Source organism: Electrona antarctica, assembly GCF_951216825.1.
Source record: "Electrona antarctica genome assembly, chromosome: 10".
NCBI classification, from domain to species: Eukaryota; Metazoa; Chordata; class Actinopteri; order Myctophiformes; family Myctophidae; genus Electrona; species Electrona antarctica.
The window spans coordinates 12448961-13256460 of record NC_136791.1 but is presented as its reverse complement, the minus strand read 5'-3'; the positions used below and the strand labels follow the sequence as shown (position 1 = coordinate 13256460).

Genomic DNA, 807500 nt, shown 5'->3' with positions numbered 1-807500 from the left:
CCTGACCTACATTTAACCAGCTTTGTATAAATGTACAGCATTATACTTTTTTTTTTTTTGTTAATGGAATTCCTTTGATTACTTAGCATTTAATAGTAATAGTTACTTCGAAAAAGGTTTGAATTAGTTTTTATTTCAGATTTTGTATTTTTCTTTTGTTAATCTTTTGAAATATATATATACGGTATTATTTTTTTTGTAATGGTTGGAAACGAAGAAAACCTAAAGAGGGTATTTACTTGCGACCCATACAAACATGTCCACGATCCGCAAATGTGTCGGCGACCCTGTGTTTGGGAAACACTGATTTATCATCCACTTGATAGTGGACTCCAACTCCACTCTCCCTCCCCCCGCTGGACAATCCGGCTGTTGCGCATCAGAACTCTTACTATTGTTAGGTATTTTGCTGCTGAGCTGTCGAGAGGTCTCAAAATAGGATTCAGTCTGCATGGTTCCTCGTGCTGTTGCAATGCTGTGACAGCTTGGTGAAAATCCCAACATTATTTTACCAGTGGCCACATGCTTCCACTTCTGAGGATTATTTGATTACTGTCAAACATGCTACATCACTCAGAGCACAATTTAACCACATGAGTCCCTTCTCTTTCAGCAAACGCTCAGGGAAAATAGTAGATCTAACAGGTTCACAGCACGCCACAACTCAATGCATTGCGAGCTTGTAGATCGGCTTATTTGGCACTAGAGGGAAAAGAGGAGGATGCCTAGTATAGACCCCTGGGGGTTAAATAATTGGTGGTCTACCCCCTGTTGGATTATACAGTGTGTGCACTATATGTAGACCTACACATGCTGTTCTCATGTGGTTTGAACTGTACAGTATATTGTGCTAGTATTTGTGACATTGTGCCACACACACATACAGTAGGCCTATATGAAATTCAATATTGTTGCTGTCGGGCAGAAACGTTTTATGTTTCTTGTTTCTTTTATGTAAATGAATACTTCATCATACATCCGCGATGCGACGTGTTATGAACTTGTAGATTGGCTATTTTCACTATTTGTTTTTAAATGTTTTTAAAATAATAATTAAGGAACAGTTTTGGACATGCAATGTTTCCATCCATTACTTGTGGATGTGCAGTTATGATCCACTGAAACATTTCTGTGCCTATTTTTCTACAGTTCCACAATAACATGCAGAGACTTCCTTAATGGTCCGGGTGCTTATGGATAATTCCATTTCTAGCTTCTAGCTGAAAAACAAAAAAGCCTTATTTGTTTTTCATTCCGGTCAATCATAAAAGCTTTAAAGCAAATAGTTTGGATTGATTGTATACTCTTCACCAAAACTATACCTGCCAGTGGGTTAATTTACATGGATGGACACTAAAACTCTAACCACAGTCTAATTTAAACAATATTGTTACTGTAGAGGTTTACGTGAAAGGCTTGCTTTGATCGTCAATGTGAAGAACAAACAAAAACAGAAAATCCAACCCATTGCTGGATGTCGTTATCAAATACATCCCTATACATCTCTTGTTATGTGATGGAAAAGTTCCTCTGAATGATGCAAATGATTTGTTTTCTTATCGAAACAAGTTCAAACCATTTTCACAGCAACTGGAGTGTTGCATGCATATAAATGTGCTCATTATCTTAATGCAATTTTCTCAGGTGCCCGAACGTAGGCGTAAGTGGCTGTATATAGCTCATGCTGATCAGTATCAGGGTGCTTCAGTATTGATTGTTGAAATTGGCCATTTTGTTCTTTAAAACACAAACGGAAAACGATTATAATGCCAAGTCAGCCGATCGCAGGATGACAAAAAATGCATGCCAACCTTTGGCCGTAGCATGGTAAACATCATGTGACATGTAACAAGTTGGAAATCAGAGATGATACTTCCTTTCATCTCTCTCTCCCTCTCTCCCTCTCTCTCTATCTCTCTCTCTCTCTCTCTCTTTTAACACTTTGCCAAGAATGGAAGACTCCCCTTAACACAGCACTGTATGATTAAAGCTTATTATAATCATTTCCAACAAGAGGCACATTCCAAATCAAAAGGTTCATCTGTTCCATACATAAATGGGGAGAGCAGGTGCTGCAGTTACGTAAACCAATTATATATTCACAGCTAGAGCACGTTTGAGATTGTTCAAATTGTTTGTGAGATCATTATTTACTCAGCCTAAAGCCCTATTAAGATTATGAGCATATTTATTTTCAACATTGCTGGATGATGTTTGTTTTTCCCTCTGCTGTTTACCGACACTGACTGATTACCGATTACCATCTTATGACCTGAAAGGCATGAAATGGATTTTCAGTACTTGATACCGTCAACCTGTGCAGGGTCCAGCAGTGTGAATAGAGATTGGGTGAATGGGAATTCCTTCAATTTATCCAAGAGATCCATTCATCTATCTTCAGTCGCTTATATTATCCGGAGCTGGGTCGCGGGGACAACAGTTCTAGCAGAGAGCTCCAGACTCCAGGCAACATTAGCCACTTCATCCTGGGGGAACCCGAGGCATTCCAAGGCCAGTGTGGAGATATTATCCCTCCTATTTGGTCCTTGGTCTGCCAGAGGGCGTCTCCTCTCAGTGGGATCTGCTAAAATCTAAAATATCTAAAATCACATATTACACACATAAAGACGCCCGGAAAGAGTTCTAAATCCTCTAAACGTCATTAACATATATTTGTTTTGCAAAAAGGGTGAAGTGTCCCTTTAAATAAACAATGCCTGCACTTCACCAATGATTTGTGTGCTAATGTTTAGAAAGTGGACTTGTTGTTCTTGTTCAGTGTATGCATGTATAGAGTGTCGCAGTCCCGCCCCATTTCATGACGACGACTGGCCCAGGAAATAATTCCCATGCATTTTTCCCATAGACATTTCAAAAAGTATTTATTTAAAGATCTGTAAGCCTCAAACAAAGCCAACCCGGATCGGTTCGGCCCAATTTTTTGGGCTGAACAAATAATTAGAAAGAAGAAAAAAAAGGGCAGGGTATACATTTTTTTGGTTTTTCTTCTTATGTTCTTAATAATTTGTTCAGCCCAGAATATTGTGTTTGTTGTCATGATTTGTCACGATCCGAGTTGGCTTTGTCCACGGCTTTAAAAGTCTTTAAATAAATACTTTTTGAAATGTCAATGGGAAAAATGCATGGGGAATTATTTCCTGGGCCAGTCGTCGTCATGAAAGGGGGCGGGACTGTGAATGCTGTATAGCGTAAGCTCAGTAAGCTCAGTGGTGGCAAGTAACTAAGTACTGTACTTAAGTACAATTTTGAAGTATTTGAACTTTGAATATGTCAAATGTTCTGTACTTTTACTTATACTGAGCTATATTTCAGGGCCAAATATTGTACTTTTACTCCACTACAATTCTTTGACAACTTTAGTGACTTTGTAGATTTAGCCTATTACAAAATCATACATTAACCACTTCAGCCACATTTCAGCCATTTGAAAATAACCGATCTACACACTCACAATGTGTTGCGATGCGACGCATTGTGAGCTTGTAGATCTACTATTTTCAAATGAATTTGAAAACATGAAATGGGGCATTCTGCATAACAAGTACTTTCTACTTTTGGTACTTTAAGTACATTTTGATGCCAATACTTAAATGTGAGTACATTTTCCACCACTGCATAAGCTGAACCTGGTGATGCAGTGTGAGTTGACCTGTATACTATGGACACAGCCGCGGGAACTAGGGGTGCCCCCTCATTTTGCCCAAACCACAGAAGGTTGACAATGAATGAATGAATGAATGAATGAATGAATATTGATGCAAAATAAATCTGTTAGGCATATACATAATAATGGGACTGGGTGTAAGAGAACAGAAGAAAACAGGCCTGTTTAAAAAATGTGTTTTATAGTCTGACGGGCTGCTGTGCGCCAATAGCCACTTAATACTAAATTGATTTCTGTCAAACATTCTCTGTAATCTGCTATGACTGATTGTTCATTTCTTCATGCCAAATATGTTTATCAGTCAATAAGGGGTGACTTGCTTTTCGCTGCATACACCAGAGTGAGAGAGGGTGGGTGTGGGGGGGGGTTGATAAATGTTTAATAGAAGAGCCAAAACAATATATATATGTGTGTGTGTGTGTGTGTGTGTGTGTGTGTGTGTGTGTGTGTGTGTGTGTGTGTGTGTGTGTGTGTGTGTGTGTGTGTGTGTGTGCGTGTGTGCGTGTGTATGAACATTGCTGTATAGTAAGAGCTGAGCTATGATTGGTCTACCTTTGTGTGGGACAGAGATAGAGACAGACAAACTGTGCTAGACAGCTAGGTCATGCACTTCCGCACCGTACGCTGTAAAAAATATGAGACATTTAAAAGATATTGACCAGGTACTGTAAAGGCTCATGAATCTTATTTTGCCCCATGGGTCCAATAAAATTCAGCTTATCACTCTTCAGTTATTGTGACCTTTGCATAGTGGTATACTGCTGTATTCTCTTCATAGGAAATAATTGTAGTGTCCAAACAGAAAGGCCTAAGGTGTTGTAGTTACATAAGAGCTGAATGCTGTAGAAGCTTCAGAATGTGGATACACATTAAGTACTTGAACTGTATACAATACAATCACAGCTGCACTTAGTGTTTGTGGCACGACTTTGTTTTACACAAAGTTGTTTATGATATAGGCTACTAGATCGCTAGGAGGCTGAAACCTTATAGCTGGCTCATTTTACCTGATGGCCTACTTTACCTGAGACCACCCTAGATACAATATTATCTCTCCGCACTATGTAACAAGTCTCCCACCAAAGGCTATTGATTATGAGAAACAACAGAAAAAAGAGCATTGTGCCAAGGCTGATATTGACTACCTGTCATTCATTTACGGATGCTGGTTGCTTGTCAGGGGATAGCAAGAGATGGACAGTGACTTGTGAATTCTTTATTTTCTCTACCTAAAAGGCTGTATTACTGATGTTCTGCCTCCAAATATCCATTGTAATGGTGCTACACAACCTTATTGTGTACTGTGTTCAATTAGTATAGTAGTAGTGGACATTCCATATGATGTATGGCTCTAGAACAGGGGTATTTTTGAGCGGTCCAATGACTGGCGGCGTGTGTCCCTATGTATGTTTGGGGACATAATGGAGTCTGAACAGCTGCAATACCGCTGGGTGACCTAAAATGGCACTGTTGAGCCATTGTCATAGATTTTGTAGATAGCTTGTGTTGTGTAAATTAATGTTATTAATTTGTTTACATATTGCTATTAATATGTTGTATTTGTGTTAATGTGTATTTTCAGACATTTAACCACTTAAACCTTTAGTGGTACTTAGTAAACTTGACTGTTGGCCTGGTATTTAGTCTGCTCTTTTTTCTGCTCTTCGTCGAAAATAGCCGATCTACAAGGCAAGCTCATGCTGCCAAGCGTGAGCTTGTAGTGTAGATCGGCTATTTTCGGCGAATCTCCCCCTGAATAGAGATGCTGAGGTTAATGTAAAAAATAATAATAAAAGGTTCCCATCACACAAACTTTTAGCGTCCGCCCACGGCCCCCCTGTAGTAACTCTGAGTACCCCATAGGGGTCCCGGACCCCCAGTTGAAGACCACTGCTCTAGAATTAATAGGAAGTATTTCTATCGTATTTGTTTACTCAGCCTCTATGTGATTAGACCATCTGCACCACAGTTCAGTGTAAATGAGAATTATTTGGCTTCCCTTCAACATTCTTTGCCATTTAATTCCGCTTTATTATTCACAATGGCATCAGTAGTGTCCACACTCAGTTCATAACCTCACACTAATCCCTTCATTTTGGGATTCCATGCTTGCAACCAAAAATATTTAGAACTATTTGTCAACATGGAAAAGCAGCAAAAGCCTTTTCAATTCAGCCATCATGGCGTATTTGCAGTGGCGTGAAGTAGGCTAGTAAACAAAGTACATATACTCAATACTGTACACATTTTAGGATTTTTTACTTTACTGGAGTATTCCCAATTTTCAGTACTTTTACTTTTACTCCACTACATCTTAAAGACAAAATTAATGTTGTACTTTTTACCCCACTACAATTATTTTGATTATCATTATATCTATATATACAAGTGAGAAGTTGTACCCAACCCAGGAAAAGGGACCCAAAGTCACACACTGCATACGCCACTGACACGTCACTGACACACTGCAACACACTACACTCACACGGCAGTGACGTCACACACTTACCCTCCGCGTCGTTCGGCCGCTATCTCCTCATATCGCGCCCAACGCCGACCCTCAAAACCACCCGCGGAACATTACTCATTGCACTGACACCAATGTTGCCTCACTTCCACACTCACCAACTCGCCTCCCTTCCACACTCACGCCACAATCGTCCCAACCACCCACACCCCCTGAACACTGTTGCCAGGTCTATGAAAACCAAGCCCACAAAAAATGCCACTCAACACGCTACTTACACACACTACAACTCGCTTACAACTCGCGCACCTGGCAACACTGCATCCTGCATCCATTGGCTACCATTTTGCCACTGCTAATTTATTGCCACATCTAAGAAAACCAAGCCCGCAAACCCTGACTTCCTACAGGCTACTTACACACACTACCACTCGCTTACAATACACGGACCTGGCAACACTAACATGCCCTCTTCCATTGGCTCTATCCCCAACACCAGCTTCCATGTTACATTGCGCACTTCCGAAAAGACAACCGGAACTTACACACTACACACACATTACACGAACAAGACGAACACAACACTACACGCACACACACACACACACGGGTTGCCAGGTCTATGAAAACGAAGCCCACAAAAACTGCCACTCAACACCCTACTTACACACACTACAACTCGCGAACCTGGCAACATTGTAAGCACAGCACAACACACACACACACACACACTCATTGTAACTTGGATGGACAGCGCCGCGATTACATACACAGTTTACCATACGTCCTCTTTTGGGGGCCTGTCCGGCCACTCCGGGTGGTTTTATAAATTCCTTCAAATGTCCGGGGTTTTACACGTATCGCCTGTAGTGTATCGCTACGCTCACAGACCATTCAGACCAATGTGTATTACAATGCACGTTCAATGGTTCGTAGTGGAAAAACATTGTGAGAGGTGGACTTTCAGCCCGAACCCCGGAATGTGTATTCTTCATAACTCTGCAGGCTCGCTGGCTGCTCCGCTGTCTGCAGATAGACAGACAGCGGAGAACTATCTCATCATTGACATGCAGAAAAAGTAGGCTGCTGTTTTCTTAGCTTTGTGACTGACCAATGACAAGCACATTGTATTGTCTGCAAAGGAACTATGTGTCTGTCACAAATAAAAGTTCTGTCCTGCAAGCCCATGTCATGTCAACACAGACAAGCCAGCTGCGCGCGCGGTGAGTCCTGCAAATTATATTGACCCAATATTATTTTGTACAACCTAGCAAACCATAAGATATGATGGTTGGGAGAATAGGCTGGTCTCTCTTTTTACAAGACATAAGCCATTGCATACAGGTTCTCAAACTTTTTAATTTCAAGGACCCCCATAACTCTGAGAGTAAAACCAAATGGACCCATAAGAGTCCCATTTGATTCCATTTGTACAGTATCAGAGTTAAATGTTAGAAAACAGTCCATTTGGTTCCATTTGTACACTCTCAGAGTTACAGACCTGTAAGGGTCCATGTGTTACACTCTCAGAGTTACAGACCTATAATGGGTCCATTTGGAACCCCCTCAAGGAACCATGAGGGTCCCTGGATCACACCTTTGAGAGCCACTGCTTTAAATAAATACATAACTAATATAGAGCATATTTGATCCATTTATTGTTAGGCTATAGATTATTTTGACATCTGAATTTAACAGAACCGCCCACGCACGCCACATGCACATGCACGACGTGCACGCGCATGTGCACATCCACATCCACATGCACGCGCGCATGTGTCCTCTTTTTGGTAATTCAAAATATGGTATGCCTACACAGTTACAATAATGCAAACACGACAATTGCGCAAACGACTGCGTCGACACCTGGCGTGGAACAAACGGGACGAACCGAGGCGCATATATGGATAAGAACAACAACACTACACGCGCGCGCGCGCACGCGCTGCAACACAAAACAGCTGCATAAAACGCGTGTCACTGTGGACTTCTGTATCTGTGGACTTCTGTATCGCAACGCGGGGCAACGCAACTCTGGGATGAGCGGGCCGAAGGGCCGCGAAATTCTAGTAACATACATTTGACATTTGACTAAACGTCGGCTATTTTAAAATAGCCAATCTACACAGCGTGTCGCATCAACGCATTGTGAGCTTGTAGATCAGCTATTTTCAAAAGATGTTTATACCTTTTATACATACTGAAACGTTTTACTTTTGGTAAGTACATTTTGAGGACTTTTATTCAAGTAAATACTAAGTAAAGTAAGTACTTTTTCCACCACTGCATATTTGTCCCAACAATGGAAAGTTGGTACTTAGATGTACACAGACGGAGAGTCCAGCTAGGTCAGCTAGTCCAGAAGGAGAAGAAATGAATGGCTGAGGTCAGAACGGATCCTCGTTTTACGAGGCTGCCATGATGATATTTGATGTTACGGTGCCAAGTCTTTTGACTGACAGATCAAGGACAGCATATTGTCAACTAGATTACTAGAAGACATGAAAGTATGCAACAAACCCAGTTATCTAAAGGATTTATGACCACTGAAGACATTAACAGTGCCAGTCTTTATTCCCATTACTTTCCAGATATTACTCATGGTTAACAGCTTCCCTTCAATCAATTTGTTTAGAGCTCAACACTTTCTTTACAGCTGCATATACAGTAACAACTTTCCTCTTCTACCCCGGATTTGAACCCAGTTCCCTGCTAAAGTTTTTTAACTTTTTTATAGCTAATAGAGCCTGCCTGCTTGCTCAGGGGATAAATGTAATCTTGTCAAAATTTGTGTCAGATCCTGTGTCTAGGTTTAGATTATTAAAAAAACTAATATATGATGACTAAAACTAAGAGTAAATATATTGACAATTTCGTCAACAAATAAAAACTAAATTAAAAGGTTAGGGAGGGACTAGTGGAGTAGAGATCTAAAAGACAAGTCATTGTATGTTTTGTTTGTATAGCTTGGCTATTTTCAGCATGTAACCAAGTGTAAAATCAACCATTATGACGCCATCAAGGCCCGCCAAAATACAATTTTAGTCGACAAAATCAACTGTAGATTTAGTCGACTAAATATCATAAGATTTTAGACTAAAACTACTATACAACACAAACATTTCAGATGACTAAAATTTTATTCAAAAGACTATGACTAAAACTAAATCAAAATTAGCTGTCAAAATCAACACTACATCCTGAATCTGGTCTTGCGTGACCTCTGACCTCCACTGAAGGACACACATCTTCACAGCGGGATCAGATCACACAGGGGTGGAAGGCGTTATCATATCTTTTACTCCCTCTGGGCCAGGCTGGAACCGCGCTGTGAAACGTTGTGTTCTTTGACTTCTCCATCACTTCAAAGGTTATTTAGGAGGTTTTTGTGGCACTTAGGCCGATGCATGTGGATTTCATATTAATGTACATAGAGGATTTATGTCCACGGAAAGCATGCTGTTGAGCTGCCAGTGCCCATGCAGCGAGATGGTGACTGGAGGGACTATGGGGGGCTGGATATACATTTTAGAGCGGGGGCTAATGAATTTGGTTTACATAGAAGTCAGTCAGTTGGGTTTCTGGGGCGGGGGGCTAAGGGGGGGGGGGGGGGGGGGGGAGGTATGGGGGCTAAGCCTCCACCAGAGGGGGCACAGTAAGGGGCACATTCCGTGGCCCCATTCTGTGTAGTGTCTGAGGTTCTCAGATGACTCACCTCTGGGATGAGGAGGAATACGCGAGTCTGGAGGAGAGATTTGTCGGGTGAAGTCAAACCACCTGCAAGTCAAAAAGGAGCAGGCCGTTGACCTCCAACACAACTAGTCCACTCTGTTTAGCATCCAGGAAGATAATAATCTCCTATACATGAGCTAGGGCGCAGCACAGCCCGTTGGGGGATCTGACCGGATAAACAACAAAACTCAAACTGGGACACACTTAAAAAGCACTGTTTCCCCAACAGGGGCCAATTTTTATGGGTCACGACTGGAGTGAAAATCTCATTTTCTTTTGTACATTTCTAAAAAAATATATCATTTATTTCAAAAGATAAATATTTTTCAAGAATATAGAAAAGAAAAGAAAATAAATATTAAGGAGTAGTGAAAATATCTGATCTGCAAGCTCGCAATATGTGGCGAAAAGCGACGAGTTGCGTGCTTGTAGATCTGCTATTTTTACTAGTTTGGCTCCCGGGCATACGTTTAATCTCTCTTTTGGGTCTCGACCTGAAAAGTTTGAGAACCATGCTCTAACAGTCCGTAGAGACCAGGCCACTGCTCTGTGCCGGTGTGTCCTCCAGAGATAACATTGGGCAGGGGACGCCAGAAGGAACACGTTTGTCTCTGGGGCTGAGGTGCTGAGCGAGCGCAGACGTGTAAAATGTGTTGTTGACAGAGGATGGGCTTCACACTGAGCTCTGTGTTGTGTCAGTAAATCCTGTGGGATTATCAAAGACCCCCGCCAACCACCCCAACCATGGGCTGTTTCAGCTGCTACTGTCTGCTAGCATACGGTACGGTACGGCAGCCTCAAGGCTCGGAGCAGCATGGCTCCACTGGACAGCTTTCTCCGCCAAGCAACCAGGTGTATCAACAATTGCACGCACGCACATGTGTGTGTGTTTGTGTGTGTGTGTTTACGTGTTTCTAAAAGAAAACATGTATTCTTAAAAGGTTAAGCAGTACAATCTGAGAGTGTTTGTTCAGTGACAGGTCTCCCTGTCTCTTATTAAACAGAACACAATACATTTTCAGGTGGGTTACACTTTTCATCCAATCAGGATTAAGAACCTGACAAAACCAATTATTTGTTTCGTCACTTAAATCCTGTATGCTGTATGAGTTCTCTTTCCCGCGATCGGATGATGGATCTTGCGCAAAGATTTCACCCGATTGAATTTTGACATAAGAATACAAAGAGAAGTGATCTAAAAAGGTTACAAAGGCATTTTTAGTTTGTGTGTTTCGTTTCTCAACATGTTTCTTCTGAGTAACCAAGGTGCATTAGCACCACTATGTCCCAATGTCCGCATGCTTATCTGTGTTTAGACCATAGGAGGCACATTGCCAACACCACATTTAACACCGAACCATGCCTCTTCATAATGCACAAATAGCCCACCACGGAGCTTCAGAGTGGTTCCCGGCGTAACGTTCATTAGCAGAGCGCTCTCCTTCTGTACGGCCTGCAGAGAGGGCTTCGTCGCTGCAGCCACAGCGGCCATCTGCTCTGCAGCTTCCCTGCCAGCGGTAGGACATTCCTGTCAGAGCAGCTCCTGTGAAGTATAGACAGCCACAGGCCTGCTGTATGCCTTCTTCATTTACATTAGAGGAGGAGGAGGAGGGGCAAGGACAGGGCTGTGCGTTTGTAATGCCGGGTTCATCGTGTGCCAGTACCAGCTTTAAACCCAAACCATATGTTCAGTGTTGGAAAAGTTACTCAAAAACTGTAACTATTACAGTTACTTAAACATATTTTATTACTTTACATATTACTCCATTCCAAAAGTAACTAGTTACGTTATTTTTGATCGCCCCCACTTTTGTCCCCAAAAGTGTCACACACTGCCCAGTTTGTTCCAGACGGTTTAGGTCCACTCTTCTGCAGATCAAGATCAAGTCTAGCGATGCCTGTTTGTGTTTTCCTCAACTCACCGATCTAACAACGGCATGTACCGAACAAACTAGCAGACACGCAGCAGTGTTAGGAGAGTAGTTGGGCAAAAATGTACACTCCTTCTGCAACAGCCAGTGAATCTGAGACCACAGCACTCTTAAAAGCTCAGTACTCAGTGTGTACTCAGTACTCAGTCCTCAGTCTGTGTCTCATAGGAGGGCTGTGGGCAGTTCAGAAACCCGTCCACATCATCGTTAGGCAGATTTTTTTCAAAAAATATTAAGATTTGTATTATCGTGAGATCGATGGCATTGCAACTTTTCAAGGAATAGAAAGCCTGCAGTTGGCTTGGATTCCCCATCGATGATGTGGACAGGTTTCTGAACTGCCCACAGCCCTCCTATGAGACACAGACCAAGTAGAACAAAATTGTGGCATTTTATCATGAACATTAGTGAGGAGGGTAGCTCATTACATCAGTTGGAGCCTTGGAGGCTATACTGAAAAGGCTCGGTGACCTCTGGTTTTTAAAACGGTCTTTGGGACAAGTTTTAGCTGATCAGTGGACCGCAATGCCCTTGAAGGAAACCATTCAATGATTTTAAAACATGCAATAAAATCTTAAAAATCAATTCTACACAGGTTGTGTATAGAGTATAAGGTTATCTTTGAAAAACAAAGAAGGGTCCCGCACACTGTCAGAAAACTTGCCAAAAATGTTGCTCTGTAAGAGCGACTTAGAGTTAAGCATCTCAAGATTTTTGTGTTAATTACTTACTGAAAATAACCTGAATACCGTATTATGTGATCTGCAACAGCACAGCACAGTTGAGGACTTACGATCTTCTCCGCCACACTTCGCTAAAAGATTAATATCATCATTTCAACCAGGTTATGTTGCCATGGGCATCTGAACATCTGTTTAGCAGCTGATCAAAGAACATTTTGGAGGTCATGTACAGTAATTGAACAGTGTGTGGTACTATACAACCCTTTTATTTTATTAGCATGTATAAAATATACTGTATAATATACTTTTTACTGTATGAATAGCTATACGCTGAGTGGGAAAGGGTTGTCAAAGCCCTGAAGCAAGTATGTGATAGTTTATCTGGATAATATAGCTGATGGTTAATTCATACTTTATATTTACTGAAAATAGCAGATCTTCAAGCTCACAATGAGTCCCAATACGACGCAGTGTGAGCTTGTAGAAAATAACAGATCTCTAAGGTTTTAGAAAATAGACGATCCACAGCTTGCGTTATGAGCTTACTGTAGTAGTGAGGCTACTGATTCGGCTATGGGACACAGTTACTTTCCCATTGAGAAGGAACTGGTTATTTTTCACTTCCTCTTGGTGCATTGGTGCATTCCCAGGAACATGATTTTATGTCTGTAAATACTGTATAGTTCTCTAATCTCTATACCACATGGATGACCGGAGCACCAGTGCACAGGGTATTGTTCAACACAGACAGAGGACCATAAACTATACTGTGCCATGAATAAGAAACCTATTCTCCTCTCCTGTAATGTGCTGTATTGGGAACAATTATTTTTGATTTATTATGCGTTTTTCCCTCCCTCACTCGAGATACTGCGAACGGAATGCAAGACTATAATATTGTTGATCCAACAATCAATCCTTTTCATTAAACTCTTGTTCAAATATACTTTATTTTCCTTTCTGCGGTTGTGATTACAGAAAGTAAGACAAAGGGGAATTGCTCTTCATATTCCCTTCATTAAGTAGGCTAATGCATATTACAAAAGGCATTTATGCATATTATGCAAGGTATTAACAATACAATATAGATAGTCCGGTAGCTTAGCGAAATTATGTGGATGCGGCGGACAAAAGCGCCAAATTTTTTCCACATGCTCTCCATAACCATACGTTTCATTTTGAAAGGGGGGCCACGTCATCAAGATGTCAGAAGGCGGCCATCTTGGCGTTCAAAGATGGACGCCATGTAATATCTATAAGTGCCGCTATCTCGGCTTCTAAGCCACTTAGAAGGTCAATCTTGTTGTCAAAATATACATTATCTGGGTCAAGGAATGCATTAAGGTCATTGAGAATATCACTAGATGTTTATTTGTGCCAATATCAAATAAATACGGTCATTCTAGCAACATATTTACATAATCTTCAACTTCAAATTATCTGTCACAGTTACAACTGCAAAGAGCTGTGCAATTCCAGTGTGCCTTCTGACATGAGCATCTTGCACCACAACCCTTTTTACAACTGCACTTTACCAGTTCATTGCAGGCTTTTGACGCCATAGGTAGAGTGCTCCACACAGGAAGCCAGACCTGGTTGTCGACATCCAATGTCCATCCCCATCCTTCTGGACTGGGTGTTGGCTGCTGGGCCAGTTCAGACGTGGCCCAGATCCCAGACTGGTATAAAACTTGCTTCACGTGCTGCAGCAGTGAATCTTGTGTTGGTGGAATGTGTTCCATCGTTTTGTTCTTCTGGCAGAACCATTCTCGCCGTGCTTCATTGACAGATTCCAAATCACTTGTTTCGTCATACATGATGACTGTAAAGCGCTCAAGAAGCTGAAAGTGTTGGGCATCTATGGTCACATTAGTGTATGGATTTTCTGTCATGTAGGTGAAGGCCTGGGTGACCTCAGGGTAGGAATTCCAAGCCGCCCATGCTGACTTCTTCCCTTTCCCATCGAATGCTGATGTTGTGTCACAGCCTGTGTAACAGTGGAAGACCGGAAGTGCTGTGGACTTGTCTTTGCCCAGAGCATGGCAGATGGTGTTTATATGAACATTGGTGTAGTTTTTGCCAGTGCCAAAAGCGACCCAGATGTCTGCAGCTGGATACTTGGTGAACAGGGCATGGAACTTACCGATGAGGATAACAACAACATCCGTATCCACAGTGCGTATCAAGCAGGTAGAACAGCCATGTACCAGGGCATCAAGCAGGTGAATCACTATCCTGGTGTCTGCCTCTTCATGGTTACATGGCAGCATGTAGTGGCTAATGTCTGTGCCAACCACTGTGATGCCAGATGTAATGAAGACCAAAAACTACACCAATGTTCATATAAACACCATCTGCCATGCTCTGGGCAAAGACAAGTCCACAGCACTTCCGGTCTTCCACTGTTACACAGGCTGTGACACAACAGCATTCGGTGGGAAAGGGAAGAAGTCAGCATGGGTGGCTTGGAATTCCTACCCTGAGGTCACCCAGGCCTTCACCTACATGACAGAAAATCCATACACTAATGTGACCATAGATGCCCAACACTTTCAGCTTCTTGAGCGCTTTACAGTCATCATGTATGACAAAACAAGTGATTTGGAATCTGTCAATGAAGCACGGCGAGAATGGTTCTGCCAGAAGAACAAAACGATGGAACACATTCCACCAACACAAGATTCACTGCTGCAGCACGTGAAGCGAGTTGTATACCAGTCTGGGATCTGGGCCACGTCTGAACTGGCCCAGCAGCCAACACCCAGTCCAGAAGGATGGGGATGGACATTGGATGTCGACAACCAGGTCTGGCTTCCTGTGTGGAGCACTCGTCAAAAGCCTGCAATGAACTGGTAAAGTGCGGTTGTAAAAAGGGTTGTGGTGCAAGATGCTCATGTCAGAAGGCACACTGGAATTGCACAGCTCTTTGCAGTTGTAATTTTGACAGATAATTTAAAGTTGAAGATTATGTAAATATGTTGCTAGAATGACCGTATTTATTTGATATTGGCACAAATAAACATCTAGTGATATTCTCAATGACCTTATTGCATTCCTTGACCCAGATAATGTATATTTTGACACCAAGATTGACCTTCTAAGTGGCTTAGAAGCCGAGATAGCGGCACTTATAGATATTACATGCCGGCCATCTTTGAACGCCAAGATGGCCGCCTTCTGACATCTTGATGACGTGGCCCCCCTTCCAAAATGAAACGTATGGTTATGGAGAGCATGTGGAAAAGTTTTGGCGTTTTTGTCCGCCGCGTCCACATTTTGCTAAAATATGGCCTTAAGCTGCCGGGCTAAGACCAGAGATGGACTTTTCAAAGGCTTTCTTTTCCTATAGGCTGCTAATTAGAATAATAGAATAATACAAACATATAATAAGTAAAGAACAAAAGAAGACAGCTTCTCAGTTATCAAAAGGTGACAACACAATACCACAGAATTTAACATGCAGACTTGATCCTGCAGAAAGGAATCACATGGAATCCAATTTCACATCTGTTAGAATGTAGACCTTGTGGGTGGATTTGCGTTGCTAGGATACAGCTTATTGTGTCCAAGTTTATTTCCTGTATAGCTCGCTGATATCCACAAACACTGCAACAGGTAATAAACGTGGTCCCATTTATAATCTTTATGTAGTCAGGTGTGAAAAGGTCTATTGCAGCCAGACAAAACTCTTCTGTGGCCATGACTCTCACCCTTAAAGTCAGGCTTGGTTCATTGCAATTCTCAAACAGGCATGGCATGTACTGTAAATAATGTGGAAACGTTTCAAATCTTCTTTACAGTTTTCTGTTATTGTGGGGAAATCTTTGGATGAAAATAGTCAGGTCAAATAGCGAAAAACCTTCCCCACAATAGTGATGCTGCATGGGGTTATGTGGTTAAGACCTGAGGCCGATTCTAAAGAATAAAGAAAAACGTTTTCATGTGAAGGACACAAATAGCAGATCTTTATTGAATTGAAAAAACTTAATGAGAACCAAGGTTAAAATAGTTTGGGATTTTTCATTTTTATTTTATTTTATTATATTTTTTAAATCAGATCCGGAGCAGATTTGCTAGTTTCTATTTTTGAATTTTTTTTATAGTTTTAGTTAGTTTTAGCGTTAGTTTTAGTTTTTTTTATACTTTTGGTTATTTGTCAGCCGTAGGATTGAAAGGTGCCATACGGTGGTGCTGACAGCTGGTGTAAAACTGGTACAGCGAAATAAATAGATTAAGTCATATCATTGCAAGAATCGTATAAATTGCCAAAAAAAGAATGAAAAATAAGGGCATTTTGTCTACCACAGTTAATTTTAGTTAGTTCTGTAAACACACAATATATGAGTTCAGTTAGTTGTTTTTAATGTCAAGTTGTTTGTGGTTTGTCCAAAAATGTATGTGCAGGTTCCCTTCCTTCGCTCTCGCTACACAGTTATATTGTTACAGATCAGACAAATGCATTTCCCATTCTCCATGAGGAAATATTGTTATGACCAAGCGGGGTTGCTGACTCCCAGGATAAATCCATGACATGTCATGTGCCTTCAACAGGGAACTCTTTTATTTCTGGCCTAGTAAACACACAAATTGGCTCCAAAAACAAGCTAAGAAGAAGGGCATCACCTCCCCTAACCTCATCATCACCCTAGCCTCGGTTCCAGCCTTACTCATCTGCAAAGAGAAAAGCCCGGTCACAATATAAGGCAGAGATTGCATAGACGGAAGTGTCGGTCTGGAATATCCGTCAGATGGATTTCCACCGGATAAGATATTTTTCGACCAATCACAACACTCCCGATACTTCTGCCAAATTCCATGCACTCTACAGCATAGGTCTTGACCAGCGTGTCATCACCCATGGTTTCTACTATTACCACATACCATAAATTATATAATAATAAGCATTCCCATGCCAAATACCAACTCAATAACACACTCTAAGGGCTCCAATTTCCGCTGCCCGAAAATTACAAATATAGGAGCTTTCTCTGTCCCTTAATGGTATTTTCGTCCCGCGTCACCCGCTATCTTTTTTGACGACACCGGTATTTGCACCTAGAGGTGCGGTCAAGGGCGTGTTGCCATGCTTTCCCCTAAATTGCTATTTTGGTCACATACATTTGGGAAGTCGATAGTGGAGTTTAAAAGCACCCGTAAGCCGTGCCAAATTTGGTAGAGCGGCGCACGGCACGCCGCGCGCGCCTCAATGGAGAGAGTAGGCTGCCTCATCTCTCCTTATTCTCCTATCTCTTTGTAATTTTCCTATAATCAGCAGAAGTCGAGTGCCTGCTACTTCCTTGTGTCCATTGTGTTTATATATAATTGTATAGTCAAAGAAGTTATTTGTGCGTGATTCCATTTCGCTCTTTCAGTTCATGATCACCCCATAGCAGCAAATAGGGTTTATTGACCGAACATTCCTTTTCGCTTCATACCGTTCCGTAGAGACGGCCTACACACACAATCTATATAACCTAAAGCCCTAATTTCGTAGTTTACATAGAACTTGAATTTTTAAAAATGAGCAAGATTTGAGCGAGTTGTGACTCAATGAAGAGCGAGTGTTCTTGGCTCTGTGCGTGTGGAGAAAAAAAGCAGTAGCAGCTGTGAGACTTCAGAGCAGCGGCTATGAAGCAATATAACACTAACGGGCAACGGATAAGGGATCTCTTAAAGGGATCTCTTAAAGCCAAGACTGGTGATTGGTTAAATTTGGTTTAATTATTGTAACGCCCAAACCACACCTATGCATAATATAACGGGTAACGGAGGTGTTTAAGGGATTTAGACAGGTAACCAAAATACCAAACTTTAGTGGGGGAACACCCTTTCCCACTCCTAAATCCCCAAATAGTGGCTTTAGAAAGATGAGACAAAAATGGAGCCCTAAATGACAATGAGCCAATAAACGCGTGTGCACCCCGAGGCGTGGCATGCTACTGGGAAGTCCTTCTCCTGTCCAGTGATACTGTTATAGATTAAATAATCTTCCAAAGATGAAGGATTGACAAAGTTCTTCAGGGTGAAGTACAGTATATTGAGAATGTATTTAGAAGATTCAGCAGAGTAACAACATACTGTACAAAGAGTGAGGAACAGGCCTCCTTGCCGGTTCCAGCAGCCCCTTCGGGCGCAAGCCCCCTCAACCCCATTCTCAGACAGTTCTTATAGTCTTGTTTTAACAGAGATGTTATACTAAATGGTCATATAAGGGTCTGTGCTAAAGATAAGGGCGACACACAAATAGGTATACATTCGCTGACAGTGTGGGGGAGTCAGGTCAGCTGTTAGATTGACAGCTGCAGTTTGAGCACATTGATGAGAATGCTTCAATTTGACTGAATGGAAGGCAGAGAAATACACAATAATGCATATATATTTTACCAATCTATTTGGCATTCTAAAATAGCCACTACAATACCAGTCCTCAGGAGGACGCTACAATTATTATTTATTCATGTCGAACTGAAATTGCTTTTGTGTAATTATGTGCATCCCGTTGAAATGCATTTTGAGCTTTTAGATCTGCATTGTATTGGTGAAGAGAGGGACTACCACAGGATCTATAGTAGAAAGCCCTGGGGGTATAGGGTATCTATGTGGTTTAACCCTTTTGATCTGAGATCAGATTCTAAAAATGTCTTCTACATCCTGACAGTTTTCTGAAAAAGCTGTTTCTATGTCAGTCGTTCTTCGATTTTTCAAAAATAGCAGACCTACAAGCTCGTAGCACGCCACTCGGTGGCGCGGTATATGAGCTTGTAGATCTGCTATTTTTCAATAGCTAAAGCATAACATAATCCTAACACCAAAAGGGTTTCCCGCCCAAAATGGGTTAATACATGCATTTCCTTTTGGGAAATGTAGACGTTTGATATTTATGTTTGATAATAGCCTATCACAATTTAACAATTAAAAATAATAATAATCACATTAACCATTGTGCAAATGGATGCTATACGCACACCAATCCTTGTAGTGGAGTCGGTCCACGGCAGAATATTCTAAAAGGTAATCTTGAGGGGTAAGAAGTGGCCGCATACACTGATATAGCCAGAGTGCCAAGCATTGATTAAAGGACAACACAGAGAATAAATAAACCAACGTTTCGGCAGACAACTGCCTTCTTCAGGCTTTCATCACATTATCATCACATCATGCCTTTGGCAAGGTTTGTGTGTGTGTGTGTGCGTGTGCGTGTGCGTGCGTGCGTGCATGCGTGCGTGCGTGCGTGCGTGCGTGCGTGCGTGCGTGCGTGCGTGCGTGCGTGTCCAGGTATTGTAGTTTTTCCATGTGGTTGAAAAGTAGAATTGTAGCCTAGTACTAAACAGATAACACACCTGGACAAATGGGTTTCCATTAAGCCCTTTGGGGATTTACAGGTCAAGACAGGGATGCCCATGCACCAGTGGTGGAAAGTAACTAAGTACATATAACAATGTTGAGGTATTTGTACTTAATACTTGAGTATTTCCAATTCCAATACTTTTACTTCTACTCCACTACATCTCAGAGACAAATGTTGTACTTTTACTCCACTACATTAATTTGAAAACTTTAGTTACTAGTTACTTTATTATTACAAAACATATATAGGGTTACATTTTGACCATTTGAAAATAGCAGATCTACAAGCTGGGAAGCGTTGTGAGTTGTGTACAAGCTCACAACGCGTCGCAAGATTGGCTATTTTTAGCCAAGAGATTTGGTGTAGACGGAAAAAAGCGGTCCAAGTACAGATATGTAGATTTGCTATTTTCAAAAGACTTTCCCCACAATAACAGAAAATACAACAGTAATACACAAGTATATAGAGCGCTGGGTGTGAGGCTCCACTAAAGTAAACCATATGGGGTTTAAGTGTATAATATGGGGGGACATGAGCGAGTGACCATTGGCATGGACAGAGCTCTCCACTGTGGAAGGAAGGGGCATGGTGGAGGCGGCTGAACGCACTGCAGGGAGCCATCATCTCCCTGTGGTGTCTGCAGGACATTTACCAGAGCAGGTGTTTGAGCGAGCGGGCCAAAAAGTATTCTGAAGGACAGACGTCATCCTATAGCAACGAACTGTTTGTGATGATGTGAAATGAGAAACTGAAATGCCTTACAGCAGTGGTTTTCAACCAGTGTGTACAAGCTCACAACGCGTCGCAAGATTGGCTATTTTTAGCCAAGAGATTTGGTGTAGATGGAAAAAAAGCAGTCCAAGTACAGAGGCAACATGGGTATAAACTAGATCTAGATCAGTGGTTCCCGATTTTGTGAAAGTAGCAGATCTACAAGCGCTTGTGAGCTTGTAGATCAGCTATTTTCACTAGCCTACTTAATTATTATTATTTTTAATTCATGGAATTTCTTAGATTTGTTTGTTTGTTTGTTTTAAAATGTATTTTAAGGGGAAGAAGCCCAACAAACCCACGTGAGGCCTTTAGTAGGTTCATTCAAGCCGCAAGCGGAGCCTGCGGCACCACCATTGCAGCTCGTGAATCCACCATTCCTGAATGAAGTGCCTGGTGCTGGGAACAGGGGCTGGACCTGGTGAGAGCAGGAGCTGACCTGGTGAGACGTAGGAGGGGCCCAGACAGGAGTCAACCCACAGAGCCTAGTCCTTCCACGCGCCGGAATAGTGCCTCCCAGTCCCGGCAGAGCAGTTCAGGAGGAACGGATTGTGTGGCCCTGGTTTTTCCCTAATGGGACTGATCGAGGGTAGCTACTGGGACGTAAGTCGGGGCTTGATCACCCCGGCTGGGTCACCTGAGTATGATGTTGGGAGACCCGAAACCCAGAGGACCTTAATTGGGATACATTACTGAGGATACGTCCCAGGTGCATCCATGCAATGTATTTTAGTTTTCAGGAAATTAAGAAAACCTTATATTTTGAAAACAAAGCAATACTGACTCATCAGAGTTGGTGTTGTGACTTTATATATTGTCAATTACTTGCATGAGAGGGGGAGAGGTGGTGGAGTTATTTGCTTTAGCAGACAGTTTGAGGGTCCAATGGAGTCATAAGGTTTTATCCAAAGTGTATTTTACTATACTTTCCAGTGGTTCAATATTTTCAAAACAACGTAAAGGGTGTTTAATAGCACTGATTTATGGAGGAAAAAAACTCAAAAATGGAGTTAGGAGGTTTCCTCCCGACAGCAAACGGTGATCTTCTAAAGAGGGTTTAAGTGGTTAATTCCATTTCAACCATCCTTTTCTATTCCCTCTGTTTCAGTTCAATTTCGTGGGGAAGCTGCTGGGACCACGGGGAAATTCCATGAAAAGATTACAAGAAGAAACAGGAGCAAAGATGTCCATCCTTGGTAAAGGTTCAATGAGGGATAAAGGCAAGGTAATTCAAGATTTGAGCTTTTTATTGCTTCACGTACCGGTAATTCACTTATACTGTACAGTAGACCTATAGTTACGCAAAATCTTATCTGCAAGCTCACAACGTGTCGTGATGCAACATGTTGCGTTTTTTTGCCATGCCCAAAATAGGTATAGGCCAGATTGAAAGATTAATAGTATATGATGAAGTGATCAAGTGAAGAGAAATAGTTTGGGGGGAAATAAACGGAATATGTGAGAGAAATACCCATAGCAGTGCTCACTGTTCATACAAATAAAGTATCCCAACTGTACAATGTGAAACGTACGGTATCGAGAACGTCAACTAACGTAGATACAGAGTGTATGGAATTAATAGTATTTGATCTGACAGTTAAATCAAACATCAGAGAAAAAGACAACTACAGAACAGCATGCAATTGTGACTAAGCTCGTGACTAATAATAACTACATTAAATCTGTTGGAAGTTCATATTCCAATTTCCTGAAAAAGTGACCGTTTTACATAGAAGGTTTCCACCCGACACATCGTTGTTATCCTGCTGACAGACTTGTTGGACCCCTCGAAGCGAGAGCCTTATCCATGTGTATACACAGGGTAAGTGCTGGATCTGAGAGCTTAGCCAAGGCCATGACAGGCCTGCCGCCTCAGTGCTCTCCGATCATAGTTACACTACTGAAGGTACCAGGATATGACAATAGACTTGCTGTAACAAACAAAACCAATGGTGGTGGTGCATGCATCTTTAAAGCTGCTCTCCGGGACTTAGTTTAATGAAAATAAAAACTGTATTCCAAACTGTATGGCAGAGTATGTTAATGCAACATAAGTAACACATCTGCAATGGTTGGAGGGTGGTCTCCCTAAACTCTTCCATTGAGATATTCTGATCCTAGTGCCAGGTAGGACACTAGGTTGGTTGGCTGGTTGACAAGTACTGTAGCTCTGCCTGATGCTCATAGGCCCAATATCTGCACTAGACAAGTGGGGGTTTCTTTGTAGATGAGCGGTATGCCTGTAGACCCCGGTTCAAATCCCAGGTTACATTTGTAATTGCAGCACCTCATGTACTGTAATTATGACTGTAATAATGTCACCAGTACCTGGGAGAGAACACAAAACTTATGGATTCCAGTTTCAACTAGCTTTATTGATTGATTGACTTTTCCAATTGCAGCAATGTCACATGGGGTCCCTACCCTGAAAACATATCACCCTACAGGGTCATATAAGGTAAAGGAGGATTAACAAGTGCCTCTGCAGCACATGGGACTACTCAAATGTTAATCCTTTCTCCCTTGCAGGCAGTGGAGATTGATCACTCAATCATTGTAATGTAAAACAGAGATCTGGCATATAGGGAGGGAGTCATATGATTTTAATTATGAGCATATTCATAGTTGTGTGTGGGGGGGCCTTTATTGACTGCCAATGGAGACAACAACTGAAGCATCGTAATGCATGTTAATGCACAAGCATTATTGTCATCACATATTCCGCCCCACAGGGCAAAGTTAATTTAGAAAGTCGAATCCCCTTCTTTGAGCTGATGTGCCCTTTGTTGTGTCTTGCCTACATGTTTTGACATTGGACTAAACAACATAACAACCCACATAAAGATCTTTCTCCAATTTACACAAATTAATGTTGCCGGCATGTTAAAACGGCATAGGCTTCTTTGTGCTTATTTTGTTTTTGAGGAAAATTGTTGTAAATCATTTGTAAATATTTCTAAACTGCATGTTTTCAATCAGCAATTGTATTCACTGACCTTAAAGAGACAAATTCCACTTGAGAGTAGACAAATCACTTGAGAGTAGTTGAAATACATACTGTAATTGTCGACAAAATCGACTGTAGATGTAGTCGACAAAGACCTAAAACATTTCAGATGACTAAAATATGACTAAAACTCAATTACTGTATTTTACTCAAAAGACTTGGACTAAGACTAGATCAATGTTTTTGCTGCCAAAATCAACACTGGTCGCCTGGGAACGTACAGTATACCACTCAGGTTCTTATGGTTATGTTTTTTTTTCTTTCTTTTTTTTAATGTTTTTTTTTTCGGCTTTCGCCTTTATTTTATTATTTTTATAGAGGGACAGACAGTAGGCTGACAGGAAATGGGGAGAGAGATGGGAGGGTGACATGCAGTAAGGGCCGTCGGGATCGGGAGTCAAACCCGCGGCACACTGCCAAACTGGATTACCAGCCAAGGTGCCTGGACCGCTGAGCCACGGCCCAGGCCAGCCTAGGAAATCTTTCACATCAAAGCCTGCAATGTCTGAAACGTCTGCTAAGCCAAAAGATGTTTGTAGCAATAAGATGACAATGAATTGCAATGCTGGCAAAACTCATTATTGAAATGCTTTAGTTTTTTAGCATCCCTCTGCAATTGTAAGACTTTGACACATGACTGGTGCCTTATATTGGGCTGTCCTGGCATTTTGGAAGAGCTAGTCAAGCTCTGGCGAAGCCTCAATAATAAATGATCATATACAACAAAAAATGTCAACAATGCTTTTTCTTTGGTAGCACACAAACCATGACTGATGTGTTCTAATTCCACATGCATGCCCCAATTCCAGAATTGAGGCTAATTATAGAAAAAGTACTAATCATCAAAATCACTATTTATATTAATAATCATTTCTTCCAGCATCAGCAGAACATTTTAAGAACTTTGGAAGTTTCCTTTGAAGTGGTATAGGATAGAGACGTAGTCAGGCATGTACGTGTACAGTACAGGAAAATGTTTTATATTGCTATAATAAAATTAACTTGAATGTATTACTAAGGTACACAAAAAATGTGTACCAAAATGAAACCTATACGATATAATACAGTATAAAATATTTTGATATGTCATTTGAGTTATCTTTATGTGTAGTCCTACAACAATACTTGATCTGCACTTTATTTATATTATTCTGTATGCTGAATTCTTCAATAATAAACATAGTAAACAGTAAAAAAAAAAAAAAAAAAAAAAAAAAAAAAAAAACCTTCTAGTAAAAAAACCTTCTGATTAATCTCATTGTTTTGTTTGTTTGTTTGTTTGTTTGTTTGTTTGTCTGTCTGTCTTAAATACTTGATCTGTTTTCTTTCATCCACAGGAAGAAGAGCTGAGGGGAAGTGGGGAGGCTAAATATGCCCATTTGAGTAACGATCTTCATGTTTTAATTGAAGTCTTTGCGCCGCCCGGGGAGGCTTACTCACGCATGAGTCAGGCCTTGGAGGAGATCAAAAAATTCCTAGTTCCAGTAAGTTGGTTTAAATCTTTACATTAACTTCTTATTCTGTCCAGGTAATGGGAATGATTATTTCGAAGCGGCACATATTCACCTTGACAGCTGCTCTGTCAAGTGTGTATTTTCTTCTTTTTTTTTCCCGCTGGGGGATTGAGCCGACTTGGCCGACAAGAATTGTCCTTCACTGAGAGAGAAAAAAAGTGTACGCCATTGGAATTTAAAATAAATGTGTTTTTAAAGTGTTTTTCACTGAACATTCATTTAAATGAAATTTTTAATGGCCCGTTGAAGTAAAGTGATAATTTCTACAAATGCACAACCCGATTAATTTGTACAGTTGCAGTCACAAGTGAAGATAATTACTTAATCAACTTACCAAGCAATGCTCACAACAGTTAAGTAAACTATAAGGCGCAGAGAGTCACTGCCACGACACATTGTGCAAGCGCAATTCTAAATCGCATGCTCTTGCTAACAAGAAAATGTAATGTATTCCACAATTAACAAGTGTAGTGTATATGGAAACCCTCTCCTAGGCTCCTCTAACGTATGGCCCGGAGCACTTAGCAGTAATTAATATGCATAGTGTGTACCCTCCCCGAGTCTAGGCAGTAAATATTAATAGTGCTTTAAGTGTGCGATGCCTACTGGAAGAGGTGCTGTGAGTGTTAGTTTACTGTTTATTCCACCATCGATTGTATATCCAAAACTAGCAGATATACAAGCTCATAGCGTCACGAACCGCACTATGAGCTTGTAGATCTGACAATTTGGGCAAATTGAACATGTTTAACTCAAATCTTTGCTCCTGGCTGGGGAAAAATATTTTGTGTTTTGATATGGGGGTCGACGGCCAAAATGCTAGGGGTGCACGATTATGACATTTTGACCGATATCCGATCTCCGATTGTTTGCAGGGTCATATCTGCCGATACCGATTCTGACATTATACAGAGGACCACAATGGAAACAAGCCTAGGCCCAAAGCCTATTAATAAAGTATTCAATCAATCAATAAATAGCCTATACTCTTTTCCAAGTGTCTGTTTTCACAACTGAATGACTACGGAATGAGATGAGTGCTTTTTGCTGGTGAAAACCGAATCAATAATATTATTATTATTTTGAGACCAATCCGATACCGATATGGCCCATTCCGATTATGCTACCGATTATATCGTGCATCCCTACAAAATACATACATTTTTGGGGTCCTTGACATTATGAAAAAGCACCACTAGGAACATTTCAGAAAACCATTTTAGAAGACATTTTCTGAATGTCGGCCTCAGGTCGTATTGGGTTAACAAGTCTTACCTCCCTTACTGCTACTGTGCAGACCGAGGCATGTCCTCCATGACTCTAAATCGGTAAATCTCCTCGCCATCTGTGAGACAAGGGAAGACCAGAGGTGTATTCACTTATTTCTCAAAGAGTGCTCCTGGTCTTCTCTTTTTCTGGACACATACCTTGCAGTAAAACTCTGTGGTTTAGCTTATTGGGTAGAATGGGTACAGCATTGAGTTCAAAGCCAGGCCGCTGTCAAAACAGCAGCACTTGATTCTGCAGGAACTTGAGTTTGGTCAGTGTCGCTGTCTGCTTTTTTGTGTGTTTGTTTATCGTCAGCCCATTAGCTTCCAAGTTTGTGCCTTCTATCCTTCAACCGTGTTCATCAACAAGCAGAGTTTTCTCACAGGACTGCCACTGACTGATGTCTATTGTTGGATGCACCACTGCTGTGCGAGATAAAAAATACAAAATCCCAGAGAATTGTAGCCTCTGATCAATTGGAGCTGTGGCACCCGCCTGGCCCAGCTCATTATTGTATAGACCCCATCTCAGATGGCCAAGTCACATGTTTTGCCAAGCCAATATCATAACTCACTGTCTGTAGGAATGATCCATACTCATGAACAGGATGGTATGCTTAATTACTTAAACCCTATATACTTTGTTGTACGTCAAATGGCGGAAATAGCCTCCTGTGGTAAGTGCTGAGAGCTGATGTTAAAGGCAAACTTCACCCTTTTTGCCAACAAATAAATACATAATGTTAATGACGTTTAGAAGATTTAGAAGATAGAACACTTTCCTGGGGGTCTTTATGTGTGTAATATGTGGTTTTAGATATTTTAGATTTTAGCAGTGAGCCCAGTGTCTCTGATGTCATGGATGGACACTGGGCTCACTTACTTCCTGGACTACATGTTGTCTCAGTAAGACAGCCCTCCCCCTATCCACAAGAAGGAGCAGTGCACCAAAGCATTATGGGAATCTAGCCACATTCTGAATTTGAAGTAGAGCTTATGGGGCAGTGAAAATATGAACTTATGGTGCTTGCAGACTGATTTCCCACAATTTTTCCTGCTGTTTTTTCCCCCCAAAAACGCATCAGTCTGCATGGACCTTTAGACTTAAGAAATGTATTGGGATATTTTTAACTATAGAATTAAAGGGGTGAGAGTGGATACTGATGAAAAATATCTACAGGTATATGGAGAAACGCAGAACAATGTGTACACATCTCACACACGCAGTGCAGATGCGGTGGAAACTTTCACGTTCCTCCCAAAATGTTTGAATTTAACGTTCAATGATCTGCTATTTCATTTGTCAATCTTATTTTTTTATTATTATTATTTTTTAGATAAATAATCTTTGGCTTTTTCTGCCTTTATTGATAGGTTGAAAGTAGACTGACAGGAAATGGGGAGAGAGATGGCGGGGGAAGACACACGGCAAAGGCCGTCAGGATCGGGAGTCGGACGCACGGCACACCGTCAGGCTGGCTCAGCAGCCTAGGTGCCTGGACGGTTGAGCTAATCACATTATTTTAGTTCGGATTTTGTGCTGAAAATGATCTAGCTCTACAATTAAGCATGGCGGATGTGATGCGTTGTGAGCTTGTGGCTCTGCTATTTATTTTCAGCGTGTGACACCATAGTAGAACAGAGCATAAATTAAGCATTAGAACGTTGCGGAGGGGGAAAAAACGGTCTGAATTTCCCCTTAAGCTCTACTTCAAATGCAGAGCGTGGCTATATGAAGGCGCGGTCCCACTCAGCGACTGAGTAATTAGCTGCTACCTTCGTAAATCAGACATTAATTCCGCCGTGTACCTTACCAGCGCAAACCACTTAAGGCGCAGGCAGGGCAATTTGCACTGACTGCACCTTTGATTAATGTAAATGTGGCCCTGAGTCTAGTGGAAGTCAATCGAGGTTTCCGAAACAACAAACAAAACAGCAAAACGTCGGCGTGAATACTTTATATATAGATGCATCTTATCAACAGAGCCAATATGCCTTGCTTAGATGACCACTTTTCACTAATGGGGACTCTGCACTCTACCTCAGCATGTCCCACTTAATGGTCAGCATTTTGTATTCCATACTCTTTCTCAGTTTCATTTCATTACCGGAATTATACCCACACTGGTTCACTATTCAAGTCCATACTGGATGGAACAAGTCCAAAAATACGTGTTCATTACTGTCTAGCGCTTGGCCCTGTTGCATATTGCCTTGGTAAAGCAGGAGGCAATAAAATATGTCAGACTTGCTACCGATCGCTTCCTATTCTATAGCCTAATTGGCGAGCCTCACATGTTTTACTTACGTAAAAGTGTCAATACCCTGTTGTACAAATGGTCTGTACAAGTACAAATTCTGTATTCAAAATGTACTTGAGTAAAGTACAAAAATATTGGCATAAAAATAATTAAAACTACTTAAAAATGTAGTATTTTGCAGAGTTTGCAGAAGGTCACATTTTTTTAATGTATCAAAATCATATGAAATCTGCTTGAATCTACAAGCTACATGTGACATGTTGTGAGCTTGTAGATCAGCTATTTTCAAATTGCCAAAGTATCTTATATACACATAATTACTATCCCTATCTCTAACCCTAACCTAAACATAACCGCAAGCATGGGAGCAGTGCATGTTCGCCAACCTTAATGCATGTTCGGACTAACGGGACTTCGGATCTATGGGCAGTTCCCGTTTTAGCAGCAGTACAGAGTAGCCTACATACCCTATGTGGTCAATGGTCATACAATAATCCATCTTCTGTACACAGCTGGCATATACACACTTCTGCCTCCCTGCTGAGCGGTGTAGCCAGAGGCTGTGCTATTTGTCAGTAGAACAGAAAACCGGGCAAGAAGGAAAAGCTCTGCTCTAATGGGAGCATCTACCATTTGAACCATTTGCTCATCAATCAGTCAACGAGCTCCAGCTGAGGGACTGTGTGGGTCACAGAGTGCCAGTACTTGATCTTTCTCATGGTAAGCAGCGAGCTCGCTCCAGGTGCATGTTGGAGGTGACTGCGTACCGCTCCCTGTGGACACAGGACGGAGGCGACAAGCACAACCTCTGCCCCTTGAACCCAGTGGCTCTTATCAATATTTAAGCAGGGGACACCCTGGAACCCCCTCAAGGACCCCTGGGTCCTCACTTTGAGAACCACTGCCTTAAACACGTCCCATCAGAACAGGAACACAAGTGACTTGACATGAGATCTATTAATTTGATGCAATGGGAGTTGATGGCGGGAGTGGCTCTGTTGTAGAGTGGCCAGTAGAACAGCCGGATGGGAACCATGACGTTCCCAGTTCGATCCCGGGCTCCCCCAGAGTTTGTGACGAAGTGTCCTTGAGCAAGCTCGGAACCCCTAATTGCTCCCGATGTGCAGGTTGGTGAGGGCGAGAAGCGACCTTGCGTGCACGCATCCGCCTCGTTGACGGCAGACTGCTGGGTGAGCGCTGGTGCTTTGGCATGGGGGGTCAGATCAACATGGAATGAATTCTGTACTGGCCATATATGGAGCATGTCTTGGGTCTACAGGGTTTGATGAGGTCAGATCAACATATGAAATGTCAGAACAGGTGAGCTCCATACAGTATATGGAGATCTAAGGGTGGTAGCGGGGACATTCTCTTGAGTGTACAGGGTTTGATGAGGGCCCAAGTAGGGCCTTAATTTTCGGGCCTGTTGAGAACTTGTTGTTTCCGCCGGCTGCCGGGCGTGGCTGCACTAATAACTTTGAGAAGCGACCTCGCCCATGGCGTCTATTATTATCTCGGACTGGCTGAAGGCCAGGGAGGGAGATTATCTGTCTGTCCATCTGTACTGTAGCTCATCACGCAAACCACTGGACTGATCCACGGCACATTTCTTGTGCATGCTGCCAATAAGATGAGGAAGACTCTTTCAGATTAACACATTCCTCTCCCGTTACACTAGGTGGGATCGTGAGGCCAGTGACAGTCAAATGCACGAAATACCAAAGTAGAAGAAGAGATCCTGGGCAACCAAGGACTATAAAAAGAGGACAGGAAGCGAATACTGTACGGTGGACTCCATGTTGCTCCCAAGGAAGCTTTGAGAAGGAAAATTTGGTTTGGCACAATGCACTGTCTGGAGTCAATGAGAGCTCAGTGACCAGCTCATGAACATTATTTATGAATGACTGAGACCTTTTGTAAAGTAATCACTTTTGGAAAATAACAGAAGACATATAACACATTATTGTCTGCTGTGTTGCTTTTTGATGTGTACACTGTGTAATCTTTATAGAGGTATGGTATCTAAAGAGCACAAAGTACCTTTCTGAACGTACCAAGTATCACGAGACTTCCCACCGTTTCCTGTCTGTCAGCCAAATATCGCGATACTTCGGAGCCAGAAACGATACCTGCTGCTGTTTAGATCCTCAGATAAAATTATATACTGTGCACTCTGTGCACATCGAAAAGTAAGTGATTAGAAAACAACCTGTGATATGTCTTCTTTTATATTCCTGAACCGATTATATGACAAAGGTCTCAATTGTTCATAAATAATGTTTGTTATGAGCTGGTCCAGCCGGCTCCATTCACTGCCATGTATTCATTGCACTGCCGGTGTGAGTTTGGCTCCCATGAAAGTGTCCATGAAAGTGTCATGGCGCAGCCTGCAGTCACGTGACTACTTATCTTCCTTCTCAAAGCTTCCTTGGTTGCTCCCTGGAAGGAAAGAAACATGCGCAATTGAGACCAAGGACTGTCTAAAGAGGACGAGACGCGAAGACCGTACGGGCGACGCCATGTTGCTCCATGGTGCTCCATGGAAGGAAAGAAACATGCACAGTTGAGACCAGGAAGTTGTACATGCACAAATTTGGGCATGTACAACTTCCTGGTCTCAACTGCGCATGTTTCTTTCCTTCCAGGGAGCAACATGGGGTCCACCGTACGGTCTTCGCTCCCTAACCTCTTTTAATTAACCTTGTGGGCAACCAGGAAGTGCAGCTCCCCCTCCCCCCACCACACTGGCTTCAATGTAGGCAGCGGAGGACCGCAAAGGAGTTGTTTTGGTCCGCACGATGTCAGAACAGGGAATAATAACCTTTTTTGTCTCATTTTGAGCAGAAAAGGGAGTAATAAGCGCGCACATGCACGATTGTACGTCGGATTCGCATTTAGACTGTTCTACCATGTGAGTAAAAAATAAATAAAATAAAGTATTTTTGTGTTTTTTTTATAATAGATTAAGGCCAGTTAATCAAATCTCGTAATCTCGTTTTGGCACAGTGGTGTACAATAGCTATTCACAAGATTTTCTCGTTTCAGCAGATTGTGTTAACCTCATGGTGGTGCACTTTCAGCTTTGGCCCATACTTGAAGTTTGTCTGGTTTTGTTCCTGTTGTCCGAATTAAGTGTGATTTTGTTCAAATCGCTACACCTACCGGTATGTCTCTGGACAGAGTCTGATAAACATGTATCATGCCGAATGATTCATAGTGATTGGCTATAATTTTCTTCCAAAGTTTGTAGGAACAGAAATAACAAAAATCATGAACGCATAATCTGACCCCAAATTTGAATCACATAATGAGGGACATCTACACCACGCAGGGCTAAAAGAACATTTCACCTAGACCAATAGGAGGCACCACTTTCTTTTCTAATCTTCACCAAATTAGGCACAGCTTTTTGATATTCAATACCGTAAATTGGCTTGTAATAGACTTCCAAAATTAGTGGAAGGGGTATTTCTTTTTCTTTTTTTTAACATCAATTGGCTTCCCAGATTGTACTGTAAATTGAGTGTTGTCTGTAGAGCTCACGTCCAAAACCACTTTGACTTCTGACCAGAGTTGGGTCACAACTGTGAAAAGTTGAACCGTGTGTGGTGGTGGAAATGCACTTTCCTTCTGCAGCTTCCTCGGGTCCTCCTGCCGGCTGCAACCCGCATCTTGCAGGGCCCCATGCGTAGACCACCCAGCCTGGTGGAGATAAATAATGCTCTCCTCAGAGCTGCCCTTTCTGGTGTTATTTGTGTGTTTATTCATTTTGTGGAATTCAAGGCCTTAGAGGAATACGCATGAGACAGCTTGATTATCCACAGAATGCAGGATAACAAACAACAACAAAGACTCAACAACATAATGGATCTCATTTACCGGCTCCCCAGGTCATATCAAATCTGTCTTTCATTCTGTATATTAAATTCATTCATTAATACCCAGTGGTGTAAAATTTCAAATAATGTACTTAAGTACAACATTGAGGTATTTTTTACTTTACTGGAGTATTTCCTATTTTCAGTACTTTTACTTCTACTCCACTACTGTATATCCCAGAGAAATATTGTACGCCACTACAATTATTTCAAAACATTAGTTACTATACTCGTTACTTTCTAGATGAAATAATACATTAACCACTTCAGACCTATATACATTTCGGCCATCTGAAAATAGTCGATCTACATGCTCACAATGCGTTGCGATGTGACGCATTGAGAGCTTGTAGATCTGTGAAATGAGGACATTCCGCATAAAGAGTAATTTCTACTTGTTACTTTTAGTACATTTTGACACCAATACTTTTGTAGTTTTACATAAAATATGTTTTGATTACCATATTTTCATATTGATTTCCATATTGCAGTATTGATACTTTTACTTAAGTAAAAAAACATGTGAGTACTTTTACCACCACTGTTCATCCCGCTGTGTTTACAGCTAGACTTTTACAACCGGGGAAAAGATCTAATTGGCGACTGTTACTTTGGAGACTATCCAATGATTAAATGTTATTAGGGCTAATTCATGCTTCATTTCACAACCATTTAGTGCCACAAAATGACAATTATTTCCAACTGAAATTTTGTTTAGCGACCTTTTAGCTTTTTTTGTTCTAAGAAAAACAATGCAAAGTCAAATTCTCATTAATGTATCCATTGTAATATGATCAAATGGACCCTTGCAATTACACTATCAGAGTTAAATTAACACAATGTACTACATGTGTATGTATGCAGCATAGTGAAAAAGAAACACCCCGCCAGTAAACTCGGGTGAGGTGATGGAGCGAAAGGGAACCACTCACACCTTTTAGCTCGAGACCCAAAGAGAAATGTGATGTCACCCCGGGACCCAAACTAGTGAAAATAGCCGATCTAAAAGCTCACAACACACTCGTGATGATCCCGACATGTTGTCAGCTTGTAGATCTGCTATTTTCACTACTTCTTAAAACTATTTTCCCCCCTCCAATTAATGGATTTTATTTTTTTCCCCCCATGGAATTCTTTTGAATGTTTTGGGTAAGTTTGAATTTTTGGGGAATATTTAGAAAACTAAAAAAATAAAGAGTATTTATTTGCGACCCATAACATTTGGTCCACGACCCACATATGGGTCTCGACCCACTGTTTGGGAAACGGTGCTCTTACACGGTGCAAAACTCTTTATTTTCTTTTATTCGGTTATTTCGGCTTTAAAATCTGTGTGCAGAGGCTGCCTTTTTTTCAGTGTAATGTTATAACATTTTGACCTCTGCAAAGCCAGTCAAGGTTAAACTGCTATGCACGGCTGATATTCTCCATTTCTCAAATATTATGCCTATATCAATATTACAGGCTTTACAAATAACCCCTGCAGGAAATAACCCCAATTTATATTATTCATTGTCAGACAATGAATAATGTGTTATCCATGCCTGTTATCTGCTATGCGATTCTCATCCATATCATATTAGATGGCTCGTACAGACAGAATGCTTTAGAAACATGAGAAGACTGCAATTATCTTTTACATAACATTGTTGAAAATATCAGCCCGCCGAGTGCATAAAGAAAAAGAGAAAATTGCTTTTCCTGTAGTAATTTATATGAAAGGGCACCCTTATTTAATATTATGGTTTTGACTTCTAGTGAATATAGAAATTGATTATAGCCTATAAACTTGAAATATTGTCTTACTACGTCCTGTGCTATAAGTAGACCATGGTAGAAAATGATAACCTCCGGTTTTGAAACCATCCTCCAATCCGAACTGTAATTTGTTGAATTTCATAAAAAGCAGCACATTTTAGTTCAACAAGGTGTGTCTCAATACAGAATATGTTATATGTTAAACGTGTCGCAAAAGATGCCACGTTTGAGACATTCAGGAAAATATTTTTCAACCATAATAGTGCAAAGTTGTCCTTAAAAAGGTAACAATAACGTAGACAAAATATTTTCCCTCTTCAGCCTAGTTGCTGTATGCCTCCACCAGCAATAGCTGTGGCCAGAGGCAATAATTATGTTATCCGGTTGTCCGTACAAACGTAAGTCCATACGTAGGCTACACATACAGCACAATACGTAGCCTATACGTCCTATTATCATGAAAAATGCAATATCTCAGGAATGCCTGAAGGGAATTTCATTTAAATTTCACTGACACAAACGTCCACTTGAATTCGAGGATGAACTTGTTTATAATTTGGTGGTCAAAGGTCAATGTGTGTGACTTCACAAATCACATTCATGAAATTGCTTTAATGTATTCATTACAGTATGTGAGACAGACATGGCGCGCCTCAAGAGAAATTCAGGCGACTTGAACAGGCAGTTTTCAAGTCGCTTGATTCAGTATTTAGATATTTAATATTTATTAGATATATTTGATCTTTTTTATATACAAACCTATTATTAACTTAAAACTCACCAGAACCAAGGACGAGTGTTTTCAATTAATCTAACATGGTTAAAATGGAGATTGAAGTTACAATAGGTTTGTAAAGGAAGGGGTGAAATGAATACCAATATCTAAATACTGAATCAAGCAACTTAAAAACTGAGGTGAGGTGTTCACAAAAGCCTGAGTAGATGATAAAATGACACAAAACATGTTTGAAAGTGAAATATCGCTTTAAAAGATATATCATTTTGTAACTCTGCAAAGTGTACAAATGTACAGTAACCAAATGGACCGTTGTGAGTCCATTTGGTTTCATTTGTACACTTTCACCAACTACACACTGTATAAGTTAGGAACTGGGTTTTACACTTGTTGGATCCTATAGATACTCATTTTGTTCCTTCATTAACGATCCCTCATCTAGTTAATTATTCTAAAACTTGCCAACAGGCTGGACACTCAAACCGAGGCTGACCATGTCATTCTTCAATGAAATAATCAGTGCTCAGCAAAACTACATATTTTCGGTGTGTGTCGAGAGTTTTAATTTGATGACATTTTGCTGCTGTTGCAAGCAGAAAAGGGGCTTTATGCGTGTGTCCTTAGCTCGGAATTCATTGCGAATGGATTTAAACCTTGGGGAACGAGCATCACTGGATGCCTTTAAAAAAGCGATGCTCGAGGAATGGGAGGCAAGGCAAATCAGGCTGTCAATGTTTCTCAAACTAATCTAATTTAGCTTTTTGATCTTGCACGCTATGCTGACTTTTGTTTTTGTCTCATTTTACTGGTTCTGCTGATCTAAATATTATGCACTTGAGTGCATAATAAAAAGTATAACTTTTAATGTCTGTATTTTGTTATACATTGTTGTTTGGCTGCGCTGCGACCACGTTTAATTTAAAGACATTTACTGTCCCTACCTGGTTGACAAGATCATGTATTAGCAGCATGAAACTCAAAGCGCAATATATCCTCCACCAAACAGGGCTTTCTGTCGTAGCGCAATACTACTAAGTTCTGTGCACGTGTGGCATATTGGCCTATATACCCGGGCTTAAACCCCAGGTGGGACATGAAAGTTATAGATCGCAGCTTAATGTGCTGCCTGCCTGCCTTTTGGCCGAGACACTCTTGTAAAAGAGATTTTTAACCTCGATAGGCCTTTTTTCCTGTTGTGTTTTGAAGACAAATGACCTTGTTTTCCTCATGTGACGCCACGCGTGTTTTGTTCCCTGTGGTAGAAGTAGATCGTAGCAATACCACAATATAGAAATACCTGTTACAAGTAAAAGTAGGCTACTGTGTTCAATATTAGAGTTAAACTAATGGCATCAAATTATAGCCTACTTAAAGTTATTTATTTTTTACTTTTGTCAAATATTTTGGAAAATATGGTTTGTTGTCTAATAATTTGTATGTTTTGTAATAATTTAACTAATAACAATATTTGCCCCTGAGATGTAATGGAGTAGAAGTAAAAGTAAAGTAAGGTAACTAGTTAACTAAGGTTGCCAAATACTATGTAGTGGACACAAAAAAAAGTACTAATTTGCCTCTGAGATGTAATGGAATAGAAAAGTATATGTACTGTAGTATCGAAAAATGGACATACTCAAGTACAGTACTTAGTTACTAACTACCCTTTTTCAATGACAAAATTAAATAAAAACTAAGCTATGATGACTAAAACTAAGACTTGACAATTTTGTCAACAAATAAAAACTATACTAAAATGTTAGGGAGGGACTAGTGAAGAGATCCAGTAGAAGAGATCCAGTAGAACTAATAGACAAGTCATTCTACAAGCTAGATCGATAAATCAACAGGTGAAAAGTGTAAGTACTAAGTACTATTTCCATTTTTCGATACAGTAAGATAAGTGTAAGTACTTTGAGTATTTCCATTTTTCGATACAGTAATACAATTTTTCGATAAAGTAATACTTCTCTATTCCATCTCAGAGGCAAATTAGTACTTTTTAGTCCACTACAAGTATTTGGTAGATAGAATAGTCGGTCTACAGTACAAGCTTGTAGATATAGGCTATTTTCAGCATGCAACCAAGTGCAAGTGTAAAATCAACCATTATACGACGCCATCGAGGCACCGCCAAAATACATTTTAGCCGACAAAATCAACTGTAGATTTAGGCTGAGCTCACACCTTTCATGCAATTCTCTGTGCTCGTTGGGTGTTGTGTCATGGCCGCCCAGCGGCCCAATGCATTTCCAATGGAGGTCACATGGTTTGACCCAACATTGTGTTGTGTGAGGGGGAGGGGCGCAGTCGTCCGCCCCTCCCCCTCACACAACACAATGTTGGGTCAAACCATGTGACCTCCATTGGAAATGCATTGGGCCGCTGGGCGGCCATGACACAACACCCAACGAGCACAGAGAATTGCATGAAAGGTGTGAGCTCAGCCTTAGTCAACTAAAATACTTCCGATATGTATAGTCGACTGAAACTAAAACATTTCAGATGACTAAAATATGACTAAAACTAAATGGAATTTCAGTTTCAGAGTAATGGTGTCAAAATTTGCCGTCAAAGTCAACACTACTTTCCACCACTGTTTTGTTCTCCCACAGGACTACAACGATGAGATCAGGCAGCAGCAGCTGAGAGAACTGTCCTACTTGAACGGCTCAGACGAGTCCAGTCGAATAAGGACCAGTGGTGGTCCTCCTGTACGGAGTTTATTACGACCAACGTCCACCCTATCCACAACAAGGTAACACAACCAGTGGTGGAATTAAGTACTTTACTTTAGTATTGATACTGAAATATAGAAATACTCTGTTACAAGTAAAAGTCCGGAATTCAAAATGTACTTCAGGTCAAGTACAAAAGTATTGGCATCAAAATGTACTTGAAGTGCCAAATGTAAAAGTACTCATTGTGCAGAATTCTTTGAAAATAGCAGATCTACAAGCTCGCAATGCATTGCATCGTGAGATTCGTGACGCATTGTGAGGTTGTAGATCGGCTATTTTCAAATGGCCGAAATATACTGTATAGGGCTGAAATGGGTAATGTATGTTTGTAATAATCTAAATGTACGAAGTAACTAGTAGTAACTAAGGTTTTCACATAAATGTAGTGGAGTAAAAGTACAATATTTGCCTCCGAGATGTAGTGGAGTAGAAGTAAAAGTATTGGAAATTGGAAATACTCCAGTAAAGTACAAATACCTCAAAATTGTAGTTAAGTACAGTACTTAAGTAAATGTACTTAGTTACTTTCCACCACTGTGTGTACTCCAGCGCTACGGAAAAACTACTGACATTTATTACAGCAGTACTGGTCCTCAAACTTTTTTCAAGTCAAGGATCCCTAAATGAATGTGTCTTTTGAAAGTATTAGATCGACAAGCTCACAATGCGTAGCAAATGATGAATTTAAATGTCTTAAAGAAAGGGCATTCTGAAAATAGATATATAGTATACAACATCTATTCATGCACATTTATGTACAATAAGAAAATAAATGTATTCTTTCACAAAAGAATATATTCATTCAACAGGTTTGAATCTTGAAAAAGGTCTAGCACAGTTAACCTACTGTTTGTAGAACAGGCTGGTGTATGCCAGTTAAGTTACAAGTCATTTTTGTCTCCACCAGGCCGAAGGCATGGGGAGAGAGTATGTTTTGCACTCAGTCCGTCCGTCCGCGTGTCCGTCCGTCCGTCCGTCTGTAACCAGCTAATCTCAAATTGGCCTGTTATAGCACCACTAGGGAGCCACTTTGTGCAAAAAAAAATTTTTGACGGTACACCTACAGTTTTTGTCCAAACATCACGCAAATTGGTACACAGTCTCTCTAGAGCCATTCAACGAAACAGGTCTTTCAGATTTCTCAGACTCCATCCTGATTGGCTAAGATTGGCTTCCAAAGCTCGCAGGAGTGCTCCGTTTCAAACAAAATGCTGCAAATCATTAACACTGTGTGATTTCCGTGAACTTTGCATGCACATTCCCACTCGGCCGAGGAAGAAATGCCACTTGAACATTTTCAACACAGCCTCATGGTGGCGCTATAACTGGCCGATTAGTGTTTTTACCTATAACTGCACCGATCTGTGTAAAACCTTTTATGCAGGAAAAACCTTTGCCTGGAATTTTCTGTAAAACACATTTTCTAATATTACTCCTTCAGATTTTATCGAAATTTCACACAAATCTATACCATAGTCATGTAATCAAGACGGGTTTGTTTGATTTCTCTCATAATCCATCCCGATTGGCTACGATTGGCTTCTAAAGTGCCACAACTCCTCAACGCAGCGTCCGATTGCAGTGAAACTGTGCATGCATATTCCTACTAGGCTGAGGAAGAAATGCCACTTGACGGCTTTAAAATCAGCCTAATGGTGGCACTACAACAGGCCAAGCCGCGACACACACACACACACACACACACACACACACACACACACACACACACACACACACACACACACACACACACACACACACACACACACACACACACACACACACACACACACACACACACACACACACTCCTAAATATTTTGGCAAACATCACACCCTTCTGGGCACAGAAGGGTGTGATGCACCGGTGCACCGGTAGTTCCTCTGAGTGTTTATATTCGGTTCACAGTTGGACTGCGAAGTATATCTGCTAGGAGTAGATAGTGTTCGCCTCCCTGCATTCGTTAAAATGTAACTTCCTCAAAATAATACACGTCATTGTGACCCTATAAATCCAGCCGGCAATCCTGGAGATGTTTGGTCGACAGATAAAACATAAAGCATAAAATACAAAACCGTATCCATTCCCACAACGCTCATTTGGGGCTCAGGCACCAGGGCTCATAAGGACCATTTGCCGTTGATGTGTGTCTGCCGAGGCACATTTTGTGCACATAATAACTCCTGGAAATGATGGCCGCCCTCAGTGCCGATAAGTGCAGACACGGCAGAAAATGTGAGAAAGATGGGGTTCATGATTCCGTGCAGGAGGAGCGTTGTTTCGTCGCAGGGTAATCAAAGCAACTGCTTTACGCCGTGTCCAAAAGTCATGTTTACAAAGCAACGAAACAGACATCATGCTAAATAAATACTTAAATAATAAATCAATCTTATTAGCATTTACTCATCGCTTCCGTTATCGATTAGCAATGTGACACATTGTGAGCAATGGCCGAAAAATATACTGTATAGCGCTGAAGTGGCTAATATTTGTAACTAACTAAAGTTTTCAAATAGTGTAAAAGTACAATATTTGCCCCTGAGATGTCTCTCGGAGTAGAAGTAAATAAAACAATTGAAAATTGGAAATACTGAAGAAAGTAAAAACAAAAATACCTCAAAATTGTACACTTGAGAAAATGTACGTGAAGTGTGTGTGTGTGTGTGTGTGTGTGTGTGTGTGTGTGTGTGTGTGTGTGTGTGTGTGTGTGTGTGTGTGTGTGTGTGTGTGTGTGTGTGTGTGTGTGTGTGTGTGTTTCCCCAGGAGTCATGTTGGGGGTATAGGACGGGGTGCAGCAGTGGTCCGTGCTGCAGCAGGAAAACACAGTACCCTTCCCAGTTTAACCAGGGAGGTGAAAGTTCCCCGAGCCAGGGCCATATCCGCCAATCCACTAGGATACAGGATCCCGCTGTTATCAATCACACACGAGACGTACGACGACTACGTAAGTCTTTAAGACCACAATGGGAATAGGTGGGATAGGTTGCAATGTTCTTTGAATTGTACTAATTGTATCGTATAGGGGGTGGCAGTGACTCAGGAGGTAGAGCGGCCAGTTGGGAGACGGAAGGCTCCCAGTTCGATCCCGCGCTCCTCCAGAGTTAGTGTCGAAGTGTCCTTGAGCAAGACACTGAACCCCTAATTGCTTCAGATGAGCAGGTTGGTGCCTTGCACATGGTTTCCTCCGCCATCTGTGTTTGAATGAATCTACAGTATATAAAGCGCCTTGGATAAAGGCACAATATAAATGCACCATTTACCTCCTACAATCATGCATTTGAGTATGATTCACCACCGCGGCGTTAAATCCACCGTGGTGCATCAGGCTTTGTCGAGTGACTCGATAGATACGAACACAATTGGTGTTCCAGGGGAGGGCTGGGCAGGGTCACGGGGAGGGTGATATTTGTCATTTCACAAACTCCTATGGGCTGGGGGCAACTGTCTGCAGGGAGTTCTGGGCAGGAGAGGTAGGATGGAGCATAATCAGTTCAGACTTAAACAAGCTTGAGTTGTGACATTTTCTTCCCTTTGGGCACGTTACACCATGTTATTACGCAGCGTGGTTGAGTGCTTGATTCTGATTGGTCAATCGCTGAATTCAGCTGTGTGTTATTTTATTTCTTGATAATGACCGCTTGGCTCTATAATAGACCGCTATCTAATTAATGGCTCAGAGCACCTGTTCATATCAATTTGCCCTGCTTGTTTTTATGCCATATCCAACATGACAGCCATGTAAACAAACACACAAACATGTTACAACTAAACATTGCTGTCCATAATGTTTGTTTTTAAGCCAGAAATAGACAATGCAGTAAGCGACAATTGATTCCATTTGATCAACACATCCTTGTTTTCCGAGGCGACTGTGTCTGACTGTCCGCTCAGCACTTAGGCCTGTAGATACATTCATTACCGTAAGCAAGGAAACACTCCAATTTATAAATGTATTTATTAAAGAACCCATTTTCAACTCATCGTCATATAATTGGTCCTCAGTCCTCACTAATGCTCATGATATGGTCTGTGTCTCATATACTGTAGGAGGGCGCTGTGGACATTATAATGAGCATTAGGGAGGACCAATTATATGAAGATACATTGAAAATGGGTGAAGTCGTCCTTTAAGATATTAAAGACAAAAAACAGAAACAGAAAAGGCTATTGGAGAACCTGACAGGATAGGGACACATGATCTGATGCAGGACAATATCACTATGACAGAAAGAGACAAGATGGGTCTGTTCCAAACCAAATAATGCCACACTCATTCATTTGCCCCATAAATCCCAGTGGAAGTGGGGGTATATGTTGTGAAATAAAAAGTCAGATTCTGGAATTAGGAGAAAAGCCTAATATATGCTCACTCAGGCGACCCAGCCGGGGTGATCAAGTCCCGACTTACTACTGGGACGTAAGTCGGGACTTGATCACCCCGGCTGGGTCACCTGAGTGAGGGGTATGATGTTCGAGAGACCCGAAACCCTGATGACCTTGGGATACATCACTGAGGATACGTCCCAGGTGCATCCATGCGATGTTTTTTGTTATATGCGTCAGTATACACTTGTTTAGAAATTTCCCCCTTCAGATAGATAGCTTTATTGTCATTCAGCAGATACATAAAATGCATAAGAGAACGAAATGTCGTTTCACTGGCTTTTAGTATGCTAGTTAAAAGAGAGCTAAAATACTATTAAAATCTAAAATCCACTTTAAAAACAAATACATTAAAAAGCACCATTAGTTCATTGAGAGACAGAAGAACAGGCGTTTCTGGGCTCTCTTCACAAGAGAGGACGTGTTTGAGGACCATGACAGACTGTCTGTGATCTGTACCCCCAGGAACTTAGTGCTGCTCACTACCTCCACTGCAGTGTCCTCTATGAGGAGTGGTGAGTGGCTGCGCTGGTTCTTTCTGAAGTCAACAATGACCTCTTTTGTCTTGCGTGTTCAGGATGATCAAACAACTTGGCCTGTCGGGCGTTATTTCTCAACAACTATACCGACGTGGCATATATTATCCTTTGTTTAGAACACTTATTATGGATTCATACTACAGCGCGCGAGTTGCTGTGTCGAACGTTGCGAAGTCGCTTGCGCCGACTCAGCCCCGTTCGAGTTGCAACCCGATAGGCACAGAATAGTAAATCCTAGTCCCCCAGAGTCCCGCAAGGGGGACATCACCATTTACTGGTACTGACACCATTTCCATGCTCGCTAATGTGACACGTGACTAGAGGCAAAGCAGTTCCGTGCACGTCACAGAAGGAGGACGTTCAGTAGGCCAATAGAGGCAGACGGGGGCGGATCTTTACGGAACCGTATCGGTGTCTTGAATCACGTGGGATCACCATAATCACAAAGAGTTCACCCTGCGATCTGCCTATTGGATTATGAGTTATCTTGTGTGCAGAAGTGGCATTTCGACCTAACATTGCTGGTGCTATAGAGGAAAGGCCATGGCATCACCGACATATCGGTTGGGAAAATCATCTGGGGAGCATGAATGTGATCAGCAATTTTAATTGCTAATCCTAATGCACCCATTAGGATTTGAAGATACTGTATCTTGTGTGAAAGAGGACATTATGCCCTAATGGTGGTGCTAGAGGAAGGGTCACCCAAATCAGTAGGTTCATAATCTGTCATGAAGTTGCATAGCAATTTCCATAGTAATCCAGCCAGTACTTGTCAAGATACAGCACAGCTTGTTTGGGAGTCAAGTGTTGGACATACAGTACCGACAGACAAAATGTTCTAAACCATTTTGGCCATTAAAATGCTATGGTTTTGGAATCCTTATTCGGCATGAAAATATTCAAGTTATTAGCATGCGTGTTCTCAGAATGTGTGGATTTGCAAGGTTGTGTTGAGATCCCCACAAGGTGAGCTACCAAGTTTCATCCAAAAGAAAAAAGGCAACACTTTCCCCAGTCAATTTCCTCAGAGCTTTCCGGCAGAAGCAAAGCCCTGCCTATGTGTGCTGGCAATTGCAGATTGGTCTGCCTGTGTGTGCCCAGTGTTAATTTAACCCCGAGAGTGTACGAATGGACTCCAAAGTGTCCATTGGTACACGCTCAAGAGTCAAATTAACACTTCAGGATTTTACAGCATGGGGAAATGCACAAGCACAGCCTCATTATCAAACCAAATTGCATGAGTTCGGGTGGAGAGCCTGTGTGTTTCCGACGAGTAAGAGGAAAAAAAATAAGCTAGACATATTTTTTTTCTCTGTGTAATTGGAGGTTGGAAGGACTGGGGTGAGACGAGGGGATTGTAGAATGGCGAGTTTGTCCAGAACACTTTCTCCCTCAAATCGCACCATGGTGCATTTATCTGCGTACAGTACATCAGTGCTCGATTTTCTTTGAAAGAGTTCCAAAAGTGACTTTTCTGCACACAATTTCTTCCCCCCCGCACGCCGCTAGTCACTTGAAGTATACCTGATATTGCAACGCTGGTTGTTTTTCTCTCATCTTGTGGAGCACAGAAACAGATCAGCAAAACGCAGGGCGTCTACACCGCTAACTCTCTCCAATTTGCCTCGTCGAGGACATGCAATGTGTATGTTTATCGTGTAACAGGGATTTCTCCGGAGACCGTTTTGATTGATGGAATTTGTCTAGTTGTCAGTGTCTCTCCTAAAACTGATACTGTGACATTGTGACAATATCCAATAATTGTATCTATTATAATTAGAGGGTGATATTGATTCTAAATTCGACAGCATTTTGGACATTCCCATATGAAAAGAGAGAAGATGAGAGTGGCTGTATGTCAATGTGTTCTTTATAATTTATGATTGTAATGTTTTCTCGCTATTCTGATCCCAGCCCTAGGCCTACGTGACACACACACACACACACACACACACACACACACACACACACACACACACACACACACACACACACACACACACACACACACACACACACACACACACACACACACACACACACACACACACACACACACACACACACACACACACACCTTGCTATATCCTCTGAGTCTACGCCTGTTCTCAATTATCTTTGAAAGTGTTTCTCCCAGAGTATACAGTATAGTAGTGAGACTTGCGTACTGTGGGGTCAGGGTATTATTATTTTTTCCCCAGGATAGCTCACCTCTTGTTGTTCATACACTAAAATTCTGGAGAACACACATGGATCATAAAACCAGGCACGCTTCTCTGAGTTCTGCTGTTACTTCCCCTGTGTCTTTGTGAGAACCAGTGGTGGAAAAAGTACTTTACTTGAGTAAAAGTACAAACTTATTGGCTTCAAGAAAAGTACTCACTGTGCAGAATGTCCCGTTTTTCTGAAAATAGCAGATCTACAAGCTCACAGTGAGCTTGTAGATCGGCTATTTTCAAATGGCCGAAATGTATAGGACTGGTTACTGTATATGGTACGGCATCTAACAACTTTAAACCTATTTTGGTCATGTCATATATTTTCAGTCAGTCGGTTCAAACCACTTTGACCTAGTTGAGTGTATCTATAGTTGGGTCTTCTTGTGTACGATATTTTTCTACAGCATAAATTTGTATAACGATATATAAAAAAATGATACTGTTAATGTGGAAATATCCAGGATATTGGGATGTGTTAATGTTTAATAAATATGTTGTGGAAGTGACAGTGACATGCACCTAAGCTCAAAGCTGCCTAGGACCCCTGTCAGACCCCTGGCAGCTGCTGGAGGAACAAGATAAAGGTGTGAATTCCGACACCCTGCGGGGGTAGTAATGTTGCCCACTGCCGGTGAAGAGCAACAACATGTCCCAATGACTGTGTTTAACTATAAAACATTATGCCTGCATTATCTAAGGTGGAGATGTCCAGTGCCTAAAAGGAATGTAAATGATTAATGTGTTAAACCCTAAACTCTCATAAACCAGTTGAGAGTAGAGTGGGGAAATAGACCATTCCCCAGCCCATGTAATTACCATACCATGGCTACAGTAAACCTCACAGCAGGGTGCTCCGGCCATGTGCTAGCACATGGCAGGTAATACTTCCTGGTTTTAAACCAATAGTAAGGTTAAGGACTGTTGCCACAGTGCCCAGCAGCCAATTGAATGTTAGCTGATGTGAACCTGCCCACAGGGCAGGTCTAAGGAAACAGAGGGTTTAAATGGCCTTGCGCCAGTTTCAATAAGTCAGATTCAAACCAACTACGAAGGATCCACACCTCATGTAACCACATGGACATGATGAACAACAACTCACATTAGACCAATGGTAATTATTGATACATAATGCAAACTATTAATAATCAATGAATAATGTGTTATCCATGTGTTGTAACCTGCCTGTAATTGACGAATGCTATGTCTATCTCTGTTTTCATCTGTAACAGGTTTTTTACCTAAACGTAACTAAACGAAACTAAACGAAACTAAACGAACCACTACTAACTACCAACTAAATAAGCTAGTTCATGTGTTTAAATGTATGTTTGTTAAACGACAATAAAAACTATAAAAGACACAGAGTTATATTATTTAGACCGTTTGAGTAAAGACATACTCTGGTGTGCAGTTGTAACCCTTTCAGAAGGGGTAGTTTATGAAACGATGCTATCATCTTAGCAAATAAATCGTAGATAGCTACAAATCTGAACTTAGCAAATAAATCGTAGATAGCTACAAATCTGAACAGTTAATTAGCCTTCACTCAGACGCCAAGACAGTTTAAGTGCAAGAGAGCTAAACGTGGCAGCCATTAAACAAATTGCATTACTGATTACCGAGCAAGCGTGCCCCTTAGATTTTCAGGGGTTGAGCAAGTGGAGTGCAGAATGGTCAAGACATTATTTTCGCTCAACTCACTCCCACACTTGGCCTATTTTAAAACAACTTATTCTGACTGAGTAAATGATGCTGGCTTGTTCATTTTTAATGAATAGTGCAACTGTAGGCTCTTTTACTTTATGCCAAATAGTTTATTAACTTCGGATAGAAAGTTTACAGAATGGTTTACAGAAAGTTTACAGAATGGCTACCAAAAAGAAAAGTCATGTGCTGTGTCTTGAATACTGGCTTGAATGCTGGTGAGTGCTACTTTTTCTCGACCGTTTCGGACGCGGGAAGTCTCGCCGGAACAGGGCCGGCCCCCTGGGCCTGTTCCTCGGGGTCTGGATGTTCCGGGGACCCCCTGGGTACCCCCACACAGTAACTCAGTCATTTCTCAAAGATTTTTTCCAAAAATAAGTACAGTACAGAGCACAGTACACTACAATACAGTACAGAGCACAGTGCAGTACAGTAACTATAAAAAATAAATGTATAGTTGCACCGCTCAGTTCACACAGGTGTGATTTTTTTAGCATATGGCGTTAGTGTTCACTATTCTAAAACTCTGATAATTAGGGTACATTGATAAGGATGTCTGAATACAAACTGTGTCTGTGGATGTTGCAGGTTTTACCAAAACACCCCAAGTTGATCGTTATGCATTCACTCCCATGGTACGGCCTCACTCAGACCTTTAAAACATTGATGCATGCTTGTTGTATGAATGTTGTGTCATGGCCGCCCCGATGCATTTCCAATGGAAATGGAATCTGTTGCGACCGTGTGAGTCAGGCCTACTTCCACCCTTTACCCATTCTAAACTCATTCTAAACCGATTCTAAGTAGTAGTAGTTCAGTAGTTCTCAAACTTTGTTTGGGGCCAAGGACCCCCAAAATGATATGTATTCTGAAAATGTTTTGTGCCAAAAACACTTTCAAGATTTTTCAAAAATATTCCAAAACAGCAGATGTACAAGCTCGCAGTGCGGCACGAAGTGCTTGTAGATACGCCACTTTTGAGAACCACGGTTCTAAATAATACGTTTTCTGAATAACGTAAGTTTCTTTTATATCGCTATAAATCTAAAATGACACAGATGCTTTCCCGGTTTTAATAGGTAAATAACCTTCACATTCCAGGAGTGCACTAGTCAGCCAGGCCCGGCCTCTTTGGTAGGTGCAGGTAATGTTGCCACAACCCCTGGTGAATTTAGACCAGTGTTTAATGCTGTGGATTTCTCCAGAGACACTCGTGATTATTGGACACTGTCTTGTTGTCTTTGTCTCTCTTAAAACTGATGCAGTGGCATTGACCATTGTTGTTCCTGTTAAAGGATAGTATTGATTAAAAAGTATTTTACCACAAGGTGGCGGGGGGGGGGGGGGGGGGGGGGGGGTGAAGAGAAGTGAAGCAACTCCAGATGTTCCAGGAGTAACCAGTGTGCACATGTATGCATGGGTGGTGTGTGTGTTTTGTTTTTCCTTCACTGTGGGGTTAATCTAACAGTTTATCCATTCCTCCCACATGGTTGATAGTCATGGGTGGATAGTTATTAGCTAATTAATGCATTCTTCAAACAGCTGCTTCTCGTGAGTAAATCCTTTTCAGTTTTCCGTAACTTTAATTGTGATCATATACAAATACTTTTTTGAGGCACATTCAGCTGTCAATAAACAGCTGATAAGGATCTGCCTTTGTTCAATATTTGTACATTATTGTTAAAGGAGCATTCAGTGATTTGGGTGATTTGGAAAACCACCCAGTCCGCCCCGGTAACAAAATGTGCACATGCACACGCTCTACAGTGGGGTGAAGTGCAACAGGCCAACAGCATGTGCACCAAAGCCCGCCCCCAGTCGATCATGATTGGAGGAAGGCCCCTCTCATCCTGATTGGATGAAGGCTTTGCCACCCGCCACCAAAACTGAAACTAGGGTTTTTTGACCCCAGGGGCTCACTGGGGACAGGGAGGAACTCCTTATATGGTCAGCACACTCTATAGTAGGGAGGATTATCCAGAAAAAAATAAAAAATAAGTGATATTTGAATTAAGTAAAATCACTGAATATACCTTTAATGAATTGTGTCTAATTAAGGAAACAAACAATGGATCATTCACGTGCATCAGGTTGCAGAATGAATGTGAGAAAGTGTGAAATCATAGGCCCAAGAGTAGTGTTGATTTTGACAGCATTTTGATTTAGTTCTAGTCATAGTTTTTTGAATAAAATTCCATTTAGTTATAGTCATATTTTATTCATCTGAAATGTTTTGGTTTTAATCTAATTTTAGTTGACTAAATATCATAAGATCTTATTCTAAAAATGTATGACTAAAATGTATTTTGGCAGGCCTTGGTGGCGTCGTAATGGAGAGGCTGATTTTTCACTTGCTAGCATGCTGAACATTCAAAAATAACATCAATCGTACATTCATAGATTACTTCTATTGTTAATTTAACAATCTAGGCCAACGAGAGAGAGAGAGAGCGAGAGAGAGAGAGAAATGACAAAGAATGATGAAGAATCTGTGGCAAACGTTTAGCAAAAATGTCCTATTTTATTTGTTGACGAAATTGTCAATATATTTAGTCGTAGTTTTTTTAGTTGACAGACATTTTCCGTCATAGTTTTAGTCGTCGAGCATGAGGGAATAAACACATGAAACCCAGTGTCACTATTATGGCTGAGCAGTCGGCATAAATAGCTGGTGTAATGCACCATGTTGTGAGCATGTAGATTAACTATTTTTGGCAAAGATATTGGTGTAGTGGGACAAGGGGACAGGCGGGAGGAGTTAGAATAAACCCCTAGGGGACTCCGGTCATTACGGTTAAAAGATCACACCTGTGTGAAGTGAGTGGTGCAACTGTACTGTGTGTGGGGGTCCCCGCAACATCCAGACCCCCATGAACGCACCCAGGGGGACAGGGGGACTTCCCGCGTCCGAAATGTTCGAGAAATGACAGTTACCGTGTTGCAGCTTGGACATACAGACACAGGGACAGACACGGCGACATACACACATTGCTACATAATGGAGTGGTTAAGGCACCGCTCAAAAATGGAGGTAGGACACTAGTAGTATCAATTCTATCCTCATAAGTCAGAGAACGCTGGCTGCCAGGTATTGTAATATTTTAGGACAGGACCTCTTCTAGTGAAATTATATTATATTTATTGCATTCCTGGGCTTTATTGCATTCCTGATTGCGCACGCACGCACGCACGCACGCACGCACGCACTCTCTCAGTGGAGGTAGGCCTATAGTCTATATCAAAAAGATGTTGTCTATATGTACCTTCTATGTTCCAACATGCAGCAAAGCTAATCTGCAGAAAGAAATCATTCTCAAACATGAAGTTATAGCCAACAACACAGTCTCAATCAGCTTTAAAACACACAGACTATGGGCTCCATCTTGCGCCGGTAGACAAAACAGGAAAGGGTGCACACCAGTGTTGGTGAGGTGCTGGCCTAAGGCAGTAAATAAGTACAAATGAGGAAAAAGGCTGCACACTCGTAGCCACGATGCTGTATTTGCTGTATTTATTGACAAGAATCCAACGTTTCGACCTAGTAGGTCTTCTTCAGGGACCATCTTGACATTCTATCTTGCGCCACCCTTATCCCTTATCCCTAAACATATTTGCCATGTTTTACTATTTTGAAAAACATTTTAAAATAGTTCAACTAGCGGATCTACATCGAGACATTGTGAGCTTGTAGATTGGCTATTTGAACTATTTTAAAAGGTTTTTTTAAATAGTAAATAATGGCAAATTAGTTTAAGGATAAGGGTTAAGGGGTGGCGCAAGATATAGCCATGTATGTGTAAACTTGGCAGAGCTTTGGTCTTATGTGTAGAAATTAAACTCCTCAATGTTGTTGGTGTTGGTGTGTATAAAATACATCCACAGTCACCTGCAGATGGTAGTTGTTTGATTTTATATATATCCATCCACAGTATGCCAGTATCCCATAATCCACTCTGCACTATCTAGTGATTAATGGTCATTAATCATGATTAATTAATATGAAATCATTTGACAGCCCTAATAAAATGTATACAAATATTTTTTTAATACATTAGAAAAATCGAAAATAGAATAGAGGCCATCAAATGGCCGAAAATGTATATGGCTGAAGTTATATTAAAATGCTGAAATCTCCTGCAGCATGCTTTTGGTTACAATAAAATGTGCTGCGGCCTGTCAAACCTTAGATACTCTGTCTCTGCCTGTTGTATCAGCCACAATACACATGCATGATATAGCCTACTAGTTCTTTACAAAGGAAAGATGACCGTTTAGTTGTTAGTGGTAGTGGTTGCCGGGTGGATGGCATCCAGTCTTACTCTTAACCCGTTAAAACCACGAAAGCATCCGTGTCATCTTCAATTTCTTAGGCTATTCAAAAAAATAGCAGATATACAAGTTCTCATCATGTCACTTGTGCCACGCTATGAGCTTGTAGATCTGCAATTATTTTAGAAAAATCATGAAAGTGTGCAAATCTTTGAATATTATATTTTATAGCGATTTGTTTTTACTTAAATGGTTAGTTCAGATTTTCTGGACTTAAAGCTGTAGGAAATGCTTGACATGAATAAAGGAAATATACTTGCAATTAATATAGTGTTTGCAAAGGTATTAATTGATGAGTCCTGTGGTGGGAGTTCTGGTCTGGTTTTATTTATATTAAGTAGTTCCGGTCATTTGGTTGGGGCACTGGGGGCCACTCATTTAAAATAAATGAATCCACAAAACTAGTGTAATTTGTATTGTTGATCTACCATATAGCACAACTTTCGTTTAACTCACATGGAGCTATGATGTTTGTGCTGCTGCTGGCTGCAGTGATACTGGACACAAAATATAAGTTTGGCTTCAGGCCAATTTTAAAATGCTGTAAACAATTTGAGTTTTATTTCCCCTTTATGAATAATAAATATGTATTATATGAATTTTGTGCAGGACTGAATGCTTCTCTTTTCTGCACAACACATCGTCACCTGAGCTGACCAAGTAGTGGGGTGTATGTATTTGCCATTAGATGATAAGAATGAATGGAATGCCTTTCTCTCCTCACTGTAAATGGGACAGCCATTTTCACCTTCACACCACATAAGTTATATGTCCTGGTTATGTACAGGGTTTCAGAATTTCCACGTATATAGTTGCCGTGGTCTAGACTAGAGGAGGTCTGTGAGCAACTCGCTTGTCGTGGAAACAGGCCTGTTAAAACATGTAAACAAGTATTGTCAAATTCAAACTGTATTTGTTTGTTGCAATGTGTAGGCTACAGTATATGAGCTTTCATGTGTACTGTATAGCTCCCATTAACCGCAACGACTGAACTCACAACACAAGGCCACACAAGGTCTCTGTGTGTGTGTGTGTGTGTGTGTGTGTGTGTGTGTGTGTGTGTGTGTGTGTGTGTGTGTGTGTGTGTGTGTGTCCTTTTGTAAAGCAATGAGACCCCCATTTCTTTCCTGGGGCATGCCATCCCTTGGTTACGCCATATTATGTGAGGATGAAAGCTACTGAATGCCCTCCATTGTGCCTACGCCCTATAGTGTCTGACTGTTACCACAGCAATAACATCATTATTTCTAACTGTACTCTTGCGCCCATTAGTGTTGATTTTGTTGACTAAAACTATGACGAAAAATGTCTGTCGACTACCTTTTTTTCACTGACGGAAATTAAATGAAAACTAAGCTATGATGACTAAAACTATGACTAAATATATATATTTTTTTTTAAAGATAATTTTTTTGCGGCTTACGCCTTTTATTGGTTTTTGAAGGGACAGACAGTAGGCTGACAGGAAACGGGAGAGAGATGGGGGAAGACATGCAGTAAAGGCCGTGTCGGGCTCGGGAGTCGAACCCGCGGCACACTGCGACTGGATTACCAGTCGGGTGCCCAGACGGTTACGCCACCGCCTGGGCCATGACTAAATATATTGACAATTTTATCAGACTAAAATGTTAGGGAGGGACTAGTGGAGAAGAGATGAACTAAAAAACATCGCATGGATGCACCTGGGACGTATCCTCAGTAATGTATCCCAAGGTCCTCTGGGTTTCGGGTCTGACAACATCATACCCCTCACTCAGGTGACCCAGCCGGCGTGATCAAGTCCAAACTTACGTCCCAGTAGCTACCCTCAATCAGTCCCATTAGGGAAAAACCAGGGACACACAATCCGCTGCTCCAGAACTACTCTGCCGGTATTGGGCGGGCCATCCGGTATTGGGGGGTTAGGGGTACTGGGGGGGTAGGGGGCCGGGCACCTCCTAGGCCTCACCAGGTCCACTCCTGCTCTCACCAGGTGCAGCCAGGACCTGTGCGTTGCACCAGATTCCCAGCACCAGACACTTCATTTGGGAGTGGTGGATTCTGCAGGCTCCACCGGCAGGGAAACGGTGGTGCCGCAGGCTCTACTTGCGGCTTGAATGGCCCTCCTAAAGGCCTCACGTGGGTTTTTTGGGCTTCCTCCTCACGGCAGACATAATTGTATTCAAAATATGAAAACTAAATAAAAATGTGCTGTCAACACTGGTGACCATAACAAAGCCCTGAAAGGTATTTCCCCAAACTTTAATAACATACAGTATTTGAGTAAAACTGTTTTGTTTTGTTCGTTGACAAACTTGGATTCCTTTTCAGGATGCCTACAAAAAGCATGTCTGACACGCAAAAGCTTTGGATGGCTATAGCTTTGTGGGTCTGAGGTGTGTTTCCCAGAATCATTATTGCTTCTTATTACATGGCTTGCTTGAATGCTTGATTCTGATTGGTCAATCGCTGAATTGTCTGTTATTTCTTGATAACAGACTGCTCCGCTCTATAACAGACCGCTGCCTAAAGTAATCAAGCGCTCTGAGCACCAGCTGCGCGGCTGCGCCCCACTTGATTTACTGCTGTCTCCAACATGACAGCCATGTAAACACACACAAACACAAACACACACACACTGTGACACACAATGTAATTTACAGCTAAACATTGCTCTCAAAAATGTTTTTGGAAACATTTGAGCGATAAATAGACAAAGCAGTACCCGGAAATGGATTCTATATTTGATCAACTCACTTCCTTGTTTTCCGACAGTGCTCCAGCCCTGCAGCTGGGCAGACGCAGCCAGTGCGAGACTTGGAATACTTTTTGTCTCCACCAGGCCGAAGGCATGGGGAGAGAGTATGTTTTGCACTCCGTCCGTGTGTGTGTGTGTGTGTCCGTCCGTCCTTCCTTCCGTCCGTCTGTTACCAGCTAATCTCCGGCACCGTTAACCCGGTCGATGCCAAACTTTGCACACACACTCCCTGGATGCCAACGATGAACCTCTGCCCCGCATTTTCCAGAACGGCCTGTTATAGCGCCACCATGTGGCAGCTTTTCACATTTTCACCTAAAACTGCACCGATCTGCGTGAAACGTTGCATGCACACTCCCTAGAGACCAAGGACAAACCTTTGACCTGCATTTTCTGCATCTGCCTTTTATAGCGCCACCAGGAGGCCGACTTTTGTAAAACACATTTTTTGATATTACTCCTCCAGATTCTGTCCAAAAATCTCACAAATCGTTACACAGTATCTCTATGGTCATGTGCTCAAGTCGGATCGGTCCGATATTTCATATTCCATCCTAATTGGCTATAATTGGCTTTCACAGTTTGCAAGATTGCCCCATTTTGAACAAAAGCCTCAAATCATGAACGCAGCATGCAATTTACGTGAAATCTTTCACACATTTTCTTACTAGACTGAGGAATATATCCCACCCTTTTCACATTGGCCTGTTATAGCGCCACCAACAGCTTGATTTTTGCAAAACACATTTTTGGAACAAAATGCCTCAAATCATCCAATTGCCATCAAAGGCAAACATGTTTATATTACTCCTAAACATTTTGCCAAACATCTCACACAGTCCTATCCTCCTGGTGGAGACCTGTGCCCAGAAGGGCACTTTTTCTAGTTTTGTTGTGTTTTGGGTCAATTTATTAATTTATGTTAGGTAGCCATGTAATAAGCAGGATAATATCTGGCTAGGTGGTCATTGTTCACCGACAGGGAGTTTAACCACTGAGGCGAAGCCTCCACCTAGCCAGATCTATATTATCCCTTACTTATAACATATGGCTTTAAAATCTGACTGCATCAGTGGTCAGTCTATTCAGTGTTTCTTGATAGCAGGCCGTTCCAGCAGATTTGCAATTACAGACCACATGTTCTCAGTTCTGCACTGCCTCCATTTCCGTTGCTTATGAGGTGTAAAATTGCAATGTGTAAAAGAAAATATTCATGCCAGACCAACAAGCCGGAACAGCCTATTATAGCGGAGGTGGGTATATTATACTGTCTGATTCTGAATGACTGACTCCCCCATTCTTGAAACGCTTGTGTGCAAGATGGGGGAGTGTCTCTGCGTTTGTTTTAGTCTGTGGACTCGGAGTGTGTCAGGGTGTCATTGCACCATGGGGAACGGGGCTGCGCGGACAAGCAGCCAGGCCATCAAATGTTATCTTTAACTCTCGTGGAATCAAGCAGATGTCGAGTCCTAGTTCTTCTTCTTTTAGAAGAGGAAATTATTCCTAGCAAAAAAGCTGTGGTTGGTTTGGAATTCACTGAGTTACATGCGCAGCTGTGGCTGCAGGAATAATGCTACTGGCCAAAGACACTTTTGGAGTGAATTCAAGTCACAAAAGATAAGAATTTTATTTAAAATGTCTGGATGGGTGCAAAGATTGTGACGGACGGTACGTGTTATACAATATATTGACCACAATAGGGTCACTGTGTGTATTGTGGAACAGCCTGGATATGGTGCCTTACATCTCAGTGCCTTTCAATAGTGAGGAAGTATTTCCTGGAAGTCATGTGGGAGAAAGAAAGTCCAGCACCATAACCATTTATGATAGAAAGTCCCTCAATGATGCCTCTGTACAATATATGCCCTGTGTAGGAATCCAATGTGGCACGTTAGACAGGATTTACAAAACCACATTTTTTTTCTTCTTCACCCCACTGGAACCGTTAATGCAAAATCTGTGCCACATTATTGCCTTTTAATGTATTGTCAAGACCTAATTATAGTTTACATTTAAAATGTATAATTGTTTGAACTCTCATACAATGGTAATCCAGGCCATACGATTCTATAATAGTCCACATGCAGGTCTTTCTGTTGCTGCCTGGGAAACTAGTTTGATAATCATATTCTATTTCCAACAGTCAATTTATTATATAAAGATCTGCTATTTAACATTCAGTGGCATGCCTTTTTAATGATGTAACAGAATCATCAAAATCAGTAGCATTCCTCATCTGGGGAAGATAAAGGCTCACAGCAAAGCATTCTTGTTTGGGACTGAAGTGGTTCACGGATGGAAAGATGGACTGACAGACATTCTCAGAGCCCTACCACTATAGCGGGACTTAGGCCTCACTCACACCTTTCGATCTAGCATACAACATTGATGCATGCTTGTTGTATGAATGTTGTGAGTGTCATGGCCGCCCCAATGCATTTCCAATGGAAGTCACATGGTTTGTAGTCCACATTTTGGACTACAAGCTGTTGTATGGCTTTCGGCTGTGTTTCGACTGCGCCCCTCCCCCTCATACAACACAAATGTTGTGTCAAACCATGTGACTCCCATTGGAAATGCATTGGGGCAAGCTGTGTCACACCCTTTGTATACAACAAGCATACAGCAATCTGTTGTAAAGGTCTGAGTGAGGCCTTATTCAAATTCATGTTGGTGAATTTAAAAGTTCAGGTGGAAAGTTCAGTTGTCCGTGCTTTGTTAGACACATCTTTAAAGATCTCCACCCAGTGTGTTAGATTCGAAGATCCCGTATTAGAGTAATCCAACTCAACAATTCACAGGAGATTTCAGGCTCTGGTCAATATGTTATTTAATCAAATCAGCGTTAAGTAATGGGGTTGCAGCACCGTGCTGTACAATGGTGAAACACAATTGCTATTAAAGAGTGACATCTTTGACTGAATCCATTCTTCGTGTAGGCTACTCTTTACTGTTGATAAAGGTGTGGAGGGTAAGATTGCAGTACAGCAAACCATAAATTCCACAAATCACTTGCATCAGAACAAGATGAATTGCTCGGTCTCAAGCGTGAGTGTGGCAACCGCACGGAGGCTATGCAGTCAGTGTCGTAATGTGATTAAACACAGGGCTTTGGGAGGCTTTGAGGAGAAGAAAAAAAAAGTTTAATCCATTGACTGTCGAAATAGCACAAGGTCATACTTTGAAAATGGAGGAAATTCTTCCTGTATTATCTGTTTCATTGACATAAAAGATAGGTAAAAGTTTGCGTGAACCCCAGTGTGAGTGCTCTAGATGTGTATAGCATTTACTGTACTTACAGACGGTATGAAAATACCTAGAGAATAAAAGAACATGAGGGTGCTCGGGGTACTTTTAAGGATGCATTGCATATCTGCTGGATACACTGCCGAGCCCACATCTGTGAGATTAGCCCATTATGGGGATGAGAATTCTTCATGCAGAACTACCTTCAACATACTACCTCCAGTAGATGTTATTAAATCACTTAAATACGCATACTTTGTTGAATGGAGTCCCCAGGGTTCTATACTGTACTAGGCCCCCTCCTTCTCCCCCCGCAATAAATCTTAGCCGAAAATAGCCACTCTAAAAGCTCACAACGAGACTGTAGATCTGCTAATGTCGCAGAATGTTCACGCCAGAATAGGGATGCTATAGAGCTTCATGTGGTTAACAGAAGCATGAGTTGGATCCCAAACACAATGCTGAAATCCCGCCGGGGACTGATGTGGCAGTTTTTGCACTGAACTAACGCGTGAGAAATACAAAGATGAGCGAAAGACTGTCTTAATAGATGATGTTTATTAACGTGACCACAGATGCTGGTTCCCCCAACCCCACAGGCACGTATCCAAAAGCTTAATGTCAGAATACAGGAGGCACAGTTCATATAGCGTTAGTCCCGCCCACAAGGTGGACCCCGAGAGATGGGTCTCAGACAGGCCCCCGGAGACGGGAACACAGACAGAATAACAAGCTCACAGAGATGGAAGAACCATTTGCTTACAAGGAAGGGGGGTGGGGGGGGAACAGGTGAGAAGGGGGTTCCAAGTCACCAGAGCCAAAGTGTCAGACACACTGTGTTCTCACAGCAGGGATGAAAGCTTCAAAGTCAGGGTGTATAGACTAACTATCAATGTATGTAAATGACCTTTTGGTCAGATGGGAAATTCCTCGTCAAATCCCTCCTTTTGTTAATTAAACAACAACTTAATTTAACAATAATTGTGAATTTTCCATCAATATCAAAATAATACATCATAATATCACATTTGAAGAAAATACATAGTAAGTGAAATGGTTTAAGCAAAAGAATGACACAAAGCCCTAAGCATACAGCAATACCCATCATGATCTACACATCAAAGGGATCGTAGGCTGGATTTCCGGGTTCAATAATTTGGATCAGTTGGTACTGTACCAACTGGCCATGGATTAAATGACTTACACACTTTCTCATTAAAGGGACAATGCAACAGATAAAACAGAAAACAAAATCATATAACCAAATAAACCAAAAACCCTAAAAATGATACTAATACAGTACCCTGTTGAATTCATTTGACATGTATTAGCACAGCAAAATATAACATAACAGATAAACAGAAAACAAATCATATATTTCAAACAATATTTTCTTTCCAGATGAGAAACGATTTTCCCATGACGCAAACTGTCCAACACGCGTTAAGAGTCCACCGTCAAGTGATTCTCCCCACTTTTTTTTTCTTTTTTTTTTTTTTTTCTTTTTTTAATTGGGCCGTCTGATAGGGGGAGGTGTATGTGTGTGTGTGTGTGTGTGTGTGTGTGTGTGTGTGTGTGTGTGTGTGTGTGTGTGTGTGTGTGTGTGTAGGACAGTCCTCCAGGGGGGGTGTGTGTGTGTGTGTGTGTGTGTGTGTGTGTGTGCAATGGGTGCATAACCTGGACTGGCGATTGTATTCTTGTCTGGAAGCGCTGTCCCTCATCGGCCCCAGTTATCCTGTCCACCAGTCCCTGCCAGCCGGTGCCCATAATCCTCTTCGTCCCTTCGGTCTCTGCTGGCTCCCTCTGATGAATGGTAGGCTTGATCGTCATAATAGCCTGGCTCTGATGAATGGTAGGCTTGATCGTCATAATAGCCTGGCTCTGATGAATGGTAGGCTTGATCGTCATAATAGCCTCTACTGTCGTCATATGGTGTCTCCTGCTGTCGTTCTTCTTTGTCTGTTGACAGCGTAGTGACAGCACTAATCATGGCAAGTTGGAGGGCTTCGGTCTTTTCTTGATCCTGTTTCTTCTCTTTTTCGTTCATGTCGTTTTGGACTTCCTCTGCATGAGTTGCGTGCCTGAGGATGTCGGCCGGATCAGCTGTTCTGTAGCCAATGAGAGATTGTTTCACACGCTTAGAGAGTTTGTCATGCATGTTGCTTATTAGCTGACTGACCAGGAAGGCTTTGGCAAATGGGTCGTTCGGATCTTTTCCCCCTCCGTGGGTGAGTATGGCTTCCTCCAGGCGGTGGTGGAACTGACTGACCGTTTCATCTCTGCCCTGCTTACAGTTGTGCACTTCAGTCAGATTTAATATCGTTGGGAAGAGTGTCATAATCTTCTCACAAACTGTATCCACAGCAGTGATGTATCTGTAATTGTTCTCAAATTGTACATGGACGGGCCTCTCATCTTGATATGTTTGGGCAACATCTAGGACTGCTTGCATTTCGGAAGGTTCCATGTTCTTGGCACAGATGTCAAGTACCTCTTTCATGGTAGGTCTGTATGTACGACAAAAAGCCTGTAGTTCTTGAGTCCAGCGGCGTCCTCCCACTTCATTGGGCTTCTTTAGTGTAGCGGCATATTGGGATATGTCGTCTGGGGACCATAAGCGTTGTACCATCATTACGTCGCCGTACGGGTTGGCTACTTCTACCATTGGACATTGCATGTCAGCTGCCTGTATTATGTTGTCTTCCTCTTCATCCATCCATGGGTCAGAATAAAGTTCATTTGAGGTGGGCGTGTTGCCTGGCAGATGATAAAACCGTGGCGCCCCCTGTGCACGTGTTACTGCCCCAGGCCTTCTTCTTCCCTGCCCATATGACAGTGTGTTGTCCTGGGTGATGGCGATATTCTTGTGACGAGCCGCTGTCTCCCCGTTGTGAATAGGGGTGGACCGATATACTGGTGGGGGCAAGGTCTTCTGTCTTGTCGATGCGGGAACTGGAGTTGTTGGCTGTGCTGTGTTTGTATTGTTACCGTTGCCCAGCTCTGGGTTAGAAATGTCAGTGTAGGATGGACGTTGGTTATTATTGGTGTCATTGGCTTGAGTGGAGTTCATGTTGCCTTCTTTGCGTTGAACTTCTTCCAATAGGGTGAGCATAGCAGACACCAGGGATGGCGTCGGAGCGGAGGGGGGCTGTGGGTTTCCCAGAGAGGAGGGTTGAATGTTCTGGGGGGGGGTGGGGTGCGAGCTTGCAGTGAGATCAGAAGGTGTGAGGAGAGCAGTCTGTAGACAGGGGGGTTGACTGCTCTGTGGGGGTTGCGGGCTTGTGGTGAGATCAGAAGGTGTGAGGAGAGCAGTGACGTTTCGGCTGGTAGACGTCGGGGGTTGACTGGCTGGCATAGGAGGGCAGTCGAGGCCGATTTGGGATGGCGCCTGCAGAGAAGGATAAAAAATAGAATTCTGCGAATATTTGGGCCCTGAAGCGATATATGGAGGAGGAGCCTGTGGTTGGCTCTCCTCCTCCATTAAAGAATCTATGTCTGGCAGTTCTTTCATATGACTCTCCCGTTGTCTGTACTGTGCTTCCTCCATCCACATTGAAAATACTTTTTTGTTCAGGTCACATTTGTCAAGTTTGGATGTTTTTACTGTCTTTTTCTGTCTCATTTTCTTCTCAGCTTTTTTTAGTAGTTTATCTAATTCAAGCAATTTTCCCACACTTAAAGAGCCTTGCTCCGGAAACCCCATTTGTTTCCACTCATCAAGACAGTCTAACGCTCCTAGGCCATATTTCGCAACCATATCGCGCATTAGAGAAGACCACCTTTCTCTGTCCTCTGGGAGTGCGACTGCACTTTTTTTATTTCCCATATTTAATTACTGCTATGTACTTTTTCAATAGTTTATCACAATCACTGAGACAGTAAAATGCTCCTAGACTATTTACTAGTATTTTCCCACCATGTTAATCTGTCACCTGTCCCTGTTCTCTGGGACCGGCACACTTTTCTCTCAGTACACAGCAATGTGGACTGTCTAGTCTTAAGTAACACGGTGTCTTTTTGTTACAATTTTGACTGCAATGTAACACGGTATCGTTATGCTACTATGTGAGGACAAAATGTCTTTATGTTGTTTTATACAACAAGGTATCTTATGTTTTCCCACAGAGTAACAAGGTGTCGTTGTGTTACAAACTTGACTTCATGCAACTATCTTTATGCTATTTTGTGAGGACAACAAATGTCTTTATGTTGTTTTATACAACAAGGTATCTTTGTTGTTTCCACAGATTAACAAGGTGTCGTTGTTTTTCAAAACATGCAACTGTCTTTGTGCTATTCTGTGAGGACAGCAAAATGTCTTTATGCTGCTTGTGCAACAAGATATCTTTTGCTGTTTCCACAGTGTAACAAGGTGTCGTTGTGTTATTTAATGCAAGGTCGTTTTCTGTCCACTAGGCTAGATTTACACAATAGATAGGCTGGCAAAATATGGTCTTAGAATTTAGCATACTTAATTAAACCCTTTAAAAATGTAGCACTTCTATTGTCAGGAATATGTTTGGAAATTGGAAATGTCTCACCGTTTCAGTGTAGCCAACTAGCCACGGGTTTTTTTAAATCCAGGCGCTGAACTCCGTAGATCGCAGCCGCGGATTTCCTGTTGATCTCTGTCCTTTTTGAGCGTTGATGTGATGGACAATCGTGGCTTGATCTCCCGGAGCTCAGACATCGCTGGATCCCACTTCTAGACACCAAATTGATGTGGCAGTTTTTGCACTGAACTAACGCGTGAGAAATACAAAGATGAGCGAAAGACTGTCTTAATAGATGATGTTTATTAACGTGACCACAGATGCTGGTTCCCCCAACCCCACAGGCACGTATCCAAAAGCTTAATGTCAGAATACAGGAGGCACAGTTCATATAGCGTTAGTCCCGCCCACAAGGTGGACCCCGAGAGATGGGTCTCAGACAGGCCCCCGGAGACGGGAACACAGACAGAATAACAAGCTCACAGAGATGGAAGAACCATTTGCTTACAAGGAAGGGGGGTGGGGGGGGAACAGGTGAGAAGGGGGTTCCAAGTCACCAGAGCCAAAGTGTCAGACACACTGTGTTCTCACAGCAGGGATGAAAGCTTCAAAGTCAGGGTGTATAGACTAACTATCAATGTATGTAAATGACCTTTTGGTCAGATGGGAAATTCCTCGTCAGGACATAGATCATTTTCGGTTGTAGCGTGCGCCCACACTGTGGAACGATATTCCACCTCATGTTAGAGCTTCCCAAACCTTGCCTGTGTTTAAATTACGTTTGAAAACTCACTTGTACTCTTGTACTGGCGTTTGAACATGCTGAATGGAGACACAGCTTGCCCTTTGTTCTTTATGAGACTCACTAAGAGAATTAGGGGGCGTTTATTGTAGTTCAGAATACCTTATTGTGTGGTCAATTCGTGACATTATAGGCCTGAAAATCTTATCCAACGAACAAAATATTTATTTTCTGGTGTGCGCATATGTTTGAAGTGAAATTGTGTTTTTTAAGTTTGAGATTATTTCTTTTCTGGTGTGCTCATATGTTTGAAGTGAAATTGTGTTTTTTAAGTTTGAGATTATTTATTTTCTGGTGTGCTCATATGTTTGAAGTGAAATTGTGTTTTTTAAGTTTGAGATTGAATCAAATAAACACCACCAATAGTTGTCAGACGGATCCAAATGATTAACTTTGCATGTTTAGTAATTGAGTAAAAATGTCAAAATGGGCACCTCACCAAAAATAGCCTATTTACAGTACAAGCTCACAGTCATGTTTCCGATGCAGTGAGCTTGTAGATCAGTTATCTTCACTGAATGTTCACCTGCTATTACATGCCCAGAATAGCAGTAGTGGAAAAAGTACTCAAGTACTCAATACTACAATGTAGAAATACTGGAATTCTAAATGTACTTGAGTAGAGGTAAAAACAAAAAGTATTGCTATCAAAATGTACTTAAAAGTACCAAAAGTAGAATGTACTTATTGTGCAGAATGTCCTATTTCACGAGTTATCAAATGTTTTGAAAATAGCAGATCTACAAGCTCACAATGCATCGCATCGTGACACAATGTGAGCTTGTAGATCGGCTATTTTTAAATGGACGCAATGTATTTGGGTGAAGTGGTTATTGTACGTTTTGTAATAATAATCACAATCGACAAAGTAACTAGTAACTAAAGTTTTCAAATAATTGTAGTGAGGTAAAAGTACAATATTTGCCTCTGAGATATAATGGAGTAGAAGTATTGATTGCATACAGTATATAGGGCCCGAATAGAAACAAGACCCCTTTAACCCCTTTTAGACCAAGTGTTCTACTGTACTCTCTCTCTGTTGCTGATTTACATTTCTGTCTAATAAACTGTTCAAAGTAAAAATTCCTCAAAATTGTACTTGAGTGCGTGCATGCACGCACGTGCGTGCGCGCACGTGCGTGCGCGCACGTGCGTGCGTGCGTTGCACACTGGGTGTTACAGTACAGCTTGCTGAAGTGGTGTGAAACGGAGACAAAGAAATGCACCATCCATTGTCTTGTGATGATAGTGTACTGTATGTATTCACAGCCAGGCCTCTATGAAGATCAGTCACATACTGTACAGTAACAGCAGTGGTTCTCAGCCAGTGGCCCAGGGACCACCAGTGGTCCTCGAGGGGGTTCCAGGTGGTCCCCAGCTAAATGATGGAGAGTTGGTAACGGTAACCAAACGAACCTTATAGATGTTTAACTCTTAATAAATTAAACCAAATGGACCCGTAACGGTCCATTTGGTTTATTCTATGCTCTCTCTCTCTCAGTAGTGAAATAATTTTTAAACATATGCATTAATTTACAAGAAGTCTACGCACAATTAGAGAATGTAAAAGAATAGTTATTTTGATCAACGTGTGCCTGCCCTGTACCCTCTGCTATGGTACCTCATCAATAAGGCATTAGAAAATATTCTAAGTTTTGGGTCTGTGAGGCTAAATCTCATCAAACGGTGGTGCGTGGCTCAAACGCTGAATAAATAATGGACCTCGATATGAAAAGGGTTGAAAACCACTGACACGCAGGGTTTCAACAGATAATGGAACACTGTTCATGAGGACCTTTACGATGCTGGTGTCCTAATTAAACTGAGCCAAGACTCCCTACCACTGGTGTAGAGACGTGATTTATTTCCCCTGCTTTTGTTCAATAGGACGAGTCTTAATTGTCTTTCCAATTAGGTGTCAGACTGTAAGAACCAAGCTTCATTATCTGGGCTGCACTTATACGCAAGCAGTACGTCGCTTTTCAAAGATCCATTCAGAGTAAAGTGCAGCATGAAGCCCGAGAAGACAAATCAATGGTATTTGTAATAAGACATGCTGCAAGACATAATATTATATTTAACAACCACTTACAGTATAAATGTATTCAGGTTGTTTTCTATAATCAGAACGATGTATTCTCTACTACACAGATATGATATCAGTGCTCTAGCAAGCTTGCAGTACTGGTAGCCTAATACTATATCCACACAGTTGTGCATTATTCAATTTACAACCCATCAACATTTCACCCAAAACAAAACTGATTGGCACCACACACACACACACACACACACACACACACACACACACACACACACACACACACACACACACACACACACACACACACACACACACACACACACACACACACACACACACACACACACACACACACACACACACACACACACACACACACACACACACACACACACACACACACACACACACAAAGGGTGAAGTGTCCCTTTAACCACCACACGCACGCACGCACACACTATCGTCGCTATTCTGCAGTGGTATAAAGTAACTAAGTACATTTACTCAAGTACAATTTTGAGGAATTTTTACTTTGATTGATTGAATAGTTTATTAGACAGAAATGTAAAGGTGGGTGTGGCCCTCACACCTACGTTGCACCCATATAATGACAGCTCTGTATCTGTCTACTTGTGTCCCTTTTATGCCCTTATATGGAAATCCCTGATTTGCCCATACCCTGTATATTGGCATGCCCATATTTGGAGATATTGGTTGGCTCGGCGGTTCTGTACAACTGGATATATCCATACATACCCATAAATGGACATATAGGTTAGATCGGCGGTTCTGTACAACCACCGCATATCCAAACAAGTCGGCTACGGTCAGTTCCATATTATGCACATGACCATACTGTATATGTGTATAGAGGTTGGATCTGTGGCTCTGGACAACCGAATCTCCATATATGATATATTGTTTATGGTTATGTCTGAGTCATAGTGACTGATTGATTGATTTAAATATTTATTAACAGTTTGTAGAATTACAATTTCAAGCACAACTCAATACAAAAACTGTTAACTGTGAGTTAACAGTTGGGAGGACGACCCAATAAAGCATTACACTTTTACAAGAGGGTCCACCTTGTTCAATTCATCAAAACATTTAGAGACGTACAAATATACACTTCTGTGTAGCCAAAGAACAGAACAGAAATTCATCATAAAGGAGGTAAAAAGGGAAAAGAAACATATACAGTATACCCACTCAGATTTTATGGGGGCCAGTTTCGAATTGCAGCTGTCCGTATAGGTGCCCTTTGAGAGCAGTTTTGAAGGAGTCAAGGGATTTGCATGTCTTAATGACTGTTGGTAGGGCGTTCCACATTTTGGTGGCATAGGAGCGAAACGAATTTAGTCCCTTGTTTGTGCCGAATCTGGGTTGCACATGGTTTGTTGCACTTCCTCTGGTGTTGTGGGTGTGGACTTCATTGACATTAAGGAAGTATTTAGACAGGTACATGGGTATCTTGGTGGTGTATCGAATCTAGTGGACCAGACCCATTGCAAGATGCTGTACTCTGTCATCAACCCTAAGCCATTCCAGCTTGTCAAAGTATCGGGTTTGTTTATGGTTATGTCCAATACAGAATTAATTTCATATGTTGATCTGACCTCATCAAACCCTGTACACTCAAGACATGCTCCACATGCGACTTCGCCCTCATAGCGTCTTACTGGTTTTAATGTAGCTGTGTTCAACGTAGGTTCAGGAGTAGAGACCACCCTCTGCTTATCATGGCCACACCCCGTTCTCAATCGCTTCCTATCTACCACATTTGCCCTCACTCATTAGTCACTCCCCATTCACAATCGCCTGTATCCATGCACTACACCTGATTCCACTCACCACAGCCAATCCTTGCTGCAATCACCACAGTATCAAATATACCTGTGATCTCTCGGCCGGCTTGTTTGTTCTGCTTCACAACAGACCAAACCGGCTATTTCTGCCATTCATTGCTTTCAAATTTGTCCTTGGGTTCCCCACCCCGTTCCACATTCATCTCATTTCGTTTCAATAAACTGTCAAATTTAAGAAGAGGTGTGGTCATCCAACAAAGTATATTGGTCTGGTTAATGTGGAGCATTTTCTCACATGGGAACACTAACAAAATGGTCAATTAGTGAGAAGACTGCTCATCCCATCAGTATATGAAATGCCTTCAGCACAGAATGGAAATAATGTTAGCTCCTTTGAACAACTTAATCCCTGACATAATCCCCAACTTTTAATTGAGTCCAATCCATGTTCATATAAAGGCACACTGGAACGTTGGAAAGCTGAGTGGGTAACTTGCTTTTGTAAAACATTCTGACAACTGACAGAATTTATGACATTTTGGATTTTTGCCATTTTTGTCTTTAATGACATACCCAAAATGGGAACACCAGGTTGGAAATGCATGGTTAAATGAACACCCTAATAGTGATGGTTGACTAATGTGATATAGCTTTAGTTGATTGCCATTGCTTGACATTCTGTATATTGTCTGTGTACTTTTCACGTATTATTGGTTAACGTGCCGTTAGTCGGGTCAAACTGACCCATTGATTTGAAAGCAATGCACATCGTGTGCTAGATCACATTTAATAGTGAAAGGGTCATTATTTTTTTGTGATAAAAGTTGTGATTTATAAGAAAAATCCAATATAATGAAGACAGGGAGGGAATACATCCCATTTATCTTGGAACAAGACTAAGGCATCTAGTCTGAGGGCGTGAATGCAAACACAATTGATGCGTTCAGAAGTTTGACACTCGCGCAGCAGCAGTGGTGGTGCAGCTGGTGTTAAAGTGCAGTGCACACCAGTGCACATTGAGCTCAGTCACTGGTGGAAGAAGTACTCACATGTCTTACTTCGATCTACAACCCTAAACGTGTAGATGTATATAAGATAAGGTGGTTGATGTCGATAGACTTCAAAACATACGTAAATTCTCCTTCAGCACTGCCACCCAAGAGTGGAATGCCCTGACCCCTTCCCTAAAGAAATGCAGATCACTGGCTTCCTTTAAAACAGGCTTGAAAAGCCACCTTTCAGTAGACCAAAGGGAGAGGAAATTATCACTTCACTTGACTGTACTCTGTGTTGTTTACATTTCTGTCTAACACCTCAAGCGTCAGCCTGACTCAGCCATTGTGTTGCGACGTAGCCTGAACCAATCAAAGAACCAATAAATAGTAGTGCGTACTGTAGATCTCAACATTATTTGAGCGAAACCTCGCTCGAATAGAGACCTCGAGCGAATATAAGAGGGGTGGGCGATGTCGCTGCACGGAGCGTTGCTGCTCGCGGTACGTCAGGACAGTCTCATTGGAAGACATGTATTCTAATCAGATTTTATCGTTCGCATCGCTGGCAGTGCTGATTGTGTGTAACAAAATATTCAATCAATCAATCACTTGGCATGCATATCCCAGAGAACCTGAGGGAGCCGAGTGGGAAGTCTGTCAGATCAGCATACGTCTATCAATAAATTCGAATTCAAACTTGCCGCGCGTATCGCCAATGTCCCCTAGTAGAATTCGGGGAGAATTCGGTCGGAATCTGTGTGTAGCATGTTTACTCCATAAATATGCGCATACTGTATGTACTTATACAATATGTCTAAGTACTGTACATGTATGTGGAGTGAAAACAATTTGTATTGTTTCTTTTAGTAAAAACCCAACTGAACAGAACACTGATTTGAGCCAAAAATAAATGTGACTGACAGTGGATCAGACAGCTTGAGGCTAAACTGATTTTTTTGTATACTACAAAAAAATCTAGCTAGGTGGTCATTGTCGGGAGATAATTCACCGACAGGGATTTTAACCACCCTGAAGGTGAATTATATCCCGACAATGACCATCTAGCCAGATATTATCCCGCTTATTACATGGCTACTTAAGTAAGGGATAATATAGATAATTCACCTTCAGGGAGTGTAACCACCTCGGCTTCGCCTCGGTGGTTAAACTCCCTGTCGGTGAATTATCTCCCGATAATGACCACCTAGCCAGATATTATCCCGCTTATTACATGGCTAACTAACATAAATTAATACATTGACCCAAAACACAACAAAAAAGTATTCCATAAGTTCGCGCTGGCTGCGTCTGTAGCTGCAGGGCTGCAGCACTGTCGGAAAACAAGGAAGTGAGTTGATCAAATAGAATCCATTTTCGGGTCCTGCTTCGTCTATTTCTCGCACAAATGTTTTCAAAAACATTTTTAAGAGCAATGTTTAGCTGTAAATGGCATTGTGTGTCACTAGTGTGTGTGTGTTTACATGGCTGTCATGTTGGAAACAGCAGTAAATCAAGCGGGGCGCAGCAGCGCAGCTGGTGCTCAGAGGGTTTGATTAGGCAGCGGTCATTATCGACACATAATTCACCGCTGAATTAAGTGATTGACCAATCAGAATCAAGCATTCAACCAAGCCATGTAATAACATGAATTAACATTTAACATAAATTGACCCAAAACACAACAAAAAAAAGTATTAATTAAGTGTCATGCTGGCTGCGTCTGCCCAGCTGCAGGGCTGGAGCACTGTCGGAAAACAAGGCAGTGAGTTGATCAAATAGAATCCATGTTCGGGTACTGCTTCCGTGCTTCGTCTATTTCTCGCTCAAATGTTTTCAAAAACATTGTTGAGAGCAATATTTAGCTGCAAATGACATTGTGTGTGTGTTTACATGCCTGTCATGTTGGAAACAGCAGTAAATCAGGTTTGATTAGGCATCGGTCTGTTATAGAGCGGAGCGGTCATTATCCAGAAATAACATACCGCTGAATTCAGCGATTGACCAATCAGAATCAAGCATTCAACCAAGCCATGTAATAAAATATAATAACAATTCATTGTACAATAAATAGGTTGAACTGGTGCCATCACATTTCATCATTTAAATACTTAATGTTAAAGGTACGCTTGCTCGCCTTGCTGCATTGTGGTAACCATTCAGCCCATTTGTATTGATATTTTAACATTTTACCAGCAGTTGCACACATTTCTCTAGCAGCAACATATCAATGGTTTAGATCGATGAGTGAGTTGGCTAGGATCATGTCAATTAGGTCTGCACTATTACGATCCATTCGCCTGCAAACCTTAATCAATGCTCCCTGTTTGACACGACTTTACGTCCCTTCCTTTCCTGGTGTGGGTGAACTTTCTTGTGGAAGTAAATCATTCATCATCCTTTTCATATGAAACAAAATGAGGAGAGAAGCCAACCGTGCTGTTCACTTTGTCCACAGGCATACGATGACGGATACGATGGAGAATATGACGACGAGAGCTACGAGGAAAACAACGTCAATCAGTCAAAGAGGTGAATCAATGAGTCAATGAGTTTGATTAATGATATTTGGCTTAAAAAAGGAAGTTCTTCCAATGATCACCATGTGAAAACAAATGATGCTTCTGTCAATCTGACATCCCATCTAGCTACGTTGTGATTTACGAGACAAGCAACGGATGAATTGTATTCTTTAAGGGCTACCAACAGTGAATGTTGTCTGACTTTTTGTGTCAGTGTAAGTGGTATAAAGTAATACGTACATTTAAGTATGATTGAGGTATTTATATGCACTACAATTATTTGAAAAGTTGAGTTACTTTGTAGATTTTGATTATTACAAAACATACATTAAACACTTCAGCCCTATATAGATTTCGTACATTTTAAAATAGCCAATCTACATAGCTCGCAATATGCCGGCCACATCGCGACGCATTGTGAGCTACGTGAGCTACTATTTTCAAAAGATTTGTATACATTTGGGAACTTGTAAAATGGGTCATTCTGCATAATTATTCTTTTGGTAGCCTACTTTTTAAGTACATTTTGATACCAAAACTTTTGTACTTGATATTTTGAATCCCTGACTTTCACCTGAAAGTGTTTCTACATTGCAATATTGATACTTTTACTTAAGTAAAAAAAATCAATATGTTTTCCAACACTGAGTGGTGGAATATTTTTTCCACCACCGTTTTCTACAGGAGGACTTAAAATGTATTAAACTGTTATTACATTTTCTGTACTAATCCTGCACATGTGTTTCCCATCTATAATACCAACACTGAGCAATAAATGTAATCCAATTTATATTCAACTAATTTACCATTAATGACATGCATAACAGCATTGTGCGCCTCACTCAATTACTGTACTGTAGCTATATAGTTTTTTGGCCCAGAATTTAATTAATTCAGCATATTCTAAAATCATTTATAATTATAATATAACATTAGGCCCGTTTTGACATTGACGTTTCCAACTTTTATATTTTAGTATTTCAGAATATTACGAATATGGACACGGAGCCAATGATGAGACCTACGACAACTATGGTAAGGGAAGTTAATTTGGTGAGAGGACACTTTACATCAACTTAGAGGCTCAAATTCTGACCCATTTGTTGTCAAGTCCATCCCTCAAATGCCCTGCTTCTCTCCAACCACTATTTAAATGCTGTTAAATTACAAATAACTAACTGACTGGTTTAGTGAGAGAGCTGTTTGAATGGGATGCAACGATGCACAGCATTATCTGTAGTGTGAACTTACTTGGCCAAAAGTCAACCATATATCCTGAAATCTTTAATATGATATTTTCATTTTCATGGGTGGAAAGTAACGAAGGTGCGTACATGTACTAGAGTACAATTTTAAGGTATTTTTACTATACTTAAATACTGGAGTATTTTTTATATTTATATATATTTATTTGAAAAAAATATATATATACATTTATTTGAAAACTGTAGTCTACTCACTGGATTAAAGTTATTATTAGAACACATACATTAACCACTTCAGCCTTATACAGTACTTCGGCTATTTGAAAATAGCCGATCTACAGTACATGATCACAACGTGTCGCGCATTGTGAGCTTGTAGATCGGCTATTTTCAAAGGATTTTCATACATAAAAAGAAACATGTGAAATGGGACATTCTGCATAATGAACACTTTTACTTTTGGCACTTTAAGTATATTTTGATTTCAATACACTTTTACTCAAGTACTTTTTGAATGCTGGTAATTTACTGTACTTGTAACAGAGTACTTCTACATGATGGTATCGATACTTTTCCACCACTGCTGATGGCCACTTTAAAAAGGTGACAGTCAGTCAGTGAGTTTCCTTTTGCACATCGAGATTGTTTACCAGAGAAGCACTCTTAACAATTATTGTCTTGCTCTCCACATAAACTGGTTTTCACAGCCTGCAAGACCATTCATTCATTCGTTTGTTCGTTCGTTCGGTCATTCATTCATTCATTAATTCATTCATTCATTCATTCATATCCAGTGAATTGTGAACCAGGGTTTTGGAGAACCGAGGAAGAATCCAAAATGAAGGCACTGACAGTGGTGGGAAAAGTACTCAAATGTTTTATTTAATAAGTAAAAGTATCAATACTGCAATGCAGAAATACTCTGTTACAAGTAAACGTCCGGAATTCAAAGTATTGGCATCAAAATGTACTTAAAAGTACCAAAAGTACTCATTATGCAGAATGTCCCATTTCAAGTTTTCAAATGTATAAAAATCATTTGAAAATAGCCGATCTACAAGCTCACAATGCGCCGCGACACATGTGAGCTTGTAGATCGGCTATTTTCAAATAGCTGAAATGTGGGCTGAAGTGGTTAGGCCTACTGTATGTTTTGTAATAATAATCAAAATCTACAATAACTAAACGTTTCAAAATAAATGTAGTGGAGTAGATGGTACATGAAATATTTGCTTCCGAGATATAGTGGAGAAGTAAGTACAATACTTACTGTGACTTGGACCTAAAGCTGTGTGCTATGTACCAGAGCTGGACAGCTTTATGCACTCAGCCAGTGGTGGGCAGTAATGTGCATATTTCGAGTATCTATTTTACTTGAGTATTTTTTATATATACTTATGACCAATGGTGGTGTAAAGTAACCAAGTACATTTACTCAAGTAATGTAGTTAAATTTGTAGGTGTTTTATTTATTTTTTACTTGACTGAGATGTAGCGGATTAGAAGTAAAAGTACTGAAAATTGGAAATACTCCAGAGGCAAATTTTGTAGGCCTACTTTTATTCCACTACATTTATTTGAAAACTTTAGTTACTAGTTACTTTGCCCTATACCGTATACATTTCATACACTTTAATTTGAAAATAGATCTACATTTTCTACTATGAGAAAGTCGTGAGCTTGTAGATCGGCTATTTTCTCAATATGTATCTGGAACAGAGGCAAACTAAATTGAATGACTCAACTCTTACAATTCCAAGTGCTTATCAGGGTGGGGGGATCGAGGTTTCCCCAGTTCAAATACGATTATTTTTGAAAAGATTGAGAACCACTGCTGTACAGGAATTGGGGCTTCCGGACCTAGTAAATTAATTTTCTTTGGAGCGAGCAGCAGTAACCCCTGCTGTGCCTCAAATGAAAAAGAGAATCTCTTAAATGTCCTTGGTCTGATGGGATAGAGCAATGGTTTACAACCCTTTTCATATCAAGGTCCAGTATTTATTCGGCATTTGAGCCACGGACCACCGTTTGATGAGATTTAGCCTCTCAGACCCAAGACTTACTTTGTTATCGTTAGATAAGATTTTGATTAAAAATGTTATTAACAGTTTGTAGAACTGTGAACTGTGGGTACAGTTCACGTACAGGTCAATACAAAAAGAGCCATAGGAGAAACAACAGTGTCTCTCCTACAGTGTGAAAATGTTGATCAAAATAACAATTCTTCTACTTCTATAATTGTTAGACTTCTTTAAATTAAATAATGCTGACATTTAATTCTTGACAGCATAACATTAAACGAAATGGACCCGTACGGATTCATTTTAAAGAGTTAAAGATCTATAATGGTCCACTTGGTTATCAACTTTCCATCATTTACCTAGAACCCACCGCAAGGACGATTGCGGTGGTCCCCGGATCACTGGTTGGAAAGTGGAAACCACTGGGATAGAAATCAAATTATAGGAAGGTACACTAGACTTACTTGATGGATTGAAAACTGCCCACTCCTAAATCTACTGAAGGTGCATTATGTCACTATTAGGTCACTATGGTCCTACTCTCTGGAACTCACTGCCATGATGATCTGAGAGCTGTCACTACCGTGTCATCCTTTAAACTCTTCTCCCTGCCGTCCCCATTTTGGACATGTCATTCTAGACGAAAAAGTGAAAAAAAGGATAAATCGACAAACAGTTGAACAGTAAAACAAGGGGGCGAGCGTTTTTTGAACATGTGCGTGTGTGTAAAGCATCCGTGTTATTTTAGATTTTTGCATTGGCTATTCAAAAGTAGCAGTTATTAACAAGCTCACAATGTGTCACTCCGTGCCACGCTGCGAGCTTGTACAACTGCTGTTTTGGATCATTTTTGAAAAATCTTGAAAGTTTGAGAACTACTGATTTAGAAGGGCATTTGTAGACTCGGCCTCAGATCTTAATGGGGTAAATAAATAGAGACTACATTTATCTGAAATTCATGTTTTTGCAGAGGAGGAATGGGCGACCACCCGTTCAATTCTCAAAGCTCCAGCAACACGGCCAACAAGGGCGGTCTACAGAGAGCATCCCTATGGAAGATACTGAAGGACAGGTGCTCCAAATCTTTGGCCTCCAACGTCAAAAGATTCCTCATAAAATGTTGTAATAGACCTTCCTTTTGCGTCCACCATCACCTCCTTCAGGACATTTTGTCAAAGGAACGCACATTTAGCACAATATTCCCTTGTGGTTCAACATCAGTATTTCGATTTGTACTAACTTCGCACAAAGGAAATATCTTAAACCCCATCCCACCCCAAACCCCATTAACCACTAACCATATATACACTTAGTTGAGCGGAGTCCCCCAGGGGTCTATACTAGGCCCCCTCCTTTTGTCCCTCTATACCAAATATCTTTCTCGGAAATATCCGATCTATAAGCTCACAACGTGTTGTCAGCTTGTAGATCTGCTATTTTTTATGCAAAGTGTTCGCCACCAGAACAGGGATGCTCGCTAATAGGGTTCATAATGTTTAAAGTTTGTTTGTTCCATTTTTGTTTTTTAAATTAAACTTTTGAGTTACCCGAGGTGACAGGAACTCGCACAGAAATGTTCTTCTATTGGGATGTTTATTAGTCAGCCCCATCATGCAGTGGCTCTCCAAATGTTACAGCCATCCCCCCCCTGTTGCTACTGAAATGCTGGTGCTCTCCACTCCCAGTCACCCTGCAGTGTCTTGATGAGCCTGCCACATAGCTCAGCTGTAATAATAATAACAATAATAATAATAATGTGAAACACTGCTTTAATGGATTCCTTTGGTGTTGTAAGTGATTCGTACGGGTCATTCATACGGTTCACCGTAATGTTCGTTATGAAGATACTTTGATGTTAACAAACATTATCAAGTCTCGACACCATTTGGCATGCCTGCATTCTACAGAGGCATTTATTTTTACTTCCCTTATATATGTACCGTTATATAATTTATTCATATCTAAATATCATAAACATACATAATGTAAACATATATTATTTACCCATTACAAATATATTACAATGAGTAATGCAAAAACTGTTCTTGTACCGGAAAACAGTTATGTTTTCAGACTATTTTGTACAGTGCATGACTTTTGTATCATTTGATAATTACACTTACGAACTGGATGAAATCTTTCAAAACTAATGCTTATTATTCCTTATACACAGAACACTCATATAGAGAAGACATACTTTTTACATTGTGGCTAGCCCTGACGAAATCCATTAAATAAAACCATACCGTTGTTGAAACTGGCACAAACGTTTTTGATACAACAGCAAACATTGTCTCCTCACGTCTCCATTACTACAAGAACATAAACAGGTTTAATGTGCAAGAATCTAAACTAAAGCTTTTAAATCATGAAACTGTTCCAGAGCTCCATGATTTCTTGATGGTTGGTTGTGTACATTAGTGTATAAACGGCAACGCATATAATCCACGGTTATAACGTCATTTTAAACATTCCAAGATGTTAGACTATGATCTTGGCATTATATTTCAGTTTATTTTGTGGGGCGGGGTTGAAAGCAATTTGTTGTATACAATGACAATGTGTAATTTATACTAAGCATTGTTCTGTGTTTAACCTGTGTATTTGTACATAAAGCATTTAATAAAAACAACATACTGCGGACCATGTGGAAGCCTCTCTAAATAGGTGGCCATTAACTGGTAAAGGAAGTATAAAGGTGATGGCTAAAATATTCCATAACAAAAGCAACACCTTTACTTGATGAATAACTTATTACAAGAACTTATACTATTCCAATTTGCCCACCGAGTCTTGCTTCACTTTATAAAGGATAGTGGAGAGCAAATGTTCGAAGACTAATAAACTGATTTTCTTAATCCATTCTCTTAAGTTTTACATTATTAAACAGATATTCTGATTGACTGGTTTGCACTATGGTAGCTTGACTCTGAGACTCATATGGCGGTTAATGAGGTAAGACGTCCCCATGTACTCTTTTAGCAGTGTGTTCAATGCGGTGACACTTTGGAGCTGGTTCCTACACGCAGCATAATGTAAACGTATGTGAGTATTTGGTGATATTTACACTCATACTGTATGTTGTCAATGAGTGTAAACGGATATACTTAGTTGCCAGTCTTCTTTACCTGCAACCCACTGGTGTCTGCTAATCTTTATTTGTTATTCAACATGAGGAAACTGTATATCAACTGTCAACTGTTCATGGTTTAAATATAACGACTGAAGGCCGTTTTAGCTATTTTAATTCTCTTCTGTGACTAGTATACCGCCGACTGCTGACATTCATTAAGCGCATAGATCACAGGACTCAAAGGAAGGCTAAAAAGATAAGCAGGTAACCCTAATAATAATTCTAATTTTACGATGATAGCCTCTTACGCTTAAAAAAGTAAACCTTTACCTTCTAACCCCCCAATAAGTACCCATTTAACGGCCCCTATAACTAGATAATCCAAAAAACAATTAACCTAAATTGTGCAAAATGACATAATACACGTCTATATAAAAGACAATAAAGTCCCACCCCTACAGTACAAACTAAACATCACATGAGCGATATAACTAGAAATCAAAACGGTCACAATACCGAAATTTAACCTGGTTTACTTTTTTACAGTAATGAATTGTAAGCATCCTTTGTTACACGTTGCATGCAGTTTATGTATTGCAACAAGTCAGTCTTTCATCTTAATTCATATCACCATCATTTGCCCTATTTCAATAATGTTATATATTTTTTTTTCTTTCAGATACAACATGTTCTGTGATCTGCATCTGGTCAATTCAGATAAAGGTAAGTCAGTACATTCAGTCAGTATATTCCCCATGTCTGTTACGATGCTTACACATTGCTATTAATATGTTGGTTTCATGTCCATGTGTAGCCTAAATTCAGACATTTAACCACTTTTAAACCCTCAATACTTAATAAACTTGACCGCTCGTTCTGTACTGTGTGTGCCATTTAGCCCCATTTTATCCGCCATTTAGTACACCACACCTCTTTGCCGAAAATAGCGGATCTACAACGGCTCGTGCAATTTTCAGCTAATGTTCCATAGGATTCTATATAGGTTTCAAGTGCTTAATGTTAAAGATAGTAGAGTAGTAGAGTTGGAGGTAATTAGAGTTAGAGGTAATTAGTGTCTTGTGTGCCTTCCGAGTGTATACATAATCTCTTACCATCTGTATCTGGTGGCTCAGCCAGTTGGTGCGTACTGGACCATGGGAGCATGAGTTTGACTCCAGTCTTGTCTCTCCTCCATCTGCCTGTAAAATAAAGCATAAAATGCCAAAAATATTTCTTGCCATCATTTGCGCTGTGAGCTTATCTGCTATTTTAATAGGCAAACAATGTGCTATACTATAGCCCCATATCCTATAGCAGCTATAGGATATGGGGCGGTTGTGGCTCAGGAGGTAGAACAGGTCGTCCAATGATCCATGGTTTGATTGATTGATTGAAGAATTTATTAACAGTTTGCAGAATTACAGTACATTTCAAGCACAAACTCAATACAAAGGCTGTTAACTGTGAGTGGACGACCCAATTAAGCATTACACTTGTTTCCAACAGGGTCCACCATGTTCAAATCATCAAAACATTTAGAGACGTACAAATAGACACTTCTATAGACAGAACAGGAATTCATCAAAAAGGAGGTAAAAAGGGAAAAGAAACATATACAGTGAGGGGAAAAAAAGGGGTGGGCGGTGGGGGGGATTCACGTTCAGCTCCGTTAATTTGTTTGTTTTCCTTGGAGGAGCTGCGTTGGGTCCCCAAGTCGGCTCCGTGGCCGTACCTTGAGTTGGCTGTGTGGCCGTGACCGTCTCTTGTGTTGTCCTTGCGTTGGGTCCCCAAGTTGGCTCAGTGGCCATACCTTGAGTTGGCTGTGTGGCCGCGACCGTTGTCCTTGCGTTCGTGTTTGAGGGATTCCGATTTTACAGGGGCCAGTTTCGAATTGCAGCCATCCGTAGGTGCCCTTTGAGAGCGGTTTTGAAGGAGTCAAGGGATTCGCATGTCTTAATGACAGTTGGTAGGGCGTTCCACATTTTGGTGGCATAGGAGCGAAAAGAATTTAGTCCCTTGTTTGTGCCGAATCTGGGTTGTACATGGTTCGTTGCACTCCCTCTGGTGTTGTGGGTGTGGACTTCGTTAACATTAAGGAAGTATCTAGACAGGTACATGGGTATCTTGGTGGTGTATCGAATCTTGTGGACCAGACCCATTGCAAGTTGCTGTACTCTGTCGTCGACCCTAAGCCATTCCAGCCTGTCGAAGTGGGCAGGGGTGAGGTGGGTTCGGGGGGCTAGATCAAGTAGGAGCCTGACCAGTTTGTTTTGGGAAGTCTGGAGCCTGGTTTTAAGGGCCTTTGAGGTGCTGTGGTACCAGGAGGTGCATGCATAGTCAAAGAAACCCTGTACAAGGGCTCCTGTTAAGGTCTTCAAGGTGTTTTTGTTGACCAGTGAGGAGATCCTGTAGAGGAATCTTGTTCTATGGTTGACTTTTTTGATTACGTTGGTGGCCATTTTATCACCGGAAAGATTAGCCTCCAGGATGGAACCTAGGTAGGTAATTTCATCTTTACGTGTGATAACATTGTCACCCACTCTAACCAAGAAGCCATTTGCCTTGCTGAGATTACTAATAGAGCCAAAGAGAATGGATTCAGTTTTTCCCAGGTGTAAAGATAGTTTGTTATCAGCGAGCCAGGTGCAGATTCTACCGAGTTCAGAGCTGAGGGCATTTTCAACCTGCAGTTTGTCCCTGTCCGAGACCAGCAGTGCTGAGTCATCTGCGAACAGGAACAAGTTGCAGTCACAGGCTGAAGTCATGTCGTTTACATATATTAGGAACAGTAGAGGTCCTAGTATGCTTCCTTGTGGAACGCCAAAGCTCACTGGGAGGGGGGGGGACAGTGTTCCGTTCACTTCCACCATCTGTTCTCTCCCCTCCAGGTAGGATTGCATCCAGCTCACTGATGTGCTATCGAAACCAATTGCTTTTAGCTTGTTAACCAGTATGGAGTGGTTCACGGTGTCAAAAGCCTTTTGGAGGTCCAGCATGACCATGCCGCAGTATTTGCCAGCGTCCACCTCTTGTTTGATGTGGTCGCTTAAATAGAGAAGGCATGTGTCAGTGGAGTGGGATGTTCTGAAGCCAGATTGGAACTCGTACAATAATTTGTTAGTGGCAAGATACTTTTCAACCTGTTCATAGACTATTTTTTCCATCACTTTCGAGATGGAACTAAGAATAGAAATAGGGCGGTAGTTGCCGGGGTCTAATTTACTCCCTTTCTTGTGCAAGGGGGTTACTTTGGCCAGTTTGAAATCTTGGGGGACCTGTCCCTGTTTGATGGAGAGGTTTACTATGTGGGTGATGATTGGAGCTATAGAGATGGCTGAGTCTCTGAGAAATTTGGAGGGAATGTTGTCATGGCCTGTGGCCTTGTGGGGTTTGAGGGCACTCAGTTTCTTAATTACCTCATCAGTTGTTACCATAACTAGTTTAAAATCGTCTTTACAAACACCTAGGTTTTTGTAGAAGGTTGTAATGTGCTCTACACCAAAGAGCCCAGAGTGGGAGGGCAGTTTGTTAACCAGAGTTGTTGCTATGTTTGTAAAGAAGATATTCAAGTAGTTGGCCACATCAAGGTTGTCAGTGATGAGAGTGTTGTCAGATTTGATGTTTATGTTCGAAAATCTGGTTTTTAGTTTCTGACCATAGCTTAGTTGATTGTTTAGTAGCTTCCAGAGCTCATGAGGATTGTTTTTGTTTTCCTGAGCTTTATCATTAATGAAGTTACTTTTAGCTGATTTGGTCATGGCAGTTACACTGTTTCGTAGTTTGATTCGTTGTGTATTTAGGTTGTTCAAACGAGCTTGGCGAACACTGTCGAAGCGCTTGGCTAGCTTTGACTTGCATTTTAGAACTTCAGAGCATTTTTTGTCTCTGGCTTTCATTGCAGCCAGTATGTCCGAATTCATCCATGGTTCCGAGCGGGTTTTGCCCCTGGTGGTTCTCAAAGGAGCCATGTAGTTCAGTACTGATGTAAATTTGGTTTTGAAGCCAAGCCAAGCTTCTTCGACAAGTGTGCTATTAAGCTCATCGGACCAATCCAGACTCTCCAATACTTGGTTAAAGACCTCACTAGAGTAGGTTTTGAGGTCCCTTGATATGACTGTTTTGTGGCAGCCGGTCTTAAGTTTTTGTATTTTGCGGGTACAGAATATCATAAAATGATCACTAAGCCCACATACAATAACCCCTTTCTTGGAGATTCTGGAGATTCTCTGGAGATTCTGGTTCGGCGGTTCGAAGTGTCGAAGTGTCCTTGGGCAAGACACTGAACCCTACATTTCCTCCAATGAGTCGGTCGGTGTGAGCTTGCCACCATTGGTGTGTGAATGTGGGAAGTGAGGACGCTGGCGTTGACTGTTCGCTGCTTCACCTCCCATTCTCCCAATGTATGAATGAATGAAAAATTGTAAAGCGCTTTGAGCATTTGGAAAAGCACTATAAAAATGCCATTCATTATTATTATTATTATAATAGCTAAAATCAAAAAAGTGCTACCAGTATGAATACACCAAAAGATGTGTGGAATAATTTGACCATATCCCTCTCACACCCTGTACATTTTGTTAAGGTTTATTCTATGGCGAAGTAAGCCTGTTTATGCACCAATACTATATTAAGACTCTTGCATTCTTTGCTTTATGCCTGTGTAGTGGTGGAAAGCAGTATCCTGCTTGCTTTTAGGCATAGAGCCCTCTATATTTACATTAATGCAGATTATTCCCTAGTCTGGAAACTGGAAATTCATGAATACCCATTACTGGACTTTGCATGGCATACAGTACATTTCTATAAAGAAAATAAGAAATGTAACGGATGAGAGATGGAAGGATTTCTAACCATGCTGCATTGAAGGAAATGTTTATGCAGAGAAACGTTAAAGGTTACTTTAGTAACCACGGTTGTATATATAAATTGAACGAAATACCTTTCGTTTATGGGTAGGTTTCCTTCAAAACCTAGCTGCAGAACATTATTTTATGTACTCCCAGGACAGAAAATTCTAGAATTTTCGCTGTCCTGGGCTCTAAGGGTGACGTAGGAAGCCACGCCTATCCCGTATAGATACCTGCGTGGCTACGTCAGCCCTCATTCGGAACTTTTCTTCTGCTTTAGAGAACAGAAGGGCGTTCCACGAAAGGTATTTCGTTCAATTTATATATACAACCGTGGTTACTAAAGTAACCTTTAACGTTGTATTATATAGAAATTTCACGAAATACCTTTCGTTTATGGGACTTTATGAACTCCCGTGACCTGAACTTCCAGTGGGTCCCAGGTAAACCTTTTGGGAGGGGCTCGGACCCTTTTGGGTCCAGAACCTAGTCCTTGTGGAGAGCAGGAGGCAGCGCTATGCTGCCCTGATGCCTTACTGAGCAGCGGCCCCCAAGACCGCGTGCGCTAGCGAAGGCGCTGCCACATCTAGGTTATAGTATGTGGCGAAAGTCGAGGGTGTAGACCAGCTTGCTGCTGTGCAGACTTCCTGAATGGAGACACCCTTGTAGAGTGCCCGGGAAGCTGCCACACCTCTTGTGGAGTGGGCCCTCAGGGCTTGAGGGGAATCCACGCCTTGGCTAGTGTAGGCCAGACGGATGGCTTCCACTATCCAGTTAGAGATAGTGACCTTCGTGACGGGCTTTCCTTTGGTCCTGGCACCCCAGGACACAAAGAGTTGGCTTCCTTGTCTGAAGGGAGCCAGTCTATCCGCGTATATGCGTAAAGCTCTGACTGGGCAGAGGCAATTAAGCCTGCTGTCTTCGTCAGAGGAGAACGGCGGGGGATGGAAAGCCTGTAGGTTCACTGGCACACACACTGAGAGAGCATTTTTGGGAATGAAGGCGGGGTTTGCCTTTAGGGTGACCTTGGTCGACCCCTCATCGAACCTCATGCAGTCTGGAGAGATCGAGAGCGCATGTAGGTCGCTGACCCTTTTTGCTGTCGTGAGTGCGATCAGGAGAGCCACCTTCAGGGTTAGGAGCTTGAGGCTCACGGTTTGTAGTGGTTCAAAGGGTGCTGTAGCCAGCGCCTTTAGAACCAGGGACAAATCCCACGAGGGAACGAGGGATCTGCATGTCCTATGTTCCCTGCGTACACCCTTCATGAATTGTTTTACCAGCGGGTGCTTCCACACCGTCTGGTTATCAAAGCCTGGGTGGCAGGCAGAGATTGCCGCCAAATGGACCTTGACTGAGGAGAGGCCTAGACCGTTGTCTAGGAGCTCCTGCAGGAATGACAGGACGTCGATCACTGAGGCCTGGTAGGGGACTGTTTGGTCTGGTCTTCGTGAGCACCAATGCTCGAAGACGCGCCAGGCTGTGTCGTAACGGTCCCTTGTTGACTGGGCTCTGCCTTTCTGAATCGTTTCGATTACGTTCGGAGGTAGACCCACGGCAGTCAACATCACCCTTTGACGGGCCAGACCCATAGGTCTAGGTCCTGGGGGTGAGGGTGGAAGATCTCCCCCCTCGCTTGAGAGAGGAGATCCGCTCGAAGGGGAATTCTCCACGGCTGGTCGTAGAGGAGAGGGGTTATTTCCGACCTCCAGACCCCCCACGACGGGGCTATTAGGAGCACCTTCAGACCCTGAGTCCTCACTCTGTCCAGAGTGGGGCTGATGAGGGATAGCGGGGGAAAGGCGTAGAGAAGGGTTTTGGGCCATTGGTGTGACAGAGCGTCTAGCCCCAACGTTGATGGTCCCCTGATTGCGAAGAAGAGGGGACACTTCGTGTTCTCCTCTGTGGCAAAGAGATCCACCTTGGATTTCCCAAACCTGCTCCAGACCTGGGCCACTGCATGAGGGTGTAGTGACCAGTCTGAGTAGCGGAGAGGTCCTCTGGACAGCAGGTCTGCCCCTGTGTTCAGAAGACCTGGGACGTGACACGCTACTATTGAGAGGACGCGTGTGTTGCACCACAGGATCAGTTGCTGAGCCAGTTGATGAAGACGAGGGGACCTGAGTCCACCTTGTCTGTTGATGTAGCACATGGCCGTGGTGTTGTCTGTCCTGACTAGGACATGGCAACCCAGGATGCGCTGCTCGAAGTGTTTCAGGGCGAGGAAGACTGCCATGAGCTCTAAGTAATTTATGTGAAGGGCACGTAGTGGCCCCAACCATAAACCTCTGGCTGTGAGTCCTTCCATCGTGGCTCCCCAGCCTGTCATGCTGGCGTCTGTAGTGATGACTTTCCTGATCAGAGGCTTTCCCATGGGGACGCCCTCTGAGAGGGTTTTCCTGTCTGACCACCATTGAAGGGCTAGTATGCATTGTGATGTTACTGTTACCTTCTGGTGCCGACGGTGCATTGGTACATGTAGAGAGCCTATCCATCGTTGGAAAGGTCTCATATGTAGCCTTGCTAGGCGGATTAAATAGACCGCAGAGGCCATTAACCCCGCCATCCGGAGGCATGCATGAAAAGGAATCGAGCGTCCCCTTTTGAATGACGCCACGCACTGCAGTGTTGCGTCTATTCTCTCTTGGCTCAGGCGGGCCGTGTAAGAGATTGAGTTCAGTGTTATGCCTATAAAGTCTATTGACTGTGTTGGCATAAGCATGCTCTTCTCGTGGTTTATTATAAACCCAAGCGAGTCGAGGTGGCTGAGCACACGATGTGTGTGCGACAGTGCTTCTCGTGGAGAGTCTGCAAGTAGGATCCAGTCGTCTACGTATGTAGCGAGACGGATCCCTTGCTGTCGGAGCGGAGCGATAGCTGCCGCGGTGCACTTTATGAAGACTCTGGGACTCAGTGACATTCCGAAGGGAAGGACTGTGTACTCGTACACTTTTCCTCTGAACCCGAAGCGCAGAAATTTTCTGTGCGGCGGGTAAATCGGAATGTGGAAATATGCGTCTTGCAGGTCTATTGACGTAAACCAGTCCCCTTCGCGAATTAGGCGTAGGAGGACTGGTGGAGTAAGCATTTTGAATCGCAGCTTTTTTAAGTGACGATTCAATGCCCTCAGGTCTAGAATGGGACGGAGTCCGCCCCCCTTTTTCTTTACCAAGAAATAGCGGGAGTAAAAACCGTTCATTGATTGGTCGAGGGCCACCTCTGTGATGGCGCCTTTCTGCATTAATGAATTGATTTCCTCTTGCAGAATAGCGGCCTTTTGCCCGCTCGCTTCTGAGAAAATAATTTCCCTGGAAGTGGGCGGTTTCGAGGCGAACTGTAGCCTGTATCCTGTCTGAATTGTACGGATTATCCACGGGGAAGCCCCGGATATCCGCCATTGTGACAGATGACGTGACAAAGGGTTCCCTGTGCTTGTCAGCGTGGTGCATGGCCTGCCTAGGGGAAGACTTACTTTGTGTGAAATGTCTCCCTCTAGTGAATTTTTTCGGTATTGAGTTTGGAAAAAATTGGCGTGGAGTTTTTGGCCTGTGACAGCTAAAGCTGTCACAGTGTGGGTTATCTTTCCCACTGGGCCTATGCCCTTCAGAGTTGGTTTTATTGTTTTTTGTGTTTTTTGTTTTTTTGTTTTCTTTATTGAACAACGTGGAAAAACATACACATGTGAATTGCACATAACAATTTTCGGGGTCTGTACAACGGTGCTCACAGCACTGTGTACAGGCCCCCTTAAGCGCTTCAGCGCAGGCTCTGAGGTGAGATCTGTGATCCCCACCTCTGGCCTTGAACTCTGAGTGTGGTGGGGAAGATGACCCGGCCCGGGCAGGTCATTTGCGCTTCCCCTGGCCTCGGCCTCTGGGAGCGCTCCTGGCCTTGTAGGGCGGCGGAGAGGTGCGGCGGTCTGCTCTGCCTCGGCCTGCAGGCTGTCGCTGTCTATCTCCGCTCCGGTCCTGGGACCTGGGTTTGTCATCGGTCTTGGCCTTCCAGGGTGCCTTCTTAGCCTTGGGGCGGCCTACCGGGGCGGCCTGGTTGGCCAGCGGTTCGAGCGCCTTCATCGTCTTGGTGGAGGACTCGAGCTGTTGGATGGTCTCTGACATCTTGGCCAGAGCGTCCTTAAACATACTGTCTGGGTGGATATTTCCAGCCACAAACTCTTTCTTTGTCTCCAGGGAGATGGCGCTGGTCTGATCGACCCAACGCCATCTCTCCTGGAGGATGGAACATGCCATTGCCTTGGCGTTGTGGAGAGTGGAGTCCCTCTGGAGGGTGGCCATCTCGTGATTCAGGCGGCGTAACTCGGCCAGGTCTTCTGGCAGTTCCGCTAGCTGGACTTTAATGGACTTCTGTCCCATCTCAATGAGGAGGCTCTTCATGGAACCCTGGAGAAGTGCTCCTGCATTGAGGGCCTTCGCCACGAATGACATGTGTGCATACTGCCACTTGTTCAGTCTTGAGGCTTCCCTCACGCTGCTGGACAGGAGCTGCGGTTCCTTTACGTGGTGATCCACTCTAGGAGCTGCAGGGTTGGCCAGGTAGGCCGCTATAGCCTTGTCCATAGCTGGCATGAAGTCTATGGCGAGGGTTTGTTTATCTGGTATGTCGTTGGGCCCCTTGGCGCTGGCCTTGGGAAAATCCACCTTCAGGAGGGGTTCGTCCCAGGCGTGCATCATGGCCTCCTCGAAGCCCTGTGCCATAGGGAGCTTCTGTCTTCTAGGTGCAGGGGGGGGGGCGGACTCATCAGTCCTGCCTTCCCATGGTAGTACCTTGACAGTTGACTTAGGCCATGTGTGGTTACAACGTGCACTAGCCTTCCTGTATATCTCGTAAATATTGGAGTCATCCATGGGGGGTACAGGAGGCGGGGGGACAGGAGCCCTGGCTTGCTGGTGCTCCTGTATGTCCATGGCATCCAGGTCGTCGAAGGGGCGACGAGTGGTGCTGACGTAGTCCCCGGGGGAGAGGTCATCATGGCCATCTCGCTCGTCCGCGTAGGCCTCGTCCAGGACGTGGTAGTCCTGGAGTTGCTCCTGGAAGGAAGGGAGCTCGTCATCACGAAGCTCCCCTTCCTCCCTGGTAGTCCAATGCTCCCCACCGGGAGACATTGCGCGGTCTGGGGAAGGGTCCAGGCGGTCCACCATATAGCTGGGTGCAACGGCAGGCTGTCTGCGTCTAGCTGTATGTCTGGGCGGGCACTCAATGGTGGCCTGCACGACGTGTTGTCGAGCACGTGGAGCTGGGGAAGAGCGGCGCGGTGCGAAGGTATCCCTTGGCCTCGCGCCATGAGCCTCGTAATCAGTGGCCTCGTGAGCCCTGGTTGCAGAGGCTGAAGTAGCGTACCTGTCTCGGCTAGCGCCGGCAGGTGCTGCTCTTGAAGAAGAGGCTCCGGTTGGGGCTCTGTTGCCCGAGTAGTCGAGCCTCTGTCTCGGGGTAGCTCGTTGTCCCTCTCCGGTGGTGACGCGGGGCCAAAGCCCCTTTGGCGGGACTTGTATGCGAGCTCGTCGCGGGGGAGGAGTGGGGCTCCTCTCTCGGAGTCCGTGGGCGGCAAAGTTGTCATAATACCTTTGGACACGTCCGAGCCTGTTGTTTAGGACGTCGTCGTCCATTTTCTCACAATGGAGGCGAACGGGACCGATTTCCTCCATGGACTCACGGGTGTGGGTGAGGCCGAGACAATACATGCACTCGTCATGCCCGTCTTTGCCCGACATCGTGTTCCCGCATCCCCAGGTGGAGCACGTCTTTTGTTTGGGGCCTTCTTGACAGTCGGCGGGCACCGGCTGTCCTCGATGGCGTCTTTCCCCGGGCTGGGTCTCCCTCGTCAGCGACATGGTTGCTTGTAGAGAGAGGAGTCCGAGTGCTTAACAGCCACAGGTTTATCTTCCTCGTGGCGTGTAATAGTAGACCACAGGCGTATCTGCCTAGTAGCGCTAAGCTAACTATGGATAGCTTTAAGCTAACAAACGCTAGCTTTAGCGAGAGAGAAAAAGAGGCGCGAGCTGTTTTTTCGACAAGCTAGCGTAGCAACAAGTTGCCTAGAACTCACTTGTGTCGAAGTTCGGCTTTTTTTCTCGAGAAGTATCCTTCTGTTTGCTTCGAGAGTGTACCAGAGATCTCACGGTCCTAAAGAATTAATCTCTCGGCCGAGTTTGCGAGATATATTACCCTGCACACACTGGAATGTTAAAGTTCGTTCTCGCAGCTTAGCAGAAGAAAAGTTGAATGAGGGCTGACGTAGCCACGCAGGTATCTATACGGGATAGGCGTGGCTTCCTACGTCACCCTTAGAGCCCAGGACAGCGAAAATTCTAGAATTTTCTGTCCTGGGAGTACATAAAATAATGTTCTGCAGCTAGGTTTTGAAGGAAACCTACCCATAAACGAAAGGTATTTCGTGAAATTTCTATATAATACAACAGCTTGTTGTTTATCAGTGTAGGTGGGGTGATGATATTTAGCACCAAACTAACATTTTGATATGAAGACAGTTGCCTTCTTTGCTTTATTTTGGCAGATACCTTATGGTTGGGTAGAGGTGGTTCCAAAATCTCCCATCAGTTTCTCAACTGTGATCGGAGATCAGATGGAGTGAACACTGGCATATGGTTAATTCAATTCCATGCTCATCAAACTGTGGCTGGAGACGTCCTAGAAGAGCCCGTTCCCTTCCAGATGTATTGGCATGTACCTCACCTATAAGAGGCTGCACATGTAAAGCAAGGTAAAGACAGAAAAAATAGCATAAAAATCTATTTAACCACCAATTTAAACCTAGATACATCAGCTATTTTCAAGGAAATCGTACGTTTGTGACACATTTGTAATATCTCTGAAAGATTTCAATATCACAAATCTAATCACAAATATTATAATATTTTCATGACGTGAAAAGGTTTGAGAATTGTTCTAGTTTGTACTATGCCTTTCATAAAAACGGACATTTTGCTTTAATGTAAAATTCTACAATTCTACATTTTAGTAACAGTTGCTGTGTTGTCCTTGGTACCCATCTGTATCTAATTTCTCCCTCACCCGGATGCCAAACTGGTAATTGCTAATTTTGAAAGGATCAATATAGATTAAAGTAATTAAATTCTCAAATTAGATCAAATGCTCACAAGCTACCCAAATGTGCTGTAGTTAGGAACGAGCTGCCCATTGCTTCCAAATAGTGGCGTTGTGATTAAATCTACTTTACAGACACTGTAAGCACATTAATCAGTTGTGGTTGTAATCAGTTACTTTGTAATTCTGTCAAATTATGCAGAATGTACTGTACCACCCTAGACTGCAAGCAGACTTTGCAGTTTTCATTTACAATGACCACAGCATAATTAAAACACATTCTGTGCCAAAACGTATTGATACGTTTTTAGCAGCACACCCCTCCTGTGCCAGAACGTAACATTACCTTTTTATTTTAAAAAAAAAAAGTAAACTTTTTTATTATTATTTTTTTAGATTTTTTTTTAATCCGACGTGCATGCGACGTGCACACGGACGCACGCGCCCACGCTTATTTATTATTTTATTTGTCCTTTTTTTCTGGCACTTTCTGTCCAACAGGTGGCACTGTTAAGGAATGCAGATCTAAAAATAATAATAATATATACGATTTATATAGCGCTTTTCAAGGTACCCAAAGTCGCTTTACAGAACATAAATAAAAATAAAAAATTGAAAACTAGTTAAAAGATTTAAAAGGTTAAAAACTAGAAATCAAAATCAAAAGTGGACAAACAAGAAGGGTGTGTGTGAAAGTCTGAAAGTCTGAAAATGTGGGTTTTGAGTGTGCTTTTGAACATTTCGAAGGTGGGGGCAGCTCTGATGTGTTGGGAGTGAGTTCCACAGAGAAGGGGCGGCCACTGCGAAGGCCCTGTCTCCCCAAGTTCGTTTGTTGGACTTGTACTGGGGTTCCAGTTGGTTGGCAGTGCTTGACCTGAGGGAGCGAGAGGGGACATGACGGTGGATGAGTTGAGAGAGGTAGAGGGGGGCCTGGTTGTTGAGGGCTTTGTAGGTGATGGTGAGTATTTTGAAATCAATTCTGAATTTGACTGGGAGCCAGTGGAGGTCACGAAGGACAGGTGTGATGTGGTCCCTGGATCGGGTTCTGGTGAGCAGGTGGGCGGCGGAGTTTTGGACGTACTGTAGTTTTTTGAGGACCTTGGTGGTGACACCAGAGGAGGCTATTGCAGTAGTCGAGTCTGGATGTGATGAAGGCATGAATGAGTGTCTCAACGGCAGTGTGGGATAGCATGGGACGAAGGCGGGCGATGTTGCGGAGGTGGAAGATCTAATTAAATATCAAGGTATCATTTGCTTTGCTTGAAAAAAACAAAACATTATACAATAAGATGATATTTTCTGTCAGATCGTGTGTGGATGATAGTCTGTGCAATCAATTTCACCATCGTTTAATTTGTTTACATTATTGTTTGAATAAACATTGGTAAATGGTTAATACATAACTATATATAATATAATTATATAGGCCTAGCATCTTCATCCAAAGAGATGTTATAGTTTGTCTAGTTTTAGTCGAGTAAATATCATAAAGTGGGCCTTGATGGCATCATAATGCCTGATCTTACAACTTGGTTGCATGCTGAAAATAGCCATGGAATAGTCCCTCCCTAACATTTTAGTCAAGTTTTTATTTGTTGACGAAATTGTCAATATAATATTTTACATTTAGTCTTAGTCTTTAGTCTTAGTCATCAAAGAGGCCTTATGTGCCACAAGGCACAAAGTGGATAGGTAACATCATAGCTTATTTTTGTTTGTTTGTCAGTGAAAAACATTTAGTCGAGCATTTTTCGTCATAGTTTTAGTCACCAAACCAACACTGATGCACTCTCGTCTCTCATATTCTGCCACGCTCACATGGCGCTTATTGTATAGTACACTGAAATAGTTGTTGCTTATGTGTTTATTTCCATTGCTGAATGTAGGCTATAGTACACTGAATGTATAGTACACTGAATGTATAGTACACAAAGTGTAGTACACTGTAATAGTTGTTGCTTATGTGTTTATTTCCATTGCTGAATGTATAGTGCACTGAATGTATAGTACACAAAGTGTAGTACACTGTAATAGTTGTTGCTTATGTGTTTATTTCCATTGCTGAATGTAGGCTATAGTACACTGAATGTATAGTACACAAAGTGTAGTACACTGTAATAGTTGTTGCTTATGTGTTTATTTCCATTGCTGAATGTATAGTACACTGAATGTATAGTACAAAGTGTAGTACACTGTAATAGTTGTTGCGTACTGTATGTGTTTGTTTCCAGTGCTGAATGTGCATGAAGCCGTTCTGCGGGGACAGAGGGTTGTGTTGACCGATCAGGATAGTGGACGCACATCATCAATCAGCCGTTTGTGCAAATGAGCTCGGTAGGTATCTCAAGTTGTGCTGTATAGAACATTTGTTGTGGAGGGAGGGGAGGGGGGGGGGGGGGTATTCCTGTACTTCATATCTACATTACAAACAAATAGTCTGGAAAATATTGAGGCTCGTGTTACATAGGCATATCGTTTTTGCCACTTTGACAGCAAGGAACTGGTTCTCCTTTAGCTGGTTGACAGGTCTGATAATTGAAAACCGCCTGTACCAATACTTAATATATTACAAATTCTGTTACTATTATACTTAAAAGTTGTTTTCCAAGTGACCTTTACTAACAATTCTGTCCATGTCATTCATCAAGTGTATAATAATTTAGATAATGGACTATTCCATTAATTCATTTGAAGGATACATGCATGCAGAGATTATATCATTTGGTGTCAGTCAATTTCCGTGGATTGTTTGCCCTTTATAGAGAGTTTGTGGTTAAGAAGTTAGTCATGTAAAGAATATTATATAATTTTGTCTTTAGTGGACAATTACATACTGATATCAATACAGTACAGGGGGTAAATTCTATTCATTGCTCTTCACATTGAAAAAGTAATTCCCTGACTAAATCTGATCTGAAAGGCTCAGGAAGTTTGTTCATAAGTGAATTTCATGGAACCTGTGTGTTTGTAACTGTGACTGAAGTGATTTGTGTGGCTGTCTAAGAGTTTTGTGTGCCAGTCTTGCATTCGGCCAAAGGCATCAAATCCATTTCCTTAACAAACCTACCGACAGCTTCAGCAATAGATGAAATTCCAAAGCCTGTTCAACTTATGTGGCCTCCTCTACTGAAATCTCTCACACGATAGCAAAAAGCTAAACAAAATAACATTTATAAGATAATAAAACATTAGTGATCCCTGGAAGGAAATTCAGCTGTCATAGCAGCGACAGCAGTAAGAGTGAAACACAAGAGAGGTAAGAGCAGTGGTGTCATGGTGTTTTTTTACTGGTACCACAGCGTTTTAATGACGCCGCGCGCACGCATGTGCACTCCTGTCTGTCCCATCTTTAATGCTAAATAAATAGCGTCAATGCTAGCGAGCTAAAATGAAGCCATCCTTGCTCTAGAAAGTTTCCATCTAAACCACCGGATAATCAGCAAAGACCACCGAACGATCGCGCATTTTATCAAAACCATGGAGAACTCTGTAGATTTCGAGTTATTCAGCTTTTTAGTCAGTCTGTATAAAGGGAGGTGGACGGCAGCACGGTTGCGAAATCCGGTCTAGGATCGCTAAAGAACGAAAGGCCAAGCCAAAATAATAATAATAAAAAATAAATCAGCGATCCGGTTTGATATCAATAATAAAGCTTATCAGACGGAACATTACGCCAGAAGCAGTTGCTGGTTGGATTCCTTATGACGGAACATTCCGCCAGGAGCAGTAAAACCGTTAAGTAAATGTACTTAGTTACTTTACACCACTGATTGTCTGACTAAGCCGCTTCTCCTGACAGCATCTCACCCCCGTCACGCAACCTGCATACCGCGATGTCAGACCCATGTTGACAGATAATAACTGGAGGTGAAAGTGACAGTCGGTGAGCCCAGGGCAATTACAGCACCATGCTGGCTATCCACCCACCCATGAGGCCAAACTGTGGCCTTAAGGTGTACTAGTTGTACAGAAGACACTAAGGGCATACGTTTCATTCGTCATACATGTCCACAGAATCATTTTAAAATGATATACAGTACAACAGTATAGTATTTTACAGTATAAATATGATACAGTATAACATCATTATATCAAACGATGAGTGGTCTGATATATGTCAGTTCCAATGGAAATGTACTAATTCACATGTATGGAGGGAATTTGGGTGGAAATGTCTTCCGTTTCTTCATTACGCCGAAACAGAAGGCACATTTCTCGAATGGGGAGGCAACATGCTGGAGACAGTGTGGGTCTCGGGAGGCTAACCATTGGCATATTTTCTGGGGGTGCCCAGTGATTAGAACCTTCTGGACAGAATTTCAGAGATCAATAAATACAATATTTGGTGCAAATTTGCCCTTAGAGTTTACTACATTATTATTGGGACATGCAAATTGTCAGACGGGAAGATCTGATGAATACCTATTCGGTATTCTGATATCGGCATGTAGAAAAGTATTTACACGACACTGGTTGCTTCCTGAGGCCCCACCATAAAATAATGGATAGATATAGTAAATTATATTTATAATATGGAACAGATCACTTTCTCTCTCAGACTCTCTCTCTCAGACTGCAGGAGAATTTCTTGGTCTAACTGCCAACTGGGTGGAATATATTATACCTTTGAGACCAGATTTTGTAGCGGCAAGGATTGAATGATTCTGTCTTACTCATGTCTCTCTTATGTCTCCCTAATATTTTTATTTATTTTTTGTTCCTGTCTAAAATTGAAAAAACAACAACAACAACCTGTGGACAAATAAACACTATTTGAAAAATGGTTGTATAATATGATTGTGGATGTCCCTAAATAAAGAATAATAAAACATTTAAAAAAAGATCAGTATACGAAGAAACTTTAAATATAGAGTACTTATCATAACCACGGTACACTACTACACAGTGCTTTAAACAAACAAGAAAAATCTAATCATGCGTTTGTTTTTTCACAGGAAAAACACATTCAAAAGTGTGAAGTCAAATAAAAAATAACCAGAATCAACTACATTTCCAAATGTAAATTATGGGAAGTCCCTTCAATAAATGCAAGTAATAACAAAGGATTCATAAGGGAAACCAAATCGGGCTTAAAACTGTTTTGCCTCATCGCAAATCTTTGGTCTGAACCACGCTTTAAAGATACGTTAGGCCTATAGACTGTCACTGGGCTGAGTTTGACTATACAGTATGTTAGGTGGTGCAACCAGCCCCTGGAAGCTGAGCTGTAATTATCAAATAGAATTACCCCCCCCCTGTGTGTGTCCTAAAATTGCTAATAAATGGGACACCCAGTGCTGCCAACGTGAACATGTTAGTTCATTAGGCAAGTGTGGCCTGCTGATGGCATGCAGGCCAGATGTCACAGCTATTTGGCTTGCCAGGCCTGTCTCTGCCACCTGAACACACGTCACTATTCTAGACACTGGTCATACCTCACGCTGCTTTCTGAGAGTGGTGCTAGTTGTAATAAATGGCACTGTCAGGAGCCCTGCATAATATGCTATGCAGTGATTAATATGAGATGAACACAAGCAACATCACAACAGTTCAGTGAATGTGCACGTTCTACAGGGCAGTTCCAAGCTTATGCAAGGCATGTATATGGAGGACAGCGCAATGTGTTTCATACAACCATTTTATTTTTCAATTTGTTTTCCTGTCACAACACCACAAAACAACTGTGGGAAGCCAACGTAATAGCACAACCTTTCCTATTAAAAAAAATAATATTGTTCGTGCTTGCCTAAGATTTCAAGATTCAAGATTACCCATTTCCGCTTCAGGGGTGGACTGTCTGCCTAGCCTCTATCACAACATTTATCTATAATGTAGGCCTTATTTGCTTAATTAATTTGTCCAAAGACACACATATCCACTGGGCCTCTCTGCTAGGATAGTGCACCATTTATCTTCCTTTATATATTTGGAAACACAAAGGGCTACTGTAGATAGCCAGAAAAGTCCAATGATGCAAAGCAGTGCACAGTTAGAGTTCAAATACACAGCAATTCCCCACAGCCAAGCACAGGTAACTGAGTGCACTCGGCTGTTTAAACAGCTGCTAGATAAGCCAAGATGGAAATGAGGGCACTTATACAGGCGAGGAAAAGTTATTCGCCAATATAGTATGTGAGTGTGACTGTGTGCAGTGTCAAGAGTCCTTGACATCTGTTGGTGATTCCCTTTTCTTTTTGCCTTGTATTGACAGCTGGCTGGGACCCAAGCATCGCAACAGAATGCGGGGATGTTCAGGGTGAGCCGAGACCTCAAGGAAGTTGTGTGCTGCTGCATTCTGTGTCAAACTGTGGCTTTCTCACTCGGAAGCAGCCAGCCGCTTCAGCTCATTGGGAGGCTTTTCTGGGACAGTTGATTATCGCTAAAGGTGTGTGCTCTGCACGGCTAACCATTCTTTCTACTAAACAAGTCGTGCGGATCAGATACAGTTAATTGAGGTGCTATGCTGGTTTGTTAGCCTGTAGTTGCAGAACAATTCACTGGCTGAATGTAATGCATTTCAAGATTCTCTCATAGTGGAATTCAAAAATCTCCCACACAATGTTTTCAAATTGAAAAAGGGAATTTCCGGGTGTCGTGGTTGAGGCGCATGCCACATATCTATATAGGCTCTGGCCTGACAGCGCGACACGTGTTCGAGTCCCGTTCATGACAACCTTTGCTATATTTATCTCCCTCTTTCCTGTCAATCTTCACTTGAAACTATCAAAAATAATTACAAATTACACTCTTAACCCATTAAAACCAGGAATTAAAGCATCTGTGTAATTTTAGATGTTAGCGTTGTCTATTCAAAAATAGCAGATGTACGATAAGCTCACAGCGCGGGGATTGCAGGGGTTGCTCAGGCAGGGACACCTGTGGACACATTGCCAGGCACAGTTTTCAAATGTGGTTTGCCTGTGGTTTGACAATATTTGACATTCATGGGGTGGAAGATCGTTCCAGTTTGGGCACTAGCGGAAAATGACCTGTGCATGTATTTTTAATCTGAGTATCAAATGGTGCATACTGTAAATAATATAATAACTATTTTTGCAATAACACCTCTGGTATCATTTCAAGTTTGAGTCAGCAGAATAAAGACATTTTTGTACCTACATATGGTATGCGAGCTCTATCCTTTGTGAAGCCTCTTTAGCCCAGCACCCCCACCAGTTGATTAGCATTACTTCAAGTTTTGGTTCATTTCCAAGTAAGTAGCCTTGCCGAGCCATGAGGCCCATAGGGCAGGAGCCTATCTCCTGTTTCTGTAGCATGAGGCAGCTTGATGTACAAGTACACCCCCTGGACATGACGCTAGTATGTCACAGGGACTTACCCCCAATCCAACCCTTGATGCTGAGTGCATCAAGGGTGCACTGCCAAGCAGGGAGGCACTGGGTCCCATTTTGTAGAGTCTTTGGTATGACCCGACTGGGGATTGAACCCCAGCCTCCCAGTCCCAGGGCGGACACTCAACCACAAGGCCACTGATCTGGTTAACATCCAGGTATACAAAGTCACAATTGCCTATTGACAAACATGTAATTGAAACTAACCTGTTAGTGTTAGCAGTCGGCAGCCGCCAGCCCCTCTAATACAGTTGACTGCAGGCGATATGTCTTCTTCAGGAGTAACTCAACAGACAGTGAGTGTGAGCATCATCAAATCACTAATATGGAATATAAAGAACAACAAAACATTATTTTATAATGGCTAAATATGGCAAATATTCAAGCATTGCATCGAAAAATAGACCTACTTGGAAAATATGACAATATGACATGGAAAACAGGTTCATTGCTGTCCCCTTTACGCTTCACCCCCTGCAACTTCCCAAAGGTCTGACTCTGACCCTGTTTAGCAAGAGCTGTCTGTGTGTATCTTCTAGAGTTTGTGTGAATCTCTCCAAGGTGCAACCAATCAAGTCATTATATCAGCTTTCAATACATTGAATGAATTGTCATCACCATATAATTAGACATCCCCAATGACTTCACACCAGCAGCCAACACACGCGACACAACATCTAAGATATCACATACTGTACTAATCTAAATGGGACTTTGTGATTCCAGAGGTGGGAATTGCCACCCCTAGTAGTGCCGTTCGCATTTACAATTAAAGAATTTTATTTGTATTTCCTCCTCCTTTTTTTTGGCTGATTTATTTATTTGTGATTGATACGTACGTACAGTATAGACACTTTCTTACTTTCTGCAACCATACATTCATTAATCAATTGGCTGTATTTTGGACATGCCATTATTATAGGCGTCTTCAAAAATATTGGATCTACAAGGTCACAGTGCATCACATCGCGATGTGTTGTGAGCTTGTACATTAGATTGGTTATTTCTGCCAATCTAATGTACAAAATCGCCTTATAGTGGTCACTTTTTTGCCAACACTTCTGTTACATAGCCTCCATATTCTGGGTGTGTCACAAAAGGCGGAGGGAAATATCAGGGGTAAATAGCAGATCTATAATATTATGATGCGATGCGTTGTTGGCCATTTTTGGTGAAGAGATTTGGTGTAGAGTTAATGAGTGTTTTCACTCTTTCCTGGCATGCATTTACAGTATAATAAACCTGATTGGGGAACCAGCTGCTTGGCAGTCTGCTGCTAGTGGCTCTGTGTGGCTGTAACTCCTGCCACCTGGTAGCATCTGAAACAGTCCGTGGTTGTCATCGTTCATAAGCCTGTAAGCTTTTCAGACACACTATCCGTCGTATAGCAGCCCACATGGGTATGCAAGTATATACACTGACACCACAGCGCGTAAACAGCGCCTCAAACTGTGACTCCGCCCACAACCGGGGGAAGTTGTGATTTGCGCTCGTGCAATGCAATTTGCGGCATTTTCAAAACAATATTGAGCAGAGTAGCGATTATCAAACATATTTGCAATGCCATACGTTGAAAGATCTGTTGCCCGTGGACAAGGCACGCTACCTCCACAAGTTAGATAGCATCGGCATAGATGTTTGTCCGTATGTGATTAAGGATTGGAACAAGTTGCATTGGCAGCCATAGAAAATTCTTACCCCAGGCTAAAACCGGATGTGACGTTTTTGGGCGTTCCTGTCTAGCGTGGTGTCAGTGTATAGATGAAAACCTTCCAAATATGTTTTATAAGCTAAACCCTGCCGATATGTGGTTCTGTGTAGGCCTACAGTGTGGACCTCGTGTTTATTTATTGTCTTGATGATGTTATTCTGTGCTACAGTATGTGTTGTTTTGTTGTGGGTGTTTTGAACAAAACTGTCACTCAACTCTCTGTTTGGGTTTTGGGACAGTATACAATATTTAATCATTTTGACTAATAATATGTTTTGTCAGTAAAATCCAAAACAGTAAAATAACACTCTTTTTTTTCTTAAGAGTTGATTGCTGAAATAAGGTTTATCAAGATCCTGACACTGATAATTGTTTTTGTTTTCAACATAACACATAATTATTCATGGAAATCGGGGCTTCATTAATTCTCTCTGAATGTTACTGAGATAAACAGGTCGTTTCCAGATGAAGGACTTACTGTATAATATATTGAATCCTAAAGTACACACTACACATTCAAAAAGTCCACTGCATGCAGCAGGCTTCATCCTGAAGATCGAGTCTTGTTGACAAGAGTCTGTATACAGGGGTCATCGGCTTGTGTAAAGGCCATTTTTGTCAAAATTCCATTTCTGCCACAGACATACAAAAGAAACACATAAAGAGCTAGGCCTTACAGGTACATTTGGTTCCATTTGTAGCTCTCAGTCCTTGCAAAAAACTTTTGAGAACCACTACTACTAGTTGGACTTTTCTCATCATAGTGTAGTAATTGCGACATGCATACCATATATGGCCGCTCAAACCATTAGATCTCCATATGGAGCTGACCTGTTCTGACATTCCATATGTTGATCCTTCCCCTCCCGTCCTTCCTCTTCAATGTCTCCCTTTTGACTCTAGACGGGCCGGCCCCAAAGTTATTAGTGCCCCCGCGCCCAGCAGCCGGCGAAAACTAGAGTTCTCAACAGGCCTAAAAATTAAGGCCTGGCCCTACCTGGGCCCTCATCAAACCCTGTACACTCAAGACACTGCCCCCGCTGCCACCCTTAGATCTTCATATATGGAGCTGACCTGTTCTGACATTCCATATGTTGATCTGACCTCATCAAACCCTGTACACTCAGGCCATATATGGAGGACACGCTCCATATATATGGCCAGTACAGAATTCATTCCATATATTGATCTGAAACAACTTTTTTTATATTGCTTGACTTGACTGACTTATGGATGCACCATGTTGTGTCTTAAAGGGAAAGCCAGCATGACTAAATCCCTCATCAACTCTTCCCCTCATATTCTGTGTGTACCGTTGATCTTATGTGCTGCTGTTGATTGCAGGGTTTGGACCAAATACCAATCCTCATGCCCCACTATTATCACAATACATACTTAATTTTCATTCTCAATTGAATCATTCTATAGGACTAATGAAAAGCCAAAAGGCCAATCTACTTTATCTAAAATTGATGTCGCCTAGAAAGAGCTGCGCTGCACCAATAATGGGCATGCTCTCTTCTGCCGCATAGGATGTATTGCTTTCAGTGTCACGTGCGCGTCCTGTCAGATAAATGCTGCTCTGACAGGTGACGCCATCGTGGTGGTGGTGTAGCCGACGAGACTCAGAGACATCTATAAAGAGGCCGCTTACTTTAGCTTCTAATGTATTTCCTTTCACAGCTGGTGAAGTGCACGGTGGTTGTATTTGATCTGTATGACAAGACTGCGTAGAGGAGCTGTTGCTCAGGCCACGCAGAGATCCATCCCACCCCATACAAGAAGTGTCAGCTATTGATTCAGCCCGCCGATAGCCAAGGTCATGTTTATAGCTCGGCGTGTGTAATTAAATGAAAAGCATCCGGCGTCATCCCACAATAATAACGTTCAGAGAGAGTGCCAACAAGTGCAACGAGTCTAAGAAGAGTGTCACATTTGCTCATAGTACCTATACAGTCAGTGTTTGTGACTGAATAAAACATGCAATGTGTTTTATATACATCACCACACTTTATGGTAAAAAATATATATTAATAACTAATGGGACGACTCTACGAGAAGTCTCCCTGCATGCAGATATCAACATCATATCTGGGTCATGATTCAGCAACTATACAACATATAAATTCCAAAAGAGTGTCTCCTCGAGATCCACTCAGAAAGAAACACCTTTCATTTAAAACTCTGCAAGACTGCAATACATAATCACTTTTAACGACTACACTATAGACCCCTTGGGGGACCCCCGGTCCCCCAGGGGTCTGGCATGCCAGGCTCATTGTCATCTTGTAGATCTGCTATTGTTAATGGAAAGTATTCCTCTAATTTATGACATACCAATAGGGACGCTAGGATTGATTTGGTTACTTAAATTACATTTTGTCTCTCATTCAACTGATAGATTGATAGTGTTCTATTATTCTACGCTAGGGTGTACGGCTGTAATCTGTAATAGTCGCATTAATGAAAACTGCAGCGCCGCATTATCCCCCCTTTATCTTTTCTTGTATAAAATAGCCTACGCGGCCGAAACAATGGACATGAAATTATTCCACAAGCCTTGGATATGAAATGGAACATTTCCAGCAGCAATTCTACACACAGGCCCATATTATTCCACCACATAACGCTTTGTTTCTATGCTAAAATACCTAGGGGGGAGGGGGGAGGGCGGGCAATAAGCTGTTGAAGTCGATTACGAGCTTACGTTGACCTCACCTTATCAATGTAGGCAACCCCTGGGGCTGTAGGAGGGGGGCAGGGGGGTTTAGTCCAAATCATTTTCAGGACGGAACAAAAGGCAACCGTGGAAAAAGTGGAAACAGGCCCTTTGACATTTTCCAATTAACATTCTCTGAGACCTGCATGGATTTCAGTTATGATTCCCCTGTCATGATGCCTCAACGGTAGCAAAACGCTAAATGGCTTTGAAAGAATGGAATTATTGTGTGTGTGTGTGTGTGTGTGGTAAATGGTGCATTTATATAGCGCCTTTATCCAAGGCGCTTTACATAGATTGTGCATTACATTCACCCATTCTCACACACATTCATACACCGATTGCGGCGGAAGCCATGCAAGGTACCAACCAGCACATCGGGAGCAATTTGGGGTTCAGTGTCTTGCCCAAGGACACTTCGACATGTAGACAGGAGGAGCCGGGATTCGAACCGCCGACCCATGGATCATTGGACGACCTGCTCTACCTCTTGAGCCTGAGCCTGAGCTTGATTCCCATGCATGAGTAATGTTAAAGTGTGCTGAACAACATGAACCCTGCATGGCATCCCAATTCTGGGCATGTCATAATAGACGAAAACAGGCAAATTATATTCATTGTGAGAGAGAAATAGATAGGAGACCAAAGATAGATCCCTGGAGGACAGTGGGTGATAAAGTTGACAGGACATTTTGAACCAACACTACTGTACTTAAGTTATCATCGTACAAAAATATAAACTTTGTGGTGATGGTTTATTCAATTATTTTCATTAGGCCTACTCTTTATTATTATTATCATCATCATCATCATCCTCATTATTATTATTATTATTATTGTCTCCACCAGGCCGAAGGCATGGGGAGAGAGTATGTTTTGCACTCCGTCCGTCCGTCCGTGTGTCCGTCCGTCCGTGTGTCCGTCCGTGTGTCCGTCTGTGAACAGCTAATCTCTGGCACCGTTGGCTTGATCGCAGCCATACTCTGCACACACACTCCCTGAATGCCAGAGCTGAATCTCTGCCCCAAAGTTTTCACATTGGCCTGTTATAGCGCCACCAGGAGGCCGCTTTGTGCAAAACAAATGTTTTGACTGTACACCTACAGATTTTGTCCAAACATTACGCAAATTGGTACACAGTCTCTCTAGAGCCATTCAACGAAACCGGTCTTTCAGATTTTTCAGACTCCATCCTGATTGGCTAAGATTGGCTTCCAAAGTTCGCAGGAGTGCTCAGTTTCAAACAAAATGCTGCAAATCATGAACACATGGTGTGATTTCCGTGAAATTTTGCACGCACATTCCCACTAGGTCGAGGAAGAAATGCCACTTGAATATTTTCAACTCAGCCTCATGGTGGCGCTATAACTGACCGATTTGTGTTTTTACCTATAACTGCACCGATCTGTGTAAATGTATGCACACTCCCTAGAGGCCAAGGAAAAACCTTTGCCTGGAATTTTTCACATCTGCTCTTTATAGCGTCACCAGGAGGCCGACATATATAAAACACATTTTCTAATATTATTACTCCTTCAGATTTTATCCAAATTTCACGCAAATCGGTACACATGCTCTCCATAGTCATGTGATTTGTTTGATTTCTCATAATTATCCATCCTGATTGGCTACGATTGGCTTCTAAAGTTTTCAGGAGTAGCCCGTTTTGTACCCGTTTTGTACAAATTGCCACAACTCCGCAACGCAGCGTCTGATTGCAGTGAAACTGTGCATGCCTATTCCCACTACTAGGCTGAGGAAGAAATGCCACTTGACAGCCTAACATCACACACAATCCTATCCTCCTGGTGGAGACCTGTGCCCAGAAGGGCACTTTTTCTAGTTATTATTATTATTATTATTATTATTATTATTATTAGTGCTCGAGTGATGTTTGGAGCTCATGCTCCTCATCAGACTGTAGAGTACAGCATGCACACCACGATGCACATCGAATCACAGAAAACACGTTGCTGCACCTGTTGGCGTTTGATATGAATGAAAAACATTACCATTCAGGTGCAAGTAATCTATTACAACAAATACGTTTGACGTGAAATACGAACGATTCTCTTGAAGCAGCTGATAGACATCAATGATACACTCTATCTTGATTACATCATAAAGATGTGTTTCACCATGTTAATGATTTTTTTCAGACCTCCAGTTCTAGGAAACACAGAATGGGGGGACTTTTTTTTTTTTTTTAGCTCTAAGGTATATTAACAGCTCTAAGGTCATCAGGGTTTCGGGTCTCGCGAACATCATACCCCTCACTCGGGTGACCCAGCCGGGGTGATCAAGTCCCGACTTACGTCCCAGTAGCTACCCTCGATCAGACCCACTAGGGAAAGACAGGGCCGCACCATCCATTGGAACCACTCCGGAACTACTATGCCGGGACTGAGAGGTACAATTCTGGCATGTGGATGGACTAGGCTCTGTGGGTTGCCTCCTGTCCGGGCCCCTCCTACGTCTCACCAGGTCCACTCCTGCTCTCACCAGGAGTACCGCGAGGACATGTGCGTTGCACCAGACTCCCAGCACCAGACACTTCATTCAGGAGTGGTGAATTCTTGAGCCGCAATGGTTCTGCAGGCTCCACCGCTGAGCAACGGTAGTACCGCAGGTTCCACTTGCGGCTCGAATGGTCCTCCTAAAGGCCTCATCGAAGGTTTTTGGGCTTCCTCCTCACGAAAGATGCAGGCTGGGGTGCTAACCCATACTGCTCCCGGGGTGCCGTAACATAATAAAATGTTGAAAATAAGTGGAATTCCCCTTTAACAGCACCCTCCAGGATGGAACACACCACTGGAAATATGTGGATGATATGACCATGGGCCCATAGACATATATACATAGACGCCCCTTCCGGCTCTGAGGCGTGTGTCACCATTGAAGGCACTATTTTCCCGACATCCCTTGCGAAGAATAGCGGAAGCAAAGCGGAAGCTTGTCAAGCTTCCGCGTGCGTAACATAAGTCCCGGAAAAGACGCGCTGTGATTGGCCAGTAGTCACTTGAGTGACAGCGAGAGACATGGAGGAGTCACATGGGCAGCGACGCAGTCGCCTTCAGCAAATGCCTTCAGCACTTCTAAATAAGAAAGCTGCGGAGAACTGTTGCTTTGTGTTCACTCTTTAATGTTTTCTGTTAGTAATCTAATCCCCCCTGGCTCTGATGTTGTATTGTTAATAACTTTGTTGTTTGTGTTTGTTTGTCTTGTTTTGTATTGTAATGTATATTGTCATGACTGTTATAAAGATTTGTTAAAAAAAAAAAAAAAAGCCTTCAGCACTGCACTTCCGCCTTCATTGCGATACACGTCGCTCCAATGAACTGCAGCGGCAAATGAGGCATCTATTTCTTCATATCTATGCATGGGCCAGTCATGGAAGCCCAAGGTACCCTGCACCCTCCAACAGACCCTGAATGGTCTGGACATCTGGGTAAACAAGCACTAAAAAACTAAATCCAAGAAAATGCAAAGTTGTACATGTCACTAGCATGACACAGAAACCGCCCCTGCCAATGCTCTCCATTGGCCAAAACCTACTAGAAGTGTGTGACACAGTAAAGGTCCTGGGGGTCATCATTCAAGCTGAATTGAAATGGGACAGCCAGGTGGACTAGTATATGTTGACAATAGAAAGCTCTTTGTTCCATTCGCCTGAAAACATTTGGGGTCCAAGATCCTGAATTGGTTTCGATCTACACAGGCTTGTGCGCCCGGTGCTGGAGTATGCAGTCCCCGTCTGGCACAGTTCCTTCACTGTAGGCCACACTAAAAGTCTGGAAAGAGTTCAGAAACGGGCTTGCAGAATCATACCCGGCCCAAAGGTACTCAGGATACACATGAGCTCTCCGTACCCTCACATTGTGCACCCTAGCAGAGAGACGTACCCAACTATGCCTTGACTTCGCCAGGAAGCTGTTCCAAGTCCAACTTCAGAAACTGGCTACTCCCCTCTGGAAGGAGATCTCTGGATGCCAAACTAGGAATGGAGACAACCTGGACACTCCAACATGCCGAACTGAGAGATACAAGAAATCACCGATCCCATACATGTGCAGACTCTTAGATGATAGTGGATTTTAGATTTTTATTTTAGATTATTAGATTTTTAGATACGCAATTTCATTTTAGATTTGAGATTCTGTATTGTAATCAGCAAAATAATTCTGTGTTTTAATGGCACCACTGTCACACGCACACACACACGCACGCACGCACGCACGCACGCACGCACGCACGCACGCACGCACGCACGCACGCACGCACGCACACACGCACACACACACACACACACACACAGCTAAATGCAGCTAAATATGTAAATCTGTAGGTTATTGTATCTAATTCAGTTCAACCTATTTTGTACAGCTATTCAGCTTTTGTGGGAAAATAATTTAATTTTGGACATAATTAAACAGCACAAATCTTCTCTTAGCCCATTGAAGCAACAGAGTCATTTTAGTATAAAAAAATAGCAGATCTACAACCTCGAACATTTCCTAAATCTTTAAAGTGAGAGAACATCTGATTTAGAAGGCATTTGTAGAATTGGCCTACGGTCTTAATGGGTTACTGATGGGGGTCTGCAGTCGAAATACATTGACACGAAATCGTTTGAGGACCACTGCTGCCATATACAGACAAGTGAGAGATAGTGATTTCTGGTTGCATGCAGCCACACATGTGAAACACACTTAGAGAAAGACGTGGTCATCATCAGTCAGTGTGCAGTGAAAGATCTGTCAGATGTGTCCAGTGGTGTGCTTGTGTGTGTCTGTGTGCGCGCACGTGTGTGTGTGTGTGTGTGCACGGGACTGTGCGTGCATGCGTGTTTGTGTGTGTGTGTGAGGGCTACAGGCAATCTTTTACACGGCATCTGTTCTACTCTTGGAAGCTCCTCATTGCAATTCTCGAGAGCGCTGCTGTGTAGACCCTGTGTGAAGATGGAAGGAAATGCATGTCAGCAGTGACAAACCCCAATTCCCCGATGTGGCTGTGGGATCTCTGATATTCTACCCCTGAACCTGAAATCCTGCTGTATAGCTAAAAGAAAATATGTATTGTTTACTAAAATAAACAAACAATTAACCATTTTTATATGACAGTTAACTCAAATATCCAAAAGGAACTTTTGTTTATAAACATAAAATCCAGCATTGCTCACTGCACAGGAGGCTTCAAGAAATAAATGGCTACATTATTGTGACACTTTATGTGACTATGTCCCTGAGCTTTAATTAATCACCTCTAAAAGCATGTGCAAGTCATTCCTGTTTCATCTGTTTTCATCTGGGTTTTTTTCACATCTCGCCTTGGATTCCGTCTCAATGGTACATTATTTCACGACCGAATATAAAGTGCTGCAGACAGTTCATATTTTCACATAGATGTGCTGACATGAACCTGGAAAAAATAAATTAATGAGCTGATGAGGAAGTAGAACATTAACCTTGTTGTTAATGTATTTGCCTCTTAAATGATTGGCATGCTTTCACTAAAAGTCCCTTTTGCATTTCGATGTATAAGCATCAAACAGGGAGAGTACGATATTTGAAATTTTTTGCTCGAACCAAGAATATCTGTCTTGTGTGTCTAACAAGCACAGTTGCAAGGTGAACGAACGTTCCCTCCCTATACGACGATTGATTTTTCAAAGGTTTTTCCTCTTCGCTGGAACTTATCACGATGCTCCCGTTTAGAGGCTTAACATGAAAAACAAAACAACCTTTCTTGTTTTTATCTGTCAATGTCAAAGGGGCCAATCTGCCGGCTTTCTCCGCGGGAGCTGGCTCATCAATCTATCAATCTGTCAAAGGGGAAATCCTGGTGATTGCTCCTCGGTCTGGTGTCTCACAATCACATCGCCCCTCCGGTTCTTATCTCTGATCCGTTCGGAGTGCTATCTGAATGGCAGGTTGTGTGGAGCGCCAGAAAGATACAGAGGCCCCATACACCCTGTGAAAGAAGTAGGTACTCACATCTTTTACTTGAGTAAAAGTATCAGTACTGCAATGTAGATATATAGTCTGTTACAAGTACTGTAGATGTCCCGTATTCAAAATGTAGGCTACTTGAGTAAAAGTAGAAAAGTATCAGCATGAGAATATACTTAAAGTAGTCATTGTGCAGACTGTCAGTTATGTAGAAAAGAATATTTTGAAAATAGCAGATCTACAAGCTCACAATGCTTCGCATGGCAACACATTGTGAAATGCGTAAAGTGGCTGAAATGCACTATAGGGCTGAAGTGGTTTGTAATAATAATCCAAATCTACGAAGTAAGTAGTAACAAAAGTTTTAAAATAATTGTAGCGGACTACTGCTTATTACGCGTTACCCGCATTTTAATCAAATATTCTACGCTGCCGAGATTGTTTTATTACCTTTAGAGCATACGCTGAAGTATTTGGGCTTTTGATCCGCGGAAATCCGACGAAAAAAGGTTTGTCAGTTTGTTATGATCGGCCGCACCAGCGGCCATGATGGTAAGGCACACGATCCGCCTCCAAGAGGCGTTGTAGTCCAGACAAACCCTGTTCACTTGCATTGGCCTCAATTTCCCAGAAGCCCTAGCAGCCCAGCGCATGGGTTGATTTCCGGTTTCGTCATCATAACATGAAGGTCTCTTCACCAGCTCCGCAGCAAAGATGGAGTTTCTTTTTAATTATTAAAATACGGCGATTTAAACACATAAAAGAAATGTCGGGTATATCGTATTAAGCAGGGTCTATCGTTTGATTAAAAAATGTAAAGCCCTCAAAGTGTTTAAAAGCACAATAATTGCCTCCGAGATGTAGTAGTAGAAGTAAATTTATAGAAAATTATAAATACAGAAGAAAGTAACAATATCTCAAAATGTAAGTACAGTACTTGAGTGTATGTACTATAGTTACTGACTGTACACCACTGTCTGCACCCCCACCCTCACCCCCTGCAGGGAAAAAAATGATTCTGTGCAGTCGGTGTATTGCCAGTGCCATTATGTCCCATGCACGAACATCCTCCACTTCCACAATTCCCTCCATTAACAGGGGGTTGGTTTCCATTTCCCCTTTGATGTGTCACACATTGCGGCAGATTTGTTTTTAATATGTGTGACAGGATCCACTTAACAGACGAAGTGAGGAGACTTTTTCTGTGGAGCTGGATAGGTTGCCCAATGGCAACGCTATAGCCTATGCTTTCAAATTCCACTTGATTTTAGAGTGTGTCTCAGCTAAAGGCACTGATCAGCTTAAAGATGAGTCATGTCAGGGAGGGGATAGTAAATCTTTGTATGTCACACTAGCAAACAGCAAGACCAGTAACTGTAACTGTCTCCTGTATATAGGCTATTGGTCATTTTATGTTCCACGACATCCCACTGTCAGTCTTGAAATTGTGGAAAAGGTGTGGATGTTAGTCATCAATAATGGCACCGTTATTCCCTTGCTTTGCATTTTCAAAAACAACGCAAGTTTGACAATGTGAACAATGGCCTTTGGTGGCGTCTAGTCTGGTGCATTCATAGACAAGGTTCACGTTTCAGGGCTAGTGCATTCAATGCTACTGCTCCCTGCTAGAATGTATCCCAGCATGAACTGGGGTGAAACCATCTTGCGTGTGTGTGTGCCGTTGTGATTAAACCATGGTAACCAAACAGAGCTGAGGCGGTGACCAATATGAAAGATGATATGATGTGACTGAAAACATGGCTACAGGTGAGGCTTGCAGAGAGACAAGTCTGGGAGTGAGGCTAATCACACGAATAGTGGCTCATGCATCTGTCACGTTAATGAGACAAATGCCCAAACAAATAATGAGCCGTCTAAATACAGCCACAGCGTGCAGGGTTTCTTTTTTTTCTTCTTTTTTTCCCTAAATTTTACAATGGGCAGGGATGTCAACAGTGGTTTACTCAAATACATTACCAGTTTTTAATAGTTTGTGATCTTGTGATGGAGATGAACTACACCCATAATGGTTTATGTTTGTCCTGGTGGGGATGATTTATGCATTGGTCAGATTCGGGATGTAAATAATACGTTCCTGTTAGAAGACTTGTTATTTTGGGCCTAATCACAAGCAGAGCAAATATCAAATTCATGTAATTTATCTCATTGGTACATAATTTTGGAATGCATTTCTTTCTTATAAAAGGCATCAGGGATATACTTTTTTATTTTTTAAATCAATCAATAATCACTTCCTAATGCACATTAAGACACATATTTGCTTTTGAGGTATCTTACATGGTCTACTAGGGCTTTAAGCAACTAGTCGACTATTCAACTAGTCGACTAGTAAATCTTCTAGTCAACCTTGTTGGTACTAGTTGACTAGTTTTTTTACATAATAGGTAGGCCTAGTTAAACAACTAGTCGACTAGTAAACTAGTCAACTAGTAAAAATCACTAGAAGTGAAAAATGTATCAACAGACCAAGAGTAGCGATATGGAATGGAAAAGTAATTAAATCCCCCTTTCTCTTTCTTCTTCTGAAAATTGCTAAATACAATGCACAAGAATCAATCTAATCAATTATTTGCTTTGCAAAACCATTCGATACAAAGTCAAACGATACGATATTTAGCCGTTTGTATATCAATATAGTTGAATCGTTTTAAATTAAAATCGATGCACCGATGCAGTTACTGTATCGTTAGATAGATCGATATGATGACCTGAGATCTATAACAGTGTCATCTTTTAAATTGAAGGCTTAAGACCTTCCTATTCTCTCCAGCTTATGGTTAGTCAGTGTGTTTGTGTGTGTGTGGGTGTGTCAGTGTATACCCAACCACCTGAGTCTTGATAGCCAGAGGAAACAAAGACCGACTTGCTAGAGTGGCCTTGTACTCGGGTTGAATTCTAATCTGCAAAGGGATGACTTTAGGACTGATGCACAGAGGACTTGGTTCAGCCTCTGCCCAGAATGTTGTCAGCAATGCATGTATTTTCTTTCCCTTTTTTTCCTCACATTTCTACAGCCAGCAGAGATGCCAGAAAGCTGCCTTCTGATGAATGGGGCGACGAGGAAAGACTCATTTGTTTCCCTCATTTTGTCCTCCTCTAAGCTTCCACAACAGGGCACCTCTGGGAATATGCAGCTCTACCTCCCACACCGTAAAGGTGCTCAGCGTTAATTTAACTCCGACGGTGTACAAATGCAACCAAATGGACCCGTATCAGCCCATTTGGTTACATTTGTACACCGTCAGAGTTACAAATGGATTTTTACCGTGCTGCCCTCCAGTTATGCCCTTGAAATCTGAGACAAGAACTTTTTTTTTTTTTTTGATTCCTCAAGAAGGAATAGGGCTTAATGCTCGTCCACTGCGATGTTTGTGCATATTTGCATACTGACAACAGACGCTAGATGCTATGATATAGACCAGTGGTTCTCAAACTGTTCTATCTCAGCTAGGTCACTCCTGTAAATAACTTTTTCATCCTGAATTACATTGTTACTTTATAGCACCTTTCTTTTGTCATATTAATGGTACGTAAATATGTAAATCTTTCCCCCAAAGATAAACAGTATGTTATGAGGAAAACTGGAGAGAATATTTGTTTCCATTAGGAGAGACTTTAGGGATAACTTTAGGGATTGCTGTTTAACCACTTAAACCGGATTCTGGGGGGGGGGGGGGGGGGGAGCCAAATAGCCGATCTACAAGTTCACAACACATCACGTGACACAACATTGTGTTGGGAGCTTGTAGATTTTCTATTTTTGGTGAAGGGACATAGTCTACTGTAGGTTGAAAAATAACTCACCAAGTACAGCTGTGCTGTTTGTAAATAAGATAAGAGAGACACGAGTCCCAACGAGTGTTCTGTTGTTGAATAAGCTAAGAGAGACCCAACGAGTGTGCGGTTTGTGAAACAAACTTCAAATATCTGAAAACCTTTACTTGTACATTTTTGTGGAAAAAGCACTAAAAACTTTCTTCTTTCCTGCCTTGATCTCCTTAGTACTCCCCCCCCCCCTTCTTTCCTTTCTTTATTTTCATGGAAAATATAACACGATGGGAAGTACACATTTCACCCACTTTTTACTTGTAAAACTGTGATGTGACAATAAAGCTGATTCTGATTAACTCAGGTCCGTTTTTACTAAATATAAAGGGTCTAAGTATTTAAACTGAAGTGACATTGATAAATTCCAAATATTATCTAAGTATTTAGAGGCACATGGCACACCTGGGCACCTTGTAAATTAAGTAATGCAGATGTTTAACAATAATTTAACTCTTGAAAGTGTAAAATGAAACCTAATAAACCCGGAAGGATCCATTTGTTTTCATTTTACGCTCTCAAGAGTTCAAGATCTATAAGGGTCCATTTGGTTAATCTCTATCATTTAGCTGGGGAACCGACGGCTGGACCACTGGTGGTCCCCAGACAACTGGTTGAAAACCACTGCCCAAAAGGAACTACAATTAGTTTATCTGGATTCCATTTAATTATAACCAGTGATGGAAGTACTCAAATGTTTTACTTAAAGGACCACTTCTCAACTTATCTTCATATAAGTGGTCCTCACTAATGTTCATGATAAAATACCACAATTTCTTTCTACTCAGTCTGTGTCTCATAGGAGGGCTGTGGGCAGTTCAGAAACCCATCCACCAGTGACATCGTTAGTCTGATTTTTTTTTAAACAAGATTTTCCCCCCAAAAATAATTAGATTTTTATAATCATGAGAACGATGGCTTCCATTATCGCATTGCAACTTTTCAGGAATAGAAAGCCTGCCGTTTCTATTAGCTTGGATTCCCCATCGATGATGTCACAGGTGGACGTGTTTCTGAACTGCCCACAGCCCTCCTATGAGACACAGACGAGTAGAAAAAAAATGGTGGCATTTTATCATGAACATTAGTGAGGACCATTTATATGAACGTAAGTTGAAAAGTGGTGAAGTGGTAATAGTATCAATACTGCAATGTAGAAAAAGTGACAGTCCGTAGTTACTGAGTACAAAAGTATTGGCATCAAAATATGACCCGATACACTTTTTTCGTTCACGATCCGATCCCGATACCACAATTTCTGTGTTGGCCGATACCGAACCAGTGTTGTGATCTCGTGTTGTGTTTATAGCTATCTAGCTATATATCTCGTGTTGTGTTTATAGCAGACTCCTCACTCATTATGTGCACTTGCAGTTTGGGCAACTCGAAAGAAAACTCACATGCTCCAACATTTTATTTACCTGCCATAGTGTCGACCTGCAGTTATGCCCTTGAAATCTGAGACAAGAACTTTTTCTTCGATCCCTGTGTCGACTGGCATATTTGCCGATACCGATATGACAAATAAGGGCAGATACTGATACTTTTCCGATACAGACACAGTATCGGGACATCTCTACAAAATATGCTACCAAATAGTACCAATAGTAAAAGTAAGTCAATATGCAGAAAGTTTCACAAGTTTTCAAATGTATACAATCCTTTGAAAATAGCCGATCTACAAGCTCACGACAACGCGTCTCGTGCATCGCGTTGTGAGTGTGTAGATATGACATTTTCAAATAGCAAGCATATAGGGTACAGTATAGGACTGAAGTGGTTATATCTTTAGTAATAATAATTAAAATCAGCAGAGTAGTAACTAAAGTTTTCAAATAATTGTAATTGACTAAATAGTACAATATTTGCCTCTGAGATATGTACTGGAGTAGAAGTACAAACAGGCCCATTGAAAAATGGAAATACCCCAATAACTCAAAATTGTACTTAAGTACAGTACTTGAGAAAATGTAAATAGTTACCACTGATAACATTATTGGTACATCAGAACTAGCAAACTAGTGTTACTACTATCGTAAGCCAACATACAGTACTGTAGTATATTGTGCATAGCCAAGTCATTAATTAACGTCTGAAATCTACATCTGAAGTGAGTATGTACTTGAAAATAGAAACTGGCAGGAAAAGGTTTCATTAATTACATTCAGACTGATGTGCTTGACCTTGAGTAAAAAAAAGATATTTCCGACTCAGCATGTACAAGAAGACCCATTTACAGTAGCTTAAGGGGAGGTAAATCATCTTCAGCTTGGGAAATTAATTGAATTAAATCAGGGCAGAAGAGAGAACATCAAAGATAATTTGATCAGTTAAAATCCCAACCTGAATATTTATTTTCTGTTGTTTACTAAAGAGCTAGAGAGAAAAACATATTTCTTTTTTGCAAGGCGTCTCTAAACCTGCCCATGTGACACTGCATTTAACAGCCATCATGGCCCTTTCGGATCACTGGAGAACTTTATATCAGCAATAAGGCTAGTATGATACAGGGGTTTATTTTGGCTCTATCACAGTCTTGTATTACTGTGACAAATGACAAGGACAACCAGCATAATGGTAGGAGCTGTTTTCAAAAAGCTTCACTGTGCAGGCTTGTGTATTGAAACGTTATCCAAAAGTGTCATCTCCACTGGGCAAGAAGAGACAAGGGAACCTGCCCATGAAATACCTAAGAAGAGACCGTGGCAGTTTTGCATCTATTCGTGCCTGCCACTGCAGCGTGTTTTGCGAGCACTTCATCCATCAGGGAGACCATGTAATCTGCTGCTGCTGTGAAGTAGTTCCTCACATCACTGAGGAATGAGGAACTTTACATCTACTGAAACTCAATTACCTTGAAACAAACACATTTCCCTGCTAGGCTGCCAGCTCTGTTCAAACGCAATGAAGATGAATGTGTGGAGGAACACTTAATTTGAGTGGAATGCCCAAAGGAACTAAATCATCTTTTCTTGCTTCCATTATAGCATTACAACTTGGTACAGTATTTAATTGCCCTCAAGTTGCTTGTTACCGTCTTGTGTAAAGACTCACTGATTTCAGAACACAGCATAACTTGGGTATGGTATTCATCACCCCCTCTAGAAAATGAGTAAAATGAAGACATGCCAGGGTACTTGTATGCCGTCTGAAACAAGGTGGGGGAAACATAATAATGATTAAGTGGTACTCCCCCCTTCAGCTCACAAGACCCACCAGCAACAAAGACATTTCAGGCTCAGCCCTTTAATGTTTTTCCTTTCTTTTTTTCCCTTTTTACTAAAATCCTGTATCTTCAGGATGTCCATCAGCTAAAACAATGAACTGGAACAATCTTAACTTCTAATCAAATCAGAAGGAACTAAAAGACAAGTGCCACCGGGCTTTCCATGAAAGGCTAACCTCACGTCACCAGGCTTATCTATAACTAATCCTAAAAGTGGAGAGAAGAAAGGGTCAGCATGCTGCTACTAACCCAGGCTTTAAATACAATACATTTGTATCAAAACACAGGGCTTGAAGCCAAAAACAATCCCAAGACTGAAAATGTTTTCTGATCTCATTAAATGACTCCTATGAGATCCTCAGGACTGAAATCAGTCCCCAGGACTGAGAACTTTAAGCCCTGATCAAAACATCACACAGACTGAGAGTATATATCTGACCTATCAAAACAATTATTAACCACATGAACCCTAGCATCCCCATGGGCATGCCATAATAGGCAAATATTAAGTTAAAATAGGTGAACATTCAGTGTAAATAGCTGATCAGCATGTAGATAGCTATTTTTGGCAAAGACATTTGGTTTAGAGGAAAAAAAAGGAGGGGAGCAACTAAACCCTTGGGCTAGGCTATAGGATTGAAACCAACTCTGATAACGCACTGAATTCTATCTTCCAAAGACCGTAGACAGATGAAAATACGGTGCGTTTTGCGTCCCAAAACGCAGATTATTGATAATGGACGCATTAAACCAACGACCACAGGACGCAACTTTATCCTGCACTGAAGACTATAGCACTCTCGGTCTCGCACTGCTGTACTGAGAAGTATAGAGCACTCTCTTGGTCACACACTGGCGTACTCAGAAGTATAGCATTCTATCGGCTAGAACCATGTAGGCCTATACTGCGCTGAAACTTTAATTCATACAGTACACGAAGCAATGAAATATGTAATGGCTAGGTATTGTAAATTCATTGGTGGACCTGGTCCTAGTAAGCTAAGGAAGACTGCCTACGAATAAGGAGCTAACTATTGCCCAAATGCAGCCAAGCTGCACCAGATATTGAACATAAAGGTCTCTTGTTGACAGTAACCTGGCTATGCAGCCTCATTATATTGCACATATCATCTCTGTCAAGCGCTACGCTTCATGGCTCCATGCAATTCATTACCAATTATTAGCTGAACTCTAGTCTAAAATCCATATACTAACAGAAAAATAATTATGGGAGCACACAGTACTAGCTCATTTACTGTTTAGACAGACATAAATACATTTGCAATAGTTCAAAATGTGTTTGAACTCAGAAAATCCAGCACTTTGTCCCTTTACTTTTCCAAGGGGTGACCTTCAATGAATGCATAATACTCGTGTATATCCTCCTATCCAAGTATACGTCAAAATAAACTGCACAAAGAACCTGGAAGGAAAAATAACTCTATAATGTTGTGATCTTTATCCAGCCATCTACCAGCAAACAATAACGTTAGTAAAAATGGAAGCCTGTACAATTCAGTGAGACTGGATATGAAGCATCTGTACTGTATAAAGCAGGATGCGCAGAAGAAAACAACCGAGTGCATTCATACTTTTGTTTGTTTGTTAACCCATTAAAGGGATAGTTCAGATTTTTTGAACTTAAGTTGTATGAAATACTTGCCATTAATATAGTGGTTGCAACTGTATTAATTGATTGCCCGAGTCCCGTGGTGGGAGTTCTGCTCTGGTTTTGGTCAATATTAAGTAGTTCCGGTCATTTTGTGGGGGGCACTGGGGGCCACACAGTAAAAGTAAATTAATCCACAAAACTAACGTAATTTGTATTGTTGACCTATTTCTAAAATATTAGTGCAACTTCCGTTCTTTTTTTAACCCTCTATCACACAGAACTACGTTTTTTTTGTCCATATCACTACGCCCAAAAAATTGTTCCATATGATAGAGGGGTCAAAGTTGAACGAAAGTCGCGCTAATATTTTAGAAATAGGTCAACAATACAAATTACGTTTGTTTTGTGGATTCATTTACTTTTACTGCGTGGCCCCAGTGCCCCCCACAAAATGACCGGAACTACTTAATATTGACCAAAACCAGAGCAGAACTCCCACCACGGGACTCGGGCAATCAATTAATACAGTTGCAACCACTATATTAATGGCAAGTATTTCATACAACTTAAGTTCAAAAAATCTGAACTATCCCTTTAAGACCAGAGTCCAATTCTACAAAAGCCTTCTAAATTACGTTTGCCCACTTTCTAGATTTTAAAAAAAGAGAAGAAAACAAAAATACAAATAGCAGATGTACAACTTCGCAGAGCTGGTATATCTCCTATTTCAAATAGCCAATGCAAAAATGACAGACGCTTTCTTGGTTTAAATGGGTTAAAATGCCGAATGAGAGGCAGCAAATAACATCTCTACAAGGTTTATAATTGGGTAGAAAAGAGGTTTATGCGACTTTATTACTTATACATGTTTACAATCACTTTTCTAAACATTTTGGACATGAACATTCACATTCACCACCATACAATATGACTCAGTTTAAGTGAATAAAATAAAAAATAGAAAACCATCAGGCATCTTGGAAGAAAGAATCCAGGTCCTCAGTCATCTCTGCCACGTCCTGGACGGGTTGTTGTGCTGGCGTCTCACCGGTCACAGCAGCTCCTCTGGGGGAAGAGTTCTCCTGGCCTTTCTGTGGGGGGTCCTGCCCTCTCTGTGGGGGGTCCGCCTCACGCTTTATCTCCTTCCCTCCACCCAGAAGCTTTTGGCTCTCTATGAAGTACTGGTTCGGGTGGCTCAGCGAAAACCCGGCGTCTTCGACCTGTTGGGGGAAATGTTCACTAGTTTTGGTCCTGGGGAGACATCAAATTTCTCTTTTGGGTCTCAGGATGGGAACTGTGGAGTTTGGCGGCAACAGGGACTGTTTGTAGTGCACTGTCTAAGGAGCATTGGCAAAATAACCGAGTTAATCTAAAAAGATCATGGCAGGGTGAGAGAGAGGATGGTTGGCTAGTGTCTCTTAGCATCTAGACATAGCCAACATTTCATATACAGTAACTTAATAAAACGTCTAGTAGTGCAACATTCCCATGAGGAGTGCCGCTGATGCTCACATCTTAAGCATTACTGCCCAGTACAGATGACAGCAGGTAGCACACTGACTGCCTCATTTGTCTGGGTTAGCATGTGTGTCAAGACTGAGGCATTAGACTGCAGTTCAACACTGCAACAATCACCAGCTTCCAGACACGGGGGTTACAACTCAGACACATTGCACAAAGTGCAGTCGAGAATGGCCATGTTTGTTTGAACACAGAACGTGGTGTGACAGCGAAAATGGCCTCGTCTACGCACCTGTTCATTGTTATCAGACCAAGGCGTAAAAATAATATCAACTCGGGTTTCCGAGGCAGTGATTCCACAAGCGATGGCGAAACGCCTGAAGGGTGTACCCAAACAGATCTACTTCAAAGACAGCTTCCGTTTGAGGTTTCAAATTGAACTGTCACTTATCAGATAGTACACATCTAGGTGCCATTATATCCACCTTCTATCCGCACTTCTGTCGCTTCCAATCATTTCAGGGCATGAGCTAAAAAGGCAATCATCGCCAACATGCATTTAACATGCAAGCGCACGCACACACATTTCCCTTTTCTTCTCTCTAAATCGGACTGATTACTGGCAATCTTGAGTGTCAAAGTGTCGCAGACTGACACTCGTCGGGTCTAAAGTAAAAAGCTTTACATCAAATAAACGTCCATGCACCCACTGCACACAAAATTAAGTGGAAACCGAGCTACACTTCCTAACCATCTGTCCATTGTACCAAGACATAAGAGACACATACTTCCCACAGATTACAACCACACACAGAGATTTTGAAAACATGACTAATGACAAAAAAAAAACATATCTGCTGGGCGAAGTACGACAATGTGCAAACACAGCAGCAATATTCGTGAGTTGCTGTGATAGAACGATATCAAATGGAACACAACCACCCTAAAGACTAATCATTGTGTATATTCCTGCACTATACCTGCATCGAGTGATCTTGGTACATAGAAATTGATCTATTGAAGATTCTGACTCTCAAATGTACATCATTTTTGTTTTGATTGTATTGTTGTATTGTGCTTTCTGCTTTGGCAATGTAAACTGTTTTCTCATGCCAATAAAGCCCTTTTGAATTGAATTGACAGCCAGTTGATAACGTGATTAAAGTTTTGGGTTCCTCTACATACAGTGGCTCTCAAAGTGGGGTCCGGGAACCCCCAGGTGTCCCCAGCAAAATCTTATTTTGACTATTCGAAAATAGCCGATCTACAAGGTTGGTGTTGCAACGCGACACGTTGTGAGCTTTTATATATGCCATTTTCTAAAAACTGTCAATGCGTCTTTTCTTATGGGGGTCCGGGGCTAGAGACACGTCAATTCGGAGGTCCTTGACATGAAAATGTTTGCCTTGAGCCTTCATGCTCAAGTTGCAAGGCCATTCGCAGACTGACACAAGCATCTCCAATTACGTCTACAGCCAAATGAAAGATGTCCTTACATTGTGCGTCAACTCAAAGTACTTCTGACACGCCAGCTGAAAGTGCATCCCCTTCACCAGCTCCAGGATCTGTAGAGGAATCAAAGACAAAGAGTACAGGTTATTGGAACTGAAATATGAACTTTTGGATAGAAATAACTTCACATTGACCAAAACCACTGGCTAACAGCCAAGCAACGAGTTTGTCCTTTGATGGATGAAGCATTTAATGGCATGCAATGCATTAGAGGATAACAGAAAAACTGGGTATTGCATGGAATGCATGCCATGTCTTGCCCCTTAAAGCAAGACCTGAGGCCGATTAAAAAAATCCCTTCTAAATCCTAACCGTTTTCTGAAAACTTCTTTTGCTATATTAGTGCAGCTCAAACCTTTTCATGTCCAGGACCTGCTTAAAATCATATGAATTTGGCTGTGTGCGCACATCTCAAAATATTTTGTTCTGTGGACCCCCAAAAGCAAAGATTTTAGTTTGCTTCAGTTCATTCACAACACCTGTGACTACTGTACATGCATATCATGGAATGTTGTCTATAAGTGGAAGCAATGGAATGCTTTCTAAATCAATACAATGACTTTTTGTTGTATTTTGTGGGATGGGGAATTAATTAAACTAATTAAATTAATTGGACTCAGCGGCAGGGTGGCACAGCCGGTAGCAATGTCGCCTCACAGCTACAATAGAAGGTCCTGAGTTCGATTCCCACCGGGGACGCTGTGGGCGTTGGGGCCGTGTTCTCTCCTCCGCACCATCAGCGCCCACACCCTAAGCGGGGTTGGCGAAAGAGCCTTTCTGTGTGGAGTTTGCATGTTCTCCCCGTGTCCCCTAGGGTAGGTACCCTGACAAAAAAACATGCAGTAATCCTGGCCTCTATACCGGCGACCCCTGGTCAGCCGAGGTGCCTGATGGAATACCATGTTCCTTCCACGTACGTGAACAATGGGTTACAAAATCGTGGGATAACATTTTTAATTTAAAAAATAAATAGACTCAGAGCAAGGTGTGTAGGCCTACTGTACATACATACCTGACATCAAATCAATGCACTCACACATTCAGATAGACTGTCTCTGTCATGACACTTCCATCTTGCTTTTATGTACGATTTCCTGTGGCCATATCTACCACATCATTACAACAAACGCACGGTAAGCGGCGCGTGCATGGCCCGCATGAAAATAAAGATAACCTTTGACTTGAAACGGCGGATGTCATCCGTCCCATCACATTCCGCGTGTCAAATTATCGAGTGATTTATTAAGTAAGCCGTGTAGGATAATGAACAGCGAGGCAGACATTAATGAGAAATATAAAGCCCTTCAGGGAGATTCAAGGTCTTGAATCACCCTGAAGCGGTTTATTTCTCGATGACACTTACATATATAAGATGCATGCTTTACGGAAAAATCGAATGTACTATGTAAAACACACTGAAAGATGTATTTTCTAAAATGCCAATTAACACTGGTCTCTCTCTTGTATAATTCTAAGCCATTAAAACCGGGAAATCATCAGTGTCATTTTAGATCGTTGCGTTGGCTATTTGAAAATAGTAGAGATATACAAGCTCACTTTGTGCCACGCTGCAAGCCTGTGCATCTGCTATTTTCGAACATTTTGAAAAATCTTGAAAAGTGTGAGGACTACTGATCCAGAAGGCCTCAGCAATCGGACTTAATGGGATGAATGAAAAGGACCTTTCACATATCCAATTAACCACACGGCCTTCTGAATGGGATGAATGAAAAGGACCTTTCACACATCCAATTAACCACACGGCCTTCTGAAACCCACATTGCCATGGGCTGTAGAAATTGCACTGGACAACTATGAAAATACGATTAAATGGATGCGCTGGTGGTCTAGCCAGTTAGTGCACCTGCCACATGGATGTGATGCTGGGGGTTCAGAATCCAGCCCTAGAGCCGTGTTACCAGACTTCCTGTCTCTTTGGACTCGACCTTCAAATAAAGCAGAATAAATATTGCCTTCAAATGGAGGGTTAAAGGTCGAGGCTTCTGCAAAACACATCATTTGGCTGAGTGCACACGCACAGTACTACAAACATAGGCTGAGTTGTCGAGACACAGGTCGCATTATCCACACCTCACAATAGATTAGAATAATAAGATTTACGTTGCACGCACAACACAAATGTTATGCAGTGATAACTTTGATTTGGAATGAGGCACATCTTACAACTCAAATAAAGGCATCAAAACGGGACGAATGAGGCACCAACCAAAACAATATTTTGATGCAAAATACACCAATTTTCGGATTGTTTATTTCATCGTGCCCCCAGTCACCTTAACGTCAAACCGATGAATGCATTTATATGAATCAACGTGTAAATGTGCGTCAAGTCTGATGTGAAACTAGTGGAAAAGCCATGCTGTTGCAGGCTCATCTTTAATAAAGAGCAGTTGTAATGGCTATTTTAGAATGCCAAATAGACTGCCAAATATTCTGCATTATTGTAGGACCACTTCACCACTTTTCAACCCATCTTCATATAATAGGTCCTCAATAATAATCATGATAAAATAAAATAAAAAAATCCTACTCAGTCTGTGTCTCATAGGAGGGCTGTGGGCAGTTCAGAAACCCGTCCACCAGTGACATCATCGTTAGGCAGATTCATTTAAAACAAGATTTTTACAAAATGTTTAGATTTTTATTATCATGAGCACGATGGCTTCCTTTTTCGCAATGCAACTTTTCATGACTAGAAAGTCTGCAGTTTCTATTAGCTTGGATTCCCCATTGATGATGTCACTGGTGGACGGGTTTGTGAACTGCCCACAGCTCTCCTATGAGACACAGACTGAGTAGAAAAGAATTGTGCCATTTTATCATGATTATTAGTGAGGACCTATTATTCTTGCCTTTTCTCTGCCTTCTATTCAGTCTCATTGAAGCATTCTCAGTCTAACTCAACTGCAGCTGTCAATCTAACAGCTGACTTGTCTGAAGATTATAAGAACTGTCTGAGAATAGGGTTGAGGAGGCTTGCGCCCGGAGGGGCTGCTGGAATAGGCAAGGAGGCCTGTTCCTCACTCTCTGTATGTTGTTACTCTGCTGAATCTTCTTAATAAATTCTCAATACTTAAGAACTGTCAATCCTTCATCTTTGGAAGATTATTTCACCTACAACACAGTGTATGAACTCTGGCCTGCAGTGCTACCGTTACCCCTGGTCAGGGGATGAGAGAGAAATTCTGCATGAGATTTGTTTCCTGCCGAGTTGTTTCACACTCAACTCGCTCTTTGATTTTTAATTATGGTGCATTTCTGACTGTCTGCGGGCTAAACACTTGACATGGTGCAAGGCTTAGTCATGCCTGCATAGTGTTTGTACAACACACACACACACACACACGCACGCACGCACGCACGCACGCACGCACGCACGCACGCACGCACGCACGCACGCACGCACGCACGCACGCACACACACACACACACACTAAAGGTTCTACTGTATGTCAATGGCAGAGCTGGTGCTGAAGGGGACAGAAGCTGGATGATTAATTAAATGTGATGAAAGACAAGTCCCCCCGAGGGTTAGACGTTCACCTAAATTAGCTTATACGTGCCATTTTGTTCTCCCGGTCGTCAATGGCTTACTTGTATTTCAGGACAAATCAATATTTAACGACTTTGGCGTCACTATACTTTCAGCATGTCATTATAGCCGTGCATTTTGAAAGATTTGAGGGGCGCTAGCCCCTCCTATACACAGGATTAATGTTTGTCTTTAGTTCAAAGATTGTTTAGTAAACACATTGACAATGAAGGGGAAATTGTGTGTTAAATGCTGTTGTGTTGTGGGAGGCGGGACATGGGAAGTGAGGAAGAGAGAATTTCGGAGAAGCCAAAACTTTAAAAAAAAAAGATTAGAAATACTTAACGGCATCGGCGGTTAATGCGATTTCTCCCACGTTTCCATTGTCTCCTATAGCCGCTTTATGCATCTTTGAAACATCTCACCAACACTCAAGCGGCGCGCCGCTCGGCGTGAACAGAGAGAATGTACAGCTGCATCCCAACGAGAGTGGAATAACCGATTAGGGACCCTACGGTTAAGCGATGTCCAAACTTCAGAAAAGCTTAACCGAGGGTGCTAAAAGGGGCTACTAATTAACATGAGTTAGACTTTAATATATTAGCGCCCCTCACTTCACACGGGTGTGATTTCTTACATATATATCTGTATGTAATACTTCGATGTGATGATAGTCAAAAAATGAATCGGTACTTTGTGAAACTAGATTATAATCTAAATCATACCCTCTCTCATACTAGGCTCAATATCAGACTTTATTGCTCCATTAAAAATGGACCATGAATTACTTTAATGTTCATTTGAAGGTTTATAACTCCTGGAGAATATACTGCAAGAACATTTTTTTTTTTTTTTTATAAAAATAAAAAAAAAGTAATAATTTTCATTGTCTGAACCACTGAACTCAGTTCAACATGTTGATAGAAATAATTGAAAGAGCTTACAAAGGGACCAAGTAATTATAGATCCCAGAGGAACCCCAGTCAGCAAAGTATATAGTGGTTAACCACTAAACAGACCCACTTGAAGGTTTAGCAGCAAAAGCATGTATTGAATCGCCAGTAGGTGCAATTTTCTATGGTACTGTATGTACAACATCCAGAATGTAATGAATAAAATCACACGTGTGAAGTGAGGGGCACTCTTATCATCGTACATCATCATGCATCATCTCATACTGGCCAATCAGAATGCCCGTTGCCTGCGATTGGTTAGCTGATTTGCTCGTTTACATACGACGTACATTTTCCCTTCAATGTCAATGGCGTTTAATGTTTTGATGTTTCATTTACGTCATATTTAGCGGACATTTGACCTAATTTCTCAGTTCATTGTCAATGGCAAATCTTGAGACATGTGGGGACAATATTTAGCGGGCATTTGACCTGAATTTCACTATCATTGTCAATAGCAAATCTTGAGACTTGTGGGGACAAAAGCTGTTTATAGAAGGGGCTAGCGCCCCTCAAAAATAAATGTATATTCTAGCTTTAACCCATTCAATCCGGAAAAGCATCAGTGCTATTTTATGCTATTCTTAAAAAAAAAGAAAAATAGCAGATATACTCACACAGAAAATCTTTGAATACATATTTTTAAAGCGAACATTTCTAACTAAAATCTTTGCTTCTGGGGGTCCCTGGAACAAATTATTTTGATATGAGGCATCAGCGGCCAAATGCACCTGGGGGGGGTCCTTGACATGAAAAAGGTTTGAGCAGCACCGATAGCAACATACGTTTTTCTTTTAATTTAGATGTTTTTTTAATCAGCCTCTCCAGGAAACAAGGAGAGAGCCAGGTAAGCACGAGCCAGAAAAGCACGAGAGAGAGAGAGAGAGAGAGAGAGAGAGAGAGAGGGGACATTAGAGTGACATGCAGCAAATGATCTACTTGGCCGGGGAGTTGAACCAGGGACTCGCTGTCAGGCATCAGAGCCTACGCGCATATGGTACACTCCCAAACCACCGGGCTATCAGGCACCTCCGTAACAGCATGTCTTTTCTTTCATGTTCACTGTAGAGAGACTAGGCCACTGTTATCATGGCCTGCCCCATCCATCCCCAGTGGCCAGACAGGGCTGGCAGTCCATCTGAAGATGTCTAGACACCGAGGGCTAATACTGACCTGACTAATCCCAGTGGGAGAGACTTTATACGCCTGAAGCTTCTGTTTCAACAGCTCCGGGTCACTGTGGCGGAATGGGCATCCTAGGAAAAAATTAAACACGTTAGCTGTGTCCGCCTAGAGACAGAGAAATAAATATGCATCACAACAAGCAGTGGTGGAAATAGCCAGATTTGACTGGGGGGGACCCGAATAAACCCAGGGCAGGCATTAGAGAACATTAAAAGCCAATATGGTAATTATAAAGAAATATAGCCATGTAATATTATTTCCTACTGGTAAACATTTCCACATTACCAAATTGGGATGTTTTAACTAGTCAAAACGGTCCAACTGTCCAAACGGAGCTAAATGGTTACTTTGAACCAGTGGACAATGCCATCCTTAGATCCTCTCACAGGTGGGGTAATATGACCATTAGCGCCAGAATTGGGAGGGGGTAATTTCATATTTCACAACAAGTAGCAAAACATTACAGACAAAGAGTTTTGGTGTAGAATAGAGGGTAAAAACTACTTCTAAAAGTAGGTGTGGCACAACACCCCTGGCTATTCTCTTCTCGGAAGGATTCCGGCTGATTGTTTAAAGTTAAAGCATGGGGGAAAAGCCGTCGTAGAGTAATCATTTCTAAAACGTCCGCATGAGCTCACAGCTGTGCTCTGAAATCCATTATTTCCCATGGCATGAGCGGCGCCACCGGCGAGGCGGGAGAGAGGAATTAAGATACAACCCCTCAGGCAACGTTTTGCAAGCGACACATCGCTTTGATTTAGCTGATTGAGTTGATTTAATATGAACGTATGAAGATGAATCATTTTACAAGCCATTTGACTGTATTAACCCATTTTGAGCGGGAAACCCCTTTTGGTGTTAGCATTATGTTGTGCTTTAGCTATTGAAAAAAAGCAGATCTACAAGCTCATAGCGCGCCACCGAGTGGCGCGCTACGAGCTTGTAGGTCTGCTATTTTTTTTAAATCGAAGAACGACTGACATAGAAACATAGCTTTTTCAGAAAACTGTCAGGATGTAGAAGACATTTTTAGAATCTGATCTCAGGTCAAAATGGGTTAACTTTAACCTTGCATTTTGTGTGGTATATCATTCAGTACATCAGGGGAGAGAGAGGATTACTACAGGACGATGCCATGGCATACAGGTGACGTGAAGTGAACTTCATTAACCCGTTAAAACAGCCGTGTCATTGTTTTACACACACACACACACACACACACACACACACACACACACACACACACACACACACACACACACACACACACACACACACACACACACACACACACACACACACACACACACACACACACACACACACACACACACACACACACACACACACACACACACACACACACACACACACACACACACACACACACACACACACACACACACACACACACACACACACACACGAGGGGTTCCTCAGCCAAATACATATCATATTGGGGCTCCTTGGCACGAAAGAAATTGAGAACCACTGATTTACAGTAGAAGGCATTTGTCGGCCTTAGCTCAGGTCTTAATGGGTTAAACATGGGGGATTTTAATTGGGGTATCAAGCCCATTTTTATGTTTTCTTTTCCTGGCTTTCACCTTTATTTTATATTTTTTTATGGAGGGACAGACAGTAGGCTGACAGGAAATGGGGAGAGAGATGGGGGGATGACACGCAGTAAAGGCCGTCGGGATCGGGAGTCGAACCCGCGGCACACTGCCAGACTGGTTTACCAGCCAAGGTGCCTGGACCACTGAGCCACGGCCCAGGCCGGTATCAAAGCCCTTTGAGTATATTCTAACACTGTTAATATACCCAGTACCTTGGAAGTTATCAATGTCTTTCACTGGGTTTCCAGCACTGAATGCAAGAAAGACAAAACATGCACATACAATACACATAGGGCTATAAACACAACTAGGGGTGCAACTAATCGATTATACAAAACAATTAGATCAATTATGATGACATAATTTGATTTGTTTTCAAAGTAGTGACAATAGAAGACCTGCAAGCTCACAACAGTGCCAGGAATAAAACAGGGCTTAAGTAGTTAGTTAATCCTACTAATCGATTTAAAAATGTCCGATTATTCAATTAATGGGCAAAGTAAATCTATAGAACAATCGCTAAGAAAATAATCAATAGTTGCAGCCCTACTACACACGCACACACACACACACACAAATAGATTGTCATTTTCTTTGATGATAGAAACCACAGTCATTTGCGCGTCACTCCTGCCAAGGCCAATAATGGAGAGCAGAATGGCTCATCACATGCGTAAACAGCCCCCTGACTCACCGTGATGGTCGCCTTGGCTGGGTGGGTTCGACAAAATCACCTTCATGCAACTGTAGGGGGTATAATCTGTCCGCTTGCCTTCCTTCCCAAACATGTGGCGGACGCTGTAGGCATACGCTTTATCAAACTAGAAGGAGAGGCAGAGAGGGAGACGGAGAGGCAGAGAGGTGGTTGTTAGCGAGGATCGGAGTGGAAGAGAGAGACCAGGCAAGGTTGGGGTGAAAACAGACATCGTCGTACATCATGTCATTTGCGACAGGGTGTTTTCATCAATGAAATATAAAGCTATTAGAGGGAACCTGCTGTGGAGCTGCAGACACGCTGCAGACAGATGAGGCCGAGCTAGAAGGATAACATGGCCCTCTTCCCTTTCACACTCATATGTGTTGCCTTGTAATTTTTTGCCACACAATACTGTAAGATTTCATACCTTCACAGAAATTAATGTATTATTCTATTTACTATATTATTTTTAGGTCCGAGTTTGTTTCGTTTTTGTTTTTTTACTAAACACCAAACAAAATGACTTGTCTTTTAGTTCTACTGGATCTCTTCTCCACTAGTACCTCCCGAACATTTTAGTCTAGCCTTTATTTGGTGACGGAATTGTCAATAAATGTAGTCATAGTTTCAGTCATCATAGCTTAGTTTATTTACTTTTTAGTCAGTGAAAAATACGAAAATGTTTTGTTAGTTTCCGTCGACGACATCAACACTGTTGACTGTTCAACATAAAAATAACGGAAACAATTATTTACACCCTTTGCTGAATGTTAATCAGTCAAGCCACATCTGTATGACATAGCCAAATATGTCATTGAGAAAATATTTCACTTTCCAGTCCTTATAGAGCAGGGGTGCCCAAAAGGTAGATCACAATCTACCAGTAGATCACAAAGGCTGTGCAGGTAGATCACATGACATGCTCCTAAAGAATATTTCAATTAAATTGACACAATTCTTGGCATCTGCCACTTGAATTAAAGGTGACTTGATTGATTGACATCAAAAAGCGACTGCCAGCGCAAGTCCACAATGCAACATTTTGTTTTCAGTGTAGCATTATAAATTAAATGCAAAAAACCCTACCTATTCCATTTCTCCCCCTCTATTTCCCATTCCAAGTGCATTTGTCTTATATGTAATGCCAGAGCCGCTATTCTAAAGCACCCTCAGGTACATATTTAAACTATTTAATATATACTATTTTCAAGTAGCTCTCAAGTCAAAAAAGGGTGGGCACCCCTGTTATAGAGAGTAATACCAACAAAGTGGATCTTATCATTACAGTTATCAGATCTTTACACTCAATTCCTCATCTATAAAAAGAAAGAAAATTAAAGTTTTTTAAAGTACTACTATTGGTTTATAAAGCACTGAATTTATAGGTTTATAGAGCCCAAATATATGTGTGGCGTTGTGCTACATCAGAAGCATCCAGACCTCTTGGGTCATCTGGGACAGGCTGAACCCAGAGTCAGAACAAAATGTGGAGAAGCAGTGTTCCATGTCTAAGACCCTCCCAGAATACTGTACTGCAGCAGGTCAGCTACAACTGACAACTCACTGCTTTTAACCGATTAAGACCGGTAGTCGATTCTACAAATGTTTTCTAAATCAGTGGTTCTCAAACCTTTTCGTAATTCAAACTGCATCCATTTGAATTCACATGAGAACTGATTTAGAAGCCATTAGAAGGCAGGTGGAATCGGCCTCAGGTCTTAACTCATTTTTTTTCCAAAAAGGCGTCCAAAGGCGCCATTGGCACTCTCCGCCACCAGGGTGAGGCGTCCAAAGGCGTCCTGTGGCACTCAGTTTTAATGGCCTCAGTGTTTTGTGTAAAGGCACTTTTAATTGCCTTGTTGAAAATTAAATGTACTAAAGTTAACTTTCCACCTGTTGAGAAAAATCGGTTGAGATGACACTACAACAGGACTTGAGTTCAGGGAAACTATAAAAGGTTGAATGAATGTCATTTGGTGAAAAACAGAACTGTATCTACAGCACCAAAAAAGCAAAACATCAGAGCACAGTATACATGTGAATATAATGGAGAAAATCTGTGGTTTGCGTTTAATCCTGTAGCATTTGATTTTGGTCACAGTACTCAACATTCACGCTGAGAACATTTAATATGTTCCAACTAAAAGTGTGAATTACAGCTTTCCTGCATTAATAACCCTACTGACACATGAGGCCATCAAAAGTCCAATAAAACAACTGAACTTGACAATGTGACTACTTGTACCGCGGCTATAATACCGTCTAGGCGGCGTAGGCGCCTATAAAAACTAACCAATCAAATAAATTATCGGTTGGGTCTAGGCATTTAAGATGCTAAATCCAGATTTAAGATCACCTCACACTGTACTGAAATCATTTTAAGAGCTTCACCACTGACAATTTACTGCACATTTCCATAATAATTAAAATTGGGAAAAGGGTGCGGTATAGGCAAGACATTAACTTTATTCCTGCCTTTGTTCAGGCAGCCAAAAACAAGAACTTCTTGCTAAACTAGGGATAATGGAAACTCACAAACGGTCTTACATTTGCAAGCTTAAGCTCTATATTTAGGTAACAATATTTACATTTATTTATTTTTTTGGTTTGTTTTATTCAAATACAATTCCAAAGACAGGGTAATCTGCAATTTAAAGCACTAGGTCACTAGCAACATGAGGAACGGTTTCAAGAAACTTAAGAAAGTTTGACAAAGCTACTCTTATAGGGGGGGTCCCTGGCACAAAATCTGTAAATGGAGGTCTGCCACCTAATACACATCAATGTGGAGGTCCTCGACATGGACATGTTTGATAGCCACTGATTTAAAGGAGCATTCAGTGATTTGGAAAACCCCCCGGTCCACCCCGGGAACAAGATGTGCACTGCATGCACGCACTACAGCGGGGGGGACACGCAACAGGCCAACAGCATGCACACTAAGGCCGGCCCCTGCTCGATCATGATTGGCAGAAGGCCCCTCTCTATCCTGATTGGATGAAGGCTGGGCCACCTAGCCAAAAACGAAACCTAAGACTTTTTGACCCCAGGGGTTAACTAGGGACAGGGAGGAACTCCTTATATGGTCAGCACACTCTATAGTAGGGAGGATTATCACAACAAAACAAAAAAAATAAGTGATATTTGAATTAAGTGCACACAAATCGACGGGAAAAAGCAGCTAAGAATCCGAAAAACACTGCAGTGTGCAGGGACCTTTAAAGGATCTTATACAAGTAACATATCCCTGATATCACTTGATATTCTGTAGACGAGATGAAGAGGAATGCTGAGCACTGGCATTAACACAGAGGAGGATGCAAATAGAAAAAATACAGCTGTGCTAATATTTGCTTAATGGGGGTCCGTCACTGCAGCATCTCCCTCGCCAAGACATATTTGTTCAAACCTAAGGCAATGATGAGAGAATTAGGACACAATTCAAAGGGATTATGGATGCCAGAACACACACACACACACACACACACACACACACACACACACACACACACACACACACACACACACACACACACACACACACACACACACACACACACACACACACACACACACACACACACACACACACACACACACACACACACACACACACACACACACACACAGAGCAAGGTCTGAGACTAGACAGACACCAGTGTTGCTCTTGCACCACGCCATTGTGTGTAAAAAAACACTTTCCATTTTCACAAGCGTTACAGGCATTTTTAAACCTTGTAGGAATGCAAGGTTAAGTGCTATAAAATACAGCCCAAATAAAGTCAACTTGTTTTGGTGTTGCACAATAAGGACAACGGAGACATTAAAACACGTTTTCCATGGCATATAAAATGTGGTTTGATCCTAAATATTCACAGTAATGGGATATTACTTATTCATAACAACTGGATGTTTATATCCAGGCTCACAAAAGCATGCCATTATGGGAACTGTTATAAACCACATAGGATTACAGACTGCATGTGGTGGGTTGCTGTTCACAAAAGCAGGGTGCCCTACTTTTTCTTTTTTATTAAAAACAGTATTGAGCTTTTAGGCTAAATAGGCATGTCAAAATATAGCCATATTTACATAGAACTACTGATAAATTCAGGCTGTTTTTACATACAGTATATATTACTAGTAATTCATCATCTGTAATAATGGCATAACAGTCAGAAGCATTTCAATGAATGCTATACATTACTCCTACTGTACATTCAGCATTCTCAGGTTATCATTTTGCTAAGCACAGGAACCAGTTTACCACCAATATACGTAAATATGTTTTATCATTTTCAGTATAGGGCTCCTCCTTTGAGAATGACTGGCCTCTTTCTAATGGATCACAGGAAGAGTAGCCTGTCTCCTCCTTTAGCCATGAGAAATATATCAACAGCAGATTGCAAACAAGCACCCCAAAACTAATGTTTCAACAGAGGCATTAAAGACACAACAAGATGGAAATGGAGATTAGAGCTGCTAAGTGACTAGAATAATTTAGTGAGAGTGTTCAATCGAGGAAGAGTTCAGTCTGGAAATGTAGCTTGCAGACAGACAGTCACATTTGATTTGATTCAAGCCGGTAGAGACCTAGTCTAGTTTCTCAGGCCGATTCCTTAATCATACGCATACACGTCGTTTAATGCTGGTTGAAATAGAGGGAGAAAATAGCCATGGTATCAGTAGAGACTAGAGAGCATGTCCATCCCACTGCAGTTTGGCCCCTTATCCACCAAAAGAAGCTCTAGAAGTTGTTCCGTTCTTTATTTTTTATGATGTTTATACATCACATCTGCATCTTCCAACCTCAATAGTGACACGCCCACTTTGGTTCCCACTTCAGGGCAAGAAGACATATTTTTTGGTTTCAGTTCCGAACCAACTTTTAGGGATCTGAACCAATTAATTCAAAGACGAGGGAAAAAAAGAACAGAACCAGTTCAATCCTGGTGGAAGAGAGTCCTTTGTGTATTACATGCCATGGATTGTGGTGCTTAAAAAAATAAGGTAAACTGAGACCTGCTTATAGTATTAACACCGCCTGTCTTTTTCTGTATTTCAGAAAGGCTGCTACCTTTGGTGGGTAAAATGTAAAATGATCTGGTCTTATTACAAAAGCTGAATATAGTAGATAGCTCTATAATTTTGTGGATACCAGCAGTTTTTCCCCACATTTCTGCTCTGTCTGTGCTACATTTGCCATCCTAATAGATTCCTTATACCTCACATGTGACATTTAGATAACAAGGATGGATAATTGTGTGCTGCAATGGTCTATCTGCATAGTTCACACAAAACATCCCATTTTGTACCAGTGCACACTCTAGCAAAACAAACACATCGTTGGCTCGGAAATTGATGATACAATGTCAGTCCAAGTGATTATTTGTAAGCAGTTCTGCAGGAAAGTCAAATGCATTTCACTTTTGTATTGTGCACAATTCAAATAATAAGTGCTGTCAAAGCATAAGTGATGTCAAAGCATTAAAACAGGGGGTCTCAACGTTTTTACCCCGGGAAATGCTTTGGCCATATCTCGCGTGATATCACTGATCACATGACGTGATCAGTGATACTGGAAGTTCTAGACTTCCAGTTGTAGGCTAAATAGAAGGGGGGGATTATCTTTATTATTTCCACACAACAACTCAAAGTTATATCAGAGTTCAATGTTGAAAATGAGTGGTATTCCCCTACCCAGCTGGGGTTGATATTACTCCAATAGATATGGCATCATCAACCCACACACATGCGGCAGAAAACACATTTCATATTTCAATAACCCTGGGAAAACAAATAGGTTGCTATATTTCATTGACACCAAATTAGCAACAGAATTGCAACTACAGGTGCATCAAACGCCACAAGGTTTTAGTACACTAGTGTATGTAGTTTTCCACCACGGAGGTCCCCAACTCAGTTGGGGACAGTTCTGCAAATGTTTTCAACAAGTCTTTGATATCTATAAAATAAGACAGCTCTGGTACGTAACACATACCGCACTGGGGTACTATGCTGTTTCCTTAGATTCACTGCTTAGTTTACTATTGAAGATAAACATGAAATGATTCAATGATTAACGTATTCCTCAAATACAAATTCAGAAAACCTTTTTTTCACTGACGAAAACTAAAGAAAATAAGCTATTATGATAAAACTATGACTAAAATGTTAGGGAGGGACTAGTGGAGAAGAGATCCTTAGAAGTAAGACAAGTCCTTTTACAGTATGCTTGGTTGTGAATGGGTGTCGCGCTTCGAAAATAGCCTATGTACAAGCTCACACGTGAGCTTGTAGATACGCTATTTTTGGCACACGGCCAAGTATAAATCAATCATTACAACCCCATCGAGGACTGCCAAAATTATTCTTTTGTCGACTGTCAAAATCAACACTGTTGGCCTGGGCACATTGGCTGGTAATCCAGTCTGGCAGTGAGCCACGGGTTCGACTCCCGATCTCAACGGCCTTTACTGCACGTCACCCCTCCATCTCTCTCCCCATTTCCTCAGCTTACGGTCTATCCCTCTAGAAAAAATATTAAATAAAGGCGAAAGCATGGGGCGTCAGATCAACATGGAATTAATTCTGTACTGGCCATATATGGAGCATGTCTTGAGTGTACAAGGTTTGATGAGGTCAGATCAACATATGGAATGTCAGAACAGGTCAGCTCCATATATGGAGATCTAAGGGTGGCAGCAGGGGCAGTGTCTTGTGTACAGGGTTTGATGAGGGCGCAGGTAGGCCTTCATTTTCGGGCATGTTGAGAACTCTAGTTCTCGCCGGCTGCCGGGCGTGGCTGCACTAATAACTTTGGGGCAGGCCCCTCTAAAGTTAGAATGGACAGGTATCGGTCAAAAGGGAGACATCAAAGAGGAAGGATGGATGGGGAAGGATCAACATATGGAATGTCAGGTCAGCTCCATATATGGAGATCTAAGGGGTTGAGGTGAGATGTAGAGTTGCTGGCAAATATTGATGACATCAGGGATCTCTGTATATGGGCTTAATATTAATGACATCACGTGATGTCACGAGGCATGACCAGATATGGGGGCATTCCCATATATGGGCTTAATATTAATGACATCAGGGATAGTGACTGACTGACGGGAAATGCACAATTTCATAGTTAACTGTGACCTGTGGTCACAACAACGCTGCTGTGATGGAAGTGAGCATTTCTCAGATGAGAACTGTGCTTTGCACGTTCACTTTAAAATAGCTAGACAGGTAAGCAGTCTGTTCCCCAACTTAGTCCTTATGTTTAGGGGCACTTTGTGGGCAACCACAGCACACATCAGCAGAAACTGCTCCTGTGTTTACCCTGCCTACAGTCTCACTGAATCTGTACTTTTTGATCTGCAGTGCAGATCCAAATTCTCTGAGGTTCTGAAGTTAAATTAAATAAAGTTAACTGAAATGAATGTGTATTCCTTAAGCATCTTACTGACAATGTGCTTCCTTATTGATAGGGTCATCAAATAATTATGGTCATAAGCTCAATTAATCAATTAACCATTTCAATTAATCAAATCAAGAGGTGCATTTTTTTTGTATATATATTTCGGTTGATACAACAAATCGACTTGAAACTCTGATGAATCACTTAGTTCCCATTGTCTACTCTACTTCATCAGACATGATGTAGGTGTCACACGAAAAAAAGCAATGTGAGCTTTAGATATGTATTTTGCTACCGTATATAGAAAAGGAATTATTTTACTATATTTTATTAATGGGTAAAATCGATTAGTTTGACTACCAGTTAATAACTTTTTTTATTTATATAAACAAGAAATAACATTTAATATAAAGTAAACATTTAAGCAAATCAAAATAACAACATCAGTAAAAGGCAGGGGGAAACAAAAAAAAAGTTATTTATAGGAATGCTTTTTGAAACATGGGTTTTTTAAAACGTGTAAGGGAGTCAGTGAGGCAATTTTTTTCTGGAAGCGCATTCCAGAGCTTAGGTGCTCGGATGGCGAAGGCCCGATCACCCTTCGTGACATAATTCGCAGTGTGAGTTTTTAGGAGCCCCTTGCCTGCGGACCTCAGTTGCGCCCCTAGTGCTGAATTTTAACAGATTAGTGTCAGTTGCAGTATAATTAATCTCACCTCATCAGGAAAACAAAAGAAGACCTACCCAAAGGCAATGCTAAACTCACAAGTCGTGGAAGTAGACACTCGTCCAAAATGAATAGTCAAGCCTCCACAGAAAGACAAATGTATAGATCAAGTTGATTCCATCTCTCTCTCTCGTCTAATATTACATCTAACCCCCCAGTTCCCCCCCCCCAGGCCTCCCTTTCAGCATCGCTGCCTCCCATTTTTTTCCGTACTGCTTGCCGCATACTAATGAGCACGCTTTGTTCAGCCTGCCACAAAGTGCAGCCGCTGACACAACACATACATCAACGTTGAGAGCTCTGCTCTGGTCAGCAGCACACAGCACAGGAGTCCGCGATGGGAACGTGTGCTGGACTTCTGCGCGCTACCCACATTCCAGTTACACATGGGAGGGTAGACGGAGGGAGCCCAGTCACCCTGGAAATGGGACACTTTGAAGAGTGTCGTTGCGTGACTGCCAGAGTATTTGCCGTGAGGCTTTTATCCAGTAAGAGTAATGGGATAGTAGTATGACGAGGAAAAAAAAAACTAAGTTCGGGTAGATGGACAGACACTGGCTCATGCTGCTGCTGAGTCGGTGGAATGTACTTAAAAGTAGACACAATAAAAACACAAATGCAGCACTTTGACTCTGTGTTCCAACCAGCCCAAACACAACATGACACAATCAACTTAATAGTACAAGATGTAAACGTTAGGAATGGTTGGGTGTGTGTGTGTGTGTGTGTGTGTGTGTGTGTGTGTGTCTGCAGGTCACAGAGTACACATTTACTTTACACATGTACTCACTGTGTATGTCTGTGTATGGACATATTGATGACCCTGATCACCACCGACTTCAAATTCTACACACGCGTTCCACACCACCACAGGGAGTGCAGTGCCTGGTCTTGAGTTGGTCAGATACACGGTTGTCCCACACAACCATCCTTCTCCGTTCTCTACACTGGCTCCCCGTAGCGGCTCGCATCCAGTTCAAAACCCTGGTGTTAGCCTATAGGGCAGTGAAAGGAACAGCTCCTTCCTACCTCCGGGCTATGGTCGATGCCTACACCCCTGCCCGACCACTTCGGTCTGCCACCTCGGGGCGACTGATTGCCTCGTCACTCAAGGGTCCTTCTGGCCGATCCACACGGTCACGACTCTTTTCTGTTCTGGCCCCACAGTGGTGGAATGAACTCCCCACTGATGTTAGGACAGCAGAGTCACTGCCCATATTTCGCCGCAGGTTGAAAACCCACCTCTTCAGGAAACACTACCCTTCCTCTCTGCCTGACCTACTTGTTGTTAACTAGTTGTACGAACGCTTGTTTTCTATTGTTGTATTGTTTATTGGATCTTGTTTAGTCGATACACTTAATTGTTTTAGCTCATGCTCATTTGATTTAGCTATTTTGTCTCATCTGTTTAAGGAAATAGGTAGCTGATATATTGCACTTTTACCTTAGCACTAGGTATACTCTTGGTTGCTTGTTTTTGCAGAAAATGCACTAAAGACTTCTGGTGATTAGTAGTTTTTGTTCCCTACCTATGTTGAATACACTTATTGTAAGTCGCTTTGGATAAAAGCGTCTGCTAAATGACTGTAATGTAATGTAATGTAATGTCCAGAACAGACAGAAAAGTCTCTGGCTCTGCCAGTGGACTTAATGAGCCCAAGTCCCCATACCCATGTGCAATTTGTGCCAATTGATTGCCATAGCAACCCCAGCCATATTCAGTGCAGTCAGTTTGCACTCTTCAGACATTCTCCACACATTCTCCACAGACGTTTACCACTGCACAAGGACGTACACACTACACAGACAGACAGGTCTAGTTACAGAATCAATGCTACCTAACGAGCATTGGTTGGTTACCTTGTCTGCATCCACTTTGCCCTTGACGAACTCTGACCTCCAGAACTGCAGAGCTTGGTCCAGTGTGAGGCCGATGCCTTTCAGGTAGAGGCCGTACTGCATGCGGCCGCCGTGCCGCAGATGGTGGTTCTCTCTCAGCGCCTGGTGGAGCTGCCTCATGCACAGCGGGTAGGACTTGGCCGCCAGCTGAAAGAAGACAAACAGCCACATGATCGATGTGAGGACTCTGGAGCACAAGCAGCAGGAATGGTAAACAGAGTGCATTCTATACATCACTTTTGTAGTCTTCAGACAGAAGACAGGTTCCGAGGTGGGATTGGCGAAAGGGCCTTTCTGTCTGGAGTTTGCATGTTCTCCCCGTGTCTCCTAGGGTAGGTACCCTCACAAAAACATGCAGTAATCCTGGTCTCTAAACTACCTCCCCCTGGCCAGCCGGGGCGTCTGATGGAGGGGAAAGGAACTGGTCAAACTGAATAACTGAGTAACTTCCACGCGCTACGTCCGGCCGGGGTTAACTCTCCTGTCAGGTGAAAAGAAGCAGCTTGGACTCCTCATGCATAGAAGGAAGCATGAGGTCAGTCCGCTGCCCCCCCCCCCCCCCCCCCCCAGGTTGGCAGAGGAAGTGTAGCGCCCAGGATTACATTAGATAAAATGGGTTACAAAATTGTGGGATAAAACATTAAAGAGGGAGTGCCACAATTTTTGTATTTTTCCAGTTTTCCATGTGTCTATGAGGTAACAGTACTTCATTAGACACCCTGGAGTCGTTTTTATGTGCAATGGTATATTAACTTTGTATTTAGGGTTTCTTCCTGGAGGCTGAACCCTTGACAGTCAAACGGGCCAATGAAATAAACAGTAATATAGTGACATCACACTATCAGCCCCTCCCCTAGCCCCTCCCCCTTTATCATACAACTACAGCTGTGGGTGCGGCTTCAGTTCAGGTGGATCACCACCCACCAGGCAAACTTAAAGAACTGGTGGGCATGCCCACATAAAAACAACATTTTAACAAATACTGTATACTTTTTTGAAAAAAATTATACCTCCTTATATAACAATAAGACCTGATGATCATGTTTTAGGGTGGAAAAAAATCACGGCACTCCATAAAAAAAAAGAGAAAAGAAGACGGGTTCAGACAGGTGATGTCTTAGATGACAAAGGACCGACCCTTAAGACCTTTTTAATGCATCATAAAAAGTAATGAAATGAAAAAAGACCATTACTCCGTCAGAAGTAATCTATAAACTATACTATAAAAACGGGTCAAACTTCGGCACTGGTCAGACATGATGCACTCAGCATCAAGGGTTGGATTCTCCCATACTAGCAGGTGGTGCACTTGTACATCAAGGCAAGCTAGCTGCCTCAGGCTAAAGAAACAGGGAACAGACTCCTGAACTACAGTATGGACCACATGACTCTGGGAGCGTTGGTCCCCATGGCTACTTATATGATTAATACTGTGATTCAACAGGGTGTGCCCAGTGCTGAGTATTTGCCTTAGGCTACCAGCTGGCCCTTCCACACCTTAACGCATTTTGACCTGAGATCAGATTCTAAAAATGACTTCTACATCCTGACAGTTTTCTGAAAAAGCTATGTTACCATGTCAGTCGTTTTTTTCAAAAATAGCAGACCTACAAGCTATGAGCTTGTAGATCTGCTATTTTTCAATAGCTGAAGCATAACATAATGCTAACACCAAAAGGGGTTCCCGCCCAAAATGGGTTAAGACAAATACAAGTCTGTAGTAATATCTTTGTTTCAATAATGATCAAGATTGGGGGCAACGCGCGCACACACACACACACACACACACACACACACACACACACACACAATATATAAAGGCTGTATTGGAGAGTACTTCAGTAACTTCAGCTCCTAAGGTCACATCAATCTTCAGGATGGTGAGTACTGTACTTCATACCTGGCATTGTGAGTCTGGTGATGACAGTTCTATTTACACAGATTTGTCTTCCCATTTTTATTTTTGGTTGGATGGTTATTAATTGATTGAGTGAGTGATTGATTGATTGAATGCATATATTATCTGTCAAAAGGATCACACAAATGGCTTATTTCTACTTATTTCCATTGTTGTCATTTGAGCTGATTTAAATTGATGTATACAATGTCAAGCTTGTATTATTAATAATTATTATAGAGCAAAGAGGAGATCCGGGCACACTTAATGTTAAAAGGAGGAAAACTGTATTGAACCGACATGTTTCGAGGTCGAAACATGTCGGTTCAATAAAGTTTTACTCCTTTTAACATTAAGTGTGCCCGGATCTCTTTGCTCTATATCGATGTGTTATCCCGATTGATCCCAGGAGCACTTTTTACTATTTTTAAATGTTTTATACCTGCACACCTCCTGAGCACCTGGTTGCCTCCTTGCCTCTAATAATTATTATTATTAATATATGTTTATGATGTACTATTTCAGAATTCCCTCCCAGTGATTGTTTATTTCCTGGGTCTGGTTGTGCTGTGTCAGTGTCAGTGCTTCTTCCAGAGGCTAGAGATAACCGACATAAACCACCCTCCAACAGGTGAGTTCAGCCCCATGCATGCATATGTCAACAGTGGAATAGAACAGGGGTTCTCAACCCGTGGGTCGCGACCCCTCGGGGGGTCGCCAAATTATTTTAGGGGGTCCCCAAATTATTTTCCAAAATGTTCACGATTTTTCAAAAATAGCAGACCTACAAGCTCGTAGCGCGCCACTCTGTGGTTTAAGGTTATTGTAGCAGTCAATTTATATTGGGGGTCGGGAGGGGGCGGGGGTCCCCGGCCAAAAACGTTGAGAACCCCTGGAATAGAAGACGTCTAATTTATACTTTATCATACAGCAGTCTGAGCAGTGTTGCTCGCTGAATATAGCCGATTTATTGTTATTTACTGATTTTCCAAATCATTATTTCTACTGTGAAACACTGTCGTAACAAGTAAATGGAAAAACAGGGCCCCCTCACAAATTAGAAGGACAGCATCAGTTACCAGAACCAAGGACAGGTGTTTTCAATTAATCTATCATGGTAAAAATGGAGTTTGAAGTTTGTATAGGAAGGGGCCGGGGCAGCTAAAATGAATATCAAATATCTAAATACTGAATTAAGCAACTACAAAACTGTCCGGAGCGTCCACAAAAGCCTGAGTAGACGATGAAATGACCCAACATTTTGTGAAAGTGAAATATCCCTTAAGTTTACACATTGACCGTCTGACTCAAAATGTACCAAACTGGTTCTCAAAGTGGGGTCTGGGGACCCCCATGGGACATTGGGGGAGGGGGGGGGTTCCAGGCGGTTTATAACAGTTTAAACACTTTGAGAACCACTGCAGTACACACATAATTATGCAGAGCGACACTTCGTCAGACCTGGATATGTAGCCTAGGTGTATTATATTATGTGTTTTTCTTTGTGTTCAGGTTGTGTGGATAAGGACAGCAAGGAGCACGCCTTTGGCTCTCGCTGGACAACTAAAGACTGCTTGGCATGCTCCTGTTACAGTTCAATGCAAGGCATGAGCTGTTGCAACAAGTAAGATTTTGTCTCTCCTTCCAACTCAATCAAATCCCTTACGCCTCACTAACATATAACGCATTATCAAACTTCTTCACTGTGTGGATTGTGTGCTTATATATTTTGATGGTGGCATCTTGGTATCAGGTTACTTATATCTTAACTCTGTTTCATTCATAGGATGCCATCAAGCACCACGATGGAGATTCCTGCAAATTGTGAGCTGATTGAGAATAAAGCGGCCTGTTCTTTTAAGATAGTGATGAAGTCCGATCATTCCAAGGCGTGTACTCCTTTCTAGATTGGCTGCATTGCCCTCATCTTCACCAGGAACCAACTAGACCCACAATGGAATTAAATGCTCTCAATCATTCCCTGGATTCTGATACAGAATGCAACTATGCATGTGAATGATTTATATTACTGTAAAGATTTATGCTACAGTGCCAATAAAGTTAAAGGTCAAATCTACAACTTATTTGAACGTAGTGTGTTGTGTACGGTATTTCTATAATTATCAAGAGGTATAGTTTGTTAGTTTGATCACAGTACTGCCAGTAGATAATGGAGTTCTAGCCCTGCAAGGGATTTATTAACCTAATGACATCTTCTTACAAACACTGGCTTGTGCAGCATCAGGTTTTCGAGTCGATGCTTCCATCTGTTTCAAAAGAGGTGACACCTTGAAGTCAGGTACAATTGTACCAATGTTTTTAATTTGATCAACATCAGGAAAAAGAAAAGATCTGGGAATGGTCGTGCGAGAGTCTGATTGCCAGGGAAGGGCAGAAAAGAATACACATGTGCATTTTCAAATACATATTTTTTAAAGAGTGTGTGTGAGTGTGTGTGTGTGCCGTATGTGTATCTGTGACGTGTGTGTATCTGTGTGTCGTGGAACTGTACCTTATCCACTGAAGTTGACCATTTGTATGAACATAAATCAATATCGAAAGTAAATTATATTATGATGGGTGTGCCTCTGTGTGTATTTCACCACCTATTAATTAAACATTACTTAACACATGTACACCTTAGTCAATAATCATCAGGCTGTCAGGAAGCAGAACTCTCTACCAGCTTTCCCCCTACTCTGTTCCCATTGACTCTGGACTAATACAACCACTACCTCAACATACACAACACATACGCACGCATTATAATTACATACATAAAAAAAGAAAAACTAAGATCAACTGTGAAGTATGTACTCAACTGCTGCTATCTCTCTGCACATGTACAATTCTTTTAAATGTTTAGGTTTTTATTTATAGGTATTTTTACCAACGTAAAGTACCACCCGTGCTGGAGAATGAGACGCAGTTCCTTGGATTCAAGACTAAGGCGAATGGTAAATTGGACATTAAAGCCGCTGGATTCGGTGTGCGGTCCGACTGGATGGATCTTAATGATCTATGCCAGCGAATCAGGATTACAGTTGAAGTGGGTGGCGCCTGATACAACAACTGCTGCGCTCAACAACAGCATCATCACAGATCCGCGTGTCCGTGCATGTGCGATCTACGAGCAGGACGGTACGCACCATGAACTGTCAATCAAATCCGCGACCGCAAGAGCCACCATTCTAGGAATGAAGCGATCAGAAAGTGCAACACTGGACCAGTCTGAGGCTGAAATTAGAAAAACTGTCACTATCTTTGATTTGTATATGGACACTTGTTTTACATCAAAACTTGCGTGTGTGCGTGCGTGTGTGTTCTTTATGCTTTTCTATGGTACTGTGTATTTTATTGTTTGGTTCAGGGGTTGATATAATTATGTGTCAGTCCCTTGTACGGTTGTTGGAGGTATTATAATTGAAACCTTTTTGTCAGACTGAGACTCTGATTGGCACCCTGGCACTTACCCCAGCAAATTGCTACAATCTCAATGCAAGTTTGCATTATGCATTAATGACAAGCGGGTACACAAATGCAGCCTAAATCATTTTACAGCATTATATTTTGGATTGTAACTATATTAACATAAACAGGTAATCATCTTACGCAAATACAATAATAAGCTACATTACCATTAACATAATCAAATGCGTTTTGAACTGAACACACTTTCTAATCAATGGGCACTGCACAAAAATGGGCATAGGAGAAGCAGTCTAAGTTCTTATAGTAGAAAGTATAATGTTAACCGGTACTGTCCGTACCACAAGTTGGAGTGAGATGCTTGAACAATGTAATTAATCTATTCACACTAAATGGGTACTACATACCACCGTACAACATCCTTATAGCACCAATTAAAGTGAACAGGCCTTTTAGAATGTCACTAACGCCTTAGTGGCAAAGTCAAGAGAATTAAAGTATTTGTTCCAGGATTCAGCAGTCAATGTAAACTCACCCCATCAATTTGTTCCAAGGAGATTTTCCCAACACTCTTCTGGATGCTGTAATCCTGGCCCACATAGGCATGGCTAGAGGGGAAAATGTAATAACATAATCAACTACAATTCTGAAAAATTGATACATACAATCATCTAAATCAAATTCTATAGATATTATTAGATGAATTCATCTCCGATATTCAAAATGCTTGCAATTTCGGAATATCGGACTACATTAGACATTACATTAGACGTTAGACCATGTCTAACGGTTGAAAAGCCACCACAGCCAACACCGCAGAAGAACACCAAAGTCCTCTGTTGACAGTCAGGATTTAATTGCAAAGCTATTAAGGGAAATGGCTGAAACAAGAGGCAAATCCCTGTGACAGAGGCTGCCATTTAAGTTGGTGACAAGACTGACAACCGTTAAAAATACTTTTTCTTAAAGTCACCCATGAAGCAGAGAAAGAGTAGACAACCACATGTCTCCTCTAATACACAATGGTACACTCTTTTCACCTGACAGTAATGAGCTTCACCACAAGAGTGTAACACTCATATCTTCCCCAGACAGGGGCCTCATGTATAAACGAATGCACAACTTTCATACTGAAAGTTGCCATACTCAAATGTTTTAAAGTACCGTAAACACAGAAAACTCTGCATGTTTGGCAATGTGCCATGTCAAGTCCGGGGCCCCTTAACAATACCGTAAATAATGTGATATTGAGCACACGTGCACAACCTTAATATCACCACACCGGCAACTGCTGTGTTCCCTATGTAATGTTATGTAAACGTATTCCACTGTTTGCCTGTCTGTTTTCCGTTTTGTGTTTCTTTGTGAGGACTGCGGATGAAAATTAGCAACTGTGCTATATCCGGTGTATTTACGTCCATGTGACGTCCATTAATATGCATTGTCCTGTCCAAATAAACAAATAAAGTAAGTAAAGTAAAGTAACAGGTTAAAGAAATGTAAGCATTGGTGGTGGAGTGGTGTTCTACAACCAAAACCAGCACGGTTAAGATGACGAGAGCCATGAGAGCAATGATAAAGCAGAGTTGAATGGCTAAAGAGCCAGCTAAATTGGAACACTTGTTCCTCGAATAAGTGCTAACGTATCAAGAAGCCAGGCATCACAGACAGGACTTAGTAGACTTAGTAGACCATTTACTAAATGGTGCATTTCTATACTGAATAGCAGTGCATTCAGTATACAGTACCCGACAAAGGCCACATATGCCAAAACGTTGTTTTTGACCGCTTGTTGGTAATACATTATTTTGGAAGCATTCAAAACAGTGTGCTCCCACTTCTCTTCAGTGCATCTAATTTGTTCGAGCACCCATTGAATTGTTTGGATGTGCGTGCACTAACTAGTCGACTATTCAACTAGTCGACTAGTAAATCCACTAGTCAACCTTGTTGGTACTAGTTGATACGTTTTTTTTTCTTCCCTTTTTTGTAGGCCTCAAGATCAGCTAGATTATAGTTATAGTCACCTATTAGTTATAGTAAATGTAACTATTATTAAAGAAATAAAAAAATTACATAATAGGTAGGCCTAGTTAAACAACTAGTCGACTAGTAAACTAGGCAACTAGTAAGAATCACTAGAAGTGAAAGCCCTAGCGTGCACATCCTGACCATACACTGCTGAATCTCTATTTAGAGTGCAAAACAACAAATAAAATAAAGACTTTCCAGCGACTGAACATAAATCAAAATGTGTTTTGAGCAAAGTATGACTGGTAGAGTGAGCCAGTGAGGGTCACATTTTCTTATTGGGTGCACAATCCCGGTCGTCTGGGAGCAACTGAATTAAATACCCTGAATTGAATGACATTTTTCTTTAGTTTCTAAAAAAAATCAATTCAAAAAGCATGACAAGGCCTAAGAAAATAAATGTGTTGCTCTTCATTACAGACTACACAGAGTAAAGCCCACAACAAACTCTGGCAATGGGCCATGTTTTTGGCTGGACCCAAGGAAGTGCCATGCCCGGTGTGTAGTCAGTCGGATCAGGGGATCTCCAAAAATATATATAAATCAACAAATCCCCAAATATGGAGATAAATGCACAAATAGCAGTATGATATCCGTCTGTCCGTGCCCCTTTTATGCCCATGTATGGAGATCCCATCAATATGGTCATAGTAGCTGTGTTGATTTGTCGACTAAAACGAAAAATATATATATTTGACAATTTTGTCAACAAATATAAGCTAGACCAAAATATTAGGAAGAGACTAGTGGAGAAGAGATCCAGGAGAACTAAAAGACAAGTATTTTTATGTTTGGCTCTGAAAATAGCCGATCTACAAGCTCACAAAAGGTTTTTTTCAGCATGCAACAAAGTGTAAAATTTGCCATTACATCAAGGCCCACTATTTTTGAGTGGTGCAACCACTCCAAGGAACAGCAATGTCCATGTTAACCTATGTGACTATGTATGTGACTATGTTACTATGAGTACCAGTAGGGGCAAAAGTGGCGCTGTTGTGCCAGAAACAGAGAGAGAGAGAGAGATAGTGCTGCACTGTTGCCTGCTAATGAGAGAGAGAGAGAGAGGTAGGGGGGAGTTGCACCACTCAGTTCACATGGGTGTGATTTTTTTCCTAATATTGGAAATTACCTGAGGTGGTTAAGCAGAGGCTGCAGTCGTTCGTCAGACTGCACAGCTGGTAGAGAGCGGGCTGTCAACTGAAAGGAAGGGAAAACAAGACGAGCATTACGTACATGAGTAGTAAAATGGTGCCACAAGACCAAGAAGTAAACATTTCACTGTAGAACGATTCAGTACTACAGAAAATGCAATACAACAGATAACTTGAGTAAAAGCCGGTCACGGCCGAACACCTTCAGTCAGTGGGGTTGTGATGTGTGCACATACAAAATATTGCTATCCTATTCAGCTTGACTAACAGTAATATAAGCTTGACTAACAGGAATATAAGCTTGAACTGTGACAAGGTGTTCAAACGAGTACAATGGAGTTATTATTTTTACCCCCTTTGTCCTGTGTGCGCGTGCGTGCGTGCGTGTGCATTTGATTTTCTTTCTTGTCACTTGTTCATTTATTTACAAATTACTTTAGGCATTTAGCAGACGCTCTTAATCCAGAGCGATTTACAGAAAGCAAGAACACATGGAAATACATCAAATACATAGGATGTTAGGTTCTTCTTAGCCGCCTGCTTATAATTCTTGATCCTTTCTAACATATTTATGTATTTTTCGTTGTGGAAGAGGGGGAGGGAGAAGGGGATTAGTTTGTTGTTGTTTGCGTATACTGTGCTTGTCCGTTTGTTTTGTGTAACAATCGCTCAATAATGTCCAAATGAAAAAAGCATGACACAAACTGCTCAGTGCTGTTAAGCACAGTAACAAGGTCGTCGTAAAAAAGATTGATCGGGATAGCCATTGCGGCATTAAACAACCTGCCCCGCCAATAGGATGGTTCTGTATAGTGTTTCTATTGTCTTGGTGTAATGTTTTCTGTACTATTTACTGTTTTTTTGTGGGTGACCTGTGAAGACCTGTGAAGATGAATACCCTTCGGGACAATAAAGAGAGGCTGGTATGGTCAAGGACGTGAACCACATAACAAGAGAATAGCTGGGTTTCCAGCCATAGTATTTCATAGGAATCATGATGAATTGCATTAGAAAGATGTAATCTAAAAAAAAGGTAAATTTCTCTAACATTTGTGGTGGATGTTTGTTGATAAAGTCATAAGGTCATGAACAGCAAAGGGAATGAATGGATCAAATAAAGCAGGTGTAAGTATTACAAGGTAATCCCCCAGGTGAAACAGTGACTGAGCCATGCTTCCTTCAATGCATGAGGAGTGAGCAGGCTGCTTCTTATCACCAGACAGAGGGGAGTTTCCCCCGGTATGATCTGCCAGTTTCTTATCTGCCAATCTGCCAATACGACTGCTGCTCAACTTCAGAACACGAATGTGATGGGTATCTGAAGCCAGGGTTAATTTTGTGGACTAAAAGTATGACTGGCGATTCACTGGCAAAAACTAAAATGAGAGGGAGGGACTAGTGGAGAAGAGATCCAGTAGAACTAAAAGACAAGTCAATAGAGCACCGAAGTCCTGACGTCACTGTCAGTAGAGGGCACCAGTCCACAGGTTTGTGTACTTTTTATTTGCATTGAAATCCCCATATGGGGATTTTAGATCTCTTCATATAAGAACTGTGTTTGAAAAATAAACCGATCTTCCCGGCCTTTTCACTCATATGGATATGAAGCATCGACTGGATGCTGATGAATCGACTGAATGTCTACCGGAATAGGCGGGGTTTCTGCAGCTGCCCGTCGCACAACAGAAACTGACATGTTAATCTCAGGAACGCAATGTGTTGACAGCAGGGCGTGACGTATATTAGCAGCGACATTGCTTTCATACCCTTGTAGTTTAAAGGCTTTTGCGGCCACATTAATTCCATTTTCTCCAGAAACTGGCTGTATCAAATATGAATTAACGTTATCATTATCATTATCATTAACGACGCACAACCACCCTCCTGACAGAAAGGCTGGGATGATCGGTTTATTTTTCAAACACAGTTCTTATATGATGCTCCTATGGGGATTTCAATGCAAAAAAAAATACATGAAACTGTGGACTGGCGCCCTCTACTGAAAGTGACAGACTTCGGTGCTCTATAAGTCATTGTATGGTGCTTGGTTGCATGCTGAAAATAGCCGATCTACAAGCTTGGATAGATTGGCTATTTTCAGCATGCAACCAAGTGTACAGTCAGCCATTACGACACCATCATGGCCGGGCAAAATACATTTTAGTCGACTAACTCAACTCTAGATTTAGTTTACTAAAAGCTTATATTTATTCGGCTAAAACTAGACTAAAACTAAAACATTTGAATCACTAAAATAAAGAAAATAAACTAAATGGAATTGTATTCAAAAGACTATGACTATGAGTTCGCTGTCAACATCAACAATAGTGCTGCTCAACACCAGAACATAAACGTGATGGGCGTCTGAATAGAAGCTAAAGATATTTCTCTCTTCACAGCAAAGTGACCAGGAAGAGAAATCCAGTCATACGGAGAAGCTGCTTTCAATTTCACAGCCATTTAATGGCTCATTTCCTGAGATGTCCCCCTTTGTGCTGTCCATAAGAACTGAATAGGCATTATAACAGCACAACTGTTACAATGGCATGGCACACTTACAAGACGACAGTTTTTGGAACGTTAGACCATTCCAGCAGTTAGTGATGCGAGTAATTGCCAGAAAATGGGAGAGGACGAGCTCCACAAGGTTTCCTTTTCCCTTTTTCAGTTTGTAGAGGACGACAGACCATTCCACAGTGTTAATTTTATCGACTAAAACTGACGAAAAATGTCTGTCGACTACGTTTTTTCACTGACAAAAACATGGAGGTTACTTTAGTAACCATGGTTCTTTAAGTAAGTGAGCGAAATATTTCGCTCTATGGGAGGTTTTCCTTGCAAAACCGAGGTGCAGAACTTCATTTTAATGAACTCATCGCAGGACAGAACCTCTGCCCTGCGGGTTTAAGAGATGCGTGACGTCAGACGCCAAGACCCTGGGGGCTTAAAAGGGGGGTCTACGTCACCAGCTCTCATTCGAACACTTTCCTTCTGCCAAGAGCAAGACAGAAGGGTGTTCAGCGAAATATTTCGCTCACTTACTTAAAGAACCATGGTTACTAAAGTAACCTCCATGTACTTTTAAGTTGTGTTCGCGAAATATTTCGCTCTATGGGACCTTATGAACTCCCGTATCTTGAACTAGCCAAGTGAGTCCTAGGACTTAGGAAGTAAGGGCTAGGGAACCTTAGGTTCGTAGCCCGGTCCCACAGGGTGGAAAGGTGCCAGTCTTAGACTGTCACATGTCTTTCCAGAGCTGCTGAATAGGGCAGGGTGGAGTCTGCCCTGGGCAGCTTGGGTTTTATAGAGGGAGCTGACAGGGGGGGTTACTGCCTTATTTCCTCTAGAGCTCTTATGAAATGGACTTACCTGAAGTACATTTAGGGTGCGGCAGCCGCAGCTCCTAAGACCGCGTGCGCCAGTGAGGGCGCTGCCACATCTAGGTTATAGTATGTGGCGAAGGTCGAGGAGGAGGACCAGCTTGCCGCTGTACAGACATCCTGGATTGAGACACCCTTGTGGAGTGCCCAGGATGCTGCCATACCTCTTGTGGAATGAGCCCTCAGTGTTAGTGGGGGCTCCACTCCCTGGGTAGTGTAGGCCAGGCGAATGGCCTGCACTATCCAGTTTGAGATAGTGACCTTTGTGACAGGCTTTCCCAGGGTTCTGGCGCCCCAGGATACGAACAGCTGTTGACCTATCCTGGAGGGGCCTGTTCTGTCCATGTAAGTGCGAAGGGCTCTCACTGGACAGAGGCAGTTCAGCCTCCTATCTTCTTCGGTAGCGAAGGGAGGGGGGTGGAAAGCCTGCAGATCTACCGGTACACAAACTGAAAAGGCGTTCTTTGGTAAGAAGGCTGGGTTTGCTTTAATGGTGACCTTGGTTGACCTTTCGTCGAATCTCATGCACTCTGGAGAGGTCGAGAGTGCGTGTAGATCGCTAACCCTTTTAGCGGTTGTTAGTGCAACTAGGAGGGCTGTCTTTAGCGTAAGACATTTTAGGTCTGCAGTCTGCAGTGGCTCGAAGGGTTCGGTGGTTAGAGCCCTGAGGACCAGAGACAGATCCCATGAAGGGACCAGGGACCTGTTGACCTTGTGATCCCTGCGTACGCCCTTCACAAACTGCTTTACCAGAGGATGTTTCCATACAGTCTGGTTATTAATACCCACATGGCAGGCTGAGATAGCTGCCAGGTGGGTTTTAACTGAGGAGAGGCCTAGTCCTCTGTCTAGGAACTCCTGCAGGAATGTTAGGACGTCGACTACTGAAGCTTGGAATGAGATAACCTGGTTAGGTCGTTCTGAGCACCACTGCTCGAAGATGCGCCAAGCTGTTTCGTAGCGAGTCATTGTTGACTGGGCTCTGGCTCTCTGAATTGTTGCAACAACATTCGGAGGGAGGCCGGCCTCAGTTAGCATTAGCCTCTCACGGGCCAGACCCACAGGTCTAGGTCCTTGGGGCAAGGGTGGAAGATTTCTCGACCCGCTTGCGTGAGAAGATCTGCCCGTAGAGGGAGCTGCCATGGCTGGTTGTAGAGGAGGGGGGCTATCTCCGACCTCCAGACGCCCCAGGCTGGTGCTACTAGTAGTACCATCAGACCCTGAGTTCTCACTCTGTCCAGAGTGGGAAGAATGAGACTCAGTGGGGGAAAAGCGTAGAGGAGGGACCTGGGCCATTGGTGTGCTAGGGCGTCTAGCCCCAGCGTCGATGGTCCCCCCATCGAGAAGAAGAGAGGACACTTCGTGTTCTGCTCTGAGGCGAACAGGTCCGCCTCGGGTGTCCCGTACCTGTCCCAGATCTGGTTTGCTACCTGGGGATGTAGCGACCAGTCTGAGTAGCGGAGGGGTCCTCTGGACAGCAGGTCCGCCCCTGTGTTTAGGATACCCGGGACGTGACATGCTGTGATGGATAGAAGATGTGCGTCGCACCACATTGTGAGTCTCTGAGCCAATTGGTGCAAGCGAGGGGATCTGAGTCCCCCCTGCTTGTTGATGTAACACATAGCTGTTGTGTTGTCCGTCCTGACCAGAACGTGACAACCTTGTATGCGCGGTTCGAAATCCCTCAGAGCGAGGAAAACCGCCATCAGCTCCAGATAGTTGATGTGGCAGGAGCGCAATTGTTCTGTCCACATCCCCCTGGTTGTAGTGCCTTCCAACGTGGCTCCCCAGCCAGTCATGCTGGCGTCTGTGGTGACAACTTTTCTGGTCAGAGGTCTGCCCATAGGGACGCCCTCTGAGAGAGACTGTCTGTCTGCCCACCATTGTAGGGCCAGCACGCATTGTGACGTCACTATCACCCTCTGGTGGCGACGGTGCATAGGTATGCGTAACGCATTCATCCACCGTTGGAAAGGTCTCATATGCAGCCTGGCTAGGCGAATTATGTGAACCACTGAGGCCATAAGCCCCGCCATCCGGAGGCATGCATGGAAAGGAATCGAACGTTCCTTTTTGAATGATGCTGCGGAGTGTATTATCGCCTCTATTCTCTCTTGGCTCGGGCGAGCTGTGAATGAGATCGAGTCTAGTGTTATACCGATGAAGTCTATAGACTGTGTCGGAGTTAACATGCTCTTCTCCTGGTTGATTTGAAAACCCAGTGAGTGGAGGTGGTTGAGTACTAGATGTGTGTGTAGCAGTACCTCTCGTGGAGAGTCTGCTGACAGAATCCAGTCGTCTATATACGTGGCTAGACGAATGCCCTGTTGTCGTAGTGGAGTTATAGCTGCTGCTGTGCATTTCACAAAGACTCTCGGGCTTAGGGACATTCCGAAAGGGAGGACATTGTACTCGTACACTCTCCCTTTGAACCCGAAGCGCAGAAATTTTCTGTGCGGTGGGTAAATTGGAATATGAAAATATGCGTCCTGTAGGTCTATTGACGTAAACCAGTCCCCTCTGCGGAGTGATCGCAGTAGGACTGGAGGCGTCAGCATTTTGAAGCGGAATCTCTTCAAAAAACGATTCAGGGCTCTTAGATCTAGAATGGGGCGGAGTCCGCCGCCTTTCTTTTTTACCAGAAAGTAACGGGAGTAAAATCCGTTGAGAGACTGGTTGGCAGAGACCTCTGAAATGGCGCCTTTCTTTAGGAGGGAAAAAATTTCCTCCTGCAGAATGTGCACCGCCCCTCCACTCGCTCGAGAGAAAATAACTCTCTCGAACGTGGGTGGTTTCGAGGCAAACTGGAGCCTGTACCCTGTCGCTATAGTGCGCATGATCCACGGGGATGCCCCGCAGCTCCGCCACTGTGATAGGTGACAGGACAGAGGGCTCCCTGTTCTCGAGGGAGGCTCTGTCTGTGAGGCTCTGGTGCCCTCTAGTGGCCTGGGCGCGTAGAGGGATGACCTTCCATTTAATTTTCTCTTTGTGAGAGAGTGAAACAAAATTTTGGCGTGACGGCTCTGGCCTGTGACAGCTTTTAAAGCTGGCACAGAGCGGGTTATGCCTCCCACATTTGGGCCTATGCCCTTCAGAGTTCGTTTCATTGTCGTTTGTGTTTTTTTGTTTTCTCTTTATTGACAATAAAACAGACACATGTGAATTGCACATTACAACATTTTTGGGGATTAGTAGAGAGGCAGCATCTGCATGTACGTCCCTCTTGAAACATTTGAGCCTCGGCTCGAGAGTGAGGTCCGAGACCACTACTCTCGGCGTTGACCTCTGAACTGTAGGAGGAAGGGGGGGGTGCGGCCTTGACCCCCCCTCTGAACCCGGCCGGGCAGGTCATTTACGCTTCCCATAACCACGTCCTCTGGGAGCGTCCTTCTTGTAGGCCGGGGGAGAGCGGCGGCTGTCGGCCTTGGGACGTCCTGGGCCTCTCTGCTGCTGCTGTCTGTCCCCGCCACGGTCCTGGTTCCTAGGCGGGCCCTTGTTGTCCGCCCTGGGCTTCCATGGCGCCTTCTTGGCCTTGTTAGGGCGGCTGGAAGCGGTCTGGGTGGCCAGAGGTTCGAGAGCCTTCATGGTTTTATTGGAGGTCTCGGCCTGTTGGATGGAGATGGACATTTTTTCAAGGGCCCCGTGGAAAAGGCTGTCAGGGGCGATGGGGCCTGCCACCATGTCCCTCTTGACAGAGTCGGAGAGGGGGGCCAGGTTGACCCACCTCATCCGCTCTTGTAGGATGGTGGACACAAGGGCCTTCCCTGTGTGGTCCGCTATTTCGCACTGCAGAGACGCCATCTCGTGATTGAGACCGCGGAGCTCAGCCAGTTGCTCTGGTTTGGACGTGTTCCCCATCTCCAGGAGGAGCTTCTCTGCAGATCCCTGCAGGAGAGCTCCAGCATTGACTGCTTTGGCCACGAAGCACAGGTGGCCATGCAGCCATTTGTTGATTTTGGAGGCCTCTTTGTCTGCTGTGGTGGAGAAAGTAGGCTCTCTGTCCATGGGGACCACCCGTGGGACTGAAGGGTTGGCCAGGTAAGAAGCCACGGCCTTGTCCATGGGAGGCATAGAATTCAGGCACATGTCTTCCATGCCCACCACATCCATAACGCCCCTGGTGCTGCGGGAGGAGCACTCTGCCTCCACCAGGGGTTTTTCCCAGGCGCTGGTGATGGTTTCAAAGAAGCCCAGACCACGGGGGAGTCTCTGCTTCTTTGGTGGGGGGGGGGGGGGGGGGGAGATGTTTCTCATTCCTACCTTCCCACTTCAGCCTTTGGGTGGTGGACTCATGCCACTCATGGTTGCAGCATGATGTTGGAATCATCCATGAGCATGTCAGTGGGGTCCTGTGCCTCTGGCTGCTGCTGCTGTTCGACCTGCATGGTGCCGTCGTCCTCCTCGGGGAGACGGGGCATGTCGTCGTCATGGCCATCATCATTATTGTCGTCGTAGTACTCGTAATCTTGGTAACTAGCCTCGTCGACGATAACGAAATCCTCGTCATAGGGCGCCTGGAAAGAAGGGACATATTCACCTTCTTCTTCCTCCTCCTCGTCGGCCCAGCGTGGTGGGGAAGGATCCTGGCGTGCTGCGCGTTTAGGCGGGGGTTCCATAGTGGCTCTGACGAGCAGCTGGCGAGGTATGGCCACTGGAGCGGGAGGAAGAACCTCCGCGGGCTTTGGCTGCCCTGTTGGAGGAAGGTTATTCCCGCTGTCTGGCTGGCGAGGCCTGGTTGTCACTTTAGGCCTCGCTCCCAGAGCCTCGTATTCGGGGGCGTTGGCAGCCCTGACTGCCGAGGCCTGGGAGGAGGTGGCGGTGGCTGGAGCGCGGGTCCGTGGGGCCGCGACGGGCTGCTCCTGGGTAGCGTTGCTAGCACGTGGCGCCGGGGTGCTGCGTGCTAGCGGCGGGAAGTCCATTCTATGGTCCAATCTCACCCTCGGGGCTGTGCGTGGCTGTCCTCCGGTTGTCAGGACTTCAGACGGCCACGGGTCATTGGGTTTCTCGTACTCGAACTTGGCAAAGTATTCTTTGACTCGGAAGAGACGAGACCTCTTGGTAGCGTCGTTGGTGTGGTCGCAAGGGGAGCAGACCGCTCCGTCCCCGTTGACCGCATTACGGGCATGAGCGAGGCCCAGACAGTAGAGACAGACCTGGTGCTCGTCCTGTCCGGACATCGTGTTGCCGCATGCTCCTACGGCGCATCTCTTCTGGGGTCTTCCCTCGTGTCCACGACGGAGACGGCGTTCCTCAGAAGTGTTCTTGGTCTTCGACGTGTGTTTAGACATTCTGTCGAGGACGAAAAGCTAGCGTTTAGGCGCTAAGGCGTTGGCGGCCCGGCGAGAAAAGCTAAGCTGAGAGAGCAGGCGTTGGCGGCCGGAGCTCTAGGCTAACAAAGTTAGTCGTAAAAGTTAAAAAGCTGAAAAGTGAAGCTTAGGCGGTGGCGGCCCGAGCTAAACTTCCCGCTCGAGCGGCAAGTTTACCTGTAAGAAAACTAGTAGTTTCCGAAGCTTGTCAAACTAATAACTTGCTAGGGAAAAAAGCGTGTAAATTCTTTTTCTTTCTGCAGTTCAGTATCCAGGGATGTCGGAGAGTCTCACGGAGCTCGAGGCCTTCTCTTGCCCGATTTTCGAGACGTTAATCACTCCAAACTAACTTGGCTAGAAATTCTTGCGGTACCTCTTGGCAGAAGGAAAGCGAATGAGAGCTGGTGACGTAGACCCCCCTTTTAAGCCCCCAGGGTCTTGGCGTCTGACGTCACGCATCTCTTAAACCCGCAGGGCAGAGGTTCTGTCCTGCGATGAGTTCATTAAAATGAAGTTCTGCACCTCGGTTTTGCAAGGAAAACCTCCCATAGAGCGAAATATTTCGCGAACACAACTTAAAAGAACTAAATAAAAACTAAGCTACGATGACTAAAACTGTCTGACTAAATATATATATTCTTTAATGTATTTATTTTTTGTGGCTTTCGCCTTTTTATTTTATATTTTTTATGGAGGGACAGACAGTAGGCTGACAGGAAATGGGGAGAGAGATTGGGGGGTGACATGCAGTAAAGGCCGTCGGGATCGGGAGTCGAACCCGCGGCACACTGCCAGACTGGGTTACCAGCCAAGGTGCCTGGACCGCTGAGCCATGGCCCAGGCCAAATATATTGATACTTTTGTCAACAAATAACAAACAAATAAGCTCTTTACAATAAACTACACCACGGCACAGATATACCTTTTCACCAGTGGTTCTCAACCAGTGGTCCGGGGACAACCAGACTGGTCCTTGAAGGGGTTCCAGGTGGTCGTCCCCATAAAATGACTTGTCTTTTAGTTCTACTGGATCTTTTCCCCACTAGTACCTCCCTAACATTTTACTCTTTTTATTTGTTAATCATCACAGCTTAGTTATTTATTTTTATTCTAAAGTCTACAAACTATTTGCATCATAATTTTACTCGACGGAATCAACACCGTTGCCAAACCACAGGTGCCAGACAGAGTCCTTTTCAGATGCAGATTGATCTGGAAATAATTACCAAACTGGCATCAAAGCCGGTCTGACTGTGCAGATGCCACTGGAGTCCAAATTGTTAAGGATTATATAATATATATATATATATATATATATATATATATATATATATATATATATATATACACACACACACACACACTGTAGATTACAAAATGCACTCTTGTGCACTCACAACTATGCTAAATATGCCAATTCATATGCTATGAATTATTTATGTTTAATTTACATCATAAAAGAGAAGAGGGGTGGAATGTAGTTAATTACAGTGAACCTTGAATTAAATTCTGTTTTGCAGTGCATCAAAAGAGGGAAATGTTTTAGAATAATACATCAAATGCGGAGAACAAATTTCACTGCCGTAACGTGTGTGACAAATCGTAGGACTTTCATAAATACTTTTAAGCAAATTCCACGCCCATTCCTCTGGCGGAAGCTCACATTTTTGTCGAGAGAGATGACGACATCAACTTTATTTCTCTTCAAAAGCATTAATATTGTAAGCATAAATTCAGAAATGAGCCCAGAACGTCCGCATTCTGTTCAACCACCGCGGATGCAGTCTAGATTCAGAGAAAAAAGGTTTTAAAGGCGGCGCTGAAACAGGAACTGGACGACGAGCAAATCTGAAAGGATTGGCTATGCCCGGTCACGTGACAGGCGTGTCCAACTGTCCATGCACAATGTATGTTGGGTTTCAGGTGCATGATGGGAAGCCGGGTTCTTACTGTAACACCAACAGATGTCATGTTGTTGTTTTCTTTGTATTTTTATTATTTCTTTCCTTTGACTTCTAGAGTTCTAGTATAAACAGCTTTCTGAAAATACATTTACAGGCTTGAGCTTATAGGTCTGAAACACAAACACAAACAATACAAATCTTATATAGAGGGTCCCTGGCACAAAAATGTTTTCAGATGAGAGTCTGGGGCAAAATAAAATACATAATACATGGACAATAAATACATTTGAATACCTAGCTACGGTGTGTATAGCCGCAATTTGCAACTCTAGATTTTTTTTATAATGGGATGAATCTAGAGTTGCAATACCCTCCATTGACTCCCCTTATAAAAAATCTAGTTGCAAATTGCGGCTACGGTGTGTAGTACCCTCATTTTCAACTAAGGGTGGTTGGTCCCTGGTCGTGGAACGACCTGCAGAGTAGACTAAAATTGGCCTTGAAAGTTCTCTTGAGGCGTTTCAAAAGGATCACCTCTTACATACAGTACACTCAAACATTTGCACATGTTCAGAGAGGTCTCTAGGTTCATATTTATTCACTTATGTATATTGTACATTTCTAAAATAATGTAGCACTTTATCCTTTTTGCGTCTCTTAGCGTTGTACCTCTTTGTAGATTCTTATTGTATTTTTTAGGTATTCTGGAGGCTAAACATAGATGTACTGTATTACTATGTCTGTATTCTGTAATGCCATGTATTGTGGTAGCAGTAGCACTGATGTGAAATTTTATTTCTGCCTCTTGGCCAGTTCCCACTCGTAAAAGAGATTTCTGTCCCAATGTGTTTTTAGTTTACTGGTTAAAAGGTTAAATAAAAAAATCTGGGCGTCTGTCGTCTGTGTGAGACATTGTGCACGAGGAATGGATGCTACGCACATCAAAGTAAAATAAAGTCCTTATAGTGGTGGCGGCCCAAGGCAGAATCATCTAAAAAGACAACTGCAAACAGTTGTCTGCCGAAACGTTGGTTTCCTTTGCTCTGCGACCCAAGATAAATGATTGGCACTTTGGCTACCAGTGTGTGCGGTCACATGTATACTCGTCTCTCGAAGACTACCTTTTGGGTCTGTGTGCGAGAACCACTGGTAATATCAGACAGTGAAGATTATATCCCGCAGGGGGACATTTCAACACTTTTCATAATGGCTTGTCTGCCGTTTCCACATGTTGGCAGATGATGAGAGTCTAATGGACTGTGGAGATTCAAGGTTAGAAGAGTCACAAGCATTTATCGGTGTAAAAAAAGGATTGTGGTCGGCATGGATATTCATTTCCTGCATGTATCGCTGACTCCTCAGGTTTCTAGTAAGTTCCAATCAGTTTGCCGGCATGTTATAGTGTGTGTGCAAGTCTTTTACTGTTAGCTGTCATCTTGACAAAGCCTGCCGACTGAAACACTATAATATAGACAGTGGTTTTCAACCCCTTTCATATCAAGGTCCATTATTTTTTCGGCATTTGAACCCCACCTACCATAGCACATTATTGTTAAAATAACAATTCTTCTACATTCTCTATAGAGTCTAGACTTAATTTAACTCTGGAGGATATGTAATTGCATTTTGACCACCATGCAATACATCTTGTCAACCAGTAGTTGTTCTACCCGACCACATCATCTAAGGCCCCATATACACTGTATTCACATCCAGTCAAATCCGATTCAAATCTGATCTTTTGGCCTGACCATTCACACTGCATTTGCAAGTGACCAGATCGGATCTGTCACAGATCTGTGTTCAGAGTTCAGACTGGCAGCTAAATCCAGTCTGTATCAGATCTGTGCCACATTCAGATTGGAATCCGATTTATTTAAGCAAGTCTAAACACAAACGAGTCACATGGAATCCGATTTAGATCAGGTTACTGCGTTAACCCATTCTGGGCCCATTATGTTATGCTTTAGCTATTGAAAAATAGCAGATCTACAAGCTCATAGCGACTGACATAGAAACATAGCTTTTTCAGAAAACTGTCAGGATGTAGAAGACATTTTTAGAATCTGATCTCAGGTCAAAATGGGTTAAGACTGAGGTGGATCTCCTGAAATCAGATTTGAAAACCACCTCTGAATGTGGCTCAAGTCGCATTTGTAAAAAATAGATTCCACGTTTCTCTTTAGACCTATTCAAAAAATAAATGGAATAATCTGGATATGGCACAGATCAGATTCAGGCTGGATTTGGCTGCCAGTGTAAACAGGGCCTAAATGTCTCAATATTAGGAGCCGAGCGACCAAACTACAACCACCACAGTTGTGTTAGTTCTATTACATTCCCTGAAGAAGGCAACTTGTTGCCGAAACGTTGGAAAAATAAAGATTTTGATGGCATCGTGACTACGAGCTGTGCGGCCTCTCTCCTTTTTCAGTCATAGTTATCTCCTGCGGTCAGCACCTCCCCACTACTGGTGTGCGCTCCTACCTTCCTGTTTGTTTGAGTTCTATTATATTAACATGCTCTAGTCTGTACCACAGTGGTTCCCAAACAGGGTGGTGAGGCACACTGGTGTGCCGTGAGGCATCTGCAAGTGTGCTTTGGATCTTTTTGACAACCACACATTATTGCAATATATTCTTCTACGGTATGCAAAATAGTCTTGGGCGCACTGATTTCCCAATACAGAGGCAAATTATATAATCTTGAAGAATATATTATTTTCCCCCATTTGGCACGTGTACAGTTCGCCTATTATGACATGCCCAGGATAGGGATGTTAGAATTCATGTTGTTAATATGTCAACACTGCAAAGACAAATAATTAGAATACACAATCTACAGTGTATTGTGACTGAATACATCCATAACAAAGTCAGTGTCTTGAGGGAAAAGCACAGGCTGCTCACAAGGAGCGACCTCATCAATGCCACCGACGAAGTGGGAATATTTTCCTCAATGTGACGACCACTCTCTCACTGCAACCAATGAATATTTAACCATCAGAACAGTTATTTTTCTCATTCTTGGCATGCATACTTGAACAGTGTATGGGAAAAAGGTATTTGTTCTGCATTTCAATGAACAAATCAACAAATAATTCATCCCAGTAGTGCAAGTGCAACTACAGTATGTCAAATGAATTCACGTCTTAAACCTTCCTTATCCCAGAAATCTTTTAGATTATTCTAAAATAGCGTTGTGGTACGCAGAATATGGGGCATTGATCACATAATAGACCATATTTATTTTCCTGGCAAGTCAGGTTTTGATCAAATAAAATGCATCCCATTCAATGTCATTACGGTACTGGCGTGACTAACTTGCAATGTATTTCAGAAGTAATGTCCCAGAACGTTATATCCCAGAACACAGCCTTGTTAGGGGTACAATGACACTGACTTCGTAAGTGGTGATTTGCAAGACGCATTCACAATGTTGACTAGGGTCCAAAAAGATCAAATAGGCCCATTTCTTTTACGTTTTAAATTTTGCTCAAGTCTATCATTGATTTCCATAAGAGCTAAATTACAAGCCAACCTAAAGTCTCATTTGAAATAGTCACGTTCTAGTTGTCATAATAACATACTGCAAATTTGTAATTTTAACATAGGCAACTCCTAACAATTTCTGGCGTATCTACACAGTGGCTTATGTACTACATTATACCACTAGTGACTTTTGTATCTCATCCAATCACAGAATTCCATCGTGTTTTCTTGGGTAGTGGAGCATATATTATGTAACAGAGTCTGTGACAAGAAAATTAACAGTAAGCTTGCATTGCCAACAGGGACAAGGAGCATGATGATTCATGCAGCTTTCTTTTGCCATAATTTAAATTAAATTAGCTGTCTGCATAGTACAAGGAATTCAAGGCCAAGATATAGGATAAAAGTGGGATGCAATATACATGCTCAAAGAAGCAGACAGTGTGACTCACTCAAGCGTTCCTTTTGTTTTGAATCTGGGCCGGAATCCCTTTTTTCCCCCTAGACAATAAGAGCGCAAACTTTTCTCTCATCTTTGTTAAACACAGACACACACACACACACACAACACCCTCAGCTTCAACTTTATCCTAATCGTTTATTAAAATTGGCTAATGAGCCATTATCTGCCATTTTTGCTACTTTTACGCGACACTGGCATACAACAACGTATATAATAGGGCATGAATTTATGGGTGAAACAATGGAGCTGCAAGGGTTCCGTCTGTGGTGTTGCTGAGTAAAGTGAAAGGGCCAGTCAAGCTGGATCAGTAAGCATATCAGAGCATATGAGGGATATGTCCACAAAAGTAGCGTTGATTTTGACAGCAAATCTTGATTTAGTTTTAGTCATAGCCTTTCGAATAAAATGTAATTTAGTCATTCGTTTTAGTTTTAGTTGACTAAACCTACAGTTGATTTAGTCGACTAATATGTATTTTTGGGGCTTTGCATGTTGCATAGCAGATCTACACGCGACTTCTCTTATAGTTCTACTGGATCTCTTTCTCCACTAGTCCCTCCCTAACATTCGTCTAGTATTTTATTTGTTGACGAAATTGTCAGTATATATATTTAGTCTTAGATTTAGCCATCATGCATTAGTTTTTATTTAGTCAGGGAAAAAGGGCAGTCATAGCTAATTTTTCGTCGTGGTTTTGGTCGACGAAATCAACACTACACCAAAGTAGCATTTCAGTTCCTACTAGGGTATTATTCCAAAACTTATTTGTCCATCCCACCCTGTGAAACTCAATGAAATACATGATGATATACCATATACGCATTCCCACAAATAGGACAGCAGGCGCTGTCTGCCAAGCTAGCAGCTGTCATGTTCACATGATTCTATTTTAAAAAGGGTATTCACCACTCCTCGGGAGTGTGTTGGCATAATGTGTTGATTTCACTCTCACCGGTGGAGACACTGCTCAACTCAACGTCAATCAAACGCTGTGTTCGCTCGGTGACCTCACCGTTTCTCCAACAAAGTGGGAAATTTTAGAGTAGCCAATTATCGTCCCTTTCTTCTCCCAATGCAGTCGTTATGCCAATTAACACGACTCCCCCAGTCCCCAAGACATCTCTGTGTTGCACTGCTATTCTTGCCTACAGGCTCACCTGCCACTGATGGGGCTGCTGAACATTGGAATATATAAATACATTTTTAATTTGTGTTTTGCCTTTTAGGCTTCTTGAACAAACAGGGAAGATATTAAATATATACAAAGAAATGACTCCCAATGACCAGTAGCTGCAATCAAAATAAATAATGTACTATAGCAAAATAGGCCATATTTTATCATTTTACAATTTTAAATCCTTTAAAAAAGAAAATAGTGGAAATGGCCAAAAGGCACAAGCTTGTGAAGTCGGTCGGTCCCATATATGTTCAAGATCATAATGGGTAAAGCAGTCGGATCCGTGGCTCTGGACAACCATCAGCGTTTGTTTATGGTGATGTCGAGTCATAGTGACATGGCTGTGGTCCGCCCGCCCTCCCATTAGACAATTGTAAAACAGGATTATGACAGCCTGACAGGCCTGAAGGCAATTGGGTTCGTAATACAAGCGCTCTGTCAAGGTGTATGGGCCGTAGTAGCCAGGAATCCAGACGGAATGTGCCATTCGGTGATATTTGTCTGGCCATGCCAAGCTAGCACTGCAATGGATTCGAACCCCGGGACTGCGGTAGTGGAGTGGACAGGTACTTTACCCTAGGTCTAGGATGTGCTGCCACCCGAGCACCTTAGTATTTCAGACATGTCCACGATATATAGTTGTATTTAATTTACTGGGGTTTTATTCATAACCGATTTGTCCTCCCCACAGAGTTGGGTTATTCAGTGCAATACTAGTATAGTGCATGATAGACAGTTTCCACTGCCAAGTATTCCCACAAATAGAACGCTTCTGCCAAGCTACCAGCTGTCATATTCACATGGTTAAAAAAAAAAAAAAAAGGTATTCACCTCTCCTTGAGAGTGTGCTGGCATAATGTTTAGAATTTTACCTTCACTGGTGGTGGATATATTTCTCAACTCTTAACCATCAAATGGAAATAATAATACCATGTGGTAGAAAGCATTATCCAATAAGTAATCCATTTCAACATTAAAATACAGAAACTAGTAAGTCTTGGTAAGTATTTAATTCAGGAGTCTTCAACTAAGGCAGCGGTTCCCAAACTTTTTTGGCCGTGCAACCCCTGCTAACCTCCTGACCTAAGTAATGAAATGAAATGATTACTATATTTACCCAGGGTATCTGGGCTAAGCTCAATAACTTGTTTCCAGCCAGGCCCTGCTCATAGAACATTTCATCGTAGTGGTTCAATGCCTTGTTCAAGGGCACTTCAGCGGTGGTAATTTTAACGTGTCGGACCGCTGATTCGAACTGGCGACCTTCCGGTATCAAGACCGCTCCGCAATCCGTTCGGCCACCGCTGCGACTGATCTGAAGAACCCATGTTTCCATGTGAGTGGTTCTCAAACATTTTCATGTCAAGGACCCCCAAAAATATATGTAATTGGCCGACGACCCCCTCTGAAAATATGTTTTTCCAGGGACCCCCCCAGAAGCAAAGATTTGACTTAAAAACGTTATGAGATTGTAGATCTGCTATTTTTCAATAGCTAAAGTATAATATAATGCTTAAAACACCAAAAAGGGGTTCTCGCCATGAATGGGTTAAAAGATATAGCAACATATCTTGGTTGGTACAGTTCACTACCCATCCTGACATGACATTTTTATATACATCTTCCGACCTTCTAAAACCTAATGCAGCTTTATGAAAGACACCCTAAAACCTAAGGTCTTACAGAGAAATTTCACAGAATTGAATACGGACTACAGAAAAGTTCAGAAAAAGACTACAAAAGGACGTTCAGGGATAAAGTAGGCTATAAAGGGGCTACGACACGGCCCGAAAATATCATATACTGTATGTATGATACTGTACATCACGTGGTCTCAGTGAAAACAGTCTGAAAACTCCGCTCTACCTCTCCGCCGCTCCGCCTCGTCTCGCACTCGCTACTTGTTAGCAATGTTAGACTAGCAGTCTTTTTGCATCAGGCATTTGCCGTCGTAGTGGCTATATAATATGGCATTAAAAATATATATATGAAATTCTCCCCGTGTCCCCTCCCCTAGGGTAGGTACCCCCACAAAAACATGTTCTCCCCGTGTACCCTCCCCTAGGGTAGGTACCCGCACAAAAAACATGTTCTCCCCGTGTACCCTCCCCTAGGGTAGGTACCCGCACAAAAAACATGTTCTCCCCATGTACCCTCCCCTAGGGTAGGTACCCGCACAAAAAACATGTTCTCCCCGTGTACCCTCCCCTAGGGTAGGTACCCCCACAAAAAACATGTTCTCCCCATGTCCCCTCCCCTAAGGTGGGTACCCTCACAAAAACCATGCAGTAATCTTGGTCTCTAAAAGATCACTGTAAATATTAAATGAAAACCTCCTAAATGAAACGACGCGTCATCCAAACCTGTATGATGTGACGTCTATAATAACAGTGAACTCAAGGAAAACAAGGACGCTAGACTGAATTTGTCACTTCAGACTCACTGAGTGATCCAACAATGTCCTCTCCATCTGCCTGCCAACTGAAATGCTTTGTTAACCTTTCTCATGCAGCTAAAGCCCTTTCCTCTAGTGTGCCTTTTGTAAGAACCAAAAGGTTGTTGAATAGCCACAGATTAGTGGAAAACAAATCAGATTGGATACTACAGTGTCTAACTGCACAACAAAAGTCCTTCAGCTTGTTTCATTGGGGGAAAAAATGTTCTGTGCACAGTGACATGATGCCTACTATCTTGTTTTAACCCATTAAAGGGATAGTTCACCCCAAAATGACCTTTATTACTCACCCCGTTTTTTTAGATGACCGGCAGAGTCAATGGACTCCGAGTCTCCTACGGGTAAATCTGATGGTCATTTCAAGTGTGTGTGTGTATGTATTTGATAGAAAATAAGTACTTTCTTGGACGTGCACGCACACTCACACGGCCTAATAATGAGGTATGGGACGTAAGCAATACTAAGCATGGTATAGCACTCGCTGTACAGTAGGTTTGCCTTGTTCTGTCTGGCACAGAGTACAGACCACCCCCAGTCAATGCTTGAGCAGTCAGCACTTGGGCAAGCAGGATATGCAGGATATTTTCTTAGTGAGCTCTTACCTTCTGATAGACGATATAGGATACCCCAATGTAACCTCGACCATTTTAAAAAACGAATTTGTGCCGACCGCAATTACAGTTTTAATAATGTTGCTTGAGGCTGCAGGGGTTATGCAATAGCTTTGTGGTGTTCTTATCCCCGCTTGTGTAATGTGCAATATGTGTAATTTATGGTTGTGATTTCTGCTACAGTACCGGTACAGTTGCTGCTTTGTTAATATGTTGAGGTTTCTTATTATTACTCACTATGGAGGCAGCTATACAAAGCTCGAGCTTTTGCGTTTTATTAGCGGATAGCCGCAAATGCATCTTTTTGTGTCAAGAGATGCCAATCAAACAGTGTTGTTTAGAGTAAGAAGCCAAGAGCCCAAGGGCTCAGTCAACCTATAGCCCTATTCCTAAATTGGCTCATTCATTCATTCATTCATTCGTCCAATGCATTGATTACCTATTCCTGGATGTAATAGTCTCATTTTTAGCTGCACTTTTACACCGGATTTGAACCCGTTTTCTTGATCAAGTGCTGACATGTTTCGTTCCTTGCATTCACATCTCCATTTGTAGGTAACATTTTCTGCTTTCGCTGTTAAAGCTGTATATCGTGTCTTTTATGTAAATGAACACTTATGTAAATGAATACTATCTAACATAGTGTATGAACACTCTTCACATAAAACTATTTTAAGAAGATATTCCAAAGGGCTGTAACTCGATCTCTCAATATCATGGTCTATAATATTACGCACAGGTTCCCAGACAGTGAGTCGGGACCCATTTGTAGGTTGAACATATTTTTGTTCACAATGCGGCGCGAAGCGAGTAGTTGTGAGCTTGTAGATCTGCTATTTTCACTAGTTTGGGTCCCGGGCAAACCCCCCCCCCCCCCCCCCCGCCCCGGGCAAACCTACTCTCCTTCAAAACTGCACTAAAAGAGCACTTACAGGTAGCTGCAATTCGGAACTGGTCCCTGTAAAAAAAAAACAAGCTTTTCACCATAAAATGTATGTCCCCAAACGGTTTACTGTACATATTTTTCTTTTTGATTAGTACTCGTTTATATGATGTTTTTACATAGTATTGTATAATTGTCTGTCACTAAATGTTTCCATGAATTGAATACTCAGGAACCCAATGGAAAACGAGTCATAATGCTTTCGTGGTTCAATCCTTTTAGCATTGTATTTGTATTGGACTGATTGATTGATTGATTGAACATTTTATTAACAGTTTGCAGAATTACAGTACATTTCAAGCACAAACTGGGTTGAACATGGTTCGTTGCACTCCCTCTGGTGTTGTGGGTGTGGACTTCGTTAACATTAAGGAAGTATCTACACAGGTACATGGGTATCTTGGTGGAGTATCGAATCTTGTGGACCAGACCCATCGCAAGATGCTGTACTCTGTCGCCGACCCTAAGCCATGCCAGTCTGTCAAAGTGGGCAGGGGTGAGGTGGGTTCGGGGGGTGAGGCCAAGTAGGAGCCTGACCAGTTTGTTTTGGGAGGTCTGGAGCCTAGTTTTAAGGGCCTTTGAGGTGCTGTGGTACCAGGAGGTGCATGCATAGTCAAAGAAGCCTTGTACAAGGGCTCCTGTTAAGGTCTTCAAGGTGTTTTTGTCGACCAGTGAGGAGATCCTGTAAAGGAATCTTGTTCTTTGGTTGACTTTTTTGATTACGTTGGTGGCCATTTTATCACCGGAAAGATTAGCCTCCAGGATGGAACCTAGGTAGGTAATTTCATCTTTACGTGTGATAACATTGTCACCCACTCTAACCAAGAAGCCATTTGCCTTGCTGAGATTACTATTAGATCCAAAGAGAATGGATTCAGTTTTTCCCAGGTGTAAAGATAGTTTGTTATCAGCGAGCCAGGTGCAGATTCTACCGAGTTCAGAGCTGAGGGCATTTTCAACCTGCAGTTTGTCCCTGTCCGAGACAAGCAGTGCCGAGTCATCTGCGAACAGGAACAAGTTGCAGTCACAAGCTGAAGTCATGTCGTTTACATATATTAGGAACAGTAGAGGCCCTAGTATGCTTCCTTGTGGAACGCCACAGCTCACTGGGAGGGGGGGGGACAGTGTTCCGTTCACTTCCACCATCTGTTCTCTCCCCTCCAGGTAGGATTGCATCCAGCTCGCTGATGACTGTACTCTTGTGTTAAGTATTCAATCAATTCTAGAGCACATCCATTTCATGCCACCGGTGTTGGGTGGCCTAAAAGGTTGTGTGGCTGTAAATGAAAAAACGTGAGTTGATTTCTTTTTAATCATCCGTTTTATGAATGCAGCCCACTTTCTTTTATTGCTCATGTTAAGTATATTAGGACAACGCACCAGACGGTCAGGGCGCAAATAAAAACCCACTTAAACCCCCCCCCCCCCCCCCCCCCCCCCCCCCAAAAAACAACAACAATTTAATTAGAGGGTCACTTACTGCAAGAGCTTTAGACAGCCTTGTGCGGAAGTCATTGAGAACAATGCTGACAATTTCCTGGTGAGGAATGTACGCATAGCCTGCTTTCAGGTACACCTTCCTGGTCCTTACCAGGTCCAAAGCGTCTTGAAAAGGAACCTAGATTTTTGGAACAAGATGAGGAGTGTAAATGAAGACAATTCAGCATAAGCGCACTGATCTAATGTTATAGAGATACGCATACACACACGCAAAATGGCCGCCGTGTGAATATGGTGAATAACATGAATGTATACATGACTTTCAAATGTCCTACACCTGCCATGTTGCGGACCAACAGGTGTTGTAAACAAAATTAATTCGTTATATGCCAATCAGACTGTTCAGACAAACTGAAACACCCGTGTTGGTCCCCAAGATGGCATGTGTAGGACAGGATTACAGTTGAAACTCATGAATAGGGCAGGCTTTCCAGGTCTACATGGTTTGACGTGTTAATGCAGGAGAGAGAGATCAGAAACTCACTCTGTAGAAGTCTTGGTCCTCCACAGTGATTCCACTGACGGCGTAGCTGGAGTTGACAAGTTTATCCACCAGACTTTTCTTTTCATCTGCACCAATCTGGGGAGAGACATCATTTTGACGAAATCCCATAACACAGTGGTTTTCAACCAGTGGTCCGGTGACCACCAGTGGTCCTTTAGGGGGTTCCAGGTGGGCCCCAGCTAAATGGAGAGTTGGTAACCTTATAGATATTTAACCCTTGAAAGCGTAAAAAAATTACACATTTGAATAATCAAGGTCAAGGTCAAGTGTATTCATATGTCCCAAACTGGGCACTTCGTTTTACAGCAGATAATAAAAGCTCTCAAAGACATTACAAACAGTACAACATACATAACAACAGACATACGTATACATTATCACAAGATACAGATGTTACATTAAATATAAAGTGCAACCAGGGCTAAAGTGCACCGAGTGTAACGACATCTACCTCCTCCTGCTTCCCTTGTTAATGGCTCGGCTGGAGGTATGCATGAATGAAAATTTGTACCCGTTTGTTTTTGTAACAGGGGTCTTCATATTCATATTCCCGGTATAGGGGGTGAGAGCTGTCTGCTCTAATACATGATGCTTTTTAGCACCTGCTCATCATATAAATAACTCCGGCAGCTGCATTTTGCCCCCACAATTTTGCTAGCCCCCTTAACAACCCCATTAAGGGCATTTTTCTGTATACTAGTAAGCTTCTTTTAACCAATTTCAACCCATATAAATAAAGACATATAATAAGACAGTTGGGTAACACACTGTCAGACTTGCATTTTATAAATTCAGGATTTTAATAGTTTGGTACATGACATTCTAGGCGAAAGACCCCCCCCCCCCCCCCCCCCCCCCCCCAATTAAAATGTTTCCTACATGAAATTAGCTAAAATAGCCGATCTATAAGCTCACAATATCTGACATTGACCAATGTTTTGTTCTCCATTTTTAAGTAATCACTATTCCTCTTCCGTTTCCTGAAAACTAAATAAGATAAAAGCTTGTAAGAAAAATAATTTCACCCATTTTTCTTTTTACATTTGAAAAAATATATAGGAGAAACTGAAACCTACAAAGGCTGAAAATATATGGACTTGGAGGCCATGTACATTCACAACAGTGTCCTCCATTTGTAACCTGAAAGACGTCTCATACATACAAGTACGCCACTACAGACACACAATTAATCAAATTCTGCTATCTGTCCCCATCCCATCTCAATCTAGTGTCTCAATTAAGAAGAGAGGGGGGGGGGGGGGACCCTACTAATCTCTTTCTCTTTCCTTGTGCCGTCACTTCCCCGCTATCTGATCTTCTGGGATTGTGGGATCTTTCCAGAGAGCTCTGGGTTTAACCTTGTGCTGCGCGAGTCGACACGGGTTTTGTGTGATGTGGAGGTGGAGCATTGGTTCTCAAAGTGGGGTCTGGGGACCCCAGGGGTCCTTGGGATGGGTCATTTCAGGGGGTCATGACTAGCAAGCAATATTAGCTAATATAGCATCAAAATCAGTCTCACCACATGATACTTATTCAAAAATATCTACAAGTTGTGATGTGAGCTTGCAGATCAGCCATTTGTGAAAACCTTGGGCAAATCTTTTTTTTTAATGTTTTTGTGGCTTTTGCCTTTATTTTATATTATTTTATGGAGGGATAGAAAGTAGGCTAACAGGAGATGGGGAGAGATGGGGGGGGGGGGTGACATGCAGTGAAGGTCGTCGGGATCGGGAGTCGAACCTGCGGCACACTGCCAGACTGGATTACCAGCCAAGGTGCCTGGACTGCTGAGCCACGGCCCAGGCCACCTTGGCAAATCTTGCAAATACTTTGTAAAAATGTTGACCATTTTTAACACAACTCTAGCCCAAAAACTATTGCCTACAACTAGTCAGTCTGGAGGTCCTCGACATGAAAATGTTTGAGAATCACTGATGTAGAAGATCAACAAATTGAGTCAACAGATGGTAGACGTAGCGTTGTTCACATCCAGCCCATTCAGTCTGTCTGACTGAAAAGAAAAAGAAATGTCTGGAAGTCTGCTGACCCCAAAACAAGATTTCTTTCTGAGTGGAGGACATTATTTTTGTTCCCCCTCAGTCTGAATCACCAAATTGAAGCATATTGTTGGTGCTCGTTTTGTTGTTCAGGACAGCTGAATCAACGAACCACAAAGTGTTCATCTATCAACTACCACCATAGAAGATCCGTATTTCCATGGGTTTATTCCTCAGTGTAAAATGTATGTGAATGCAAAGAAATTATAATTGTCAGGCCTAATTGCATCCGACATGGTTCCAATTAAAGTATCTTAGATAAAAATGGATAATAATTACTCACAAATATTTAAATTGTTGTTTCCAAAAGAATACATATACTGTGATCAGACAGCTCCATCTGGTGGCAAATATATGAAATACTGAAAGTAATCTCAGCAACACTATCAATAAGAATGAATCCCAAATAATTAAAGTCAGTAGATTAAATCAGACATCAGGATAACATCCATCACCATATTGTTTAGGGTTCATTATGGCTTTAGGCTATACAACATCTTTCTATATTTTACTTAATTTATACTATACAAAGTACAGTATGAATCAAAGAGCTGCGAGGAATGATGAGAAAGTCAAACCAGGATTCCAACATTTGAACCCAGTTTCCTGCGCAGGTTTTTACCATTGAGCTAATAACCTGCCTGCTTGCTATGGGGAATTTTTAATCTTGATCTTCAGGTCAAAATTTGTGTCAAAGCAGAAACAATATCGTGTCAAAGGTCACGTCTCACCTAGACACAGGATTCTGAGGCCTGGGCTAGACGTATATGGATCTTTTGCAAAACGCACATTTTGTGTGTACGTTTGAGCCTTTGTCAAACGCAAACGGCGCTTTCGGACACTCAAACGGAGGTTTTTGGAAACGGATAAATAAGTGAAGATTTTCGAAAATATCCGGATCAGTGGAGCTGTGTAGTCATGTGAAACAGAGCTTTTGAGAAACGATGACGTCACCGCTCATTAGCGCATATCATTTTTACTATAATTAGGTGAGAAATGCAGCTTATGCCTGCATGGAAACTACACAGATATCTATCCGATTGTTCATGTTTATATATCACTGTTAACAACTTTAAAACGTAACGTATATGTTGCATCAACTGCAGCGAGCAAAGGCTCTGCTCTGCTGCATCCAATAATAAATATATCAGCCTACTAGTCTGGTGCAGAGTGTGAAGCTTAAACAATAGAGAAACTGTGGATATTAACCTACCAATAAGGACCCAGGCCAAATGCCATTGCGCAGTAGGCCTGGCCTACACCAACAACAAGTCCATGTGTGGTGTGTGCATAGTCATGTGAAACTATATTCTCGTACTGTATTTTGCCCTCTATTCCATGGTCATGGAGAGAGAGAGAGATGGTGCGGAGAGAGAGAGAGATGTGAATGCAATCACATCAAATAGCGTGGTTGGTGAGAAGAAAGTATACAGTGGGTCGCCGTGCGCATATATGGCACATCTCTCTCCTGTTTAGATAATAAAGGGCACACACTTGACTGCATTCCGACAATGTGTGAGCGTGAACTTTTATTAGCCTACATTATAACGTGACGTTTATTATACACCTCGAAAATATAGCCACTCTACAAGCTCACAACTGGTTGTGGACGCGACACTTCTATTGTCTGTGCAGGACTTGCCAAGTCGTCAGAGCAAGTGTCTATCATTTTTAAATTATATGGAGAGAAAAGTCGAGTGTCTGGATTTGGAGATTTACACACATAGTGTGACATGCTGACAGACAATGAAAGAAACATGTTCCACTTCCACTCACAATTTAGGTGGCTTTTAAAATGCGGTACTTTAACACCATGGAGGAGTTCTCGGTCAAGTTCAAGGTCATGGTCAAGTGCCCAAGCCGGAGATTGATAAATAGGACGGAGATTAATGATAACAAAACCGTTCGCATCGCTCTAGAGCCTAGGAGCGCTTGTTGCCCGATCCGATGACGTGTCAAAAAGTGACACGTCATCGAAAATGTTCCCTGCCTGTTTAGCAGACGAAAACGAAAATCTTAAAACGATCATAACTCCCGATCTAAATCATCCCGTCTAATTCTGAAAAAAGATCCTGTGTTTGACGGCCTTCCGCGGTCCAGTCGCTAGTCGCGATAGATTTATGGCTGTAATAGCTGCTACACAGACATGCACACCAACTTCCGGTGCGCCAGTAAAAGTGGTCCGGGCGCTATAAATGATGGGCACATGGTTGAAATGGATGAAATAGTTCCGGGCTACTAAGGTGTTAATATTCCTTCATTAAAAGTGTAAATATAAAATCAAATATAGCCTACAATTGAAACCTGCTACTGCAGTGATTAGATCCTGTGTTCAATGTGTGTGTGTGTGGACACATATCTCTGTCGTATGGGCAGGGATTATTTCTAAAATGGAGGACGAAAATATCCGTTTTGCAAAAGATCCATATACGTGGAGCCCAGGCCTAAATGTCTCAATAGAAGAGCAAAGAGACAAAACACAACCATCCCAATTGTACAAGTTATATTGTATTAACATACAATATCAATAAAGATTGGATATGGATTCTATATTTCACGAGGCTCAGGCTCACCGTATCATACTGCAGGTTATTCCGGTGCAGAAATTCACTTTTGTATTTGGCTGGCAGGTCACTGAAGCGGTAGCGGAAGAGGTCAACTTCTTGCTGTATGAACCATCGTCTGAGATCCTCCCTTTAACGGCATATTGGAAACCCAAACAAACACTTTGTCAACGGTTGAAAACGTTAAAAGCAACTGGCCCCTCCGGCTCTGCCCCCTCCTATGCCCAGCTTTGAGTGTTTGTGTAAACACAAACGTTGAAGACAAAAGTGTGTAAACAAACATTGAAGACAAAAGTGTGTAAACACAAACCGAAGTCCTGAAGTAATTTCTCTATGAATAACATTGTGTCATCTTAAAATCGTCTCATAACTATTCTGTTCCAAAAATAAACAAACTGTCTCTGCGAAATTGTCGGGGAGGAGTCTCTGTATCGTTTACGACCGTTAGTCAGTCATATTTCATGTACCGGTAGTCTGTTTCTAGCGAAAATGTAACTAATTCAGCAGCAGTAACAATAGCGTGTTCTCTCAGTCAGTTGATTCTTCATATCCATATGAGTGAAACGGCCTGGATGATTTGTTTATTTATTTTTTTAAAGTACATGAACCAGTGGACTTAGCACCCTCTACCGATATTGATGTCAGACTTCGGTACTCTATTGAAGACAAAAGTGAGGACACAAATTGTGATTGGCCAGAATGAGATGATGTATGATTGATAAGAGCGTCCCTTACTTTACAAAAGTGTGATTTTTCAATAATTTTTTACCCCTTTTCCTCCCCAATTTAGTCGTTAATTCCTCCACAGATACATTTCTGCCATTTATTCACATTTCAGTCACTGCTGTTGTACATGAAACAAAATATTTTGAGATGGGGGTTGGCAGCCAAATACATTTAATATTGGGGTCCTTGACATCAAAATATTTGAGAATCACTGATCAGCAATATAGAAAACTGAGACATTTGTAGAATCGGCCTCAGATCTTAATCGGTGTTTGTTTTATGAAATATCCGAATATCCCTTAGCCTATTACTGTAGGTCTTGACTTTACCAAACACATGAGGTTAGGGTTGTGCTTGTGTCTGATTTATACTTTCCACGTTCAGTCGCGCACCAAAAATAGCTAATCTACAAGCTCATGTGTGTGTTGTGAGCTTGTAGATCAGCTATTTTCGGTGCCTGAAACCAACAAACCAAATGCTGGCCTCTACTGAATCCAAATGCCTGAAATCAGTCACGGCAATTGAGAACTGTAATTCATAGTATACTTTGTCTTCATGTTGTCAGCTTGTAAATAGTCTAGTTTTCGGTGCACACAATTAAACCACTGGAAAAAGCTTTTAGTCATACTCCAATTTTGAGAAAATAAAAGTCCACTTACGTTTGGCAGTAGGCGAGTCGGAGTATGAAATGAGAGATATGGTCTTTTCTTCGTTTTTCATATTCACTTGGTCCACTTTGAGATTTCCCATCATCCTGATGGATTATAAGAGTTATTGTCCATAATTGATAAAAGATGGTATGCAATCATTGACTCGACATTGCATTTCCAGGCTCCGTCCATGATTTATGTGATGTATTGTGGACATAATTACTGTCATTACTATACTCACAGCCTCTGTTCTGTAGGGAAAGTTGAGGTTTTTAATCTCAACCTCCAGCTTCTTTGTGTACTGCTCAGAGATTTTCACATAGCTCACTCCCAAATTTTCTACAGTCTTCAACACTGCAATTACATCAAAAGTCTGATTAGGCATTGAAAAGCTCATTTCATGGCAAAAGCATGTCACTTGCCGACAAGAACTGATCGACAAGAACAATCTTCAAACTAACATCTATGGAATACAAATTAGGCTTAAGGAACATTTAAACCTTTTTTTTTTTTAAAACAGTGTGGCTCTTTAGGGGGCTAGCCATGTATTGTGCGTGCGTGCGTGCAATTCAAATGGGACTCAGTTCGGACTGAAATCTTGCCCAAATTCAAAGTCATACATCATAAACATTATAGACAACTGTCCCAAGCAGTGGGTCGAGACCCATCTTTGGGTCGCGGACCAATTTGTATGGTTCGCGGGTAAATGTCTCCTTTTTCCGTTTTCTACATTAATATACAGTATATATAAATATTAGTGCTGCACAATTCTTGCAGAAATGTGAATTTCGATTTCCTCCACAAGAATTGAGATCACGATTCTCACATGATTCTCATTTTTTCCATGAAAATATTTAGTGTTTTTATTCTGAATATTACATTCAAATTAACTGAACAGCCAACTAGTGCTGCACGATTCTTCACAAAATGAGATTGCATAGGTGTCTGAATCTATATCGTGATCTTTTTTCGATTTATAGTGCAGCACTAACAGATAGTGTTTTTACCTACAGATACCTTTTTTCCCAAAATATTTAAAACAAAAATTTAAAATAATCAATTCCAACATTTTTCTAAAGGATTTCATAAGCAAAATTAAAGAATTAAGAAAAAATTAAGAAAGAGTTTAAGTAGTGAAAATAGCTGATCTACAATGAGCTCATAACATGGCGTGTAGCAATGCATTATGAGCTTAGCTTATAGATATGCTTTTGTCACTAGTTGGCTGGGTCCCGGGCAAACTTATCTTTTGGGCCTTGAGCTAGAATTTGGGAACCACTGTTAAAGACAACTGATGTCATAGATAGATGATAGACATCACAGGTTGGCCACATGAAGTCCGAGAACCACAATTGCCTATTAATAACCATAATGGTCTTAGTATCATTCTGAGAACACATTTCAAACGTTAAGTCAGGCATGTCAAGTGTCTCTTCTTACATTTCAGTCTTTCGACTGCAAATGTCTCAAACTCGCTGAGTGAAATGTTTTCCAAAGGCGGCTGCCCATAGAATTGTAGACAATGTCCATAGAGCTCCGCCTGGTGATTTGCAATCAACTTCTTTCTTCTGCTGATGAACTGCATTGTGTCTAATGGTGGAGCAACACAACGATGATTAGAGCACATATCTACAAGCCAATGGCCATTATGTCAAAATGTCAGCGTGGGAAAACCTCAAATCCAATTTCACCTCATAACCTCTCAAACTTCTGCGGAACCCCCCCCCCCCCCCCAAAAAAAAATTATTTGAATTGGGGACCCCCTACCCTGACAACTTAGCACTTGTAATTGTGGGAGTTAGGACTCTGACATCCACAGATAAAGAAACATTTTTCCTCTTCCTTAGGTCATTTTGATTAAAGTGTACCGAAGTCCTGACGTCACTCGTTCATCCCCTGGGTCACAGAACAGGTGGTCCGTGGACCACTGGTGGTCCGTGGAGGTATTGCATGTGGTCCCTGACCATGCATTTAGTAATGTAGGATTTGTTGATTTGTTTTAAATGTTCTTTCCACTAGTTGAGAAACCGTGAACTGAATGACCTGGTGGCCTGTGATGAGTCCACCCATGTAGTCATTTACTGACAAGTTGGAGTTCAAGAAATTCAACAGAAAAAGGGAGTTAGAATCTCAAGAAGGGGGAAGTGCACCGGATTGTCTGGTTGAGTCATTATTATTTAATAGGACATTTTACCAGTAGTAGTCAACGGTTGAGAAACAGTGGGATGTATACACATAGGATGCATAGCAAGTGTTAACTTACAAAAGCACTAATCTTAGCCCATCCCCCCCCCCCCCCCCCCCCAATACAACAGTGGTCCCCAGGTTGATTCTAAGTCAGGGTGGTGGTCCCTGGTTCACAATCAGTTGAAAACCCCTGCTCTACAGTAATGAGAATAACATTGGGTCATCTTTGAATCGTCTAGAATTGTGGCCCAAAAATAAACAAATTGTCCTGGGGATATTGTCAAGCAGGTGGCTCTGTATTGTTTACGATAGTCAGTTAATCTTACAGAGATAAAGAATTACTGTACTATACTAGAAGTCTGTACTTATGTACAATGTTGATGTATGTGTACTTTACTGGATTTGCAAATTGCAATACTTAATAATATTTAAGTCATATTTTACTCCACTACAATTATTTGAAAACTTCAGTTACTTTGTTGATTTTGATTATATTACAAAACACACATTAACAGTGGTTAATGATTAACCACTTCAGCCCTATATACTTCGACTATTTGAAAATAGCCAATCTACAAGCTCACAATGCGCCGCCGTGTTGCGTTTGTAGATCTGCTAATTTAAAAAAAAAAGGTGTATACATTTTATTTTTACATTTTATTTATTCTGCACAATGAGTACTTATATTGGTACTTTAAGTACATTTTAATGCCAATATATTGTACTTTCAATACTTTTACTTGAGTAAACAGCAACAGTCTTTTCTCAAGTAGTCTCAAGACAGATTCAGAGCTCAGGAAAAAACAGAGGGTGCCGTTTTTCCTTTTTTTTCCTGATGAGTTCCCAGATTGTGTCTCACTCAAGATCATACCAAGGTAGGCTACTGGTAAATACAGCTGTAGGCAGCAGCAGCTAATCATTAATGGTGAGTATGTTTCATTTGGTACAACACCGTCAATGGTAAACCATATCACTTGTCAGTAGCCTACACACTAACAGGTGCACGACCTAGTCAGACTCGGAAGAACCCCTTCCACTTATTATTATCAGCTAATATTAGCCGTTTATACCACGTCTGTGAAAGTGTTTTATTGACTGAACAGAGTCTGAACATGAAATGAAATGAAATGAAATTAAATTAAATGAAAACTATATTTACCCAGGGTATCTGGGCTAAGCTCAAGAACTTGTTTCCAGCCAGGCCCTGCTCATAGAACACATTTCATCGTAGTGGTTCAATGCCTTGTTCAAGGGCACTTCAGCGGTGGTTTAACGTGTCGGACAGCTGATTCGAACTGGCGACCTTCCGGTATCAAGACCGCTCCGCTATCCGTTCGGCCACCGCTGCCACATGACATTGGTTCTCCCAAGAGGCGTCAATGACATTTCCCAACAGTCCTGAGACTTTTAGCAAGGTAATTACACCTGCAGATAATCTAATTATAGTAATGGGTATGTTTGACAATACATGCTAATCAAATGTCCCTCCTGTAAGGGTTAAGAAGTACAGGCATAAAAAGGTCCCATGCATAAGTTTCCAGTGGGGAAAAAATAACCAACATAAAATAATTGCTTGCAGATGTCATAATTATGTCTTTAACTATTAATAACATTACTTTTTAAACAATTGTGTAATTGGTTGGTGGGGTGACATGGGACTGGTTGCCAGAGTAGACACAATTTTGGTTACACGACACCGATATTTATTATGAAATACAGTGCACTTTGGTTGCACTACTGAGTACTATCCAGTTCGCAAGCAAACAATACGCATATGCTGTTTGTTAGTCCACCAACATGACAGGGATACCGGAGAACTCCATGAGGGAACATGTATTCCATGGTACTGTATTTTATACACATTTCTAGCTTTCGTAAACGTTAGCCAACAGCCATAATGCATACATCAACCCATACGTTGCTCTATGTTACGTTACTTTACCGATTAGAAGAATTAGCAGCTTCTTCTTCCTACAGGAGTCCCGCCAAACTGGTGTTGTTTTCTTCAACAAATCGCGGGTAAATGACGTCACTGACGTCAACGTCACTGGGTCACGTACTCAGTAGTCTCGCGTATATATCTATGGTCTCGCGTAGCAAGACAATCTCCGAATGCATTCGAGAGGTAACAGTCTGACAACGCGAGACTACATACTCAATATTACTCAGCCTTTCTTTTATATGCACATACTTCTATGCATGCAGCATGCACATACTATGGAAGGCCGTTTATATACTCTAAGGTTTATACCCCCTCACAGAATGCGTGGTATGCACCGTCTGGTAAAGTAACCGCGGGGTCTGTCTTTTTAATTTATTTAATTTTTTGTTCAGCCTGAACTCCAATTTACCTAACAAGTTCCCTCCTCAGGAACTCACTGCTGCCACCAGCTGGCGGAGTCAGGTTACAATTTACCAATTTGTAAATGTAAAAACAGCCTCGTCTCGTCTCGTCTTGACCATTGATTGATTGAAATATGTATTAACAGTTTGCAGAATTACAGTACATTTCAAGCACAACCATATTATGCCAGTTATAAAAGGATAGAGTCAGGGCCAAATTAGCCATTGGGCCAGTGGGGCCGTGGCCCTTGTCTCTCAGGGGACCTTCAAGGAAACTGGATTGCGCAGAACTGGGTTTGAGGCCCTGAAATTGGCCATTGATTTAGTTAAATTTAGGTCAAAAAGATGATAAAAACACAAAAACACACAAAATGTCCACGCGCTTGCGCGCTATGGGGGCCCCATAAACATTACCGGCCCAGGGGCCCTCATGGGGGTTAATCCGTCCCTGGATAGAGTGAGGAGCGACAGCACCGCTATTCATTTCAATGGAAGTTGCTGTTTTGAAGCACCCGTAACGCTGAGGGGTTATTGCGCCGAGTCTATCCTGATGTGAAATATTTTTTCAGACAAATAAAGGTTAATGTCTAAATCTATTGGAAATAAAGAAAATGGTGGTGTCATATTAATGTTGAAATGGCACACTATCAAGAAAATAAAAACATGGCATGTCAAAAATGTTACCGAACCCTGATGTAGACTATTGCTAAACCAATGAAGACGTTGAATTTTTGTTCTATAATGTAATCTTTTTTTTTTTTTTTACTGCCAAGCTTTCCTGTGCTATATTATACAAATAAGGATAACAGCCTGTCAATGCCACACAACACTCAGGACCAAAACTCTCCATTTATGAATCAAGGCCATGGAGAAATATCCCACATATTAATGCACTGTATCTTTTAACTTTATTCGTAAAGATGTATTACAAACATACTACTATTAGTCACTGTGCTGTCAAGTTAGAACAAAATCTTTCCATTGTTGAAGTGCTGTAAATGTATAAACCAACATGGTTTTATACTTGAACATACACCGTAGTGATATTTTACTAAATCATACAACCTTATTTGATGTAAAGAACACACATAGAATACACTTTATTTCTTTAAAGCAGAACAAGAAAGACAAAAGAGACAGAAAATTATTTCAGCTCAATTGAGATAAAGACAAAGTCTAGCAGAGGATCTTAGTTGTAGGTCATGTATCTGGGGGTGGCGCTAAACTTGGCGTAGGACTTGATGACCTTGTTGACTGCCTCCAGGAAGTCCTTCTCTGTGGCGATCTTCCTGCGAGCACGGATGGCAAACATGCCAGCCTCTGTGCACACGCTACGGATCTCAGCACCTAAAAACATGTATTGAACACATTGTTCAGCCAATTACAACGGGGGGGAGGGGACCAAATCTTTGTGTGATAGATCTTTTTCACTTTTACATTAGCAATTGAACCCTAGCCTCCATATTCTGTGGAACATAAAAATAGCAAAGCTAGAAATAGCAGGGGTCCCTACTTCATTTCTCTCTCTCAGCTAAGGGGTCCTTGGCAAGAGAAATGTTAAAGACCACTGATGGAACATACTGCCTGATGTTTGAAAAGAATACACAGACACAAAAATGTACGTGGCAAATCAATGTCGTGATAATACATATGTGTAATAAGTGTATGCATACCATGTGTGAACTTAGGCATGTACATGTGCATTATAGTGAAAACTTTAAACCCACTCCCAGTGCAATGTATGCATAATGTGCAACTTAATCAATATGGTGCTGCACCCTAGTGGCCAAAGTCAAGTCATGCATACATCAATATTCCTAAGTGGTTCTCAAACATTTTGGGCTCAGGTCAGGTCACTCCTGTAAATAACGTTTTCATCCAAGGCACCCCTCATTTTCATACTTTATAGAATGTTATATTACGGCACATAAATATGTAAATCTTTCCCCCTAAGATACAGTATGGCCCCTCTTCCACCAAGGTTGAACAGGTAGTTATTTTTTTCCCATCCAATATTGAACCAGTTCAGAGTTTTTCCACTGAAAATGAATTGGTTCAGAACCCTAAATGTTGGTTCGGAACTGGAACCAAAAAATGGCCACCGGTTCCATGAAAGCATAGAGGTTCCCCAGCATCCCTATTCTGGGGGGAACATTCACCAAAAATAGCCGATCTAGGAGGTTTGGTGGTGCGTCTTACTAAGTATAGAGGGTTAAATGCCGAATAGCAAAGTATTCTGCCGCACCCCTGGACTTCTGTAACAGCACCTACTTTGAGAACCATTGATCCTTACCTGTGCTGTTAGGGCAGAGACGAGCCAGCAGCTCAAAGCGGATATCTCTCTCCACACTCATAGAGCGAGCGTGGATCTTGAAAATGTGTGTGCGCCCCTGAAACACAAAACCAGTGTTAAAATAAAAAAACACCCACTTTGGAAATAATGCCCCATTTTTGTACAACTGGTGGTAGGAGGGGTTCTGAAATGTATGCAGAGACTCTGCCATTACAATTAACACATTATGCTAAAAAGAAAACAATCATTCCATTGTACATTTCAAGTATATTTAACAAATCCAATGTAATGCAATGCCATTTACTGGATTTATGGTGGAGTTCAGTAGGAAGACAATGTAATACGATTACTGTATGTCCCTGTCCCCAGTCTATAATACATCTTCTATAGGCCACCATGTCCTACTCTTAACAGCACCAACCTCCAGGTCCGGCAGGCTGAACTCAATCTTCCTGTCCAAACGGCCAGGCCTCATGAGTGCCGGGTCCAGGGTGTCAGGTCTGTTGGTGGCCATCAGCACCTTGATGTTGCCACGTGGGTCAAAGCCGTCCAGCTGGTTGATTAGCTCCAGCATGGTCCTCTGGACCTCGTTATCCCCGCCAGCACCATCATCAAAACGGGCACCTGTCATGTTCATAGATGATGGAAGACCATCAGCAACACAGGATGCATGTCGAGAAGAGATGATGCGTTTCTATACACACATATACGGTACTTTTGACCGCTGTGACAGCCTCATGCAAATGAGCTTTGTCTCCATAACTAGACACTTTACGTTTACAATTTCTGAAAATGAAACTGTCTGGGTTGTCATGCGATAATTCTGTCTGCTTCTCATGACTATTTGTTTTCACAACAACAGTGTGCTGTTTAATAAAAGATGTAAATGAAGGACTAAAGTACAATTCAGTGTATTAATGCTCCAATGAAGCTGCTTAGAAGACAGTGGTTATATGATTACATATATTAGATAGAAATATAACTGAAGAAAATGCTACCTCCAATAGCATCAATTTCATCAAAGAAGATAAGGCAAGCCTTCTTGGTCCTGGCCATTTCAAAGAGCTCACGCACCATTCTGGCTCCCTGCAAAGAAAATGTTTAGTTAGTCAACATCAAACAACGTTTATTCAAAAAGCCACTGTTACACATTTGTCAACTATACTTTATGTATGCGTGTGTGCAAAAGCCTCACCTCTCCCACGTACTTCTGCACCAGTTCAGAGCCGATGACTCTGATGAAGCAGGCATCAGTGCGGTTGGCCACGGCTCGTGCACACAGGGTCTTCCCTGTCCCAGGGGGCCCGAAGAGTAGCACACCTTTAGGAGGCTCAATGCCCAGGTTCACAAATCTCTCCGGCTACAAGGGTGAAATTAGAGAGACATTTTTCATGGTGCACTGCATACTACAGTTTGCAATATTTTCCACATAGAAGATATGTGAACTTCTGTATGAAAAGGAAGTCTTTTCTTCGCTGCTGTTAAGGTCAATGGGGTCTAGACAAGATTCTCATCTCAATCTACTCTCAATAACCAAAGGGTTTTGCAATTAACAATTTAGTAATGTAATAAGACACTCAGCCAACAACAGTGGTCAAGTAAATAAGAGTGCCAAAAAAAATGAAGCGCAAAGTAAACTAACAAACCTAGAACCAGACAGCGACATTATGTTAAGAACTGCTATGCAGAAGGATGGTGGACACTGAACAATGTATCGAGATATGGTAACTGGCTGTAAGGTCCTGTGGGGGTGAAGAGTAAGACTATTGTTCAATACTTACATGGAGCAAAGGGGTCTCCACCACCTCTCTGAGCTTTTCAATCTGCTCTTTACATCCACCCACATCACTATAAGTCACATCAGGCTTTTCCTCCACCTGGAACATAGGGAGACTCATTATTTGGCGAGTGTTAATACAAAAATAATAACACAAATGCTAATATCCAAAATTCCAAAAACTATTTTAAGCCCAATATAGTGAAAATAATCTAATATCTCATCATCATTTATTTAACTCATGACCACATGGTATGGAGCACAGATTCATAAAAGTATACAATAAAAAGTATACATTGCAATACACAATATACATAGACATATCGAAAGTCTTTCACTATTTGAACAGTGGAAGAACATTTTTCAGAAAAGCTCCCAATTGATAGATTATTGTTTTTCAGATTTTAGTAATGCAATTAATTTAAACATAGATGGGTGGGTAATAAAATAAGTTGGCAGGTATTTTTGCCTGAAATTCATAATGCTAGTAGTCTTACATTCAAACAAAACATGGTACTCATCTCCAATTCTGGCTTTATTACATAGGTTACAAATCCTCTTTACACTTCTTTACAACTATATCTACAAGCTCACAAGTGAACGAACTTGTAGATTGGCCCGGCCGTATCCTCCATTAAAACATTACAGCCTATGAAGACTGTATTAAGATCGGAATAAGCAGAGTAAGCATCACTCCAGTCAATGAACAAAGGAAAATACCGGTAGTCACATGAGTAGAGTGCAGAGAGAAGATGTAGTGCCTCAAAGAAACTAGGATAGTAAGGATACCAAGTGAACAATGAACCTAGCATCTGTCTAAACAACATGCTGCACAGTGAAGCAACAGTGAATTCCTCAAGAGGGAATGGAGTATGCTGGTTTGTTCTCACCTGCATCATTGTTACAGTTGGATCAATCTTAGGAGGCAGGGGAATGTGTATCTGGTACTTATTTCTGTCAACACTGGATGAGAAATACATTTGGTCATTATTTGAACAACTTTCATTATTGATACCTTGATGCCTTGTGAGCCATTACTTCAACTGCCAATAGGCTCATATTAAAGACCAAATGCTAATATCAAATAATGTAATAATTTAACCTATTGACCGGGTTCTCCCATGGGTCTATATTTGGTGCCCTTTGTGTTTAACCTCTACACCACATCACTGAAAATAGCCACCCTAGCCCACAACATTTTGAGCTTCTAGATCGGTTATTTTCACATAATGTTCACTAATTAAGAAATGCTCAGAAGACAGATGCAAGCGTTCATGTGGTTAAAGCATGAAGCCATTTCTCACTCCACTTCTGCCTTACCCAACTCTCATGCCTTCCTCGATGTCAGTAGGGGCCACCTGGTCACTCAGGTCTACCACAAACTTGGCAAACTGTTTCACATTGATGATGTACTTTGGGTCCTCAGAGTCTGCATTGATGATCTTTGTGCATCTGTTCACAAGCAAAACAGCTTCAGATACACACTTAACTACATCACTCAAGTTCATGGAATTAAAAAATGTAAAATTTAAAAAAAAGACACATTTTCAGTGCAATCTGTAACAGTGTAAAACTGTAAACTCTCATTTTGACATCATGTTCCAAAGGAGGAACGTTTTTATCGAAGATGTTTTAATCCCACCTTTTCAGACTCCATCATGGCCCATAGGACTTACCCTACCCCCCTTAGACAGCACTTCTTAGACTTATATAGCATTTGAAACAGACTTATAGCATGTCATGTAGACAGCACAATAAGTGCATTGTATGTAGTCATAGCACTTCATAGTATATATGTACAGCATAGTATAGCATATATGTGTAGTTTATATGTATAGTGTCATTATATAGATATGTTCTAGTTATAGTTTATATGTATAGTGTCATTATATAGATATGTTCTAGTCACGTTCTTAGCTTACGCATGTTTCGCGATAAATGCATTTTTACATATGTGATGTATTCCCATGCTTTTTGTTCTTGCCTATTGTAAGTCGCTCTGGATTAAGAGCGTCTGCTAAATGCCTAAATTGTAAATTGTAAATTGTAATCAAACGTGAGTTTTAATTGAGCCTTAATGGAGGCTGAAGATTATCTTAATTCATATGCCCTCATACTACAAAATTGATTGCCGAAAGTACAATTATTTAACCTTTATTGAGAAATGGATATCCCCTTGAGATGTATCATCTCGTTTCCGAGGGGGTCCAACAAAGATTTTGATGCCCAAGTTGTGAGCTTGTAGATCGTCAAGTATAAATCATGCTTTCTTTATACCTTGCCACTTGTAGTGGCTGCTCACTCTGAAGCGTCTGTTTGTCAGCTGCCAGATCCCATAGTGCAGGAGGAGCCAGGCCTGTGTCTGATTCCTTGATGCCTAAAAAAAACAAACACAAAACATAACAGTGAATTATTAACACAGCACATTACTTGTCATTAGGGCTGCTGCCAAGTGCCAACTATAGATTATTGTTTTAGCGATTATTCTATCACCTATAATGACATGCCCAAAATAATGATCAATTGATAATTATTTGATTAACTGTTGCATCCGAAATTGTCTATAACCACATACCTGTCAGTTCATTGATCTTTTTAAGCAAATTCTGAATGTCATCCTCCACTTGTTTAATCTGTCTGGAGTATGTGCTTTGGCCCTGAAGACAAAAAACAAACATGAACTTCAAAACACATTCCCTCCCGTTACCATAGGCTGTCATCTACGACCAGTGCCAACAGAATGCACGAAAAGTCAGAGAAGAATACCAGAACCAGAAATAGTAATCGTCATTTCAGAATTAGACTCAGGGCACTAGTCTGCCGTTATTATTAGCTCCTAACATCGTCCTTTACCTCAATCTGAGCCCTAAAGCCGCTAAAGATTGCGGGCACAGAGTTTTGGGATTTTCGATGACGTCACACCATGGGAGCCATCATTGCATATAGATATATATATATATATATATATATATATATATATATATATTAAAGTCTAACTCATGTTGATTAGGTAATGTAACGAATGGTGCAAACAAATGCCATTAACAATAAAGAGACAATATGACGTAATGAGGGACAATACGTAAATTTTCCCTTCATTGTCAATGGCGTTTTTAAAACAAACATTGAACTAAAAACAAACATTAAACCTGTATATAGGAGGGGCTTGCGCCCCCCAAAAAACAGCTAAAATGCTATTAATTCTGGATTATTAGACATTAAAGAAATCCCGGGTTTGGCAAAGATTGTGTTAAAGCAACTGTCTTGGGAATTTACAACTTTGTGATAATAGCTGTGCAACGAACCATGTACAACCCAGATTCGGCACAAACAAGGGACTAAATTATTTTCGCTCCTATGCCACCAAAATGTGGAACGCCCTACCAACTGTCATTAAGACATGCGAATCCCTTGACTCTTTCAAAACCGCTCTCAAAGGGCACCTACGGACGGCTGCAATTCAAAACTGGCCCCTGTAAAATCGGAATCCCTCAAACACGAACGCAAGGACAACACAAGAGACGGTCGCGGCCACACAGCCAACTCAAGGTATGGCCACTGAGCCAACTTGGGGACCCAACGCAGCTCCTCCAAGGAAAAAAAACAAATTAACGGAGCTGAACGTGAATCCCCCCCACCGCCCACCCCTTTTTTTCCCCCTCACTGTATATGTTTCTTTTCCCTTTTTACCTCCTTTATGATGAATTCCTGTTCTGTCTATAGAAGTGTCTATTTGTACGTCTCTAAATGTTTTGATGATTTGAACATGGTGGACCCTATTGGAAACAAGTGTAATGCTTAATTGGGTCGTCCACTCACAGTTAACAGCCTTTGTATTGAGTTTGTGCTTGAAATGTACTGTAATTCTGCAAACTGTTAATAAATTCTTCAATCAATCAATCAATCAAAAGCTTCATTAACATCTTCAGCACACTTACATAGGTCTTCAACAAGGCAATGTCTCCCTCATCCAGAGCTGTTTTGAAGATGGAAAGAAAACACAACAATTATGTTTCAAAAAGAGTCAACAGCTGGTCGATCTAGTTAATTTATCTGTAATTTTTATGTTCAGACAATTCCGGATTGGACCTTTATTTTTATATAAAGGTTGTAGGATTGCATTGTATGTAGTCATAGCACTTTATAGTACACATGTATAATATATTATATAGTATAGCATGTATAGTTTACATAGATACTCCACTGTTACGTTCTTAGTTTACGCATGATTCATGATATTAAACTACTTTTTTATATATGTGATGTATGCCATGCTTTTGTTATTGCTTAATGTAAATCGCTCTGGATTAAGAGCGTCTGCTAAATGCCTAAATTGTAAATTGTAGGGAAGGGAAAAAAGCTTGTAGATCAGCCAATTGCCATTTTCACATTTGTTAAGTGTAACAATAAATGTCGGTAATTTCTTTGTGTATTTATTTTATATGTTATTTGTTATCTCTGACCTGTGCCATTTCTAATTACGTTGACGTCACTGTAGAGTAAAAAGTTAAATACCCCATCGTGAATCAAAATATAGGCCGGTTTCACACCAATTATTGTACACATACACAATACCAACCTAACGTAATAACCTAACGTTATAATGCCCAAACACAACATAAAGTTAGTGTATGTGTTGTCTTTTAAGTCCTCCTCGAATCAATCACCTAACGCTAGTCGGTCAGCTAGCTGGCTAGTAGCTAACAATGTTGACGTTCACTTTAGTAAAGAAATAACATTCCTTTAAGACATACCTCGGATAGGTCCATCATCTTTCTCCTCCTTCTCTTTTACCTTCCTCTGATCGCCGCCTAAATAATCAGGCATATTTGATGTATTAATGCTATATTTGCTGACGATAAAAATGCCAGGGCTTCTTTTTGCCTCACGATTACACAGCAGGTTTGAGCTTCCGCTATCCGCTGGATCACTGTCCGTCTTCAATGAACTCCCCCACTGACTGGTTCCTTTTGGTAGCAGGCAGAGTCGCAGGCAGCCACTGTGGGGAAGTTGATTGAGGACGGACCGATAATGAGATAATTTAAATTTAGCATAAACAATGCATACATTTGAAATCAAATTTGAAAAAAATGTCTAGCACCATAACGGGGAATTTAATATTAGTCAAAGCCAAATCAATCAAGTTCACAACTGGCACTGCAACATTAAAATGTTGCTGACTTTGCTCCCGTTATATACCCTATGGTACCCTATGGTAGTACATCTGCGTTATCACAAGATGGGGCACTTTCACAACATTTCGTGTGGTCTCATAAAATGAAATGTTAAATTAAATTAAATGCATGCATGCAGCAATACAAGTTAATAAAATATGACTTTCTATTGGAGGGCAGCATGCAGAAACAAAAGATAAAATATAGGCCTAACAATCGGGGCGGCAGTAGATCAGGAGTAGAGTGGCACTTTATACAACATTTCATTCTCACCTTGCATTGATTGTACTATATGTTGGGCGCGTTCGGAAATAGCGCACTGTGCAATGCAAACTAATAGGCGAGTGCGCTCCCGGTGCGCATTTCCGAACGCACCCACAATAACTCTAATAGATATGAATATTTACTGCGTGAATATTTAATAGAGGCTTTTGCGGCCAAATTAATTCAATTTCCCTAACAGAAAGGCCGGGATGATCGGTGTATTATTCAAATCGGTTTATTATTCATTCTTATATGAAGCGACCTAAAATCACCCTATGGGGATTTCAATGCAAATAAAAATAAATAAAAAATTGGGCGTTACCAAAAGGTATAATACTCTTATTTTCACTAATATAATACTCTTATTTTCACTAATATAATACTCTTATTTTCACTAATATAATACTCTTATTTTCACTAATATAATACTCTTATTTTCACTAAATAACATAGATAGATAGATAGATAGATAGATAGATAGATAGATAGATAGATAGATAGATAGATAGATAGATAGATAGATAGATAGATAGATAGATAGATAGATAATCTATCTAGAATTATCTATCTATCTAGATAGATAGATTATCTATCTATCTATCTATCTATCTATCTAGATTCTAGATAGATAGATAGATAGATAGATAGATAGATAGATATGTAAACGACATGACTTCAGCCTGTGACTGCAACTTGTTCCTGTTCGCAGATGACTCAGCACTGCTGGTCTCGGACAGGGACAAACTGCAGGTTGAAAATGCCCTCAGCTCTGAACTCGGTAGAATCTGCACCTGGCTCGCTGATAACAAACTATCTTTACACCTGGGAAAAACTGAATCCATTCTCTTTGGCTCTATTAGTAATCTCAGCAAGGCAAATGGCTTCTTGGTTAGAGTGGGTGACAATGTTATCACACGTAAAGATGAAATTACCTACCTAGGTTCCATCCTGGAGGCTAATCTTTCCGGTGATAAAATGGCCACCAACGTAATCAAAAAAGTCAACCATAGAACAAGATTCCTCTACAGGATCTCCTCACTGGTCAACAAAAACACCTTGAAGACCTTAACAGGAGCCCTTGTACAGGGTTTCTTTGACTATGCATGCACCTCCTGGTACCACAGCACCTCAAAGGCCCTTAAAACCAGACTCCAGACTTCCCAAAACAAACTGGTCAGGCTCCTACTTGATCTAGCCCCCCGAACCCACCTCACCCCTGCCCACTTCGACAGGCTGGAATGGCTTAGGGTCGACGACAGAGTACAGCATCTTGCAATGGGTCTGGTCCACAAGATTCGATACACCACCAAGATACCCATGTACCTGTCTAGATACTTCCTTAATGTTAACGAAGTCCACACCCACAACACCAGAGGGAGTGCAACGAACCATGTACAACCCAGATTCGGCACAAACAAGGGACTAAATTCTTTTCGCTCCTATGCCACCAAAATGTGGAACGCCCTACCAACTGTCATTAAGACATGCGAATCCCTTGACTCCTTCAAAACCGCTCTCAAAGGGCACCTACGGATGGCTGCAATTCGAAACTGGCCCCCGTAAAATCTGAATCCCCCCCCCCCGCCCCCCCCTTTTTTCCCCTCACTGTATATATTTCTTTTCCCTTTTTACCTCCTTTTTGATGAATTCTTTTGTGATGAATTCCTGTTCTGTCTATAGAAGTGTCTATTTGTACGTCTCTAAATGTTTTGATGATTTGAACATGGTGGACCCTGTTGGAAACAAGTGTAATGCTTAATTGGGTCGTCCACTCACAGTTAACAGCCTTTGTATTGAGTTTGTGCTTGAAATGTACTGTAATTCTGCAAACTGTTAATAAATTCTTCAATCAATCAATCAATCAATCAATAGATAGATAGATAGATAGATAGATAGATAGATAGATAGATAGATAATCTATCTAGAATTATCTATCTATCTAGATAGATAGATTATCTATCTATCTATCTATCTATCTATCTATCTATCTATCTATCTATCTATCTATCTATCTATCTAGATTCTAGATATATAGATAGATAGATAGATAGATAGATAGATAGATAGATAGATAGATCTATCTATCTATCTATCTATCTATCTATCTATCTATCTATCTATCTATCTATCTATCTATCTATCTAGATTCTAGATAGATTGTTAGATTATTTAACAATCTATCTAGATTATCTATCTAGATTATCTATCAATCTATCTAGATTATCTATCTAGATTATCTATCTAGATTATCTATCTAGATTATCTATCAATCTATCTAGATTATCTATCAATCTATCTAGATTATCTATCAATCTATCTAGATTATCTATCAATCTATCTAGATTATCTATCTAGATTATCTATCAATCTATCTAGATTATCTATCTATCTATCTATCAATCTATCTAGATTATCTATCAATCTATCTAGATTATCTATCTAGATTATCTATCAACCTATTGTGTTTCATTAGTGTTTCATTAGTGTTTCATTAGTGTTTCATTAGTGTTTCATTAGTGTTTAGTGTTTCATTAGTGTTTAGTGTTTCATTAGTCTTTAGTGTTTCATTAGTGTTTCATTAGTGTTTCATTAGTGTTTCATTAGTGTTTAGTGTTTCATTAGTGTTTCATTAGTGTTTAGTGTTTCATTAGTGTTTCATTAGTGTTTAGTGTTTCATTAGTGTTTAGTGTTTCATTAGTGTTTAGTGTTTCATTAGTGTTTCATTAGTGTTTAGTGTTTCATTAGTGTTTAGTGTTTCATTAGTGTTTCATTAGTGTTTAGTGTTTCATTAGTGTTTCATTAGTGTTTAGTGTTTTATTAGTGTTTAGTGTTTCATTAGTGTGTAGTGTTTCATTAGTGTTTCATTAGTGTTTAGTGTTTCATTAGTTTTTAGTGTTTCATTAGTGTTTAGTGTTTCATTAGTGTTTCATTAGTGTTTGGTGTTTCATTAGTGTTTCATTAGTGTTTAGTGTTTCATTAGTGTTTCATTAGTGTTTAGTGTTTCATTAGTGTTTAGTGTTTCATTAGTGTTTAGTGTTTCATTAGTGTTTCATTAGTGTTTAGTGTTTCATTAGTGTTTCATTAGTGTTTAGTGTTTCATTAGTGTTTAGTATATAGACAAAGAACAGAACAGGAATTCATCATAATGGAGGTAAAAAGGGAAAAGAAACATATACAGTGAGGGGAAAAAGGGGGGGGGGGGGCGGTGGGGGGGGATTCAGATTTTACGGGGGCCAGTTTCGAATTGCAGCCATCCGTAGGTGCCCTTTGAGAGCGGTTTTGAAGGAGTCAAGGGATTCAGTCTTAATGACTGTTGGTAGGGCGTTCCACATTTTGGTGGCATAGGAGCGAAAATAATTTAGTCCCTTGTTTGTGCCGAATCTGGGTTGTACATGGTTCGTTGCACTCCCTCTGGTGTTGTGGGTGTGGACTTCGTTAACATTAAGGAAGTATCTAGACAGGTACATGGGTATCTTGGTGGAGTATCGAATCTTGTGGACCAGACCAATTGCAAGATGCTGTACTCTGTCGTCGACCCTAAGCCATACCAGTCTGTCAAAGTGGGCAGGGGTGAGGTGGGTTCGGGGGGTGAGGCCAAGTAGGAGCCTGACCAGTTTGTTTTGGGAAGTCTGGAGCCTAGTTTTAAGGGCCTTTGAGGTGCTGTGGTACCAGGAGGTGCATGCATCAGGGGCGGCAGGTTCCTATAACGGCAGTGGGTGCCCCCCGCCCCGCCTCCCTGCCCCCCCCCCAGTACAGTTTGCTAATAAATACAGTGGTGCGCGCTTTCAGTTCACAACAATTAACGAACACATTCAATTGTTTCAGCATCTTGTTTCAACATTTCAGCATGATCAACAATAAATAATTCAATTGTTTCAGCCATAAGCGGCGGGTGGATTTTACCTTTAGCTAGGTGGGACGACGACGACGCAGATTTATTTATTTATTTCCCCCAGATGGTCTAACAATGTCACGATTTGACCAATTTATTACCAATCTCGTACACCATTGCTCACGAAAGCAAGATCCTTGACCCAATTACAGCCACTGCATCTTACCTTTTAATTAAAGTAAAAGTAGTCTGAGGAAAAGGAACAGTTCTGTTCCCCGGACATTGTTTTGGGATATTTTGGCTGAGATGGCTCTGCTTGTCAAGTCTCAAGTCATGGCTCTTTACAGACGGGCCGACGGTACACAGACAGCAGCCTCTCCGCTGACTGTTAGTGTTGTGTTGCTGCAGGAGACGGAGTGTGAATGAACCGTGCGGTCACTGGAACAATTAAGCCACCGTATTAGCATTTGAATACCTGTTCTGTGAACACCGTAAAGGTGTGTGCCTACGTGACAAAATGACCAGGGGGAGGGGATCTTCAGCCTTAATCTCAGTGGGTGCTATTTGGCTTATTATTTTTTCAGTGGATGCCCAAGCCCTCAGGCACTCCCAAAGTTGACGCCGCTGGCATGCATAGTCAAAGAAGCCTTGTGAGGGCTCCTGTTAAGGTCTTCAAGGTGTTTTTGTCGACCAGTGAGGAGATCCTGTAAAGGAATCTTGTTCTTTGGTTGACTTTTTTGATTACGTTGGTGGCCATTTTATCACCGGAAAGATTAGCCTCCAGGATGGAACCTAGGTAGGTAATTTCATCTTTACGTGTGATAACATTGTCACCCACTCTAACCAAGAAGCCATTTGCCTTGCTGAGATTACTATTAGATCCAAAGAGAATGGATTCAGTTTTTCCCAGGTGTAAAGATAGTTTGTTATCAGCGAGCCAGGTGCAGATTCTACCGAGTTCAGAGCTGAGGGCATTTTCAACCTGCAGTTTGTCCCTGTCCGAGACCAGCTACAGTTGAATTTCAATGGATTTCTATGGGCTGGCCTGCAGTATCCGTGCCAACGGACCAGAAGTGGGGACGCTGTCTCATTTGGGGGCGTGAAATTTGTAGTCCCCGTGTGTCTCTATTGGACTGGGCCCATGAAGTGAACGCAGTTTGCGTAACTCTGTCTACATCTAAGGCTCTGATTCTACCTACCGCACACAGTCGCTTCTCTTGACGTGGATCCTCTTTGGCTCGCCTCCCTGGCAACTGAACCAGAGCCTGAACTAGCTACAGCACTAGCTAAAACGCTCAGCTCGCCGCTAGCTATGCGCATGAGACACGTAGCGAGCGATCCAGTTAATTTACAATTCACAACACACCCAACAGTTTCGACATTAATCAAAATGATTCGTTCTTGAAGCGGAATATGGATGAGTACTGAGTAGATCCCGTGTCAGTTGTACTTGTAAGATACCAAAGACGATTCTGTGCTGGAAGTGAAGAGCGGCTAACGACAAGCTAACGTCCACTACATTACATCCTTTAACTAGTAGGAACGGCAGATGTGATTAAGAGTAAGACACTGGATGTAACGTTGGATACAGCTAGATGACTACTATTCTGACAGGTAAGAGTCAGACTAGTCTGAGTTCGTTTGCAACCTTTGTTGCTTGCATTTCCGTGAGTCAGGAACCAGCATTTTGCCCCCAAAACATGGTTGTTGTTTTTTTTTTAATTGGTGAAATAGAAATAGACAGGAATGTCTAGCCAGACTTTAAATGTGCCCACCCATGGCTCCCAACCAAGATTCTAGCCACTTGCACCCAGGCGTCACTATTTTGTGCATGGGGCAAATACCACATTTGAAATGTCACAAGCTTTTTTGTGTTTTATCCTTTTGGTCAATACAATTGGTAGCATATTATTTTCAGTGAGCACAATGAACAAAAAAATCTCGATTAGGCCTAACTGTTGCTGTGATATTATTACATAGTCATAGTACATTCCAGGGCTACAGCTTCACTGTCCGTTTATGCTACTCTGCATTTAAAAACGTGCGTGTGTGTGTGTGTGTGTGTGTGTGCGCGCGCGCGGGAGGGAGCTATCACAAGCACTCAAGCATAGAAATAATTACTAACAATCAAGGACACTGTCCCTCCACTCCTGCCTGACAACAGTGACAAGTAACTGAATGGTTTATTTTCATTTTTATAATTGTTAACCGATTAGTTAGATTAACTGTTCCAGCCCCAGTAAGGCCTATACTGTAAATGCTTCTTTTAATACTGTTGGAACCTTTGGTGCCTGATTTCTAAACACAGCTGAGAATGTGGGGGTTGTGTCCACAGGGCTGGATCTACCAGCCCTGTGGCACCAGGGGCCCCTAAAAAAAGACATTTCCCTGCTAATCTGAATGAAATAAATGGTGTCTAAAAAGATTAGTATTTTTAATTTTATTGTTGGTGAGAAGGCAGCTGAAAAGTGCAATTGTGTGTAAAGCAGTAACAATGCGCTAGATTGGCTGTTCAAGGTGGGTCCACTGGGATGTGTGAGGTCAGGTGGAGAGATGATTCTGGTGTAATAAATAAAAGACGTACGTCCGCATCTAGCCCGTCTCCGGACCCCCCGGGTTGAGCTCCTTTGGACCCCTAACCCGTAGGGTCCGGTATCACCGGCTTCAAGCGACATGGGATGCAATCTGATTTACCCTGATTTACCCCTGTGCTGCGCTGTGGGTGTCACGCTGACATATTCCAGAGGCAGACAGAGGCAGGAACGCGCAGATAGCCAGTTCCGGCGCTCTGTCGCAGGTAGCCAGCCACTGTGATGGAGGCGGTACAATAGGATGTCAATAAGGAAGTCAAGGAAGGAAGGAAGAGAGCTGCCAAAACGGTCGTACAAACATTAAAAATACTTAACGGCTTCTGAGCCGTTCGCGGGGGGGTTCAGAGGGTTCGTTGTCTCCTATAGCGTTCATATGCTTCTTTTGGAATATGTCAGCGTCATAGCCACACCGCAGCACAGGGGTAAGTCAGGGTAAATCAGATTGCATCCCATGTCGCTTGAAGTCGATGATAAGGAACCCTACGTAAAGTCATCAAAATGTCAGAAACTTTAACGTAGGGTTCCGAAAGGAGCTAGTCCGCATCCAGCATTGCTTTATTTTCATTCTGCATGCATAGCACGTCAGGTGGCTCGACAAAAAAGGTAAAAACACTGAAATGCACTGGCGAATTATCTTACCCATTAACCATTTGGGTCAAATAAAAATAATGTGTTTGTTACTGCCTGGCTGTCACTCTGGGCGGGGTAGGCGACCGGGAATAGGCCAATATAACGGCATAAAACCTCCCCAAAACGACCAAAACTTTGCACAAAGATTTACGTGTGCATGTGAAGGGGGCCCTTCGAGCTTCAGTGCCCAGGGGCCCTCAGAGGTGTTAATCCGGCCCTGTGTGTCCATGGAACCCAAATATACTCTGCCAATGCCAAACAACTTGCCTTTGCTAATGCTATTGTATTTTTTAATACAATTGATTTGTTTAATGAAATCAACAAGTCAGGAGCCTCAGTGGTGTGTGCCACAGGATCTTATTTTAATGTCTGGAATCTAGAGTTGCAATACCAACCCTAGCCACAATTTGCAACACTCCATTTTTATAATAGGTTGAATTTGGAGTTGCAATACCCTCCATTGACAGCACACTCATCCAAAATCCAAATAGAAAAGTCTGATCAGCTTGTATTAAACAACGTTAAACTCACCAACATTGTAGCTGTAAGGCAAGCTTGAATTATCCTCTTTCAATCTGTTTCATATAAATCCACCGTAGACATGTTATGAGCTACTTTCTGTCAAGACATTCTGTGCAGGTGCATTGATGTAAATAGGTTTTCAATGTAATGTGTTCCAGGGCCCAGGGGTGGTCTTTTAGATGGGTCCACATTTTATGAGTCCCAATGACATTAGAGTACAGTACTGAGTACAGTATTGCATCCCAGGACCCCCGGAGGGTGACATGATTGCGTCCTTTCTCAATGTAGTGAGTCTAAGGATGCAGGATGCAGGCTATTTGCATTTGCATCACTGCATGTGATAAGTGTTGGGGTTTTGAAGCACTTCATTCAGAAGTCAGAAGTCACAGAACAGCCCTGCGTACCACACACTGCCCAGACCACTAGGCCAGTGGTCCGGGCCACCTGCACAGAATTTATTGACAGAAAGGCGGATGGTGGATTTTTATGCAACAAAAACATTGCAGATATAAAGAGGATAATCAAAGTTTTCCGTACATCTGCAATGTTGGTGAGTTTAACGACTAATACAATACAATCAGATAGGACATTTCTGTTTGGATGTATGATATTGCAACTCTAGATTATAGATATTAAAAATACTAGGATCTAAGCACTGTCTCCTCAGCGTATATCTATTCTACGTCCGAGCATAGACATGCCCGCCTGCCTCTGATTGGCCTACCAACACTATCTTGCCCCAATGGTCTCACCAGACTGTCCTCCGAGAAGTGAGGTTACTCCGTGGTGGGAAATACAAGAGAATGACAGCTTGGCACGCGCAACAGTAACTTGTACCTTTTATTTTTGTAGAAGAGGCAAACTAATATTGTTTATGTCGTTTGCTTTGATTGAATGATTGATTGAACACGTATTTGTATGATTTGATTTGGGTGTGTTCTAAATTAAAGTGTTAGTGTTGATTATCGTGTAAATCTAATTATAGTAAACTAATACTGTTATACTAAAAAAGTTACCATGTCTAAAGATTTACGCGTCTCCTCATGCTGATCACCATTCACCACCAGCCTCATCACACACTGCTGTAGGAGTGGGATGGCATTCCATTCCACTCATCAACCAGGATTTTTGTTTGCAAGTCAGCCAACGTGGTTGTGTGTTGGTCATTCTAGCATGAACAGTTTGCCCAAGCTGATCCCAGAAGTGTCTAATTGGGTTCATGGGTTGAGGTGAGGACTGTTGTTGGTAGGCCATTCCATTCTCTATACTCCCAAATTCTGGAGGTAGTCTCTGATAAACCCGACTCTGTTTTCTTCCTTGTTACTGATATATCTTATTAATCATCCATTCACCAACACAAATCATTCATTAGCAACAGCAGAATATGCAGTTTGGGTTCAGAGAAGATTTGGCACATTTTCCATGAATAAAATACAAATTTGAGTTGGTGTTGGGTCATCATGGCAACCATGTCCAGTGCCCAGTATTTGTGAAAACGTTTGTACGGTAGTATACCCCTGCCTTTGCAGAGAGGTCACATTGCATAGGTTATAGGTACCAGAGACTACATGGCTTAGGTCGCATTCACACCTCTACTTCTGTAGACAAGATGACAGGACTTAGGAGGACGTAAGGTGAGGGTTATGTGGATGCAGTGTGTCGTCGGGGACTGGCAGCGTTGCTGCGTAATAATGCCTTCTCCTTCCTTCTCGTGTGCCAAAAAACAACTTCTTCATCTCACAAGTGGCACATTAATCCCCTACATTTAATGCGATTGCATTCACACCTGCGGTGATCCGCACTCTGCTGCGCTTTGAAGCGACGTGAAACCCCAGTTTTTTTGCTTCTTTGATGTGCATTAGGATTCGAATGAGCCTTCAGTTCACACCTGCCAAACGAAGCACACTTTCTGACAATACGCAGCAGGATTCGTTTTAATTGCAGTATACCATGCTGGTGTGAGTTGCTATGTAGATAATCAGTTGAACTTTGTATTAATGACAGGACAAACCGTTGCACAGTCTCCCCAAGGATCCCATCTGATTTTGGGAGTAGTTTGTTCATAATTTGGTTGCTAATGCTTGTTAAAACATTGATCATTTAAAAGCTACAACTCCATAATTGTGCCAATTGTGCATAATTGTGCTCACACTTTTTTCCCTGTGCTAATTGCTACTCATTATTAAGTTAAAATATGCTAATGAACACGACTCTAATGCTCGTGATACATTAGGAACAGTGGGATTTTTTTCATTTATTTTCATAGTGATCATATTTTGTTACCATGCTGTCGACTACCATCATATTATTGAGAGAATTAGAATTTGTTCATTGGCCAATTTGACATTGTGCATTGCTGTTAGACAAATTATATGGACTATAATAGCAAGTTAAAAGAAAAAGTATGAAATATATCAAATATCAAATATGAAATAAATATAAATCAAGTAAAACTAGGAACTGGAAGTGTATATGCTGTAATGGGATAAGGCATGAATAATATTGCACAGGCCAATCACCAGTTAGACATATAAGATTATACTACACAGGTATTGTATATAGCGCATTAGATAATGCACATATTCTGGTAGTTTCCCTGCAATTCCACTCATGGTATGGGATCTAGTTACATTTTGGAGTGATCAGTTCGGGATATATGCCTTAAATTACATAATAAACTAGAAAAAGTGCCCTTCTGGGCACAGGTCTCCACCAGGAGGATATGAGTGTGTGTGTGTGATGCTTGGCCTGTTGTAGCGCCACCATGAGGCTGATTTGAAAACTGTCAAGTGGCATTTCTTCCAAAGCCTAGTGGGAATATGCATGCACAGTTTCACCACAATCGGACGCTGCGTTGAGTAGTTGTGGCGATTTGTACAAAGCGGGCTACTCCTGAAAAGTTTAGAAGCCAATCGTAGCCAATGAGGGTGGATTATGAGAAATCAAACAAACCAGTCTTGATCACATGACTATGGAGAGCATGTGTACCGATTTGCGTGAAATTTGGATAAAATCTGAAGAAGTAATATTAGAAAATGTGTTTTACATATGTCGGCTGTCCAAAAACTTGTTTTGCACAAATCGGCCTCCTGGTGGCGCTATAACAGGCCGTTCTGGAAATGTTGGGGCAGAGGTTCATCGTTGGCATCCAGGGAGTGTGTGCAAAATTCGGCATCGACCGGGTTAACGGTGCCGGAGATTAGCTGTTCACGGACGGACGGACGGACGGACGGACGGAGTGCAAAACATACTCTCTCCCCATGCCTTCGGCCTGGTAGAGACAACAAAGGAACCTAGAGGTGGTGTGTAGAGGTTGAGAATCATGGCTTGCGTTTCATCCCAGGTTGTTTTGGTATTTTCAGCCCCCTCTGGTGGACTAATTTATCATGTTATTGTTACAGACAGCCAAATTACGTGTATGTATGGGCTTGATATTACAATTTATAACTCCAATTTACTTTTTATGTGTACGTTACACCATTAACATTAACATTAACATTATAGTTAATTGCTACATGTATGTACCATATACAATATTGTCTTTTTCTTTCCCCATGTTACTCTCTCAGGTGATCTCTGAAACTTCCTGAAAAGTGAGAACTCTTACCAAGCCACCATGTTGGAGGAGGACATGGAAGTTGCCATCAAGGTGGTGGTCGTTGGCAACGGAGCAGTTGGCAAATCTAGTATGATACAGCGCTACTGCAAGGGTGTCTTCACTAAAGACTACAAAAAGACCATTGGAGTGGACTTTCTGGAAAGGCAGATCATGTAAGTGTGGCTTGCTTGCTTGGCCAACAGCATTGAAAGCTTTTTAAAATGTGTGCCTGTAATGATGACATTGTCCAGATCTATCCAAGATATGGACACCAGGGTTAACGTGGTTAATTTGTTATTCTGGTGTGGGATGACCTTGGTGTGGCTATTGTCGGAACTGTCTGGCAATCTATTGAAACAGAGCTCTGACTCAGTGCTCTGTTTCAATAGATCACCAGAGCTACTCTGGAGTATAAATGAAACTTTAAGAGTTGGACATAATCACCGGCGGCTCATTTATGTATTTCAGAGTAAACGATGAAGAGGTCAGATTGATGTTGTGGGACACTGCCGGACAGGAGGAGTTTGACGCCATCACCAAGGCCTACTACCGTGGTAAGACACTCCACGCGCGTGCACACGCACACACACGCAGTCACACACACACACACACTAAGAACTATTGAGCTCCTTTTTTTCCCTTATTTTTTCATTCTTAGTTTGGATGTTGTTTTCAATGTAGAAATGTCATATATTGTTATGAATTGTAGTATTACATCCATATAGAGTATGTATTGTTTGATTATTTGACATCACAATCACAATGTGCAATTATTTTGTTGTGTTCAGGGAAGAAAGTAAACATGAGCACAAGCATGAATAGAACCATAGAATCAATGAATTGGCATATTTATTGTTGGTGTGTTCTCTCTGTATTCCAGGTGCTCAAGCCTGTGTACTAGTGTTCTCCACCACAGACAGAGAGTCCTTTCAGGCTATAAGCAGCTGGAGGGAGAAGGTAGAAATGGAGGTTGGAGATATTCCCACTGTTCTGGTGCAGAACAAAATTGACCTCCTGGACGAGACCGTTATTAAAAAGTAAGCATTTGCTTGACCGTAATAACACTACCAGATATGTGAAAACTCTTTTAGGCACTGTAATCGTATTTTTGGTACAGTCAATTTAAAGCAGCAGTATGAGTAGTAGTGGAGAACATTGAAATAAAATAAATGTATAGTCCGTTCATAACAATGGTATGGACAAAGAAGTAATCTTTGCACCAGACTCCTCTGTGGTGCGCTTGTTCCATATCGTCACTGTGGGGTGGAAACTAGTGGATCCATGAAGTTATATAATATATAATACGTTTTGTTGGTTAAATATGTATACTTTTTAATCTTTTTTTGTTTGTTATTTTGTTTTTCAAAATAGCAAATCAACAAACTCACAATGCCATGCAACATTTTGTGAGCTTGTAGATCGGCTGTTGATTTTGTAACTTTTGAGCAACATTTATGGTTAGGTGAGTTCTAGGTGTGAGGTCGGGATCCGGACGCAATTCTGACGGATCATTAGTCCGACATACGGGAACAACGGTCAGACTACTGCTCGAACATGCGCTGCTCCCGTGCTTGCGGTTATGGTTAGGTTAGGGATAGAGGTAGGTTGTCGGTCTAATGTCCGTCGGACCAAAACACGTGTCGGAACTTACTGCACGGAAAGTACTGCACCCGTGAGGTCTAGTAGTAGTCTGATTCATTTGTTTTGAGAGGTCTGTAGTTTTTACCCTTGTGCCATTGAAGTGCTAGAGTACCATGAGTCAAAATTACATTGGATGAGTGCTCCAGCTAGTGTCTGTGCATTTCCTACTATTCTTTAGTTGACCTTTTTGATTATGTTTGTTGCCAGATTCTTTCCTCCAGAAAGATTTTCATCTGATTTTCATCACAACCCAGATAGGTTATCTCTTCTAGAGGTGCTCCGATCAGGTTATTTGAGACCGATCACAATCACTGATTGTTTTTCTCACGATCGGCCGATACCGATCTAAATACCGATATTGATCTTGTGCGTAAGGAGACATTTTTAATATTTCCCAAATGATTATATGTCAAAACTGTTCCTGTGTGTGTGGTAGAAGGGGAGAATGTTTAGGTCTGTCACAAAGATGCAAACGATATTATATATCTGATTGTCTTTTATACCACTTACATGGTATAAAAGATCGGTTTATCCAGATCGGGTAAATTGCTAAAAAGTCATTTGGAGTGAATATCGGCCGATCACCGATCGGTGGCCGATCGATCGGAGCACCTCTAATCTCTTCTTTCCTTGTGATAACACTAGATGTTTCCACCCGACAGCAACCATAATTATGTATATCGCTTATGGTACAGTATCCATAACAATAAGCATAATCTGTTCCCTCAGCAAAGTAGGTGGCTGTGAATATGGAATGGAAGTGACGTGACCTATTATAGCCTCTGGGACCGCAGGCTTTTAGTTTTCAGAAAAAGAAAAAAGAAAAAAACCTGGGTGAACGAGCCAGGAAATCTGGTCTTGGAGTGGTAGTGAACCTTGTATTTCGCTAACCAGTAACAGTGCAGAGGGGCATCGATCCAAATGTCAGTGTTCCACTGTGTTCTACCGGGAAGGAGTGGGCAGGCGCACAGAGTGGTGAACTAGTAGGATCCACCGGCTGTTTTTACCTGAAGATTTGAATCCGCCCCTCTAGACCAGAAATCACACTGGCTGGGGCAGGCTAATTATTTTATATCTATTAGCACAGTATGTCCAATATGGGTTGTAATACATGTTCAGCAACATGCTTTGAAATAGAGCACTTCTCAATGTTCTTGCCCTGCAGTGAGGAGGCAGAAGCTTTGGCTAAAAGGTTGAAGTTGAGATTTTATCGTGCTTCAGTAAAAGAGGATCTTAATGTCAATGAGGGTAAGTAAAGCCTGATTTAAACTGTCATACGATACAATTTTGCCGCTCAATGAAAATAGCCGATCTACAAGCTCACAACATTTTGAGACATGCCTTAAGGTTGTATATCGGCTATTTTCGACTAAAGTCACATTATGTCATGAATTAAATGTGTCAACCTTTACCTTCCACTGAATCTGTTTAGTTTTCAAATACTTGGCTGAAAAATATCTTCTACGTCTTAAGAAGCAAACGGCAGAGGAGCCAGAGGTGATCCATACAACAAGCAATAAAATAGGTATGCCTTTTTATATCTAGAATGTAACTAAAAATGTATAAATATTAGTTTATTTCGTCAGTGGGGTGTCTGCTTGGCATAGAGCAGTGGTTTCCAACCAGTGGTCCTTGAGGGGGTTCCAGGTGGTCCCCAGCTAAATGATGGAGAGTTGGTAACCAAATGCCCTTGTAGATCTTTTACTCAAGAAACAGTCTACACAATTGGATAAATGTAGAAGAATTGTTATTTTGACCAACATTTGACTGTTGTCTCTCCTACTGGTACCACATCAATACAACATGAAATTGTGGACAAAATCGTATCCAAAGGCAACAAAATATTCCAAGTTTTGGATCTCAGGCTAATATCATGGTGGTCCGTGGCTCAAATGCTGAATAAATAATGGACCCTTGATATGAAAAGGGTTGAAAACCACTGGCATAAAGCATGATTCTCATTGTTTTGAATTTCAAGGAACCCCAGTTTATGATGCATTAGGGTTAGGCCATGATTGCCTATTTGATACCATCTTTAGCTCTGCGACTCCAATCTCCAATCAAAGTCCTATGTGTTCATTTAGTGTTGAGAGGCTACAAATGGACCAGTAAGGGTCCATTTGTACGCTCTCTGATGTACAGACCCATACTTCCTCAGGGACCCCTGGGGGTCCTCAGGGCCCACGCTGAGAACCAGTGTCATAGAGGTTAACCACTCGCCCACAAGCACAGTTGCCCGGGTTTACCTTTCCGGTAGCGGTGGCTCTGGCTTGGCGCTCCACTGAACACAGTGTTCATTGTCAGTGTTCGTGGGAGGGAGACTAGCAGGGTATTGTGTCCTTGTCTGCAATTTCCTACTGGCCGGGGGGTGGCTGAAGGGAACTGGGGAAGATAATGTGAACCTGAGCGTTAAGCTCTCGTGGTGAAACTCCTGCCGATCTCAGGTAAAAACTTGGGTGAAAAAATGTGACTGGTGACTCCATGTGTATCGGAGGAGGCATATGGCCGTCTACACTCTCTGGACAGCAGTGGGTGGTTGGCAGTAGTGATGGAGACCACACAGGAGTATTGTCGTAACTAAATTGGAGAGAGAATGAAAACGGCACAAAGAACATTACTGACACATTTTACATTTTCACAGGTGTTTTTAATACCACCAGTAGTAATGTCTGCAGCCAGAACTCCAGCAATGGCAGAGAAGTCATCAGCTTGCGACCTAACAAACAAAGGACCAAGAAGGGTAAAAATCCTTTTGGAAGCTGTAGCTTAGTTTAGACTGAATCATTGAAATAGTGCCTGGTTTAGAGAATGTTACTGAAAGTTGTTGTTGTTATGGAGCCACATTCACTGACACCAAAGCCTGCACAGAGGTGGGAATACTATTGATTTGATCACCTGGCATGATATTTTATCATTATCAATATCTTTGTTTTAGGTAGACAGTTAAACTCAGTACATGCTGTATTTTTATTTGCACGTTCTGACACAATTCTTCAGCTCGTTGTCCTCCTTGTGGCTGGCATGAGTAATACAACTTAGCACATTATGGCCCAAATAATGAAAGAAATCTCAATATGTTATTTGTGTGTTATTCCTGCATTCCTAAAATGCTAGAAACTTTATCCAAGGATCCACCAGTTTTTATTGAGGACATTCGATGTTCCTCATAATGACATTACTAATGACTGAGTTAAACTGAGTTTTGACTCTTAATTCTTTGGGAGAATCACAAATTGATACCATTTAACTGGCCATTGACCAATATCCTTGGAATAACTTTCTTTTCAAGGGCCTTGTAATGAAATTAATAGTATGAATTGGAATACATTCCTCTCCAATGTGTAAGGGAAAATGTTATACACTTTTTCAATACGTGTTTGTGTATTTGTTTTTTACAGATACTAATTTCTGCATCTGATTATTCACCTGTGCAATATGTTTGTATTGTAGGAGGTATACAGATTATTTTGTACCATATTTTTCTAACTGTCAATAGAATATGGTTCAATATATGCTGTTATAGACAAAACTATGGAAATAGTTGTTGATTCTTTGTGCAAAAGTATTTTTATAAGAGTTGAGTGTTTGACGATATGTTCGCTGAAGTGTGCTTAACCTTAAAGTTGAGTTAGTGCCAAATTGCATCTGCTGGTTCTGTAGTTAAAGGAGAATTCCATGCTAGAAGGCTTTCTTACCTTTATTTGTAGTTGTTACATCCCCAACAAAGAGGTCCAGGTGTTATTTTGTGCTAAAGTGCATTATTGGCTATTTCCCCTAATATAAGCCCTCAATGGGGGTTGGGTTTTTGTGCTAATTTGCTTATTTCCATCGAAATAAGTAGTAAAGTGTGCCGCTTGGGATACTATTTACATTATGAAGAGAGGATACATTTTTTTTAAATTTTTGAGCGATGGAAATAAGCGAATTAGCACAACACCCCATAGCCCCATTCAATTCAATGCAATTCATTGAGGGCTTATGGTAGGGGAAATAGCCAATAATGCACTTTTTCACAAAATAACACCTGAACCTCTTTGGTGGGGACGTAACAACTACAAATAAAGGTAAGAAAGCCTTCTAGCATGGAATTCTCCTTTAAGATGTAATGAAATGGATAGAATGTGCTCTCATGCATGACCAAATATGAATAAGCATATGAAATACCCACAGTCTGTGTCTGTTTATCTACAGATTTCTGACTCACATAATCAGGCTTTGTTATATAAATCATGAAGTTAAACTAAAGGTATTTTCTTTTAATGTTCTATGAACTGTACCTCAAATCATACTCACCTACATTTGTTATTACAATTGTTTACATTATACCACTACACTTCCTCCAACATTTCTTGGAATATAACTTTGAAACACTAATTGGTAGGTCCTGTATAATTGATTTGATTGGAAATGTTCTTAACATATTTGACCTATAAAGTACTATGTGCAGTAGTTTAACCTTTTTAATATAATTGATTTCTATATATTTTCTGATATTTGAATGTCATTCTGCTTTGTTGTGCTGAACAGTGGGAGTACGAGAATCTGGTTGATGAAAATATGTCATGTTACTGAAAGATTCTAGGCTTGCACTGCATGAGCTGAAATGCTGTGCTTTTTATATAATACATGTCTCACAGGGTAAATTATGCTATTACTGACTAGAGCCCAACCAATGTCAGACTTTTTGGTCTGAAGCCTATCCCGATTTTGCAGAGTCCTAGCCCACCAATAATTGTTTAGACTGATACTCACAACTGGGGTTCCCCAAGGCTCGGTTCTGGGTCCTCTTCTTTTCTCTCTCTACACTACATCTCTGGGTGCTGTCATCCACTCCCATGGCTTTTCCTACCACTGCTATGCCGATGACACCCAGCTGATCCTCTCATTCCCCCCCTCTGATACCCAAGTGGAGGCACGCATTGCTGCTTGTCTGGCTGACATCTCGGCGTGGATGTCGACAAACCACCTGAAGCTCAACCTGGACAAGACCGAGCTGATGTTCCTCCCGGGGAAGGGCTGTCCGCACCGAGACATGGCCATCACCATTGATAATGCTGTGGTGACCTCAACTCGGACTGCGAAAAATCTGGGTGTGACCCTGGACGATCAACTGACGTTCTCGGCAAACATCGCATCAGTGACAAGGTCCTGCAGATTCCTCCTCTACAACATCAGGAGGATTCGCCCCTTCCTCACGGAGAAGGCAGCCCAGGTGCTCATCCAGGCTCTCGTCATCTCCCGCCTGGACTACTGCAACTCCCTCCTTGCTGGTGCTCCGGCATCTGCCATCAGACCTCTGGAGCTTGTTCAGAAAGCTGCGGCTCGTCTGGTGTTCAACCGCCCCAAGTTCTCCCACACAACCATCCTTCTCCGTTCTCTACACTGGCTCCCCGTAGCGGCCCGCATCCAGTTCAAAACCCTGGTGTTAGCCTATAGGGCAGTGAAAGGAACAGCTCCTTCCTATCTCCGGGCTATGGTCGATGCCTACACCCCTGCCCGACCACTTCGGTCTGCCACCTCGGGGCGACTGATTGCCTCGTCACTCAAGGGTCCTTCTGGCCGATCCACACGGTCACGACTCTTTTCTGTTCTGGCCCCACAGTGGTGGAATGAACTCCCCACTGATGTTAGGACAGCAGAGTCACTGCCCATATTTCGCCGCAGGTTGAAAACCCACCTCTTCAGGAAACACTACCCTTCCTCTCTGCCTGACCTACTTGTTGTTAACTAGTTGTACGAACGTTTGTTTTCTATTGTTGTATTGTTTATTGGATCTTGTTTAGTCGATACACTTAATTGTTTTAGCTCATGCTCATTTGATTTAGCTATTTTGTCTCATCCGGTTAAGGAAATAGGTAGCTGATATATTGCACTTTTACCTTAGCGCTAGGTATACTCTTGGTTGCTTGTTTTTGCAGAAAATGCACTAAAGACTTCTGGTGATTAGTAGTTTTTGTTCCCTACCTATGTTGAATACACTTATTGTAAGTCGCTTTGGATAAAAGCGTCTGCTAAATGACTGTAATGTAATGTAATGTAAATACTTTGTCAAGAAATGCATGATCTAATCCGTTGTGGGGGGGGTGGATTTTTACATCATAAGCTAAGAAGTAAATTTAAAAAACAAACACACAAAGTGAACTTTATTTTCTTCTTATTTTACTTTTGAAGATGTTCACATATAATGAAATGCACAAAATAGGGACACCAGGTTGAAAGTGGTTAAAAATTGTCGGCTGCATAATTGCCAATGATAATGTCATAAAAAAGTCCAATATTTTGGCCAAACCCATATTTCGTTCTGGCTCTATTACTGTCTCCACTCCATGAGCAATGGTGGTGCTCCTGGGGGAAAAAGACCACTAAAAGGTACTTGTTCCTCATTAGAGTTGGGGTATTTTAGTATAGCATATCTCTGTCATCAGCCCTAGATAGTGTTCAGTTCTACTATTGGTATTGTTCTGCGGTAGAATCTGATTTTGCTGAACCTATCTCAGCACAGTGACACGTGTTGTAGAAATACGGCCTTACTAAACATGTTGTGTGCAATCATTAGAATTGCTTTGTTAACATATGCTTATAAGCATTCTGACTGCAGATTATAATGCAGTGTGTGCACCGTGAAATACATGCACATGCATGTTTCATAGTTTGAAAAGGTTTTGCACTAATATGTCAATCATTCAAATGGATCACTCTTTGAAATAATGAACTGCATTCCCAAAGAGGTTCAGAAAAACAAGGATTCTACTGTACTAAGATTAAGAGTTGTTGCTGTGTACAGCCTGTTGTGTCTAGGAAATCCCAACAGGCGCTTCAAATGTGTTCTAATGTTATATACTATAGTGGCATTTTGTTAACTCATTTCAAGCTTGCTTCATCTGCTGTATTTAACCAATGTTGTATTGCTCTGTTTTGGAAATATGTTTGATATATTGTATGCATGCCTTATGTCAGGGGTCTTCAACAGGGGGTCCAGGACCCCTAGGGAGTCCTCAGAGTTGCTACAGGGGGCCACCAAATATTTGTGCGATAGTGTCCTTTTCTTGTTTTACATTAACCACTTGAACCCTAGCATCTCTATTATGAGGAGAACTTTAACCAAACATAGAATATCTACAAGCTCGGCTATAGGGGAAAAGAGTAGACCAAGTACAGACATACTGAAAGGTCAAGTGTTGATTGTTAAGTGGTTAAATGTCTGAAAATATGAATCCAACATACACTGAAGGGAGTGCTGTCAAGTCTGTGAAGCTATATAAAATCTATGAAACGGTTTATTCTGCAACACAATTTTATACTATATCTGGTGTGTCCTTGCATCATCTCTCTCAGCTAAGGGGTCCTTGGCCTAAAATAACGTTGAAGACCCTTGTCTTATGTTTTTCTCCATGTCCATGAATGTTGAACCATGGCACACCACCACAATGCCTTGTCGTTGTTTACAGTCTCATCCATTGAGCAACTTAAGAGTTTTAATCCGTATTGCTCCTTGTGTGTGGAATTGCCTGTATCATAAATACTGTAAATTCATCTTTATTTCTAATTAATTTGTAACAGTGTTTACTTTGCATTTTTCCTTTTTTGGGGGGTTTTGATGGATTTAGTGCACTTTATTAATAACATTTACATAGTCTTGTGAAAATACCATATATTTAACACTTAGGCTAAAATTGTCACTCAGGTGTTGTAAAAATCTTTGTACGCTTCAATGTTGTACTGGTTCACAGATGCCTTCACTCAATTCCACCCATTTGTGTACAAAGCCCAGATACATACTGTATTTTCAATCTTACAATTGGATCCTTGACAGAAAAGATACTGCAGTGTTATGTCTGTTAAATCTTTTATTTCAATTTCATTATTAGTTAACAGTGTATATCACTAAAGGTGTACATGATTGTACATTTGATGTTTCAGTTGAAAATGTGTTGGATGGTAATCTGATATAATAAAAACAATGAACATTACTTCTTCAGCATGCAGTGTCAATTCTTCCACACTTTAAACATTTAAAAACATGAACGGAATTAATCTTAAGACTCATATCAATAGTCCACACTTTAGCAGTGGTTTTCTCACACAAGGACCCCAAAAGATGTGTTAAACTAAAATAGGGTTAAATAAAACTGGATCCTGATCCCCTGGTTGGGGCTTGAGCACTTTGAGAACCACTGCTTTACTGTAGTCATTGTGAGTAATATTGTGATTGCCAAGGAGGCACTCTATATGGCATTCTAGCTGATGTTGGATAGGGCATCTTACATTGGGGATAGCGACTTGTCAAACATTGCGCAGTTGTATGGGCACCTAGGCTGGTAATCCAGTGTGTCACAGGCTCGAGTCCCCCGATGACCTTTGCTCTCTCCCCTTCACTATGCAACTCAGATTTAGAACACTGACCATATACTTCTTCAGCATGCAGTGTCAATTCTTCCACACTTTAAACATTTAAAAACATGAACGGAAGTCTTCATTTGAGTGTATTTCAAAAAATAGGTTGGTGGTTTCGCCCATCAAAGAAAACAAACATGGTGGAATAAAAACTGTGATCTTGGGATACATCAATAATTTCGAATTTTTAGACTTATTTTTCTGTTGATACACATTTTAGAATAAAGATTTCCTTATTCGTGCTAATAAATCCACAGGTGCAGCTATAAGCAGCTAGTCGTGTGAATACAAGCCTATATGTAAATACGGTAGGTTTCAAAAGTAGGCCCAAAAGTAGCAACATAATGTGAGCTTGTAGATAAGCTATTTTCAAATAGGCCTAGCTGATGTTATACTAGTAGTGTAGGCCTATACAGTACAGTTGCAACCAAAAAAATCTATTTATCGAATTAATTCTTCTGGGGACTCCCTCAAGTACCACTGGAGGTCCCCGGACCCGACTTTGAGAACCACTGCTTTAAAACCATCATTGCATAGTTGAAACATCATAGACAGTCATACATGTATATTCAAATCAAATACCAACTGCAATACCAACAGAATAGACACTGGAGTCTGGACTACTTCCTCTGGCGGAGGGAACTACCTGAGGACCAGAGAAGTCCCCTGATCAGATCAGATTTGCACCACTTTATATGGAAAGTGACGCGAATCTGATGTGAAGAACTTTAGACCGCAGGTGATTTTCAGCATCAAAAGCCTATTGTGATTTTATTTTTAGCCTATATTAGCCTAACATTTGATGTAGGCAGATTATAGGCATGATAGGCTAGTCTAGGGTCTATTTGTTTTTTGTTTGATTCAATTTAAGTTTTTTCTCAATGCCACCCCACCCCACTGAACAGTGAACAGGTCAGATGAGTCACGCTTTGATTAGGCTAATTAGAGTACATTAATGTAAAGTATTTTATTAATAGTAAATGGTAAATGGTGCATTTATATAGCGCCTTTATCCAAGGCGCTTTACATAGATTGTGCATTACATTCACACACACATTCATACACCGATTGCGGAGGCGGAAGCCAACCAGCACATCGGGAGCAATTTGGGGTTCAGTGTCTTGCCCAAGGACACTTCGACATGTAGACAGGAGGAGCCGGGATTCGAACCACCGACCCATGGATCATTGGACGACCTGCTCTACCTCTTGAGCCACAGTCGCCCCCAATAGGCTACTAAGTAAGTAATTTATGATAACGATAATGCTTAAAAATAGGTGTCTGCACTCTGCTCTGTCTGCCCTGTGTGTGTGTGTGTGTGTGTGTGTGTGTGTGTGTGTGTGTGTGTGTGTGTGTGTGTGTGTGTGTGTGTGTGTGTGTGTGTGTGTGTGTGTGTGTGTGTGTGTGTGTGTGTGTGTGTGTGTGTGTGTGTGTGTGTGTGTGTGTGTGTGTGTGTGTGTGTGTGTGTGTGTGTGTGTGTGTGTGTGTGTGTGAGAGAGAGAGAGAATGTCAACAATGCATCTCATTGTGTCATTTTGTGTGATTTTGGTTTCAAAGTGTATACGCCCCAAAAACCCAGACCACTGTGAGTAGGCTAGGTTAGTCACAGGCATTACACCAGAGGGAGCCCTACTGATTTCAAACCCTGCCATTTTCACAGCAATATGGGAAAAACATCATACCTATAGCCTACTCTGCAGCAGTTCAGTGGAATGGCTTGCTGGAACTTTAAATCCACATTAAAAAGATGGTTGGCTGATAACATGTCCTAATTTTTAATTTTAAGTATACTGACTTTTTTAGTGTAGAATAGATAGCACAAATGAAAAAAAAGGGTAAAAGAAAAGAAATCCAGTTTTATTTGTTCTGTTTTGTGTTTTTGTTTTATGTTTGTTTTTTTGTCTCCTGGCAAAATACAAAGGTATTTTTGTTTTTGTTATTGTTGCTCCCTTTCCCCTTTCCCCAAGAGGACCACAACGGAAACAAGCCTAACGGCTTTCTTGTGACTCGATCCTTTTGAAATGTATTTTTCAATAAAGTAATCAATCAAAGTAGGCTATTACAATATTATTATTGACTGCCATTAGCTTCTGCTTTGTCTAGTTTGAGGTTATCCATGAGCTTGATGGTGTTTTCGCCATTCTCGACATTCCTCAGGAGGGTCTCGAGTCTGCGCTTGATCCTCTTCTGGTCTTCCATGGCACAGCTGATCACCACGACCTGGAACTTCTGATCGATGGGAACAGGAGGTGCGTCTGTTACGCACGCAGCGTGCAGGGCCATGAGACTCTGTTTGCCGGCGTCCATGTCGTCCAACAACTTGCTCACGATGTCGTTGATTATCGACGTGGCCTTGAGCAGGGCGTCCTCTTGTTGGGAATTTCTGATTGTTCCTACTGACACTTCCACGGTCATTGTTCTGCCCATCAGGCGGTTTGCAGTTATAGTTAACTCTTCTCTCTCTCCTGTAGGATCGAAGAGAATTAAACATATATGGACGGACAGTTGTGTTGATTACCCGTCCATTTATATATTAAACACACAGGTTGGTTAAAACACTGAAAGCAAAATAGAGAAGCCAAATATTGACTGTAGCCTACCAGGACAGATGTTGCGCATTTCTTGACTGTTCTGTGCAGATTGGATCATTTCCATGATGGACTCCCTTTCCTGCTCAAGAGCCGCAGCGGTTTCACGTAACATCTCCACCCTATGAAACATAGCAGTTTACTCAACTCAACCATGGAAATGAATAGCAGCATACCCTATCGGTACGCGTGTTCACTTGAGTTCAACTATTATTGCCTAATAGCATAGTACAATTGTATGTTTTTAGTTTTACCATAGCATGATGCCCAATTGCCCATTAGATGCCAATGTCAAAAAATTACATAGCATTTTCTACTGATTGGCAGATTTGTAGCCTATTTGAGTGTTGTGTTGGCTGTTTAAATGACCGGCGCAGATTGCTAAAAACAGAAACATGTGGTGGAGTCAGATTATGACACAGACATGGTCGATGGCCGTAAAGTAACCGGCCTACTACTTTTACATACCTCATTTCCAACTGATCCAAAGTTTCGAGAAGTTGTCCGGAACGATCCGCCATGGACATTGTTCTGCTGAATTTGCCATGATGTGAGGCTTCGTTTATCTTTGCCTGAATTTTTGCCTGCGCCATGATTAAGGTTTATAACGATATATAACGGTACAGGTCGGAGAGTAGCGGTCCAAACGCGAACAGGTTCCTGTAGTGTGTAGACTACAAACTGTCCCACAGGCTGCTGCAGTAAGTAGTAACTGTCTGTACACAACGACAGCGCCCCAGAGAAAACACTTCCAAACATGGGCTGGGACTTCCCTCATAAAACCTTCAGGAGCACCTACAGTATTCCTTACATGGCTGATTTGGGGACAGTATTTTTATTGTGGCTTTCGCCTTTATTTTATTTTTAATTTTTGTATGGAGGGACAGACAGTAGGCTGACAGGAAATGGGGAGAGAGAGAGGGGAGGATTTTAATGTGTATTAAAATGTCATTTTGACTGAGCTTATCAACATTAAATAATAAATGAAACCAGCAGTTTAAAAAAACAAAGAAGCACTAAAGAAAAGGGGGAAGGGGAAACACATTTGGAAAACCAAGTAACTAAACTCAAATATGAAGTGTGTCTCTAGGCTGAAGCTACAAATCTGTCTGGAAATTGGACGATTAATTATTGTAAGATTATAAGTAGGTATGGGAAGATGGTAAGTATATGGATGATGGGCAGGGTCAAAGGGCTCTAGTTAGATGGGAGATGTTACATTCCATGATCTCACCATGGGACCCATGGGGAGACTATGCCACACCTCGTGAAGTCATCATGAGTCACTGTATACAATTCAGTTTGGGATTCCAGATGTGAACAAGACGACTCTGATTATAAGACTCATTTATTTGTGAACAAAAATAACATTGAATGTCAAATAGTCTAGTCCCGATTATAATACGACCCTGTTTTTTAGGATATTTCCATTGAAGAAATGGGGGCAAGCTGCCACATGTGTAAATCAGACTTCTACACCAAACCATCATGAAAAACGTTAAATCACAAATTAAAGTTATTGTACTTTCAACATGAGTTCTACATAATGGCACAAAATATTTAATAAAACAGGCGAGTTGTGGGTCATTTCATGAGCAACTGTATTTCTGATTTGAGTAAATAGGTGTAATAATAGCTCAGATTTATATAGCGCTTTTCTAAGTACCCAAAGACAAAAGGAACAGAACCAACTACTGAGTTACTACTAATAAGGACTCAAAATATATTATTTAGGGGGGAAAAAAACTTTATTTAATACATTATTTGAACACGAATTACTGAATGTGTGATTCGTTTTAAAAACAAAGATCAATTCTCTAATGTACTTCTTTCTTAGAACTCCAAAACACTTCTTTTGAGAGCTTCCTCCAACCCTGAGAAGATAAAAAAGGTTATGATTGAGGTTAGTGTTGCATAACAAAATTGATCAAAGTCAAGCCATCAAGCATCCAAATAGCTGTTCGTTTAGACCAGTGGTTCCCAAACTGTGGTGCGTGCACCCCTTGTGGTGCGCGACATGAAAAGGCTAATGGTGGTGCTATAGTTTTATTTTAAATATATTAACATATGCCCATATAGGGCAAGTATATACAGAATATAGCCTATGCTGCATATATTATGCCATATTCAGGTTCATATATGTGCATATATGTGGATAAATAGGAAATATATGTCTCTTTATAGCTTATTCAATTTATATTTCCATGTGGGGGGGTGCGTCAGCTAGGTCGGGCACTAACAGGGGGTGCATGGCCAAAAAGGTTTGGGAACCGCTGGTTTAGACCATATGGATTAAACAAATAAAAAATAAATTGTGCAATGATTAACATTTAGCTGGATTTACAGGACCTCCAAAAATAAGACATACAATGTACATGAAGTTCATTATCAGCTCCCAAGTAGTATGAACATCTCTCTGCCCTTGGTGTCCTGCCTCTCTACACTGACCCATTGAAATGAAGCATTAACAAATCTACACATTAAAATAGGTGTGGAATGTAACAATTTATATACCACCATCAACTGAGGATAGGTTGTAAATGCTAGAGAACTTAAATCTTAATCTTTTTCCAAGATTATAATGTCCCAAACAATGAAAAGCAACTAGTTTGGAAACAGTTTTGATAATAGGAATATGGGAATATATGCCAAGACTAAAACCTCACCCCAAATGAACACTTCAAGGAGTATCTGAAAAAGTATTACAGCAGAGAGAAACTTGTTTTTCTTGCTTAGGGGAGGAACCATTTAAAGAGACTTATTGCTTCAGTTTCTTTTTAATGGCATCCATTCTTAATGGTAATGGAATTGATGTTAGGATAACTTGATATTAAACTGGTGAGACCAAATTCCTCTGCTTTGCAACTCTGGAAGCAGTCATACAAAATAAGTGTAGCACTTTGTTCATTCCTCCTCTCATTCTGTTGCTCACAGACCTGCAGATTCTTTTTCTTCTTTTTGACTTAGAGCCAAAGCTTGCTTCATCTCGTCATCAGATTCATCTGCAAGAAAGTATCATCTTTAAAAAATACATGATACACTTGACTACACTGAGAAAGTGAAAGTGAAAGAATCAAATCATCTCTGCAAAGCAGATAGGGACATGCACTGTATGATCATTTTACTGTTAAAGGACCACTTCATCCCTTTTTCAACCTATCTTTGTATCTTTCCTCACTAATAATCATGATAAAATGGCACAATTTTTTTCCTACTCAGTCTGTGTCTCATAGGGCAGTGGGCAGTTCAGAAACCCGTCCACCAGTGACATCATCGTTAGGCAAGATTGTTTTTACAAAAATGTTTAGATTTATTATCGTGAGAATTTTCAGGACTAGAAAGCCTGCAGTTTCTATTAGCTTGGATTCCCCATCGATGATGTCACTGGTGGACGGGTTTCTGAACTGCCCACAGCCCTCCTATGAGACAGACTGAGTAGGACAAAAATTGTGCCATTTTATCATGATTATTACTGAGGACCTATTAAATGAAGATAGGTTGAAAAGTGGTGAAGTGGTCCTTTAACTGTTAACATTAATTTGTTTTCTTTAATTGACTCTTAGTTTAGCCCATCCTGTTACTTTGGAGTCACATGCTGCCTGGGTATTGACTACTATAACATACCTTCATCGGCATCGCCATCTTTTCTGGGATTATCCACATTGAAAGACTTTGCCAATTGATCAGCAATCCCTGCAACAATGATGAAATAATGGCATAAAGTTATTCTGCATGCAAAGAAGATGGAGAATTAAGTAACAAAATTCAAAATACACTTTCCATCATTGCCTGGTTTAATCTCATCAGCATTCAGTATTTTGACGGCAGTGGATTTTGCCTTCTTCTTGCTCCCAGATGTATCACAGCATGGTGCCAGCAGACAATGCTTGGAGTGGTGGTGTTCATGGAAGCTTGGAATATCCTTAAAACTCTCCCGGCAAGATGTACACTCCACATCAAAGGTCTTCTCCAGCTTCAGGGCAGTGTGTTTAGTGTGAACATGAGTTTTAATCTGTGCAAAAGAGGACACAGAAACACCACATGGAGAACAAACATATTGACATTTTCCCTCAGTGGCCATGTTCCTCATGCATTGTGTATAGGGAGCCTTCCTTTCTTCTTTGTTCTTTTCTGTTCCCATGCATGGGCACACGTTTCCAGACTGCCTGTCGTTTTCAGCAGCTGCAGGCCTGCTAACTTCAACATCTTCCATGTGGTAATAGTCCTTACTATGAAGGTTCACATAGTGCTCCAAGAACTCTCCTTCGGATTGAAATTGCATGCTGTCACAGAGGCCGCAGAAGTAGAATATCTCCATCTGCCCACCATGCTCGTTCTTGCAGTGCCTGCTTATAGTAGACTCCTTGAAGAACTTCTGTGTGCAGTGGCCACAGACAAACCTCTGGAAATTGTGACTGCTCATGTCGCTGCAATGTTTATGGACGTCTGCTTCGGAATCAAAGATGTCCTCACACATCCTGCACATCCATTTCTCATCTGCGTTTGAGGTAGGGATCCCAGCTGTAGAAGGCGCCTCTGTGAGTTCGGATTGAGTACCCGGAACGAGTCCCGCTCCAGTAGATGGCTTGGCATTAATGACAGGCTGCCTCTGTGCTTCTCTTTCGGTTATGTAGGTGTGACCTCTGTGAACTGTTGACACATGCAGCAGGATGTCTTCGTACCGTGGCATGTCCACTTTGCACCCACGGCAATGGTAGAAGAAGTTGGAGAGATGAGCCCCTCCATGGAAACGACTCAAATGGAGATGGGTAATTGCACTTTCACACATGAGTTTGTCACAAACGCCACATTGATGGAAAATCTGGTTGATTGCCAGGAGATGCTTAGAGGCTATGTCCTCTTCAGGGAACTGCTGACCACACTCACAGAACCAGGCTAGTGTCAGGTTGCTGCCTCTACTGGAGCTGCCATTCATAGTGGTGCAGTGCCTCTGCCGCTTGGCCGGACTTCCTTCAGAATCATTCCTGCTGCCTTTTCTCTGATGTACTGTGTCAAGGCCTGTAGACAATCCAACCTCCCTTCTCTCTTTTGCTTTCTTGGCGAGTTGAATTTCACTCAACCTGCTGTAATTAAGAATTGCTCTGTCCATACTTTGGTTGACCTCTGTCTTGTGCTGGGTCGATGCATTGTGTCTCTCGATTTCACCCTCGGTGAAAAATATCTTGCAGCAGAGAAAGCACTGTCCTCGCACTTGAAGCCGTTTCATTATCTGCACCACGGTTTTATCAGCTACAGCAATGGCACAGCCCTGATTGCAAGACACACTAAAAAAAAAGAGAAATCACCATTATTATAAGAGACAATCGAAAATATCCAGTTTTAAGTGGTTGATATCAGACATGGTCACTGCATGTGTATAATAGTATATCACAAAAAGGTCTTACTTAAAGTGTGCTTGAGCTGCCTGATGTGAGGTTAGTATTTTTCGGCAAATCGTACATCGTACACTGAAAGGTACATCCTTGCACAAGGCAATCATTCGATTTTTAGCATAGCGTGGAATGGGAACAGGCTGCACTCTTTCTTTGGATGCTTAAAAAAAGGGGGGAGAAAAGAAGTTAGTAACAGTAGTCTTACCAATGGCAGTTCAAAGTCATTTTACAGAATAATAGTTTTTGAGAAGCCAGTATATTTGCTATGCCCATTTGGTCAATTGGGAAATCTGAGGTTGACACAAGGAGGAACACAGTTTTACATGCATCCGTCATACAGTATGTACATCGAGGGCAGTATTATGCGTGTCTTAAGTACCAGGTCTTATTACTTAAATTAAGACCTGGAGGTGTGATCAATGCCATTTGGCTATTCTGAGTGGCCAAACAGCATTGACCACACCTCCAGGTCTTAAGTTAAGTAATAAGACCTGGTACTTAAGACATGCATAATACTGCCCCTAGAATCTAGATGTTCTCACCCTTCATAGTTATTGAATCAGTGAAGTGACCTTTGGCCGACATGTGCTGAAGGCACTCATCCCTGAGGTTGAAGAGGAGGTAGCAAGTAGGACATGCAAAGCACACAACCGTCTGATAGGCCTGAGCGGACGTGTGGCCCTCAGCATTGGACGAGGAGATCTAGTATTGGATGTGAAAATAAAAGTCAAATTGAATGTTAATTTCCCCTCATATTACAAATGAGTTAGTTTTGCTGTAGGAAATGTTGAAATGGACATTGATTGATTGAAGCCATTTAATGCCTTTTTGTTAGAAATTGGGAGCCAACCTTGGATTGAACATGGACTCTCCATGCTTCCTTAGTTGTGAAATGTAGGCCACAAGTAACACAGGCAAAGAGCTCTGAGGGACTTCCTTTAAGATGGATAGTTGGATCACAAGGAGAGTGATCGAATCTACAAAATGTAAAAGTTAAATTGATGTTAACAAGTAACATTTAACCACCTCAGCATCATTATGGTGGGGAAGGCTTTAACCGTTTACCAGAAAATAAAACTTCAAGCTCGTTGATTCGATTTTACGTCATACAGGAAAAACACTTTACATCATGTTCATCGGAGAAACATCAAGGATACAAGTACAAACTCCAAACATGGCAACAAATGTATACAGGCAGACAAGAGCTACACTACCAACAGCATAAATACATAGAATTGCACTGATGCCTTTTGAGCTTGTTGATCTGCCATTTTCAGCAAAAGCCTTCCCCAAAATAACTGAACACAAAAATACACTAGTATAAAAGGGAATCCTGAGAGACTCAACCATATGGGGTTTAAGTGGTTAATTACAAAACATTACAGTAGTACATCAGAAAAGTAGTACCTTTTTAAGTGACCTTCGAGGAGAGGCCCATTGTCATAAACTCGACAACAGTTGACCACTGGACAGGTTTGTTTGGTTAATAAACTATTTCGTTGGGGAAAAGCACGGCTGAATCCTCTACCTCTACCAGCATTGATCACGCCAGGTCTAACACCTGAGTAAAGAGAATGGTAAGGATCATGTTAAGCCATTTCACTGTTAACACGTTGTTGTACTTTTGCTATGCAGTCAAAAACCTACCTGGCATGCTTAACCACATGTCCACACAGCGCTTTGCCTCAGTATTGCCTCGAATAGCAGACAATACCCCCTGTCCATGAGCCCTTTGGGAGATCAGTTTTTCCTAAAAATAAATAAAAGAAAAAAATGTAAAGACCAATATTAGCTGTAATCTAGACTAATTCTATCCCTAGTCTTCATTAAAAACCTAGTCTTCATAAAAAATTGTTTAAAAACAAATGTTTCTAAAATATTTTTTGTAATGGACTGATAATACTGGTTCTGACCAGCAGGTGGCAATTGTCCTGCTAGTGTTCTCAAGTTAAAATAACATTCACAAAAGAACAGGACTGAACTGCATATATATTTTTTGTATTAGCACTTGTGGCAGACTGGTGTGGTGTCAGAAACAGATTCTATGAAGTTGTGTTCAGCAGCCTTGTCAACATATTGATGCCATCACACTGATATTACAACAACAGCCAACTAAATTACAGCAGATTTGCCTAGCAAAAAACTGGTCAGTGACACTTTGTTTTTGTCAAGCAACATATTGCAGTATTTTTGTTGAAGCATACATTAATTATTCTTTTGGGTCAACTTACCTTGAACGCTCGACATTTATTTGCTCTCGCCTGTTTTTCTTGTGCAACTTGCCGTGCAAGTCTGTCCAAAGTAGATACAACGTGCGCTTTTTGGCGATCAATCTCATCCTCCATCTACATGAAAAGAGAGAACATTTAGGAAACTCTTGAATCCTCTAGTAGTTAGAAACTAGCAGACATCAAGTTTAGGCTATTTCTTTATTGCATTTTCTTTCAGTCATGCACCGTTTCTGCCATGGTTGAACTCTCCTCCTCCTCACTATCGCTCATTACTTCAATGCAATCCAGTACTGGTCTGACAGGGCCCTCCTGAAATTACATGTCACTAACATTATTACTTATATACACCATGCCTCGTAATTTTGCCTTTATCAATTTACTTAGAACCAACTGCATTTTCACAGCAAACATTTTGACTGATAAATAGGCTACAGGTGAAAATTACATTATTTGTGCATGACAGTTAGAAGTATTATTCGCCTCTGGGCAACGTACTCTTTATTTGAAACTATTGTTTACAAATGTGCTAATTTTGATTACAGGTGCCCATCAATTGATCCATTGATATTTTTCTTCCTGAGAATGGATAGTGTGTTGGGAACTGAAAATTCCAGCACGGCTGAGCATTGAGCACACATTACTTGATAACAGTCAGAAACACTAATAACCCTTGCTGTCTAAAATAAGCAATTGCTTTTGATGTGACTCATCACGTCTATTGATTAGTTCAACCTTTGAGCTTATTTACTGTGAAGACTGCCGAGTGCTGACCTACACAACACTTACTGATACAAACTCCACATCTCCTTCCACCTCATCTTCATCCACTTCAACAGGAGAGGACATTGTCTTATCTGAGGAAAAAACAAACAAATGAAATCACACAATTCAAGCAGTGTTTGACTCAAACCAACAACATTTTAGCCAGGCAAGCAGATTCGTTGAGATTGATCTTTATGCTATATGGGTAATAACTTGGTGTGTAAATCAATCATTTATCAACCAATATGGAGAGTTTTGATTGATTGAAATATGTATTAACAGTTTGCAGAATTACAGTACATTTCAAGCACAAACTCAATACAAAGACTGTTAACTGTGAGTAGACGACCCAATTAAGCATTACAGTCGTTTACAAGAGGGTCCACCTTGTTCAATTCATCAAAACATTTAGAGACGTACAAATAGACACTTCTATATAGTCAAAGAACAGAACAGGAATTCATCATAAAGGAGGTAAAAAAGGGAAAAGAAACATATACAGTAAGGGGGAAAAGGGGTGGGCGGTTTTACGGGGGCCAGTTTCGATTTGCAGCCGTCCGTACTCCGTAGGTGCCCTTTGAGAGCGGTTTTGAAGGAGTCAAGGGATTCGCATGTCTTAATGACTGTTGGTAGGGCGTTCCACATTTTGGTGGCATAGGATCGAAAATAATTTAGTCCCTTGTTTGTGCCGAATCTGGGTTGTACATGGTTCGTTGCACTCCCTCTGGTGTTGTGGGTGTGGACTTTGTTAACATTAAGGAAGTATCTAGACAGGTACTAGCCCTGGTCCAGTGCTTACAGCGAGTCTCTCTCTGACTGTAAGCACTGGACCAGGGCTAGACAGGTACATGGGTATCTTGGTGGTGTATCGAATCTTGTGGACCAGACCCATTGCAAGATGCTGTACTCTGTCGTCGACCCTAAGGCATTCCAGCCTATCAAAGTGGGCAGGGGTGAGGTGGGTTCGGCCAAGTAGGAGCCTGACCAGTTTGTTTTGGAAAGTCTGGAGTCTAGTTTTAAGGGCCTTTGAGGTGCTGTGGTACCAGGAGGTGCATGCATAGTCTCCAGCATGGAAGGTAGGTAATTTCATTTTTACGTGTGATAACATTGTCACCCACTCTAACCAAGAAGCCATTTGCCTTGCTGAGATTACAAATTACAGAGGATAGATTATATATTCACCAGTCCTGGCACTGGTAGTCCAACCAGTAACGTTAAATTAAATTCAACATTATCGACAAACTGTTCAATTTACAGTTTGTCCATGCTGCAGTAGACTATCGCTAACAGATTGTACCTAGCTAACGTAAACACACGGGTACAACAACTACAAACTACAGTCCCTACGCTCATTCTGTAGCTCATTAGCGTAGGGACTGAGGGAACGTATTGGGGCTAGGGTTAGCTCCTTTCGGAACCCTACGTTAAAGTTTCTGACATTTTGATGACTTTACGTGGGGTCCAAAGGAGCTCAACCCGGGGGGTCCGGAGACGGGCTAGGGCTAGGGTACAAACTAGCATGTTTGCTAACGTGAAAGAGTGCCTTGTAGTGAATGCATTGCTTAATGAGTGTTTCATGCTAGTAATGAAACCTGCAAACTAACAGCATCAAGTCTCGATTACATACCTCCCTTGTTTTGTTTTGTTGAATTGATTTGTTTGGGAATAGGAATTCTCTTCCTTTTAGCTACAACACGAAGAAGCGCGCGCTGTGCTGAACTGCTGCTTGATTTACTGTATTCCACTAACTCCGCCCATGCACACTGCACACCCGCTTGATTTGTGTTCCATCGTACGACTGTGTCGCGCGCCGAAAAAAGCCGATCTACACGTCTTGCACATCGGTGATTTTCGGCGAACAACGCGGTCGTACCGTACGGCGAAGTATATATACGCGGCTTTCTTTGTCGCGCTGTGACTGAGCCGCGACAATGAGCCTGCTGTGAGTGATACCTGATCCCGGGGGAATAAGTATAGGCCTACATATAGATATTTTTCCAAAATTCAACACTATTTTAAAATGTAATAGTGATGCAATCTGTGCTTTAGTTTAGACTATGAAAGTTAATAGGCATACATTCAAAATTCATCTAAGGATGCTAAAAGCTTGATAACCCAAGAAAGCCATATGGCCTATATAGGCTACATTGGGGTCCTGCGATTCAATTAATCGAGAAAGGCCAATCAAACTTGCCAACTCAAAAGCTGTAATAGATTAGAATTTAATTCATAATTATTTCATCATTTTAACCATACAGGATTTATAATAAGAGGATAAAGGTCATCACAGGTCATCTGTGTTTTTATTTTTAATATTGTAATCTTGTAATGTCAATAAGTAGCCTAGACTATATCGTAGTCTATTATGTCATGTGATTTTGAGTGTTTGATTGTTCTGGCCAAATTATAGACCCCCACCCCTGGCACCCTCCCATGGACTGCATTAGAAAATGGCAATGCATCAGAATCAGATTTACATAGCCTATGTATAAAAAAAGAAAAAGAAAGAAAGAAAGAATAGACTAAATTCTGTGTTTCTTTATGATCGGGCAGCTTCATTGAAACTGTTTCAGCAGTTCTACATGCAGGGGTTTGCCCTGGGTTTTTTATGTCATTGACTCATAATTCGTCTAGGCCTATAGAAAAATATATTTTGCCTTAAATTAAATTGTCAAAGTACGCTATAGGTCTATAGCCTACAGTGACCTTGGATGGCTCCTCGTTAAGGCTGCATGGGGAGTATTTTGATATTGATTATAGTTGGGAGTGGGGACCCCTTGCAGACCCCCTCAAGGAACCCTGGCTGGGGGTCCCGGACCTCATTTTGAAACCCAGTGAGATAAATGCAGCCCATGCAGGCTGTATAGGCTATACTCTGCAGCGTGGTACTGCGATGCTATTTTGCTGACTCCCTCTGTATCCCCTGAAGGAAATAAATAATTAAATACAACTTGCTCCTTTGCTGAGTCATGGATTGTATCCTATAGTGGCATTGGACCGGCTATATAGTTTGAACCTTATTGCTACATGATTTAGTCTGCAATGCCATGATCCGAGTGTGTCAGTTCGTGTCCAAAGCAACAACAAAAAAAGCTTATTGTAATCATTAAGCGTTTGGCGATATGAGGGCAGGAGCGGAGACAGCTGCCATAGCTACAGGATCTGCCCTACATGATGATTGCTGCGGCGTTTTTGGTCTTGCTGAGACCGTACAGCATTCAATGTGTTCTGTTATTGTTGCTCCTTTTGCTCGGGACTATTGCAACAATTCTATTTTTCTGTTGTTGGCATCGCAAGCTTCGCAATGGGAAGCATCCAATGAAGTCGGTGCTCTCCGGACGCGCTAGGAGCCGCGGTGAGTAGCCTAGCCGCATCTTCCATCAACGTGGACGCAACATTACAGCTTTTGAATGGGCTGTGACCCAATTTCCAAATGATGATGTGTAGCATCTAGAAAATATGTATTTTTATTTTTCATTTTAGTGAGGTTATATAGCCTAAATCATCACACCGAATTGTCTGTTTATTGGCTGATGTCATGATGCATATAGGCTATAATGTCGACTATTATATAATTATCAATATAAGGTTAGGCCATAATCCCCAAATGTGAAATGTGGCATTTGGCTCTTTATATAACAGACTTGATGAATGACACATACCATTTTAACATATTTTGTCTGTCCTGACAGTTGGCCTACGAGCGCATCATTTCCGATCAGAGGTAGGGTAACTTTTTTCTTGCATGTTTGTCGGCTATAGCCAGAGCTCACATAAATCAGGGCTAATAGCCTAATACAAATGTCATGAGTTGCAATGCATAAATTATAAGCGTTTTTGTTTAACAAGGCTTCAGGCTTTTTCTTTTGACTTTAATCAATGAAGGGAGTTATAGGGATATTACGGTGCGCATTGCGCATGTGTTATCAATAATGGGTGATTGTGCAGTTTTTGTGTTCACAAATTATATTTAAACCCTGTCTGTCGTTATGAAATAGTAATACAGAATCAAAACACATCTTATAATGTGCTGCCCTCATTACAATTGTATATCCTTCTGTAATGAATTATGTTTGTTATAGACAGCGCCATAGCGGACAGCCCATGAGCAACTTGCTTAACTGCGTCAAACATAAGGTTTCAGTAAGGTAGTTTCATTTCCGGTTTTCCATTTCCATTTCCTTCACAATAAAAATACTCAATTTGCCACTTTTAGAACATAAATAGGCACAAATGTAACTAAACACGGGCCATAACAAAATTTAGGATTCAGGGGGAAATATATGGTGCATGGGTTGAAGATTTGGCAAGGCATAAGGAAACAGGATTTATTGTATAGTGCTTGGCTTAAAGTTCATGCTCTCACTATGGGTTGCCCACTGCAGCCATCCATAACACAAGTTTTTAAACAGTTTTACAAATAATAAGACCCAAGTAACCCATGCACCTAGTAACAAGAAGTCAATGGTGTTCCTGGCCCGGTGGTTCTCTTTGGTGCTGGGGAGGGCCAGAAATGACCGAAGATGTGCCCAAAGTTAATCATGGTCCCTAGAGTCCTCTCTGCTTGGCTAGAAACGTTCCCAGCTTTGAGGATTTCCTCTGATGAGCCATGGGCCGATGTCAGTACGGCTGCTGGATATAGTTTTCTGTGACTACTTCGGCTGGTTTGGCTCTCTGGATGGTTCACTCACTTCACTGGCTCTCTGTCTGAGGGGTTGACTGGGCTGATGTAGGTATAGCACTGCATTCTCTGGCTGCTAGTGCTATAGCATGGATGGGAGCGCAGACTGTCTGATGCTTAATTCTATCCCTGTTAGCTTTCCCCCATTGCAACACTAAAGGGCTATTGTTTCTAAAACCAGATAGGTGATCACTGCGGGGTACAGGCTCACCACCAGTGATTGAGGTCCAAACCAATGCAACCATGCAGCTTGAATGTCAGCTAGCCACATGGTGCAGGTTCTTATTGTCCACAGCTATCTAGCTTTTTTCACTTGAGACAGCTGGCCAAAGTAAAACCCTTTTTAACCACACAGCACTTTGAGACAGTAATCCATGCATTTATTACTTCTCGGCTGGATTACTGTAACGCCCTCTATCTTGGAGCCAGTCAATCTTCCCTTGCACGCCTCCAGTTAATACAGAATGCTGCTGCCCGTCTTCTAACTGGCACGCGCAAGAGAGAGCATATAACTCCCATTCTCGCCTCTCTCCACTGGCTGCCCGTGCACTTTAGAATCCAGTTCAAGGTTCTGCTTTTTACCTTTAAATCATTAAGTGGTCTCGCCCCTCCATACCTCTCTGAGCTCCTCCACCCCTACTCTCCTGCCCGCTCCCTCAGGTCAGCTGACCAGATGCTGCTGGAGGTTCCGAGGGCGAAGCGGAAGCTTAGAGGGGACAGAGCTTTTTCGGTCGCGGCCCCCAAGCTCTGGAACGACCTTCCCCTGCAGATTAGGAAAGCCCCTTCTTTGGCCATTTTTAAAACCTCTCTTAAAACACACTTTTATTCTTTGGCTTTTAACATAGCATGAGACCACTGACCCTGTGCTGACCCCCCCCCCAGTTTTTCTTGTTCTGTGTGTTGTCATTGTATACTGTGTTTCTAGCTACTGTTTTTATTACCTATGCACTGTACAGCACTTTGTGGCAGCTGTGGTTGTTTGAAATGTGCTCTATAAATAAAGTTGAGTTGAGTTGAGTTGAGTAGAGGAAACATTTCATCTCCCCAGTCACAGTTCTAATTTGTTTCCTTGTCAGTCACCAAACCAGGGGCAGGGAGTTATGGGTATCATTTAGGTTCCCTGGTTGGACCAAGGAGAGAGAAGCTCCCATATGAACAAGGGCTTGGCACAATGGTGCCATTTAGGTTGAAGTTTAAGTATATCCCTTGAGATTTGCCAATACACCAAGACTGTGTTCAGTGGGAGGGGAAGGTGGCCTCACTGTGCCACCCTTCTGTTAACGGTGACAATGGCTGGGGAGAGGCATCATGGACACACCACAGGTCCTGGTGGGCGGCGGTGGCCCCTTAGCTACCATATTGCTTTCCCATGTGATCGGTGGAGGAATAGTGGAAATGCCTACTGCAATTCCTCCTCGCCGGTCATGTCATCCTTCACCCACTCAGCTTGTCTTATAGGTGTGGGCGTCGGAGCCCGGCTGGGGGCATACATAGTTGGTCCCACACTGTTCTGCTTCTCGTAGGGTTTCATGGGGCATTGGTGAGCCATGCAGACTATTGTATATTAATTATTTTTGACCATACAAAAAGAAACTTAGGTGTACAAAAAAACAGGCAACCAGCACTTTGTATCATACACAAGTGTTGCTTGCCTGTTTTGTACACCTACGTTTATTTCTTACTATAAGGACATATGACACCCCAGTGCTAAATCACTGTTGAAGATGAACTGGTTTACGCTGGTTTAAGTCACTTTTCAAATAGATATAATTATCCGGAGTTAATTGTAGGTATAGCACTCTACAATGTTGCTTTCTTTTTCTCAAAACTAACCTAAACTATATTTTTGACACATCCTTGCTGGATGTCTAAACCAGTGGTTCCCAAAGTGGGGTCTTGAGGGAGTCCAGCTAAATGATAGTTTGGAACCAAATTGACCCTTATGGGTCTGTAACTCAGAGAGTGTACAAATGGAACCAAATGAACCCTAACGGGTCCATTTAGTTCCATTTGTACACTCTCAGAGTTAAATTAACATTGATTTTACAATATAAATTGAGATAGAAATGTCATTAAATGGGGGTCCGTAGACAAATGCATGTCAAACCTGGGGGTTAAACAGGTTGAGAATCACTGCTAGAGCCATACAAGTCTTCTCTTATGGGGGTCCCTGGCATACCTTTTCAAATGGGGGTCTGCGGGCTAATTAGTGTCAATTTGGGGGTCCTTGACATGAAAAGGTTTGGGAACCACTGGTCTAAACAAATGTGGTGTTTGTTTAACCATGACCATGTTTTCCAGGGCTTCAGGCATAGTCCGCGCCACACCAGAAGGAGCGCTGCACGCTCTCGAATTGCAGAGGAAAAGCCAAATCTGGTTGAAGTTCCTGAAAGTGACCCAGAATCGTCATCGTCAGTTCGGAAACGCAAAGTAAAGAAGAGAGTGCTTCCAGAATTTTATCAGTCTGTACAAGTCACCCCCACACGCAAGCCTGTAGGTATTCCCTCATGTGTCAGTGTCACAGCTGGCCAATAATAGACTAGACATATATGCATGTCACCTTATAGATTTGACTTAGAATTGTAATTGTTTAATGTGTGAAGCAGCTCAAATGCAGACTTGCTTAGAAGCACCCATTTTTTTAGGTTGTCAAGAATAACTCACTTCACTGAAACAGTATAGCAGCAGGTGGGTAAAAGAGCAATGTGCAATGCCACAACACCTGCCGTTTGGAATGTTTGCAATAGTTTCATGTGATGCACTATTCCTTTTGGCATAACATTGGGTGTCATAGGATGGCGCCCCTATAGGTTCAGCCCGAATGTAAAATGCTACATATTAATTATGATTTTAATCTGTTTTAGAAACCACACATTTTGTTGTGTTTAAAAAACAAAAACAAAAAAAAACAGCAATATAATAGGCTATTGCTAACTATCATTAGTTAGTTAATTAGTTAGTTAGTTAGAACGTGAGTTTTTACATGAGTATTCAAGTGTTGTTTTGAGAGACTAGGACCTTTTCCCACATATTATGTAGACATTTAGGTCAGGACATGCACCTCATGGTTTGAATATTTAGAAATGTGTTTCTGTATGGTCGGGTTGTATTAATTTACTTTACAAATCTTGAAGTGTGCAAAGAGCAAGTCAGTTTTATTTTAAGCATTTCATCATATTATCATATTATAATTCATTGTCATCTCTCCAAAATGTGTAGATTACATCCATTATTCTTTCATTATTGTGGGTAAGAATTATGGGTTAAAGATGTGCTTCCACTCCTGTAAAAACCCACCTTGTGTATATACTGTCAAAGAATCCATAAGGTTAATCTTCTCTCCACACAGAAGTCTAGCAACCCTATAGACTTATCTAGACTTTATGATGTCAAGAAATCCATTGTTTTGTTCCCTATAAAAGGACATGTTCGTATTCATAAACGAGGAATTAACTTTCCAGGACCATGGGAAACTACTGCTTTGTAACTATAAGCAAATTAAACCAAATGCTATTGGCATTATACAGGTACACACCACCCCTTCCCACTCCCTCAGGTTGTGTCAACACATTGCAGTGGCGTGTTATGTTGAGTTGCTCAATCTCAAATGTATCAAGGTGCAGCAGACGATGATGACAGAGCTGACTCATTTCCTCAAGGATAAGACTATTGTTTGCAACATTTTAAATAAGACTCTCAACCTGACAAAACATCACAGAGCAACAATAATACAACAAACATCCATCAGCCCTGTATAGGATTAAAAGTGATATTTTATTTGAATCTAAGTTAGTTAGTTAGTTAGTTAGTTAGTTAGGTCTAGCCAACACCAACTCGGGATTCCTGGATCGCTGCCCTCCACAAATTCCTATCCAACATCAGGTTCTTGAGCTCTGCAGTGTTGTCAGCCAAGCTGTCGCGCCGCCACCTATGCACGTCTACATAGGTGGTACGCTTCTTCCCCCTCCTGGCTTTGCCCTGGGTTGGCTCCCATAGGGTCAATTTACTTGCCTCAAGTTCTGGGTGCCTGACGCAGTGCCCTGCCAGCCTCATCCTTCTCTCTCTGACTTTGTCCGTGACGCGTGGTAGGTCCCCATAGAGGTCCACATTTCTGATGCGGTCCGTCCATGTGACACCTAGTGCCATTCGTAGCATTCTTGTGTAGACTCCATCCAGGGCTTTTTCCTGTTGTACTGTGAGGGTCCATGTCTCGGCCCCATACAGCAATACTGTAATTTAAGTTAAAGCTCTCCAGCTCTCTCCAGTATAGAAACTACATTTCCAGGTGGGTAACAAATGTCATCCAATCAGAACAGAGAACCCCACAAAGATATTTTATCAGCTTGTTTTCCATTTCCAGTTTTGTATGCTTGTTCAATTGTTTCATCACTTTCAATTTGTTTATCCCATATTCTGTATGAATTCTCTCTTGCTCGATGGAATTGGTATCAGACCCAAAAATATGTATTTTCTGTTTTGCCAAGAGCTGGGGAGACAGGGATACATATACATACCCCTGTTATACCAATGATCATTATGGGAATACAGAGCTATTTAATACTATAAAAAAAAAAATCACAGCACCATAATAGGCTAATAGGCTAGGAATGTAGATTATTTATTTTGTATATTCATTTGAAACTGAGAGGTGTATATGTGGAAAAAAAGAAATTGAACTGATGATTTTACTGGCTTGTAAGACAAAAGGCACAATCCAGGCAGACATTTTCCTGCCTTTGAGGTAGGTTTAACAAGCACAAAACATCATCTCAGGGAGGGATGGCGCTGTAGTTGCTGAAGCAACTGCTGTTGTTGACTCTCTTCCTGGGCTGGAATATGACGACGCGCGCACACTCACATCCAGACTGCTCCCATCACTTGGTAACAGCAGGCTGCTATGCGCTCGGCTCAGCTCTCTGTTCTGCTGTCTGAACTGACTCAGACTGACTGACTGACATCATTCTGGTTCAGGGATGAACTCATGGTCATCGATCGCATCCCTTTCAAGGGCGTGGCGCTGATTTTAAGTGACATGCAGATGTTTGTTTGTGGGAAGCTAATGACAAGCTAATAAAGGACATTTCCCCATCCGACAGGTCTCAATGTACACAACGGTAAGTCTTGTTTTTCACCTGGCGGGGGAGCTAGATAGGCTGCGATTGATTTCACATTGCATCTCGCTCGCTCAATTGCTTTATTGTTATCATGGATCGCTGCGAGCTGGTGGTTTATGTCACGAAGCTCCCTTACAGCACCTGAACGGGCATATTCTGCTCATTAATTTGTAGCTGCGATGGTGAGAAATTATTTCCTCTGACTACGTTGTATAATTTATCACAATTCATTTGTTTGCGAAACCAAAGACAAGCGTTGTTTTGTTTTGTCCCCCCCCCCCCTTCCATTGTCTGCCAGAGCTCCAGCTCAGGGAACCCTTCCCTTCACTGTTCCATGTCTTCATCGGCGGATTTCTCAGACGATGATGATTGTAGCGTTAAATCTGGAACTCTGTCGCCGGCACCCGGGGACACGTTGCCGTGGAACCTTCCGAGACACGAGCGCTCAAAGCGAAAGATCCAGGGAGGATCTGTGTTGGATCCGGCTGAGAGAGCCGTGCTCAGGATCGCAGGTGAGCGTTGAACCTCCCAGGGAGGTGAAATAGCACAGGCATGTAGGCTGGCTATACGTGTTGTGTAACTGTTCTGTATGAGCTAATCTGATTCTGAGCCTAAACATCATCTACCAAAAGACATTCATATTCTGCTGGGTAATAATTGAGGTTTTCCCAGTTAGGATTTATCAGTAATATATCAGTTGAATTAAGACTCCGTGGACTCTTAATTGTTGATTGTCTTAACTGATCAGACGCTCATGTTAAGCTAAATGTAAATATTTAACAATATTTTTTTTCCTTTTTTTTAAATGGAATTATTGTAAAGTTTTGATACTTTCTGTTAGGCCGAAAATGACACAACCCATTAGATACACGTTGACACTGATGTGGCTGTGGCTGATTTGGCTAGCTGTCAATGTCAAACAAACGAATACATTCACTAAACGCGGCGATCTTTCTGGCACGTGTCACACGTGTGTGTCTACTTTGTGGTGTAAACATGGCATGCAACAGTGTGTCAGCTCAGCGGTTGTTGCATTTTAGCACCAGACAGACAAACACAGTCAGTCAGTGGACGTGTGGACTCAGCCGCACTGGTGGACTGGAGTCAGTGTGGGTTCACGGGCGTAGCCTGGCAAGTGGCAAGCCTGCATATGTCTGAGCACCAGGTCACGTGACGTCTTGAAATATCATTTTTGTGCACTGTCACACAATAAGAATGGTTGAAATAGAATAGCACAGGGATGTGTTCATTCATGCTGTGGAGTGAGTGAGTGACACAAAGAAAGACACATGGTCCGGAATATCATGTCTTATTTATGTCCAATCCAGTCCAGTTAGGCTATACAGTTGCGTCACTCCCCGCCGGGCGTGGGAGCCAGAGAGAGAGGATGGGAATGCCCGGCTCTAGCTCGTCGTACGACGGCGTCGCTCCCTCAGATATACAAGCTCACAACACGTGGCGGACGCGACGCGCCGAGAGCTTGTAGATCTGCTGGTATTTTCGGCGAGCGGCGCCGCCGTGCGACGATACGAAGTATAAAATCAAGGCTGAGAGAAGTCTGTCTTTATTGGACGAGACTCGGTTAGGGAGGGTTTATAGGGGCGTCTCCTTTCAGAGGAACAACAGCGCCGAGCGACCATGCACTATCTTGGTGTCACTCCCCACTCCCCGGCCAAGCCAAGCGCACACTGACTGACCGGGGCCACTGTGGAGTGTGGACTGGACTGGTGCGTGTCCAGTTATATGGAGCCCCAGTAATGGCTCACAGCAGCGGTCACTCCACGCCACTGGCTTATATGATCGCAGACGAAAAGGAATATCTCCAAGCGTATGAGGATGTTCTGGAAAAATATAAAGGTAGGAGTAGGATAAAACACGTGTGTGTATTAAAGCATCTATTGTTGCTGTCATTCGTGATTAGACGATGAAGTTAGTATAATTTCCTGATTTCAAGCCGGGGGCACAATAACGGTCTGTATTATTAAGCCCCTCTCTCTGCCTGGTCATATAGCTCTCTATCTGTCCTTATCTAGGAAAGTCTAAATGTCTTTAGCATGACATCATATTTACTCTATTTGGTAGGATATAATGACAGTCAAACGCTTCTTTAACAGTTGAATATGTTACATGTTTATATTTGATTTCTCACATTTCGAAAACCTGAGCTTGAAATATATTTTGGAAACAGTTCAATCAATAGATCAACACGTGTGATAAGACTGTATCATAATTGCCTAAAGTGGTATGGTTCAAATCAAGAAGATTCTGTCTGAATCTAGAATCTATATTTTAACAGTCAATGGTCTGAGCATCCCATTGTATTCAAACATATTATTCTATTAGTAGGCTATATCTTTAACTATACCAAGTGATTATTAGTTCAGAAGAGTTGATGTCTCAATGTTTTACTTGTTGTTGAACCAGTCTGTGTGGTGGGTGACAGTAGAGACTAATCTAAAGACACACAGGAGGATTTTCATTGGTCCAATGATTGGCAGTCAGCGCTGTAGAGTGTAGATGATATGAGGTCACATACTGTTAGATTCTGTTCTTTCCATTCATCTCAATAGTGACAGGAAATCTCAGCTTGGAAGTTCAGAATGTGTGTTACAGGAAGGCATTCTCTCAGCTGCTGTCTGACATAATCGTACACACAGACATGCATCCCAGGACGCCTACCGTATATATATGAACATTGTTGAACCCGATCGAAGCATGACAGCCATGATTTTTTAGCGTTCAGATTTCTTCCTTTTCCCCTGTGTTTAAGAGAATAACGAAACAAAAAGATGTATATGACCTGAATGACATGTTATATTTAGTGAGTGTGGAGGTCCTTCAGCTGTTCTGTATTACAGCCAACACAGGCAGTCAGCTGTGGCTGGGCTTAAGTGCTTCGAATGAATCATATGATGTAGCATGATTTGGAATCTGTGACTGTTGTCTTCAGGCCTTTGGCCTATGTAGACAATGAGCTGGCTTATCTTTGGTGCTTTCCACTGCTTCAAAAAAAAAGAAAGCTTAAATAATAACAATACACATTTTGACACAACATTTACTTAAATACTTAACTTGTGCTGTGTTTGTGCTGTGTTGCAATTTTTCAGGTGTTGTATGTATGTTTTGTGGATTTGTGTGGATTTCACTGGATTACATCCTTTCCTATAAAGTGCATTTAATTCAACACAAGTTGTTGCAGCATGCTCGGCAATCAACCAGCTTGCCTGAGTTTCAACTCTGTCTTTAACTTGATTTTATTTTTAAGTGGTGCAAACCACTTCCTTAAGTGATTATGTGTGTGGGTGGGTAGCTGGGTAGCTGGCTGGCTGGCTGGGTATGAGCACGAAAACAGCATGGTTGTTTTTCACCACCTGTGCGCAACCTAACACACACACAAACACACACGCACATATTAACTGTATATATGGTGATTTCAGGTGTGCCAGTACAGTACAGTACAGTACAGTAGAGGGTACATTAGAGGGACCCCCACACGGTTACTCTGTCATTTCTCAACCGTTTCGGACGCGGGGCGGCTCGCCAGAATCGGGCCGGCACCCGGGGTACGTTCCTGTGGGTCTGGACCCCCCCCCCCCCGGGACCCCCGCACGGAGTTGCACCACTTACTTCACATGGGTGTGATTTTTACTTTTGGTTTGTATTGCTGTAGTCACAGTGCAGTACTTGCATCTTGTTTTATATTAGTTCAGTAAACATCTTATCTTGGCATTTTATTATCCACATTATTTAGGATACAATTATGTCCTTTTCCTATATCAAACTCTCATAAATGCGCTATTGAGCTGACAATAGTCAATAGCTGACAATAATTCATAATTTAGTCCCCACTCCTTTGGAGTATTTACGATACGATACAACTTTATTCAGCTTGCACTGAAATTTGTTTTGCGTCCATGACGTCACCATTCACAAGACATAGACACAATATATTGCAAGACCAAACGATAGACATTACAGGACAAAAATCACAGAAACAGAAAAGAACTAGAACATAACATATCCTCTGGTTTAACGATTTTGGTTTAAAAGCAGGACAGACTGATGAAGAAAAGAGTTCTTTAGTCTGTTTTTCTCAAATTCTCTCTACTCTAAACCGCCTCATGGAGGGCAACAGTTATTTGTCAGTGTATATTTGCAAATACAGAATGAGTCCTCTCCATTTTAACCCATCCTAAGTAACAGGAGCAAAAGGCGTCTCGGGGGAAGCACCTGGGGAGTTGTTAGTGGTTGCTGTTAACCCATTCTGGGCGGGAACCCCTTTTGGTGTTTTAACTAAGCCTTATGTTATACTTTAGCTATTGAAAAATAGCAGATCTACAAGCTCATAGCGTGCCACCGAGTGGCGCGCTACGAGCTTGTAGGTCTGCTATTTTTAAAATCGTAAAAATGCGGCATAAATCTTTGAATATGTCTTGCTCAGGGACACACAGACTGGGGCCCTCTGTTTACCAGCCAGCCTCAAGTCTCTAGCCATCTATTTTTATATATTTTTTTTATTGACCTTTTATTTAATCACGGAAGAACATTGAGAGCATGCTCTCTTTTGCAAGGACACCCTGAGTACAACATGATCACAACATACAACAACAACACAATTTTACATAAGAAGAAATAGAGTGAGCAATATATTACGAAAAACATCATAATGCTGATACACAGGGGCTACACAAAACGGGTACAATGTTGCATCCTCAAGTAGTGCCTTAAAGAGTAGAGACCAGTTTTCCCAGTTTCAGAGAGTCCTGGATTTTTTGGGGGGTCTATGGCCTCCCAATGGCCAAAACAGTCCACGTGTGATTTTGTTAGTTGTCGTCACAGCCAAACTTGGACAAGCATTGTTCAAATACAGTACTATGCATGTTTATTTTCGTTTGTGTGATCAATCAGTCTCTTAATATAAGCTTTTATCCATGTGATACCAGTGAGAGACATGCATAAAGTCAAAGTGAGTGGCAAAGTTACATAGTTTATAGAGACCTGGAACCTATACACTGACACCACGCTAGACAGGAACGCCCAAAAACGTCACATCCGGTTTTAGTCTGTTTGGTCCAATCCTTAATCACATACGGACAAACATCTATGCCGATGCTATCTAACTTGCGGAGGTAGCGTGCCTTGTCCACGGGCAACAGATCTTTCAACGTATGGCATTGCAAATACGTTTGATAATCGCTACTCTGCTCAATATTGTTTTGAAAATGCCGCAAATTGCATTGCAGTGAACGAGCGCAAATCACAACTTCCCTCGGTTGTGGGCGGAGTCACAGTTTGAGGCGCTGTTTACGCGCCGTGGTGTCAGTGTATAGGCAAAGCGAGAGCTGCACTGGCTGGTGTGCTTGTTTTAGTTCAGTTCTGGCCTTGATTTATGCCTTCATTTTGAGACCACTGTAGAATTTGTGTTGTGTCAGTTTGTGTGACTGCGTTTTCCCCATGAATTACTTAAGCCCTATTTTATTTATACATTAAGCTCACGTGTCACATTGCAACATGCTTTGAAACATTCTTAAATCTTAAATGTTAAAATTTAAAATGTTTCGCCTATAATTACATGCCCAGGGTGAAAGTGGTTAACAACAACCATGTATTCTTTAATTTTGTACAAACCGGTGTCAATGGCTTGGTTTTGTCCCACTGGAACAACAAGTGCTGTATATGAAAAAGACAAATGTGTTTGTTGGTTATTAGGCTACTGGTATACCTGCTACTAGCTGTATTGTCCTTACACTATTTACAGGAGTATCGCTAAGAACGCAGGGATAATTGGGCATTGGAGTTAATAATACACTTTACAAGGGTTTGCCTTGGGTTGGTGCTGAAATGAAATCCAGGCTGTACAAAAGAGATTTGAAGACTGGGTTGCAACCATGGTTTCTTTGAAACATACAATAAGTGGGTGGTACTGGACAGTACTGGGCTGGTTATGGGATCCTGTGTTCCAGCTAATGTTTTTATTTCGGCAAACTAAGGTAGAATTACAAAATCCATTTACAGTGATCCAAACAATAGATCACCCACTTTCATTAAGAAAGCTCAAGATTTATTATTATTGGGGTTACATTACATTACATTACATTAGACGTTTCACTGCAGTTACGTCCTCTACCATTTCAAATTTAACCCTTTATGTTTGAAGATGTCACATTAAAATGTACGTACACGTACAATACTGAAAATATTTATGGAATATAAGTATATTGTGAATGGACGAATGTAGGTAACAGGGCTTAAAGAGAAACAACTGAGAATCTTTATACTAGAGTATTGTAATATCACTTGCAGTGATTGGAGGTCGTCTCCCTTCTCAGTTCTCTTCCATTGATACATTTAAATCCCGATGTCAGGTGATGATACTGATGAACAAGTACTGTATTACTGCGTCAAGCTCATAAGTAAAATATCTCCCTCGGAATGCCTCTTGACTGAGCAGTAGATGGCTGGTCTCACGCGGGAGATCCGGATTCTTATCCCTCGTAGCGGGCCCATAGGACATAAAAGTTGCGGAGCTGTAAGAAAATTGTAGCCTGCAATTCTCCCAGTAAACAGAACGCACACCACAAATATCTTTATATTCTGAAAATTAATTAAGTAATAAAGCTCAGTTCCCGGGTGGAATACAAGAGAACATTATAGAATATTACATAGCTCTTTGACCTCTGTCAAAGGAGGTGTTTAATATCTAATCTTCTGGATGCCAGAATGGTCTCATCATTTGTATATTTTTTCTTTCCCTCTATGAAGGGTGTGGTCGGTTCTGTGTTGAGTTTCTCCCTGCTATCAACTCATGACGGTCTGTGTGTATGATAAAACGTCCGTCACTGCAAGTAACGTTGTATCTGGGAATACCGGAAGAAAGGCATAATTATTGCCAAAACTGACCTTTACATACTTGATTATCAAAAGCAATGAGGAGCTGCTAGCAGACAGCATTGTGTTTTGTGCACAGTCACCGTCTTTGTCCATGCTCCTGGGCCGTGCCCAGCCCAACCCCTCTGGCTGTATGTCGACACGACAGCCCACTCATCACATTCAAATGGCCCATTGGGCCCCCCCCCCCCCCCACACACACACACACACCGCACACTCTCTATGGAGCTTGTCTGTTACTGTACAAAAGACACTTTGTGTCAACGCCATAAAATCCTCAGCGTTCGTTTAGTTTAACTCTGTACAAATGTTCACGATCTGAGTTACAAATGAAATGGACAAATGTACAGGATTTTACAATGTCCGTGAGCTGCATCCAAGTCCCAGGCCATATATTGTTTGTGTGCTATCATCAAAGTTGGATGGTGGTTACATAATGTTTTTTATTTTGTTTAGTCTTTTCTCTGAGATACACTGTAAGTGTAATTGTATTTTTAAGGCTGGCTCACTTTACCATCCTACTGCAATGTATTTCCTGTCTGTTAGTGAAGCTGTGCATCCCCGATCAGCCATGAGAGAACCTAAGCTCTATTTGATTTTAAAATTATATCCTAAAGGTAAAGTCAATATCCATGAAGCATTCAATAGCACTTTTTAAGGAGATTGGGTCAAGGTTAAAAGTCTAGATAAAATAAATGTTTACAGGAGTATGATGAAAGTTACACCATAATCACTGCAGAACGATGTGGCTTTGACAAGATGTGGCTCTGACAAGACTGACATACTGATGATGACCCCAGTCTTGCCCAAATGGTTACTATTTATACTTCTTTCACTTATTTGCTGTTGTTTACAATTATGTCACTATTTCAGTGAATATACATTGCAAGCATATTATACTACACCCCGTGACCCCTGGCCCCCGCCCCTCAATTCTGGCTCTTTAAATGTTTTTTGTGCCACTTTTTGACCCACCAGCTAGAACTCTGTGCTCTCTTAACCATACTTAGTTGACCAGATTTCACTCATTCTGTTGAATTATATTCAGGTGTGTAATTTGTTTTGTTTGATTTATTTGTAAAAAAATATTTTTGATAACATTGAGAACCCCTGCTGTACAGTACACTAAATATCTTCTCCTAAAACAACCGATCTACAGGTTCAAAATGCAAGCTTGGAGATGGCTATTTTCACCAAATGTTATCCCCAGAATAGGGATGTTTGGGTTAGATGGTAATTGAGGATATTCAGACCGCGACCATCAATGTGTGCTAACTATGTGCATCCCATTGACAGCCCATTCATCCAAACAGAAAAGTCCTATCTAATTATATTAAACGACGTCAAACATTACAGCTGTACGGAAAGCTTGAATTATCCTCTTTCAATCTGTAAAGTCTTTGTTTCAAAACAATCAACTGTAGACATGTTATGAGCTATTTCCTGTCAATAAATTATTGGAGTTTGGAAGCACTCGTTTTTAGTGAAGCAACCTCCTGCTGCCTCCTGCATTATGTGCAAATTCAAAACGGTTTGTACGCAGGGCAGTTGAGTGATATTCAACGAGCACTCTCAAACTCTACACTTAACCTGCAGGCTGCACAGAATTTATTGACAGGAAGTAGCTCATAACATGTCTACGGTGGATTATTATGAAACAAAAACTTTACAGATTGAGGATAATTCAAGCTTTCCGTACAGCTGCAATGTTGGTGAGTTTTACGTTGTTTAATACAATCAGATAGGACGTTTCTGTTTGGTTGAATGGGCTGTCAATGGGAAGGTGCACCTATAGTTAGAACCTTGCTGGCAAGATGGCCGCGGTCTGCATATCGTCAATACCAGTCATTTCAAACCACCAAGGGAATCATAGAGCCTGACCCAGCCTTAAACCACTAGATCACGCCAGGTTCCCATCAGGCACACGGTCAAACTGTAGTGTGTTTTTGAGTGGTGCAACCACTCCAAGGAACAGCAATGTCCGTGTTAACCTATGTGACTATGTGACTATGTGTTAACCTATGTGTGTGACTATGAGTAGCAGTAGGGGCAAAAGTGGCGCTGTTGTGCCAGAAAAAGAGAGAGAGAGAGATAGTGCTGCACTGTTGCCTGCTAATTTAGAATTCGTCAATTCGGTAGTGTAAGCTTTTGGCTGTAAACTGTTTCTCAAGAACCAATTGAAAGCTGCTGCAGTGAAAATCACTAAACTCTAATGGCTATTTCAGTGCATTAGTAGGCTATCCGGTTGGAGCCGTTCCCAACTAATGTGTCTGCTTGGTGTTCTATGATACTGTAAAATGCAGACACTTGGAACCTACATCCATAGCCAACAGATCCAATGTATCTGTTTTGCTTTATAACCTAGAGTATGTGTACGATTGAAATCGGCTCACAGTGGTTTGCAATGACTTATTTGTGCTCCAATATCAGACATTTAAAGTGAACCTAGAACCTAAATCCAGTCCATCACTATCAAATCTCTGGCTTAATATTCTATAATGACATTATCCACTATTCTATTTGCAAAACACATTTATCAATAATCTTATTTTTGAGTGGTGCAACCACTCCAAGGAACAGCAATGTCCTAACCTATGTGTGTGACTATGAGTAGCAGTAGGGGCAAAAGTGGCGCTGTTGTGCCAGAAACAGAGAGAGAGAGATAGTGCTGCACTGTTGCCTGCTAATGAGAGACAGAGAGAGAGAGGGGGGCGGGGGGGAGTTGCACCACTCAGTTCACACTGGTGTAATTTTTTTATATCATGCTTTGGTCTTCCATTTATTTCATCATGCTGTCACAGTACAGTGGCTGTTCCCACCAGTGCGAGGTGCCTGATCACTGCATGGCCAAACGTTGTATTTACGTGTTGTCATGGCGATGGGCAGGCTAGCATGTCTGGAACTCCGCTTACAGGGTTATGTCCCTGCTTGCATGAGATCATATTATGTGTCATCCCCCCCTCCCCGTGGGCAAATGCTCTCTATGCTTAGCCTCTCCTCTAGCCTGCCCTGCACCACCCCTTCTGTACAGAAGGATGCTGGGAAATACTCATCGCAGTGGTAGGAAATGGATTTAATCTCTCCTCAGCATCTCAGGAGGCTAGCAAATGAGAACTGAAGCAAATCACACAATCAAACACATACCCTTTGCTGTGCCTGCATCACATCACATGGAAGCAGTCATTTTAAAACAATGTTTACATTAGTACATTTCCCAGTGTGTGGTATAGTGCATGTCTGAAACGGAAAGTGATGTTTTCAGCAAGTGAGTCATCATCCACATAGAAAAGGCCTAACTAACATTTATGGGGGTTAAGAGTTGACTGCCCTATCTAGTTGCCATATTGTAAGTCTTATAACAACTTAATGTTCCAAGTGACACATTTATAGAGTAGTCCACCACAATGCAGGTCAACATACTATAGGAAATGACATAATTATTAGTGACTCATGCTTGGTATTGGTAACTTCATTGATCTTGAATGGCATATGTTGCAATCATCTAACCGATTTGTTAGGCTATGATACACACGGCACATAGATATTTAGCATTTCCTAATAAGGATTGTTTAGGTGAATAAATAGAGAGAATTGTTGGTGACTTTATTGTGACATCACAGGTTTACAGGTTATTATTGGTTTGATTCATGTTCCACAATAATAAATCGCTCGGTCGCTGTCTGTCAGTCAGAGTACTTCCTTAGCATAGAGCAAGACAGCTGCTCGCTTTCTGCGCCATCTCACAACGCCACGATGCACGGACCGCCTCACGGAACCTAGCGCCGCACAGCCCTGTCCTCCAACCTCAATCGGCCCTGCATTACACACGCCAAACATTCTAACATTCATCTTAATTAAATTAATTTGCGACAAAAAAAAAACATCTCCCCGCAAATCACGTGTCACCAGTGTCACCAGTGAAATGCATGTTGGGACGGACACAGATTAATACTGGGACACACTTTTCCGCGCAACAGACCCACACGCCCACACTGAACATCATTTGCTGTTCATATATTCAGAACGGGTAAGGACTAGTTGCTATAATACAATAGACAACAGAGTCCATCCATCTTCAGCCGCCTATCCGGAGTGGGGTCGCAGGGGAAACAGTTCCAGCAGAGACTTCCAGCCTTCCCTAACCAGAACAACATTAGCAACAACCTTGGCGTTCACAGGCCAGTGTGGAGATGTAATCCCCCAATCTGGTCCTTGGTCTGCCCCGGGGTCTCCTCACAGTGGGACGTGCAGCTAGGACCTCTCTCTAGGGAGACGCTCTGAAGCATCCATACTAGATGCCCGAACCACTTAAGCTGGCTCCTTTCCAAGCGAAGAAGAACTTCTCACCCTATCTCTAAGGGAGATGCCAGACACCCGTCTGAGAAAACTAATTTCGGCTGCTTGTTATTCTTTCGGTCATGACCCACACTTCATAGAACACATGAATGAGTACATGAGTACATACATTAATATTACATAACCTTGACAAAGCTGTTTTACATATTAATTATCGCATGATGATGCATCAGCAGTGAGTGAGTGAGTCACGTGATTGTGATGGGATTTCAAATTTTCAACTGCCTCAAGCTCGCCTACACATTCGCTCTCTTGAATGTGTCATGCACGCGTCCATGACAGCTGTTGACTGCAATGCACCCTTTGAGGTGCGTGTGCGTGTGCGTGCGTGCGTGCATGCTACTGTAACTCATACTTCAAGGCCAGTCTCAATTCCATCTTTTATTTGTTTATCATCAAGGACCTTGAAACTGATCTCAGTATTGTTACATATTATAATTAGGCTTTGGCCGATTTACAATTATGTCGAGTATCACAATACTTCCGCAATATCGTGATATTTCCATGATATTGTGTTTGTGCCCCCTCCACATGCCCCACCCCCCACCCCCATGTGGGACCATGTGTGTTGTCTTGATTTATGTTTGCAGAAGGATGAAATAGGCAGTCAGTAATGGGCTGCTGTATTTCTCCTGCCCTGATGAAAAAACACATTAATAATGTATAAGATTGTGTTTGCTCACAATGTTCAGAAAATAATAATAATACACATGTATAAGTCACCATGACATTTGAATATTTGTAATTTGGTTGAGACAATTATAATGTCGATCACAAAATGTTATAAAACATCCAATTAAAAAGGTAAAACAAAACATTACGCAGCAATGCAGTAGGACTCTGAGGATCTCAAATTGCGCTTTGGTAGATAGATATGGCTTGAGTTGGTCGGAAATATAAGATGGGGCCAGTCCATTTATGGCCTTAAAAGTGGCCTTAAATACAATTCTAAAATGTGATTGGAGGCCAATGCAAGGATGCCAGAATTGGTGACCATATTATGTTTTAGAGGCCGGTCAGGACCCGGGCGGGCTGCAGCATTCTGAACTAGTTGTAACCAAAGTAGTTTAGAATTATATTCACGGCTATAATTTATACTGTATTCGACATGAGGTATTTGCTCCTTAGGTTCACTGTGCAGTGTCTTCTTAACCCATTTAGACCTGAGGCCCATTCTACAAAATGACGTCTAAACAGTAGTTTGCACATTTTCAAGATTTTTTTAAATGTTCAAAAATAGCTGAAAATACAGGTTTGCAGCACGCCACAAAGTGACACTCTGTGAGCTTGTATATCTGCTATTTTTGAATAGCCAATGCAAAAATCTAAAATGACAATTTCCAGGTTTTAATGGGTTTTTGTATTACCTTTTTTACTAATCCCCATTTGGATTAGAGTAGGTCTACATGCAATGTGTAGAAATGTTGGTGTGATGGGCTGTCACGTAACGATGACAGTTTGTCAGCGATTCAGTGCCTTGCTCAAGGGCACCGAAGTGTAGTGGCCAGAAGGTGAACTGCCACCTTTAGAGCTACCAGTCCACACTTCATAATGTGGTCCGTGCTGGACTTGAACTGGTCACCCTCCGCCGGTTCCCTACCAGGGTGATCTACCACCGCAAGCAGGATTCCTCCACTCAGTTGGACCAAATGCAGTTGCATAATTCTTTCATTTGACTGCATATACCCTTGGTTAAACCATGACCTATTCTGACAGTTCAGTTTAGCTGGAGCTTCAGGCTGTTGACAGTAGAAGAATGCTGACAATTGTACACAGTTCCACAGCACACACCCACACTACTTATTAAACAGTAGCGTTTAGTGGAAAAGAAACTATAGACGGGATCTGTGTACCGATTTAGAGACACTGTGGGCTTCTTTGTTATTTAACAGTACCGTGCTTTGGGATGTTCTAATGCATAGTGTGACTTGTAATTTACTGCATGGTTTGTCTCATGACCGTGTTGCACCGCAACACGTTTCTTTCCTTTTCTCTGTTGAAAATCTGTTCTTTACGAAACGTATGAATTAGGCTTAGGGCTCTTTGAAGGCTTGACAAGAATGGTAACCTGTTTGAACGACTGGGCTGCTCCCCAAGTAACACACATCTCAGACTGCCCTGCCCCAAGGAGAAGACGGTGACAGTTATTGTCACTGGTAAGGAATGACAGAAATGCACTGTCCCACTCGCTGGATCCCTTGTTTACCTCTCACAGTGGGGCTATTAAACACATGCTATATGTTTTGGCCTGAATCATTCCTTACTGCTGTAGGATGCTGTCTAGTCTATGTTGGTGTACCTTAAGAACTTCAGAACCTTGAAGCTAGTAGCTACCTGGTCATGATCTGAGTCCACATTTTTATCATCTTTCTGTTGCTTCACATGCTCCATTGGAATTGAGAAGATTCCTTCCATTCATTGTCATGGTTTGGCGAAGTAGGACTCAAAATAAAATGCTAGCTGAACAAAGCAGATTTGGGGGCAGTATTAAACATGTCTTTGTAATTATATGAATGTTATATTTTATATGACCCTTGATCCTTTTCTTGCACAACAAATATTTATAGGTCACCAATAAAGGCCATTAGATGGAATAGGCAAATAGAATGTTCCAGGACACTTTTTATATATTAGCGGAATCTGCTTTATTCAGTTTTACATTATGTAAAACTTGAAGTTGAAAATTCAATAACAAGTATTATCATAGGCAAGGCAGGGCATTGTTAGTGGCAGTTAATTGTATTGCATGTTAAGAACGGGAACCCCTTTTGGTGTTTTAACTAAGCATTATGTTATACTTTAGCTATTGAAAAATAGCAGATCTACAAGCTCATAATCATGAAAATGCGGCACAAATCTTTGAATATATATTCTTTCAGGAGACTTTTTTTATTTCGACATCAGGCCTAAATGGGTTAAAGAAATAAAGGCAATTCAAAGTGCCTTACGTAAGATATTAAAAGGCATTTAAAAGCATAATACAATATATAAGAAAATTAAAGACAAATGTTAGTCAGTATTATCGTATTGTACCTGAGTGCTGTTTTGTCTACAACACAGTACTCTATTAGAGTATTGTTGGTTCACACACAGTTAAAGATGTATGATTTAGATTTTCTTTTACTCTTCAATGAGAGCGAATGGAATCTCTTCTACCTATATTCCTCATTCACAGAGCAGAGGATAACGATGATTGACAATGTTTGTACTTTTATTATGACCAGGTACAGTAGCTACACAACCCAAGGATCTACCAAAGTTCATTGTCACTTTAAGTGTGGTACTCTAAAGCATTGTGGTTATGTTTGCAGGTATTAAGGGCATATTGGTACAGGGATAATGCCAGACAAGTATCGCATTGCTGAGCAATGGTGAATGACATGTGACCCACATATTCAAACATTGCCCAATACGTGGGCTTGTAATTGTGACAAAACCATGTTAATACACAGACTGGACCTACTGAGCTGGTTTTGACTCATCCGTTTAGAAGTGTGAGTTGAGCTATTTGCAGTAACAAGCTTGTGTCACCAGTCCATGTGATTGACCTGAATGACTCAGTATTTGTGTTTGTTTTGATTCCTCTCTGATGTGAGGCCAAGAGGATTCTGGATTTGACTGCAAGGACTTAGTCTTTATTTACAGTATTTATGTTGTATGACTTAATTTATTATTCATGTCTCTCCAATTCTGTTTGTTAGGATATTTTATAGACGCTCCGGAAAAATGCGTTTATGCGATAGCATAATTAATAATAATCAACCAAATGATGCATATTTCGTATCTTTCACAACTCTACGCATATTTCTCAACTTTTCCGCACATTTCACATTTCTCATCTTTCCGCAATTTCACTGCATAAAATCACATAACCAAATCAAGGAGTTTAGCCCGCATAATCAAGGAGTTTAAGGATCTTTGCCACGCTTTTCTGGAGGGTCTAATTTTAGGCATTCTGATACAGCTGAATGCCAAAGGGTGTCACTAACTTACTCTAGGATACAGTGGCATATGAGAAAGCACCATGTGACATTTAACCATTCACCCACTTAACCCATCTGGTGAGAGGGTGGTTGGATGAGAGAGACCACACTTTAGTGGCTTAGTTATATATTGTTCCTCACCTGCTTCTTCATCTGACTTCAAATGCTGCTTGTGTGTGATTAGCCTGATTTATACTTTATACTGTTGTCCCGCGCTGAAAATAACCGATATACAAGCTCACCACCTGTCTGCAACTCTGCATGCAGCCTGTTGTGAGCTTGTAGATTGCCTTGTATCAGCACGTGACACCTTACTGCAATGTCTAAATCAGTCTTATGAGCAGTGACGTTTCTTTTTAGCAGAACCAGTGTAACCTCTGCCTGGTGTTTGACTGCATTTAAATAATTACCTCCATGGGGCTGGGCCTGCAGCAAGCTTTCCCTGGCTGGCACCATGAAGTCAGATTCAGAAAATAAAGAGGGGAAGGCCATGAAAAGGACTCCTAAGTCATTGCGAACTAAAATACATTCAACTGCGCCACAGTCCTTTCATTTACATTAATGTTGGTCAGCAGAATTGCTGCAAAATGGTACTGAAGTGGCACAGATATTATGTGGAGGGCAGTTCCAGGGAGAGTGTGGTTTAGGGTTGTAGCTATTAATAGCCAGCCATATTACCCTTGTGTTACACTGAGGTCTTCAAATTAGTGTCTCGACTAGACTGTAGCCGTCTGCCGTAACACTGTGCTGGACACTTGACCAGCTCTGGCTATGAAGGGAAGACGAGCACCACTTCCAAGTCCCCAAACATGTAAACAACCTTAATAAATCTAAAGTGACACAGCAGGAGTACTGACATACAGTTTCTTAGCTTTTCTGCTGTAGGGGAACTAACTAAGAATGCACTCTCACAGGTCTCTACAGAATGTTTTATAGCCATGCAGTATAATACTGCATGGCCAATAAGCCCTTAATAACTGACCATTCAACTGCTTAGCAAAGTGTAAAGTTACACCGTAAGCAGGTGAATTGAAGTCTTTCTTTGTCTAATGTGTTTGGTTGTGGTGTAGGTTTTAAACGTGAGGAACACCAAGGGAAACCTGAGAAGAAGTTAATGAGTTTACGTGATCCTGTAAACGTCTACTCATTCATGTCAGAGGTCAAGAGCTGCACTGCAAAACCATTGGTGACAATTTAACTCAGAGAGTGTACAAATGGACCCAAAAGGGTCTGGTTCTATACTCTCAGATTTAAATGACTCAAGATTTTATTGCTTGTTTGGTTACACTTTTATAAGCCATTCAAGTAAAGTAACCCATGGGTGGACCTTTGCTACGTCTAAGAAAACACCATCTAATAGCTTAAACTATCAACCAAAATTCGACAAAGAATCACTAAAACAGAGCTCTGAGCATTCCATTTTTTGTGACTTACTGCAGTTCAACCAGTATTTTTGAATTGCTCAAACCCAAAACAAGAAACGGGAAAAGTAAGGCCCTACATTCAACCATTTTAATTTATATTGGTGACATTTATTAATTTTGGTACTATGAGGAACCAGAACCATTCATGTCGCCCTGCATATAAACACTGGTCTTAGTTACACTATCGGAGACAAATAATGTATTAGTTAGTGATTCAGGAAGTTATTTTGTCTCGTGTCTAGATGTGGAACGTTTTTATTTATTTATTATGTACACATCTACTGCATATAATATGATTTCTCTCCTTTATCATCAGTAATATGTCAGACTGGTCTGGTTCCAACCCCCCTTTTCCAGTAATTATGTTCAGTGAGGTTGCTCCACGCCTCCACCAATATGTATTTGATCAGACTTGCTCTCTCTCTCGTGTACTGCTGTGTGGCCCGGGTTATTATTTGTCATGGAGTTTGGCATGGAGGCCGACAGGCCGTGGTGTGGATGCTTTTACAATACGGGATCAAATGTCTTTCCATGTAATTGTATCCACAAGATGGCAAAAGGTCATAACTTAAATCGCATTGACACATTTTTTAGGTATAAGGTAACGATTGTTTTGTTGGCATTGCCTACAGTTAATTGAGCTAACAATGTGTGTTGTGTTGTAATGCCTGTGAGTTTTCCACTGGCTACTAGGATAATATAGGAAGTTGAAAGAAGTTAGTTATTGTGTGTTATTTCACTCCCTGTACCTCTTACCTTCATATCTGTATTTAGGCTACGTAGTGTAGGAACTAGGAAACAAATTTTTTTTTTAATATAATTTTTATCCCACGATTTTGCAACCCAGTTTTTTCACCCAGTGCCAATTATCTAATGTAATCCTGGGCGCTACACTTCCTCTGCCAACCTGGGGGGGCAGCGGACTGACCTCATGCCTCCTTCAATGCATGAGGAGTCCAAGCTGCTTCTTTTCACCTGACGGGGGGGGAATTTCCCTGGCCGGACGTAGCGCGTGGAAGGAACACGTTATTCCGACCAGTTCCTTTCCCCTCCATCAGGCGCCCCGGCTGGCCAGGGGGAGGTAGTTTTAGAGACCAGGATTACTGCATGTATTTGTGAGGGTACCTACCCTAGGGGACACAATTTACACAAGTTATTCTTCACTTTCATGATTTTATGTTTGCGGTGGAGCTGATAATCTGACAAACTATATGAAAATATATACGTGTATACAGTATAATGTAGAAGTTCAAGAATCCAAGCTTGGCTGAGTATGGGTAACATTGGTAACTTGCCCCATGACGGTAAAGACGAATTAACTTTCAGTTAGAAACTAGAATGTATATATTTTGTGCATACAATACAGTCATACACTTCCCTCATGACACATAAAACACTAGGCCTCTTGTATTATCAGCCTATACATGTATTGTAAAAGTCGGCTAATTGTGTGTGTGTGTGTGTGTGCGTGCGTGCGTGCGTGTGTGTGTGTGTGTGCGTGTGCGTGTGCGCGCGCATTTCTTGCAAAATGAGTAGCGATTATGATCAATTGTGGTACACTCAATTATTATAGCCATACCTCATGATGCCTTTTGACTGTTTATATACGACACAATGAGGCAATTGGCTTATACTGTTGCAAGGCAATATGATGCATTATGCATGTGTACAGTGTTAATAAAGTATAATAGATTAGACAATAAGCATTATAGATTATTGGCTTCATAGAGCGTTACCCAAAGTTATTAACACCAGAACTATCTGGATTTTCTACATGATAGACTATTACAATGGTATTAAAGGTATTAAAGATGAATGCATTGTTGATTTTGGAATAATCTCTTTGAGAGCACAGAATCAATCAAGTTGGACTGCTGTAATCTAGAATAATAGATTTGCCTTTATTAAGACTTTATTTGCCATTTGCACAATTCATATGAAATCTTGGAGCACAGCTCCCAGGGTCAGCATTAAAAAAGGGAGAGACAGTGAGAAAAGAAACATAGAACATACAATCCTAGAATAAACAAGTGCTTCATAATCTACCTAAAAACTATGCATATTCAGTTCATCTATCATGATAGAGTAATGTGTGTCATGCTGTGTATGTGTGACATATATACAGTATGTGTCAGAACAAGGTTAAATTCTTGCAAGATGATCTGACAAGAAGTCATGTGACCAAAGGGCATGAAAGTCCAAGTGTTATCATGTATTGGTAATGTGATGAGCAAAAGCAATTACAATAAGGTGTTGAGCACTATCATATCAGCTGATAGTCATGTTTGATATGACATAATTTTATTGTTATATGGCTGTTAAGTGTTCTGTAAAGTGTCAGGAAAGGATATTGACAAACCTACTACCGATTTTAGTGCAATAACTCTCAGAAATAGTGTTTAATTAAGGTTTTTGCAGTTCATATATTTTAGTATCATGCAAATATGCCATGTGTAATGTAAACATCTGGTTATTGCCAACTTCTTGCAACCTCCTCAAGGGGGCACCATACTCTTAAGATCACCTTAATTAGTGGGGATTCTGGGGAAGTGTAGTCAAGGACGGTATCTCACAATTTGATGAAGTTACAGCTTGTGTTATTTCTCTTCATTTAACTGCACTGCACTATCAATCAATCCTGAGTCTTGATTTAACCCATTAAAACTGGGAAAGCATCTGTGTCTCTGAACCATTTAAACCACTAACCACCAGTGTGCTATCTCTATCTCACATTATTATCAGCAGTGTGCTATCTCTATCTCATTCAGCATCAGTGAGTTACTGCTGATCAGTGGTCGATGATAGAGGCTGTTTGAATTGACCTGGCCTGGGGTGTTTCCAGGAATACTCCTTCAGCCAATATATATTCTAACAAGTTCCTCAGGGCAGACGTATGTATTATGCAGTAAAGAAGCCTGGATATGGGCATTACAAGCTGAAATGACGTGTGTCGTGCTGTGATTCAGAGGAGATGATAGTGGTGTCTCAGCAGGGATGATGCATTGACAGAGTGAGACAGCATTACTGCGGCTGAGTCTACTATTACATCATACTCACTAAGCACTTTCACCCTGGTATCCCTAAAAAAAAAACTAAAAAAAAACATTAAGAAATAATTGAAAAATAGCCAATGCCAATCTATAAGCTCTCAACACGTTGCTGTGCAACACGTCACAAACTTGTGATCGGCTAGTTTAGAAATGGTTTGAATTAGAGCTTTAAACTGCAATAGCTTTTTGTGTGGATCTCATCCTGGTTTGAATCCTGGCCCGGGTACACAAATGAGTGCTAAATCGCACTAAAAGTTGTAAATTGTAATCATAGGGGTTAGGGGAATTAACTTATTTTCTTAAATATGCTTTTAAAAAGATGCTAACACCTTTGTCAAATGGTGCTATATTGAATAATTCGAGGCGTCTAAACTGTACTGAAGAACCTATAAAGAGCTCTTTGTATGACAGCAGGGCTCTATATAGTCCCCACAGGAAACCGCAGAGAAAAAGTCTTGATTCCACGGAGAACATTCCTAATTCAGTGGAGAACAATCCTTGATTCCGCGGCTTAGTTAATATTCCATGGACATTCACTTATTTAACCTAAAATGACCAGTTATCAAGCTATTTTTTTTAATAATAAGTAAAATCTTTCATGAAATAGATACAATTAATTGTAATTATGGATGAGTCATAATATTCAAATATTCCAATAATCGTTTTTGGGGATTGATTATTATTTTTATTCATGTTTTAATTATTTGTTTTGGTTGCAAAGGTTCAGGTTGTCATTCAAACCCTGCCCACAGTAACTACAGTTTAGACTAGAGGATACTTAATGTGGGTCGTGGGTGTAATATATATAGCACCTCAACCCTACCCTAGACCAGCTGAAGAACTGCTGAAGAACCACATCATTTGTTTGTGTGTATGACATTAAAGTTATGGATTGTAGCGCTGCTTTAAGCGGTTAATAGATCCAGTTCAGGATAAGAATCAGTTTATTGCTATACTGTACTTACAATAATACACTTGACTTAGTGCATTGCTCTCAAAAAGTAAAAGTTGTCTAATTGCTAATCACTAGTATATGATATAATTGTCTGTCCAACCTAGTTTTCAATCCTCAGCAGGTTTTAGCACATGCACTATTTTTAGATTCAAATGGAAGAATCTCTAGAGTATATAATAAGAGGACATTTGAGGTGCCCTGATTATGCTGGAATTGTCTGTGTGTTCACTGTGTTGTATGTTTTATGATCATTCAAGACACACATATGTTCAGGTAGAATGTCTGTCAGTGTGAGTGGTGCTTTTAGGATGTTTTCAGTGCAGTGTCCTGAGTTTGGAGGTCGGGTCTCATATTGCACTTTACAGCGCCACCAACATCTCAAATGCACATTTGTTCATCCGCTGATAACACTGTCTGCAAACAGACATTGTTGCATCTAAGTTGAACCTTAATCACTGAATCTTTTTCAAAGTAATGTTAGACATTTCCCACACTCTTCAACTGTATTAGGCTTAATTCTGTTGGAATTAGATTAGATATTATATATTTTAAGATTTAAAATGTATTAGAAATACTGTAGTAAATGTTAACCACTATCAACCTGCCATTCCTATTTTGGGCACGTAATTATGGGCAAAATGTTTCAAAAGGTGAGAAAATAGCTGATCTACAACTTAAGCTCACAATGTCTTGTGATGTGATCAGATGTGTCATGTTGTGAACTTGTAGATCAGCCTATTAGCTCAATTAGTCATGCAACAAATGACATGTTTTGCTTAAGTGATTCAATTAATATACAATACTGTTACCTCTAAAACAAACTAAGAGAACGAGAGCCTCCCCGGAGAAAAGACATTACTAAACCTGGTTGGCATTTTGCATGTTGCATCATGAAGCATGTTATTGTTTTGGTGGTGTTGATTGTACATTGTGATCAGGATTGGCAGCTACACAATAGAAGAGATGATGAACTCGTGCAGAATGTGTCTTTGGCCGAACATGTTCTGTTGATCAAGATGTAATTGATATTTCCGTTATCACATTTTTGATTTTGAAGAAATACCTGACCAGTTGCTGGTCTTCAGGTACCAGATCGACAAACATATCCTCTGCCAGAGAGACAAATGCAAATACAAAATATTATGATGGATTCAGAACATCCCTCGCTTCTATTCAGAGGAGGCGTTATATCGTTCTCTGGCCTTGGGGATAGGGGAAGCATTGCAGTGCCCTGAGGTAAACTTTGAACAGTGAGGAAAATGAAAATACTCAGTAACCACGGAAAACTTGACAAGACTCGTTCTGTGTGGTTCGGGAGAAAGGGAGTCACGGTTGTCGTAGTGGGCGGCAGGCAGGCATTGAAGCAGGCTGGCTGGCTGTCAGTTTCTGCCTCCTCAGTCAGTGCGGTACAGTGGCTTATCCACATGTCATCTCTCTGCCTGGACTACGACTTACCCGCTCTACCTCTCAGGAGCCCTCAGGAGCGAGTAACGGACATGTGGCAACTGATTAAGAACGAGATTGAGCACAGGGATCACCTGGTAACTCTGATGTGCTGCATGGGTCAGTATTTATCTTTCTGCAGAAGAGAGAAGTCATGGTCGTGCAGCTTGTGCTTTCTTACTTACTAGTATGCATGTCTGACAGAACCAAAAAGGAGTTGTTATGTGTTAAAGGGAATGGGGTTATCAGTTGTAGTATTTGTCTCCCGGTTCCAAAGTCTAAGTAAACGCTCATTCCGTTCCATGCTACCATAGTTGTTGTGTGATTACTGATTAGCAACGTTGCTAAACATGATCTTGAGAGCATGTTGTTATGGATGGGATTGACTTGTGCTTGAGGATATTCTCCTCGCGAAGCAGTGACTTCATTCAGATGTGCCATTCTCTGTCCCACCTGGGAACAGGGGAAAGAAGATCGACAGCTTTGAGATAACGAGTGCTAATACTTTGCTTATATCAAAAGCGTCTTATGTGAGAGATGCATGTAATATCAAGGTATAATTGTTTGTAACCATTCATATCCCAGGCTCATACGCGTCACCGGTTGCTCGGAAGCAGGCGGTCTGGTTGTCATGGATAGGAGAAACAAAAAAATACTGTGGTCAGCAGTATGCAGTAAAGAGCCCTTCCAACTTGACTTCATGGAAATAACGATCCATCTTTTCAATCACTGGCACTCAGTACAATTATAGATGCTTTTACTTTTAAATGACACACACTGAAACTATAACTCCTAGGAAACATAAAATGTTTTTATGGATGTCTGAGTGGATGATGGTTTCTCCAAACAGGAGCTGCAGTGTATGCTATGTGTCATCTGTTCTTTATATGAAGTACACATGAAGAGCTTCTTTGCTGAACATGTAAAAGACGGTTGAAAGGTTATGAAGCTGAAATGCAATTCATTCATTCAGGTGTTGGTCTGATGTCAACCTTATATTGTTGCTGTCGGGTGGCAACCTTGTAGCCTGGTTAATCACTCTCCCATGAAATCACTTTTTTTTTTAATATTTTAATTTTTATTCCACATCTTTGCAGTGACACATTGCATAATACATACATAGGTACATGGTACATACATATAATTACCAGTAGGTGCGTTTCATGGTAGTCATTGCATGTCTGTGGATTTTCTTCTCTTTTAAAAAAAAAAGAAAACCCCACCAGTATTCCCCCTACTCCCAAGTACCCCCCCCCCCCTCCCACCCATAGAAAGAAGATAGAGGGAAAAAGAGAAGAAGAATGACATGAAATCACCTTTAACCAGGATAGAACATCGTTTTTTAAAAACATTTTGTGGTGAAAATAGCCAATGTACAAGCTCACAACTCATCGCATTGCGACTCGTTGTGAGCTTGTAGATCTGCTATTTTCACTTCTCTTGTGCAACAAGTAGCACATTCATTTAAAATAAATAAACACAAGTTGCAATATGGGGTTACTGCCTGACATCAACGATATAATTTAACCCAACCACGTCTTTCATTAACAGTCCTGGTGCTTCTCTTCTTATTTTCTCAGATGAAAGAGACAGAGTTCAGAAAAAGACATTTACAAAATGGATAAACCAGCATCTAATGAAGGTAAGAACCTATTTATGACACTTCTCTAAATGAGGTTTGGATTTACTATAGGAAATATTAATGCTCTGTTTGTCATATAATATTTGTTGATATGGTAACTATGTTTTGACAGTACACACAGTGAAAGTTTAATGCATGATTTCAAGGTTGGCAATAAATAAATGAAGATCTAGTGACTAGTGAACAATTTTCATCTTAAATAAATAATCAATTTTAGAGCTGTTGCCAATGATGACAAAGCAGTTTGCTGGTTTAGACCCAGCATGTAAACAATCACAGATATCACTACAGGCTGTCAGAAGAGACAGAACACATTTAACACGATTTGCACTAATTCTCTCATACACTCTGCCAAGAACAGGTTGCTTTTAGTTGACGTAGGAATTTAAATCACTTACTGTAGCGATTCATCTGCCCAGGGAATTAGAGCAACACCATCACAGATACAAGTTCCTACCTGCACGTATCACTTCATTTGTCTGTGCATGAATCACACTTTACTTTCAAATGAGCTGTGTAATGAAGGTTACAGGCATGAGTGATAAATTATGAATCCGGATTATGTTATACATCTGCTCATTTCAGTCATGCAGCATGTAAATCTGTAATACTGTGATAGAATCCCACATTGCAATTCTTTCCCCTCTAAAGAACATCTACTTACTAATTTTAGTTAATCTCACTGCATTTTTCAACCTTTCGTTAAATAGTCATGTTAGTTATATTGAATAACATGTAAAAAATCACACCCGTGTGAACTGAGTGGTGTAAGGTCTTATATAGACTGATCAGCTGTGGTCTGACGTAATGTCTGACGTAATGAAATTACACCCGTGTGAACTGGGTGACCATAGCAACCGTGCTCATTTTTTGCGCACAGACTAACAAAGCCAGTTGTAGGAGTGGTTTACACCACTCAAAAATAGAATGTCATAAGCTGTTTAAAAAAAATCACACCCGTGTGAACTGAGTGGTGTAAGGTCTTATATAGACTGATCAGCTGTGGTCTGACGTAATGAAATCACACCCGTGTGAACTGGGTGACCATAGCAACCATGCTCATTTTTTGAGTGGTGTAAACCACTCCTACAACTGGCTTTTTTGTGCAGAAAAAATGAGCATGGTTGCTATGTTCACCCTGTTGTAATGACGTAATGAAATCACACCCGGGTGAACAGGGTGAACATAGCAACCATGCTCATTTTTTCTGCACAAACAAAGCCAGGTAATGAAATCACACCCGGGTGTGATTTCATTACGTCAAACATGATTTCATTACGTCAGACAGACCTTACACCACTCAGGGCCTGTACTCACGAGGACGTCGCGGGCTGTTCCCCGCCTAAGTTTTGTGAACGATATAAAGCTTTACTGCGTCTACATTGCGGTTATGTTAATTATGTACGGGTCTAGACGAGACCGGTAAACTGCTTCGTTTTCAAGATACAGCTGTAGTACATATATTGCCGGCCTGTAGATGGCCACCCAAAAATAAAGAAAAAGCTTATTCTAAGGCAATATGAAAGCATTTTATAAATTATACTATTGGTATTTCACACAGGTGTTGCCAAATAACTAATTATCTCAGATGCGCATATGACATAGGCTATCTAGGTCATATCAATTTAATCAGCAGAGGTTGCAGAGCAGTGATGCTTCTCACTCTGCACACACTGATTTACCAGCTAAAGTTGATGCCTACTTTAAAATCATAATATGACAAACCTTGGATTAATTCTTCTGAAAACGAGCAGCACGCACAAAGTAAGTGATTCACACATTCAGAGAGAGAGAGAGAGAGAGAGAGAGAGAGAGCGCGGGTGCGCTCTCTCTCTCTCTCGCTCTCTCTCTCTCTCTCTCTCTCTCTCTCTCTCTCTCAGATGATCATACAGCTCACAACGAGGAGCGGCATGGTACATTGTGAATTTATGAGTTTGACTTTGGAGATTGAATATATATTCGCTGGTGCGCAACACCTCTGAATGTCAGATAATTGCTCGTTTATAGATTGATTACACCTGCTGGCAGTGGCAGCACAGCTAATCATTGCACATAGGCTATAGCCTACAAAAGTATAAAAAAGAGCAATTGGAAACAGTGAAAACAGGCCGTTTATAGAGGAATATGGACAGTAAACAATGTGTTTATCCTACCTGTGGTCTCTCAATGCAAAGCCGTTTTGAAGTTACACAAAGAATGTTTAATTTCCACCCAAGAAGAGAAGCACTTTGATGAGGTCCATGCATGCTTTGCACTGTGCACTGCGCAGTCAGACCTGCCTGAGAGGAACGTGCGGTGGCTGTGCTGCCTATCTTGTATAGCCTATATACTAATCTATTCTACACTACACCATTTAATAGTAACAATAATGTAGAAGATCCGTTTTTTTTCTTGTCTTTCCGGATTGGTAATCACCATAATTTATATCTGTTCTCCAAAAATAGCTCCTCTACAAGCTCGTGCATGCGGGCTGCAGATCGGCTATTTTTGGAGAAGAGATTTATAGACATTATGTGCAAATATAAAATAGCTGTGATACTTATATGTAAGTGGTTATGGTGAAATAAACCATTAACACTAGTTAGTTTGGAGGGGGCGAGGGGACTATGACATCACCGTTTCAGCAAATTAGGCGGCATTCGCTGTACACACGGAGACGTGAAAGTCGCGTCTCCAAACTTTCCCACTCTGGAAGGTAGTTTCAAAATTTGCCGTTAAAGTCCCCCAAAACGCCGTCTCCGTGTGACAAAAAGGGCAGATCGGCTAATTACTTGCCCGAGAAACACCGAAATCGTCCTCGTGAGTACAGGCCCTCAGTTCACACGGGTGTGATTTTTTTGGTACGGACAGACACGTAAACTAACAAAGCCAGTTGTAGGACAGACACGTAAATGGACAGACACGTAAACTAACAAAGCCAGTTGTAGGAGTGGTTTACACCACTCAATAATAACTTTAGTTATTTTAATTTGAATTCAAGGAAAATAAAATAAATTCTATGTATTAATACAAGGTTGTTCTTGCAGTGAAAGCTGAGTTTGCATGCGTTTCAGCTTTAGCAGAAGGTTGCCCATCAAAAAACGATAACAGAGATAATGTCAATTGTTCACTTAACATTCATGTTAAGTGTTATTATTATTATTATTTACGTCTAATATGTGGGTCACCCAATTTCAGAATGTCAAATCAATCAGTACCACAGCAGAGTGAAAGCCACTTTCAGCCCATCTTATCATAGTGTCTGGGTCAACAGAGCATGTCCTAACGGACACAGAGGTGCTGAGTAATAGTGGTGAGAAATATTTGGCTGACCCAATACGTTGCGATGGCTGCGGGTCTATTTTGGTTCCACAGCTGTGCCTGTTAGCTAGGATTATAGCACTGAGAGCCCTGTGGAAAAGCAGGTCAGTAGGCAGCAGAGGTGCACAGTAACTAAGTATGCTTACAGTACTTGAGTACTGTACCTAAGTACATTTTTGGATCATTTGGTTGTGGTTGTTGTTTGCAATTGCAAGCACATGACTTTCACTTATATTGCATATTGCAATAGAAATATGTATATGTTTTGACTCCACTACATTTCTAGGAAGGTGCTCTGGGGACATACACAAAATATATTATGAATTAACCATTTAAGCAGAAAATAGAAAAATAGCCAGCCGCGTTGTGAGCTTATAGATCTGCTATGTTCACTATTTTAGAACATTTCGGAACATTTCTGATTATGACAATATGACTATGTTCTAAATTTCACTACAGCAATGCAAAATGTACTTCGTATTTTGAACTTTTGAATACTTGAGTATTTACTTGAGTATATACTTTGTCAGCCACTGGTCGGCGGCAGGGCGTGTTTAGAGGCAGGACAGGAAGGAGAAAGGCCTTCTGGGAGGATGGAGCCTAAAGGTCTATTCATACTCCAGTTTTCAGTGAAGAGGTGGCCACCTCTAGGTGGTTAGTAAAAACAGAGAGGTGTGTTTGGGTGAGCGGTAAAGCGCTTACCACCACGCCGTGACATCATGTTGTTGTTTCCGGTGGACACCTTATCAGCTAAAACTGGAGTACCGGTATGAATAGGCCTTCAGACTAGAGGTGTTAAGAGCCTGTCTGAAGTGCTTAGAGATAAGGTGTCACTAACCATATGCTCACAATATTTTTCAACGTGAATTATGCTTATGAATATATAAGAACACTCGCCCCAAAACACGCTCGCCGCAGGTCAAATCCGGCAACCTCTGAACAGTCGCCACCAGGTATTCCCAAACGTAATCTAACAGTAAAACTATGCCTAAAACTAAACTTTTTCCTAAACGAAACATCAGTAAAACTTTGCCTAACCCTAATATATTCCTAATATATAACCTTAAAATAAATACAAGAACCACTGGGGGCGAGCGGTCCGTGAAAACAAATTGGGACGAGTGTGTTTTGGGCAAGCCTTCCAGTTACCTACTTTATGCATTGTCGTTTAAGCCTTACAATTTAAGGAAGTGGGGAGTTGTTGGAAAAGGCATTAATGTATGTGGAGCTAGAGCAGCGACAGACATCACCACCCCAACCAGCTTCCCACACAAACTCTGTTTTTATTATAGCCCCTAGCCAAGTTGGTACTGGGCCGGAACTTTACCCCAGATGTTTTAACTCTTATTTTTGCCGTCATGGTTGTACGACCAACCATGGTCGACCAGACTGTTAAAGACTGTTCAATTTAATACTTTAATTTTGGGTGAAATTTGTAATCTGCATACTCTTACAATTCAAACCAGTAAAGTCCTCAGTGTTACGGGTCCATTTGGTTCTGTACGCTTTCAGAGTTAAATTAACACAGGATTCTACTGCATTGTATCTGTTGCCCATTTTTCACCAGCACCATTATAAATAAATAGATAGGCCTTTATTGATCCTGCAAGTTATCGGTTGTCATAGCATGAGTAGCTAGATAGAATAGAATGTGTTCCCTCTGTCTTTACATGCATGTTATAACAGATGACGGGTCCCAGCCTTTCAGGTTTTCTGAAACAGGTTGGGCATAGCCTGAAACTTCAACACAAGCTGACTGAATGGGGTTATCTGTGTGTGTGTGCCTGTCTGTCCATCCTGACCATGACAGAGGGAAGCAACTTGAAATGCTAAAGGTTGAGTTATGAATCTGCTAGGAGAGGGGTTGGGGCAAAATAGTTTATTACGACTTGAAACTGAATCAGCTGTACAACCTTTTAGCGTTTAATACACCTTGTTACGCCCTTAGGCCCAAACCGCACCAACGATTCACTATGCAATTCCTTGTAACCAAATGTTTGCGAGTAGTTGCATGAAACCATTAACCCTATCCCCAATGGCAGTAAGGCAAGGAGTTGTATTGGTGTGACATGTCCTTAAAACTGTTTTGTTGCAAGGAGTTGCATTGGTCTAGGGGTAAAAGAGTGCAACATGACAATGGTTTGATGATCACAAAGTTAGATTTATTGCTATGCCTGTAACATTTATTGCTATGACACAGGGATGGGGCTGTAGCTTTAGTTCCCCCCATATTTAGTTATGTGGGAGTGAACTGCCATGCCAACTTGACCTCATGGAAAATAGACAATCTACTGTACAAGTGAGCGTATAGATCTTTTTTCATACATCTTTTTGCTTTTTAATATGTGCTATTAATCAGGTGTAACTCTGCCCTTGGTTTCCTGTCTCTGCAGCCTGCACTATATCCTACCTGAGCTGAAGCATAAAAATGACAAACAAATCATAAAAAAATATACAATTTATAAGACTAGGTGTGTAAACAACCTTAGTACCTTGAAAACTCAGCAGTACTTCTGAGTGAGGTCTTGGTTGGTGGCTGTGTTTTCATTTTATGAATTTCACAGACCCACACTGACCGTCACAGTAGTCTGGTTCAGTTCGCCCCGAGCAAGACACTCAACCACTTACACCCTAGTGCCCCTATTCTGGGGCTAACATTCTGCAGAAATTGCAGATCTACAAGCTCACAACGTGACACAGCTTGTCGTGTTGTGAGCTTGTAGATCATTTTGGCTAAGAGATTTGGTGTAGAGGCAAATACTAGCAGAGCTAGAGCCTACACAGAGGTATGTAGGGTTTTGGGCTTTTAGCCCACTGCTCCCCCATGTTCTCACTCTGAGCAAGCCACCCCTGCCTGGTTCCCCACTGGGCAGGGGTCAGGGGTCATCGCCATGCTGGCTTGTTGGTGGACATTGGTGGACATTTTTGTCAAAATATTTATTTTGCCACGGACATACAAAATTAGTGGACAATAATATTACCAGAAACACACAGAGTGAATGACCTGAATGACCCTGAATGACCATAACATGTCTGTACCAAATGAACCTGTAAGGGTCCATTTGGTTTCATTTGAACACTCGTAGAGTTAAGGGGGTCTTTGCACATACAACATTTGAGAACCACTTCTAATATGAGATATAGTGTCGTAATAAGTGTCATACATATTCTGAAGAAAACCTGGAGACTTGACATTCTGTAAAATCTGTCTTATGATCAAAATAAGAACATTATAATGGTGTGTAAAAAAGAAAATCTAACATTTTCCACGGACAAGACCAAGTCAAATCCTTCCATGTAATATAGCATAACGGTGATGACATCATCAGAATACAAAGTAATAAAATAAGTAAGCAGCACATGTGCAACATTATTTTACTATTTTGATGACATTGGTACTAGACATTAGGCAGAATTTCCAGGTCTATAAGGCTCACAATTAGAGCCATGTCGCATTGCTAGGCAGTGGTTAAATAAGATTTTGTTTAGTTCATGTGTGTATTTTATATGTACTTGTTTGCATGTTCATTATATTGCAAGTTTTGTTCATAATATAGTGATTTTTATGTAATTACAATGTACAATCTATCAAAAAGTTATTTGCATTAATTTGTATTTTATATTTTGTTTGCTTATTTGTGAAGATTTGTAATTTTTTCAAGTAACCTTTGACAAAACATGATCGCGGTCTAGGACTCTCCAAAATGGGGATCAGCAGCAGATTGGATGGGCTCTCATCATGTGTTCTGTACTCTGTTTCATCCTTAGGTGCGAAAGCATATAAATGACCTGTATGAAGATTTACGAGATGGACATAACTTGATCTCATTGCTGGAGGTCTTGTCTGGGGACTCACTGGTGAGTTGAGATGCTAATTTAGATTCTATGTAATTTCCCATTGCCTGATTTAACCAACTAAGCCCTATTTTATACTTGGGCTATTCGCACATCTATTCGCGATCTACAAGCTGTGTCGCAACGATGCAACACAGTGTGAACTTGTATATCTCCTTTTTTACATGAAGTTTGACCACTCATGCTGATAAAAAAATACTGACACCAGGGTTAATGTCGACATTTAGATTTCTCTTAAAAGGTAAAAATAAACATAATAGCAATTTGTACTTAGATCATAGCTCTACAGAGCAACAGCATGCATCTATTCAATTAGTGACTCACGCCACCTTTTAAGACACCATAGAGGGTTCTGGGAAGGATGTTCAGATGGATCCAATCTGTCATACAGTATGCATAATTAATATTCTCCCTATACTGCCGCTCCATTTAAAGGGGAGAAGGGAGACATGGATTTAAACATCTTGAATGTGACTCAGACGTGATTGGCTGGCATTTTACACCTCTGCTGGGAAGAGAATATTGCACTTTTAAATCGCCTTTGTGATTTGAGACGTTAACATTTATTTTTGTTTAGCCGTTTTTTTTAACCACCATTTTTTCTAATGCTTTTTATTGTGATACTAAGTAACATTACAAAAGAAGGTTTATTATTATGGTCACTTTGTCTTGGCATTTATCCAGCCAGGATGGCATCAAGTTTTATCGGTATCGGTCATTATAATTGATTGATTGATTGAATAGTCAGAAATGTAAACAGCAGAGAAGGTACAGTCAGAAAGGCTAAAAAGATAACGCAAAAAAAGTCGTGGGAACTGGGTAGGACTCTAGCCTCGGTCCCAGGCTTACTTATCTGCGAAAAGAAAAGCCTGGTCACAACGTAAGGCAGAGAAGCTATCGGTATCCTCCGGAACATCTGTCAGATGTATTTCCCCCGGATACGATATGTTCCCGACCAATCACAACACTTGTTTCATTCGTGGAGAATGTAAACTGATTTGTAAAGCATCAACGTCATTTCCTTGGGCGATACTTCCGCTAAAATCCTGCAACTTCCGCCCAAACAAATAGATATAGATAGATAGATAGATAGTAAATAGATAGTCTTTACAGCCTAGGTCTTGCCCAGGGTGGTAGGACTCTCACTTTCGCTGAGTGCTGGTGATCATTTCTACAAAAATTAACACCTACAATTAAATTCCCAACCAAATTTAACTGGCTAACCACCAGTTTATTTATCTCTAACTATTCAGGAAAACTTTTGAAACAAGGAAAAGGATTCCCAAATGCTCTATTCATGCTAGAAGACTGCATGACAATTGACAATGCTGTTAATATACTCTCATCACTGAGATTAGATTGGCAGTTTACATTCATGTAGATAGACATTCAGCTAGATTAGTGTACAATTCTATTATTGTCATCATTATTATAATATCGTGTCGCTAGCTGGGTGACCTATTTGTCTCCAAGAAGTTGATTTGTGCCATTAATTGAGCAGTAGTTGATTGACAGAACCGTTCATGACAGATCTCTGCTATTTAGCTCATCATGAGACATGTCTATCTAATGTTCTTTTAAATTAATACAGTTACATTATAGTATGTTCTATGAACATAATGATGACCCAAATCTAACTTTTATTTTGCTGGTTATACTGTATAATTGTTTCTGGGACAAACAAATATGTTAATTAATAAGTATAAATTACATGACGTATGTGTGACATAAATACTTTGGTCTAAAGTAGGGGTGTCAAACTAGCTTCAGACGATTAGTGTATTAAAGAAGAAAATGATTCACGGCCATTTATTTCTAACTCTACAACCACTGATCTCAGCTTGTTCTCTCACAGCTGTCTCTTTAGCCTTTAACTGTAACTAATGATTAAAGTAATGCCTGTTAAGCAGTAATGTTGTCGTTATAACAGAGATTGTCTCAGAATAAAAGGTTGAAAAAGAATGAAGGCAATTACGCGCATGAAATCGACTGTAGCCCAATCAATCACGTGACCCAAAATGAGTCTAAAGGAAGACAGTGTCAATGGTGTTATATCGGTAGTGTATACACAGTGCTATTTCTGACCTTTGTTAGTTAGAGTAGTTTAATAGTCTCCATAGAGACATTTGTCCTGGACCATCAAGAGTTGCTGTCAGTATACCATTCAGTCTTGCTACATTAAACAACACGCAGGGTACTGCAGACACAAATCTTATTTACACCATGCAAACACATAACTAATCTATTACAAATGCAATTACAATTACAATCATTTAGCAGACGCTCTTATCCAGAGCGACTTACATGTTTTTATTGAACTACAGTGAAACAACAATACTACAATAAATGATTACCTACAGTTTATACCAAACAAAGTAAGAAGCATTTCACAAGTTGTCTGAAATGGCCACATTGATACAAAACATCCTGTTATTCAGTAACCTGATCAACAATGGGACCAAGGAAAAATGTATCTGTTAAGTTTACAGGTTGTCGTGACAGTCTGTAGCTTCATACCGATTGCTTCAGCTCCTAGACTTTATGAAAATGTGGTTAATGTCAGCCACACTATTTTGAGTCTGTATAACCCAGTTGTCCTGCAGACGCAGGTGGTGGAGTATGAATAGATACCCATTAGTTTACCTCCTCTGTTGATAAGATTCTGAATAAGAGACCACATAAGGATACCTTGGCAGGCACTCCAGAGTATGGATTTGATCGTTGCCCTATAGGACATCAACATAATGGTCTTGTTGATGTTCTAGGTCAATAATCAAATCCATACTAAGGTATCCGTATGTGATTTGGCGATCTGCCGGTAAAATTAAAATCTCAAATTCAGAATTGGAGATTTGAATTGTCATGTTTTCATTTTGAGTCGGAAGGTATTGATGCATTGTCATATTGTGTTGACGTCGTGTTTTATCCGACACTGTACGTATATTTTAGCGCCACAACTTTTGCATGACAATACTGTGTAGACCCAACACCAGTGAAGCAAAGTTCCATCCACAAAGCCGCTCTCTTTTGGTTTTCACCTGGTTCCTTCTTGTTTCCTCCTGTTTTGTTTCCTCTGTCGTTAATTATTTATTTCTGTTTTCCTGCTCATGTTCTTCTGTATCTTCCTTTGCTTTGCGTTTACCCTGTGTCCATTTCTTTCTTTCTTCTCTGTGTATTCACCTTTTCTTCGGTAAGCCAAGGGAGCGTGATTTTCTGAAGACATTGCGGTTGGTGAGTGCGTCATCAGCATGTGCAGTAGAGCGGCATGGAGACCAATGGGATGGTGATGATGATGATGATGATAAGGGGGTAGGTGTGGCCTCTGCCATCCACCCCCTTGTAACAAAACTAACGCAGTGCGTTCTGTGGTCATTAACAGGAGTGGAGCAACAATCTCAAAAGTGTTATTATGATCATTTGCTATTATATGGCTATAAGATGTCATTTTCTGTGCAATGCTGTGATGTGTTACTGGACAGGAAATACGGTTAAAATGCATTGCTTAGAGTTGCCAGATGATATTGATGATGCTATAGAAATGTGCATATTATCTAAAGACCCAGGCAGGTTCATGTGATCTTATTTGAGTATTAGTATATCATACAAAAAGGTAATGGATACATGTATTAGAGGTATCGTGTCAGACATTGTTGGCCATTGAATGCTGTTCAACATGTGCAATGTTTGTGATTCCAAGGAATGTAGCTACACAAGTACACAGCTTGGGTCTTTACGTCCATTTCAATAGCTTTGCAGATCATTGAGCCATACAAGCACATTATTATTTGCAACCCTATGAATATCAGGACATTTTTCATCTTTTGCTTATGGGACATCTGCTGAACAGCCAAAGCATAGCTTTCATGAAAGAGTATGAGAGGAGAGTAGATTTCACTGAATGTTGTTGCTCTGCTGTGGAGTGGAATGGGATTCCTTAGCAGCCTGTACGTCTTGTCCAGCTGAGAGGGCTTACTGAAGGCAGGGCGTTCTGCTGCCTCTGGGGCGCTGGCTTGTAATGCGTTTTCCATCTCATTACCTCACGCTGTGGTCCATCATTGCCCACGTGCACCAGTCACTAGCGGTTGGCTACTCGCTCAGATAATGCTACTCTGCCATTGTGCTAAAGATTGAACTACCAGTTTTTCATGGATTACTGAAAGATATTATTGGAGTTGGTTTTATCAAGCAGGGTCACTCTGTATGTTTTCATATTTGCACATGAAACTTCTCTGACCTAAGAAGAATGGTGAAAAATGTTCTGAGCAGCGTATACACAATAGACATAGATTTTTAAATCGCTTGTGTTTAGGGCTGCAACTATTGATTATTTTCTTAGTGATTATTCTATTGATTCAACAAGCAATTCTTTTCAATTTGTAATATATGTTATATATCAACGAATGGACGCAGATAAATTCCAATTGACTAAATTGAATTAATTTATGCTACAGTATTTACTGTAATTACATGTACAAACTACATAGAATGCATTTCTGCAGTCTGTGTATTGTGTTGCAGCCCTATTTGTAGAAAATAGCTGCTCTTGTTTTGGATAGAATTTGTCCTGTGCTTCTTCCCTCTGTTGTCTTTACCCTAGCAGATCAGTGGGGTAAGAACGTGGCAGCATGTCCCCTGTACTCATAATACTAATGACATTGTTGGCATTCGTCCTGTGATGGTGAGAGCCTGCAATTACATGACCCTCTCTATCCTCTTCTACGTTCACAGCCTCGGGAAAAGGGAAGGATGCGGTTCCACAGACTCCAGAATGTACAAATTGCACTGGACTATTTAAAGAGGCGGCAGGTAAAAAACATTATACTCTTAATACCTACTACTCATCATTATTGGTTACTGTTATGATGAGTCATCACAGTATGCAGTACTGGAGTTAGCGAATAAGAATACAGTATATGAATCAACCGCACTTTTGGGGACTAGTTTTAGATTAGTAGATTAAGGATTAAGATTGTGTGGTGTCTGACAGTATACCCACTATGAACTTACATAAATAATCTTTTAACCTTTGGCGCACAATGTTAGCCCAGCAGTTTGGTGTTTGAATGAAAAATTAAAATGCATGTAAAACATATTGACCAAAAAGCGACCCTGGCAATTTTCTGTGTTCTGTGCTGTGGAGGCACAGTACAATTATTTCACATGCTATGTAATACTCCACACCATGACACAACTGACTGCTGTGTTTAGTTGTCCAGCATGGCCAAACATGCTCACTTGCTTGTAAGTTATATGGGAATTATGCTGACTGGATTTCACTGTTGCCAGATAAACAGGGTCTGTATACACACACATTGAACGTGTAGCTGCACACTCATAATTCTGACACACAAAGAAGTACTTCAATGGATAGGCTTCATTGGGTCTAAAAGTAGATGTGCCATGCCTGTTGGAGAAACAAGAGATGACATAACTAAACAAATAGAATCAATATATTACAGAAGGAAAATGCTTTCATCAGAGTTAAAGGACCACTTCACCACTTTTCAACTTTTCACCACTTTTCTTCCTATAATTGGTCCTAACTAATGTTCATGATAAAATACCACAATTTTTTTCTACTCAGTCTGTGTCTCATAGGAATGAATGAATGAATGAATTTTATTTGTATACCACCGTATAGCACAAAGTGCTTTACAGACAGGTTATAAAACAGGAATCATAAAAACATAAAAACAACAAAACATCAGAAACAATGAAATATGAAGAAAATAACAGGTCAATAAAACAATTAAAAACAATATTAGGAAAAACACTTAGATGTGTTTTTAAAAGCGTTTTAAAAGAAGACACTGATTCTGCTAACCTAGGCTGTGGGCAGTTCAGAAACCCGTCCACCAGTGACATCATCGATGGTGAATCCAAGCTAATAGAAACGGCAGGATTTCTTTTCCTGAAAAGTTGCAATGCAAAAGTTGAAGCCATCGTTCTCACGATAATACAAATCTAAATATATTTTAAAACAAATCGTTTAAAAAAAAATCTGCCTAATGATGATGTCACTGGTGGACGGGTGTCCGAACTGCCCAAAGCCTTCCAATGAGACACAGACTGAGTAGGAAAAAATGGTGGTGTTTTATCATGAACATTAGTGAGGACCAATTATATGAAGAGATGTTGAAAAGTGGTGAAGTGGTCCTTTAAGTTAAAACATTTCCACTTTTCCAGGAAGTGGCTGCTTGTGCTCCAACAAAGCATTCACTCAGACATACATTGTTTTAACTTTTAGCAGTTGAGAGAACCTGGACTGCAAGATCCACATTAGCCTGAGTTTACTGCGTTTTTATCCACATGAGGAAAAAGTGGTGACAATTGCTAATTCTGATCAGTTTGTCATTTAGTATTTAGTACAATGCTTAGCTTGTGGAAAACAGCTTACTTAAGGCCTATTCATAGTCTGGATTTTCGGTGGTGAGGTGACCACCGCTCCGGTGGTGAGCTGACCACCGGAGCTGAAATAATGTTGAGCGGTGGTGAGTAAAAACAGAGAAGGGCTGGAGCGGTGGCGGTGGTTTGCTCTTCACAGCGGCTCGTGACGTCATGTTGTAGTTCGGTGGTCACCTAACCACCGAAAAGACTATGTATGAGCCTTTAGTCTCCATTACATGTAGGCTACCTTAAGTTATTATAATGCTCGTCTACAACATAATTATTATAGTAGGCTAGTATTCACTATTTGAGAAATATAAACTTACATGAATGCTCTGTATGCTTTTATTGAAAACTCATTGAAAACTCAAAATGGGACATTCTGCATTATGTACTCTACTTTCGCTTGAATAAAACATTTGAGTACTTTTTCCTCCAATGAAAACATGTGTGCACTGCACACCAACCCTCTTTTTTTAAGGAGCAGAGACAAAATTAGGTAACCAACATAAATCAGAAGATATGTCTGGCAAACTTTATTAAATGCTCCAACCTCTGTTCAAGACTCTTAGGTTCCGATGAAGACCTGAACAGTTGTAACATTGTTCTAGAAGAAAAATGGGTTTACATTATTTAATAGAGTAATGTATTGGACAGGCTTCACTTGAATTTGGGCGTGGAGATAAGAGAACTGTGTATGCAAGTAAAAACCTGTCTGCTCATCACTTACGATAATAATGATATTCCTCTAAGTGTCAAGCTTTAAGTGAAGCCCAGCACATATGGGCTGACACTTTTCCTTTTCAACTTCCATAAACCCTGATCAAGATCTGCTATTCATGAAAAATCGTGAAAGTGAATCTTTGAATAGATATTTTAAAGCAGGCATTTTTAACTCAAATCTTTGCTTCTGGGGTTCCCGGGGAACAAAATATTTTGAGATGCGGGTCGGCAGCCAAATACATATAATTGTGGGGATCCTTGACATGAAATAGTTTGAGAACCGCTGATATATCGGCCTCAGTCAGGTCTTAATGGGTTAATAGCAAGGCGTAGGATACCAGGTCCCAATGGAGCACACAGTGACGTCAGGGCTGCAACACTGCTTCATCTGAACTCATGTTTCACTTAACAGTTGATTCATTCAGTGACTTCACTACTGATGATGATTACATGTCCACCCAAAAGTAGTGGTGGAAAAAGGTACTCACGTTTTTCACTTAAGTTAAAGTATCAATACTACGATATAGAAATACTCTGTTACAAGTAAAAGTCCGCAATTCAAAAATATACTTGAGTAAAAGTACAAAAGTAATGGCATCACAATGTACTTAAAGTAACAAAGGTAAAAGTACTCATTATTCAGAATGTCCCGTTTCAAGTTTTCAATTGTATAAAAATCTTTTGAAAATAGCAAATCTACAAGCTCGTAAATCGTCTATTTTTAATTGGCCGAAATGTATATAGGGCTGAAGTAGTTATAATGTATGTTTTGTAATAATAATCCAAATCTACCAAGTAACTAGTAACTAAAGTTTTCAAATAAATGTAGTGGAGTAAGTACAATATTTGGATCAGAGATGTAGTGGAGTAAAAGTATTGTAATACTCAAGTAAAGTTCATAACCTCAACATTGTACTTAAGTACAGTAAATGTACTAGGTTACTTTCCACCACTGCCCAAAACTTGCACTGACACACTTCTCTTTCTCTGAAAAATGACTTAGCCATTGCCTCATGAATGGTAATAAATAATTAACTACTTCATAATAATAAATCAATACGCCTCCCTGCCTGGTCCTCAATCCCAATGATGGCATTACAAAAAAGCAATGCACTACAGTCCATTCTCCACCCCAGTTAGGGGTGCACTCACACGGTTAATGCAATTCTCTGTGCTCGTTGGATGCATGTTGTGTAGTGTCATGGCCGCCCAATGTATTTCCAATGGAGGTCACATGGTTTGACACAACATTGTGTTGTGTGAGGGGGAGGGGCGCAGTCGAAACGCCCCTCCCCCTCACACAACACAATGTTGTGTCAAACCATGTGACCTCCATTGGAAATACATTGGGCGGCCATGACACTACACAACATGCATCCAACGAGCACCAGAATTGCATTAAAGGTGTGAGCTCAGCCCTAGGGGTGCACTCACACGGTTAATGCAATTCTCGTGCTCGTTGGATCAATGCTGTGTAGTATCATGGCCGCCCAATGCATTTCCAATGGAGGTCACATGGTTTGACACAACATTGTGTTGTGTGAGGGGGAGGGGCGCATTCGACTGCGCCCCTCCCCCTCATACAACACAGATCTACAAGCTCACAATGTGTCACATTGCGTAGAAGTAAAAGTATTGGAAATTGGAAATAGTAGAAATACCTCAAAATTGTACTTAAGTTCAGTACTTGAGTACATGCACTTAGTTATTTTACGCCACTGTAAGGCCTGACTCACACCTTTACAAAAGATTGATGTATGCTTGTTGTATGAGACTGATGCAAACTCACAATGCATTTCCAATGGGAGTCACATGGTTTGACACAACATTTGTGTTGTATGAGGGGGTGGGGGGGCAGTCGAAACACAGCCGAAAGCCGTACAACACAAATGTTGTGTCAAACCATGTGACTTCCAGGCAAGATGTAAACAAACCCTTTCATACATCTAGCATGCATCAATGTTGTATGCTAGATGTAAAGGTGTGAGTCGGGCCTTAGGATGTGATGAAGAACATGGCATGGCTGAACTGTTGCCAGTTATGATGCAAGAAGCTCAAGGCTTGAGACAAAGGCCTCACAGTTTCAGGCTTCAATCAACTACCGTTATTCTATTGTTTTAACTGCATAGAAGATATACTGTATTCACACATCATCCATACAAGTACAAAATAAAACCTTACCTGTTTTAGTTTCGTTATATCCCCCAAAGTGATACAAAATATGAATTCATAATTAATAAATGAATTACTCTCAGGCTGACATGGGAAAGACAAATACATTTATCCCAATTTACAGCTATCTTTGAAAAATATGTGGGCTATAAGCTATTTTGATTTTCTCCTCTGTTTAATTATGTGAAGGTAATGGTATTAAACAAATCTCTCAGGATATAACCCGGTACTAATAGATGATATAGTATGATTGTAAAACAGCTTTGGTGTGCATAATTCATAAGTACTAAGAAAGATCAAGACAATATTCCATTTCCAGACAACTGAATGCAGTCTGTTATTAGCTGAACAGGGTCCTTGGCATGCTCATTATAATGCCTATAGTGCCACCTTGTGGTAGTTGTTAGTTCATATCAAATACATCAGACCCAGTCAGAAACAATTACACCAGTTGTTTAAGTGTTGAGAGTTAACTTGTTACATAATAGAGGTGCATGTTTGAAATTATTAAAGATTGGTTGATTTTTTCTTGGTCTTCAGGTCAAACTTGTAAATATCAGGAATGATGACATCACAGACGGTAACCCCAAGTTGACCCTGGGATTGATCTGGACCATAATTCTGCACTTTCAGGTCAGAACTGCTGTCAGGACCATTATCACAAGGTCCATTCACATGTGTATACTATGCCTTTGGTCATTCAAGTAATGCATTGTTAATTGTGAAGGAATTACCTGAATCAATTAATCCGTCATTATTAACCATGTAAGCCTACTATACGCTCACGACAAATAGCGAATATAGCTGATCGACAAGCTCACAATGTGTAGCACTGCAACGCATTGTGAGCTCGTAGATCTGCCATTTTCACTATTTTTGAAAATGTTACATTTCTGAAAGATTATATGTAGCTTGCGGAATTAGTTCAGTCAGATATACTCGAGTGGCTTCATGCTATGCTCAAGGGTGCATATATATTCTTGAGGGGTTAATATGCTGCTTTACTATGTGGGTGTATACAGTCAGTGTTTGCAAGACCCACATGTCATACGCTGATGTGGCAGTCAGCTGACCAATTGGGCGATGGGGTATTTAAGCTCGCCTAGACTGCATTCTTCCTGCCTTCCTTCTGCATATGGTTCCTGGTTGTTGTTATGTGATGTTTGCTCCCACGGTCCACCGCCACCCCAGCACCACCGGTGGGCTCTGTTATTTCTGTTCCCCAAGGGGGGTTGTTATTGTATCTCCCTACTCTTAATGTTTAAAGATGGTGTTTAATTGTGCAGAGCAGGGAGAAAAATGTAGCAGAGCCGAACGCCAAGAGACAATATTATAAGCACCCTTGTATTCTCATTCTATAATAAATAATGGTTAAATCTATTTGTGAGTTATCTGACTGAAATGCCCAAATGTGGGACACCATGGTTGATATGGGCAACAAAGAAAATGAGTAGGAATTATTTAATTAATCATTTATGATGTTATTGTGTCTATTGTTTTTGACACATACTGTGACGTTTTCACATTTTTCAACATAATGAGTTTGACTTTTGATAGCAGGTATATTTATAGACTCATGTTCACGTTTCCTGGCAAATGACAGTGTTTTGGGAATAACTTGCATGTTGCTGTGTGCAGAAATGGAATCAATGAAGTTTTGTTAACTTCCATATAAAGAGGCATGTCCCCTTTTGACCACAAGGTGTCAAAGCAGCCTAGCATTGCATCAAGCTAAATAGAAGTATTATTCTACTCAATGGAGATATAGGTATAATAAGTGCATGGAGGGAACTCCTCCCTGATGATCTTGTGGTTGTTCAAAGTAGGTTAAATAGAATTCTAATTTCAAGAGGTCAAATGTTTGGTGTCAGTTAAATAACCTTTGGCTTTTGTAACCTGAGAAAGCAGAAAAGAAAGTGGGAAATAGTAACACGCATGTGCTCAACCATACATGAGAGTTAGTGGTTCACCATGCAGTAGTACCGGTAGTCTACAAACCCAAGCCTTTTATCTGCAGAACAGGTTTGTCCATGCTTTTGCTTTCTGTTTGTTATGATAAACACAACAGGTACAGTGTGTAGACTATATTGGTCTGGTTATTTGCAGTAGAACAAGAAAAATGCATTTCAACAACTTATGCACTATTCTATTTGTTGTATTGTGAAGAATGTTGAAACCTTTGCCTTTAATGACACGTCCAAAATAGAGACTTATGTGGATGCATGGTCAGAGTGACACATATTTAATGTTGTGTGAACCTGCATGAATCAGAATGTAGCTTTCATGTGAGGTATGTTAATGTTTACAGTTAGCTGTTGGCTAGGCTTATGTCTTGTCTACCATCTCTGTAGGATTGAGGACTGAGCTGTGGCAATTTGTGTTTTTTTTGCCAAAGAGTGTGAGGGGCAGGCCTGTCACAGTTATAAAGCAATTATTTGATATAACCGCAATTATTTTGCATAATATTCGCCAGAATCGTTTCCATTCATCAGTATGAATTCATCTGTTGAAATATATTCATGCGCTTTCCAAACATTTCCAAAAAATGTTTAAAACAGATTTAGTGTAAATGATTAATTATGGCCTGTTTTGGAAATTATTAAAAATTATTTATTTTGATTGGATTTTGATTATTATTATTATTATTATTATTATTTATTTTTTTACAAAGCCTAAAAGGAAAAAACGAATATTCTTTTGTATTCATATGTTCCAATTTTCAATGTAGAAACACAATTACAGTCCTAGTGAGGGGCAGCTGTACAGAGACAGAATCCTATCTGTCTGTCTATCCATGTCCAGATTCTATTAACTGTCCATGCAGCAGCATGTAATAAATATACACTGGCCTGGGCCGTGGCTCAGCGGTCCAGGCACCTTGGCTGGTAATCCAGTCTGGCAGTGTGCCGCGGGTTCGACTCCCAATCCCGACGGTCTTTACTGCATGTCACCTCCCCAACTCTCTCCCCCATTTTCCTGTCAGCCTACTGTCTGTCCCTCCTATAAAAAAATAAAAATAAAATAAAGGCGAAAGCCACAAAAACATACAAAAAAAAGAAGTATTTATACACTATTAAGTATTATCCAATCATTGTCTAATATATATATATATAATATCCAGTAATCTTGGATCCAGCAGTGTGGGCTTTGAAGTCCCCCCCCCCTCTCTTTCTCTCTCTGTCACACGCACACACACACACACACACACACGCACACTTACTCACTTTCTCACAGTCTCTTTCAGTGGATTATTAATATCTTTGGCAGACTGCAGCGCTTCAGACTGGTAGCAGTATCTGACAGGAATGTTTGCAGCAGCTAGCTTGGGCCTTTCAGAATGGCAGCTTTAGCACAGGATATTATGCATCCCGATGCACTTTGTTTTACAGAAAGGTGTCCAGAAATACCACCAGTCTGACCATTCTGATTGGTTTTCCTTGATTTCTTTATATCTATATTCCTTTCCTCTTTCTTGGAAACTGCAAATGATGGTGGGAGCTTGTTGTATACAACTAAGAATTCCACCCACATTCTCTGTACCTGCAAACCTTTAATATGACATTAATGTTGAAGCTGAGTTGAGTTGAGACTGAGAGGTCTAGATCAGGGGTTTCAGGACCCCTTAGCTGAGAGAGAGATGAAGCAGGGACCCCCACTACATATTGGATTCATGTTGAATTTTCAGACATTTAACGACTTCAACCCTCAATAGTTTGTAAACTTGACTTTTGGCTCGGTACTTGTTTTGCTCTTTTTTATCTGTACACCAAACCTCTTCGCCGACAATAGCTGATCGGCCGGGCGCTTGCGACCAGCAGCAATAAGTTTGGTTTGATTGATGTATGTTATATGTGTTTCAAGCCTTATGACCTGCTGTAAAACCAATTGCCCTTCAGGGACACTAATAAATAACCTTGAACCTTCTACAAGCTCAGATCGGCTATTTTATGCTAATGGTCCCCCCAGAATAGAGGTGAAATAGATATGAAATGTGAGATTACCATAATAACAGTAATCCTTAATCATATTCCATCATATTTAAGAACTTTTGGAGAGAAATTAAACAGACTCCGGTCACTTTAGAGTAGACTAGAGCGCTGTGTGTGTGTGTGTGTGTGTGTGTGTGTGTGTGTGTGTGTGTGTGTGTGTGTGTGTGTGTGTGTGTGTGTGTGTGTGTGTGTGTGTGTGTGTGTGTGTGTGTGTGTGTGTGTGTGTGTGTGTGTGTGTGTGTGTGTGTGTGTGTGTGTGTGTGTGTGTGTGTGTGTGTGTGTGGTGTGTCCGTCCAGCTGGTGCTCGTTGACGCTAGTTACCACCAAATTAATTTTGAACCAACCAACCAGAAACATTGCCAAAATGAAGACGTTATTAACACCACAAGACCTGGAAAAACCTATCCACGCTTTTATTTCGTCCCGCTTGGACTATTGGAATTCCTTGTTTACAACATTGAGTCGCTCCTCTATACACCGCCTCCAACTTGTGCAGAATGCGGCTGCTAGACTGTTAACCAATACACAACGAAGGTCACACATTACTCCCGTGCTTGCGGCCTTGCACTGGCTACCAATCGACTCCAGAATTCAATTTAACATTTTATTACTCTCCATGGGCTGGGCCCAATTTATTTAAGTGAACTGGTGCACCCCAAGGTAAATATGAGACACCTTAGATCTTCAGACAAAGGTCTTCTCATTATCCCCACCACTAAGCTGGGAACCAAAGGAGATCGAGCTTACGCATTTGTTGCACCTACGCTGTGGAATGACTTACCACTCTACTTGAGAAATGCTGTGTCTGTTGAGAACTTTAAGAAGCTACTAAAAACTAATTTGTACCGCAAACATTTTGGTTTGCTTCAGTGATTATTTCAATCTTTTGTTGATTTCTATGTACTGTTCTGTTTTTATCTATTTATAGGTACTGTCTTTGCTGCTCTGTTTCTTATTTCATTGTTGGTTTATCTTTGATTGCATGATGTTCTTGTTTTATTCCTATTATTTTATTGTACAGCACCTTGTAACAACTGTTTTGAAAGGCGCTTTATAAATAAAATGACCTTACCTTACCTTACCTTATATATATATATACATAAATCTTTGTGTTTGAGCACAAAATGCATTTTGAGAACCCAGAAATGTTCTGCATTCACAACATAACCCAGTGTTGTTAGTAGGAAAACACAAAAGCACACAGGAGGAAGTGGAATTCTACAGTTGTGGCCCCCTGCCTATAGTCCCTGCCATATATCATTAGTGAGGTAAAATTGGAATATTATGTAATCAATGGAAAACGGCGTTGAGGAATGAATAACTGTAAAGGTTAAAGAAAAGTAGCTCATATCATTCCATCTGACAGGTAGCTTGGGTGATAATGGCGCACACCCCCCACACCTGCTCCTGACGGTCTCACGCAAGCCCTTGAGCATTTCATCCAGGGGATGATGGGCCTGTTTCTTCTTGATTTTGTGAGAATAGCATAGCAGGCAGGGCAGTGAAGGCAGAAGTTGTTGATATTATCCTTACATTCCTCTGCTGGATCAGTATAAGCCCTCCTGGCAGAAGGTTGACATGTGTGAACCCAGCACTGTTTTCAAGGTGCTTTAGATGTCTCTGCTGAAAAATAGTAAAGGAGTGGCAATTTGGCTTCAACAAAATAATGTGTCATCATTTTAATACTAATGTAACATTCAACCATCAACTAGGTTTTTTGTGTGTGTGTGTGCGTGTGCGTGCGCGTGCGTGCGTGCGTGCGTGCGTGCGTGCGTGCGTGCGTGCGTGCGTGCGTGCGCGTGCGTGCGCGCGCGTGCGTGCGTGCGTGCGTGCGTTTTCACTTATATGTATGACCTGAGCTCTGCGCCTGTGGCCAAGTAGGTACACATGCACCAGAAATACAATCAAATGCATCAACAGAGAGAAAGACAAACAGTGCCTTTAACAATAAGGAGTAACCGTGCCAAGTTAAATTTAGCAAGAACATAATTACAACAGCGAGATACTAAAGGAACACCTTCCGGTAAAAGTATGTTATAAAGTTTGAATTAAAAGAGGACACTGAGCTCGCTTGCCTGCTTTCCCCAGGGAAGTTGTTCCAGAGCCTCAGAACCCTGACAATGAAAGCCTTGGTCTTACGTCAGGACAAGAGGGCTGAGAATATCTGGCTGTAAATTGGGGTTAAATGAGAATTCCATGCTAGAAGGCTTTCTTACCTTTCTTACCTTTCTGTGTAGTCGTTACGTCCCCACCAAAGAGGTCCAGGTGTTTTTTTGTGCAAAAATTCCTTATTGGCTATTTCCCCTACCATAAGCCCTCAATGAATTGCATTGAATTGAATGGGAATTGAATGGGGCTATGGGGTGTAATTTGCTTATTTCCATCGAAATAAGTAGTAAAGTGTGCCGCTTGGGATATTATTTACATTATGAAGAGAGGATATATACAAAAGAATAATCATTTTGAGCGATGGAAATAAGTGAATTAGCACAACACCCCATAGTCCCATTCAATTCCCATTCAATTCAATGCATTTAGGGCTTATGGTAGGGGAAATAGCCAATAAGGAGCTTTTGCACAAAATAACACCTGGACCTCTTTGGTGGGGACGTAACAACTACAAAGAAAGGTAATAAAGCCTTTTAGTATGGAATTCTCCTTTAAGCGGTCTGAGATGTACCCTTCAAAGTAATCATTCGTAAAGTCTTAATATTAAAATATAATAATAATTCCAGGCAGCCCATGGTAGTCGCACGGTAGCTGTATGCACACAACAATACACATTGGTATATTTTCATTAAAAAAAACATTCTTGGTGATTTGCCCCCTTACATTTCCTCCAAATTTAATTTGGTAACAAATTGGTCTAAACCTCAGATCAAATGTCTGGCTACAGTGTGTAGTACCAGCCTTTAAATCTGAGGGGGGGTAAAAAGTGTCTCGCTTTCTTTGGCCCCTGGTCGTGGAATGACCTGCAAAATTGGCCATGAAAGTTCCCTTGAGAAGTTTCAAAAGGATCATCTTAAAAGTACAATCCAACACCTGCACATGTGTACTATAGCCTTCGCATATGCCCATATATTTATTGTTTTTTGGTCCCCGTCCATAAATGTTCTTTGTGTATTTGTGTGCAAAATGTATTGTACCCGGTTATTGTTAGTGTACCATTTTGGAGTATTGTTGTATATATTGTATAGGTTTCTTAGGGTATTGTCATGGATTTATTATTGTTTGTATAACTTGACATGTATGATGTAGCTTTGAAGTGTAATTATGTATTCTGCCGCTTGGCCAGTTCCCACTTGAAAAAGAGACGCAGTCTCAATGTGTTTTTACAGGTTAAATAAAGGTTAAATAAAAAATAGAATAAAAACTACACATCTTCAACCTTGGTTTGGAATGTATGTAATGGTTGTGTTATGCAAGTCAGTACGTAGCAGTAAAGCCTGAGCACACAACCTTGACATTGAACTACAGACAGGTCAAATGTTTCTCCAGTGGGTTCTATAATTGGTTTGGCTTCTAACTGACAGCCATTGTGTCCGTGAGTCGTATCCCAGAGTAATCCTGACAGATACTGAGCAGCATCAATACCCCAGGCTTCAGAACGAATACTATCAAACTGCGTTTTTCAGAGATATTTCTCAGATTACTCTGTCTACTAGAGGATACAGTTCATGGTGCTGCAGTCTGTGCAGGCTGCAGTTGCAGTCAGGAGACATTGACCTTCAGGTTAATGTCATTGGTGTCCAAATATTGTAACAGCATACAGTAGTGGTGGCACAGTTATTTTTAGCTGTGTAACCTACTGGAATTTTATTGACTATCGCACAAAAGTTGGTTTGTTATTTGCGACTGAACTCATTCTTAACATTCCGCCTTGTGCCACGCTATGCGTGACAAATTCATAGTGATGTAATGTAATAATAAGTCGCCTTGGTTTTACATGTTGAGTCACTTCCTGGCCAAAGCGTTTGTCCTCTTTTGAACCGCCATGGTGGCGATCCAGTCGGGATAATGGTGTTTGTTTAGACCATTGGACTTAAAGCTCCGCCTCTGGCCCTGCTATTGTAGACAGCCTGATTAATAGGCAAAGTGAAAGCACGTTGTTAGCCGGTGAGGATTTGCTCATGTTGACCCGCGTCACCCTGCCTTTCAAATCTGTTATGATAGTCTGGGGGTTCTGTCTGCTTCATGTAGCCTATAGGAACATCTCAAACTTGCTGAGTCAATTTGTTCTCGTGGCCGGCTGACACGGTCAGCTTCAGATCTTGTCACGTCATCCACCCTTTGCAGTGCATCCCCCCCACATAACTATATACCAGCAGATATATTTACTGAAACCTAACCCCAGGACGGGAGCATGTGGCACTCATGTTTACACTGCAGATGAGGGAGACAAGCCAGGCCAAACAGGTCTGCCTGTCTCACGTTCTCATTCTGTCTCAGCTGTGAGCTGGAGGCGTGCGGGGCTGTCCGTGAGCATTTATGGTGTTTGTGTTGGATTAGCGAAGAAAATGTTTCAAAGGTCAGAGAATGGATTCCCGTGACGGAGCAGAGGCGAGAGAGAAATACGGACAGAGAGACCAATACAGACAGAGGGAGACGGAGAGAGAGAGATCGAAGCTTGTGAAATGCTATCACAAATATCTGTTTTTCTGAAAGACAACAGGAAGAGACACATCCCCCTCTCCCCCCTCTGTGGCCAGTGAGCTATCAGCTGTGATGTGGGACTGTCCACTGCCGGTTCTTTGCCAGCTGTGAGGGGCGGAAATGGCTTGGTGGGACACGAGAGCTCCAGATCAAGTTTGGCTCACTGGTCACTTGGCCTGAAAACTGCAGGGAGGCTCGCTGTCCATGGGAGAATAGGAGTACGTGGCTGACAGCCATGGGCAACATGTGTGGCTGTGTGCGGGGGCCTAAAGAGGAATACTATGTCGACCCCAGAAAAGCTCCTCTCAGCCCTGAAACGAAAGAACTGAGAGGTCGGCGCTATTTCCAGAGGAAGAAGAGGAAATCGGGGGAGTTTCACGCTGCGGCATCACTCAGGAGAAAAGAAAATGTGACTGTTGAAAGCGAGGACCCCCAAAGACTAGCAGAGCTTCACCATGGCCCAGGTACGAGCACGGCCGAGACCATTCCAGGGACGGAGGGAACATCAGAGGGAGAGATGGTCACCAGATCCAGGCTGAGCAGCATAAGCACCGGAATCTACGTCGGAATGGTGCCGGTTCTTGTTTCCAGGGAGCACGGCACCGTGCCTCTCTGCAAGAGGCTAGCGTCCAGACCTGGAAGGTTGCCTGTGTACCACCAGGCCAGCGGCGACAGAAGCTGGTCCACCGCAGAAGGAAAGCTCCGCGGTCTGGTCGCGACCTCCCGGAGTTTTGCGGCAAAGGACGGGCTGCTCGGTAAGAAACTGCTGCGGCGCCAGTTGAGGAGAGCTGTGAGCTTCGGGGCGGTGGAGCACACACTACGAACGCTGAAAGGACATGAGAGCCCCGGAAGTGAAGAAGCACTCGGCAAAATCATATGGAACTCTCAAATCCACAGGAGGGGCAGAAGGAGGTCCCACACGTCCTCTGATTACAGTGAACCTCCCCAGGTCGCTGCCAAATGTCTATCCGCCCCCCACGAGGTAAACCAATGCGTGTTATTTATAGCCATTATGAGGAGGCTGAACAAGTTGAGGAAGGGTTTCTTTAAGACACTGTTTCCCAAACAGTGGGTCAGGACCCATTTGTGGGTCACGGACCAATTGCTATAGTCCTCGAAAACGATAAATAATTAAGAAATAGTGAAAATAGCAGATCTACAAGCATGCATGGGTTGTGAGGTTGTAGTTCTCTCTCCTTTGGGTCTCGACCTGAAAAGTTTGGGAACTGCTGCTGCTTTAAGTGGTGTATCATGAATTTCATGTTGAAAATGTGAGCTTTAGCGTTTTTTTGTTTTGCCGTGTTTGGCGTGCTTCCGTTAGTCAAGTAACACAAACACTAGAGATTGTCAGATTTCAGCTGTTAAAGCTGCTTTACGCTATATGGGCAAAACCAAAAACTAATTCACAGCAAAAATCTAATGGAATTATTTTGGGCACATTCAATTATATTCTGCCTAACGTATTTCTGCAATCCATGTTGTGGAAAAATAGATCTGGTATCATTATTATTATTATATTTACAAATGTTCAGCAACCATAATGGGCCATTTGAGAAATGAATTACCCAAAACGTGATTACTAGCAATCCATATTATTTCTCCTGAATGATTGTCAGTAGGTGCGTTTCCATAAAGCCTTTTTTTTGCGCATTAAGGTTCTTTCGCAAAATCTCCTGGATGGAAACACCTCAAAATGCGCATAAGTCTGCATTTTTCGCAAAAACACTTTTTCGCTAGAAGGTGGCGGATTTGGGGCTATATCGAAAAAGTGAAATGCGCAAATGGGTTATGGAAACACTTGCGGAAAATATTTCTAATTAGAAAGCATTGAACTCGCATTATATCGCTTTTAACAGTTGGAAAAGAAAAAAACACACGCGATGGTGGTGAGTAGCCTATAGTGGACTTGTGGAGTGATCGAACGGGAGGGTGGGTGGGATGTGGATACATAAATTATTAAATTTACACACTCAAGTCTCGAAGCCTCTGTCTGCAGGCTGAGGCTCTTTTGCTCTCCCCGGTGAGGGCGTTCGCCGTTGATCATGAAGTTAGATCGGTGATATTTCTCCTAAACAGCTCGGAACGAAACGGACGAGAGGAGACTAGTCAAAATGGAAATGTACTGTCAAGTCGCAGGGCAGGGGTCCCGATCGTCCCTGTACTTTGAAAACGAAACTATACCAGCTCCTGTCTAGACAAAAACACACGCCTATTTATTTAACAGTCTCACTTGACTGGCAAATAGCGCCATCTAGGCCTACTGCTTATTTAATATCTCCAAAGAAGCGCATTTTGTCAGTGGATGGAAACAAGAAAAATACGCTTTTCTTTTTTCGAATTACTTACTTATTCGCTTCCTATTTTCGAAATGTTTTGATGGAAACCCACCTACTGTCACCAAACCGTGCATTCATTGAACATTGTTGGTGTTGCTGCTACATGCAGAATTTCACTGTGGGGATGGATAACTGTTTATCTTATATTATCTTCTTTGTGGTGTCTTAAGCCCTAAGACACCACATTCGGTGGTCGCCTCTTCACCAAAAACTGGACTATGAATAGGCCTTTTACATGGTCTCTAATAGAGAGTGTTTGACTTCCCAAATGAAAGTTGGAAGTATAGGCGATGAAAGGTTTCTGTTAGTGCTTGTGGGCAGCTGGGCTATGGTTCTATGGTATGCTATGTTATCAGGATGCTGAAAGGGTTGTTATGTAAAGCGACAGTCTGTGTTGATTTTACTGTAGTTGAATAATGGATTCCTGCATGAGAATGGAGATCTTGGAGTTGTTGGAAACCTTGCCTCTGCCAGAGCTGTCTCAGCTTCTGCCAGACCTCCTCCCTGTCAGTGTTGCCTTGTTGGCTTATTTCCCAAAATTTTGGCTTTTTTTTCTTTTCTTTTTCCAGAGTTGTGGGTTGCGTTTTTTTGGGCTTGTTTTATAAAACGCTGTGGCTTCTTTGTCAAATCTAACAAACCAACATTTCTTTGATGTATATACTATAATTCCCTATAGGTTTGGGGGAGTGTAAATCTCATTGAGTGAATTATTATAGACCTACATAGTAATTATAATGATATGTGCACCTAATATTTTATTTATTTGGCCATATTATTGGCTTGTTTTGGCTTTTTCTTATAGGGGAGATTTGGCTTATTTCTTGCAAGATTTGGCTTGTTTTTGGCTTGTGTTTTTTTTTAGGTGTATTGGCTTATTTCAGAGAGAGTTGGTGACACTGCTCCATGTTCAACTCTTATGGAGATGTTTGGTGCAGTCAGTGTCTAGTCCGTGTTGAACCCTTAAGCCTAATTTATACTTGGCTGCATGCCGGTGTCGCTCATCAAAAATAGTAGAACTACAATCTCACAATGTGGCTTATCGTGAGCTTGTAGATCGGCTATTTTCAGGTACGAGACGCGGCAACTTCCGGCAAGTATACATTGGGCGTTGCCGCGTAAATGAAGATGTTTGTTTCAGTGTTGGAGAGTTTGTTGCAGTGTCTAAAACTGTGTTCATGGTGTTTCAGTGTGTCTCCAACAACAAAACATCTCTCATGCAACTGGTGGAGTCTCATCCCTTTGTAGAATTCCCTCATCTCAACCTTTCAAATAGTGGTTCTATTGTTTGGATGGCTCATCATAGATATTAATGTGAATATTCTGTAAAAACAGCTTGTTGCTGGAAGCTTTTGTTCAAACATAAACTGCGTTTGGTAATTTATTAGCCATCTCTGCCTGTTGTCTAGCATTTTCTGCATTTGTCGTGGAACTGGCAATAAAAAAACAAGATAATAGTTGGTTTTAGCCATCAATGTAGCCTTCTATTCTATTTAGTAACTTTAAAAAATCTGCAGGGATTTGGACTAGGCTGCCGCAGCTAGAATGCACATTATTAAATGTTTTTAATGCCAGACTGCTTCCTCACCAAATAAAATGGCAGGCCGTCTAAGGACAGGCCTTTCTGTATTGACATACAGTAGGATGTTACATGTTGATGGCCTTCATTCATAAGGCCATCCTAGGGAAGCGTCTCTCCTATCCCTCTAATAATAGCATGTTAATTTATACATTTGTAACTCAGAGTAAACCCTTATGGGTTCATTCAGGAAGTGTTGCTGTTTTCTGTGTGCCCACTGTTAACTTTATTGTGATGTTATATTGTTTTCCCCTTAATCATGCCTGTGGTCATCGTGTACTGTTTGACCGCAGTTTGACCGCAGTGTTTGTTTAGTGAAAAGAGTAGTATTGTATCCTCCCCGGGAGAGGAAATGTACTTTTATGCAGATGGCTTGCTCAGGTGGCTTTTTGATAAGCGCTTCGTGGGGAGCTGTTGGAGTGTTTTGCTCAATGTTGAACCGGTGATCTTCTGATTACCAGAACGCCTCTATATTACAGCTATAGTCACCCCGACATGTGTGATGATTTATTGTTGCTTTGTAGAAAATAAATAATATCAGTTTACAGCAGTGGTTTTCAACCCCTTTCATATATCAAGGTCCATTATTTATCGACCACCTTTTTGATTTGAATATTTTGTTATCATTGGATGAGATTTTGTCCACAACTCCATGATGTGATGTGGTACCATAATGAAAGATAACAGGCAAACGTCAAAATAACAATTATTCTACATTCTCTAATTGTGTAGACTTCTTGTAACTTTTGAGAGCGCAAAATGAAACCAAATGGACCCGTAAGCAGGGTTTCATTTTAAGGTAGTCTCAAGAGTTAAAGATCCATAAGGGTCCATTTGGTTACCAACTCTCCATCATTTAGCTGGGGACCACCTGGAACCCCCTCAAGGACCACTGGTTGAAAACCACTGGTTTACTGGTTTAGACCAGGGGTTCTCAACGTTTTTGGCCGGGGACCCACGGAAATGCTTTGGCAATGTCTCGGGACCCCCGCCCCGCCCCCTCCCGACCCCCAATATAAATTGACTGCTACAATAACCTTAAACCATTTTGGGCGGGAACCCCTTTTGGTGTTTTAAGCATTGTTATAATTTAGCTATTGAAAAATAGCAGATCTACAAGCTCATAGCGCGCCACCGAGTGGCGCGCTACGAGCTTGTAGGTCTGCTATTTTTGAAAAATCGTGAAAAATAAAATCTTTTTTTATTTTATTTTTGAAAATAATTTCGGGACCCCCTAAAATAATTTGGCGCCCCCCTCCCCCCCCCCCCCCCCGAGGGGTCGCGACCCACGGGTTGAGAACCCCTGGTTTAGACTGAACACCTTTTCGTATCATTGCTTCCAACAGATCTCAGAGATCCATGTGACTGGAGAGTCGGAGGACATGACGGCGAAAGAGAGACTGATGCTCTGGACCAGGCAGATGTCTGAGGGCTACGGCGGCGTGCGCTGCGACAACTTCACTACGTCCTGGAGGGACGGGAGGCTATTCAATGCCATCATTCACAAATATAGGTAAATATAGTATGGGATACTACTGTCCTTCAATTTCAAACGATGTGAGGGGCTTGAAGGAGTAGTTCACCCCAAAAATTACTTAGTACATGCCCCATGAAGCCTTGAATTCATAGATATTTGTTTTGTTTTTGTCGCATTCCTGAGCCAATAATTTGATGACCAGTGGAGTCGACTCCATGCAGTTATATACAGTATAAACTAGAGAGCGGACCCGGAGCACCCCAGCTATTCACTTCAATGGAAGTTGCTCAGTGGTGTTTGAAGCACCCGGAAGACTGCCGGAAGTACCATTATAACTCTATGCCTCGAGCAAGTTGAGAGCGGTCTCAAGTTTGAAGTCAGGGTTGACACACTTTGCGCACATGACGTCACTGAACTTCCGACCACCTCCATGAACGTCCCGGAACTTCCTGCAGTTCCAGCTTTGGCCAGTAGGGTATTGGCAGCTTCAATGTTGGCCAGCCGTTCTGGGGCCTTAGTCAACTCAAAGAGTGTTCATTGAGTCTCCAGAGACTCCGCTGCTTATCACATTATATGGGGTGTGTAATTGAAAATAAGTCATTGGTGAACTACTCCCTTAAAGTGTTCCCATATTACACTTTAATTAACCCATTTTGGACTGAGGTCGATTAAAAAAAAAGGCTTCTAAATCCTAACATTTTTCTGAAAAACTTATGTCAGTGGTGCTCAACCTGTTTCATGTCAAGGACCCCCATAATTATCTCTATTGGGCCATGGACCTCCATCTCAAAATATGTAGTTCCAGGGACCCCACAGAAGCAAATATTTTAACGATTTTTCAAAAATAGAATACAAGCTCGTAGCGCTGAAGTAGAACAGAATTATTAAAACGCCAAAAGGGGTTCCCGCCCAAAATGGGTTAATAAAAACTTTTCAAATAAATATTTTAGCCAATGATCAATTCCTCTCTCTCTCTCTCTCTCTCTCTCTCTCTCCATTGTAGGCCAGACCTGGTTGATATGAGCTATGTATCAACCCAGAGCAACAGATCAAATTTAGAACGAGCCTTTGGCACGGCTGAACAGCTGGGAGTGGCCAGACTACTGGACCCTGAAGGTGAGTCTAGACTCAGTCATCCATACTCTGTATTGTACTTAACTCATTCCCCGCCTAGGGCGGGATTGGACGAGATTAATTAAAGGTATATTCAGTGATTTCACTTAATTCAAATATCACTTATTTTTTCTTATTTTTTGGATAATCCTCCCTACTATAAAGTGTGCTGACCATATAAGGAGTTCCTCCCTGTCCCCAGTGAGCCCCTGGGGTCAAAAAACCCTAGTTTCGGTTTGGGCTTTGGGTGGCAAAGCCTTCATCCAATCAGGATGAGAGGGGCCTTCCTCCAATCATGATCGAGTGGGGCGGGCATTGGTGCACATGCTGTTGGTCTGTTGTACTTCCCCCACTGTAGAGCGTGTGCATGTGCACATCTTGTTACCGGGTGGACCGGGTATTTTTCCAAATCACTGAATGCTCCTTTAATGATCACAGATCGCCAAGGGCGATATTGGACGAGATAAGGGTTTATAATGTTTAACTGTAATGTCCCTTTCTATAATATGGAAAGGTCCATCAAATAAAAGCGTGTGGTAAACAACCCAAAACATAGAAAACCTTGACTAGGTACAGACTCGGTGAACACAGCCTTGCAATAGAGAAAGGCGCCACTATACCAAGACATCAGAGACAAATACATACAAAAGATTACACACTCCCAAAGTGAGTTTGAAAACATGACCAACGACAAAAAGACTCCCATGCCTACAATGTGCGAAGTTAGTATTATGCTAGGCAAAAGATTAGTGCTAATTGTTATTGTTATTGGTATAAAAGCTTTATACCCTGTATATATAACATGTAAATAACACTCAACTCTGTTTACACATACCCCCTCCAACTGTATATACTTTCCCCATTTTTATTATATATAGACACTTGCTTTGGCAATGTAAACGTATGTTTTCGCATGCAAATAAAGCTAATTTGAATAGAATTGAATTGACTAGCAATCAGCTATACTGAGCTATGCTAGTTAACTAGCATTATCCATTACCCATTAACTGCTTACTAGCAGCAAGTTGTTTTCTTATTGACAGATATTATCTAGCCTAGCATAATACTGAAATCATATACTGTATGTACCGAAACAGAGAATTCAGACCAGGGTACTGCTTGGATTGACCAAGCAGCATGTTTGTGAACCCTTGCCTGTCATAATATTATAATGTAAAATACTGCTGATTATTTATTTTACATTCATCAACCCAGTGACACCTTCCTGCATATCCTGAAATCTTAACTGTCTTATTTCTCTCATCAGATGTAGATGTCCAAACTCCTGATGAAAAATCTGTCATCACATACGTCTCAACACTGTATGATGTCTTTCCCAAAGCACCTGAAGGTGTTGATGGAATCAATGCTAATGTAAGTACAGTAGCCTACATGCCTGAAGCCCAATTTATACTTGTGTCGCACTACAAAAATAGCCGACCCTTGTGTTGCACTCCAAAAATAGCCAACCTACAAGCTCACAATGCATTGCCGATGCGTTTAGGTGAAGATAGTTTATGGTGTGCGACAGTGGGCAGGGAATACATTGGGTACAAGAAACATACTTGAATTAACCATGCTGCGGCGTGAGTATGTTATGCTTATTCCATTCCAAAGTGCTGAAAATGATAAATGTCTGACATTCCATTTGTTCTTGTCATGCAGGATGTCGATATCAAATGGGTTGAGTACCAGAACATGATCAAATACCTCAGCCAGTGGATCAAACACAACGTGACTGTAATGTCAGACAGAGCATTCCCCAACAGCCCTGTGGAACTCAAGGTACAGCAACAAGCAAAGTCCATTGAAAACCACTGGAAGGTTTCGCTCTGGCTTTTTTGTTGAAGGATTCTTTTCTTGAAGGCTCGGGTTACCATTTCATCTTAGAAAATGCTGACTGCTGATTATCAGTGTACTGTACAGTGCTCGGCTGAGGATATAATGTAAGCCTTCTGCAAATATCCCATTGGTAGCTTTTAATGTAACTGAATCTTATTCACAAACATGAGAGGGCAGTTTCCACTTGCTGCAAGTAGTCGCTACTAATGGAAAAGGCACTTCCATTTAGGCAATATATGGATTTATTTTGATGATCTTCTGAGTTAAATACACTACTGTATGACTGACATTGACTGTCAACCATTCATTTTTCATGTATTGTTCTTTTTGTACACAGGCACTTTATACACAGTATTTGCAGTTTAAAGAACATGAAATCCCAGTGAAAGAGAATGAGAAGACCAAAATCAAGCATCTATACGAAATGCTCGAGGTATATAGCTACTAATGCATAGTTTTTTCTGTGATTATAATAATTGATTTAATCCTTGCAAGCGTTCTGGTTGTGCATATATGGCAGTAATAGCGTTACTAATAGCGTGTGTGTGTGTGTGTGTGTGTGTGTGTGTGTGTGTGTGTGTGTGTGTGTGTGTGTGTGTGTGTGTGTGTGTGTGTGTGTGTGTGTGTGTGTGTGTGTGTGTGTGTGTGTGTGTGTGTGTGTGTGTGTGTGTGTGTGTGTGTGTGTGTGTGTGTGTCAGATGTGGATTGAGTTTGGACGTATCCAGCTGCCCCCAGGTTTCCACCCTAATGACTTGGAGAAAGAATGGGGTAAACTAATAGTGGCCATGTTGGAGCGCGAGAAGAGCCTGAGGCCAGAGGTGGACAGGTATGAACTAAGTACTGCTAGTACTGTCTCAATGTACACTATGATTTATTAACGTCTTTAAAACATCAATATTGAAACGTATAGGGTTAAAGGAGAGTTTCATACTAGAAGGCTTTACGTCCCCACCAAAGAGGTCCAGGTGTTATTTTGTGCAAAAGCGCATTATTGGCTATTTCCCCTACCATAAGCCCTCAATGAATTTAATTGAATGGGGCATTGGGTTGTTGTGCTAATTCGCTTATTTTTATTTCCATCGCTCAAAAATCATCTTCATAATGTAAATAGTATCCGAAGCAGCACACTTTACTACTTATTTCGATTTTGCACAAAAACCCAACCCCCATTGAGGGCTTATATTAGGGGAAATAGCCAATAATGCACTTTTGCACAAAATAACACCTGGACGTCTTTGGTGGGGACGTAACGACTACAAATAAAATATTTTGTAACACAAGATATTTAGTAACGTGCATGACATACAGAACCCTATTTTGCACGTATTAATGGCCAGGAATGGCTCTTTGAGAGAAAGAGAAACTGCAAAAGCAGACTAACCCTAAGCTAGCATCTGTCTAACAGTAGAATATCTGTACAGTAAAGCTATGAGTATACACTATAGAGTCCTATGTCTACTTAAAATCCAATCTATTCAGTTTGCCTATTGACTTTGGACATATGCACTGTGCATATGAGGGGCACCCTGAATGTGGAATTTATAAGATTCATCAGCATCCGTCTAATAGTAGAATATCTGTACAGTAAAGCTATGAGTATACACTATAGAGTCCTATGTCTACTTAACCCATTTTGACCTGAGATCAGATTCTAAAAATGCTCGTTCTTCGAATTTTCAAAAATAGCAGACCTACAAGCTCGTAGCGCGCCACTCGGTGGCGCGCTATGAGCTTGTAGATCTGCTATTTTTCAATAGCTAAAGCATAACATAATGCTAACACCTAAAGGGGTTCCCGCCCAAAATGGGTTAAAATCCTATCTATTCAGTTTGCCTATTGACTTTGGCACCCTGAATGTGGAATTTATAAGATTGACATGGAGTCCTAGTATATGTCATTGTTCAATGACATGTTTAGATCCTGCTCCCAGGCAGATTTAAAGCTTGTCAGGATGTCTCATACGGCACATACCTGTCAGACCATCGTACACCTCAGATGCCAACCCCTCGCATATCGTATCTGAACAAAGACGTAGATCGGCAGTGTATCTGGTGCCCCAGGGAAATGATAGCGGAGATGAGAGAACATGTCTGACCTGCAAGTACCCGATACCTTGGTATTTGCTAGGTTAAACTTTCCAGAGTGGTTTCATTGATGCTAACCTGTCTTCAATAAAAATATATTTAAAGTGCATATTATTCTGTGCCAATCTTGAAATGCAAGTATTGGAGGTTGAACAATAATAGGCATTGAAAGAGATTAAATAGTATTTTCCTGAAACTGAGCCCACACTTTAACCGTTTGCAAAGTATGTTTGTTTTTCCTGTTTTTTCAATAGTATTTTTTTACACAGTTATTATGCAATTTGATTGTAAACTGATTGGCCACCAGTGATATTTTCATGATGCAGTCATTGCAGTGCCTGCCGTGCCAATCTCTATCAGTTCCATTTTGCACGGTTCAAGGTTTTGTTTCCATTAACCTTTTGTTTGAAGAGTACATGACATTTCTGGCTTTTACACTTGTCAAATGTTAGTGTTGGTCTGCAGATGGGGGGCGTGTTTGGAAAGCACCAAATTAGATTAGTGATGAGCGATGACATGAAAGCGTATCCATTCTTGTAGGGTTCATAATTATGTATTGGCGTGGATGAAGTACCGAGTAAAAATTGGCAAATAACAGAAGCAATGTAGTTTCATAGTACATTATTACATAACTTGTAGAGACTGTGTGCTGTCTCAACACGTACCAAAAAAGGTCAGCTCTAATATATCAAAGAACGCCACAAACTTTTCATGCCCTCAGGCAACATTTTCTTCGAGGGTGGGTTCCATTTCACTGGCTGCGTGGACACGTATGACACTATATAAATGTGAGCGTCCTCTCTCTGTGAGATTGTCACGGTTAGAATGGGGCTGAGGTCTGTAGGTTTAGCGGTGCCGAAGCGGTTATTTTAGCGGCAGGACGGACGTAGGAACATCGGTCCATCATGGACAGATATCGTGGTAGAAGTAGTGTGTCGTCCATCAGTAACAGCACTTTCACCAGCTTAATGAGCTCTGCTGACAACCTCAACACTGGACCTGGCACAGACACGTTATATACCAGCAGCCCTGTCTATTTCAATAACAACTCAATCTATGGACCTAGGTGAGGTTACACAGTCAGCCTTATCTCAGTGTGGTGATACACTAATAATGCAAAACAATTGTTCACGTAATTTTAACCACTTAGTCGTATGACCGTGTCATGTAAAAATAGCAGATCCATATGCTCACGGCATGTTGCGTTGCAAAGCTTTGTGAGCTTGCAGATCTTTTTTTTCCTTTTGTATAGAGAAGTGGCTAACTTTATTTTCTTTTCTTTTTTGCATTTGTTTTTTTTTAGACTTGAGATGTTGCAGCAGATTGCAAACAGGGTTCAACGGGACTGTGTTAATGGAGAGGACAAACTAGCATTAGCTAGAACTGCCCTGCAGTCTGTAAGTATCCTATGAGAACTGTACAATTATTATTATTATTATTATATATTTTGTAATTATATTATTTACCTTTTTTTTTGCATATTGTTGATTAGTCAAGCTTTGCCTTTCTTATCTTTGCAAAGGATGCAAAGCGTCTCGAGTCGGGTATCCAGTTCCAGAATGAGGCGGAGATCGCTGGCTACCTGTTGGAATGTGAGAACGTTCTCAGGCAGCAGGTGGTAGACATCCAGATTCTCCTGGATGGGAAATTCCACTTTGTAGATCAACTGGTGCAGAGGTACACAATTGTATAACAAGATATGATGCTTCAAATCTTAAAACAATGAACCGGGGGGTGTGCGTATATATATATATATATATATATATAAAACATTTGTCATGCTTCTCGTTTACTTACAGGGTATCAAAACTGCGGGATGACCTTCTGGCCCTTAGAAGCGAGTGTTCTTCTATATACAGTCAAGGTCGCTCCTTGACCACGGAGCAGACTAAGATGATGATCTCTGGCATCACTCAGAGCCTGAACTCGGGCTTCTCCCAGAGCCTATCGCCGGCCCTCACTCCAGGCGGGCTGGGCACTCCCGGATCCCCTTTCACCTCCAGCCTGACGACGTCCCCCGCCTTGACCCCCGGCTCGCAGACCGCTTCGGTCCAGGCCTTTCTGGGTGGGGGAGGTGGTGGTGGGGGCGTGGACCCCACCTCTCTCATGCACATGAAGCACATGCAGATCCGTAAGCCCCTGGGGAAGTCCTCGATGGTGGACCCCAACATGACGGAGGAGGAGGCCAACATGAACTTTGTTCAGGACCTTCTGAACTGGGTTGAGGAGATGAAGGTGAGTGTTCAGCATCAAGGCCACATTTATTTTTTTAAATAAACCATTAAAATAGGCAAAGTATCACATCATGAAAAAAAAAGTTCACATCATGTCATGTCACTCATGTGAGTGTGTGCGTTGGACATGCAAATATATCCTTTCTTTTCTGTGTTGAAGGTGAAGTTGGCGCGTGCCGAGTGGGGTTCTGACTTGCCCAGTGTTGAAACACATTTAGAGAACTACAACCGTGTACACAGAGCCATAGACGATTTCCAAATGACTCTTAAAGAGGCCAAACTAAATGAGGTATGTGCTGTGTGCAGTTTAATTTTGTCTTGTTTTATTACATTATTAAGCATTAACCTCAGTTTTGATAATTGTTTAATCTATTCCTAATCCTGTTGCATTCTCTGTTGGTAGTCTGTACTGTACATACATGTAGGCCTATATGCATTCATATGGTGATATATCCATGCATATACTTAACTTGTGATAGACATTTATAACTTAATTTTTAGACTGTACATTTATGACTTAATTTGTATACATATGTTAAATTATTCAGATCTTTAGTGTGTGTCTAGAATATAAGTGTATTTATGTTGATGTTATCTTTATTCTTATTTATCTTCTTATCTCTTACTCTTACCTGTACCTCCTGTGTTTCACTCTTTCTGCCATTGCTGCTATGACACCTGCATTTGTTTCCAGGAATCGATAAAGGTTTATCTTATCTTATCTAAAATTCAAACGTGCTTTTCTTTTTCAGATTCAGATGAATCCACCTCTAAAAACGGCTTATTCTGAAAAACTGAACAAATTAGAAAGTCACTATGAGAAGTTATTGGTAAGTAATCTGTTGAACATTCTTTGACATCCTATAACGCAATGCAATGGTGTAACAGTGTTGTTTTGTGAAAACAAACTTGGGATTTATTAGGGATTTATGTTTGTTTATTTATGTCAGAACCGTTCTAAAGAGCGTCAGAACAACCTGGAGAGTCTGCGTGATTTCGTCTCGCGGGCGACCCAGGAACTAATCTGGCTCAATGAGAAAGAGGAAGAGGAGGTCGCTTTTGACTGGAGCGATCGTAACAGCAACATCTCTAAGAAAAGACACTACCATGCAGTAAGTCATTTCTTTCAGGATGGCACCCTCTAGCTTAGTGGTTCCCAGACATTTTAGCTCAAGGCCCAAAAGAGAAATTAGACGTTTGTCCGGGACCCAAACTAGTGAAAATAGCAGATCTACAAGCTCACAAATCGCTGCTTGCGCCGCGTTGTGAGTTTGTAGATTGTCTATTTTCACTAATTTATGGAATTTCTTACATTTTTATTTACTGATATAATCATTGCATTTTGTCTTTTATTCATGAACAATTTAGCTTCTTTGGGAATGTTTTTTGAAAATATTTTTGAAATAATAATTAAAAACAAAATGGACCCATAAAAATGTGTCCGCGACCCACAAATGGGTCCCAACCCACTGTTTGGGAACCAGTGCTCTAGCTCCCCCTGTAAATAATCTATACATTCACAGGTCCATGTGGGTCAATGTTAAATGTACCCAGAGAACTTTATAGTATCTTAGTGTTGTCTGTGCTAAAGCATGGATGCACAGGCACTACAGGAGCCTTTTCATGTACTTCATTAATCCTACAGGCCTGAGGCCCTCCCATGGACCAAGATATACCTGTGTAGCCCTGTACTCCTTTATCAAATAATTATGTCAGTGATTCTTTTCCCCCTGCTGCAGCACAGGCAGCTCTATTAGACAGGATGGTGGGGGAGGAGGGAGTTACTAGTTCTTCTAATCACGATGGAGCACCTTAAGGGGAAGAAAACACTGAAGGAATCAGAGGGCAAGGGTTAGATGCTGTAGGGGCCCTGGAACATGCTAATATGGTCGTTTAACAACTGCTAGGTCATGGGTAACGATTGAGTTGTATAATGTTAGGATACGTTTATTTTACTGGAAGGGGTAAAATCCTCTCCACTATACATTTAAGCTATAATTCAATCCTGCATTTTAAAAACTGTGGGGGGAAATCTGTGCCATATTATTGCAAATTCTCATACTCTGTATTGGTTCAGTTATGAGATAGTGGTATCGGTGCAACCCTAATTTGTTATTAGGATTTATATCTGTAACCCTGCTTCTACTGTAAATACACATACGTGTCTTCATTCCAGGAGCTAATGAGGGAGCTGGATGACAAGGAAGAGGTGATCAAGGGTGTGCAGGACAGGGCTGAACGTCTCCTGCTTGAGAACCACCCTGCCAGGCTAACCATTGAAGTAAGTCCTGCTCTGATCTCTTTAGCCTGAACTGAGGTCTGTGATAGTGACTATAGTATACTTTATTAGGGATCTATGCTGTGTTGATTTTGACAGCAAATTTTGATTTAGTTTTAGTCATTTAGTCTTTTGAATAAAATTCCATTTAGTCTTAGTAGTAGTAGTACAAATGTTTTAGTGTCGACTATAACTCTTTTGGTGGGCCTTGATGGCGTCGTAATGGCAGATTTTACACTTGGTTGCATGCTGAATATAGCCGATCTGCTATTTTCAGAGCGCAACATCCGAGCGCAAACAAACAAAAATTAAAGGCTTGTCTTTTAATTCTACTGGATCTCTTCTCCACACCCACTAGTCCCACCCTAACATTTTATTCTATTTTTTTTTGTTGACGAAAAATCATAACTTTAAGTTTTTATTTAGTTTTCATCAGTGAAAAAAGGTAGTCGATGTTGTTTTCGTTTTTTTTAATCTGAGACATTTATTGTGAATGATTATATTGTTGTTATATTTTCATAGGAATCATTCTGCAGGTTAGATATCAGCCTAAAGACCTGTATGTATGTCTGTATGTATGTATAATGGGTTTCCATGTTGTTTTGATCTATAGGCATACAAAGCAGCCATGCACACCCAGTGGAGTTGGATCCTTCAGCTCTGCTACTGTGTAGAGCAGCATCTCAAACAGAACTCTGTCTATTTTGAGGTGAGGTTATGCTTAATTCATACATACTGTAGTTGCATGGCAGTGTCACAGATCTACCAGCTCACAATGCTCAACATAGCAGATCTACAAGCTCACAATGTGTTACCCATTGCAAGCTTGTAGACCTTCTATTTTCAGCATGCAGCTGTACTAAGTTTAAAGCGGGCTTTACTGCTGTTGCTTGATTTTATAGCATGAAGTCTCCTCAGTTGAATGCAGCATCTTATCTGGCGATGCTTTTGCTCCATGTAGTTTTTCAACGATGCCAAAGAGTCCACGGATTACCTGAAGAGCCTCCAGGACGCCATTCAGAGAAAGTACAGCTGTGACCGAACGAGCAGCTTACACAAGCTGGAAGATCACATTCAGGAATCCATGGTAAGAACACATTTTAAGCTTAATAGTAGATCTGCTATTTTCAAAAAGAAGAAGATTTGAAAACGTGTGAAATATGCACAATGAGTACTTTCTACTTTTGGTACATTAACTACATTTTGATGCCAATACTTTAGTACTTTTACTTAAGTAAATGTTGAATTCCGGACTTTTACTTGTAACAGAGTATTTCTACATTGCAGTATTGACACTTTAACTTAAGAAAAACAAAACAAAAAGTATTTTTTCCACCACTAGTTGACAGGAATGAAATGTGTGTGACAACTCACAACTTTTATGTCCCCTAGGATGAGAAAGAGCAGCTTCTTCAGTACCGCAGCACGGTAGCTGGGCTGGTGGGCCGAGCCAAAAGCATTGTGCAGCTCAGGCCCAGGAATCCAGACAACGCAGTGAGGTCATCCATTCCTGTCAAAGCCATCTGCGATTACCGCCAGATAGAGGTATTATGTTAGCCATTGTTTATGTTGTTTAATGTTTAATGTGAGTATGAATGGTGTGGACTGTGGACACAGAAATTATGCAATATTACTATTTAACAGTAGTGGTTAGTTTCTCCAAAATAAAATATTCAGGGGGAGAAAAAATAGAAACCCCCTGCTCTATAGCAATGGTTGCTATTGAATTACAGATCTATTTAATGCAAATTGTTGGTGGTCCGCGGCTCAAATGCCGGATAAATCATGGACCTTGATAGGAATAGGGTTGAAAGCCACTGGGTTAACTCAATTTGTTGGTGGTCCGCGGCTCAAATGCCGGATAAATCATGGACCTTGATAGGAATAGGGTTGAAAGCCACTGGGTTAAATGAACACTGGGTTTATAATATATGGTGCCACTCTGCCAGATAACCATCTACAAGGACGACGAGTGCGTGCTGGCCAGTAACTCTCACCGCGCCAAGTGGAAGGTGATCAGCCCAGGAGGAAACGAAGCCATGGTGCCATCAGTCTGTTTCACCGTGCCACCCCCCAACAAGGAGGCTGTGGATTTGGCCAGCAGGTAAGCTTTATTTTTTTATAAATTGACAAATTATTTGAAAATGTTAAAAGGATTTTTGAAAATAACAGATTTATAAGCTTGTAGATCTACTATATAAAAAAGAAGCTGTTCAACTATGACATGCCCAAAATCCGGACACCTGGGTTAATGTGGTTAATAAATACATTTGTATTTTAACCGATCTGTATGGTAGAGTAGTATATTACTATATATATTACTAGCACATCTACAGTGTAGTGGTTGGAGGTAGTTGGAGGTGCTCTCCCTGCTCTTCCATTGAGAAATGTTGTAGACCCTTGTTCTCGGTACGACACCTACTGGTTGACAAGTAGTACTGCCACGAGCTCATAACTGCAATATCTCTCCAGGCATTGAGTGCTGGAACCTGGGCTCCAATGTACAGTATGTTGTATTGGCTTGACATTAGTTGGATGAATGGGTGATAGGCACAATTATTACATACCGATAATCATCTAATTGTCTCCACCAGGCCGAAGGCATGGGGAGAGAGTATGTTTTGCACTCCGTCCGTGTGTCCGTCCGTCCGTCCGTCCGTCCGTCCGTCCGTCCGTCCGTCCGTCCGTCCTTCCGTCCGTCCGTTACCAGCTAATCTCCGGCACCGTTAACCCGGTCGATGCCAAACTTTGCACACACACTCCCTGGATGCCAACGATGAACCTCTGCCCCGCATTTTCCAGAACGGCCTGTTATAGCGCCACCATGAGGCAGCTTTTCACATTGTTTACCTAAAACTGCACCGATCTGCGTGAAACGTTGCATGCACACTCCCTAGAGGCCAAGGACAAACCTTTGACCTGCATTTTCCACATCTGCCTTTTATAGCGCCACCAGGAGGCCGAATTTTGTAAAACACATTTTTGGATATTACTCCTCCAGATTCTGTCCAAAAATCGTTACACAGTATCTCTATGGTCATGTGCTCAAGTCGGATCTGTCCGATATTTAATATTCCATCCTAATTGGCTATAATTGGCTTTCACAGTTTGCAAGATTGCCCCGTTTTGAACAAAAGCCTCAAATCATGAACGCAGCATGCAATTTACGTCAAATCTTTCACACATTTTCTTACTAGGCTGAGGAATATATCCCACCCTTTTCACATTGGCCTTTTATAGCGCCACCAACAGGTTGATTTTTGCAAAACACATTTTTGGAACAAAATGCCTCAAATCATCCAATTGCCATCAAAGGCAAACATATTACTTATTTATATTACTCCTAAACATTTTGCCAAACATCTCACACAGTCCTATCCTCCTGGTGGAGACCTGTGCCCAGAAGGGCACTTTTTCTAGTTGCAATTATTTTGTCCTAATAGTCGTGTCCATGTTGAAAAATGTTCATACATAAGAAAAGCTGAAATAGCAGATCAACACGCGTTGTAAGCTTGTAAATCAGCTATTTTTGAAAAGAATTTAAAGTATAAAAAAACAAAATGCTGGTAATTTCTTGGTATATTTCAGTTATTTGTACTAGCATCAGCCCTGTGCACTTATGTATTACGAAGCCTAAAGGGCAAATGGAATTGTAATTTCTTTTCATAATGTTCCAATTTCCGACGCCAAAAACAATGAAATCACACAACTTTTTTGCTTTTTCCTGCAGAATTGAGCAGCTGTACCAGAACGTGTTGGCGCTGTGGCATCACTCCCACATCAACATGAAGAGCGTGGTCTCCTGGCACAGCCTCACGGCCGACATCCGAGCCATCCGCAACTGGAACGTGTCCTCGGTACGTCTGAACATTTCTGTTACTGTCTCTGTCGTCATCGTCGGGAGTTTTAATACTATACGACGTTCATTAATAAGCATTATCAGTTAAAATGTATTAATGATTATATTGAGACGTAATTCAATTATATTTTATGGGTGTCCCCACCAGATAAAAATATATAATTTCACTATAATTCAAATGGAAAAAACAAAACAAAACACTTGAAATTATTATAACGCTAAATTAAGGGTAACGTATTGCCATTTAAGTGTCCCCATTTGAAATGTGGGTCCGTGGCCTAATGACATTCAGTGTGGGTAAGGTTTGAACACACAGCTGATTCATATTGCATGTCGGATGCAAAGTGACACGTTTCTCTGATCCATGCAGATCAAGACGATGTTACCCGGCGAGCATCAGCAGGTCCTGAGCAACCTGCAGTTGCACTTCGAAGATTTCCTGGAAGACAGCGAGGAGTCTGAGGTGTTCACCGTGGCCGACCGTGCACAGCTGGAGAGAGAAGTCATCGCCTGCAAAGAGTATTACGAGGAGCTACTGAGGTCGGCTGAAAGAGGCAAGGCTTGCGTGACTGTACTAACAGGGGGTGTTGGTGTACGTCGTAGAACACCACACCTCGAGGGAAACACGTGGCTCTATAAGCCTATTATGTGTAAAGTTAATGCTTTTTCTTTAACTGTGCTTTTTGAACTGGATTAAGAACAGTCTCAAGAGCTGTTGTTTAGTGCAATGATTCTCAAAGCTTTTAATGACCCCACACGGTTTGGTATGCATTAGACCATGGAACGGGCCCATTTGGTTCCTACCTATAATCCCTACTTTGAGATTGAGAACCATTGGTTTAGTGTGCCGCTTGGGCAAGAAAAAAAGTCAAAAAAAGTCAAGTCAAAATGTCATAGTGTTACAATGTACTTGCTCTGTATATTGTGGGGATGCCGCCATCTAGAGGGGCATCTTTGCACTGACGTGAACTGTTGGTTACATTAGCAGTGTTTTAACATCCATTACTACTCCAGAACAGTTGCTATTTTCCAAACTTGGCTTGTGTTCCATAATGAATAACTCTGAGGTGTAAAAGTCTTTGGCAGACTTGGTAAATGTTCCATATTAAAACTATTTAGCAGACGTGGTAGGTCAGCACCAAGGGTTTCTCCAGATCACTGTTTCCCCAAACACTGGGTCGGAACCCATTTGTATGGGTCCCTTTATTTTTTGTTTCTACATTTTGTTTTTAATTATTATTATTACAAAACGTTTTCCCCCAGAAAAGCAACAATTAAAACAAATTAAATCATTTTTTTCAGTAGTTTCATGAAGAAATAAAAGAAGAAATATCAGAAAATCCAATGTTTACGTAGTAGTGAAAATCCATCTACAATCGAGAGACATCAAATTTCTCTTTTGGGCCAAAAACTAAAACGTTTGGGAACCACTGCTCCAAATGACGCATTAAAACTAAACATAAAAATGTACAGCAGTGTATCATAATAGCTTTCCCTATTTGTGTTGTTTTTTTTTGTTGCTTTAAACAGAGGAGCATGAGGAATCTGTGTACAATCGCTACATCTCGGAAATACGCAACTTCCGAATGCATCTGGAGGCCCATGAGGAACATATGATCCGAGAGATCAGAACTCCACTGGACAGAGATGACCTGGAGCAGAGCCTGCAGCGCATCACAGAGCACCAGGTACAGCATGCATCTAACATACAGCATCACAGAGCACCAGGTACAGCATGCGTCAACACATACAGCATCACAGAGCACCAGGTACAGCATGCGTCAACACATACAGCATCACAGAGCACCAGGTACAGCATGCATCTAACATACAGCATCACAGAGCACCAGGTACAGCATGCATCTAACATACAGCATCACAGAGCACCAGGTACAGCATGCGTCTTAACATACAGCATCACAGAGCACCAGGTACAGCATGCATCAACACATACAGCATCACAGAGCACCAGGTACAGCATGCATCTAACATACAGCATCACAGAGCACCAGGTACAGCATGCATCTAACATACAGCATCACAGAGCACCAGGTACAGCATGCGTCTTAACACACAGCATTGCTACACATTGTGAGCTTGGAAATCGGCTATTTTCAAATGGCCGAAATATATAGAGAGCTGAGTGTGTTTTGTAATTAAAATCTACAAAGTAACTAGTAACTAAAGTTTTCAAATAAATGTAGTGAAGTAAAAGGAGTAGAAGTAAATACTAATAAGTAAAGTACAAATGCCTCAAAATTTTACTTAAGTACAGTACTTGAGTAAATGTACGTTCCACCACTACGTTCCACCACTGATCATGATTGTTATTATTAATCCTCATGCTTGCAGAAGAAGACAGCAGAGCTAAACCAGCTGAAAGAAGACCTTGAGGCCATGAAGGAAAAGTGTGAGCTGTTCCTCAGACAGGCGTCAGCGTCTCCGTCAGTCCCAACCCTGTCATCTGAGCTCAATGTCCTCACCCAGAGCATGAGCCAAGTCCACTCCATGTCAACCATCTACATGGACAAGTAAGACGGGCCTTCTCTATCGTCTAGAACTGAATGCTACAGTAGCGTAACACAGAAACGATTACTTGGAAATGAGAAGTGTATCCGAATGAAGTTTTGTCTTTGGTCCAGGTTGAAGGTTGTGAGTTTAGTGGTAAAGCACAGCCAGAGGGCAGAAGGTCTACTTAAAATCTACGAATCCAAACTCTATGAGGAAGACGACACGAACTCGGACCTGAAGTCCATCGACACAATCATTTGCACGCTCAAGGTAGTGAAACTCAGTTTCGAACACCATAATGCTTCAGTGATTTAGTTTTTCAAGACCTTACTCAAAATAATATTTTGTGGTGAATATGTTTTTTGTTTTTTTTTCATAGCAATGGCGGAAAGAGATTGATGAAAACCGAGAAGTGTTCCATGACATGGAGGATGAGTTGCAGAAAGCGAGCACCATCAGCGATCGCATGTTTAAGGCCCACAACGAGCGTGACTTTGACCTTGACTGGCACAAGGAGAAGGCTGATCAACTGAGTGAGAGGTGGCACAACGTTCACTCCCAGATTGACAGCAGGTTTGTTGCTTTTGATTACACCAGGCTCTCCTGCAAATCGTGGGTGAGCCTTTAAAGGGATAGTTCAGATTTTTTGAACTTAAGTTGTATGAAATACTTGCCATTAATATAGTGGTTGCAACTGTATTAATTGATTGCCCGAGTCCCATGGTGGGAGTTCTGCTCTGGTTTTGGTCAATATTAAGTAGTTCCGGTCATTTTGTGGGGGGCACTGGGGCCACGCAGTAAAAGTAAATTAATCCACAAAACGAACGTAATTTGTATTGTTGACCTATTTCTAAAATATTAGCGCGACTTTCGTTCAACTTTGACCCCTCTATCACATGGAACTATTTTTTGGGCGTAGTGATATGGACACAAAAAACATAGTTCTGTGTGATAGAGGGGTAAAAAAAGAACGGAAGTTGCACTAATATTTTAGAAATAGGTCAACAATACAAATGACGTTAGTTTTGTGGATTCATTTACTTTTACTGCGTGGCCCCCAGTGCCCCCCACAAAATGACCGGAACTACTTGATATTTCACCAAAACCAGAGCAACACTCCCACCACAGGACTCTGGCAATCAATTAATACAGTTGCAACCACTATATTAATGGCAAGTATTTCATACAACTTAAGTTCAAAAAATCTGAACTAACCCTTTAACCACTTAAACCCCATATGGTTGAGCATGGTTGAGTGCCTCAGGGTTCTATGCTAGTGTATTTTCTGTTTTCTGTTATTATCGGTAAAGCTTTTGCGGAAAATCATGTCGCATTGTGAATTTATCTGCTATTTTCTGCGAAAGCTTTGCCCACAATACGGATGCTGGGGTTTAAGTGGTTTTAATGACACTCAAACATAACTGCAATTAACGTTGTTAATTTGATTTCAGGCTTCGTGATTTGGAAGGCATCAGCAAAAATCTGAAATACTACAAGGATTCTTACTGTAGTCTGGACGAATGGGTTCGAGAAATGGAATCAGCTCAACTAAAGGCCCAAGAGAACAAACCCGAGGACAGCAAGGCGCTCGCTGAGCTCCTGAACCAACAGAAGGTAGGACCAGCGGACACTTGTTGTATAGTCGTTAGATATGTGTTCCTAGATGTTGTATGAAAAGTGTGAGGAGACAGATATCATGTCACATCAACTTTCTTTGATATGGCTTAGTAACGACAGAACACTTGGTACAGCAAACAAATGAAAATATACGCAACTTTGTCTTTCTGCACATCCATTTTGTTGGCAGGTGATGTTGAATTGTCTGGCATTGCAAAACTATAACTGACCGTGAATTATTTAAAATGTGTTTTTCAGGTTCTTGTGGCTGAAATTGAACAAAAACAGAGCAGAATTGAAGAATGCCAAAAGTACTCTGAGCAGTACTCATCTGCTGTCAAAGTAAGCTGATTTCTACATGAAATGTACAGTATTTTATGGTAAATGAACCGTTCTCAGACGGGAATCTGCAGTATTCCCGTATAAGCATTTGTATAGGCTTCAGATAATGATTATATCCCGTTTCACAATTTAGGATTACGAGCTTCAGCTGATGACCTACAGAGCGATGGTTGACTCCCAACACAAATCTCCACTCAAGAAGCGGAGGATGCAGAGTACTTCTGATGCCATCCAACAAGAGGTGAACCATGAAATGTTATATGGAGCTTTAAAGCAGTAGTCCAGGTGTTCTCGGTGCTAAACAAAGTATTTTTTGTTTCATTTTACCACAGTTTATGGATCTTCGAACCCGCTACACTGCTCTGGTAACCCTGATGACACAGTATGTGAAGTTTGCCAGTGAAACGTTGAGAAGAACCGAAGATGAGGAGGTAAGGCTTTCATATTTTAAATTGCTTAAATGGATTTATATAATCTGAAGGAAAAATATTCCTTAATGACCATTCTGGTGTCAATTTTATACATAATGTCTACTCTCAACTTTGGCCCGGATATTTAACATAAACATAAATCATTTTTCACCTTATTATGTTTTGGTCCCCCATTCAATCTGACATTCATGTTGTAATGGTGTGGGGAAAAACAAAGACTTTTGAAAACCACATGGCCTGTTTTTGATCGCTAAAATGACTATCACTGTTGAGCAGGATTTTAATATGCCTGGGATAGAAATGATTCCTTTCAACATTTTACAGTTTATCTTGAAGATACATTTAAAAGCACTGTAATGTTTAGCCAACATTGACTCAGTAATTCAAGTAAGTTCAGTAATGTTCTAATAATTATGGAGAAATACACAATATACATTAAATCCGAAAATTATGCCATTTACGGACAAATGGCCCATTTATGTTGAATATATGGCCATAATTGTGATAGACAGTGTCATGTGATGTTATGACTGTAGTATAATGTTGACTATTTGAGTTATTTGTTGGATTTTTGTATGGGTTCTTGATCTGTGGTGTCCATGTTGTTTAAATCCCTTTTCAAAATCTTTTGTTATTTTCTTTATGTAACATATTCTGCCTTCTTTGTAAGGAACATGCATGTAATTTACATGTACATGCACTGTTATATAAATCTTTAATTCTTGTTGTTATTATTTCTTTTGTGGTCGGGATTGGTTGAGGGAGAGTAAACCCAATACAACTTCACTTTAACTTTATACTCATATAAAGTTAAAGTATTTCAGTATTTCTTAAGGAATGCCTGGCGCTAAATCGTTCATACTAGTTACTTTTTTACAGATTAGATAGAGATCAACACCATTATGTCCAGTTTAAAAATGCATGTAAAGGTTGCAAACATAGTGGCTCAATTTGTCTATAGGGGAAAACAGCAGATATCGTATAACAAGATTGAGTTTAGTTTTATGTTTCATCATTTTGTGTCAATATTGACGGTAAGGCACAACCAACTCCTGTAATATTGCTTAATTAAACATCAACAGGAGGATAACTTTGCTGAGAGTCATTTGGTTTATTCTGAAGAATCAATTTGGGCAATGAACTGCCGCATTGATTAATCTACAGATTAGCACGTTTGCCCAGATCTTGTAAGAAAAGTAAAAGGGAGATACTTTACTGGTTTAAAAGCCTTTAAATGAATGAATACAATGCAAACAAATTAGTTTTTCATAGAAATGCATGAAAAGTCCTTGTTTCCTTGATGCATACTTGAAGTCTCTTTGTGACCCTCAGTGCTACTTGGGTTATAATTTCCCTTTCTATTCAGCATGAATGATGATATTTGCTTCTTTGCTTGGATGAAGCAAAGTCATGACATTCTGTATGGCGTGTGCATACAGAGTTGTTGGTTATGGTGATTTTTCCAGGGAAGATCAAGGTCTTGATCATGGCTGATACACTGATGACACTACATGCCATTTATGTGGGAAATTGTTTATAGTCTCTCCAGGATTGTGTTTTTGATGTGATTATAGCAACCCCACACTACTATTTATATAATTAGTAATAATAATTACAGCCTTTTTAATATAGTATAAAATATCACCTTTACATGTAATTGGTATTATTGAGTTAAATAGACACACAATAGACTGTAGACACACACAACACATTGTGTGTGTGTGTGTGTGTGTGTGTGTGTGTGTGTGTGTGTGTGTGTGTGTGTGTGTGTGTGTGTGTGTGTGTGTGTGTGTGTGTGTGTGTGTGTGTGTGTGTGTGTGTGTGTGTGTGTGTGTGTGTGTGTGTGTGTGTGTGTGTACACTTATTCACACATAAATTCCTGGAGAGACTCACTAACAGTCCTGCAACATAATATATATATATATATTTTTTCTCACATTTTCTTTCTTTTAAACATGAAAGTGGTGTTAACTCGTTGTTTTGCATTATAGAACAGAAAGGCTTTTGAAAAAGCTGAACATGTGACTTGGACAGAGACCATGCAGCTGCAAAAGGTTACCGGAGAAAATGAGCATAGCCAGCTTCAGTGCCACGTACAAGAGCTAGAGGCTGACCTGGCTGAAAGGCGAGCACAGGTGGACAAGCTGGAAGGAGAAGTACAAGCACAAAAGTTGACCAATGATGATTTAACCATTCAAAAGTCTAACCTTGAAGACGAGGCTCAGCAATATCTCACTGAACTAGAGTTAGCAGTGGAAGACAAAGCTGCTGTCGAGCAGGAATTAAGTAGTGCACGACAGTTAATTCAGCAGTTGGAGGACAACTTGAAGATGATAGGTGATTATGTGGACGAGACTGAGAAGAACAATCAAACACGTAAGAACAAGCTCAAGGGGAAGGAAGGTTCTGAGGCACAGCAGGCCCAGTCGTCTGACCTAAAGGTAGTCCACAGTGAATCACGGTCCGCTGCAGTTCAAGAAAACATCAGCGTACAGCCGAGTCGAGTCGACACTGAGAGAGATGAACTGAAGCACAAAATAGAAGAAATAACCATTCTGAAAGAAAGAGCTGAAATGGAGATCAAGACACTAAAGTCAGAGCTGAACTCTGTGCTTGTTTATAAAAATGTGGCTGAGAAGAAAGTGCAGAATTTAAAGGAACTGTTGGATGACAGCAATAATAGACTGAAGCAACTTCAGAAGGACGTGGAGACAGAAAAGAAAAATGTGAGAGAAACATCAGAAAATCTCCGACAAAGTCATTCAGACCTGAAGAACTCCATCGACCTGTTTCAAGAGCAGATAAAATCTCTCCAGAGGGACAAGACTTCATTGGAGCAGAAAACTGCTTTCCAAAACACAGAGGTTGAAGGTCTTAAGGAGCAACTCAAGATCAGCCAAGAAACGCTACAGAAGAAGAGTTCCATAGAACAGGTGAACAGTCGCAGGATTAGCAGCTTAGAGGAAGAGTTGTCCTCCAAACTGTCAGAAATAGATCAGCTGAAGTTCACATGTAATGAACTGACTAACAAGAATGTGTTCTTGGACAACAGTATCAAGGCATTTCGGCTAACTGCTGAGTCACTGAAGATGGACAAATCATTCTCTGAACAAAAGGTCAAATCTTTAAATGATGAAATGGAGAGCTGGAAACAACAGCTTAAAAATGTGAAAGAGGAGATCACTGTAAAGACTAAATCTGACCAAGACACTAAACACAAATGTAAAAATCTTGATGCAGAGCTTCAACAAAAGGGATTATTAGTCTGTCAGTTGCAGACCCAGATAGAGGAGTTGAAAAAGATGAACATTGACATGGAGAAGACGATGAACAATATGAGATTTCAACTCGATAAGGCAACCTTAGTAATGGGAACCCAGGATCAGCAGATACAAATTTCCAAGTCTCAGGCGGAAAGCACCAAATCGCAGGTTCGAATTATTGAAGAGGAACTGATGAAGAAATCCCAGACCTCTCATGAGCTTCAAATTAAACTACGGGACTACAATGCCGAGGTAAAGAAAACATCTGAGCTGCAGCAGAAGAACAAAACGCTTCAGGTAAACCTCACAAATTATGAGAAAGAAATGAAGACCCTGAGAGCAGAGCTTACCTCTGTGCGTGTTGAGAGGAATACAAACAACCAGAAAGTCTTGGAGCACAAAACTGAAATTAATGATTTGAACATAATTCTGAAGAAAACAAATGCAGAACTACAGAGAGAATCTGCTGAAAATCAAAACTATCTCAATAAGTTAAAGGCATTAGAAGTCGAGGTTCAGAATTATAAGCAGAGTATTAAAGGAGTGACTGGAAGCTCGGAGAAAATAGTATCTAATCTGAAGCAGGAGTTAAATACACTTCAGAGGGACAAGAGAATAGCTGAAGAAAAACAAGCTTACTTGAAATTGGAAGTTGAAAAATTGATCTCCACTCAGAGAAGATTACAAGATGAGTTGGCTAAAGAGACCCTGGAAAGAAGAAACAAAGAGTCCAGAATAACAGCGCTGGAGTCTGAGTCTTTCAAGATAAAAATGAAAGAGAGTTTTTCTAGTTCTGACAGATCTTTATCAAATATGAAAGAAGAAATTACAATCGTACAGAGAGAGAGGACTAAAGCTCAAGAGAAATGTGTCTTATTGGGATCGGAAATCACAGTGTTGAAAGAAAAGCTCAACCAAGCCCAAGAGGAGGGCAAGCAGAAACAAAAAGAGAATTCAGTATTTCAGCTGAGATCCCAACAGCTTGAAGAACAACTGGAGAACTGCAAGGGCATGCTTGAGGACTTGAAAAGTAAACTGGACCTTCAGAAGAAAGCCTATGAGAAACAGCTGCTGTTGGTGCAGACGGACATGGAGCAAAAGATCACACTGCAATCAAAAGAGCACTCGGCATCACCAGAGATCACGGTGCATCAGCTGCATATTCAAATGGACAAACTACAACAAGAGAGAACGGCTCTCAGCCGTGACCTATTAAAAGCCAAATCTCAAATTGTTCAACTGGAAGATGACAAAGTCAAACATAAATCAAACGTCCGTAATCTAGAAAACCGTGAAAAGGAAAAGTTAAAGGAGGCATTAAGACTGAAAGAAATGTTGACGGAGACTGAGCAGAAATGGAGAATCAAGGAAAAGGAAGTAAAAGCCCTCAATGAAAAAATGTTGATCTACATCGAAGAGGTGAAATGCCATCAAGAGAAAGTATTGAAACTAGAGGTCACGATGAAGACCAGAGAGAAGGAGAAGGAATGTTCAAAGTGCAAGCTAATGGAGATGCCAAAAACGAAAGAAACATCAGAGGTAGGAATTACCTAAATTCAATATCATGAAGCAAAATACAATATATATATATATATACAATAAATAGTAAATACATAGGCACATATTCTATAATTACATTACAAATAATGTTGCTATTGCTTAACATTGTTTATGCATAACAATAATTATGTTATCTCATGGTTCTTCCATTGTTCTTTTTACAGATAGCAACAATGGACAAAGACAGAACAATAGAACTGAGAAGAGCAAAACAAGAAACAACAGAAGAAGATGTTCAGAGTCAAAGCCTTCAAAAGGAAAAAACAGCCATACAACTGAATAGCTCTGCTCCTCAACGTACATCTCTTCATCAAAGACACATACAGATTGTGACCTATACCGACCAGAATGATATTGAAGATTCCAGAAGTGAGAGGGAGGTGAAGCAGAGTTCCACTTCGGCCAAACGAAAACTCCTACGCATCAGAACCATTATTACGAAGTTAATCAAAACTAAGCGGTTGGACCAAGACATTTTGCACCGCTTAGAAGAGGGTCTCATCACAGTGGAAGAGGTGCAAGCATCTATTGCTCAGTTTGTCATCAGACCGACTGCTATTGCTGGAGTCTACGTGGAGTCAAGCAAGACAAAGATGTCCTTCTTAGAAGCTGCAGAGAAAGGCCTCTTAGCAAAGACCTATGCAATTGAGTACCTGATGGCTCAGGCTGCAACGGGCGGTATTATCGACCCAGCCACTGGAGAAACGTACTCGGTCCTAGATGCCCTGGATGTGGGCCTTGTGGACGCAGATCTGAAAGACAGACTAATGGAGTCAGAGAAAGCAGTCACTGGCTATGTCCACGGCAACAAAACACTGTCCGTTTTCCAGGCAATGGAGGAAAGGATTCTTGATAGACACTTGGCGAGGCAGATCTTAGAGGCCCAAATAGCCACCGGAGGATTCATTGACCCCGAGGTTGGCGTTAGAGTACCACTCAGCACCGCCGTGGAGCACAACCTTTTCAATGACATCACTCTACAGAGTCTCTACGATCCAGTCGGCAACCCCAAAGGCTTTCACAATCCTGACACCAAACAGAAGGCATATTACAGCGAGTTGTTGAAGACATGTCTTTATGACACCGATGGCGGTGTCTACCTTTTCCCTTTCGGTGACAAGCATCTGTCCAGCATCTCTCCGAGAAGTTCTCATAGACTATCTGTCATCAGCAGCGTGTCTGGCGTGGAAATGTCAGCGTATGAAGCATATAAAGGGAAACACATTGACGAGAGCACCTATCTATTTCTATCTCGACAGGACAGTGAATGGCAGGAGGAGTCCATTGATGATGTTAAAGGGAGCTCACGTAGTGTGATTGTTGACCACAAAACCGGAAGGAAGCTTTGTATAGAGGCTGCTTTAAGTCAAAGGTTTCTTGAGACAACTGAACTTCTGAGTTACCGTAATGGGTTCCTCAGTATCTATGAGCTTGCAGACCTCATACTTTCGAGAATGGTTGTAGTCGAGGATGCCAACAGCCCTGTCGCAGGTCTTTGGGATGTCACCCAGAAGAAGCGCCTGTCCGTTCTTCAAGCTTTTCAGCAGAACTTTATCGATAGAAATACTGCCTTAAGGCTTCTGGAGGCCCAGGCATGCACCGGAGGCATCTGTGAGCCCGCTTCTGGGCAGAAAGTGATGATCTCAGAGGCTCTAAAAAGAGGTCTGGTGGATGAGTCATTTGCTGAACAGCTCCAACAGTTCGAGAAGGCGTATTTTGGCATTGTTCATCCACAGACTGCCAAGACTGTGTCTGTCACTCAGGCCATGCAGGAAAATCTCTTCCCTAAAGATTTTGCTCTCCGATGCCTTGAATTCCAACGGCTGACTGGAGGATTGATAAACCCTGAGACTCGAGACAAAATCTCACCCGAGGAAGTTATTCAGGGCAGTTTTGTTGATAAAGTTACTGCCTCGTTATTACTAAAAGATGAAACGTCCTACACCAAAAGCCTGACTTGTCCAAAGACCAAGCGAAGAATCTCATTCAAAGAAGCACTTGAAAGAAGCGTTTATGATTGCCACACTGGATTTAGGTTACTGGAAGCCACAAAGTCTCATGGTGTTGGATACCAGTATATTTGGACGTATCACCACCTATAAATATCTCCAATGCATTGAATAAGTGAAGAGCGTATTCATCGACAAAACATGTTTTAATCGTTTCTGATTACATTATTTTTATGCAGTGAGCCATTGAGATTCATATAGGCTACAGTAATACAAAACACTGCAATATGTGTTGTGGTACATCTGACAACAAAGGCATTATGTAAAGCAAAGTTTTGATGAAAAAAGTTATTTTTATTTACTTTTTATTCACCTAATTATTTACTCTGTTTTGTTTGTTTTGTCTTCAATATTTCTTTAAATGTTTTTCTTGTCTGTCATCAAACCCAGAGTTCCTGCTTGAATTTGGTTAATTCCTCAAAGGGGTTCAAATGCAACTGAGAATAATTTTACTTTAACTGTATTTCAGTGCCCCGTGTTAAATATGCATAGAATAAGATAACATTCCTTTTGAAAATCCTTCTGTTCAAATTCTAGAGATCTGTTGATGAGGAGAAGAAAGAACATGGTGATAAAGTTAGCAAGCTGTTGCATTGGATGTCCAATGTGAAACAGAATCAGAACAATGATGGCAAAGGTCTCAAAGATGGTAACGCCAACACAGAAGCTTCTAATTATCATCAGGTAAACACTGTGTGGCTGTGGCCTTTTGTTTGTTTCATGCGGTTTGACCAGAACAGAAGCCTGTACAATAATTTAATATGCCTAATATTCCCGTAGAATATATTTTATAACAATATAACATTGCAACCTTTGACCTGTGTGTGTGTATATGATTTATATTAAAACAAAACAAAGGAGTCATTATTGTGGAATCCCTTGGCTATGAATATTGGATTTATTTGGCCAGCTTGTTATACATTAATTAATTAATGTTTTAATGATGTACTATGAATTCTAGCCACCCTACTCCAGTCCAATGTCCCAGTTGCACAAGCACACATCCATTGCAAAGTATGCTTATTACTCAAGTTGCATCAAGCACACCGTTGATTTGGTTTCAAATCTTTACAAGAAAACATTCAATAGGCTATGTGTAGGCCTACTATACGCCGTTTTTGATAAAAAGCCACCACTACATACTGTACTGTGGTTTTCAACCATTTTCATATCAAGGCCCATTATTTATTGGACATTTGAACAACGGACCACCATTTGATGACATTTAGTCTCTCAGACCCAAAACAAAAGAATATTTTGTTATAATTTAAACACAATTCCATGCAGTTGGCAAATGTTGATCAAAATAACAGTTCTTCTACATTCTCTAATTGTGTACACAAATTAAGTAATGCAGATATTAAACAATAATGTAACTCTTGAGAGCGTAAAATGAAACCAAATGGTCCCGTACGGGGCCTTTTACGCTCTCAAGAGTTAAAGATCTATAAGGGTCCAACTCTATCATTTAGCTGGGGACCACCTGGAACCCCCTCAAGGACCACTGGTGGTCCCTGGACAACTGGTTTAAAACCACCGCTGTAGTAGATCATGAACTCTCTTTTCCACCTTATTTGCTCTCAAAACATTTATAGGGGTACCACATACAGTAGCAAATAAGTAAAGTCTGTGAATACTGTACATGCATAATTCATTTTAAGTGTTTGTAACACAAGCACACCTTATTATTGTCAGATCTACGTAAATAATACTAGTCAGAAATGGTTATATTATCCTTTGTTACCAGTAGACAACTTGTGTGACCCCTGACAGTCATAGACATTGGTTTTATTAGGACATTTTTGCATTTTGTAAGATACTTTACGTGTACGGTATAATCTCTATAGAATCATAGGTGCAAAAACGGGTATTGATTGCTGAGATTGAGCTAATATGGTGATACTACACCTTCTAAATGTTCTTTATTTTATCAAATTAGGCAATTAAGTTCTAGAAAGGGTTTTCATGCTTTCTCAGTAGAAAATATATTTTTTAGAAAATGAATTGATGCTTTACATCAACATGGATAACTTTCTTCAGCTATTGATACATATCATCACCTTGCTAAAAATGGCCCATGTAATATTTTGAGGAAAATGATATATTTATTTTGCCTAAATCAGAAGGGATCATGCTGTTCCCTTCCCACCCCAGTAGTATAATGGCCTACAGTATCTCAAGATGAATTAATAATTTGGCCTAAATCAGGTTTACAATTGCCTGATTCGAAACACAAATAATCATTTGATCCTCTTATGTTCTATAACTGACAAACAGCATTATTTGTATAGCATTAGCAATAGTCATATATTGCTATAAACCTTTTGGGGGAAATTATTAAGAAATATAATATAGTTTGTTTTGGTTCCATTTGTTCCGTTTTCAGAAAAATTACATTATTTTTAGCAAGGTGACGATATGTTAGATGTGCTGCAGCAAAATAACATTTTGCTTCATTAAATGTGCTATAAGTGATATTTCTTTGTTAAATGGATAGTTCACAATTTTTGAACTTAAGTTGTATGAAATACTTGTAAATACAGTAGTGGTTGCAACTATATTACAGTAATTGATTGCCCGAGTCCCGTGGTGGGAGTTCTGCTCTGGTTTTGGTGAATATTAAGTAGTTCCGGTCATTTTGTGGGGGGCCCTGGGGCCACGCATTAAAAGTAAATGAATCCACAAAACTATCATAGGCTAATTTGTATTGTTGACCTATTTGTAAAATATTAACGCAACTTTTGTTCAACTTTGACCCGTCTATCACATCAGACTATTTTTTGGGCGTAGTGATATGGACACAAAAAACATAGTTCCGTGTGATAGAGGGGTAAAAAATGAACGAAAGTTGCACTATATGGTAGAAATAGGTCAACAATACAAATGACGCTAGTTTTGTGCATTCATTTACTTTTAATGCGTGGCCCCAGTGCCCCCCACAAAATGACCGGAACTACTTAATATTCACCAAAACCAGAGCAGAACTCCCTCCACGGGACTCAGGCAATCAATTAATACATTTGCGACCACTATATTAATGGCAAGTATTTCATACAGCGTAAGTTAAAAAAATCGGAACTATCCCTTTAAAATACAGTATGTCTTAAATAGCCCATACTCTGATAGTAATACTGTAATAAGACATACTGTAGCAGTGGCGGCCATTTTGTGGTGCCGCCACGAATTTTTTAGATTCCATGTCAAAACAATATTTGACAACTGCCAAAAATAGGGTTAGTTAAATTAAATATAAAAAAAAATTACACACACAATCTCATGTTATGGGGTCATGATTCACCATGAGCCTGATTGGCTTGGTTCCAGGTTTAAAATATTTCAGTCAGATAACTCACGAATAGATTGAACAAATATTTATTACGTTTACATTTTGTCCCTGCTTGGTGCAATTATACAGCCATCATTAAACAATTTCTATAAATATTTCCTCACATCTCTATGGTAAAAATTAATAAGCATTGTTACGTTCGTAACCTATAGTTTCTGGCGCCACAAAATGGACACCACTGCTATGCTACCTACCCTATATAGTGCTTGTCCAGTAACATGGGGCTCCCCGCATCTCCAAATCTTTAGTAAACACTAAACAGAAAATACGTTTTCAGGACGGGGTACCAATTTTATCCAATCTGATCTGGTAGTGCTCAAATGTATGTGTCCTAGACAGCTATGATATGCAATGCATGACAACACTAGTGTCGCTGCACATTCTGATGCACCATCACAAAACGCGGTGTGAGCTTATACAGTAGATCAGCTATTTCTGCCAAAGTGATTTGGTGTAAAGAGTATAATTATATAGTGCTTTGTAGTAGTTCATGAAAATCATTTCACAATTGTCTTTATACCATTTTATCGCATTTAGAAAATATAACTATGGTGTTCATGTGGAAGAGGTTTTGAGAGTGACCACCAGTTAACCAGGAACCAGCGGAGACATGAGCTTAACAAATGTTCACATGGCACAATAATTTAACATCCCAGAGAAGATTAATGAGTACTTTCTTTTACTAATCCCTGAAATGGTCCCGATTACCTTATTTTTGTTTACAAATCCCTGAATTGAGCCTTATTAGCTTACGTTTGGTCAGAAATCCTTGAAATTATCCTGATTAGCTTGCGTTTGGTCACAAACAATTACAGTAAATCTGATGAATGAATTGTAATAATTGTAGTTCATTATCGGCTTGCTTTTTAAAATGTCGTTCAGGTTATTAATCATATACAGACATGGTAGAGAGTTTGATATTACAAAGGTACTGACGATATAAGATGTCTGTCTATATTGCAACATTAACTTTACTTATTGATATTCTAGGTTTCAATGGAGGAGGTGGTCACTAAGAAGGAACAAATTGCAGAAGCACTGAGGACCACACAGATGATGCTGACTAAACACAGTGACAAGTGAGTCAAGTCATCATCTTTAAAGGAGCACTGTTGCTGGGCATTTCAGTTCATTTGTTGATGGTTATTATAGTCTGATTTGTGTAGATCAGGGGTCTGCAATGTTTTCCAGGCAAGGACCCCTTAGCTGAGAAATCAATGAAGCAGGGACCCCCATTACATATTGTATAAAACAGTAAACTTGATCTTTCACTCTGTACTGCTCTTTTTACCCTCCACAACAAACGTCTAAGCCGAAAAAAGCAGATTTACAAGCACACAACACTTGCGAGCCGTTGTGTGCTTGTAGATCTGCTATTTTGGACTGTAGCGTTCATATGGTTAATGTAAAAAAAAAAGTTGCTATCACCTGTAGTAACTGTCAGGATCGCCTAGGGGTTCCGATCCCCTGTTTAAGACCCCTGGTGTAGATTATTTAGTTGAACACAAGGTGTGAAGGCTGTAAGCCTTTGTTTGCTACGGAGCTTATTGTTTTGAATCAAAAAAGAAACCAAATTCCATTGGTAATGAGCAGGCACCCCTGTAACACTACACTATATTACCCTAATCTATGACTGTTTCTTGAGGACTATTTTGGATTGGCACTCAGTCTCCACATACTGTATACAGTCTCCATGCAAAGAAAACAAACAGTGGAGAGTATTGTATAACACTACCAAATGCACTAAATTATTCTACAAACACTAAAGGTCTCCAAACACCGGGCGCGAATCGGATGCGAATTCGGATTTTCAGCGGCGTTTCTCCATCGGTTTTCCGAAAAACGCGGCCGGTGTGCAACCACCTTCATGCCTAATTTATGCTCCGTCGCATGATGCCTAACTTTAATGTGACAAAGTATGAATCTGTCTCGGGACCCTGACGAAGGCTTTTACAGCCGAAACGCGTAGGTTGTTATTTTTAATGCTCTTTGCCATGCCGCTTAAATAAAGGCTTTTTTTTTACTTGATTTGACTGTAGCAGAGTGCCTTGGACCTCTTTTTGTTTTCTTATGAATCTGTCTTAATTCCTATCTAAGATCTCTATTACCATTGGAATAGTCATACTCCTTCTATCATACATTACTCTGTAAAAGCACAGATTGTGAAGCCAGCGGCTGTTTTGAATGATAATTAATAGTTTTGATAAATGATACGGTGTGCGTGTGTCAGTTGTTTTGAATGTATTCAATGAGACGCCACTACAGACACTGCCAGAGGCGTGCAGACAGCTGCTGTACCATCATTCTTTCCCCCCAGTAGACAGTTATCAGCTTCGGTCAATAAAACAATATTTACGATACAATACATATTTCCATCTATTTCCACTATTCTCTGTTCAACCATCGGCCTTGCATGGCCATTAGTTCTACTTCATAGTCAAAATCGCTATTTTGCCATAAACAAACAAACGGAGGACATTGTCACGATCACAGAGAGTAGCCGCTATATAAACAAAAAGTAACGGTTCTAGTTTTCACATTTATTCATGTTAATGCGACCATACATACATACATCATATTAGAAATCAATAAGTTAATCTAAGTAAGAAACAACTGTGTACTTGAATCCCCAGTTCCAGTTTTACCCCACTGAGGTAAACATTTTAACACAGCTTCAGCAGTGTTTTAGACTGCTCAATTGCATGGCTACTAATAGAATATTAGTCCTACAACAAATTCAAGATAATGTTGAGAGCAAACTTGTGAGACACTGAACACATTGGGAAGTGTCTGTCATGTCTGTCACGTCCTCGCAATAGAACAATTGGATATATATAGGAAAATGTATCGAAGTTGTTGCTGCTTAGAAGTCTAAAATTGTCTGCTCTATCTCATTTATTGCAGGATGACAGAAGAAGAACGGCAGAAAGCCCAGGAGCAACTGAACGCACTGAATCAGGCCTACAGTGATCTCTCCCAGCATTGTGCAGATCAGATGCCGTCCGCAGAACAGGTTGGACACTGGGCTGGGCTCACACAGAGTGGATTGTGTTTGTCACTTATAGTAGGAATGATGAAAGTGGCATATCAGTTGCATGACTAACCTTGGTACCTCTCTACCTCCACAGTGTGAACAGTTGTCTTGTGTGTCACTCTCATTTTATAACACTGAAACACAGGATTTTTGAACTACAGAAAAACAATGACCTTTTGACCAATACAGTTTAAAAGAGCCTGTGTATGCTGTAAACATGCTTGTCTATGTCATTGTCACCACCAAAACAAACTTCCTTGCTGTTCACTCAGCCGGTATACCTACCTATATACAGTAGGTTGTACTGTATGAACATTCTTTATGTGATGTGTCTAACTTCGTCTTCGTCTTTTTTGCAAGAAGCTGTACATTTTGTTCACAGAAGCATGTCGGCTTTTAATGTACTGTACCTCGCTGTTAAAACCTTGACACGGCCATGCTCTTGCACACATGAACTGTTAACATACACATGCTTGTCTGATGGTGAGTACAAGTTTTGCCTTGCTTTTGAATACTGTTGAATTTGAATTTCACATTTTGTATTCACAGTTAAAACAATTTTAATGATGCATCAAATTATGATTTTCCATAGGGTTTTGAAAGCAGTGGTGACATTCATGAGCTTGGAGATGGAGCCTTGTCTTCTGTCCAATGCAGCCTGATTGATCAGATGCCTGGAGACGTTCTACCTGAGACCCAGACTATAACCTCCGAGCAGCTGCTCCCTCTGGGCTCGGATGATGCTCTCAACCAAGATATTATCGATTATTCAACATTGATCCAGCTAAATGATGCAAGCAAGTGCATTCCAAGTACACATTTCTCTTCTGTGCCTTTCTCACTTCTGGCAGCAGCTAGGGAAGCGGCCACCTCTGAACATTTGATCGTTAAGGTGATAGACATGGAACAGGTCAGTGATGAATTGAAAATGTCCTATACGGGAGATGAACTGACTTTGGAGAGAGCATTTCAGCTTGGCCTGATCCCCTGTTCTGTCTACATGAAGGCTCTTGAAAGTCAGGAGACCAAGATGGACTTGATTAACTCCAGTAGTCAGGGGAGTACATTTTGCAGCCTTGTGAACCTTCAGGGTGGAGAAAAGCTAATGGTGGATGAAGCTGTCCAGTGTGATTTGCTGAGCTGTAGCAGCACACTAATAGTGCTTGGAAAACAGAGGGAGTTCATTGGCCTGTTGTTGCCTCTCTCTGGGGAAATCCTCAATGAATCAACCTCAGTGCATCATGAAGTCATCACAGAGAAATTTGCCAGCAAACTGTTCAGTAATCGACAGAAGATAGCAGCATTTTACCTACCTGACAACTCGGAGGTAGTTGATTTCACGTCTGCTATTCAGAAGGGTCTGATTGACAGTCATACCGTAGAGATATTGAAAACGATAGAATTCCCTGATGTGTTTCCTGATGTGGATCAGCTTCATTCAAAGTTTTCCTCTTGGCTCACGGTTAGAGAACTTAAAATGTCTGGGTGTAATCATACCACAGATAGTCCAGGGGATATGAACAGCCCGTCACCCACTGAAGAGAGACAGTTATTCATCTCCTACCTCATGATCAATAGTTACATAGATCCAAAGACAGGACAAAGACTGTTGATACTTGATAACCATGCGTCTAAAATGATACAACTTTTCATTGAAGATACAGAGACTTTAGACAACGGAGAGCAAAATGCTGCTTTAGTCATTTCAGACGGTAGTATTTTAAAACAGCTTGAGTTTGAAGTTCACTTTAAAAGTGATGAAGACAATCTTGTTACGTTGCACATAAAAGAAGAAACGGATGAATTATTAAAAAATAAGCAATCACTCCCATCTCATGATTTGGTTCCCTTGGAGAATTCTTCTGATGAAAAACTCTGTACCAATATCAGAGTGTTGAATCTCGATTACACTGAGTCTTTAGTTGATGTCAACTCATTTTGGAGCATCATACAGCCTGATTCTACAGCCAACTGTTTGGTTCAAAACAGCACAAGTAGCACAATCTCTGGTCGTTTTGAAAATGACAATTCTGCTGAGGAATCTTCTATGTTTAAGAGGATAGATTCCATTGAGACATCGTCAATGGTTGTTGGCTCTTTTTTGAACACCGTGCAGCCTGATTCTACAGACTATAATATCACATGCAGCACAAACACTGCTGATCTTGAGCAGAATGTGATTACTGGAGACAACTTTGATGTTGAAGATACCCATCAGGAATCGTCAATATCGAAAATGATTGATTCTGTTGAGGAATATCTTTTTGTTGGTGTTGATTCTGTGAGTAACAACACACACAATGATAATACAGAGAATGGAGTGTCCTCTGATGAAAAACCTGATGCCAAGATCAGGGTGTTGAACCTTGATTATACCGAAGAGTCTTTGGTATATGTTGACTCAGCTTGCAATATCATACGTCCTGATTCTACCATCAACTCTTTGTTTCCAAATAGCACAAACTCTACTGATGAACAATATGCAATTGCTGGAAATGGCTTTGATATTGAAGAGGCCATTGTGGAATCTGCAATGACCATTGACTCTTTTACAAGCATCATACAACCTGATTCAACAATGAAAACATTGTCTCAAAATAACACAAGTAGCACAAACTTTACTGATCTCGAACAATGTCTAGTTGCTGGAAATGGCTTCGATGTTAATGATTGCATTGACAAATCCTCTATGGATGTTGACTCTGTAATGAAGCCCAATTTTACAGTGAAACAGTTTTGTCAAGATGGCACAAGCAGCGCAAACACTACAGACTTTAAAAAATGTGAAATAATTATGCTGGATATCGATGCTGGAGTGACTGCCAGTGAAGGTCTAAATACTGTTCTACCAAAGTGTTTCACTGTAAATATAGCCAGTGACACAAACATTGATTTACTCCCCAATGCACATGACTCCGAAAGTCTGACACTGGCGATGAAGTGTTGCCAACAATCACCAACACACGTAAATCTTGACTCATCGTCCACTGACTCAAGGGAGACCGACAACAGGACCACGATGCCTCTCATGTCTGAGGAGGTGTGGGAGGTCGACGACGAGCGAGGCTACGCCATTCATCTTCTCAAAGAGCAGATGGAGGAAGGAGGCATTTTGGACGTCACTTCTGGGAAACGCTACGACCTGGAGGCGGCTCTCGAAAAGGGCCTCGTCGATGGAAAAACTGTGCTGGAGCTGCTTGCATTGCAGCTGAACAGAAACAGAGATGTTACAGGGGAAGAGGGCACGATGTCTATCCTCAGACAAACTGTATCGAGTGGATCTATATCCCCTTATGTTGCGCTGCATGTTATGGAGCAGCAGAACCTGCTAAGCGCTAGTGTATATGACTCCACGTCTGGTTGTAACGTTAGCGTCAGTGAGGCTTTGCAGTCTGGATTAATTAGTGATGAATTGGCCGATAGGATAATTCACTCGGAGCGTATTTGCGGAGACGTCATTTACCCCGAGGGCAGGGACACTCCATGCATCTCTGATGACCATAGCCTGGGATTCATTAAGGGAAACGAGGCGGAGAGTGTACTAGAGTGGCAGTGTGACAGGGTTGCTGTAGTAGTGCTTGATCTCGCTGATGTACACAGCGATGACAGACTAATGGAGCATGAGAGTGGAATTGAAGTTCTAGGTTTTAGGCCAGGAGGAAATGCAGAAGACATGAGTAATTATCTCCATACATTGCTTCCCTCGTGCATTAGTCATAGCCTTCCCCAAGCTCAAATGACCTCACCTATCTCACTGAATAAGGTCTCACAAGAATTTACTACCTGTCAAAATGACAGAACACATTTGCTAAGGGAAGATAGTGACACACAGGTGTTAACCAATAGTCTGTCTAGTCTGTCTAGAAATGTCGTCCAAAATGATTTTCATCCAACCTTATCAGATGTGACTGAAGGAGCCAATCGGATAGAGAGCCATACTGAAAGCGACTTGCCACTAGAAGAGGTTTTATTCAGAGCTGGATATCACAACATGAATCAGACAGTTAGCCCTGTTCAGAGTGACTCGGGCGTATCCTCGTCCTATAGTGATGTTATGTCTGAAGAAAATAGAGTAGAGAATGTGCTAAATGCTGCCGTGTCCTCTTTAGTCAATGAGCCAGTGCAGAGAATAGATTACTCATCACCAAGGGATTTGTTTGAAAATGGCATCATCTCCGCGTCTGAATCTACTAGTGACGTTGTGGAAAGGATCACAGAATCTAGCAGTGCAATGACATTACCTCATCGAACAACATTTCAACCAGAAGGGGATTTCAGTTTAGAAACTGAACCCACATCCCCTCAAAATCTTCAGCAGTTGAATCAGTGCTCTCAAATGCCTACTATTTCCAGTGAAGCCAATATTCAAACAGGCACAATCAACCATGGCAGCTATGATATCAACGATGCAGAAAATGTAAATCCTGATTCCTTTGGTGTTACTGAGCTAGTAGGGATTAATAACTGTCTGTCAGATTCAAACGATGATGCTGCACATGAGGTGGATTCACGCCATGTGGTTGGCAGTAAGCTTTCCCCAGAGGGGCAACGGGTGGACATTTTCTCAGTTGGCAGTGGTCACGACCAGACTCCTGTCTTCACAGACATACAAACAATAGAGGCAAGTAATAGCAAACATGATGCAGTTGTTGTTGGTAGAGACTCACCCTTAACAACAGACATGGATGCAGGGTATCCAGCAAACATAGCGAAAACAGACCATGGATTAGATATGTGTGCTTTAGTTGAGGAACCCCAGGAAGTGACTCATGTTCAATCAGATTTTCCCATTACATCTGACAATTCATCTCCATCAATGACGTATAATGCTGCAAGGTCTGGCCTAGAACAACCGCCGAATATTTGCAAAAACGAGGCTAATGTTGATGAAATGCAATCCATGGAAACGCAACATGTCAAAGCTGTTGTAACTATGGTTCCCAACATTCCACTGTCCTCGGAGAGAGACGGTTTTGACAAGAGCGACACAGCCCATGGACCCTTGGATATCAGTAGCCCAGTTCCTCTCAACACCCTTATTTCAGACCAAAAAGAAACGGAAAACCAAAATCGTATGAACCAGGAAGTGAATATCCACGAAGACCCACAGCAGTGTGACATTGGAAGCATTCAGTCCCAGCTGCTGCAAGTTCTCCGGAGCGTTTCATCAAGCCAAGACCCGTCGGTGCTCCAGGGTGTGATGGAGACCCTGAGCAGCGTTCTTGGGCAGGGTGGTCTTGGAGACAGACACCGTGCCCTGGAGAGCATCATGGAAGAGAGCTCTGAGGAGGAGACAATGGAGGGGTCAACAGAAGAGGAAGCTGACGTCAAAATCAGCCATGAGCTGTGTGCTCGGACCACTTCAATCAGTCAGGAGCTGTGTGCTCAGACCACTTCAGATGGCTGCCATGCTGGAGACGATTTGGACGACATGGTATTTTTATTTTTATTTTCATTTTCCTCATATCCTAAATAACATCCATCCCACTTTTGTAATAGTTTTCTGTTTCCTACAGCCATACTCCATCCAGGAGTATTTAGAGTGCGTTGGGAGACTACAGGATCACGTGGACGTTTTAGATGATGTCAGAAGTGACCTTTTAGCCCAGGGTCCCTTGAGCAACAACATGGACGTGTTGCAGAAACAGATGGAGGAATCCCAGGTCAGAGGAATAAATTATGGAACTCAATTTACAATTACAATTCATCCATTTAGCAGACACTCTTAATCCAGAGTAAGCAAGAACATATATCAGATGCATAGAAATAGTCATCAAGGATCATAAGTAAGCTAAAAACATCACATCCGTCAAACAGTAAAATAACTGTACAATGAAACAATAAGTATACAGACTCTACAGAAATGTACTGTATATTACCACCGTAGCATTAACATTTTTTATATTTTTTTACTGTATGCACTGGTACTTTTAACAGTTGTGTTCTGCACTCTCTTTCCCAGGCACTGGAGTCTCACCTGTCTAGACTCGTTGGGGTTTTAACAATAGATCTGGAGAAAGCTGAACAGCTCTTAAACTCCGTTAATGAGCTTGTTCCCGCACAAATACACCATGATTTGGCCTCAGCATTTCTAGAATTGAAGCCGGCGTTTATTCACATTTGCCAAATGTCTAGAGAAAGGACACAGGCTTTGATGCAAGCGTTCGAAAATGGACAGGTCAGTGTTTATTGTCCATTGACATAATTAAGTTGTGGCCTCTTGTGATGCGTCTGCGCAGAATGTTCAACTGTTTTCCGTGGGATTCTAGTTCCAGCTGGTGTCTGCGTACCAAACATTTGTGGCTGACCTTGATAAACTGGCGTCTTACATCCATCACAACTCTGAGACACATGAGCTGGAACTGATGAACACGTACAATGTGGACACATTGAAGCATGTCCTTCAGCAGAACAAGGTATTTGTATTGTCTTACAAATCGTCACTGTCGGGTGGAAACCTTGTTTGTCCAAAACCGTTACTTTCAGTTAATGGTTCAATGGAAAAAAGAACCTGTGTTCGAATGGATCCAATGTAGTAATACTTTTGACATTTGTTTGTCATTTTATATCATTTATTTTAAGGTTTTTCCAAGATATCAGAGAACAACAGACTCAGACTTACATAAAAGACGATTGATGACATAATCATACACATAAGACACTTTTAAAAAGATATAAAGAAGAAACAATAAAACAAAGAAGGAAAAAAAATAAAGTAAAGTGGTGGAAGCTCGAGAAATAGGGAACAGTGCGACACAGGCTAAAATCAGTCTGAATGCACAGATCAGATATGGTCACTTGCAAACGGTAATGTGAATGGTCGCGCCAAAAGATCGGATTTGAGAAAAAAATATCTGATTTGAATCGGATTTGACTTGATGTGACTGCAGTCTAAATCGGGCCTAAGAGTCTGCAGTGCCCTCTGTGTATGTGTGCGCAAGTGAGGGTGGGATGTCCCCACATGACACTCATTGTGTAAGGATCGATGCCCAACTGAATACACACACAACTGTAATTTTTACGTTCGGTACCACTTGTTAATACTTTCATTGGTTAAATATTTATAATAGACAGAACTAACCACTTTCTAACCACTTTCACTTTATATATTTATAAAGTGAAAATCTCCAAACGTCAAATCTCTTTGTGACATGTAAGCTTGTAGATCTGCTATTTTACTATTTTCACGAATACATTTGCCCCTACGAAGTAGAGCATTCATTTTCAAACATTTTCAAACAAACAAAAAAGTTTATATATGGAGATTCAAGGTTTCTGCCTGACAGCAACACAATCCAAACCCACTGAACCCACAAAACATTTGACCACTTTCCGCAACTGAATTGATATCTGCTTGATGGGCTGGCTGACCCTGTTGTTCCAGGACATGGAGAGGAGTCTACTGAAGGCAGCACGGCCCCAGTTAGAGGACATGGCGTTTGAAATCCAGAACTTTATATCTGAGCACACCCAGTTCTTGAGTCCAGTTCAGAGCAGACACCTCCTCAAGTCTCTGAGCACCATCCAGCTGGCATTCAGACAGCAGACAGAGAGGCTGGCTGCCGAGCGAGACAACCTGGAACGACTGCTGGAGAGCAGGGAGAGAGAGAGCCAGCAGCAGGTCTGCAATGTGGATGATGGTCTGAAAAGACCTTGAGGTTCTGTGATTAAAGAAAGAAACTGCACGGAAATCGGTTTTGATTTTGAAGATTTGGAGTGATGAATATGTGTTCATAATGCGTGGTAGATTGTAGAAGCCATTATGTTGCATGCCATGCATGGCAGATGTAAAAGAATGATTTTGTTAAATGTTTCGATTATGTGACCACTAATATACAGAATGTCTTTGACTTGCATTATTTGAATCAATTTGTATGCTATTAATTTATCACAACCTCAGATTTTAGAAAGATTCTTTTAATTGGTTTTACTTGTTGCCAAGTGGGTAAACAGAAATTGGATTGTATAGGAAACTTTGCATGTGTTTTACCCCAGTATTTGCTGTCATTTGAACATTGATCTGGTTTGAGTTACTTCTCTTCTGAGCAATCATACTTTAGACGTTAAATTGGTATCTGTAAATGTTTATGAGAATTGTCAGAATTGCTGCTTACTGTATGTCCTTTATGTCCTTGATCACAGCTAGAGACTAACTTACAGTACTGGTTGTGTTCTACAGGCCTCAAGACATCAATCAGCTAAATTAACAACGGACAAAATGCACCTGCTGTGTTGGAATGCTTTCGCCCACAACATGGACACTAACACATGTCAAATGAACCTTTGTTAAGACCCTACCATGAACCCTGTGTGGTGAATGGCTGGCATGTTTACAGCATACTAAATCTACTGTGTTAGGTGTTTAAAGGCAAATCCATCCATTTGAGGACAGAATTCACGTTACGCCAATGAACATGAGAAAATACCACCTCCATTTTTGTTATGTGTTCATGTCCATTCGTGCTAGATATACAGTACTCATTTGCACAATTACGATTAATTAATCCTTCTGATTTAGTTGTACAATCATGTGAATAACACTGTACAGTATGTGAAACTGAATTCTGTTCTAGGATGGGAGTTTTGTTTCATCTGTATGCTTGTGAATGTTATTGTTAATGTCTCGTTTAAGCGTTTTTGCACAAGATGAATTGCAATTTTTTCCTTGCACAGTGTGTGCTGGAGAAACACAAGGAGTTTTCCGACAAGCTGGGAGAGCTCTGTGAGAATCTTACCCTGACAGAGAACCGTCTCATTGGTCATCGGCAGCAGGGAGACAATACAGAAACCGTTAGCGACCTGCAGCAATATCAGCAAGAGCACCAGGTAGCTTGTACACTAAGATTTGCTTTGATACTCGATGTACAGTACAATGCACTTTTTCAGTGAATACACATCTACGTAAATCCAGTGTATAGGTTTCCAAGTGATTTGTTCCATGACTGTAAGTGAAGAAAAGGCTGCACACTCATGGCCACGATGCAGGATAACTTTATTAAATGAATACCAACGACCTGGAAAGGTCTTCTTCATTCAGGATTATCCTGCATCATTCATGGCTATGAGTGTGCAGCCTTTTCTTCACTTTTAGACTTATTTACCAAGGTTTTCTTTTTTTTTTTTTTTTAATCCTTTATTTACCCAGGGTAGTAGCTGAGCACAAGTGCTCATTTTCAGCAACGCCCTGCACATAGAAACACACAGACACACACATTAAAACCTGGGAGCTGACCAGTACAACCACAGTCTTATACTGTTGGCCACTAAGCAGCTCCAGGGGGAGCAGTTGGGGGTCAGTGCCTGCCTTGCTCAAGGGCACTTCAGCGGTGTTGGGTGAGTGATGACAATCACTTCCCCACCCAGATTTTTCCCATTCGATTCCCCGTCTGGGGAATCAAACCGGCAACCTTTCGGCAACAAGGGCACTCCTCTAACCCTTAGGCCACCGCTGCCCCAAAAGGTCAGCAGCAGTACCTCATCAATACTGGTGTGCGGCTGTGCGCCCTTCTCCTTTTTGTTTGCCTTATTATTCCATGACTGTAACATTAACCCCTTGAACCTTAGCGTCCCTATTCTGGGGAAAACAGTGGTGAAAATAGCCAATCTACAAGCCCACAGCGCGTTGTGTTGCGACACAAAGCTTGTAGATCGGCTATTTTTGCCAAAGATAGATTACTACAGTAAGTGCTTAATCACACTTCATGTCTGTCTGTTCTCAAGGCCCTACAGAAAGACGTGCTGACAAATGCCAGCGCTTTGAAGGAGGTCATCACCGGCACGGCAAAGTTCCTGGAGGAGAACCGGGGAAAACTGATGCCAGAACAGAGCGCTGTCATAGAGAGCAAGCTGGAGGAGGCCAAGACCAAAGCCAAGCTCATCAACCAACGAGCCGAGGAGTCCAGAAAAGACCTGGAGAAGGTTGTTACCACAGCTATCAAGCAGGAAAGTGAGAAGGTTAGTGGGCTGCATTACTCCATGACCATGAGTTCATCATTTTGGTTTCTTTAGTTACAACAGTAACATAAATCAACAAACAACTGAAATGTTATTAGAGGGTATGCGCGTGACATCATCATCATACCTAAAAGTTATGCAGGAACGCCTACTAACTGAGTAGCAAAAAACTACTTTCTGGCCTTGACAGCCCATGCATCCAAACAGATATCTGATTGCATTAAATGACGTTAAACTCACTTTGCCTCTTTATGCACAGGCAAATATCAATGTAAATCGCACATAATGGTGTACAATTAGCATATATTTAGCTATTAAATACACTAGCATCTGTACAAGACATTAATCTTTGGTTTGGAACTATACTATGGTTTCTTTCTATTAGGCTGCAGCTGTTGAACAGCTTGAAGAAAGTAAGAACAAAATTGAAGGTCTCCTGGGCTGGATATCCAACATTGGAAATCAACAAGAAGAAGACCTTGAGAAAAGCAAAAACAATGGGAACGTTCCTCTGGAGACGTCAGCCAAGGGGCTGATAAGAGAGGACGACAACACCAATGGAAACACACTCCAGACCGTTGAGAATGACTCCGCGAGGCAGACGAGTGGGAACAACACCTCATCTCTGGATCTTGACAAGCAGCATGACATGGTCAAGGTACAGTTTACACAATACAGTATACAGTAAACGTTTCTCACAGGGCTGTCTCAGAATAGTCATGAATGTTTATCCAATTGTCCAATAGCAGGGGCCCTATTTTCCCCCTTGTCCCTAAACCTTTTTTTCTTTTACTATTTTGAAAAACATTATTAATATTCCAAATAGCCATTTCAAAATGGTAAAAAAAAAAGTCAAAGAACTTTAGGGCCCTAGATGTCTATTGCTGTTCTTCCGTGCTGCATCCATCCATCCATACATCTTCAACCGCTTATCCGTAGTCGGGTCGCGGGGGCAACAGCTCCAGACTTCCCCCTCCAGAGCAACATTAGTAACTTCCTCCTGGGGGATCCCGAGGCGTTCCCAAGGCCAGTGAGTCGATGTAATCCTTCCATCTCATCCTTGGTCTGCCCCGGGGTCTCCTCCCAGTGGGACGTGCATCGACGCTCGAGAGGCATCCTAACCAGATGCCCGAACCACCTATGCTGGCTCCTTTCCAGGCGAAGAAGCAGCGACTTTACTCTACTCTACTTCCGTGCTGCATACTACAAACAAAACAACTAGTTTCCTGTATCAAAACCAAATATGGAACAAAGAAAGCCACCGGATTTAGCAATTAATGCATTTCTCTTGCTTATGATTTCTCAATTAACTTTGCATTATGGGCCTGGGCCATGGTTCAGTGGTCCTGGCACCTTGGCTGGTAATCCAGTCTGGCAGTGTGCCGCGGGTTCGACTCCCGATCCCGACGGCCTTTACTGCATGTCTTCCCCCCCATCTCTCACCCCATCTCTCTCCCCATTTCCTGTCAGCCTACTGTCTGTCCCTCCATAAAATATATAAAATAAAGGCGAAAGCCACAAAAAAATACATTAAAAACTTTGCATTATGAGCCCTACTTTAGCCCATTTAGACCCGAGGCCGATTCTAAAAATTCCTTCTAAAACCTAACCCAAGTTTTCTGAAAACCTTCATATTCTTATTAACAAAAGTAAATAATAATAATGATGTTGCTACATGTATAGTAACATCTAATAAGACACAGAGGTAGTATTGAAAGGTAACAACGTACAGGTTACAACAGGTCTAAACGGGTTAAAACTTTGTACAGTACATTTTATTGAACATTCCAATGCTTTTAGTTTTCCTGTGACCAGAAACTTGACTCTCTTTGGCGAGCATAGGTCATTTTATGAAGCTCTTCCAGCTGGTGTGACCCGAAAGCCTCGTTGTCGTTAATTCTTCCTGCAGGCTCGTCATCGGGAGATCCTGTCTCAGCAGCAGGATCTCATCATGGCCACCCAGTCGGCTCAGGCTCTGCTGGACAAGCAGGCCCAGGTGCTGTCCCCGGAGGAGAAGGACAAGCTGCAGAGGGACGTCCAGGAGCTCCGCGGGCGCTACGACACCTCTCTGACACACGCCGAGCAGCAGATGAAGCAGGTGCACTACACCAGTGGTTCTCAAACCTTTTCATGTCAATGACACTTATTAGCCCTGCGTATACCCATTTGAAAAGATGTGCCAGGGACCCCATAAGAGAAACTTTTTTCTGGCTCTAGCAGTGATTCTGAACCATTTTAATTTCAAGGACCCCCAGTTTGACATGCATTAGGCCCCAAACCCCCATTTAATGGCATTTTTTATGGCAATTTATATTGTAAAATCACTGTTAATTTAACTCTGAGAGTGTACAAATTAGCGGGTCCATTTGGTTCCATTTGTACACACTCAGAGTTACAAACCCATAAGGGTCCATTTGGTTCCTAACTAATTTAGCTCAAGTACCCGGACCCCACTTTGAGAACCAATGCACTACACAGTGTCGATTTCGTCGATGAAAACTATGGCGAAAAATGTCTGTCGACTGCCTTTTTTCGCTGATGGAAACTAAATCAATTTAACTTAAGCTATGATGACTAAAACTATTCAATTTATCAACAATTTCGTCAAAAAATAAAAACTAGACTGAAATGTTAGCCAGTGAGAAGAGATCCAGTAGAACAAAATATGTTTGGTTGCGCTCTAGAAATAGCAGATCTACATGCATGTGGCATGTAGCCAACTAAAATATCATGATATTTAGTCGGCTAAAACTAGACACTAACACTAAAACATTTCAGATGACTAAAATATGACAAAAACTAACTGACATTTTATTCAAAAGACTACGACTAGAACTAAATCACAACTTGCTGTCAAAATCACCACCGCAGATGCAGAGTGTCCAGGAGGAGATGAAGAAGTTCCAGGGCGACTGTGAGGAGTTTGAGGTGTGGCTGGGCCAGGCCGAGGCGGAGATGAAGGAGATGGGGGCGCCGGCGGCCTGCCTCAACATCCTCAGCGACAAACTGGATCGGCAGAGGAGTTTCTCAGAGGACGTGATCGCTCACAAAGGGGACCTCCGCTTCATCACCATATCGGGGCAGAAGGTTCTGGACGTAGCTAAAGTCTGCAGCGAAGCAGGTGCTGCTGACCGTGGTCAGCTGCAGATAGACACTTCTGGAGCATGTGCCTCTGTCAAAGATCAACTGGACTCTGCGGCTGGACGCTACAAATCTCTGCATTCCCAGGTATGGATTCTAGAATAATTTAGACTGAGTCAAGTACATTACTTTTGCCACATGAGGGCAGTATTTATCCTTAAATTGCGATGAACTGCAATGTGTAAAATGACAATTTCAGAGACCTCGACAGTCTTAACAAATAAAATGTATTTGTTTATTTAATATCTATATTTATGCTTTAGACAGTTGGACCTGTTTTTGAATGAGTTTGGGTTTTAATATGTGCCTTTCTGAGCCATGTGTCATTAACATGAATGTGTGTGCAGTGCAACCAGCTTGGAAGCAACCTCAAAGATGTGGTCGACAAGTACAAGAAATACGACGAGTCATCCGCCGGTCTTCTGAAGTGGCTCAACGGCTCCGAGGAGGAGGCCAGGAGGCAGCAGTCAGAGGCCATCGCTGCTGACCCACAAACACTGCAGAAACAGTTGGAGGAAACCAAGGCATGTAACAAACACCACACAACCACAGTTGTAGTATTCAGCTAAACCTTTTGGTCAGCTATGCATCATCAGCTCAGTGGCCTTGTGGTTAGAGTGTCCGCCCTGAGACTGGGAGGTCGGGGTTCGATCCCCGGCCGGGTCATACCAAAGACTCTAAAAATGGGACCCAGTGCCTCCCTGCTTGACACTCAGCATCAAGGGTTGGATATGGGGTAAGTCCCTGCGACATACTAGCGTCATGTCCAGGGGGTGTACTTGTACATCAAGCTGGCTCACGCTACAGAAACAGGAGATAGGCTCCTGCCCTATGGGCCTCATGGCTCGGCAAGGCTACTACTTATACATCATCATATCATTCACAAGAGATGACTTTGCATAGGGGACCCGTTACACAGGATCAAATGTTGAACTGTCTAGTAAAAATATGCATTGTGCTGATGATAAGGTTGCTAAATTGAGTTTTATTTTAGTGTTACAGCCAGGGTGTGAGAGTTATTCAAACTCATTTAAGTTTTAAAGTCATTGCAAAACAGACCTGCCTTACCATATACAGTGTTTCCACTCGCTCTAAAAACTATTTATAGCACTTTGTTCAAACTCCAAGCAACAGCTTAGCTCTGGTTACTTGTCACTTATGTTCAGTATACAGGCAAAAACACACTTCCTATGCCGTTAAAAAGCCCTGTTTGCCAGAAAGAAATTGTCTGCCTGGCATATGTGATTGCAAGTTTGGAGTGAAAGAGTTTAAACACTAATTCATGCTTAGTTGCATGATGGTGTCACTCCCCCCAAATAACTGGCTAGCAACGCAATGCTGTTCCCCAACATTTCTTGTGGAGAAGCAGAGACTTACAACATGGATATGTGGAGATAAGAGACGCCAGAGAGGAAGACTGGTTACAAATCATCCCAGAGAGATGCCAGACTTTCTATGGAAGCTAAAATATTCAAGAAGGCGTTAGTTGAGAGGAGTATCTGCTGAATGAATATTCAATACTGAGCCTATATGTACCTTTTGTAATAATTATGTGCCTGTTGCCTTACTGTAATTTTCACTTTGTTCAATGTTCCTCCCAGATTACATTATATTTATAACGCATCGTATACAGTATGACTACATCTATTTGCATAGACATAACCCAAATATGGTTGTCAGTAGGTAGGTTTTATAAATATTTAACCAATGGAAAGTAATAACTACATTGAATCCTTTGGAACATAGGTTCCTTTTTTCCATTTCCCAAACAGTAATGTGTTTTGGACTTCCAGTTCCCCCCACCAGTCAATATCATGACGTCTCCCAAGTGAGGAACGTAATTAATTCTCTGATATGTCTTTACTTAACCGATCCCCAGGCCCTGCAAGGTCAGACTACTGGGCATCAGTCTGCTGTGGACACGCTACGCAAGACGGCCACATCTTTGATTGGATCTGAAGGAGACCTGCTGAGCAATCCGGATGAGATCCAGGAAACAGTAGGTGAGTAAGAGAGGTCGGTAGAGTACAGTACAGTAGCTGCCCTGATGCAGTGAAGTGTTATTGACAGTGCACTGCTAAAGTTAATGGCAGTTACGGATACTATACAATAATACTTCAGGGATATGATAAATCAGACTTTGATATTTTAAGCATTGAAAGTGTTGTTGAATGCTTTGAAATGAATTGGGAAGGATTAATAGGATTAGAATCCTAATTTGAAAAGTCTGTATCATCATCCTAGAACTCTGTTGTGCACCTTTCAGAACTTTCAATGTCTGGTGTCTAATTGGTAAACTAGGACACAATTAAAGCTTTCCTCTCCTACCCTGGAGTTGATCCGGTTTCCTCAGCAAATGCTGACATTTTACCACTGAGCTAGTAGCCTGCCTGCTTGCTCAGAGGATAAATTGAATCTTGACCATCAGGTCAAAAGTCATGTCAGATCCAGTGTCTAGGTGAGACATGAGTCACATGACCTTTGACACGATCTAAATATCGCAATAGAAGAATAGGGAGACGATATACAATCACCCCAATTGTATAACTTATATTGTATTAACATACTCTACTGCTATACAGATTTACATATTTACAGTTTATTTGTTATAAAGGTTTTATCGTGTCGCTTTAAGCCTGATTCATATTTGGGTGCGCCCCGGTGTCGCATGCCGGAAATAGCTATTATATATTTTCCAAGTATGCATTACAGTTATGCAGCTTGAAAGTTGCCAGGTTGTTACTGTAAGCTAGGTAAAAATGGCAGCTTTCCTGAATCGGAACAAATTGCATCTGTAAAGAGAAACTTTAAAGAGAATTGCTTTGACAAAGGGTTACAGCTGTCCACAGGACACTATAGTCTTATTGGACCACTTTTGGAATGTTTATGTAATGTAGCCTACTATGATTTCTTAATCATGGACTTCTTGGCCGGCACTCAAAAAAGCTTTCTGTGTACCAAAAACGTGATGTTAATCCTTTTCAAATCCATAGTCTTAGCAAAACAGCCATTACACAGTAATTCATTCCCCTTGTTTGAAACATTAATCTTTGCGTTTTGCCCAAATAATAGTGTTTCAGCTATAATTCACGGTTGGTCTTTGAACATAACCCGATTGTTTTCCATGCACCGTAGACGACATAGCGGAGCGGTACGACAACCTGTCCAAGTCTGTGAGCGATCGGAACGAGAAGCTGCAGATCACCCTGACGCGATCTCTGAGTGTTCAGGATGGCCTGGATGAAATGATGGGATGGATGGAGGGAGTGGAGAAGAGTGTGAAAGAGACAGGGCAAATCCCCCTGGACTCGGCAGCCATAGGGGACATCCTCAGCAAAGAAGCAGTATGTATCTTGCTCCAGTTCAAGAACTGTCTAATAATATACCATCAGATTACAATGTACAGTACCTGTACATTCTGGGACTTAATAAACTAAGTAGCTGTTTTTAGCTTTTAGGCACATTTTCATATAATCAAGCTAAACTTATTCGTGGAACACATGTACAGTATAGTTAAACAAAACATCTCCTACAGTTGGGCTACTCAATAATTGATCGTACTTTTTCTTCTTTCTTGAAGGCATTGGATCAGGACATTGCAAGTCGTCAGAGCAGCATATCGGCAATGAAAGCCAAGGTAAAGAAGTTTGTGGAGACCGCGGATCCGTCTGCGGCTGCCCTGCTGCATTCCAACATGGAAGCGTTGTCCCAGCGGTTCTCTGACGCCTGTACCAAACACAAAGACAAGGTGAACCAGCTGGAGCAGCTGAAAGGAAAGGTGGAGCACTTTGAGAAGACCACAGAGAAGGTCCAGCAGTTTGTCCTGAAGCGCTCACAGGAATTGGATGAGACAGACGGACCTGGGAAAACATTCAACGAAGTCTCTCAGCGCATGCAGGTATGTCAGCTGATTGTACCGTGGCTGTCTTCACGATCACAAATTTACGTTATTGTCCTTGGCTGGATCTTCATCACTGTTTTGATAACGTCATCATAGGATACTAAAGCTGAGATGGCTGAACATGCCAACGATGTGGAGATGCTGCAGAGGTTGTCCAAGGAGCTGTCCAACATGAGCCCTGATGGAAACAATACCCACATTCAGGCCAAGATGGATGACCTCTCCAAAACGTTCAATGCCTTCAAGGACACCGTGAGAGACAAGTAAGCTTCTGTTGCATTACCAATTTTAGCTTTAGATTAATATCTAGTTACACTTTTAACGATGACTTTATCTTTTCAATACATTTAAGTACCGATCTGAGTACTTTGATCTTTGCATACATTTATGATACTTTTTCTCCCCCTTCTACCAAAGGGAAGAGGAGGTGTCCTCCTGTCAAGACCAGCTGGGAGAGTTCAGGTCTGCGGCCGGAGTCCTCACCAAATGGCTGGAGGCAACCACAGAGAAAGTACCTGCGGTTGAGCCAAGCAGCAGTGAGCACAGTCTGTCCAAGGACCTGCAGAAAGTCACGGTGAGTCACGACATTGAGGAAGTCAAAACATTGTTCTGGAGACGTTCCAGAACAATGTGTTTAGACTAATTGTCCTGTAAGTCAGCGCAGCGCCGGGGCACGAACCACCGGTGATATACTTAAAACACAACAGTTTGAAATGGTGGTTGTGTTTTGTAAAGGGTGGAGTGTGAGTGTGCTGGATAGATCACTGCCCTGTCCTCCCTCATAGCCCTGCTGCTTTCTCTGCCAAGCTAACGAGAGACAAATCTAAAAGGGTTTCTGCCTTTCTGGAAGTGGAACACTAAATTAATATATGATGACTTCCAGGAAGAGACACCACTTTGATTAGATAAAACTGAGACGTCACATAAAAGATAAAAAGGAATCCAGATAATTTACCATAAGTGAATAGGTCAACATCAAAGCCCAATATAATGTACATAAAAGGAGAACTTAGTTTAAAATGTTACAGTATGCCTGTGTTTAAATTTACCAACACAGTTACCATAGTTCACATTCATAAGTGATAGAAATACCAGTACGGTCGTCTTTCTAATCTATTATACTGTATGTATTTTCTATTATTGATGACTCTTTGCACAGGGCTTGTTAGAGGAATGGACGTCCAAAGGACCTGCTGTCCAGGACCTCAGGTCTAAAGGGTCAGCTCTCTGCAGCCTCATGCGTGTTCTCACCTCCCCTGCCAAGACAAAGACGTCACACAAGTCAGGTACATTTAAAAACACACTTACTGTACTTCTATTCTTGAATCTTTCAAAGGAATGGGGAAGGAGTGGTGCCACCGTGTGTAGAGTGCAGTATATGGGTATAGTGCATGACATTTGGGGGGATTTGTTATTACTGTATATTAGTATAAACCACTAACCAACACAGGTCGTACGGAGATCTTACATCAGGCAGTCTGCTTGTGCTTCTCTTAAGCCTCATCTTATTTCTTTGTATCAGCTATTACTAATGGTGACGGTCCTGGGAGCCATGCCTACCTAACCAATAAAGGTAATCACTGTACAGTATTATTGTAACACATTAATAACACATTCTCTCTGGTCTTACAGTAACCACTTTCAACCTGGCATCGCTATTCTTATATATTATTTTCGTTATAAATATTATGAAATGAAAATAGCGAATCAATCTACACACTCACAACACGTCGCATTGTAGCGCATTGGAACACATTGTGATCTTGTGGATCACCTATTCGGTGTATAGGGTTTAAGTGGTTCAAGTCTGTGCCAGGCATTATTCTTCAATAACAGCAGCTTTCCTGAAATATTCGATGAAGCTGCAGTATTACTACTGGTTCTACTGTACTGCTAGCACAATCTTATTAACCCGATGCTGCAGTTATATTGTACGAGGCAGAATGGCCTCCTAGGGAGTTAAGTTGATGGCAACCTCTCTGGCGTCCGCAGAGCTGATGGTAATTCAGCAGAACATGTCGTTCGTCAACGAGGGCTACAAGACCCTCGGAGATTTGCTGCAAAGTCAGACCGCAGAGCTGAGTGGTCTTCTGGAGGAGGTGAGAGACACCCGAAGGGAGACAGAGTCCATGATGACGTGGCTGACGGACTCGAAAAAGACCACAGCGTCCAGGAAATGCTCCGCCACGGAGAAAGATTCGATGAAAATGCAGCTTGAGCAACAGCAGGTGCAGTACAGAACACTTGATTTAACTCATTATGACCTGAGGCCGATTCTACAAATGTCTTCTAAATCGTTAGTTTTCTGAGAAACGTATGTTGCTACATCAGAACATTTTGTACACCCCCCCCCCCCCCCCCCCAGAAGCAAAGATTTGAGTTAAAAATCACATGTTAAAAATCACACTCTTATCATCATACATCATCATACATGATCACATTCCGGCCAATCACTTTTGGCGTCCACACTTTTCTACTCTCATTTTTTATCCTCACATTCCGTAAAAATATCAATATCCGTGTGCGATTCTCTCAGGCCTTTGAAGATGAGATGAAGCAAAAGCGAGAAGATTTCCAGAAGCTGAGAGAGAAGCTCCTCCACTTGATCGAGAAGTACCCGAACGCCCCTGAGGCAGAGCAATGGAAGCAGATGCTGGCGCAGATGGGTAAGCACCAAGGGTTTGTCCCGAGGTGGTCAAGAGATACTGACATACTGTGAGTTTGATTCACATCTGTAATTGTTTTCAGAAATTGTAAAAAAAAAAAATAATAATAATTATTAATATTATAATACAATTGCTAAACAGAAACTTTGTATATGGACTGATATAGAGCTGGCTGCATTTTACTCAGAAAAACAAGAAAGTCTCATGAATGTGTCGGGATATCTCAAAACCTAACCCCTCCTGTACAAATAATAAACTCGCCACATCCACAGCCATGTTCCCCGGTCCCAATTAGTGGGAGGTTATTAAGAAAAAGATGGCGCTGTGGATCTAGGGGTGCTGTTGTGCTGACTAATCCATGCCGGTCGGTGTGATTGTCCTGCCCTTCTGGTCAGATGCTGCTTGGGCTGACGTCAGCAGCTCAGTGGAGGAGAGGAAGCTTCACCTGGAGCGCTCCAACAGGAACCTGGACCTGTTCCAAACCACAGAGCCACAGCTTCGCCAGTGGCTCTCAGAGAAAGAGTTGATGATGAGTGTCCTTGGACCACTGTCTATGGACCCCAACATGCTGAAGATGCAGAAACAGCAGGTCCAGGTAACGACAACACATTGAGATGGCTGTATTGCATACACGTTTAGTCCCTGATTCAAATAAACAAATACATTTAATTATAATGAAGAGCTGACATTTGAAACATCAAAATGAGGACATACAAGTGTAGTGGTAAATTAATAAACACACCAACGGACCGACATGCGGAAACAACGGTCGGACACTTTCACGCTTTCACACTACAGTATCAAAGCTCACATTGACCCATTCCTTCCCTTTCAGATCCTCCAGAATGAATTCACGAGCCGTAAGCCTCAATATGAACAGTTTGAAGAAGCCGCCTCTACGATCTTAAGCTCCTCGCAGGAGGAGCAGGACCTGTCCGGCAGGGAGTCGGTGAGGGCACGGCTGACCGCTGTCACCCAGAAGTGGCAAGGCCTGACGGGACAGCTGGACCAACGCGCTAGCCTCATCGACCGGGCCGGGGAGAAGACTGCAGCGTTCCTGGAGCTCCTGAGAACTCTCGCTCAGAGCTCTGCTCAGCTGGAGATGCAGCTCAACGGCCAGCCGGACACCGTGAAGAAGCAGCTTGAGCACGTTCAGAACGTCTCGGCTCAGCTGAGAGAGGAGAGGAAGACGCTGAAGCAGGCCGAAGCCCTCTGTGTGGAGCTCACAGCGATGGTGACAGAGGACTACCTCAAAGCAGACCTGGCCAGGCAGCTGGAGACTGTTAGCAAGCCTCTCAAACAACTGGAGGACAAAACAGGTTTAGTCTTATATTTTTATTTTGGCTTATGTCACCATAGGCTGCATTGTCCACAAATAAGAAATCATTCAATTTTAAGGAAATAAAGTACTTATTCACCAGAGGCTGCATTGTACCCGAAGCTCAGTCTGGCAGTGTGCCGCGGGTTCGACTCCCGATCCCGACGGCCTTCACTGCATGTCACCCCCCCAGCCTACTGTCTATTCCTCTATAAAAAATATTAAATAAAGGCGAAAGCCACAAAGAAATACATAAATATAAATATAATACATTATATTATATTATATTATATTATATTATATTATATTATATTATATTATATTATATTATATTATATTATATTATATTATATTATATTATATTTCCCACTTTACATTTGCCTCCCCAGGACTTTAAAACACCCTAAGCACAAACCCAGCTGTTGGAATTTGACTGCAAAACTATTTCTTGATAAATTAACCCAGTGCCTCTGTTTTATTTGGACGTTAATTGAATTATATTGTCTGTGGAAAGTGATCTGATCTCATGGAACGTATTATTATAGGCTAATTATAACATAAAGATTAAATAAGATGGTTACTAATTACTATTACAGATCATTTCTACCGCATTATTACAGTATTACCAATGTTAACTGTTGCATTTCTTTTCTGTAGCAAAGCGAATCCAGCAGCTGAACTCGACCTTCGCCAGTTCCCAGCAATTCCACCAAACCTCCAAAGACTTCCAGGCCTGGCTTGACGAGACGATCCAGGAGCAGTCTAAACCCCATCTCATCTCCACCAAAGTGGACAACCTGCGCCACAGCCTGAAGGATCACAACGCTCTCCAGTCGACCCTAGGTGAACACGAAGAACCTTACAATGCCGTCGTCGGCGAGGGGGAGATGCTCCTGCAGAACACAGATGGCGCTGAGAAGCTGGCGCTGCAGGGGCAGCTCTCTACCCTCGGCTCCAACTGGGAGGAGGTCAAGAAGAACTCTGCAGACAGGGCTGACAAGCTCCAGGTGGCTCTGCAGAGAGGTCTGAAGTACCAGGAGCATGCTGAGAAGCTCAACTCTTGGATCCAGGAGTGTGAGGCTGGCGAGGGTTGTGTGAAGCTCAGCGTTGATCCTGTGGCTGTGGAGACCTCCATCTCTCAGGTGAAAGCCCTCCAGAATGATGTGGACAAGCACAGAGGGGCGATGGAACAACTCAACACAGTTGCAGATAGTGTTCTCGAGGTGGCCAATGCAGACACTGATTTGATAAAAGAAGAAAAGGTTGGCATTGGCAGAAGGGTGGACGGTGTATCGGAGAGGCTGCTGACTAAGCGGGAGTCACTAGAGAAAATCTCACATAGACTTAAGGAATTTAATGACACTCATAAGGAAGCAAAGTGTCAACTTCAGGGAGCTAGGAAGCAAGTGGATGCCTATGAATCCTTAGGAGTTCAGGCCTACAGCAATAGGAACTTAACCAACATGAAAGCCCAACAGAAAAGTTTGGAGGGAGTGCAGACCCAGGTTGAACACCTGAAGAACCTGGCAAAGGACCTAGTGGTGGATGTCCCAGACGCTGATGGAGTAACAGACCTCCTACTGCAAACGGACAGCCTTGAGCAAGACTACAGCGCCGTCAACCAGAAGGTAGAGAACACTTGCTCAACCTTGGAAGGTAAGCTGCAGGGCATTGGCCAGTTCCAGAACAACATCCGTGAGATGTTCACCCAGTTCACCGACTTAGACGATGAGCTGGACAACATGGCGCCGGTGGGCCGCAACTTAGACACCCTGAGGAGACAGCAGGACAGCATTCAGAGCTTTGTAGTGAAACTGCGAGATCTGGTGTGCAACGCGGTCAACGCCGGGGACAGTTGTAAGAAGATGCTGGAGACGGAGGCCTCCCCAGACCTGCTGGGTCTGAAGAGAGACATCGACTCTCTCAGTAAGCAATGTGGCAAGCTGTCGGACAGAGCCAAGAGCAGAGAGGAACAGGTGAATAGCACTCTCGCTCATCTAGACGAGTTATACTCAAAACTCCAGCAGTGCACAGACAGACTGAAGAGAGCTGTTGACAAGGAGGAGTCCCAAGGGCTGGTCGGCATGGAGACGGAGGTCATCAATCAACAGCTGGAAGCCTTCAAGGTATTTCAACACTTCATCATACCCCCCCCAATCCCCCATATCTATACTGTATATTACAAAGGCATATATCTACCAATAGGTAATATACAGTGCATAGTAATGAAATTAATTTACTGTAACATACAATGTTTGTGGATTGACTGCACGGTTCATATTATACTGGTACAAGTTTTGCCATTGTCCTCTCCGCGGATCGGTTTCTCTTGCCACACCAGTGAACCTGATGACATAACTGTGCCAGAGGGATTATAATACTCACATACTGTGTCCTGTTACCGTCAAGTAACTACTGGCATGAGTAATAGGCAGCTGGCAGTCGTGGGTGGTGTTGGCCCTCGTAGCCCTAAAATTATGCCCATGTTAATGTAAACTGTTTTAAAATGACAGTACATTTTTGGATATAAAAATAAACCTATCTAGACGATACACCAGTCTTATTTCATGATGATCTAGCATTGTGCTGAAACCACTCCCTGTTAGTCTGTTTTGCATAAGCCCTTGTGGTGGCAGAAATTGAGAGCAGGTCATTAACTCGGCGGCTACACTGGGCTACGTATGAACCAATCCTCGGGGGGAGGATTGCTGGTTTAGGGCATCTGGTACTAACAAAGAAAACTGTGACTCGTGTGCGGGTCGGGGTGGGTGAGGGGAGGGGCCATGGGAGACCAGGTGGTAAACAGCAGGATGTCACTTGTGTCAGTGGTCCCCACTGGTCCGAGGTAATGAACCTGGCTCTGAATCCTGCTTTCCTCCCAAGACCCAGTGCTTTAACACTGAACATGGCCTAGCTTTACACTTAACCCTGAGGTTAGCTGCATGGCCCACTACTAATCTGGTTCCGTCTGACACCGCACCAGTTCACCCAATGCGAACCCAGACCAGTTGCAGATCACATGACATGAATATATTACCTTTCCCAGGTCTAAGTGACTGGGTTTTAATACTAGAACGGCAAAAGCCCGTGGCTAATATGATTAGTGTGGTTGCATTATATACACAGACCGACAGTGTAGCAATGTTTTATATCAGTATTTAGTCTAGCTGTTAATTCAACGGTGTCCCTGGATCCATCTCTCATACAGCAGAGCAGTCGAGAGGGTCTGTTTAGACGTTTTCCCACTTAAATGACCATTACTGTGCTTGGTTTTACTGTTGTTATTGTTATACTATAGTGTTCTTGATGCTGGTTGGAGGATGAGACTTAATGCTAAGATGACACTTTATTAAACATCCACAGTATTCTTGTAGCAGATGCACTGGAAACACAGGGTTTCATAGGAGTCAAAATGGGAATAATAGCTGGCCTTTGATTTCAAAGGAGCTTTTGATCTATTGTATTGTATGGATGACTTTGACCTCATGCAAATTCTAATGTTGACAAACCTCACATTCACATACTATCCTATAGAGAGAAGGTCCATTCTTCTATTGCATTTCATTGTGCAATAAATAATCACAGAATAATATTTCTGCAAACTGTGACAGCTTTAGTTGGTATACGAGGGGGATAAAGAAAAGATAGCCATTACTATGACTTACTGTACATGGATGTAGAATATTCTAAAAGCGTGTCAATTCCTTCAGAGGATTAACCTATATTTAGACGTACAGTATACTGAATTACTGAAATGATTCATTCATAGGCTTGCAAAATGACACACATCCATTGCAAAGATAAATGGATTTATTTATTTATTTTTAAGTGTCAGTCCGGGGGGGGGGGGGGGGGGGGGGGGGGTGGTACATTTATTATTGTAGACTAGAGTACATCTCAACACCTAATTTATCCGCAGGCTCTAAAATATCGTTTAGAGCCTAAAATAAGCGTTTTATATTCAATTTTATGCTGCGTGGAGTTTGTGTCTAATTAAAAGTATTTTGAGCCGTGGCCATCAAAGAACTGATTGATTCAAGTTGTTGCTGAGCAACGTGTGTCATGGTGGCTGTTACCCTTTCTTTGTCCCAGTATCATCAGTCTGGGTGGTTACTGGTTAGGGCAGCGCATGCACAGCATCAGCTGCTAGCGGAAAATCACCCATTGTTCTTATTCATGCTAACTCTGTGCTACGGATCCGGAGAACGACTATCTCCAGAAGCAAAGGCACATTATTGGAACGTTTTATCTGTTGTACTGGAGCAGTAAAGGTTTCAGTCTGTTTTATTTTTAGGTCGAAAACTTCAAATGGTGTTTGAAAGACCTTGCTGTGTGTGTGTGTGTGTGTGTGTGTGTGTGTGTGTGTGTGTGTGTGTGTGTGTGTGTGTGTGTGTGTGTGTGTGTGTGTGTGTGTGTGTGTGTGTGTGTGTGTGTGTGTGTGTGTGTGTGTGTGTGTGTGTGTGTGTGTGTGTGTGTGTGTGTGTGTGTGTGTGTGTGTGTGTGTGTGTGTGTGTGTGTGTGTGTGTGTGTGTGTGTGTGTGTGTGTGTGTGTGTGTGTGTGTGTGTGTGTGTGTGTGTGTGTGTGTGTGTGTGTCTGTCTGTCTGTCTGTCTGTCTGTCTGTCTGTCTGTCTGTCTGTCTGTCTGTCTGTCTGTCTGTCTGTCTGTCTGTCTGTCTGTCTGTCTGTCTGTCTGTCTGTCTGTCTGTCTGTCTGTCTGTCTGTCTGTCTGTCTGTCTGTCTGTCTGTCTGTCTGTCTGTCTGTCTGTCTGTCTGTCTGTCTGTCTGTCTGTCTGTCTGTCTGTCTGTCTGTCTGTCTGTCTGTCTGTCTGTCTGTCTGTCTGTCTGTCTGTCTGTCTGTCTGTCTGTCTGTCTGTCTGTCTGTCTGTCTGTCTGTCTGTCTGTCTGTCTGTCTGTCTGTCTGTCTGTCTGTCTGTCTGTCTGTCTGTCTGTCTGTCTGTCTGTCTGTCTGTCTGTCTGTCTGTCTGTCTGTCTGTCTGTCTGTCTGTCTGTCTGTCTGTCTGTCTGTCTGTCTGTCTGTCTGTCTGTCTGTCTGTCTGTCTGTCTGTCTGTCTGTCTGTCTGTCTGTCTGTCTGTCTGTCTGTCTGTCTGTCTGTCTGTCTGTCTGTCTGTCTGTCTGTCTGTCTGTCTGTCTGTCTGTCTGTCTGTCTGTCTGTCTGTCTGTCTGTCTGTCTGTCTGTCTGTCTGTCTGTCTGTCTGTCTGTCTGTCTGTCTGTCTGTCTGTCTGTCTGTCTGTCTGTCTGTCTGTCTGTCTGTCTGTCTGTCTGTCTGTCTGTCTGTCTGTCTGTCTGTCTGTCTGTCTGTCTGTCTGTCTGTCTGTCTGTCTGTCTGTCTGTCTGTCTGTCTGTCTGTCTGTCTGTCTGTCTGTCTGTCTGTCTGTCTGTCTGTCTGTCTGTCTGTCTGTCTGTCTGTCTGTCTGTCTGTCTGTCTGTCTGTCTGTCTGTCTGTCTGTCTGTCTGTCTGTCTGTCTGTCTGTCTGTCTGTCTGTCTGTCTGTCTGTCTGTCTGTCTGTCTGTCTGTCTGTCTGTCTGTCTGTCTGTCTGTCTGTCTGTCTGTCTGTCTGTCTGTCTGTCTGTCTGTCTGTCTGTCTGTCTGTCTGTCTGTCTGTCTGTCTGTCTGTCTGTCTGTCTGTCTGTCTGTCTGTCTGTCTGTCTGTCTGTCTGTCTGTCTGTCTGTCTGTCTGTCTGTCTGTCTGTCTGTCTGTCTGTCTGTCTGTCTGTCTGTCTGTCTGTCTGTCTGTCTGTCTGTCTGTCTGTCTGTCTGTCTGTCTGTCTGTCTGTCTGTCTGTCTGTCTGTCTGTCTGTCTGTCTGTCTGTCTGTCTGTCTGTCTGTCTGTCTGTCTGTCTGTCTGTCTGTCTGTCTGTCTGTCTGTCTGTCTGTCTGTCTGTCTGTCTGTCTGTCTGTCTGTCTGTCTGTCTGTCTGTCTGTCTGTCTGTCTGTCTGTCTGTCTGTCTGTCTGTCTGTCTGTCTGTCTGTCTGTCTGTCTGTCTGTCTGTCTGTCTGTCTGTCTGTCTGTCTGTCTGTCTGTCTGTCTGTCTGTCTGTCTGTCTGTCTGTCTGTCTGTCTGTGAACCAGGCAGGCTCTTGGTACTTTGCGTTACTTGGCTCCTGTGGCAGTTGTAAAAGAAATAAACAGAGAAAGGCAGCACAGGGATCTGTCCACGCTCGCGTGCCGTTACCATTTTAGGTCAAGATTTGAAAGAGACGCCCCTCACTTCATGATTCTTTTTTTTTACCCCCGTTGTTTTTCAACTGAGAGTTATGGAACGTTCACCAGAGAAGATCTGGTGTTTGTACCTTCATGTCTACGTTGAAGTGGAGCCCATAGTGAACAACAACATCATCCACTATAGGGGACAAGGGGGGGGGGGGGGGGGGGGTATTCGGTGGGAGGTGGGCAGAGAGGAGCATGTCTATTCTTTTCCTCCTCAGACATTACATCATTGTCTCTCTCTGTCATTCTACAAGGAATTTCTCGCCTGGTGAATCATAGCTGGTTCCCCTCAGTGAAACTGACCAAGGGGGGGAAAAAGTGCTATTGAGGGGACCACATGGGGTAGCTGACTCACTGCTACCGAGCGGTGACATGGTGTCATCAGTGTGAAACCCGAAGGCCCTATTTGCCAGAGTATCAGTATGGGAAGACATTGGTGTCTGTCTTATGATTTATAGCAGTGGCTCTCCGCCTTTTTGAGTGGTGCAACCACTCCAAGGAACAGCAATGTCCGTCCTAACCTATGTGACGACTATGTGACTATGTTACTATGTTACTATGTTTAGAGTACCAGTAGGGGCAAAAGTGGCGCTGTTGTGCCAGAAACAGAGAGAGAGAGATAGTGCTGCACTGTTGCCTGCTAATGAGAGAGAGAGAGAGAGAGAGAGAGAGAGAGACAGAGAGAGAGGGGCAGGGGGAGAGGGGAGTTGCACCACTCAGTTCACACGGGTGTGATTTTTGTATTTCTGTTTGACACCATGGACCAGCATTTGATACAATATGGACCCTTATGAGTCCATTTGACTCCATTTGTACACTCTCAGAGTTTATAAACTTATTAAAGGAATAGTTCACCCAAAAAAAGTACTTATTTTCTATCAATTACGCACTCCATGAAGCCTTGAATTCATTTGTTTTTTGACGCATTCCCGAGCTAATAATTAGATTTTTCAGGTTAGAAACCTAAAAAAAGCTTCATGGATAGTGTAATTGATAGAATATAAGTAATTTTTTGGGGTGAACTACTCCTTTAAGTTCCATTTGGACCCCCGGACCTGACGTTGAGAACCAGTGAATTAGAGTGCACAACATGCACTACATAATGGTCATCCAAGCAATTACTCCATTGACAACGTTTCCTAATTGCAAACCATCCTCTGTCTGTGGTAGTAATGACCTAATGTCATTCACAGCCATTCTCTGGAGAGACTGATGACCAGTGTGGTCGAAATACCTTTTCCGCCCCTAAGTAATTTCATATGTCCTTTCCACAACCTTTGGCCTGAATTTCCCCTACTAAGAAACAATATTCACATTCAAAATAAATTCTAAAGTAATAGTCGTTCAGGATGAGAGGCCCTGCAGTGCCAGGAAAGTGGAGGACTATAGATGAATAATTTGTCTTTCTTAATTCAATGTCCGGATTATGTAAAAACTATGTGGGAATCGGTCACTGAACATCCTCTCTAAAATCCCACTACATCTCTTTAACTGCTTATTCTCTCTGCCATCTCCTCTCGATCACGGACACCGTTATTGTCCAACTCCTTCACCTACCTACCTACTGTGGTGGTGCAGAGAATCCAGGAAACTAATAAATTCCTTTCATTATCGTTCCCTCTCTCTCTCCCTCTCTCTCTCCTTTTTTCTTTTCTTCTCTTACCCCGGTCGCTGGACATAAAAAGCCCCTTCATGCACTTGGCAGAGCTGTTGGTGTTAAATTACCTGGGACCTCTGCCTCCCTCAGCATTCCACAGTAATTAAGAATATCTGCAGGGTCCACAGCAACCATCCACCAGGAGAGAAAAAAAAAAAAACAAAGCAAGGGAAACCAAAAGGAGAGAGGAAAAAAAACGTGTGTATCTATTTCAGCCTGGTGTGATGTCATCAGAGTGGGAGCTGCTGCTGCCTGCTGGTCTATCATGGTTGTTAGATTTTTTCTTTTTTGGTGGGGTGGGTCCTGCCCTCCCTCCCTCCCTCCCTCAGTCCCCCAGCCAAACTGATAGAAATAGAATGAAAGTGAGTGATTGTGCTTTGGATGGAGAGGAGCCGGGCTTTAGAAGTAAAGTCATATGGGCCATGCAGACATAAGGGGGTGGGGGGTATTAGGGGGGGAGGTGGGTCACGCTTCCACCAATCTACTTGTGCCTGAGCAGCCCTCAGCACAAAATAGAGTTGTGGCAGATGTTGCTTGAATAATGACCGGGGGGCGGGGCCTGTAGCCCTCTGCCAGGAGGCTGTCTGTCATTGCAAGAGGAGCGATGAGAGAGGAAGGACAAGCTTTTTTGTTTATCCAGGAGTACCCGGCTTTTCCTCAGAAGTGGCCCCTAGTTGTGTTCTTTTTTTTGTACAGCCTTACTGGATTTATCTCTGGATATACCACTTTGCACTTTTCCTCCGCTTGGGCTATTCTGTGGATGATCTGGCAATATAAAACACAATAAGCACTTTGGACGACCGGGGAAACAATGATAAAGTTTTGTCAATGCAAAACGAAGAGCCAGGAAGAACATTCTTTGAGGATAGGTGTCTTTGTTGAATGGCTGGACTTCCATTCTTCATGTTGACTTCGAGCTGCTATTTAACACCTCCGTTTGGGCTATTTCTTTTTAATAATGTACAGTGCATCTATTTTCTGATGCCAATTAATTTTGCTATTCACAGTAGATCAGCATTTTAAGTATTTGTATATATAGTAAAATACAAAAGAAAACGGAAACTCTTTAGGAGCAATTATATATTTTGAATGTTAAACATTTGGTATTTATTACTTTGCTTCTCATTTCAGAGATAGCAAGTCAGTTGATATGTTTTATACAACTGTTTTTAAGCACAATTGTTTTTGGACACTTTTTTGTTGCAAATGGTGCATTTGCACTGAAACAGCAACATATTCACGCCTCAAAGAATATTGCTACGTTTTAAGTAGTGTTTATCTTCGCGTCTCATCACCGATATAGCAGCGTGTTTAGAATGGGCAAACCTTTGAGCAGACCAGACTGTCTCCGTCAGAACACGTCCTGCGTGGGTAAAGGCGAGGAGGAGGACATGAACATTGACGACTGCTATGTGCCTCAGAGGTCTATCTATGACACCGTGCGTCTCAACGAGCAGATCGACTCGGGCTCTAAAGGCAGCCTGTCGTCGCGTCACTTCTCAGGTACTCTGCCCTACACACACCGCACGCTGGACTTCAGCAGCCTGTGTGGAAACGGAGTTCTGTCTTCCACCAGCGCGTTTGAGCTGCGGGGCCGCAAACCTGCCGCGCTTGACGAGCGCGCTGTCTTCGACGGACTGAAACTCAACGGCGATGTCATCAGGGGCGCCGAAACGGCCGTGTCCAAGCCACGTCTCCCGCCGGGAGGGGAGAGGAAGGACCAGCCTCATCAGCGCAGGTCCTGGCGGGCTTTTGCCCCGACGAACCTTGCAGAGTACGCCAGTCGCAGCGGTACCTTGTGCACGGATGGCGTCGAGAGGCAGAGGCTAACCAACGGCAGGAGAGGAAGGAGTATGACCAGTTCACTGACATCCGAGGAGGACTCAGGCCTTTACAGTCCCACCGTGGAGAGGGAACGCCACGCCCATCGATCCCACAGGCGGACGGGGCCCGGCACCAGGAGCCTCTCCTCCTCCGAGGCCATGCACGTGTCAGGGGACCTGAAGACGGGACGGTCCCTCAGCTCCGGTCAGGACGAGTTCCCTTTCTCTCCGGCGAGGGAGCACCTGTACAGGTCCCTGCGTCACAGCAGCAGCCTGGTCCAGGAGCCCCAGCAGGGGGGTGGCGGCTCCTCCTGCATGATAGACTTCAGGGAAACGACGCAGGCCGTCTCCAACGGCGAACACAGATACGCCGTACTAGGCAGGGCATCTTTAGGCTCGGCACTTAGAACTCACAACGGAGGCTCTGGGAGGCGTTCCAGGACACTAATGGGCTACGATGAGTTGTCCACCGCTGAGTTGCTGGAGGACGTGTCACCTCAGGAGGATTGCGAGCTTCTGAGTGTGGTGGTGACGCAGCCAGAGGCGTACGGAAACAACGCACCCCCTGCCGAGCGCCCCCCGTGGCGCTCTGACGCGTGCGACATGCGACACGGAGCGACCAAGTTCAACATGGAGGACCTGGAGGAATTCCTCCAGTCGGTCGAGGCGTGTTTGCCGAATGGCAGTGTCCAAGCGTTCCAGCACTTAGGAGAACATGACATAGAAAACTTATTGACTGCCATAGCTGCATGTCCTGAAATGGATCTAGCAGGCTTCTTCTCCCCACCACAGGTGCCCAAAAATAGCATCTTCCTGTATGTTTGGGTGTTTGTTGATTAAGTGATCAAGCATGTGTTCTGCGCTGGATAGATATGACACTGTAGATTAGTGTTTCCAGGCTGTGGCTCAGCATGTACCTCACATATCAGATTACACAATGACTGAATTAGGTTTAGCTCACTAGTTCAGCTTGGGAGTACTGTATGTCTGCGTGATCCTGCACAGCTGTGCTTTAACTGATAGTCATGCTCTCTGCGTACAGTGGGCTGCTGGTCGGCCAGCTATGAGTGAGCTGTTTATGTTGGCCTGGAGATTAAATGAATGCAGTCATTTTTCAGAAATTGGCACCGCTAATTCTTGACTGAGATTTCTTTCTATAATTCACAGATAGTGTTAATTTTAATTCTAAGTAATTCATTTTGTGCCATTTTGAGTAATATCCATCAATGCATGTAAAGCATTGTTGAAAGCACCGCTCTTATTGGAATAACGCTTCTATACAATTCATTCTCATTTTACCCGAACAATATTGGATAGGATAGAAACATAACCTCTATCTGTCATCGCTAAACAAAGTTCTTTGTTTAATTCATGTGAGTACTTAGTTTGTTTTCTTGTGTTGCATTTGGCCACAGGTATTCCAAAAAGAGGAGATTGATCCATTGCATTCACAAATTCAAGACATCAACTCCCTGGGCCAGGGGCTGATCCAGAATGCTGCCAAAAGCACATGTACCAAGGGCCTGGAGGCTGATCTAGAGGATGTCAACTCAACATGGAATACCCTCAACAAAAAGGTTTGCTGGTCCTATTCTGATCTCTCTCAAACTGGACTTACATGCAAAGGAATTAATTAATTTATTTATTTAATCCATTACCATTAAGACCTGAGGCCGATTCTACAAAATGTCTTGATGATATGCATTTGGTCATGGACTCCCCCAGAAGAGAAGATTTGTGTTCAAATACATTTTCAAAAATGTTCCAAAATAACAGATGTACTGTACAAGTTTGCAGTGTGGAACGAAGTGAGCTTGTAAATCTGATATGTATATAATCTCATATGTTGTGCATATAGCTCAAATCTGAAATGACACGTGCTACAGTATTGTATTTGTCTTATTATTAGTTTTTGAAATATTCTCTTGCAATGTGTTTGTGTACTAGTGAAGTAGTTTTACTTGACCTCAATAGGCGACATCTATATGTAACAGGATGCTCTTTACATGTGCTGTAGATTGCCGAGCGCTCAGTCCAGCTGCATGAAGCCCTGTTGCATTGCGGGAGGTTCCAAGATGCTCTCGAGTCACTGCTCAGCTGGCTGACCGACACTGATGAGCTGGTGGCCAATCAGAAAGCTCCCTCTGCAGAGTTCAAAGTGGTGAAGGCACAAATTCAGGAGCAGAAAGTAAGCTGATGTCATGTGGAGTAAACATATAAACACTTGACCACGTACTCATACACACACACACACTGCCCTGGCTTCCGTTTTAACTCTAGAGAATTCACACGGCACAATTGCTAGTGGACATCCATCTTGTTTTAGTGGCATCCATTGTTAAATATGGACATAGTGCAAGCCATTAGGCTTGTAGTTGAATCTAATGGACACATAATTTGTTTGCACTCGAACATGGCTTTGTTACCATGTGAAGCAATGCTTGTAGTAAAAACTTGATGAAGAGGCTCTACAATTCTCCTCCTCTGTTTGTCTCCGACAGCTCTTGCAGAGACTTCTGGATGAGCGCAGGCCAACTGTGGAGCTCATTAAGAAAGAGGGAGACAAGGTTGCAGAGCTGGCAGAGTCTGTGGATAAGGACAAGGTTGTAAGGCAGATTGAATGCCTAGGGCAGAGGTGGGACTCTCTGCTGAAGAAGGTAGAAAACAGGTCTGTGTTAACACTTGTAATGTTATACCTTTTAAAAATGTGCTCCTTCCATCACAGTGACTATTAGTCTAGCTATCCAGTTACTGGAGAGATGCCCAAAGTAAATGTGAAATCTGAATTTTGATATATCATCTTCATGGTCATTTAAGACTTTCAAATTGCATCTTCTTCTGCTTTGCTTGAGAAAATTGCTTTAGGTGGAAAAAGAAAATATTACAATGGGCCAGGTGTGTGACAATGACTGTTCATTCTTCTCAGCCAGTTCCACAGGGCATTGAATAAACTGTAAATTGTAGCACAAGTGTATTTATTTATTTTTTACATCTCATATTCTCATGATGTCATCTGTTCCTTTCCCTTTGGGGGTGTATTGGCACTGTATATTTACAGATGATATGTGTCGATTATTCTCTCTTTTCTCTGTTGTCCCTTGGTTATCATTTCGCCAGGCAAAAACAGCTGGAGAGCATCTTAGTGGTCACCCAACAGTTCCACGAGACCCTGGAACCGCTGTCCGATTGGCTCACCGCCACAGAGAAACACCTGGCTAACTCTGAACCCATCGGCACACAGACGTCGAAACTGGAGGAACAGATCGCCCAGCATAAGGTATCATGCGTCACCGTGTCTTCCCTTCCCAGCATCCTCTCTGATGCTTCATGATGTTGTTTTTAGTTGTTTCTCGTTCATTCATTTTGTTAATTTGAGTTTTTTGTGCATCTTACATTTCCCATTCCATATTATTTTCCATTGGTTATCTTTTAGTTATTTTTCTGTTGTGTTTCATATTTTTGTTTTGTGTTTGTTGTTTTCCCCCTCGTCATGTATGCGTGTGCGTGTCTGTGCCGTCAGGCCTTAGAGGAGGAGATAATGAATCACAGTAAAGACCTGTATCAGGCTGTCAGTTTTGGTCAAGCCCTCCGAGCCGTGGGCTCGGTGGACGACAAGGCTTTGGTCCAGTGTAAACTGGACGCCGTGCAGGCGGGGTACATAGAGCTGCAGGAGCGCTACAGGAGGAAGGCAGAGATGTTGCAGCAGGCCCTGGCCAACGCGCGCCTCTTTGGAGAGGACGAGGTGGCCTTCATGAACTGGCTCAACGAGGTGCACAGTAGGCTGAGCGAGGTGTCGGTGGAAGACTACAAAACAGATGTTCTTGAAAAGCAGCTTACCGAACAACGGGTATACACACACACCACTCCTCCTCCTCAGGCCTAACATTAAGTTATCCTTTTGTTTACATTGCCTCAATCACATTTCAGTTGGTTATGTTCATTTATGTGTCATTCTTTGTTTATGATTTCTGAAAGGGAAAGTCTCCTAACCACTTAAGCCCTATTTTATCCTTTGGCTATCCAAATTTCCCCGATCTACAAGAGGGCTCACAAAAACACATCAATTGTGATCTGTTTTGAGCTTGTAGATCTTCTATTTTACCCAAATTGTGATAAATAGGGTTAATGTGGTTATCTTGCCAGCCATAGTGGATTTCTAAGGATCATCTCTCCTTCATTCCAGGCTCTACAACAAGACATTGAGTTGAGGAAGCAGAATGTTGACCAAGCCATTTACAATGGACTGGAGTTATTGAAGCAAACAACAGGTATGGAAGGCTGTGATGTTGTCAGATATTGTATTAGCAGGCTGATGATTTCAGGATGCTTGGTAAGGGTAATACAGTCAAGTTTTTCCCCTTCTGCCCTAGATTTCATGTCTTTCCACACTCTCCTATCTAAAATAAAGCAATTGAAAAATAATCCAATTAAAAAAGCATCTTAAAAAGAAAAAGGCAAGCTTTCTGGCTCCTTTAATCTGATCCTTTGTGCTTAACTGTGAGGGCCAAGGTTTATGTTGCTGTTGTCCATGTGCAACTGAATTAGTATAACTAACATATTTATACTTACCATATGCAGCTTTTAACTGAAGTACCTTCCCATTTCCTACACCACCAAAACCAAAATACATTCCACACATGAATCAATTATAATCACTTTTGTTTTGGCAGGTGACGAGATTGTTGTTGTCCAAGGCAAACTGGATGGAATCAAAACAAAATACGTTGAGATTAAGAATATGAGTGACGACGTGTCCAGAACCTTGGAGCGGGTTCTCACTCTGTCCACCAAGCTGCACAATACACACGAGGAGCTGGGCTCCTGGCTGGGGAACGTCGAGGCTGAAGTCAGTGCCTTCGCTACCCAACAGCCCACGGGAGAGCAGCTTACTCGCACACAAGATAGACAGAAGGTAAGGCTTTCATTTTTGAGTGGTGTAAACCACTCCAACAACTGGCTTTGTTAGTTTACGTGTCCACGTGTTTGTTCGTACCAAAAAAATCACACCCGTGTGAACTGAGTGGTGTAAGGTCTTATATAGCCTGTCTGACGTAATGAAATCATGTCTGACGTAATTAAATCACACCCGGGTGAACAGGGTGAACATAGCAACCATGCTCATTTTTTCTGCACAGACTAACAAAGCCAGTTGTAGGAGTGGTTTACACCACTCAAAAATGAGCATGGTTGCTATGGTCACTCAGTTCACACAGGTGTGATTTCATTACGTCAGACATTACGTCAGACCACAGCTGATCAGGCTATATAATACCTTACACCACTCAGTTCACACAGGTGTGATTTTTTTGTTTGTTTTTTCTCCCCACTTAAAGGAGTAATTCACCCAAAAAATATGTATTTTCTATCAATTACACGCCCCATGAAGCCTTGAATTCAAGGAGATTCTTTTTTGTTTTTGTCGCATTCCTAAGCCAATAATTTGATGACCAGTGGAGTCTATCCGGAAGGAGACTCAAAGAGTCTCCGGCTTTTCTATGGGCTCAAAGTGTCTCCTACTGACCGATGCTCATTCTGTGCTATGTCCAGGTCTTATTGAAGGAGGCCAAACAGAAGAAGGTTCTGATGGATCAGTTGAACGACCTGAATGGCTCTCTACTGGATCTCCTCCCGTGGAACGCACGCGAGGGGCTGGAGAAGCTGGTGACCGAGGATAATGAGCGCTACAAATGTGTCGGCGACACCATCACTCAGCATGTTGACCAGATCAACGCTGACATGCTTAAATCCCAGAAGGTAAATCCAAACTGTAAACACATCGGTGGCTTTGTATCTTCATCAAAGTGTTTAAGTGTTCAGTTTAACCTCACTTGTTCCCTGTGAGATTTGCTGTATGATTATGATCATCATAGACAGATGCTTGGTTCCTTGTTTACCCAGTATCCTAGATTCCTTGAGACGCTACATTGTTCTCTCTACACACTCTACTTATGTGACTACTACTGTTTGTTGACTAGGGTTCATGCTTCTGATTTTGCACTTTTGAGTCACTCTGGATAATGCCTAAATTGTAATGATGTTGTCACGATGTTGTTATTGTTATTTCAAGCAGTAGGAGTAAGTGTGGTTGTGGTAGTACTGTGCCAAAGTATTGGAGGATTTACTACACAGTAACATCTGGACTGTTAATTTAATCGCACTTTCAGAATTAAATTAACACCCCAGATTTGACTGTGTGCCACTATAACAGCCAACCTTTTAATTCATTTGAAAACAAACTATATCAAAGTAGTTGCCACTTTTTCAAAACCACAAGTTCAGATGCAGACCTTCAAATGTAGAAGAGAAGAACAAAGTTGTTCAGCGCACACTGATGCAATCTGGGCCTTTTATTTGTAAACCGATTTTGGTTTCTTTGTTTGTTTCCAGTTTGAACAAGCAGTGGATACTGAACTTGCCTGGCTGACTGAAGCAGAGAAGAAGCTCTCATCAATGGGAGAGATCAGACTGGAGCAAGACCAGACCACAGCGCTGCTACAAGCACAGAAGGTCAGTCAGTGTGTCGCACTGGGTCTACCCATTTAAAGCAGTGCTTTTTTTCAAGGTGCATTATTTATTCGGCATTTGGGCCACGGATCACCATTTGATGAGATTTAGTCTCTCAGACACAAGGCTTAGAATATTTTGTTGGATAAGATTTTGTCCACAATTCCATGCTGTATTGATGTGATACCATAGTAGAGATAACAGGCAAAAACGTAAAAATAACAATTCTTCTACATTCTCAAATTGTGTGTTCGTATTAATTAATGCAGATCATTAACAATAATAATGAAACTTATTTGGTTCAATTTCAAGCTCTCAAGAGTTAAAGATCTATAAGGGTCCATTTGGTTACCGACTCTCCATCATTTAGCTGGGGACCACCTGGAACTCCCTCAAGGACCACTGGTGGTCCCTACACAGCTGGTTGAGATCCACTGATTTAAACATTATGTTATAATTTAACTATTGAAAAATAGCAGATCTACAAGCTCATAGCGCGCCACCGAGTGGCGCGCTACGAGCTTGTAGGTCTGCTATTTTTGAAAAATCGTGAAAATATTTATTTCAGAAAACTGGAGGATTTAGAAGATTTTTTTTAAATGTCGAGGTCAGGCCTAAATGGGTTAAACCCTATACTATTCCCCGCAGTCTTCACTGAAAAACACGGATCCACAAACTCATAACGTGGCAAGTTGTGATGGGTTGTGGGTTTCTAGATCTGCTATTTCTTTCCCTATTATGACATGCCCAAAATAAAATAGGAGCGTTGGTTTTAAGTGGTTAAGTTTAACACTAGTGTCCCTTTTTTGGGCATGTCATAATAAGTGAAATTGTTCCACATTTTCAAATTGTTTCAAAAAAGCAAAAATAGATGAAAATTCTACACAGTGCAAGTGCATGATACCATCTTACAACCATTGTAAACACAGGATTGTGTGTTATATGCTTAGAGTATATATGAATAGAGACGGCACCCGAGTTCTCCTTCCATCCACTTGCATTAAGTTGCTCAGAAGCGCATGAGGCGATTTCACTCCTCTTTCCGGTTAGGAACAGAGTGCATTCTGGGATTGATTGGGCCAAAGACAGTTGCACTGAAACCGCGTTCACGTGTCATCATGAACGTGCGCAATGATAGTCAACGGACCAGCGCGTTCATGTTCTTGGCCCAGCGCTGCAATACCAAATTCGGCCACTATGTCCATTGCGCCTCAGGGTTTCCTCCAGGTGCCGTCTCTATTCATATATACTCTAAGGTTATATGTCTCTTTTATTTACAACTAGAGCCAACATCTGATGAGGATATGTGTGAACTGAACTGAACTGAACTGAACTGAACTGAACTGAACTGAACTCTGAACTGAACTCTGAACTGAACTGAACTGAACATACTGTAACATCAAACCTCTCCTGTCTCTCCAGGGCTTTTCTATGGACATCATGAGACATAAAGATACTGTGGATGAGATTGCGAAAACAGGCAAGGCTATCATGAACAGCAAAAACCAGGCTGAGAAGGAGGCAGTGAAGGTAATACTGCAATACCACTTTGATTAGACAAGCATTCAGTGAAAATCATTCACATGCACAGTGTTCACCACCGATGGAACAGTTTTACAATTCTCTGTTTTTCTTTACATTGTTCAGGTCAAAGTTGACACTCTGTTGGAGAAGTACGGTGCTGTAAGTCAGCTGAACTCAGAGCGCTGCCTGCAGGTGGAGCGAGCCCATTCTCTGGCGGGCCAGTTCTGGGAGACCTATGAGGAGATGTGGCCATGGCTTCAGGAGACCCTGACCACCTTCAGCCAGCTGCCCGTCCCGGCCATCGAGTACGAGGCTCTCAGGCAGCAGCAAGAGGAGCTCAGGGTGAGAGCTCAACCGCCACAGTCACAGTTTTTGGGTTCAATGCAGATCCAGATTTTGGACAGTCCTATACCACAGATTACCAAATGTTTTGAGATATTTTTTGTCAAAAAAGTGCAAATGTTTCTAATCAATTTGAAAAACTTATATTTGAGAACTTTGAAATTAAAAAAGAATAATAACTTTTTGATTTATAAAGAAATTCACATAAACTGAACCTTGTTTTATTTAACCACTTAAAGCTTATTTTGTTGTGAGCTTATAGATATGGTATTTATGATTTTATATGATTGCGACACATCAGCTTCATAATTGCCAATATAAATGTCATACAAAAGTGAAATAATGGCCAATATATAAGTCAAACTGATATATTGGCTGCGCTAGTAGTGACAAAAATGTCAGAAGTCAATTTTGTTTCAGGAAAAATCACTTAAAATGGCATATCTCTACTACAGCAAATGCGAGAGCTGATTGCGGAGCACAAGCCCCACATTGACAAGATGAATAAGACGGGTCCTCAGCTGCTGGAACTGAGCCCAGTGGAGGGCGCTGCCATCAGAGACAAATACACCGCAAGCGACCAGCTCTATACGCAACTCAAAGCAGATGTCAAGCAGAGAGCCGCCACTCTGGACGAGGCCCTCTCCAAATCCACGCAGGTAGTTTACCTTTTACATGTTGAGCACATACTTTATTTATCAGCTTGTTTTTACTAGAGCTAGCCAGGGTGTGACATACAAGGGGGTCTCCAGGTGTAAATTATAGCAACATACAATAGTGAGAATTCAGATACAAATGGAATCAGCCTCCAACTGTTGTACTGTACATGCCTTGCAAAAAGAAGCAAGGCACATCGCTCGGAGGGTGGATAAAGCAGTGTGCACCATTCTATAGAAAACTAGAAAAAGTGCCCTTCTGGGCACAGGTCTCCACCAGGAGGATAGGACTGTGTGAGATGTTTGGCAAAATGTTTAGGAGTAATATAAACATGTTTTTTTGTTTGTTAGTTTTTTGCAACAATTTTCTTCATTTTGTTGAGGAAATGCAGAGTGCCTGGTGGCACTATAATAGGCCAATGTGAAAAGGGTGCCATTTCTTCATACGCCTTTAATGGCAATTGGATGATTTGAGCGATTTTGTTCCAAAAATGTGTTTTGCAAAAATCAACCTGTTGGTGGCGCTATAACAGGCCAATGTGAAAAGGGTTCCTCAGCCTAGTAAGAAAATGTGTGAAAGATTTCACGTAAATTGCATGCTGCGTTCATGATTTGAGGCTTTTGTTCAAAACGGGGCAATCTTGCAAACTGTGAAAGCCAATTAGGATGGAATATGAAATATCGGACAGATCCGACTTGAGCACATGACCATAGAGATACTGTGTAACGATTTGTGAGATTTTTGGACAGAATCTGGAGGAGTAATATAAAAAAATGTGTTTTACAAAAGTCGGCCTCCTGGTGGCGCTATAAAAGGCAGATGCGGAAAATGCAGGTCAAAGATTTGTCATTGGCCTCTAGGGAGTGTGCATGCAACGTTGCACGCAGATCGGTGCAGTTTTAGGTAAAACATGTGAAAAGCTGCCTCATGGTGGCGCTATAACAGGCCGTTCTGGAAAATGTGGGGCAGAGGTTCATCGTTGGCATCCAGGGAGTGTGTGTGCAAAGTTTGGCATCGACCGGGTTAACGGTGCCGGAGATTAGCTGGTAACAGACGGACGGACACACACACACAAGGACGGACACACGGACGGAGTGCAAAACATACTCTCTCCCCATGCCTTCGGCCTGGTGGAGACAACAATAATTTAAAGTTGCACAAGTTGTTCAGGGCCCTTTCGGTGTGTTTGTGGGCAGTTATGGGTTAAACCCCTTACCACACACACACACACACACACACACACACATACATACATACATACATACATACATACATACTGTACATAAAAACCTTTCAGGATTCAAATTCAAAAGTAGTTGATCTTTTCAAGCTTGTTGTGGATCTGCTACTTTTGTATACGATATATAAGCAACATTTTCAACGTTTGGGACATTTTGGACTACTTTTTGCAATATAATGACATGCCCAAAATACAGACGCCAGGTTGAAAGTAGTTGACTGAGCTCACCTCTTGACCATCTCCTCTCCGTGTTCTCCTACAGTTCCATGATAAGATTGACCCCATGCTGGAGTCCCTGGAGCGCATCTCTGAACGCCTGCGTCAGCCTCCCTCCATCTCAGTGGAGGTGGACAAGATCAAGGAGCAGATAGCCGAGAATAAGAACGTCTCTGTGGACTTGGAGAAGCTGCAGCCTTCCTACGATACGCTGAAGCAGCGAGGCGAGGAGATGATAGCAAGATCTGAAGGGGCCGACAAAGACATATCTGCCAAAGGTATTGTGTTTCCTCTTGATTTATTCATGATGTGATTTTACGGTTCAGCCTTTATTTGACAACTAACTAACCTCCCCTAGAGGCAGTGCTTCATTTGTAAATTATTAGGTGCAGGAGCTCATGAATCCCCCACACCACCTCACTTTTGTCAGACACAAAGTCACAGAACACAGACAGATACGCACTGCCCAGCTCGGTTAACAACACAGAGAGATGTACATCCGTGTAACGTTACTGTTAATTTACTACAGTCAAAAAGGACAGAGAGGACACACGTTTACCTGATACAACTACTTTGACATGAGAGGGAGGCGGGGTGTTATTTGCGGAGTCCTCTCCTCTGCAAGTAACGTAGTGAGCATAGGAGTCAGGAGGCTCACAGGCGCAACCATTTTTCTAACGGCGAATAATAAAGTTGACCGTAACTTGAACTTCAACTTGAACATAACTCGGTTTAATTTCATCCGAGTTACATCATCAGTTACATCAGTTTCATCCGGGACATTGAGGGGAAAATGTGAAAGATTAATTTATAACAAATAGTCTAAAATAAAAAACGTATTGTAGGCTATTGCATGTGCATTTGAGGTGACACGGCTCCTTCTAGATTTCCCAGGGTGCAGCAGGCAGATACCAGAGCTCGGCTCCGGACAGCTCCGGCACAAATTAAGCCCTGAATTAATTTTTAACTTAATTTGAGGGGAAAAGGCCATGTGGTCATGCAAATGGTTAGGGTTCAACCCTTTTTTGTCCATGGCAATCTGCCCCATAGCTTTTTAGATATATTGTATGACATGTTTCCTCCAGGCTTAGAGAGCTCTGCCGCTAGCTGGGAACCAACCAACCAACCAAACAAACTTGTATGAATTACTATTTATTTATTTATTTGTTCATCCAAGCTGTCCAAGACCAGCTGGATCAGATGGTGTTCCTCTGGAATGACATCCAGGCCCTTTTGGAGGAGAGGGAAGCTAAACTGCTGGATGTGATGGACCTGGCAGACAAGTTCTGGTGTGACCACTGCGCCCTCATCTGCACCATCAAAGACAGCCAGGATCTGCTGAGAGATCTGGAGGAGCCTGGAGTGGACCCCTCAGTGGTTAAACAGCAGCAAGAGTTTGTGGAGGTTAGGAGTTTAGTTGTTTTTTGTCTTATTCTGAACATGGAGTCCTACTACAACACCCATAATTCAATGTGATGTGTTTTTTCTAGAGCCGTTCTCATGGATCTAGAGTAGGGGTTTCAAAACCTATTTGCTCGAGACCCAAAAGAGAAATGTGATGTCTCCCTGGGACCCAGACCAGGAAAATAGCCAATCTACAAGCTCACAACGCAACAAATTATTATTATATAATTATAAACAATAATGTAGGAAACAGGAAATAAAGCGATATTTACTAATAAAAAAGGGTCCATGACCCAGATTTCGGAACCACTGTTCTAGAGCAGTAGCCATTACCATTCGTCGTGGCCCCTAGTAGCATATGTGACTACTGTACTGTACTGTATGCACTGTGCAGCACAGTGCAGACCATCCATGGTACTACTTAGATTGGCTGCCTTAGCGATACAGAGAGCGTTTATGGTCTTTTCACCATCATTAATTCTACTGATAGAGACATGGAGATAAGATTGAAAGACAGTGGAGCATTCCATTAATTGAATTAGTCGTGCACATTTCACGTTGTAATTTGCAGCCAAGTTTATGACCCAGTAAAAGCTGTGACAGATTGATTCTCAGGTTTAAACATCAGTTCTCTTTCTTCATCCTCTCAGGGGTTTAAGGAGGAGATTGAAGGGCTTCAAGAAGAGCTTGATGTGGTTCGAAACCTTGGGGCAGAACTTCTGGCCGCCTGCGGGGAACCTGATAAACCTGTGATGAAGAAAAGTATTGATGAGGTAATAATGATCCTCAGTAAACGTAAATGTTTTAGGTAAAAGTTTTACGATGTGGAATACATTCTGCAAGATTCTCACGTCTTCATACTGTTTGGATCAAGCTCTGACAAGTATTGCTGTGTTGTTGTTTTTTCCAGGTGAACACGGCGTGGGAAAGCCTGAATAAGACATGGAAGGAGAGGGTGGACACACTGGACGAGGCCATGCTGGCTGCTATGCACTTTCAGGACGGGCTACAGGTACTCGCATTCATTGTCTGCTGTAGTATAGAACCTTGACACCATTCTCTAGTCTGTTTACCCTGACACATGTTTGTGTTTAGAACAAGGGGGAGAGATGTTTTAGGGGTTGGGGTTTTGGTGACTTTGAAATGGTTCAACGCCTTCTAAATTAAACCCAATACTGGCTTTCTTATTTTTAAAAAAGAACTTGGTTTCATTTGTAAATAATTTCTCCTTATATGTCTGTGGTTAGATGATGAGAAGAATAATAAACAAGTTAATTGAAATGTTGATGAGATTTGCAACATAATCTAATGTGGTCTGACATCTATATTTATATATCTATATAACATTGTTTTATGAGAGGACTATTCATTTTACTATGTGGTGGATTGCTATGTTTGGATGAAAATTATGCTTGTGTTTATAAACTGTTGCCAGCTTGTTTCAGCGTGTAATTACGAACCGCCAATATGCATAATTGTGTTGATTTTTGTTAATTTTATGGATCAATATTTAAAGCAGCCTCTTAGTTAATAACATTCAAGTTAAGAGCTTTAAGTACATTGTGTATGTTTTCCTATGTTGCGTCCTATGTCATTTGTATTCCTAAAAGAAGAATTAGCAGTATAGGCACAACAATGGATGTGAAATATGACCCCCCCCTCTAACAATGGTCTCTCCTCCCCAACAACAGGGTATGTTTGACTGGGTGGACATACTGGACAGCAAACTGGATTCTATGTCACCTGTAGGCACTGACCTGGAAACTGTCAAGCATCAAATTGTAGAACTCAAGGTAAAGTGTTGGATTCCTGTTGCGCTACACCTCGGGACAGAGACTAGTTGGAATATTTTCTCATGCTGAAAACAATTGAGGTTGTCTTTTTATCTGACCTTTATGGTATTGACATACATTGTACATTGTCAAATACCAGCTGTGTTTGTCCTGAATGCATTGAGTTTTGTATGAAATACTCTATGTGTGTATAGGACGGTAGACCTGTGTCTTTGATGTTGCTGAAAAGGATTGTGTGCGTCTGTGTATTTATCGCGTTGGCCAGGAGTTCAAAGCGGAGGCGTACCAGCTGCAGATCGAGATGGAACGCCTGAATCACCAGGCGGGTCTGCTGCTGAAGAAGGTGGTGGAGGAGGTGGATCGATGCGCCGTCCAGGAACCCATGGCTGAGCTGAAGATGCTGTGGGACAACCTGGACGAGAAGATCATCAACAGACAGGTGAGGCACTAGACTATAGGGAGCACAGTGCTGGTCAATGCTGCTTCATACAGTGACGTTACACTGTAGTGCAGTGGTTCCCAAACTTTATAGCCCGTGACCCAAAAGAGAAATGAGACATTTGCCCGGCACCCAAACTAGTGAAAATAGCAGATCTACAAGCTCACAACATGTTGCTTCGCACCGCGTTGTGAGCTTGTAGATCGGCTATCTTCACATGTCACAAAAATAGCAGATCTTCCTAGATCTAAGTAGAGCTTAAGTGTTTTAATCTGTGTAGCTGAGAATTCACACAAGGCTGTTTTCAAGGGCTGTAGTGTAGAGTTACAGTAGACACCATGCGTTTTCAGGACATGATGGCCTATATATGTGATGCTGTACTGTGTGTATGGACCATTTTCACACGATCTCGCCATTAAGTTAATGGCAGGGTGCCAACTTGCCACCCTTTTTTTTCAATGCAAAATGCCCTACATGCCGTGTGAATATGGTCTACCTATTGTTTCATCTAGCACAAACTGGAGGCTGGACTCCTGGCCCTGGGCCAGTTCCAGCACGCCCTGGACGAGCTGCTGGCGTGGATGAGCCACACGGAGGAGCTTCTCAACGAGCAGAAGAAGGCATCGGGAGACCCCAAATCCATCGAGATAGAGCTGGCCAAACACCATGTACGTGCACGTGTAGGACACGCCTCCTCTCAATCCGCTCACTCTCTCTCTCTCTGATACTGTAGGACCACTATAGTGGTGACTGTTTTGTATTACGATTTATTCCATGTTGTTGAGCTTTTATTTATAAGTAACAAAGTTCTTTAGGACAGACACTCACTGTGTTTACATGGATAATATTTATTCAGATTGAAATCATCAATCGGACATGCTCAGAAAGAATAAATGTATTCCAGAGAACAGTGTTTATACAGGTATACTGGACACTAATATTCACGATTGAACTACAGTATTAAAAGAGGTTACACCACCCCTTTCCACCCGATTATCAGACCGGATAGATCGTGGCTCTGCCAATAGAGGTGTTCACGTGTGGCATTTTTATTCTGATTGGGCTATCATTCTGATTATTAGCTGACTATTAGGGTCCACGTCAACGTACCTCAACGTACTTGTCTTTATCCTTTCTGCTGTGTTTCTGATCTGTTTTGTGTGGCGTTTGTCGTTTTTTTGGGGGCGGGGGTTCTAGGTTCTCCAGAATGATGTTCTGGCTCACAAGACCACAGTGGAGACGGTGAACAAGGCCGGCAATGACCTGGTCCAGTGCAGCGCCGGAGAGGAGGCGTCCAGCCTGCAGAGCAAGCTGGAGAACCTCAACCAGCGATGGAACTCCATCCTGGAGAAGACGGCCCAGAGGAGGCACCAGCTGGACGGCGCTCTGCTGCAGGTGGATATGATATCAATAAAAATCACTTTTTATGTGCCGTTACCCGAGCTCAAGGCTCTATCGGCGTGTTTTATGTCTTATAAATTAGGCTGTGATTGATTCTCTCTTCCCCCACAAGATGTCTCATGTCATGAAGTTTGTTTTAGGTGATTGAAACGAGAGCTCGCCTTCACCCACGCTATCTCACATTCCAACCCCTGCAGCTTCTATTCATAACGCTGACATTTAGGGAGGTCCTTTCATGTATGAGGAATGACCTGTGGATATTTTTATTTTAGGAATCCTACAAAGCTTTTCTGCTTTTTATCAAGCACCATCTGTCAAACTCAGGAGATATATTGGTGAAAAGCAGGAACGTTTTAGTCATTTCTTAGAAGTTATCTCGTAAGAAGACGTAACTCTCTTATTTGCCAAAAAGTAAATCCTTGCACAGATTTTCTTTTTTCTGTACTTTGTTCTCACCACACTCAATTTATATATATATATATATATATATATATATATATATATATATATATATATATATACTATGCAAAATGATTTGGCCTTTTGTTTACCTATATGAATCCAGGGAATTAATAACATGACATTCTCTTCTCTATTGCTTAGGCTCCTAACAATGCTCATTATGACACCTATTGTCCTGACTCAGGTTGCATTGTTTTGTAGGCTCAAGGTTTCCATGGCGAAATCGAAGACATGCAGCAGTGGCTGAAAGACACCGAACGTCAGCTGTTGGCATCAAAGGCCGTGGGAGGCTTACCAGACACAGCTCGAGAGCAGCTTAACGCCCATCTGGTATGTATTTAACTATATGAAAGGCTTCATGCAGATGGCAGCCTTGTAAGGACCTAGCCATGCCCTCTCTCCGTGTTTCATCTGAAGTGTGAAAATTATTAATGACACTGCAAAAAACAAAACACACAACTGCATCCCCCTGGAAAGGAAAAAAAACACACTACATGTATCAAAACTCTGAAAGTGTTTCAAATTGATTTAGACATAATGAATGAAGGAATGTATTTCTCTTTTGTTTTGCTTTCCCCTAATAGCGTGACCCCTGGCACCCTCACAGCTAGCTTTCCACCGTTAGTGCCAGGGATCTGGAAACAAAAACATCTCTTTATCAACTTTAACCTCAGACATTAAGGCTTTAATGCGGGTGGGAATATGCTTTGAAATGTTCTCAGTGCGCCACAATACATCCATTCTGTTACCATTTTTGGTCTTGGATAATGGATGCCTCTTGGATGAGGATATTATTGTATTGTAACATCACAAACACAGAGACAGTCCAATCATTACAACATATCTACGTATTTGATTTGCTGCACAAATCTGTAATACGTTACTGATTCAAGTCTGAATTGGTCATCTTATAAAAATAAATGTACTGGCCCTCTCAGTTTTGTCATATTCGACAAGGACACAGCATCATTGTCTCATGAGTGGACGTCACATTGTTTCTTTGCAGGAGTTGTGTTCAGCCTTGCAGGCGAAGGAGGAGCTATATCAGAGGCTGATGGACAAGGGTCAACAGCTGCTAACCATGACCCCCGAGGGCCCGGACAGCACCACGGAGCAGGACCTCGCAAACCTCAAGGAGAAGTGGGTTTCTGTGCAGGCAAAGGCCGCAGAGAGAAAGGTACAGACTTTACTGAGAGAGCAGACAAAGAAGGAATTGTTTTTTTTTTTGCCTTTTCTCAGGTTTAAAGGATCCTTGCTAATACGCCTTAAGCCATTATAATTGCCCTCTATAACATACAGTACGTGAAAAATGAAAAATACCTCAAATATTTATTTTTTAAATAGTTAATCTCGAACTCAAGGGAGACAACGCCCGTCGCAAGTTGAAGATGTAATTTGTCCGTGTGTGGTCCAGCCCCGTGGAATGTATGGAATACATGTGCTAATACATTCCATAGGGCTGGACCACACATTATTCCGGGGCGCACATTTGGCAGAAATAGCAGAACTACAAGCTTGTAGATCAGCGATTTCTGGCGAAGAGATTTTGGTGGAGAAGGAAACGACAGCAGGTCCAAGTACAGTTGCAAACTCGGGTCCGCTTCCCTGAGAGTAAGAGGGCTTATAAGTGGTTAATGATTCACAACTCCTGGCGTGGATCCCAGTGAGCGATGGATGGCTGACGTGCACATTGGTCATGCCTACTGGATGCAGGGGCCTCTAATCCCAGCGGTGGTAATGAATGGTGTTAAACAGAGGATGTGGTCACACAGTACATCATAGTATGCGAATCACTGAGTCAGCACTCGGCACAGAACAAAGGTATTCCTGTCCTCTCTGCTATGTTGCTGTAGAGAGCAGATGAAAATGGAAGGAAGGAAATGAGTTTAAGCATTAAATGAGTTCAATATTTTGTCGGAAAACGAAAGCACCCACTTCCCTTGGATACTCACTTTTTGATGTTTACTAACTCATTTCTCATTTCATCAATGGACATTGGGAAAAGTAAAAAATGTCCTACAGTAGTTAGAATTATATCACATTTTCATGCGTTTTACAAAGCACTTTTCCTGCCAGTAAGCCAGAAGGTCATAATAAAATGACTTTTAATGCAGGCCAAGATTGATATCGCAACAGCCCTACCATACCATTCCACATTATATTACACAGTACTGTACTCTGCAGGGAAATCTAGGCAATTAGTCTTGTAATGTTGTAATTATTCCCTTGTGTGTTTGTCGCAAAACAGATATTATTTAATGGCAGGGCCATATTTAATTATCTAATTCAATTAAAAAGTCATCATTCTACTTTTGGTGCTCCATCACCCTCTCTAGAGATGACAACTTCCTCTGTTGGAAATAGAGTTCATTTGTGAATCAAACTGCAGTCGTTATTGTTATTGACGTGTGTTGTAGCAACCACACAGATTAGCAATAATATTGCTAATCTGTGCGGTTGCTACAACACACGTCAATAACAATAACGACTGCAGCTCATTCACAATCATGACTGTAGATGTTAATAGTTGACTGTTACTGCGTGTCTGTCAGAAGCTGGCCATGAAGTCTAGAGCCTGACCGATAATATGAGCCATTATTTGACCGTTTTGTCTTCACCAATTACACAGCTGATTTTTATTACAAAAAACGAAAACGAAAATCGCAGAACTCCAAGCTCACAATCCGCCATGATGCAACAGGCTGTGAGTAGTTGCAAGTGGTTAAATAAAATATAGTTTGTGTGTATTTTGAATGTACTATTGTATAATTGTTGAATTATATATACTTTGATATTTTTAACAATGACAAAGTTATTTGTGTTTATCTTTATGTATTCATTTGCGTATACGTTATGTTCTCAAATAGAACATTTTAATCAAGATTTTGCACTTACAGAAAATTATTGGTCAAAACATCAGTAAATGGTGGTGTAGCACTCTCCAAAATTGGGATCGTCAATGGGCCCAAAAAAAACCTGGCACCGGTCGGTCTCTAATGAAGTCATTCCACCATGTGTCTGTACAGGTGAAACTGGAAGAGGCATGGTCTATGGCCACAGACTTCCATAACTCCCTGCAAGACTTCATCAACTGGCTGACCCAAGCTGAGCAGACACTGAACATGGCCTCTCCTGCTTCCCTCATCCTGGAGAACATCCTGTTTCAGATTGATGAACACAAGGTAATGTGTGTACAGTGAAAGCACTGCAAAGCAGTGATGAGGTCATGAGCCAGGCTTTTGAACAGTGCTTTACGCATCATTCGGTTAGGGCTGCAACTATCGATTATCAGTTTTCACTATTTATTTATTTATTTATTTATTTATTTATTTATTTATTTATTTATTTATTTATTTATTTATTTATTTATTTATTTATTTATTTATTTATTTATTTATTTATTTATTTATTTATTTATTTATTTTCTTTTTAAAAACATTACATACTGTATTTTACCATGCCCAAAATATTGATTCATTATTAATAGATTTTTTTTAAATAATCTTTTAATATAGAATGGATTAAAACTATTAGTTTGATTTACTGTACCCGTACAATGGTTTAGGTGCTAACATCTGTATGATGGTTCTACAATCATTGCTTATACTGATAATGTTTGTGTGTACATTAGTTTCTGATCCCATGGGGTCCTTGAAGGTGCTCCAGGGGTCCCCAGCTAAATTATTGATAGTTAGGTATCAAATGTAACTCTGAAAGTGTACAGATTTTATCAGAATGTATTGAGAGGATAGCCCCTTGAGATTTTGCCTATGTAAATGCAACCAAAATAAATCCGTAAGGGTCCATTTGGCACATTTGACCCCAGAAAACATGCATTACATTTGTATGTAGTGAGGCGCTCTGCGTCTGTGATATATGAATAATTGACATCTTTACTAGGGATGCCCCGATCACGTTTATTTCCTCCCGATCCGATTCCGATCATTTGATTTTGAGCATCTGCCGATACCGATTTTCCCCAATCCGATATTTATATTTTACAGAACACATTTATGCCATATCCCATATCACAATAGTACAATAGGCAGTCTAATATCATGATATGGATATAATATTGATACTAGTAGGGATGTCCCAATCACGTTTTTTGGCTCCCGATCCGGTTCTGTTCATTTGAAAATGACGTGATCGGCCCCGATTTCCGATCGGAACAACCCTAATCTTTACACTTTGTTCCATGGACAGATGTTCATCACGGAGGTGAACTCTCACAGGGAACACATCATGGAGCTGGACAAGACCGGTACACACCTAAAGTACTTCAGCCAGAAGCAGGATGTGGTTCTGATCAAGAACCTGCTGCTCAGTGTCCAAGGCCGCTGGGAGAAGCTGGTGCAGCGCTCTGTGGAGAGAGGTCGTCTCCTGGATGACGCCAGGAAGAGAGCCAAACAGGTACTTCATGCTGAATGGTTTCTATGTGTCCGGTACCTGCAGCATTAGTTTTGGAGCAGTACTTCTGTGGAGGTGTTGCCAAAAAGACTTTAGACTTAACTTTATTTATTTATTTTATTTATTTTTTTGTAATAGTTGTAACTTGTGATCTATTTTTGAATATCCATATCCAAAGTATAAAACAGTGCTCGAGTGTTTAAACAGTGTCAGGCACGAAAACAAGTGGAATCGTTCCTTGTGCGACGACGGTGTTCCACATGGTGCTAATCTCCTCGTCTCCTTCAGTTCCATGAAACCTGGAACAAGCTGATGGAATGGATGGACGAATCCGAGAAGGCCTTAGACTCCGAGGTGGAGATCGCCAACGAACCCGATAGGATCAAGACGCAGCTAGCCCAGCACAAGGTGACCCAGGGCAGGCTGATCACTGGCTACTGGTCGGGTGGGCGGGTGGGGGGGTGGGTGACTGTACAACAGCTGTCTGCATTCCTCTGGCAGTGTCTAATTCAATACATGAAAACAACGGATGCATGCATGCGGTACCATTTATCACAACTATTAATTATTACAGCTGCTGCTTGGCTTCCCCTACTGCCTTTATAGTTTAATGTACGATGAAGTAAGCATGACTATTCCAACTGTGATAGCTATTTATAGGAATTAAGAGTGTATGTGGAATAATGTAGTGCATTTGGAAGTGTTCTACACCTCTCTCCATTTTGTGTGTGTGTGTGTGTGTGTGTGTGTGTGTGTGTGTGTGTGTGTGTGTGTGTGTGTGTGTGTGTGTGTGTGTGTGTGTGTGTGTGTGTGCGTGTGCGTGTGCGGAGACTAATCTTATCATAATCCCTGGATGAACGGAATGGATTAGGGGCGTGCCTGCTGCTGGATACTTTTAATCCACAAAGAGAAATGCTCTTTGAGTTATGACCCCCACTGCCTCCCCATTACAGCATACAGTCTTCTTAATGGCAGGCAGTGCACCCAGAAATCACTAACGGGGTGACATGTTTTTGTAGGCCAACCAGGAGGTTACCTCTGACATGGTGGTTTCTAGTGCACATTTTTTGGGGGGGCGGGGAGGGGGGGTTGGATTAAGGTCTGCAGGTCACAGACGAGGTCAGGGAGAGAAGAGACATTGTGGGAGTCAACCCAAGGTTAGGAGGGGGAAGAGGCACACGACCTACTGTACAGCACAGTATGTTGACACACTGTAGTTTGACAGCAGAGCTACAGTAGCAGCAATGCAGAGCTCCATACACTGATGCAGGATTGGATGGAGTGGATGGCAGAAATCCGGGAGTCCCAACTTGGTGTCGGCTAGACTGTACTCTCGCATCGCATTGTATGAATCCTATTTATTAAAAAGGCCTAATGGGAGACCGGTGGACCACATAAGATTAGTCACACTCATGTTACTATGACTCTATGATAAAGAGATCTCCATATGAGGGCATATCGGTTAGATCGGTGGTTCAACGTAGGTGTGAGGGCCGCATTGAATTGAACTTTAGAATGTAAGCTCTGTAGCAGAAAAAAATCCCTGTGGGGAAATCTTCTGAAGGATCTCCTTTCAAACTCAGAACTCAAACTTTAGAACAACAGACCGTAGCTGTCTGTTGGACATGGCCAGCCTCTACAGCTCCTACTGTAAGATAATGTCACTTGCCTATTACACTACGTAGGTGAACTAATATCAAATGTCTGACAGCTGTGTAGTCTGTCAGCTATAGTATGTTTCACAGGTGGATTGTGACAGTAGCACTGGTGCAATGACAATGTTTCTCACACACACAGGAATTCCAGAGAGCGCTGGGGAGCAAACACTCGGTCTACGACACCACCGCTCGAACAGGACGCTCCCTGAAGGACAAGACGTCCCTACTGGATGACAATCAGAAACTGGACGACATGCTGAGTGAACTGAGGGACAAATGGGACACCGTCTGTGGCAAGTCGGTGGAGAGGTGTGCACAGGCCTTACTTCCATCTTATGATTTGGTTGATGTTATTTGTCCTACTGTGTTGACATTATACCTCTATAGCTTTGTTATGATCTCTTTTGGTCCCTTTTGTGGGCACGTCATAATAGGCAAACATTCTGCAAAAATAGCTGATCTACGAGCTCGCTGTGAGCGTGTAGATCAGTTTGGCAGTTTTTGCCAAAGATACTTGTACTTTAGATGTAAAAGGGGAGGGGACAAAGTACAGACCCCATGTCAAGTACTCGGGGCTCCATGCAATTGCGTGGTCTGTCATGCAATAAACCGCCCCTGAGCTAACTATTACTGTGTTGTGCTTTTGTCCAGACAAAACAAGCTTGAGGAGGCCCTGCTGTTCTCGGGACAGTTTACAGACGCGCTCCAGGCTCTCATCGACTGGCTCTATAAAGTGGAACCGCAGCTGGCTGAGGACCAGCCAGTACATGGAGACATAGATCTGGTTCTCAACCTCATCGACAGCCACAAGGTAGAATGCTACAACGTGACGAACATCTCCACCATTGTTCCTCCTCTGTACTAGTCGATGTCCTATAGATGTAACTATAATATGCGCTGTGCTTGTGTTCGGTAGGGCTTCCAGAAAGAGTTGGGGAAGAGGACGGTGAGTGTTCAGGCCCTTAAACGTTCAGCCCGGGAGCTGATTGAGAGCAGCCATGATGACTCCTCCTGGGTCAAAGTGCAGATGCAGGAACTGAGCGTGCGCTGGGAGACGGTGTGCACTCTGTCGGTGTCCAAGCAAAGCCGCCTGGAGCAGGCCCTCTGTCAGGTAAAACACGTACCACATGTATAATCACTTTCAGAATAGATACAGCATGAAGTCTGTTACCTCACCTGACTACTGATACAGTACAGTACTGCATGTCCAATATGTGCATTATTATGTGAACCGCATACCTATTGTAATGTACCATTGGACTCTTAACGCTGAATTCACGCTGACTAAGCGGCGAGGTTCAATGTCTACTATGGCGAGGAGCGACTGCTGCTTTCACCGCTGTGGCCCAAGACAAAAAAAGCAGAGTGGCACAGTTGAGAAAAGATGCTGCAGTACAGCGAGACAGAGCAGCAGAACCGGTCCAGAAGCACGCTGTGCTCTGAATAGGTTATGGACTAGACCTATCGGTACTAGAATTTAAGTAATCCATTTAGTGACTAACAATTTACAATTTACAATTTAGGCATTTAGCAGACGCTCTTAATCCAGAGCGATTTACATTAAGCAAGAACAAAAAAGCATGGGAATACATCACATATGTAAAATGCATTTATCAAGAAACATGCGTAAGCTAAGAACGTAACTAGAACATATCTATATAATGACACTATACATATAAACTATATGTATAGTAAATCCAGACTAAATGGATTACGGTCCACTGAATATTGATAACAATGCAGTCGTAGATGTAAGCTAGCAGTTGTAGATGTGAAATTCATCAAGTTTAGCAACTGCATGACAGATGTCTTGCTTAAAATATATATGGTTTATATCGCTTACAAACAACTTGCCAGAGACGTGCTGGACCACAACTCGCTTATTTACGAGGGTGTCACTCATTCTTTGGACATGCCCATTTAGCAGAATTCCTCAATACAGAAATTCACTCGCCGCTGCTGGTGTGAATATATCGTAAAGAGTCTTAAGTGCTGGTGTCCAAGGCTGTACACATGTTTTGATTGATTGATTGATTGATCGAATACTTACTTTAAGTTTGCAGAAAAAAATGCACAGGAAAGTACAGTTAAATTCAAGGTCTGCTGAGAGAATTTAAAATCAAGAAAGCCTATGGCTTGTTTCCATTGGGGTCCTTCATACTCAATTAATTGGAGTTCTTGCTATTTACAAATTACAATCATACACCTACCAAGTGCAATGTCTATATGCAGTATTATGTACGATGTATTTCCACAACGTTTGCCTCTTTCTTACGTAATTTTTGGCCAATCCGGTATTAAAAAGGTCTTAAATGTCCTTATTGTCACTTTAGAAATATGCAGATACCCTGTATATACACTTATACTGTACGTTTGTTTGTTTACTGTTGAAGCTAATAATCTTGGGAGTAGGGACCCCCCAAAATAATTTGGGGGGGTGAGTCCCACTTCTGTAACCACTGGTGTATGTGAACTAGGCGGGTCAATGAACAGACTGTGATTGTGATCTCAGGCGGAGGAGTTTCATTCCACCGTTCACATCCTGCTGGAATGGCTCGCGGAGGCGGAGCAGAGCCTGCGTTTCCACGGCAACCTGCCTGATGAGGAAGACGCCCTCCGAACACTGATAGAGCAACACAAGGCAAGAAAGACCCTTGGACCCTTTTCCATTTGTACACTGAGGATTTATCATCAATTAACAAAACAAACAGATATGTCCTCATGCATAATTTGGGGAGCGTGAAGTGGCTGTATTCTCGAAAGTTGTCTAGCACAAACAAAATGTAGAGGTCACCAATATCGGTGTAACACGAGTGATGATGATGCTGCCAGCAAGCAAAGTAGGGGGGGAGGACTTGTTTTTTTGTGTATTGGCAGAATCTGCTTTGTTTGAGGTTGTTTATGAATTAATGACAGATTGCTATGCAACCAAAGTTTCTACCACTTTAAGCAGTGTAAATAACAAAGATTTGTATGGGTATTATTTTCTTTTTTTAACGATGTGGTGAAATATGCTTCCATTCTTTTCTCATGAGGTATTTCGAGAAAGGTGTTCACCCTGAATCTGTCAGTGTGAACACTGACAGATTCTACAAATTCACATATTAGCCAGTAGAGTAATGGCTTACATTATGCTCCATGCTGATGACTCCATGACAGACCTTTTTCTTAGCCGTGATCTCATCCAGTTCAAAATAGCCTTTCTTCCTAATGTTAAAACAGAAACAAATATTTTGCCTCATGGTTACGCTGTCTCAAATGTAACGTTTCTGTTTTTCTGCTTATAATAATTCTGAAGGAATTCATGAAGAAACTGGAAGAGAAGCGAGTGGGCCTGAACAAAGCAACCATTCTGGGGGAAGCTATCTTGACCATCTGCCATGCAGACTCCATCACCACCGTCAAACACTGGAACACCATCATCAAGGCCCGCTTTGAGGAGGTCCGTTGACACCTGTCTGCTTTGTACCCTGCTCATCCTGTTGAACATGGGCACGCAATATGGGTTTTCAAAAGTTTTCAAACGTGTGTGTGTGTGTGTGTGTGTGTGCGTGTGCGCGTGTGCGTGCGTGCGTGCGTGCACTACTATTTGGTAATATACGGTATGTATATATATATATCGGTAGTAAATCAGTCGTTTTCGAACCCAGGGACCCCAGAACAAAAGATTTGTCTAAAAAAAACACTTTGAGCGGTGCACACCGCTCCAATGACTGGCTGCGTGTGCCCCTATGTATGTCTGTCTGGTATGAATAGCTGCAATACCGCTTGGTGACCTAAAGTGGCACTGTTGAGCAGTCAACAATGACGATGAATCTATCTTCTAGTGCGCGCCTGATCACAGCGGATGGACTTCCCAGCTTTGATCTGTGTGTGCATGTGTGTTCTCCTTTTTTCTGTGTACCAGGTTCAGGCTTGGGCCAGGCAACATCAGCAGCGTCTGGCTACGGCCCTCACTGAGCTGCTTGCCACGCAGGAGCTTCTGGAGGGGCTGCTGAGCTGGCTGCAGTGGGCTGAGACCAACCTCAATGACAAGGACAAGGAGCTCCTGCCACCGGAGATGGACGAGGTCAAAGCCCTCATAGCAGAACATCAGGTACAGTACAGAAGACATCACTGGGGGGGTCGTTTTTACAGTAATGCTCACAGAGTTAGGTTTGGTCTCAGAAAATGGAGGGAGGTTGATAAACAGCCCAAAACGCACATCCATAACCTAATATGCTGGGTGCCGGATCAATATAAGTTATAGTTCGAGACAAAAGAGTCCACACCATTTTCTGCTCCCAGAAATATTGGTGTGCAGACTCTTTTTTTCTTGAACTTGGTCTCAGAAAATACCTTTAAAATTTGCCACAGTAAATGCTGATGAAAGATTAATTTATCTCTACTACACCTTTGTCCAATGTCTCAATCAAGTTTGGTAATGATTTTCCACCTCTGTGCTTTTTCAAATTTGTATTTCCATGGACATTTTCTGTAGTAGACACAGCAGTCAGCAGATAGTCATATATTGATAGACAGACCTTTATTGATCATGCAGGGGAAGTGTGGTTGTCATTGCAGTGCAGCAACTTGTGTAACACTGGACAGATACAGCTAGAGATACAGATACTGTAACAAATAATGCAAATAATACAAATAAAAAGTATAAGCAGTTTAAGTCTTCATTATGAAATACAAACTTAGAAACGTATTGTTGCACAACCCTGCAGATGTTCATGGAGGAAATGACCAGGAAGCAACCTGATGTGGACATAATCACCAAAACACACAAGAGGAAAGCGTTGGAGCCCCAGATACAGTCGCACATCCCTGTGCTGGAGAAAGGAAGGAATGGAAGTAGGTGCCACGCGAATACCTCATAAAGACCATGACCTGAGCCATCTGCCAGACTAGAGCGCTGAGTCACAAACATCCTCATCCTGTCTTGTTTCTCCATTATGGCCACTGTGTGGGGTGATGTAGTTTCTAATCTATCCCTGTGTTCTCTTCTTCTTGTTCTACATCATAATGGTTTGTGTTTTCCACTTAAAGGAAAACGTTCGTCCAGCACACAAGCCATGTATCCATCGTCTACACAAGCTCACATCGAGACCAAGAACCCCAGAGTCAACTTACTGGTCAGCAAATGGCAGCAGGTGTGGCTGCTGGCGTTGGACAGGAGGCGTAAGCTCAACGACGCCTTGGACAGACAGGAGGAGGTAATGGCGCAAACCCCATGACCCATCAACATTGACTTAGTTACCGTTTGTATGTAAAGAATACCTCCTCAGGCTTGTTGTATGACAAATAACAGAAATAGCAGATCTACAAGCTCATAACAATGTAATGCTTAGAGAGCTTGTAGAATTGCTTGCAATTTTTGCTCGTTTTTAAATTAAGATTTTTAAATTTAGTTATTATCAAATATGAAAAATGAAATAAAAGAAAGGATCAGTCTACATTTCCCAAAAGGAAAAAGCAAAGCAAAGCAAAGTTACTATATTTACCCAGGGTAACTGGACTAAGCATCAGATACTTGTTTACAGCCAGGCCCTGCTCATAGAACATTTCATGGTAGTGGTTCAATGCGTGTATTTAATTCAGTCTGACCAGTAGCAGGGATAAAACATGCCGATAAATACAAATGACCAGAGGGTGGAGATGGAAAGCAGAGGCATGGCCCCCTCCCCCGTCCCAAGCCCCCTCATCAAATTAAAACCTGTTTATCGACCCATCGTCACTGACTTGGTTATTATTGGTATTATTTCATCGAAATGCTTTGCATTTCGATGAAACTGCTTTGCATCGAAATGCTTTGCATTTCGATGAAACTGCAACAGATGCAGTTTCCTTAGTACATGAAAGCACATTTTCATAAACACATAGTGAGAGGTCTGTAGTTGTCTCGTTGACTCATGACACATTGTCCTTTTTGACCTTCCAGTTGAAGGAATTTGCCAACTTTGACTTTGACGTGTGGAGGAAGCGATACATGCGCTGGATGAACCATAAGAAGTCCCGTGTCATGGACTTCTTCCGTCGAATTGACAAGGATCAGGATGGCAAAGTCACCAGACAGGAGTTCATAGAGGGCATTCTCTCCTCTAGTAAGTAAAGTTAATTGCGCTACTGATTCCCAATTTATTTTGTACGAATATGAATACAGGTGTGCCTTGAGATTTTGAATTTCCCTGTGCCTTGGCCCTTGGGGACATGTGAACTATACACTTCACTGTACTGCACCGTACTACACTACACTACACTACATATAACCCAAATCTAGAACAATGTGCCTCTGTCAGGGGCACGGTGGCACAGTCGGTATTGCTGTTGCCTCACAGCTAGAAGGTCCTGGGTTCGATTCCCGCTGGTGATGCTGTGGGCGTGTTCCCTCCTCCGTGTCATCAGTGCCCATACCCGAGGCGGGGTTGGTGAAAGGGCCTTTCTGTGTGGAGTTTGCATGTTCTCCCCGTGTCCCCTAGGGTAGGTACCCTCACAAAAAAACATGCAGTAATCCTGGTCTCTAAATAACCTCCTCCTGGCCAGCCAGGGCGCCTGATGGAGGGGAAAGGAACTACTCGGAATAACGTGTTCCTTCCTCACGCTACGTCCGGCTGGGGAAACTCCCCCCTATCACGTGAAAAGAAGCAGCTTGGACTCCTCATGCATAGAAGGAAGCATGAGGTCAGTCCGCTGCCCCCCCAGGTTGGCAGAGGAATTACACCCAGGATTACATTAGATAATTGACACTGGGTGAAAAGAATGGGTTGCAAAATTGTGGGATAAAAAAAAACAACTAAAAACAATGTGCCTGACTGCTTCTCATTACTTTAATTCCTGCCACTTCCCAGAATTCCCCACCAGTCGCCTGGAGATGAGTGCTGTTGCAGACATATTTGACCGGGATGGTGATGGATACATCGACTACTATGAGTTTGTGGCAGCTCTACACCCCAACAAAGAGGCCTACAAGCCACTGACAGATGCAGACAAAATCGAGGACGAGGTAACATAAACTCGTAAAGTGTCTTTGACCTGAAATGGAAATAATTGCTCCTAGATAATGGATCTGATAATTGCAGCAAGGCGACATGATTCCGGCTAAATGAAGTTCTCTTGTTGTTGTTTTTTAGGTTACACGTCAGGTGGCAAAATGCAAATGCCCCAAACGGTTCCAAGTAGAACAAATTGGTGCCAACAAATACAGGGTAAGGTCATTCTATCCTCCCGCTATTATTACCTGATAAAATCACTGAAACCTTAGAGACATGTTCAGACAAATGCAAAGTAATATGATGCATATCAAATGTTTTACACCATGATACACCTCGATAGTATAAAGTTACATTATTCAAAACATCGTCAGGGTAACAAGGCAAGTGTTTTTTGAACAACAATAATGCTTCATGGAGAAAACAACCTAATAAATGTTTGTATTATTCCTCACATCACCAGTTCTACCTTGGAAACCAGGTACATGCCCACTTGTTTGGTGTCTTTTTAACGTGGTTGTGTGTCTAATCAAGCCTTATTGGTATTTTCATTTTACCATGTTTGTTTTCCTATTAACGCTCACTGACGTTTGCAGAATGGAACTCAGAAGTAGATCAAGCACAACAAAATTATCACGTTCACTGCTCTCAATATCTTTCACAAAGACTGGCCACTTACTGTAGCTATATTATGGATGAAATGTAATCATAATATGAATGGCTGTATAACACAGTACAAATGTCAAATCACCTTTGTTGAGATGACTGTTAAATTATCACTTTTTCTAGCGTTAAACAAAAGCATCACAGTAGTGTTTTCTAATTACTGCATCTGCTTTTGAGTTTCAGGACATAATAATCTTAAAGTAGGAACATGACATGTATTTTTAGCCCAGTAGTTTGGAATACAATGCTTTATGTGTGCTTGGCTTCGCTGCTTTGACATCATGGGAATGATTTTATCTCTACAATGGCTGACATATGTTTGTGTAACTGACACTATTAATTTATGTGATTTTCTTTTTTTTTTAAATAGTTGGGCAACCTTGTGTTTTTCTTTTTTTTCCTTTTCTTTTCTTTTTTTCTTATGAATACGTTGTTTATGTTGCTTATTGAGTTGACAATATTGCATGTTGCAATGTAGGATTCATTACTGGTTTGGGGATCTGGGCCACATGCTTTCTGAAGCTTGCTGGTTTAAGAGTAGTAGTAACGTTACTGGGAGATGTTGGTGAGCTAGGCTGGGCTAGTGGTGAAACAACTGCAGTAGTGTGTCACTCAGTATATGCACTAGTTTTTATAATGCTGTATTTCCCAACAATGAAATGAAATCATTCTTTTAACAGTTCGGTCTGGTTCACTGCTTACATGACTCCTTTATCGGCGATGAGACAATAGCAAACAGGGAATTTCAAAATCTAAACCCTCACCAACACGTTGACGTTTTGGAAAGCTGTATTCTGGTAAATAGTTATTCTTCAGCTGTTTGTTTATTTTGTGCCTATTTTATTTGAGATCATTATTCAAACTCCATACTGTTCTTGATCACGCAAATCACCAGTGGCATTAAATCATTTTGTAAAACAATCATACAGAATTCAAAGACTGACCAGTTCAGGGGAGATAACAGGCACCTGTGGAAGGGTCATCCGTGTTTGGTCATGTCTACGTTGGTGTTGGTGATGAGAGCCATCCCTCATATTATGTTGTGCTTGGTGTGCATTGGTCATGCATCAACGACAATGCATCCTTTGAATATCCAGTATGATTCCTCCTAAGTGCAACTAATTGCGGAGTTGCAAGAGATTGCTGCCTGATATGTTTGTTTTGATTTTGATGTGCTGTTGTCATGATGTGAACATTTCTGACAGGAAGCATGCGGCCGTGATTGTTGTGTGCTGTAATGATGTTGTAATTGATGTCGTCTTAATGCACAGTCAAATCCAACTGGCTGACTTCTCTCATCTTTTATCTCATGAACTTGGCAATTCACCTCCAATATCTATATATCTTACAAAGTGTCTCTGATGTTTGCCTCAAACATTACTAATTGATACAGAATTCCAAAAGCCTCTTTTTGGATAGTGAAGGCTAAAGAACATAACAATAGTGCCCCCTGGTGGTATGATGAATTGCCTTCAGTCTAATGTTCTTTCTTAACAGGCTCACCCTACTCTACTGTAGGAGTGTAGGACCTGTGTGTAAACTGGAGCCAAATACTGGTTTCGGGGCAATGCCACCTGGATCGAGAATATACTCTAAACTCTTTTAAATATTTTGTCCAATTAACACAAATGTTATGATGTTGAAATTACAGTTCCGCCATAATCCCTTAAGACTACGCCAAAGGTGTATGTTATACTTTTATTAGGTTCTGGATCATTGTATCATAATAATTATATACCACTTGACTAATACTGAATAGATTTTCACATCACATAATTTCCAGTTATACACTATATTCACACAAACACATTGAGAAGAAAAAAACAACAGTTGGATTGACCCTCATGTAATTTGTGTCTTTGAGAATGAAAACTTGATGGTGTTGTGTCAAAATCCTCTTTGTCTACATACTATCTGCAATAGAAACAGAAAATCCTAAATTTCCTAAATGTCTTTGAAAGTTGTTCATTCCTGCATGCAAATTACATAATTCCTCTGAAACATTATAATGTATTTATCACAAAATCATAGATACTGTAAAATCTAAGCTAAATCATAGTAATGAAAAATCAACTGCTCCAAATCAGCCTAGTTTCAAGTGTCTTGCATACTAGCTTCCCAATCCAGACACAGTGAGGTGTTCAAACCAAGTGTGTGGGGGTGACATTTCACACTTTGCCCTCTGCCTTGCTCCCCCTTCCCTCCCTGCTGTAGTTCGGAGACTCCCAACAGCTCCGTCTGGTGCGTATTTTGCGCAGCACCGTCATGGTGCGTGTGGGAGGAGGTTGGATGGCTCTGGATGAGTTCCTGGTGAAGAATGATCCTTGCCGAGGTAAGGTCACGCCTGCGTGACTTCACACACACGTGACTTCACACACACGTGACTTCACATTGCAACACACAGTGGTGTAAAAAAAAAAGTATCCAAGTACATTTACTGGAGTACTGTACTGTTTCCAGGTGTTTTTACATATACTGGAGTAATTCCAATTCTCTGTACTCTTACTTCTACTCCGTTACATCTCAGAGGCAAATTATACGTTTACTCCACTACAGTTATTTGACATTTTTGCTTACTAGTAGTTATTTTGTAGATTTTGATAATTATTATAAAACATATATTAACCACTTTAGCGCTATATACAGTTTGTCCATTTGAAAATAGCCGATCAGGATTTTTGTACATTTCAAAACTTGTGAAATGGGACATTCTGCGCAATGAGTAGTTTTACTATTGGTACTTTAATATAGACATAATTTATGCCGATACTTTTACTCAAGTACATTTTGAATACAAGACGTTTACTTGTAACAAGGTATTTCTACATTGTGGTATTGATACATGTGAGTACTTTTCCCATCACTGATGACTTCACACACAGAGGTGCTTCAGTGCAAATTGCAATACATGCCTGGTTAACAACTTGTTGATTGCAGTATTTATGACACCATGTCCATTAAATACAGATTTTTATTTTATTTGTTTATGTGTACTGTTGAAGAGTTGAAATGGTCTGTTCATTATTAACTGATCTTGTTTACATTTTAGGAGGGTAAATACTGTATAACCATAAGCTTGTTCTGATCCTTAAAAGAACACAATTCCTAGAAATGTGTTCATTATTATCTACCTGTATTTCATATATGTCTAGGTGACTGTATTGCTGTACTATAGTCCTTTGATGTTTTTTTTGTGTACTGCGTTGACTGGAGTCCCCCAACTCGGATATTGTCTACTTTCACTGATTGCTCACCCAAGAATAGGGGCACTAGGGTTGCTATGGTTAACCAAATAAAATAAAATGGTATAGGCACTGTAGATGCCATTTTCAGGATAACACACTACATTACATACAGTATATGTGATTAATGGTAATAAGTGCATAAAGTAAGGCTCTGTTATGTAAGTTTATTACTGCATCTCTGTTTCTACTTTAATAATGAATAGTGATGATTTTGTGTCTTCTTGCTAAAAAGTCGAAAGTCATTTCTATGTTATATCATTTCTTCCAGTTCACCACCACGGGAGCAAAATGTTGCGCTCGGAATCAAATTCTTCAATCACTCAGTCTCCTATAGGTTGGCAAATCACACACTTTCTGTCCTTGCTCCATGACCCCACTGACGGTGGTATGTGTGTCGGCACATCCGGATGTGTGCTTGTGTTTTGTGATCTCACAGAGAATGGTGTTCCCATAAAACCAGTCCATTCACAGTGGAAATGATGGCATGCATGCTGTTCAGTCTCATCATGTTGTTGAGTTGCTCAATACATCTGTGGATCCAAACCTCACTCACTCACTCACTCTCTCTCTCTCTCTCTCTCTCTCTCTCTCTCTCTCTCTCTCTCTCTCCTCTCACTCAGCATGTCACAGCAGTTCTGTGCACAACTTCTTTTTGCAGTGTTGTTTTCACATTTTTGCTTGACAATCACACTGTTTTATTAAGATAATTTACGGTATAAATGACTCAACGAACTTACAGGTCTGGCTAAGGTTGTAATATACACTTTTTGGTGATTTTTGGTGATTGCTTCGGCAAGGAGTTCCAAAAAAACAACAAATTGAAATGTCACTCTTTGCTATGATTATTAATTGGATTGATGATTCGAGGTAATGTAATGAACGATGATTATTTTGTGTTGTCATATCCGACTGTTTCCTCCTGCAAATAGCATTTTCCATTCTGTTCTCATTCGATATCGTGTAGATTTGGACGCCGATTTTTTGGGATTTCTAAGCTCTTACAAAACCAAACAAAGCAGCATTGCTTGTTTTGGTTGATGTTGTTTAATGTGCTACACAGCTGCAGCCATGTGTTGATGGCATTCTGTTTGACAGAATGAAACTGCATGTGTTTTACCATTCACTGTGTTTCATTATTTGCATAATCCCACATTATCAGTAAAACCTGGGTTATCCTTAGTTGCGCACCAATAGCCAATCTACAAGCTTGCAACGCTTGCGCAAGTATAACCCAGGCTTTACCCACATTTGTTTTTATTCATTCTAAATACCCAGCTTTATATGAAGCAGAACTTGGCTGTCCATCCACATCCATTCAAACTATAGTGTACTCTGTTACCAACTGTTAGCTATTACAAAATAGTACTAATTCTGAATATCATCTCTTAGCTAAAGGCAGAACCAACATGGAGCTGCGGGAAAAGTTCATCGTCCCAGAAGGAACCACACAGGTGATGGCGAGCTTCCGCTACCGTGGTCGAAGGTCACGGCCGTCGTCCAGAGGATGCTCGCCAACCAGGTCCAACTCCAGCCACAGCTGCACTGCCACTGCCCCCCCGGCGAACCCAGTGGCACCCAGTACCCCCAAAGTAAGTCATTATTCCACTCTGAAGCAAGTTACTGTATGTTGTGGTTTCAAGACTGCAGGCGACAAGTCATAAGTCATCAGTCATACACACCAATATTCCCAACCATGTTTTCCTTTAATTGTTTCTGTTTGTCCTCCTCGCTTCATTTTGTTGTGGTTTTCTGTGTTGTAGTTCATGTTCCTTCACTTCCTGTAGTTTTTATTTTATTTTGTATTCTTTAAGGGGGATGAAACCCTATGGCTGATTTTGTAGTTTGTTTTCCGCGTCAGGTTAAAAACTATGGTAGAGAACAAACCGACAGGCTGCAGCTAACTAAATTTAGGTGTGGCATTATTGTCTATTGCCTTTGCTTGCTGGGGCAAACATTCTTGGGTAAACGTTCTGTGAAAATAGCTGATCTAGGGCCAAAATAGGAGGACTCCGGTCAACTAGTATATTAGGGTTTAAGTGGCTTTTTTTTTAGCTGCGGTTGCATTGCGAACTAGGCTGCTGTGTTTTTAATCTACTATAGTTTTTTTTAACCGAAAACCAGAGAATAAACTACAGACTCAGCCTACTGTTGGGTTTCATGTCCCTTTCAATTTCTCCATGTGAATCCTTGTCACACTTGTGTGTTTTGATTTGCCGTTGTTCCTCAGACTTCCCAACCAATATGCCGCAATTATGATAAGCCATGGCTTACAAACAGCAAACCCTCCAGTCCTCTTAAATCGTCAGACTCCTTTGAGAGCCAGGGTTCATCCTCTGAGGTATAGTGAACAAAGAATAAAACGTCATGTGGGAAACTGCCAATGTCTTACCTAACAACTGCCTCCTTCCAGCCAGCTGAAATCCAACGCACCTCTGTAAACAACTGATATGTCATCGTCGTGCTTCATTTCATTTTCCACATTTGCTCTGCGATGACAGATATTAACCACACTAAGCCCTACTGTATGTACTTCGTTGTACGATGAACAGGAATAATAGCCGATCTATCATGCTCACAATGCGACGCGTCGAGAGGTTTTAGATCGGCTGTTTTAGCTATTTAGCTATTTGAAAGATTAAAAAAAATAATTGTATATTTTCTTTTTGAAAAGTACACAAATTTACATTTAAATAATATAAATAGAATGACATACACAAAATAGGGTGAAAGTTCCGGGTTTCGACATTACAAAGTTGTTTCAGGGGTTGCGTGGTACTGCATTACATAGAGATTTCAGTTGGATCGGTAAGCACTAACATTATCAAGTACTAACCGAGTGTCTACCATAAGTCTTTGCCTGAGAAACTAACTTTCCCGTAACACAGCATATGAACTGAGATTTTTTTAATGCATCTAATATTGCTTATCAATTTGCTGAGGATATTAACCACTTGAACCCCAGCACTCATGTTCTGGGGAGAACATTAGCTAAAATGAATAGCTGATCGGAGCGCTGTGAGCTTGTAGAGATTTGGTGTACAGTTGGGTGCCACCGATATTGTCCCTTATCATTTGACCCATTTAGGCCTGACCTCAAAATTTAAAAAAATCCTTCTAAATCCTCCAGTTTTCTGAAATAAATATTTTCACGATTTTTCAAAAATAGCAGACCTACAAGCTCGTAGCGCGCCACTCGGTGGCGCGCTATGAGCTTGTAGATCTGCTATTTTTCAATAGCTAAATTATAACATAATGTTTAAAACACCAAAAGGGGTTCCCGCCCAAAATGGGTTAACTGTCCTTTTGCGCAGATCACGCAAACCTCAGCAAAAAGAAAAGTACAATATCGATGGCCTCCAACTGTAGATGGAGCCAACTCAGATCTTGGCTGGTTAAGTGGTTAACTACTGTGCATGAGAAGAAATTATAAAGCCTGTGGAAGAGGGTTAAAGGGATATTTCACTTTCAAACATATTTGGGTTCATTTTACTCTTTTGTGAACACACAATATGTTTTTATATATTTTGTATTTCCCTACGAGGGACAGGTGCGTTGGATAAATGGAAAAACTGGAAGAGTAGGAAAAAACTAGAATCCTGCACACTGTCTTCACTTACAGAATTTTATTTAAACAGCAATGTTTCGGTCGGTCAGACCTTCATCTGGCATTTTTGGGCCATTTCAGGGCCTCCTCACATTATTAAGAGGAGAATATCAGTCACCAGAACCAAGGGACGGATGTTTTCGATGAATCTAACATGGTTAAAATGGAGTTTGAAGTTACAATGGGTGTGTGTATAGGAAGTTCAAATCTAATCTAAATAAACTTAAAAACTGTCTTTGGTGTGTTCTCAGAAGCCCAAGTAGACTTTAAAATTACCCCAAACATGTTTGAAAGTGAAATATCCCTTAAAAATAAAAAGTAACAGTTGCAATCAAGGTGTTTATAATGTTCCAGTTGGGTTCCAGACAGTACATACTTTTGCCATGAAGGAATGATTCTTCTTTCATGTCGAACCAAGCGACTGCCATTGGTATCATATGAAAGTCGTAATGGAAGCTCTTTGTCTTGCAGAGTACACCGGTTCAGGGCAGCAAACTACGCCTTCCTGGATACTTGTCAGGAAAAGGCTTCCAGTCTAGTGAAGAGGGAACCTTGATCAGCGCTGCTGTGATGAAGGCCCGAGCACAGACTATAGGAGGTAAGTAACCCTCACCATCAATCATATATTGGGCATGTGTCCATTGATAAATAATACAATAGATTGTAAAGTGTTATTAGAACTGTAGTAATGGTTACCGCACTGGGTACTATAGGTGGGTGGGTACAGTGGCTATTGCATTTCCAGGTAGGGAAATGTTCAGAGGTCTATTGGGTGGTGTAAAATGAGAAGACATTCCACGCCATCTATGGACCTCACTGAATCTCTGAAGAAGTGGGGCCTATCGGTATGCGAATGTGCCGAGCCTGAACAGACTGCCGAGCACATAATCAGAGGCTGCCCCCTATACAGCACACCCTCAGATGCTAGCATTTTCGACTTAGGACCGGAGACGAGGGCGTGGCTGCATGACGCTCAGTTGGCCATCTGGCATCTGATGATATACGAAAGAAACAAATATCTAAATGATTTCTTGTAATCTGTTTCCATAGAAGGAAGGAAGAACAACAGTCGACCAGGAAGTAAAGCCGGCAGCAGAGGAAGCAGCCGCAGGGGAAGTGACGCCTCCGACTTCGACATCTCAGACATCCAGTCGGTGTGCTCGGACGCTGGGTCCGAGACCGTCGGAGACTGTAGCCGAGCGACGCCGCGCTCCACGCCATCCCGCCAGAAGGGAGGCACACCCTCCAAGATCCCAACGCCCCAGAGAAGAACCACGCCCACTAGCAAGCTAGCCAAAGGACCCAAACGATAGTCGGTGATCTTGGAATAAACAACAACCACAAGACAAAAAGTAGACTGGAGATACTGATGAACTTAAAAGACTGCAAACATGTTGAGTGTTATTTAAATTGTCCATGAAGATGTAAAATATTCTGTTGAGAGAAAATATGGTTTAATATTATGTGAGAATGGGATGTCATTGGCCTTGTGTATTTGTCTTAATGTATTTTATTTGTGAATAATGTCAAGTTTGGTATTATTATTTTATTTTATTGAAGCGAAACCTGAAGAGGTTTGAAAAATACGAAGGAAAGAGCAGAACTTTGGAGAAAAACACTGTACGGTAAAACATTTGAACACTAATGAATGACGTGCATACTAGGGTTGCACTCTAAAAAGAAGCCTGATTTCTGCGTCGTCATAATGACGGAGCATGAACCGGGCATCACTGAATGTACTGTAATCATGTCTGTAATGCTAATGTGTGGGCAAGGTGGTGCACCGTGGTTCCCTGAGAAGCACTGCATTTAACTGTATTTAAAATTCTATGATATACACCCGACGTGCATTTAAAGGGCAATACAACATACTAGTAAAGTCTAGTAAACGCTGCAAAAATAACAAACACTACTGAAGGCAATTTCACGCAGAAATCCCTTTATTGTTTAGCTTTGCAGTCCTCGGCAAATGCAGCCCCCCCTTCTTTTTTTGATCGGTTCACGGCATCATGTGCATATTGACCTTGAAGATGTGACACTCCAGCCCTAAGTAGACATTCTTTAGTGCATCCATGTCAGTGTATGATTAATTTTGGTAGAGCTGAAATGATTACTGTAACATATTTGTAATAAACCTGCTTGCGGAAAGCTACCAAGTCATACTGATAAAATGTAGTCTACTGATTTGTCTGTTCATTTGCACTCTCTCCCTCTCCCTCTGTCTCTCTCTCACTCTGTCTCTTTCTCTCTTGTCCACTGATTTGTCTGTTCATGTGTACTCTCTTTCTCTCCCTCTCCCACTCTCTTGTCTCTCTCACACACACATGCGTGCGCGCTCGCACACACACACACACACACACGTTTTCATGTCAAGGACCACCAAATTAATGTGTATGGCCTGCAGGGAAGAGGTTCCCTGAAAATATTGTCTGCAAGGGACTCCCACTCCCATACAAGACAAGTGTTGTTTATATAATGTTTCAAATATATTATATTATATATTTAAAAAAATATGTAAATGGCAGATCTACAAACTATACTGATCTTGATTCTATAATAACTCTCACTTGCTCATTCGTGCTCTCTGTATCTGTCTTTCTCTCTAGGGTGTGAGTGCGTGTCTGTGTGTCTGTTCCTGTTATTCCCCATACTGCATGTGTGTGTGCATGCATGGCGTAGGAGGAGGGAATCCAGGCAGGATTGAGTAATCTATGGATTATGGCTGGTGAATAGAGTGAGACTGAAAGCAGCAGTCATCATCATCGGGTAATGTGAGGTCACTGGGCTATAATCCCCTGTGAAAGTCCTGCGGTGTAATCTAGGGCAGTAGGCCTATTCTGATGTTTGAATTTAAACAATGACGTGAATGTGCGTACTCAAAGGGGGAAAAGACCGGCACATCATCGGCATATCAATTATACATTTATTAGAAATTAGAAATATATTGGACTAATTCACTTCAATTGAATTTACCTTATAGTCCTTATTCTCCAATCCAGTCAGTTCTTCATTCAAAGGCTGCTCAGCTCTGAGTGGAATGTTTGCAGGTCATGTGGGGCCTAGCTGTGACATACCACATCTTTCTCTTAAAACAGTGCATAACTTCCCTGGGAAACCCATCACTGAAGCACTACTGTATGTCTGCTCTTTGGAGGAATCACAATGTTGTTTCAGTAGCATGTGCAAAGGAAACTTTGTAACGTGCTACTATAATTATAATAATTGTTACAATAGGTACAATATGAGAAAATATGTATAGATTGCAAATCTGTAAACAAGCATGGCCTTCTTGTTTTGTAGGGTGTGTAAAAGATGTTTTTTAAAACTACAACTTATGCCTTATTTTATACTTTGTTGTACAATGGTATCGCACAAACAAATAATTGCCGATCTGCAGGCTTACAATGTGTGAGCTTGTAGACTGGCTATTTTGAACCTTTTTATTTTGTATTTTTGAAAATGTTCACCTTTAAATGACACCCAAAGTAGCCACGCCTGGTTGAAAGTAGATAAACTACCTTGCATAAGCATCCAGGCCTTTGCTTCTATTTTCCCCCTTCTCACAATAAAAGACATGTGCATGTCAAAATGAATGGCCTGCTATTCTCCGCCGCCCTGTTACTTTCTACACATGAAATATCTTGTTGCTGGACTTTGCTACCTTATAGTGAGACGGTTTGACTGGATATGAACTAACCTGTGGGAGAGGCCAGATCCCCTGGGGGCCAAAGGTGGAGTGGAGATCCAGGGTCAGGTTCCCCCAGGGACCCAAGACGTCTGGCTTGAATGGACCTCCTGTTCAGCTCAAAGACTGGCCCCGGGATGACACTTTAGAATTGGATATACTGTATCACCACTGCAGCGACTGTAAAACATCCATCTGCAGTCTCCTTTAGGAGTAATAATATGTGAGTATTTCTCAGGTTCTTTGAACAGCGTACGAATGAAGACTTTTGTGATGACAGCAGAAAAAGGATGATGAGATATTTGGCTTTGTTCTGATGTCGAGTGTGTAATCAAATGTCCAATGACTATTTGATTTGTGTTGATTGTGTTTAATATATATATATATATAGTATGATCCCTTTAATTTATTGAAGCATATTGTCGATTGCATACTTTTTGATTTATGTACAGGTATATGGTACATTTTAGTGATTACATTTTTTGAAAAGCTATTGGGTGGAAGAAAAGCTAAATATGTATCATAACGGTCGCCTTAGTTGTCAAAGTTTCCTGGTGAATGTATGACGGGGTGTCATTTCTTCCAGGAATGTACTTTGAATTGAATAAGGGATTTGTTTTATAAGATGTTTCTCATCACGACAGGGTTTTTAGATTCCCTTCCCATTTCTTTTCCCAAAATGTTATTATAAATTTTAATTCAACTAATGTGTACATCATGAATGGTCTTTTTCCTGGTTCTTCAGTCTCAAAACAGAAATTTCAGTTTTATAGTTTTGTAGTAAACGATGGATGGATGGATTTAAAATGTGATTTATTCAAATTATTGTTGCAGGCCCTTATAACTCCTGACTATCAGAATTTGAAAATGCCGGCCATTAAACAAATGCTGGTGTTCTGTGTACTTCTTTCCATCTGGGAAGTGACCCAGTGCCAAAAGTTACCAAGTAAGTCTTCTTCACACCTTTTAACTTTAATTAAAAACACTGTTATTTTCCTTATTGCATGAAAGACAGACCTTTAAACATGGCTACAGTATACCTTGTGGCTAACCAGATGTAGTAGGTATATACAAATGAAATTACCTGCATTTACCAGGCTGATGCCACATATGGTGAATCAATGTTGTACCATAGTATGCCCAGCAGATGTCAGCATTGACTCATGATACATGTTCAGCTGTTAGTGTCATCATTTGACCACCCCCTTCAGGACCTCAAAGAGAAGACCTTGATGTCATCACCTGATCTCATGCAAATCTAATGTGTTCTCAAACTATTAACGGTATAATCACACAGTTAATTCATGGGACCTCATAAATATTTTAAATGTCACTGACTCCTTTGCTGCTGATGATTTATGATTTAGAAATCATTCGTCCCCCTTTATACTAATCTAATTTATAACATTTTCACACGTCAAAGAAATGTGAAACTAAGCTCAGTGTTTTTTGCTGTGAGGTTTTGATCTCCTGGAGCAGTTCCGTGTATCTGAGTCGAGAGGTGTCAAGAGAGTGAACGGATCAGAACCCGAGGCCGTGGCTTACCGCGTCAACCCTTCTATCCACCTACGTAAGACCATGAGGTACTGTGACTGCATGAGCCCACTCACATGGACATTACAATCATCTTCATTCTCATTTATTGACAAATCAATGTAGTGCAGTGGTCTTCAACAAGGGCCCCCTAGAGGGTCCTCAGAGATGCTGCAGGGGGGCTGCCAAATCTTTGTGCGATAGGTGTGTTTGTGTTTAAGTCGTTAAATGGTAAATGATGCATTTATATTGCGCTTTTATCCAAAGCGCTCTACATGGATTGTGCATTCACCCATTCACCCATGTAAATGTCTGAAAACACACATTTAACATGAATCCAATATAGCCTAGGACGGTAGTGGAGGTCCCTGTTTTGTCCTTAGCCTGAAACATGTTAAAGAGCCCTGATGTGTCATGTTTCATCATGTCAACTATGCAAAGGTTTAAAACAAGATATTGTGCAACTAATCACTTTCAACCTGCTATCCATAATGTGGGTGTCCTAACGTACAGCAGCACCGTCCATGGCTGTGGTAACTGCACTCTGTAACTGTACTATACCCAAACAAATTCCTAACATGTTTACATGTATTGCAAATAAAGGCTTCTGAGTAGCTGAGTGGACCAGTGGTGGAAAGTACATTTACTTAAGTACTGTACCATTTTGAGGTATTTCTACTTTACTAGAGTATTTCCAATTCTACTTCTACTCCATTACATCTGAGGCAAATATTGTACATTTACTCCACTACAATTATTTGAAAACTTTATGTTAGTAGTTACTTTGTAGATTTGTATTATTATTACATACATTAACCACTTCAGCCCTATAATACAGTTCACAATGCGTCTTTTCAAAAGATCTTTATATGCACTTGAAAACTTAAAATGAGACATTCTGCATAATGACTTTTACTTTTGGTACTTTATGTACATTTTGTAAAGTCAATTTTGCATTCCGGACTAAATTTTGCATTCCGAATTTTTTATTTGAATACTTCATCAGAAGGTCAGCGGTTCGCCTCCATGCTAGCCCAAGTGTACGTGTTGAAGTGTCCTTGAGCAAGGCACTTAACCCCCCCCCCCCCACACACACACACACACCACACACACACACACACACACACACACACACACAAAGCCTCGCCTCCATGTAATTATAGGCATTACTTTTTTAATGAATACATTTTTGTAATTGAAGATCTACAAGCTTGAAAGTACAGCACATACAATGTTGTGGGCTTGTAGATATATATGCTACTCGGTTGTACAAGGACGTTTAGAGGGATTAAGTGGCTAACCTAAGCTAATCTTTCCCCTTTACTTTGCCAATGATGAGGTTTTGGCCAATATCTTCATTGCCTCCCATCCATCCGCAATGTTTATTTCCAAGTAGGGTTTTTGACGTGGGCCGTTTACACTGAATCTGAGCCTTCTTCAGTCGACTTTCAGACCATAGAGAGGACCACAGGTTTGTTTCAGTCGCCATAATTAATGGAGTGCACACTCCATCCTTGTATTACCTATTTACAACAGTTTGGCAAAATGTACAAGTAATTAAATGTTGTATACACGTTTTTTTATTTTTTACTTAATTTAACACAGTGGGTAAGAAGATGGCACTTTCCATTTGCCCTGCATCATGTGCATTGATTCTTCATTGGCATAAGACGATTCATTATGTTTACATCTTCATGGCATGCTGATGTCTCTCTTGCTGCCCGGGAGGCACGGAGCGTCATTAATCAGTCTTTTGTTTTGTCTTTTCCATTTGTGTGGATGTCCTCAGTGAACCTTGTCTGCATGACAAACGAGTGATGCTTGTGTATGTAGTGGGAAATAATGCATTACTGTAAATCAAGTGCAAGTCAAATAAACACAAAATGGTGTTGAATGTCGTTGCTCCCAGGCAATAAAAGAAAGCAAATTAAGAGAAGCCTTATTACAAAGAAAGATGTGGTACCAGCCTCGCTGTCTTGTGGGACATTTAAAGCCTTACTACTGAGAAACTATGCCTGTGTTCATTCCCTAATAAGCAACTCAACCCTATTTCATGACAAAACCCTAGCCTGGTAGACCATCCCAGTCACAGAATTCACATTTAATGTGAATTCCGCGACCGGGATGGTCTACCAGGCTAACAGAACTCTTCGGTTCATTGTCTTGTTGATGCAAGAGCCATATATTTACTGTTGTTCACTGCTCGCCTTTGAAGTAAGTGTTATCTCAAAAGCACAGACCATCATTTTGGACCCTCAACATCTTTTACATGTTGAGTTCCAGATGCTGCCATCAGAGCGGAGGTTTGGTTTTCCCAAAGGTGTCACTAAGAGATAGTGATTGTCATTTGTTCCATCTGCTATTGTTTTTTTAAAACAAACCATAACCCCAGATGTCATTGCATGTTCTTTTCTTCTTTATTATATTTGTTCCTTTGCCCATGAGTTATTGCATAGTAGTAGATGATATGGATCCTGCATTGTATTGTATTATTTATCAATTTACAATGTAGGCATTTAGCAGATGCTCTTAATCCAGAGCGATTTACAATAAGAAAGTTTGCATGCAAAATGCAAACTAGGATCATCTAGGATCATAATTAAATTAAGAACCTCTATCATCCGTCTAAAAAATATTTATCCGTAAACACTATAAACACTAGAATGCTATGCTATTATGATTAGGCTACTTTACTGTGTTGGACTATAAAACAAATTGCCCTCTGGGAACATTTACTTAATCTAACTTAAATCCTTTATGAATGTCTCTCCACAGTGACGTGTACCCAGACGGCCTGCCCTCCGACTACTCCATAATCGCCACGTTCAAAGTGACCAAGGACACGGCGAAGAGGTCGTGGAACCTGTGGCAGGTGAGCGACCCCGAGGGCCGCGATCAGGTGGGCCTGCGTTTCCAGGGCGACACGCGGTCGCTGGACTTCTTCTACACGGGCCCCAGCGGCACCCAGATGCTGAGGACCTTCCACGGCGTGGAGACGCTGTTCGACGGCCAGTGGCACAAGCTGGCGCTGAGCGTGCGCGGCGGCCAGGTGAGGCTGCTGGTGGACTGCACCGAGGTCAGCGTGGAGACCATCGATGACCCCCGACCGGTCATCCGCCAGGGGTACACCTCTATCGTTAAGAGGGCCGTGGGCCGTGGCTCAGTGACTGTAAGTCCATGCAGTATGACATCCATGATTTCTTCTCCAAATGTGTATTAATTCCTTTATGTTTATAACCTAAGCGTTTCATTTTACGAGTAAAAGTATCAATACTGCAATATAGAAATATTCTGTTACAAGTGAAAGTCCGGAATTCAAAATGTACTTGAGTAAAAGTGCAAAGGTATTGGCATCAAAATGTACTTAATGTATCAAAAGTAGAAAGTACTCATTATGCAGAATGTCCCATTTCAAGTTTTCAAATGTATAAAAATCATTTGAAAATAGCAAGAGCTTATACAAGCTTACAATGCATTGCATTATGAGCTTGTATATCTGCTATTTTCAATAGTTTGACTAATGCATGTCAAACTGGGGATCCTTGAAATTAAACGGGTTGAGGATCACTGCTAGAGCTGTAAAAAAATAATCTCTTCAAATGGGGGTCCGCGGGCTAATTACTGTCAATTTGGGGGTCCTTGACATGAAAAAGTTTGGGAACCACTGCTTTACACCACTATGTTGTCATGTACGGTATTGAAACCTGTGTTCTCAGCTTGACCTGCAGCAGATGGACGTGTCCTGTGACCCTGAGCAGGCGTACTCAGAGGGCTGTTGTGAACTCTCCAGTGTGGTGAGTCATCAAACCACTGCAAAATATGCATTTATCTGACTTTAGCTATCATTCACCGGGACTAACAAGCCCCAATAGCCAGGGCATAGCAGTGGCAGCCATTTTGTTGTGCCACAGTTTGAAAACCTATTAATTTTTCCCATAGAGATTTCCCAAAAGTATTTATATACCGTAAATTATTTTAAGCCTAGAAACCTCTTGGTGAACCATAAAACATTTTGATTCTCTGAATTTGAAAACCACAACAAAACTGAGTTTATTAAATATAGGCTATATAATATAATAACATATTCAAATCCTGTTTTTTCTCCACGTAATCAAATGATTCACCAGGACCCTGGATGGCTTAAGGTTCCAGGCTTACATTCATTTATATAAATATTTTCAGAAATCAGGAAAAATAAATGCTATCTGTGGCACCATAAAATGGCCACCACTGCTATGCCCTGGCCTATATACTTAATCATACGATGAATAGTGAAAATAGTCGATCAATGTATGGCGATTGATTGTTTGATGGCTTGATTGCAGTGTGGAGGCTATGCAGAGATCGGCCTGACCGCAGGAGGACCGAACTGCAAGTGTATGCATGGACAGCCTGGGATCCAGGGACCTTCGGGGTCAAAGGTGAATACGGCCCCTCGTTGCGATAAAGGCTGGCTAATCATCCTCATGGGTCTAGCCGTGGTCCTCCAGTCACTGTAACGTGTTTTTGTCTCCGTGGTTTAGGGTCACAGAGGGCTTCCAGGAAACACAGGAGAACCAGGAAGACATGGAAACTGGGTACGAACGCATAAACACTCTGTCAGATCACATTTTACAGCTGAATTGTATTTAATGAGGGAAAACGCTGAGCTGCTATAGGACACAGTACTGTATGTGTGCTTTTTTTTTTGGGGGGGGGGGGGGGGTCGCTTTACCGCAGCGGGTAAAGAGGCGGCATGGTAATCAGAAGGTCACCGATTCGACCCTCGGCCGACTGAGTGCCGAAGTGTCTCCGAGCAAGACACTTAACCCTAACAGCTCCCCGCCGAGCGCTCGTCAAAAAGCCATCTGAGCGAGCCATTTGCTGCGGGTGAATGCAGAAAAGTAATTTCCCCTCCCCTGAGCCGACACAATACACCCCTCTTTGCCAGCTTGTGTGTTGAGCGGCTTTAAAGTAGGCTACATGGAGAGCTGTGTAGCCCCCGTGCTGCTAGTTGACTTGAGCGAGGAAGGGTTAAACTGAGTTGCGAGTCAATGAAATTGTAAAAGTCTCGCTCGTGAGACAGCGGGGAAGTTGTGGAAAATGGCAGAGGGAACATAACCCAGAGACGGCGGGATGGAAACGGATCTGGACGGCACTACTCCGCTCAGCGATAGTAAACACAGAGGCTCTGCTCATATTTTGAAAACTGATGTAACATATGCAACAGATTTGGGGGAGAGCCAAGAGAAACATGGACCAAAATGAGTGCAATAATAAATTAGTTTTTTTGACTTCTGAAAGGCTCATTTACATCTTTGAGCGCAGGACCTAGTTTAGAACATCAGATTTAGATCAAAAATGGCACAGGATCACAGGATTTCTTATGGTTTCAATTTTCCATTTGAATACACAGAGCCAATTGTAATGAATCCCACACACATACTCGCACACACACACACACACACACACACACACACACACACACACACACACACACACACACACACACACACACACACACACACACACACACACACACACACACACACACACAGCAAACTGTTTAATAGAACTCAAAATGTCCAGTGTTGTACTGTACTCGACATAATGTGAAATTTGTTTGTTATTAAACTAATTCATATTGTTATATTTTTGCATTAAGGTAGTCAATGCTCGTTAATGCAGTGTGAAGAGGATCGTGGCTGTTATAATGACCAATTCAATTATAAAACGTGATAGTAATTGTATATAGATATCTGTCTGCAAACATAACCACATTTCCATGCCTTAGCCAAAAGGCACAGTTTTTTCCAGTGGAGAGCTTTAACTAACTTATTTATTCGATGTTCAGTTCTCAAACCTACAGTATGTCAGCGCATAACTTAATATCTTTTAAAAGTAATCCAGAGAGCATGTTCTCTGCAGAGCATTTAAGAGGATGGTCTTTTAAGTGATGGCTTGGCATTTAACATTGCCCTTGCGTTTAACAGGGAAATCCCCTAAGTTGCCCATGCGTGCAAACACGCACGCACGCACGCGCACACACACACACACACACACACACACACACACACACACACACACACACACACACACACACACACACACACACACACACACACACACACACACACACACACACGCGCAGAGTATTATTCCAGATCCGTGCATGCCACATAGCCTGCACATGTGTTGAATTGTAGCCCATGCTCATGTGGGAGTAAACATCTGTCTTCTGTAACTCAGTAGATTTCTGACCGTCTGCCAGCATGTGAATCACGGCGTCTGAACATGTTTATCTCCACCCTGCTGGCATCTCGAAGGAGGGCATTTCCTGGCTCTGATATATGAACTGGCCCGTCCTGGTTCGCGGGTGGCCCTTTTTCCCTCCTCGCCTGACCCCCGTTGCTGCCTTAAAGAAACGTCGTAAAGTTCATGGCCATGCTTCTCGCCATGTTTGCTGGCCATCTCTGCGGTTAACCGCTTACACGTTGACTTTTTTCAAAGGAATCTTAGGTTAGATGGTTGAATGAACTCACAGTGTAGAGACGTTCTTGTTTAAAATCCCTGCCTATTTTGGGCATGTCGTTGTCATGCGGAAATTGTCGTAAATTATCAATCATTGACGAACATAGCTGATACAGCGAATCTACAAGCCCCCAACACATTCCGCAATGCAATGTGTTACGAGCTTGTAGAACCGCTATTTGTGCTGTGCAACACCATCAATTAAGTATAATAATACTGTTCACTGACCAACATGCAAACGCATCCCCTTGTATTAATGAGGAGGTTAGTGTCCATACTGTCCAGGCTCAGGGGTAGAGTGGCTGGATGGCAGTTCGAACCCTATGTAAAGCGCCTTGGATAAAGGCGCTATATAAATAATAATAATAATAATGAATTGCATTTTTATAGCGCTTTTCCAAGTGCTCAAAGCGCTTTACAATGGTTCATTCATTCATACATTGGGAGGTGAAGCGGCGAACAGTTGACGCCAGCGTCCTCACTTCCCACATTCACACACCAATGGTGGCAAGCTTACACCGACCGACTCATTGGAGGCAATGTAGGGTTCAGTGTCTTGCCCAAGGACACTTCGACATGTGGACAGGAGGAGCCGGGATTCGAACCGCCGACCCAGGGATCATTGGACGACCTGCTCTACCTCCTGAGCCACAGCCGCCCTAAATGCACCATTTACCATTTTACCATTTACCATGCAAAAGGGACGGCTGTTCTGTTTGGACTAGTTTATCCAAAAGGTAGTGGATGTTTAGTCGCAATGGTAAATGCTGCATTTATATAGCGCTTTTATCCAAAGCGCTTTACATAGATTGTGTATTACCAGCTCAGTGGCCTTGTGGTTAGAGTGTCAGGGTTCGATCCCCGGCCGGGTCACACACCAAAGTTAGTTCAACTACAAATGATTCCTGAGCACGGCACACCTGAAGCTCACCCCTCCAAGAGATGGGTCAAATGCGGAGAACAAATCTCGCATACAGCAATATATGTGACAAATCATAGGACCTTTAATTACATTCACACACAAATTCATACACTGATGGCGGAGGAAACCATGCAAGGCACCAACCTGCACATCAGGAGCAATTAGGGGTTCAACATCTTGCTCAAGGAGCACTTCAACACTAACTCTGTGGGAGCCCGGGATCGAACTGGGAACCTCAGTCAGCCATCTGGCTGCTTTTCCATCCACTCTACCCCTGAGCCACTGCCGCCCTGTATTCATATGGATAGGCATAGCTTCCAGCTGGTTCAGCTCATAGTAAGGTTATGCTTTACGCATGGGTTTGGTGTGGTTTCATGAATGCCTTTTTGTTAAGTTGAGCAGCTAAATACGGTTTCTGCATGTTCCTCGACATGCGTTATGTCCTCCCGGGGATATTCCTAACTGTCAGGGGGAAATAAGCGGCTGGCGACATCATGTGTATGTCGAAGGTGGCATGTGATTGTGCGCACACACTCCGCATGTCCAGCCAGCAGGGGTCAGCAGTGGCAGGGACCACAGAATTGTCACAATGGGCTCTATGCACACAGAATAACTCTTCCTACTTCCAGGCCCCTTCCCTACTTCCTTCACAGGTGTTACCGATGATAATAATTACGCTCTGTTCCATTTAGTGTTCCGTCAGTGGTTCTCAAACTTTCATTTCAAGGACCCCCATAACTCTGAGAGTGTTCCATTTGTACACTCTCAGACTTGGGGGATTCACACTATGGTCCCAGATGCACACTCGGGACCACTTGGCAGATGTTGTGGTAGTGTGAATGCTGCGTACCATTCCTTGGAGCAGATCACCCAACCGTTCCCGGGACCGCATCGGGACCAATTGGATACAGACGATGCAATGAAGTGTACTCGGGTGCGGAGGAATCAAGGCCAATGTGAATCATGGCCGGCAGGGACCAGGCAACCGTATTCGGGAAAAGTTTGAATCAAATGGACTCAGTGTGAATCCCCTAAGAGGTCCAGACCTGTACAGGGCCATTTGGATCACACTCAAGGACACTTTGAGACCCACTGGTGTAGCAAGTGTTTCCAGTGAACCAACATGCACAATAGCAGCACCCTGACCAGAATGGAACAGAGCCTTCATTAGTATCATCTGTAACACCTGTGAAGGAAGTAGGGAAATATCCCAAGTTCTTTCCAAAATGGCTTGTATACATATAGCCCATTGGCATAATCAATCATACATTTGGGATAGAAATTTGAAATTATTTAAAAATAAATAAATACTCAACTTTCCTCATTAACACTGTTATAACCAAACCTGTACCTGTACCTAAACCTAAGTTTCTGTTATCTGTTCTAATTAAGTTTTCTTTTGAAACTTAACTTACACACAGTATGTAACTGTCTTGCAGGGCATCATGGGAAAGACGGGGGACTATGGCCACATTGGCGAGACGGGCCCTCAGGTAACAACAGCTGCTCGACCTGCTCTTTCTTTGTTCCAGTTCAGTGTGTCTGGGTTTGCTCTTTCAACATGTATTCATTCAATATCACATGACCTCCTCAGGGGGAAGAGGGAATCAAAGGTGAAGGGGGGATGAGAGGACTCTATGGCCAAGAGGTAATGCTTCAAAACACAGACGATCACTATTTTACCTTTTTTTGTGGTATAACTTTGGCAAAACTGCATTGTTAATGAACTGCTGTTTCAACAGGGCGACAGAGGACCCAAAGGGCTGAAGGGGTTAATAGGAGCTGGAGGCTTCAAGGTAAACATTGACCTTGTGTTAAGGTTACATGTATTTTCAAATCAAAGGCTTTCGTTTGCCCCGTCTATTGTAATTAGTTCAAGGTTTCCTAATTGTATACCGGTACGTCTCGTGTGCAGGTATACATAAGAGCAACATTATGTTGTTCTGGTTCCTCAGCATTAATAGGCATGTAAAGCAGGCAATTAGTGAGCCTTCTTGCTTTTAATTGGATTTCCGTGCCGCTCGTTGGATAGCTTGCATGACTTTGAAGTTGACTAAGAGGATTTAATATGGACATTATGACTGTAATTAAAGGGAGTCCGCGGGCCCCCCGGAGAGCTGGGAGTGACCGGAGAACAAGGAATAGTTGTGAGTTAATCTTTCACATACTCTGGTTAACTCATTAATAAATGCAATAATAATGCAATAATACAAGTCTGGTGTCACTAACTTCGACTGTCTGTCCTCCTTGAAGGGTGATACAGGCGAAAGAGGATACGAGGGGATTCCTGGGTACCAGGGAGTTAAGGTATTTACTTAATTAGTCATGGAAATTGCACTTTTGCTCTCATGAAATTATTAACGTACATTAATTTAATAATAACAATGGCTTCGTTTACAGGGTGAAATCGGGCGCACTAGCCCAGAAGGGTCTGCTGGCCGACAAGGAAAGCAGGTTGGTTTGGGGTCACAAATGTAACCACTAATTCCATATTTTCTGTCGTAGAGATACTTAAACCTGTGATTAGACACTCCTAAAGCACCATCCACTACCTTCAATAGCTCCTCATATAATCACACAGAACAAATAAATAACATGTAATGTGGTGAAGGAACACTGTGGAATAGAGCTATGTTTTTGGCATACGCGCTGTCTCCATAAACAACGTTAATACGTGTGGTTGGATTTTGGCGATGGGTTTTAAGGGCCTGAAGTGTATCAACGCAAAAGATGCTGATTCTATGAGAAAGAGCCATGCTAACAAACTATAGCATGATACGGTATAAGGAAGCATACAATAATACACTGCTGATCCCAGAGACACACTGGAGGAGTAACAATACCTATTATAACAATATAATAACATCATATCATGTGCCATGTGATGACAGGGTATCTTTGGAGATGCTGGGGATACGGGATCTGCTGGGGAAAAAGGGAAGCCTGTAAGTACAAGTTTAACCACAGTGATTCGGGAATGATTCACATTTTATTTGTGGTTTCTGGTTTTCAAATTGATATATACACATTCTTTACTAATAGCCATAATAAACATTTGACAGTACATTGCATAGCGCTGTGATAACTCTGTTTATTTCCCAAACGTTATGAAAACTAGGGAATCTCAGGAGTAACGGGTAAACTTGGCACCGGTGGGCCAAAGGTGAGTTGCTTTGTTGTACGGTGTCACACTTGAATGTTCAGTTGATGATGTATGTATTGTACACTTTTACATTGCATTACACTAAACAGTACTTTACATTTCCTTATAGGGCATCGTTGGAGATCCTGGGCTGCCAGGCAGAGAAGGGGACCCAGGGATAGAGGTATTGTAATATACTGCCGATCCTATCCTGTACGTTTCTTCTTTTTTTCTGGGTAACATCTACTCTACCGTAAGTGTACTAATCCTTTTAATTTCTGAACAGGCATATCAAGGACCGCAAGGTCAAGGTGGCAGAGGTGGTAAAATTGGAACAAAGGTAAAATATCAGTCTTAGATTAAATGTTTCCTTCTTAAATGTATAAAGACATACAATGTTGCCGTTCCTTCCCGATTCATTTGTTGACGTGTGTGACTTTATCTTCAAGGGAGAGACAGGTGCCCAGGGGCCACCAGGAGAAATGGGTCCTCAAGGCAAAACAGTAAGTCACTTTTAAGGCATTCATTGCACTGCAATCATTGAGGATGAGCATAAAGTACATCCTCAAGCGTAGTGTACGTACTGTAAAGTAGTTTGCCATCTTCAAGGGAAACTACGGTGGACAGAAAATAAACTAGGCCCTTAGGTAAATGTAATGAATGTTGCACTCTCTAGGGCCTGAGAGGTTACAAGGGTTCTGCGGCGAAGCCAGGAAGACCTGGATTTATTGGCCCCCCAGGGCCTACCGTGAGTGTTCCAGATAAATTCTCTAAACTCTTTGAAATACAAGTTCATTCTCTTCAAACCACTAAACCATGTCATCTCACTCACCACAGGGACATATTGGCCTGCCTGGCAGAACAGGGCCTAAGGTAACGTCAATCCATTCTTTTTCACTATCGGTTTCAAAAATAAATTATACTCTGGTGGTGCCACAATCTTGCATTGTAGGATAGCATGAATCAAACACCATTACATGAATTTACATTAAGTACATTGATCTAAGAAGAGAAATGCTTTGTGCCGTTTGTAGGAGATTTAGTGAATAGTCCCAGAGCAGCTAGATGTCAAAATAAATTAATACAAATGTACATGAAAAAAAACCATAGTATAGAGTATGAACCTGCACTGATTTACCCGCCTGCTGCTCAGGTATTGAGCAGCAGACTTGACAGCGGTGTGAGGTTGGGTTACCAACGCCAGGTTGCATCCTAGATTCACATGTCAGCAACGCTCTCCTATATCTCACAACCAGTCAGACTCATCTGTCAGCAGAGCGATGTCAGCCAGCCCCCATGAAGAGGCACGGCTAACAATTGGATAATTCACTTTGGGTCTCCAGAGTGTTTTTTTAGATTCTCCATTGCAGCGGAGACTTTTAGCTCGAGGCCCAAAAGATACATTAAGGTGTCTTCCAGGGACCCTAGCCTCAGAAACCCAGACGTTTTTACTGGGACCCAAACGCACACATGTACATTATGAATGAACCAGTTCGGCTCTATTTAAAGAAAATAGTGAAAATAGCCGATCTACCTGCAGACTGGCTATTTTCACTATTTGTTACGTTTGGATGTTATGGATTTGTTTTGTTTTTTTATTGAATGAATACTTTATTAGTCAAAATGTAAACCCCACTAGGTACAGTCAGACATTCAGGCTAAATGGATAACACAAAAACGTGTTTCCATTGTGGTCCTGTGTATTCAATTAATCATCATAGCATAGAAATAACACAATACATCAACAAATACAAAACATTAATATAAGATAGAAAGGGGGAAAACGGCAGTGAATTACACCTCCTTAAAGACCGGGTCTACAATGCATTATAATCCTATTTATAATGATTTATAATATTTATTATTATAATGATTATCCTGTCGGGTGTTATTTTCTCGACCGCACACCAGCAATTATGCCTTGCTTATAACACTCGTTATAAATGTTTATAATCAACAACTTGCATTATCACATTATAATATAATTATAATGTCATTATAATATGAAGCATTAGAAGTGCCTTATAATGCATTATTTATAATCGTCATTTTGAAAATCTTTAAAAAATATATTTTTGTAAGAAAGGGTTAGAAGACATTTACTCACGACCCATGAAAATGGGTCTGCAACCCAGAAACGGGTACTGACCCAGTGTTTGGGCCTCTAATGGTTGCTCCCAGGGTAAATCTTTTCCTCTCTGTCTGGGGGAGGTCAGACCCAGTGCCAAACTCCCCCCCAGGGCTTGTTCTTGGTGTTTACAGCCAGGGCACTTCATGCCAATTACACAGACAAATCGTCTCTATAGAACCTTTATTTGAGTTGGCTATTTTGTTTTGGCACACTGTACAAATGAACCACGTCAGCCCTACATATTTCATCGTTTGGTCAATAGGAAAAATAGCTGATAGCTGACACGCACACATAGCTGACACGCACACATCACATGGTGACACATTGTGTCACCAAAAAAACAAAACATACAATATACTGTATTTCAATATTAGGTAATTTGGATGAAGAGTTTAGCATACACACAATCTGTACAAACACACACACTGTACAAATGAACCACGTCAGCCCTACATATTTCATCGTTTGGTCAATAGCAAAAATAGCTGACACGCACACATAGCTGACACGCACACATCACATGGTGACACATTGTGTCACCAAAAAAACCAAAACATACAATATACTGTATTTCAATATTAGGTCATTTGGATAAAGAGTTTAGCATACACACAATCTAATTTCTATAAAGATATACAGGAAAAGGGAGAGAGTGAGACAGGGAATGGCACGCAGCAAAGGTCATCAGGATTCGAACACGCAACACGCTGTCATTAGATATGTGGATATGCATTAGATATGTGGTTTGCGCCATCGGCCCAGCGGGTTCTTTGGAACAGAGACACTGGCGTTACATAATAGGCCTAGACCTAAGCAAACGCACTTGGAATATGGACATAGTGGGGGAAAAAAGTCTTCCTCCCATTCTATATGGAAGTAGTAGATTTATTTATTTTACGTAATGCTACTGACATTTTAAGTGCAACATAAAGGGAGCTTACAGGCCAGGTGTCATGCAAATCAATCAAGTCACCTTAATTCAAGTAGCAGATGCCAAAAGGAGGTGAAGTTTTGTGTTTTTGTTATTTATTTTAGGGGCATGTCATGTGGTCTACATTTTGGGCACCCCTGATGTAGCCTAAATGGTGGATCATCCTGGGTTTATGGGGAGTTTATGGGTTTTCTGCAGAGTGACTTGCAGACTAATTTATTAGGCAGTTGACATTTGGGTCAAACGACCATCCACACAGACCAACAGACACAGATGACATCCTGCCATCATGTCATGGTTATGTATCATGTGTCACACATGAAACAAGCCTAGTGCTGCCTTCGTGATCCTTTTAGGCCTAAAGCACTTTCTCCTGCACCTGCTTTTTACAGGTGTGCAGAATAAATTATGTTCTGCTTTTTTTGTTTTTGGGCACAGGCTGTTTATTTTACAATGAATGTCCTATTTGAACAAGAGGAAATGTATGGAAGATACATTCATAATTAATCATTATTATTTTTGGTTTCCACATTCCTTGCACAGGGAAGCACAGGAATTCAAGGAATCCAGGGTGTCAAAGGTGGAAAGGTAGGGTTTAAAATGTTCATCCACTCTTCTGTTCAATATAATGTGTTTGTTTACTATAAATATAAATGTATAAACCTTTTATATATTTTTTTAATATATATATTTATAATATCAATGTATTTCTTTTCAAGGGAGACAAAGCAAAGAAGGGACCTGAAGGAGAGGTGAGGTTTGATGTCATTGTTTTCATTAAATTGCAGAGCTTTCTGTGTGAAATGACAGTTGATAGTTGATACACTGGTGGATTTAATGGTAACAATTAACACAAATGATATACTGTATGTATAAACTGTAGTTGTAATTTAACATTTGCTCCAGAAAGAGCTTCACACATCTTTCCATAATGTGTGCTTTTCACCTTTTCTCTGGAATTAAAGTTTATGGTGGTTTACTTCAGTTCAAGGGAGTGACTGTTAGCTAACTACCTGGCTGCTAACTGTTACTGAATGATCACTATAGGCTAACTCATATATCTAGAGAACGGATTGAGGAGCGACAGCCCCGCCCCCCACTATTCACTTCAATGGAAGTGAAGTGATGCTCCCGGAAGAACGACAAAGTCTTCCGGGTAGTACCCCTCGAGCGTTGATATGATTGGTTGGCTCCTATCATAGTACCCCTTGCCCTCACGCTGTTCTTGTGGTACCTCTGCGTCACATTCTACGTCACGATTCATTCATAAATTTAACCTGGGCCCAGCCCACCTGCAGTTTCAGGTTTTGACCAGTAGGGAGACGACTTCAACATTACCCAGCTATTCTGGGGGCTTGGGCTAACTGGGCTCAGAGAAATACCAATCATAACCATCACCACCATACCAAACTGGCATCTTTAGTCATTGCAAAACTATCAGGTATCGTTCACACATTTGTTGATAATTACCACTTTCAACCTGGCATCTCTATTTTTGGCATGTGATTGTCTCCGGCCCCCTTCTAAAATAGCGAAAAGGACAGATCTACAAGCTCACAACTTGTCACGATGCAATGTGTTGTGAGCTTGTAGATCAGCAATTCTTGCTCAACACCACCATACCATAGTATAAAAGACAAGAATCAAGATGCTTTTATTTGTCACTGACCAGACAGTGTTAGAGTGTCCGCCCTGAAACTGGGAGGTCGGGGTTCGATCATACCAAAGACTGTAAAAATGGTACCCAATGCCTCCCAGCTTGGCACTCAGCATCAATGGGTTGGATTGGGGGGTCAAAACAACTAATCAAATGATTCCCGAGCGCGGCACAGCTGCATCTCACCGCTCCGTGGCCATCCAAGAGATGGGTCAAATGCGGAGAACAAATTTCACTGTGGTAACGTGTGTGACTTTGACTTTGATACAGGTACAGCACATGAAGCAGAGGCATTTTAGTGTGTCATGCTCCGCAACAATACAGTATAGATAATACTATAATAGAGATTATATGGGTGGAACGAAATGAATTGACTTGCAAAAGTGCACATTGTTAGAGAATAGTGCTGATATGGACATAAAGCCTAATTTATATACTGCTTAAGACAACCTCTGAAAGCCAGACTTTTTTTTGGCTCATGGACATCATTTGGAACGTCTCACAGGCTGACTGTGAGCCACTTGGCGTCTACCTCTTGAAATTTCTAGTGGCTCACATGGCGTCGTCTCGTGGCTTTGATTGGTTGAGTATATACTGTAAATGCCCAGAGCCATGAGACATGAGCCATGATCCATAGCTTGTCTTATGCCAAGCTTGTACAGCTTTATGCATTTTCTTGACGCTCAGTTTGACTTTGATGTTTGATGAGTTTCTGTTACGAGCTTCAGTTGATGTGAGATTTACTAATAGTTAAACCTGGGGAAAGCTACTCTACTCTGAAAATGTAGCTACCAACTACAAAAGTGTGCTCCGGACGACGGAATGCATGTCTTCGCCAGGCCAGATGGCCTATACCCAGGGCTGTGTAAGTTGTGGGTTGTAGGCAGCTGTCAAGACCCCCAGGAAGCTGTGGGGGGAAATAGCATTTCTATGACATACGCTGCAACTTTTTGCATTTGTGCTTTTGGAGGTCCCTCTACATGTGATTCCAATGAGATTGGATGTTGCGTTCATGAATCATTATGTATGGCTTTCTTTGTTAATAATAATAATAATAATAATGTTGATAGGCAATTACAGGCAAACAGATTGGAATATCAAAAAACAGTTTGACACTTGTTTGACATTGTAACATGACTCCTGAGATCACCTAATTTGGTAACGATTTGAATTATGTTTGCTGCAAAGAATTTCTGGCCCCCTCTAATTAAATGGTTCTAAATGAAAATACTTCTGCATTGCACTGCTAGTCTCGCAAAACCAGCACAACAAGTTCGGAAACTTAACTTTTGCCGGTTATTTCTCCCCTTTAAGAATACCAATTGGTATTGTATTTTATATTGTTTTTATCGTTGATTAGTCACCTTTACAACGAGGTATAGCTTGTAAGGATCGGGCGTTCCTGGAATGAGCAACACAGCTAAATGTGTGGGTAGCGCCTCCAAAAAATTTGCCAAAATGGCAAATGGCTGGTATTCACCCTTGTTTTGAGTTGCTTAGCGGATTGGATGATTGCACTCTCCCACAGTTAAAGGAAAAAACAACAAATATTGGCCATTTTTACAGTTTATAAATGTTACACTCAGTGTTGGGGAACTCAGTAGCGTGTGGAAGATCCATACACAGCCACAACAGCTTGGCACCTCCTCCTAATGCTGGTCACCAACCAAGCCACATTTTGCTGTGGGAAAATCCTCAACCAGGATTTAATTGTTGCAAGTCAGCCAACGTGGTTCTGTTGGTCACTCTAGCACGTACAGCACGCGCAAGCTGATCCCACAAGTGTTCAATTGGGTTGAGGTCTGGACTCACGGCAGGCCATTCCATCCTCTCCACTCTGGAGGTACTCTGTGATGATGATCCATGGCTCTGTGGGGGCGAGCGTTGTCCTCCTGGAGGATGGCATTTTGTCCCAGATTCTGAAGATATGGGATCGCCGCTGGCTCCAAAATCTCGACTGCGCGCGTGTTTTTGAAAAACTAGAAAGATGCAATCCTGCGGAATTGCGAGTATGTTTGCCTATCTCTATAGGAATATATATGTCATCGTATAGGCCTACTGTCCAAGATGAGGGCAAAGTGCACAAATGCCTTTGGAAGAGTTCCGAATCGCTGGCCAATCGGATGGGAGAATAGAATATGTTATTGCACTGGTGTGCAATAACATATAACAATAGTCTGCTTACCTATAGGCAACCACACTAACTAAGTGTATAGGTATATAAATCACACTTGTGTGACGTGAGGGGCGCCTCACTTCTTTAAACAAACATACCGGTAGTAATCTAAACTAACATTAAAGTACATAGACTTAATTGGCTGCCCCATGGCGTCATGTTTAGTGCTCTAAACCAGTAGTTCCCAAAGTGGGGTCCGGGGACCCCTAGGGGTACTTGAGGGAGGTTCAGGGGGTCCCTAGCTAAATTAGAGATAGTTATGAACCAAATGGACCCTTATGGGTCTGTAACTCAGAGAGCATACGAATGTAACCAAATGGACCCATTTGGTTCCATTTGTACGCTCTGAGTTATTAAATTAACAGTGATTTTACAATATAAATTGGGGGTCCCAGAGATCGAAATGCCATTAAATGGGGGTCGGTAGCCTAATGTATGTCAAACTGGGGGTCCTTGAAATGAAAATGGTTGAAAATCACTGCTATAGAGCCACACAAATGCTGTCTTATCGGGGTCCCTGGCGTATCTTTTTACATGGGGGTCCGCGGACTAATAAATGTCGATTTGGGGGTACTCGACATGAGAAAGTTTGGGAACCACTGCTCTACACAAACATTAGAAAATCCATAGACTTAGCTGCTACTCTACTCTACGTATGTTTGTTTAAAGTGCTCGAAACAAACATCAAAAATGACATTTACTCGTGACCCATAAAAATGGGCCCGTGACCCAAAAATGAATCCCTACCCGTTGTTTGGGAAACACTATTCTATCTAGACAGCTTGGCCGTCAGCAACACCAAATAAACACATGAACTATTTAAAACCTGCTCGGTTTTGAAAATAGTTCAGAAAGTGATTCACCTACTTATAACTCTGCTACTCCCTAGTTCAGTCGGAACTTTGAAACCGTCTCAAGAGATTACTCCCTAAACTAACAGAGGCTCTATCAAAAGATGCAGAAGGAGGAGATGACACTGGACATTTAAGCCTTTTATTTATTTGGTGCTAGTATAAAAGATAATAAATATAGCCTACTAGCACGTAATAAATAAAAGGCTTAAATGTCCATGCTGCTCCAGTGTCCTCTCCTTCTGCATCTGTCCTTGTTCCTGATGCACCGGACCAGCCGTTTTAGGCTTGAGGCGCGCTGGTAGACTCCCTTTGTTCTGAAGCTCTGTCAGAAGAGTTGGACAGGGTTGTTTTCACCCAATTCATCTGTCTGTTTGGATTCATATTCAACTTTTGTGGAAAGTTTGATCATGGGGCAAGGCAAGGAAGAACTGAGTAAGAGTCCCATTTTTGCCGGTAACTATCAATCAATGTACGTTATGTTTTTGCATGCTGCTTTTGCATTGCGGGGCGCTTACGTTTTTGGAGAAGTGCCCCTGGATGCCCCCCAAAAATGTGAACTCAAAACTAAAAGTAGTAAAGCATCACATGTCATTGCCTTGTGTAGTGGAGACAACTAAGTTACAGTTGCTTGCAACATCAATTTAAAATTGTGCTACCAGCTGCTTTACTTTGTAGACTGCACAAATAAGACGCGTTTCAGTGCAGTGCAGTGCAGTGCAGTGCAGACTGCAGAGCAGCACACTAACTGTCCAAAGGGGTGTGTGGCTTCACGTAAAAAAGGCCTGTAACTTCAAAATTGATGCATGCAATCTGATAAAAACGTGTTTCACATTGATTACCCTAACGGGGCGTGGCTTCTCACAGAAATGTATGAAACCAGCAAACATAAGCCTGCATAACTTGCCGTCTACCTAATCAATCTTTCCAGTAACTATTTATCTACCGATATAGCTCAGCAAAGTTGAATTGTCGACAGTTACATTTCCTGCAACATTCTTCTGTTATTCAAAGTTAATGTTGAAGATTGGACAGCTGAACCACCGGACACATCTTGTTGTTATTACAATTACAAGTTTAGTCATTTTGGCAAACCCTCGTGTCCAGAGTGACACATGCACAAAAGGGGAGGAGGTGCTACAGTAAATTCAGGTGAGTTTGTAACTCTGTGGTCGATATTGAATAGCATCGTTCATTATGCATTAACCTTTTCTGTAGCCTGGAGACAGGGCTGAATCGGGTCCCCAGGGGAAACAGGGAAAACGTGGTCCAGCCGGCGAGGCTGGGCGCTCTGGTGGGACGGTTGGAGTCAAAGGTGTTCGCGGTGATGGAGGTCCAGAGGGTTTTCGGGGCCCACCTGGTCCACCGGTAAGTTACAATGTATTATTGTAAGATTCAGCTTCCTTCTACTGTATAGAGGTGTTGATTTTGAGAGCAAATTTTGATAAAATTCCACTTAGTTTTAGTCATATTTTAGTCATCTGAAATGTTTTAGTGTTAGATCAGGGGCTCTCAACGTTTTTGGCTGGGGAACCCCCGAAAATGCTTTGGCCATGTCTCGCGACCCCCGCCCCGCCCCCCTCCCCACCACCAATACAAATTGACCGCTACAATAACCTTAATAATAATAGAGAAAATACATCATAAATAAATACTGAAATCAGATATAACCATTAAGGAAAGTTTATGCATGCACTATGTGTACTATGTAAACTCTAAATTTCCATTTCCAACCATTCAGTTGCAAAATATATATATATATATTTTTTTTCCTTTTCTTTTTGAAAATAATTTGGGGACCCCCCCGAGTGGTCGCGACCCCCAGGTTGAGAACCCCTGTGTTAGATGACTAAATATCAAAAGATTTTTTACACTCGATTGCATGCTGAAAATAGCCGATCTACAAGCTCACAACGCATTCACGCTGCGATGTGTTGTGTGCTTGTAGATCTGCTATTTTCAGAGCGCAACACCCGAGCGCAACCAAAAATGACATGTCTTTTAGTTCTAGGCCTACTCTCCACTAGACCCTCCCTAACATTTTAGTCTAGTTTTTATCTGTTGACAAAATTGTCAATATATTTAGTTTTAGTATTAGTCACTGTAACTTAGTTTTCATTTAGTTTTCGTCAGTGAAAATCGGCAAACATTTTTCATCTTAGTTTTAGTCGACAAAATCAATACTGTACTGTAGATAGAGACATTGCCTATTTAATGTCTGGAGAAGGATTTGATTAGTCATTTTTACCTGTTTGCTGACTAAAGCACCCCAGAGCGAGGACCACCAGAAAAACCACAGTAATGAGAATATTTGACCGCTTTTAAAACGTATTGCACAATCATTTCAAGTCTTGGCTGTCAGGGTAGTGGTGTAATAAAAGCATTTTAATTGCTTCACTCTGAAACACTATTAAAGGTGTAAAAATATGCAGATAAAATATATCACACACATGCACATGCACCAAAGCAATTACTAGCATTATTATTTATAGCAACTGGCACGCACGCACGCACGCACGCACACATACATTCACACAGAGTTTGGTAACAATTGGGGTGTCAAGAATACCTTTAAATGATTTCTCATTAGTCTGTAGTTACTAGTTACTCACAGCACGGGTTTCATTTTGTGTGGCTATAAATCCATAATGACCCTGAGGAAATTTGGCAGAGTTTCCACCACCCCCCCAACTTCCTCCACCAACCTCCCCCCCCTCGTTGCATGTGCTTTTCAGCCATTTGGTTTAGCATGCCCCGTTCACCTGTAATGTTTGTATGTTACAAGTCCCTGTGCTGGCTGCGTTCCAGTGGTGATGGATGGGATAATGTCTGATTTGTTGCACATGCAGGGCCCGACCCTCTCTGCTCAACATGTGATCGAGGTCTGCAAACAAGTGGTGTTGGAACAGATGTCCACCTTTGCCAACTCAGTGAAGAGGACGTGTGCAGCCGTGTGTCCCCTCTACGGCGATGTACCCATGGGTGCCCCAGGCAAACCGGGACAGAAAGGACCGCCCGGATCCACTGTGAGTTTCAAAACAATTGTATCCATTGGTTAAAACCGAGTAGTTTTCCGTGACAGACAATATTCCTGGAGTATACCTTTAGCAGACACACGTCCCGAAAACGTTTTTAAACCTAATTTCACATAGGCCTTACTGTACGCCCTGCACTGTACTGTATGCCCTATACATGATTTGATTCTGCCTCCCTGGCTAAAGAAAATGCTAACACGTTGCATGAGTGTGGACTGGCCTGAGAGAGCTCAACTATTTGGCAGTATAGTTTGGAATGAAAGCATTCCGATTTTCCACGTCTCCATGAGGACAAATAAGAAGTCACAGACAAGGCACTTGGTCTGTGTTGAATGGTTTTTGGAGAGAATCTAGACTGTCCTTGGCCTGGAACCCTTTTCCACATTTATTACACGGGGCAGAACCTATACAGGTCCCACACATGCTTTATAATCACAAAGACTCTCAGGCTGATAATTGTCCGTGAAGGTTCAGATGTTTAAAAATACACTTTATTAGATTAGTCCTTGTATAGGAAACCTGTCAGTTGAGAACTAAACCGTGCACCGCTGATTGTCGCGAATGCCAAAGAAAAGAATATTACCAGAGTTGCAGTGTTACATTGCAAGTTCTGTGCTGCACGCACGCACGCACGCACGCACGCACGCACGCACGCACGCACGCACGCATGCACGCACGCACGCACGCACACACGCACACACACCAATAAACCCATCTAATTAGTTGCCCGGGGCCCCCCAGGGCTCTATATATACTTGGTCCACTCCAATTCACTTCGCCGAAAATACCCAAGCTTGTAGATCTGCTATTTTCCCTGGCATATGTCTACATATCATGTCATCTATATTACGTTATATTATGTTATGGTAAGTGCTATGGGCTAAGGTGGAGTCTGATGTTGAAACCAGAATAGTGACGCTAGGGTTCAGCTGGTTAAGACTACAATTTGTGTTGTCAGGGTGACTCTGGTCTTGATGGCGTTGACGGAGAAGTGGGCCAGCCAGGCTTCTATGGAGAGGCTGGTGATCTAGGCAAAACAGGACAAACAGGTGTGAAACATAAATTGCAAGACCACTTCATATTTCTTCCTTCCTTTTTTTTCATTCTCCAGTGCTTATTTTGTGCCTGCCTCGTATCATTACTCAAATTAGATTGTGATAAACTAGCAGTGCTAAAATCAAACATTGTCCAGCAACATTGAATCCTGTACAGTATATTTGTGTGTGTTCCCGCATTATAAATAAAAATTTGTCGTTAAAGAGCTTTGCATGATGTCACACATATGATACATTTCCCGGCCAGGCCTGTGAAACTGAAGAATATTTACAAGGTGTTTTTAAAGATTTATTTAGCAATGATCTCAGTAACACACATGGTCATTAATGAACTTGAACAGCATGTTATTGTGTACTAGCTGAGTCCCAGGGGGCATCGCATTTTAGTTTGGTATTGGTATTCTGTTGTCATTCTTCTTGAGAGAACCATGTGTGTGGCTTACAGGTGACAGGGGAGACCAAGGTGACAAAGGTTCAAAGGGATATGGTCTGCCTGGCTATACTGGAGACCAAGGACCAAATGGTAAATTTCATATCCAAAATGTACTTTAGTTCAATAATTTCAACTGAGTGAAAAACTAAACCAAAGTTTCTGAACTGCTGCTTTTCATGAGATATTGAAGAGCAATGTTGCGTTCACTTCACATGGGTAGACGCAAAGATACAGTCGAGTCTACCATTCATTGTCAATGGAAGCCAGCGACATGATGATGCAAAGATGCAATGATGCAAGTAGCTGCTCCACACTTGTAATCTTTGCGTCTTTGCATCTTTGCGTGCAAGGGCTTGTTTTTGACATACAATACAGGAGTTTCACATTACACTACTGTAGTCAGTGTGAAACAGAAGGTTAGCCAAGGGACTACTAACCATTGTGGTTCCTGCACTGTACTGAGTGGACTTCTGACATAGACCTACTGCACATATGAACGGAGCTGCTACCTTTAAACACTGAGGCTTTTTTGTATACTATTTAATTAGTTTGGGGGAAAATGCTGCTAATTATCCCAATAGTGACTGCAAAAGATTGCTGGTATTTGTCTCAAAAACCACTTTACACCATGTGACATAAAGTGTTGTACCCCCTCCAACTGTACTGTACATACTTTCCAAAGTATGTACAGTATGTCTACAATTTTTATTGTTTTTATTATGTTTCGACACTTGCTTTGGCAATGCAAACGTATGTTTTCTCATGCCAATAAAGCTCCATTAAACTGAATTGATGAGAAGGACGCTTGCCAAAAGAAAATACACAAACATTTCTCGATAATGTGTTTGTCATTAAATAAAAAAATACAAAAAATAAAGTAAAATGGAAAACGTCCTCTGCTAATTCAGGAATCCGGGAGGCACTGAATAAAATGTTATCTCCAATTTTCAGGTCAGCGCGGGCGTCTTGGCAGAGCCTTTAATGGCCAGCCAGGGAAGCCAGGTGAGAGGGGACACGTGGGTCGGCCGGGACTCAGGGGTCACTCGGGTCTCAGAGGAGTACCGGGTGTCTGCTTGACCTCTGGGTGCTCTCTGCTCAACGCCATCACCAGCACACCACCACCACCACAAGCAGTAGCACCCCAGAGGCCGAGAGGCGCCGAGAGACCGAGAGGAGCCCAAAGGTCGAGAGGCCGCCCTTAGAGACATAAAGAATACTTGTAATGAAGTCACCACATGGCTGGAGAATGGGAGGTACATGGAGATTGTGGAAGTGAGGGGATTGGTGGATTGTTTTTGTTAATAAATGTATATTTACATGTGAGGGTCAAATAAATTGCTTTGATGTAAAAACCTGCATCTCAACTGAAATCTTGCGAGACGACACAAATCTGGGGAACTCCTTGGCAAAAGACTAATCTTCTCCACAGCAGTGGAAGTTCACTTGGAAGAAACCTTGTAAAAAGAGAGAGAGAAAAAAAAGCATCTTCATTTGATAACTTCTAGTTGTGCCGCGAAGCGATTGCAGAACTATTGTACTAAGGCTGTATGTTTGTGTGTGTATAGTATGTACATGTATGTATGTCACTTTGTCCACAATGACTCGATACACTTTATCCTTGCCGAATCACAACACAACAGGGACATGCTGTGCAATTCTGTGGTCAAAGGTCAAGGTCGGTGATGAGCCAATTAAGCTGCTCAGCTACTGTATGCAGACACTCTGGGTTGCCCTTGTTTAAAGATGGAGTGCCGTGATTTTTGTATTTTTCATGTGTTTATGAGGTGACAGTACGAGTACTTCATTAGACCCCTTGGTGTGGCAATGATGTCTTCCCTTTGTATTTAGGGTTTCTTCCTGGAGGGTGAAACCTTGACAGTCAAATGTGCCAATGAAAAAAACAGTGATATAGTGAAATCGTCCCTTCCCCTAACCCCTCCCCCATTTTCATACAACAGCTGTGGGTGCGGCTTCAGTTCAGGTGGATCACCACCCATCACCACCCACCAGGCAAACCAGGCATCAGGTTTTTGTGTCCACATAAAAACGGCATTTTAACATTTTAACTGTACACTTTTTAAAAAAAAATCTTCATCCTTATATAATAAAAATACCTGATGATCATGTTTTAGGGTGGAAAAAATTATGGCACTCCATCTTTAAAATGATTTCACATGAGTCAGAGTTGTCCTTGAATAACTGTTCTTTATAATAAAAGTACAAAAAGGATAATCTTGTTTTATTCCACCAGTGCTGTTTGCCTTTTGCTTAGCTTTCATAGAGATAAGTGTTTCTGCCTCGCTCAATTTCATTAGTGCATTCATGATCACAGCAATATATTTGTTGGAAGGATATACCAAAATTAATACGCAATATGGGTACTGTGCTGGTGCTTTTATTTTTTATTAAGCGCTTGTTTTTTTCATAATGGCAGCTTTGGAGTAATGGAAAAAGCTAGCAACATCTTTAATACTTAGTCAACAGCAGTAAATGCTGCAAGAGCTGTTTTTATTTGTATTTCACATATAGCTTGCATTGTGTATTTCACACCCAGATTTTATGATGCTGCCTGAAATTATTTAATGACAGCTTAACATCCATCACAGTCTGCTTTCACGGCATAGATATTATGATGCCTTTTCACAAACGCAGCATAATACCTTTGTAGAATTTATTGCTGCAATACGGTATTTAACAGGCTCGTGTTCAACAGGGTCCAAATTCAGATTTTCCAAGGAAAAGATGGACCCAGCACCTCACGTTTCAGAAGATCTTCAGTTGCAGAGTTGAGTGCTGACAGACGTAGGCTATAGCCTATTTGTGTTTGTTTAGCAGAAGGGTTGAAAATGTAGAAAGGTAACAATCTCTGCACCGGGTTTTCCATATTCAGTACGAATCTGTTATTGACAGCCTCGAGCCTGTGTGAATGCTGACTCTTATTTTTAGATGTTGTTGTGGAGATGAGAATAAACACCGGCCATGTTTTCCACAGCCACAGATCTAATGAGGAAAGACTTTTTCTTGGAGGAGCTCTCTCTCTCTCTCTCTCTCTCTCTCTCTCTCTCTCTCTCTCTCTCTCTCGGCCACTGCGTGTGGCTCTCGCACTGTTTCCTGGCGCGTGTCAGTTTCCTGCGAGGGACCCACCTATTGTAAGTGGACATCCTCTGACAGCTTCTCTGTGCCTGTGGCTGTGGCTGAGGCTGCAGCGTCATGCCTGTGGCTGCACTACTGCTCTGTGCTGTTCCGTGTGGTGTTCCCTCTGAGGACCAGTGGTAGAAGAAGTACTCAGATTATTATTATTATTTTGTAGAAGTACTCTCTTGCAAGTAAAAGTCCTGTATTGAAAATGACCCATATTATTCAAGTCCATTTCACAAAATCTTTCAAAAATAGCAGATCTACAAGCTCGGAATGCTTTATGAGCTTGTGGACTATTTTTGATTAGACAAAGTATACAATAGGGCTTTATTGATTTGTGTATGTCTTGTAACAACTAATCAAAATTGACAAAGTAACTAAAGCTGTCAAATATGGAGTAAAAAATACAATATATTTCTCTTACAGTAAATGTATTGGAGTAGCTAGGATGTTAATACTCAACTTAAGTGAAGTAAAAGTACCTTAAAATTGTACAGTTATAGTACTTGAGTAAATGTACTTACAGTAGTTACTTTCCACTACTGCTTCTGAGGACACTACAACCAACTCTCTCCATGGAAACTCTTAGTCTTCCAGCCGTTCTCATCTGGAGGCCCTCTCAGGGGTCCAATCATTTGCATCAGACATGCATCACATTAATCCCTGTGGCAAACCATGCAAGTGATCATGATAATTGCAGTCTAATGCATGTGATTTGAAACCATTATTGCTCAACCAAAATCCCCAGCAGACAGAAAGCAGGGAGGACTGTGTGGTTTTGATTCAAAGTGATGGCAGGGAAGTCATTTTAACGAGAGAGATGTTTTACGTTGCACTCGGTCAACTGTAATAAAGCTTTCGGAGCACGATCCAGAAACAAACATGATCATTTAAAAATGTGACTGTCTACACCTTTGTAATTTTGCGCTACAAATCACCCCAATGCCTTGAAAGAAAATAAATTATAGTTGTTTTTGCTCCTAAAACAGCAGCCAGGAACCAAATTTGTGACAGTGACTGCTAAAGTGCATTAAAGTGCATTAAAGGAGCATTCAGTGATTTGGGTGATTTGGAGGAAAAAAAAGGTCCACCCGGTAACAAGATGTGCACATGCACACGCTCTACAGTGGGGGAAGTACAACAGACCAACAGCATGCGCACCAATGCCCGCCCCACTCGATCATGATTGGAGAAAGGCCCCTCTCATCCTGATTGGATGAAGGCTTTGCCACCCAAAGCCCAAACCGAAACTAGGGTTTTTTGACCCCAGGGGCTCACTGGGGACAGGGAGGTACTCCTTATATGGTCATCACACTTTATAGTAGGGAGGATTATCCAAAAAATAAGAAAAAATAAGTGATATTTGAATTAAGTGAAATCACTGAATATACCTTTAACTAGTGGAGCCACTAGGGCCAATTGTCTTTCTTTCTTTCTTTCTTTCTTTCTTTCTTTCTTTTCTTAACCATGGTTAAGGTTTTACACGTTTATAGTTCTCTATTATGTAACCAGGAAATCCCCAATTCCTTCATTCCCCGGAGCTGTCTCGTCCAACTGCACAATTAATGTAAGTATTGTGATAGAACTACAGCGCATTGTCAAGTTTTCCAGAAGTTTCAAGCTTACCGGTATCTATCACAGCTGTGATCAACGCCAAATATTCAGCAGTTACCGGCATTGACCACCAGGAGGTGCTATGCCTCAACAACTCCCCAGACCTCAAAAGCCACTGCTGCTCCAATGCAGGACAAGTCAAGATCATCATGTGACCTCTGGATGATGATGACCCCTGTAAAGTAACTCACGGAACAACAGCACCCCTGGCACTACCTGTCTCGTGAGTATTACTCTTTGATGGATACAGATTGCTTGATCATTTTAACAGTAGAGGTTAATTTCCTGTTGCTCCCCTAGGATGCGTTTGATGATGTGGACATATGATTTAAAGAAGCTAGTCATATGGAGAACAGATACACATTTAAGCAATCAGTCTTATTTCTCCTGCTCATTGAAGGATGATGCTAATATAGGTGGTGTTTCGTTCAGGCCTTACAACAACATGGTAGGCCTACATGACATTCCTCTAACCTTCCACAGTCAGTCAGCATGACCACTCGCCTTGTACAGTGCCCCTCTTTCTTCCCCATGGATTTCAGTTACTGTTGCACATGAAGTGCAGTACAGTACAGTACAGTACAGTACAGTACAGTACAGTACAGTACAGTACAGTACAGTAGTAGTAGTACAGTACAGTGTACGGTACAGTACAGTACAGTACAGTACAGTACAGTAGACCTACAATACGCGCAGTGGCGCTATCAGGATGTACAAAGTTCAGGGACATTCATATATGCTTTGTGTATTAGCCCGTCTGACACCTTGATCGAGTTTACACTAAGAGCAACTGCATACTGCAGACAATACACAATGACTATTGCGCAGCAAGATGGAAACGTGCTAGACCATGGCATGCACCAGCGCCAGTCGGGAAAAATAAATAAATAAATGATACCAGGCATCCCCCAAAAGTGTGGGGACATTTAGACCAAGTCTGACCAAGTACGTACAATACAGTACAGTATATACTTCTTGGTAGCACTGGTAGCTACCGTCTTGTTGGCTGACTGTGACTAGCCTGGCTAATAAGCCAGACTCAAATCACACTGTTGTTTTGCCAACGGCTGATTCGGTCTGGCTTATTATCCAGGCTAGACTGTGACCAGTGTTGCCAGATTTTGCAAACAGAAACAATCGGCCAGGTCTATGAAAACAAGCCCAAAACAAGCAAATAGGCTGTGTTTTACCACTTTACATCAGCTATTTGAAAATAGCAGATCTACAAGCTCACAGCGACACGTTGGGAGGTTTTACAATTTACAATTTCGGCATTTAGCAGAAGCACTTAATCCATTGTGATTGTGAGTGATTTACAGTAAGCAAGAACAACATATAGTCAATGTAATACATCAAATACATAGAAATAGCAAGGATCATAAGCAAGCTAAGGACCTAACATCCGACTAACAGTAGAATATCTGTACAATAAAACTATATGAGTATACAGTACACTATAGAGTGCTATGTCTACATAAAATACTATCTAATTAAGTTACATGAGTTTAGCCTTTGCCTACACCTGTAAGGTTGTTGAGGCTAGTGCAAGTGCTACGGGTCTGAAGAGGTGAGTTTTCAGATTATGGCAGAAGATTGGAAGTGAGTCTACTCTGCAGTTCTGATTGCAATGGGAAGTTCATTCCATAGTTTAGGAGCCAAAATGGAGAACAGTCTGGGACGTGTGACACGTTGTCCCAGGTGTTTTTGTGAAGGTTCTGCCAGCTGCCCTGTGTTGGCTGATCTGAGCGAGCGGGGGGGGCGGGGTTGTAGGGTTGGATACTTTGAATATATGGGGGTGAGGGGGTGTATCAGTGTATCAGTGTTTTGTACTCTGTGCGGGCAGCAACCGGGAGCCAATGGAGGGAGCGGATCGAGAAGGGGGGGATACATGAGAATTTTGGCTGGTTGAAGACCAAGGCATTCTGGATCAATTGGGGAGGCTTAAGTGCACATGCCGGTATAGGCAAAGATTGTTTTAGATCTGTTATTTTCAAAACATAAATTGAAATATTTCGAATATTTCTGGCACAAAATATCAGAGGGTATCACTGATGCAGGCTGTTGTGGAGTTATTATGAAACTCTGCATTCCTTTCAGATATTCGATATTAAGGCTGTGGATGTACTTGTGTGACGACTTTCAGTTGTAGATGCAGGAGCAGGATCTCAGAGATCCTTGAGATGCGTTGATCTGCAGCCCACTTTGGTCAGGTTAATGATATGAACTCATAATAGTGCTACAGAGGAACGACTTTGGAGCAGAATTAGTCACAGCAGAAGATTTAACTTGTACTGTGTGTGTGTGTGTGCGTGTGTGCGTGCGTGCGTGCGCGTGCGTGTGAATGCAATGCAATCTAGTGCTTGTCCTGCATTGAGGAACACCCCATGTTCTCTGTTTACACCCTCAGCAGACAGCAACCAATACACAGTCCAACTCCTCAACTCTTGGAAGCGTGCTGTCTACTATTACTCTAATTTTCCCTTTGCACTGACTGAGATGGGCTGGCCGTTTCAGCCTTTCGGGCTCTCCTTATCTGCTCCTCTTTCCACCCATGGTAATTGAGAGTGGCTGCAGGCCAGTGAAAGTCAAGAAAGGGTGGGTGGAGGAGGGGTGTGGGGGGGGGGTTATTTGGAAGGAGGAGGTAGAGGAACAGAGAGACAGACAGAACTGCTGGACTGGGCAGGCTTTCATTCACCAGTGAAACATGTGCATTGCTCCCCAAACTCCAGGACTCTGCAGTGCATTGACCACAGGCTATCAATGAAAGGATTAGGGGGGGTTTGGATCCTAACCTCTGGTAATTTGTTTTACTTTGTTTATGTCCTTTCTCTGAATTTTGCAAATGCTGTGTCACCACAGTTACAACAGTTATGATTTAAGTGTGTAACATCTTTAATGCATCAGAGCATCAGCATGACAGACTAGTTGATGTGTTGTGTTTCAGTACAGATTTCATTGTGGATTGTTTTGCAAATCTTCAGATTCATTGGTTAGTATTAGTCTAGCTAGCTGCATGTTGCAGTAGGCTATAGCCACATATTGAAGACATTAAGGTTATCAGTCCCTTGTTTGTGCCGCTGTCATGCAAAGAATGAATGGAATTATTTCATTGATGTTTTCTGGCTGCTTCACAACTCATAAAAGGATGTTCCATGCTCATTTCTTCTATAAAGACAATAACACTTTTATTATGCATGAGATGTTGTGAATTATTTACAGTATATGTATCAATATGAATGGTTGGAACGTGGAACATGTTGGACAAGTAGACCCCATAAGTTTAGGAGGTGCAAGCATAGTGAATATATCAGTTTACAGTTTGGAATATTATAAATTATTTTGAGAAAGTACTGTTCTGGCTTTCCTTGCCTACAAAAACAAAAACCTGGAAGCAATCTATTTTCCAGTATCTTGGCAAAGTTGTCTTATTGATTTTGGAGTAGCATAGGATCATATTAACACGTTTACAGCAGTTGTGTACAACATTTCATGGGAAATGTAGGACTGCAGGTGCTGATCTGAAGAATTCCCAAATGTGTATGCTCTAAACAAACAGGTCTAAATAGGATTATTATGTGGCTATAGGTCAGTGTGAGATGTGAAGCTAAATGGAACCTTAAAATATGTGGTCTAAATGTGTGGCATGTTATGAGTAGCCAAAATACTCAAGCAAGATTAATCCAAACACAACTTCCCCTAAGGCTTTTGTTGTCATGTTTAGTTGTATGTACTGGCAAGCTCGTCTTCCTGAAAGTGTTGATGTTGGTTTTCAAAGGGGATTATTCCGTGCCCTGAATACCAGCCTGACATGACGTCATCGCAACCCAGGCCAAAACCTATAAAGTGTCTGCACTACCCCTATAACACCAGAGGTCATGGACTAGGCTGTAGTGCAGACAGAATGCCATATGGAGAATGATACTGGTCTGCTAGACAAGTGTGCTGGTAGATCTGGAAGGCTTTACTACATCCTGCATGCTTTTGTAGGATTAATACGTCATCAAGTACAAATGTAGCCTTCATAGGAAAGTAATGTTGCATCTTGACAACTTTGTTGTCAAATGAATATATTTTTTTTTATTTTATTCTTGGACAAAGGTAGCTTCTCCTTCATCATAGTACATGTGTTTGGTCGCCGTCCAAGGCTAGAACTTTCACTGTCTGACGGGGCAAATTAATTCCATGTGGCTCCAGCGGAGGTGTAGAAATACTCAGTTTGGGGGGAAGTCAGTGGAGAGGAAAGTCATGCCGACTGGCCCATGTCAGTGGTGATGCGTTCCAACAGCCTCCCCCAGCACCGTGTCAAGGCAGAGCACATGGAGAAAATGGCCCTGCACAACCGTGGCAGCTTAGCGGCATGTTGAGCTGTGTTCCTTCAACTTGCAGCTTACATGATGGAAAAACACAATCATGTTATGGATCTGACAACAGTTTGGCCACACAGCCACAATGACATAGCCAAGAGTTTAATCTTGTGCGCCATTAAGCCTAGTTCAGACCAAAGATTCGCGATGAGACGAAGCAGTTTTAAACACATTTATATTTCGTCATACTATGGTGTTGTGGACCGAAAGGTGTGAGCTTTGTCAGTCTGAATTACTCTTCAAGTTGACCTTTACATGTCAATTAAATTACTGGCTAAAGTATGGTCATGTAAATGGTCAATCCTACCACAGATTACTCCTCCTTTGTAGCATATCTGTTCCTAATTTATGGCTTCTTCCTTTTATAATGTCAGCTGTTTCTTTCTATTGCTGGAAACTACTATAAAATGTAGTTTCCTAAAGCAGCCACAGAGAAACTAAATATGATTAAATGTCTGATGTCTACTCACATGCCCAGCACAATGATTCCTGACTCCTGGCAATGCCAAAAGCTGACAACCTTAACCAGTCTCTCCAATGAATATGACAAGCATTTTATTAGTTTCTATGGCTTTTTAGTTTTTAGAACTCCATTCCATCTCTAATTCCATTAACATGGACATAACCCCCATTGTACTTGTAGGCTGTGATTACCTCTTGTTTCCAGCACATGCTATAGTTCCACTTTCAGATAAACTGTGCAGACTGCATGTATTTTATGTAACATGTTTTGTAATTGGCATTATCTGATATTAATGTTCCCTACTGTGTATCATTCTTGTCTTAAAAGTTAACACCTTAAAACAAAGGCACTTCCAATGGCCTGCCTCATGACCATTGTTCAGCATCTTGTCCCTGTGTGAAATTTGGTAACAAATAAATAGAAATAAGTCACATACTTTGCCTTGGGCTTTTAGTGCTACAGGACCACTGCAGTCACTACAGGACCACTCAGTGTGAGCTTAGTTAGAACATTCATTCACAACACATTATTACGTTTATCCGTAATAAGGCCGATTTTACAAATGTCTTCTAACTCCTAACAGATTTGATGTCAGGGATGCTCAAATGTTTTCATGTCATGGCCCAAAATTATATATATTTGGCCGCCGACCCCCAGTCACTACAGGACCACTCAGTGGCACAATGTGCTACCAAATCACTTATGGAGAATGATCCTTAACAATAGTCTGAGGTGTTAACTCTTGCCAAGGTAAGAATGCCATGATGCACATGTCATGAAAGCTGATATTGTTCATTCTGTCATCAGTAGTACAATGCATGTGTTTCCCTCTTCCTGTAGGTGCACAATTGGAGCTTGGTACTTCTGCATAATGGGTTACAAAACCAGATCCATGCATTGTGTCTTGCAGTGTGTATGCTTCATGCTGCTCCATTTGCTTATTACAGCACAAGATGAAGGCATAAGAAGTAAGAACACTTCTGTCTTCATTTCCTGACACTTTTCGATCCATGTTGTCCATTCTTTAAAGATAGAACATTGTGTAGGCTACTGTACTTTCAAACACATCTGAAACATGTACTGCGTTTGCATTTCTTTAATGTATTGCTTTAATGTTGAATGCAAAAATATGTCCTTCAAAAGTGAGAGTATATATTGCTCTTTTATCAGCTCTGAAAGAGCCACTGATTCAGTTGTGTCTTTGTCTCCTGTTTAGGTTGTAGGACTGCACCATCTGATTTGGTCTTTATTGTAGATGGCTCGTGGAGTGTAGAGGATGTTAATTTTGAAATAGTTAAGGGATGGCTAGTCAACATAACGCAAAGCTTCAACATTGGAGCAAAGTTCACCCAAGTTGGAGTGGTCCAGTACAGTGACGATCCCGTGTTAGAAATACCTCTGGGCACACACGTCTCCAACACAGACCTCATCAAAGCAATGCAGAACATTGATTACATGGGCGGAAACACGCGCACGGGGACAGCCATCAAGTTTGCTACAGACAGACTGTTTGGCCTCTCTGAACGCGGCCCAAAAGGCATCGCCAGAATTGCCGTTGTCCTCACAGACGGCAAGTCTCAAGACGAGGTGATGACGGCTGCAGAGGCAGCAAGGAAAAAAGGAGTAATCCTCTTTGCAATTGGTGTTGGGCCTGCACAAGAGGCTGAGCTGAAAGATATCGCAAACAAGCCGGCCTCATCATACGTGTTCTACGTAGAGGACTTCAAGGGGATTGTCAAGATCCGCCAGGTCATACGTCAAAAATTGTGTGAAGGTATACGCACTTTTATACCAGTGAATGGGGCTGCATGTTGATTAAGGCATGTAGGCTAACAGGCGTGTGTACTTCTGGCATTTCAGGCAACGCCACATCTTGTGTCACTAACTGAGTTAATTATCTAGACGATTAACTGCTTATGATACTGTAAGTGCATATGGTGGCAATTATGTGAGCTTCTAGCTCATTCTGTTTAATGTGTGCAGCATTGAGAATCCAAATAATAGGTCTTGTTTACAGCCTTGTTGAATACAACATAAACCACTTTTCCCAAATCACTTCTCTGCTGTTTATTTAGTCAAATACATGCAGACTTGTATTTACAAGTCAAACAAAAAGATTATTATGTTATCATGTTATCATGTTTTCTGATATGACACTATGATGGCTCGGAATTTATTTGTTCTTTTTGCACCTCTGTTTTTCTCTCGCATTCCATTTGTCTCTGTATTCCATGGTCCATTGCAGAGCTTGTTTGCCCAGCAAGAATACCCGTAGAGTCTCAAGATGAGGACATCAAGGGATTTGATCTTCTGAGGCATTTGAATTTTGCCAAAAAAGCAAAGAAGACACAGGGGACACACAGTGGCACTAAAGCCTATGAAGTAACATCTCGTATGGACCTCAGTGAAGATACACGGTAAACAAAACCATACTTATAACCACTTGGGAGAGGCTTATTTTCATCTTTTTGTTTTATTGTTATTTACACTATCACCCATGTATTCAAACATGTCTTTCTACACCTGACCCATAAGGGCATTATTCCCAGATGGCCTCCCTCCATCCTATGTTTTTGTGGCCACCTTGAAGTATAAGGGGGGTGTGGCCACTGAAGACTGGGATCTGTGGAGAGTCCAGACTAAAGATGACAAGCCACAGATGGCAGTTACTCTGCGTGGAGTAGAACACAAGATCCTGTTCACCACCACAAGTGAAGGACTCGGTGGTATTCAAACGGTTGTTTTCTCTTCTGAGACAGCAAAGGTAAATTAAACACCTTAAATACAATTTAAATGGAGCTCACAGCGTGAGCTTAGTTAGAACATTCATTCACAACACATTATTACGTTTATCCGATTAAGACCTGAGGCCGATTTTACAAATGTCTTTTAACTCCTAACAGTTTTTCTATGTCAGGGATGCTCAAATGTTTTCATGTCATGGCCCAAAATTATATATATTTGGCCGCCGACCCCCATGTCAAAATATTTTGGTCCAGGGACGAGGCATTTCAGTTAAGATGTTCACTTAAAACATATAATGTATACAATATTTGTGATGATCTACAAGCTCATAGTGCATCACTTTGTGCCACGCTATGAGCTTGTATACAGAATATCTGCTATTTTCAAATAGCCAAAATATAAAATAATGCTTTTTAGCTCAAATCTAAAATGACACCTAATGCTTTCCCGGTCTTAATGGGATAACTAAGTAGTAACAATGCATCAAGAATGAGTGCTTACATGTATACATGTGTACAAACATGACATGTTGCAGAAGATGGTGTGTAATGTGAACCCTCATTCTTGATCCTGTCACGGATACTGCCACCATTTTGGTAGTGCCTGCCTTAAAGTTAATATTCTATTCTGGGCAGCCTACTTATCATTCCCAACAATTTGAATGAAAATCTGCTCTTCTGTACAGAACTTTGACCTTGAAAGTGACCTTGACTTTTGACCCGGAAGTTAACCATCTCTGCGGCGCAGGCGCAGCCTACTAATCATTAAAGTCAAGTTTTGAAAAACACTTAAAACACTTATTATACTGTACATTGGTGACCGCGTGATACAAACGAGGGTCTATTTGGTCCCCCTTTTTCCCCCACGCTACACTACACCAACTCTCTTGGCCGAAAATAGCCGATCTACAAGCTTATAATATAACGCATTGCAACGTGTCGCTTGCAGATTTGCTGTTCTCACCAAATGCCTATTTTTGCTGAATGAATAGGAGATATTATGACATGCCCTGGATAGGGAAGCTAGGGTTCATGTGGATAACAAGACACAGAGCATTGTACTACATTGTCTGAAATCAACCATATTTCGGACTGGCTGCTCTTAATTGTTTCCTTATATGGGTTGGATATCTCACAATACTAGTCACCATTATGATAATAGAAAAAATAATAATGAACGCTGTTAGGCTATGCCAAACCAAAGCCTTTGCCCAAGCTCTGGACATTTTCCCCCTTTGACATTTCAGCACATTCTCAATCTTGCTTTCACACGTTCACACTTTATACGGTTCAAATAATTTCATACTCTCTAAATCAGTGATCCCTGCTACTTTACTAAGCAATAATTCCTCTCTGCACGATTCCCGGGCAGTTAGGATTTTTGTTCTATTTCCTTGCAGCGTCGCTCTGTACACCTCATTATAACAAGGATAACTACAGTATTTCTCTATGTCAGCTTGTGATTTCTAAACACCATTGTGTGCTATTGGGTTCATGACAAATGTCCTATTCTTTTGTCATTAAAAAGATACTGTTTGATGAGAAGTGGCACCAACTACGGCTGCTGGTAAGTGAAGATGACGTCACTCTCTATGTGGATGACCTGGAAGTTGAAACGTTGTCACTGCTACCCTCTGTTGGCATCTTCGTTAATGGAAAAACACAAGTCGGAAAATATGTCAACAAAGAATCAACAGTACCGGTAAGGTTATCAACAATAATTGTGATTTCCAGACATGAATTTCTTTCTCTCTTTTATTTTTTCTTAATAGTGATTCAACTCGTGCGTGTGCCAACTCACTGTGGAAGCATGTTTCTAGGAAGCCGTTTACAGCTGTTTAGTCTGAAACATGCTTGGCTCAGAGAATAAGAAATCCTTGGCAATACAGGAGCATATTTGACCACTAGGTCTTAAGCTTTGCTTTATTTGGCTCTGGAAGCCTTCTTCCGGTGCAAAGAACTCTGGTCTGGATGCTCAATAACTCATATAGTCATATTTATATAATGTTCATAGGTTTGCTGTATACTTGGTCCTGAAGTGTTCCTAGGCCAAAGTGGCGATATAATCGTATAATAATGCAGCTGTTAATAATGATAATAAATAGTATATAAATAGTAATTAAATAATATAATTACTATTTTTTTACTAAACATTTTACTTCTACTAGACTAAAGATGTTGTGTGCCAAAATAGCCGATCTATAAGTTCACAACATGTTACAGCTTGTTTATGTTATTTTGGAGGCAGCACAAGGCTCTTACATTTGATAGTGTTTTAATACATTGATGTATTTTTCTACAGGGAGGATAGTTTTAGTATCTACCCATGTGTCTTGATATGTCAAATATTGAATAAGAATATGTACACTTTAAACAAAAATTGCTTTTGGTAACTGGACTTGTAAAAGCTAGATTTTTACATAAATAGTAATGGGTTGGTATGAACCAACCCATTACTTCTCTTGTTTAAACATTAATACAAGAAGCTGCCAAAATAAAGAAAGAGAGAAACAGAATTGAAAGCTGCAGCCTGCAGGGATACATTTTCTTGGCTTGTTTTAGATCCATCTAAAGCATATTTGGGTTTCTTTTTTCTATTTAACCATTAAGCCAATTCCCCAAGTGTTTGGCTGTCACTGCTGAGTGTGTAGACAACCACTACAGGCCCGTCGCTCGCTGTGGACGACTCTTCTCCATCCAACACAGTTTTGGGCTGTCTTTTCTGCTTCTCTCCAACTGGTTCCCTGTCTCTTCAGCTCCGTCTCAGTGTCTCGCCTTCAGGTGTTCTTAGGCCGCCCACTCTTCCGCTTCCTCTGAGGGTTCCAAGTCAAGTCATGGCGTGTTACTAGCTGTCGGTTTCCTCAGGGTGTGACCGATCCATCCCCACTTTCTCTTTCTCTTCCTCATTGTCTCCACCAGGTCGAAGGCATGGGGAGAGAGTATGTTTTGCACTCCGGCACCGTTAACCCGGTCGATGCCAAACTTTGCACACACTCTGGATGCAAACGATGAACCTCTGCCCCACTTTTTCCAGAACGACCTGTTATAGCGCCACCATGAGGCAGCTTTTCACATTATTTACCTATAACTGCGCCACCAAACTTTTTGATATTACTCCTCCAGATTCTGTCCAAAAATCTCGCAAATCGTTACACAGTATCTCTATAGTCATGTGCTCAAGACGGATCTGTCTAATCTAATTGGCTATAATTGGCTTTCAAAGTTTGCAGGATTGGGCCGTTATGAACAAAAAAAATCATGAACGCAGCGTGCAATTACTTGGCTGAGGAATATATCCCACCCTTTTCACATTGGCCTATTATAGCACCACCAGGAGGCCACAACCTGATCTGGCTTGGTGGAGACCTGTGCCCCGAGAGGCACTTTTTCTAGTGTCTCTCTCTTGTTTGGGCACCTGATCCTGAAAGGGTTGCGCTTCAGACAGCTGTTAATGAAAGTCTGGATCTTTTGCAATGTCCTTTTTGCAATCCTCCGCGTCTAGTCTCTGAACCGTAGAGAAGGATGGATTTGACGTTGGTATTGAAGATCCGCACTTTGGTTGACATGGCTATGGCTATAGGTCCTAGCCATCTTCAGAATGATGAAGACTAGAGCTAGACAGAGTCGGGCATTATTTCTCAGCAACTACCGGCGTGGCGTATATTATCCCTTGCATAATATACTTCAAAGCTGGTGACGTCCTTGTGCCCACCGCCGTAGAGGTCAGATTTTACCTCCCAGCAGGGATGCCCCAGCTTGGCCAGGCTTTTCATGGCAGCCATATTGACATAAATAGTTGTGTAATCTTACTTCCTTCACAGGTAGGGATGTTGACTACCCTATTCACAGGTGTTACCAATTGTTTATGTTCCATTCAGGAGTCAGGATGCTGCTATTGTGGAATTTGTGGTACTGTAATTGTGGATGCTGGCTCACTGGAAAGGCTCAAAAGCTACACTAATGGAAGACAGCCTCCATAGTCTCATTTGTAACACCTGTGAAGGAAGTAACATCCAGTTTTTCTTTATGTTGTAGGACAGGACAAGGGTTGCCGTATTCCTCTCCGTTTTGGAATGCTGCAGCCTCCAACCCTAAAGCCTCTGGACTTTGTTTATTACTCAGCTATCAGATTTATTACGGGAGATAAATATGACACTCATCACTGAGCACTTATAGAATGGTATGGTTGGTTGGCCCTCTCTATGTAGAGAGACGCAACACACATTGGTTGTTATTTATTTTTAATTTGAAAAATAATTGACTGAGCAAGGCTTAGTTAAACTGCCGGTGACATTTATTTTGTGCTTAAGACCGATCCTGACCAGATCAGATACCGCATAGCGCCCTTCATTACATGCAGGGCGTAAAATCACCCATGCGTAAAATTTGCTGGCGAGTCTTAAGCCTTAGTGTAAGTGTTTGTGTGTGCCACATTGAACCATGATTTAACCATGATTTTTCAATTTGTGATTTGAATTAGTTTGAAATCCAGAAACTCCGTATCTACTGTGACCCAGAGCAGAATGAACGCGAGTCTGCATGTGAAATTCCTGGAGTGGTGAGTACAATTACCAGTTGAATTTGTTGTAACTGACTGGGAGTGTGCGTTGGTGTCACGTGCCAGAAATATAAGCTCACCATACGTAGCGATGCAATGCTACGTATGGTTATGAGCTTGTAGATCTGTCATTTAATGGCATGCAACACCGGCGTGAAACTAACTAAATTCTACAGTTTTCTGAATGCACTAACCCTAACACAATAGAGCGTCGCAGTCCCGCCCCCTACCATGGACCAGGAAATGATTCTCCGTTCATTTTCCTCATAGACATTTCAGAAAGTATTTATTTAAAGACGTTTACGCCGCGGACAAAGCCAACTCGAATCGTGACAAATCATGACAACAAACACAATTTTTTGGGCCGAACAAATAATTAGAAAGAAGAAACAAACGGCAGGTTACAACACTTTTTTTGTTGTTTTTCTTCTTTGTAATTATTTGTTTGGTCCAAAATATTGTTTGTGTTGTCATGAGTTGTCACGACTCGAGTTGGCTTTGTCCACGGTGTAACCGTCTTTAAATAAATACTTTTTGAAATGTCTATGGGAAAAATGCATTGGGATTCATTTCCTGGTCCATGGTAGGGGGCGGGACTGCGACGCTCTATAACCAAGCACTATCCATGACCAAACACCACCACAGGCACATATTGCTGATTTGACTTTCATTGTATCATTCTTCATTCTATTGCAGAATCTTTGCGACTGTAGGTCGCATTTACTATGAAAACCTGAATCATGTTAGTTACTTAGTCACACATGCCTCCATATATGGTCACGCCTCGTGACATCACGCCTCCATGGTCATACCTCGTGGCATCTCGTGACATCATGGAGACCCTTAGATCTCCATTTCTGCATATATGGAGCTGGCCAGCAACTCTACATCTGACCTCAAACCCATAGATCTCCATATATGGAGCTGACCTGTTCTGACATTCCATATGTTGATCCTACCCCACCCGTCCTTCCTGTTCTGACAGCATAGCAAAGCGCTATAAAAAATTTCAATCCATTATTATTATTATTATCCATGATTCCATATGTTATAATGTTGATCTGACCTAATCAAACCCTGTACATTCAAGACACGCTCCATATATGGCCAGTACAGAATTCATTCCATATGTTGATCTGACCCCCCCATGCCAAAGCGCCAGCACTCGCCCAGCAGTCTTCCGTCTGCCGCCCGTCACCCAGGCGGATGCTGGTTTATATACAGTAGGGGTGTAAACAAATCGATTCGAATTAGAATCGCGATTCCCGTTATGAACGATTCAAAATCGATTCATAATTTCCAAAAATCGATTTCTTTCTTTTTTTTTCCTGCTTACAGTTACAGTTTTCACTACATGGTGTTTGTGATATGAAATGTATAAGCTTACTCTAATCACAGTATACATGTCTTCAGTCATTTTCAAGTTACTGTAGTCAGTACTAGTCACTTCAGATCAGCACAACTGTATTGTATTGTAGTATTGAATCGAGAATCATTTTGAATAGACAATCGTTTTGAATCTGGGAAAAAAAATGCTTTAGAATTTTAAAAAAAAAACGTTTTTGGATTGAGAATAGAGTTGAATCGAATCGTGACCCCAAGAATTGGAATCGAATCGTGGGACACCCAAAGATTCACAGCCCTAATATACAGTACTGTACATCACCATTATCGACCAATAGCATATTGTAATCTATGTTACTATATTTTGTCGTCTTCCTGCAAAGCAGTGGCCTATTGTGTTTGGCTAATGCCTTCATCACTAGAGCAGTCCCTTGAAGGGCCATTAATATCACTCTGATTTGAACATAAATTTATATGTACCACTACCAAACATCTTTATTTATATTTCACAGCTTTCATCCCTTGACTGTCACGCCTCAAAAAAAGTGGAAAATAGAATTATGGCAGCAGCATGACTGCAGTTTATGGCACGATAGAAGTGATTTATATTGCTATTGTGAAAGAACCACTTTAATGTACGTTTCTTTTTTGGCTCAAGCTACACTCATTGCACACCATATGCACAGTGGGTCTACTGTTGGCTATAATAATATATATTATTTGGTTCATTGCAGTGCTCCAATAGTCCAGACTACACGGAACCAACACCAGAACCCTGCGCTTGTCCTCCTGGGCCTCCTGGACTTCCAGGCTTGAAGGTCAGCTTTGAAAGATTGTATTTCTTAAGATCTGGAACAATCGGTTTCTTAAGATTTTCAGCTGTGATTCTCAACCTTTATAATTATTTTCAAGGGAAGCCACGTAGTCGGCCTAATAGGATGTCGGCATTACGAGAGGACACTTTTCGAGGACCCCCAGTTTGATATGCATTAGGTCACGTACTGTACGGACCCTCATTTGATATGATTATTATTATTATCTATGGGAACTGAATCTATACTGTAAAAATATCAATTTTAATTTAACTATGAGGGTGTACAAATGGTTCCATTTGTAATTTAACTCAGAGTGTACAAATTGGTAAACTTTTTGCACTCTCAGTCACAGTTACACACCTATAAAGGTTCATTTCGTTCCTTATTATCAATCATTTAGCCATGGGCCCCCCCTGGCTGGAATTCCCTCAAGGACCCCTGTTCCAAGTCGCCATGTTGAGAATGCCCTTTTTTGGTAGCCTTTTATCCTCAGCTGTTTTCATCAGAGGAACACCAACGGTTGCTCTGTCCGTGTCCATTACACACATTATGTACAAAAACAAATATATATTGGAGGCTTTTCTGGGCTCTATATGGACACACACACCATTTTGGAAAGAACTTGGTCTCCTTCCCTACTTCCTTCACAGGTGTTACCAATGATACTAATGAAGGGCCTCTGTTCTATTCTGGTAAAACAGAGTCAGGGTGCTGCTATTGTGCATGTTGGCTCACTAGAAACACTCTGCTACACCAGTGGGTGTCAAAGTGTCCTTGAGTGAGTTCCAAATGGCCCGTACAGTTGTGTAACTGAGAGTGTACAAATGAAACCAAATAGACCTGTAAGGGTCCATTTGGTTCCATTTGGAGTTATGGGGGTCCTTGAAATTAAAATGTTTAAATTTGAGCCTTAATTTGTATATTGGTAACACCTGTGAAGGAAGTAGGGAAGAGGCCAGGAAGTAGGAAGTTATTCTGTGTGCACAGAGTCCATTTAAGTCCTTACTGTAGCAACAACATGAAGTAGGGAAGAGGCCAGGAAGTAGGAAGTTATTCTGTGTGCACAGAGTCCATTTAAGTCCTTACTGTAGCAACAACATAGCCTGGCTCCAGCCCCTGAATCGCTAGCCACGCCCATTAAAAAAATATATTCAGGCGATTCAGATAATGGAGTGAAACGAAATGAAAATTCAGGCTGAGTGTCAGGCTAGCAACAACATGCTGCTTAGGCGCAGATGCCGTTAACTTTGTTTGACCGTTTTGGCTTATCTCTTCCTCACTTCCTTGACTTCCTTATTGACTTCCCATTGTACCGCCTCCCGCACCGAGAGTGGCTAGCTGAGACAGAGCAGATCAGAGGCAGGAACGTAGGGACGCGCAGCTAGCCACTCCCGGTGCGGGAGGCGGTACAATGGGAAGTCAATAAGGAAGTCAAGAAAGTGAGGAAGAGAGAAGCCAAAACGGTCAAACAAAGATTGATTAAACGGCATCTGCGCCGCATCTTTTGAAACATCTCACCGCCACCACCAGGCCGCAGCACATCCTGGACGGAGGGTATGTACATTTGCCTACCATAACGCGTGGAAGAAATGCACAGGGACCCTACGTAAAGTGAAGTCTGAATTTCAGAAAGGCTTTACGGAGGGTTCCGAGAGGGGCTAGCTGCTTACCTCCTAGTGGATTCAGTGGATTAATACCACACCTGGTCAAGTTTTGGCCGTGTCTTTGTGAGTAAACATTCGTCCTGTTAGGTCCTGTACTTTAGTAGCCTACTGTTCTGTTTGCCAAAACATGAGAAGACCACTGCCTTAGATCAGTAGCATTTTCAATGGAAATTCTCTCAAACAAGGAAAATGTTGGACAGTACGTCCTTCTTTAACGTTCATAGATACACACACAACATGCTTAGTCATAAAAGTCTTTACCGAAGTACCTCTGAGGGACATTACCTTGGCAATAAAACTCTTTATAAGATAAAACCTTATATGGTTGCAAGCAAGTTGGTGTTTATAAGGTCAAAGCTATGCTTTTACAACATTTAGTAATAGATTCAAAATGCTGTAAGTCTTGACTGCTCTGCAGATGTTCCAGCGACAGCATTTTAGAGCATTTATTATTATTTTTTCCCCCAGCTTTGCATTCAACATATGGATGTTGACGTTTAATCATGTTTAACTTAATTGGCTATTTGCTGAAAGTTGCTGTTTTAGTTTGGTCACACAATCACATCAGTAAGCTGATAATTCTACTCCCCTCTAGGGAGAACAAGGACATATTGCCGCTGGTAACCCTGGTCCTCCTGGTGCTGATGGTAAGCCTGTGAGTACTACATAGTTACATATACAAACATCACAAACACAACTTCATGTATCTGTTTTACCTCATAAGTGTGTGGTGCTGGGGGGTGTACGCTATGACAAATATGTCATATTTACTGTTCAATTTCATGAATGATAAAATAAACCCCTACTCTTCTCACTGCTACTTTCTATGGACAATATTCTACATTCAGTGGGTTCGGTTTTCACAAGAACTGTATATTCAAGCAGCCATGCATATCTTGTTCAACTATGTGAGTAAAATATTGTGAGTAACATATTCAGGAGTATATCTCCAGATTTATCTCCAGAGCAATGTTTTCATTTTGAGCCCCCTTTTTTATGTGAGGGTGGGTCTGTCTTTCACTCCAACACTTTGATCTCAAACAAGATGGATTGCCATGTAGTTTGATGTGCCCACTGAGGGATGAACCATACTGGTTTTGGTGACCCATGGTCTTTTCTCTAGCGTCTCCATTGGGCCATATGTTCCATTTGCACAGCAAGACGTCTCCAAATAGTGGGCTCCCTACTTTAAAATCTTACCTAAAAAATGATGACTGGCTGCATTGACATGTATTTTGCTGCTGTGCACCTTCATACTCCCTGGCAGATGAAGCCAAACTGCTTTGCTAGTGAGGCAACCGTATGCTTAAAATGACAGACTTTAGGAACTTTAGGAACTGGGCCCCAAAACCTCGATATTGTGTGCAGGGACACCAACACAATATGCAAAAAACAAAAAAGAAAGAGGAAGAAAAGTGAGTTTTGAATGTTATCCAAGTGCCTGCGTGTCTGTTCATCTCTACTTTCTATTGGAATTTAAGGGAATCCCCGGCAGAGGCAATCCAGGACTATCAGGACAACCAGGGACAGAGGTACTACCGTATAAGGATCATTTAATCATCCATCCTTCTATCAAGTGAATCGTACAGTATGTAATGCAGCCAAATAAAACTCCTCGCTGTTCCCTCTGTCAGGGCCCACGTGGATCAAGTGGGTACAAGGGTGAACAAGGGAGCCCTGGTATTCCGGTAAGTAACACATTTCTGGCATGATATATTCAAAATATAAAAAATATTTATCTTTGAAAATATATATATATTTTTTTGCTGCACTATTGTTTCAGGGTGATCGGGGCTTTCCTGGGTTACTTGGACCGCCTGGCCAAGCAGGTGAAAAGGTGCGATATTACAGTACTTTTTTATTAGGAAGGTATTAATGGTCTTTACGGGTATCATTATTCATTGGTCATATTTTTGTTTGTCTTCTAAATTGAAGGTCATGGCACAGGAGAAACAAATCCTGTGGATTGGCGTGGCAGTATGTGTGGCCATGCTGTCTTCTATTATGCATCTAATTTGGAGTCATACATCATAGATTCTATGATGTATGACTCCAAATTAGACAAGGTTTCAGAGCGTCCGTTGACTTCCATCACAAAAGAAATTACAGAACGTATGAAAAAAATATGTTTCATCGGTCTGCAAGATTAGAACTCGGATCTCTTTCATCTATGTTTTGGGATACAGGCTGGGCTAATGTGCTATAGGCCTATTTACCCCTATTTGACCTCCCTCCTACTGGGAAACACGATCTCGGACGAGCTCCAGTCCCAACGTGACCTTTTGATTCGGTCTCCCACATGGAAAGCCAAGCATTCACCACTCAGACAGTGGCCAAGGGTTATATTGGGTTTCTGGGTTTCAGGCACAGCTACTCTGCTACAATTTGCACCATATTGAAAGAAAGATATTTCCACAGATTTTCCAACTATTATTCGGTATTTAACTACCATAGATTATATGGCAGTTAAGTGCATGCCGCCCACATGAAATGCTAGAAGCGGAAATCTTTTGAGACAAAAAGCTGAATTAGCTCCCAGGAAATTCCATGCAGCACACCACAGTGTTTGAACTTCAAACATGTGTATAGTGTGTGGCCCTTACCGTTATCACTCCCAAACATGTTATAACGCTTCCCTAAAATAGGGAAACGATGTTCAATAAGAGCTTTTTGTAGAACATGGCCACTAACTCCTCATGCAGATCTGTATGCACTTCTTGTTCATTGACGTGTCAATGAGTAAGTGCAGCTACATTTTAATTCATTAAGCCATTTTAAGGATCTCAAGAGGATGTACGTGTGTGATTGATGTAAGTCATGTGCCGGAGAGCAGCTGGACATTGGAAGGTCAATCTAGTGTCTAGTCACTGTTAGATCTCACCATGGTGCAGTACTGGCCTAATCAGTATGCCCGTAAGGGACACGTCTGTTCTTTAGTCCTTGTTGTTTTCCATCGTTCTGGTTAGGATAAACATTTCATCACTTCTTCTTTCAATGTTGAGCTTCACAAAATCAGAATCAGGGCTCCATGCAGCTGTGAAATCTACTCCAATGGGCCCAATATAAGGAGCTTGTAAAGGATTTAACCATTTCCTGTTAACACAAAAGGACTTGACCCTACTATACCTTTTAGTAGAGAAGTGTAGTAAGAGTAACATTCACTGACTTTAGATGGAGCTAAATTAGCTAATGGACAGGGGCTTATACGATGCCGAGATGAAAGCATCAATTCATCACCTCCGGTTGTCATTGAATAGACAAGCCTGTTCTATTCATGTCCAATCCTGTGGCTACAGCACACCTAACCCACTGTCTTAACTCTTATGTGAGAGAGCAATGTCTGGGGGAACTGATCTTTACCTGGCCTTCTAGAACGCTGGTACAACTGGTGTCAGTTCCCTCCGGATGTGTGGGCCGAATCTGCTGCCCTGGTGGAAATGTGAACGGAAGTAGGCGTTTGGGTCATGGGTGGTCTGAGCCAGCCGTTCCCACTGGTGCATCCTTGTCACGCAGCGAAGTGACTAGAGACCCGTGTTATTTTAAAACAAACAGATATACGTCTACCTTTCCAAAATCTCTTCCCCTACGGAGAGACTGGCCAAGGGTGTAGTCTCCATTTTCCTGGCAGCGCGTCTCCTGCAGAACAGAGAACCGCCCACGCACTCATCACTCCCACAACAGCAATATTTCTGAGTGATGGACATTTGCTTCTCTGAGTCAGCAGAACATGTGTCGAGGTGAAGAAAGGCGGAACATGACTGAGCTACTATGCACACTTGTCTGTGCACATGTGGACATGTCTTGTCATCAAGCCCATAAGCTGAATGTGGTCAGGAACTAGTTGGGCTTTGAGGAGTTCTAGATAATTGAGTGGAGGCTTTATTTCAGCAACAACATAATGCCGCTCTGGCTTGGCAAACAGTTTCACCAGCCTCTGCAGTCCCCACTTTTCTGAACATGTCTCTGCCTAGGGGTGCAACCTGGGAGAGGAAAGCCGGAATCAGTCCTGCAGTTCGCCAAGGTTTCTGCACGGGAAAGGATGACTATTAGGGAACTGTTCAAGTGCCTTGAGTTGTTTACGCAAATGGATTTTTAACCTCTCTGAACTTTTCACATGTGCAAAAATCATAGTGGTACTATGGCTATTAGGGAGTCATTGAGTGCCCTACAGGAGCATAAACGGGAAAATGCACAGTGCTATGCAGTTTATACAGAGGTTTAAATGGGTTCGAGTCTTTCACCCAGTTGGCTATGGAGTCCACACTGTGTGTGTGTGTGTGTGTGTGTGTGTGTGTGTGTGTGTGTGTGTGTGTGTGTGTGTGTGTGTGTGTGTGTGTGTGTGTGCGTGTGCGTGTGCGTGTGCGTGTGTGTGTGTGTGTGTGTGTGTGTGAGTGTGTGTGTGTGTGTATGTGTGTGTGTGGGGTATTACAAATAAACACAGGAAGTGTACGGCAGATTGTGTAATTTCATGGATGCAACGTGCGTGCATTCATTCACTGAGAACATTTGCAAGGTGTAACTGCTGTTGAAGTTAATTATGCTAATTAATACCTGCCCTGCAGCAAGAATTGGTTTTATGTTTGTTAGGCCTTTTATTGGAGTATTTTCAAATAATAGTTGAATATAATGTTGCATTATACTTCATTTCAATCCTACAATGGTGGACACTGGACAGTTCTTTAACCTGACAATCTGCACAGTAACACATTGGTATTTACTATTTTCACATTCATAATGATATGAGTTTGAAGTAAAAATAATGTGCTTTTTTCTGAGCAAATTAAATGAGTTTAACTGAGCATTATTATGCTCACTTCATGATTATTAACCAAACTTTAACTGCATCTAGGGCTTGATTGGACCCGAAGGAAGGCCTGGGTTACCAGGAAAAGATGGAAAAGTGGTAAGTATGTCAGGAAGTTCTAGTATATACTGTATGTAATGAAGGGGGGAAGGGAAGTACATGTATAAACCCCTGGGAGACTCTGGTCAACAATGTATGGATTTAAGTTGTTAATGTCAATAAATAACATCAATGCTGCCATTTTAATTCCAGGGTGAAAAGGGGAGCCGAGGAGACTTTGGCCCACCAGGATATTCAGGCGAGCCAGTGCGTATTAACATTTTGAAATTATATCCAGACTTCATGTTCAGTATTACTACAAAAAAAACAAATAACACTTTTGTTCAATTGCAGGGCTCACCCGGAAGAGATGGAAAAGATGGATTATCAGGGAGACCTGGTCAAAAGGTCTGAATGATTTGTCTTGCAAAAGTCACTCAGGCAGAGATTAAAGGATGAATGAAAGCATGACTTTGGCTTGGCGTGTACGTTAAGCACGTACAGTACACTCTCAGAACAATGTCCAAAAGGATTTGATGTTTGGCAGCTTTGGAAATGTTTTACAGTTGCTAGTTGTTGGTTCACATAGCAATAGAGATCAAGAAGCAGATGAGCCTTATTATTGTTTCCTCTTGTATTTTCTTATTTCTAATTTATGTTCCCAGGCGATCTCTGACATTTGTTTTTCATCATGTCAGAGTAACACAAAACATCAATGGTGTTCATCACCATCTAGGTGCATGTCATCATAATAAATACAGCATTGTGTCTTAAATCAAAGACAACTAACTGTAATTGTCTCCACCAGGCCGAAGGCATGGGGAGAGAGTATGTTTTGCACTCCGTCCGTGTGTGTGTCCGTCCGTCCGTCCGTGTGTGTGTCCGTCCGTCCGTGTGTCCTTCCGTCCGTCCGTTACCAGCTAATCTCCGGCACCGTTAACCCGGTCGATGCCAAACTTTGCACACACACTCCCTGGATGCCAACGATGAACCTCTGCCCCGCATTTTCCAGAACGGCCTGTTATAGCGCCACCATGAGGCAGCTTTTCACATTGTTTACCTAAAACTGCACCGATCTGCGTGAAACGTTGCATGCACACTACCTAGAGGCCAAGGACAAACCTTTGACCTGCATTTTCCACATCTGCCTTTTATAGCGCCACCAGGAGGCCGAATTTTGTAAAACACATTTTTGGATATTACTCCTCCAGATTCTGTCCAAAAATCTCAAAAATCGTTACACAGTATCTCTATGGTCATGTGCTCAAGTCGGATCTGTCCGATATTTCATATTCCATCCTAATTGGCTATAATTGGCTTTCACAGTTTGCAAGATTGCCCCGTTTTGAACAAAAGCCTCAAATCATGAACGCAGCATGCAATTTACGTCAAATCTTTCACACATTTTCTTACTAGGCTGAGGAATATATCCCACCCTTTTCACATTGGCCTGTTATAGCGCCACCAACAGGTTGATTTTTGCAAAACACATTTTTGGAACAAAATGCCTCAAATCATCCAATTGCCATCAAAGGCAAACATATTACTTATTTATATTACTCCTAAACATTTTGCCAAACATCTCACACAGTCCTATCCTCCTGGTGGAGACCTGTGCCCAGAAGGGCACTTTTTCTAGTTGTTTATGTTTTGTCCTGATTGAATATAAGTGACAAGCTCCATTTTGTGATGGTTATTTAATAACGCAGCTTGCTTTTGCAATAGCTAATGCAAACATATGCATGCGAATTTGATTAGTGTTCTGATATGTTAATTTAAAACAGTTGTTTGTCTTGTCTTGAAGGGAGAAGCCGGAGCTAATGGTATGCCTGGTGGTGATGGGAGAGAGGGTCATCCGGTGAGTTATGAGTCTACACATTTTCTTCCCTATTCTAGGCAGGATGCGAGCTGTAGACTGGCTATTTTAAGTAAGAATATTTGGTGTAAATGAAATACACACTGTAGTGCTGAAGTGGATAAAGCTGGATGTTTAAACAATGGATATGTAATGGTAATAAAGAAAGAACAAAAATGCAAATACGAGAGCATAAAAAACAGCCCTAAGACACTGATAAATGCATTGAGAATAAACTGAACAAAAAAAACACACACACATTGTGAAAGATTTGCACTAAATCTGTGGTTGTTGTTTCAAACGACGAAGAGTTAAAGGCATGACAGATGGCATGAGAGCAATTCTGAAGAATATTAGAAGTGGTTTCCTCTCCAGTTCATTTTAGGATAACCATTATTATGTAACTGGCAAGCTCACACTCGTATCCAAGGCAGGGAAACCAACCTAGTGAATGAATGCTGTGGTCCAATGGTGACAGAGAATTTGTTTTAGGAAGAAAGTGTTTCAACCACGCAACCGCCCCATTGATCATGAACATGAGCATTGTCCCTGAACTTTTGGGGAGGGGGGAACAAAATGATGATTCAGTTCTTCCACCGGGGCTGTACGAACTTCGTTCCACTACTAGAACAATAGACTCGGCATTGTATTCAGGACACCGCATTGATACTTTGTGGAGTTTAGACAAGATTTTGCTATTTATGTGCCCTTGCATGGGCTGACTGATTTATTGATGCGTTGAAGAATTATGGGGGAGAATTTAATATAATCAATCGTTCCGTCTGTCAGTCTGTTTGTCTGATCGATCGAGTGTCTGTCTAGCTGGTTGACAGTCTGTATCTCTCCATCCTGCATGTTTCCATGTTACGCAAAACACAGTCCGAGTCAACATCTAAACATCTGCTCCTGTTTATCTTTTGGGGGAAAAGCTCAACAGGCTTTCCAAGGTAGTTTTTTCTGGACGTGCAGAACCTCGTAAATGGTTCATGTACTAAACTGTTTATTTTGAAATGGCTATTTGCTTCCATGCCTGTCATTAGTGCATTTTAAACTTGAGCTACTTTTCTTTTTAATTCCTTAATTTCAGCAAATAAAAAAGTATGTAAGCTGCCATTTTTTATTTTATTATGGTTATGGAGTACTATATCATTCATGCTGTTGTTTTAGAGTTAGGGAATTGAGCAAAGTCTCATTGCCGAGTATATGTCTTTGATTGGATAGAAAGAGAAAGTAGTAGGTGAAAAGTACAGTAGGTGGTGTATATAACAAAATAAATCAATTTTAGGCCAGTGTAATATGCAGGCAGAGAGCTAGAGACATGCAAGATGGGACTCGGATTTGAACTCGGGTTTATAAATTATATCTGTTTGTACTTTTTTGTATTTTTGCATTTCAGTAAAGCTGATGTGTCCAGAAATGATTATTTCTTTAGCAGTTGTTTGAGCATGTACACTATGTCATTAGGCCTATCCTATGTTAAAATTGTCTAATGGGAGGGCAGTAGGCCTATAGGGCAGGCCGGCCAGCGGGAGGACCACCGTCCCTCTGACTTACACATAACCATATACAAACCTGATATGCCCATATATAGGCATATCACTATGACTCAGATATAACCATAAACAAACCAGCTCACATATACAGTAGGCATGTCACTATGACATAGACATAACTATGCCCATATACAAGGGGTGTCCAAAGTGCGGCCCGCGGGCCAAATGCGGCCCTGGGCCGAATTTGATATGCCGCGCAGCTTCATACCTGCATTGTATTATGAACGGCACGCCCAACAGTATGGGACATTTTAACATTAACGTTTTTTAACCTAGGCATTTCCCTTAGTATAATTTGTCAGTGTTCCTTGTATTTCTTCTTTCTTTTTTACCTTGCTCGTCTGGTTACATTTGGTAATGTGACATACAGTACATAAGGCTGAAAAAAGTTCATTTATATTAAATATTGAAGATGATGATAGTTAAATAGAATCGTTTAAATCCGAAGGTAGATTACGTAGTTGGCCCTTGGGTGTTTTAATATTTTCTAATATGACCCCCTTTGAAAAAAGTTTGGACACCCCTGCCATAGACTGTGCATACTATATATGAGACCGACCAACTTCAAACTCTGCACCCACATCGGCAAGGGAGTGTAGTGCATTGCCGCCAAGTCGTTTGCATATGCGTTTGTCCAGAACCGCCGATTCGACCAATATACCCATAGATGGGCATGCCAATAAACAGGGTATGGGCATATTGTAATGACATCACTGCATCAGGGATCTCATTAAAAGGGTCAAGGACTGACGGATACAGAGATCTCATATGGGCATTCTGGAGGGGACTGAAAAGCCGACATCAGACATCGGTCGGATTGGCGGTGCAACGTAGGTGTGAGGGCCTCATAGCGGCCCGATCCCGAAGATGTTGACAATTATCACCTACTAAAGTTTAGTAGGTGAAAATTGACAAATCTATTTAACAGGCGCACGGGTGACGCAGTGGTAAATATTCTAGAGTCTATGGATTCGAATCCAATGCGGTGCGTGCAGTTTTGTCAAGTGTCTATACAAACACAAGCTGTGCGGGGAGGGTGATATTTGTCACGACACGTACCCCTACGGGCTGGGGCGGCACCTGTCAGCAGGGATCTACTCTCAAATCTATCTTTAATCAAATATAATTTATTTCGTACATTATTGACACTATCGGTCAAAATATTGGTAATCGGTGGGCTAGGACTGTGAAATCGGGATCAGTCGGACTCCAGACCAGAGGCTGCAGTAAGCGGGAGGCCGGGCAGCATACTGTAGCAGCTGCCTGGCTACCAATAAAACCATGCAGGTCCTGGAATGCTGAGGAAACCACATTGACCCGACTAACATTAAATTAAAGGAGTAAGGCACCTCAAAAATTGAACTGTTCTAATAAATAATACACATGGGAAAAACAACAGTTATGCACACTGCTCAGCAACAGTGAGCAACGGTATCTATCACAAAGAGAACTAAGAGAACTGCTTCAGTTCCACATAGTCATATTTTCAAATTACAGCAAAACACATAATCCAAAATACATTTCTGTACCTTTGGGACTTAATACAACCATCATACCTCCAAATGACATAAAACACAATCAAAATAGATTTGCATACATATACCTTTGGGATTTAATATAACCTCACACTAAAGACCTCTCTCTAGTCAGTTTGGCTGTTTGCCCCAGTGCCCATAGGCACTAGAACACAATATTAAAAACATTAGAAAATAAAACTAACTAGTCACAACACAATGTTGCACACAAGATTGTGAAAACCATGTGTAGCTCAGACAGAGAGAGAGGAGGGGGCCCACTTGGTTGCAAAGGAATCACAAGCAGAATTCTTACTCGACGAGACGGCGACACAGGGCAAACATGAACAAATGATAATTTGGAGGCTGGGAGACTATAAAGTTGGTGGTTATGAACGAATTATTGAGTTTGTATCTAAGTGATATGGTTATACCTTTCAGATAGACCCCTACTTTAAAAGGTCACCGTCCTGGTGACCTGCTTAAGGGAGGTTTTCTGTTGCCAGGGCCTAATGAGTGCTGGTAGGGAATTCATTACTGGACTAAGGGGATAGGAATCTTCTGGGCAGCATTAGGAGAAAAAAGTAAATGCATGCCATACACATGCTGCATTCATCTTGCTCATGGATCATCATCTAAAACATTTGACTGTTCCTAGGAATTTCTCTCCCTGCAGGTTTAGGTTTGATTCCTTGTTGTTGATTCCTTGTTGTACACTTGGTTGCATTACCATTACTTTAGTACCATATATAGCCACCACAAAAAGTGGTTGCAGCGTGCGTCTGTCTGTCTGTCTGTCTGTCTGTCTGTCTGTCTGTCTGTCTGTCTGTCTGTCTGTCTGTCTGTCTGTCTGTCTGTCTGTCTGTCTGTCTGTCCGCTTTGTACAGCCTTATTTTTCTCTAGATACATCACAGCAAAATTGTTTAGAATGACATATCCCATAAGGTCTTCAATAGTTGCATTTATATTATCCCATAAAGGCTTTTAATTGGGGTAGCTCCAGAAACCATGGGCATGGTTGGCCTGGCACAGCCTCAAACATGCTTTCTGGGATTTAGATGTCTGCTTTTATCTTTTATCTGAAGAATACTAATTAGAACTTAATTGAATTCTTCCACCAAAATCTTCTCCATACTTGTGAGTTAGTGGTTACTCAATGTGCTGAGCACATAGGTTATGCATTTCTGCTTGATCTCTAGAAGACCCCTTTACTCAGCATGTTGGTTTTGAAGAATATGTGAAAACATAATCAAACTACTCTAACTCTATTAATTGATTTTGGTGGAAAATGTAGGCTATCATTCTTTCCTTTGGTTAGGGTTAGGGTCATTGTTGTTGTTCATTGTTGTTGCTCACAATGCATTGTGTATTGCTTTGCTATTTTCACTATATTTGCGTGACACCATTGTGCAAGTCGTGTGACAGAATGGTGCATTAGTGGTTAAGTCCTGCCTGGCAGGCAGTGGTTGAGGAGGTAGAGCGGACGTCTTGGAACTGGAATGTTCCCAATTCGATCCTCCTCCTGGCTGCATTTCAAAGTGTACTTGAGCAACACAGTTAACCTCTAACTGTTCCAGATGAGCAGGTTGGTGCTGTGAGTGGTTTCCTCTGCCATTGGTGTGTGAATGGGTGAATGTGAAATACATTGTAAAGTGCTTTGGATAAGAGTCTATAGTAAATAGTGAAATTGTTGTTCATTCCTTGTTGTACACTTGGTTGCATTACCATTACTTTAGTACCATATATAGCCACCACAAAATGTGGTTGCAGCGTCTGTCTGTCTGTCTGTCTGTCTGTCTGTCTGTCTGTCTGTCTGTCTGTCTGTCTGTCTGTCTGTCTGTCTGTCTGTCTGTCTGTCTGTCTGTCTGTCTGTCTGTCTGTCTGTCTGTCTGTCCGTCCGTCCGTCCGTCCGTCCGTCCGTCCGTCCGTCCGTCCGTCCGTCCGTCCGTCCGTCCGTCCGTCCGTCCGTCCGTCCGTCCGTCCGTCCGTCCGTCTGTCTGTCGAGGCGAGGCGAGGCGAGGAAGCATCACCGAGAACAGTGGCCTGTGATGCTGGTGTCGCTAGGGGACGGTGGTGTGGGGTTGCGCGTTTTCCCATGTGAGTTGATGGGGAAATTTGAATGCACTAAAGTCATTTTTAATTTTGAATGTGTTAAATGGGAAAAAGGGCTTCGTTAAGACCTCCATAATATTATGGTCAATTACTTACTTACTTACAGCTGTCCCCATGTATGGCCAGATCTCTTCACATCCGCATCTAGGTCACGCCGCCAGGTGTTTCTTGGTCTGCCCCTTTTCCTTCTCCCTTGTGGGTTCAAGAACAGGGCGTATCTTGTGATTCTAGATGCAGGCTTGCGAAGGGTGTGGCCAATCCATCGCCAGCGTCTTTGGGGAATTTCTTCTTCCACAAGGTGTTGGCCTGTTCGCTGCCACAGTTCCAGGTTGCTGATTGTGTTAGGCCAGCGGATTCAGAGGATTCTTCTCAGGCAGGTGTTTATGAAAGTCTGGATTTTCTTCATGGTGTTGACGGTTGTTCTCCAAGTTTCTGCTCCATACAGGCAGAACAGGCTTTACCATGGAGGTAAAGATCCTGATATTTGTTTTTATGGGAAGATCTGAGGATCCCCAGACATTCTTCAGCTAATGGAAAGCTGCTCTTGCCTTTCCCATCCTAACTTTCATGTCAGCGTCTGTCCCGCCAAGTTTGTCCACGATACTGCCTAGATAGGTAAAGCTCTCCACCAGAGGAGGTGGAGAGCTTTACCTATCTAGGCAGTGCTTCACCCTCTAATGTGATGGGAGTAACGTTGTCAGTGTTTATTTTGAGGATTTTGATTATGGTCAATGCCCGTGTGAAAAGTGAGAGCGATTGGTGCAGGCAGTGAGGAGCAGCGGCAGTGTTTCAGACATTCATTCAGACAGACAGACATTGAGTGAATTATAGTTTGATGATGATTATAGTTTGATGATGATGATATGGACAAACCCACGCCTTGACATGAACACAGAATACACACATTTATCGATAGACCAATTGTAGCTATATGGAATGGAAAAATAATTAAACCCATCTTTTTCTTTTTTCTTAAAATTGCTAAATACAATGCACACGTACTTAGTATTGACTAAATGTATTATTTCCATTGCAAAACGATTCGATACAGATTATTTCCATTACAAAACGATACGATACAACGGCAAGTCCATAGACTTTGCCGCCATATGACGTAATTTCAAAAGCAAGGCAAGTTGCTTCTCAATGGTTCGGTTAATTGAAAAAGAGATCGATAGAATAATCACTACGAAAATAACTGATACGTTAGTTGCAGCCTTATTGAACAGTATTATCTCAGTAGTATAGTAGTAGCCTGTCTGTAGTTACAGTATATGTACTGGTGCTTGCTGTAATGTCTCTATGTAGGAGTCACTCATTTGTAGACTGATCAGAGCAATAACACATCAGGGTTCTGTGAAGGCAAACAATATTACACAATTTATCTGACGAAGGCTCCTGCCAGAAGGCAACTGTCCCAGTCATGATCTAATAAAGGCTTCTTCTTTGCAGCAGTGCCGTAGACTTCTCTTCTCTTTGCATATGTCTATAACCCTTTACTCCAAAGTGCACCTGTGTTTTTTGAGTGTTTTTTATTCTACCAGTTTTCAACTTAAACCTAAGGCCCCATTTACACTGGCAGCCAAACCTAGCCTGAATCTAGCCTGAATCAGATCTGTGCCACGCCCAGATTGGAGTCTGGGTCACGGGTGATCCGTCCTCTGAATGCAACAACCTGATTTAAATTCCATGGGATTCCATGGGACTTGTATGTGACTTGTTTGTGTTTAGACGTATTTAAACTAATCAGATTCCAATCTGGATGTGGCACAGATCTGATTCAGGCTAGATCTGGCTGCCAGTCTGAATACACAGATCTACGGAGCCCCCAAATGGCCATTCTTAATGATATATATTTTTTTGATTCGTTATCTTGTGATCTCGAATTAGTATTTCGTGGCCACAAAATACTAATTCGTGGCCACAAAATACTAATTCGAGATCACAAGATAACAAATCAAACAAATATCATTAAGAATGGCCATTTGGGGGGTCCGTACAGATCAGATATGGTCACTTGCAAATGGTAGTGTGAAAGGTCGGGCCAAAAGATCAGATTTGAGAAGAAAATCTGATTTGAATCAGATTTGACTTGATGTGACTGCAGTCTAAATGGGGCCTTTAAAAGCTAACCATAGTCAATCGGAAAAATCTGACAGATACTTGATCACATGACTACCTGTCAGGTGGAAATGGGCATGTCTTATTTGGGCAGTTGCGTCATGATCCAAGGAATCCAAGGGGAATTATTCTTTTGATTGTATGACCTACGTTATAGGCCAAAATTTAAACATCTAAAATCACTGTGAACCATGGCCTTGCACGGCTTATTTGCTTATTTGCTTTTATAAAATAATAAATAATAATTCTTCTGCCAGGCAATGTACTGTAGCAACATGTAAGCAACATTTAACATAATTGTTGCCAAGCAACACATACTGTACACAGCAACACAGACGAGGTGGAAGCATGCTTAAAATGGCAACTGACAGAGAGCCTGGTTTTGCTCAGTTGTATGATTGTTTTCAAATCAATAGCCAGCTCTGTCTCAGCCCACTGAAAACGGTGAACGGACCTCATAGTCTGTTTAATGACCCCGGCCTCGTTGCTTGACTTTTCCAGCTCTTCAATTTTTCTCTCATTAAGTTCAGCATGCGTCTCCTTTCCGTTTGATCTTCCTCCTCTATCCTGTCTGTCTCTTTCCACCACTCCCCCACGCTAAGCCCGCCTTGTAAATCAAAATTCGCAGAGAAACCTGACATTTTGAAACAATTTATTTGGCGCAGCAATGCTGATGTAATGTATCCACAGGTGTGTGTTTACTTTATAGGAAACTTTACAACAGCTTCAAGCACGGCTACACCAATAACAATCAAGGACTGGAACTGTCTGTTATATAAATCGGTTTCATAGAGATTTAGTGACTTGTAATAAACAATACATTCTTATGAAAAATGTTTAATAGAGATTAGTGACTTGTAACAAACAGGATTGTACCTTAGGGCATTTCCCAACATGTGTGTGATGGTACCTACCCCCCATCAGGTCTTGGTAAACTAATCTGGGAGAGAGGAACACCTCTCTGTTAAATACCTGTTGTAGTATGTGGGAATCCACAAAATTAAACTTTAGATAGCAGGTTATTATTTTAGACAGATGCTAGGTTCACTGTCTAGTCTACCTTATTAGTTCACTTGTGATGTTAGTTTACTGAGGCACTACAGTGTCTCTGCATGTGTGTTTACCTTGCTTATTGTAAGTCGCTCTGGTTGAGAGCGTCTGCTAAACGCCTACATTGTAAATAATATAGCACATGAGAAATGTATTTCAGTGCTTAAGCCAGCAGTATTTCAATCTTTTAACAGACAGGAAGGAGACAGTGTAAAGATCTGAGAACTGGAGTGATACTGCATGATCCACTTTCTTTGTCTTGATAAAGGACTCGAGCAGCAGAGTTCTGAATCAACTGCAGCTATGTCTGATATATTTTAAGGGGAATCTTTAAAGATCTTTTTAAAGATTGCTGTTTCAATTTTGTAATGTATTGTGCACACTTGCAGTAGGCCAACTTAGTACCTCCACCACACATTCTTTTTCACATAATGTTTGGGCAATCGCTGGCAATTTTCTCCAACCGACTTCACACTCGACACACTCCCTTTGGTTCTCAGCAATTACAACAAAATGCCAAGTTGTAGTTGAAGTCGACTGGTTGAACACTTCTCGAGATTAGTACAGACATACAGGCAGATGTTGCCAGATGTATGCTGAATTAATACATTAATAGATAATAGAAGATGGATACTGGAAGTCAAAGGAGGTTGGATTGGGCTGAAACTTGCCCAAATATGGACATGAGTGACATCATTATGTATAAATCTATACTATGAGTATGATGTCAGTCATGTCCATATTTGGCCAGGGTTTGCCCCATAGGTGTCCAGCAGTGACTCTGTGGGGGCGGCGGGGCTCCAGCCCCCATGGCAGTGACGTAGACTCTGTGGGGGTGGCGGGGCTCCAGCCCCCATGAGGAATTAGTCCTGAATATATATATTCGCCTCGGTTCGTCCCGTTTGTACCGCGCCAGGTCGCGCCGCGTCCGTTCACGCAATTCTCATCTTTGCATTGACTTTGTATGTAATTGCGCCGCTCTAACCATCCAAGTCTGAACGCACCTTAACACCTCTTTTGTCCTCACTGTCCGGCGTGTCCGCATTGCCTGTCCTCTTGTACACATGCAGATCAGGCATTCAAATGCTAATCTGGTGGCTTTCGTTTTCACCTGCCATGTAGGGTATGCATACCCTACTGCTTAGGCTACTTGTTCACAATGAAACCACCACCAGCAGGGCCCCCATGACGATTATAAAAACATTTCATCTCTGGTGTCCAGCATATGATATCAGTCATCTCTATAGGCCTACTACAGATGTCATGACTGACACCATTATGCCGGCCACCTTACCTGATTTATGTGTCATTTTGCGGTTTTATCTAATGGCAAAAGATGAATATGTCAATACAAGTGCAACATGCGTGTGAGTTGAATGTGATAAATAACATTACTCAAACTTTACTTGATAGTATGGCCTGACACTTTAGTTCACACCAGTGTCCCTAAATCAGTGATATTCCCCACATTAGGGCATTCACTTTTCATTTTTACTAGTTGACTAGTTGCCTAGTTGTTTAACTACCTATTATGTAAAAAAGAAAAGAAAAGAAAAACTTACTAGTTGCTTAATGCCCTACCCCACATGTGTATACTACACACACACACACACACACACACACACACACACACACACACACACACACACACACACACACACACACACACACACACACACACACACACACACACACACACACACACACACACACACACACACGCATGAACACATGCACACACACATACACACACCATGCTGTTTGGTGACCGGGATAGGTCTCTGCCTTCTAGGCACTATAGCAGCAGTAGCATTTCGATCCTGTGTTCTGAGAAAGCGGTGAGGTGCAATGCATCGTCTATGGGGGAGCGACTGCTGCTTTGCACACAAATTGAGTGTTTTAGGTGTGGTCTTTCTTCCTAAACATTAGTTATCATGACTTTAATTATCGCATTTCTTCGCTATTATAATTTAGGTCTGTGTACGGGGCGGCTGTGGCTCAGGAGGTAGAGCAGGTCGTCCAATGATCCATGGGTCAGTGGTTCGAATCCCGGCTCCTCCTGGCTACATGTCGAAGTGTCCTTGGGCAAGACACTGAACCCAAAATTGCTCCCGATGTGTTGGTTGGTACCTTGCATGGCTTCCGCCGCAATCGGTGTATGAATGGGTGAATGTAATGCACAATCTATGTAAAGCGCCTTGGATAAAGGCGCTATATAAATGCACCATTTACCATTTGTACAGTATCCTATCCAGCTGTGTCAAATTACTACAGTAGGTGTGCAGTTTGTGTATGAATCGTTGGCTTCAGTGCTGTCTGTGTGAGTTTAGCAGCATTCCCATTATTATATAAGCCAACTCTCTATTATACTAAATTACACCACCGTTAAGTTTTGGTTTCATGACATCATGCATGTAGCGGCGTGAGCTGTGATTTGTCTACTTTAGTGGGGACATTCAGACATACTGTACATACTGTACACATAGTAGCATGTGATTGGCTGTGGGGGCATACATACTTTGTTGTAAAAACACATGACATGCGTGCCCCACAATGGATCCAAAAATAACTGGAGACTTTACATTCTACCATTGAAATAAATTACTTTCAGGTCCAGCGTGGCAGTGGCTATCTTCCGGTACAAAGTTGTCCGCTCTACCTCCTGGGTAGAGCGGACAACTTTGTACCGGAAGATTCCCGGTTCAATCCCCGGGAATCCTGGGTGCGTGTGTCAGAGTGTCCATGAGCAATACACCCCTAACCGCTCCCGATGAGCAGGCTGCTGTACCTTGCACGGTTGCCTCCACAGTCGGTGGGTGAATGTGTGTGTAAATTGGATGAATGCAATGCACATTGTAAAGCGCTTTGGAGAAAGGCGTTTTCTAAATGCACCATTTATTTTATTTACCAGTCAATGGAAACTCCTCTACAGTGCAGCTTTTATCAGCTTGTTTCCAAACCGGTAAGAACAAGCAGATGCTCTGTTCCTTTTGTTCAGAGTGACATTTGGGGTGAATGGACATTGTCACTCTACACCTAGAGTGACATTTGTCGAAAGAGGCGTGCAAAGAATAAATTAACCCTCAACCCACATTAACAATGATAATCTACTGTGTGTGTGTGTGTGTGTGTGTGTGTGTGTGTGTGTGTGTGTGTGTGTGTGTGTGTGTGTGTGTGTGTGTGTGTGTGTGTGTGTGTGTGTGTGTGTGTGAGAGAGAGAAAGTGTGTGAGAAAGTGTGTGAAAGTGTGTGAGAAAGTGTGTGAAAGTGTGTGAGAAAGTGTGAGTGAGTGAGCACTTAAGCCAGAAAGCCCCAGAACGCTTGGTCTTCAACCAGCCAAAATTCTCACATGTCTCCCCCGTTCTCCGCTCCCTCCACAAAGCAACCATAGGTATGGCACACCCATATCTTTAAAGTCTGATCCAACAGGGGAGCAGGCAGAACCTTCACAGCCGGTACAATGCTCCAAATGTACCAGACTCTTCTCCCTCCGGCTCCAAAACTATGGAATGAACTATTCCCATTGTTAGGTTCTTAGCTTGGTTATGATCCTTGCTGACCATTTCTATGTATTTGATGTATTCTTGCTTTTTACTGTAAATCAAGCTGGATTAAGACTCTTAATACAGAGACATCACTCAAATACACTCAAACACACCCACAATTCTCACATGTCTCCCCCCTTCTCTGCTCCCTCCATTGGCTCCCAGTTGCTGAGTACAAAACACTTATGCTGGCCTACAAAGCAACCATAGGTATGGCACACCCATATCTTTAAAGTCTGATCCAACAGGGAAGCAGGCAGAACCTTCACAGCCGGTACAATGCTCCAAATGTCCCAGACTCTTCTCCCTCTGGCTCCAAAACTATGGAATGAACTATTCCCATTGTAATCAGAACTGAAGACTCACTCCCAATCTTCCACCGTAGTCTGAAACCCCACTTCTTGAGACTCCATATTAGCCCGTAGCACTTGCACTAGCCTTAGATAGCATGTTATATAGACATAGCACTCTATACTTGTATACTCATAGTTTCATTGTATGTACAGTACAGATATTACTGTTCGACGGATGTTAGGTTCTTAGCTTGCTTATGATCCTTGCTGACTATTTCTATGTATTTGATGTATTCTTGCTTTTTACTGTAAATCACTCTGGATTAAGACTCTTAATACAGAGACATCACTCAAACACACTCAAACACAGTCACAATTTACAATTTAGGCATATAGCAGACACTCTTAATTTAAGATGTGATGTGTCTACAGAGTGATGTCTCTGTAGACTAGAGTAGATTTGTTGGAATATACTGAATAGTATTAACATGTACTGTACTGTGACATACTAGTACTGCAGTGCACACAGTTTTGTCTAGATAAATGTACAGTATGTATGCACTACACAGGGGTAGTACTAGTAACGAATTACTAAAAAGGGGCACTCCACAGAGCGCATATCTCCCAAGGAAGGGACAGACAGACGGGTACAACTGTTTGCGAAAGAGTAGCTGCGTGCACAGTGCACACACTAGAGGCAACTAGGCAAGCACACAATGTCTCTAGCCTTCGACCTGGCGGAAAGAATTATCAGACTCCTGATGGTCTTTACACACTCTGGTCTGGAAAAAAAATACAAACTTACTTTGAATAAGAGTTTATAAATTCTTGCCTAACAGAGTCTCACATTTCTCATTATATTAAACATGATCATTAAGTACCTTGGGGCTATATTAAACTAGGACCATAGTACAGTATATATGTGCAGCTATGTTTTAACACTTTTTAAGCATAGTAGTTGAGAATGAATGGTGTCCCCTATACATTTACAATTCCACACAGGAAGTATTATAATAAACGGTTAGTAGACATTATATTGCAGATATATATCGTGAAGGCAGTGTGATGCAAGTTCCCTTCTGCGGCATTCCGTTTCATAACAGCTACATTATCGACATAGTATTTGGTAAGAAATAAAGCATAGACTGATTGTTCATAGATAGTGTGTGATTGATTATATATGATACTCAGTGATTTCTTTGTTTCTCTGTTCCCAAGGGTATGCCTGGCTTACCAGGAAACGCAGGCCTGAATGGACTTAAGGTGAGTGTACAGACACGTACAATACATATAGTAATAATAGTATAGTAGAGTTGATATACATAATATTGTATATCTACTCTACTACCTATCTACTATCTGTATGTAAAACTAACTTCATTTAGAATAAGATCATTTACTGCCAAGCATGAGACTATTACAAGTCATTTACTTAGATATTTGGTGCTGTGATTTCCCAACAAAAGGTTTACAGTACCTTACAACATAAGCGTACATATTAGCAAGTTGGTAATTTAATTAGCATGTTATTGTTAACCATACGATAATTGAAATTTGTATCTGCAAATCAGTGTGCATCAACAACCAAATCTGTTATAATCTCAGGGGGAAGCTGGTATGCCTGGACCAAAGGGCTTAAAAGGATCAGTTGGACCACCTGTAAGTTGATTTACTGTTCAGCCTTCTGTGAGTTTAATGCCTGATTCATACTAAATGTAGTTACTGCATGCATTGTGCTGCACACCAAAAATAACTCTTATTCTGCGAAACCCCAGTGCATAATCGGTATACAGTAGTTGCGCTGTGGTGTCGCAGAATACAATTTCATACTTTATACTTTAAATCATACCTGCTGCTGTAACATCAACAGTGTTGATGGAATGGAATATCCCTATATGGGACAATAAAGACTCATTATGATTTTGAGTGTTAAAGTAAGACTTGAGTCTAATTTACTGTATACTTTGTCACACAGTGTTGCTCGAGAAAAACAACCAATTTACAGAGCCACAAGCTTGTACATAGGCTATTTCTGTGAGCAACACCATCATACGATGGAGTATAAATTAGGCGTTACAGTACAACAGCATTCTCATACTCCTGCAGGGTGAGATGGGTTTACCTGGTGCTGACGGCTTAACAGGACAAGATGGACAAAAGGTAATGGTGACCAATCATTCTTCTTATAAAAGTCATACTTTGGTATTCTGATCTATTATTCATGTTCATTTTGGGACTCATACTTATAGGACCACATAGGTGAACCTTAACCCTAACAGTGTACTGTATCATGTAACATAGTGTAAACAGATGAAACTACAGTAACCATAGGCTACAAGGCTGCAGCGTACTAAAACGACGCCAAACCATAGGCAACAAGGCTGCAGCGTACTGAAACGACGCCAAACATCGTCAGGCCTTGCCAAGTCGGAAGCACCATAGAAGACAGGGAGGCACCATAGGAGGCACCATAGAAGACAGGGAGGCACCATAGGAAGCACCATAGAAGACAGGGAGGCACCATAGGAGGCACCATAGAAGACAAGGAGGCACCATAGGAGGCACCATAGAAGACAAGGAGGCACCATAGAAGACAGGGAGGCACCATAGGAAGCACCATAGAAGACAGGGAGGCACCATAGAAGACAGGGAGGCACCATAGGAAGCACCATAGAAGACAGGGAGGCACCATAGAAGACAGGGAGGCACCATAGGAAGCACCATAGAAGACAGGGAGGCACCATAGAAAGCACCATAGGAAGCACCATAGAAGACAGGGAGGCAACATAGGAAGCACCATAGGAAGCACCATAGAAGACAGGGAGGCAACATAGGAAGCACCATAGAAGACAGGGAGGCACCATAGGAGGCACCATAGAAGACAGGGAGGCACCATAGAAGACAGGGAGGCACCATAGAAGACAGGGAGGCAACATAGGAAGCACCATAGAAGACAGGGAGGCACCATAGAAAGCACCATAGGAAGCACCATAGAAGACAGGGAGGCACCATAGGAAGCACCATAGAAGACAGGGAGGCACCATAGGAAGCACCATAGGAAGCACCATAGAAGACAGGGAGGCACCATAGGAAGCACCATAGGAAGCACCATAGAAGACAGGGAGGCACCATAGGAAGCACCATAGGAAGCACCATAGGAAGCACCATAGAAGACAGGGAGGCACCATAGGAAGCACCATAGGAAGCACCATAGAAGACAGGGAGGCACCATAGGAAGCACCATAGGAAGCACCATAGAAGACAGGGAGGCACCATAGGAAGCACCATAGATGACAGGGAAGCACCATAGAAAACAAGAAAGCACCATAGGAAGCACCATAGATGACAGGGAAGCACCATAGGAAGCACCATATAAGACAGGGAAGTACCATAGGAAGCACCATAGATGACAGGGAAGCACCATAGAAGACAGGGAGGCACCATAGGAAGCACCATAGAAGACAGGGAGGCACCATAGAAGACAGGGAGGCACCATAGGAAGCACCATAGAAGACAGGGAGGCACCATAGAAAGCACCATAGGAAGCACCATAGAAGACAGGGAGGCAACATAGGAAGCACCATAGGAAGCACCATAGAAGACAGGGAGGCACCATAGAAAGCACCATAGGAAGCACCATAGAAGACAGGGAGGCAACATAGGAAGCACCATAGAAGACAGGGAGGCACCATAGGAGGCACCATAGAAGACAGGGAGGCACCATAGAAGACAGGGAGGCAACATAGGAAGCACCATAGAAGACAGGGAGGCACCATAGAAAGCACCATAGGAAGCACCATAGAAGACAGGGAGGCACCATAGGAAGCACCATAGAAGACAGGGAGGCACCATAGGAAGCACCATAGGAAGCACCATAGAAGACAGGGAGGCACCATAGGAAGCACCATAGGAAGCACCATAGAAGACAGGGAGGCACCATAGGAAGCACCATAGGAAGCACCATAGGAAGCACCATAGAAGACAGGGAGGCACCATAGGAAGCACCATAGGAAGCACCATAGAAGACAGGGAGGCACCATAGGAAGCACCATAGGAAGCACCATAGAAGACAGGGAGGCACCATAGGAAGCACCATAGATGACAGGGAAGCACCATAGAAAACAAGAAAGCACCATAGGAAGCACCATAGATGACAGGGAAGCACCATAGGAAGCACCATATAAGACAGGGAAGTACCATAGGAAGCACCATAGATGACAGGGAAGCACCATAGGAAGCGCCACAGTTGACAGGGGGAAGCACCATATATTGTATGTTATATTGACCAACAGTGTGCTAAAACCAACACTATTAAACAGATCGTTCATGTCCTTGCTTATGATTGGCTAAGCCATGTTCGAAGCCGTTGTAAAATACTTTACATGCTCTAAATGCACACCTGTGACTGCATTACTTCAGTACTGAGGTGAAATTTAAGAGCTGGAAAGGTAAAAATCATAATTCTAGTTGCGGAAGCATTGTTGTCGTGCACAGAAAGAAGCCGATCTACAAGATACAACATACGTAGTCTGTTTGTTTGCTGTTTTCAGACTGGGTGTGCTGAGAAATATCTGGCTATGGATATGAAAACAATCATAAAAATGGAGCTAAAACAGGCTCTACATCAGTTCTATGCCAGTGTTGAAAAATGATGCTGTGTCTGTGTGTTGCTTGGCAACCATATTCCGCTGAACATCTCTGAAGAACTGCATTGCTTGGCAGAAGAATGACTATTTGTTATCAGTAAATTATTGTGTTGCGTTGTGGCCCTTAACTGTTTTACAATAACTGTAAACCAGGCCTCTTGCGGCTTGTTGCTCTATTACATTTTAACATTTATATATTTGATATTTATGTCTGTACTCAAACTGTAAACCTTTTATAGTTTTTGTTCTAACCAGAGTGTATACCGAGATGTTCAAACTTATACTTGTGTCAGCATTGTCTGTTTCTTTTGGGCTGCATTTCCTGTGCCGTTAAAATAAAACAGGCTCCAGCCGGAGTTATAACCTCTTGGCCACACCAAAGATGCCCAACTAAGTGGTGTTCCAATCCTACTGCCTTCGTCAGTGGAATTTTGGTGTAAATGTAAGCAGTGTGGCCTGCGCTGGTCTGGACACGCTGTCTCCCAATCACTTCTAATTAGCGTATGTCCACATTAACGAGCCAATGCATATTGGTAAATGGCAAAGGAATTAAACTGTAGTTTATGGACACAGCGCTTGGACGAGCCTCAATCTGAAATTATTGGAGCGTGTCCATTTGGAAAAGAAACCAAATGACCTGCCTCAGCCAGACCTCCATCCACATTTCCTTTCTATATTGAGTCTCTCACTCTATATATCAGTACCTCAACCGCATAATTAGCAAAGTATATTTACAAGACTGCACTCAATCAATCCATGTGTATTATGGTAAGACAGTGGAACACTACTGTAACTACGGGAACAGATCGCCACTTCGAAACACCCCCACTTCGAACACCCGCCACTCCGAAAACGTTTAGTCGAAATGGCGGGGTCTATCGAAAAGGGGTTTAAACCCCGCCATTCCGATGAATAGTGTAGCTGAATAGTGTAACTACAGTCAAATGAATGTCATGGTGTATTTTTTTAATATGAACTCATAGACTACAATCTCAATTTAACATAATTGCCCATTGTTTTCTGAATAAAGGGAAACAAGGGTGAAAGTGGAGTACCAGGCATTCATGGGAATCCAGGACTGGAGGTATATTTATGTTTTATGGACATTTTTTATAAATGGCATCTATTTCAAAGGACCATACTGGCATGTTTAGACCCTTGATGACTTAACAGTCTCGCTGACTTGGACAAAATAGCAACATTTGAATTACTTTGGAGAACGTAGTTTTAAAATAAAGCCATTAAACAGAATGTTTATGTACGATGTATGGCTCAATGCTGTGAATAGAAGATAATATGTACCGTATTGTGTCGAATATAACGACTTTGATTATAAGACGACCCCCATTTTTCAAGACTCATTTGTGGAAAAAGAACATTGAATGTCAAATAGTCTAGTCCCCGATTATAATACGACCCCGTTTTTTTTCTTATATTCAGGCCAATGGTATTTACTCAGTGTGATCCAGAAAATGACTTTACACAGTGCTGTAATTGAATACACCAGTAACATTGTTTTGATAGTATATCTTAAAAAGCCTAATTCTTACTTTGGTGAAAAGGTGTCATGTCGTGCGACAATATCAGTAGACCAACATGACTTATTTTAATATTTTCATCTGAAACATGTATTGACGCAAATTATGTATTTTTTTGAAGAGCGACATGACTATTTTGCCTTAGCATAAATTAAGCTTAAAGGACAACTTTAGTTTTTTTCAACCAAGGTTCATGTTTTAGGTTGTTATTAGAGAAAGTAAAAGATGAGTGTTAATTTTTTTTCATTTGCTGCTTTCTTTCGTTTTAGGGATTTTAGCTGTTTTTGACAGGGGGCGGGGCATTCGAGCATGGGGCTAAATATGTATTTTTTGACAAAATATTATGGCGATTTTATTTTATTTTATTTACTATAGCCATAATAGACCTCGGGAAATTACATCTGGCCACAGAAGATCACAGGATCTTCAGGATGGGGGGAAGCCACACTGTGTGTCATAGGCTCAATATGTCAGTTTGATACATTCAGTAGATCTCGTGATCATTTGTCGCGAGATGTACATTCTTGGGGTCTAGTAGGACTATAGTAAATAATAATAAAAAAAAAAAATATTTTGTAAAAAAAGACATATTTAGCCCCATGCTCGAATGCCCCCGCCCCCCTGTCAAAAACAGCTAAAATCCCTAGAACGAAAGAAAGCAGCAAATTAAAAAATCTTCACTTTCTCTAATAACAACCTAACACAACCTTTTACTTTCTCTAATAACAACCTAACCCAACCTTTGACTTTCTCTAATGACAACCTAAAACATGAACCTTGGTTGAAAAAAACTAAAGTTGTCCTTTAAAGGAGAATTCCGGAGTAGCCGTTTTCTTATCGTAATCTGATGATAATATATAACCATTAACCACTGGTAGAGACAAAAAATAAAAAAAAGTATTCTTTAGCGCGCTGTAGCTCTGAGCAGGGAGGAGGGATCTATCAGCCGCTCGCCTTAAACATTTGCCCATTTGGGACAAAACTCTGTAAACAAAAAAAAGAAGTTGAGCGATCAAAATACGCGATTTAAAGATAGACCCGCCGCAGCTGACGAGCTCTTGGCATGGATTTTTATTATTAAATGTTTCTGCTTCTACCACTGGTTAATTGATATAATAACATCAGAATTCGGTAAGAACACGGCTACTCCGGAATTAACTAAATTATGTTTAAGGGAAAACCAGGGGATCCAGGAAGAGCTGGACAGCCAGGACATCCAGGAATGCCAGGCACTAAGGGCCTCAAGGTACTGTAATGTTTATACTATAATGTTTGTAATGTAAGGTCAATCATTCATTGTGTACCAAATAATGGGTAGATGAGTGCAGTTTCAGAGCATGTTTATTCTAATGATCAATCGATTGTGTTCTGGTTTGGATCAGTGGAACACTGGAACTAACGCAGTATATAACCACAGAGGTGGGGAAAACAGCCTTTTGTTTTAGTGCCCCAACCACGTGGAATGACCTACAGCTTAAATTAAAGATCTGTTCTCCCATAACATACGGTCAATTTAAATCTTTGATTGCAGACTTACCCCCAAGTGTCTGCAACTCTTTTTAAACATAGCCTACGTGCTACGTCACGCGATGAGGAAATGTTACTGTTAGGCAGTTATAGCGGACCCCCACAGATAATAATAATGCAGCTGGTAATTAATTGATTTAATCAATTCTTGTTTGTTTTAATGTTATGTTATCAATAACGTGTTAGAGTTTTGCCTGTTATTTGTGGGCCCACTTGCAATAATCCTCCCGGCTCACCCAGGCCCACAGGTTGTGAATCGTTTAGGGTTTGATTTTGGGGTGAAAAATGGAAACTGAGACATTTTCTTAACCACTCTTTACCCGCATTTCCTTAAACATCTGCGTTAAGCACAAGCCCTGATTAATATGACAAATAGTGAAAATAGGAGCTCACAGAGCGTCACATTGCGATGCATTCATTATTATTTAATTCAACTTTAAACATACTATATCAAACATAATTTATAAGACATGCATTTCTCAAAAGGAAATGCCTGTATTTAATTCAGTCTGACCAGAAGCAAGGATAACCTATCACCACAGGCCATAAAAATGAATGACCAGAGGCATGGAGTAGCGGGCAGGAGGGGGTGTACAGACTAGTATAGCATATTGTCACTACGGAAACCTATCTCCATATTCAAACTTTTGGTGTTTTTTCGTAATCACCCTATTAGATCATACTGCAGAGTCAGACAAAAACATGAAAAGTAGCAGTTCCACAAGCTCGAAACGTGGTGTGAATTGATGCATTTTGTGCAGTAACAATTTTGGACAGAGACGATATATGCGTATATATCCTCTGTCTGTCTGTCTGTCTGTCTGTCTGTCTGTCTGTCTGTCTGTCTGTCTGTCTGGGAGGCATACCATTTCGGGTTTATGATCGGATGATAACTTATCATGTTGTGGTCTGGTTTGTAGTCATCAGGCTGGAACCCCCAAACCGGAAACCCCAAATAATTCCCAGCATCATAATTGTAGGGCCTACCCAATAAAAGCCTTGATGTGGTGTATGAATCCGACACATTTCTTCAACTACATTTTGGAATAGTATGTTTGGTATGTTTATTCCAACTCGTAGCGACTGGCTAGACTAAAAACAAACAGAACTCTATGAGAGGGGATCAAAACAACGATGCCGATTTTATTTGTATATATTTTATTTTTTATTTTTTATCATCCGGTCTAAACCACGCCTAGACCGGATCACACGAGCGATTTAGGAACACAGACCAGGCTTTCCTCCGAGGTGGAAGGTCTGGTGACGCGAGGTTATACATATACAACACTTATCCACTAATCCATATGTTGTTTTTGTTTCATCAGGGTCAACGAGGTAGCCCAGGTGAAACAGGAGAGGAGGTAACTAAGACACAACTTACACATGAGGACAGATGCTATCAGCCTGTTGACCACTCTATGATGGGAATCTCCAAAAATCTAAAAAACTACCAAATGTGACATTTCCATTTGAGCTCTAACAAATTGTACTAATTGGGGGGTGTGGCCTAATGCATATCTAACTGGGGCTCCTTGAAATTAAAAAGGTTGAGAACCACTGCATTAATAATGTAAAACTCCTCACAAAAGGTTTGGAAACTTAACTTTGGTCGATTATTTCTCCCCTTTATTAATACCAATTGATTGGTATTGTTGCGACCGTAGGTCACATTTACTATGAAAACCTGCATCTCCCTTCCGTCAGTTAGTTAGTCACCCCACGTCTCCATATGGCCACGCCTCGTGACATCACACCTCCATATATGGTCATGCCTCGTGACATCACGCCTCCATATATTGTCACACCTCCATATATGGTCACACCTCGTGACACGTCACGCCACCATATATGGCCATCTCCATATATGAAGATCATGACACTGACCTCATCTAACCCTGGATAACCATACATGGAGAAGACTGGATCATCACCTAGATCTGCATATATGGAGCTGGCCAGTAACTCTACATCAGACCTCAAACCCTTAGATCTCCATATATGGAGCTGACCTGTTCTTACATTCCATATGTTGATCCGTCCCCACCCGTCCTTCCTGTTCTGACATTCCATATGTTGATCTGACCTCATCAAACACTGTACACTCAAGACACGCTCCATATATGGCCAGTACAAAATTAATTCCTTATGTTAATCTGACCCCCCCATGCCAAAGCACCAGCACTCGCACAGCAGTCTGCCGTCACCCAGGCGTGCACGTGAGGTCGCTTCTCACCCTCAGTGCGTCTTACTGGTATTTTATATCATTTTTATCGTTGATTAGTCACCTTTACAATGAGGTATTGCTTGTTAGGACCAGGCATTTGTGGAATGAGCAACACAGCTAAACGTGTGGGTAGCGCCCACCAAGGCAATTGCCAGAATCCCCTGCAATATTGTTCTGTTGGTATTCACCCATGTTTTGAGTTAGTGGATTGGATGATTGCACTCTCTCACAGTAATAAGGAAAAAACAACACATATTCTTACACTTTATTAATTTTACACTCAAGTATAGCGTGTCTAAGATCCATACACAGCCACAACAGCAAGGCACCTCCTCCTCATGCTGGTCACCAACTTTTGCTGTGGGATATCGGGATGAGATTCTGGAGTCAGTGGCGATCCCATATCTTCAGAATCTGGGACCTAACGCCATCCTTCAGGATGACAATGTTCACCCCAGTCCCCCACAGAATCAGAATCATCACAGAGTACCTCCAGAGTGGAGAGGATGGAATGGCCTGTCATGAGTCCAGACCTCAACCCAATTGAAAACTTGTGGGATCAGCTTGGGTGTGCTGTACGTGCTAGAGTGACCAACATAACTACGTTGGCTGACTTGCAACAAATCTTGGTTGAGGAATGGGATGCCATCCCACAACAAAATGTGGCTCGGTTGGTGACCAGCATGAGGAGGAGGAGGTGCCAAGCTGTTGTGGCTGTGCATGGATCTTCGCTACTGAGTTCCCTATACCGAGTGTAACATTAATACAGTGTAAAAATGTGTGTTGTTTTCCCTTATTACGTGGGAAAGTGAATCATCCAATCTACTAAGAAACTCAAAACAAGGGTGAATACCAACAGAACAATATTGCAGGGGACTTTGGCATGAACAACACATTTAGCTTTGTTGCTCATTCCACGAATGCCTGGTCCTTACAAGCTGTACCTCGTTGTAAAGGTGACTAATCAACAATGAAAATTATATAAAATACAATGCCAATTAGTATTATTAAAGGGGATAAATTATCGACCAAAGTTAAGTTTCTGAACTTTTTGTGAACTTTTTTGTTTTTACTATCAAATCAGAGATAGAGTATTGTCTCTTTTAATGCGGAATTGAAAGAAGACTGGGTTTTATTTATTACAAGCTAGACTTATTGCCTTCTTCAAATATCATTGTTCAACATTAAGCCAACAGAACAACAGAACAATTCATTTGATGCCTGCCATGGGGAAAAAAGAATCTTTCAAATAGCAGATTTTAACAGTCTTTGAACATTTATCATATACAGGCCTATTGTCACTGTTAGCCAGAAACCTATCTCCATATTTCAAAATGTTCTTGTTTCTTTTCCAAGAACCAATGCCCTATTTTATAGCCTACTTAATCGTATGACAATGTTGTACAAAAGTAGCACAAATAGCTAAGAGATTGTAGATCAGCTATTTTTTCTACTTTTGAACATGTTTGCAACTGACGTATATTCAATGCCACCTCTGTGTAATTGATGGCAGAATCTGTCTCTAACTAAAAAATTGCATTTTCCATGATAGGGAAAGAAAGGTGAGGTGGGACAGCATGGCCACCCAGGAGCTCAGGTGAGTTTGTTTAGAAAACAATAGCTTTGTTTTTAATATCTCCAACTATTTAGTCTTCATTAGCAATAATACTGTACGTCCTCAAGGTTTAATGCTTAGGCTTCTTTTATTTACATACTCCTTTTAAATTATACATACATTAAAAAAGAATCTTGCCAGGTTTATAGGGATGACACATACATACCAAATACATACTGTAGCTCTTTCACTGAAGGACCATGGTGCCATAGATTGGCTGCCTCAATACTTTGAACAAATCAATTATTCATTTGGATGCAGAGTTTCACAAAACGTTTCAGCTAGAGACCCAAAAGATAGATTTGGTATCTCCCCGGCACTCAAATTTACAAAAATGCATTATGAATTAACCACTAAAGCCCATTTTCAAAAAAAATGACAATAGCCAATCTTGAAGCTGTTGTGAGCTTGTAGATCTGCTATTTTCACTATTTATTACACGTTTTAATTTTTTCAAAATTTCTGAAATTCTTTTGGAAAATTATTTGAACAGTTTTGAACATTTCTGAAAAATGGTAATTTCTTTAAAAATGTTGACAATCTTTGGTACACCGACTGGCCTAGCGGTCCAGGAGCATACAGTACCACATAGCCTGACTAATGCAGCCTGACATGTAACGCCAGGGCTCCACCGGACGCACTGCGTCTCCGTCGCGTGCGTCAAAAAACGCACCGGTTCAATTTTTATGCACGCGTCGCGTCTCCGTCAACGCAACGCAACGCGGGCAGTGGAGCCACCCTTCATTGATTAAAAAGGGAACATTCCCTGGCAGTGACGGAGACGCGACGCTGACGCCCCCGGTGGAGCCCTGGTGTCAGACTACTGTCTGTAATGGTCTTCTCTCAGGTCTCCAATTATTTGTGTATTTGTTATTTGAGCGGCTGGATCTGAATTCAAGTGTATAAACATTCTAATTGGAGAGAATGAAAATCCTTTGGTTTGAGTGTTTAGCAGAGTCAGTAAGAATTTGATCTGTCTGTTTCTAATTTCTTCATTTCGTTTTAACAGGGTTCTCACGGTGCAATGGGCCCAAAAGGAGAGGTAAGTAAACGTCAATGAATGTCCAACTGCCTTTCTTTAATCATATTGCTCTGTTTGTAAGCACTAACAGGATGCTTGTAATTGTGCCAGAAAGGGCTAACAGGAGAGCAAGGGCAGAGAGGTCCAGGAGGTCACGATGGGAGACCTGGACAGCCAGGGATGACCGGTCCACCTGGTCCCAGAGGAGAACATGGAGACCTTGGCTCTCCTGGTCCACCAGGCCCTGAAGGAAGATCTGTATGTGCAGCATCCATTGTGACACATTTCTCTCATCCTGAGTATGCACTATGCACATGTATCACTTTTCCACCAGGACATGCACCCCCCCCCCCCCCCCCCCCCCCGCCCCATCATGAGTGGCAAAACAATGAGCAGCGTGGAGTGTTGTAGTTTAGAAGCACTAGTTGGAAATCACTCAACGGTCCCGCATACCACCTATTTCTAAATTGCAGATACTGCAGGAGGCTGCAGGACGTTGTTATTGAAAACGAGCGCTTCCGAACTCTGACACTCAGAAAAATCAGAATCAGAAAAAGTAGCTCATAACAAGTCTATGGTGGATTTTTACGAAACAAAAACTGCAGATAAGATAGAAAGAGGATAATTCAAGCTTTCCGTACAGCTGTAATGTTGATGAGTTTATGATGATGATGTCAGGCGCATTGCCTCTATATGCTACAATCTATTTAAATTGAACCATTGACAATTTAAAAAGAATCCATAATTGGTTAAAAAAAACTATGTTGCATTTTATTTTTTAAAGGAAAGGCATATGTCTGAGACGTACATCCGTGAGATTTGCAGAGACGTGCTTCGAGGTGAGTGTTGTGGTCAGATCATGAGATCTGTGTCAGTGAACATGTTTTATGGTTGTTGCCAGCCTAAAACTTTTATCTTCACATTTAATGTTTTGTGCAAAAATAGTGAAAATAGTACATCGGGATGAACTGTAGATAAATTATTTTTCCAATATTCGCCTATAATGGCATGCCCAAAGTAAGGAGGACAGGTTGAAAGTGGTTAAGCCTGTCTGTGGGTTTTTATAAATAGTTAACCAAAGTATTAAAGGAGCACTTCACACATTTTCAACTGATCTTCATATAATTGGTCCTCACCAATGCTCATAAATTATAATATGGTACCATTTTTGTATATTCACTCTGTGTCTCATAGGAGGGCTGTGGATAGTTCAGAAACCCATCTACCAGTGACATCATTGTTAGGCAGATCTCCATTTAACTCCACCAGGCCGAAGGCATGGGGAGAGAGTATGTTTTGCACTCCGTTTGTGTGTGTGTGCGTGTGTGCGTGCGTGCGTCTGTCTGTTACCAGCCTGTTATAGCGCCACCAGGAGGCCGACCTTAGGAAAACACATTTTTTGATATTACTCCTCTAGATTTTGTACAAAAAATCCCGCAAATCGTTACACAGGATCTGTCCGATATTTCATATTCCATGCTAATTGGCTGACATATGCGTTAAAATTTTGCAGGATTTGCTTTGAACAAAAAGCCTCAAATCATGACCGCAACGTGCAATTTACGTGAAATCTCTCACAGACTTTCCAACTAGCTGAGGAATATATCCCACCCTTTTCACATTGGCCTGTTATAGCGCCACCAACAGATGGATTTTTTCAAAACACATTTTTGGAACAAAATGCCTCAAATCATCCAATTGCCATCAAAGGCGTAAGCGCAAATGGCACCCTTTTCACATTTCACAGGTGGATTTTTGCAAAACACACATTTTTGGAACAAAATGCCTCAAATCATCCAATTGCCATCAAAGGCGTAAGAACAAATGGTACCCTTTTCACATTGGCCTATTATTTATTTTTGCTTCTATAGTATGCCAACATTCCAGGAATTGAAAGCCTGCCATTTGTATTTGCTTGGATTCCCCATTGATGTCACTGGTAAGCGGGTTTCTGAACTGTCCACAGACCGAGTATAGACAAAAAACAGTACCATAATATAATGGGCATTAGCAAGAACCAATTAGCCCTTCGCTAAGTCCCTCCCCAACCCGTCCTTGTCCAATAGGCATGTTAGCAGCGAGGAGACAGGGCAAGCTGTCCTTCTCACCCATTGAGATGCATGTTAAATGACAGGATTTCGCCATATAAATAATCGATCATTTCATTGACCTGCATAGCAACGGTTGCTAAACTATTTGGATTGGCTTTGGACAATCGCTTTTTGGGGTGGGGTTTAGCGAAGGGCTAATTATATGGGCAGAGGTAGATGGGTTGAACATGAAGTGGTCCTACAAGAGCTTATGACTAAATAATAACTATATTAGTAGTTCTATTGCAGGGGTTCTCAACCTGGGGGTCGCACAATTATTTTGGAGTGTACCCTAATTATTATTATTTTATTTTTTTATTTTTTTATTTTTTTGCAACTAAATGGCTGGAAAATGGACATTTTGAGTTTACATAGTACATATAGTGCATGCATAAACGTTCCTCAATGATTATCTGGTTTCAGTATTTATTTATGATGTATTTTCTCTATTATTAAGGTTATTGTAGCGGTCAATTTGTATTGGTGGTGGGGAGGGGTGTGGGGCGGGGGTCGCGAGACATGGCCAAAGCATTTCCGCAATATGGCATCACAACGCAGTATTTTTTTTTTAAAAGAAGAAAATACAATAATTGTACATACAAGGTTTCCACCTGCAGTGACGATATCACGAATGTCGTGTTTTGTGTCATCCCAGCTGAGATGCCCTCGCTGCAGCTTGGCAACCAGCAGGGTGCTTGTGACACATGTCACACCAGGCCAGGCACTCCCGGCTCACCGGGGCCGACGGGGGGCCAGGGGTCCAGGGGGTTCCCTGGCCTACCGGGCTCCACTGGACAGCCAGGCCACCCGGGTCGACCAGGGCGACCTGGCGTTCATGGAATGAAAGGTAAAATCAAGGTCCTGTCACTGTGGATCAATTTGATTTGCTCTGTGTGTGTGTGTGTGTGTGTGTGTGTGTGTGTGTGTGTGTGTGTGTGTGTGTGTGTGTGTGTGTGTGTGTGTGTGTGTGTGTGTTAGTGTCAGGGTTGACGTCACGACTACCTAGTCGTTACGTCACTCCCTCCTTTTATAAGGCCTCGTGCCAGAAAATATTCTCTGACGGATTTAAGATTTCTGTAGAGTTACTTCAAGAAGATAAATCTAACTTTAAACCTAAGTTAAAGCTTCCATCTCTAAACCCGGAATCCCATCTATTCGGCAGCCTCTAGACAAGACGTTACATCTAGTCAGCACTTCCGCACTTGTGACCGCGGAATATCCTCAAACCCTACAGTTAAATCCGTCCAAGATTTTGGTCGCAGCGGTTGAGCATGTCTTCATGCTCCGTTTCACCCAATGAATCTCCCCCTACCGGCGACAACCCGCCTCCGGCTGGGGGCAACGTTGAATTCCCCTGCCCAGGTTGCACGGTCAAAGTTGAACCCCAAGATGGAGACTAAAATATCCTAAAATATCCCCAAGATGGAGATTATACCATAGAGTATATAAAAGGATAGAGACTGAACTGGCGCGAAGCTCCGCCCCCCCCAGCTATTCATGTCAGTGGAAGTTGCTCAGTGGCGTTTTGAAGCACCCGGAAGACTGCCGGAAGTACCGTCTCAGAACGTCTACTTCCGCATTTGACCACCAAATTTTGGTGGTCAAATGCGGAAGTGCAACCGAGCGCTCAACGTTAAAGCCCAGCTGCACGGGGTTTCCCGGTCATGAATCCACGGGTCCGCCTGTAGTCCCTCCTCCTACCACTAGGGAGGAGAGCTTCAACGTTGAATAGCCTCACTGGCCCCTTGGATTATACCCCCAAGGAGATTATACCCCCAAGGAGATTATACCCCCATCCCCGGCTACTTCAGCCATTCCCCCCTCCCAATCCCAGGCTACCTCAGCCATCCCAGGCTACCTCAGCCATCCCAGGCTACCTCAGCCATCCCAGGCTACCTCAGCCATCCCAGGCTACCTCAGCCATCCTCAGCCATCCCCCCAAACCCGCGTGGACGCGTTCCTCGAGGGGGGGTACTGTCAGGGTTGACGTCACGACTACCTAGTCGTTACGTCACTCCCTCCTTTTATAAGGCCTCGTGCCAGAAAATATTCTCTGACGGATTTAAGATTTCTGTAGAGTTACTTCAAGAAGATAAATCTAACTTTAAACCTAAGTTAAAGCTTCCATCTCTAAACCCGGAATCCCATCTATTCGGCAGCCTCTAGACAAGACGTTACATCTAGTCAGCACTTCCGCACTTGTGACCGCGGAATATCCTCAAACCCTACAGTTAGGGGTTGGGGTTAGTTGTGCATGATTTATATGGTACTTACTGTATATGGTACTTAGTTGTGCCACACACCCAATATAGCAGATCTACAAACTCAAAACACATCACATTGTGTACTGTAGATTGTCTGTTTTTGGTGTGTGTGTGTGTGTGTGTGTGTGTGTGTGTGTGTGTGTGTGTGTGTGTGTGTGTGTGTGTGTGTGTGTGTGTGTGTGTGTGTGTGTGTGTGTGTGTGTGTGTGTGTGTGTGTGTGTGAGAGAGAGAGAGCGCACGTGGGAGACCATATGCATGTGTGTTATAAACATTTTCTTGCATGGACACGCACCCTTCCTTGTGTCTGTAGGTGATGCAGGTTTCATGGGTGAGAAAGGTAACCCTGGAAGGACACAGGTTGGAGATCCAGGACTCCCGGGACCCGCAGGTAATTAATATGACGACAAATAGGTTGAATCACTTCACACTCAGAAAATGAAAAGTGATTTGCTAAGCCAGTGGTTCTCACACTTTTTCATGTCAAATACCCCCAAATATATATGTACAGTATGTCAAAATATATATTCTTTTGAAAATAATTTGCCTATATGCCAGGACGAAAATAGTTAAAATGCAGATATTAGGTAGTAGCAAACCAAGTATGCAGAACAATTGTTTTTTTACATGATTGTGACATTGTATTGCTTATCTTCCCAGGGCCAATGGGTCCCCAGGGGTACAGTAAGCCAGGGCCTCCAGGTAAATCCGGGGCCCCTGGTATAAATGGATCTGAGGGTAAAAGAGGTATTCCTGGGGCACCTGGTCAGCCAGGTGTGTGTCATCCATCCATGTGCTATGGTAGCACAATGAGGCGGGATCCCTTCAGCAAAGGGCCAAATTATTGAATCGATGCAGTGTCAATACCAGCCGGCGAACCAGTCTAAAGTTCGGCTTGGAACGAGAAGCAACATTTTCCAATCTCAGGATGATTTTATCTTTGCAGTGTTTCCCTCTGCCATGGAAACAGAAAAAAGTACCTCTTTTTCACATGTGTCACATTAACTCATTGATTAGAAGTAGATCCTTTTTCCACATTGCCTCAGTTGTAAATTTGTATTGTAATAATGTAGATGTCCTTTAAATGATCTGAGGTTTGGGTCATTTTGCAGAGCATTGATTGGGTTGGTTTTCAAACCTGCAGTAGGTAGGCCTATTCTGTGGCTTGGCAGTAGCTCAATGCTGCTTGTACATTTTCTGACATTGCCCCCTGCTGTTGTTTCTTCGCATGTTGCCTTTTAACTAGTCACTCAACACTGTTAAAACACCCTCACCAGTTTATTAATTCCATGATCAATAAAGGATTTCCCCCGTGTGTAATGTCAGAAATTTGCATGTTTCAGGGCAAAACTGTGAGTTTGATTTCCTGTGATATGGATCTACCCGTGTTTCTAAAACATGGCATTTAATACCGAACCAAATGAAAAACAAAAACAAAAAAAAATCTTAAAAGAGCTAACTAATGGCATATAATATCATCACCCAATAAATATGAATAGTGAAAATAGGGGCTATACTGTATGTACTAACCTATTCATAATACCTATTCATTTTCAAATTGTGTAATATTACAGTATAATTAGGAAGTGAAAACATGCATATGCCATATTTAAGAATAAATATGGCATTTTAGTTCACAAACAATATGAGATATAGGCCTATGTGCTGAAGACTTATTTCTTGATTACTGTATTAGATATTGTGTTATTTATAAAATTGAACAACTGTATTTGAGTTATGACAACCTTTGTAAGCAGTTGGTCTGATTTTATTACTTTGTGCTAGGGTGACTTTTGTATGGAAATTGTTACTCTTAATTAAAACCCTTTTTTAATTATTTCTGGCATTTCCATAGTTTCTTTTATCTCTTGTGCTTTCAAATCTAACCGTTTTATGTCTTGACATCACATCAAGATGACCATCAGCTTTCATGGTGATGGGGGGGTCAATACAAATTAACAATTCATCTACATATGTACACATAAAATAATGTAAAAATATTGAAGAAAGGGCGAGAGTACAAAAAAGAGAATTTTCCTTTGTTAGTTGGACTGTTTTTGTGATTTCAGACAGTTGAAAGTGAATTAAAGTGAGCTGACATGAACGTGTGGCCATCTGCTAATTGTGCAGAGAGAATATTAACATCTTTGTGCAATGTTTAATGTATACTCGGCTCATGCACTTTACTAGAAATATATATATATAGTAAAAGTACTGCAGAATGTTGGACTTGAACACAGAATATCTGGATTGTGAGCCTGCTCGTGAGACCAGTAGACCATCTCTCAGTCACTACTACTTTATTGAAGCATTATTTTGTACTTTAGCAGTTCATTAGGTAAAGTTGAAAAGCAATTAACTGTAAATTGACTGGGATTTGAACATGAAATATCTTTGCTGAGAGTCTGATCATTAGACTACACCATTATTCAGTCGATCCTCTGCAAATGTCTATTAGTACTGTTGAATTAAGCGTTCTTTGGTATATTAATCCACTTAAAAGCAGAAAATGACAGAAAATGGAACACAATGTGCTGAAATGAGCAAAAAGAGTCAGTTGTAATAATAATAATAACTTTTGCCTAAGACTTTCGTCTTTTTTTTCAAATCCTCAAAAATGATGAAAATCGGCGTGCTATAGTATTCCGTCTGAGATGGGCTATAGCCAACGGTCAAAAATGATGAAAAACGAGGATTTGAAAAAAAGACGAAAATCACTCCGAGACCATGGGCTATAGTCCATTGTCTCGAGTGATTTTCGTCTTTTTTTCAAATCCTCAAAAATGATGAAAAACGGCGTGCTATAGTATGCGGTCTGAGACGGGCTAAGCCCATGGTCAAAAATTATGAAAAACGGCCTGGGCCATGGCTCAGTGGTCCAAGCACTTTGGCTGGTAATCCAGTCTGGCAGTGTGCCGCGGGCTCGACTCCCGATCCCGATGGCCTTTACTGCATGTCTTCCCCCCATCTCTCTCCCCATTTCCTGTCAGCCTACTGTCTGTCCCTCCATAAAAAATATAAAATAAAGGCGAAAGCCACAAAAAAACATTTTTGAAAAAATTATGAAAAACAAGGATTTGAAAAAAAGTCGATCACTCCGAGACCATGGGCTATAGTCCATGGTCTCGGAGTGATTTTCGTCTATTTTTCAAATCCTCAAAAATGTAGATAAACGGCGTGCTATAGTATGCCGTCCGATATGGGCTATAGCCCACGGTCAAAAATGATGAAAAGCGAGGATTTGAAAAAAGGACGAAAATCACTCTGAGACAATGGGCTATAGTCCATTGTCTTGAGTGACTTTCGTCTTTTTTTCAAATCCTCAAAAATGATGAAAAACGGCATGCTATAGTATGCGACTGTGGCTCAAGAGGTAGAGCAGGTCGTCCAATGATCCATGGGTCGGCGGTTCAAATCCCGGCTCCTCCTGTCTACATGTCGAAGTGTCCTTGGGCAAGACACTGAACCCCAAATTGCTTCCGACGTGCTGGTTGGTACCTTGCAAGGATTCCGCAGCAATCGGTGTATGAATGTGTGTGTGAATGGGTGAATGTAATGCACAATCTATGTAAAGCGCCTTGGATAAAGGCGCTATATAAATGCACCATTTACCATTTATGCCGTCTGAGATGGGCTATAGCCCATGGTCAAAAATGATGAAAAACGAGGATTTGAAAAAAAGACGAAAATCACTCCGAGACGATGGGCTATAGCCCATGGTCTCGGAGTGATTTTCGTCTTTTTTTCAAATCCTCAAAAATTACGGAAAACGGCATGCTATAGTATGCTGTCCGATATGGGCTATACCCCATGGTCATAAATGATGAAAAACGAGGATTTGAAAAAAAGACGAAAATGACTCCGAGACGATGGGCTATAGCCCATGGTCTCGGAGTGATTTTCGTCTTTTTTTCAAAACCTCAAAAATGATGCAAAACGGCATGCTATAGTATGCCGTTCGAGACCATGGGCTATAGCCCATCGTCTCGGAGTGATTTTCGTCTTTTTTTCAAATCCTCAAAAATGATGCAAAACGGCATGCTATAGTATGCCGTTCGAGACCATGGGCTATAGCCCATCGTCTATAGAGCGTCGCAGTCCCGCCTCCTACCCTGGACCAGGAAATGAAACCCAATGCATTATTCTCATAGACATTTATTAAAGTATTTATTTAAAGACGGTTACGCCGCGGACAAAGCCAACTCGAGTCGTGACAACTCATGACAACACAAACAATATTTTGGACCAAACAAATAATTAGAAAGAAGAAAAAAACGGCAGGTTACAACACTTTTTTTGTTGTTGTTCTTCTTTGTAATTATTTGTTTGGTCCAAAATATTGTTTGTGTTGTCATGAGTTGTCACGACTCGAGTTGGCTTTGTCCGCGGCGTAACCGTCTTTAAATAAATACTTTAATAAATGTCTATGAGAATAATGCATTGGGTTTCATTTCCTGGTCCAGGGTAGGAGGCGGGACTGCGACGCTCTATTGAAGAACAACTTACAACCTAAAAATCACTGAGAGCTCAGTGGCACCCTTGTTAAGATGACGTCCATGTGAGCCAGAGGTTGAGCGTTCAAATCCAGGTGAGTTCCTCCTACTTTCACTCTGCAGCATGTTTTGGAGAATAACATCCAGAAGAGAACTGGAAATAGATGGAAAGCTGAGGAGATTCTCAGAGAGCATTGTGGCACTCTGTGATAAGCTGCTGTCTATGTGAGCCACAGGTCGTGGGTTCAAGTTCAGCCCATGGCCTCAGACGGCATACTATAGCATGCCATTTTTCATCATTTTTGAGGATTTGAAAAAAAGACGAAAATCACTCCGAGACCATGGGCTATAGCCCATCGTCTCAGGGTCATTTTCGTGCTAATGCTAATGCTAACATGCTAATGCTAACATGTGAATGCTAGCATGCTAGCATGCTAACATGCTCATGCTAGCATGCTAACATGCTCATGCTAACATTCTAATGCTAACATGCTAACATGCTAATGCTAGCATGCTAACATGCTAATGCTAGCATGCTAACATGCTAATGCTAACATGCTAACATGCTAACATGCTAATGCTAGCATGCTAACATGCTAATGCTAGCATGCTAACATGCTAACATGCTAATGCTAGCATGCTAACATGCTAATGCTAACATGCTAACATGCTAATGCTAGCATGCTAACATGCTAATGCTAACATGCTAACATGCTAACATGCTAATGCTAACATGCTAACATGCTAATGCTAACATGCTAACATGCTAACATGCTAATGCTAGCATGCTAACATGCTAATGTTAACATGCTAATGCTAGCATGCTAACATGCTAATGCTAACATGCTAATGTTAACATGCTAATGCTAACATGCGAATATGCTAATGCTAACATGATAATGCTAACATGCTAACATGCTAATGCTAACATGCTAATGCTAACATGCTAACATGCTAATGCTAACATGCTAACATGCTAATGCTAACATGCTAACATGCTAATGCTAACATGCTAACATGCTAATGCTAACATGCTAATGCTAACATGCTAATGCTAACATGCTAACATGCTAATGCTAACATGCTAACATGCTAATGCTAACATGCTAACATGCTAATGCTAACATGCTAACATGCTAATGCTAACATGCTAACATGCTAATGCTAACATGCTAATGCTAACATGCTAAGGGGTCCATTTGGTTTCGCTCAGGGGGGCGGCCCGGTTCTGGCGAGCCGCCCCGCGTCCGAAACGGTTGAGAAATGACAGAGTTACGTGTTTCCCCGAATTTCTCTATTGACTTTCAATGTGTGTGTGTGCGTGCACATGTGTGCACGTGCGTGTGTGCGCGCGTGTGTGAGAGTTGGTCAGGTGACCTTGAATCATTAACAAAGTATCATTTTCACCTGGGCTAGTCTATGCAAACGCAAACAGTATTGAAAGTTAAAAGCCCACTGACTGTCAATGACAGAGCGTATGTCCGAACAAATTGCTCTATCGTAAGTAAAAGTCGAATGCGATTTTTGTTTTCGCCGTGAGTGACCCGAGACATTGAGGTACGCCGTGTGCGATCGTGGTATTGGTACGATAAAAAACGTGGTTATGAGAGGGAGTTAAGAATTGTGTTTGTGATGAAAAAATTGCTGAGTCATTCAGGCAGTTAACATGGAGTTTTTGACACATTATGATGGTACACCTGTCGCTTTCAGGGCTGTAGTTCACGTACTGTATGTATCTGGGCTATGGTTGTGACATTGGGTGAAAGAGGACGAGTGTGGCTACAAAATTACCGAAACCCATGCGTGTAAAGTGAATATTTTGGCCGTGAGGACGATTTGTTCGGAGAATTTCGGTATAGTCTTCACATTGGCTTCTCACTCTGATCCGCTCTCTCTCTGGGCGTGCGACACTCTGAGTCGAGATTATTGCTCAGACCACACACACTTTGAACTGCGATAGCGGGCAAACCGTGCAACGTATTCGAATTCCGTCTGAACCACCACAAAGTCGATGGCCTCGTGTGCTGTTTGACGTTTAAATCGTGTTTCTACGTACCAGTATGCCAGAGCAATGTGGCTCCAAAGTAACGTGTCGTTTTCTGTTTTTCCACGCGTTTCTCCATCGACTTTGAATGGGGCATTCTTCGCGTCGTTTATTGCGAATTACGTGGGCACGGTAACGCGAATCGGAAAGAAAAGCAAAAGCACACCATTCCCGGACGAGCCGCACGTTTTGATGTATATATTGTGGGGCTTTGGCAAACCGTGCGGCCGGCCATAGACGTCGAAGTTTCGCGTATTGATAATTATTATTACTGGAAACAAATTTCAGGAAATTTGACTGGGTGCCTGCAGCTCGCCAAGTCTGTGCAGCATTTGAGCCACGGACCACCATTTGATGACATTTAGCCTCTCAGACCCTGTAAGGGTCCATTTGGTTGACTTTCAATGGGGTATTTTGTCTAAGTTTATTGCACATTACGTTGCCACCAACATTCTAATGCTAACATGCTAACATGCTCTTGCTAACATGCTCTTGCTAACATGCTAATGCTAACATGCTAACATGCTAACATGCTAACATGCTAATGCTAACATGCTAATGCTAATATGCTAATGCTAACATGCTAATATGCTAATGCTAACATGCTAATGCTAACATGCTAACATGCTAATGCTAACATGCTAATGCTAACATGCTAATGCTAACATGCTAATGTTAACATGCTAACATGCTAATGCTAACATGCTAATGCTAACATGCTAATGCTAACATGCTAACATGCTAGGGTCCTTCTGGCTAACATGCTAATGCTAACATGCTAATGCTAACATGCTAATGCTAACATGCTAATGTTAACATGCTAACATGCTAATGCTAACATGCTAATGCTAACATGCTAACATGCAAGGGTCCTTCTGGCCGATCCACACGGTCACGACTCTTTTCTGTTCTGGCCCCACAGTGGTGGAATGAACTTCCCACTGATGTTAGGACAGCAGAGTCACTGCCCATATTTCGCCGCAGGTTGAAAACCCACCTCTTCAGGAAACACTACCCTTCCTCTCTGCCTGACCTACTTGTTGTTAACTAGTTGTACGAACGCTTGTTTTCTATTGTTGTATTGTTTATTGGATCTTGTTTAGTCGATAGACTTAATTGTTTTAGCTCATGCTCATTTGATTTAGCTATTTTGTCTCATCTGTTTAAGGAAATAGGTAGCTGATATATTGCACTTTTACCTTAGCGCTAGGTATACTCTTGGTTGCTTGTTTTTGCAGAAAATGCACTAAAGACTTCTGGTGATTAGTAGTTTTTGTTCCCTACCTATGTTGAATACACTTATTGTAAGTCGCTTTGGATAAAAGCGTCTGCTAAATGACTGTAATGTAATGCTAACATGCTAATGCTGACATGCTAATATGCTAATGCTAACATGCTAATGCTAACATGCTAACATGCTAATGCTAACATGCTAATGCTAACATGCTAACATGCTAATGTTAACATGCTAACATGCTAATGCTAACATGCTAATGCTAACATGCTAATATGCTAATGCTAACATGCTAATGCTAACATGCTAACATGCTAACATGCTAATGCTAACATGCTAATGCTAACATGCTAACATGCTAATGCTAACATGCTAACATGCTAATGCTAACATGCTAACATGCTAATGCTAACATGCTAATGCTAACATGCTAAGGGGTCCATTTGGTTTCGCTCAGGGGGGCGGCCCGGTTCTGGCGAGCCGCCCCGCGTCCGAAACGGTTGAGAAATGACAGAGTTACGTGTTTCCCCGAATTTCTCTATTGACTTTCAATGTGTGTGTGTGCGTGCACATGTGTGCATGTGCGTGCATGTGCGTGTGTGCGCGCGTGTGTGAGAGTTGGTCAGGTGACCTTGAATCATTAACAAAGTATCATTTTCACCTGGGCTAGTCTATGCAAACGCAAACAGTATTGAAAGTTAAAAGCCCACTGACTGTCAATGACAGAACGTATGTCCGAACAAATTGCTCTATCGCAAAAAGTAAAAGTCGAATGCGATTTTTGTTTTCGCCGTGAGTGACCCGAGGCATTGAGGTACGCCGTGTGCGATCGTGGTATTGGTACGATAAAAAACGTGGTTATAAGAGCGAGTTAAGAATTGTGCTTGTGATGAAAAAATTGCTGACTCATTCAGGTATTTAACATGGAGTTTATGACACATTATGATGGTACACCTGTCGCTTTCAGGGCTGTAGTTCACGTACTGTATGTATCTGGGCTATGGTTGTGACATTGGGTGAAAGAGGACGAGTGTGGCTACAAAATTATCGAAACCCATGCGTGTAAAGTGAATATTTTGGCCGTGAGGACGATTTGTTCGGAGAATTTCGGTATAGTCTTCACATTGGCTTCTCACTCTGATCCGCTCTCTCTCTGGGCGTGCGACACTCTGAGTCGAGATTATTGCTCAGACCACACACACTTTGAACTGCGATAGCGGGCAAACCGTGCAACGTATTCGAATTCCGTCTGAACCACCACAAAGTCGATGGCCTCGTGTGCTGTTTGACGTTTAAATCGTGTTTCTACGTAACAGTATGCCAGAGCAATGTGGCTCCAAAGTAACGTGGCGTTTTCTGTTTTTCCACGCGTTTCCCCATCGACTTTGAATGGGGCATTTTTTGCGTCGTTTATTGCGAATTACGTCGGCACGGTAACACGAATCGGAAAGAAAAGCACAAGCACACCATTCCCGGCCGAGCCGCACGTTTTGATGTATATATTGCGGGGCTTTGGCAAACCGTGCGGCCGGCCATAGACGTCAAAGTTTCGCGTATTGATTATTATTATTATTATTATTACGATTAAGTATGCGTTTTAGATTTCAACCGGTGTTTCTGCCATTGCATGGCAGGCACCCAGAATTAAGTATGCGTTTTAGATTTCAACCTGTGTTGAAAGCCCATGGTCTCGGAGTGATTTTCGTCTTTTTTTCAAATCCTCAAAAATTATGGAAAACGGCATGCTATAGTATGCCGCTCGAGACCATGGGCTATAGCCCCATGGTCATAAATGATGAAAAACGAGGATTTGAAAAAAAGACGAAAATGACTCCAAGGCGATGGGCTATAGCCCATGGTCTCGGAGTGATTTTCGTCTTTTTTCCAAAACCTCAAAAATGATGCAAAACGGCATGCTATAGTATGCCGTTCGAGACCATGGGCTATAGAGCTCCGAAGTCTGACGTCACTTTCAGTAGAGGGTGTCAATCTCCAGGTTCATGTATTTGTTTTTTGCATTGAGATCCCCAAACGGCGATTTTAGGTCGCTTCATATAAGAACTGTGTTTGAAAAATAAACCGACCACCTCGGCGTTTCTGTCAGGGGAGTGGCTGTGCGTCGTTAATGATGTCCATTCATATTTGATACAGCCAGTTTCTAGAGAAAATGGAATTAATGTGACCGCAAAAGCCTTGAAACTACATATGAATGCAATGTCGCTGAGCATATACGTCACGCCCAGCTGTCAACATATTGCGTTCCTGAGATTCCTCGTTGACGTAAGCTCAGCTGGTGGTGACTCGACTCGTACTAACCACGATACATTATATATCAATAAAATAAAAATAAAAATAAACGTAATTAACATTCAGTTTCTGTTGTGCGACGGGCTGCGGGCAGAAGCAGCCTACCCGGAAATGTAGTCTCTGGGTTGTTTGGCTCGTTTCTAACGCTTATTTTGTTACTCTTTGGGTATATTTGTACATTTCCACCTTCAGTCGATGCTTCATATCCATATGAGTGAAAAGGCCCGGGTGATCGGTTTATTTTTCAAACACAGTTCTTATATGAGGCGATCTAAAATCCCCCTATGGAGAGTACAATGCTTATAAAAACATACATGAACCATGGCGCTCGGCAGTGACGTCAGGACTTCGGTGCTCTATAGCCCATCGTCTCGGAGTAATTTTCGTCTTTTTTTCAAATCCTCAAAAATGATGCAAAACGGCATGCTATAGTATGCTGTCCGATATGGGCTATAGCCCATCGTCTATAGAAGAACAACTTACAACCTAAAAATCACTGAGAGCTCAGTGGCACCCTTGTTAAGATGACGTCCATGTGAGCCAGAGGTTGAGCGTTCAAATCCAGGTGAGTTCCTCCTACTTTCACTCTGCAGCATGTTTTGGAGAATAACATCCAGAAGAGAACTGGAAATAGATGGAAAGCTGAGGAGATTCTCAGAGAGCATGGTGGCACTCTGTGATAAGCTGCTGTCTATGTGAGCCACAGGTCGTGGGTTCAAGTTCAGCCCATGGCCTCAGACGGCATACTATAGCATGCCATTTTTCATCATTTTTGAGGATTTGAAAAAAAGACGAAAATCACTCCGAGACCATGGGCTATAGCCCATCGTCTCAGGGTCATTTTCGTGCTAATGCTAATGCTAACATGCTAATGCTAACATGTGAATGCTAGCATGCTAGCATGCTAACATGCTCATGCTAGCATGCTAGCATGCTAACATGCTCATGCTAACATGCTAATGCTAACATGCTAACATGCTAATGCTAGCATGCTAACATGCTAATGCTAACATGCTAATGCTAGCATGCTAACATGTTAATGTTAGCATGCTAACATGCTAATGCTAACATGCTAACATGCTAATGCTAGCATGCTAACATGCTGATGCTAACATGTTAACATGCTAATGCTAACATGCTAACATGCTAATGCTAACATGCTAACATGCTAACATGCTAATGCTAGCATGCTAACATGCTAATGCTAGCATGCTAACATGCTAATGCTAGCATGCTAACATGCTAATGCTAACATGCTAATGTTAACATGCTAATGCTAACATGCGAATGCTAGCATGCTAACATGCTAATGCTAACATGCTAACATGCTAATGCTAACATGCTAATGCTAACATGCTAACATGCTAATGCTAACATGCTAATGCTAACATGCTAAGGGGTCCATTTGGTTTCGCTCAGGGGGGCGGCCCGGTTCTGGCGAGCCGCCCCGCGTCCGAAACGGTTGAGAAATGACAGAGTTACGTGTTTCCCCGAATTTCTCTATTGACTTTCAATGTGTGTGTGTGCGTGCACATGTGTGCATGACTGCATGTGCGTGCATGTGCGTGTGTGCGCGCGTGTGTGAGAGTTGGTCAGGTGACCTTGAATCATTAACAAAGTATCATTTTCACCTGGGCTAGTCTATGCAAACGCAAACAGTATTGAAAGTTAAAAGCCCACTGACTGTCAATGACAGAACGTATGTCCGAACAAATTGCTCTATCGCAAAAAGTAAAAGTCGAATGCGATTTTTGTTTTCGCCGTGAGTGACCCGAGGCATTGAGGTACGCCGTGTGCGATCGTGGTATTGGTACGATAAAAAACGTGGTTATAAGAGCGAGTTAAGAATTGTGCTTGTGATGAAAAAATTGCTGACTCATTCAGGTATTTAACATGGAGTTTATGACACATTATGATGGTACACCTGTCGCTTTCAGGGCTGTAGTTCACGTACTGTATGTATCTGGGCTATGGTTGTGACATTGGGTGAAAGAGGACGAGTGTGGCTACAAAATTATCGAAACCCATGCGTGTAAAGTGAATATTTTGGCCGTGAGGACGATTTGTTCGGAGAATTTCGGTATAGTCTTCACATTGGCTTCTCACTCTGATCCGCTCTCTCTCTGGGCGTGCGACACTCTGAGTCGAGAATATTGCTCAGACCACACACACTTTGAACTGCGATAGCGGGCAAACCGTGCAACGTATTCGAATTCCGTCTGAACCACCACGTGGTCGATGGCCTCGTGTGCTGTTTGACGTTTAAATCGTGTTTCTACGTAACAGTATGCCAGAGCAATGTGGCTCCAAAGTAACGTGTCGTTTTCTGTTTTTCCACGCGTTTCCCCATCGACTTTGAATGGGGCATTTTTTGCGTCGTTTATTTGCGAATTACGTCGGCACGGTAACACGAATCGGAAAGAAAAGCACAAGCACACCATTCCCGGCCGAGCTGCACGTTTTGATGTATATATTGCGGGGCTTTGGCAAACCGTACGGCCGGCCATAGACGTCAAAGTTTCGCGTATTGATTATTCTGGGTGCCTGCCATGCAATGGCAGAAACACAGGTTGAAATCTAAAACGCATACTTAATCGTAATTATAATTATCAATACGCGAAACTTCGACGTCTACGGCCGGCCGCACGGTTTGCCAAAGCCCCGCAATATATACATCAAAACGTGCGGCTCGGCCGGGAATGGTGTGCTTGTGCTTTTCTTTCCGATTCGTGTTACCGTGCCCACGTAATTCGCAATAAACGACGCGAAAAATGCCCCATTCAAAGTCGATGGGGAGACGCGGGTGAAAACAGAAAACGACACGTTACTTTGGAGCCACATTGCTCTGGCATACTGGTACGTAGAAACACGATTTAAACGTCAAACAGCACACGAGGCCATCGACTTTGTGGTGGTTCAGACGGAATTCGAATACGTTGCACGGTTTGCCCGCTATCGCAGTTCAAAGTGTGTGTGGTCTGAGCAATATTCTCGACTCAGAGTGTCGCACGCCCAGAGAGAGAGCGGATCAGAGTGAGAAGCCAATGTGAAGACTATACCGGAATTCTCCGAACAAATCGTCCTCACGGCCAAAATATTCACTTTACACGCATGGGTTTCGGCAATTTTGTAGCCACACTCGTCCTCTTTCACCCAATGTCACAACCATAGCCCAGATACATACAGTACGTGAACTACAGCCCTGAAAGCGACAGGTGTACCATCATAATGTGTCATAAACTCCATGTTAAATACCTGAATGAGTCAGCAATTTTTTCATCACAAGCACAGTTCTTAACTCGCTCTTATAACCACGTTTTTTATCGTACCAATACCACGATCGCACACGGCGTACCTCAATGCCTCGGGTCACTCACGGGGAAAACAAAAATCGCATTCGACTTTTACTTTTTGCGATAGAGCAATTTGTTCGGACATACGATCTCTCATAGAGAGTCAGTGTGCTTTACCTTTCAATACTGTTTGCATTGCATAGACTAGCCCAGGTGAAAATGATACTTTGTTAATGATTCAAGGTCACCTGACCAACTCTCACACACGCGCGCACACATGCACATGCACGCACATGCACACATGTGCACGCACACACACATTGAAAGTCAATAGAGAAATTCGGGGAAACACGTAACTCTGTCATTTCTCAACCGTTTCGGATGCGGGGCGGCTCGCCAGAACCGGGCCGCCCCCCTGAGCGAAACCAAATGGACCCCTTAGCATGTTAGCATTAGCATGTTAGCATTAGCATGTTAGCATGTTAGCATTAGCATGTTAGCATGTTAGCATTAGCATGTTAGCATGTTAGCATGTTAGCATTAGCATGTTAGCATGTTTGCATTAGCATGTTAGCATTAGCATATTAGCATGTTAGCATTAGCATGTTAGCATTAGCATGTTAGCATTAGCATGTTAGCATGTTAGCATTAGCATGTTAGCATTATCATGTTAGCATGTTAGCATTAGCATGTTTGCATTAGCATGTTAGCATTAGCATGTTAGCATGTTAGCATTAGCATGTTAGCATTAGCATATTAGCATGTTAGCATTAGCATGTTAGCATTAGCATGTTAGCATTAGCATGTTAGCATGTTAGCATTAGCATGTTAGCATTATCATGTTAGCATGTTAGCATTAGCATGTTAGCATTAGCATGTTAGCATTAGCATGTTAGCATGTTAGCATTAGCATGTTAGCATTAGCATATTAGCATTAGCATGTTAGCATTAGCATTTTAGCATGTTAGCATGTTAGCATTAGCATGTTAGCATTAGCATGTTAGTATTAGCATGTTAGCATGTTAGCATTAGAATGTTGGTGGCAACGTAATGTGCAATAAACTTAGACAAAATACCCCATTGAAAGTCAACCAAATGGACCCTTACAGGGTCTGAGAGGCTAAATGTCATCAAATGGTGGTCCGTGGCTCAAATGCTGCACAGACTTGGCGAGCTGTAGGCACCCAGTCAAATTTCCTGAAATTTGTTTCTAGTTATTATTATTATTATTACGATTAAGTATGCGTTTTAGATTTCAACCGGTGTTTCTGCCATTACATGGCAGGCACCCAGAATTAAGTATGCGTTTTAGATTTCAACCTGTGTTGAAAGCCCATGGTCTCGGAGTGATTTTCGTCTTTTTTTCAAATCCTCAAAAATGATGGAAAGCGGCATGCTATAGTATGCCGTTCGAGACCATGGGCTATAGCCCCATGGTCATAAATGATGAAAAACGAGGATTTGAAAAAAAGACGAAAATGACTCCAAGGCGATGGGCTATAGCCCATGGTCTCGGAGTGATTTTCGTCTTTTTTTCAAAACCTCAAAAATGATGCAAAACGGCATGCTATAGTATGCCGTTCGAGATCATGGGCTATAGCCCATCGTCTCGGAGTAATTTTCGTCTTTTTTTCAAATCCTCAAAAATGATGCAAAACGGCATGCTATAGTATGACGTTCGAGACCATGGGCTATAGCCCATCGTCTCGGAGTGATTTTCGTCTTTTTTTCAAATCCTCAAAAATGATGCAAAACGGCATGCTATAGTATGCCGTTCAAGACCATGGGCTATAGCCTATCGTCTCGGAGTGATTTTGAGGATTTGAAAAAAATATGAAAATGACTCCGAGACGATGGGCTATAGCCCATGGTCTCGGAGTGATTTTCGTCTTTTTTTCAAATCCTCAAAAATGATGGAAAACGGCATGCTATAGTATGCTGTCCGATATGGGCTATACCCCATGGTCATAAATGATGAAAAACGAGGATTTGAAAAAAAGACGAAAATGACTCCGAGACAATGGGCTATAGCCCATGGTCTCGGAGTGATTTTCGTCTTTTTTTCAAATCCTCAAAAATGATGGAAAACGGAATGCTATAGTATGCCGTTCGAGACCATGGGCTATAGCCCATCGTCTCGGAGTGATTTTCGTCTTTTTTTCAAATCCTCAAAAATGATGCAAAACGGCATGCTATAGTATGCCGTTCGAGACCATGGGCTATAGCCCATCGTCTCGGATTGATTTTGAGGATTTGAAAAAAAGACGAAAATGACTCCGAGACCATGGGCTATAGCCCATGGTCTCGGAGTGATTTTCGTCTTTTTTTCAAATCCTCAAAAATGATGGAAAACGGAATGCTATAGTATGCCGTTCGAGACCATGGGCTATAGCCCATGGTCTCGGAGTGATTTTCGTCTTTTTTTCAAATCCTCAAAAAATATGCAAAACGGCATGCTATAGTATGCCGTTAGAGACCATGGGCTATAGCCCATGGTCTCGGAGTGATTTTGAGGATTTGAAAAAAATACGAAAATGACTCCGAGACGATGGGCTATAGCCCATCGTCTATAGAAGAACAACTTACAACCTAAAAATCACTGAGAGCTCAGTGGCACCGTTGTTAAGATGACGTCCATGTGAGCCAGAGGTTGAGCGTTCAAATCCAGCTGAGTTCCTCCTACTTTCACTCTGCAGCATGTTTTGGAGAATAACAACCAGAAGAGAACTGGAAAGAGATGGAAAGCTGAGGAGATTCTCAGAGAGCATGGTGGCACTCTGTGATAAGCTGCTGTCTATGTGAGCCACAGGTCGTGGGTTCAAGTTCAGCCCATGGCCTCAGACGGCATACTATAGCATGCCATTTTTCATCATTTTTGAGGATTTGAAAAAAAGACAGAAATCACTCCGAGACCATGGGCTATAGCCCATCGTCTCGGGGTCATTTTCGTCTTTTTTTCAAATCCTCAAAAATGATGCAAAACGGCATGCTATAGTATGCCGTTCGAGACCATGGGCTATAGCCCATCGTCTCGGAGTGATTTTGAGGATTTGAAAAAAAGACGAAAATGACTCCGAGACGATGGGCTATAGCCCATGGTCTCGGAGTGATTTTCGTCTTTTTTTCAAATCCTCAAAAATGATGCAAAACGGCATGCTATAGTATGCCGTTCGAGACCATGAGCTATAGCCCATCGTCTCGGAGTGATTTTGAGGATTTGAAAAAAATACGAAAATGACTCCGAGACGATGGGCTATAGCCCATGGTCTCGGAGTGATTTTCGTCTTTTTTTCAAATCATGAAAAACGGCATGCTATAGTATGCTGTCCGATATGGGCTATACCCCATGGTCATAAATGATGAAAAACGAGGATTTGAAAAAAAGACAGAAATCACTCCGAGACCATGGGCTATAGCCCATCGTCTCGGGGTCATTTTCGTCTTTTTTTCAAATCCTCAAAAATGATGCAAAACGGCATGCTATAGTATGCCGTTCGAGACCATGGGCTATAGCCCATCGTCTCGGAGTGATTTTGAGGATTTGAAAAAAAGACGAAAATGACTCCGAGACGATGGGCTATAGCCCATGGTCTCGGAGTGATTTTCGTCTTTTTTTCAAATCCTCAAAAATCATGCAAAACGGCATGCTATAGTATGCCGTTCGAGACCATGAGCTATAGCCCATCGTCTCGGAGTGATTTTGAGGATTTGAAAAAAATACGAAAATGACTCCGAGACGATGGGCTATAGCCCATGGTCTCGGAGTGATTTTCGTCTTTTTTTCAAATCATGAAAAACGGCATGCTATAGTATGCTGTCCGATATGGGCTATACCCCATGGTCATAAATGATGAAAAACGAGGATTTGAAAAAAAGACGAAAATGACTCCGAGACGATGGGCTATAGCCCATGGTCTCGGAGTGATTTTCGTCTTTTTTTCAAATCCTCAAAAAATATGCAAAACGGCATGCTATAGTATGCCGTTCAAGACCATGGGCTATAGCCCATCGTCTCGGAGTGATTTTGAGGATTTGAAAAAAAGACGAAAATGACTCCGAGACGATGGGCTATATAGCCCATCGTCTCGGAGTGATTTTGAGGATTTGAAAAAAATACGAAAATGACTCCGAGACGATGGGCTATAGCCCATCGTCTATAGAAGAACAACTTACAACCTAAAAATCACTGAGAGCTCAGTGGCACCGTTGTTAAGATGACGTCCATGTGAGCCAGAGGTTGAGCGTTCAAATCCAGCTGAGTTCCTCCTACTTTCACTCTGCAGCATGTTTTGGAGAATAACAACCAGAAGAGAACTGGAAAGAGATGGAAAGCTGAGGAGATTCTCAGAGAGCATGGTGGTACTCTGTGATAAGCTGCTGTCTATGTGAGCCACAGGTCGTGGGTTCAAGTTCAGCCCATGGCCTCAGACGGCATACTATAGCATGCCATTTTTCATCATTTTTGAGGATTTGAAAAAAAGACAAAAATCACTCCGAGACCATGGGCTATAGCCCATCGTCTCGCGGTCATTTTCGTCTTTTTTTCAAATCCTCAAAAATGATGCAAAACGGCATGCTATAGTATGCCGTTCGAGACCATGAGCTATAGCCCATCGTCTCGGAGTGATTTTGAGGATTTGAAAAAAAGACGAAAATGACTCCGAGACGATGGGCTATAGCCCATCGTCTCGGAGTGATTTTCGTCTTTTTTTCAAATCCTCAAAAATTATGAAAAACGGCATGCTATAGTATGCTGTCCGATATGGGCTATACCCCATGGTCATAAATGATGAAAAACGAGGATTTGAAAAAAAGACGAAAATGACTCCGAGACGATGGGCTATAGCCCATGGTCTCGGAGTGATTTTCGTCTTTTTTTCAAATCCTCAAAAAATATGCAAAACGGCATGCTATAGTATGCCGTTCGAGACCATGGGCTATAGCCCATGGTCTCGGAGTGATTTTGAGGATTTGAAAAAAATACGAAAATGACTCCGAGACGATGGGCTATAGCCCATCGTCTATAGAAGAACAACTTACAACCTAAAAATCACTGAGAGCTCAGTGGCACTGTTGTTAAGATGACGTCCATGTGAGCCAGAGGTTGAGCGTTCAAATCCAGCTGAGTTCCTCCTACTTTCACTCTGCAGCATGTTTTGGAGAATAACAACCAGAAGAGAACTGGAAAGAGATGGAAAGCTGAGGAGATTCTCAGAGAGCATGGTGGCACTCTGTGATAAGCTGCTGTCTATGTGAGCCACAGGTCGTGGGTTCAAGTTCAGCCCATGGCCTCAGACGGCATACTATAGCATGCCATTTTTCATCATTTTTGAGGATTTGAAAAAAAGACAAAAATCACTCCGAGACCATGGGCTATAGCCCATCGTCTCGGGGTCATTTTCGTCTTTTTTTCAAATCCTCAAAAATGATGCAAAACGGCATGCTATAGTATGCCGTTCGAGACCATGGGCTATAGCCCATCGTCTCGGAGTGATTTTGAGGATTTGAAAAAAAGACGAAAATGACTCCGAGACGATGGGCTATAGCCCATGGTCTCGGAGTGATTTTCGTCTTTTTTTCAAATCCTCAAAAATGATGCAAAACGGCATGCTATAGTATGCCGTTCGAGACCATGAGCTATAGCCCATCGTCTCGGAGTGATTTTGAGGATTTGAAAAAAATACGAAAATGACTCCGAGACGATGGGCTATAGCCCATGGTCTCGGAGTGATTTTCGTCTTTTTTTCAAATCCTCAAAAATGATGGAAAACGGCATGCTATAGTATGCCGTTAGAGACCATGGGCTATAGCCCATCGTCTCGGAGTGATTTTCGTCTTTTTTTCAAATCCTCAAAAATTATGAAAAACGGCATGCTTTAGTATGCTGTCCGATATGGGCTATACCCCATGGTCATAAATGATGAAAAACGAGGATTTGAAAAAAAGACGAAAATGACTCCGAGACGATGGGCTATAGCCCATGGTCTCGGAGTGATTTTCGTCTTTTTTTCAAATCCTCAAAAAATATGCAAAACGGCATGCTATAGTATGCCGTTCAAGACCATGGGCTGTAGCCCATCGTCTCGGAGTGATTTTGAGGATTTGAAAAAAATACGAAAATGACTCCGAGACGATGGGCTATAGCCCATGGTCTCGGAGTGATTTTCGTCTTTTTTTCAAATCCTCAAAAATGATGGAAAACGGCATGCTATAGTATGCCGTTCGAGACCATGGGCTATAGCCCATCGTCTATAGAAGAACAACTTACAACCTAAAAATCACTGAGAGCTCAGTGGCACCGTTGTTAAGATGACGTCCATGTGAGCCAGAGGTTGAGCGTTCAAATCCAGCTGAGTTCCTCCTACTTTCACTCTGCAGCATGTTTTGGAGAATAACAACCAGAAGAGAACTGGAAAGAGATGGAAAGCTGAGGAGATTCTCAGAGAGCATGGTGGCACTCTGTGATAAGCTGCTGTCTATGTGAGCCACAGGTCGTGGGTTCAAGTTCAGCCCATGGCCTCAGACGGCATACTATAGCATGCCATTTTTCATCATTTTTGAGGATTTGAAAAAAAGACAGAAATCACTCCGAGACCATGGGCTATAGCCCATCGTCTCGGGGTCATTTTCGTCTTTTTTTCAAATCCTCAAAAATGATGCAAAACGGCATGCTATAGTATGCCGTTCGAGACCATGGGCTATAGCCCATCGTCTCGGAGTGATTTTGAGGATTTGAAAAAAAGACGAAAATGACTCCGAGACGATGGGCTATAGCCCATGGTCTCGGAGTGATTTTCGTCTTTTTTTCAAATCCTCAAAAATGATGCAAAACGGCATGCTATAGTATGCCGTTCGAGACCATGAGCTATAGCCCATCGTCTCGGAGTGATTTTGAGGATTTGAAAAAAATACGAAAATGACTCCGAGACGATGGGCTATAGCCCATGGTCTCGGAGTGATTTTCGTCTTTTTTTCAAATCATGAAAAACGGCATGCTATAGTATGCTGTCCGATATGGGCTATACCCCATGGTCATAAATGATGAAAAACGAGGATTTGAAAAAAAGACAGAAATCACTCCGAGACCATGGGCTATAGCCCATCGTCTCGGGGTCATTTTCGTCTTTTTTTCAAATCCTCAAAAATGATGCAAAACGGCATGCTATAGTATGCCGTTCGAGACCATGGGCTATAGCCCATCGTCTCGGAGTGATTTTGAGGATTTGAAAAAAAGACGAAAATGACTCCGAGACGATGGGCTATAGCCCATGGTCTCGGAGTGATTTTCGTCTTTTTTTCAAATCCTCAAAAATCATGCAAAACGGCATGCTATAGTATGCCGTTCGAGACCATGAGCTATAGCCCATCGTCTCGGAGTGATTTTGAGGATTTGAAAAAAATACGAAAATGACTCCGAGACGATGGGCTATAGCCCATGGTCTCGGAGTGATTTTCGTCTTTTTTTCAAATCATGAAAAACGGCATGCTATAGTATGCTGTCCGATATGGGCTATACCCCATGGTCATAAATGATGAAAAACGAGGATTTGAAAAAAAGACGAAAATGACTCCGAGACGATGGGCTATAGCCCATGGTCTCGGAGTGATTTTCGTCTTTTTTTCAAATCCTCAAAAAATATGCAAAACGGCATGCTATAGTATGCCGTTCAAGACCATGGGCTATAGCCCATCGTCTCGGAGTGATTTTGAGGATTTGAAAAAAAGACGAAAATGACTCCGAGACGATGGGCTATATAGCCCATCGTCTCGGAGTGATTTTGAGGATTTGAAAAAAATACGAAAATGACTCCGAGACGATGGGCTATAGCCCATCGTCTATAGAAGAACAACTTACAACCTAAAAATCACTGAGAGCTCAGTGGCACCGTTGTTAAGATGACGTCCATGTGAGCCAGAGGTTGAGCGTTCAAATCCAGCTGAGTTCCTCCTACTTTCACTCTGCAGCATGTTTTGGAGAATAACAACCAGAAGAGAACTGGAAAGAGATGGAAAGCTGAGGAGATTCTCAGAGAGCATGGTGGCACTCTGTGATAAGCTGCTGTCTATGTGAGCCACAGGTCGTGGGTTCAAGTTCAGCCCATGGCCTCAGACGGCATACTATAGCATGCCATTTTTCATCATTTTTGAGGATTTGAAAAAAAGACAAAAATCACTCCGAGACCATGGGCTATAGCCCATCGTCTCGCGGTCATTTTCGTCTTTTTTTCAAATCCTCAAAAATGATGCAAAACGGCATGCTATAGTATGCCGTTCGAGACCATGAGCTATAGCCCATCGTCTCGGAGTGATTTTGAGGATTTGAAAAAAAGACGAAAATGACTCCGAGACGATGGGCTATAGCCCATCGTCTCGGAGTGATTTTCGTCTTTTTTTCAAATCCTCAAAAATTATGAAAAACGGCATGCTATAGTATGCTGTCCGATATGGGCTATACCCCATGGTCATAAATGATGAAAAACGAGGATTTGAAAAAAAGACGAAAATGACTCCGAGACGATGGGCTATAGCCCATGGTCTCGGAGTGATTTTCGTCTTTTTTTCAAATCCTCAAAAAATATGCAAAACGGCATGCTATAGTATGCCGTTCGAGACCATGGGCTATAGCCCATGGTCTCGGAGTGATTTTGAGGATTTGAAAAAAATACGAAAATGACTCCGAGACGATGGGCTATAGCCCATCGTCTATAGAAGAACAACTTACAACCTAAAAATCACTGAGAGCTCAGTGGCACTGTTGTTAAGATGACGTCCATGTGAGCCAGAGGTTGAGCGTTCAAATCCAGCTGAGTTCCTCCTACTTTCACTCTGCAGCATGTTTTGGAGAATAACAACCAGAAGAGAACTGGAAAGAGATGGAAAGCTGAGGAGATTCTCAGAGAGCATGGTGGCACTCTGTGATAAGCTGCTGTCTATGTGAGCCACAGGTCGTGGGTTCAAGTTCAGCCCATGGCCTCAGACGGCATACTATAGCATGCCATTTTTCATCATTTTTGAGGATTTGAAAAAAAGACAAAAATCACTCCGAGACCATGGGCTATAGCCCATCGTCTCGGGGTCATTTTCGTCTTTTTTTCAAATCCTCAAAAATGATGCAAAACGGCATGCTATAGTATGCCGTTCGAGACCATGGGCTATAGCCCATCGTCTCGGAGTGATTTTGAGGATTTGAAAAAAAGACGAAAATGACTCCGAGACGATGGGCTATAGCCCATGGTCTCGGAGTGATTTTCGTCTTTTTTTCAAATCCTCAAAAATGATGCAAAACGGCATGCTATAGTATGCCGTTCGAGACCATGAGCTATAGCCCATCGTCTCGGAGTGATTTTGAGGATTTGAAAAAAATACGAAAATGACTCCGAGACGATGGGCTATAGCCCATGGTCTCGGAGTGATTTTCGTCTTTTTTTCAAATCCTCAAAAATGATGGAAAACGGCATGCTATAGTATGCCGTTAGAGACCATGGGCTATAGCCCATCGTCTCGGAGTGATTTTCGTCTTTTTTTCAAATCCTCAAAAATTATGAAAAACGGCATGCTTTAGTATGCTGTCCGATATGGGCTATACCCCATGGTCATAAATGATGAAAAACGAGGATTTGAAAAAAAGACGAAAATGACTCCGAGACGATGGGCTATAGCCCATGGTCTCGGAGTGATTTTCGTCTTTTTTTCAAATCCTCAAAAAATATGCAAAACGGCATGCTATAGTATGCCGTTCAAGACCATGGGCTGTAGCCCATCGTCTCGGAGTGATTTTGAGGATTTGAAAAAAATACGAAAATGACTCCGAGACGATGGGCTATAGCCCATGGTCTCGGAGTGATTTTCGTCTTTTTTTCAAATCCTCAAAAATGATGGAAAACGGCATGCTATAGTATGCCGTTAGAGACCATGGGCTATAGCCCATCGTCTCGGAGTGATTTTCGTCTTTTTTTCAAATCCTCAAAAATTATGAAAAACGGCATGCTATAGTATGCTGTCCGATATGGGCTATACCCCATGGTCATAAATGATGAAAAACGAGGATTTGAAAAAAAGACGAAAATGACTCCGAGACGATGGGCTATAGCCCATGGTCTCGGAGTGATTTTCGTCTTTTTTTCAAATCCTCAAAAAATATGCAAAACGGCATGCTATAGTATGCCGTTCGAGACCATGGGCTATAGCCCATGGTCTCAGAGTGATTTTGAGGATTTGAAAAAAATACGAAAATGACTCCGAGACGATGGGCTATAGCCCATCGTCTATAGAAGAACAACTTACAACCTAAAAATCACTGAGAGCTCAGTGGCACCGTTGTTAAGATGACGTCCATGTGAGCCAGAGGTTGAGCGTTCAAATCCAGCTGAGTTCCTCCTACTTTCACTCTGCAGCATGTTTTGGAGAATAACAACCAGAAGAGAACTGGAAAGAGATGGAAAGCTGAGAAGATTCTCAGAGAGCATGGTGGCACTCTGTGATAAGCTGCTGTCTATGTGAGCCACAGGTCGTGGGTTCAAGTTCAGCCCATGGCCTCAGACGGCATACTATAGCATGCCATTTTTCATCATTTTTGAGGATTTGAAAAAAAGACAAAAATCACTCCGAGACCATGGGCTATAGCCCATCGTCTCAGGGTCATTTTCGTCTTTTTTTCAAATCCTCAAAAATGATGCAAAACGGCATGCTATAGTATGCCGTTCGAGACCATGGGCTATAGCCCATCGTCTCGGAGTGATTTTGAGGATTTGAAAAAAAGACGAAAATGACTCCGAGACGATGGGCTATAGCCCATGGTCTCGGAGTGATTTTCGTCTTTTTTTCAAATCCTCAAAAATGATGCAAAACGGCATGCTATAGTATGCCGTTCGAGACCATGGGCTATAGCCCATCGTCTCGGAGTGATTTTGAGGATTTGAAAAAAAGACGAAAATGACTCCGAGACGATGGGCTATAGCCCATGGTCTCGGAGTGATTTTCGTCTTTTTTTCAAATCCTCAAAAATGATGGAAAACGGCATGCTATAGTATGCCGTTCGAGACCATGGGCTATAGCCCATCGTCTCGGAGTGATTTTCGTCTTTTTTTCAAATCCTCAAAAAATATGCAAAACGGCATGCTATAGTATGCCGTTCGAGACCATGGGCTATAGCCCATCGTCTCGGAGTGATTTTGAGGATTTGAAAAAAAGACGAAAATGACTCCGAGACGATGGGCTATAGCCCATGGTCTCGGAGTGATTTTCGTCTTTTTTTCAAATCCTCAAAAATGATGCAAAACGGCATGCTATAGTATGCCGTTCGAGACCATGAGCTATAGCCCATCGTCTCGGAGTGATTTTCGTCTTTTTTTCAAATCCTCAAAAATTATGAAAAACGGCATGCTTTAGTATGCTGTCCGATATGGGCTATACCCCATGGTCATAAATGATGAAAAACGAGGATTTGAAAAAAAGACGAAAATGACTCCGAGACGATGGGCTATAGCCCATGGTCTCGGAGTGATTTTCGTCTTTTTTTCAAATCCTCAAAAAATATGCAAAACGGCATGCTATAGTATGCCGTTCAAGACCATGGGCTGTAGCCCATCGTCTCGGAGTGATTTTGAGGATTTGAAAAAAAGACGAAAATGACTCCGAGACGATGGGCTATAGCCCATGGTCTCGGAGTGATTTTCGTCTTTTTTTCAAATCCTCAAAAAATATGCAAAACGGCATGCTATAGTATGCCGTTCAAGACCATGGGCTATAGCCCATCGTCTCGGAGTGATTTTGAGGATTTGAAAAAAAGACGAAAATGACTCCGAGACGATGGGCTATATAGCCCATCGTCTCGGAGTGATTTTGAGGATTTGAAAAAAATACGAAAATGACTCCGAGACGATGGGCTATAGCCCATCGTCTATAGAAGAACAACTTACAACCTAAAAATCACTGAGAGCTCAGTGGCACCGTTGTTAAGATGACGTCCATGTGAGCCAGAGGTTGAGCGTTCAAATCCAGCTGAGTTCCTCCTACTTTCACTCTGCAGCATGTTTTGGAGAATAACAACCAGAAGAGAACTGGAAAGAGATGGAAAGCTGAGGAGATTCTCAGAGAGCATGGTGGTACTCTGTGATAAGCTGCTGTCTATGTGAGCCACAGGTCGTGGGTTCAAGTTCAGCCCATGGCCTCAGACGGCATACTATAGCATGCCATTTTTCATCATTTTTGAGGATTTGAAAAAAAGACAAAAATCACTCCGAGACCATGGGCTATAGCCCATCGTCTCGCGGTCATTTTCGTCTTTTTTTCAAATCCTCAAAAATGATGCAAAACGGCATGCTATAGTATGCCGTTCGAGACCATGAGCTATAGCCCATCGTCTCGGAGTGATTTTGAGGATTTGAAAAAAAGACGAAAATGACTCCGAGACGATGGGCTATAGCCCATCGTCTCGGAGTGATTTTCGTCTTTTTTTCAAATCCTCAAAAATTATGAAAAACGGCATGCTATAGTATGCTGTCCGATATGGGCTATACCCCATGGTCATAAATGATGAAAAACGAGGATTTGAAAAAAAGACGAAAATGACTCCGAGACGATGGGCTATAGCCCATGGTCTCGGAGTGATTTTCGTCTTTTTTTCAAATCCTCAAAAAATATGCAAAACGGCATGCTATAGTATGCCGTTCGAGACCATGGGCTATAGCCCATGGTCTCGGAGTGATTTTGAGGATTTGAAAAAAATACGAAAATGACTCCGAGACGATGGGCTATAGCCCATCGTCTATAGAAGAACAACTTACAACCTAAAAATCACTGAGAGCTCAGTGGCACTGTTGTTAAGATGACGTCCATGTGAGCCAGAGGTTGAGCGTTCAAATCCAGCTGAGTTCCTCCTACTTTCACTCTGCAGCATGTTTTGGAGAATAACAACCAGAAGAGAACTGGAAAGAGATGGAAAGCTGAGGAGATTCTCAGAGAGCATGGTGGCACTCTGTGATAAGCTGCTGTCTATGTGAGCCACAGGTCGTGGGTTCAAGTTCAGCCCATGGCCTCAGACGGCATACTATAGCATGCCATTTTTCATCATTTTTGAGGATTTGAAAAAAAGACAAAAATCACTCCGAGACCATGGGCTATAGCCCATCGTCTCGGGGTCATTTTCGTCTTTTTTTCAAATCCTCAAAAATGATGCAAAACGGCATGCTATAGTATGCCGTTCGAGACCATGGGCTATAGCCCATCGTCTCGGAGTGATTTTGAGGATTTGAAAAAAAGACGAAAATGACTCCGAGACGATGGGCTATAGCCCATGGTCTCGGAGTGATTTTCGTCTTTTTTTCAAATCCTCAAAAATGATGCAAAACGGCATGCTATAGTATGCCGTTCGAGACCATGAGCTATAGCCCATCGTCTCGGAGTGATTTTGAGGATTTGAAAAAAATACGAAAATGACTCCGAGACGATGGGCTATAGCCCATGGTCTCGGAGTGATTTTCGTCTTTTTTTCAAATCCTCAAAAATGATGGAAAACGGCATGCTATAGTATGCCGTTAGAGACCATGGGCTATAGCCCATCGTCTCGGAGTGATTTTCGTCTTTTTTTCAAATCCTCAAAAATTATGAAAAACGGCATGCTTTAGTATGCTGTCCGATATGGGCTATACCCCATGGTCATAAATGATGAAAAACGAGGATTTGAAAAAAAGACGAAAATGACTCCGAGACGATGGGCTATAGCCCATGGTCTCGGAGTGATTTTCGTCTTTTTTTCAAATCCTCAAAAAATATGCAAAACGGCATGCTATAGTATGCCGTTCAAGACCATGGGCTGTAGCCCATCGTCTCGGAGTGATTTTGAGGATTTGAAAAAAATACGAAAATGACTCCGAGACGATGGGCTATAGCCCATGGTCTCGGAGTGATTTTCGTCTTTTTTTCAAATCCTCAAAAATGATGGAAAACGGCATGCTATAGTATGCCGTTCGAGACCATGGGCTATAGCCCATCGTCTATAGAAGAACAACTTACAACCTAAAAATCACTGAGAGCTCAGTGGCACCGTTGTTAAGATGACGTCCATGTGAGCCAGAGGTTGAGCGTTCAAATCCAGCTGAGTTCCTCCTACTTTCACTCTGCAGCATGTTTTGGAGAATAACAACCAGAAGAGAACTGGAAAGAGATGGAAAGCTGAGGAGATTCTCAGAGAGCATGGTGGCACTCTGTGATAAGCTGCTGTCTATGTGAGCCACAGGTCGTGGGTTCAAGTTCAGCCCATGGCCTCAGACGGCATACTATAGCATGCCATTTTTCATCATTTTTGAGGATTTGAAAAAAAGACAGAAATCACTCCGAGACCATGGGCTATAGCCCATCGTCTCGGGGTCATTTTCGTCTTTTTTTCAAATCCTCAAAAATGATGCAAAACGGCATGCTATAGTATGCCGTTCGAGACCATGGGCTATAGCCCATCGTCTCGGAGTGATTTTGAGGATTTGAAAAAAAGACGAAAATGACTCCGAGACGATGGGCTATAGCCCATGGTCTCGGAGTGATTTTCGTCTTTTTTTCAAATCCTCAAAAATGATGCAAAACGGCATGCTATAGTATGCCGTTCGAGACCATGAGCTATAGCCCATCGTCTCGGAGTGATTTTGAGGATTTGAAAAAAATACGAAAATGACTCCGAGACGATGGGCTATAGCCCATGGTCTCGGAGTGATTTTCGTCTTTTTTTCAAATCATGAAAAACGGCATGCTATAGTATGCTGTCCGATATGGGCTATACCCCATGGTCATAAATGATGAAAAACGAGGATTTGAAAAAAAGACAGAAATCACTCCGAGACCATGGGCTATAGCCCATCGTCTCGGGGTCATTTTCGTCTTTTTTTCAAATCCTCAAAAATGATGCAAAACGGCATGCTATAGTATGCCGTTCGAGACCATGGGCTATAGCCCATCGTCTCGGAGTGATTTTGAGGATTTGAAAAAAAGACGAAAATGACTCCGAGACGATGGGCTATAGCCCATGGTCTCGGAGTGATTTTCGTCTTTTTTTCAAATCCTCAAAAATCATGCAAAACGGCATGCTATAGTATGCCGTTCGAGACCATGAGCTATAGCCCATCGTCTCGGAGTGATTTTGAGGATTTGAAAAAAATACGAAAATGACTCCGAGACGATGGGCTATAGCCCATGGTCTCGGAGTGATTTTCGTCTTTTTTTCAAATCATGAAAAACGGCATGCTATAGTATGCTGTCCGATATGGGCTATACCCCATGGTCATAAATGATGAAAAACGAGGATTTGAAAAAAAGACGAAAATGACTCCGAGACGATGGGCTATAGCCCATGGTCTCGGAGTGATTTTCGTCTTTTTTTCAAATCCTCAAAAAATATGCAAAACGGCATGCTATAGTATGCCGTTCAAGACCATGGGCTATAGCCCATCGTCTCGGAGTGATTTTGAGGATTTGAAAAAAAGACGAAAATGACTCCGAGACGATGGGCTATATAGCCCATCGTCTCGGAGTGATTTTGAGGATTTGAAAAAAATACGAAAATGACTCCGAGACGATGGGCTATAGCCCATCGTCTATAGAAGAACAACTTACAACCTAAAAATCACTGAGAGCTCAGTGGCACCGTTGTTAAGATGACGTCCATGTGAGCCAGAGGTTGAGCGTTCAAATCCAGCTGAGTTCCTCCTACTTTCACTCTGCAGCATGTTTTGGAGAATAACAACCAGAAGAGAACTGGAAAGAGATGGAAAGCTGAGGAGATTCTCAGAGAGCATGGTGGCACTCTGTGATAAGCTGCTGTCTATGTGAGCCACAGGTCGTGGGTTCAAGTTCAGCCCATGGCCTCAGACGGCATACTATAGCATGCCATTTTTCATCATTTTTGAGGATTTGAAAAAAAGACAAAAATCACTCCGAGACCATGGGCTATAGCCCATCGTCTCGCGGTCATTTTCGTCTTTTTTTCAAATCCTCAAAAATGATGCAAAACGGCATGCTATAGTATGCCGTTCGAGACCATGAGCTATAGCCCATCGTCTCGGAGTGATTTTGAGGATTTGAAAAAAAGACGAAAATGACTCCGAGACGATGGGCTATAGCCCATCGTCTCGGAGTGATTTTCGTCTTTTTTTCAAATCCTCAAAAATTATGAAAAACGGCATGCTATAGTATGCTGTCCGATATGGGCTATACCCCATGGTCATAAATGATGAAAAACGAGGATTTGAAAAAAAGACGAAAATGACTCCGAGACGATGGGCTATAGCCCATGGTCTCGGAGTGATTTTCGTCTTTTTTTCAAATCCTCAAAAAATATGCAAAACGGCATGCTATAGTATGCCGTTCGAGACCATGGGCTATAGCCCATGGTCTCGGAGTGATTTTGAGGATTTGAAAAAAATACGAAAATGACTCCGAGACGATGGGCTATAGCCCATCGTCTATAGAAGAACAACTTACAACCTAAAAATCACTGAGAGCTCAGTGGCACTGTTGTTAAGATGACGTCCATGTGAGCCAGAGGTTGAGCGTTCAAATCCAGCTGAGTTCCTCCTACTTTCACTCTGCAGCATGTTTTGGAGAATAACAACCAGAAGAGAACTGGAAAGAGATGGAAAGCTGAGGAGATTCTCAGAGAGCATGGTGGCACTCTGTGATAAGCTGCTGTCTATGTGAGCCACAGGTCGTGGGTTCAAGTTCAGCCCATGGCCTCAGACGGCATACTATAGCATGCCATTTTTCATCATTTTTGAGGATTTGAAAAAAAGACAAAAATCACTCCGAGACCATGGGCTATAGCCCATCGTCTCGGGGTCATTTTCGTCTTTTTTTCAAATCCTCAAAAATGATGCAAAACGGCATGCTATAGTATGCCGTTCGAGACCATGGGCTATAGCCCATCGTCTCGGAGTGATTTTGAGGATTTGAAAAAAAGACGAAAATGACTCCGAGACGATGGGCTATAGCCCATGGTCTCGGAGTGATTTTCGTCTTTTTTTCAAATCCTCAAAAATGATGCAAAACGGCATGCTATAGTATGCCGTTCGAGACCATGAGCTATAGCCCATCGTCTCGGAGTGATTTTGAGGATTTGAAAAAAATACGAAAATGACTCCGAGACGATGGGCTATAGCCCATGGTCTCGGAGTGATTTTCGTCTTTTTTTCAAATCCTCAAAAATGATGGAAAACGGCATGCTATAGTATGCCGTTAGAGACCATGGGCTATAGCCCATCGTCTCGGAGTGATTTTCGTCTTTTTTTCAAATCCTCAAAAATTATGAAAAACGGCATGCTTTAGTATGCTGTCCGATATGGGCTATACCCCATGGTCATAAATGATGAAAAACGAGGATTTGAAAAAAAGACGAAAATGACTCCGAGACGATGGGCTATAGCCCATGGTCTCGGAGTGATTTTCGTCTTTTTTTCAAATCCTCAAAAAATATGCAAAACGGCATGCTATAGTATGCCGTTCAAGACCATGGGCTGTAGCCCATCGTCTCGGAGTGATTTTGAGGATTTGAAAAAAATACGAAAATGACTCCGAGACGATGGGCTATAGCCCATGGTCTCGGAGTGATTTTCGTCTTTTTTTCAAATCCTCAAAAATGATGGAAAACGGCATGCTATAGTATGCCGTTAGAGACCATGGGCTATAGCCCATCGTCTATAGAAGAACAACTTACAACCTAAAAATCACTGAGAGCTCAGTGGCACCGTTGTTAAGATGACGTCCATGTGAGCCAGAGGTTGAGCGTTCAAATCCAGCTGAGTTCCTCCTACTTTCACTCTGCAGCATGTTTTGGAGAATAACAACCAGAAGAGAACTGGAAAGAGATGGAAAGCTGAGAAGATTCTCAGAGAGCATGGTGGCACTCTGTGATAAGCTGCTGTCTATGTGAGCCACAGGTCGTGGGTTCAAGTTCAGCCCATGGCCTCAGACGGCATACTATAGCATGCCATTTTTCATCATTTTTGAGGATTTGAAAAAAAGACAAAAATCACTCCGAGACCATGGGCTATAGCCCATCGTCTCGGGGTCATTTTCGTCTTTTTTTCAAATCCTCAAAAATGATGCAAAACGGCATGCTATAGTATGCCGTTCGAGACCATGGGCTATAGCCCATCGTCTCGGAGTGATTTTGAGGATTTGAAAAAAAGACGAAAATGACTCCGAGACGATGGGCTATAGCCCATGGTCTCGGAGTGATTTTCGTCTTTTTTTCAAATCCTCAAAAATGATGCAAAACGGCATGCTATAGTATGCCGTTCGAGACCATGGGCTATAGCCCATCGTCTCGGAGTGATTTTGAGCATTTGAAAAAAAGACGAAAATGACTCCGAGACGATGGGCTATAGCCCATGGTCTCGGAGTGATTTTCGTCTTTTTTTCAAATCCTCAAAAATGATGGAAAACGGCATGCTATAGTATGCCGTTCGAGACCATGGGCTATAGCCCATCGTCTCGGAGTGATTTTCGTCTTTTTTTCAAATCCTCAAAAAATATGCAAAACGGCATGCTATAGTATGCCGTTCGAGACCATGGGCTATAGCCCATCGTCTCGGAGTGATTTTGAGGATTTGAAAAAAAGACGAAAATGACTCCGAGACGATGGGCTATAGCCCATGGTCTCGGAGTGATTTTCGTCTTTTTTTCAAATCCTCAAAAATGATGCAAAACGGCATGCTATAGTATGCCGTTCGAGACCATGAGCTATAGCCCATCGTCTCGGAGTGATTTTGAGGATTTGAAAAAAATACGAAAATGACTCCGAGACGATGGGCTATAGCCCATGGTCTCGGAGTGATTTTCGTCTTTTTTTCAAATCCTCAAAAATGATGGAAAACGGCATGCTATAGTATGCCGTTAGAGACCATGGGCTATAGCCCATCGTCTCGGAGTGATTTTCGTCTTTTTTTCAAATCCTCAAAAATTATGAAAAACGGCATGCTTTAGTATGCTGTCCGATATGGGCTATACCCCATGGTCATAAATGATGAAAAACGAGGATTTGAAAAAAAGACGAAAATGACTCCGAGACGATGGGCTATAGCCCATGGTCTCGGAGTGATTTTCGTCTTTTTTTCAAATCCTCAAAAAATATGCAAAACGGCATGCTATAGTATGCCGTTCAAGACCATGGGCTGTAGCCCATCGTCTCGGAGTGATTTTGAGGATTTGAAAAAAAGACGAAAATGACTCCGAGACGATGGGCTATAGCCCATGGTCTCGGAGTGATTTTCGTCTTTTTTTCAAATCCTCAAAAATGATGGAAAACGGCATGCTATAGTATGCCGTTAGAGACCATGGGCTATAGCCCATCGTCTCGGAGTGATTTTCGTCTTTTTTTCAAATCCTCAAAAATTATGAAAAACGGCATGCTATAGTATGCTGTCCGATATGGGCTATACCCCATGGTCATAAATGATGAAAAACGAGGATTTGAAAAAAAGACGAAAATGACTCCGAGACGATGGGCTATAGCCCATGGTCTCGGAGTGATTTTCGTCTTTTTTTCAAATCCTCAAAAAATATGCAAAACGGCATGCTATAGTATGCCGTTCGAGACCATGGGCTATAGCCCATGGTCTCGGAGTGATTTTGAGGATTTGAAAAAAATACGAAAATGACTCCGAGACGATGGGCTATAGCCCATCGTCTATAGAAGAACAACTTACAACCTAAAAATCACTGAGAGCTCAGTGGCACCGTTGTTAAGATGACGTCCATGTGAGCCAGAGGTTGAGCGTTCAAATCCAGCTGAGTTCCTCCTACTTTCACTCTGCAGCATGTTTTGGAGAATAACAACCAGAAGAGAACTGGAAAGAGATGGAAAGCTGAGAAGATTCTCAGAGAGCATGGTGGCACTCTGTGATAAGCTGCTGTCTATGTGAGCCACAGGTCGTGGGTTCAAGTTCAGCCCATGGCCTCAGACGGCATACTATAGCATGCCATTTTTCATCATTTTTGAGGATTTGAAAAAAAGACAAAAATCACTCCGAGACCATGGGCTATAGCCCATCGTCTCGGGGTCATTTTCGTCTTTTTTTCAAATCCTCAAAAATGATGCAAAACGGCATGCTATAGTATGCCGTTCGAGACCATGGGCTATAGCCCATCGTCTCGGAGTGATTTTGAGGATTTGAAAAAAAGACGAAAATGACTCCGAGACGATGGGCTATAGCCCATGGTCTCGGAGTGATTTTCGTCTTTTTTTCAAATCCTCAAAAATGATGCAAAACGGCATGCTATAGTATGCCGTTCGAGACCATGGGCTATAGCCCATCGTCTCGGAGTGATTTTGAGGATTTGAAAAAAAGACGAAAATGACTCCGAGACGATGGGCTATAGCCCATGGTCTCGGAGTGATTTTCGTCTTTTTTTCAAATCCTCAAAAATGATGGAAAACGGCATGCTATAGTATGCCGTTCGAGACCATGGGCTATAGCCCATCGTCTCGGAGTGATTTTCGTCTTTTTTTCAAATCCTCAAAAAATGTGCAAAACGGCATGCTATAGTATGCCGTTCGAGACCATGGGCTATAGCCCATCGTCTCGGAGTGATTTTGAGGATTTGAAAAAAAGACGAAAATGACTCCGAGACGATGGGCTATAGCCCATCGTCTCGGAGTGATTTTGAGGATTTGAAAAAAATACGAAAATGACTCCCAGACGATGGGCTATAGCCCATCGTCTATAGAAGAACAACTTACAACCTAAAAATCACTGAGAGCTCAGTGGCACCGTTGTTAAGATGACGTCCATGTGAGCCAGAGGTTGAGCGTTCAAATCCAGCTGAGTTCCTCCTACTTTCACTCTGCAGCATGTTTTGGAGAATAACAACCAGAAGAGAACTGGAAAGAGATGGAAAGCTGAGGAGATTCTCAGAGAGCATGGTGGCACTCTGTGATAAGCTGCTGTCTATGTGAGCCACAGGTCGTGGGTTCAAGTTCAGCCCATGGCCTCAGACGGCATACTATAGCATGCCATTTTTCATCATTTTTGAGGATTTGAAAAAAAGACAAAAATCACTCCGAGACCATGGGCTATAGCCCATCGTCTCGGGGTCATTTTCGTCTTTTTTTCAAATCCTCAAAAATGATGCAAAACGGCATGCTATAGTATGCCGTTCGAGACCATGGGCTATAGCCCATCGTCTCGGAGTGATTTTGAGGATTTGAAAAAAAGACGAAAATGACTCCGAGACGATGGGCTATAGCCCATGGTCTCGGAGTGATTTTCGTCTTTTTTTCAAATCCTCAAAAATGATGGAAAACGGCATGCTATAGTATGCCGTTCGAGACCATGGGCTATAGCCCATCGTCTCGGAGTGATTTTCGTCTTTTTTTCAAATCCTCAAAAATTATGAAAAACGGCATGCTATAGTATGCTGTCCGATATGGGCTTATACCCCATGGTCATAAATGATGAAAAACGAGGATTTGAAAAAAAGACGAAAATGACTCCGAGACCATGGGCTATAGCCCATCGTCTCGGGGTCATTTTCGTCTTTTTTTCAAATCCTCAAAAATGATGCAAAACGGCATGCTATAGTATGCCGTTCGAGACCATGGGCTATAGCCCATCGTCTCGGAGTGATTTTGAGGATTTGAAAAAAAGACGAAAATGACTCCGAGACGATGGGCTATAGCCCATGGTCTCGGAGTGATTTTCGTCTTTTTTTCAAATCCTCAAAAATGATGGAAAACGGCATGCTATAGTATGCCGTTCGAGACCATGGGCTATAGCCCATCGTCTCGGAGTGATTTTCGTCTTTTTTTCAAATCCTCAAAAAATATGCAAAACGGCATGCTATAGTATGCCGTTCGAGACCATGGGCTATAGCCCATCGTCTCGGAGTGATTTTGAGGATTTGAAAAAAAGACGAAAATGACTCCGAGACGATGGGCTATAGCCCATCGTCTCGGGGTCATTTTCGTCTTTTTTTCAAATCCTCAAAAATGATGCAAAACGGCATGCTATAGTATGCCGTTCGAGACCATGAGCTATAGCCCATCGTCTCGGAGTGATTTTCGTCTTTTTTTCAAATCCTCAAAAATTATGAAAAACGGCATGCTATAGTATGCTGTCCGATATGGGCTTATACCCCATGGTCATAAATGATGAAAAACGAGGATTTAAAAAAAAGACGAAAATGACTCCGAGACGATGGGCTATAGCCCATGGTCTCGGAGTGATTTTCGTCTTTTTTTCAAATCCTCAAAAAATATGCAAAACGGCATGCTATAGTATGCCGTTCGAGACCATGGGCTATAGCCCATGGTCTCGGAGTGATTTTGAGGATTTGAAAAAAATACGAAAATGACTCCGAGACGATGGGCTATAGCCCATCGTCTATAGAAGAACAACTTACAACCTAAAAATCACTGAGAGCTCAGTGGCACCGTTGTTAAGATGACGTCCATGTGAGCCAGAGGTTGAGCGTTCAAATCCAGCTGAGTTCCTCCTACTTTCACTCTGCAGCATGTTTTGGAGAATAACAACCAGAAGAGAACTGGAAAGAGATGGAAAGCTGAGAAGATTCTCAGAGAGCATGGTGGCACTCTGTGATAAGCTGCTGTCTATGTGAGCCACAGGTCGTGGGTTCAAGTTCAGCCCATGGCCTCAGACGGCATACTATAGCATGCCATTTTTCATCATTTTTGAGGATTTGAAAAAAAGACAAAAATCACTCCGAGACCATGGGCTATAGCCCATCGTCTCGGGGTCATTTTCGTCTTTTTTTCAAATCCTCAAAAATGATGCAAAACGGCATGCTATAGTATGCCGTTCGAGACCATGGGCTATAGCCCATCGTCTCGGAGTGATTTTGAGGATTTGAAAAAAAGACGAAAATGACTCCGAGACGATGGGCTATAGCCCATGGTCTCGGAGTGATTTTCGTCTTTTTTTCAAATCCTCAAAAATGATGGAAAACGGCATGCTATAGTATGCCGTTCGAGACCATGGGCTATAGCCCATCGTCTCGGAGTGATTTTCGTCTTTTTTTCAAATCCTCAAAAAATATGCAAAACGGCATGCTATAGTATGCCGTTCGAGACCATGGGCTATAGCCCATCGTCTCGGAGTGATTTTGAGGATTTGAAAAAAAGACGAAAATGACTCCGAGACGATGGGCTATAGCCCATCGTCTATAGAAGAACAACTTACAACCTAAAAATCACTGAGAGCTCAGTGGCACCGTTGTTAAGATGACGTCCATGTGAGCCAGAGGTTGAGCGTTCAAATCCAGCTGAGTTCCTCCTACTTTCACTCTGCAGCATGTTTTGGAGAATAACAACCAGAAGAGAACTGGAAAGAGATGGAAAGCTGAGGAGATTCTCAGAGAGCATGGTGGCACTCTGTGATAAGCTGCTGTCTATGTGAGCCACAGGTCGTGGGTTCAAGTTCAGCCCATGGCCTCAGACGGCATACTATAGCATGCCATTTTTCATCATTTTTGAGGATTTGAAAAAAAGACAAAAATCACTCCGAGACCATGGGCTATAGCCCATCGTCTCGGGGTCATTTTCGTCTTTTTTTCAAATCCTCAAAAATGATGCAAAACGGCATGCTATAGTATGCCGTTCGAGACCATGGGCTATAGCCCATCATCTCGGAGTGATTTTGAGGATTTGAAAAAAAGACGAAAATGACTCCGAGACGATGGGCTATAGCCCATGGTCTCGGAGTGATTTTCGTCTTTTTTTCAAATCCTCAAAAATGATGCAAAACGGCATGCTATAGTATGCCGTTCGAGACCATGAGCTATAGCCCATCGTCTCGGAGTGATTTTGAGGATTTGAAAAAAATACGAAAATGACTCCGAGACGATGGGCTATAGCCCATGGTCTCGGAGTGATTTTCGTCTTTTTTTCAAATCCTCAAAAATGATGGAAAACGGCATGCTATAGTATGCCGTTAGAGACCATGGGCTATAGCCCATCGTCTCGGAGTGATTTTCGTCTTTTTTTCAAATCCTCAAAAATTATGAAAAACGGCATGCTTTAGTATGCTGTCCGATATGGGCTATACCCCATGGTCATAAATGATGAAAAACGAGGATTTGAAAAAAAGACGAAAATGACTCCGAGACGATGGGCTATAGCCCATGGTCTCGGAGTGATTTTCGTCTTTTTTTCAAATCCTCAAAAAATATGCAAAACGGCATGCTATAGTATGCCGTTCAAGACCATGGGCTGTAGCCCATCGTCTCGGAGTGATTTTGAGGATTTGAAAAAAAGACGAAAATGACTCCGAGCCGATGGGCTATAGCCCATCGTCTCGGAGTGATTTTGAGGATTTGAAAAAAATACGAAAATGACTCCCAGACGATGGGCTATAGCCCATCGTCTATAGAAGAACAACTTACAACCTAAAAATCACTGAGAGCTCAGTGGCACCGTTGTTAAGATGACGTCCATGTGAGCCAGAGGTTGAGCGTTCAAATCCAGCTGAGTTCCTCCTACTTTCACTCTGCAGCATGTTTTGGAGAATAACAACCAGAAGAGAACTGGAAAGAGATGGAAAGCTGAGGAGATTCTCAGAGAGCATGGTGGCACTCTGTGATAAGCTGCTGTCTATGTGAGCCACAGGTCGTGGGTTCAAGTTTAGCCCATGGCCTCAGACGGCATACTATAGCATGCCATTTTTCATCATTTTTGAGGATTTGAAAAAAAGACAAAAATCACTCCGAGACCATGGGCTATAGCCCATCGTCTCGGGGTCATTTTCGTCTTTTTTTCAAATCCTCAAAAATGATGCAAAACGGCATGCTATAGTATGCCGTTCGAGACCATGAGCTATAGCCCATCGTCTCGGAGTGATTTTGAGGATTTGAAAAAAATACGAAAATGACTCCGAGACGATGGGCTATAGCCCATGGTCTCGGAGTGATTTTCGTCTTTTTTTCAAATCCTCAAAAATGATGGAAAACGGCATGCTATAGTATGCCGTTAGAGACCATGGGCTATAGCCCATCGTCTCGGAGTGATTTTCGTCTTTTTTTCAAATCCTCAAAAATTATGAAAAACGGCATGCTATAGTATGCTGTCCGATATGGGCTATACCCCATGGTCATAAATGATGAAAAACGAGGATTTGAAAAAAAGACGAAAATGACTCCGAGACGATGGGCTATAGCCCATGGTCTCGGAGTGATTTTCGTCTTTTTTTCAAATCCTCAAAAAATATGCAAAACGGCATGCTATAGTATGCCGTTCGAGACCATGAGCTATAGCCCATCGTCTCGGAGTGATTTTGAGGATTTGAAAAAAAGACGAAAATGACTCCGAGACGATGGGCTATAGCCCATCGTCTCGGAGTGATTTTCGTCTTTTTTTCAAATCCTCAAAAATTATGAAAAACGGCATGCTATAGTATGCTGTCCGATATGGGCTATACCCCATGGTCATAAATGATGAAAAACGAGGATTTGAAAAAAAGACGAAAATGACTCCGAGACGATGGGCTATAGCCCATGGTCTCGGAGTGATTTTCGTCTTTTTTTCAAATCCTCAAAAAATATGCAAAACGGCATGCTATAGTATGCCGTTCGAGACCATGGGCTATAGCCCATGGTCTCGGAGTGATTTTGAGGATTTGAAAAAAATACGAAAATGACTCCGAGACGATGGGCTATAGCCCATCGTCTATAGAAGAACAACTTACAACCTAAAAATCACTGAGAGCTCAGTGGCACTGTTGTTAAGATGACGTCCATGTGAGCCAGAGGTTGAGCGTTCAAATCCAGCTGAGTTCCTCCTACTTTCACTCTGCAGCATGTTTTGGAGAATAACAACCAGAAGAGAACTGGAAAGAGATGGAAAGCTGAGGAGATTCTCAGAGAGCATGGTGGCACTCTGTGATAAGCTGCTGTCTATGTGAGCCACAGGTCGTGGGTTCAAGTTCAGCCCATGGCCTCAGACGGCATACTATAGCATGCCATTTTTCATCATTTTTGAGGATTTGAAAAAAAGACAAAAATCACTCCGAGACCATGGGCTATAGCCCATCGTCTCGGGGTCATTTTCGTCTTTTTTTCAAATCCTCAAAAATGATGCAAAACGGCATGCTATAGTATGCCGTTCGAGACCATGGGCTATAGCCCATCGTCTCGGAGTGATTTTGAGGATTTGAAAAAAAGACGAAAATGACTCCGAGACGATGGGCTATAGCCCATGGTCTCGGAGTGATTTTCGTCTTTTTTTCAAATCCTCAAAAATGATGCAAAACGGCATGCTATAGTATGCCGTTCGAGACCATGAGCTATAGCCCATCGTCTCGGAGTGATTTTGAGGATTTGAAAAAAATACGAAAATGACTCCGAGACGATGGGCTATAGCCCATGGTCTCGGAGTGATTTTCGTCTTTTTTTCAAATCCTCAAAAATGATGGAAAACGGCATGCTATAGTATGCCGTTAGAGACCATGGGCTATAGCCCATCGTCTCGGAGTGATTTTCGTCTTTTTTTCAAATCCTCAAAAATTATGAAAAACGGCATGCTTTAGTATGCTGTCCGATATGGGCTATACCCCATGGTCATAAATGATGAAAAACGAGGATTTGAAAAAAAGACGAAAATGACTCCGAGACGATGGGCTATAGCCCATGGTCTCGGAGTGATTTTCGTCTTTTTTTCAAATCCTCAAAAAATATGCAAAACGGCATGCTATAGTATGCCGTTCAAGACCATGGGCTGTAGCCCATCGTCTCGGAGTGATTTTGAGGATTTGAAAAAAATACGAAAATGACTCCGAGACGATGGGCTATAGCCCATGGTCTCGGAGTGATTTTCGTCTTTTTTTCAAATCCTCAAAAATGATGGAAAACGGCATGCTATAGTATGCCGTTAGAGACCATGGGCTATAGCCCATCGTCTCGGAGTGATTTTCGTCTTTTTTTCAAATCCTCAAAAATTATGAAAAACGGCATGCTATAGTATGCTGTCCGATATGGGCTATACCCCATGGTCATAAATGATGAAAAACGAGGATTTGAAAAAAAGACGAAAATGACTCCGAGACGATGGGCTATAGCCCATGGTCTCGGAGTGATTTTCGTCTTTTTTTCAAATCCTCAAAAAATATGCAAAACGGCATGCTATAGTATGCCGTTCGAGACCATGGGCTATAGCCCATGGTCTCGGAGTGATTTTGAGGATTTGAAAAAAATACGAAAATGACTCCGAGACGATGGGCTATAGCCCATCGTCTATAGAAGAACAACTTACAACCTAAAAATCACTGAGAGCTCAGTGGCACCGTTGTTAAGATGACGTCCATGTGAGCCAGAGGTTGAGCGTTCAAATCCAGCTGAGTTCCTCCTACTTTCACTCTGCAGCATGTTTTGGAGAATAACAACCAGAAGAGAACTGGAAAGAGATGGAAAGCTGAGAAGATTCTCAGAGAGCATGGTGGCACTCTGTGATAAGCTGCTGTCTATGTGAGCCACAGGTCGTGGGTTCAAGTTCAGCCCATGGCCTCAGACGGCATACTATAGCATGCCATTTTTCATCATTTTTGAGGATTTGAAAAAAAGACAAAAATCACTCCGAGACCATGGGCTATAGCCCATCGTCTCGGGGTCATTTTCGTCTTTTTTTCAAATCCTCAAAAATGATGCAAAACGGCATGCTATAGTATGCCGTTCGAGACCATGGGCTATAGCCCATCGTCTCGGAGTGATTTTGAGGATTTGAAAAAAAGACGAAAATGACTCCGAGACGATGGGCTATAGCCCATGGTCTCGGAGTGATTTTCGTCTTTTTTTCAAATCCTCAAAAATGATGCAAAACGGCATGCTATAGTATGCCGTTCGAGACCATGGGCTATAGCCCATCGTCTCGGAGTGATTTTGAGGATTTGAAAAAAAGACGAAAATGACTCCGAGACGATGGGCTATAGCCCATGGTCTCGGAGTGATTTTCGTCTTTTTTTCAAATCCTCAAAAATGATGGAAAACGGCATGCTATAGTATGCCGTTCGAGACCATGGGCTATAGCCCATCGTCTCGGAGTGATTTTCGTCTTTTTTTCAAATCCTCAAAAAATATGCAAAACGGCATGCTATAGTATGCCGTTCGAGACCATGGGCTATAGCCCATCGTCTCGGAGTGATTTTGAGGATTTGAAAAAAAGACGAAAATGACTCCGAGACGATGGGCTATAGCCCATGGTCTCGGAGTGATTTTCGTCTTTTTTTCAAATCCTCAAAAATGATGCAAAACGGCATGCTATAGTATGCCGTTCGAGACCATGAGCTATAGCCCATCGTCTCGGAGTGATTTTGAGGATTTGAAAAAAATACGAAAATGACTCCGAGACGATGGGCTATAGCCCATGGTCTCGGAGTGATTTTCGTCTTTTTTTCAAATCCTCAAAAATGATGGAAAACGGCATGCTATAGTATGCCGTTAGAGACCATGGGCTATAGCCCATCGTCTCGGAGTGATTTTCGTCTTTTTTTCAAATCCTCAAAAATTATGAAAAACGGCATGCTTTAGTATGCTGTCCGATATGGGCTATACCCCATGGTCATAAATGATGAAAAACGAGGATTTGAAAAAAAGACGAAAATGACTCCGAGACGATGGGCTATAGCCCATGGTCTCGGAGTGATTTTCGTCTTTTTTTCAAATCCTCAAAAAATATGCAAAACGGCATGCTATAGTATGCCGTTCAAGACCATGGGCTGTAGCCCATCGTCTCGGAGTGATTTTGAGGATTTGAAAAAAAGACGAAAATGACTCCGAGACGATGGGCTATAGCCCATGGTCTCGGAGTGATTTTCGTCTTTTTTTCAAATCCTCAAAAATGATGGAAAACGGCATGCTATAGTATGCCGTTAGAGACCATGGGCTATAGCCCATCGTCTCGGAGTGATTTTCGTCTTTTTTTCAAATCCTCAAAAATTATGAAAAACGGCATGCTATAGTATGCTGTCCGATATGGGCTATACCCCATGGTCATAAATGATGCAAAACGAGGATTTGAAAAAAAGACGAAAATGACTCCGAGACGATGGGCTATAGCCCATGGTCTCGGAGTGATTTTCGTCTTTTTTTCAAATCCTCAAAAAATATGCAAAACGGCATGCTATAGTATGCCGTTCGAGACCATGGGCTATAGCCCATGGTCTCGGAGTGATTTTGAGGATTTGAAAAAAATACGAAAATGACTCCGAGACGATGGGCTATAGCCCATCGTCTATAGAAGAACAACTTACAACCTAAAAATCACTGAGAGCTCAGTGGCACCGTTGTTAAGATGACGTCCATGTGAGCCAGAGGTTGAGCGTTCAAATCCAGCTGAGTTCCTCCTACTTTCACTCTGCAGCATGTTTTGGAGAATAACAACCAGAAGAGAACTGGAAAGAGATGGAAAGCTGAGAAGATTCTCAGAGAGCATGGTGGCACTCTGTGATAAGCTGCTGTCTATGTGAGCCACAGGTCGTGGGTTCAAGTTCAGCCCATGGCCTCAGACGGCATACTATAGCATGCCATTTTTCATCATTTTTGAGGATTTGAAAAAAAGACAAAAATCACTCCGAGACCATGGGCTATAGCCCATCGTCTCGGGGTCATTTTCGTCTTTTTTTCAAATCCTCAAAAATGATGCAAAACGGCATGCTATAGTATGCCGTTCGAGACCATGGGCTATAGCCCATCGTCTCGGAGTGATTTTGAGGATTTGAAAAAAAGACGAAAATGACTCCGAGACGATGGGCTATAGCCCATGGTCTCGGAGTGATTTTCGTCTTTTTTTCAAATCCTCAAAAATGATGCAAAACGGCATGCTATAGTATGCCGTTCGAGACCATGGGCTATAGCCCATCGTCTCGGAGTGATTTTGAGGATTTGAAAAAAAGACGAAAATGACTCCGAGACGATGGGCTATAGCCCATGGTCTCGGAGTGATTTTCGTCTTTTTTTCAAATCCTCAAAAATGATGGAAAACGGCATGCTATAGTATGCCGTTCGAGACCATGGGCTATAGCCCATCGTCTCGGAGTGATTTTCGTCTTTTTTTCAAATCCTCAAAAAATGTGCAAAACGGCATGCTATAGTATGCCGTTCGAGACCATGGGCTATAGCCCATCGTCTCGGAGTGATTTTGAGGATTTGAAAAAAAGACGAAAATGACTCCGAGACGATGGGCTATAGCCCATCGTCTCGGAGTGATTTTGAGGATTTGAAAAAAATACGAAAATGACTCCCAGACGATGGGCTATAGCCCATCGTCTATAGAAGAACAACTTACAACCTAAAAATCACTGAGAGCTCAGTGGCACCGTTGTTAAGATGACGTCCATGTGAGCCAGAGGTTGAGCGTTCAAATCCAGCTGAGTTCCTCCTACTTTCACTCTGCAGCATGTTTTGGAGAATAACAACCAGAAGAGAACTGGAAAGAGATGGAAAGCTGAGGAGATTCTCAGAGAGCATGGTGGCACTCTGTGATAAGCTGCTGTCTATGTGAGCCACAGGTCGTGGGTTCAAGTTCAGCCCATGGCCTCAGACGGCATACTATAGCATGCCATTTTTCATCATTTTTGAGGATTTGAAAAAAAGACAAAAATCACTCCGAGACCATGGGCTATAGCCCATCGTCTCGGGGTCATTTTCGTCTTTTTTTCAAATCCTCAAAAATGATGCAAAACGGCATGCTATAGTATGCCGTTCGAGACCATGGGCTATAGCCCATCGTCTCGGAGTGATTTTGAGGATTTGAAAAAAAGACGAAAATGACTCCGAGACGATGGGCTATAGCCCATGGTCTCGGAGTGATTTTCGTCTTTTTTTCAAATCCTCAAAAATGATGGAAAACGGCATGCTATAGTATGCCGTTCGAGACCATGGGCTATAGCCCATCGTCTCGGAGTGATTTTCGTCTTTTTTTCAAATCCTCAAAAATTATGAAAAACGGCATGCTATAGTATGCTGTCCGATATGGGCTTATACCCCATGGTCATAAATGATGAAAAACGAGGATTTGAAAAAAAGACGAAAATGACTCCGAGACCATGGGCTATAGCCCATCGTCTCGGGGTCATTTTCGTCTTTTTTTCAAATCCTCAAAAATGATGCAAAACGGCATGCTATAGTATGCCGTTCGAGACCATGGGCTATAGCCCATCGTCTCGGAGTGATTTTGAGGATTTGAAAAAAAGACGAAAATGACTCCGAGACGATGGGCTATAGCCCATGGTCTCGGAGTGATTTTCGTCTTTTTTTCAAATCCTCAAAAATGATGGAAAACGGCATGCTATAGTATGCCGTTCGAGACCATGGGCTATAGCCCATCGTCTCGGAGTGATTTTCGTCTTTTTTTCAAATCCTCAAAAAATATGCAAAACGGCATGCTATAGTATGCCGTTCGAGACCATGGGCTATAGCCCATCGTCTCGGAGTGATTTTGAGGATTTGAAAAAAAGACGAAAATGACTCCGAGACGATGGGCTATAGCCCATCGTCTCGGGGTCATTTTCGTCTTTTTTTCAAATCCTCAAAAATGATGCAAAACGGCATGCTATAGTATGCCGTTCGAGACCATGAGCTATAGCCCATCGTCTCGGAGTGATTTTCGTCTTTTTTTCAAATCCTCAAAAATTATGAAAAACGGCATGCTATAGTATGCTGTCCGATATGGGCTTATACCCCATGGTCATAAATGATGAAAAACGAGGATTTAAAAAAAAGACGAAAATGACTCCGAGACGATGGGCTATAGCCCATGGTCTCGGAGTGATTTTCGTCTTTTTTTCAAATCCTCAAAAAATATGCAAAACGGCATGCTATAGTATGCCGTTCGAGACCATGGGCTATAGCCCATGGTCTCGGAGTGATTTTGAGGATTTGAAAAAAATACGAAAATGACTCCGAGACGATGGGCTATAGCCCATCGTCTATAGAAGAACAACTTACAACCTAAAAATCACTGAGAGCTCAGTGGCACCGTTGTTAAGATGACGTCCATGTGAGCCAGAGGTTGAGCGTTCAAATCCAGCTGAGTTCCTCCTACTTTCACTCTGCAGCATGTTTTGGAGAATAACAACCAGAAGAGAACTGGAAAGAGATGGAAAGCTGAGAAGATTCTCAGAGAGCATGGTGGCACTCTGTGATAAGCTGCTGTCTATGTGAGCCACAGGTCGTGGGTTCAAGTTCAGCCCATGGCCTCAGACGGCATACTATAGCATGCCATTTTTCATCATTTTTGAGGATTTGAAAAAAAGACAAAAATCACTCCGAGACCATGGGCTATAGCCCATCGTCTCGGGGTCATTTTCGTCTTTTTTTCAAATCCTCAAAAATGATGCAAAACGGCATGCTATAGTATGCCGTTCGAGACCATGGGCTATAGCCCATCGTCTCGGAGTGATTTTGAGGATTTGAAAAAAAGACGAAAATGACTCCGAGACGATGGGCTATAGCCCATGGTCTCGGAGTGATTTTCGTCTTTTTTTCAAATCCTCAAAAATGATGGAAAACGGCATGCTATAGTATGCCGTTCGAGACCATGGGCTATAGCCCATCGTCTCGGAGTGATTTTCGTCTTTTTTTCAAATCCTCAAAAAATATGCAAAACGGCATGCTATAGTATGCCGTTCGAGACCATGGGCTATAGCCCATCGTCTCGGAGTGATTTTGAGGATTTGAAAAAAAGACGAAAATGACTCCGAGACGATGGGCTATAGCCCATCGTCTATAGAAGAACAACTTACAACCTAAAAATCACTGAGAGCTCAGTGGCACCGTTGTTAAGATGACGTCCATGTGAGCCAGAGGTTGAGCGTTCAAATCCAGCTGAGTTCCTCCTACTTTCACTCTGCAGCATGTTTTGGAGAATAACAACCAGAAGAGAACTGGAAAGAGATGGAAAGCTGAGGAGATTCTCAGAGAGCATGGTGGCACTCTGTGATAAGCTGCTGTCTATGTGAGCCACAGGTCGTGGGTTCAAGTTCAGCCCATGGCCTCAGACGGCATACTATAGCATGCCATTTTTCATCATTTTTGAGGATTTGAAAAAAAGACAAAAATCACTCCGAGACCATGGGCTATAGCCCATCGTCTCGGGGTCATTTTCGTCTTTTTTTCAAATCCTCAAAAATGATGCAAAACGGCATGCTATAGTATGCCGTTCGAGACCATGGGCTATAGCCCATCATCTCGGAGTGATTTTGAGGATTTGAAAAAAAGACGAAAATGACTCCGAGACGATGGGCTATAGCCCATGGTCTCGGAGTGATTTTCGTCTTTTTTTCAAATCCTCAAAAATGATGCAAAACGGCATGCTATAGTATGCCGTTCGAGACCATGAGCTATAGCCCATCGTCTCGGAGTGATTTTGAGGATTTGAAAAAAATACGAAAATGACTCCGAGACGATGGGCTATAGCCCATGGTCTCGGAGTGATTTTCGTCTTTTTTTCAAATCCTCAAAAATGATGGAAAACGGCATGCTATAGTATGCCGTTAGAGACCATGGGCTATAGCCCATCGTCTCGGAGTGATTTTCGTCTTTTTTTCAAATCCTCAAAAATGATGGAAAACGGCATGCTATAGTATGCCGTTAGAGACCATGGGCTATAGCCCATCGTCTCGGAGTGATTTTCGTCTTTTTTTCAAATCCTCAAAAATTATGAAAAACGGCATGCTTTAGTATGCTGTCCGATATGGGCTATACCCCATGGTCATAAATGATGAAAAACGAGGATTTGAAAAAAAGACGAAAATGACTCCGAGACGATGGGCTATAGCCCATGGTCTCGGAGTGATTTTCGTCTTTTTTTCAAATCCTCAAAAAATATGCAAAACGGCATGCTATAGTATGCCGTTCAAGACCATGGGCTGTAGCCCATCGTCTCGGAGTGATTTTGAGGATTTGAAAAAAAGACGAAAATGACTCCGAGCCAATGGGCTATAGCCCATCGTCTCGGAGTGATTTTGAGGATTTGAAAAAAATACGAAAATGACTCCCAGACGATGGGCTATAGCCCATCGTCTATAGAAGAACAACTTACAACCTAAAAATCACTGAGAGCTCAGTGGCACCGTTGTTAAGATGACGTCCATGTGAGCCAGAGGTTGAGCGTTCAAATCCAGCTGAGTTCCTCCTACTTTCACTCTGCAGCATGTTTTGGAGAATAACAACCAGAAGAGAACTGGAAAGAGATGGAAAGCTGAGGAGATTCTCAGAGAGCATGGTGGCACTCTGTGATAAGCTGCTGTCTATGTGAGCCACAGGTCGTGGGTTCAAGTTTAGCCCATGGCCTCAGACGGCATACTATAGCATGCCATTTTTCATCATTTTTGAGGATTTGAAAAAAAGACAAAAATCACTCCGAGACCATGGGCTATAGCCCATCGTCTCGGGGTCATTTTCGTCTTTTTTTCAAATCCTCAAAAATGATGCAAAACGGCATGCTATAGTATGCCGTTCGAGACCATGAGCTATAGCCCATCGTCTCGGAGTGATTTTGAGGATTTGAAAAAAATACGAAAATGACTCCGAGACGATGGGCTATAGCCCATGGTCTCGGAGTGATTTTCGTCTTTTTTTCAAATCCTCAAAAATGATGGAAAACGGCATGCTATAGTATGCCGTTAGAGACCATGGGCTATAGCCCATCGTCTCGGAGTGATTTTCGTCTTTTTTTCAAATCCTCAAAAATTATGAAAAACGGCATGCTATAGTATGCTGTCCGATATGGGCTATACCCCATGGTCATAAATGATGAAAAACGAGGATTTGAAAAAAAGACGAAAATGACTCCGAGACGATGGGCTATAGCCCATGGTCTCGGAGTGATTTTCGTCTTTTTTTCAAATCCTCAAAAAATATGCAAAACGGCATGCTATAGTATGCCGTTCGAGACCATGGGCTATAGCCCATGGTCTCGGAGTGATTTTGAGGATTTGAAAAAAATACGAAAATGACTCCGAGACGATGGGCTATAGCCCATCGTCTATAGAAGAACAACTTACAACCTAAAAATCACTGAGAGCTCAGTGGCACCGTTGTTAAGATGACGTCCATGTGAGCCAGAGGTTGAGCGTTCAAATCCAGCTGAGTTCCTCCTACTTTCACTCTGCAGCATGTTTTGGAGAATAACAACCAGAAGAGAACTGGAAAGAGATGGAAAGCTGAGAAGATTCTCAGAGAGCATGGTGGCACTCTGTGATAAGCTGCTGTCTATGTGAGCCACAGGTCGTGGGTTCAAGTTCAGCCCATGGCCTCAGACGGCATACTATAGCATGCCATTTTTCATCATTTTTGAGGATTTGAAAAAAAGACAAAAATCACTCCGAGACCATGGGCTATAGCCCATCGTCTCGGGGTCATTTTCGTCTTTTTTTCAAATCCTCAAAAATGATGCAAAACGGCATGCTATAGTATGCCGTTCGAGACCATGGGCTATAGCCCATCGTCTCGGAGTGATTTTGAGGATTTGAAAAAAAGACGAAAATGACTCCGAGACGATGGGCTATAGCCCATGGTCTCGGAGTGATTTTCGTCTTTTTTTCAAATCCTCAAAAATGATGCAAAACGGCATGCTATAGTATGCCGTTCGAGACCATGGGCTATAGCCCATCGTCTCGGAGTGATTTTGAGGATTTGAAAAAAAGACGAAAATGACTCCGAGACGATGGGCTATAGCCCATGGTCTCGGAGTGATTTTCGTCTTTTTTTCAAATCCTCAAAAATGATGGAAAACGGCATGCTATAGTATGCCGTTCGAGACCATGGGCTATAGCCCATCGTCTCGGAGTGATTTTCGTCTTTTTTTCAAATCCTCAAAAAATATGCAAAACGGCATGCTATAGTATGCCGTTCGAGACCATGGGCTATAGCCCATCGTCTCGGAGTGATTTTGAGGATTTGAAAAAAAGACGAAAATGACTCCGAGACGATGGGCTATAGCCCATCGTCTCGGAGTGATTTTGAGGATTTGAAAAAAATACGAAAATGACTCCCAGACGATGGGCTATAGCCCATCGTCTATAGAAGAACAACTTACAACCTAAAAATCACTGAGAGCTCAGTGGCACCGTTGTTAAGATGACGTCCATGTGAGCCAGAGGTTGAGCGTTCAAATCCAGCTGAGTTCCTCCTACTTTCACTCTGCAGCATGTTTTGGAGAATAACAACCAGAAGAGAACTGGAAAGAGATGGAAAGCTGAGGAGATTCTCAGAGAGCATGGTGGCACTCTGTGATAAGCTGCTGTCTATGTGAGCCACAGGTCGTGGGTTCAAGTTCAGCCCATGGCCTCAGACGGCATACTATAGCATGCCATTTTTCATCATTTTTGAGGATTTGAAAAAAAGACAAAAATCACTCCGAGACCATGGGCTATAGCCCATCGTCTCGGGGTCATTTTCGTCTTTTTTTCAAATCCTCAAAAATGATGCAAAACGGCATGCTATAGTATGCCGTTCGAGACCATGGGCTATAGCCCATCGTCTCGGAGTGATTTTGAGGATTTGAAAAAAAGACGAAAATGACTCCGAGACGATGGGCTATAGCCCATGGTCTCGGAGTGATTTTCGTCTTTTTTTCAAATCCTCAAAAATGATGGAAAACGGCATGCTATAGTATGCCGTTCGAGACCATGGGCTATAGCCCATCGTCTCGGAGTGATTTTCGTCTTTTTTTCAAATCCTCAAAAATTATGAAAAACGGCATGCTATAGTATGCTGTCCGATATGGGCTTATACCCCATGGTCATAAATGATGAAAAACGAGGATTTGAAAAAAAGACGAAAATGACTCCGAGACCATGGGCTATAGCCCATCGTCTCGGGGTCATTTTCGTCTTTTTTTCAAATCCTCAAAAATGATGCAAAACGGCATGCTATAGTATGCCGTTCGAGACCATGGGCTATAGCCCATCGTCTCGGAGTGATTTTGAGGATTTGAAAAAAAGACGAAAATGACTCCGAGACGATGGGCTATAGCCCATGGTCTCGGAGTGATTTTCGTCTTTTTTTCAAATCCTCAAAAATGATGCAAAACGGCATGCTATAGTATGCCGTTCGAGACCATGGGCTATAGCCCATCGTCTCGGAGTGATTTTGAGGATTTGAAAAAAAGACGAATATGACTCCGAGACGATGGGCTATAGCCCATGGTCTCGGAGTGATTTTCGTCTTTTTTTCAAATCCTCAAAAATGATGGAAAACGGCATGCTATAGTATGCCGTTCGAGACCATGGGCTATAGCCCATCGTCTCGGAGTGATTTTCGTCTTTTTTTCAAATCCTCAAAAAATATGCAAAACGGCATGCTATAGTATGCCGTTCGAGACCATGGGCTATAGCCCATCGTCTCGGAGTGATTTTGAGGATTTGAAAAAAAGACGAAAATGACTCCGAGACGATGGGCTATAGCCCATCGTCTCGGAGTGATTTTGAGGATTTGAAAAAAATACGAAAATGACTCCCAGACGATGGGCTATAGCCCATCGTCTATAGAAGAACAACTTACAACCTAAAAATCACTGAGAGCTCAGTGGCACCGTTGTTAAGATGACGTCCATGTGAGCCAGAGGTTGAGCGTTCAAATCCAGCTGAGTTCCTCCTACTTTCACTCTGCAGCATGTTTTGGAGAATAACAACCAGAAGAGAACTGGAAAGAGATGGAAAGCTGAGGAGATTCTCAGAGAGCATGGTGGCACTCTGTGATAAGCTGCTGTCTATGTGAGCCACAGGTCGTGGGTTCAAGTTCAGCCCATGGCCTCAGACGGCATACTATAGCATGCCATTTTTCATCATTTTTGAGGATTTGAAAAAAAGACAAAAATCACTCCGAGACCATGGGCTATAGCCCATCGTCTCGGGGTCATTTTCGTCTTTTTTTCAAATCCTCAAAAATGATGCAAAACGGCATGCTATAGTATGCCGTTCGAGACCATGGGCTATAGCCCATCGTCTCGGAGTGATTTTGAGGATTTGAAAAAAAGACGAAAATGACTCCGAGACGATGGGCTATAGCCCATGGTCTCGGAGTGATTTTCGTCTTTTTTTCAAATCCTCAAAAATGATGGAAAACGGCATGCTATAGTATGCCGTTCGAGACCATGGGCTATAGCCCATCGTCTCGGAGTGATTTTCGTCTTTTTTTCAAATCCTCAAAAATTATGAAAAACGGCATGCTATAGTATGCTGTCCGATATGGGCTTATACCCCATGGTCATAAATGATGAAAAACGAGGATTTGAAAAAAAGACGAAAATGACTCCGAGACGATGGGCTATAGCCCATGGTCTCGGAGTGATTTTCGTCTTTTTTTCAAATCCTCAAAAAATATGCAAAACGGCATGCTATAGTATGCCGTTCGAGACCATGGGCTATAGCCCATGGTCTCGGAGTGATTTTGAGGATTTGAAAAAAATACGAAAATGACTCCGAGACGATGGGCTATAGCCCATCGTCTATAGAAGAACAACTTACAACCTAAAAATCACTGAGAGCTCAGTGGCACCGTTGTTAAGATGACGTCCATGTGATCCAGAGGTTGAGCGTTCAAATCCAGCTGAGTTCCTCCTACTTTCACTCTGCAGCATGTTTTGGAGAATAACAACCAGAAGAGAACTGGAAAGAGATGGAAAGCTGAGAAGATTCTCAGAGAGCATGGTGGCACTCTGTGATAAGCTGCTGTCTATGTGAGCCACAGGTCGTGGGTTCAAGTTCAGCCCATGGCCTCAGACGGCATACTATAGCATGCCATTTTTCATCATTTTTGAGGATTTGAAAAAAAGACAAAAATCACTCCGAGACCATGGGCTATAGCCCATCGTCTCGCGGTCATTTTCGTCTTTTTTTCAAATCCTCAAAAATGATGCAAAACGGCATGCTATAGTATGCCGTTCGAGACCATGAGCTATAGCCCATCGTCTCGGAGTGATTTTGAGGATTTGAAAAAAAGACGAAAATGACTCCGAGACGATGGGCTATAGCCCATCGTCTCGGAGTGATTTTCGTCTTTTTTTCAAATCCTCAAAAATTATGAAAAACGGCATGCTATAGTATGCTGTCCGATATGGGCTATACCCCATGGTCATAAATGATGAAAAACGAGGATTTGAAAAAAAGACGAAAATGACTCCGAGACGATGGGCTATAGCCCATGGTCTCGGAGTGATTTTCGTCTTTTTTTCAAATCCTCAAAAAATATGCAAAACGGCATGCTATAGTATGCCGTTCGAGACCATGGGCTATAGCCCATGGTCTCGGAGTGATTTTGAGGATTTGAAAAAAATACGAAAATGACTCCGAGACGATGGGCTATAGCCCATCGTCTATAGAAGAACAACTTACAACCTAAAAATCACTGAGAGCTCAGTGGCACCGTTGTTAAGATGACGTCCATGTGAGCCAGAGGTTGAGCGTTCAAATCCAGCTGAGTTCCTCCTACTTTCACTCTGCAGCATGTTTTGGAGAATAACAACCAGAAGAGAACTGGAAAGAGATGGAAAGCTGAGAAGATTCTCAGAGAGCATGGTGGCACTCTGTGATAAGCTGCTGTCTATGTGAGCCACAGGTCGTGGGTTCAAGTTCAGCCCATGGCCTCAGACGGCATACTATAGCATGCCATTTTTCATCATTTTTGAGGATTTGAAAAAAAGACAAAAATCACTCCGAGACCATGGGCTATAGCCCATCGTCTCGGGGTCATTTTCGTCTTTTTTTCAAATCCTCAAAAATGATGCAAAACGGCATGCTATAGTATGCCGTTCGAGACCATGGGCTATAGCCCATCGTCCCGGAGTGATTTTGAGGATTTGAAAAAAAGACGAAAATGACTCCGAGACGATGGGCTATAGCCCATGGTCTCGGAGTGATTTTCGTCTTTTTTTCAAATCCTCAAAAATGATGCAAAACGGCATGCTATAGTATGCCGTTCGAGACCATGGGCTATAGCCCATCGTCTCGGAGTGATTTTGAGGATTTGAAAAAAAGACGAAAATGACTCCGAGACGATGGGCTATAGCCCATGGTCTCGGAGTGATTTTCGTCTTTTTTTCAAATCCTCAAAAATGATGGAAAACGGCATGCTATAGTATGCCGTTCGAGACCATGGGCTATAGCCCATCGTCTCGGAGTGATTTTCGTCTTTTTTTCAAATCCTCAAAAAATATGCAAAACGGCATGCTATAGTATGCCGTTCGAGACCATGGGCTATAGCCCATCGTCTCGGAGTGATTTTGAGGATTTGAAAAAAAGACGAAAATGACTCCGAGACGATGGGCTATAGCCCATCGTCTCGGAGTGATTTTGAGGATTTGAAAAAAATACGAAAATGACTCCCAGACGATGGGCTATAGCCCATCGTCTATAGAAGAACAACTTACAACCTAAAAATCACTGAGAGCTCAGTGGCACCGTTGTTAAGATGACGTCCATGTGAGCCAGAGGTTGAGCGTTCAAATCCAGCTGAGTTCCTCCTACTTTCACTCTGCAGCATGTTTTGGAGAATAACAACCAGAAGAGAACTGGAAAGAGATGGAAAGCTGAGGAGATTCTCAGAGAGCATGGTGGCACTCTGTGATAAGCTGCTGTCTATGTGAGCCACAGGTCGTGGGTTCAAGTTCAGCCCATGGCCTCAGACGGCATACTATAGCATGCCATTTTTCATCATTTTTGAGGATTTGAAAAAAAGACAAAAATCACTCCGAGACCATGGGCTATAGCCCATCGTCTCGGGGTCATTTTCGTCTTTTTTTCAAATCCTCAAAAATGATGCAAAACGGCATGCTATAGTATGCCGTTCGAGACCATGGGCTATAGCCCATCGTCTCGGAGTGATTTTGAGGATTTGAAAAAAAGACGAAAATGACTCCGAGACCATGGGCTATAGCCCATGGTCTCGGAGTGATTTTCGTCTTTTTTTCAAATCCTCAAAAATGATGGAAAACGGCATGCTATAGTATGCCGTTCGAGACCATGGGCTATAGCCCATCGTCTCGGAGTGATTTTCGTCTTTTTTTCAAATCCTCAAAAATTATGAAAAACGGCATGCTATAGTATGCTGTCCGATATGGGCTTATACCCCATGGTCATAAATGATGAAAAACGAGGATTTGAAAAAAAGACGAAAATGACTCCGAGACGATGGGCTATAGCCCATGGTCTCGGAGTGATTTTCGTCTTTTTTTCAAATCCTCAAAAAATATGCAAAACGGCATGCTATAGTATGCCGTTCGAGACCATGGGCTATAGCCCATGGTCTCGGAGTGATTTTGAGGATTTGAAAAAAATACGAAAATGACTCCGAGACGATGGGCTATAGCCCATCGTCTATAGAAGAACAACTTACAACCTAAAAATCACTGAGAGCTCAGTGGCACCGTTGTTAAGATGACGTCCATGTGAGCCAGAGGTTGAGCGTTCAAATCCAGCTGAGTTCCTCCTACTTTCACTCTGCAGCATGTTTTGGAGAATAACAACCAGAAGAGAACTGGAAAGAGATGGAAAGCTGAGAAGATTCTCAGAGAGCATGGTGGCACTCTGTGATAAGCTGCTGTCTATGTGAGCCACAGGTCGTGGGTTCAAGTTCAGCCCATGGCCTCAGACGGCATACTATAGCATGCCATTTTTCATCATTTTTGAGGATTTGAAAAAAAGACAAAAATCACTCCGAGACCATGGGCTATAGCCCATCGTCTCGCGGTCATTTTCGTCTTTTTTTCAAATCCTCAAAAATGATGCAAAACGGCATGCTATAGTATGCCGTTCGAGACCATGAGCTATAGCCCATCGTCTCGGAGTGATTTTGAGGATTTGAAAAAAAGACGAAAATGACTCCGAGACGATGGGCTATAGCCCATCGTCTCGGAGTGATTTTCGTCTTTTTTTCAAATCCTCAAAAATTATGAAAAACGGCATGCTATAGTATGCTGTCCGATATGGGCTATACCCCATGGTCATAAATGATGAAAAACGAGGATTTGAAAAAAAGACGAAAATGACTCCGAGACGATGGGCTATAGCCCATGGTCTCGGAGTGATTTTCGTCTTTTTTTCAAATCCTCAAAAAATATGCAAAACGGCATGCTATAGTATGCCGTTCGAGACCATGGGCTATAGCCCATGGTCTCGGAGTGATTTTGAGGATTTGAAAAAAATACGAAAATGACTCCGAGACGATGGGCTATAGCCCATCGTCTATAGAAGAACAACTTACAACCTAAAAATCACTGAGAGCTCAGTGGCACCGTTGTTAAGATGACGTCCATGTGAGCCAGAGGTTGAGCGTTCAAATCCAGCTGAGTTCCTCCTACTTTCACTCTGCAGCATGTTTTGGAGAATAACAACCAGAAGAGAACTGGAAAGAGATGGAAAGCTGAGAAGATTCTCAGAGAGCATGGTGGCACTCTGTGATAAGCTGCTGTCTATGTGAGCCACAGGTCGTGGGTTCAAGTTCAGCCCATGGCCTCAGACGGCATACTATAGCATGCCATTTTTCATCATTTTTGAGGATTTGAAAAAAAGACAAAAATCACTCCGAGACCATGGGCTATAGCCCATCGTCTCGGGGTCATTTTCGTCTTTTTTTCAAATCCTCAAAAATGATGCAAAACGGCATGCTATAGTATGCCGTTCGAGACCATGGGCTATAGCCCATCGTCTCGGAGTGATTTTGAGGATTTGAAAAAAAGACGAAAATGACTCCGAGACGATGGGCTATAGCCCATGGTCTCGGAGTGATTTTCGTCTTTTTTTCAAATCCTCAAAAATGATGCAAAACGGCATGCTATAGTATGCCGTTCGAGACCATGGGCTATAGCCCATCGTCTCGGAGTGATTTTGAGGATTTGAAAAAAAGACGAAAATGACTCCGTGACGATGGGCTATAGCCCATGGTCTCGGAGTGATTTTCGTCTTTTTTTCAAATCCTCAAAAATGATGGAAAACGGCATGCTATAGTATGCCGTTCGAGACCATGGGCTATAGCCCATCGTCTCGGAGTGATTTTCGTCTTTTTTTCAAATCCTCAAAAAATATGCAAAACGGCATGCTATAGTATGCCGTTCGAGACCATGGGCTATAGCCCATCGTCTCGGAGTGATTTTGAGGATTTGAAAAAAAGACGAAAATGACTCCGAGACGATGGGCTATAGCCCATCGTCTCGGAGTGATTTTGAGGATTTGAAAAAAATACGAAAATGACTCCCAGACGATGGGCTATAGCCCATCGTCTATAGAAGAACAACTTACAACCTAAAAATCACTGAGAGCTCAGTGGCACCGTTGTTAAGATGACGTCCATGTGAGCCAGAGGTTGAGGGTTCAAATCCAGCTGAGTTCCTCCTACTTTCACTCTGCAGCATGTTTTGGAGAATAACAACCAGAAGAGAACTGGAAAGAGATGGAAAGCTGAGGAGATTCTCAGAGAGCATGGTGGCACTCTGTGATAAGCTGCTGTCTATGTGAGCCACAGGTCGTGGGTTCAAGTTCAGCCCATGGCCTCAGACGGCATACTATAGCATGCCATTTTTCATCATTTTTGAGGATTTGAAAAAAAGACAAAAATCACTCCGAGACCATGGGCTATAGCCCATCGTCTCGGGGTCATTTTCGTCTTTTTTTCAAATCCTCAAAAATGATGCAAAACGGCATGCTATAGTATGCCGTTCGAGACCATGGGCTATAGCCCATCGTCTCGGAGTGATTTTGAGGATTTGAAAAAAAGACGAAAATGACTCCGAGACGATGGGCTATAGCCCATGGTCTCGGAGTGATTTTCGTCTTTTTTTCAAATCCTCAAAAATGATGGAAAACGGCATGCTATAGTATGCCGTTCGAGACCATGGGCTATAGCCCATCGTCTCGGAGTGATTTTCGTCTTTTTTTCAAATCCTCAAAAATTATGAAAAACGGCATGCTATAGTATGCTGTCCGATATGGGCTTATACCCCATGGTCATAAATGATGAAAAACGAGGATTTGAAAAAAAGACGAAAATGACTCCGAGACCATGGGCTATAGCCCATCGTCTCGGGGTCATTTTCGTCTTTTTTTCAAATCCTCAAAAATGATGCAAAACGGCATGCTATAGTATGCCGTTCGAGACCATGGGCTATAGCCCATCGTCTCGGAGTGATTTTGAGTGATTTTCGTCTTTTTTTCAAATCCTCAAAAATGATGCAAAACGGCATGCTATAGTATGCCGTTCGAGACCATGGGCTATAGCCCATCGTCTCGGAGTGATTTTGAGGATTTGAAAAAAAGACGAAAATGACTCCGAGACGATGGGCTATAGCCCATGGTCTCGGAGTGATTTTCGTCTTTTTTTCAAATCCTCAAAAATGATGGAAAACGGCATGCTATAGTATGCCGTTCGAGACCATGGGCTATAGCCCATCGTCTCGGAGTGATTTTCGTCTTTTTTTCAAATCCTCAAAAAATATGCAAAACGGCATGCTATAGTATGCCGTTCGAGACCATGGGCTATAGCCCATCGTCTCGGAGTGATTTTGAGGATTTGAAAAAAAGACGAAAATGACTCCGAGACGATGGGCTATAGCCCATCGTCTCGGAGTGATTTTGAGGATTTGAAAAAAATACGAAAATGACTCCCAGACGATGGGCTATAGCCCATCGTCTATAGAAGAACAACTTACAACCTAAAAATCACTGAGAGCTCAGTGGCACCGTTGTTAAGATGACGTCCATGTGAGCCAGAGGTTGAGCGTTCAAATCCAGCTGAGTTCCTCCTACTTTCACTCTGCAGCATGTTTTGGAGAATAACAACCAGAAGAGAACTGGAAAGAGATGGAAAGCTGAGGAGATTCTCAGAGAGCATGGTGGCACTCTGTGATAAGCTGCTGTCTATGTGAGCCACAGGTCGTGGGTTCAAGTTCAGCCCATGGCCTCAGACGGCATACTATAGCATGCCATTTTTCATCATTTTTGAGGATTTGAAAAAAAGACAAAAATCACTCCGAGACCATGGGCTATAGCCCATCGTCTCGGGGTCATTTTCGTCTTTTTTTCAAATCCTCAAAAATGATGCAAAACGGCATGCTATAGTATGCCGTTCGAGACCATGGGCTATAGCCCATCGTCTCGGAGTGATTTTGAGGATTTGAAAAAAAGACGAAAATGACTCCGAGACGATGGGCTATAGCCCATGGTCTCGGAGTGATTTTCGTCTTTTTTTCAAATCCTCAAAAATGATGGAAAACGGCATGCTATAGTATGCCGTTCGAGACCATGGGCTATAGCCCATCGTCTCGGAGTGATTTTCGTCTTTTTTTCAAATCCTCAAAAATTATGAAAAACGGCATGCTATAGTATGCTGTCCGATATGGGCTTATACCCCATGGTCATAAATGATGAAAAACGAGGATTTGAAAAAAAGACGAAAATGACTCCGAGACGATGGGCTATAGCCCATGGTCTCGGAGTGATTTTCGTCTTTTTTTCAAATCCTCAAAAAATATGCAAAACGGCATGCTATAGTATGCCGTTCGAGACCATGGGCTATAGCCCATGGTCTCGGAGTGATTTTGAGGATTTGAAAAAAATACGAAAATGACTCCGAGACGATGGGCTATAGCCCATCGTCTATAGAAGAACAACTTACAACCTAAAAATCACTGAGAGCTCAGTGGCACCGTTGTTAAGATGACGTCCATGTGAGCCAGAGGTTGAGCGTTCAAATCCAGCTGAGTTCCTCCTACTTTCACTCTGCAGCATGTTTTGGAGAATAACAACCAGAAGAGAACTGGAAAGAGATGGAAAGCTGAGAAGATTCTCAGAGAGCATGGTGGCACTCTGTGATAAGCTGCTGTCTATGTGAGCCACAGGTCGTGGGTTCAAGTTCAGCCCATGGCCTCAGACGGCATACTATAGCATGCCATTTTTCATCATTTTTGAGGATTTGAAAAAAAGACAAAAATCACTCCGAGACCATGGGCTATAGCCCATCGTCTCGCGGTCATTTTCGTCTTTTTTTCAAATCCTCAAAAATGATGCAAAACGGCATGCTATAGTATGCCGTTCGAGACCATGAGCTATAGCCCATCGTCTCGGAGTGATTTTGAGGATTTGAAAAAAAGACGAAAATGACTCCGAGACGATGGGCTATAGCCCATCGTCTCGGAGTGATTTTCGTCTTTTTTTCAAATCCTCAAAAATTATGAAAAACGGCATGCTATAGTATGCTGTCCGATATGGGCTATACCCCATGGTCATAAATGATGAAAAACGAGGATTTGAAAAAAAGACGAAAATGACTCCGAGACGATGGGCTATAGCCCATGGTCTCGGAGTGATTTTCGTCTTTTTTTCAAATCCTCAAAAAATATGCAAAACGGCATGCTATAGTATGCCGTTCGAGACCATGGGCTATAGCCCATGGTCTCGGAGTGATTTTGAGGATTTGAAAAAAATACGAAAATGACTCCGAGACGATGGGCTATAGCCCATCGTCTATAGAAGAACAACTTACAACCTAAAAATCACTGAGAGCTCAGTGGCACCGTTGTTAAGATGACGTCCATGTGAGCCAGAGGTTGAGCGTTCAAATCCAGCTGAGTTCCTCCTACTTTCACTCTGCAGCATGTTTTGGAGAATAACAACCAGAAGAGAACTGGAAAGAGATGGAAAGCTGAGGAGATTCTCAGAGAGCATGGTGGCACTCTGTGATAAGCTGCTGTCTATGTGAGCCACAGGTCGTGGGTTCAAGTTCAGCCCATGGCCTCAGACGGCATACTATAGCATGCCATTTTTCATCATTTTTGAGGATTTGAAAAAAAGACAAAAATCACTCCGAGACCATGGGCTATAGCCCATCGTCTCGGGGTCATTTTCGTCTTTTTTTCAAATCCTCAAAAATGATGCAAAACGGCATGCTATAGTATGCCGTTCGAGACCATGGGCTATAGCCCATCGTCTCGGAGTGATTTTGAGGATTTGAAAAAAAGACGAAAATGACTCCGAGACGATGGGCTATAGCCCATGGTCTCGGAGTGATTTTCGTCTTTTTTTCAAATCCTCAAAAATGATGCAAAACGGCATGCTATAGTATGCCGTTCGAGACCATGAGCTATAGCCCATCGTCTCGGAGTGATTTTGAGGATTTGAAAAAAATACGAAAATGACTCCGAGACGATGGGCTATAGCCCATGGTCTCGGAGTGATTTTCGTCTTTTTTTCAAATCATGAAAAACGGCATGCTATAGTATGCTGTCCGATATGGGCTATACCCCATGGTCATAAATGATGAAAAACGAGGATTTGAAAAAAAGACGAAAATGACTCCGAGACGATGGGCTATAGCCCATGGTCTCGGAGTGATTTTCGTCTTTTTTTCAAATCCTCAAAAAATATGCAAAACGGCATGCTATAGTATGCCGTTCAAGACCATGGGCTATAGCCCATCGTCTCGGAGTGATTTTGAGGATTTGAAAAAAAGACGAAAATGACTCCGAGACGATGGGCTATAGCCCATCGTCTCGGAGTGATTTTGAGGATTTGAAAAAAATACGAAAATGACTCCGAGACGATGGGCTATAGCCCATCGTCTATAGAAGAACAACTTACAACCTAAAAATCACTGAGAGCTCAGTGGCACCGTTGTTAAGATGACGTCCATGTGAGCCAGAGGTTGAGCGTTCAAATCCAGCTGAGTTCCTCCTACTTTCACTCTGCAGCATGTTTTGGAGAATAACAACCAGAAGAGAACTGGAAAGAGATGGAAAGCTGAGGAGATTCTCAGAGAGCATGGTGGCACTCTGTGATAAGCTGCTGTCTATGTGAGCCACAGGTCGTGGGTTCAAGTTCAGCCCATGGCCTCAGACGGCATACTATAGCATGCCATTTTTCATCATTTTTGAGGATTTGAAAAAAAGACAAAAATCACTCCGAGACCATGGGCTATAGCCCATCGTCTCGGGGTCATTTTCGTCTTTTTTTCAAATCCTCAAAATTGATGCAAAACGGCATGCTATAGTATGCCGTTCGAGACCATGGGCTATAGCCCATCGTCTCGGAGTGATTTTGAGGATTTGAAAAAAAGACGAAAATGACTCCGAGACGATGGGCTATAGCCCATCGTCTCGGGGTCATTTTCGTCTTTTTTTCAAATCCTCAAAAATGATGCAAAACGGCATGCTATAGTATGCCGTTCGAGACCATGAGCTATAGCCCATCGTCTCGGAGTGATTTTCGTCTTTTTTTCAAATCCTCAAAAATTATGAAAAACGGCATGCTATAGTATGCTGTCCGATATGGGCTTATACCCCATGGTCATAAATGATGAAAAACGAGGATTTGAAAAAAAGACGAAAATGACTCCGAGACGATGGGCTATAGCCCATGGTCTCGGAGTGATTTTCGTCTTTTTTTCAAATCCTCAAAAAATATGCAAAACGGCATGCTATAGTATGCCGTTCGAGACCATGGGCTATAGCCCATGGTCTCGGAGTGATTTTGAGGATTTGAAAAAAATACGAAAATGACTCCGAGACGATGGGCTATAGCCCATCGTCTATAGAAGAACAACTTACAACCTAAAAATCACTGAGAGCTCAGTGGCACCGTTGTTAAGATGACGTCCATGTGAGCCAGAGGTTGAGCGTTCAAATCCAGCTGAGTTCCTCCTACTTTCACTCTGCAGCATGTTTTGGAGAATAACAACCAGAAGAGAACTGGAAAGAGATGGAAAGCTGAGAAGATTCTCAGAGAGCATGGTGGCACTCTGTGATAAGCTGCTGTCTATGTGAGCCACAGGTCGTGGGTTCAAGTTCAGCCCATGGCCTCAGACGGCATACTATAGCATGCCATTTTTCATCATTTTTGAGGATTTGAAAAAAAGACAAAAATCACTCCGAGACCATGGGCTATAGCCCATCGTCTCGGGGTCATTTTCGTCTTTTTTTCAAATCCTCAAAAATGATGCAAAACGGCATGCTATAGTATGCCGTTCGAGACCATGGGCTATAGCCCATCGTCTCGGAGTGATTTTGAGGATTTGAAAAAAAGACGAAAATGACTCCGAGACGATGGGCTATAGCCCATGGTCTCGGAGTGATTTTCGTCTTTTTTTCAAATCCTCAAAAATGATGCAAAACGGCATGCTATAGTATGCCGTTCGAGACCATGGGCTATAGCCCATCGTCTCGGAGTGATTTTGAGGATTTGAAAAAAAGACGAAAATGACTCCGAGACGATGGGCTATAGCCCATGGTCTCGGAGTGATTTTCGTCTTTTTTTCAAATCCTCAAAAATGATGGAAAACGGCATGCTATAGTATGCCGTTCGAGACCATGGGCTATAGCCCATCGTCTCGGAGTGATTTTCGTCTTTTTTTCAAATCCTCAAAAAATATGCAAAACGGCATGCTATAGTATGCCGTTCGAGACCATGGGCTATAGCCCATCGTCTCGGAGTGATTTTGAGGATTTGAAAAAAAGACGAAAATGACTCCGAGACCATGGGCTATAGCCCATCGTCTCGGGGTCATTTTCGTCTTTTTTTCAAATCCTCAAAAATGATGCAAAACGGCATGCTATAGTATGCCGTTCGAGACCATGGGCTATAGCCCATCGTCTCGGAGTGATTTTGAGGATTTGAAAAAAAGACGAAAATGACTCCGAGACGATGGGCTATAGCCCATGGTCTCGGAGTGATTTTCGTCTTTTTTTCAAATCCTCAAAAATGATGCAAAACGGCATGCTATAGTATGCCGTTCGAGACCATGGGCTATAGCCCATCGTCTCGGAGTGATTTTGAGGATTTGAAAAAAAGACGAAAATGACTCCGAGACGATGGGCTATAGCCCATGGTCTCGGAGTGATTTTCGTCTTTTTTTCAAATCCTCAAAAATGATGGAAAACGGCATGCTATAGTATGCCGTTCGAGACCATGGGCTATAGCCCATCGTCTCGGAGTGATTTTCGTCTTTTTTTCAAATCCTCAAAAAATATGCAAAACGGCATGCTATAGTATGCCGTTCGAGACCATGGGCTATAGCCCATCGTCTCGGAGTGATTTTGAGGATTTGAAAAAAAGACGAAAATGACTCCGAGACGATGGGCTATAGCCCATCGTCTCGGAGTGATTTTGAGGATTTGAAAAAAATACGAAAATGACTCCCAGACGATGGGCTATAGCCCATCGTCTATAGAAGAACAACTTACAACCTAAAAATCACTGAGAGCTCAGTGGCACCGTTGTTAAGATGACGTCCATGTGAGCCAGAGGTTGAGCGTTCAAATCCAGCTGAGTTCCTCCTACTTTCACTCTGCAGCATGTTTTGGAGAATAACAACCAGAAGAGAACTGGAAAGAGATGGAAAGCTGAGGAGATTCTCAGAGAGCATGGTGGCACTCTGTGATAAGCTGCTGTCTATGTGAGCCACAGGTCGTGGGTTCAAGTTCAGCCCATGGCCTCAGACGGCATACTATAGCATGCCATTTTTCATCATTTTTGAGGATTTGAAAAAAAGACAAAAATCACTCCGAGACCATGGGCTATAGCCCATCGTCTCGGGGTCATTTTCGTCTTTTTTTCAAATCCTCAAAAATGATGCAAAACGGCATGCTATAGTATGCCGTTCGAGACCATGGGCTATAGCCCATCGTCTCGGAGTGATTTTGAGGATTTGAAAAAAAGACGAAAATGACTCCGAGACGATGGGCTATAGCCCATGGTCTCGGAGTGATTTTCGTCTTTTTTTCAAATCCTCAAAAATGATGGAAAACGGCATGCTATAGTATGCCGTTCGAGACCATGGGCTATAGCCCATCGTCTCGGAGTGATTTTCGTCTTTTTTTCAAATCCTCAAAAATTATGAAAAACGGCATGCTATAGTATGCTGTCCGATATGGGCTTATACCCCATGGTCATAAATGATGAAAAACGAGGATTTGAAAAAAAGACGAAAATGACTCCGAGACGATGGGCTATAGCCCATGGTCTCGGAGTGATTTTCGTCTTTTTTTCAAATCCTCAAAAAATATGCAAAACGGCATGCTATAGTATGCCGTTCGAGACCATGGGCTATAGCCCATGGTCTCGGAGTGATTTTGAGGATTTGAAAAAAATACGAAAATGACTCCGAGACGATGGGCTATAGCCCATCGTCTATAGAAGAACAACTTACAACCTAAAAATCACTGAGAGCTCAGTGGCACCGTTGTTAAGATGACGTCCATGTGAGCCAGAGGTTGAGCGTTCAAATCCAGCTGAGTTCCTCCTACTTTCACTCTGCAGCATGTTTTGGAGAATAACAACCAGAAGAGAACTGGAAAGAGATGGAAAGCTGAGAAGATTCTCAGAGAGCATGGTGGCACTCTGTGATAAGCTGCTGTCTATGTGAGCCACAGGTCGTGGGTTCAAGTTCAGCCCATGGCCTCAGACGGCATACTATAGCATGCCATTTTTCATCATTTTTGAGGATTTGAAAAAAAGACAAAAATCACTCCGAGACCATGGGCTATAGCCCATCGTCTCGCGGTCATTTTCGTCTTTTTTTCAAATCCTCAAAAATGATGCAAAACGGCATGCTATAGTATGCCGTTCGAGACCATGAGCTATAGCCCATCGTCTCGGAGTGATTTTGAGGATTTGAAAAAAAGACGAAAATGACTCCGAGACGATGGGCTATAGCCCATCGTCTCGGAGTGATTTTCGTCTTTTTTTCAAATCCTCAAAAATTATGAAAAACGGCATGCTATAGTATGCTGTCCGATATGGGCTATACCCCATGGTCATAAATGATGAAAAACGAGGATTTGAAAAAAAGACGAAAATGACTCCGAGACGATGGGCTATAGCCCATGGTCTCGGAGTGATTTTCGTCTTTTTTTCAAATCCTCAAAAAATATGCAAAACGGCATGCTATAGTATGCCGTTCGAGACCATGGGCTATAGCCCATGGTCTCGGAGTGATTTTGAGGATTTGAAAAAAATACGAAAATTACTCCGAGACGATGGGCTATAGCCCATCGTCTATAGAAGAACAACTTACAACCTAAAAATCACTGAGAGCTCAGTGGCACCGTTGTTAAGATGACGTCCATGTGAGCCAGAGGTTGAGCGTTCAAATCCAGCTGAGTTCCTCCTACTTTCACTCTGCAGCATGTTTTGGAGAATAACAACCAGAAGAGAACTGGAAAGAGATGGAAAGCTGAGGAGATTCTCAGAGAGCATGGTGGCACTCTGTGATAAGCTGCTGTCTATGTGAGCCACAGGTCGTGGGTTCAAGTTCAGCCCATGGCCTCAGACGGCATACTATAGCATGCCATTTTTCATCATTTTTGAGGATTTGAAAAAAAGACAAAAATCACTCCGAGACCATGGGCTATAGCCCATCGTCTCGGAGTGATTTTGAGGATTTGAAAAAAAGACGAAAATGACTCCGAGACGATGGGCTATAGCCCATGGTCTCGGAGTGATTTTCGTCTTTTTTTCAAATCCTCAAAAATGATGCAAAACGGCATGCTATAGTATGCCGTTCGAGACCATGAGCTATAGCCCATCGTCTCGGAGTGATTTTGAGGATTTGAAAAAAATACGAAAATGACTCCGAGACGATGGGCTATAGCCCATGGTCTCGGAGTGATTTTCGTCTTTTTTTCAAATCCTCAAAAATGATGGAAAACGGCATGCTATAGTATGCCGTTAGAGACCATGGGCTATAGCCCATCGTCTCGGAGTGATTTTCGTCTTTTTTTCAAATCCTCAAAAATTATGAAAAACGGCATGCTTTAGTATGCTGTCCGATATGGGCTATACCCCATGGTCATAAATGATGAAAAACGAGGATTTGAAAAAAAGACGAAAATGACTCCGAGACGATGGGCTATAGCCCATGGTCTCGGAGTGATTTTCGTCTTTTTTTCAAATCCTCAAAAAATATGCAAAACGGCATGCTATAGTATGCCGTTCAAGACCATGGGCTGTAGCCCATCGTCTCGGAGTGATTTTGAGGATTTGAAAAAAAGACGAAAATGACTCCGAGACGATGGGCTATAGCCCATGGTCTCGGAGTGATTTTCGTCTTTTTTTCAAATCCTCAAAAATGATGGAAAACGGCATGCTATAGTATGCCGTTAGAGACCATGGGCTATAGCCCATCGTCTCGGAGTGATTTTCGTCTTTTTTTCAAATCCTCAAAAATTATGAAAAACGGCATGCTATAGTATGCTGTCCGATATGGGCTATACCCCATGGTCATAAATGATGAAAAACGAGGATTTGAAAAAAAGACGAAAATGACTCCGAGACGATGGGCTATAGCCCATGGTCTCGGAGTGATTTTCGTCTTTTTTTCAAATCCTCAAAAAATATGCAAAACGGCATGCTATAGTATGCCGTTCGAGACCATGGGCTATAGCCCATGGTCTCGGAGTGATTTTGAGGATTTGAAAAAAATACGAAAATGACTCCGAGACGATGGGCTATAGCCCATCGTCTATAGAAGAACAACTTACAACCTAAAAATCACTGAGAGCTCAGTGGCACCGTTGTTAAGATGACGTCCATGTGAGCCAGAGGTTGAGCGTTCAAATCCAGCTGAGTTCCTCCTACTTTCACTCTGCAGCATGTTTTGGAGAATAACAACCAGAAGAGAACTGGAAAGAGATGGAAAGCTGAGAAGATTCTCAGAGAGCATGGTGGCACTCTGTGATAAGCTGCTGTCTATGTGAGCCACAGGTCATGGGTTCAAGTTCAGCCCATGGCCTCAGACGGCATACTATAGCATGCCATTTTTCATAATTTTTGAGGATTTGAAAAAAAGACAAAAATCACTCCGAGACCATGGGCTATAGCCCATCGTCTCGGGGTCATTTTCGTCTTTTTTTCAAATCCTCAAAAATGATGCAAAACGGCATGCTATAGTATGCCGTTCGAGACCATGAGCTATAGCCCATCGTCTCGGAGTGATTTTGAGGATTTGAAAAAAAGACGAAAATGACTCCGAGACGATGGGCTATAGCCCATCGTCTCGGAGTGATTTTCGTCTTTTTTTCAAATCCTCAAAAATTATGAAAAACGGCATGCTATAGTATGCTATCCGATATGGGCTATACCCCATGGTCATAAATGATGAAAAACGAGGATTTGAAAAAAAGACGAAAATGACTCCGAGACGATGGGCTATAGCCCATGGTCTCGGAGTGATTTTCGTCTTTTTTTCAAATCCTCAAAAAATATGCAAAACGGCATGCTATAGTATGCCGTTCGAGACCATGGGCTATAGCCCATGGTCTCGGAGTGATTTTGAGGATTTTGAGGCTATAGCCCATCGTCTATAGAAGAACAACTTACAACCTAAAAATCACTGAGAGCTCAGTGGCACCGTTGTTAAGATGACGTCCATGTGAGCCAGAGGTTGAGCGTTCAAATCCAGCTGAGTTCCTCCTACTTTCACTCTGCAGCATGTTTTGGAGAATAACAACCAGAAGAGAACTGGAAAGAGATGGAAAGCTGAGAAGATTCTCAGAGAGCATGGTGGCACTCTGTGATAAGCTGCTGTCTATGTGAGCCACAGGTCGTGGGTTCAAGTTCAGCCCATGGCCTCAGACGGCATACTATAGCATGCCATTTTTCATCATTTTTGAGGATTTGAAAAAAAGACAAAAATCACTCCGAGACCATGGGCTATAGCCCATCGTCTCGGGGTCATTTTCGTCTTTTTTTCAAATCCTCAAAAATGATGCAAAACGGCATGCTATAGTATGCCGTTCGAGACCATGGGCTATAGCCCATCGTCTCGGAGTGATTTTGAGGATTTGAAAAAAAGACGAAAATGACTCCGAGACGATGGGCTATAGCCCATGGTCTCGGAGTGATTTTCGTCTTTTTTTCAAATCCTCAAAAATGATGCAAAACGGCATGCTATAGTATGCCGTTCGAGACCATGGGCTATAGCCCATCGTCTCGGAGTGATTTTGAGGATTTGAAAAAAAGACGAAAATGACTCCGAGACGATGGGCTATAGCCCATGGTCTCGGAGTGATTTTCGTCTTTTTTTCAAATCCTCAAAAATGATGGAAAACGGCATGCTATAGTATGCCGTTCGAGACCATGGGCTATAGCCCATCGTCTCGGAGTGATTTTCGTCTTTTTTTCAAATCCTCAGAAATTATGAAAAACGGCATGCTATAGTATGCTGTCCGATATGGGCTATACCCCATGGTCATAAATGATGAAAAACGAGGATTTGAAAAAAAGACGAAAATGACTCCGAGACGATGGGCTATAGCCCATGGTCTCGGAGTGATTTTCGTCTTTTTTTCAAATCCTCAAAAAATATGCAAAACGGCATGCTATAGTATGCCGTTCGAGACCATGGGCTATAGCGCATCGTCTCGGAGTGATTTTGAGGATTTGAAAAAAGACGAAAATGACTCCGAGACGATGGGCTATAGCCCATCGTCTCGGAGTGATTTTGAGGATTTGAAAAAAATACGAAAATGACTCCCAGACGATGGGCTATAGCCCATCGTCTATAGAAGAACAACTTACAACCTAAAAATCACTGAGAGCTCAGTGGCACCGTTGTTAAGATGACGTCCATGTGAGCCAGAGGTTGAGCGTTCAAATCCAGCTGAGTTCCTCCTACTTTCACTCTGCAGCATGTTTTGGAGAATAACAACCAGAAGAGAACTGGAAAGAGATGGAAAGCTGAGGAGATTCTCAGAGAGCATGGTGGCACTCTGTGATAAGCTGCTGTCTATGTGAGCCACAGGTCGTGGGTTCAAGTTCAGCCCATGGCCTCAGACGGCATACTATAGCATGCCATTTTTCATCATTTTTGAGGATTTGAAAAAAAGACAAAAATCACTCCGAGACCATGGGCTATAGCCCATCGTCTCGGGGTCATTTTCGTCTTTTTTTCAAATCCTCAAAAATGATGCAAAACGGCATGCTATAGTATGCCGTTCGAGACCATGGGCTATAGCCCATCGTCTCGGAGTGATTTTGAGGATTTGAAAAAAAGACGAAAATGACTCCGAGACGATGGGCTATAGCCCATGGTCTCGGAGTGATTTTCGTCTTTTTTTCAAATCCTCAAAAATGATGCAAAACGGCATGCTATAGTATGCCGTTCGAGACCATGAGCTATAGCCCATCGTCTCGGAGTGATTTTGAGGATTTGAAAAAAATACGAAAATGACTCCGAGACGATGGGCTATAGCCCATGGTCTCGGAGTGATTTTCGTCTTTTTTTCAAATCCTCAAAAATGATGGAAAACGGCATGCTATAGTATGCCGTTAGAGACCATGGGCTATAGCCCATCGTCTCGGAGTGATTTTCGTCTTTTTTTCAAATCCTCAAAAATTATGAAAAACGGCATGCTTTAGTATGCTGTCCGATATGGGCTATACCCCATGGTCATAAATGATGAAAAACGAGGATTTGAAAAAAAGACGAAAATGACTCCGAGACGATGGGCTATAGCCCATGGTCTCGGAGTGATTTTCGTCTTTTTTTCAAATCCTCAAAAAATATGCAAAACGGCATGCTATAGTATGCCGTTCAAGACCATGGGCTGTAGCCCATCGTCTCGGAGTGATTTTGAGGATTTGAAAAAAAGACGAAAATGACTCCGAGACGATGGGCTATAGCCCATCGTCTCGGAGTGATTTTGAGGATTTGAAAAAAATACGAAAATGACTCCCAGACGATGGGCTATAGCCCATCGTCTATAGAAGAACAACTTACAACCTAAAAATCACTGAGAGCTCAGTGGCACCGTTGTTAAGATGACGTCCATGTGAGCCAGAGGTTGAGCGTTCAAATCCAGCTGAGTTCCTCCTACTTTCACTCTGCAGCATGTTTTGGAGAATAACAACCAGAAGAGAACTGGAAAGAGATGGAAAGCTGAGGAGATTCTCAGAGAGCATGGTGGCACTCTGTGATAAGCTGCTGTCTATATGTGAGCCACAGGTCGTGGGTTCAAGTTTAGCCCATGGCCTCAGACGGCATACTATAGCATGCCATTTTTCATCATTTTTGAGGATTTGAAAAAAAGACAAAAATCACTCCGAGACCATGGGCTATAGCCCATCGTCTCGGGGTCATTTTCGTCTTTTTTTCAAATCCTCAAAAATGATGCAAAACGGCATGCTATAGTATGCCGTTCGAGACCATGAGCTATAGCCCATCGTCTCGGAGTGATTTTGAGGATTTGAAAAAAATACGAAAATGACTCCGAGACGATGGGCTATAGCCCATGGTCTCGGAGTGATTTTCGTCTTTTTTTCAAATCCTCAAAAATGATGGAAAACGGCATGCTATAGTATGCCGTTAGAGACCATGGGCTATAGCCCATCGTCTCGGAGTGATTTTCGTCTTTTTTTCAAATCCTCAAAAATTATGAAAAACGGCATGCTATAGTATGCTGTCCGATATGGGCTATACCCCATGGTCATAAATGATGAAAAACGAGGATTTGAAAAAAAGACGAAAATGACTCCGAGACGATGGGCTATAGCCCATGGTCTCGGAGTGATTTTCGTCTTTTTTTCAAATCCTCAAAAAATATGCAAAACGGCATGCTATAGTATGCCGTTCGAGACCATGGGCTATAGCCCATGGTCTCGGAGTGATTTTGAGGATTTGAAAAAAATACGAAAAGGACTCCGAGACGATGGGCTATAGCCCATCGTCTATAGAAGAACAACTTACAACCTAAAAATCACTGAGAGCTCAGTGGCACCGTTGTTAAGATGACGTCCATGTGAGCCAGAGGTTGAGCGTTCAAATCCAGCTGAGTTCCTCCTACTTTCACTCTGCAGCATGTTTTGGAGAATAACAACCAGAAGAGAACTGGAAAGAGATGGAAAGCTGAGGAGATTCTCAGAGAGCATGGTGGCACTCTGTGATAAGCTGCTGTCTATGTGAGCCACAGGTCGTGGGTTCAAGTTCAGCCCATGGCCTCAGACGGCATACTATAGCATGCCATTTTTCATCATTTTTGAGGATTTGAAAAAAAGACAAAAATCACTCCGAGACCATGGACTATAGCCCATCGTCTCGGGGTCATTTTCGTCTTTTTTTCAAATCCTCAAAAATGATGCAAAACGGCATGCTATAGTATGCCGTTCGAGACCATGGGCTATAGCCCATCGTCTCGGAGTGATTTTGAGGATTTGAAAAAAAGACGAAAATGACTCCGAGACGATGGGCTATAGCCCATGGTCTCGGAGTGATTTTCGTCTTTTTTTCAAATCCTCAAAAATGATGCAAAACGGCATGCTATAGTATGCCGTTCGAGACCATGAGCTATAGCCCATCGTCTCGGAGTGATTTTGAGGATTTGAAAAAAATACGAAAATGACTCCGAGACGATGGGCTATAGCCCATGGTCTCGGAGTGATTTTCGTCTTTTTTTCAAATCCTCAAAAATGATGGAAAACGGCATGCTATAGTATGCCGTTAGAGACCATGGGCTATAGCCCATCGTCTCGGAGTGATTTTCGTCTTTTTTTCAAATCCTCAAAAATTATGAAAAACGGCATGCTATAGTATGCTGTCCGATATGGGCTATACCCCATGGTCATAAATGATGAAAAACGAGGATTTGAAAAAAAGACGAAAATGACTCCGAGACGATGGGCTATAGCCCATGGTCTCGGAGTGATTTTCGTCTTTTTTTCAAATCCTCAAAAAATATGCAAAACGGCATGCTATAGTATGCCGTTCAAGACCATGGGCTATAGCCCATCGTCTCGGAGTGATTTTGAGGATTTGAAAAAAAGACGAAAATGACTCCGAGACGATGGGCTATAGCCCATCGTCTCGGAGTGATTTTGAGGATTTGAAAAAAATACGAAAATGACTCCCAGACGATGGGCTATAGCCCATCGTCTATAGAAGAACAACTTACAACCTAAAAATCACTGAGAGCTCAGTGGCACCGTTGTTAAGATGACGTCCATGTGAGCCAGAGGTTGAGCGTTCAAATCCAGCTGAGTTCCTCCTACTTTCACTCTGCAGCATGTTTTGGAGAATAACAACCAGAAGAGAACTGGAAAGAGATGGAAAGCTGAGGAGATTCTCAGAGAGCATGGTGGCACTCTGTGATAAGCTGCTGTCTATGTGAGCCACAGGTCGTGGGTTCAAGTTTAGCCCATGGCCTCAGACGGCATACTATAGCATGCCATTTTTCATCATTTTTGAGGATTTGAAAAAAAGACAAAAATCACTCCGAGACCATGGGCTATAGCCCATCGTCTCGGGGTCATTTTCGTCTTTTTTTCAAATCCTCAAAAATGATGCAAAACGGCATGCTATAGTATGCCGTTCGAGACCATGGGCTATAGCCCATCGTCTCGGAGTGATTTTGAGGATTTGAAAAAAAGACGAAAATGACTCCGAGACGATGGGCTATAGCCCATGGTCTCGGAGTGATTTTCGTATTTTTTTCAAATCCTCAAAAATGATGCAAAACGGCATGCTATAGTATGCCGTTCGAGACCATGGGCTATAGCCCATCGTCTCGGAGTGATTTTGAGGATTTGAAAAAAAGACGAAAATGACTCCGAGACGATGGGCTATAGCCCATGGTCTCGGAGTGATTTTCGTCTTTTTTTCAAATCCTCAAAAATGATGGAAAACGGCATGCTATAGTATGCCGTTCGAGACCATGGGCTATAGCCCATCGTCTCGGAGTGATTTTCGTCTTTTTTTCAAATCCTCAGAAATTATGAAAAACGGCATGCTATAGTATGCTGTCCGATATGGGCTATACCCCATGGTCATAAATGATGAAAAACGAGGATTTGAAAAAAAGACGAAAATGACTCCGAGACGATGGGCTATAGCCCATGGTCTCGGAGTGATTTTCGTCTTTTTTTCAAATCCTCAAAAAATATGCAAAACGGCATGCTATAGTATGCCGTTCGAGACCATGGGCTATAGCGCATCGTCTCGGAGTGATTTTGAGGATTTGAAAAAAGACGAAAATGACTCCGAGACGATGGGCTATAGCCCATCGTCTCGGAGTGATTTTGAGGATTTGAAAAAAATACGAAAATGACTCCGAGACGATGGGCTATAGCCCATCGTCTATAGAAGAACAACTTACAACCTAAAAATCACTGAGAGCTCAGTGGCACCGTTGTTAAGATGACGTCCATGTGAGCCAGAGGTTGAGCGTTCAAATCCAGCTGAGTTCCTCCTACTTTCACTCTGCAGCATGTTTTGGAGAATAACAACCAGAAGAGAACTGGAAAGAGATGGAAAGCTGAGGAGATTCTCAGAGAGCATGGTGGCACTCTGTGATAAGCTGCTGTCTATGTGAGCCACAGGTCGTGGGTTCAAGTTCAGCCCATGGCCTCAGACGGCATACTATAGCATGCCATTTTTCATCATTTTTGAGGATTTGAAAAAAAGACAAAAATCACTCCGAGACCATGGGCTATAGCCCATCGTCTCGGGGTCATTTTCGTCTTTTTTTCAAATCCTCAAAAATGATGCAAAACGGCATGCTATAGTATGCCGTTCGAGACCATGGGCTATAGCCCATCGTCTCGGAGTGATTTTGAGGATTTGAAAAAAAGACGAAAATGACTCCGAGACGATGGGCTATAGCCCATGGTCTCGGAGTGATTTTCGTCTTTTTTTCAAATCCTCAAAAATGATGCAAAACGGCATGCTATAGTATGCCGTTCGAGACCATGAGCTATAGCCCATCGTCTCGGAGTGATTTTGAGGATTTGAAAAAAATACGAAAATGACTCCGAGACGATGGGCTATAGCCCATGGTCTCGGAGTGATTTTCGTCTTTTTTTCAAATCCTCAAAAATGATGGAAAACGGCATGCTATAGTATGCCGTTAGAGACCATGGGCTATAGCCCATCGTCTCGGAGTGATTTTCGTCTTTTTTTCAAATCCTCAAAAATTATGAAAAACGGCATGCTTTAGTATGCTGTCCGATATGGGCTATACCCCATGGTCATAAATGATGAAAAACGAGGATTTGAAAAAAAGACGAAAATGACTCCGAGACGATGGGCTATAGCCCATGGTCTCGGAGTGATTTTCGTCTTTTTTTCAAATCCTCAAAAAATATGCAAAACGGCATGCTATAGTATGCCGTTCAAGACCATGGGCTGTAGCCCATCGTCTCGGAGTGATTTTGAGGATTTGAAAAAAAGACGAAAATGACTCCGAGACGATGGGCTATAGCCCATCGTCTCGGAGTGATTTTGAGGATTTGAAAAAAATACGAAAATGACTCCCAGACGATGGGCTATAGCCCATCGTCTATAGAAGAACAACTTACAACCTAAAAATCACTGAGAGCTCAGTGGCACCGTTGTTAAGATGACGTCCATGTGAGCCAGAGGTTGAGCGTTCAAATCCAGCTGAGTTCCTCCTACTTTCACTCTGCAGCATGTTTTGGAGAATAACAACCAGAAGAGAACTGGAAAGAGATGGAAAGCTGAGGAGATTCTCAGAGAGCATGGTGGCACTCTGTGATAAGCTGCTGTCTATATGTGAGCCACAGGTCGTGGGTTCAAGTTTAGCCCATGGCCTCAGACGGCATACTATAGCATGCCATTTTTCATCATTTTTGAGGATTTGAAAAAAAGACAAAAATCACTCCGAGACCATGGGCTATAGCCCATCGTCTCGGGGTCATTTTCGTCTTTTTTTCAAATCCTCAAAAATGATGCAAAACGGCATGCTATAGTATGCCGTTCGAGACCATGAGCTATAGCCCATCGTCTCGGAGTGATTTTGAGGATTTGAAAAAAATACGAAAATGACTCCGAGACGATGGGCTATAGCCCATGGTCTCGGAGTGATTTTCGTCTTTTTTTCAAATCCTCAAAAATGATGGAAAACGGCATGCTATAGTATGCCGTTAGAGACCATGGGCTATAGCCCATCGTCTCGGAGTGATTTTCGTCTTTTTTTCAAATCCTCAAAAATTATGAAAAACGGCATGCTATAGTATGCTGTCCGATATGGGCTATACCCCATGGTCATAAATGATGAAAAACGAGGATTTGAAAAAAAGACGAAAATGACTCCGAGACGATGGGCTATAGCCCATGGTCTCGGAGTGATTTTCGTCTTTTTTTCAAATCCTCAAAAAATATGCAAAACGGCATGCTATAGTATGCCGTTCGAGACCATGGGCTATAGCCCATGGTCTCGGAGTGATTTTGAGGATTTGAAAAAAATACGAAAATGACTCCGAGACGATGGGCTATAGCCCATCGTCTATAGAAGAACAACTTACAACCTAAAAATCACTGAGAGCTCAGTGGCACCGTTGTTAAGATGACGTCCATGTGAGCCAGAGGTTGAGCGTTCAAATCCAGCTGAGTTCCTCCTACTTTCACTCTGCAGCATGTTTTGGAGAATAACAACCAGAAGAGAACTGGAAAGAGATGGAAAGCTGAGGAGATTCTCAGAGAGCATGGTGGCACTCTGTGATAAGCTGCTGTCTATGTGAGCCACAGGTCGTGGGTTCAAGTTCAGCCCATGGCCTCAGACGGCATACTATAGCATGCCATTTTTCATCATTTTTGAGGATTTGAAAAAAAGACAAAAATCACTCCGAGACCATGGACTATAGCCCATCGTCTCGGGGTCATTTTCGTCTTTTTTTCAAATCCTCAAAAATGATGCAAAACGGCATGCTATAGTATGCCGTTCGAGACCATGGGCTATAGCCCATCGTCTCGGAGTGATTTTGAGGATTTGAAAAAAAGACGAAAATGACTCCGAGACGATGGGCTATAGCCCATGGTCTCGGAGTGATTTTCGTCTTTTTTTCAAATCCTCAAAAATGATGCAAAACGGCATGCTATAGTATGCCGTTCGAGACCATGAGCTATAGCCCATCGTCTCGGAGTGATTTTGAGGATTTGAAAAAAATACGAAAATGACTCCGAGACGATGGGCTATAGCCCATGGTCTCGGAGTGATTTTCGTCTTTTTTTCAAATCCTCAAAAATGATGGAAAACGGCATGCTATAGTATGCCGTTAGAGACCATGGGCTATAGCCCATCGTCTCGGAGTGATTTTCGTCTTTTTTTCAAATCCTCAAAAATTATGAAAAACGGCATGCTATAGTATGCTGTCCGATATGGGCTATACCCCATGGTCATAAATGATGAAAAACGAGGATTTGAAAAAAAGACGAAAATGACTCCGAGACGATGGGCTATAGCCCATGGTCTCGGAGTGATTTTCGTCTTTTTTTCAAATCCTCAAAAAATATGCAAAACGGCATGCTATAGTATGCCGTTCAAGACCGTGGGCTATAGCCCATGGTCTCGGAGTGATTTTGAGGATTTGAAAAAAAGACGAAAATGACTCCGAGACGATGGGCTATAGCCCATCGTCTATAGAAGAACAACTTACAACCTAAAAATCACTGAGAGCTCAGTGGCACCGTTGTTAAGATGACGTCCATGTGAGCCAGAGGTTGAGCGTTCAAATCCAGCTGAGTTCCTCCTACTTTCACTCTGCAGCATGTTTTGGAGAATAACAACCAGAAGAGAACTGGAAAGAGATGGAAAGCTGAGGAGATTCTCAGAGAGCATGGTGGCACTCTGTGATAAGCTGCTGTCTATGTGAGCCACAGGTCGTGGGTTCAAGTTCAGCCCATGGCCTCAGACGGCATACTATAGCATGCCATTTTTCATCATTTTTGAGGATTTGAAAAAAAGACAAAAATCACTCCGAGACCATGGGCTATAGCCCATCGTCTCGGGGTCATTTTCGTCTTTTTTTCAAATCCTCAAAAATGATGCAAAACGGCATGCTATAGTATGCCGTTCGAGACCATGGGCTATAGCCCATCGTCTCGGAGTGATTTTGAGGATTTGAAAAAAAGACGAAAATGACTCCGAGACGATGGGCTATAGCCCATGGTCTCGGAGTGATTTTCGTCTTTTTTTCAAATCCTCAAAAATGATGGAAAACGGCATCCTTAGTATGCCGTTCGAGACCATGGGCTATAGCCCATCGTCTCGGAGTGATTTTCGTCTTTTTTTCAAATCCTCAAAAATTAAGAAAAACGGCATGCTATAGTATGCTGTCCGATATGGGCTATACCCCATGGTCATAAATGATGAAAAACGAGGATTTGAAAAAAAGACGAAAATGACTCCGAGACGATGGGCTATAGCCCATGGTCTCGGAGTGATTTTCGTCTTTTTTTCAAATCCTCAAAAAATATGCAAAACGGCATGCTATAGTATGCCGTTCGAGACCATGGGCTATAGCCCATGGTCTCGGAGTGATTTTGAGGATTTGAAAAAAATACGAAAATGACTCCGAGACGATGGGCTATAGCCCATCGTCTATAGAAGAACAACTTACAACCTAAAAATCACTGAGAGCTCAGTGGCACCGTTGTTAAGATGACGTCCATGTGAGCCAGAGGTTGAGCGTTCAAATCCAACTGAGTTCCTCCTACTTTCACTCTGCAGCATGTTTTGGAGAATAACAACCAGAAGAGAACTGGAAAGAGATGGAAAGCTGAGGAGATTCTCAGAGAGCATGGTGGCACTCTGTGATAAGCTGCTGTCTATGTGAGCCACAGGTCGTGGGTTCAAGTTCAGCCCATGGCCTCAGACATGAAAAAAAGACAAAAATCACTCCGAGACCATGGGCTATAGCCCATCGTCTCGGGGTCATTTTCGTCTTTTTTTCAAATCCTCAAAATTGATGCAAAACGGCATGCTATAGTATGCCGTTCGAGACCATGGGCTATAGCCCATCGTCTCGGAGTGATTTTGAGGATTTGAAAAAAAGACGAAAATGACTCCGAGACGATGGGCTATAGCCCATGGTCTCGGAGTGATTTTCGTCATTTTTTCAAATCCTCAAAAATGATGGAAAACGGCATGCTATAGTATGCCGTTCGAGACCATGGGCTATAGCCCATCGTCTCGGAGTGATTTTCGTCTTTTTTTCAAATCCTCAAAAATGATGAAAAACGGCATGCTATAGTATGCTGTCCGATATGGGCTATACCCCATGGTCATAAATGATGAAAAACGAGGATTTGAAAAAAAGACGAAAATGACTCCGAGACGATGGGCTATAGCCCATGGTCTCGGAGTGATTTTCGTCTTTTTTTCAAATCCTCAAAAAATATGCAAAACGGGATGCTATAGTATGCCGTTCGAGACCATGGGCTATAGCCCATGGTCTCGGAGTGATTTTGAGGATTTGAAAAAAATACGAAAATTACTCCGAGACGATGGGCTATAGCCCATCGTCTATAGAAGAACAACTTACAACCTAAAAATCACTGAGAGCTCAGTGGCACCGTTGTTAAGATGACGTCCATGTGAGCCAGAGGTTGAGCGTTCAAATCCAGCTGAGTTCCTCCTACTTTCACTCTGCAGCATGTTTTGGAGAATAACAACCAGAAGAGAACTGGAAAGAGATGGAAAGCTGAGGAGATTCTCAGAGAGCATGGTGGCACTCTGTGATAAGCTGCTGTCTATGTGAGCCACAGGTCGTGGGTTCAAGTTCAGCCCATGGCCTCAGACATGAAAAAAAGACAAAAATCACTCCGAGACCATGGGCTATAGCCCATCGTCTCGGGGTCATTTTCGTCTTTTTTTCAAATCCTCAAAATTGATGCAAAACGGCATGCTATAGTATGCCGTTCGAGACCATTGGCTATAGCCCATCGTCTCGGAGTGATTTTGAGGATTTGAAAAAAAGACGAAAATGACTCCGAGACGATGGGCTATAGCCCATGGTCTCGGAGTGATTTTCGTATTTTTTTCAAATCCTCAAAAATGATGCAAAACGGCATGCTATAGTATGCCGTTCGAGACCATGGGCTATAGCCCATCGTCTCGGAGTGATTTTCATCTTTTTTTTAAATCCTCAAAAATGATGGAAAACGGAATGCTATAGTATGCTGTCCGATATGGGCTATACCCCATGGTCATAAAATGAAAAACCAGGATTTGAAAACGAACGGCATACTATAGCATGCCGTTTTGCATATTTTTTGAGGATTTGAAAAAAAGACGAAAATCACTCCGAGACCATGGGCTATAGCCCATCGTCTCGGAGTCATTTTCGTCTTTTTTTCAAATCCTCAAAAAATATGCAAAACGGCATGCTATAGTATGCCGTTCGAGACCATGGGCTATAGCCCATCGTCTCGGAGTGATTTTGAGGATTTGAAAAAAATACGAAAATGACTCCGAGACGATGGGCTATAGCCCATGGTCTCGGAGTGATTTTCGTCATTTTTTCAAATCCTCAAAAATGATGGAAAACGGCATGCTATAGTATGCCGTTCGAGACCATGGGCTATAGCCCATCGTCTCGGAGTGGTTTTCGTCTTTTTTTCAAATCCTCAAAAATGATGAAAAACGGCATGCTATAGTATGCTGTCCGATATGGGCTATACCCCATGGTCATAAATGATGAAAAACGAGGATTTGAAAAAAATACGAAAATGACTCCGAGACGATGGGCTATAGCCCATGGTCTCGGAGTGATTTTCGTCTTTTTTTTCAAATCCTCAAAAATGATGGAAAACGGCATGCTATAGTATGCCGTTCGAGACCATGGGCTATAGCCCATCGTCTCGGAGTGATTTTGAGGATTTGAAAAAAATACGAAAATTACTCCGAGACGATGGGCTATAGCCCATCGTCTATAGAAGAACAACTTACAACCTAAAAATCACTGAGAGCTCAGTGGCACCGTTGTTAAGATGACGTCCATGTGAGCCAGAGGTTGAGCGTTCAAATCCAGCTGAGTTCCTCCTACTTTCACTCTGCAGCATGTTTTGGAGAATAACAACCAGAAGAGAACTGGAAAGAGATGGAAAGCTGAGGAGATTCTCAGAGAGCATGGTGGCACTCTGTGATAAGCTGCTGTCTATGTGAGCCACAGGTCGTGGGTTCAAGTTCAGCCCATGGCCTCAGACATGAAAAAAAGACAAAAATCACTCCGAGACCATGGGCTATAGCCCATCGTCTCGGGGTCATTTTCGTCTTTTTTTCAAATCCTCAAAATTGATGCAAAACGGCATGCTATAGTATGCCGTTCGAGACCACCATCGTCTCGGAGTGATTTTGAGGATTTGAAAAAAAGACGAAAAGGTCGTTGGTTCAAGTTCAGCCCATGGCCTCAGACGGCATACTATAGCATGCCATTTTTCATCATTCGAGACCATGGGCTATAGCCCATCGTCTCAGAGTGATTTTGAGGATTTGAAAAAAAGACGAAAATGACTCCGAGACGATGGGCTATATATAGCCCATGGTCTCGGAGTGATTTTCGTCTTTTTTCAAATCCTCAAAAATGATGAAAAACGGAATGCTATAGTATGCTGTCCGATATGGGCTATACCCCATGGTCATAAATGATGAAAAACGAGGATTTGAAAAAAAGACGAAAATGACTCCGAGACGATGGGCTATAGCCCATGGTCTCGGAGTGATTTTCGTCTTTTTTTCAAATCCTCAAAAATGATGGAAAACGGCATCCTTAGTATGCCGTTCGAGACCATGGGCTATAGCCCATCGTCTCGGAGTGATTTTCGTCTTTTTTTCAAATCCTCAAAAATTAAGAAAAACGGCATGCTATAGTATGCTGTCCGATATGGGCTATACCCCATGGTCATAAATGATGAAAAACGAGGATTTGAAAAAAAGACGAAAATGACTCCGAGACGATGGGCTATAGCCCATGGTCTCGGAGTGATTTTCGTCTTTTTTTCAAATCCTCAAAAAATATGCAAAACGGCATGCTATAGTATGCCGTTCGAGACCATGGGCTATAGCCCATGGTCTCGGAGTGATTTTGAGGATTTGAAAAAAATACGAAAATGACTCCGAGACGATGGGCTATAGCCCATCGTCTATAGAAGAACAACTTACAACCTAAAAATCACTGAGAGCTCAGTGGCACCGTTGTTAAGATGACGTCCATGTGAGCCAGAGGTTGAGCGTTCAAATCCAGCTGAGTTCCTCCTACTTTCACTCTGCAGCATGTTTTGGAGAATAACAACCAGAAGAGAACTGGAAAGAGATGGAAAGCTGAGGAGATTCTCAGAGAGCATGGTGGCACTCTGTGATAAGCTGCTGTCTATGTGAGCCACAGGTCGTGGGTTCAAGTTCAGCCCATGGCCTCAGACATGAAAAAAAGACAAAAATCACTCCGAGACCATGGGCTATAGCCCATCGTCTCGGGGTCATTTTCGTCTTTTTTTCAAATCCTCAAAATTGATGCAAAACGGCATGCTATAGTATGCCGTTCGAGACCATGGGCTATAGCCCATCGTCTCGGAGTGATTTTGAGGATTTGAAAAAAAGACGAAAATGACTCCGAGACGATGGGCTATAGCCCATGGTCTCGGAGTGATTTTCGTATTTTTTTCAAATCCTCAAAAATGATGCAAAACGGCATGCTATAGTATGCCGTTCGAGACCATGGGCTATAGCCCATCGTCTCGGAGTGATTTTCATCTTTTTTTTAAATCCTCAAAAATGATGGAAAACGGAATGCTATAGTATGCTGTCCGATATGGGCTATACCCCATGGTCATAAAATGAAAAACCAGGATTTGAAAACGAACGGCATACTATAGCATGCCGTTTTGCATATTTTTTGAGGATTTGAAAAAAAGACGAAAATCACTCCGAGACCATGGGCTATAGCCCATCGTCTCGGAGTCATTTTCGTCTTTTTTTCAAATCCTCAAAAAATATGCAAAACGGCATGCTATAGTATTCCGTTCGAGACCATGGGCTATAGCCCATCGTCTCGGAGTGATTTTGAGGATTTGAAAAAAATACGAAAATGACTCCGAGACGATGGGCTATAGCCCATGGTCTCGGAGTGATTTTCGTCATTTTTTCAAATCCTCAAAAATGATGGAAAACGGCATGCTATAGTATGCCGTTCGAGACCATGGGCTATAGCCCATCGTCTCGGAGTGGTTTTCGTCTTTTTTTCAAATCCTCAAAAATGATGAAAAACGGCATGCTATAGTATGCTGTCCGATATGGGCTATACCCCATGGTCATAAATGATGAAAAACGAGGATTTGAAAAAAAGACGAAAATGACTCCGAGACGATGGGCTATAGCCCATGGTCTCGGAGTGATTTTCGTCTTTTTTTTCAAATCCTCAAAAATGATGGAAAACGGCATGCTATAGTATGCCGTTCGAGACCATGGGCTATAGCCCATCGTCTCGGAGTGATTTTGAGGATTTTTTAAAAATACGAAAATGACTCCGAGACGATGGGCTATAGCCCATCGTCTATAGAAGAACAACTTACAACCTAAAAATCACTGAGAGCTCAGTGGCACCCTTGTTAAGATGACGTCCATGTGAGCCAGAGGTTGAGTGTCCAAATCCAGCTGAGTTCCTCCTACTTTCACTCTGCAGCATGTTTTGGAGAATAACAACCAGAAGAGAACTGGAAAGAGATGGAAAGCTGAGGAGATTCTCAGAGAGCATGGTGGCACTCTGTGATCAGCTGCTGTCTATGTGAGCCACAGGTCGTTGGTTCAAGTTCAGCCCATGGCCTCAGACGGCATACTATAGCATGCCATTTTTCATCATTTTTGAGGATTTGAAAAAAAGACAAAAATCACTCCGAGACCATGGGCTATAGCCCATCGTCTCGGGGTCATTTTCGTCTTTTTTTTCAAATCCTCAAAAATGATGCAAAACGGCATGCTATAGTATGCCGTTCGAGACCATGGGCTATAGCCCATCGTCTCAGAGTGATTTTGAGGATTTGAAAAAAAGACGAAAATGACTCCGAGACGATGGGCTATATATAGCCCATGGTCTCGGAGTGATTTTCGTCTTTTTTCAAATCCTCAAAAATGATGAAAAACGGAATGCTATAGTATGCTGTCCGATATGGGCTATACCCCATGGTCATAAATGATGAAAAACGAGGATTTGAAAAAAAGACGAAAATGACTCCGAGACGATGGGCTATAGCCCATGGTCTCGGAGTGATTTTCGTCTTTTTTTCAAATCCTCAAAAAATATGCAAAACGGCATGCTATAGTATGCCGTTCGAGACCATGGGCTATAGCCCATCGTCTCGGAGTGATTTTGAGGATTTTAAAAAAATACGAAAATGACTCCGAGACGATGGGCTATAGCCCATCGTCTATAGAAGAACAACTTACAACCTAAAAATCACTGAGAGCTCAATGGCACCCTTGTTAAGATGACGTCCATGTGAGCCAGAGGTTGAGTGTCCAAATCCAGCTGAGTTCCTCCTACTTTCACTCTGCAGCATGTTTTTGAGAATAACAACCAGAAGAGAACTGGAAAGAGATGGAAAGCTGAGGAGATTCTCAGAGAGCATGGTGGCACTCTGTGATAAGCTGCTGTCTATGTGAGCCACAGGTCGTTGGTTCAAGTTCAGCCCATGGCCTCAGACAGCATACTATAGCATGCCATTTTTCATCATTTTTGAGGATTTGAAAAAAAGACAAAAATCACTCCGAGACCATGGGCTATAGCCCATCGTCTCGGGGTCATTTTCGTCTTTTTTTTCAAATCCTCAAAAATGATGCAAAACGGCATGCTATAGTATGCCGTTCGAGACCATGGGCTATAGCCCATCGTCTCGGAGTGATTTTGAGGATTTGAAAAAAAGACGAAAATGACTCCGAGACGATGGGCTATAGCCCATGGTCTCGGAGTGATTTTCGTCATTTTTTCAAATCCTCAAAAATGATGGAAAACGGCATGCTATAGTATGCCGTTCGAGACCATGGGCTATAGCCCATCGTCTCGGAGTGATTTTCGTCTTTTTTTCAAATCCTCAAAAATGATGAAAAACGGCATGCTATAGTATGCTGTCCGATATGGGCTATACCCCATGGTCATAAATGATGAAAAACGAGGATTTGAAAAAAAGACGAAAATGACTCCGAGACGATGGGCTATAGCCCATGGTCTCGGAGTGATTTTCGTATTTTTTTCAAATCCTCAAAAATGATGCAAAACGGCATGCTATAGTATGCCTTTCGAGACCATGGGCTATAGCCCATCGTCTCGGAGTGATTTTCATCTTTTTTTCAAATCCTCAAAAATGATGGAAAACGGAATGCTATAGTATGCTGTCCGATATGGGCTATACCCCATGGTCATAAAATGAAAAACCAGGATTTGAAAACGAACGGCATACTATAGCATGCCGTTTAACATATATTTTGAGGATTTGAAAAAAAGACGAAAATCACTCCGAGACCATGGGCTATAGCCCATCGTCTCGGAGTCATTTTCGTCTTTTTTTCAAATCCTCAAAAAATATGCAAAACGGCATGCTATAGTATGCCGTTCGAGACCATGGGCTATAGCCCATCGTCTCGGAGTGATTTTGAGGATTTGAAAAAAATACGAAAATGACTCCGAGACGATGGGCTATAGCCCATGGTCTCGGAGTGATTTTCGTCATTTTTTCAAATCCTCAAAAATGATGGAAAACGGCATGCTATAGTATGCCGTTCGAGACCATGGGCTATAGCCCATCGTCTCGGAGTGATTTTCGTCTTTTTTTCAAATCCTCAAAAATGATGAAAAACGGCATGCTATAGTATGCTGTCCGATATGGGCTATACCCCATGGTCATAAATGATGAAAAACGAGGATTTGAAAAAAAGACGAAAATGACTCCGAGACGATGGGCTATAGCCCATGGTCTCGGAGTGATTTTCGTCTTTTTTTCAAATCCTCAAAAATGATGGAAAACGGCATGCTATAGTATGCCGTTCGAGACCATGGGCTATAGCCCATCGTCTCGGAGTGATTTTGAGGATTTTTAAAAAATACGAAAATGACTCCGAGACGATGGGCTATAGCCCATCGTCTATAGAAGAACAACTTACAACCTAAAAATCACTGAGAGCTCAGTGGCACCCTTGTTAAGATGACGTCCATGTGAGCCAGAGGTTGAGTGTCCAAATCCAGCTGAGTTCCTCCTACTTTCACTCTGCAGCATGTTTTGGAGAATAACAACCAGAAGAGAACTGGAAAGAGATGGAAAGCTGAGGAGATTCTCAGAGAGCATGGTGGCACTCTGTGATAAGCTGCTGTCTATGTGAGCCACAGGTCGTTGGTTCAAGTTCAGCCCATGGCCTCAGACGGCATACTATAGCATGCCATTTTTCATCATTTTTGAGGATTTGAAAAAAAGACAAAAATCACTCCGAGACCATGGGCTATAGCCCATCGTCTCGGGGTCATTTTCGTCTTTTTTTCAAAAAAAGACAAAAATCACTCCGAGACCATGGGCTATAGCCCATCGTCTCGGGGTCATTTTCGTCTTTTTTTCAAATCCTCAAAAATGATGCAAAACGGCATGCTATAGTATGCTGTCCGATATGGGCTATACCCCATGGTCATAAAATGAAAAACCAGGATTTGAAAACGAACGGCATACTATAGCATGCCGTTTAACATATTTTTTGAGGATTTGAAAAAAAGACGAAAATCACTCCGAGACCATGGGCTATAGCCCATCGTCTCGGAGTCATTTTCGTCTTTTTTTCAAATCCTCAAAAAATATGCAAAACGGCATGCTATAGTATGCCGTTCGAGACCATGGGCTATAGCCCATCGTCTCGGAGTGATTTTGAGGATTTGAAAAAAATACGAAAATGACTCCGAGACGATGGGCTATAGCCCATGGTCTCGGAGTGATTTTCGTCATTTTTTCAAATCCTCAAAAATGATGGAAAACGGCATGCTATAGTATGCCGTTCGAGACCATGGGCTATAGCCCATCGTCTCGGAGTGATTTTCGTCTTTTTTTCAAATCCTCAAAAATGATGAAAAACGGCATGCTATAGTATGCTGTCCGATATGGGCTATACCCCATGGTCATAAATGATGAAAAACGAGGATTTGAAAAAAAGACGAAAATGACTCCGAGACGATGGGCTATAGCCCATGGTCTCGGAGTGATTTTCGTCTTTTTTTCAAATCCTCAAAAATGATGGAAAACGGCATGCTATAGTATGCCGTTCGAGACCATGGGCTATAGCCCATCGTCTCGGAGTGATTTTGAGGATTTTTAAAAAATACGAAAATGACTCCGAGACGATGGGCTATAGCCCATCGTCTATAGAAGAACAACTTACAACCTAAAAATCACTGAGAGCTCAGTGGCACCCTTGTTAAGATGACGTCCATGTGAGCCAGAGGTTGAGTGTCCAAATCCAGCTGAGTTCCTCCTACTTTCACTCTGCAGCATGTTTTGGAGAATAACAACCAGAAGAGAACTGGAAAGAGATGGAAAGCTGAGGAGATTCTCAGAGAGCATGGTGGCACTCTGTGATAAGCTGCTGTCTATGTGAGCCACAGGTCGTTGGTTCAAGTTCAGCCCATGGCCTCAGACGGCATACTATAGCATGCCATTTTTCATCATTTTTGAGGATTTGAAAAAAAGACAAAAATCACTCCGAGACCATGGGCCCATCGTCTCGGGGTCATTTTCGTCTTTTTTTCAAAAAAAGACAAAAATCACTCCGAGACCATGGGCTATAGCCCATCGTCTCGGGGTCATTTTCGTCTTTTTTTCAAATCCTCAAAAATGATGCAAAACGGCATGCTATAGTATGCCGTTCGAGACCATCGTCTCGGAGTGATTTTGAGGATTTGAAAAAAAGACGAAAATGACTCCGAGACGATGGGTTATAGCCCATGGTCTCGGAGTGATTTTCGTCTTTTTTTCAAATCCTCAAAAATGATGGAAAACGGCATGCTATAGTATGCTGTCCGATATGGGCTATACCCCATGGTCATAAATGATGAAAAACGAGGATTTGAAAAAAAAAAGACGAAAATGACTCCGAGACGATGGGCTATAGCCCATGGTCTCGGAGTGATTTTCGTCTTTTTTTCAAATCCTCAAAAATGATGGAAAACGGCATGCTATAGTATGCCGTTCGAGACCATGGGCTATAGCCCATCGTCTCGGAGTGATTTTCGTCTTTTTTTCAAATCCTCAGAAATTATGAAAAACGGCATGCTATAGTATGCTCTCCGATATGGGCTATACCCCATGGTCATAAATGATGAAAAACGAGGATTTGAAAAAAAGACGAAAATGACTCCGAGACGATGGGCTATAGCCCATGGTCTCGGAGTGATTTTCGTCTTTTTTTCAAATCCTCAAAAAATATGCAAAACGGCATGCTATAGTATGCCGTTCGAGACCATGGGCTATAGCCCATCGTCTCGGAGTGATTTTGAGGATTTGAAAAAAAGACGAAAATGACTCCGAGACGATGGGCTATAGCCCATCGTCTCGGAGTGATTTTGAGGATTTGAAAAAAAAAAGAAAATGACTCCCAGACGATGGGCTATAGCCCATCGTCTATAGAAGAACAACTTACAACCTATAAATCACTGAGAGCTCAGTGGCACCGTTGTTAAGATGACGTCCATGTGAGCCAGAGGTTGAGCGTTCAAATCCAGCTGAGTTCCTCCTACTTTCACTCTGCAGCATGTTTTGGAGAATAACAACCAGAAGAGAACTGGAAAGAGATGGAAAGCTGAGGAGATTCTCAGAGAGCATGGTGGCACTCTGTGATAAGCTGCTGTCTATGTGAGCCACAGGTCGTGGGTTCAAGTTTAGCCCATGGCCTCAGACGGCATACTATAGCATGCCATTTTTCATCATTTTTGAGGATTTGAAAAAAAGACAAAAATCACTCCGAGACCATGGGCTATAGCCCATCGTCTCGGGGTCATTTTCGTCTTTTTTTCAAATCCTCAAAATTGATGCAAAACGGCATGCTATAGTATGCCGTTCGAGACCATGGGCTATAGCCCATCGTCTCGGAGTGATTTTGAGGATTTGAAAAAAAGACGAAAATGACTCCGAGACCATGGGCTATAGCCCATGGTCTCGGAGTGATTTTCGTCTTTTTTTCAAATCCTCAAAAATGATGAAAAACGGCATGCTATAGTATGCTGTCCGATATGGGCTATACCCCATGGTCATAAATGATGAAAAACGAGGATTTGAAAAAAAGACGAAAATGACTCCGAGACGATGGGCTATAGCCCATGGTCTCGGAGTGATTTTCGTATTTTTTTCAAATCCTCAAAAATGATGCAAAACGGCATGCTATAGTATGCCGTTCGAGACCATGGGCTATAGCCCATCGTCTCGGAGTGATTTTCATCTTTTTTTCAAATCCTCAAAAATGATGGAAAACGGAATGCTATAGTATGCTGTCCGATATGGGCTATACCCCATGGTCATAAAATGAAAAACCAGGATTTGAAAACGAACGGCATACTATAGCATGCCGTTTTGCATATTTTTTGAGGATTTGAAAAAAATACGAAAATGACTCCGAGACGATGGGCTATAGCCCATGGTCTCGGAGTGATTTTCGTCATTTTTTCAAATCCTCAAAAATGATGGAAAACGGCATGCTATAGTATGCCGTTCGAGACCATGGGCTATAGCCCATCGTCTCGGAGTGATTTTCGTCTTTTTTTCAAATCCTCAAAAATGATGAAAAACGGCATGCTATAGTATGCTGTCCGATATGGGCTATACCCCATGGTCATAAATGATGAAAAACGAGGATTTGAAAAAAAGACGAAAATGACTCCGAGACGATGGGCTATAGCCCATGGTCTCGGAGTGATTTTCGTCTTTTTTTCAAATCCTCAAAAATGATGGAAAACGGCATGCTATAGTATGCCGTTCGAGACCATGGGCTATAGCCCATCGTCTCGGAGTGATTTTGAGGATTTTTAAAAAATACGAAAATGACTCCGAGACGATGGGCTATAGCCCATCGTCTATAGAAGAACAACTTACAACCTAAAAATCACTGAGAGCTCAGTGGCACCCTTGTTAAGATGACGTCCATGTGAGCCAGAGGTTGAGTGTCCAAATCCAGCTGAGTTCCTCCTACTTTCACTCTGCAGCATGTTTTGGAGAATAACAACCAGAAGAGAACTGGAAAGAGATGGAAAGCTGAGGAGATTCTCAGAGAGCATGGTGGCACTCTGTGATAAGCTGCTGTCTATGTGAGCCACAGGTCGTTGGTTCAAGTTCAGCCCATGGCCTCAGACGGCATACTATAGCATGCCATTTTTCATCATTTTTGAGGATTTGAAAAAAAGACAAAAATCACTCCGAGACCATGGGCTATAGCCCATCGTCTCGGGGTCATTTTCGTCTTTTTTTCAAATCCTCAAAAATGATGCAAAACGGCATGCTATAGTATGCCGTTCGAGACCATGGGCTATAGCCCATCGTCTCGGAGTGATTTTGAGGATTTGAAAAAAAGACGAAAATGACTCCGAGACGATGGGCTATATATAGCCCATGGTCTCGGAGTGATTTTCGTCTTTTTTCAAATCCTCAAAAATGATGAAAAACGGCATGCTATAGTATGCTGTCCGATATGGGCTATACCCCATGGTCATAAATGATGAAAAACGAGGATTTGAAAAAAAGACGAAAATGACTCCGAGACGATGGGCTATAGCCCATGGTCTCGGAGTGATTTTCGTCTTTTTTTCAAATCCTCAAAAAATATGCAAAACGGCATGCTATAGTATGCCGTTCGAGACCATGGGCTATAGCCCATCGTCTCGGAGTGATTTTGAGGATTTTAAAAAAATACGAAAATGACTCCGAGACGATGGGCTATAGCCCATCGTCTATAGAAGAACAACTTACAACCTAAAAATCACTGAGAGCTCAGTGGCACCCTTGTTAAGATGACGTCCATGTGAGCCAGAGGTTGAGTGTCCAAATCCAGCTGAGTTCCTCCTACTTTCACTCTGCAGCATGTTTTTGAGAATAACAACCAGAAGAGAACTGGAAAGAGATGGAAAGCTGAGGAGATTCTCAGAGAGCATGGTGGCACTCTGTGATAAGCTGCTGTCTATGTGAGCCACAGGTCGTTGGTTCAAGTTCAGCCCATGGCCTCAGACGGCATACTATAGCATGCCATTTTTCATCATTTTTGAGGATTTGAAAAAAAGACAAAAATCACTCCGAGACCATGGGCTATAGCCCATCGTCTCGGGGTCATTTTCGTCTTTTTTTCAAATCCTCAAAAATGATGCAAAACGGCATGCTATAGTATGCCGTTCGAGACCATGGGCTATAGCCCATCGTCTCGGAGTGATTTTGAGGATTTGAAAAAAAGACGAAAATGACTCCGAGACGATGGGTTATAGCCCATGGTCTCGGAGTGATTTTCGTCTTTTTTTCAAATCCTCAAAAATGATGGAAAACGGCATGCTATAGTCTGCTGTCCGATATGGGCTATACCCCATGGTCATAAATGATGAAAAACGAGGATTTGAAAAAAAAAGACGAAAATGACTCAGAGACGATGGGCTATAGCCCATGGTCTCGGAGTGATTTTCGTCTTTTTTTCAAATCCTCAAAAATGATGCAAAACGGCATGCTATAGTATGCCGTTCGAGACCATGGGCTATAGCCCATCGTCTCGGAGTGATTTTCGTCTTTTTTTCAAATCCTCAAAAATGATGAATAACGGCATGCTATAGTATGCCGCCTGAGATGGGCTATAGCCCATGGTCAAAAATGATGAAAAACGAGGATTTGAAAAAAAGATGAAAATCACTCCGAGACCATGGGCTATAGTCCATTGTCTCGAATGATTTTCGTCTTTTTTCAAATCCTCAAAAATGATGCAAAACGGCATGCTATAGTATGCCGTTCGAGACCATGGGCTATAGCCCATCGTCTCTGAGTGATTTTGAGGATTTGAAAAAAAGACGAAAATGACTCCAAGACGATGGGCTATAGCCCATGGTCTCGGAGTGATTTTCGTCTTTTTTTCAAATCCTCAAAAATGATGGAAAACGGCATGCTGTAGTATGCTGTCCAATATGGGCTATACCCCACGGTCATAAATGATGAAAAACGAGGATTTGAAAAAAAGAAGAAAATGACTCCGAGACCATGGGCTATAGCCCATCGTCTATAGAAGAACAACTTACAACCTAAAAATCACACCCGTGTGAACTGAGTGGTGTAAGGTTTTATATAGCATGATCAGCTGTGGTCTGACGTAATGTCTGACGTAATGAAATCACACAAAATATGTTAAGTAAAAAAAGCTATCATTTTTGATAAATGTATGTATCACACCTGGATGTGATTTCACAACTGGCTTTTTTTGCGCAGAGAAAATGACCACGGTTGCTACGGTCATCCAGTTCACCCGGGTGTGATTTAATTACGTCAGAAATTATTTTGAACATAGCAACCACGGTCATTTTTTTATGCACACAAAAGCCAGTTGTAGGAGTGGTTTACACCACTCAACCAGTTGTAGGAGTGGTTTACACCACTCAAAAATCACTGAGAGCTCAGTGGCACCCTTGTTAAGATGACGTCCATGTGAGCCAGAGGTTGAGCGTTCAAATCCAGGTGAGTTCCTCCTACTTTCACTCTGCAGCATGTTTTGGAGAATAACAACCAGAAGAGAACTGGAAAGAGATGGAAAGCTGAGGAGATTCTCAGAGAGCATGGTGGCACGCTGTGATAAGCTGCTGTCTATGTGAGCCACAGGTCGTGGGTTCAAGTTCAGCCCATGGCCTCAGACGGCATACTATAGCATGCCATTTTTCATCATTTTTGAGGATTTGAAAAAAAGACAAAAATCACTCCGAGACCATGGGCTATAGCCCATCGTCTCGGGGTCATTTTCGTCTTTTTTTCAAATCCTCAAAAATGATGCAAAACGGCATGCTATAGTATGCCGTTCGAGACCATGGGCTATAGCCCATCGTCTATAGAAGAACAACTTACAACCTAAAAATCACTGAGAGCTCAGTGGCACCCTTGTTAAGATGACGTCCATGTGAGCCAGAGGTTGAGCGTTCAAATCCAGGTGAGTTCCTCCTACTTTCACTCTGCAGCATGTTTTGGAGAATAACAACCAGAAGAGAACTGGAAAGAGATGGAAAGCTGAGGAGATTCTCAGAGAGCATGGTGGCATGCTGTGATAAGCTGCTGTCTATGTGAGCCACAGGTCGTGGGTTCAAGTTCAGCCCATGGCCTCAGACGGCATACTATAGCATGCCATTTTTCATCATTTTTGAGGATTTGAAAAAAAGACAAAAATCACTCCGAGACCATGGGCTATAGCCCATCGTCTCGGGTCATTTTCGTCTTTTTTTCAAATCCTCAAAAATGATGCAAAACGGCATGCTATAGTATGCCGTTCGAGACCATGGGCTATAGCCCATCGTCTCGGAGTGATTTTGAGGATTTGAAAAAAAGACGAAAATGACTCCGAGACGATGGGCTATAGCCAATGGTCTCGGAGTGATTTTCGTCTTTTTTCAAATCCTAAAAAATGATGCAGAACGGCATGCTATAGTATGCCGTTCGAGACCATGGGCTATAGCCCATCGTCTCGGAGTGATTTTGAGGATTTGAAAAAAATATGAAAATGACTCCGAGACGATGGGCTATAGCCCATCGTCTATAGAAGAACAACTTACAACCTAAAAATCACTGAGAGCTCAGTGGCACCCTTGTTAAGATGACGTCCATGTGAGCCAGAGGTTGAGCGTTCAAATCGAGCTGAGTTCCTCCTACCTTCACTCTGCAGCATGTTTTGGAGAATAACAACCAGAAGAGAACTGGAAAGAGATGGAAAGCTGAGGAGATTCTCAGAGAGCATGGTGGCACTCTGTGATAAGCTGCTGTCTATGTGAGCCACAGGTCGTGGGTTCAAGTTCAGCCCATGGCCTCAGACGGCATACTATAGCATGCCATTTTTCATCATTTTTGAGGATTTGAAAAAAAGACAAAAATCACTCCGAGACCATGGGCTATAGCCCATCGTCTCGGGGTCATTTTCGTCTTTTTTTCAAATCCTCAAAAATGATGCAAAACGGCATGCTATAGTATGCCGTTCGAGACCATGGGCTATAGCCCATCGTCTCGGAGTGATTTTGAGGATTTGAAAAAAAGACGAAAATGACTCCGAGACGATGGGTTATAGCCCATGGTCTCGGAGTGATTTTCGTCTTTTTTTCAAATCCTCAAAAATGATGGAAAACGGCATGCTATAGTCTGCTGTCCGATATGGGCTATACCCCATGGTCATAAATGATGAAAAACGAGGATTTGAAAAAAAAAGACGAAAATGACTCAGAGACGATGGGCTATAGCCCATGGTCTCGGAGTGATTTTCGTCTTTTTTTCAAATCCTCAAAAATGATGCAAAACGGCATGCTATAGTATGCCGTTCGAGACCATGGGCTATAGCCCATCGTCTCGGAGTGATTTTCGTCTTTTTTTCAAATCCTCAAAAATGATGAATAACGGCATGCTATAGTATGCCGCCTGAGATGGGCTATAGCCCATGGTCAAAAATGATGAAAAACGAGGATTTGAAAAAAAGATGAAAATCACTCCGAGACCATGGGCTATAGTCCATTGTCTCGAATGATTTTCGTCTTTTTTCAAATCCTCAAAAATGATGCAAAACGGCATGCTATAGTATGCCGTTCGAGACCATGGGCTATAGCCCATCGTCTCTGAGTGATTTTGAGGATTTGAAAAAAAGACGAAAATGACTCCAAGACGATGGGCTATAGCCCATGGTCTCGGAGTGATTTTCGTCTTTTTTTCAAATCCTCAAAAATGATGGAAAACGGCATGCTGTAGTATGCTGTCCAATATGGGCTATACCCCACGGTCATAAATGATGAAAAACGAGGATTTGAAAAAAAGAAGAAAATGACTCCGAGACGATGGGCTATAGCCCATGGTCTCGGAGTGATTTTCGTCTTTTTTTCAAAACCTCAAAAATGATGCAAAACGGCATGCTATAGTATGCCGTTCGAGACCATGGGCTATAGCCCATCGTCTCGGAGTGATTTTCGTCTTTTTTTCAAATCCTCAAAAATGATGCAAAACGGCATGCTATAGTATGCCGTTCGAGACCATGGGCTATAGCCCATCGTCTATAGAAGAACAACTTACAACCTAAAAATCACACCCGTGTGAACTGAGTGGTGTAAGGTTTTATATAGCATGATCAGCTGTGGTCTGACGTAATGTCTGACGTAATGAAATCACACAAAATATGTTAAGTAAAAAAAGCTATCATTTTTGATAAATGTATGTATCACACCTGGATGTGATTTCACAACTGGCTTTTTTTGCGCAGAGAAAATGACCACGGTTGCTACGGTCATCCAGTTCACCCGGGTGTGATTTTTAGGTTGTAAGTTGTTTAAAATTGATATTAAAAAAAAAGCGACTCTGCTCCAAATTAAAACTACAGACAGAAGTGACGAAGAAAAACGTCAAATTCAGCGATTACGAAATTCAATAAGAAGAGTAGAAAAAGAAAGACCAAAGAAGAAAAAAATGACACAGAAAGAGGTTAGAAAGAAAAACAGAGAAAGGACGACACTCGGAAGAACTAAAAGGAAAATACTTGGAAGACCTAAAAGAACACCTCAACACAAAGAACTTGAAAACAAAAAAAACTTACAACCTAAAAATCACTGAGAGCTCAGTGGCACCCTTGTTAAGATGACGTCCATGTGAGCCAGAGGTTGAGCGTTCAAATCGAGCTGAGTTCCTCCTACCTTCACTCTGCAGCATGTTTTGGAGAATAACAACCAGAAGAGAACTGGAAAGAGATGGAAAGCTGAGGAGATTCTCAGAGAGCATGGTGGCACTCTGTGATAAGCTGCTGTCTATGTGAGCCACAGGTCGTGGGTTCAAGTTCAGCCCATGGCCTCAGACGGCATACTATAGCATGCCATTTTTCATCATTTTTGAGGATTTGAAAAAAAGACAAAAATCACTCCGAGACCATGGGCTATAGCCCATCGTCTCGGGGTCATTTTCGTCTTTTTTTCAAATCCTCAAAAATGATGCAAAACGGCATGCTATAGTATGCCGTTCGAGACCATGGGCTATAGCCCATCGTCTCGGAGTGATTTTGAGGATTTGAAAAAAAAACGAAAATGACTCCGAGACGATGGGTTATAGCCCATGGTCTCGGAGTGATTTTCGTCTTTTTTTCAAATCCTCAAAAATGATGGAAAACGGCATGCTATAGTCTGCTGTCCGATATGGGCTATACCCCATGGTCATAAATGATGAAAAACGAGGATTTGAAAAAAAAAGACGAAAATGACTCAGAGACGATGGGCTATAGCCCATGGTCTCGGAGTGATTTTCGTCTTTTTTTCAAATCCTCAAAAATGATGCAAAACGGCATGCTATAGTATGCCGTTCGAGACCATGGGCTATAGCCCATCGTCTCGGAGTGATTTTCGTCTTTTTTTCAAATCCTCAAAAATGATGAATAACGGCATGCTATAGTATGCCGCCTGAGATGGGCTATAGCCCATGGTCAAAAATGATGAAAAACGAGGATTTGAAAAAAAGATGAAAATCACTCCGAGACCATGGGCTATAGTCCATTGTCTCGAATGATTTTCGTCTTTTTTCAAATCCTCAAAAATGATGCAAAACGGCATGCTATAGTATGCCGTTCGAGACCATGGGCTATAGCCCATCGTCTCTGAGTGATTTTGAGGATTTGAAAAAAAGACGAAAATGACTCCGAGACGATGGGCTATAGCCCATGGTCTCGGAGTGATTTTCGTCTTTTTTTCAAAACCTCAAAAATGATGCAAAACGGCATGCTATAGTATGCCGTTCGAGACCATGGGCTATAGCCCATCGTCTCGGAGTGATTTTCGTCTTTTTTTCAAATCCTCAAAAATGATGCAAAACGGCATGCTATAGTATGCCGTTCGAGACCATGGGCTATAGCCCATCGTCTATAGAAGAACAACTTACAACCTAAAAATCACACCCGTGTGAACTGAGTGGTGTAAGGTTTTATATAGCATGATCAGCTGTGGTCTGACGTAATGTCTGACGTAATGAAATCACACAAAATATGTTAAGTAAAAAAAGCTATCATTTTTGATAAATGTATGTATCACACCTGGATGTGATTTCACAACTGGCTTTTTTTGCGCAGAGAAAATGACCACGGTTGCTACGGTCATCCAGTTCACCCGGGTGTGATTTAATTACGTCAGAAATTATTTTGAACATAGCAACCACGGTCATTTTTTTATGCACACAAAAGCCAGTTGTAGGAGTGGTTTACACCACTCAAAAAATCACTGAGAGCTCAGTGGCACCCTTGTTAAGATGACGTCCATGTGAGCCAGAGGTTGAGCGTTCAAATCCAGGTGAGTTCCTCCTACTTTCACTCTGCAGCATGTTTTGGAGAATAACAACCAGAAGAGAACTGGAAAGAGATGGAAAGCTGAGGAGATTCTCAGAGAGCATGGTGGCACGCTGTGATAAGCTGCTGTCTATGTGAGCCACAGGTCGTGGGTTCAAGTTCAGCCCATGGCCTCAGACGGCATACTATAGCATGCCATTTTTCATCATTTTTGAGGATTTGAAAAAAAGACAAAAATCACTCCGAGACCATGGGCTATAGCCCATCGTCTCGGGGTCATTTTCGTCTTTTTTTCAAATCCTCAAAAATGATGCAAAACGGCATGCTATAGTATGCCGTTCGAGACCATGGGCTATAGCCCATCGTCTATAGAAGAACAACTTACAACCTAAAAATCACTGAGAGCTCAGTGGCACCCTTGTTAAGATGACGTCCATGTGAGCCAGAGGTTGAGCGTTCAAATCCAGGTGAGTTCCTCCTACTTTCACTCTGCAGCATGTTTTGGAGAATAACAACCAGAAGAGAACTGGAAAGAGATGGAAAGCTGAGGAGATTCTCAGAGAGCATGGTGGCATGCTGTGATAAGCTGCTGTCTATGTGAGCCACAGGTCGTGGGTTCAAGTTCAGCCCATGGCCTCAGACGGCATACTATAGCATGCCATTTTTCATCATTTTTGAGGATTTGAAAAAAAGACAAAAATCACTCCGAGACCATGGGCTATAGCCCATCGTCTCGGGGTCATTTTCGTCTTTTTTTCAAATCCTCAAAAATGATGCAAAACGGCATGCTATAGTATGCCGTTCGAGACCATGGGCTATAGCCCATCGTCTCGGAGTGATTTTGAGGATTTGAAAAAAAGACGAAAATGACTCCGAGACGATGGGCTATAGCCCATGGTCTCGGAGTGATTTTCGTATTTTTTTCAAATCCTCAAAAACCATCTCGGAGTGATTTTGAGGATTTGAAAAAAAGACGAAAATGACTCCGAGACGATGGGCTATAGCCAATGGTCTCGGAGTGATTTTCGTCTTTTTTCAAATCCTAAAAAATGATGCAGAACGGCATGCTATAGTATGCCGTTCGAGACCATGGGCTATAGCCCATCGTCTCGGAGTGATTTTGAGGATTTGAAAAAAATATGAAAATGACTCCGAGACGATGGGCTATAGCCCATCGTCTATAGAAGAACAACTTACAACCTAAAAATCACTGAGAGCTCAGTGGCACCCTTGTTAAGATGACGTCCATGTGAGCCAGAGGTTGAGCGTTCAAATCGAGCTGAGTTCCTCCTACCTTCACTCTGCAGCATGTTTTGGAGAATAACAACCAGAAGAGAACTGGAAAGAGATGGAAAGCTGAGGAGATTCTCAGAGAGCATGGTGGCACTCTGTGATAAGCTGCTGTCTATGTGAGCCACAGGTCGTGGGTTCAAGTTCAGCCCATGGCCTCAGACGGCATACTATAGCATGCCATTTTTCATCATTTTTGAGGATTTGAAAAAAAGACAAAAATCACTCCGAGACCATGGGCTATAGCCCATCGTCTCGGGGTCATTTTCGTCTTTTTTTCAAATCCTCAAAAATGATGGAAAACGGCATGCTATAGTATGCTGTCCGATATGGGCTATACCCCATGGTCATAAATGATGAAAAACGAGGATTTGAAAAAAAGACGAAAATGACTCCGAGACGATGGGCTATAGCCCATGGTCTCGGAGTCATTTTCGTCTTTTTTTCAAATCCTCAAAAATGATGCAAAACGGCATGCTATAGTATGCCGTTCGAGACCATGGGCTATAGCCCATCGTCTCGGAGTGATTTTGAGGATTTGAAAAAAAGACGAAAATACTCCGAGACGATGGGCTATAGCCCATGGTCTCGGAGTGATTTTCGTCTTTTTTTCAAATCCTCAAAAATGATTCAAAACGGCATGCTATAGTATGCCGTTCGAGACCATGGGCTATAGCCCATCGTCTCGGAACCTACACATCTGCATTCATTCATCCTTCCTTCATCCCTCCACTTCTTCACTGTCAATAAATCCCTTAAACCTCCCATATGGTGTGTTTATTCCTACTAGTGAATGATGAAAAACGTTATGCTATAGTATGCAGTCTGAGATGGGCTATAGCCCATGGTCAAAAATGATGAAAAACGAAGATTTGAAAAAAAGATGAAAATCACTCCGAGACCATGGGCTATAGTCCATTGTCTCAAGTGATTTTCGTCTTTTTTTCAAATCCTCAAAAATGATGAATAACGGCATGCTATAGTATGCCGCCTGAGATGGGCTATAGCCCATGGTCAAAAATGATGAAAAACGAGGATTTGAAAAAAAGATGAAAATCACTCCGAGACCATGGGCTATAGTCCATTGTCTCGAATGATTTTCGTCTTTTTTCAAATCCTCAAAAATGATGCAAAACGGCATGCTATAGTATGCCGTTCGAGACCATGGGCTATAGCCCATCGTCTCTGAGTGATTTTGAGGATTTGAAAAAAAGACGAAAATGACTCCGAGACGATGGGCTATAGCCCATGGTCTCGGAGTGATTTTCGTCTTTTTTTCAAATCCTCAAAAATTATGGAAAACGGCATGCTATAGTATGCTGTCCGATATGGGCTATACCCCATGGTCATAAATGATGAAAAACGAGGATTTGAAAAAGAAGAAAATGACTCCGAGACCATGGTCTCGGAGTGATTTTCGTCTTTTTTTCAAAACCTCAAAAATGATGCAAAACGGCATGCTATAGTATGCCGTTCGAGACCATGGGCTATAGCCCATGGTCTCGGAGTGATTTTCGTCTTTTTTTCAAATCCTCAAAAATGATGCAAAACGGCATGCTATAGTATGCCGTTCGAGACCATGGGCTATAGCCCATCGTCTCGGAGTGATTTTGAGGATTTGAAAAAAATACGAAAATGACTCCGAGACGATGGGCTATAGCCCATCGTCTATAGAAGAACAACTTACAACCTAAAAATCACTGAGAGCTCAGTGGCACCCTTGTTAAGATGACGTCCATGTGAGCCAGAGGTTGAGCGTTCAAATCCAGCTGAGTTCCTCCTACTTTCACTCTGCAGCATGTTTTGGAGAATAACCAGAAGAGAACTGGAAAGAGATGGAAAGCTGAGGAGATTCTCAGAGAGCATGGTGGCACTCTGTGATAAGCTGCTGTCTATGTGAGCCACAGGTCGTGGGTTCAAGTTCAGCCCATGGCCTCAGACGGCATACTATAGCATGCCATTTTTCATCATTTTTGAGGATTTGAAAAAAAGAAAAAAATAACTCCGAGACCATGGGCTATAGCCCATCGTCTCGGGGTCATTTTCGTCTTTTATTCAAATCCTCAAAAATGATGGAAAACGGCATGCTATAGTATGCTGTCCGATATGGGCTATACCCCATGGTCATAAATGATGAAAAACGAGGATTTGAAAAAAAGACGAAAATGACTCCGAGACGATGGGCTATAGCCCATGGTCTCGGAGTCATTTTCGTCTTTTTTTCAAATCCTCAAAAATGATGCAAAACGGCATGCTATAGTATGCCGTTCGAGACCATGGGCTATAGCCCATCGTCTATAGAAGAACAACTTACAACCTAAAAACTTCTGAGAGCTCAGTGGCACCCTTGTTAAGATGTCGCCATGTGAGCCATAGGTTGTGAGTTCAAATCCAGCTGAGTTCCTCCTACTTTCACTCTGCAGCTTGTTTTGGAGAATAACATCCAGAAGAGAACTGGAAAGAGATGGAAAGCTGAGGAGATTCTCAGAGAGCATGGTGGCACTCTGTGATAAGCTGCTGTCTATGTGAGCCACAGGTCGTGGGTTCAAGTTCAGCCCATGGCCTCAGACGGCATACTATAGCATGCCAATTTTCATCATTTTTGAGGATTTGAAAAAAAGACAAAAATCACTCCGAGACCATGGGCTCGTCTCGGGGTCATTTTCGAAAATGACTCCGAGACCATGGGCTATAGCCCATGGTCTCGGAGTGATTTTCGTCTTTTTTTCAAATGGAAAGAGATGGAAAGGTGAGGAGATTCTCAGAGAGCATGGTGGCACTCTGTGATAAGCTGCTGTCTATGTGAGCCACAGGTCGTGGGTTCAAGTTCAGCCCATGGCCTCAGACGGCATACTATAGCATGACATTTTTCATCATTTTTGAGGATTTGAAAAAAAGACAAAAATCACTCCGAGACCATGGGCTTTAGCCCATCGTCTCGGGGTCATTTTCGTCTTTTTTTCAAATCCTCAAAAATGATGCAAAACGGCATGCTATAGTATGCCGTTGGAGACCATGGGCTATAGCCCATCGTCTCGGAACCTACACATCTGCATTCATTCATCCTTCCTTCATCCCTCCACTTCTTCACTGTCAATAAATCCCTTAAACCTCCCAGATGGTGTGTTTATTCCTACTAGTGAATGATGAAAAACGTTATGCTATAGTATGCAGTCTGAGATGGGCTATAGCCCATGGTCAAAAATGATGAAAAACGAAGATTTGAAAAAAAGATGAAAATCACTCCGAGACCATGGGCTATAGTCCATTGTCTCGAATGATTTTCGTCTTTTTTCAAATCCTCAAAAATGATGCAAAACGGCATGCTATAGTATGCCGTTCGAGACCATGGGCTATAGCCCATCGTCTCTGAGTGATTTTGAGGATTTGAAAAAAGACGAAAATCATTCGAGACAATGGACTATAGCCCATGGTCTCAAGTGATTTTCGTCTTTTTTTCAAATCCTCAAAAATGATGAATAACGGCATGCTATAGTATGCCGCCTGAGATGGGCTATAGCCCATGGTCAAAAATGATGAAAAACGAGGATTTGAAAAAAAGATGAAAATCACTCCGAGACCATGGGCTATAGTCCATTGTCTCGAATGATTTTCGTCTTTTTTCAAATCCTCAAAAATGATGCAAAACGGCATGCTATAGTATGCCGTTCGAGACCATGGGCTATAGCCCATCGTCTCTGAGTGATTTTGAGGATTTGAAAAAAAGACGAAAATGACTCCGAGACGATGGGCTATAGCCCATGGTCTCGGAGTGATTTTCGTCTTTTTTTCAAATCCTCAAAAATGATGGAAAACGGCATGCTATAGTATGCTGTCCGATATGGGCTATACCCCATGGTCATAAATGATGAAAAACGAGGATTTGAAAAAAAGAAGAAAATGACTCCGAGACGATGGGCTATAGCCCATGGTCTCGGAGTGATTTTCGTCTTTTTTTCAAAACCTCAAAAATGATGCAAAACGGCATGCTATAGTATGCCGTTCGAGACCATGGGCTATAGCCCATCGTCTATAGAAGAACAACTTACAACCTAAAAATCACTGAGAGCTCAGTGGCACCCTTGTTAAGATGACGTCCATGTGAGCCAGAGGTTGAGTGTCCAAATCCAGCTGAGTTCCTCCTACTTTCACTCTGCAGCATGTTTTTGAGAATAACAACCAGAAGAGAACTGGAAAGAGATGGAAAGCTGAGGAGATTCTCAGAGAGCATGGTGGCACTCTGTGATAAGCTGCTGTCTATGTGAGCCACAGGTCGTTGGTTCAAGTTCAGCCCATGGCCTCAGACGGCATACTATAGCATGCCATTTTTCATCATTTTTGAGGATTTGAAAAAAAGACAAAAATCACTCCGAGACCATGGGCTATAGCCCATCGTCTCGGGGTCATTTTCGTCTTTTTTTCAAATCCTCAAAAATGATGCAAAACGGCATGCTATAGTATGCCGTTCGAGACCATGGGCTATAGCCCATCGTCTCGGAGTGATTTTGAGGATTTGAAAAAAAGACGAAAATGACTCCGAGACGATGGGTTATAGCCCATGGTCTCGGAGTGATTTTCGTCTTTTTTTCAAATCCTCAAAAATGATGGAAAACGGCATGCTATAGTCTGCTGTCCGATATGGGCTATACCCCATGGTCATAAATGATGAAAAACGAGGATTTGAAAAAAAAAGACGAAAATGACTCAGAGACGATGGGCTATAGCCCATGGTCTCGGAGTGATTTTCGTCTTTTTTTCAAATCCTCAAAAATGATGCAAAACGGCATGCTATAGTATGCCGTTCGAGACCATGGGCTATAGCCCATCGTCTCGGAGTGATTTTCGTCTTTTTTTCAAATCCTCAAAAATGATGAATAACGGCATGCTATAGTATGCCGCCTGAGATGGGCTATAGCCCATGGTCAAAAATGATGAAAAACGAGGATTTGAAAAAAAGATGAAAATCACTCCGAGACCATGGGCTATAGTCCATTGTCTCGAATGATTTTCGTCTTTTTTCAAATCCTCAAAAATGATGCAAAACGGCATGCTATAGTATGCCGTTCGAGACCATGGGCTATAGCCCATCGTCTCTGAGTGATTTTGAGGATTTGAAAAAAAGACGAAAATGACTCCAAGACGATGGGCTATAGCCCATGGTCTCGGAGTGATTTTCGTCTTTTTTTCAAAACCTCAAAAATGATGCAAAACGGCATGCTATAGTATGCCGTTCGAGACCATGGGCTATAGCCCATCGTCTCGGAGTGATTTTCGTCTTTTTTTCAAATCCTCAAAAATGATGCAAAACGGCATGCTATAGTATGCCGTTCGAGACCATGGGCTATAGCCCATCGTCTATAGAAGAACAACTTACAACCTAAAAATCACACCCGTGTGAACTGAGTGGTGTAAGGTTTTATATAGCATGATCAGCTGTGGTCTGACGTAATGTCTGACGTAATGAAATCACACAAAATATGTTAAGTAAAAAAAGCTATCATTTTTGATAAATGTATGTATCACACCTGGATGTGATTTCACAACTGGCTTTTTTTGCGCAGAGAAAATGACCACGGTTGCTACGGTCATCCAGTTCACCCGGGTGTGATTTAATTACGTCAGAAATTATTTTGAACATAGCAACCACGGTCATTTTTTTATGCACACAAAAGCCAGTTGTAGGAGTGGTTTACACCACTCAAAAAAGCCAGTTGTAGGAGTGGTTTACACCACTCAAAAATCACTGAGAGCTCAGTGGCACCCTTGTTAAGATGACGTCCATGTGAGCCAGAGGTTGAGCGTTCAAATCCAGGTGAGTTCCTCCTACTTTCACTCTGCAGCATGTTTTGGAGAATAACAACCAGAAGAGAACTGGAAAGAGATGGAAAGCTGAGGAGATTCTCAGAGAGCATGGTGGCACGCTGTGATAAGCTGCTGTCTATGTGAGCCACAGGTCGTGGGTTCAAGTTCAGCCCATGGCCTCAGACGGCATACTATAGCATGCCATTTTTCATCATTTTTGAGGATTTGAAAAAAAGACAAAAATCACTCCGAGACCATGGGCTATAGCCCATCGTCTCGGGGTCATTTTCGTCTTTTTTTCAAATCCTCAAAAATGATGCAAAACGGCATGCTATAGTATGCCGTTCGAGACCATGGGCTATAGCCCATCGTCTATAGAAGAACAACTTACAACCTAAAAATCACTGAGAGCTCAGTGGCACCCTTGTTAAGATGACGTCCATGTGAGCCAGAGGTTGAGCGTTCAAATCCAGGTGAGTTCCTCCTACTTTCACTCTGCAGCATGTTTTGGAGAATAACAACCAGAAGAGAACTGGAAAGAGATGGAAAGCTGAGGAGATTCTCAGAGAGCATGGTGGCACGCTGTGATAAGCTGCTGTCTATGTGAGCCACAGGTCGTGGGTTCAAGTTCAGCCCATGGCCTCAGACGGCATACTATAGCATGCCATTTTTCATCATTTTTGAGGATTTGAAAAAAAGACAAAAATCACTCCGAGACCATGGGCTATAGCCCATCGTCTCGGGGTCATTTTCGTCTTTTTTTCAAATCCTCAAAAATGATGCAAAACGGCATGCTATAGTATGCCGTTCGAGACCATGGGCTATAGCCCATCGTCTCGGAGTGATTTTGAGGATTTGAAAAAAAGACGAAAATGACTCCGAGACGATGGGCTATAGCCCATGGTCTCGGAGTGATTTTCGTCTTTTTTTCAAATCCTCAAAAACCATCTCGGAGTGATTTTGAGGATTTGAAAAAAAGACGAAAATGACTCCGAGACGATGGGCTATAGCCAATGGTCTCGGAGTGATTTTCGTCTTTTTTCAAATCCTAAAAAATGATGCAGAACGGCATGCTATAGTATGCCGTTCGAGACCATGGGCTATAGCCCATCGTCTCGGAGTGATTTTGAGGATTTGAAAAAAATATGAAAATGACTCCGAGACGATGGGCTATAGCCCATCGTCTATAGAAGAACAACTTACAACCTAAAAATCACTGAGAGCTCAGTGGCACCCTTGTTAAGATGACGTCCATGTGAGCCAGAGGTTGAGCGTTCAAATCGAGCTGAGTTCCTCCTACCTTCACTCTGCAGCATGTTTTGGAGAATAACAACCAGAAGAGAACTGGAAAGAGATGGAAAGCTGAGGAGATTCTCAGAGAGCATGGTGGCACTCTGTGATAAGCTGCTGTCTATGTGAGCCACAGGTCGTGGGTTCAAGTTCAGCCCATGGCCTCAGACGGCATACTATAGCATGCCATTTTTCATCATTTTTGAGGATTTGAAAAAAAGACAAAAATCACTCCGAGACCATGGGCTATAGCCCATCGTCTCGGGGTCATTTTCGTCTTTTTTTCAAATCCTCAAAAATGATGGAAAACGGCATGCTATAGTATGCTGTCCGATATGGGCTATACCCCATGGTCATAAATGATGAAAAACGAGGATTTGAAAAAAAGACGAAAATGACTCCGAGACGATGGGCTATAGCCCATGGTCTCGGAGTCATTTTCGTCTTTTTTTCAAATCCTCAAAAATGATGCAAAACGGCATGCTATAGTATGCCGTTCGAGACCATGGGCTATAGCCCATCGTCTCGGAGTGATTTTGAGGATTTGAAAAAAAGACGAAAATACTCCGAGACGATGGGCTATAGCCCATGGTCTCGGAGTGATTTTCGTCTTTTTTTCAAATCCTCAAAAATGATTCAAAACGGCATGCTATAGTATGCCGTTCGAGACCATGGGCTATAGCCCATCGTCTCGGAACCTACACATCTGCATTCATTCATCCTTCCTTCATCCCTCCACTTCTTCACTGTCAATAAATCCCTTAAACCTCCCATATGGTGTGTTTATTCCTACTAGTGAATGATGAAAAACGTTATGCTATAGTATGCAGTCTGAGATGGGCTATAGCCCATGGTCAAAAATGATGAAAAACGAAGATTTGAAAAAAAGATTAAAATCACTCCGAGACCATGGGCTATAGTCCATTGTCTCAAGTGATTTTCGTCTTTTTTTCAAATCCTCAAAAATGATGAATAACGGCATGCTATAGTATGCCGCCTGAGATGGGCTATAGCCCATGGTCAAAAATGATGAAAAACGAGGATTTGAAAAAAAGATGAAAATCACTCCGAGACCATGGGCTATAGTCCATTGTCTCGAATGATTTTCGTCTTTTTTCAAATCCTCAAAAATGATGCAAAACGGCATGCTATAGTATGCCGTTCGAGACCATGGGCTATAGCCCATCGTCTCTGAGTGATTTTGAGGATTTGAAAAAAAGACGAAAATGACTCCGAGACGATGGGCTATAGCCCATGGTCTCGGAGTGATTTTCGTCTTTTTTTCAAATCCTCAAAAATTATGGAAAACGGCATGCTATAGTATGCTGTCCGATATGGGCTATACCCCATGGTCATAAATGATGAAAAACGAGGATTTGAAAAAAAGAAGAAAATGACTCCGAGACGATGGGCTATAGCCCATGGTCTCGGAGTGATTTTCGTCTTTTTTTCAAAACCTCAAAAATGATGCAAAACGGCATGCTATAGTATGCCGTTCGAGACCATGGGCTATAGCCCATGGTCTCGGAGTGATTTTCGTCTTTTTTTCAAATCCTCAAAAATGATGCAAAACGGCATGCTATAGTATGCCGTTCGAGACCATGGGCTATAGCCCATCGTCTCGGAGTGATTTTGAGGATTTGAAAAAAATACGAAAATGACTCCGAGACGATGGGCTATAGCCCATCGTCTATAGAAGAACAACTTACAACCTAAAAATCACTGAGAGCTCAGTGGCACCCTTGTTAAGATGACGTCCATGTGAGCCAGAGGTTGAGCGTTCAAATCCAGCTGAGTTCCTCCTACTTTCACTCTGCAGCATGTTTTGGAGAATAACCAGAAGAGAACTGGAAAGAGATGGAAAGCTGAGGAGATTCTCAGAGAGCATGGTGGCACTCTGTGATAAGCTGCTGTCTATGTGAGCCACAGGTCGTGGGTTCAAGTTCAGCCCATGGCCTCAGACGGCATACTATAGCATGCCATTTTTCATCATTTTTGAGGATTTGAAAAAAAGAAAAAAATAACTCCGAGACCATGGGCTATAGCCCATCGTCTCGGGGTCATTTTCGTCTTTTATTCAAATCCTCAAAAATGATGGAAAACGGCATGCTATAGTATGCTGTCCGATATGGGCTATACCCCATGGTCATAAATGATGAAAAACGAGGATTTGAAAAAAAGACGAAAATGACTCCGAGACGATGGGCTATAGCCCATGGTCTCGGAGTCATTTTCGTCTTTTTTTCAAATCCTCAAAAATGATGCAAAACGGCATGCTATAGTATGCCGTTCGAGACCATGGGCTATAGCCCATCGTCTATAGAAGAACAACTTACAACCTAAAAACTTCTGAGAGCTCAGTGGCACCCTTGTTAAGATGTCGCCATGTGAGCCATAGGTTGTGAGTTCAAATCCAGCTGAGTTCCTCCTACTTTCACTCTGCAGCTTGTTTTGGAGAATAACCAGAAGAGAACTGGAAAGAGATGGAAAGCTGAGGAGATTCTCAGAGAGCATGGTGGCACTCTGTGATAAGCTGCTGTCTATGTGAGCCACAGGTCGTGGGTTCAAGTTCAGCCCATGGCCTCAGACGGCATACTATAGCATGCCATTTTTCATCATTTTTGAGGATTTGAAAAAAAGAAAAAAATAACTCCGAGACCATGGGCTATAGCCCATCGTCTCGGGGTCATTTTCGTCTTTTATTCAAATCCTCAAAAATGATGGAAAACGGCATGCTATAGTATGCTGTCCGATATGGGCTATACCCCATGGTCATAAATGATGAAAAACGAGGATTTGAAAAAAAGACGAAAATGACTCCGAGACGATGGGCTATAGCCCATGGTCTCGGAGTCATTTTCGTCTTTTTTTCAAATCCTCAAAAATGATGCAAAACGGCATGCTATAGTATGCCGTTCGAGACCATGGGCTATAGCCCATCGTCTATAGAAGAACAACTTACAACCTAAAAACTTCTGAGAGCTCAGTGGCACCCTTGTTAAGATGTCGCCATGTGAGCCATAGGTTGTGAGTTCAAATCCAGCTGAGTTCCTCCTACTTTCACTCTGCAGCTTGTTTTGGAGAATAACATCCAGAAGAGAACTGGAAAGAGATGGAAAGCTGAGGAGATTCTCAGAGAGCATGGTGGCACTCTGTGATAAGCTGCTGTCTATGTGAGCCACAGGTCGTGGGTTCAAGTTCAGCCCATGGCCTCAGACGGCATACTATAGCATGACATTTTTCATCATTTTTGAGGATTTGAAAAAAAGACAAAAATCACTCCGAGATCATGGGCTTTAGCCCATCGTCTCGGGGTCATTTTCGTCTTTTTTTCAAATCCTCAAAAATGATGCAAAACGGCATGCTATAGTATGCCGTTGGAGACCATGGGCTATAGCCCATCGTCTCGGAACCTACACATCTGCATTCATTCATCCTTCCTTCATCCCTCCACTTCTTCACTGTCAATAAATCCCTTAAACCTCCCAGATGGTGTGTTTATTCCTACTAGTGAATGATGAAAAACGTTATGCTATAGTATGCAGTCTGAGATGGGCTATAGCCCATGGTCAAAAATGATGAAAAACGAAGATTTGAAAAAAAGATGAAAATCACTCCGAGACCATGGGCTATAGTCCATTGTCTCGAATGATTTTCGTCTTTTTTCAAATCCTCAAAAATGATGCAAAACGGCATGCTATAGTATGCCGTTCGAGACCATGGGCTATAGCCCATCGTCTCTGAGTGATTTTGAGGATTTGAAAAAAGACGAAAATCATTCGAGACAATGGACTATAGCCCATGGTCTCAAGTGATTTTCGTCTTTTTTTCAAATCCTCAAAAATGATGAATAACGGCATGCTATAGTATGCCGCCTGAGATGGGCTATAGCCCATGGTCAAAAATGATGAAAAACGAGGATTTGAAAAAAAGATGAAAATCACTCCGAGACCATGGGCTATAGTCCATTGTCTCGAATGATTTTCGTCTTTTTTCAAATCCTCAAAAATGATGCAAAACGGCATGCTATAGTATGCCGTTCGATATGGGCTATACCCCATGGTCATAAATGATGAAAAACGAGGATTTGAAAAAAAGAAGAAAATGACTCCGAGACGATGGGCTATAGCCCATGGTCTCGGAGTGATTTTCGTCTTTTTTTCAAAACCTCAAAAATGATGCAAAACGGCATGCTATAGTATGCCGTTCGAGACCATGGGCTATAGCCCATCGTCTATAGAAGAACAACTTACAACCTAAAAATCACTGAGAGCTCAGTGGCACCCTTGTTAAGATGACGTCCATGTGAGCCAGAGGTTGAGCGTTCAAATCCAGGTGAGTTCCTCCTACTTTCACTCTGCAGCATGTTTTGGAGAATAACAACCAGAAGAGAACTGGAAAGAGATGGAAAGCTGAGGAGATTCTCAGAGAGCATGGTGGCATGCTGTGATAAGCTGCTGTCTATGTGAGCCACAGGTCGTGGGTTCAAGTTCAGCCCATGGCCTCAGACGGCATACTATAGCATGCCATTTTTCATCATTTTTGAGGATTTGAAAAAAAGACAAAAATCACTCCGAGACCATGGGCTATAGCCCATCGTCTCGGGGTCATTTTCGTCTTTTTTTCAAATCCTCAAAAATGATGCAAAACGGCATGCTATAGTATGCCGTTCGAGACCATGAGCTATAGCCCATCGTCTCGGAGTGATTTTGAGGATTTGAAAAAAAGACGAAAATGACTCCGAGACGATGGGCTATAGCCCATGGTCTCGGAGTGATTTTCGTCTTTTTTTCAAATCCTCAAAAATGATGGAAAACGGCATGCTATAGTATGCCGTTCGAGACCATGGGCTATAGCCCATCGTCTCGGAGTGATTTTCGTCTTTTTTTCAAATCCTCAAAAATTATGAAAAACGGCATGCTATAGTATGCTGTCCGATATGGGCTATACCCCATGGTCATAAATGATGAAAAACGAGGATTTGAAAAAAAGACGAAAATGACTCCGAGACGATGGGCTATAGCCCATGGTCTCGGAGTGATTTTCGTCTTTTTTTCAAATCCTCAAAAAATATGCAAAACGGCATGCTATAGTATGCCGTTCGAGACCATGGGCTATAGCCCATCGTCTCGGAGTGATTTTGAGGATTTGAAAAAAATACGAAAATGACTCCGAGACGATGGGCTATAGCCCATCGTCTATAGAAGAACAACTTACAACCTAAAAATCACTGAGAGCTCAGTGGCACCGTTGTTAAGATGACGTCCATGTGAGCCAGAGGTTGAGCGTTCAAATCCAGCTGAGTTCCTCCTACTTTCACTCTGCAGCATGTTTTGGAGAATAACAACCAGAAGAGAACTGGAAAGAGATGGAAAGCTGAGGAGATTCTCAGAGAGCATGGTGGCACTCTGTGATAAGCTGCTGTCTATGTGAGCCACAGGTCGTGGGTTCAAGTTCAGCCCATGGCCTCAGACGGCATACTATAGCATGACATTTTTCATCATTTTTGAGGATTTGAAAAAAAGACAAAAATCACTCCGAGACCATGGGCTATAGCCCATCGTCTCGGGGTCATTTTCGTCTTTTTTTCAAATCCTCAAAAATGATGCAAAACGGCATGCTATAGTATGCCGTTCGAGACCATGGGCTATAGCCCATGGTCTCGGAGTGATTTTCGTCTTTTTTTCAAATCCTCAAAAACCATCTCGGAGTGATTTTGAGGATTTGAAAAAAAGACGAAAATGACTCCGAGACGATGGGCTATAGCCAATGGTCTCGGAGTGATTTTCGTCTTTTTTCAAATCCTCAAAAATGATGCAAAACGGCATGCTATAGTATGCCGTTCGAGACCATGGGCTATAGCCCATCGTCTCGGAGTGATTTTGAGGATTTGAAAAAAATACGAAAATGACTCCGAGACGATGGGCTATAGCCCATCGTCTATAGAAGAACAACTTACAACCTAAAAATCACTGAGAGCTCAGTGGCACCCTTGTTAAGATGACGTCCATGTGAGCCAGAGGTTGAGCGTTCAAATCCAGCTGAGTTCCTCCTACTTTCACTCTGCAGCATGTTTTGGAGAATAACAACCAGAAGAGAACTGGAAAGAGATGGAAAGCTGAGGAGATTCTCAGAGAGCATGGTGGCACTCTGTGATAAGCTGCTGTCTATGTGAGCCACAGGTCGTGGGTTCAAGTTCAGCCCATGGCCTCAGACGGCATACTATAGCATGCCATTTTTCATCATTTTTAAGGATTTGAAAAAAAGACAAAAATCACTCCGAGGCCATGGGCTATAGCCCATCGTCTCGGGGTCATTTTCGTCTTATATTCAAATCCTCAAAAATGATGCAAAACGGCATGCTATAGTATGCCGTTCGAGACGATGGGCTATAGCCCATGGTCTCGGAGTGATTTTCGTCTTTTTTTCAAATCCTCAAAAATTATGGAAAACGGCATGCTATAGTATGCCGTTCGAGATCACTCCGAGACCATGGGCTATATAGCCCATCGTCTCGGAGTGATTTTCGTCTTTTTTTCAAATCCTCAAAAATGATGGAAAACGGCATGCTATAGTATGCCGTTCGAAATCACTCCGAGACCATGGGCTATAGCCCATCGTCTCGGAGTGATTTTCGTCTTTTTTTCAAATCCTCAAAAATGATGGAAAACGGCATGCTATAGTATGCTGTCCGATATGGGCTATACCCCATGGTCATAAATGATGAAAAACGAGGATTTGAAAAAAAGACGAAAATGACTCCGAGACGATGGGCTATAGCCCATGGTCTCGGAGTCATTTTCGTATTTTTTTCAAATCCTCAAAAATGATGCAAAACGGCATGCTATAGTATGCCGTTCGAGACCATGGGCTATAGCCCATCGTCTATAGAAGAACAACTTACAACCTAAAAATAACTGAGAGCTCAGTGGCACCCTTGTTAAGATGACGTCCATGTGAGCCAGAGGTTGAGCGTTCAAATCGAGCTGAGTTCCTCCTACCTTCACTCTGCAGCATGTTTTGGAGAATAACAACCAGAAGAGAACTGGAAAGAGATGGAAAGCTGAGGAGATTCTCAGAGAGCATGGTGGCACTCTGTGATAAGCTGCTGTCTATGTGAGCCACAGGTCGTGGGTTCAAGTTCAGCCCATGGCCTCAGACGGCATACTATAGCATGCCAATTTTCATCATTTTTGAGGATTTGAAAAAAAGACAAAAATCACTCCGAGACCATGGGCTATAGCCCATCGTCTCGGGGTCATTTTCGAAAATGACTCCGAGACGATGGGCTATAGCCCATGGTCTCGGAGTGATTTTCGTCTTTTTTTCAAATCCTCAAAAATGATGCAAAACGGCATGCTATAGTATGCCGTTGGAGACCATGGGCTATAGCCCATCGTCTCGGAGTGATTTTGAGGATTTGAAAAAAAGACGAAAATACTCCGAGACGATGGGCTATAGCCCATGGTCTCGGAGTGATTTTCGTCTTTTTTTCAAATCCTCAAAAATGATGCAAAACGGCATGCTATAGTATGCCGTTCGAGACCATGGGCTATAGCCCATCGTCTCGGAACCTACACATCTGCATTCATTCATCCTTCCTTCATCCCTCCACTTCTTCACTGTCAATAAATCCCTTAAACCTCCCAGATGGTGTGTTTATTCCTACTAGTGAATGATGAAAAACGTTATGCTATAGTATGCAGTCTGAGATGGGCTATAGCCCATGGTCAAAAATGATGAAAAACGAAGATTTGAAAAAAAGATGAAAATCACTCCGAGACCATGGGCTATAGTCCATTGTCTCGAATGATTTTCGTCTTTTTTCAAATCCTCAAAAATGATGCAAAACGGCATGCTATAGTATGCCGTTCGAGACCATGGGCTATAGCCCATCGTCTCTGAGTGATTTTGAGGATTTGAAAAAAGACGAAAATCATTCGAGACAATGGACTATAGCCCATGGTCTCAAGTGATTTTCGTCTTTTTTTCAAATCCTCAAAAATGATGAATAACGGCATGCTATAGTATGCCGCCTGAGATGGGCTATAGCCCATGGTCAAAAATGATGAAAAACGAGGATTTGAAAAAAAGATGAAAATCACTCCGAGACCATGGGCTATAGTCCATTGTCTCGAATGATTTTCGTCTTTTTTCAAATCCTCAAAAATGATGCAAAACGGTATGCTATAGTATGCCGTTCGAGACCATGGGCTATAGCCCATCGTCTCTGAGTGATTTTGAGGATTTGAAAAAAAGACGAAAATGACTCAGAGACGATGGGCTATAGCCCATGGTCTCGGAGTGATTTTCGTCTTTTTTTCAAATCCTCAAAAATGATGGAAAACGGCATGCTATAGTATGCTGTCCGATATGGGCTATACCCCATGGTCATAAATGATGAAAAACGAGGATTTGAAAAAAAGAAGAAAATGACTCCGAGACGATGGGCTATAGCCCATGGTCTCGGAGTGATTTTTCAAATCCTCAAAAATGATGCAAAACAGCATGCTATAGTATGCCGTTCGAGACCATGGGCTATAGCCCATCGTCTATAGAAGAACAACTTACAACCTAAAAATCACTGAGAGCTCAGTGGCACCCTTGTTAAGATGACGTCCATGTGAGCCAGAGGTTGAGCGTTCAAATCCAGGTGAGTTCCTCCTACTTTCACTCTGCAGCATGTTTTGGAGAATAACAACCAGAAGAGAACTGGAAAGAGATGGAAAGCTGAGGAGATTCTCAGAGAGCATGGTGGCACGCTGTGATAAGCTGCTGTCTATGTGAGCCACAGGTCGTGGGTTCAAGTTCAGCCCATGGCCTCAGACGGCATACTATAGCATGCCATTTTTCATCATTTTTGAGGATTTGAAAAAAAGACAAAAATCACTCCGAGACCATGGGCTATAGCCCATCGTCTCGGGGTCATTTTCGTCTTTTTTTCAAATCCTCAAAAATGATGCAAAACGGCATGCTATAGTATGCCGTTCGAGACCATGGGCTATAGCCCATCGTCTCGGAGTGATTTTGAGGATTTGAAAAAAAGACGAAAATGACTCCGAGACGATGGGCTATAGCCCATGGTCTCGGAGTGATTTTCGTCTTTTTTTCAAATCCTCAAAAATGATGCAAAACGGCATGCTATAGTATGCCGTTCGAGACCATGGGCTATAGCCCATCGTCTCGGAGTGATTTTCGTCTTTTTTTCAAATCCTCAAAAATGATGAAAAACGGCATGCTATAGTATGCTGTCCGATATGGGCTATACCCCATGGTCATAAATGATGAAAAACGAGGATTTGAAAAAAAGACGAAAATGACTCCGAGAGAATGGGCTATAGCCCATGGTCTCGGAGTGATTTTCGTCTTTTTTTCAAATCCTCAAAAATGATGCAAAACGGCATGCTATAGTATGCCGTTCGAGACCATGGGCTATAGCCCATCGTCCCGGAGTGATTTTCGTCTTTTTTTCAAATCCTCAAAAATGATGAAAAACGGCATGCTATAGTATGCTGTCCGATATGGGCTATACCCCATGGTCATAAATGATGAAAAACGAGGATTTGAAAAAAAGACGAAAATGACTCCGAGAGAATGGGCTATAGCCCATGGTCTCGGAGTGATTTTCGTCTTTTTTTCAAATCCTCAAAAATGATGCAAAACGGCATGCTATAGTATGCCGTTCGAGACCATGGGCTATTATAGCCCATCGTCTCGGAGTGATTTTCGTCTTTTTTTCAAATCCTCAAAAATTATGAAAAACGGCATGCTATAGTATGCTGTCCGATATGGGCTGTACCCCATGGTCATACATGATGAAAAACGAGGATTTGAAAAAAAGACGAAAATCACTCCGAAACGATGGGCTATATATAGCCCATGGTCTCGGAGTGATTTTCGTCTTTTTTTCAAATCCTCAAAAATGATGGAAAACGGCATGCTATAGTATGCCGTTCGAGACCATGGGCTATAGCCCATCGTCCCGGAGTGATTTTCGTCTTTTTTTCAAATCCTCAAAAATGATGAAAAACGGCATGCTATAGTATGCTGTCCGATATGGGCTATACCCCATGGTCATAAATGATGAACAACGAGGATTTGAAAAAAAGACGAAAATGACTCCGAGACGATGGGCTATAGCCCATGGTCTCGGAGTCATTTTCATGTTTTTTTCGAATCCTCAAAAATGATCCAAAACGGCATGCTATAGTATGCCGTTCGAGACCATGGGCTATAGCCCATCTTCTATAGAAGAACAACTTACAACCTAAAAATCACTGAGAGCTCAGTGGCACCCTTGTTAAGATGTCGCCATGTGAGCCACAGGTTGTGAGTTCAAATCCAGCTGAGTTCCTCCTACTTTCACTCTGCAGCATGTTTTGGAGAATAACATCCAGAAGAGAACTGGAAAGAGATGGAAAGCTGAGGAGATTCTCAGAGAGCATGGTGGCACTCTGTGATAAGCTGCTGTCTATGTGAGCCACAGGTCGTGGGTTCAAGTTCAGCCCATGGCCTCAGACGGCATACTATAGCATGCCAATTTTCATCATTTTTGAGGATTTGAAAAAAAGACAAAAATCACTCCGAGACCATGGGCTATAGCCCATCGTCTCGGGGTCATTTTCGAAAATGACTCCGAGACGATGGGCTATAGCCCATGGTCTCGGAGTGATTTTCGACTTTTTTTCAAATCCTCAAAAATGTAGATAAACGGCGTGCTATAGTATGCCGGCAAAACCATGAACTATAGCATGTCGTTTTTTCCTGATTTTCTCTTTTTTTTAATCCACCAAAATCATGAAAAATGACAGACTATAGTATGTCTTCCGAAACCATGAACTATAGCATGTCGTTTTTTCATGATTGTCATTTTTTTTAAATCCTCCAAAATCATGAAAAACGACAGACATAGCATTTCGTTTTTTCTGGGGGGACACTGTGGAGGCACTGGGGGGACACTGGGGGGGACACTGGGGGGGGCACTGGGGGGGCACTGGGGAGGCACTGGGGGGACACTGGGGGGGCACTGTGGGGGGCAGACTATAGCATGTCTTCCGAAACCATGAACTATAGCATGTCGTTTTTTCATGATTTAATTTTTTTGAAATCCTCCAAAATCATGAAAAACGCCAGACTATAGTCTGTCTTCCGAAACTATGAACTATATATAGCATGTCGTTTTTTTATGATTTTCTTTTTTTTAAATCCTCCAAAATCATGAAAAACGCCAGACTATAGTCCGTCTTCCTAAACCATGAACTAGAGTATGTCGTTTTGTAATGATTTTCTTTTTTTTAAACCTCCAAAATCATGAAAAACGACAGACTATAGTATGTCTTCAGAAACCATGAACTATAGCATGTCGCTTTTTCATGATTTTTTTTTAATTCTCCAAAATCATGAAAAACGACAGACTATAGTCTGTCTTCAGAAACCATGAACTATATATAGCATGTCGTTTTTTCATGATATTTAAAAAAAATGTAATCCTCCAAAATCATGAAAAATGACAGACTATAATCTGTCTTCAGAAACCATGAACTATAGCATGTCATTTTTTCATGATTTTCTTTTTTTTAAATCCTCCAAAATCATGAAAAACGACAGACTATATTCTGTCTTCCGAAACCATGAACTATAGCATGTCGCTTTTTCATGATTTTTTTTTAATCCTCCAAAATCATGAAAAACGACAGACTATAGTATGTCTTCAGAAACCATGAACTATAGCATGTCATTTTTTCATGATTTTCTTTTTTTTAAATCCTCCAAAATCATGAAAAACGACAGACTATAGTCTGTCTTCAGAAACCATGAACTATAGCATGTCGTTTTTTCATGATATTTAAAAAAAATGTAATCCTCCAAAATCATGAAAAATGACAGACTATAATCTGTCTTCCGAAACCATGAACTATAGCATGTCATTTTTTCATGATTTCCTTTTTTTTAAATCCTCCAAAATCATGAAAAACTAGAAAAAGTGCCCCTCGGGGCACAGGTCTCCACCAAGCCACGTCAGGTTGTGGCCTCCTGGTGGCGCTATAATAGGCCAATGTGAAAAGGGTGCCATTTCTTCATACGCCTTTGATGGCAATTGGATGATTTGAGGCATTTTGCATTTTGTTCCAAAAATGTGTTTTGCAAAAATCAACCTGTTGGTGGCGCTATAACAGGCCAATGTGAAAAGGGTGGGATATATTCCTCAGCCTAGTAAGAAAATGTGTGAAATATTTCACGTAAATTGCACGCTACGTTCATGATTTGAGGCTTTTGTTCAAAATGGGGCAATCTTGCAAACTTTGAAAGCCAATTATAGCCAATTAGGATGGAATATGAAATATCAGACAGATCCGACTTGAGCACATGACTATAGAGATACTGTGTAACGATTTGTGAGATTTTTGGACAGAATCTGGAGGAGTAATATAAAAAATCACACCCGTGTGAACTGAGTGGTGTAAGGTCTTATATAGACTGATCAGCTGTGGTCTGACGTAATGTCTGACGTAATGAAATCACACCCGTGTGAACTGGGTGACCATAGCAACCATGCTCATTTTTTGGTACGAACAGACAGACAGACACGTAAACTAACAAAGCCAGTTGTAGGAGTGGTTTACACCACTCAAAAAATGTGTTTTACAAAAGTCGGCCTCCTGGTGGCGCTATAAAAGGCAGATGCGGAAAATGCAGGTCAAAGGTTTGTCCTTGGCCTCTAGGGAGTGTGCATGCAACGTTTCACGCAGATCGGTGCAGTGTTAGGTAAAAAATCACACCCGTGTGAACTGAGTGGTGTAAGGTCTTATATAGACTGATCAACTGTGGTCTGACGTAATGTCTGACGTAATGAAATCACACCCGTGTGAACCATGCTCATTTTATTTACACCACTCAAAAATGTGAAAAGCTGCCTCATGGTGGCGCTATAACAGGCCATTCTGGAAAATGTGGGGCAGAGGTTCATCGTTGGCATCCAGGGAGTGTGTGTGCAAAGTTTGGCATCGACCGGGTTAATGGTGCCGGAGATTAGCTGGTAACAGACGGACGGAAGGACGGACGGACACACACACGGACAGAGTGCAAAACATACTCTCTCCCCATGCCTTCGGCCTGGTGGAGACAATGACAGACTATACTATAGCATGTCGTTTTTTCTGGGGGCACACTGGGGAGGCACTGGGGGGACACTGGGGGGGGGCACTGGGGGGACACTGGGGGGGGGCACTGGGGGGACACTGGGGGGGCACTGGGGGGACACTGGGGGGGCACTGGGGGGGGGCAGACTATAGTATGTCTTCCGAAACCATGAACTATAGCATGTCGTTTTTTCATGATATTTTAAAAAAATGTAATCCTCCAAAATCATGAAAAACGACTGGGGGCACACTGGGGAGGCACTGGGGGGACACTGGGGGGGGGGCACTGGGGGGACACTGGGGGGGGCACTGGGGGGACACTGGGGGGGCACTGGGGGGACACTGGGGGGGCACTGGGGGGGGGCAGACTATAGTATGTCTTCCGAAACCATGAACTATAGAATGTCATTTTTTCATGATTTTCTTTTTTAAATCCTCCAAAATCATGAAAAACGACAGACTATAGTATGTCTTCCGAAAACATGAACTATAGCATGTCGTTTTTTCTGGGGGGGCACTGGGGGGGCAATGGGGGGGACACTGGGGGGGCTCTGGGGGGCACTTGGGGGAAACTAGGGGGACACTGGAGGGGGGGGGGGCACTGGGAGGCACTGGGGGGGCACTGTCTGGGGAGGCACTGGGGGGACACTGGGGGGTCACTGGGATGACATTTGAAAAAAGGTCAAAAATCACTGGGCTGTAATCCATGGTCTTGCTTATTTCATCATTTTTGAGGATTTGAAAAGAAAAAAAGGCAAAAATCACTCCGAGACCATGGGTTATAGTCTCGGACGGCATACTCTAATATGCCGTTTTATTATGATTTTCATATTTTGTTATAATCGTCGAAAATCATGAAACCAAGCAATAAGTAGGGAGTACTGTAGGGAGTATACAAACTACAAACACAGTAAAGAACCTGGGGGTTTTCATCTATGAGAAGGCAACACACTGAGCAGAAAATAAACCATGTAACTAAATACAACAAATTGAGGGCACTGCAGGGAGTTGAACCCTGTTCCGGTAAACCAGGAGTACCACAACCAGTGCCTTAGTTTGTTTTGTTGTCATTTACAGGTCCAAAAGCAATCACTTACATCATTTACATTTCAATAGTCATTTCAGACAGACAACATTCTCAAATTTGCTAAGTATTTATTAAACTTACTCTTGGCGACCTCCCACGGCCAAGACCTACCCTACACACTCACCACCAAGAACACAAAAATACAATTTGAATCAGTAACATACCATAAATTGTCAAAAGTAAGAGCACGGTACTTGTCCGGCATGAAGAGACGCATATGTGTATCGAAGTTATATTGCTACTGCTATTTTTGGTGGAAGGAGAAGAAGAAAACAGACAAAAACAAGTCCCTTAAAAACAGCACATCAAAATAGCTCTATCTACCTTCCCTCAATGAATGCTGCCAGCATACCAAACTGAAAAACGAAGTCAAACACACCATGGACCTAATCAGCAGTCCTTCTCTAATTGGATGAACTCAAATGATCAATTAAGTGACTCAATAACCAAATACCCAAATATAATGACAATAGTAGTCTACCAGATGAGCTACAACAAATGCAAAAAGATATAAACACAGGTAGACAGTTTGATTAGATTTGTTTGCATGCCATACCACAGCGGCACAGTGGCATTTTCTCTAACTTAATTGAGCTAATCAAAGAGGAGCTGTACAGTGTCATAATACTGTTGAGAAACTAGATGAAAACGTTATAGCCACCATGCATGTTCTATGTAACATCCAAAGTGACAAAGAAAGAAATGAGAAAGAAATATGGTTGATTAAAAATCACTATAGTTTTCACAATATGAAACTAGGATATGACAAGAGAATCAAATGTAATTACTGTACACTACAGGCTAAAATTAACATCTGTTTTCACCCAGATTTACGCTTTCACTGAAAGCAGAGTAAAATCAGACCCGTCTGAAGTTAGGGGTGCTGTACTGTACTGTACTGTACTGTACTGTACTGTACTGTACTGTACTGTACTGTAAACGCTATTTTCGTGCTTGGACAGACAGACCCAGGGACAGACCCAGGGACACACATAGCTGTCTATAGGAGTGGTTGCACCACTCAAAAATGTTAGAGATAAAGAGAAAATGTTTAGAAACTCCACTAGATGGAGCTAAGGTCACACCTAATCCTGTGAATGATTTACCTCATTATTAAGCCTTCTACCATTCAAATTGAAATTGTTGAAACGTTATAGTTTGCCATAACATATTTCGATACTGTATTTTCTTTTTTGTCTGCAGGCAACATATATTAATCAGACCAAATGGTAGCACAACTTGGGCTACTTGAAATGGCTTTATCTGTGCTGCTCATCTACAGCATGGAGCTGGAGGGAGCATATAGGCATAGTCCTGAAACTATGCCACTACTGTACATTGCATACAGTAGTTTTACTAATGACACCGACTCCAGGATCAGGTTACCACTCCCCTGTGTGTTACCAACAAAGCCGAGAAGCCACTTTTGAAAACATTTTGGTTCACTATGACAGCTTGGGATCAACAGGGCAGGTGTTAGATGAATAGGCCTAGTGGCATCATCACTACAAGAAGATGGATGATAATAAAGATAAGTAGACTCTATTCTATTCCCAGCCCTTTTTGTTGTTAATTATTTCAATACATTACGTCCACAATTAATCATGGACTTCAATAGTCAATAAAGGTCAGATCAGATCCTAGTTGGTCGGCTATTGCCTAGCCTACTGACCAGACCTTTCTTAAAGTTCAATAAGTTGAGGTGATTAAAGGGCTCTGTCATTATTCTCTCACTCGTTAAGACCGGTTTCCGATTTCAAGTGTCTCCTTTTACACATGTGAGCTGCCACATTCATCTTCGAGTCAGTTAAGTTTTATTGCGGCCGCTAGAGGTGGATGCAGAAAAAAAAAAGAAAAGAAAGAAAGAAACTCCGTTCAGTGTGGGATGGACTCATTGGGCATGTAGCCCCAACACATTCTCCATAAAACCTGCGAGTCGAAGCATGTTAACAGTGCCATTTTCTATTGATTTTTGACGCGTTTATTCAACTTTTTTTCTTCTTTTATTCACTGAAGAATTTGGGAATGTTCGACGTTATGGGCGTACCTAGGTGTTTTTTTCAAGCGGACTAAAGGTGATGATGATGGAGTCCTTGTTCCATTAAATACAAAATGTGACAGAGGTTTGGATGTAGCCTGCTGAAGCACAGGAGCACTTCACATATGGAGAGGACCATTCGCAGAGGACAGAGGGCTTTATAACTTCACTGCACGTTGATGCCTCGTTTGTTGGCAAACAAAGGTCCTGATTCCAGTGAATGACACCAAAAAGTTATGGCCAAGTTATGGCCAATATGGGAAATATATGATTCTGTTCTGACAAAATAATTTGTATTTTTTTTTCTTTGCATAACTTTGCCATGTAGATCAATACACCCGAGTCTTCGCCCTAAAGTGAGCTCTATTACAACGCCCCCTCTCCCCTAAAAATGACATTTACGCATTCAAGCCGTGCTGTATTTGGACTTCTCTGCAGCTTCGCGATGAGTTTTCTACACTGCGCTCATTGTGGGTTAAGTGACAACCATGTGCACTCCAGTTTTATTTACAGGAGATTGCGTAATCACGAGCGGAGGGAGATCCAGAGAGAGATCCTCTCCATTCTGGGCTTGCCGCACCGTCCCAGGCCCTTCTCTCCCGGGAAGCAGGCATCCTCAGCACCGCTCTTCATGCTCGACCTGTACAATGCCATGACCATAGAGGAGGACGAGGCTCTCCAGCAGCAGAGCACGTCAGTGAGATACAGCGGCGGCTCCAAGCAGCCTCGTAAAGGCTCCTACTACAGCCAAGCTCCGCATGGATACTCCCGTGTGGCTCAACCTTACCGCGCGGCCCCTCTCACCAGCCAGAGCCCTCCGCTCACCACGTCGCACGACACAAACTTTCTGAATGACGCCGATATGGTTATGAGTTTCGTCAATTTAGGTAAGTGAGATCAAGTTGAGTCCCATCTGATTTTTTGTGCCCTGAGCCTAAATTATATATATATTGTTTTTAATTGTATTATATATCAAAACGTTTGATAATATGCTATATACAACACATGATGATTTATAGCCCCTTTTATGATTATTTTTGACTCAAAAGAATCAGCATAATCCCATGATTACAGGTGAGGTAATGATATTGTAATAGTTCATGCACATGTTTGAGAGGCCATGGTGATGTTAACTCTTTAGGCCAATGTCAATGGGCCAAAAGTTTGATTAACAAATATAAATTTAAAAAGGACAATAAAAAGGATCCACATTAGGTCCTATAGTCTATGTTCACATTTTTATCAGAGGGCGAAATAAAGAGAAGCTATTCGTTTTATGTTAACAGCGGACAGCCAACATCATATAGTGTACAATGATGAGTTTTCAACGGGGTATACTAGGGCTGCAATGATGTGCATTATTTGCACAGTAAAGTCCTCAGTGTTAATTTATCCATTTGTAACTACACTTTCAGAGTTACATGGACACTGATGAGTTTGCCGTGTAGGCCTATATGGGGCATGATGTGATTTTTGATGTGGTACTATAGCAATCATGATGGTCATGAAGTGTGATGTTTTAGGCCCACAGTAAGGTCTAACACATTTTGACCCCCACTATTTTCCAGCCACTTGTTATAAAATACTGCTGAATTGTAGAATGATTGTTTCTTCATGCAGTAGCTATGACCCCTGACCCAGCTGCTCATAGCAACTTATCAGATGACTGTCTGACCTTGGGAAAATTGGTCTTAATTATTTCCTGTTGTTAAAAGAGGAACGATATTGGACGATGCCTGCGTTTTCTCTCTTGCCGTGTTCCTGACGGCTATAGGCTTTGGCACTAAGTGTAATGTGGTATCATTTGTATTGCATTATTGCAGTTCTTGTTCTTCATGGGCAGAGAGAGAGTACAAAAATGGAAAACGCATGCAATTTAATTTAACATCATGTACCTCACGTGAAAATATAAACCTTCAAAATATAAATGTAAAACCTATTCATTTTGTTTATGGGTATTAGACCTAAAGGATCTAAAAACAACTGCATGGTGCTGCGGCTTATATAGCAATGCATGTAAAAGTGAATTTGTGTGGAGGTGCTTGGAGGTATAATCCCTCACCTTGGCCCGGGCCCATGTGTTTCCACTTAGCGCTATACCAGGGCATGTACACTGTCAGCCTTGAAAGCTCTGCTCTCATTTTGGGGACTGTCAGTGAAGTGTTCAATGGAGCTCTGTCTTTATTACAGTACAGGCAAATATTACTACTGACCTCAACTGTTTTATAAACTTCTCCATGACACGGTGTTCACAGAAACTCACTTCTGTACCTTGAAGCAGTCAGTATAGGCTACAATCAACCAAGAGAGGTTTCCATATGAATGTTTTCCATATTAATGTGAACTGGGCAACCCATTGAAAAACCAGCAGTGATCACAGCATGCAGAGTAATAATTTATTAACAATTTATCCTTAGGTTATTAACACTTTATCCTCAGTGTTAAAAGTACTGTAAGTGTTATGGTTAAAACAAAAAGCATGTTGTTAAAAAGTTAGAGCTCTATATATTCGATAACTAATCATTGCTGTAGACTCAGGGCTCCATTTTTGTCACCGCTAAACCCCTTATCCCTAAACTTCTTTGCCTTTTTTTACTATTTTGCAAAACATTTTTGAATAGTTAAAATGGCCAGTCTACAAGCTCACAACGTGTCAATGTAGATTGGTTAGTTGAACTATTCAAAAATGTTTTTCAAAATAGTAAAAAAGGCAAAGAAGTTTAGGGATAAGGGGTTTAGCGGTGACGAAAATGGAGCCCTCAGTGTTTGTTCAATAACAGGGTTCTCCCTGACTGGCTCTTTAATAAACAGAAAATACATTTTCAGGTGGGGGGTCACTACTAATTGCATTCAATCCAGGAAAGAACCAATTTATAAGCTTCAATTTTATAGTGTTCTGATTTACTTGTTTCATGATCACTTCCTGTATGAGTTCTCTCCTGATTGGGTGAAAATTGGTATCCCAAACTGAAAGTGTATTTTTTTTTCAGTAGCCTATAGTGAAGACCTGGAGAGATGGAGAGAGATCCATTACTGAACAAAGGCTCTACAGTTTACAGCAGTGATTACTAGAATATAGAGCTATTTAACACTTATTTTAACTAAAATAAAATAAAATAATAATTGTATGTATGTATGTATGCATGTATGTATGTATGTATGTATATATATATATATATATATATATATATATATATATATATATATATATATATATACACACACACACAGTATATACATATATATATAGAGAGAGAGAGAGAGAGAGAGAGAGAGAGAGAGAGAGAGAGAGAGATCTATCACGTACACCATTTCATTTATCCATCTGTAATCCAGAGTGTACGAATGTGAACAAAGGTTACATGTGTACACTGAGTTAAATTAAGAATGGAGGATTTTACTGTGCAATTCCAACCAAATCTGCAACTCGTCAAGTACGAAGGCAGCTGAATGAGTGAAGTCTCAAGGCTAATGTTTAAAGTTGTACCTCTGCTTCAGATTACTGACCATGGCTAATATAATGGAGCGCGCTCAATGACCTCTGACTTGCATGTGTTAAGTAACCACAGACTTTCACTCTTGATAAACTATCAGCAAAATGCATCGTATGATATCAGTAGTCGTGTCAGAAAGTCAACTCATCTCAACCCCTATGCTTTTGTGATACTGAATGATAATGTAAGACAACGTTTTACTTTTGTGTAAGGAAACATATGGGAGAAAACCCTTTTTTTTGTTCTACGCTGGAAAATATTTGAAAAGTTTATAAATGTTAGTAAATGAATGGGTTATTGGACATCATTGCTGCTTTGTATAAAACCTACAGGAGGTCAATATAGGTCCAGAAATTGGGTCAGAGTCGTCACTCAAAATGACGTTGAAGAACCCTGTCTGGTCTTCTCTCTCACTTGAGGAGCAGACCAAAGTGTTTTTAATTGAAATCAGCCTGTTTTTCTAAACTGACAGCCCATTCATCATGGCTACAGAATGCAGTGAGGCACACAGTGGAGGGTCTGTCTGGAAGTGGCTACCTGTATTCAGTTCAATGATTTAATAGACTGGAAAGTGCTTTTGTTGGGAGTCAAAATGTTTAGATTGGACCTGGAATGTAAAAGAAGATGTGATAAATTATCCTTTCTCAACACTGGCACACCTTTTCTGGTTTAAACAACAGGCACTGACACAGATGATACACACCCAAACACGCATGCACGTGCACATTCTCAAACACAGCAGTGCAGGAAGTGAACATATAAGTTTGGTCAATATGCTTTTGTTGCCCATAAAATTATATTGATCACATGTTTTGACACTTTTCAGTGGAGAAAGACAAGGACTTTTCTCACCACCGAAGACACTACAAGGAATTCCGCTTTGATCTGACTCAGATCCCAGATGGAGAGGCTGTGACTGCAGCCGAGTTTCGTATCTATAAGGACCGCAGTCACGTGCGCTATGACAATATTACACTGAAGGTTACCATATACCAAGTCATCAAGGAATATCAACACAAGTAAGACACACTACTCTATTGAGCAGAATTAAATGTCAACTCTTAAGCTCAAACATATACTATATGACTGCATTGTCAATTCTATCCGACAGACATGCTGATCCAATTTCTATTAATCGGTAACAGTTGGAGGATTCTAAAGCAGGCTGAAATGTCTTATTGGGATATGTTATAGAAATCATGGTTTGAAGATCAGCACCTTTTCAGTCACACACAAAGGGAGGCTTTGAAAGTGGACTTCTAAAAACCTCATGGCTCTGCGAAACACTTAACACAGTCACTCAGGCAGAACATAAAGGAATATCCTGTTTACACTTGCAAATCGTTGGATATGCTCAAATCTCTGTGGTATTATTATTTATTTTATAAATGATTTAATTAAAACATTACTAGGTAAAAAATAAAAATAAAAGCATAATCATTCAGCAGCTATTGTCTTGCTCTGTAAACTGTCCAACTCTGTTCTGCCTCATTCGCACCATGCCCTCCTTACAAATATAGTTCTCGGATAAAGAGAACTCCATTAGCAAGTTGACCACTTATGAAGTTTTCCAAGGTCCATCAGCTATCACTCTTCATGTGCTGCCTGCCAGGCTGGCTGTGTCCCAGAAGACGCCATGAGGGCCCATTAGGGGCCTCCCAGGGCGCTCCGAGGGCAAACTCTTATGTCCACCACCTGCCTCTGTTAACAATATTCCGGAAGTTTGAGCCATGACATAGTTGAATACACTGGGGGCTACTTAAAACAGGGCCCACATTTGCTTGCCAAATATGTGTGTGGGTGATTGAAGGGGAGATATGGTCCTCCTGGGCTTTGAAGAGCTCCTAGTCAATGAACTCTCCCATCTTAAAGAGAACACCGTTCAAATAGAAGAATTTACACATTATTCTTAGGGCATATGATAGTCCAGTCAATGTTTATGAACATTTAAAGCCCAAACTGTCATTTATGTTCAAATAGTGACCATTGTTCAAATAACTTATACTATCTTAGCTTTTTTAAATTATAATTGTGCTATAACTCTCCAACTATGAATCTCTAATAATCGTTAGCACAGTCACACTTACAAATATTCTTACTTGTTCTACCTGTACGTCATACAACATCACAGATTAAAGAATACATTTTGATATCTTGTTTGTCACTTCATCATTTATGAAGGTGACTTATTTAATTTGGAAGCAGGTTAATATTAACTAACACATTAGTTTAGGGGTTATTACACACAGATCAACTATATTGCTTTAGCCATCAGTGCCTTGAGTGAACAATGTTACTGATGAACAGCTCTTTAAAACCTGTATCTAAGGTATTTATCAATAAGACAGTGTTATCCTGACACAGTACATATTGTTTTGGTGATTCCAGAGGACATTTCCTCCTCCTCTAAACTTCAGTGATATAATCTGCTTGTTCCCCCACCACGACTGTCTCTAGTTATCTAGTCTAGAAATACTGTAATTGAGGGGCTCTAGCCCCTCCTATATACAGGTTTAATGTTTGTTTTTCCTTAAACAAACATTAAAAACGCCATTAACAATGAACAGAGTTTAATGTTTGTTTTGTCCACGTTTGTTTTGTCCTCGATGTTGTAAGATGATAAGAGCGCCCCTCACTTCACTGATACTGATACTGATTATTTGTATCTACAAAAGAAAAAAGGGTTCATGATTATTGATTACCTTTGCTCTCCATTAGTTATGAACCCAGGCCCGGACATGACAAAAACAAAACACATCATAGGCAATAGAGCAGACATACAAAATGAATACGATCATCATTCATGCATAAATACTTCAATACATAATATTCTATATGTCTCTTTTACTATGTTGAATGCATGAACCTTGTGTGCTGTGTTCCAGCCTGTCAAGAGCTGGAACATGTTGACATTCTAGACTAGAATATCAACTGTGGCTTGTTTGCACGGAGGCATGGTGTTGGCAGAGTAATATAGTAAGAGAGTGGCGACACTAGCGTTGACTCCCATTGTAACAATGGAATGCGGAAGCGCTCATTCTATCTCAATGGGATAGTTCCAGCCATAGAGCAATGTTTGGAACTATAGCCCATAGGCACCCGCTTTGCGGCGAGATCAAAACGTGTCGCTACTCTCCTACTCTACACTCTGGGTGTTGGTCCTCTACAGCAAAGGTTCTCAACCTGTGGGCCCCCACATGATTTTAGGTGGTCCCCAAATGACAGCGAAGTGACAATTAAGGACGTGTAAGACCTTTTTAATACGAAAAAATAAAAATGCCACTACAGCATCAAAAGTAATCAACAAACTATACTACAAAACTAACCAAACATTGGCCAAATTGTCAATTAATATAAGAAAGAGGCAAAACATTTGAAAATAGCTGATCTGCTGATCCACGTGGATTTCTTTTCTGTCTGACTAATCAAAATGTATAATGCCTCAACTCATACATTACATACAAGTGCTAGTCAGGGTGGGGTGTCCCCAGTTCAAACATGAATATTTTGGGGATCCCCAGTTCAAATATTATTATTTTTGGGGGGTGATTCCCTGAAAAGGTTGTGAACCTACAGTAGGTGGCATTAACTGATATCTAAATCTAGGTACTGTAATTGGTGGTGTGAGGCTGTGCACAGTAAATCTGTTGGACCGACTGTCTCACTATAGTCAAAATTAGTCACCTCAAACACAATCCCCTTCCTTAGTCCACTTTCTTAGTCCACCTTGCGGGTGCTTCTGTATTTATTCCTACACCACTACATGTTCAAGGCAGTGGTGCCTTAAAAGAGATTACCTCACACATACTGTGAAGCATTTAGAGTTAGGCCATTACGACATGTATGATGTATTCTGCCAGCCCAGCCTGTGCATCATGTGCCAGAACAAACAGGATAACGCCATTGATAAGACCCTGCTTAATCACATATTTCGGGCAAATCTTCAAATCATTTCCAAATAGTACAATCATTTTTTTAAAGATTTTCAGAAATAGCGGAAAAGGCCGATCTTAAGCTCAAAACAAAACACAAGCATAACAAAGTGTATAGAGCTTACTTACTGCATGTGGTTAAAGATTGAAGACATTGTTGAATACAGATGCAACAATCCCAACATGATTACAACATCTCTCTTTCTCTCACTGCTGCTGCTTCGGTTATCTTTAACACATTAAAAATAGCAGATGTACAAGTGCGGCACTTTGTGACAGAGACATGCAGTAATAGTTAGGTTAAGAGCTAGACATGCACTTCTATAACAAAGGTGAGCTCCAATAGAGCTACGTTTGAAGAGTAGCTATAAAATGGTATTTTACCGTTTATTGTAACTAATTTCAATGTCATTTCAATATCAATATATAAATTTGTTCTTGTACACAGGGCAAACTTGCGCATGTACATCGGTTCAGTGCATATATAGAGTGGCCCACTGTGCAAATAAAGGTTTAAATAAATAATGTTCATACAGTATGTTCTTCACAATTCAACACCCTATTCTGTAGCCTTCCCTCAGAGGAGCATTAATATAGCGGGTGTTAAACTACTCAACACCTCAGCTACTTACATGATTTCAAATGCATGTTAAAGAAAACATAACTTTGTCCCGTCCTATGTAAATACTTGCCTACATAGCGCGCAGAAATAGGATCTAACGTTAGTTTTATCTTGTGTCGGCTGTTGTGAAAACAGACTGTAATCAATCTAACCAAAACGTCTTTAGTCATAGGGAGCAATATGGGAATGTTGGAATGTTAGTTTCAAAATAAAAGACTCATGGGACAGAAAATAGGAGTGAAACAATCTTCTCATTTTGTCAAAGCATGTCTTGGGATTAGATTATAGGGTAAGGGGCTGAAGCATCCATCAATGATCAGTCAAATGATTCTTTGTTTACATTTTCCATTATGGCATGGTCAGGGCCTCTGGAATTTCTGCCTGGTCCAAGTCTACAAGACCCAAACGAAGCACATGTTCTCTCTCTCTTTGTACCCTTTGAAAGTTCTTGCGAAATTAAGACCTTTTTTATTTGTTCCAGAGTCAAACTCCACATATCAATTTAATTGGCATTGCATGTAAGAGACAATACAATTAATTTTGTTGTCTGTCATCCTACAGTAGCATTCTTGATCATCCTTATGACAAGCCTGTATGGTTGAAAATATGTAAAGCGTTTACTTAATGTTTAATCAATGAAGTTACTTTGTATTTCACCAACAGAGACGCAGATACCTTCCTGCTTGAATCCAAAAAGGTTCGTGCAGCTGATGGTGGTTGGTTGGCTTTTGATATCACAGCCACAAGTAACCACTGGGTAATGAACCCACAGCAGAACATGGGCCTGCAGCTCTGTGTGGAGACTCTAGATGGCAAGTTATGCCTGCCTTTTTTCACTCTGACAATTTTAACATCATTAAGTATAACCATACCAGGAGCTTTTTATAATCTTTGAGTCTAGAAATAGTTGGTAAATTCATCCATGGGGAGTTCCCTAATAAAACATTAGCCCCTCAATGTAGAAATGTTTCATTATGTGCCGTTTTGTGGGTTTTTTTGTCACACTGAGACATCTATTCATTCCTAATGTATAAGCAAACTCTGAGATTGGTACTTGGTACTGGTCATTTACTATGAGGATTACACAAAGGCATGTCTTTCATCAACTTAAAAAGATGCTGAAAATCTGATATATCAAGGGAATCAAACTAACCACATATGAATCAAGATTACGGTTTGTGATGTTTTGTAAAAGAAAGTGTAAATGAATCATACCTTAATAATAGCTAGACAAAATGTATTAATCAGTCATATTTACCCTTGCTTTTTAAAGGCCGGAGTATCAATATGAAGTCTGCTGGGATAGTTGGACGAAATGGAGCCCAGTCCAAACAGCCGTTCCTAGTTGCATTCTTCAAGGCCAGTGAGGTGCTGCTTCGCTCCGTCAGAGCTGCTGGCGGGAAAAAAAAGAATCGCAACAAATCCGGTGGTCAACAGGAATCACCTCGTGCACCCAAAGGTGGAGGTGGGTAATTATTCTTCTGCAGTGCAAAGTCATGGCAAGCTTACGTTCACGTGTGCTTCTTTTTTGCATTCAGACTTTTCAGGCCTCTTTGATATATTCTTGTCAAATTATCTTTACAATTCAGTCTTTCATTTTTTAAAGATCATAACACAAGTGAACAGAAGCAAGCCTGCAAGAAGCATGAACTTTATGTCAGCTTTCGAGATTTGGGTTGGCAGGTAAGAAACACTGTACTTCCTTTAAACCCTATATGGAATCCACTTCCTAATGTCTGGGACTGGTATATTTGGTGCAATGTGGTCTGAATGTAGTTACTGTTACAATAATAATGGTAAAATGATCTTGAAGGACTGTAAGCTGCCAAAACAACTCCCCTGTGTATACGTATAGTTGTGCTATACCTTAATTATTGATACCTTGGGGTCTGGGAATCATCATACAGCTGGAATTTGTGGGCTGTGACATTCCTGAGATTAGATTAAGCTGTGTGGTTTTGGGGAAAATGGTTGAAAATAACAAATGGAATGGGAGAGGGGTCACTTTCAAGAACACCATTTTCTCCTGGGTTTATCAGACAGGCATGTATCCAACATGAGCTGGATAGTGAAACATTTATCTTTACCACAAAGACATATACAGAACACATTGAACTGATTTAGGTGCCTCGTAAACTGCCAATGCCAAAGTGACCAATGCCTACTAGTACAGACAATTTACCCAATAGTAATGACAGAAAAGGTGATAAAAGCTTACAGATAAGATGAAAAAAGAAATGTCCTTTACATTGCATCGACCAATTTTAACGTTATCATTTTATATTTCTCTTTATACATTTTCACTTAATGACTATTACTGACTGTATTATAAACAGGTGACAAATACATTTGAACATGCAGTTCTAACATTGATCACATTGCAATGATCATATCATCCTCCAGACTGTCTATACAAGAAAAAACTGAAACGCTACATAATTGTCTTTCCTCTGGCTTGTTTTTGAAGGACTGGATTATTGCACCTGAGGGCTATGCAGCTTTTTACTGTGATGGAGAATGCTCTTTTCCACTCAATGCACATATGAATGCAACAAATCATGCAATCGTGCAAACCCTGGTACGTATTCATCAGCCACAATATTCGGTCTGGTTTTATCTTACAGCATTATTGTGTTACAAGATTAATGATGCTACATGCTACACGATCATCTTAACTTAACATATGACAAGTTCACAATGTGTCGTGTCACAACGAGTTGTGCAGCGTGTATAGACGAATCTGTGGAGCGGTGCCCCATAGGCCAGGTGTAGACAATCAATGCTGAGGTGTAGCTGCGCTTGAGGTGACACCTCAGCTATGGCTGCGCCCAGGGCACTCCTGGTGGATTCATCTATATTGACTGTTTTCCGTACATGACTGAGTCATTCATACTATGGAGTATAAATTAAAGCAGGGAGCCTTGACATGAAAAAGTTTGAGAACCACTGAATTAAAGTAACACTTCACCTACTTCACTAATGTACGAAGGCTTATTACTGCCATCTCGGTGAAGAGAAAAAAACGCCGGTGGGTGCGGGGCAATTTTCAGACATTAATCTCAGACATTTCTGAGAAAAAATGTGCAAATTTCTGACTTTAAAAACTCACAGAATTACGACATTATTCTCAGAGATTACTGAGAAAAATCTCGGAAATTTCCGAGTTTAATGTGGGAAATCTGTGAGATTATAAAGTCAGAAATCTGCAAGATTTTTCTCAGAAATCTTGCCCCGCCCCCACCGGCATTCTTTTTTTTTCACCGAGATGGCAATAATACGCCATTACTTTATTATAAGATGGCACCATTTCAATCTACTCATTCTGCGTCTCAGAGGTGGGCTATGGACAGACAATGACATCATTGGTGGGGATTCTAAGCTAATGGAAACTACAGCCTCTCTCTTCCTGGAAAGCTTGCATATTGTTTTAAAGTTGAAAATCTTGTTTGAAATGACTTGTACTTAAATGACTTGTACTTAATTTTAAGTTAGTCACCGGTATCTCATTCTGTTTTCATTCATAGGTTCATCTAATGTTTCCTGATAATGTGCCAAAGCCCTGCTGTGCCCCAACCAAGTTGAATGCAATATCTGTACTTTACTTTGATGATAGCTCAAATGTTATCCTTAAGAAATATAGAAACATGGTAGTTAGGTCGTGTGGCTGCCATTAGTAGCCATGCTGGCCTGTATTTATATTGCTGGAAAACATACAGTAGCTACCACAGGTGTGATGTGATGTACAGTATTATGTATATATATAAGTTTTATTATCTAATTTATTTTCCACTCTTTATAAAAAAGAATAACACTGAATATTGTGATATTTAAACAACCTGATACAAAATTGTTGATTTCATATCACTTAACCTTTGTGTCCACTGGCATATATTCTCTAATTTACAACTATATTTCAACTTGTACGGCAGTAAATGATCATTTGGCATGCAGCTTTATGGCATGAAGCCTCTCAAACTTCATGAAAGTCAAATGAAAGCTATGATTTTACGGACTAAGCTTGTGTCATACTTCGCCGTACATCAGCATTGTGTGTAGAAAAGAGCCGATCTACAAGCTGACATGACACGTTGCATACACAACGCATTGAGCTTGTACATCCGCTATTTTAGGCACCATTGTACGACTGAGCATGAATTATGCATTAAACCTATGCTCTTTAGCAAGGGATTTATGAAAGTATGAACTTGGCAGCAAACACAGTTTACAAACAAATATGCACATCCATTTTACATATAGCTACCTAAACCTACCTAAGTACAGCAGATGCAGCAGAATTGGGGACAATTGTCATATCTTTCACATACTGTAGGAAGTACTAGCCTATACATTTCATCTGTTTGCAACAGCATTTTGTTTATGAAGCAGGATTTTTTTGTGCCATTCTTCTACTATAACAACACGAAGAGGAGAGGACATGGAATACCAAAGCCTTTTCTCACAATTAGAATTATCAATATCCCTTTGTGCTAATTTCAGGGATTAGATATGTGTCTGGATTGGAAGAAAGGCCTGGTCATTCTGTTTGTGTTCACATGGTATTTCGTGACCTCTTCAGGTCCATGTTTGAACTGGCTTACATTAGAAGGATGTTTTGTTTTTGAACAAAATGAGGAAGGGTCTTCTGCACACTAGTTGTTAGTTTACTAAATCCCTATCCAAAAGGCTTTCAAATTATTCCCAATGATTTAGCCTATAATGACCAAAATAGGGAAAGCTCGACATTATTAGGGTGAATTTGTATAATGTATTTGTATGGCTTAAGCGTCTGTTAAGAAATGTTACAGTAAAATTACCATGCTTTTAAGGACTTCTCCCCCTTTCCTGTACAATTTTTCAGACCAGAGTCAAAGGTCATTCACTTTTAAACCTTCTGCATCACTAGTTATCATCTATCTATTTTTGGAGAATACTGTTTTTGTATAGGGTTTACATAATTGCAAACATGACATAACATGACACTCATTCATAAACAATCAATATTCACAAAAGCTTAATTATCTATTAATGTCCAAAATGGCAATGCATTTTGTATCAAAACTCACTTTCTGAATGTATCGTCAGCAAATTGTATTCATTATTTGGTAAAGCCGTTCCCAACATTATCTAACTCTGTGTTGTATGACCTAAGGGTGCGGTCACACCTAACTGGAATTTCCAGGGCGGATTCTGCCAATGCTTTTAATGGGAAACCGAGCGGTTTGTTGCCATTTGCAAATTTCTGCAAAACAAAACAAAAAGTTTCCCATTGAAAGGCATTGACAGAATGTAAGTTTGGTGTGACCACACCCTTACGATAGTTATATTCTGTTCCAAATGTTTGGTAAAAGTATATCTTAAAAGTAGAATGCTGTCGATTCCAATAAATACTAGTACTATTTTGAAAACTCTGCCTTGTGCTTGTGTTACCTTGAGTTCATGATGCAGTATATTGTACTAGGCTACAAACTAGCTTTACCTACAAAATTGCAGAATTTAGTTTTGTTTTGGATCCATTTCAAGTCTTTCGATTATAAGTTGTCCATGTGTCCATTCTACAGATATTTGCACAGTTGCAGGGGTACAATTTTAGATTGAGCAATACTAAATCCCGTAATTTACATAGTGTGCAATGTAAATTAGGGGTCTGTACTTTCAGTGTGGTACTGATTCAACACCAACTATGAGCCTAAATGTTGTATCACAAATAATAAACTTTGTCTAACCAGCTCAACTGTTGTCTTCACTACAAATTATGTTATGCACATTTCTTCCCAGAAAGGGGACAAAGGGAAGGGAATTCCTGATGAAAAGATATTGACTGAGATACTGAACTATGAATTTAGACAAATTGTTCGTTCAATTTGTCGTCCGCTGGTAATTCATACCTCATCAAATAGCTATCTCTCAATACCAAACACTACAATTCAGTACTGTTTCAGTGTATCGACATGATGATATCACCTCTTTAGGTGAAGTTCCAAACCTAGTCTCAACCCCTGAGTGTTATGTTAAACTATAACCACTTAATCCTTACCTTGGCATATGATAAATAGAGAAAATAGCTGATCTACAATCGCACAGTATGTAGATCAGATTTCTTTCCCCTAATTATTTAGATTTGCTATTGACATTTTGTGCCTATAATGAAATGCCCGAACTAGGGACACCAGGTTGAACGTGGTTAACACTCTGGATTTGAAGTGTGGACACTATAAACTATCAAATGTTGCTGTTCCACATCTCAGTGCATGGAGCGTTTCCTGAAAAGTGTGCGTGAACGTGCCATTTCCAGAAACTTGGCTGATCTTTTTTTTTCGTTTTTTTCAATGGACATGGAAATGTAGGGATTAGGTTAAGGATTAATATTTATTTACACAACTGTGTTGACCTTCAGTGAACACAGGATACGTAGTGTTACACTTTCTCTCCTCTCACCCCCTCACTTTTATAACATCTTTTTTTCTGACACACCAGAACATTGAGTAACTGTATTTCACTTAATTAAAAGCAGCGACCGGCCTGCCCAGATGTTATGTGGGCTCCGACTAAAAGGAGTGTTGACATTCAGTGAATAGAAGCGGCCACCTGCTAACTTAACTCCTGGCTTGGGGGATGATTTGCATTCCTGTGGCCTGTTGCCTGGCATGATTACTTCTAGCACTTCACAAACCCATCTACTGTTTAATATCATGGATTCTTTCCAATTCAGCTACTTTTCTTCCTTTCTGTAATTTATGGGCTACTATGAATGAGCATTTGTAGGAATTCTCCAAAACTACGGTATACAGGTATATCCCTCTTAGCAGAAAACCCCTTCTGACCACATGAGAGCAAAAGGTAACAATACTAAGGACAGATTACTGTATACCAGTGGTTCCCAAACCTTTTAGCTCGAGATCTAAAAGAGAAATTAGACATTTGCCCGGAACCCAAACCATTGAAAATAGCAGATCAACAAGTTCACAACACGTCGCTTCACACCGCATTGTGAGCTTGTAGATCGGCTATAATTTTTTAATTCACAAAATTCTTAGATTTTTTATTTTTTATTTATTTATTCATGACATTTTTTAGAAAAATCATTGAATGAAAAAGTAAATGTTTTGAAATAATAATAAAATGTAGGATACCAAAAATGAAGGGATATTTACTCGTGACCTATAAAATATGTCCACGACCCACAAATGGGTCCCGACCCAATGTTTGGGAAACACTGCTGCATATTCCCCTCCTCCCTTTAAGAGATCCTAGATTGCACTAGCCTGGTAAACCCCTCCCCCTTGCTTGAAAAAATAATAGTTTTGCCAAAATGAGGAAATTTTAAGCAAGGGGGAGGGGTTTACCAGGCTAAGATTGTACAGCCTGCTGGCATGACATTACAGTGACCAGATGTCTGGGTTTGGCTGGGAGAACACGTTTATGCCATATCACAATAGTACAATATCCCAAATCACAGACAATTCCCAGTCTAATATCATGATATGGATATAATATTGTTACTAGGGATGTCCCGATAACGTTTTTTGGCTCCCGATCCGATTCCGATCATTTGAAAATGACGTGATCGGCCCCGATTTCCGATCACCAGATCCGATCGGGACAACCCTAATGAAAACGTTTGAGAACCACTGACTGCAACAGAAGTATTTCAGAAAACTGTTAGGATGTATTAATGGGTTGATCTCATCCAACAACAGGGGGACAGGCCACAAAACGTTTCAACATTGTTTATGCATCATACATTTAGGGTCATCCCTATGTTCCCCAGGTTCTATGTTCCCCACTTACCTTAGGGTTTAAGGGTAGCGTTAGGTTTCTGGTTTAAGGACTTCAGTGTTTTGTACTATACAATTGTATGTATAAGTACAGAACAAATAATGTTTGTTTTTGCCATCTTTGTTGAAGAGTCTAAGAAATTATGTTTTAGTTTATTTTATGCCAGTGTTCATTTTTAGTTGGCTTAAGACTAGATAGTTTAAGTAGCCTAGGCAGGCCTAAAGTTCAAAGACTTAAATCAGAATTTGCTACTAAAAGTAACACTAAGACGAACTTGCTAAAATACCTTTACTAGAATTACTAAAATGACTAGGTTAGGTTTCTGGTTTAGGTTTATTCTAAGTGGGAAACAAATAACCTTTTTTGCATGGTGGGGAACATAGAACCTGGGGAACATAGGATCGCTCCCATACATTTATGCACCATGTTGGATTTACTGAATCTGTCCCATCACAGCCTACTGGTGGACGGCTAACCTTTGATTCTGCGGAAAATATGCAGACGTGCTTACTCTGGTACCTTTATGTTGTGGTTTTTTTAAGACCTCACAGCATGGTTATTCTGTTAATCTGATTGAGAAAACAGACATACCCATGTGAGCCGTTCTTCAGAGCGTATTTTCCTTTTGTTCGGACAATCTGATATATTGAGAGAGAAAATGTGAGATGGCTCATCCATCACATTCTGCGGGGATTATCCGCAGCTCCTAGCAGACCATCGGACACTTCTGGAGTTTCACAATGAGTATATCCTTCACATGTAGGAAATAGTCTATTGACAAATGTTTGGAAAAGACAGAAAGAATGCAGTGTCTCCACAAGCAACCACATTATTGCATATTGTCAGACCATAAGCACCAGGGTGTAACCCCTGGAGGTCATATAATGATACACGCCCACGAATAGACGGATTCAGCTGCCACCGTCCAAGTGGACCCTGACGAACGGCTGTTTTAAATAATGAAGTCTTCCGAAAGCATCGCCAGCATCATAATTCAAAAGGCAAGCGAGCTAAATAAACACAAGAATATATTGTGTTATTTATTTTGACTGTGTGCTTTCTAAAGAATGATTTGTTTTGTATTGGCCGGGTCATTTGGAGAAATTACCATCTATTATGCTGGGAGGCAAAGGTCTTGCCCAGTTTAAGTCCCTACAGTATATGCCAACTGGTGCATTTGATAAAGCATTGTTTTGGTCAAGACAATATCTTTAACCATGTATAGCTTTAAAGTGCTCATGTGTTAGTCACGTCTTTTGGGCATGTTTTCATAGACCTGGTTGCTTATGTCTCTCGCAATATCTGGCAACACTGGTCACGTGACGTGACACAGAGGAACATCATCAAGTCACCTGCTAACACCATTGGTAGACCAAAGGAATATGTCTTCTGTTTTTCAGATTTCTCCAGCCTTTTCAGCCTTGATTGTGTCACTCTCGGAAGGCTCACTACACCCCAAACACTCTCGCCCCCATTTCTTTCCACCGACCGCATGCTTGGGCGGTTCTTGTATTCTTGTATTTGTTTTACTGAGGATAAAATTTGAAATAAGTTCAGGGTTAGTTTTGTTGTTTTGTTAAGGTTAAGTTTAGGTAGAGGGTTAGGTTTTGCTATAGTTTTACTGAGGTTAAGGTTAGGAATTAAGGTTAGGTTTAGGCATATAGTTTCTATACATTTAGGAATACGTCTAGAGACCATTCCGAGGTCGCCAGATTTGCGCCCCAGGGTGACTGTTTTGGGGCGTGCATTTTGGTATTCTCACTCTCACCAACACAACCCTGCTCTCATATTATCAGAATAAGAGACATTTATCTCAAGATGATTTTTCTTTCTCTCTTTGTAGTTTTTCCTTGACCTTTGACAGTAGCATTACATTCCACAGCTAGCTTCTTTTTCCTGAGAAAAAGCTAACATTAGCATTGATTTGCATGGACCTATTACTGGAAATAAAAGTCGGCTAACAGGGTTGCACTACAATGACAGTTGTTTTTTCTGCTTCTTCATACCATCAAAATGTGCATTTTATGTAGTGTTGACATAAACCCAGCTTTTATGTGACTTGAACATGCAGGTTTTGGGATTATATTGCGAAATACTGGTACGATTTAATATTGTGTTTGATTACTGATATTGTTCATATTTTTTTCATTCTAACTAATTTCAACTAAATCAACTGGTCTGATTAACCACTTAAGACACAATTTATACATAATTGTACAATGGTGTCATGCAAAAATAGACGGTCTACAAACTAACAACGCTTTGCATTGTTGTAAGCTTTTAGAACTGCTATTGTCTCTATTTTTTTTTAAATCGATTATTGTATTGCAGTGTTCATGTTTTATAATCAATTAAATCTCGCACCCCTACTTTAGATCGAGATGGGCGGAGGGCAAAACTAAAGGACAATGTCAGAGCCACAGTGTGAAGTCACTGTTATTAACTTTGCATTTCTTGTCACATAATCAAAGGGCTTAGTTCATGTAAAGAATATTCACAGAATTAGAAACACCAAAGGAAAATCATCAGCTCACAATGGTGTAACGTGTATCTATGAAACAATTGGGCAAGATATATTTGAAAAGTTGCTTAAATTAACATAAGTAAAGTCTTATAAGGTTGAGTCAAGCGTAGCACACAACAAATAAAATAGGTCCTAAAATGTGTACCTCTGATGCTGATTTGTTTGATTGAATAACATTATCTCATGGTTTAGATTTCTCTTAAATACATAACAGAAAACGATACAATAAAGGGTACATTTTTCAAAAGTGTGACAAAATTTTCCTCTGGAATCTATTGTTCATTCTGTTTGTCAATTTCCACTGATATTTCTATTAACACTCCGTAAACTACAAGGCTTTTTGCTTTTCTGTGGCAGAGTTTATTTTCAAAGTGTCACCTTGCTGGTCTGTCAACAAAGCCAGTGAAATTGTATCTAATGAAAATGTTTTGCAGTTTACCTAATTCATCTTTCCACATATGGTTTTCCTTATTTGTATTCTGTGGGTGGCCTACGAGTTCCATACAGCTCAATCAGTGCCTCTTGAAAGGGAGACCATATGGGTCACATTTTTACATGTTGTTTGGTATGACAAGGCTGAGGCAGGAATGTGTCCTCAGAGAGGGCCATGCTTTAATGGCGCTCTGTTTGTTTGTCATTCACATACGAACATTAGCTTCCTCAACCAGAGAAAGCATGCTGTGTTCTACTACCACGTCTTAAAAGACTGATCTGTAATCAAAATGTCATATCCAATCACAGTTAGAAGATGCACTTGTACACCTTATATTTTTGTTTTCTTCTTGCATCTTGTTTTTTTTCTGCTGCACATTTTGGACGAGCCCCGAGTACACAGCTGATTTTATTCAGTTCGCGGAACGTGCAACATAAATCATCAATCATTGTTTAAAACAGGAAGGCTGTTTAAGCAGCTACACAAACTATGCATTTAAAATAAACAAATACTTTGCCTTAAAAACAAATACACTGACTTAAAAAAGAAAGGTCTTGGCAGTTATTTTATGGTTTGATATATCTGCTATTATTGAAACCAGATTTCCATGAGAATCAGCCTCTCAAACTTGTTTTACATATATATCTCAGTGGAAATAAAAGCCTGACACTTAGAGAATGTCTGCGTCGTTTGTTTCCGTGCCAGGCCCCCTGCCACGGCTCTAGTTAAGCACATAATTAATGTCCTCCTGTTCTCACTCCTATATATTATATATATCAAAAGAGCAACCGCAAAGCAAGACGTTGAGAGAGGAAATACAAACCAAATAAGCTATTATATCAACTTCATTCTCAGACTGAGAAAACAAGTCCAGCGACATCTGCATCCTGTGTTCATCCTAATGATTTATCATTCATGCTCAACTTAAGCAACGTATAGAAGACCTACTGTACAAGCTTCTGCGACGCATTGCATGCTATGTTTGACGCGGCACACCATCTTATGACGAGATATAAGTCGGGCTAAAATCCTCCCATATCATATGGTTCAATTGCTGCCAGAATGGAAGCCATCGAAAAAACTAAATCACCTGCTTTCTACATCTATCACATCTCATACCATGCATGAGCGGTTGTTAGAAATACAATTCAGTTGCTGCAAACAGAATGTAATATTATACTAATAATATCCAGGGGGGAAAATACTATGCTTTTGTTATGGAAGGCTAGAATTAGCCTCATATATCCAACGTGTTTGTCAAAGTGCCCAAGCATTTGAATGTGTGTGTGTTTGTGTGTGTAGTGCGTGCGGTTAGTAGCGCGCGCGTGTGTGTGTAACTGTGTATGTGTGGTTGGTTAGTATTGTGTGTGTGTGTGTGTGGTTAGTTATAGTATTGTGTGTGTGTGTGTGTGTGTGTGTGTGTGTGTGTGTGTGTGTGTGTGTGTGTGTGTGTGTGTGTGTGTGTGTGTGTGTGTGTGTGTGTGTGTGTGTGTGTGTGTGCGCGCGTTGTTGGTGCAAAACTAAACTCAGTTATGATTAATTCTTCATGTGATCTTAACAGCCAGCTACCAATCAAATGCACACCTCTGCAAGTCAAGGCAACAAGAAGTCCCTCCCATTGACCAGCCTTGAACAGACACACCACTTAAGAAATGGTGTGTGTGTGTGTGTGTGTGTGTGTGTGTGTGTGTGTGTGTGTGTGTGTGTGTGTGTGTGTGTGTGTGTGTGTGTGTGTGTGTGTGTGTGTGTGTGTGTGTGTGTGTGTGTGTGTGAATGGTGCGGTCTTCGAGGCTGGCGTTTCGTTTTCACAAGAAAAAGAAAAGCCTGGGCATACGAGTCACATTTACTGGTCTAGGAGTGAGAGTGAACTACAGTGCAGAGGGGTGTCGCTCCAAATTTGGTGATGTCAGTGTTCTCCGCTGTTTTCTACCGGGGAGGAGAGGAGGGGGGCGGGGTGGTCGCTCAAATCCAGGTGAACCAATAGGATCCACCGCTGTGATCCCAGTGGCGCCCGCCCCTCTGGACCAGAAATCACACTGGCTGGGCCAGTTGCTATCTCCAACCAAAGGACTACAACAGCAACTTGATCTCCAGCACACTTTCTCCCAGACATGGGCCTTGACCATTTAACCTAAAGAAACCTAAAATTATGATGTGATTTTTTTTTCCAAAAAAAAAAGATCTAGTCCCGAACACCAAACATTTGTACTAAATACAACCACACTAGAACATGCAAAGAACTATACCTATCTCGGCCTAAACATCAGCAGCACAGGTAACTTCAAACAAACTGTAAATGACCTGAGAAGAGCTTTCTATGCCATCAAAAGAAACATTAAGTTAAACATCCCATTCCCAATCTCTCTCTAATACAATACAAATCTGGCTAAAGATACTAGACTCTGTTATAGAACCCATTTCCCTCTATGGTTGCGAAGTCTGGGGCCCACTTGCCGATCAAGAACCGGAAAATGAGATAAACGCAAAATTGAAACTCTGCATGCAGAATTCTGCAAATCCATTCTCCGCATCCAACGGAAAACACCAAATAACGCATGCAGAGCAGAATTAGGACGATACCCATTAACTATCAAAACCCAAAAGAGAGCATTGAAATTCTATAAAGACCTAAAGGAAAGTGAACCGGACACGCTCCACAAAAAGGCCCTCACACACAGTGAATCCCTGGAAAAATGTCCCCTCAGCCAGCTAGTTCTGGGACTAACACAAGCACAACCACCAGACAGAAAACAAACGGGACTACCCCAAATCATAAGAAAACAAAAAGAAAGCTATCTCACACACTGGAAAAGATCTACTCAAAACCAGGGCAAAATCGAATGCTATTTAGCTCTAAACAGAGAATACACTGTAGCAGAATACTTGAGCACTGTAACTGACCCAAAACTAAGGAAAACTCGATATAGACTGTGAACACAGTCTTGAGATTGAGAAAGGCCGCCATAGGCAGACCTGGCTCCCAAGAGAAGACAGCCTGTGCACCCACTGCACACAAAACGAGGTAGAGACTGAGCTACACTTCCTAACCGTCTGTCCACTGTACCAAGACATCAGAGACATATACTTTCCACGGATTACAATCACCCAAGGAGAGTTTGAAAACTAATGACAAAAAACTCCCATATCTGTTGGGTGAAGTACAACAATGTGCAAACACAGCAGCGAGATGTGTGAGCTGCTGTGACAGGAGAAGGATGTCAAATGGAATACAAGCACCTTAAAGAATTCAAACCATTGTGTGTACACTGTTTATCAAAAGTATAAAGCTAACGTCTCCAATATGGATGTATATTGTATAACTATCTCTGACAGAAAATGCACAATCTTTTTATAGTTTCACAAGATGGTCTAAAGTGTTAATGTAACACAGCTCTGTTTACACCTTAATTTAATTCCTATTTATATCCAATATTTATTTGTAAATACATGTTGGACAATAAATGTATTTTGATTGTCTTGTTCCACTTCTGCTTTGGCAATGTAAACGTACGTTTTCTCATGCCAATAAAGCTCCTTTGAAATTGAATTGAATTGAATTGAATTGAATTGAATTGAGAGAGAGAGAGAGAGAGAGAGAGAGAGAGAGAGAGAGAGAGAGAGAGAGAGAGAGAGACCTTGCAAGACCTGAAATAGCCTCGGAGCACGGTTATTCTGTGTACCAGGTACACAACGGTACCAGCTAAACAGAATGTTATCAAGTATATAACTCTGATCCATACAGTAGCTTTACTTCTACTGTATGTTCAGCAAAACACAATAATAATGAAGTAAAGGTTCTTCAGATGGTTTCACATGATAAGTGCCAATTAACAGAAGCAGTACTTGAAGCATTTCTTCACATGCTATTTGAAGAGTCTCGTTACAGGTCCAGTATAGCCCCAAGTGGTTCTGTGTTTGAACCTTTAACATCACTCTGAAAAAGCACCGCAATAACTGATTCATACTCGTCATACAATGGTGGTGCACGCTGAAAATGCCAGATCTACAAGCTCGCAACGTGCCATGATGCATCGCATTGTGAGCCTGTATCAGCTTTTTTGGGGCTATTTTCATACATGTAAGTTGGGCTTAAGTGGTGCCTTGTTAATAAGCAGCTCACGATGAAGGCTCAATAACCACTTTTTTATCTTTTTCAGGACATTGTGCGTCCCAAGACATTATGCAGTTGTTTGAGGTCAAATTAGACTTGAATCCATGACATTGAAAACACATGATGTGTTCCAACCCACTCAGGGATCCCAAAGAATAACTCTTTGTGTTGTTCCCTTTACAGCCTAGAGTAGACTCCAGTTATACAGTATTATCATCATTAATAGCAACAGTTACTTTATTGTTTTGCGATGGTATTCTTTTGTAATTTTAAGTAGGTTTCTGAGTTTTATGAATCTCAGAGATCAAATGCTGATCTCCCATAGTATTTTCTCAGTTACACCACATGTATTTAATGAAATTACACCCCCCCACCCCCCCCCCACCCCACACACACACACACACACACACACACACACACACACACACACACACACACACACACACACACACACACACACACACACACACACACACACACACACACACACACACACACACACACACACACACACACACACACACACACACACAGAGAAATAGAGATGTCAACAATGGCTTCACATCTCAGTTTGTGTGAGTTTGAGCAGCTGTAAATTCTGCCGTGAAATTCAGCTTCTTCCACGGAAGAAATGGATGCATTTAAGAATCCCTTCAACCTTTCGATCCAATGGGAGCAGTAATCCAGTCATGGATTCCTCCATAGTGCAATTAAACAATCCGCACAATATATCTCTGGCTGCTTTTAAACAACTGCCGTGATATATCAATGCCAAACATGTAGTTAACCTTTTTGAAAGCCAGCCAATAGCCCTCTCATATGAACTTGACATGACCATGTTACAGCCAGTCCACTGTATCCTGCTGCATACTGAGTTTTATTTCTCGTCACGTTTCCTATTAATTACAAGAGTAGTGTCTCCCTTTCATGGTGACCTTCAGAAGCATTCATTGACCTTGGAACAACACACAGATGTGCTTTATAGTAAATAAAGCAGATTGATTATTTCACAATGCCAAGAAGAAAATAGTAATTAGCCGAGTCTGGTACAAAGCATGTCTTCTCATTATATTTGTGCATATACCCCCTGATGAAATAAACATTACATTTAAACTCTTGATTAACCACTTTAAATCTGGCATTCCTATTTTAGGCATGACGTATCTAGGCAAAAGGGGGGGGGGGGGGGGGGGGATAGTAGATCTACAAGCTCACCACGATTTGCATCATGGACCAGCGACGGCTGGTTCACGACAGCATAACAGTATAAAACATGCCATAAGTGGTTAAACAAAGTTGACTGCCCTACTGCTGCCACCATGATGAATGATCATCTGTGGACAGAATCCTGACGCACAGGTCAGTGACTTTTGTGACCAAAAGCCAAGGGGCTACTATGCAGTGTGACTGCTGCGAGGTAATCTTTAACCCACATGCTGTCTCTGAGGGGAGAGCAGTGGAAAGTTGGCTCCGTCCAGCCAACCTTCCTGAAAGAACTGTAAGGTAGGCTGCTGTTTTTATAAAGGCTTTACATTTATACAAAAAAAAAAGGAAAAAAATCCCTGAGGTAATTCTTTTTTTTTTTCTGTCTTTGCACACAGTTGAATTTCATGGAAGGTTAGGATCTGAAATGATTTTACATTTGTTGTACCTAACCCCGCACATTATTCAAATTTGTGATTTATATGTGTTTGTTCTCTGAGACCTTTGCCGTTTCTGTGCAACAAATCTGACTCATCAATCATCTTGAATCATACATCTATCGGACTGTTACTCATGCAAAGCTACAATAATACCCAAATCTATGCTGGATTTCTTTTTAGTTAACTTAATATTTCCATTCCTTTACCGTGGCATTGACTATAACTGACTATATCACAACACTGCTTTCATGTTCAGGATAATGTGCCATTTTCTCAGTAACAAGGCTCTCTTGTTGTTACAGTTCACTTAAATCCATGATTTAGAAATTGAAGACGGATGCAGGGTGAAAATTGATTTAATCTGGTTCCTGTTTTCTTTTGGTCCACTTTGTTTTCAGTATATATCTGAAAGCTTCAAATGTCTTTGATGCCATGCTGAAACCTGTACCCTATAAACTGTGTCTTGCACATCTGTTTCTTTCTGAGTGCGAAAACAAAGATATTCCGAATAGACTACAGGTCTGTCAGGGTTAGCATTGATATGCAACTTTTCCACTTCAGAAAACTGTCGTGCTATTCGCTGACAGACTTTTATTTAAAACACTCAAGGAATTTGTCATGGTTGCTTTCTGTGATCTTCCAGTGTAAAATATTGTACTTATAGCAGACTGATCACAAAATAAGGCTCCATAGGCGTCCTTTTGCCTATGGAGGCATGTGAACCCAATTTACAGCAAGTAATACAGTAGATTAAATATGTCTCTTTGCCACTAAGAGCCATATTGTCCTTTTTTTGGATGATCCTCGAGACTTGAATCGAGAAGAGAACATTTTTACTTTATTCAATTTTGCATATGTGAACTTGAACATAAATAACTTTAAATGAAACCAAATGGTATGAATATTCAATGCACATGTCTCCATTGAGCCTATGATACTAGCAGGTCATAAGTGTCACGCTACACTTAACCTTATGTATCTACATCCTGACTTCACACGGACACTTTCTCACTTCATAATAACAAGGCAGAATGCAATAATGGCAAAAAAAAGAAAAGTCCCCTGTAAGCACTGATAATACCATTTTAAATGTTAAAATTCCTCACTCGTCTGCAATGTCATTGCTTCCTAAAAAGCTCGGAAGCCCCTGGGGGGTGGGGGGCAGTTCTTGTAATAACGCTCTACAGCTGTTATGTGTCAAGATTAACTATGGCTGCAGAGATATCCTAAAAAGAGGAACATCTAATGACATGCGACAGTTTCACTTTAATTCAGATGCCATGAGTTCAGAAAAGACAACACCACCAGCCTGTTTTCCTGACAGTGACGGGACATTAATGGAAACATTATTGAGATTTTCTTTACCACTTAAATCCCTGTTTGGCAGTGGTGTAAAGTAACTAAGTACATTTAAGTACAATTTTGAGGTATTCGTACTTTACTTGAGTATTTTCAACATCCAATATCTCAGATGCAAATATATCAATATAATATATCAAAGATTTTGATTATTTTATATATATATATATATATATACACACACATGTATATGTATATATATATATATATATATATACACAATGTGTTGTGATGCGACATATTATGAGCTTGTAGAACTGCTATTTTTTTCTCCTGGGGGGTCCCGAGACGTTCCAAGGCCAGTGAGTCGATGTGATTCCTCCCAACTGCGCCTTGGTCTGCCCCGGGGTCTCCTCCCCGTCGGACGTGCGTCGAGGACCTCCCTAGGGAGACGCCCGAGAGGCATTCTAACCAGATGCCCAAACCACCTAGGCTGGGTCCTTTCCAGGCAAAGAAGCAGCGACTCTACGCCGAGTCTCTCTCGCGTAACTGAACTTCTCACCCCATCTCTAAGGGAGATGCCAGCCACCCGTCGAAGAAAACTAATTTCGGCCGCTTGTATTCGCAACCTTATTCTTTCGGTCATGACCCACACTTCATGACCATAGGTGAGAGTAGGAACACTTCATGACCATAGGTGAGAGTAGGAACACTTCATGACCATAGGTGAGAGTAGGAACGAAGACTGCTCGGTAGACAGAGAGCTTTGCCTTCTGGCTCAGTTCTCTTTTCGTCAGTGCGGTACAGCGACTGCAATACCGCCCCTGCTGCTACGATTTTCCGGCTGATCTCCTTTACCGTCCTCCCCTCACTCGTGAAACTTGTAGTACTTTAAATACATTTTGAAGGCAATACCTTTGTACTTTTACTCAAGTACATTTTGAATTCTGGACTTTTACTTCTATCGTATTTCTATATGTTTTCCACCACTGCTGTGTGGTTGAGTGGAGTCCCTCACGGCTCTATACTAGTGTGCTTTTTGTTATTGTGGGGAAAGCTTTTACAGAAAATAACGGGTTTAAGTGGTTAACAAACAGTAACTGTATTTGAATGACTGCTAATGCTTTGAAACATACCACATGTAAATAGTACTAAACGCTGTGAGCCATATAATAGAATATTCAACATTCTGGTCTCTGTGAACTTTTAGATTTTGTAACATTTTCCTTTCCTGCTTTTGATAATAAGATAAATGTTTTTGTGAGGAAATGGGGTTGTCACAGCAGCACGGAATAGTGTCTCCAGACCAGAAGACAACGGAACTTGGCAAGAAAACAAAAAAATAACTTTGTCCATTTAGGTGAAATTAAATTCTCAAAGGTTATCACCACACTTAAAATAGCTAAAACAGCTGATGTACAAGCTCACAATGCATTGCAATGTGATGCGTTGTGGCTATTTTCGCTGCATGACACTATTACACGACAAAGTATGAAATAGGGCGTAAGTGGTTAATGCAGCATTTAGCAGTAGCCTATGCCTGAAAGGAATTGAAAGCATTTCACACATCTAGGCTTCCAAACTTTCCTGAATGAAAGCACAAACACTGTCCAGTCAGTCAGTCAGAGAGACACACACACACACACACACACACACACACACTCCCCTGTGGTATTTTTACTTCCAAAATGGAATCAGCTCCGTGACAAAGAGAAATAGGTTTTACATTTAACATTGTTGTTGATTTTTAACCTCTGCTGGTTTCATGATACCAATTAGGAATGGATAAAGAGTAAGTAATTGGAAATAATACACCAAGAGGTAGATTTTCAACTTCAACTGATGGCAACTGATAGACATCAACTTTGAAGTCTGTTAGCCTTTCTCAAGCTGTTCCTGAGTCCCCCCCATCCCCCCCGCCACAGAGAAGGGTAGCGGTCTCTCATCACAGGCCCGTTTATCGTGGCAGGATGGTTGAGTGCTAGGACTTCATTAAGACCCTCTATTGTTAACATCTGGGTTCTGAAGAATGGGGCTTTCTCTGGTCAATTTTGCCCTGGCTTAACAAGGATTTTATTACCGCGTGCAGTTGACATTGGCAGCAGTGGCACGTCTAGCAATGGAAACCCTTCAGCTGTTCAAGTCACAGGAGATCAATCACAGCAACTTATTCCCTTGAAGCTCTGAGTTTCTGCTGAAGCAGAGTGGAACACAGAATGACCCATGAGCACCGATCCTTAGTCTGGAATCTGGAAGCAGGCTGGAATCAAGCATCTTCCTCCTGTATGTGCGAGTGTAGCTCAATGCGCAGCTCAATGCGCAAGTTGTAAAACCATCAGAATAGTGGATACAAAATACTTGTTTTCACTACAAAACCCAGCCCACAATACACTGCTCATTCCTAATATTACATGCTGCCTTTCTCTCTCTCTCTCTCTCCCTCTACCCCCCACCCTCTCCTCTTTGATGTGATCATCTCACAACTTGGGATGTTGTTGCTATGGTAACTGCCGAGTCATTCTCCACTGTCGGCCGACATCTAATTCCATTTCCCCGTGCAGCCAGGGCCCTCCATCATCCATCCTATACATTAGCGTATTGATCCGTCCGTGCACGCCACACACTCGTTCGCAGCAGAGCGTGAAGACCTGTCTCCGAGTGTAAATACTGGAAGGATATTCCGGCGCAAGAGGCACTGAGGGGCAGACATTCGGATGGGTAACGTCCCCACCACAGTGAAACACTGCCTGAGATATGAGCAACTCGTTCGAGACTACCCATGGCTGACGAACTGGCTTCTAGAACGCAAGGTAGGTGGTTATCTTGGCTTTTACTGCACTGCACTGCACATGCTCCCGCACATGATGCTCTCATAACAAGGGGGGGGGGGGGGGGGGGGCTGCACAGTAACCATGTGGAAAGGGGCAGATGGCATGAGATGCTTATGTAATGCTACTTGTGGTTTATACTGTTAGGGTAAATTCTATTTCCACCCAATATTTTTGTGTTTATTTTCATTTGCCACTTGACAATCAAATTATTACAGAGGCTTAACTCTCTCCCCTTCTCATCTATTCTAAGATTTATGTCACATTAGATATAAGAAATACAATTAACAGCTGGATATTGTGACAAATATCCCTCATATTTCCACAGCAGACACAAGTACTCAGTATGAGGAATATACACATGAAATGTCATGTTGTCATTGTGGACTGATCTCCACAACAGTTGAAATGAAATGAAATGAAATGAAATGAAATGAAATCTATATTTACCCAGGGTATCTGGGCTAAGCTCAAGAACTTGTTTCCAGCCAGGCCCTGCTCATAGAACACATTTCATCGTAGTGGTTGATGCCTTGTTCAAGGGCATTTCAGCGGTGGTAATTTTAACGTGTCGGACGGCTGATTCGAACTGGGAACCTTCCGGTATCTAGACCGCGCCGCTATCCGTTCGGCCGCCGCTGCCAACAGCGTTGAAGCCAGAGATGGCTTTCTGTCGACTGTTGAAATTAGTCACATCATATTGTATGAGCCACACCCATCAAAGTCATATGACATGACTTTGATGGGTGTGGATCATACCATTTTAATCATTTTACAACCAGTTTAAGAATGTACATGTCATACATTTTAGGAGAATTCAATCCTAGACTGAAGGTATAGGGCTGTAGCCTGGCTCCAGCCTGGTGATTAACGAGATGAAAATTCAGTGTCAGGCTAATAGGGCTGGGCTATATGGACAAAATTACATATCACAATATTTGTGACGAAATACCTCGAGTCTATCAATATTTTGACGATGATTTTCATGTTATTTTTCGACAAATATTTTTTTCAAATATTTTTTTTTCTTCAAAAATATAAAATACACAACAAAACACAACACTTGTGCCCCATCACAATATCTAGTCTCATATCTATAATATAAATATATTGCCCAGCCCTAACCCGAAGGATTGGTTTACTCTATGTGAATACTTACAGGGGTACTTAACGTTATTCACCTTTGATATTGTTCCAGAGCATTTCAACAACACATGAGTATCCAGACTTTGTCAAAATTGTTGAAGTTGGGCCTAGAGATGGACTTCAAAATGAAAAGGTAATAAGGTATATATTGGTATTTCTTCTCCTCAGTCGAAGATGGGATCTTCAGTGTATATAATATAATATATATGCTAGAAATGGTGGTCACCTAGCTCTTGAAGAACCCAACATTACTGCCGTTTTCTTAAGCACGAAAACTTGTTTTTCCACTATTGTCTGACACATTTTACAATTTCTCTCAAAAAATGTATAAATCAAATGGACATAAGCAACCTCAAATTCCACAAGAAGGATGTCTTGAGACCAAGATGTCTTGAGACTTGCGGCCACAATCAGTTCCTTATTGCAGAAGAGGAGATTTACAGATTGACACAATGACAGAACCTATACTTGTAAATTAGACAGTTTGCAAAGAATGTAAACTAGGCTGCGAGTGAGTGCAGTAAATCATTCTGATTGCAGAAGTGTGAGAAGACATGGCAGTAGAATTGGTCAAATGTCATTTGTTTTCAAACCTTGACTGAAATCATATCCAATAAGACCTATTTCAACTCCATTGTTCTCCAGGAGATCGTTCCGACGGAGGTCAAAATCCAGCTGATCGACATGCTCTCAGAAACAGGCCTGCCTGTGATCGAGGCCACCAGCTTTGTCTCTTCAAAGTGGGTACCGCAGGTAATAACTCTTCTTCATGCACGGCAAAGAAGTGCTGAGTGATTTATTAGGTTCTCATTCTTCTCTGTGGGATGGCGAAGGAAAATGCTTCTTATGTGTTGGACCCACAGATGTTAGGGAGGAAAATGTTGGTCTAGTTTCATAGCGTGTTTTTTCATTCAGGACAATAAACTGTGCTACTATACCAATGTCATGACAACAGACAAACAGCTATGTCGGTTTTCTTTTTTTACATACTGAGTGAGTATTTGTTCTTTATGGATTTGTGCAATGCTGCCCAAGGCCTGAACATGAAACCGTTGCTCTAGTATATAGTGTATGATAATTCAGATTAGGTCAATCTGGAGGGTTAACCACATAAACCACATATAAACATTTGGTGGAAAGTTATGAACATTTGGCCAAAATATCAGATCTACAACAGCATGTGAGATTGTAGATCTGCAAATGTATCAACAAAGTATATACGATCTAAGTGGTTAATAATCTGCACATGTCTTTGCTTTACCTCTCATTAAGATGGCAGATCACACTGACGTTCTTCAGGGAATCCAGAGGTCACCTAATGTTCGGTATCCAGTTTTGACACCTAACATGCATGGCTTCCAGGATGCTGTAAGCATTCATTCATAATTCATTATTTTTTGTGAGGTTGATGCTTAGAGCAATATAATTTGTGTTGTCAAAAGCTTAACTGATTCCTCTCTGTGAAAAAGGGTCAAGGTGTGACAAAGCATAAATTAGGCTTGAATGTGTGTTATACTGTCCATTTTCTCTCTGGTTTAAGGTTGCAGCTGGTGCTACTGAGGTGGCTGTGTTTGGGTCAGCATCCGAGACCTTCAGTAGACAAAATATCAACTGTTCCATCGATGAAAGTATGCTTAGGTTTGAGGAGGTCATTAACACCGCCAAAGAACGACAAATTCCAGTCCGTGGGTTCGTATTCTTTAAATTATAACGTCCGTTTTAAAATCTGTTTTATGCACTTTATGCTATAAAACTAACGAAGCCATTTACTCTTCATACTAAATTTAAATATATTTTTTCTTTTTCTATATGCAAGGAAGCATGCATTTGCACACTATCCAGAATGAATAGCTTCATAGCGAAATTCCAGATGTGTAATAAGTTATTCTATGCATTAATAAACCACAAGCCCATATGTGCATTAAAGAGTGTGGGAATTTCTCCAATAGCTGTTGTTATGCTGCATGTTGGAAAATAATCCAGTGATGGTGATGTATTTATTTAATGTTTGACAAAAAGGATTCCCGGTTCATATGAGATCTATACTTGAATAGCAAAATTAGGGATTGTCTATAGTTTATCATCAAGAATAGTTAACAGTAAGTCTCCTAGAAGTTGTACAGGAACAATAAACTATTGTGTTAACACATACCGGTATGTTAGTCAGTGGAGATTTCCTACAGATCAGCAGGGTACCAAACTTTTTCAGCAATGATCAAAAATATTGATTCTCCATGTTTGTCACAGTCCAAACACTAACTACAATGGCAATAATCAATTGCATTACCATTCCATATTATACACAATTCAATACATAGCCGACCTCCTGCAACCCAAGTTTGGGTCCCAAGCAGTGGTGGACAGTAACTAAGTATTACTAAGTTGAGTACTGCACTTAATTTTAATTTAAGTTTTTTTCTTTTTTTTTTGCAAGCACAAGACTTTCAGTCTGCTACATTTCAAATAAAAATATTGTACTTTTGACTACATTTCTATGAAGGGACACATTGTATCATACTATTAACCACTTAAGCCCCATTAAGCCACAAATATAGTGAAAATAGCAAATCTACAAGCTCATGCAAATGCAATGCAAATGTCTGAAATTATTGTTTTTATATTATTTTGTAATGTGTTCTAAACTTCAATGTACTATTGATATATAAACAAAATCACATTGTAATTTGTATTGTTGAATAGGCCTATACTTACTTATACATCCGTTGTCCACCACTGGTCCCAATTAAGTCCCACAGTCTGTGCATCACCACTATGGAAAGAGCAAAGGCCTGTTAGTGACCCCAACTCACTAGCAGGAGAAGAAACAATAATATGACGATAAATGTCAACTGTTAGTTTAGCTCACTTCTCTTTTGAAAAAAACATTATTATTCTAATTAAATTGATTCATAGGATAATATTGTTACTAATTAATCTCGTTCTGTTTCAGATATGTTTCTTGTGCATTAGGGTGTCCACATGAGGGATACATTGACCCAGCTAAAGTTGCAGAGGTAGGATAGATGAACCTAGTTGAAATTTCACTGAATCTCAGATAGCTTGAGTACAATGAGTTGGCAGTTTAGTACAGGCTGTATGTATTTTATATTTAGTTTAGCCTGCTAAGCCTATAGAAGAAAAAGAAAATAAAGGCTATACCAGTCACACCCTGCATGTAACATGTTCACCTGCTAAGAATGTGGTGAACATAAATCAAACTTGAATAGAAAAGAATATTGTCTTAAGAATATATATTTTGTCTTCATTGTAAACTGATAGCAGTGCTCTAATAAGAATCCTTATTTCAACGATGTAAAAGTTCTGAAAAACGTCATTCTTCTTTTCATTGTCATGTCAATGGCGCAGCCTGCCCCAGGCGTGCTGTCCTGTGTAGTGCATCAGTGTGATTATCAGACTGGTGCTCTGGTTTCAAACTTCAGACGAGAGACTAGATGTTCATGTTGTTCAGGCAGCCAATTATAAAACCGACACAATGTAAAATGTGAAAATGTGTACAAATCTCACCTTTAAATGATCGATTCTAGTATGAACTCTTTACTGTAGTGAGTGTAGTCTAGTTTATCGATATGCCAGCTAAACCATGCAAGTGGCCATACTTAACTGTAGTAAACTTACGTAATTCCCTCACCACTAGAGGGCTATAACCGGTACACGGACTGTCTGAAGGGCAAGAAAAGAATTTCAATAGAGGGGGGAAACGGGCATTCCATGAACCCTAGAATATCTGATAAAATGTTTTAGATTACCCTGAAATTATTCTTGAAATCACTTGAACACTAACAGTCCTACATGAGCACAAGCCCCCTCTCTTCTCTGTTATAGGTGGCAAAAAGGTTATATGACATGGGCTGCTATGAGGTGTCCCTGGGAGATACCATTGGTGTTGGCACTCCAGGCTCCATGGTGAAGATGCTGCAGAGAGTAATGAGGGAGGTGCCCATCAGTGCTTTAGCAGTTCACTGCCATGACACCTATGGGCAAGCACTGGCCAACATCCTCACCGCACTCCAGGTAAAAATACACAATAATATATCCCAAATAATAATGAGGATGGTAAAATAAAACTGCAAAATAGGCCCATTAATCCATATCGGGGACTAAAAACCATAATGGACCCAATGAACACTTTGACCATGCAACTGGTGCAATTGAAACAGGTACCAAGTTCAAGTTCATTAACACACTCATTTTAAAATAATACATTTAGCTACATAATTCAAATACTAGCCTACAGTAGGCTAGTGAATGACCTTTTCCTTTAGCTCTAGTAGCCTACAATGTTGCTCTCTGAACTATGAGGAAGAGCCTTTTGAATAAGGCAAAAATATTTATACTTAATGAAATGACAGACGCGAGACCATCGAGAACATAATATAGTATAACAGCATCTGCCATCGCTGGTGTGATGATTGTCTCTAGGTTGGCATCACACCAAGTCGCTCAACATCTGAGGGCAGAGGGTAGGAAAGGGAATCGAATCCAGATTGGGCCAAAAGTTGAGCAGAGGATTGGTTTTTTTTTTACTTGATTTTTGGATGTTGGGTGGTGGGACAGGGTACTGTAGGGTGTAGGCTGGTTGTGTGAGCTGTGAGGAACTTGAACATTTTGGATACATGGATGGACCTGGCATCTATGGAGTATGAGTTTGATTGATAATGATTGATTGGTTGATTGATTTAATACTTTATTAGTTAGAAATGTAAACAGCACATGGTACAGTCAGACATTATAAGGCTAAAGGGATAACACAACAAAGTCATGGGGACTCAGACTGAGGGGAGTTGGAGGACTCCCGTCTCCTTTTTTTTGTGACCAACTTTTTGTGTGTTAGAGATGAATCGTCATTTAGTAACAGAATGTGTGGTGAGCACGGTATGTTTGTCTCGAGTATATCAGACAGGAATAATGCTACCTTTGCCCAAAAGGCTAGTACTCCTGGGCATTCCCACATCATGTGTACGAATGTTCCGATGGGTTTTTGCGGACATAGTGAGCATAGAGGGCTTTGTAGTATTTTAATTTGGCAGTTTCCTGGGTGTTGAATAAAATCTTTGAATCAATTTGTAATGGGTTATAATTACAAGATGTTAGTGGAATGTTATTCCATACGTTCTGCAAATTTATGAAGATATTGTAGTCCTTTAGATCTATGTTCCATACAGTGATATTACCTGTAGTAACATTTAACTTTTCTTGTAATTTATTATATAACCCGGATAAAGGGATAACACAACAAAGTCCTGGGGACTCGGAATGAGGGGAGTTGGAGGACTCCCGTCTCCTGAATAAGAGGAGGGGAGGCCTGACATCTCTAGGAGGAGAGAGGAGGAAAACCTGGGGATTTCATGCAAAGTGTAAGAAAAAAGAAAAAAGCTGATCGCTTTATGAGGGATGTAAAATATTCCATTGATTTCTCTTGCAGAGATCTGTAGAGCAATTCTGGCTCACAAATCCTGGCATCTTTTAGAGGAAGAGGATACATTCTTCTTTGGAGTTTGACATAGAGAAGCTCTATCCTCTTTGTAAGAGGCAGCTATGCCAAAAAGATTTTTATTTCTTGGCGAGAGACGAAAAAGAGAGTCAAACCAGAAGTTATGTGGTCGGCACCCCAACCTTCCTCCTTTTTAAAAGGTGTTGGAGGCCTGCAAGTACTTTTAAATTCTGGCTTGGTGCCCTGACAAGGATGATGAATTCAAACAGTCCTTTTTTATATAATTTTGGGACTTTTTGCCTTTGATAGTGGAAAGTGGAGACAGACTAGAAACGAGGGGTGAGAAACGGGGAGTGACATACAACAAAGTCTGTCAGCAATGGGACTCGAACCCACAATGCGCTGTCAGGCTGCATTAGGAGCCTGGGTGCCAGGACCGCTAGGCCGGCCTGGGCCGAATGCAAACATTGAGGGGATCAGGATAGAACATTTGCATAATATCAGAGATGTTACCCAAGAGAATGAGAAGAGTAAGAGAGTAATTTAAAATGAGAATAGAGAGTGATTCTCATAGATTCAATTTAGTTATTTTAAGTGCATAGTATTGGTGTTTTATATGGTCATAGAAGCTCATTTGCCCTGTTAAACCATGCCATAATAGGTGAACATTTAGCACCTATTACGCCAATGTGTAAAACATAGATTTGCACAGAAAACCTTTAGCTGGAAAATAAAACACCAGCACCACATTTTAGTTTTGATTATTGTGGAATATAAAGTGGCACAAGGTAATTAAATTATCCAGTGCCTTGCATGGTTTCCCCCACCGCCTGTGTCTGAATTAGTGAATGAATGACGTGCTTTGGAGAAAGGCGCTACATACTAAATGTAGCATTTCACATTGTATTTAGGCATCCACTTTGAGCTCTCGTAAAAAGAGATATTAGTTACAAATTGTTTAATATTCTCAATGTTATTATGCATTTAAATGACACAATGAGTAGGATGTTAAAATAATACCTTGCCTTTGAATACAATCTAATCAAATTTGAATTTGTCCAAACTATTTTTGCACCGAAGCCACGCATAAGATGGATATCTAGCGCTCAAAAAGACACAGAAAGAGTAATATTTAACCGCTCATTCTAAATGTGTGGAAATTATACCTTCAAATTAAGAACAACAACATTTTGCTATTTCATATAAGTAATAGCATGGAGCCAAAAAGTGTGTCCTGGTTCATGTATGATATAGAGTCTGCCATGCATTTCAGCTGTAATGTGTCACTTCATTATCATTATGAATGTATCCACTGTTTGGTGGATATTAAAAAGGTCCTGTTTTCTTCAAAACAAAATGTGTAGATTACAATGAGACACATGAGAGCAGGACCCATCAGTCAACACTGAAGGGGGGGGGCATTAAGAAACACGATCTAACCCTTGTCACAAAGGAAAATGATTCAGGAACTGCCCACTGGAAGAAGGAAAAAAATCCCAGAATCTTAATGAACATAAGATATTTCCAATGGGCCCTCCCATCAGAGGACTCATGCATTGTTGTGAAGAAAAGGAGCTTTCATGGAACATTAATAACGCTCTACGACGCCTAAGATCACAAACATCTAATTAGGTGAACAAAAACCTTTGGGGAAAAGCCCTCTCATCACTTCCCCATAGCGAACCTAAAACTTGTGAGGGAAAGTGGACATAAAACAGAGGTAATACAGATATGGCTGTATCAGTTCTCTGGGGCTCATTGTCTTAGCAGAGGATAGCTGCTCATCGGGGCTGGGTGGGTCAGCAGATGTGAGGGGGTCGACACAATGGCTCACCTATTCAGTGTCTGTCTGACAAAGCCAGTGCGAGAGCTAGGTGGAGAGACGGTTCCCCGAGGGGCTCCGAACTCATCTGTCGCTTGGCTGTTGAGCTATCTGACAATGCTGTGCTTAAAGGCCAGTGGAAGATGATCCGCTCACTGGCCGCTACGGAGCGCATAATATGACAAATGGCACTGCAACTGCAGCTGCAACTCTGGAGCTGGGATTGATCTGCAAACCTCTCAGGATAAACCAAGGGGCTTGAGTCACGGTCAAGTGAGAACATTAGTCCAAGAGGAATACAGACATTCATTCAGAACCGAAGAAAGAACAAAATTACAGTTTGATGTAACTTTTAAAGTATTCATTCATGCTTTACAGATCATTATGTACTATGTTGTATACACTTTGTGCTGCTGATTCTGTTTGCCAAACAGTGAAATTCCCCTCGGAGGAATGTATTCATCATGGTTGACCACAGAAATAATCATAGCCATGGATATTTGTTCACTCACAACAAAATGGAAATGAAAGATTTTTATCATAGCTTTTCATTACTGGGTGCCAGTAGGCCACGACACCAACTGGGAGAGAAATGAATACCCCCAACCTTGTCAACCCTGAGTCACCTCTTTTGTTCCTGATAAAGACATTCCATGCTCTTTGTACCTTTCTTTTTTTTTTTTTTTTTTTTTTCAGGAGTTCTGGGGGTCTTTGTTACAAACCTACTCCTGGCAGGTCCCACAATGAGAAAGTGTGTACTTAGATTTCACCATCGAGGCAGGGAAATATATTTCATGTAGTCCAGCATTTCACCATAACCTACTGTATCCTATAACTTGTTAGGTAGGTGAATGAACATGGGTTGGGTATTTTAGCACTCGTAAAACTCCTCAAACAAGACGTTTGTCTTTCAGTGTATCGTCCCATGTTTATTCACCAGGTAGTATTTAAACAGTGGGGGAATTTAAGATAATTGCCAAAAGTGGGTAAATTAGTTTGTTCTTCAAACAAACTGAGAACCAACATACTGTAGGTTTGTTTGTGAGGTTTCTAGAAACGTAATGTTGATCCCTTAATTCATGTGAGACTCATGGTTTCATGACAAAACTCTTATAATCCTACTGTATTCACAAATATTTGTATTTAAATATTTTAATTATTTTCCAGACTGTTGGTATAACCAATGACACAGAAATAATGTGTCATTGATCATGTAGTCTTTCAGATGCATTATACATAGTCACAGTAATTTAAAATAAATTGAATATTACAATTTCATAATTATGTGGTGAAGTTACATAAGGTCAATTATTGTATCTGTTTCAAGTTAACCATCTAGTATGTATTTTTGTCTAAAGTACTACAGTGACAAACACACTGTTTTACGTGATTTCAATGGTTAAAAGTCACAATTAAATAGTGGCATAGTGAGATAAACAATGTGTATAACATGATGGAAGCATTGATGGGAGAGTAAAAGTAAAAGTACCAATACCACAATAGTAGTAGAAATACTTTGTTACAAATAAAAGTCTGGTATTCAAAATGTACTTGCATTAAAATATACTTAAGTACTGAAAGCAAAAATACCCATTTTGCAGCATTTCACAAGCTCACAAAAAATAGATCTAAAAAAGTGTCGCTTTCACAACTGTGAGCTTGTAGATCGGCTATTTTCTAATAGCCGATAAAAGTATGCAATGCATAGGGCTGAAGTGGTTAATGCATGATTTGTAATAATAATCAAAATCGACAAAGTAACCGGTAACTAAAGTTCTTAAATAATTGTAGTGGAGTAAAAAATACAATACTTGCCCAGAGTAGAAGTAAAAGTATTGAAAATTGGAAACACTCCAGTAAAGTAAAACATCCTCAAAAGTGTACTTGAGTTGAGTAAAAGTACTTAGTTACTTTCCGCCACTGTGTAGTGTAGAAGTGTGATGTAGGCATCTATACGAGTGAGCCAATGAACACAGGAGGTGTAGCCAACAAGGTACTGCAGATGTTTACCTTCCTCAAAGATTAGGACTCATTTCCTACTGATTACCACATGCTCAACACAATTAGTCTGACCACTGAATCCCTATGCGCTATACTTTGATGTACAACAAATAGTGAAAATAGCAGATCTACATGCTGTCAACGAGTTGTGATGCATCAGTCATGTTGTCACCTTGCAGATTGGCTGTTTTAACTGTGAATTTGTTTATTTTTAATTGCACCCAACATAGGCATGCGAGGAAAAGTACATAATTGAACATAACCATAAAGGGATAAAACTCAACTACAAGATTACATTTTCTGCCATATTCAGTCATATAGGCTAAATGCATACATGTCATCATTGATCATTTCCAATATAACTCTGTATTCCAGTTATCACTCAAATAATTATATGAAATGCCTACTTTACAGTTAAATTTACACTACGGTATGCTGAATCTTTTCCATTCATTTTATTTTTGTTACTCATATTCATGCAATGGCATGTTTATTTATTAAATCTGTCCAATGTTATGGATATTTTACATGAATATAGTTCCTTTCACATTCATGGATCGTGTGAAAGTAAAAACGTCATTGCTTCATTCCATTCAATGAACATTCTCTCTCGCTCTCCCTCTCTCTGACGCACTTATGAAACCATAATAGGAGCTTGTACATCTCCAAACTGGTCCACTTACAATGTAGAATGTCAACAAGCTTATCCAAAATCAAGTGAGCTTGAAAACGGTTCAACATAGGGTGTCCTTTTCCCAGGAATGTATTGTTTTTATATAGCCATGGCTGACTGAATGTGGCTATTTAACAGCAAATCCACATCTGGTTTCTGGGCAGTGTGAAGCTAATTGAACACTGGCAAGTTGGGGTTTTCTGACCACCAAACTCTGCGTGATTAGCGTCCAGAGGAACAGGGCATGCCCCGTTGAAGGGGATCGTTGTTCCCTTGTCTTTTGTTCCCTTCAGAAACAGTAGAACCCCGAAGAACCCTGGCTTTACACGACTAACAGCTGAAAGTGAAAGCATTGGCATGGTAGATTACAACTCTGTGTTTATACAACAAAAAAGTCTGCCCAGTACAATATCCTGCTCTGGCTTTAACCAAGGTCTGGAAATCTCGTGCACAGCACACACCGGAGTGGATCCCCCTCCCTCCTTCTAGCACCCCCCCCCCCCCCCCCCCCTCTCCCCTCCCTCCACCTCTTCTACCCCTGCCAACACAAACAGTAATTATAGCTGGCTCAGACAGCCCCTTAAAGAAGTACAGCCTTGTCTGGAAGAGAAGGCACCAATTAGGAGCATTGTTCAAAAAGCGCTACAGAGTTTCTAATAATTTTGTTTGCCTTGTTTGGTCCCCGAGGGGGAAAAAACCCTGCATGACTCCACGTTGAGGTGACCTGACCTGATGCCACTTGGAGGTCAGGATCGCTGTGTTCATTTAGTCTCACTGTGGGATCCCCTGACATTTGGCTGTGCCATGAAAGCTGGAAAACATCTTTAATATTCTCTCGACAGTCCCAGGGACATATGGAAAACATCCTGATATCTTGACCTGTGTTGCTGTGAAGACAAAGGTTATGCTTGTAGCTGTTGAATTATATAAGAGAGACCCACGATCCACAGGATCGTGGGTTATATATATAATTATATAAGGATCCACATAGTAGTAACTTTACTTTTATCTCTGATGCTGAAACCTATATTCTCTTGGAGAATAATAAAGGTTTAATATAAATAATGATTCTTTAGAATATTAAAATACTGTATCCTTCATTTATTTGCCATGAAATATGGTATGACATGTACAGCAATAGTTTTCTATTATCATAACAGGTGAAATGTAGATAACTCACTTCTTATTGATCATACAGTATATTTTTCATAGGCTACTTATATATATATTTCGTGTCCACAAAGAAAAAGTTTTTCAGTTTTGGTAAAACTGTCCAACAAAAGCAAAGGATATGCAGGGGAACAACTCACAACGCATCATTAATTCTCATATGGAAGCCAGACACTTGGTATTGTAGTCAGGGAAAATACATTTTCCCACAAAACTGAGAAATATGACTTACTTTGACTGTGGGCAAGCCATAAACCAAAACTAAAATCTTGTCAACAAAAATAAAAATCCAAACTAAATCTTCATGGGTGTTATATTTACACATGGCGACTGGTAGAGAATCGGAACATGATGCAAGACATAGACCATCTGAGCCTGAGGTGGTCCAGTTGTCGCAGTGGACAAATTAAACAGTGAAATAACGAGTTACATATGTAAATGTATCTAAAAGGTTCAAAGAAAAGGCTCTGAACCATCATGTACAATAATTGTATGATAAGACTGTGTATAACACATGAAAAGTCCCTGAATTAAGTGCCATGAAAGTGAATCCACATCATTAAGGGAAATGTAGATAGTAAAAACATGAGCATCCAAGAATCAGAAACATATGACTTGTCCTGTTCAACATTTATTATGTTCCTCTCTTCTGAACAAGGCCATAATTATGGGGGTTTAAAATGACAAAGAGGATGAGTAAGCCATATTCATTGCGGGGAACATTTTGTGCCCACTCATATATTCAAGACACAAGCCAACAGTTCTCCTAAACAGCTGTAAAACATGGTCTCCAGCCCTGGCAAAGGTTCAGTGTGCCAAACAGAACAATCAAATAGAAAAAGGGTCATTGTTCTGGGATTTTACCTGGGGTTAAGGCTGCGTGTAGGTGCTGAATGTCTCTCTTGTGTTTCTGTGCAGATGGGGGTTTGTGTGGTAGATTCCTCGGTAGCGGGTCTGGGTGGATGCCCGTATGCTCAGGGTTCATCTGGCAATGTTTCAACAGAGGATGTTCTCTACATGCTCCACGGCATGGACATTGAAACTGTAAGTGTTCACAATAAATTTGCATGTTGACCACTTTAAAACCTGATGGGGTCCCAAATTTGGGCACGCGCAGAAAAAACACCTTTCAAAAAGAGCAGAAATAACAGATCTACAAGATCTATGATCTACACATCGTAATGTGATACATTCTGAACTTTAAATCGGCAATTTTTTCCGCTATTCGTGACAAAGTAAAGTAGGTCCTTAGAGGGTTAGTTCAGATTTATGGACTTAAAGCTGTACAAAATACTTGCTGTAGGAAATACTTGCCATTAATATAGTGGTTGCAAAGGTTTAAATTGATTGCCTGAGTCCCGTGGTGGGAGTTTTCTGGTCTGGTTTTGGTGAATTTTAAGTAGTTCCGGACATTTGGTGGGTGGCACTGGGGGCCACGAATTAAAAAGAAATGAATCCACAAAACTAGAATAATTTGTATCGATGACCAATTTCAACGCAACTTTCGTTCACCTTTGACCCCTCTGTCACATGGAACTGTGGTTTTGTGCTGCTGCTGGCTTAGTGATACTGGACACAAAAAATAGTGACATGTGACAGAAGTCACATTCACCTGACTTCTGGAAGTCATGAGATAGGCCTACTTGTGTACATTGCCATCCTTCAAATATAATATAAATTTAAATAATTATTTTTAATATCAGTGGTTTGCTGCTGTAAGCTTGTGTCCTACTGTCATCTTGACAATTTGCTTTACAATTGTGCCCCCTGCTGGTGGTTAACCTTTACTTGGAGCGCCTTCTCACATTCTCTAGAGGTGGGTCTGATTTTAAGGGGTGTCCCCAGTTAACCATGAAATTACAATAAATACGGATACGGATATTATAAAATCTGGTCAAACATTGGTCAAACAGTATAAGAAAGGGGCAACATTGTTTGAAAATAGCAGATCTACAAGCTCACAGATTTCAGAGCTCACAAAATGTATCTGTTGAAGTTGAACCAAGTTTTGATTGATTGATTGATTGATTTTTGTATTTCACATTATGCAGAATGGGTACATTTCAAACGAAAGCACAAGTCAATACAAAAACTGTTTGTGGACGAACCATGATTAAGCACTAACACTTGTTTACAACAGGGTCCCCCTTTTTCAATTCAATTCATCAGAACATTTAAAGACGTACAAATATATACATCTATATAAAAAAAGGAAATCATCATATAGAGAAAGTAAAAAGGGAAAAACATGTGCAGTATGGGGAGAAAGGGGTGGTGGGGGGGGACAGACTTAATTTACAGGGGCCAGTTTCGAATTGTAGCCGTCGCACTAAATCACACTAAATGCCTCAACTCCTACGATTTCAAATGCTTGTCAGGGTCCGCCTCCGGCCTCCCTCCCTACTAGTTCAAATATGATTATTTTGGGGGTCCCCAATTCAAATATTATTTTGGGGGGTCCCCAGTTGAAATATGATTATGTTGGCTGGTCGTGAACTGAAAAGGTTGAGAACCACTGCTAGATGTGCTCGCACACTGTATATATTTATTTTCCCTTTTTACCTCCTATGATGATTTATTTTTGACTATATAGTTGTGTATATTTGTACGTCTCTAAATGTTTTGATGAATTGAAAATGGTGGGCCCTATAAACAAGTGTAATGCTTTATGGTGTCGTCCACTCACTGTTAACGGTTTTTGTATTGAGTTGTACTTGAAATGTACTGTAATTCTGCAAACTGTTAATAAATCAATCAATCAATCAAAAAACACACGGATGCACAGACATTGAGACATGTCAACTATCTCGTATGACAAACAGCGAAAAAAGCCGATCACACAAAGCCAGATCTACAAGCCCACAAAGCCATATTCTTTTTTGACTGAAAGCCTACAATTTTTCTGCCATTCCAGCCAGTCCAGTTGCAAATTCCAAATAGTTTTCCACAGGTCTCATCACTAATTACAAACAAGCAAAATTACTTTTTGGAAATCGCAAATACAGAGGTAGCCCCAATATGTTCCCTCAGGGAACATATTGGAGCTAATACAGAGAATTACATCTTTAAAGGACGACTTCACCACTTTTCAACCAATCTTCATATAGGTCCTCACTAATAACCATGATAAAATGGCACCATTTATTTCTACTCAGTCTGTGTCTCATAGGAGGGCTGTGGGCTAAGAAGTTCAGAACCCTGTCCACCAGTGACATCATCGTTAGGAAGACTTTTTACAAAATGTTTAGATTTGTATTATCGTGAGAACGATGGCTTCCATTTTCGCATTGCAACTTTTCAGGACTAGAACGCCTGCAGTTTCTATTAGCTTGGATTCCCCATCGATGATGTCACTGGTGGACGGGATTCCGAACTGCACACAGCCCTCCTATGAGACACAGACTGAGTAGAAAAGAAATCACACCCGTGTGAAGTGAGGGGCGCTAATATATTAAAGTCTAACTCATGTTGATTAGGTGATATAAAACAAACGGTGCCAACACAAACTTTACTTTATTACTTTCACTTTATTGTTAATGGCATTTAATGTTTGTGTTAGGGACAAGATGACGTAAAGTTTCCCTTCATTATCAATGGCGTTTTTAAAACAAACATTGAACTAAAAACAAACATTAAACCTGTATATAGTCAATGGCATTTGACTAGCGCCCCTCAAAAATTGTGCCATTTTATCATGATTATTAGTGAGGACCTATTATATGAAGATAGGTTGAAAAGTGGTGAAGTGGTCCTTTAAGTAGCGAAGGTTTACTTGCTGAAAGTCATTACTGATTCATTACAGGGAGTGGACCTTTCTAAAGTGATTGAGGCCGGCGACTTCATCTGCAAAGCTTTAAACCGCAAGACCAACTCCAAGGTTGCTCAAGCAAGAAGCAGATCATTGTAACTCAAAAGGAGAAATACCTGACTACTTTATTTTGCTATTGTTGCTGCATATAGATTTGATGCCTATGTTATATATATGTATTGCCTTTGTCAATTTAGAAGCATTTTACAAAATGTCCAAGTTTGCAGGTGACAACCCTCACTGGTCCAATCTCCAATGGGGACGAGTCTGCCTACAGATTGGTTGACAACACACACACACACACACACACACACACACACACACACACACACACACACACACACACACACACACACACACACACACACACACACACACACACACACACACACACACACACACACACACACACACACACACACACACAAATAAGTGCCAAACAAAATGTAGTATGCTACTAAACTCTGTACATATACAAATGTGTTTATTTATGTACCTATATTGGATATATTATCATATTCTATATATTACATTATTTACTAATACTGCATATTGTACATAGTTCATATATTTATATTTTTCTCTAATATAATAGCATGGCAGTAGAATGCTAAACATTGCTGTCCTCTCCTCTTTATCCTATGTTTACATATAGTAATATACTGTTAATAAACATAATGTGTACTTAATGTTCAATTCTGTTGATGCATCAGTCAGTACCATAATACCATTGAAGTAGCCTACTAATAGATGGTAATCTCAAAGCTAACCTTTAGGGGGCAGTAACAGTCAATGTGGTAGTTATTTTACCTAATATTGCGTAGTACATTATCCCTTTAACTACAGTATAATCATACTGTACATGTTATGAGATAATGAAAAAGAAGGTGAATGACCAGTGTTTGTTAGTAGTTACTGCAGAAAGCAAACTTGGGACTGTATGAGTAAACACTTCCTCCTAATCAACTGCCATTAAAAAGCTTTTGAGAAATGCACTTAATTAAGTCTGTATTTGTACAAGGAGACTGCTAACAAGGTTGTTTTTTTATTATCATTATTATCCTGGCTCTGGTCACTTATAGGTGATATATGATTTCTATTTTGTTTCTTTTTCACAACAAAAGCTCTGAATTGTTGTAGTAACCATTGGCATTAGGGGTGTAATGATAAATTTCAACAGCGATACTATACGTATCACAATACATGGACTATATTGGTTCATGATCTCTACGATACAATACGATACAATGATTTAAAATCGATACAGTAACTATTTATCAAAGAAATTAAATCTGGGTAATACATGTGGATAGTGCAGGTTTTTTTTATACATAGAGCATATTTGAACACATATGGACAAACCCGTACCTTGACATGAACACAGAATACACACATCAATAGACCAAGTGTAGAGATATTGAATGGGAAAGTAATTAGACCCCTCTTTTTCTTTGATGCAGTTACTATATCATTACACATACTCATGGGGCTATAGTTCATAGCTCATGGGGCTATAGTTCATAGCTCATGGGGCTATAGTTCATAGCTCATGGGGCTATAGTTCATAGCTCATGGGGCTATAGTTCCAGACTCTATATAGCATTCCTTACTCAGCTCATGGGGCTATAGTTCATAGCTCATGGGGCTATAGTTCATAGCTCATGGGGCTATAGTTCCAGACTCTATATAGCATTCCTTACTCAGCTCATGGGGCTATAGTTCATAGCTCATGGGGCTATAGTTCATAGCTCATGGGGCTATAGTTCATAGCTCATGGGGCTATAGTTCATAGCACATGGGGCTATAGTTCATAGCTCATGGGGCTATAGTTCATAGCTCATGGGGCTATAGTTCCAGACTCTATATAGCATTCCTTACTCAGCTCATGGGGCTATAGTTCATAGCTCATGGGGCTATAGTTCATATAGTTCATAGCTCATGGGGCTATAGTTCATAGCTCATGGGGCTATAGTTCCAGACTCTATATAGCATTCCTTACTCAGCTCATGGGGCTATAGTTCATAGCTCATGGGGCTATAGTTCATAGCTCATGAGGCTATAGTTCCAGACTCTATATAGCATTCCTTACTCAGCTCATGGGGGCTGTAGTTCCAGACTCTATATAGCATTCCTTACTCAGCTCATGGGGCTATAGTTCATAGCTCATGGGGCTATAGTTCCAGACTCTATATAGCATTCCTTACTCAGCTCATGGGGCTATAGTTCATAGCTCTGAACATTGTGATATATATATATATATATATATATATATATCACAATAGCAAATATCCTAATGTATGTCACTCTAGTCTAGTCTGTTGTGTTGCCTTTCAATTATTGAAAGGCAAAATGTGACTATACTTTTATTAGAATGACTGTCTTTTTTTCTTTCTATGAAAGCATGGAATCATAGCAAAATAATGATGTATTGGTTAATTAGGAGTGAAAAACGTTCTACAGCTTCTAGAACTGAAGTCAAGTTAAAACTCTTAAAGAGTATCTCTGTCATTCAGAGAGAGTACTACAGACACCTATGCCATCATGCATAGCGGGGGTTGCATTTCCTTGTTTTCATCATAGGTGTCTTTCACGCCGAGTGTGACTAGTCTTTGTTTGATGATCTCTGACTGGGACCAGAAGGAAAACTACCACCATAGTCCATAAACACAGCGGTTTTTCAAAATATCATTGCTTATACTTATACAAATCCGATCTTTTATCCCCGATTCATATCTTTTGAAAATCATGTGATCGGAGCCGATTTCCAATCACCCAATCCGATCGAGACAACCCTATATATAGTGTTTTAGTAACAGGGTTCTCCCCGTCTCCAGCTCTTTAGTAAACAGACACTATTTCTATAGAAATATAGCCGTTTAACATGTATTTTAGTAAAATAATATATCACTTAAAGCACCTTTAAACAAGCCATATTTCAGGCTCACAACCCATCACATCACAATGTGATCATGCGTGTCTGGCCTCCATATGAGAATTAATGACGCGTTTTGAGTTGTTCCCCTGCATATCCTTTGCTTTTGTTGGACATGCAAGCTTGTACATCTGCCATTTTGAACATCTTTATTTTTGCCTATTGGCTATAGCAAAAATAGGGTATGGCAAGTTGAAAGGGGCTAAGCTCTTAATCTGTTTTGACAATAAATCTGAATGTTTTAAGTCTAAAGTCATTGTGGTAAAATGTATTTTTAGTCCAAGAAAACTATCCTTTTGGGAGGTATATATTAGTAATAATAGTTTTTCTGTTACAGTATGCCAAGACAGGCAGTGAAAGCATGAAATAAAGGTAAGAAAGTTCTGTGCAGGGGGAAAGAGTATAATTAAATACTAGTTTAATGATATATTAGAGTGAAAAATATACAAACAGAACATTGTTTCACAAAAATTAAACAAATCACAGAAACTTATTCTTGACTAAAGGGAGTATTTGGCTCAGACCTGGTGTGTTGCCAATAACATTGAAAATTCAACTGAGCACATATCCAATCAAACTCATTGCTATTGTCTTTTAATGACTTCAAATGTAACTCATGGAGCCAGTGAAGATTATGAAAAAACACATTGACATTAATCACAGGACAAAAAGTGTGCAATAACACAGTGGTTCTCACATTGGTTCTCTTTTGTTAGTTTCATGCCCAATTTAGATCATGATATAAAAATCTAAATAACACAGATTTTTCTTTATAAACTACACATTAGGCTATAGAGAATTACATCACAGTTGTTTTTTGAGGGGCGCTAGCCCCTCCTATATACAGCTTTTGACCTCACACGTCTCATATTTGCCATTGACAATTAAAGTAGAAATTAGGTCATATGCCCTTCAAATATGACATAAATTTCTGGCAACAAACATTAAATGCCATTGACAATGAAGGGAAAATTTACGTCATATGTAGACGAGCAAATCGGCTCGTCTGTCGGCTCGTCTGCCAATTGTCAATGGCAAGATTTGCCATTGACAATGAAAGGGGAATTCAGGTCAAATGTCCGCTAAATCCTGTCCCCACACGTCTCAAGATTTGCCATTGACAATGAACAGAGAAATTAGGTCAAAATTCCGCTAAATATGACGCAAATTAAACATCAAAACATTAAACGCCATTGAAGGGAAATTTTACGTCATATGTAAACAAGCAAATCAGCTAACCAATCACAGGCAACAGGCATTCTGATTGGCCAGTATGAGATGATGTATGATGATAAGAGCGCCCTTCACTTCACACGGGTGTGATTTGTCTTGAAATGTGACTAACAGAAAAAGATCGTGGATAAAAGCAGCTGAAAAAGGTTTTCTCAGGAGCGTGGCTGGAATCTCCCTTAGGGTTTGGATGAGAAGCTCAGCCATCTGGAAGGGACTCAGAGTAGAGCCACTGCCTTTGCGCAAAAAGGAAACAATTGAGGTGATATGGGGTAGTAAGTAAGGATTAAGGATGAGTCCCAGGGAAGTTTTCCAGACGCACCCAGCTGGAAAGAGGCCATGGGGCAGCCCGGGGACCAGGTGGGGGATCATCTCTCCACGCTGGCCTCAAAACGCCTTGGGTTCCCCCAGTCAGAGCTACATGCTAATGTGGCCAGGGAAAGGGTAGCCTTGGATTCTCGAGTGGAACTGCTACTTCTGCGACTCTACTCCGAATAAGTGGATGAAGATGGATGGATGGATGGATAGATGCTTTTTCAGGAGACTGAAACTTTGTGTTATCCCTTCCTCTCATCCTATGGGTGGAAAAAAATGTTTTATGTGTATCACTGAATTATAATACATATTATCATTTATTAGTGTCTTTATGTACTTACCCAACTTTATATAAAACGATGATGGTCACTAGAAGAACAACTCCAACAAGTATCACGTATGAAAACACATATAGTAACTGATCTGAAAGAACAAGCAGTAAAATACAGAAAGCCACTGTATGTGTGTATATACTGTATACTGACTGCGACATGTAATAAAGTTTATAATTCTGTAGTCCAAATGGACACTTACTGGTTATCCACCTGTGACCTTCCTCTGATTCATTCATTTCCGACAGCTCATAAGGAGTGTTCATCCGTCTCCAAAGTATCACTGAAAGGAACAGGAAAAAGAGCTAACAGGAAGTTCCCAACATCATGAAAACGGCTGTCGCTTCATCAGAAAGAACTGTTACAAGATTTCAAAATTTTCAGAGCTTACAGCCATTTTTGCCATTCATTAGAATTCAATAAATAAATAAGGCTAGCAGAGTCAAACTAAAATTGTACTCACTGAAGTGTGACCGATTATGGAGTACGTCATGAAGTATTTTGCACCTCTGTTCATCATTATTGTACAGTCCATTGCATGTACAAGGATACTGAAGCTCTGTGCCCATGGTGGCCACAAAGGCCTTTCTACATTCAACATCTGCACCATGGATAAGAACTGGATCCATTTGACTGACACATTCATCAATGTCACTGCACTGCGGATAGTCATCATGCCAGCATTTGGCCTGGTATGTTTTTAACAGCTCCCTGTGAAGTTGAAGAAAACATCTTATGGGTAAAATCAGGAAAATATGTACTGTATAAATAATTGAACCTCTTAAACCCTAGCGACCCTATTCTGGGCATGTTATGATAGGCGAACATTCAGCTGGCAGTGGTGATGGCAGACAGTAGGAACATTTCTATAAACTGTTGTTGGCATGTATGCTACATATAGCCTATGTCTGTTGATCACTAGTTTTGCTTCATTCATTCCTGAATATAAATTAATAAACACTTCTTCAGGGCAAGGACTACACTTTTGGCTAAGTATTCAATCAATCAAAATGAGATTGTTATAAAATCTCATTAGCTTATGGAGCATGACAATGATCGGCTGTGATGTTTAATTATAGGATGTTCAAGTTAGACCACCGAGTCATAACACAGCACACTTGTTTCCCATTAGGGACATTACTGGGGATAAACTAAAAGTGAAACTGTATTAGAAGATGTTGTAGTCAGATTACCGGTACATCATGTAGAATCAAATATGAAGATGGAGACTATAGCTTGATACCTGCAGTTCCAATTCCCCAGGCAGTGGTTGAGCGCATCCAGGCAGGTCCAGGCCTCACCTCCACACATGCCACTGTGCAGAATACTCTTGAAATGCACACAGGCTTGATCCCACGGCTCACAATCACACATGACGAGCATCTCTGCCACATTGCTGGGCATGCCGCCATAGAAGTGTTGAGATACCTGCCGGCAGCGGGTGCTGTCGCACTGCTCTGGTGCACATGCATCTACGAGAGGTACCAGATACTTGTTGCAAATGTGGTCACTGATGCAGACTGTCACTCGTTTTGAGCAGGATCCAGTGTTGTCATATACTGAAAAATAAATAATAATAATAACAATAATAATTATGAGCTCAGCTTTAGAGCACACACAAAAAACCTTTTGATAGTAGTTCATTTCAATCATTGACAAAATAATTACCATATTCTATTAGATCGCTAGTTTGCCAGTCCATCAGTGGGGCACCTTTGTTTTGTTGAGGAACTGTACACATAATAGCAAAGATGATTAAAACAAATGTTTGGAGATATTCACATGATTGTGGGACTTATCTACAAAATATCTATTACAGCCCGTCTATTGTGCCGGACACCCAAAATGTATCGGAGCATTCAGAGTTTGTTTAGTGAACAAATATGTAATTTTAGCCATTAATGCTTATCATTGAGTATAGTGAGAATACTGCACCTGGTGTTTGGTGGCATTGTGTGTTAAGCAGTTGCAGAAAGGCACAAAGCCGCTCCTCCCAGGCACACATACAGCCGTGCAGTGACGGAAATCTTTCCAATATGGACTGTACGCTCACATTACACGCCTTTGAGCCTTTTATTTGGCACGCTTCATCTTGTGTAACATATACAAAGAGGGAGGCAGAAAAACAGGATTTCTTTTTACATAAGCAAGCAAGGTCTTTTCTATACAGCAGGTGTTTTCTACATGCAGTTAAAGGCTTGGTTCTATGGTTTATCATGAGCGGACGTAGAATACGCACATCGACAGGCTGGGTGCTGGGCTAAAGAAACTTCAGAAAATTCTGACATTCGTCAGAATTTTCAATAAAGAACGTCTTTCTTATACCTGTGGTGTGCGGGCTCCATCCAATACCTACCTCTATGGTTTATCATAACATTATGTTGAGTGAAAAATGAGGGAAATTTAAAATTAAAAATAGACATCAAATATACAATAAGCTTCCTTTTTTACTGTTCCCTCAGCAACCGAAGACAGGTGAAGGCCCTTCATCATTATTGATTTGGTTGCCACTTGCCACAGACCATGCTCCAGGCGGTTGCCTCAGTATTAGATTTCAACCATATTCCAAGAAGTGCAATTGAATTGAAATGCCTTGTTAGCTTTGTGTCCCAAGACATCATTGCCGTCACTAGACAATAGAACATTCTCTACAGCATTGTTTAAAAATGATAAATGTGACTTTTACCTTTGACATCACATGTACCACTGGAAAATGCATGTTCACTGCTGCAGAAGTCTGATATACAGGTATCTGTCAGAGCCAAGCAGTCTGAAGGATGAGATGAAATCTTGATGCTCATTATCTGATGAATAGTTCCTGAAATAGGATAATGAAACTGTGACTCAAAATAAAGACAAAAAATACCTTTTGGGTTACAAAACATGAGTTAAGTTATAAGTGTGTAACTAAAATCTGCAGGTTTCATGAAAACCGCTTGTCACTATAGGCAATTCAGTCATGATGAGATCCAAACGTTACAGTTAGCGGTATGTTTTCTTCTGCTAAATTCATCAAGCTCACTAAACATGAGAAATTTGTTAATGCATTTTAATGTTGTATTCATAACTAACAGTAGAATATCAGACCATGCAATTAATTTAAGTCAGACTCACTCACCTATTGTTACTGCTATTGCCAAATATATCGGTTGCATGACAGCTACGTTCGTGTTGGTTGGGCAGGTCAAGTGGACAGTTCCACATCTGCTGTTCAGCTAAACACCCTTCATGACGTCATGTGTAGTAGAAACCACCTCCAGTCAACAATTTGAAATCAAGGTGCAAATGTAGCTCAGAACGTAATACAATTTAGGGAGTGTAAATTACTTCCACTGCTGGTCATGGAAAAGACAAGTCGTATTTTAACTAGGATTTGGGCTATTTTAAGGTTGCCATGTTCACAAAACAAAATTGTAGCTTATTTGGTTGTTTGTTTTCAATTCAATGTATACGTTTTGTAATTAGGCTACAACAAAAAAAGTGAATCTGGTTTGACCGCTAAATACAAATCTGCATGTTGATGGGGAGATTAAGGGGTGCATAGTTCCAATTATAGGCATGTAAGTTTATAATGTAGTAGTAGTAGTAGTAGTAGAATATCAGGCCTTTATTCTTTTAAGATTTAGGCGTATAGCAGCAGGAGTCTAGGAGAGCATGGACTGACAGAACACAATGGCTTTGTGAAATACAGCAGGGCACCAGCTAGCCCCTTTCGGGACCCTTACCGTTTCTGAAGTTTGGCTCACGGTAGGGTCCCTGAGTAGTTATTCCACTCTCCATGGGAGACAGATGTACATAGCCTCCGTTCACGCCGTGCTGCGCTCCACTTGAGTGTCGGTGAGATGTTTCAAAGATGCATAAAACGGCTATAGGAGACCGCCACAACGTGTATGAAATGGCATTAAGCGCTGATGTCGTTAAGTATTTTTAAGTATTTTTTAGAAGTTTTGGCTGCTCTGAAATTCTCTCTTCCTCACTTCCTTGACTTCCCATTGTACCGCCTCCCGCACCGAGACCATAGAGCTATAACCATAGACATATAAACGTAGACGCCCTTTCCGGTTCTGAGGCGCGTGTCACAATTGAAGGCACAATCTTCCCAAGATTCCTTGCAAAGCATTTGCCTTCAATGAGCAGCTTTCGCATGCGTAACATAAGTCCCGGAAAAGACGCGCTGTGATTCAGCAAATGCCTTCAGCACTTCTAAATAAGAAAGCTGCGGAGAACTGTTGCTTTGTGTTCACTCTTTAATGTTTTCCGTTAGTAATCTAATCCCCCCTGGCTCTGATGTTGTATTAATAACTTTGTTGTATGTTTTTGTCTTGTTTTGTATTGTAATGTATTGTCATGACTGTTATAAAGATTAGAGAAAGATAAAGATTAAAAAAAAAGCACTGCACTTCCACCTTTGGGATACACGTCGCTCCAACTGCAACGGCCAGTGAGGCATTATTTTTTATAATATCTATGGCTATAACCGAGACTGGCTAGCTGCGCGTCCTAGTTACTGCCTCTGATTGGCCGACCGCGTACATGCAGGATGTTTATAATGCTGTTGTGCCGTGGGAGGCGGGACATGGGAAGTGAGAAAGAGAGAATTTCAGAGCAGCCAAAACTTTAAAAAAATATATATATATACTTAACGGCATCAGCGCTTAATGCCATTTCATACACGTTGCGGCGGTCTCCTATAGCCATTTTATGCATCTTTGAAACATCTCACCAACACTCAAGCGGAGCACAGCACGGCGTGAACGGAGGCTATGTACATCTGTCTCCCATGGAGAGTGGAATAACTACTCAGGGACCCTACCGTGGGCCAAACTTCAGAAACGGTATATGGGTCCCGAAAGGGGCTAGGCACCAGCCAGCATGTCAATATGGACCCCTTACAGCTTAAATGTGGGTTACAGGTGAGTGGGTTACTACAACAAGAAATCATTATGCAGGATCAGCACAGGAGTATAGAAGTGTATATTTGTACGTCTCTAAATTATGATGAATAGGCCTATCTCACAGCCCGCTTTCCACGCCCACTTCCGGTAAATAGTGGTGTCATTTAACATTAGCATTTACACGTTTTTTTCTCTGGAGAATCTAAGTACATTTTCTAATGTAAAAATGTGACAGACCAATATTATTATGAAGCAAACAAGATGGTAAATCAGCTCGAACAGATAGAACAAACCTTACCTTGAGAAAACAAAAGTTGTAGACTTCTTAAATTACCTCTGTTAACATGTAGCGTCTATGGAGTGACGTCACGCTATCACCACTAACCCCAAAAGGGGGCGTATTAAGGGGGGCGGGGAAATTCTGTGAGATAGGCTTATTGAAAACGGTGGACCCTCTTTAGCGGTGGCCGAACGGTTTGCGGAGCGGTCTTGTTATCGGAAGGTCGCCAGTTCGAATCCCCGGACCGGCACGTTAAAATTACCACCGCTGAAGTGCCCTTGAGCAAGGCATTGAACCCCTACCATGAAATGTTCTATGAGCAGGGTCTGGCTGTAAACAAGCATCTCCAGCTTAGTCCATTCACCCTGGGTAAACAAAGAACTTTGCTTTGCTTTGCTTTGCTTTCTTGTAAACAAGTGTAATGCTTTATGGTGTCATCCACTCACAGTTAACAGTTTTTGCATTGAGTTGGGCTTGAAATGTACTGTAATTCTGCAAACAGTTAATAAATACTTCAGACTAATTTATGCTGAAGCTGTGAAGAGACTGGAAGGGGCAATATAAGGGTTGCAGTACAAAAGGAAAGGGAGCCGATTGAAATATTACATTAAAATATATGCATGGACAAGAGGCAATTTCTGGAATTCATTCATGGTTATAAACTGTGCCGTCTAAATACAGGGGAATCAGAAAGGATAAAGATGGTATCGGATGCAGCCAGGTGATTCTTGAACATTACTGACACCAAGTCAGACAACTATCTGGGTTAAATGAGAATACTGTCATGACTGGGATCACATTGGCAATGGAAAGCCAAGTTTGAATTGTGAATGATATCACAATCCAGTACATGGCGGTAATGCATCGCTTGTGCCGTGTAAATTCAGGGGAATCTGACAGGATAAAGATGTATATGTAGTTTGCATTGTGAAGATGATATATCACAATCCAGTAGATGGCAGTAATGCATCGACTATGGATGCCTGTCAACAGTGCCAAGCCAACCGGCATATTAACAAAACCCCGACGACAAACCGACCCGATATTATTATTATAAGCATATAAAGAAAAATAGGCTACACTTAAGACTCACTCTACCGGTACTGTCTTTGTCTGCTGGGAAATTAACACCCATTGCTTCATTCTGGGCGCTTTGAAAAGCACAAGGTAAGTGTTGTATTGTGACATTATGTGTAGTAAGCTAGGCTATTTGTCCGTGGCGAGAGGCTGAGCAGCTAAATAAGCATTTTTAAACATGCTCTGAGATCAAAAGAAAAAGTCTCGTCTACATTCAATGTGCTGCAAGTGGTATTTGTTTCAAACAACGTTTGTTGGAGTTTACCAGTTGGTTCTGATATGGACCACTCTGTTCTTACCTCAGTCTACACTTTATATTTTCGCCAAAAATAGCCGATCTTTGCAAGCTCACTCACAAGACCTCGCGATCTTTGCTATTTTTTGGGGGCGACCTGATGGAATGTGTGGCTGGATGAATTTCTGATAGAACAGGATCGAGTCTCGAGCATAGAGTATATATATAAGGTCTCGAGTCTGCTCGGTCCTAACCAAGCGACCATGGTGCTGGGACGGGTTCCCCCAGCTCTTCGAGTAAACAGAAACACAGTAGCCCAACACTAACAGAAAACACATGAGCTAAATGCCTACGGTATTTAAAACGTGAACACATTGTATTGCACATGTCGATATTTAGCAAAGTTCATTGAGTAGCAATAGCATGACATTGTCTTGTCTTTAATACCTGGAGCCTTTGTTCTTTTTCTTCCTTCATGTACTCCAAAAAAGGCAGCTGGGTTTAACCAAAACAAAACTTTTTGTCCCTTCTTGATAGTGGTTGGTTGAGAGACTCTTATTTATGTATTACATTAAAGATACATATACAAATATGTAACTAAAAGTAGGCGGCAAAAACTACAAACTAATCAACTACACCTGGTAAAAACAGTCTGTGCACCAAGGTGACTACCCTTTCCCAATCAGGCCTGGAGAGGCGTGTCCTTGGTGCCCACTGCCCACTCATCTAATTAACCAATAATCTATCAAAAGTAATAATGTCAAATAGCATATAGAAGCCATTTGGCTAATCTAATAATAATCTATAGGTAGTATGTAATCAAGTAAAACATGTCTCATGTGTCAAAATCTTTGTTGCAGATTGTGGGAAAATGGAAGACTATGGTGATAGCTCTCGGTCCAAACGAAGACGCATTAATGCCAGTGTTGCAGAGCACTTGCAGGACTTGGTTGCATTTGAAACAGACAAACAGATTCTTGGGACTCCAAAAGAAGAGTTGGAGTCTGCAGTATACAATATAATGGACAGCCCCAGTACGTCCCCAACAATGAGCCACCACGGTACCCCGGGTGTGAGGTACATCCCCAGTGCAGACCCACATGGCATGGGAGAGAATTTGTTGATCAAATTGATAACTCTCCTGGAGGAAGTGAAGGACACCCAGAAGGTACATAGTCAAATGTTAAATGCCCTGATGAAGCAAAGAGAGGTTGTGGCGCCGTCGCTGGAGCCACCCGAAGGAGCAGAGTTCCCACTGACCACAATCCAAGATGTACAATCCATGAATGAGAAGCTGTGTGACTCAAAGTTCATGTCTGGAGTTGTATGTTCACTTCAAATAACTTATTCACTTTACGTTTTTGTACTTTGCTGGTCTGTTAGGATCTTCCCCTTTGTGTGTGCATGCAGAGAAGGATACCCCTCAAGAGTTACTTTGCTTGACATCCGAGAGGGTGGAGAATGGAGCCGGTAGTGGGCAGGGCAGTGCTAAGGCGGGACCTCTTGGGAGGTATTAAAGGGTGAGGATGGCAGAGGGCTGGAGGGAGATGAGTGGACTTGTGAAAGAATAGCAGGGTAGCTTAATCAATAATAAAGTGCTGAATGGGCCATGGCTCAATGGTCCAGGCACCTTGGCTGGTAATCCAGTCTGGCAGTGTGCCGCGGGTTCGACTCCCGATCCCGACGGCCTTTACTGCATGTCATCCCCCCATTTCCTGTCAGCCTACTGTCTGTCCCCCCATAAAAAATATAAAATAAAGGCGAAAGCCACAAAAAAAAACATTAAAAAAAAGATGCTGAATTGTGGAATGGGACCAATAGAGTTAAGTGGGGTAAAGGTGGAATGAAAACTTGGTGTGGCGTTTCATTGCTGTTACTTATATTATACTTTCAGGTTGCCATGCTTGGAGACATAGGGGGTACTACACTGGATGATGCAACTAGAAGAATGATGGCGTTCCTCATGTCAAATGAATTGGCAATCCAGTACAACCTTTTTGGACGTCATGGCAAGAACAAATTCCGAGACCTGCGACTTTTTGATGTCATATATGGTATATATGTAGCTGCATGCTACATGCATACTACTGTATAGTGCATGCTACAGAATACAGCTGGCATGTGCCTATAGGGGGCAAATCACCGTTTTAAAATTTGCCAATGTGCACTAGCTTGTTTCTTTAATATACCATTGAAAGTTTTGTAATCACTGAGAAATGTATTGTAAAAAGAAATCCCCAAGTTGTATTACATTGAAAGAACGGCCAAGGTATTAGTGATCTTAAAACTCAATGTTTTTGTTTTTGTGTGCATGAATGATATTTTTTACAGACCTTGAGCATCCTTACTGTCAGCCTGTCAGGTACTCTATTCATGTGAATTTTCACCCAATAGCAATTGGCTGTGCGCTCGGTAGGATTTAGATTGTCATGGTGAATTCAATGGAGTTCCTTTCACAAGCATACACATTCCTCAGTGATTCAAAACATTTGAACTTTTGGAGGTTTCATAATGCAAAATCAAGCTAGAATTACTAAGTTGGCTTCTCTTTTTAGGGGCACTAAAGTACAATGGAGTCACTCAAGGTCAAGGAGTTAACCAGAAGGATGCAGAGCTGGCTCTCTCCAAATGGTTCACAGGAGCTCGTGATAGAGGCGGAATGAGAGCTCAGAGAGCACGGAAAGAGGGCTCGGAGAGCACTTGAAAAAAATGGAAAATAAGTCTGGACAGTCCCAGTCAGCAAAGTGTCACCTGGTCGTACCAGGTGACCAATTGACATTACTTGCACAATGTGCATAGACAAGTGATTTTGATGTATATCTGTATGCCTTCTGTTTTTGCACATTTGGCACTGCTGCTACAGATATCAACATACGTGTCTTAAGAGGTTTATCATACCTGCTGTTCCATCTGTACTTTAATTATATTTCTGTCATCTATTATTTTATTTCAACTTCATTACATCAGTATTGTTACTTTAAAAACAGGTATAAACAGGTCCCACCATTTCACTGCTTGTTGTACCTATATCGAGTACAAATCCCTCTTAATTCTTGTTCAGATTATTTCCAGACTTCTTTGATGTCACATTTTGAAATGGATCCACATCCATTGCCTGGTTGATTAAGCTCAGCTGGTACACATGTTATGGACATGCCACTAAAAGTATGGACATTAGTTTTATTTTTTCTTCTCTCATTATTTATATATATATTTTTTCCATAATTGTGAATGTTAAAAATGTTAGGGTTCTGTTAGTCAACTTTATACACCATTTTCATTTGAAATGTCCTGAGTTGGTGTTGGTTAGTCAGACTCAGACCACACTCTCACAGTATGTTAAATCGTAGTGTTTACTACAAATATACTGCAGTTCTCCCAAATCAGATCTGATCAGGATCCACTCAGTGGACATTAATTCACTTGCTCCTAAATTACTTGGATAAACATGTATTCATATTTATTATGCCGCTTATATAGTAATACCGTCTTAGTTATCACTGTCATTTGACTACTGGTATTTGACTCTTTGTGCGCAAGACTGAGCAAGACTTGAGTCAGTGTTTAATACCCTACATTTGTTTCTAATTATGTAAAAGAGAACACATAAAATAGTACTTTACATGTGTATAACAGAAATTGATAGATACAATAACAAAAGTGGTTTCATATGGCTTAAATACATTTACTGAACGAAGAAGACCTATCTGACATCAGCCATCTTGTGGCTGATAGACTGTATAGTATACGGTAATCGCCTTCTTCCTATTTCAGAATAGTCATTTGGGCAGCACTTTTGGTTAGTTAGTCTTTCAGCATTAATACTGCAAATGTCAGGTAACTCCAGAACAGTGGCAGATTTTCATGGAACTTGGTAGAAATTATCTCTGGGCTGCCCTAGAAAAATGTCTCAAGGTTACAGTCAATATTACATTGGTCATATCTCAGGAAGGGAGAGAGATGTTGGTGTGCATTTATTAATGGTCTTGACAAACAGTCAAGAAAACAGACTATATATATATATATGTCAAACTGGGAAACTGAAATAGAAGCGAGACTTGTCCATAGCCATCAATGCCTGTTGTGTGGGAGTATCCACCATCAATAACTGGTCAACACAACAGTACTGTACACAGAAGATGCTTTAAAACTTCCTGATGAGATTCTGTGGCACTTTCTGAGTCCAAAAACCCAATAAGTAGGTATCACATGTCAGTTAGGCTTTGTTCAGGTAAATCTGATCTAATCTATAGGGCCGACTGTTATTTGCATTGCAAGTGACCAAATCTTATCTGCATTGGTTGCTGTGGTAACAACGTAAGGACATAGGTGTAGGTAATGATTAACTGAAACTCAACTCTGCTGTACGACAGTTCAGACTTGAGTCACATTTCAAACACCACTTACGAATCTGGTTCAAATGCAATTCACAAAAATCTGTTTCCATGTGTTTCGTTGCTGTTCAGACTCCAATCTTTATAGTCCAAGTGTGATATTAGCTGCCAGTCTGAGCATAGCCACAATGTCATCTCTTCAGTAGGCTGTTAATAGCTTTGATCTCATCACCAGAGAGGGGGGAAAGGTTGCAGCCTCGGAGCTCTGGTTTACCTGCAAACATACATAAATCCACACGGTATACCCAATGCCAAGATTTGAACATCTAGTTTTCTAGAACACCTGTTATATCGCCACAATAAGCTACCTGACCTGGCGGAGAACCGTGTTCTGAGGAGCACTTTTTCTAGTTTATTATTGGAGCCATGAGGAGGTGGCATCAATAAAACTTTTTAAAAGGTAGGCAAACTCCATTAGAAGTCAATATGACATCACAATGACATGACATGCCACGCTGTTAAACCCTGTCTTGTTAGTTGAACAAGGGACCTTCCGGTTTCCGCTTGACATTCTGAGTCGATATTGTGCCTATTGAAATCATATTTTTAAGAGGAAAATTCGGAAACTTAGTATTTTGGCACAGATACTCCAACACAGATGTAACCTAGGTTTACAAAATGAGCAATGCATTTTCCGAATGGCATACATTCTAAAATTTGACCCTTTTATGGGGTGCATACAAGCAACAGATAGTGTCTTTTCGCAAAGCTAGAAAGTGTCTTTTCGCAAGGCATTACTGAATCAGCATTTTCTAATAATATTTGAAAATTCCTATAACATTATGTAATACGTAGCCAGCCACTTTTAATACTGTATATCTCTTACCTTGAATCTCATTGAGATGATTTACTTTTGCTTTTAGGCCTTTGCGAAGATCATTTATTTCCTTGTCTAGTTGTTCTTGGTCTATGAATGAAGAAGCAAAGATCAACAGGGTTTACAGTTATACTCTAATTATAATAATTTAGCACTGAAGGCACAACAACAGGTCTCAGCGGCCAATTGTAATGAACAACAGATTGTTGTAATTGTATAAGCAACATAATTAACGCAAACCTTTTCCTCACCCTAGCACACCTACGGTAAACCTAACCCTCTCCCAACCCTTAACGCACCCCTCACCAACCTTAATCTGGTCGTTTTAACGCACCCCTCACCAACCTTAATCCAGTCGGACCAATGCTATGTCTAACCAAAGTATGCCTCCCTGCCTGCCGAGATGGGTGTGCAGACAAACGCAATTAGCAGTTTCTGATACAAACAAGAAAACAGCCTGCTTGAACAGCTAACAACTTCTAAAACATGTTTTAAGGACCGTAACATTATTAATAATGACATCTTTATTTAACCCATTTATGGGTCTTCATGGGTAAAAGGCACCCAAAACATGTATTTTTGTCTATTGATTACTCACCCGATGGAGACTTGAATTCATGGATTTGTTTAGTTTTTTGTCACTTTCCTAAGACAATAATTTGATGACCAGCAGTGGTTACCTATAGAGACACAAAGGAAACTATTTGTGTCTCCATAGGGCGCCACTGCGGGTTATCAAAAGAATAGCCAATAGAGTACCCATTTATTGGTTTCATTTTTATAGGGTTCCAGTTCCAATTTTGTCTGCCCATTTGTGTCATTACTTCTATTTCACTCATTTAATCTGTATCCTGACTGATATGGGTTCTCTATCCTGATTGGATAATTAAATTGGTATCCCGACCTGTTTTCTTTCTTCATTTTCGATATTTCTCATATATTTTCAAAAATAGTAGATGTACAAGTTTGCAGTGCGGAACGAAGTGACGCACTGCAAACTTGATATATAGATATATTCTATATCTGCTATTTTTGAGAACCACTGTTCTAAATACTAAGCTGGGTCTATAACTTGGGACAGCTCATACCTTTCTGGATCATCACTTTTGCCTTCGGTTTAGGAAATTGTATAAACATGTTTCCAAAGCAAACCTTTACTTTCCCTGAAAAAATAAAGAAAGAAACAACACACATCAGTTATAGTCTAGCATAGGTCAAGCTGACAAAGCAAATTAACCTGGGTCACCCACCTGAATCTGTGTCTTTCTGCAATGCATTCAATGCCTCCCTGTTCCTGTTTCGTTTTAGATCTAGATCCACAATCTGAAAATTCCACAGGCAAGTTGGTCATTATGAATAGGCCTGGGCAATATTGTATAATAATTTATATTAAATTGGTATGTGATATGAGAGTATATTGTCTGGGATTTTGGATAGCATAATATTGTGACATGACACATACATATGTTGTATTTCCCTGCTTTTACCCACTTAGACCTTCCTCATACTAGTACTGTTGGTTTCCTATCCTACCAGGACCTCTAGCACTGCTGGTTTTCTATCCTACCAGGACCTCTAGGACTGCTGGTTTTCTATACTACCAGGACCTCTTGGACTGCTGGTTTCCTATCCCAGGACCTCTAGGACTGCTGGTTTTATATCCTACCAGGACCTCTAGTACTGCTGGTTTTCTATACTACCAGGACCTCTAGGACTGCTGGTTTTATATCCTACCAGGAGCTCTAGTACTGCTGGTTTTCTATACTACCAGGACCTCTAGGACTGCTGGTTTTATATCCTACCAGGACCGTCCTCTAGTACTGATGATTTTCTAACCAATCATCTGTAGAATGTGTACGTATACGTTTGTGTTCTATTCTAATTTCCATTAAAATAAATAAAATACCGTTCACCAGTTTCCTTGTCATTCCACCTGATGGGGACTATGTAAGCACTCTGGTGTAATATTAACACAGGAGAATCAGGGGCCGGACCAGGGGTGCACCAAGCACGCTCTCAAAGGGCTTTTTCCCCTCACTGTATATGTTTATTTTCCTCTATGATGAATTCCTGTTCTGTTCTTTGACTTTGAGAAGTGTCTATTTGTAAGTCTCTAAATGTTTTGATGAATTGAACAAGGAGTAGGACCCTCTTGTAAACAAGTGTATATGCTTTATTGGGTCGTCCACTCACAGTTAACAGTTTTTGTGTTGAGTTGTGCTTGAAATGTACTGTAATTCTGCAAACTGTTAATAAATACTGACAATCAATCAGTCAAATTAAGGCACAGGAGCCAACAGAAGCTAGCTTAGCAGTTAGCACCGGTAACATGGCTATCGCTACCTTACTGCGATAACATAACACGTTAGTCAAAAGCTATCAGTTGGCCAAAAGCAAGCTGTATTCATTATAACGTTACGGTCAGATAGTTACTTGTTGTTTGCTGGAGAGAACATCTTCTGCAGCATCTTCAACCTCTGCCAAATACTGCAGAACACGAGTAGATTCAGCGTCCATATCCAAACCGTGTGTTGCTATAAAAATACGTCCGATCGGAAACAACGTCTGACAACTTGCAACGATTCGTTCCGTTCACTTCATGGGGCCCAGAGTAGCGATACGCTTTGATCTCGCCGCAAAGCGGGTGCCTATGGGCTATAGTTCCAAACATTGCTCCTATGGCTGGAACTATCCCGTTGAGATAGAATGAGCACATCCGCATTCCATTGTTACAATGGGAGTCAACGCTAGTGTCGCGGCTGTCGCCACTCGTGGCAGCGGTGGCAGCGGTGGCCGAACGGATAGCGGCGCGGTCTAGATACCGGAAGGTTCCCAGTTCGAATCAGCCGTCCGACACGTTAAAATTACCACCGCTGAAATGCCCTTGAACAAGGCATCAACCACTACGATGAAATGTGTTCTATGAGCAGGGCCTGGCTGGAAACAAGTTCTTGAGCTTAGCCCAGATACCCTGGGTAAATATAGATTTCATTTCATTGTCTCCACCAGGCCGAAGGCATGGGGAGAGAGTATGTTTTGCACTCCGTCCGTGTGTGTGTCCGTCCGTCCTTCCGTCCTTCCGTCCTTCCGTCCGTCTGTGAACAGCTAATCTCCGGCACCGTTAACCTGGTCGATGCCAAACTTTGCACACACACTCCCTGGATGCCAACGATGAACCTCTGCCCCACATTTTCCAGAACGGCCTGTTATAGCGCCACCATGAGGCAGCTTTTCACATGTTTTACCTAAAACTGCACCGATCTGCGTGAAACGTTCCATGCACACTCCCTAGAGGCCAAGGATAAACCTTTGACCTGCATTTTCCGCATCTGCCTTTTATAGCGCCACCAGGAGGCCCACTTTTGTAAAACACATTTTTTGATATTACTCCTCCAGATTCTGTCCAAAAATCTCACAAATCGTTACACAGTATCTCTATGGTCATGTGCTCAAGTCGGATCTGTCCGATATTTCATATTCCATCCTAATTGGCTATAATTGGCTTTCACAGTTTGCAAGATTGCCCCGTTTTGAACAAAAGCCTCAAATCATGAACGCAGCATGCAATTTACGTGAAATCTTTCACACATTTTCTTACTAGGCTGAGGAATATATCCCACCCTTTTCACATTGGCCTGTTATAGCGCCACCAACAGGTTGATTTTTGCAAAACACATTTTTGGAACAAAATGCCTCAAATCATCCAAATGCCATCAAAGGCGTATGAAGAAATGGCACCCTTTTCACATTGGCCTATTATAGCGCCACCAGGAGGCCACAACCTGACCTGCCCTGGTGGAGACCTGTGCCCCGAGGGGCACTTTTTCTAGTTTCATTTCATTTCACTCAATTCAATTCAATTCAAAGGAGCTTTATTGGCATGAGAAAACGTACATTTACATTGCCAAAGCAGAAGTGGAACAAGACAATCAAAACAGAACAATGTATTTACAAATAAATATTGGATATAAATAGGAATTAAATAAAGGTGTAAACAGAGTTGTGTTATATTAGCACTTTGGGTATACTATCTTGTGAAACTATAAAAAGCATTTTCTGTCAGAGATAGTTATACAATATACATCCATATAGAATATGTTAGTTTTATACTTTTGATAAACAGTGTACACATATGGTTTGTATTCCTTAAGGTGCTTGTATTCCATTTGACATCCTTCTCCTGTCACAGCAGCTCACAAATCTCGCTGCCGTGTTTGCACATTGTTGTACTTCACCCAACAGATATGGGAGTTTTTTGTCATTGTCTCCACCAGGCCGAAGGCATGGGGAGAGAGTATGTTTTGCACTCCGTCCGTCCGTCCGTCCGTCCGTCCGTGTGTCCGTCCGTCCGTCCGTCTGTGAACAGCTAATCTCCGGCACCGTTAACCCGGTCGATGCCAAATTTTGCACACACACTCCCTGGATGCCAACGATGAACCTCTGCGGTGCAACTACTCCAAGGAACAGCTTTGTCCCTATGTCCCGATGTTTAGAGTACCAATAGGGGGTGCTGTTGCACCACTCGCTTCAGACAGGTCTGATTTTTTGAGTGGTGCAACCACTCCAAGGAACAGCAATGTCACTATGGGAAGTATGTGACTATGTTACTATGAGACTGTTACTATGTTACTATGTTTAGAGTACCAGTAGGGGGAAAAGTGGCACTGTTGTGCCAGAAACAGAGAGAGATAGTGCTGCACTGTTGCCTGCTAATGAGAGCGCGAGAGAGAGAGAGAGAGAGAGAGAGAGAGAGAGAGAGGCAGGGGGAGAGGGGAGTTGCACCACTCAGTTCACTGTGATTTCTTTCCAAGTGCTGGAGTTTGGAAGTGCTCGTTGACCATCACTCAACACTGAACAGCCCATGCGTACAACCTGTTTTGAATTTGCACATAATGCAGGAGGCAGCAGGAGGTTGCTTTACAGATAAGGAGTGCTTCCAAACTCTGATACTTAGAAAAATAATAATCATCTGCAAGGAATTTCTTGACAGGAAGTAGCTCATAACATGTCTACGGTGGATTTTTATGAAACAAACACTTTGCAGATAGTAAGAGGATAATTCAAGCTTTTCGTACTCGTACAGCTGCAATGTTGGTGAGTTTGACGTTGTTTAATACCATCAGAAAGGACTTCTCTGTTTGGATGAATGTGTCAATGGGAAGTTGCACCTTAGCACCTTGCTGGCAAGATGGCAGCAGTGTGCATATCGTCAGTTGCGCCGTCTCTACATAAGTCTGACATCAAGATCGGTAGAGGGCGCAAGTCCACGGGTTCATGTCAGTGGCGTTTCCAGGAATTTCATTTTGGGCAGGCAAGATGTGTTAATTGTCGTTCCCACAATCAGTAGCACTAAAGGTTTTAGAGAGATATACCTGCCAGACAGTAGGATACAAAGGCTGAAAGGCATGCTTGCATTCGAATGGGTGATTGAGGGTCGCGCTCTATACGTGCAATGGCCAATCCGCTGTCCACTAACAGTTCTCAGGTCTTGTTTTTGTCCTCAGTGTACATGGATTTTGGCGGCTGCCTGTCCTCGCCTTATTGTAGATACGCCTCTGGTTCATGTACTTTTTCATGCGTTGGAAAGTGGCTGTGGCCTGAAGAGAGTGACATCACAGATTCCAGTGAAGTCATGTCCTGACTCCTCACGCTGTTATTTAAGACGGAAGATGGATTCTCTTTACTGAATCAGTGGTTAGCAGGTATATCTACAGGTAGAAAGCAATCCTTTTAATTCTATTAGTAGTCCGAGAAGAGTTAATTCAGTGAATAACAACAGAATGAAGAAAGAGGGTGGTTTGGAGGAGGTTCCGGTGGCAAATGAGAGGGAACACCTAATCCCCATCGGAGAAGACCCCCCGAAAGGTGAAGACCCCCCCGACGGCACCCCGCCACAAAGGGAGACATGGACCAGACAGATGGACTTCATCATGTCCTGCTTGGGTTTCGCAGTGGGCCTGGGCAACGTGTGGCGTTTCCCGTACCTGTGCTACAAGAACGGTGGAGGAGTGTTTTTGATCCCATACCTGCTTGTCATGGTCTTGGCCGGGATTCCGCTCTTCTTCATGGAGATAGCTGTGGGTCAGTTTATGAAAGCAGGAAGCACCAAGGCCTGGGGCATTGCTCCTCTGTTTCAAGGTGTAGGTTTTGCACCCATGATCATTGTGTTTTTCCTAACCACCTACTACATCATTATCATGGCTTGGTCATTGTACTACATAGCCATGTCCATGGCCTCCATCTTCACCTGGTCTGACCTTCCCTGGGCCACCTGTGGCAATGAATGGAACACGCCAATGTGCATGAAGAACTTTAGCCTTGCCAAGTGTCTGGACGGAACTCTAGGGGACGTCACCTTCCCTCCCAACATGACGACTTGTGAGGACCTCGCTCAGCACTCACGATCATCCGTTGTCGAGTTCTGGGAGAACAAGGTGTTGAACCTATCTGCTGGTTTGGAGCACCCCGGTGTGCTGAACTGGGAGATGATGTTGTGTCTGGTGGCTGTTTGGGTCATGGTGTACTTCTGTGTGTGGAAAGGGGTTAAGTCTGCTGGCAAGGTTGCATACTTCACAGCCACCTCCCCCTATGTGCTACTCGTCATCTTACTGGTCAGAGCACTCACACTTCCTGGAGCTTACAATGGCATTGTGTACTACCTCAAACCTGATTGGTCTAAACTAGGCGAGGGGCAGATGTGGATCGACGCAGTGACTCAGATCTTCTTCTCCTATTCCATCGGAATGGGAGCCCTGCCTGCTCTGGGAAGCTACAACAGATACAACTATGACTGCTTCAGAGATTCCTACATTCTGTCTCTGATAAACAGCGGAACCAGTTTCATGGCCGGATTTGTCGTTTTCGCCATACTTGGATATATGGCTGCTGAACAGGGAGTGGCCATCTCGGAGGTGACCACGGCAGGTCCGGGGCTGGCGTTCATAGCGTACCCTAAAGCTGTGTCTATGATGCCGGGAGCACCTGTCTGGGCTGCGCTGTTCTTCTTCATGCTGCTGTTGCTGGGAGTGGACAGTCAGTTTGTATTGGTTGAAGGGGTCATCACGGGGCTGCTGGATCTGCTTCCTAAGAGATTCGAACATCGCTACCAACGGGAGATTGCCGTGGCATTATACAGTTTCATATGCTTCCTCATGGGCCTCTCCATGATAACACAGGGGGGTATGTATGTGTTGCAGCTATTTGACTACTATGCTGTCAGTGGAATCACTCTACTATGGCAAGCATTTTGGCAATGTGTGGTGGTGGCCTGGGTTTATGGAGCTGATCGCTTCATGGTTGATGTTGCTAATATGATGGGCTACAAACCGCGCTTGACATGGTGGATCAAGTTGTGCTGGTCCATCTTTAGCCCCTGTGTCTGTGTGGGTGTCTTCTTGTTTAGCTGTATTAATTATGAGCCGTTGACCTACAACACATACGTGTATCCGTGGTGGGCCACATTGATTGGCTGGTGTATTTCTCTGTCCTCAATGCTGTGTGTACCTGTTGTCCTGCTCTACAAGCTATACCATGCCAAAGGCACATTCAAGGAGCGTTGGGACCTTCTGAAGACTCCTGTTTGGGGTCCTCATCATTTGGAGAACATGTCTCCGGACACAGACATGAAGTCTCTGCCATCTCTGTCCCCGGGGACAGAGGACAAGAGAATATTGTCTTGGATAGATGACGAGAGTGTTGTATAAGCCACAGACTACTAAGAGACATGGAAGAGTGCCATTCCCTTCATAGGGAATGGCACAAATCTATGAAAATAAACAAAAATATAGCAGCAATAAAAAAAAGTAATAAAGGAAAAAGCTATACGCAATGCCTGTCTTCTAATTGGTTGCCCACTTCCAACCCATGTCAGTTAGCCCACATGTAGACCATGGTGGACCTACATGGGCTTGCCCACTTCCAACCCATGCCCAGTTAGCTCATATGTAGACCATGTTGGACCTGCATGGGCTTTCCCACTTCCAACCCATGGTGGAGTGGTTAACCAGACTACGAAATTCTTGGACGTCGCTTTTTTGATGTCGTCAAAAGTGGATTGAGTAAATCATATAATTGACTCATTGGGAGATCTAAAGGTCAGAGGTCATTTGACGAATTACTGTGAGCTTCAGTTCTTGAGCGATTCTCACAACCCTCTACCATATTGCCGAATTTCGTGGAAAACGACAGCATAGCACTGCCAAAACTGCAAAAAAATTGCGTAATCCGTACGAAAATAAGGGACAAAAAAAATTACAAACTAGAAAAAGTGCCCTTCTGGGCACAGGTCTCCACCGGGAGGATAGGAGTGTGTGTGATGTTTGGCAAAATGTTTAGGAGTAATATAAATATGTTTATTTGTTTGTTTGTTTCTTGCAACAATTTTCTTCATTTTGTTGAGGAAATGCAGAGCCAGATCACTCATAGCATCTTGAGGATAGAATTCTGGATGAGCAGGACACTCCAGGCTACTCCTGGAAACTTTGGAAGGCAATCTTAGCTAATCAGTGTAGAATCTGAGAAATCCAACAGGCTCGTCTTGATCACATGACAGAGATCACACGCAATTGCGTCAAATTGCGTGAGATTTGGATGAAATCTGTGCGACTAACATAAACAATGTTTTGCAGAAATCGGTCTCATGGTGGCGTTATAACCGGCAGATGTGGAGGGATGCAGGGAAAATGTTTTTCCATGGCCTCTAGGGAGTGCGCATACATAAGTTGTATACAGATCGATGCAATTATAGGTAAAAACAGGAATTGGCCTGTTATAGCGCCACCGTGAGGCTGATTTGGGTAAGAAATTGTGGCATGTCGTCCTCGGCCTAGTGGAAATGTGTGTGTATAATTTCATGGAAATTGGATTTGTGGCATTTTGTTCGAAACGGACCAATCATGTGAGCTTTGGAAGCCAATCTTAGCCAATCAGCATGGAAGATGGGAAATTGTGCAGATCCGTGTTGATCACATGATCTATGGAGATAGTGTATACCGAATTGTGTGATGTATGGATAAAATGTGTACGAGTTATCTACAGAAATGTGTTTTGCCTAAATCGGCCTCATGGTGGCGCTATAACAGGCCGTTGAGGAATATTTGGGGCAGAGATTCATCGTTGGCATCCAGGGAGTGTATGTGCACAGTTTGGCATGGATTGGGCCAACGGTGCCGGAGATTAGCTGGTAACGGACGGACGGAAGGACGGACACACGGACGGAGTGCAAAACATACTCTCTCCCCATGCCTTCGTGTAGGCCAGACAAGAAAGAATATTTCAACCCATTCAGGACAGGCTAGCTACAGTATATAGCAATATTCGGCCTCAGTCCTTTAAAAAAAAGGGGTTTCTTTGTGAGCCATAAAAACGGACCCACAACCCAAAATGTTGATATAGCAGTGCATAGCATAGGGAACCCACTAAAAAGGGTGTTGCTCACGCTCTTTATTGTGAACGGAAGTTTGTGTGCCACTGTTCTCGCCAAACCTGACCACAGCAGGACATATGGTCAATGTATTTCAATGAGAATGCACGTGGGAAAAACCTTTTTTCCCCCATCCGGAGCAGAAAATAAATCTTCACGTGTGCGAGTGGACCATCCATGCACAGCCAGTGAGAACGGCTGCATTCATTAACATGGAGCGGCAGAAAATCAGTGTCCATGCGCTTATGCTTGCCTGCCTGGTGGGTTTCAAGTGTAGAGCAGTAGTTCTCAAACCTTTTAATTTCCCCCCATAAGGACCCCCATAACTCTAGAAGTGTGCAAATAGGAACCACCTCAAGGAACCATGAGGGCTCAATCGCTGCCCACCAATTGTCTGGATATACATTATTGGATGGCCATGTTTCTTTTAGGACACACCATAACCAAACTGACTAAATACCTCCGTCCATGATAGGAAATATCCTTCACGTTGTGCAGTCCAGTTGCTTTTTTTTATCACCCACCTCTCTAGCTCACACAGAATTAGAATGACATGAAATGTATCAGCGCGTGGAGATCTGTGAAAGTCTGGCTACACAAGACTAGGGAAGTTTGTGGGGTCTATTAAAAAAATAATCACACCCGTGTGAACTGAGTGGTGTAAGGTCTTATATAGCCTGATCAGCTGTGGTCTGACGTAATGTCTGACGTAATGAAATCACACCCGGGTGAACTGGGTGACCGTAGCAACCGTGCTCATTTTTTGAGCACAGACAGACAGACATGTAAACTAACAAAGCCAGTTGTAGGAGTGGTTTACACCACTCAAAAAAACAATCTATGAAAATAATGAAAAATAAAATAACAGTGTGTAGTGTAGGCCAGACTGCACTGTCTAGGCCAAGACCACGAAAGAGTGTTGATGTATATTCTGTAGCATTCAAACAATATGAATACTACATCGTATGCTAGCTAGCTGAAAAAATGATGAAAAAAGTATGAAAAAATTATGAAAAAAATATGAAAATCATTTTTTCATCATTTTGCGTGAGGCGTGAGGGCCCTGTGGCGGCCCGAAGATGTGAGTATGTCTAAATAACCTACGTCTACGAATTTTCAACAAATAAGCCCATGCTCACTGGTGAGGCAGGCAAAGCCCTGATTCAATTGTGCCTCAACTCACCACTGGACTCCCCACAATCACTCCAGTCCACAACATCCATGTGCCCATGGATGTGAGCGGCTGCCATGGGCTTCGAGGAGAAGAGGGACCTCACCTTCCAAGTGTCAGAGCCTGTGGGGCACTAATGATGATTTGAAACAATCTGTCAACGTGGCCAGTCTACCAGGCACCCCCACCAGCTGCAGTGCCCAGTTCATGCTGCCCACAACCTCCACCACCACCACCACCACTGTGCAGGAGAGAAGGGGACAGCAGGATACCGGAGAACTCGCCAGTTTACCAACTCACCATAGCGAAGATTCTTCATCAATGTCTTCATCGTTGGGCTAACATGCTGTCTTCATCAGTGTAGTATGTCAAACCCACAGATGTTATAGTTCATTTCCAAAGTGATACAATTATTTTGTGCAATTAAATGGTCAGCTGTATGATGATAAAAAGTTGAGCATGTGAATACCAATGATAGTAGGCCTACAAATTCAGGATATTGTTTACATTGTTTCTGTATTTTGGTGTTTAAACTTTAGCATTCCTACTTCATCTAGTGTCAACTCTAAACAAATATCCTCTCTATCTCAATTCAATGCAATTTAAATGAAGGTGAAGTAAAACTAAAATGCACTAAACCGCGGCGAGTGGGAAAACTGGCGAGTTCTTCGGATACCCAACAGCACAGCCAGGCCCTCACTTCCTCCCTCCCTGCCCATGGAAAGTCCTCCAGTCCACATAGTGATGTACAACATCTCCCAGGGGCCCAGTGCTGTGTTGCAGGTGTCACATGAGGAATTGATGGAATTTACACTGAGCATCTGTGCTGCTGATTCAAGCCTTTAAAGGGCCAGTCCAGGGGTCACAGCCATGTTTTGGTTGTTTGATCTGTTTTGAGCTCAACAGGTTGGCTGGGGTCTCCGGAGCAGCTGGCATAGAAACGTCGTTTTCGTCGTTGTGCAATGGTGCATAAATTAGGCATTGTTCTTCTGAAGCAGGCGTCCCTGAAACATACACAGCCTGTAAGTGTCATCCTTTACCCCTAATCTACAAAAAAAATAACTTTCACTGACAGATTGGTGTGCCAGGGCATTATGTCAGCCTTTATTGAGTAATCTCTCACCCTCAAATTCAGGTTCTTATGAGACTTTACTCATTGTCCTTGAACTTCCCATTAATGTAGGGCACATAGTTCAGAATGAGCCTCCAGTCTGTAAAATGGATCAGTGCCACTCCGCCCATAGTGCCCCAGCCAATCATATTTGGTGTCCAGGTCCTTAGAATGGAAATATATTTCGGACCAACTGCTTTGTTTAAAAGTTTCTGGAGCATTTTGACCCTCTCCGCATACTACTCCATGCAATCTTTCCTGCATTTGCTTGCTTTCTCTAGAAGTAGACCAATTTGGAGTGTATGTCACGGTTACATCACGGTTACGTGATGTCACTGCAGTATATGGACCAATTATTTGTTTACAAACATTGGGACTGGGCACACGGCTCACTGTTTCATGTAATCAATTCCCAACAGATCTCCAAACCTGTTGTTTTGGGGAGCGCTGGTTTCAGTCCATTCAATCTCTCTTGTGTGTTGGCAAGTGAGATGGAATACGAGACGGCTCGCCCCTTTTCCAACTCGCCCAAAGCGGCGAAGATCGGTCACCTCAACGGGAAGAGCGGTCGCCCCAACGGGAAGAGCGGTCGCCCCAACGCGCGGAGAATTCGCCCCCGAAAGTCCGGAGAATTCGCCCAAAAGTCCGGAGAAGTCGCCCCAACAAAGAGAGAGAGAGATTTTTTACATGTAGCTGTTATGTCTCACTGACAGCTGTTTGATTGTGCTGCGCTCTTGCATATTCCTGTGTTGTTTGTGATTGGGGGGATTATCTGGGATCGACTACTTCCAACACAAAGTTGTACTCCTCTGGCTCTGCAGGCCTCAGTTTCTGCCTGTGTCTATTGGCAGCTCTGGTCAGATTGCTCAGGCTGACAACGCAGGGAGGCTGTTCAGGCATGTGCTCTCTCACTACTGCCTCTGCTATGACTTCAGCTGACGTGAGCACATTGTCCTGAGAGACTTGGATGGTCTTTTTGTAGATCTTCACCTTAGTATCAAATCCAAGCTGTCCATCATGATTGTGGTCATGTGCTCCGGGTGTGTAGACAAGTCTTACTTTTTCCCCGTACACTACAACGCCATGATGTCTCTGCCCCGCACAGCCTCCTGATGACGTAGCTGTAGCCATAATTATCAACTAACAGGCTTCCACCACGCTGTGTGCCGCCTTCTATCGTTGAGTACCGCAAAGGTCCAATGTCTTCGACCACAGCTGCGTCAGCTAGTGCTGGTTCAATCACAGCTTCAATCAAAACTGGAGCAACTACTGCTGGTTCAACTGGAGCGGTAGCAACTACTGCTGGTTCTGCTGCTTCCACAGCTGTGTCAGCTGGTAGCGGTTCAATGGCTTCAATCAAAGCTGCTTCTACAACTGCAGGCTGCAGGCGCCGTCTCTTTGGAGCAACTACTGCTGGTTCAGCGGTGCTGGTTCGTCTCATTGGAGCTCTTTGGAGGATGAAGTCTCCTCCGGCAAAGCGTTGTGGAAGTCTGACTTGTCTTGGCATCTTCAGTCAGTAGTACTGTATCATTGTGCTCTGTGACCTTCCCTTTTAAAGAAAATCTAAGCTCCACCCTTTTTTTACCTCAACGACTGTCATTCAGGTGCAGGTGAGACATGATAACAGTAGGCCTATATGAGTCGGGCGTGCTAACGAGCCCCTCGTTAGCTAACGAGCCCCTCCACTTCCACCCTCCACCTCCTCCACTCAAAACAAAGGCAGACACTAAGCTTTGAAATACATTTCAACTTGTAAACAACTTTTCACCTTAATACTGTGAGTAGGCTATTACAAATACATTGAAATACATTGAAATACATTGAAATACATTGAAATACATTGAAATGTATTGTAGGCTACTATCTGTACATTATGCTATAAGTCTAAAAGGGGCCAGCTATGGGATATAGTAAATCTAAAAAATACATTGAAATAGAAAATAAAAAGTGTCAACTTAAGTGTTTTAACCCATTTAGGACTGAGACCAGATTCTTCCAGATTCCTCCAGATTCTTACGCTCTCAATAGTTACATTAATTGATTGAACTTGTAATAACTTGTTGTTTGTAAATGCTATGGGCTATAGCAAATCCTTGAAATACATTGAAATAACCTGATATTTATGCTGCATTGATTTATATTTGTATTGATTTATATTGATATTTATAAACATCTGGGTTACTTAATTTACAATTAGTCATACACATGACTACATTAACCATAACTATGTAGCTATGTAGTCATGTACTCAATAGTTACATTAATTGATTGAACTTGTAATAACTTGTTTGTAAATGCTAGCATGGGCTATAGTAAATCCTTGAAATACATTGAAATAACCTGATATTTATGCTGCATTGATTTATATTTGTATTGATTTATATTGATATTTATAAATAAACATCTGGGTTACTTAATTTACAATTAGTCATACACATGACTACATTAAGCATAACTATGTAGCTATGTAGTCTAAGGCTTTACATTCCTGTTGTCACAAACTAAAATATCAACTTCCCCTCCACTCCACAAGGAGACTCCACAGTGGTTCAGGAATGTTCTACAGAATTCTACAGAATGGCCCATCATCAAAGGTGTCTGGCATGGAATTCTGGGATTCTGTTCTACATAATGACCCATCATCAAAGGTGTCTGGCAGGCCATCATAGTCGGGTTTTAAATTCCTGTAATCTATAGGACTATATGGATCTGTATTGAGGTTGGAGCATTTGCATTCTGTATAGGCTACATTCCAGACCATCATTGATTCATTGACTTAATTCATGGAATTCTGTTCTACAGAATGGCCCATCATCAAAGGTGTCTGGCAGGCAATTTTATGTAAGTGGGAAGCAACAAGAACTTGACACACACACAGCATACAATAACAGGCAGGCAATTTTATGTAAGTGGGAAGCAACAACAACTTTAGTGCCACCTGCTGAAAAATAGCAGGTAGAAAAATTGCAGGTAGGCCTATATTATTATTATGTATATTAGTACAACAACAAAATTGCAGGTAGGCCTACCATGACATGCAACATAAACATGAGTGCATATGGCTAGTAGTAGTAGACTAGTATGAAAGTCTGTGAAAGATTCCACGTAAATTGCCTTCATGATTTGAGTTATTTTCAAAAATCCACCTGTTGGTGGCACTGTAAGTCTGTGAAAGATTTCACAGGCTCCAGGTCCCCAGCTAAACAATGAAATAAGCAACTCCATACCATGACATGCAAAAACGAATGTTACTGGATAACATTATGTAAACATGAGTGCATATAATTTCAAGTACTGTACTTATGTAAACATGAGTGCATATAATTTCGGAATGGAATTTCCAGAACAATGGAGGGGAGTAAGCCATTCATTATCCATGCATTGACCAACAACAAACGAACGGGTTCTAACTGGTTCTAAATGTTCTCCTTTGACAAACAATGTTCTAATATGATAAATAAGGTAAAATAAACATGAAATAAACACGGGGCGAGATATCCGTGCGTTGGGGCGAGAGATCCACGCTGTGGGGCGAGCCGTCCACACTATGGGGGCGGGCTCTCCACGGCTCGGGGCGAGCCGTCATCACTTTTCGAAATTCTTTGGCGAGCCGTCTTCACGTTTCGAAATTCTGTGGCGAGCCGTCTTCACTTTTCGCGAGGGCGAGTTGGAAAAGGGGCGAGTCGTCTCGGTACCGTGAGATGCACCCTAGGAGACATTTATACTTCAAAGTGCAACAGTATTACGTAAAGAGAACAGCTGATATACAAGCTCACATCGCATCGCGGATGTGACTTGTGAGCGTAGAGGTCTGCGTGCACGACACCATCGCGGGACGAAGCATAGATTATACTTGATCGGCTGCAGGTGCACGTGCAGCCATGGACAACCAGGCTCTGCTGCCGTTATCATGAGCGCACCTCCCGTTCTTATGACAGCGACTGGAGGTGTGGTTTCAGCATGGGCACACTTGAGCCGACAGGCGCGGCCAAAGGAAGCTGACGTCTTTTCCAGGTTTTTAGACAGCTGGTGGATGGAAAAGAAGCTCCACCCACGCGGCAGGTTGCTGCTGGGTCAAGTTTTTCCGGGAATCTGGCCGACACGGCGACCTGCCGCGTGGGTGGAGCTTCTTTTCCATCCACCACCTGTCTAAAAACCCGGGAAAATACCCGGGAGTCAGCTTCCTTTGGCCGCGCCTGTCGGCTCAAGTGTGCCCAGACCCTTTTGAGGACAACTGATTTGAATTGCTATTATTGTTCAAACAACAGAAACCAATGGATTATATATTTCAAGGGCGAGAGATCACAATAAAAATCCTAATCATTCTTCCCCCACACTGGGATAAAAACAGCATCTGAAACTTTGACTTTTCCATTGCATCTTATGAGAGGTTCTTCTGTTCTTCTGCTGCCGTTCTGCGCGCGCATGCTGTTGCTTATCAGTGTGACGTTGTCTGTTAAGGCGTCTATACTCCATGCAATGTTTTCTTGAGTGCACTACTCCTTGATTTATATTTATATTTACCCTTTATATGAAGGTAATGAAGCTCCTATGGGCCAAGCCATCTAGAAAGGGTCTGTGAGTGAGTCACATGAATCCAGTGGCTAACCTTGCAAATGTATGGGCCATCAGTCTCAAATGTCTTGTCCACACTGCCATAGCTCAACTTGAGCTATGGCAGTGAGCTGCTCAAGGAAGTATTAAACTCTCCAGATAACAATAGTTTCTGAAATTTTAATTGTACCAGTGCAATAACCATTGTCAGCAGGTATTACATTACACCGTTATCAGAGAGTAGCCTACTAGGCCAGTCAATCTACGATTTGTCCCAAAAGAAATTGCAATAGTAATCATTCAAGGTTTTTTATGATCCTTAGGGTCATCCGAATAACATTAAAAATTGTGATTTATATAAATTTTGGATCATGGTAAATTCAGGGGTTGAAAGTTGGGTACCATTAACATCCTATATAAGGCAAACATGTCTAATTTTAATTATGCTTTAAGTAGCATGTAACGTGTACCAGGATAGTGTTTTATAAAAACACTATCCTGGTGTTTTAAAAAAATAATAATAATAATAATAATACTAATAATAGTATGGTGTTTTTAAAAACACCAGGATAGTGTTTTTAAAAAACACTATCCTGTGTTTCCCAGTGTTTCCCCAAAAAAAGACAGTGTCTGATTGGCTGCCATGCAGCCAATTAGGCCGCACACAGGCTTCTGTTTGCGGCCTAGAGGGGTGTGTTCAAGCTACGTGCAACACAAAATGTCTTTGGGAAACCCAGCCATTAACAATAAAGAGAATGTAATGTTTGTTTTGACACAGTTTGTTTTAAATCATCATTACATCACCTAATCTGGTAAGATGATAAGAGCGCCCCTCACTTCACACGGTTGTGATTTTTAATATGTTATTTGGATGACCCTAAGGACCATAGAAAACCTTGAATGATTACTATTGCAATTTATTTTGCGTCAAGCCCCTTTTTTGAGTGGTGTAAACCACTCCTACAACTGGCTTTGTTATTGAGTGGTGTAAACCACTCCTACAACTGGCTTTGTTAGTGCGCAAAAAATGAGCATGGTTGCTACGGTCACCCAGTTCACCCGGGTGTGATTTCATTACGTCAGAGCTGATCAGGCTATATAATACCTTACACCACTCAGTTCACACAGGTGTGATTTTTTTAGCTTAGATTGACTGGCCTATACTTGGAAGCAAGTCTATGGCTTATATTGATGACACATCAACTTCTGCATATATGGGCATTAAAGGGACATGGACTTACTCTATGACACAGATACACAGATCTGTGTATTTATTTATTTATTTATTTATAGACAGTATAGAAATGCTCCTCCAATGAATGAGGGAAAATATGGGATCCATTTATTCCATTCATGCAGAGGATAAATTCACTCCGGACTGGACCATCGTATGTGGCCCGAAGTGGTATTGTTAGAAGTGGTGTGCTGCTCCATGGATTGCAATTGTTTATCTTAGTTTATTTATTTCGTAATTGTATTTATTTATTATTATTATTATTGGGCTCATGAATACAAAATGTAAGGTGTTTTTTTTATTATTATTATTATTATTTTTATTATCAACATTGCCCATCATCTTCAGTTTGCTGTGGTGGAATCTGAGTTAATAATACATTTAATAAACTTTATTTGTAAGGCACCTTTACCAGAGAGGGTTGCTTGTAAATCCATAAGGGGCAATCTAGATATGTATTGATCAGTACTATAATTTCCTCTTTCTGGACTTTACTCTGATGATTGATGATTGACTGATGATAATACACAATATTAGCCTACTGTGTTTACAGCAATGTCATAACATGTAAGCCTATTACTTTCACCAACAAAAATAAATACATTTACAATAGTCTTTTGTCTCAACGAAAAATATGTTTTAATATCACCAATATTTTGTGATATGACTTAAAATATTGTGACACTCCTTGTTATAAAGATAATTACTATTCCTTGGTTTACTGGTTTAGTAAGGACAAGAGATAGTTTCAATATTGTTTCAATACATGCACACTTTCTGACAGAGTAGGCCGGTACAGTACGACAGCATTAGCCTGGCTAATAAGCCAGACTCAAATCACACTGTCGTGTGCAATTTTCTTTTTGCCAGCGGCTGATTCGGTCTGGCTTATTAGCCAGGCTACGACAGCATGGCAACAACACATCTTGGACATCTTAACATTTGCCAAACATCACAATAATAGATCACGCCTTGCCCGGGAAATGGGAATGCACACTACCCACACAACCTCTACATCCGCTTCCGTAGGGGGACAGAGTTGCATTCTGATGCACCGCCATTCCAGCTATGTGTCTTCCACGTGCAGTTAGGTTAGGGTTAGGGTTAAGGACAGGGTTAGTAATGCGGCGAGTCGGGATGGCGATGTGTCGGAATATCGGGCTTCAGAATGCTGATGTGTAACACAGATATCTATCTCACAGCCTCCATGGGGCGTGGAACTCGGAGAAAGGGAGAGGAGTGCAGTGCGTCGTCTCAATGTTCCTCATGAACTTCCGTGCCAAGAAAAGAGCCAACTGTTGCCTTCCCTCTAATGGCATATCCTCACCAATGCTCCATGGGTAGAAGACATCTCCACCCATCTGGTAGGACTGCAAAACAGACACACACCAGTCGTCATCCACATTATAGCTACTATAGACATACGCTTCTGCCATGTGGTTGGAGGCCTCTAGCCACTGTCGGACTACTCTTATTCCTTCATCCGTCATCACGTTGGGATACCTGAACTGGAGCAGTTTAAGTAGGAGGTCGTTCCCTCTGTTGGACATGATGTCCTCTGGACCATTGGTTGTGATCATCTCATCTTTGGTTCTCCTGATCAGCAGCACTGGTCCCTGGTACTTGCAAAGCTGCTCAGCATTGTTGAGGTTCATATACTGCCTGACCATTTGCTGCACCAACGGCCTCAAGAAGCTGGCAGGTATGACTCTGAGAGCAATAGGGAGCACATCGTCGAAGGAGGCGTCCAAAACTAGGGAGCGGATCTCTGGGTAGGACATCCCTGCCCAGGTGGCTGTGAAGCCTCCTATAGACCAGGCGTACACTATGATATCACTGAGTTGGAATCCCAGTTTGTGTACCGCAAACTGGACCACTATGTCCATTGCATTGGCCTCACTCTGGGGAAACGGAACTCCTGTACTGCCTCCAAAACCTGGGTGGTTCCAGCCCAGCACGGAGTAGCCACCTTCCAATGGAGTGTTCATGCAGCCAATCTCATAGAAGCCTGTATTCCCTTCACAGCAGATTACCAGAGTCTGTCCGCCTTTTCCTCCGTCTCTCCTCTGATCCACAAACATGGTGTCAATCTCATTTCCATCGCAGGTGAGAAGTTTGTTCCTTTGGCCGTCAAACTCTTCTATGAGTCGAGCCCGGCCTTGCTGAAGTTTATGTTTCATGGCTTTTTGCAATAAGCTTAAAGATCCTGGGTACATCATCCTCCGCCCCAATGAGTGGGCAATGAGAAAACCAATGATGTTGTACAGCAGCGTGCAGACAGGCGTGAGAACGGTATCTGCTGTTTGTCTCATTCTGGGCTCTGGTTTCACCAGTGAGACGCCTGCCTTGGACAACCTCTGATTGCTGACTTCTGTCCAGCTGAAGTCAGCAGGCCAGTGGAGGAAGTCAAAATCATAGCATCTCAGTGTTTTCTTGTTTCTAGGCGTACTACTATTCCTCGTTTCCTCCAGAATAGAGATAAACTGAAGATACTCTGGGTTATTCAATCTCCCCAAGCCTCTGAGACAGGCCATTCCAAGCAGACATACAAGCATTGTCCCCCCATACTGACTGACTGGTATTAACTTATTGCTGCAGATGTAACCTTCCCTGTAGAGATAGCAGAGGAGGACAGGAGAACTGTAGCAGCAAAGAGACCACACTGAAGAAACCAAACCAATAACGCGGTCAGTGTGTTTTTCCAGACTCTTGGGTTGGTAGTTCCATCCTATGCTCCCTGTCCTGCCTTTGGGTCTAGATTGTTCTGGTGAACGATGAATCCGCTGCAAATGAGGCCCAAAAAGACAACGCAGAAACATTCTGCTGGCCATTCATTCGCAAGTTGAACGATTCCGCGCTTGAGGGTTTCTGTAGAAATAGACCAATTTGTAGTGGATGTCACAGTTACGTCACTGCACGTGACATGCAATTCTGAAGGAAAATATGAAATTATGTTAATCTCCGGATATCCACATGGTAACAGTTCCCGTCTTGAAGGATAAAAACACCAAATAGGGTTCCGTTCTAACCCATAGAACGGGAACCCCTTTGGTGTTTTTATCCTTCAAGACGGGAAACCATTTTGGGGTTCTTGTTGCTATGTAATGTTTGAAAAAAGAACAAAAAATAACTTAGGTCAGTATTTAGAAGGTGTTTTTATAATCTGCCTCAATCCTAAATATGAATGTGGCCAGACTGTGCCATCAGTAGTCTATGACGTCAGTCGTCGATGACATACATATCTATGATGTATGACTCCAAATTTGGTCAAGATTTCAGCCCGATCAGAGTCCCACTAACATAACTTCCATTATAAACTGTACGGTTATTAAATTTAAAAAACATAATGTGAAAAAAGGAGATTAACTCCAAACACATGCATGCACATTGTGTGCGCGCGAACACACACACACACACACACACACACACACACACACACACACACACACACACACACACACACACACACACACACACACACACGCGCACACACATACACACACCCTTACCTGGGGCCGAGTGAGGTCCGAGTAAGAAACCCCACAAACTGAGGACCAGCAATTGTACTTCACATACATGTAAGAACATAGTAATAGTAATTCTAGACACTAGCAGGCACCCTTACCCCACTGCCTTAGATTAGCTGAAACACGGCCTGGGCTGTGGCTCAGCGGTCCAGGCACCTTGGCTGGTAGTCCGAGTCTGGCAGTGTTCCGCGGGTTCGACTCCCGATCCCGACGGCCTTCATTTCATGTCACCCCCCCATCTCTCTCCCCATTTCCTGTCAGCCTACTGTCTGTCCCTCTATACAAAATATAAAATAAAGGCGAAATTAGCTGAAACACCATATTTGAGGAAAAAAAAGGTTCTAACCAGCTGAGAGAGGACCACTGGCTGGTCCTCACTCTGGTTAGAAACTTATTTTTTGACACTTTGTGTTTTTATTGACTGGCAGGTTTTCACTGTAATATTAATTGTAGAGGGTTAGATTAATTTGGATTCATTGAGGCAAAAAATTATGTTTTTTTTTCCTAAACGTTGATGCTTCCATTTATTCCTGAAGGTGAACAAATACTGCACAATTATTATTTTTTCAGTTTTGGCTACAAAATCATATTTGATTACATTATATTCCAAGTGCACATACTTGGAATAGATAACCATTTTAATATTGCAACAATATTGAACACTTACATTTTACAATTCCATCAGTCGAACGGCTGCGTTTTACAATTCTATCAGTCAAACGGCCATGTTTTACAATTCTATCAGTGGAACGGCTGCATTTTATAATTATATCAGTCGAACGGCCGCGTTTTACAATTCTATCAGTTGAACGGCCTAGTTTTACAATTCTGTCAATTGAACGGCTGCGTTTTACAATTCTGTCAATCGAATGGCTGCGTTTTACAATTATATCAGTGGAACGGTCGCGTTTTACAATTCTATCAGTCGAACGGCCTAGTTTTACAATTCTATCAGTCGAACAGAATAGTTTTACAATTCTATCAGTCGAACAGAATAGTTTTACAATTCTATCAATCGAACGGATACGTTTTACAATTCTATGAATTGAACGGCTGCGTTTTACAATTCTATCAGTCGAACGGTCGCGTTTTACAATTCTATCAGTCAAACGGCCGCGTTTTACAATTCTATCAGTTGAACGGCCTAGTTTTACAATTCTGTCAATTGAACGGCTGCGTTTTACAATTCTGTCAATCGAATGGCTGCGTTTTACAATTCTATCAGTCGAACGGTCGCGTTTTACAATTCTATCAGTCGAACGGCCTAGTTTTACAATTCTATCAGTCGAACAGAATAGTTTTACAATTCTATCAATCGAATGGCTGCGTTTTACAATTCTATCAGTCGAACGGCCACGTTTTACAATTCTATCAATCGAACGGCTGCGTTTTACAATTCTATCAGTCAAACGGCCGCGTTTTACAATTATATCAATCGAACGGCCATATTTTACAATTCTATCAGTCGAACAGTCATATTTTACAATTCTATCAGTGGAACGGCCACGTTTTACAATTCTATCAGTCGAACAGCCTAGTTTTACAATTCTATCAATCGAACGGCTGCGTTTTACAATTCTATCAGTGGAACGGCCTAGTTTTACAATTCTATCAATCGAACAGCTGCGTTTTACAATTCTAGCAATCGAACGGCCGTGTTTTACAATTCTATCAGTGGAAAGGTCGCGTTTTACAATTACATCAGCGGAACGGCCATATTTTACAATTCTATCAGTCGAACGGCTGCGTTTTACAATTCTATCAATCGAATGGCTGCGTTTTACAATTATTCAGTGGAACGGCCGTATTTTACAATTATATCAGTGGAACGGCCACGTTTTACAATTCTATCAGTGGAACGGCCACGTTTTACAATTATATCAGTCGAACGGCCTAGTTTTATAATTCTATCACTCGAACGGCCTAGTTTTACAATTCTATCAGTCGAACGGCCTAGTTTTACAATTCTATCAGTCGAATGGCCTAGTTTTACAAAAGCCATTAGGAATTGTAAATATCTAGTACAAAACTGTTCATTCCATTTCTCGTTATGCATCCTGGCACAACATAGCTCCACATAATATGCTTAGCAGTTTTGGGATCTTTTGGGTGCAGTATGGGGGACACGCTGTAGGGGGAGTCAGCGAGCAAATGTGTGTGTCTAAACCAGGTACTAAACTCATTTTGGACCAAAAGTGAGGCATCTATATAGTCTTAGGAGCCAATTTCAGTGAAAATAAAGTGAGGACCAGCAAAATGTCCTCACGCTGTTGTTTAAAAACTCTCTCCGGTCCTCACTATGTAGCAAGTACAAACACACGTGTACACACACACACACACACACACACACACACACACACACACACACACACACACACAGAAGTTATCCTCTTGCAGAGCCACAGCAAACATAAAACACTTGGAAGAAAGGTCATCAGCCTTAATAGGATTGATGACCTTTCCAAGTTGGCGAACCGTGGTCAGAAGTGGTGGGTAACTATGAAGTATTTGTACTTTACTTGAGTAGGCCCATTTACAATTTCCAATACTTTAACTTCTACTCCACTACATCTCAGAGGCAAATATTATACGCTACTTTTACTCCACTCCAATTATTTGAGAACTTTAGTTAGGCTATAGACAGTTAGGTGACCTTCACACCAGAAAGCTTTACTGCGATTAAAACGAATCCTGCTGCACATTGTCCGAAAGTGCGCTTCGTTTGGCAGGTGTGAAGGCTCACTCGAATCATATTAATTTCACGCAGTACAAAGATGTCCCGTTAGGTTACCATGTGACGTGGTCAAATAAGGAGACCGAAGCCCTCATCGAAATATGAGGACGAGCACATTAATCTATTGCTTAAGGAAACACATACAAAACACTGCAGTGTACATAATATTCTGTCTGTCTGTCGTGCGTAAACATGGAGGGCTGTCATGTGTGGGGATCCGAGTGGAGACTTTCTTCATCTTGTTTAAATATAAATACTTTAAAATTAAAACACATGTTTATCTCAGCATGATTTATAAACTGTAGGCATAACTAACATGGCATATGCATAATAATTGTAGGTTATATGGTAATCGGATGATCATCAATGGGACTCTGGGAGTAGCTATTGTAAACTTCGGATAATTTTGCGCTCCGCAGTGCCTCGTTCATGTTTTGTTGTGTTTTCAGGATGCCCAGTTGGGTTTGGAGATCACTGTCGAAGCGCTTGGCTAGCTTGGACTTGCATTTAAGAAGTTCAGAGCATTTTTTGACTCTGGCTTTCATTGCAGTCAGTATGTCCGAATTCATGGCTCCGAGCGGGTTTGGACCCTGATGGTTCTCAAAGGAGCCATGTTGTTTAGTACTGCTGTAAATTTGGTTTTGAAGCCAAGCCATGCTTCTTCGACTAGTGAGCTCCTGAGCTCATCGGACAAATCCAGATTCTTCAGTTTAAGGTTAAAGGCCTCGCTAGAGTAGGTTTTGAGGTCCCTAGATATGACTGTTTTGTGACTTTAGTTGTTTTTTTTTGCGGATACAGAAAATCATACAATAACCCCTTTCTTGGAGATTCTGGATTTGTCCGAGGTCAGAATGAGATCAATGACAGTTTGAGTAGAATCACACACTCTCGTGGGTTGGGTAATTAGCTGACTGACACTATGCAGATCACAAAACCGACTGAATGACTTAACACAGGTGCTTCCTTACGATGCATTATATTGATATTATATTGATTACGATGCTTATTGTAGTCGCCAATCAGGATTTTCTCTACACATTCCTCCCCAGCTAAGCACCCCTCAAGAATATCATAGAACCCATGCTGGTCAGGCGGTCTATAGACTGTGCCAACTATTTTAGCATTGATTTAGCATTTTTGAAAATTAATTCAACCCACACAGTTTCAATTTCATTATGCTGCAAGTCAGTACGAGTAATGTATTCAGTATCTTGGTAAATATACATGCACACACCACCACCGTGTTTGTTTCTGTTATTTCTAATGACTGAGTAATTTTCTATTTCAATCTCTGGGTCCTTTGTAGACTCATCAAGTTTAGTTTCAGAGAAACACAGGATGTTTTCCTTACCGTTTTGAAACAATGATTTCAGCCAGTTTGGGACCAAGGCTGTTCACATTCAAATGAAACAGGTGAAGACCGTTGGAGGCGACAATAGAGTTAATACCAGTCAATGGGAATAGGCTAATGAAGTCCTCTATCTATCTATATGACCGAAACTTAAGCGTGAAATAAAACCAGTTTTGCCCCAAATTCATTGTGCTGTAGGCAACACTACATTTTTCTTATTTTTTATATAACACACAAAAACTAAATAGGCCTACTGACAGCAAGTAACAATATAATAATCATCATCACAACTTAATTATAGCCTCAGGTTATAACATTTACAGTACACCCGTTTAAATAGATCTGTAGGCTACTCTGGAGTTATTTAGTATTATTATTTATTTTGGCGTTTTAGGGCTTCCGTCATGAAAGTGTGTTTACACTGACACCTACTGTCAGTTAGCTGGAACAACACACACAAGTTATAAAACAGTACCACGTGTGTGGTTGCTCAGAGATTTTCTTAGCGAATACAACATTTTTTGCATTGCTTTGTGAAATATCGAGTCATATACAGGTAAGCAATTTACAATTATTTGAGAAATCGTTTATCAATTTACTATCCCACTTTATTTAAAACCATTATTTTTTTCCCCCAGGAAGAGATGAAAACAAAAACGCAGTCAGATCCAACTCCTGCAAAGGGAAAAGTGACGGGAGATAAAGTGCTAACTATCTCCAAAAAGCTACGAGAAAGGATAGACGGGGAAACGATAAAAGCAGGTTTGCATGGTGCCAATAATTCCACTTTGCATACCACTCTAATTTAGGCAAGCGCGCAGTTTTAATCGAAATCTCTAGGCGTAGCCTACTTTGTTTTAGCCCAGTCTGAAATCATGATGTGAACCATGGCTAACTTTGTCTTTGAGGGCATTTTCTCAAATAGCCTACGTCAAATCTCCAGGTATTCTGACGAGAAGTGGCCATGGAAACATCCTGCACTACATTTACAAGAGCACGCTGGGGCAATGTCTCCATTCACAATTGAGACGGGTAAGCAGGGATGGGAATTATCAATACTAATTAATTAATTAATTGATACGTTTTGATAACCTTATCGATCGATTAACCGGCAATTGAATTGAATTTTTTGTAAAAAAAAATATATATATCTGAGAATCTATATCCTTATAAGCAGTCTCTAGCTACAGTCCAATGTACTGATGTAGGTTCAGGGCATGAACAATCAATGCATGAGCCTACATAGCCTCTACTATGCCCTACAGCTCGGACACTACACTGTACAGTAACAATGTTAAAAAATATATATAGGCGTATTGGAAAATGTTTTTAAGTAAAGTATGTATGATTAGACATTCTTAAACATTTGACAATACGTCTAATAGTTCTATTGCTATAGTACATATTGCTACAAAACCTGTAGGCTACAGTCATTTTGGGGCGTAAACAAGAAGTTTGAAGGACACATTTAAGTCTGATGTACCGTGCATGTTCAAATAACTTACTTTACATATTTATATATTATATAATATATATACACAGCCCCCCTTCATGTCATCTTCATGTTTATTTTCTGTTATTCCAGTGTCTTCAGGAGCCCTTTCTTCGTTCCTTAAGCTCTTACAAGTTACACCGCACTGCCAGCCCATTTGATCGCAGAGTCACCTGTCTAGAATGGCACCCCACGCATCCCACTACAATGGCTGTTGGGTCCAAGGGTGGGGACATAATGCTCTGGGACTTTGACAATCTTAATAGGAGAACTTTTATTCAAGGGGTGAGAATGGTCATCTTTTGACTTTTGCTGAAAACAAGATCATGCATAGTTTTACCTGATTTGTATAGAGCAGGCAGGGTTCTTCAACCGGTGGTCTGGGACCCTATAAGACTTATAGGGTCCCAGACCACCGGTTGAAGGACCCCAGGGCTGCCAAATGTTTGATACAGGATATATTTTTGAGGGGCGATAGCCCCTCCTATGTCCAGCTTTTAGTCATTGGTTAGACCAGTCATTAGTCCTACAACCTATCTCAAACCCTCACCCTATCCCTAACCTCCCACGGGGCAGCACACCTAAACCTAACCTTAACCCTCTCCCAACCCTTAACACACCCCTCACCAACCTTAATCCGGTCGTCTTAACGCACCACTCACCAACCTTATGTCTAACCAATGACTAGTCTAAACTAAGTATGCACCCCAATGCTATTGACAATGAATGGACAATTTTGAGTGTTTGTGCAAACACAAACATTTAACACAAGACAAAGGTGAGGATACAAATTCTGATGAGATGATGTATGATGAAGTACGATGATAAGAGCGCCCCTCACTTAAGTTCACACGGGTGTGATTTGTTTTTACATTAACCATTCCCTATTCTGAGGAGAAATGTAACAAAGTATAGCCGATCTACAAGCTCATATCGCCTTGCGGTGCGAGGTTGTAGATTGGCTATTTATGGCAAAGACATGTGATGTAGACTAGAGGGAAAAAAGGTCAAGTGAAAGGTCAAGTTTACAAAGTATTGACAACACGATACATGTATGATTGTGCTGTCATTAAAGATATACAAACATAGAAAACTCAGATAATTAAAAATTAAATTAAAAAACATGACATGACATGCCCAAAATGGAGATGGCATGTCAGCCTACTGTCTGTCCCTCCATATAAAATAAAGGCGAAAGCCACAAAAAAATAACATAAAAAAAAAGAAAGTGGATAAAAATAAGGATAATTGCAGATAGTACCAATGTAAAAAAAAAGATAATGGCTTATCTATTGGTCAGAATATCAGTCTGGATCTAATCCTGAATTACTATTGGTGTAGTGCTCCCTGTGATAGGCCTGCATTTGTCTTTGTGCACAGAAAGGGGCTGGAGACTTTACTGGAGGGATGAAGTTTTGTCCGACGGACCTATCCAAAGTCTACGTGGCTTCCGGTGATGGCACATTGACCTTGCAGAGCTTTGAGGGTCATACATCCACCGTTGTGTCCAGAGCCACAGACTGTGGCCATGATCACCATAATGTTTGGTGAGAATGCAGGGACAGTCATGGAGGAAATTGAACAAAACAATGTGTGCGTTTTAGGTGTACGATATTGTGTATACACTATAGAGGGTATGCGCATGTATAAAGTGAATGGCAAATCGAGTGGCAAAGTCACAGGCAAAGTGAGTTTAACATTGTTTAATGTCGTTTAATGCAATTAGATATGACTTTTCGTGACGTTTGGATGCATGGGCTGTCAAGGCTAGAAAGTAGATTTTAGCCACTCAGTAGGCATTCCTGCATAACTTCCTGGTTTGATGATGTCATGTGCATACCCTCTATAGGATAAACATAGAAAGTAGTCCCTCAAGTGTAGTTGTATTCATGCCAGATTCATAATTCGACCCAGATGAATTGTTTACCAAAAATAAATGGTGATAATATTCTTGCATTAATTAGTGTAGTCTTGTACTGTGTGTACATTTTCGGCTGCAGACAGTATGCGTAATCATCAACAATAGTCACCTGTCCTTTTGTTTGTTTTGTGTCCAGTTACTGGTACTGCTGTTTAGATGTTTCTGTGAGCAGACAGATGCTAGTCACAGGAGACAATGTGGGGAACCTCCTACTAGTCAGTATGGATGGTCAAAAGGTACTGATTCACTGAATGAATCACTGCATGCTCTTACAGTATACAGTATTCTTTAATGCCATAAGACTGTAAAGTCTTTATATAGCTTTTGTTTTTCTTCTAATGCAGATCTTCAACGATAAGTTGCACAAATCTAAAGTGACCCATGCTGAGTTCAACTCCCGCTATGACTGGCTGTTGGCAACAGCCTCTGTTGATCACACAGTCAAGCTGTGGGATCTGAGGAACATTAAAGACAAGAGCAGCTTCCTCCATGACATGCCTCATGACAAAGCTGTCAACTCAGGTGTCACTCTCTTTTGGAAAACACGTCACGAAGGGCTGAAAAAACATCATCATTTTAGTGCGGTTTTCTTCAGCAACGGTTTAGCAAATTTCCATGAAATAGTAGATTTAGTTACGCATCAAAACCAAAGTGAAGAGGAATTTATGAATTACAGATAATATTCTCTCTGTAGTTCTCAAACATTTTTGGCTCAGGTCACCCCTGTAAATAACGTTTTCATCCATGGCACTCCTTAATTACAGTTACATTTACTTTATAGCACCCTACATTTATATCACATCACGGTACGTAAAACTTTTCACCCTAGGATACAGTTGTCACGAAGGAAACTTGAGAGAATTTCCATTAGGACAGATTGAAAATAACTTTATACTTGGTTAACATTTAAGTTTTAATGACTTGAAACCCAGCATCTCTATTCTGGGGGTAACGTTCAGAAAACATAGCAGATCTACAAACTCACGTGTTTGTAGATCGGCAAAGCGATTTGGTGTAGATCGAAAAAGAATTTACCAAGTACAGTGCAACTGAAGTTTGTTTTACTAAGTATAGCGGATTAAACAAGGGATATTGATCAATTCCAAATAAGTGTTCTGTGGCACCCACTGTGAGAAACCCTGCCCTAGATGATTTTTTTTTAAAATGTGCTTTTGAACCACATTCATCAGTTTTCGTCTTTAATTAATATAACATTATACCTTAATTACAATGATTTCTGTTGGCTTCTCCCCACAGCATACTTCAATCCTCTGGACTGCACCAAGCTGCTCACCACAGACCAGTATGACCAGATCCGAATCTACTCCTCCACTGATTGGTCCAAACCACAACACATCATCCAGCATCCCCACAGGCACTTTCAGCACATCACGCCCATTAAGGTTGGCCGTCTCCCCGCAAACACGTCTCCTTCTGTTGTGCTGCTTGTAAAGAAATGTATTGTACAGGACTATGACTCAAAAGTACCATGTTGTACATTGTGTTTTTGACCGCAGGCTACGTGGCATCCCATGTATGACCTCATAGTGGCTGGGCGGTATCCTGATGACAATGTCTGTCCAGGTGAACTCAGGACCATTGACATCTTTGACTCCAACACCGGAGAGCTTGCATGTCAGCTGCGAGATCCAAACGCTCCCGGAATCATATCTGTAAGTACAATCTGCACACGGAATGCAGGCTTAAAACGGGCACTCTTGAACATTTTAACCGCTCTAGGATTTAATGATCCTTTAATAAAGAGATTTAAACGTTATTAAAACCTGGTCACCTTTAGGTCAACAAATTCAGCCCACTGGGGGATGTACTAGGATCTGGAATGGGTGAGTCTCCCAAACTATAGTTAAGACTTGAATCTGCCAACTGACCAAAAGTTGAGATGTTATCATGCTAAAGCTGTGTAATCTTCCAACGCCAGGGTTCAACGTACTAGTGTGGAACCCAGAGGACGCCTTGGTCAGTGAGCAGAACAAGGAGGAAACTGGTTCCATGGTGGGAAGCTCAAGAGGCCAGCAGGGGAGTCGGCCGAGATCCAGCAGAGACCAGAGGAGACCAGCTGGGGACGCAAAGCTCAAGAAAAAGCTTGCTTCTCTGGAGTCAGACAGTAAAACCAAGACAAAGTCCAGGGGCACTGAAAATGTTAAAGCACGAGCAAGCAAAAGGAAGTGAGAGTAGTAAATTAACCAGAATATTAATATTGTGTATACTGTACTGTATATGTGTACCAACAAGTCTGTTTCAAAAAGGAACATTTGTTCATGTCGGTTTCGGCATTCATTCGACTGTGAAGACATCGTCTGTTTGCTCTGAGGAAAATGTATAATATTGTTAGAGATACTGTTTTATAGAGATGTTACCTCTGCTACTACAATTGAAATATATACCATAAATAAGGTCTCAAACCTAAATCTGCATTAAAATGGCAGTTAACTAGTGTTTTGTAAGCTCCAGCACCTTGTCTACACCTCAGACCGAGTGAGCTTTGTTTTCTTCATTTTCATTTACAATAAACAAAACTTTAATAAATTGAATGATTTCATATATAGTGCTTGATGATACTCCTGCATGACAAACATCGCAGTACACCAAACATTAACATTCAAAATTGTATGCCTTTTATAGGGGCAGTATACCGTTAAAAAGGCCTTTTAAATTCTATACACACCTTTAAAGATCTATTGGCCAATTATTTTCACTAGATTATTTAAAACCCATTGACAAATACTACTTTAGTAAGCTCAGGCAGAGCTACGGTATTTTGTGTCTCGGCTAACAAAAGCCAGTTGGCTGATATCTGCAGATGATAAGAACTAAAGCAGACTTTAGCTACAGCACTTGAGGACCTGAGGACATCGGTACCACAATGACCAGCTGGGAAGAAGACACTGAATGTCAATATTGGAACGAAACCTGAACACTTACAAGTAATGGTACTGAATTGTTTTAATTTTAATATAGCCTACATTTTTAATTGTTAATGTGAATATCAACATTTATGGCAACTGTAGTAGTAGTACAAGTCCACCACATGAGGGCAGCAGCTCCAGCATATAGCAAGGACTGGGCTGGGAATCTGAGTGAACTGAATAGTCTACTACTCAATGCCTTTGGATAAGAGTCTAATTAGCAGTACAACATCATAAAATAACATTAACTAACTAACACTGCAAAAACGTGTTGGAAGTCGCCTTGATGCAAGGCCTAAATAGCCTAACTCGTGGCATATTTGAAATATTTAAACTCACTGCTGGCCCCTCTTCATATTTGAAATATTTAAACTCACTGCAGTCTCAGCCCCAGAGGCCCATGGATCTGGCCCTGCTAATCACTCATGAACAATGAGGTGCATTGTTAGCATTCAGTGTACAACATTTACAACAGATGGATATACCCACCATAATGGCTCCTAAATAAATTAGATAAAAATAAAATTTATTTGAAAATAGGACAATTGCTTGCTCTCACAGGGCATACATCTCAATTTATAAATAAGTGCTCTGGTTCCAGTAGAATTAGAAAAATATTGCACACATTTATTGATGACTATTGTCATATATACAGTAGCATATTTATGAAGTTCATAAACAAACATTGGATTTTAAAATGGCATCTTGTTTTTGACACCTGCAGCGAGCATTAGTGCATGAAAGAGACATAGGCTACAGATGCAGTATGGCACTACAAATTGGCAAAATATACTCGAAACAATATATTTCCAATGGAATTTTGGTAAGGAAATTGACCAAGTAATTAAATATACAAAACACCTGTACCTCAGAGTTAAGGGTAAAATATACCCAAAATGGACCCATAAGATTGGACTCTGTACTCAAAGTGGATCTGATTGTAAACACCCTTTGCCAAATGCATACTGTAAGTAAGCAAAGTTAACACTGTAAAACACATTACACACACCTTTTCCAATGTCATGCCACAGGAAGGTAGTGTGTTTGCTACAACAAAACACATTTGTTCTCCGTCTGAAATTACAAACTCTTAAGTTACAACTTTAAAGCTTTGCACCTTGGGTTCTATGGGGCATGATATAGGCCTACAGTAAATCAAAATAGTTTCAATCATCTTTACCTTTTGCTTATCTGTATTTGGACTTATTTCATGCCCAGATGCTTTTGGTTAATTTTCTTTCATACTGCTGATATTTTGGGTAAGAATTTCTTGTTTTTTTTACGGTGTGGCTTTGTCCGACACACAGACCGAGAGTTGGTTTGTGTGTCCACGTGTTTGGAGCTAATCTTGCAAACCGTTGGCCAGATCAGCGCCACGTCTTGTGTACACTGCCAGTAGGCCACTGAAGTAGGCTCCACAATTTTTTCATATCATGATTTATACATTTTGTAATATTTAACAAATCTGTTGTCATAGTACATCATAGACGACTGATGTCATTGATGACAGACGTCACAAGCTGGCCACACCGTTCCATAATGTGAGTCCTGTGATCTACTTTTTGTTTTGAATTTATATTAGTCTATGGGATAGGCAATATGTTTTGTGGATGTTTGGAAATGTAAACAAAAACAGGGGTCAATTTGATGTATTAGTAGTGGCAATATTGGAATCTTTTAACCAGGTAAACAACTATTGAAGCAACCGCACAAAAGCTTAATCATAAACTAGACATTCTAGTTATTGCTTATTTTTATGTATTAAATTCCGTATGAATCTTTCAAGTTTATTCTCATGGTGTCCGTGTGTAGCCCGGCTGAGGTTTTGTTCAGTAGCTGTGCTACCCTTAGAAGACGGGATGCCTTTCGTTTTGTCTGCGTTACTAACGCCTGTTGCAGAATGTGAGGGCTGCTTCTTTTCAAATGCACAGAATGGCTCATATCTACTTTGCAAACGGCTGTCTGCACCTTTACGCCAGTCTCCCATTTCATGGCTAGGCCGCACAGTCTTATCACCTTGTCTATGCATCTGTTGTGAATGTGATCGCAATGGCGGAGAGATTGGATGGAGGTCTTCAGTTCTAAATCGAGGAGATGATGCTTTTCTGGAGTCATCTGCAAAGTGGGTCCTCCTCCGGTGATCTGATGAATACCTGTTTGTGCTTATATGTACATTTTGCTCCTCATCTTCAGCCGTTATGGTGTCTGTACTGCCACCTGAACTTTCTATGGGTTGAGAGGAAGACTCTTTTTTCTCTGGTATGTGGAGTAGTGATCTGATTCTGCTCTTCTTCTTTAGGAAACGTGGTGAACTCATGTCACTGGGTTTACATGCTGGCTCCTTATCATTCACATCAAGTATTGCTGCAGACATTGTTCTAGAGGGGCGCTCTTGCCAGTTGGATTCAGGTGGGCTCTTTGTGCGTGTAATGCTTTTGACATCATAATGAGACACCGATCTCTGATCCTCATTCAGATTCAATCCAAGTCCTCCATTCTGTGCATTGGCCCTTGCTGTATTTCTATCCATCTGTCTCCTTGCAAACGCTCCTCCGTACATAGTCCCCGGGGATTCACAATCATCTGTGTTTGTTCTCGGGTCTGCCAGACTATGCCTTTTGAGCCAGTTGTCCGTCATGCTGTTGGGGTTTCTTAACATTGCGCCCCCTTTGGTTCTGCCGAGACTGGCATAATTAGGCTGGTGGGAGTTTCTTCCTGGACCATGGCTGATGTTATTCCTCTCATCATCCAGAATCTGGAGACTTTGCCTCTTTAAGAGGAATTCTTCATTTTTCATTCTATTTTCCACTGTCGGGTTCAATTGCATTGACGAGTAGTGCAAAGTGCTGTTTGGTGTGACTGAGGGGTCGACCTGATAAGCAGAAGATGAAGTGTTTGTGTAACTGCTTATTTCTAATTGCTCTGGAATAGTGGACTGAAGAGCAAGTGAAGACCTCCTCCTAGACCTGTTGAAGGAGATATCTTTGTTGTCTGGTGCTTCATACTGATCTAAGTGGTCACAAGAGCCTCCAAATTGAGAATCTGCGTTTTTGAGGTAAGACTCAATCCTCCATGTGCGCATGAAGGACTTGGACGTACTGTCCGGTGTTGGCATGTTCTGCTGCATGGAGAGGACCTGCTGGTCAATGCCGTGAAGGGACTGACGCATGTTTGGACTTCTGAACATCTGTGGGCCTTGGGAACAGTTGTCTAAGTTAGTGTTGTAGCTGGTTCTACCATTAGGAACCCCCACATCGGCAGCAATGTTCCAGTTACTTGACCTATGCCTTGCATTCTGCGGAAGACATGAGGCATCTTGCCCCACCCCTGCATAGCTGTGCCTTTTCAGATAGTCCATAGTCTCTGATGGAGGCTGGAGTTGATTCATCCGGTTTTGAGCTATCACCCCTTGATGAATTACTGGCATGGGTTCAGTTGGCTTATCTTCATAAAGCCTCTCCTCAATATCTCTCATGCCCATTTGCCTCTCACAAGTCTTACGATATACTGTGTCAAGGGTATGTCTCAACTGGTCCTTTCTCTCAAAACCTTGGCCGGAGTTGGAGACATATTTGCTCATAATCTGCCTTCCATTTGGCCTGATATCATGTACGAAACCCTCTGGAGGGCACAGCTCAGCTGGCACAGTGGACCGGGCATAGAGTGTTCGAAACTCCTCATCGTAGGACTCCACCAGATGGCCTCGTATGACCTGAACCATGCTCAGATGAATCTTCTCATATGACCACATGAAGCTGGGAAGAAACATGAAAAGCATTAGTATTAACTCGGTATGGGAGAGAGTAGAGTGAATATAATTTACTTTATAAACATGATATAATCATTTTAAAATAAGTGAGCTGTGATTGTGGAAAATGTTACTTATTTTGTCAGCATTAAGTGGGGTTTCCTTTGAATACCAGATTATGATTTATACCTTAGATTGGACCATGCGTAAATCACCAATTTTTAAGGTTTTTGTTTCCAACTGATCAGAAAGGGTCAGTACTTTGTACTGTGTTTTACAATGAAAAGGATACCACTTGATCAATGGACATCACAGTACATGTTGACATTTCTCCACAAATTGTTGTCAGTATGTTTTAATCAGGTTTTCTTGAAATCTATCAGTGTTCTTGTCTCGTATGTTCATAAACAAGTCTTAACATAATTATGAAACAGTCAATTGACAAGGGAAACAATATTGACCAAAATGAGCAGAGTAGAGTTCAATGCCTTGTGAGTTCATTTAATATTTATTCTCTTTCACGTATGGCTTTTTACCTGTATGTACCATAGATCACAGTTTGGCAGTCAACTAACATGAACCTCTGTTGCATTGCTCCATGAAATTTAGCTCCTGATCGACAGAGGTAATCATGTCCTTTGACGGTGCGCACTCTCATGTTCTGTGTTCAAGGAGAAGAAAAGACCATGTCAGATGATATTGTACAGAATAGCATGTAATAGTAGCATAATAGAACACTTTAAAACAAATAAAACTATTCAAAGAGGTTAAATGCCCTTTGGAGAATTAAATAGTATTTTTTTTTTAGGATTATGATTAACTATATTGACATTGAAATATGTGGTAGCGTAGTTGATAGCTGGCTTCATGGTCTGTTAAGTATGTGCATAATAGATGTTTAAAGGGTGTGTTCAACATCACCTAAAAGTGGTTAGTAATTATCACCCCACCCAGTTAAAACAGGAGAAACCAAGGTTTGAAAGAAGGCTTCAGGCTTTTATTGAGCAGTGAAGCATTGTCATTGTGAAGCATGTTATTGTCGTCATTGCCTTTTTATGGCATGGCATGTATTTAGTCTGCCTGTGTGTCTGTGTATCCACAGCTAATCTCACACACCGCTGGGGAAACCACAGCACATTCCCTGTGCACACCGCCGTAGGACAATGAAGTACCTCCTCTAATTTGTCTTCCCAATTTACATTTTAAACATTTTGATATATTTAACTTCATATCCTTAGAGGCTAAACTAGAGCATGGAGTTAATATTACTAATGATCTCATTCTTCTGTATTATATTTTTATACTATAGTCTATGAGCAATCACTATCAAATTGGGAATATCCCAGATATGCTGGTGCTCATGGATTCTATTTTGAGGGCTATAGTGTAGTGGTTAGACTCGAGCATATGCCTTTCATGCGGAAGGTTGTGAGTTTGAACCCTGCCCTGCTGGTCGACGCCAACAAGGGCATGCGGTCGCAACAGGTTTCTAATACAAAATCAAATGGGTTCAGATCTGAGCCAAGTCCCCTGAGGAGGTGTCTGAACTGAAGCCTGTCCTGGACAGGGGTATCAGGACGTTTGATCCTTTTGCTGGCTCTTCTAACATCCAATTGAGGTAAACCAAGTTATTAACCATCTATTAACCAAATATTCATCCAATGTATTATTTATGTACCCTATAGCATCTCTATTCTGGGGAGAAAATAGCCAATCTACAAGCTCACAATGCTATGTCATTTCAACACTTTTCTATTTCTATATTTGCTATTCTTGGCGAAAAGATTTGGTATACAGGGAAAAACCGAGTGTCCCAGGTATGGACCCCTGGGGGACTCCGGTCAATGAAGTATATAGGGTTCAAGTGGTTAAAGGTGCTAGTAAGGACCGTTCTGGGTGGTCTATAGTCTAAACGTTATGGATAAAGTTTCATCTCTTTCAATTAGTGGCAATTCAATGTCCACCTTAATTGAGATCATGGCTGTGTTCCGTCAACCCCACGAGATTGGCCATGGTATTGGTGATGCACAAAAGATGAATGGAAGTGATGTGTTCATATAATATACTCACCCTGAGTTGTTGAAGTTTGATATCTTGATTTTCAGCCAGTGTGAGGAAACTTTTCAGATGTGACTCATCCAGCAGCACATAGACTGAAACTCCCCTGAGAGAGGCATCGACAGTCTCCTTGAATATGTCTATGTCAGTAAACATGTCCATTACAATGGCAATGACCTATGCAGAAAATACACAAAAATTAAAGCTTAGACAAATGACCTAACAACAGGAATTGGTGATGAGTGCTAATGAGCCTGGCTTTAAGTTGATGCTGATATAGTTTAAAGCAGTGGTTCTCAAACATGTTCCCCATTTGAAGAGAGCCACGCCAAAAAGATGGTTGAAACCGGAAAGATTGCACCTATTACAGTGCATAACATCACCAATTGTATGCAAATGTAAAGATACGATGTATACCATTTCTACCTGAGATATGACATTATATAATTTTGATTGTGACCTTGACTTTATGACTCATAAATTGACCATCTCTCTGGTTGCAGCCTACTGATCATTCCCATGAAAATCGACCCAATCATTCTTCATTTTTAGGTCGACCTTGATGAACACAGGGCCGGTCATTATACCTTTTCCGGCTGGAACAATAACAGACTTATATTATTTTTGGGAACAACATCTTGAAGTGACAGCGATGGTTATTACCATCTCGGTTTCAGGGAGACTTGGGTAAAGAAGGTACTGTGTTCAATGACCACGTTTAAAGGAGCATTCAGTGATTTGGAAAACCCCCAGGTCTGCCCTGGTAACAAGATGTGCACATGCACATGCTCTACAGTGGGGGGGGGGACACAACAGGCCAACAGCCCGCTCCCACTCGATCATGATTGGAGGAAGGCCCCTCTCATCCTGATTGGATGAAGGCTGGCTAACCCCAGAGCCTTAGATATAGACAGAGTTACGCAAACTGCGTTCACTTCATGGGGCCCGGGCCAGTCCTGGACCGGAAGTAGGCAGAAATGCATTGGACTCAGGCAACAGCCCAGCTTTAATGATCTTAAATCCCTTTATTTTAGATTGCTTTGTAGTAATAGTACAACATAAACATTACAGAGACTTTAGTTGTCACTGTACAATACTTTTAAAACAGTTTAAAATAGCTCTTATTTGCATGCACCGCCCTCGTTGAAAACAATGTATTTCCAACTCCAGCTTGTCTCAGTTCAGGCTGCATGAACAGCGCTCGAATGCTCGGTTTCTGCCCCCTCAATATCGGAACTCTTCTATTAGATGGCTCTGGCTAAGGACTGATTCATACTCCTATTTTAGAGCCGAATAAAAGTCGGCTCTTGTGACGTCATTTGAGGTTCGGGGGGGCGGGTACCGTCCTAAAGTCGGCTCTTCGGTGCTACTGAAAATTTCTGACGAGCCGCAATCATTTCGGCACTACAGCGCCGAAACAGCGGTAAAATAAGAGTATGAATCGGCCCTAACCCTAGCCCAAAAAGAAACCTAAGGTTTTTTGACCCCAGGGGTTAACTGGGGACAGGGAGGAACTCCTTATGGTCAGCACACTTCTATAGTTGGGAGGATTATCAAAAAATATATATATATATTTGAATTAAGTGAAAAAAGCCACTGTCACTTCATGAAGTTGTTCCAGAATAAACTCCAAAGACCATGTTAATCAAAATGACACATTATATGCTGACCAAAAACTGACTTCTTTTACTTCATTGAAATGTATTGAGGTTTTTCTGTCACAGAATGCAATCCTCTATGCCAGACTCAACACAATATACCCAAATTACGAAATTCACAATTCACAATGTACTACCCTCACCAAGGATTTGTACAACGGTATAAATCATTATTTATTTATGTAAAAAAAAAAAAAAAAAGTTCTTCTAATTATCACCAACATGGAGTTTTGTGTGTTTGAAATTCTAATGAATTGTCAACCACAACTCCTATGCTTGTCTTCCTCTACTCTACCAAATCCAAGTTTCCAATGGGTATAATTGTTTACTGTCTGGATTTAATTTCAGTAGCCACCTATCACAAAAGTCCTATTTTATACTTTGTTGTTCTTTTATTGGCTATTTTGACATACATTAAAAATAAAATGACAGCGGTCCAATTTTTTAAGGTTCTTGTTCTCTTCTTATTGCATACGTATAGTTTGAATTTTGTGTGTGTGTGTGTGTGTGTGGGGGGGGGGGGGGGGGGTCGGGGTGAGAACACAGCATGGTAGGCCTAAAGTTAATATAGGATCTGCATTCTGCACATTTATAAGTTACAATTGAATGACTTTTAAGAGCTTTTTTAAATACCAAATTGGCCAAATTGTCAAATATTACATAAGAAAGAGGCAGACATTGTGAAATATTACACTCATAAAAGTTTATCTGTGGAATCGAGTCTAACTAATGCCTGAAATTCCAATGCTAGTCAGAGCGGGGGTAGTAATGCAGGTACAAAGCTGGAATAACCATCACATCAGTTTCATTATACATGAATCAACAACAGTACCATCATCGTCATTATTCATTACCGTACTAAAATATATGATTATGTAAACTCTATTCTATTGACAATGAAGAGGTTCCCACACTTTTGTCTCGTGGAGGTAAGTTGCAAAACCAGATTTAGCCTACTCCACCCCGACATCCCTGCTTGGCACTCCTTTGAGTTGAAAGATGAGAAAGGCGTGTAGATTTGCTTTGAAGGAAAGGAAGGACTTGCAACATGTTTTGACAGACAGGAGGAACCTAGACTTTCTCAAATGAGTCATTGTCTGGCTCAATCACAGAACTAGGCCGGTCCTCCATATGTTTGAATCTCAAATGATTGACATTTTCATGTCAAGCACTCCCAAATTGATATGTATTTGGCCGCAGAACAAGATTTTGTAAAAATCATAAAAGAAACCATAAAATAAATTTGTCAAAACGGCCTGGGCCATGGCTCCAGGCACCTTGGCTGGTAATCCAATCTGGCAGTGTGCCGCGGGTTCGACTCCCGATCCCGACGGCCTTTACTGCATGTCTTCCCCCCATCTCTCTCCCCATTTCCTGTCAGCCTACTGTCTGTCCCTCCATAAAAAATATAAAATAAAGGCGAAAGCCACAAAAAAACATTACAAAAATTGTCAAAAATAGTCATATCTACAAGCTTGTAGATTGTCTATTTTCAAATAGCTGGAAAATGAAATGGTGTATAAACTGTTACTCATTTTGTCGGGGTCCCCCTGGAACCTCTTGAAGCAGTGGTTCCCAAACTTTTCAGGACGGGACCCAAAAGAGAGATTAAGACGTTTCCCCAGGACCCAATATAGTGAAAATATATCTACAAGCTCACAACAATGCGCAAAGCGACGTGTTGTGCGCTTGTAGATCTGCTATTTTCACTACTTCTTAATTATTATTATTTTTTATTTAGCCTACAGAATATCTTAGATTTGTTTGTTTGTTTGAAAAGGTATAAAAGTAGATAATTTTATTTAAAAAAAGATATTAAAGATATTAAATGGTATTTTTAATTGAGTCGTGACCCACAACAATAGAGGGTATGCGCGTGACATCATCATCATACCCGGAAGTTATGCGGGAACACCTACTGAGTGGCAAAAAACTACTTTCTGGCCTTGATAGACCATACATCCAAACAGAAAAGTCATATTTGATTGCATTAAATTACTTTAAACAATATTAAATTCACTTTGTCACTCACTTTACCACTCGATTTGCCACTCGATCTGCCATTCACTTTCTGCAGCCGCATACCCTCTATTGGTCCATGACCCATGCACATACGTATGGGTCCCGACCCACTGCTTGGGAAACAGTGCCCTGAAGGACCCCACTTTGGGAACCAGTGTTCTACATGTTATTCGCCTAATCGCCTGGTGTACACTGTACACTTATCTAGTTTATATACATAAACTAGAGTGGGTGTACATAGGGTGGGTGTACATAGGGTGTACATTGCATAGCATTGTCTTACCCGTCTTGCATCCTGAATATTTTTACGAATGACCTCTTTGATGGTGGGGTGGTTTTGTCTCGGCGGATGAAAGAGCAGCTCTACGTGAGTCTGTTGTCTCTCGTGCGGCAAGACTTCGGGCCACCCTAGGATCAGCTCTGGGGTGGCCACGTCTGAGTGCATGGGCCAGTATGTCCCTGTGGAGGACTTGGTGGTGTCTGGAGGGCCATTACTTTCCTCTGTGTGATTTCCAGGCGTGGGCTGCGCCGCGTTGGCAGTGATGAAGAGGAGCTCTTCCTCAGACAGGAAGCCCCCTACACGTTCTCCCTTTAGGAACTTCTGATAACTCTCCCTGCCGTCAGTCACTAGTCGATCAATGGCCAGGCGATAGGACTCCTTATAATGGGGCTGGATATAATCCTCTGTCCTCAAGTCTCCCTTCAGAGACGAGAGCATGGAAAGGTCCATCATTCCAGATCTGTCAAAGATGGGGGAAATTAATCAATTAGTTGATGCATAAGGATTTAATTTATCATTGATTGAACTCAGACAGGCCGGGTTATGCACAGCATGAGTGATGGATAAGAGAGGTGTTTGATATATGATTAATAGTAAGTAATATACCAAATTTCCGAATTAGGGGGGTTTTCTCACAATACTATACATCTTACAAATTGTCTGTCTTATATTGGAGGAGAAAAAAACCTCCAAATTCTCGCAGATATATTTAGGCCTCAGAAGTCAGAATTGCATGAAGTTAACTAAAATCACAATTTTGAATGAAAAGAGTGAAACCGAACTGTGAAAATGTGCCCATAATGATGCTCCATGTGTGACCACAGTGACCACAGTGTAGCTTATTTAAATAATTACGCTTTACTATCAACATATTAATACTGCTTCAATTCTTGATATTTTCCTTGTTAGTGATCATTATTATTAGTATTAATATGAATGCTGCCATAATGACTGAGTTACCAGACAGAAGATGCAACAATAAAGCCTTGAACATCATGTCACAAAACATACACATTGTCTGAGTGACATTTATATTTCCTGTTGCAATGGAACAAATCTATGGGACAATGTGTACTCATATTGATTTCTGGCTGCCATCAAGCTGGTGTTTAATAGTTAGAAACAGATGGTGTTCTTAGCTAACTCTGTGCTGCAACCAAACATGCACAGACTTGCCATGTTAGAATTTGAAGACAGCTAGCCCTCAAATCGATCACTATTTACTTTGACAGGAACACCTGTGTTAATTTTGTTATATAAGTTTGTCATTTAAGACCTCAAATTAGGAACTTGAAACAAATTATTTATTTTTTATGGCCTATCTCTACAAGTAATTTTTTTGCGGTTAATAAAGAGTAAACGCAGGATAATAAATACCTCAAAATGAGGAAAAACCTCTTTGTTGTCCTTGTGTATGTCTAACATAATATATAGAATATGATTCTCCAAATACTTGTGCTATTGACTGTATATTGAGGGATGTTTTCATTAGTAAACAGCCTTCTGAGTTCCAAGCTTATTTCAGGAATTCAGAGGGTAAAGACATTCGGTTCAAGAATTGACATGCACACTCGTTAAGCCTGGAACTTAATCATCATGAATGGCAGTCTACAAAAGATAAAGTCTAGATAAAACCAGTTCAGTCTGTGATGTCATAACACTGTCACACCAGTTTGAAGCCATTTCACAGATAGAAAATGGACTTTGTGGATTCATGCTATATGTTTACCTTTACATTATTGATATTGTACATCACACAAAGAAACTAGTGTTTTATCCATAAAATCTTCCTTCCTGTCATCACCTTTTCTATTTCTCCCAGTATATTTTTATATACTGTAGAACATCACACACCAGGGCTCATGACACAAGAAAATGGACTTTGTGGATAGATAAAAGCTGTTTGTCTACGTAAACATGGACATGTATGATACCATTTAAAAGTTCTCACTCATCATTGTCTTGATACTGTAGAATGACTGACTGTAGGTTATGTGTAACCGTAATTAAACTATTCTAAAGTTCAAAGTAAGACAAAGTTGCCTTATACTATGCTTTGTGAATATGTACATCACAATAATGTATGAAAGACTTGCCATAATTGTAAACAAATACATTGTACTGTAGAGTCATCTAGATTTAAAATGTAAAGGACCATTCATGCAGATTATGCCAAATATTTCAGTAAATAAAGAATTAATGTAAATTGGAGCCGTGCAGGTTAATATGCCTTTTAGCCAAAAGGGCTAAAATAACTCACCAGTCCCCAAGGTTCTGTCAGTTAATTAAATCCACTGAAAGCATTATTATTAATATAATTATTTCCCCACTACCATTGCGTAATAGTCTACTGTACAGCAGTAACTTACGTTAAGATTTTGAGTTAGGCTACATGGAAATCCACTTGAATGCTCCCAATATATCCCAGTCTGACACTGTCAACATGCTGCCGGTATCTGACTGGTGTAAGTCTATGGCTAATGTCTGCTGGCTGACGGAGACAAAAGACGGGAGGTGTTTCAACATGATAAGCAGTCTGTGGATAGAGGGTGTGGGTTCTAGTTTTGACATGCAAATGCAGCTCAGCTTCAGAACCTGCTCCCAGGCAGAAGCCAGGTCATAAACCTGTTTGAGATATGTAGCCACACCCCCTCCTTTCCAGGGATTCAAAGTTCACATGGAAGTAAACCTTTGCCATCTAGTAGTGCCATGCACACTTCAAATAATAATAATAATAATAATAAATAACAATAATATCACAATATAATCGCATTTATCTCCTCAACTGAGTCGCAATAAAAAAGCTCACTGACTATCTATAATCCCCCTATGATTATTTGAATCCCTAGTGCTCATCACTGTGGTACGTTCACAAAAGGCATAGGCCTACATTTCAGCATCAGTTTATTCATCAACAGGGTTAAAGGGCCACTTCACCCCTTTTGCAACCAGATCTTATTTTAATGATGTTTGGGAGACTGCAACTTGTTCCTGTTCGCAGATGACTCGGCACTGCTGGTCTCGGACAGGGACAAACTGCAGGTTGAAAATGCCCTCAGCTCTGAACTCGGTAGAATCTGCACCTGGCTTGCTGATAACAAACTATCTTTACACCTGGGAAAAACTGAATCCATTCTCTTTGGCTCTATTAGTAATCTCAGCAAGGCAAATGGCTTCTTGGTTAGAGTGGGTGACAATGTTATCACACGTAAAGATGAAATTACCTACCTAGGTTCCATCCTGGAGGCTAATCTTTCCGGTGATAAAATGGCCACCAACGTAATCAAAAAAGTCAACCATAGAACAAGATTCCTCTACAGGATCTCCTCACTGGTCAACAAAAACACCTTGAAGACCTTAACAGGAGCCCTTGTACAGGGGTTCTTTGACTATGCATGCACCTCCTGGTACCACAGCACCTCAAAGGCCCTTAAAACCAGGCTCCAGACTTCCCAAAACAAACTGGTCAGGCTCCTACTTGATCTAGCCCCCCGAACCCACCTCACCCCTGCCCACTTCGACAGGCTGGAATGGCTTAGGGTCGACGACAGAGTACAGCATCTTGCAATGGGTCTGGTCCACAAGATTCGATACACCACCAAGATACCCATGTACCTGTCTAGATACTTCCTTAATGTTAACGAAGTCCACACCCACAACACCAGAGGGAGTGCAACGAACCATGTACAACCCAGATTCGGCACAAACAAGGGACTAAATTCTTTTCGCTCCTATGCCACCAAAATGTGGAACGCCCTACCAACTGTCATTAAGACATGCGAATCCCTTGACTCCTTCAAAACCGCTCTCAAAGGGCACCTACGGATGGCTGCAATTCGAAACTGGCCCCCGTAAAATCTGAATCCCCCCCCCCCCGCCCCCCCCTTTTTTTCCCCTCACTGTATATATTTCTTTTCCCTTTTTACCTCCTTTATGATGAATTCCTGTTCTGTCTATAGAAGTGTCTATTTGTACGTCTCTAAATGTTTTGATGATTTGAACATTTGGACCCTATTGGAAACAAGTGTAATGCTTAATTGGGTCGTCCACTCACAGTTAACAGCCTTTGTATTGAGTTTGTGCTTGAAATGTACTGTAATTCTGCAAACTGTTAATAAATTCTTCAATCAATCAATCAACAAGAAACACTTTCCTGGGGGTTTTTCTTACGTGGGTAATATGTGTTTTTAGATATTTCAGTATTTCAAAGTGTCCATGGGCTCCATGATGCCATGGACACTGGGCTCACTTATTTCCTGGACTACATGTTGTCTCAGTAAGACCCAAGAGGAAAATTAGCAAGAGAGGCCAACTTTGCTTTACTTCCCGTATCTGCGTGAGGTGGGCGGTAACATTATTAGGAGACGGGAAGAATGTTGGAGTCTATTCATTTCCAATGGGAGAGTGAACGTGAACACAGCTTCTGAACCATTCCTTAACTCCATGGTCACTGAACTAAATACTGGACCCAATCATCACAAGGCACACAATATAAAAGAGATTCATATTAAAATGGCTTCTTTTAGCGAGACAAATCAGGAGAAAATCTACTTTGTTAATGATGTTTCTTTATCCCAGCAACAAACTTGCGAGATTTGAGATGAGTCTGGAAGCCTCTCTCTGTCCATCTGCAAAACGGACAACACATAGGGGGCTCTGGCCTCATATTTAAGATGATAATATGTGAATATTATAACATGAAATGAATGGACATATTAAAAGTGAAATAAAATGTGTGTTCCAATGCTTAATAATATAATTTTCCATAATTGTCTTAGACTCTTGGTTGATGGGGGCTGATTTTGACATTTGCCGTATAATGCTCTCAATGCTCATCCACATGACGTTGTCAGTGTTGTCGTCAGCCTGGGAGAGGGGAGGGGGGATGGGGAGGAGCAAACCACGCCTACTATATTTAGGAGACCATTTGTAGGCTGTGTACCATTTCGCCTCTAGTGGCTACAATGAAGTTGGCCCATCTTCATAAATAGACCATCTTTGGTAAGACAGCCCACCCCCTATCCACAAGGAGGAGCAGTGGACCAAAGCATTATGGGAATTGTAGTCCAGGAAGGAAGTGAGCCCAGTGTCCATGACATCATGGAGCCCAATGAGCCCATGGACACTTTGAAATACTCAAATATCTAAAAACACATATTACACACGTAAAAACCCCAGGAAAGTGTTTGTCTCCCAAACATCATTCAAATAAGTTATGGTTGCAAAAGGGGTGAAGTGGCCCTTTAAGACTTAATTGTGCATGCAGCCTCTCTCACACGGGCGATACACTACACAACATCATGACCTTTGCTGCATGTCACTCCCAATATCTCTCCCCATTCCTATCAGTCTACTGTCCTATCAATAAAGGCATAAAAGCCCCCCCAAATAAATACAAAATAAATAAAATGGAAAATGTCCACTGAATGGGCCCTCCCTAAATCTGAACACATCTCTCTCTCTCTCTTGTCATGGCATTACAAAGAAATTCACTGTGAGTGTTGGGGCATCTCCTTAGTCACTGGATCGTAACATGACCGCAGTTTCATTTAGGCTCAGATAGCTGTTGCATAATTTATCACCCCCTAATCTTTGCCCTCACTTTATGTGGCTCATCTGATTCACTCATCAATAGCATATATAGTAGCCTACACATCATGATTTCAATCTCAGTGAAGTTCGAGAGTCTACAAATGATAACAATATGATGTATGGACATCAATCATTTGTGAAACCATTGATAGAAAAAACATTTGATAAAATACATTGTAAAATGCATTGCCTTGCTCTAGGAGGGCATTTGAACCTTTCATCAAGAACATTACAGGAATTGAGGAAGGGAGGTTAACAGCACCAGTAACTAACATGCATTATGTTGCCATCTTAACTCATAACCAGTACCTGCAGGATAATGGAGGCTTGTCTAATTGTGAAATCGATCACTCACCAGGTGAAATTGCCGAGCAATACGACTCCTTATAATGGGGGTGAATATAATCCTCTCTTCAAGTCTCTCTTCAAAGATGAGAACATGGAAAGATGATGGGACTCCATCATTCCAGATCTGTCACAGATAGAGGAAATTAATTATGTGATGCATAGGCCTATATGAGTCATTGCACACTAATCTAATACTAATTGGTACTGTAGAGACGGGTTATGCACAGCATGAGTGATGGACTAGTAGTGAATGTTATTGCAGCAAAGGAGTAATATACCTCTGGAAGCCCATTTCCGCCACTGAAAACAAATCCTCTCTCTGTAATGCGCAATTGTGCACACAGCCTCTTTCACACACAACTAATAAAGTCCAAGATTGTTGCCACAACTTTCATAACAAATAAAGTGCATAGAAAGCAACCCCAAATTTAGCAGCTTCAAAGGATAGAATATTTTGAGCTGCCCAAAGAAATGTCTGGTCCTCTGAAAAGGCCCTGTGAATGAAAAGGCCCTGTGAATGTGCCCTCCCCAAATCTCCAATGTTGATTATTAACGCATGTGCATGCTCTGTCTCTCTTACAAAAACACTTTTAAACAGAGAGTAACTTGATGCGCGCGCGCACACACACACACACACACACACACACACACACACACACACACACACACACACACACACACACACACACACACACACACACACACACACACACACACACACGGTCAACAACAATCAACAATCTGCTGCACGCATTTCTTTCTGTTGAAAATGCACTCTTCTTTACCTTGTGGGTTCATCTTTGCCTCTATGCATCCATCTTCCTTGTCTCGCTGGAGTTATTCAGTGTCCCCTTGCTCATTGCACAGCACAAATAGCACTTTCATTATTGTTGGTCAATGCAATTTAATTTGGGTCTAAAGTCATGGCATTGCAAGGGAGTTCACTGTCGGTGTCGTGACAACTCGGTAGCCAATAGGACACTGGATCGTAATACAAGACAGCAGTTTCATTTTGTCTCAGAGAACTGTTGCATAATGTATCACCCCCTAATCTTCACTTCCTTGTGTGGCTCAGCTGATTATAGTCCATACAGTAACATCATAAGTAACTTCAATCTCAATGGACTAAAAGTATACAAAAAGACAGCATGAAACCAAGTAGCCTACAATTGCATACTGTAGGCTACTTGGTTAACATTTTGGTTGTTACAATGAACATGTGGGAGTGATACTGAAAGAAAAACAAAAGAATACATAGGAGCATTACAGTAGAGGTGGTCCAATATGGAATCCTCAAGGTCATTACCGATTCTGATATGTTGGAGAACAGGGAACTGATAGGCTGATATAACCAAATTGTATAAAGATTTGCTTCCTTTGAAGGCTACGTTCATCTTTAACTCTCAACCTGCCATCCCTCCCTATATTTGGGTGTGTGATTTTAGGCAAAAGCTTTCAAAATAAAATTAGAAATAGCAAAAATAGCAGATCTACGAGTTGACAACATGTCATGTCAACAACTTCATAGGAAGACATTTTCATCCTAGCATATGACAAACGTTATTCTTGATCTTGACTATCGCGTGTCTGGTTCAGTAGTAGCTTGGCGACAGCTGACGAACAGGGATTCCATTCAAAGTTCCAGTCCATTTCCAGCACACCATCAACAGGATCATAAATTGAGCTGCTTGGTAGGCCGTGGGTACTACCAACTATAGGTAGGCTATAATGTCAAAGTAGTTATCACCACTCGGACAAAAGGAGTTAAAGAAAGAACAAAACAAGAGCAGAGAAAAGCTGTCCAGACAGAGGCTCTCTCTCTCTCTGTTGAGTGTGGAGATGGCTGATTTTGTGCCTCGATCTGCTCAATGTGTGTGCAGTCACACCTAGCTCAGGCCAGGTGTGACTGCTTAAAGGGGCATTCCACTCATTTTCAACATTTTACTATGTCATTAATATACCTTAGAGCTCCAGTTCCTAGAACTGGAGATCTGAAAAAATACTCATACTTACAGTTCTAGGAAACACAGCATGGGGGGGACTTTTTTATTATTTCCACATACATGACATAGTAAAATGTTGAAAATGAGTGGAATGCCCCTTTAAGTCAGAAACCAACCACCCTACAGCTTGGTTGCATGTAACATGTATACATAGGCATCCAGTTCCCTTGAGACAGTTTGCCTCAGGTCATTCCATAATGTTCTATTTCAATAGAGCAAAAGGGGACCAGATATCTGCAGCATTGTTCAGTCGTACTATGAATGTGACCATGTAGGCCAACTAGGTATGTACTCTGACAATCACGGGGAGTTTCTTACCCTGGAGCTGCAGTGACAAGTCACATTGAGTGAAATCCAAGCCCCGTGCTATGATGTCATCATGATTAGTTACACAGGCTTGACTCATGGCTGACCAATGTGAGTGGACACCTGTGCCAAGTATATGGCAAGATTTCAGCTTCAGCTTTCTCTGCACACAATAATACATTACAAACTCCCTGCAAAATAAGTTCAAACTACAACAGGGTGCTCTGTAGGGCGTAAATCACCAGGAGGCATGCCCTACTTCTCTCCATTTTTCTCTCTGTCTGGGGCTTAGGCCGCTGTGTAGTCTGCTATACAAACAATCACACAAACGTGCAGACATCTTAACACACATTCTTCATTTATGAAGGCGGGACCTCTTGTCAAAGACGCTGACAGACATTGGTTGGTCAAAATAAACAAGACAATACAGGTTAGTTGAAGGTAGCAGGTAGCATGTTCCCCAATCCCCATTTAAATAGTGTGCTCTATCAATGAAGTGAGATTGGTTGACATTGAGAATAGAAGTGTGGAGCTCAGACCTGCACTGAGTTTCCTGACTGAACTTGCTCTTTGCCTCATTACTTCTGTAGATCTTCTCGGCTATTTAATTGAGAGCATGTAAAGGACAGGATTCCATCATTCTAGAGTTATATTAAAGACAGAAATAAAGGTCCTATACCTGCATAAACTGTTGCTTTTGAAATTAGATTGCAATATCTTTATCTGACTTAAACTGGAACCAACAAAACTAGAAAAGTCACAATTTTGAAAATTTGCAAAGTGTGGTTGCCGCAATCGCGTACATAGGGCCCTCCCACTAATTTAGCTTGCCAATTACAATGTCAATTAAGTCATAAGTTGTTCGGAGGGGATTTATCCCCCCAAAATCATGTTTTGCTTACATTTTTCGCATTTGCGATGCCCCCTATGGATGAAAATGGAATTTATTTTGGCTCTTGGTTGAGTAAACCACCCGCAACATCTGATTCAAATTTGGGGTGGATTGGACGTTTGGTTCGTGATTTGTGGCATTTTTTGTAAAATAGGCCCCTCCCACTAACTTCGGAAGCCAATTACGGCTGAACGATTTGCGTTATGACCCAAGGAATCCAGGGGAAAATATTTTTTGATTTTATGACCTACGAACTCTGATTTTAGTCCCGCAATGCAAAGTTCTTTAAATGTCTCCAATGAGTCGAGTATAAAAAAAAATCACACCCGTGTGAACTGAGTGGTGCAAGGTCTTATATAGCCTGATCAGCTGTGGTCTGACGTAATGTCAGTGACCATAGTAACCATGCTCATTTTTTTGGGTCCCACGTACAGGTACACACACAGGTACACGGGTACATACACGGGTACAGACAAAGCTGGTTGTTGGAGTGGTTTGCACCACTCAAAAAGTAATCCCAAAAGTAATGGAACCATATGTTTTAGATCTATTATTTTTCAAAAATCTAATAATCCACAGTCAACGGGTCAACAAATAAAAAGGCAACGCATTGCTCAAAAAGGGGGAAAATATATATTCCTCACCTAACCTTCAAGTCAGGAGGCATACAGCAGGTTCCATTGTCCCAAAAGCTCTAAATTGGTTCAGAGCTTAAACTATCAGAAATGTTCGACCAAATGTCCTTTCTTCCCCTTCACAAAGTTCTTTAGTCAAACTGCTCAGTGGTTTAACAAGTTCTGGTTCTGGTTTAGTATTGGCCTTAAAAGAGTCTCTTTGACAAACAACAACCACCAAACAAACATTTTGATACCTAAAATGGAACCCCTTAGCCTTACCACTGGCTGCCTCACTTTTTATAGATGTTCCTGGTACCTCACTTCCTAGAACTATTGCTAACATGCTTTCCCCCACAGCTCCCCCTATGATGTAACCTGACTCCGCCAGATGGGGCAGCAGAGAGTACACTGGGTTCCCCCCTCCCAGTGTACTCTCTGCTGCCCCATCTGGCGGAGTCAGGTTACCTATGATGAACCTTGTCAACAGAAAATGAATGAATGGTTTATGGTTTAACTACACAAAACAAAACATATTTTACGTACACTACATTTCAGGGTTGAATATTCAACCATATTTTAATCAATATAATATATATTCCCTTGTTATCACCCATGTTTTAATTTCTTTCAATACTCATACAAGGACCGGAAATATATGTATTCACACGTGGCAGTGTCACAAAAGGAAATTTCAGATCTGTCATAGATGGGGGAAATTATGTGATGCATAAGGATTAATCATTGAATGAATACAGGCGGGGTTATGCAAAGGGGGGATCTGTTATGACAGTAGAAATCTATACTCACAAAATGCAACAGACCAAATATATTGGTATTATCTGTGTATGCATGTTTTGAGGTTGTGAGCAAATATTAAAGGAACAGGGAAATGGGTGGAAGGGATATAACATGATAATAAAGGATTGTATTTACACATTGAAGTGCAACCAGACTAACAGGCTGTATGGAGAGTGAGACAAATCTTTGGACAGCAAATTGTTGCTTAACACCAGCAATTTGCACTGACTTTGGGCATGTCCAGTCCATAATGTGGGCATATCTGTGCACCTGCAATGGTCAAGAGGTGCAACAACCCACCTCGTCTCCTAACCTAACCATAACCGCAAGCACGGGAGCAGACGCATGTCGGACTAATGTCTGAATTACATGCGGTCCCCCATAAAACAATTTATTAACAGAGCGGAAAACAATACAACGTCCCCCAGCCCTCAGGGGTTCCAGGGGGTCCCCAGCAAACTTAGTTGATATGGCATCGAAATCAAATTTACCACTTTAACCATACATTAGTGATGCACGATTGTTGCTCAAATGTGATTTGATTTTCCTCCACAAGAATTGACATGATTCTCATTTCTTCCATGAAAATATGCATTGTCTTTAGTCTGTACGTATAGTTGCTGAACATTACTACATTCAAAATGTGGCACCTGGAGCCAACTACTGTGGCTTTAAAATTTAAAGCCATTTAAAGTTTAAATAGACAAAGAGCTTGACATAAACCTCTCGGCAAAAACACAAGAGTAACTAAACGAAATTGACAGCAAACTAGTGCTGCACGATTCCTGCTCAAATTTAGAAATGAGAATCTCGATCTTTTTTCGATTAATTGTGCAACACTACTACTATACTGTTCAGAGTTCAGAACGCCTCACATATGCCTGCACATATTAATTTGGGGGTCCTTGACAGTGGCATGGAAACCATTCAGAATATGCAACCCGTTTCCAGGTATCTATTATTAACATCATGACCAAGAGAAGAAAAGAGAAACAGAATGGTTTCTTTTGGACATTTATTGGTAGGAAAGGAACTGGTGCACTATACCCCACTGTGAGGACTCACCAGGATGTAACAGTATCTCCACTATGTAAAAACTGTGTGGCATACAGTAGTGTTATTTAACCACATCTCAGCTCTATTCTGCATGGGATGATTATTTGGCACAAAAAAAAAGCCGATCTACAAGCTTACAATGTGTCACAACGCAATATGTTGTGAGCTTGAAAATGAGCTCTTTTGGTAAAGAGATTTGGGTAGAGGGAAAAAAGGATCAAACCAATAATAGACCCCTGGGGGATCCCAGTCTACTACTGTAAGTATTTGGGTTTAAGACCCTAAGCAACATGACTTTAAATGAAGGGAATACATTGGAAACAGAATAATAATAAATACATATTTATGCAATACACATGAATTTCATATAAATTGTTACAAGATTTCCAAACAGGAGTTGAAACATATAAACTTAGTCAATAAGTCAGTATTGTAATGTTATATGCCACAGCATTTAATCAAATAGTTATGAACCATAAAAAAAAAAAGGTACTACAAGTACATCCAACACCCTATAGATGCTTACAGTGTATTCTTTTTGTATAAAAATAATGTAAAATTACCAACCAATAAAGGTATGCTCATTATATGCAAGTTTAGCAGTAAGTAAATCATACTTTTGGCTAAAATGTTTTTCGCTTTCTTTTGCATTAATTAAAAAAATAATTGTCATATTTGGAGGAAATTACAATGGAGCAACATGGTCAAAGTAGAATTTTTGTCTCTTTCAGTAATTAAACACCGACCGTAAAAAAAATAAAAAAAGCTTTATTCATACTTTTGACCATTCCATGCAACGACTTGTCATAGCTGTTAATTTAGTATGATCGAATATGGCAGTATAAAGAGTCAGTGGTCAAAATACTTGATTTGGCTATTATTTATTTATTTTACTAGAGCACCGACTTTAAGCCATTCTAAGACACTTTTGTTATCACAACATGACTACACCAGAGAAATGTTATAATGATGTATATAATTTATACATACATCATCCATCTTTATCATTACATGACACTCCGTTATTGCTGATATAAATCATGCACATTGCATGGCCACATTCAAGAATGTCTCTCTATACTATACATTAGTTTGACTCCGAGTCCAATCACGAGTTACTTGTCATAACCTTAATATTATAACTATGAAATGTCCTGTAATATCGTATAAGATACTTAAATACGCAAAAGGAAAAAAAAAAGTCCTCAGTGTTTACACAATGACAATTTTCATTTCCACAATTCTACATGTCAAGAGTCCCTCAACAACTTAACCACTTAAGCCACATTTAAAAAAATAGCAAATATAAGCGAGCTGCAAACTCACAAGGCTAGTGGTTCAAACAGGCTGCAAGTACCTTGCCAGGATGGATGGTGTGCCATGGTCTTCAGACTTCAGACTCTTCAGACTCTGTAATGAGCAAGGCAGACATTGAGAAAGTCTTTGCTTTTTCCTGCTTCTTCTCTTTGCTTGAAGTGTGGCCTTCATGATTTTCATTTGAATCTTCATCTGTCTCATCAGGAAGCACGCTTTCCAGCTGAAAGAACAAGTTATAAATGGTTTTCAGGAATACCCAACTAACACTCTTAACAGAGAATCTCAACTTGTGATGAGAGAAATTGATTTATTTTGAATACTTAGGCCTATATGGAATTGCCTCATTGTTTCTCACACAACAGTGTGTTGGTTGAATTGGACAGCAGCTTTGTTATTCTTTTTAAGGTGAGTTTAACCCCAAGTTTCACCCTGAAAATAGCTGATCTACAAGATCGAGTGAGCATGTAGACCTGCTATTTCGCGATTCTTTGCCAAAAGGGCCCTTTCAAGGAATTTCAGCCCCTGCCTCTCGTAAACCCTGGCCCCTAAGGGTCTTAATGATGAATTCACACTTAACATTATGCTGTGATTTATCATGCGTTGATTGGATGGACTGCCTTTATATATTTGTACTTTTATCTTTTTGTACTTTTGTGGCTTCTCTATAATATTGTAATCTCATTGTGTTTTTAAACTTTTGGGTCCACTAATACTTTTGTCTTTTAGATATTGAAGACCTGGATGACTTACAGTCATATGATCCTTTGTTCTTTAGTGATGCCCTGACCCTGATAAATTGTTGTATTTTGTATATTTGTTGTATTTCTTTATTTAGGGTGGGTCTAATATGGTTTTGAGGAGTGTCTTAAGGGTTCTGGTTATCTGTACAGCCAATGACCTGCATCTCCATGACCTTCTCACTGGGGGTGTGGTCTATAAATGTTTGGTGGTTATTGTGCCCTGTATTGTCTGTCCTGATGAAGGTCGAATAGACCGAAACATTGAATAAAGAGCAACATTTTTGGCAAGTTTTCTGACAGTGTGCGGGACCCTTCTTTGTTTTTCAAAGATAACCTTTTTAAGCCCCTGCCTCTCTAACATTCTCTGCACATCCCTGCATAGCATTAACATCCACCATCTTTAGTAGCTACCAGCCACAGATCCCTATATGTGTTGTATCCACCCTGGCCTTGAATTAACCTGTTTTCGTTCAGCAATCAGCAGTGAATGCCTAAAGCTGCTATAACTGCCTACAGTATGTTAGGCTACATCACTCATAAGCTGTAGTTGGTTTTCAAATTTGATGCAAAGCCTATAATTCAGACATTAAGTATAATCCTGATCCTTATGTCTCATGAGAATGTAGGTCAGTATTAAGTCACAATCCTGTCAAATGAAAGCTTCATCAGTGTGCAAACATACAGGCGATAATGTACAGTACATCCTGTATGTATGTTAAACCTTCAGAACTCTGCACTGACAATATCATATATCAATATCATATCATCAACTGTAAATGACTGGGAAACAACAGCCTTCTCAGGTAGCCTACCTGAGTTTCCAGTTCTCTGCAGCATGTGGGAAATGTATGCCTTTTAAGCGAGCTACACTTTCTTTTCAGAATGAACATAAAATACTATAAACAGCACAGAATAATATGTAGATATAATGTACATGCTTAATATGCATTATATTACCTTATTTGAAATCAGTGCTTCATTCTCATGGATTGTCACAATAGGGTGGGATGGCTGCATGAAGTCCAAGAACAGAACAAAAGACAAAAAGGCATGGAGGACATAATATGAACATCAGGTTATTTTAGTAGGCCTACTGTAGATAGCTCAGACATTCCACCAAATTGGATACCATCACCATACAGTGGGATCGTATCACGCACATTTCTATTTGAGAGAAGTCATCACTTACGGTGGTGGCTGATTTAAGCAGTCATGTATAGTCAAACTAAGCTGGGTGTGACGACACACCTGTTGTGCACCGAGGCACATAGGATAGATCGGCTCCCCGCCCTACACACGTGCAAGCACACATTCAGGGAGAGCCTTTGTCATGACGGTTGTTTTTTCATATTGTTTCCATGTGGCTTTATGCATTACGGTTAAAGCCATGGCAAGCACTGTAATGTATGTCACTTAGAAGCACTGGAAATAAGATGTTAGAACTAAGATAAGGTAACCTACCTGTCATGACAGAGGCTCTTTCTCTCTGGTGCTGGTGTGTGCGTGTGTGCACAAGGATGGTTGATAAGATATATCTTGGGTGTGTGTAGTCACACCTAGATTGGTCTAATTAATTGGACTCATGCCAGGTGTGACTGCTGAAGGGCGCGGTCACATGCAACTGAAGGGGAGTAGCCAACGGATGCAGAGGCATCCAAAGCATCACTATGTTGTCTTGGCAGATTGTCATTTGACTTACTCACTGAAAGAGTAAGTCCGTGACTTGGCTCACTGAAAGAAAACTACCAAATGCCAAAAGCCTGCCAAGTGGGGTCAACCATATTGCACTGATACTCTTCTTGTACTAATGTCTAGGAACCGATACCAGCTGCTACACTCATGTACCTTATTTGAAATAACATGTACATAAATATGTTTGGATGGATATGCTACAGTATGTGTGCGATGGAAAGCTACTTATCTCTCCCATTGAACGGTAGTGAATGGAATGCATTGTAGGGTGGCTATACAAGCGTATAATATTACCCACACCCACCCTACAATCACATCAACCTGGCAACCAAAGTGTGGTTGTGAACTTGTGAATGAAGTACACAGTTATACAGATATCTGCTTACAGACAGGATAAATAACCTGAAGGTGGCTGTTTTTTCTGTAAATACGAAGCCAAAGATTATTTAACGGCATTACACGTCAACAATACCAAATGGATTTTAAGTAAATGATTTTAAGTAAATTATGCCCCTTATTTTATAAACATTTGACATTCCATTTCAGGATTTTAGAAAGCATTTCAGAAAGAGCGAATCCTACCCTAATATTATTATATGGCTTTGTTGAATACTCCACTCGATTCCGTTTGGTCAATCACAAAATTCTGCAATCTGTTATTTTTCCTTGACAGACTGCTGGTCTGCCTCGATCTGCTTACTCTGAAATGGAAGCGGAAACCTGTACACTAATACAATTTCAGGGCCGCTGCTCTACAAGCTCACAATTGCGAGCTTATAGATCTGCTATTTTTAATGTTCTTGTGGAATGTTCACCTATTATCACATGCCCACAATAGGGATGCTATGGCTAATGTGGTTTGATTAGGTAACTGATATGCAGACAACATCCACTGATTATTTGTAAGCATAAAACATCAACAACATATGTGGCAATTATGCCACTATATGGTGTATTACCACTAACATGCAAAAGCATACTGACCCTAAACACAGATGTGTTTCTTTGGGATCCATCCAATATCCAACTCTGCGGCAGACCTACCATGTTCTGGTCAGTTACAGTTGACTCTGCAACATATTGCCTGAAGGGGTTGGGATGACATTCTTCATCTTCTACTGTTAGTCTGGGAATCGCGTTCAAGGGACGAATAACCCCAGGTTTTGTCTGGAGAGAAATGCAATGATTACAGTATTCATTGAGGTTTTTTATTGTCTTACTAACAGTTATTTCTGGAGAAAGCATCAAAGTGAAAACAATGCAGTACAAAGTATTGGCTTTAGTAAACCATGCTGTTCATAAAATTATTAATTAGATTAGATGTTTACCTTATTAGTATCCAGCAATTTTCCCTCAGCTGAAGTCGATGAGTTCAAGCTGCATAATGATGCCTAAGGAGTCGGACACAATATGATCAATTGTATGACAATTTCTTTGCTATGGTGTTTGAGTATCACACACCCACTAGATCAGGGGTTCTCAACCCGTGGGTCGCGACCCCTCGGGGGGTCGCCAAATTATTTTAGGGGGACCCCAAATTATTTTTCCAAAAAAATATATATATATATATTTCTTTTTCATTTTTTTTTCACGATTTTTCTAAAATAGCAGACCTACAAGCTCGTAGCGCGCCACTCGGTGGCGCGCTATGAGCTTGTAGATCTGCTATTTTTCAATAGCTAAATTATAACAATGCTTAAAACACCAAAAGGGGTTCCCGCCCAAAATGGTTTAAGGTTATCGTAGCAGTCAATTTATATTGGGGGTCGGGAGGGGGCGGGGCGGGGGTCCCGAGACATTGCCAAAGAGTTAAGACGCTAAAATCAATGAACAATGGCAAATCTCTCAAGACTGAAAAAACATGCAGACTCCTTATAATGTGATTTTTAAAAACACATTCAAAACACTTAGGGCTCCATTTTCGTCACCGCTAAACCCCTTATCCCTAAACTTCTTTGCCTTTATTTACTATTTTGAAAAACATTTTTGAATAGTTCAACTATGACACGTTGTGAGCTTGTAGACTGGCCATTTTAACTATTCAAAAATGTTTTGCAAAATAGTAAAAAAAAAAAAAAGGCAAAGAAGTTTAGGGATAAGGGGTTTAGCGGTGACGAAAATGGAGCCCTTACTCTATGAAATAATATTTAGAGCTGTTTTATACTGTATACACTTTTGCACCTTTTCATGTCAAGGAGCCCTCAAATTAAAATCCACCAAAGAATTTGGCAGAGGACCCCCTGAAAATAAACCCTATATATAATTTGTTGCTTGCGGTCCTCCATGGGCCTCCCTCCCTCTAGTCTACACCAAAGTCTTTGCCAAATGTGCTGATCTACAAGCTCATTTTTGGACCAGGCCTTTAGTCAAAGAAGAAATAACATTAGAATTTTCACTTACATATTTAGTTTCACGTCCCAATCTTGGCATCGACGTATTTTGCTGCAAAAAAAGAAAAGGGTATTATTATAATACCCCTTGCATCATGCTTATTAAATCAACTGCAAGCTGCCTGCTTCAAGCTGTAAACCTACTTACTACCTACATACCTGTAGAGACCCTTTGTGAACCGATTCCTTGAGGCGTTGAGGCTCTCTGGAAGTATGGTACTTAAGAAAAAAATGTAAACTATATTTTAAAACGGTTCCATAATATAGAGTGCAACTATGTTGTAACGATGCTATGGATGACTGAACTCACTATTGGAATGGAATCTTCTAATATCTCATCGATGACTGCATAAAGCTCCTCTGACTGCTGTCGGAGCTGGGCAGGTGAGCACATCTATAGAAAGAGATAGCAGTTATATATGGCCATTTTATTGGTAACAGGTGAGAAGTGTTCTGTGAAGTCTTGTGCTGTGTCAACAGTTACCTCAAAATGGGTGTCTGTGACACAACTGTCTAGCGTCTCTGTTGGATGTTCATTTCTATCCACCTCGTCGTCAATTGCCTGTGAGAGGTGAGATGATGATTTTTAGATGACAGATCCAAGTCTTTGCTCAGGAGTTTATAGTCTTACAAAGCATCTCATCCAACTCCATCTTGTGGACAATGTAGACATCGTGCCTGATGTTAAATTTCTCAATGATGTGTCACCAGGTAAGAAGGGCTCACATATTGAGCTGTGTCGGCTATAAGCAATAGCAATAACTTAAGTGTGGGATTATAATGTGGAGGGGAAAGGGGGAAAAAAGCTTCACTCACCTGCTGGTCCAACAGAAGCGTATTTGTGGGAATTGCAGCAAGAGATTTGTAGCTTGACTTAATCTTGTGTGGCTAGAGTTAAAAAAAAGAAGAAGATACAATAATTGAACAGCTTTTTTTCAAAGTGTGCTTAGTTGCTTGCACATAGGCATACTCTTCTACCATTAGAACTATCTCAGAATGAAACTTAAAATCACACCCGTGTGAAGTGAGGGGCGCTCTTATCATCATACATCATCTCATTCTGACCAATCACAATTTGCGTCCTCACTTTTCCGTCTTCACTTTTCTGCCCTCACTTTTATCTTCAATATGTACTTTGCTCAGCCAATCAAATCATCGCTATGGGGTGATCAGCCAATCACAAGACAATGTTTGTGTTTACACAAACCCGGAAGATAGGAGGTACTAGCGCCCCTCAAAAATCTGCATTTCTCCAATGTGGATCTCAGACTTCATGTGGCCAGCCCCGCCAGCCTGTCATCTACGTCTATGACATCTGTCTATGTATGACATAACTATAACGTATAAATCCACATTGCAGCGGTTTGGGAGATTATCAACAGACAGGCGAGACAGACAGACAGACAGACAGACAGACCCTCTTAGATAGCTCCTATCTACTGTCTGCCTTTAAGCTGATGGCAACCACATAATCATGCTACTTACTGTCTAATATAGCAGATTTCAGCAAGCTGATTGCTATAACTATTGAAGCTATGTGTGGCATCGGTAGCGTCTTTCACACATGCAGCCGTTATTATGGACGTTTTCTAGATTTTAAACGGAGGGGCTGTATGTTATGCAACAGACGGACACGCACTATAGTAGTAGTGTGATGGGTTTCTCATCTGATCTGTTCAGCCAGATTTCTCTTGCTGTAACAAGATGTTTTTCATTGCCATTGGTTAAGTGTATAAGATTCATCAGCATGCAAGTCTAATAAGAGCAGATACAAAAAATAAAGCTGTTTCAGTGATAGCAGGCTCAACAGTACGACAGTATGATACGTGATCTTGTAGATCTGCAATTTCTTTCTTCATTTTTAGTGGTTAAAGTTTAGAGGAATCATGCTTTAGCACCTGTGGAGTGTTGGCCAAAGCACATCAGACAGCATATTGCACAATAACTCATGCCTCACTTTAAATAAGCAGATGTCATGCAGATCTCAAGCAGAGTGTCTACCTTTCTTTTTTTACCCTCCCTGTCAGTGCAGTCTGATATTCCACCCCATGGCCTTGGAGAAGGTGTGGAGCGAGCGGAGAGAGAGGGAGATGGAGTGAGGAGGTCACGTGCTGAGGGAGCAGGCGAGGGGGACAGGGTGAAGCGGTCTGGGGTAGAACAACGAGAGTTGACAGGTGACGGCCATCCGTGAAAAACAAGGGGCGTGTAGCGGGAGGGTGAGAGGCAGTGAGCTTTAGGAAATGGTGATAGCCTGTCACTTGAAGGAGCATGGAGACCATGGTGTGGCTGGCACAGTCCTTTCACAGTGTCTTGTATGGGAGGCGGCGGTGAAATCGCATCCGTGTGTCTCAGAACAGGGGAAACACTGGCACTACATGTAGGTGAGCTGTACAACGTGGAAGCCTTGCTTTCAGATGTACCAGAGGGCAGAGGAGGGCTTTGCTGTAGAGAAAGGTAACCACGTTCAGGGAGAGATGCGTATGGCTGGGAACTCTGCTCACTACTTAGAGAGATTTCTTGCTTGTAATGTTTAGGGGCCGGTGAGTTGGGTTTTGAAAGGGAGTGTTGGTTATTGTAGGCTGCATGGCCCTGGAGATTAATGACATTATTGCTGAACTCAAGCTCAGGAGAATCTGATTTAGACGTTAGGGCCGATGATTGTGGAAGTTGCTTGTAAGCTTTAGATTCAGAGATTTCTTTATGTTTTACAGGACCAGGAGAACGAGATTTGAGTTCTGTAGTCGGAGATCGTTGGGGTGCGAAGGGAAAAGCTTGGGGCCGCGCATCATTCTTGTTCAATGATTGAGTCAGGTTTTGTGTAATCATGGGAGGAGATGAAGCTAAGTCCCATTTGGCTCTATTATTTAAGAACACTCTTTCTGAGCACCTTATCGGTGGAGAAGGAGGATTGCCACTGTAGTGGTCCTTTGGCTGGACAGAGGGTGGGGCTGTCTCACATCTATAGGGCTCCCCGTGGTAATGGTTGTGAACAGGTCTACCTATAGAGGCTGATGACTGGGGTGTGGAAGACACTTCAAAGGGAATGAAGGACACGCTGGAGGCTGCCGAGCAGGCTTTGCAGGAGGACAGGGTCACAGGGTTAATAGGCCAGCAGGGGGAGTAAGGCCTCTGCAGAGCAGACGACAGGACAGGCAGGCGGCCTTTCCTCAGAATGGCTGTGAGAAGGGAGAGGCGGGTGAGCGGAGGCCGGCGCCGGGTGGGTGGCGACTGGGGGCACATGGATAGGCTTTCACAGGATGAGAACTCAGACTGAGCCATGTGAAGCAGACTAGAGCCTGGAGCCAGAGCGTGTCTCCTCACCCTGACCACGGCGGGGGAGAATATACCCGAGCGGATGGAGGAGCAGGGCGACACGGTGCGGCTGAAGGAGTCGTCCCCGTTGGACAGCTGCATGGCGGACCAGCTTTTCTCCTTGTCCCAGCCCTCAGACAGGATGGACTCTCTGGAAGAGCCCGGGGTGGGAAACAGGTCTGTGGAGTCTGTGGGGCTCGCCCTGTCCTCCGATGCTCTATTTACAAAGCAATCGGAGCTAACCTCAGTACCCAGAGATATGTGGTGACACGGCTGTGGGGAAATGCCCCTGTGTTTATCAACAGCTGTTTCCATAGAAGCCGTCCCATCAGCTAAACGGTTGTGTGTATTTTCAGCCTGAACACTGAATGAGGGAGTGATTTGAGGGAGACGCACGTGATCCATGGGATGCTTCAGCTATGAGAAAACAAAGATGAAAGTTACATCAAAAAGATCTTTTCAGCAGATGATAAAAGATGATGACACTCCGGAGAGTCTCTCTACATTAAAATGTTATAACGTTCAACAAACCTTAAAAAGAAATTCATATGCTGATAAAAATGGATAGTTCAATAGGGTTCTTTAAAATAGATTTATCGATAAGAAACCTGAAACTTCAAAAAATCTATTGTCTATTCTTTTTCATTTGTAATGACAAAAATAAATCTTCATCATAGCCTACACACTCTGTAGATATTCATCATCACGTAATTTGATTAACTGATTGAATTATATACTACCCATCTACGGTAATTAAATTAACACCTCTTGAAAGGCAGTCAGGGTTTCAGCCTCGACAGCTGTGCCACAGTTGTGTTTTAGATTTAGGTCTGAGCTCTTGTCCATGTTTTATGAACAACATTATACAAGGCATGTCACAATAACAGCTCATGCTCTTTCACTTACGTGAAACGTCTTCCCTTGGAGCACGTTTACACCATTCCTTGGTCCGTCTTGTTCTGAATGCTTGATATAGACCATCTTTGCCCTGAAAATCCCACCGTCTGACATGGTGTCCTTAGCTGCTGTCTCCTTGGGAGCTGGTACGTTCTGACAAGGAGAACGCAAAGCAAAATGTTAAGTAACAACTGAGTAACCAGAGAAAACCCGAGGTAACCCTCAGCCACCCCCTGAACGTATAATGCCAAGCAGCAGCAGCAGCAGGCATGGATCATGATGACTCCCTTGGGGGTGTGCTTCGTGTCACCAGAGCACATGCAGCAGCAGCAGCAGTACACATATGGTTCACATGTACAAACACATGCCCCGCTGACATTATATCAGCAGCCCCATCAAGCATTTTAGTTTGCAAGCCAGGAAATTGGTCCACTATAATAGAAGAGATGCTGTTCCTTGTGGCCAATAACTCAAAACTGTAATCAATTATAATATAGGCCTACTTACTTGTGATGAATCCTACTCCCTGCCTGCCAATGTTCTGATTTAATTCTGAAGAAAGCGGTAGTGTGCTAAAGGTAATCTTATCTGAGCTATGTTATAATGCTCCTGTGAGTGGGCATGTTATGTTCCTTCCCACTGCAAGAGTATACAACTATGGCTAATTATAGCTGTGGATGACAGTATATCTATATTTATTACTTTACACATGCAAATAAATATTCTTAAATTAAAAGCATTTTCTATAATTAATTTACAGGACTGAATATTTTTTTCATTCACCAGAATTACCTTTGAACAAGTGTAAATATCTGTGAATTCATCAGTATGTCTTTATAGTGACTCACAGCTCAGTTATAGCAGTGGTTCTCAACTTGTGGGTCAGGACTGTCACAACCCGGCCCATGGGGCCATGACAAATGGAGGAGGATGCAGGCAGTGTACACGTTTAACAATATAATTTATTAACAAAAGGTATAATAACTTAACTTAATCTTAAAGAGTGTGGGATGTGTAAGTCAGTAATATCAGTAGTGTCAGTGTGGATGTGTGATCAATGTAGTGTGGGGTGTTGTATGGTGTGTAAATCAATTAAGGCATACAGTCAAACAAACAAAAGGGTGCTGTCATCTGGAGGGGATCTTTAGAATGGCTGCCACCAACTCATTTATACAGTCAAACAAAAGGGTGCTGTCATCTGGAGGGGATCTTTAGAATAGCTGCCACCAACTCATTTATAGAGCTCCAAGGAGCAGTGATCAGGTGCTCCCAATGCATCTATGATTGGGGAAGATGGGAACCTTGGCCGACGCCTACACATAGATCTGTGAGGGGAAACACATAGATAGGGGAGTACCGGTACAAAGGGACACAGACAACACAGGCCCTGCACTAGGCCAGGCCAAAGGGGATGTGACAGGACCCCCAGGGGGTCCCCATATAGTTTTGGGGGGACCCCCAGATAAGTGACAATGTAAGCATTTTTAAGACCTTTTGAAATACCAAGAAAGAAAGAAAGAAAGAAAGCCAGCCAGCCAGCCAGCCAGCCAGCCAGCTGGATCAAACCATTCTATAACAACTGGTCAAACATTGGCCAAATTGTCAAATAATATAAGAAAGAGGTAAAGAACTTGTAGATCATCTATTTTTACATTACCGGTATGTATCTGTGGAATCGAGGCAACAAAATTGAATGCCTCAACTCCTTATCAGGGTGGGGAGTGTGTGTGTGTGTGTGTGTGTGTGTGTGTGTGTGTGTGTGTGTGTGTGTGTGTGTGTGTGTGTGTGTGTGTGTGTGTGTGTGTGTGTGTGTGTGTGTGTGTGTGTGTGTGTGTGTGTGTCTCAATGTGTAAGTGAATAGGCCTATATGACATTTAAAGAAAATACAAAATGGGGGCCCCTTTAAAGTGAGTTCTTGGGAAAGTACAGTTCGATCCAGTTGTCCTGTGGTTGACAGATATTTGAGTTTGTTTGTGTCTTTCTGGAAGACAATGGGGATTTCATACCACACTATATGGGAGGGGGTCAGAATCCAGGTCAGCTCGCCATCAATCCAGAACCGTAACCAGAGGATCCGAATCACAGGAAAATATGTACTAACTCAAAGCTTGTTGTAGGTCTGCCCTTTTCGGTTAGCTCCACTAGCATACAGCAGAGCATGTTAGCAGATGCATTTCAAAACATTTACACATAACCAACCAAACCATTGACAATAAACCTATAACCATATGACTCTTTATCTCACTGCTGAGTAGGAGTAGAACACAGGAGTAGGCGTTTCACCAAACACAGCATCAAGCACAGGATAGAGTGGAAGTCTAGGAAGTGGCATTTATACTGATCACATGATTGACATGTTTGGTGCCTCCTGGCTTACATCTGTCTACTATACACACCTGCGGTTCATCAACTCATCATCGCCATTAAATCCTGCTTCCCATCCACTCATCGCCAGATTGTAGTTTGTACTGAGGTAGTAGAGTTGGAAAAATCTAGACAATTTTTCTGCATGAGCCACACTCTCATTGTCCCCCCAGAAGAGGACAGTGGCCACTTCAGACTGGCTGAACATCTGCAGCAACCTGTTGCACACGTTGGAGGACCTGCAAGCCTCCTCAGAAAAAAAATGCTTTCCCTTCCCTTCCTGTAGAGGGCTTCTGTGTTGTCGGCCCTGTTTACCTTGTTCTTTATGCGTACACCTAGGAAGCTGTAGGTATCCGCGATCTTCCCTGACTCCCCGTGGATGGTGATGGGAGCTGAAGTTCTCTTGTTGCTCGGGGCAGTACTAGCTCCTTCGTCTTGCGACTCTTGCCTATATGTTGAGCCAATAGTGATTGTTGTTTGACACTCTACTTCACGAAGGGCATTGTGTTTATCCATTCTGTCATTCGTGATGCATTTGACAATGGCAGTGTCATCTGATAACTTCTGAAGGTGACATGTTTCCAAGTTGAAATGGAAGGCGGAGCCACGGAGGTGCAGATGGTGAACAGGAAGGGTGACAGAGGGGTACCTTAGGGCCACAGTTCTCAAAGTGGGGTCCACAGAGGGGGAACCTGTGCTGCTAACCTGCACATCTGAGAGGCAGCCCTGCAGTTTGATGTACTGCAGTATGCTGGTGAGGAGAAGTAAAATAAACTTGACTTATGGTGTTGCACACAATGCATCCACCCCTATAGGCTCTGTTTAGCAGGTAGATGATGGCATCGTCTCTCCCCCCCTGATGTTTGACTGGTATGTGAACTGGAGAGTGGAGACAGTAGTTCTTCTAGACTTGAAGCATCCTCTCCAGGCTCAGAGACAGGTTGAAGAGGTGCCAGAACGGCAACGTAGCCACACCCTAATAATTGCTTTATTGTCAATTTTACTCTTTATAAATGGGCCCATTATTTACAAAATGAACATCTTGTATTGAAGAAGACTTGACATATAAATACAGACCCTATATAAAAGAAATAGCCTACCTAACACTCAAAATACAAAATAAATTAATATCTGAGAGCACACTAATCAGGTGTCATGTCATAACCTTTCCTATGTGTCCTTATATAATCTCTGTAGTCACAACAGAGAAAGTAAATAATGCAAAAGGTCAAAGCAGAGACTTCCCGCTTGCATGACAGCTCCTGTGACTGTTTAATTGCTGTGAGAGTTGTGGAGGTCATGCCGTACTCAGATCAGATTTCAAACTGCTGAGAGCTTCTGTGTTTTCCCGCATGTTGTATATCACAGTGCATGATCTTACTCAGTTATTTATTGTGGCATGCTGGTGTACAAACACCAGTATCCATTTCCTGAAGCAGACCACCCTCCCTGATGATTTTTAAAGAGATGGTATGGTATATTAGGAGGAGGAGGAAACTGTATGAACTTTGAGAAATGTAAGATTAGTTTTCTCATGTTTTGCACAGAGGTTTAAATGACATAATCTTATATTACAAAATAAATAATAATATATCTCTCCAGCAGCTCTAGATTTCATGTCATCAACCACAACCTTTTCTGCCTGTACTATACTGTCACCAACATGTGATGTGGGCCTATAACCAAATTTCAAGGACGGGTTATTCGGTTTTTACATATTTATTCCTTTCCATATCACGGTATACCATATACATTTCTATGAAAACAGACCACAATTTAATGTGTTGCAGTAAATCATCATATCAGAAATGCTGTGTTTCAGAAGATGTAAAGATCTCAGATCAGAGTGTGCTGCTGAGGATAGAACATAAACAGTTGGGTGTGTCGCCAAGGAAAGAGTTTAATTACAGACAATCACTTCCCCTCAGCGGATGCATAAATAGAGCCTATTGCCAGCTGCCCTTATAGGAGCGTGGTTATTGAGTGTAGGCCTACTGGGTTTCTTCTAGTTGAGTAGTGGCTGAAATGCTGTCACGAGTCTCATAAAGCTGGGGGAATAAAACGACCACAAAACTGAGTTGGAAGTAGTCGTATTTCACTGTATCTCTCCAACGTTTTGGAGAAGGCATTCTCATGTGGTGTCATGTCAGTCCAGTTATAGTCTTGATCACAACATTTGTAGTGAGCGATTAAAAAGTGTACGTGTATGTGTTGTGTATGTGTATGTGTGAATATGTATATGTACTGTATGTGTACGTGTATGTATGTGTGTGCATGCACAAATTGCACATGTGTGTGTGCATGAGTGTGCGTGCATGTGTATAGGCTAGATTTCAAATACATCATGATGATACATAAGATTTGCATCATGTGGTTACTTATTATGTTTTAGAGTGAATTTCAAATATTTAAATAAAACAAAAGTGTTGTTTATGACAGGGTGGAATATGGTTAGGTATTTGGTTAGTGGGTGAGTTGGGTGTTTGCATGGTTATTGGTTATATAGACAGTTCTTGGTAGAAACTTAAGACATTCATTGTAGCATGAAAGTGTATGATAAAGTTTCTTCTAATCTCAAACCTCTGAGCTATCCATTATTTATCATGGAAGGGGTGGGGGGGACGGGTAAATGATTGATGAAGATGTGCAATGCTAGTGTGAAGATTACCATTACCATGTAAGACCTATGAAATGTAAATAAATAACGGGTTTGAGATTAAATAGCTGTTTCATGCAGAACTTAAAGCAGAAGGTGCATTTTAGACACAAATATGGGACATAAATTCAGGGATTTCATGTCACCCTTGTCCCAGCACCTACCAACACCTTCATGTAAAAAGCATTTGTGTTTTAAAAGGCTCTTACCTTGCCCAGCCCTGCATTGAAGCCCTCCATGACCGTTTTGTTCAAGTACTGTGTAGGCCTATATCCAATTTGGGCGAAAAATCCTTTGATGTTATCAATGAGGCCAGGTGCAGAAAACACTTTTCAATCCCTCCAGTGAAGTTCAACATGCATTGCTGTTGTTGTGTGCATAGCTATAGCCGTAGCCGACTTCCTTTTATAGACGCATAATGGCCAAAAATAGCTTACACACAGCAGCCAGGCTTCTGGGCACTGATAACAACAGGGCTTCATTCCCCTGGGAAAGGATTCGGTGCATAGTTTCTTTTTATTTTTTTCCCCCCTCATTTGAACATTTTGTTCATCTGATGGATGGTCAGTGTCCAACTAGTGTCATACGCATGAACAGTCAGACATCATGACATTGTATGATGGTTGACTATAATGCAGTTTGGACCATATCAAGTTATAAACTTGCCAATCTCTGAACAATATAATAAGAGAACTTGTATTCTGCGTAGCCATGAAATAACCAACATTTCACTAAAGGTAGGTCGACTCTACAACATCTACTGTACTGTACTGTACTGTACATAATGTGCTGTACCATACCGCCAAAGTATTAATCAGGCTTCAGCATGCATTGAAATATCATCAGAGGGTTCCAAAGTTAATTTGCTGTTAGCCCGGTATATAACCTCCATTCCTATCGACAAGAGAAAGCAGACCTCTGGAGTTGGTGGTAATCCTTTAAGTATACCACATTCTTCATTCCTGTCACAGCTGTTCTTGTCTATTTTCATCAAGCTTTTGCCCTCCCCCTGTCGATCCATGACAGCAGCAGTCATCTCATGCAAAAAAATGCAAGATAAAACGTAATAAACCTTGATAAAGAGTCCTCACTTACATAATCAGAATATATGTACGGTATACACATACAAATATGATGTACACAGACCACCACCGTACAGATATACGGTGGTGATATAAGAAGAGAAGAGGCTTTTAAAAATAATGAAGTAAAGCATACAGCATACATTAAACCTGTACAGTATATAGGAGGGTCTAGCACCCCTCAATCAGAAAACAGACCAATTTATAAAACAATAAGGCTAGTTCAGTCAGATAACTCACGAATAGATTTAACCAATATTGAGTACCACAGACGAATAACAGTCTAAGTCCACACTATTGATCCATAATATATAAATGATAGATAAGGGTTCAGGACACCGAGGCCTTTTCGTGGAGGGGTCAGTCTGAAATTTGGACTTAGACTGTTTTTCGTCTGTGGTACTCATTTATTATAGAATAAGAATACAAGTGTGCATATGATATTTTATCTTGGTGTTCGGCTCTGCTACATTTTTCTCCCTGCTCGGCACAATTAAACACCATCATTAAACATTAAGAGCAGGGAGATGGATATACAATAACAACCCCCCATGGGGAACAGAAATAACAGAGCCCACCGGTGGTGCTGGGCGCAAACATCACATAACAACCAGGAACCATATGCAGAAGGAAGGCAGGAAGAAGCAAGCAGTCTAGGTGAGCTTAAATACTTAAATACCCCACCCAATTGATCAGCTGACTGCCACATCAGCGAATGACATGTGGGTCTTGCACACACTGAATACATCCACATAGTAATGCAGCATATTAATCCCTTGATCATATGTATGCGCCCTTGAGCACAGCAAGAAACCCCTCGAGTATATCTGACTGAACTAACTCTTCAAGCTACGTATCATTTAACTTAAAGAAAAACAATCGTCCTTATATCCTTATTTCTCATAACTAAATTCAGCATACTTACTGTGAATATCTTCCAGGCCTAGCAGGATGCACTAGCTAGCTATCAGGTGATCAATACTGTCATTATTTTTGATACAGTATTTAGAGAGCCAAATCGTTAGGAAATCTAAACCCATCACAAAAGATAGGATCAGTATTTATTTTTTGTCTTAACATACTCTAGGAGTACTCTGATTATACAAATGTAACCAAATGGGCCCTTCCAGGTCAATTTGATTACATTTGTATGTAACCATACTGTTAAATTACCACAATTTTACTGTGTATAGGATAAATTCTCACCAGTCCCAGTTTCATGACCAGCCAGTATTGTGTACTGTACCTCATTACATTTCTTTGACTATGACTCTAACCCTGTACGGTAACTGACTCTCAGTCTAGCCTTGCCCATTGGGACAAGACACCAGAATGGTCTGAGTCAGATCCTCACTGTAGAATAGAATGTGTAATGTGTTGGTATTGAAATTTGAATCGTATAGTGTGTCATTGCTAAACCTCACCAGTAGCAATGGTGGAACTATAGAGCCAAGCATGCATCACAATCAGATGACAGCTGTCATGACGCTTACGAAGATGTCCATTAACTTAGCTGGAACTGGAAACTGGAAACCTCACGATTCCCATATCCGGCCACTCTACCGGCCACTCTACCTGTGAGGCACCACCGCCCCATAATAATCATAATAATAATCTGCGCTCATTAGATCAGCAGTGTGAAATCAGTCATCCATGCATTGCACATGCACCATCTGTAAAGGACAAGGACATACTGTATTAACTGTATATGATTTTGAGTGTGACAGTAGAGTACAGTACAGTGACAGTACAGTACAGTAGAGTAGAGGGACCCCCTGGGGACCCTCACACGATAACTCTGATGTCATTTCTCGACCGTTTCGGACACGCGGCGGCTCGCCGGAACCAGGCCAGCACGCTGGGCACGTTCCTGTGGGTCTGGAACTTCCGGGGACCCCCCGGGGACCCCAAGGGGACCCCCACACGGAGTTGCACCACTCACACGGGTGTGATTTTTTTTTCATTTCCTGAAAATGAAAATGTTGGAGTTCGGTGGTTTCTGCCCGACAGCAGATATAATGTAAATGTAAATGTCTTATTTTTAGCTTCATGCACACCTTTGTAGAATGCTCTGTTTATGGTGTGTGTGCATGCATGCATGTGGGCTTGGACTATGACTATGCAATGTCAAACAGTTCAATATTCAGCGTCAATGCCGCAAGATTTAGCATCAGCAAGTAACTATATATCATCACGTAACTACTGTACCATACTTATCCAATGCAGAACATTGCTTATACAGTATCTCAAGTACAAAAGAGAGAATATAAAAAGGTGTATTTACTCAAATTTATTGAGAAATCTCTATTCAGTAATGTAAGAAACGAATACTGTCAGAATGTGTAATAGTGCCACAAAATTATACAAGGCAGGTAGTTAAAGCTGAAAGGACATTGTTTTTCTCTGCAGCAGGATTAGTATAAGATATTGCATCCATTTTGATAGTATCTCATTTGTAATATAGTTTTAAAACCTTAACTCTAAAACAGAAATCAAACCTATAGCTCAGAGCCTCAGACACACCTGCAGGTGCTGTTGGATGGGAAGCAGAGTTCACTCTGTCACCACACTTCATAGCACTCTCACTCTGTCATCCCGCTCTGAAGCACTCTCACTCTGTCATCCCGCTCTGAAGCACTCTCACTCTGTCATCCCGCTCTGAAGCACTCTCACTCTGTCATCCCGCTCTGAAGCACTGTCACTCTGTCATCCCGCGCTGAAGCACTCTCACTCTGTCATACCGCTCTGAAGCACTCTCACTCTGTCATCCCGCTCTGAAGCACTCTCACTCTGTCATCCCGCTCTGAAGCACTGTCACTCTGTCATCCCGCTCTGAAGCACTCTCACTCTGTCATACCGCTCTGAAGCACTGTCACTCTGTCATCCCGCTCTGAAGCACTCTCACTCTGTCATACCGCTCTGAAGCACTCTCACTCTGTCATCCCGCTCTGAAGCACTCTCACTCTGTCATCCCGCTCTGAAGCACTCTCACTCTGTCATCCCGCTCTGAAGCACTGTCACTCTGTCATACCGCTCTGAAGCACTCTCACTGCTGACATGCAGTAACTTCAGGCATGTGGCATTTTATCTTAGCACACGCTATAAAAAAAGTATGAGGGCTTGACGATGTCATGGGCAGAGACATTATCAACCACAAGTTCCACAACCATTACTTACAGTACTTACAGTGGCACAGTGGTTCATAGGAGAGGTAGCTAGCATCAGTCATACAGCATTTATAATTATAAACATATAAAACGTGGAGGTGTGGTCGAATGGTCTTTTGGTTTTATTGGACTTTGCTGTGTGTCCATGTTTTTCGATGTTTGCTTGTTTGTCTTCTCTAAAAAAATAAAGCTAAAAAAATAAATAAAGCTTCCGGTAAACACGTGGTTCATTCTTTCATCCATCATCTGACACATTATTATAGAACACAGCCGAAAATCCTCAATGTTAATTAAACCTGAAGGGTTAAAATAACAGTCAGGACTTCACTGTGCGTGTACAGTTAGCAGCAATTCAATTAGCCTGGCTAAATAAATAAGTAAGTAAATACATAAAACAACAAATTAGCTCTTAAAAGGAATAGCTGTGCCATGACAGTAATAATAAAATAAAAAACATATATTCCAGAAATTTGTGCAAAATCTTATTAATCATTAATAGCTACCGTATTTCACTTCAAAATGTTTCAGTACACAATAAAAATTCTCAGTGTTAACGTATCAATTTATGTACAAATGGAACCAAATGGACCCTTATGGCCACCGCAGTAAAATTGAAGGACAACTTTGGTTTGTGTGATGTTTGGACAAAATCTGTAGGAGTAATATAAAAAATCACACCCGTGTGAACTGAGTGGTGTAAGGTTTTATATAGCATGATCAGCTGTGGTCTGACGTAATGTCTGACGTAATGAAATCACACCCGGATGTGATTTCACAACTGGCTTTTTTTGTGCAGAAAAAATTAGCATGGTTGCTACGGTCATCCAGTTCACCCGGGTATGATTTCGTTACGTCAGAAATTATTTTGAACATAGCAACCATGCTCATTTTTTTCTGCACACAAAAGCCAGTTGTAGGAGTGGTTTACACCACTCAAAAATGTGTTTAGCAAAAATCTGCCTCTACAACACTATAACAGGCCGATGTGAAACATTTGGGGCAGAGGTTCTTCCCTGATCTCCATGCCTTCGGACAAAAATAGCCTGTGTAAAATGTCCCCGTCCCTCAGTTAAAAATCGCTATAACGATAGAAATCAATACATGACATTTTTCATGACACTCATCTTTTAATTATTATCATTACAAACTAATAAATGAACCCTTGTTGTAAAAAAACAAAGTTGTCCTTTAACACTGAAGATTTGAATGTGTAGGAATAATGGAGAGCTGGTCAGAGGTTCAAGGTTCACTGGTTGAATTGTTTCAGTTATTCAAGGTTTAACCTTGAACCTGTCTGTCTGTCTGTCAGTCAGTCCTGAGGTCAAAGTGGGTAGAAAGCAGTATTGAAACAATCAGACACCATACGGTTGTCTTGTATGTCAAAGCCCTCCAGTGCATCTCCCTCGGCCACAGGACACTGATCTTCGGTCTCCGCCTCGTCATCTGAGATTGACGGATGAGTGAGGATGATCCGTGGAATCTGTCAGGTGATTGCCAGGGAATGGAGCAACATTTGGAAGGAAATCAAAAAGTCAGGCAGGTTGCGACATGATTTGCAGAAAACAAAAAACAAACACACTCAGTCTGTATAATGCAGTTTGCCGGGTGCACGGCTCACCGAGGTTCACAATAAGAAAGGAATTACAGCCAGCGCTCCAAAGTCCTTCTGGTACTTTTGCGACAAGATTTGGCCTCAAAGAAGTTCAGGGGGGGACACACATAAGTGTATTTCTCATTTAATCCACATCAATCACACATGCTTGTGAAAACAAGCAATCTCTGAAGATTGATTGCTTTGATAAGCATGTGTGATTGTGGATTAATATGGTTTTAAGGAGTGAGATTCATGCCAGAGATAAAATAGCGAATTATACATAAGTATAGCGGCCTAAAATTTGACGAAAATATGTCGTGCCAGTTGAGAGCCCTGCTCACCGCCATGGTGTGTTTCCCCACTTGATGTGAACGGATTTTCATTGAGTCTCGTGGCCCTCGTTCAAGTAAGGTCCAATTAGGGCCACCCTCCAAATCAGACTGAAAGACATAAACAAGTGGGTAGAGAATAAACAGTGATTGCACACACAAACGCACTGAATAGCCGGGAAAGCATCTGTGTCAAAGACATTTTAGTCACTTTAACCATATTTTATACTTTGGCTATTCAAAAATAGCAGATCTACAAGCTCACAGCGGGGCTACAGAATATATTTTTTTACGCAAACATATTTAACTCAAATCTTTGCTTCTGGGGGTCCCTGGGACAAAATATTTTGAGATGGGGGTGGTCCGAGGCTAAACACATATAATTCTGGGGGTCCATGACATGGAAAAACACTGACATAGAAATAGAAACATACGTTTATTTTTAAAATGTTTTTCCCCAAAAAAACGATTTAGATGACGGCCTCGGGTCTTTATGAGTTAATTTACATGTTTAACATTAACATGTTATGTTCTCTGTGCCACTCACAATTCCGTTGCCATTGCAGACGACTGCCTCTATCTTCTTGTTGCAGACAACGGCCTCTATCTTCTTGTGCAAATAGTCCACGGCGCTCTCCGCTGCAGCCAGCTTGGATCTCAGGCTTCCAGCCCCCTGGTTGCATGGCTGTCCACCCTGCTGTGAGACCTCCATCTCCTGTACAACAGGGCAGTAACGTATACACTAAGTACATTTTACTTGAGTACTACTGTGTATACTTCTTACATACACATTTTTGAGTATATGAATTTTACTTGAGTATTTGTTGTGTTAATCTATGACTTTCGCTCCACTTCTACAGTTCAAAGACAAATATTGTACTTTTGACCTTTAAGCCCTATTAAAAATGTGCGTTGTGAGCTTGTAGATTCGGCTATTTCCCAAAAAATGTGGCTTTTTTGGGGAAAATGTCAATGCAGTAGGCTAATGCACTTAACCTAAGTCCTTTTAAAAGCTCATACTTTTGAAAACATACATATTTTTGAGTGGTGCAAACCACTCCAACAACTGGCTTTGTACCCGTGTACCCGTGTTTGTTCGTACCAAAAAACGAGCATGGTTGCTATGGTTAGCAACCCAAAAAAAGAGCATGGTTGCTATGGTTAGTATGTGACGTCACTGACATCACAGATACAGTAACTTTAACAATAAATGTGTAGTTGCACCACTCAGTTCACACGGGTGTGATTTTTTTAAAGCAAGTACTCTAGTAGGCCTACATTAACTTAGGTGAGGTCCAAATTTGACTGAGCAACTTTCACTTGCAGTGGAGATGGAGTAATATTACTCAGTATTGTAGCCTATCTATACTTGAACTCAAATACTGCTAGGGTTGAGTAGTTTTTGATGAATTGAACATTTGTAAACAAGTGTAATGCTTAATTGGGTGGTCCACTCACAGTTAACAGTCTTTGTATTGAGTTTGTGCTTGAAATGTACTGTAATTCTGCAAACTGTTAATACATATTTCAATCAATCAATCAATCAATCAAAATCAATCAATCAATCAATCAATCAATCAATCAATCAATCAATCAATCAATCAAAAAGGCCTACTTTGTCCACCTCTGCAACAGGGCTGTCACGGAGCAGCCTCCTCTCTCGAACCACTTTCATCTTAATGCAACTCCCAGCATTCCTGAGGGCACTGACTGCCTCCTGGTGCGTCGCCCCCTGCATGTTGAGGCCATCGACCTGGACGGATGGTTTCATGGTTAAACGACACTTTTAGGACTGAGGAAGTAGCAGAGGTCAAGGGGTGGGTAACCGAAGCAAGTGACACACACACCACCACGGATTCTCTGAGAATAGCCATGTCTATTTACAGTCTGGTCACTCGAATAGATTTATCAAGGTGCCAGAGATATTTTTGCTTAAATTATCATTTCATTCCTAGCCACCACCAACCAAAGATAGATTTTATTGCCTTCTATTCTTTTTCTGACTCTCATTAAAATAACTGCAAGCATTTGGTTCTGACTGAAGTACTGCATTATCCTTGTCTTACAGTGCCCTCCTATGGTCAGAAGAGGAACTGCAGTGCCCAGTAAAGCCCAGATGCATTCATGTCATTTCCATCTGTTCAAGGTTATCAGTATGTGAATGTGATTCATATTATTCATAATAATTTAATTGTCGCAGTAAGAGAGATTAAAAACATCACTAAATGATTCCTGACCAACCTCCAGCACTCTGTCTCCAACATGGACCCCTGCCTTTTCTGAGGGGCCTCCTTTTGTCACTCGGGAGATGAAGACACCCTGGAAGGACATGGACACATCAATATGTGTGACTGATATGTGTGGTGATTAACACCCTTTTTTCTGTATGTAAAATCATGTCATCTGCCTCAGCACAAAAACTAGCAACCACCTAGACATCTAGGCTACTGAATTTGTTGACGGTCTGAGTCTGACTCTGAAGCAAATATAATAAGCACTTACCTCATCATGTTCTTTGTAAGGTAAAGAACCTTTCCCCCCTGCAATGCTGATTCCCAACCCCCCCCTTTGGCCAGACACTTTGATCTGTAACTGAAAAGAAAATGTTTAACAAATAGCACCTTTTAAAAAAGTCAGCAATTTTAAATGCCCACAATCAATAATAATACAATAATAACATAAAGTTACTCTTAATGGCAGTTGGGAGCAGCTCGATGATTCTTTAGGAGGGAACTTCCCTGCTGCTGCCCCAGACGCGCTCAGTTCCCCCATGGCCGAGGAGATCTTGCTGTTTTGAACAGAGTCTCCATGGTGACTGGTACTACTGGGGCCTGCACTGAGGGCATTGTGTTGCAGCAGCGTCTTGTCTCGTCGGATGTCCCTCTGAGGACGAAATCGAAATCGGCAATGCATCACATCAGTGTCTGAAGACTGTCCCACGCTGTCCTGGAGAGAAGAAGATCAGACACATTTATTTCACAATTGATATAATGCCAGACTGGGATGTAAGGATGGAGTCTAGCCTAGTGTGTGTGTGTGTGTGTGTGTGTGTGTGTGTGTGTGTGTGTGTGTGTGTGTGTGTGTGTGTGTGTGCGTGCGTGTGTGTGTGTGTGTGTGTGTGTGTGTGTGTGTGTGTGTGTGTGTGTGTGTGTGTGTGTGTGTGTGTGTGTGTGTGTGTGTGTGTGCATGTGTGTGCGTGTGTGTGTGTGTGTGTGTGTGTGCATTCTGCACATTTATAAGTTACAATGTAATGACTTTTAAGAGCTTTTTTTAATACCAAATTGGCCAAATTGTCAAATATTACATAAGAAAGAGGCAGACAACATTGTGAAATATTACGCTCATAAAAGTTTATCTGTGGAATCGAGTCTAACTAATGCCTGAAATTCCAATGCTTGTCAGAGCGGGTCTAGTCTAAAACACAAAAAGAGAAAGAAGAGGGGTCCTCCATACCGCTTGGGGACTACAGGCTAGGGTTAAGGAGACAGTGATTTATAAAGCCAGGCCGTTCCAGAGTGGAGGAGCCCTGACAACGAACCATGTACAACCCAGATTCGGCACAAACAAGGGACTAAATTATTTTCGCTCCTATGCCACAAAAATGTGGAACGCCCTACCAACAGTCATTAAGACATGCGAATCCCTTGACTCCTTCAAAACCGCTCTCAAAGGGCACCTACGGATGGCTGCAATTCGAAACTGGCCCCCGTAAAATCGGAATCCCCCCCCCCTTTTCCCCTCACTGTATATGTTTCTTTTCCCTTTTTACCTCCATTATGATGAATTCCTGTTCTGTTCTTTGTCTATATAGAAGTGTCTATTTGTACGTCTCTAAATGTTTTGATGAATTGAACATGGTGGACCCTGTTGTAAACAAGTGTAATGCTTAATTGGGTCGTCCTCTCACAGTTAACAGCCTTTGTATTGAGTTTGTGCTTGAAATGTACTGTAATTCTGCAAACTGTTAATAAAATTTTCAATCAATCAATCAAAGCAACAAGGACACACAGTCACCCTTTGTCTTCATCCTCCACTCAGGGACAAGCAGCAGGTTCCTGTTTGTGCACAGGCTCATAAGGGGCCAATCATTCAAACCCTTTAATTAAGGGCCAGGCCACGATGACATGCCTTAAAAGTAATCAGCAAAATCTTAACATCAACCCTAAAACAGTGAGTGAACTAGTGAAGGAAGGTTAAAATGGGAGTGTAATAGTGTTCTCTTCTTCTAGTTTTAGTTAAATACCTAGCTTTTATTTCATTTCACAGCTGTCAGTAGCTGTGAGTAGATCTGAGACTGTCTTTTCCAGAATCTGGCTTACAGACATGGCCACTTTTTTAGAAGAGGCTGAACACAAGCAATCTGATGTAAATGAACCACTTAAACCTTCTAGACTTAGTAAACTGGACCTGATTTAGCTCTGTACCAAATCTCTTCGCCAAAAATAGCCGATCTACAAGCTCACAACACGTCACATTTTGAGCTTGAGATCTGTTATTTTTCGCTAATGTTCCTCCCAAAATATGAATGCTATGGGGTTCAAATAGTTAATGTACTGTTAGCTTTGGTCCATAGCCTTAAGGACTTCCCCTAATGTACAGTACTGTATCTGGAGAAAGAGCACCTAACAAAAAAAACCCTAAAAAAGTCTATCTCTATATTGGCAAAAAGTTTACACTCCCTGCAAAAATCGAATTTATTTGAAAAATCAACTAAATCATCTAAGTCTTAAACCCTAATATACAGTGTCATGCAAAAAAAGCTAAAATAATCTACAAGATCACAACAGCTAGAAGATCTGCTACTACTATACCAATAATAATTTAATCTTTCCCCCTAAATAGATTATTTTATATAAAATGTATAATTGATTAGTTCAATAAACTGTTGCAGCCCTATAGTACTGTATAAACTAAAGCATGCATGGACTTAATCAGACACTCACCTCCTCAGGTTGCTCAATTTGTTTTGCGTCCTTCTCTGGAGTGGAGCAGTGACTGTGTGTTCCTCCGCTGTCCCTGGACCGTTCCTGAGGTCTCCCCCCTGCATGCAAGTGCAGTTTGTTGGCCACCCAGCGTGGTCCAGCGGTGGGCCAGCTGCGGGACGCTGCAATAGCTTTCCGTATACACTCCTGGAGACAGTCAGAACAGATCACTCATTGCTGAAGGTTTAGCAATAATCAATACTCGGATATAAAACTTGTTCCAATGACATCCAGTAGCATCACATATTTCAGTGCTACTGTAGGCCTATGCCTTCATAATATTATGTTCCTTATAGGTTAATTTGAATATCGTTGTTTTGTTATAAAATAGTAAATTATAAATCTATGCTTATCTATTCTAATTATTTTCCTTGAAGTATATAACAAATGTAAAATAGATTATAAATAAAATAGAAATCACACTTGGGTGAAGTAAGAGGCGCAAGATGTATTTATATATTTATTGATTCACATGACATCATGTGAAGTTTACTAGTGTAAACATAAACAAGCATTAAAAGTCCATAGACTTGGATGCACGTAACTCGAGAACCGTTCGCCCCACCGACTTCACACGTTCCACAGTCCGTCGGACCCACAGTTGTCCAGAACCGCCACAAAAGGCCTCTGCCTGGGCTAACGGAGTTAGCATCTGATTCTTCCATCACTCCCCCTGGTTTCACCGTGTATAGGAAAGACAGAGACCCTGTACTAAGCGGTAAGCAACGTGGGGGGGGAGTTTGTGCCTTGATCAACAACAACTGGTGCAAAGATGTTAAAATCCTAGATAGTCACTGCTCTCCAGACCTTGAACTTTTAATCATAGCCTGCCGTCCTTTCTACCTACCACGCGACTTCAGCATTGTGATTGTAGCCGTTGTTTACATTCATCCTGGAGCTAATAAGGACACAGCTATGAGGGAATTACACCAGGCGATCAGTGCACAAGAAAATCGCCACCCGGACTGCGCAGTCATCTGCCTAGGCGACTTCAACCGGACAGACTTAAAAAAGGTCTTTCCCAAATTCCACCAGCATGTCACCTGCAGTACCCGTGGTGACAATACTCTTGACCACTGCTACACGCCCTTCAAGGATGGATACAAAGCTCTCCGCCGCCCACCGCTAGGAAGCTCTGACCACGACGCCATCCAGCTGCTACCTGCCTACAAACAGAGGCTAAAAAGGGAGCCGGTCGTTGAGAAGGAAATCCGAATCTGGTCTGAGGACACAGACGCTATGCTACAATCCTGCTTCTACCAGACTGACTGGGGGATGTTTAAGAACGCCGCTGGGAATAACATCAACGAACTCTCAGACTCAGTCACTGGCTTTATCAGTAAGTGCATAGATGACATAGTCCCAAAAAAGACAGTTCGGATCTATCCCAATCAGAAACCATGGATGGACAGCGGAGTACGTGCACATCTGCATGAACGGGATGCTGGTTTCAAATCTGGCGACGTGGAAACGCGCAACACGACGCGCGCGGCCCTAAACAGCGCCATCAGGAAGGCGAAAAAGGCCTACACAAAAAAGATGCAAGACAAACTCAGCAATGGCGACATCAGGAGCACATGGCAGGCGGTACACACCTTGACAGACTGCAAAACAAGAACCAGAAGCGAGGTGAACCCGCCTGCCTCCCTCCCCAACGAACTGAACACTTTCTACGGCCGGTTTGAGATCAGCCCCAACCGCGGCAGCCAAGCGGGGCCATCAGCAGCACCAGCAGAGGAGAACCCTCTAACCATCTCGGAGAGAGAAGTGCGTACAGCCTTCGCACGGGTCAACATCCACAAGGCAGCCGGACCTGATGGGATTCCAGGCCGGGTCCTTAAGGCATGTGCAGACCAGCTGGCGGGTGTCTTCGCTGACATTTTTAACCTCTCCCTCTCCCAGGCTGTGGTCCCTGCAGGGTTCAAAATGTCAACCATTGTGCCCATTCCCAAAAAGGCCAAAGTGACATGCCTGAACGACTGGAGACCTGTCGCTCTCACCCCGATCGTCAGCAAGTGCTTCGAGAAACTGGTGAGGGAATACATCAGCTCCACGCTACCTGCCTCGCTGGATCCGTGGCAGTATGCATACCGCAAAAACAGATCCACCGACGACGCTATTGCCATGGCTCTCCACACCGTCCTCTCGCACATGGACAACAAGCTGCTGAAGGACAAATATGTACGTATGCTGTTCGTGGACTACAGCTCAGCATTCAACACAATTGTCCCAGCAATACTTGACAAAAAGCTCAGAGACCTAGGGCTACACCCAAGCATGTGCGACTGGATACAGGACTTCTTGTCCAACCGACATCAGGTGGTGAGAATGGGCAGCATCACATCCGACCCCCTGACCCTCAACACCGGAGCACCCCAGGGATGCGTGCTGAGCCCTCTCCTCTACTCCCTGTACACGTATGACTGCATAGCCACACATGTCTCCAACACCATCATAAAGTACGCGGACGACACGACAGTGATAGGCCGAATCGTCAACAACGACGAGTCTGACTACAGAGAGGAGATCAAATCACTGGCACTCTGGTGCCGGGAGAACAACCTCTCTCTTAACGTCGACAAGACCAAAGAACTGATCGTGGACTTCAGGAGGCCGCGGAGAGACCATGCGCCCATCCTCATCGACGGTGCTGCAGTGGAAAGGGTCAGCGAGTTCAAGTTCCTCGGAGTACACATCGAGGAAGACCTCAAATGGGAGACGCACTCCACACACGTGAGGAAAAAGGCTCAGCAGCGACTGTACTGGCTCCGCCGCCTGAAGAAGCTCGGAGTAGGAAACCGCATCCTCAGGCTGTACTACAACAGTTCTGTTGAAGGCATCCTAACAGGCTGTGTCACGGCCTGGTACGGGAACTGCACTGCCCGAGAAAAGATCAGCCTACAACGAGTAGTGCGATCGGCAGAGCGGATAATGGGAATCGAGCTCCCAGCACTCCAGGAACTGTACAAAAGGCGGTGCGTGGTCAAAGCCAAGCGCATCATCAAGGACAAGCACCACCCAAGTCACAGACTGTTCAAACCCCTACAACGACCGCGACCGGGCAAGGGGCTCTACCGCAGTATCAAGAGTTCCACCACCAGGCTCTGGTGCAGTTTTAATCCGGCTGCTGTCAGGATGCTGAATGAGGCATAAGCCTTGTTCAGCAGCCTGACAGCAGGCAGTGCAAAAACTTTTCTGGCTCTTCCTGAACACACCTGTGGATTATACCAGGGACAATGACTTGGACTTGGACTTGGACTTAGCTCCCCCTCGGACACACCAAACTTTTTGTTGCACTCCCTCATGGAGCTACCTGCGGATTATACTAGGGTCAGTCCACCCTAGGTGGACACGCACTGACCTTTTGCACCTTAATCCCATGTACAACGCACTGACTTTTTGTTTTTCTATTGTTGCTCTTGTTGTGTTGTTATTGCTCTTTTCTTCTCTAAGCACCTTAACGTCCATATGCACAGTATAAGTATAACATGCACAGTATACATACATTGCTGCTATGCTCAGGCACCTTAGTTAGTTTTTTTTTTTATTATTATCTCAGGTTTTTGTAAATATGTAGATTCTGTTGCTCTCTTGTTTTGATCTCCTTCCCACCTGCCCCCCACCCCTCTTCTCCCCCCCTCTTCTTTCTATGGAAATTAACGTTGCGATGGGAACGATGTACAAAAACGAATTTCACCCACTTCTTTACCTTGTAAACCTGTGATGTGACAATAAAACTGATTCTGATTCTGATTCTGATTCTGGACAGGGCCCCTGCCCAGGCTCCATATATGGAGCTGGTCTGTTCTGACATCACAACACTCCCTATTTGGGCATGCCTGACACAGAACTGGACACAGAGAGACAGACAGATACGGAAATCTCCATATATGGGCACAAAAGGGACGCAGACAGATGGGTGGAACGGGTACTCTGACACGGGTATTGCATAGCTGGGTGGGGCATGGATCTCCAACTTCCATCGACTCGGTGCTCTACAGCAGGGGTTTTCAACGTTTTTGGCCGGGGACCCCCAAAAATGCTTTGGCAACGTCTCGGGACCCCCGCTCCGCCCCCTCTTTGGGGACCCCCCCCCCCCCGAGGGGTCGCGGCCCACAGGTTGAGAACCCCTGCTCTACAGCCAGGCACTGGTCTAGTCATTTCAAAAGACAGACATTGGAGGCCTCTCAAAACAATGCAATTTATCAAGGAGATCGATAAAATAATTGCTAAGAAAAAATATATCTATAGTTGCCTTGGTAACGAATGGTTCCTGAACCATGTGGCCCATAGATCAGGAGCCTATCTCTTGTTTCTATTGTGTGAGGCAGCTTGATGTACAAATACATCCTCTGGACATGATGCTACTGTATGTCACAGGGATTCACCCCAATCCAACCTTGGATGCTGATCACTCTAAGCAGGGAGGCAACGGTTACCTTTATTTATAGCCTTTGGTATGACTCAGCTGGGGATCGAACCCTGACCCTCCAGTCTCAGGGCGGATACTTTAACCACAAGGCCACTGAGCTGGTAATGTTGCCACGGAAACGGTCGACAGCGTGATGTCAAGCCATGACGTCACGTCACTCTATATAGTATGGCGAGCAGAGCAGTAGAGTAGAGTTAATATATCATTAAGACTATAAGAAAGGAGGTATCTAGAGACAGGCTTTAGACTCAAACGTGACCAGCTCCCTTCCCTCCCCAGTTCCTAAGAAGACATACAGATCCTTAGACTATAAGACCTCCCTGAATACGAGCCCTTATAGACTCCCCTGACCGTCCCCCATAAGCATAGGAGATCTCGGTTACAGGTAACCTTGGACAAATCCCTGTTTAAACACTGATGGCAGGAAGTGGGTTAGCAATTCTATCAGGATTTGGATAGAGATGAGATAAGGGAAACAAGACATAAGGCTAATCACAACAGTTTAGGGGTCTCGTTACATCTCTGGGTCGCTAATCTTATCAGTTTACCTTCCAATATATTGGAAGGAAACAGCAGGGAGAGGGAAGGCATTTTAAGTGTCGGAGAGCTTCCTGTTCAAATAGGTAGAGGTGCATAAAGTCCTATACTGCTCAGTCTGCAGATAAGTAAATTCATTACCTGAAATGTGTTAAACAGCCTTGAACACTGAAAACATATTCCCATATGCACAAAATACAATCATTGAACCTGTGTTTCAATAGCCTATATTGTATTGATTTAAGGCAAGAGTATTCATATAAATTCTTCTCACTTGACAAATATGCATTCATAAATATATTATGTAGCTATAAACTGAACTGCATGGCTCCTTTAGCCACCATTCAAAGAGATACAATCTAATTGAAATGTTTGCAAAAAACAAACACTGGGTTTTCATGGTACCATGGTTCAGTTGGACATACAGTACATAATACTGTATGCACATCAGCATAGTTGGACAGACAAAACAAGAGATGATGGGGTGAGGAAATGGATTGGCATGATTCTCATAAATGTATTCATAGAAAGCCAGGTTCAGGCTAAAGTTGCTTTGACTAATTATATTTGGAATGTAGATCATAAATAAAATGTAGGACAGATAAAATAAAGTTAGATACTAGATATTACACACATTAAAATTTAAATTAATACATTCTAAACACTAAACACTGACATGCTAGAACTAGGACATCTTTAACCTCAGCATTCATAATGAAAACTCACTCAACACCTAGTGTTCTTATTCTGAAGGAGAACCTTCAGGGAAAATATCAGATCTACAAGATCAACAATGAACAAGTCACATGTGTCCAATTGTGTGCTTGTAGATTCGCTAGGTTCAGATAAGAGATTAGGGGCTCCATTTTCGTCACCGCTAAACCCCTTATGCCTAAACTTCTTTGCCTTTTTTTTTTTACTATTTCTAAAACATTTTTGAATAGTTAAAATGGTCAGTCGACAAGCTCAGTGTGTCAATGTAGATTGGCTAGTTGAACTATTCAAAAATGTTTTTCAAAATAGTAAAAAAAGGCAAAGAAGTTTAGGGATAAGGCGTTTAGCAGTGACAAAAATGGAGCCCTAGGTGTAGAGAGATAGAAAATAAGTGAGTCTAGTATAGAGCCCTAGTCTAAGGAACTCCTGTAAATTAATTTGGTTTAGATGGTTAAGAATTGGAAAAGTCTGACTAACAAAGTTGAACGAATAATCAAACATAGTTTAGTTTTTCACCCATTTTATTGGATCAGTGGTTAAGTCATCCAAATCTCTAGGCTCATTGTCCATGCCTAAATGAGATCTGTATTTTGTGCAGCTTGATCATGAAAAGTAAATAATAAATCAAAAAAAGAACCACTTTCTGGTTAACTTATTGCAATCAAATTAAAAACCAAATAACAATTTTGTTGACGTACCATTTAAAGGATAAGCTTTTAATTAAGACACTTCACTTTTTAATATTCTAAATGCATCCCCCCCTCCTAGATATGGAGCTCACTAGAAACGAGCCAATTAATCCATTGATGATTCTTTACAGTAGTGTTTTAATAAGCCCAAAATAGATACTGTATTGTATGAATAGCAAAAACAGACAAGCTCCCAAGACAAGCTTGTAGATCTATTTTTTGAAATGTGACAATTTCAGAACAAAACATTGTAAAATATGACGTGGCCAAAATAGCAACGCCCGGTTGATAGTGGAACATGGCGTCCCTATTCTGGGCATGTCGTAAATAGGTACAAGCTCACAAAGCGTCGCAACATGGCATGTTGTGAGCTTGTGGATCGGCAATTTTCACTGAAGAGATTTGGTGGAGGGGGAAAAAAGGAGTGGACTATTGACCCATGGGGGACCGCGGCCAACAAAGTATGTGGGTTTTAAGTGGTTAAAAATAAACCTTTTTTTCGGGCTGTTTTGGCATCTATTGCAGAAACATTGAAAAGCAGTAAAGCACAGCAGATGAAAGTAAGGCAGCCTCGTCACTTCCACTCAATGCCATAAAAGGTACAGCAGGTGTTATGCATTGGTCACTGAATCCATAATTTGTTGATAAACCCAGTGCATATCACACATGTTAACACTAATGTTAAACCAGAGGTGTTGAATATGGACTGAATGAAGATTTAGACTGTCTACTAGTACTTGCCCAATGACAATTATGTGGTCATAATAAGACGTTAGAAACTCCACTTTGTTCATTGCTTTACTCTTAAAACTGTAAAAGGGAAAAACATAACGTACCAAGTTCAAAGAACACTTTTAAAAATCTGCAACCGATTAAGAAATTTGCTATACATTTTATTTACATCTCAGCTGCCAAAAAGTATAAAAGTATCAATATTCACACATGACTTTACAATAATGCTTAATCAGTAGGTCCAAGAAGTCCTGGTTTTGTGTATCCCCAAAATGTAAAAAGAAACAGTTGCCCAGTGTTTTAAAAATAGATATAGAACAAATATATATAATACACTTTTTAACATTATAAAGACTTATAGTGCAACTACCTAATTTATGTTTTTTTAAGAAAGAGGCCTCTTAAAATCTTTAAAATATCATATTAAAACGGAAAGAATCTGTGCAGATTATTGCTTTTGAAAAATCATTTAAAACCGTGGTTCTTAAAGTGGGGTCTGGGGATCCCCAGGAGTCCTTGAGGAGGTTCCAGGGGGATCCCCCACCAAATTATTGATAGTAACCAATTGGACCATTACAGGTCTGTAACTCTATAGGTGTGTACAAATGGAAACACATTGACGGATCCATTTGGTTCCATTTGTACACACTCAGAGTTATGGGGGTCCGTGGCCCTATACATACCCAACTGGGGCGAGTGCTTTAATAGTTTTAAAGTTTGCGAACCACCGATTTAAAAAGAGGAAGGCACACATGGCCCTGGTAGAGCGATCATGGGACTGATGATGACTGACGATGAAGGCCTGGAGAAAAGGTGCTGGTGTCCCATGGGTGCAGAGGAGGGAAGGCCACACTGGGGGGGGGATGGAGGTCAAATAAAGGACTGAAGGGGTTGTGCAGGAGGAACATGGTGAGAGACAGGAGGTAAGAACATTTCGGAGGTCAAACGACGTCACACGGTTCACACAGACGTGGTCACTGGGTTTGTAGCATTATTGACCTCGTTTTTGTTGGAGTCCAGGGCTTTGGCGGCGTTCAGGTCATTGCGGAGGTTCTCCACCGCCTTCTTCATGTTCTTCAGCTCGCCGGGGTGAGGTGTGGCCCGTCGCATCAGCGTTCCCTGTGGTGACATTTATAAATGTGGTTCAATGAAAACTAAATAACAAATCTATCTATGATGAATAAAAACTAAGACTAAATATAACAAATAAAAACTAGACTAAATGTTCGTGAGGGTGAGATCCAGTGCAGAAGTGATCCAGTAGAACCAAGACAAAGCATTTTATTAGGTTGCGCTAGGGTGTTGCGCTCTGAAAATAGCAGATCTACAAGCTCACAACTTGAAGATCGGCTATTTTAATCATGCAACAACGTGTACAATCAGGCATTACTACATCAAGGCCCACCAAAATACATTTGTCAACTGTAGATTTAAGAAAATAATCTCTGTAGCAAACAAAGGCTTATGATATTAAAGGCGCTGTAAGTGAGACTTCCGTTACTGAAGAAGCACTTCATAAACATTTCAAATGTTAACACTTGTAATTTATGTCATAACAAAATGTGGAACACAGGGCTCATTGAATGCTAAGTCACTTCCGGGATTTAGGACTGCAAAATGCAAAACAGTCTCTTCTCTCCACACCTTGTTTTTCACAAGGTGCTGCTGACAGCCTGCAGCCTTCCATGTGAATATTGGCTTGTATTTTCAAAGGCCGCATTAACCCATCAAACACCTCTGGTCTAGTCTTGCGGAGCCAGACAACTATTCCACAATCTCTGAATGCTATATAATCTGGACCTACACCTTCCGTTCACGAAAATATATATATTTATAATTTTTTAAATATCCTTATATTTAATCTTCATTTCTACTAAGCAGCAAGCTAAACTCAGCAACACAAGTACGGAAACGTAACTTTGGTCCATTATTTCTCCACTTTAATAATTCCAATTGGTATCGTATTTTATATAATTTATTATTTTAATCGTTGATTAGTCACCTTTACAACAAGTAAAGGTATAGCTTGTAAGGATCGGGCGTGGAATGAGCAACAAAGCTAAACGTGTGGGTAGTGCCTCCAAGTGGTTGGTATTGACCCTTGCTTCATTAGAGAGAAATAATGGACCAAAGTTAAGTTTCCGAACATTTGTTGCCGAGTTTATATATGCTTCGATGATTTTAATTTATATTAAGATAAATCTACGTGACTGAAAAGACGAAACGGAAGTGGGGAGCAGGCTTCACATCCGCTTTATATTTTACTCATGATCAGACTGAAGAGCTTCCGTGCTCCAGACTGTATGGGTGGAAGCATTTGAAAATTGTGTGAGGCAGTCTGGCCTCGTGACACTACCCCTGGTCTAACCTTTTCGTCATCATCCTCATCGTCGTCGTCCTCCAGGAAGTGAATGGCACTGATCCTGTTCACGGCGTGATTGTCCCATGTGTCGTCCATCATGTCGTTAACCAGGCTCTCCAGGGCTCCAGAGCGGGCAAGATTGGCAGAACCTGGAACAGAATTTAAATATGTCATGTGAATAAATGTCTGAGGCTATGAGGTCAGTTCTTATTTGAATAATGCATACATAAATACACTCCAGAATGTAGAATGTTTTAGGTTTTTTGTTTGGACGGCGGTACACGATAGCGCATATTTTGTCGTGGGTAAATTCAACATATTTAGTTATGAGTTATGGTTCTCTGCAATCTGCCAAATCCAAATATGAAGGCGGTCCCATGACACTGCTCATAAAGGAGAGCTTGAAACTGCCAGATCACAGTTTCAAATCCCAGCTTAGTCACTGGCTTACAGCAAGACAACCCCCCCAGCCCCACTCTCTCACTCACACACACAAGCTTCCCCCCCCACACACGCTCCCCAGCTTCGTCTTAGATCCTTTATTTAATCTAAGTACAGGTCATAAAAATTCATATCTTAAAAAGAAATAAGCACATTACTGTATATATAAATAATCCTACTGTATTATGGTATTTCTTTTTGAGGGAAACTCAAATGCATCGTCGAGCATCATATGAGGGAGATGAGTAATCGTTTAGCAACGAATCAAACCCATCAACAGAGTTCAGGTTGAGAATCAAACCCATCAACAGAGTTCAGGTTGAGGATAATGACACAAAAAAAGACAATAGAACAAGCAAATGAGGCACTGGCAGAGCTTGCGCTCAGCTCAGCCAGCGTCTCTTCACCCACTGGGCGAGCTTTTAATGGCAGCAGCCCGGGGCCGCTGCTAATCCCCTTTTGTTGTCCAATAACAACTGTTTCTGGAGAAAAAAAACATAGCCAAGGACCAGGGTCTCAAGGCACAGGGGAGGTACTAGCCTGTTAAAGGCACCGTGATCCCTGCAGGATCTTGTAATCGACATGGAACCGAGGGAAGGATCAGAGGGCGCAGCACAAGCTGTGCTTCTCCGAGCACATCATGTGATAATGTGATCAGAACCACAGGGCACTTTGAATGTAATGCTCATGGAACGTGCCAGGGTCCATGCACAATATTATGATGAATGAATGTCAAAAGCTTTGGGATTAAGTCTTTTCACTCCGGAATGAACATTTATGTAGTAAAAGCAATAAAATGATCACGTATTCATAAGTAACTAGAAGAAGTGCCCCTCGGGACACAGGTCTCCACCAGGATTGATATTTGGATAAAATCTGAAGGACTAATATATATTAAAAAAAAAGTTGCACATAAATGGGCCTCCTGGTGGCGCTCGAAAAGGCAGAATTGAAAAATGCAGGCCAAATGTTTTGCACACAATGTTTTGTGCATACAAAGTTTTATGCAGATCGGTGCATGTAAAGATGTGACTTGGCCTGTTATAGCGCCACCATGAGGCTGATTTGAAAAGAGTCAAGTGGCATTGCTTCCTCAGCCTAGTGGGAATATGCATGCAGTTTCACTGCACTCAGGCCCTGCGTTTACGATTTGCATTTTGTACAAAACGGGCCAGTCTTGAAAACTTTGGAAGGCAATCTTAGCCAATCAGTGTAGAATCTGAGAAATCCAACAGACTCGTCGTGGTCACATGACTACAATGTGTAATGATTTGCGGACTAATATAAACAAATGTGTTTTACAGAAATCGGCCTCATGGTGGCACTATAACTGGGAGATGTAGAAAATGCAGGGAAAATGTTTTGCCATGGCCTCTAGGGAGTGCGCATACAAAGTTGTACACAGATCGATGCAGTTATAGTTAAAATCAGGAATTGGCCTGTTATAGCGCCACCGTGGGGCTGATTTGGCCATTCGTCCTCAGCCTATTGGAAATGTACGTGTATAATTTCACGGAAATTGCAGTGTTTGTGATTTGTGGCATTTTATTCGAAACGGACCAATCATGCGAGCTTTGGAAGCCAATCTTAGGATCAGAGTGGAATATGGGAAATGGTGCAGATCCATGTTGATCACACTGTGACTATGGAGATAGTGTATAGTTGCATGATGTATTATAATATCTATTATGAAAACAGCAGATCACAATGTGAAAAAAGCTCACAATGTGTTGCGAGCTTGCAGATCTGCCATTTTGGAAAAACAAAATGTAATCATTAACATTATAATTACTTAAGCCCATCGCTCCCAGTGTAGCATAGGCCACATTATGATATGCCCAAAACAGGGAAGCCAGGGTGAAAGTGGTTAAGGGGACTTCAAGACCCTCATTCAATCTACATACGTTTATAGCATTTCATATTATAAACCAGGGATGCAATGAATCGTTACATTTGGAGCCGTTCCATGGTGCGTACTGTGCTGTATGTCAGTTATGCCACAGCGAGTTACACCAGGCACTGACGCCGTGCATGTAGCGCTGTGAGGCGTGAATTGTTTACATGTGCAGAGACAAAAATACATACAAACTAACCCAATTTCAAACAAGATGGCACCACAACATAGTGTCTTGTTTGGCCTCCTCACCGACATTGTAGATTTTTTTACTCATTTTGTTGTTTTTATTATTTTTACATTGCCACACTAAAAAGGCGAGCCGTATAGAAGACACCTATATGTATTATATCTAATATTTAGAAGTAGGCACACAGCACCTTCAAAAGCACATCAGTGTGCCATAATTACTGTACAGATTTACCCCAACTACTTTCCTTGTTATTATATATTTAAAAAATCTGAACTGAGTGGTGTAAGGTCTTATATAGACTGATCAGCTGTGGTCTGACGTAATGAATTTGAATTATTGTAATGAAATCACACCCGTGTGAACTGGGTGACCATAGCAACCGTGCTCATTTTTTGAGCACAGAGACTAACAAAGCCAGTTGTAGGAGTGGTTTACACCACTCAAAAAAGAATATTGTTGCTACAATATTGTGGAATCAAAACCAAAGAATCTCTTGTGCACATTTATATTATATGAGATGTAACAGATCAAATCTTGAATCTTGAACCCTGTTGGGGAATGCTTGTGGACAGCTTGGTCCACAACAGCTCTCAGCACATTGATGGCTATACATAACCTCATAGTATGATATTTAACCATGACAGCTGTGCAATTTAGTTAGGACAGGTATATATATATATATATATACATACTGTATATATGATAATATCCATACCTTTGTGGTCAGATTCGAGGGGCTGCTGGGGCAGCAGTACACAAGTGAGCACCTTCTCTCCAGACTCAGGATCCACATCAGTCTGGAAGGTGAGGAGAGGCTGCGACTGATTCTCTGACAACCACAGGGCCTTCAGACGTAATGTGGTCAGGGACATCGGTAGGTTGACAAGCCTGGAGACAAAGAGCAAATATTGTATGAACCAAGTTTTTCTTAATGTGACGTTTGTGTTATGTTTACAGTGTTGACATGAAAAGAAAGCAGGGGCTTGCAACTCACTTTAACCCATTTGGGCGGGAACCCCTTTTGGTGTTAGCATTATGTTATGCTTTAGCTATTGAAAAATAGCAGATCTACAAGCTCATAGTGTGCCGAGTGGCGCGCTATGAGCTTGTAAGTCTGCTATTTTTGAAAAATCGAAGAACCACTGACATAGAAACATAGCTTTTTCAGAAAACTGTCAGGATGTAGAAGACATTTTTAGAATCTGATCTCAGGTCAAAATGGGTTAAGATGATCCAAACTTTATTTAGCAACAGGCAGGCAGAAAATACTATAGTGTTAACATATCCATGAATTAAGATCTGATGTTGCATGATAGAATTTGAATTATGAATACATTCTCAGCATCATCAACATGATTAACACTCTGGCATTTGTTGTAGCCAGACATTATCCAACCAAGGGCAATGACAAATGTGCAATGAACCAAAACACGGGGAAGAAAACAGGACAGGGTGACTACGTAACGACAAAGAAAGCCGTGGTTTCAGCAAAACCCCTCCCTCGGGAAATTACAGACTACCTCACTGAGAATAATGTTAAAAGTTTGTATTAAGGCCCCGGCCAGCCTAGCGGTCCAGGCACCTAGGCTGCTAAGCCCTATCCCGACGACCTTTGCTGCGTGTCACTCCCATCTCTCTCCCCCCATTTACTATACACCATCAAATAAAGGCCCAAATATATTAAAAAAAAGGTATTTATGTGCTGATCAAATACTATTTTCTCACCGTTTGCTTCAGACACCAAATATAACAGTCACAATTCATTTGTATAAATATTAGAGGCGCAGATCAGGTAATTTGCAGATCAACGATCAAGTAATTTGGTGTGAATATCGGCTTCGATCGGAGCACCTCTAAATAAATATGAATTCACACTATGTTTCACCATTTAACCATGGAGCATTGCATGTGTGCACGTTTACAAACAAATGCCGAATTGCCCATCCCCAATATGTATCATATACTGTATTTCTCCAGTAATCGTTATCAACAGTAATTTTAATACTCTGCTTGTGGAGTTCATTCAAACAATCCCATCATTCTACATTCATTTTGCACATTGTTTTTCAACACCAGTGCAGTAGAATGCTACATGCTATTGCAAATGTACCTATCATAAACAACAGAGATCAATTTACCTGTTTCCAGAAACATCAAAGACATGCAGCTCTGTGGCTCCTGATATCTCTGAAGGAATCCTTGTCAGCCTATTTTCTCGTACACAGAAGACATTAAGACTAATGCAACCTCCGATCTAGGGAACATACACAGTAAACAAGGAGGAACACATTCATCATTATTTCATAAAGTCAAAGAGAACACAAGTGTATCTGTTAAAGTGTATTTTTGTCATGACTCAAAAGGTTTGCTAGTTTTGTGTTGTGTTTTGGATAAAATAATATAACAAATTATTTATTCTTTATCACAACTGGGGAATACAATGTCCCATTTTGGTTGATGAATGCAGCTTGTAGTAGCTTGTTGTAGAGAGGCTTTGGCTGTGCAAAAGATCCATCAATATATTTTAGGTCATTCACTTTGAGGGTACGGACACACCCCTAACTTCGATTTTGCCTATGTGGCCGTCTTTTTGCAATGGTTATCAACGAGAACAAAAAGCTTTGTTGCCATTGCACAGCTTTCCGTGAAAACACATTGCAAAAAGACAGGCAGACACAAAGTCATGTGTGGCCGTAACCTGAGGCAGTTATTCACAAAAGTTAGACAGAAAACATCACAAACGTTTATTTCTAAACTAAAGAGGCTTCAAAAATACTGGGACATAAGAAGCCCAAAATAATTCTTATCACACTAGCAGCAGGCTACAAGGTGACAGGAGACAAGTCATTTATCTTGGAAGATACAAACTAAAGCCCAACACCTGCTTGATGAGCTACAACATAATTTGAGTTGGTTTAAACTTCCTACAGTGCTCCCAGGATGCAGTGAAGTGTAAATCAGTGCTGTAGCCTAGGATTTGTCAGAGGGTATACCATAATAATTCCCTGCACAGAATGCAGACATCTAGGCTATACGCTTGCGATCCCGTTTCCATTATATCTTTCTCACTCATAGCTCCCACACACGAGACCCAGGCTTAATGATATCAGCGATTGTCTCAGAGTCACTGTGAAGTTTTGCTCAACAGTCTAGCTGAGCAGGCTTTGTCGTATTGTAGATTTTGTCGCGGCTAGTGTGAACACAGCATCACAGTCTATTCTGAGCATGTAGGCACTTTACCCTACCATTACTGACCTTAATGGCTGACCAATTGAATGTCAATAGGAAACGGGACATCAAACTAAAATTAGGTACAATTAGGCCCAGTAGTTAGCATAGACAGAATGAAGTGCAGCAGACCAATCTATTCATCTGCTGGGCTCTGACCTAAGCAGAGTATCCATACCGTTGTGGTTTCATCATGCTAAACAGAGCTGGCTAAGCTTGTGTATTTACAGAAATAATTAAGCTACAGTACGTTCAACCTGAGTTACCCGACCCTGTGAGGGGTACTGTAGCCAAACAGCAACCAAAACAACAGAATGAATCATGTACAGTAGACACTAGTAGACAAAGAGCTTGACTGCCACCTCAAAATAAAATAAAAATCACTTTATACATAATCCAGGATTATCTCTCTTGTATCTGATTGCATGTTATGTGATATCTGCACAGATATTACACAGCCTAGGACAAGAGCAGGATTTCATTGTTAGTAGTAGCTAATCAATAGAATCCATAAAAATAAAGCCAGTGGGTCAAGTTGCTAAACAGTACACACTACACAGCAAACATGTTCAATACTTGGGTCAGGCTATCACTGTGATTGTTAGAAATGTCATGCGATTTTCATGGTTGGAGAGACAGTGACACCACCACCAATTCATTATCTAGGCCAAGTGCGTTGCACTGTTATTACACTGCAGTCTTTGCATCATTGAGACACAGGGGCATTGTATAACCTCTAAAAAGGCCTTTCAGATTAAGCTTTAACCCAGGCTCGCCTTCACTTTAACAGACAAGAGGTCATAGAAGAATGTCCCATACAAATTAAATAGGAACAATCAGCCAGAGCTGAACAGGCCAGAGAACTCGAGACGATAATGCAAATAGAACGAGAGAGAAAAACAAACAAGACTGTTTCTATTATGCCTCAAACATGTACATGAAATTCACTCCATTTCAATATTCATTTAGCAAACAGCTTAATAAAGCATCCCATCAGGGTGAAAGTTGAAACTATATATGATTAATCTACAGTTAAGGCATGGCAAGTTTGTTCAACAAGGCAAAAGAAAGTTTCATAGTCTCATAGTTTCATCAAGTAGGAGGAGAATTGTGTAAATAATTTCTAACTTAAAGGGATATTTCACTTTCAAACATGTTTGGGGTCATTTTAACATCTACTTTTGTGAACACCTTTGTGAACACCTCAGACAGTTTGATTCAGTATTTAGATATTTAAATTTTAACAGACACACCCCTTCTTATACAAACCCATTGTAACTTCAACTCCATTTTAACCATGTTATATTCATTGGTTCTGGTGAGTGGTGACTGATATTGTCCTTCTAATGGAGGAGACCATGATTTTGACTTTTTTCATCATTCTTTTCCCCCCAAAAACACGGAATATTAAATATCTAAATATCTAAATACTGAATCAATCAACTTAAACTGTCTGGGGTGTTCACAAAAGCCGGAATAGACGTTAGAATGACCCCAAACATGTTTGAAAGTGAAATATCCATTTAACAGCTACTTCAAACGGCACACTGTGATTGGCCAAGAGGCACTCTGAGCCATGCCAATAACGATAATACTGTACACTAACGGGTAAATCACTGGTAAAAGTGTCACTTTGTGATACCATGTGTAACAGTTCAGCTGGGGTTAAGTTGCCTATAGCAACGATGCACAAAGGGGAACTATTTCAGATTGCAGAGGGCTTATGGAGAGAAGACTTCCGCACACCCGGTAAAAGTGTCACTTCGTGATACCATGTGTAACAGTCCAGTTGGGGTTAATTTGCCTATAGCAAGGTTGCACAAAGGGGAACTATTTCAGATTGCAGAGGGTTTATGGAGATAAGACTTCCGCACACGCGGTAGACAATTTGGAGCAGGTGCGATGGTGACGAGGCATACAACGTAGGAGAAAGGAGGGACACCCGCACACCGCCAATTCCCAGGTTCAAGAGCATTTATTTTAAAGAGCAGAGAGAGCAACGTTTGGTCTTGTGAAGCCTGAGGAAGGTCGCAAGACCGAAACGTTGCTCTCTCTGCTCTTTAAAATAAATGCTCTTGAACCTGGCAAGTGGCGGTGTGCGGGTGTCCCTCCTTTCTCCTAGATTGCAGAGGGCTGAAAGCAACAATATTTAGTACAATGGAACACTACTAACCTATATCAAAAATAAAGATTGAAGTTCAAGTTCAATGCTGTTGCATAAATGCAATAAAACACTTGAGGTTGCTTGCTTTATGGAGGTTATTGGCACAGCAGTGTTGCGGCATATGAAGAGATAAAGCACTTATTTTTGTGTCTTGTGCTTGATAAATTGATTGAATACTTTATTAACAAGATTGTTAGTACAGTCAAAGGTTATGCTATAAGCATCAAGACACTCTTGATGAAGGTCCACTGGGACCAAAACGTCTGTCAATTTAAATAAAAAGCAGAGGCTGCTGAGCAAGAGCAATGTACAGGATCTTTGTTCATGAAAACATTTTGTTCATGTTTGCTTCAGTATTCACTGTCCAACGCACCTGCATCCGAAAGAAGTGGATGTCTGTGCGAATACTTCCTTTACATGTGCTAAAAGCATAACACAAAAAGCCCCAAGGGGCTTGTACCCATTGTGGTCCATTGTTACTAGCTCTTTAGTGATATATGCAGTTATGATATGATGATATGATATGCAAATCCTACCTCTTTAGGTAACGATGATAGTTGATTTCTATCACAGTTAAAGTTGGAGAGCCGCTTCAATTTTCCAACGCTTCTAGGCAAACTCTGTAACAAACAAACAAGTAAATCAAAAATAATTCAATAAACATCACAAGGTAAAAGATTTACTAAACAGTACAACTAAAACACTGTCAACAGTCTGTGTAGACAATTAAAGTACATTGTTATTGTAATACAGCACAGGCACACTCACAATGTTTACAGAGCAAACATTTTAAATTGGAAGGTGGGGGTGGAAGGTTTGGGACTGAAACTGACGCGACCAGGCTTTTCCTCCCTGATCTCAATAACCAATGTGTTACGCCCCCTTCTGTGACGCACGCGGAACTGCTTCGCCCCTAGTCATGCGTCACATTCCAGGAGGACACTGCATTACCGGCTTTCCTCCATGGTGGGAAATATTGCTCGGCACTGGCATTGCCTGGGGGGTAATTTACGATTCTGTCCCCATCAGTACATAAATTGAATGGCACCGAGTCGGCTCTAGCGGCCTTCGCAACGTTCGGCACGGCTCGGTCAGCAGGTCCTCTAGCTGCTCAATCCCACCAGAGACTCCCACACACACCGCCTCCATCATTGTAACATTTTCCTAACTACTGTTGTAGTATTTTCTCACCATTTGGGCTGATTGGGATAAAAAAAAAAGTCTTAAAATTATGCCTAAAGCTAATCTTAATCCTATTAAAATAATATGCTGCGCGTATTAGAAGATTGAATACTGCGATGAGAAGGATACGATCCCGAGGCACTGAGATTGAAAGGCAAATGCTTAACGGGGATCTCTCTCTAGGTCGTCCTCAGACGAGCCTTCCATCGTCGCTTCCAGTCATCCCGGTTCTCCATACATCCGGCCAGCTCGTTGGTGCTTTGCGCTCCTGCATCTTTCTTGAGTACATCCACATATGTTGGTATGGGACGTCCTCGTGACCAGTGCCCATGTGTTGGTTCCCACAGCACCAGTTTGCTGGCTGGCAGCTCCTGGTGTCTTTGGCAGTGTCCTGCAAGTCTAATTCCCCTGGCTGCTATTTTGTCGCTCACCCTCAATATTCCAGCATACAGATTCACCGGGATGCCACGGTGCCATTTGGTTTACACGGGGTTATGGAAGTTCCGCATGCGTCACAGAAGAAAGGGGGGGGGGGGGGGGGGGGGTCTGTTACTGAGATCGGGGGAGGAAAAGCCTGTTCGCGAAACGGACACCTAATCAGTTTCTATTGACATTCACTGCACAGGTAGAACCGACTGTGTTTTAGTGTCTATAGCATGCTCTAGGTCAGGGGTTCTCAACGTTTTTGGCCGGGGACCCCCGGAAATGCTTTGGCAATGTCTCGGGACCCCCGCCCCGCCCCCTCCCGACCCCCAATATAAATTGACTGCTACAATAACCTTAATAATAGAGACAATACACCATAAATAAATACTGAAACTAGATATAATCATTAGGAAGGTGTATGCATGTACTATGTGTACCATGTAAACTCTTAATTTTCGATTTTCCATCCATTAAGTTGGGAAAAAAACAAAATAATTTGGCTACCCCCGAGGGGTCGCGACCCATGGGTTGAGAACCCCTGCTCTAGGTCAGTAGTCTCTCGAGAAAGACTGTTGACTCAGTCAAATTCAAAGGAAAAGAGGGCACTGTTTTTCCTTTATTTTTTGACGATGGGTTCTCAGATTGGTTATATAGTAATCCATCTAGGAATTATACAAATCTCTGAGTATCTGTGCTTTGCCTATCTCGAGACCAGCCAATTGTGTTTATAGACAATTGGATTCGAACCCCTAGACTCCAGTGGTGGGCAGGTACCTTACCCCTACACCAACCGAGTGCCCATCAACCTCACTCTTGGCGGATATATTGCTGAGGAACCAAGGAATTGCAGTATAGACTCTAGACTCTAGACAGCACTTCCTTGGTTCCTCAGCAATATATCCTTCACACTCTAGTCTAGAGTGTGAAGTCAATGTGTTCCAACAGACATCACACTGGTATTGTATATACCGTACAAGTTATATTAGACATTATACAGTACTAAGTATATAAAGTGCCTTTCATACCAAGCCAATGAAAGAATAACTGTTGCTTTTGCATGCTCATACGGGTTTGTTGGCAGTCTCTATTTCCTTTCCTTTCTTGCACTAGATCTGTACGTGCCCGTCGGGCCGGCCTACTTGAGAACGATGCAACTTGGGAACCTAATAATACCCGTTGTCATAGCACCCATTTTAACTGTCTGTCTGTGTCCCACATGGAGATCTCTGTATATGTCTGTCTGCCTGTTAGTACAGCGGCTTATACCCCAATACAAGAGGTATTGTGCACTTTTTCAAAAAAGCATGAAACTTCTACCATAGTTAGATGATATCATGAGGTGTATTTTCAGATGTGGAGTCAAGTCAGATTTGACCCCTGAGGCCCGGTAGAGCATAATATGTGACCAATACCCATAACATCCTATATAAGGCAAAAAAGTCCAAATTTCATCATTCTTTAAGTAGCATGTGACATATGAAACTAGGGTGTTTGCATGATTCTGAATCCATTCCAAGCATTAGTTTTGCAAAAAAACACTCATTGGGCTTAAAACGGCCATGCCCACTTGCCCAAATGTGCTGGCATCATCAATTTGTGATGACGGCATTGGCCGTTTTTAGCCCAATGAGTGTTTTTTTGCAAAACTAATGCTTGGAATGGATTCAGCATCATGAAATCACCCTAGTTTCATATGTCACATGCTACTTAAAGAATTATGAAATTTGGACTTTTTTGCCTTATATAGGATGTTATGGGTATTGGTCACATATTATGCTCTACCGGGCCTCAGGGGTCAAATCTGACTTGACTCCACATCTGAAAATACACCTCATGGTATCATCTAACTATGGTAAAAGTTTCATGCTTTTTTGAAAAAGTGCACAATTTTTTGGTAATCCGCTGTACTATGTGTCTGAAGAGTGACTGTGAAAAGTGGACTGGTTAAGTAATCAATTGGCAGGTGTGGGGTTGCCATGGCAATCAATTGGTTGAGGCAGAGGCTGGAAATTGCACAGGTGAGGGGATTTAGGCTGATTAGGCCCACTGGCAGAGCCTGACCAGAGCCTTTTGTGGTGGTTCTGGAGAACCGCGGGTCCGACCGACTCGATACCGGGCACTGCAGTGCACTCCCTACGGGGGTGTGGACCGCGTGTGTCGAATTTGAAGTCGGTGGGGCAAACTGTTCTCGAGTTACATGCATTACAACCGTACAGACACAGACACACAGACGTGGCGCATTTATAGTAGGACTAGACCTGTACGTGCCCGCCGGCCATCTGCCTACTTGAGAACGATGCAACTTGGGAACCTAATAATACCCGTTGTCAACTTGTCATAGCACCCGTTTTAACTATCTGTCTGTGTCCCACATGGAGATCTCTGTATCTGCCGGTCTGCCTGTGTCTGAAGAGTGCAAACTGACTGTGAAAAGTGGACTGGTTAAGTAATCAATTTGCAGGTGTGGGGTTGCCATAGCAATCAATTTGCTGAGGCAAAGGCTGGAAATTGCACAGGTGAGGGGACTTTGGCTCATTAGGCCCACTGGCAGAGCCTGACCAGAGCCTTTTGTGGCGATTCTGGAGAACCGTGGGTCCGACTGACTCAATACCGGGCACTGCACTCCCCACGGGGTGTGGACCGCATTTGAATTGAATTTGAAGTCGGTGGGGCAAACGGTTCTCAAGTTATGTGCATTACAACCGTCCGTACACACACACACACACACGCAGACAGAGACGTGGCAGATGTTCAATCTGCTCTGTTTGAGTTGCTGATTGTTAGTAGAACCCAGGAGGGTTTTATTTTATTAGACTTTAGCGAGTGACTGAAACACCCATAGAAAAGCAGCCTATTATGTTACTAATTGTCAACTTGCTGCTGGGATGTGTAGATTTAGTTGTTAATGTAATGGACACAGGGGAGTGTTCCCTTGGTATTGTAACAAACAAAGTCAGCCTTGCACAGAGAGAAGCATTTCTTTCACATTTTAAAAAGACAAATAGCAGCATTGAAACCAACATACCTGGAGCTGATTCTCTGTGAGCACCAGTTCAGTGAGACTCTGGCAGTTACCAATGCTCTCTGGAAGCTGGGTGAGTCTATTCTGATCTGCTTTCAATATTGAAAGTTGGACAAGTTTTCCTGCACAGAATTAAGAACATCCAAACAGACATTTAGAATTAGGTAATGGCATGATACGACTGCCACCAAAACAGTCACACATCTGTATAAATCTAACAATCTGTTGCTCCAATTCAGCAAGTAGGTTTCTCCATAAAAATAAAAATAAACATTTTGGGCGGGAACCCCTGTTGGTGTTTTAACTAAGCATTATGTTATACTTTAGCTATTGAAAAATAGCAGATCTACAAGCTCATAGTGCGCCACGCGCGCTATGAAATTGTAGGTCTGCTATTTTTGAAAAATCGTAAAAATGCGGCACAAATCTATATTCTTTCAGAGCAAACATTTTTTTTATTTCGACGTCAGGCCTAAATGGGTTAAGGATGTTAACTTTAATTCTGCCTATGCTTTTAAATGGGAACTGAGCGGTTTGTTGCTATATGAGGATTTCCACACAAAAATGCTCTCTTCCCATTGAAAACCAATGGCAGAATTCGCCGTATAGGCAGAATTTAAGTGTGGTGTGACCGCACCCTAAAGGAATAATTCACCCAATAATTAATGTTCTGTCATCTACTCATCCTCATGGCAGCTGAAACAGGTTTTTTTTTGTTTGTTCATATAAAACTTAGGGTTAGGGGCAGTAAAGTAAGAGTGTACACAGACTAAGTCTAAACAACCCAAGTCAAAGGTGACCGGGCCCTTTCCAGTTTCAACTCAAAGTAGAGAGTAATGTTTCATTTTTGCCCTTTTTGGAACTTAAACACTGTTACATTATTTAAATTTAGAGCATAGGTCATGTAGTACAGGAAATGTCACTTATGTTATGCGGATAAAGGAAATTCATCTGTGTTTCAACTGGCATGATGGCGAAAAACAAACTTTTTCATTTTTGGGTCAGGTTGAAGACAAGTATTTGGCTTTAAATTAAATATCAAACACATGACTTCTTAAAATGGCACACTGTCAGTAAGGTGCTTCACAGGAAAACATGCTGACCAATGCTTTCTGGTAGAACTTCAATGAGGTTCTGGGATACCAGCAGGTCCGTGAGTGAAATAAGGCCTCCTAAATCCTCAGGTAGATGCTCCAGTTTGTTTTCAGAAACATCTAGACACAAAAGGCTTTTCATAGTGCCCATCTCCTGGGGGGGGAAGAGAAAATTGTAGTAAGCAATAACCTTTTATCTTTACTAACCTACTATCTTTATTGATCAACAACCAAAAGATGATGATGATTAAAGCAAAGTTCATCCTGATGATCCAACTAATTGATCACAATGAGATATATCTGGCCTCATGTAGTCATTTGGGAACCACTACTATGGTATATAGTCAAATCAATCAGTTCACTATCAAATCTATATTATAAACATGCAATTTACTCGTTTTATTTGTAAATGTGTATTTTTTTATCTTCACTTTCTTATTTTTTTAAACATAAAAATCAGTTTCTAAGAGAACAGTAATCACTCATATTGTGACTAGTCTTTACTACTCAATAAGCCGTTTAAAAAAAACTGAATAACCTTAAAATATGACACATTTTATAAAAGAAAATATGTAGCTACCGGTGTACAAAAACCTATATGCACTGGTGCACTTAAGAGGCGCTAAATGTAACAGTGATTATCTTGAATACAAAGCATGTAAGCAATAAACAAATAAATTCCATTGTTATCTTACTGCAGGTATTTCAGCCAACTGGTTTCCATCCAACCACAAGTCCTTTAAGCTGACAAGATGGCCTATTGTTTCTGGCTGTGTGGGTGGAAAAACACAGGAATTGTAAAAAAAGAAAGACAAAAAAAGCCAGAGAGAAAGTGTCACAAAAAACAAAAACAAATGACAGATAACCAACTAGTGCTACGTATTCAGCAATACTATCCATTTGTATTGCACCGATTTCGTCAGAGCTAGCTTATCTCTGTTTATGTGAGTGTGTGCTTGTGCGTAAGAATTTAACACATTTGGGCATTCCTTAGCAGTCTGACTTGAATTTCTGTCATCAAGTTACTCAACCCTCCCGTGTCAGAGAGTTACGACCAGCCTGATACGTCTACTGCTGCACTGTGCCATTAGAATGATTACAAGCAAATGGAATGCCAGTTTAATTGCACAAGATCAAGAAAAACCTGAGTGGTGCTCTTTATCTTTATGTATCGCGAAGAAAATCCAAACTATCTTACCAAATTATACAGTTCATTATTGCCTAGGTCAAGTTCTTCAAGTCTTTGTAGTTGCGATAGTGACCTGTGGATAGCAGAGGGTGGACAAATTAAACAAACAGCAGTTAAAAATTATAGATATGTTATATACACATTTGACAGCATAACTTTTTAACTATTTTAAACAAGCAAGACAACATAATAAATACAGATTTAAGACATAGCGTGACAACGATATGCTTACAAGTCAAAATGCCACGTAAAAGCACAGGAAAATATCTCAGCTTTAGAAGCTGAGATCGCTCTCACACTGCTCTGGAGGGTGGCCATAATGGATCTCTAGGTACAGTAGGCGATCCAGTACTACTGTACTGTACAGTGAAGGCCTATTCATACACCAGTTTTAGGTGATAAAGTGACCACCGAAACAGTGGTTGGTAAAAACAGAGATGTGTTCAGGTGAGCGGTGAGTCGCTTATCATCGCGGCGTGACGTCATGTTTAGTTTTATAAGGTGTTTTATAAGGTGACCACCTTATAAAGTACGAATATACAGTATGAATAGGCTTTAAGCATACTGGGTAGAATACTCACTCTGGTAAGTACGTCAGCAAATTCTCTCGGAGTTCTAGCGATACCAAATTGGAGAGGCTGTAATGAGAGGCAAGAAAAAAAGATGATTACATGTTTATTTCAATGTCTATCTGAAACACCAAAGAATTTCATTCCGTCTAGACACAGATACATATCACTTATTTCATTGTACATGACAGTCGAACAAGACTATAAAGAAGAAAAATAAACATCTTTTGTTCCCCAAGGACCAGACATCAGGGAACAGGAAGTAGTTTTGAGGTGTGTCAGTCTTATCATGGTAGTAAAATCCAATGCAGCATAAACAAATAAGGAGCTGTCCAGAACAGAACCAGTGTTGCCATATCGCTTTGCTTATTATAAGCTTGTTTTTCTGTGAAGTTGCTTGTAGATATTGGTAGTTTTGGGTTGCTCACAACACATGAGCTTGTTGATTAGCTATTTTCAAATGGCCGATGTGGTTTAACGTGCTCATGTAGCCTAGTCCCTTCTTTTTGGTATGGTTTCATAGACCTGGCTGCTTATTTCTCTCACACAATCTGGCTGCAAAGCTCCAGCCCACTCAGAACAACCATGTCTTCACAGCAATCAGCTGCACAGGCTGTTTAGTTCAAAGTGCAGGGTCATGTATGTGTGTCAACAACACCTAGTCGATTAATGGGGGATTTTACAATGAAATGGCCCACTGTGCTCACATGGGACAAGGTTTATTGACTTCATAAAGAACTCTGTGTTCTTTATTGAAATTCAATAAGTCTATCAGCATTCAATAAGTCATACAGTCTTGATGAAACTAAGTGCTTATCATTTAGTCTTAAGGGAGTGGTTTAATGACTGTAGGATTCACATGTAGCCCTCACACTTTCCTTTTCCTTTATTCCTTTGCCCTGAGAAAAGACACATTTTTCCAATTTCCTCCTAGGGGCTCAAATGTTTTTATTTATTTTTGAGGGACCCTCCTACAGTATATACAGGTTTAATGTTTGTTTTTAGTTCAATGTTTGTTTTAAAAACGCCATTGACAATGAAGGGAAAATGTATGTCATCTTGTACCCAACACAAACATTAAATGCCATTAACAGAGAATTTAATGTTCGTTTTGTCACCATCATTCTGTATTTAAGTCCAACGTCATTTTGTAGTCCTATGTTACGTCCGGGTCCAAGTGGCACCAGCTCCCGTCCCCATCTCATTGTAAATAGAATATCTAAACGCGTGAATCTTTTTACAATGACGTTATTTTTCAGAAAGGAAGCCATTGAGGGTTAAAATGGGTCTTAATGCTTCCAACTCGAGTAGAATTATTAATGTTCTGTACAAGTGTCCATGACAAATAAAATATATGATGTGGAGACAATAAAGACTATTATTATCATTATTGAAGGTGGTAACAATCCATTTGCTCAGTACAATATTTCGGGGGCATATTTAGAATGTGTGCAGGGTTGAGTACGTTGAATCTAGTTTGCATTAATGAGGATTTAGTTGACACAATGAAATAAAATGGCGATAGTATTCAGTGTGGGGCAGACGGCCTGTCACAGCCAGATTTGGGAGACCAGTAGCTTTGTTGTTGCAAGGAAAGCGGTAAAATGAGACTTTCGTGGTTGTTTTCGTCTCAGATTTAGTCCGACGGAGCGACACAGTACAACTATGGGGACACAAAAGCGACACAAAAGTAGGACCCGGAAGTATCTCTGGAGGGGGTGCTCACGTCACAGCTAAAATACTGAATTACATCACCTAATCATAGCAACATGAGTTAGACTTAAATATATTAGCGCCCCTCACTTCACACGGGTGTAATTTTTTATATAGTGGCATGGCAGTTAACAAGTTCTTCTTCAGACACTGGTTTGATGTTCATAACATAAGTAAAGAAAAATATGAAATGTCAGTCATGACGGCTGAACCTAGGATCAGTTTTTTTTGGAGGGGTTGATATTGCGTATCCCAAGGTTCTTGTGAGATAGTTAAAAACACGGCTGGAGTAGTCATCTGGGCACATATGCTGCTAATGCCGCCTGACAGCATGAAGTTCAACTCCCGATCCCGACGACCTTTGCTGCGTGTCACTCCCCATCTCTCTCTCTCTCCCCATTTCCCCCATCTATCAATAAAGGCAGAAAAAACGCCACCAAAACCTCTGGCGCTGTCTGCTACCGCCACCATATACAGCGCTCTATTGTATTTTGAAATAACTTCCGTTTCTCGTCCCCATAAATCAGGAAGCGGGGGGGAAAAAAACATTATTTCTCTCCAGAAGCGTTATATTGTAACCGCGAAAAACCTGAAATGAGCACGGAACAGCGGATGCAGCCTACGGATGCAGGCTACATCGCGAGAAAAAAGGGTTTAAAGATCGTGCTTATAGTGGCGGTGGACGGTTGGGGAAATCCGGAAAACACTGAGCAAAGCCGAAGCAAGTGTTGCCTAGCAATGGGGCTGCTGCTAGAAAATTGGATAACAGCGAGCTGATTCTGGAAAAAAAACCCCACAAAAAAACAGGAAAAACTCATTCTTGGCACTTCAGGCTTTCAATAAAAAACATGTTAAATAAATAAGTCCTTGGCAGTCAATGAGTTAAATTAGCACTACACTTACACACTAGTACAAAGCTATTTGTCAAAAACCTAAAATAACTCAACTATTCTTTAACGCAACCTACAGTAAATACAGTTTGTACTGAATGACAGACTAACCCTTAATGGTTACATCACAACAACACTGGAATATTTTTAGTTTCATATTAGTTTTTTTCCCCCTTTGTTGTCGTTTTTAGCACAACCCTGGGTCACTGTGCCAGAGATTAAAAAGACAGCTCCCTGGTTCTGTCACACACGAGTTGAATTTAACAGAAACCAAATGTTTCAGGTCTACCATACAAAAACCCATGCTTTTTCAACCTTCATGGAGCCGAAGTACAAGTACCATTCAACCCTATAAGCAATGAGTCCTATTCACTGTTGAAATCTCACACCATCTACTGTGTTATGGTTTTCATTACGGTCGCTCCTTGGCAGACAGCAGGTCTTAACTCATTGCGTTACGTAACAGATAACACACAGTACCAAGACAAAGAAGGAGTGTGTACTATGTACTATGTGGCAGAGAATACAGGGCATTTCAGAGGAAACCCAATGAAGAGTGAAGACGTAATGTAAAAGGGAGGTAAATTACTCAAATGCCATAGGGAGCACATGGTTCAAATGCCATAAGGAGCACAGGTTTTGCTACCCACTTAAACACTCTATACTTCCTTGGCCAAAGTCCCCCAGGGCTCTATAGTAGTAGCCTGGCTAATAAGCCAGACTCAAATCACACTGTCGTGTGGTAGGTCCTGTCCCTTTTCCCCACAACACCAAATCTCTTAGCCAAAAATAGATGATCTACAAGGTTTTGTGTTGTCTACAAGTTGCGAGCTTGTTGAGCTGCTATTTACACCCAAAGTTGTTGTCCCTAGAACAAGGAACCTAGGGTTTGTTAGTCGTGTTCTTTTTGACAAAATTAAAGAAAACACAAGTCTACTGTATATAAGGCATAAATAAACTATGTATTCCAGAGTAACAACAACGTGAATTCATGAAATGTAACAACATGACTTAATTATGGCCAAGGGAGAGAAAAAAAGACAAGAAACATTCCATCTTGACTCATACCACCAGACAGACACCCACTAAGCATCTGTGCATTAACACATGTGATGTTAAGCAATAATCCCTCATTTATGGCAACATGGCAAGTCCAGACCAAGCTCTGCTCAGCTTCACTCTGGTTGAAGCTGTTGCATGTGATCCACTGGTCAAAACATGCCATCCAGGCTACCTCAATGATCTATTAAAATGCACTGGTGGAATTTCTAACAAGCCAGACACTTAAAAAGGCTTATCTATTAGTGAGTTGAGCCAAAATGGCTCATGAACAATTCAACCTGTTCAGCTTGCGTGCGTAAGGAGTTGTGAGTAAATCAAATATTAGCCCTTTCCAATGGCATTATGCGTTTCCCTTGAAATGGAAAATTCCCCTTAAAATCCGACTTTCAAGTTTCAACTACAAGCATTCAGAGCTTTGCCACTAAATGTGTTGCTATATGCGTACATAACTTTCTTGCAGCATATTTGTGCTGTCTAGACTGGCTAATATGCTATTTTCCACTTGGACCAATCTACGCGAAACCTACAGAAAGTATCAAAAACGCTATTAGAGCTGAACATAAAACTAATGGAGATAAATATAAACAGAGCACTACAGTGGATCACTGCCGTAAATTAATATGCCAAATTTATTGCATATTCCTGGATGAATGAAGACAATACATTATATAGAATAATATAGTAGCTATGTTTTCTGTTCAAGGGGAAGAGGGAAGAGTCTTCTACACATGAAGTGTACCCGTATGATAAGCTGGAGGAAATTACAGAGGAAATTAATATAAAGACAATAAAGACGCAAGCAGACTGATGGTACACCAGGTTTGACCTATGATGTCTATTCCTGTTTCCCATTTTCAATACATAACATGATACAAAACAATAGTAGGATTATTACAAAATAAGCCTAAACACACAAAGGAAGGCATACTAATGTTACTGCAACAATGTAGCCAATGGCAGACAATCATACGATTTGTATCAATCTTCCTACAGTCTGCCATTTTCAAATTAAATCATATTCTAAAATTATTGCCACCCATTGTAGTTGCTATTGAACATGACAGGCCTATGCAACAAAGAAAATCACAACAATGATACAAAATCACCACCTATTATGGAATTAGGGTTATGCAACATGTAAGTAAGTAGCCTTCCCAAGCCATGTGGCCCATTAGGTCAGGAAGGACCCCATCTAATGTTTCTGTAGCGGCTGTAGCCTGGGGTCCACTGTAGCCTGGAGGCAGGATCCGCCGGGAGAATCTAGACGCAGCTGCGCGACATGAGACTAATTAATTAGAGCAACAGAGAGAGAGGAGTGTGTGTGTAGGGGTGTGTGTGTGTAGCCTCGGTCCCAGGCTTACTTATCTGCGAAAAGAAAAGCCTAGTCACAACGTAAGGCAGAGAAGCTATCGGCGGATGTATCCTCCGGAACGATATTTTCCCAAACACTTGTTTCATTCGCGGAGAATGTAAACCGATTTGTAAAGCATCAACGTCATTTCCTTGGGCGATACTTCCGCTAAAATCCTGCAACTTCCGCCCAAACAAATGATAGTCTTTACAGCGTAGGTCTTGCCCAGGGTGGTGCGTGTGTGAGTCAATTTAACAAAGGTGCAGACAATCAGAAATCAGCAGAGTGATCGACGTTTGCGCTACTCTATGCCGAATTGAAGTGGACTTTTTTTTTCTCCCTGAAAATAAAAACGTCTGGGTTTCCGAGGCTAATGTTTCTGTAGCATAAGGCATTTGTAGCATAAGATTATTAATGTACAACCGTCCCCCAGCCATGATTTACAAGATAACAGATACAGTTGAAATTTTCAGGCTCTGTATCTTTTTATATCTGTAAAGTAGTCAATTCAAAACTTGAACCAATAAGAAAGTAGTTCCTGACCGCCCAATCACAGAATATGATGAAATAGCGACTGAACAGACTTACTTTCCAATGTTCTCTGGAAGGACTTGCAATGAAATATCATTGATGGAAAGGCATGTTAAGTTCCGCAGCTCTGGAAAGCTCTCAGGTAACCTAGAGAAGATACAGAACAACAAATTACATCAGAATGGTAATGTATATATAGTAGCATTATATAGTAGCATTATGTCAAATCTAATATATTGTATTATATAACAGTTTTTGTGTTTGTTTTCTAGAAGGATAGCTTTCTAGAAGGATACGCCTCACTGGATAAGATAGCAGCTGTAAAGAATTATGCTATATCTGGGGTGTATGACAGTTAACTGAAACTGATAATAAAACTTTCATCAGTTATAAAAAATATATATTTTGAATCATAATATTTGTCAGATATATGTCTGGTTAGCTCAGTCCTTTGGACCGCAAGGTTCAGGCATCACTTACTCATCGCATGAGTAGCATGGCTTGACGATAAATCATGCGGTAAGTACCAGGAGCCACCACCTCAGCAATCCATCTCCCAGGAGGTCTACCGTCTAGCACACCCTCGTTCTCAGCCAATACAGACAATAAGCCACTTTGACCTACTATACTTAATTGTCAACTTTTCCTTAAGTTAAATGACAATCAAGCTGAGGTTGTCAAATTCATTAATGACTAAGAAACAATGCCTACTGGGCTGCATTTCCCTTTACTCAACAATAAGGAAAAGGTACTACGGTGGTTTAAAACTGACGCATTCACTTTCTACCAAAAAAAAGGCCCAATAAAACCATGGAAAATTCTACAGTTGAAAATTACCCTACCACAGTAAGAAAATAGAACAGTATGTGTATATTCTATCACACAATAGTGTATAGTATCAAGAGCGTGCCGTAGACACCCAAACTGAGACAACGGTAATTCTGGTTTTTCGCCGTCCATGATTGATTAACTAGCAGACAATTTACCCCTCACTCTACCTCCCCCATACACACACACCTAGCAGACAATTTACCCCTCACTCTACCTCCCCATCCCTGGTCTCCCCCCCCACACACACACACACACACACACACACTCTTTTTAGAAGATGTGGCCATAGACTGTCCCATTTTAAGTAAAGCTTTCTATTTTTCTGCTTATTGTGTAATTATTCTCTGATGTTTGGGCAGTAGCTTCCAGTTCTATGAAAGGAAGCTGCTACTATGCTGTCTGTGAATGAAGTTACAAGAGTCAGTTTCAGCACACTTGTAAAGTTGTCATGTCAAAACTTGAACCAATAAGAACATTTGTTCCTGTCCGCCCAATCACTCATGCTTTTGGGGGAAGCTACAGCAGGTTTAGTCCAAACTTGTTTTGCCACAAAATAGTACAGTAGAAGGAATTAATACTTGAACCCTTTGCATAGTAGGAACTATAGTTTAACAAAACACACACACACACGTCTGTTTCATAGTTTATCTATTCAAAAACAGCCAATGTACAAGCTCACAACCCATTGCAACGCGCTGTGAGGGCATATACGATAGTCATTCCCTACGCAACATGCACACTCGTGGTGGTCAATGGATGAAATGGTTAGCTTTTTTCCAAAAATGACGGCACGGCATTCTATATAGCATATTACGGAAGAACACACCACTGTGTAGTGTGTTCTACTTTACTGACAAAGACAAGGGAGATGACTCTGAGAGTACTCAAGAGGACAAACAAGATAAACATGTAAACTTATTTAAACGATTATATTAACTACCTTGTTAATGGGTTACCACTGAAGTCTGCTACTTGGAGGGCTTTGCAGTATGAGATACTCTCTGGAATTTCCATTATATCTGAAAGGATAAATGAAATAGATTATATTCTGGATTTTCAGGCTCCGTCTTAAAATGCATATATATATATATATACAAAAATCAGATCTGAACATCGGATGGATGATCATCAGCACTCGTAGTTTCAGAGAAAAGAGCCGAAGAAGATCATACTTTTAATGGGACCCTATGGGATGCGCGTGCACGTTTCCTGGTGCTGTTGCCTAGCAACCGGGCCAGTGTTAAAAGTTGATTTTCAGCAAAACAGTTTAATATCGATAAAGTACATTACATGACGGAGAATTCCAACAAAGGCAGACAATGGTTGTATTTTAATTGATGGAATACTTTGTCAAAGGCTAATAAATTGTTAATATGGCCAAGTCAAACAGAATTATCATTTATTTGAAATGTTGAAATCGGTCTGCACAGTTCTACGGTGAACTTTAATAGTGCCTAACCCAAAATGACTTTTTCCCCCTATCGATTACTATTTTTTTGTTTTTGTCGCATTCCTAAACCAACACTTTGATGACCATCTCCCTATGCTTCATAGGGAACCACTGCTGATCATCAAATTATTGGCTTAGGAATGTGAGAGGAAAAAATGATCAATAGAAAAAAAGCCATTTTGCGGGTGAACTATATCTTTATAACTAACTTCACATGAACCCAACCATACTTAATAGCAAAGCTTAACCAACATTAATTTAGAGGAAATTGATGTTTCTATCCACATTTACCGGGAGATCTAGAATTTACCATTTACCTACAATTTACTGTGCTGGTGGGAAATATACATAAGCCAGGAAAGTATAGATTTCCAACCCCACTGGGAAATGGATGTTTACTCTAACATTAGTTAATATATGGTATAAATACACATACTGTATAAGAAATATAATTACTTCATAACAAAAATGTGGTCTACATTTATTTTGCAACATAAAATGCAACACAAAACTTTAGAACTGATACTAAATAAGATAATTAATGTTTTGTGCTCTTCTTACCATTTCGAGAGCAATCCAGTTCTACCAGCTGCATGAAGTTGGCTATTTCTGGTGGGAGCCTCTGGATCTCATTGTCACTCAGACCCAGTTTTCTTAGTTTTATCAGCTGGAAGAATGGCTGAAAGATAAAATGGTGTGAATAGTATTAAGTAAAACATTCAAAATGGAAGCACTATTGCTACTGCAGTGAGACTGTAAATGTTTATTATCAGTGCAAATTAACTGCTAAAGCTGCTGTATTAGCCAACTTTTTGTCAAGGAATGTCAAGAAATGTCAAGTAATTTGTATTTGACCAGAAATGTCTTCCCACCTAAGATTTTAAATGACCACTTTAATCTAAATTAAGGCACTATACACAAATATGGGGACCGTAGTTCAATATTACATAATGTACCATTGAACACCTGTAGAATGTATCCCCACATTATTTATGTGTAGTCCAGTCAGTATTTAGAATAAAAAAGTTTCACAAATTGCAAATAGCCAACAGATTTACAAACTAGGGCTTAGGTGCGGTTAAATTACTAAAACTCTAATCATCATCCAGACAGAAAACCTATCCCACTAACAATAAATAGGACTTGTTTCTTTTAAACTTTACATCCAATGAGCTCAATTTCGCTGTGGCACTAACAATTATGGAACCAAACCCAGTCCTATATTCCTGCTAAATCACCCAAGTGACAGCCAATGTGAGGACGAATCTCATCCATAGTAAGGGAACAGCTCCAGGATTCATTTCTGGATTACATCATCAACAGATGCAGGACTTAAATTAATTCCAGCTGTGAAATATGTTCATTTCAAGAGTCAAAACAGAAGCATGAAAGATAATAATAGAAAGGATCAAATGTGAGTTGTCTGAAAATTCTGTCCACTTCAGTTTAAATGTCTCAGAATGGTTGTCGCTCAGATACTAGTGAGTCACTTCTTTGGTACACAGAGAGCCCAGTGACAACAGGATGCAGATAAAGGCATTCTGAATCTGAAGGTTTCTATATCAGGCAATTGAATCCAAGACATAAGCCTGATTTATGTTTTGTGTGTCATGCGCTGATGTGATATCGCTTGACAAAAACAATGCATGTTCAACTTTTCAAATAGAATGTTTTCAACCAATTTGTTTTTCTTTCAATTATTATTATTATTTCAATTATTTCTTTCTATTGTTTGACATTTTTGGTTTTACTGTGTAAAGCATATGGGCTTCAAGTTCAAGAGAATAATTACATTTGAGTAATATTAGAAAATGTGTTTTATATATGTCAGCCTCCTGGTGGCGTTATAAAGAGCAGATGTGAAAAATTCAAGGCAAAGATTTGTGTATGGTCTCTAGAGAGTGTGCAGACAAAGTTTTACACAGATCCGTGCAGTTAGAGGTAAAAACACTAATCGGCCAGTTATAGCACCACCATGAGGCTGATTTGAAAATGTTCAAGTGGCATTTCTTCCTCTGCCGAGTGGGATTTCATGGAAATCACACGATGTGTTCATGATTTGCGGCATTTTGTTTGAAACTGAGCACTCCTGCTAACTTTAGAAGCCAATCTTAGCCAATCAGGATGGAGTCTGAAAAATCTGAAAGACCTGTTTCTTTGAATGGCTCTAGAGAGACTGTGTACCAATTTGCGTGATGTTTGAACAAAATCTGTAGGTGTACTGTCCAAATTATTTTTTGTACAAAGCGGCCTCCTGGTGGCAGGTTCAACTGTGGCATTCAAGGAGTGTGTGTGTGCCGAGTATGGCTGCGATCAAGCCAGCGGTGCCAGAGATTAGCTGTCCACAGACAGACACACACACACACACACAATTTTACAATTTAGGCATTTAGCAGACGCTCTTAATCCAGAGCGATTTACATTAAGCAAGAACAAAAAGCATGGGAATACATCACATATATAAACAGCATTTATCAAGAAACATGCGTAAGCTAAGAACGTAACTAGAACATATCTATATATAATGACACTATACATATAAGCTATACATATATATTATACTATGCTGTACTGTTATTGTGCTGTCTACAACACACACACACACACACACACACACACACACACACACACACACACACACACACACACACACACACACACACACACACACACACACACACACACACACACACACACACACACACACACACACACACACACACACACACACACACACACACACACACACACACACACACACACACACACACACACACACACACACACACACACACACACACACACACACACACACTTCGGCCTGGTGGAGACAATAAAATCACAGCGGTGAAGCAATCTAACTAAGGGTTCCTTCCTACACTGTGTGTCTGTCTATTTCCCTTCCCAGTTCCCAATGTTGCAGCAAACCTGTTCTTCCTGTTGCCGTCATTCACTGCCACACCTCAAGCTATCGTCCACGTCTGACTGGCACACAAAATTGAAAGTGGCTGACTTAAGGAAAACCCTCTCAAATACTACTACTAAGTCTGTCTACAAACTTAGGTCTTTACTGTTTACTCTTGATTGGTTGGAAGCTTAATGGTTTAAGACGGTACACATTGCAATATAAAATTTGTCTTTTATGCCTCTTCAGATACATGTTCATATATCAACATAAAGAAGAAAACTAGCAAGCACCTATTCTTTGAAAACAAGGTTATATGCATGCGCTTGTAAACCAAGGACAGATTGATAAAGAGAATCTTTAGATAATAGACAAATGGGTTATTGTTTGCTAATTTGATGAGCCTCCCTGTGTCAAGAGAAACTAGCACTGGCCAGTACACAATCCCAGAGCCAAACTTGGTTCAAGTTTCCTCAAATACACTTTTGAAGGTATTTATTCTATTTAAAGACATGAAGTACATGAAGCAATTAAGCGGACGATTTTGTGTGACGTTGCTGGGCGTCAACCTCATTACACTCACTGTCAATATAATAATGACTTCAGGCAGGGACAAACTTGTTTGCACATCTAGCCACCTTGGAGGCAAATGTGATGAGGCCTACACAATGAGCGCTGGGCTGGCGTGCTCCGAAGGTTTATCCAACTGAATGTTTCTTGGGTTCACTCAGCACGCAGAGATGGCATTAGTCACATGCCAAGGCACACAATAGACAGTGATGTCTGTTGTTGGCATCGCAAGAGTCCCCGCTCTCTAGTCTTCATACTAAGAATATTTCTGTAATGGGTGTAGGAATTTGCTATATTGCAGTGAAAGCTGTAGGACAAGTTCTTAAATACTAAGGGTTCATTCATTTCAATAATAATGACAAGAAAAGAAAGGTATTACACAGGTATAAGGGATAAGGCCACTTGCCATTTTGAGTACCCTAAGATTTAATGTTAGAAATGTTGAGTATGGGTCCCCAGCATTTATAAACTGCCGGATGCTAACTTGCATGTTGAGCCATTTTCAATTAACTACTCATTAACAACCTATATAAGGCAAAAAAAAAGAAATATCATGCTTTACGTAGCATGTCAAACTAGGGGGTATTCTTGATTATGAATCCATTCCAAGCATTAGTTTTGATCAAAAAACATTTGTTGGTCTAAAAACTGCCATAGCCGTCATCACAAATGTGATGAGGTCAGCACATTTGAGCTGTGGCTATGGCCGTTTTTATCCAAGAGTATAGCAGTTTCTACATGCTGGGGACCCATACTCTATTTCTAACATAAAACCTTAGGGTACTCAAAATACCCGGGTTCACATTGGGCTATGGGCAAGTAAAAGCCTAGCAAATGTACAAAATAGGCTATCCTGCCAGTGCCAAGTGCCAACTCTAATCCAATTGGTTCGTGCTTCTTTGAACCGATGACTTGGATCATGACGTTGATAGTTTCTCATGTTCTCTGACTGATTCCATTTGCTCAGAACATATGACAAGCCACCACTCTACAAAAAGTTATTCATGTCATGTGGTCCTGACTTTATCAGGGAATTGGGAAAGCCACTACTGTATCCCATTGACAGAATCCAAAAATAACACTAACTTCTAACGCCTGATGCCATGTTGACTTCTGAATTGGTGGCGGAAACTGTGAACCACTTCTGACCCAGTAGTTGATACTTAGTTGTATTATGAAATTGCCAATCTTCTACGGTGCATTGTGAGCTTGTACACCTGCTATTTTTTATTGTTATGTTTTTGCCTATAATGACATTGACTGTGGTTAAGGGACTCTTGATGATATTTTTTCTCCGCACAAGGAGATGATTTCATTAATAAGTGACTGCAGCTATAGCCGCTGCACTAATAAATAATGGTTGCAAAATATAGAGGACAAAAAGTGAGTAATTCACTGTCATTGGAGCGGTTTCACATTCCACACTAGTATGACACTGACAGATCAGTGTTGCATCTCCATAGTATTATTGATTGGGCTCTCCTTGTCTTAATGAACAGCATGCCAAGTCTGTAGTCTATTTAACTGTATATGGGGGGCTTGGGTCAAATTAAGATGGCTGTTTACCCCTCCTGCACTCTACCGGATAAATCTTTACTTGACCTCATTGAAATTAGGTCAAATCTTAGTGGTAAATAACAGGTTCTTTTCTTGTTCAATTTGACTTGTGTCCCGAGGAATGTAACTTCACCAATAGTAGGCTAAATATCAGGGCTATGAGATCCATGGAATTTTCTGAGGTAAACAGAGTCACCTGGTAAAACAGGTCGGGCTGGGGGTTTGTAGAGTGGACTTTCAACATTTCAAAACAAAGGCTTTGAAATGAATGACAATGAATGCCAACTAACCTAACCTAACCTGAAGTGCACAATTTCCTTTCTTTTTGTATTAAACACAAATTGTGAAACTTTAATGTAATTGAATTAGCCCAAATAATCAGGAATGGCAGGTGTCAAAAAAGGAACAATTCCCAGCCATAACTGTTTGTGCCACACACTGACAGGGGTGAGTGGTTTGCTGATCTTGCGTAATTATTGTCCCCACCACCGTTCCCACCACCAGGTTCTCACTTCTCACGGGATGCAGATCAGCAGTGCTGTACTGCTGAAGTACTTAACTGTGGCACACAACAAAACGTTTCACAAACGACAACAACAAGACTTGTTGATATGTCAATAGGAAGTGAAAGCCCTGGGGTGCTGCTGCTGTTCAGTTCCCTCTCCTCTTACCTTGGGCAGGTCGCGGAGCTGGTTCGCGTCCAGTAGCAGCTCCTCCAAACTGCGGTAGTATCGATAGATCTCATCGGGGACATAGAGCAGAGAGCAGTGGCGTTTATCGATCACCTCAACGTGACGGCTGCAGCGCCACAGGGGGATACACTGAAACATCCCGGGATGGTGATGGTGGTGATGTGCAGAAAAAAAAACACCCAGCTCCGTCTGACTGTCAGATCAGTGTCTGGGACGCAACCTCAATGTCCGTGTGTGGGTGGGAGAGATCATGCAACAGATTGCTATCAGACAGTACCTGAGGGTATAACTACTAAACAACAATAAAAAACCGTGTCAAGCAGGAATCGATCATAAACTCAAAAGCAAGTTAGCATTGAAAACAGCCTTCCTCTCCTCCACTTAGCGTAAATAAAGCTCCCTAAAGCAGCCAGGAGCAGGTCGAACATGGAATAATAACCTCGCCGTGTTCTTCTCTTCACTTTGGTTCGTTTTTTTCTTTTTCTCCCCTAACAAACAGGCACCTGTTTTGTTTGCCACGTCGTCAAAACTGGACCGCTTTTCTTCCTTTCTTTTTTGTGGAAACACCTGTTGAGTCCTTTCCTTGGTCGAAAACGCTCAGCTACATGTCGCTTTGGAAGAGGGTAGCATTTTGGTGTGTGTTTTTTCCTCCTCCAGAGTTAATTTCCTCTCCACTCCAGTTTGTGACCCGGAACATTCACTCCCTCATTCCAATCGTACGTCATCATTCCACGTGGCTCCTCCCTCCTTTCCCTGCCCCGCCCATGATGGAAAAACCAACGAATGTACACTCTGGCGTACGACGGTGTCGTTCATACATTATAAAGCCTTTTAGTGGTGGAAGTTTATTTATTTTTCTTTTGCTGGTACCACAACACTTTCACCCCTTTGTCACAATTTATTTTAAATTAAAACAATTTTACCAAAATATAAATACTCAAGTAAAGGTACCACTACAATACAATGTAGTTACTTGCTAGTTTCCACCATTGCCAAAAATAACATATCTACAATCCTTGTAGATCAGTTATTTTTACAATGTAAATATTCAAGAACTGTCCCTCCAGTTCTTGAATAAACACAAAATACATTTTCAGGTACCCATTTATCAGCTTCAATATTATGCGTGTTCCTAGTTTGTCTACTCACTTATCTGTGTTATTACTTCACTTGTTTATGCTGTAGCCTTCCTGATTGCAAAAAACAGTAAGTCTGCAACTTTAATTTGTGGGCAAAAACTATGGTTTACCACACAGGTGAACCTGTAGGCAACAACAAACCTGGGGCCTTAAGTCACTTCCTATTTGTCCAAACATATAATTATACAAGATAATTAGATGAGAATGCCACAAGCATATTTTGGGACAAGAGTGTCAACAGATATGACAGGAATGCCATGCAGTGAGTTTCAGAAGCACATAGATAATAGAGGGTATGCGCATGCATAAAGTGAATGGAAAATAGAGTGGCAAAGTGACAGGCAAAGTGAGTTTAACATTGTTTAATGCAATTAGATATGACTTTTCTGTTTGTATGCATGGGCTGTCAAGGCCAGAACGTAGTTTTTAGCCCTCAGTAGGCATTCCTGCATAACTTCCTGGTTTGATGATGATGTCACACGCATACCCTCTATTAGTTTATCACTTAGTTAAATCACTTCTAAAAGTTTACCAATATTAATATTAAAATTATATTAGTCATTCTTCAAATACTATAATTGACAAGACATTTACATTTAAACTGTAATAATTTTTTTGTACTCATGTTATCTTGTTTCTTTGTCCACTAGAGAGAGCCAAACCCTATTGAATGACCAACAACACTCACTCATGTTGATAAGCTGAAACAGGAAGAACCAAACACAAAATTACTTTTATAGGCTGCTGCTCATTTAATAATTATTGTAATCAATTGAAAGAAAACAAAAGATAAACACAAATGCTCTATTAAATGGTTTGTCGTCATTGGAAGGGTGGATTTATCTACGTCCCAGGTGCTTCTTGAAGGCCTTTAAGGACTTTGCCATCATCGGTGCAACTCCTTTATGAAGAAAGAAAATACAACATTAAGCAATCTGAGTGACCCAACAGTTAAATTGCAATATCGCAATATTGAGAATTATAGCTTTTATTTCTTAAAAACGATTTACTTTTAACTTTCAGCATTGTGCTTCAAGCCTCAAATTCTATTTGTAATGAACAAAAATAATAAGCTTGATGAAAACAGTTCAATTTGGAATAATGTAGGCCTATATGTTGAATTCAAAGAGTTTAGCAAGTAGAGTTGAAGTACAATTTTGTTGTGTAACAAACTGTTTGCCATTAGCCCATGTTCATAAGGCCATAAACACTACAAGTAAAAATGTATTTAGAAAGAGTAAAATAACCTTTTTCAACTCACTTGTTTTTTTGCGAGGGTCTTGTGCATTGCTGGTTCCTGAACTGGAGGTGCCACTCTTGTATTGTTCATTCTTGTATTGTTCATCATAACTTCTTTCAATTGTCGCTTTTGTAGTGTTCACAACATGCTTTGGAACACTGTCACTAGAAATTCTGGAAAAAACAAAACAGTGAGGCATAAGCATAAACAAATCGAAATGACCACACATTAAAGCACATACTAGCTTTAATCATGCCATACTATACAAAGGTAAGGGTAATATGTCTACATGAGTATTATTTTTCAAATGTCTAACCTATAATACAGATTTCTCTTTTCAAAAGGTTTGTTGTATTGACACTATATGTCGGTGATGTGTGTGTAATTCATCTATGCATGGCTACAAATAGTACTTCATTGGGACAACAAACAAGTTAAACAACATAGGACAGAGTAGATAACTGGAATGAAACTAGTTTATCTAGCACTTTGCTCTGGTCCCAGTGCTCAGCTAAGCTCACAAACTAGGCATTTCACCCAGCACTATCACATCAATCTCTGACAGGTTATGTCTTGCTAAGCTACTCTCAAACAACTCCCTTTAGAAGAAAAACAACAGCTCAGCAGATGTACATTAACAATGTTACACCATGGCTGCTATAACTTTAGCATTCGTTCTTTATCAAGAGATCACCAAATAATGTAAACAAATTATTAATATTAATTTGTATTATAAAAGTATCATATACATTATTGCATTTAAAATTAATACAGCAATTTTGGAACAAAATTATGTATCAACAACACAGACAGAAAATGCCACCTGGACTTGACTTTAGGATTTAGAGATTCACTCTTAGATCTATGAATCTCCTGCTGAAGTCGCACATCTCTTGGAGGCTTGGCAACAGTGTGAATAAATGCCATCTTCACCTGTCGTCCTAGAAACAAAATCCAGGAAATTGTCAATGTATGTGGACTTTCACAAGGACTAAAGAATAGAATATCAAACAAGAACTAACTGTTCTAGATCTGCATCCATACTTCCGACCATACAAAGATTTAGCTCAAACGATCGCAGTCACAATAGTTTGTGTGCCTACACAACACTTTCAAAAAAGTAACCCAGGGTGCCCACTTTTTACATTCATTTTTTTGACGTCCACACAGACGTCTTGGGCACCACATAGCGGGATTTCCCAGGACGTCTGTGGACGTCTTGGGCACAAGTTGTGTTAAGTCAATCTGGGTTTCTCACGTTTATTTTTCTACCATCACATAATTACCTGAAACTCGTTTAAAACATAAGGATTGGTTGGGTGGCATATTATTTTTGTGTTATTTTCATTGCTAAAACACCTACAGTCTCATATTCATACTTTGTTTTCTGGCCAGTTGTGTCTATGAATAAAGTTAAAGTGGCCTTGTACCAGATGGTCAGATCTAATGTCAGCCGAGGGATGACCAGTATTTATGGCTCATCTCATTTAATCCAATACAAACTACTGAAACCGTTAAGACCAATAAAAGGGCAATGCACTGCTTCATCCACACTACAAAACACAAGGTTCGTTTTGGTCACAAGGACCTTTCTCAAGACCCATACCAGGCTACAATATAGATCAGTGGTTCCCAAGTTAGACGTTTGCCCGGGACCCAAACTAGTGAAAATAGCCGATCTGCAAGCTCACAACGCGTTGCTTCACGCCACGTTGCGAGCTATTTTCACTACTTCTTAAGCATTTGCTTTCTAATTTATGGAATTTAATTTGTTTGATTTCTTCATTAACCCGGACACCCCTAGAATGCAATACAGATTATCAGCATGCTGAACTGATGCAGAACCGATCACTGATACAATTATCTTATCACATTCTCACAACAGTTGGCATCAACTCATAGCATCTCAAGATATTCCTGGAGGTGTGTAGTGGCTGATAGAGGGTGTCTGAATGAGTGGCAGGCACGCCAGGCAGCATAGTTCAGCAGGGGAGGGTGGCTGGGGGGGGGGAGCCAAATGGTGTAAAGTAAACAAAAACAAATACTGCTACTGTAGTTCCTGAACGTTTTAGTTCCTCTAGTTTCTGGATCTTTAGGTCAAAGGTAGGCAACAATGGACATTCATGCCATTAAAATGTGAAAACTCTTAAAACAATGAATGGTTGAACTATTCATTTTTTCCCCCACCATGAACCACTCAAGTCTTTCATAATGGGTTTTCTGTCATTTTAGGCTTTTGGAAAAAAAGCTTAAGCTTAAAGGGTAAGACCACTTTTGTAGAGGTTTGGGTTGTGTAGTTACCTTGCCATGATGCAACTCCAAATGTGGACAAGAAATCAAAAATAACACCTGTGTGAAGTAAGTGGTACAACTCCGTATGGGGGTCCCCGGAAGTTCCAGGCCCACAGGAACATTATCATCTAGTCTATATTGTCTGAATCGACTTTGTTTGTTTACGTACTAAAAGAGTGACTTTGAGAGCCGTTTCATCGTACAATGGAAGTCAATGAGGAGCATATTTTGCATATTTTGAATTATCAATTTCTAATAACTGGAGCAATTATTTGGGATTTCTTGTCCACATTTGGAGTTACATCATGGCAAGGTAACTACACAACCCAAACCTCTACAAAAGTGGTCTGACCTTCACTGAATGCTAGACAGCATTAATGGAACAAACCATCTTCACCATTTTCAAAGGCCATACGGTAGGTCACATCTATCACAACTTCATGAGTTTATTCAAACAAGCACACCCGGGTCCTAATGCTAGTTTCACTCCAACAGCTGTGTGTCAAACTATTCCATTAACACGATACAGCTAAGTGGCAAGCAATTGTCACCAATCTGTAAAGTTTCACAGGGCAATCCAGAGTTCCCCACCAGACGAGGCTTCCCTAACGTTTTAACAGCGGGCGACAGCCAGACGAACTTTCCGGAAGTGCATTATTTGTCAATGGGACCCGGGAACTACTGGCGATAGCAGGCGGATGGTCGAAAAGTGGGCGGAGGAACCTCGCCCGAAAAGATGAAAATAATTTAATCTTTTGGGCGACTAGGCGACAGCCAATTAAATGTATGTGTCGCTCGCCGTCTATGTAACAACTTTGGCAAAGCCATTATAGATGCCATTGATACTAATCGATGCGATTTGTTGATTAATTGAATACATAGGACCACAATGGAAATAAATCCCCAGGACCTTTTTGTGTTATCCTTTCAGCCCAAGTGCTTTACTGTAGTTCCATGCCATTTACATTTGACTAATAAAGTATATTCAATCAATCAATACTTGGTTGAGAACATTGTTGATACAACGAGTAAAAGGCAGCAGGAGGAACCATTCCATCAATACACACCTTTTGGTTTGGTAGAATGTGATGAGGCGATGCTTTTTGTCAACCTCTTGAATTTCCTCTCCCTCTCCTCCGATAGCCTGATGTACATCTCCTTCCATGACTCATACTCCAGAAGTTGAGAGTCACGGAATTCTCTTTGACAGTGTTTCTCCCATAAATGATCAGTCTCTCCAATGTAGACCTTAAAACAAATTTGAGTGAAACAATGTTGAACACAAAGGCAATGGGTCTCCACAGGTTTCTTGGAAGACTGTTGGCCCGTACACTACAGTGTACTGTAGCTTCCAAATAAAAATCTGATTCTTACTGGGTTGCATTCTTCAATACGTAGCAGCTGATTTGGTGTACATCTCTCCAACACAGGCTCCATGATTTCAAATGGAACCCCACCAGTTTCATAAAGAACTGTGAAAAAAAGTCTTAAAGTAGACTTGACAACAAAATGCATATGAAGGAATTTTAGACGGTACCTTGGTTTTAACTCACTGTCGATGTTGTTCTGCAGTGAGCGGACACACTGTTGGTACAAGCTCATCATGGTTGGGAGAAAGTTAGATTTAGCACCAGAATAGACCTGCATCCTCTTGTTCAGCCTTTGACCAATTGAGGTTGAGGCGTCCTCAGTGGCCTCCTCTGCCTCCTCTTGGATCTTCTCTGTAGATAGACAAACTACTGTATATCAAGAACAATCCAATGTCAAGTATGATACTTGCATTAGTAGTATACATATACAGGTGCATTTTGAAATACTCACGTTTCCTCTCAACGTAGTCAACAAGAGTAGAGGGCTTATCATATAATTCAGGCAGATGTGCCGGCAATGGAAGCAAGTCCATTTCAAATCCCTTGGTCTTATTGAAATAAGATTGTGTTAGGCAATTCATCCATTAATCCATGGAGCTGAAGACATACCACATTATAATTATATCAAATACAATTTTGTACAATTTTTCATACAGTAGTAGTCAAAATACCTTTTTAGAGGTGAAGTCATTTTCAGACATTCTGGGTAACTTGACAGATTTTGTGCAAAGTTCTTTTGACGATTCATCTTTTTTCGCAGGCTTGAATTTTTTTTGTGGATTTCTACTTCTATGCTGATCCTTTTTACGTGGATTCAAGTCATAACTCAAGAAAGACTCAAAGGACACAGATGGCACATCTAAGTCATTTTCATTCATTTTGGCTTTATGCCTTATTTTAGGCTTTTTGGCTTTGGTGTTTGGATTCTCTTCATTTTTAGACTTGCATTTGTTTTTAAGAAAGACCTGATTTTCCTCCGCTGGATGTCTGTTTTTTCCATGACATACTTGTGAACCATTTGGCATTTCTGAAGCTCCATCATCTTCAGAACTGATACATTTAGACCAAGTCTTCGATGAGGATTCTTCAGCCTCCACTTTTAACGTAGAAACTTTACTATGTTGCAAATTATGCTTTGAATCTCTTTTGGCTCCAATTTTTCCAGTGTCAGAATTTCCTTTTGAATTTTCCCGTGATTTAATCCTGTACTCGCTGTCATCATTTTTGTTTCTGGGCACAATTTGACTATTGCCAACATTCTTATTCCAGTGATTTATTTTCTGTGATTTAACTGTATCGTTCCGTTTCTCGTCTTGCGTTTTCTTGTTCAAATCTTCATCGTCTTGCTCTTCTCCTTCTAAGGGTGTCTCTCTGTCTGTAATACCATCGGTTATCATCATGACCTCGTTTGATCCATCTCGGCTTTTTGCATTGGCGTTTGAGACGCCATCGTTTGGGAGTTTTCCATTCTCCTGACAATTTTGATCACTTGTTTTGGCTTTCAAATCTGAACTCAGTGTGCTTTCCCCTTCTGCTGTATGGCTACACCAATGTAAGATTAAAAGATGAAAAATAAATTACGACCTTCCCCCAAAAACTCCATAAAACGTTAATATTAAATATTGAAAACAAAATAAAACATGTAAAGTACTGCACCTTGTGGAATCCTTCGGGACCAATTTCTTCCAATAAGCAACTAGTGACTTGGCCAATTCACCAGCTTGCTTATCTTTGCGAAAAGAGTTAACAATTTTTCCAATTCCAGTTTCCTAAAGAAAATGTGTTGACACATGATTAGTCTACCATCAACACAATCAAATAACACTTTGGACTGTGGGCATTAAAGAACAAATCCATTTGTATACATTGGTAAATGTGTTCTTTAAAAAGTCTAAAAGTCTTACAATGAGGACTTCTAATGTCATATCCAGGTCCTTCAGTTTTTGCAAAGTTTTTAGAATCTGGGAGGACAGAAGTAAATGTTTTAATCACGTTATTTGACTGCACCCTGTAAATAAAAAAATCACACCCGTGTGAACTGAGTGGTGTAAGGTCTGACGTAATGTCTGACGTACCATGCTCATTTTTTGGTACGAACAGACAGACAGACAGACAGACAGACAGGTAAACTAGGTCGTAGGAGTGGTTTACACCACTCAAAAAGGCTTTAATTGACCAAGTTTGTTCCAGTGCCTTCCTTCTACGCATTTCACACACGCTATTTTAAAACCTACAAGCACACAGCTACTGTATGTGAATCATGACACTGCTTGAACGTGTAATAGTAACAGTCCCGAGCAAGGTTATCAGAGGGGAACCTTCAAGGGCGAGCACACACAGAGAGAAAGAGAGAGAGAGGAAACATGCTACAAAATAACTGGAACTGGCTACTCCTTAACCACATGAACCCATGTGTGCCTATTCTGGGACAAACATTCGTTGAAAATAGACGATCTACAAGCACACAACACGTCCAAATGCAACGCATTGTGAGCTTGTAGATGTGCTATTTTTTACAAGAGATCTGGTGTAGGAAAACAAGCATAGAACCCTGGGGATCCCAGTCAACGAAATATATGAGGTTTAAGTAGTTAAATGCCAAATATGGCAGTCCTTGTTTTGGATCACTAGACTAGAGTCACAGTTGCTGACTGTGCATTCAGAGTACGTGCTATGTATAGAAACATAACCGCACCCACTGAGGCTCCTCTTTTACTATGAACTATAAATAGCCAAGGTTATACATACTAATGTTGGCCCGTTATTATCAATGTGAACTGGATGAGCAGGTTAAGTGCACTGGCCTTAAAGAAATATAATCCAAAGCCCCATGCAGGCACTATTTGTCAATGCATCAATTTCCCCCACAAAATACCCTGTAGTAAGCTTGCAGCATGGCACATCCTGTTGATGGACAGCAGCCATCAGATGAACAACTGGAAGTGTTGCCAATTTTAGCGAGAAAGCACCACCCACCCATAAACCCTGCCCCCCATGACCACCAAGTGTTGTGTCAAATCACACTCTTACCGGCCTACAGTCATCAGTAATTTTCTAATTATTATAGGTGTGAGGCAACTATGAAGGCATAACTCAACTCAGCAAAGAAAAACTCAAATTCCTTATATTTGTGGGAAATTAACTAATTTATATAGTTTCATCTCTAATATATTTCACTAAACTAATGTTCCTGTTAAAAGATGCTCTGATGTTCAAATAAATGTGAAATATCTTTATGTAAGTGTAATCATTGCTATAATGTTTGTTCAGTAACTGGGGTCTCCCTAGCACTCTCTTTGGTGAACAGAAAATAAATGTTCAGGTCAGGATGGTAATTTCATCCAATTAGGAGAGAGAATTCATACAGGATACAGAATAAACAACTGAAATTTAAACTGATGAAATGTACATTTTAAAATGACAAATGGGTTCTGTCTGGATGAAGTCTCCCACTTGAAAATGAATTTTCCATTTTCTAAAGAGCTGGGTAAAGGGTAGCCCTGAAACATGACTTTAATTTAACACAGTCACACACACACACACACACACACACACACACACACGGGATAACCAAGGTTTGAAGGGTAGGCCTACATTTAGGTCTGATAATGTTATGTAACATCACAGGCAGCACCTAACAGAGTTGTCATAATAAATGAAATGCATGTGCAGGTGAGTTAGTAAATGCAATGTATGCTACAATGGGTAACACGATTCTCTGCTAAGGAGATTAGGCTATATGTGATATCTGTGAGATTTGGTCAATTTGCGGTTGGATTAACAGCGAAGAGAATGTTTAATTAGCCGGTGCAACTTCCACGTGTGTTGTGCACAGCGTGCAAAACGTGAAAATTAAAAGTGGGTACCGTCTTTGATTCTGCCGAGTCTCTGAGTTGAATTTTCAACCGCATCACTCTCTTCACCACATCAGAAGTGGCCATCACGATCATTCACGTGCAACCACCCACACCCGGAAACCCACAGACATTGATGATGATCATTATAATAATGGGAGGAGGAACAGCAACAGCCGGCCTGAAACAACATGATAGACAGCTGTCATGTAGTAGGCTCAGACCTCAGGCTGCGGCGTAGCTGCGAAGTGCGAACCCTATGGGTGTCGGGTGTGTGTGTGTGTGTGTGTGTGTCATGTGTGTGTGTGTGTCACGTGTGTGTGTGTGTGTGTGTGTGTGTGTGTGTGTGTGTGTGTGTGTGTGTGTGTGTGTGTGCGCGCGGGGGCAGGGGGGAGCGGAGGAGCACCGTGCGGGTTGTAGGCCCTACTAGGCCTACTTTCATTAATTGACAAAAAAAAGAGATCCACAATAAAAAAGGAATTAGTTTGGCTCATGGTCCATAGCTCTAATGCAACGGCATTAGAGACTGGACCAGAGAAGTCATTATGTTTTAATAGGCTATTAGTTTTAGCCCACCTGCTGAACATATAAGCATACGCCATGCTGGGCAGTGCCAAAGGAAGTAAGGAACAACTCTTTATTATTATTATTATTATTTTGTGTCCATTGTGTCCGTTATTATTATTATTATTATTATTATTATTATTATTATTATTATTATTATTATTATTATTATTATCTCTTCTCATTTTAGCTAGGCTACTACTGCAAAGCAAAACAGCTTAATGCCATTGCTGACATGAAATGTAGCTATGCCTACATGGCATTTTGTAATGATGACCCACGTCATCTAAGGCCTCAGCCTCAGGTGACATTACTGACATAATAACATATGTTGGCATCAATACGACTTGGCGACAGTCGCGACACCTTATTATTGTAACTTGTATAGGGGTGAGGGGGGCACATGGGGTCCGTCCGCACGTATTGCGCAAGAACTTTAACACGCACTCGTTGAGAGGAGGAGTTAAATGCACGTCTCTTTTGCCCACTGTGTCTGCTGGTCTCTCTCTCCTGCTCACTACCTGGAGGTACAAGTGCTTTCTCTACCGGCCTTAACTTGACATTTTAGGTAAGTTGCCCTATAACCCCATGGATATGCCAAGGTTTTTCACAATTTTCTTGTTGGTGCTCAGTTTTATAGTATAGAAATTTCGACTTTATTTGAGCAATAGGCTAAACCTGTTCATTGCTTTAATATCAAAGACAACATGCATGTGTAGCTTATCCTTTTTTTGGTTTTTTTAAATATATATATATAAGCTAAGGACCTAGGGCTAGGCCTAGGTTAGAGTCTCTATAGTGCAAAAGGTTTGGGTATAGAATAGCCTATCACACTCACTACCTCAGTTAGTGTGGTAATTGTGTGTGTTTAATGTTTATTTGTTTGTTTGATTGATTTATTGATTGAAAACGTTTTTAACTTTAATTGTGCTGATGTTTCACTTGAATAGAACAACCACCCTGCTAAACTATAAACAATCATAGGACATGATGGCCTCAGTTCATTTCTGAAAGTCTATAAAAGGAACGTCATAGGAGAGCCATCCAGTGCTGCTATTCCTGGACATGCTACTGATAAATAGTGACAGATGCAAGGAGAGAGGAATGTTGACGCAGTCCCTGGTTTTAACATGGCATAGACACAATTTGAAATGTCTGCCAATTATTGTAGTCAGACTATTTATCAAAAAAATGAATACCACAAGATTTAGTAGGGTTCAGGGATCCTAAGGGTAATCGAGGGGGTTCCAGGGGGTCCCCAGCAAAATGAGGAACAGTTTAATTTCACTATTATTTTGCCGGCTAAATGTTAATCTAATGGGAGTGGGAGAATGTATGAGAAAGAATTGTTTCACTCTCTCCACTGCTATCTCCCCACCTACAATATAGGTTGCACAATTCTGGGTTGTCCTAATGAATGAATGAATGGATGAATGAATGGATGAATGGATGAATGAATGAATGAATCATGATGTAATTTATGCTACACTCTTCTGTATACATAGTAAGGTACACGGTTGTGGAGTGTCATTCAATTAAATGTGCTTTTTTTATAATTGTGTTTTCCAACTTGTGATGTGTTTCTATTTTATTTCTTTTCATTTTCAGAAGGTCTGGGCCGTGTTCTACCGCATCCGCCATGGCTCCCAAAAAGAACAAAACGACCAAAAAGAATAAGGGAGATATAAATGAAATGACCATCATGGTTGAGGACAGCCCAGTCAATAAGATCAATGGGCTGAACACCCTGCTGGAAGGAGGAAATGGCTTCAGTTGCATCTCAACAGAAGTTACAGATGCTGCATATGCGCCTAATCTCCTAGAGGGTTTGAGCAACATGAGGCATGACAGCTTCTTGTGTGATCTAACAGTTTCTACCAAGTCAAAGTCTTTTGATGTCCACAAAGTTGTGATGGCCTCCTGCAGTGAGTACATTCAGAATATCCTGAAGAAGGAGTCTACCCTTCAGAAGATTGAGCTTAATGACCTCTCACCTGTAGGCCTTGCCACAGCAATTACATATGCATATTCTGGGAAGCTAACCCTGTCACTGTATAGCATCGGCAGCACGATTGCAGCGGCCATGTTGCTGCAGGTAAACACCCTGGTGAAGATGTGCAGCGACTTCCTCATGCAGGAACTCAGTGTGGAAAACTGCATGTATGTGGGCAACATTGCTGACACCTATGACCTCAAAGAAACCAAGCGGGCTGCTCAGAAGTTCATGCGAGAGAACTTCATTGAGTTTTCTGAGATGGAGCAGTTCCTGAAGCTCACCTATGAGCAGATCAGTGATTTCCTTTCAGATGATTCCTTGCACCTGCCCTCTGAGATCACAGCCTTCCAGATCGCCATGAAGTGGTTGGACTTTGACGAGAAGCGGTTGAAGTATGCAGCAGATCTCCTGACCCACATCCGCTTCGGCACCATCTCTGCTCAAGACCTGGTGAATCATGTCCAGAGTGTGCCTAGAATGATGCAAGACCCCGAGTGCCACCGCCTCTTAGTTGATGCGATGAATTACCATCTGTTGCCATACCAGCAGAATATCCTGCAGTCACGCAGAACAAAGGTACGTGGAGGGCAACGTGTCATGCTCACCGTAGGTGGACGTCCTGCCTTGACAGAGAAGTCTCTTAGCAAAGAAGTTCTATACAGAGATGCTGATAATGTATGGAATAAGCTAACTGAAATGCCAGCGAAGACTTTCAACCAGTGTGTAGCAGTGTTGGATGGATTCCTGTATGTGGCAGGAGGCGAAGATCAGAATGACGCAAGGAATCAGGCTAAACATGCTGTTAGCAACTTCTGCAGGTAAGGATCAATTATTTACATTCAATTCCACACCAGATAGTTCATTATTATTATTATTATTATTATTATTATTATTATTATTATTATTATGATTATTATTATTATTAAATAATTACTGTAAATAACATGACATGCTTTGTTATTTAGGTATGACCCCCGGTTCAACGCTTGGATTCATCTGAACAACATGATCCAAAAACGCACCCACTTCAGTCTCAACATCTTCAATGGCCTCTTGTTTGCTGTGGGAGGTCGTAACGGTGATGGATGTCAAGCCTCAGTGGAGTGCTACGTACCCTCTTCCAACCAATGGCAGATGAAGGCTCCCATGGAGGTGGCACGCTGCTGTCACGGCAGCACTGTCATCGATGGCAAGATTCTTGTAACAGGTGGCTACATCAACAACGCTTACACCAGGGCTGTGTGCAGCTATGATCCCTCCACTGATACCTGGCAGGATAAGAATAGCTTGAGCACCCCAAGAGGCTGGCACTGCGCTGCCACTGTGGGAGACCGTGCCTATGTGTTTGGTGGGAGCCAGCTGGGAGGTCGTGGGGAGAGGGTAGACGTCTTAGCAGTTGAATGTTTCAATCCTCACAACGGCCAGTGGAGCTACAGTGCTCCACTTCTCACTGGAGTAAGCACTGCAGGTGTCGCCCTTTTGGACAGCAAGATGTATCTCCTTGGAGGCTGGAATGAGATTGAGAAGAAGTACAAAAAATGCATTCAGGTTTACAACCCCGATCTCAATGAATGGACTGAGGATGACGAATTGCCTGAAGCTACTGTCGGCATTTCATGCTGTATTGTTACAATGCCGGCACGGAAAATAGCTAGAGAGTCTAGAGCCAGTTCAGTTTCCTCTGCACCAGTTAGCATATAAGCATTGTGTACTGCTGCAGTAAATATGGGTTATTGTTCACCATTTAGGCCCACGTTCTCAGATGAACAGAAAAGTGCACCAATTTATTTATTAAATGCACCAAAACTGTCAAATTGTTTAATCAAATTGATATGCATTTCTTAACACTCCTTCCAAAAGAGTGCAAGTAAATATTTCTAATAGTGGCATAAATGCAGACACTGTGATGTTTCATATCAGTGGATACAGTATAATGAAGGGAACAGTGGTATTGTGTTGAATATGTCTTGAATGTCAGTCTATTGCTGAGCCCTGCATAGTGTCAACCCAATTTTATTGTCATCTCCTTTGGGGCCAATTCAGTTTTGATATTTTTACAAGCCCCATGTTTAGTATACACAATATTTGTAAGATACTCCACTATTGTAAGATAAACATTCAAAATCCATGCAAATGAAGACTTAAGATGTTGATTATCCAGGTCTGTGAAGGTGGTGACAACTACAGAATAATTTGTTAAAGTGGTTGTCATAGTGGATGCAGTAGGTGCGATTTTTCCAAGTACTTGAACGGACTACAGTATTCACATGTTTCAGATAGAAACATTTACAATACAATAAAAAAGGAATGGCAATGGAGGTGTCAGACTGAAATTACATCACCTACCAGGAGCAGGTTCTTCTTTTTAACACACATAGTAGAGCTACAATTCCTACAGCCATCTCATGTATAATAAGCTTGAATTCAGAAGGTGTTGCGTGATTGTCATAACATCAGTTTTTAAAAAAAAGTAAGTTATTTGGGGGAAATGTTGTAACATTGAAGACTGGATTCATTTAAATGTGACTTTGTTTTCTGTTAAGGCAGGCATTGTTTTGTAAAAAAAGAAAGAAAAGAAATTAAGAATGAAAAGAGAATGTGAACTTGGGATAAAAGCAATCAGCCTGAGCTTTCCCCAGAGTGGGTAGATAGCTCATGTGTTTTAAATGTATTTGTCTGTTTTTAAAATAAAAACTTGTGTATGCCATGAATCTATAATTATTTATCCAAGCCCATTTTAAAAAGCACCCTGGAATACATATCCTAACTCACACACTGAGTTCCCTTTATCAGCTTAAAGTCTGTGCCCATTCTGTCAAACCATGTTGTAGAAAAACAATAGCTTCATCGCCCCCTCTAGTGGTTCCTTTGGACAACAGTTTCAGATATGAGTTATTCTGCTTACTCACTGGCCTTGAATGAGTAGTCAGCTGTTTTTGGTTTTAATGTACGTAAAGCCAGAGGCGCCTGGCCCTGTTTATTGAAATGACACAGGGTCCCCCCCCCCCCCGATTGAGTCTGGTCGCGCATGCGCAGACCGTCGCTTTGTATTCAGACAGTCTCAGACGCCCTTAGACTGTAAACACGCTACACGCAGGTCCCCCCCGCTTGGAGTGGGTCCCCCCATGCTAGGGCATGGGGGGACACCATAGGGGACACTCTCGTCAGACATCACAGAGTAACTGAGTAAGTGAAGGTCCCCTGCTAAAGTAATTAGTAAAAGTAAAAGTAAGGAGTACTTTTACCCCCGCTAGGGCATGGGTAAAAGTAATTAGTAAAAGTAATTTGCTACCTCTGCTACCAATGCTAACTACAGCAGGTAAAGCAGAATCGTTTTGCATGAATGAATCAGATTTCACTGGGTATGTTTGCAGGCACAAGTAATTTGTCTTGGTTAGGTTGGTGCATTAATAATAATAATAATAATGAATTGCATTTTTATGGCGCTTTTCTATGCACTACGTGCCTACTCAAAGCGCTTACAATGGTTCATTCATTCATACATTGGGAGGTGAAGCGGCGAACAGTCGACGCCAGCATCCTCACTTCCCACATTCACACACCAATGGTGGCAAGCTCACACCGACCGACTCATTGGAGGCAATGTAGGGTTCAGTGTCATGCCCAAGGACACTTCGACATGTGGACAGGAGGAGCCGGGATTCGAACCGCCGACCCATGGTTCATTGGACGACCTGCTCTACCTCCTGAGCCACAGCCTCATCCGTTACTGTATAGTGAATAGGAACAGTAAAGGATATAAAAACCTATACGCCGACAAAAGGCGTACAGAAGGGTAAATAAATATGGACATGGGCAAATAAATATGAATGATTGCACTTGTGGTATATTATGTCAACAGAAGGTAACATATATATACATTCCATATTGCACTTGTTGGTGGCAAAAACAGGTACCAGTAGGCCTATAGAGAGTATGCGCATGCTTAAAGTGAATGGCACATCGAGTGGCAAATCGCGTGGCAAAGCAACAGGCAAAGTGAGTTTAACATTGTTTAATGTTGTTTAATGCAATCAGATAAGACTTTTCTGTGTGGATGTATGGGCTGTCAAGGCCAGAAAGTAGTTTTTTGCCACTCAGTAGGCGTTCCTGCATAACTTCCTGGTTTGACGATGATGTCACACGCATACCCTCTATACAATTTAGGCATTTAGCAGACGCTCTTAATCCAGAGCGATTTACATTAAGCATATATAAAAAGTAGTTATCCTGAAACATGTGTAAGCTAAGAACATAACAGTGGAGTATCTATATCATGAAACTATATATGTAAACTATACCTACATACTATACTATTATACATGTGTACTATAAAGTGCTATGACTACATAAAATGCAATTCTAGTGCTGCCTATATGTAACATGCTATAAGTCTGTTTAAAATGCTATCTAAGTCTACATAGGGGCGGCGGTGGCTCAGGGGTAGAGTGCCTGGATGGTAACCGTAAGGTTGCCAGTTCAAACCCGGGCTCCCCCAGAGTTACTGTCGAAGTGTCCTTGAGCAAGACACTGAACCCCTAATTGCTCCCGATGTGCTAGTTGGTGCCTTGCATGGTTTCCGCTGCTATCGGTGTATGAATGTGTGTGTGAATGGGTGAATGTAATGCACAATCTCTGTAAAGCGCCTTGGATAAAGGCGCTATATAAATGCACCATTTACCATTTACATAAGGGGCTAGGGCAAGTGCTACGGGCCTATAGTAGCAGGTGTGTGTATTTTATATGTTCTGTATGGATGATGACGAAGCCGAAGGTGCCCAGAGCTAAGAGTTTCAACCAGTGTGCAAGTGCAACCAATCAGGTACCAATCAATTCGTTACTTTCAATTTAATCCAAATTGTTATTTTTCCTTCTGTAAATAATGGTAGTGTAGTGGTATAGTCAGTGAGGAGCAGTGTGAGCCCCACTGCAACACAATGAACAAAACATTGAAGTGGCACTTGGTTTTGGTCATTACTGATATCTAATCTTTTATTGGATGGATCTGTGGTATGGGGGCTTAGCCTGGTTTATTGGCCAGATTCAATTCAATTCAATTCAATTGAGCTTTATTGGCATGAGAAAACATACATTTACATTGCCAGAGCAAGTGTCATAATACAATAAAAACAGTTGAAAATAGGGAGTAGGCCTATATATAGTTGGAGGGGAGTACAGCATTTTTGTAAACATACCAAATCACACTGTTCACGTCTGGCCACTGCAAGGCTAATGGGGGCTGGATGGGATCTACGGTCTAAAGTAGGCCTACACTAACATCGTTAGAGCATTGAGCTCCAGGGTGATCTGGCTGTATCATAGAGTATAAAGAGGCTTTAGGCTACCAGTAGGAAGCCAAATGGTCAAACAAATTATGAGGAACACTTAGGTAAGAAGACTTTATCCTTGCCTGTAGCGCCACCCTCAGGCTAAGTAACGTATATCATGATGTACTGTAGGATGAACCCAAGGATGAACCCTACCCTACTGATTTCCATGGCCTTTCCTCTAGAAAGCATATGTTTTCGTGGTTAACTTGCCACTATAATGACCACAGGGTCAGGGTCTCGGAGAGAGAACAAAACCCACCTCAACAAATCTGCCTCTGTTGAACTGGAGGAAAGGAAGGGAAGTTCGCACACTGTAACTCAGTTCCCAGTAGAAAATGTATTCAAGTTTAAAGATGGGGTGCCAACTTTTTCTGTTTTGTATACATGTGTCTATGAAGTTGACATTACTCTATAATAGACCCCCAGGTGAGGTTAGAATATTCAAATATGTCTCCCCTGGGTATTCTTGGCTTCTTCCTGAAATCTAAAAGCCTTTGAGTGAAAGGGCCCATTGAAAAATACACAATGTTTGTGACATCATAACCCTAACCTCTCCCCTAACAAAAAAACCTGTCAGTAAGCCGATTGTTAGTGAAAAAGGAAAACAATTCTCCAATTAAAGAAAGGAATACAGTTTACAATTTAGGCATTTAGCAGACGCTCTTAATCCAGAGCGATTTACAGTATAAGCAAGAACAACACATGGCAATACATCAAATAGTCATCAAGTATCATAAGGAAGCTAAGAACCTAGCATCTGTCTAACAGTAGTGTAACGGCAATCCTTCCCTTCCAATGCATATTTGCTCGTTACTTCACAGGTGATGGGAGTGATCCTACGCAGAGTACTAACAGAAACATAAAAGATGAATGTCCAGTCTTAGGTCCAGTTTTGTTGTATTTATTGAGCAGAAGTGAGCAGTTTTAATCATGAACATGAACATACCAGTGATGTTATTGTTGAAGTTTCTCTGTCTCTGTTCTGTTGCTGCTGGTAAGAAACGGTGTGCTCCTACCATTTCCTGTGTCCTATGTGATCTGATTAGTGCACCTGCACCACTGCACCTCTAAATACACACCCAGTGCTGACAAATCTAAAGCCCGCCACCAAGTGTTCAAAAATAATATGCCAACCTAACCAATAATATAGCACCATCATAATGGCTCCTACACACCGGCCCCTAATTGTCTTAAGTGTAATGACACAATTACAAATAAAACATATGGAGCCAATATCAAATTTACATTTACATTTTCCTTTTTTTTTCACAATTTCAAAAGAAATAAAGTAAATTCATTCAATCTTCTTTGAACATCAGTCTCTTTAGGTTTCAGTCTCTTGTGTTTCAGTCTCTTGGAGCAGACATATCTTTGTTATCGGTCTCTCCAAGATGTTGCTTTTGGTCTTTAGTCGAACTGTGCGTACAAGACCTTTTGAATCAGGAATGGTCTCCAATATTCTCCCCAGTAACCAGGCGCCTCGTGGTGCAGTGGAATCTACCACCACCACAATGTCACCGGGGGCAAAACTTCTCCTTTCAGCTGACCATCTTTGCCGTTCTTGGATTGATGGTAAGTATTCTTTTGTCCATCGTTTCCAAAAGAGATCTGCCATGTATTGTACTTGTTTCCATCTACGTTTGATGTACAGATCCTCTTTCACAAAGAGTCCAGGTGGCAATATTGGCTGTGTTTTCAACAAAAGAAGATGATTTGGGGTCAGCGCTTCCAGGTCCATTGGGTCATCAGAAGACTTGGTGATGGGTCGATCATTTAAAATTGCCTCTGCTTCACACATTAAAGTTTGCAATCCTTCGTCATCAAGCACTTGTTGATTAAGAACAGAACGGAGTACACTTCGTACCATGCGGATCAGTCGTTCCCAAACACCGCCGTGATGGGATCCTGCTGGGGGGTTAAAGCTCCACTTTATCCCTTGCTGAAGCATAGCATTCTGGATTTTCTCCTGATTCAGGCTATTCAGTGCTTCCCTTAATTCTCTTTCCGCTCCTATGAAGTTTGTACCGTTATCTGACCTTAAAGATGAAACTTGACCTCGTCGACAGATGAATCTTCTTAGTGCATGGATGCAGGAGTCTGTGTCAAGTGTATGTGCAACTTCAAGATGTACTGCTCTGCTTGCCATGCAGGTGAAGATTACGCCATACCTTTTAACAAGACTTCGTCCTCTCTTGATCTCTATAGGACCAAAGTAGTCTACTCCCACATCTGTGAATGGAGGCTTGTCTGGTTGAATTCTCTCCAAAGGCAAGTCTGCCATCTTTTGCTCACCAACTCTACCCCGCTGTCGTTTGCACACAGTACAGTCGGTTATGATTTTCCTTGCCGCAGAGTTTGCTTTGATGATCCAATATTTTTTGCGGAGATGAGACAGCATGTAATTCCTTCCTCCATGTCCGAGTAGTTTATGGATATGTCGTAATAACAGGGTGGATATGTGAAGGTCTTTTGAGAGGATGATCGGATGTTTGATTTCTTCAGGCATCGCGAGCCTATTCAGGCGACCACCTACTCTCAGTAGTCCATCATCCAACACTGGATCCAATTTGTACAAATGACTGCTTCTTTTGACATTTTTATCAGTTTGCAGAACAGATATTTCTTCTGGAAATCTTTGCATTTGACTTAATGAGATGACTGCATGTTCTGCTTGGATAAGATCTTCGGGAGTTAAGCACTGTCCACGAAGCGTCGCTTTAAAGGCTTGCATCTCCTCTTCAACCTTCTCTTTTAATTTGACAGGATCCTTTTCAACACTGCTCACAGCAGCTTGAAGCTCCTTTCTCCTTCTAGTCAGTTGCAAGAGTGTGGTCTTTACTTTAAGAAGCCAAGCTACAGCAGTCTTCAGTCTCATCCATGATGAGAAGTAGTGGATCAGATAGTTGGCTGGGTTCAGTTGATCTTTGACAATGACATTTACTGTGATGTCAGGTTTGATTTCTGGATCATTGGCAGATACTGTTGATTCAAAGGGCAAGTTAGGCCATTCATCATTTGATCTGCAGAGGAAATCTGGTCCTCTGATCCATTTCTTGCAGCTTAGAAAGCGGTCTGCTGTCAGCCCTCTTGATGCTGCATCTGCAGGGTTTTCCTTTGTACTCACATATTTCCATTGTGATACATCAGTAGCATCTCTTACAAGAGAAATCCTGTTTGCTACAAATGTTTGAAAACGTTTTGTTTCATTGTTTATGTACTTCAGCACTGTAGTGCTATCAGTCCAGAAAATGGACCTATCCAGTGGCAGCTGCAAGTCCCTACGCAGCATTTTGTCAACTCGGACAGCCAGGACTGCTGCGGCCAGCTCCATTCTTGGAATTGTCATTTGTTTTAGTGGTGCCACTCTGGATTTTCCGATCATGAATGCAATATGCACTTCTCCGTCACTGTTCTCCAGTCTTAGGTAGGACACGGTTCCGTAGCCACTTTCGCTGGCATCCGAAAAGTGATGTAGCTGTGAGTGTGTGATTTGATCAAAGTTCTTAGGCTTCATACACCTGTCCACTTTGAACTCCACAATTTGCTTCAGATCCGCTAGCCATCCTGTCCACTGCTGTGAGAAGACGTTGGGTATGGCTTCATCCCATCCAAGCCTCCTCCTGCAGAGCTCCTGCATTATCAGCTTGGCTGGCAGAGCAAATGGTGATATAAATCCTAAAGGGTCATATATAGAGCCAACCACAGACAAGATGCCACGTCTCGTGTGTGGTCTTTCAGGTGCAGTATTTGTGAACTTGAACACATCTGTTTCAACACACCAGTGTAATCCTAAAGCTCTCTCCACTGGCAGATTGTCCTTGTCTAAGTCCAACTCCTTGATTTCTTTGGCCCTGTGCTCTTGTGGAATAGATGTTAACACAGCACGGCTGTTGCTGATCCATTTAGACAAAATGAATCCACCCCTCTGGCAGAGAGCAGTCAGGTCTTTTACTAATTGTACTGCTTCTCGTTCTGTGGGCATGGATTTCAGACAATCATCAACATAAAAGTTGTTATTTACTGTGTTTGTCACCTCAGATGGAAAGTGAGCTCGGTTGTCTTCAGCAGTCTTTCTCAAAGAAAAGTTGGCACAACTTGGTGATGACACAGCTCCAAAAAGATGTACCTTCATTCTGTATTCGGCCAGATCTTGCTGTACATCACCTTCAGGCCACCATAGGAATCGCAGGTAATCGACATGTTCATCCGAGACCTTAACCTGATGGAACATGGCTTTGATGTCTGCCATCAAGGCAACTGGTTCCTGTCTGAATCTGGTGAGGACTCCAATAAGTGAATTAGTCAGATCGGGACCCTGAAGCAGTTGAAAGTTAAGTGATGTTCCTTTAAAGACTGCTCCACAGTCAAAGACCACTCTCAAGGTGCCTTTCTTTGAGTGATGCACACCATGATGTGGGATATACCAGAGTTTTCCATCACTTCGATTCAGCTGGTCCACTGGCACCAATTCAGCGTAGCCACTGTTAATCATGTCTGTGAGGAAAGATGTGTATTCATCATGGAACTTCGCGTCTTTGTTGAACTTGCGTTTCAGGCTCTGGATGCGTTGCTCTGCAGAATTTCGATAAGTGTCCTCTTTTTAAGCAGCCAAAACAGATTCCATTTTGTTTTAAGAAGTCTATTTTCTCCCTGTGGCTCTTTTCCATAATCTGAGGACACCGTTCCAATGTATGGCCACCTCTTTTGCAGAACAGACATGGGTAGTGACTGATGGATGCATTCATTTTCTCTCCTTTTGACTCCGCAGCTGTTATGGGTGTTACTGTTGTTGCAAAACTGCTTCTTGAACTTGACCTTTCTTTTGATTTAACAGTGGTTGAGGTTTTGACAGTTGAAGTCTGCTTAGGGTCCTGGATGTTTCCAAAAAGTGGGTCGGACATTATCATCACTTGTCTTTCGATGAAGTTAACAAGATCAGGAAACATTGGCCGACGACCACCCTCTTTTAGCTCACAGGCCCTGGTCCTCCATATGTCTCTCAGTTTGTATGGCAGTTTCAAAAGAATGGTCCTCATGTTGGAAGTCACATTCATCTCGTCCATGTAGGATAGATTCTCCATAGCATTGCAGCAACCTCGGAGGAATAGAAAGAATGCTTCCAACCCTTTTGCATCCTCTGATTTGATTGTTGCCCAGGCAAAAGCCTTTTCCATATATGCCGTGGCAATCTTATTCTCATTTCCAAAATGCTCTTTGAGCAAATGTTTTGCTCTTGGGTAGCCTTGTGACAGAGGCAGATGTTGGCAGCTGCGGACAAGATTTTTTGGATGCCCTCTTGTATATTGCTCCAAAAAATGTAGACAGTCACCATAATCATCTGTCTTTTTCTCAATTGCCCTCTCAAATGCCCTGATAAAACCTTCATATTGCAATGGATCTCCCTCATAAACCGGAATGTCTCTTTGTGGCAAAGTGGAATGCAGATTCTGTTTGACCAATAGGGCCGTTATGTCATTCTGTCTTTGTAACACATTGGAAATATCACCTTGATCAACAACATTTGTAACAGTAGGTGAAGTACATACAGTTTGACCTTGAACACCCCTTTTCATTTGACCCGGTATGTTTTCAGTTTGCACATTTCGACTGAGGAGAGGGTATTGCAATAATGGAGTTTGCCTGGGGAGAGAGTATTGGGTTAGAGGAGTTGTGTAATGAGTTTTGGTAGTTTTTTCATAAGCCTTTGGCCTTACAACCTGTGGTTGTGGGGGAGGCTTCGTTTCCATTGACACTTTTCCCTTTTGTTGGGTCGTTTGATCAGGTAAGGATGTGTTTGGATTTAATGAAGTCGTTTTCCTTTGAGTAACGGCAGCAGCAGCCGCTCCCTGTATATCTGAGTGCATCCCCAATGATATTCTTGAACCTTTTCTTGATCCCATAGATTCCAGTACCTGGGCCTTTGCATTGGCTGCTGCCAGTTTTGTCTCCATCTCCAGTTTCTCATTTTGCATTCTGAGTTGTTCCTGTTGTATTGTGAATTGTTCCTGTTGTATTCTGAATTGTTCCTGTTGTATTCTTTGCTGTGCTTCAATCTGATGTTTCTTTCCCAAGGCAGCCATCTGTTCCATCAGAGCAGCTTTTTCAGCCTGAGCAATAATGAGAGCAGATGATGTTGATGAAGATGCTTTGGATGTGGTGGATTTGCGTGTGGATTTGGATCTAGAAATATTTGACACACTGTCACCGGGTCCAACATCATCAGAATTGACAATACTCAGGTTTTCACTTTCAACAGGTGTGTGTGTTATTGGTGGTTCATTTTCAACAGTGACATTTTGTGTAATTTGGTGTTTCACTTCTGATAGCCATTTGTGTACATCATGCATGAAATCCTCCAGAATATCAATTTTAGGTTGAAACCACTGATTCTGCCTCTCAATTTCCTCCTCAGGTATTTGCAAAACCACCAGTGATGAATGGTCTGCTCTTGCTTCACCACATAAATGAATTAATTCATCCAAATGACCTTTTACAGCCTCCAAATTGTCATTTGAGTTCATGAGCTCCTTCATTGATTCTCTCAACTTTGCAGCCTTTTTAACTGCCAATCCTCTTGCCTTTTGATACTTATCAACCACCATTTCCAAGCCTTTAGCTGTATGTTTGACAACTCTTTTTTCCTTTTCAGGTTCAATGTTGCCATCTTGTGGCTGAGCATCTCCATCACCACTAGACATGTTGCTGATGAATCACAGCCAGCTTCAAATCCAACTCACCCCAATAGAGCTGTAGCCTGCAGGTGTGTCCAATCACCTATCAGTGTTGGCAGTGAAACAAACAATGTCTGTCCAGTTGTGGCTCTTTTGATGTCCTTTTCACTCGTAGAGCGTCGTTTCTTACTTGAATGTAACGGCAATCCTTCCCTTCCAATGCATATTTGCTCGTTACTTCACAGGTGATGGGAGTGATCCTACGCAGAGTACTAACAGAAACATGAAAGATGAATGTCCAGTCTTAGGTCCAGTTTTGTTGTATTTATTGAGCAGAAGTGAGCAGTTTTAATCATGAACATGAACATACCAGTGATGTTATTGTTGAAGTTTCTCTGTCTCTGTTCTGTTGCTGCTGGTAAGAAACGGTGTGCTCCTACCATTTCCTGTGTCCTATGTGATCTGATTAGTGCACCTGCACCACTGCACCTCTAAATACACACCCAGTGCTGACAAATCTAAAGCCCGCCACCAAGTGTTCAAAAATAATATGCCAACCTAACCAATAATATAGCACCATCATAATGGCTCCTACAAGTAGAAAAACACTATATAAGGCTGCCGTACTTTATACCTCATACTAAAAGTACAGCAGCCATGTGTTCATAAAACAGAAAGATTGGGTATTGGGTAAATGGTGCATTTATATAGCGTCTTTATCCAAGGGTAAGACTGACGTTATGTATCTTTCAGGACCTTTCACTGCTTCGTCTCAACCATTACTCAATGGCTCTGGTCTCAGACCCCGCGGTGGATATTTTGACATTCCGTTTTTTTTTTTTTTTTGGAATGTTGCCACTACTGTTGAACAGGTTCATCTCGATGTTCTGGGCATCTTTGTAATGTTAGTGTTAGTAAAAAGCAGGTAAAAGAGTAACGTTTGACTTGAGGCAGACTAACATCAGTCACTCTACCGTTCACTGTAGTAGAAGAGGTGCGCCTGGTGAGGGTTTAAACCCCGCAGCTATGTCGAGTCCGCCTACAGGAAATACGTAAGCTGCGACCATGAGACCCGTTTCTGAATTCGTCTATATATGGATCGTGATGGACTGATGGCCATATATGGTGAAGTGATGTGTCACTAGGCGTGAGGGACTGATGGCCATATATGATGGTGTGATGTCAACTGGTCATTTCAATAAGTAGTGACTGCTAAGCCCTCAGGGACATCTTGCTAGGAACCCCAAGAGGGTGACAGGTCATCTGTTGACATGGTGTCCACGACCGGGACATCCTCAGCTTCAGTTGTGCGCATGAAGACTTGAAGACACGGGCAGCTGTGGCTCAGGAGGTAGAGCAGGTCGTCCAATGATCTCTCGGTCGGCAGTTTGAATCCCAGCTCCTCCTGTCCACATGCCGAAGTGTCCTTGGGCAAGACACTGAACCCTACATTGCCTCCAATGAGTTGGTCGGTGTGAGCTCGCCACCATTGGTGTGTGAATGTGGGAAGTGAGGACGATGGCGTCAACTGTTCGCCGCTCCCAATGTATGAATGAATTAACCATTGTAAAGCACTTTGAGCACTTGGAAAAGCGCTATAAAAATGCAATTCTCTTTATAATTTTTATCCCACGGTTTTGTAACCCATTTTTCACCCTTGTGTCAATTATCTAATGTGATCCTGGGCTCTAAATGGTAAATGGTGCATTTATATAGCACCTTTATCCAAGGCGCTTTACATAGATTGTGCATTACATTCACCCATTCACACATACATTGATACACCGATTGCGGCGGAAGCGATGCAAGGTACCAACCAGCACATCGGGAGCAATTTGGGGTTCAGTGTCTTGCCCAAGGACACTTCGACATGTAGCCAGGAAGAGCCGGGATTCGAACCGCCGACCCATGGATCATTGGACGACCTGCTCTACCTCTTGAGCCACAGTCGCCCCCGGGCTCTATACACACCCTCCGCCAACCTAGTCCCCAAATATGGGGGACATGGGGAGAGCAACAGACTTGAACTCATGCTTCCTTCATGCCTGAGTGTCCAAGTTGCTCCTTTACACCTGGGGGGTTTCCCTGGTTGGACGTAGCGCATGGAAGGAACACGTTATTCCAACCAGTTCCTTTTCCCTCCATCAGGCGCCCCAGCTGGCCAGGGGGAGGCAGTTTAGAGATAAAAAAAATGCAATTCATTATTATTATTATTGAAAGTATAGCCAAACCATGGCTTGCCCCAGGATTAAAGTCATCAAGGTTACATTTAACTTAATTATGACAAGACATTATTTTATGGACATCAAAACTAGACTGTAAGATCCTTCTCAATAAATGTAAAGCAAAACATAATAGCTATTTATGGGTTTCAGCCTAATTATTTCATAATTTATGCTAAATGACAAAAGGTTGAATAATTTAGTCATGGCAAGATACGAATTTCAGGACATGTCAGAGTCTAAGAGAGACTCATTGACTAAATGTGAAAAATGTAGAAATGTCCTTATTTCGACTTTTGCAAATTATGCAAATTAAAAAGGTGGCATGATTGCACCATGGTAACAGATTTCTATACATCACAGACATAGACTCACCTTTCTAAGTTAAGTAAAGCAAAGTTATAGTAATTTCTTGTGTTGGGGAATATTTAGCCAATTATGCTAATTTATTACTACTATAGGCCTACATGTTTATATACTTTTATAACATACTTTTATATGTCATAGCATTTGTGTGTGTGTGTATAATTATAAGTGTGAATAAACTTAATTGTAACATACACTGACACCACGCTAGACAGGAACGCCCAAAAACGTCACATCCGGTTTTAGCCTGGGGTAAGAATTTTCTATGGCTGCCAATGCAACTTGGTCCAATCCTTAATCACATACGGACAAACATCTATGCCAATGCTATCTAACTTGCGGAGGTAGCGTGCCTTGTCCACGGGCAACAGATCTTTCAACGTATGGCATTGCAAATACATTTGATAATCGCTACTCTGCTCAATATTGTTTTTAAAATGCCGCAAATTGCATTGCAGTAAACGAGAGCAAATCACAACTTCCCCCGGTTGTGGGCGGAGTCACAGTTTGAGGCGCTGATTACGCGCCGTGGTGTCAGTGTATATAACATCTACAGTAAACTGCACAAAATCCTACTCTGCATATAATGGGAGTTAATGGGGAAACAATGATTGTCCCCAAAAAGTATTAAAGCTACTCATTTAAAAATGCTATCATGTCTCAAAGTACTTATATGGACCCAACAAACAAAATGGTAACAAATAGATTTTGCCACCAAAAATGTCCCTCACTTCTGGTCTGGCCCATGGACTACTTGTGCTTGATATGGCAGTGGTGTCCATTACCTTTAATCCTCCCGGCACTAAAACATATCGTCATTACGTCACCATCGAAAACCAATTACACCCTGGCATTGGGTCCTTTAATCCACATCTTTATTACGTCATCATTGAGAGCTAGTTGTACCAGTTATACCCTGGTCATATGCTGCTACGATACACATACGCATCAAACGGGGCATATGCAAAGTAACCACATTATACCACTAATCAACTTACAAATTACATATACATATACATAGCTGAGATTTGACAGTTTGTTGCGGTCGACAGTACTTGCGCGCTCTGCTTGCGCACTAGTAGGTAATTTATGGACTATTTGTGTGCAACAAGCAAGTGTCGAGTGCCTACTTTCTGCCGTGACTTTAGTCACGGTCTCGAACCTCGGGACCAAGCATGTACCGAACTGAACATGCTTGGGTACCGGGTACCTATCGCCGGTTCCCACAGACGCAGTCACACGCTATGTGATATATTTTCTTCCCTTTTTTTTTTATGTTTTTTTGTGGCTTTCGCCTTTATTTTATATTTTTTATGGACAGACAGACAGTAGGCTGACAGGAAATGGGGAAAGAGATGGGGGGGAAGACATGCAGTAAAGGCCATCGGGATCGGGAGTCGAACCCGCGGCACACTGCCAGACTGGATTACCAGCCAAGGTGCCTGGACCACTGAGCCACGGCCCAGGCATTTTCTTCCCTTTTAACAGAAAGTTGGCGCCGGGTGACAGACACGCTGCGTGTGTGTGTGTGGCTCAACTGTTGAATAAAGGAGAGGATGTTACTCTATTCATTCCGTCTTAAATTGACTAGGCCCTTAAATTGATTTAGGCTTAAAGAAATAAAGCAGGGGTTTTCAACAGTGTGGTCCGTGGACCACTGGTGGTCCGTGAAGGCATTGCATGTGGTCCCTGACCATGCATTTAGTAATGTAGCAAAGTATTTTTAATTTTCTTCCATGGAACAGTGCACTAAACCTTTCTGCACTGTTCCATGGAAGTGCGTCAATGTTATTAGAATTACTGGGAAGTCTGAGGTTAAGAAATTCCAAGGAAAAGGGAGATATAATCTCAAGAAGGGTAAGTGTACCAGCTTGCCTGATTGAGTCATCATTATTACTTGCGCAAGCAGAGCGTGCAAGTAATAGTTTTCGTCCAGCGCTTCGATGCGTATGTCGCCGTTTGATGTGTATGCGTGTGCCAGCGTATGACGTAATGACTACTTGTGCTTGATATGGCAGTGGTCACGGTGTCAGATTACATACATGTATACATAGGGGCATTACCTTTAATCCTCCCGACACTAAAACATATCGTCATTACGTCACCATCAAAAACCAATTACACCCTGGCATTGGGTCCTTTAATCCACATCTTTATTAAGTCATCATTGAGAGCCAGTTATACCCTGACGTCAAATGCTGCTACGATACATACGCATCAAACGGGGCATACGCAAAGTAACCACAGTATACCGCTAATCAATTTACAAATTACATATACATAGAGGCATTTCCTTTAATCCACCCGACACTAATCGACATATACGTCACCATCGAAAGCCGTCACTCATCCGTGTTAATTACAACATTACGTAATTGATTGTTGTTAATTACGTAACGAAAGAATGAATTTGAAATGCTTAACTTCAACAGTTCTTGCTTCAACAGAAGAACATGATATGAAGGTAATTCATGTTCTTCTTTCACAGAGAAGCTGATATTTGACAGTTTGTAGCGGTCGACAGTACTTGCGCGCTGCACTAGTAGGCCATTATGGCCTACTTGTGTGCAACAAGCAAGTAGGCACTCGGCAGAGTGCAGTTCTAGTTATTATTGTCATTATTCCAAGTTCGGAAGTTCCCACAGGAACGCACCCAGGGTGCCGGCCCGATTCCGGCGAGCCGCCCCGCGTCCGAAACGGTTGAGAAATGACAGAGTTACCGTGTGGGGGTCCCTCTACTGCATGTATACCCTCTACTGTACTGTACTGTACTGTACTGTACTGTACTGTACTGTACTGTACTGTACTGTACTGTACTGTACTGTACTGTACTGTACTGGCACACCCGAAATCACCATACAGTTAATATGTGCGTGTGTGTTTGTGTGTGTGTTAGGTTGCACGCAGGTGGTGAAAAACAACCATGCTGTTTTCGTACTCAGACGCACCCACCCACCCACCAACATAGCTCCGACTAAAAAAGCTCCTCCCGAGTAAGTGTGTCAGTGGTTCTCAAATAAGGCCCTCAAAATGTACCGTATATCAGCCATGTGAAATCTTGATCATCTATTGATCATCTATATGCCAGTTATTAACTAGCCTAAATATATAGCCTATTTTTTCTGGGGACCCCTGGAACCCCCCCAAGGGAGTTCCCGGACGCCGGACCCCACTTTGAGAACAACAGTTGGTAGCTGACTAGCCTGCCCAGCCACCCACCCACCGGTAGAGTTTTGCAGTGTCATCCTTACTCTGAAATTCCTTTTGTCAAAATCATAATGATTGACATCACGATCACATGAGTCATGACGACAATCTGTATCTCTAGTCTGTACACAGTACAAATCCAAAGTGTTTTAACTCTCCGAGTGCACAAATGATCCATTTGCTGCTCCATTGTGTTATCTCAGATAACTTCCACACTTGACAGCTTTCAAGGAGGAGCACGGGTCACGAAGAATGCTGAGTCATAGCAACGACGTGAGTCCGCCTGACGACGTGACGTCGTGTGCGTTCGGCAGCAGTCAACCTAGAGATCCATTCGGATCAGTGGTTTTGCTGATCCGGTCTGGGCTCTGGTTATGTGTTATGTGTGCGGGCAAACGACCGGATACAGTAGGGCTGGCTCTAGAGCGGATTACGCCGTTTGATTAGGAATAGGAACCAGGCTTTCCACGGGTACTGCGGAAAGCCTGCCTGTTTATTGGCAGTACTAGGTAGGAGCTGTGGAGAGTTCAGTCACTCACTCGCTGCTGGTTTCACACACAGGTCAACTACAACACAGGACTGAACTGAACTGGACCAGAACCTAAACATCAACTCACTTCTTCATCCTCTCTTCGCCATTTTATTAACTGGAATATCAGTTAATGGTTGCCGCGTTTGTTTAATTTTTAGTTTTAGTTTTTTAAACGAGAAAGCCTTGGTTGTAGGGGGGCTGCAAACACCTCCCCGGGACTCATTTAGTTGTATTATATCACGTTAGCTAACTAGATATTAGCAAGTGATGAGCAAGGGGCCTTCGCTCGGAACCTGGACGGTCATCTAAAGACAGCAAACAGGCGCATCGGATCCGTTCTTCTCTTATTGGGTCGAGATTGAACGCTAGCTGTGTTTTGAGGACGATAGACAATACCTTGCTTCCTAGCTACACACAACCAGGTGCTGCTGTAGCCTGCCAGTAACAGACAGACACACCACCACCACGCGTCAGTTGACGGCACGTTTGTGCAATGGGCTTGCTGTCTCAAGGCTCACCGCTGAACTGGGAAGAAACCAAGAAGTATGCTGACCATGTGAGGAAGCATGGCATCATTCAGTTTCTCAACATCTACAACAAAGTCAAGGAACGCCAGAAAGACGTTTTAAAATGGGGCGATGAGGTAAGGAGAAGTTTAAACTGTGATAGTTTAAGTTTTGTGAATGCTGCCTGCAGCTGCTTGCTTAGTGCTTACTGTACGTGTTGCTGCCTTTTGTAACTCATCATGCAACATGATCTGTCGCTCACACTCACCCATCGTGTCATGGGGATGTGTGTGTAATCAATGGTGTTGGTGAATGTATTTACATTACATAAAAACTGCCATTTGCATAGCTTGTCTGTCTGTGTTCTAGTCTGTATAAATAAAGGTCCTGTTCGCTCTGTATAATATTAATAAACACAGCCTCTGGTTATTCTGAGCGTATACCAGTCACCAAGTTGCAATAATAAGTTAATAACCCCTTTCAAAATTATTAAAAACAGGTAGGTATTATAGATATGCACCTTGAGACTTTGAACAAAGTTTGTATTCTCCTAATAACTACATCCAGTTCATTTGATCACTAAATCAATATTAATTAGTGTATTGACACAACTAAGAATACATTTTATTTTAACTTTCTGGAGTATTTGGAAAGTTAAACTGTTAAATAGGTAGATTGAAGTTTGTATTTTAAATGTTTTAATAGTTAATAGTAAACATAATAAATGCTGGTGTCTTTATAAACATTTGGCGGTACATTTCCACAGAGGCTAGAGTAAAATATAGGCCTTTGTGTGCCTCAGCCTCAACACAGTGCTTTGATTTCAAACAACGTGGAATGTTGTTGTTATAGAATTAATCCCCCTTTCAGACCGGGGATTACAGGCTACCAAGAGTCAAAGTCAAGGAAAACTAATTGAATTGGAATTGATGTGCTGGCATCACATTTTCATCTTGACAATATGGTTGTATAATATTTATTGGCAGCATATTGGTTCTACAAATTATGTCGTTTCTCTTTGTGGGATATAGTCATACTTAAAATGTTAGAGCTTCAAGTGTTAGTAGGAATAGGTCTGTACAGTAGTTTTGGTGAATGATATGGTAACGCTTTATGGTGTATTTTTGTATTTTATTCAAGGTGGAGTACATGCTGATTGAAATGGACGAAAAGAATGAAAAAGTTCATCTCGTTCTGAATGGAGAAGAGGTTTTGGACACGCTTCAAGATAAAGGGGAAAATGCAAACCCTAAGTAAGATACTTTCATACAACAAATCTAAGTTCACTGATTCATAAGTGTGCCGGAATTTTTCAAAATAAAGTCGCTAGAGCGCCCTGCAGATGAGGCAGATTTTACTCTGAAAAGCCCCGCCTTCCCTTTCCCCCCCAAACCGAGAGGTATAATTTTCCATTACTATCTCACGCTGTCACATCTGATCTCTCTCTCTCTAGAAGTGTTTATATTCCAAACGAGATGCTTGGTTAAGAAATGAGGACAGAACATTCTGTTCAAAACCATGGACAGCGACATAGATTTAGAGAGAAAAGACCGTTTTGCCGGGCCGTAAACCAAGGAAGCTTTGAGAAGGAAAGGACACCCGGAAGTCGGCAGAATGCACTGGAGTGATGAGAGCTCAGTGACCAGCTCATGAACAAACACTATTTCTGAATGACTGAGACCTTTTGTAAAGTAATCGCTTCTGCTGTGTTGCTTTTCGATGTGTACACTGTCATTTTTATAGAGGTATGGTATCTAAAGTGCACAAAGTATCTTTCGGAACGTACCAAGTATCGCAAGACTTCCCACCGTTTCCTGTCTGGCAGCCAAATCACGCGATCCCTCGGAGCCAGAAACGATACCTGCTGCTGTTTATATCCTCAGATAAAATTATATACTATGCACATCGAAAAGCAAGTGATTAGAAAACAACCTGTGATATGTCTTCGTTTATATTCCTGAACCGATTATATGACAAAGGTCTCAATTGTTCAGAAATAATATTTGTTATGAGCTGCTCCAGCCGGCTCCATTCACTGCCATGTATTCATTGAGCTTCCGGTGTGAGTTTGGCTCCTATGAAAGTGTCCATGAAAATGTCATGGCGACCATTTCCTTTCTTTCTCAAAGCTTCCTTGCCGTAAACAAGGAAGTGAACGGCTGCGTGCATGTGCAAAGCATGATGCTGAGCGCTGCACAAGGCGTTGTCTAGCAACCCCTGTCAAAAATAGATTTTAGCTATCCGTTTTTATATAATTAAAAAGACCCTAAGACGTCCCTACACGTCCTGGGCTTATCGATCCCTACCCTTTAGTAGTTAGATGCGTACTGTACACTTGTACTTAACCTATGGCTAAGTACAATTGTACACTCTGTGACCTTTCAGGTGGATTGCATAAAGATCGACTGTGAGTTATCACTAAAGTAAAGATTGACAGTGCAAATATTAATTTAAGTACGCCACATATGTGAGATGCTAGAGGCTGAAAAATAATATGTATGCTATAAGTGGAGTAAAGCACAACCCACTCAGTGCGCAAACGCAACGCAAAAGCGGTAAACACATTGTCACATGTCTACCTGCCTGAACGCAAACATCCCAGTAGTGTAGCTCTGTTCCCTGTGCATCCAGCTCCCTCTGGGAAATGCTGAATACAACTTTTTAAAACAAACAAAACAACTGTCAACAACATTGTTTTAGTAAATCAATAGTAGTATAATGCATATAATAAAATACATTGTAATACAGAACATTTGCAAAAGCAATAGCATTAGGACCACAGTTTCCAAGGCATTACAATATGCATGTATGTGTGTTTGTGAGTAGTAGTAATATGAGAGGAAAAAATACTTGTTTTGTTTTAGAATACTTGAGGACAATTTGTTAGTAAATGTATGGATCAGAATTACATAGAATACTTGTGGAGATGGTGATATACAAATAATAAATAAGAGGTTAGAGAAAATAAATACCAAATATATAACCTGTGCAGAAGCTATAAAGACTTTCTCTTTTTGCACAAAAGTGTCTAATTCTAATCTAACAGGATTTTCTTCCACTGTCTGAATGTGTTTGTACAAACCCATGAGTGTTATGCTTACTAGCTGCAAATGACGTTGGACCAAATCTGTGGAGCCAACTTAACCCGGGGGAAATACCAGTGTCAGTGGGAATAGAAGAGCCCATGCATTCCACATTACTGCCTCTCTGTCGCACATACTGAAGAGCATGCCCCAGTGCACAAATGCCTTGCACTCATTTTTGGCCTGTGGCTATAATGGCATAAGATAAAGGCATACAAAACATTGAGGCTGTGTGTTTACTTAATCTGAATGGTCAAAGTGATACCACGCCCTGATACACTGTAAACCCAGAGTCTTAATTTAACTGTGAGGGTGTACAAATGTACAAGTGTTTACACTCTCAGAGTTGCAAACGGATAAATGAACACTGAGGATTTGTACTTGGGCCTTTTCTTCATAGCCTTATCTTTTATCGACCTCTAAACATTGAACCGCAATGTTTTCATTGTGTGTGTGTGTGCAGCCACCCTACCCTCTGGAGGCCGGAATATGGCAGCTACATGATCGAAGGGACCCCTGGACAGCCGTATGGAGGGACCATGTCGGAGTTCAACACTGTAGAAGATAACATGGGAAAGAGACGACAAGAGGCTTCGTCGGAACTGAGTGACAATGAAACACTTTGCACCATCACCTCATTTCCAAGGTAGATGCACAGCACTGAAACTATAGTTTCTCCCTACCACTCTCAAAGGCCATATTTGGAAGATTTCTTTTACTTGATCTTGTGGCGTCACGAGCACCGCATCACGAACAAACTGTATATTAGAATTTGGTGTATCACATTGTGACTCTTGTATCACAATATGTATCACAGCATGAGCAGCATGAGCAGCGTGAGCAGCGTGAGCTTCCTGATATCCCACATATATCAAAAGTGAAAACTCAAAATGGCACATTATTTCTTTCAAAACAGGCTGGGCTGCCCAGGTTTCACAAAGCCAGAATGCCGGCCAACTCCAGTTGAAAGGGGTGTGTCCAAATCGTTGTTTTTCCCGGACGAAGCCATAAACAAACACCCAAGATTCAGGTAGGCTTTTACTTGCTGTTCTAGGTAACCTCATTGTCATCTGTCCCATTGGCCCTAGCAACAGTACAACTCAATGGGAAAAACACAAGAGTTCATAACAGGATGCAGCCATGGAAAGCTTAAACTCATCGGGCTAAACTGGAAAAGTTAGTTGATTAATGGTTTGTTTCTCTTGTCTTAATAAAGTTGAATGAATAAAGCTTTATTACGTCTATAGTAAGAATACCAGCACTCACGTAGTATCCTGGAAGGATTAAAGCTTTAATCCTTCCAGGATACTACGTGAGTGCCTATAGACTGTATCTTCCAGAACCGTGCACCCGTGACATTATGACGTGGAAATACTCAACCGAGTGCTTGCTTTTGCCTTCTTCTTAAAGCTTTATTAAGCCATTAAAATCGGTAAAGCATCAGTGTCATTAAAAAAAGAATATATCTTTTTTTACATTTTTGAAAAATCTTGAAAGTGTGAGAACTACTACATTTGTAGAATCTGCCCATAGACTGTAAGAATCTGCCTCAGGTCTTGTTGCTACAAGAATGTTGCAAGAACTGTTAATCTTCCTGTTCAAGACAGGTTTTATAAGTGAAACTACTGTATGTGAATCATGTGAATGAAAATGTGTTCATTTAAACGTCTGTGTCATCATGAGCCATTCATGAACAATCTGTTGTTTTTGCATGTCTACAGTAGTCCGTCAAGCAGGCCTTTTCAGAGAACTTTGCCCTCATTTACAGAGCTTATAGAATGCCTAGTGTCTAGTTAACCTACTTGAGGTTGTTCAATAATTGCACCAAATTAAAAACTAACAATTCCATTTGAAACAAAAGTTATACTGTTTGCGACATAGTAAATGTTATTATACAGTGACTGATGAAATAATTTGAATCTGGAGGATTTCACTAGTTTTATTATACACCTGTACATTTCTTAGCTAACACTTCTGATTTTTATATTAATAGGTGTAGGTATGTATGTCGTATGTGTATCGTGCACTGACATGATTTGTTTTCTCCAGTAACCTTACCAGAAATATACGTCACAGAAGAGGTGAGAAAGTGGTGATCAACGTGCCAAGTAAGTTACATGAGACAAGACAATTCCAAACCATTTTCACTTTAAAATAAATGAATATACGCACATCAAATGGGTGCTGGGCCAATACAGCTAAAGGTGGTTGCACACTGGGCGCGTTTTTCGGAAAACCGATGGAAAAACGCTGCTAGAAATCCGAAAACACGTCTAGTGTGCAGGGACCATAACATTGAGGTCAAAATTGACCTGAAGATCCCTAGAAGGTTGACATGTTGTAAAGTTTTTGCAAATAAGGTGGTTATTTTCCATGTAGCTAGAGTGTGGCCTCTACGCCTCTTGATTCAATATTATTGTCCCAAAATTAACTCTCCCAATGTAATGGCCAGTGTCATGCACATGGTATTGTAACATTAGTTACATGATTTTGCATAATGCCCTGTTAGCTCTCATCACTGTTGATGTAGGCAGTGTTAACAGCTTTAGGTTTGATGAATGTATACTGAAAAGTCCTTCTGCACACCTACAAAGGACAGGTGCGTCGGATAACAGGAACTGATATGTTGCATGCCGGATGAAGGTCTGACGACCGAAACGTTGCAATAAAAACCAACCTAAGTGAAGACAGTGTTGTGGGATTCTCTTTTTTCTACCTATCAGGTTTGATGAATGAACATAATTCTATATTGATATTATTTTTGCAATGTTTCAGTATTTAAGGACAGGAACACCCCATCACCATTTGTTGAGAAGTTTCCTGAAGATGACGGGGAGGCAGCCAGGGCAGCGCTCCCAGACCACATCTACATGGATGCTATGGGCTTTGGAATGGGCAACTGCTGCCTTCAGGTATTAAAAACCAAACACCATCACTATACATTTTGTGACGGCCTGACGGGTTAGGATCAGGGGTTCTCCAACAGTTTCATGTCAAGGACCCGCAAATTTATTACATAGACTCCACTTTGAGAACCAGTTCTATAGGCAAGAACGATCCTATTTGCAAACATCCTGAATGTCATCTGTTTTCAGGTGACATTCCAAGCTTGCAGCATTGAAGAAGCAAGGTACCTTTATGACCAACTAGCAACATTCTGCCCCATAGTGGTAAGTAGTAGTTAAAGGTGTCATCTTTATGAATTTTATGTTATGTTATGTTAAAAGCAGTAAAACACGACAAGAATTCACACAACAAGTCTTGATGGCCTTGGGTGAAAGGTTTAAGTGGACTTAACTGGAACCTGCTGTGTAAAAATGCAACAATGTATTGTGAAATATTGATCTTAAAGGTATAGTTCACCAAAAATGTTGTTTTAAGTGTTTAAAGGTATTTAAACCCACTTTGACCTGAGATCAGATTCTAAAAATGTCTTCTACATCCTGACAGTTTTCTGAAAAAGCTATGTTTCTATGTCAGTCGTTCTTCGATTTTTCAAAAGTAGCAGACCTACAAGCTCGTAGTGCGCCACTCGGTGGTGCGCTATGAGCTTGTAGATCTGCTATTTTTCAATAGCTAAAGCATAACATAATGCTAACACCAAAAGGGGTTCCCGCACAAAATGGGTTAATTCAAATATCACTACCAGTGGTGTCATGCTCGTAGAACGCAGTACCACGCTGTGGTACCAGTAATGAAATTGAAACATCCCACTTGAAATGAAATGTGCTCAGAATAACTTGGTTTTGAAACTTTGACTTTTCCTTTTGAAACAATATACTGTATTCTGTTTTTAACAGATGGCTTTGAGTGCTGCCTCTCCCTTCTACAGAGGTTATGTGTCAGACATTGATTGTCGCTGGGGAGTTATTTCTGCCTCAGTGGATGACAGGACACAGGAAGAGAGGGGGCTGAAGGTGAGGTTAACTGGCCATAGACGTATAATATACGTCTATGTTTACGTTTATATTATAAAGGCTAGATGGCTCAAGGCGGAGTTTCCGACGTAGTTCACCCAGCGGCCATCTTGCCTCGGGGCTACAGTACAGTATGTTCTATGGCAGCTCAAACAAAAATACTACTCGCTCAAATCTTGACTGATTTACAAACGGGGTGGTTTGTTACAAATGTTATCAATGTTATGATTCAGGATGCTTTTTTTTTAAAACAATTTTTATCCCACGATTTTGTAACTCATTTTTCACCCCTGTGTCAATTATCTAATGTGATCCTGGGCTCTACACACCCTCCGCCAACCTAGTCCCCATATATGGGGGACATGGGGAGAGCAACAGACTTGAACTCATGCTTCCTTCATGCCTGAGTGTCCAAGTTGCTCCTTTACACCTGACAGGGGGAGTTTCCCTGGTTGGACGTAGCGCGTGGAAGGAACACGTTATTCCAACCAGTTCCTTTCCCCTCCATCAGGTGCCCCGGCTGGCCAGGGGGAGGCAGTTTAGAGACCAGGATTACTGCATGTTTTTTGTGAGGGTACCTACCCTAGGGGTCACGGGAAGAACACCAGTTCACACGGGTGTGATTTTTTAAAATATGAACATCATATAAAAGCATATAAGTATGCGGACGTCTCTGACGTTTATAACAAACCAAACCATTTGAAAATCGGTTGAAAATTATGGTCATTTAAAAAGTACATGCCCCATAGACACAATGTTATGCGGGCCCGAAGTAAGATGGCCACCACGTAGTGACGTCGTTCTCCATTGGCCAGCAGCGTGGGTGAGCCATCTAGCCTTTCTTATATATCTATGGATCTGGCCTCTAACTATAGACAAACAGTGCACCTACACTTCCCCCTGCTCCCATAACCACTTATCCCATTAAGACCTGAGACCCCATTAAGACCTGAGACCTGAGGATCACCAAACCGTTCCCGGGACCACATGGAGGTAGTCTCGGGACCAATTGAAGTGTACTCAGATATTTTTGAGAACCACTGTTCTAAATCCTAAGAGTTTTCTGAAAAACGTATATATGGATACTTTCCCGGTTTTAATGGGTTAATAATACTTTGTTCAACGGTGTCCCTAAGGCCCAAACCACACCAGCTACTCGCAACTCCTTGCCACAAAACAAACCTGGTGTGTTTTTTTCACCAAAAATAGCAGATCTGCTATAATTGAATGCTCGCCTATTATGATATGCCCAGAATGGGATTGCTAGGGTTTAATAATAATGCCCTTTTCATTTTGCAGCCTTTACAAAACAACAAGTACCGAATCTTCAAGTCAAGATATGATTCAATCGACAGCTACCTGTCCAGCTGTGGTGAAAAGTACAACGACATTGATCTCACAATAGACGAGGAGATCAACAAACAACTTCTAGGAGCAGGTACAGACATTTGGATCGACATTTCAAAGTCAAAATGGACTGCCGAAAAGGACAAACAGTACACTATGAATGGGCATGCATGATCACCAAAGTATGTGAAAGGTTTCATATACACTTTATTATCAACCATAAAATACTCAACTCAGCTGTTCATTAACAGGGATTGACAAGCTACTGGCCCAACACATAGCTCACCTCTTCATCCGAGATCCCCTCTCGCTCTTTGAGGAGAAAATCAACCTGGATGATGAAAAAGAGTCTGATCACTTTGAGGTAAGACTCTCAATAATTCCTTACACTAGTTATGAAGGCTTTTGCCTGGAATTCGTCCTTGTGTACATTGACTCAGCCTCTTATAATTTCTTGTAGAATCTACAGTCGACCAACTGGCAGACGATGAGGTTCAAACCGCCACCTCCAAATTCAGATATTGGCTGGAGAGTTGAGTTCCGCCCTATGGAGGTAATCAAAAACTGCAAACGATTACTAAACAACTTTTGCATTGGCTTTGGGTGTATATTTAAACGCGATTACGTAGATGTAATCTACGTAGATGTGTGTATATATATATATATATATATATATATATATATATATATATATATAGATATCTCTCTCTCTCTCTCCCCGTCAGGCTGGATTGGCAGCCTAGGTGCCTGGATGTCTACGCCAGCATTTTTCATTTTTATTTTTTTTATAATTCTTTTTTTTGTTCCAGGTTCAACTAACTGATTTTGAAAATGCTGCATATGTGGTGTTTGTCGTCCTGCTAACCAGAGTGATCTTGTCCTACAAACTGGACTTCCTGATCCCCTTGTCAAAGGTGAAAGCATCCCCACCTTTCTAGCACATATCTATACAGTTATCCTATAGTAAGGTGTAAACAAGCATTGCATTGATTATGCAGTATTGTCTTTGTAGCAACTTTTCCAACAATAGTCTGATATGCAGATACATTGTTACATTAGGTTGACGAAAACATGAAGGTTGCCCAGAAAAGAAACGCTGTGCAGGAGGGCATGTTCTACTTCAGGAAAGACATCTTCAAAGGTGGGTAAAAAAAATAAATATATATATATATATATATATAGGCCTAAATACAACTTCAAATACCATATCATGGTGTGATCAGCTGATTAATTTTCCTTGATAACGTACAGGCTGCTGCAACCCAGGCCTTGATGGCACGTCATCGGCTCAGAACGGCCTGGAGATTGATGGTGATAATGAGGAGTACACACTGATGAGTATAGATACAATCATCAACGGAAAGGTGATTATGGCTCTTAATTCTTTTTGTTATAATTTATAATATTTTTTGGTATTTCTTTACCACATGAAACCGAGAGTCCCTTTGTTGGGCATTTCGAGGCAAATGTTCAGCCAAAATATGCAAAAATAGACAAAGGCATCACAATGCAACTCATTGTGAGCTTGTAGATCGGCTATTTTCTAAGAAGAATTATGGTTTAGAGGGGAAAAATGAGGGGACCAAGTATGGCCCACTGGGGGACCCCAGTAAACTTAATTATAGACGGTTTAAGTGGTTAATAAACTAACAAATCATACTTTCTACCACTAGGAGGGAGTATTTCAAGGGCTTATCCCAATCCTCAACTGCTACCTGGAAAACATGGAAGTGGATGTTGATACCAGGTGCACCATTCTGAATTACCTGAAACTCATCAAGAAACGTGCCTCCGGTATGTTGACAGACACTTCAGCCAAAGAAGCCATGAACCAAACTCTGTGTTCCATTGTAATATTTCTGTACCATTGTCCATTACATTTACCTTCTTTCTCTCCTCGTTTCAAATAGGGCAACTGATGACCATGGCTAAGTGGATGAGGGCATTTGTTGGAGAGCATCCCCAGTATAAGCAGGACAGTGTTATAACTGACAAGATCAACTATGACTTTCTGAGGAGGTGTGACAGGATTGCAAAGGGAGAAGAGAGATGCCCTGAACTGATTGGAGACCCTGTCAACCGATTCAAATGAGAATTGTGTTGTCGCACATAAACACAAGCATGCTAAGAATGACCAAATGATGTGGCGGGATGTAAAAGTGGTCCAAACAGGTGGCAGTTTAAGATATTACAGGACGCTAGGTGTGCATCTTGAATCAAAGTTGTATATATTGTATCAGATTTTTATGGTAACAAAAATATTTTAATAGGGTGAAGATGTGAAAGATGTGTTATAGCGTTCAGATGTACATATTTCTCTTCTGTTTATGGTAAACTTAAGCCTTATCTGTGTGTGAATGCAGCCTAATTTATACGTAAATGCTCTGCATTTCAACGTGCAGTACATTCACACATCAGTGGCAACCATGCAAGGTCCATTGGGATCAGTTAGGGATTCAGTGTCTTGCTGAAGTCAGTGTCTTGATGAACCAGAAATCTTCCGGTTTCCAAATGGCCACTCTACCTCCTGAGTCACAGCCGCCCCCGAACTTTATCATTCATACGACTGCCTCGCTCACCATAAATATC

At 41.7% G+C, this 807500-nt stretch overlaps 25 protein-coding genes across 54 annotated transcripts in view; 12 read left to right on the top strand and 13 right to left on the bottom strand.

Moving 5' to 3' along the window:
- khdrbs2 (KH domain containing, RNA binding, signal transduction associated 2) overlaps positions 1-73890 on the top strand; it is a gene marked incomplete at both ends in the record, with an annotated part of 102114 nt that extends 28224 nt beyond the window's left edge. The window contains 7 exons of the mRNA XM_079512827.1: positions 21726-21842; positions 24962-25108; positions 37652-37794; positions 40626-40722; positions 69536-69609; positions 70576-70634; positions 73796-73890. Coding sequence (XP_079368953.1) covers positions 21726-21842; positions 24962-25108; positions 37652-37794; positions 40626-40722; positions 69536-69609; positions 70576-70634; positions 73796-73890 — 732 coding nt within the window. The remainder of the gene's footprint in view (positions 1-21725; positions 21843-24961; positions 25109-37651; positions 37795-40625; positions 40723-69535; positions 69610-70575; positions 70635-73795) is intronic.
- LOC306930710 (isoaspartyl peptidase/L-asparaginase) overlaps positions 1-95721 on the bottom strand; it is a gene marked incomplete at its 3' end in the record, with an annotated part of 141763 nt that extends 46042 nt beyond the window's left edge. Inside the window, exons 1-3 of the mRNA XM_079511804.1 lie at positions 95585-95721; positions 95382-95494; positions 77011-77097 (exon numbers count right to left, since the gene is read on the bottom strand). Of these exons, the coding sequence (XP_079367930.1) occupies positions 77011-77013 (3 nt within the window). The 5' untranslated portion in view covers positions 77014-77097; positions 95382-95494; positions 95585-95721. The remainder of the gene's footprint in view (positions 1-77010; positions 77098-95381; positions 95495-95584) is intronic.
- Positions 95722-115061: 19340 nt separating this feature from the next.
- prim2 (DNA primase subunit 2) lies at positions 115062-175756 on the bottom strand. Its single transcript, XM_079512273.1, has 14 exons — positions 175623-175756; positions 172934-173083; positions 171735-171847; positions 171503-171597; positions 170127-170247; positions 165476-165571; positions 164972-165109; positions 143740-143807; positions 141115-141187; positions 135215-135400; positions 125214-125340; positions 122889-122971; positions 117194-117262; positions 115062-115456 (listed from the first exon to the last, which is right to left on the bottom strand). The coding sequence occupies exons 2-14, from the start codon at positions 173076-173078 to the stop codon at positions 115205-115207; spliced, it is 1566 nt and encodes a 521-aa protein (XP_079368399.1). The 5' UTR covers positions 173079-173083; positions 175623-175756; the 3' UTR covers positions 115062-115204.
- Positions 175757-176914: 1158 nt separating this feature from the next.
- Positions 176915-185074, bottom strand: psmc2 (proteasome 26S subunit, ATPase 2). Its single transcript, XM_079512221.1, has 12 exons — positions 184848-185074; positions 184032-184069; positions 182669-182750; positions 182371-182470; positions 181414-181545; positions 180984-181056; positions 180098-180193; positions 179512-179676; positions 179315-179402; positions 178738-178940; positions 178317-178413; positions 176915-177370 (listed from the first exon to the last, which is right to left on the bottom strand). The coding sequence occupies exons 1-12, from the start codon at positions 184918-184920 to the stop codon at positions 177213-177215; spliced, it is 1305 nt and encodes a 434-aa protein (XP_079368347.1). The 5' UTR covers positions 184921-185074; the 3' UTR covers positions 176915-177212.
- A 5383-nt stretch (positions 185075-190457) lies between these two features.
- rab23 (RAB23, member RAS oncogene family) lies at positions 190458-202804 on the top strand. The gene is made up of 7 exons (XM_079512220.1): positions 190458-190977; positions 196676-196877; positions 197173-197258; positions 197585-197741; positions 199511-199593; positions 199778-199870; positions 200987-202804. The coding sequence occupies exons 2-7, from the start codon at positions 196723-196725 to the stop codon at positions 201118-201120; spliced, it is 708 nt and encodes a 235-aa protein (XP_079368346.1). The 5' UTR covers positions 190458-190977; positions 196676-196722; the 3' UTR covers positions 201121-202804.
- Positions 202805-208270: 5466 nt separating this feature from the next.
- bag2 (BCL2 associated athanogene 2) lies at positions 208271-210021 on the bottom strand. 2 transcript variants are annotated; one of them, XM_079512231.1, is made up of 3 exons: positions 209796-210021; positions 209340-209449; positions 208271-209204 (listed from the first exon to the last, which is right to left on the bottom strand). In XM_079512231.1, the coding sequence occupies exons 1-3, from the start codon at positions 209918-209920 to the stop codon at positions 208810-208812; spliced, it is 630 nt and encodes a 209-aa protein (XP_079368357.1). In that variant the 5' UTR covers positions 209921-210021; the 3' UTR covers positions 208271-208809. The 2 variants fall into 2 exon arrangements, with proteins under 2 accessions (XP_079368357.1, XP_079368358.1); XM_079512232.1 differs by lacking the exon at positions 209796-210021 and adding an exon at positions 209582-209674.
- A 1032-nt stretch (positions 210022-211053) lies between these two features.
- znf451 (zinc finger protein 451) lies at positions 211054-219499 on the bottom strand. 4 transcript variants are annotated; one of them, XM_079513105.1, is made up of 13 exons: positions 219341-219499; positions 217738-217805; positions 217177-217260; positions 216952-217065; positions 216368-216470; positions 216128-216281; positions 215571-215697; positions 215263-215422; positions 214733-214880; positions 213109-214612; positions 212952-213021; positions 212264-212329; positions 211054-211201 (listed from the first exon to the last, which is right to left on the bottom strand). In XM_079513105.1, the coding sequence occupies exons 2-13, from the start codon at positions 217795-217797 to the stop codon at positions 211161-211163; spliced, it is 2631 nt and encodes an 876-aa protein (XP_079369231.1). In that variant the 5' UTR covers positions 217798-217805; positions 219341-219499; the 3' UTR covers positions 211054-211160. The 4 variants fall into 4 exon arrangements, with proteins under 4 accessions (XP_079369231.1, XP_079369232.1, XP_079369233.1 ...); XM_079513106.1 differs by having other exon boundaries at positions 212952-213020; positions 213117-214612; XM_079513107.1 differs by having other exon boundaries at positions 212952-213022; positions 213137-214612.
- A 7838-nt stretch (positions 219500-227337) lies between these two features.
- Positions 227338-382641, top strand: dst (dystonin). 18 transcript variants are annotated; one of them, XM_079513095.1, is made up of 103 exons: positions 227339-227508; positions 227807-228020; positions 251188-251249; positions 258318-258407; positions 261600-261635; positions 263133-263210; positions 268227-268319; positions 281587-281753; positions 282721-282833; positions 284098-284204; positions 284496-284615; positions 285010-285105; positions 285371-285498; positions 288060-288153; positions 288279-288433; positions 288556-288991; positions 289151-289279; positions 289743-289820; positions 289941-290102; positions 291167-291271; positions 291882-291977; positions 292230-292355; positions 292661-292813; positions 293218-293372; positions 294999-295125; positions 295498-295681; positions 296658-296815; positions 297483-297658; positions 297770-297908; positions 298018-298211; positions 299090-299252; positions 299514-299597; positions 299731-299838; positions 299930-300028; positions 307398-307544; positions 311197-311285; positions 313111-313219; positions 313833-318674; positions 318757-318903; positions 319203-319418; positions 319510-319656; positions 320625-320861; positions 321914-322066; positions 322961-323194; positions 323580-323852; positions 325104-325292; positions 326066-326422; positions 326683-326859; positions 328215-328338; positions 329471-329679; positions 329916-330233; positions 330333-330499; positions 330654-330810; positions 331396-331522; positions 331759-331809; positions 332229-332464; positions 332773-332902; positions 333298-333497; positions 333738-334221; positions 334878-336346; positions 345347-345508; positions 345949-346119; positions 346433-346599; positions 347049-347208; positions 347452-347778; positions 348115-348199; positions 348602-348843; positions 349479-349685; positions 350319-350438; positions 351858-351965; positions 352083-352301; positions 352757-352960; positions 354461-354692; positions 355592-355818; positions 356469-356591; positions 356729-356830; positions 357510-357611; positions 357877-358050; positions 358563-358718; positions 359248-359445; positions 360115-360243; positions 360920-361090; positions 362940-363095; positions 364120-364326; positions 364612-364731; positions 366121-366290; positions 366633-366792; positions 366898-367092; positions 368494-368622; positions 369280-369423; positions 369889-370077; positions 370694-370820; positions 371016-371182; positions 371908-372070; positions 372815-372969; positions 373097-373171; positions 373419-373436; positions 375836-375953; positions 377135-377251; positions 378256-378455; positions 379094-379204; positions 380942-381068; positions 381521-382641. In XM_079513095.1, exons 1-103 carry the CDS (start codon positions 227497-227499, stop codon positions 381781-381783), a joined length of 22323 nt encoding a protein of 7440 aa, XP_079369221.1. In that variant the 5' UTR covers positions 227339-227496; the 3' UTR covers positions 381784-382641. The 18 variants fall into 18 exon arrangements, with proteins under 18 accessions (XP_079369216.1, XP_079369221.1, XP_079369225.1 ...); XM_079513099.1 differs by having other exon boundaries at positions 297480-297658; positions 377135-377200; XM_079513085.1 differs by having other exon boundaries at positions 297480-297658.
- LOC306931623 (uncharacterized protein) lies at positions 302496-307452 on the top strand. The gene is made up of 2 exons (XM_079513103.1): positions 302496-304830; positions 305016-307452. The coding sequence occupies exons 1-2, from the start codon at positions 302602-302604 to the stop codon at positions 306951-306953; spliced, it is 4167 nt and encodes a 1388-aa protein (XP_079369229.1). The 5' UTR covers positions 302496-302601; the 3' UTR covers positions 306954-307452.
- On the bottom strand, positions 338195-698615 carry fam83b (family with sequence similarity 83 member B). Its single transcript, XM_079513104.1, has 6 exons — positions 698507-698615; positions 688725-689181; positions 684774-684938; positions 683240-683364; positions 679581-682710; positions 338195-338209 (listed from the first exon to the last, which is right to left on the bottom strand). Exons 1-5 carry the CDS (start codon positions 698527-698529, stop codon positions 680697-680699), a joined length of 2784 nt encoding a protein of 927 aa, XP_079369230.1. The 5' UTR covers positions 698530-698615; the 3' UTR covers positions 338195-338209; positions 679581-680696.
- LOC306930709 (uncharacterized protein) lies at positions 382176-410244 on the top strand (the record flags this gene model as incomplete). Its single annotated transcript, XM_079511803.1, has 26 exons — positions 382176-382206; positions 383077-383079; positions 385615-385738; positions 388464-388857; positions 389405-389482; positions 390014-390109; positions 390212-390265; positions 394560-394613; positions 394715-394768; positions 394863-394916; positions 395214-395267; positions 395374-395427; positions 395521-395574; positions 396012-396065; positions 396239-396283; positions 396393-396446; positions 396549-396602; positions 396712-396765; positions 396939-397010; positions 397100-397135; positions 399868-399912; positions 405227-405376; positions 406858-407034; positions 408002-408092; positions 408544-408621; positions 409483-410244. 26 exons carry the CDS (start codon positions 382176-382178, stop codon positions 409731-409733), a joined length of 2265 nt encoding a protein of 754 aa, XP_079367929.1. The 3' UTR covers positions 409734-410244.
- Positions 415964-466357, top strand: col21a1 (collagen, type XXI, alpha 1). Of its 2 annotated transcripts, XM_079512060.1 has the most exons (29): positions 415964-416080; positions 418951-419078; positions 419327-419884; positions 420356-420527; positions 420646-420874; positions 422383-422556; positions 425335-425412; positions 427491-427574; positions 429831-429890; positions 430717-430767; positions 430870-430923; positions 431019-431072; positions 434085-434138; positions 434292-434345; positions 434433-434486; positions 435883-435936; positions 449339-449383; positions 449726-449779; positions 450227-450280; positions 453797-453850; positions 455479-455550; positions 457157-457192; positions 459608-459652; positions 460680-460712; positions 460803-460949; positions 461476-461530; positions 463437-463628; positions 465356-465433; positions 465703-466357. In XM_079512060.1, exons 2-29 carry the CDS (start codon positions 418982-418984, stop codon positions 465888-465890), a joined length of 2880 nt encoding a protein of 959 aa, XP_079368186.1. In that variant the 5' UTR covers positions 415964-416080; positions 418951-418981; the 3' UTR covers positions 465891-466357. The 2 variants fall into 2 exon arrangements, 1 of the variants encoding a protein (XP_079368186.1); XR_013790939.1 differs by lacking the exons at positions 465356-465433; positions 465703-466357 and having other exon boundaries at positions 455489-455550; positions 460807-460949; positions 463437-463521.
- Positions 586663-600036, top strand: bmp5 (bone morphogenetic protein 5; the record flags this gene model as incomplete). Its single annotated transcript, XM_079511802.1, has 7 exons — positions 586663-587158; positions 590592-590784; positions 594983-595131; positions 595593-595784; positions 595926-596002; positions 596787-596897; positions 597844-600036. 7 exons carry the CDS (start codon positions 586663-586665, stop codon positions 597991-597993), a joined length of 1368 nt encoding a protein of 455 aa, XP_079367928.1. The 3' UTR covers positions 597994-600036.
- hmgcll1 (3-hydroxymethyl-3-methylglutaryl-CoA lyase like 1) lies at positions 614820-631104 on the top strand (the record flags this gene model as incomplete). Of its 2 annotated transcripts, none has more annotated exons than XM_079512709.1 (9): positions 614820-614915; positions 616135-616212; positions 616725-616832; positions 617352-617447; positions 617620-617768; positions 619030-619093; positions 619923-620111; positions 628116-628241; positions 631000-631104. In XM_079512709.1, the coding sequence occupies 9 exons, from the start codon at positions 614820-614822 to the stop codon at positions 631102-631104; spliced, it is 1011 nt and encodes a 336-aa protein (XP_079368835.1). The 2 variants fall into 2 exon arrangements, with proteins under 2 accessions (XP_079368835.1, XP_079368834.1); XM_079512708.1 differs by having other exon boundaries at positions 616132-616212.
- On the bottom strand, positions 634337-642911 carry gfral (GDNF family receptor alpha like). 2 transcript variants are annotated; one of them, XM_079512707.1, is made up of 10 exons: positions 642749-642911; positions 638933-639068; positions 638501-638632; positions 637750-637905; positions 637483-637545; positions 637058-637373; positions 636278-636525; positions 636017-636097; positions 635824-635905; positions 634337-635742 (listed from the first exon to the last, which is right to left on the bottom strand). In XM_079512707.1, the coding sequence occupies exons 2-10, from the start codon at positions 638967-638969 to the stop codon at positions 635592-635594; spliced, it is 1266 nt and encodes a 421-aa protein (XP_079368833.1). In that variant the 5' UTR covers positions 638970-639068; positions 642749-642911; the 3' UTR covers positions 634337-635591. The 2 variants fall into 2 exon arrangements, with proteins under 2 accessions (XP_079368833.1, XP_079368832.1); XM_079512706.1 differs by having other exon boundaries at positions 638933-639038.
- LOC306931346 (uncharacterized protein) lies at positions 641892-645312 on the top strand. The gene is made up of 4 exons (XM_079512710.1): positions 641892-642156; positions 643162-643625; positions 644196-644355; positions 644857-645312. The coding sequence occupies exons 2-4, from the start codon at positions 643173-643175 to the stop codon at positions 645003-645005; spliced, it is 762 nt and encodes a 253-aa protein (XP_079368836.1). The 5' UTR covers positions 641892-642156; positions 643162-643172; the 3' UTR covers positions 645006-645312.
- pdrg1 (p53 and DNA-damage regulated 1) lies at positions 646263-650176 on the bottom strand. The gene is made up of 5 exons (XM_079512711.1): positions 649946-650176; positions 648763-648835; positions 648601-648675; positions 647522-647602; positions 646263-646909 (listed from the first exon to the last, which is right to left on the bottom strand). The coding sequence occupies exons 1-5, from the start codon at positions 650027-650029 to the stop codon at positions 646827-646829; spliced, it is 396 nt and encodes a 131-aa protein (XP_079368837.1). The 5' UTR covers positions 650030-650176; the 3' UTR covers positions 646263-646826.
- LOC306930706 (uncharacterized protein) lies at positions 653293-678750 on the top strand (the record flags this gene model as incomplete). Its single annotated transcript, XM_079511800.1, has 11 exons — positions 653293-654691; positions 673258-673377; positions 673559-673647; positions 674201-674392; positions 675488-675654; positions 676165-676264; positions 676373-676550; positions 677286-677431; positions 677546-677701; positions 677827-677872; positions 677968-678750. The coding sequence occupies 11 exons, from the start codon at positions 653293-653295 to the stop codon at positions 678216-678218; spliced, it is 2844 nt and encodes a 947-aa protein (XP_079367926.1). The 3' UTR covers positions 678219-678750.
- On the bottom strand, positions 665912-667834 carry LOC306931627 (phosphatidylserine lipase ABHD16A-like; the record flags this gene model as incomplete). Its single annotated transcript, XM_079513110.1, has 1 exon — positions 665912-667834. The coding sequence occupies one exon, from the start codon at positions 667832-667834 to the stop codon at positions 666200-666202; it is 1635 nt and encodes a 544-aa protein (XP_079369236.1). The 3' UTR covers positions 665912-666199.
- A 1660-nt stretch (positions 698616-700275) lies between the features above and the next one.
- On the bottom strand, positions 700276-716100 carry mlip (muscular LMNA-interacting protein). The gene is made up of 12 exons (XM_079513197.1): positions 715911-716100; positions 710691-710834; positions 708474-710201; positions 707289-707360; positions 706957-707034; positions 706783-706866; positions 706632-706691; positions 706483-706524; positions 705411-705473; positions 705067-705249; positions 703348-703401; positions 700276-701870 (listed from the first exon to the last, which is right to left on the bottom strand). Exons 1-12 carry the CDS (start codon positions 715938-715940, stop codon positions 701721-701723), a joined length of 2688 nt encoding a protein of 895 aa, XP_079369323.1. The 5' UTR covers positions 715941-716100; the 3' UTR covers positions 700276-701720.
- A 5103-nt stretch (positions 716101-721203) lies between these two features.
- On the bottom strand, positions 721204-722609 carry LOC306931123 (uncharacterized protein). Its single transcript, XM_079512327.1, has 3 exons — positions 722421-722609; positions 721886-721984; positions 721204-721430 (listed from the first exon to the last, which is right to left on the bottom strand). Exons 1-3 carry the CDS (start codon positions 722583-722585, stop codon positions 721272-721274), a joined length of 423 nt encoding a protein of 140 aa, XP_079368453.1. The 5' UTR covers positions 722586-722609; the 3' UTR covers positions 721204-721271.
- A 10432-nt stretch (positions 722610-733041) lies between these two features.
- Positions 733042-765994, bottom strand: lrrc1 (leucine rich repeat containing 1). 2 transcript variants are annotated; one of them, XM_079512441.1, is made up of 15 exons: positions 765255-765994; positions 760113-760230; positions 759042-759120; positions 757328-757417; positions 751736-751792; positions 751164-751227; positions 750661-750735; positions 749975-750119; positions 748875-748993; positions 744778-744861; positions 740988-741103; positions 739565-739737; positions 736328-736470; positions 734959-735078; positions 733042-734841 (listed from the first exon to the last, which is right to left on the bottom strand). In XM_079512441.1, exons 1-15 carry the CDS (start codon positions 765411-765413, stop codon positions 734830-734832), a joined length of 1554 nt encoding a protein of 517 aa, XP_079368567.1. In that variant the 5' UTR covers positions 765414-765994; the 3' UTR covers positions 733042-734829. The 2 variants fall into 2 exon arrangements, with proteins under 2 accessions (XP_079368567.1, XP_079368566.1); XM_079512440.1 differs by having other exon boundaries at positions 733042-735078.
- Positions 765995-767142: 1148 nt separating this feature from the next.
- On the bottom strand, positions 767143-775340 carry eloal (elongin A, like). Of its 4 annotated transcripts, none has more exons than XM_079512480.1 (11): positions 775183-775340; positions 773221-773277; positions 772973-773085; positions 771988-772858; positions 771768-771864; positions 771500-771685; positions 771321-771418; positions 771014-771194; positions 768478-768595; positions 767672-767827; positions 767143-767312 (listed from the first exon to the last, which is right to left on the bottom strand). In XM_079512480.1, the coding sequence occupies exons 1-11, from the start codon at positions 775264-775266 to the stop codon at positions 767258-767260; spliced, it is 2016 nt and encodes a 671-aa protein (XP_079368606.1). In that variant the 5' UTR covers positions 775267-775340; the 3' UTR covers positions 767143-767257. The 4 variants fall into 4 exon arrangements, with proteins under 4 accessions (XP_079368606.1, XP_079368604.1, XP_079368605.1 ...); XM_079512478.1 differs by having other exon boundaries at positions 767143-767315; positions 767676-767827; XM_079512479.1 differs by having other exon boundaries at positions 767143-767315; positions 767676-767827; positions 771500-771682.
- An 856-nt stretch (positions 775341-776196) lies between these two features.
- Positions 776197-780437, top strand: klhl31 (kelch-like family member 31). The gene is made up of 3 exons (XM_079512727.1): positions 776197-776302; positions 777346-778548; positions 778696-780437. The coding sequence occupies exons 2-3, from the start codon at positions 777374-777376 to the stop codon at positions 779429-779431; spliced, it is 1911 nt and encodes a 636-aa protein (XP_079368853.1). The 5' UTR covers positions 776197-776302; positions 777346-777373; the 3' UTR covers positions 779432-780437.
- A 15615-nt stretch (positions 780438-796052) lies between these two features.
- Positions 796053-807500, top strand: part of gclc (glutamate-cysteine ligase, catalytic subunit) — a 12008-nt gene continuing 560 nt past the window's right edge. The window contains exons 1-16 of one of the 2 annotated variants that reach the window (XM_079512601.1): positions 796053-796701; positions 797705-797817; positions 800111-800293; positions 800564-800677; positions 801697-801755; positions 802423-802559; positions 802743-802817; positions 803448-803564; positions 804864-805002; positions 805163-805275; positions 805372-805464; positions 805721-805825; positions 805971-806052; positions 806163-806275; positions 806585-806705; positions 806822-807500. The exon at positions 806822-807500 is cut by the window's right edge and continues 560 nt beyond it. In XM_079512601.1, coding sequence (XP_079368727.1) covers positions 796552-796701; positions 797705-797817; positions 800111-800293; positions 800564-800677; positions 801697-801755; positions 802423-802559; positions 802743-802817; positions 803448-803564; positions 804864-805002; positions 805163-805275; positions 805372-805464; positions 805721-805825; positions 805971-806052; positions 806163-806275; positions 806585-806705; positions 806822-807003 — 1896 coding nt within the window. In that variant the 5' untranslated portion in view covers positions 796053-796551 and the 3' untranslated portion in view covers positions 807004-807500. Of the gene's footprint in view, positions 796702-797704; positions 797818-800110; positions 800294-800563; positions 800678-801696; positions 801756-802422; positions 802560-802742; positions 802818-803447; positions 803565-804863; positions 805003-805162; positions 805276-805371; positions 805465-805720; positions 805826-805970; positions 806054-806162; positions 806276-806584; positions 806706-806821 lie in introns of both variants that reach the window. The other variant, XM_079512602.1, reaches the window with a different exon arrangement.

Bases quoted from the DNA above. Each gene is read 5' to 3' on its own strand.
- klhl31 (XM_079512727.1), top strand. From the start codon at position 777,374: ATGGCTCCCAAAAAGAACAAAACGACCAAAAAGAATAAGGGAGATATA. The intron at 778,549-778,695 runs GTAAGGATCAAT...TTTGTTATTTAG, and splicing joins GCTGTTAGCAACTTCTGCAG to GTATGACCCCCGGTTCAACG.
- znf451 (XM_079513105.1), bottom strand. From the start codon at position 217,797: ATGTCCTCTCCTGTTGAAGTGGATGAAGATGAGGTGGAAGGAGATGTG. The intron at 214,881-215,262 runs GTGAGAACATCT...CCTTTTTTTAAG, and splicing joins TGATTCAATAACTATGAAGG to CATCCAAAGAAAGAGTGCAG. The intron at 213,022-213,108 runs GGAAAGTGTATT...ATCATTGTTGCA, and splicing joins AGATTAAACCAGGCAATGAT to GGGATTGCTGATCAATTGGC.
- psmc2 (XM_079512221.1), bottom strand. From the start codon at position 184,920: ATGCCTGATTATTTAGGCGGCGATCAGAGGAAGGTAAAAGAGAAGGAG. The intron at 182,751-184,031 runs GTAAGTGTGCTG...TTTTGTCTTCAG, and splicing joins TTGCCTTGTTGAAGACCTAT to GGCCAAAGCACATACTCCAG. The intron at 178,941-179,314 runs GTAGCATTTTCT...TGAACATGACAG, and splicing joins TGAAATTGATGCTATTGGAG to GTGCCCGTTTTGATGATGGT.
- bag2 (XM_079512231.1), bottom strand. From the start codon at position 209,920: ATGGCGCAGGCAAAAATTCAGGCAAAGATAAACGAAGCCTCACATCAT. The intron at 209,450-209,795 runs GTATGTAAAAGT...TATGTTTCATAG, and splicing joins TTGGATCAGTTGGAAATGAG to GGTGGAGATGTTACGTGAAA. The intron at 209,205-209,339 runs GTAGGCTACAGT...TCGATCCTACAG, and splicing joins AATGCGCAACATCTGTCCTG to GAGAGAGAGAAGAGTTAACT.
- mlip (XM_079513197.1), bottom strand. From the start codon at position 715,940: ATGGAGGGCTTCAATGCAGGGCTGGGCAAG. The intron at 707,361-708,473 runs GTAGACACTCTG...TTTTAACTCTAG, and splicing joins GGGAGGGTAAAAAAAGAAAG to CCACACAAGATTAAGTCAAG. The intron at 701,871-703,347 runs GTAATATAATGC...TTGTTCTTTCAG, and splicing joins AAGCACTGATTTCAAATAAG to CTGGAAAGCGTGCTTCCTGA.
- LOC306931623 (XM_079513103.1), top strand. From the start codon at position 302,602: ATGGAGATCAAGACACTAAAGTCAGAGCTGAACTCTGTGCTTGTTTAT. The intron at 304,831-305,015 runs GTAGGAATTACC...TTCTTTTTACAG, and splicing joins AAACGAAAGAAACATCAGAG to ATAGCAACAATGGACAAAGA.
- fam83b (XM_079513104.1), bottom strand. From the start codon at position 698,529: ATGCCTCCTGACTTGAAGGTTAG. The intron at 684,939-688,724 runs GTAAGACAATGC...TTTTCTGCATAG, and splicing joins ATATTCAGGATGCAAGACGG to GTCATTGCCATTGTAATGGA. The intron at 683,365-684,773 runs GTGAGTATATTA...CCTTGAACACAG, and splicing joins TCAAACTTCAACAACTCAGG to AACATGAGAGTGCGCACCGT.
- col21a1 (XM_079512060.1), top strand. From the start codon at position 418,982: ATGGGTTACAAAACCAGATCCATGCATTGTGTCTTGCAGTGTGTATGC. The intron at 434,346-434,432 runs GTGCGTATTAAC...GTTCAATTGCAG, and splicing joins CAGGATATTCAGGCGAGCCA to GGCTCACCCGGAAGAGATGG. The intron at 463,629-465,355 runs GTAAAATCAAGG...TTGTGTCTGTAG, and splicing joins TGGCGTTCATGGAATGAAAG to GTGATGCAGGTTTCATGGGT.
- dst (XM_079513085.1), top strand. The intron at 346,600-347,048 runs GTCTGTGTTAAC...TCATTTCGCCAG, and splicing joins CTGAAGAAGGTAGAAAACAG to GCAAAAACAGCTGGAGAGCA. The intron at 368,623-369,279 runs GCAAGAAAGACC...ATAATTCTGAAG, and splicing joins CACTGATAGAGCAACACAAG to GAATTCATGAAGAAACTGGA.
- rab23 (XM_079512220.1), top strand. From the start codon at position 196,723: ATGTTGGAGGAGGACATGGAAGTTGCCATCAAGGTGGTGGTCGTTGGC. The intron at 196,878-197,172 runs GTAAGTGTGGCT...TATGTATTTCAG, and splicing joins TTTCTGGAAAGGCAGATCAT to AGTAAACGATGAAGAGGTCA. The intron at 199,594-199,777 runs GTAAGTAAAGCC...GAATCTGTTTAG, and splicing joins GGATCTTAATGTCAATGAGG to TTTTCAAATACTTGGCTGAA.
- pdrg1 (XM_079512711.1), bottom strand. From the start codon at position 650,029: ATGGACGCTGAATCTACTCGTGTTCTGCAGTATTTGGCAGAGGTTGAA. The intron at 648,676-648,762 runs GTGGGTGACCCA...TTATTTTTTCAG, and splicing joins GCAGAAAGACACAGATTCAG to GGAAAGTAAAGGTTTGCTTT. The intron at 647,603-648,600 runs GTATGAGCTGTC...CTTCATTCATAG, and splicing joins AAAAGTGATGATCCAGAAAG to ACCAAGAACAACTAGACAAG.
- prim2 (XM_079512273.1), bottom strand. From the start codon at position 173,078: ATGCAGTTCATCAGCAGAAGAAAGAAGTTGATTGCAAATCACCAGGCG. The intron at 143,808-164,971 runs GTAAGTGACCCT...CCTTCCTTTCAG, and splicing joins GGCTGTCTAAAGCTCTTGCA to TTGACAGCCCGCTCTCTACC. The intron at 125,341-135,214 runs GTAACCAACCAA...CTCTCCTTCTAG, and splicing joins GCAAAGTGGATGCAGACAAG to TTTGATAAAGCGTATGCCTA.
- lrrc1 (XM_079512440.1), bottom strand. From the start codon at position 765,413: ATGTTTCAGTGTATCCCCCTGTGGCGCTGCAGCCGTCACGTTGAGGTG. The intron at 759,121-760,112 runs GTAAGAAGAGCA...TTATCCTTTCAG, and splicing joins ACTGGATTGCTCTCGAAATG to ATATAATGGAAATTCCAGAG. The intron at 757,418-759,041 runs GTAGTTAATATA...TATCTTCTCTAG, and splicing joins AGTGGTAACCCATTAACAAG to GTTACCTGAGAGCTTTCCAG.
- gfral (XM_079512707.1), bottom strand. From the start codon at position 638,969: ATGCAACCGATATATTTGGCAATAGCAGTAACAATAG. The intron at 637,374-637,482 runs GTAATTATTTTG...TTTATTTTTCAG, and splicing joins TAGCGATCTAATAGAATATG to TATATGACAACACTGGATCC. The intron at 635,906-636,016 runs GTAAGTGTCCAT...TTGTTCTTTCAG, and splicing joins AGGTCACAGGTGGATAACCA to ATCAGTTACTATATGTGTTT.
- LOC306931346 (XM_079512710.1), top strand. From the start codon at position 643,173: ATGGAAGACTATGGTGATAGCTCTCGGTCCAAACGAAGACGCATTAAT. The intron at 643,626-644,195 runs GTATGTTCACTT...TTATACTTTCAG, and splicing joins CAAAGTTCATGTCTGGAGTT to GTTGCCATGCTTGGAGACAT. The intron at 644,356-644,856 runs GTATATATGTAG...TTCTCTTTTTAG, and splicing joins ACTTTTTGATGTCATATATG to GGGCACTAAAGTACAATGGA.
- LOC306931123 (XM_079512327.1), bottom strand. From the start codon at position 722,585: ATGGAGGTCTCACAGCAGGGTGGACAGCCATGCAACCAGGGGGCTGGA. The intron at 721,985-722,420 runs GTGAGTGGCACA...TATGTCTTTCAG, and splicing joins TCTGCAATGGCAACGGAATT to TCTGATTTGGAGGGTGGCCC. The intron at 721,431-721,885 runs GTGAGCAGGGCT...ATCACCTGACAG, and splicing joins TGGGGAAACACACCATGGCG to ATTCCACGGATCATCCTCAC.
- eloal (XM_079512478.1), bottom strand. From the start codon at position 775,266: ATGATCGTGATGGCCACTTCTGATGTGGTGAAGAGAGTGATGCGGTTG. The intron at 771,195-771,320 runs GTAAGAATCAGA...ATTTGTTTTAAG, and splicing joins GTATTGAAGAATGCAACCCA to GTCTACATTGGAGAGACTGA. The intron at 768,596-771,013 runs GTGTGTATTGAT...TTTTGTTTCTAG, and splicing joins ACATTCTACCAAACCAAAAG to GACGACAGGTGAAGATGGCA.